Source organism: Argiope bruennichi, chromosome 8 (genome assembly GCF_947563725.1).
Source record: "Argiope bruennichi chromosome 8, qqArgBrue1.1, whole genome shotgun sequence".
Taxonomy (NCBI): Eukaryota; Metazoa; Arthropoda; class Arachnida; order Araneae; family Araneidae; genus Argiope; species Argiope bruennichi.
In genome coordinates, this window is record NC_079158.1 from 37,089,432 (window position 1) to 38,206,307 (window position 1,116,876).

At 29.4% G+C, this 1,116,876-nt stretch overlaps 9 protein-coding genes across 16 annotated transcripts; 3 read left to right on the top strand and 6 right to left on the bottom strand.

Moving 5' to 3' along the window:
- Positions 1–4,212: 4,212 nt before the first annotated feature.
- LOC129981248 (homeobox protein SIX1-like) lies at positions 4,213–57,321 on the bottom strand. Its single transcript, XM_056092011.1, has 2 exons — positions 55,785–57,321; positions 4,213–4,795 (listed from the first exon to the last, which is right to left on the bottom strand). Exons 1-2 carry the CDS (start codon positions 56,717–56,719, stop codon positions 4,465–4,467), a joined length of 1,266 nt encoding a protein of 421 aa, XP_055947986.1. The 5' UTR covers positions 56,720–57,321; the 3' UTR covers positions 4,213–4,464.
- Positions 57,322–120,744: 63,423 nt separating this feature from the next.
- Positions 120,745–128,292, bottom strand: LOC129981180 (sphingosine-1-phosphate phosphatase 1-like). Its single transcript, XM_056091905.1, has 3 exons — positions 127,502–128,292; positions 123,569–123,658; positions 120,745–122,183 (listed from the first exon to the last, which is right to left on the bottom strand). Exons 1-3 carry the CDS (start codon positions 128,177–128,179, stop codon positions 121,614–121,616), a joined length of 1,338 nt encoding a protein of 445 aa, XP_055947880.1. The 5' UTR covers positions 128,180–128,292; the 3' UTR covers positions 120,745–121,613.
- An 18,096-nt stretch (positions 128,293–146,388) lies between these two features.
- On the bottom strand, positions 146,389–266,505 carry LOC129981413 (fos-related antigen 2-like). Of its 5 annotated transcripts, none has more exons than XM_056092252.1 (4): positions 266,444–266,505; positions 165,360–165,826; positions 152,560–152,667; positions 146,389–151,407 (listed from the first exon to the last, which is right to left on the bottom strand). In XM_056092252.1, exons 2-4 carry the CDS (start codon positions 165,786–165,788, stop codon positions 151,210–151,212), a joined length of 735 nt encoding a protein of 244 aa, XP_055948227.1. In that variant the 5' UTR covers positions 165,789–165,826; positions 266,444–266,505; the 3' UTR covers positions 146,389–151,209. The 5 variants fall into 5 exon arrangements, with proteins under 5 accessions (XP_055948227.1, XP_055948224.1, XP_055948225.1 ...); XM_056092249.1 differs by lacking the exon at positions 266,444–266,505 and adding an exon at positions 238,693–238,805; XM_056092250.1 differs by lacking the exon at positions 266,444–266,505 and adding an exon at positions 189,694–189,824.
- Positions 266,506–288,518: 22,013 nt separating this feature from the next.
- Positions 288,519–887,949, bottom strand: LOC129980549 (apoptosis-stimulating of p53 protein 1-like). Of its 3 annotated transcripts, XM_056090899.1 has the most exons (15): positions 887,671–887,949; positions 774,182–774,238; positions 735,854–735,995; positions 724,635–724,754; positions 615,587–615,642; positions 323,378–323,663; positions 311,924–312,114; positions 307,328–307,948; positions 304,456–304,838; positions 301,054–301,460; positions 299,488–299,780; positions 297,520–297,653; positions 294,355–294,521; positions 291,680–291,879; positions 288,519–289,929 (listed from the first exon to the last, which is right to left on the bottom strand). In XM_056090899.1, the coding sequence occupies exons 2-15, from the start codon at positions 774,188–774,190 to the stop codon at positions 289,894–289,896; spliced, it is 3,045 nt and encodes a 1,014-aa protein (XP_055946874.1). In that variant the 5' UTR covers positions 774,191–774,238; positions 887,671–887,949; the 3' UTR covers positions 288,519–289,893. The 3 variants fall into 3 exon arrangements, with proteins under 3 accessions (XP_055946874.1, XP_055946875.1, XP_055946876.1); XM_056090900.1 differs by lacking the exons at positions 724,635–724,754; positions 735,854–735,995; positions 774,182–774,238; positions 887,671–887,949 and adding an exon at positions 702,231–702,264; XM_056090901.1 differs by lacking the exons at positions 615,587–615,642; positions 724,635–724,754; positions 735,854–735,995; positions 774,182–774,238; positions 887,671–887,949 and adding an exon at positions 483,046–483,196.
- A 73-nt stretch (positions 887,950–888,022) lies between these two features.
- LOC129980550 (DNA polymerase eta-like) lies at positions 888,023–907,286 on the top strand. The gene is made up of 11 exons (XM_056090902.1): positions 888,023–888,153; positions 891,047–891,224; positions 892,505–892,639; positions 894,720–894,916; positions 897,289–897,443; positions 898,627–898,730; positions 899,523–899,642; positions 900,139–900,262; positions 900,811–900,876; positions 902,097–902,263; positions 903,732–907,286. Exons 2-11 carry the CDS (start codon positions 891,088–891,090, stop codon positions 904,666–904,668), a joined length of 2,142 nt encoding a protein of 713 aa, XP_055946877.1. The 5' UTR covers positions 888,023–888,153; positions 891,047–891,087; the 3' UTR covers positions 904,669–907,286.
- A 21,786-nt stretch (positions 907,287–929,072) lies between these two features.
- LOC129981578 (trifunctional enzyme subunit alpha, mitochondrial-like) lies at positions 929,073–948,702 on the top strand. Its single transcript, XM_056092478.1, has 16 exons — positions 929,073–929,270; positions 931,192–931,265; positions 932,549–932,682; positions 933,978–934,116; positions 936,045–936,164; positions 937,675–937,777; positions 937,869–937,991; positions 938,079–938,197; positions 938,391–938,557; positions 940,547–940,717; positions 940,821–941,043; positions 942,592–942,801; positions 944,255–944,453; positions 946,394–946,505; positions 946,987–947,077; positions 947,980–948,702. Exons 1-16 carry the CDS (start codon positions 929,204–929,206, stop codon positions 948,181–948,183), a joined length of 2,256 nt encoding a protein of 751 aa, XP_055948453.1. The 5' UTR covers positions 929,073–929,203; the 3' UTR covers positions 948,184–948,702.
- Positions 948,703–951,049: 2,347 nt separating this feature from the next.
- Positions 951,050–973,999, bottom strand: LOC129981739 (uncharacterized protein PF3D7_1120600-like). Of its 2 annotated transcripts, none has more exons than XM_056092709.1 (11): positions 973,759–973,999; positions 969,549–969,640; positions 968,226–968,322; positions 966,840–966,967; positions 965,557–965,772; positions 963,170–963,369; positions 959,758–959,860; positions 958,785–958,843; positions 958,596–958,683; positions 957,058–957,148; positions 951,050–954,128 (listed from the first exon to the last, which is right to left on the bottom strand). In XM_056092709.1, exons 1-11 carry the CDS (start codon positions 973,873–973,875, stop codon positions 951,390–951,392), a joined length of 3,930 nt encoding a protein of 1,309 aa, XP_055948684.1. In that variant the 5' UTR covers positions 973,876–973,999; the 3' UTR covers positions 951,050–951,389. The 2 variants fall into 2 exon arrangements, with proteins under 2 accessions (XP_055948684.1, XP_055948683.1); XM_056092708.1 differs by having other exon boundaries at positions 959,701–959,860.
- A 9,250-nt stretch (positions 974,000–983,249) lies between these two features.
- On the top strand, positions 983,250–983,603 carry LOC129980613 (histone H2A-beta, sperm-like). Its single transcript, XM_056090995.1, has one exon. The coding sequence runs from the start codon at positions 983,250–983,252 to the stop codon at positions 983,601–983,603; it is 354 nt and encodes a 117-aa protein (XP_055946970.1).
- Positions 983,604–986,626: 3,023 nt separating this feature from the next.
- On the bottom strand, positions 986,627–1,010,392 carry LOC129981677 (uncharacterized). The gene is made up of 2 exons (XM_056092615.1): positions 1,010,078–1,010,392; positions 986,627–990,049 (listed from the first exon to the last, which is right to left on the bottom strand). The coding sequence occupies exons 1-2, from the start codon at positions 1,010,245–1,010,247 to the stop codon at positions 989,221–989,223; spliced, it is 999 nt and encodes a 332-aa protein (XP_055948590.1). The 5' UTR covers positions 1,010,248–1,010,392; the 3' UTR covers positions 986,627–989,220.
- Between the last annotated feature and the right edge of the window lie 106,484 nt (positions 1,010,393–1,116,876).

Genomic DNA, 1,116,876 nt, shown 5'->3' on the forward strand with positions numbered 1-1,116,876 from the left:
ATCATTTATTTACTTTAACGTTTTGTTTATGCTTCTTGTATTTAAGTTAGGCATTACAGAATTTATGTTAACAGTTTAAATCCTTAAACTTACTTTTTCATTGATAAATTCTTGAAACTTGCAGTGCAATATATAAACATATATAAACTACCAGTACAGAGTTTCTATTTTAACCCTTTCTAGCGCCGTGGGAAGTATGCTTCCCACCAAATTTATCAATCTTTGAATGAAATTATGTAGATTGGCATGAATTCTGACACATTTTTTTAGTAAGTCAGAAACTTAGATGCTTCAGTTCTTCATCTCATTCAAAATGATGTGTCTTGATTTGTTACTTAATTATTAATGAACCAAATTAATTGATGAATCAAACGAAATTTATCTAATAAGCTAAATGAATCTCTTTTCTTATTCTAATTTCAAGCCTAAAAATATTTTTACATAATATGGCTAGAAAAAAAATGACCCTTTAAAGGGTTAACTCGACACGTTATGGCAACTGCTTCTATGATTCACAGGACCGCACCCCGTTCACGTTTCTACATGGCTTGATATAAATGGAGGATTTAGTACTCAATAAGAAGTTAGAAAATACATATTATAACAGTGAATTTTATACAAAGACATTGTCTTCTGGTATTGGTGGGCAAAGATATGAGTTCATAGAATTCTGGCCTATCCGGCTTTTTTGTTATCCGGTCTGCTACAATAGGTCGAATACTCGAGAGTATGCTGTATTTACTTATATATAATTTTCATATGCATAGGCGAATATAGCACACCAAATATTAACATTTTATTTGCTAATAATGTTAGTTTAATTAACATTAAACTTGCACAAAAGGGAAAAACCGTTCTCAGTACCATTCATTTCTATTTAATCAAGGCATCAGTAGTTCAAAAGAATGCTTTAATAATATAATTATAACTAAAATACATTTTTGCAGTTTAATGTTCATTACAAGGTGGATAGTGGAGAAAGGTAGCAGTTTCGTTTTAATGGGTGAGAATTCTATTACTATGGAGCCCTTAGGCGATGGCCTAGGATTGTTAGGTGATTAAATCGTCTTAATTAGTAAACAGACTTAATCCAGAAGAGCATTTTAATTGAAGCCTTGACTTAAAACTTATTAACTGTTCGTATTCAATGAAAAATAAGCATTTTGTAGTTTTTCATTTCACTATTTTGTCTTGCTACGCAAATGCAAGTTTCTGAATTCACTTTATTTGTCAAAACTTTTTTCCGGTGGGAGGAAGGAGGGCAAAAATTGATTATGTATGGGGAAGAAATATTTGATACCGTATGTTCGTACAAAAACAATAAATAACATAATAGATTATTTCATTAATATACACCAGTATAAACAGTATAATACAACTAATATAGTCATAGAATATCCAAACATGTAATAAATTTGAAACTGACGTTGCGTACATATAAGCAAAAATGATAATAAAGATAAAGAAGAAGCCAATGAAAACGCGTAAATCACATTTTTATGGATATAATAATAAATATAAAATACATTATATTGTTTAAAAGATTATGATTTTATTAAAGATTATGCGATAAATTAATGCGATTTATTAAAGATTATGCGATAAATTAATGCGATTTATTAAAGATTATGTGATAAATTAATGCGATTTATTAAAGATTATGCTATAAGAATACATGATTCCATCATCGTTTCCATTACTGCCTCTCCTTTCCGAAATCGTGTGTTTAATTCGATAATCCCACTTTCTTTGAATAACATTTTTCACGTAGTCCTAGAATTTAAAATTTTAACTGTGATAATTATAAATTGAAATTTTAAATATAAGAGAAACAAGTTTAATAATCTAGTTCGTATTAATCTCAAGATTTTTTTTTTCTGATAATGCTTGCAATACCTCAAGAAGGGTCAGTAATTAAAGTTTGAATAGCTAATGGTTGTTATTGCAAGTGTCAGATCATTCATAAAGATTTGAATAACAAATTCTGCAATTACAAGTGTCAAATCATCAAGAAATGTTTGAATAATGCAATTACAAGTGCCAAGTCATCAGCAAAAGCCTTAATAATAACAACAAATAGGCGACCATCAGCAAAATTTTAACAAAAATAACCATTGATTTTCCCTAATAAAACTAAAATCATATAAAGATTCTATGTTAAATGTGCTACTATTAATTTCAAGTAACATTCCTTCGACAAATTCAGTTAATTTTTAAATAATTATCCAGATTTCTGATTATTAAAAGCTCTCTGCATTTCATATAAGAGAAACAAAACAATAAGGAAAGAACAGGGAACATGAAAATAATTCAAAAAATTTTACAAAACAAGTCCACATTATCAAAAAACCTTAATATCAAATGAATTAGGATTAGAAATTTTATTTCATTTATTATTCTTCAAAAGTATTAATTCAAATGCTGTAGTTTCATAAATCCACCCTGGCTTTCTGGACTTGCTATGAAAACTTTTCCCTTATTTAAAACAAAACAAAGACAGTTTCTTTATAATTCATCTTTTCGGTGGAAAACAGACCAACTGGAATGATGATGAAGTTCTTTGTCTACTTTTTATAAGAAAAATGTACTATCTGCCCTTAGATACAATGGCAAATACTTAAATATAAAACATAAGTTAAAAACTTTCTGATAAAATCAAGAAACATGCATTCCATTTTATAATCAATGTCATCCACTCAAATAGTCTTTTTATCTCTTAGAGTCAAGACTACTTCTTAATCTCAAAAAATCAATATGTCAATATTAGGAAAACAAAATATTTTTTCAATATTATCCGGATAAAAATGCATCATAACAGATTCTCTTCATAGTCACTATTCATAGCAATCCGAAGATTTATTGCACAATCGCCTGCCTTTTCTTGTATAAAAATTTATCCTTTAAAAAAATTTTAATCTCATCAAAAGTTGTTGGATAATTCGGTCTCAAACGAAGGAAGAGTCATTTTCTTAATTCACATGACGTAATTTTATGCTATCGTCAGCATGTATAATTTCATATAAATTTTCAATTTTATCTGCAACTTAAGCTGTGTTCACACAAGGCCAACTATTGTGCGCAATAGAAAGCCACGCCTCTTTGAAGATCATGTGACCACAATGGGACAATGAAAAATGGTTACTTCGTTGAGGCAACTATGAATCGATGTGTGGTCACGTTATCTTCCCAAAATAGGCGTGGCCTTCTACTGCGCGCATAGTTAATCTCATGTGAATGCTGCTTTATTCTGAATTCAAATCTACCATATTCTGTTTTTATTATACAAATTTAATTCATTTATTTCCAAGCTAGTATCGCCATAATATAGAAAATTTGAACTCATTTATTTAGTTTTCAAAATAACGAAAAATATGGAATTGGGCCTTTTTAAATTCATTTTTTTTTTTTAGCTGTTTCGTAATGATCAATGAATGTCCATCTTTAACATTTTTTTAAAATAATCATTGAATTTTAAATAGGAATTGGATAAATTATATCGCTGAAAAGTAGGCGAGTTTGATAAACACGTAATTGCAAAAATAAGACAAAATCTAGTGTGTAATTTTGGATTTTCTACAATCGAATTAATTTGTAATCGATCTCTTACATATAAAAATCTAAAAGTATTTTGTCTCCAAGAAAGAAATTCGTTTTTACTTTTAAGACATTTACTCTTAAACAGAAGTCCGACATTCAAAATCTCCACGTTAAAATGCACATTCGAACATTAAATAGAGACAATCCTTGCTTTTTCTAATATTTGTATGTTATTAATTTAAACAAAATTATTGCAACCGAAATATCCAACAAATATCTTCCGGCTGGTTCATGTTAACAAAACTCTGAAATTGAGATTACTATTTTGCGAAGACAAACATTCCAATCCATACTAAAAACATCACTCAACTTCACTACAAATTCTAATGTCTCATTCCGGTTAAAAATCTCGATATGATAGAACATAACTGCACATGAAAAGCAGAAGGATGAGAGTAAAATTTTAATAATCAATAAAATGCAGCAAAATCTTTTATTTCTGTAAGTTCTTACAATGCCAACGCTCAAGCGACCTTCAAATATCCGTCTTGAAATCCTAGAGCTGCGAAAGTAGACAGGTCTTGCGACGATCTATCTGTAAGTATCTATTTCGTTCTAATGCAATACTTATTGCACAGTTTTATAGTAGATAATACTTAATGTTCGACCATTTTCTATTTCATTCCATCTCTTCCCGCAACCTCTAATCACAATACATTCGTTACAGAACCATCAGGCATATTGACAATCCTCAGTAAGCCTGGATTCTGTCTTATATTCTGAAGTAATAATTTACTTCCTCTTTGCAATTCATCGCAAAAAGAATAATATACGAATACTTTGAGCACATGTACAATATTTAAGAGAAAAAAATTTTACTGAGCAAATGACCAAAATAAAAAGAAAAAAAATGTGACAAAGTCACTATTATGAATGAGTCATAGAAGAATGGAGGTGAGACAATGTAGCCGCTGCATCATATGCCGCAGTATTAGTGGGATACACAAGAGTGGACGGGTAGATTCCAGGTTCTGATTTGACCATGGCCATGACGGCCAGTTCGTCCATGGATTTCGAATGGCCAAAGTGGAACTCTCTGGCCATCTCTTCTCCAAAGTGGTGCCCGCAGAGCGTTGCTTGAGAGGACACTGGAGATGACCTGGCAGCTGTTGCGTGAGGACCAGGTGACACAATATGACTATTCCCAACGCACAGGTGTGGTGTGGTTGTTCTTTGATGGTGGCTTAGAGCACTGTCACTGAAAAAGAAAACAAATATTTAAGTTTTTGTAACGACATATATTAGTTCACGCCCTCAAAAAATAAATTTGTTTCGAAAAACATTTGCATGTATTTCAGTTGAACCTTTCATTGGAAACAAATTTCTTTTAGGACTTAAAACTATATGGTAGTTTCCCAATAACTCGGCAATTATCAGATCAATGGACTATGAGATTAGAGCAACACTTCCTATATACAAAAGGAAACAATACTGATTTCCAATTTCACAAATAATTGGATTTCTTTCACAGCAAACGAATCCCCTGGTAAGAAAATCCAATTATGACATTTGTCATGGCAAGAGAATACAACTATTAGTGATGTCAAAATGTAATGCCCTGGCTTTTTACATTTAAGAGGTGTTGAATAGAGCAGCTTAATTGAAAAAACAAAAAACATTTTAATAGCAAAAGTTGTTTTATACTCAAAATGTTTCAGAATTACGCAGAAAATTATTAGAACATTTCCATCTTTATAAATCTTACAAAATGTAATTCTAAATATGAATAGTAATCTATTATTTACGTCTCCCGAAGATTAGTGGCATCGGCATGAAGTAATTCAATATTTTTTTAAACATTTCCAAATCGTCCTTCTGAAAACACTAAGCTACTGAAGGAGTACTTTGAACAGTCGAAGTGTAAGAGGAAGAAAAGGACACTGTACATTGCATGAGAAATTTTAATGAAATGATAAATCCACGCATGATTTATAAAAAAAAAAATATTTAAAAATTCTATTTTTTTAGAAAAAAATGAACGATAAATAAGGATGAACTATTATTCGTTTATTGAAAATGGGAGCCATTTATGAAAAACAGTACGCATTTTCGAAATTTTGCTTTAGTCGTTAGAAATCTCCCAAGAACCTACGCGATATATTGCTGCAGCAGGTTTATGATAAAGATGCCTTTTCACAAAACCAATTCGTGTATACAAAGAATTAAAGATAGTCATGTTTCGAATTTAGAGTAATTTCAGCACTAAATGAAATTATGGTAAATACAATTGCCGTTATTATTACAGAAGATAGTTCAATACCAATCGATGAACTTGTAGTGGAGTTAAGTATTGCACATATGGTATTGTATTAATATACTGGACAACCAAAGATCAGAGGTGGCCTTGCTCCTGAAGGAAAATTCAGACACTCTCTCATTCTATTCGCATAAATACTAAACAAAAAATTTTAAGCCAAAAAATTATTAATCAAATTGCGCAAAATAAAAAAATATAAAAAATCTCCTCAAATTTAAACATAAATTATTAGCACATTCAACAACATTGACAAAGTTAATACTTGATTAGGAATATATTTTAGGGACCAGATTACGATAAGTTAAAGATAGCGAGTTATTCCTTTGGTATATCATGCAAACTAACAAACCCAAATATCAATTCCTTATGCCAGTTGTTACTTATGAGATGGCTGGGGACACTTATTTGCCAAGTAAACCTCAGATAAGACAGACTTGGAACAAAAAGAGCTGAACTTCATAAAATAATAAAATGTGCCAAACACCGAAAAGTAAATAATGAATGAAATAAATACAAATTTTACAAAAAAAAAAAAAAAAAAAATGATAGAAATAGTAAAAATCTTGTATAATCATTATATAAAAGGAAATTTATCGATCTCAAGAATTGCAAAACTTTATTCGGAAAACGCTGAAATCCCCATTTCTGCGGAAGTCCCCATTGCGGGGATGTTTCATTTCTGAATTATTAAAGGAATATCTAAGCCAATTCATCACTCCAATAATCTCTGGTATTTATTGAAAATGAACAATGATGGTTCAATTATTTATTGAGATAGTGACTTCGTGATAAATTTCATTTTCAGATGATTTCATTGTGCGTGTGCCAGTGTCCAAAGTACACGATAGTTTCGTGGGATTGACAAGTACCTCTGTGTTGCTGTGGTCCTATGCAGTCACCAAATGATAAAAGTAGTCCTATACGCAACGACTTGATTATAACGACTTAGGGGTAGCGTGTCTTTCCCGTGATCTGGGTGTCCCGGGTTCGAGTCCTGGTTCGGGCATGGTTGTTCTCTACCCTGTGTTCTATCTGTAAGGTGTGTGAAAGAGCCCCCTTCCCCTGTAAAAAGGGGTTGTGCAAGCGAATGTGTGTGTCATCTTCATATGAAATAGAAGTCAGACTTCTGTCCTCGGGTGGTCAAAGGCTTTGCAATCAGCTACTGCACACTCGATTTAAATCGCTGGCAGTTCGTCAGAGGGCTTGTAAAGTCCCATAAGTAACAACAACAACGATTTGATTATAAGACGCAACTCTGCAAGATGGGTAGTAAATCTGCTACTCCCCCTCCAACGATCCTGAAGGAAAAGAACAATTTTTATTTCTAGTTTTGCTTTGATTTATTTTTTAAAAAGAGTATTAAATATTTTTAAAAATTTATAACCTTTAAAGGAGAAAAATTGGTAATATAAATGACAATAAATTTTACATTCGAATGCAAATGCAACTATTCTTTACACCTGCATAGCTTTTGTCTATATGAAAAGACATACGCCTTTTTTGGTTAAAATTTTGAATAAGACTGACATGTATCATTAGTTATAAGGGTGGGAATTAAAAAATAGTTTTCCAATTAGTTACGGGAGATTTAATTTCGTTACGAATCAACCCAACGGTTGGAAAGAATAACAGTAGAAATATTCAAGTTTATGCTGATTTACATGCTAACACCTAGTAACCGCCCTCGTTATACTTTTTCTTTTAGTTTCATCATCATCATAAAAAAAAGCATTTGCCAATGAATCTCTTATTGCAGCTTTTAATTATCCATTAGTTAACAAATATACTTCGATTTTCTATATTTCCTAAAGCCAATTGTATCCAGAAATGACCATTCATATCCGGTAAGTCTATGAAAACAAGCTATACTATTATGGCCGATGCAAATTTGGATTTGTGAGCGGCACAAAATGTCAGAGAAGTGTTGAATATTGCACAGATATTTACTGCTTATATCTGGATTTAGAGATTAGAATCTTTCGATGATTCCACTTCGTTAAGGAGTGGCACACAGGAAAGTGGTTATTACGGCTCCTAATTCGGCGAATAATCTGCATTTACCCTATAGCTAAATGTAAATATCTTTTCCTTTCATACCCACTTACCCCTTTTTCTACGAATTAAATGCCTTCTCTTGCATGAACAAAAGTCAGAGGGATTTTTGAATTCTAGAATGAACAATAAGCAGCTGAGTACTGTACAAATACTTAAACAGCTAAATACTACATGTACCTGAAAAGTGTTGCTAATGGCTTGTGCGATACTTTTGTGCCATGAAATGTATATAATGCCACTAATAGATTCTCTCGTGATCTGGGCATCCTGGGTTCGAATCCCGGTTCGGGCATGGTTGTTCTTCATCTGTGTTTTATCTGTGACATGTGCCCCCCCCCCGGTAAAAAGGGGTTGTGCAAGCGAATGTGTGTGAGTTTCATGAGCTAGAAGTCAGACTTCTGCCCTCGGGTGGTCGGGGGTCTTTACCCTCAGAAGCTACTGCACCCCCTTTCCGTGGAAACGCGGACATGACATCATCATCATCATGATCAATCGATTCTGACATTTTTTCGAAAAAGTCTTCTGTAATAATTTTTTTCCGCTTTTTTTTTTTTTTTTTTTCCTTCTAACCAAGGTTTACTCTCGCTTTATTTTAATTTTTTTTTCTCGCTTTTCTCATTCGCTACTTTTATTTGGGGGAGAAAGGAGGGTTCGATACACTTGAAATCTATTCACGCAAAAAAAAAGAAAAGAAAAAATCCTTTAAAAAAATTATATCTAAAAACCACTTTTATGACTTTAGCTACAGACGTTTGGAAAGAGACACAGAGCTTTAGTACGGAGTATGTATAAAATGAAATAAGAAAGTTTGTTTACGCTTGCAATAATCACATGCAATTGAAATAATCTGACATCATCATAATTTCAACACATTGGGATATATATACATATATATGTATAAGAGGATCTTGTAGTCATGGCTATCACATATATTTCCCAATGTGATGAAATTACGATGACCTGAATGTGACCGTAATTTAAATTTGAATAGTGTGAACATAATTTTTATACTATTAAATAACTGATATTCTATTTAATAAAAGGGAATAAAATTAAAAATGGAGCGTCTAATTTCATGACATTCTTTCTATAACCTTAAGCAATTCAAAACAATGTATTACGCAATGTCTTAATGATGTGATCCATCGTCACGATTTACGAGTTTCAACTTATTTTGTTCTGGTTATAACGCTTCGCTTCTAGCTCTTTCACTGCCCATCCCCCGCTTTGCTTATGACTATACTCTGTTTCACCCTAACTTGGCAGTATTGTAAAAGGCAGAAAATGTGACGCTCCGCGTTGGGAAAGAATTCCCCATCAATTCCGACTTTAAAATAGTTAAAATGCTCAGAAATTTATCAAATAATATCATAAATTACAGAAATCCTTTTTTTATCAGTATGTATTTAAAATTATTCTCAAGTTAGAAGTGTTTATCTGTTAAGTATTTTGTAAATAAAGCGAGCGAATAAAACGAAACGATTGACATAATGAATTCCACTTTGGCTAGAACCGGTCTTCAAGGTCAAATATTTGGCGCGCTTTTCTTTTACGTCTCCGCCAACTCAGCTTCATTTAGTTCCCAACCATTATCATCTTTCGTACTTTTTTATTCTCGCTTTTTTACCAGCTGATATTTTTGATACTATTAATCACATTAGTAGTTATTAGTTTTGATTGTTGAATATTTATTCGATTCGTCATTTCTATTCACTTCCAAAATGTCTGAAAAAGAAAAAGTGTTATCACCGAATACGCTGTGCACACCTTCAAGACGAGTGAAATCAACAAAAAGTGCAACATGAAAACAGAAATAAAGGCATCCAGTCCTTTAAGTACCCCTGGAAAGAAGCGACCAGGCTCAGTAGGTAAACATTCAGGTCAACTTATGAAAAAGTAAATATGATGATGTAAAAACGATTTTACATTAAAATATGATTTTACATTATCCTGTATCTGACGAAAACTCCATGCATTTATTCGTAGAAATGAGATCCCAACATTAGATAAAGTTTTAAAAGATGTGAACGATGATACATATATCTTTTCTAAAAACATTAACCGAACTACGCTTTACAGAATATTGAAAGGTTTAGGGTTTTCTTTTGAGAAACGATGAAACGAAATGAAATAACTTTAATGATTTATTAAAATAATGTATCAATAATATTGAACAAAATAATGAAAATAAGGAAAAAATTAATTCTCTGATTTAAAATGATAATATAATAAAGTTAATAAATATTTACTATTTGGCGAAAAATTTGCGAGATAAAGCTCCGCCAGCGATCTGCATTTCTAGTAACTTTATTGTTTAAAGTAACCCAGTTCCCCTCACAGCGACTGCGATTCGGCATGCCTAGAATATACACTACTGCCAAGTTAGGGTGAAACAGAGTATAGTATCTCAGTTACTTCATATATTCATTGCTTTTTCCACTAATGAAATTCTCAAAAATGATAAATATGCAAGTTGACATCGTACGTTGAAATCTTTAATTTCAACTTTTCCCATAGTTAAAACGTCAGACGTACTATTTTTTTTTTTTTTTTCCATCGAAACTTACAAGAAAAATACATCTATATATGTGATATTTCATTCAATAATAGGCAGTTAGGATCTAATTTCAGAAATATTTAGATTATAAAGAATTAATTTATACAATACAGGAAAATCGAGTCATGCTCTATTTAAAACTATATTACACAATATTGGAACCAATGCTGGTGAATATAATATTTATACTTTAGGAAATGTACTTATCATCAGTATGTCACTGACGCCAATATAAAGGTTATTTTTAAAAATAAAATTATCCCCGCACCTCTCTTTTTCGATTCTAATTACTTAACAGCATATATAGAACAAGCTTATGAGAAATATATTTAACCTCTTCGTCGTCCGTAACGCGTCCAGCGCGTTCAAGTGAAACTTCTGCAGGGCGCCCGTAACGCGCTTCAAGCGTTCTTCTACATTTTAAAATGTTTAAACGTTTGAAACGCTTTGTAAATGTTTACTTGTTTCAGTTTTTATTTTTGTTTGTTCTAATGCGGCGAAAAACAGAAATTTTCGCTGGCAGGAGAGGACGGTGAAAGGGTTAATAAAATGGCAAATCCGTAGTCCCTACAGACCAAAATAATGTAGCATAATAATGTTTCAGTAATTATTCGTCTATCTTTATCTTATTTTTAAAATTTCCTTTTAATTATATTGCAACAATGACACATACAAAAATACCGTATTTAATATCGTCGCTATGCATGTGCGTATAAACACAGTATTTAATCAATATTGATAGAATTGATTTACAAATATTTATTTCAATTAGGGAAAGAATTTGTACTAAATAAAAGTAAGATTAGTGAAATAATATGCTCCGAAGCAATTCACGAAAAATGCTAACATCTTGAATATCTCCTTTCTCATCTATCAAAATATATCTACATATCAAATTTGATATTTTTACATCCAACGTCTGCTCCCCGCGCTCTAAACAATCTGTTAACGAGTACAGTAGCCACATACGCTGGTCACTTTGCACTTTTTTTTTAACATGCATGTCGCAACTTATCGGCGGTATGCTAACCCATAAACATTATCATGTTAAATAATTATGTATTTATTTACAGCTGTCATATTATATGGAACAATAAATAAAGCTTGTTTTTTAGATTCTTCAGTTTTATTGCAGAGTAATAAACTATGCCATTTCATCAGCCTTATCCTCTACATCTGTACGTTTATTTTTGACAAATAAAACAAGAAAAGGTGCATTTATAGCTCCACGGGTAATGGTTTAGAAGCTGAGATGACCACCAACAATACGCCTAGAACGGAAGTAGTTTATGGGGGGCTATTTGCTTTAACAAGCAATGTATTGCCTATCTTTGGTATTGACATCACAGTACTCGATGCCCCATGGCGAATCCCATTTTTGAGGGATGGTGCTCACACGTGAAATGACCAGCGTATGTGGCTACTGTACTCGTTAACAGATTGTTTAGAGCGCGGGGAGCCTGTTTAGAGAGATGGGGGAGGGACCTGCAGTGGTTTCCCACGCATTTTCTCAGGGACTGGCATGTTCAGACCAGACACAGGAAGTCTGCCAGTGTTTAACAACGCGGGTGCTTTTTTTTAGTTCATGCTCAATATAGATTTCGTTTTGTTATTGGCCTTTTGAGGTAAAAAATGGTGGGTAAAAATAATTTGATTGACAGTAATTATTGAGAATGATTGATTACGAATGGGAGTAGACATATTTTGACAAAAATTGGTAGTGTGGGGGGGAAGGACAATTTGCAACTTTTTTTTTGGGGGGGGGGGGTCGTTGAGATTATGGTTGTATTTGGATTTCCTAATATGAAAAAATACACTATACCTCAGGTACATTATAATGGATTTATTAAAGATATGACTATATGAACTGTTTTATGTTATTTGAAATTCTCTCTGATTTTGCAATTATATTAAAAAAATCTATTTTGTGTAAAGGTATCGATTTTTTTTAAATTCATATTCTTAATTTTTGTGCAAGTTTCACCATAAAAACCGTTTGAATTTTGTCTCCAAGTTCATTCTTTCGGAAGTTGCTCTACATTATATATATATATATATATATATATATATATATATATATATATATATATATATATATATTTGCATAGTGTGCATTTTAAGGCTTGTTTTAATCTTTAAATGCCCTTTTTTCAATTTTAAAGTTTGATAACATATTTTTAGAAAAAACTCATAAATTAAAATCCAATGCACATTTTTTAAATCTAAATTTTGTATGGCATTTTCCCAATATGTAAATGCAGTTATCACTTCTCGTATATGAAATATAGAGGCAGTATTGTAATCGTCTAAAAATTAGATCTGTCAGTCTGTGACAAAATAAAAACGTTTTGAGTTACTAAATTTGTATATTTGTATCAAATTTTAAGTGATTGACAGTGATCCAACAATTGGATTGCTGTCTAGCGGTCTGTACTTTCAGGAACATGTAAAAGCAATAACTTAAATATATCAAATTTGATAAGTAATTTTATGACTACAAATGTAATTCTATATCAAATTTTGGTTGAAAAAAAAAGGACAAAAACCCAAATTCGACCTTCGGATAATAATCATTGCATACTAGTGGTTAATCGCCAATTAACTCACCAAGGACTACATGATAGATCAGTAAAAATGCTAAATTCACGACAAAGGCTTATATTTTGTAATTTTGTAGCATATGTTGTAAAAGGCGTTCTCTGAGATAACACATTTATTAAAAAGTATGCCAGAAAGTTTTCGGTAGACCTTTCCCTCTGGTTTTCGTGTCATTTATCAGTAGAGCCCTGGTATTGGATAGAAATTTCTTATATCTTAATCTAAAAGTTAAATAATACAACTAAAAATATGGTATCTTCTATACATAGTATAAAATGAAGTCTCCTGAAAGCGTCTCTATGTTTGAACCACAAAAACTCGAGAAATAGTTACCGGATATTGGAGATATTTATATCATTTTTTAGAGCATTTATTGGGGAAGGTTTTAGTACTTTAAAGTAATATTAAAATAAAAAATGGAGTTTTATAATTGCGATTTTAATTATTCCGTGCATGCGCGAAAACCTCAAACTGCGCATGTGCAAATAAGAAGAGCTGTCGTATGCATATGCGATACATTTTTTGTTTACATCTTATTTTAAACAGCGATTCAAATCTCATTATGCCCAAAAGCAGGAAATCCAACCTTGGCTGGAACACATTAAATGCCAAAAATCTTCGTTTGTTGCTCGATAAGGAAAATGAAGAGGAAAGAAACGTTCGATTAGCGAATATCAGAGAAATAATGAGCTTAGGGAAAGAGAACTTCTGTTGAGCGAATTAACCGTCTCTCTTTAAAATCTCCTGAGGAGTGCAAATTATCTTTATATCAAATTATACGGAGTTGATAAGTGGAACAAATGTGGAACAGTGGGTGCAATGACTTATTTGTATATTTTTAAATTTTAAAACAGCTTTTTTATTGTATATTTTTAGTGGATTGTTTTGTCTACGGACATATATTTTTACTTTTTTAACAGTCTAAATATTTCTGAATGTGTGCTATAAAAAATTCTTTTGTAGCGATTTTTGATAATTTCTAAATATATTTTTATGTTTGATGTGGCTTAACATGCCCATGTCATATCGAGTGGAGGCTAGCCTTAAGTTTAAAGCAAATTTTTCTTCTTGGATGCTATGCCACGGGCAACGCCGTGCGGGTATTGCTAGTTATAAATAAGAGCAATTTTCAAAGCACGAATTTCGGATGAATAGAAGCAAAACGTATCATGGCAAAATAATGAGTCTTTCTCATGTTTTAAATACAGATAGGAGCAGTAATTAGTTAAATTAAATCAACAACAAAAAAAAAGTTTTCACTCGTTTTTCTATAATGGAAACTAAATAAAATTTTATAAAAATGAATTAATATCTCGTCAAAGATTTTATCATAATCAATAGTTTGAAAAAGAATCAGTAGTTTAATAGATATATGATTTACTTAATGCAACACTCTCCAGATTATTAATATTTCTCAATACCACATCAAATTTAAAATGCTTATTATTTTTTCTTGAAAAATTTTAGATAAAAGTTTCGATTAAACATAAGTCATCGATTGTTCGACTTATTAACAGTTTATATATACAATAATTGCATTCATTTTCATACTCCGTGTCTCCTTACGAAATTTTTAGCCTAAATTCAACTTCACACACACACACACACACACACACACACACACACAAGGTGGAAGGAACGTGGCCACAATTAAAAATCCGGAAGCTGTCAATATGGGGGAAACTGCTAGATCTTTCTTTTCTTTGACAGTCCGCCCATATTCATATTTGTCATACAAAATGAGTTATGTCTGTCGGCTCTGAGCAGGGTAAACACCACGTGTTCGAATCAGAAGCGTGGGAACGAAAGGGTTAGAAAGAAGATTACAGGTTCTGAGCTGCCATCTTCCGCTCCATATGGAGGAAACTGCTCCCATATTGGTTTACTCAACATAATTTTGACACATAGCTAATTGCCTTTGTAAACATGCTGAACAGGTAGTTTAAATTCATATGGAGAGATATTAATTGGATCAATTCCAGTTTTGATCACGAAAAAAAAAAGTGCAAGCCCTTTAAAATAAAATCTTAAAAATTATCATTTGCATGCAATGGTAAATTCGTATTATTTCAGACCTTAAATCAATAGAGCAAAATAACTAAAACAGTTTTTTTTTTTTTTTTTGAAAATAATAAAATCAAAACTTGGCGACTCAATAATTGATGACTAAATATAATTTACATTTAACAGAAGGAAACAATTTTAATAGCCTCTGAATCTGCAATTCTTTAAAATATTTTTTTTATGTAAATTTCAATTCTTGGTAGATGCTATTTAAAAATTCTTGTACAGTCAATCACATATTCTATCGTATTGACGAAAAAAATATTCATAGGTAAAAAATTTATGATAACATATTATTAAATCATTATTAATTAATCGTTAATAATGTTGTGCCACAGGCAGGAAAGACATCTGATATGATTTACGATTGGGCAATCCACTTTCCGGCAAAGGAAAAACTTTGAATATAAATAAGGAAAAATTTAAGTAAAAGAAAGCAGAATATAATATGTCTGAAAGACCAAAAATGAATATCTTAATCGTTATGAACACGTTTAAAGTCATTCTTAATCAATGATATGTAAAATTTTATTCTTTCAAAGTCATGTGGATATCAATGCAGGCTACCACGGAGCAACTTCATGCAATAACAGGACACAACATAACTCGCAAGTAATGAACCAACTAATTCACTTTAAAATCTTCTTAAATATCACATAGAAGAATAATTCTATAAAGAAGATTTACTTTGACCTATCAATTGGCCAACGAGTCTTCAGCTTCGTTGACAATACTATAAATTTTCCTATATATTGGAGATAAAAAAAAAAAAATTTAGATTGAGTTGATGAAAAGTTACTTATCAAGCCCCAGAGAGATCAGAGCAGAAATGATTTCTTTAACGGAAGAGGTAGCAATTGCATGCTTCAGTAGATTTTTAATTGATTATCTTCAACGTTAATTGGCCACTTCTTTTATTTTGTGAACGCTCACATTCTTTAACCCTTAACTGGGGACGTGCGGTCTGTGAGACCGCTAGCGATGGATTTTCTGTCACCTCTATTCTATTTTTAGCTCAATTGAATGGATTGACCCTGTTGCTTCCTGTTTTGTGACCTTCAATACACGTGCACTGTTTCAACCAATTTCAGCAGATGCTTTTTAAAATAATTCAGTTATTTCTTCGAGCGCGGTCTCTAAGACCGTATCTCCCTGTTAGCGTCCCAGTGATAAACAAGGCTTAGCAGATGGCGCTAAAATTTTGCCTCGAATTATCATCCAATTTACTGATCCTATTATGAAGCAGTGCTCCAGACACTTTTATATGAACCAGAAAGTGATTTTAATGATAAGGGTAATTGTACAGAAGAGTTTTTCGATGAAAGTTCGCATTCAACTGATTTTGATATGTATGTTCAAACATAATTAATTTTTCTAGTGATAATGTATTTTTAAAAATTTATAAAACATGTTAATATACCAAGATATATATACAGAATTTATAGGTTGATTTTTATACTAGTTCTTAACCTGTATGTTTAAAATGCCCTAGGAAACCGTGCTATGAAAATCACACAAGCCGATAAAAAAGGGTCAATTTTACCCATTGTCATTTTTTATTTTTCATATAATTGTCGAATTTGACATTATATTGTCTTCTATGTACCTTCATATACTGTAAAAATAAATATGATTTAAAAAGTAATACATGTTTTTTCAAGAATATTATTTATTGTAACATGTCATTTGAGAAGAAAATGTATGTTCCAACGCAATTACTTTTTACAATGACAATATATTTTGAAAAATTTCTAAAACATATCTATATATCGAGAAAAATATCTGCAAAATATGTTGGCAGTTTTTCATACTAATACATTCATTAGAAAATTTGAGTCTAAATAAAATGCGGTCTCGTAGACCGCACCTCCCCAGTTAAGTCCTAAAATTTCACCTCCCCAGTTAAGGGTTAATGAGATTATCAACCACTTTCATGATCTTTCTGTACTGACATCTGTCATCATTACCAAAAAAAAAAAAAAAAAGTCAGGGAGGCTATCGTGTATCAGTTCTTGGTGATTCTTAAGAACAGAAAATCACATTTTAAAAAATATTTTCATACGTATAGTGAAATTCCGCTGGATGTAGCGTCTTGGCTTTCGTAATATAAGTTTTCTAACTTTTCCGGCAGTTTCTAGAGAAGGTACCTTACGTATATTACAAAGTTTGTTTATTTTTTATTCATGGTCTTTTGAACGTAACTCAATATTTCTACCCTTTTCGATATTTTTTGGAATACGCAACTTTCGTGGATTATCAAAGTTGCTTGATTTATAAATCTTTATAAACCTTTTGAACGCAGTGTATTGCAACATAACATTGCGTCAGGGACGGGGGAGGAGAGTAATTTCGATGATTTTGAATCTGCAAAAATAATCAGACAGAAACGCGACAATCCATTCGTCATTCTTCTCAAAACAATCGCAGGCAAATAAATGTGCTCTTCTCTCGACAATATGACGTCGACAAAAATTCTAATGCTATGAACAATTGAACAGAATATGCTTATTCACATATTTGGCCCCCTCTCCTTGGTGGAACATAAATTGCTTCTTAAGCATCCGGTTTTCTGCCTCATGGCGAAGTATGCGAGTTCATAAAATTTTATCTTCTGTCACTTTTAAAACCAGTGAGAGTGGTCTTCTTCAAACTTTCTCGCATATTTTCCAATAAAGGTCTTATCCTCCCCCCCCCCACATAATTGTGGAATTTAGGTATGGCCACGAATGCCTTCTAGCATTGGTGAACAATAGTTACGATAAAGATCTTTAACATGAATATTGCATGTTTATTAAATCTATCTTACGATTATGTATTTTGAACACTCTTTTTCGAACTGATTGAAACAAAAATTTATGAATAACTAGCCGCATGATTTCATACTGAGCTTCAATGATTTAAGTCATCGCATTTACATGCAGCTTTTGCAGACCGACAGACGGTCAAAACTTTTGAAATTTAGTTCAAAGTTTGATCAGAATATACTAAATCCTTTGTATCAATTTTTTTTAAAATCTGGTTCGTTACTTTTTGTATTATCGAGTTCACTTGTATTCAAACACATAGATAGACTTCTTCTGATTGGGCTGCGTTCAAAATCTGATAATTAGACAAATTTGGTTTGAAGGCCATACATCGAATTTTATCCGTTTAGCTCAAATCATTTTGAAAGAAATTCAAAATTTCGAATTCGATATTTTTTAAGATTATAATATTTTCTTTATACTTCGCATACAAGAAAGTAAAAAAAAAAAAAAAAAAAAAAAAAAAAAAAAAAACCCTAGCAGGAAAGGCTTACATTTAGCGCAAACTTTGGTATCCCGATTTTTATGTTTAGCGTGACCAAAGTGAATCGGATTCAAATTTTATATTCTTCCTTTGGCCAAATGGGTGTAAAATTTGTTACTGGCCTATGATTTTGTTATAAAACCTACAAATCAAATTTGACTTATCTATAGTCTGTGTATTTTTAATAGGCGTTTCAAGGTCACAATTTCTACCTCGTTATTGGTTGTCTGGTACCAGTAACGCGTTAGAAAATGTGACCTTGAACCACCTACAGAAAATACACAGACTACAGATCATTGCATTTGTGAGTTATCGTTGTCACAACCATAGAAAAAGGTAGATCGACAAACTGTTAACCATTTTACAGATTTTGCATAAAAAATTTGATACAGATTTACAATTATGAAGGTAAAATTGCGTATTAAAATCCATCCGTCTAATCGTCACGTTTTTATTTTCTCGTATACGAAGTAAAGAGAAAATATAACGATCGATTAAAAAAAAAAAATCGAACTCGAGATTTTGACGAATTTCCGCTGTTCAGATCTCTCCCGAAAAGACATTTTTTGGAATTTTGTCTGTTCATTTGTCAGTCTGTTTTATAAAAGCTATAATTAAGAAACATTTTATGCTAGATGTGTGAAATTTTGTATATGGATTTTAAACTAAACTTGCAGATTTCTACCGAATTTTGAACGACATACATGAAGTGGAAATGTGCCTGCCTGGCTGTTTAAATACAAATAAATTCGATGATAACAAAACAAAAAATGCTATATAGATAAAATCTAGTAAATTTAATATCTAAAATGTAGATTCTTATCATGTTTTAAACCCAAACCCGTTAAAGGGTTGACCGCTTGTCATTCTGTATTTTCGCATGCACGTAGACACAATAACTCATAAATGCAGTGAGTTAAATCAATCAAATTCAAGATGTTGTGACTACAACTGTACATTCTTGTCCAGTTTTAGTTACAACCTATCAAGAGAAAAGCGTCCAAAATACATAATCGCATGATAGATTTAGTAGAAATGTTACGTTTTAAACTTCATTAGCCAATCTATGCAATGCATTTGCAGCCTCATCAATCCTCATCCATCCTCGTATATTCTCCAATACATTTGAATCCTCATCCTCATCCAAGGGTGAAACGTGAGGAGTCCTTTATTGGAGAATATACGAGAAAGTTCGGAAGCCTCCCGCTACTTTTAATCATTGTTTCCACATGCTCATAAAGAGACAAATTTCTTCTCAATGGATTTTGATAAATATTGACAAATTTAGAGAAAGGACTACTGAATTCTGGCATTCACAGATACCAACAGGCCTCAAGGTAAATCTCTCAGTAAATAAGATCTCGATTGCTGAGGTAGAGGGTTCCTGATTTGTAAACCGATTCCATTAAAGATCTGTCGTATAGGCGGACTTGTGGTGGCACGTTAAATCTGCTTCGCACAAAGCCCTCTAGTCGGTGAGTGAGAGAGAGAGAGAGAGAGAGTTTAATCGGCAAAAGATTTCACGCTTAAGGGCCGCAGTGGACAGCTGGATATTATGTACACACTTGAAACTTCGAAAATCGTTCAAAATATCGAATATTTTTTTTATTGCTTAATAATGTTCTCTGATCTTTTAGCTTTCAAACGATACCAAGATGTTGTCAATATTCGAAATATTTCTCGAGTCATAATTATTTTTCTTGCGGTGCTTTCATTAAAAACTCTAGTTACGGTGTTTTTAAAACTCATTTTATGAAGAATGATATTTTCCCACTCTGTTGCTTCATTCAAACAATCATAACTCAACAAGAAACTAACCAAATACACTTATTGATATATCAAAATAATTTGTATGAAATAGCGGATGTTTTGTGCCTCAATCAAAGTTATATTTATTGGAATAAAGTTTTTATAGCTATTTAAAAGTTAAAATGACAGAAAAAAATCTCGCTTTTTCTATTCATCGTTGATGAAAAAATTGTTTAAAAAAAACTATACATTTTTATAACTTGTTTGAGGCAGACAACATGAAGACTAATATTAGGCATCATTTCCAACTAGAATTGTGCGTCTGCACAAATTAGAATTTAAGATAGCATGTTTCGAAAAATAGGTTAATTAGCTCATTAAATACTATTTAATAAATTAATAATTAGTGTAATATGGTTTTTTCTCACTGAAATGAGTTTAAACATATATTAATAACCTACTGTGAAAAACTGGATTTTTAAAGTTAAAATTTTAAAAAAAATCTTCAAGTGTGTACGTACACCTTTGAAAATGGTAATTTAAAAACTATCTTAAAGTTAATATACTACGTACAACCGAAATACCCAAACAGGTTTAACCGATTTGATTACATTTGGCAATATAAATGACAAGTGAATAAGATGTCACATTTTGCCGATAAATTTTTGTCAGCCCACTAAGATACGATTAACGACGACGATGTCAATTCCCCAGATTTTCAAACATCTGATTTAAATGTTTTCATTTGATTTATAATTTGCATTACTTTTGGCAGTATAACCGACAAGATGACAGGTGAATAAGATATCGCATTTTGCCGACTATTTTTAGTCGGTCTATCTTAGAACTCAATGCGATGGATGTCGGCGACGTTAAATTTGCAGATTTTCCGCAGAAAAAGTCAGTGTCTGAATAAATGAAATTCTAAATAATACTTAATTTTCTTTAATTAAACACAAAGGGAATTATTATGAGCTATTTTGAAGCCAAATTATAGAATTGTGCGTGGATCTTTGTCGGATTTGCCTTGCACCGTTTCTGGCAGCGTAAGTCAAAATAAGCGCAAATGTTTACTTCCAAATGACTTTAATATAACCAAAGGCCGCGGTGGCCTGGTGGTAAGATCTCGGCTTGTGAACCGTAGGGTTTCAGGTTCGAGACCCGATTCCACCGAAGAACCGTCGTGTAAGGGGGTCTGTTGCACGTTAAATCCGTCATGCCAAACGTCCTCCCGCTGGTGTGGTGTGGTGTGGTGTGGTGTGGAGAGGGAGGTGCCAGCTCAGGTGTCATCCTCGTCATCTGACCGTGGTTCAAAATTACGAGGTCCGTCCCAAAATAGCCCTCGCGTTGCTTTACAACGGAACGTTAATATAATAAACTAAACTAAACTTAATATAACCAAACCAAAAAACACCGAGAAATGTTTTTATCTGGAAGTATAAAAAAGAAGCGACTCGTAAATATCGAAAGGTCAAATAATTTTGGCATTAATCATTTTTTTTTTGTATTTATATTAGATATAAACTATTTGAAACAATAAATTTTATATTAAGTAACAGTAATAAAATAATTATTCGAAACCTAATAATTTGAAAAAAATATGTTAAATGATTTACAATAAAATACTTTTAAAAAGTTATGCAATTTTCAAGCTTTAAATCATATCCTCTTTATTCACCTTACATAATTTTGATACCTAGTACCAACTTCTTTGATATAAATTCAATGAACAGATTAGGAATTAAAGCAGTTCTTTCAATGCAATCCTGTCAGCTACGAATTTTAATAGGTAATAATTTTCGGAAATGCATTAAGTTCCATTTCGATGACCAGCTGTGAAATTTGACCCTTCCTCGATTTCGTCACGCTGCATCGTGCCTTTGATGTCTAATATTGCTGGCAAAGCATTTCGAATCGACGTGAAATTCTCGTTATTTTCTGAGCAGACATGGATTGCATTTCAGCCAAAACAAATCAGCGAGAAGAATGTGTTTGAAACGGTTCAAAACTGGTTTGACCTAGTCATAAGTCGAGCAGAAACGGAAATTTAAATATCAATGTTATTACGCTAACGTCTGACGTGTGGAAGTTCATGAATTAAATTTATGATGTAATTTTAGTTTAATTTTATTAATGCTTTGTGATGACGTTGCACAAGAACTACGCATTTTTAGATTATAAAATAAAATTTTAATAGAATATAGAAACATATATATAAATATGAATTTGCGAAAAAAATTAAATATATTAAAAATGAATATTTGAAATGAAAAAATGATTAAAAATAACTCAATTCCAAACAAAAAAAAATCAAATAACTATTCCTGTAATATTCAAATTACAAATATCTTCTCTTATGCAAAAGTCATAGAAACAAATTATCAAAATAAAATGGATTTCGAGACTTTAATAAAGTCCCCCCCCCTCCCAAAAAACCCCCACTTGACATTGAGAAATAGAATTGATTGAGAACAAGATTAGTAATAGATTTAGCACGTGACTTTAACATAGGAATTATTTCTATCAAATTTTGAAGTCTACCAGTTAAAAGTCTACGCGTCTCATATGCTTAGGAATGCGAAAACTTTAAGAGCAAAGAGTTAGACAAGTAAAGCTTAGCATGCAATTTGATAAACAGATCTCCGTTATGTATCAAATATTAGACCAAATCTAACTTCTAGTTAATTGTAATTATGCCCATGGGGTATGGGTAGATACATTAGTTCTAAAAGACAACAAATTAAATTGTGTATGGTTTTAAAAAAGCAAATGTAAATCTATATTAAATTGTGGTCACAATCGGTTCACTGGCAGAGGTATTGTTGCAAAATGTATATTTATATACGTTGCACCAATATGAAGCCAAGAGCAAAAAGCTCTAAATCAGAAGGGCGCACTTAAACTGTTTAACTATTATCTGTGTTATTTGCAAAATCTTCCCTAAAAAGACAATGTGGGCCTCGGCCGATTACAGCTTATTGCCAAGAACATCAAATTAAACAACTGCTTCAATAGATGCACAAATATTCTAATGGTTTCAATTCAAGTCTGTAGTCTTCAAATCTATATCCCAAAAAAGGCAAACTATGTGCTAAATATGATTGTTTTACAGCTTTTGGTATTTAATAATTCAGTTCTTACTTTAAAGTATTATATTGCAGAGAATAAACGTATCATACCATCATCCTAACAAACATACTTAATTCAAATATTTTTAAATAGCAAATATAACATTACCCGGCTTTTGCATCAAGAGGAAGTGTAATGGTTGTGTAAACGAAAGAAAATATAAATCGAAGGCATTTGATTATATTAATTACTATCTGAACTTAATCTGAGCGGGCCAGTGAAAAAAAGTAAGTTAACGATAACGTTAACGCTAGAAACATAAAAATGGAGTAACACTATTTATTATATGATGCTGCGAGTTTACGCAGGTCTTGGAATTATAGTTCTTTTTTTTTTTTTTTTTTTTTTTTTTCCGCTGTAAAATACTTGCTCTGAACTTTCAAGTAATGTGCTTTAAATATTTACTTCATCTTTTCCAAAAGGGGACACAATATGCTATCATCCATTGTAATATCTCATTTTCCAGGAATATTCATTGTGCGTTAGAATTTCGAATATATACCTATTTTAGATAAATTGTTGTTAAGATCTATTTGCAAAATATATCCCCTTTTATCCTGCTTTGATATATAAATTGATTAGCCGCCTTTGGCGACCAGCCGGTTCGCCAATCCTAATGTTCGTTTAAATTTTATTAATTAAATAGGTTGAACCGGAGTTTAACCCCCTTCTTCGCCAAGTTGCGATAATGCGCCAAAGCTGGCAATCTTTATTATGCACTATAATTGAACATCTGCGCATAATACAATTTAATTACAAAAGCATGCAACTAACCTAAAAATAATTTAAATCATTGAAAACAGGTTAAAAAAAACTACTTAAAAAACGATGTCCTTAAAACTATAAGCATATACTAAAAATATATAACTAACATAAATACAATTTACTTACAAAAGCATGCAACTAACCTAAAAATAATTTAAATCATCCGTTGATAATGGTTGCCATGGCAACAATCAGAACATAATGTGCATGCGTTAATTTTCTTCGCCACTTACGGTAAGGCAAATGCATGAATTTTTCTACGCCAGTTGGGGTAACGCTATGCAGATTAGACATTTTTAATTTCCTTTATTCTGTGTTATTTTAATTCAAAAGTACTTCAGAATGAATCTGAAACATGGATTAATTAACGATGTTTAATTTTAAATGCATAAAACCTTAAGAAAATAAACAGAATCGGTTGAAATAATCCGCCGAAAAATATTAACCCTAGCCTCATTACTGTTGGGAGAAAAAAAAAACTGAAGCCTTACTCATTTGGCGGTGGGGAATATGGAAGACTTTTTTTGGCGGGAAAGTTAGTTTTTAATTAATAATTAAAATTCTAATTAAAATTTCAAAAAAAAGGGCCCCCAGGTGCACATTCCCGACCTCTAAGGTATACATGCACCAAATTTGGTAGCTGTATGTCAAATCGCCTGGCCTGTAGAGCGCCAACACACACACACACACACACACACACATTGAGCTTTATTATAAGTATAGATATAGATATAGATTAGAGTGAGCATATATACGATCGTTTCTTAAGCTTGTATCTAATTTATACATCAGATGAATGTTCTTGGACAGAGTATGAGATTGGATAATGGTTTATGGATACTCATATACCTTTAGGTAAAGTAACTTTTGGATACATATTTTTTAAAAAATCCGCGGGTAAATTTTAAAATGTCGTTTAAAGATTTCATTTTTGCAAAATATATCCCCTTTTATCCTGCTTTGATATATAAATTGATTAGCCGCCTTTCGGTGTGCGAAAAGCTATGCGTAAGATTCTCCTGATGTAGTTCAGACAAAATGACTCAAACCATATAATACAACTTTGTTATATTTGATCAACATCTAGCAAAATTGTTCTTCCAATAATAGGTGGATTCCTGTACAACATGAAGACCTTATACCTAAAGTGTGAAGAACTGAATAAAATTTTCGTTCGGACAAAGTGGGACTAGTTCTTATATTTGGTTTTACATGTACATTTCGATTCAACTATCAATCTCGTTGTATAATCTCAATCTTGTGATTGATACTGTTGTAGATAGTTTGACTCCAGTTGGATACTACTGTAGATACAATGTGGCGAATGCCTGGTGTACATTAAATTTAGTTGGATAATCCAGACATGAGTGTTGAAGTTTTGAAACGGAATGATGACATAATTATAGGTTAAAAATGTGGGGTTCAATTAAGAATTTTAATTCTCAAATAAGAATAGTTTTCTCTTAATGTTATAACTTTCATAACGCAATGAATAATTTCTATAAAGTAAACATTTTGGTAACATCTTTTTCTATATATATTCTCTGGAGAATCTCTTAAATCTGTTTATCTAAAATGGATTAAGAAATGAGAATGTCTTAAAGAAAGTACTTATTATTTAAAAAAATAAAAATAAAAGTATTATATTATAAATAATATTAAAAAAAGAAGTACTAAGTAATGACATTAAGCAAACGACATTAAAGTCCAATGCAGGATTTTAATATCGTTTGCCAATTTCGTATTTAATTAAGTAAAATCTACATTATTTCGTTAAAGAAGAATATATTTTACAATTAATACAACAAGAAAAGAAACAACAAATAATTTTATCTAAAAAGTCGATATCTCAGCATTTATTTTTCAGTTTGAATTCATTTTAGTAATGGAGCATAAGAGCTTGCTTGTCATATATGGAAAAAAAAATGTTTCAGATATCACTTATTATTATTTTTTTCTTCGTCAATTTTTATTTGAATATTAATCAAGGAATATTGCATTCACTTTCAATTATGAAGAAAAATTCAGATGGAATTTAGTCATATTAAATCTTTACAAATATTTTTTTCACCTGTTTTTTTTTTTTTTCCTTCCCCTATTTGAGTGTTGTTGTTTTTTTTCCCCGAGAAGCACAATAGGCTCTTTTCTGTCTTTCGAAAAAACAAATCAATGAATGGTTTGAGAAAATTTTTCTAATGTAATATGAAAGTTCCGCTGAAACAATTGAACAAAGTGGTTTCATTTATCTATAAACATTTTCCACTTCAACCAAAATCGAACAAAAAAAAAAGCACTTTTTATCTATGTATTAATCATCCAAAAAATCTTTCACCATAAATTTTTAGCAAAATATCCATTTTCATTTATACATCCTCTCAAGACTGCAGATAGCAAGAAGTATCTAAAGTGGCAATAAATCCATTCCATATGTGTGTGTTTTAAACTCATTGAAGAAACAAAAGAATAAAAATAACAATAACTAAAAAAGAACGACCAAAACCAATTTCATGAATTGGTTTTTCAGTTTATACAATCGTTTCAGCGAGCCATAAAGAAAAAAAAAATCTTAGATAATATTTCTTTTAAAAAAAAGTAATTTTAAGAAAGAAAGGGGAAAAAAATAATAAAATCGCTTCAATATTCGCTTGCAGTCGCCCATACCGGATTATCAAGGGTGGAAATTTCCACTCCAATAAATGTATAAATGAGTCGAACTCGTAAATAAAATCATAAGTGTTTGATGGAAAAGAAGGGGAAAAAAATGTCATCGCTTTGATTGTTGGAGGTCCAACCAATGCTGCCTACAAGAAAGGCGACTTTATCCTTTTTTAGGCGAGAATCAAGACTTATCCAAGGCGATTTTTTTTTATCCCTTTAAATTCAGAGTGAAAAAGTGTTATTTAAATTCGCATCGGGTCGCTGAGTTTTAATGTGCTCTAGCGCGTAGTTAATTAATTCGCCTGAAATACAATTTTTTTATATGTATTTTGGATCTACATTTTTTATAGAAAAATCTATATTTTTAAATTTTGATTTTGAAGATTTTTCTCACATTACTTTTACATACTGGTACTAAACTCTTCAAGAATCGCATTCAGTAGAAACCTACCAGAGGAGCCATTTCAATACAGTTTAACAAATTTTATGATTGTAATAAATATATATATATATATATATATATATATATATATATATATATATATATATATCCTAAATTAGCATTTAATATTTACTCCAACAAATGTGGTCTCCCCGAAACTTTCTTACATAATTTTAGTGCAGGAGATATCCCCCCCCCCCTCCGTGGGCCTTGGGCAAAACTGTGAACGCTATGAGTTTTTAGACTTTCAGTTTTGAAATCTCAAACATGAGAATTGTATATTACGCTGTATATTAAAGAACCCAAACCAAATATGCAATTTGGAGGCACCCCCCCCCTTTTTTTGACTAAAACCAAAATATGGTATGGAACTACAAATTTAGCAATCATATATGGAATTTCATTTATCTAAATCATCGAGTTTTTGAGCTATCGCGTTTACATGCATGCTAATTTATAGACCGACAGACGGTCAACCAATTGACAGATTTGGTTCTGAATGTCATCCTAAATTATATTTTAGATCTAATATTTGGAAGCAAATCTTTATTTATTTTACCTTCTGTAGTCACTGTGCTCATATTGTCAGACAAACAGATTTTCTCTGAATGGATTCGATTCAAAATTTGATACGCGTCATAATATATTAAAACTCTAAAAAAAATTTCATTTATTTAAATCTTTATCGGCCAGTCCTTTGACACTTATATGCATGCAATAGTACAAACAAATTGCCAGTAAATTTCATAAATTTGATAAAACATTTGATAGAAATTAACAATTTAGATACTAAAAACCATATACCAAATGCTATGTATTTAGAATTTTACGTTTTGCATTTATTGTGGTCAATTGTACTCGGACAGTCAGACAAACAATCTGTGAACAGATTTCGGTAAAAAAAATGCTAGAAATCTACAAATTTGGTGTAAAGATTATATATTAAATCTTATTACTCTAACTCAAATTTTATTTATCGTGTGTTTATCATGTTATTTTATTTTATTACTTGTTATTCATTTATCGTGTTCACAGAAAGACAAACACGATTCTATGTTTTTACGGCTTTAGAATTCGTCAAAATTCTCGGCATTGCGCTTTTTTTTTTTTTTTAACTATTACAGTACTTTTTTTTATGTACGCAAACATTTTATTTATATACTAGAAAACTATGATTACAAATATATTCAAATGAGATAGATACAAAGAGAGGGGAAAGCAAGCTAAGGCATGTAATTTTATCAACAATAATGTTTCAAGAATTTCATGAAGTTTTGGAAAATTTCTCTTTTGTTCCATAGGAATAGAATACTGTGTATTGGAAAATGTCTCATTTTTTTTAAAGTAAGATTAGCATACTATGTATTGAAAAATTTCTCGTTTTCTCTAAGAATAGAATACTATGTATTGGAATATCAAAGTACAGATCAGGATCTATTGAATATTGCATATAACATTAAGAAATTACTGTCTTGAAAATCTGTACTACAATAGTATATGCTATTTAGCACTGTTCGACAATTCTAAATACTTCGCAAGATGAAGCTATTTTTGCTTATAGAATGTGTTCTCCTGTAACTTATTGTTTGAGTAAGAACTCACTCGTAACCATTTTATGATTCATTATTATCGATTGGTGTTTTAATGTTTAAAATTCTGACATTAATGATGCGAAATTTATATTACTATTAAAAATTTAAACGTAAGTATATGTCAGATTGTTTTTAAAAAAAATTGTTAGAAAACTATTTTTTTCCCTCCATTTAATAAGACGTGCTGTCAGTGACAGATTAAAAAGTCAAGTAATTTTTAAAAATATATATCATCCTTTAATGCAGAAAAAAAAACATTTGAAATATGATAAATTGCATTAAAAGGTCCATTGAATCAACTTAATCGAAGGGCCATTGTGTCATACGGTTTGTTAAGTAACCGCAGATATACAAGATACCAGGAATACAAAATAATTGGTTTCAAGTATGCTGTTTTAATCTTTCGCTTTTTGAAGTAAAAATCTTGAGAAATATTGTAAGTTCTTATATTTAATTTTAAATTACTTTCCTTTTGCGTACAAAAAAAAAAAAAAAAAAAAAAAAAGAGTTGCATATAAGCATTTAAACAATTCTTCTATAAATTTCCTTCCTTATATAATTTCATTAACAATGACTTTCAATACCATAAATTGTTTTCCTGTATTGTTTAATATTATGAATAAGCAACAATATTTTTGTATTGTTTAATATTATGAATAAGCAACAATATTCCTGTATTGTTTGATATTATGAATAAGCAACAATATTCCTGTATTGTTTAATATTATGAATTGGATAAACAACAATATTTTTTTAACTCTGTATATAGTTTTTATCCTTTGATAACGAATTAAGAAACGGAATGAAAAAATTACGATTCAATTCAAAATGTTGATGAAAGTTAACCATGATTATATTCATTTTTCAATTACAGCTGATTAAAGAATAGTTTCGACTTCAGACAAACTGGCTAAGAAAGAATATCGTGGCAAATTTTAGCGTTCAGTCAACAAACACGAAAACATCAATTAGGATTATGAACACATGTTCGGATAAGGAACATATCACAGCATCATCTTCGGAATCAGTGCAAGATAAATTAAAGGACCACAATAGAATGCCAAGTGTAGGAGAAAATCAAAATGGTAAGTAATAAATATGAATATATTACTTCTATTAGAGGATTCTGTAAGAAAAAGTTTTACAGTTGCATTCATAATATTTTAAACGCCATTCGACCAAATTCTGTTCTTCGAATTGTAAAAGTTTTTTTTTTTAACTCTTAATTTTGTAAAAAATACAAGAGCTAAAAATATCTACATATAAATCACTGAATTTATTACAGAAATGAAACAAGGAATAAGTCTTAGATATAAAGTGAGCAGAATTTTAATATTGTTGAGCGTATATACATGACTTGGAACCTACTACCGTAGGTCAGTGAAATTTAAGAATAACTTAGTACTAAGTCCTACGGTAATAGTAAATGGTAGAAGACAATTGTTTTATTTTTTCGTCCTTTTATTAGAATCAACCTCTAAAAAGAGCAAAACGAATTAAGTAGACCTAGACAAAAATTTCCTTAACCCCTCCTAAAACTGTTGCCAAGAGTCCCTTTCCTTGTCCTTCGCTATATCACTTCTATATCACTCTATTCATTAAAAAAATTAATTTTGAATATTCAAGTAAACTGAAGCTCCCCTCACAAATTGTTGCTTATATCAATTATTCGAGAAAAATTTATAAAGCTTGGTCACCAGAGGAGAGCAAATTAAAGTCTACCATCAGATAATTTGCTAAATTAATGAACAATGGTATTAAATATGTGACAATGGGCAATAAGTCTGATAATGTTGAGATGAAAATTTTAATCTCAGATTTCATCCATAAAAAAATACTGACAAATAAATGAAAGAAAAAGGTATGATATCATCAATATCAATAGTCACCAGAGGAGAGCAAATTAAAGTCTACCATCAGATAATTTGCTAAATTAATGAACAATGGTATTAAATATGTGACAATGGGCAATAAGTCTGATAATGTTGAGATGAAAATTTTAATCTCAGATTTCATCCATAAAAAAATACTGACAAATAAATGAAAGAAAAAGGTATGATATCATCAATATCAATAGTCACCAGAGGAGAGCAAATTAAAGTCTACCATCAGATAATTTGCTAAATTAATGAACAATGGTATTAAATATGTGACAATGGGCAATAAGTCTGATAATATTGAGATGAAAATTTTAATCTCAGATTTCATCCATAAAAAAATACTGACAAATAAATGAAAGAAAAAGGTATGATATCATCAATATCAATAGTCACCAGAGGAGAGCAAATTAAAGTCTACCATCAGATAATTTGCTAAATTAATGAACAATGGTATTAAATATGTGACAATGGGCAATAAGTCTGATAATATTGAGATGAAAATTTTAATCTCAGATTTCATCCATAAAAAATACTGACAAATAAATGAAAGAAAAAGGTATGATATCATCAATATCAATAGTCACCAGAGGAGAGCAAATTAAAGTCTACCATCAGATAATTTGCTAAATTAATGAACAATGGTATTAAATATGTGACAATGGGCAATAAGTCTGATAATATTGAGATGAAAATTTTAATCTCAGATTTCATCCATAAAAAATACTGACAAATAAGTGAAAGAAAAAGGTATGATATCATCAATATCAATTATAATGAAACTAATTATGGAAGAGCACGCCGAACCCTATCTTCACAAGAAGTTAATGAAAGATTAATCAATACTTTTTTTTAAAAAAATTATTTTTATTGGCGACATGATGCTTAAATGACTCCTAAATCGAACTAAAGTAAAGCTGTACCCTTTTTAAAAATGTTGAAATATTAAAATATTCAATAAATTATCGAGGTGAATGAATGGCACCAAGACGGAATGAAAATGTATCTGTCACGCAGGTACTATTCAAGGAATTGCACATTTAAAATGTTTGCCTAACACCACTCGTTAGTTTAAATACAAGAATTGACATTAAAAGCCCTTTGCTATTGAATAATGAATGAGGAGTTCCAAAATAATTTGAAGACTGTTTCTGATAAACTTTCTCTTGTTGCTAATTAAGTTTCTGCCGCCAAATACCTCTCTTCAGTGATTCAACTAATTATTTAATGCATTGTAGAAAATTTCCAAAAACTGCATTTGCGCACAATTTCGTTGTTGTTTGAAGACAGTTCACAAATTTTTTAATGTATCTCTAATTATGCTTATTAGTAACTACGCATATGGTGCTACTTTCCACATCCTCACGAAATATACTTAGGGCAAGTAGTTTAATAATTAAAAAATTCGAATTCAAGATGTTAACGAGTCTACATGTTCTAGACCTCCGAAAAACAAATTTTTGGAATTATGTATATCTATCTGATGTCTATTTGTCTTTCTTGTCTATACGTAGACAAAACAATTTGTCTACGTCAAAACAATTTGTACGTCAAAAACATTTTGAGCTGTTCAAATAAAATTTGGCATGTTACAAATGTACCGAACTTGTAGATTTCTGTCAAATTTTGAAAGAAGTTCAATTCATAGAAAGACTGTCAGTCCAATTGTCCAATTAAAAATGTGCATTATAACTACAAAATTTAAAGATCTAGATGGGTAAAATTTAGTACACATATTAAACATTCAAAATAAAGATCGGCATTCAGTTTGATACCAAATCAAACGAGTGGTTGATAGTCTGTTGGCCTGTCCTTTATGCCTACATAAAAAGGCAATAATTCAAAAAAGTAAAAACTTAGATTAATGAAATTTGATTCATAGTTTTAGTATCTAAAGTATAGATATCCATTCAATTTTTAACCACATCTGTGAAAGGATTGACAGTCTCTTGGTTTGTACATTCATAAGCACGTAAACACGATAAGTGAAAACGCAATGTTTTAAATAAATAAACTTTGGTATGTGGTTTTGTTGGCAAAATTATAGTTTTACATCACATTTTGGTTTCATTCAGTAGAAAAAAGAAACCATCTCTTGGTTTTCTTTACAATATACGAAGCACAAAACGTTAATAAGTGTAGACTTTTATCAAATTTTAAAGGAAATTCATTTTTAAAAAGTTCGTCTATGTATTCGAGTGCATGTGAATTCTAATAATTGGATTGATAATAAAATTTGGCGCACAGTTTTAGTATCTAAAGTTTAGATATGCATTAAATTTTGGGTCAAATCTGTCAATTGACAATCCGTCAGTCTGAGCATTTGCGAGCATGTAAATGCGACAGCTCAAAAATGTACTAATTCAGATAAATAAAATTTGATATATCATCTTTTTGTAAAAATTATCAAATGTGCGTCAAATTCTGATTTGAGTCGGTCGATAAAAGCATCTAAATTGCATAATGTTTTTTTTTTTTTTTTTTCTCTTCTCTGAAGCAAGAAACTCTCATATGCAGGACTCTGAAAATAAAAATCTGAGCATTGTGTTTATTACCTTTACCAAGGTCCTTTATGTTGTAAGGGGGAAAGGGGCGGATAACATTTTTATTAATGAGTATGAGAAAATTCGGGGTGAGCACTTCCTTTGGTTTCTTCGTGTTATAGCATTATTTTAATTCACGGTATACGAAATTGTATTTTATGAGAGCTCATTGTATTGAATTATAAATGTTTACTTTTTTTGCGATAAAACTATTCTTTTAAAAATGCATTTTATAAGAATAACAGTTTTCAAATAAACGTAAACGAGAAAAGAAAATTAACTTCATATTTATAAATAATTAATAAAAACGTTTCAACTAATTTTTCTTATTCTCGCTAAGTGGCGGCCTCGTTTAATAATGCCGGCTTTAGTAATTTACAGTGAATTTTTGAATTATAATATTGTATATTTAAAAGCGAATTTCAAGCTGGTTAAAGCTGAGAAACGACAAGTACGAAATTTGGCGACAAATGGAGCTTTGTCATGGTAACTCTTACACGAAAGGGAGCCAAAGTGAGCCTTTTGGGACGGAAAGCATCGCTAAATGGTTTTCTTATCTGCTCTCTTCAGAGAAAAACCCACAAAAAGGAATAACCACCTATCTGCATCACTTAGACGGGAACATAAACAATTTCTTTTTTGACCAGAGAGCTCGCAGAGATTAAGTGAATTGCTGCAAAAAAGAAGTGCATTGCTTAACTGGGCATTTTCAAATGATGAAATATTTTCGTTTAAAACTTTTTAGTATATTCATATTATACTAAATTAATTACAGTAAAATCTGTTAATTCGGAGCTAACAAGACTATGCTAACAAATTTTAACATCAGAAAAATTAGATCTAAAAATAAATATAAGATAATACAAGAATTGAATTTTTAAATCTAAAATTGGTAGATAAGTGAATAAAAAAAATGAGTAACTGTTTTGCCTTATTCATGAAGTGATTGATTTTATTACGATAAAATTTCAATTAATCGATATAAAAAATGATGCACGATACTGTAAAATACCCGATACCCGAGTAAAATATCGCATAATAAGGTAAGAAAAGAAAAAACACTTTTAGGGAAAATGATCTTTTAAATCCAAAACATTTCACAATATATTTCTTGGGGGATAGAAGATATATAACGAATAAACTAATCATATAGGTTTATCTTAATCCCTTTATTGGTTTATTTCTTCTATTATCTAATTAGTTAGCATTTTCTATTTTGGAAATTTTTTTGTTGTTTTATTCAAATGAAAATCATTTTGACCCATACGTCACATATTTGTTTATTTTATTTGTAGAGAGAATACTTGAGACATTTGTTTATTCTAAGTAATTTCTAATTGCAACGTAACAATTCTGAATGGTTTCATTGTTGTTTAAACGCTCAAAAAAGCGCTAAATTCATGCATGGCTTATGGTCAAACCGGTTGAAGGATTTATAAAAAAAAAAGTAATTCAACTTAATAACAAATTTTTATATACAAGATCTTAACTGGTTTATAATATTCATTAACTCTATGCTGATCATGTTTTCTGACTGATGTTATAAAAAAACATCATATCCGTTTTTGAAACTTTCCTTTGTTGTTTAGCGTATTTCAAGGCCGTTTTAAGAACTCTAACGAATCATTTTAAACATCACTGACCCTATTGATTGTCTCAAAAGATTGTCCATCACAAAAAATAATCTTTTTTACTTTAGTTGCTATTATAAAACAGCTCTTTAAACAAACACAGATAAAACCCTGCTTGACTAAAACAAAATTCACTCAAAATTACCTATAATATTTCTGAATAAAATTAGCAGTGGCATTTACTATCACAGCACTCTAATAGGCTTAAAGTCTATAGCAGCATTCACTGTAAGACTGCCTAGTATCCAAATGACCTTGAACAAATACACGCTTTGCATATGTTCATTTAGCGATAGTCTAAGCTAAAGAGTACATTATATTTCATTAGTAATTTCTAATGACAATGACAAAAATATTAATTAAAACGGAGAACAGAGTAGTTAAATTTTAGAAAACGTCATAATACATTCCAAATAAAATTTGTTGGAACAACAGGAACATCGAGTACCTTATTTCTATTTCTGGTGGAAATTATATATTGATAATATATATTGGTATATATTGGTAATATATTGGTATTATATATTGATATATATTGGTATTATATATTGATATATATTGGTATTATATATTGGTAATATATTGGTATTATATATTGGTATATATTGGTAATATATTGGTATTATATATTGGTATATATTGGTAATATATTGGTATTATATATTGGTAATATATATTGGTAATATATATTGGTATATATTGGTAATATATGTGGTATATATTGGTAATATATTGGTATATATTGGTAATATATATTGGTATATATTGGTAATATATATTGGTATATATTGGTAATATATATTGGTATATATTGGTAATATATATTGGTATATATATTGGTATATATTGGTAATGTATTGTTGAATGTTGCATTCTCAGCGCATATATATTTTGGATCATGGGAATGCGTACCTTGGAGCGATTTTACTGAAATGTTAATTAGAATTTTAATTATAAATTAAGAAAAATGTAAGTGTTTCTCAAGGCGGGGACATTCAGAATTATTGCAGTATAAAAATAATTTTTACATCTGCTTAAAATTTAAAAAATCAACTTTTCAATGGTACCATTTTTTTTTTTTTTTTTTTTTTTTTTGTCATATAAATGTTGTTTTCTATGTTAAAAAGTATTTTAAGCCTGTTTTGTTATTAGAGTAGTAAGAATTCTGAATATATATTAAACATATCATGAACGATAATGTAAAAAAAAAAAAGTTTTAGAAGAACATAATTGAGAAAAATCGTTATTAAAGCTGTAGATATGGGATTGTGGAACTTGCGCTCAGTCGCATATTCGCTCACTCATTAAATAGTGTTACTGGGATTGAATTACCTTTGGCAAGAAAACTTGGTCTGCTTCTAGAGGGGCTGTAGAGAATGCACATTTCTCGTATTGATAAGAGATTGATTACTGATTGAGAGTTCGTTTTCTTAAAATATTCACCTTTTTTCTCACAGTAAAACTGATAATTTCTCTTTAAGAATGCTAGGAAAATTTTTGAAAGTTTATTTTAGATTTGGCGCTCAGTATGTTTGATTTTTTTTTCTCTCCAATATTTGGATCTGATTTTAAATATGAATAACAGTGTTGAAGTTTTAGAAACATCAAAAGGAAAGCCATCAATTGTATATTAATGGATATCAACACCAGCAGTATCGCTGTAACCTTGAAAATGTGGTAACATGGCGCTGTATTAACGAAAAGTCCGAGAAGTGTAAAGGGCTGCTGAAAACAAAAGACAACTGTAATCTCTTTGAAATGCACCATTCTTGTAAGGTGGAGGAAGCTCAAATCGACGTCAAGAAACATTTAGTAAAAATTAAAAGGAGACTTCGAGATTCTCAAGCAATGTCTGATTATCATCAATATTCGAAATTTTTAATAATGAAAATAAAACAAGTATTACATTTATAACATTTCTTTTGGAACTACTTGAATTGTTTGGATATTACACCATGCAAAGCTATAATTTATACTAAATATACAAAAAAAAATCATTTAATTACTACCCTGATTGTAATAGTCAAAAGAAATTTGAAATAATCTTTGAAAAATTGGTACTAAAAACTATCGATATATCCAATTTTAGAATAACAAACTTTTATAATAATTGTTGTAGATATAAAAGTATCAAAGCTTGTTAATCTCAATAATTTTCAATACATCATTTTAGTAGGAGTAAAATGTCTTAATATTTATTGAAATCAGATTCGTAATGGAAACGAAATTGAAGTAAAAAAGAAAAAATGTGCATAAGTGGATTACTTCGATTATAGGATTCTGCAAATTATCTGCCAGTTTTAAATTAGTGAATGCTACATTTTTTGTTACTTAAAAAATGCTGAGGAAATATGGTCATATATAAAGTTAAAAAAAAAAAAATACTCACAGTCCGAGCTTAATTATGTCGAAAGTCAATTTGATATTTAAATAAGTAGCATTAAGAGGTAAAATAAACTTTTTTTTTTCTTTCAAAGAATAATTCTATATGTTATGAAGAATGATATATGATTAATATTATGTATATAAATGTAAGCATATTTTCTGAAGTAGAAGGCAGTTTTGAAGACAGTGAAGACACTTTCGATTTTTTAATTTTGTTTTATTTCCGTCCCGGGAGCCAGGATTTTTTGACAAACAGAAGCGATGAGCACAACACAGGACGACACGAAACGAGGAAAAGCTAACGAAAATTTTATCCCTGTGAATATATACTGTGTGATTTTTATAGGGATTTCTAACACGTGTCAATCACAAGTAAGGGAATCATAGGAATCTTTTAAAAGAATGTGCTTAGCAGGACAATATTTTATCCCTTTACTCGGAGTGTGGGAATCTCTGACTAAAGCATTTTCACAAAGTTTCTGTTGCATTAATTAAATAGAAAAAGTGGAATGGGATCAGGAGATAAGAGAATATTTTAGAATAAAGTTAATATGAGCTAATTTAAGACAAAACTTTGGAAATTAATTAAATTGAAATTAGATTTTAAAATATCATTACATACACATACATATATGCAGTAGATAAATAATAAACACATATATGCAGCAGATAAATAATAGACACATATATGAAGCAGATAGAATAGCAAGAATTCTTCTGCTTTTTTGATGCAAAAAAAACCACCTTTGTTTATTTCAACACACATTTATGTCAAATATTCTTTTAAAAATATTTCAAATCATGTGACTTCTATTTATATAATCAATACTTCTTTTATACAGAGAAATGTCTTATGATGTCTGATAGAGATGCATATTTTACAAAAAAGATGAAGAAACTAGATGTCTAAATACGACATTTTCACATGCGAAATTTGAAAATTATATATTATATAGAATACGCTATTTAATACATAGGTAATTAAATTTTTAGGCTTAAGTTTTGACTTCAAATTCAGGTTTCAGCAACTATATAAATTAGCAAAAAAAATTTAATGCAATTGGTCAGCAAATAGAATGATTAGTGCGTTCCACACAATTATCATTCTGTAGATTTTGTTTCCTTCTCAATTATATTTGTAGCGTTAAGAAGAAAATTAGCTTGTCGTTGCTTACTTTAAAAGGAGTGTTTTTAAAATAGCAGAAATAAGAAAAGTCTGTTTCATTTGAATCATATAAATAGTTTTTAATGAAAACTAACAGAAAACTTATTTCAATAAAGAAAAGGCAGTAAATTTTTGTAGTTTATTTGCCTTAAAAATGGAATAAACTTTCGGAGAAATACACTTTAAAATAGAATAAAACATAGCCTATTAAAATTGTTTCATCGGTTCAATTAAAGAAAATGGTTCCTCAAATTACATCACCAATTTCTTTAAGCTCAATAATGCAAAATTGGTTTTGATTTTCAAATTCATATCAGCATATAAAAACAAAACTGAAGTTTGATCTTTTATGAACTGTAGCATTTCTTGTCATCGTTTGCTCCTCAAGATATAAAAGCACACAGCCTTAGTTTTTCTTTTGTTTGATGTCTTTTTATATTAATTATCATCTTTTTGCTTTAGTTTTTTCCAATTCCAATTAATGATTATAACTGCTTTGTGAGAGCTACGACAGACTTCTTGATCTGAACATCAAATTCAGAAAATAATTTTAATTCCAATTTAAGCTCCTTTTGGAGGAGTCCCCCCCCCCAAAAAAAAAAAAGAATAACCTAACCATATCTTTAAAATATTTCAATATAATTATATTGTAATAAGTATTAAACTGTGGTCAATAAAATTTACTATCAAAGAATTTAACATGTTTTGCTACTTATTTTCAAGAGGTTTAAATTCTATCGTTCCTTTTCTGAAGCATATAATATATATATTAACTTTCATTAAATTAAAAAAAATAGACTGGTATTGTATTAATTAAAGTAATTAAAAATTTGTTCCAAATTAACACCTTCAACACTTATACAGAATTACATTACCTTAATAATACTTGGACATATGTGATCGACATAAAGACTGACTTTTGTGAGTTAGTTAGCAAAGATTTATCAAATATCCACTGATAAAGTTAATTCAGTTCTTAATTCAGATATAATACCAATAAAAATTAACTGATTCAATCAGCACCATACAGTATACTTTTATAGAATTTCCAAAAACAGTAGCATGTAACATATGAACAGAAAATTGCAAGTGATGATGAATCTAAAATAAATGCTTTCTTCCACATCTGTGACCAGTCTTTACAAATTTAAAACTAAGCTTATCTCTGCAAATTATCTAGAGATAAATGTAAATTTTTATTCGTATAGATGAAATTAAGAGAAAAATTATACTAATTCACACTTGAAATTATGATTGACATATGAAAATTTAATTTTTGCAATTTTCGTACAATTGTGTACTTTATTTAATAAAATTTTGCAATTTCAAATATATCTAGATGCAGTATTTAAAAAAACAAAAGCTTGTTCCTAAGTACAACCGCTTAATGCTTTTTAGGGGGGGGGGAAAGACTTCAAAAACCATGCTTACATAGCTGTGAAATTAGTCTTATCTTATGGCCTAATATTTATTTACTATTGTAATTCCAATTTTGATTACGATAAAGGTCCAATCTGTATGAATCTATACTTTTGGCAAGAAATTTAGGGTCGTAAAAAAAACCGAAATAAATATAAAGTAATATATTTTATTTCTAGCATTCTTTCGTGTATATATTTAAAACAAATTGAAAATTAGTAACAAATCATTGGCAGCGCTTTTAAGAAAATAGGCAGGAATTTGTTACTACATTATCTGCGAATAAAACTTTAGCTCATGATACTGTATCTGAGAATAAAGCGTTTTTATGTAGTACGTATAGATTTTGCATTTACATGTCCATTGCTGGTACATTGGATTATGTATAGTGAAATCAGACAGTAAATAAGCTAGAAAATGAGGTAATATATTTCAGATTTGAAGGAATTTCAGTAATTATCAACATTTTTATATTGAAAATGTTTTTTCCCCCGAGAATTAACGACAGTTATTTTTAAAATTATTAATATGATTCATATCTTATTTATTTTAAACAAAACGCTTAATACTTTGCAAAAAAAAAAAATGCAACTTATTGAACAATTTTAAAGTAAAAAAGGAATTAGCTCATTTCAAGTATCAGCTTGTGAAATATATATACATACATGCATATTTACATATTGAAAGAACTAAGTATTATTAATATCCATTTAAATTTGAATTTAAAGCACTTTCTATGTATTTTTTTCATTTTGTTAAATAAAAATAAACCGTAAGAGATATGAAGATTAAATCCCCATAAAATTAAAAATTTTACTTCACTTTACTAGATTAAATTTGTATTATGAAATCAAAATTATAATTTTTATAAATGTCTTCTGTGTTGGAAAATTATAAACGTGTTCCTTCATAGTAAATTTTTAAAGCAAATTTCTCACATTTTATTCATTACTTTCAACACTCATCTGAAACGCGGTAAGGGGTTATCAGCATTTTTTTCATGGAAGCTTCGTTCCGTTATCAGAGACATGGAGTATCATTCTTACTTTGATAGTTATTAATTACCATACGGCATACATTATAATATCGCCAAATCTTATACGCAAAGATAAAAATTATAATGTGGTAACCTTTTTAAAGCTTGAGCGCAAATGACACTTTTTAATGAGTTAGCGCAAATGCGACTGAGCGCAAGTGATACACAACCGTTGATATTTCTCCTTTTTTATGTTACTATTCGAATTATTACCCTGTCAACACAAATCATTACTGCACAATTCATTATTATTCCTTACAAAATAATTAAATTATCATAAATGCAGAACAAATTTCATAAAGCAAGTGATATATTTACCTAATTCTAGGAAGAAACTGTGAAAAAATTTTAAATGTTTATTTAAAATAAGGCTAATGGGAAGAAAAATGTCAAATTTTACATTATTCTAAGAAATTAGCTTACAAAGTTAAAAAAACTAGGAATAACAATCTATTTTTTGCGAATTTTTGGAAAACAGGAGAAATGCATAGTTAAATAAATAGAATATAATACAGTTAATAATGTTAATAGAATATAATGCAGTTAATTCTTCTAAAATAATATGAATTTGTGTATCTCTCCAAATTTGAAACTTAAATATATTTTGATGAAGAAGCCGTTAAGTTCAAGTTGCATGAAATATTTCATAAAACAGTTTTGCGATCATTGATTCTAGCTGGTCTCCAAAGACGGTTAATTATAAATAACAACCGTTTGTCCGTAGCATACATATAAACATTATTGTAAGATCAGTCGAACTCAAAATCTTTATAGCTTCCTAATTATTACGACGTAACGTTGTTTCTTAAGCTGTATCGTATTTCGTGAAAACTTTCATAATACGTTTTTCTTCCAACATCTATAGATAAATGAATAAATATGTGAAGAAAAGCGTCTTAACCCAACATTATTGTAAAAAATTCTCAATTCTTTTAAATATATTTAACGGAATTAATTAATTTTATTTATTATCATATTTTTTTGGTATTTTCCCAATCACGGAAGGGCTACAATTTTTTTTTTATTCTGCAAGAAAATGGGTCATAATATTTTTATTTAAAATGGATTATGAATCAGAAACATAAGAAGCCTTGAATTTATTGAAATTTTTTTCCCTTATTATTATGTTGTTTCTACTTTTGTCATTATCTGTATTGATTCGAAATTTCATGTAAATAGACAAACGATTCTTTTCAACAAACCTATATATCTCGTTTTGTAATGTTTATTATTAAAATGTTCAAACATTTCATCTGTGATAAGAAAAAGCATTAGTAAAAAAATGCAATTAAAAAGAGCCTGGATAACAAAATATCACATTTGCGAAACATCCAATAAATAGGCAAAACAATTTATTTAAATGCTGATGCTTCCTCTTTTATCATTTCTAACGAATATCTATATTTATTTTTTTCATGCATAGCTAATTTCGCATGCCAGAGAACGAAAAAAAAATTTGCAAAACTATACTATGGCAAATTTGATCCCTCGACTATCTAACTAAAAAAAAAAAAAAAAATTAAAGACGATACTGTGGCAAATTTGATCTCTCAGCTATTTAACTAAAAAAAATAAAAAATAAAAATGGTACTGTGGAAAATTTGATCCCTCGGCTATCTAACTAACTAAAAAAAGGGGGAAAAAAACAATACTGTGGCAAATTTGATCCCTCGGCTATCTAACTAAAAAAAAAAAAAACGATACTGCGGCAAATTTGATCTCTCGGCTATTTAACTAAAAAAAAAAATTATTGTTCAGCAAGTGATAAGATTTTAAAAAAATAATAAATCAAATATACATGTCGAAATAAAAATTATATTATATATATTTAGGGGAGAAAATAGTTGGCTTAAAGAAGTGATTTTTTTTCCCACATACCTTATATATTTCATTTAGAAACAATCCGATGTAATAAAAATAAAATCTAGCCTAGAAATACATCCTCAACAAAAAAAATATCGTTTCATAATGCATAAATTGAAAATGATAAAAGTGGAAACGCTTTATTATTTAATCATTTTAATTTATCAAGTACAAATTTGATAATAAAAGCTAATATATGTCATAAAAGTTAAAAAGATGATAAAATTCTAAATAAATAAAACTATTCTTAACTTTAAAAAAAAATACAATTTCTATCCGAAGAAACATCTACAATATAAACTTGCACGTAATATGTACTGAAGTAATATTTTAACATTTTAGGTAACATAACTAATATTTTTATGAAACGAAAATACCAGTTCATGTGATTCGTCATATTTCTTGTATTCTGTTGTATTTCTTGTTTTCATCTTATCTATTAATCTAGTTGCGAACACGATATCTTAATAAGCATCTTGAGCTAGACGGATGAAATTTTGTGTGCTCAAAATTTGTAGATTTTATACAAAATTCATCTAGAAGAAATTTTTCAGTTAGAGTGCAAGAGAACACGATAATTATTAAATTTAAACAAAATATTTTAAAATTTTTGATTTCGATTTAAATTTTAAAATATTTTAAAATTCAATTGAATTTTGAAATAAAATTTAGAAGCTTAAAATTATGAAATTTTGCTCACAATTTTACATCTAAAGTACACATCAGATTTTGAGTGAAATTCGCAATTTTTTCAGTTTGCACTTTTGGGATGCCAGCTAAAAACTATAACTGAAAAAAGAAACTACTTAGATAAAGGTAATTTGGTATGTGATCTTGAAAGATGTAGGATATTATGAAATTTTAATGTATTGATAAAAAAAGATGTCCAAATTCATGCTTTGTTTTATTAACTGTACTACGAAGCACAAAACGTTCATGTGCGGGAAAATGAAGATAAAACTCTGAGCATTCGTGTTGTTCTCGGTCGTGGCACAAAATTCCACACCTTTTTTACCACCTTAAGAAGGGGTAGCATCTCTATTAGGATGTATGCGAGAGAACTTTAAGGAGACTACACCAGCTTGTAATATTTTAAAATACAACCAACGCTGAATTCTTCGTTCTACTGGATTGTTGCATCATAGCCTTTATATTATACTTATGGGCAAACACTCATATTCACTTTATATATATATATATATATATATATATATATATATATATATATATATATATATATATATATATATATATATATATATATATATATATATATATATATATATATATATATAAAGTGGTTTTTATTACTGTCATTTTGAAAAAAAAAAAAAAAAAAAAGACAATGTTTATTCAGGATATTTAATGGTTTATGAAAATCAAAAGTATAAAATCACTTTTTACTCGAAATTCAGATAATTCTATCCCAGGATCATTTTGGACTAATAGGATCGTTTGCGCCATAAAAGTACAATTCCAATTGCAACTTTGGACTACTAGGCGTTAAGACCAAATTATAGAAAGAAGATGCCAAATTAGTGAAGGGACTTATTATGCTTTCTTAATTTGTTTATTTCGGAATGCAGTAGAGTTTTTTAAAATCTGGTTTAACATTTTTAAGAAACATTGGAATGACAATAAATGTTAGTTAGGATAAAAATAGTTTAAGTCGAAAGTTAAAAAGATAAAAGAAAGAAAGATTAAAAAGAACTTGCCACACATGTATAATTGTTTTATGAATGGAAGTCAAGGATCCCAAGAAATCTAAATGATTGAAAATCATAATCCCCAGAATTAGTTTTTTGGAGGTTACAGTACTTCAACTAAGGCAGAATAGAAAATAGAGATAATTCTTACATATAAGGAAGAAAAAATACGATATCAAGACACAGAAAATTTTAAGAATTAAGTAGTTACATGAGTTGGCTTAAAAGCAAAATTAAAATGAAATCTACGATCGCAAATTTCAAGTTATTATGTGAGAACTTTATTATTTTTTAAGTCGTCATTTGTCTTAATTTAAGTCATTAACCAGTTTAAACCGGTTTGAAACAATCACGAGACTTCTCTATCGGTCTCTACCCCCCCCCCCCTATATATATAGAGAGAAAGAGAGAGAGTTCTACGTCATATGTTCTACGTTCTATGTCATAGTTCTACGTGAACATTTTAGAAACGTATCTGCTGTCAAAGAAGCATACGTAATAATAAAGCAATACTGGTAAAAGCAGACAAAGCTTTTAAAAACGCATCTGCTTTCAAATAAGCATACATAATAATAATGCAATATCGGTAAAAGCAGGTAAAAAAATATATGCGATTAAACGATGATGATGATGAAAATCGCCATTTATGCTTTATTCATTGCCTACGCGATTTCAAGCCTCAAACCCCCCTCCCAACCAAAACAACATCATGTTCTCACGTGATAATAGAGAAATAAAATTTATTAATGCATTGGATATTGAAGAAGGAAAGATCAAAATAATTGAAATTGGAGGTTCCCCTTAACAGTAAACTACCGCATGTGAAAAATTTTATGTAAAATATTAATTGGCAACAATGCTGATAAAATATGAAAATAAAGAACTTAGAAACATTTGAAGATATTAATAAATAAAGTGGGGAGTTTCGTTTTAATCGCAAACCATTAAATATTAGAAACTTTTATGTAGAATTTATACGACAATAGAGTTGATGGTATACTATACAAAATATCAAAGCGTGGTGGTTGTAAATGTATCTCCATGTCTAATGGTAACAAATTTCACACCCTCGTTGTGCTTCGTAAATTAGATCAGAGGCATGAGATTTCATTTACGAACCGTTTATTTGCGTGGTTGAAATGTCAGCCATTCATCCACTCTTTCACTTCGTGAACTTTCTCCCCCTCTCGCTTCGGGAGATCTTATCTGGCTTTTATTAGGCGAGTGGATTGATGGGATGAACCACTGGAAGTACTCTCTAGATGACTAGACGGGCAGGGGGAAAAAAGAAAATGCAGTGCTTCCAGAAATCTTTACCAGTAGCAACAATTCAACTATTTGTGTGTTCTTTCATTTCAAAGTCAAGTTAAGAGGGGTTTTTTTTATTGCCTTTTTCTCCTAAATTTCTTTTTAACTGTCAGTCTTACAACTTTAAACAAGCAATTCTTGTATATATATATTTGTTGTATCTCGGAAATGGTTCTAACGATTTGTATCAAATTTTATATTTAAATAAAGTTTTGCTTTTTTAAGTTTATCTATAACCGTACCTTAACTACAATTTTATACAGAAGTTGAATGTACACACACGCAAAAAAAAGCTAACTATAAGAATAAGTATATTCAACTTCCACTTCGAAGGGTCGGTATTGCAGAATATTGGTCAGAATAACAAGAATGACGCGTGTGTTAAAGATCCTCCGTTCGAGTAACATTTTTTGCTTTATTTTTTACTTATGCATTTTTGCTTTTGAAGTTTATCTATATTAGTGTATTTCCTGGAAAAACACGATTTTATACTCTCTCTCTCTCTCATACACACATGCACAAAAAAAAAGAGAGGGAGAGAATTATAACTAATTGTTAGAGCTATTTTCTATTTGCTCTCATGCTGACAATGTCATATAGCGCTGCCTCGGACCCGATTTCACCATGATAAAACTGAGTGTAAATTCAAAAATCTAAGTAATGATAGACAAATTGTAAAATGAATACTATAATATAGTACATTATTTAGAAGAATATGTTAAACTAGGTGCATTCATGATTTTTTTTTATTTAAATAATTAGTTTATATGAAGGTAAGATTGAAAAATATTCATATAAAATCAGGATGCGATTCGTATCTAAATATTTTTTCCGAAAATACGCGATTTTACAAAAGAAAAAAAAAAAAGCCGAAGAGTCTTCGAGATATTAAAATAATAAATGAGGAACACTTTCCCGGATTTTTTGAAAGCTTTTTAATGTATCATTGAGATAAAAAAAAAATAATTATCCTGTATGTGACACAGTCGAATTTTTCTGACTGGCATCCATAAAAATAATACTTATCTAACGATTTCTCACTGTTGCTACCTAATTTAGCAATTTGATACCCCCACTGCAACAATTTAGAAAACAAATTTTTGCAATCTTAAAGTTTATAGAATTATATGTCATGAAAATCTTTTTAACAAAAAAATCTATTAACCAGTTGGGTGCAGAATTTATTTTTTAAAGACCCTCGATTCCTTTTTTAAGTTAAGTACTGATGCATATACACAAACGTAATACAAGTGGTTGCATAGTAAATTTTGCGATAAATCATAATAAAGCAAATAAGATTCCATTTTTATTAGATTAATGTTACACATCGCGCTCATATAAAAATTTGGATTGACGTGTATACACGTAGAACGCACGTACTGGTTGATCAATCTTAAAATATAATTCAACCTTCCAAGGCCATTCAGCCGCAATTAGTTTTGTTCATAATAATAATTAAGACAATTGTACAAAATTATAATTAAAAAATAAGAATTTGTAATTGCTAATCACTATGGTCTTCCGTATCCCTTTACATTTTCTCATAAATGAAGTATAGAATGATCGCCAAAATTATAATTAAAAAAATAAGAATTTTTAATTGCTAATCACTATGGTCTTCCGTATCCCTTTACATTTTCTCATAAATGAAGTATAGAATGATCGCCAAAATTATAATTAAAAAAATAAGAATTTTTAATTGCTAATCACTATGGTCTTCCGTATCCCTTTACATTTTCTCATAAATGAAGTATAGAACAATCGCCAAAATTATAATTAAAAAAATAAGAAATTTTAATTGCTAATCACTATGGTCTTCCGTAACCCTTTACATTTTCTCATAAATGAAGTATAGAACGATCGCCAAAATATCGACCTTCAAATATTGATGAATCTCTACAATTTATTTTCTTTGATTTCGAAACAAATAAACTTTTGAAAATTTGATACACTTGTTCGTCTGAGAAAACTGTAACTTGGAAATACAGCGATTTGTACAGATAAAAGTTAGTATGCGATTTTACTCCGAAAATGGAGAATAATAACAGTAGTAGGTATATGTATCAAGATAAAATTTATCTAAAAGAAAAATAAGTTGACTGTCTGTTAGAGTCTATTTACAGAGAGTAACAGAAAAAAGTAAAGGAATAGAAAGATTAAATTCAGGATATGGTTTTGATAACAAAATTGTAGATTTAGGTAATATTATAATCCCCCTCAATAACAGTAAATTTTAATCTAATTATATTTTATTTTACTTTAAGTCAATGTTTGTCTGTTATAGAAATCAACAAGATTTAACAGATTTTCTAAATATTTCTAAACATTAAAAAGAACATTAAAAATGAATTTAAAATGATTCAATTAAGAAATTTTTTAAAATTTATATTTATCATAATTAAAAATATAATACCGAAAATTGAGAGAATTCCAATTTTATTTACAGATTTTATTATTATTACTGTCAGTGACGTAGTAAACTATTAGTAACATTATAACATTAACAGTATTGACTTTAACATTATTGTTCGCGATATACTTGGTTTTTAAGGAGAAAATTGATGCTCTGCTTCTAACTTAAAAATATAGAGCGCCGATCTACTATCTTTTTATGGCGTTTATTGGTTGGTCTACTTTCTATAAATTGTATGAAGTGTAATGAAAAAATCATTCAAAACGTTGTCTACGTCAAATCCTGATCTAAGAAATAAACACTGTTACATAATTACTTCTTAAGTAGCAGGTGATCACCAGAAAAGAATTTTGGAAAATTTTAACTAAAAGTAATCGAAAATTTAACGAATATACAAAATAAAATGAAATTTAAACATTTCTTCTCAATAACTTTGGAGCATACTATCGCACAGAAACCATTTCAATACCATTTTAAAGATGAAACATAATTAATTTTTGATACCATTTATTTTTCTTTCATCCTGATAGATTCCTTAATTATTTCATATTTTATTCAACAGTTAATGCAACAGAGTTTTATACTATTTAACTGTTTAGTAGTCGTTTACTTGTTAAGTCGGTTTTTACTGTATTATAACCTTTAAATCAATGAAAAAAATCAATGAATTTGCATTTTAAATATTGTAATGTAAAATAAGGTAATTTATTAATAGTACATTTTGTAATATACAGAACAGAATATATTTTGTAGTATATAGTACAGAATATGTAACATTTTGTATTATTTTTACATAATTCTATGAAATTTTGAATTTTAATTCCCAAATAACATTGAAAAAAGTTTTAAAAACGCTTGATATGATAACATCAGCAATCTATGTTTCTCCACTCGCACTACACAGAGTTTGCGGTACATTTTATCTTACACTACTTATTAACCCATTCATTGCCAGAGAAATTTACAGATGTTTAATTTTACGGCAGTTTCCTATGAGATATCTTGTAAATGGTTGTAAATGTAATGGTTGATTTAAAGCATTAAGTAAAATTGGAATTTCTGTGTTTCTTTAATGTAAAATGCGGATTTAGACAAAAATTTGATTTAAATGTTATAAGGTTTGTTGAATAATGGTCTGTAGTCGCAAAAATACTGGTATCATGAACATTACTCGCAGTTCAGGAAGCTGATAAGCAAAATTAATTTAATAATCAAACACCTATATAAGAGCAAACCTATTATTTTCAATGTTCTTATCATTAATTAATTTTCATTTTCTTATTTCATTTTTCTGTTTAAATGTTGAGTTCACGAATAAATTAATTTCAATGATACTGTGGATAAATTCAGCAGAAAAAAATAGCACTATGAGCGAAAAGTTTTAGAAACCTATTATAGAATATTAAAAGAAAATGCATCAAATCTGATTAAGAGCATTGGAAGTTGGATTTATTATTCTGGAATGGATTTGCCAAATTTTTTACCTATTATTTTTCCACTTATTATAAATACTTATTTTATATAAGATATTTAATTTTAAAATGGGGGGGGGGTGATTTTGCTGTCTAATATCATTTTATTGCTTTCACCGAAATTTATTTTTCAGGAAATTGCACTCAACGTCGCCTTCTTTATATTAAACGATTGCAATCTTTATGCTGAATTGTTTTAATTTTAATTTTTGTTTTCTCTTATGCAAAGAATAGAGAGAGAAATATAGAGTAAAAAAAAGGACGTCGATTTTGAGATTTTAATTATATTTCACTTTTTTGACATTCCTTGAGTTCGAAAATAACATTCTGAAATAATATTTTCCCATTTATGAACACAAAAATTCATCAGCAAAATGAAAGAATTTGTATAAGAATGAATTGTGTTTGAAGCGAATAAATTTGTGTACGTGGCATTTTCTACCAAACTTGAAGGCAGCAATATTTTTTTTTTAATGAATCTTTTTATGAATCCATTCAAGAAAAATCTGCCTATTCTTCCATGTGCACGGGAACATTTAAAAACGCAGAGAGCTGGAGAAATGAAATGTCGCACATAGTTTTTAACACATTTTTTTCAAAACGTCTTTTTGTACATCTATTGTTGTGACTTAGCGTTTGCTTAAAAACGCAATGAGTTAGATAATTGACACACAAATTGTAAATCTACATAAAATTTTGGACCAAAATTGGTTTAATTCAAAACGCATACTTGATTCTGTTCATTACAAGACAAAGCCAAGCACGAAACGGATCAAGTATTAAAAACATATGAGAAACAAGAAAGTAGAACATTTCCGCTGACTTCATTTTATTCTAGCTTCATACTTTTCATTTTTCTTAATAAAAGGGAAAGCAAAGAAGTGATATTTTTTACGATGTATATATCATATTAATAATTAATAATAAATATTTTATTAAAGAACAGGTAAAAATTTAATTACAAAAATTTAAATAATGATCTAAACTAATTTTAATTGTAAAAAAAATTAATATAAGATTTTAAGGTGACATTTTGCATGTAAGTGGTGATTTGCTAGAAATAGAATTATCGGTTATTATCATACAAAATTTATTCCTGATAATAATGCTTCTTTTTATAAAACTGCGAAAAGGAAATGTTCATAATCTTATTAAATTTTCTATTAAAAATTATCAATCACAAATAAGCACATTTTTTAGAATCTATTATTTAAAAACAAAAATCGTTTGGACATAAATTTAATAAGCCATTTGGTAAATGTCAAAAAGCTCAAAAATAAAACATTTGCCTAAATTTGTAATATTTATAACTGTTATCACAAGCATATGATTAAAGACTGATAAATAAGTCATTATCGGCATTGCGCCTCTTTTCATAATTGAATTTTTTAATAAAGGTCCTTTGTGCAATTATTGCTTTAAAAATAGCCGAAGGTGTCAGGGTAAACTTTTTCAAATTAAAATTATTAAACACTTAAAATACCTCCTAAAGAACAAAAATTTAACTGTATATCATAAAAAAATTCGTTGATAAATAATAAAATGTTCCGATTTCAATTTTCCTGATTCAAATTTCAAAATATTTTCAATAGTTATCACAACCAGAAAATGTAGGCATCATCAAGTTTAAACGACTGAGTAAATTACATCTCATCAGTATCACTTAAATAATTATCGTAATCGGCAATGTAAAAATAACTGTAAGCAATTACATTGCAGAAAAAAAGAGAAAAAAATGTAGATGCATATATTTTAAAGACTGGTTAATCATCTTATCAAAATTTTTAATGTTTTTTTCGCAGTTATTAAAAAAAAGAAAAGAATCGTAATTAAACTTCTTTAATCATGATTATGATTCATTCAAAAGAATCGTTTCTTTTTTTTTCAAAAAAATCTCATTTAGTGAAATAAGGTTTATTGTTTAAACATGCAATAAATCTGACAATCATGACGAATCAACAATGTAATTACTTTGACAGTTAACATATCTTTTTATAGTTTTGATACCAGATGGCAACATTATAAAACAAATCTGAGAGTTTTTTCCATTGTTAATCCTAGCAGGGGCCTTAACAATCGTAACACCCTATATAAACATTAACAGAAGGGAATAATGCAAAGGGAGCTTGAAGGGGCAATCAAAAGGCTGGGAAACATGGATTAGTGAAGTTAAGAGCCGTAAATTACCCTCTTAGGCCTTCCCCATATGGCGGGGGGAGTATAAAAAGATCACCCGGAAGGGTACATTGGTCACATAGGTGGTTAGAAGGTACTAAAGATTCTGCACTCCACAAAGAAATCTGTTTAAGTGATATTCCATTCTTCTATTTCAAGAAAATTTGCATTCTATGAATGAAAAATCTTTTTGATTTTCATGAATTCATCAAATATGGTTTTTATAATATAGCAATAAGTTTAATAATTAGTCTGCCTGAACTATATGTTAAAAAATTGGCATGAATTCTTTGGAAATATTGCAAAATTTGCCTTTAAAGTGAGCTTTAAAATGAAGATTAAAAAACAATTTTGTGTCTATTTTTTTGTGTTTAAAATAAATTTTACTCTACCATTATAAAGGGCAGAGTAAAATAAATGATAATGAAGCAGTGTAAAGAAATTCTGCTTTATTTCCATAAAGCAGAATGTCTTCAGTAAAGGATCAAGGTCGTATATGAGGAAAAGTATAGTAGTTTGGGATCCCAACAACTTTCAAAGTTGAACATTCTTCAATAATGTTAAGATAATATCACCAAAAATTATCTATCGGTTGGCTTTAATAACTTTAATGCTCCAAAAATTACCTATCAGTTGGCTTTAATACCTTTAATGCTCTTTCTATAATCTTCTACAATAATACTAATTAGTTAAGATAAAATTGGCATAAATAATTTTTACCATTTTTTCGATCGCATTGTTCAATTAGGTCAAGAGAATTTTATTTATAAAATTATGATTACATTAAAAGATTTTGCAAAATGTGTTGAAAAATTACTTTAAAATTGATCCCTTTTCATTCTAAATCACTAATTCATCGGTTTATTTTAAATTTTATTTATATTTGAACTTTAGACTCTCTGTAAAACTGTTTGAATGAAAATGGAGACAAGAATTTAACCTAATTAATTGATTAATGCCACATTTTAACATTATATAAAGGTTATTTTGGGACTGGCCACAACATTCTGGACGAAACATCAAACTACAGAAATATGTCTTGGGCCAGTATCCTACACTTGTAATTTCCATGTAATTAATGCTAGGGGGAAAAGTTTTAAGAGTCCTATGCTTCATAACGGTTGATAAGAATAAAAAAAACCGTAATTATAAACAATTTCTTTATTATAATATATTTTTAGGTTTCATCATAGTTATTGTAGACATTAACCAATAGTAAAATATGTGGTAACACATCTTAGAATTGACATTCATATTCTTGCGAAATACCGTGATAATATGAATTTTATTTTACATATTTAGTTTCTAGTTTTTATAATCTAATCGAAATAATTCCTGGATTCATATCTCCATACAAAAATGATGCGTAATTCTAATTATTCTTAAATGAATTAAAACAATTCCAGGACAGAAGTTTCCAACGAATTGGATTGTTAATAAGCAATAAAATTTAGGAATTATAAAAATGTATTACTTTTCAGAACTTTGTTAGTTTTTTTATACTTAAAGAAATTTCATAAATTTTGCACGTAGATTTTAATTGTTCCATTTATTAAAAAAATCTTGTCGCTTTTGGCGACTAGATGGTGGTACATAGTAAATATTGGTTATATTTGCTTTCAATTAAATCGTTTCAAAACGTTCAGACAATCGTTCAACTTCATTTTAATGATTTCATCAAACTTTCAGACATTACAGCCCTATTATTTAAAATGTATTACAGTTGTTCTGTCCAAGTATTGAGACTAGTCCTTTTACATCACAGTGCTATTAAAAGCATAAATATCCATTTCGTCTATCCATGAATTTTCATGATATTATAGCTTAATTTTTTTTATTTTTCTCGCAAACTACATAGGTATTAAACAGATTCCTTCCTCTATAGCTTTCAACAATGGAAGAAAATCATGCTATTAAATGTTTGATGAAACAATGAAAACGATTTGAATTTCTGCAGCAGTTTAACGTATATTAGAAAATTAAGCAAAATAAATATAAAAAAAATTACTAAATATCAAAAAAATTATGTTTAATTATTTTCTTGATTAATAATCATTAAAAAATACATTTCTTTTTTTAATTTTGAAAAGGTATATTTATCCTTTATGTGGTACAATATTTTCGGAAGTTATCACGGAAAAACGCCAAAATTCATCGTAATTTTTAATTAAAAGTTTTAAATGATTGCTCCGAAGTGCACATTCCTACCCTACCAAGATATATATGAAACTTTTCAGTCAAATTTGTATAATTATTCATCGCATTACTTTTTCCGAATGCAAAAGATTAATCAATGTTATTTGCTTTTGTATTCAATTGCTTATAAATATTTTTTGTTATTGTTTTCTACATATATTAATGTTTAATTTTTTTTGTTAATTTTCTATATATATTAGCGATTTTGTTAGTTTGTCGAAAAAAAGTTAACTTGATATCGTTATAAATAAGTGAGATTCAATCCTTCAAGTAACTTTTTATTTTACATAATTATTTATTTATTTTATTTTAAATTTAATTTCTTTAATCATAATTTTAGAAGTTGTCCATTATAGTTACTATTAAACTGATTAAGAATTTGAATAAGCCTTTATAATTTATAATTAGCAGTCATGTGAAAATACTCTTTAATATAATTATCTATTTATTTTTCTAAAAAACTATTAAAATTAAATTTTAACTATGCAAACTAAATGTAAAAATTATTTAAATTTTAATCAAAAAAGCTAAAGTAGATCTTTAATCACACAAAAGCCTAAAATTGAACAAAACTTTCAAAAAATCATTTTATTATGTCTCTAAATAATATTTTCATGAATGTTAATTTAATAAGAACTGAACTCAAACGATTGATTATAAATTAATACAATTAATTAAGTTCACTTATTTGTTTGAATAACTTTATATTTTAACATGTTAGTTTTATTTCTCTAATGTAAAAATGAATTAGACCTTGTATTGAAAATTCATTTAAAGTGAATTTAAAATTTAAATTGCAAAATTTGATCAATTTAAAATTAGTGTATGAATGATAAGATAAAAAATTTTTGGTCGCAGTTAAAAATAGAAAAAAAAAAAATGTTAATCTTTTAGTGTTAATTATTATTTAATAATTTTATTTAATCTTTTCCTACAAAAGAGATGCATTAATCATAACACATGACATGTACTTTAAATATATACTAATTAAATATCACTTAAACAAACAAATATAATATCTGATAAGCAAAACACCTAGAATAAACAATAGAAATAGGTGGAAATCTGAATAATGCAAATTAATTTCGGATATAATGAGTATCCTATTAATATGAGATTTAAGAGCTTTTTTAAAAAATGGGACTGAATCCGTGAAACACAATTAAAACAGAACAAACAAACAAAAAAAAGGGACGAACTGATAGCTTGAATTCCCATTTTTAAATTACATAAGTGATAGAATTATGAGGTTGTATCTTAACAATAACAGTTAAGCGAGAATAGTTTTAATTCTCTCCAAATACACTGTTACATATATATACCCATAAAATATTTTAAAACATTAATCAAAAATTATTATTTTAATATTTGATTGCACACTTAAAAACGAAATTAACTATTTTAAGTTAGCAAAATGATTACGTGTGAGTATTTTAAAACAGAAAGCATGATTATATAACATTTATTATTTTAAAAAAAACTGATCCTTACTAAATTATTAAAACAGAGCAAATAAATAAAAATTTCATACAAAAATATCAAACTGTTACATAAATGTGCTTTTTAAAAGATTTGTAAGATTTTGATTCCCCCTTTCTTTCCTTTTTTTTATTTGAGATTTGTTAGCAAATTTTTAAATTAACATTCTTAATTGTTTGATTTATTTGTACTATTTAACTTAGATATTTCACAAAAGAATATCATTATAAACTTCCCAACAGTAAATATAGAGTATCTGCACTGTATCAAAAGATTTGGTTGAAACGAAGTCATTTTTGAAACAAATAACAAAGCAGGAAATGGACAGAAATAATATTATATAATCATAATTAAAAATCACATACCTTCGATAGTGATGTGGTGTTCTGTCTCTTTGCCTTCGATTTTTGAACCAATTGCTCACTTGAGTCAACGTGAGTCCTGTTTTCTTAGCCAGTCCGCGTTTTTCATCCGGAGTTGGGTATCTGTTTCGTTTGTAGCAATCCTTCAAAGCAATGCGAGATTTCTCTTTAAAACAATAAATAGTCTCTTCACCATCCCAAATGGTTTTGGGCAAGGGAAACTTCCTTCGAAGTCGATATTTATCCACAGCACCTAGGGGTCGTCCTCTGATTTTTTCAGCCTCCCTATAATGGGCCTTGTACCACATTTGTTGAAGATCATTATGGTACTTGGGATCAAAATTGTGGCTTTCCAGAATGTTGTAAAGATCTTTATAGTTCCCTCTATGGAAAGCTACCAGGGCCTGTGCTCTAAGAACAGATTCATTACATCTCAGCTGGTCATTTGGTGGCAGTGACCATAAGAATCTTCCCAGCCTCTCAATGTTTCCAGCTTGTTGAAGGGCTTCACACATACAGGCCACTTGATCTGAAGAAAAAGTAAGACCATGTCCGGACAAAAGTTCATTAAGTTTGGAATTTGGCGATTTAGTGGCGCAATATTCCGTGGAAGCACCGCTACTGGTTCTGTTGCTGTTCTCGTTGTTGTTCGTGGTGTAGTCGATTCCGCAGTTCTGGGATGAAGTTGTGCCATTGCTTGTCGTGTTGGGAGAGCCAGAGACGCCGGACCGAGCAGGGACGTTACCGGAGTGGATCACCGGGGTTGTCCGCCGGTTGTTACCGCCGTGGTGGTTGCGCGCCACGGCGGCAATGTTCGCTGCGGAGATTCCAACGGTGACTGCTTCAATTGCCTCGGGTTGGAATCTCAGGGATTGAGGCGGTGGTTGCCTGGTCCCGCTTCCGTAGCAGGAGGCGTTTTCAGTTTGCAGTCCAGACATTAATCGATAATTGGAAATCTTCAAGATGTTTTAAATTATTAGAGGATGCGGGAAAAAAAGTTAGATATTCATCCAAGGCGAAATTTCACAAGTTTTTAAAACTTTTCACTAGAGAAAGCATTTAGTTTTTCAGAATACCAGAAATAATTGTATTTGCATTCATTTGTATATGAAAAGGCGATTCAAGGATTTTTTTTTACAGACATGAAACAAGCCAAATTTAATCAGAATGTTGAGTTGTAGTTAGAATTCTGAACCACGTAAATCAGATGAAGAAGAATCCAATATACCAGGAATCATTCATCCGTACAGAAGAACGATGAATATAATTCTCTAAATGATAATATCTTGCATTCTAAATTCTGCACACAGGTATACCGAATGCAAGCACAGAACTCTTTTGTCAACTCCAAGAGCACTAAATGAAATCAAACCTTTCTTACAAAAACTCATCGAAGACAAGGAGAAGAACAAAAAATCACTTCAGAAAACTCTACAATAAATTCACGAGCATCGTCCTCTTATATATATTCCATTTTCTTTCTTAAAAAAAAACATTTCACCAAAATCTGGCTATCTAATAATGCACAATTTGCTTAAATAAAAACACCACCTATGGCGAAAGAAAAAAATGATATCAACAAACAAACAAACCAGGCGAATCTGCTTTTAAAAGTCAGTTTAAGGAGGGAACTTAAAAATCATCCAATTATCCGCAACAGCAACGTTTGTAAATAAATTTCAGAAGCAGGGGCGACCGAGGAAAGAATGAGTGAGGTCCGGGGCTAGCTGCGAAGTCACACTTTAATGATGTACCGGGTATCTGGTTAGAGATCTGGTTACGCGGAACACACGGGCGGGACGAACGGCATTATAGCTTTCGCAAATGATGGACGTGTGAACGGCGATCACTCCGGTGGGGTTGCCGAGCATCTGCCTCCTCGCCAATCGATGCTTGGCGATGTCGTTAGCGTGGATCTTTGGAGTGCAATGGGATGTTTGCTAATTGTGTGTGCAATAGCTGATGTCTTGGAGAGAGTTAAAAAGATAAACGTGAGCATAAATTGGGAAATGTAAAGAGAGCATTGTAGAGCGGGTTTTCTATTTTCAGCAGCGCTATTAGGGAAGTACGTCATAGTTTATTATTAAATGAGATCTGTTGCCATCAGTGGATTTTTTACCGGCCGGTACACGTGATGCTATTAAGATATCACGTTCCTCGACGGAATTAATTTGATAGATTTCTTATCCCCCTTCTCCCACCTTTGATAGTATCACTCTCTCTCTTTCTCCTTCTGTTTTGTCATGGCATGAGTTGCAGTTGACTTTAATGCTAATAAGAGGGAATTAATTCAGGTAATGAAAGCCCCAGGTGATCTATAAGAATCCCAGGTACTACTTTATCATTACTTGAAAAAAAAAAAAAGACAACCCTTTTCCCTCTAAAATTCCAATCTTAAGGAATCCAAAATTTCATTTAGTCCAAAACTTTAAATTTCGGGAGTCCAAACTCAGAAAAGTTACTTTGAATACGGGCATTCATTGAAAAAAGCTAGTAGATGCTTTCCCCTTCTTTTAAAGGCGATTGTTGGAAATAGCCTTTCCGATTTCGACCACCGTAGTGGTAATTGGTCATCTATCCTCTCAGTCGTAACCAGGTTGCTTTTTTGCGGTTTTACCACGTCTGAACCCTAGAAAAAGCTTTTTATCACAGTTTTATTATTTTTCTGAAATATTAGTTTACTAATTCTGCAGTAAAAAGTATTGAATTAAATATTATGACATTAAATAAATTGTAAATAGGATAGCTGCTGTATTGTTATTTAGCACATTAAACAAAATATTGTCAATTTTTCAATCATATTTGTAATTAAATAAATTTCTCAAGCATTACTGAAGCTGTCAATTTAATTCTTATAAAGCTTGATTACATGATTGGGAATTTTATTTTGCTATTCTTCGAACTCATCCATTTTGATAAAATATGACTATTTATACATCATGCATAAAGATCCAAATTTTTTATATTTCTTTTTTAAAAATATTCCCATTTCTTTGTGCATAACACAGACATAGTTCGTCAACGGATTCTGAGACGACCACATTTCGGCGACTCCATCTCATTAAGGGATGAGACGCGGAACGATGAGTGCATTTCCGGATTCCCTTTGATCTTGTATTTTCCCTATTACATTACTAGTAAATGTAAACATCTTCTCCTTTCACCCCTATTTTGAAGAATTAAACCCATCCTAACGCATGCGCAAAAGCGCGGAGGGTTTTACAATCCGTTGCTGAATTATATCAATCATCTGCTGTTTTGTAGATTAAAATATCTTTGAAGGTTTTAGTGTTAATATATTGCGCTCACAGAAATCGAAAATAATTTTTATTTCTAACATAGTTCGAACGGTTTTTTATTTAATTACTAGTAACGTTTTCCTATTCTATTGTTAATTCTTACAATTTATAATGATTTTTTTTGCTGAGAATTTCAATTACTCATTGCAGTGTAGTATTTTTGAAAACTATGCTCAATTTTGCAGACAATAAATACCTGAATTATAACAAAAAATTATTTTTCTGCAGAAAAATTTACTAATACGTAGGTAATCACCAGATTTATGACAATTACTTTTTAAAAAGTAAGATTAGATATGGTTTACTTAGAATTCGATACATAAGATTACATTGCGAAAATATTATGTTGAAAAGTAATTAGCAAAAAACTTTTTAAAAAAAACTTAAAACAATATATCTGGCATTCTAAATGATCAGCATTCGTTATTAAATACAAGTTTTACTAACAGCTGATTTAGATTATCTTTCAGAAATGTTTCTAATTAAATCTAGAATTCCTGACTTTTTTATGCAGCTACTTTATTTTATTTCAATACAAATATTTCTGGAATAATTTAAGTGTCTAGGAACTTCTCAGTGGATTGAAATGAAGGTATAAAGATTTTAATATTTCTCTTCTGATATAGAAAAACTACTATTTATTTTTTTGATAGATTTTTACAACCTTCTTTAATATTTTAAAATTAGAATTTTAACTTTTAATGAATGATTAATTATAAATTATTAAATCAATCGATTTCATAAATTATAAAAAATAATGGTGAAACCGGCACCTTACTTAAAAATCAAAACCAAAAAAATATTTTTAGCAGGAATACATCCAGTTCAAGTATTAAAATTTAAAGCTGAAAAAAATTGTAAGTCGTTTTAATACTGTGTGACGGGGAAGTATATATGCCCAAGGCTTCAGTAAGGGGGGGGGGGGGGTAAGCATGAAAAACAAAACAAAGTGTTTTGCCCCTTTTCAATGTAAAATATAATGACAGAGTAAAAAAAAAAAAAAAAAAAAAAAACCTCGAGGTTTTATTTAGTTTTTCTACATTAATTGTGACGAATGGGAGCGAATAAGTAACAATTTGTCTAGGGTGCCGATTACCTCCATAATACCGGCCCTTAAGCTAGAGTTTAATCCAATCTTAAGGAATCCAAAATTTCATTTAGTCCTAATTCTCATAAAGTGAAATTCATGCGATTTTTTTTAAAATCTTTTATTTTATGAAGGATTTACAGAGAAATATTTAAAATATTGGGCATCGAGATTTTTATGCATTTCTACGTTTAAAATTTCATTTTGCACGAACAAATTTTGAAGATATTTCAGTCTGTCTATATAGATTGTTATTTATGAAGGATTCGAGCCATCATTAAACCTTGTAAATGATTATCAGAGAGCGCTTTCTCAACACTCCATTCAAGTTTTACATTTAATTAAAAAAACAACAAAAGTTGAAAGATATTTAATAAAAAGAAAGACGGCATTTTACCGAAAATCGTAGACCAGCATAAAACCTTTGAGTGAATCCATCAAGCAATCAGCTGCATTTCGGTCTCTTTTGACTGAATCCATCAAGCAATCAGCTGCATTTCGGTCTCTTTTGACTGAATCCATCAAGCAATCAGCTGCATTTCGGTCTCTTTTGAGTGAATCCATCAAGCAATCAGCTGCATTTCGGTCTCTTTTGAGTGAATCCATCAAGCAATCAGCTGCATTTCAGTCTCTTTTGAGTGAATCCACCAAGCAATCAGCTGCATTTCGGTCTCTTTTGAGTGAATCCACCAAGCAATCAGCTGCATTTCAGTCTCTTTTGAGTGAATCCATCAAGCAATCAGCTGCATTTCGGTCTCTTTTGAGTGAATCCACCAAGCAATCAGCTGCATTTCGGTCTCTTTTGACTGAATCCACCAAGCAATCAGCTGCATTTCAGTCTCTTTTGAGTGAATCCATCAAGCAATCAGCTGCATTTCGGTCTCTTTTGAGTGAATCCACCAAGCAATCAGCTGCATTTCGGTCTCTTTTGAGTGAATTCATCAAACAATCAGCTGCATTTCGGTCTCTTTCGAGTGAATCCATCAAGCAATCAGCTGCATTTCGGTCTCTTTTGAGTGAATCCATCAATTAGCTACATTTCGGTCTATGTCTCCATATGTACATGAAAATAATAACAAAAAAAAAACACAGCAAACTAGATAAATGATTACGGAATTTAATTGTAATTCTGCGTCAAATTTTAGAATCGTGCGTTAAGACTCCAAAATACATACTTGACTTTTTTTCCCTTTATGTTATGAGGTACAAACGTGTTAGTATATTAGAAAATCGGAGAGAATATTTTCGTTGCATTTTATTATGATTATAGGATTAATTTGTAGAAACTTAAAGCTTAATTAATTTCTTAATTAGACTAACATACTATTTCGTCACTCGAATATTGACAATAACAAATTCTTCATTTTAAACTTTAGTAAAAATTTATTATGAACAAGATAGGTATTTGAATCAAAAGACATTTTCTAAACTTCTATGCTTTATTTTTCTAAAAGTATTTATCCCAGACTGTTAGATCTGAAAGATCCAGATAACGATGGCATCGAACATAGGATCTTCCCTTCATTGAATTTTCATTTGTTTAATATAGTTTAATTTAGTTATATTAATATTTTATTTTGAAACAGCACGAATGCTATTGTGGGATAGACCAAGTAATTTTGAACAAAGTTCAAATAATGTTCATCACGGTGAAGAATTTACAATTGAATTACCATGATTTACAATTTGCAATATGCTGAATCTCACAGAATTCTTGGGCTATTACAATGTTATATTAAATAATAATTAAAAATAATACCATTTCTTTGATATTGCATATCATAAGCATAGCTCATAAAGTTTTACTTCATAGTATTGTTATTACTCAGAATCCAATAGATGGCTTTCGGCTTGGATTGGTAAAGATTTGATGAGAAAGATCACTTAGTAATCTCATGGGATTCTCTCTCATACAATTTTCAAAAATAAATTTCATATATTTTTATTTCATGTTAGGTAATAGAAAGATTGTGTATATCTGATGCCTTGCAGTAATTTGCAGGATTTAAAGCACCATATTGCTGCTGCTATTCAATCTATAATTCCTGAAATGCTTGCAAATAAAGAAAGTGAAATTAAATATCGCTTGGACATACTATGTGCAATTAAAGGACTCACATTGAGATTTATTTATTTTGGCGGCTCTACTGCAAGACAAAGACAATTAAAGACATTGTGTTCCTATTTAAAAAAATTTGCTATCCGTTCCATATTTTTCAGACATCTTATATAAACAAAATTTAGATTATTAAACGGATGGCGAAGAAAAATCAAGAATTTTTAATTTTTTTATGATATTTTCGTTGAATAACGAGAAAGAAAAAAAATTAACTACAAAGTACAAAGTTTACAAAGCACTACAAAGGCACTAAAAAGTTTTAATTTACTATTAAACACATATTGACTGTTAGATAATATATCTTTTCAACTTCCATTTCGAATAAAGTAAGCATCACAAAATTTTGATAGATGGTACAATGGTTACATAAACTAGAAAATTTTCATTTCTGATGGCCTTTTAGATGACTGGCTTTGTAGAACGAAAGAAAATTGACAAGGATAAGAAACAAAAGTGACCAATTTATCTTTTTTTTTTTTTTTAATTATGTTCACTTTTAAAAAGTGTCCTTCTACATATCCTTTTTTTTTCCTACTTAATGACTGTTTTTTACGTAATCAAACATAAATTGTGCAACAAACGATTTAAAAGACTGAAGATGTGTTTCTTTTCATCTATAGATGCTTAGTGTTATTTTGAATATAGATAAAACTTTTTTTCATCATTGTAAATAACTTATCAAAGAAATGCAAAATTTTTACCAAATATATTTTCAAAATATCGAAGAATGGATGATCTGAAACAAACTCCACAAGAAATAAATTTCAAATATTTGTTTCGAGTTCATCACCAACATATTGGATAGATGTTGAATTTTGTGTTGATATGTATATAATGAAATATTAGAAATTGAAATGGACTGTAATTGTCTGAAGAAATTCGAATATTAAATGTATATTTAAATTTTTAAAATCTTATACAATTGGAAAATAATTCGGTTATTTGATCAAAGAAGTCAATGGATGGAAATATACAGTCATTTAAAAAATAAACTTATTCTTTATGAAAAATATGTGATGCCATGGAATTATTGCAGAAATTGAAAGGCTTTGTTCAAATTTTGATGATTTTATTTATGTCAAGTGGAAAATGATTAAATATTGTTACTCGCTTGCGTAAAATTCGATTCTTATTCATATATATCTAATATATTATTAGGAGATGATGAAATGATAGAAATGAACGATTCAATCAGTGAAAATACACTCATCTAAATAATAATTAATGAGTATGTTGTATATAAGCATAGCTACATTAAAAAATATTAATGTTTTTATCATACATTTATCATAATATATTAAATGTTGCACATTGTTTCAATGAATAGAATGTTTTTTTTTTAAGCAATATTACTTTTCTTTAAATTATTTAGGTTTTCCTTTATATTCTAAAAATTTGATCTCTTTAGTTATACAGATACAGATATTCCCTTATATACTTAAAGTGACTGTCAGCCTTCAGATGTTACTCAACTGGCTAGTACTTACGGTGCCAGATTAAACTCTATGGCCTCTAGATAACACAAGTTTGTCCCCCCCCCTCCTCCCGCAATTTTTACTCTAACTTCCTACCTCAGATATTTTCAATGGCTTTTCATTCCCTATATAAGCAGAATTATCTGGCAAGTTCTGATGAATTGTCAATCATTTAATAAGGTGTCCCTATTGGGAGAGATGGTTTCAATATTTCTTATCATCATTTCAAATTATAATTTTAATAGAAATAATTTCAAAAAAAAACTTTTGAATATAATCTAATTACTATTTAATTATAGAATCGGGTATTTTTAAAATAAAGAAGTAAATATTTTTTTAGAGCTTAAAAAAAATATTTAAAAAAAAGTATAAAAGATAATTAATCTCTACTTATAATAAAGGTGACTCATTCTGTTCGTATTTTAATAAAAATTAGTTTTTAAATCCCTTTCAAGTATTGTTTTGAGCAACTGAGGATGCCATAGTTACCAATCCTTTCATTTTAAACAAAATCCTAAAACAGCTATTTCTATTTATAGTATTAAAATTAGAGGCATGTATTAATTGCATTAATTATAAATCAAATTAGTCGACTAAGGCGCTTAAGTTTGGAGGATGATTTGATATATTTTTCTTATTTCATTGCTGCGAAAAATTATCATTATATGGATTTATTATTAAATTCATTTCTTTTGTATTTTTTATTATAAATTTAGTAATAAATTAAAAAATAGTTCGGAAACTTGATGCAAGTATGCAAGGTTAACTTTTCAAGTGACCAATAGGAGATACAGATTTCTGTACCCACCAACCTTCCCCTTTGCCAATTTCTAAAAACCAAGCATTTTTTATCTATTTTATTTTGAATATTATGGAAGCAGTTTATAAATAACAAATATTATGACAAACTGTAGTAGCAAAGTCTATTATATATATAATATAGCATCAAATTACTTAATTCTTTTGCATTAAAATCCGAAGCTAAAACATTACGTAATTTAAAATGCAAAATACTTTTTCAAGTTACAGTATCTAAAGTTATGTTATTATAAGGATAAAAATAACAATAAAAACATAGGATGCGTCTGCTGATAGAGACGTTAAATAGATTTCAAGGTCAAGGAGTTAATTCGTGAAAACGAACATCGGGGCTGGGAGGGCATAAAAAATGCATCAAAGCAAATCGTTTTTTTTAGTAGAAAAACACCTATTTCCCAGCAGCTGGTCATTCAAGGTTTCAAGGTCATTTGGAAGATGACCATAAAAATTTCGGAATTCCCCCCCCCCCTCATTTTTTTTTATCTTAGAAAATAGGCGTCCGGTCCTCTGTAGCCCGATAAGCGCGTTCCCACTTTTGTTTAGATTCTTTGAAGGAAGCCCACAACTCAGTTTTATTTCGAATTTAGTAATGTAATTTCTTTTTGTTATCAATAATTAATTATTTCAAAGAGTAATATCATAATTTCGTTTTTTCAGGTTTTAAAAAAACTATAATCCGTGAAATTGATTGGAAAATTTCATAATAAAAAATATTTTTAAATGTGGAATTTTGAAAGTGATTTTTTTGACTGAAAACATTTTTTTTTTAATTTTATATATTGTACTTTTATGCCACTTACAATTTTAGTAGTAGCAATTGTTAGAAAATTTGATAAGAAAATTATTCTTTGAGGCTGCGAAGCCCGAGGCGCTGTCCTCGAGTAAGTACACGGGAGGTTCGTTTTCCCTGATTAAGTAAATAACTTTTAACAAAATGTACTAAAATCTTTAACACGATAGCTCTTTAAAGCTTTTAACTTATGAAGTAATCATGCAGGTGTGGAAAAGGAACATTAATTGCATTTTTCATAAGTAAATATAAAAACATGAATAATAATAATAATAAAAATTGGGTCCACTATATCGACTCTTACTGTATCATGCAAATTTGAAAATGCAAAGCATTTTCCGAGTCATTTTGCGAGTCGGCAAAATAATAATTATTATTAATTTATTATGCGTACAAAAAATTAATTTTAAAGTAATTTTAAACAAAACTATAAGAAAACTACAGAGTTTTTCAACAAAATCTAAATAATTAAAATATGAAATTTACCTGTGATTTAATAATCAAGTAGAACGTAAAAAAAATTATTTCAAAAAAAAAAAACCATAACTGGTTGTGGTCACTAAATGTAAATGTCAAGAAAACCTTTAAAATACCACTCATATTAATTCTATTTTTTTAGACCACACTCATCACAAATGTCGCTTCATTTGTTTGTTTTTCTTATTTTGTCCCATTTAAGTTATTGAAGAAAATAGCAAAAACTGGAATTAACAACTGTAAAAAGCATTACTTAGTTCTGCTGATAATAACAGTACGAAGGAATTGCTTAAAAAAACCACAAATTGTTATTTTCATTGTGTGTAAACATCTAAATTACCCTAATAAAAGACCATTATTATTAAACCACAAATTGTTTTCAGACCACACTCGTCGCAAATGTCCAGGTTATTTATCTGTCGTCGTCTCACTCAAACTATTGAAGTGATGACATTGTTATATAACTCCTTTTCGCCAAGTCATTGGCTGAAATTCTGGGTTGGCGATGTTTAAATGCTCCTGACTACTAAACAACTTTCTCAAAAATATCAATGCCAAATCATCCTACAAATCGTGATTCATTGCTAATAGATTCTGAATCCTGCATTTGTAATGGCAACGTCGTGATGTTTCGGAGTTCCGCAGTGTGACGAAATAGTTAGTCTTCTTTGTTTGTGCAAACTTTTAGGAATCCTAATTTTCTATCACATCATAATTTAAAACCAAAATCATTTAAAAATTTTTTAAATAAATGAATAACTTATTGCAAATAGATTGCATTCTTTACAGAAAGCTTTAAAAAAATTCTTGAGTATAATTGTATGTAATTCTTGAGTATAATTGTATTCGTGAGTATAATTGTATGTAATTCTTGAGTATAATTGTATTCGTGAGTATAATTGTATTCGTGAGTATAATTGTATGTAATTCTTGAGTATAATTGTATTCGTGAGTACAATTGTATGTAATTCTTGAGTATAATTGTATTCGTGAGTACAATTGTATGTAATTCTTGAGTATAATTGTATTCGTGAGTATAATTGTATGTAATTCTTGAGTATAATTGTATTCGTGAGTATAATTGTATGTAATTCTTGAGTATAATTGTATTCGTGAGTATAATTGTATGTAATTCTTGAGTATAATTGTATTCGTGAGTATACTTGTATTCGTGAGTATAATTGTATGTAATTCTTGAGTATAATCAATGTTCTATTTCTTATTCATTTAATTCAAAGTCATTTTTTACTGGAAAAATCCTTTTTTAAAAACGACGATTATCAAATAATAGGCATTATATATTGTATCCAATTTTTTTTTTTTTTTTTTTTTTTTTTTTTGCAAGAAAATATTGGTTAAAGACATTTTGCATAAGTTGATGCAACAGCAGTAGCGGTTTTTTCCCCACCTAATATATAAACTACTGATTTTGAAACAATGAATGAAATATACTAGCTTTCACCCGCGACTTCGTACACGTGGAAATAGATGGGAATTTAAGCATCAATGGCTTTATCTTTTGTTATTCCTGCGCATGCTTGAATTTTCAACGCCAATTGGGGCAACACAAATGTATGAATTTTCTACGCCAGTTGGGATAACGCAATATAGATTATACATTTTTAATTTTCTTTATTCTGTTTTATTTTAATTCAAAAGTACTTCAGAATGAATTCGAAAGATCGATTAATTAACACTGTTTAATTTTAAACGTATCGAACACTAAGAAAATAAACAGAATCGTTTGAAATTATAGTCAAAATCATGTTAAGCCTAATCTTATTGGCGTGGGATAAAAAAAACCCCCAAAAACTTTATTCATTTGGCGATTTTTGGCGGGAAAGTTAGTTTTTAATTAATAAACAATTAACCACTCAATTGAACGGAATAAATTGTAGCCTATGTCCTATTCCAGACTATAACCTATCTCTCAGCTAAATTTCATCCAATTCTGTTCAGCTGTTCTGGTGTGATTGACTAACAAACATCCATCCATCCATCCAAATTTTCACATTTATAATAGTAGTATAGATACTTTCCGTTTGTTCCACAAGGGTTTCTTATCATTATTTTTTTAACTTCATTATCCACATTCATAGAATTTGATAAGGACCTTATCAACAAAAAAGTTATCTTGGAAAAAATGCTTAAAATTTTATCTGTCATGTATTTTCCATTTTGCTCCCAAAGATTTCGTCCTATTTTTTTGAAACTCCTTCATCCACATTCATAGAAGATAAAGGGTCATATCAGAAGATAAACACTAATTTTGAAATAATGTATGGAATTTAATCTAGGATATACTTTCTATTTTATTCGACAACGAGAATTTGTCATCATTTTTTTTATTCCTTTTTTGTGACTTTATTATTTACATTCATAGGAATTCACGTGCTTAATAATAAGAAAGCTAAATTGACCGAAATCTCACTGTTTCATTATCTATATGTATTTTTTATCATTCCAAAAATTTTGTGAAAAACATGATTTGATTTAATACCATATATTCGGGTTTTTCATAATAGATGGAGAATTTTTTCAATTCCTACTATTAGTTCACATTCTCCTTATAATATTTATATATCTTGTTCACATTTTCAATCGTAAATAAAATACTTTTTATTCGTCCACTCAAGTTCAAACACATTTTTTTAAAACTTGTAGTGGATGACACTTGATGTTAATACAGTTTTTACAAATATTAATTCATTAATTATTAAATTAAGTAATTTTTAATACTTTAAATAGAGTTTTAGAAGTTTGTAATGAAAATTGAAATTAACAGACAGTAGCTTAATCGGTAAAATGTGGGGATTTCAATAATTTTCACATGAAGGTGAAGAATGCGAGTTCAATTCTTGCGAAAGTAGGAATTGACTTAATTTTTTTTAATATATTTCTTGTTTCAAATCAATTCCAACATATTCTTCCGAATAAATTTTTAACATAATGATTAGTTACTACATCATTAAAAGTGTGCGTAATCTTCCATTGTCACAGAGAAAATTATTACCAAACGATTTCATATTCAATATGTTTTTCTGTTATTGCTCCATCGGATTTCATTAATTTTAAATAACGATTTTATCGTTTGGTAGTTTGCAAGTAACTCAGATTGCATAATAACTTTGTAATTGCATCAATTTAATCGCATAGTCTTCCTTAGAAAAAAATTTAGCTTTAAATTTGCTGTGTCTTTATTCATCACTTTTTCTTAAATCTTTTCAACTGATTTTATGACGAGCAATCCATATTTTATCCAATTTATCATGTTTTAAAAAATGGATGACTTTTAGACGTTAGAAGCTTAAACTAAAGATTTGATACGCTGTGTTTGCTGAATTTTTTTCAGTTAATATAAACTTAAGTAGCAATTTAAAAAGAAAAAACAGTTTTTGAAAATGCTTTTTGATTTTTTTAAAAATGTACATGAAGCTTTTCTTTAATCTCATGAACCAAAATATCACATTTCAAATCTGGCGAAAAAATTATTTTATTGTCATCAGCTAGAGATGACCATTGAGCAGACAGGTTAGTCATTTTTTTTGTAAAATAAATGTGGTAAATAAGTTCCGACAAGTGAGTTATAATTATCATACATTCCCATATGCTTTGCATATTTCCTAATAATTAAAGACAATTTTCTCCTCTTTATTAGAAATGAAAAACAGCATGAAAATTATATTTTCTCATTTTATCTCAAAAATCAATACCAGACAAACAGCTTGAAGTAAAATTATTGGCATCCTGCATCAAAAAATTGTTAACATAATAGATAACTAACATCAAATGAAATAAACCGCATGACAGGTGATAATCTTTCAGAAGTCTAGCTAAACTATCTGTTTGGGAAAACCGCAATTATTTTTACACCTATTTAAAAAAATGACTGAAATTAAAAGCGAAATGTAGTCAAATTATTGATAGCTTAGAAAATAACTATTGTGTTTTATGAATTAAATCCAGGATTCAAACAAAAACAAGATGCAAGGAAGTAATAAAAATAACCGCTTAATTCAAACACGAACATAGAGCTTCACTTTTATTTAAAAATATTCTAAAACAATTTTTTATTATAAGTGTAGTTTAGTTATAATGCCTTAGCCTATTATTTTAAAGCAGTTCTAGGATTATTTTGGAATGGATCTCGTGATTTTGAACAGCAATCAGATGACGAGAAAAACGCTGAACTGGCACTTCTCTCTCCAAACTCCCGCACCACACCCTCGGAAGAACATTTGGCCCCGCTTATATGACGGTTCGGTGGAATCGTGTCTTGGTGGACCCACCAGTCACGAAAACGAGACCGTACCACCAGGCAATTGCGGCCCACTTTCATTATAATGTCGGAAATAAATGTTTTTATTAAAACTAAAGAGGTCAAAACTAAGTCATAAAAGCTTGAGCCGATAGATATTCTCTAAATAAATTGAAATTTTGACCACATTTATAATATATAAAAAATGTCATTAAAATTTGAACGTATTTAATTTTTATTATTAAATTAAATAAATTTCAATTAATTTTATTTTATTTATTAAATTTTAATGACCATTTAAGAATTTGCTTCTTGAATTTATTGGCTTATTATATTTTTTTGATAGCGCATATTTTTGCGTTTTGTTTTCCAATTGCATAGTTTTTATGAAAAAAAAAAGTTTCTACTTTATAATACGCTGACAAACGACAGTTTTGAAAAACCTTTATTTTTATTGTTTCTAATTTTTTAGACATTTTATATAATACAAATTTTTTTAGTATTAATATTAATAAAGTCTAATGCTTTTTTTTATATTTACAACTGAGTGTCGAACTTCCATACTGAATTAAAATTCATCGATTGTATGACTATATAATTGAAACAGTAAAATAATATATTCCCAAAATAATACAATTTCATAACTCTGCAAATAACAACAGCAAGAAATAAATTTAAGAAATCAGTCTCAATATTTCATTTTAAAACATGAAACAAGTCGAGTTAAATAAAAATGTCCGAATATAAAAGTCTATAATTTGATCTGGAAAAATATATGTTTTGCGCATGCGCTTTTGCGCATGTGATAAAGTCTGTGTGAAGCAGCCGTAAACTCTAATTTCACGGAGCTCTTTAATTATACGAAAATGCGTAGGATGACGTAATATATTATTCCGCAGCGCTGAATTCTCTCATATTTTTTTAAATATAGTGTCTGCGGGCCGCGGTGGCCTGGTGGTAAGTTTTCGGCTTGTGAGCCGTAGGGTTTCAGGTTCGAGACCCCATTCCACCGAAGAACCGCCGTGTAAGGGGGTCTGTTGCACGATAAATCCGTCAGGGCCAAACGTCCTCCTTTTGGTGTGGCGTGGAGAGAGGGGTACCAGCTCAGGTGAAGTCCTCGTCATCTGACCACGGTTCAAAATGACGAGGTCCGCCCTAAAATAGCCCTAGTGTTGCTTTACAACGGGACGTTAACTAGAAACTAAACTAAAATACAGTGTCTACTCCAATTGTGATCTAAAAAGCTAATTTCTAATCTGTTAGAAATAGATATAAATATCCAATTGGAAAATGGTTCTAAATGGCTTACAGAATTGGTTTTATGTTGTTGAGTTAATAACTGGATTACTGAAAAATTGCAATGTCTGCATTAATCTCATTAGTTTCTGTTATTTTTTACTAGGATCATTAGTCTTAGTTTATAAAATTTTCATGAGACACGAGCATTTTAAACACGAAAATTCACATTCTTCTGCGGCCAAAACCGACTGAGAAACTTTTAATTTCTAAAACTTAGATTATTCGGAGGACTCTACAAAAAGTGCAGGGTATTGATTGGTGGATCTTTCATAAGTAAATTACTGAGATGAAAGAATACTAGAATGAAAGCTTTTTAAAAAAAGTGATGTTCATAATTTTATAACTTGGTCAGTTTTAGTCGCAGAAATCAGAAAGTTTTTGGTTTTGAAATTTATAATTACTTGAAATATTTTACTAAACATAAAGGTTATCGCAGGGAGACTGTAAAAATTTAGGTAACGTGATTTTTACAACATTACATTTATTGAAAAAAGCAACATAAAATATAGTTTTTTACTTCACTTAGAGCATTTTTATAAATGTAAATATAATAGCCGCCTCCAATGACCAGCTGTTCATATTATTATTAATAGTATTAATTTAATCAGGTCAACTGACTCTGATGAACTATAACTAATCACAACATAAGAAAATATTATGCAAAAATTTTATCTTTCCAAATGACATTTTTGCATTAAATATAGAACATTCTTGCTTGGTCACTAAGCTTGGAAACCGGGGATCAGTCATGGTTGAAGTTGAGAGTTCTGTCGGAATTTATTGTTGCAATATCTCTTAAAAATTTAAAGTGATGTTGGGAAGGTAACCATCGATGACGTATCAAATAGGCATAAAATTTCATGAAAAATAAAAATTAGGGAAATCTGTAGTCATTCGCTTGATAAAGATCATATTGAAGTTTTTCTTCGTAAAGGTACTTGAAGTAATATTTTTCAGATTTCTTTCGCAACTAGAGTGTGATAGGAAGCAGCGATGCTATTTATGATAAATCTGCGAAACATTTCCTTTCGTATAAATAAATACTGGCGTATTCAAATCTGGGGTTGGGAGGATCTGATTCTTTAATTTCACCATTTGTTTTGTATCCAATGATATTTATTTATGCTGATTTAAATATTAACTGTTGGGACCCGATTAAAATGCCGACGTCCTGGTCTAGGAGTAGAGCGTCTTCCCCGTGATCTAGCCGTTCCGGGTTCGACTCCTGGTTCGGGCATGGTTGTTCTCTTCCTTGTGTTGTCTCTGTGAGGTGCATGAATGAACTCCCCCCCCCCCCTGTAAAAAGGGGTTGTGCAAGCGAGTGTGTGTGTGTGCTGTCTTCATTTAAGCTAGAAGTCAGACTTCTGCCCTCGGGTGCTCAGGGGTCTTTACCCTCAGAAGCTACTGCACAAAATTTGGCTTAAAAAAATAGTCACACGACAAAAACGATTAAAATGCTCAGTGTTTTGCTTTTTGGTCTCTCTCTTGTCTATTCTGTCTTCATTGATTATCTAGAATGATTAAAATGTCCCTTCACTAATTATTTGGGAAATCAAATAATAAGCCAAATGTGTCCAGATGAGACAATTGTATATTAATGTGCCGTTTTCTGTGCCTTCAGTTTCTTACTGGATTGGCAATGCTAGTTTAATGCAGATCCACCTACGTTAGAGGCTTTTGTTTTGACTACATATAATCAATTTATTTTAGCTTTCACCATTTTAGTGTTCTTTCTTTGTTCAAAGAAACCCAACAACGTTCAACAACGAGCGCTGAGATGGGGGGTGGGACACATCTTAGTTTCGAATAGACAATGGCAACAGAAGAACGCGGTAATTGCCACAAAATGCTAACCATTTTCAAAAGTGCCCCTTGCATCTTCCCCGTGATCTGGGGGTTCCGGGTTCGAGTCCCGGTTTGGGCATGGTTGTTCTTCCTGTTCTATCTGTGAGATGTGTGAATGTGCCCTCCTGTAAAAAGGGGTTGTGCAAGCGAATGAGTGATGCGTGAGTAGTCAAGTCGTACTCTTGGCCCAAGTTGGCTCTACGATAAAAACAAGAGGCGCTCTCCCTTAGGCTTAAGGTCTGTTGCACGTTAAATTCGTCATGCCAAACGTCCTCCCATTGGTGTGGTGTGGTGTGGAGAGGGGGGTGCCAGCTCAGGTGTCGTCCTCGTCATCTGACGGTGGTTCAAAATTACGAGGTCCGTCCCAAAATAGCCCTAGTGTTGCTTGAAACGGGACGTTAATATAACCAAAAAAAACCAAACCCTTAGGCTTAAATCGGCTGTCTTTGAACAGCGGGCTTGTCCGTGGCAAGTGCCATAAGAAACAACAACAACAACAAAAGTGCCCCTTAATCCAGTGAAGTGTGAAGTTTTGAACAATTGTGAAGCAGGACATGTGCACGTACTGTCTAATTTGCGAGTCGAACGGTTTTCAAACCGTACGCGAGCCACTATTTTCTTTTTTCCCATTGTTAAAGCTATAGTTAAAAAATCTTCTTTCTTTGATACATAAAGTACTCTGAGATTTCAGTCATAATTTAAAATTAAATAAATAAATATCGGTGTAGGTAGGATTTTTTCAAGGCAAGGCAGAATAACGATAGATCCATTAAATTAGTAGTAATGTAATTTGTATTAGTACTTAAACTTGTATTGGAGGAAATAAAAACTATTATCTTTTATTTATTATTATTTCCCTTATTAAAGAACAAGAAAAAAAAATGAAATATTTTATGTCATGATGATGTTTTATTTTGTTTTAAAACAGAACAGAGATAGTCTAATAAAATGTTTTCGACAAGGAATATTTATTTACGTTACGGTAAAGAAATATCATTTCTTCGATTCCTTAAAAATTTTGAATGTAATATAAATAACCGTTTTTAATCCATTCGTTAACTTAGAATTGCGTACAGAAATGTACGCAATTTTAAGAACGCACTGTTCTAAAAATGAAATTCTTCTCCCACAAAATAGTTATAATGATAGAATCAAATTCTTAACACAAAAAGATAAATATATTATTGAAATAAATCTTCTATTTTTGAGTCTAATTAATTGATTATTGTAATTTATTTTGGTAAAATTCAATTATATCTTCCGAGACATGGCATGTCACAAGAAAAGAACACAGATAATTTGATATTGAATTGCTTTAATGCATTTTTGAAACAGTTTTTAATTTGATTTGATCTGAAATTTTACCACTAATTATAAATAGTTTTGAAAAACATGCTCCGTTTTGACATATATCTTGGGATAGGTAGTGAATAGGAATTATATAAAACTGTAATATCTGCATTTTAAGACATGATTCCTTGAGATATTTTTACTCACGACCTATTTTGAGAGGATACATATTTTGTAATATCGTTTTAGTAAAAAAGAAGAGAAAACTCTTAGTCTTAAAATTAGAAAATATATTCGAAAAAGAAGCAATTATTTATCATAAATAAACATAAATCAAATATAAAAAATTATCCAGCATCTTTTAGTGATATATTTTAAATCTTATGTTTTTGTATAAGATTCTAAAGAAGAAAAGAAAAACACAGAAACACAATAGAATAGTGTTTTCGCGATCCTAATTTTATCGAAATCCAAGTCGTTGAAAGGAATTGAAGTGCTTTACACCATTAAAAAAATTAATTTTTCTATTTTAGTTTCATAAAATAAGATTCATTTTATAATTACCAAAAATTTATAATATTAGAAGTAAAAATACAATTATTTCCTGAAACAACCATTGCTCCTTTATTATCACAGTACTATAACAATTTTTCGAGAAACTTAAAAAGTTTGAACCTTGCTCAGATAATGCAAACAAATTAATAATAATAATGTAACCCTTAGATAATGCAATCCCTTTACCAATATGCACATAAGTCATCTCGACCCAAGGAGATGGATTTAGAATCCATCAGGCAAGCCCACAAAAGTAATCACTGTTAGATACTTAAACTTGCTTTCTAATTAGATGACTCTTTACGTTAACAAGAAATTAGATGGTTCAGGCCGTGGTGGCCTAGTGGTAAGTTCTCGGCTTCGGGACCTGAGAGCTATAGGTTCGAAGCCCGATCCCCCCCCCCCAAGAGCCATCATGTAAGCGAGTCTGGTGAACTTTGAATCCGTCGGGGCCAAACGGCCTTCCGCGTCCTGTGGTGTGGAAGTTTGGAGAGGGGTGCTAGCTCAGGTGTCATCCTCGTTATCTGACCACGGTTCAGAATTACGAAATCCGTCCCAAAATAGCCCTAGTGTTGCTTTAAAAACGGGACGTTAATATAAGTGAAATTTAGAAAAACTAATTAGATAATTCGAAACATAGGCTTAAAGGGTGGCAACAAACGTGTTAAACTACAATTTTTGTTACAGACATATTTTGATACAATGTTTTTTGAAGATATTATTTTATATCGGTACACTTTTTTATGAGTTCTAACTATTAGATAGTTCTGAATGAATTGAATCAGCTGTTTGAAGATGGGTACAAGTGCCAACAAATCGAAATGTAAATAATAATGTACACAAAATTATGTTACCTAATAGATGTTCAATTTCAGTTACCCCTCCCCCCCCAAAAAAAAAATAGAAACAAAAATCACAAGTAAACCACTGATTATATAATCTCATAGGAAAAATTAACAAAATAAACAATCTAGCTCATTTCCCGGTTAATAGTTTTTAGACTATTTTCTCTTTTTAAACTGTTGATGTAATTATATTGACCTGCCATCGCTTTGTTTATCAATATTGTTAAACTTTGGTATCTTCCTGCAATTTACAGTTATGATGATAAAAATTATTTTCAAAACGATTATATTTGAATTAGTTTTTATTTTCAGCTAAAAATTAATTCGCACTTTTAGAGCTATATATCATAACGTTAGTAAATATTGAATGCTAATGGGATTATGAATTAACTTCTATTTATAATATATAAATATGTTCCAATTTTTTTATATATAAATACGTTTTTCAGTGTTTATATAATGTTGAATAAATCCTGTTGAATGTCTTTCAATTAAAAATATATTGGTGAATTGTTCAAATAACCTTTCCTGAATCTATTGAAAATAGTTTAAATTATGTTTCACGAATCTATTGAAAATAGTTTAAATTATCTTTCACGAATCAATTGAAAATAGTTTCAATTGTCTTTCACGAATCAATTGAATTTCACTGTTTACATACTAAGTTAATCGTTCACTGTTATTTTATTTTCTTTATTCATCATTTCCAGTATTAAATAAATATGTATTCAATAAATTTTCTTTTTGTTATGATTTCCATGTAGGTAACATTTATCGTAAAGTGGTCAGAATATCCTAATAATTTCGATGATAGTTATCCAAACGTACAAAACAAAAGGAATTTCTAATTTCCATTTTCTTTGTTGATTTGAAGCGCATTTATTAAAACTATATTGTCACCATGTTCGCAGTGCGATCATAAATGAAATGGAAAAGCAATGACAGATTTCTAAAATTGAAACAATATACTGTTCACTTAAACTGTGTGGAAAGTTTTACTGTTTGCATGAACAGAGTTGAAATCTTCATGTATCGCTATGTAATAATATCCAAATTAAAGTTACGTATTACTTTTCCATTAGATTGAATTCACATTAATTAGAAAATCATAATATGTTATCCCATTTCCCACGCTTCAATAATAGACGGAAATATCAGTATAAAGGGGTGTACCCAAATATCATAAAATGGACAAAATGTGGACTAATATTAGGAAATATTTGCATTTCAGTAGCTTTCTTGCTTAAAGTCAATATACGTTCTATTATATTATTATTTCATAATATTTGAGACAGTGCATCATCTTTTTATTTGTTGATGATTCAAAGTTCTCTCTTTTGGTCAGCTATTAATAGGTTTTTGTCGTGTGTGTAAGTTCCACAGTTTGCATCAATTAATCTAAACTCTTATTAATTTTGATTTCGTCTGCTTTGTTCGATGTGAAATTTGAAAGCAATATTTAATGACAGGGCATAATATGCTGAATTCAATTGAAAATATTTTTTGTAAAATTTTTAATTGCTGTTATTAGTTGCTTTTGATTTGTTGTCTCTTTAAAGTCCAAAATCTGATAAATAAATCCTGGACAGAAAAACCGGGAGTAAATTTGCGTATTTCTTCAGTATTAAAAAGAAGTGATACGAGATAAAGGTATTGTCATCGAAAACAAAACTTTAGAAACTGTTCAGCAGAAAATGATGTCAGAAGACATACTGCTATTTAGTTGAAAGAATGTATTTAAAGCATAGAAGAATCAAGGCTGTTAACATTTCAAATAAATATAAATTAGTAGTACTTTCACTATGAAATTACAGGCAACACAATCTGTAATGACAGTGATTTCATTCAGCTTAAACTTGATCGTTGCAATATTATGATTGCAAAATTGGTAATACTGATGGAATTGGCGATGTTCGCTCACTTCTGATTATATGCTTTATGTTATGTATTCGAACTTTTTCGTTCTGACTATATAACCTGTTAAAATTCTGATGATCCTAATGACAATAATAAAAGAATCCAACAAATGTGAAAGTCAAAGAATGGAGCAAGAAAAAAAGCAGGTAAGCTTTTTTTTATATAGATGTATAGATTTGAAATATAAAATCATTTATCAATATTTATAAATGTAAAAAAAAAGAAAGTACGAAGCATGGTAATAATAAACATATATATAATTTAAGAATGCATTTGTAAATTTCCCCATTGCGTAAATATAAAAGTTTATACTCTAATATTTATAAGAATTTTTCATTCTCTAAATCCATTTTTATTGATTTCCGGACAATAATACATCTTAAAAATGATATTTTTAATGAAAATATTTTTACTATTTGTAATGAAAAAGTAGTTTTGAGACTTTCAAATTATATCAACTTTTTTTAATTTTCATTTTAAGCCTACTGAAATAAATAAAAAAAAATAATCTCCCTGTAATTACATAAGTTTTAGTTACATAATTGATTAACTTTAAGCGATTAATTTTATATCTAACTGATGTACCGATTTGTGATTATGTGTTGTACTAGCAGATGTTCGCACTACGAAACATTTCAAATATAACAACGACTATATAAAACAAATATACATATATGAGTTGGAAAAAAGCAGTCAATGTGTTCTTTAACAATTTATGCTCTTCATAATTTTATGCAAATAATCACATTTTTATGTATTATCAAGATTATCATCATTTATTTAAATCATTACTGCGTTTTCATGTTCGCGAATATGCAGATCGACAGGCCATCAACTCTTTGACAGGTTTGATTCAGAATTTGATAAGAAACTGCCTTTTATATGTTTAACTTGTATTCCAAATTTTATCTATATAACTCTTAATGTTCTGACATTATCGAGTTTATCACCTAACTTTATATGTTACGAAAATAAAGCGGAAATAAATAATAATAACAATAAAATCATATTTCGGTGTTAATTCTCAAAGAAATCCATTTTTTTTTATCTTAATTTTAGCATTGGCAAAAGCATGAGAAGAAATGATTTGATGGATGAGTTTGAATTTCATCATAAAATTTAAAACACAATTACAGATGGTCTTGACAGCCATGCGTTTCGTTCGAATTGCGTAATTATGATCGAATGAACCGAAAAACTGGATTTCATACTTTGTCAACTTTAGCAAAGCACAACTTAGTTAAGCACTTTAAACCAGTAAAAATTTAAGTTCATCTTACCAATTTATCACAATTCAGTTTGTGTATTGCATTAAAATTTTTTATAAAGAAAAATGGCAACAAAAATGTAACTGATATCAGTAAAAAGATAATTTTTTTCCATTTTAAAATAATGCAAAAGCCGTTTTTGTGAAATAAAAGTTTTGAAAAGAATGATCATCAATTTCCTTAAGTGAATCATAGCGGTTATCTTTCCAACATTCTATTTTCGAGTTGGATTAAACTTTCTATTCGATAACAATTTTTTTGTTTCTTTTATATCTTCTTTCCTCTGACTAAATGAAGTCTTTGGTAACACGGGAAGCTATCTTCAGAGCATTTCTAACAATATTTTGTGGCGCCATTTATTAGAGAAGCGTTGAATAAGTGCATTTGCAAAAACATATCTGTTTGTATTTGATTATTGTCATTCAACTGTAATAAGAACGATGTCGGTGTCTGTGTCACATACGTTAGCGTTATATATATATATATATATATATATATATATATATATATATATATATATATATATATATATATATATATATATATATATATATATATATATAATATAAAACCAATCTTAAGTAAGAAAAAGTTTGAAAACGAAACTAAAATGAAAACGAAACAAAACAGTTTCGAAATCGCAACTAAAATTTATAACCTATTTAAACTAACACCAAAAAAGAACTTCATAGTATTTAGAGAGCGCAATTGCAGCTACTTCTAAAACACAGATGAATTGATACAAAAGTATTAGAATCAAGTTAATAGGAAAAACTAAAAAACAAATAAAAATTAAACCAAAAAATTATAAAAAATATAAAAAAAGAATCCGGCCTGAAGACTTTTTCAAAGGTCACCCTCAGGCAGGGATTCAAAGAAAGAGATTTTTTCTGTGAGGAAATACAGACATTGTCTAATAATGATTCCTCGTGACCCGAAAATCCTCTGAAATTATGCTCAAGAGATATACCATTTTAACAGAAAGGAAATATAAAACAACAAATTAGAAGAAATTAACCACAACAAAGTAAAAATACAATAACAAAAATTATATATATATATATATATATATATATATATATATATATATAGAGAGAGAGAGAGATGTGTTTTCCGATTATAGAGAAATTGCAATTCTTTCTCTTTGTGGGGTTCGTACCGAGAAAATAAAAGTCTACTTAAAAATGTTGGAATTATTGCAGAATGATTTATTAATGCGTTTAACAGTAAATACTTCCCAATAAACAAAATAAATGATGATATAGATGAAAAGAAAAAAAGATAAATATACTTTTTTTAATGAATATTAGTTTGTATTTTTTATTTCATTTATTATTTTAATTATTTAAACCCTACATAAATTGGAAACTTGTGATAAAAAAATGGAGCATAAAAAGAAGAGGAAAGATATGGCTAAGCGGATGTTAAAAGAATGCAGCTATTGAAATTCGCTATTTTTTAAAGGCAAAAATTGCCCTAGTTGTTTTTAATCCTGTCGACAAAGTTAAAGAGCAAATTAAAAAGACGGATGAGCAATTTTTTAGACAGGTAAAAGATAGGGTTAACAATCATGCCTGCATGTAGAATGTTGGTCCATTTTCATGTCTTAGCATGCCCTATGTCGTGTAAATTATTTTCAATTATTAACTAAAATATTTGGTATATTGATTCATTTCTAATCAGGGAAAGAGCCGGTCTGGATGGCAAATTTGATTATTATTTTATGGCGAATTTGATTATTATGATTTGATTATTTGATTATTAAACATGATTTATTATGATTTCTTTATTTTATTTAGACATTACTGCTCCCTATTAAGAGAAAGGCGGACGTCATTAGATAACAATTCGGGGTATCTGTTATTAGCTATCAAAATTAAAAATATTCTTTATCAGAGTTCTGATCAATAAAAAATTATGGTTTAAAATTAAATCATTACTGAATATTATTATAAAAAGAATTAAAAGCGATTGCGAAAATATATTGAGTTCAACTTCTGGATTTAAAAATATATATATGTGTGAAAAGTGCCGAATTTGAAAAGATAAATATGTGAAAGTAATCGAAACAACTGCTCTCTTTAAAACGAAAGACATTACTCCAATATTAACAGTAATAAATGTCTCCTACCGAAAAGTCTTTTTGACTGCTATTTTCATCTCAATTAAAGTCTGAATAGAAGAAAATTTTGGCAACTGTGAAAGCTTTCATTACTTTTTATTCCTTATAGTTCTTACAACCTTTTTAACAAAAATTGTAAACAAAATCGTCGTATTGGCTTATGAGATATTGAATTAAAATTCATCAAATAATTACATATTACCAATTTTCTTGCCACTGCTATGTAATAATTGACTATCGCTTACACCTTTATACGTTTTGCAATAACCTTGTTGTAAGGTTTTTTGCAATAAAAATGATATCGCAAAAAATTTTAACAATTTGTTCACGTGTGGAAATTTTTTTACAAATCTTGTCCTAAGGTCTTCCACCATTGATAAAAGACTCGACGTTTTACTTTTCCCTTGATCGGGCGGTCGTTTTCTCTGAGTAATGTCTGATGGATACCTTAAATACAACTAAATTTGTTTTGAATAATTTTCCACCCACATATTCATTTAGGATTAAGAAACGTTAACACGATGCTAACTATTACGCGCAACAGTTATCTCTCTGTTATTGCTAAATTATTGTACTAATGTAGATAATTGAGACTACGTTCTCCCATCATGGTCAAGACATCTTCATAAGATAGGCGTGATCTTCTATCGCTCGTAATAATTGTCTGTATATTGCTGTCCGTTATTGTCCAATGTAAATGTATAAAGTGGCGTTCCCACGAGCCAACTATTGCGCGCAATAGGACATTGCGCCAGGATCATCACGAGATCGCAATAGGACAATGAAAAATGGTTTCTCATCGGGGCAACTATTTGCCATTATCCTGTTGTGAACGCGTGATCTTACTAAAATAGGTGTGGCCTTCTATTGCGAGCAATAGTTGGCCTCGTACGAACGCTGCTTAATATAGGAATATATCCCGCTATGGCTTATAAGGACAATATCCCATTATTGTCCAAATTTAATGTAAGTATGTAAACAGACAACTACGTCGGACCAATGCCAAATAGTCACTCTGACGTGCAACTATTTATCATTGTTCAGTCGTTAGGATGATCTTCCTAAGATAGACAAGCTAATATAAATTAAGGCTCTATTACCTGCACTAATTGATTTGTGTAAATTCTCATTTACTGTTAACAATTTCTTTTAATTAATTTTAAAAAATAATCTGATTTCTCAAGAAAATTGTGATTTTTCGAAGTCATATTATACATACACATGTAAGCTAAAATCAGTACACTACATCATTTCCTTTACAGCACAATAAAAGAATTATAAGATCTTAAGTAAAGACTCACAATCAATCATTTTACTGATGTTCAATCATTGCTGAAAAGTACATTTCTAGTAGGGTTAAGTGGTCAGAACGGACAGTGGTTACAGCGGACACGTGAGAAGAGCTGAGTGGGCAAAGCGGACATTTTTGCACCTATTGTGTTGTTTCCCTAATCAGTCATATGTCATCTATAGTGTAGTTTCGAGCTTTGCACCTGCTGTAGAGATAAGCCGATATTTTTGAGAGAGAAGGCCTTTCTCCAAATATGCCCATTAAAGTATGGAATGTATATGGACAGCGTCATAGAACAAATAATTCTGTTGAAGGGTGGAATTCCGAAGTAAATGCCATCACTAGCAGAAACCAGCCTAATGTCCACTTATTAGTTAAAATACTAAAAGAAGAAACACCAAAAAGTATCTTTTAATTTGAAATCCAGAGAATTAGGCGATCCTGGAATAAAAAAGAAAAAAGCATATGTGAAATAGGATGGAAGAATTGAAAACATCCTAAAAGAATTCGAAACCTCAAACAATTTAGAAAAATGTCTAAAATCTTTAAGTTTTGTAACTAGGTTGGACTAAATTCTATAGTAAATGATATTTATGCCTTTATAATAAAGGTTAGTTAATAAAATAATTTACTTGTGTTTATTTTTCTTTCATTTACTTGTATCTGTTTTATATATTTTTCTTCTAGTATTTATTTTTACTTACATTAATAAAACTAATTAACTTTATGGCAATTGCACCTGTTCTAATATTTATTTGACTCTAAAATATGGTTTTCCACAAAATCCCTGAAATTCGTTCATACCCTTCATTATACTGTTACTTACTATTAATTTTTAAATATTTCTCTGAAACTTTTTATTTTTATTACATTTTGCTATGTTTAAAATGCATTCGCACTATAATATAATATAAATAATTAAATTTGATTGGCAAAAATGTATTTAACCTTGTAATTCGATAATCAAATGCAATAACAAAAAACTTCGGTAAAAAAAAAAAAAAAAAAAAAAAAACGTTCTTTTACGTGAAAGAGATTTGCCACTTAAAATACTGTTTTAAATTATATTTGTGATTTTTAAAAGTATTTATTTACTTATTTATCTTCACCCTTTATCTGTTCTAAGATGAGGGGAAAATGTGTCCGCTCTAACCACGAGTGGGGTGTTCGCTCTGACCACGAAATCTTATGTGTATGCTATAGCCACGTCCGCTGTAGCCACACCACCTCTAGTAGCGTTTCGAAATAAGGATAAATAATTACTTCCTTACGGATCGCAGAGATGACGTATCAGAAGATTGCCCACCCATGTGCAACATTTACAGTACTTTTCATGTTTACAAGGGACAATCGATGGTCATAATAAGAGGTTACATGATTCCAATAAAATCTTGTCACTATTTTGATAATCAGAAAGACTTGCGAATGTGCCACTCGTAGAAGAATGTGAACAACTTGCTAGTGTCCCATTTTTCAATGTTCCTTGGCATCGGAGTTTCAACTTGTGACGAGATTTTATATTGAGGTAATATGGTCTCCTATTTTTGCCAACAAATATCCTTTATAAACGGCCGTTTAACGTATAGTTTTTGGCCTCCTTTGCATTAGGCCAATAATCATCAGCTATACATTTTCCTGTTGTTGTTCTTTAACTGTTCTCACTTTGGATAACATAATAGGAAAAATGACAAGTAATTTTCAATTCAGTTGGTATTAGTTTTCCTTTTGCTTTACATGAATGATTTTTTTAAAAAATATTTCATATTAAATATAAAAGAAATAAAATGCCGGCGTCCTGGCATAGGGGTAGCGCGTCTTCCCCTTGATCTGAGTGTCCTGGGTTCGAGTCCCGGTTTGGGCATGGTTGTTCTTCCGTTGTTCTATCTGTGAGATGTGTGAATGTGCCCTCCTGTAAAAAGGGGTTGTGCAAGCGAATGAGTGATGCGTGAATAGTAAAGTGGTACTCTTGGCCCTTGTTGGCGCTACTAAAAAAAAAGAAAAAGAGACGCTCCCCCACCGGCTTAAATTGCTGTCTTCGTAACAGCGGGTTTGTCAATCTCAAGTGCCATAAGAAACAACAATAACAACAGAAATAAAATTCTGCTTGATTCAGGTAGATTTAACTTTACTTTCTTTGAGAATATTTTATTTCTTTTATATTAAATATAAAAGAAATAAAATTCTGCTTAATTCAGGTAGATTTAACTTCACAAGTGATAGAAAACAAATTTTTTAAAAAAGTTTTAAAAAGGATTTTTCTTTTTAAATTCATGGAGGAAAAAATTCAGGTCTATTCAAAATAATATCGACTATACAAAGAATGAAATATTTGTGTTGTAATTAGAAATGTATGCATTTAATCTCATGTTCCCCTTATTGCAATACTCGTCTTGCAATCTCAATCTCCTTATTGCAATACTCGTATAGTTATCAAGTCAAGTAATTACAATTCTAGTAAAATTCTTTTGTATGAAACGGTAATTTACAGCTAGTTTGAGTTAAAAATCTTTTCTCATATTATTCAAAAATAAAAATGCTGTAATTTATAGTTATTAGGAATATAAGTATGGTTAAACAACACTTAAAATTTCTTCAAAGATGAACTTTAATATCATCAATTTCCTTCTCCAAGGTTCATTCTAAAATAATTTGCAAAAGCGATAAGAGGCCAAATAATGCAACCTTTCCACACAGCCTCTCATCCCTATGTCAAATCCCAATAACGCATTCCCATTGGCGAGGAAATTCAATAATCTAGCCAATGGTGGATGAGCATCGTTTGTCACAAGTTCTCCTCTGTTCCTTCTCTCCGCAGAGATGATGCTTTGACACAGGAAAACGTCTTTATGAACTTAATTCTGGCAACGCTTTCGCAATGGGCAGCCGATTTAAGGATCATAATAGCCGCTAATAGAATCGTTTGCTTTTCTTTTGAGCCGCTCTTTTTTTTAATTTTATTTTCTGAGATTTTTCCATTTAAGCGGTCAGATTCAACAGCTATATTTGAATGAGGATAAAGAAAGGAATTCAAAAGAAAGCCGTTTGACGTCATACGGCGACTTGACTTGCAAACGTGCAAAGCGAGTCACAATTTCCTGAATAAATCTTTTTACAAGAAAAAGGAAAATGCTTTATGGCACGTGTTCAATATTTTTAAAACAAAAGAAAGATTAAGGGGACATGCTTCACGTTCCCCGTTCTGTTCTTTTTCTTTTTTCTTGTCTTAAGATAATAAGTCTTTTCTTTTCTTCTGCTGATGGCAATAATGAATTGACTGTTATAAAAGTGGTGTGTGTGTGTGTGTGTGTGTGTGTGTGTGTGTGTGTGTGTGTGTGTGTGTGTGTGTGTGTGTGTGTGCGTGCGTGCGTGCGTGCGTGCATGCGCGTGTCCGTGCGTGCGTGTTCACTTAGAGCTACTAAGCTTGATTCATAAAATATGTTTTGAAGGGTGGGAAATGGCGATTTGTATGACAATTTTAATTAATTTTTTGCTTTTTATTGCAACCACTTTTGAAAATATTACAGTGCAAAAATTATTTTTACATCACCTTAAAATTCAAATATATTTTTTAACAAAAAATATTTTAGATGTATTTTACAACAAAATATGACATTTTACAGTGAAACTTAAATCGTTTTTATTATTTCTACTAATATGTCATTCTTTTTTTTTTTTATTGTTGATGATCAAGATATAAAAATTCGGCTTATTTTTCCATATTGAATAGATTTTAGCATTAGGTATGCCTTTATACTTACAATTAAGGTTTAACTTCAGAATTAGCGTTGATGAGAAATTTGAGCTTGTTTTGAAATAGTGTTGTTCTTTCCTGCTATAATCAGATGTATAAAAATATTGGCAGAAATGTTTTTAAAAAAATGCAGAGCGCAGTAAATAGGATGGTGTAAAGTTTCTAGATAAGTTTTTAGATTAGTTAAAGTTTCTAGAAATAAATTACATGAAACTTACGATAAAACTTCAGAAAATCTCTTTAAAATATCGAGAATAACAACTGTAATTACGCGCTCCCATTTATAACTATGTTATAATGTTTAAATGTTAGCTTCTTTGATGACTATTTATAATAATTTTATGTAGAAAATTTCAAATTTTTAGAATTAAATTTTGTCAGTAAAAGATACAATTAGTTTTTTAAAGTTGTGTTTATGTTTTAGATTTAAAAAAAAACACTTTTAAAATAAACCGGAATAAGGAAAACTCCTTGGGTAAGATATGTTAATATATCGACCTCGGTTCCGGAGATTTCTATGTTTGAAATCCAATGCCATTAAAGATTCGTCGTATATACCAGCCTAGTGCATGTTGAAACTAATGTCGCGGAGGAAAGGCTCGCCTTCTGGTGTGGCGCGGAAATTAGGAAAGAATTGCCAGCTCAAGTGTCATCCTCATCATTTGACTGCAGTTTAAAATTACGACATCCGTCCCAAAACAGTCCTAGTGTTTAGATTTTATATTGGTGTTGTTTTCAAAAGAGAAATTAATATAATTAAGCAAAAGTAAACTTCTGCAGAGGAAAGACAACTATAGAATGGTCTTCAGTTGCAGATGTAGTTCCTTAATCGAAACTCTACACATTCTTGGTAGCAGAGTATATACAAAGAAATTTAGTTTTCATTAGAAGTGTAGCTTACTCAGTGAAAGTAAACCCCAGGGGTGCATCTCGAAATGAGGATGAGATGCTTCCGGTTTAAAAATTTTAAAACAAAATTCTGAATAATTTGAAATTTAGTATGGGATTTTGCGTTTAAAATTGTAGCTCTATGTAAAATGTTGGTTTCATTATATTGGAAACAACACTTCTAAAACATGACTTCGATTTTTAAGCCTCTATTACTAAATTCAAGGGATCGATCGTCAAAAATAGGTTTAGTAAAAATGTTAAATTCATGCCAAAGATCAAAATTTCGTAACTATTTCGTAACTATCGCCAATGCTAAGCAAGTCATTTGCGGTCACAATTTTATGCGGTGGAAGGGGATAAGACCATAGAGTAGAAATAATGATCATAGGAGTTATATCTCAACTCTATGGATAAGACTTATTTTAAGAGTATGCACGAAATTTTAGGGGAAATCGTTCCGTCTGGTTTTTGTATCATCCATGTCGCATCTAGAACTTGCTGGTAATTTCAACTTTTTAAAACTTTATCATGTTAAATTATTATCTAAGATTATTACTGAAATTATTAAAAGAGATAATTTCATTAGGAATATTCTGACAAAGACTAAAGAATATAGAAAGCCCTGTAAAAGCTTTTTTAATTCCGAGTTATTTACCCATAACCCTAAACCCCTCGGGGGACACCTCGAAATGAGGATAAGATGCTTCCAGTATGGTGGTTGGATCTCGCCACCCTCGTGGGTACATAAATAGGTGGGGGCATCTGGCTTCTCCCATCGATGACGGGACGTACTTCCTTCGGGAAGGGTTGTACCTTAGCCGGTGATGGCTCTTAGGACTCAACCACAGTTCCCGCCAATGTTGCCGTTGCGGCGGTCCGGTCATTCAGTATTCTTTTTCCGTGTGCCTTCGGGCGGGTCGGAGAGTCAGTGATATGACTACTCGGTTAAATTGAGAATCCTTGAGCACACTCAGCTATTGAATATAGAATAAATATTTATTGACATAAAATGCAGAGATGTTATTTACAGTTTCCATCTGCTCATAATATTCGGGGATCTGAATATATTGGATTTATCGTGATTGAGTATTTGGCTTACTTCTGATTAGAATCGCTGTTAAAATCACTATAAAGTATTGTTGTATAGTCAATCATGGTTGTAATAATGAGTAGTAAAAAATATATATATATTGAGAGCGATCCCAGAATCCTCTCACATACTTCTAATGCATCGTAAAACTCATTTGGTCATTTATATCAAATGAGTCAATATTCTCATTTGATCAATAGATCACTCATCTAGATCACCTGTGAAAAAGCATTTGCGAATGCAATCAACTCAATTTACCCATTCCCAGGGGATCGCTGAATGTAAATGCGTCATAGATAAAAAAAATTTCATGATCAGAGAAATTTGATAAATTCGCGGTGAAAATTAATGGCAAATAAAAATATTTTTATAAATTTTTGGATAATATTCAAAACTAAATAAATATCTAGAAATAAATCGAATGCATTTGATTGCGAATATATATATATATATATACAATTATAATGTTAAATCAAAATAAAAGTATCGAAATGTTGCAAAAAAAAAAAAAAAATAGTGCATTATAGCTTAGCTATAATCAGAAATAGATTAATATCCTTTAAAATATGAAATTGTTCTGTTTATATATTTATAGGAATGAATGAAGAATCTGTGCTCCAAACACTGGTTCGATTTCGCCAATTTTTGTTTCATATGAAAGTTTATGATCTCTAAACATGTCATCAATTGTCGCCTTCACCCGCTCCCCATTTTGATGAGAGCTTTCTGGGCCACTTCCCTGTTCACTGTCTTTACGGAAAATGGCGATGGACCTAACGCTATTAAAATTTCAAAAATTCTTATCCCCCCCCCCAAAAAAAAAATTCTTACCCTCAAATAAATCATTGGTGGTAGTCTACTTACCCCCTTCCTCACCTTAAAGTATCGAGATATATCGCAAAATTAAACTTTAGAGCAAGTTTAAACTTTTAAACTTGCAGAGCCCCAACTCCAACAAGACCGATTACATCAATTAATTTCGTCACTTTGCACATATTACAAATCAATCAAGATATATCGCAAAATTAAACTTTGGCAAAGCCTCCCATCTGCAACAAAACCGGTTGCACCAATTAATTTCTCCACTTGGTGAATGGCGAACCAACAGAGATATATCGCAAAATTAAACTTTGGCAAAGTCCCCAACTCCAACAAGACCATTACACCAATTAATTTCGCCTCTTTGCATGTAACTAGTTGGATGGTTATTTATTGTGTTTAAATAGTATTTACATTTGAGATATTGTATCTAGATCTGTAATTTATCAAAGCTGGTTGACATTTCTAAACTAAAAATATAAGTGTATTGAGCGAACAGCTGGTTGTCTAAAGCGGCTAGTGATGATTTTATTTTTATTTAGTTTTACTTCAGAGCAGTTTGAGCATATCCAAAGAGCTACTTGTGGCTTATTAGCTGCACTGTCATTTTGAGATAACATCAATGGAAGGTCAAAAGGTCCCAGGGCAGTAAAGAAAGGGGAGTTTTTCTTTGTTGATGAATTGACAGATAATCTTTTCCAGCAAGTTGCTCTTGATAAGGTTGCTGACCCAGAGCCATTGATGTTGCGTTATTCAAAAAACGAAGAGTTCTGCAAGAAATATTTCAAATCTATGGGAGAACCGGTTACATGTTTTTAGGTCAAAATTTATAGATTCAATAGCAAATATATTTCCGATAGTCGAATTTCGTAAAATGACCTTTTTTTTTTTGTAGTCTTGTGGAAGTTTTTTTACTTCTTCTCATATACACAAAACATTAAAATCGTCCAAAAACTCTAGTTAGAGAATTTGATGAATTTGACATTTATGTACAGTTTGTCAGGCAGAAAATATGACCTTGAAAACGATAATTCAATACTTAATAGATGAAATATAGCTGCTGATTTTGTTACTAAAACTACATATCAAATAAAATTTGGATTAAATTCATCAATGTGGTGACTGGCTATCGATTAATGTTTTGATATGCATGTGAAAGAATAAAATACAAAACCATAGCTGAATGAGTGAATTTTAATCATTCTTTTCACTTTACCCACTAAATTTGTATATCTATATATAATTTAAAATGAAATCCATTTGCAATACGTTTGGACTTTGGAATGATAGAACCAATCATGTTCTGGAATCAAGCACTATCATGAAGTTGAATTCGAAATCCATCATCACAAAAATATATTAGAATACAGGTCTCTGTTCTAAGATCTCTATTACAAGACCCTTTCTGCCGTTCCAGTGTTTCAATATAATCAGAAGAAATAATCATTGGAAACCGTTTAAGGCAAAACAAATTACTGCATGAGGATGTTAATGCACTAGCGCTACCTAAACAATAGCTGAAGCTCATATTTTAAAACATATTTTTTAATATTTATATATATATATATATAGTTCTGTGCATAATTTATTATTTTATGCAATAAATGTAAGTTTTAATATGAAAAAAAATTGTCTTTTATAAAATGAATTGTTTTTAAATTGATTTTAATTAACATAGCTCTTAAATTAATCTAACAGCCAAATTGTCTGATATTAGCTGAATTATTGAGACGATTATTTCAGTTCTTTAACCCTTTAAAGGGCCATTTTTTTCTAGTTATATTATGTTAAAATATTTTTAGGTTTAAAATTAGAATAAGAAAAGGGATTCATTTAGCTAATTAGATAACTTTAATTTGATTCATTAATTAATTTGGTTAATTAATAATTAAGTAACTAATCAAGACACATCATTTTGTGTGAGATAAAGAACTGAAGCATCTAAGTTTCTGACTTACTAAAAAAATTGTCAGAAATTATGCCAACCTACATAATTTCATACAAAATTTGGTGGGAAGCATACTTTTCACGGCCTTAGAAAGGATTAAATCAAACAAGATAAGGGAGTGAAAATAAAGCACTTTCACGTGGACGCCACTTATCCTAGCTACGCACTGAGTTATGCTTATCAATTACGAATTGTAAATGACATAGAATACAAAAATTAATATACTCTCATAAACATGCAAATATCAGTTAAATTAAGTATATAAGACAAAACTAAAAGAACCAAAGAATAAAAAAAAGGAGATTTTTATTCTGTGGTTCTTTCTATTGTTTCATCTCTGAAATGCACATATCTGACGTATGCTCTTGCAGCATTCTTAAATAACATTATTCAAAAAGTTGATTAAAGTATTCGGATTACTATAGAGAGGAAGTCAGCAATACATTTCTCTCTGTAGTCGGCAAATTGATGAGAGTTTCCCTCCAAGCGAAACACAAATGCGAGCCAGTTTTCTCGGCCAGAAAAGCAATTTACTCCAATATAGGCACACATGTGATTCATAATCGTCATGTCATTAGCGACACATAATGGTAGAGAAGTGATTTGTGGGGTGGAAAAAAAATGAATTAATGAATGAATTTTTCAACTAATAAATAGAGTTGTGTCGAGTTGTGTACGCTCACTAATAGAGTTGGGTAATGGGTACACATACCTTTCTTCCGATCTTTGGGAGAAGTGGTATTCTGGTAAAAGTGTCACAAATTACTTATCCGACATCTTAACATGGCGGGAGATACATTTGCTGTGCCCAACTGCTATCAATAAACTTCAAGCCAGTCATCTCCGAAATTTTGTTGCTAATGGCTCGTCCGACCTAAATCGGTCATATGCGCTGTGTTCAAGTTAGTTTTCTACTCTCAAGTGTTATCTGAATATTCCAACCAGTTTTAACCACATTTGCGTTTTGTCACAATCACTCAATCATTATTTGGTTAAATACACTAGACCTAACTACATTAGAACCACTACAACCATTATCCTTTACTCAAGCATTTGGATAGATGTATTGGACTCATTTGAATTAGAACCACCACAAACACAATATTCTAAGCCATGAATTTTCTTAGATATACTAGACAGAATTGGATTAAAATCACCTCTACCCTAATATCCATAATCCATGGAAATTTTCTTTAATATATTGGATCAAACTGGATTAAAACCACCTCAAAGCAGCATCCTTCACCCATGAATTTGATTAGATACACTAGACACAAATACAAAAAACCACCTCAATCACAATATCCTTCTCCCATGGATTTGATTTAATACACTCGACATAAATGCATAGAGCCACTTGTATCACAATATTTTTCACACATGAATTTGATTAGATATACTAAGCACAAATGCGTAGAACCACCTCAATCACAATATCTTTCCCCCATGAATTTGATAACATACACTAAACACAAATACAAAGAAAACCACTTCAACACAATATCCATCTTCCATGGATTTGATTAGATACACTAGATATAATTGCTTTAGAACCACCTCAGTTGCAATATCCTTCACCCACGGATTTGATTAGATTCACTACAATCAGAATATAATTAATCCAAATGATGAGCATTGTATCATATACAGAGCTTTGAAGTGAGTTACTTTTTTTGTTACTTCAGGGTAAGAAACATTTTGAAAAGGAATATCCGAAATATTTTTGTGAGGGAGTGACATTTGAAATTTACAAAATGATATTATGTTTTTATGCAGATTCAGACCATACGTCTTTCAACTTATTTTTAAAAAAAAATCTCATACTAACAAAATTGATCATAAAATGCGCATCAGTTTTATGCATGTTTTTTCACCGCTCACGCATTTAAAGATTAAAAGCTCAGCAGTTGCCAAACACATGCTTTACTTTCCATATAACACGGCGGGCACAGAATGGGAAAAACGAAAAGTAAAAGAGAGAGGGGGGGACAAGGGCTTTTTTATTCGACCAATGGACCTCTGAGCACTACATTATGAGTTGTTGAAAAGATGCATGTAGTTCATTGTGGGGAGTACAAAGAGGTGCGAAGGCTTTTACGGTCAGGGGGGTTCCCACAATTCTAACTTTAAGGGACTCGCGACACAATGCCGAGAGGGACGGGGAATGTTTGTGTAGACAGATAGGAGCGCGTGCGCAGCAGAATTCGGTATCTCCTGGGGAACTGCCATGGGAAGATGAAGTCTTTCGGAAAATCTTCTGGTGCTTTCTATGTAGTACAAGTTTTTATTACTACTACTTTCTATGTAGTTTTTTCATCTTTTTTTTAATATAATAACCTTGGATTGGACTTTTACTTTCTACTATCTGTAGTGTACAGAAATAGTGTACAGACAGATATTTTGTGTCTTTAGGTGTTGTACATTATGAGGTATCATTTTTAAAAAGCTGGTCAATTTAGTTTCATGTTTAACCCTTATCGTGGCAAGATTGCTTTTTTGAAGAAAAGCAAAAAAAAAAAAAAAAAAAAAAAAAATGTATTTAGGTAGTTTCTTTAAGCTATAAAAAACATCAAAAAATAAATAAAAAATGGTGTAGTAAAAATCGTTTAATAAAACTAAGTTAAAAATTATTTTATAGTGGTAGTATATTTTTATAAAGTTGTATGTATGGTATACTATACAAAATGAACATAAGGGTTAAGAACGTTTTTAACATGTTAATGATTTATTTTAGGTTATTAATTTTTTTAATTTATTAGCTTTGTGACTATATGTCTTTTTTCTTTGTTTATTATAATTCTAGATTGCACAAAATCCACTTTTCTACACAATATTATTAAAGCAAACATTTAGCCTTATTTCTACTAATAACTAAATGACCTTAATGAAACATATAGGATTCTCAACATTTATATTTGAGAATGTTTTAATATTGCCCTAATATCTTATAATTGATGGAATCTGTAATGTTTGTCAGTTTATTTGACAACCAGAAGAGTAAAATTTTTCAATAAATTTGCTTGCAATCCCCTTACAGCGTAGTGACCTTAGGCAGCTGCCTAGTTTGCCTAATTGGGAATCCACCGCTGCACAGAAAGTAAATTTAGTTATAGACCAAATTTGGAGGAACCTTTACGCTTTAGACTTCACTGAATCTGGAAAAGCATTTTTTTAAATTGTATCTATTTGTATATATATGAATTAAATAATTCTAGAAAGCAACTAAAAGAACGAATAAAATTCTTCGTGTGGTACTTATCTAAAACATACTTACTATCTGAGCAGATAACATAAGGAATAAACTGCAATTTTCTTTTCATTTGTTTTACACTTGACATGTTTCATGTTTATTGAAATACGATTTCATTATCGATTTTTAACTCCCTTCCTAAAGCGATAATATTTCCAAATACCGTAAACATGCGTGTTCTCGATGGCATTAAGCAATTTATTAATTTTTAGAATTTTATATAAATTAAGCTATTATTTTATTTAAATTTTTATTCTATATCATGGCACCAATTGCTACTGATCATAAGAAAAAAAGTAATAATGAAATTCCGTAATATTTATAATTTGAATTACAGTAAATTATATTATCCAGGAATGTATTAACTCAAATCTTTGTTAACCGAATCATTAATGGAAAACCAAACTCGATTTTAATTCTTTAAAAAAGTCACGAAAATTTTTTGGAACTAGCGAAGCCGTCTCACAAACGTTTTCTCGGGATAAAGGCATTAACCTGAGAACGCCTTTCATAGCATTGGCGTACAATAGTTACAAAATATTAAACTTTGGTGTGAATTTAGCAAATTTAAGGAATCTATCGTGTCATACTTGGCGCGTTATTTGGAGATTAATCCCTGACGTGCGGTTAATAGTATCCGATTATCGAGTTTGTATTTTAGATGCGTTTTTGCCACCCGATTGAAACAGAAATTTGACCCAAAACTACACATTTAGTCACAAAATCCCAAACCAAACTGGATGTTTTTAAATAATCCTGTTTTCGAGTTATCGCTTTACATGTTTCTAAAAGTACAGACCGACAGACAATCAGCCCCTTGTTGCATTTGGCTCAAAATTTGGTATCTAGGCTATGGATATTAATTCTACACCAGATTTTATCTATCTAGATCTTTTCGTTTTGTGATTATCGTGTTAAGTTATATTCGAAGAGACGGACAAATAGACTTCCTCTGACAGGAATTTGCTCAAAATTTGATAGAAATCTACAAATTTGATATAAAAGCCATATACTAAATTTCATTATTCCATCTTTCGCCTGTCTATGACAAAGAGCTTTTTAGCTATCTTTGTCATAGACAGGCGAATATTTTCCAAAAATGTGTTTTTCGAACTCTGGGAGATCCAAAACGTGGAGATTCGTCGAAATCTCGAGTTCACGTTTTTTGACTATTACAATACTTTCTCTATACTTCATATACAAGAAGGTAAAAATAATGGTAATAGTAAATAATAAATTTTTACTTTAAGAACCACTCAGCGAAACTGAGGGACCTTCGTTATAGAATACTTTTATTCAACTTGTTTTTTTTCTTTGCTTTTAATATTTTCTTCCTTTGAAAAACGCGCGCCCGCCACAACAACCCTTTTCAACCCAGCACTACATTGTGTCATTTACCTCGTGTTTTTCAGGGTAGGGACGCAAGCTTTGGGAGACACATGGCGTAAAATGGGCAGCAACTGGGCGAACTTATCTTTTTGACAGAATACTTCGTCTGAGCCCCCCAGTAATTGAGGTCCGGAACAGCAGGGGGACCCTGCGCGGCGGGTGACGTTTTGTGCTCCCACAAAATAAATTTCACGAGCGACAACCAGACAAAATTGGGCGTCGCGACATTTCGTCTCATTCCCTGCAGTGCGGATAAAAAACGATGAAATTTTTTTATTTGAATTTTAGTGTCAGCATTTCTGTTTACATTGTCAGTAAGTCTTTTGTGCGTGGCACCAAGCTTCTGCCTCCCTTACAGGTTGTTGCACAATCGTTCTCATTCGCTAAACGGCTGAGTATTCAATAAATAGTTATTTTATAAACTTAAAAAAAAGCAAAAAAAAAAAAAAATCAAGGAATCTTATCTGAAATATCGTAACATTGGTAATGTTTTATATTGATAACATCAAGCATTATTTCTTATGTGTAATGGTTTTTTTATTTGCCCAATTTACATAAAGCCTTGTCAGACCAAAACGTTTTAATTTGCAATCTTTATAAATGCTTTCAATCATACACACAATTCTTTTTCTGCAAATTATTTTACACATAAAACTGCAATTTTATATAGATATTATTTTATAAGTAATTTTATGTAGCTATAAAATAATATATATATAACATAAAAGCACTTTATTTATAAATTCTTTTTATAATTTATGTATAAAATGAAATATATTATTATTTTATATATAAATTATTTTATTAAAACAAGATTTAAAAAACCATCCATTTTTTTGAAATGTGTTAAAGTCTTATTTAGAAGCATTCTGTAAAATCTATTTATTTTTGCTAGTCACTTGAGAGTGATTAAGAAGTTCATATTGATTATCCATAATTTTGCTGTTTTGTTGCATAAGGTTATGTATAGGACAGGTATTTTTACAAACTTGGCAACTAAAATTAATTTTTAAATAACTAAACGCCTTTGGCGACCAGCATATTCGGAAAAATTAATGACTTTTTAGGATACTAAACGATTCATATGGAATGCCTTTTTGATATAAATTTCAACTTATTATTTGATATGAGTAAAAAGCATGAATCAATATTGACTTTTTAGGATACTAAACGATTAATATGGAATGCAATTTTTGATATAAATTTCGATATGAGTAAAAAACATGAATTTAATTAAATAAATATATTACATATTATTGCAGAAATGCATGCAAATTAAAAGGTGTAAATACTTCGAAATGAAAGCGAAAATTAAAATCCTTCTTTGCAGTTTATTTTTCAAGCAATTTTTGTTTAAATTTTCATTTTAACATTGGCAAAACAGTTAAGTGAATTGTTTCATGGATGAATTTGAATTTCACTGTAGCATTGAAAACATTGCTACAGAATCTGTATCAATTTAAATTTTTTTAAATATACTAACAATAAAGAAAAAAATTGCAAAGAAATGAAATTTATATCATTAAAAGAGTAATATTTTTTTTTTATGATGATGCAAAAATCTTTTTTTGTGAGGCTATATTTTTTAAAGATATGAACATTTATTTCCACAGGCAAGTCATAGTGGTTGCCTATTTGATAATGGTAAAGTCTATTTAATATTATGTCTATTATCTTAACTTGGATTTTTTGTTATACGAAGAACATGATTTTAACAATTCTGCCATCGAGCACTTAATTCAAAAACAGAAAGACAAGATAATCATAGATAACACTTAGATGACCTACATAATCATAACCAATAATTAGACAGACTTAGATAACAATTTGTTATGTATTATTATCATTAAAATGGCAGATTTATATTAAATTATGGCTCCAATTCAGAAAAAAAAATCGAAAATGTCTAAAACGGAAAACCGCTTTTCTTCACTTTTAGGGACATTTATTATAAATTCAATTCATTTATTCAATTTATTTCATTTATCAGGGAAATCATAAAAACTTCAGTTAATTTTTAATTTAAAATATTATTTAATTTTGAAAAATGAAACCCTTTTTTATTTTATTTTTTTGCATGGGCTTATTATCCAAGAAATAACTATGTGACAAGTTTGGTAGCCCTACGTTTAAAAAGCTGCCTTTAGAGCATTTTGGAGGATTTTTTTTTTACTTCATAATGTCATGTGATAGCACAATTTATAGATATTATTTATTCCATAAAAATCATTATTCAATAACAAATAAATAAATAAATTTATAGTAATTATATACTGGAAGATTATCTTGTATCTCACAGAATTTTTGTTGTCAAGGCGATCAAATAATGTTCGGCCTGAAATTTGGTAGAAAAAAATCTACCGCCATCATTGCCAATTTTATCGCCAAACTTTCATACAATTTTTTTGTAAGACTGAAGTGAATTGATATCAATTAATTAAATAAAAATAATGCTTATAAAATAACTTTTTATAAAAATTAAGTTTTATCTATTGTAATTAATAATACAATGTATCCTTTTTAATTCTAGTAATGGTACATATAAACTGTATATATAAATAACACTTGGCTTATGACGGCGAATTAGAAAGCTTTTAAGTCGGAATCAATCAGCAAATGGGAAATGTCGTAAACCGATCTTGGAGCTATAAAAAATATCTGAGGAACTTTAGAACTTTTATTTTAAAATGTAAACTCGAAGAGAGTGATTTTTGCTTTTGTTTCAAAATGATGTTCCCGGAAAATGTTCCTGGAAATACTCCTATCCAATTCCGCCCTTCGTTTCTAAGAATTCCATTTGTTTATTACCACTTAAGTAATTGCATAGGCACTTTTTTTTTCTCATCAATAGATGAAAGCAACCTTCTCAAATATTCGTCTAGTTTCCATTTTCAGCAGAGAATAAGAAAATGTATTTCTCGAAAAGCTTATCTGATGCTAGACTGATGCTTCTCCCATCTTTTTTTCCGCTACATTATCACGTTATTAGTGGAATAAACTGGAGAGTTCTCCTCTCCATTTTTTTCGTATATTTAAGCGATTCAGAGCATGTTGCGTTAACTTCGTGGTATTTCGTTTTCTCGAATACGAGATATGCAAAAATTCGGAAGTATAATCATCAAAGAAATCGAAATCGGAACTTTGGCGAATCTTCCTTTTCCAGACCTGAATGACTCCGAAAAACACATTTTTGAAATTATGTATGTCTGTGGACACTGCTCAAAAATACTTTGAGCTAGACAGAGGAAATTCGTTGTGTAATCCTGATATTAAATTTGAAGATTTCTACAGAATTGATCGTTGGTTCTTTGAATCCAAATTTGATAAAAAACAGATTATTTTGATTTCAAGACTGCTAACTAAATTGCCTTCATGTTAATTGCTGTTTTTGAGTTATGACATTCATATTCGCAGGGACTTAGTTAAAACTTACACCTACTTTTGACGAATTAATTGCAAAATAAAGCATAGTGAGTTTGAATTTTGTTGTAAATATTATATGCCAAATCCCATCCCTCTGACTTACTAATTTTCAAATAATCTCGTTCGAATTTGCACTAATAAATAAATCAATAGTCAGTAAACTTGACGAATTTTCCCCAAAAATAAATGGAAATCTACAATTTTGCGTTTAATTTCTTCTTCATGGTTTGTTACAATTTTTTAAGCGTGAAGGAATGAGAGTTTGGACGCATCGGGGTGCTTCTTTTTTCCAGATTTTCTTCCTTGAAATGAAGCTTCAATTAAAAGTAGTTTATGTTAATTAATTTATGTGTAGCTTTCTTTAAAAGTTTCTCCTCCTGTCATTTGATTGTTGTGCTTTTCAACACTTTTCCATTAGCAGGTACTATCTTTAATGGAAATTTTGGACGCTTTTCCATTAGCTAAAATGATGAAGCCAGTTTCCAACTAGCACCATGTTGTAGTCAAATATTGGCGGCAGCGTAATAACAAAGAATAAATAATAGTCAAGTATTGAAATCAGACCTTTTGCTGCTTTCCATGACGAAGATCCTCTAAGTTTCAGATTTTCACACCTTCAATTAAAACCATTTCGATCAACTACAATTGCCTATTTTCTTTTTCTTCTTCACGATCCAGTGAGATTTTTTTCTAATGTAAGAATGAGGTTTCGAAGTCACCTAGTTCCTTTTCTAGCCTGTTCCTATCGATTTCGGGTATCGGCTTTAGTGTGTAGAAGAAGCCACTAAATTTTTATCTATATCTGCATCATCAGACCTTTGTGCGTTAGTTCTAGTGCCACACTAACGGAAAAGTAATGTCATCATGTTCACATAATGATGACATTGGGGATGGATGAAGCATGTTCAAGTAATTTTTACTCTCAAAAGTAATGATTAAAAACTGAGAGACTGATAGATTTCCTGAAAGTGGGTACCATCCAAAACTTCATAGAAATCTATGATTTTGACAAGGGCATACCGGATTCCATCTACCACGTTTGTGAGCGTTTCTGTTTTTGTGTTCACAGATAAAGAAAAAAATATATATATTTAACCCCCCCCCCCTTTTTTTAAAATAGATAAAATAAATGCGTGAAGAAAACAGACAAAATTCCAAAACAGTTTTTTTCCTCTCGAGCAGGAAAAAATAAAATACGGCGATTAATCAAAAAAATTTTTAACGATTGTAATATTTTTTAAATAAAAATACTTTGCATGTGAAAATATAAATCAGAGGAAGTTGTCTCATCGAAACGTATACTATATCTCATACTTCCTTATGAAGATGTCATTTCCTCTGCCTCCGATACACATAAAAATTATGGACTTTAAACAATGCCACGAACATTGCACGAGCTCAGATTTTTATTTTCAATGCCCGGCACATGAGCGTTTATTCCTCATAATAATGATGAAAACCAAGTATGCATTTTGGACGCCTTTTGTATCAATTGAAATCCATATCAATGACATATAACTACAATTTTAATAAGAAATTTCACTTATCTAGTTTATTATCACTTATCTAGTTTATTATCTAATTTAATTTATATGCATGGGAATGTACATATAGACAAAAGTGTAGATCTCTTAATGAATTCGAACCAGAATTTAAAGCTAATCAATAATTTATATGTTTAAACTGTAAATCGAATTTTACTCACCAGTCTCTTTGTGTTTTTTAATTATCGAGTTAACTTGCATAGCATTCAGACAGGCAGACAGACATAATGAATGTGAAGGTCTATTTGTTATTTTTGCATATTGCAGGAAGATACACACACTCAAGATCTTGTCGTGACTCCTGTGTTTGAAAACTCACATTTTAAGATACAAAACTTATTTTGAAAAGGAATATTAATCTGAATTAAGATAATTAATCCAAATAATGTATTATTTTGTTAATAAATTTTTTGGATTGAATTATTATTTGTTTATAATTATTTCAATTTAATTTTATTTCATAGAAATTGATATAACATAATTTTGACTTTATTGCTATATTTTATTAATTAGTAAACCAAAGAATCAAATTAGTAAAAATATTAAGTTAATATAAACAAAAAGAATGGAAAAAAAAAAGAAAAGAAATGATGAATCCGGCCTGAAGACTTTCACAAGTGTCACCTCAGGCAGGGATTCAAACGAGGGATTTTTTTTCTGTGAGGGGTCTAACTTGCGCCCAAAAATATTGACCCCTCGTAACTCAAAAATCCCCTGAATCAGCATTCCCCCCTTTTTTTAATTCTTTTTGTTTATATTAATTTAATATTTTTACTAATTTGGTTAAGTTCATCTGTGTTTTAGTAGTAGCAGCATTAGCGCTCTTTAAATACATTTGCATCTTTTTTTAATTTTTTAAAATTTTTTTAGTTTGATTCAGAAATAATTTAATTGAAATTTCATAATGTTTGTATTTTTGATTAATTATTTGTAATGAACTGTGTTTTTATTGGTCTTGTAAACACAAGCACAATCCCATGATTGATAGAAAGTTCAAAGGTCATGGGAATATTCTTTGAGTGGAAATGAACTCCAATAAATGGTCAGTTTCTTTCTTCCATTCTGACACAATGGGGGGGGGGGAGCTCATCGTATTGACCACTCCAACCCCGCCTCTGAAAGATAAATTTCTTTAGAGCAGACATAAAAATATGGGGGATCTATCTGCTTTTGTACTTCTCAGGATGTGGGCGTTCTCCCGTTCGACAGTCTTTATTTCTTCTACTTAACTGACCGGAAATGAATGACCATTACTACAAAGGGGATCTTTCACGTTATTTTACTGCTTTTTACCACGAACACAATAATTATAAACTTTTCCTGGTAAATGAAGTTCAGTATATAAACACCAAAGATAACAATCTTATTCCCTTAATAGATTTTTAAAAAATAGCCTATTTAAAGAAGTGAGTAAAGTGAAACCCTTAAGTTTGAGTGATATGTTCACCGAATCTTTTCAATTATTTTCGTCAAAAAGCTAAATATAAGAAGCTCAGCCATTGAGATAAAAGAACCAATGTTTAAAGAAGTGAACATCAACTTGTCAACACAGGCACGTGGTCTTTTTAACTCCATCCATTATCTTTTGTTTAGAAATTCTATGAATTTATAAAAAGTTTACATCTGTTACGTCCTATATCTTCATTGTGGAGCTAGAAGAAGATTAGAATAGCAGAAATTAATGAAACAATGTATCTCATTTTTTACCGGAAGGTTGAGGTCAAATTGACTCATGCGTATGCTAACGTTTCGGATTCATTTAACGTTATATTTCTGATGAGGTTATATCTTTATATAAGTGACAGAAATCCAGATTCTTCTCGATGTCTTCTTCCGACTAATAGTAAAAATAATGACAACTCAGATTCGTCACATATTTATGGAATCTTGGAAATCAGAATCAGAACAGAACTCAGAGTTGAATGCTCTGAAAAAATCTGATCAAAAAACATTTCCTGCTCATGAAAAAAAGGTAGTAAATCCTTTTTTAAAATGCATCGTCTTATAATATGAATAAATTGTCTAGAAATTTATGGAAAAAATTCATTTCATTCTGAACGAGAATTGATGTATGTATATAAAAATTTAAGACAAAAGTTACGAAATTTCAAAGTTGTATGTTTAAGTTTTTAATGTGAGAACATGGTGTTGTTTTCGTTAGGGAGGTTTGAAGCCCGAAATCGAGTAGGCAGTGAATATTGAAGCTCGAAATTGCGTAGGCAATGAATAAAGTATAAATGGCAAATGTTTTTCACTCATAATAGTGTAGTTTTCGCTTATTTCGCTCAAACCTTGTACCTTTCATTAGTTTTATGGAAGATACGAGTGAATATCAACGCTATCTAATTTTTATTAATATAATTATTTTCTCTAAATATTACTAGTAATACTACTAATACTAATTATTAATAATAATAATAAATATTACTAATAATACTAGTAACTAATATTGTGTATGCACATAAGTATAAAAATTAAATGAAAGTAATTACTCAACATATGATGCCGTAATGAAATAATTCTTATATTTCGATGATTTTCGTACCTTTATTAGATAATTTATACAGTCATTGAAACTTGTTGCTGAACGTTTGTTACTTTCCCATCAACTACATATGGGGTGATGATTACTTAATGCCCAAAACGTATAAATATGTAAGATTTAATGGAATATGTGATTTCGTAGCTAATTTTTTTAGTTATCTCAAAATAATATTAAGAAGAAACACACACACAAAATATTTTTAATAAATTGTAATTTTTATATTTTCTGAATTTAGGTTTCCGGATTTGATCTTTTCTGCTGTATATGTGTTCCAGATTAATATTACATGTAAACCGTAAAAAATAGGGGGGGGGGAATAAATTCACAAATTTTATTTATTTTTATAAAAATATATTTCGGTGTGGCATCTTTTTTGGCAAAACATTGCCAAAAAGATGCCAAGGCTTAAACCAATCAGAGCACGTCGGTATCCTTTGCCATAGACTTAGTCTGTACAATTTGCGAACTCGCATTTTTTTCATCATCTTTTAATCGCATATATTTTTTTACCTGCTTTTACCAGTATTGCATTATTATTATGTATGATTCTTTGACAGCAGATGCGTTTTTAAAAGATTGACGTAGAACTATGGTATCATAGCTGTTATTTCATCTCAAAATCGGTCGAGCTTCAAAACTTTGCCGGCTAGAAAAATTGAAAATGAAAGTTTAAAAAAAAATTATTATATACATATAGAGAGAGAGAGGAGGGGGGGGGATAGAGACCGATAGAGAAGTCGCGTCATTGTTTCAAACCGGTTTGAATTGGTTAATAACTTAAATTAATTAAGACAAATAATGACTTAAGAAATAATAATGTTCTCACATGATAACTTAACTTTGCGATCGTAGATTTCATTTTAATTATATATTCAAAGAACTTCTAATATAAAATACAGTAGAACCTCACTTAACTAATATAATTTGTTCCTAAATTTTACTCGTAATGCGAAATCTTCGTTAAGTGAAACAACTTTTTCCATAGGAATTCATATTAAATATGACAATGCGTTCCATTCCGAAAAAAATACTCAAACAAATTTATAATAATGTAGTTAATTATTTACAATGCATGCTCTTTTTACAAGAAAATTGTTCAAAGATATTTAATTTTGACTATGCTTGTTCTTGATTTGTTTTTACTTTTGTTTTTGACTTTCAAAATTTTCGAAAATGAAACACTATTCGTTAAATGAATAGTAGCACGCAAAGCTATTGCCTTATCAGGGTGATGCTTATTCCACTAGAAGTTGCTCTGTTGCAACTCTTGTTGCTCTGTTGCATTTATTATTTCTGACCTTCTCTTCAGAAATTCTGCGTTTTTTCACCAGCTCATTCATGTCGTCGCTATCCATCTCTAGCCCCATCACGGTGACCTGGTGGTAAGGTCTCGGCTCGTGAGCCATAGGGTTTCAGGTTCGAGACCCGATTCCACCGAAGAACCGTCCTGTAAGGAGGTCTGTTGCACGTCAAATCCGTCAGGGCCAAACGTCCTCCCGCTGATGTGGTGTGGAAAGGGGAGTGCCAGCTCAGTTGTCGTCCTCGTCATCTGACCGTGGTTCAAAATTACGTCACAAAATAGCCCTAATGTTTCTTTGCAACGGGGCGTTAATATAACTAAACTAAACCAAACCATCTCTAGCACCAAAATCTTGATCGGTGACCAACTGTTTTAAACACCATAGCATTTGTTCAAATCCCTCGGAGTCGCGTTCAACAATGCTATCCGGCCGAAACTTTGTCCATGTAGATATAAGGACTTTCTTCAAAAAATAAATAATTAAAAAAAGACACTCGAAGCAAATTGATACTAACCAATCCGGCGCTTGGCATCATAGTGTCTCCTCGCCAATCGTTCTGCGAAACATCGCTCGCTAAGCGAATTATTTTTTTCCAGCTCATTAGGCGAAGTGTTTGTAAAGCGAGGTTTGATTGTGTATGTGAAATACAGATTCTCATATTCTTTCAACATTTTTTATACACAAAAACATCATTTACTTAAAAAAACAATGTTTTATATGAAAAGAATTGGGTGAAAAAATGAATGCAAAAAAGTTATGGAAAAATGGGCTACATATAGTTTTGGTTCTCTTATTAAAAATATATTTATTAAATACTTAAATATTTCTAATTTAAATTGCATTTATATTTTAATATTTTTCAATTAAATTAAATTGAAAATTTTAGCGACCATTAATCTCCGTGGACTAGCTGGTCGCCAAAGGTTACTATACATAAATAAGATTTGATACACAGTTTTAGTATGTAAAATGTACTTCCGTATCAAATTTTGATTCGAATCTGATCAGATCAATCCTTTGCATTACATTTCCTGCATGTTAATATTATAACTCAGAAAGTAATGATGTAGATAAATGCAATTTGATAGGCAATCAATCATGTTACTAAAATTGTCAAATTTAAGTCGAATTCTGGTTTCAATAGATCGAAAAAGGCGTGTAAAATGCATTCTCAGTTTTTTAAAATTATATTACAAAACACAAAATGCAGGATTATGAAAAACGCAGGAACTCTCATGTGCATGCCTATGAAAATAAAAATCTGCGCACTTGTGTTATTAATGGGCTGCTCCAGCTCCATAATTTTATGCGAAGGGCGAGGGAAGGGATAACACTTTCACTTAAGAACATATGGAAAAGTTTTGGAAAAATCGCTATCTCTGGTTTCAATATAATTATGAAAATCAATTTTTTAAACAAAAGATTAGATAAATCTGATTATTATTGATTAAAAACTGTTAATTTAAAAGTACAATTTTGATGTTTTTATGATAAACGTCTCAAATTCTTCATAACTGTCTTTCGGAAACAATTTTTCTGCGCAAACTTTGTAGACGAAGAAGTAAAAATATGCTGAAAAAAATAGGGGAATCTTTCATTTCCCTTTTATTAACATGGAATTTCAACATGCATTTTGAAAACAAAGACACCGAGATTCTTTCCTAATGTGCTTCTCTTCGACCTCCATCCCATGGGCCGTGGTGGCCTGGTGGTAAGGTTTCGGCTTGTGAGCCGCAGGGTTTCAGGTTCGAGACCCCATTCCACACGAAGAACCGCCGTGTAAGGGGGTCTGTTGCACGATAAATCCGTCAGGGCCAAACGTCCTCCCGCTGGTGTGGTGTGGTGTGGAGAGGGGGATGCAAGCTCAGGTGTCGTCCTCGTCATCTGACCGTGGTTCAAAATTACGAGGTCAGTCCCAAAATAGCACTAGTGTTGCTTTAAACGGACGTTAATATAACTAAACTAAATTAAACTCGACCTCCATCCCTCTAAAGAAATATGTAACTGTTGCAAGCAAATTGTTTTATAGAAGTTTAAATCCTACAGTAATGGATAGATGAAGAATTTATCAACCAGAGTGCAATTTGACCACCACGCGTTCTACCCCTGAAATTCCAAAGACTCATTTTAAATATTTTTTTAATGAAATAACTGGAATCTTTAGAGCAATATTACTTCAATATAGTGATTATGGAAAGAGCACAAACAATCTCTTGAGAAGAAAAATCAGAAATTTTCTGGTAGCAATTAATACCAAGAGTGTAGTCCAGCATCGCGTTTTTCTTTGTGTTTTAAAAATCGGACTAAATATTCTGGGGAACGCTTGGGCAATGAAACTTTTAGGGGATTCCCCTTTCCCACTCTGACTTCTTTTTGGATATTTTTGATTGGCATTAATTTAATATCTAAAGCTCGCGGAAATGGTCTCCTCCAAATCTTTCCCCATACTTTCTAATAAAAGTTTATCTCCCTTCTCAAGAAAGTATGGACCTTAGGTACAGCAGAGACAGCTTTGCATAGCATTGGCGCATAATAGTTACGAAATGTTGGCCTGACGTGAATACAGGATTTTACTGAATTGATCATGTGATCCTTGGCGAGTCTTTTGGCGATTAATTTCTAGCATGCGGCTAATAGCTCCCGGAAAGCGAATTTGTGTTTCAGACGCGTTTTTTCTAACTGGTTGATACCAAATTTGTCCAGAATTAGTACTGAAGTCACAAAATCACATATCAGATTTAATATATTTAAATCATTGATATTTGAGCTATAGCCTGTGAAAGTACAGACTGAAAGATAGCAAACCCTTTGACAGATTTTGTTTAAAATTCTATATAAATCTACATTTTTTGATGATAAATCTGTGCACTAAATTTTATCCGTATAACTCTCTTCTTTTTGTGATTCCCGTTTTAACTTCTAGTCAGACAGCAAACTTTTATTGAACGTATTTTGCTCAAGATTCGATAGAAATCTATAAATCTGGTGTAAAGTTCATGTACCAAATTTCATATGTCTAGCTCAAAACGTTTTTGAATTTTCTTTGTTAAAGCTAGATAGGACATAATATAAAATAAGTTTTTTTGAACACAGGAAGGTCTGAAACATGGAGATTCATCAAAATTTTGTGTTCGAATTTTTTAACGATTGCAGAACATTCTCTCTACTTCGTATACGACAACATAAAAAGAAGTTCTTTAAGAAGTAAATATTATGAAAAATCGAAATAACAGAACTTTTCTATGCGGATCACCTTCAAGGGAATTAGTCTCAATATTTTCAGTATAAAAACCAAATTTAGAAAAAATTCCTAAAAAAAAGGTTGAAAAAAATGCAAACATTTTTAAGTCATTTTGTGAATTTAAGCACAACTCTTGTGTAAACACACATGTAGTCTATTCATTTACCTTCTCAATGCCGTTATTTATGTTTATGATAAATAGAAATAAAAGTTACTACATTATAAAAAAATTTAACAGCTGAAAATGGAACTGCAGCTATTTGATTATAGCAAGGACCAAACTCGCAACGTTTGGGTTCGTAGCCGAGTAACATGACCACTAGACAAAAGTGATCACTCATGTCCAGAGGCTGTTATCTGGCTTTTAAGGTTCACCACAGGACTGCAAACAATATTATTAATAAATGTTTTTCTTTAGTTTTATTCTGGTTATTTAAAGTTTATTGTTTTTTCCTATTTCATTTCTTTTACCATATAGCAGATATTATTTCGGCATATTTTCACGACGATTTTCTTTATTTTTGATTTACTTTACTCTTTGAAAATTTAGATTATAGTGAAGCACTAAAATATCTTGTGACAAAAGATATCTTCCACTGATGCTACAATTTCTGACAGCAAACGCATGGAATATATTTAAATAGTACCTACTTATGACAAATATTATTACATTCTCGTGCACATAGTATAGAGAAATATTAAATCGTCAAAAATCGTGACTCATCGTAATCATTGTAATCATCTTAATCGTAAAAAATTTGAAGTTGAGATCTCGACGAATCTCCACGTTTTAAATTTCCCTGAGTTCGAAAACCATATTTTTGAGAAATGTCTATCCGTCTGACAAAGATAACTCAAAAATGCTTTCAACTAGGCAGAGGAAATTTGATGTACTGTTTTTACATCAAATTTATAGACTTCTATCAAATTTTAAGCAAAAATCAGTTTTAGAGGAAATTTGTCCGGATGTTCGATTATAAGTTAATGACATAATTACAAAACGAAGAGAGCTAGATAGGTGAAATTCAATACACAGATTTAACATCTATGCTGTAGACACCCATGAAATTGTGAGCCAGATTCAACAAAAAGTTGATCGTCTGTCGGTTTGTATTTTCAGAAATATGTAAATTCGATAATTCAAAAATGTAATGACTTAAATATATGAAATTTGGTATATGATTTTTTTATTACATGTATAGATCTGTATCAAATTTTTTATTACGACGACGTGATGATTATATCGACGGAGCAATTGGACTCATAGTTCTACATCTCCGAGACCTAATAGTTAATTTATTTGTACTTAGTTAAGAATTTGATTTGAACCTGGATATTATAATGCCTTTCTGTTGTTTTATCTGCAAGAAAATTAGTGTTAGGGAGAAAAAGAAAAAGGAAAAAAAATAAGATAAAATAAAATAGATTATAGTAATGTAAAATAATATAATGTAAAAAGAGGAGGAAAAAAGAGAGAGGAATACCTGATTATCAGTTTTTCTTTTACTTTGATAGTATTGGCAAGTCTTCATCTTCTTCTATTGTCTGGCGTCGCAAGGGGTGCTGTAGGGTCAATGAGTATGACTTTCTTTATTAGCTCAAATTTTTATTTCAATCAATTTGGAAAAACGCGTCTAAAACACAAATTTGATTTTCATATACTATTAACCGCATGCCAGGATTAATCGCCAAATAACTCGCCAAGTATCACACAAAGAATTCAGTAAAAATACTAAATTCACGCCAAATGTTAATATTTTGTAATTATTGCACACTAGTGCCATGCAAGGCGTTTTCTGTTATAACATCTTTAGTAAGTGAGAAAGTTTAGTATGCGAGAAAGTTTTAAGGAGACAACTCCCGCTAATTTGATAGAAGTATCTTCAGACTTGTTAAAATGCCATTTAATTTAAAATGACAAAAGAAATCTTGAAAACATCCGGGGTCAACTACATAGTTAATCACAATGAATACTCCTTCAGAGTCAAAAAAAAAAAAAAAAATCTAGAATTGAAATTTTAAAAAAAAGGAATTACACTTGAGAAAAAAAAAGAAGGTATAGTCTACGAATTTACAAAGTTTTATAGAAAATCCCTTTTTTATCGCATTGAAAATCAAATACATAAAATTTAATTTCCTTTTCTTCGAAATGTAATTTTTTCAATAATCTCCATTTTCCAAACATGATTTATTTAAAATATCAGCCTAAAACTAGATATACATTTAATTTATAATACAGAAAATAAATATACTGATGAACCATTGTAAAGTTATAAGGCTCTGGGAAAAGATCAAAATTTCGCAAAAATCTATAATTTTTTACTAAAACTTTTGTAAATTGAAAATTGTTTCCTCTTAAATTTTTGCTTCAATCCCTTGTTAATACAACAATGATTATACGTACTGAAGAATATATTCCTCTGGTCATTTGTTTTTGATTCAGACTGTTTGAAAAATTGTCCAATTTGGGGCAGAATATTCTAAAATATTTAAAATAGTAGTAAAATAATAAAATATTTTTGTATGCTAAATTGATTTTTTATGTAAATATCATATGAAAATAGGAAAATATTGCTTCAAATATCGACATTCTTTTAAAAGAAGGGAGAGGTACCGAATATATTCGGATTCCTTAATAATTTATCAACAGTTAATCAAATATTACAATTCAATATTTATGATGAGTGGAACGAATATATGAAGCCTTGTTTCATAATGAACATAAACCTCATTGTCTACGCCTACATTTTGCTAATGGTAAAAACAACCCTGTTCGGGATTTAAATCTGACCTTTGTATCATGAGTATCCTAACATCGTTGGGATGTCGCATTCGATAATGATGCTGAGTGTTGGCGATATTTTTAATTCCGCCAAATATTACAGACTTCGTTTCACGATTATGTATATTAATTCGGATATATCATTTTTACTTCATGATATCATGCAATTTCTAAGTAAAAGAAATGTTTTGGAATCCATTAGAATAAATTCATAAGATATTTATTTGTACTAATTGCAATTATATGATTACACTTAAAGAAGAGTTATAAAATAGGCAACTATCTACGGTTCCAGGAATTTTGTGAATTGTAGGCACTCGAATTCCATGTTCCATGAATCGAATTTTTTCATGACTTGTTTGACCTCGAGATGTTTGGTGGTATTTTCCGGTTTGTTTAATTTGTAATTTGTGAGCTTATTCAATTTAAAATCAAGTATCGTTTAATTTAATTTTCTTCACCATTTTTTAATGAATTTTTTCAAAAAGAAGGATGGTCTGTTGCTTCTTTCGCAGTTCATTGACTGATTTATAATTCAAAAGTCCGGAAAAATTCCGCTTTCAAAAATTTTGATTTTATTGGAAACGTATTATTTTTTTTAAAAATTATTTTGTTTCAAATTATTTTTATTTTAAACCGTTTTATGCTCAGGATATTCTTCTAAAAATAAATAGAATTCGAATTTGTTGCTATTGCAATTTTACACAACGTTTTAAATTAAAAATTCATCAATATCTATTAAATTATTATCCATAAAAAATAATTGGTTTTGAAACTTGAGAAAGAGAATGAAAGGACCCGAAATGTCTAAGAATGTTCGGTAGTTTAATCCGGTCCTGGTCACACTTCAATGATAAATAATAAAAAAAATGTAACTTTTTCCCCGATATTTAAAGGTTAAAATCTTTTATTTTCAATTATCTATTTAATGTATATCTACAGAAATATATATATATTTTAGAGATATTTGGAATTCCTTCAACTATTTGCGATTAATGCTTATCGCAATTTAAACTGTAAAACAAATTTGGAAAAAGATAGCGTCATGTATTGGTTAATCAATATTTATCTATTTTATAACAGAAAGCAAAATATCATTCCATTTAAATTACAAACAGACATTAAAATATCATATTTTTCACCACTAGATGGCAGCACAACAGAAACCTTTCTGTCCGAAAAGTAAGAAAGAAACGAACATTTTTATTCATAGAATTTGTCTTAAAAGTCCAAGCAAATCTATATAAAAAGTCACCATAAAGAAAGGAAATAATAAATGTCTTCTTTTATTGCAGTTAATATGTTGCAATGCAATATTCATCACTCAACTTTTCACACGAAATGTATAAAAACAAAAAAATCTTTTTAGATAAATCCCTGTAGGTATATCCCTCGAATGAGTTCATAAATGGCAAATGTTATAGCAAAGAAAGCTTCATTTTGCTATAACTTCTTTTATACTGAAGACAGAAAAATAAGTTAAATTAGCCTCATTAACACGAACAATTTTCGACGAATTTTTTTAATAGTTGCAATTGCTGCGAAGTCAAGAGCTAAAAAGTGATAAAAGTTTCTTACATCAACAATTTATGTTGCCATTTTTGAAATGAAATGAAATATAATATAATAAAATATCAAAATTCGAAATTATTTAAATGCACTTGGATTAAAGATTAAAAGAATATAACTAATTAAATAAAAGAAAATTTAATGGCAACAATATGTAAAAACGATCAGCTTAAAAATTTCCAGAAGCTGCGTGTTTTATAGTACTTTATATATGTATTTTTTAAATGATCAATTCCAGAGCTTTTATTAATTTGGTTTTTCTTTGATTTGATGTTGCCTTATCACTGAGAGTATACTATTTAAAAAAATATTGTAATAATAACAGACAGCCATTATGGCCAAGTATGGATAGTTTTACTGATCGACTAATAGCAATTAATCGGAAAAGATATCATATTAGTCCATTGACTATGTTCGCCCCTGACATGCGGTTAAGCTTTAAGTTTGCCAATGACATGTCAGTTAATAATAAATACGATAGTGCCAAGGAATATTTTCAAAAAACTGGTGATAAATTTAATTTTTCTCCAATTAATAATTATAATAGAAATAATTAAATGATAACAAAAAGATCTTATTTCCAATATTAATTAAGAAAAGCAGACGATTTTTTCCTTTCAAATAAATGAAAAATCAAACGATTAATTCAAACTTTCTATCATAAAAAGTTACTGTTTTCATTTAATTGAAAGAAGAATATTTGCAAAAGATAGTTAATCTCGTCAATTATGTTTAAAATGCAGAGATAAACTTTCAGTTTTTGCCGCCTAATACAATCGCTTTGTACTTGCAAAAAATTTCAAAAGATTTTAAATAATATAAACTTTGTATTAGATTTGTCTATTATTTTTAAACTATTTGTACTTCGATATTATTTATTTTGTAATGAATATTAAATTGTTCGATAGCAGTATAAACATTACCTATTGTTACTTCAACATGTAACATTTCATCTTTACTTTATCGAATACGAAATATAGAGAAATAATCATCAAAATATTCAAATTTGAAATTTTCATGGAATTCTTAGTTCAGACACCCTGAATCCAATAAAACATATTTTTGGTATGTGTGACACAGATAACGCAAAAGCGTTTTGAGATAGACATATGAAACTTCATATACAGTCTTTTCACCAAATTTGTAGATTTTTATCAAATGTTGTGCAAAATTAGTAATATTAAAATTAATGTTAATTTTGAACTACTTGGTTGAAGTAACTTAAGCATCTCCTATATAATAATCCATCTCTGAGTTTACAAAACTTCATCTTATTGAAAGTTTATTCCATTTCTTTCCCTGTTTCAACAAAGTATTCATTTACCACATTTGTTTGATTTCCATACTATTTTTTCTTCTACCTGCAAATCGAACTGTTTTCTCACAGAAGTATAATATTTCTTTACTAGATTTTCTCTTGCTTTTTTTCTTTCTCGTATAAGAAATATGCTAAATGTATTGTAATTGCAAAAAAAAAAAAAAAAAAAAAATCAAACTTGAGATTTTGTTGGAACTCCATGTTTCAAACCTCCCTAAGTTTGGAAGACATGTTTTTGAAATTATGCCTTCTGTAATGCATTAAGCTAAGAGAATGAATGTTCATATACAAACAGCGTGAAATGCAGACAGACATAATTCAGATTTATTTATTTATATTTTTTGTCTGAGGGAGGTAATTAGAAAATCTCATCTCATCGTCGAATATTTTGGCAATTCCAATATCTTTGCATACTTCGAATGCGAAAAAGTAAATCAACGGGAGTGCTCACTCCGAAACTTTCTCAAGTATTCTTTAAAAAAAGATGTTACCCACCCACCCCTTCCTTGTGGATTTTGGATGAAGTCGCAGGCGTTAAGAGTACGCAGATTTTTATTTTCAGAATTCAATAAATGAGAATTTTGTGCTTCTTAAAGGGAAGAGGGAAAAAAACGAATATGCATTCTGGATACCTATTTTTTGACCGATTGGAACAAAACTCTGACACAGAATTACAATTTTAGTAATATCACATATCAAATTTTAGTTATGTTATCGCAATTTCCAGTTATTGCACTTAGAAGCATACAAAAGCACAGATCGGCAAACATTCAATTCTTTGGCCAATTTAGTTCATAATTCGGTAAGAATGTACATTTTAGATACTAAATTCGAGTATAAAATTTCCTTTGTCTAAATCGTTGTTTTTCTGAGTTATGTTGTTAACATGCATATAGAAGAACAGACTGACAGACGGTCAATCTCTTGACGGATGTGATTCTAAATTTGATACAGATTTACATTTTCGATGTTATTGATTTAGTTCCTTGCATTTTTGTAGTCATCGTGTCCACTTGCGCTCAGACAGTCAACAAGAGTTCCTATGAATATATGTTCAAAATTTGATAGAAATTTAAAATTTTGGTTTAAAAACCTACACTAAATTTCATGTGTCTAGCTCAAACCGCTTTTGAGTTATTATGTTCACAGACAGACATTATTACAAAAACATGTTTTCCGGACTCAGGATGGTTCAAAATGCAGAGGTTCGAAGAGATCCCGAGTTCGAATTTTTCGAAGATTATAATGCATTCTCTTTCGTATAGGGTAATTCAAAAACCTTATTAGTAGATTTAGCATGATGTTTCCTCTAGTCTAACATCCCTTTGGTTGCTCATCCTCTGAGTAATAATTTTTCTCCCTTTTTTTAATATCTTTCAAAAATAAGATTCTTCAGTTGCAGTTATTGCTTCGGTGAAATCTGCGCTGCTTATGTGGATTGCATAATATCGCGTTACATAATCTTTTTAATGATGAAAACATTTTCCGTCGCAGCTGCTCTTTGGAAATTATACAAACGTAAATTTATGGATTACAAAATATCGTTACATAATCTATGTCAACGATTCAAGACATCTCACAAGGCAAATCAAGCTACGAGTAGTAAGCAAAACACTTTTTATTTTGTTGCATAGTAAATAATGAAGTGGTTAACCTTGAGGCAGGGAGTAAATTGATCTTTAACAAAATAGATTTTTCTCTTATTCTATGTTTCTTTTGATAAATTGAAATATAGAAATAATTATTTTGCAAGACAATGATTTTATTATCCAGAAAAGGATTAAACATTCCAAGTTTTTTAAATATGAAAATGGAGAGTTTTGAAATGTTTAAAAAAATCTGAAGCAATGTTTTGATTCACAAATGAAAAGAAAAAAAAAATTAATTTGAAAGTTTGAATGAAACAGTTACTTTTATTTCTTTCGCAGATATTTGATTTTAAAACAATCCAACTAATAAATTGAAAACTGCGAACCCAAGTATCTGATCTAAAGGGTTACTGTTACTAAATATGCTGAATTTAAATTTAAATTTGAATCTATATGCATTACCTTTAAGCTATCAGTGCATTTTAAAGTGAAATATAAATATACAGGATGTCCTGAAATAAACTAACGATTTTCAAAAATGTATAACACGAAAAACGCCATCTATCGATAATTTTTTGAACTGAAACCAAAAACAGTGGGAAGGAAAATTTATGCCCTGTCACACATGAATTTGCTGCAAGATTTTTTTTTTTTTAACCTTAACCGTTTTTACGTTATGCCTTTTTGAAAATTGTTAATCTATTTCGGTACATCATGTATATTATATATATATATATATATATATATATATATATATATATATATATATATATATATATATATATATTATTATGTATGTATGTATGTATATATATATATATATACATACATAAAATATACCATTGTTCAGAATTAAAATTATTTTAGTATAATATTTTTAATGCAAAAATTGTTTATATAAAATACTAGCCGCCTTTGGCGACCAGCCGGTTCGCCAATCTTACTGTTTGTTAAAATTTTAATAATTAAATATTTTATGCAATTCCTACTTTAATAGCTTCTTCATCAAAATATTTTAAAACTTCAAATTTTGATAGTCATATAATTCTCTCATAATATTATAAACGCCTTCAGTCGTAACGTAATATGTATCTCTCTAATTTTCTGTTAGTTCCCGTAGAATTTGTACTATAGATTAAAGTGGAAAGGATTAATCTGCAATTAAAATAATAATATTTTTTACTGAAACAAAGTATTTTTTTGTAATATGATTACTGAAAACAGTCACTGAGCGTTTAAACTTTATGGGCACTAAAGAATATCTTTCCTAATTTATGTAATATTTCAAGAATTTGTCAACAAAATATTCTCAGATTCATTATGACCAGAACGATTAATTAACAATGTTTAATTTTAAATGCATCAAACACTGAGAAAATAAAACGAATCGTTTAAAATAATCGGTTGAAAACAGGTTAAAAAAAACTAAAAAAACGATGTACTTAAAACTATAAGCGTATACAAAAAATATATAACTAACATAAATACAATTTAATTACAAAAACATGCAACTAACCTAAAAATAATTTAAATCATCCGTTGATAATGGTTATCATGTTAACAATCAGAACACAATGCGCATGCGTGAATTTTCACCGCCAGTTACGGTAACGCAAATGCATGAGTTTTTCTACGCCAGTTGGGGTGACGCTACGCAGATTAGAAATTTTTAATTTCCTTTATTCTGTTTTATTTTAATTCAAAAGTAGAATTGTTTCAAATAATCAGCCAAAAAATCTTAAGCCTAGCCTCATGACTGTTGAGAAAAAAAACTGAATCCGTACTCATTTGGCGTGGGGAAAATGAAAAGATTTTTTTGGCGGGAAAGTTAGTTTTTAATTAATAATTAAAATTCTAATTAAAAATTCAAATAAAGGGCTATCCTATCTTTTAAGTTAGATCAAACTGCACACGGTATGCAAATTTGATTAAAATCGGTTAAGTAGTTTAGGAGTCCATCGCGGACAAACAACGTGACACGTAATTTATATATATTAAGATTATATACGAAATCATTTATTGTCTAAAATTTTTATCGGTTGCTTTTACTTAAAATCAGAATATCAATTGAACAAAAAAAAAAAAAATTTTTTTTTTTCAAAAATTACTAATATTTATTATATTAGCTAGCAAATTTTGTTCAGAAATGCTGAAAAATAAGAAAGATTAAGGGCAAGCTTTAAGCATGCTTAACTCAATACTTTAAGACAAATTCAAGCATATGCAAAAGACATATTAAAATGAGAAATTAAAAAAAATAGTAGTAAAACAATTCAAAACTTATAAAAAAGACAAAATTGTTACTAATTTCTAATTAAATGGACATTAAATTAATTTTTATACTTAGAAATGCCGACAGTATTCTTTCTCATTCTTATATAAGTGTGCAAAATTTGGAAGCATTTAGCCCAGTTGTTGTATTTATTACAAATTCCTTCCATGTTTATAAATATAGAATTTTGTATTCGATTTTTCACTCAATCACCGCTGTATAAAGAGTCATGAAATTTTTTATCCATATTTAAAAATTATTCGTTAGCTGATTAGTTAAATTAAATTTTTGATGTCATGTGCATAGCGCCACCTATTAGCGAGTTTGAGAAAATTATTCCAAGATTTTATAATTTTAATAATATTGAATTATAATTTAAAAATAAAAATACAGAAAATATAAAAACATTACAAAATCCTACTTTTTAATATACTTATAAAAGTGCATTTATGAAATCTTTATAAAATATGTTTATAGAATATATTATGCATTACAAAGAATTTATGTTCTCAGTATGAAGTTTGTTGCACATATCAGTTATTCATTCATTTAAACAGCTTTGGTATTTATATAAATCCAGAAACAAAACTACATAATTTTTAATGATAAAATATCAAGTAGTATACATTTTGATGTAATAAAATTAAATAGAATGGATTAAATGATTAATCACAATAATATTTCAATGAGTCAGCATTAAAAAATAATATTTAAATTGTGAACTGTATTTCTACCTCTTAAATGTGAATTTTTTTGTTAAAGTCTTTCATAATGAATTTTTGAAAAATAGTAAGTAATGGTTTCCCTTCTTGTAGATGATACCAAACAGAACCAATTATCTTTCATCCAACTGCTGACAGCCTACATATTCATCTATTTTCTTCCTCTATATGACAAAGGCTTCAAAAAGTAAGTTATTCATTTGCATGTAATTAATTTTTTCCTTTATATTCAATATTTGATCTCATATGAATATAAATTGCTATGCTACCATTTTACCCTCGATTAGAGGGTGTAAAGGAACTTTTTAAATAGGTAATCCATTAATGGTGGCTTTTCAGATTTGATTTAGTTTATTTAATTAGTATACCACTTCAGAATTATATAACAACTATTTAAGTATAGATCTTTTAATTTTGTACACATTCAGAAAATATAAATGATATTATTTAAGATAATACCCTCCAAATTTCCATATTATATCATATCAAATCAGCAACAGGGCAATTGACAATAAAAGTGATATGCATAAAATCAAGTACACAGAAGATTAGAAGTATCATGTTTTAAATTGGTGACTTTCAATTCCTGAAGTTGTAGAAATTGAATTGAGCGAGGATAGAACCTGGGACCTTGTGGTTTGAAGTTGAGTAACATGACCACAATACAAAAGTAACTGCTCATGTAGCATAGCTGTTAACTGGCTTATAAGCTATTCACTACAAAGTCAAGACCTTACTACCAAACTATTACTGTCTCTATTAAATTCGTAACATATTTTACTTTCACGTTCATCCTTAATATTTTTCAGCATAAATTTATTGTACAAAATTTCATATCTAAAAACTTTATGAGCATGTTCATTATTTTCATTTCTTTAAAAGACCAAAAGAAAATTTGTTTCACAATCAAATGAAACTGAATATGAACAAAGACATTTAAGTGCAAAATTTTATTAACAATTTAAAAAGCTTCACACAATGATGTATATAAATCTTACAGAATTATCAAAACTGCTGGAAAAAATAATAGCATTTACCTACGTTTAAAGTTGAAGTACAATATTAAACAGATATTGCAGTTTTAAAGCATATTATTTTAAAATAATTGAGAATAAAATTTCTGTCTACATTAAAGTTGGTTGTAACCATAAAAAATTATAAATAGGAATTGCATGTAAATTCTAAATTCTTGGCACCTACAGAATTTTTATTTACAGTTTTAATTCTGTAAATGTCATGAATATATTTTACCAAATATGCTCTCAACTAAGAATGAAATACATAGTAATGAAACAACTACAACAGATATGAGCAAATAAGAATATCTCTCATAAATTATATTTTGAAACTGACAGATATAAACTTTTTATATATATAATTCTTAAAATTCACAGTTCCAGAACCTGCTGGATATTGAATATAAGAATATATTAATAAATATCAAATGTAAAGCAATAGGTTCATAAAATAAAATTGATATAGCATTTGAAAATAAGAAATATATTAACAAAATCTCTCGAACTGAGTGAAAGAGCAAGTATTTGAAGCTAGTTTTGCATAACTTCATCTTCTTGGAAGGGACGGAGATTTCTTTTCTTATTAAGATGTGTTTAAAGTTATAACTGAGATAGTTACAGATAGATTGTGTTCTGCAAGAAAACTTTCCATCACACAGGCTTTTAATTTTTGAAAACATAAGTAGTAAAAAATTTAAGGCATCTTCTTGGTAGCATGAAGTAGCAGAAAATGTGGAAATTGCATCAGTAGTAATTTGCATTGTTAACATATTCTGAATTATCTAAAATTGTTTGTTACAATACATTTTGTGAGTTGAAAAATATTAATAACTATGTAATTATCTAAGTAATTTAACAAATATATAAAGATAAGATTATTTTATTCTCATTCTTTTAATTATTACAGGATGGCTATACTCCTTTATACAATTTTCATACAGGAAATGTACTAAATAAGTTTCTAATCAAGGCAAATCCAAATTATAAAAGGTTCAAAAGCATTGTAAATGGGAATATAATCTCATAATTGAAAAAAGGATTTTTTAACAAGTTAAATAATAACATATAATTTAATATCAGACTTATCAAACAGACAAATATAGGGTAAAATTATTAAAAAAAATATTAATACCTACATTTCAACTAAAAAAAAATATTGAAAATAACTTATTTGTGATTAAAACTTTAAAATAACTTTTGTCTTTTATTAAAAAAAAAAAAAAATCAAGAACTGATTTAGTGAGAAAAACAGATCTCAAAAATTATATGTATATATAATGAGTATATTCAGTCTGTAATGAAATAAATCATTAAATAAACAAACAAAAAATGTTAGCCTTCATGTTTACATTATTTAAGTAGGAATAATACTGGAATATGTATATATGGAATTTCATTATAATATTGTTCTATAATATATAAAAACTACAGACTAAAGTCTCTAAATTATGTTATGAAGCAAAAACAAACATTTAAAACATTACAAAATATAAATTTTGAAATGGAATGTTTAAATATGTTTGTAAATAACATCATATAATATATAGAAATGATATTACAATAAAGAATTGTAAATTCATTTCATGATCCAGGCAAGTAATTTTATATTAATTTAAGTAAAAAAAAAAAAAAAAAAAAAAAAAAAAAATGTTTTAGAGAAATCTTTTCAATTTACTCAAATCTTAAACTTTTAATATAAATTTCAAGGAAAGGAAGGGTATTAAAGTAAATATCTATGCAAACAAAAACAAAAAAATATACAGTTTAGAAAAAATTGAAAAAAGAAAAAAATAAACATCCTTAAACAATTAAGTCAATTTCTTCCCAATAAAAATGAGCAATAACCAGTTCATATGCAAAAAATTGAAAATGAAAGTCAAAATAGTAAAAAAGATAAACTTTTCACACAACTCTAAAAATATTTGAGTATATTTATCTATTATATTAAAATATAAAAAAGAAGATTTAGAAGTGCTAGGATTTTCCTGTGCTACTAATGTTTTTATAAATAACTAAGCCAAGTATGATTCTTAAGAAATAAAAATTAAAAAAAAAAAACCATCTGATAATTTACAAATACTTGCAGTATTTTATTCAGAAAGAGTTTTAAATGAAATTAAAAAAGTAAACAACTGCAATAAATAAATAAAATCTATATCAACAATAAATAGCACATTCTTAAATATATCATCAACCAAGAGTAATAATTCATTAACTGTCAACAAAAAAAGCTTCAACAACAAAATCACTAAAACAATAGATATTGCTTCTTATATCAAAGATGACACCTTCAAAAAAATTATTTACTTCAGGATCTAAAATTCAACGATCCTCAAATATCAACTTTCAAAACAAACAAATGTCAGTTAAGAAATTAATCTACACTGAAATATATATGTATAAAATATATATTTTATTGACTAAAAATATTTATCATGAATATCTCATGGGCAGTGAAATAAGCAGTGATAAGCTTTTTAAAGTTTACAGAGGAAAACAGTTTAATGCAGTTCTTGTTAGGCCTTTTAAATGCAGTATTTTATGCTGAAATGAATATTTCCAATGCAGTACAAATGAAAATTTTTAAAGCTATAATTTTTTTCACAGCAATATTTCTTAAACTTCTGTAAATGCTGTAGCTCTTTCTATGCACAGCAGTCTAAATACAAAAGGTGCAACATAAGTGATAACAAAACCAATTGCAGTATAAGTTATAAATTTTGCAGGTATTTCGACCAGAATTTTTTGCTTTGATTTCAGATCTTTGGAGTCCACTCGCATAACAAAACACAGCAAACCATAGGTAACACTTTTGAAAAACGCTCTTGTAGCAACAATGCAGGATATGCCAATTATAGCTCGCAAGAGAGCTAAACCAAACACTTTGTAACCAGGCCACATTATCATGTAAGGTGGAGGTATAGGCGGGCCACGAATAACTCCTAAGCGATAATTTAACCAGGATCCCAGTGCAAAACCAGTTCCTGTACCCATGATAACAGCAGTGTCGCCTCTTGCTGGTGTCCAACGTTCAGTTTTTGGATAAATAATTTGCAACAGTAGCATAAATGCTATAGTGAAAAGAGGAGAATAAGGATTTGTCAACTGAAAATGGTCAATGAAATCAGAAAAAGGCAATATTGCAGCCATTAATACAGCTACTAAACTCAAACCACCAATTATATCCTAAAAGAAAAGAAGAAAGAAAAAAAGGGAATTATTATATATAGTAAGATATGAAAAAATATGAACAAAGTAATATCTTTTAATAAAATTTTAATCATATAATTTGAATTCAAAATATTGAATTTAAAAATATTTGAATATTTTTATCATTTAAAGAACATGAAACAATTTTTAAGAATTTGTAAACAAAAGATGTTTGGTGCTAAAGCTGAGGATTTATAGAATTTGGTATAAAAGTAAAATGAATACCAAAAATAAACTGTGAAAAATTACTGTTAAAAATTAACAAAAAATATGCTTAAAAGGAATTTCAGGTTTTTTCCATTAATTATCAGCAAATTAAAATTACAGCTTTTACAATATAAAGAATTTTCTTATATAATCATTTTTATTTTTCTAATAAGTTTTATTGACAACATTTTTGGATTACAAGAAGAAAAGTAATTTTATAAGAACATATTTTTTGTTTTATTTTTCTATTAATAAAAAAAAGAACAAGTTAAATAAATAAATTATTTTAAAAAGGTACAAAGGACTAAGAATGTTAAAACATATTAAGGAATCAAACAACACGACTATTTTATCAAAAAATAATATGAAATGAATTGAATCAGTAATAGACTATACTTATTTTGTGCTTTTTTAAAATACAAAAAGTCAATGTTCTTTTCAGAATAGGATTCTGAATTTAAAAAGAAATGATTATATAAAAATACATTAATTATTATATTCACAAGAATATAAAATTTCAAAAAACAAAATAATTAAATTTGTCACATGTAACATCTATTTATACAATATCAGTTTATACCAAACATGGTATTCATGTAAGTCCATTATAGGAAAGAATTATTCCTTCCCACAAGAAAAGGATTTTATACATGAAGTTTATAATTTATAATAGTTATGCATTCTCTTTAACACATTTCATTTTCTAAAAAAATTGAGCAACAAATGTAATAATTAATATATTACTATAACTAATAGTGCCTTATAGTACAATATCAATCTATAATTTTATTGAAAAATAATCTGTACGTAACAGAAATCTAGATTAACATGAGCTACTGCATGTAGTATATGAATGGATTTCATTTTAAATTTACAATAGTAAATGTCATTCTTTATTTCCTTTTATCGATCAATTTAACAGAAATATGTTTTTAATAATTTATTTATTTTTTAAATTACTTCATTATTAAGCAACTGCTATATATATATATATAAATATATATATATATATATATAGTAAAAGATGTTAGTATTTTACTATTATCTACACTGTTATTTTATTACTAAATGCAATAATTATGATAACTTGGTGAAAAAAGACATTCATAGAGTACATACATTTTTAAAAAAATGTTAATTAAAAAAATTCTTACGAGAACAGTATGCATTCCCATGTATAATCGACTGCAACACACTAGAATACACCATGCACTTGCAATTAAAATTCCGTAGATGACATTGTACTGCAAATAAGAGAATAAAAACATAAATTTCAAACCAGAATGTTTAAGTTAAATTGTTTCTAAAAAAATTATTCTGGTTATAACTAACGTTCAAACTAGAATTAAGTGTGGAGAGAATAATGCAATAGATGCAGCATTAATATTATTATTTTTAGATACAGCATAATATTATTATTAATATTTAATTATAGATAATATTATTATTTGAAGATACAGCATTAATATTATTTTTAGCTAGAGATACATAATCATATATATAATTAGGCAGGTGATTTCAAATCACACTTGCATGTGCATTAATTTAGTATATGTACTTTTTAGGACACCCATTCATTTAAAAATATTCTAAAATTTTAGTTAACAGTGGTTTACAATATATATATATATATATATATATATATATATATATATATATATATTCAACAGATAACAATATATCAAACACTATTTACTAAAAATTAATCAAATTGAATCTAAATCAAATTAATTACATCAAATATTTATTAAAAAAACCAAATATAATTATTAACAACAAGTATATCTTAATGGCAATTGGCAAATAATGCTTTAATCATAAGAAGCAATTAAGAAACATTTTTAGTTGTTTCTGTGAAAACAGAAATTTACTTTGAGACCTAATTAAGCAGATGGAGGGGGAAAAAATCCCTTATCCCAAACTTATAACTATTGAAAATACTTAAATATAAAAAGTGAAATGTGACAGTTTTAAAATACTTTTACTTAATTACACATTTTGTAATGATGTAATTTTGTACTCAGTTTATCACTGATATATAACTATAGCTCCAAAATTTTATGTAATAATTGGTTCCTAATAACAATATTCTATTGTTATCAGGAATTTTAAATGATCTGTTAATATACAAACTTAAATAAAAATTAATTTCACAGAAGTAGTACCATCTATAAATTAATTTTAGAAATATTGATTTTCAGATTTCATAACATTTATAGTCTATAGATTGTTAAATATATTAAAGATTAAGAAGTAGATAATAAAACAGTAAAGGAATTTTAAACACCCATTTTGTTAACGAGTAAAAACAATTAGGGCATAATATTTCATTTTATTGAAAAATCAAGCAATATTATAAAGAAATTAAGATAAAGGTAAACATAAGAAATAATTTCTTTAATCTCATAGAACATTAAAATAAATTCTGTTATTAAAATTCCATTTTATCAAAAGTATTTCAATCAAAATCTCACGCTTTTAATGTTTTGCTTTCAAATCCATATTTTTGATAAAAAAAATTAATTAAGATAAATAATAAAAAATATTTTAAAAAGGTGAATTAAAACTTTTATTCTAAGTATATATATTACTAATGTAAATTAGAATTCTAATAGGTTATTAAATTTAAATAACTATAAAATGGATGCTTTATCAATGGGTGTCAATTGCATAGTTTATGAACAAATTTGAATATTTATTTTTAGAAATTGAAATTTTAAAAGATAATACTCTATTGTAAAAAAAAAATTAGGTCTGTTTAAAATACAGATGTAAATTTAAAGAAAACTTTGTTAATTTGGTTCAGCAGTTTATGAATTGCACTGTAACACCAATGAGACTGTGTTGAATTCCAAGTGCATTAGTGAGACTTGGAGTACATTAAGTTCTCTTAAACTAGACTGAATATCATAAAAAAGAAATAAAGATGAAATACTTTTGAATAATGAACTCAAAAAATCTTTTTAAAAAGCATATTTATCTGTGAAAAAAAAATAGCATTTTTAAAAAAAATCAAAATTTGGTGGTGAAATAAATGTGTGCGATGTGGAAAAATGATTTAAAGCAGAAATAAAAATCATAAAAAAAAACCCTCTAAACATTTATTACATATAAAAAATTTTTAAATACTTTTTTAATGTGATTGCATTTTAATTTGCTTAGAGCAATTCTGTTTACACTCACATTTTTACAATTCTTATTTTAATGACCAGGTTTTTGATAAATTCTTCTTTTTTTTTTTTTTTTTTTTTTACTTCTGGTGCCTTGACAAACGCATATGTAATTTTTAAAATTCATACATTTATATTATAATTTTAAAGCCCATTTAGTAAAGTCATTCATTAAATAAATATTTAAATCATAATAATTTTTAAAACTAATAAAATTTGTCTAACTGCAAAGCACTAAATAGTCTTAAAAGGCCTAAAGTAAAAGGTTATAGAATCCCAGTAGAGTGTTCAATTATAGTCCTTGGACTTTACAATCCTCAACTCCAAGATCTCACTGTAGAAGGTTATGTATCAAATTTGTAGCTCCTATATTTGAGTTATTAACTTTATTTGAATTTACTAGTGAGATTACGTATGTGATTAAACTGATAAATGGCTTTAGAAAAAAGATTGTATCTTGCATTCATTCATTTATTAAAGTGTAGTGATAGTATAAAAGTACAAGTTCAATTAGATGAACATTTAATCTAAGTGAAAGTGAGAATACAGAAATTAAGGATTTTCTTTAACCTTGTGGTCCTTAGAGTATTAAGTTAACTGTTGGTGATTGCAAATCATCTTGCGTATGGAGATTTTATTAGAATTCAATATTTAGCTTTCAACAACATTTATCCTCAAATGTTATTTTAAAATAAATTATTCAAAAATCTTGCTTACTAAGTAATAATATACATACGCAGAAACCAATTAATGATTATATATCCAGTAATGATAAGATTAAAGAATTATATTACATACATTATAATAAAAATTCTTTGTAAAAAAAATAAATTATTTATGAATAAAAAATTATTTGCAATATAATATCAAGGTTAGTATTTAAAATAAAAATTAATCCAAACATTCTTTTATATCTACAATAATAAAAAAAATATATAAAGTAAGAGCCTCAAATATTAAATATTTAATTTTAACATTGTATTGCAAGCTCATAATGCAATATTTATTCAAAGCTTAAGTAACAAAAACATTTCATAATAGCATAAAACAAAATAATGATGTACATAATTTTAACTTTTTTTTGGGTATCTTCAATGTCATGCGAAAGACAATACCAGATATCTTTGATATATTAGATCCTTCAATATAAAATATTTAAATATTCTATTACATATTCTCACTACAATATTGTTTGAAAAAATAACAATAATAGTAATTGAGGAAGTAGGTGAAATTTTATCAAAATATAAAGACCTGATAAGAAGGATTTTTTGTAAGTTATTTATATCAACTTTAAACAGGCTCAGGTAGCATAATTTTCAGTTTCTTTTAAATCAAATCTTTAATAATAACAATCAGAAATAAATATGAACACATACTGATAAATTTTAAAGATGTTTTTTTTACGTTTCCATTGTTCAGTTCACATAAAAAAAATTTCTAAAACAGTTGGGTAATTTTTTTAAAAATACAGATATGCTTTATAAATTCATTAATACTGATTCATTAATACTCACTAATACTGATAAACAAATTTTTTTGAAAGGTTTGGATAACTCATTAAAATATTAAATACTCAGTCACAAGATCTTTATTCAGAATGCAAAAACTTTATAATAGTAAATGCACACATTTTCAAAAATAAATTTATATGTAAGTTACCGATAAAAAAAATACTAATACACCATCATCACATTTGAATATCTGGTATAAAATCTAGTATAAATTTCTATACAAAACATATGGGAATATTGCAGTAAAGGAACTGGCACAATCTGAGGTAAGAGTTGATGTCTATTTATAATAGCTATTTTTAATAAAATTTCAAATTTTTTGGAATATTTAAATAGTTAATAATTAAACACATCAGAAACTAAATCAGCTATATTAATGAATATACCTGTCATGTTTTCTTACCTCATATCTGTAGAGAGTGAAATATAAAAATGAAAAAGGCACAGCAGCTCCAACCATAGCATGTGTTGATGGCATACCATATTCAACAACATAATGTGGTTCTAGATGTATCACTGGAGGTGCAGCAGGTCTGGGCCAACAAATGATATCTTTCATTGCTTGTCCAACATACATAATTAAAACCCATACATTAATAACTCGCCTACATACTGCACCGTCAATGTTCCAAATCCAAAACGGAAAAAAACTTGCATAGAACATTTCATATCCTAGACCAGCTCCAAAACTGAAAAAATAGTACCAAAATTTACTTTTAATTTTACATTTAATCGCATTTTCGGAATCGGAGTCAACGTCCGAAATTTCCTCTCCATCAGAGGTGAGGGGACTACTTTTGCTATTCTCTGAACCACTAGATAAAGTTTTTCGATGCCGTAAAACGATGTCATCGTCTTGTTTCTTGTATTTGATCGTGATCACATTGTTGCAATCATTTTTGAATTTTTCATGAGCTTCCTTCTCACTCTTCACGACACTCCCATTCAAGTTACCATTTTTGATCACATCAATTCGATAAACGCCGAAGTAATTTTGAAATCTAGAAACTAGGTAAGGATCTTGGAAGTAATTAAAAAAATTACATACACGGGAAAAGAGCGTGAGCGATTCGCTCATCATGAGCTCTCGGGTGAAACTGAAAACATATTTAATTAAAATTCCATGGTTTGAGTTGAGCGCTAACGGAGCTGCTGCCTTTTCATCTGTCCTATTCCTTAAGTGAATATGAAACTTTGATCAAAGGCTCAGACGAAAAAAGTAAAAAGATGCTTCGCCTAAGCCAGCGCCATCTGAAAAAATTGCCGGGAAATAAAAACTAGTATTAAATTTAAAAATAGCCCCACTTCGCTTATAGTATTGATTTCTCATCTTCCGTTTATCGTTTTTTTAAAGACACTGATTCAGCCGATTTAGGGCGACTGCCAGGTGGAATACTTTCTTTGAAAGCTGTTATTTTTCGTCTTACTTTTTTTTTTTTCAGCTGCGAAATGTCTAAGATGGTGAAACAAGAATTTTATTATGAATAAGATAGAAAAAATTCTGAATGAGAAATATCATTAATAATAAAAAAATTTGAAAATTCTAATGTTTTGAAACGGCATGTTTTTTTTTTTTTTTTTTTTTTTTTCCCTTCTATTGAAATAAAGTTTTATGCCTCTGAATATTCATTTGAACTGCAGAAGTTTTTCTGTGCTACCCCTCACCTCTCCTTGTTTCCTTTTCTATAAGGGAAAAAAAAGTTTAACTAATGCATAATTAATTACATAGGTTGAGATGTTATACAGTTCCGAACGGTGCATATTCTTTTCTTTTTTTTTATTTAAGAATTAATCCTGCATGTATATTTACAATATGAAAAAATTTCCCCAATAATAATAAAATTTTGTATGTTTTAGAATAATATCATTCAAGAATAATCAGAATAATGAAATGATTTATGTTTTGAGAACATTTTGACATTATTAAATTAATTAATGCGATTTACTATTTTTGATAAAACTATTTTCGACTCGAAAGATAATAAACTGGAACATTATGTTATTAATGTTCCATTACGGCTAATTCTTCTTAGATATTCGGCGAAAGGCGAGTATTTTAAGCTTAAGATGCATTAAAAAATTAAGCAAAATAGTTCAGAAGAGAATAAAATTAATAAGTTTTCTTCTCATAAGTTTTCTAAATTATATTAGAAGAATGTAGAAAATATTTTAAAATTCTGATAATATTTCGGCGTTTACTACGAAATAAAGTGCTTGAATTTTCTTCGTTTTTCGTTGGTCTTGGTAAGTTGTAATAAACATATTTACAGTTTTAGTCTATATTTGTTTTTCAAACGTTCTCAAATAATTTAGTAAGCATCTTCCTTGATAATCCTAAACTTTTTTCTATGGAATTCTTCAATATCTAAGCAAAAATTAACGTAGTACAGTTCGTTAGTACTTTCTTTTTCCACATTTTTAAAAAAATCTTTCTACTTGATCTGTTCATTAGTTAAAAGACAATTTATGGTCAACGATTAACTGTCAGCCTCCAAGAGTGTTCTGCATATTAATTTTGATTCAGTGTTTTGTCTACAAATTCTTGCAGTTTTTGTTTACTTCCTAAATTAGGAAATTATTTAATTTTGCACAAATGTATTAATACAATGCAAATAACGTAATAATAAAATTTCAGACATGCTAAAAAAAGGCAAATGGTGTAATAATATAAAGGAAGAACATATTAAAAACTATTTTTGGAGAAAGAATTGAACTTAACATGTGCCAAATAGTTAATGATAGTCACCAATCCATTTATAAAATCATTTCGTGGAGCCAAATGTGATTGTTTATCCAAAAGAGGCAGACATCAAATGAAACATCAGAAATAAGCTTCAAGAAATGGTCAATCCTTCTAAACTAAAAGTAGAGATAAAAAATGTCAAAAATGTAAAGGAGATGTTTTAATAGCTCTCTTTCAGTAGCTCTTATGTTGACAGTTCTGTGAATTCCAACCATGTTAAAAGTATACATATAAACCTTAATCACACAAAACGGGCAAATGAATTATTGGCTCATAAAATGAACACAGAAGATTTTTGACTTGGCTTCAATGAATGATCTGTATCACATAAGATCCAAAGTTGTTGGCTTTCTGCAGGTTTTCAGGAAATATTTCCTTGAATATAAACCATTAGTTGGATTCCTCTTCAGAAATGTAAAGGAATGAAGTTCCAGAATTGAAAAGGTGTATAGTGTTTCAGGATGTTGGTAGTGTTATTAACATTTTTTTTTTTTTTTCGATTTGCTGTTTATCAATCAAGTTTTATGGAATCACTGGAATTATGAATGAACAATAAATTTATTTACAAGTTGATTTAATGAGATACTAGATAAAAATAATATCGTCTAAGGCAACTTTAATGCTATATCACAAATCTGGAATCTATGATAGCTCTGTTGTAGTTGTGATATATTGTTTGATTCTGGTAATACTACTTGCTAACTTTGCTGATTCTAGACCAATTTTTGAATGCCCATATAGAAGACAAAAATTTACCAGAGGATTATAAGAATATACCATTGGAGGACGTCATTTTTTGGCAAATTGACGATAAGGAGAATTTCTTTGAATAATATGATTTTTGAGATAATATTTGAAAATATAAAGAATCGTTCTGCTAGGAATAAAAGTGAAAATTGGAAGCCATTAATTGGCTAGATTACAGGTTCTTTTGACTTCTCTTTGCGAGCAGTTTGATAGTCTTGAAATCTTGATTTTAGAAAATTCAGAAGAAAAAGATTCAGAAGAAAATTGTCCTGATTAGTGAAAACGCATTAAAAAAATTAACAAATCAAGGAGAGTACCATTTTGGAAATAGAGCTCAGCAGAATTAGAAAGTTATGATGAAAGTTTCAGAAAATAAATAAAGCAGAGGAGTGGCGCATAAAATGAATCAAATAAAAAGAAATCGCAAAATTCAGATTTCATTGCGCAGAAGCAAATTGACTTAAGATAACTTCGTTTAAGTATTTCCATAATAAAATCACAAAAATTAATATTTTGGGTCAATAAGGGATTAACAGCAAGATTATCAATGATAATGATACAGAAATAGAAAATCTGTGGGTATCAAGGTGATATATTTTGAAATACCACTTCCCATCTTTGGCAGCAGATTCTAATGAGTTTATCAGAATTAAATCAAATAGATCGTATATTTCAACCTACTGTAGAGGAAGACGTCAGATCGATTTTTATGCAAGGAAAGAAAGATTAAGCACTCACACCGTATGGTCTTGCCTTGGATAAGGCAAATGAAAAACTTAATGTGCATTAAAATTATTTTAAAAATTTTTGAATGAATTTCCCTGCGATTTGGGATGAGCTAATGTAATTCTAATACGTACGAAGAACAAGAGTAGAATAGATTAGCCTTAAGCTTATAAACAGTTAGACCAGTTTGCTTGCAAGCGATTTGATGTAAACATCTTGATAAAATTTTAGCTTAAAACTAAATTTTTTATCTAGAGAGTACATTGAGACTTCATAGAAACAATATGGTTTTAAAAAACAGAGTAGTATTCGATGGCTCTTTAGAAAGTTATTTGCACAATAAATGAACATTCTAGAAATAAGCTTTAACTCATTTCTAGAATTAACTTATTTCTAGAACATTCTAGAAATAAGCTTTTCACTCATTTTACCTTTGTAGAAACGCCACATGAGTATAACACGATAAGTTGGAGGGATATCATACCAATCCTTATAGAAGAAAATACACCCACATATTTAGTAAATGTTATTCGTATTTTTTTTTTTATCTTCAGAAATATAATCCATGAAGAAAACGATATTGAATTCAAGTGCAATATTAAGTTCCTCAGAGATCGCATTTGGAACTAGTACTTTGGTTACTAGTCCGGGACAGGCTTCTAAGAGAAATCAACATGGATTCAGAACACAAGATTTGCGAGTGACACTGCCATATTTAGGGTTGAATCAGGGGCTTATATATTTACTGAAACCACTAAAAATGTTCTTCGTTAAGTAAATGGCTGCGAAATTAGATATGGCCTTCAAATGTGACTAAATTGGTATATACTATCTTTCTGAAAAAAAGTTTCTTGAAAATTACCATTCTGTTGCGAGACAAGAACATAAAATATATTTCAGAAATAAAATATTTTAGTCTAATTACAGATTTTAAACTATCTTGAACATATCATTCTAGATTTGGTTAAAGTTATTAAGCTGCAAAATAAAATATGCAGAATAGAGGCGGCAGTAGAGATTTATCGACAAGGGGGAGGGTAATCTCAGTTTCTAATTTTCTAATTTCTAAAAGTCCTGAAATCTTGAGATTTATTTTTCAGGATAATTTGTTTTTTATACTTTCATGTATTTTAGTAGCGCCTTTCACTTGAACTAATACAAATTAAAATCAAATATCGCTTAAATTTTAAGACATTATTCTTGCAGCATTTATAAATAATTACTTTTGCAAATTTTTGTTTTCTTATTTTACGATTCTAAAAAATGTCTGATTTTTATTTAAAATAGTTAAGAAGTATCATATTTCTATAAGTAAATCGTATTTATAATTTCTATAATAAATTGTAAGTAGATTTTTTTAATAATTTGTGCGTGTTTTTATATAATTATATTTAAAATTCTTTTAAATTTATTTTTTTTATATGGAAGATAATGTAAAAAGTTCTCTTGAAAGCGATAGGCAATTTTCTAACAGTTAATTTGGGGATTCAGTTTGTCAAAAATTGTCATTTAAAATGTCTTATAAAGAGAATTGATAAAAATCCATAAATAGTTTTAGGAGTTGGAGCAAGAAAGAGGGGGGGGGGGGATCACGATATTTATAATGATCAAGGGCCTAGTTTTAATACGCTCTGTTGTTTTACATAAAAAAAAGAATGTCCTCTCTCAGCTCTTGTTTTAACCGTTTAAATGATCATTTTTTTTCTAGCCATGGTATATTAAAATATTTTTAGGATTGAGATTTATTTAAGTCAGTTTATTCGTTTAGCCTATTAGATAAATTTAATTTGATTCATTAATAATTAAATAACGAATCAAGACACGCCACTTTGCATGAGATAAGGAACTAAAACATCTAAGTTTCTGTTGGATTGAAAAAATTGTCAAAAACTGTTGTGGGGAGCACACTTTCCATGGCCGTAGAAACGGTTAAATAAATCTTTTAAAAGAACTGAAACGAAATTTCTAGTTTGTTCTAGTTTTATTTCGTTTTCGATGGTTGGGTAACATGAAGAGGATTAACCACAGATAACATGAGGATTTGTCTCAACTTAGCAACAAATGTAAAAAATCATTTTGCAAAAATAATTTAAAGATTTATTTCAGTTTTGTATGAACCATTCAAAAATATTTCACCTATAATAATATTTCCATATCAATATATTCAAACAAAACATGCATATTAGAATTATTTCTTGGAACATAATTCTTGAAGTTTTAAAACTTCTCTTTTAATTAAACCAAATAATGGTAATAATTGAGTGAATCATACATTGATCTCGGATCGAGGAAGTAACTAAAAGGTAATATTCTTTCTGAAACTTTGAGGTTAATTTTAAACGCGGAAGTATTCCACAATGCTTTCCACCGCCATTTTCCAGAATGCATTATCGTTTTCTTTTATTATTTAGCAGAAATGATTCACTTGTTTTTCCACCGACAGCAAGTGATTAATTAACACAACGATCCTTTATAATCATTGTCTTGCGTTTCATATATAATTTACATTCCGCAGCTGACTTAATTTTATTGCTCTCATTTATAAGTATTATCATCTTGTTGTGTTTAAAAAGTAAAGGTGAAGGCAGATGCGTAAAAGATCAAAAACAGAATTGTTGCTTTAGTTAGAAACTGAAGAAGCATGAGATTCTAACCGCCAATAAATGTTGTATTTGTCCTATTATACAATGGTAAAGAATAAGCAGCGAAAGCTAAAATTTTGTGCAAAATTGTATGCAAGAAGACAAGTTCTAAAAAGAGTTCTATTTCAAATGTTTGCATTAAAGATAACTGACTTTCACACTAAAAATTTCATGTAAATCTAGTAAATAAATCTAGCAATATTGTTGTAAATAGCATATTCATTATTTTCCAACAATAATATGTAAGTAAAAAATTTTTTTTTCTATTCTAGGGATTCAATTAGAAAATTTTATGAAATGATAAAGCATGAGAAGCAACATATTTTACTTCTTAATCTGTATCTGACTAGGATCGCAGGGGGTTTAAAAAAACGCAAACATTTTAATGTTTATATGACGTTATTTTATTTATATAAAGATAAAATGATGTCCAAAACTGTATTTATATATACAGTACACTCCCGATTATCCGCGGAATTGGGTGGCGCGGCCGCCGCGGATAACAAAAATCGCGGATAATCCGAAAAAAGTTAAAAATGGGTATAGCAAAAGAGAAAACAGTCATTCCAACTTTGAAAAATCGTTTTATGTACAATAAAACGTAAAATAAACAGCACGAAATGTTTAACTAAAGCTTAATATTTTAGTATATCACTCAAAACTAACCTAAAATGCATTTTGTTAATGAAAACAGAAAAGTGCTTTGTTCTTACGAGAGGCGTCAAGGATGCACCGAAAAATTAATACATATGTACTGTTTTAATACTGTAATGTATTATGTAATTACAAAAGCATAACTGTAAAACTGCACCTTTTTGAAAAAATCAGTCATTTGTGTTTGATTCTTGCTTTGGAAGCATTTTCTCTTTGCTTGGAAGCAAAAAAAACTTAGTACGGCAGGCGCGGATAACCCGTCCGCGGATAATCGGGCGTCTACTGTATATATATATATATATATATATATATATATATATATTGTTGTGAAGCATGATGCAGTTTGAAGACATAGATGAAACATTTTACATTTTTAAATTCTTTTTAATCCATCGGGAAAGCATAATTATTTACAAGCAAAGACGCGGACATTTCGTGTCCGCCACAGCGCGGCCAAAAGCGGAAGTGGGGAAGAAGGGCTGAAATAAATTATCCCTCGCCTTATATAACCTTAGATTTTGATAGGGAAAATATTTCTTCACATTACCAATATATTAATAAGATTCTGATAGGGATTTCTGACGCATGTTAATCACATGTAAGGGAAACACAGGGATCTTTTAAGAAAAATTGTGCTTACTGGACATTTTTATCCCTTCATGCCTAGCGTGTGAAAATATCGGCGTTTAGCTGACTAAGCAATTTTATAAAGCTTCTCTTGAATTAATTAAGTGGAGAAAGTGGAATTGGATCACGAAATAAGAGAATATTTTTTGAATGAAGTTACTATGGGCTAAAATAAGATAAAATCTAGGAAAATTAATTATATTCAAATTAAGAGTTTAAAATATCATTACATATATATATATATATATATAGGGTGGTTATAATTAAACTTCCCCTATAAACAGGGGAAGTGAACGGATTGCAACGAAATTTAGTGTGTAGACTATACACGAAATGTTCTCACGGATTTTCAAAAAAAAAAAAAAAAAGTTCCCAAATGTCCACCAGAGGGCGCTTTTTCCGGTAAAACATTAATTTTAACAAAATAAACGACCCAAACGGAATACAGAAACAATATTAACATTTATTGACTAGTTTTTGATCACCTTGTCATCGAACTGCATGAAGTAAAAGTAAGGTAAAAAATAACAGTACGCTTTTTGAGAAGGGAAATAAAAAAAAAAAGGAGAAAGATGGGAAAATGGTATTTGTTCCAACGATCCAAATCAACGTGATTAGAGCAAGTAACTCAAACCAACCTAATGGCTCTTTTTCTGAGATGATCAGCAAAAATGACAACTTTTTCTCAATTTCTATTTCAATTTTATAGTTTAGGCTATATTAAATCTAGGTGGTAATGGTTAGATTACTCAAAGATCCTTTATTGTATTTACGGTCTAAATATTATATTTTACCCTCGAAGAACAAGAAATCCATGGCCAAGGAACACCAGAGTTTTTGATAATTGGAGTTAAGGACTGGAAGCATATCTCAGCATGTGATATAAGATGTTATGGATCCATTATTCACGCTCCTGCTTATATTCTTTGTAAATGGTGTTTCCGGGTGGTTCAGGATTTGAAGTGGAGGGGGGGGGAGGAACTCCTGGCCTAAGGTTATTGAGAGAATATTTAATAAAACCCTGATTCCTGCAATGCGTAATCTCGCCTTTCTTAGGACTAATGAGAGATTTGGACTTAGAAATATGAAGGATTTCCTATAAATCCTTCAGGTTTTTTCAAATCTTCTTTTGTCAAAGTATGGTCCAAAGTTTAAAAATTGCTTCAACATTTGCATATTCTGGCAAAATCCTTATGTTTCAAATATAAGCTCAGTTTTTGAAACTAAAGATAATATTACACGGTAACTTCAATTCTCCCTCCCCATTTTTTTTAAAACAATATTGGGTAAAATTTCTTATGTCTCTAAAGTTGGTGAAATGAATAAATTTTTTAGACATGTGAAAATAGTAAATGACGGTTTGGAAGGAAAATTTTTGCGACTTAGAGAAATACAAAATCGAACATTAAAGGGCCTTGAAGAAGAAATAATGAAATTGTTTCACGAGAAAGGTTTAGATTCTAGTAAAATGTCAAGGACATGTAAGCGTTGAATGGTATAATTGAGATTTCGCATGATTGCTTTGAATATTGTGCCGCCCAATGGTCTAAATTTAATTTTAAAAGATGTTATTAAAGAAAGCTCAGAAGTCTAGTAGTTTCTCAATATAATATAAAATGCATTTCGTTATTTTGATCATATTAATGTACGTTTAGAAAAAAATGTAGATAATATATCTGCATGGATCATATAACAAGTAAATGACACAAAAAATTCTAAGCCTAACTCCTTGTATTAGCAGATTGAATGATACAATATATGCCTTAAAACAATAGGTTCGGTGATGTGATAAAATGCTTCAGTCGTAATGTGAATTTAACGAATGCTTTCAAAAAAAAAAAAAAAAAAAAAAAAAGAAAAAGAAAGGAAAGGAATGAAGTGATACAACTAAAAATAAAACGGAAAGTATTGGACTTAATCCTACTTTTATTTAAACAATGTGACATTTTCGGATTCCTAACTAATATTTCAAACTATTTGTTATCTGAAACCATTGATCTGATATTAGTATTCGAATTACTGGAGAATACTTTTCATAAAATTACCGAAATGTAAAGAAATCTATGTTTATCGCTTCACAGATCTTTTAGCCTTGGGGAATATTAAGAATTTTGCGGGAGCAGGATTAGGGAAGTGAAAGAAGCTTATGAAGATTTATGCAAAAATGGAAATTTCAAGAACCTGAATAATATTTTGATAAAATTTGCCTTGCCAAATAATAATGAGTTCAATTTCATCGCCATGTTGGATGTTGGTACTTACAACTAATTTAACTAAAATTTCTTTTCAAAACGAACTTCAAAAAAAAAAAATCCACCCGATAAAGCAGTTAAATTTGAGAATATTGTTTTAAATTGAATTATCTTCACTTAAAATGACATTTAATGAAGATTTTGAAATTTAATAGTTAATAGTTAGGAAATATTGATAATTTATTTATGACAATAGTAGGTACTATTGACAATAAATAAAAGTTCACTTTCGACAAGTTTTTCATACGAATTCACAGAATACATCGTGTATGGTTCATAGAATATATCGTGTATCGTGTTTATGGTTCTTGTAACTGTAGCTATGATTGAACAATAATTTTCAACACAAATTAATAAAAACTGTTTACTGAACGATCTGGGACAGAAAATGTTCACTAATTTAGCCTTGGTATCAAAGAGCCCCAAAATTTACCTTGATAAAGTAATTACTGAGTTTGCGTCCTTCATAATTAGGAAACAGATTTTTGTAATCCAAATGTAAGAAAAAAAGTGAAATATTGTATTAAATAATTTACATATTAATAATTTGATAATTTATATAAAAATAATAAATTTGTGTATTAATAATTTGATAATTGTGTATTAAATAATTTACTTGTTAATAATTTGATAATTTGTATAAAAATAATAAATTTGTGTATTAATAATTTGATAATTGTGTATTAAATAATTTAATAGTAAAAATGTTATTTTAATTTTCTTCTTGTGCTACATATTACATCAAATAGCTTTGGATATCATATTCGTTTTAATCGAGCAGGATTAAACAAGAATAAAAATAATATAAAAAAAACACATATCTACGAAATATCAATCGAAACTACTTTAATTATTGAAATAAAGATAAAGCAGAAATAGAAAAAAATGTCTTTAAAGTGGGAGAAACAATAAAGGGGAGGTGGGGGGCGGTATCATTATCATTTGTGTCTCCGGAGCTCCAAGTTTCTAGTTACGGCTCTATCCCAATATCACGACATGCAAGGAAGCCTACACTGAATATCACTCATAGATGACGTAACAGAATCATATTTAACAACCTCTTCGGGCAAAAAAATTTATAAAATTATATTCTACAAAGCATTATCACCTTTCCAACACTTGTTAAGTATTTCATAATTTTAAACATTTGCTGTGTTCGGAGATTAAGAACTTCGTGTTCACATACTCCGTGACATATCGCTCAAATCGACACTGTTCCAACAAATCTAATCCTTCTTTCGCAATTTAAGAAAAATTACGTGATAGAAATTGGCAGCCTCAGCATTTTTGTGCTGTCTGCTCAGTGCACTCAGTGTACTTACTGTGCACTCTACTCAGAGCTTAAAACCTTTCCTAACGCCTTAACACTATTTTCTTATTCACTCGGACTTAGGAAGAGAGTTTTAAAATTGATATATTTCAAAAATATTTTTCCGAACTTAGTAATATTAAAATGATGAAATGTATGTATCAAAAACATTCAAAACCCTTTATGACAAATTTGAAATGGGATTTGTAATTTAAAACTTATCAAAATATTATAGTTTTTGTCATTAACATCAGAGATCATAATTGCACAAAAACATTTTGACCGCATTTCAAAATCCAAAAATAAGCCTTTCAATAATATGAATTTTATTTTCTTCCGATGTTTCTAATTATATTTTGCAATAATACTTTTCAATGTTCAAGTAACCGGTTTTATATTCATGTGTGCGTTGTGTTGATATTAAATACATTTGTGGTGTCTGTGTGCGTGCATATAAATGTTCGTATATTAATTATGGTAAAATTTCATTATAATTATAGTAAAATTCAAAATAATTATAGCAAATTTTAAAAATAAAATACAGGTAGAGGAATCAAGTCTGAAATATTATCATTTTACGATCTTCTTTATTTATTTTCTTTTAAATATTTGAAATATGGATTTTGAAATGCGTTGAAGAATTATACTTTTTAAGATACATTTTGATTTTATGTGTATAAATAAAAACAATATTTAATTTGTTCACTGTATTTTTCTAATTTCTTAAACATCTTATTTTAATGATGATGTATTTTTAATCTGATTCTTTTGCTTTTAATTTTTATCTTAAAAAAATCACTTTATTTTATTTTTTTAATTATCGTTTGCTTTCATTGTAGATTTGTAAAGAATTTCATATTCTGAAATTCTTTAAGATATTTACATTATAATTTTTCTTTGCCTTTCTCAGCCATTGGTATTAACATAAGCTTAACGAATGCTTTATATTCTTCCATATTTCTTAGGCACTGTTACAAGGGAAAAAAATATGTCAAAGTCCATCCCTCCCCAACTTTAAAAAAAAATATAACAAGAAAAAGGTGATGCTTTCATACTCAATGAACCGTTCAGTAACTGTAATAGCAATAGCGTATGCTTGATTTCACTTCGCAATTTAGAAACATATATAAACAAATTTTCTGTGAACAAATTTAAATGAAGAAAGAATTAAATATAAAGATGTGTTTCAAAAAAATGTAAATGCAAAAAATAACTTTTAAAAAATTGTATCCGTTTTATGGCTAAACAATTCAGATGTTTATTTTGATCCGACGAAATTTGATGCAGCATTGTTGTTCCTATATAAAAACACACAGAAGAATACTCATGGAATAAAGGAATATTCATTCAGTAAAGGAATTTTGTAAAATATTATTCTATAAATATTCTTCACAAAGTTTTATTTCAAAAAAGAATTCATGTACTATAAACAAAAAGTATATTTTGTTTTATACCTATAATGATATAAAACAAAAAAAAGTACTCGAAATGGCATAAAAGAAAAAAGTACTCAGAATGACATAAAAAAAAGTACTCGGAAAGAGCATAAAAAAAAGTACTCGAAATGGCATAAAACAAAAAGTACTCAATACAAAAGCAACGTACTCGAAATGGCATAAAACAAAAAATATGATTTAATTGATTAAAATTTATTGAATGCCTTCAAAACAATCTCCGATTGAAAAGAATTTTTGAGTCGATATTTTTCCCATTGATCAAAACATGTCTTTTGTGAAACCGCTTCAGAATTCTTTCTTTTATTAAATTAATGGACTCAAAAACTCACGAATAATAACTGCATTGTGAGAATGCTTATTATCGTGTGCAAAATACATGACATTTCTCGCCACATTTCAGGGTCGTTTTCGATGAATTGCTTCACGCAAACGTCAAACACGAATAATATTTTTTTATCCATGGCAATCAAAGAAAACAATCAACATTATGTTGATTTTTGAGCAACTTGGATGTGGTCATTTCTGTCTTGATTCACCTTTCAAACGCCATTTATTTGATTGTTTAACTGTTTGTATATCAAATAGCTCAGCAATCCAAGTATCCAGTTTCATAATCGTAAATAATGTATTTTAGAAAGCAATCGCCATGAGAAAGCATATCTCAGGTCATTTGAGTAACAATTTTAAAACAAATTCAAAGCTCTTGGAATGACTCGAAAAGCGACACGCCACAATCCTAAATGATCTTTTGAAATGGCTTGGCAAGAACCAAATGATATACGAACTTACTTAACAATGTTTCTTAATGTCAAACAGCGATCATAAAGCATCAATTTTCTGAATTTATCGATATCTTCATCATTAATCGAAGTGGATGGTTTACCATAACAATAGCATTAGTGTGGATCCTCTACAACGGATTCTCTACTATTTAAACTTTATTTACTAATCAAATATTGTTGTTTTTGAAAAACGGTCGTCTTAAAATCTTTTTGTAGTATTTTAAATGCTTTATAGCACAAATCTCATTGAAAAATAAAGTTCAAATCTTTTTTTTTATTATTATTGTTTAATAGCATTTAGTATTTTCAAAAATCAAGTCTTATCTCGTTAAAAACAAATTTGTCGTCTGACGAAAAGATGAAATAAATTCTTCGCTATTGCCAGATATTTATAAGTCATTAATTAGTCCTAAAAGTATTTGATAACAGTTTGCAAAAGATATCTACTGTAGAACTATATGTATAATATATTCTATATTTCATATATATGCATGAAATATAGAATATGAATATAAATAAGATATAGAATATATTATACATATAGTTCTACAGTAGATATCTTTTGCAAACTGTTATCAAATACTTTTAGGACTAATTAATGACTTATAAATATCTGGCAATAGCGAAGAATTTATTTCATCTTTTCGTCAGACGACAAATTTGTTTTTAACGAGATAAGACTTGATTTTTAAAAATAGTAAATGCTTTTAAACAATAAAAAAAAAAAAGATTTGAACTTTATTTTTCAATGAGATTTGTACTATAAATCATTTAAAATACTACAAACAAGTAGAAAATTATGGAATAATAAATCATTTTATTTAAGAAATTTTACAGAAATATTTTTTTTTCGATTTCTATTCGTTTTTCTCTACATGCTTGTAATTTTTATTAGAAAAGCAACAAAATTTGATGCAGTATGTAGTTTCTGCTTTCATTCTCGCTTTCCAAAAGTTCATAAAAACAAATGCTGGATTAAAGAAAGATTGTAGCACAAATCTGAATTAAAGAAAAATAGTCCATGTATATGCAGACATGAAATATGTAGGTCACACGCAAATTGTTTATTTCCTGGTATATATACTTAATATGTAGAGCTGGTTTCTTTTGATATGAGTGACGTAATTACAATTCAATTCGACATAAACAGAAACAGTATTGAAGGAAATATGTCAGGTAAAAAGTGGAGATGTCAAGGTTTTAAGGTCAATAAAAAAAAGAAGAAAAATCAATGATTTCGAAATTTAAATACGTTTTTACAGGGGGGGGGGGAATAAAAGTATTTGGCAATCATGCATATTTATCATCAGACCCCAAAAAATAACAAACGATTTTTGCGTTTCAATAAGCATTCATGGACGAAAAAAAAATAATCTTGGCAAACATGAATATTTACCATCATAATAAAAGTATTTTTATCAGTCTAATATCCGCCAGCATAAGAAAAGGAGTTCACTAGTTATTGTTATTTAAATGGATTATTAATTATCCATCACTAATTACTAATAATGAAGTTTTTTTAAATTGTTACATTGTAACATATAAATCTAATGAATATTTATTTATTCATCTGATATCAGGGAAAATGGTTATTTTATCATTTATTGTTACGTAGTACATTTTCTTTGACTGCCTTTTAAGTAATAAAAAACTGGAGATAAAATTTAGGTAGCGAAATATTTCCAGTTTTAACGTTAATCTCGACAATCCACAGTTTTACTGAATCAAAATTTTGTTAAAATACTTCTGTCTCTACTAATAATAGAGGATAATGTTATATTCGTATATATGTGTATGTATATATATATATATATATGTGTGTGTGTGTGTGTGTGTGTGTGTGTGTGTGTGTGTGTGTGTGTGTGTGTGTGTGTGTGTGTGTGTGTGTGTGTGTGTGTGTGTGTGTGTGTGTGTGTGTGTGTGTGTGTGTGTGTGTGTATTGACCCTTTACAGGATCAAACCATTTGCAAAATTTGTTTGCTGAAATGCTTTGAACCGAATAAAGAGTTTTCTGGGGTACATATATATTCTGAAGAATAAAAGCATGATCATTGGCATTTTTTTAAAAAGAGAAAGTATCATAATTGTCAAAAAATTCAGGGATGTGACAAATTTCCACATTTCATACTTTCTTGAGTACAAAAGCCATATTTTGAAATTTATATTTGTCTGTCCGTGAGCACGATAACTCAAAAATACTTTGAGCCAGATGGATAAAATTTGATATATGAATTTAACACTAGACTTTTAGATTGAACAAAATCCATTGAAGGGAAGTCTGTGTGTCCGGCTGTCTGAATACAAACAATAACTACAATACTAAAAGATCTAAATGAATAAAACTTGAAACACATATTTATCATTTAAACCGTATATTTTGTATCAAATTTGGAACAAAATTTTTGAGAAATTGACCGTCTGTCAGTCTCTTACTTTTGAGGTATATAAGAATGATAATTTAAATCAGTAACGACTTGAATCACAAAATTTGGTGCACAGTGATTTTTTATATTTTTTTAAATCTAAACTGCATATTTTTGCAAGATTTCAAACCAAATCTATAAAAGAATTGACCGTCTGTTCTTCCATATGCACGCCTTTTACAATGTGGATGCGGTCAGCATTCAAGGAGGTCTGCCACTTCGTGGATGATCCTCCATACTCTTCGTTCCCTTAAATCGTCATACTAAATTCAGTATCTATTTAACAAAATAGTTTTTTTTCGACAGCCCTTGTCCTTGCAAAACCTTCGCAATGCTTGAAAAAAATTTAATCATCAATGTTCATACTCTTAATAATAGAATGCTTCAGGATTCGAATGACAAATCCAGATGTTTTATCGCCTGCTTGGTTTCCATAAAATGTGTCAGTATAAGGTATGAGCACCCCTTTCAATTACTTTTGGAAATCACTTGAAAGGAGTCATACATGAAAGGAGTAATAAATTTCAGCGACAATAAATTGAAATGGGGAATGTACAAGATTAAAAAAAATTATATTGCTTTCGAGAAATTGTCATTGAATCATCAGATGAATTAATATTTTGGATTTTATGACCTCATTAAGTATCGAAATAACTCCATTTTACGTAGATGATTTATTTTAATATGCATTATTTAGATATGATATACTTGAAAATTGCGTTCTTTATTCTATGCACTTTTTCTAAAAATGCATAGGATGAAGATGCATTGTTTCTAATGTATGGATGTGGGCATTTTGCATTGTTTCGTATGCATTGTTTCTAATTAGTGATGGATGTGGGCATTTTGTGACCTATTTCAAAACATTCACATTTAAACATTGTTAACTTAATCTATATGCTAATGATTTATTTTTTAATTTAATAATTTTACGAAAATGTATATTTTTGTTAATTTGTTTTTCATTTGCATATCTTTCAAAACGAATGGAAGTGGTCACTTCAAAACTTTTTCGCATGCTCTCTAATAAGGGTGTTAAACTAGAGAACGCCTTGTATGGTACTGGCTTACAATGGTTATGAAATATTAACCTTCAGTGTGAATTCAACATTGTTACTGAATCTATCATTCAATTTTGGCGACTAAATCTGGCATGCGGTTAATAACATCCGAAAATCGAATTTGTCATTTAGATATATTTTCGCCAACTGACAACCAATTAAAAGTGGACAAAAAATTACACTTGTTATCATGAAATCTCTGTACCAAATTTGATATATTTAACTCATAGCGTTTTGAGTTACCGTGTTTATATGTTTCTGGAAGTACAGACGATCAACCGCCTTATTGGATTTGGTTCAAAATTTGATGGGTGTCTACACTATGGATGTTAAATCTCTGTACCTAATCTTATATACCTAGCTCTCTCTGACTCTGATCCTACCGGCAGCAACCACTCACACACACTCGCCGTCGCCCACCATAACGCTTGGCGCGATAACAACGTTCTTCGCTCGCCATAACGCCTGGCGCGATAATCACGTTCGTCGCTCGCCATAACTGGCGCGATAAACTCCACCGACTCACTGGTGGGGGAGTATTGTGGTGGTAACTTCATAAGCCAGATAACAACCTCCGGAGAGGAGTGTACACTTTTGTCTAGGGGCTTTGTTACTCCGCTATGAACCCTAACTGTTGCGTCGTTTCTTGAAGCTCCGAACATTTTAAGTGGAGGAATCATTTCCATATCCCCACAAGCACTTATTTGCACTTATCTTGTTAAATTACATTTGAACAGCAGGGCAAACAGACTTCCTCTAAATGTATTTTGCTAAATTTTAGAAATCAACAAATTGGTGTAAAGATCGCATACCAAATTTCAGTTGTATAGCTCAAAGAGTTTTTGTGTTATGTTTGTCACAAACACAGACAGACAGAACATTTTCTAAAAATTTGTTTTTCGAACCCAGGGAGGTATCAAACGTAAAGATTAATTAAAATCTCGAGTTGGAATTTTTTAACGATTACTATAGATTCTCTATACTAAGCATACGAAAAAGTAAAAATGACTAATGCAATACTTGAAAAATGAACCATTATTACTTAAAAATAAAATTATTTAATTATTATAATATAATATATTATACAGAACTAATAAATTTCAAATAGATTTATCATTAAAAACGATTATTATAACCTTATATTATGACCTGCAGATGAAATATAACATATTAAGCTAAATTATTAATATTCCAATAAATAAGAAATTATTCATAAATTCAGAAATTCATCACTGCTTTTATTTAAAACTGCATAAAAATTGAAAGAATTTATTCATAAGTTAAAACCCACCTTATCCATTTGCCTTCGATCTATCTATCAACCGCGGAAAATCGAGATATTATTATATAAAACAAATTAAAAGATCTGTAATAGATTAACTGAAAAACATCAAGAATAACAGAAATTTTTTTTTTATTATTTAGAAACTAAATTATAAATTAAACTGACTTTGTGAAAGTAATAATGAATATGAGATTTATTTCTAATTTTTTTACTTTTCCTGTATCAATGCAAAAGCAATACGATAACGATATCCTTTCGCTAAATAGCATTATTCTGAAATAGAAAACAACCCTTCTGCTGTGTTTGGTGCGAAAGTATGAATAAAGAATATATTCGTTATCTGACAATAGTCAAAAAAGTATGAAGTCCCTCCCAAAAGAAACATCTGATAGTTTTAGAAAGAAACACTAATCTAAACTTGAAATAGTGAGATTCAGTTTTTCTAATTAATTTCGTACTCTTTTGAAACAAATAAGTAAATTAATAAAATAAAAATAAATAATTGCCAGTGTTGTAATAAAGTGATATTTATCGCGTATATGAAATCAGTGATTGAGTTTTGAGACATATAAAACACAAGAGTTTACAAAAATACAAAAATAACTCTTTATTAAAAAAAGCATATAAAATAGTACAATACAGTTTGGCACGGTAAGCAATAAACGCCACTGATGCAGGTGGTTAAGCGTATAAAAATAAAACAACAATTATATATATTCCATATATAAGGGTATACAAGTTCAGAGTATATAAAATACAAAGATTAATATCTAAATGTTGCAAAAATATTCGCTATATAAAATGTATTTTTACGACATCAAACATAAAGTATAGTCATGGAAAGGAACAATAAAGATCACCCAGCACCAAGCCGAATTGGAATCTCGCCAGCTGATTCACAGCATAAACGGTTCCGCACATTTTTGACAAAATTATTCAGAACATTCATTTTCCAGCTAAAGCGAGACAACAATAGAAACAAATCACATCATATGTTCCCATTGTCTGCTGTTATATGTAGGACATGAAAAATAAGATGACGATTTTGAAATGTTTATTATTTGTTACGAAAATATTTAGCTGAATTTGAAAAGAAATTAGAGATTAGACGATGTGCTTTTAAATTGTGTTTTGTGCTGAATTTATGGCTTGTTGTTTAATAGTATTTCGTGTTAAATTAATAATGTGCCATTAAATTTTGCTTTATCTTAAATCGAATTTATTAATATTAAATTTTGTTTTGAGTTAATTAATTGTTTATTATTAAATTCTGATATTTACCATTAAATTTGTTTTGGGTTAAATTAATCGTCTGCTATTAAATTATGTTAATTGCTTGCTACTCAATTGAGTTTTGAGTTAAATTAATCGTCTGTCGTTAAATTATGTAAGCTGCTTATTATTCAATCGTGTTTTGAGTTAAATTAATCGTCTGTTGTTAAATTATGTAAACTGCTTATTATTCAATCGTGTTTTGAGTTAAATTAATCGTTCGCGGTTAAGTTTTTGTTTCAAAAATGTGCAAATTCTTTTCTAAATTGGAGGAAAAAAATTAGAATAATATGCAGTAAGCTGTTTATAAATAATAATATTTTTATTGGAAAAATATTAATTGAATTTCAAATTTGATCCAAAATTTATGCTTCTGTAGTTAGCCATGAATAAAAAAATAACAAAAGTTCTTGGAGAAATCGTAATATCTTCAAAAAAATTCTAAAACTTTATTAACCATTTCAAAGAAATTTAAACGTAAAATAATAATAACATTTTCCAGTTCGACTTATTCACATTTTTTTTTCACTCAAAAAAAATTAGTTTAATACAAGAAACATAAACAAAAATACAGATTAACCTATGATTAAAAGTCCCACTAAGTAGAGTTTGTTAAACACATAAAACTATCAACATTACACACTACACGACATTTTAATTGTTAAACATTTATATTCAAATTTATATAATCAGATCACACAAAAGAAAATGCTATATAATGCATATATAATATATCACGCTATTGAAATACAATACATTTATTAAAAATATCTGTTATATATACCACGACTACATATAAAAATAAAGGAGAAAAAATACTACCGCCTATAATTAGTAAGAGTTAATAAGTTAGTTAAACGATTATTAACAAATGTTATGGGTGATAAATGTATTCATACGGTGACGGATTTTCGATTAAGCGAGCTAGGTAGCTGCCTAGGACAGATGAGATAACGAAGGATCGCAGGTAGATGGATTAAAAAAAGTTATTATCCAAATTTTTTAATAAATAAATATTTAAAAATAAAAATGATGTGAATTATAAAATATTAGGATAATACTGGCACATTATCAAGTATAATTGGTGACTTTATTATATGTACCAATATGTTCATTTAGTTATTATAGTATTTATAACCACCAAATATCTGCTTAAATATAATTGTCTGCTATCATGCAGTCATAAATCAAAATAAACAAATAAATAAAAAATGCACATTTTCACAAAGTTTCTAAATTAATCAATTAACACGTTGAATAAATTAGTATTATGATTTTTTTAAAGTTAATCCTCATAATGTGCATTGTCTAGACAGCCACCTATATGTCTAAATCCGTCACTGTATCCATATACATAACATATACAATACACAGAGTAATAAGATATATATGAATATAATGTTAGTTGTATATAAATGGTTATATGAATAGATATATCCCGAATATCGGGTTACAAATATTAATTGGCTCAGAGCAATGTTTGCAACATTGTGAATCCCGCCAATAGTAGCGTCTTCTATACCATTCTTTACAAAATATTTCGCCAATCTACATCCAAGCACGTAGTTGGCGACTTTAGGGAAAAAAATTAAATATTCATTTAATGTCGGTTCTAATACAGATTCTTTATGAGAAAGATATAAGATTAAGCAAGACTTTCTAATACTTTTGAATAGATTATTTCTTCAAGACCTAATAAAACATTGAAAATAACGCAAAAGATGTACGTCATGTAATGTTAGGTAATTCCGAAATGCTAGATAATCGATTTTGTAGTATACATTAAATAAAGGGCTTGAAGAAATATTTCTTCAAAAAGCATTAATAAGGAAAAAAAAAATTCATTTTCCTTTCAAATTACTAAAAATGTCAATAAATATGTTACTTAAAATCAAATTCTTAAAAAAAAAAGTAATATGTATTTAAGTTTGCTGCTAATATAATTTTTTTTATAAGAAAGAAGTATTTATTGTACAAAACCTCCTTGGAGATAATTTTGTAACAATCTAATATTACAGTGAAGATAAAGGTAGAATTACATTATGTGTGCTATCGCATCTTCAAGATTAGGTAATTCTGATAAACCAGTATGTACGACTCAATATTTCTCGAGGAAAAAATAACCTTGAAAGCATGCACTTTATCATCTATTTAAGTTAAGAGATGCATAATTAAGAAATATGAAGTTAATTTTTTTTTTAGCTCACAAAAATACTGTGGAATACTTTCTTAAAATCAAATTAAATGCTGAAGTTAATAGTCACCAGTAAAGATAGAATGCATTGAAAATTAAATATACAAAGCAGTTCATGAACTTTTACGTCAGACTAGAATCAACAGCCTTCAAATTTTAAAATTTCATTTGTAAAAAAAAGATACAAGATATAAATTTAAAAAAAAATGATGAATTTAAATATTTAACCACGTGTATTGGATGCTTTCCTATCACATTTTGAAACAGGTTATAACCTGTGAGTTTATTAAAGGGTGATCTAAACGCTACAGTTATCACCGATATGTACGTCACTTATACCATTGCTTTACTTTTCCCATCGTCACCGATGTCTTATCTTTACTCCATCTTATCGCCTGTTTCTGCTTACAGCGGATGTTCAACCTTAACAAAATGATCAGGATCTTTTTGAAGGCCGACGTCGATCTTAGGATCATTCAGATAATTAAAAATGATGTTTAAAAACCTTGAAAAGATGACTAGAAAAATAATGATTCATAACAAATAATGACCAATCATGATAATGATCAACGACAAATTCATATTTAACTCGTTCCAGAAATTTTTCGACAAAAATTCAAAAATAAATAATTTGGTTGAAAATTTTCAAGTTCGCTGATTTACAATCACAAGAAATATTCACATTTTTATAAAAATGTATTTAAAATTTTCTAGTCAGTTTTTGATCATTTTTAACATAAATTTATACATTAATTTGAAAGAAAATTTAAAATATTGCTTAAGAACTTTCTGTTTCATACACTAAGGAAGATATGCTCCAACCACTTTAGAATACTTTTTTCCTAAGTGTTCGTTCTTTAAATGCCATTCTGGGGTGTCAAACGTATAAAAAATTATCTTAATTTTAATATAAATTATTCATGCGTGCTAAAATGTACTACAAAAATTACGTGAAATCAGTAATATCTTAAATACTGAATGGAATTTTAGCTGAATCAATACGACAATACCATCTCGAAATAGAAATTATCATCTAATCTAACAGTTGAGGAAACAAAACAGTTAAGAGGGGGTTCAAACAGATCGAGTTAAAGACATTTATAAAATTTTATGAAATTTTTTTTTAAAGACATTCTTCTAAGAATTAATTTATTTACAAAATATATATGGCTATTATAATTTCTGACCATTCTAAGTTAGTCATCATTAGCAGAAGTTGAACTATTATAATCTTCTATCTTTAGCAATATTAGACATGAAAAAAACTGATAAGAACTTTTTCTGCATTTCAGATAGTAGCATAACGATGATTAATAGCTTTTGGGGCATAATATAAATCTTTCGCCCCCTACCGTTACATTCTGCTATTAAAAACATAAAATATATGGCAAAATTCTGGTCCCTTTAAAATAAGAAATAACAGAGCCTCTTAGAATGATGTTCTGAGCGTCTCTACCCTCATACCCACAACTCGTTATGCTACTGTCCTTGGAATATGGAACAAAAGTTTTATCTTAATATGTACCATTTCTTGGCAGCAATGAAATATGTTTTTTAAAAATCCATTTTTGATAATAAGATCTTACTGCTAATGTTTACGTTATTTGAAAAACTTTTATACGCAGAGTATTAACAATGAGATTGCTTCGAATGATCCTAAGGAATCGAGTCTTAGTGAGCAAAACGATCAACTTCAGCACGACTTTCCTGGCCTGATTTTTTTTATGGTTGTTCTAATTGATGGATGAAACCTTTCATAGGCAAGCATCCAAGATGGCTGCCAAGCCACCTTCCTCTGCTACCAGCTGGGTGTGAACGTCGCATCAGCCCTGAGCCGGTGTCTGCTATCTAAAAAACAAACCATAACCCAGTTGTTTCCAGCAGACATACACAGGACAAAAATATTTAGCAAAATTGATGTGAATCAGACAACATCTTCAGCCAGAAACTGATGACCAAGATGGGGCATGGCAGTTGGCGATGGAGTTGGGATGACCATAGTAGTTCCTTGATGAATTCTTCGAGCAATGAGGCAGATGGCCCTGAAGGAGGTTGATGAGTTCGTTCCTTTCTGCTTCCAAAGAATGGATTTCGGACTTTAAGGCATTGTTGTTGATTTCTAGTGTTTCAGATTCCTACAATAAATAATACTTATTAAAGCATCATGTGTATAAAGACAAGCACACAAATATAGCATTTTGATTGACAGAATTCCTATTATTTGTAGGTATATTTTAAATGAAGGCTCCCTCCCTCCTCTCCAAAGATGGCAGATGATTGAGTTTTGAACATTAAATATTAAATTAACATCATTCATTGCAAAAAAAATATTATTTGTTTTCTAATGTTAATAAGCACAAATTAAATTAATAACATTTAGGATTGACATTGAATTTTCGAATTTCTTTTTTCCTTTTTCACTCAAATTTCATTTTTAGAAGCTGAATAAAAAAAAATGACTATATAATTTCCAAAAAAATCATATTATTATTGTCAGAACTTTCTACTTAGGAACTTAGCCTTTCTAATAAAAATACAAGTTTGTCACTTTTAATAGTTTTTATTAATGAATAGTTATTATTAATTATGACTAATATGATTAATGTTTATGAATGAAAATGACTTTGTGCAGAAGGTTTAGAGTACTCAAATACAGCAAAGAAACGTTTTTCAGAGTATTTATCTATCTGGAAAAAAATAAAACGTATAAAGCATATTTTTACTAACATCTATATAAAATAATACAAAAATTAATAAGAATGGGTGATAATCGAGCTACCACAAAGCTATTTTTGACTGAACTATTTGGTGTCTGAAAAAAAGAGAGATCAAAATTGCCTGAATGCCAGGGAAAAAAAATTGAAAACTATTAAGATGACAAACTGTAAAACTTTAGCCAAGAACAATACAACACAATGGAATTCAAAGTAAGCCAGGACCTATCCGGGGCTATCGCGCCAGTGGAGAAGAAAAATAAGGATATAAAAATTATTTTATTAGCAAAAAGATAGTTTTATAAGGAAAAATGTGTAGCATTGGACAGATACCACTTAAGAATTCAAAAAAAAGTCAAAGCATTACTTTAACATTCCATATTTATTCGCTGCACGGGATAAAAAAAAAAAAAAGTGTGAAAGAACCGAAACAACATAGCAGATCTCTTGTGTTATATTAAACCAAAACAGGTTCTTCCATAAAAGTGTTTAGGAACAAAAGAATTAGCATAACATTCAAATGAAAAGATCTAGAAGAATTTTGTCTATCTGAAGAAATGAATAGCTGCTTACCGCTACTAGCTTCCCTGTTCTTTCCTTTTTCTTGTTACGACACTTTGTAGCTGCGACTTTATTTCTTTCCCTTCGTCTGCGTCGTCTGTCTTCGTCTTCCGGAGTCAACTGAAAAGAGTAGAAAGAGGGAAATTTAAATTCAAGAAATATTTGTATATATAAAGATAAATTGAAAGAAATAAGGTTGAGAAGTCTCATTTAGTGATCTCATTATCTTCTAGTGAACAAATAATCATAACATTAAATATATGATAAAAAATTTTATAAACATACAAGTGTATTCTTTATTTGATCGTTACCTATATATACACAATATGGCTCGGTTTTTTTGTTTAACTTTTTCCTGTAGCGATAAGAATTTAATATTAGACTTTTACTTCAAAATTAATTAAATGTGAAAAACCAAAAAGAGTATTTTCTCCTCGACTATTTTCCATAAATACAAAATCTGGTTCGTCTTTGTGTTTAATTTCTTCGTATAACGAAGAGAATCGAGCATTAGACCTTTTCTTTCTGGCCTGTTATAAATCACCAGGAACATTTTTTCCTCGATTATCACTTTTATATGCGCAATATGGTTCGTTTTTGTGTTTAGCTTCTTCGTATAGAGAAGAGAATCGAATATTGGATCTTTTTCTTCTAGACTAATTTAATCCAGAATCTGATAAAAATCTACAATTTTTTTGTGTAAAGACCACATATTAAATTTAAAACGTTCACCCCATTGCGTTTTTGTGTTTCTTTCACAGTACGACAGAAAGACATATTTAGTTCCAAAATAATATTCTAGAATAAAATCCTTTTTTTATTTCTATTTTTGTTTTTTAAGGGAAAAGTAGAATTTCACCTCGAATTTAGAGTTTTTGACGATAACAATATTTTTTTCCTTTATATTTTATATTAATATTGGACCTCTTCTTCCTAAATTAATTAAATTTAAAATGTAATACTGATTTATAGTGTTTGGAGTGAAAACCATAAACCATATTTCTTCTCCTATTTCATTGCTTTTTTGAATTATTGTGTTCACAGCAAGACTGGCAAACAAACTTAATTCCAACATATTTTTTTCTCTATATATATCTCTAATGGAGTCTTAAACATGGAGATTCATAAAAACCTTGAGTATGAATTTTTTTGCCTATTATAATACTTTCCCTCTTCATGTTTCATTTACATTAAAGTAAAAAAAAAGATTTAAGAGTTTAAAATTTAGCTCTAGAATATAAAATTTCTTCAACATTTTTATGTATTCTAGAATAAAGTTCAGGCTTTGCATATCACTTATCTTATATGTTTGCATATATTCTAGTTCAATATCTGCAAGTTCTACCTTAAATTATATTTTCCTGGATTTCTTTTTATTAATTAAATTCTAATAATAAAATTTATTATCATCATTTAATATGATTATGTTTATGCTAATACGATATCTCATCAGATTGTGCATAAAATAAACTATAAAAATAGCACTCGTTACTGACAGCTGGCGAAACTCTGTACATTGCAAAATTCTGCTTAGCATGCGATTCTTTCAAAGAAATAAAAACTTACGTGATATATTACACGTTTAATCTGAAAATCTTTTAATGAAAGTCACTTAACTTGAAAAGCCCTTTCGGTTTAAACAGAAATGGGTGTAGTATTTTTTTACCTAAAAAAAATTTTTTTTTTAAACGACCATGTATTTAATTTTCTTTTCTTTGATAGGGGAGGAAAAGGTTCTCTTTTTCTTTCTGTAAATCTAATTTCATGCATTTCTTTTCCAGGAATAATAAATCTTGTTCAAAATTCCCGAGAAGTGGTTAAATCATTCGACATAAGATGCCTTGTTCTGTCTAAGAATTCTGAGCATACTTATGCTTTTGAATACTTCTGACTTTCATGTAAACTAGTCAATTGCTTTCAGTTTGACGCTGAAAAATTAATTTTTTCCTGAACCGAAAAACAAAGTAACTTAAATGGAAGTCAGACCGAAATATCGAATAAATATAGAGTGTTGCACCATGGTAGAGAATCTTAAGCATTGACTATGTTTCGAAACATTTATCCAACAGTTTTTTTTTATGGCTGGAATAATAATAAATTATCTCAACTCGCGAGACGGTTTTCGAAACACCTTTCAGAGTGCCATTTTATTTAATTGCAACAAATTTCTGATGATTTTTGATCCCACCTTAACCAGTTTTCCAGTTGTCATGCAACTATTTTATTTCTTTATGTTTGATTCTCGATGCATAATGTTTTCAGTTAAGAATGAGTACATTTAAACAAATCCAAAGCAATCATTGCAAGATCAAATACAAGATGGGGATATTTTGCAATTCCATCAGCTGGCATTATTAGTAATATCAGTACAACTTAAGATGAGTACATTTAAACACATCCAAAGCAATCATTGCAAATACAAGACTAAATACAAATGGCGATATTTTGCAATTTCATCAGTTGGCATTATTAGAAATATCAGGACAGCTTAAGACTGAGTACATTTAAACATATCCAAAGCAATCATTGTAAGACCAAATACAAAATGGTGATATTTTGCAATTACATCGCCTGGCATTATTAGAAATATCTGGACACTTCTGATTACTAACAAAATTCTTGTTCTGAATAATTTCCTATGAGTTACGAAATTTTGATACATGTTTTTAACAATTTCTGCCATAGCTATGAGACACCCTTTAGAAAATTTAGACGATATTATTTAAGTATTCTTTTCAGGCATTTTGTAAAAGTGTATATTTAAAATTTTTTAAAATATATATTTAAAAACAAATATAATTTATATTAAAAAGTGTCAGCAAACATTTTTATTTATGTAAGAAAAATTATTTTTGAATGTATTAAATTTCAACTTTTTTGTTGTTATGTTTTATTATTACAAATGTTATGAATGAAATCTTTAGATCACTCTTTTCTCAAATTCCATAGCATATGGAAACATGAGTATGGAATTAAAATGAAATTAAATCAATTGATTAACTGTTGAAAATATTAAAATAGATTATTTTCATCGAAAATAAAATCACGTACAAATTTTTAAAGCTCTTGAACATCAGAATGGGAGAGAAAAATATATTTCCCCTATACAAATATGAAACAAGTCAGATTAAATAAACTGTATATAAATGATAAAAATTTACTGTAAAAGTCAAACAATGTATTTAGCACTGCATTTTTATTATTATCAAAATTTTATGGACAGTTTGGTATTTTTTCTCTGACAATTCTAAAGCTCTTTAATCTTATAATGATGGTTTGGAGAAATTCGATTGGTTTCGAGTTATCAGATTAGAAAAAAAGATCAGTGAATAGTTTCATTGTTAAAGATTTTAAAAGAACACTTTATACAATTATGTCGACATATATTGATGTAATTATGATATTATGTGAGCTCAACTTACATTTATTAGTTGACCTTCGAATTAAAGAGTATTTCCCTAGTGAAACTCAGAACATAGTTTAACCTTTCTTTCCAAATCTAAAATAAGCACGACGAAAAACTTTTCAGTAATTCACGTGCAATGACTTCCATCACGTTTACGATAGAACGGTCACGTGAGCGATAAAAACGAAGACAGCTAAGATGTTCATCGTCTTTTGAACCGAGAGCAAAGTTCAAATTCGCCATCTGTGCCTTTTAAGACGATTTTTTATCGTTTTTATACTTTCTTTATAAGCTCAGCATTTGTCAGTGCGATAATATCGCGAGAGGAAAATCGATGAAAAACAAAATGGTCGAGACGGCAGCTGAAACTAGCAAAATCCAGTGCGTTTCCCATCGATTTCCAGACGCAACTTTTCATTCTTTATTCGAAACGGTTTATGTCAAACGGTACCAAATAAAAAAAAAACATTGATTTGGGCTTGTAGCAGAAAAGCATGCTAGAATGCAAATAGCAGCAAGCATGCTGGAAGTAAATCTCTTTGCATGTCAGATGGCTTGTAAAAATAGAGCGATAAATATTGCGAGTAAATTTATGCGTCGCGTGTTCAGGTCTGAATGAAGTATATGATATTTGATGTCATTGTACTCCATTGATTTACTTAAACCAATTCATGGCTACATTTTGAAAACAAAAATGGTAACCATCCGTTAATAGAGCACCTAAATAACCAAAATAAATTAAAAAAAAAAACGGAATATTTTACAGTGATTTTTTTTAGATAACATAGGCAAAAAAAGTAACAGTTATTTTTAAACTTTCTGTGTGTACAATAAAGTTTTGCTTTTAAATTTTTAAGTTATAAACAATGGCTGATTTAGATATTTTGCTCCTATAGGCAATGCTCAATTTAAGGTTCTCGCTTTTAATACAGTAGTCTATTTAGTTTCAGGTTTCAGCTCATTTTTTACCATGTTAATGATTTATTTTGAGTTAATATTTTTTATTTCATTAACTTAATGAATATTATTTGTTTTTTATCTATCTATTATGACGCCAGAGTCCTAAGTATCCAAGTTTGCTCATAATACTATTGAAGCAGATGTACAATTTTTATAAATATTCTAAAACTAAATGAACTAAAGGAAACATAGGAATCTGATAGACTATACTAGATAAAGTGTTAATATTATTTTGATATTTTATCATTCATAATATTTGTATTTTTTGTCAATTTATTTCGTTGGCAACTGGGAAAATAAATTTTTTAAATAGACCGACATGCGTCTCCTCTCAGTCTACTGACCCTAGGCAGCTGCCTAGTTGAAAATACGTTATTAGTTACAAATAAAATTATAAATATAATGCTTCATAAATGTTACTGATAATGCTTAAATAAGCAAAAATGAAATTCATTTGATATACAAATTGCTATAAATAAAGATATTAGAAGTTTATTTAGAATTGTATGATGGCGTTTTTAATATAATGACTAAAATTGATTCGATTTTAAAATTAAAATTCGAATTAAATGCTAAAAAGATAATTGGCAATAAAATTTAGTAATTCAATACCAGAAAAACTATTTAATTATTGTATGTAATTACTTACAAATTACTAATTATTTTATTAAAATTGTTCTTAAATTACTACAAAATTTAAGTGAATTAAATCAGATTTTGAAAAAATACGGAAAATTACATTTTATCACATTTTTTTTGTAGTATTTGATTAATGAAAAATTAAAACATTCATCAACTTGATTTGTTTCTTTCAATGTTTCATTATTAAGTTAATAAAAATATTACTATGAAATTTAAGTGAATTGCATCAGATTTTGAAACTAGTCTGTATGGTTACATCTTATCATAATTTGTAAAATATTTGATTAATGAAAAATTAAAACATTTAGCAACTTGATTAATTTTTTTTTCAATATTTCATTATTAAGTTAATAAAAATACTACTATGAAATTAAGTGAATTACATCAGATTTTGAAATTAGTCTGTACGGTTATATCTTATCATACTTTGTAAAATATTTGATTAATGAAAAATTAAAACATTCAGTAACTTGATTTATTTTTTCAATATTTCATTATTAAGTTAATAAAAATATTACTATGAAATTTAAGTGAAATACATCAGATTTTGAAATTAGTCTGTACGGTTACATCTTATCATAATTTGTAAAATATTTGATTAATGAAAAATTAAAACATTTAGCAACTTGATTAATTTTTTTTCAATATTTCATTATTAAGTTAATAAAAATACTACTATGAAATTAAGTGAATTACATCAGATTTTGAAATTAGTCTGTACGGTTATATCTTATCATACTTTGTATAATATTTGATTAATGAAAAATTAAAACATTCAGTAACTTGATTTATTTTTTCAATATTTCATTATTAAGTTAGTAAAAAATATTTCAGTTATTTCAAAATGCTTAACGAAATGCTATATTATATATGGTATGGTATATATATAGTATATGCGGTATATTATATAAATATATGGTATATATGTTATATTATATAAAGTATATACATTTACTAAATATATAATATATAAAATTTACAAATAATAAACTAAAAAAATTCATATATAGTTGATGCTATTCTTGGAAGCTAAAAGAAATTCTTGTAATATTAAATTAATTTGCCACTCATAAAATATTATTACCATATATATGCATGTATTTGAGTATACTCAGATTTATATTACAATAAATTTTTCCAAACAGTATTCCTTTTATTTACCTATTTATTCATTCAAGCCTTTTCATTCTACTTAAAAGGGCATTAAGCCTATCGTCCACAAGCGTTTTATGAACCGCTTCGTCATAAATACGAATTGCGCTACCCTTAAATATGGCCGAATTTGCGCAGCGCCATTGCATTACAGAAAAGATTTTGAAAGCATGCCTAATTAGTAATGATAGCCGCTGATTCGCATGAAGAAATGTTGCATAACATACTTTTAGAAGTATAATGAAAAGCGGAAAATTTTGTAAAAGTCGTAAAAATCTGAGAATTGGGTCAGTTTACTGTTGTTTAAAAAGAGAAAAGAAAAATTTAGACAAGCGTAAATGAGGATAATTTAGGATTTTTTCAAGAATGTTTGTGTAATGAAATTGAAAGAAAAATGATATTTTTCTTCCCACATCGGTGGAAGAATTTAGTATATGTATTTAGTATATTAGTATGTTTAGTATAGGTTACAGAATTTGTTGGATATGCAAATTAATTAGTTGACTACAGAAACGAAATATAATTGGCTGTTTTTCTCAGTCGGAAGTATGCCGGTATTCAAGTATTGTAATTGGTATATCATATCCAAGTATTGTATCGTCAGTATCCAAGTATTGTAATTGGTATATCATATCCAAGTATTGTATCATCAGTATCCAAGTATTGTAATTGGTATATCATATCCAAGTATTGTATCGTCAGTATACAAGTATTGTAATTGGTATATCATATACAAGTATTGTAATTGGTATATCATATCCAAGCATTGTATCGTCAGTATCCAAGTATTGTAATTGGTATATCATATCCAAGTATTGTAATTGGTATATCATATCCAAGTATTGTATCGTCAGTATCCAAGTATTATAATTGGTATATTATATCAAAATATTGTAACTGGTACATCATATCCAAGTATTGTATCGTCAGTATCCAAGTACTGTAATTGGTATATCATATCCAAGTATTGTATCATCAGTATACAAGTATTGTATCATCAGTATCCAAGTATTGTAATTGGTATATCATATCCAAGTATTGTATCGTCAGTATCCAAGTACTGTAATTGGTATATCATATCCAAGTATTGTATCATCAGTATCCAAGTATTGTAATTGGTATATCATATCCAAGTATTGTATCGTCAGTATACAAGTATTGTAATTGGTATATTATATACAAGTATTGTAATTGGTATATCATATCCAAGCATTGTATCATCAGTATCCAAGTATTGTAATTGGTATATCATATCCAAGTATTGTATCGTCAGTATACAAGTATTGTAATTGGTATATCATATCCAAGTATTGTATCGTCAGTATACAAGTATTGTAATTGGTATATCATATCCAAGTATTGTATCGTCAGTATACAAGTATTATATTGTCATATCATATTTAGGTTTGTGAGCTTATTTATGGCTATGTTATCTATTATAGCAAGGAATGCAGCAGATTGATAATCATGTTCTTATAAATGAAACTCACAACATACCAACATCAACAATTCTTGATTCTGAAACGTGTAATCAAGCCACTAAAAAGCATTAACTTAAAGTATAAAAAAGACATATTGTGTTTAAATATCTGAGGTATCCTTTAGATTCAGATACGATCGAAATGGAAAATTATCCAATCAGAATATGTAATTTAATTGACAGGTATAAGAAATTAGTAAGCAATAAACTCATATATGAATTATATTTTTTGGAAAAGGAGAGAAGACGTGGTTACCTGACAATCGCATTTTTATCCTTTCTTTTCAATGATTAAAAAAATTTTAATTATTAAAATGCGTTTGAAAAGTTCTTTGTCAAAACCATGATTAAGTACTAGCATAGTCCGAACTGGAAGGCAGAAAACAGGAAAATAGAATATGTGAAAATGTTCGGAACGTACGTAGCTTTAAAATGGAATTTTTGCAGAAGTATTTTTAGTTTCAGCACGTAGAGTGTCAGAATAAAAAAATAAAAGTCCATGCAAATTAGAAGTTAGGATAAAGCCTGAAATCGAATAATTAGAAAAAAATTATTTTTAAAATGCGGATATATTGAAATTATTACATATATATTTCTTTATCATCTGTATTTTTCTATATTTATCTTTACATTTCATATTTAGAATAAATTCAAACCTTTAGAAATCGAAGCTTATACATTTATTAGTGTTTATTTTGAAGGCATTTAATTAAAAAATGATCGAGTCTAAAATTTTTAGAATTACAATAGGTTTATTCAAAAAAAAAAAAAAATTCTACCTGAATTATATTTAAAAAAATTGATAAGCTTTAAGTAGTAATGAAATAATTTAAACATAATTTAAATAGCAAGTTTTTTTATTTTATATTACAATTAAAAGAAATTTATATGTATATGTATATAAATAAATAAAGCACTATTCATAAAATAAAACAAAAAAAAATCAGAATTTTTTTAAAAAAAATTGTTGAACTAAACAGAATTCTTTATTAGATATTGGTCCCAAAAGTAGTAAAGAAATGTTGCTTAAATATCTAAAGCCTTAAGAAATTTTCCTGAAATTTTAATATTTCAAATACATTTTGCAAGAGATATACGGAAAAATAAAATCTTGCCGCATATCGTGGTTTCGCCTTTAGATAGGAAAGACAACAGGAAAAGAATATTGTATTGAGCAACTAAGATAATAAAAAAATCTTTCATATCTGCTTCCGCATATTTTACAATTTTTATCTTCCCATGAAAAATGACACGTCACTTTTCAAAGAGTTAAAGTTCTTTTCTTTGAATACTTGAATGGCTGACAGATAGACAGAAATAAACGTGAAAAAGTGAAGTTCTCTCCAACTATTTTTAATACTATATTCTCCAATGCCAGAAATAAAAAAGTAGTATAAATTTAATGAAAGAACTAAAAATAAATTTTGTGAAAGTTACAATTTTAGCATAAGTAGTTGAAATTTCCATTTTACAGTAGTGGTAATATTTGCTTAATTTTAACAGTAAAGTTATGATTAATACTATTTGAATAATAATCTTGCAATGGTGAAAAAAGCAATCCAAATAAACAAAATCTAGTTTTTTTTTTTTTTTTTTTTTTTGAAATAATAATCCAAAAAATTTATTCGAAAATATGCTTACTTTTTAAAATTAGAATTCAGAAATTATCTGTCACAAAAGTTAAATTTTTCTAGAAAAGCGGAGAGTCTATAAGAAGATTTCTCTATTATTTAGCAAAATATTTTGTTAAAAAATATTACTTTACAGTAGATAATTTCATAAAATTATAATTCCTTTAATTTATTTAATTTAAATATTTTTAAAATTGTTGGGGTCGAACTTTTCTTGGTGCCAGTTAAATTTTTAAATCAAAATTAAATAAAAAATTTTAGAGATATAGAACAAAATTCAGCCACAATAATATTAAACTCAAAAACTCAATCAAAAGTTTTGAACTATACGATTAAAAAAAGCTTCGTGAAACTTTTTGAAAACCTTTCCTGAAAATGTAGGCAATGTGATAATGTGACCTTGCGATAATTACAAAACGTGATTTAAAAGACTAAATTTTTTTCAGTATTTCAAATATTTTATTTCATGACTTTGTATTTGAATAAGTTTAAAATAGATGGCAGCACAAACAATTGAAGTAGTAGTACCGATATTAAAAGATAGATGGCAGCACAACATTAATAGTTTGTGTGTCGCAAGTCAGTGTATACATATATTTTACAGCTCTAAAGATTATTTTTTACAAAGTAATTCTTTCAAAAAATAAAAGCCAATTGTTAACTAAATGATACCTGATTCTTCTAAACAAAAGTCAGGTGTTTAAAAAATCTGCCTGAAGCATTAATAATTCGGTAGTTATTATCTGTGTTAAAAACTTTTTCTCACCCAAATTTTCAAAAGGAAGAATCAATTAAAAATTAAAATATAAATGCAAATATGAAATAAAAATTATATTCATTGTTCAAATTATTCTTTTTAATTCACACGTAACATAGCCTTGTCACGAAAAACCGTGCAGTTTTTTCCTTCCTTTTTTTTCCTTTCGATTATATTTGCTTTCTGACGTTTAACGCTTATTAAAGGTGTCTTTGTTAGTTTCTTCAACTGATGAACATTTCGTGACACGCTAAATGACATTAGGAGGAACTTTAAGTGCTTTTATTTTTCTCACGGTATCATTTGACCTACATTTCAAATCACGACAGAATACTGATAAGTCAATTAAAAAAATGAATTATCATGATTTTTCTAACATAAACAGTAATTTTAAAACACGAAAATAAAGGTATTAATTATCATTAATGTTTTATTGGTTTAATAATAATGGCAAACCGTTTTCAGACACAAATGCTATCGAATCCAGAATCTTAGGAAATGATTTTTTTTCCTCTTTTTCCACAGTTAGCTAATTATTTTTTTAAAATAATAATTTGCTTTTATGTAAATTAACAGAATAATTGCGTTTTCTAATTCTTAAATATATTATTTGAAAGAAAACTTTCCAGGTGTTAAAAATAAGAAATAAATCCTAAGTATTAATATTTAACATGCGAGAGTCATAATTTAAGAATTTTTTGTTGGTTGTGTTTGCTTCATTTGCATATGAACATGCAGAAAATAATTATTCATTTTAAAATTTAAAATGAAATAACTTTTATGTTATTTTTTTACCTAAAAAGTAGTTGGTAGTAATTTCATAACTTTATATTCGATTAATTTTTTTAAATTTTCTAATTAAAATTCATGATGTATGCATGATTTGTAAACGTATGATGCATGTCTCATCTCCTCTCCATAAGATGCGTTACTAGATTTCAAAGTTAAATCAAGTAACATAACTGTCACGTGACAAATTAACTGCGCGTATCATTCTGCAATGTAACTATTTTTTTCTTTTTGCAGAAAACGCAATAGACACAAACATTATTTCAAGATTCCTCAGTGTCATGTGACAAACTTATCTGAAAAAGCCATTCTGTGACTTCAATGCTCCGTAAAGTCATGTCCTTCCAGCAAAATACACAAGAGACTGCAAATTTAAAGTGGCGCAGCGCATTTGGTGAGTCTCATGTGAACATGAATTAATGTTATAGCAAGAAAAAATCACTATGATTTAAGTTCACTGGAGAAAGGGGAAAAAACTTTATAAATAAAAGAAGAGATTTTTTTTTTATTAGAGATAATGAAGGAATCAAAATTGGTATATCTGTGAACTTAATTTCATTTTTCCGCCTTGCCATATGTGGTATTAATATTTATGTAATTTAGAACATTTTTTTTTTTGTCAAAAGTCTAAGAACGAAGACTATAAAGCCGTTGGCTATTAATAATTTTTTAATAAAATAAAGAACATAATGAGACTCGTCATAGTTTCATTTGTTTAATCTGCCTTCATAAATAAACAGATGAGTTTCTTTGATTTTTATCTTATCAGCTATCGTCCGCAAAAGGGTGAAGACTGCATCTGAGTAAGCATCAGGTGCTTCAGTCTAACACACAAAGCAAAACATAATAACTGTTGAAAAATAATCTATTTTTACTTAACAGATAAAAATCAAGGCCGATTTTTTGCCATATTCCTAATAATATGATGGCAGCGATAATTTAGAAGATCTAGAAAATGAATAAACAATCTTACAATCGATACAAACTCAAAGATTCAGTGATTGCATAGTTTGATCATATAAATACTTTTATAGTTTGTGAGGATATTTATAAATAATTAAAATATTAATAATTATTTTAAATATAATATCAGTATTTGAAAAAAAAATCACTAATAATTGTTATTTCTAGCATATGAAATAAAAATAGAAAATGCTATAATTGTTAAAAAAAACAACTGAACCACGATGTTTGGATAGATCTCCATATTTTAAAACTCCTTAGATTCGAAAATATTGATGTTTGAGCTTATAATACCCTTCAAAGCATATAATAGCTCAAAAACTATATATTTTTTAAATTTTAGGATAGTTTTCTACAAAAAAAAAATCCTTTTTCTGCAATTTTTTCTCTAATTTTAATAAGTTTTAAAAATATTTTAAACATATTTTACAATAATATTTTTTATTGTTTAGATCCAACATTTAGATGCGTATGCATTAGGACAATAAGAAATGAATTTTATAAAGACATACGCCGAGGTCCTGGCCTAGAGGTAGCGCGTTCTTCTCCGTGATCTGGGCGTCCCGGGTTCGAGTTATAGTTCGGGTATGGTTGTTCTTCATCCTGTGTTCTATCTGTGAGGTGTGTGAAAGAGCCCCCCAGTTAAAAGGGGTGTACAAGCTAATGTATTAGTGTCATCTTCATATGAGCTAGAAGTCAGACTTCTGTCCTTGAGTGCTCAGGGGTTCATACCCTCAGAAGCTGCGGCACCCCACCCACCCCTTTCCGTTGTAAAGCAGGAACGACATCATCATCATCATAAAGACGCATTATGATTACCATATTTAAGAATAAATTTTTAAAACAATACAAAGACAGATAAAGTTTTAAAAAACCTTGTCATGCTATGATATTTTGACAAAAATTCAAATCCCCTTAATTTTTTATTACATTACCCAAATTGTTATACATTTTACTTATTTAAAAATATTATTTTATGTCACGAACAATTATAGTAGACGAATGATAACTTAACATAAAAATCAACTTTACCTGTTCCTGCGGTGGCATCCTATACTCTGGTCGGGCATTATCCAATCCTTGGACCATTCTTCTAGACTGGATGGTCAGCTTGAGACCTTCCTTGATAAGTTGGGTTCTAGTAGCCTGGACTTTGGAAACATCAATCGAATAGGATGGAGGCGAAGAAGCAGAGTGGTAATCTGGCTCAGGCGAAGTCAGATCTCCAAAAGAACCGCTGGACAGATCCGAGGGACTCGGACCACCTGTTAAGCTGATCAGACCTGAGATGATATCTGGGGTGGGAGGTGCCGAACTGTGGCAGTCAGGATCCGAATCGAAAGTGAGCGGTTGGATCTGCTGAGTAGAATCCCTGGTGGAAGGGTAGTAAATTGGTTCCAGAATACTGGTGTAATGTGGCATGTAGTCCGCAGGGGAGCATGGCCCGTTCGACCCGAACATGGTGATTCATAGAAACGAGATGGCAAGATGCTTTTGACCTTGGAGAAGAATAAAGGAATAATAATGAGTTGAAACGTCATATTGTATAATAAACAACTTCCAGTCGAGTTTCAATGGAAACAAGATTAGAAAATTATATTTTCCATTCCATTTCTACCTGCAAGAAAGGCAGGTAGAAATGAGATCTTAAAACAAAATTCAAAAGTGCCTAGTTCCAAAATTAAAACAGAAATTGTAATGAAATAAACAAATCTTTGCATGCAACAATTGTTAAGTTGAAGTAAGTCAATGATTTATATTTGCTAATAAACTAAATCGTTGCATAGTAAACACCGTTGAGTTGCTGAAAGTTTATGATTCATTTTGATTTATTTAAGACTGTGACTGTAACTTTGCCTCTATCTTTCGTGTCAGCTATTCCATTATTGGATTATCGTTGTGATGCCTTTTCGCGCGCAACTAATTGCATTATCATTTTTTATGGAAAATTAGTTATTCTGATGCAATACTTTTTTTTGGATTATGTAGGCTTAATACCCATAATGGATTTTGTGCCACTCTTTAGACTGGCGAATTTCGTTATTGGATTTGTTTAACTATAAATGAACTTTGTGTGCGAATTTTACCTTGCAAATTGTACTTCTTAGTGAATTAACGCTTGTGATTTGGTACTTTTTGGACTATGCAATCATCGTACCTATATTAACTCTTGTGATTTTGTACTTTTGGATTATACAGTCGTCGTACCTAGATCAACTCTTGTGATTTTGTACTTTTTGGATTATGCAATCGTCGTACCTAGATCAACTCTTGTGATTTTGTACTTTTTGGATTATGCAATCGTCGTACCTAGATCAACTCTTGGGATTTTGTACTTTTTGGATTATGCAATCGTCGTACCTAGATCAACTCTTGGGATTTTGTACTTTTTGGATTATGCAATCGTCGTACCTAGATCAACTCTTGGGATTTTGTACTTTTTGGATTATGCAATCGTCGTACATAGATCAACTCTTGGGATTCTGCACTTTTTGGATTATGCAATCATCGTGCCCATATTGGATTAAAAGATCTGTGCGAATCCTTACACTGAGACTATATTTATCTGCAAACAAACTTTACCTTTTGAATCCAACTTATGGATAGAAATTGTCGACCGAAGTATCTCAACAAATGGTGAGTACCAGCTTATCTTTCCCTGGGTTTTTTTCCGTTTAGAAATGTGTCAGTATATTGCATTAAACTGTTAAGCTGATGTTAAATGTTAATTGCAACACTAGAAAGTAATAGAATAATGTTTGAAAAAATTTTGAAATCTGATGCAACAATGTCTCAAAATGACAATTTGACAAGTTTCAACAGTTTTTATAGTTAAAAAAGATGCTGTTATAAATAATACTTATCCTTCAAATGAAATATTCTAATTAGATAAACAAGATTTAAAACTGAAGTATCCCCTGAATTATGAAAGTAAACATAGAATATCAAGCAGATTTCTAGCATCTAATTACCAATTAATAAACCATAAGTGATATACATTGTTTAATAAACCTTAATGAATTGAAAAAACAATCTATTATGAATTTTTATTTACAAAGAAAAAGAAATCAGTGATTTAGAGAATTCAAGATTACATCAAATCATGATATATATATATTCTATCAAAAATATGTTCTACTTAAAAACGAGAAATATTTGCGAGATCAAATTCTCATTCAAATATCGCCTATATCGATATAATCGATTTGCATTTTTTAAATAATGTATCGCATGAAAAAATGTTATGAAAACGTATGGACTTTGAATTTTAGAGCAATAAAACATTCTGATATTTTAATTTTTTAAACCGGAAACCAACTTTATTGTAAGACATCAATTACATTCGTAAATGAAATAGAAGATAATTAATTCAATAGGTAATTATTAACATAAGGAATGAAAAACATGTTAATATTAATGTTTTCAAACATTTTTTTCTACAAAATAGATGCAAAATATATGTTGATTTGATATGTAGATATTTTTTAAGCTGTACTCGTTAAATCAAATCATCTTTTATTTGAAGTTTCGGCATATCATTTCTAATAAAATTAGAATCTTCAGAAGGTGTTTGAAATAAGTTCAAATAATCTTCATAATTGAAATCTTGCCTGCGAAGCCGTGTGGATCACAGAAAAGTTCCGACGTAAAAAGAGGGTACAGGGATCGCATTTATAGATCCACTCCCCCCCCCCCCACCCCTCGAAAAGACAATTTCTCACATTTTGGTTATTTCCCCATTTTCATTAAGATTCAGGCACAGAAACACTGAAAGGAATTAATTTTTTTTAAAGCAGAAATATTTTTATTTTCGAACTTAAATAACATCGAAAACTATCAATTTTTAAGGTGCTGATAAACTGCTTATCGCATGCTAATGACTTTAAATGCATACATATAAATATATATATTATGTGATAGACGAAGTGAAGAAAATTTAGACAAACGCCTGGAAAAATGGAAAATACAAAAATATGCACAGACATAATTAATGGGGGTAACCCTTTAAAGGGCCATTTTTTCTAGTCATATTATGTTAAAATATTTTTAGGCTTGAAATTAGAATAAGAGAATGGATTCATTTAGCTTATTAGATAAATTTAATTTGATTAATTAATTTGGTTAATTAATAATTAAGTGACAAATCAAGACACATCATTTTGTGTGAGATAAAGAACTAAAGCATCGAAGTTTCTGTCTTTCTAAAATAATTTGTCAGAACTTATGCCGACCTACATAATTTCATACAAAGATTGATAAATTTGGTGGGAAGCATACTTCCCACGGCCTTAGAAAGGGTTAATAGAATTGTATTTATATTATTAAACAGCACATATTTTTTTGGATATGTAATGCATAGAATAAAATGAACAAGAAAATTCATATAAAATAATAAAAATTCTATTTGACATTGAAAGAAAAAGGTACAAATGATTTCCACAAGAACATTGGATTTCAAAACAATTTAACCTTGATTTGGTCATTTTTAATTAGATTTTGAATTAAATTTCAGAAATATAAACATCAATTTTCAAGAATTTTAACAAAAAATAAAACGGAAAAAATAATCGAAGTATCCTCAGGAAATTAAAATTATTCAAGCGAATAATCACCATTAAAAAAGAACTCGCTACTCTGTAATCATAATTTTAGGGACAGATGAAATTCTTAAGATTTATTAAGCTCGAGTTATATCTTTCAATCAATTTCGAAATACTATTATGCAATGGGTAATTTACTGATAAAACGCATACGTTAAATAAATTTTTTTTTAAATTAAAAAGATTTTACTGATCTTACTGACACAATACAATTTTCTCTTATCAAAATAATACTAATTTTATCATTAGAAAGAAATGCGTTGCAAAAAATGACGCTATTTAAAAAAAAATGCATCGAGCAGAATTCGACCTTGCAAAAAATGCGTTTATTTAATAAATGTTGAAAATAGGTTAAAAATGATAAGGGATTTTTGAAAATTTTCTAATATTTCCTTTCCAAAAAAAAAAAAAAAAAAGAGAGAATCAAAATTTTTAAGGGTTTAATTTTAATTATCTTCTCGGCATATTTTTTTTTTTTGAAAAGACATTATTTTAATAAATGAAACAACTCAGACTCGTAATGAATGCGCAATTTGAAATTAAAAAAACAGATCGGATATAAAAATTTCATTTCTTCTTCTAACGAAATATTATTTATATGTTTTCTTCTTTTATTATTGTTTAAAAGAATTCTGGTAACTGTTATTTTTGTGAACCGATTTCCATAGAAACAGCCTTTATTACATAACTAATTACTTAAACATTTTTAGCAATACTCCTTAATTTTATTCAATTTAAATATGCAAAAAAATTAAAATATATAATTCCTCGGATTTTAGTTAATGCAAACAAGATATTCCATAAATAAGATTAATTTATATCATATTTTACTTAGAATTTCATTGAACGTGCGTTTCAAGGAAGAAATTTGATGCGTAAATATTAAAAAAATTAATACTTCAATAATTTTTTTTTTATTTTCTTAATATTAAATTGTTACAATTCTTTACTAAAAATTCAATAACTAAACAAAATGTCTGCATTTAGCTTCTTATCTGCAATTGTTCAAATTCATGTAATTCTAAAATAAGCTTAAGGAATATAATAAAAACAATTTTATGATTTCCGAGTTTAAATTTGTAATGAAAATTTAAAATTATTACATTTGATAACTGTAAATACTTTATTACATTTTCTGCCTTAAAAAAATGTTTCAGTTTGAAGACAAATTTATGAGGATTAAATTATGAATAAATTATTTAATTATCAAAATTTAATTTAGAAAAGGTAATGTTGTAACTGGCGCAAGTATTTTTCACTGCTGCGTTCAATATAGGGGGGGGGGGAATTGTTTATTTGGGGAAAAAATTGTTGCATCATTTTTAAAAATTGTTGCATTCCAAGTAAGACCAAAAAAATGTTTTTAAATAAGCAGTAAAATATTTTTGTTTCGAAAAGACTTTAAAAAAATATAAAGTTTTCTTAATTATTCATAATATTTAAGATGACAGTTTAAAAAAAATTCTCGCAAATTATATGAAAATATTGCGTACTAAACATTATTCCTTTGTTATGTACGTTAGTTTGTGTGAAAATAATTCAATTAAACAGTTATGTATATTAGTTTGCGTGAAAATAATCAACTTAAACAGTTATGTATATTAGTTTGAGTGAAAATAATTAAACAACTTAACATTAACTTAAACCCGATGCTTTTGCTTCTTTTTCTGACAATAACTTCCAATTATAATATCTTTTATACAACCAAACAATAAATTTTCTTTAAGCTTCGATATTCCCATGATAGAAAATTCGATTCATAAACGAAATTAGAATTCTTCAAAATACTTGCGTAATCACAATTGAAATTTTAATTTAATCATTAATTTTATATTGCATATAAACAAACACTGAATGAGTCATTTTTCACAGTTAATGAGGGACTGAATAAAATGAAAAGATCCATTCTTTTCATTAACAGTATTTGGGAATCGGGAGATGGAAATTTATCTGAGGGGATACAGGATTTCCCAATAAACACAATGCAGCATTATTTCATTTTCATGACTATTATAAAACTATTTTTCCCTTACGCAATTGTTAAATCTTTTTAATGCTCGTGTATTAAGATGCAAATGAAGGTTAACTTGTAATGGTTTCTTTGTATAAAATAGTGGCAACAGAAATAATAATAATAAAAAAATAAAAAAACCTACGTAAAAAAATGCTAGTTAAGTCACTTCAAATAAAATCCGAAATTTAAATTCATCATAACAATACACCGATTTTGTCTTTGGAATTTTTTTTCAGGTATTAACAATCTGCAGACGATAATTATGATGATCAATTATTTTATATTAAATGTTTCTAAATAAGAAATATATAGCTCAGCTGCTTTTATTACTTACTTTACAGCTTACTTAAAAAAATAATAGATTTGTAAAATGTATTTTTTTTGATAGAACTATTTTACAATTCTTGAAGGAGAATTGAATCTTGTGAGAAATTAAAGTTTTATTTTGAGTAACGTACAAAGTAAACTCGCCTTTTATCTATTGTGTGAATTTTTATTAAAACATTAACTAACTAGGAAAAACTTTTCATTTGAAATGTCGCGGTGTTTTGTCAGTATAAAGTAAACATGTATTTATTTATCTGTGAAGCCTAGCGTCAAAACTATCTTTGTTAAATATTTCATGCAATTATTGTGTAAATATTTGTAGTCTAGAATATCACTGGTCAAATATTTCATACAACGCTAATATGTTAAATACTTTTTGTCAACAGCAGAATAAAAGAAATATTTCATACGACGATAATTATTTAACAAAAATAGACCTGCATTCAAAATCAATGTGAGTAAAATATTTCGAATGTCATTTACTGCTTTTGTATAATAATAGCAGTACTTTCAATAAATATCAATTGCTTTAATCTTTTGTCTATCTAAATTTCTTGTCACCAAAATTGATGAAATAACTAAGGTAGAATACCCTGCATTGGAATTTTAAATTCACAAACAGATACACATAAAACATATCAAAATCCTTATATTTAATTCATTAAAAGTTGTTGATCATATTAAATAAAGATCTACAATTCATGGTTTAATTTCGACTAGACTAAATATATTTGACAATTTAACCTTAAAATTTTTAAGTTATGCCCATTAATTTGCAGTAGGTATTTAAATTTTTTGATTGCAATCAACTGATGGAATAAAAATAACACACTTTTGCAATGTTAATAAAGATAATAATTTAACAGAATTGAAAAACTATGCATTATGGATGATACTTTATAGTAACTTCATTAAATTTTGTTTTCTAGCCGTTATATTTGATACATGAGATATCTTATGAGAATCAAAATAACAATTAGAAATACTTTTATTATAATTACAGAGGAAATTGTTATTTTCATGGGTTTTTAAATGCAAGTCGCGTGCAATCATAAGTGATAAAGCATTATGAAAAGTAAATATTGTATTTTTAAGCAGCGCTATAAATTCAAAAGTAATAAAGTTTTATAGAATCGGCATAGAAAAAAAATTCTAAAAATGGGAGCACTTTTATCTTAAATTATAATAATAATGATCATCTCAACTATAAATCACTAATTAATATATTAATAAATAAAAAATAATGCATTAATAAATAAAAAGTAATCAATGGATTTTAAATGCAATTCGTATGCAATAATAAGAAGAATGTATCATGAAAAGTATCGTATTTTGATGCATGTATATAGAAGTTAAGCTGTAAATTCAAAATTAAGTTTAAAAAAAAAACGGCATAGAAAAAAAATTCTGAAAATTTAAGCACTGTTATCCCAAATTATTATTATTAATGATAATCCCAAATTTAAATCCCTAATTAATATATTAATAAATAAAAAATATTAATAAGTAAAAAGTAACCATGGGTTTTTAATGCAATTCGCATGCAAACATAAGCATTGTTGAAAAATAAGTATTGTATTTTGAAGCATGCATGTAAAAGTTAGCGAAATAAATTCAAAATTAACAAAGCTTTGCAGAAACGACATAGAAAAATTTCTGAAAATGGAAGCACTTTTTTCCCAAATTACAACAATTAATCATAATCCCATCTATAAATCACTAATTAATATATTAATAAATAAAAACATCAAACCGAATAGATGTTTATGATTTTAATAACAATAATGCACAATCAAAACTTCATATTTTTACTATAGAACTAAAAAAACACATTAAAAATAACTACCGATTTTCAAGGCAAAAGTGCAAATTATATTTACCTTTCTGACAATCTCGCGTCAAATTTTGTTTCTCGAATTAGCGATTTTTTCACCTGGCTGTCAAACTGCGTATCCAAACACGAAGTGTCTGTCCGCGTTGACACAATATTTGTTTAATCTTCATATATCACCTGAACTGATAATTTTAAACATCATTATCATCATGATTAGCCATTTAGATTGCGAATACGAAACCCTAGAAACCCCAAAACGGAGACGTGACACAGTGAACTGATTTTTAGAGAGGAGATAAAATAAATATATTGACAGTGAAAGTAATATTGCATCAGGGCACGCAACGGAGGTCTACAAACCTGTGGTCATATGAAAATTGGTTTAGGAAATATTAAGTCTGATTATTTATATTTGAGTTTTCGTATATAAATAAATATTTGGAAGTTAAAAGTGAGATTTTATTCAATATCTCCAATTATATGAATCTTTTTCACTTCCTCGTATACGAAGTGTGGAGCAAATCTTCAAACAATTCGAATTCATAATTTTGACGAATCTCCACGTTTCAGATACATTCCTAAGTCCAAAAAACATTTCGGCTTTATGTCTCAAAAATACTTTGAGCTAGACGATTAAAATTTAGTACAGTAGACTCCCGATTATCCGCGAGCGGGTTATCCGCGGTGCGGATTATCCGCGCCTGCCGCACAAAGTTTTTATTTTTTTGACTGATTTTTTTCAAAAAGGTGCAGTTTTACAGTTATGCTTTTGTAATTACATAATACATTACAGTATTAAAACAATACATATGTATTAATTTTTCTGTGTATAATTGACGCCTCTCGTAAATACAAAGCATTTTTCTGTTTTCATTAACAAATTGCATTTTAGGTTAGTTTTGAGTGATATACTAAAATATTAAGCGTTAGTTAAACATTTCCTGATGTTTATTTTACGTTTTATTGTACATAAAACGATTTTTCAAAGTTGGAATGACTGTTTTCTTTTTTGCTATACCCGTTTTTAGCTTTTTTCGGATTATCCGCGATTTTTGTTATCCGCGGCGGCCACGCCACCCAATTCCGCGGATAATCGGGAGTGTACTGTATATAATATTACGATCAAAATTGTATATTTCTGTAAAATTTGAATGAAATAATTGTACAAGAAGTCTACCTCAGAATATTAAAACTCCCACGTTCCAAAATAACCCAGAATTACTGCCTGTATCTTCAAAGAGTTAGAACACAAAAGAAAATCTCGTTGTCCCTGGAATCCATCTGAGCGAGCGTCTTTAACGAACTAAGCATGCGTCCCTGGTATTCATTTAATTATGGAAAGGGAAGGAAATTCCTCAATGCTATCCAGGCGTTTCGGAGCTCGCTGTAATTTCGTTCAAAGTGCGTGTGGGGCTTTTTAGTATTGATAGGGCTATACGAGGAACCTCCCAGGTTGTAAACCCACCACCAGGAAGACGCGGGTTCACGTCAAATTCTATTAGGAAATGTCTGACTCTGACATGGCGTCTAGAGGCTGAAGGAATGAATTGCTGATTCAGTTTGTTATTCTCCGTGGGCAATGTTTAAAAATTACCAAGATTGACCCAAAAGAGTTCTCGAATAACTTTAATATCGTGCGTAAGTTTTAACTATCCATTCGCAAATAATATAATTAAATTCTTTAAATTTCCGATGAAAAAGCAAAAAGTACGCAAGCAATACTAGAGACAAGAAATGAAAGAAAATTAACTCTTACATTCAATTTATTCCTATTAACAATCAATAATCTGATGTTGGAAAATTATAATTTTATAAAAACATCGCCTGGGATATAAAGATTGAATATTTTGGAAGTACATAGCTAATGAGAAAAGAGAAATTGTGGATTCAAATTTGAAAATAAAAATTATTTTACATTACATTAATCCATTGATTTGGAAGTTTACGATTATCTTCTGAAACGATGAAATAATGATTAAAAAATTCATTCTGTAAAAAGAAAACTGAAATAATTTGATAATGATCATTTCATTAGCAAGAGTTAAATTTTGACAAAAATGATTTAAATTTCAACAAAAATAATTTTCAGAAGAAAGAGCGGTCGAAATTAATAGAAACATTGGATATTTGCATATAATTTTGCAACGTAAAGATGCAGGTATACATGCTATATAAGAAACATAAAAAATATTTTGATAATTATTCGAAATTCATTGGCAAGGTTAAATGCCAATAAAAGTCATTGATGCGATCAATTGATACCCGATAGTGGTGTGTGCTATCTGTAGATATGTTACAATATTAAATATAAAAGGCTACTAAATATTACAATAATAAAAGAACTGAAATGTGAAATTTGAATGCGTAAAAATTTAAAATCTTCTATTCATTTTAAGTTGAACAATATAAAGTCAAAGAAATATGTTGATAGTAGGTTTTTTAGAATGGGCGTGTAGAACTGAAATGAAAACAAACCGAATGATAATTGCAGTCGAAAGGTGGATCAATATTATTAATCAATGCAAAGAACAATGTAAATATCAAAACTTTAGAACACAAGAAGAATATGGCGGAAGTCATCAAAGGGTTTTCATTGTTTTCCGTTGAGAAAATGTTTTGACGGAAAAAGACAAGTAAAGAGCAAAATTTTTCCGCATCATTACATCAGACTCGAAAGAATAGGAAACACAAGCAAAAAGCGACGCGAACAATTTGCGCGTGGGTGTCGAAACTATGTTGCCAGACCAGAGATTCAAGTTAATCCCAGTAAATTTAGAAGGGGAACAGTTAACTAAAGTTACATAAATTCTCTCCCCCCCCCCTTGCACTGACAACCGGTCATCGTTACATGACCATCGATTATTACGTAATTCCTGAAATCAAACCAATCATGCCGCCATTGATGGTCACATAATAAATGCTTCAATAAAAAATGCAAGAAAATTTTAACGCACATTTTCCTTGCATACAAATTAAAGAGTCACTATACAAAAAATACTATACACCGTCTTTATACTTAATTTTTATATATTTCGAACAACAATTTAATATTTTTGACTAATAACGAAAATGTAGCTTTTATAGAAGCTTTTTACATAAAAAATTTTGAGAAACAAAAGTTTTTGCTAATAAGTCATTCTGTTACTATTATTTTTTTTAATTTCTTGGCTAGATTCCTCAATGAGTGTTTCAAAGTTTCAATAAGTATTAGCAATGACTACATTAATAAATAGGAAAAATCAATTAAATATAATTCGAACTTATAATTCCACTTTTAATTGCTTTTATATAAAAAGACAATTTCTTAAAATGTCATTTTTTTTTTTAAGATTCCTAAATTAACTAGGTGTAAAATTAAAAGCAATTACATATCAATATTTAATTCAAAGAAAGGTGTTACTTAAAATGCTTTTTATGAAACGTTGATTTACATTTTATATTATAATACTTATAAAATTGTGTTACATACAATTCATATTATTACTTTGAGCAATTTCCTAGTTATTAGAGCTGCAATTCATCTTTAATAAGTTGTACAGTTCATCTCTAAAAGAATCGTTTTCAAATCTTCTACCAGAGAATTATTTACAGTTCGCGGAATAATATACTTTCATATTTTTTTAAAAAACAAATATGAATAGAATGATATTTGAAACTGCACAAACTATTGGCAAAAAAATCGTTTGCATTTATTAATATGTGTTAGGAAGGTCCATGAAATACGGAAATAATTACTTTCCGTGAACAGCATAATAATAATAAACTTCGTCAGATAATATGATTTATAATAAATTATACATATATTAAATCAAATAATGCATGATAATATATATTTAGTTCGCTAGCTAAAGTTATTATACAGTAAATAAATGAAATGGAAAATTTTACAATTTTCAGTTCCAGTTTTAACCAAAGTTTGAGTAAATAAACATATGTCAATATTATACGAAAGATTCAGAACTTCATGCTTAATGTGAAGATAAACTTATTAATTTAATAATTTTAGGATTCCATTTTATTTTTATTAAAATTTTAATTATTTATATTTTACATTAAATAAATTTCATAATCATTGAGCATTAAGAAAATATTATTCTTCCACGAAAACTTATACTCAGAAACTCGACCTCAAAAAAAATGATTCCGTCTACAAATAATTTATTCTTAAAAAAATAGACAAAATATTGCCCAGAACAAAGATGGTGAACCCGATAATTCAGTTACAACCCTTCGATACTGCAGTTTCAATTCCATCGAGACCTCCAGCCCGCGGAATTTCATTACATTAAAGGATGAATTTCACGACCTTTGCTCCAAAAGCAATTAATTCCCTAAAATGAAAGTCTCTCGGACGCGGTTGTAAGATAAACTCTCTGAGACTTAACCTCGATTCTTCATCGGATTAATTTTCGACTCAAAAGTGTCGGGGGGCGAGTGATTAACTGCCTTGAAACTTGAGGTGTCCCCGTTCAGGAGCAATTATTAATGACCAATAGCTTACCAATCGGGTAAGTCGAGTTTTGGGCAGTTTTGATGTGAAAAGTTTTATGTAACTTCACCGAAACCAGAGGTTCGCAATCCTTTAATATTCGAGACTCAATTTTCCATATTAGTTTTAACCCCTTAACTGGGTAATTTTCTCAGCTCTTTAATTCAATAACATCTTGAGTTTTGGAACAATGTTATCATATTGCTTAATCTAAGAGTCTATGTAACACTTGAGACATTTATGAATCTCACCTAATTTATATATCGAATTACAAAGTTTGTGAATGATTTAATATTAGCTGAAAAAATATAGTTATTCGATGGTCTTGTACTACAGTTAAAAGGTTAATAACATATCCCTTTGTAAGATTTTTCCAGTTTACTCTCCTTCTAATAAATATTAGTATTTTAAATAATTGATATAAAAAAACTTTCATTTTGCATACACTCGTATACACTTTAATAAAATTAATTTAATCGGAACTTTCCGAAAAATTAAATCTAGTTAAAGTAATATTTCCTTTTATAATAATTTTGATGAGATATTTGTGAAATTTAATAAATTACTTTTAAATTTAACTCATATATATTGATGGGATTGGCTTTTAAGGTTTTAAATTTTTTAAGAAAAAAATTTTATGAGAAAAAAAAATCGGCTTTAATAAAATATATATAATTGATTTGAGGACTCATTTTATTAACTTGTATGCTATTCGAACAAATTTAATCGTTACAAAGTTATCATGAAATACCATTACAATGAAAGCAACAATAATCACAATTGGTAAGTATAATATTTAGACACGCATAATAAGATAAAGGGTTTAAGAAATTAATTTAATGAATAAAAAAAATCCTGCACTTTTCACAATAACTTTACACTCATGAAAATTAAATTCTTTTTTTGAAAAATGATATAAAATATTTCTTTTTAATTTTTACTTAAAATAAATTCATAGGAAAAAAAACCCTATGAAACAAATTATACCATTTAAAAACCAAAAGTATTTTGAAAATTGCGAAATTTTTTTTATGCAAAGCACAAACATAATTTTCTAGTTTAGAAATTTATCAAACCATTTGTTCAAAATTTCATAGATAGTTAAGGAATATAATATGAAATTACAAAATAAGCCTGCAGTTTTATTAAATTTATTTTCATTTTTTTCTCATTATAAATCATTAAAAAAATTAAAAAATCGTTTTAAATGAATAAATTGTTTACAACACTAAATCTCAGAAATTGCAGACAATATTAAGAAACTTTTAAACCAAATTTGAACTAAAAATAAGTATTAAGTTTTAATTTTTGAGAATTTTTTAATAAAATTTTACCAAAATTTAGAATCTGAAAAAATAGTTTTTAAATATTTAAAAAAACCTTAAAATGTACATTATACAACTATTAAAATCATCATAAATGGTTCGTTTTATAAAGAATTCCTTAGAGATTACGAAAATCGAATAAAAAAATATTCGATATTTTTGCCTCAAATCGTCATTTCAATGTTGTCACCATCTTAGAATTATTCACTTCGTGTTACTTCATCAGTGCTTAAGCAGTAAAATAAAATAAAATTCAACATTATAAATTCAAAAAAAAATATTAAACTTACCTAAAACAAAATTCCACAAAACAGAGACGAATGTACTGAAGTAATATAACAGAGTGATTATTCCAAATTGATGTGAAAGAAAACTGTCTTAGGCGAAGATTTACAATAATTGAAGGTCACGATCTTATACATCACCCTTAGCGTGCAGCCCATTCCCAAAATAATTCGTTTTTAAGGCTGTTAATGCCTAATTTCACAGCAGGATGTCACTGGAGGCGTTCGAAACACGATATCACTTCCATGCCAAAGGAACATCCCTAAATATCCGGGCAATTCTACTCAACAAAAACGTCGTAGATAAGATCTTAAAAACACCAAATCACATTTCTTTTTCACACTGCTCACCTTTTCTTTTCACCAATTCTTTTTTTTTTATTCTGAAGAGATTTGTGTGAAAGTTGATGCTTATTTATGAGATCAAAAGTTAAGAACGCAATGAAGGTAATGTGATAATAGAGCTCCGATTACGGCTTTTTATGTCCTCTATCAGTCATTCGAAACAATTATTTTAGCACTTCTTAAAGTGCGATAAGACTTTTATGGCACCTAATAAATCTTAGATCGCCATTATGCGATGTATAACGTAATTAACCAATTAGAGATGAACGCAAGCAGAGGATTTGCAGTTTTTGAGAATTCCAACAAATTGCCCAAAAACAGAAAAAATTCGTAAATTTAAAGGACTGCATGCAGGAACCCTATGAAATTTTTCATTTAGAAAGTTTATTTAAAGTATTAATTTGCTTTTTTTTTTTAAGTTACCGCCTTGAGAACACATTAAGACGTAAAATCTACTTTATTTAGCAATCATGGAAATAATTCTGAAGTACTTTAAGAAGGGAGATTTAAGAAAAAAAGTTATTTTACTATATATTAAGAGACAAAATGTTTATAGCACGCTAAGATTTTTATGGCACCTAATGAATCTTAGATTGCCATTATGCGATGTATAACGTAATTAACCAATTAGAGTATGCACGCAAGCAGAGGATTTGAAGTTTTTGAGAATTCCAACAAAAGGCCCTCCCTCCTTCAAAAAAAAAAAAAAAAAAAAAAAAAAAATACTGAAAAACTTCGTAAATATAAAGGATTGTACGCAGGAATAACGTGAAATCTTTCATTTTGTAAATTTATCTGAAATATGAATTCGCATTCGTTCTTTCGAAGTTAATATTATAAGAATAAATTAAGACATAAAATCTTTATTTGGCAATCATGGAAACAGTTCAGAATTATTTCGAGAAAGAATATTCAAGAAAGAAAAAAGAGTTATTTTATCAATCATACGAAAGTATAAATGTTTATAGCAAGCTAATAAATCTTGGATCTAAATCACGTGAATTATCGTGTAATTATACAATTACAGATGAACGCACAGAAACGTTTTTTGAAGTGATTTCATATGGAACGTTAAAATATCTCGCAAATTTGAAGATTTTTGAGCAGGCACATAACAGTAGAATTTTAAAATTTCTTTTTTATTCAGTAAATTTACTCAACATGTATATTTATTTAGTTTCTTTTGATATATAATGATTGAACATGTAGTTGTTGTTTAAAGCAACTGCAGACAAGAAAAAATCCAAATTATTTTTATTTCATTCAAAATATATTTGTTTTCATTCTAATTCAAATTACTTCAAATCGCTGAAAGATTAAATTAAAAACTTTATATTTTAAGTTAATTCCAATCCAAGCCCTATATTAGGAAAATGCAGCGCGTGTACTTGCGTATTTACCGGGCTACTTGAAATTGTAAAAAGAAGAAATTAGAAACTTGTTCAAGGCTTTATATATTTGGAATGAAGAATCCCCTAATTTTTGTTAGTTCAACTGTTTTACTGGGGCTAAAAAAAGTGAAGAATTCTATATTCATTAGCTTAATGTTGTTATTTATAAATAAAAAAATTTTTATTTTTGAATTAATTTAGGAGAGTCTTTGTTTTAAATTAATTGACAAGAAATTGAATTAACTCACCCGGTCGGGAATTAATAATTTTTTTTTAATTTATAGAAAAAAAAGTGAATTATTTTGATTCATAGTAAGAAAGTGAATAATTTTTATTTTTTTAGAAGAAATGGCATAATTTTGATTTACTGGGAGAGGCTGAATAATTTTGATTTACTGAGGAGAGGCTGAATAATTTTGATTTACTGGGGAGAGGCTGAATAATTTTGATTTACTGGGGAGAGGCTGAATAATTTTGATTTACTGGGGAGAGGCTGAATAATTTTGATTTACTGGGGAGAGGCTGAATAATTTTGATTTACTGGGGAGAGGCTGAATAATTTTGATTTACTGGGGAGAGGCTGAATAATTTTGATTTACTGGGGAGAGGCTGAATAATTTTGATTTACTGGGGAGAGGCTGAATAATTTTGATTTACTGGGGAGAGGCTGAATAATTTTGATTTACTGGGGAGAGGCTGAATAATTTTGATTTACTGGGGAGAGGCTGAATAATTTTGATTTACTGGGGAGAGGCTGAAAAATTTTGAATTATTGGGAAGGAGCCGAGTAATTTTGAATTAATTGGCTATTTTTTAAAAACACAGATAAATTCAATTATCATATACATGTATGATATTGAGAATTTATAAAAAATAACTTCAAACTTATCTATAAAAGGTAGAAGAGAGGGATTGAATATATGTAATACTTTTCTAATAAAAGATATAGAAATATCTCTTTCTCTTTGCCACCAGATATATCATATTTTGAGGAGTTTTCTTATAATATGCAGATTATCGCAATATTATTGAAAATATTATAAAATTATCCAAAAATGGAGCTATATATAGTGTTTTTTAATACGTCGTGTTTTTTAAACGTATTTATGAAAATATTAAATCGCAGCATCGAGAACAATGTATCAAAACGCTTTTAAACTCTAATTCCTCTGTTGCTTGTCAACATGTGGTATCAAATCAAATATCGCGTCGATGTTCTACAAAAAACAAAAGGATAATATTTTGTTTAAAAAATTTTTTTTAGATAAATAGCTTCTATCATGCTTCTTCGATCTTACTACATATTTTTTACATTGTATAGCATCATTGTATAGCATTTTAGATCACCCTGTGCGTTACAAGTAAAAATTTTTGACATTTGTCGACAGAATTAAGCTAGCACATGTAACTGCATCCCGTTATTTTTGTCACATAACTTTGTATTGCGTCTAACAAATCATTTTACTTTCAACCACTTTAAAAAAGGACCAAAAACGCACAATTTATATATATATTTATTCCTTATTGTGGCCTTTCTTACGAATAATCAGTTCTTTGGTCATTTTTGTTTACATTTGAAACGAGAGTGTTCAGACTGATTTCTGAATTATCTTCACGTTGCGTAACACGGTTAACCATTATCAGAAGGATCAAACGGTGAAAAACCAAACAACGCAGTTCATGAATTACGCAAACAAACAAAAAACAAATTACTTATCTTATTTAACGTTAATTACTTAAAAATCATAGTTTCATCGCATCACAATTATTTACAAACAAATAGAAACATTGAAAAACGATATAAATTGGTTTGTTTACCCATTGACACAAAAGGGGAAAGATCTATTTTTATCTTCTACAAACAAAAATAAATTATTTCCCTTAAACCATTGAAATGTCATAAAGTATAACGAGATTTACCCACATTTAATGATAGTAAAGTTTTGATTGCTTTAGTATTTAAACGTACCTTTGCTAAGATTTAATAAAGTATGCTAATGGGCGACTTAACGTTTTTGCATTCAGGTATGGATATCTTGAAGCTATTTCTCGCATCTGAATGAAATTGCAAAGTTTATATCACAAGGTAACAGCATTGTTTCTAGAACTTCAGAACGTGTATAAATACTTTGCGACTCTAAGAAGTGCACATTTGAGGCCCCAGTTTCAATAAATTGGACAATTTAGTTTCACATTTCAACATATTTTTAGCATGTTAATGATTCATTTTTAATTAATCTTTTTATTTTATTAGGTTTACAAAAAAAGTATTTGCCTGTTTTGTCGTTCCAAAACAGCCCTAGTGTTGCTTTAAAAAACTGAACGTTAATATAACTAAACTAAACTAATTAAACTCTCTACTTAGTAGACTAAGGCTACTGCTTATTCTGCCTAGTGGGAAATTCTCCACAACAAACCATGTGAAAGGAATATTTTCACTCTTTAAAAAATTATCAAAAACTTTTATATGGAAATTGCTTATAATTTTATTTAAAAGAGGGGGAAATGTTTTAGTTCGTGTATTATATGTATTTAAAATTAAAAGCTGAAACGTAAGATGGAAATAATATTTCTGGATTGAAACTTAAATCTCTATATTACAACGTTTTCTATTTTATTTTAGGGTAATACACATTTTCAATACACATTTTCAAAAATAAATTTAAAAATATATTAATAATATAATTACAGTTTTTAAAAGACTTTTTATTACAACGTTTTCTATTTTATTTTAGGACAATACACAATTTCAATACACATTTTCAAAATAAATTAAAAAATATATTAATAATATAATTACAGTTTTTAAAAGACTTTTTTTTTTTGTTTTTTTTTACAATCCTGAAATATCAAAAGAAAAATTTCAGAAATGATATATATAACAACAAACTATTTTCTAGTATATTTTAAAATAAAATAAAGCGATATAAAATTAAGATCATTTGATATAATAATAGGGGGGGGACCAGGAAACAATACACAGTTCTTATCAGCACAATTTGTACGAATAAAAATGAATTGACAATAAATAATCGTTCAGAAGATTTTTAATCGGTAAGAATAGAAAACATTCGTACACGCAGAGAAAAGTTTTGAAAAAAAAAAATCCGCAATTAGTAAAAGATACATATCTTCCAAAAAAGATATCAGTCCTCTAAGAATATTTTTCTTTTGTAAAATGTATCTTATATCCAAAAATTGAAATGCATAATTTTAGAATTATATTTAATGCATTTTTATATTTATAATTTATAAAATTATATTTAATAAATATTTAAATTAATGAATTCATTACTGTTTATTATTTGACTCGGAAGTGCCTGAATAATACTGATTTTTGGCAAACAACGAATTAACGATTATTCTTAAGATTTATTTCTTCCAATTGCATATGAGACCAATTATTCATAGGTTAACGAAAAATGAAAATTCCCATAGAAAATATTTGAAAAATCTAATTCATATGTTTAATTTGATATTTCCTTTATTCGAAATATATTTTTCTAGCTTGTAAATTTTAATTAAAAATTTAAAGCGTGATTTAAATATTTACTAAAGTGACCTAGAATTTCACACTGAACAGTAGAAAAATGTCTTCAGTGCAATTACTGCTTATGGAAGGATCCATTTAGATACTCTTTTTTTCAAAATGGAACTTGCACTGGGTAAAACACAGTAAATATTGAATATCCATTTCCAGCAAAACGTTTGACTAACGCAGTGGCCTTAATATCAATGGCCTTCAATTTGAAAATAGTTAGCGGATGGGAATTTGATGCTGCAGAACAATAAGAACAGCAATTGCCTCCATCCTTTGCAGAGATCAAAGCTCACGATGTCTAGGTTACTATCAGAGCTTGTCACAACACATCAACACTTTTCAAAAATGACACGTGAAACGGGCGGATAGATCATCCATCAAGTTATTTATCAGCTGTCTTAGATAAAAGTTCGTTAATACGCGTGGGCATTCTGTTCCTAATTGAAACGGTTGCCGGGCTAATCCACCATAACGTATGGAGTTTTCCAAGAATCCGTGGCCCGAAAGGATTTGTTGTCATTGTCGACATCAACGGAGTATTCATCGCGATTATCTATGAAATAAATGTCTAACAAGTGTCAGAAGCCATTTTTTTTAACATTCGTTTACTTTAGGAAGATTTATTGAGAGCTGCTTTGGATTTCGTTCTGGCCATTAAGACTTGGAATTAGATATCAATTAAATGCAGTTTGGTATGCATGTCCTCGAGTTTGCTGTTGAAATTAATATTCAGAAACGAATTAAGTGACAGCAGCAACTAATTACATATTTTATTTCTTGATAAATATGTTTATGACAAAGGAAAATAAAAAGTTATAAGTCATTAGGACTAATATTTCACGGCAGGCATATCAGAGCTGTTCATCTTGGAATTGTATTTTATATATAGTTGTTACAAACTAATCTATATAAAGCATTTAGTTCGAAAAGATGCCATTGTACAGAATTTCATTCATTTATTATGAGATTAAAAGTAATTTTATCCAGAATTTAATGAAAATGTTTGAAATTGGTATCGTACTTGAAATATCTGCAATTTCAAATTATTGAATGAATCTGGGTTTGATTTATCTTTTGTATCAAATTACTGCTAAGCTATCTTACAGCTTATGGTCCACACATTCTCTCCCCCCTCCCCAAACTGTCTGACTGAACAAGTATCATATATACTAAATGTATTACTTATATGGATGTCATATCTCACATAACTTAGAGCCACTTCAAGTTTTATCCTAGCCCATTATCGGTTATTTAATAAAGAAATTTGAAAACATAAGACACTGGGAAAAAATATCATATTGATTTGAATAAATAAAATTGATAAAACTGAAACTTATTTTATTTATTACAGAATTTTTATTTTGACAACTTTTGGTTTCGGTTGTAAGTGCCAAACATATTCAAACCATTTAGGAAAATTTACATGGTATTTGGACTCAAAACAGATTTGGAGCACAAAAAAAGCTAAATTCTACTATAAAAAAATATGTACATTATTTTGTTTCAAATAGCTAATTTGTTCCAATGCGGGAATTAATACTTTCTGCTCTCGATTCTGCGATACACTGAATCGAAGTGCAAAATTTCAGAAATGCCAGTTATAAAGAAAAAAATTAAATTAAAACTTATGAAAAAATTGAAAGTTGAATGTCAGCTCATCTATGTTATATATTTGGCATTTCCAAATTTAAAATTATTTTAAATAGAGAAAATAATTACTCTGTATAGTCTAATTCACGCTATAATCTGTAAATGATCTTTTAATGAAATTTCGTAACAGCATGTAAAAGCTTAATTAATTATTTGAAATTTAATTTTATGTCAATGGATATAATAATTTATATTAATGGAAAACACACCAAAAATTAATTCCCGTACTAGAATCAATGGAGAAGCTTGATATTAAAGTTTTAAGAATGAAAAATAATAATTCTCAAGTTATTCTACAATATACTATACAATTCTCTAATAATATTACATTAGTATGAAAATTCATCAAACTAATTTCTTTCTTACATAAAGAATTCTTTTTCATCTGTATAAAATATTTCGCAAAAAAATTATTTCACAAGAATTAAATAGTTCCAGAAAGAAATGACTTGTAATATTGCAGTTATACGTAAGAATAACACCCACATACAATTTTAAAAAGGGCTGTTTATTTACTTTTTCAATGGAAAAAAATACTCCCACTAAGTGTGGGCACTAGAAATCATTAAAATTGATCGATGGGATGTCAATATTGACATAAATATATATCATTAAAGTTGCGCAAACATAAAAGAAATTTTTGTTTTTCTATTAGAAATTTAAATTTTCTTACAGAAAACTACAATCCGAAATATAATACTTATGTTTGTTTTATTCAATCACGATGTTTCTAATAGGAAATGCAACCATAGTATTATCTGCAATGGATTGATAAAATGTTTAAAGAGGCGAAAGTGAATGTTTAATTTATACTGCAATCTGTTTCAGAATTTATTTACAAAATATAAAAACGGTTTATTTTCGCGGCTCTAAAGCCAATTAGAAATTAATAATTTATGAAAGCAAAGTATGTGAAATTGATTTATAATCTTCGATCTTTTAAACATCTTTCGTATATGCAATTAAGTAATCTAAACATAATAAACTGCTTTATTAAATGGAAAATTATTGAATTAAAATTAACTTTCAGCATAGAAATGCATTTTAAAGGCAGATATTTCACTATGAAATTGAATGAGAAATGAAATTGGTAGAAATAATGTCGAACAATGAATGTAACATGTATTTCATGTTATCAATTCTTTGTTGACTTTATACATAGTCAAGAAGCTATAATAAGTATGTATACATAGTAATTTAATGGAAATTTCTAGTGCAGACGATTACATAATATTCAAGATATCTTTGAAATTCGTAAAAAATACCTACAAAAAACCGATCGCGTATTAGTTCAAATATCTAAAATTTTGCAGAATGCTTAGTCATGGGAAATTTGACCATGATATTTTACTTATCTATTGATTAGATTAGATAAGATTAAATTTAATATTGTATCTATTGATCATGTTGGATAATATTTATAGCAGCGAAAATCATTCTGATGTTGATTTGCTGCATCATGCAATATTCAAGAATTACCTCATTTTAATTAGAGATTATTGTATTATAGATATTACTTTAACATAGATTTGAATATTCAATCACCAAAAAAAGATTCGATTGAATCTGAAAGCAAATCTGAAACAACCCTCTCCCAAAGATTATTAGATTTCGGATTCATTAATGATAACTGTATCTAACAACACTAGGCTTCCACAAGTCAATACTATTTTCTTAGAAAGTTAATCATAATCAAATAAAAATTTTTAGTTATTAATTTTTTCTAATGAAATTTCAAAATATGTATTTGAAAAGAAGTTCTTAATTACATAAATAAATCCAACTAAAATTTATCAATGTAGTTCTCATTAAGGAATTGCATTCTATTTTTACCAAGATCTTAAAACTTAAAAATGTTTTTTAATGAAAACTATCATTTAATTAATAACTAGGCCAATATATAATATCTTACAATGAATGAATTTGAAAATTAAATTGTTACTCATTCTATTTTCATTTTTTAAACATCAATTCTACTTGCATATTTAAAATTAAGAACATTTGTACTAAGCATTGCTTCTTTTACATTATGCTAATTTTTAATATTAATTTGTACATAAAGCACTTTATGATCATTCTATAGTTTATTGCTTAAATAATTTTTTTCTATAAAAATGAAAATTCGAATTACTAATTTCTTTCTATATTAACTGTAGGTAATAGTTGCAAAAATCAAATTTAATAATTCTTCATACATCAAAATTTATAATAAAAATGATAAAAAAAAAATTTCGAAAGCGAATATTTCTATTGAAATCGGTAAATGAAAAAGAATAAAAATGTTTCGAAAATTTACATTTTTAAACTTCCCGCAAATGGAAGCTTTTCTTCATAAATAAAATTTATTCAATTAAAATTTTCGAATTCCTATTATATGCTTCATTATTTCAATTCTAATACATTTAAAATAGCGATGATTTAAAAAAATAATATACATCGCACAATTACTCCAAATTCTAAATCTTTTTGGTACAAATTCGAATCCTACAATAAAAACAAAGTTTCTCATTGGCCCTGTTTCATTTTGCTCCTCCTCCTTTTAAGAATTCGATCAGTTAAATTTTTAAGAATCTTGATCAAAGTCAGTTCAACAAAATTGTTTAAAACTAATTTCTTAGGATAGTTAATCATGATGTTTTAAACTATATTAGAATTCGAACACTGAATCAGACATTATTGATATGCTGGAGTTGATCGAATAGATTTCAGACAGAAAAAAAAATGATTTAGTGGAATTTTCACTTCAGTAGAATAAAAAAAGTTCATTAATGCTAGATTTTATCGAAAACATATATAAGAACAATTCGGGCTTAATTTTTTTAATAAAAAATCGTTTTTTTAAACACTACTTGATATTAAAACAATGAGATATAAATCAAAATTTTTATTTTTTTATATATTTATTTATGTTATAAGAAGAATTTTTTTAATCCTTCTGAAAAATTTTCTTTGTTTCTTCTCTAGCTTCAAAAATCATTTTAAAATCAAATTTGATTGTGTTTTTTAATTAATAAATGTATAAGAAGAATAGTAACATAGATAAGAACAATTCTTTTTTTTTTCAATAATAGTCAGATTAAATACTGCTTGATATTAAAACAATAACTGATAAATCAAAATTTTTATTTTATTTATTGTAATAAGAATTAATTTTTTACTGCCTCCTAAACATTAGCCTTGTTTCTTCTTTAAGTACAGAAATCATTTAAAATCAAATAGGATTTTTTTTATTTAATAAATGTATAAAAAGAAGAGTAGCATAGCTAAGACCAATTCTGGCTTTTTTTTTTTTTTAAATAATCATCTGATTAAACAAAGCTTGATAATTAAACAGCGACTGATAAATCGAATTTTTTATTTTTTGTTTACTTATTTATTGTAATAAGAATGAATTTCTTACTGCCTCTCAAGCATTTGCCTTGCTTCTTCTTTAGGGTCAGAAATCATTTTAAATCAAATTGATTGAGTTTTTTTAATTAATAAATGTATAAGAAGAATAGTTATTTGAAGCGAATTCCTTCACGCACACTTGCCGGTTCCATAGATATATGTCAAATTCTCTCACCTCAAACAGGCTACTGGTTCCGGCTACTTCGGCAAAAAATTCACCGCAAAATCTTAAAACCACACTGAGACAACCGCAAAATAGTAATAGTATACAACAAGCCCGTACAATTTCAACTCCATGATTCTTCACTGGAACCACTACGCACGTGTGAATGTATTAGAGTAGTGGTCACGTGCCATGACGTCACAATTCCGTGGGCGTTCGTTTCTTTTTCGCTACCCACGCGTTTTTGTGAGTAGCACCTGCACATATGGGTCACCACTTTCCGCGTTTTGTTTTCTTTTTATTCTATAATCTTTTAACTTTCTTATTTGCTTTTTGAATGTTGTTATTTTTTTTCTCTCTCGACAGGGTTGTTATGACGGCTCTCTGTAAAGCCGCAGGCTCCATGAGGGCATCTTCATGGGTCAGGGATAGCTAGATATTTTTAAGAGGGGGATAGCAAACGATAGTAGTGAGAAGAATTTTGATGCAATTTTTTCGAACAATTTAGCACTGTCTCATGTATGCTGATTAGTTTATTTGTGAGAGGAATAATCGATAATGACAAGTTTGAAAAAAAGGGGGAGGTGAGGAGGTAAAATTTTTTAAAAGGGGGACGGTAGGTTTTTAGTTAACGCCTGGTTTTCCATTTGGATTTAATGAAGTTTGAGATAAGTTTCCTGAAGAATATATATTAAAAAATTGAAGGGGCGTAAAAATTACTAGATTTTTGAGTTATTCGAGGTCAAGTCGTGAGAATTTTTTAAAGAGAATGATTAGAAATTTTGATTTATATGCTTCACTTTTTTGGTGTGTTTTTTAATACAGTTCTTGTATGGAAAATGAATTGTGGTATTTTATTCTGAGATGCGTTAACTAATGCAAACAATCTATCTTTCTTAAATAAAATATGTTTAAACATTTTTTTAATTTTTTTTTTTGCAATTGTTTATTCCTATCTATATTATCCTTGCTGTTATGTTATATTTGAAAAAAAAAAAAAAAAATAGAATTACTATTTCGAGTTTTGTCCGGGAACAAAAAAACCTGTTGCTTGGAAGTACCACTTTTTGAGGGTGCAGCAGCAATTCCAATTTTATATAAATGATTCAAAGTCTTCCTAATCTTGCTTTCAAATAAATATGTCATATTAAAAAAAAGGATTAAGTAGAACGTAATTTTTAAAGAAATTTTATGATTTTTCAAAAGTTATTAGTATCGCAAACTGTTTTTCTGTGATACTTTTAGAAATCATTAGAAATAGTCGTAAGTTTTTCGAAAAACTGCAAGGTATTGAAATTCATCGAAGCAACAGATTAATCTTATTTTAATCGAAAAAACGAATGCAGACGATCTAAAGATGTTGGGCATTACAATATTTTATTTAAAGGAATCTTTTAAATTAAAATAATACATATATTATTTAAAGTGCTTTTATTTAAAGGAGCATTGGGATTTAATAGCTAATAATAAATATATTTGAATGCTAATTATGTTAAATGTTAATATTATATATATATATAATATATATTTACTTCCTCGTATAAAACATTTACTCCAATTCAATTTTCAAAAGTTGATTAGATATATGATAACGTTAATCTTTGTTATAAATATTTGAGTTTAATTTTATTTTTAAATTTAAGCATTTGTTCTAAACAAATAATGCAAAATAAGAATGTTTTAACATGGATTTTGCTGTGATCTATAATAGTTAAATTTTTATTAGTAAAAATACATGAAAATAATTTCATTCCGAATAACATTGGGATTATTAAAGAAAAATATTTGTTTATATTTTTCATGTGCTTTATCCGGAACATACGTAGTAGGGACTACATGACTCCAGTAGTGAATTTGTAATAACATCAAACAAAGAATTTAAAATAATTGAACGAAATTTTTTTTCACCAGTTATTTTAAATTTTTCGTAATTTTTTTAAACTTTGGAACTAAAATAAAAAAAAAATTAAATTAAAATAAATCATTAACATATTAAATTAATAATATCTTGAGATGTGGAACTGTACAGAACTGTCACCAAAAGTTGTATTTGGACGGAATAAGCTGTGTAAATAAAATATTGCTCGTAAAATGTACCTCTATTGACTGTATAACCGTTTCAGCACGTGCCGAAGGGGTATGAAAAAGAATTTTAATTGTTAGTGAAAATGGTTTCTTAAAACTTCTTATTGATAATAGACTAACTCTACCTTTATAAAACAAAAGACGACAATCGTAAACATGTCTAGGACAGCTCTCCTTAACAGATAACACAAAATGGCCTTCGTTATCTGATAACACTTGTATAAATCTATTCTATTATCTTTCGCTTAATGTTTGTTTGTAAGCATTTCTTTTATCTTCAGAAAAATAATGGGGAACTTTCAGTTAGGAAAAGTGTAAAACAATGTTTCTTTTATTACAGGTTTTAAGGTTATCTAAATATTCACTTTCAAATTAAATTTCACAATATTGATTCAATTCCATTATCACAGAGACGAATCAATTGATTTTTTTTATCTTGATTTTAAGAATTACCGTGGAATCACAATGGCAATTTATTTCTTTATTCCAACGAAATGGGCGCAATCCAATAAAACTTTTATTGTCTAGATAAAGGACAATATGGCAGGACCTGGAAGCTATGCAAAAGGCAGAAAATTTGTTTAGAAATAAAGATATGGCCTCTTTCTTAGATAGGGAAATACATCAAATGTACGTAGGAAAAAAACTGCACTGATTACAGATTAGTTTCTTACAAAAATTAAACGATATCCGGGGACTTATAGAGAGATATGTAACAGACTGAATCCATTACAGTTTAATATAAATATTTATTTTATATGATTGTATAAATATAACATTCAGTGGCAACAAGTTTTTCATATTTAAAAGTGACATCATTGCTATGTGGAATATAGCAATCAATTTATAAAGTTCTTGTCGACTATCTGTAGTTATTTTATGTAGCAGCAAATAAAGGTAAATATTCTCTACAATGGCAGTTTTGTATCGTAATATTTTTGTAACACTCCAAAACTATGTAGGAAAGCTTCACTGACTACAGATACTTTTTTTGTAGTTAAATGAAATTTGGAGATATAGCGATATGTATGACTCCAAGTACTTTCAGTTTTTAATTGTAAGAATTCATTTTATATGATTGTATAAAGACCATGTTCTGTAAGAGCAGTTTTTCTTACCTGCTGTTACAGAACTAATATTATTGCTATATAGAATCTAGAAATCTATACTTCAAGTTTTCATCGTATTTTAATCGTAGTTGTTTTATACAGTAAATTAAGTGTACTCTATAGAAAAATTCAGCACCTTAATATTTTAGTGGCACTTCCACGCCAAAGTTGAAAGTAAAAGCGCAATATTTGATAAAATGACAGATTAAAGAGGAAAACGATTTTCATTTCTTAGGCCTGAATCATACACGAAATTTATTTATAATGATCACATAATCCTTCCGCCGGCGTCCTGGCATAGGGGTAGCGCGTCTTCCCCGTGATCAGGGGGTCCTGGGTTCGAGTCCTGGTTCGGGCATGGTTGTTCTTCATGTGTGTTCTGTGAGGTGTGTGAATGTGCCCCCCCCCCGTCAAAAGGGGGTGTGCAAGCGAATGTGAGTTTCATCGTCATATGAGCTAGAAATCAGACTTCTGCCCTCGGGTGCTCAGGGGTCTTTACCCTCAGAAGCTACTGCACCCCCTTTTCGTGGTAGCGCGGACACGACATCATCATCATCATCACATAATCCTTCCCTAAAGACCCCCAAACCAGGGGCTGTCTAAAATGTAATCACACTTGTATGAATAATGTATAGGCAACTTGTAATATGAATTAAAATTTTGGAATTCAAATGATTAAATACAAAAACTACCATCGTAATAAGAGAGACTGTTTTGATGGATTGATGGAGACTGTTAGTAAGAAGTAGTATTGTGCCGCCTTTTCCATACTCAATGCATGTGTCCCATTAAATATATTCTTGTTGAAGGCATTTGATGCAATTTTATAGCTCAATACAAGCTACAATATATTCGTTCAGAGAAGTTAATGAAAGAGTATGAATCCAGTCGTCACATGATAAGATTTACAATATTTGAGACATTAGCGGTTTTCGTGCGATAATACCCAACAATTCAAATTTTACAACTAGCTTGCCTAATTCTATATTTTTTTTTAAGACGGCATCTTGAATCAAATTTAATTTGTCTTTCCATATCAAAGATCTATAAAAGTAATAAAATACATAAAATAAACTTTTTCCCTGTAAGTGCTCTGTACAGTAAAATTATTTTTATATACTATTTTAAACGCAGTTTACGATTACATCGAAACTCGGATATCGGCAAACAATATTATTGAAACTTTTAATTTGTTATGTGGTAAGCCAATAATACTAATGCTGAAATTTGAGAGAAACTTTTAATTTTTTGGGTTTTATTTTTGAATAAAAAGCAACAAGTATACAGAATCTAAGTTGATTATCTTAGTGATAAAATTTGATAAAGTAACAAAAACTAGAAGGCTACAAGTAAAAGTTTTTTCTCTATACAACAGTAAGTGTTTTGATAGATTATTTTAAACATAATTTATAAATGCCTTTGAAACTCGAATATAAAATATGCAAAGGATATTATGGAAGCCTTTAATTTGCTATGTGGTAGGCTTGCAAAACTAATGCTGAAATTCGTGAGAAACATCCGAATTTTTATTTTAGAATAAAAAGTGCCAAGTATGCTCAACGTAAGTAAGTAGCAATAGAATTTGATAAAGTAACAAAAACTAGAAGGTTACAAAATACTAAACGCACCCTTGACTTTTATCAGCTTTGCTTCTTTCACTTATTGTTTGCCTTGTTTCTCATTCGATCGCTTCAATGCTTTCAAAATCTTATTAGAATGAACAAAATATCAAAGAGGAAAAGTTTGGTGAACGCCCAGTTTTCAAAGAAACCCTAAATGTTAACAGTTAGTGTAAAAAAGAAGTTTTTATCTGTTGAATATACCTACTTAACAGTTCATTTATATTCTTACAAAAATAATGACTCATATCCAAAATTAACGATGATTCCAATAATCCCACGTTATGCATCAATTTTCATCTAAAATATCAACCATTTAAGTTGTTCTCAATTGATTGAAACTCGATAACACTGATTGAATTTATTCAGTATTTCTGCATTCATTTTATACAGTATCAACAGCAAAATAAGGGAATTTAAGACGTTTTGTACTTATCCCCTTACTTGCCTACTGACCAGATACTTCATGTAGTTTGCTGACTGGTCAGAACATGTAGTTTGCTGACTGGTCAGAACATGTAGTTTGCTGACTGGTCAGAACATGTAGTTTGCTGACTGGTCAGAACATGTAGTTTGCTGACTGGTCAGAACATGTAGTTTGCTGACTGGTCAGATAATGTAGTTTGTTACTGGTCAGATAATGTAGTTTGCTGACTGGTCAGATATTTCATCTAGTTTGCTGACTGGCCAGATATTTCATCTAGTTTGCTGACTGGTCAGATACTTCATGTAGTTTGCTGACTGGTCAGATACTTCATGTAGTTTGCTGACTGGTCAGATACTTCATGTAGTTTGCTGACTGGTCAGATACTTCATGTAGTTTGCTGACTGGTCAGATACTTCATGTAGTTTGCTGACTGGTCAGATACTTCATGTAGTTTGCTGACTGGTCAGATACTTCATGTAGTTTGCTGACTGGTCAAATATTTCATGTAGTTTGCTGACTGGTCAGTATACTTCATGTAGTTTGCTGACTGGTCAGTATACTTCATGTAGTTTGCTGACTGGTCAGTATACTTCATGTAGTTTGCTGACTGGCCGTATGCTTTGGTTACTGGTCTTATAATTTTGTTTGATTATTGACCGTTTCCTTTCACATGTGCAACAACAACATGAAAGGTGCAATTATACAACAACATGAAAGGAGATCGGAATTTAGAATTTTGAGTTATAGCCAACAGAAATTGCGAACGCTATTCTTTCCCAATATTTGCTCCATTTTCTCACACATTAAACATGCTCTGAGGACGGAGATCGAATCTGTTATCAAAACAAGATTTTTCGGCAAGCAACCATCCGCCGTCGTTTGATGTTCTTCCGGAAGCATATCATACTCTCCAAGATGAATAGATAGCAAGCTGCCACGAGACAAAAAAAAAAGCTTAAAAGAAGAAATTTAGTTTAGTTAAATTAATGATTGTTTTGAAGCTACAAGAAAAATATTTTGAGATAGATATCACGAATTCGAACCGTCATCAAATAATTCAGACCAGCATCTCTACCACTACATCACAAAATATCACATTTGTGGTAAAAGTCTTCGAACTGGAAACTGGATTTATAAAATATGCAATAGATGTACACGGTGGAATGTTTAATAGAATCACGTCTCCAACCTACAATCTTTTGATTCCCAAATATAGATTCTGCTTTAAAGCCAGCGCGAACCCAGATGTTCAAAAAAGCTAAATCATTCAATTTTTTTATTGTTTCAGATATTTTCACTCTAGAATGTACCATTTAAATAATTTCAATAAATGATATTTGTTTTTAGTATAATTTTTCGTTAGCAATGATTTTTTCAAGCACTTGTTTTAATTTTCTTGTACTCGAAACTTGTATATTATCTTGTACATACAAACATAATACATTGTCAACTTATTTGAACTCAAGATTTTCATGAACTTCTAAGGATTTCTACAAATAGGGATTCCTAAGCGTTTTTAGAATTAAAGATGTCTGTGAATACAATGATTCAAAAACGGTAAAAACTAAACAAATAAAACTTTACGTTAGTAACTAATAACTAACAAAGCTTTTAATATGGGAATGAGCACAAATTCACTTTTTTACGTCATAGCACTGTTATAGTATGCGATTTCTCACAAATCAGAAGCGCTGTTCTTATCGCCATATGCATTTTTTATACCCTTAAGATTTATTCCCTGAAGATTCTGGACGTAATTTTTGTTCACATCATTAAAACAGAGATATTTTGGTTAATCTTTCTATCGAATATTTGATTTGACAAAAAAAAAAAATGAGCACTTTTTTTATTTTACACCTTTAAGATTTAATATTAAAGTATATAAGAAAACATTATATAAAAATTAAATTATGTCAAGACTTCCCATGGGTGAGCGTGAGGGTTCATAGTTGATTAGTCATCGAATAAGTAAATGGGTTTTTGCATCTCTTTGTGATATCACAATGATGCGGTATTGAGTTGATTCCACTCTGATGATGGAACATACCTCCAACAGGATTCTTTGACCCATGGATGGTGGTATATATATTAGAGATTACCATCGATTTTCGTGTAGTTGCAGCAAAAATCACTCAGTTCAATCAAGATACCTTGTACTAGGTAAGGTATTAATAGCCCATTTATTGTTAAGATAGCCTCGTCATTCGTAAAAAATTTTAGTCGTCTCCTGTTCATATTGATTTAGAGAAGCAAATTAGCGAAATCTTGAATTATTACATATTTTAAATAAGAAATCTGAAGTATTTTATAAGTGTTTAAAAACATTATTTACTGAACGATGCAAAGAAAAAAAAAGTAATCGTAATTTCCATGAAAATGAAAAATAACAAAACCAACTTACATGAGGAAAAGTCTTAAATATATATGCTTTTAACCTATGGGCATGACCTCCAATTTTGATTTATATTAGTAGTTAAATTCTATCTTGGAAAAACTCGTATTAATTAATTTTAACAAGTTTTCTGCATATTAAGTAACTTTTGACCAAAAAGTATTTGAAACTGACAGCTCTATGCTGTAATTGATTTATCTGCAGATTATTATCATCTTAAACTAAACATAAAAGTATTTTGCATAAATATTTGCGCCAATAGGAAAAATCTCTAATTTATAATATGTCCTTACGCATTGGAAGATTTGAACTGAATATAAATCACTGTAAAAGCGACTTATCATGATGGAAATCATCCATCAGTGCAAGATTTCTAAGTAAATAAGCTCTGATAACAAATCGTGATGAAAGAAAAATGCCTGTCATAAGCCCATTTATTAGCCAAGAATCGCCAAAAAAGCAGTTCGATGAGCTGCCACATTCCAAAGAGTAATTAGAATTTAATAAGTGTGATTTATTGCGGCAAAAAAGCCCTTTAACTGATGAGAGTTTGGCACTTTCAGAAGGTTGGGGTGAAACAAATCACACATTTCCATTTATATTAACTTTCTTCAACAGTCTTCAAATAATAATAGCCACCATTATCAGACGTTTATAAAAAAAATAATAGATAGATACGAAGTAACGAACGCCCACGTGTGGAGAAAGTCTTTATTTCTCTACGCAAGGTCGCCAAAAATTAAGGATAGAAAAGGTCAGTTTTGAATCTCGACTTCTTGATGGAAGGGTCACATTCCCCTTTGGCACGATTCTCTTGATGCAACAGTTGCTGTTTGCAACCCCCTCTTCACCTCTATTCTATACGGTTGGGATAATTCTTAAGGTTCTTCTTTTATTCCTTTATTTTTGTTCATTAATTGCTTGACAGGTGTGTAGCCTTGATTTTCACAAAGGGTTTTTATTTATCCAGTTGAAACAGTAGCTAATTTGCTTGGACGGTAGCCGTCGGGAGTAATTATGCGCTTTTACAAGTCGTGCAATTAACGTTAGAGGATTCGGTCTTTTCTTAAGGTTGAGTGGTAATTTGCACGAACTTTACTGGTCTTGGTTGTTGACAGCGAGGAAAATTTTCAATGAAAAATACAGTCGACATCGTGTTTGACATTAGGCTTAGAAAAAAAAAAGAATGACATAAAAATTGAATAACAACGAAAGGAGAATTGCAATGAAGCTGCGAAGTTTCTTTTTTCTGACTGTTGTTTCCTAATTGCCGATTGTGAGAATAGATGAGGGATTATCAAAGAAAGCAATTAATTTAATTGGTAGTAAAAGAATTTAGTATGTTATATAATAGATAATATGATACTGGGAGTATAGGTAAATACATAAAAATCCCCTTACCGCTTCTTTCTACCCATTAAATCTATTTATTCCTACCTTAAATTTCACAAGCAATACAGACAAAAGCAATTCAAGTTGAATTTCTTGAAAACTTTTCCTAACAGACCTTGGTATGATCTTAATATATTTAAGAATAATTTATGCCTTTTGAGGAAATTTTAATTTTAACTTCTTACAGCTGGATTTCCTATGCAATTTATCCACATGGTTAGCCATTGCCTGATTAATTTTTTCCCAATCTTCTGAGCATAGGAAAATCATGCCATTGATTAATTATATTGTTATTTATAAATTTGTATAGCTCTAAAAGACATAGAAATGGCATCCTTTCATTCATTGGTTATACTGCCATTTGTAATTTAGAATAATTCTAAAAGATATAGAAATGGCATCCTTTCATTCATTGGTTATACTGCCATTTGTAACTTTGTATAGCGCTAAAAGACATGGAAATGGTATCCTGTCATTCATTAATTATACTGTTATTTGTAACTTTGTATATCTCTGAGAGGCATCGAAACATCCTTACGCCATTGCTTTGCTATGCCATCATTTGTAACGTAGTATCATTCTAAGAGGCATAAAAGACATTACGTCATTCATTGATTATTCTGTCATTTGCAATTTTCTGAATTCTGTTTATTTTGCAATTCTAGGCGTTTCTAGAACTGCTTATATTAAAGTTACAAAAAATTGTTAAATTAGAAAGTTAAGTAGTTAAAAAAAACTGAATGTAATTCTTCAAACAATGCCAACAAATCATCGTTAAACAACTTACTTGAGATAGAGTAAACTTTCGTTTCCTAATGTTAACAAAGGATGATGTCAGACAAAGGTATTTTATACAAAAGATGATGTTTGGAATTCTTGAATAGTTTTTTTTCAATTTTCTCAAACAATTCCACTTAAACAAATCACGCAAAATCGTTAATTTACTTCTTAACTCTAAGGTTGAAAAGATCAAGTAAATAATAAGTTTTATAAGACAAGTATAAGAAGTCAAGTTTTTGTTTAAGTAGAAGAAATTATTCAAAAGAAGAAAACGATATCGTCACAAAAGGAAGGAAAATGAAGTGAATAATTTATAGTTGAAGGATTATCTATCATCTTGAGTTCAGAATTGCTAAATGATTCGTCACAAGCAACTCTGAATATCTTAGTTTTTAGAATATTCTTGGATAATTTTGCTTTGATATTTATTTTTTTGGCATCAACTGAAATCAAAATAATTGTCAATTAATTAAATTTAATTTGTGTTGGAATGTTTCTTAACATTTCATGCATTAGAGTTTACAAATAAGATATGTTAAAGTTAATTTTTTTATATTTCATTCGTTCCTTTTAAAATGAGTGTCATTTTACTTCATTGTTAAATGCATTAGTATTCAGAAAAGCACTTGTAATGTTTGTTCATATGATGTATTCTATTTAGTTTTCCTTGTCTCCTGTCTATCGAACGAATAAAAGAAATTGATTGTGACATTTGTTTAAATGAAAATGGACAGGCATGATAACAATAAATAAATAAATAAAAATAAAAATGCACAGCCGTATTGAATTAAATTTTAAAATGGAGTGAATAGCTACGTACATTTGCATATATATTATGCTAGTTTGAAGAAAATGTAATTTTTACACTCTTTTTGATAAAGAAAAGTATAAAATATATTTATGGAATTTAGAATTTTTAATAAAAAGAAGATTTGAAGGCTTCACTGTATTATAATTTGTTCACTTATCAAAATACAATGACAAAAGAAGATAACATTAATTTTTCAACAAATACGAATGAAAAGGACGATTGAAAAAAAATTCCAATTTCTTTTAATTATGAGATATTAAAAATATTTCTTTAATTAGTAAGAATTTGCAAATATGGCACGTTTTAATGTAATAAGTTACATTGGCATGATATATTATTAGATTAGATAATATTATATTAAAGATAATTTCTTTACTTTGAAAACCCGTCAAGATTTTTCAATATTAATTTTTTGTAAATAAAGAGGATTCTACAGAATGTTGTTACCATTTTTGCACAGTTTTCAGGCTATATATTATTTTGAATAAATTTCAAATGTAAATACATAAAAGTGAATTTTTATATATAATAATATATAATATATAAAAGTGAATTTTTGTTTATTCGTATTTTATGCATTACCGTACTGTTCATCTGATTGCGATGAAACTTGGTCAACTTATTGCTTGTACTTGTGCGTGGGTTATAAGCTTAGTGAAATTATTATATCTAATATATAAAAATGGATTTTATATAATATATGATAATCATATTATTTATACTCTTCCTTTATACATTATTCAATTTCAATGAATGCATTCATTGTCGACAAGAAAATAAATATCATTCTTTCTACCATTCCTAATTAAACAAGATAATTACTTCAAATGATATTTCCAAAATTATTTTTTTCTGCGGCGGGAACGACCTGGGTGCCAGCTAGTAATTTATAAATTACAAAAAATAACTGCCCAACACTCAAATTTGTATCGTTTACACGGAGAAATATTCCATGCTTTAAATGCATTTAAAAAAAAATTCCTTTATATTATTTGTTTCCTATTGTCGATAATTCTTCAGATAATGTTGTCACTTTCTGTAATGGCTTTAGGCTAAAACTAATTTCAAATAACTATCAAATGTAATAAATTCTAAAGAAATAACTGTAATGGTTTTAGCCTAAAACTAATTTCAAATAACTATCAAATGTAATAAATTCTAAAAAAAATAACTATAATGGTTTTAAGCTAAAACTAATTTCAAATAACTATCAAATGTAATAAATTCTAAAGAAATAACTGTAATGGTTTTAGCCTAAAACTAATTTCAAATAACGATTAAATATAATAATTTCTAAAGAAATAAGTGTTACTCTAATTCATACCATTACTTGAAAAATATTTCTTACACGTTCTAAACGCTTCTCAGAAATATTTTACTCTAATTGACTTGCTTATTTCCCATTTAACACTAGAAGTGGGTGTTTATCTGTTATTTATCGCCTCGCACCTGCCACTTACCCAGCATGCAACTCAACACCCTTAACTATTAATTATTAAACTCGCCCGCGCTTCGCTGTAATCATATTAACTATTCCTACGGCTATCGTCTGTACAGTAAACTATCTGTGGGCGCAGTGAGTCACTACAGAAGCTAATGTCCCCTTCAAATTTGTCAACTCATCTCAACTGGACCAAAAAAATGAAGGGTCTCGTGAGGGGGTCTGCCACTATGACGTTCTATACCGCCTACGCTAAAATGTAGTTGAAAGTAACGGATTAACTTTTCATCCTCCCACGATTTTCTCAAGTTCCGGTCGAATCATACTGGAGAAGAAGTCGTGCGCTAGGAAATGACGAATGGTCAAAAACGAGATTGCTATCGGCATGTTTATGCTTTTTCATCTCACTCTGTTCGCTAAGAGGGATGATTTGAGTAATTAAATTGTAGGATTTCGTTTTTTCCCTTCAAGGTTAAGTGGTTAGGACTGTTTTTTCTAGTAGGTAAAAGCACATGAGGGCTGTTTTTTGAGTGGATTTTATAAAAGCCTACTTGTTTGATTATGGGTCTTTTTTAATATCATTTTTGTATTTTTATAACTAATTGAGGTTAAATGAGATTTGCTTCCTTTCCATATGTAGCGTATGGCTAGAAGTCGTATGGTCCAGATGTTATATAAAACGGATGTTACAGATCAAACAGGACTAGTTATTGAGCTTTATGAGGATTTTTACGTCATTCATTAAACGGTTTAGATATTGTAATTTTTTTCATTAAGTTACATTTTCCTCTTGTTGCTTTCAACCGGAACCCACTTTAGGGGACGAAATTTGAGCTATGATCAGATAAGGTCTCCTTATTGAATTGACAGGAATATCTTACACAACTGGGAACAAGCACCTTGTTTTCTAAACTTCAGCCCGGGATGATCAGATATTCGGAGGAAGATCTAGACCAGTTGGGGTAGATAAGTGGAAAATCGAAATATATTATCAAAAAAGATTTTTACTTTTATGATTTTGGCGACTAATCCATGTTTCAGACATCAGGGAATTGGGACAGTTCTAGATGGTTCAAACGTTCGGTATGTCTTATACGATTATAAAAGTTTCTAAAGGAAAATATTTTTAATCTTGCTGTGTGCATTATACTGCAATTTTATAAAAACAATATTTCGGATCTAACAATTAATAAATCGAATGATCCATTTAATCCATTAAGTAAATCCACTATCCATTTAATCCATTAAGTAAATCCACTATCCATTTAATCCATTAAGTAAATCCACTATCCATTTAATCCATTAAGTAAATCCACTATCCATTTAATCCATTAAGTAAATCCACTGTCCATTTAATCCATTAAGTAAATCCACTATCCATTTAATCCATTAAGTAAATCCACTATTCATTTAATCCATTAGTAAATCCACTATTCATTTAATCCATTAGTAAATCCACTATTCATTTAATCCATTAGTAAATCCACTATTCATTTAATCCATTAGTAAATCCACTATTCATTTAATCCATTAAGTAAATCCACTATCTAGTAGCAAATGGATAATAATTAAATTATTCATTAGTTATTAATAAATTTATTTATTTCCAATTTTTAGATGGCAACTTCAATTTATATAATGATAAACATGGTTTAAAAGCTTTCTAGAAAGCACTTTTTTGACAACCTGATCATAATCGTTATAAATGTCTACAGAAATCTGGAATATAAATGCAATAGCAAAAATTTATTTTGGCTCTTATGAAAACTTAATCTATTTGTGATTGATATGAAATATTCAGAACATTTAGGTTGAATATTAGAGGAATAACTATGATTTTTACTGAATAGAAAGATTCCCATTATATCATTTAGTACTGAACTCGTTAATGCTTTTTTTATATGCCGCGATCCCATTTCGAAATAATAAAATTTTCACTTTCAAAATTTGTTATAAAAACAAAATTAGGAAAGAACAAGGAAACGAATCATTAATAAAGGATTCGTATTTTTATCAACTATTCCTCATCTTACTTCCAATTAAAATGATTGCTAAGTAGTTTTATCCAAAAACTTAAATTAAGATGACTTCGCAAATATTTTAATTAATGAATATTAGAAAAAATGCCACAAACTACGAGTATAAGGAAGAAAAAAAATGTATATGCTTCAGTAAAAAATATTGAACGAGATCAGGAATTAAATATATCCAGGAAAAGTAAACCTATATAAAAAATAAAATGCGGTATATTCTCCTAATATTTGTTCCATTAATATTATAGACAGTATTGAAATGATATGTTAGTTAAATTTGCATAATAATCATCGGTATTGAAAAGAATTCTTTAGACTTAAAATCGATAATATAGAAAGTGGGTGAATAACTGAGTTGGCATTGTCCAATTTTAATCGATGCTGAAATGGTTGGGGTGAACAAACAATAGAATTTCCATTATTTGCATCATAGACAGCATTAAAATGCCATATTAATTGAATATCCTTGATAATCATTGGTATTGCAGAGAACTGTCTGTAGATTTAAAATCGACAATGTAGAAAGAGGGGGGGGGGAATCTGAGCTGGCATTGTCCAACGTTAATCGATGCTGAAAGGAATGGGGTGAACAAAAAATAGAATTCCCTATATTTGTATTATAGAGAGTATTCAAACGACATATTAATTAAATCTGCATGATAATTATTGGTATTGCAGGAAATTATCTTTAGACTTTAAATCAATTATGTAGAAATTGGTTAAATAACATTTCCCGGCGTTATTCGATGCTGAAATGGATGGGAAGGGAAAAAATACAATTCTGAGAGCGAGGGCGAGGTAAAATAGAGAATATTTGCCCATCATATAAGTAAAATTCGTGGAAAGCTTCGAGAAATCATTTCATTAAAAAGAAAACAGCAAAATCATTCGACTATCACAAAAGTAAGATTCCTGGAAGGTTCCGGGAAGTCATTTCATTTAAAAAGAACATTATAAAACCGCAAAATCACTGATTAAGACATTGTTAGAACAAATTATGGGTGAAAATGAAAGTAAAAAAAAAAAAACATTATTTAGAAGAATGTCAAAGGTTGAACAGCCAATTTGATAAATTAAACTATCAGTGTAAAAGGAAATCGTTTCATGCAGTTTCAAAATATTTTTTGGCTATAAATTTTGGTTGCATCAAGCGACTTTGAAAAATAATTTTTGAAAATAATAAGCACCAGATCATCTGAATCATTATTAGAGGATTATAAGAAACAAGAAATGATATAAATTCACGATAAAGAAATGATGTTGATTCATGGTTTAAAAATGATGTAGATTCATGATTTAAAAAAATGTAGATTCATGGTTAAAAATGATCTAGATTCATGATTTAAAAATGATGTAGATTCATGATTTAAAAATGATGTAGATTCATGATTTAAAAATGATGTAGAGTCATGATTTAAAAATGATGTAGAGTCATGATTTAAAAATGATGTAGAGTCATGATTTAAAAATGATGTAGAGTCATGATTTAAAAATGATGTAGAGTCATGATTTAAAAATGATGTAGAGTCATGATTTAAAAATGATGTAGAGTCATGATTTTAAAAAAATGTAGATTCAGTTATTCAAATTCATGAATCATTATTAATTTATTGTAACATTTTAATAAGAACCCTCTCTCTTTCCTCGTATATTTCATGAAAAGGATAGTTCACCTTCATTTTCTTTAACAATGTAGTTTTCAGTCTTCTATCCGTAGAACTGAATAACAATGCCTATTTATGGGAGTTTATCTAGTTCCCTTAAATATATATCGTTATGCATAACAATGTATATTTATATTACTCATATAGCTAATTTTTCAATTAATATAAAAATAATTACTTTCAGAATTTTTTTTTTCACTGTATTATCCGTTTCCCCTTTTTAAAATGTAAATTACCAATATTTATCGTTTTAATGATCACTAGTTTTTTCCTTTTGTACTGAATAAGAAAATTCACTATTAATTATTAGTAAATTTAATTCTAATCGCTCGGTATACAGACAGAAAATTTGGTAACTCATCACAAACACTCATGATTTGACAGGAAAAAGTTTTACAGTAAACATTTCGTTGGAGCCTTATCGAAGTTTACTTAAAATTAATTATTAGACAGATTCTTGTCAAAAAATTCTTTTTATGAAATAAAAAGTGATAGAATAAAAGAGGTTCCGATTCACGTTTTTATTTGTTTCAGATAAACAAATATGTAGTGGTGTAATTGAATGCCATTTCGACACACTTATTATTTTTTAAAAAGAAAAATAAATTAGAAAAAAAAATGCAATATACCTCCTAAAAATAGTACGATTATTATCTAATCCTTTTTCTCATAAATATACTTGGTGTTTCAAATCAATAAATGTAATTAGTTACTAACAGTTATTAACGCGAAGAGATTAAAAAATATTTTAGTTACAAACATATGAATGCATTTTACATTTTAATTCTGAAAACTCATATTTTTTTACTTGCCTTTGTCATATACGTGATTATAGTATATCTTAAAATTATCATAAATTATGGAAATATGAGATAATTTTTTCTTTATATTCATTTTTTAAAAGTACAGTAAGCATTATATTCAAATGTAATAGAAAAAAATCGTAGAATAATTTCAAGATATGAATTGTTTCATTGTTGGTATTTTATTATTCCACGATTTCAACACCAATATAAAATGCATATTTTAAATGCAGAACGATTTTTGTTGTGAAAAGATCCCTCGCTTTATTCATTCCAACTTTCCTCCTAGTAATATCACCCAGATTATAATGTCCTGGCACTGCTTAGTTCTTAACTTCACCACATTAAATAAACAATATTAATAAAAAAATAACATAAATTATATTTTGAGCGAAAAAAAATAACCAGAAGTAAAAAAACTACCTCCTGGTTTTGGGGTCCAAAAGTTAACAAAATATGAGGTCAAAATAGATAAAAACATTTCAAAATTTAAAAGTCAAAATTTTTGCAGAACTTTATTCTGCATCATACTGAAATAAAAAGATAGTAGATATATAAGTACTATACCTAACAAGTAATATATAACAATAATCACAAGTAATATTTGATGCCTCATACTAGATAGGCTTATCAAAAGATTCACTTTCAGAGTATAAAGTTTTCCTACCTTATTTTATCAAAAATGCTGATTCAGTACACTTTCCATTTTAGCACCTTATAAGGAATTCACGATTTCTTTAAATTTTTTAAACACTCTGCTTATCTAAATACATAAAAGTAAAAGCTTTGACAGATATCCCCGCTTCCTCAACTTCAATAACGTGCTTCACATCGAAAACAGAAACAAGGAACCCCCAAACAACCGATTTTTCTTATTCAGATAAACTTTCGCCCATAAACACCTTATTGTAAACAGCGTGCACTTGCGAAACATGTCATGTAATCCGTCAAAATGAAAATGACTTCGACAAGACTGAGTATTGTGGCCCATTGTTATTTTAATTAGCAGAGAGCATTTTCTTGCATTTCCTACGAAGCCGCTCTGTAATTCCACGCGTTTAGTTAATGCGCGATTCGGCATTGACTGCAGGCGTAGGTTTGGGACAATAGCGAAGAAAACGATTTGTTTTGCACCTATTAGACTTAAATCGCAGTCATTATTGCTTCAGCTTTTTTTTTTTTTTTTTTTTTTTTTTTATGGCGACCTTTTTACAGCCAGAAATTGCAGATAATTCTGTGAGGACTTGTCTTTCTGTTTGTGAGGATCTTTTTTAATTTTTATTATTAAAAAGGAAAGAGTTTAGAGCAGTTTTTTGTAAAAGACTTATTTTGAAAATGAATGATTCTTGGGAATGGAGCAGAAATTATATTATTTTGAGATTACATCTTAAGATTTGTTTGAAAATAAAATTTAGTACATTTATATACTTTTAAAAAAAAAAATTAATTTTTTTATCGACTGAAATTTAGTAATATTATTTTTTACGCTTTGGTGGCATCTTGCATTGCTGTACTAGATAGTTACGGAATGATTGTTTGTGAAATATGCTATGAACATATTTTCAATCATTTTAAGAATTAATATCAACTGAAATTTTAGAACATAATTATCCAGTATAAATTGCGGATTTCCAAATAAATAATTCAGATTAAAAAATTGAAAATTATTTGAAATTTAAATTATTTTAACATATATAGAATAGAATAGAATAATTAGCTGAACTTTGTAGTTAATTTTGGTGGTCGAAATTATATTAAGTAAAAATACACAATAAATGAAACTATTGACAAATAAAGACAAACAATATTTTAAAAAAATATTAGAAAGATTGTACGAATATTAGAAGAAAAAATATTTAAATTAAATATTTTTATATTGAATATTCTCAATATTTATGGGCATTGCAGAAGTATTTTTGAAAATAAATGTATTCTTTTGTTAAAAACATCTTTGTGACTATTGAACTTTTTGTTAAATTGTATGCTGTTGAAAAAAAAAAGATTATGCATGCATACTGCTTTCTTATTTATATCGTTCGTCCAAAATCACATACAAAATTTCAATGTAAGAACCCCATGCCAACTAGCATTCAGCTGCTCTTATTTCGTCATTCTGTTCACATGCGAGAAGGCAGATGTATTTGACAACGGCTCACAATAACAAAGTTTGTTCCAGCCTTTCGTGTTGTTTCTAAAAGTTGCGCTTTTTGTAATTATTTAACGAAATGCACAACTAGATAGGTGCCCAAACATATTTCCATAAATGATTACTTTCTGACCCAGTGAAGGTCGAAATTAGCAAAAGTATGAAGTATCGAAATTCAGCAAAATTTCTACATTGAATTTTCTGACAATTACCATACATCCTTTCTTATGATAGAAAGTCTCCAATTTTTATTTATATGCGCAGTTCCAAAAATATTTCCAACAAAAGGATCTGTACCAACCTTTAGTGAATGTACGATGTCTCTCAAAAAAATTTAACAAAAGCCCTTTCCTGCAATACAAAGCAGAGAATTTCAGAATTGTAAATTTGTAAAATTTGCAGAAAACATCGAATGAATATGTAGTAGAATTGAGGTATGACAAATAAGAATTTAAAAACATGAAATCTGAGAGTATAACAGAATTTAGAAAACTTATCTAAGAATATATAATTTAAAATATAATAAAACAATTTATAATTTATTATATTTTATATTATATATATATATATATTATATTTATTATATTTTATAAGAATATATAATTTAAAATATATTACTGCTAGAATTAAAAATAAAACAATTAAAATACCAAAGAATATAAAATAAGAAATATAAAATAATTAAACACTAAATTGCATATAGCAGTGTTTTCCGCTGTTATACACCGAGAAATCCTGAGAAAATTCGATTTCCTCACAGTGATGCCATGAGATTTTATGTAATTTCTACATGTACCAATGTTCAGTAATTTTAAATTCATTTACTGTTTCGTATTTGGGCCAAGTTAGATTGTCGGTAGTTGTTTGGGTTTGTACCTGATGCAAGACAAATTTCATCTGATATAAAGAAAACCTATCAGTATAAAATGCCACTAAAATTATTTGTTGTAATTTTGCATGAGGGAATAAAAAAAAATATGGGAGTCAATCGAAATATTTAAAAGACGAAATATAATAAATTTCAGTTTAGAAAATCTGTAAGCCATAATATTTCATCTATTGTTCTAAATAAATATTTCATTTCTCATTTGGCAACATATTTTATCATGTAATTAACTCAGCACTAAAGAATGACTATTCCAATTATTTGCATAAATAAAATTATTTATTAAATAAATTGATAATAGAAATAAAATTATTAGACAACTAGAGAAATTAATTTTACAGTCTGTTTTATTTATCTTTTAATTTCATTACATAAACAAATGGCAAGGATATACTAGAAATCGTGAGTTTCATTAATGAATTTTGAGTCATTTTGCATTATATATAAAGTAGAAAACACACACACAAAAAAATAATTTTAATTTCGAAATTGCTGTGGAATCTGATTGTAAAATTTTTATTCTAAATGAAAAAAAAAAAAATTGACGTGGTTGATGTAAATGAAATGTTGATTCCTCATTTCCATTCTTGGTTTTGGGAATATAACAAATCTTCACATTTAATAAAGATAAATAATTTTGCATGCGTGTGGCCACGATAATTGCTATCTTCCCACCAGCAGCACAATTTTCCTTTTAAGTGGTGACATTTCGCAACCTTTGTGGGAATTTTATTATTCGAATGAAAATTAAACTGAATTATCTCTGACTGCGCATCAAAATTTTCATATATTTTTCTTGTCTTTTATTTGTATTCACTCACATAAAATTTGTTTTGTTCCTTTTTGATGTTTGTAAATAAAGCAAATTATGAAAGGAAGATTTGCACATAAGGGAAATGAAACTAAAAACGAATAAGATTTTTTTTTTCAGTTAAGTGATATACAAAAGTAATCGCAGTTAAATTATACCGGCAAATACCAGTTATGAACACATTCGGATTTTGATTTCAAAAAGTTCTGCTAGGGAATTCAATTTATTAATTTATATATTTTTATATTAAAATGAATTCTAGAAGATTTAAGAGATTTTTAGGAGATTTTTTATATTAAAATTATCTTAAGTGTGCAAAAATCTATCCTCTTCTTTAAAGATTTTCTCTTTTTACATATTTTGAAGATTTTTTTACAAGTACAAGGGGAAAAAATGATTGAAATATTTTAAGACCGTTCATTGGATATAGTAAAAGATAAATTTGATTCAAAGTCTGCTATAGTATCTTCCTAAAATGTTTCTTAAACTAATCTACAAAACATGTCACGTAGCCGAATTTTAAGGTAAGTGTTTATGTCAAAGCAGTTTTTAAAAACACACGTTTAGTAATTATGCTAAAAAAAATTTTTAAAAAATGAAATTCTTAAATTATAATAATTTTTTATTTTATACTTCATTAATTGAAATATCATAGAATCTTGAATTCAATTTTTATAAAATCCAATACAGATGGCGTCACGCATACAGAATCAAAATTTGATTAAAGTAATCGGTTTACTAATGATTAAGTTTTGAAATTATTAAGATTATATATTAACAACGAGAATGCAAAGCTTTAAAGCTACAAAATTAGAAAATGAGAAAAAAATCGAGTGCAAAATTTAAAAGATTTTTAGAAGCATAAAACAAATCAAGTTAAATAAAATCTTATAAAATAATTGATATAGAGTTTATTACAATTTTCAGAGTATTAAAGCAGCAATAATTTGGAAGTCAATTCATTTTAAAGGATCTCAATCAAATTTATGGAATAATTATATCTAATTTCTTTTAGTTTTTCTATTATTGAAATCAGTTATATATCGTGAATCAATTATCAATTTATAAATTTTATATTTGCTGTAATAAACTGTAAAGTTTGTTATGTAAAGTTTAAATAATTCCACCTGCATAGCATAAAACCTAAATAGTTAATAGAAGTTAAATGCATAGCATAAAACTTCTCGTATTTTTATAAAAATAATCGCATCTTTTACATTTGTATGACTTTACATGCATGTCTATTCTTTTTTATAAAGTGAAAGTAATAGAAAATAAAATTCATATTTAGTTTTATCTGTTGCTCATATCATCCCTTATACATTTACGATTTTACATAGAAGTCCATTTTATGATGCCAAGAGAAAGAAACGAAAATAAATTTCATTTTTAATCTTTGTTACTGTCATTCTACGAAATATATGAATACTGCGTGGCTATTCTGTTATGAAGTGGAAGAAAGAGAAAATAAAATTTGTATTTAGTCTTTAATTCTTTCCATTATCCTTCCTGGTCTATTTATGATTCTATATTCGACTCTTCTTTCTGAATAAAGTGGAAACAAAGGAAAATAAAACTCATATTTAGTTTTTAATTGTTACCAGTACTCTGCCTTGTGATTCTCTATGCTAGTCCCCTTTTTGAATATAAAGTGGAGACAGTAGAAAATCAAATTTATATTTAGTCTTTAATTGTAAGTAGTATTTTCTTTTATCTATATATGACTCTACATGTCAATCTTCTAATCTAATTAACCCTTTAAAGGGTCATTTTTTTCCAGTCATATTATGTTAAAATATTTTTAGGCTTGAAATTAGAATAAGAAAAGAGAATCATTTAGCTTATTAGATAAATTTAATTTAATTAATTTTGTTAATTAATAATTAAGTGACAAACCAAGACACATCATTTTGTGTGAGATAAAGAACTGAACCTTCAAGTTTCTGTCTTTCTAAAAAAATTTGTCAGTACTTATGACAACCTACATAATTTCATACAAATATTGATAAATTTGATGGGAAGCATACTTCCCATGGCCTTAGAAAGGGTTAAAGGGGTAGACATACAAGTCTATTCCCATAAAGTGGAAATAACAAAAGATAAACAGAATATAAAACATTTTTAATCGTTGATTTTTACAAATGATTCGAAAAGCATAAATGAAAAAAAAAAGCAAAACGATGGTTTTTTTTTTTATGTTTAAAAGCACGCAACCAAAAAAAATTGCAAATTAGTAACGGTTTCCCTGAATACCAATGAAGGTGGAGATTTCTTATCATTGGAGAGCTGTCACTCGTAATTGAAGTCTAAGCATTTATCTTCTCTTGTTTATACTAATCTGAAACCAGCTGTTTACCGCACAACACAAGATTTAAATTGAATTCCAAAGGTTGGCTCTGAATTAATCGAGATCGACATCTTAAATGCGGAGAGACATGAATAACATGAATAATTGGAAACTCAAGCAAAATCGTGATATCTTAAATGCCCGCTTAGGAACAGTTTCGTGACGTGTGTAGAATGTTTGTTCCAAACTAGGTCACGTGTCAGTCCTAATATCGTGCACCTTTTTGCAATTGAAATGAGCAGGAATACACTTAACTTAAGCATGTTCGAAGATTGCTTGAAGGTTGCCATCAAGAGTCGCGAAATGATTTTATCACTAATTTGGGTCTTTAACGAAATGTAATTTTAAATGGAAATGTGTAAATTGAAAACTGTTTACACAGAAATGAATTATTGATTATAATCAATTGCAACATGGGAAGTCTAGTCCAAGGCTTGTTTCATAATGAGCGCTTTGATGTGTGAGAAAGTTTCGAGTTTAGACACTTGCCTTGTTTATTTTGATGGATTCAGGCGCTTGGAAAAGTCATGATTCATCAAGGAAGATAGTTTTACACTAGTGGATTTAAAACAAAAATTATTTCAAGTCCTTTACTCATGTAAATATGGAATTTACTTGACAACTCACTGATAACGCAATCATTGTATTTGTTCGTGATGGGTTTTATCTGATCTTTTCCAAAACTTCGTTTAAACTATGAAACAATTTATATCTATTATAGATCATAATCGTTTGCAGCAAGGAAAATAAATCAAAGGCTTCATTTGATCCAGTAGTTTGATGTGTAAAAAAAGTTTCAACTTCAGACACCTGACTTGTTTACTTTAATGGATTTGGATGTCTGGAAAAGGAAGGATTAATCAAAGATGGAAAATTAATTCTAGATAGTCTGAAGTTGAAATTTTTTATTAATGGAATTAATAAGACAGTTTACTGAAAGTGCAGTTTTGTTAAAGATATTTCATCTGACTTTTTAAAAATATCGTTCAAACAATAGCATAAATTAAGCATTTGTTTAAGATTAGATGCATAAAGTATTCAGAATTTTTTTTTTGGCTCAGTTTTTTCACATTCATAAATTTTATTGAGAAATACAATTTCACTGGTATTAATTATATACCAATTCTTCTCGAAGTTTTAAATGTGTAAATGAGAAACTTTTAAACTAACACATTTTTTCAAAGATTTTCAAAAATTCATAAATGAGGTTCGGTTTTAAGTAAATTTCGAATTTATACGGTTTGTCTTCGGTAATAGATTCACACATCTTAAAGTTTTGATACAATTTAACTTAAAATGCGAAACGTTCACAGAAATTTTTCTATTGCACCATAAATAAGTATGTTCTTATAAATAATGTATGATGTATCAATGAAAGAGTTTTAAAGTTCTTGACGCTGGAGATTTAAGAGAAATTTTGTGATCTTTTTTTTTGTTTGTGTAAGCATGGAAATTATGCAACACTCATTGAAAATGATTGTGAACTTTTTATATCCTTTCATTCAAATTCTGTTCATGATTTAAATTTCGTTAAGTGATCAACATTATAATAAGCATTTCGAAATGCTTTCCTTTGAAAATTCTAATTTAACCTAATTATACCTAACTAACCTGGATTACCTAATTATATTTGCAGTGTACGTCCACAAAATTAAATGGTGTGTATTTATGTAATATTTTTTCCACGATTTCAAATGGTGAAGACTATTTAAATTTCATAATATCCGAGACTCATAAGAATAATCTTTTTCAACTTCATAGAAATTAGAAAACCTCTTTTTAGCTGTATTATAATAAAAATGGTTAAATATGTTAATATCTATTGTTATCTTAATTTTTGGAATAAAAGTTTTAGGAATTAAAGAGATAGAATGGAATAAAATTTGTTGAGAATTAGAGAGGTAGAATGGAATAAAATTTGTTGAGAATTAGAGAGGTAGAATGGAATAAAATTTGTTGAGAATTAGAGAGGTAGAATGGAATAAAATTTGTTGAGAATTAGAGAGGTTAGAATGGAATAAAATTTGTTGAGAATTAGAGAGGTAAGAATGGAATAAAATTTGTTGGGAATTAAAGACGTAGAATGGAATAAAATTTGTTGGGAATTAAAGACGTAGAATGGAATAAAATTTGTTGAGAATTAAAGAGGTAGAATGGAATAAAATTTGTTGAAAATTAGAGAGGTAAAATTTGATATAATTTGTTGAGAATTAAAGACATTGAATTATTATTTAAGCAAAAATTATTATAACATTTATGTGCAAGTGAACATCAGAAAATAGCACATGAATTCATAAAAGAGATAATTTAAATGAAGTGTTTATTATTACCGATTTTTATTCACGAATTTAAATCTTATCAAAGCATAATCACAATATAATAGAGACTTCTGAATTATACTCTGGTAAACCTGTTGAAATAAGATTTTAATTCAAGATGTATATCTTTAAAAGAATAAATAGTTTGTGTCGGTTTCCTATATTAAGTGAATGAGTAATACAGGAATTCTCGAAAAATAAAAGAATGTTTCTTTACAAAATAGTACATTTACTTTATAATAATAGATTCTAAATGGTTTAAGACTTTATAGTAGCTACCAGATTAAAATATTTACATGAATTTTAGATCCATATCTTAGTAATTGTAAAATAATAAACAAAAATATAGCCTTGATAAACAATTCAAATAATCATTTCTAGTTTTCATTTAAGTCCGCGAGCAAGTAAACGCTAATTTTCGCAAACATACAAAATACGATATCAAGAAGGTCAAATCCAAACTTAAAATTGATCGAGAATTTGTAGTTGTACACTTTATACTCAGCTTACATTGAAAAAAAAGCGTGATGGTATCATTTTGAAACCGCTTTCTAAAACTATTGACCTACCTTTTAAAAACTTAAATGTACACTTCAGAATCATGTTTGGATCATAAATCACGATTTATTTCTAACTTTTACTACCTAAACACCAGTGAAATCTGTTTTTAATGATAGTTTCCGATCGAAAAAGCACACCGGTTGGTGTGTGGAAGATGTTATCAGGTGTGGTTAGTTCGATTCGGTTGCCCCTTTGAGGGGGAGGTTGCGCAATGGAATGGGAAATCTAAGTTCTGGAATGGATCTTTCGTGAATGTTTCAGGGTGAATGAGAATTTATACTTCATTTCGAAATCAAGTAACGGAATTTTGAGACATGCAGTTATTGAATAGATGTTTAGTTTGATTTCTTTTCAATGGCATCGAATAAAAGAATGAGATTATCGCTTGTTTGTTGTAGGAAATGAGATACTTGTTTTCAACATTTGTTAGAAATTCGGGTCAACTTGAATCCATGGCAGAATTATTCAGTAATAGTCATTACCGATTATTTCAGCGTAAATACTATCTTTATATCATGAGAATTACCATCGGTAACATTATGAACCATCTATTAGATAATAGCACCCTGGAGGATAATGCTATTTTATTCAAATATTCGCGATCAATCAGTTTGTTATATCAATCTTTAAACCTACGTAAACATATTGCTTTAAATATTTTTTTTAAGTTGAGATTTTTTAATAAGGGTTCGTTACCTACTGATGGCTCTTGAAGCCAATTTTTGGTGTGTCGAGTCGAATTTAAGATCATGAATGTATGTCTAATTATCAACAATTTGAAAAAATATGACGCTGTCTTAAAATAACCTTCAAACAATACACTAGAAATATTTATTAATAAAAAAATGTTATTCTTCACAAAAGTTCTTTTTAGGTTGTAAAACTTTTTTTTTTCAAAAAATTATATGTTATTCTTCTATATAAAAATTCAATATGTAGAGGATGAAATCGTTGGCTATAAACTCGATTCTTAAAAGTGGATGGCAATATAATAAAGTGATGTAAAGTAATTCTTAAAAGTAATTGTAAAAAAATAATTCTTAAAAGTAATGGTAATAAAGTAATTAAAAGTAATGGTAATAAAGTAATTAAAAGTAATGGTAATAAAGTAATTAAAAGTAATGGTAAAAAAGTAATTCTTAAAAGTAATGGTAAAAAAGTAATTCTTAAAAGTAATGGTAAAAAAGTAATTAATTCTGAAGTAAAGTAATTCTTAAAAGTAATGGCAGTTTGGAACTGTAAGGAGTTCGTTCGATTAGTTAATGACTGCAAGAAAGGATAACTCATGTTATTTTTTTGAGTAAAGGAATATGAAGATATGAAGTTTGCTGATCTACATTTGTAAAATACGAACTTAAGTCTTTTTTTTTCATTAACAACATATCCAAGAAATTTACTTTAAATGGCGAAAGTTATTTTTATAGTTCTATACTTGATGGAGATAAATTAGATGGAAAATTCTATAAGTGAATAATATGTGAAATATCATTTCAAGGAACAAGTGTAATGGTGGATTTATAGTATTCCATTCACTATATGTTAATATAAATGATTTAATATTTTAGTACTTTTTTGTAATAATACACTTGATGCTTTTTTTCTGAAAGAAGGTTCTTTTATATAATCTATCCCTATTAGAATAAAAGAGAAATGAAAACTTTCTCATTAATAGCTATATAATTTCTACAAAAAGACTTCAATTATTTTCTGTATAATAGATTTGCAAAATATTACTCTTGTCTTAAAAGCAATTTAACATTATAATAATCAACATTATTCATAACTATATTAAGATAAATAATATTCTAGGGAAACTGTTTTGCTTTATTTTCAAAAACTAAGATATATAAACATTTAATATAATTAATATTGCTATCAAATTTTTTTAATTCAAATTTTGCATATGAATAGTTTATTTATGTAAATTTTCAATGATTATTTTGAAGTCCCTTTCCCTAAAATTACGTTTTTTGAATGAATAATCAATTACTTTTTAAAGTTCCACATTTCTTCAAGAATTTTCTGGTTAAGTCATGCTTTCACCTACATCTGAATGGCACATTTCAATTGACATTTAAACTCGCAGACGTCCCATTGTTCTTTTCAAAATTAGACTTATTGTTCTCCCAAGCTACAAATGAAAAAAAAAAAAAAAACACCCTATTCTAAACAAACAGAAACCAGCATCCCGCGTCCGCGCATCAAAAAAAAGGACGTAGCGGAAACCCTGCGGATGGAAACCTTTTGACCTCACCACCGACTGGGATCTTTGATGAAGATGACAGATTGAGGTTCCCACTTCTCGATTTCAGTTCGTTGCCTCACATCATTGATGGAAAGATTGGGAGACGTTTAAGAGCCATGATCTTCGTTGACCACCCATGATTAATAAAGCTCTTCGCTGATGAAACGTGGAAGGGGATGAGTTAAGCAATTGATGTGGAGACATTATCTGCGCCATCAACAATTGCAGTCAACTCTATAGGGAAGCGATATTCATTAGCCTTGTGGTGGCATTACTTGATTAAATTTCCTTTTCTTTTAGATCCATTATCAATAAAAATAAACACTCATTTGAAAATTTTGTTGGCAAAATTAAAGATCATGGATAAAATTTTCCAATATTACATATTAGGGATAGCAGTTAGAAATAACCATGCTTTATATTTGGGATCTTAAATCTTGGATAAACTGTATCCATTGATATTTTGAAAGACTGATTCGTATCTAGCATCATTAATATTAGAATAATTAGACAATGTGGAAAATAATGTTCAATATTGGATCCAACTATTACAAATTATTTTATTTATCCATAGTTTATAATTGTACCTGCAAAATGTTCAATTGAGTGTTCATTTTTATTGGTAATGATTCTAAAGAAAACAAAATTTAATTAAGAAATGCTGCCACAAAGCTAATAAATATTGTTCTCCTACAGAGTTGACTGCAATTGTATGGCTGAAACATTGATGTGGATGTTGCAGATAATGTTATTTATCTGTTATTATTAACCAGTTAAGAGTGATTAATCAATTTATCATATTTATCTGTTATTATTAACCAGTTAAGGGTGATTAATCAATTTATCATATTTATCTGTTATTATTAACCAGTTAAGGGTGATTAATTAATTTATCATATTGATAAATTATTATTAAATAATAACCGATTAATCAAGTTGAATATAACTTGGACATTATTTTCTCTGTCAACGATTGAATAAATTGTTGGTAATTCTGTCAGAAAGTGACTTTCATTGCCCTTACGGCAGCTTTACTTAATTTTTTCTTTATATTCATTATGTATTAATTGTTCATTCAAAAGATAGTTACTAAAACTATCTTTAGCAGCAAAGCAATGGCTAGATAGCAGCAAAAACTTCAGATAAAATTTTCCAATCTAATCATAATAGAAAGCGTGATAGGATAACTAATTTAAAACATTCGTGTTTTATATTTACGGATTTAATTGAAGAAAAAAAACCTAATGAAACGAGAAAAAGAGATGGGTTAAGGAATTGATGTGAATATTAACACCACCATTGACAATAGCAATGAAATCCACGGGAAAGGAATATTCATTAGCCCTGAGGTAGCTTTAATTGATTCAAGTTTCTCGTCCTAAGAGTCATTACTTATTAAATGAAAATTTAATTGATTATTCTCAGCAATTGGAAAAATCTTTAATTATGAATATTAACCAATATATGTTGAAGAACCTACTTTAAGTACCCATATTGTACATTTGAGTTTAAATAAAATAAATTTGTTAATTAGATGGCTTTAAAATACTGGTGTGAATGTATGATTAACATTTTGATAATGAGAAAAAATGAGTTGAAATTTATGAACATTATCTCTGCTATCAACAATAGCACTAAATTTCATTAGATTTGTAGCAGCTTTACTTCATTACATTTTATATTTTTACTGTAGGTAAAAATTAAATAAACATTCGATTGGGATTGATATTTTTAGATAACTAAAAATTATCAATTACCGAAAGTAGTACTTAAAATTTGCCCATATTGTATGTTAGGTTCTATAATTAAAAATAACCACGCTTTATATTATCAATTTAAACTCAAAAGTTTGTTAATTAGATAAATTTGTTTATTTACGATCGTATTTCAAAAAAGATTTGGATCTAGAATAATTGACACTAAACTAACTTTTGTTAATGTGGAAAGGTGATGATTTGATTAACAAAAATTCGCATCAACCAAAAACAATGCATTCATGGGGAAACAATATTCATTAATAACGTGTAGCATTTTTGATTGTATCAATTTTCTGTTCTATTCAAGTCACTCTCATTATCAAAATCACTCAAATTATCAAATAATAATTTCGCGGGTAATGAACAAAAAATAGATTTAAACTAAATAGAATATTAATTTAAAGAAATTGTATGTTACAAGGAAAAAAATACTATTTACTATGCTGCACAGTACAATCTAAAAAATTTAAAAAAAAACCTTTTTACATACAATTTCCACATAGCTTTCCTTTCCTTTCTTAATATTTTTTCTGACAGCAGCTCATTTTTTTGAATTTGTAACATTGTATACTTCATTTCTTCGTATTAATACTTGCAGAATATTCATTGCTTAAATGGGGTTACGTGAATTCTGGTTTTCTTTTTAGACGTTTTGTAAGTCTGAAACCTATTAAACGAGATCAAGAATGCGGTGCATTTTAATATTTCTGCCCTTAAAACTCTAACCTCGCATTTGCAAAGTAAAACTTGTTCCAAAGGTCTCTCTCTGTAGTTTCACCTTACAAAGATTTACTAATAAGTCTAGAAATTGTAAAAATAATTGAAAGTATTATTGTTTTTATTGAAAGAAGAACTAAAGAGAGAGGTTAAATTTATCACGTGCATATCTTAGTTACCATTCTTCATAACATCTAGTATGATAAAAGCATAATATTTTCACTATTTTATATAATTTAAAAAAATTAATAATAATCCATTCATGATTATTTTATTATTTATCAATATTTTATTAAAATTATTTACATAAAATTGATAGAAATATGAAACAAACCAAACAAAAATAACGATCATGTTATACTCAAATACATATCAACATTTCTTTTTTCTCAAAAGTATTTACTATACAGCAAATGATTTGGGAGTTTGTATTAATGTATTTTTTTCACTTATTGTTTGAATGAAGTTTCTTCACTTATTGTTTGAATGAAGTTTCTTCACTTATTGTTTGAATGAAGTTTCTTCACTTATTGTTTGAATGAAGTTTCTTCACTTATTGTTTGAATGAAGTTTCTTCACTTATGGTTTGAATGAAGTTTCTTCACTTATGGTTTGAATGAAGTTTCTTCACTTATGGTTTGAATGAAGTTTCTTCACTTATGGTTTGAATGAAGTTTCTTCACTTATTGTTTGAATGAAGTTTCTTCACTTATTGTTTGAATGAAGTTTCTTCACTTATTGTTTGAATGAATTTTTTTCACTTATGGTTTGAATGAATTTTTTTCACTTATGGTTTGAATGAATTTTTTTCACTTATGGTTTGAATGAATTTTTTTCACTTATGGTTTGAATGAAGTTTCTTCACTTATTGTTTGAATGAATTTTTTTCACTTATCGTTTGTATTAATTTTATTTGTTCTCTTATTGTTTTACCTTTTCGTGTGATTTGTTAGTTATTAATATTTTAAATATTATTTTTTCTTATTTCTAATTTTTATTGAATTAACAAATAAAAGTCGCAGTAACAAATAGAATTTTACATGGAATTATATAACTCTATTACTTTTTTCATGAAACTTTCAATGTGATTAAAGCGACCTCGTTCTGTAGCGTTAGTCTGACATGGTCTTCCGGTGAATTTCAGTTATCAAAGAAATTATTAATTCTTTTTAATTATTAATTTTAGTTATTAATTCTTTTTACACACATTGAGTTCAAATCTGGTTGCAGTGCAATTAAATTATTTATTAATGGTCCTATTAACAGTTTTGGGGGGGGGGATTTAAATCCCTATATAAGAACTTTGTATAAACTTTTGAAATATTTTTAAATGCCAAATATCGCATTGTTTTAATAAGGAATAAATATTGAAGAATTTGATACAGAATAGATGTTAACTCTTCAAATAAATATTTTGAATTCTACAAATAAAGCAAATATTGAATTAAATTAGAATTATTATGCACATAATAATTATTCCTGTTCGTATTCAGTTACCAAATTTATATTGAAATTCGAATATTAGTCATTCCCAAATAATAATAAGTTCCACATTTCTAAAACATTAAACAGAAAGCGAAAACTTCGAAGGGTTGATTTGCTAATAATATACTCGTGATTAGACAATTATAATTTAAACCATCAATTTGAAGTCTTCCAATATTTCACAATCCCTATATATGTATGCATATCAATTTGAACTAATTTAACGTTTATTTTTAAGGACAAAAAACAAATTAAATGATTCTAAAGTGCATTGATTATCCTGTGCATTCTGCCATATCGCACCTCAAGCAAAATTATAAGCGAGGTTACTGCATCTATCAAAATTCCATTTTTAACCCTGGCATAATGAATAATGCTTTTCATAATAAAAACACAATCCTAAATATCATTATTAAGAGCACCCGCCAAAATAGCTAATCTTCAGGATGCATCATTAAATCCTTCTTGTAAAAAGAATATATTATAAGACCTGTTTTAATAGCATCTTAACCGTAAATTACCGCCATCAAGCAAGCCGTCAATTTTCGTTTCTACCTTCCCGCCATTTTTCATCGAGCAGTTTCCATTGCTCAATGGAACGCAATTTTCGATACATCAAGGGGAAAAAAAACCGGCGGTTAATGGCTTTCTTAAAAATTTTTCGCCATAAAGTGGAAATTTATGATAAAAGCAAAGAATTTATTGCTTAATACCCACACTTGAGGTGAAGTTCGAAATGATGTGGGAGGTTCTAGCAGCCAAATAGGCCGTGGCCTCGATAGGCTTAGCAACAGCTACAAAAATCAAATTTACGAGAAAATGTCAGAATTTTCTGCGGTTATGATTGACAGATGGGTTGTCCATGGAATAATTTATGAGAAATTTTTGGCACTTTCCCTTTTTTCGTCAAGGAAGTTGAATATCCCAATATCAGTTTTGTTTTGAAACGATTCTTAAAAAATACATTAGTGTAAACGTGAAATATGATTAATTGAAACCGATGACTTTACATATGTTTTATTAATGCGAATTAACATTGACGTATTTTCTTTTTGATGTTCATTAACAGCTTCTTTAAACTTGGTTAACGCAATATGAAAAATGACTCCTGGTTATTTAGAATTTTTCCCCCTGAATTTCAATGATTTATTTAGATTTAGCAAGAATTAAATTAACTTTGTGCAATCGTTATAATGAATGCATCTCATACTGCAGTTTAATACCAAATTAAAGTAATAAATTCATATATTTCTAGAATTTTCAAGGCAAGAAAATCTAGATATTTAAATGAACTTAATGGTTTAATATGAATATATCACAGCTTTCTGGTAACACCGAAATTCTATTTTAATAGGATTTACGTTAATTCTTAAGCAGTTATCAGATTAAAGTAATAATCTTTTAAATTATCTTGAAATGGCAAAATAATTAAAGAAAAGATTTCACTACGGATTTCGAAAGAATTAAATTAAAATTATTAAAACAACAATTTAATAAAGATAATTTAAATTAAGATTTATTCAAGCAGATATGAAAATAAAATTATCATTATTATAAATCCAACAATAGATTTTAATAAGCTCATATGTTAGATTAAATCAGACAGCAAGGATGGAATCTTGCATATTAAGCCGCAACATATAAAAAAGTGTATTCTTTATTTTTATATACGCTTTCGTTTTCAATTAGAAGTTTTCTAATTAAGTTTGTTTAGTTAAAATTCTGGGAGAAATTACAAGGTATGTCGAATTAAACAAATTCTTTCTTCTGTGAACCAAGTCTCAGAGAGCCAACTTTAAAAAGATTTGAAAACATTTAGTTTGATGTAGTTGATGCAAAAAAAAGTACTAAAAAGTTTAGTTAAACAATTAAATTGATCATGAAATCAAGTCTTTCCAAAACAATTTAAGGTAAACTTTATGAAAGAGAACCTTATTTCGAACAGTGGCAGATTTTAGAATTATGTAATTCGAAACAATACGTATTATGAAGCCCCTTCTTTTAATAAATTGGTTAATTTAATTTCACACTTCAACGCATTTTTAATTTAACAATATATTAATGATTTATTTTAGGTTAATCTTTTATTTTAATTAATTGATGCAAACATATATTTTAATACATTATGAATATAAACATCAGTTTAAATATAAAAAAAGGAAAAAGCAGGAATTTCAAGAAACCGGCATGAGGATTTCGTCAAAAATCACCTGCAGCTGATAAATCAAAATGAAATTCTTTCCGTGAGAAGTCAAACTTGCGTCAAAAAATTGATCCTTTGCTCTACATCCGAATCGGATTCTTGACGAATTCCTGCTTTTTCCTTTTTTCATATTTAAATTGATATCTTTAATGCTTTTTTACAGTTGCATACATTGCATATTAATTATTGGTTCTTTGGGCAAATTAATATTAATTATTTCTCATTTTGCTTTTTTAACATTTATATATTATGACTCATAATCGGGGAGGTGTTTGCGCTTGTAAGCAATGCCATTTGATGGTAGGAACTTCATAGATCTTTTGAACATTATAGAACCGTTTAAATTGGCATCTTTGATGCTTTTGGAAGCTGCAACGTTTGGCGAGCTTTAGACACAATGCCTATTTAATTAAATTTACTGTTTATTAATTTTTGGTTCTTTAGGAGAATATTAATTATTACTGGTTTTGCATTTACAATATTTATATATTAGGACTCATGATTGGGAGGTATTAACAGTTGTAAACAATGCAATTTAAGAAAATTCTCAGCATATTATAATATCTGCAATTTAATTATAATGAACGAATGAAACAGATAAGAACTTGTTCATTTGCATTTGGAGTAGTTATAATAATACCCTTATATTTTATTATTCGTAAAATTTGTATTGTTTAAAATATTATTTGATAACTAGATTAACTTATATTTTTAGTCGGTCTGGTTGCTGAAGCACCATGCCCGTTAAGCGGCCTTAGGCAGCTGCCTAATCTGCCAAATCAGAAATATGCTATGTGTTTCAAAATATTTCAGTACAAATTATTGTAATTCTCCCATTCATTGTCACTGTTTTAAAAAATGCAAAAAAAAAAAAAAAAAAAAAAAAATCCAATTCGAATAAATGTAAAGTATAGGCATATTTTAATTACACAGAATCTGTTTTTTTATAAAAATATGTGAACTAGCTTGAAGTTACTGAATTTTCAATCAAGTTTACATATACTCAAATATTAAAATATCAAAGAAAGAAAAAAAAAAGTCTCAGTTGCCTTTCTAGAGAAGAGAAAGTTTCAAAATAAGATAAGTCTTAATAAAGCTGAAAGATTCCATGCAAAAAATTATGCAAGAAATTCTAGAATTCAGAAATGAGTTTGCAACTGAAATATGAAAACGGAGAAAAGCTAACATCGTCTTTCGGCGTGAAGCTGTCTTGTTATTAAGTATTGAATTCGATGGTTCGAATTTTTGAAGAAAAATAGGACATATCTCTATTTCGTAGCGCCATAACTATAACCTTTGCAATATTTATGGTTATTTAAGTAGTACTGCTGACAAGAAATAGTACAAGTTGATTGTCAGTCCAATCATCCCTATGCTGGTATTCCTTAATAGGAAAAAATAAAAGGGAAAGAGAGTTTTTTTGCACCCAGTATTCAACATTATTAATACAAAAATTACGTTAAAAATTAGTAATACTAATCTTAGATATTGGAATAAAACTGCACAAATATCACTAATACATATTGTGCAAAACACATTGCAAAATAGGATACTCAAAGTGGCCAATAATTTATACAAAATTATAACACCATGTAAATCATTAAAAATATTGCCACATTGAAGAAAAACAGTCGAATATCCATGGCCGAATGGTCATGGCACTGGTCTCATGATCAAGAGACTTGGGTTCGAATCCCGCTAGAGACAATGCGATTAATAGTATGTGTAAATACTTAATTGTTTGATTTTATGTTTTCCTTTATTTCATGTTCCAGAAGATACTGGACCTTTCTTTAGTTTGCCAGACAAGTGTTCTGGACTTTTCTTACTGTCTCCAGAAGAGTATTCTGGAACTTTCTCTGCTTGTATAAAAGCAGAAGATTTGTTAGTTACTGTATTCTCAGTTCAGAGTTCAGTTAATAAATTGGTTTAACTCTATCTCTTGTGTGTGTCATTAAGTTTTATACTATAGTTCTACGTGACAATATGTTTCTGATAAAAATATTTTAATATTTTGGATAGCACATCCATTTTTTGTTCAACTCTTCGTTAGCGTGTTGAAAAATATTTGGTTAGAAATAAACAATATTTTTCAAGATTAGAGATAAATGCTCTGACTTGCACACAATACAAATTTAAGAACAGTGCAAGATGAAAGAAGCAATAATATTAATGATAAAAATTCATTGAAATACGAATAATAACCGATGTTAAATTATGAATAGAAGAATAAGGCAAGATAAATAATAATTAAAGGCTGAAGTAGGGGATTAAAAATGCTATCAGTGATTGGACTTTTCAGGTTTGATTAAATATTCTTTTTTTAAAGGGGATAATAGTTTCTCATTTATCAAGATACAGTTAAATGAATCTGATACCGTCCTTAAATAAAAAAGAGCTTTGTGCGTTTTTAGGTGCAACTTTAAGAGCTTGAGTAATATTATATTCTACTATTATTCAAAGTACTTAAAGTGCTCATTTCCGTATCAATTTCACAAGCTTTTTTAAGGGAAGAATATTAATTCAGGATCAGGTTCTGACAACCTGATTTGCAGCAAGCCTTTGGCACACGTATAATCAGAGACACAGTGTGTTGTTGTAAGCTGCGATTCTTAGTTGTAGCAAAAGTCTTCCATATTCCTAATACGTAAGAAAAATTTAATCTGAAATAGCATTCTTTTGGGCAAAGCGTTATTGGGGAAAATGTACTAAATTTTTACTTATTATTTATTTTTAAATTTATCCGTTTTTACTAAGATAATTAATTGCTATTTTTTGCTAATTTTGAACGTTGAAATAGTTTCTATAACTCATAGTTGATTTTTTAATAATATGGTAAATATGTAATTTGTAACAGTACATAGATATATACTGACAAATGGAAATTTTTAGAACGCATGTCAATTATTAAATTTTTGCAGTTCCAGAAAATGCAACTCCAAACTATAAAGTAAACTTGAAAAGTTGTATTTGAGCTTATTTAATTTTTATTTTTATTTTATTTCAACTAAAATATATTTTAATAACTATTCCATAATAACTATAAAAAGATTTATTATTATTTAACTTTCAAATTTTCAGTACTTTAAGAAAAGCACTGCACCAGGAAATTGAATTTCATCATTGCAATTCATTTTTTAACTCTTGTTTTTAATCATTTTTTCCATTGTATTTGAGAAAAAAAATGAAGTAAAATAGAATGAATTTTTTTTTTCTAACCATTGAAGTTAAATTTAAGAACAGTACCAAAACGATATCATTATTTTATGTAAAAACCGTAGGAACAACGTCTAAACGAGCAACCTAGATGGTTATCTGGGCCATTGGCCTAAAATGAGGGTGTTTAAATTACCAAATTTGTAAAATATCCAAATTTTATAAATCATAAAAAATTAGAAGAATGTGGATTTGCACTGAACTATTAAACACAGTACAATTAAATTTTTATTTATACTTTATTCATTTAATTAGTTATTTAATTTTCTATTATTAGAACCTGTAAAATAATTTTTTTAATATTATATTTATTTGAAGTTTATTATTTACTTCTACTATACTATACTTGCTTCTACTATAATTATTTTTATTTGTAAACTAGGGCATCATTAACATCTAGTTTATGATGCCCATGCCTACATCATCAACATCTAGTTAGTTATATACTTAATGATTTATATATGATATTATACTAACTTGCATAGTAATTAATAGTTATAGTTAATTGAAATAGAGGCATCTTAATATACCTTGTCTTCCTAATATATCTTGTCAAGGGTTGGAAAATGTCAAAATCCACCTCTGCCAGCAGAAAAAAAAATTATAAAGAATGACGCTTCTTTTTAGTTTTGCCACAATTCCATTTCCGTTGATTTTCTAAAAAAATCTAGTTACTTCTCAGGCCTTTCCTACTAATTTCCAATGCTATGCCTCTTTCGCAATTTTGGATTTCGCCAGTTCATTTTTGGAGGAGGTTGAAGGAATTGACCCTTCGGTTGAGGTCACATTTGACTTAGGAAATGTGGCGTCAATTAAGGTGGAGAGCGTTTTCTGAAGTATTTTTGTTCTCAGTTTTATTTCTCTTTCTCTTTCTAACAACCTCCTTCATTTCTGAGTTCCTTTGCTTTCGAAGATTCGAAAGCACAGCCCATCAACGGTTGTAGTTTTGAAATAATGGAACAGTGAAAATGAAAAGGTCACGAAATCGGACAAATTCTACTTCAACACTGCATTTGTAAATTTCTCTATTAAATTATACAGGTCAGGTACATTCTTCACAGAAAGTCATTTAGTTCCCTCGATTACTAAGTTCATTTGACCATTCCAGGAGAGTTAATTATTTTTTCCTGCTGACATTTTTAAAAAGAAACTACCTGGTGTGCTCTACCGTCGAATTTCTTGTATATATATGTGGCTTATTTCAGATCAAGGCTTTAATGTCAAAATCGAATAGTAAATTTCATTTATTTAACTAATTGTAGGTTTGAGCTATCACATTCAAGAAGACATAAACAGACACTGGGATTGGCTGTCAATTCAAATTTTACCAAAGTTTACTAGAGATCTATTTATGATTCCGGTGATAAAACCAAATGCCAAATTTATCTTTATTTCAATTGCTGTTTTAATTGTCCCGAGCACATGACCGGTAGAAAGGCAGTCTCATACTTTATTATCAAAATGTGGATGAAATCCTTAATCTATAAATTTAATGTATGAATAACATAATAAATTTTGTTCACATAAATTTTTCCGTGCACTTAATAAATTTTTTTATATTCCCATGCACTTAATGATATTCACTGTTCTTAACTTCGCATGGAACATATAAACTTTGCCACCAAGTATACGTCCAAAATATGAACTGAATACGTGGATATGCAATGAGATTAGAATTAAAATATTTTTGTATAGAAGACGGAAGAGAATAATCCATCTTTAATAATTCACTTTACATGGAACATGTAAGTTCCATGGAACATATTTTGGAAGTATACCAAGTATACTTCCAAAATATGGACTGAATGCATGAATATGTATTAAGAATAGAATTAAAATATTTTTGTGCAGGAGACGTAGACGAATAGTCCAGCCTTACCACAAAAGATTTTTCCAAAACCTAAACTGACTATTCTGATATACAGCATGGTTAGAAATGAAATAATCTTGTGTAGAATATTGCTGAGAACAATTTAGTTTCCCCCTCCAAAAGTGATTCGAAAAGAAAAGAAAAACAAATAAAAATAAACTCTTGGTTTAATTTTAACCATGATGCATATCCAGCCATTCGTCCTCGAAGGCATCCATTGAATTTCATGTGTGTGCTCCAAAAAGGACAAATAAATTCTCACTTATGCAATATGGTTAGAATTAAAGTATGCATGGCCAAAATACAGTAGAATAAACCAGTGATCATTAACAAAAAAAATTATCAGAAATATCCATATTAGAGCTTGGAGATAGATAATGTAAGGAGAGAAAAAAGACAAATTGTAAAGGGGAGGAAAAAGAGGTTTGATGAATTTTTTTTTTCTTAAAATTCTTTTTCTTACTCCAATTTATTTGTGACTGAATATTAACGACATTTGTTAGTATCTTTTGCATTAAATATCACTTAACATTCGTATATAATATTACGCTCGAGTGCTAATTATATGGGATGACACAATAATATTTATAGCAATGACTGTCCTACCTTCTTTCATTGTACGCTTTTCAAAGTTTTTGCATCAGCCAGTTCATCAAGTTCTGCGATTTGCCTATCCTATAATCATTTGTATATTCTTCAAATGCTCAGAATTGGGACACTTTAATTCTAACGATTCGATCTATTAAAACGCAAAATCTGAATAATGATTATTAATCTGAATTTGATAAATATAAAGTTTATTCAAGGAATTGTAATAACAATTTATATTAATAATTATTAAATTAGAGGTTTTCACTTATCTTACTCGTATTTTCGCTTCCTTTGTCTCCTATTCTGAACCGTATATCAATGAAAATGGTGTTCTTAAGATCACTAATATTTTCCCTAACTGACCTGAGTTGGGATACTTCATGGTTTAATACACCACACGATTAGAATTAAAGTATGAATGATAATCTGTTCACTTTTTCTCTTTATTCTGCATTCAGAAAAAATCTTTTTTTTTTCAATTACAGACAAGATATAAATTGCGTGCGTTCGCGTGCTAAGCATTAACTCAAACCATTAAGAACAACTAAAGAGCCAAGTATCATTAACTCCAAAAGAAATGTGCAAGCCTTCAGGGAGTTCATAGAATAAAAAGCGCGTAGTATTAGGCGGGGTTTCCACGCCGGATTCTTTCTTAGACGGTTTTAAAATTCTAGCAGGCAAACTTGCGGTTTCAGCCCATTTCGCGATAATTTACTTGGGAAAACTATTGCTATTCTAAGTGAATTTGAATGATTCATGCCTATTTATATTGAGAAAGTGATTTATATATAAATCTATTATTAGTACAAATAGATTTATGGTACAAAGTAATCAATTGCATTTATTGTGTTAAAACTGAAAAGAAATGTGTTTGAAAAATTAAGAAAAGTTTTTTCATTTTAGTATTGCAAAATTCAAATTGTAACTGTTCCAAAATTTTTTTTGGCTGAAGTACCTTTGCAAAATAATTATCTTTGCACAAACCCTGTAAGTTAAATAAACATTTTAAAATTCGTCCATGACATTTTTGATGGATTTGTTAACTAAACAACACCCTCATCTCAAATTTTCTTTGCCAAATCAGCAGGTACAAGATATTATAGCTACAAATTTAGCGTGTGCGCTATTTTTATGGCAGATCCACGAAAACTAAAATTTACGACCCTCTGAAAGGGAGATTCTGAAGGAAGGTTCTTGAAATCTCGTATATACAGGTGTCCTCTATTAATTTAAAATGTTCTTTATTTTGTTTAAACAATTATTAAGCTTTACATCTTTTTTCCTTTCGAATAATAATTGTTAGAATTTAGAAATTGAGCTGTATACTAGGGCTATTCCTTCCGTATCGTCAATTTAAGAAATTGAATCGTATATTAGCCTATTCCTTCCGTATCGTCAATTTAAGAAATTGAATCGTATATTAGCCTATTCCTTTCGTATCGTCAATTTAAGAAATTGAATCGTATATTAGCCTATTCCTTTCGTATCGTCAATTTAAGAAATTGAATCGTATATTAGCCTATTCCTTTCGTATCGTCAATTTAAGAAATTGAATCGTATATTAGCCTATTCCTTCCGTATCGTCAATTTAAGAAATTGAATCGTATATTAGCCTATTCCTTTCGTATCGTCAATTTAAGAAATTGAATCGTATATTAGCCTATTCCTTCCGTATCGTCAATTTAAGAAATTGAATCGTATATTAGCCTATTCCTTCCGTATCGTCAATTTAAGAAATTGAATCGTATATTAGCCTATTCCTTCCGTATCGTCAATTTAAGAAATTGAATCGTATATTAGCCTATTCCTTCCGTATCGTCAATTTAAGAAATTGAATCGTATATTAGCCTATTCCTTCCGTATCGTCAATTTAAGAAATTGAATCGTATATTAGCCTATTCCTTTCGTATCGTCAATTTAAGAAATTGAATCGTATATTAGCCTATTCCTTCCGTATCGTCAATTTAAGAAATTGAATCGTATATTAGCCTATTCCTTTCGTATCGTCAATTTAAGAAATTGAATCGTATATTAGCCTATTCCTTCCGTATCGTCAATTTAAGAAATTGAATCGTATATTAGCCTATTCCTTCCGTATCGTCAATTTAAGAAATTGAATCGTATATTAGCCTATTCCTTTCGTATCGTCAATTTAAGAAATTGAATCGTATATTAGCCTATTCCTTTCGTATCGTCAATTTAAGAAATTGAATCGTATATTAGCCTATTCCTTCCGTATCGTCAATTTAAGAAATTGAATCGTATATTAGCCTATTCCTTCCGTATCGTCAATTTAAGAAATTGAATCGTATATTAGCCTATTCCTTCCGTATCGTCAATTTAAGAAATTGAATCGTATATTAGCCTATTCCTTTCGTATCGTCAATTTAAGAAATTGAATCGTATATTAGCCTATTCCTTTCGTATCGTCAATTTAAGAAATTGAATCGTATATTAGCCTATTCCTTCCGTATCGTCAATTTAAGAAATTGAATCGTATATTAGCCTATTCCTTCCGTATCGTCAATTTAAGAAATTGAATCGTATATTAGTCTATTCCTTTCGTATCGTCAATTTAAGAAATTGAATCGTATATTAGCCTATTCCTTTCGTATCGTCAATTTAAGAAATTGAATCGTATATTAGCCTATTCCTTCCGTATCGTCAATTTAAGAAAGTGAATCGTATATTAGCCTATTTCTTTCATATCGTCAATTTAAGAGTTTGAATCGTATACTAGGCTATTCCTTTCGAATCGTCAATTTTTAAATTTGATTGGGCATGGTAAAATTCCGTATAGTCTACTTTAACAAGCTAAATAAATCTTACAATAAATGTTTAGAGTACTATTAATTTTTGGTTGACGAAATGGATATAACAGAATGAATAATCTTCGAAATTCCGATAAATCTTGGATTGATTGTTTTTATTTGCTCTCGTAATTAGCTACGATCAATTGTTATTTTTAATAATAAAGTGACAGAACAATGTCCATTTTGATCTGAAGTTTTTTTCGTTAATCATTTATTTTCATTTTTTCATCATTCATTCATTCATTTTTATTCATTTTCTCTTTCCTTTAATTGAAAAAATAAACAGATTTAAATAAGAGAGTTTCACCACTAAATTATTATTTCTGTTGCACAAATTTACACCATTTATTCAGTATTGTTATCGTTATCTATTTACATGAAAATCACTATTATTCTATTGAAAAAACGAATCATATTTCTTACTTTACAGCAATTGTTTTCAAAGTTAAAATAATTCTCATTTGAATTCAGATTAATTATGGAATAATTTAGAAAAAAAATATTATATTCCGTCTTGTTGAAAATCTTGATTCATCAATCAATCAATAGAAACACGGAAAATCTTATTTTCGCATATTGAGAAGTATCTATTGCCTTGTACATAAAAGAAATTTCCATTCAAGTTTAATGATGTTTTTATAGTTATTGAATTTCAAAGTTGGGAAAATATTTGTTCATAAAATTAGAACCCATTTTTGTAGTATATGTTTCTACGAATGCAAAGTAACTGTTCTACAGAAATAAAAAGTAACTGTTCTAGAGAAATGCGAAGTAACTGTTTTAGACAGAACAAGACAATTTTACATGTTTTTTATTAGAATTCTCACCCAAAGTAGCATCACGTACAGTTTGTTTGCGAATTGTTTACCCAATGTCAAATGGCAGCCTGTATGACAAAAGACAACCATTAAAGTAGACATTTCTAAATGAAGCCCTTCCGAAACAGAGGAAAACGATATTTCATTAGAGACATCTTGATGAACGATTCGCTGTCGGAATTCTGTGCGCCACGCTGTTCGGAAATGAGAAATAGGCTTAACAAGTCTTCCATCCAGTTCGTGAAAGTTCACCAATTTGTTCATTTGGTCTGTCAGGTTTGTCATTCGAAATCTACTTCATTAAGCTCGCTCAGTGGATGCCGAAAGATTTGTATAATTACATTGACTTTTAGGCTTAAATAAAATGTTCTCCAGCTTAAGCTTGTTCACTTGATTAATTATTTTTTTGTAAAGAATTTTGCAGGCTTATATAGGAGTCACATATATAAGTTGCTAATTTATATGTTTAAATTATAAAGATGCACATTATTGTATGTTTTTGAATAAATGTGGTGCTTTCGTCTTTCATTGTTTATTTTTATTATAATGTATTGATAGTTAATTACATTTTTCTAAAGAGACGACTACTGGATTTTACTAAAGTGACGCATAATTCATACATTGCTAATTGAATGTGCCTTCTGAGATATATAAGAAATTATTAGTTCTAAATTAGATATATACTATGCATTAGTTGCTAAGTATATATTGTTAATATATTTTAAAGCTTAGGTAAGTTCTTGCAGAAAATTTTAGAATTACTCAAAATACATTTGCATTACTTTCATCTATATCATTTTTACAATGAATTCTTAAAGATAGTGTTCTTACTTCGAGAGTTCTCATTATTACTGTTATTCATAAGAATTAAGCAAAAGGCATACTTGAATTAAATAAACTATTCGAACATTCAAATATGACATTGACTGCAGTCTAAAAGTTGATAATTCTTTATTTGAAAATTTGGGAGTAATGTCAATTGAACGAAAATGAAACGAAAGTTCTATTAGCCTATAGATGCAATTAGAACGTTTTTAAGCGTAAGAGTATAATTAATGGAGATTAAAGTCCTTTAGTGATTTAGGAATTAAATTTTTATTTCTTCAGTGTTACATAGTAGTTTTGATTTCTGTAGAAGAATTTTTTTTTTTTACATCATAAAAATAGTTTAAATTTAAGCGGATAGGGAATCCTAACTAGCCCTATAGTTAATTACAAAATTACAAATCATGATTGTGTGTGTAAGTGATGTAATTAGAATAGGTTCAGAGTGCAGTGTAAAGAGTTAACTTGCATATGATCCTTAAGAATTACTTAGAATTTTATTCAGGTTCTAATATTTTCTCAAAATCTTGGAAAAATATTTATTTTTTCGGAAAAAGTTTATTTATAATTACATAATTATAGCATTTATCGCACGATATACCTGTAGAAAAAAGACATGCTGAAACAAACCAAGTAGAACTGAGAATTTACATAAATATTGATTCTTTTTTTAAGCATCTTTATTTAATTTGATTTGTTTCTTGTTTGAAAGAATAAAGTTTTATATTCGATTTTTGTCTCACTTATTGGTGTGCCAGTTTTTTCAATCTTTATTCATTTGAATGCCCTTGATAACAATTTTTTTATATTTTTAAAACTTAGTTATCAATTAATCAACCAATTTAATACATTTTGATTCTGTATATCAAAAATGCCCCATGGGAGTGAATTAAAAAATTTCAAATAATAATATTTATAAAAATAAATTTTACATAAAAATCGAAACTGATAAAAGCAAACGATAGTTTTTTTTTTATATCACTAATGAAATTTTTTTATAAGTTTTTTATTAAACTTGTTTGAATATTAGTCTAAAAAATAAATGCCAATTTTTGTGCATCTATAAAAAAAGAGGTGTGTTTTTTGTCACAGAATTATAATTTCTAGAGACAAGAAAAATTCTAATTGAGTTGTAACCAATAGGGTGTGGTATTTTATGTGACAACGGTTGAGACGCATTTTTAACTTGATAGACGTTCAGTGTATAGGACTTATATTCAAAACGACATTTCCATTCCGTGGGTGGACAATCACAACAAAAGATCTTGAATTACGACAGCAATAATTCAATAAATTCTTTGTAAAAAAGAAAAGGGCGTGCAATCGATTTATGAGAAATATTGGAACTTTAACCTTCAGTTGTTTGTTTAAATGAAGGCTTGCTAATGATCATTTTAAATTCCAAAGCTTAAAAGGCCTCAGTTAATGGTTTTATTATAATTTTTGGGCCATTTGCCATACCTAAATAAAATTAAATAATAATGTGAGGAAAATAGTTTTAGAATGCTATTATTGTTCAATCGCAATTTTCCTGTATATTTAAAGTTAGGGTAAAAAACTCTGAAAATTTGAAGAAAATTAATAAAATAATTTAGATAAAGTCACTAATAATCTTGAAATATTGTTTTTTAGAATAGAAATCTTCTGATTAAAAATAATGAAAGAATGTTCTCAAATTTTAAGGACATTAACAATTAAGAATATTCAGAAACTTGAAAATAATAAAAGAATCTCCTAAAATATTAATGATATTAACAATTAATAATGATATTCAGACTGAAATTAGTCGGTAAATGTACTTGGAATTTAATGATATCAATAATTAAAAATGTTCATTTGATTGATATTAATGAATGTTTTCCTTAATTAATTAATTAATAAGTAAGAATGTTCTTCAGATTAAAATTAATGAAAGAACACTTTCGAATGTTAATGTTAATAATTGAGAAAGTTCTTATTTAATTAATGAAGGAACATGATTGTTCGTAATAAAATTAAAAAGAATATTTATAAATATAATATCGATTAAGATAAAAATATTGACTGTCGAATTTTTCTTTCTAAGTATTTTTCACTCAAAGTAAAGTGCCAGAAATTGATATGAATGATGTTAATTAGCATTCATTAAGGCTGATTGGAAGTGGAAGGGAATACATTAATTTCAATTATTACATTAATTAATTTCATTAATTACATTAATTTCAATGTAATTTAGCAAAAGAATGGGTATCTTTGAAACTTTAATAATACACAAATAATAAGGAAAAGTATAATGCTTAATGCATAATAATGAAAAAAAAAAAGTAGATTCTTTTAAAAGTGTAGACTGTATGCTCTTTCTTGTAGACTTTTCATGGGGTTTTTTATTCATCTACATATCTTTTTTTTTTTAAAATAATTTTCAATCCACTTGCATTGTAATTTTTTTTAAAAAAAGTAATTTTTATTACAGTTAGATATCATTAGTTATAATTCATTAAATTTAAGATTACTTTGAATGAAAACAATTTACACTAATTTAAGCAAAATTTTATTATGATTTTAAAAAAATTATAAATTGCACATAATCCATATATTACATGATATTTCTAAAATTAAATGAAAATTATGGTAGCTTTTGTTTTTTACATATGAATTTCGCCATTTTTATTTTATTATAAATTGGTAACTTGATAATAGCTTATTTAAATATGATTTCTAAATTTTCAACTTTTAGCTCTGAATTATATATTTTTACTTGTATTGACTTCATTTAAAATCTGTATATATAATACAAATTAAAATTAAAAAAATATTTCATTTCAAATTGAAATGTTTTATACTAAAAAGTAATTTAATTATATTTTGCATGAAAAATTAAACACATACAATAAATGAATAGAAAACCATTTGCCTGAATTTTTTTAATTAATTTTAAATTTTTTTTATTTTTAAAGGATTTCGTAAAATAAAACTTGCAGATGCTATGTGCTTTCTTTAAAATATAATTTAAAATATACCTTTTTGCAAAATTTTACCTTCATCAACTTCCCATTCATTTTAACTTTTTAATTGTACACATATCTCTAAAAAAATTTATGTTTGGGATTTCGAAATCAGTGATTTTTCTTAAGTCAAATAAATGTTGGAAGATATAATATTTTTTAATGGAAATGAAATTATTCAATTATCTTAGAAGACATATTTTTCTCCATAAAGGAGGAATTCGTCTGTCTTATTGCTAAAGCTTGTTGCTTTTAAAAATTCAAAGTATAATTCGAACAATTAGTAAAAAAATATTTGGATTAAATCTTTGAAAGTATTTCTAAGAATTCCCCCCCCCCTTAATGAATTATCTGAGCAAGTGACGGAAATCAGTAGTTGAAGGCAATTAGAGAGAAAAGATGTAATAAATATATCGGCTACTTTTCTTTTAGTATCAGAGTTGTAATAAATTCATTAGTAAAATGTTTTAATTTTCAGTGATTGCATTAAGTTGTAATAACTGATAAATTTCAATAATTCAGTCTTAAGAATAGATTCAGCATGAAATTGCCAAAAGAAGCAGTCAAAATAATTAAATATGCAAATTTCTTCAATAAGAAATTGCAAAAGAAATGTCTAAAAAATCGTTTGCTTTGATTTTGGAAATTGATTTTTGTTAAATGTTATTACTCATAATTTCTAAACTAATCATATCATGATTGATATTCATGAAATAGTTCATCTGATATCTATGACTTATTTTTATAGAAATCTCTATAAAAATATCTATTTTTTTCTATTATAATAACAAATATTCATACAAATAATATAAATCTTATAAAAGCAGTTTTGATTCAATCAATTAAAAAAGCAGTTTGAAAAAATTCAGTTAACACTATATAGTTCTTTCTTTATTACATCAAAATACCTGCAAAATGTTATTTACAATTTTAATTACTGCACTTATGTATTCGTAAGTGTGACAATTAACGAAAAACCTAACTTATTTTGTAATTTCTCTTATTAATTCAATCAAAACAATTTTTTACGTAAATAAATTTAAAAAGTTGCCTTTTGTTGAATAGAAGAAAAGACATAGGTCAAAATTAATAAGTGCCATACAAAAACGTTTTAAAAAATATACAATTTATTAATATGAGATAAATATCACAAGATGATTTACTCAAATAGTATCTTTTATAATAAGTAGTTTTATGAGGTATGATTATTTTTGCCAATTAGACATTTGATTAAGAGTAATTTTCAGACTATTTCTTGAAGAACATGCTGCAAAATTTTATAAAATTGGTTTTTCTTAAATTTTTTAAAATACAAATTTATGTTCATAACTTCTTTTAATCCAATATATTGACAAATTGTAATATTTATAAATAGACTTTGTAGTACTATTTTATTGGACAGTTTTTATTAGGTTTACATTTCAAATAACTTTTTTATAAATAATAATAAATAAAAAAATCAAAGAAGTATATTTTCTCCATCAATATGAAATAAAGATGGTGTAATATAAAACAAACCATAATGAAATGTAAATAGTAGGAAAGAAGTAAAATCATACCAGAATGAAAATTCAAAGCATAAATAAAAAAATTTATTGATTAGCAAAACATTTTAATTTAAGCATTAAAAATAATAATTCAATTTATTCAATATATGATAACACTAAATAGCATTTAAGATATAAAAACCAATTTCACATGTCATTTTATTTTCAAAAAAAAGTTTTTCTACTATCACATCTCAAAAATCAACCATGCCATAAAAGTTCCTACTCTCGCTCTGAACAATACATCGTGACAACTGGTATTAAAAAACCATTCTTTAAAAAAAGAAGTTAAAGAAAATGAAGGCATTTACTCACAAAATTTCACACACGAAGTGCTATAACTGACGAATCTATCTTCCAAGAATTGCTATTCTGAGTTTTCACTTTTTTCACTGGCACTCTGTACTCATCCTTTTACTCAATTTTCATCACTGCCATTAGCTTCCGGGAACCTTATATCACCATCCTGCGTCAAGTACCACCCACAAGACCATTCATTGGATGCTGATTGCCGCCTCAGGTCGTGATTGGTGATCACGATTCCGCCGGAAGCAGTGATGCAAGAGTCAAGAGAGAGTGAAACTGGTTAAATAGAGTTTTAGTTTTTGTATTTTTAAATACAAGAACTGCTACTTTTCTTCTGTTTGGATGTTTTTACAAAAGATCTTTTCCGATGGTCGAGTCTTCATCCGTGATTTGGGGGTGGTACGATCAATTTACCTCGGGTTTTAACACTAGGAAATAAATGAGATTTTCGAATATCTCAATTTAAAGATACATTTGTAGAATTGGAGGTTGGTAGATATGTTTTAAATCGATTATTATGAAAAGGTTAGAATTTAATTCGACTATATATAAATGACGTTATAATAACACAGATATTAACTCTATATGATTGATTACTTGGAAAAGGTAAATCTCAGTTATTGTTTGTTAATAAGTATCTGGTATATCTTCACTTTTAATTTAAAAAAGAAAGATAAAACCACTTGAGGAGTGCCATAGCAAAGAAGGAAAGAAGGGATCAATCACTGTGATAATATTTTTATCGTTGGATGGATATAGTTCTTTTTTAGTTAAGGCATTTAATTTCAGTCCATACATCAGGAATTAAATGATACAAGTAAAGTATGGTGTCTCTTGCTGGAGAAAGACCTTGAAGCACTGAAAGAGCATTTGAGATAGAAATTTAATTTGGATCCAATGTTGCATTTATATTAGACTTTCAGAGGAAAGTAGTGCACATGTGTTTCTCTCTGAAGGGGGGGGGAGGACCAATAAATCTGCATTCATTCATTTAACAATTATGTAACTGAAGTCAGTGCCGGATTTAGGTATTTTGAGGCTTTTTGTAATGCAGATTGCGTCTCCTTTTTCCATAACTGGTAATTTAATTTCCCGATTAAACAATTTTATACAAACTTCACATCTCAATATGCTAAAAATTTAATTTAGTTTAATTTTTAAGCAAAAAGCAACAAATAATTTTTTTTAAAAGTCTTGAGAAATTAACCATAATTATTAATGATTTTTCCTACTTGTAATTAAAAGCTTTTAATCTCTATAATGAGAGTGTATGGAAAAAATAAACTTCATAAAAAAATAAACCTGTCAAATGCAGTATAATAAAATTAGTAATAATACCACACAATATATTATTAATAAATTTCCTTCTTTTAATTAGTTAAGATTTTCCAATATTTCTCTGTCTGTCCTAGTAATAAAGATGAATATGTGTGCATTTGAGTGTGCGTTAACGCTCTATAGCCTAGATTGTTTAACGCAGAGCTAGTTAACTTGGCATACATATACTTTGGACAGTAGGAATGTGAAGCAAAGCTTTTTTGGGAATTTTTAAAATGGAATTTCAATTTTAAAAGAAGCAAAGTTTTGAAGTTTCTTTTCTATAACTTCCGAAAATATTACAGTACAAAAAAAAATGATTTTTACATCAACTTAAAATTTAATTTGATTTTTCAATGATACTAACTTGATATTCGTACAAAGTTTTTCTGAATTTTATCAGACTTTTAAATATATTTATTTGTTTAATTTTCAACAATAGTTCATTGTTGAAAACATTGTTGTTCAAAAATTCATTCCGTTTTCATTGTTTCATCAAATATTGAATCACATGATTTTCTTCCATTGTTGAAAGCTGAAGAAGCATTCATTCTGTTTAATATTTATTTAATTTAATAGGAATAAGAAAGTGAAATTGCAATATCATGTAATTTAAAAAGGCGAACTAGATATTTAAGTTTTTTGCAGTGCTGTGATGTTATGGGACTGATTTGCCTTTGAAAGATCCATGTAATCAATGAACAGAGCGTATGCAAAACAATTAAAATGGCACGGCTTTAAGACTTGACACTTTGCCGGAATTATAGACATAAAAAATATATCTAAAGGATTTAACTGGAATTAAATGTAACCAATATCTCGGACGAACCAGCTGGTCGCCAAATGTGGTTAGTCACAAATTATTTTTCTTCTTTTTATTAGTTGATAATATTATGTTCATTTAGTTTATTTAGTTATTAAATAATATTCAGCACACAATATAGATCAATATTTTATAACTATACTTTATATTTTTGGCAATTTATTTCATTTAGTAACTTATTCAATCAACTTGCCTGATCCCCCCTCCCTTAGTCCAACGGCCCTAGTCAAAAATCCACCACTCATTGTCATGGTAGCAATTTGTTGCCAATGCCTCATTACTTTTCAATGTTAGTTAAGAATACAGCCAGAACGTATATTTTTCCGAATCTACTTCTTCTTTTCTATGTCAAGCCTCAATTCACTAGACCAGATGGCCATTTTTATTTTTACAATGACTAAGCCAATATATAAGAGGAGGGAAATGTGAGAAGGCTTCCTTAACATTTTACACAAACGAGGATTTACCAGAGGACATCGAAGAATGTTCCTGGTAATAATAATCTGTATGTTCCAAACAATCTTACTTTGAACAGGTACGATTTCCTTGCTCAATTCAAAAACTAAAACCAAGGAAGAAGAGGTTTTAAACCTAGGCTGAACCCTGCGATCTTTACCCACCTGCAAAATAACCCCTTGTCATCAATCAGCCATTTAACCGGATATAACTTAACCTGACCCATCTTAACAGCGACGTGGCAATTGGAAACGATGTCTCTGATGCCAGTCTTAGTGGTTTCCATGGAAACAATATCTTTGTGTTGCACTAATATACATATGGAGAGTTACATCTGTTACTTCATTTCATAAATTCATTCAGAAGGAGTGTTAAGACAGTGAATAAATCTTTTTAATAAAAATATATCAATAAAAGATCATAGCAATAGACAAAAAAAAAAAAAGCAAATAATACTTCTTAGAGTAAACGTATTTCATGAAATCTGAAGGGTCAAGTCTCGTTAAAGAGATTTGACTTTAAGGAAATAAATTTTTAAATTCTTTAAAAAATTTTATTCTTTAGATTCTTAAAAAAAATTTAAGTAATTCTTCTTGTATAAAAGTCAATAATCAGAAGTCATAATAATTACGTCAGCAGTAAAGGCAAAGAATAATCAATACAACCATTCAGCTAGATTGTTTGGGTTGCCAAGTTGGCGAGTTACTTACTCTGCTGCACCAGAAAGATGATCCCATACTTGCAATGTATTTAATTATTGGCTCCAAAACAACGACGTTGCAGTAGATAAAACGGTAGATCAAGTTTTTATAATTTGATTATTTTTTATATAACCTAAAAATTAAACAATTTAGAATTAAGATCACTAATTTTACTATTATTTTTCAGTCGATAAGTAATAATTCTGCAAAAGATCCTTTTCAAATTCTGAAGTCTGTGATATTATCAGATATATTTAAGCATATGATTATAAGGTTACGTTCTTGGAAACACAGTTTGAGAAAAACAGTAAAGTCAATAAAAACAAATAAGATGACGACCAGTTGCTACCCTTTCTATTAATAGCATAAATTTAATAATATCAACTATTTTGGCATACTGTATCTTATCATGTCAAATGAATGTACTGTTTTGATTACAATTTCTCAGTAAATATAAAGCATTGTTGCTGTGCGTGTAAAATGACGAAATTGGTCCAGCTATTGAAGTTGTGGGTTGTGGGGAGATTTTATTTTGTGATATTTCTGGAAATTGGATGATGGATATCATTATTGTCATATCCAGAAGTCATGAAATTTCAAATGAAATTCCAATTAGCGAAATCGAAAAAATTATTCGGCTTGTAGAAGTCCGTTAAATTTTTTTTGTACTCATAGAGAGAAAATTCTCTTAAAAATTTGATATTCTCTTAAAAATTTAATATATGATAGACCATAGTTGATAATTTATTTAGGAATCATGACTTTTCATCTCTATTTCAATTGATTATAAAAACGTGGGGGTCTCTGTATTGGTTGTGTAGTCTGTGTTTACGGGACAAAATGTTACGCCCATATCTATCACAAATGTATTTTAATAGGTAAAAGCAGGTACCTAGAAGCAATTTTTTGAAATTTTAATTAGAATTTTTTATTAAAAGTTAAGCAACATTTTAGAATTTTTCTGTGACTCCCCACCCCCCCGAAAATATGATAGCATAAAACTGATTTTTGTACCATATCAAAGTTGTAAAGCATCAAAGATTTTTTGTTAATTCATATGAATTTAATCATCATGCAAAACTTTCCTGAATTTTGCCATTTTACAATTTTTTTTTTTTTTTTTTTTTTGCATAATTTTCAACAATAGGTCATTGTAGAACTGAAATTTATACAATTTTATTGTTTCATGAAATATTTAATCGCGTGAATATTTTTCATTGTTGAAAGCTCAGGAAAAAAGATTTAATTTAATATATGTATAGTTTACATGGGGAATACGGAAATGAAGTTACGTTACCGCAATAGTTACAAGATAGATTAACAGCATTATTGCGGATTTAATAGCTGTATGGTGGCTTGGTACAGATTAGGAAGGTTCGTGCACATGATGAAGAGGACATGAGTAAGATTATTAACATAACATGATTTGAATATATGCGAACATTTGATGCTTAAAACTAGTTTGTTGATGAAATCATGGGCATGAAGTGCATAAGAAATTTAATTAAAATTCAGTATCGTCAATATTTCCAACTAGCCGATTAATCACAGAATACAAAAAAAATTTGAGATGAAATTGGTGAAATTGTATTTGTAGCAAAAGCTAGGAGACTGGTTCTTTGTTTTTTATTTATTTTTAAAGATATCGATTAATTGAAACTTTTATAACAAAATAAAGTGCTTAATACTATATATGGTACTCGAATTTACAAATGATAAAAAGCAATGAAATAACCGTATAATAATAGACTTCAAGGTATAGTGTTAGTCAGTAATTTATTAAAATGGGTCATTTAACAAATATATTGGGCACATATCTATTTTTATTGCTAAATTATAGACATAATTGACCTCTTAGTAATTTAATATAGATAGCCAATTAATTATGTAAGCTTATAATTAAGCTAATCAATTCAATTAATTATGAACTGTTCAAGCAAATTCATTAATGAAGGAATAATTATTTGATTTTAAGCCAGAATGATTTATTTTTAGTTAATTATTTCAAGGTGTAATATAACTAACTCAATCGGCGCTTACAGCAAATGAAATAATTCAAGTTGTAAATGCACTGAATTATTTAATTATTTTCTTGCCAAATCAATTAATAAACTTTTAATATTTCAATATTAATAGCTAATTAGTTATAAACATTTATTATTCAGTTAAACTCATTCGAATTATTTATGGCAACAAATCCTTTGAATAATTGTTTTTAGTTTTAGCAAAATTAAATCTCAAATCTAAATAGCAAATCGAAACTATCAACACCGAAAAAAAATGACATATTTTATGTTAAAGACACAGTAATTAATTCTTAGCTTTTGAATAACAAATAAGAAAAAATCATTTAAAAAAAGTGTCAGTATTACGTTTAAAAAATTGCTCGATTAAAATGTCAGTTCTGTTGGTTTGGATCATTATTCACTTATGAGCTGACTTAATTATGCAGAAATCCAGCGAATGGAATGATATGCATTTTTTGTTATTTTTCCGCGAAAAACTGGTATCCATGGAAACCACATTTTATCCATCTTTATGCTTTGCCAACATTAAAACATCAGTTGCAGCTTTTCTGATCATTAGTTAAATAGGGACTAACTTAATTATAAAGTGATGAATGCTGTGGAAGAAATGACATACATTCTTTCTTCAGAGAACTTTAAAAATGAATGGTAATAAGGAATTCGGAAATATAATGATTCTTTAAACGGGCTACAAATGAGTAATTTCTAATGATTTCATCATGGTTGAAATTATATTGTGAAATATTTAACACCTTTTGATACGCAATTACTACAGTGAAAGTTAAAGTCAATGGGTCACACCATTTTCCTACTCTTCTTATAAAACGCAAAAGAGAAGTAATGTGTTTTTTCTCCTTGGAATTTTTTACAGTTATTTTCTCTGTACAGAGTTTTGTAAGATAATTTAAATTCCTTTAAAATTTTCTATTTGTTGAAATTTTTATTGAATTTCTCTTGAATCATTAAAATATATTATTTTAGTTCTTTCTCTAAGATTTGCTCATTTCCGCTGTTAATGCTTATATAAACAAAAATGAATTTCCCAAATTTTCAAAGACGGGATGACAAAGTGAAGTTATGAAACCAAACTGAAGGTAATAACCCAAATATATAACCAAATTAAGTTTGACAGCAGTTTATTCACTTTTAAATAATTTGACTCAAATTACATTACGAAAGTAAATTGTGGGCAATAATCTATCAAATTCATGTTAATTATTAAATTCTATTTGCTCGCCACTCATTCATTTTTGGAACTTCAATTACATTTATATTTTGAAATTAAATAGATAATAATCCATTAAAATCTTGTAAATTTCCAAATTAGGCTTTCGAATCAGTTATTTCTGAATATTCAGAGAAAATATATTTTCCTTCACCTATATTCTAAAATAAAATGTAAGAAACAGGATGGATCAAAATTTACTACGAGTAATGAAATCAACTATATTGCAAAATTCTTATTATTTCTTATTAATTTCGTATTTATTTGAAATTTTTCTTTCTAGACTTTCCCTCATATTTTCAGAATCTGGTTTATTTTTTGTTTAGCTTTGTCTTTTAGTGAAAAGATCAGAATTCGCAATTTGGAACTGCACTCTTCTATTTAAGGAATATGATTCGAAATTCTATACTAATCCCCAACTTTGGTACCAATCATATAGCAATTTTTATAGCTCGTTTCAATTTTGAGTTATCATCGGTATGATGAAAGACACAATGATGGATTTTTGTCCAAAATTTATAAACATATTATATAAAATCATGTACCAAAATTAATTCATTTCGCTCATTAAATTTTTACTTTCTCATATTTGAAGTATAGAAAAAGTACCGCAATCGTGAAAAAATTTGAATTGCAGATTTCGAAGAATCTCCACATTTTAGACTTCCTGAGTTCGAAAAGCACATTTTTACTATTATGTCTATCTGTTTGTGACAAAGGTAACTCAAAATAGCATTTATCCAGACGAATGAAATTTGGTTTATAGTTTTAATATCAAATGTGTAGATTTCTATGAAATTTTGTGCAAAATCCCTTCAGAGGAAGTCTGTCTGTTCGGCTGTTCGAATATAAGAATGAAGAGAAAATAATGTAACATTACCCATTTCCCAGTACAGATAAGACATTTACAGCCAGCTGTGTCGTCGCTGTTACTTACTAAACTCCTCGAGATAGCCAGATGGTGGATCTTTTCACCTGTGTGGTCTCGTAGCTGTTCATTAGCGATTACAGTGAAAGACCACATGTGGGAATTCCTCATCCAAGAGATATTGAGAGTACCGTCAAAGAGAAAGGGGTGTCCAAATATCTGGATGCTAAATGTTTCTCATTGTGAGAGGACTATGATAACTCTGTGTTCCAGAATAGTCAGTTATGAAAGGTGCATCACACAAAGGACCTTCCCACGACCAACTGGCGCTGCTGAGAAAGCATATCGCTGAATTCCGATTGGCCGAAAGAGAGCTCAAATGACCAATGTAAATTAAGAGGCGGAGATTGTCGCCGAAATAAAGTGCGGAGATTTATTTTTAGGAGGAGAAAAAACGAATTGCAGGCAGACTGTTGGATTACACCCACGAGTTCGGAGTCCGAGAACCAACTGAGTTTCAAGAAAACCTTCGACTTCGACTGTTGTGTCTCCTACTACAGGTGTAAATAACTATTTATTTTACCAAGATTAGAACAAGTTGTTCTTTTGTATATATAGGGCTGTAAAATAAAGAATTGTCTGGAAATTCTGCTTCGTTATTTGATCAGTCTAGATCAAGACATTACAATCTGGATCGCTCTACAAAAAAGAGCGTGATACTACTTATCGAAAGCAAAGCTGTATTTTTCAGTCAAAATCTACAGAAATCTTCACTGAATCTATCTACAGCCAAAATTTTACAAAGATTTCTAAAGAGCTTCCAGTATTTCTTAATTTTCAGCAGTTTCGAAATGACACTTAAAACTTCATTTTGATCAGTCTTCCCACTCTACAAGTACTACGCCACCTCAATATAAGGCTGTCCATCCCACAACCGGATTTAAAGTTCCTATTTTATAAACGTCAATCTTTGATGGAATCAGGCTTCGTACCTGCAATTCTTCGTTAATAAAACTGAGATTTTGTCTACCTACAAACTAAACGTGATTTAGAAATAAATATCTTTTAAAACTTTTACAAAGAGGTGGTCAGAGCCTTCACAGTTGAGATAATTACAAAATCTTGGCTTATTTTTTTAACCCTTTAAAGGGCCATTTTTTTCTAGTCATATCATATTAAAATATTTTTAGGCTTGAAATTAGAATAAGAAATGGGATTCATTTTACTTATTAGATAAATTTAATTTGATTAATTAATAATTAAATAACAAATCAAGACAATTCATTTTGATTGAGATAAAGAACTGAAGCATATAAATTTCTGTCTTTCTAAAAACATTTGTCAGAACTTATGCCAACCTACAAAATTTCATACAAAAATTGATAAATTTGGGGGGAAGCATACTTCCCACGGCCCTAGAAAGGGTTAAATAGTTGAGCCTCCTTCAACATGGTATTCTTTTGATAACACAGTACAAAACATTAAAGTAGTTCTTCTATACAAAAGTCATGATTGTTTAGTTTAGGTGTAAAAAATATTTATGAAGAATGGGATGTACTCATATGTTTGAATTAACATTAAAATTTAATTTTAAGCAAATCTGGAGAATATTTTAAATTGACTTGCCACATAATTGTACAAATTGAATTTTGTGATTGATTTTTCATATATTTTTTGATATGCAAGAAGTTTGAAGTTTTTCTCGTTTTAGTATTCTTGTTTACAAGCGCTGTTTTTATATTATTGTAATTGTCAAATAAATATCAATTATTACAAATTAAATTTTGATTTTTTTAGCAGTGGTGGCACCTGATTGTCAGTTTGAAAACATTCCACAATTTAATAGATTAATATAAAATAAAGCTGTTTTTAATTAAATTGTCTTTTTTCGAGCTCATAACGATGGAATTTAGCAAACAATTTTTTTCACTCATTTCCTGATTTGCTTCTACTCTAAAATCTGATAAATGTTATCTCTTTCTGATGGTATAAAAATTTTAATATTTTTTTAGAAAATACTTATCAATTAATCAAGTTTTTTTAATTAAATTGTTATGGCATATGAAAGACACCATATTTTGTCAGTGTGAGGAATTTCAGTGAAAAAGGATATATTATGAAATTTATTAGTAGAACATTATAAAAGTGTAAATTTTAAGAACCTGCTTTTAAATAGGTCCTGCTAATCAATAAAAATTCGAAAATAATTCATTTCTTTCTTTATTCTTTTATAATTTTTTTCGTTTATTTATTTAAAAAAAATTGAAGATTGAAAATAAAAATGCAAAAACTTGAAGCCTTAAAAATAATACGACGAAATGTATAATTCTAGCGAATATTTAAAAACAATTGCCCCTCTTTTTCTACCCCTGTCTGAAATTATCTACCAATTATCCCAATTACAAACGATTGTATTGTCCATGTCAGAAATGATAAAAAGAAAATAAATTGAAGCGCAATGCATATGGAAGCTTAAATTTGTTTTATATACATAATAAATGTCTGTGTGACTTCCCTTGGTCACGTGAGCAGCATTCATATGATACCTCCTTTTTACGATCGACAATGAGAACAATGTCGAAGCTATTAATTCTCAATCTAATAATTACATGTATGTTCTGAATATAATTATTAAAACCTTTCTAAATTAATTCTCATATCTTCATTATTTTAGGATATATCATAGACTTTACCTTAACACTCCCATCGTATGTAACAAAGAACCAACTCCATATGATATAGAAAATGCTTTACATGATAGTGTCAGCGACAACTGAAGGGTAATTGTAACAAATTCAGGACTTGATCTAAACTGGCAGTCTGGATCTAAAATGAATCAATGATCTACAGTTTTGGCGTATAGATCATAAATACCGAAATTCATGCGTTTTCCTTTTTAACTTTTCCCGTCTGCATGCTCGTAAAAAAGCAAACTGATTTAGTCGTTGTAAGATTTAGCAGAATTTTTGGAACATATAGTGCATCTTGGAATATGAATTTTGGAACAAAGCCTCTTCGCTCTGACCGATTGAATCCAAAATTTGACATTGATCTATATTTTTGGCGTAAAAATCATAAACGCCAAATTTGCGTGCGTGGTGTGGAAGTTGGAAAGAGGAGTGCTAGCTCAAGTTTCGTCCACGTCATCTGACCGAAGTTCAAAATTACAAAGTGCATCCCAAAATAGCCCTAGTGTTGCTTTAAAAAACGAGACTTTACTATAACTAAACTAAACATCAAAATTGGTACTTTTTCATTTTTGAAGTATCTTGTATATGCGCATACGAATAAGCAGACAACATGTTGAAGATTCGTGGAATATTTGTAATGTATTATACATTTTGAATTTTAGAACAATACCTCTTCGAGTCGACCGATTGGATTCCAAAATCTGACACTGATGAACATTTTTAGTGCAAGGACCATAAACAAAATTCCTACTCTTTTGAAGTCAGCGCGTTCCAATGTGCAGGAATAGGCTGACTGGTACAATCAATGGATGAAAGATTTGGTTTAAAATTTTGTAGGGTGTTATAATTATGGTAAAAAAAAATCCATAGGTGAAATTTTATTTTTCTAGACCATTGTTTATATATATCTTAATATATATAAATTACGTGTTACGTTGTTTGTCCGCGATGGACTCCTAAACTACTTAACCGATTTTAATCAAATTTGCACACCGTGTGCAGTTTGATCTAACTTAAAAGATAGGATAGCCCTTTTTTTGAATTTTTAATTAGAATTTTAATTATTAATTAAAAACTAACTTTCCCGCCAAAAAAATCTTTTCATTTTCCCCACCGCCAAATGAGTACGGCTTCAGTTTTTTTTCCCAACAGACATGATTATTTGAAACGATTCTATTTATTTTCTTAATGTTTGATGCATTTAAAATTAAACATTATTAATGAATCGACCTTTCGGATTCATTCTTAAGTACATTTGAATTAAAATAAAACAGAATAAAGGAAATTAAAAATATCTAATCTGCATAGCGTTACCCCAACTGGCATAGAAAAATTCACGCATTTGCGTTACCGTAATTGGCGTTGAAAATTCACGCATGCGCATTGTGTTCCGATTGTTTACATCAATTTTCAACGGAAACGGAATGGATTTAAATTATTTTTAGGTTAGTTGCATGCTTTTGTAATTAAATTGTATTTATGTTAGTTATATATTTTTTGTATACGCTTATAGTTTTAAGCACATCGTTTTTTAAGTAGTTTTTTTTAACCTGTTTTCAACCGATTATTTTAAACGATTCGTTTTATTTTCTTAGTGTTTGATGCATTTAAAATTAAACATTGTTCATTAATCGTTCTGGTCATGATGAATCTGATAACATTTTGTTGACAAATTCTTGAAATATTTCATAAATTAGGAAAGATATTCTTTAGTGCCCATAAAGTTTAAACGCTCATTGACTGTTTTCAGTAATCATATTACAAAAAAATACTTTGTTTCAGTAAAAAATATTATTATATTAATTGCAGATTAATCCTTACCACTTTAATTTATAGTATAAATTCTACGAAAACTAACAGAAAATTAGAGAGATGCATATTACGTTATGATTGAAGACGTTTATAATATTATGAATGAATTATATGACTATCAAAATTTGTTTTAAAATATTTTGATGAAGAAGCTATTAAAGTAGGAATTGCATAAAATATTTAATTATTAAAATTTTAACGAACATTGAGATTGGCGAACCGGCTGGTCGCCAAAGGCGGCTAGTATATATATATATTATGGTGCTCCGCATATACAGGAATGGAAAAGCAGACAAATTTCCTTTAGAACGATTTTGTTTAAAAATCAACACAATTTTAATACAAAAATCACAATATATTTTTCATTAGTCTAGGTCTTTGCACTTTGTCTTACTCTCAAATATGCATTTAGACATAATTCCAAAAATGCATATTTTTGAATTCAGAGATATTTAAAACATAGAAAGCCATCAGTATATTTGATTTTTTTTAATGATTGTAATATTTTCTCATTCTATTTTTAATAACACAATAAAATAATTATGAACTATATTCTCAAGAGCCTGCATGCAGTCTCTGGAAATGCAAGCATGTTGTAAAGAATCCAGTTTCCCTGTTTTCCCCCGAGTTTTATATCTAATTTTCACTGGATATACGCCTAACAGGCAAAACTTGAGCAAGGATATAATCAGGTAGCAACTTTTTCCAGTTTTCAAAACAAAATCCGGAAACTTGATGCAAGTAAAGGTTTCTGACTACAACATTAATTGCTTCTAATTTAAGCCCCTAGCTACAAAAAGTTAATTAAAAATGCACATGTTTTGCATTATAGTTAAATTAATACATTATGCATCAAAGCTTGCAAAACTCACAGTCACCACTACACATTTACCTTCAGGAAACATCTGGATTTTGGTTGGTTTTTGCTGGAAAAGGTTGGGCTGTGTTTCAGTTAAACTTGTTCAAAAGGTGTTTTGCAGATCAACTTTGAACTAGTCGGGTTAAGACTAATCTGTTTCTTTAGCATCATGTGACCTCACCTCAGCCTTTCCTCAGTAATTATTTGAAGCACGTTCCTCGAAAGGCTTGTTTAGCTTAAAGTTAAATAAGGTGTGGGTGGAGGAGTGAATCCCTTGATTATAGTGACTCTTGAACTTTAAAATGTTACAATACAAATCATGGTCTCTTTTTAACATGGTAATGACTTCATGCTGGGTATGCTTGCGATATGTCTGATGCAAAGATCGTATTTCTACAGAGCAAACCATAGGGCCTAGAGCTAACCAAATCTAGCACATAATTTGCTCTTTGATTGGAAATGCTCAATAAAAATGATTTTTTTCATAATTTTAAGTTTAAAATCAATTGAATTTATTTATTTTTGATAAATTTGAAGTGTAATATCGCATCAAAACAATTTTATATCTCTTTAAAGCTCAAAAAATTAGATTTTTGGTGAAATTGTGGTGAATAGCATATAAGCCAGTTAACAACTACACTACACGAGCATATGCTTTTGTATTCTGGTTATGTTACTGGACTGCGAACAACAAGGTCCCAGGTTCTATCCTCGCGCATCACAATCCGCTAAATTGGTGACCCGGACGTGATTTGAACACACAATCTTATTTCCATATGAATGGATAAAAACGACAAATATATTAGATCAAACACTATTATACAATAGCAAACAGCAATAAAATAAATAGAAATAATATTAATTCGGTTTGATGACATTACCGGGAGTCAATTTCAAACAAGTAATCAAACATGGATATTCTTCAGTGAGAGGCCTGATTTTCATCCAAAAATGGACCCCTCGTAACATGGAAGCCCCAATAAATTGAAGATTTGTAACTATATGAATCAATAAAAAATATAAAAACACAATAAATTATTAACAATTAAGAAATTCAGATAGAAAATCTGCCAATCTAGACAAACAAGTTGAAATCTCCAATCCTTAAACATCCTTTGTACAGTTACTAAAAAGAAAAGAATGGTAAAAAGAAAGTAGGAATGATGTATACAGTTTAGAATAGTTATATTAACGTCCCGCTGTAAAGCAAACCTAGGGCTATTTTGGGACGGACCTCGTCATTTTGAACCGCGGTCAGATGACGAGGACGACACCTGAGCTGGCACCCCCCTCTCCACACCACACCAGCTGGAGGACGCTTGGCATGCCGGATTTAACGTGCAACAGGCACCCTTACACGACTGTTCTTCGGTGGAATCGGGTCTCGAACCTGATTGGAACCCTACGGCTAACAAGTCGAGACCTTACCACCAGGCAACCGCAGCCTCCAATGGTATATGCAGTTCATACAATTTACTACTGCTACAGTTTTATTAGAACAGACATCTGCAAGAACTAATGTTTACTCTCGGATTCAGAAACCCTATGTGCTTTTGCGCATGCGTCAATAGGCTTTTATCTCATAAAAAAAGGACGAAAGAAAAGATGAAAGAAGATGTATACATTTACCAATGCAGGGAGCTCAGATTATTCACAGAATTAGAAGGCGTAATAAACGATCATCTTTTTGCATATCTTTAGCGACTACAATCGTCGAAAAGCGCTAGTCACAGAATTCTGAATATCATTTCATAACATTAATCCAGAAATTCAAATGTTTTGCTCTCAAAGATTTGTAAATGGAATATTTAATCCAAGCATGGTTCTCTTAATAACAATCGTGAAATAATCTCACCAAAATGCTAATCCAACAAATTAAGTATTGCTTTCTCATTTCTTCAAATGGATCATGTATCCCAAGCAATAAACATTCATAATAAACATAAATTAATTTTAAATTGAGGAGTTAATCTAATAAAGGAAATGCCTTGCATTGATAGACCTCCAAATAATATATTTTACTCTTATATTACAACCACTAAATAAAAGCAAGAAAATTATAGATTTTCTCAGCTTTCACACACACACACACACACAAAAAAAAAATGCATCCAAATAAAAAAAAATTCGGCAAATTATGTCCTTGCTTCTAATTAGGAGCTCGTAAAGATTCAAAATTAACTCTAACAGGTGGGAAATATTTGAATTAAAGTTAAATTTCAAAATAGAGAATGATCAATTAGAAATGTTTTCTTTAGTCAACCAAAACTTTTTCTTCATTTTCACATTTAATTTAAAATAAACACGAATATTAATAAAAAAAGCACATAATAATTCTGAAAGAACACCGAATGAATTATGAACAATACAATTGAACCATAAAAGAATTCTGAAAGCTACTCTAAGTTGTTGAATGACGCTAATAAAGATGGGGATTTTTTTTGTTGTTGTTGTTTTACAACTCGGATTGATAATGAAATAAGCATAAAAAAGAAAAGTGCAAAGTAATAAGATTAAGTTTCTCTTCTTAGCACAACCGTCATGTAATTAAAAGCGGAACGATAATACGACGAATCAATTGCATATCTTTCTCGGAATTTCAAATGAAACTAGATATATTATTCATCTATAACTATCAAATGATTTAAAACAAATTCTTAATGCAACAAACCAAATACCCTGCTTTCACAGATCTTTAAATGGTATATGCAACCCAGAAATGGTAAACATTAGTAAACATGGTACATTTCAACTAGCGCACTGATATTTCTTCGTATTTTCCATAGAAATTCAATTTTCAAACCAGCGGAAATCCCCATCGAAACTTTCTCGCATGTTCTGCAATAAAGATCTTATCCTCCTTTCCCAGCACAAAATTATGGACCTTGGTTAATGGACCTGGGCCTCAAATGCCTAGCATGGAATTGGTGAACAACAGTTACGAAATACAGATTTTTTTTGTGAATTTAACATTTTTACTGAATCTACCAAATGAATATGTATTTTGGAGGCCTTTTTCCCGACCGACTGAAACAAAAATTTGATAGGGAACAAGCGTTAATCACAAAATAACATTCTGAATTTCATTGATTTATGGTGTTTACATATATGCGTAAATACAGATGGACAGACGGTCAAAGTTTTGGCAGATTTGATTCAAAATTTGATAATCTACATTTCAGATGCTAAACCAGTTTGCCATCTAGTTCTTTATGTTTTGTAGTTAAACGAGTTCATTTGTATTCAAACAGCTAACTAAATGTACTTCCTCTCAATGGATTTCTTTCACAATTTGACAGAAATCTACAAATTTGCTCTCATATCAAATTCCACCCGTCTAACTCAAATATCAAAGAGTTATCGTTATTCACAAACAAACAGACAGACAGACAGACAGACATAATGCCAAAAATGTATTTTTCAAAATCTGGGAAGTCAGAAACATGGAAATTCGTCAAAACTTCCGAGTTCAATTTTTTTGACGATTTTACTATTTTTCTCTATATTTTGAGAGAGTAAAAGTGTAGCACTTGCATAAATATTTCAAAAAAATTCGTTAACACAAACAAATAAAGTCATTTATAAAACTCAGAAACATGTACATTTTGCGTGACATCACCTCAATATTCAAAGTTTTACTTTGAGTCAAAACTGAGTACTGAGTTAATGACTCATTGCCTAATTTTATAGTTTGCATTTTTACTATATTCTCTATACTTTGTATACGAGTGAGTAAAAGTGTGTTACTCACATAAATATTCTATAAAAATTCAGTAACGCAAACAAAATCATTCATAAAACTGTAAAACGTGTACTGCTACCTTCATGCACATTTTGCATTACATCACCCTCAATATTCATACTTACTACCCAGTCGAAACAAGTGCTGAGTTAATGACTCATTGCCTAATTTTATAGTTTGCATTTTTGCTATATTCTCTATACTTTGTATACGAGTGAGTAAAAGTGTGTTACTCACATAAATATTCTATAAAAATTTAGTAACGCAAACAAAATCATTCATAAAACTCTAAAACGTGTATTGCTACCTTCATGCACATTTTGACTTACATCACCTCAATATTCAGAATTTTACTACCGAGTCAAAACAAGTGCTGAATTAATGACTCATTGCCTAATTTTACAGTGTTTCACGTTTACGCACGTCAGTCCTCTCGTCCTTGATCTTGTGAATGACTCACACCCACTGTTCTCATCCAACGACACTATCTCTATGCGAATCTCGTACTCTCCGGTTGTCATCACACCGATTGAATAAAGAAGCACAATAAGTAAATAAATAAAACTCTCGTAGCTTTCGGGAAACCCTTGATAAATGCAAAGAGCGGAGGTGTCTTATGTCAATCGCCCACGAATTTTCACTTTCATGAATGGGCTAGGAGGAAGTCAGTTACTTGGCCAATGATTGCTTTGATGCCTTTCTCTGTTTGCCTTTCTGTTTCTTGTTTGTTCTGCTACAGATAGCAGAATGGGGTCTAGATAGGAAGAGGATTGGAACGTTTTCAAGTCATTCAACTTCCATGTTTTCGTTAAAAATAAAAAATAAAAAGAATTTGTGGGTTTAAACATCTTTAGCAGGTGAAATGAATCCTTTGTTCCCACGTACTAAATCATCAGTGTTCTTGGTCAGATTGATTCGGTTTTCCAAATAGCCAATACATTTTACCACTCTTAAAATAATTCATCTTGAGAAAACTATATTAATTGGAGAATATATTGATCCTAGAAGTAAAACTAACCATACTAGTACCAGATCCATCTAGGTCAAGGTTGTACTTCTTCTAGGTACTCTACTTCATGGAAGTTTCTTCATTGGTTATTGTTCTCCTAGATATATCAGAATGGTGTCTAGATATGAGGAGGATTCAAGCGTTTTTAAGTCATTCAACTTCCATCTTTCAGTTAAAAAAATCAGAATCTGTGGGTTTGTGCAATTTCAACAGGTGAAATTAATGTTTTGTTTCCAAAAGAAAACATAGGAAGTCAGCAATCTTCCAGGTCAGATTGACTCTGTTTTTCAAATATTAATAAAATAAATTATTCTAAACATGATAAAATTTATCTTGGAAACACTACATTAATCGGTAATTATTCTGATTCTAGAAATGAAGTTAACCACACTAGTACATGTGATCTTAAAAGATTCATACAGTTCAAAGTTGTAACTCTATTTCTTGGAAGTTTCTTCATTGCTATTTTCCTAGAGATAGCAGACTGGTGTCTAGATTAGAAGAGGGTTTAGATGTTTTTAGGTCATTCAACTTCCATTTTTCCGTTAAAAAATCAGAATCTGTGGATTTGTGCAATTTCAACAGGTGAAATTAATCCTATGTTTCCAAAAGAAAGCATACGAAATCATTGGAGTTCTAGATCAGATTAATGCCATGTTTTTCAAATAATTAATAAAATAAATTATTCTAAACATGATAAAATTTATCTAGGAAAAGCTACATTAATCGGTAAATATTCTGATTCTAGAAGTGAAGTTAACCACACTAGTGCTAGTGATCTTAAAAGATTCATACAGTTCCAGGTTGTAACTTTATTTCTTGGAAATTTCTTCATTGCTATTGTTTTCCTAGGGATAGCAGACTGGTGTCTAGATTAGAAGAGGATTTAGATGTTTTTAAGTCATTCAACTTCCATTTTTCCATTAAAAAAAATCAGAATCTGTGGATTTGTGCAATTTTAACAGGTGAAATTAATCCTATGTTTCCAAAAGAAAGCATACGAAATCAATGGAGTTCTAGATCAGATTGATGCCATGTTTTTCAAATAATCAATAAACTTTATCTTATTTAGAAAATTAATAATATTAATGAACTTTATCTTATTATTACTTTATCTCCGAAAAGCTAGATTAAGCGGTAAATATTCTGATTCTAGAAGTGAAACTAAGCAAGCTAGTACCAATGAACTTAAAGATCCATCTAGGTCAAGGTTGTAGCTCTATTTCATAGAAGTTTGGTTGGTAACTGATGCAACATAAAAGTCAGATTTTACATAAAGGTCTTCCACTGAAACCGCTAGATCAAAACCTGGGGTTTGATCCGGAACTCGGGGAGACGTGTGTGGTGGTAACTGAATGTTCACCGCAACTGTTGTATGAAATATGTATGGAAATTTATTCAAAAATATTTTGCTGAGGGATTAAACAGAAAAGCAGAAAAGAATGAAGCATCATGAAAAAGAAGTCAGATATTATTTCAACGCATTCGTTGTATTCAGAGTGAAAAGCTTTTATAAGTAACAGAAAATAGGTGAGAGTTTTGAATTGGAAGAAAATAAATGTTACGAAAATAAGCAAATAAAAAGCATTGAAAGCATTTTTTAGTTGATTTAAATATTAATGATTCTATTCTAAGAAATATTATAATTTCAATCGTCTGGGAGAGAGTATCAGTGAGGTTCCTACGAAGTCAAATGCTGAAGAAAAAATAGGAGCATAAATAAGCCAAGCTTTTTTTTTTAATTTATACAATTGAAAAAAAAAAACCTAGACAAAGTCATATGTGATTTTTCTAGTGATAAAATTTTACAGAAATTGGAAGACTTTATTGATGAGTGAAAGTATGCCTTATAAACTACAATAACATTAAAATGAAATGAAGAGGCCATTTGCATTACAAAAGACTTGCATGATAAACTAAGTTCAGTGCTGGAACTTGAAAATGTCAAGGGAGGGGGATGGAGGTTGACCTTAACCATCAATGCAAAGCCTTAATGTTCCACTTCTAAGGGTCTCGGGTTCTACAGTCGATCTACTGCGATAGAATCCTCAACTACGCTAGAGTCACCAGCTTTTTTTTATGTTTGTAAAATGATCTCTCCGAGCTCCCTCTTGCCATTCTCTTCTCTCTCACATTTTTACCATTCACTCTTCTTATTATATTTTTCGTCGAAGAAAATATCGTATGGTTTTTGGTAACGTAATATACGCATTTCTCAGGAAAGAAGTGGTATCCTCATATTTGCTTAGAAAAGGAGACCAGATTACACATGTGTCTAGAATGGATCATGCACCCTGGAAAGGGAGATAGCAAAACACAATCTACCCGAGGGTTTAGAAAGGAGGACAGTTCGTACATGTGGACAGAACTACAGTACAAAACGAGCTTTAAAAAACACTGGTTCAGAAAGACATACAGTTCACATATGATCATAGAAAGGAAATTTGCTCTTAAAAGGAAACAATCCACATACACGCTCAGAAAGATACAGAGTCGACATATGTGATCTTTGCCTATGTGCCCAAAAAGGAAGACAGTCCCTTCATGTGCCCAAAAAGGAACACGGTCCCTTCATGAGCCCAGAGAGGAACACAGTCTTCTCATGAGCCCAGAGAGGAACACAGTCTTCTCATGAGCCCAGAGAGGAACACAGTCCGCTCATGAGCCCAGAGAGGAACACAGTCCGCTCATGAGCCCAGAGAGGAACACAGTCCGCTCATGAGCCCAGAGAGGAACACAGTCCGCTCATGAGCCCAGAGAGGAACAAAGTCCGCTCATGAGCCCAGAGAGGAACTAAGTCCGCTCATGAGCCCAGAGAGGAACACAATCCGCTCATGAGCCCAGAGAGGAACACAATCCGCTCATGCAACCAGAGAGGAACACAGGCCTTTCCTGCGTCTAAAAGAGAAGTAATGTCCTAAACAAAAGCACATTCCACTTAAGGATCTAGAAAAGAATAATTGTATTAACTAATATTCTATACATGATCTAAAATGACACAAAATCCACATACAAGTCTAAAATAAAACACCTCATCAATATGAAATTACGAGGGCCATCCCCAAATGGTCCTTCGTGCTATTTCAAAAATAGTCATTAAAATGATTAAATTAAACTTTGTTTCTTGTGGTACATGTACATATGTCAGCATCTTAAAAGAACGTATATTAGTTCAAGAACAGAAGGGTTGTCACAATCTTCTAACGAATTCTGGTATGAATGTCAGAATGATTTGGCATCATGAACTGACGGTAACTTAACATTACCCTAGAAAGGCCTGAAGGATACATCTTCCATAATGGATGGGAAAGGTGTTTTCGAACACCCGGTTAAATGTTTCCGTTCAGCCCATTCACCTCGGAAGAATGACCGCATAGATGGACCGTGAATCACCAGTGCATTAACTTACTTAGAAGATCACTGTAAGTTGTTCTTGAAGCAGCTAGTTTTAAAAAGTACAGTCTCGATATGCCACATTTTCAAATGAAAAAGCCTGTCGTATTAAATTCACTTATGCAAAAAATTCCATTGATACATAAAGGAACTATTTAAGCAAATAAGAAGTCATTTATATGTAATAATTTAAATTCATTAATAAAATGTAAATGAAGTAATTAAAGCCTGATAAACAATTGAAAATAATTAAAACAAATGCCCAATTAACATAATTAAAAAATATCAAAAAAATTGCATGATTACAAATATTTACTTATTTTTATTATTATTAATTTAAATATATAAACATATAACAACTAAAAACTTATAATTTTTAAGTGATTAATAAATGAAATGATTATTACAAAATTGGATGTATTAATGACAATCTATACGATAATCGCTACCATGATTCTAACAAATAGATTTGTAATAGTATTAATTTAATGTAATTATTGGTAAGTGTTATAATTTCATTTATCGCCAATTTTACATATAAATAATCATTAAATATTGAAAACGTAAGAATATTAAAGACAAATATTATAATACTTCTTTTATTTGAAAGTATTTAAATTTCTTTAAATTTGCATGGGATGCTTTATATATATATATAATATATATATATAATGAGTTTCATATTGTTTCTTATTTATTAATTATTATATTTGGTTTTATTTTTCAACTATAGTAATCACCTGTCTACAATAAAAAATAATTTTAATCAAGTGATACAAAAATACAGTAACTAGTTTTTACAAAAGTTGACACAAAAGGTTTATACACTAGTTAATATAAAATGTAATAACTAGTTTTAATTTCCAAGGTAAAAAAAAAGCTGTACTTGCTAAAAAGCCCCCAAAAATTTGTCGCTGTATACATTTATTATTAGAATATTTTGAGTACTTATTTATTCTACATTCATTTCAGCATCTGAAAATTCGTAGTAATTGTAAAAACTCCTACAGTCTTCGGTTTGTATTAGAAAATGCATGAACAATAATATTTTAGAGGTTCCTGCATAATTTAAAACAATTTTTTACAATTTCATTAAAATGTGATATATTTTCTTTTACGTTTTGAACTAGTTGTAAAGTATTGCAAGTTGGAAATGTAACTTGAATACCAGCCACCCAAGTTAAAAACAATTCAGGTGTTGCTGACAATGGGTTATTAAGGTTATACTTGTGTCTAGGGTTTCAGCATTTAGCTGAAGAATAATGAAATAGTTTTTTCTTTAACCCATTCTCTGTTGGGATTAAAAAGACGAAAATTTTCCATTACAGCCTGGTTGTTTTATTTTTTGGATATGATACCAACTGACAAAGAAATAAACTGTAACGGAGGAGGAGGGAGTGAAAAGCTTTTTCAAAGTGCTGATTATTTGTATTAACATTTTGAATCTTATATATATTGTTTCTAAATCATTTTTGTACAAACTTTTTAGAAAAATGTTTTTATAAAAAAAACGTTTTTATTGTTTTATAAAATAAACTATCTGCGCGTATAGAATTTTGTATAAATTATCATAAATTAATAATAAACAACCATTAAAAACTGTACATTAAATATATTCGGATTCATACATTTTTCCAAAACTTTTTGAACGTCTACCATAAGACAAATATACTTGAACTTACATTTTATTGTGGAGGTTTTGTCGCAGGTAAACTTGGGGGATTGATTAGAAAATGATATGAAGAAAATGATTATGGTTTTTCCCGCTTCACTGAAAGCAGATAATGAATTCTCAATAATTATTTTATTTGCTTATATGCTTTATCTTCAAAACAGCATACAAAACCATAAAGATATAAATTTAAAAAAAAGTCGCATTTATTTTGCGTAATTTTTTTGTTTATAAAATGTAAAATTTAAAGCAAAATTATTTGACACTCGCAAAATATATGACGAAATATAATTAAATCTTGCATTAAAATGTGAAGTCTTTTCTTTAAAAATTCAGGTGACACAAGAATCTTTAGTAAACAAATTTTAACTGCGCATGCGCGAAATATAAAAAAATTCGACCATCTAAAATTTTTACATGGTTGAAATTTAAAGACAATTCACCCAACCATTTTGCAGAAATTCAGAAAAAAAATGCTTAAATCCGAAAATATCCAGATATGTTTGATCATATAATGTATTTGAAACGTGGGGTTCAAGTAAGAAAACAGAACATCATATGTTTGTATCCAGAGTCAGTGTAAAGTTTCTTAATTCTCTTAACGAAACAAATATTAATTAACCCTAAAACAATTAAAAATTGCGCATTTACTGCAGTATAAAACCTGCATTATACTTTTTATATATTCATATGCACAGCCGAACATAATATTGAAAAATTTGATTTTAAAATGTACTGCATTTTTTAAATTAAAGAATCATGTAAGTGTGAAAAAGGGGGGAAAATAGCATCAGTAACCTGTATTTTAGACATCAATAATACATTAGCACTTAAATTACATTTACCATTATTGTTAAATATATATTTCGATTCAATAATTATGGAAGCGAACTTAAAATAATAATATTGAAAAATTGCAGCTTCATTAGATGGACAGGAGTTTCCAGGCGATCGTCTAAGGACGCCTAACGGTAAAACCGGCCCTGTTTGTAACGCCTGATTCAAGTACAAAAAAAATCGTGTCGTCACAGTGTTATATATGTGACGCTCATATTAAAAAGATTAAATGATAATAACTGCAAAATGAAATCTTGTCACATGCGAACTCTATGCATCTCTGTTTATACAAGGTATTTCTATATACATGGTATAAATCAGGCATACATAAGCAAGTCATTCTCTTAATGGAAGTAGTATCATAAAATAAAGGATGACAACATTAGAGTCTTTACAAGGGTATACATCTGATAAATAATACGATTCAAATTGATTGGAATAAAAATTTACTACAGCATAATAAAAATTCGAGAATAAAAACATTTCACTTCTTCACATTAAACTAGATTGTAAGATGGTAAACAAAATGTATTAGCAACAACAAACCTTTCGCGTACTTTAAGTATGTGTTCTAAGAATTTCCATTGAAAGTAAGAGAATTTTTACATGCTTTTATCTAACTGTATGCTTTGAATGCTGTGCTATAGTACTGGATTGTTGTTCTATTGTAAACTGATACTCATTAAATCTGTATTACATATTTTATATAGTATTTTCTTTATCAATTACTTAATTTGCAGAAAAAGAACTACATATAAAGTTCCTCTTTAGTTTGAATTGTGGCTTATATCCTACTGGAAGAAGTTGCCAGTTTCTGTATACCTGCATTATACTTAAATTTTAACTCAGGGGAAACTAACTTATTCTTAACCTGACTTACACTTAATTCATTCATTCAGTTTTTGTCATTTAAGATGTCTCTATGCCGAGTGCAAACCTCTTGAAAAATTAACTGAAAACCTTTGACCACAAACAAATTAAAATTCTCATCCCGAAAGAAAATTCTAGAAATGAAATCTTAATAAATTCTAATAAACAGAAAAACGTGAGATAAATATTAGATAAGAAATGAAAAATGATATTTACGTTTAAATCTTAACAGATCTAGATCGTAATGGAAGTTTTAAAAATTTAATGTATTTTTCTTTCTCGCCTTCGTAAACTAAGATTAATTTCAATACCATTTCCGAAATTAATGAAACAACATTCTCCAAAACATGTCAGGAATGATTTCAAAAAACGTTAGAGAGAAAACGTTATCTAACATATCTGAAGAAACAAAAAAAGAAGAAAGTAAAGTAGGTCAAAGCAAAGTCATCATTAGCGAAAAACTTCACATAATTTTGTACAATTAAACATTTATCATTAAAAACTCATCTGTCAAAGAATTAAAAACTATCCATTATTCCAAATAATGCGAGAACTTGCATAACAGCTTTTGTTTAAGATCTTCCGTTCTAACTTGAGCAAAGTACCATCTCATTTAAATACAGCAACAAAATAGACAGAAATTCTTGTTCGGGAATTATTTTTCCCGCCTTTTTCTCGTGGATCCTGTTACGTGGGCGTTTTGCACTGTTACCTTGTGACGTTAGTTGTCTATTGACGTCACATTGACGTCACGGAAGGGAGGCACACACCCTTTCTATGCCTCAAGGTGGTCACCTGCACATTCCCGCCTTCACCTCAAGGCATTTGTAAAATTCTACTGGGGTGCATATTTTGTTCGGTGCAACTTTACTACGGAATATTACAACTGCGGTTTTGGAAGATGCTTGGTAAAAAAAAGTGCAAAAAATTATAGGTTTAACCATGCTCGAGAGACAAGTTATGGGATCTCCGTAGTTTCACTTGAGGTTAAAATGGAAATAACAATGTCTTTCCGGCGTTTAAATCTTGTTTTATTAATTCGAAGCATAATTAATTATGCCTTTCTTGGAGGTGTTACAGACATTACCAAGAGGTCAGTGATCGAATTACTGCCAATCAGTGGTTTTTATTTGAACCAGCACGTGATGCTTAGTAATCTATACGAGAAATTGTCTTAAAAAATATCACTTAAGGGCAAATATTTACAATTTAAATTCAGCATGTGTTGCAGTGCAGCAATTAGTAGGGATTTTCCTAACACTCAGTATAGATTGATGACAAGAATCTACAAGATAATTCAGATCGAGCAATTCTTTTGAACTGCTCCAGAAGATAAATATTCTCCATAACAGATTCCATGTCAAACCTGGAATCTGTTTATGACAATTTTGATAGCAGCACATTCCTATAGGCTCATATTTTATCCTTTACAGTGTGTTTTTTGCATCTTCTTTTTGTATTATGTACGAGTGAATTCGTACAAAGAAGGTTCATAGGTAGAGCCGAACTGAACCAGAAGCAAATTATTGGGTTGCAACCATCCCTATGATAATTACAGCTGTGACAGCTAATCAGCGGACTGAATTCTTTATTCCAGCTACTCTTTCACATCAGATTTAACTACAAATATTTGACTTCTAGCTTACTATTGTAATGAATAATATAATCAGAATGTGAGGGTTTTATATTCAGAGAAAATAAATATAAAAATTCACTCCAAATCTCATTGGTATTCACAGAAAATAAAATATTTTCAGAATTAAAAAAATTATTTCTCTTACCAGCAACCCCCTCCCCTCCCTGGGATTCAGTCTCTCATGACCCTCCCAATGAGAAGTATCATTATAAAATTATCATCAGAAACTAGAGATGTTCACAGTCCATTGGAAATTGTCATTCCACCTTAGTTTGTACATAAGTAGCATCTTTAAAATGACATAACAGTAATGAGATAATTGTTTTATAAAGTTTTATCTGCACATTGCCTTGCTTTGTAATATGAATTCACGCCCTTTTTCCTCCTGGAAGATGATTATTAAATCCAAAAACAGTGCAGTGAACATGATATGGATGGTGTCAGCTTTAAGAGACACCATAGTATTGTATACAAATGCATAAAGAAACTTTGGAGACTTTTAAGCAGATGCAACTAACTGAAGGGAATGCAAGATGAAAGATTAAAATCGGAAAGAAAATTTTTTAAACGATACTTCCAACAGTCCCATGTTACAAATGCCATCAAAATACCATTCATATCATTTTTTTCAATCATATATCAAAATCAAAATTTTGTTTGAAATTTCTGCTTTTAAAATTATTGAGAATTAAAACTTCTTTTAAAGAAGTTTGCGGAATAATTTTTTATTCAGTTCTTTTATTTCATTACATTCTTTTAATTCCTTTTTTTCATTTTAATAACTTGTAAATTAATAGTGGTGTGACAAGCGTAACTTGACAAAGAACTTTGTCATACTACCGGAAAAGCCTTGGGAAAGATAATCCTCTAGCCCATCCCCTCCCATCGTTTACTACCCTATATAATGAATAATTACGAACGTTAGTCAACTGACTGATGATGCCATTCATAAGCTTAATGATATTAAAATTTCACACTACTGCCTTCCTTTTTTCTGATACCAAAAAAAATTTGTCATCTTTTTGGTAGATATGAATATCTTTTTTTTTTTTGCCTTTTTTTTGTGCATATGATTATGAAAAAAATTGTCATTCTTTTTGATTGATATGAATATCCAATTTTTTGCCATCTTTTTTTTTTTTACATATGAATATGAAAAAAAAAAAATTGTCATTCTTTTTGGTACATGAATATCCATTTTTTGCCATTTTTTTTTCTTTACACGTGATTATGAAAACAAAGTTGCCATCTTTTTTGTGTGTGTTATGTGAATATGAAAAAGAAAAAAATTGTCACTCTTCCTTATATAATTCTATTATGGGAAAAAAAAAATACCATCTCTTCCGGGCCATGAAAAAAATACCATTTCTGCTGTTAATATAATTATTTAAAAAAAATTGCCGTTCTTTCCGTCTGGAAAAATTTTAAATAAAGTTTTTCGTTTTTTAAAAAGAATTTTTTTTTAAAGTTAATGTAGAAAACAACCACAGCTTTTAAAATTACTTTGTTTTTACTGTATAAATACAATATTAAATCTGTACCCGAAATATTTTAAAATCAAATTAATTAATAAAATTTTGGCTTCCCAATTCCCAAAAACAATGGAATAAGAAGCCCTTATTAGTCGATCCATACTTAATATTTGTTCTTTGATTACTTGCAATTTAAATTCATAATTTTTTCCATTTATTGATGTGAATAATCTTTCGTTTTCATGTATTTCAAAATATTTTTACAAAAAAAAAATTTAGTTTTAGGTGCACATTAATTTCATCTGCAGTTCTAAGTTACAAATCCGACATAGACATAAATTAATAACTTACCGAAACATCCGCCATCTTTTCCAAAAAAATACATCCAAAATAGTCTCCATTCTAAAGAGCAAGGTTAGAGAGATTTCAGGGCTAACGCTATTTACATACAATTCAATCAAATCGGATGAAAGCAGAAGTACATCTGAATTTGATAAATGTATAACTTATTCTGTAACTTTTAGATACGATGAAACTAACTTTCATTCATTCATTCATTCAGTACTCCGTTTGACGTCATGACATCCGATAAATGCCATCGACTTAAAAGACGCTTGCTTACGTCAAAGATCCCCGAAGCAGACGCTGGGTCTTCGGAAATCTTCGGCTCCCCCGAAGTTTCATTCCTCTGCTCCGAATTATACCGAATCAAAATTGATTGACATGGAACTTGTTTGGAAGGTTTTCAAGAGATACAAAGTTGCTTTTTGGCTCAGACAAGATGACCAGACATCTGGAATACTTGTCTCAACCTAAAAAATGTCTCGAATTTGTCACGATTTTGAATGAAATATTCCACATTTATCAAGATTTTGAATAAAATATCTCGTTTTTTATTTATAAATAAATTGCGCTTGTTAAATAAATTTTAAACTAAGGCAAACGAGATTTTATTTTTAAAAATTGTCATCTGATGCTTTGTGAATTTTTATTATGTGTAGAATATAATTAGTTAACTGTAGGAATTAAATGCAGGTGAATCAATCTATAAAAATACAGATAAACACATATAAATGTTTTTCACTTCTATATGCATTTTATAAAAAAGTTTTGAAAATATTTGAAGTATTATTTCATTATTTATGTATAAAAATATGTATAACTTTTAGAATTTGCTCTGTTTTTTACCACCTATTATCTATATTTCTCCCTTCTTATAGTTTTATTAAATATGAATGCATTTTGCTTTACTACATAAGCCAAGTCAGAATTTTTTAATTAGAAAAAAATATATAAATTAGCGCATGAAACATGACCTTGAGTAAGAAGAGGATTGAAGAACAAATTAGTAGAAATATTTACAGAAAAAATATTAATGAAATCTTAAGAATAAACTTTTTATTATGTTTATAGTTTCTTCAAACATCATAAATATTTTCTTTGATTTCAATAAGATTTCTACATAACCCTACTTTTGATAGCAATACTTTTAGGTTATTAGATTAGATAAATGATTTATATGTTAAGGATTATATATATTTACAGGTTAAGAATTAAATATTTATAAATGTCTAATGACCGATTTTAAGAGAAAGGGCACGCACAAATTAATATGGGTTTTATTTCAGTTTAAAAACCAAATCTAATGGAGAAGAAGAAAAAAAATATAATACCCTGAACTTTAAGGACTAAATAGTAACAAAATTATTTTACTTTATAACCGCTAATATGACAAAGGAATAAATGCATGCATTGGACGCCACAAGTGCAAAATAATAGTATTTTCTCACTTTAGAATACAAAACATAAGTAAAGGACTAAAAGATATCACACCCCTGACATCATAGCTTCATCGCGCCGTCCTGTCCTTGCTTTTCCGCTGCAACTATATTATGGTTTAAGAAAAAAATGGACTTAATTATGGAAAATGACAGAATTGTTATTTTTATATAAAAGATACATAAAAAAATTTTGTTGTCGCTATTCGTGTATTTAATAAACCTAGTTCAAGTACAAATGACCAAGGTAACTGGAGAAGACATATATCAAAATACCAAGGGCTGTTTGGTCTGCAAACAAGAGATGACTGCGAGTAACAACCAGAAATTATTGTTATTCTATTTTAAATGCAGTGCAGGTACAGTTGGTGGTCGGATAGGATTGGAAATATTTTGTTTTTGAACTTCGTCGTCGGACGCTGGAAGGCAGAACTCGTCTAACTAGCCGCGCGCTGTCTGGTGACGTTCGTTATTTGAAGGACATCGCCCACACAAAACTCGTGTTTCACGGTCACGAGGTTTGCGTGACATCACCGTTTATTCGTGATGCAATCGCCAGCCAATGATATGATTCTGAGCCTCTCGCCGCTGAATCCCGGAAGTAACAGTAGGGGAGGGGGCTTAGAGAATCCAGAAATTGTTGTTTTGTGATGATTTGTTTCGATTTTCGATGCACGTTAAAAATAATCTAATAACTTAACCCTTTATTTACAGAATTATGTTGCCATCAATTTTTCAGCTTCCTTTTTGCACTAGTAGTTAAGTTTTCTTGCAGAATAATCCCAGGGAAACCAAGAAAAATATTTTAATTAATAGAAATATTTTAATTAATTTAATTATTAATTAAATATTTTTAATTCCTACTTTTAGCTTATATTAACTTTTTACTGTTTGGATTACATTCTCCGTGTTTTTTAGAATATCATCAGCAAAAATTTTCATATTACGAAGATATAAGCCAGATTTAAATGGCCCTTTTAAGTACCGTCAGTAAATAAAGGGTTAAAGAAGTGTCGTTAATTATTGTGGTCATGAAGAGGATGATCAGTTTTGTGTGTGTAATTAAAATCAAGACGACAATTTAGACGACATTTTTTTTTTTGCGGTTATTTTATTGTTATAGTAAATAATCATGAAGCAGAGGTTTCATGTTCCAGTGTATGGTAAAATTTTCATACATGGAATCAAATTTTCTATCCGAAGTTCATACACTTATAAAAAAATTATTAACTGAAATAAAATTAAAGCACTGATAAATATTTTTCTTGTTTTCTCACATACGAAGAATTCAAAATGAAAATATTTGTATAATAATCGTTAAAAAATTCGCGTTCGAATTTTTCACCAACCTCAGCGTTTTAAACTTCCCTGATCAAGAAAAACGCATTTTTTAGTATTATGTCTATCTGTTTGCGTACGTGATAATTGAAAAGTACTTTCAGCTAGATGGATGAAATCTGGTCATCACACCAAAACTGTAGAATTTTATCAGATTTCGGACGGAATTCATTCAACTCAGATGAAGTATGTCTTTGGTATCTGAATAGAAGTTAACATAATAACAAAAAACAAAACAAAAAAACCCGAAGAACTCTAGGTGGATAAAATTTGGTTACACAGTTGTAATATCTGTCGAATTCTGAGGCACGTTTATCAGAGTGTTGGCATCTCTCTTTCACAAACATGTAAACTCAAAAACGAAATTATTTAAATGCTACTATAAAAATTGTGATGTGATTTTTGTGACAATAATTGCAGTTCTGTGTAAAATTTTGATCTCATTCGATTGGGAAAAAGTCTCCAGGAACATATTAATTTTCCTGGTACTTGTGTACTAACTGCATCTTAGTGATTAATCGGCTAAGATCACTCTGTAATAACCTTTCATAACTATTGTTTATTATAGAGTATGCTAGAAAGCTTTAGGAAGATCACTCTTGCTAGTTCACTTTTTTTTTCCTTGCAGAAATTTATCACAATTACAATAAAATATGGTTCAATCAAACGAGACTATGATAGTCATTCCTCCACTCAAATTAGATCATTCCTCCACTCAATTTAGAAAATATAGTTCAATCAAACGAGACTATGATAGTCATTCCTCCACTCACTTTAGAAAATATAGTTCAATCAAACGAGACTATGATAATCATTCCTCCACTCACTTTAGAAAATATAGTTCAATCAAACGAGACTATGATAATCATTCTTCCACTGCTCCAAATTACGATGTTCATTCCAAAACAACTCTGAGGTCACTATGAAGTCTGGGCTTTATGTCTGGGAAGTTCTGAATCCCACTAAAAGATTTACTGTACATATGACTTGTATGCTGAATCAGATGACGCGGGTAGTTAATATAACCAACTCGCTAAACAGCTGCATCATGGTTCAGTTTCAGTTTCTTCATCAGAGAATCGCTGATTTCAGTCATGATTCCATTGTCTATCCTCCATGTAACATACCTTTATCCTTCTGTAAATGAAAAGACGGTAATAGTCGGTCCAAAAAAGATTCTAAAGTGCGAAGTTCATTCTTAAATAAATCAGATGCCATGAAGATGTCTTGGCTTTAGGTTCAGGAATCTAGGATATGAAATTCTAGATTCCAATGAAGGATCCATGTGTACGTGACTTTGTACATGCTAAACTAGACGTCGTGGATTGTTAATTTCATAAACTCATTATACAATGTACGAAATTGTACCAATGTATACAATGTCGCTATACAATCGTACAATTTATTATACAATGATAGATAGATGGGTAATCCAAAATGGTACTTTAAAATTAATAAAATTCTATAAGTATGAAAGACAGTTGGGTAAAACAGACCACACAACATCATTCATATTATTCATTCAGAAATGGAAAAATAGTTCGAATATAATTGTTGAGTTAACAAACATTCATTGGTTAAGTCTTTCATATGAATAATGTTCAGCAAAATACTGAGCATGATATTGTATTGACCTTCATTAAAATCGAAGACCTTGCAGAATCTGTTGGTTTGATGGGTGTTCCTTTTCTACCTTCATCTAAAATCACCGTTCTTATGCTTACATGCCATATTTCTTCAATTCATCCATGCTTGGCAAAATTACCCCTTCTTTAATTTTTTTTTAGTTGTCTCACAATGTACATCATTGTTGAACTAGGCCTCATAATATTCTCAGAAAAAGGTCTGATGAGTTTTCAATGAATTATGGTCGCCCTCTTGATTTGTTTTCATGCAGCTTCCGTGCTGAACAGTTTGGATATCAAAATAGATCACTGTAATCAGCGAATTTTCTATGTATTCGGTTTGGTTTAGTTATATTAACGTCCCGTTTGAAGCAACATTTGGGCTTTTTTGGGACGGACCTCGTCATTTTGAACCGCGGTCAGATGACGAGGACGACATCTGAGCTGGCACCCCCCTCTCCACACCACACCAGCGGGAGGACGTTTGGTCAGGACGGATTTAACGTGCAATAGACCCCCTTACACGACGGTTCTTCGGTGGAATCGCGTCTCGAACTTGAAACCCTCCGGTTACGAAGCCGAGACCTTACCACCAGGCCACCGCGGCCGTTCTATGTATTCGGATACAGAGGATCGTTCCTCACTATTTTGATTGGTACAAGCCATTGATCGTTTTATCCGTAATTACTACAAATGTGACAATTGTATTAAAATTAAATGTTAATATAACTAATTTTAATAAAATATTTGCGACAAAAATTAAAAATTAAAATGTCTTATAAATTATCATATCTTTTTTAGATAAGCTACAATAGATGTCTAAATATTGAAAGTGGGTCTTTCCGGACCAAAACCTAGAAGTTTTAGATAAAGTAAATGGTCAAACCTATCTCATATCATACATATGAGAGTAGAAATTTTTTTTAAAATTCTTTGTGGTCTACGATTATAAGATTAAATCCTTTTTGATTTTTAAATAGCAAAAACATTCGAAACATTGGATATAAATGAAACTAAAATCATTCAGTTGAATAATGTTAAGAGACTTGTACAATAATTTTTGAAAATGGAGATTCCGTGGTCAGAGGAAAGAATAAACTTGGCTGCTTTCCAAGATAGCTAAGACTATCTTTTCCTGTATTCAAGTTTCTTAAGCGTTAGGAAAATGATTTATTCACTCATTTCTTTTTACAATAAAATTACTTATGAAGATCGATAATTAATTATATATTAATTCAGTTAAAGCAACGGAATATGTTATGAAAGTTAACTAAGCTCTTTTATGTGAAAGTTGATTGAGTTTCCATCTAATTTATGCATGTAACTGCAAGCATGTATTATGTATGCATGTTTCCATCTAATTTAACATGCATATTTAAGAAAAAAAATGGTTAAGTCTGTAAGAGTGTATATTCAGATAATTATTTTGGAAAAATTCTGATCTTCTTTATAATTGTCTGCAATACAGACAAATAAAAATACTTTTTAAATATTATTATAATTTTACAACCGATTTTTATGTTTTCAGAAGAATAGATTGGATTCCTTAAAAATGGACTTGACGCCAAAAATCACTTCCACTTTTTTTTCATTCCATATCAGCTTTTAATAAATTATTTTATAAAATGATTTTTTTGGGGAAAATACCTCAACTCAGACTATTTTGATATTTTTCATTCAATACTAGTTTTTTTGATGTTAAATCCTATAAATACATCACCTTTCAGGGCATCGTCTTGCAAAACATTTATGAGCTTATTTCAAACATTTTTCTTCATTTGCTAAAGCTTTAACAAACGTGTGTTTGAATAGAGAGAGAACTAGAGTTTTCTAGAAGAATCATTAGATCTCCTGTCCTAATAGAGATATCACTATAATTCTTGCATTTTCTAGAACCTTTTCTGTCACCAAGTATATTGCCACTGTCGGAAATCATTGTTTGACATACATTCAGCATCCTTTAAAATATCTGTAAAACTCACTTCCTTATTATAATGGCTTAATGTGCAGAGAAAAAATATTGCAAATTTATTACGATATTTATGACCGAACTTATGCAAACAATCTGTGGGAATAATATGGATATCATTTTCAAATCACTGCAAATCATTCATTTATGTTCATTAAACGAAATTTCACTATGCATCTTTTCAAGAGTTTTCATCATTTATATGAACAGATCTAAAAAAGGCATTGAGGGGAGGCGAAAATGACGAGAAGTCGAAATGGAGGGAGGAGGGGGAGGGAAGAGAACCAATAGGCTGATAATCCAATTTTAACTTGATTTTTCTGGTCTTACTATGATGTTATTCAGATAGTTACAAGCTAGAAAATAATCTTGATTAAATAATAACACCAGCCTGCAAAAAAAAAAAAAAAAAAAAAAAAAAAATGTTTGTAAAATTTTAATTGATTTGTATCAGCAATGATGATGTCATTCCAAAATGCAAACTAAATTTTATGTAATACGTAAGGATTTTTTACAAATGACGATGAAAAAATTAACAAAATGCAGTATAATGCATACAGTTGCAATTGTAGTTACTATTAACGAAACACAATAATGCTGTTCATTTACAATATTATGATAACTTTTGTGTTTTTCTTGAAGTCAAGAAGCTTCTTTTTCGGGTTTTTCGTTTATGGTCCACATCACTGTCTCTTTTTAAAGACCAACAGTAATCGGCCATCATGTTAACATCCCACCGTCCTTGATATCTGCGTTCCATCTCCTTTATATCCTGGTGGAATCTTTCACCTTGCTCGTCACTCATTTTTCCTAAATTGTCTGGGAAGTATTCCAAATGTGAGTGAAGGAAATGAATTTTAATGCTCATATTGCACCCCAAAAGATGATTAAGTACGTAATAACTCAGTTACAAGTTCTTTGTAATTTTCTTTTCTCTCATTTCCCAAAAAACCTTCTACAACATCTTTAAATGCAACCCAAGCCTGCTTCTCTCTATTTGTCATACATTGTTCAAAATTGGAATCTTTAATTAATTTCTGTATTTGTGTTCCATCAAATACACCTTCTTTAATTTTAGCGCTAGACAATTTTGGGAACTTCGATATAAGATACTCAAAACATTTTCCACCTTTATCCAAAGCTTTCACAAACTGCTTTATGAGTCCCAATTTTATGTGAAGTGGGGGCAATAAAATATTTTGTGGATCGATTAAATATTCATTTAAAATATTCTTCTTACCAGGAATCCATTCTTGTCTTTTCGGCCATATCATTTTTATCCAATGACTTTCTCTGTCCCTGCTATCCCATTCACAAATAAAGCACGGAAATTTAGTAAATCCACTTTGTTGCCCGAGAAGCAGACCTATAACTTTTAAGTCACCACATATTGCCCACTTGTGTTCAGTGTATTTTATTTTAGTGAGAAGCATCTCCATACTTTCATATGTTTCTTTCATGAAAACGGAATGTGCAATTGGAACTGATACAAGTTTAGATTCGTTATGCAATAAAACTGCTTTTTGACTCCTCTTTGAGGAATGTATAAATAGTTGCCAATCATTCGGATTATAAGGAATATTATCTTCTAATTCATGTAACAAACCAGGTATGTCAGCACAATAAACCAAGAAGTTATCAGATTTGAAAAATGATAAAAATTGCTTTTCTCGATTCCTGTACCAACTAAACGGCGTATGTGCCGTTAATAAATTTTTCTCTTTTAACCGAGAGCCTAATAATTCTGCATTTTCTTTAGTTAAACTTAAATCACGAATTAAGTCATTTAATTTGGTTTTATTAAATTTTTCAGGTACTTCATTTTTCACGGTGAAATGCAACTGCCATCAATGTTTTGAATTTTAAAATAAAAGGTTTTTTTTAAATACAATTATAAGTATTTATTCAATATAAATGTATTATTTAATTTCAATGAAGTAAGAGGTTTTCAGAATTTATTTAAACAAATAAACATACATACTTTATTAATTTATCCTATCCAAATCGCAAAAAATCTGTGTATTTTTACTTATTTAAAAAATTTACTTTTCAAAAAAACTGTAGGTGATGCGTAAAAACTGATATTATTTTTGAAATAAGCATGCGAAAATACATAAAAAAAAAAACTATTACTTTTAAAACAAGAAATTGTTGCATGCTGGTTTAATTGATTCTTCCTCGGATAAATTTTTTTTATACAGCAACTTATCATTTAAAATTTATAAATCTTCTTAATAAGTTTTTACAAATAATGTTTTATTGCTTTTAAGCATATGAAGTTAGCACTCATTAACCCAAAGATTTGTGATGGAATTGATTTTTGATTAATTTCTCAGCAATCATTATCTAAAAGGCAATATACATTTTGGTTACTTAAAAGAACATTTTTTCTCTCTCCAACTTATGTAATACAAATATCCATTTAGAATTCTAATTATTAAGAATTGCACCAAAAAGCTAATTAGACAATAATTATTAAGAAATTAAACTTTCATCCTTTTGAATTTTTTTTTCTGCTATCTGATTAAATGACATTCTAATTTTTGAGATGTGTTATTTGTATTGTTATGAATGTTATATGTATTGTTATCATTGCAGCAATTCCTCCTTAGCCTAGTAGCGTCTAGTCGGTAATCAGCCATTATTGTCACATGACTCGCCTGTGATTAGATGTTAGATATTAGATCCCTTCTTTTCTTCAAATAAGATATAGATTTAAAAAAAGATATCAACTAACTGAATAAATAATACAAATTATAGGCAAAATCATGACAGCGAGTATGTTGAGCTGATTTTTTATATATGTTACCGTTAAAGTATATAATGCAGTTATTTCATAGAATACCTAGTTATTCCATGAAATAACTGATCGTGTCCGTTAAAGTGTGTAATATGTTATTAATTTGACACTTTAACTAGTTATTCTATGAAATAACTAGGTATTTTATAAATTAACTAATGAGAGACAGTTAAAGTGTAAAATAAACAATTTATCTAAAATGAAATTAAACTAATGATAGACAATTAAAATGTAAAAGAAGCAATTTATCTAATTTATGCAGCGTATAAATGGTATTTATGGAAACCTACCATAAAATCATTTGTTACAACAAGGATTACTAAAATGACACTTGGAATTACAAAGAACATTATTTCTAAAACAAAAACATTTTTTATTTCTAAAACAAACAAACAAAAACATAAGTGCAGTAGGGGTGGAAGGTAAATGTATTTGTCGTGCGAGATATATGATATAGATTATTTTACACTTTAACGGGCTGCAGATCGTTATTCTATGAAATAACTAGTTAAACCATGAAATACAAGAGAGTTTTACACTTTAACGGACACGATCAGTTATTTCATGGAATAACTAGGTATTCTATAAAATAGCGGATTTCATACTTTAACGGTAACATATATATAAAATTTGATTAATCCGATGCTTTCGTTAATCCGGCAATCCTCTGATCTAATATTTGCCGGATTGTTGTATAGCTTTAAGCATAACGCAGTGATAATTTAGGTAGCTATCAGATAAATACATATATATTTTTCATTCTGCTATGAATTCACATGAATTATTTTTATTAAAAATTCTAATAAGTTCGTATAAGTGAGAACAACCCGCCCATTGTTAGATGGTCTCATCGTCCAGTATCTAATCTCCATAATCAATAATCTACAGCCTCGGAAGAGGAAGGCGTAGATTCAAGAAAAATTTCAATCTCTTTGGCAGCTGTCAATCTATCATATTACTTCTTTGATTTCAGGTGCGCCTTTTTATGAATCAGCTTGGTCATTCAAGGTTGAAAGATTTAGTCATAGCAAGTCGAAATGAAAAAAAGGAAGGGAAATTTTGAAATTTGTTTGTATACAATAGCACATACAGTAGTTAAATTAAGCGAGCTTTTGCAAATCTAAATGTTACAATAAGATGAATGTATTAATAAGATATAAAGTTTTGATTCTTTTTTAATTTATCAATAGATGATTTCAAGTATGTGGAAGATTTTTAGGTTCATACGAATTTTATGTAAATTTAACGGATTAACATTATATCGCTATATGATGTCCGTGACTCTTTCTTGAAACGAATATTCGATAAAGAAGTGGGGATTTTTTTAAACGAATGAAATATTTCTAAAATACAAAATATCTCTGAGGTCATTAGTTTAACTATAAAGCTAATCGTAACTCAAAAATTAATTTCATTTCTTAAGTTAGCATTAATAAGGCTGAAACTCCGTTAAATTAGCATAATACGCTTAAATTAGCCTTAATACAGTGAATCTTTCTTTATCACAAAATCAGCGATGGGAAATTAATTCTAATGGTATAAAAGTTGATCCAATTCCGCATTCACTTTTTTTTTCAAACATATTCCACTTAACCTATGTAGGTTTCTACGCTTTGTCCGTCACCCTAGATATATCTATCTCCTAAAAGATCTCCTAGGTTTAAATTAAAATAGAACTTTCCTTGCATATTGGATCACTCAATAGATGGCGCTGGGAGCCTACATCTGTTTACATAATTTACCGCTAGTTTTTTAAAAACAGGGAATCACAATCGATAGTTTAAAGTTTCCTTGACTGTTGATGGTATGTACTGGCCTTTTCGTTTTTAATTTTAGTGCTATCTTTTGTTTTTATTGTTATTTTTGTTATTGTATTTTTACTTTGTTGTGGTTAATTTCTTCTAATTTGTTGTTTTATATTTCCTTTCTGTTAAAATGGTATATCTCTTGAGCATAATTTCAGGGGATTTTCGGGTCACGAGGAATCATTATTAGACAATGTCTGTATTTCCTCACAGAAAAAAATCCCTTTCTTTGAATCCCTGCCTGAGGATGACCCTTGAAAAAGTCTTCAGGCCGGATTCTTTTTTTATATTTTTTATAATTTTTTTTTTAATTTTTATTTGATTTTTTGTTTTTCCTATTAACTTGATTCTAATACTTTTGTATCAATTCATCTGTGTTTTAGAAGTAGCTGCAATTGCGCTCTCTAAATACTATGTTCTTTTTTGGTTTTTTTTTTTTTTTTTTTTTGGTTTTAGTTTTAATAGGTTATAAATTTTAGTTGCGATTTCGAAACTGTTTTTGTTTCGTTTTCATTTTAGTTTAAAGCTCTTATTAAACCAGGTGATGGTGCGTATTCTCTAAGAATACAATTACATTTCTTGTAACTATTCACTCCATTCTGTAGATTGTCCTCACAGATATGTTCTATTAAATAACTGAACATGAGATAAACTATCGCCATAGATTCTATGCACTGTCATTAAATGCTAATTTCTTGAGTAAACTCAATACGAAATATTGAAAGGTAGTTGCTTATTTTTACGGCAATCAAGTTTACATAGTGATTTTTCAGAGTACGCTAGGATCAATAGCATAGAGATCCAATCGCCAAATTTGTAGCAAACTGCAGTTTTGGGCGATTCATAACACAGGCCGTAAAAATAAACAAGTGTCCATTTTTAGCATCTGATGTTTCTTCCAAAATTTAATCGCCTCATGTGTGTAATAGGTTTGTTCATGGTCACGGAATAGATATAAAGTTATTTTTTATATTTCAAATTTTGAATCGACTTCATATTGTACAGTTACTCGTGTTAAAGAGAAGAACAATGCTGCTGAATAGAATAATCAATATTTTTTGCACCGAAATTTGATTATTGAAATAATCATACCTTCTTCAATAATTTAGCTCTAGTTTATTTATTAGGAAGTGATTTAGAGATCTTTATTTCAATTTTTTGTTCATTTTGGGATTATTTGTTTTCAATAGCATTAATAAAGCAAGTCTCATCATAATTTATAGTAAAGAGTTTTTAGAATTTACATAATTATACTGAAATTAATTAAATATATATAATATATTATATTTATTTTTATAATATATTGATATTTATTTTATATATTATATTTTATTTCAATATATTATATTTTTGCTTTTTCTTATACGAAGTGAATATAGTGAAAATACTGTAATCGTCAAAAGGATTCGACCTTTCAATTTTGACGCTCGCTTCAGGCCTGTCTGAGTCCGGCAAACACACTTTTCGAATTATACATGTGCATATGTGAACACGACAGTTCAAAAAAGCATTGTCAGATATAAAATTTGGTATATATGTTACGGCCAAAGCCCGAAATCGGCCAGATCGCGAATTGGCCGGCCAATTCGCGATCTGGCCAACGTTGCTGTAAACTTACCGGCCAATGTCCGATCTTTTCTTGATTTCGGGCTTTGGCCGGCCAATTCGCGAAATGGCTGAGGACGATCGGCCAAAGTAGAAAGAAAGGAATCAAGAGCCCATTGCTTTACACCCTGTTAAAAATGAAGTATTTAAAAATCAGTACTTCTGTGTACTGTTTTTTTTTTTTTAAGTACAATTGTTTCAGAAACGAGTTTAAATATAAGTGACACCTCTGAGTTAAAAATAAGCTTGTAATATATAAAAATATGATCTCGTGTTATTCTGTTCTCATATTAAAGCCATAATAGAAATTATTCAGTGAACGTATATACTTTAACAACGTGATAGCGTGAAGATTAGATTTGTGCCCTTCAAAATGAAAACATTATATCTTGAGCAAAGGCGTTGCGTATCGTGTATGAATACAAAGGCAAATTGAGTATTCAGTTTTCAATTACCTTCAGTTTTCAATTTCAATGTCGAGAAACCCTGCAGAGGAATAGCGTATCTTCATTGAAACACTCGGTGAAGTGGTCTAAAATCGCCAGTTTTTATAGATGAGTGATATTGAAATTTCATAAATCAGTCAGTTTTAGTGATTGATTTAGTTGGTTGGAGTTCAACAATTTTTATTAAAAATATTGGTATCTCAAGAATATTTTGTTAAATATGATTCAAAGGGTAGAGGACCTATGTAAAAATTTTAAATTCCTGATTCATCGGAGCATTTATTGACTAAAGTTATATTAAATATAATTATTTAGTTAATTTAGACCAATTTGTTAACAAATGTATGACCCAAATTAGCTGATGGTAGCTGATTATCCTAAGTATATTAAACTATGTTTGCCTTAAATTAAATTGTTTTATTGAATTAATAATATAGGTATTGTCAAAGCTCATAGAAAACTTTTCCTCCTTTTACTTTTCAGAAAATATCTTATTTCATTTTTTTTTTCATTTTATGCAGACACCTGCAGAAAATTACAATTTTGTTTATTAAATTTGCAATAATAGTTGATTTATTTTTTAATTTAAACTTCTATCAATGTGATGGCAACACGTTGATAAAAGCTATTTTTTTAATTTGACGTGCTCGTGCAGATTAAATTTTAGCATAATTTAATCTAATCATAATTTATAAATTAAATTTTAAGCTTTAATTAAAAAAAGCTTTAAGTTGATGCAAAAATCGATTTTGTGCTGTAATATTTTCTGGTTATATCGACAAAACGCCGAAATTACGCTTAATTTGTAATTAAAATTCTAATTAAAAATTTTAAAAAATCGCTCCACGATGCATATTTTCGACCTCAAATTTGATAACTGTTTGTCAAACGGTTTGGACTGTAGAGCGCCAACACACACACACACACACACACACACACACACACACACACACACACACACACACACACATACACACACACACACACACACACACACACACACACACACACACACACACACACACACACACACACACACACACACACACACACACACACACACACATTGAGCTTTATTTATAAGTATAGATTATCACATCGGGCTTTGGCCAAGCCAAAGTAGAAAATACAACATTAATTGCAAGTATTTCGGACTTTCGCGAACTGGCCGTATTTCGGGCTTTGGCCGTAACATATATATATATATACCACCAAATTATTAGACTTTTATCAAGTTTGGAACGAAATCTGTTAATGGCATGCTTCGGATGGTGGTCAGTAGCATCTAACTTCGACTACTAGCTTATTTCACGAGAGTAATGACAGTTTCGATAAATCTCGAATCTCGTTTCACCAGTACGCGAATATTTTTTTTGCAAATTGATCGATGAATTGATATCATTTAATCAAGAAAGTAATATAAAGTTCAAAAATATGAACCCGGCGCTTCATTAACACTAAATGAAGCAAATTCGTATTTATAAATCATGCACCGTCACATTTAATATTTGATTTTTCAATCGATTTCCAAGTTCAAACATATCAAAGTCTAAAGCAGAAATTTTATATGAAAGTTTTTTGTTATTTTCGATTAAAAAATTCTTTAAATTTATTTATTATTTAAAATTATTATTAATTTAAAAATTATTAAATTATTTAAATTAAATTAAAAAATAAGAATTTTTTAATCGAAAATGACTAAAAACTTTCATATAAAATTTCTGCTTTAGACTTTGATATGTTTGAACTTGGAAATCGATTGCAAAATCAAATATTAAATGTAATGGTGAATGATTTATCACGATGCAATAATTTGAAATGTATCTAGAAGATTTAAAAACAAGGAAATTAAACTACAAATAAAAAAAAAGAACTCTAGCTGTAGATAATTACACATAGATGTAGCATATAGTAATTAAACTATTAAACTACAACTGAAAACGTAATTGTATTAAGTAAAATACAACTGAATTCTCAATAAACTACACACACACTAAAAGATTAAAAAAGACGTTTACTACTGCATCGAGCTAATTGGCTTGGAGAATCCAGCATTATTATCTATGAGGTCCCCTCAGATGTTATGTTATCTGCTTCAGCTTTATATCCAGTACGTACCGAAATAAGCCCGAACAGTTATTTAGGAGATTTAAGAAACAGCATAATATTAATTATTATGCCATTAATTAATGCATTTTCAATCCAATATTATTTTAGAACTAACATCCATTACTTCTTTCACGGCCTCAGCTTTTTTCTTAGGAAATCGCTTTTTTGTGAACGTATTTTTAGGCAGGACAACATTATATTGTAATTTATTTGTGTCAATATTTTTCTAATATCTTATGGAGATAACAAATTATAACAAAAATTCTAGACTAATTTTCTGTTGGATTTATTCATACATTAATTTTATTTCCTCAATAAAAAAAAATCGAATGAGCCTCTACAAAATCGTATAATTATTATATTAGCTGGATTGTAAAGAGTTGCTTTATGGATGGCAAACTTAACCTGCTTTTTCCAGATGGCTTTCTTTCATCATCTGAAAATATCAAATGTTAATTTAGAAGCTTGTTTTATAAATCTGAACGTGAGATGTTCTAAAATTTCACACTGTCTTTTCTAATGATAATTTTACTAATGATAGCGTGGTGATAGTTTTTATGTAATTTGCAAAGTTGATTTAATTTAGAAAGGTTGAAGCTGAAAAAGGACTATTTTGGGAAAAAAGCGAAAAAAAAAAGTCTTTCTGTTTTTTTTAAAAATTTGTTTAAAAAAATCCTAGTAAAAATCAATCAAATAAATATTATTTTTATTATTTGCAGTAGAACGCTAAAGATAATAAATTCCACAAAATTAAATTCTCAAAATGGCTTAAAACTTTGTGAGTCAGGGCGTAAAGTTTGAATGATGCACACTTTTTCTGGGGGGCGTCGTTCTAGTGTTACTTCTGTTTCTTATTAGTTATAACAGATGGCGCCACCACTAAGATTATGATGAAATGGACGGTGAATTAACAAAATTGATGATTATTTTATTTTTTTACTTATTCGAAAAGGAAAAAATAGCTGGATCTCTTTCTATCTTTTTTTCAAATAAATAAATATTTCACACTTTCAGTAATAAAATAATTTGATCTCTGACATACTTTAATTTTGCAGCTAGTTTGTTCTGCTGTAGTAATTTAATTGTCATAACATGTTGAAACTTACCTTTGGACTGAATGCATGACCGATTTTTTTTCACTTTAGAATGCATTACATCATGAATAACCTACTGCACTTAAAGGCAATGTCTTCACATTTATATGTAATGACTTCACACCTATAAACACTCAGTTAAAGTTGATTTGTCTGCATTAACTATAAAATATTACAAATAGTGCAATTGTTTGACCTTCTCTATGCATTTAAGTTTAATAGAATGAAATAAATTAGCAAATAAAAGTCCATTTTAATAAGGAAAATTGTAATAAATTATTTAAAAAATGAAATAAAACAAGCAATTTTATCATATTTTTCTAATAACAAATATATTATAAACAGCATATTTGCTTGAATAGCAATTTATTTCGTAATGGCATTTTGCGAATGACGAAATTTAAACAGCAATTTAACCCTCTGATTGCAGAATTTTTTAAAATCACTATTTAGATACGATGTTTGCAAGTAAGTTCAAATATTTTTCAAACGAAGTGAACTGATACTATACGTTACACGATAACAATATGACATAATAAAAAATCTGTCATTGTAAAACTAAACACTCTAAACTGCGAAAAACGCGGGTTGCAATACAAAATGGACTGATTGGGAACCGCAGAAATCGTGGGATAAGCAACTGGAGGGTTTAAAAAAAAGGAACGAATACAATACTGGTTTCTAGAAGAAATAAATAAAAAAAATCTATATTTCTTATTTTTTCTTTGGCTATTTTTTATTCATTAATGAGATTATTTACATTAAGATTTTATTTAGAAGTCTTCATTCCTTTTATACAAAGTCTATTGATAAAGCAGTTTAATACAATAAACAGATAAAATCAATTCGATTTGTTGGCATTTGCTTTCTTTGTTGATTCAATTACTTATGTAATCATTAAAGAGTCAATTAACAACATGCATTAAATTTGAAATGTAAACTTGTAAACAAAAATATTTCTGAAATACAAGAAAATAATCCTGCAAAAAGTATATGCTTTAAAACTTGCATAGGATTTTTAAAAAAAGTATCCTTTTGAATGAAACTTTAATAAATCATATTATTTATCCTGATTTTGTGTCTAGATTAAAGTAATGAATAAAAAAGTATTTTACTTTTCAAAGCCACGATAGGTTTAATTATATGACTCAGATTGATAATTTCCAAAAAGGTAGATGTATTGTTTATTTAAGTTTGTAGGAAAACAAACGTGTAGTCCGAGTGTTAAAAAACAAATCTTATACAAACGAAAACTATTTCTATAAAATAAATAAATAAAAATTCATTTATTTATTTATTTCTGTTAATGGCATTTTAGCATAATAATGATAATATTGCACAAGGAAAATCGTTTGACGATCATAATGTAATCTGTTTTGTTGCAAATCCTTATGGAATTTTGGGAAAAGTTATTATAATAAGTTATTTTTTTATTTTTTCTATTAATGACTTATGTTGCATGTTCAATGAATGGCAATATTGTGAAATGATAAAATTTTGACGAATATAACAAAATTGTTTTGTTGCAAATCCTAGTGGCATTCAGGGGGAAATATTACAGTAAATAACTTATTACTGTAAAATATATTACGTAAATATTACGTATATATTACGTAAAATATATTTTTATAATCGACAAATATTGAATATTCAATGAATGGCAGTATCGTAAAGTGATAAAATTTTGGCGAAAATAACGAAAATGTTTGCTACAAAAGGTATTGATATGTAGATGAATTGTTTGGATACTTTATTATTATTATTATTTTTTATTTTTCTATTATGACACAGGCTTTTACAGTGCCACGAAAATTGTACCATAATTAAATTCACAGCTTTAAAAATTTGCCATAATATCCGTATATTCAGTCATTAAGAAAATAAAAACACGAGATATATTCCACTATTACCATATAAGTAAATCTAAAGTGCCCCGTAATTAATAATAATTATCTTCCCACACGAGTATTACAAAAGTTGTTTACGAGCAATATTACGCAATTGTTTATCACAATACTTTATTTATTAAATTCTAAGGAGGTCAAGTTCACTGTGTCTTAATTTTCTATGAAGCACAATTTATTTCGCACAAACGTAGATTAAATTTTTTTCAATGGCTTTTTTTTTTTTGATCTTAAGTCATTAGTGCATAAATGGTTAGTTGTTCACAATTTTTAAAACCACAAGAAATTTCTTTCATAAATTTGTGATTTTTAACTTTATATAATTGGTGTGTAATAATAGCAGTATCATTTTGATTACTTAAATAGGATAACCTTTTGGTATCGTAGGAAGATTCTGAACTGTAGACTTGGGTAAAATAATAAGGAAAACTTCATTGAAATGTGAAAAAATAAGAAATAGGGAAACAAGAAAAAGAAGTATTTGAATAAAAGATTAGTTTTGTGCTGTAATATTTTTGGAAGTTAGCTAGAAAGATGCCAAAATTTCGCTTAATTTTTAATTAATTGAAATTCAAATTAAAATTTCAGAAAAAAATAGCTTCAAGATATACATTTCCATCTTCCAAAGTATATATGGCGCAAGTTTGGCAGCCATAGGTCATAGGGTCCGGCATGTGAGTATCAATACATATACACCAGTGGTTCTTAACCTTTTTAAGCCGCGACCCAAATTTGAGAAATATTTGAGAAAAAGTCAAAATTTTTCCATTGCTTCATTTTAGATCGTATTTTTAAAAAATCTTCAATCCTACGATGATGATTTTTTTTTAACTTACAAATTTTTTATTTATTTTTTTAATAATAAAGATAAACAAAAGTACTTTTCGATCCAAGGAAAATTTAATTAATAATCAAGTGTTTTTAATAATTTTTTTTGACCAAATTAAAATTAATTTATAACTTTTTGAAAATAATTGACATTTTAACTTATTCCTAAAAAGAAAGAAATATCAATACATATGTTAAGTCTTTTAAATTTTAAATGCAAGTCATACAGTTTTAATGAGAACCTTGTGCTTGAATACATTTTGAAAGATCTTCAAACCTCGGTTGAATGCTTGTCAAGGAGCACCTTATATCTATTTCAGGATTTAACTTGTTCCGGTAATTGTTTTTGATTACACACAGAGCCGAAAAACCAGCCTCACACATATATGTTGTTGCAAAGGGCAATAATACTTTTAGGGCTTCTTTAACAATTATTGGCTTTTCGGTTTTTAATTTTAACCAGAAAGCACATAAAGATTCAGTGTTTTTGTAGAAATTGTATCGAAGTGCTTGGTCACTTTGTATTTCTATTAATTGTTCTTGAAATTGATTAATATTAACAAATTCCTCATGCAAATCACTTACATCAAAATTAAATGGCATTCGAACCCAATTATATTTGAAAAAATCGTCTGAAGGGAAATATCGATCCAAGTCTGCTATTAGTTTTTCTAAATGATTAATAATAAATTTCTGTATTTCAAAATCAATATTATTGTCTTCAACAAGTAAATTAAGAGTCGGGAATGAAGCAAGTTTCTTTACTTCAACCTTATTTCTCCATAATTTGAGTTTATTTTTAAAACATGTCATTTTTTCAGTTAATTCAATAATAGTATGATTACGTCCTTGCATAGACGTATTTAGATTATTTATTTCATATAAAATATCTGAAAAATAAGCAACTTGAGTAATCCACTTCAACTCGAAGAAATTTGGTGTATTACTAACTTTTTTTGGTTCGACTCAGCGCGACCCAAGAAATATGCTTCGCGACCCAATTTTGGGTCGCGACCCATAGGTTAAGAACCGCTGATATACACCCACAAACACATACACGCGAACGCGCATAAACACGAATACGCATTCATCTAGTAATCATATCGGCACTGATTGCTGTATTAAAACGGTTAATATAAAGATCTAAAATCGTACGTTTTTATAGAATAGTGATATTTAAATTTTCATAAATGTGTTAGTATAGTGATTGATTTAGTTGATTGGGGTACAAGTTTTTTTATTTAAAAATATTAGTGTTTCAAGGTTATTTTGCTAAATAGGACGAAAGTTGTATGTAAAAATTTAAAATTTTGTAATTCATCATAGCATTTATAGATTCTAGTAACATAAAATGTAGTTATTTACTCCATTTAAATCACTTCGTTAGCAGATGTATGTCTATTACTTAAGGCTTATCCAATTACTTGTTGGTATCAAATTAGTTGTTGTATATGCATTTTCATTTCGTTCAGAGAAAGAAGAAAATATATAGCCTAGGATATATACTTAAGAAATAATTTCAAAAGATAGCTACAAACAAAATGTGCATGAATAAACGGTTTATTAAATTGACAAAATAGGTACTTCTCTAGAAGTCTCATTAAAGAGTTCTTAGTCTTAAAAAAAAAAAAATGCAGTTTTTTGAAAGTTATTTAATTTTGAGTTTTCATTTATTTATAAAAGCCATGTGATTAAACTAATGAAGTTACAATCAAGCATTCTGTAAATTAATTCTGAAAATTATTTTAATAACATTCCTAATTAATTATTGTTTGGATATTTGGTGTTACATTATTTTATAATTCTAAAAAAAAAATATGGCCTTTATAATTTAAAAAAAAAGACTGATACTATTATTAAATATTATTTAAATTTTGTTAGAATTTTCGACTTTTTTTTCTATTTTGTGCAAATTACTTTTAAATTTCAATTGTGCATTCTTTCATATGTGATAAGACAAAAAAAAAAAAAAATTAAGAAAGTGATTTGCAATTTATATTTTGCTATAATCAAAATTTTCTACATAAAGCTACTGATAAAGAGATTAAATTAAAAAAAGAGATAAAAAAATATTCGTTTTTGAATGTACGGTGGGGAATAAGATTTGGATGTGATATGTGAAAGGCCTTAGAATGCTTAATCCATTGCATTCTAAGCAAAAATGCATGCACTAATTTACTGACTGTGAATAAGCTTCACACTGTTTTGTGTGAAATATACAATAGCAGCAGCAGATTTTTGATTACTTAGCTGTATGTGGCCTCTTGTTTCGTCTTCTCATCTTCCCAAATAAATTTTGGAAATATACTAATTCTATGAATTATAAAATTTTAGGATTTTAATGTATTTTTAATATTACTATTAAATAAATAATTATTATTAACGTTGCAAAATTAATTAGTTAATGTTATGTTCCTGTTAACAAGTCCTATAAAATAAAATAAAAAATTGTTATACCAGTATGAATTATATTTCCTTTTAGTATGTCATAATTATTATTTTTTTTATAAATAAATACATTTAATTATTGTTATATTTTCAGTACTTTTATAGCTTCATCCATTTGCCTTGATATACATATCAAAAAGCAAATACATGAAATATTTACATTTTAATAAAATTACTTAAAAAATAAATCATTAACATGTTGAATGTTAAAAACATGAAACAATATTGATCAATTATTATAAGTTAGGCTTCATAATGTGTACTGCCTGGTGTTATAATATACCTAAATTTGCCACTGAGTGCATAGTTTAATCATATGAAAGTTGGAAATTACAATAAACAATTATTATATATCCAACCGAAACTTTTATATTTGTTTAAATTTAGTTTCCCAATATTTTTTACAAAAAAACTATAACCTTATGTAATCTCTGCACTTGTTTTTAATAATCTGGTACTTGTATTATACAGCCCATTACTGCAAAGTATAAAATACTCGTAATATTTTAAATATTATTCAAAATAATACTCTCAACACACTTCCATTATTAAGGATTTTATTTTGAGTCACTTAGCTGTGTTAAATTGGATGTTAAAGAAGTATTGTTCAATGATGAATAATTATGCGAATTACATGTTTGGAAATAATCACTAAATTAAATAAAAAGATCAGCATGTATTTTTCAACGAACTTTATTCAACACTTTATAGCATGGACGGAATACCTAACAAAAGGTCTTCATAAAACATATGTACACTTACTCAACTATTTAGATGCATATAGAAAAATATTTGTTCTGATAACATATCAGCAGTATGTACACATGCAAAATATTCCAGAAATGCTGTACAATTACGCAGGTACAGTTAACACTACACTCTCTTACACTGATATGTTACAAACATGCATATTGTATGATTTTTCAAAAATAAAATGAATCATTTCATTCATATTCAATGCAGCTAAAGTCTTTTCTCTAAGCCAACTTTTTTTTTTTAATTCATGACAATTTTATTCATTATCAAGAAGAAAAAAAAGAGCCCTGAATCAATAGAATTGTACTTAATAACAAATAAATTTACAAATAGAAATTACTACTAAAAATTAGTAGTTTATTTTGATTTTTATTACAAAAGAAAAATGGGTCATACCCTAAACTAGGAAAGTATTGCATCTTACAAAATAAAGATTGGGGGAAAAAAAGAAAGCAATATTGCTTCTATCTAAACAATTTATGTATACACATATATCATACAAAAACTGCATATTTTACACACACACAAAAATGGAGTTGTAATCTTTTTGCCACAGACGAAATGTGTGAAAAATGAATTAAAATTAAGTAATTTTCTGTGATTGTTAATAATCACCGAGTAAATAGCTAAAATGATACTAAGCTTAGTTATTATTTCCCTATTTTACTACAAATTTTCACATTTTCCAAAACATTTAAAAAATTTATGTAGATGATATGTTTTCAAATTAAAATTTGAGTACAAACTTAAGGAACATTTCACAGGATATGTTTTTGAAGTAAGCACAATATGATATGCTTGAATTGAAATAAACACAATATTCAAAATTGGATAAACACATTTCAATAATTGAAATTTGTAACTGTTGGAATAAACTACACACATATGATATTAGAATCAATGCTAAAAGATATCCTATAATCTAACTTTTTCAATAATTCATAAAACAATATATTTTAATAAGTTCTTCTTAAAATATTTTTTAAAAATAATAATAAAAAAAATCATGCTTTCATCACACAGATATATTGCACAGTAACATTGTAAATGTTGCAAACATCTAAATCCTAGACACAACAGCTAGGTTAGCGTTTGTAAAATTATTAAAGAAAAAAATTATATCATTTCAGCTCTGATAGATTAGAGCTGAGAGATATGCCAGCAATGATGATGATATATCCATGACATAAAAGACCTCCTTTTTGTGGTGCAAGATGCTTCACAGAAGCTCTGGGGGTGCATCTCGAACTGCTTTCAAGGTCACTTGAGAGTAGTGAGACGAATGAAATACTACTGCTATTGTTCTTTTTTAACTGTTACTCGAGGATGCAGCTGCAATAAAAAGATGCAAATTATTTACTATAGCTTTAAAATAATGTGCAAAGAGGATATTGCATTTTTAATTTTAAGGTACCAGACTGTTCAGGATGAATTTTTTGAAAAACCTTCACAAATAGTTATATTTTTTGAATATTTGCATAAAAAAGATTGAAATAACATCTATGAAATCAAAATATAATCAGTTGAGTGGTAAAAATTTTTTAAAAACTGGAAAAAACGAGCGTTTTTCTCGCTAAATAGAGATATAAAGCAAAAATCTTATAGATTAGAAGTTTATCAAATGATTTGTTTACAATTTTGAAGATAGCTTAAGAAATATATTATTTATTCCCGATCTAAAATATAAGTTGTATTTCTATCCAATCTTAAAATATTGGGATTCGACTGTTAAATAACATGAAATTTTCAATTTATTTTTTTTACATTGCGAAGCACTGAAACAACAATGAAATATTTCTAAATTTCTAAATAAATAGTTTATTAATTCTCTAGCTCGAGAACTGCAGAACATATTGAGAAATTATTATATCAAATTTAAACAACAACAACAAAAAAATGCATTAGATTTTAATTTATGAAAGTTCATGTAAGAAAATTCTATATTTCAGAAATAGCATCTAAAGATGTAAAATAGCATTAAAACGTATATAAATATAAAAATCATAGCAAATTCTCAAAAAATAGATTTAAAAACAAAATTCTAACAGTTTTATAAAGAAACCTGTTCCGAACATTAAGAATATTAAATAAATAATAATAATAATTTAGCGGGGGGAAAATCCAACTTTTCGACGTAGTCACCTACCTAATTTAATGAACAGATGGCGTGTTTCCAAATTTAATATGACATTATGTTTTTAGTTTTAATATGACAAACAAAGGATATTGTTCTTTTGATTTTAATAAGATAAATAGAATATATTATGTTTTTGAGTATAATATAATAAATACAGGAAGCACTTATATTTTTGGTTTAAATATAACAAAAACAGGACATTATTTTTGTACATTGTTAATGTACAGTGTCACATCTGAGATTCAGTGATTATTCATGCGATTGCTGAAGTTTTAAATCATTCTTAACAGAGTTTGCTCTCTCAAATCATTTAAACTGGACAATACATTGCGAAATTCACTGATCATTTTGCACGACAAGGAACACCAGTTCTTATAGCAAACGTTATTCGAATTTTAGCTGTCTAAAATCATTCAAATTCAAAGTTGTTCCCAAATTTTAACTTGGACTTTGTCACAAGTTAGTGGTAAAGTCGATCTTTCTATGCATGTGCTTAGATTTCAGAATCCATAAACAATTAATTGTCAGGAAGAATTCGAAATTACAAGAAAATTCCTTTTTAAGCCAGAATGCAAGCTGCAAATGAAATTGTTGATTAAATCTGAATGAATCATTTTTGCTTTTATTTCCGAAGATAAAATATTTAACGATTAAACAAAAGACAGCCAACAACCTTCTGATAACTGCTATTATTTTTCCATATGCTTATGTATTTTATTGCATTGTTAAATCGTTTAAAGCAATTAATTTTTATCTGAGCTATTTAACAGTTCGCATTTCATTCTCTAATAAAGATTTTTAATTTAAAATTTTACTATTTGTCACCAAACAAACAAAAAAAAAATACTTCAAATATTTTGAATTCATTGAAAATTAGCTTGCTTATTTAAAACAGAGACGAAAGAAAATCAGATGTTTAATAATAAGAGAGAAAATTTCGGTTACCCCAAGCAAGTTCCTTGGCACATATCCCTCCCTGTCGTTGAGTTTGCTCCACCACCACTCCCTTTCCAGGTCGTCTCCTTTCCTCAGCACGACCAGCTGGTCGCCATCCCTAAAGGAGAGCTCATCCTGGTTCTGACTGTCGTAGTCGTACAGGGCGTACACTACGCCGGTGTTCAGGATGCCCAGCTTCTCCTGCATACCTAAAAGAAAGAAAGGAAACATTGTAGAAATACACTGGTATTCAAAAGGTAAGGTTCCAACTCATTTTATAAATATTTTAAATTGACAGTACTCACAGAGGTGTACTTATATAAAACGGCGCCCAGGGCAAATATCAAAATAGCGCCCATCATACTCTTTTAACAAATCCTTATATTACCACTTCCCAAATGCTATTGCAATGAAGTTAAGGCCAAGTAATTATATTTTAAAAAATATTTTTGAATAATGTGACACAGTAACTGATGAATACATCTTAATTAGTCAAATAGATTAATTTAAATTTATTAAATTATTAAATTAAAATTAGAATTAAATTACTTAATATAGCTATTAACAAAAATATAGTTAAATCGTGTAATGACATTTGAAACTATATTTTGAAATTGAAATGATTGACAAATTGAAACAAACATCATAGAGGCATGTGTCATTATTTGAGACTTAAAAAATTCCTCACAGCCAGCGTTCATCAGCAAGCTTAAACCGGCCCTGAACAATAGAATGCATACTAATTTTATATTTTTACACAAATATCTGCTTAAATTTCTTATTCAAATCTTTCATTAGTTGTTTAAACAATTAATATATCAAATATGTCCTGGAATAAATATTAAAATTTCATTCAAATTTTCCCAAACGATTTTAAAAATTTAAATATTTTTATATTATTATGATGTCTTTTAATGACAGAATCTTCTGTATTTAATGTTCATTATGCATTTTCTATCTATTAACATTAAAAGGAAAATGTCTCTTTCCCCCACTGTGGCAATCGAGGCCGTTAAAGATCCTAGAATTTGAGAGTAAATATACTTTGAAGGATGGAAGCGTGCACCTAAAACAATTTTTCAACACTTGAATTAGCTTTATTTAATCAAAAACGAAGCAAAATTTATATGATTAATGAATAAAAATGTTACCTCACTCATGGATAGTTACAAAATATGCCACCTTAAAATTCAAAAAATTTACACCCAGTTGAATTTTGAATGAGATATATAGTTATGCAATTTCCTTCCAATTTTAACATTTCTTAAAATAATGTTATACATATGATTTGTAACAATAATTTCATTTGTTGAAATTTAAATTGGATCTATTTTCTATCTTCGAGTTTCTTTTTTTCCCCCCCATCTTCTATTCACAACAATTACAGAATTTCGGGCAACTTTTTAGATTAGAAATTTTACTTGGCCTTCTATGCATTAAAAAAAAATCGCAAAGTAATTTTATGTCTTACGAATAACATATTTACTCTCATTTTAAGTATAAGGTAACTTTTATTTCAGGATTTGATTTTTCATATCCTATGTATCACTTAAATATTGTCAAGATGAAAGGTCATTAGCTTTAATATACATTCATTTCATTTTGCAAAAAGTCATACCTTGAAAAAAAGATGCGAACATTCTAAAATGCAATTCAGGCAGCTACAAAAATTTTAGGTTGTTTAGAAATAAAGTCGTTTCTATAAAAATTGTATTTTAATTATATCTTGCTGAAAAATAATTTTTTTGCAGCGCAGATTTTTTGCAGCGTAATATAAATGCGATTTCAATGCATCAATAACTGAAAAAATCTCTCCATTAATAATAAAAGGGAATGTGTTCGTATGAGTATTTGTCTCTCTCGCTTTTTGTAAAAGAGCATTCAACAGGTCAAACTATTTGATCTAGAGCTACCATATTTGGTATAAATATACTTTATAAGGTGGTGTATGTGTGAGAGCCATTTTAAATAAAAATTTAATTAATAAAAAATCAAGAGAGATAATAGCGTTATTCAGTGATAACTTCCAAAAATATGTCTGCACAAAAATTATTTTCAAACCGTTTTAAAGTTTAAAACATTGCCTCTGTAATGCTACTGATTTAACTGTCATGTAAATTTTCAGATTTTTGACATTCTGTTAAAGATATTTATTTTTTTTGCCTAATTTTCAATAATAGATTCCATTGTTGATATGAAATTCTGTTTTCGTTGTTTCATCAAATATTTAATCACGTGACTTTCTACCTCCGTTGAAACCACACACACGCAAAAAAGATTGTATATTATCTAAGCAATTTACATGAGGAATCAGAAAGTGAAGTAATAATACGGTGAAAGACAATGTGCAAGTAGCATTGTAATTGGCACATTTAATTACACTATTAGCACAACTGCATTTTTCATAGAAGTATTATAAAATAAAATAGTTCTAAAATCTATACTAATTTGATGATTAAAATTTCTTTATTCAAGAAACCACAAACAAGTTATGTACAAAGGATTGGATTGAAATTAAATATAACCAATATTCATGGCGAACCAACTAGTCGCCAAAGGCGGTTAGTAGCCAAAATTTGCTGAATTCAATTTATCAAGCCAATTTTAAAAGAAATCTGTCAAAGAAACGGAAAGTTACTGTGTGTTCTACTTTCTACATTTAAATAATATAAAAATGAACTTACTGTACAAGTATTCAGAGCATCCGTCGAAACCTTCCTCGTCCTCTTCACATTTCTCAGCCGCTGTCTCGTGGTCGCTGAGCGTCGTGGCAAAAATGCAAGCGCCTCTTTCTACTAAGTACTTTACCATTGCCAGGTTATTGCATGAGGCTGCACAATGAAGAGGTGTCCTGCGATATGAGAGGATAATTATCAAGGACAGCATCAATGTACTTAGGCTCAGTATAGACATCAATGCATTTTAAGTCAAAAAGACACTTAAACAGGACAGCCATTTTAATTATAGCTCAATGACTAATTTCTAAATCATTAGAGAAAACTTGTATACATGATATCCAAGAATTCTTGGATACATTAAACAAAATTATGAAAAAAAATAAAAATAATAATAATAATAATCACGAGTAACGGAATTTCTTCGTCTAATTAAAAAGCTCATAAAGCTATATTTCGCATTATTTTTCAGAATCCGATAGATGGCGCTATGTATGATCTGATGATGATTTAATGAGAATATTTCACTTAGTATTCATACCATACGATTTTCAAAATTAAGTTACTTAGTTTTTTTTATGTAGCGTTATGGAAAGATTATGTATATCATATGCCATGCAATCATTTGCAAGATTTAAATAACATATCACAGCTCAATCAATCTACAACTCTACCAGCATTCGCAAATGCATATGAAATGTGGTTGCACATGGAAAAATTTCACGTTAAGATTTGTTAATTTGGGTCGTTCCAGTATAAGTAATTGAAGACATTTTGTTTTTATACATAATGGTTTTTGTTTTACACAATTTTGCTTTCTGCCTAAGATTACTCGGTGAACCCTGTATATTTTATCCGAAAAATGCTTTAAATGATATTTAGAAAAATTATGTTTCACGGCGTTTTAGTTAACAAATGTAATATTGAAAATATTACGAAATTTAAATTTTTTACAGCTTTTCCCCTCAAGGCTAGTTATCTATACTTATATATAAAGCTCAATGTGTGTGTGTGTTGGCGCTCTACAGAAAAGACCATTTGACCTACAGCTACCAAATTTGGTACGTGTATACCTTGGAGGTCGGGAATGTGCAACTGGGGTCCCTTTTTTTTGAAATTTTAATTATTACTTAAAAACTAACTTTCCCGCCAAAAAAAAATCATTTCTTTCCCCACCACCAAATGAGTAAGGTTTCAGCATTTTTTTCCTAACAGTAATGAGGCTAGGGTTAACATTTTTCGGTCGATTATTTCAAACGATTCTGTTTATTTTCTTAATGTTTTATGCATTTAAAATTAAACGTTGTTAATTAATCGAACTCTCAGATTCATTCTGAAGTACTTTTGAATTAAAATAAAGCAGAATAAAGGAAATTAAAAATTTCTAATCTGCATAGCGTTACGCCAACTGGCGTAGAAAAATTCAAGCATTTGCATTGTGTTCTGATTGTTTACATTTTTTTTTCAACGGAAGCGGACCACAGAGAGTAGATCTCTTTCTCTGTGAAGCGGACTTGATTTAAATTATTTTTAGGTTAGTTGTATGCTTTTGTAATTAAATTGTATTTATGTTAGTTTAAGTTCATCGTTTTTAAGTAATTTTTTTCACCTGTTTTCGACCGATTATTTTAAACGATTCTGTTTATTTTCTTAGTGTTTGATGCATTTAAAATTAAACATCGTTAATTAATAGACCTGCTCATGATGAATCTGAAAAAATTTGTTGACACATTCTTGAGATATTACATAAATTAAGAAAGATATTCTTTAGTGCCCATAAGGTTTAAATGCTCAGTGACTGTTTTCAGTAATCATATTACAAAAAAATATGCTTTGTTTCAGTAAAAAATATTATTTTATTAATTGCAGATTAATCATTTCCACTTTAATTTAAAGCATAAATTCTACGGGAGCTAAGAGAAAATTAGAGAGATACAGATTACATTATGGCCTTTATAATAATTATATAAAGGCCTTTATAATATTATGAGTGAATTGAAATTTGAAGTTTTAAAATATTTTAATGAAGAAGCTATTAAAGTAGGAATTACGTAAAATATTTATTAATTAAAATTTTAACGAGCATTAAGATTGGCGAACCGGCTGGTCGCCAAAGGCAGCTAATATTAAATAAAATACTCTTGAGGTACTATGTTTTAAACAAACAAAAATTCCATTTTTTTTAGATTAAAACTTTTTGAGCTATGAAATTTATAAATTTAATTATTTTTAATGTTGCAGTTTTTTTTTTTCCTCTGGTGAATACTGAATATTTGAGCACCTTTATTTTAAGGCTATTAAAAGTTCAACAAATTGTTTAAAATGGTTATATTAAGAACTTAATAATTCACTATATTTTAAATTCAGCAAAAGAGTGGAATATATTTTATATATTATCTATAATATATATAAACAATCAGCATCTATTAAATGTTTTAAACATTTCTCACCGAATAATCATTAGAGTTCTTTTTTTAAGACGAATTATGAAACAAAATTTACGGGAACCCGGTAAACATGTCACAGAAAATATTTTGTAACGCGAAATACATTGTAAATATTTAACCTTCTCATTCCTAAGATCATTAGAATTCTTGTACCTCAGAATACTGGAAAGCCCGAATTTCTCTCTCAATGATAAGAAAAATTCCTTACACTGTCCCCTCCCAAAAGTTAAAAAAAAAAAAAAAAAAAAAGCAGTGATAGTCCGCCTTTTTAAGATCTTGCTATTAAAAAAAAACATTCGGTTGATAGCTAATCGGTAAAAATATGTTTGGACATCTTTCGAGTATTCTCAAAAAATCTCTCTGTCTCCAAATCCATCTAGGCGAGCATCTCTAACGAACAAAGCAGACACTTCGGATATTCAATCAATCCCACATAACGAAAGAGAGAGGAATTCTTTTCAGTGATAAACAAACTCCTAGGGCGTCTGCCATAATTTCGCTGAATTGGCGTTTAGGGACTTTTAGTATTGATAGAGTTAAGGTTGCATATGCTGCGAGATTCAAAAATTAACATTTCCGAACATTTACCAATGCTTAAAAGATAAAATTGTCTTCTAAGTATTGATAAATAATCAGAAATATTGACTTTTAAGGCTGAATGAAATTCTATTTTGTCAATAACAGTAATCAGAATATAATTTTTAAAAATGAATGCGTGAAAGCATACCATCCGTCGCTGTCTTGCGCGTTCACATCGCAGCCGAATTCCACCAGAAACTTCACAATCTCTAGATGGCCGGCACAAATGGCGTTATGGAGAGCCGTAATTCCTTCATCGTTCGCTGCACTTGGATTTGGGACCTGGAATTCAAGATAGGTCTTAAAGTCAAAGGTTATTTATTAATCTACATATTTAAAATAATCAGAAAAACCATAAAGCGATTCCCCAATCCCAACCACAGGACTGATTTCGACAATTTTTGTTTCATATGAAAATATGACTCATAGATAAATCATAAATGATAGCCTGACCCACCCCCTCCATTTTCGAAAGATATAGCAAAATATAACTTCGATGAAGTCCCCAGAGACAAGCAAACAATTGATCCGAATTCGCCAATTTTATCAATACAATATGTGGACATAGTTAAACAACCAGTACTCAGTGCTTATTGTGCTAATTTAATGTTCGCTCTTTAATCTAACATCGCACTAGTTCATCAAAGTTGGTTAAAATAACAAAATATAATTAATATATTAGGAACTGGTCTCTGAAGGCGTCTAGTTTTATTTATTAAAATAAACTTAATCCAGTGAACAACTTGAAAACATTCGTTTTTATTTAATTAAAGTATCCTTCTAATATTATACAGTCATTTAAGGTGTTGCCAGTGTAGTGAATACAAATAATTGTAACCTATGAGCCGATCCTGATCTAGTGTGACGTAACGGGAAACTAACGGGAACTATCGTAATCTTAATCGAAAGCAAACTCGTACGATACTCTCGACACTCAATCGTCGACACGCGGTCAGGCTCAGCTCGTAGGGCGTAAATATGTTCTATCTAAATGCTAAAATAACAAAATTATTTTTGTAATAAGAAGGAATCATGATTGGAGTCCAACACCAAACATGGACTTTCCAATCCCTACATGGACCCTACTACGTCCGGGTCACCAATGTAGCGGATTGTGATGAGCGAGGGTAGAACCTGGGACCTTGTGGTTCGCAGTCCAGTAACATGACCATGATACAAAATGATTGTTCGGGTAGCATAGCTGTTAACTGGCTTATAAGCTATTCACTACACCAGAAACGGCTCATATATTGGCACTACGAATGGAGGGAGGTCATAATTTTTTTTAGAGTATGCAAGAAAGTTTCGAATGGACCACTCCTCTTAGTCTTATTTAGAAAATTTTCTAATAGAATGGGCAAAGAAAGCGCAAACACCATCAAATCAAAATTTAAAACTACTTTAAGCTAACATTAAAATGCGAGGTATAAAACACAAGTTTTTTGAAATCGAACAGAATGAATTCAGATCATGCTATTCAGTTAATTTCGGACAAAACTATTATTGAGAAATGTATTAACTAGAGTGTATTGATTTGATGATGTATGAAAGGAAGAGCACATAAACCGACCGATTTCGGGTATACATGGTATCTCCAGAAAAAGAGTAATAATGACTAGTGTCCTTGAATATTGTATCTCGACGTATACTTCCATTTACAATATTTCATTAAATAACGTAGACTTGTGTACAAAGGCATTTTGTCTTCTTCTGTAGATGTTGTTAATTAAAAATTAAGAAATTTACAAGTATTTTTAAGAAAGGTGAGCTGGATGTAATGTGCCTCACATATGCGACGAAATAATTTTATTTTCATTTTTGGAAAAGTTTATGAGCGCATGATGAATATATGAAAATCATTTTACCACTTGATATTTTTATAGAAAGAGGCCCATATAAAAATTTAATTTTTCAAACTTCCACTAATAAACCATAGGAGTCAAAGTGTTTTCATAACATTGCCCACCTTATTTAATAAAGTTAAGTAATTGGGGTATATTGGTGCAATATTTAAGGAAATGATATATCATTGCACTTTTTGAGATAACCCAATAAGATAATTAAAAAAAACAACTTAAAATTGAAATAATGCGGAAAGTTCTTATATAAAGCTCACTTCTTTTGCAGTCTTCTTGACAAGCTCTAATTCTCCTTCAAGCGCAGCGTCCAAAAGAAGTGCCAAAGGATCAAAGCTGACGCGTCGGGGGTTTTTGGCGGCCCCTTTGGTCTTCAGGTTTCCTTTCTTAACTCTGCGCATGGCCGCTCCGACACTCGGTTTGTCCGAGAACTGTTCGATGTCCGATGCACTCCGGTCCGTGGAGTCGGGTGACAGGGACGACGACTGCACAGAACTGCTCCCCGATTGCTCAGAGGGGGATTCTGGAGATGAAGGTTTGATATCTTGATCTTCTGAAAAGAGGCAATTAAATAACAAAATTAGACGAACTTTAGATTATTTGGAAAAGTCACTGGGAAGAGTAATTGTTTTAGATTAGTAATTAATTAAAATGTCATTCATAGTTTCTCACAATTACAAAATTAGTTTCGAATATAAACTTTCGCGGATTCATTTTATGCGAAGATGGTAAAAACAAAGAATAAAAAATAATAAATATTTTTAATTGAAAACAATCATCAAAGATTTAACAACTTAAGCCCCGTTCCCATTGTCGTTCGGAAATGATTGTAAATGCCATCTGACCCATTGTAGGACCACTCTCGCCTGTGGACGTCGGACTATGGCCTGCGGACATTTTTTACTATGGATAATAAATTTATAGGCCAAATTCATTCAGTATAATACAGCAAGAATATAGAGACAAGTGGTTAAAGTATTAGGAAACCGACAAAAAGTTAGACCAAAACCTGGTGAACTGACTGCCTGGGAAAAAACTTGAAAATATTAGGTTGGCAATTGGAAAACTTTAACCATGAACAGGACTGCAAGGAATGGAATTCTGAGGAAAGTCAGAACACATCCGTGGCTGTCGCGCTGGTGGAGAAGAACAAGACGATTAAAGTAAGGCGTGACAGAGAAACACGAATCTGTAGAAGAAGGCTGACCAAAATTGTCAGTATTCGAAAACTGGCAGACCGGCACAAGTTTTAAGAAAAAGAGTTGCTGATATTAAGATTTCTCCAGGTCAAACTCCAAGCTGAATACTGATATAGATAAGTTTCAACTGAAAGTTTTATAGGAAAGTAACCAACCCTAATTTATTGGCAGCTCCAATTAGATTCGACTCGACAAAAGAAGTATGCTACACCCCGCTTTGACCAACAACACATGCAAAACTCCATTTTGATCACGATTTCTTAAGACGGAGAAGTGATGTCCTAGTGTTAAGTTCTTGGCATTATTTTTTCCAAGTTTGAAACCCGCAAGACGAAGTATTAAGTCGGGTGTACGTTAAATTTATTGAGATCGAATGTCCTATCATTGATGCGGAACATAAGTATGGAGAGAGCACTAAAAGGTGAGGTTTCAGGTATCATTCTCGCTACCTGAACTACAATTCAAAATTACGAGGTCCACCCTGCAAAATGACCTCGTGTTGCTCTAGAAGGGGACATAAATATAACTAAACTGGACTTACAGACTAAACAAGATACACTAGATCAAACATGGCGAGAACCGTCAGAAGACGGCAAATAATTAAGAATTAAGATTGAAATATCTTACTGGTTTTCTCAGCCACGCTATTGGATGAAGTTTTTGGCGAATGCATCTCATTTTCCGATGACGGTATCTCCAGCTTGAGCAGTTGCATCTCTTCTTGCGAGAAAGGCCGGCGCTTGGCCATAGATGAAGGGTCCGTTCCATTCAAATCGGAGGGAGGGGTCTGGTTCTCTGGGAAGTAAAAGGCGGGCGGCATGCCAATGCGCCGGTTCAGCGATATGTGCACGTTATTGCTTTCTGCATTGTGGTTGGTGATATTGCCGTTGACAGGAAGACGGTTTTGCGGAGAGCTCCGAGCTTCATTTTCGGTCGAATTAGAGCTGGCGTCTGATGATTCGCCTTTAGCTAGAGGGTGATGTCCGTACACTGATGGGGCGAGGCGTTGGTGCAGACTTGTTGGAGGAACTTGCCTGAAATAAAATTAAGATGTGAAGTTTTTACATGAATTGTGTTGTTAAAAATAATTTACCAAGCAATTCGATTCCCTATATGTTTTTAACGCTTGGCACAGATATAGTATTCATAACGCTGAGCCTAGAATTTTGAAATAACTATGTCTGATGAACTGTAAAAGGAATATTATATATTTGGTGTTGGAAATTTAGATGTTTTTTCCAAATATTCAAAATAGCTAAAAATGATATTTTTTATATTAACCTCGTATATAATTTGAGGAACAATGATAGAAATATATCAAATATTTTTAATTTTCTTAAGGTAGGGGAAAAAAAAAAAAAAAAGGTTATTTAGGGATAAAATACGAAATTGGCCAAAAATTCGAAATATGTAAGAAATTATTTAGTATAGCATATTACTCAAAATAATAAAATTTAATTTATAATTCCGTTGCCCTTTCTCTATTTACACCTGGATCACAACATGGTTAAATGGATTAAAAACTTATAATAGTTCGGATTGAAATATGTTGCGACAATTTCAAGTTTTAAAAGCGGGTAAACAAAATTTACGATCATATATTAAACTACAGGCAAAACGTATGGTAATTTAAAATAATTAAGTTGATTTAAATACGAAAGTGACTGTCCTCCACAAAAATTTTCACAGTCTCAAGCAAATATCGTTTGAATATCTCGAAAAATGATATGCAGCTTTCTATATCAATATCACTACATATAACACAACCAGAATGTTCATCCAAAAACTACAACAGCTAGTGCCACATAGAGATAGCAAGTTAGGATCTCTTTTAAGACCTTAGCGACCAGCAAGGCCCGACTTAGCCAAATTGGGGCCCGGGGCAAAAACTTCTCACCTCATTATAGTAACTTACAGTATAAGAAAAATTGATTAGAACCTAAAATAGCTATAAAGTCTCCCCCCCCCCTCCAATGGTCAGACGAAAGAAAGTTCAGTCCATTTCTGACAATTCTATTTCCATCATTAAAAGGATATAGCACATCTAAAGAGCCAAAATTTGACAAAAATGCTATTTAAATTTATAATTAGAAAATGTAAAGGCCTTATTAGAAATTTGAATTAATTAACAAAAACCAGCATAGACAAGTCATGTGCATTTAGAGAATAGACAATATCCAAACCGATTCATTATTCAAATTCCAGTTCATTAAAGAAGGAAATGTAAAATAAACTTTCTATTCCATTTGGGGGAGTGCCCCCTCTGATATGCGGACAACTGCCCCGTATACCCCTGCCTTAGTCAGGCTCTGGCGACCAGAACCGATAATATATGTAGAATCGCGTAAAACAATAAATCTTTGAGCAATAGTTTAGATCTCCTTCAATTGTGCTATTTTAATCAGTGGCATAGATCTCCTTCCAATGACCATAGATGAAATCTTATTTTTAGTAAATCGATCTCATTGTTAATAGTGGCATTGATGATCGTAAGAGAAGGATTAATTAATGCACATTATCGAACCCTTTCAATGACATTATAAAGGACAGAAATTTTTTAGAAACATCCAGTACCCGCATTGATTGAATAATAATGCAAAGCACCACAAAACTAAACTTCTTGGAAAGCTTCTAATGAAAAAGATAATGCCCATAGAATTACAGAAGTTAAGTCCTACATATCTGAAGTATTTTAGGAAAAGTAGAGCAAAACCTGAACGTCCTCCGAGGATCCTCTACGTTGTCTAAATTCATTCCACTTCCACATGACACGACGCCATCCTGCGTCCGCGATGCCTATAACACTGACTTATCTAAACAGTTGGATGAGCACAAGATGGAAGGAAAAGAAGGGTGAAAAAAGCAAGAAAGATATGACAAACCATCCAAGGATCTTCACAGAGAATCCCATCGGTGTCACATCCTGCACAGTCATATTTAAGATTTTAGCAAAGTAATAATTAAATGAAGGAAACGAAAATACCTAAAAACAAATGGCGACAAAGGTTTGATCTTAGAAATAAATGTTGATATTTACAGATACAACCTCTTTACATTTTTGAGGCTGTTAGCTGTGGGTAAACTATATAGAGATTACTAAATAGAGACAAAAGAAGAAGAAAACCCTGAAAAATGATAAAAATTGATGAATTAAATTGCTAACATCTATATAACACATACAAACATTGTAGAAGAAATCTGTAGCTATTGTCTGAGTCCTGTGGTTTATATTTATGTTTTTCTTTGCGAGAGTATGGTTAGATGGTGATAATTGGGACGAGTTAGTTGGCAAGGCACTATAGGGCTAAATCTGTCGATTAGTTTCCAGGCGAAGAAGGTAGTACCCATGATGTGGCCAGGGACTTAAATTTTAATAAGCATATTTGAGACACTTTAAAAATACTGCAGCGTCAACTTTTTCTAAAGATTTTCCAAAGTTAAGACACACAATTTTTAGATGAAAAATATTTGATGCCAAAAAAACCAACTATGGCTAACAATTTTTTTTTTTTTTTTTGATATGACATTCCCTTATGCAATTGCTATCAAGACAGTTATAACCTCAACCTAATCCAAAAATCTTCCGACACATTAAAAATTCACGTTTTTGGAAGAATGACGTCAACAGCTTTGATCAATAATATTGTTTGTTGTTTGTTTCTTATGGCACTTGCCACTGACAAGCCCGCTGTTACGAAGACAGCGATTTAAGCCTGAGGGGAACGTCTCTTATTTTTTATAGCAGCGCCAACTAGGGCCAAGAGTACGACTTTGCTACTCACGCATCACTCATTCGCTTGCACAACCCCTTTTTACAGGAGGGCACATTCACACATCTCACAGATAGAACAACAGAAGAACAACCATGCCCAAACCGTGACTCGAACCCGGGACGCCCAGATCACGGGGAAGACGCGCTACCCCTATGCCAGGACGCCGGCGATCAATAATATAATTCACAGTATATGTGCCCTCTGCGGGGATATAAACAGAAACGAGTAAAATCAGATCAAATGTAGTAGTACTTACCGTTGACTGTCAGAACTGCGAATATCGCCTTTCAAAACAGAAAGAGCCTGATCCACAGTGTCTGGCTTAGGTGGAGTGTGCACAGCACCATGAAGTTGGCGTGGTGGGAGAACTGGCTTTCTGGGAGTTCCAGGTTTCGGAGGAACAGCCGGCTTTTGATTGGCCAACGCGTTTTCGTTACTCCTTGCTCGAGCGTAGCTGTAACTCGGCGCAGGATGCTGCCTTGCCGGAGTCTGAGGTATGGTTCGCGGGATCCCTGACTGACCAGAGGTCATCACTGTTGGAGGAAGAATAACTTGATGGTTAGGAAAGCTCACTGGAGTTTTGGATCGTACCGTCGATGGAGGTCCGATAGAATTAGATTTGGGTTGTGATGTAATGACCTATAATTTAAAAAAAATTATGACATACTTTATATCATATAAATTGATAAATTTTAATCAGTCCGTTTTTTAACGAGTTTCTGGAGCCTATACTTCTAAATAATTGAAGTTCAAAAGGATTGATAGTAGCGTCTTTGTTTGGTTTGCATTATACCAAACAAGGATGACACTGGATTGAAATAAAGTATTTAAAAGGTTTTATTTAACATAGACAACCTAGACTTTAATTATAATATAATAAATAAATAATTCATAAATATTTTTTTAATACTGTTACTTATATTACAGTATTACTACCACAAGATCATATAGAGGTATAAAATTTGCAACGATATTTTGCAATTTGCAATTTGATAATTTGCAACAATAGTCTTTTGGTGTACGCAGACACTAGAAGATTTTTTTTAAAATTTTATCTTTAAAAATCCAGTTTTTACACAGTAGGTCATTAATATATGTTAAAACTCATTTTAGTGAGAAAAACCATATTACACTAATTATTAATTAATTAAATAATATTAAATGAGCTAATTAGCCTATTTTTTGAAACATGATATCTTAAATTCTAATTTGTACAGGCACACGATTCTAGTTCGAAATGATGCCTAATATGAGTCTTCATGTTGTCTGCCTCAATCAAGTTATAAAAATTTATAGTTTTTTTTTAACAATTTTTTCATTAACGATGAATAGAAGAAGCGAGATTTTTTCTGTCATTTTAACTTTTAAATAGCTATAAAAACTTTATTTCTATAAATATAACTTTGATATATAAATAATTGTATTTGGTTCATTTCTTGTTCAGTTATGATTGTTTGAAGGAAGCAACATAGTTCAAAAATATCATTCTTCATAAAATGAGTTTAAAAAAACCGTAACTAGAGTTTTTAATGAAAGCGCCTCAAGAAAAATAATTATAACTCGAGAAATATTTCGAATATTGACAACGTCTTAGTATCGTTTGAAAGCTAAAGGATCAGAGAACATTATTAAGCAATAAAAAATATTCGGTATTTTGAACGATTTTCGAAGTTTAAAGTGTGTACATACACCTTACAACGTGACGTTAATATAACTAAACTAAACTAAGCAACGATAGTCTAGTCTTCTATCACAAGGACAGGAATTATTGATGGTAAAATCAGCACATTTTAAAAAGGTACAATAACGAAATGAATATAGTAAAAAGAATTAGAAACTAATTTCCATTTTGTATATTTCGGAATATCTGGAAAACCAAGCCTCGCTCGGCAGGTTTTTTTCTAAAATCATGTTTTTTCTTTTGGAGGAAATATTTAGATACGAAACACATACTGATTATATATGAATATTTTTCAATCTTCAACTGCTCATTTAAATAAAATGGAATCATGAATGCGCTGAGTTTAACATGTTATTCGAAACAATCTGCTATATTACAGTATGCATTTTACAATTTATCAATCATTATTTGTATTTTTGAGCTTATACTCAGTTTAACCATAGTGAAATGGCGTTATATGACATCGTCAGCATGAAAGCAGATAGAAAAAGGTTTTAATATTAAGTTAAGTTTTTTTTTCCTGTAAAATTATATAGACAAGCTTAAAAAGTAAAAATATTAAAAATAAATACATAAGTAGAAAAATAAAGCAAAAAGCTTGACTCGAACCCGAGGATCCGCAACACATGCATTATTCGTGTTGTTCTGACCCATGTACTGCCCACACTTCGAAGCGGAAGTTGAATATACTTATTCGAATAGTTAGTTATCAAAAAACTCTCTCTCTCTCCCTCCCTGTGTGTGTGTAAAAGCGTGCATTTTCAGGAAAAACACCTATATAGATAAACGTAAAAAGCAAAACTTTATCGAAATGCAAAATTTGATCCAAATCATTAGAGCCGTATTCGAGATATACGAAATAAATTTTATATTATATACACACACAAGAATTGTCTGTTTAAAGTTATTTTTGAATTTACTAGTGCGAATAATTCTCTTTTGAAAATCGAATCAAATGTAATTCTTATCACATATTTATAACGTTACAATTAATTATAAGAGAATACAGCGTTACAATTTTTTTTTCTGCATAACTTTGTAAAAGCAGCTTATCTCAAAACTGTCTTGGAATTTGTTCCTTTTTTTATACAACTACGTCCAATCATGATGTATTACAATAGCTCTGCCAGGAGATTGGGCCGCGGTGGCCTGGTGGTAAGGTCTCGGCTTCAGAACTGGAGGGTTTCAGGTTCGTGATCCGATTCCACCGAAGAACCGTCGTATAAGCGGGTTTGGTGCATGTTAAATACGCCCGGGCCAAATGTTCACCCGCTGGTGTGGTGTGGTGTGGTGTGGGGAGGAAGTTGCCAGCTCAGGTATCGCCCTCGTCATCTGACCGAGGTTCAAAATGACGAGGTCCGTCCCAAAATAGCCCTAGTGTTGCTTTAAAACGGGACGTTAATGTAACTAAACTAAACTGCCAGGAGATTGTATAGAGTCTACTTACACTGGTGCTCCCTGATACTGTTGTGATTCCATTCGATGATGTTGTTGTTATCCTTTGTTGAGGCCCTCTTGCAGCTGAATTGCTGGACGCCGATACAAAAGGTCTAGGCGACAGAGCATCAGTGCTTCGAGGTTGCAACGATTTATTTGGTAACGAATGGACACTGGGAGGTTCAGGGTATGGTGGCGGTCCACCATTCTGCAGGATATGTTGCTTTTCATCGCTTCCGTTACCATTTATGTGAACTGTCTTTTGATTACTGTCAACATTATTGCCAAGAGGAAATTTGGTATTGTACGGTAGCGTTTGATATTTTGGATCTTTCTTGTTGGGAGTGAACTCTGTGTCACTGGGCACTTTCAGATCGTCTCTGATAAGTTCGACTTCCTGGGCGGCCCTTTTGAGGGGCTCCACGGCGGCGATGTTGGTCCGTGGTCGGCTCCGAGTGGCCAAGTGGAGTTGGCTGCTGAGTTGTTGGTTGAGCAGTCGTTTCCTCTGAAGCCGCTGTTGTAATTCGGCGATTCTTTGGTCCATCTGAGAAATTTCCGATTGCCGCCTCGCCAGGGTTTCTCTCTGCTGAGCTATCCGGGCGTTTTGTTGCTCGTTCAGTTTGGATCGGTACTGGAATGGAAATAATGGCATTATATAGACAATAATCACGTTAACAATACAACAATAAAATATTATATAAACAAATAAATATAATCTTTTATTTACTTATAAAAGTTAGTGTTCTAGATGCATTAATGGTCATATTAAAGCTAATTCTAAGTTGGTTCGTAATTCAATCGGAATCAATGTGTAAAACCAAAGTTTTATCAATTCTGAATCCAAAGTTATAGAACATTAAGTCTAGACCATTAAATGAGTTTATTTAGTTAAGTTTATTTTAGTGAGTTAGATTAACTTTGTGTCTTCAAGATATATAAGGGCATTCGAGCACGAATCTTGACATTTGTTCTCATCATTTAGCATCTTCTTTTTTCGAAATTTCATTTCACTAGAGGGGTTTATTTCACCGATTTAAATGAGCGCCAAATCTCCAAACACGTTACCAAGGCCAACGAAAGCACATGCGCCAAGATCTTCTGTGTGTCCTCCCACTGGTGTCTTCCGAGTCATCTGACCACGGTACAAAAATTATGAAGTCAATGACAATAACCTTAATGTTGCTTCAAAACGAAAAATTAAATTATACTAAACCAAGAGCTTCGGCCAATCTTTAATGTATTCAAAATAAATGAATTCTAATAACCATTTCAATTTAGAATATCTTACTGGTAATTTGAAATAAAAATTATCTATATTTATCGTTAATTAATACTACATTAGCATATTTTTCTTTTAGTATGCACATTTGAAACTAAGTAAAATAATATTTAAACATATTTGATTAAATAACACAGTTATTATATGAGCAAAATTTCTACTTTAATTACCAACACATAAACAAGTCGCAATTACATATTGAAACTTTTGCATATTGATAGCAAACATTTCAGTAAGTAATGATATGATTTTGTAATTAAATTTTTGGCAAAAATCAAAGTATTGACTGCACTTCTATGATTTTAAGCTATTCAGAGCTGAAATGGATTTGTCTGAAACAGGTATAAGAAAAACAATTAATAATAACATGCCAATACCTTTTATGGTGTGTACTCGATTAATTCCAAGATTAACTATACGTACAATTAAAAGTAAGTGACTTCACATAATGTTGAAATACAGTATATTCCCGAGTACCCAGCCTAATGTGGTGGAAGGGTAGGCCGGATAACAAACAGAGTCCACCAGAGTTTTATGAACTCATTTCTTTGGCCAAAAATACCAGAATACAAAACTCTCTGTTACGTATTTTCTCTCTTCTTCATAAGTATTAAGCTCTCCATTTATCTTAAGCCACGGAGAATGCCCGGTGAATCATAGAAGCAGTTGCCGGTAACGTGTCAAAATAGAAAACTCTGTACTGGTAGTTTATTTTTTATTTATTTACTGCACTGCACGTTGCATTAGAGAATACGTAAGTTAAAGGATATTGTAAAGTCTCGATCCAATAACAGGTAGCGTTATGATCAAATTCTTTATTTACAGCTTTATTACATAAAAACAACTCTTTCTCATCTAGGTTAAATGAATGATGCTATTTATAGCACGAAATTTAAACAAGAATAGTTCCTCGAACAAATTTGGAGAAAACGCCTTCACAAGAACAGCTAACAGGCGGTTGGCGTCTCAGGCTACTGCAGGGTTAGCTCTAGGAATCCACCGAATTTCCTTCGGGTTGAATTTTTCTCAGAAGTCCACTTCATACCAAGCTCTTCTCTCTCTCTTCTTCCGACAAATCTCCCTTTTATCTTTCTCTCAGACTCCACCTTTCCTGTCCACTCCCTGTTACCCAATCACCGTTCAGAACAACCTGAATCGTCTCTGGTCGCCCGTGGGAAATGTCCATTGATGATCCACCCTCCACAATGGGAAAAATGAAGGACATCTGGAGTGTTTGACACTCTCGCCTTTCGAAGACACGATTTATTTCCCTGGGAAACGCACGTGTGGTTCCTTATCTGGATTAGCACTAATTGGCCAGATGACCGTACTTAAAAGGAGGGTCTTCCATTTGGCAATCTGGAGGCACTTAACACTGTGGGAGTTTCGTTGATGAAGAATGGCCCGGAATGTAAATTATCGAGTATGAGAAAAAGGAATGTCACAGTGGTCACCCAGGGAAGAAGCTGAATCATTACAATATAAACTGTTCACAATTTAACATAAATTTTGTAATGCCTAACTGAAATGCAGGAAACATAAACAAAATATTAGACCAAATTCTTAAGAAGATTGACTCAAACTGATTTTATTTTTCACTGATACATGATTACACAGATGTGCAAAGGCAACTCTAAAATAAGAGTCAAAACTTACAATTTTTAGTTTTTGAAAAAGTCCTTAATAAATGACTGCTTCTGCAACGCCTTGCCTTTCTCATTTAATAACGATCAAAGAAAAAAGGCCGGATAGAACGGAAGCCGGATAATGGCGAACCGGATACTCGGGAGTATACTGTACTTAAAATCGAAGCTTTGTTTATTTATAAAAGATCTACACCCAAAAATTATGGAAAGTTATCGTAATTAACTGGAAAAAAAATGTGTAATTATCTTGGAAGAAAAATAGGGAGGAAAAATTACTTTCCATTTTTGAAATTCCTCGGCCGAATACGATGGTAAATTTAATTTCCTGTGGCTTGGATTTATTATTTCCATCACTGCTTGAACAAATATACTATCTGAGTATCTAGAGAGATAATTACTTCCTGCGCTTTAATCGAATCATTTGCTTCAAATAGCATTTTATAGCTTTTAAAACTATAAAAGGCTATTTGATAAGTATCTTTTCTGCTGCTTTCTTTGAAAAAGAGACTTTTCAATTATTTGAAGAAATAAAAGGAACGGGAAGTGAATTGTGTTAACTCATGAAGATGGAAAGGTTCTGTGAAAAAAAAAAAAAAAAATCTGTTCTTTTGAACTCTAATTTTCAAAAGAAGACATGAAAATGCGTGCTTGACATCATTTGACGTAATGCAATTTAACTTATGCTTCCAAGATCTTCATTATAAAAAAAAAAAAGCGGGAGTCTTATTCGCATGACATTTTTATACAATTACGAATTTTTTTCTGCAAATGCCCGTAATATTGCTTCCATGCACAGTTAGTGTTTTGGTAAGAGAGTTTGATAGATATTATAACGGATGCCAGATCAATGATCCATGAACTTTGCGAAAAATTAGTGACCAAAATGAAGGTTCTCGAAAATACAAGAATTATGGCTATAGTTCGATTTGGGAACTGGAAGTTGTAGACCTTTCTAGAAACTCCTATATCCTGAAAATGACATTATAAAAACGCGAGAGCTATGGAGATCCAGTTATTTGAATTTAACTTTTGGCAAGTTGATTGTGGAACGAGCTCTCCAGCTGCAATCAGGGGGCTATTGTGCAATTCTATAATTTATTAGGAATTTGATGCTTGCGTACGGCTAATGTTGATTTCTGCAAGTTCTGTCTTTGTGTACGCCTCTTCTGTGTTTTGCTACTCGCGTTATATGTTTTCTTGTGGAATAAAGCGTTTTTAGTCGTTACTGAGCTTGTTGCCTTCTTCTCACGGTATCATTCCGGGGAGGGGCTAAAAATGGGGCTGAAAAGCTCTCGACATAGTGGCTGCTTTTCGCATCCAGTTGGGTATACTAATGAGGAGCGGTTGGCTATTTTCTACCGATAATGGTACTTGCCTCCTACGGGATATGTTGTACTGTGGCCGGTGATGGTCCTTAGGACCCAACCATAGTTCCGACTAATGCTGTGGCAGTGCTTCGGTGATACATATTTATCTGAATACCTTAGGACAGGCCGGAATAGCCTTCTCGCCAACCGAAAGATTTCCTAAACAATATTATTAATCGTTTATACAGAGGTTTGTCAAAGTGTGGACGCTCTTTTGGCCTAATACAACAATGATCAAGATTATTCTATCGCTTCTGACTTAAAATGTGTTTCACTTCATTTACAAAGTACCGCTAATAAATTAATGCACTCACCAGAAGCTCTCTCTTCAACTTCTGAAATTCCATGGCAGCTGGGGACGGAGTGGTCCCATGTTTCAACCCCGTCACGTCCCCTCTCCGCACATCTTCGAGCTGTCTCGTGAGCTCCTCCACTTTGGCCACCGCCATCGAAAGCTCTTTTTCTTTCTCATTGAACAGAGCTCGAATCGATTCCAATTCAGCACCTGAAATAAGAAGCATATTACTTTTAGAGCTCTGTTACAAAATTTTTACTAAATTAATTAAAATGAAAAAAAAATCTTTTTTAATTATTTAGTAATCTGAAACTCACGATGAAAAAAAAAATTGAAAAGTCTTGGTGAAATATAATGGAACAATAATCTGGGTCGCTTATAAGGCGAATTTAAAGATGGGAGAAAAATAAAATTTAATAACAATATCTTTCCGATTAAAGAGGCGAAACAACAACCTTTGATTGAACCGTTCAATCAACGACATTTTAATACAGCATGTAAATACACAAAAATGCAATATCGTTTTTATAATTGTTAAATTAAAAAGTTAAACGAAACTTTCGGTCCCTCTCCAAGAAATGGCCGATTCTTTTCATTCAACAATACAAACATTCGATTATATGGAAAATTAAAATTCTATTGAATATATGAAGGCACAAATCTCTAATAATAATAAAATAGAATGCGTGTGGGTTGGCCCTCTATAAAGTAGATCGTTTGAGATCCAAAATTTCGCAGATATACTTTAGTGACTGCAAATGTGTATGATTGATTCTTAAATTTTTATTAGAATTTTGGGTAATTAATAATTAAGTTAAATTTTGGCGTTTGCCTTTCCTAATTTCTGGCATAATTAGAATTTAAAAATGAATTTTTCAACATCTTAAAAATTTTCTTTTAAATGGTAACAATTACAGTACATTTTTTTGTCATTTTTTAAATAAATTTAAAAAAAAATGAGGCTTTTTTTACAATTACGTTGTAACATTCCCCGTTTCCCAGTACTGATAAGACATTTACAGCCAGCTGTGTCGTCGCTGTTACTTACTAAACCTCTCGAGATAGCCAGATGGGGGATCTTTTCACCTGGATGGACTCACATTTGTTCATTAGCGACTATAGTGAAAGACCACATGTGGAATTCCTCGTCCAAGAGGTATTGATAGTACCTTCAATGAGAAAGGGGTGTCCAAACATCTGGATGCTAAATGTTTCTCATTGTGAAAGGACCTTCCCACGACCCACTGGCACCACTGAGGGAGCATATTACTGAACCCCGATTGGCCGAAAGAGAGCTCAAATGACCAATGTAAATTAAGAAGCGGAGATTGTCGCCGAAATAAAGTTTGGAGATTTGTTTTTAGAGAGGAGAGAAGAAACGAATTGCAGGCGGACTGTTGGACTACGCCCACGAGTTCGAAGTCCGAAAACCAACTGAGTTTCAAGAAAGCCTTCGACTTCGACTGTTGTGTCTCCTACTACAGGTATAAATAACTATTTATTTAACCAAGATTAGAACAAGTTGTTCTTTCTATATATAGGCCTGTAAAATAAAGAATTGTCTGGAAATTCTGCTTCGTTATTTGATCAGTCTAGATCAAGACATTAAAGTATTCTATTGCTAAAAAAGAAAATTCGAATCATTTTGAATGTTTCTGCAAATATTTCATCAGTTTAGTAATGAGTAGGTACCTGTTTAAAAGGACTAAAATAAATTCTTTAAAATTTTGCTGAATTTATAATTAAGGTTTAACGACATAACTAAGCAATTATGAAATATTTTTAAAAATAATGCATGTGCTATGTAAGCAATAGGAATATGCATTATATTTTGAAATACTATTTCTAATACTACATAAAATAACTTTTTTTTACTTATTTGGAATATTTTGTAATATCTTATACCAAATACAAAAAAAAAGTTAATGATTAAAATGCTTCTTTAAATTATAATTAAATTAAATACCGCATTAGTAATTGATAAATTACTAATGCGGTATTTTCATAAATTTGGCAGTCAACTGTCCTGTTATCTGCCGGCCATACTTCCACCCCTTCTAGGGTAAACCCTTTCTAGGGCCGTGGGAAGTATGCTTCTCACCAAATTTATCAATCTTTGTATGAAATTATGTAGGTTGACATAAATTCTGACAAATTTTTTTAGTAAGTCAGAAACTTAGATGCTTCAGTTCTTTATCTTAGACAAAATGATGTGTCTTGATTTGTCACTTAATTATTAATTAACCAAATTAATTAATGAATCAAATTAAATTTATCTCATACGCTAAATGAATCCCTTTTCTTATTCTAATTTCAAGCCTAAAAATATTTTAACATAATATGACTAGAAAAAAAATGGTCCTTTAAAGGGTTAACTAAGAATCTACGATGATATAAGCCGAAAAAAACCCATCTAAGCAATTGAGGATGAACATTGAGATTATAAATATATCATTTTCCGTTATGTAAACGTTATTTCACTGTGAAGTAAAAAAACATCACTTTGCAATAGTGAATGAAAATTTTAGACCATGAATATGTTAACATTATTTGAACGTGAAGCAAAAAATATCAATATGCAATTTTGAATTAACAATTAGATTATAAATATGCTATCGTTCCGTGACATAAAAAGTATTTCACTGTCACTAGAAATGTACCTCCCTCACTATATTAAGTTATCACAATCGCAATTTTAATACATTTATTATAAAATTCCATTCTAAAAATAAAGTTAAAATTAAAAGTCGTTGAATAGACGTGACTTTTTTGAAAAAACGTAATTAGAAATTAAAGTACTTGACTATGTTGAAAAGTTGAATCTTTTGCTGAACTATGAATTTTTTAAATTTAATATTCAAAATGTTTGAACATTAAGAATATATGAAATAAACAAAATTCTAACGGTTTTATAACATTTCTTTATAAAACTGTTAGAATTTTGTTTCTAGGTCTATATTTGGGGAAGTTACACTGATTTTTATATTTGCATTTACATAAGTTTTAATGCTATTTTATATTTTTAGATGCTATTTTCTCAAATATAGCAATGATAAAATTTTCTAATGAAAAACCTCATAAATTAAATTTTAACGTATATTTTTTATTCAAATTTAGTACAAGAATTTCTCAATATGTTCTGCAGTTCCCGAATAAGAGTATAAGTAAGAGTAATCTAATAAGAGAATCTAATAAGAGCAGTAAGAGAATAAGTAATCTATTCATTTAGGAATATTTTATGGTTGCTTTATTGATTCACAACGTGAAAAAAATTTGAAAATTTCGTATTACTTATCAGTCAAACTCCAATAATTAAAGAGTGGATAGAAATACAGGTTATTTTTTACTTCAGGAACTAGACAACATATTCCTTCTGTATTCTATCTGCAAAATTTTAAATCATATCATTTGATAAACTTCTAAACTAGAAGATTTTTGCTTTTATACCTCTTTTTAGCAAAAAAAAAAAAAAAAAAAAAAAAAAAATTCTCAATTTTTTTAAAAAACGTTTGGCACTTAACTGGTGCATTTTGCTTTCACAGATGTTTTTTCAATCATTTTTTATACAAATATTTAAAAATATAACAGTTTTCGACTGTTTTTCAGAAAATTCATCCCGAATGCACCCACATACCTTTATATACATCTTATACGTCAAATTTACCCTTTGGGTAGATTTGACGAATCAGAACGTTCCGTATTTGATTAAATTTATGTTTCCATTTTTTTTTGTATGTGTGTAATTTTAATTAGCTTATCTTAATATCATGTAGCAGAACAATAAGAAATAAATGAATTCTTTCGTAAAATCTACTGCCTTCACATGTTCAAAAAATTAAATACACTTCAAATACAAAATTCATTTCAAATAAATGTGTACTCACTTTCACACTTAACACTTTCAACGCTCTCGACGAGATGTCTTTCTGATACTTCCAAATAAAATGATAAAATTGGAAATTAAATTGGTACGATTAAAAAGATTATTTTTTGAATCTTAACGCATTTATTTTTAAGGATGAATTAAATAAAAACTCTATGAAAAGATAAATATCAAAGGAAGTATCTGAAAGACGAGATATCTCGTCGGTAGCGTTGGAAGTGTTAACAAGAACTGTTAAGCCTAAACGAAAGACATAAGCATGTCATTAATAACGAGAACTCGTTTCATTTTTTAAATATTCATATTACTTCCGCAATATATTAAAATGTTATGTGTTAAGGAGGGAAAAAAACGTAAAGAACGACGTTTTCGTTTCTAAAAAAACGTGTAAACGCATAATAAAATTTTTCATTCCTCAGTAATCATTCGGAGAAGAAAGAAAGCCCTCGTTAGCCAGTGCCGAGTGGTCAGAGAGAAACATCCTGGTCACCACGCCGAGAGGAAACGAGTTCCGGTTCGGAAACTGGTTTTGTTTATTTACAAAAACTGAAGTCGGCCAAACGGAGAACGAACGAGCTGAGATATTTCGGCAGGAGAGGGGGATGTTTTTTTATGTTCTTTCTTTCTTTGAAAAAGGAATTTAGAATCATTTTTTTTAATTGTGAAGTTTCCGCCATTTTAATTGAAGTTGTCACAAAGAATAAATCCTATTGAGCACTGTTTTTTTTCTCTCTTTTTCTTTTTGGTCACTTCGCTTCTATTTTCGATTTTAATATTATGATAACTACTCCAAATTCGTCGAATCTTGATTGGAAATATAATTTTTAATTGTATTTTGAATAAGAGTATTTAAATACGAAAATTGAGTATTTATACTAAATACTCATAGAGGTCAAATATATCTAAATTCGTAGAGGTCAACAATACCTATTTTTCAGCAATATCTAAATGCGCAGAGTTTAGCAATATCTAAATTTGTAGAGGTCAGCAATATGAACTCTTTAATAATTTCTAAATTCGTAGAGGTCAGCAATACTTATTTTTTCAGCAATATCTAAAGTCGTAGAGGTCATGTATATATATATATATATCTTAGAAATACCTAAATTCGTAGAGGTCAGCAATACCTATTTTTTAAGCAGTATCTAAATTCGTAGAGGTCAGCAATATCTAAAATTCGTAGAGGTCGGCAATATCTAAATTCGTAGAAATCAGTAATATCTAAATGCGCAGAATTTAGCAATATCTAAATTCGTAGAGGTTAGCAATATCTAAATTCGTAGAGGTCCGCAATATAAACTCTCCAGCAATATCTAAATTCCCAGAGGTCACCAACATCTATTTTTCAACAATATCTACATTCGTAGAGCTCAGAAATATCTAAACTACATACAGTCATAAAACGACATATGTAACTATGGTTAAATTGAAAGTAGCTGGTGGTTGGTTACATTGAAAATTTACATATTTTGTTATGTGTCAATCTTTACGCGAAACATTTTCGTATAATAATGATACAATGTTATTGCACTTATTATTAAGATTTCGTAATTAATTCAGAATGTCATACATTTTAATAACATTTGATTTATGTTGGATGCAAGCATTTGAAAACAATAGCAGTTTATGCAAATTCAGCATTGCTGACAAGCAATATTCTTTCGTTCGCTTGTATTTAACTCTCTCCCTCGGCAAAAAAATAATTCTATTTGAATTCAATGCAATTCGACCTCGTAACTGAAACTTGTGTGTTTATGCCTAAATGACGCATCATATTACCATCACAAGTTTTTAATTAATATATTTCACGAAATGGATACGAATTCCTTTTTCCACGGCTTCAATTTTTACTTTTATCACTTTTTAATAAGATTGCAGAGTTGATTTAGAATTTTATTATTCTTATAATTTAAGAAAATAACAATAAATTCAAAACTATTCCTAAACTGTAGAAAAATTCTGATTTTTAAATAATTAAACAGTTTTTAAAATTAAGTGCAATATTTTTAAACAATGTAAATGAAATAAACATTTTATGCATTTCGCAACAATATGAGCTTTCCAAAAGGAAACAAAAATCATTTCTTTCAAGCAAGTTACAATAAATCAATACAAAATATATTACTTATTCACCATCCAATACTGGCTGTATTAGATGGTAAATTTGGCTGTAAAAACGTTACTGAAAAACTGGATGTAAAAACATAAAAACTGTAATGAAATTAACAAATTACTTTATTTCCTAAATTAAAAAAAAATAGAAATGAACCGAAATTATTATGACTGGTGAAGTATTAACCTAATCTGTTCATTTTTGATATTTCAATTAAAAAAAGTAGATTCGTCTTCGGCCAAGAATTTTAATTCCATATGAACTATTGAAAGCTAACACATTTTTGGAAGCCAGGAGTTTAAAATATGTCAATCGAAAACCTGAAGAAATATCATGTAATTCTTTCGAATCATTTATGCCTATGATAAATTCAATACATATATGGGAACTTAAAAACCATATAATATAATTGGAATGCCCAAAATAAATGGTTTATTTTGAATGAAAAATCAAATGATCATAATGTACAAATAAAAAAAAACTATTTAATCGTAATATATAAGAGTATTCGCTAATCAAAACTCAAATTAATATTTATCATAATCTGAATCATTATCATCTATGACACAAACTTCCACATTCTAAATATTTCCATTCAATATATTTAAGTATGATGATTGCAAATTGATATGTATGAAGTCTTGCTTTCCTTATATTCATATGTATGGAAAATTTAAGCAGTTACATGTAAAAGAAGTTTAAAAGAAGTTTAAAGCTCTTAGGAATACAACAGACTCTGTTTTTTTATATAAATTCATAACATCATATCCTATCATAAAAAAGGTTAAAAATTGTTATTAATAAATAGTGTACGAGTTTAATAAGATTAATACATAATTCCATCTAGTTTGATAAAGCATTTCTTAAAGTTTTGATATATATATATTATTTTCTTTCTAAAAAGGTAAAATATTATATCGGTAAAAAAGAAATTACTATAAAAAGTGCATTTTAATGTAAATTATTTTAATTAAAACAATAACCAAACATGTATCATTTGCTTAAAAAACATTGGTTTTAAGCCCAACTCTTTATTATTCGTTGTTCATATTATTACTAATAGATGGCAGCACCACATCATTTCCTTTGGCATTTTTGAAACGATATATGTTTGTAATGTTTTTTGTCTGCGTACTGTTTGGATATGTATAATTGATGAAATGAGATAAAACAGGCATCAAATTTAATCCATCCATCATTAAAAAATAAGAAATTTATTTCATATTTCAGGAGTTGGATTTCACTTATTTGTATGTTATAACTATTTTTGCATTAACTGTACTTTCGGTTAGCAGAAAAATAAATACGAATTTACATAAAACGTATATTAAAATATCAGTAATTTTTAAAAAATATATATTGCAGAAATATTTACACATTTCAACCTATTTTCTATAATATAAATAGGATAATTATTTCCAGAATGGATTTACAATTTGCCTCAATTTCTTATACTTAACATTTCTGTATATTTGATAAACATTTTAAGAACAGTGTTACAAAAATATTTAATAAGTTACTGCAAAATGGTGAAATAACTGAAAATTTGCTGATTTAATATAGATTTTATATGTGCAATCAATACTCTATTTAACTTTAAGGGGGAAATTAATTAAAGGAGATTTGAATCTTCAGTGCGAAAACTTAGTGAACTTTGATAATGTTTTGAGATTGGCTAATCAAGCCACTGTAATTCTGCATGCCATAATAATTACAATGCATAATTAACATAAACAATGGATATCAAATAATGTTCTTATCTTTTAAAAAATTGCTTAACATGGACGTGAATCAAAAGCTTAATATAGGGAAAAGCAGATGAATGAATGATCTGATGAAAAAATAAAATGGGTTTAAATTTCCTTAAGACAAAAAAGGATAATTTATTAAAAATAGAGTAAATACAGCGGAGATGGTCTTAATCTATCTCGTATATTTTCTAATAAAATATTTTTCCCTGCTCTTCCTGCGTATAAAATTAAGGACTCTGGATAAGGCTATAAACATCATAACTGCTCAGATTTTTTGTTTTTCAGAGTCTCACCCAAGAAAACCGCGTTCTTTGTAGTATAGTGAAGAAAATCATTACTTGTGTAACAATTGCATGATACTGGTGAACAACAGCTACGAAATAGCGATCTTTAGTGTGGATCTAGCGTGCGATCATTAAGAATTATTTTTTGGCGATTAACGAATAGTTTGAGATTAATAAACAAGTATAAAAAATAGTGCGTAAATCTATCGGCTATACGCATATTTCGAGATAATTTAAAAATTAATTTATTTTTAACTTTTCCTGGGAAAAAGCAGAATATCAAAACATGCAAAAATAAAATGGCTGGGCCAGAGAAGGTAATGCATCCTCAAGTTAATGTTGTAAAAAGTAGATTTTAATTTTTTTTTGTTGATTAATTTCTATTTTTTTTAAACGTGTTCATTTTTTATAAGATTTATTACTGGGATCAAAATTTAATTATCATTTACCCATTTAATCAAATAAATTTCTGTAAATTTTAAAATACAATGAATTGTCATCGGTTATTCAGAGTATCAAAAGCATCATAATTCTATCTTGTGCGAAAATGAGTGAAAAATTTATTGCATCTCTATTACCAAAAACAAAACAAATTAAAGAAATTAAAAGGAACGGTTTATTAGCATAATTTTTTTATTCTCATTTCCCCCTTACAATTCATTATAAAATCGATTGGACAGTAAAAAATACGTGTTATAATTTCAACAAATTTGTGTCGTCGTCGTTCTGGCCTAGGGGTAGCGCATCTTCCCCGTGATCTGGGCGTTCCGAGTTCGAGTCCTGGTTCGGAAATGGCTGATCTTTACCCTGTATTCTATCTGTGAGGTGTGTGAAAGAGCCCCCTTATAAAAAGGGGTTGTGAAAGTGGGTATGTGAGTGTCATCTTCGTATGAGCTAGAAGTCAGATTTCCGCCCTCGGGTGCTCAGGGGCCTTTACCCTTAGAAGCTACTGTGCAAACTCGGCTGAAAATCGCCGACTTCTCAGTGGGCTTGCCTATGGTAAGTGCCATAAGTAACAACAACAAATTCGAGTCGGTTGTCTATTTATTTTATATAAAAAAATTTCTCCTTAATATAATTATAATAATATTTGCCATAAAAATTGTGATTTCATTCTTAGAAATTTCAAGTTTAGTTGAAACCTTTATTTACAGACATAAGATGCAATGTAGAAATGTACAGCTCTTGGTCAACGCCAGATTAGAACAAAATGGGTAACTCAACAAAACAGTGGAACGTTTCCCACAGAACCCTGCCCATTACCAATGAATAACTTAATGGCCATTTCGCGTGATCGGTTGTTCTTCTTCTCTAAAAGGGGTCAGCAGTCAAAAGGCAGTTATTCAACCGCAAAACCACTAACCTACAGAGTACTTAAAAAGAACAAAAGCATAAGTTATTGATAAACTCTGTTGTTTGATAAACCCAATGAGCCACTACAAAAGTGAAGTCACGCCCAGCAGTTTGTGGTTGACAGCCCCTGCACGTGTCTGAATTATGATGCTAGATACGAATTTGAATAACCACACATTCGATTTGTACCCTTCAGAAGATGTTTTCGGGAAACGTTCGTGCCGTGGTGGCCTGGCGGTAAGATCTCGGTTTCGGTGCGGAGGTCTCGGAGAGTTCCAGGGTCGATACCCAATTCCACCAAGGAACCGAAGTGTAACGGAGGTTGTTACACGTTAAATCCGTCGATGCCAAACGTCTTATCGCTGGTGAGGTGTAGAAGTTTGGAGAGAGAGGGAGTGCTCAGGTGTCGTCGCTCGTCATCTGACCATGATTCAAAATTATGAAGTCTGTCCCAAAATAGCCTTGGTGTGACTTCAAAACGGGAAGTTAATATAACTAAATCTAAACTTCGTGAACCATTCTGGGTCAAACGGTCAGAGGAAGGAGAATGGACATTCGATTTCACCGTAAATCAATGAGGTGAACGCGCTTTCATCATGGACCAAAAATTCTTATACTGGACTGGTGTAGAAGTTGAAGAGTAGATTGTCACTCAAAATCATCCTTGATTGTAATCCGATTACGTGGTAGTTCCAAAGTAGCTAACATGAAACTTTTAATTAACTAAACAATGTTTAAAAATGGAACATTAATTCGAAATTACGTGATAGTCCCAATCATAGAACTTTTAATTAACTAAGCTATACTTAAGAATGGAATGTTAATTTAGTAAATAGAGTCTCGCCTATGAATGTACTAATTATCACTAAATAAAAATACGTGATAATTTGCTTTGTTTACTTAAAATTTAACTACAATAACCATTCTAATAATACAAATACTGTGTTAGTAAAATATTGCGTCCCATAAACGAATTTTCTATAGTAATAAAATAAGCAATCAAAAACTAATTAGCTCAAATAGAAGGTATCGATAAACCAGAATCAAATAAAATGTTCAAATAATTTCAATAGAACTTAAAATTTTTAATTGCTTTAAAAGCTTAAATTTTCATTATAAATAATGTTTTTTTTTTCTTTTCACAAGTAACAAATTAAGTTTAATACTCCAAATTACAGTAAGATGATGTAAAACATTTGATCACAACGTGGTACTCCAAAAGTCATTGCCATTACCTAGAAATAAATAATTAAAAAAAAATCTTTGCAATACTTCAGTAATAAAAACCTAAACTGATGATAATATTGCATCAATTCGATTTATTCGTTAAACGATAACATTTATACAAAACGAAGATGAATGATCAACGTCGGTGTCATGCTGCTAGCATAAAAATAAAATAGTCATAATAACTAATCGTTATACTTCACAGATCCTTAGTCATAATAACTTGTTATATAATACATAAATATTTTATGTATCATACAACTAGTTATTATGACTAATGATTAGTGAAGAACTTAGAAGGTTAGTTGTTATGACTAAAACACCATTGCAGGTAAATTCTCGATCGCAAAATTTAGATGCAGACATCATTGACACACAGAATCACACAAAAACCATTATAATATAGTTCGATTCTCCAGTGGATTTATTTATTTTTTGATTCTTTACAAATTTTTCCTGATTTCTTTTACCAAATTTTGATGTCTTCTAAAGAAAAATTCAGAAAAATATTATTTTCACACCTGCCCTTAAATAAAATAAAAACAAACTATAACTTCAGTATTCATTCCTTATAATTTATATTTAATTTGAATTCGAATTAAATAATTATCCAAGTGTATTTAAGAAGAAAAAAAAAATGTTAACAAAACAGACCCGTTTTAAAAATTACATCAAGAAACAAACGCGTCTATCCATTAAAAAAATCGTCTGAATTTCTTTTTACTTTTGTCAGAAATTAACCTTGTCTTCCTTTCTTAAAAAAAACTAAGAAGTCAAAACTTTTAATTCTGGACAAAATATCGTTTGGCTTTATATTTGTTAATTAAAAACAAGCAAAAATACGAAATGCCTCAAAGCATACCTAGATTAGAGTTGTTGGATTTGTGTTGTTCCACTTGACCCCTGAGTGCCCGAAGCCGCCGAAGTTTCAACTCTTGTAGTTCCACCCTCTCCCGGAGGTGGCGTAACCTGTCACCGTCGGGCGCATGCGCAGTCTGACCCTGGTGGTGGCGGGCTTCTTGCTGCTTCAAGAATTTGAGGCGTTGTTCTTTGGCGACCAATAGTTGTTGATGGGCTTCTATTTGGTGCTGCTGACGTGCGGCCATCTGGCGCAAGTCAGCTAAGCTCAGTTCATTGTTTTCAGGAAGCTGAAAGAGATAGAAAACAATCAGGAAACTTCGCAATAAAAAGAACAAACATTGAATGAATGGTAAAAATTCCGTTTGAATTAAGAAACATGCAGGAAGTCAAATTTTATTACAAATTTGTACAGATATTACAGAGAAAACTCAGCCAGAGTTTAATCCATAAGCTATTAAATGCAAAAAAAAAAAAAAAAAAAAAAAAAAGGTTTTAAAAACACAATTTTGTTAGTGTACTAAAAAAATTATTAACCTTTTTTAATATTTTATTATAAATAATATGGGAACACTTTTTCTCAAATTCACTAGCAAAAAGCGTTATTCAGATTAGTTGAACAAAATTAATCTACAAATTGATAATTAAATTCTGAAAATATTAAAATAGTGTATTTTATCGAAAAATACACGTTACAGAAAATTTTAGAGCTTGAGCATATCTAAAAGTGTTTGAAAAATCGAATAAAAATGTAAAAATTTGTGAAAAACTCAAGTTACATAAAAATAGCACTAGTAGAGTTGATTCAATCAGACGAATAATAAACTGATGTAACAATCTGTAAAACTTTGTTTCTCATTTATTTAATTGCATTTTCTGGCATTTTTCTTAAATGGAATTCAAGCGGGGGAAAATTGTTTTATTTTGTTTTAATTTATATAAATCGTTTGGCTTTATATTGGAAAATTTATGTCACCATATTTACATCATATTCAGATTTCAGTTTGTTTCTTTTAAATCAATAATTCAACTTTATTTTAGTTTAAGGAAATCGGGTTTCCAGCTTAGAACCTTTGGACATCGAAGTTGAGATCTTATTATTAGATCACAACGTATTCGTTTCATTCCATTTTCTAAAACAAATTCCACCGAAAATAAATCGTATATATGGACTCGGTGCACGTTGAATTTGATATTATAAATTCAAACGTCTTTCCGGTGGTACGGTAAGAAAATATGATGAAGTTGGCTGCTGAATCAAGTAACGTTTTTTTTTGTACTTTTCGATTGATACCCAGTTTACTGTATCAGGTATAGACTGATACTGATACTCGATTGTACCCAATACATTTACCTGTTACAACCGGTAACCGATTCTTTTCTAACGAAACCGAGTGCTCAGTGAGTATTGATTCTCGCACTTGAGTCGTGACTGGTAGCAGATACTGATATGAATATGATTCCAAATTGGGATTTCGCTTTCCCATAAGATGACTATGTGCCGGTAGCCTTAATTTCGACAGTGATTGACGAAAGAATGAGAAGAGGAAAGAAAAAGTTTTGCTGATATAATTAGCATAAAAGACAAAAAAACAACAACCCTGACTACCAATTGGTAATAATTAAGTCCCAAAATCTGATTACCAATCGGTATCAATTGAGTCCAAAAACCTGATTACCAATCAATATTAATTTAATTCAAAAACCTGATCCCAGGGCCAATTCGAAATGAGAATAAGAAGATTCCGGCATTGCGGTTGGTTCTCCCCACCCTGGAGGTTACACAAAAAGGTGGGGATCTGGCTTCTCCTTTCGATGATAAGACGTACTTCCTTAGGGAAGGGTACTAGAGTGGCCGGTGATGGCCCTTAGGTCTCAATCATAGTTCCCGTCAGTGTTGCTGTTGCGGCGGTCCGGTCATTCAGTATTATTATCCGTGCGACTTTAGACGGGTCGGAGAGTCAGTGATATCACTTACCAATCGGCATCCACTGGATCCAAAAACCTGATTAACAATCGATATCAACGAGTCCATAAACCTGATCACCAATCAGTATCAATTGAATCCAAAAACCTGATACACTTAGTCTGTATCGGCTTTGTGCAATCGATACTTTTGAGCACCCAATATCAGGTTGATATAATATCACCCAAATTCAACATCTTGGCATACGACTGCAGTTCAGAATTATGAGATCCAATCTACAATTAACCCAGTATGAATACTTTAAAAAAAAAACACCTTAACATTTTTTATTATAATTATCAATACCCACTAAAAAGCAATCATATTTTAGAAAGTTCGTCCCCTTCCAAATACTGAGAACACACAAACAAATTTGCAACGCAGACACGAAGCGCCAGAGTTAATCTCAAATAATAAGACGATAAAGAGCTCAAACGGTCAAAATGAACACCTGGATCAACGTTTAAACAGTATATGAATAAGGATTACTTAGTTGCATAGGCAACCTGACAATGGTCTTAAGTTGAATGTCACGTTTCTCCAAGGTGTACTTATTTCGTACGTTGGTCTGACTTAGCAGCTAAACAACCTATGCGACAAGTGTTTTGACAGACAGAAAAGTTACAGAGATTAATATATTCAAGCTTAAGAGTTTTCTTTATTAGCGCGAAATGAAACTGTTTTCGAACATTTGTTTTTATGGCTTACCGTGAAACAGAAAGTACAAATTCGGGCTGAGAAGTTTTTATTTAAGATTTACTTATTAAATAAACCATTCGAATTTATTTTTTTTAAAGATTTAGGCTTATAAAGAGATTAGCATAATTAATTTAATATATAATACAAGGTTTATCCAATTATTTTCTAGGAAAGCTGAAGCCGTTTGTACGGTTAGTTATACTAAAATAACATTATTTTACATAAACTTAAAAAAAATAATAAAATGATTTTTTAAAAATGAATAAAAGATGAAAGTATAAAAAAATGAATAAAAGATGAATAAAGTTTATGAATTTGAAGTTTATTTGTGCCAAAAAGAACATATCAAATTGCATAAACTTGACACAATATACTTTTATAAGAATAAATAACATTAAACAATGCTAATATTAATTTTTTTTCTAACTAAAAATAGGCACAGAGATTGAACCACGTACAATTAAATGTTACATGACATACACAAATGGGTATGTCACGTAATGACACATGACGCTTGTGTGTTTCACGTTTCTAATGCCGTTTTTAATTATTTAATTTGAATAAAAATTTTACGATAAAATAAATGTTCCTCTTAATATGGTAATGTTTATAAATGGATATACTATCTACAAACTTCATTATGCAATGCCGAAAAAATCGTTCAAATGTCTCTAAATGCCAAATGCCTCGTTCCTCTAAAATGCCAAATCACTGGACATAGAACTACCACATTTGACATGTAGTTATTTCTTGCGTAATAAGGTAATTAGAAAGGTTTTTTTTTATAAATTTTAATAATATTTTAACTAAAAATTATAGTTTTTTAAAGCTTAATTTTTAACCACTTTTAAAGTTTTTCCTTATTAACCTCGAAATATATTACTACACAAACATCATTTTTACACCATTTTCAAATTTAAAAAAAAACATTTTTAGAGGTGCTAATTTTTATTTCTGAATAATAATAGTAAATTTCACTACACGATTTATACTCCAGATGTTGCGATGGTATTAAATATTTTTTTTTTGTTGCGCCCTCTATCATCGCAATTAAGAGTAAATGTTTAAAATAAAATAAATCTGAATCAAGCCCAAAACTTTGTCATGCGACGACGCTTCGAAATAGCAATTCGAATTTCCTTTAAATTTCTCTCTATGTTGTTTATATTCAATATACAAAATGATAGATGAAAAATAATAATAATAAACTACTATGTGCGTTATTAATAATAAAAAAATAATAAACAATTGCAACTACAACTGGAAAAAAAAAAAACCCTAACGTTACAAACAAGACAAACGAACGATTCTTCAAACAAATTTCTGTCTATTCCGTCTTCCGAAACATCAGTCACATTTTGCTAATGCAATATTTACTTCCATCTGTGTATCCAACCAAACATGCAACCAACGAGAAATTGAATAATTCCTTGCTACCGCATAAGGAAACTTTGACTTCCGTTCCGTGGGTAATTGTTAAAGTCAACCAGAGTGACTTTTCTCTTCGCTCATGAGGAGGTTACGATCAAAAGAAGACATCTTTTCTTCTTGCAGACCTCATTTGTCAAAGAGTTCGCTGATTCCACAGCTTGTTTTTGGGGAAGAAAAGACCTGATTTGACAAAGGGAGGATTGTGTTTCTATATTGTTACTCTTATGGTTTCGGGTATTAACGGATAAATCGATTTCTTGCTCTAGTGGTTACTCATCTTTTACCCTTTGTGTACTCTTTATTTAACTTATTTCAAGTATCTGCAGTACAATTCTACTTATGTCCTGACGGTTTCGAATTGTGAGATTTGATACAGTAGCCTGTTCTCGTGGAAAATACAATATTTCAGTATATTGGAAACTCATTATCAGTGCGTCGATTAATTTTTAATTAAAATTTAATTCCAAAGAAAAGATGCCAATACCTGGTTGAGAATTTTGGAAGAAAATCATTATATGATATCCTATTTAAAAAAGGATTTATGAAATGTAAAATTTTGAAAATAATGAAAGTAACTTTTATTAGTGTATTTAAAAAATAAAAGTTCACAAAATCTAGAATAAGTTTAGAGCAAATAAGACCATTAAAGTATGAAGTGCTAGAAACCGAATAAGAAAATGAAAGCATCAAAAGCATCTTAAGAAAACTTCTAGATATTCCCTAAAAATTTATTCCAAATATGATTAAAAACTTAAAATTAAAAAAAAATACGAAATACTATAGAATACTTTAGAATAGCTACACAAATAGTTTCTAAAAGTTTTTTTTTTATTTTTATCAATATAATTGCGCCTTCCAATGTTTAAAAATGTTACTTTTAATTTCCCATTAAAACATAAAATAAATTGAGAAAAAAGGAAAGCTTCGGCACTAAAACATCATTTCGATATAAATTACGTGATACCATAAATGCAATTTCATGTTAATTTAGAAAAATAATATTCAAATATTAATATGCTTTCAATTTATTGTTATTAAAATGCTTATTGGCAATGCGAAAAATGTGTAAAATTTTTAATGCAAATTATTAAAATATAGTATATTCGAACCTCTTTAAACTGAACTTGAAAATTCCTGGGGGAGTGATTCAGTATATAGAAATTTTAATAAACAAGAATACGTATTAGAAATTTTTCCTCATTTTCTTTCTAAAAAAATCATGCATATTTTAGGATTAAAAATTCTTAAAAGAAATTTTCAAAGAACTTTTTGTAAAAAAGATGATTTGTTAAAATTTTTGATATCGAATTTGAACATATTCTACCATGCTGTCAAAAAGCGTTCTAAAATGTTTTGAATTTATATTTATTTATGTAAGAAAAAACAACAACAAAAAAAAGTACCAGAGATTTCTGGTAATCGTAAGACACAGAAAAATCAGCATTATTATCGATCTTTCCATAACAAGTCATTGCCCCCAACATGTTAATGAATATTTAAGATTTTTCCAGAAAATCTCAGGAATATCTCCCGCTTAGCTAATTATCGGGGCAACAATTAATTTTAAATCACGAGGCAACACAAAAGTAAAAAAAAAAATCTATATTTAATTAGTTATAAAAATAAGTTCTTATTGTGCTAAATGTAATAAAATGAAAAACAATGCAATTGGCTAATTGTCAACGAATGAATGAAGAACAGTAAAACGATTAATGCATTCAGCTATTCAGAAGTTGTAATGCCTATAAGTACAAGGAATAAGAGTAATTACGCGTTTAATTTCAAACTAAAACCAATAACAATAAAAAAAATACTTTCTCATTTTAAACATAAATAAGAATTGCTGTGATAATTAAATCTTTAATTAACAGGCATTGATCATTTATAAAATTATTATTTTTAAAATTTTCAAAATAAATGGTTGTTTTACAATGATAATTATACAAAAAATTCATAATACATCAAAATTGATCCAATAATAATTAAAGATATTCTTAGAAAAAATACAAAAATATTTCACGTTCCATTAATTTTTTTAAAAATAGTTAATTTTAAACCTAGAAATAAAATCTTTATCTAGAAGTAAAATTAGCGATTAAGTTGAAGTTAATAATTAATTGAAACTGCAAACATGTCATTGAACTACTTTTGAAAAAAAAAAATTAATTCTTCCAATACTTTTATTTATTTAAGATTATTCCCTTTATTCTTACGCTAAGCAGGCAAACGATTTTATAAAAAGCAATTTAATGACTCCAAACAGAATCGTACTTCAGTTTTATAAACAGTGAAATGTAATCTCTTCCAGCATTTCCTTTCAATTTTTCCTTGTGAGTTTCGCAGATAATATCATTATGAAATATAACTCGGGATGGAGTTTTCAATCGTAGAACATTTCACGGAACGAAAATTCCCCACTATTTTCAGTAACTAAATCGTTAAGTCTCTCGGCAAAGCCGATTTTGGAAGAAGAAGATCTCAAAATAAGATTTGGAAAATAATATTCTGGGAAAGAGTAAGTTTTGGAAATACATGGAAAATTTGATTTTGATTCACTTACGAATTGCATGAATTTCGAAGTCATTTTTCATATTTTTGTAGTTTTATCATTATAAAGAGAAGATGCCATTAAGGGAAATATTAAAAATGACAAAAGAATACCATCGTTTGGAAACATTTTCAAAAGATTGGTTTATGTATTCGTTTATATCATAAGAAAGAAAGCGATTTTTGAAATTCTGACTATATGAAATTCAGTTTTTTTGAGCCCTAAAATAATTTGTCATTCAAATTGTTATTTATATTTAAAAACGAATACTCTCATTTTTCAAAAACATCCAAATTTTAATTTAAATTGAAACAGAGTGAAAAATCGTTTGCACCGTTTCTATAGTTACAACTTTATCCGTCTATTTGTGACAAAAATTTAAATTAAAAAAAAAAAGAATAATCATTATCTAACGACAAAGATTTGTGATCATATTTCATTCTTTTAAACATGAATAATGATGTTTACAGAACAAAATATTAATGATCGCGATTCTTATTTCAAACATTAATGATACAAAGAAATATTTTTAAAATGTAAGTTACACAGGTATATTCTAGTTAATACATAGAAGACATTTAAAATCTCCTAAGACAGCAGCACAAAATTTTTATTAAAAATGTGAATCAAAGAGAAATAAAGGATTCCTTAAAAAAATTCCATAAATTATAAAATTTACTTAAATATATATTGACATTGTAAATGCTTGTTATTTTCAATAAATTAAAAAGTAATAATTTGGAATTCTCATCGTTTTATGCAAAGAGTTGTATTATTAAATATTTAATATGAGAATCTCAAAATATAATACTTCTTTAAATAGATTATTTCCCTTTGTTTCTTTAAAAGATATATGGCAACACCGAACAGCATCTCATAAATAGACAATCTATCATAAAATCTGTATTAAAATTAATAATTCCTGTCAATTTCTACAAAAAAAATCTGGAAAGTTCTAATTAAAAAGTTATAATTTTTTTTGATATGTTGATTTCAAAATGCTTAATAATAATTAATTTTCAAATCTGATTTGCATAACAAAATATTATACTAATAAATATTTATGTAGTTTCTGATCTGTTGCTGTTATACCTTTACTTAAAGATTTGTATACTTTATGTTATGTTTTAAAGATTTGTATACTTATGTTTTATACCCTTACTTTAAGTTCCTTCAAATATTAATTAATGATCTCAAAAAATCAATAAATATTAAAATTGAATGATTAATAAAAAACGTTAGTGAACGAAATAAAGCTAAAAAAAGTTTTTTTTTATATCACCTATAAAAACACTGCCTTTTTCCACTTTTTAATTAATATCCCTTTTTATTACTATTCGGCAACTTCTGAGTTAAGATTCAAATTTCTAATTAAAATGCTAAAAAGAGTTGTTTTAGAATAAAAAAAACTTACTTGATTTTTATTATTTCTTGTTTGGAAAATTTCGTATAAAATAATGTCTAGTGGATTTTTTTTATGAGCCATTTTTTTTTCAAAGTATGATTATTTTTTTTTTATTTTTGGAAAATATAAAATCTTGAAAAAGAGAAAAAGAAAAAAAAAATCTAACGAAAATTATTCATATAAAATGTAATCTTCTTTAGACGTCGAAATATTTTACAAATAAAACTTAGATTCTAATACAAAAGATTAAAAAAAAAAAAAAACCAAGGTTAGAGAAATGTCGCATATTTTATTCAGTCGCAAAAGTTTTTCGCTTTAGAACTGAATTTCCTTTGCATGAATATTTGAATCTTATAAGAATTAATAATGATTTAAATTCGAAATTATGTAAAATAAAGGGGAAAATGTTTTCTGATGTTAAAAAATTATTAAACAGAATAAAAAAAATTTCAATCAAATGTCTTTTTAGATTTTAAAAATGTTTTTGCTTTTATGAAAAGTGGCAGAAAAGGTAAAATGAAAGTGAACTTTTTTCTGTCATTCTTTGAATACAATACGAACACGAATGCTTATAATTTCAAGATCACATATAAAATGGATGGAATAAAGTCACAAATTGAAAGAAAAATCGTTTGCTATTGGAAATGTTTCGAGCAATCTGCTTTGCATTAATAAATAAATAAGTATTTAAGTAATAATAAGTAAATATTTTCTTAACTAAATTTGCAAAGTCAATATAAAAAAAAATCTTATGGCGATTTTTAATAAAAATAACAAGTCATTTTAAATGAATTTCTGTTTGGGGGGGGGCGAAGAGTGTGACCCTTTCGAAACTAGCATCTTTTATCTGTAGGCATAGAAACTCCCCCCCCCCTATAATAAGTCAATAATCTAGTAGCAAATATATTTTTTGTTTCTTTTAAATGGATTTGAACTCGTATAAATTGCTTCTAAGAATTCTGTCCTTTTTTTTTTTTTTTGAATGGCAAATAATACTTATCATTTTTCCTACTTGATAGATGTTTGCTACTTAATAGATATTAAGTGGATCTTTTTCTCAAAATTTCCTGCGTATTTTGGTATTAAAATTCAAACTACAGAAAATCCTTTTTTAATAGTTCTATGTACTCCACAATTTCTATTTAATTATAATTACAAATTTAATAAATAAAGAATTGGGGCATATTAAATATTAAAAAAACCATTCAGATGAACGACAAACATCCTCTTTTTTTAAAAAAATAAGTTTTTCTTATTTGATCAATTTTGATTTCTTTATTGCTGCTGGGATTTTAAGAAAAACCAATTATGCCAAAAATATCAATCGGGATATCAAAATGCATTCGTGTTTAATACATAAATCTTACATTTCTTATGTTGATAAACAGTATAAAATATAGAAACCTAACGAGAATTCTAGTAATCCTCATATTATCGATGCATTTTATAATTGAATTTCTGTTAATAATCATCATATTAAATTCGAGAAAGGTCCACATATCTTTATACATAAAATTGCGAAGAAATAAGTAAACTGAATAAACTTTGAAAATAATTTCAATTATACTGAAAATATGCATTTTCTATGAATAATAGTATATATTTCAATATTAAGTGAATTTCCAAACTTTAAAAAGATTTAGATTGTAATGAAATGTTTTCAATTATCTCTGGGGGAATACGTCTTTCTTGCAATATCGATTTTTTTTAAAATTAAATTAAACAAAATGTTAGTTGTAGGTGTATTTAAAAATTTACAAAGCCACGAAGTTTATATTTTGAAATAAAGTATTTTTGAGGATTAGTAACTAAAATGATGCACATGAAAAATGCGGGAACTGACAAGTGATTTTAAGGAATACATTTTATGTACTGTAATAAAGATATTTTCAATTCATTAAAATTATGGGTTATTAAAAGATAAACTTTTTAGTCTACGACATCATAAGCTTTTAGAAGTTTATTAAAGAAATGGAAAAAATTTCGAAAATACATATTTTATAAGTTGTAATTAAATTTAACTTTAAAAAAATTGTTTTCTTCAAATACTGTAATCCTTTAATAAATGTTGTACAAGAACGAGTCTGTTTATTAACTTCATCATGAGGTAGGTGAAAACAATAGACGAGTTTCCGGAACAATTATTTTCTAAGTTATTCAATTATTTTCTAAGTTCCGCATTTCACAAGATAAAACAAACACGAACATGAAAAATACATGATACTCATTTAGAACAATATAATACTAATTCCCAAGACTGATTATGGGAAATATACGTTAATGTAAATAACGCCATCTGTTGTATCAAAAGAGAAGGTAGTAGAGTTATATAACCGCTACAATGTGTTTTTTCATCTTTAAAAAAATAGTATTTTTAAATGATGCTACGTTCACAAGATTATCCCATATGCAGGGCCAGATTATTAAATAGGTAATTGCCAAAGGAGTTCGGAACCCTCAAGAATTTTTTGTGGTATTTTGAAAGTTATTTAATTTCAAGCTTTCATTTAATTATAAAGGAGCAATCGAACTTATTCAGAGTAAAATCAAGTACCGTTTAAACTAATTTCGGAATATTATTTTAAAAACATTCCTAATTAATCTCCTCATTTGCAAGTTTTATTTTGTTTTATAATTTAAAAAAATTGCCATCCTATTGTTAAATGTTATTTCGATTGCATAATAAAAGGTTTTTTTTTTTTTTTTTTTTTTTTTTACAATTTTGTTTAAATTTATTTTTTTAAATTTCAATTGTATATTTTTTATATGCAATACAGTTTGAACCAACCTTTTAGAAAGCAATCTGCAGTTAAATGTTTTGTTATTTTCAATCTGACAAAATTAGCAACTTAAAACTACTAAAATAAAAATTAAGTTAAAACCGATAAACCAGCGGCAGTGATCACTCCTAAACTTTCTCTCATACTCCTTAATAAACTTGTCAGGCCAGAGAACGGCTTGCATTTCAATGGTGTTATTAAATACAAAAAATTAAATTTTGGGGCGAATTCAGCATTTTCCCTGAAAATTATCGTGTCATCCTTGGCGAATTATTTGGCGATTAATCTCTAGCATGCGTTAATAGTATCCAAAATTCGAATTTGTGTTTTAGAGACGTTTTTTCTTAAAAGAAAATTTGACTCAAAACTGCACATGTAGACACAAAATCCTATACCAAATGTGATATACATAAGTCATTGCATTTTTGAATTATCACGTTTATGTCGTTGGATTTGGCTGAAAATTTGACAGATGTCTACACTATATATGTTAAATCTGTGTACAAAATTTTATTCATCTAGCTCTTTTCGTTTTGAAATTATCCTGTTAACTTATATTTGAACAACCAGACAGATGGACTTCCTCATAACAGATTTTACTCAAAATTTGAATGAAATTTGCAAAATTGGTGTAAAGACTGTATATCAAATTTCAACCGTCTTGCTGAAATAGTTTTTGAGTTACCTTTATCGCAGACAGACGGACGGGCATTTTCTAAAAATGTGTTTTTCGAACTCAAGGAGATCTAAAACATGGAGATTTGTTAAAATTAAATTAATTTTAATTAATTAATTAATTAAAATTAATTAAATTAGAATTTTTTGACGATTACTATACTTTCTCTATATTACGGATTCGAGAAAATAAAAAATTACTTTTAAAAGTTTATAGGAGAAAATGGGCCCCGAAATTTTTGTTGTCCGACGACTCCTAAAAGGCTTAACTCGGTTCCGCAAACTATGCCATCGAAATGAATGCTATATTAAACTATGTTTATTATCACGTGAAATATTTAAATACATAAATATTCTATTATAAAATATCATTTCATACATATTAAAATCCAGAAATTTTATTTATTTAATTATACAACCTTCAGAAAAAAAAATTACTACAAAGAAATATCTATAACGAAAGCGGAAAACAAGCACAAAATCTAATCAGCCAATTTCGATCACAGTAAGGTTTCCAGACACCCAACATCCAGCCCCCCTATTGTGAATTGCCCGTGAAGTGAGGCAGTTTAAAGAAATTAGTTGTTTCCAAAAGTAGTTCTTAGTCCGGAAGGTAATCGTTAAAGGAGTCTATTTGGCAATTTTAAAACACCCGAAGTGAGTAAATTGCCATGTAAAAGGTTAATTAGCCGTTTTATTGAATACTTAAGTTGGTAGGCGTCGTGGAATGCACAATGCAGTGTTGTTAACAAAGTGAATTTGCTTAAACTTTCATTTGTTAAAAAAAAGTAAAGCATTAAATAAAAATTAAACTAATTAAATAAAAAATACATATAAAGAACTTTTGGCATTATTAATTAATTGTTCTTGTTTAGTATTATTAATTAGCAGAAAGGATGTTTTCTCCCTTAAATAAAACTATTTTTGTTTTGCAGAATATATATTTCAAATATATTAATATTTAAGTCTCACATCTCAAAAATAAATTTTGAAATTTTGTTGAAACAAGATATCTACTCTTATCAGGACTTCGAAACCGTTACAGGTGGGCGCTTACTTTTCATCAGAAAAATACTATCAACGAAATAAGGGATTGTCATTTTAAACAATAAATGAAAAACAGGAAAAAAAATGGCGAAATAAATTTTTATTCAGTCCCCCTCCCCCTCTATACTGTTAATCATAGGTAAAAAAATATTTTTGGCACTCTAGCATTTGAAATAAAAGAACAGTTTCATTCTTTTAATACCAAATCTAATCAAATTATGAATCTTCGAAATCCGTTATTTTAGACCAATCAATGCCACCTCAAAGAAATGGAATTTAATTGAGTATTTTTTTAAGAGTTCACAATACTGTAACTAATGATATAATATTTCTATTGCGCAGATAGTCTCATAGTAAAGATATTTTAATGGATGCAGAATAAATGATCCTCGACCTCGTAGACAAAAAAAAAAAAAAAAAAAAATGTAGGTTATTGTCAAAATGCTTGTATTTTCGATAATTTTATCAGGAGCTGAGAGTCGAGGATTCTTCTAGAAATCTCAATATCTTGTCACGGGAACGATAATAATGCGGTACATCTGAAGACAATAATAAAGTGAATTCTTCATTCAGAGTGTTGATCGTGGTTGATCTAGCTGCACTCTAAGCGTTTGGGGCCATTGCGGTTGTTTAATTAAGATTTGCTGATTGCTTATATGTTGTTAATTTCTGCAAGTGCTGTCTTGAGTACGCTTCGGTTGCATTTTGCTGCTGTGTTCCGTGATTTCTTGTGAAATAAAGTGTCTTCACCCGCCAGCGACCATGTTGGACTGACAACTGGTATTTAAACAGACGTCTCACCGTATATAATTATTATAATAACAAAGAGAATGTAATGAAACAGATATAAACCTTACCACTAATACTAGATAAAGATCGGTATTATCCAAATACTTTAACATTTGTATTTCTTCCAGATAAAAACTCGACAAATAGGCTAATAACCTTTTTTAATCAATATAATTGCGGGATCTCTCATTTCATCAGTCATAGGCAGTTGCCTAGCCTGACTAATTAGAAATCAGTCACAGGTAGAAAGCATTATCACAAAAAATGAACGAATACATTCTTACCATAAAAAGGAACTGATATACTATTATTATAAAAATGAAATATTATCTAGTAAATAATAAAGAATCTTGTTTTTTTTGTTTTTTTTTCGAAAATTACTTTGAATTAAATTCCAGCTATTGCTCTTCATTAATCCTGTATGGTTATATAAAAATTTGAATGCCAAAAATATAATTCGCCTGATCTCACCGAATATATTAGAACTATCAAAATGAACTCAAATTATACCGAACAATACTGAAAGAATTATTTCAAGCAAGCACTTTCTTGCGCTACTGTAACCACAAATGCTTCCAAAGAAAACTAATACAGAAGTAAATAATTACTATCTGCTTTTATTAAAAGAAATGGCCAAAGTAAACGGAAATTCAGTAGAATTATTTCGTGGAAAACTAAAAAGCATAAAATCGCCAAATAAAGCATCTTCTCATAGCACATCTACAGATTTCTGGGAATTTCTCCTAGAAGTTGTCAAATAAACGTCTTATTGCACTCCGATACATCACTTTTTAGACTCAATCAATCGATATCTTGACTTCCTTCCGATAAAAACACAGCTTTGTGGAGAGCTTGGTAAATCCAGGGCCGGAAGTAATTTTTGTTTTATTGCTGTTATAGGAGCTCTGGCTAGGATTGTTAAAGCTTAACAATAGTATAAAACCAATTCTGCAAAAAAAAGATCTAAAAGATATTATAAAAGGACCATTCACATAGGAATTCCAAACTGACCACAAACTTTAAACAGCTGGGATTCAATATAAACAATCAACGATTTGATGTTACACGGATTATTAAACAGAAGATGTTTTAGAAGACAAAATAAGAGTATCAAACTCAAATGTGGACATGAGCAATATATAAAAAAGCAAAGTTTTAGTTTATGTGGGCTGCAAAGTAAAATAAACTCCCCTCGGCAAATTGGAAGGCAAAAGTAGATTCCTTTACATCTAAATTACTATCTGGTAACATAAATTGTTGATGTTAAAAACAGTCAAAATTAGGACTCAAAAAATCACTGTTCAGCCTCTAACTTTTAAGATATTGCAGTTATCGAAAAATTTTAAATACAAAAGTTGTATGTCTTAATAAGGCGCTCATTTGGCTAATTGGATTTATTTTTCTATCTTTAATATTAAGAAAGTTATAGCGAAATGAAAATTTCTTCAACTTCCTCAACTTTGACCCAGATGGGCCATTTACGAACTCATCCGAGATTTTTACATTTCTTACAACATATTCGAAGCCAGTTAAAATCCGAACAAATCTATTCTAGTAATCCTGTTTACAAGAAAACACGGGCAAAGCGTTATTCGCATATTATATATAACTTTTGAACGAAGGGTGGTATGGGGTTCTAGGTACCATGATCAATGAAGAACTGAAGAAATTTTCCCTAAGTGTTGTCATGAGAATTATTGCAATAGGTAGTTTGTTGTTGTTGCTTATCCACCTTGGATTGAACTCCAATCGAAACCAAATCCGAGAGATCGAAGAAAAATGGGCGTAGCAGCTTCTGAGGGCAAAGAAGGACCCCTGAGCACCCGAGGGCAGAAGTCTGATTTTAAGTCATATGAAGATGACACTCACGCTCTCGCTTGCACAACCCCTTTTTATAGGGGGGCTCTTTCACGCACCTCACAGATAGAATACAGGGCGAAGAACAACCATGCCCGAACCAGGACTCGAACCCGAAACGTCCAAATCACGGGGAAGACGCACTACCCCTAGGCCAGGACGCCGGTATGGGTAGTCTTCCTATAGAAATCTACTTAAAAATACAACTCGTTTTAAATTTTATGGAAGCGCACGTTTATTTCGAAATACTATATTAAAAAACGAACTAGAACAATAATAAAGTTAATGTTTTCGTTTAAACTCTTGATATTTTTTTCTCACTTATCTTTCTTATTTGAGAGTGGATAATTTCAAATCTGACTCGATTATCAATAATTCGGCACCTGACAGGAGATTTATTTCTTTTCATATGAGAAAATAATTTGAACTGATAACACAAATAGAAGCTTCCGAATAGGTAATAACACTGATAACTTCAGGAATAATAACACCGATTAAGCGACATCCAAAAAGAGAAATAATTCCATGTGCCATTTTTCAGTTTTTTTCAAACCTGATCGGCGAATGTTTGTAAAATTTAGGTATTCATTGAATTCTGTCTTCGAATCTGTACAGCATTGATCTAATAATACAATTGAAAATCAGTTTTTGGCGAATATTGCAGTTCATTGTAAAACATTATGTATAATTAAGAATGTTCACAAAATTTACAATATATAATAAAATTTTTGTTGAAAAGCAAAGATATTAATTGTCAGCTGGAAATTCGACACTCGTGACTTAAATTGAGATGCCATTTCCAAGTATTAGCTAGAATAAGAAGATAAAATATACATTGACACTCAAATTTGCCAGAGTAAATGTCCAGTTTTTCGCGTCAACTTAAATTTTAGTTATATTTTTATAATATTTAAAACTCAACGAGCATTAGGAGGGCCTACTAAGCATGTGTTCACCAGTTCAATATAAAAGACGATTAGTTAACGGCTAAGTTCCAATGTAAAATGAAAGAAAACTGGAACGAATAATTAATGTTTTTACTTTAGCGGTTCATTGAATCAATTTATTGAAATGATGGATTCAGCGGATGAATGGCGAATTTCGAACTAAAAAAGTGTCTGAGCTGGAGTAGGGGGTAGGGATCAGGCAACTCGTTTAAGAAGAACTTTAACCAATTTGTTATATAAATAACTTTAAAAAAATACAATTATAAAGAATTGTGAAATACAATTAATACTGGTCAAATAAATATATTTAATGAAAATCATTTGGTAAACATCACATATCTGTTTAAATGATATTGTGTACAAACCTGAATGCCGAATATTCATAAGTCACAATAAATCTCTACTAATAATAAAGGGAATTGCGTGTGCTGGTACTCTACAAAGCAGAGCATTAGACCTAAAGTTAACAAATTTGGCACAAAGGTACTTTAAGGAATGGGAATTGAAATTTAAAATTAAACACATTTTTGATGATTTTCCGGTACTACTTCCGAAAATATTACAGCAGAAAAATGCTTTTTACATTGACTTAGAACTCAAAAAATTATATTTTCAATGATACTAATTTTCATGTCCAATTTTTTTAATAAATAAATAATTAACTCAAAATAAATCATTTTCACACTCTTAAACTAAAAATGGGTTGAAATATGAAATTACACAGGCCGCAAATTGTCGAAATCCACCACTCTGGCGGAAGCAAGAACGATAACTTTGATGAGGAGGGCTATATTTTGCATAACATATGAATTTCAGAGGTAAATTTAAAGCCAAAGTAATTGAATACACTTACAGATAGCAGCTTCTACAATTACTTACGAAATAAAATATATAGGTGTGTCTAGGCCACAGCCTACGACAGAATTTTCCATTAGCATTGAAAAAAAAATTTCTGACGTATTTAATTTCTAACACTGATAAAAAAGGATATAAGATACAAATTTATTACACTTTTAAGGCAAATATATATCCCGCATCAAGATATCTTGAAGGCAAATTAACCCTTGAATGGCTATTCATACAAATAGAATAGACGCTCAACAAGTCACGTACCGGGCATAAACAAACTCCTACAAACTGTCTATTCAATGATTCATCCTACTCTAGGCTGAAGATATAATTCAAACCATATCGTTTCTTTTCAATATAAAAAAACCTCACTTTGCTTGCAGCATATTTAAACAGCTCAACAAACGAAACTAAAGAGGGATTTTTAAAAACTTCTACTTTCGCTTTCATAGCCTAAGGGGGGTGATCCAGGTATGAGGAGAAAGAGATGGTTTTATTCTAACCACTCCAGTTAAAAGATTTCATTCGGTCGATAATAATCCCGGGGGTCGAAAGCTGTAACGCATTTTTTTTCCAACCCCCTTCCTCCTCCACACCACTCAAAATTCAGTGAAGCAGAAGAAGCAAGGCGATTCGGCCAATTCTCTGGGCAGATCGGAATTTAGGCTGGCTCAATTCGTTTGCAGAATCAGCAAAGAAGTGGGTGGTGAACGAAGTGGAGAGTGGTTGGGGGGCAAAAAAAATTCGTTTTAAGTGTGATGGAAAAATTGTATCCGTCTTTGGTTTAGAATTGAAATTGGAATGGAATGTTTATTTTTTTCCCGCCCTTTTAAAATGCAGGGATGATTCACACTGGTAAAGATGCAACGTGCATACGTAATCAAAAATAAAAATAAAATCAGATCCCCCCCTTTCTTTTCTTTCCCTTCTTTGTTTTACCCCCCCCCCCTCCACTTCCCAATAGCGAAGTTTAAGTTGCTTCTGACTTGTGTGGATCTTTTCAATTTAAATGCCACATGTTGAGGCGAACGAATTTCCTTGAAAAAAAAAATACACGGATGGATTGAATATTTTAATGAATCTGATTCCAAATTAAACAGGTTAGACTGTTAGGTAATTAACTAAAGCAATTACTAAGCTCGATTTAACTAATGTAATTGGCTAAATAGAATAGAAAAAAATCCGAGGTTTTAACAGAAAATCAGGAACATGGCTACAAAAAAAAAGGACTACATTTTAAAAGAAATGGAGTTGATATATTCTCACATTATACCCATTCAATGCAATATCAATTTAGTCTGTTGATATTGCTTCGTTCAATGGTGGCGGGGTGGTCAGCTGTATTCAAGAAGAAGCATCAATTTACTTTTCAAATCCATCTGGAATTTCGAAAGACCCTCAAAAGGATGGTGTTGCATCAAAGGTAAAACAATCAGCAGTTAGATGCCATGCATTGCTAAATTTATCATATGACTAGCCGGCGTCCTGGCCTAGGGGTAGCGCGTCTTCCCCGTGATCTAGGCGTTCCGGGTTCGAGTCCTGGTTCGGGCATGGTTGTTCTCTTCCTTGTGTTCTCTCTGTGAGGTCCGTGAATGAGCCCCTTCCCCCTCCCTCTAAAAAGGGGTTGTGCAAGCGAGTGTGTGTGTGCTATCTTTATTTGAGCTAGAAGTCAGACTTCTGTCCTCGGGTGCTCAGGGGTCTTTACCCTCAGAAGCTACTGCGCAAAAATTTGGCTTAAAATAGTCACACGACAAAAAAACAATGTCATATGATAAATCGACTACAATACTCCGTTATAAATGTTCATATCATTCCTTCATAAATGATAACAGATAAGATTTACATTTAGTTCCTACCGTGAAAAATATAGTATCCTGGTAGCGATACTGATATTTCAGAAATAGCTAACCAGGGAAATTTTCAACCTCCACAGTATTGCCAATTCTTTAACACTTACATCCATTGAAAATCATATTTTACCATGACAATATGTTAAAATGAAAATAATTGAAAATGGAAAGATCACAAACATTGTCTTTTAGCTAAGATTTATACATTATAATTAATTTAAATTTCATTTTAAATTAAAACATATTCTGATATCCCATTCTAATAAGTGCAAATTTTGTTCGCAACTTATTACAAACACACGGATGCACAAGAAATAATAATTTTTAAAATGTTGTTACTAATTCAAAAGTGTCGATAATAATAGGAATTTTGAAAACGCATATCTTTTGAATATAAAATACAATCTTTGCAATAACTTAACATGCAATACGAAGTAAAAAATAATAAAACATGGAATTTTTCTAATTTATTCCTATTTTTACAAATATTGTCTTTAAGACGAATTAACAAAATTTTTGTTATATTTTTCAGAATGAAAGTCAACAATAAATAATTTTTCAATAAAAAATCACTGCAAATTCTCATTTGATCTTTTCATCTTCGGTATATGCGACTAGGCGAAGAGTAAAAGTGACTTATTACTCTAAATTAAATAAATAAACACATTCTTCAGAATGTTATAGTACTCTTATTACAAAGAATTAGAATTAATTTTATCTACAGTAAATTATCATCAAACCAACACACATGCGACTGGACATTTGCCGAATTGCAAAGCGTCCGGATTATAGAAAATCATACTGATATTGATACATTTTCCTATGTGTAGGAAAAAAGTTAACAAAATGTTAAGAAGACAAACAGAATGTTAAGATGTTGAGTAGGAGCATGTTAAATATATCATGTACTGAAAGGGTGAAGGTTTAGACATAAAAAATAAAAAATGACTCGTCGTCAAATAACATAAGACTAGTAGGAGTATTCGAAGTAATGAATGCGGTACATCTTGATTTCAACGGCGACCGCTATTAAAACGACGCCAAGAATAACGCCAAGCCAAGAATTACTCGTATTTAATTAGTGGCTTTCATATCTTAGTTTGGCTATTTTTGGCTGCTTTCTTTACATGATTTGGTGATTTATCGCTGTTGCTACGGAAATCAAGTTGCACCACGAGAGTCAGATTAAAGAGAATCTACTGTTTTATTATTGGCAAGATTATTAACAGTATTAACAGAAAGGGATTATGTGGTAGGATTATCTTTTGAATAATTTTACTTCTCGGAATAAATTAGTATTACTTTATATATAGCACCATTAATGAATAATTGCTAGAAAAGAGCAGCAAATATAAAAGATTTAATTATTGCACTCTTACAAATATTAATTTATAGTCTTAATACATATTTGTGAAGATGGAATTCTTTACTCCTTTACTTTTTTTCATTAATTTTTTGATACATTATACATAGTTCTAAAATTTTACATAACTGTATACTTCCAATAACAATACAAAGTTTTAATACTTAAAAAAAATTTAATTAATTGATGCATTTTAATTTAATTTTGATTTTTTATGAGAGGCGCCATCTGGTACTGAGTTTAAGAAAAAAAAGAATATTCCGTAATTATGAAACTAAGGGATATACTGAAGAATTAAAAAAATACATTTATTCTGTATAATAATTTATATTATTTAGAAATACGAATCAAAATTGATTCGTATTTCTAAATTATATGAATTGCTGCATGTTTAATTATGTTTTGTTTCGACTGAATATTCCATTCATCTTAATACTTAGGCACTTCGATCCAAATTAATAATTATTACAGGCAGATCTGGTCAAATTTCAAAATCCAGGTCCATGCAGATCAGCCCTTTCCAGATCAGTAACACCCAAATAAAGGAAGTCGATGATTTTTAAATCACGACATGTGAATAATCTCCCGACTATTACAACCTCCCCCAGAAAACAAATATTTATTCAGTAGAATCAAAATCCGCTTCCGACAGCAGTGCGATGACATTAGTGACCTTATAGCATCATTCCCAACAATGGGAACGAGTCACCCTTTTCGATTTTTTTTTATCACCCCCGGGCACGATCAGGAATGGGAGGGGCTTAACCTTCTGGAAAGTTAACACCTAATATTCGATGCTGCATTCCATTTTACGCATGATCGCTCTTGGAAAAAAAATCTTATATAAAAACAGGTGTTAGAAGCTTAGTTCCAGTCACTTGCACGCTATTCTGTTAAAATATTCATTCATTTCACCCCCTCTGGGATTAAAGTGTGTACAGATGGATACTTTATTACAGAGATTTTATAGTGGATTTAGAACAGGGAATTATTTTTTGGAATGCAGCTTCTTATCAATGATGAATACGATGCATTATTTTCATCGAATAAGTGCCTTTCGATCATATCTACTTTCGTTTTTCTGAATAACAATAAAAAGATTAATGTCGAAATCTAGTGACATCATAGTCAGAGGAAATGTTTCTTCCCAAAACTTTCTAGTATTAAGGTGTTAACTTTCTTCCTCTAAATAGAAAAGTGGATTTTGGGTAAGACCGTGAATACACTGTATGGCATTATTGAACGATAGTTACGAAATATAGATATTGATTTAAATTTAGCATTTTTATTGAACCGATGGAGAAAATATATATTTTGGGCACCTTTTTGCCGAACGATTGGCACCAAATTGTGGAAAGAAACTACAGTTGTAGTCACAAGATAACAGACCGAATTTCATTGATTTAAGTCATTGTGTTTACGTGCAAATGAAAGTTAAGACCGACTGACGAGGTCATTTATTGGTTATGGTTCAAAATTTGATAAGTATCAATATTTTAAATGCGAAACCTATGTGTCAAATTTTATCAATCTAGCTATTTGCTGTTTGTAATACTCGAACAGCCAGATAGACAGACAAACTTCCGATGAATAAATTTCTTTCAACATCTGACAGAGTTCACAGACAGATGTAATGCCAAAAAACGAGTTTTTTCTGATTCAGAGATATCTAAAACGAAGAGATTTGGTAAAATCTCGATTTCTTATTTTTTTTAATGATTACAATACTTCGTAAACGAGAAAGTAAAAAAGAAAGGGAATTTATTCTCCTTTCTTTGAAATGGTTGATTCAATCTTTATTATAACAGTTTAAATCAACATTTATAATTTCGAATGCAATTAATCTCATGATTCTATTAGTCATTTATATAGCAAAATATTTTTGGCACACTAATAATTCAAACAATAAAAATGTCACAATTTGACCGAGTTATAAAGCTTCTAATACTATATTTATAGTTAATAAATGACCATCATGAGGATATAGAATTCTTTGATTGGGTAATCTTGCTAGAAATGGCATGGAAATGGCCCAAAGTTCATAACTCAGGTTTGGTTGCGGAAGAAATTTATATTATATATATATATATATATATATATATATATATATATATATATATATATATATATATATATATATATATATATATATATATATATAGTGTTTTAAATGTTAATTTATTAACACAATACAGATGATGATACTTTGCATCACATTAAAGCAACATAAAGTTCTTTCATCATTATATTTATACATACATATGGCAAATACATAAATCCATGAAAATAATTCATTGATATGAAATAGAATTATAAAACAAATTTTATTTTATAAAGGACGGAGGATTAAAATTCACATGCATATTATCGCAATATCACTATTTGAGTCCAAAAAAATTACGTCATTTATTTATTGTCGTGTTTTGACTTTTTGATTAAAATGTCAAAAAACTCTCACCGAAATGCTCATTCCCATTCCCCAAAGTACAGTTGTGCCAAATTTGTTAACTTTAGGTCTAATGCTCTGTTTTGTAGAGTACAAGCACACGCAATTCTCTTTATTATTAGTAGAGATTTATTGTGATATATGAATATTCGGCATTCAGGTTTGTACACAATATCATTTAAACAGATATGTGATGTTTACCAAGTGATTTTCATGAAATATATTTATTTTACAGGGTTTGTTTCTCTAAATAGAGAAACAAACCCTTGAGTTTCAGCTTCCAATTTCAACTAATGCGCAAGTTTCAAAATCTAGGGAATGCATAATCAGTTTAAAATATTCTAATTTTAGTTTTATGTTGTTTCGTTTTCATACTTTGTCTGTAAATAAGTTGCTATTACAATTTCTTATATTAAATTAAAATGGTTTCGTACAATCCAAAGAATTACTTATGCTTTCAGACAATCCCCTAAAATTATCTAATCTTTACTCTAAAAAAATAAAAATTTTATGTAATTAATTTTTATTAATAATTATAAAAAAAGTTTATATTACATTATTGAAAATATTACTCTGTAAAGCACATAAAAACGACAACTATTTAATGTATGGTTATAAAAAAAGAAAATAAATCTTCTTAAATGTAAATATAAATCTTTATATTTTTAAATAAAATATAAATCATTAAATAAGCACAATTACCTTCCAAAGTGTCATTTTTAGAATACCTAATCCTTCTTCTTACAGAATAACAAATATAAAGAAATTTGTAACTAACTCAAAGGGCATTCATAAGATTCTTTTTTCTTTTTAACCACTCGGTTCTATATATTATTTCAAAAACTGATTAGATAAGATGTTTTAATTCAAGAATTTCACAGTTAAGAGAAAATTAGATTTCGAGAAAATGGAAGCTTTTAACAATGTTATTTCGCCGAGTTACAAGAATCTATAGAAATTCTGAATCTCTTCTCATGTAAATAATTCTCACTAATGAAACTCTACAAATCTGAAAGAATGATTCTGAATCCAATTTGCTCGAAGTTCGATTTTAATAATGCATTTAGAATATTATTAATTTACGAAAGGAAATATATTCGTTAAAATATTCTTTGAAGTGTTTTTTGACTTTAATGTCTTTAAATTCTAGATTAATACTTTGTTTCATTATTAATCATGTGTTACGTAACGTGTAGAATGAATAAAGTCTCAAAAAGAGAAAAATTAACATTATATTTTAAATTTACAATAAATTAGCTGCCTTTGGCGACCAGTCTTTTAGATTAGTGCTCGTTACAATTTTCAATTCAATATTTAATATATCTTGGTCATTTAACAATTTCTTCAGTAAAATATTTTTAAGCTTCAAATTTTGATAGCCACATAATTCATACTATTATAGAAATCTTAGGATATTTTGTTCGCTGTACTAGTCATTTCTCTAATTTTCGGTCAGCTCCCGTAAAATTTGAACTTGATATTGAACAGAAAATGATACCAATAAATACAAAAACTTTTTTACTGAAATCAAACACATTTCTTAAAAATGTGACTACAGATAATCGAATCCTTTAGCATAGAAGTGCTAAATGCAATAGATGGTATTTTTTTTTATATAATTTAAGCAATATAAATAAAAAATTCTTTATTCAATAAAAAATTCTTTAAATCATCATAAAATTCAATTTTAGTTTTACTTTTAAAAGGATTTAAATTATGTTCTTGCGTTTACGAAGATGCGATCGACGGTCAAACCGCTGGGAGATTAGATTTATATTATTGCTGAAAGATGTCCAAATTTATTTTTAACACTCAGAAAATCTTTTAAATGTGAACTGATGATCATTTAACTGATGTGGCATTAAAAAAAAAATAAGAACTTGAAACACAAAAATTTGTGAACAATCCCCAAACAAAATCATTTCGATTTAAACTTGCCTGTTCAAATTTAGGAAAGATTTTATTGTGATTTCATTTTCATCCCGGTTGTCATATTTGCGATTTTCTCGCGAGATATTTTCAGAAGAAATCTTAGCAAACATCCGGTAAAATATGGCAACACATGTACGTCATCAAAGAGACCGGATTTCGTCTCACGAAAGAATATATATCTCGAGTCCGAGTGACTTTCGAGGCGTGAAAAATGTTATTTCCCTTGACGAAAAGATGAAATTGGATTCCTAGAAATGTCCTGGCCGAAATCTCAAATTCAGATTATGTTTTTTTTTAAAAATAACTTGATTAAAAAAACAAGAGTAAAAGTATGGAAAGTTAAAGAAAATAAATTGGTACTAATTTATAAAAACAAATAAAAAATCTAAAGGAATTAATTTTTAGCGAAATATAAAAGTATTAAGAAATGAAATTCAAACTTATTAATAATTAACCGAATTTGGCTACCAGCTAGTATTAATGCTCCCTAAAATTTTCAATTAAACCTTTTATATAACTTGCTCTTAATAGCTTTTTCATATAATATATTAAAACTTCAAATTTTGATATTCATAAAATTCATTCATATTATTATGAAGGCATTAAGCTGTTCTGTTCATTGTATGTACTACGTAAGTCTATCAAATTTTCTATCAACAGACTTAAAATTCAGTTTTAAATTAAAGTATAAGCGATTAAACTACAATTAATATAAAGACATTTTTTACTGAAATTAAACATTTTTTTTTATTAATGAGAAATGAAAGCAGAGTCATGCGGCATTGTACTCTTATGTGCCCTACAGAATAATTTTTATAATGTATAATATCTTAAAGAATTATTCAACAAAAATTCCTCTAATTCATCGTAAAATTCAATTTTTGGTTTTACATTCAAAAGGATTTAAATGATTAGCTGGAACGCGGCGCGTTGTTATTGCAGGAGAAATGATTTTGGAAATATCGTTTGAAATTTGAAATAACTGTCTTGTTTAATTAGGAATGATAGAAAGAATGATATTTATTTTCTTGTCGACAATGAATACATTCATTGAAATTGAATGATATAAAAAGTAGAAAAATAAATAATATTTATTCTCTCTATATATTTTTTACTTTAGATGTAATAATTGTACTATGTCTATAATCTTCACGCAAATGCAAGCAATAAGTTCACAAAGTTTTACAGCAGTCGGATGAAAGATACGGCAGCGCATAAATCACGAACAAACAAAAATTCATTTTTTATATATTATATTACCATAATCATAATAAGTTATTTTATATTAAATAAATCGTATTCTAAATATTCATACTTTTTTTTAAAAAAAATATTATTGGATGAGCAATACGAATCTAAGTTTGTTTGCTTTTTGTATATAATACAAGGAAAGAAAAAGTATTGAATTAATAATAAAAAACATTTTGATTATTCCCAACGTTTAGATCTAAATTCGAGGAAAAAACACAGTTTGAAATTATGATTGTCTGCTAATGCAATAATTAAATGTTCAAGTAATTACAATTTTCTACTTTAATTGTATATTAGAAGACCAATCTTGAAATAATAATAATTAAACTTACAATGTTTAGATTACTTCAATATTCAAGAAACAAAAATAATTAATTCATCATATTTAGTTTAATTCAAATAAAGTTTAAAATATTATTCTTTATTTCTTACAGGCAATTGCTTACAAAAGACATTCCAGTGACTGTGCATCGCTAAGACATACTAAAGATAAAAAAAAAAAAAAGGTACTTTCTTCATACGAAATAGAACAAAAAAAGTATAAATTATCATGGCACCATTTCGACAGACCCAATTTTAAGCGACGCAATCAAAACACACCATTAACGCTTCTTCTTTTATTTTTAAGATCAGCCAAAAACTTCGCAGCCCTTGGCAAATTTAAAAAAAATGATAAACCATCGCTCAATAAAGATAAAACATTTTTACAGTGAAAGCAATTTTTGCTATATCGATTGAAAAATAAAAATAAAAGCAAGTGTTTGTTGAAAGTTCCTCCAGTTCTTGGTGTGTGTGTGTGGGGATCAAACTTAAGACGATATTAGAATAAAGCAATAACTTTTAGGAACTTCATCAAAAAGACAGAAAAATATTTTTTATTCCTTTCGGTTTCAATGCAGTCCCTGATTTTACTTTCGTTTGTTTCAATGACGTCACCGCACAATAAACACACAATGTGATTATTGTTTCAACAACTTAAACTGCACATAATGCTACAACACAAATGTTCTGAAAATAAACTGAAAGAAATTATTTAGGTGTTTTATTTTATTTTTATTTATTTATTTGAGCTACATTGCATAGGAAGAAACGATTTTCAAATACAAGCGTTTACCGAATGTTCATTTAACAATTTAGAATCATTAAAAGCTAAAAAAATTCAAAAGAAAAGTTTTAAACTTACACAACATAATGTGCTAGCTATATCCGCACAGCACTACTACACATGTCATGATTTTTGAATTATTAATTTCTATTAGGCTTCTAGCAAACCAAAATTGGAAAGACATGTAGTAAGTTAAATCAATAGAATAAATATACCCCTTTCTCTATTTTATGGCATGTAATTGCCAAGAAAACCGTTTAATTTTTTAGAAAAACAATTAAGAAAAAAATCAATAAAAAATATTTTTTTTTTTAAAAATTAGCTTCTGTTTTTATTTTTAAATGGAGGGAAGTTTTTTTGTTAAAACTAAAAAAATTATAAAATTCAACGAAATTACATTATATAATAAAATAAAGTTTCAGTTTAATTGTTTTAGGTTTTTTGAAAAAAAATGATTATATTTTAAAAATTCTTAGTAAATTACGTCAGATATTCGAAATAAAATCAATTAGAATGACAGTTTTTTTTTTTTTTTGTTCTATAGGACAGAGCATCAATTTTTTTTCTATATTCGCCAGAAACGTTCCAGTATAATGGATTATGGAAAAAATCATCCAAAAAAAAAATACATTAAAAGCTTTCTACAATGAATTTCAAAATTAGCGCTTCGAAACTATTTCATAGTTATAAATGTGACAAATTCGTTTGGACACAGCACATTAACACTTCTTTATACAATCTAGCTTATATTCTTTTAAGCATAAGTCCATCTTATTTTCGTGGTGTGCGACGACTCGGACCCAAAAAGAGCAATAATAATAACTAAACTAGAAGCAAAACATCTTTTTCCTCTTCCCCTTCTTTGTGTAGTTAAAAATATACTGTAATTATAATACTTTATTTTTTTTTATATTTACTTCATTTATCTTAACGAAAGCAAAAGTGAAAATTCACTTTTAGAATTAATGTCTACATTTTTTTAATACAGTGGAAGATTTAATGGAGCAAACAAATTGGTTTGAACTTTACGAAAATAATAAAAAAAAAAGCTGTTAATCATGTTTCAAGTTACAGAAAAATTGTACATAAATAAAATTGTTTTTTTTGGGGGGACGGAGGGAGGGGGGGGGGTAAGCTTTCAAATTACTAAGGATAAATGTTGCGATTTCGATTAATTTTCAATAATTAAAAATCCAACAAAAAATTTTGTAAGCAGCGTTCTTTGTGAGCACTTATTGCCCAAGAAATAATTTTATGCCAAATTTGGTGATTCCAAATCTAAAGATATGTTCCATACAGCGTTTTGGAACAAAGTTTAAACAAGTTTAAAGCCACTATCATGAAAAAATTCAATTTCACATTCGCAATAAGAGTTAAAAATTGTTGGACTGCAATTAACTAACTGCTGAAAAACTTTTAGATAATCCAAGCTGAACAACTAACGCAATAAAAGAATTCATCAGTTATGCATTTAAAATCATAAAACACAGATCACCAAACGATAATAAATAAATAAATAAAAGAGGATAAAATATGCACTTAAAATCATAAAACACAAAATACCAAACGATAATAAGTCAATGGAAAATGTCATTGAATTAAAATAGAATAGAAACAGCAGATTTCAATGATTAATTTTAAATATGCATTCAAAATCGTATAATACAGATTGCCAAATGATAATAAAAAGAAAGGGGAAAATAGCAATATGAAAAAGATTAAAAAAAAAAAAGCTGTAGTAAATGGCGACAAGAATTTATTTATCTCTTTCAATACTTTCTTATCTCTTCATGCATTTTTTCCAGGCTTTCTTCGAACCAAAATAATATCTATAGAATCATAGAATAACTTATATTTTTAGTCTAGCAATTTCTAATTCTAAAAAAGCTAGCTATTCAACTTCTCAGAATTTAAAGAAAAAAAAAATAATTGACTTTTACCTTCATTGGCTCAACTTTGGCTTTATCAGCTTAACGATGATACGACTCCAAACATTATTACGTCTAATGACTTCAATCATTACATTCATCAAAATTAATGATAAAAAAAAGATATTTGAGGAATCCCATTTACGTTACAGAGAAGATCATACAGCATTAACGTTTTGTGAATTTCGACAAATTGATATTTGAGATAACAATTCTATATTCTTCAGCTCTCAACTTCATTTTTAAAAAAATGAAATTCTTTTTTTAATTAAAAAAAAGGCAAGGGTATTTGATGACTACTTCGACATCATAAGGGCTGGGCATATCTGTAAATTATGCGATGCCACAAGTACGATGATAAAATCGTTCAAAACTTCAGAGCATAGGGTTCGAATTAGAACTACCAAATCTAGCAAGTAGTTACTTCTTAGGTAGTAGATGCTCCCTAAAAAGGGCTTACCAATATTTTAATTAGATTTTTAATTGAAAGCGTTTTTTATAGTTTTCTCTAACTTACTTCGGACCATATTACTTCACAAAGATCATCGGCGGTGGTAACCTGATGGTAAGGCCTCGACTTCGAGGCCAGAGGATTTTAGGTTCGATATCCGATTCTACTAAACAAACACCATGTAACTGGGTTTAGTGCCTGCTAAATCCGTCAGGTCAAATGTTCTCACTCTGATGTGGTGCGAAAGTTTGGAGAGGGGAGTGCCAGTTCAAATGTCATCCTCATATGACCGCGGTGCAAAATTACGAGGTCCTTTCCAAAGATGAAGTCCTCTCTAATGTTATTTTACAACGGGACGCTCATATAAATAAAATTCAAAACTATATTGCACAAAAATCATTTTTACAGTATTTTAAAATTCAAAAATTAGCTTCTCAATAATAAGACTTTTAATTCTAAGCAGTTTTTTTCTAATCTTAATAAATTTTTAAAAATATTTTACAACAATACTTTTCAATACTTTAATCATTACGTCTATGAAGTAAATTCATACACGCGTTGCAGCGATTAAAAAAAAAACCGTGTGCATTACTAACATTATTAAGAGTAATTTAATTATAAAGAAGATGTACGGATAAAGCTGAAAATTCATATTACAGTTTTGTAGTCAAAACTACAATTCTTAAGTGAGAACTCATAATATTTTACAATCTGAATAGTATTTAGGTTATCACTGTTCAAAGATATTCTGCCGTAATACTCCATATTAATTTCTAATTGGTATATTTCGTTGCAAACCACCGTGAAAACTATTTCTGGAATACAGATCGATTAGAAAGTTTATCAGTCTACATTCCAGAAATAGAATTTCCGGCTAGCAAAGGGTTAAAAAAACAAACCTATTGTAAAAAGAGCACATCCAATTTCAAAAATCTTGTGTCACTATCAAAATGAAAATCTTAATCCTCTGATCCACCATAAATAATAGCAGTATGTTGATTTTGTTTTGTTTTTAAGAATTACATTCCGGATGAATTAAAAAAAAAATGTCCTTTTATAAATCGTTTGCAGATCTACGAAACAAAAATATATTAATTAAAAGCAGAAAGTGTTTTGAAAAATTGAAGAAATGTGGTTTTATTTAACTTAAAAGAGATGTAAAAACTTTTCAAACTCGAAATTTATCAAATGTTTTGCTCTAAATATTAAAAATAGCATCTGGTTCCTGAATTAAGAAATAAGGTTTATTTTTATGCAATTTTTAAAAACTAAGTATATAATCGAGATATTTATGATCATATAAATTATTTTGTAACTCAGAAGCCACATAATGTATTGACAAATAATTATACAAAATTTTATTAAAAAATACGAATTAGATTTTAATTTGAGGTTTTTTTTATAAAATGATTTTATTAAAATTAAGGATTTCTGCTATGCAAATATAAAATTCAATGCCTTAAAGAATGAACGCAGAAAAATAATCCATAAATATTATAAAGATAACATTTCAGAAATGAAGAATATTCACCTCAAAATATTTCATATTTTTGCCAAAAATCGATTTTTTAGCATAGTTATCTACATTAACCTTCCAACGAACTATATTCTGCTTTAAGATGTCTTAATTCAAGATATAAAACTCCCATAACAATAATTTTCATAGAACATCCATAAGAAGATGCCGAATTTTAAATATCAAATGAAATCCCGACAGTTGCCATTATACATTAGTTCCTGTTTTGTTTTTAAACTTTTATGAACAATATTTTGCTTTAAAACGTTTGAATTAAAAACATCAAATTTTTACAAGCAATATTTTTTTATTAGAAAACGATAATTTTCATGGTATATAAATTAAAAATATAAATAAAAATGCTAATTCCAAACACCAAACGATATTATGGCAGATGCAAGTGACAACAAATCCACTACAATTCTTCGACTAAGCCTAAATGCATTTGGCGCACTAGAGCAAAATAAACCAAAGCTACAGCATCGAACTGGGACTGCAGAAAGCTATCCATCTTATGGGAAATCATAGAGTAACCGTATTTGACGTCTGCCACCACAGAACTTCGCGTTTGTGAGGCAGAAACAGTGTATAGGAACATATTAATATCGTCGTTTCGCTTGGTGGAGCTTTGGGATTTGGCCATCCGTAAAATGAAACGAAACCCCAAAATGACACACTGCATACTCTCGGTACTTGCAGAGATTTCATGCTTCTTTTGCAAGCGGACCGTAATTATGCGCTGATGTAAAGGTAGCGGTAATTATGAACCATTTAAGGTACGAGCCTGAAAATGGATGCTGAACAGTTAGAGAAAGAAACCATCCTTGAAAGGATTGTCGAAGTAGATTTTACTAATGGTTTATTTAGCTGATGGAATTTTGTTTCAAAATCTAATAGTCTTTCTGAAAAAAGAAAATGAAGTCATAATAGGATCTTGAAATTGTTGCCTTTTGAATTTAGGAAGTTTAGCATTTTTTTTCAAATATTCCTGGTTAATCATATTTTACAATAAAATTTCAATTGTAAAATAAGAATAACGAGACAAAAAATAATTAATGTAGAATAATTCTTAAGAACGAAACTTGTATCTGTTATGAAAAAAAAAAAAAAAAAAAAAAAAGCAACTTTTTGAATAAGAACATTTTTTTCTTTTCTAGTCTAATTCCCGCTTTAAATTCAATGCTATAATGATTAAATTTTATAAGAAAAAAAAAATTCATCGTTTAGAATTTACGAATGCTTATTAGATTGTGAATATAGATATCAACGTATTTATGCTTGACATCGTGCTATGTGAATTCACCATTTTGGCAATTATTGAAGATTGTTCTATGTTAGCCTAGTGTAATCGATAAACTGAACCGAATCCAATAACTTGCAATGAAGTGAATATTGAATAGTTCAATTTGGCAGTTAAATGATTGAAATATCAGATTTAAAAAATGACATTTTCGTTGCATGGGACGAAACATGAATTAAGAATCAACAAGAATATAAAAGGACCGCCATGATCAAGGCATGGCTGGTTCGCAACCGAATTCCAATAAAGACCTCGATTACATAAAATCCTGAAGGTCAAACATTCTTCCTGTACTGGAGAATGTTATTCAGGTAGATCCTCTGCATTTGACCATAGTTTAAAATAAAAAGGTCTCTCATAAATAGCTCTTGAGTAACTTTACAAGTAAGGTGCGAGCGACTCACAGGTAATATATTTGTTAAACTCGTATGAATCACAAATGCTTCACATACTTGTATATATAATGAGTCAGTTATTTCTTGTGACTTGGCTTATCCAAAGAATATTTAATGTTGTGGCAATTCACGTGGTGGAAACGGGAAGCTAATCTAACAAACCCAAATCAAAGAAAGTGTGTCAAATACACAACTTAGTTCCTGCGTGTTCTTTTTGTATTTCCAATAATCAGCCTCTTTTGCCTTCTAATTAGTTTATTATAATATCGTGAATATTTCACGAACAAAGGTCGTGAAGATTCAACATACATCAATATTAAAGACATTAAGGTAATAATTTAAAAACCATTTTGTTTCTTTTAATTCGACCATTTACTGTTTCTATACTTATTCGACCATGTTTTTATTCAGAATTACTAAATTCCCTATGGATAGGGAAAATGCGCATTAGAATTTCTCTTCCTAGAGATTTCTTTCATACTGTGGCCTTAAATCGCCACAGCAAGAATATACCTTTCCTGTTTTAAATATCTTGAAGCAAGTAACTTGTATTCAAGTGAATTTAACTTCTACATAATTAATACTAATCTGAGCAGATGAGCTTAAATTCTAGACTTCGTAAATTATTAAAAGAAATTTAAATTTTTCATTCTGTAGTTTCCACGATTCAGATGTCTGAACACAATTCAGAACATAAAAAAGAGGGTTTTTTTTATTATTATTCTTTGCGAAGAGCAAAAGAAAGCAAAAAAAGAATGTTTACAGAGAATATAATTCTTTTTATACAGAATTCCAGAATAAAAATAAAATAAATAAATAAAAATGTCCACAAATGGAAATTTTTCTTTTAGTTTTACGGTAGGGCTTTCATTTCGATCTGAAGGGTATTTTTTGCTCCAATGAACTTTGGAAAAAAAAGCGGTACATACATCGAATGTGCTACAAAAAAATTCGAACGTAAAAGTTTCTTCCTTGTTTCCAGGAGCATCGTGTGCTTCAGTAAACTTTTTATCCATCTAGTTTCTCTTTCTTTTCCACGCCTTTTTTTTCTTGGATCAAAATGCATTAAAAGAGACAAGAACTGCCACCATGAGTGTGAAATGTGAGAAAAAGTATATATCAAGAAATATCATTTTACGATGTGTAGAATTTTCCATTGTATTTACGAATCAATCTATTGGTATATTTTTCTAGTTTACAACTGACACGTCCGATTGAAAGGAAGAAATAAATAAGATATTTTATTTTAAAGACAAATATTTCCGAGTAAAGAGAAAAATGATTATTGTTAAAATTTCTTTAAAAAAGAATACCTAAGACACCAAATACAGCGAATTTTCATTGGAATAAAGAATTTAAATGAGTCTAAAGTGAAGTGATCTAATAATATCATCCGTTGAACCCCAAATAATGGATCACAGGAAATTGATCGATTTTTAACCTCGAACATTATGACAGATAATCTTCTTTAAAGGCATTGAATGTTACTGAAGTGTTTTTTCTATGCGTTAAGAATTCAATTGTGAAAGTATGGAACATAACAAATCTTAACACCAAACGATTCTAGAAATAAATCGATGCCTAAAATCGATGCCACGAAATATATAAAATTATATTACTAATGCCGTCGTATTTTGGTTATGAATTTTCGTTCTGAGGCTTGTATGTCTTCCGCACATTTATTCAATTTTATATAACAAATAAAAAAATAAAAGTATAAAAATATAAACGCACTACTTAATATAAACGAAATAATAAATAACAGATGAATTTTTAGCTTTAGATATCGAATATTTAAAAAAAAAAATTGTATCTAAAAAACTACAAACGCATAGAAAAAACACTTCAGCAACATTCAATGCCTTTAAAGAAGACAAAAATTAATAATCACTTCTTTCAAAATGAATAAATCCATTTTATTAAAAGAAATTTAAAATAGTATGAAAAATTCGCATTTAAAAAAAAATCTCATAAATTCTTCAAAATAAATAATTGTTATCTTCAAAATTAGAATATATTTATGTGATCAAATCGGCAACATAATTTTGACAGATTTTAAAAAGAACTTCCTTCAATAATCTATAAGAACACCTTCTTAATTTCAAAATAACCTTTAAAATTTCCAAAGTCTTTAAAATTAGCATTCTTAATTTAGAGTTAATATAATATATTTAATTCTTAATTTATATCTTTTTAATTTTATATCAGGTGTCACAAAATGCTTCTTGATATTATATTGTCTGATTGTTCTACAACATTGTTCAATATTATTTAATATTGCTCGATATTATTTAATATTAAACAAAATTTTTCAAATCAACAAGCAAAATTACTCAACTTTAAAAATATTAATAAATCGTACAATAGAGTACAAAATATTAATACTACAGGGAAAAGCAAAGACTGAAGAAATATTGCTAATAAAAGCAATCTAGCTTGCTAATTGCTAATAATTACTAGCTTGCAAAAATCGCAAAATATCTGAAAATTCGACACTTAAGAACAGATTATTTTCTAGGCAAAAACATTTAATTCAATGTACCAGAAATAATTCCATTTAAAGAACTCTTTCTTTTACATAATCTGGCAATTGAGATGATAAATATATTTGCATATTCGAATGCGAATCTTAAGATATTCTTCTACTTTCTTTAAATCGGTTCATTAATTCCAGACAAAAAAAGAGTGGAACAACTGCAAGTAGAAACATCGAAGTAATTTGATTAATAACATTTGGGGAGAATAAATAGGGTTATCAAAGCGAAACATCGCATATTTTGATCGTAAATCGCTTCTTTTTGGGTTATGGGTACCAATATAATAAAAATGACTAAAAACACTTAAAATATATATATGCAGATGCCATTCAAAATAATGTAAAAGATCAAATCAAAATAAGCAATTGTGTACGACATGACATAAAAATGGCTTCGGGCGGAATGAATTTTATGATAAATAGTTCGAATGCAAACGTTTTAATTTATTTCTGGCAACAGAAAGGATTCGGAAATTACTAGGCAACAGATTACGAAATGGCGGAATGAAGCCAATCTTAATATTACCTAAAGTGGCCATTTTTTTACTTTCTCGTAGTAATAGCAATTATACGTATTATAGGAATCATTAAAAAAAAATTCGAAAACTAGAGATTTTCACGAATCTCCACATTTTAGATCCCCCGCGAGTGCTAAAAACACAGTTTTGGGAAAATTCTGTCTGTGACAAAGCTAACTCTGTGGTGAATAGCATATAAGCCAGTAACAGCGCTTCTACCGGAACAGCTGTTTTGGTAAAATGGTTTAGTTACTGGACTGCTAACCTAAAGGTCCCAGGTTCTATCCTTTGCGCATCTCATACCGCTTCAACTCAAAAGCGGTTTGAGCTAGATGGTTGAAATTTGTCTTTCCACCAAATTTTTAGATTTATATGAAATTGTTTGTAAAATCTGATCGGAGGAAGTCCGTTTGTCAGAATATAGGTTAACACGATAATTACAAAACGAAGAGAGCTAGACAGATAAGATTTGGTACATAAATTTAACATCTATAGTATAGACACCTGTCAATGTTTGAGACAAAACCAACAATTGGTTGATTGTCTGTCAGTCTGTACTTTCAGAAATATGTTAATGTGATAGTTCAAAAACACAATGACTTAAATATATCAAATTAGGTAGACTTTGTGACAACAATGCAGATTTGTGTCAAATCTTTGATAACAATCGATTGAGAAAAACGTGTCTAAAGCACAAATTGGACTTTAGGACACTATTAACTGCATGCCTGGGAATAATTGCCAAAATACTCGCCAAGGTTAATACTATTGTACGCCAATCCCACGCAAGGCATTCTTTGGGATAACACCTTTATTAGAGAGTATGCGAGAAAGTTTTGGGAAGACAACCCCCACTATTTTCTTTTTTTACACATGTGGCTTTAGAAAACAAAGAAATAAATTCATGGTCACATGACGTATATCCAATGCGCCATATGAGTTTAATTTTGAATTTCAATTAGCATTTTCCATTGTGTAAAAGAAAAATGTGTTTAAGACAAAGTACAAATAAGAACAATGGTAGATATAGGCACTTTGTGGCCCTTTACAATACGATATCTTTTTTTTTAATTGGTTAATTTAATTTCACATTTCATTAGATTTTGAACTTAAGCATGCTATTAATGATATATTTTGGAATTTCTTTTAATATACATTTTTACAAAATTATTGTATGATTTAGACTTTTATAAACAATTACATTCAAGCATAGAGAAAACATAACATTAGTTTTTATAGATACTATTATCACTAAGTGAACGTAATATGCATAAAAGACCTAACCAATTAAACTTTAGAAAATGCTAGTATTATTTTAATATTTTACAATTTATACAATTTTAAATTATTATATTTTGTCTCTTTAGTAACTAGGCTAGTAACGACCTTTTTTAATCAATCTGAATGCCCCCCCCCCCTTTCAGGCAGTGGTTTAGCTAGAAATCTACTGTTGGTTAAAAATGTCTCCAATAACGTTTATCAGGTGATTTAGACATCAGACGAATTAATTAATTTAGTTAAATGGTTAAATCTGAAAAATAAACTATTGTTGAAAGCATGACAAAATAAAAATCTAAGAAGAAATAAATCGAGTCAGATTACTTTAGCGTAATGTGAAATTAATTAGTACAACCAATAAGCACAATATTAGCTATCGAATTAATTTTACAATTTATTTAGAAGTACTCAATTTCTTTTATATTTGCAGATTTATTTCAAGCATATAAATAACAATAACAAGCAAAAAATGATGTAGCAAAGACATAAAAAAATGAAACAATGCGAATGATCTAATGCTAATTAAATCTATTTATATGTTTGTAATGAATCTGTAAATATTTAAAGTAATAATAATAGCAAGCACCAAAATAATGCAACAACGATACAGGAAATAAAACACGGAGAAAAACCAGAAATGTCATATCTAAATAAAATCATTTATATTCATGCACCAGTCAGGTTTCAAATCGCTGTCAGATAGATATACCGATAAAATGTTACTGCTGACATATAACAACAAAATATTCATATGTAACTGGCATAAGATAAATTCTACCCGATCGGTGAGAAAAAGAAAAAAATGTTTCTTTAAACGCCTCCAGCAACACTAAGCTCTAAATTCATAGAGTTTTTATTTATTTATTTTTTCCCCTTCCGTTTCCTCTACCGCCTCATACCTTCACCTTCATCTCGCAAGAGCAATATCTCCGATTTCCGAACTCAGAAAGACATCTAATATTTCACAGGACATAATCCATCTTCATAGAGCTCGCCGCTAGGAAGAAGGGTACATAGGGTAAACAGGCCACGTATAGATAAAGTTGAAGGGATCAAACTTCAGAAACATCAGAGCGGGAAAAAGTGTTCGTTTTACACGTTTTTCAAATGCAATTTTGTGTTCTAGAACAGTTTCAGAACGAAATTAAATTCATGTTTTTAGTTTTTGCAGGATATGTGGTGGATGAAAAACGACGATAAAGATGTTCGGGTTTATTTTTCTTTCCTTTTAAATATGTTTTTCACGTTTTAAACTAAAACTAATGGTTTTAGAATGGTTATTTAGGAGTTTTTAAATGAAATACAAGTTTTAAATGGAATGCAATTTGTTTGTAGGCACATATTTCAAATGAAAATAAAACTATATTGTAATATTTTTATCAATACTTTGATAATGAAAATTTATAAGACGATTGGACTGTTTAAATTTTAAATATAAATTACAGTCAAAATATTTGGTTTATCTTTAGATAACTTATAAAAAATACCACAATTCTGAGTGTCCAATCAGTAATCAAAAATTAATATTGACTTTTAAATAAACAAGGAAATAATAAAGAATGCATTGTCAGAAATTCAATGGAGCTAAACGCGGTTCAAATGATATATATCAGTTAATTTTGGGAATCCACTAGGTATCTTGCATATGGAAAAGGGGCACGTTATCACCACATGTAAACCAAGATATAATGATAAAACTAGGTGATGTTTGTCATGTGACTGTGATATCACTTCAATTCACACAAACAATTTATTTTAAATAATGATGAAAACAAAAGAAATAATTCCATGGTCCCAATAATTGGTCCGATTTTCGCCAGTTATTTACATATTAGAGCTCACAACCTTCATTGTGTCATAAATGGTTAGAAGCTCTCCTCCAAGCCCATTTTCATGAGAAAATTCAAGAACACTAATTCATTGTACATTCTACAGGGAAAACTCTACGAAAGATTTCCCAGCCACAATAACTGTACAAATTTCGTGAAGACAGCTCTATGAGAAAATTTTACTTCATAAAATAGCCCTGAGAAGTTTTTACTTCATCAGAAAGCTCTATGAGAAATATTTTTACTACATAAGGAAACTTTGTGAGAAATATTTACTTCATAAGAAAAGCCCTATGAGAAAACTTTTACTTCATAAGAAAACTCTACGAGAAATTTTATTCATAAGATCCCTAGCTAAATAACCAATGGTTGCCAACTCTCCATCAACCTCCTTTTTTGAGAGAAATTTCAAAAATAACTTCTATTGAGAACATTTTCGATGAGGAAAAAAATTCACGACAAAGTACTCCACTCACATTCACTGAATCAATTACAATAGTTTTTATTTAATTTAAAAACTCATTAACAATTACTTGACAAACCTCCCACACTGCCCTGCATTATCTAGAAATATTGCAAAATAAAACCTGGCACAGCCCCCACCCTCACCGAATGGAACGATTTCGCCATTTTGCATTCATAGCGAACTAATCACAAATGTTCTATATTACCCAAATATAACTTAAAATAGTATTTTTATTTAGTATTAAAGATTTATCTCTTAACAAAGTTGGTTGACATTATTTGATGCTATTAAAATAACGGATGAACAGCTGGGTGTATCACTGAAAAGTATTTTCATGATATATTTAAAATTAAATAACGCATTTCAAAAAGAAATTTATATCGCCATATCTAAATTAACCTCATTTAGGCATACTTGCTGACAGTAAAGTAATTTATTAGCAACAAGCTAGAAATAAGATTGGAGCATTAAAGTAATAATGCGCTAAGTTCTTAAATATGGCTTTTAGAAGACCGGCTGTGATTTAAGAAAATTCTAAGAAATTCTCTCACATCCAACGCCTAAGCTTTTCAAAACCGAAAAAAAAAAAAAAAAAAAGGCAGAATTTCATTAAGCAATAAAGCTTTAATGTTCAGAAAATTCGATTAAGCCTAACTGCGATTCCTGCTACAGCGCGAGCGAGTCAATTTAAGCTATCGGAGCTGATGATCAAGCCTCAGTAAAGGTACATGAATGTAGCCACCACGAGGGACGATTGATAAAGCCAATGATGATTTTAATCGGGGAAGGGTTCAATCGATTAAAGCACGAGCGCGCAACTTTTCTCGTGCGCTTTTGAAGAGCGTGGTTTTAATGGCCACCCAATTTTGAATTTGTAATTAACAGAATCGCCATCGGACGTGAGAGAAATTTATCGGCACATCTAAATGAATTTTGGGAAATAGAATGGGAAATTTTAAGAAGATAAGGCCTTTTCGATCCTGGAATAGGTGGTAAGTTTTAAAAGAGGACCTAGTTATATTTATAGAAGGTATGAAAATTTTGGCAATAGACTCGCTTGTCTGCAAATTAATTAAAAGTAATGAAAACTTTTGGTTAATAGGTAATCTCAAGGGAATAATGTAATTATCAATAATGGAGATTTGAAAGTTTTGAACCAAATTTTAGATATGATGGGATTTTCGTACAAGATAACGAAAAGCAAAAAGGAAATTCTTCTACATTTAGAAATTCTATCCACATTTAGAAATTAAAGATTTTTTAAATTCCGTAATTTAAAAAAAAATTTAAAATTTTACACTAAATTCATCCATTAAATATGCTTCAGTTAATCTACAGAAATTTCAAGAAACTATAAGTACCAAATTCATTGTAAATTAATATTTTTTAATATAACATATTGGAGAAACTTTTACATTAATCGATCGAATTTTTTTATTCCATAATGCTGTGCACATATTTCCAAATTAATGCAACCAAAAGTCATTTATATTCAAATAAATATGAATAAATCTTTGCTCGAAGCTGTTTATGCAATTAAGCGTTTTAGCAAAAGATAGCATTTTATACTAGATATTGAAATCCTATCTTCTTTACTTTTATCACAAACAGCACATAACAACTTTTTAAGAATTATTAATTACTTTTTCAATAAGAAAAAAAAAAAAAAAAAAAAAAAAAAAACGTTTTGAAAATTTTCTTATTTATCGCACTTAGAAATATTTAAATGAAAATTGTCGTTCATGTCTAGGTTTACGGTTAAAAAGCTCGAAAGATTTTAAGATTATTAAAATCATAATAACTAGTATAAAATGAACAAACTTTTCAATTAAAAGCTGCAAAGATTATATTTTACAAAATTTATGTGATAAAATAAATAAAAGATTTTTTTAGAATAACTCGTAAAGGGAGAATAATGCCAAACGATTACAGCGACAATTACGTCACTGTTCTTTCAGAATATATATTAAGACGAATGTAAAACATAAATTGTTAAAGAAAAACAATTCCAAGTATTATATTTAGCATCGCAATTCAATTACATTTTCGGATAGAAATGCAACCTTTCAAAGCAATTCAACGTTCAACTTAAAAAGTAAAAATAAACTTTCCGAAACGAACTTCTCGAAACTTTTAATTACCGCGCGAATTAATGGATTTCTTAATCGTTAATTTTCATTGCCAATTTTCTACTCTTTAAATAGATAAAGCCCAAACAATATATTCTCTTAATTAATTTCATTATTCTCTGTCGAATTATTTGCTTTTAAATGCGAAGGAGTCTTCTTCAACTTTTAATAGAATTTTCCGAGAATCGAGAATGGTATAAAGAGATTAACCTAACTCTTTTAAGATTAGGCACATTTAATAGAATTCTTAGATCAATATTTCTCTTTGGCGCAAAATGATTTAGCTACGAAGAAAAGTAAAAATAATTCGGTTAAAAACATTATAATTGTCTGAAATTCAATAATAAATTAATCAATCAAATAAAGTATCCTCCCCCCCTCTTAAAAATGTATCTATAACATCTAGGGTATGAATATTTACATAATAGATATTTTTTCGCATTTTTAAAATTTTTAAATAAATAATTAACCCTTATGTTCATTTTGTATAGTATACCATACATATAACTTTATAAAAATATACTACCACTATAAAATAATTTTTAACTTAGTTTTATTAAACACATGACATTTCTAGACGTTTATTTATACTTCAAAAATAAAAATACTAGTTTATCTGTCATAATTTTAAGTTTATCTGTCATAATTTGCCACGATAAGGGTTAAAATAATTCACTCATTATAATTTCACATGAGATATAACAAAAACTTTTTATCAAAAATTTCAATTTGTAAGATCTTGAAAGTTATTTTCATTAATTCATTGAATTAATGAAAATAAATTCAATAAATTAATTCATTAAATATAAAAAGTAAATTATTAAATATCAAATTAAGTAATTATAATAATTAAATTAATTAAAATTTTCATTCAATTAATTTAAACAAATATTTTAGATCAAACTTAATTTTAATAATATTTTCCCAGTTTGATTACATTTTTTACATCTGATTATATTCGTTTAAATTACAACAACAGCGCATTTAAAAAAGTTTAAAAAAATAATTGGTCAAAACTTTTTATTCAAGATTTAAAAAAATAAATCCCTACATGTAATTTCCTACAAGGAAACGGAAACATAACAAAGACTGGAGATAAAAGAAAGTTACCTAAAAAATTTCCCGCCAAAAATTTTAGATAACATTTCAAAAAAACATCCCTACAAGCAATTTCCTACAAGGAATCACACACAAAAAATACAAACCCTGAGTAAAGACCTACCAACTCACAGGAGGAAATAAAAATTACCAAATACAAAATAGTCATCAAATAAATAACGAAAAAATAATAATAACAGAACCCCCCTCCCTCACGGCTGGCCCAATAACACACCCACTCTTTCTGGGCTGGCTCACGACGCAAATTGCCCATCAAGTTTTTAGTCTGAGATGTGGGACGTTGGGGTGCGCGCTGTGTGACAGGAAAGGGAGGGCTTCACGCCTACCTGAACTTATCTTTCGAAAGAACAGAACATGGGGTCTCAGTCCATGCCCACGGTCACTGGATCGGAAATAAAATATTTCCGTTTAAGGAGTCGCCTTTCCATGTAGCAGGCTGTTGATGAGACAACGGGCAGAGATGAGACTGAAAGATAATTTCGCCGAGCCCTTTCTGCCAGAAAGATTGTTCTTTTTGGGTACTTTCTGGAAAGAATAGGAAGGCACTGTTGAGCAAGAAAGAAAAAGTTAATATTGGAGACAACGGAAGATGGATTTTGTTTACACGTGGTGTTTCATGTTACGCAGAGGGTTTTCTTTCTTCCTGTCTCAAAAGATTTTCTTTCCCAAGACGGTCAAACTCTGTCGTGATGTTTGCTTTATTTTTTCGTTCTCCAACCAAAGTTAAACAAAGAACTTTGAAGGTGATCAATTCTTTGGTTCGAGAAGAAATTGAATGTGCATTAGAAGTTTTGGAATGATGGATTTGGTGAACTGAGATAAAAAGATGAAGAGAATTTTCAAGGCCTTGGCACTGAAACAAACATTTAAAAATGTCTGATCCTTGTTGGTCAGAAAATATAATAAAAAACTTCATGCGAAAATTTTAGATGATATGTCAAGCAAAAATTTCAATTTGCAGTAAACTTATTCGTTATAATATAAAACATTTTAATATAAAAATAATTCATCATAATAAAGGATCAGAGCTAAAACAATGAATTTTTATTTGACATCATAAAACACACATAAAGTAACCTACAAGTACAGAAGAATTATCATGAAAGAAAAAAATGCTTAAGAGAAAAATTGGTGAACAGTTCTACAATTCAATCATTCTAAATTATGAACGACACATTTTGAATTGTAAACGATACAGGTGTGACATAAATACGACTATTAAAAATACCTCAATGGCAATACAATCTCTCCACATATGGAGGGGGATTGGAAGAGCAAAAATGCTAAAGGAAAAAAAATAATAATTTTTCGCCTTTTTACCCCATTATTTTCCCGTCAAGCTCTTAACAACATAGTATCAAGATTTGGTCCACTCTACAACTCTCAAATCAAAGTTCGAGTTATCAGATACATCGTTTTGCAAAAATAATTTAATTTTAAAGCAGTGCTTTAACACGTTGGCAACAGTGTGACTCGTCTATGATTCACACCACCTATCTAATTTGTTCATCTCTATTATATAACTAGATGGTCTTTTTTTCCTTACAATTAAGAGATTTCCTTACAAATTATTTTATTGGATGTAAATCATGTTAACAGGGAGTCACGGGAGGGAGTTTGTTCCATGTATAATTTGTTCCATGAAAACATATTTAGTCGGTCATATCTAACATAGATTAATATTTAGAGTAAATATAAGAATAGTATAATTTACTTGCAGGTTTCAATGTATGAGCTATGCGTTTTTTAACTAATTGCTTTAAGGGGAAAAAATAGTGCGGTATCGATAATAAATATTTTCATTAAAACAAATATAGCTTCGTAAGATCATAATTCTCATAGATTCCTTAATATTGCTGATAATAAAATTAGGTTTAGTTTCAAAAGAAATTTTATTTTATACTTTTATACTTCTTTCTTTTTTCTTTATATGTTAGGTATCCCAAACGTCAGCATACTTTCCTTTCAGTACAGAAGTTCAAGCGTTTATATCCAAATTTGGTACCAAAATCCATTTATTCATGAACTAAAAAGATGAGTGTTTATATCCACAATTTCTAACTCTTCAAATTTTTTTTATAATCCAATCTCCTCCAGGCCAGTTCAAACTAGTGATAGAGAATTTACTTTCAAGGAATCAATCCATGCTCATGTGAAAAACACCAATTTGGAAATCAACTGGACATCTTACAGAAACTAAAGAAAAGTGGCATTACAATAAAACATAGGTACAAAATGGAAATTAGTTTAGTTAAATCGACGTCCCGTTTTAAATCAACACAAAGGCTGTTTTGGGATGGATTTTGTAATAATGAACCATGGTAGAATGATAAGGATGCTACATGATATGATATCCCTTCTCCAAGATTCCACGCCATACTAAGGATTCGCGATAATTTATTGCACGGTCTTGATTTCGGGTCCGGAGGCCTGCGGGCTCGAAATCCGATTTCATTAAAGATCCAGCGTTACATGGGTCTAATACGTATCAAATATGACATGGTGGGCAACCGTCTTTCCTTTGGTATGGTATGAAAGTTTGGAAAAGAGGTCCTAACTTAGATGTATTCGTCATCTGACTGATTTCAAAATTATGTCCATCTAAAATAGCCCTTAAGCCCCGTTGCTTTTACGGATATGGTCGTAAATCTGCACCTGACCCCTTTTAGGACCACTCTGGCCTATGGGTGTTCGATCGGGAGCTTCCCGCAGACAGTCGGTAAAATGATATCAAAGAGCCCGGGATAATCACAAATGAGGGGAAAGAGAACAAAATGCACCGGATGCAAGGAGTAGATGGGCTATAAAAATGGGGCTTTATACTGCTTCTAAGCAGAATGTTAGTAAAACTAACATAAATTATCCATACCACAACAACGGAAGGACATTTGACCTTGATAGACTAAACGTGAATTATGTACACTCATATGGCGGTTCTACCGTAGAATCGGATTTCGAACTGGAATTCACCAACTCCGAAGCCAAGGACATAGAGGTCATCACAAACAGTAGGCAACATATTTATGACTGTAAAATCTTGAGCATCGATTCTGCGGGATTTTCAAAAACTTGCTTTCATCAGTAATGCCAATTTTTTCTTTAAAAAAATAAAATGGGGAAAGTAGAGAAAGAAAATTGTTTTCCCACAAGCAAATTATTTTTGCACTTTTTACTTATTAAGTTTTATTTTCTAGGAAAAACCCTATTGAATACTGCTTACATGTGTTCCTCAAAACACCTGTTGCATTCTCAAAACCAGATTACAGTTACAAAATCACAAGAAGTTCCTGTCAAATATAAAAGCTCAGAAACAATAGAAAGCTGTAACTAAACAATAGATATCTATTGAAGAAACGGTTAAGAGGAAAATTATCCTGAGGTCTCTTCGTGAACAGGTGATTTGTACATCACGTTTGACCAGCGACCCATACATGACAACCAGTAGAATTGTCAGTGACCCCTTTGGTCATCGGGGAAAAACGGTAACTCTCCACGAAAAGCCACTAAGAAGTCAATGTCTTTTTCGTGGAAACAGAAGGCTAAGAAATAATAAGATTACCATCGTTGTAAGTTGCTCCTATGTGATTACCAATAGAGATTACCTGTACAAAACACGAATTTTAAGGATTAAAAACGGGTTTAAAAATTACTCTTTGAATCAGATTTTCGACACTATTAAGTAGGATGTAATCATTCATAGAAATCACAAATATTAATAAACAAATACACTGATATATTTTTACTATATTTCCCAGACGGAAATATAGTAAAAATTAGTTATAAAAAGAATGCTTAAATGTGGTTAAAATGTCGTTACAAACACATCTGATGTAATCATTCATAGAAATCACAAATATTAATAAACAAATACACTGATATATTTTTACTATATTTCCCAGACGGAAATATAGTAAAAATTAGTTATAAAAAGAATGCTTAAATGTGGTTAAAATGTCGTTACAAACACATCTCACTTTTCACGAATTAGAATGAAATACTATTAATAATAAGGTTACAAATAAAATAAGCAAATGTATCTCCTTTTCCTCTTATCTTATAAATAGTATATCACTGTAAATTAATTTTTCATTACTTCATCACAATGATAAATTATATCCCAGAAATAATCAATTTCTCATTTATTTATTATTTTTTTTCAATTTTCAACAGAATATTTTGAACAACATATAATTATTTTTAACTTAAATCACTGGTATCTTTGAATTATTTTTAAAAACAAGCAATACTTAACTTTTCATATATCATTCTGATTTATAATAATTCCTAAATAAACTCTATAAATAACTAACGCACTCTTGTGTTGTTAAAATGTAATCAAAAATGTCATTTCTAACAGCGCCCTATAAGAATTTTTTACAGCAACTTAAAAACTTCGTAAGCTTTAAATGTTCATGAAAAAATAATTTAAAGCGTTTCTGGATTCTTATCTCTCTTATCCGAAGAAATGAAAAATTTATTCGAGGGGAAATCGTTTGCTCGTTTCCTAGGCGATACAGGATTTCCGGGAAAAAGCAAGAACTTATCGTTTTACGATAAAAATTAGAACTGCAGAGAAATTTCGAGAAATTACTTCTAATCTCTGACAATATACACAAATGATAAGGGAAATATGTAAAATTATTTCTGGGTATGAATGGAAACTTATCAAGTCTCAAAATTTATGTCATAAAATTTGACGGAAAATGGGAAAGAGAACATGAAAGCTGGTAAAATGAATTCCATCACACGCCGGATATTTTAAAACTTAACGTTTTACTTTTTTAAAATATCAAAATACTTTTTTTTAATTTCAATAAATCATAACATATTTTATTTTGCTTGATTTAATATAATCAAATCTGATTCTTAGAATTTTCAAAAATAATGAAAGCATTTTCGGTAGACAGAAATATCAGAAATGTTCAGAATTTTTTCTATATTATGATATTCATTGTGATTTAACTTTCTTATAGTATTGTTTTCAACACCTTTCAATTTTGAAATTGGGGGGGGGGCATAAATCTTTTATGAAAAGTGGATTTTGTATTTTTGTAAAAAGAAAGAAAAGAAAATTTTATGTCCTTGTCAATAAGCATTTTTTATAAATTTATTCAAAAAAAAAATTATGTTAATGTATATATTAATAAAAGCGTGTGAACTGAAGCGTGACTGAAGTTTTATTATTTCCATTTTTTTTTAGTCTTTTATATACTTAATTATTATACATATAATGCAATCAATGAACTTTCCATATAAAATATACGGAAAATTTATTATTATAAATACTATGAAATAAATATTTTTAATTTATTACCAGATAGCATCTCTCGTTTTGAATCAAAATATATTAAAATTAGAACGATAGACTGATTTTATAGATAGACTTTATTTCATCAAGAACAAAGAATCATACAGATTTTCAGAACTCAACAACATTAATAGGAAAAAAAAAAAAAAAAAAAAACAGTACAAAATTCTATTTCTGCAAACATGAATCAAGTAAAAAAAAGCATTTAATTACTTTTCACTATATTATTTCAAAAGTACTTTTATCAATACGAATGAATTTATAAGAACGCATAATTTCAAAATAATTCTTTATATAAAAGTTCGTCTGAAAATATTTTTGCAACTGAATCCGAAACAAAAATATAAAATCAAGCAGATCCAAATTTTTCCAAAACACAGGATTATTTAGTAGGCACTATTTCGTATCGTTTCGAAAAGAATTCTGCAACAAACCCAAGATCTATAAATTTATTTATTTTCAAACAAAATGCCAAACGAAAATTCACGTTCTGATTCTGAATATTTACGAAAAGTATATACGGTCAATGAACGCTGCAAGCCCATAAGAATGCGCAAACCATCTGCCAGCTGATAAAAATCGTCACATTTCGAAAAAGAACAACTGCTGTAACTACATCGACAAGCCAACCGAAGAAAAGTACGGTCTCCTTTTGTTGTTTCATGCCACTATAGAACACACTAAAGTGCTGTTCGCTGAAATGTAGTTATGTCTGCACCTGTTGTCGGAATGGCGTTTTCGAAACGACACAGACAGCATAAGTGCGTAATATTTGTATTTATAGACACCAAATGGATGTTAACCTCTGAATAAATACAAAATTCAAGATCAGAGATATCATATTAAATTTATTAATAAAATTCCAGGAATATTTGACTGATAAGCATCAAATGAGTTGTGAGCCAAGATTTAACCAATAAATAAATTGAACTGAATTGTGATCTAGGTCTGACCGATACAGAAATTTAATTAAATAGTACTTTAATGAAACCAATTCAAAAAATTTAATTGAATAGTGGTCTAAACTTATCTAATACAGAAATTTAACTGAATTGTCCTCTAAATTTAACTTATCCCAAAAATTGAATTAAAACATAGAATAGACTTAATAAATATACAAATTAAAATGAATTGTGATGTCAATAACCAATACGTTGATTGAACAGAAATCTAGGCTTAGCCAATAAACAAACTAATTAGAACTGAAGCCTAATTTAATCAATACAGAAACTGAATAAAATTGTGATTTAAATTTAATTTATTCACAAAAATTGAATTAAAACATAGAATAGACTTAATAAATACACACAATAAAATGAATTGTGATGTCAATAACCAATATATTGATTGAACGGAAATCTAGGCTTAAGCAATAAAACAAATTGGCTTGAATTGAAGTCTAATTTAACCAATACGCAAACTGAATAAAATTGGGATATAGATTTAACTAATACGGAAATTGATTGTCTGCCCAATATGGAATTAAATACCAAACTAGGCAATTCTGGTCAAAAGGAACACTTCATTTTGCATCAAGCAATGTACAGACAAGATGCTAATCTAAAAAATATTAACACGTTATTTATCTTATGTGATTTCAAACGAGATATAAAGAAAACTCAAATAGACAATTAAGCTATATTTAAAAAAGGATAGGAAAATAAATAATAGGAATTGTATTAAAAAAAATCACTTCAATAAAGCATAAGAAAATAAATACTCTTTTTACAAACATTCCCCTTGTTAAAAGCCCCTGAATCGACCAACCAATGCATTAACTAACCATGGATTAAATAATAAACGGATTAAAACTGAAATCTAGGCTTAGCCAATGCACAGATTGGTATAAATCGAAGTCTAATTTAATAAATACATAAATTGAATAAAATTGTCATCTAGGTTTAATCAATACACAAATTGATTGACTTCCCAATCAAAAAGTATCAAATTAGGCAATTCCAGTCAAAAGGAACGTTTTGATTTTGTATCAAGCACTTTACAGATAAGATGCTATTCTAATACAGTTAATTTATCTAATACGACTTCAAATGGGATATAAAGAGAATTTAAATAGACAATTAAAAGAGAAATTATATTTAAAAAATAACTTCAATAAAGCATAAGAAAATAAATGCTCTTGTTACAAATATTTCCCTTGTTAAAAGCCCCTCAATCGACCAGGTAAGCTTTAAAAACTCGAGTTAATGACGCCTTTCGATTCAAACTATGTGCAGAAAAGATGTTCTCTGTTCTACTGAAAACGTGGAATTTCATATCAGAAGCACACATAAGAAATGCCGCCCATAAACAAGCTGGTCAACCAGGCGAAAACCGCCGTTCAAGATTTCCAGTTACACAATTTACGAGAACAGCAAGAGGATATGCAGTACTATGTGCATATAAAAGCGGCTTATGAAGTAATTCCAAAGGCAGGAAACGCCGCACACACTTTTAAAGGAGCCATTCTCGTGGAAGACAATTGAACCATAAACTGACGAAAGCAGGCCGGCTTTTAAGACGTTTCCCGACAGGAATGAAATTGTGTGGAGGACATGGCAATGGCTTAAGATCCAGGAGAAAGCAATTTGTTGACATTAAACATGAAGTTTATATGAGGCAGGGTATTTGGTGGTAGTGGGGGGATCGAGGGGGGAGGCATGATGTTTTGCGAAAATGCTGAAATCTCGCGTAAAGATTTTCAGTGTATGTCTTAGGGAAAAGAATCTAAGATTTGATGAGGTGAAAAACTTGAAGAATATCTTAAAAGAAATAGTTTTTTTAATTTAATAAATAGGATTTGAAAGAGAGCTATTATTGTTGATAGTTCCCAAACTGCTCATATATATGAAAAATAAGATAAAAATTGTTCAGCTGAAAGTTAGTAAATGAGATTTGATAAACTAAAAATGATTTTTTTTTTCTGAATTTATTAATTTATGCCATTTGAAACCAGAGGGAGGGATCCACCCAATACTTTTTATCATACACTCAAATAAAGATATTATTCTCCCTCTCCTACGAATAAGATCCGTGAATCATTGGCAAAGCCATGAATGTTTAGATATTTATTTACAGAGTTCCATACATGATATGCCTCGCAGTATGGGAAGAAAATCGAACATGCATCTTTGACTCTTTTTTTCAATTGATTGACACCGAAATTGGACAGAAAACTACAATGTTCATAAGAAGATCAAATACCGAATATCATTTATTTAAGTCATTGCGTTTTCGGTAGACTCCAATAAGAAAACTACCTACTGCAATGGTTCTCATGACACAACTCTAGGAGCTAATCTTCACCGATCATGGTCCGTGGAACCAAAAACCATCCTTTGTTCAAAGTTTAGATGTGTATAACGCTTTCGCCATATTATCTTGTGAACAAGATAACTGCAGTAATATCGTTTGTGGCCGGGATAGCCTGGTTGGTAAGGCGTTGGATTGGCGTCTCTTGGGTTGCGAGTCCGAACCCGCCAGCCGAAAACTCCTCATGTGTGGGTGGCTGGCGCACGTATAAATCTGTCGTGGTCACAAAGTCCTTCATGTCGAGAGTAATACCACTGGAAATACTGGATCAGGTCTAAATTACGATCTGTGGATGAATGAATGAAATGCATGAATGAAGTCCGCCTCGTAAAATGGGTTGTGACATGTGTGTAGCTAAGTCGTACTTTTGGCCCTAGATGGCGCTACTGAAAAACCAAGAGACGCATCCTTGGCTTTAAATCACTGACTTCTAAAGTCAGTGGGCTTGTCTATGAGAAGTGCCATTAAAAACAACAACAATATCGGTTGGATTTTAAGCGACTTGGAATATGTAGTTAGAAATGTGAAAACTTCGGACGAGTTCGTAATTGTGCCGTCTAGTTCAAAGCGGGTGGAAATGGTGAGGGGGGTGAATTTTCCATTTCGCTATAACTTCATTAATATTTAAGATAGAAAAATAAATCAAAATAGCCAAATGAGCGTCTCTTTAAGACAAACAACTTTTGTATTTACAGTTTTTCGATAACAGCAATATCTTAGAAATAAGAAGTTAAAAAGTGATTTCCAAGTCCTAATTTTGCCTGAAATTAAGATTCAGAAAATATTAACTTAGATGAAAAGAAATCTACCTTTGCCTTCTATAGCTTGCCGAGAAGAATTGTCGAATTCGAATTTTTTGACGATTGGAAAACTTTCTCTTTGCATGTCTTATGTATGAGAAATTAAAAAGAAAAATCGAAGGAACAAGGAATGATATTGTTCTCTTTCACAATTTTCTTGTACGCTCAACGTGCGTTTTGTGTTTCGTTTCGTTTGGAAAACAACCGATAAGACATTTTGGATTTCTTCCCATTAATAAATGAAGCAAAAGTATGATAGGATGTAAATTGTTGTATCAAGGTCATTTACTTAATTTTGTATTGCTCTACACTGCATATAGTGGCAGATGACATGGTAAAATCACAATAATATAAGTTACAATATTAGCGTAATTTATTCAAGCGCAATTTTGCGATATAAAGATATGTGCATCCTTTTTACCAAATTATTCATACATGATAAAAAAAATCCAGATGCATCTAAACAACAACGACGCAAAATAACAAGTAGAAATATAGCGAATTTATAACACAAGGATTTGTAGCTCACCGAATATCGAATGAAACCATTTAAATTTGCGACTTGCTGGCATCCAGTTCACTTACTTAATTTTATATCTCGCTAGTAATATGCGATTAGTCATATATGACATAGCATGGTCATATTATTATAATTACTTATTCAAGCGCAATTTTGCTATATAAAGATATGTAAATCCTGTTTACCAAATTATTCATACATGATAAAACAAATTCCAGATATATCTAAACATAGTGACGCGAAATAACAAGAAGAAATACAGCGATTTTATTTGTAGCCCATCGAATATCCAACGAAATCCTCTGAGCTTGAGGATTGCTGGAATACAGTCCACTTGTTTAATTTTATATTTCTCAACGTGGCGATTAGTGATATATGACGTCACATGGTTATAATATAATAGGTTATATCATTATAATTATTTATTTAAGCGAAATTTTGCTGTATAATAATATATACATCCTGTTTACAAATTTATTCATACATGATAAAACAAAAAAATATATATCCAGATGTATCTAAATAGCAACGACGCGAAATAACAAGTAAAAATGCAGCGATTTTATAACACAAGGATTTGTAGCTCATCCGAATATCGAACGAAACCATCTGAGCTTGAGATAGTGGTATATTACATCGCATGATCATGTTATTGTGGTTATATTATTGTAATTATTTACTGAAACTCAACTTTGCTGTATAAGGATATGTACATCCTGTTTACCAAATTATTCATACATGATAAAACAACAAAAAATTCCAGATGCATCTAAACATATTGACGCGCAATAACAAGAAGAAATATAGCGATTTTATAGCGCAAGGATTTGTAGCCCATCGAGTATCGAACGAAGTCATCTAAGCTTGAGAATTTTGAGTCGTCAAACCACCATCATAACAGGTAAGCATACACGCTTCAGTGAACGGTAACCCATCATGCATAACTAACCACTGACACGACAATAACAATGTGAACACGCAAGGAAGATAATTTCCTTTTTATAGCTAAATAAATTGTTCGTGGGACTTTAATAATAACTCTGGAATCATTCAACTCGGGCGCAGACAACAAATGAATGGAAAATAGTAAAGTAACAATTTATAGTAATCGTTAAATAAAATGAGTTTTTCCTCCCGATGTAATGACTTCAATTTAAGAGGGACTACAAGTCGTGCTAATGGAAATTTATCATTTTTTATAAATGTTCAGCCAAGTAAAAATGAAGACATTAAACCAAGGTGCTTAAGAAAAACAAGCGGTTATTTTTCGCCAAATATCACACGCCAATAGGGCGCCACTATTCATTGAATGTATTCCTCATATATTTGGATCATTACTCTGATTGGTCTTTAAAAAAATTGAAGTAAGGAATTTTTTATACAGTTTAAAATGTGTAGAAGTATTTAAATTTATTTATTTGGTAAATAAGTTTGTAAACTGTAAGAAATGTGCTCCAGAATATGACTAATAAGGTGTTATTAGAGTTGATAGCACCTGTGTAGTTGTTCATAGCTGAAAAATCAGATTTATCTATATTTCAAATTTTTATATTTAACATTTAGAATTTTAAAATGATAGGGAATCAGGTTAAAATTCTATCTGCCTTACAATTTTTGATCAAGTATTGTAATTACTTAATAAACACACAGACACAGATTGTAAGGCTGACAGCTGAACTCAGGGCTACCAAATTTGGATTTTAACTTCTTCTCGGATACTAGGCGCTCAGTAAAATAAGGTTTTGAAAGTTTTTTAGATTTTCAATGAAAAGTTAATCGGAATTATTATTATATAAGACTTTTCTGAATAACTTCTGAGTATACTTTCGCACTGAGAGCATTTTCCATCGAAAATTGACTATTAAGAAATATCAATTTTATTTTAGTAGATTTTTTTCTAATATTAATGTGTTTTTTTTAATATTTTAAATACAATTTTTAACACTATCTAAATGAAATGAAATTCAAACGATACGAAAAATGAACGAAATGAAATGCAAACGATACGAAAAATAAACGAAATGAAATGCAAACGATACGAAAAATAAACGAAATGAAATGCAAACGATACGAAAAATTAACGAAACGAAATGCAATAATGAAATTTGAATGAATTATAATCTTGCATGAGAACAGTCACGTGTCTTCCCGAATAATAATGTAATAACAGGACAGAATTGGTTTCTTGAAATATTAACTTCAAAACTGATTTTTCACCATCGCTTTTATAAACAAGAACATGTTTTTTAAGTTCGTACTCATTTTGTAAATAACATGATACTTTATGTACATAATAAAAGCTGATACAATTCAATCTGACAAATTAAGTCTGTAAATTATTTACCACGCTATTTTGAATGTGAGGTTTGAAATTTAAAAATATTTTTTAAGTCATGAAATACAACTAACAGTTTTCAAAAGCTTTATATTTATATTTTCCAAAAAAATTATATAGCTTCCAAAACTTTATAAAAGATAAAATAAAAATGAAATAAAACAAAAAAATTGGTACAGAAAAAAGTTATCTTTACTGTGCAGTTGATTTTGCAGCCAACAAAATTCAAAAATCATTTATAAGATGAATGCCTCACTTTTCAATAAAAAGTTATTTTTAATTATAGTTTTTATAATTTGGATATAAATATAAAATTTTCATTAATATCTGATAATTAGTGAGTTAAAAATAATGAATATCTAAAGTGTATTTATTTCTATATTTTCTTAGCAGAGAAAAATTACCAAGTATGTGCTTAACCTTGTCGGATTTAGTTTACAATACCTAAATATTTTAATATCTAAATCGTAATAAAAAAACTCACTTGTTCAAAAACAGACAGAAAAATAGAGACTTAATTTCAAAACTGTTTTAATATAATGTTTCCAAGTTGACATACAATTTGTAAATTCCATGAGGCAAGAAAAAAAATAGCAGAGCAAAGAAATAGTATTACAAAGAGTTGCTATAAGACATGCATTCTTAATGTAAATTCCGCGATATAAAAATGATTATGCACAGAATGCAAAGGCAGATACCATCAAGCCTCAAAAAACATGATTTTTAAAAAAAGAAAATCGTTTTTTTTTAAATTTATTTTTATACTAATAAATTTATTATTTAATTACTAACACTACCATTTATTGTTTGCCAACGGATTCTACAACCCATCGCGCTTTTGCGCATGCGTTAGGACAGGTTTATTTCGGCAAAATAGGGGTGAAAGGAAAGAGAAAAGGAGATATTTACATTTAACAGTAAAGTAAATTCCGGAAATGGCGCGCATCCTTCCGTGTATCACCTCTTGTGTTATAGAACCGCCGAAAAGTGGTCGTCCCAGAATACTGAAACGAACAGTATGATACTTTGGACTAGAAACTGTTATTCGATGTTATTTTTTTCTTTCCAGAAGCAGGATTTTTTTGAAAAGAAAATGCTTTTTTTTTTAATTTTTTATATCAAATATTTTTTTAATTTATTCTTGTGTTATAGAACCGCCGAAAAGTGGTCGTCCCAGAATACTAAAACGAACAGTATGATACTTTGGACTAGAAACTGTTACTCGATGTTATTTTTTTCTTTCCAGAAGCAGGATTTTTTTGAAAAGAAAATGCTTATTTTTTTAAATTTTTTATATCAAATATTTTTTTTAATTTAGTGGTATATAATATTTATAGAAATAAAAAAATACTTTTATTTAACATTTTTTTTTTAATTTTAAAAGGAAAATATAGAAGCTGTATTTATTGATGTTTCCAATACTTTTTCAAAGTATACCTTTCAATATAAAAAAGTAACAACTAATGAAAGGTGATATATAATATTGCACAAAATCTTATAGTTAACATAGAAAATATGCATAATTTCTATAGTTAAACTAGTAACAAGGTAACTGATCCGAGTAACTGAAACTTGTTCAACAATGTGCATATTCACTTGGAGAGATACCAGAAGGTCATAACAATGTCAGTTCGGGTAGAAACCAGTAATTAATTTTGGACAATGAAACAGTGCTATCGAACGGTGCATTCAAACTATTCACACAGCTTAACGGTTCCGTACCCACTGACCGCTCTCAGAGGACAATTCCCATGAATAGTCATTGAATTCGAATGGAGCTAAACCTTTGGCAGAGTGGATTGCGGATGCATTAAGTCACACAATAAAATGGAAATGAATCAGTGGTTAAAATAAGACGAGAATCATAATTTGAATAGGATATAATGAGATGGTCAAAGGCAACTTCAAAATATTCGAAATTGAAAAGAATTTAAAATTAATTTTTAATGTTATCAAACAAATAAAGCTAACGATATCCAAATCATAGTTTAGAAAAGAGATAATCAGCTTCTTTTTTGTGATAATTTATAAAACATAATAATAATTATTATTTGACATATAATACAGAAGAAATTTTATTTATAGATAGTAGCAAACGCGGAATGAATCCAAAATTCTAAAAGAAACGAAATTCTAAAAATTATTCTTAAAAATTATTAAATAAATATCCAAAGGACAATAAATAAAATTAAAGTCTTTTTTCAATAAAAAAATAATTGATTTTTCCATTGAAATTTTATTAAATCGTATCTTAGGAAAATTGACGACTACCAACGGAAGACTGCATTATAATCCAAAACATGGGAAAAAATATTTTGTTATAATAGCTAAAGGAATAATATTATTTCTTGTAGTAGGTCTGAATACTGAAAATTATATACGAAAAATACGATTCTTTTTTTAAATTACCGAATATGATTATTTTATTTCTAAGAAAGTAAGATAAATAATTTCAACCAAATAATATTTTCGTGGGTTACTTTATTTCCAATAATACATCAATTTAAAATATTTGATCTTTTAGTTTGATAAATATTTTGCCTAGTTTTTTTTTCTATTTCTGTATAATTATTTTAATTTATATGCAGCCATAAGTATATCAATTAGCAGCAGACGATTTTTAATTCATATATTGCCATTGTTTTACTGTTTATAATTAAATTTCTTTTAAAAATTTAAATTAAAAATCGTTTTCAAAATCTACAATTCTCTACTTTTTGAAAAATAAAGAAATCACAAAATTAAAACAGACGATACAGAAATACGAGATAAATATTTGACACAATTCTAGCAAAAAAAATAAAAAAAAAAATAAAAGAAAAATAAAATGAAGCATGAATAGTATTTCCTTGCATTTTTCAAAAGATGCAGAGACAGAAAATTTCATATTATATATTTATAGAAGAATATAAATTTATATTGTAAGACATCATCATTCACTCAACTATCAATCATATCCATCAATATTTAGAAAATTAGAGAAATTTCGAACACTTCCATAGAACACTTCTTCATAAAAATCAGCAGACGACTCCTAAAATTATGTCTCAATCGGTAGAAATAAGTAACTTTTTCTCGAAAATCGGACAGGAAATAGGTCTATTATATAAGCATTTCAAAGAAACGAGTCTTGAATTTTTCTCTTTTTAAGAAGTCTTCGATAATTTAGATGCTCGAGTCGAAAAGCTTCGTTTTTCGTACGCAGTCGACTGAATCGAATTCGATAAGCTGTCAAAACGTTAAGCATCGTTCATCTTCTCTAGAACCCCCCCCCCCAATTCTATCTGCTGCTTCATAAATAATTCAAGCATGTGCTGAAAGGGAAAGGATGAGAGGTGGTTGAAAATTCCGAGAAAATTCGCAAGCCGCGTGGCTAAATTCTGCTGTGGAAGATAACTTGGAAAATGGGATTAGGAAGATTTGCTTTCGGTCATATGATGTTGAAACCTGAAATTAAGAGTAATTTGGGGTGGAGAGTACTTGAAACTCGGAGTAAGTTGGAATTAATTAATTAGAATTTCAACTGGTTCAGGAATTTATGGAATGTTTAGTTAAATTTCGTAAATAATATGGTAAAATAATTTTATCTGTCAGAGAGAGATTACAAAACATTATAACTGACAGAAAAGACATGAATTCAATTTAAGCATAAAATCCCACATTACTCAGACTATCTATATTCAGTAGAGTAATATTAATGAAAACTTACGTAAATCATATGCACCAGCAAAATAATCAAAGAGATAAGAAACTTACCTAAAAAGAAAAAAAGAATAAATTAACATGAATGATTCTTAAAGGGAAATTTCTGCGAGATAATTATACTAAATTCAAAGAACTAGCATAAAACAAGAACAAATCATAAGATTACTTGATAAATTCTAAATATGAAGAACCTATTCAAATAGAATAGCTATTTGGTAGTGTAAAACTCCAAGATAGAATTTTAAAAAAACTTCCGGTGCCTTTTAATAATAAAAATATCTTTATAAAAAATCAAGAAACAGATAATTTTAATGTTAAAGACGTGAAATTCAACTGTCGATTGAATTCAAAATATTATTGAAATTACTGAATAAAATCAAAAAAATATTACTAAGTTGTATTTGAATATGAATAAAAATTTTTATTACAATATGTGTAATTTAAGTTTGTATATTTAACATCCCTTTCTGAGATACTGAACCGAATTGAATCAAACTGTAAATATAATGTATTAGACAAATAATGAAAAGTATTGATTTTTAAAGAGCACATAATGAAAAGTAACCAAAATATAATCTTTTTTCTTTCATAAATTCGGGACAAATTATCTCATAAGAATTATTTTTATAACATCTGAAAATTCAAATTTTTATCTTTTTAATGATATTAAGCTCGTCGTGCCCAAATCTTTAGTAAGTTTTTAAAATTCAATAAATAACTGAATAGATGCAGACGATTTTCAAATAAGAAAATCAATGGAATCTACGTTGCTAAGCAACGGTGATAATTTAAGCTACTTCTACTATTTTTTTTTTATATACTTTTCATCTTTGAATTATTTTTGCAACCTTTTTTATAAGCTTTAAAAAACAATTTTTACAATGTTTTAAACATTTTTTTTTTGTTATTGAACAAACATAAAAATGAAGAGATGTTTCCAGAACACATTAACAGAATATAGGAATATCTTAAAAGCAAATGATAATTTATAAAAAAACAACAACAATTACTGATTTGGTTGTTAATATGGGAAAAATCGTTTAGCGATAATTGAGTCGTCTAATGCAATTTATATTCTCATTTTAATTATAAAACGTTTCAGATATAAAATAATTTTGTGTATCATAACATTTTACACAAAAGTAATTTTACATTAAAAATAGTAGACATAAAAATATATTAATCCGGTATATCAGCCAGTAGGCGAAGAAATGTTACAATTAATTAATTTTACCATTGATTTATCAGCAATAGTAATATTATAATGACTTCTTATTCAGTGAATAGTTCCAAATCGGTACGAAGAATGATTCTGAAAATAAAATTTTAGAAAATATGTTTGGTTAATCTTCTTTATAAATATGGATTACCTATTGAATAAAAAAATAGGACGATTTGGGGCATTTAATTCGAATTTGGGACAAACAGCCAAAAATCGGGATTAATCCATCTAATATAGAACGTCTGATAGAATACTCAATAAAATACTTGGCCTACTTAAATATTATACTGCAATAATTGCTATGTTTAAAATGATTGTGTTTTCTATATTCATAAAAAAAGAAATTATCTCTCAATAACACAGCTGTGTTGAAATATGTAATATGAAAGAATAAATAATGTTAAGTAGAATGCAGTAATATAAATAAAAGAATTATTCCCTTCTCTTGTGGTTTTCCCGGGTTCTTTAATGTCTGTTCTTTTTACCGACAATTTGCGGGAAGCTCCTGACCGACGCCCAAAGGCGGGGGGGGGGGGGTTCTATAGTGAGTCAATTGGCAGATTTACGAACATATCCATAAAGCCATAGGTCGCCCGAAAGCGATTAAAAACGCAACCAACTAGAGGCATACAATTTCTTTATATCAAAATTACAGATAAAATTCTTGAACGAAATCTACCAGCAAGAAGTCTGTCTGTCCGTCCATCAAAGGATCGACCGTCGGTCGGTAAGTTTATGCGAACGCACTAATATTTCGAATGAGCAACAATTTAGACAAATATTTGTTAAATCTTCTAGAAAGCAATATTGTAGATTTTAATGAAGTTTGGAGCATAATGGTTAAAAGGAAGCTGCCTAAAATCCATACTCAAACAACTTAGGTAAACAATATTTGTTAAATCTTCTAGATGCCGCTATTGAAGATTTCAATGAAATTTAGACCATAACGGTTAAAAGGAAGCTGGCTAAAATCCATAGTTTTCCCTCATTATATTCTAAGTAAGAAGCAATGAAATGTATTGCTTAAATAAGTTACAGTGAATGTCTGAAATCTGGAGAATGTCGACACTCACCGGTGAATGTCAACATATACAAATACCTCGGTGAAAGACCGAGTATTTTATTATATTCTTATGTATTGGGACTATCACCGGTGTATGTCGACAATCACCGACATGCTCTGGTGGAGGTCAAAACGCGACGCTTATGTCCACGGAGAGGTTATACCACTGTGCGAATACAAGTCCCTGGTGTCGACCGTGGTCGTACAGATGCCCGGAATGTGTTGCCGGTTGTTGCTGGAATAGAAGACTCCAACTTTTATAAATTAGCAAACAAAAATGATACCCTCGAGAAGCTTTATATCCTTAATCACTTTTATAAATAGCAAACAAAAATGATACCCTCGAGAAGCTTTATATCCTTAATCAGTTTGTAATTTGCAAAGAAAAGTTACTTTCTATAGATGAGATTTCTTCTCAAGAAATGTCGCTGAGAGAAGCGCTGCAGCTAATTCGAGAAGTGGAGGGCAAGGCTATACACATTGTTATTGCAAAAAGAAATGTTTCACTGCTAAATGCAATTGTAAAATAACGGACTCTGTTGTAATTCAAAGAGCCATAAGAGTTTAAATTGTTGTAACTAATAAGATAGTATAAAGTCAATCACATAATTAAGTTTAATTTTATTAATTTTAAGTTTAATTACTATAATTTCATTAGCTTTAAATTTAATAGTTTACCTACTATAATTTTATTAGCTTTAAGTTTAAGAGTTTAATTACTATAGTTTTTTAAATTTAATTACTATAGCTTTCTCCTATTTTGACATATATCATTCATAATATGTTTTAACCCTTTAAAGGGCTATTTTTTTCTAGTCATGGTATATTAAAATATTTTTAGGATTGTGATTGGCTTAAGAAAAGTGACTCATTTACCTTATTAGATAAATTTCTTTAGATTAATTAATTGATTTGGTTCATTAATAATTAAGTAACAAATCAAGACACGCCATTTTGTGTGAGATAAGGAAGTGAAGCCTCTAAGTTTCTGTCTGATAGAAAAATTTGTCAGAACTTACGCAAAACTACGTAATTCCATACAAAGATTGACGAATTTGGTGGGAAGCATACTTCCCAATGCCCTAGAAAGGGTTAATAATAAAGTATAATTTAAAAACGTAACAAAAATATTTTTTTTTTCAACATTCACCATCCATACATGGTAATTGTCGACATACACCTGTGACATTCCGAATATATAAGAATATAATAAAATATTCTGTCTTTCACCGAGGTATTTGGTATATGGTGACATTCACCGGTGAGTGTCGACATTCTCCAGATTTCGGTCTTTCAAGGTAGCAAATATACATAAAAGTGGAGAGAAGACATTCCTGCCAGTTAAACAAAGTAATGTACTTATAAAAAAAATATTTCCATCACAATCAGACATTTATGTTTAGATACTTTTAAACTTTACGATTTTGAGAAGATCCCTGCTTGCATTTCTTTTAATGAAATATAAATACTTTCCAATGTTTAATGGATGGATAACTCTCAAAGCGTTTCCTGAGTTCAAAGCGGAAGACCAGGAAATCAGTTTGGGGCATTGCGCCTCTCTGAAAAGTTTCTTTTTTTCCCCCAACCTTACGTAAACAGTTTAAATGAAGTTAATTACCGTAAAAAAATCATGTTGCGAAAGCCAAACGATCGGCCATTCCACTTTACTGAATACCTCGAGGGGTTTAATGTGAACCATTCATATTCTAAAGTTATACATAGGACCGTCTCTTCAAGTTTTACAATCTTATAATAAAATCGGCATTTTTTTAAAAAGCTGTAACATAGTTTTAGCAACCGGAAATTCTGCCATAAAGAAGAATTTTTATGAAATGATCATTTTTATTATGAAAGAAATAACTTAAAATATCGTTGACTTTAGACATTAAAAAAAATTTTTTTTTAATCATTTTCAAAGAAACGATGGTAAAAACATTTTGATGACCATTTTATTACTTGAAGGAATTCGGTGTTCAAAAATGCCTGAATAACAACAAAATTTATTTCCAAATAAACTTTGTTAAATTAACATCTGCCACATAGTATCACACTCAGAAAGTCACTAAACTGAAAGTATAATAAATTAAATGTTTATATATAATTACTGAATATATAATTATTATGATTACTAATGATTAATCATGGAATATATAATTAATTAGTGTTTCGCCAATTTTTAAAAAAAAATCATAGGAAATAATCAAGGATATTATCAACTTAATAAACAGAGTATAATAAAAAAAATGAAACAGATAATTTATTTTAAAGAGTATTTTGATTATAATTCATAAAATACATTTATATAAATTAAATTTTAGCTTATCCGTTTTTTCTTCTAGTGTATGTTATAGTAACGCAAGAAATATGAGAATTACTTGAATATATTACATATTTTTTCCAGGCTATGATGAATGTAATATCTAGACATTCTATGGATTGATAAATACTATCCAGACAAAATATTGTAATGAATTTGCAATATTCCTTCTCTGCACACTTAGTTTCAGGGTAAGAAAGAGAGTTTTACAGATAGGTCTAATGAATGCTGAATAGCTGCCGAGTCAATGACCTCCGAATTTGGCGACAAATATGAAGGTCCTCGAATATTCGAGAATCTTGATGATATCTCCGCTAGAATTTAATGCTCTGTCATGAGAGCTATAAAGAAAGAGACGCAATTGAGTTGAGAAGAGTGAGCAGTCAAGTGAATTCTCTCTTTGGAACAATCTCCAGTTAGTTCTCTCTGAGCACTGTGTGCCTTTGAGGATATTCAATAACGATTTGCTGCTTGTATGTTTTGGATTTCTACAAGTGCTGTTTTGTGTACGTTTCCTCTGTAATTTATGAATAAAGCGTTATTATCTGCAAATGAGTTGCTGTTGGACTTTCCACTGTGCATCCACAGAAAGAATTTTCTTGTAACAATATGGAAAAGTTGACAGAGCTGAGATTTAAAATATGCGAATTTTACAGAAATTCAAATGCCTTTCAGAAAAAAATAATAAAAGCATGCCAGTAAAAAACTTTTATCAAAGGGTTTAAAAGAAAGTGAAAGTTATAGAAAACAAAATTTACGCGTTTCTTATCATACCTTGCCATAGGAAATGTGCGAAATATTAATTTTTTCGCACTTTGTTTACAAATGCCATCATTTTACAGAATGCCAGATATCAAATTTTGACGACAACATGTACAATAAATCAAAACGATGCACATTTTTAACTACAACATTGCAAAGAACAGGTACAAAAGAAAACAGGTCGTGGTTTCTAATTCATTACAAATACTTTTCAATTTATACATTACTAACATTTCATAAAATTATTTTTTATTATTTACATATATTGTTATATAGAAATAAAAATATTTGTAACTATAACTCTGATTAAAATTCCATTATAATAGAGTAGAAAAACTTTCTTGGAATGAATTTACAGTCGTCAGAATAAAACTACAGTTTTGACAAATTGACATTTTGAAAGAGAAATTTAAAGTTACATATAAAATGTAATTTCCAACGCCAATCTCGCTTAGAAGATATAAATTTACTTAAAATGTTTTATTTGCATTTCAAACTTTAAAAAAAAAGTAAGGATATTTGCTTGAATTTTTTTTATATTAGATGGCTTGCATTTTGTTTTTGTAGAAACAAATAAACAAAAAAAAAAAAAAAAGGAACACTGTATAGAATTCTTTAGTTAAAATAAATAATTCAAAAGATAGCAAACATTTCTTTTTTTTATATGCAATCTAATACAGCTGTTTAATTTGGAACTAATTTCAAAATACTCCATTTAGATAGCGGTTTTAAGTGAAGGCAGAAAAAAATATCTACGTTAAGTGTTACCATAATTAATTATTGTATTAAGTAACTTGTTGTAAAGTTAGAAATTGTTTGATTTCGCAAAGCAAACTATACTAATTTAGATAGAGTTTGTAATTGCGAATCTAAAATCCATCAAATTAAGTTTCCATTCCCATTTATACACAACTAAATCAATGTATTCAACAATATTTAATTTCATAAATCAAATAAATTGCTCTTTTCATTGTCTATTAGAAGATTACTGTTGAAGATAAAATGATCAAGAACAGTTGAGTTAATACCAGATTACATGTTAAACAAAATCTGAATTTATCCCAAATTTTAATTAAATAATTTTGATATTTTTTATTTCTAACTAAATAATTTATATTAAAAACATTAATTAAATCTAATTCATTAAAAGTTAATTTAAATAATTACTTTAACATAGGAATGAAAGTAAACAAAATTCTCCATCCCAATTTTTGCTATTTATCAATTGGGATAGTACCGTATTCCGGGTTAAGAAAAATCCAGGAGTTATGATAAATTTGTATAAAATGTTCCTTATTTTATTTAAAAAGAAACACTTCATATTAAAAAAATATTAATTAAATCTTAATTTTGCATAAGCATAAAAGTAAGCAAAAAAATTCTTTATTACTTTTTTTTTTTTTTTTTTTTTTTTTTCATATAAAGTAATGAGGAGTTACAAAACTTGTCTATTTATATTTCTTTAGAAAAAAAAATACTTGTGACAAAAAAAGAAGATCCTCGTATATAAATAAATAGTTCATTTTAAAGAAAAGAATTAGCTAGATTTAATTTTTACTGAAGTTATCGTCTGAAAAATTATTATTATTATTATTTTACTAAATAGAATCGTTTCCTTAGTATGACCGAGAGAGATGGTTCAGGCAGAGAAAAAAATAGCATAAGTGACTGCAAAATATTTTATTTACATTTATTTCACTCTTACTGCTTTTGGAAATTAATTTTAATTTACTTTCTCAGTGATCCTGATTTTTTTAAATATATTTTTCTCATTTTTCAAGCTAGAAGAATTGAAGTATAAAATTCTGATTATTACAGATGCAATAAAACAGCGATTTTATTATTTAATACAATTAAATATTATTTTATTTTATTTATTATTATTTTATTGCACTTATTTTCTTATTATTATTTTATTACACTTAAATAATTACATTCTCACCAACAAAAGTGTTTTTTCCACTTGTTATATACAAGATAATTTTATTAAATACAAACACAAAAGCACATTTTTAAACACATTTCATAAAGACATTTGGTAAAATTTAATTTCTCTTCATAATTTTTCAGAAAAATATTTGACAGCAAAAATGTAAACTCTTGGGTCACAATGAATATCCAAAGAAATCATAACAGTTTAAAAAGAAATTTTCAGCAAAAACTTTTATAACCAAATTTAAATATCACTAATTATACATAATTGATAATAGCAAACCACAACATTCACCCATCTCAAATTACTAGTCCTATTATATTACCACTACTTCCGTCAGTAAAAATGAATATTTCAAGAATAAATAATAATAATATAAAAATTATTGAATTAAAAATTACATAGAATAGTTATTAATAAAATAACAGATAAATAAAATTTCCACTTTTTTGTGTGTCTGGTCTACAACGACTTTGTTAATATTTGAGTCTAATATTCTTGTTCGGCAATACTTTATAAGCAAATATATAACAAAAAAAAATGCTAAAATGTATTAAGTAATTTCATCCGAATTCAACACAAAACTTCGAAAACTTATATAGTAACTCTCTCTTATTCATATCCCCCTATAATATTCTGCAAAAGGACAAAGGATTCAAAAGGACATCATACAACGAGAAAGTTCAAGAGATCTTTTGGAATATTTAAAGAGTTGCGAAGACCGTTTCATATTAAAACGCAACCCACTGGAACCAAGTCTCCGTCGTTTTAAATCGAAGTTTTGAAGTTATTTAAGATTACTTTTACGTATGTTCAAACTGCGAGGAAAACTATATTTCCTGGCACGATCTCAACTGAATGCATGGAGGAGATATTGAGATATTAAAGATGAGAGATCTTGGAAGTTCTCCAAGGGACGATTAATTAAGAATTGATAGCAAAGAGTTCCTAGTCTATCATGAGCTAAGATCTTCTTGGTAGCATTATACAAGGTGCTTGTAAACGTTTTCAATATAAGGATATTAACACCCTAAAAAAAATGGACAAAGTTACACAATAAGGTAGATAAGAATTCGAAATTATTCATTTTGATTATCCAATTATTGAATAAATGTTTCAAAAAGGAGCTTTTTTAAGTTTTCTAAAAATAAGAAAATTAATTTTTTTAATCAAAAATATTGTAAATAACATGAAAAAGAACACATTCACAGGTGCTTTTAAAAACTGAAATTCATATAAATGATCAAAAAGGTCTCCAAATAAATAAAAAAACGAAATGATTTATAAAAAAATAATTTTATTAAGAATAAAAACAGCATTTTGCATTGAATAAGAACTCCACTTTCGTAAAAAGAATTCTTAATTGAACTGCAATTTTGCCAGAATGCGTTCGTATATATTTTTTAAGTATTCATTTGTCGTTTTTATAAAAAATGTATATTCTTTTTTAGAGATGAGACGTAAAAAGTGAAAAACGATTCCTGCATATACGAGCAAAATGAAATAAATAAAATATGAAACAAATTTGGATGTCAAAACAAAATCCGAAAAGCATGAATCACTGATAAAAACATCCAAAGTAAAATTGAAATTTTAAATATACTTTTAATCTGAATTTATATTTAAATAATACTCATGATTTTTTTTCAACGAATATCAATTCGTTGCAGCTTAATTTCTTTATATTATTATTAGCAGTATTCCATTATTTAGCATTTTATTAAACAACAATATTTAAACAAATTATTTCGCACTTCATAAATTACAAATAAAAGAATGCTTTTTAATATAAATTTATTCATTTCTACATTTAAATCTTTATTTCATAATTCAGTATTTTAAATCAAAAGGAGTTTTGGATTTTCTTTTTCCTTAAATGTAAATCAGTTAAAAGCAATCAGTTACTGGCTGGCAGCTGCGTCTTATAAATTCAACTCTAGCAGAACAATAAAATGAAATCGAAACAGTTGCAGTTCTGATATAATTAGAATTACATGTTAAGACAACATTGTTTAAGATGCATATTTGAATAGTAAAATAAAAATGTCATGCATGATTTTCAAACAATACAATGCCTTCGCTATCTAAATTATCCATAATTAATTTTAATTATCAATTAGAATGCCCTTTTTTTTCAAAAAAAGTCATTTTTATTGATAAGTTTGCATTTAGAACGGAACTATCGTTTTGAAATAATTTGATAAAGAATACTTCCTCAAACCATTTTCATTTTTTCTCGTTCGCAATACATCACTATCTTTTCTGAATATCAATAAGAACAAAGAAGTTATTAATTTAATAAAATGCAAATACTAAAATCTAGTTTTAAGGACTTCATTTTCCTCCTTAAAAAAACTAATGTATACAAAATATGAGATTAAAACATAAGATTTATGATCATTTCTAATTTTAATTATTAATTTTATGTTTTTTAATAAATTTAATTTTTATGGAAGGAAAAAAATGCATAGATTATTCAGATATATTATTTTTAATTCGTTTTTTTATCTTTAAAATAATAATAATAAATTTAATTAGCATGGTATTAGCATTTGTTTCTTTTTCAAAAATTAAATCCATATAATGTATGAATAAAGAATTAATTAAAGGTGGAAAAGTGTTACATTTAAAAAATAATGTCTAATTTCTCGAACTAGTCTGCTTTTATCACTAATGCTGAAAATATTTTTAAAAATGCATTTGGAGAATAATATGAAATGCAAATAACACTAGATTATCAAACTCCTAGCATATTTAAAAGAGCATTGTAGATTTATTTTTTTTATTCAACTAATTCATTTTATGGAAAATAATATTGCCAAAAGAAGGCAATAACGGCTTAAAAGAATATGAATAACAAACACAATTCAAACCAAGTCATTCACCCTTACAGCGATTTAATGAAACGCATTTGACGACCTTTAGAACAAATTAAACTTAGTTACATAGAATAATAATCATTGGAAAAATTCTCGCATGCATTAGAATATCTGCAAACTATTGGAAAAATTTATGCGCCAAACGATTCTTTGAAAGAGCGGAATTTAAAAATCGTCCGCATATAATGCCTTTAGGGTAAAGAAAACATCTTTTTGAAGACCTCGGATTAACTACAAACATATAATAATTAGAGCGTTCCAAAATGAGAACGCCAAAAAACAATAAAATGTTTCTTATTTCCGAAGGCACTTTTAAAGTTTTCAACCAGAGCGTTATTGATGTGTTTGATATCTTTTCAAAAGAAAATCTTTTTGAAAAACTGTTTTACTGACGTCTTGGAAAAATGTATTACCAACAGCCAATTACTAAGAGAAAGAGAGAGAAAAATAAAAAAAAATAAAAAAAAAGTGTTTTAATAAGTGCTTTTGAGACTTGAGAAAGGGATGATTGTTTACGTTGTGCAATTTTACAAAGAGATGGTGCAATTACATGCTTTTAAAAAGGAAGCATCAGATATAATTACTGAATTGGACAAAAACATGATACTGTAAAATAAATAGGAAACAAAATTGTTTTAATTGTGAATAAGCATCATCAACAAAATAATAAACTTCTCAATATTACAGAAAGAAAATGGAGGTCATTAATTACAGTAATAAAAGATTGCTAAAGTTAAATGGAACATTTTAAATTCCGCCGCTTTCACACGAGTCTAGACATGAAGATTTCGAAGCAAAAAACAGGAAGTTTACTGTTTTAATTTAAATTTAATTTTTGATTTTTAACAATAAAAAGTAAGTTATCCATACGATAAACTAAAGCAAATAATGGATATGATCCATTAATTATTTCAACTTACGTGGAGTAAGTGAAATTCTTCTTAATTATTTTTCAATTAATTATTGTATGTAACAGTTAACAAAACTCAGCTGACATAAAATATCAGTTAAAAAAAACATTAGTCTCTAAAGTCTTTCCAGTACGTTTCCAAATTTTATCCTGAATTTCGTCAATTATTTTTAAAATAAATATTTTTTTTTATTAAATTCCAATCAATAGATTAAATAGTTGCCTTGAAATTTAAACCATCTTTATTGTTTCCTTTTATATTTAATCGTTTGAATTTCTTCCATTGACGTAAGATAACTTTGTGTAGTTTACAAGACAGATAAAGTGAAATTACAATATCATAAATTTTAGAAAAAAATTAGAAGGCGATGAATTATATATTTACGTTTTTAATAGTGCTACGATGTTATGCGACTGATCTTCATTAGAGAGACCTATGTACACAATGAACAAAACATGTGTAAGGCTATTAAGGCAACATAACTTTAACATCTGAGAATTTGAAAAAATCTTGAAAATGAAATTATATCTAATCTAATTGAAGCTAAATATAATCCGTGAACTAGCTGGTCGCAACAGACGACAGTAAATGAACAGTTGTAAAGTTATTAAAATAACATAAATTTAATGCTTTAAAAGTTTTTTTTTTTTTAAGAAACCATTATCATTAAGTTATACATTAGCGATTTAGTTAAAAGTAAATTTGACAGACATTCCAGCTAGGCGCTAAAGACGGCTAGTTCTTAATAAAAAAAATTTTATACTGTACTGACATTAAAAAATAGTACAAACCATCATAAATACAGTTTCCACACAAGGTTTGAGTAATTTTGCCTACAAGAGTTTAAATATCTTTCCATATTTACAATGGTAACACTACCATTTAAACGTAAATCGTTTCTTCAGATCAACCAGATAAAGACATACTAGACGCCGTAGAGGTAGCAACTATTTGAATCACTAAATCGATTTTCACGATAATGCTCTGATAATTCAGCTTCGACTTTTTTTACTTCGTCGCCAAAGATCGATATTTCGTGACAGACGGCAACATCGTGATGCGACGCTTAATGACAGAAATGATCAAAAGGGCGACGAAAAGCCCGATTTGATCGCCAAAAATTAGAAACCACATAACAATGACTTCTGCGGAACCGGGTAATATATCGTTCGAATGGTTGTTTAAGATAAGTGTTATTTTGTCTGCCCTAAGCTGTCACGGAGATATGCAAGTGACTTTTAAGACTATAGAATATCCCGGACACGAAAATTTTATTTTTCAATGTATCCATTCGGATGTTAATAGAAAAAAAATGGTGACACAAAATGTAGAAAAATAAATCTCTATTATAAATAATGATGAATGCGTGCGTGTGTTTGCGCTCAACAAATCAGTTTGAACTATAGTTACGAAACCATACACATTTATACTTTAGAGAGTGGGAATATGTCATTGGGGGGGGGGAGTTTTTAAGTTTTCATTTATGAAAAATTAAACGAAATTTTGGCATTTTCTATAATAACTTTTAAAAATACTAAAGCACAAAGAACAAATTTTACGTCATCTAAAAATTTAATATGTATATTATCTTTTTAATGATAACAATTTTTTTGTTACCCTATAAGTGTTCTCTATTCTTAAAGAATAGCATATTTTCATCATAGCATAGCATATTTTCATCATAGCGTAGCATATTTCATCATAGCATATTTTCATCATAGCATAGCATATTTTCATCATAGCATATTTTCATTTCATAGAGCATATTTTCATCAATATACTTTATTATTGACATGAAAATAATATCGTTTTCATTGTTGATACATACACTTTTTCATGTTTTTTTTCATTGTTGATTATTAGGATATGAAGATTAAGTTTATTTTCCCATGCTGAGTAGATCTCAATATAAAGTACGTTTGCAATAACAGTTTTTGAAATTTTGTTGCGTTTTTAATCACGCTTTAACTGCAGAATCAAGCAATAGTGAAAAATTTTTGAAATGTACTTTTGTTTTTAATGTTGCTTTTTTCTGTGATATAACTGGATGCATAGATATATAAACAAAAAAAAAATCAGGAAAATGTATTGAAAAGAATGATAAGTTTCTATAATAACACGAGTTATATGCCTATCATAATTTTATGTTTAAAAATATTTCACAAAAGTTGCTTAAAACATTTCATCGGAATTTTTAGCAATCAATAATACCGGTGAACTAACTGGTCGCCAAAGGCGTCTAGTAAATAATAATTAAAAAAATAAATGTATTTTTAAGATAGAGACTTTCGTTGGCATACTAAAAATGAAAATTGATTACTTTACCAAAAATATATGGCAGTCAAGACAAAATCATAGAATCATGAGATGCAGATAGCTATTAGCCACCTTTGAGGAATTATTTTATCTAAGGAATAAGAATTTTTATATTTATTCTGATTTTTAATTCAATTTTAAGTTTAAGTAAATGCAAATGAATTCTTTTTCCTCTTAAATTTATTTTGTATTAATTTCCTTATTTTACTGTTTTCAACGGCTTACTCCTTCAAAATTTTGTTTTAAACTGTATATTTTACATATAAAATTGTTTTCGGTCTTGTAACTCGCTACTAAAAACTTATTTTTATTATTTTCTACACTTTAGCTTGTAATATATTTAATTATATACTTTTTTTTAATAAAAAATATAATGAAGTATACTAAAGATATCTTTATTTAAAGAATGTTTTATCCATTAATAGATTCCTTCATTTTCTCAAATTTTCTACCGGATACGCTTTTTACATGAAAATTAATCAAATATCTATTAATTAGGGTCTAAAAATAAAAAAAATAAAAAAACATTTTGTTTGTAAATACACCACCATGTAAAATTTTAAATGTTTAATCAATATAATACAGAATGATTGGAAAATGAATTATAAAACTACCTCAGAATAAACATAAATAAAATAAAATAGATGTATGTAAAATCTGATTAATGACAACATAAAAAGTAAATAACATTCCAGAGAATTTTGTAAACATCCAAGCAATTTCACTTAAACAGTCAAACAAATAAAAATCAACCTTCAATTACTTCCACGCACTGTAGTTTAAATATTAAATATACATTTAGCAAAGAAGTATTTTTTGTACCAGCTAAATATGATGGTAAAATGTTAATTATTTCTAAAAATATATATTTTTTTTAGAAAAGATGAATTCAAGAACAACCAAGTGCTAAAAAATGAAAATTAACTAAATTTCCAAAAACGCAGAAATAGTTAAATTTTCATGGGAACATTTATTTTACAACTCTCAACGTTATTAACACTTTCAGGTATTTTTTTTATTTCTTTCGTGGCTCTAAAAATTTGAAAACAACTCTCTCAAAGAAAAAGAAGTTTATTTTTAAGCAAAGTTAATGCAACATAAGACTCTGTTAATTGTGTAAACATTTTTAAACAGATTGACACAGAAAACAAAAATTTATTTTTGAATAGACACTGCTGTTTAATTAAAGAGGATTTAAAATGGAAAAAATAATGCTAAACATAAATAAGGAATATCTTTAGATTAAATAAAAGTCTATATGCATTATATATTAATGCATATTTCATTATGCATTATGTAATATGCATGTTTGTACTATGATTTTTCAATAAAAAAGCAATATTATATACATATATATTACTGTACCAAAATGAGCGTCATAGAAACAAGAAGAGGACGATACAAAACAAAAAAACAATAACTACACTTCTGAAAAGCTAAAATATCATACAGCCATTTATAAAAAGTATAATTTTAATATTTATTTATATCTACAAATAATCTACACAAATTTATATTAATTATACATAAATTTTTATTGAATCTTTTCTTCAATGAATCATCAATTTCATCTTCTTATCTTTTATTCATTTCATCATATATTTTAATTCGTTGCCATCACGTTCATCGTACGTTACAAATTTATGCTTATAATAAAACTGAATGTGTGTGTGTGTGTTGTGTCTTACAGGCCAGAACGTTAGACCTACAGCTACCAAATTTGGAACATGTATATCTTGTAGGTAGGAAATGTGCCCGTCGGAGAGATTTAAAAAAAATTTAATTTTAATTTTAATTATTAAAAATTAAGATAAATTTTTGGGTTTTCCCACTATAACTTCCGAAAATATTACAGCACAAAATCATATTTTTTTTTTTTTTTTTACATCAAGTTGAAGTTTAAAAAATTATCCTTTTAATGATACCAATGTTTTATATCTTTAAATTAAGTTCCTATTTTTAATGAGCTTTTTTTAAAATTTTAACCATATTTTTCAACAATTTATTTCGCGCAAAATAAAAACAAAATTTGATCTGCACGATGCGTGCATAGCAAAAAAGAACTTTTATCAACTTGAATGACAATAAAAGAAAATTTTAGTTCGCATCAGACTAATGCTGGGTTTACACTCTGCCAGTTATAAGACGGCCAGTAAGCGGTGCATGTGCAGAAAGGGACTGATTTATGTTTGCCACAATTTCATAAAACAGATTCAGGCATTCATACTAGGCTATAAATATCCGTTTTGGCGTCGCATAATTTTCACTGCGTACTGTATTAAAGTGATAGATATTTACACAAAGAAATATAGTAAAATAAAAAAAAAGAACATATCTAAATTTGGAAAACTATTGAAAAAAATGGCAAAAAAACACAACCCCGTATCAGAAAGAACCAAGAGCAAAAAATGGCGGAATTAATCTACGATAAGTGATCAATTTTTCACGGGGAAAAAAACCCGCCAAATTCTAAAAACGCATGAGCAGTGAGAAAAAAATACAATACAGCGGCATTTTGTTGTCCCGCCGGGACAATTACTTGCCATCTACCGAACAGTATTTTTCAGCCTTTCTACGCATGCGCTGCCTACTGGCCGTCTTATAACTGGCTGAGTGTAAACCCGGCATGAGTAGCACATACGATTTTTGGATCCTTGGTTACAGTTATAGATAATTTTCTTCCTTCAAATTTTCCTCATAAAATAATTCTCAATTTTGCATATTTCCAATATTTTCAAATTTTAATTTTTCATTGCAACTGATATAGTTCATTAGCTATGTTATATTTATTTGTTTAATTTCTTATACCGAAATCAGGCATAAACAATAGATTAGTAATCTTTATAAACAAAATTTATTCTTAATAAACCAGAGTAAATGCAGAACAAAAGAGGTTAATAACTTTTTAATATAATATATGACTTATCTAACAACGTATTTAATTAATTAGAAATAATTATGTATTCAGAAAGAATAAACAAAGATGTGACGTTTACATTATTATTAGTTTTAAATTCAACCATATTAGCTTCCAAGTTTCAATAATACAATCTGCAAATATTTCAAAATTATTCTTTCAGTGATTCGTTCGATGATATTGTTCTCGCTGCAAACAAAGATCAAACAGTCTTCGAACCCTCTTCGTGAAAAATTTAATAAACAAATGCAGCGATTGTTAATTATACCGAGCCACGTTAATTAAATTTCGAATGTTATTCAAAATGATCTTTTGCAACTGGATATTTGTTTAAAAATCAGGAGAATACAGCTGTTCGCAAATTTAATTAGCAAAGAAGAAATACGTTTAAATTTGATTATTTTGCTCGAAAATTTGATAAAGATAATTTAAGCAATTACTATTCGAATTCCATTACAAATCACACGAACTCGGTATTCGTATAATTCGGTAATGTTCGAAATGCATTTAGCAGCTTGGTGCAACAACAACAACAACAAAAAAAGACTGCATTCTTTGGCTAATATGATGCTAATTTCGATGTTATCATTAATAAAATGAAAAAAAAATATATTAATATATTTTAAGTCAAATTAAACATATTATTTTACCAGCATTTTTAAAAAAAATTAACTATATCAAGTTTAAAAAAGTTCTAGTTTTGAAGCAAATATTGGTTTCTTTAAAATTAGTGTTAAATTATTCGTAAACTGCTACAGAATAGAATATATAGATCCTTATATAACCTTTCTCAGTTTGCGAAATTTAATTTTCTTTCTATTATAAAAATCATTAAACCACCAAATATTTAAAACACAGATAACACCACCAAAATTAATAATTTATTCTAATTAGAATGCACATAACTGATTGCACTCCTTATATTATATATGTAATGATATTTTAATTCTAATTTCAATTTAATTACTTTCCAAGGTTTTATTTTATAGTAACTTTCCATAGTAACTTTATTCTAAAATATTCTCTTATTTCCTGATCCAATTCCACTTCCTCTACTTAATTAATTCGAGAGCTTTGTAAAATTGCTGAATCAGCTAAAAACCTCACATTCCCACGCTCCGCGAGAAGGGATAGAAAAATGTCCAGTAAGCACATTCTTTTTAAAACATCCCTGTGTTTCCCCTGCCTTGTTGGCGCGTGTAACGAAAATCCCTATCGAAATCTCATTATATATTAGCAGTATGAAGAAATATTTTCCCTATCAATTTCTCAGGTTATATAAGACCAGGGATAAAATGTTCGAGAGCTTGTTCCTCATCCCTTTCTGTGTCGGCCTGTATTGTGTGTTGCTCGTTGTTGCTACTGCGTGCTGCTCCAAGTTGAAATAAAACGACGTCACGAAACTGAAAGTTTCTTCACTGTCTTCGAAACTACATTCTTCTTTACATAAAATAATGCTAATATATATATATATATATGTGTGTGTGTGTGTGTGTGTGTGTGTGTGTGTGTAAGTAAGCATTATTTTATGTGAAGCAGAATGCAGTTTGAAGACAATGAAGATACTTTTAATTTCGTGACGTCATTTTATTTCATTTTGAAGAAGCAGGCATATGTACAAGCGATGAGCACACAGAACGACACAGAGAAGGAATGAGGGAAAAGCTCCCGGACACTTTATCCCTGGTCTTATATAACCTATGATTTTGATAGGGAAAACATTTCTTCATAGTGCTAATACATTACGAGATTTCGATAGGGATTTTCGTTACACGCGCGGAGAAGGTAGGGGAAACACAGGAATGTTTTTAAAAAAGAATTTGTCTCATCAGCGGTATTTTGCTTCTTCACGCGCAGTGTGGGAAAATTAAATTTTAGCTGATTCAGCAATTTAACAAAGCTTCTCTTGAATTAATTAAGTAGAAACAGTGGAATTGGATCACAAAATAAGAGAATATTTTAGAATGAAGTTACTATGTGCTAAATTAAGATAAAATCTTGAAAATTAATTAAATTGAAATTAGAGTTAAAATATCATTACATTATATATATATATATATATATATATATATATATATATATATATATATATATATATATATATATATTGTTATTCCATTAATAAGATAATGAAAAGTGATTTCTACAGAGCAATTCATTTTATAAAAAATTTTCTCTTAAAAAATATTGAAGAAAAAAAAACTGTCAAAGATATAGTATGTCAGCTTTTTGCAATGGATACATAGGAGAAAATATGTTATATGTCATTCTTCCCAAAAATTATATTTCTTTAAAATTTTTCGAGTAAGTGGTAATCTTAGTAGGACACCAAATGTATTTATAAATATACAATTAAGAACATACATATTTGAAGTATAAGTAAATTGAACGATTTCTTAAATATGAAAAAAGGATCAAACGTCAGGCTTAATATAAGAATCAAAGTTTTGAACATTTTGTATTTTTGATTTATTATATAGTGAAGAAAGTCGAATATGCATTTTAAATCTGTTCTTTTTCATTTATCGTGTCCAAAAATTTTATATGGATTTGCAATTTTGATATCCAAAATCACATATTTTTACTTGCCACATACTTTTAGTTTCGCGCGTTTTTGAATATTCATATACTTTTAATTGGACCGAATATCAATTAATCAATTAACTGGACAGAAAATTAATCAATTACAAACTAAAATTTGATACAGTTCTAGAATTTCTATATTAAGACTATACAAAATTTCTGTCCTCTTGCTCTTTTTTATATTGAGTTAGTATATTTATGAACAGATAGACAAAGTTTCAAAAATTATTTTTTCGAATTCACAGAGTCCGGTACATGGAGATCCAAATAAATCTTGCAATCGAATTTTTTGATAATTGCAATACTTTCTCTTTTGTTAACTTCGCGTAAAGAAATTAAAAAAGAACTAAACATATTTACAGTCGTATTCACAACTATCTGTTTTTCCTATTTCCGACGTGCAATTTGTAATTTAACATTTATTTCGAAATTCACTTCGATAACCGTTACCTTTTCTGAAACTTGATGACATCAAACAAATGATTTTTCCAAGCAACCCTCCACTTCTTTCTATGATTGCTGCCCACCTCTCGAAACTTGTGATCTCGCCGCCCTTCCGCTAAAGATAACTCAAAACAAATCTTGAAATGCGAACAAAAATTCGATTCTACAATGGGAACAGACGAACCATAAAATCCTCGCCTTTTAATACATCGCTTTGTTTCCACGTTTTCCCAGATCGATGGACAAGGACTCTTCCGCAAATTGATTTTCAACCTTCCGAGTCATCAGCAAACGAGGAATTTTTTTTCTCTCCCTCACCACCATTTGAATCCGTACCGAACAAAGGATCTATAAATACAACCGAAAAGCGATTACGATAGCAAGGTATTCTAATCGATTAAAAGCTCTTTCCGAAGTTCACCAACAGGTCTTGAAGAGAGTTTTGTTGTTGGAGAGCCTCAGTGTTGGTGGCTTTGATGATTCTCGAGATTGGACTCCTGGGAATACCGTACTATTGTTGTCTGCATTATTTATTTTATTTTTCTTCTAAAAAAATTATAACAATGGAGACTTTTTATTTTTATTTTTTTGGTTTATTTTTCAAAGACTGACTTCCATTCTTATATTTTCATTTATGTGAAGTGGTGGTATATGTACGGCGTTTAACACATTCACGACGAGGATCGTGAAGGAACACTTTTTCTTGATTCCTCGGAATTACAGCACCTTTTGGCATCAGGTACTGCCAGTTCTAGAACAATGACTTTCCCAAAGACAGTGAGCCTGCCTTTCCCAGTGACAGTGAGACGGCTGATTTGGAATGACATATGCCTGTATAGTGGGCTGCAAAGAAAATCAGAGAGAGAATGATCTTTTCTAAAATTTCTTGTATGTTCTTAATAAAGGTGCCCTCCCCCCGCCCCCCTCAAAAAGTCGTGAGCCTGGGGTAAGTCCTCTCAAACCAGGAATATTCCATATATATTTTCACAGTCCCGCATATGAGAGTTTTTTTAGTCAATGGTATAAAAAAGAAAACTGAATAAGCATTTTGGATCGATTTTTTTTAGATCGAATTAACTCTAAAATTTAATACACGTCTATAATTTCAGTTATAAGATTATGTACTGAATTTCATTTATTTAAGCCATTGTTTTTTCTTAGCATTTCCGCAAATGACAACCCATGCTGTTTCCATGCTTGTGAAAATAGAGACTGTAAGAAAAAATACGTTGACGGATCTGGTTCATAATCTGATGTAAATCTACATTATAAATGCTTAATCGGAACTCTATCCAACTAACTTTTTTTCATTTCATAATTATTATCCTCACTTATATTTGAACTACCAGACAGGCAGGCTTCCGTGATAGGATTTCGTTCAAATTGTGATAGAAATCAATGAATAAAGTGTAAATACCACATTTTAAATAAGACCTCACTTACATATTTGAACTGCCAGACAGGCAGGATTTCGCGATTGGATTTCGTTCAAATTGTGATAGAAATCAATGAATAAAGTGTAAATACCACATTTTAAATAAGAACTCATATATATGTGAACTACCAGACAGGCAGGCTTCCGTGATTGGATATCGTTCAAATTTTGATAGAAATTACTGAATAGAGTGTAAATACCATATTTTAAATAAGATATCACTTATATAATTGCACTACCAGACAGGCAGGCTTTCGTGATTGGATTTCGTTTAAATTTTGATAGAAATCAATGAATAGAGTATAAATACCACATTTTAAATAAGATCTCACCTATATATTTGAACTACCAGACAGTCAGGCTTTCATGATTGGATTTCGTTCAAATTTTTATAGAAATCAATGAATAGAGTGTAAATACCACATTTTAAATAAGATCTCATTTATATATTTGAACTGCCAGACAGGCAGGCTTCCGTGATTGGATTTCGTTCAAATTGTGATAGAAATCAATGAATAGAGTGTAAATACAACATTTTAAATAAGATCTCACTTTTATATTTGAACTACCAGACAGGCAGGATTTCGCGATTGGATTTCGTTCAAATTTTGATAGAAATCAATGAATAGAGTGTAAATACCACATTTTAAATAAGATCTCACTTATATATTTGAACTGCCAGACAGGCAGGCTTCCGTGATTAGATTTCGTCCAAATTTTGATAGAAATCATTGAACAGAATGTAAATACCACATTTTAAATAAGATCTCACTTATACGTGAACTACAGACAGGCAGGCTTCCGTGATTGGATTTCGTTCAAATTTTGATAGAAATCAATTAATATAGTGTAAATACTACATTTTAAATAAGATCCGTCTAGCTCAAAGCATTTTTGAATTATCGTGTTAACAGACAAATATTAATTCAAAAATGCATTTTTCATGATGAGGGATGCTTGAAACTTGGAGATTCGTCAAAATCTCGCAATCAATTATTTTAATGAGTTTAATATTTTTTCTAATACTTCGTATATAAGAAAGTTAAAAAAGAAAAAGTCGTCACGAAAACACAATTCCAATACTATCCATTTTAAAAAGTATGACGTATACAATATACATACATACATACATACATACATATTATATATATATATATATATATATATATATAAATGGCTTATACATTAAGGGTGAAAAAAGTGCGTTCTGTGTCATTTCATAAATCAAAATCACCAAATAACATATCTAAATATGACCACTCCTTATCTTAATATACATTATCTCTCATGATGGTTATGGAGCTTATTAATATTATCCTACCATTATCTACATCATTTGCAATAATTTATTAATATTTATTGCGGTTATAACTCAATTATTATACAACGACGATTGAATTATATTTATATCGAGAATTCGAATATCATCTACTATACTTCAATTTTCTTTTATACAAATAATGAAAATTATTGATCATAAAATTCGATATGATTCTTAATGATATGGAAATTCGACTTCATTATTCTGCTGAATCTTTACATTTTGGAGTCCCAAAAATAATTATGGAATTACATTATATGTGCAATATTAACTGCTAGGCCGGAATTTCAAATATGCTCACTCCTTAACTTACACATATAATTACAAACATTCTTTTTACTATAAAAACAGTAATAAATGCTTAAAGATTTTATTGTAAAAAAAGAAAGAAAAGAAAAAAATCCGAAAATAAAATTATTGTACACTTTTGTTTATAATATCTAACTTAAATATAGTGAAAATAAAGTCATTTATATGTTATAATATGAATGCAAATACTTTAAAAAGAACAAAACACGAAAGTTTAGTTTTTTGTTTTAGTTATATTAACGTCCCGTTGTAAAGCAACACTAGGGCTATTTTGGGACGGGCCTCGTAATTTTGAACAGCGGTCAGATGACGAGGACGACACCTGAGCTGGCACCCCCTCTCCACACCACACCACACCAACGGGAGGACGTTTGGCATGACGGATTTAACGTGCAACAGACCCCCTTACACGACGGCTCTTCGGTGGAATCGGGTCTCGAACCTGAAACCCTACAAGCCGAGACCTTCCCACCAGGCCACCGCGGCCTAACAAAACACGAAAAGAACCAAAGCAAGATAAATTATTCATTATTTTATTATAAAGAATCATTTTTAAATATATCGGATAATGCAGAATCAACAGAAGATATGTCTACCAACTGAGTAAACTCATACAATACTGCATACATACATATAATATAGTATGAATGCAAGCGTTTCAAAAAATACAAAACATGAAAAAGCCTAACACGAAGTAAACTATATTTTATTTTATGACAGAATATTTTTTAAAATAGATCGGATAATGATAAAACTATAGTTGATTCCTTTGTAAAACATAGTAACTCAAAAACGAAAATTCCAATCTACGCAACAGCGAAACGGGCCACATTTCTTAATGCAATGGTGCAACTCAAAGAAGTTTTCCCCATTTCAAAATGTGCAATGAATTTCAAAATTAAACTGGCGTAGCATATTCTATATATATCATATGATCATTAATCAAATAGAGTTTTCTAAAAATATAATTTAATTCAATTAATACTTTGAGAATTCATAAATATATTAAAATTTTTTAGATTCTTTTCAAATATCGATTTTGAAACGAAACTAAGCATACAACTCTAAAAAATATATAAATATATTTATTAAAGTAAAAACTATACTGGGAAAGCCGATTCCACAAAAACTACTAATAATTAAAAATGAATGTGTGTCAGTGTGTTCTCAACAGACGAGATAGTTTGACCTATAGCTACCAAATTTAGTACATATATACCTTGGAGTGTAAAAATGCGCACCTCAGGGATAATTTTTTAAATTTTAATTAATTAAAAATTAAGCTGAATCATGGCATTTATCCGTGATAACGTCCTACAAAAATTACTTCACAAAAATGTACAGTTGAAAATTTAAAAAAAAATGACTTTTTAATAGCACCAATTTTGAATAATCGATTGCACTGTTGTCCTGAAATTCAAACCGTTTTCATTATTTCATCAAATATTATATCGCGTCATTTTCTCTCATTGTTAAAAGCTAAAGAAGAAGGATTCCATTTAATATCTGCATAATTTGCATGACAAATAAAAAAAAGTGAAGTTAAAATATTGCAAAATTTAGAAGATAGACTAGGATATTTACATTTTTAATAGCGCTATGATGCTACAGTACTGACACCATCAGAAAGATTAATATGCAAAATACACAGATAATTAGGAGAATACATACACAACATACACAAAATAAGTAAGACAATTGAAATAGCTTGGCTTCAATGAAAAACAATATGGCGACATGGACATGAAATTATATTTAAACGATTTATATGAAATCACATATAATCAACATTCCTTGCAACCAGCTGGTCACCTGAGGCGACTGTTAAAAAATAAATATACGGTTAATTAAATTGAAGAGTATACTGTGAAAGTCGATTCCAATATTTAACAGGCTATAAAATTCAATAAAAAACAAATAATAAAAATTTACAACATCTGTATAAAAAAATGTGAAAAATGTACCAACATTAAAGATAGAACTGCACGAAAATAAAATTTGTATTGTAGAAAAACTTTATTGCTAAATTTTAAAACAGAGTATACAAGATTTTTATGCGATAATATATTCCGAAATAACTGGAGAAATACGAAGAAATTTCGATTCATTTTCAATTAACCACAAAATTTAATTAAAATCTTAAAGAAATCTTAGTATTTGCAACCTAAATAGTAAATAAGGGAGTTCTAAGCCCAACAACTTTTATTTTAGAATGTTCTGAAAAATTTTCACATTAAACATTATGCAACTTATGGATAACATGCTAACAGAAAAGCTAAAATAAAACATTGAAGAAAGTTTTCGATAAGTTTATATCTTTTTTTTAGCAGTCTCTGACTACTAAATAGGATTACATATGAAATAAATAAATACTTAGAAATCCGTTACGAAAGTTTCCCAAAGTTACCTCAAACTTCTTGGGATTATTTATCCATCCATATGAATAAATACTCCCAACATCAGTCTTCACCGCTTCGAACACTTCAGTCAAAACTCGTCGAGAACTCCCTGGAGCGGATGACACGCCCTCCAGTCTCCTTAATGCACCTTTTAATCCCCACCTAATCTCTCATGTCGTTCCAAACTCCCCGAAGATAAAACTTTCCCACCCCTCCTGTCTCGAAGCATGGACGGTACCAAAAGAGAAGCCTGCCTTGCTATCATCTTAATAGAATTTCACTTCTGGTTCCAGTGTTATTAACAGTAATTTCCAACACGCCAGGGTTTGAGGCGAGCCCGATTTAATTTCAGGGGTGGTTTGCTGCCGCTTTTAATTAAAACTTTTCGGGATTAACCCGTTCCCCCCCCCTCCCCTCAGCCGTAAGAAAACGTGACAGAAAGGGTACAGTTTTGGGGTGGGAGTGATAGATGATATTACCTGAGAGGAATGAACTGAATAAGTGACTAGGGAAAAGAGGTTCTGGTTAATCCGAGGATGTCGGGGAGTTAGTTTGTATTGACATCAAAAATAATGATTAATAATAACAATAAAAAAAAGATTTGGATAGTTATGAATAGATATATGGTGGTAGCAAAGAGTTTATAAAAAAACGCAGAAAAAATTAATCATTTTAAGAAGAAACAATTGACTAATAAAACAGTGGTAGTGATCTTGGACAAGACAGTGAATGACGCAAGTGCTCAGATTTTTAATTCTAGAGTACCGTATGGGAGTGTTTTATAATTCGTTACATTGTGAAGAAAACAGTCTCCCCTTTAGGGGCCTATTTTTTCGAACGATTGAAACTAAGATTTGACAAAGATATATAATTTTAGTAATATGATAATAGTAATGAGAAAAGGTAGTAATAAGATACATTCAATTTGTATAAGTCACTGAACTTTTGAATAATCATGTTTACATGCATAGTAATGAGCAGACGGACAGACGGTCACTACTCTGAATAGATATGGGTTAAATTTTTTTATGGATCTACAGTTTACATGTTAAAACAGTACACCAAATTTCATTTATCTAACCTTTTTCATTTTGCAATTATCATGTTTATTTGAATTTAGACAGATAAGAGACAAACTGCCTGAGAAAAAAATTAATTTTAATTCATTTTGAAATTTAAAATTCAAAACTCCAAACAAATTAATGAATTTGGTATTAATACTTCACACCAAATTCCATCCGTCTAGCTCAAAATATTTTTGGTGGAGACAAAAGTGACAAACAGACATAATTTCTCAAATTTTTTTTATATTTTTTTACCTCGGGGAGGCCTGCAATATGGCTTTTAATTACCACTATTGACATACTAAATGTTATGAGCTTCAATATAGAATAAAAACTAGCGAGATCATAATCTATTATTTCATTAAAATGATACCGTCATATTTAATTTTCAATACCATCTAATATAAAAGAAAAACTATACAACTGTAATAATAAAAAACATTTTTAATTGCAAATGTTTTAATACTGTTAAAAAAATATTTCAGACAGTTAACGGTAGTAACAATTACCATGAAAATACCATTGGGCAATTCACCCAACAAAAAAATGACACAAAATTCCTGTGTTTGAAAATCACCGTCTACGAAATGAGCATCTTTAAAAACGCATTACGCAGGACGAGCAAAGTAATGAAAAATAAAGAAATAAACGTTCGATCATAATTGCACTGGCAATTAAAAGAGCCGTTATTTCGAAAATAATGGAAGAATGTGACTAAAGTAAGTGATTTTATTCTTAGATGAAAGTAGTATCAAGCAACAATTGAAAATAACAATAACACACTGAAGAATAATGACAATAACAATGTACCGAAGAATGAGAAAAAAGTGATGTTAATTATCGCAGGAAAAGTAATATTATACATCATACATGATGGGAAATGTAAATATTGTTTCCGAAAACGAACAACTAACTTGAACTGTATAATTATTATGTGGAAACAATGGTTCCCAATTAATTATTTCAAACAAATCAACTACTGAGTTGAAATAATAAGTAATGCAAATATTTAACATGAAAAGTTCGTCTTTTCTCCATTGTGAGTGAATATAACATTGTTTCGAGACGCCATCAGCGAAGGAAAAAAAATCGTTGAAGTCAATATATAATAGAAGTTCGTACTATTTGAACTCTGATTTGAAATTCAACTTTTAAATTCGAACCTGATATATTAATATACCAGGAATTAATATCCATTGTCTCGTATATACTTTTGCGACGTAAAGCATTTCGTGTAAATATGTTGTATTAGAAAAACATTTAATTTAATCCTCTTTCTGACGACCGATTAAGTCGAAACTTTGACAAAATTTGGTATCAAATTACATAGCAAATTTCATTTATTCAATTTATTACGTTTTGAAAATATCGTGTTTTATGTTAATTCGTTAGTTAGTGAACTAGAATTGAATTTAATTCAAAATTACACTATAATCTACAACTCCTTTGATAAAACCAAAGGCCAAGTTTCACTCATCTAGCTCTATGTGTTTTTGACCGTATATTCATATAGATAGGGGATGAAAGATCTGTAAGATCATAGACGGATTTTTCCCAAATTTTAACAGAATAACACAATTTTGGTTTTAAGATTTCATTAAAAAATTTTTGCATTGCTGTATTCATTAGTTATTTCGTTTACAAACATATAAACAAGTTAGACAAAAAATAATTTTATCTCAATGGAATGAACTTAGTCAAAATTTGGAGTAAGCATGAGTTAGGAGCGAGTTAGTATGCGAAAAAAATCCATGTAAATAAACTCCTACTGATTAAATTTAATATTTTGATTGCTCTATTTTACACTTATTAGTAAATAATTTATATTAAAAACAAGTTAATTAGATTTAATTTTTTTAAAGTTAAAAGTCTGTTGAATTCACCCCTTCACATTTACAATAAATAAAATGATCTCAATATGATGAATGTAGTTTACCCCTTTCTAGAAAGTTTTTCTTTGAAGTATGCATCCCACGAAATTCGCCAATCTTTAAATGATGTTATGAAAGTAGGCATACATTCTGAGAAATTTTTTTAAAAAGACAGAAACTCAAATGCTTCAGTTTCTTATCTCAAACAAAATGGTGCGTCTTGATTTGTTACTTAATTATTAATCAGATTAAATTCATCTGAAAAGTTAAATGAATCACTTTTCTTAAGTCAATCACCATCCTAAAAATATTTGAATATACCACGGCTAAAAGAAAATGGCCTTTTAAAGGGTTAATAGGAAAATTATGAAATCAAGAGAAAAATATTAACACTTCTCTAACTCTTTCTTAAAATAATTATTTACTAATATTTAATTTTGATATTTTATTTAGCTATTTCACTGCAGTGATTAGTTAAGATTAGGTGTTTTGGATTTTGACCAAGGTCTCTTTCCCGGATTTTGCACACAAATTTTCATTTCTCCTGGACTGATTTCAGAAAATCTTTTCATTTAAAAACTTTTCTTACATCCGACTCATACTTGTTTCAGCTTTTTTCATTTACATATACTTTACAAGACAGAAATGAAAGCAGAACAAAGTTCTAGAATTTTTATAAGGGTAGACAAATGGGTAAATAACACGAACAAATTTTAACTTGATATTTTTGATTATCATTAATTAATAAGAAATTTTACATTAATCATTTTACAGGGTGTTTATAAAGTCCTGGACCCATTTTGATGTTTAATAACTCATAAAATAGTAAAGATAGATTTAAATTAATAACATAAATGGTTAAATAGACTCAAAAAGTTTCATGACCCTTGTCGATGAACTTCCACGTGTGCCCACTTCGTCGCACGGAGAATATCAAGTCGATAATCAATTTCACGCCATGTAGCGACAAGCATGTCGGCATCCACAGAGCCATTTGCGCACATTACGGCGATTAACAATGCCAGAAACATGAAAGGATGCTTCATCGGAGAACATTATGCTCTTCATAAAATCAGCAGCATCTTCTATCCTTCTTAGCATATCTGTTGCAAAGGCCATCCTCCTAGGCCTATCGTTCGGTTCCAAAACTTGAACAATTTGAACTTTGTATGCATGCAGTCTTAATTTTTTCTTAATAACCTTGTACACCGTCGAAATTGGCATATCCAATTCTGTTGCCGCTGATCTCACAGATATTCTAGGATTGTGTAAAAATGTCTCTCTGACACGCTCAACATCAAAATCACTTGTGCAAGGACGTCTGGAACGTTTCTTATCTTCGATACTTCCAATTTCTAGAAAATTCTTTTTCCACCGCAAGATGCTGTTTTTGGATGGAGGATCTTTTTGGTAAATTCTTCTGAAATTTCTCTGTGCTTACACTATCGATTTCATTTCTATGAACCACCATAAAATCTGTGCTTTCTCTTGTGGTATATGCATTCTCCTTAATATCCGCTCGAATAAAACATCACATACAAAAGTACTACATAGAACAAACACATCAAAAGTAAACATAACATTGCAATAGTTGCCAAAAACAAAAGAGAGAAAAATGCAATTAATAAGCAGACAATATTTAGAAAAGTACAGATATTTAGACTGGAAAATGAAATTATCTGAAATTAACCACACGCGCAGACGATATTTACAAAAGTAAAAATATTCAAACCTGAAAAGAAAAATATATGAGTTATTCCATCAATAAATGCCATAAGTGTGTTTATATCTTTATTATTTTATGAGTTATTAAACATCAAAATGGGTCCGGGACTTTATAAACACCCTGTATATTTTTCTAAAATTATATTACAACTACAAGAGATGTATTTTTATGGATTATTTTCAAACGATTTTAATAAAGTTTTACTTATTGTTTTTAATACATTGATGATGCAAATTAAATTAAAAGGAAGCAAGAAAAGTACTAAAAAGCATCCAAAAATAAAAATTCATCATGTGTGGAGTATTATTTGTGACAGTCACCATGATCTAATCTTTAATGTATAGGAATATTTGTATACAATAAAACTTTTCCAAACCAAACCTTCACAATAGTCTCTAAACATTAACTTCAGAATGCATATTTTTTTTTCAAAAGTAATATATGTGCTTTGAATTGCTGCATATCATTTAGGAAAATTATTTTTAAAAAGTTTTTAACTACTTTTGTAATTTTTTTTTAAAATTAAATTGCGCTAAATGGATGCTTTATGAAATAATCCTTTCTAGGGCCGTGGGAAGTATGCTTCCCACCAAATTTATCAATCTTTGTATGAAATTATGTAGGTTGGCATAAGTTCTGACAAATTTTTTTAGTAAGTCAGACATTTAGATGCTTCAGCTCTTTATCTCAGACAAAATGATGTGTCTTGATTTGTTAATTATTAATTAGCCAAATTAATTAATGAATCAAATTAAATTTATCTCATACGCTAAATGAATCCCTTTTCTTATTCTAATTTCAAGCCTAAAAATATTTTAACATAATATGACTAGAAAAAAAAGGCCCTTTAAAGGGTTAAGCAATATCCCAGCGTAAGAAACCACCTTATAACAATTCTGACATAAAATTAATATTTTTACCAATATATTTTTAACAATGGAAAAAAAATATTTTTATATTCATTTTAATGGTAGAGCTATTCATACAACAGCCATTTTAATATTTTACCAAGTTTCTAGTTTAAATCTAATTTTGTATCGCTATTAGAATAAATAGGTTATTTGTAAATATTTATCAAAAACCATTTAAAAAAGTATTTACAATCATTGTTGCCCTTTTGAACGGTCATGTGAAGTTTATAAATGGAAATAAAAACTTGTAGCCAAATGGTTACTCGGTGCAATTTAAGGTTAAAACACACACACACAAAAAAAAATCCGCTTTATTTTACTTAAAAATACACAACACACACTCGCAATTTTTTCGTACCAACTGCAAACATCTTCCACCTGACAGAAAACACGCCTGGCTGATACCCTCAAGCAGCTTCAACATGTGGCAACGAGAACTGGCATCGACAAGAAATACAACAGGTGTCGTCCACACCCCGCAATCCTCTTACAAGGCAGGATTAATAGCCACCGCTCGTAGACAGAAAAAGAAATCCAGATCACTCTATTCCGTCAAAAGTAACTATTAATGTTGAAACACCTCAGAGTAACCCTTGGGCCTCCTAGCAGTTGTCACCAGCAAGGCGATAAAGCCCTATAAATCGTTGATATCAGCCCTCGAGTGGATGGCGGTCCTCTTTCAACGGCGTCCCTTCAACCCCCATGAGAACCTCTTTTTATAAGATTTCTGCTTCAGTGAAAAGGCAAAGGAGACTCTGGAGTGGTTGTGCTCACGAAGAGTGATAGCATGTACGCAGCGTACGTGAGTTAGATCATTCTTCAGTGATTACCACAGTAAATGATGTTGAGACTTGTCTGAGAATGATATCTCCTTAGAGGGAAGCATTGGGCCTTAGTTTAAGCACTATCCATTCTTAGAAGTGTCGAGGCCTCCTTAAGGGTTTCTTTATTTATTTTATTTACTTCTTTGGTCTTTCTTTATCGTCGCGGTATCATATTAACTCAAGATTCTGCCTTCAACAGACACTACCCTAGACTGGGTAATGATAAAGTTTCGAGGTTTCTTGTACATTATTCATCTGTACAAGAAAACTCGTGTTCGTTTATTCATTCATATTAAGGAAAGGTGAATCATGATTCATCATAGCGTTCATCACAACAAATTATACATAACAAATGTCTCACAGATAAAAGAAACAGCATCATCCTTTCAAATCAAATATAATCAATAAAGAAGGTATTCAATTCCTATTAATAATAATAATAAATTTATATAATACCATGCATATTTAAATACAAGCCGCATCTGACGACTGTTTAGTGCACCGAGATTAATGGTTGTAAAAATTCTGAACTAAATATTTCATATAATTTTATATTTCTCCTAAAAGGGAGCATTGGGCTTCAGCTTTAGCACTATCCTTCTTAAGAAATCTGAAGGTATCCTCAAGGCTCTCTTTATTTCATTTCATTTATTTTATTTTTATATTTTTGGTCTTTTTATCGCAACACATTTCAGCAGTGTCATATTAATTCAAGATTCTGTCTTCAACAGACACGATCCTAGACTCGGTAATGATAAAGTTGCGAGGTTGGTTTCTTGCACAGATGAATCATCATTCATCTGAACACAAAACCTCGTGTTAGTTTATTCACTCATATGATTTAAAGATGAATCATCATTCATCACAATCATTATTCATCATACCGTTTATCACAAAAATGTATAAATACCAAATGTCTAGCAGATAAAAGTAACAGTATTGTCGTTCAGAATATAATATATATCACCATATAATTATAATATAATTTCATCACTTAATCAATAAAGGGGGTATTTAATTTCTAATAATAATAATACATATAAAGCCATTCATATTTAAATACTAGTTGCATTCGGCTACTAGCTTGTTATCCGGGAATAATGTTTGTTAAAATTCTGCACTAAATATTTCATATAATTTTATAATTCTCCATAAAGGGAAAAGAAACAGCATCGTCCTTTCAGAAACAAATCAAATCACAAAAGGAGATATTTAATTCCAAATAATAATAATAAATTCATATAAAGCCATTCATATTTATATAGTAGCCGCATTTGTCGACTAGTTAATACGATGGGATTAATAGTTGTAAAAATTCACTTAAATATTTCATGTAATTTTATATTTCTCCGCCGCATTAGGCTTTAGTGTAAGCATTATTTGTTTATTAATAATAATAATAATAATAAACAATATCATATTACATGCAATAATTGCAATATCATATTAATTCAAGATTCTGCTTTCAACAGACTTTAGCCTAGTCATGATAATCTTTCGAGGTTTCTTGTACAGATGAATGTGAAACCTCGAGTCAATTTAATCATTCATATGAAGAGAAGATGAATCATCATTCATCACATCCATTATTCATCATACTGTCCATCACAAAAAAGTATAAATATTAAATGCTTCGCAGATAAAAGAAACAGTATCGTCGCTACAGAAACAAATATAATGAATAAAGAAGATATTTATTTCCTAAGAATAATTTAATACTAGCTGCACTTGGCGACTAATTATTGTACCAAAATTATTGATTATTAAAATTTTCAATTAAATATTTCATATAATTTCATATTTATCCTTAAAGGGAAGCACTGGTCCTTAGCTTAAGCATTATCTTTCCTTAGAAATCTATTCGCATTCTTAAAGGTTTCATTATTTATTTATTGACTTTTTGGTCTTTTTTGTCGCAACACATTTCCGTAGTGTCTTATTAATTCAAGGTTCTATCTTTGGCAGACACTACACGAGACTTGGTAATGATAATGTTTCGAGGTTTCTTGTACAGATGAATGATGATTCATCGGTGCAAGAAACCTCCTGTTAGTTTATTCACTCATATGAAGGAAAGATGAATCATTATTCATCATACCGTTCATCAAGAAAAAGTATAAAAAGTAAATACCTCGCAGATAAAAAAAACAAAAACGATATCGTCTTTTAAGAAAAAATATAATCAATAAAGTAGATATTTAATTCATAATAATAATAATAATAATAATAAATTAATATAACGCCATTTATATTTAAATACTATCCACATTTGGCGACAAACTAGTACGCCAAGATTAATGATTGTTAAAATTCTCAACTAATTATTTCATATTTCTCCTTAAAGGGAAACACTGAGGCTTAACTTAAGCGTTATCCTTCCTTAGAAATCTGGAGACATCCTTAAAGGCTTATTTATTTAATTTCTTTATTTACTGCTTTAGTCTCTTTTTTTTATCGCAACATATTTCTGTGGTATCATATTAATTCAAGATTCTGCCTTTAATAGATATTACCCTAGAATTGGTAATGATAATGTTTCGAGGTTTCTTGTACAGATGAATCATTAGTCTTCATTTTAAATGCATCTATCATCACACATGAAATGCATTTAAAAGTAACTGGTTCTTGATAAATTAATTTGATATTACGAATACGAACATAATAATAATATTAAAATCTGTATTGATTTCCTATCATCTGATTCATTTCAACTGTGCATTTTATAAAAATCGCAAAACAATAAGAAGAATAAAATCTTCAATCAGAAAAATAAAAGAAAACGAAAAAGAGAGAGAGAGAGAAAAGAGAAACCTTAATAAATAGGTCTAAACTATCTTTCAACTCTTATAAGCTTTTCTCCAACGTGTGAATCCAACAAACGCTGCCTCAGTTGCATCACCCCTAAATCCCGAGAAAACCTGACGAAAATACTAAATAACCAAAATTGATTTCGTATCATTGACATCCCACAGCTCCAACAGCCGAAAAGGCCCCTCAAGAGCACCCAATCGCAGGCCTCACTGCCTGCAATAAGACACTTGTTACGCTTGACGGCTTTTATAACAGCCCCGAGCGAAAGGTAAAAGCTGTAAAATCAACCTTCTAGAAGAAGAGTCGGGATCGATGGAAGGATGTAAAATTAAAGTCAGACAAAATGGTAGGCAGTGACCTCGCCTTTAATTTTTGCGGTCTTATTAGAATTACAAACACGATTTTCTGTTGGAAGAAATAACAATTAAGACTGAAAAAAATTAATTACATTTTTATCTTTTAACCATAATTAACTCAATTAAATATATGTTTTTCAAGGGGGGGGAGGAACCTTTTTTTTTTCTACTATTTTAAAGATTTCGACTTATTTTCCTTGGAGAAGAGTTCAGAGAAATTCAATTTAGTTAGATTAATGTCCCATTTTGAAGTAACAAAGGATATGGAAATTCTAAGCTGAGACACAGATGACAAGGAAGACACCTGAGCTGATAAGCTTTCTCCACACTTCCTCTAAGATAGGCGCGATCTGCCCAAATCTGGTCATTGTGCTATAAAAACCAAATTCACTCATTCACTCGCCCAAACTTCCGAACACCGCCATCGGGAGGATGTTTAGAGTTCATATTCAGCAAATAACAGGCCCCAAAACGCGGCGGATCTTCAAGCGAAATTGGATCTCAAGCCCCGAAACTGATACTTTACCACTAAGGTTATGACGACTTCCCCAGAAAAGATTTTGATTAATCAAAATTAAAAAAATAAAAAGAAAGAAAGAAAACAACTAGGTATTATTTTGTATAGTAAAGCTTCAGGAATATTTAATTAGTTTGAGAATGTAAGTGAATTTCGTACAAATGTCCAAACATCATATTCTGTTTCCACATGCCTCTACAAGAGACATTTACGTCGGATGAAGAGTTTGCTTACAGGGCAACGATTCTCAAGTTCTGAAGAAGTACATCGAGAACTAACGAAGATTTAGTAGAATGTGATAAAAGATGGTTAAGGGGTCACGATTCTTAAGTTCTAAAGAAATATAAACAAGAAGAACTAAGACACTGAAAAAAAGGAGGTAAAAGAAAGTTTACAATCAGTATTAACTTCTTGCTGTGTTGTGCATTTGAGCATTTTAATGATAAAATGCTTAATTGCACAGGGTGTTTCGAAGGTAACACAAAAAATAGATTTTATCTGTTCACATTCTTGTAATAGAATTAGTTCAGTGGCATTTTGAAATTAGAAATGTTTTGAATTCCTTCATAAAGAATGAAATTTTTCATAAATTTTACGCGATGCTCTCTGTACTCCATACACACAATAAGTTTTTGAAAATTTTGTACTTCAAGCATCATTACGCGAGCATGAATACGTCGCATTAAATGGAGATCTTCCATACTTGTAAAGAGAAGTGTGCATGTCTGCGCTGATCAGCTACAAGACATTACACTAGTTATCAAAGTCGGCAGATATATACTTGAAAAGGTAAAAATATGTACCTCAAAAGAATTTTAAAATTTAGATCATCATTTTAATTAAAAATTAAGCGAAACTTTAAAAATTATAATTATTTGCTGAATTTGCTAGAAAAGCAAAGTTGCAATATCATAAAAAAACAATGTGCAATTTGAAACAGATTATTCAGACTTAAATATTTAATGTCACAAAACTCCTCATCTTTTTGAAAAAATCATGAACATAATGTTAGGCATGAAATATTTAAATTAAATTAAACTTAACCAGTATTCCCATTGAAGCACCTGGTCGCCAAAGGTGACTATTATATAAAAAAAAATCTACATATTTTAAGCGTCCAACATTTTAAAAAGGTTTTCTAGCAAAATTCATTAAAAACATAACATAAAATTTGGCCATTTAAATAAGAAATACATATTTCAGCCATATTGAACACTGCTAAAATTATATTCGGCAATGTAATATTTATGAAAACTTACGTAAATTAGTTTCCAAAATCAGCCAAATAGATCAGAGAACCAAACAACTTACCTAAAAAAAGAAAATAAATCATAATTAGAGACTATTCATGAAATATAAAGAATATGCAAATCATGTAAACATAAGAACATTTTCTTAAATTATAAACCATGAAACCGGATGAAATAAGGAATCTAGAAGAAAACTTCTAAAGAAAAATATTAAGAAAGAATAAAATATAAAGGCAAAAAATAAATAAAATGTAAACGAATAAATAAAATGAAAATATTCGAAAAAATATTTCGAAAATACTTTCACCGATTTTATTACAATCTATTAATTATTACATATGAAATAAGACTATTATTCATATATGATTCGAATATAGAACACATTTTCAAATCGAAATAAAATATGAAATATCAGGATTATAATCCAGGACATTCTTTTATGCATTAAACAAAGGATGAGATTATCAAATGAATTTTTCTATCTAACTTTTTAAAAATGAAAATCTAATTTTTTTTTAAATATGAGTTATTTACCTATAAATAATATCCTGGATATTTAATTAAAATTCGGTACAAATCTCATCCCATTTTTGAATTCGGAACTAATAGTCTAAGCTTGGGAGGAAATTCAATCTGACTATTTGAATATAATTCCAGATTAGAAGAATCCTGTTCACAATTGGATTTTTACTTTAAATATATTTTTATTTTGTGAAATTCTATCTTGTTCAATAATACAAAAATTTAAAAAATTTATATATAAAAAATACAATGCTCGTGACGTTTTTCAATAATTTTAAATTTGTAGATCCCTAAAATTTGACTAAAATTATTTACAGATTAAGACAATTCTCAATATCTTGTAGGACAACAATTTTCTTTTTATCTTAAATATGAATTTATTACCCGATAATCTACAGAAATTCATATTTTAGCAAAATTATACAACATTCGTGATACTTTGAAATCATACTTTCCCATTGTATATCCATAAAATTCGGTAAAATTACTTAAAGATTAAAAAAATTCTAGGCATTTTGCATGACAACATTTTTTTTACTTCATTCATGAATTTATTTTCCTTTAGTTTAAAGAAATACAGAAAATAAAAATGTCAAATATTTTAAATTTTAAGAAAATATACAATGTTTATGATACTATGAAATCGTACTCTTCCTTTATAGATCCATAAAATTCGTCCAAGATTACTTAAGATTTTAAATGAATTTTAAACACTTTACATAAGAAAAATCTTTTTTACTTCAAATATGAATTAATTTTTCCTTAGTCTAAAAAAATATAGAAAATAAAAACATTAAATATTTTTAAATTCTATCGAAAATATACAACGTTCGTGATGCTTTGAAATCACACTTTTCTTTTATAAACCCGCGAATAAAATCAGCTACGATTACCTAAAAAAATTTCTCAACACTCATGTGACTCACTAATAAACACACACGTATAAACATTTATTTTCCATTGGTCTAAAGAAATACAGAAAATAAAAATTTCAAATATTTTAAATTTTGAGAAAATATACAATGTTTATGATACTATGAAATCGTACTCTTCCTTTATAGATCCATAAAATTCGTCCAAGATTACTTAGATTTTAAATGAATTTTAAACACTTTACATGAGAAAAATCTCATGTACTTCAAATATGAATTAATTTTCCCTTAGTCTAAAAAAATACACAAAATAAAAGCATTAAATATTTTTAAATTCTATCGAAAATATACAACGTTCGTGATGCTTTAAAATCACACTTTTCTTTTATAAACCCGCGAATAAAATTCGGCTACGATTACCTAAAAAAATTTCTCAACACTCATGTGACTCACTAATAAACACACACGTATAAACATTTATTTTCCATTGGTCTAAAGAAATACAGAAAATAAAAACTAGAAATATTGTAAATTCCAGCGAAAATATACAACGTTCGTGATGTTCAGAAATTGCACTTTTCTTTTAGAAACCTGTGAATAAAATTTGATTAAGATTACTTAAAGCTTTAAAAATTTCTCAACACCCAGCATGACTCACTAATAAACACGCACGAACATTCAAATGAATTTTCTCTTATTCTAGAGAAATACAGAAAATAAAAACTTTAAATATTGTAAATTCCAGCGAAAACATACAACGTTCGTGATGTTCCAAAATCGCACTTTTCTTTTAGAGACCCGTGAATAACATTCAACAAAAATTATTTAAAATTTAAAAACATTTCTTTACACCTAGCATGATACTAAACACACACACGAATATTTCAAAATATACATCCTGCCCCCACCCCCGAAAAAAAAGAAAGACATCTTTCGCTAGCGTAGTTTTCTTGTAACATGCATGATGATTCCGAAAATGGCAACATCCCAACCACTCGCTAAGATATCTCTATAAGTCTGTCTTAGAAGATAAAAATCTTTGGAAAGTTACATTACCGGATAAAGTTTCTCGGGGAAAAAAATACAGCGAGTTGAAAAAGTTTTCCTTTACGATCCGAAAGAGATATCAAAGAGAAAAAAACAGAAAGAGAAAGAGCACGATTCCATCGAAGAGGCCGGTGATGATATCTGGTTCACAAGGTTTATATGAGGACACGATTTCGTGAAGGAGAGTAACTCTGCCATGAGAGAGTGAAAATATATCTGAAATTTGAGAAGTAAAAACTATATTTATAGAAGAGGAAGGGGGTGAAAGTGAAATGGTAGAGAACAATCGGGTTAGATAAAAATCGCTTGTTATTTTCATTTTTTTTTTTATCTTGTATAGAATTCTATAACTCTAAAATCCAACACTTAAATTCGAGATTTTCGAAAAATTAATAATTTAAGAATATTTCCTTTGACTTTTATTTATTAAACAAATTAAAGGAAATAGGGGAAAAGTCTCCTACTTTTTACTTTCTCATATAGTATAGAGAAAGTATAATAATTGTCAAAAAATTCGAATTCGAGATTTCGACGATTCTTCACGTTTTAGATTTCCCTGAGTTCTAAAAACAATTTTCTGGAAAATGTCCGTCCGTCTGTCTGTCTGTATCAAAAATAACTCAAAAACGTTTTAAGCTAAGCGGCTAAAATTTTGTATACGATCCAAATTTGAAGATTTCTAACAAATTTTGCGTTAAATCCAATCAGAGGAAGTCCATCTGTTCGGCTGTTCGAGTATAATTTAGTACGATAACTACAAAACGAAGAGATCAAGATAGATAAAATAGATAGACAAAAGATAGACATCTATAGTGCAGACACTTGTCAAATTTTGAGCCAAATCCGATCAGAGGAAGTCCATCTGTCCGGCTGTTCGAGTATAATTTAGTAGGATAACTACAAAACGAAGAGATCAAGATAGATAAAATAGATAGACAAAAGATAGACATCTATAGTGAAGACACTTGTCAAATTTTGAGCCAAATCCGATCAGAGGAAGTCCATCTGTCCGGCTGTTCGAGTATAATTTAGTACGATAACTACAAAACGAAGAGATCAAGATAGATAAAATAGATAGACAAAAGATAGACATCTATAGTGCAGACACTTGTCAAATTTTGAGCCAAATCCGATCAGAGGAAGTCCATCTGTCCGGCTGTTCGAGTATAATTTAGTACGATAACTACAAAACGAAGAGATCAAGATAGATAAAATAGATAGACAAAAGATAGACATCTATAGTGCAGACACTTGTCAAATTTTGAGCCAAATCCGATCAGAGGAAGTCCATCTGTCCGGCTGTTCGAGTATAATTTAGTAGGATAAATACAAAACGAAGAGATCAAGATAGATAAAATAGATAGACAAAAGATAGACATCTATAGTGCAGACACTTGTCAAATTTTGAGCCAAATCCGATCAGAGGAAGTCCATCTGTCCGGCTGTTCGAGTATAATTTAGTAGGATAACTACAAAACGAAGAGATCAAGATAGATAAAATAGATAGACAAAAGATAGACATCTATAGTGAAGACACTTGTCAAATTTTGAGCCAAATCCGATCAGAGGAAGTCCATCTGTCCGGCTGTTCGAGTATAATTTAGTAGGATAACTACAAAACGAAGAGATCAAGATAGATAAAATAGATAGACAAAAGATAGACATCTATAGTGCAGACACTTGTCAAATTTTGAGCCAAATCCGATCAGAGGAAGTCCATCTGTCCGGCTGTTCGAGTATAATTTAGTAGGATAACTACAAAACGAAGAGATCAAGATAGATAAAATAGATAGACAAAAGATAGACATCTATAGTGAAGACACTTGTCAAATTTTGAGCCAAATCCGATCAGAGGAAGTCCATCTGTCCGGCTGTTCGAGTATAATTTAGTACGATAACTACAAAACGAAGAGATCAAGATAGATAAAATAGATAGACAAAAGATAGACATCTATAGTGCAGACACTTGTCAAATTTTGAGCCAAATCCGATCAGAGGAAGTCCATCTGTCCGGCTGTTCGAGTATAATTTAGTACGATAACTACAAAACGAAGAGATCAAGATAGATAAAATAGATAGACAAAAGATAGACATCTATAGTGCAGACACTTGTCAAATTTTGAGCCAAATCCGATCAGAGGAAGTCCATCTGTCCGGCTATTCGAGTATAATTTAGTACGATAACTACAAAACGAAGAGATCAAGATAGATAAAATAGATAGACAAAAGATAGACATCTATAGTGCAGACACTTGTCAAATTTTGAGCCAAATCCGATCAGAGGAAGTCCATCTGTCCGGCTGTTCGAGTATAATTTAGTAGGATAACTACAAAACGAAGAGATCAAGATAGATAAAATAGATAGACAAAAGATAAATATCTATAGTGAAGACACTTGTCAAATTTTGAGCCAAATCCGATCAGAGGAAGTCCATCTGTCCGGCTGTTCGAGTATAATTTAGTAGGATAACTACAAAACGAAGAGATCAAGATAGATAAAATAGATAGACAAAAGATAGACATCTATAGTGCAGACACTTGTCAAATTTTGAGCCAAATCCGATCAGAGGAAGTCCATCTGTCCGGCTGTTCGAGTATAATTTAGTAGGATAACTACAAAACGAAGAGATCAAGATAGATAAAATAGATAGACAAAAGATAAATATCTATAGTGAAGACACTTGTCAAATTTTGAGCCAAATCCGACTATGGGTTGACTGTTTACATGTACTTTCAGAAACATGCAATAATTCAAAAACAAAATGGCTTAAATATATCAAATTTGGTGTAGGATTTTATCACTACAAAGGCAGTTTTTGTGTCACTTTTTTTCCACTCGTATCTAAAACACAGGTTCGATTTTCTGATGCTATTAACGGAAGCAAGAATTAATCGCCAAATAACTCGCCAACGATGACACGATAGATTCAGTAAAAATGCTTAATTCATGCCCAAGTATTTCGTAACTATTATACGAAAACCAATGTCATAAGATGTTCTCTGGCATGACAAGTTAATTGGAAAGTATGCGAGAAAATTTTTGAAACACCACTCCCACTGGTTTCGAATACTCTCAAGTAAGGCAGTTACTGTCCCTCTTCCCAGCATAAAATTTGAACATTTTACAAGAAGGCAAAAGTCACGAATGCACAGATTTTTATTTTCTGAGTCTGCAGATAAATGTTCTGCCTTCTAGTCTAATAAAGAAAACCAAATATGCATTTTGTACGCCTTTTCTCCTCGACTGAAATCAAAATCAGACACAGAACTAAAATTTTTATGATAAGATCATATACCAAATTTCATTCATCCAAATCGTTGAGTTTTCAAGATATCCCATATACATACCTGTGAAAGCATATCTTACAGATAAACAGACGATGTTTTGATTAGGTTCATAATTTCCTACAAAACTACATTTAAAATGCTGAATCTGTGAAGCACATTTTATTCAGTTCTCTTAGACATAATTGTTCTTAATGTTCATTGAGAATTATGAACTTGAATGTAAGCATCAGATTACAACACGCATAAAAGATGTGTTATTTTAATTACGTTACACCAATTCACTGCATGCATGAATCTTCTTAACGGAGTCCAATCCCATGACATCATAACGGATTGAAAAATGTAAACAGCCTGGTAATCTATTTTAAATTAGGCGTTGTCTTTTGCTGCAAATGTAATTTCACTTTCTGATTCCTTTTGCAAACAGCGCAGTTTATTATATATAATCTTTCTTCTATATATATATATATAATCTTTTAACAATGGAAGAAAATCACGTGATTATGTATTTCAAGAAACAAAAATATAATGCATAACAAAATATTCATGAAAACGATTTGAATTTCATTGTAACAATAAAATTATTTGTTGAAAAATATGAAGAAAAAAAAAAGCAGTCTTCAAAAATTGACAATAATTAGAAAAAAATTAGCAGTGTATTAATTTTTTTTTTAGCTTTTTGATTTTTTACACCATTTTAAAATCACTATTTTTTTTTAATTTTAAAAAGGTGTAGAAATCAGTTTTATGCAAAAAATCGTTTACGGAAATACAGTGGGAAAACATTAAAATCTCCCTTCATTTTTAGCTATTTAATATTCTAAAACTTCAAAAAAATCACTTTCATCTTCCAAACTGTATCTGTGCTAAATTTGATAGTTCTAGGTCAAAAGATCTATACATCAATCCTGTAGATTAATCAAAATTGAGATGATATATTACCTTCTTTTAAACTGTCGTCTTCACTATCAGCAAATCATAAAAATCATGAGACTGTTTATATAAAAACAATAGGCGGCATAGTTTGTTTTTCTAAATAAGAAAATCATAATAATGATCAAAGATTATGAAAATATATAATCTTGCATGTCAGAGAATCCTTTCTGTATATACTCTTCAACGCTTTACGAAATAATGACGACGAAAATGATAACATTAACGTAAAGTTCAAGGCCATAAAAAGATTATCAAGTGTTAAAATTTCCATCGATCACCATCTGGATTAATGACAATACTTTCCTAAAGAAAATTTCCACTGTAGTTAACTATTATTGTTTATGTCGTGATTGGACTTTCAATCTCTTCAATTAATAAGTCCATTATATGAAAGTGGCGACTTTCAACTTCATCATCACAATGACCGAAATTGTGTTGATAATTATGTGAACAAGAAACAATGATGCTATTAATGAGGAATTGATGAGTTACAGATGTATTTGATAGACAATTGTTTGTCAGCTGGAAGCTCTTAAGTAAGAAAATAATGACAATAAAACAAGTTGCAAGACAAACAACAATATATGAATTTAATTATACCGGCATCATTTTTATTGTTTCCGACTTGATAGCAGATTTAAAAGATATAAAAATGATAATTATTAAGATGTCAAACAACAGGAAACAGAAAGAGACAAAAGAAACCGAATATTATATCAATATGGATTTAAAATAAGATGAAACAAATTTTATCATGTGGCAATGTAAAAAAAAAAGTCATTTTTGGAACCAATCGTTTTTATGAAGGTATTTATTACATTTTCTTTATTATATATAATAATTAGTTGTTTATTATACATATTAATCTGGCCGTTTAAAATATACATAATGTTAATCAACATATACTTATGAGAGTATCGATTAAAATTTGCGTCAGTATTAAAATTTTATTATGTTAGTGGTAGAGAGATTGTATCTAAACCAAACCAGTGTGATCGATTTTCCTGAAATTTTCTCATTTACTCTCCAATAGAATATTTAACCTGTGGCTCATTGGAATGAGCGAGGATAGAACCTGGAACCTTGTGGTTCGCAGCCCAGTAACATGACCACGATACAAAAGCAATTGCTCGGATAGCTGTTAACTGGCTTATAAGTTTTTACCACAGACTCTCCCTCCAGTGAGTCGGAGGTGAGACAAACGATAATGCTGTTGAGTGGTGACGTATTAGCTGTTGATTCTAATGCGCCTGTACCCATTCGAGTAGCGCCAAGCATTATGGCTAGCGTGTGTGGGTGAGTGGTTGCTGAAGCTGTTGTGCCAAGTGAGTCTGGCGACTTTGGTTGCTGCGTCAAGTGAGTCTAACGACTTTGGTTGTGGGCAGATGGGGCCACAACAGTTGTACGAAGGTTGAAGGTTCATCGTCCGAGGTCACCAATGTGGCGTATTGGGATGAGCGAGGATAAAACATGGTGGTTCGCAGCCCAGTAACATGACCACAATACAAAAGCAATTGCTAGGGTAGCGTAGCTGTTAACTGGTTTATAAGCTTTTACCACAAACCTTTTCCCTCACATAAAATTGTATATCTTGATTAAGGCCTTGCATGATATAGGTGATCAATAGTAATTCAATAATATATTTGATGCGAACCTAACATTTTTATAGTATTCAACGTGCGAATTTGTATTTTAGACGTGTAATTTTTCACCAAAAGAAACCAAAATTTGACACAAAACTACAGTTGTGATCATAACGTTAATCAATTATTGTGCTTACAAATATGTGTAAGTATAGACAGATAGACAGTCAAATTTGTAATTTATCCACATTTTATATGAAATTTACCCACCGTATCCATATTTTAGATACTAAAACTTGAGAGCACATTTTATCTATCTGGCTCTTTACTTTTTGTAGCAATAGAGTTTATTTATATTTGAACAGTCAGATAGACAGACTTCGTGCGAATGGATATCGTTTATAATTTGATAGAAATCCACAAATTTATTAAAGCCCCAAAACAAAATTTCAGAGATCACGTTTTTGAATTACCTTCTTCAGAAACGGATAAACATAACGCCAAAATCCAAGCCAATAACGCCAAGTTTGAATCTTTTGACGACTACAATACTTTCTCTATACTTCGTATACGACAAAGTAAAAAAGCAGCACAGTAAAATAGACTATAGAATAAAAGTAATGTTACAAAAGCAAATGCTTTAATCGTTATTTCTTTGCATATGATTACTACGTATAAACATGGTAGATTACGGAAGATAATACTCGAAATAGAATGCTAATGCTAATACAAATGATATAAGACAAATGCTCAGTGAAATTTTATTTTACAGAGCTTTGTGCATTTTGAAGGATACATACAGAGGAAGACAATAACAAGTTAAAGATGTTATTATGTGAATTTAATAATAAGAAATCAAAAGAATATTTCATAACAAATTGCAAGGTAAAAGAGGAAAATGTAACGACTTAATTCTGCATATAATTTGCAAAAGATTTCCCAATTTAATGATGTAAATAACTGTTAACTTAAGATTCAAATAAATATCAAAAAGAGTAAAAGGAAATATTTCTTTTATACTGAAGAATTTTAGAAAAAAAAAACACATTCTTTTTCACAAAAATAGCAAAAATTGGAGAAAGAGAGACAGATCAACATAAGAAAAAATTTTCATAAAAATTTTGGATTAAAAAAAATATTTCTAAAAAAAATATACTCAGTAATAAACAGATTTCTTTCATACCGAAGAATTTGAGAAAAAAAAATTCTTTCTCACAAAAGTAATAAAAATTTGAGAGAAAAAGATTAACGTAAGAAAAATTGCCATTCAAATTTTGAAAAAAAAAAAAAAAAAAAAAAAAAAAATCAAATCATTTGCACAGCAATACGCAGATTAAGATTACATTCACAGTGTTTAACTTAATTAAAATAATTTAATAATTAAAAAATAGAATGCTAATACTTTAAACTATAAAAATAAATATATAATTTAGGGAAAAAACAAACAAGAACTATCGTTATTAAGTTGACATATAAATCGACATACCTAGAAACAAATTCCTCAGCAATCGCTTAATACATCAGAATAAAAGTTGATAAAGATCAAAATTACACCATAAGGCAGAAGATTACAAAAAGAATTATCATTCGCTGAGCAATCTAGTCAAAATTTAAATTTAATTCTCATCACACGATCGAATTCTCATCGCGATAGAGAAAAATGTTTCTCTTCTAATCCGCTTTTATTCTAGAATTAAACTGCAATTATATGAGCCGTTTATTTTGAAAATGGGGCAAGTCCGTTTTTTTGTTATTGCGAGATATTTAAAGGTTTGCGTTTCAATAAATTTAAAAATATTGGTAAGTATTAATAGATATATATATAAATTTTGTATTTTGTGGTGCCAGATAATGTAAGTTTGTACAATGTAAGTTAATGTAATGTAAGCCAGATAATGTAAGTTTGTACAATGCTGATTAAAAAAATAAGAGTTTTATTATAACTAAATGGACTTGCCTCACTTTCAAAATGAATGAATTATTGTAAACGTACATTTAACTGGAAATATTTCAGTTGCATCAGCCTTTTTTTAATAATAAAAACAAAATACTATTCAAATTTTTATAAATATTTAATAATTTGATAAAAAGTGAAACAAAGCAAAGAATATTTTGCAGAAAATATAACAGTAATTCAGTTTTATTAAAAATTTCAATGAAATTATACATTTTCAGTTTATACTCAGATATAATGAAATTGTATTTTATTCAGTATTTAACATTTTAAAATGTTCATGATGGACGGGAGGTATATATGATAATAAATCCATCATATCCTTGTATTTTTCAGATGTAATAAACCTCTTTTCTTCAAACATAAAAGATAATTTTATATTTCTGAAGTTACTTGGTATTATTTACCTTCGTCGTTGTGTTGACAAATCGATCATTTTAAATTGAAAATCTCGTTCTATCGAAGTTTTGTTGAATATTTTGTATGGTGCATCCCTTGTAAATCTGATCCAGAATATAGTTAATCAATTCACGGTTTCTCCATCGGTATTTTTTTTCTTTTTAAAACCACTTTTTCCAGAGGTTGGGTTGAAAATAAATTTCCACGTTTCATTTCATGTACTAAAAATTTATTATGCTTTCGAAAATTTCGTATTATTTTATAGTAATCCTGGGGAATATGCAAGGAACTGGTTTCTGGATTGAATAGTTACTGGATAGTTTCACTCCAAAATCACGATCGCTCGGTAGAAATGAATGTCCTGACAATAAAAATTTGTGATCAATGATATTTATTTCGTTGTCACTGGACTGAATAATCGGTGATGGAAGTAAACATATTACTATTGACACAAAAAATTAAGATATACTTTTTATTATTTATGAAATACTGTAGAAATCAAAATCTTTTCAATATCAAAAATAGATAAATAGAAACACCCTAGATTTCAGACACGATGCCAAACGGCCAGATTTGCTTCACCATACAGGAACCGGAGCTAAATTTTGCCGTAATATATCCGGTCAAATATAATTTCAATCCAAGATGGACTTGCACCACTTTTAAAATAAACAGATTTTCAATACTGTTAAGAGTTAAAACTTCCACCTCCCAAATACTAGAATCTAAATTTTATTTTACTATAACTTTTTTGCGCATAAAAAGATCATAACAAGTTTTATCTATAACTGCCATTATCCCCATTTTTTTTTCAAAAACAGACTTGCCCCACTTTTAAAATAAACGGCTCATATTCATATGTAAGTGAACTGGAGCCGGAGGGATGTTCAAGCATTTATTAATTTGAAGCCAGCTTTCTTTATTAGATTTAAGTCTGAGTGCCTTGCATTTTCCAGGTGTTTTATAATTGTAAATAATGAGTATCAAAATCTTATTCAAATTATTTATATTTATTTACATATTTTGATGAAAGACATTTTATTTTTGGGTAAAAACAACATATACTAGTTCAATGTAACTTTTATACTTAGTTCTTTAATTTTTTTTTTTTTTTTTTTTTTTTTAGTGTGCGTTTGTTAATACTAGTTTATATAATATCTAAATACCATTCTTTACAATCCATATGGTTCCTACACATTTTAGAATAGACGTACATTGACTTCAGTTTTTTTAATCATACCAAATAAGACTGTACATAAGAAAAAAGAGGAATACAAAAACAATAGTCTAATAAGACTGTATAGAATAAAAATAATAAGCTACGTTTTGATTACAAAAATACAATGAAAATTAATATGTGCAATGCAAACGAAAGGAAGGGCATTGTACTTAATGTGAAATGACGAAATATGATGTAACAACGTGTTATGTATGAAATGGAAAGATGAGAAAAATATAACCCAATTATGTTTACATAGTCCAATTATAAATATTTAAAATATGCAGAATAAATGACATACATTAATCATCTGACGAGGCATATCAGTAATTAAAATTGCTGAAATATAGGTTAAGAAAGGGCACATTCAAAGAGTATTTCGATTTAAAGGTTAATTAAAGATAACACTGTATAAGATTATCGACAATAAAACAGATTATAGAACCAATGTATAACAAATATTTTTTAAATGGGAAAATTAATGATATATAAGCAAAAATACGTAAAATAGAGCACAATGTTTGTTATATATGAAGTACAGAAAAAAAAATTAACGGCAAAGTGTTCGAGAGCAAACGTGTGTACAACCTTACGGCATTAATTTTAGGGTAAGCTATGGAGACAATTCATTAAAGCACTTATAAAAAGCAAAATCTCGACTAAAGGCATATATAGGCTTCATTTACCCTTGTTAAACCATTAATCACGGTAAAGAGTGCAATATCTATATTCTGTCTCAGGCGTCACTTACTTTCGTTACGCCTCTGAAGAGAATATTTTATTCAATTAATACGAAACATAATAAATTGAATTGGCAAAGAACGTACAAGAAATTCCAAATCTAACTCATTTTTCTTTCTTATTTTCATTCTCCATTTTATCGATATTTATAATTTTATGATGTAATAATACCCTGCTTTTATGTTCCCGTCTTTTATAACTTTTATTGATCCTTTTCATTTATTTTATCCCCTGTTTACACCACTATTCCTATGGTCCTAGAAAAGTTCTGAATTTATAACAAAATTCATGCTTGTGGTTTTACCACATCATTGTTTTTGGATATCAGCAAATGTTGGTTTAGACGGAAATGAGCAGGCTGATAAGTAACTTCTTGAAACACAACAATATCTACATGGTTCTCACATTCCCATTTTTAAAATTAAAATCACTGAATTTCTGATTTAAGTCAGTTTGCTTTCTTTTTAAACTCTGCTCTGAGACTTAAATGGTTTAAATCAACAAAGCAGAATTAGTTTCACTAACCTTTTAGCTATCGACTGACTTAAGGCAACATTCAAATTGGATTCTATGTAACTTTGGAATGCCATAAGATACCCTTACTCTTAGGGTTGAGTAGAGAAAAACAGAATCCCTCAGTATCAGAAAGACTAACTCTAATAAAAGCTCAATAAGAAAGTACGCGAATAGATGACATCTATAAAGCTAGATTTTGTGTTTGTGTAAAAAAAGAAGGCAAGGACATCACAGCCATTAGATTCGATGATATAAAAGTTGTCGGTATTGGTGTGCTGTTATTAAGTAGAAAAATATTATAATATTTTTCTGTTTAAAATGTGTCGTCTCTAATTAAAAATATTAATTGGAATTATGCTATTAATCAGTAGGTAATAAAATAACAATGCAAATTTTAAATTTATCTGTATCTCTTTTTTTTATTTTCATTACTACCAGCATCTATAAAATGCAACACAAACATCTAATATAGACTTGGAAAAATGACTTGTTATGCCAGAAGGTCATATAGTTCCAAAAATGCCGCGAATCTAAGAAATTTGAAGACCAATGGCTTAGGGATATGCAGAAATATGGCATCTTGGGAATAGACAGAAAAACCCTTGCACCAATTAATCAAAACAAACTGAGTACTTTTGCTATAAATGAATAAATAATAACCAGTAGGAGCGGTGGTCTCTTTTAAACTTTCTCGCATACTCTCTAATAAACTTGTCATGCCAGAGAACGCCTTACATGGCATTGGCGTACAATTTGTTACGAAATGTTAACTTCTAGCATGAATTTCACATTTCGACTGAATCTATCGTGTCATCCTTGGCGAATTAATTGGCGATTAATCTCTGGCATGTGTTAACAGCATCCAAAAATCAAATTTCTGCTCTAGATACGTTTTTCTCAATCATTGAAACAAAAATTTGACACAAAACTGCAAACTGACATAAAGATGCCATACCAAATTTGATACATTCAAGTGACTGTGTTTTCGAATTATCGTGAAAGTAGAGACAGACAGACAGTAAACCCATTGTTGGATTTGGCTCTTAATTTGACAGGTGTCTAAACTATAGATGCAAAATACGTGTATCGAATTTTATCTGTCTAAATTGCTTCGTTTCGTAATTATCGTTTTAACTTATATCTGAACAGCTCGACAGGAAGACTTCCTCTGACTAGATTTTACACAAAATTTGATAGAAATCTTCAAATTTCGTGTCAAGACAGTGTGGTGACGCTTTATACTGGCTTTTACACTGGAGGGGGGAAAATGAGGTGACGCTTTATAACCAGATAACAGCTACCAGACATGAGTAATTACTTTTGTCTTGTGGTCATGTTACTCGGCTACGAACCATAAGGTTACGAGTTCGATCCTCGCCTATAACCAATAGCAATAACAGCATACGAAATTTCAGCCGTCTAGCTGAAAGCAGTTTTGAGTTATCTTTGTCACGGACAGTCAAGAATGTGTTTTACGAAGTAAGAGAGTCTGAAAATGTGGAAATTCGTCAAAACATCGAGTTTGATTATTTTTTTTTTTGAGGATTAGTATACTTTATACTATGTACACGAGAAAGTAAAACGTCGACAGTTTTGTTTAGAATATGAACAGAAAATTCCATCTGAAATTATTGGATTATGCAAAATGATGTTACAAGAATAAATTATATGTCTCATTTATCTACATCGTCACCGATATCATCAATAGAATCTAAATCAGCGATATCACACACTTTTCACAAATAATTTTAACATCAAACAAATGACAAACAAAAAACATTATCATCTTCAACAAAATTAAATAAAATCCATCCTTTTCAGTCTTGAAGCGAAGATGACAGAAAAGCTAAAAAAGCACTCAGAGCTTGGCTCAAAAACACGCAACGACCTAGTAATCGTACTCCCAACATTCGAAAAAAAAAAAGGCAGGGATTTACTATGATCTGGGTCAAAATTCTACCAGAAGGTACAAGCACTGGAAAAAACGCCACATTTTGATCATTCACTGTCTCAGTAAACGAAATCAAATCCTCATCACACGACAGAAAAATGGGCTTCTCTTTCTAATCCAACCGACGACAGATGTCGTTTTCGATTTCCTCTGGGGTCCATTGTTTTCTAGTTCTGGACATTTCCTGTCATGAGTATCACTTTTTGAAAACGGTATTTTCGTCTTTCCCGTGAAGATTACCGGAGAGAATCGGATGAGTGGACAAATGGACATGGTTCTTTGTGGAAGCTGAGCGTGTATGGATTTGCGTTTCCGGTCAATTTGGTGAGGTCGACTCGATTGTGACGGCCTTTTGTTTTTTGGGATCCTCAGTGACCTTCGATGTCCACTAGACCTCATTTCGAAAATCCATTCATGCGTTTTCCCCATATCGCAACAAATGGCTGATTTTTTTCCTTTCTGTTTTATTAAAAAAAATTGATAAATCGAGAAATGCCAGCCACAATGACAAATGCCATTTTTCTCTATAAATCTGCAAAATAACAAAGAAAAGTGCCATAGTCGTACATGCCACTAAATCCAATTTAAGAACCTTGATCCTCTATAGCCTTACAAAACGGCAATGAAAATTTTTAAAATTACCATTGTGGCATCATATTTCTCTGCAACACTATAAAAAGGTCACGATTTTTTCTTTTACACAATTATTTAAAAATTGGTAAATCGCCAAATGCCGTAAAGACAAATACCATTTTTCTCTATAACTCTACAAAATAACAGATAAAATTTAACTACCATAGTAATAAATGCCATTTAAAAAATCTTGATTCTCTCTAACTCTACAAAATGGCAATGGATATTTTATAAATTGTTGTAGTAGTAGATTTTATAAATTATTGTAGTATTTAAGAATCATATTTCCCTGCAATACAACAAAACGGTCACGGGTTTTTCTTTTATACAATTACTAAAAAATTTGTAAATAACGAAATGCCACAATAACAAATGTATCTTTTCTCCATAACTCAACGAAACAAAGAAAATTTAAGAAATGTCATAATAATAAATGCCCTTTAAGAATCTTGATTCTCTATAGCCCAACAAAATGGCAATGAAAATTGTATAAATTGTTGTAATAGTAGATGCTATTTAAGAATTATATTTCTCTGCAATGCAACAACACGTACACGGGGTTTTCTTTTAATCATTTAGTCAAAAAATTGATAAAACGCGAAATGCCACAACAACAAAGAATATTTTCTTTATAACTCTACAAAACAACACAGAAAATTTTAGAAATACCAAAATAGTAAATGCCATTTAAGAATCTTGATTCTCTGTTACCCTACAAAATTTAAATGAAAATTTTTAAAATTTTCGTAGTAGTAGCTGTTATTTACGAATCATATTTCTCTGCAATGCTACAAAACAAGTTTTTCTTTTATACTATTATTAAAAATTGGTAAATCGCGAAATGTCACAATAATGTAATGCTACAAAACGGTCACAAGTTTTTCCTTTATACAGTGCCATTTAGGGAAATGTTCACAATAAAAAATGCCATTTTTCTTTATAACTCTACAAAATAACAAAGAATTTTTTAGAAATATAATAGTAAATGCCATTTAAGATTTTTATTCTCTGTCAATCTACCTAATGGCAATGATTTTTTTTAAATGACTATTGTAGCAGATGCTATTTAAGAATCTTATTTCTTTATAATGCTGCAAAACGATCACAGGGTTTTTCTTTTATTTCTATATTAAAAAATTAGTAAAACGGGAATATTTTAGAAATGCCATAATAATAAATGTTATTTAACTACCTTTTTCTCTATAATGCAACAAAATCGATGCGACTTTTTATTTTCCAAAAGGTTTGGAAGTGCCACAGTAATAAACGTTACTTAAAATATTAGTAAATCATAAAAATTTTGGAAATACCGCAACATTTATTTAAAAATACATTTTATTTAAAAAGCTTGTTTCTCTGTAACACTAAAAATAATTGCAATTTTCTTTTTCATTTTATGAAAAACAACTCAATTCAAAGTTTTGGAAGTGCCGCCGAAATAAATATCATTTAAAAATTAGTGAATCTTGAAATGTTCGAAAATAACATAGTAATACACATTTTACGGTGATGGAAAGCACAGCTGATTGCACAGGCGGCTGGTTTAATGAATAATTTTGAAAATTCACCACACTATGGTTATCAAAACTAGTCAACCGAAGTCATGGCTGAAATTTATTCATCCATTTACATCTAATCATTATCAAGAAGCGCTATTTTTTTACAGTTCTGTTACCGATTTGGCAAGTTTATCTGTACAAAACTTCTTAATTCAATTTTAACATAATCATTGGATATTTCAATTATATTAACATCCCCTTATCCTGGATTGTTATGCCAATTAAATCAAAACTGATTTAAACAGCTGCTGTAACAATTTTATTTTGAAAAAAGAGAATAGATAAAAGATTGTATTGCATGGTTTAATATGCTTCATTGTTATATAATTGAAGGGTCAAATCAAGACATAAACCCCTTTTTCCCAAGCAGGCATTTATTTGTCAGATACTCTAAATACCATAAGTTTAACCATATGCTTCTTTGTTTATAGTTGAAGTATTTTTGAAGACGCCACGACAAATCCATAATGATATTTAATTATAACTACCCCTCAAAACACTCTTAAACGCGCTTCTAGAACAAAGCAAGATTAAGATCTCTGGAGCCTTTACAATGCAAATCTCTGGTTCCCCTTTTTCTAACCTGAATTTTAAAATCAGATTTATTTTTTTATATTTTATATTCATGCAAGAAGTTTATATAAAAAATATTGGTAAATTATAACAATAAAACATTTCATTACGGATCGCTTACAAGAGAAATGGATTCAATATTTCGCAAAAGAAAAAAAATTAATTCAAAAGTAACTTTAAGCAAAATAGTAAAAAATGTAGCAATTTTTTAACAGAATGTAAATACTATTTATATGTAAGATCGGATATTTTTAAATTCAAATTGCAACATATCTTCTTAGAATTATAAAATATTGTAATATAAAGTTTGCAGAAGGTAAATTCAGAATATTACTGGAATAATGTACCAAAATTTAAATGATATTAATTTCAATTCGAATATGTTCCAATTACATATTCCTTTTAAATTAAATAAAAGCAGAAACTTACGAAAATATCGCAAAAAAAAAAAATCATGTCTAGGGGAACTTTTAAGTATTTATCCTATTTAATAATCGAGCCCTCTTCTAGAGCATTACCGGAAATAACACAAGTTTTGAATGAAAAAAAAACAAACTGACTTTTATAAAATAATGATTTACGAAAAAACAGATATAGAATAAGTAGGCTTAATTGAACAATAAAATGAATAAATTTATACGGAAAGTGCTTAAGATATTAAAAGTAATGTAGAAATCTTGTCTTTAAACGAGCAATTCTTATATATTCCGTGTATCTCAGAAACGATTCTAACAATTTGATCAAATTTTATATTTAGATAAGGTTTTGCTTTTTAAGTTTATCTACAAAGGTGCCCTTCCTAAAAAAACGCAATTTGACAAAAAGAAATATATATATATATTAAAATAAGTATATTCGACTTCCAAGTATGGCAGTGGATTATAGTGGTCAGAACAACATGAATGATTTGTGGTTGCGGGTACTCGGTTCAAGTCGCGCTTTTTGCCTTATTTCTTTTACTCATGCACTTATATTTATTATTTTCCTTTTTAAGTTAATCTATAATAGACGTCTATCCTGAAATAAAAAACGCGGTTTTACACACAAAAAACATTTTTTAACTAACTATTGGGGCCCTTTTCTATCTGCTTTTATGTTGACAATGTCATATAGCGGCATTTCGGACCCGATTTCACCATGGTAAAACTGAGTGTAAATTCACAAATATACCAATGATAAATAAACCGTAATATGAATACTGTAAAATAACATATTGTTTCGAATAACATGTTAAACTAAATGCCTCCGTGCCTTTTTTTATTTAAATGACCAGTTCATATGTAGGTAAGATTGGAAAATATTCATATTCAATCAGTACGTGATTCGTATCTAAATATTTTCTCCAAAAAAAAAAACAACACTATTTTACAAAACAAAAAAGTGAAGCTTGGTTTTCCCGGTATTATAAAAAAAAAAAAAAAATTAATATATCTCAAGAATGATGTCATTCGATTCCGAAAACACTGAAATTCGTGTTTCTACGAAAATGTGTCATGTCTGCATTACTTTTCAGATTATGGCAATTGTTAAAATATCCTTTCAATGATCTGTTTCCGTTTCTGAAAGCATTCCTTTTATAGTCAAAAAAATCTTCCACGTGGAAGTAATCATCTTATTGTAAGGGAAAAAAAATAATCTAATCTTTAATTTAAAAAATAACTTTTTTACTAGAAGCATGATTACGTCTCATGACTAAGCAGAAACTAGAAGGAAATCCCCCCAATTTTCTTACTCATTGTCTGCCGTAGTAACTTCAGTAGAACGAAACGGACGGAATGACTAACTGCGTGGGTGGACAGAGAAAAATCCTTCCTTGGAGGTCCGCGAATGAAACATAAAATCAAGGAGAAAAGAAAGAAGAAAAAACTACTTAATATCCTTTCTCTTCGCCAAAATTGCAATGTTCTGCTGCGCCAATCACTATTGGTCCAGTCACGACTGAGGTAAAATGGCAACATTAAATGGTTCTGGGAAAAAAACACGCCAATTAAGGAGCAACGTCGCAGTTTATTACTCTGGTGCAGGGACTTTTATATTTTTGTGACCCCTTTTCAGGCAGAAACGACCCCATTTTAGTCCAAACAACTTTGTAAGACCCCAAAATTCCAGGCACGAAGGAAAATAAAAGATATAAAGAATTTATTGGATGCCCCAATACAAAGAGAAATCCCGTCCAGTTTTAATAAACATTGCAGAAGAAATTCTAATATTACATTTTGTCAAAATAATATATAGTTTCACTAATAGCACGCTTTTCAAAGGATTGGAAATGTCTCAATTCTGCAATTATGCAAACTTTAATACAATTAATTGCAGTAAACCTAAAACCAATCGAATGAAAGTTCGTCTTTGATTGCATTAATATGTCTATTAAATATATATAAAATTACAATTTAATACAACTTTTGAAACATTTCAATAAAAAGATACAAATTATTTGAAATATGAAAAAAACTTTCATAGGGTCAATTCTTGCTCACGTGACATCAAATGTGCCGCATCGATTCATATTTGGAATTTACCGTGCATTTTACAACAGAAAAAAATGTGACACTTCACAATCATGCTTCTCATATGATTATAACATTATATGAAATGAATCCGTTAGATATTTGATAAAATTTCAATAAGAGGAAATATAAATAGTATCTAATTCATATATTTACTGTTCATCAAGGGATTCTGAGACGACCATATTACGACGACTCCATCTCATTAAGGGGTGAGACGCGGAACGATGAGTGCATTTCCGATATTCCCTTTGATCTTGGATTTCCCTTATTAGATACTAGTAAATGTAAACATTCCCCTCCTTTCATCTTCCCTTTCATCCCTATTTTGACGAATTAAACCCATCTTAACGCATGCGCAAAAGCGTGGAGGGTTCTATAATCCGTTGCTGAACAGTACCTGATTTATTAAACAGATTGAACTAAGTAAACATACGACAAATACTTGTGCTCTACACCAAAGAGCATGCGCATCACCAGTAGGAACAGCGCCATCGTGTAGGAGAAACTATAACGAGTAAATTTGAGTTGACACACGAGACAGTCAATATTTATTTTAAAACCCTCAGACTGAAATTCTTAATGCCATCTTGAAAACTAAACGCTTACATTTTCTGTGTTAGTGCTATATAAATGTTTAATGTTAAAGTAATATGTTTTAATTATTTTACCACTGCGTTAATTGTAACCACTGAAAAGATTAAGGCATAATCTTACTGCCAAAATCGAAACATTTTCGTCAGCCATTAAAATGCGAACAGCAATCATCTTGTGAAGCGCCAAAATTAAGTTTTTGCGAGAAGCATTTAATTTTGGTTTTGTAGGTTTGCAATTACAATCTTGAGGATTACCATATTCTAATAGATAAACATTATAAGTTTAATCGTTATTATATTATATACATATATATTATGTATTCTGAATAATTTTAAGTTGAAAGAGGGAAATTTTGTGGATTGCTATATCTAGATAGTTATAGTCTGCTAAAAATTATAATGCATATATATTAAATATTGCAACTAATGGATAGCTATAACAGTGAATTGTTTACTTTAAAAGAATATTTTTTTTTCCGTATCAGATGACCCAAATATAATTCAATCCCTATAAATCAAAAAGGAGATCTAAAAACTGAACTTTAAAGCTCTAAAATACTCTCTTTCTTGCAGTTCCCAAGCTTCAAATGAAAGTTCACATCATTCCGAACATTTAGTTCATAATAAAAAGCAAATAATCAAGTTTTTATTTAAATATAATGGCAACATATAAAACAGAAGAAGAAAAAAAATGAAAGAAAGAAATTGATGAATGGCAACAGTTCTAACATAAAAGACAGGAAAGAATTCTCAACTCGATTTTCAGAGAGTCGTGGATCAATTGGAAGAACCTTATATGCAATAAAGTTGTGCACACAAGGCTACACTGCAATAAAAACATTTCTCCGATAGTATGTTAAAGGTATCAATAAAACGATAAGAACCACGGAAGGTAAGGTTAGAAGACCATAAAAGTTAAGTTATTGGCTGCGGCAAGAGATAGAAATTCTTACGATTATTTTGTTGGTTTGACTTAGGTCGATTTAAGTGCTCTTCCTCGAGCTCTCAACAGTAGCCGAATAGCTAAATAATAATGTTTCTTTCATGAGCCATAAACCTAATCACCATGATGGGAAAAAATATAATATGAATATGCATCTTTATGCATGTTGGAAATCAAAAATTGAAATGTGAATTCTTTGAATGAATGAAATGTGATTTTTTTTTTGAAATTTCCTTGCTTTGTAACTTCAATATACTTCATGCAGGATATTGTGTAAGATATTTGTAAAGGGAAATCAGAGACATTAAAGTCAGAAATCAATCAAATACGAAACAGAATTGAATTATAATAAATGCGTCCAATACAAAGTTTAATAACACATTAATAAAAAGGCGTTTTAACATACTTAAAAAAAGAAAAAACCCAATGGCAGTGGTCTTCCCTAAACTTTCTCTCATTTTTTTAAAGCCTCGTTCCGACGGCTTGTGCTAGTCTTGAGACAGGCATATTTCCCCCTCTTTTTATTTAAAAAAATTAAACATAGGCATTAAATAAAAATTCAAAAGCATCTTCATAGTTCCTTGGGTCCTTCTTCTATCATTTCGAGGTTTGGCTTGATTTTATGGCGGGAAAGCAATATTTGGCCATCCGGCGCCAAATACATCTCTTTTGAGAACTATCCTCAGTTCCTGCACCATCTTATTCTCCGGATAACCAAGAGTTTATTGCATTATCGACATAAAAAAGAAACAACTACGATTTTATTGAGCCATTTAAGACTGACTGTTTATATCCTGAAACAAAAGTAATTGGAGGATGTGCTTGCTCTGCAATCAATGTTCTTCTTTTCTTATACAAAATGGCGGCCATTTTGCATCTAGTTTCGCATTATAATGAGAAGAAATACTCTTCCTCTAAAAATTTCATAGTTCTACAATTTGGGTGTCAAGACTAAGACTTATTTTTTTTCTGTGTGTGCTTCCACATATACACACTGAAGAATAGATAAATTCAGATAGATCTATAATTTGAGCGTCCAAACTAAGCGATATTGTTTGTATATCTCAAGAAAAAAGAAATTCACATAAATACAACTTGTTAACGGATTTAGTTCTAAATCTGATACAGTTCTGAAATTCTAGTTATAAAATAATAAACAAAATCTCATTTATGTAACTTGTTGCGGGTTTGAAACAGCATGTTCATAAATAAGTGGAGTAATAAGCAAACATAATTCCAAAAATGGTTATTTCTGACAAAAAGCAGGGCTAGAGTATGAATATTCGCTGAAAACTTCAATTACAGAAGATTATTTTGGAAAATTATAAAACTTTCGAATATAGCTTCGTATGCAAGAAATTAAACACTTGCGCTTCGACTTCATTTTTAAAAATTTTATAGAAGATAGCACAATTTAAATTTGTGTTAGGTACTACATAATATAAAGAGTTAAGAAGTAATCAATGAATTTTTTGTTTGAATATTTCGACATTGCACAAATTTTGTGTATGTTTAAACATGCCACGCATTTTTTTAAAATTTCATTACTAGTATATAGGTCGTCATTGGATAGTTGGTCATTAAAAGCCTCATGATGAATCCTCATTGCCATGTTTTGGGTTATCTTGTCTCAACATTGAGGAAAGGATTAATATATAAACTACACCCTCATTCATTTATGTTCTGGAATTAATTATTTTCACAAAAATGTTTGACGATAAACTACATTATTAAATGTCAAGTAATAAAAAAGTTAATAAAGGATTAAAAACTTTGTGAATATAACGAAATAAATAAATACAGGATTGCTATTTTTTATCATTTAAAAATGATATATATGACAACAAAAAATGTCACTTGATAAAATAACATTAACAATAAATAGGTTTAAATCGCAGATAATCAACCGTCCAACATAAGGAACGGTGATATCACAGAGGAGAACTTCGAATACCATCAACCTCCATCATAGCATGAGTCTATTATTAAATAATTTATGGTAGCGAAGCACCTCTTGTAATGGAATATCTAGCCTCAAGAAAAAAGTGCAAATATAAGCTAAAAAACAGGATGGAAAAAGATACAAAAACAGAACCAAAACACTCAGGCAAGGCCGTGACATTGGAGACACAAAACGTATTAACCTCCTCTCCATCTCCACGCATCCCAGAATTCCCGGTTTGGCGTTATTAAGTCAATGGCGACCAATTCTTCTTGAATGGAAGGAAGTGCCAGATAAGGGTAGAACTATAGCGGCAAGAACGAAAGAAAAAGAAAAAAAACTATCCCTGGAGTAATTGTATCGAATTTTAGGAGTGGTCCATCTGACAGCTTAATTTCCCGTACATTTATAGAGGAGTGATTGGAATTTCTGAAGGCTGTTCAACTGGGGCTGCAGATGATGGAAAGGCAGGATAATGCTCTTCCCGAACATACCAGATGGCGTGTGAGATGCCGCGGCAAAAATAAAAAATGTGGTATTGTTGACAACAGGTTTCTCTTTCTTTTACCCAAGTATGGCAGTGAAAAATGCAAATGCCGTTTCGCTTTCGAAAGTTGTGGATTAAATTCAGTGATGCCATAGAAGAGAATGAATTGCTACAGATTCTTCAATGGAGTCCTCAGCACCTTTTGAAGGAAGTCCATTAAGGGCTTCGCCCTCAATGCTGTTGAAATTCACTTAATTTGAGAATTCATTAATAAACAGGGCTGATACCAAAGCCAAATTCAGTTATTTTTAACAGAACATGGCTGATTGATTTGGAGTTGCTTCCTGACGCAATGGCTAAATTTGGCTGTCTTGAGCAAAACGCGTGGCTAAATCAAAAATACATCAATATCCAGGATAGAAAATGCAACTGTCATTTCGCTTTCCAGAGCTACGGCCAGCGGTAGATTATAAGATTCAATAATGCCAGAGAGAAGAATAATTGCAATAGATTCTACAGTAGGGTCATTGGAGCCTTTGAATCTTTATTTTATAGTTCATTATGGACTTTTAATAATAATTTTCTAAAGATTTACAACCAAGTGATGCCACTCCTTAGAATCTAATTTTAATTAAATTAATCCATTAAAACTGATGATAAAGTTCCTCCTAAGAAATCTAACCTTTAAATTAACCGATTAAAACTGGTAATAAACTTCTGAAAAATATTAAAATAAGGCATTCATATCAACAGCATACAAGTGTACAAATTTTCAAAACTCTAGCATGTCCGTAAGAGAAAAACTTATCACAACATTATATCTTAATAAACTTGAAACAAATTAAATAAAAGTGTTTAAAATGAATTAACGTACAATAAAAGCAATAGTATAAAATTCTATTCGTGGAAAACATTTCTAAGAAAATAAAATCGAGTTAGTATCTTGCTTTAATAACCAAAGCTTACTTATTATTTAAATATAATAAGTAAGCGAATTTAACACAATGCTCTAAAAAACTAATATAACTCATTACTAGGTCACATCGTTAGAATTTTATAAAGTATAGAAACTGATTATTAACAACAATTTGAAGTCAGTAAAATCCTCAAGTTTAGATAGAAATGACATAGAAATTAAGAACGCTGATATGAGAGCAGATAAACCGAGCTTATTGAAAGAATTTTAGAAACTGCAATGCCACACTTTAGTTATTATGAGAGCCCTTTTATTTTTATAGACGATACAATGTAACAGTTGCCACATCTACAAGTACAATATGTTAAAAAGGATTAACAAATATCAAACACGAAAAGAAAGAAAACGAATGAATGATATGGATGATAAAATTATTTTTTTTTTAAATTCTTTCACAATTTTAACAAGATCAACAATAAATATGCAGGAAGAAGCAGAATAAAAAATTCAACATTCGGGCTGGATTAACATAAAATTGCAATTTATTAAAAGAATAATTTTAAAACTTAATCTTTTTCAGATGTTTGAACTTAATAAATTTAAGGTTTATAAAGATGGAATATTTTAAGCGATATTGTACTCGTTTCTTGAAACAATAGATGTGTGAAATTTTGTATACATGTGTGCTCTAAAAGACAAAACAATATATTAATACTAATCTGATTAATATTGATTAATTTTAATTAAATCTTCACTTTACATGAGAGACTCCAATTCGTAATAAATCTGAGAAAAAAATTGATAGCAAGATTTCATAATAATTATAAAAATAAATAACGAAAACTATTTTAAACTTAAAGTAGAAAATAATTTTAATAAAAATAAAAGTCTTTGTGGCTATGATATTTTATACATGTATTATTTAATGTAAGACAAAGAAAACTTTTCAAAGTGCGGAAGTTAATAAAATATTAATTAAAAATTAATCGAAATTCTTCTGTTTTTCTGAAACAACATCGGTGCAAATTATCTGATAATAAATATTTTTTTTATAAAATATTAAAAATCAAAATTTCATGTTTTAAATGATACTGTTTTTATTTCCGTGGAATCTTTTCTTCGTTTTTTTTAAAAAATTAATTCTTCCAAACTTAATAAATAATAAAATAGATGCAGACGACTTCGAAATAAGAGAATTTATCAACAGTTTTTAAAAATCATCTGGGCTCATTTTAATTAAAAAATATTTCGGACGGTTAAAGGATTTTACTTTTTCTAATATTTCATTCAAAAAATAGAATTATGTTTATATTACATTAAAAATTTTGGACATGAAAGCATTTTAATTCCGGGTAACTCCAAGCATATCAACTGATTTTTAAATAACATGATTCTTTAAAAAAAAAACTTGCTTTTAATAATTAAAATGGAAAAATAAATTTTTATCAAAAATCTGTAGGTAAAAAAAATGTTACAAAAGTTAGATGCTCATGATTAAATAAATTGAGCCGTAAAGAATTTTATCAAAAAGGAAGTCCCAAATATTCATCAAATATCATTAATTATGGTTATAAAATATTATGAATATTATTATTATTAATATATTATGAATATTTGAATTTTAATTGGCAATGAACATTTGAGAAGTATCACACAAACTTCAAACAATTTCATTCGTCCCACAATTTATTCCTACAAAAATGTTTCAATTTTCACTTTCCTGAGAGATTAAAAATGGTAAGATCACCTTTTCCTCCCTTATCTCAGTATTTATCACAAAAAAAAAAAAAAAGGTGACAATGACTTTGAATAAATTGTAAATACGGACTTTGTCAGAATAAATACTGTCCAATGTGATAAGATAAAGAATGCTAAAGGAAAACTGAAGCATTTCAAAATAACACGATAAGTGCTTCATATGATGTAAAAGTGAATAACAAATTGCCAAATGTTTCGCAGAAAACAAGCATACAACAACATCATAAAGAAGAAATACCATAATTCTTAGAAATCTTCTTCTAACTGTATTTATAGATAATTTCAAATCTAAATTTTTTAAAAAAGGAAGTGTTTGTATGCTTATGTGTGGTGTACAGAAGTGCCTATCTCACTTATCACCATGAAATTTGCCGCAGATGGTCGTAAAGGTGACTACTATATCTGAAAATTGAAACTTTAAAATTCAATGTAGAAAAACTTATTTAATATTCTTTTTTTTTATTTGGTGATTTTTTTTTCTCTTTAATGATTATCAAAGAAAGGGGAGGGGGAAAAAACAAATGATGCATCATTGGATGGATCATCATTCTAATTTTTTTTTTTTTTCTTTTTCCCATCTTTACAGGCAATTTACTTAATTTGTATTTTTTTCCGAAAAGCTTGAAGAAATAAAATTTTTTCGAGCATTCCAATTTCGTTAAAGTTTCCACAACATTTTTTTAAAGGATAATAAGTGAACATTTTCATCTTAATTTTAAAACGGAGTATTCCAAATATCCTTTTTAAGATCAATTTTAAATAATTGCCTACTAGAAATTCCCAAGATTTTTTTTTAAATAAGCGGTACAACATTTTGGGAGGGATGGGGACGGGAGGTGCTACTTTGCTAGACTATTGTTTACTTATTGTGTCACGTGCTTTTCCAATCTTAATATAATAATAATAATATCATCTAGCATAAAATATTCGTTCTGCTCATGTCTGACTTTTTGTTGTTATAAACAGATCGCCTCAAATTGCAATAAGGTGACCAAACACTGAAGACAGACATATTTCGTGCTGGATAAATGAAACTTTAAGTTGTGTCATTATAATAACATTATGACCACATATTTCTTTCATAAAAAACAACATTAATTCTCGTGTTTCCATTTTAAGCTTTGATTAATATGACTCAGTACATATGACATAAATTTTTATATTTACTATGATGTATAGAAAGAAAACGAATTTGTCAAAGAATCTGACCTTAAGATTTTGATAATTTTCTACATATTTTATATCCTAGAAAACCGAAAATAAACTTTAAAAAAAATATGTCGTTCATTTGTTTGATAACACAATAACTTAAAATGCAAAGAGCTAAAGTTTATTCTACTGTCATTAAGTCAAAATTACAGATATATATGTGAAACAAGTAAAAATATATAATAGATAATAGGCCAAAAGGGTCAACGAGAGAATATCTGTCTATTTGGCATTATATGTATTAAATTAAAAATACGACAAAGTAGGCAGATACAATTCAAAAGCCAAATCCATCCTAAATCATATGGACTGGATATAATGACAAATCTAATTTAATATATTTCGGAATATTATATTGCCGCATTGAAAAGAGGCAGTCGACTCTCCAAGGCCGAATGGTCATAGCACTGGTCTCATACTCAACAGATTGTAAGTTCGAATCCCGCTAGAGACAATGCGATTCACAGTTTGTGTAAATATTTAATTCCTTGATTTTATGTTTTCCTTTATTTCATGTTCCAGAAGATTCTGGACCTTTCTTTAGTTTACCAGACAAGTGTTCTGGACTTTTCTTACTGTCTCCAGAAAAGTATTCTGGAACTTTCCCTGTTAGTATAAAAGTAGAAGATCTGTCAGTCACTGTGTTCTGAGTTGAGTTAATAAATTAGTTTAGCTCTACTTCTTGTGTGTGTCATTGCGTTCCACACTAGAATACCTACGTAACAATATTATGATAAATTGTTTTTAATTAAACATAATTTTGTACCCTATTTTTGATACATCCATAGAAATTTATGACTAAAGATAAAATTGAGTACTGTTAATAGAAAAGTATTAAATGCAAAAAAAAATATATATATATATAAAAATTTTCTACGTTAAAACACAAGCTATACCACGAGTTTAAATCTGTAAAACTATAAATATTCATCACATTCAAAATAGTTAAAAAAAAGTGTTGGTATGTGTAGTCAGAAAATGAAATACTACGAAGAGTAACCAGAAAAAATGTAGTAAGTGTCAAGATACCTTCGAGGTCATTATCATTTTAACAAATATTTAACCATACTGACCTAAAAAATGCATTTATTGCCAAAATTGGTATTACACGCACTTTTTTCTTCTCTTGCAAAATATCTAAACATTTACTATATTTTCCATTTCCAATCATCTGTTTATCCAATACTTCGAATGCAGAGAAATTCGTAAATAAGTACATAATATACAGAAGATGGCATTTATAAACAGTATAAATGTCGTTTTAAACCAGCGGTAAGGATCTACTTAAAACTTCCTCCCATTCTCACTAATAATATTCTTCCCCTTTGGATAATATTATAAACTTTAGGCCAAGAGCATGAATGCGACGAATTTTGCGAATTCTATTTTCAGAATTATGCACAGGAGAGCAATGTACTTAGTAATATAACAAGGAAAATTGGTATTCGTGTTTTAACTACATGCCCCTGGTGAACAACGATTACGAAATATCGATCTTTGGCATGAATATAGACAGTAATCGTTTTCTTTTGTCTATTTTTTTAGTGATTAATTTACAAATGGATTATATAAAAATACCAGAAATGTCGAATATAAATTTCAGAAGTCTTTTTTCCCACCGACCGAAACCAAAATTTGACCTAAAAATTACAATTGCAGTCGCAAATTCGACTAGGCGTCCTGGCCTAGGGGTAGCGCGTCTTCCCCGTGATCTAGGTTCCGGATTCGAGTCCTGGTTCGGGTATGGTTGTTCTCTTCCTTGTGTTTTCTCTGTAAGGTGCGTGAATGAGCCCCCCTGTAAAAAGGGGTTGTGCATGCGAGTGTGTGTGTGCTATCTTCATTTGAGCTAGAAGTCAGACTTCTGCCCTAGAGTGCTCAGGGGTCTTTACCCTCAGAAGCTACTGCGCAAAAATTTGGCTTAAATAGTCACACGACAAGGAAAAAAAAAACCTTGCATACTTAGTTTTACATATTTAAATCCGTTTCTGAGTTATTGCGCTTATATGCATGTGAAAGTACAGACCGATAGACAGTCAACCCATGACTTTAGTACAAATTTCATACAAATTCACATTTCAGATGCTAAACCTGTGCTTTAAGTTTTATTATTTAGCTCTTTGTGCTTGGTAGTTATTGTGATCACTTAGACAGTCGGACAGACAGAGTTCCTTTGAATGAATTTCCTCCAAAATTTGACATATATCTACGAATTTGGTGTAAAGTGAAAATATTACATTTCACCCGTCTACGCCCAAAGAGTTTTTGATAAGAGTAAGAAAGTTTCTCGAGTTCACAAACAGACAAATTTTTTTAAAAATGTGTTTTTTGGACTTGCCGAGATTTGTCGAAATCTCGAGTTCGAATTTTTAGAAGATTACAATACCTTTTTTTATCACATTCCATAAACGAGAAAGTAAAATGGGGAATTTCAAATGCGTCAAAAGAAAGTACTAAAAATTTGACAAAAATTTTAATAATTCAAATACTGTGCAGTTAATCCAATAATTCCGAATGCTTGCAAACGTTTATATAAAAACAGCAGGAGTGTTTAAGCAAAAAACGTTCTCACATAATCTCAAATAAAGGTAGTATCCTAAACTACGCCTTACATGGCATTGGCGTACATTTGTTACGAAATATTATTTGGCGTGAATTTAGCATTTGTACTGAATCTATCGTCATCCTTGGCGAGTTATTTTGAGATTAATCTCTGACATGCGTTAATAATATACTAAAACAGAATTTGTGTTTTAGACACGTTTTTCTCACCCGGTTGAAACAAAAATATGACACAAAACTGTACTTGTAGTCACATAATCCCATAGCAAATTTGATATATTTAAGACATTAAGTTTTTCAATTATTGTGTTTACATATTTCTGAAAGCACAAACCAACAGACAGTTAACTCGTGATTATATTTAGCTCAAAATTGGATAATTGTCCACACTACAGATGTTAAATATGTGTACTGAATTTCATATATTTGGCTCTCTTCGTTTTGTAATTATCGTGTTAACTTACAGTTGAACAACCGGACAGACGGACTTCCTCTGGATAGATTTTATTCGAAATTTAATAGAAATCTGTAAATTTGATGTAAAAAATGTATACTAAATTCCAACTATCTAGGTCAAATCATCTTTGAATTATACCTATCGCAGAGAGACAGACGAACATTTTCCAAAAATGTGTCTTTCGAACTCAGCGAGGTCTAAAAAGTGGAGATTCGTCACAATCTCGCGTTCGAATTTTTCGACAATTACTATACTATACTACGTATATTAGAAAGTAAAAAACAAAGCCACGTTTTTTCTCCCGCCAGGAACTAAGTGGACACCCCGATAGTCCAACACAGCCCACCAACCAACCAGCTGGAGCAACGCCCTCCCTACCAGCCAATTCGGACCACACAGCCGAAGAAGCGAGTGAGTGGAAGTGGCACAGACAATCCTCAGCCGTGCTTCCACTCGAGATAAAAATGACTTTCGGCAAGGGTCCCCGAAGCGGAACACCACACATGGGTCAAAGAACTGAGTAAATAAGACAGTGGAGTTTGCGTCCTTGAACAACGGGTATTAACTGGGAAGATTCAGCACTCGCCTCCAATTGTCCTCCTCCAGCACTGAGCGCTACGCTGAATTCTGATTTTGTCATTGTGTCTGTTGCTAAGAGAATATAACTCGAAAGATACGTAATGGGTTGGATTTTTAGCTGGGCAGGCATAGTGCACTTTTCAAGGATTCTGTATAAAGCTTTGCCACTGATTTCGTGTATGTAAAATTGGAATTTTATAATCAAATTCGAGATTTTGATGAATTTCTAGATTCCAGGTTCAAAAAAAAACCATGTTTAATACCATTTCTTAATTTGCAGCGACTCCCTTTCATCTTTACACGCCTTAAATAACATCGATTCCCTAAACCAAATAATTGTTAAAACACAATCCAACCTGAGTCATCTTCAAGGCAGAGGTGTGCAAGTTTCCTTTTCTTTTGTTAGAGGTCATACAGGAATCTAGGGCAATGAACGCGCCGACTGGCTTGCCAAAGAAGCGACAAAATTTGTTCATTCCATTCCTATGAGCATTCCGAAATCTTATTTAAAGAATGTCTTTAAAGATAAAGTTATATCTGAATGGAATACTTTATATCAAGCATCGACTAATGCACAGCTCACTAAGGAATTTATTCCATCCATACAGAGACGCCTAAAAGCTCACTACTTTGAGTCAAATTTTAAACTTATCCAGTTTCTGACTGGGCATGGAAACTTTAAAGCATATTTAAAACGATTCAATTTGTCGCCGACTGATAGGTGTTCGTGCTACAGTGGTGCAGTCCAGGATGTCAAGCATTTGATATTTGAATGTCCCATGTTTATTCCGGAAAGACGAAAACTCAAGAACTGCCTTCGAAAGAACAATATAGCTTGGCCTCCTCATTTATCTGCCTTTGTACAGTGTAAATCATCTTTCATTTCCTTTTGTACATATATCAATAGTATTTTTCTACGTATGATTTAAACTTTACTTCAGTGTGTTTGCCTACATATATTTGCATATATACTTTTGTATTTGTATATTTTATTTGATCATTCTTATTCAATTGTTTTATATCATTTACTGTATGTTTCTGTTACTATGTGAGCAATTTTGTTTCATTTTGCTTTTGTTTGTGTATCTACTTGTTTTCCCCTACTTTTCTTTCTTCTATTTTTGCATTTGTACCTGCGACCTTATATTTGAAATTTACTTTACTGTCGATTGCGTACTGACTTACATCTGTAAGCCTTGTGGTATACTTGTTGGCACACAAGGAGTTTAAACGTAGAGAAAAAAAAAAAAATACCATGTTGGTTAGTGCTGTAAACTATACACTATATCCAGACGCACATTAAAGGCAAGGTATAGTAGGCAGTACAATGGGAAAAGGAAGCTCCGATATGAAAACTTTTTAATATTTTCAAATTAATTATATTTATAATATTCACAATAATTTACAGTATAATTTATTCCGAATACTATATTTATAATTTTGGTAACAAAGTAAGAAAGACTAATTTTTATCAATCATACTTTATCACATTTCAGTATGCGATATTAACCCTTTCTAGGACTGTGGGAAGTATGCTACTCACCAAATTTATCAATCTTTGTATGAAATTATGTAGGTTGTCATAAGTTCTGACAATTTTTTTTTAGTAAGTCAGAAACTTAGATGCTTCAGTTCTTTATCTCAGACAAAATGATGCGTCTTGATTGGTTACTTAATTATTAATTAACCAAATGAATTAATGAATCAAATTAAATTTATCTAATAAGCAAAATGAATCCCTTTTCTTATTCTAATTTCAAGCCAAAAAATATTTTAACATAATATGACTAGAAAAAATGGCCCTTTAAAGGGTTAAATAAGCTTTCAGAACTTAAGAATTCATTAAATGGAGCTTAGAAAATAATATTTATTTATTTATTAAAAATAATGTTTCTGTATTTAAATTATGATATTTTTAAGCGCTATAATCATATTATTTTAATTATATTTATAGTATATTTTATTGCGAATGCTATATTTATAATATTTGTAATAAAGTAAGAATGATTAATTTTTATCAATTGTACTTTATTACATTATCTTATAAAATATTAAATTATTTAGCTTTCGAGACTTTAAGACTCATTCAATTAAGCTTAGAAAACAACAGATATTTATAAAAAATAATAATAAATCCGTCTTTAAATTATTATATTTAAAAGTTCTATAATCACATTATTTTAATTATAATTATAAAATATTTTATTATGAATACTATTTTATAATACAGGTAAAAAAGAATGACTAATTTTTATCATTCGTACTTTGTTATATTTCCGTATACAGTATTATATTAATTAGCTTTCGGAGCTTTAAGGCTCATTAAATTATACTCAGAAAATAATAGATATTTATTAAAAATAACATAAATAATTTTTCTATGTGAAATTGATTTACATATTTTTTTACGACGAAATCTCAATTTCTATCAATAATATTTACATATGCATATATTTGAGATAAAACACTTAAACTGCTCAATTCAAAACATCTGAAATATTAATAAAGATAATAAAATTATAAATGTTAACGAATATGAGCCATTATTAGTACAATTACGATTAAACAAAAATATCTAATTTTAAATCATAATAAAATCAGCAAGTAAAGTATATACTAAAAAATGCTTTCAAAATGCTCCCAAGGGTTTTTAGATAAGGATGTATTAACAAATTTAAGCTGCCCCTAATAATAGCACAAAGTCTCCATTAAATTATGTGTGAAATCCAACAACAGAATGTCTGTGTGTCGGTCCATGTGATCACAATAACTCAAAAACGCTAAGTCCTGATTAATGAAAACATGCGAGTAGTTTTATCACTACATTTTGAAAATACATCTGTCGATAATCCAAAGGAATCACTGTCTATCCCTTTTGTACGATGAACGCGATCACCCCAAAATGCAACAAACCAGATGCATAAAATAGTATATCTATCTATAATCCATCAAAGGAATCACTGTCTATCCCTTTTGTACCATGAAAGCGATCACCCCAAAATGCAACAAACCAGATGCATAAAATAGTATATCTATCTATAATCCATCAAAGGAATCACTGTCTATCCCTTTTGTACCATGAAAGCGATCACCCCAAAATGCAACAAACCAGATGCATAAAATAGTATATCTATCTATAATCCATCAAAGGAATCACTGTCTATCCCTTTTGTACCATGAAAGCGATCACCTCAAAATGCAACAAACCAGATGCATAAAATAGTATATCTATCTATAATCCATCAAAGGAATCACTGTCTATCCCTTTTGTACCATGAACGCGATCACCCCAAAATGCAACAAACCAGATGCATAAATTTCAGTACCCGATTTTTATAATAAAATTACATTTCGATACCAAATATTGAACTAAAATACTCAAAGACAAGAGGAACTGTTCGAAAATCCAAACACAATTACCATCATTATGCAAAAAAAGTGAACACGTGATAATGAAACACGAAAATGCACGAAAAATTAAAAGAGAAACACTTCTGTTAATTCAAATTTTCAGCAGTTAAAGAAATTATTTCTAAATATTTTTTTCTTTTATTTTCCCTCGTATACTTTCTTCAGTTGTTTAGTTCAAAACAATTTAAGCAGCTGAAAGACACAGAAGTTAAATTTTCAAGCGATCCTCTGGAAATATCGTATAATGATTGAAGAATTAACTAAATCATAATTTTTTTTTTAATTCATCAGATCATTTCTACCCTTTAAAAGAGATCCCAATGAACAAAATTCTTAAAAACAGAGTATCACTGCGGTCTGGTTGATGGCAGGAAGTTTTTGAATAAGCAAAACGCAAATGATGGCAAATTTCTTCTGAAAATTTTCAAAGAAAACTATGTATTTGAAAAAAGTCAAACTTCTATCTTAAGGGATACATTGTTCAAAGGCAGTTTTGATCAAAAGAAAAAGCAAGACGTCCCTTTTATGAGAATCTTTGATTTATGGAGTTGGTCAGAACTATTGCCAAAATTAAGAAAAATAAAATTCAAAAAGTTGAATCCTATATATAGTTATCTTACCTTAATGATAGATTAACTAAACATAGGATAACTGAACATTTCTGAAATAAAAATCAAACCCCCAAAGTGTTGTTTAAAAAAAAACTTACCACTGAAAGTAATATGGCTATTATGAGTGGAATGTCAGTAAAAATTCAAATTAGCACAAGTAAGTACTCACCTAAAAGAAAAAGAAAACAAGATTATTAATTTTTTGAATATTGTAGAAAGGTAATAAAAACATGATGTAAATCAAATTAATTTTTAATCATAAAACCTTTTATATTCAACTGTAGTTGCATGATTTTTCAGGGGTTTTTTTTCCCCCTTGTCCAAAATTAGAAATTATATTTTCAAAAATATTAAGAAAATATATATATTTTTTTAATTCTGAGATGCATGAAAACGTAAAAATCTGAATTTATTGTACAAAAATCCTGATTATTAAATAAACAGGAAACATAATGGGTTTCTGACATTAAAGTGAAATCGCAAAATATTTGCTGAAAAACAATGACAATGCCAATCCAAAATATCTTTTAACAGATAATTCAAACAATAATAATAAATTCTACTAATTTTCTCTGTTTCATTTCTTTTGACTTTTTTTTTAATTACTTACATAAGTAACATTGCAAAAACCTTTGGCACTTTTACACAAAGTAAAAAATAAAATAAAATCGGAGACTGTATTCTAAATGCCAATTTCAGTTTTAAAAAATAAAGCGTTTCTATTATACAGATTAAAAGATACACGACCAATTATTTAATTCAAGTTTTTTCTAAGTTTGACATTGAGTTTTTCTTTATTTTGCAAAAGACAATCGGACAACAATTTTTTTTAGTGAACACATTTGGAAGCGCTTCATAATTCTATTCCATTTCATTTTCCCGTTTATGAAGAATATAAAGATATTGTAATCGTCAAATATTTTGATACCGAAATTTTGATTTATGCGGAGGAATTTACACATTCTAGATTTATAAGAGACCAAAAAAAAATCACTCTTGAAATTATATCTGTACACGAACAAGATAACGTATAAACATACCAAGCTAGTAGGAGGAAATTTATAATCTCATATACATTACAATTGTACATGTGTACAAAATTTGGGGTAGAAATTTTGAAAACTTCATTTGTTCCTCCATGAAACATAATAAAAATTAACAATGAACGAAATGGATAATATTTGGCACATGGTTTTTATCATAAAAATGTTAGATTTATGATACATTTTAAACAAATCAAGTTTCGAATCGCATTTATTTGGACCAATTAACTGCCATTTTGAGAAATCGGGCGCTGATTCGCAGACCCTTTTCCAGGTGATCATTGAAATGGTCTACAATCATCTAAAATAATGATATTCAAAGTTTCATAACTCGATCGATTCTAATTATAGAAATATTAATTTTTTTTAAAAGAAAATGTAAATATGTCAAGAATATTTTTCTAAATATGACTAATAGCATCAGAGAACAATAAAACTTGAGTTTCGTATTTTTTTCCCCCCTTCTTCAACAGAACATTTACAGACTCAAACGACAGAAAATCTATTTCTTTGAGTCATATACAATAATCTTTCCAAAATAGAAATAGATCCCTAACTTTAACTGTTTACAAGGGCCGCGGTGGCCTGGTGGTAAGGTCTCGGCTTGTGAGCTGTAGGGTTTCAGGTTCGAGACCCGATTCCACCGAAAAACCGTCGTGTAAGGGGGTCTGTTACACGTTAAATCCGTCAGACCAAACGTCCTCCCGCTGGTGTGGTGCGGTGTGGAGAGGGGGGTGTTAGCTCGGGTGTCGTCCTCGTCATCTGACCGCGGTTCAAAATTACGAGGTCCGTCCCAAAATAGCCCTAGTGTTGTTTCACAACGGGACGTTAAAATAACTGAAACTAAACTATTTACAAATTAAATACCGGGTCATGATTAAAATGAACACTTTGTATAATATTTCGTTGCTCTCTTGTAAGAAAATCAAAACTCCCTAGGGAGCATATGATTGGAATAAAAGATTTATCAAATGATCAAAGTCTTGCGCACCGAGTACTGCAGAGGACATTTCAATTCAATTCAATGAACTGCTTCACCAGCAGACCCGCGGGGAACCAGCTGCTGAAATAAGATTGTTTGCATACTTAAAAACAAAGTTCTTTCATTTCCGCAACAAGTGACGCGTTAATTGAGCTCCCTAGCAGAGAGAGGGAGGAAAAAAAATCAGAAAACGCAAGGCGTTTATAAATGTCTCTGAAATCAAATGTGTGTATGTGTGTGTGTGTTTTCCCTTCTTTACTTTGAAGTATCATATGCATATTTTTTTACTCGAGAAAATATGTCACAGTTGGTTTGATGCAAATCCCTAAGGCTAAGATTCAGACACACGGAATAAAATACGAGAATATAAAATGAAATTTCAGATCCATTATTTGCAAGACATAAATTCAGTCATATTTGATTGTTAATTTAAAAAAAAAAATTCTTATATAAGTATTTAATATTATAAAAATAAGCCAATATATATCTTACAACTTCTCTCTCTCTCTCTTTTTTTATTTGTACATTTTGAAGTATGAAATATAGGAAAAGAAATCGTTATTGTCGAACACTTTAAAGAAACTATTGTTAACATCGATCCCGAGATTGTAATAAACTGTCGCATTTCAGATATCCTTGAATCCGAAAACCCTTATTGAAATTATGTAAAGGAATTATTGTTAACATCGATCCCGAGATTGTAATAATAATAAATTGTCACATTTCAGATGTCCTTGAATCCGAAAACCCTTATTGAAATTATGTAAAGGAATTATAGTTAACGTCGATCCCGAGATTGTAATAAACTGTCGCAATTCCGACATCCTTGAATCCGAAAATCCTTATTGAAATTATGTAAAGGAATTATTGTTAACATCGATACCAAGATTGTAATACACTGTCACATTTCAGACATCCTTGAATCCGAAAACCCTTACTGAAATTATGTAAAGGAATTATTGTTGACATCGACCCCGATATTGTAATAAACTGTCACATTTCAGACATCCTTGAATCCGAAAAGCCTTATTGAAATTATGTATGTCCATATGTGTATGCTTGAACATAAAAACTCTAAACCTAAATGACGCAAACGAATAAAATTTGGCGCATGTTCAAAGATACGCATTACAAGAAAATTGTAGATTCCTTTCAAACTATGGAGAAATTCCTTCTATAAATCTGTTTGTCCATACATCTGAATATACGTGAACGTGATAAGTAATAAAAAAAAGCTAAGTGGATGAAATGTGGAAAATGATTCATCATCAGATTCATATCAAATTTTTTGGTCAAATAAATCATAGGTTTGGAATTTGTGTGCCTGTTTATTTGCGTATTGCATGAATACGATAGCTTAAAAATAATCAGATGCAAGAATTTCAATGCGTTATTTGCACATCAAAACCCCAAATCAATATCAAATTATGTGCCCATTCTCTTAAATGGACTATTCTAAAAAGTATTATCAATTCCTTTCAACATACGATGGAATTTAACACAAAGCATGTCACATTGCGTTAAGTATGGAAAGAAGAAAAACAGAGGAAAATATTCCACTAGAAATTAAAATGATTCGTAGCAATATGTCAGAAAACAATTTCGAAACCGCTGGACATTATATCACATGATGTTTTATAGTGTTCTATCTTAGTGCGGTAACCTAATGATAATCTCAATTTCAGAGATCGCCATTTCAAACCTCAATTTCACAGGTGATTTGCAGTTTATGGAACTTGAGGATGGTGAATCCATTAACCGCTTCATCGCACTGAACGTGCATTATACGAGCATTGAATGGTCTCTTCTTAAACTTATAAGCTAAAAATTGAATCATTTAAATTTCATTAAAAAAATCACAAATAAATTACAAACGCTTCAAATATTCATTCGATGGATTATTTAGCGAATCAGTAAGACGACAGAGTCCCGGCAAGATAAGTTTCATCTAATTAGATGATTAACAAAAAAAGCAAAATAATTAGGTGTTCAGATTATATGTCCTGAAGTTCATGTGCAAAAAGTTTACGAAGGAAAATGCTGTTAGTGAGAAGTTCTTTTTATCGGAGTGGCTACGATGCTTTATAGTCTAATATTAATTTTAAGGAATTAGAGGATATCAAATTCGACATCCGATTCCACTCAAAGCCACTATACATGTAGGCATACTTCACGCATATTTTAATATCGATGTTCAAAAGTTACCCAACTGACATGGCCCAGACACTTAAAAAAAGAGGTGCCAACAACGTGGTATTTCCGTCGCCAAAATGGCAACAGATCTAACTATAAACACGCCATATGTTCTATCTTGGGAACGTAAACATCCATTGTTGAGCTTGAGGTAATTGGCGACGTAGTATTTACTCGCCAAATGTTGGTAGATATTTGGTCATCAAAGCCAAAGAGTGGACAGATAATAAATAGCATATGCGCCACTGGTTGGATACCTGCCGAAACAACATATCCTCAAATACGATCTCGAGTAAGTAAAGTAACAGACCCTGATAGCGTCCCCGTTATTTGAACATAGTTTAAATTTACGAGGTTCATACTGAAATATCAAAAAACATTGATATAACTAAATCAAAATATTTGATAGATTCAAAATTATATGAGGTAGACTTATATCTAACGGAGACTTATATCTAACAAATTAAATCTCAGAAATATAAGGTACCATTTTACATCTTCTGATCTAGACTTAAAGGGATGCCTTAAAAATATATATTTGAAACATTTTTCATTGAATAAAATTTTAATTCCAACACTTTTAAATTATGAATAATAACTATAAAATATTCTCAGCTTTCTCAACAAATATCATTTCTTAAGTATAAAATGCATGTTGAAAATAATACGAAGCTGACGATCCACAATAAACAATGAGATAAATGAAAGAGAATTTTATAAATTTATTTATATGTCATTATCATTATAACGAAGGAAAAATCAGTTTTCAAGGAAGAAAGGCTACAAATAGATTCCTCGCAAACTGTTTCGAAGAAATTGAGGAAATTCTTACAAACTAGATGAATGATTGCATTTCAGTTCGATAATTAAAGAAAAAAAAAAGTTTTTTAATGAGAAGAAAAACAACACTATTTTTAGATGTTCTTTTACGAAAAAAAAAACGTAATACTGATTACTGGACTAATGGGAAAATTCATCAACTTAGTACACATTTCTCAATAGACCATGAACAATTACTGCACTAGTTTGAAAGAAACTTTAATTCTTTTTCATTGCATTTATCATTAAAGAAAATTTCCAGAATAATTTATTATTATTATATCAATGCTAAAACTGAAGTATTGCTACTTGTCGGTTGCAACGGCGACCAAAAAGCGTCAAGAAAAAATTTCGCCAATTTGGGGATTTCAATCGTCAAACTATATAGCATGTGATTTCATCTATATTTATGCACATGTTTATTATATATATATTTATGCACTTGAGTATATTTTTATAATTTGATGAATTTTTTTTTCTTGGCGCTTTTTGATCGCCATTAAACCGACAAGAAACGAAGCTTTCAAAAGGTACAGAACAAACTTGAAGGCAAATGAACTGGCATTTATCAATTGAACGAATTCTGCTTCTTTAAGGTTGCAAAAATATATAAACAAAATAAAGATTACTATAATAAAAAAATTGTTTTAAACGAAACTTGGAGTTATTTAAGGAAAAAATAAAGAACAGTAAAAGATGTTAATTAAAAAAATATTCTTTTCTTCCTGACTCATAGCATCTCTTCTCTGCTATCATCTTTCCTACTTTCTTCAAGTATTGTATTCACTGTAATTTCTTAAAAACCATAAGGTAAACTTAACCTTTTCAGAAACCCTATGTAGTGCCTGAATCACCGTTCAAAAAGGACCATCCTTTATACATTCCCATCCCTGTTAAATTATAAAGCCGTAAAACAGGAAAAAATCTTATATTAATTTAGAAATTAAAAAACACATCTATAAGTTCAATTCAGTTATTATTTTGAGTTTTTAGATACTAAAAAACATTCTTGGACTCACATATTTACAATTATGACCTTATTACTTTTCGAATTGCAAATGTTGCAAACTGCATTCTTAAATAAATGTCAAAAATTGTTTACTCTTGTAGGGTAATTTCCTTCCACCACTGAAATAATTATTTGCACCAATAAGTACTTCCAAACATAGAAATAACTTCATGTACAAATGTTCAATGTTTCCGAAGCTGTCTGACAAATATTTGCTTATTTCGGACATCCCAAACTCATAGAATTATTCTTTCAAATCTCAATAAAATTTGATATCGTTTCATCAACTTGCATTAGTGCATAAACCGACTTATATAATTTAAACTTATGCAAATTTTGATTGGAAAATTTATATATATGTAACGCGAATAGTAATCGGACACTGATGAATCCTATAGATGGTTATTAGAAAAAAAAGCAGCCTTTAGCAACCGGGATTATTGGATACTAAAAATTTCTATTAATATTTTATGTAAATCTTAATGGTTTCCACAGAAATTATTTTAAACTATTAATTTTGATAAACATATAACTCATACTCCTTTAGAATTCTTACACTGATCATAGTCCTATGCATTTTAATAATTTTTTTTATACATCCTAGCATATTCAATTAACATCATAGGGAAAGTAATGCATAAGTATTTAAGTAAGTATAAAAGTATTAAGTATAAAAATAAGTATTTAAAAATGAGCGCATTTTAAAAAAAATTCACCATTGCCTGATACTGAAGTTAAACCTTAAATGGAAGTACAACAAATTTAAAAAAAAAAAAAAAAACGCTTTTACTAAAAGAATATTTATTAATTCAATACTCGAGACTGAAATCTGCTCACCATGGAAAAAAAAGCAGAATTTTCATTTCCCGTTCTACAAAAGCATTAAAAAAATCAGAATGAAGTATAAGAAGCAACAATGAAAACAATTTGCGTTTTACTCCAACAATATATTATTGTAAAATAAGTTTAAAATATCTTTTAAAAATTTGAATATATTATATATATATATATATATATATATATATATATATATATATATATATATATATATATATATATATATATATATATATATATATATACGCCATGAAAATTAGTTACACTGAATTTAATTTTTAATAATAATTTCACATTTAAGATGATGTCAATAACATTACTGAAAGTTATTGCTTAAAAACGCAGAAATTTCGCTTAATTTTTGATTAATTATAATTCTTTTTAATTTTTTTTTAAATCACTCAGAAGTGCGTATTTTTATACTATCAATACATTAATCAATATATATATGCCAAGTTTGGTAACTCTAGGTCAAACGGTCTGACTTGCAGAGCGCTAACACACGCATACTCAATAACAAATACATGTACATTCGTCTTTATTATTTGTAGATGCTACCCATATATTTAAAAAACGATTTTTGTATTAAAAATTTTGTTACATAGTATTATGCTTGATAAGTCATAAAAGCAATATATGATACCCGAATTCGATAATCTGATATAAAAGATCGCTCCTTAAACTATAGTCACGACCCCAAGTGTCGATGTTGAAAACTAGACGTAAGATCGCGAAAATTTAGATATATTCATTTTCTTTCAAATTCTTCAGTAAATCGTGACTTGAAAGATTCATCAAAAAAAGTGACTAAACTAAAATATTTAAATGAAATATTAGAATAACTGTTTAAGATTGAATTTCTCTTGAAAGAAAGTGAAGAGATAAAGAAATAAAGATACAGTTTTAGATTTTTTTTTTCTCCCTATTCTACAAAAGCTCTCATGTAGAAAAGGTTTAAGAAGTTTTGACATAAATTCTATAAATAAATCCCTTAGGCAAAGTAAGAAAAGCATGCTTTACTTGAATATTTTACATATTTTTTCGAAATACTACACAGAATAAGAAAGTATTATGCACAATGAAAAATATTATTTCAGCAAATAAACAAAAAGATTTACTGAAAAGATACATTTATATAATGAAAACAAAATAAAACAGACGAGACGTTTTTAACAAAAGGGGTAAAAAATACAAGTACTGAACTATTTGCTGTTAAAGGCTGAACAAATTTTTATGAAAAATTCATTTGAAGAGCCTTTTTATACATATATTTACCTCATGATTTTTACCACAGCCAAGAAGTAAATACATAAAATATTCTATTTTATATTGCTCGAAAGTATAAAATAGTCCAAAGATTTTTTTTTAAAGTTATGTTTTTAATGTTTCATTTTTAAGGGTTAAAAGAATTTCCAAATAGCCATTATCATATTAAAAATTTGATCATAACTTCCAAGAGTTTGAAAATAAATTCGAAAATTGTATAGTAACTGAATGATAAATACATTAAACTTCAATTCCCGGTGGATTTTCTTAATTATTATTTGATTAGAAAGAAAAAGACTTGCAGATGATTCTACAAAATCAAAATTATTTTATTCATTCCATTTTACCCAATACCATTTAAGATACAGTCTTATAGAATAATTGAGTTCACACATAGTCAACAGCATAAATAAACATATAAGCATTTGTAGACGCTTCTGCAACATCAAATTTTTTTTATGCATTCCACTTCATCTCATTCCATTTAAGAAACAATCTTATAGAATAACTGATTTCACACATTGTCAAGAGCATAAATAAAGAAACATAAGAAGAAACATTGTCAATAGCATAAAGCATTATTTTAAGCATATTAAATTCATCTTTAATATGAAAAAAAGACTTTAAATTTGAGACCTTATTATACCAACAAATCCTTCCAACAGGAGTTCAGAAGTTTTAATTAAATAGGTAGAAACAGAAAATCAGAACATAAATATTCTTTCCACAGCATTTATTGAAAAAAGTTTATTTTTTTAAAGTTAGTTTTGAAGTGAAAGAAATGAAAAAGAAAATACATCTAATCGCGTTAAAAGCCAAAAGATATGAAGTCGAAAATATCTCGCACTTTCATTATTTTTAAATACTTTTGAAACAGAAATAAGACCAGGTTATTGTTTTCTTCCAAACTATCAAATGCTGAAACGAAAAGAAAAGATGCCAATGTTTCAAAAATATATATATATATATATATATATTTCAAGCTATTCGAAAGGAAAGAAAAACACTCTCGTAAAGAAGTGCAACCATTTTTAAATTTTCCTAATGGCTGTTGTCTCAAGAACGCCAGTACGTTAAAACAGAAAGAACAAAAGTCGATTTTGAAAAATGTGTGGGCACAGATGTTTGTGCAGCTGCAAGCAGACAGTTATATGAAGAAACCAGAGTAGGAAATTTATTCCAGCATTGTGAAGAAATATTAACGACTAAACTGGGAAGTTGAGAGAGAGCTAAACGACTCGATCTTTTTTTTTAGGAGAATGGATGGATGAAATATTAAAATAATTAATAAAATGTTTGTAAAATTTATGTAAAGTGAGCAGATGTTTTGAATTTCAGGCAGAACACTCTAGAAGACTTGAAAACTACGATAGTCGAGCGTTCATATTGTAATAGGGAAACTAGATGAGAAATTTTATAAGATTCAAAGGAGCACTGGCATGAAAATGGAATCATTTACTAAAATAGGACAACGATATATTTTATGAAGCGGTAAAATTGGATAAGAGGATTATGCAGAAATTAGTTTTGAAAACTGAAATAAATCTTCACTCTCCCTTTTTCTCCGCTTTTTTTCCTTTTAAAATAACTTAATAAGACATAGAATATTAAGGAGTATTTTATTCAAGAAAAAAATATTGTCACGCAGATGAATAGATAAACCGTGTATTAACTAAAGTCAAATGTAACAATCCCTAATCTCAACTCGAGACTTTATTCAAGGAACTAAACCTTACATCTGTTTTTATCCAAAAAACGAAATGACTCGAATCTTCCAGATTTAGAACGATACAGAAATTATAAGAACATTCTAGAACAAACGTGAAACAACAGAAAGGAAATCCATAACGAAATAATTTTTGGCGACTTGCCTGCAGTCAGATACGAACTTGCAAACTGCCGCTTGCAGTTCATAACATTCTACCACTGAGCCATTCAGTACAAGCCAAGTTAGAACAAGTTTCGTTACAATATTTTCGGGGCTTTTTTTTTTTTTTTTAATCCAAGATTATATTCGAGATTATCACATGCTGATGCGGGGCGTCCGATCATTTTAGTTTATAACTCAACGAACTGAGTTGAGTAATCTGAATGATATGGATACCTTAGTTCAAAACAAAATGTCATATCGGGAACAGTTGATTTATCTGCCATATCTGGACCTTTTAGTCATAAGAAAGTGGAACATCGGAACAGGTTTGGCTAAGCCGGTATATCTGGACATTTTAGTACATAAACAAAATGGGACATAATAACTGGCTCGACTAATCTAAAATATCTGGATATATAAAATTATAAGAAAATGAGACATAAGAAATTACTTGACTAAACTGGGATATCTAGACACCTTAGTTCATAACAAAATGTCATATCGGGAACAATTGACTCATCTGTCATATCTGGACCTTTTTAGTCATAAGAAAGTGGAACATCGAGACAGGCTTGGCTAATCTGGTATATCTGAACACTTTAGTACCTACACAAAATGAGACAGCGGGATTGGCTAGATTAATCAGAAATACCTGGATACATTAGATTATAACTTAATGGCACATAGGGAATGATTTGACTAATCGTGACATCTGGACATCTTAATTCAAAATAAAGTGGCACTTTGGGAAAAGCTTAACTAATCCCAGTCATTTAGAAGTTCATAACAAAATGATACAAGATTGATTTGACTAATCCGGGGGGACGATTCGAAACTTTATAACAAAATTTCACTATCCACACCAACTAATATGCTGGAAGTCTGGACATTTTAATTTATAAGAAAAATCGAACAACAGACCATAAAAAGAATCCAATCTTGAGCATATTTACTTTTTTGTAACTTTCGTTTCATTATATTCTTCACTATAGTTTGGTTTTTCAAATTAATGGTCAGATTGAAGCACCACTACATATACAACAATGAAATATATTTTTTTAAAAGTTGTGTTTTAATTAATTTGGAGTTCCAACAACCGCAGTTTCAGGAGTGGATTCTTAAAGATATATTGTATTTTATATAGCACTCACATGTAAAGTTTCACCACACATTTACATACCAGCCTTATATGTTTTCACCGTTGCGGTCGATTGTGATGCGCGAGGATAGAACCTGGGACCTTTTGGTTATCAGTCCAGTAACATGACCATGATACAAAAGCAATTTCTCCGGTAGCGTAGCTGTTAACTGGCTTATAAGCTTTCACCACACCGTCATTTTCTACATGATTCCTATAGCTGGATCCTTTTATATTAGTTAAATGATAATGAATTATGCATGATACCCTTTGCTGTTTGTAAAATTATTACTAATGGTCCATTCAAAACTATTACAAGAGAGATAATTGTATAACTGTACATCATAGAGTAATGTAAATTCTCAATTATCCGCTTTTACAGATTGCCCGTGGTCTTTTTTTTTTTTTTTTTTTTCACCTTCAAAAACATCAATCACGAGCAAAAAAGATGTTTTAACATACAAGTAACACAAAATAACTGGCCGATTATTTTTTTCATAAAAAATAATCCAATAAACTTATAGCGGCAAAATTCTACTATTTATAAGAACAAAATGATACAATTTTTACTAACAAATACTAGTAGTATTAGTAAAAATTGCATCGTTACAAAATTTTATGCGCAGACCTTCCAGCTGTATATATATTACAATTATCCAAAAGCATTTACATATAAATCTGTGGCCTATTTTGACCATTTTGAGAATTATCCGTAGAATTAGCAGTTCTCCGCCCCCACCCCCAATTCCAAGGATAATAGGGAAGCCTACTGTTATAATATTTATTACTCTTTTATTTTCAATTGATAAGGGATTAGAGTCTCCTCTGATAAAGGAAATTTCACTTTGGAACTAGGGATTTTAAAATGGAGGAAATAATTGGCGACAAGAAACAATTGATATACACTTTGTAAATATATTATTCAGTTCTAATTTTGATCGTTCTTCTACAACACATTCACACTGAAATAGAATGTCTAGAATGAACTGAAAATAATGAATCGAGACAGTCCAGCGACATATTGGCAGAACGGAAAAGCAGACATCAAAATCCGAACTCGGAAAACATCTTATTCGATTTCCCATCCCACTTCACGGCCCAATACATCACCTCCGCAGTCTAACAGCCTCGCGTGTTAAAGGATTAGAACGAATGCAGAAGGCGCGCATCCAACACGCAGGGGTAAATAGCTTTCGAAACTCAGCTGGCTTACGAGCTCCAAGACTGGGAGAGGCAATTTCCCAAACTGTTCTTGGGGGCATTCGTCAAGAGAAATGAGCATCTCGGGGAACAAGAGGCGAAAACGTGCCACGGAATGGGCAAGTGCGATCTATTTTACGAGTTCCATGACCTCCCCGTATGCATGAACTCTGACATCCCATTTTGGAACCAGGTGGAAAGCTGGGTTGGTCTGGGAAAAGAATCGTTTGTGAGGAAAGCGAGCGAATGTCCGGCACAAAAAACTCGACGGTCGTTTTCCAGGCGTTGAGAAAGTGAACTAACTCGAAAGTATTTTTAGAACGACTCATTTGTAACATTTTTTTTTCATCCCATTCACTAAAAAAAAACAGGTACAGCTGATTTAGACTCTTAATAGGTAGCTTTTCTTTTCTGCAGTGTTACGGTAAGGGTTGCTGTAATTTACACTATATAGCTCATTAATGCCATTCAATATAAATTAAATTTTGTCTTTGTAATTAATTTTGAAGAATTTAATAATAAAGTGATGCAGTTATTTGATGCAGGTAAAATTAACTATTAATTATGAGCAATTGCATAGTTAAAAGTCAGTAATTTTATCAAAAAAGTAAATTTCGGTCATCGCACTCTTTACGCCAATTATAAATATTAACTCATTTGTTACAGATAAACTGTAAGAAGTCATAAAACTGCAATGCTAAAATAAACACACTTATAGATACATTATTTCCGTATTTAACTAAGAAGTATTTAATAGTACAATATTTTAATTTGTATTTAACTTCAATTATTCATTTACTTAAAATCTTCAGGCTTACGAGAAAATTTTACTGTCATTTTGAAAACCTTGCTTATAACATCTTTAAAAGGGAAGAAACTTTTACAAAATAACACGCACTTCCCTTCACATCAGCAAAACGAATACACTTTATTACTGCGCATGCGTAGCATCAAAATTCGGCACTGATCATAATCGCAGTATTCACAAAGTTTTCTCTCTTTACCAAGTTTTTGGTTGTGCTTCTTCCGAAGATCTAAAGCTCTAAAAAGAACCATTTAATATTGTTAGTTGATTTAGATATCACACAAAAAATTAAATGAACTATAATTATATTTATACATTGAAAAGAACTATAATTATATTTATACATTGGGGCTCTGTATTGATTAAGCAGGAGTCACTCTTCATTCCAATATTAAATGTATTTTTAAGTTATTTAAGTGTTATTTAAGTTCAAAAGTCCATTTGACTTAATTGAATGTTCAAATAATACGAATTTCAGTTTCATAGTGTTTCTAAAAACACTTTATGCTTAGTTGCGTAATATAAAGAATAAAATACAATACGCATTTGGTCATTTTTCCGTATGCTTAGTTGCGTAATATAAAGAATAAAATAGAATACGCATTTGGTCATTTTCCCGTTGACTGACTCTATCATTACATACAACAGATTACAAGGTTGTTGTGAAGATCATATTCTAAACATCATTTGTCCCTAATTGGTTCAAAACTTGATGTTAATAGACCATTTATATCATTGTTTAAAAAATCATACAATTTCCAGAAACCATTTAGATTTGTTGAACTAATAATGAGTGTGGAGAAGCGAACAGTTCATATTTTGTCCTAGATGCAACTTGCCATCACTATATCACTATACATCTAGTATTTTTATAGTAATAAAAAATGCAATTAAAAGTGGTTGAACATTAAATTCCATCTGGTCTTCGATTGTGATACAGCAATGCGGTTGTTAATACTTTAGACATCGCCAAGATTTCACATTATGTATACATGAACACGAATAAAGAGATAGCATTCCTTTTAATGGATTTTGTGTAAAATATGAGAAATACCTTCCATTTCGATGCAAAAATGATATTACAGTTTTTGAACAATAGTGTTCAAACACTGGAAGATATAATTCCGAAAAACGGGTTTTTCATATTCAGCAATATGTGAAAACGCGACAATTTATCGATTTTTTTTTTTTTTTTTTCTTTTGACGATTATTTTTTGTGCACCAGAATGTAAAAACCAACTAATGCGTTTAAAGTAGACATATTGACAACTGTCAACAACACGCAATATTACGCTCATATTTCAGTCAAATCTAAACCTCAGGCAGATATAATTCCAAAAATGAGTTTTCAATTATCAGCAACGTGTAAAACACGACGATTCATCAATTTCTTTGATGATGATTATTCTTGTAGAAGACTGTATAAAAAAACCAACCATCAGAAAAAATATAATGGACATATTGACAACTGACGACAACACGCAATATTATGCTCATATTTCAGTACCAAAGCTAAACCTCTGTTCACTGAATTTTCCAATTTTCTGACAGGTATTCGATCTGAATAACGCACACAACCAAATTTCTCAATTCACTACAGCGACGAAGATATGCGTTCTGCACACAATTATCTCCACTCAACCAGTAGTCTAATAAATTTTAATAACCAACGCCATTAAATAGGGAAAAAAAGAATAAATAAATGAAGCACATCTAATGGAATTTTAATTAGGATTAATTAAACATACGCGCATGAGATCCTATTTACTTTACTTTCGCCATCGTGGTTTTCAAATAAAATTAAAAATTTTCGTCTGTGCTACGTTCAGAGTTCAATAGACTTGACTTGGTTCGTATTTCAAACAACACAAAACGACAGACTCGTCACGATTATTTGACGCATAATAATATTCAAACTTCCGCATTACCATGACATCACTGTAATAGTAGTCAGTTGTTTTAAAGTTGAGAACAGATGTCAGTTAAATCGTAAATAATTCACGTTTGCGAAAGCTTTATCAATAGAGATCTTGCTTCCATCCCCAGGCTGGATTGTCATATTTGAAATTCTTAGAAAAACTTTGCGGAATTTTAATATTTGAATCACCTACAAAGAAACATTTTTGAAGAATTTTTTACATATGGATTTTATAAGCGAGTACATCAAGACATTTTTAGAACCACTATGCATTTACGTTTCTAAAATAATTTTCTTTAATTAAGGTGTACGTACACACTTGAAGATTTTTTTTTTAATTTTAACTTTAAAAATCCAGTTTTTTCACAGTAGGTTATTAATATATGTTTAAACTCATTTCAGTGAGAAGAAACCATATTACACTAATTATTAATTAATTAAATAATATTTAAGGAGCTAATTAGCCTATTTTTTGGAACATGATATCTTAAATTCTAATTTGTACAGACACACAATTCTAGATGGAAATTATGCCTAATATTACTCTTCATGTTATCTGCCTCAAACAAGTTATAAAAATGTATAGTTTTTTTAAAACAATTTTTTCATCAACGATGAATAGAAAAGCGAGATTTTTTCTGTCATTTTAACTTTTAAACAGCTATTACAAATTTATTTCTATAAATATAACTTTGATTGAGGCACAAAACATCCGCTATTTCATACAGATTATTTTGATATATAAATAACTGTATTTGGTTCATTTCTTGTTGAGTTATGATTGAATGAAGCAACATAGTGGGAAAATATGATTCTTCATAAAATGAGTTTTAAAAACACCGTAATTAGAGTTTTTAATGAAAACACCTCAAGAAAAATAATTATAACTCGTGAAATATTTCTAATATTGACAACATCTTGGTATCGTTTGAAAGCTAAAGGATCAGAGAACATATTAAGCAATTAAAAAATATTTGATATTTTGAACGATTTTTGAATTTTGAAGTGTGTACATACACCTTAAATAGCGTTACTTTGAAAACTCATAATATTTCTCATAATATAACCCAGTGACCAAATATCCCAGAAATTTCCAAATTTAGGCAAATTGTTCTGGAATTAGAAATTCGGAATGTGTCACTTATAAGATCTTAAAACCATTTTAAGATTTAAAGATTTTAATAAATGCAATGAATAAACATATTTTTAATCAGAGTCACGATTGCATGTATATAAAGTATTTCATATTTCTACTTGGGTAAACAATCAACATGGGTAAGGATTACGCAATAACTAAAAATATAACGTAAAAAACAAAACGTAACGTAACTAAAACTAAAATCAACGTAACAAATATTAATTTTAAATATAAAACGATAAATTTACAATAAAAATTAAGTATAATAAAGTCTAACATTCGGAAATCATGACATCTTTAAAAGCAATATTAAACAGAATGGTAAATAATAATAATAATAATCTAAATATAAAATTTGTTAACTGCCAAAATTTGGATCACTCTGATCTGCAATCAAATTCGGAAACATAAATAAAAAAATAGGAATGATATTTTGGAAGCGTTCGAGAACAGGACTCTAGCACAAAATTAAATGAGCATGAAAAATCTTAGGATCCCAAAAGGTTGCAGTTGCCTACTTTTGCTATTTGATGATCCAGTCCTGGTAGTGATCTGGATTAATTTTGTCACCACAGACACAACGGACATCGGAATATAGGCCAAGCCTGCGGAGGTAGGTCACTTAAGGCCCATGCCCTGTGATTAACTGATTAAATTTTAAGTTGAAAGAAACTTTGTTGATATTAACATTGGGTATGACTTGAGGTTCAACGCCCTCCAGCTATTACACGAAATTTCAAGAGAGGACTTTTAAGTTTTTTCTTAAAGCATGATTTAAGGAGAAAATCGGACATTAAGAAAAAATATACAAAGGAAACAAGATATATATGAATATAGAAAAAATGATGCCATTTGAAAACCAATAAATCTTTTCACGAAAAGCCAATCTTTTTAATGTCTTTTATTGAACCTGTCATAACAAAACACATACACAAATCACTTTTCAGTCTGCTTGTTTCTGTACATCAAACAGATGGCATAGTGGAACTGCTGTTCATTTTATAGCCATTCAATGAGACTTTGAGAAAATGCACTGCTTCCGATTTAAGTGCAAAAGACAATGAACGAAGATAGACAGCGTCCATTGTTTTCCCGACCGCTTAGAAAGTGAGAGCACAAGACAATGAACGTTCAACTACAAACTGACATTTGGATAACAGGGTGGAAAAAAAGTAAAAAACATCGGGCACCCTGTAAGAAAGAATTGCGTGCAATCAGCCTATACATAAGAACGAAAAGAACAGTATTCAAACCTAACATTTGCGGCGATATTATAGAACAAAAGTCATCACATACCAAATGAGTATTCTACTTTAAAAAAACAGGGGGGTACGGGGGGGTTGAAAACTACCATTCTTCTCTCATGCCACAATATACTTCTACCATTTTTGTTCAACTACACAACATAGCACAATTGAAGCTGGGAGATAGCTATCTAGTATACATGACGGGAAGTTTAAGCCAATAACAATTAAAGTCAATCTTAGGAATTCGTTGGGTCACTAAGTTAGTGACTTCTGACTCAAATAAAGGTATTATAGTACACAGTACAATAGTACATTTGAACAGTCAAAACTGGAACTGGTAAGCATTAACTTGAGAATTCAAAAGTCGCCAGTGAAAAATCGTAATTGGGAAAAATAAGCATATTTTTTAGACTTTTTACAGAATTAGATGCACATTAACTGAGAAAAATTAATTGATCACACAACACATAAGGTGTTATAATTTTGACCTAAAATTTTCTCCTTTAAAATACGTTGAGCAGTTAAAGAAGAGGTAATACTAGTTTGTATATTATTTTGTACAGTTACTACCTCATTGCCATGGTTTATGCAAGTGATTCTGATTGTATATCTAATTAGATCTCCATTTCTTTGCTATTTCTTAACTGTAGCACAGAAAAGGTCATCAAATTTGGTAACATGTATGAATCAATTAGAAAATAGGTGTGAATCATAGGCGATTCACACGACAGCGAACAATTTAAAAGAAATAAAACCAAATGAGAGTGTTCGCCCCACAACTTCTATACTTCCAATATAAAATGCGTTTTAGCTCCTTCACATACAATGACGAATCTGGTTCATGCACCGAATTACTGACTTTTTAATTTTAAATCTGCAATAAAATTAAATTAATTTAAAAAATAAAAGCCAATTAACCCTGTAAAGGGACATTTTTTTCTAGTCATATTATGTTAAAATATTTTTAGGCTTGAAATTAGAATAAGAAAAGGGATTCCTTTAGCTTATTAGATGAACTTAATTTGGTTAATTAATAATTAAGTAACAAATCAAGACACATCATTTTGTCTGAGATAAAGAACTGAAGCATCTGAGTTTCTGTCTTTCTAAAAAATTTGTCAGAACTGATGCCAACCTAGATCATTTCATACAAAGATTGATAAATTTGGTGGGAAGCATACTTCCCACGGCCCTAGAAAGGGTTAAAACGCTTCTATACCAGAAATTCCCTTATATTATTATAGAAATTAAAATTATATTATTCCTTTTGATTCTCAACCTTTAGAAAGAAATTTCAATTTAATTTAATCTAGTTCGTTGTATTTTAACCCTTTCTAGGGCCGTGGGAAGTATGCTTCCCACCAAATTTATCAATCTTTGTATGAAATTATGTAGGTTGACATAAGTTCTGACAAATTTTTTTTTTACAAAGACAGAAACTTAGATGCTTCAGTTCTTTATCTCACATAAAATGATGTGTCTTGATTTTTCATTTAATTATTAATGAACCAAATTAATTAATGAATCACATTAAATTTATCTCATAAGCTAAATGAATCCCTTTTCTTATTCTAATTTCAAGCCTAAAAATATTTTAACATAATATGACTAGAAAAAAATGGTCCTTTAAAGGATTAAAGTAACCGTATTTATTTGCATATAAACGCATTGACATACATAAAATGTCAAACCTCTGATATAACTAGAGGATTATATTATCAGTTGAGTAGATGAGAGAAGGTGAGACGGGCACAAATTTTCCTTTTAGATTTCATCTAAAAATGTGAGAGAAATCCACAAATTTTGGTTTAAAATCACATTCAAAATTTTATTCCTCTGCATTTAATTTTATCCTTATTCTTTTTTTTTTCTTTTTTTTTTTTTTTACCGAAACGTATTACAGAGTAATATAAATCCCAAAATATATTTCCTGAACTTATAAAAAAAATTTAAAATGCACAGACTCATCAACATTTTGAGGTCGAAGTTTTTGATGATTACAACTTTTTTTTTCTTTGTATATTTTACGAAGAATTTTTTTTTAAAAAAAAGCAATATATTCTGTTTGAAAATGAATTCATTATTTTATTTACAAACGTATGTATTCATACTGACATGGGCAAAAGTTAAAACAGGAAATTGAACAGAATGGTCATCAAAATATCGTTTGTCAACGGATTCTAAAACCCTCTACACTTCTGCGCATGCGTTAGGATGGGTTTAATTCGACAGAATAGGGATGAGTTTAGTTTAGTCATATTAACGTCCCGTTTGAAGCAACACTAGGGCTATTTTGGGACGGACCTCGTCATTTTGAACCGCGGTTAGATGACGAGGACGACACCTGAGCTGGCACCCCCTCTCCACACCGCACCACACCAGCGGGAGGACGTTTGGTCAGGACGGATTTAACGTGCAACAGACCCCCTTACACGACGGTTCTTCGGTGGAATCGGGTCTCGAACCTGAAACCCTCCAGTTCCGAAGCCGAGACCTTACCACCAGGCCACCGCGGCCTAGAATAGGCATGAGAGGAAAGATGTAAGGAAGGGATGTTTACATTTAACAATAAAGTAAATTTCGGAAATGTGCACATCCTTCCGCGTTTCACCCCTTAGAGAGATAGAATCATCAAAAAGTGGTCGTGTCAGGATACTGAAATGAACAGTAGCTTTCGAGCGACTAAACAAAAATAGATTTTTTTCCCATCTCAATATTTTTTTTTTATTCTTTTAAATGTAATAATATTATTATTATTCTGTAGTATTATTCAATTTAAAAGTTAATTTTTGCTTTTGGCTGACTTGTTCAACAAAATCAAATAAAAGAAATATGTTTATTAGTACTGTTATATAACGTTATAATCAAGATAACATTTTTCAACATTATTATTACTATCAGCCAAAGCAGGCAGAATCTGCTATAATCTTTTCTCTCTCTTTCTCTCTCTCTCTCCCGATGTTTTCAAAACCATATCTCGTCCGCGTATCTTTTCGTAATTGAATTTCTTCATAATTTCATTTCAAAATGCTTTCAAACTAACTTTATCTCTTTTCTAAGATATAAAAGCCAGTTTTGGATGAAATACTTTAAACAGAAATATACTCTGTTCTTTTCAAAAAGCAGACGAACCGAACCGAAGTGAAGAATTTCTACTTCTAAAGTTATTTTCGATTTAAAAAGCGAAGTGAGAGAATTCAGTTTATTCCATTCAGGCGATTTTTTTTTTCTTTCTTTCTTTCGATGATAGTTTTCAATATACTCCCCTTCAGTATTTTGACAAAAGCTTGTAGTTCTTTTCTAGGAAGGAAAAGGTAGTGTCAGAAGCAGATAACAAGGTAAACTTTTTTATTCATTTCAGTCAACAATTCATGATATCCAAATTCAAAATGACATGTTTTCGTCGGGAATGAGATAGTATCCTTTTATCGTTCTTAATACCATTTATTATTCCATTTGTGAATTTATGAAGACTGGAAATATAGCAACATTAATAAAAATCACGGTTATATCGCTGTTTTTATTTCAGAAGCATATTTTAATTATTTTTAGACATCAAAGAGAGAATTTACTTGTTTTAGGAAATTTAGTTTTAAGACTACGACGAATGGAAGCAGGAGATAGTTAATTTAGGAAGAGATATTCGTTAAATTTTGAAAATCTTGCCGATTGTTTTGTTTGTTCAAACTGTACAACGGGTTAAAAAAAATACACATGAATGTTATGGAGAGTGGCTCTAATTCTCTTTATATCTAGCACTGATTATTGAATCACAAAGGAGAAGCGAGGCCTCTTCTGTAAGTCAAGGCTTTAATAGAGTCTTGGAAGCATTTAAAGTAAGAGTTTGACTTATCTTCTATATGGAAGAATTTATGGGAAACTGACACACATCTGTGTTTCATCAGGCGGAAAACCTATAACGTACAGCCCAAATGCAGCAAGCAATTTGTTTCTGTAGTGGACATAAATCAATCAGATTTTGAATAAAATTGGTGAGGATCAATGCCACAGGATAGAATTCATATCCCCCCCCCCTCTGATTCATATTCCTCCTAATTAAACTCACCAGGCCTAATGGAGACCAGGGCATGACATTTTTTGATCCCCCTCATGATATTCCTCTTTAAAAATGACACAGATGCTCCTATGTCTTGACACTTTAGCAAAACATTAAAGGATTGGCCCTAGGAGAACATATACCATATCTCCCCACCCCCTCCTGTTTACTATACTACTTTATGCTGTGCTGAATCTTACTTTAATGAATAAATCAATAACATAAGAGCACTTTCTATCTTATTTTTCTAAGCATTTATGATCATGCGCATATTACATCGGGTCTCTGATTGACGTTGAAAACTATAACATATAAGGGAAACGGTGATCTGTCGCGAAGAAGCTTCGTAGAAAGTCAGCATCCAGTTATGTTTATAAATGGTTCAATTTGACATTTCAATGTATAGTATATTTTCTTTAAAAATGAATATTAAGAGTTGCATCGTTAGCAGAAAAGAAAATATAATAAAAAAAGGTCAGAGCTGCTGAAAGTGAAGCTGGAGTCCAGAGCAAAGTATTGGCATATGGAGCCACCATATTGGCTGGTATGCAGACTTCATCGTAAGTCTATATTCCTTTATTCAGTTGTCTTTTCACATAAGATATACTATAGCGAAAATCTAAATTCTAACCACTACATTTTCAGAAACTTCGATTAATTAATTAAAAAAAAGATGAAGCCCTTTTTTTTTCTTTCAAAGAAAATAAAAGATCGACAAGTCACTTCCTAGGTCGTGCCACAGGATTTCTGTTCCACCCCATTCTCTTAATCTCACCTTATCTGAAAACAGTAAACATAAATGTTTCTACTTTTGGTATTCTTCCTTAAATATGTTATATTCAGACATATTTGTGAAGAACGAAATACAGAAATGAGGAAAGGAATTGTTTTCGAAACTCATAGATCATAACAGCATGATGAACTAAATTTCAATTCCAATATTAAAACCACAGGGAGAAGTCTCCTTTAAACTTTCTAACGAGCATGTCATGCAAAAGAACACCTTACATGGCAATGGCGAACAATAGTTACAAAATATTAACATTTGGCGTGAATTTATCATTTTTATTGAATCTATCGTGTCATCTTTGGCGATTAATCCCTGGCATGCAGTTAATAGTATCCAGAAATCGAATTTCCATTTTAGATGTGTTTTTCCTAAATGACTGAAACAAATATCTAACACAAAAGTGCACTTGTAATCACAAAATCCTATACCAAATTTGATATATTAAAGTTACTACATTCTTGAATGATCGCATTTGCATGTTTCTGAGAGTAACAGACCGACAGACAGTCAAATCGTAGTTAGATCTGGTTTAAAATTTGACAAGTGTCTACATTCTAGATGTTTGTACCTATTTTTACCTATCCAGCTCTCTTTGTTTGGTACATATTGTGCTAGCTTATTGTGCTCATAAAGCCAGACAGACGGACCTCCTTTGAGAAAATTTTACTCAAAATTTGATAGAAATCTGCAAGTATGATGTAAAGAACGTACACCAAATTTCAACTGTTTAGTTCAAAACCGTTTTGAGTTATCTTTGCCAGACAGACAGACAGACGATCATTTTCTAAAAATGTGTTTTTTGAACTCAAGGCGGTCTAAAACGTGGAGATTCATCAAAATCTCGAGTTCGAATTTTTTGACGATTACTATACTTTCTCTATACTATGCATACGTGAAAGTAAAAATATTTTCGGAACTAGCAAAATATCATAACATAACGAGATAAATTCCAGTTCAAAACAAACGAATTATTTTCGAAATCAGTAAAACATATTAATATGCTGAACCAAATTTCAATTTCGGTGTCAAAAGAATTATTTTCAAAAACTGGTAAAACATGATGATAAGTAAAATCAAATTTCAATTCGATGGACACCACTCTTACCCGGATATTTTAATTCCAATATTAAAAAAATATTTTTGGAATTAGCAAAAAGTCATAACATACAGAGATTAATTTCAGTTTAAAATAACAAACGAATTATTTTCGAAATTAGTAAAATATAGTAATATATTGAGCGAAATTTCAATTTCAGTGTCAAAAAAATTATTTTCGAACCTGGTTGAACATGATAATAAGTTCAATTCGATGAACACCACTCAGATACGGACTTCACATGGATAAAATTCATTTTTTCAAGTTCCCCCACCACCACCTTTAAGTCTCCAGAGCTTAACTCCCTGTTGGAGAATTACTGATACAATATAAACTTGGTGACATATACTAAGACAATATTGGAATTACTGAGACAAAAAATTATTTTCGAACCTGGTTGAACATGATAATAAGTTATATTCAATGAACACCACTCAGAGAGGGATTTCACATGGATAAAGTTCATTTTTTCAAATCCCCACCACCACCTTTAAGTCTCCAGAGCTTAACTTTCCGTTGGAGAATTACTGAGACAATATATTGATTACTTCCAGAATATTGACTCACAAATCCCTAAGATTATTTATTGCTTTTACAAATCTGGTCAGCTAAACATTATATGGAATCTGGCAAGCGAAATATCAAATAGAATCTAGTATGCTAAAAAAGAAGTTTGCTTCATTTTAAAATTAGAATATGATAACGGAAGAAGACTCGCAAAAATATGCAAATTTCAAGAACAATAAACACAAACAATGGCTGAAGCAGCTTATTATTCCATCCCAAAGTAATAACGAGCATCAATTAACAAACTATACAGCTATGCGACACAGAACTGAATGAATTTCACTTTTATCCATCCATCTGCACAATGCTTGCTATTTTTAAAACATATGGGAAAGTTAATAACTGCAGAGACACGACCTCATTGTTACAGTTCGGAATCAGAAAGGGAAAGTTGCAAGGGAAAGCGTGTGTTGAATTTGGATGAGGAGATGCATGCATGAAAGTCCTTCATTTTCTGAGGCGAACGCAAACCTCGAGCAATGGATGACATAATGAAGAGGAAAATATTTCTGAAGCAAAACAGTCGTGAGATAAGTTTGAGGCAATAAACAATAGGATAATTGTGTTGGATGTTTACCAGTGATCAAGTATTTCATTGGACCTCCTAAACTAGAATAAAAAATTATGAATCTGTATATCAAAACATGGGACATAATAACATTTTAATCTTATTCTTAAATCCTGTCTTGATTGTATTGTTTTAATATCTGTGTTATGCCTCTTTTGCAGAGAAGATCTAATAAATGGAGATTATAGATTCAAACCCGAGTTCTCCCTACAAATGCTTGTATTAAATCAGCCGTTTGTGTTTGTATGTAATACATCAAACAAATTCCAGAAGCAATTGTTGCCCTAAAAGTATTACGTTAATATACACTTTTTGCAACAAAAATTTTTTTTTAAAAATTCTTTAGTCAGTAATATCCATTTAATTTTCAAACTGCTTTTTTTTTTTTTTTCTCTCTTGGGTTTCACATTATCATTAGAAATTAAATCTTAATTATAGCAGCAATAACATACAAACAAAAAAAATTCATTTAATATCGTTACAATACGGGTATATATTAATCCTTTGTAGACATTTGATGACACTCACTCATCATGCAAGACGGTACATCGTTTTGATGTTTTATTCATTTATTTAATTTTTTAAAATTTTTATTGTTAAAAATGCCTACATAGTTGTATGAAGATGCGGATTACTTTATCGGGGAAATTCATATTAAAACAAAAATATATTTTTATTTTTCGGAGCACTAAACAAGATAGGTATTAGGGAGAATAACTATACATCGAATTACTTTTCCCAGTGCAAAGGGCTGAATAATAACTAAAACAATGAAAAACATAGTTGCGAAATATATTTAAAAATATCTTTTAAAATTATTATTCCGAAATTTAAAAAAAAAAGTTATTCAGTAACGTCTATTTGATTTTTAAGTTATTTTGTTCATTTGAATTTCACATTATTCTTAGAAATTAACTTTTAATTAACAGAGATAACATGCTGACAAAAAATTGTATTTCATATCGTCAGAATGTGAATCTATATTAAATAATAACTGAAAACATTATTGTCGAATATGCTTTAAAATATTTTTTTTTTAAATTTACTAAAGAAAAAATTTTACAGAAAAAAAACTGGTATAATTAGAAAGTCAGTTTTTTAAACATTAAAATGGCTCTAGTCATTTTTATTTAATAATATTTTCTGAATTATTGGGGGAAAAAAACATCAAAATTTCACTTTATTTTTAAAGAATTAAAATTAAAAAAAAAAAAACGCTTAGCTGTGAATGTTCTCACTTTCCAAAATATGACAGTACCAGATTGGTTGTCCCAGATCCTATAGAGGCCCTACAGAGCGTTATATTCTAAGAATGGTTACAACAAGAAATAAATGGATAATATGTCTATCGAATGTTATTTTCAAAAATTTAATAACTTAAAGATGAGACTAAAATACTTTGTAGAGTACCACAATTTATAAGCCGAATACGAAAGAAATATTCATACCGGCCACTTTAATTTCTGGAAAATTTCCTAGAATATTTTTAAATTTTTTTCCATTCGAGATTTGATTTTAAAACCGAAAATATTTCGATACCGATCACAATATTCTATTCATGATTCACATAATTCAGCAAAGATTCTTAATATTTTTTCTTGTATTTTCTTCAATATTTTACATTCATAATTTAATTTTAACATCGCAAATTTTCCGATATTCCACCTATGAACATAAGCAGTTTTCTATGAAACGTATAATTGAATATATGTTTTTGATAATGCATTAGAATATTCAAAAATAAGATTAAATATTTTTCTATCCTTAATTCTATATCATTGTTTAAAATATTCCCATACTATAGCTTTACTCAGATTTTCCCCCCCATTTCCTAGAGTTTGTAGGTAAGAACGAAAACAATGAAAAACAAATTAGAAATAAAAATGGAGGAAATTAGTTTTAAAAATTAATTTTTAGAATTTTAAAATTGCCCTTGTTACTCTAGTTTTATAAATAGAACAGTATTACTATATTTCTATAAAAAAAAAAGCAAGTTGAGATCCGATTAAAAAGATTTTATCTAGTTCAAATTAATCAAAAATAAAGGACATCAATAATATATCTTTTATTGCATATAATCTCTTTTCATTTCAATCTTACTTAACATTTAAAAACACATTTTCGACAACTAGGTCATTTTTAAAGATTACTTACTTAAAAAAAAAAAAAAAAAAAAAAAAAAAAATTATATATAATATTTCCATGCGCTTTAAATTTCCAGATCTTTAAAATCAAATCCGAACAGTAACGAATGCGGAAATATAGCTTAAAGTAGTTTTTTTCTTCATTTATTATAAGTTTCCTGTAATAACATTCTAATTTTAAGACAATTTAATTGCCATGATAAGTAGCAAACTTCCAAGAATCGAGCGAAACTCGATAAGAACACAGAAACTAGGAAACTATGCAACGAACCACGCTCGAATGATTAATTTTATACAATATTTATGAGTAAAAGTTTTATTTCTAAGCGCAATTAAAGTAAAGAAAGTTACACTTTTTTTTTTTTTTCAAATCTAACAGGAAATTTCATATTCCCTTATAACTTTTTTTTTTCTTGTAGAAATGGAATAATTTCTACAGCGAAGTCTAAGATATAACTAATAACATACCTAATTAAAACAAAGTAATTTTAAAGATTAAATGCAAAGATAAAATTGATTAAAGATTAAGGGCAAAATGAAACTTCTTAATTCAAAAGGAAAAACATCGTCTTGTGCACCTCGAAAATTTTACGTTACACGCATAAAAAATTTACAAAGTAAAAAAGAGAAAATGATTGACAGGGATTCTCTTTTTTTAGATACTTCACATAAAATTCAAATTTTACGCCTCAGATACTTTTATTATAAAACCACATTCCTTTTTTATTACTTTCTACCTATATTTTCATATTAACTTCCCAAAGTTCTTGAATACTTAAAATAAAATTCAAGTTTCAATCTAACAACGCCAGAGTTAATTATATTAAAATTTAATCTACGAAAAATAGGGTTTTTAATTTATCCGAACAAAAAAAAAAAATAAGTATGGAGATAGAGAAAGAATTTATTGGAAAATGTGTTTTATTTGAATTTCAATAAATTATTATATAGAATTACGTTATATTCAATCAATTATTATGTTGAAATTCAATCTACAGAAAATATTATTTTCAGTTTATTCAAATAAAGAAAAATAAACATGGAGATAAGAGAAAAAAGATTATCTCAGATGTTTTATTTGAATGTGAAATGCAAAATTAAATTTTTTCTACGCGACTTTTAAAAGTTTACCTTGCATGTTAATACATATTAATTTTAACACACTGTTAATTTATTAAACTTCTAATTAGATGCCACAATTTATTATAGTCGTTTATAGTCCACCCCTTTCAGGCAAGAATGTAAAAGGGCACCAGACATACTTATCATATTCAGATAAACTATTGTGAAAAATCAATAATTCTCAAGTGTATTCTGTTAATATTAAAATAATGAAACGAAAACATTCTTTAAGCCTTGTGCACCTAAATAACTTAAGCGGTAAAAAAAGTCGCTTTTTGTGAAATCGAGATTAAACAATGTGAGATCAAAATATTCTGCAAAAATGTATAAATGAATAATTAACGCACAAAATAAATATAATCAACAAATTTTCAAAATCATATATTCCAAATGGAAATAATCAGTAAAAAAATAAAATTGAATATACTAATATAATAAAATTTAAAAATGCATTGATACGATTGGTTTTTTTTCAGTTACACAGTCCAGATGACTAAAAAAATATTTTTACATGTAGTTAAAAACAGAAAAAGCCATAAAAGAGCAACAACAACAAAAAAAAAACCCACAAAATTTGTTTTTAGTTAAAAATTACATGAAAGGTATTTGTAAATATTACTACAACAAATAGTTAGTAAACTAATAAACCTTGCCTTGGGCAATAAAAAATCCGAGTATGAATTATTCCATTGCATTTATAAAGACAATATTATTGCTTTAAAACCATACGATAATGCAAAAGTTTATAATTTTTTTTTTACAAACTTAGCAATAAAACTTCATACGAAAAAAAAAAAAGTTGCGCGATTTTGGAGGTGTCAAAAATAATAAAAGAAATTTATACCAATATACTTCTTTATTTATATATTAATCCATAATCTACATTCTTTTCAAAATAATAGGTACCTTAGAATCAATATCCTTTTTAGAAAATAAAGGCACAAAACTATAGTTCTAACAATGCACCCAAAATTTACTCATTTCCAAATTCAAAAATGAGTACAAACACTGTCTTACTTTTTTTACATTTTTTTAAATGAAAATCAACATTGTGAGCACACAACATTTGTAATATTGACCCAGCATATTCAGGAATTGACTTATTTCATATTAAACAGAATTCACAAAAATATATATATATTTTTACCATCAAGCTCATCGTAGCAGAATAAATTGGTGATTAATTACAAATTAAACGCCGCCAAATAAAAATCAGTGAGTAATTCATAACTTAAAATATTAATTTAAAATATGAAAAATCCAATTCCGTGTCTGCGATTTTTCATTTTTCAGCTGTACTATTAAATTCATTTGAACTGCCGGCATGTAATAAACTAATGGAGAGAAAAAAGTTCCGCCTTAACCCCCTTTGGGTGGTCACGCCGTGGCCCGCTTCCAACAAAACAACCTGTCAGATTCCTTCCCAGGATACCTTGCGCGGGACCTACCGTAACTTTTTTTCCTTTCCCCCTAGTTGAAAACAAAACTTCGCGAAGTTAAAAACAAATTATTACTGCAAAAAAATAACAGGTGACAAATCTCGCGCAGAGTTGAAAGTTTGTCACTTACCAGAACCATGATTCAGCGCGTAATCCCAGAGGTTAAAAAAGAATTATAATCCAGGGTAGGTCGTTTTTTTTCGCACAATCACCATGTATCAACTTTCAGAGCAGACGAGAACCCATCTCGCATGCCGCCATGTTGTAGACTGAAATGTTCCTTTTCGCGCCGCGTCGTTGGCGTTGCCAAGGTGTTCAGTCATGTGATGCGTGACGTCACTGGAATGCAATAGCAGGTGTAGGAAGGGGGGATGGAATAGTTTTACGAGTTGTGTGTTCTACGCGCTGCGTACGAGGGACTGGTTGCAATATTTGGCAACTAAGTGACCAAAGTTTTTTTTTTATTATTATTATTTTCGTTCTTTCCCCCCCCCTCGTTCCCTATTTAAGCTGTCATGGTGAAAATGATAAATTCGAAAATGATGATACAGTGATAGTTTTTAGTTATTTTATTTCGATGTCCCCGAGATATAAATTTTGGAAATGCTTAACGATACTGTAAAAAATAAAATAATAATAAAAATAAGAACAAATAAATAAGGAGATGGGAACTTTTTATTAACTTCAGAGATAATAAAGTCTACCAACCTTATAAGGATGATTATCAGGATTTTTTCACTAAAAATAAGCCATCATGTTGGTTTTTTTAAACTGAAGACAAGATAAAATGGTGTCAAGGAAAGCTAGGGATTTCCTGATAAAAGTAAGACTAAAAGGGAAATGTGCAAAAAATTTTTTTATATTATTATAGATGACACAAAGAAACGATCAAGATCAGTCAGTCATGTTTTCTTTGAAAACTTATCCTTAATAGAAGAAAATAATTAGGAATCTAATAAAAAAAACATTATCCTTAATAGAAGAAAATAATTAGGAATCTAATAAAAAAAACATTATCCTTAATAGAAGAAAATAATTAGGAATCTAATAAAAAAACATTTTTAAAAATAAATTATACCATACAGTACGGTCTACAAGATTTTGAGTATAACTGATTATGATGATGCATTTTGTCAATAATTACTATCAAACTTGTCATAGTATCAATTACTATCAATTTTTTTAATAATCAGAAAGCTAAAAGATAAATATAACACTCTTTTTTTTTGTTCTAATTCACATTTAAAATTTTTCATTCACAAAATTGTTTACATTTAAAATCTAAAAAGCCAAAACAAAAACTTAAAAACATTTTTTTTTTTTTTTGATGTTGCTATTTAATGAAAGAGAAAAAGCAGAAATAATAAATAGGGCGACATTATTCATCCGGGAAATATCAACTATTTTATAGATTTGAGGGGGGGGGGGTATCATACTATAAATATCACATTTCGCATGTATAATTTACTTGCAAATGAACAAACTCCAATTTATTATACAACATATATTTATAAAGCAACAATAAATTGTAAATTTTAATAATGTAGCATTAGAATTTTTCCCTTAAAATAATATTTTATAATTTCGTTTTACAGGAAGCAAACTCAAGGTGATTTTGGAGTTGAATGCAATTATACTCTTAAATGACACTTTCTTATTCGCAAATAAAATTTTTGATTAAAATAAAAAATTTTATTCTTTCATAATCATTTCAATGCTACATTTCTTCAAAAGTAATCAAAAAATGTGATTATTTAGATATAGAAGGTGACAAAAGCTATAAAATTTTAAATTAAAGACTCGTCGTCAGAGTCGATTATTTTGAGGAATTTTTACAGCGGATTACTTTGCAAATAAAATCTTATTTAATCCATTTAGAACCTCTGGCTAAAATCAAAAATAGCGATTTTTCATGAAATTTTTTTTCCTAAAAAATATTTTAATTTTAATTCAATATTTTATTATCTGAGCTATGCCACCAAACGATTTATTAGAATAATCCGCAGATCGATGCATAAAAATAAGACAGAAACTTAATGAAAGAATGTACTTAAAATTAACTTAAAAAGTTCAAATAAATAATAGAAACAACACAAAAAAATATCTTTATATCCAAAACTCTTTATATTCCAAAGTTAAAAAAAACCCATCATCATCATTATTATAAAGAAAGTAGGCAATGGAATAAAAGAATCCGGAACTATTCCAAACAGTCAAAACATTCAGGCAGACACCACAGTCTGGGGATGGTAGGTTGGAGGGGGGGGAAGCAGTCGGAAGCATTCCTCTTTTATGAATGGAAGAAGGCGGGACCACCCCTCCAAACTAACTCCCGTTCTGTGGAATGCGCACAATGAGACGCGGGGAACTCCCAGTTCACCAAAAGGCATATTCAAATGGCCCTTTCTAGCTTTCAAAGGATTTAAATATTTTTGCCAGGGGATTTGGCGCGCTATTTTTAGGTTAAATCCCTTAAAAGATGCGTTTTGCACTTTCACTGGGAATATGTTTATGTATACAGTTTGCAAACACCCGTTTTGAATGCGAAAGCACAGCATTTTTATCTCAAAAACCGTGAGCTTTTCTGAAAATCTTATCTCTGACGTATTCAGAGGTGTAATATCTCAAAACAATGAATAAAGAATAGTGGAGAAAGGTGGACTAGAATGAGGTAAAAGAGCTTTCGGAGTTGACTCTAGGTTTGTTCAAGATGCCATCAAGCTTGGATTATTATATAGATAAATTAGGCAATTGTCTAGAGCTGCTTTGGGAACCTCGAGACTTTAATTTACCTTTTTTCGAGTGTTCTGAAAATAATTCCATTTTGTGCTTTAAATTACAAAAGCCGCATATTCGAATTTATTCAAATCAAGGTATGTGACAACATTCAAGATGAATTTTTTTCAAAAAACGTTCGAAAATAAGTTACATTTGTGAATATTTGTATAAAAGAAATTGAAAAAACATCTATGAAACCGAAATATACTAGTTAAGTTTAGTTCAGATTAGTTTAGTTATATTAACGTCCCGTTTAGAGCAACACAAGGGCTATTTGGGGACGGACCTCGTAATTTTGAACCACGGTCAGATGACGAGGACGACACCTGAGCTGACACCCTCCTCTCCACACCACACCACACCACACCAATGGGAGGACGTTTTGCCTGACGGATTTATCGTGCAACAGACAGACCCCCTTACACGGTGGTTTTTCGGTGGAATGGAGTCTCGAACCTGAAACCCTACGGCTCACAAGCCGAGACCTTACCACCAGGCCACCACGGCCTTGCCAGTTAAGTAGTAAAAGTTTTTTTAAAAAAAATTAGAAAAAAAAAAAGGCGTTTATTGGCTAAAAAGAGGTATAAAATAAAAATCTTTCAGTTTTTAACTTTGTCAAATGATTTGCTTAAAATTTTGGAAAACTTAAGAAACATGTAACCTAGTTTCTGAACTAAAATATAAGCTATCCATTTTTTTAAATATTCGAGTTGAAAGATAAATTAAGTGAAATTTCCATTCCCCCCCCCTTACATTGTGAAGCACGAAATCAATTACAAAATATTTTTAATTGAACAGATTACTTTTTTCTAGTTCAGGTACTACAGAAGATATTAAAGAATTATTATACCAAATTTGATTAAAAAAAAGGCATTAGATTTTAATTTAGGAGGGTTTTGATAATAAAATTCTATCAAAGATTAGAAGTGGAAATGGCATTTAAAGATGCGAAATAGCATCATAAAAGAGCGTAAATAAATGCAAATATAAAAATCAGTATAACTTCCAAAAAAATAGACTTAGAAATAAAATAATAACGATTTTATAAAGAAATCTGTTTGGACATTAAGAATATTAAATTAAAAAAATTCATAATTTCGCAAAAATTTCAACCTTAAGATATAGTATCGCTTAAATTTTTGAACTTTATTCTTATCACATTTCTAATTAATTATTTTTAATAAGTTTTGTATTATGTTTTTTTATTATTCTAAAATTATCACTTTATAATTTGACAACTTTTTTTATTTTATAATTAAATATAATTTAGTTTTATATTGAAAAAAATTGTCATTTGTTTTAACAATTTTGTATCAGTTTTTTTTTAATTAAAATTTTGAAATTATTTTTCAGTTACGAGATACAGAAACTACTCTCTTTAAACTGATTTACAATTAAAGGTTTTCTTATATCAGTATGTAAAATTTTATTGATAAAAACTGCCTGTAAAGAGATTATATTAAATTTAAAAATCTAATTAGGGGGCCGTCGGAAGAGAAGGCCCTCTGCACCAAGACATGAATAGTCTAAAGCTCCTAAAGAGCTAAATCCGGCTCTGGACAGTAGCAATTAAAATGAAAGACAACTCAAACTGACAATATAATGAAATCCGCTCATGCAGTGGCTGGCGGATTTAGAAATTTTGCGGCTCTAAGCAGTACATATTACGAGGCCCATCCTATTGATAAATTGGCTAATATAGTTTCACACTTCAACGCATTTTTAATTTAGTATGTCAATGATTTACTTCATGATTCTTTTTATTAAATTGATGAAAACATATAAATTTATTTGTTTATTTATTTAAGTAATCTCCCGATGTATGTAAAATCTGCAATTTAATTATTATGAGCAGATAGGAATATGCATGCTCAATTGGATTTTTAAAAAATCTGAATAACAACACTGTATTTAATAAAACATAGAATTTACATTTTTTGATAACAAGACTAATTACATTTTCCATCGGCTACCTGTCAAGCACAGCGAATCCTTCAGCTGCTTAGACTACCTATTCGAAAATTTGTCGCAGATTCAATGTACAATTACGCCCAATTAACCCTTACCTTACGATCAACGGATATGGAAGATATCCATTTGATTACCTGTGAGTGCGACCACCAGATATAGGCGACGTTCACTGGATTACTTGGGTATACAAATACGGCATTTACTTGATGATCTGTGAGCACGAGAGCGATATAGCTAAATCACACACCCCCCCCCCCGATATTGTGAGATTATTTTTATTTATTTGTGTACATGTCTTATATATAGATAGTGGTCGCCACCATTTGTTTCGTTCTCTGTTTGTTTTGCCCATAGAATAAACACACACAACGATTTCAAAGTGGACACACTCCAAACTATTGACAATTATCACTATCCAACAGTAGGCTCAATAGTTATTCAAACTTTAAGTGGAGAATAAATAATTAACTTGGAGTAATTTGCATATTTTTCAACAATTAATACATTTGAATAGAATTTTTAAAAAAAATAACCAATATTTCTTGCAATAAAATGCTATTTTTGAAATGAAAATAACTCTTGGAGCCCCCCCCCCCATAATCATGAGAAACACATACTACTTGGAACAGTTAAACATAGTTAGTGTCAGCATCACCAAAATGCCCAAAATAAAAATTGTGAAAGTGTAAAAATAGAGTTCAGCACAGGCCATAGATAATATAAAAGGAAAAAATCCGTTATTTACGTTAAAGGGTTCAAGCAATGTTTCATAATGCAATAAATGTGAAAAATGCATGGTAGTCCTCTAAGCAGTTCAGTTCAGTTCAAAAGAGCGTGTAAAGTGGCCGTTAGAGTGAAAAGGCTTTTACGATTTCCCAACATCTTCCCCTTTTGCAGTTGCAGCATTTGCTATTATTAGTGCCTGATTTTCTACAAATTCATACGAAACTTTATTTGAAATTAAATAATTGTTGAAAATTAAAAATAATACTTTCTTTGCATATGTGAAGTAAGAGTTATTTTATATTTTTCTTTATATTATAACTCAGACTGGTCTTTTTATTACAGGATTTGACCTCTATAAGCATCAATGAATGTATAATTTCATACTGCCAAAGATTTTAATTTCTCTTAACTGTGTTTGAATCACAATAATTAAAGCTCTAAAGTCCAGTTGCAAAGATGCATCTGACTGCATAAATGCTATATTATTTTTTTTATCTACAATTTTCATCATATCTCGTTTTCTCTTCTTTAATTATTAATATTTAATTAGTTTACACGCACCTAATGGCCTAGTACTAATGTAGAGCTACACGTAAACATATACTTCTGTATGAGATCTTTCGTCCAACTTTTGTTCCTATCTCAATTTGTTTTTGAAATTATCATCTTCAGAAACAAATGGAGAGAGATAATTCCGACGGATTCGCGGAGTTCTGAAACGTGGAGATTCATCAATTAATTTATCTTTGTGTAACTTCGTGTACAAGAAAGAACGCAGACAGATTTTCTCGAAATAGAAAACAGCCGTTGATTATTTCTAACTTCAGCGGTTTAAGAGAATAACAGTTATTATAAAACTAAAACATGTCATTATTAAAAAAATAAAAATAATGGAAAATTACAGCTTTTAGCAAGGGGAGAAAAAATAGCTCATTAAAAATAAAAAAGAATAATTTTGAAGCTCTAGTACTGAAAACATAAATCATTAAAGTTCATATCAAAACTCAACATCACATAAATATATAAAAAAATGTTAAAATTTACGTGAAATAATTAGAAAAGTTCTGCTATTAGCCATTTTGCTTACAAATATTTTCAGAGAAATTTTCATTTTTAGGAATTGGTATTTCAGTATATTTAATATTCGTTTCTTAGAAATGGTAAAATAAATTCAATCGCAGATCGCAAAATGAAAAATTCTCAGTAACTGAAATAAAATAATTGAAATAATAGAATTTACTTTAGCTAATAGTCCACAATTTAGTTCAAAACGATACATATAAATTTAAGTTACGATAAAAATAGTTATTTTAAGTAACTTGCATTCATACCATCATAGACAAAATAAAGAAAATACATAACGTGCCAAATGCAATAAGATCAGAATAATACAACAAAAAATTTTTTTATGTATTTTAGATTAAAAAAAGAAGACTCTTTATAGCATGTTATGTTCCCATAAACATTTACATAAACAAATTATATAACAAACATATTATGCATTTAAATATTAAACAAATGTAATGCATATAAATGTAATATAACATAAAATATAAAAATATATTTATTGTCATTTATAAAAATATAATAATACACGCTTCAGCAGAAAATAAAATATTTTTGTCGAGTGTAATAGAATAGCAGACGATTTATTTTATGCTGTAATCATATTTTATCGTCTCCGTACTAGAGATACATTAAGCGAGATAATAAGACGTCTCTGCTTAGATAATAAATGACAAGATAAGAAAGATTTCGAAGAAGAGATCCTAATTATCTAGCAGAAAGCTTATCAGAAGAATAAATATTTTTACCGCCATGAAAATGCTATGCAGTTCAGTTTACGTTTTGTTCTTAAATAAATCAGCAAATAATGAGGAGACATTAAGAATGAAATTCATTCCGAGATAATATTTAATCGTTTGATCAAAACATTAATTTGATTAGTAAAAAATATCCCGTACGAATTCAGCAAATTCGAGAAGAAAAAGAAAATACAAGAAAAAGAAAAATGTAATTGTTATATTTTCTCAGAATCACAAATCAGATTAAGAATACCTAAAGAGATGTAATTTTAAGTAGTAATACATTATTAAATAAAGAAATGAAGATATTGATCATTTTAATCATTAAAATAAATGGAAGTGTTTCAAAATTGTAATCAAATTTTAAAAATAATTATCAAAAAATTATCTGTTTTAAAGAAATTTGATGTAAGAATTATTTGTATAAACAAGAATTATTCGTAATGAATTTATAAATATATTCCTTCTAAACTTATTCTGATGAATTGAATTTCACTAATTGATGTTTATTTAATATATAATAATAATTGAATAATTTAACCAAATAATGATATCCATCTTTATTTGCTAATTTTTTTTTTTCAGTCATTTTGTTCAGATGTAATGTGTTAAATACGCTTTACTGAAAATATACTTTGCATATTGATTACTATTTTGTTTTTAAAATTATCATTTGTAATCTTCAGGAATTAATTTTTTAAAAGCATAAAATGCTTTCAATTTAATTAAGGATATTGCAAAATGTGTATGGCCACAAAAAACAGCGTCAATTGTAGGAAATAGTGAATTATAAACAATTCATGCAAAACCGTGATTCAAAATTGATGTCCTGGTTAATTAATTAATTACAGTTAATTTCTAACTAAAAACAGAAACTATTAATAATTAGAAATTCACTAATTTTTTATGCTTTATGCTTGTGTTTTTTTCTATGTTTTTCTTTTTTGTTATTTTTTTTGCACATATAATAAATGGTTTTAACTCTTCAAGTTCGTATTATGTTATATATTTTGCACATAAAGTAAATGGCTTTAACTCTTCTAGTTCCACACGATTTCAGGGTCGGAAATCAGATTATTTTCTACTCCATTCAGGAAATTATATTCTGCTGTTATAAGTTATTTACATGCTAACAGTTCGCTTCGCTGAAAAAAAAATTGAACATGTTCGTAAATGTATCTAAACAGCGAATCTTTCAAAACATTTTTAAGAAAGATAAAAAAAAAAAAAAGAGCCGATTGGTGGCATAACTGGAGCCCAAAGAAAAACAAGAAAACACGAGAAACCTGAACTCCTGCCATAAATTACATCTGGCGTCATAAATTAAACGATTAAAAGTGCAAAAAAAGAGGACAAAGACGCGTGTATTGTTCTGGTTAATCTGACAGATCTGGTTACCTTAGTTAAATAAATAATTTATAATTTTCTTACATCTAATAAACTAAGCAATTACCACGCATCTGGAATTCTACAATTAGCGCTTCCAAGTAATCAGCACTTTTAAATGCAACGTTAAAAAAAAAAATAGAAAAGCACCAATACATTGATTAAACAGGGAAGAAACGAAAATTACATCATGAAGAGAGTCGGTTTTTTTTTTTTTTTTATTCCCAATTAGTGCAGAACTCGAACTTATGATTGCGTATCCTAGTAACTCTAGGGACTAATTAATTTCAACTTCAGATAAAGGAATTTTTCTTTGTTCTGAAGCTAAGGGGGTAGCAGAAAGAACCACCGAAAAAAAAAATCTCTTAGACGAAGACCCCAAACCAGTCAGAGTCGATGATTAATACATGATTTCTGATCGCATGTGGTTCTTGTCAGTGCTTAACAGAATGATAAATGGAACACAAGGTACAACCTTACACCGCAAATGTTTTCGCCTTTCGCACTTTTTTTGTTCCATGGCACTTGAAGGTTTCTTTTTCCTTTTGCTTTGTGGAGTGGATATTTGATTATACTGGGGTTGATTTTCATCGGTTAAAAAAGTTAGTGATTGAGTGAGATTACTGTTATTTTAATATTTTATGGTGTAATAAATAGTTAAAGATAAAAGATTGTGGTAATATCTTTGTGTTTAATATATGTTAAATTTTTTTCGCACTGTGTTTCTTTTTTATTATTATTATTGTTATTGCTTTTGTAAAAAAAGAGTTCTAATAAAAAAAAAGAAATATTTTTTCTTTCTTCAAATTACTTTGTCTGCTAAATAATAAATAATAAAAAAATGTAAGAATTTTTTTTTTTAACTTCCATAATTTTTTTACCTTTTATTATTTTTAAATATGTCCTAACTGGTTGCTATCTTAGGAATATTATAGACTATATTTCTCTTATATTCTCCACCAAATGACGCTTATGATGTGAAATCAAATTTTACTAAAATTAACGGATGAAATAATGTTTAATTTCTGAAAGTAGGAAAATATCATATTATCATCAAAAATCTACAATTATTTAAAAGTTGATTAATTTTAATGATTCCCACTATAACTACCGCCCAAAGCATGTATATCTGCTTCCTCTTGTTTCTCGGTATCTCCATACAGCATGAATTGAAAGATTTTCACATCACATAGATGTTGCATCAATACATAATACCGTTTACAAAAAAATATTCAGTCTATAAACATGCAAATTATTTAGGCTATCTTTCGATAAAAATCGCCAATAATAAAAGTCTCACTTTAATTTCGCCAACATAACAGGAGCATCCAAGCTGAGAGATACTCACAACAATAACAGACGACATCTCGTCGCCAAGATCTCATATAGCATTGTGGCAACCCTTTTTTTATTTTACGCTTATCGTTTTCGGCCAGGATAAAAGAGTGGAATTCCACGTTCAACAATGAAACTTTCTTCTTGTGACCGTTCAGCGGGCGAAGGCGCCAGTTGGAACGTGCGTGCATTTCACGGACTGTGTCTCCCCTCTCCCCCCATCCCTCTTCACGAAATTCGAAGAGACAAAGGAAGCTTTAGGGCGTCTTACAAATGAAACTATCGATTCTTTTGATTCCTGTAATTTAGCCGAAAATTGTACGTGTCGGTCTGTCTGTCCCTATTTCACTTGGAGATTCAGATTTCACTTCAGGTTTCTTAGCCATGCTGTGGGTGCCAGGGAAGGAATACAATGCTGTCTTGCGAAATCTTAAACAGCGAAACATCCAGGTAGATAATACTGGTTATAAAAGAGAGAAAAGATGTGTTATATCTTCCGAGTCCCATAATTCTGTATTTAGCTGCTTATAGCTGAGGAAATTGATTTAGGAATAGGAATTCTTCACTTTAAATTTCAATATTACATATAGGTCTACAATCTAAGCATGAAGACAACATATTAATTTACAATCTTCTAATTTGTTTCATTTTTAAATGTCGCATTACGTTCAAAATTTGACATAATTTGCAATAAAACCGCACGTCAAATCTCACCATTTAACTCTAAGCACTTTTGAATTATTGCGTTTATATTATATATATATATAATGTAAAACACATATTTTTGAAGCAGAGTCGTGACCAAAGAAAGAGAAAACACCTTGAATTTTTGAAATTCAGATTTATTCCATCAAGAGAGGTATATTTTAAGTACAATACGCGCGAACGAAATGACATCCGTTCTCAAGCGATACAAGAGCGAAAAGAGAAAAGAGCGTAAAAAGAACGAAATAATTTTCCCATGTCATAATACACCGTGAGATTCTGATAGGGATTTCTTTGCACGTGTCGATTTAGGTAAGGGAATTAATTATAGGGATCTTTTAAAAGAATTTGTTTAGATCGACACATTTTTATCCCTTCACTCGGAGCGTGAGAACCGCTGATTTAAGCATTTTTACAGAGTTTTCGTAGCATTAATTAAACAAGAAAAAAAAAAGGTGAAATTAGATCAGGAAATAAGAGAACATTTTAGAATGAAGTTAATATGGGCTAAATTAAGATAAAAACTAGGAAATTAACTAACATATGGAACGTCATAAAAATCTCGAAATGAACTACTGTTGTGAACAATTAAAATATTTTTTAATATAAAAGAAGTTTAAAAAGTAACTCAACTCAATTAGCGAAAATCAGATTAAAGAGTTTTTATAGAAAGTCGATTATTTACGATTTTATCTAAATCATCGGTAAAAAAAAAATCATTGCCAAAAAAAAAAAAAAAAAAGAAAAAAGAAAGAAAAAAAGAAAAGAAAAGAAAAGAAAAGCATTAATTAACATTTTCGACACGCGTTTCAGACGATTTTTAAGATTAAGAATAAAAAATATAAACGACTAGCCGCCTTTCACGACTAGGTTGTTCTCCCGGTTATAGAGATATCCTGGCTGTTAAACAGTTGAAGTGGAATGCATTTAATTTAAAATTTCACCTTGTTATTTGATCAAATTGAAAAAATTTGCACTTAACATCAATAACCTGAAAATTTAATATATAATACAAAATAAAAGATTGAGTGAAAATTCTACTCCGGAGTTAATGCTAAAAAAATTTTTTTTTTTTTTAAATCTTTATTTTATCGTTGGCAAAATCACGTGATTGAATGGATTAATGAAACAATAGAATTGATTTGAATAATAATTAAAAAAATGTTACAAATTGCAAAGTAAATAAAAGTTAAAAAAAAATTTAATTACCGAAAAATTGTGTGGAAATGAAATTGGTGTCATTAAAAATGTCAACCCTGGTATCATCAAACCATTATTGTCAGATATATTTTCGGAGGATGTACTTGGAAAACATTTAATAAAAAACTAGATGAATTCTTAATTTGTTTTTGGACAGTCACTCTCCTTTTGTTTTAAAGAACATAGATGCGGATTTTTATCAAGATCAGATAAAAACTGTAGATTTATATAAAAAAGCATTTAAAAAACACATCAATCTTTATAACATAAATTTATATTGCTCAGTAATTCCTAATAAAAAATATAGTTTTTAGCAAAAATTTGAAAACATTTTTTTAATTATTATTCAAAATCCTTCCAAAATAAAAGATTTGCATTTTTTGAAATTTTTTTTCTCTAATGAACTCGATCCTAATTAATTTCAATGCCTGGGCATTTTATAAATGCTGTACCTAATTAACACTTAACAAGTTTGCTATAATGAATGAAGGGACTTTTTCCTTCATTTTTTTAACACTTCTTAAACAAAGTCCTTCATTTAGCAAGATGTTTTGAAAGTTCCTAAAAAAAGCCTCGCAAAAAAACTCCGCATGTAAAAATAAATAAATAACAATGACCAAATTCCGAAATTAAATTCCAAATCTATTATGAGAACAAAGTACAAACGGCCCATTTTTTTAATGATGTAAAATACTTCATAAAGTTCTTCATTTCATACAAAAATACCTTCTTGTGTGAGATACGACAAAATGCTAAACGCCGTTGAAGCGAAAGCGGAATTCAACAAAGGAGAAAGAAATGAAGTGAAAAAATGATTGCCATGGCAACTCATTCATGGCTTTATGACAATAGGAAGGAGTATTATAGGGATCACTTTTTTTTTTTTTTAAGTTGACGACACAGTTGTTGTGATAATGCAGCGACGCCTAATGAACTGGGAAGGAATGAGGGTATAAAAAAAATAAGCGGCAAACAAATAAAAATTTAATTTTATTATAACTATTTTTAATTAATGAAAAATAAAACCCTTTTTTATTCATCTTCTTCATTGTTCCATCGACAATTTAAAGATATACCAATTTTTCAAGACAATTTAAAAAAATGACTTTGCTTGAACATGTAATTCTTCTCGCACATATATAAATCCTCATATTTCGCCAAAAATGTCGCCAAAATATATAAATATATTAAATCTCGTTCTTAAAAAGATTTTTTTTTCACCAAATAAATAAATAAATAAAATGAAATGTTAAAGTTTGTTATATTAATTTTCGTTTAAGACATCTATTCTTGACGGTATTGAATAAGAAGTAATTCATTTTACATATGGAAACACATTTTTCCCCAATGCACATACGGATCCAGATAAAACTTTTACCCTTCACAAATATGTTTATTTATTACAAAAAGTGTTTATTTTATTATTTACCCTTCAAAAATTTTTTTATTTCCCCCCCCCACAACAACAACAACAAAAAAAAAAAACAGGGGGGAAAAAACCCCGCGCTATTTAGCTATAAGACTTGGCAACACTTAAAATATTTTTTCTTATCAGAACGCAAACGATTATTTAAAAAATATAAATGTATTCTGGCAGAATTGTAATACAGTTTAGAATACTTTTTAGAAAATGAAGTTGTTTTGGAATGAAGAAATAACTTTTCACAATAAATAAAATAGCTATAACTTTATATGTATAAGAAGATTGAAGGTTTTTTTTTTTTTAATCCTTTGTACGAATTTCAATTCTTAAAAGCGTCCAGGAATTTGATCTTAGCTTCTGTTATTTACAATTCAGTTTCAGAATTACTTCGACTATTTACCTTCAATATTCCAACACGAATCTTAGCCATGCTGTGAAATGTTATCAAAAGAATGAAAGAAGGTGAATTCAACGGGCAAACGAATCAATTGAAGAAGGGTTTGAATGGCATTCAGGAAAAATGAGATTGTTTCAGCATATTCCGCATGCTCGCATATACATGGACGATCAGAGGATTTAAGCTAAAGAGAATTTTATTGGATTAATGATAGAACTTTGTGAATTTCGGGAATAAAAATGTGGTAAATATTTCCAATAAATATACATAATACTGTCATGACAGCAAGGTGCGTTTGAAGACGTAATCGAGCTGTCCCGAAGTGACGAAAGAGCTTTTATGCTTCGAATCACCTTAATTCCGTAACTATCTACTGTATATGCGGGAATAGAATGCTACATTAGGCTTCGCATCTATGGAAGCAAAGATAAACATTCCAAGTGGAGTTCGACCGCATTGCTTCAAAATTAACAATCGAATATAATACAAAATTCATTATCAATAATAATAATACAATATTCATAATAATAATCAAATAAAATATATTAATTTTCATCTTTATATAACAAAACTAAATCAGATGCTGGCTATGATCAGGATTATATGTTGCTGATGCTGATTCCAACGAAGCCAATATTATGTAGATGCCAAGCGTATCGCTATTGAACCAGACCCTATTGGACAGTAATATGTTGCTGATGCTAATTCCAACGAAGCCAATATCATGTAGATGCCAAGCGTATCGCTATAGAACCAGACCCTATTGGACAGTAATATGTTGCTTATATGTTTCTGATGCTGATTCCAACGAAGCCAATATTATGTAGATGCCAAGCGTATCGCTATTGAACCAGACCCTATTGGACAGTATCGCTATTGAACCAGACCCTATTGGACAGTATCGCTATTGAACCAGACCCTATTGGACAGTATCGCTATTGAACCAGACCCTATTGGACAGTATCACTATTGAACCAGACCCTATTTGACAGTAATATGTTGCTTATATGTTTCTGATGCTAATTCCAACGAAGCCAATATTATGTAGATTCCAAGCGTATCGCTATTGAATCAGACCCTATTGGACAGTAATATGTTGCTTATATGTTTCTGATGCTGATTCCAACGAAGCCAATATTATGTAGATGCCAAGTGTATCGCTATTGAACCAGAACCTATTAGACAGTATCGCTATTGAACCAGACCCTATTGGACAGAAATATGTTGCTTATATGTTGCTGATGCTAATTCCAACGAAGCCAATATCATGTAGATGCCAAGCGTATCGCTATAGAACCAGAACCTATTAGACAGTATCGCTATTGAACCAGACCCTATTGGACAGTAATATGTTGCCTATATGTTGCTGATGCTAATTCCAACGAAGCCAATATCATGTAGATGCCAAGCGTATCGCTATAGAACCAGACCCTATTGGACAGTAATATGTTGCTTATATGTTTCTGATGCTGATTCCAACCAAGCAAATATTATGTAGATGCCAAACGTATCGCTATTGAACCAGAACCTATTAGACAGTATCGCTATTGAACCAGACCCTATTGGACAGTAATATGTTGCTTATATGTTGCTGATGCTAATTCCAACGAAGCCAATATCATGTAGATGCCAAGCGTATCGCTATAGAAGCAGACCCTATTGGACAGTAATATGTTGCTTATATGTTTCTGATGCTGATTCCAACGAAGCCAATATTATGTAGATGCCAAGCGTATCGCTATTGAACCAGACCCTATTGGACAGTATCGCTATTGAACCAGACCCTATTGGACAGAATCGCTATTGAACCAGACCCTATTGGACAGTATCACTATTGAACCAGGCCCTATTTGACAGTAAAATGTTGCTGATGCTAATTCCAATGAAGCCAATATTATGTAGATTCCAAGCGTATCGCTATTGAATCAGACCCTATTGGACAGTAATATGTTGCTTATATGTTTCTGATGCTGATTCCAACGAAGCCAATATTATGTAGATGCCAAGCGTATCGCTATTGAACCAGAACGTATTAGACAGTATCGCTATTGAACCAGACCCTATTGGACAGAAATATGTTGCTTATATGTTGCTGATGCTAATTCCAACGAAGCCAATATCATGTAGATGCCAAGCGTATCGCTATAGAACCAGAACCTATTAGACAGCATCGCTATTGAACCAGACCCTATTGGACAGTAATATGTTGCTTATATGTTGCTGATGCTAATTCCAACGAAGCCAATATTATGTAGATGCCAAGCGTATCGCTATTGAACCAGACCCTATTGGACAGTATCGCTATTGAACCAGACCCTATTGGACAGTATCGCTATTGAACCAGACCCTATTGGACAGTATCATTATTGAACCAGACCCTATTTGACAGTAATATGTTGCTGATGCTAATTCCAACGAAGCCAATATTATGTAGATTCCAAGCGTATCGCTATTGAATCAGACCCTATTGGACAGTATCGCTATTGAACCAGACCTTATTTGACAGTAATATGTTGCTGATGCTGATTCCAACGAAGCCAATATTATGTAGATGCCAAGCGTATCGCTATTGAACCAGACCCTATTGGACAGTAATATGTTGCTGATGCTAATTCCAACGAAGCCAATATCATGTAGATGCCAAGCGTATCGCTATAGAACCAGACCCTATTGGACAGTAATATGTTGCTTATATGTTTCTGATGCTGATTCCAACGAAGCCAATATTATGTAGATGCCAAGCGTATCGCTATTGAACCAGACCCTATTGGACAGTATCGCTATTGAACCAGACCCTATTGGACAGTATCGCTATTGAACCAGACCCTATTGGACAGTATCACTATTGAACCAGACCCTATTTGACAGTAATATGTTGCTGATGCTAATTCCAACGAAGCCAATATTATGTAGATTCCAAGCGTATCGCTATTGAATCAGACCCTATTGGACAGTAATATGTTGCTTATATGTTTCTGATGCTGATTCCAACGAAGCCAATATTATGTAGATGCCAAGTGTATCGCTATTGAACCAGAACCTATTAGACAGTATCGCTATTGAACCAGACCCTATTGGACCGAAATATGTTGCTTATATGTTGCTGATGCTAATTCCAACGAAGCCAATATCATGTAGATGCCAAGCGTATCGCTATAGAACCAGAACCTATTAGACAGTATCGCTATTGAACCCGACCCTATTGGACAGTAATATGTTGCTTATATGTTGCTGATGCTAATTCCAACGAAGCAAATATCATGTAGATGCCAAGCGTATCGCTATAGAACCAGACCCTATTGGACAGTAATATGTTGCTTATATGTTTCTGATGCTGATTCCAACCAAGCCAATATTATGTAGATGCCAAGCGTATCGCTATTGAACCAGAACCTATTAGACAGTATCGCTATTGAACCAGACCCTATTGGACAGTAATATGTTGCTTATATGTTGCTGATGCTAATTCCAACGAAGCCAATATTATGTAGATGCCAAGCGTATCGCTATAGAACCAGACCCTATTGGACAGTAATATGTTGCTTATATGTTTCTGATGCTGATTCCAACGAAGCCAATATTATGTAGATGCCAAGCGTATCGCTATTGAACCAGACCCTATTGGACAGTATCGCTATTGAACCAGACCCTATTGGACAGTATCGCTATTGAACCAGACCCTATTGGACAGTAATATGTTGCTGATGCTAATTCCAATGAAGCCAATATTATGTAGATTCCAAGCGTATCGCTATTGAATCAGACCCTATTGGACAGTAATATGTTGCTTATATGTTTCTGATGCTGATTCCAACGAAGCCAATATTATGTAGATGCCAAGCGTATCGCTATTGAACCAGAACCTATTAGACAGTATCGCTATTGAACCAGACCCTATTGGACAGAAATATGTTGCTTATATGTTGCTGATGCTAATTCCAACGAAGCCAATATCATGTAGATGCCAAGCGTATCGCTATAGAACCAGAACCTATTAGACAGCATCGCTATTGAACCAGACCCTATTGGACAGTAATATGTTGCTTATATGTTGCTGATGCTAATTCCAACGAAGCCAATATCATGTAGATGCCAAGCGTATCGCTATAGAACCAGACCCTATTGGACAGTAATATGTTGCTTATATGTTTCTGATGCTGATTCCAACGAAGCCAATATTATGTAGATGCCAAGCGTATCGCTATTGAACCAGAACCTATTAGACAGTATCGCTATTGAACCAGACCCTATTGGACAGTAATATGTTGCTTATATGTTGCTGATGCTAATTCCAACGAAGCCAATATTATGTAGATGCCAAGCGTATCGCTATAGAACCAGACCCTATTGGACAGTAATATGTTGCTTATATGTTTCTGATGCTGATTCCAACGAAGCCAATATTATGTAGATGCCAAGCGTATCGCTATTGAACCAGACCCTATTGGACAGTATCGCTATTGAACCAGACCCTATTGGACAGTATCGCTATTGAACCAGACCCTATTGGACAGTATCATTATTGAACCAGACCCTATTTGACAGTAATATGTTGCTGATGCTAATTCCAACGAAGCCAATATTATGTAGATTCCAAGCGTATCGCTATTGAATCAGACCCTATTGGACAGTATCGCTATTGAACCAGACCTTATTTGACAGTAATATGTTGCTGATGCTGATTCCAACGAAGCCAATATTATGTAGATGCCAAGCGTATCGCTATTGAACCAGACCCTATTGGACAGTATTGCTATTGAACCAGACCCTATTGGGCAGTATCGCTATTGAACCAGGCCCTATTGGACAGTATCACTATTGAACCAGACTCTATTGGACAGTAATATGTTTTATAGGTTTTAGAGGAAATGATTTTCTGTAAGCCTGAAATGTTCGTTAAATATAAATAAATTTCAGTGTTTGATAGAGTATGTTTAGTTTGGTATTAAGTATGTTTTTACACATGATCAACTTTATGCACTATTCATTCACGGATTCGAAAACCCTCCGCGCTTTTTGCGCATGAGTCAAGATGCATTTATTTAATCAAAATAGGGGTGCAAGGAGAAGATGTTTACATATAACAATAGGAATAAATCAAATTATCCTCCGACTTGGGAGGCTTAAAAACTGAAGATAATTTGTAATATTGTCGGACTGATTTACAATAAAATACTGCAGAACAATTTTAATTTACTCTAAGGGGTATAAGCTTTAAATAGTGAGGAATAAATGGAATATTTCTGTTCTTAAAATTTGATAATTCGCTTTTTACAAAATATTAATAATTTTTTATGTTAAACTTTTCTTTTGCTATTTAATTTTTTTGATAACAATTTGAGATCAACAGCAGTCGATAATCATAACCACAATCAACATTATATAAAATATTTTTCATGCCACTTTTGATTTTCTTTTTGTCACTTGAACAAGCCATATAAGTAATCAATGCGTAATTTATATTTAAAATGAAATAGTACAGTAAGAAATGGCACAACATTCACATGCACGTAGGAAAACTGAATGAAAAAGTATCTAATGGAACAAAAATCAAGGTCGAAGAATTCCGGAAATGATCTCACCCTTTTGCATCTCATCCCTCAAGTCCCAATTCCGACAGCCTGTGGCCTTTATGGATATGATCGTAAATCTGCCATCTGACCCATTGTTGGACCACCCATCGCCTGTGGATGTCGATCGAGAGTTCCCCGCTTATTGAGCAAACAGTCATCAAAAAAACGCCAGAAAACCACAAGACAGGGAAAAGAAGGGTATCTCAAGACGCGTACAGGCCGTCGGAACGGGGCTTTAGCGAAAAAGAATCGTCGCAAAGTGGTACTATTAGGATACTGAAGCAAAAAGTAAATTTTTGTCTTTGTTGTTGTTTTTGGACAAAAACAACAACAAAGACTCCAGATCATTAAAAAGTGTGCAGTTATCCAGTCCATTTGCATTCAAACAACCAGATTTACAGGTTTTCTCTGAATAGATCACTTTCAAAGTTTGATAGAATATAAAAATTTTGCCTAAAGATCAATTACTAAATTTCATCTCTCAAGCTCAAAGCGTTTTTGAGTTATCGTGTTCATATATAGATAGATATACAGATAGACAGACATACAGACATATTTCGAGAATGTGTTTTTCGGGCTCATAAAAGTCTGAAGCTTGAAGATTCGTCCGAATTGGCAGTTACAATACTTCCACATTATATATTTCGCATATGTAAAAGTAAAAATGGACACCAAATAAAAGCAAATATTAACACCATTAACCAAGTAAAAATCAATAAAATCTCAACTCATTTCAAAGCTCACACAAGTAAACTAGGACATTTTATAAAAAGAGTAAAAGCAAAGCTACATCTATTTTTAATTTATACTTCTTTCATGTAAAATAAGGAGAAAATGCCATATGTCGAAGATTTAATATAAAGCCTTAGAGAAGTTGTTTACAACAAACAAGCAGGATTAAATTACTAAGTGAATTACGCGTGTTTTTCCTCTGTAGAGCTTAAAGTTAATCATAAAATCGATGGCAAAGTTTTTCAAATTAATGGAAAACACGGTAACATCTTCCCTTAGAAAACTCTTGCAGATGATGCTCGTATTTTACATACTTTTTCAATTTCCTTAAATTAAGATTCTAGAGTTCAATCTTTTTTTATGCATCTCCCCCCCCCCCTTGTGTGCTTCTTTGAACAAAAAATAAAACAAAAGAAGACAACGCGTGTCCTGTGACTAAAGATTTTGATTTTCTTTTTGGACTAAAGTTAAAACGAATTTCCAAATCGCACCTGTGGTACAATGAAATTGATCATGACAGAGCTTCAGTTCAATTATGCTGATCATTTGAGAACAATAGTTTAATTAAATGAAAGTCCCTTTTTGGAGCGACATTAGGACAATTTCGGGACCGGCGGACCTCAACATATTCAACCTTAAATAGTTAATCTAAATAAATTTAACAAATTTTAAAACAATACGTCGAACACACTTCGTGAGAAACATTCTCGCAAAAAGATTTTGCAATGAAAAGTAAGACATTGCAACACAAATTAACGCTCTAACAACCTTATCAGAATTCAATGTTAATAGAGCGAAATATAATTGCGTATTTTAAGTTTAAAATAAACGGAAATTACCCTTTATTCAAAAACTGAGTATAAAAGACTCAATTAATAGTATATTAGCAGTATAGTAAATACTTGGCTAATATGCAGTGTCGGAGTTTTTGAACTTAAGGTTCTTACTCTCCAGATATAATTATTACTAGAGAAAAAAGAGGCATAGCAAATATAATTTCCTATAAAATATGCGAGTTATTTAGTTATATTAGTGTTCCATCTGAAAACAATACTAGGATTATTTTGGGACGGGCCCTGTAATTTTGAACCCCGGTTAGATGAAGACGACGACACTTGAGCTGGAACCCATCTTTAAAATTTCGTGCCATACCAAAGGGAGGATGCTTGACCCACGACATCAGATTTAAAGTACAGCAAGCCCGCATACGCGACGGACTTATTTTTAGAGGAATCGTGTTTTTAGCCTGAAGCCCTCCGGGCTCGGGGCTAGGACCTTATTGCTAGATGAATACAATAGGGATGATTTAACTGAAACATAATAATAAAAGAAAAAAATGGAAGTGGAAATTAGTTTTCTGTGATATAGACCTCATTATATTACGAATGCATATTGGAAATTCGGATTCAAAGAGAAACCATGTTGGCAAAGTCGGGCATGAAGTCTTGGGAGAATTAGCTATTAATGAGATTTCATTGATTTTAAGAAATAGTTAATCCAGTAGCAGATTCTTGTTTAAAACATATTTGATCTAAATTCTTTACAAGTTAATTTTTTTAGTCTAAAATCATAATAATAATCAATACTAGATTGGATTCATTAATTCCTTGCTTTACTTTTTAATGAACTTGCTTTGTACTTTATGTTTAAGATTTGCCAAGCATTAAACTAAAAAGTTGCAAATTAGTTTCAATTTATTCATTTTTTAAATATATTTGCATTATAGAGAATGGTGTAAGTTAAAAGATGAGTAATTCATTTTAATTTATCAAAATATAAAAAAAGTTGATCACTTAAAAATCTTTAGAAAATATTAATCATATTTTAAAAGTTAAGTTATATTTTTATTGATAAATAACAAGCATATATTTAGTTAATAAATAATGCTGGTTCACAAATTTTAAACACAGAAATTCTTTCAATAAAATTTTTGAAAAATTTAGAAATGTTCCTTATTTTTCTCTACAACTTTTTATTTAATTCTTTATTTACATATTAACTTTGTGAAAAATAAGCAACTTAATTATGTTATAGGTCTTTTAATATACTTTCCATACATATAAAAAAAGACATCGAAATAAAAAAAAACAACAATTGTTTGTTTTAGTCCTCTCGCGTAACCTTGCTCAGGACGAATGCTATGACAAAAAAAGTAAATCAGTTACTTTAATTCAAATAACTTCACCCCACTTCCTTTGCATAAAACCGGTTTCAAATACTTAGCTAGTTCCTGAATACTAAATTATGAAAAGCTAAAATTCTAAAAACAGTTTATTTTAAAGAAATCAATTTCAGTGTTTTTAAAAAGGCAGTGTTAAAAAATAATTAAATTCCGCTCTGAGATTTGCATTTAGAAATTCAGAATCTAAATTATTGAAATGAATATTTAATTTAAAATTATATTTCCAAGAATTCACAGTAAAAATAGTGTAAAATAGGTTTTCGAATTGCTTTTTAATTTTTGTTTTGTTTTGTTTCAGTATTTTCTATTATGGTGTTCTGACAAAATTTAACATTAAGTTTTCACTTTCTAGAATACGAAATATAATGTAAGAACTGTAATCGTCTAAAAATTTGAACTCGAGATTTTATTGAATGTTTCAATATTCCACGAGTTCGAAAAAACATATTTTTAGCACTATGTTTGTAAGCACAATCACTCAAAAGCGTCTTGAGCGAGATAGATGAAATTTAGTTAATAACATTAAGACCAAATTTGTAGATTTCTATCAAATTTTGAATGAAAACCATTCAGAGGAAGTCCGTCCGTCTGGCTGATCGAGTAAAATAGATTACTGTGTTGCTATTTGTAATCAGTGAGGATAGAACCTGGGACCTTGTGGTTCGCAGTCCAGTAACATGACCACGATACAAAAGCAATTGCTCGGGTAGCGTAGTTTTTAACTGGCTTATAAGCTTTTCACCACAACTACAAAGCTTAAGGAGCAAAATAGATAAAATTTGGCCCACAGCTTTAGCATCCAAAATGTAGTTTGTCATCAAATTTGAACCTCATGTGTCAAATGATTGATCATGTCTGTCTGTACTTTCGCATACATATAAATGCAATAATTCATAAACACAATGATTTGAATCAATACAATTCGACATGTGATATGATTACAACTGTAATCCCGTACCAAATTTTGATTTCAATCAGCCGGAAAAAAAAGTGTCAAAAATTCACATTTATTCGATATACTCAGGAAATTGCTGCATTCATGCCAAAGATATATGTTTTGTAACTTTAAGATTTTCGTAAGATTTTTAATGGAGAGTAGGCGAGAAAATTTCGGGGAGACCATTATTGCTAGAAGAATTATGCGTGGATCAATAGGTATATCTTTTTAATATTCAATTTCTTACCATACTACTCTCTCCTGATTTGATGGGTGTGTCACGGAGTGCTTGAACTCAAGGTTCTTAACCTCCGGACATAATAGATGAAAAGAGTAATGGCGTGGCAATGACATTATTTAGTAAGTGGTTATATAAGATAAATGGTGAATTAACTTATGAAATAACAATTAACTAACAATCGGGGGAAATGTACGGGAAATTTTAGCAAATTCTGTTCAAAGTCAAGTTGGTGGTAAAGCTATGTTTGTATTCCAGACATCTAGGGGATGGCGAGGTCACCTAGCATGTTTTAGATATGAAGGGTTGTAATCTTTAATTTCTTTAACCTGTGACTGGAGACGGGAGTCAAAATGACGCCACATTGTTCATTAGCTCTGATAATCACGTGGTATTTTGTCCTTGAATACAATCAGTACCTTCATGTTGTTCTTTGAGCAGTATGTTTCAAAAGTTTGAGTATGACCACGTGCGTATAACTGAGTTATTTTTTTTTCAATGCTTTTGTTGTTATTTATGGAATCACTGAATCCAAGTCTCTTAAACCGCTTTTAATTTGAATAATGCAAAAACAATAAAGAAATATTCTTAAAATAATATTTTAAAATATTGCCTCACTCCTTTTTGTTTGTTAAATTCTAACGGTTATAAACAGCGGTGTAATTCGGTAGTATCTACACGAAGTAAATACTTGTGGCGAATTGTGATGAGCGAGGATAGAACCTGGAACCTTATGGTTCGCAGCCCAGTAACATGACCATGATACAAAAGCAATTGCTCGTGCAGCGTAGTTGTTAACTGGCTTATAAGCTTTCACCACATATTCATTGAAAGATTGTTTAGGTTTTTCTTATAACATCTTTTCAACATTTAATATTATAACATTTAACATTTTCAATATTTTTGATAACTACATGATTTCCAGAATGTAATATGTTTCCAAAATAAAACCAATGCTATTAAAGACAAAAAAGAAAAATAACAATGGAGTCATTTTGACTCCATGTCTCTGGCCGCGTGAGGAAATTTATGTCTTCAGTTATTGATTAATTGCGATGTTATCACCTTAGTCAATTTTTTCAAAGAAGCATGTTGGGAGTTTTTTTGTGGAAGTCTTGCAAGGTTGCGACATTTAGATCTTTTTGTATGTCTTTCTTCTTCACAAACCACGATATGTTGCTGATTTGCTTAACCATCATATTTTTTAGTCTTTCTAACGATGCTGTATGAATACTGGCGGCCATTCTCTTATTATCCCTATTCTCTTTTTGAAAATAAATAAATAAATAAAAAATAAAAGGAATATTTTATCTAACGGACAAATTCCGCGTTTTTTATATACTCATTTGGCCAAAAATGCCAAGAGCCTGTTTTATATGATAACACTTATTTTCGAAAATAAGATATTTTTCGAAACGTTAAAGAAAATCTTGTTCTAAAAAAAGAAGAAGATTTTTAACAAGGGATGATTGGTGCGTATCCCTAGAGCACAGACCCTTATTATGTAGTTCCTTATCACATATATCTTGGCGATTTCCTTAAACGTTGCCATTTTACGATCGTAATTTATTTCGATTCATAAAATAGGTCATGCAAAAACTGTAAAAACGCGAAAAATTTCAAGAACTAATCCGAAACGGAAGAAAATGCATAAAAAAAACACACTCCACTTTGCATCCATTTTGATCAATAACAATTTCACATAAATAATACCAATTATGGAATGAAGAAAAATCAGCGTCGATATTACATGCTTCCATTCCACGAAAAACGAATAAATTTTTATTAAAGAATTCAGAGTGGCAGCTTTCGTTTTTTTCTGATAGGAATTTCTATCTCGTTAAAACAGTGACCTGTGTGTCCTTTATTTTATGGGGCAGTACAATACATAACCACCGTGCCCTCGTGGCTTCTTTTTGGCAAAGAAAAAAAAAAAACCTTTATTACTTTCGGTTTCGTTTTACGTTTATATTAACATTTAAACTTTTTTTCTTTTCCTTTCATACTATTGAAATGCATCGTTCGATCTTCATTTCTATAGAAAGGATTTTTTTTTTCATTCTTTGTTCTTCATTTGTAGCCTACTGTAGCCGAAATGACGGATTAATTCTTATGCGAAGTATGCAATGTACTCGTCAAAGAATTCGAATTCGTTACTTTTGAACATTTCAGAACTGTCTGAGTCTGAGAAGCAAATTTTTAGAATTATATCTGCTTATCTGTGAATACGAGAACTAAAAACACTTGGAGTTAAACAGATCAAATTTGGTATGCAGCATTAATACCCAAATTTGTAGACACATATTAAATTTTGAAAGAATTCCATTTAAATGAAGTTTAGTTGTCTGACTGACAAATATAAAATAAGATAATTACTAAATGTATAGTCTATTCTCTTTATTATACAACGAACTTAAACACAAAAATTATATTTTCGGCCATTCCTACTGTTTTACAGAAAAGGACGTCCTGTAGAGAATAAGAAAGGGAGGAGGAGGGGGAGGGAGAAAAGAACAGGAAGAAAACAACTGAAACTTTTTTAAATATATAAATAAAAAGACTACAACTTTCAAAAATACGAAAAGGGAGGGGGAAAAAAAGCTCATAAAAATCACTCCCACGAACGACTTTCCGTTTTGAAGTCTCATCTCGATCGAACGCATTCCGTAAATATCTTGTTTTCTGTACCGAATTCTCTGCCTTTTATGTTCCGAGGCAAACAGAAAAGAATGTAACGAAGAGTGCTTTCTACTGATATGTTCGTCTACCATCCGCTAAAGATTGCCGGAAGCATTCGACAATATAGAGAAAGGAACAACAAATAGAATAGCGAATCCTCCAACCTATTTACCCGCAACAAAAACGCGGCTATAGGCACTACGGGAAAGGAAAAGTTTTAGTAGCAATCAACAGGAGGCCCGGGAAAGCGCAAATGGCCGTAGACATAGACGTAGGCAGAATAATATGGCTGGGAGAAGAACTGAGAGCTATTACGCTGTTTGAATCTTGACGTTAGCATTAGTTATGAAGCTATGTTTTTTGAGTGTGTTTTTATAAATTTGAATATACGCAGATGAAATATATTTTCCTTCCAGATATGTTTCATAAAATGGTATTTCCCGGCAGAATGTCCATTCCTTTATTATTATCATTATTGTTTTCATTTCAGCAGACAAAATGGATAAATAAATAATGTTTATCATGTGAGAACATGATGTTGTTTTGGTTTGAGATTTTTGAAGCCACTGGCAGAAAATTGGCGATTATCGCTTTAGAGGCATTCATTTTTTGGCTTTTAAGGTTATTAGAAAATGATAAAGAAAGTTGTCACATTTGGCGACTTATCGCCAGCAAAAAGTTACAACTTGGCGAGAATGTTCGTCATGTACCTGATTCTCCTGTCTGGCCAATAAAGGGAAAGGTCGTAAGAAATTAATGTCCGAAGAAATACAGAGAAGAAAATACGAATGAACGCGAAACAGCGAGGGAAATTTCGAAAGTTAAATATTATATATTTTTAATTTTTTTTAACTGGCAAAAAAAGTTTTGGAGCTCAAATGATTTTGAGATGGGAAAAAACAAAAAGCATCGTTTTTTTAAAATTTGACGAATGTGCAATGAAATAGTAACGTGGTCATTCCAAACCAGTTTACACAAGATTTTATATATATATATATATATATATATATATATATATATATATATATATATAGCCTCGAGATAAATTTCTGGGGCTTGAACAATTTCGATATGGGATAAACAAAATCGCTTCTAAATATCGACGTCATAATCTGATAGTCACGTAATTGTTTAAAATCGGTATAAACTAGTTTTTTTCATGAAAAAAAATTTTTTTTGGGCCTAGAAAAAAAAATTAGAACTCGATTGATTTTGAGATGGTTAAAAACCATCACTTATCTAAAGGCTGATGATTTTATTTATTTTTACTTTCTTGGATATGAAATATAAAAACAAAAAGTACTGTTACAGTCCAAAAATTCTATTTCATGGTTTCTGTGAACTTTAAACCGCTTTGAGTACTGATACAATACATGACTGATACAATTTGTAATTGTATCAGTCTGTGAAGAGGGTAAATAAATTTCCACCAGTAGAAATTCATCAGTACCTCGAGATTGAATTTTTTGACGATTACAGTACTTCCTCTATACTTTGTATAGCTAAAAACAAAGATAACATATTTTTCAAATAATTTGTTGTTTCAAATTGTTTTTTTATCATCTTTAATATTTTATAATATTATTGTAAAATATTAAAGTAATTTTTTTTTATTTCTCTAACTGTCATTGTTTTTTAATTATTGTGTTAATTTATATTCAGATAGACTAAAATTATAGCCAGATAGATAAACTTTCAGATAATTATAACCAGATAGATAAACTTTCAGATAATTATAGCCAGATAGAAAAACATTCAGATAATTATAGCCAGATAGAAAAACATTCAGATAATTATAGCCAGATAGATAAACATTCAGATAATTATAGCCAGATATTCTTTTTCTGAATGGATTTCGTTCAAAATTTGATAGAAATGTACAAATTTGGTGTAAAGACATCTTTAACACCAACACTCTATCTTAGATGATCCCAGACATTCTATAAATGCATTTTACTGACCCAATAAGGGCTGAAATGTGAAAATTCGAGTTCAAATATTTTGAAGTTAACAATACTAACATAACAATAGCGAAGTCTACCCAAAAATGACAATCGTTAATTCCTAAATGGGCGGGTAATTGAAATATAACGAGCCAAAATTATTACATTTCTGAACAAGGTAATACTCAACTCCTCTCCCTCAAAATTATCTTTCCCAGTCAAAGTTAACTAGATTCTTTTTCTTTGTTAATCGCAATATGCTAATACTTCATTTAGTTTCTTAAAGAAACATCAAAAATTGTTAAAAATGTAGGTAATTTTCAATCTTATTCATTTTTATCACTAAAATGCATAAAACAGTTATTTCATAGAATTCCTAGTTGTTTCATGAAATAATTGACCATGATTTATCATTTATTCCATACAAAATTTAGTTATTCCAGTTAATTGATCATTTTCTATGAGAAAAACCACTTTTATTATCATTAAAATGCATAAAACAGTTATTTCATAGAATTCCTGGTTGTTTCATGAAATAATTGACCATGGTTTATCATTTATTGCATACAAAATTTAGTTATTCCAGTTAATAATTGATCATTTTATATGAGAAAAATCACTTTTATTATCATTAAAATGCATAAAACAGTTATTTCATAGAATTCCTAGTTGTTTCATGAAATAATTGACCATGATTTATCATTTATTCCATACAAAATTTAGTTATTCCAGTTAATAATTGATCATTTTCTATGAGAAAAACCACTTTTATTATCATTAAAATGCATAAAACAGTTATTTCATAGAATTCCTAGCTGTTTCATGAAATAATTGACCATGATTTATCATTTATTGCATACAAAATTTAGTTATTCCAGTTAATAATTGATCATTTTATATGAGAAAAACCACTTTTATTATCATTAAAATGCATAAAACAGTTATTTCATAGAATTCCTAGTTGTTTCATGAAATAATTGACCATGATTTATCATTTACTACATAAAATATTTAGTTATTCCAATTAATAATTGATCATTTTCTACGAGATAAACCAATTTCATTAATATAAGCATATAAACTATTTCCTTATTATCAATATCACAATCATAATTCTTCAATTTATATAGCATCCGATATACAGCCTTATGCATAAAAAAGAAACAAACAGACGAGATAAACATGAGACAACTGAACGAAAAGCGCCACCTGCAAGAAACTATGTGAAACGAAATAAGTTCTACATGAGCGATTATTTCATGTAATTACAGTTTCTTCAGCGCAGATGGAATTGCGTCAAGTTGCACGATTCCACGCTGATAACAGCATTCTTGGAAGTCAAGATGACAAGCGGTGCTCCTCCGTTGTCAAGGGCGCTCGAGGAGTAAGTCAAAATTGCCTAAGCAATAAAGCGCCCTAAATGTCAAGTGTGATTTTATTCAAAAAATAGGGAAGGGAAACAAATTTCTCTGATGTGTTGTTGATGTTGCGTCAGGACGATAGAAACGCCTGATGTCGTGCAGGTGTTAAAGTATTCATGCGTCGGTATCATTTACGATCAAAAATATGTTGGGGAAATGCAGCAATTTGAAAACACCGAGCTTAGCTGTCTCAAACAGAATTGGCTCATACTTTTGTTCGAAATATATATAAAGCAGCATCTAAAAAAAGAAAATACGCATTTTGGATCTTTTAAATTTTAAAAATCAAGATCATAATTTAAAAAAAATGATGGATTTTAATGAAATATTTGGGCATCGAACTTTTACAGATATCTATAATTTTACCGACAAATTAAAGATTTTGGATTTTTAAAACAATAATATTTGAAGTCAGAACTGATTATATAAATTTTTAAAAATCAAGATCATAATTTTTACAAAAATTGGATTTAAATGAAATATTTGGGGTTGAATACTGGCAGATGTCTATAATTTTACAGACAAATTAAGACCTTTAACAATTTATGGAATATTACTATTTAAATTATTAGTATTTTTTATTGCTTACAATAAAGCGTCTTTTATACGTTTTTCATCTCTAAATTTATACCTGAATGAGCATTCATCCAATTTCACATCAAATGGACATTCGATTTTCTTTATTATATAGAGAATCACAAAACTCGTGTGTGAAGACACTGAAAATAAAAATATGAGCACTCACGGCGCTCATGGCTTTACCTAGGATCTATCATTTTTATGTGGAGAGAGGGGATATTATCTTTATTAAGGAATATGCGAGAAAGTTTTTAAGCAACTACTTCACTTCATTGCAATGCATTTTATCATGAGAGCAGGATAATAGTGATTATCGATAGAGTCAAATCTCATTTAACGACTGTTGCATCACGGGCAAAACAAAATGGGTGAAAAATTACTCGTTGCAACGAGCAATTTTTCGCTGAGCTAGTGGAAAAGCGACTCTATGACGCTATATGCTTGAATGGCTTGCATCAGTCTGTGTTGAGGGCTTGTTTGAAGAAACTTACATCTATATGAAAAAACTTCTAGATAGATAGCAATGTCGAACATGACTTCGAGGGGCTTCAGTAAATGCCTGTCGATATGATATTTTGCCACTGGTCAAGGTTATGGGACTAGAGAATATGGGATTATCACTCATTTTTTGAGGTGTCGACAGCAAAGACATCTCAAAAAATGAGTGATTCATATAACGAACAAAACAAAATGTCAAAAAGTGACTCGCTTAAAGAGAGATGTTTTTTCAAAGAGGGGGTGAGATGAACCGGTTTGTATCAGTTTTTTGAGTGATTGTTTGAAAAGAACCCTTACATTCACACAAAAAATGTTTTAATCAGATAGAATTGTCGAACGCGATTCCGAGGGGTTTTAGTAAGTGTCAGTAGAGCCTTAATCGACAAGACTGTGTCTCTAGCCACGATTATAGGGTTATAGATAGAAAGCAACAACATCGAGGAGCTGGTGGAAGAATATAACACTACCGAAGAACTTATGCAGCTGCTACCTGTGCCACAGTAAAAAGCTGCGGAAGAGAAAGCTGTCGTGAGAAGAAGAAATAACAGATGCAGCAGAGCAACAACTTCCTGCGAAATAAGGGAGATGTTCAAAGAAAGGGAAAAAATTGCATATTATGTTGAGAAGTATCGTCCTGATAAGGCAGTAGCTATGCTTGCTACATATTCATTTGCTGATAATGCTGTGTCTTATTTCCGTCAAATTTTAAATCGTAACCATAGACATTTATATTTAGATAATTTTCTTGGAATAAAAGGCACGTATTATAAAAAATAAATTACATTATTAGAAAGATTATGGTGTTAGAGTAGGAGAGCAAAGACATGAAGGAGATGATAGAAGAACATAGCCAGAACTACCGAAGAACTTATGGTGCTACAATCTATGTCCCAGCAAAATGCTACGGAGGAGTTTGGTTATGGGAAGAAGAAATAATAGAAGCGGCAGGGCAACAACCTTCTAATGAGATAAGGGAAATGCCGAAAACATGGGAAACTATTGCATCTTATATTGGGAAGCATCGCCTTGATAAGGCAGTAGCTAGGCGCACTACAAATTCCATTACCGATAATGTCTTATCTCATTTTCGTCTCGAAAACAAAAGTCTTTAAACAAATTTCTTGTAAAAAAAGCATGCATTATAAGTAATAGATTACATTATTATAAATTTGATAGAGAATTTTTTTAGAATGGAATGTATTATCTTATTCTACATAGATTGCTATGGAAAAAAAAAAAAATTAATTGTTTCACATTACGAGTAAAACTCGGAAAAATTCTACTCGGGAATCTACCGTAATCTCATTCTTCCATGACAAGTAGATAAAACAATCTATTTTGCAACCCTTCTGTCAAAAACCGAGACTGCTTCAATGACTTTCGTGTTTACCTTCACAGCTTACTCAACAGATTCCACATTTGACATTTATAACCCAGCGAACAGGTGTACCAAGCGAATTCCTCGAAAAAACACGTCACACACATAACATTTAACACTTGAAACTGTGTTATTCCAGCAGCCACCGATTACGTCACATTAAAACAACCAACCACAATTCAATATCAATGTCAAGGTCGAATTTTTCCTTTTTATATATATCTAAAGGTTGAGAGGAAATCGCCAGTTTAACTAAGTGAAGGACAGTTTTTCAACTCTTTCCATTTTTTTATGAATAAAATAGGTAATTCGCTAAGGAAGGCGAATTCTTCGAGATGTTGTCATTATTACCTATGTACGTGAACGATTTTTTTTTTCTCCTTTTAAATAATTCGGAACGATTCACGTGCAGGGATCGTGTTTTGAATAATGAAGGGGAAGAAAAGGATAATTATACGTTTCGTGTTCACTCTTTAAATCTGCTTGTTTTCGATTCTTTGCAGGCATTTTATGACGTATTAAAGAGATGGTTTTTGCTGCTGGGAAGTGTTAATTTATGGCACTTGCCATCGGGATACTCAATACAACACAAATTTTCAGCATTTTTCTTTTGTTTTCTATGATGAAATATGTTTATTCATTCATTGAGAATGTTTTTGTGTAGTAATTGCGTCACGTTGATTGCCACGTTTGGCTAACTTGTGAATAAGATGAACGGATGTTATATTTTTAATTTTAGTTAAGACTGAACATTTTTGGCGATCGATTGGTTTCTCCAGATGGCAACAAAAAATTTAAATATGATGTGTAACTTGGTTTTAATGGCCTCCTCATGGAAATATTTATAATCTTTAAATTTTGTACACATATGACTCAAACTATTTTAGAAATCTCATACAGTTATTGTGCAATGCATTTCCATATTTTTCTGTTATATATATGTTACCGTTAAAGTGTATAATGCAGTTATTTCATAGAATACCTAGTTATTCCATGAAATAACTGATCGTGTCCGTTAAAGTGTGTAATATGTTATTAATGTGACACTTTAACTAGTTATTCTATGAAATAACTAGGTATTCTATAAATTAACTAATGAGAGACAGTTAAAGTGTAAAATAAACAATTTATCTAAAATGAAATGAAACTAATGATAGACAATTAAAATGAAAAGGAAGCAATTTATCTAATTTATGCAGCGTATAAATGGTATTTATGGAAACGTACCATAAAATCATTTGTTACAACAAGGATTACTAAAATGACACTTGGAATTACAAAGAACATTATTTATAAAATAAAAACATTTTTTTATTTCTAAAACAAACAAACAAAAACATAAATGCAGTAGGGGTGGAAGGTAAATGTATTTGTCGTGCGAGATATATGATATAGATTATTTTACACTTTAACGGGCTGCAGATCGTTATTCTATGAAATAACTAGTAAAACCATGAAATACAAGAGAGTTTTACACTTTAACGGACACGATCAGTTATTTCATGGAATAACTAATTCATGGAATCAGTTATTTCATGGAATCAGTTAAAGTATGAAATAACGGATTTCATACTTTAACGGTAACATATATATAGTTTTATCATAATTATACCACTGGAAAGATTATTTAAGTTGCAACATAATATATAGTAACACGTATTAACTTAGCCACATTTATATTCTTTGTTGCAGCATTTATTATCTTTTTTCTTCTTCTTTAAATTAAGCCATGATTATCGCTTGAAAATAAGCTCAGTTCAGAAATTTTACACCATTGCTCCATTTCAAAATTAAACTTAAATCGTAAATGTAAGAATTTTATTAAAAGTATATCTTATTTTTCCCAGTTGAATAAGTCGAATCTTACTATCAAAAATAATAGAGGAAAAACCATGGATTAAATATTAGTAATTACATTTTGCATTGAAATGTACAGAAATAAATCAAGTTCATTATTTTGTAGAAATCAATTAGAAATAGATCATTGGTATCATTGAAAAGATAATTTTTTTTTAATTTTAAGAGGATGTAAAACTTATTTTATGATGAAATATTTTAAAGTTATCATGAACAAGCGATAAAAATTTTGCTTTGTTTTGAATTAATTAAAATTTTAAAAAGAGGTACTCATGAACGTTATGCATATCAAAAGAGTGTACTTCCAAAGTGCACATTCTACCTTTTAAAGTATTCTTGTGCCAAATTTGAAAGTATTATATCAAACGATTTCGCCTGTAAAGTGCAAAGCACACACTTCTCCACCTCTATTATTCGTTGAATCAAAAATTAATATTCTATTTTTAAATAATAAGATATTTATCTCGCCATTTTGGAAGGTGGGCAATCTGTGGGTCAATTTTGTGGTGCTGTCTATCGTTTAATATAGAGAGCACTTGAGCTGACAGCCTTTTATCGAATTTCTGCGCTATTCTAGCAGAAGAACGCTTGTCCGTTGACTGATTTAACGTGCCATAGCAGATCTTCCGTGAAATCGAATCTCAAGCCTGTGACCGTTTGGTTCCGAGTGATATTGTTCAGGTTTCTAAATCTTTTTCTATCAGCGATTCCATTTTGGATATAAAAGTATTATAAGTAAAAAAAAAAAAATGATACCGTAATGTAAAAATGTGTATTCAAAAATTTATATACACTTTTAACAACCATGATAAAGACAATTAATAGCAAGCATCGACAATTCATAACATAAACTTATATGAATGTCGAATTTTACCAGTTATATGTGTTGCATATTAAGAATTATTCAGGTGTTACTGAAAAAAAACCCACCTCCAGAAGATAAATTAATAACACTATGCATATCCAATGGCATATTGACTAAAAATTAAAGTCTAAAAGTTGTAAATGATGTAAGTAAAATATCAAATGTGAAAAATGCACTGTAATTTTCAAAGCAGTTCAAAGGCTTTTGTTCTTAGTTCGCAGTTGTTTATGTAATAGCTATTAAAAATATGAATGTTTTAAACAATACAAGGCAGTTATGATTAGATAATAAATTAAAATCTCAAATTAAATAAAATCATTAATACTTTTTTTGAGAACAGATTTACTCAGTTTTGAGAAAGTAATTTTTTCCCGTCATTCGAAGAATTATTGCAAAAAATATTTTAATGATACTTTTTTTTTTTTTAAGACACAACCTGAAAAACTTATTACATTCAATTAAGATACTTCAAAATCCAAATAATCTGTGAATTATATATTATGTCCATTTATTTCAGGTATACATGTAATTTTGAAGCGGATTTTTTTTCTGCTATAGTTTTCACTTTTTGATCTGCTATAGTTTTCACATTTTGTATACTTATATTTTTCAGTATTTTATGTCTATTCAGTATTCTTATGTCTTTCAGTATTTTCTTCTGCGAGAGGGGGGAGGGGAAGAAGAAAACCCTAATAAATATAAATTGGAAACTAAACAGTAGAAAAATTAAAATGAAGAAAATTTCAACTTTTTAGCACATTAATATAAATGCATTCTAAAAACTGTTTTTATGAAATTTATTTCAATTTTACGTTTTACCTTTATTAAGAAACTAAAAGTAAGCATTGTATAACACAAAAATAAAGAACCATGGATGTATTTATACAATCATTTGCTGTAAACAATATAAAAGATTTCAAATAGCACAATTCCACACTAGAACACGAAAAAAAAAGTCAGCTACAATACTACTCCGCAATTAACAGAAAATCGTCTGCGTGTGGATACGTAGAAATTTCGCAACAGCTGGAGTTAACAAGAGATGTAATTCTGTTACACCGCCAGATGGCAGTGGGGTGGTAGGTGAAGGTTATGATGCTGAAAACGTTTTGATAGTTCATTACAATTGTTCGGAATTTTTTTTTTTTTCTTTAACTCAGCGTACATTCTGGTTAACTCTATTTTCCAGAGTTACACGAAGTCTAAGTGATTGGATGGAACTTTGAACTCAGTAGAAATAAAGAGAACTAAACTAATTTTTGTAACTGAAAAAATTATCTTTTTTTTTTTTGACGGTTAAGAATAACCTGATTTAAATGTCCATTTTATAAAATGCAAAGTAACAAAGGTTATAGATGGAAACAGTTTCTGTTATTATTACTTTCAAAAACAACAAACAGTTAATAACAGTTTTTAGAACTTTCAAAAATGATTCTTGGAATTTTTCTTTAAAATCTATTATATCAAGCTTGCTTTCAAAAATACAAACAATGTTTTAAATCCAAAATCGTGTATATATTAAGGTTGTATACGGAAACAAATCATTTTAACAACAGGACATGGAAGTCGAAAACATTAAGTGTATCTTCAAAGAGGGCTCTTTGTTAATAAATTACATCAGATGAAATTTGCTACACGAATTTAATGAAATACAATTCTAAAATTACACAATATAATATATGTAAAATTAAAGCCATTACAATTACACAATCCGGGGAACTTCCCAAACTTGATACGCAATAACACTTTACTCGTATTACGTCATCGTGGGACTTATTTTCTTCTCAGTGCTTCTTCGGGCGATAACTTCTTACGACCCTGTCCTTTATTGACCAGACAGGAGAATTGGGTACATGGTGAACATTCGAGCCAAGTTGTAACTTTTTGTTGGCGATAAGTCGCGAAATGTGGCAACCGTCTTTATCATTTTCTAATAATTCTAAAAGCTAAAAATTGATGCCTCAAAAGCAATATATCGCCAATTTTCTACCCGCATATTTTGGGACTTCAAACATTCCAAACAGAAACAACATCATGTTCTTACATGATTAAAAAAAATCCTCCTTCAAATAAGCACTATAAATTAAATAAACTTTTATTTAAGTATTCTGAATTTATTGAACAATAGCACAAATGTAAAGTAATTGGAATACACATTGCAGAATTAAAACCATTGAAATCCTCATGAACTGTCATCAACAGAACATTCGATTACAAAAGAACTGCATAATTCTCTTCTAAATTCGAATCCTTCTTTAAACGCATTCGAAATTTATTTACATTTGATTTCTAGTTCCATTGTGAGAATAAAATTCCAAGCAAATTGAATAACGTTTCCCCGAAGTGAGTCCTGCGCATGCTTAAAATTTACTCGAATTCTCAGTTACCATAGAGATATAAAGAGATAGATCTTTCAGATGAGGAAAAAGAATGGATAGGTAAGAAGGAAAGTTACAGTTAAGAGAAGGAAATATTGCTATCTTTCCCGAATTGTTCGAAAGATTTCGTTCGAGTGTGACATTTTAACTGGAAGACGGCGAGAAAAAGAAATAAGAAGTTTAAACTTCAAAAGGGATTTTCAATGAAATAAACGTAGAGAAAATTTATTTGTAGAAAATCTTGTAGGTATGTTTCGTTTGTAAGATTAAGTTGCTGGGATAATTTTTCTTTTCTCGCATATGGACTATATGTAAAGAGAAAGTATCGTAATTATTAAAAATTCGAACTTGAGATTTTGATGAATCTATATACCTCAAACTTTCCTGAGTTCGAAAAACTCACTTTTAGAAAATGTCTGTCCGCTTGTCTATCTGTGACAAAGATAACTCAAAAACGCTTTGAGTTAAACAGTTGAAATCTGGTATCTGGTCTTTACCTTAAATTTGCAGATTTCTGTCAAATCTCGAGTAAAATCTGTTCAAAGGAAGTCCATCTGTTTGGCTGTTCGAATGTAAATTAAAACAAGAACTACAAAACGAAGAGAGCTAGATAGATAAGATTGAATACACAGATTTAACTTCCATAGTGTACATGCCTGTCGAATTTTGAACCAAAACCAACTATGTATTGATTGTCTGTTGTTCTGTAATGTATATAATATAAATTACATATTTATACATGTATAAATATGTTGTTGTTTCTTATGCACTTGCCATGAACAAGCCCGCTGTTACGAAGACAGCGATTTTAAGCCGGAGGGGGAGCGTCTCTTGTTTTTATAGTAACGCCATCTATGGCCAAGAGAATGACTTAGCTACACGCACGTCACAGCCCTTTTTACGGGGCGGACTTCATTCACTCATCGACAGATCGTAATTTAGACCTGAATCAGAAAACGATCACCCCTGATCCAGTACCCCCAGCGGTATTACTCTCGACATGGAGGACTTTGTGACCACGACAGATTTACACACTCGTCAGCCACCATACGCCCGGGAGATCTTCGGCCGGTGGGGTTCGAACTCGCAACCTAAGGGACGCGAATCCAACGCTCTACCAACCAGGCTGTAATGTTATGTAATGCTTTGTAAATGTATATAAGATAATATGTAATATAATTTATATGTAAATAGTATGCAAACGGACGCAATGACTTAACTATATCAAATCTGGTATGGGATTCTGTGACTACAAGGGCAGTTTTTGTGTCAAATTTTTTGTTTCAATCGTATCTAAGACACATATTCGATTTTCGGATGCTATTAACGCATGCCAGCGATTAATCGCCAAACAACCCACCTTTTTTGTGGCATTCTGTCTGTCTACGAACAAGATATCTCAAAAGCGCTTTGAGACAGATGTATGAAATTAAATATGTGGCAACGCCAAATGTGTAGGTTTCTATGAAATTTTGTACGAAATCTACTTACAGGAATTTTATTTATGTGTCTAGTTACAAGCAAATCTAATAGCTATAAAGCATACGCTAGATAGATAAAATTTCTCGCACAACCTTAACATTTGAGCTCAGATCCATATTAAAATTTTGAAATAACCCTTTCTAGGGCCGTGGGAAGTATGCTTCCTACCAAATTTATCAATCTTTGTATGAAATTATGTAGGTTGGCATAAGTTCTGACACATTTTTTTAGTAAGTCAGAAACATAGATGCTTCAGTTCTTTATCTCAGACAAAATGACGTGTATTGATGTGTTAATTATTAATTAACCAAATTAATTAATTCTTCAAATTAAATTTATCTAATAAGCTAAATGAATCCCTTTTCATATTCTAATTTCAAGCCTAAAAATATTTTAGCATAATATGACTAGGAAAAAATGGCCCTTTAAGGGGTTAAATCTCTCAAAGAGTTGACAGTCTGTCGGTCTGCACGTAAAAGTGATAAGTAAAAAACGCAAGGATTCAAATCAATAAAATTAGGTATGTGACCTTGAGATTACAACTGTAGTTCTGCGTCAAATATTAATTTCAATTGGTCGCAAAATGTACCCAAAATTCATATTCATTCGATAAATTTAATAAAAATGCAAGTTTCATGCAAAAGATCTATATTAACTTTGTTCGCGACCCCTTCGATTTAATAAAATAAAATTTCTTACGTGACCCTGTTAAAATTTAATAAAGTTTTCTGTCAAATTTTGATTTTAATCGGTTGAAAAGGCGCTCAAAATACATATTAGATTTTCCTTACTCAAACAATTACGCTCAAAACGCCCAAGTGCAGTATTCCGTAAAGTAAATTTGAGCACGCGTGGCGTTCACTGTCTTGCCAAATGTCCACAATTTTTACTTTCTTGTGTACATAGTATAAAGAAAGTGCAGTAATCGTCAAAGCATTCGAATTCGAGATTTTGACGAATCTCTACATTTTCGACCACCCTGAGCCACCATTTTCGGAAAATGTTCGTCTGTCTGCCAGTCTGTGACAAAACTAAAAACGCTTTGAGTTTGATAAAATTATACCAAATTTGTAGATTTTTATCAAATTTTGAACAAAATCCATTAAGAGGAATCTGTTTATCCGGCTGTTCGAATATAAGCTGACACAACTACAAAACGAAGAGAGCTAAATAGATGAAATTAGATACACAAATTTAACATCTATAGCTAACATTGAGCTAAATCGAAAGAGGGATTGACTGTCTGTCGGTCTGTACTTTCAGAAACATGCAAACACGATAGCTGAAATGTGCAATGACTTAAATATATCAGATTTGATATGTGATTTTGTAATTACTTGTGCAGTTTTGTGTCAAATTTTGGCTCTAATCGGGTGGGAAAAACGCACATAAAACACAAATTTTCGTACTATTAACGGCATGCCAGGAATTAATAATCAAAATTCTCGCCAAGGATCACGAATCAAGGATTCAGCAAGAATGCTAAATTCATTCCAAAGGTTAATATTTCGTAACTATTGAAAATGGTATCGAAAGCTTCTTTGGTATAGCACTTTTAACAGTAAGTATGCGAGAAAGTTCTTGGGAGACCTTTACCGTTGATTATACAAGGGAAAGAAGGGTTGTGGATAAAGCATTTATTAGAAAGTATGTTGTTTGTTTGTTTGTTTCTTATGGCACTTGCCACTGACAAGCCTACTGTTACGAAGACAGCGATTTAAGCCTGAGGGGAACGTCTCTTATTTTTTATAGCAGCGCCAACTAGGGCCAAGAGTACGACTTTTGCACTCACGCATCACTCATTCGCTTGCACAACCCCTTTTTACAGGAGGGCACATTCACACATCTCACAGATAGAACAACAGAAGAGCAACCATGCCCAAACCGGGACTCGAACCCGGGACGCCCAGATCACGGGGAAGACGCGCTACCCCTATGCCAGGACGCCGGCAGAAAGTATGTAATGAAGTTTTGACAAGATCACGCTTGCTGGTTTGATTTGTATTTTCTTTTAACTTTGACCAATATAATTTTGAAAAATTTGTAACCGCTGTTTTCGTGGACTAGCCATAATATAATCTCACTTTTAATTCCATAATCAATCACTGAAATATTTGTATCGAGACTAAAGAGATATTAAAATATTTCCTCTGCTATAAATAAGACAAAATTTCACCAGATCTCGATATTTTGTGTTTTTCATTAACTTCAGTTCATAATTTTGTAATAACTTATAATTGCTACTCGAAGTTCGGCTATAATTCCATCTTACTTTGAAGCTGTTAATGAATCTCGCGACTCTTCTCAGGTATCCCATTAGACTGGCAGCTATTCCCACAACTAATCCGAGTCCTGATTTATTGTCCGTGAAAACGCATTGCTCCTTGCGTTAATGACTCCCTGCTCTTCGCTTTCAAACGACTCACTTTTAATGTCTTGGCTTTCCCGAAAGTACTCAGGAAAGTTCTTCAATTCACCCAGTTTTGCTGCGCCATTTATTTCTTTGGCTATTCAATTTATTCCTCTCCTCCAAAACTTCTTTCCATTATATATATTTTTTCCCTCTTTTTCATTTAACTCGTGTAACATATTTATCAATTTTTTTTTTATCGTCTGCTCGAAAAGAATAAATAAATAAACGTGGAATTAATTCCACGTATATTCTGCTTCCACCAACTGGCAACATTCTCACTTCCACAACTGACTTGAATTTACTTTTACCAAAAATGCAGAAAGAAAGAAAGAAAGGAAATAGGAATAATAAAGAAAGAAAAATCAAGTTTCCGAATTCGGAAAGTTTTTAAGACATATAGCGGTTTTCGTTCGTTGTTTTCGTGTTTTTGTTCGCGGTATTAAAAAGTCGTAAAAAGTTGTGTTTCTTTCTGTTGAAAGAATCGATGTTCGGGATTTTTATTAAGATTTTTTCTATTTTTATCCGGAATAGTTTTGGCCCAAACGAAATATGAATAAAATATGAAGTGAAGAGGGAAGAAAATTTGGTGGCATTTGTATTTTACTAGGTTTCTGTTAAGTTGACGATTTCGTTTCGGAATATTTCTTTGTTTTGTATGGCATATTGTACGATGATGTTTTCATTTTTGTCCTAAAAAATAATATCGGAGTAAAATAAACTTTAGGTTCAATAAATCCAAGTAAGTTGTAGTTTTTTTTTTAAATATCGTTTTTATGTCAAAAAAATATGTTCTAAAAGTAGTTATAAAGATTTTTTTTATTGAGTAAAATCTCACTCAAACACCTCCCTCCATTACCTTTCTTTAGAGGTGCACTGAAAAATGTTCCAAAAAAGAATTGCAATATTCTTTCAAAACCATATTACTGTATAGGGTAGTCCAAATTAAATGAAAGGATGTTTAGGTACATCTTGTGCAAAAATTAGAGACTTATTCGAATGAATCTTTGTACACATATCCTTGTATGTTTAATCCAAAATGGGTTTTTGCTATTGCAAACCTCTGATGATAGATTGTTCTTCGTTTTTATGATAATTAATTTTTTTTCCAATTAAATCCAGATAATGTTGCAAACCAATCGAATTGTAGAGCAGAGAAATTGCACTTGCATTTATTGGACAACAACAAATACACATAATAGCAGTAGCAAGCGTGCAATTTAATAATATCATATTTTTTCGTAAAAAAGCCTTTATACCATGAGGAGGCAAACAGGGATGCTAAATTGGCAAGTATCCTAGCGATCCCATCTATTCCTGTAGGCGACTTAAAGAAGCACACTAAAATGCGTCTTGATTCCAAATGGCAAGCTCAGTGGGACCTTGAAATTAACAATAACCTACATACTATTAAACCTCATCTACAGCCGTGGTCTTCGTTACCGAATCGAAAAGCAGACTCAGTGTTAACCCGTTTATGTATAGGGCATAATAGATTCACCCACTTGTTGCTAGGTGAGCAACCACCTCTATGTTCTCAGTGTGACTGTCAAACGTCTGTCCAATACATATTGACAGAATGTTCAAATTTTAATGCTCAGCGTTTTCATTTTTTTCAAAACACGAACACTCCATTACCTTTCTTACTTGGTAAGACACCACATACTCCAATTTTTGCATTTTTAAAGTGTATCAAATTTTATACAATCATTTAAACTTGTTTGTTTTTGGGTATTTTTGTATACTATCCATTTTTGAGTATTATACATTAATATGATTTTAACTTTAGTTTGGCGCAGCATAGTCAAAATCACGCCTCTTGCGCCAGAAAAATCCAAACAAACAAAAATCTCGTAAAAAAAAGTTGTAACAAGTAAATTTTTGAAAAATGTATCATTTCTTTCCACATCAACACCATTTTCCCCAAGCAACCAAATTCTGAATTACTTTTTTTTTCTTTTTCTGAAATCGAATTTTCGTACTCAGGAGTCTATACAGAAAACTTGGTCGTGATCCAGATAATAGTTTTTGTACATTAAGTACCTTACATTTCTCATTTAATTTTGATCCCCCTGCAGATAAAGAAGCTTGCTACACATTAGACATGAATTCCAATAGATTCAAATTTTAAATTTTAATTATGTTTTTTAATGTTTTACCGTTGAGATTGAATTATGTTTAATTTTTGAAATTGATTATATTCGCATTTTAAGTTAATTCCTAATGCTTTTCAATATTTTGAAAATATATTTTCCTAGAATTTCTTTTCCAAGAATCAGTTCCATTCTCTCTAATCAGCATACCTGATTTAAAGTCAGAAAATTCAGCCATTTCATTTAAGCAAAACAACGGAAGTGGTCTTCCCGAAATTTTCTCGCGTACCTTTCCCTTCCCCGAAGATAAATTGTGGACTTTGGGCAAGGCCAATGAAAATGAAGAATTTCGTGCACACACGTCAGATGAGAGTTTTGTGCTTCTTAGCATAATGAAAAAACATTGAGAAAACATTTTTCGCCTAGCTAAAACGAAAATTTGGCATAAAAACTACAATTTTAATAACAATATCACATATCATCATTCAAATTCGTTGCGTTTTTAAATCAACATTTTTATATGCATTCAAATAAACAGAACGACAGACGGTAAATTCGCAATTTGATAAAATCGAGATTCAATTCATAATTTGAATAAAAAAAATTCAAAATTTGATAAGGATATGTATTTTAGATGCTAAATTTATGACCAAATTTTATCCATCTAGCTCTTTCTATTTTGTGGTTATTGTGTATACGTGCACTCGAACAGACAGATAAACAAAATGCAGACCTCTGTAAATGAATTTTGACCACAGTTGTGAAAGAAATTTACAATTTTGATATAAAGATGACATTCCAGATTTCTTACGTCTCTCTCAAACTCTTTTGGAGTTAATGAACCGCCAGATTCCATAATTCCAAAAATGTGTTTTTCGAATACAGAAAGATCCAAAACAAGAAGATTCATTAAAATCAAGATATCAATGTTTTTTTACTGTTACAATACTTCCTCTTTCGTATACTGTAAGAAAATAAATTATAAAAAAGATTCCACAATTCCACCAGATTTCATAATTCCAAAAATGTGTTTTTCGAATACAGAAAGATCAAAGCATAAGAATTCATTCAAATCAAAATATCATTTTTTTTTTTTACTGTTACAATATTTTCTTTTTCGTATACTATAAGAAAATAAATTTTTAAAAAAGATTCCATAATTCCACCAGATTTCATAATTCCAAAGATGTGTTTTTCGAATACAGAAAGATCCAAAACATGAGGATTCATTAAAATCAAGATATCATTTCTTTTTTACTGTTACAATACTTTTTCTTTCGTATACTATAAGAAAAAAAGAACTTTTACAAAAATAAGAATTTTAAACTTTTCCTCTGCCAAGCATTTCATCTACACAGCTACTAGTAAATAAAAATGGAGAAATATTGAAATACATTCAGAATAATCAGCAACAAATGTTATAAATGTCCTAAAATGCCCATGACAAATTTTCAAAAATTTCATTGACGCAACTATTAGTTGATAAAAATGAAGTAAATATTGTAATAGAATAATCAGTAACATTATAAATGTCCTAAAATGCCCATGACAAATTTTCAAAAATTTCATTGACGCAACTATTAGTTGATAAAAATGAAGTAAATATTGTAATAGAATAATCAGTAACATTATAAATGTCCTAAAAAGAAAATCATTCCAGCTGTAATAAAAAAAATGCCCTTGACAGATATTTAAAAATTTCATTGATGCAACTACTGGAAGATAAAAATGGAGTAAATATTGCAATGTACTCAGAATAATCAGTAATATTATAAATGTCTTAGGAAGAACCCACTCCACCTGTAATAAAAAAATGCCCTTGACAAATTCCATTCTGTTATCCTATTTCTTAATTTACTGTCGCGCAACAGAGCATCAGAACTATTAAGACTCTTCTTCTACCACGGAATTTACGCCTTCTTTATATCCTTGACCTTTATATCCTCTTGGCGGCACACCTCAAACCTAATGCCAGGCATCCTGGCTTACAAGAGGCAACTCCCTGAAGTTTCGCCACTGGTGGACTGGACGGACCGAATGATTGAAGAAGACGACGACGCTGCGAGGGCGTCACTGTTTGAGGACAAGGCCTGGCTGGCTTTCGAGAAGACCTCTTCAAGGAGTCTCGCCCCTGCTTTTATTCCCGAAATTCGAATTCCCTCTTTGTTCTGCAAACAATGGCAGCTCTTCTGCAGTGTTTGTTCTCCCACAAAACGGGAGAAGAGATTAAGGAAATAAAACTTTTCCTTCTCGAAAAGTTGGGAAACGCGTCTGCAGGGTGCGCTGAAAAGAGAAAGTCCTTCTAAAAGGGGTTATCAGGAGACAAAATGGGAAGGAAATTATAAAAGAGAAGGGATGCAGCAGAGTGAGAAAGAGAGTGGGAGTTTTCTGTATCTCGGTCGGTTTCTTCCAATTTCTGGAGAAAACTGCGGTGTAAACAGTTTGAAAACTCGTGACTGTATGGCACGATTTGCACGAGGATGGTTTCTAGTGCGTTGGGAAGCACGCACGTCTCCTCAACAAAATGGCTATGTTCTGTTTTCAGTTAATTGGTGCGAATTCTTTTGAGAGTAAAATTCCTGGTCTTTTCAACTGTGAAGATGTTTTCTGTTCACAAATTTCTAGTTTTACACGCTATTTTTTTTTGGGATATAAAAGCAATGAAATGTTATTGAAGGTAATAAAACAAATAAATAGAATTAAATATTACTTAAAATATATGCTAATTCAAACTAAATAAATGCAACCAAACCGTATAATATTTGTGAATTTACGTTTAGAAAATTCGGTTTTGATTTTTCTGTTCTCAGTTAGCTGCTAAATCATAATTGGACAATTTTGAGCATTTTTTAAATTTGCTTTTGAATAAAATTATTTTAATTTTCTCTTAAAAAAATTTTATCAAAATGTTCTAAAAAAATCCACTAGAGATTTTTTTTTTTTTTTTTTTGTAAAATCTCAAGGTAGATTTTTTTTAGTAAAATCCATATTTAGATTTGTAGTATGTAGATTTTTAGATTATTTGATGTTGTAGACCCATAGTAGATCTGTTTTTGTAAAATCCATGTTTTACACCTCCGTGAGCTCGAAAAACATATATTTGGAACCATGTTCGTCTGGTTGCTCCGTCAATGGATACGATATTTTAAAAACGCTTCGAGCTAAATGGGCAAAATTTTGTATATGGCTTTGACACCAAATTTGTAGAACCTAAATGCAAAGGAATACAATAAAAACGTAAAGAAAAATCTAAATGAATAAAATTTGGTGCACAGGTTTTAATATTTAAAACCTAAATTTGTATTAAAATTTCAATCAAATCTGTCAACGCCTTGACCATCTTTTGCGATATGTCTTCACATGTGTGTAAACGCAATAGCGAAAAATTGCAATGACTTAGATAAAAGAAATTTCGTGTGTGATCTTCTAAATAAAATTGTAGTTCTACATCAAATTTTTAATTTAATCTGTTGAAAAAAAAAGGCGATGAAAAATGTATACATGGTTATCTTCATTATACTAATGCTACAAAACAAAATACGCTCAAGAGCGGGACTTTGAAAATAAAAATCTGAGCATTAGTAATGTTAAGACCTTGCCGAAGGTGTAGAATTTTTATCTGAAAAAAAAAGAAAGAATATTTTTATTGAAGGGAATAAGCGAAAAGAATTTAGTGACCACTCTCGCTAGTACTCACCACTTCTTTTATAACAATCTATAGGAAATTTTTCCAGTTTAAGTGCGTACAACTAATAACTGATTATGAAATTCCGGCCTAGTAAAAAAAATCTTAGTAACAAAATGAGAAATAACATACTATGTCATTCAAGTAAGCATCTGCTAAAATCATATGTTACTAAGCGTAAATGATTCTATGTTTTTTTTTTTCAATTTAAGTTAAAACGTAATTTTTAAAAAAATTGATACAATATTTATTTTTGGCCATTATTTGAAAACATTTTTGAAAATAACAATACAGTGAATAAACAAGTGCTGGTATGCATTTACAAATTAAAAAAAATTGAAATAAGAGTGGGTTTCTGTATAAAAATAATGTTTTAATTTTATCGGCAATAGCTGTAATCTGTATTTTCAAAAATTCTCATTATTTGATTCAAATGGCAGATTTATTGAAATGTTAGTGTTTCATTAAGATTAAGGATCTATTACAAATCAGTAATTATCTGAATTTTTATCAGAATTAAATGTAAAATTATTTAATTTAGCTTACATCAGTGTTCTCTGAAGTGGACTGTAATAGATAATGATGCAGATAATGAAGATTAAAATACTCTGAAAAATGTACTTATTTAACCGCGTACATTTACACAATTTTATTTTACTTTTATGAAAGATTTTGATACATATTTATTTAACTTTTTTTTTCATATTTGTAAAGACCGAATATTGTAATTGATTTTCACTTGTTTTCTGATGCTCAAGAGATTTGAAATTTTGTACAAAGTTGCGTGTTTCCGATGAAAATAAAATATTAATTACTTAATATTCTATTTTCAATTTTTTAAAACTATTTAATTTTAATATTTTTTATATTTTAAAAACTTGGTTACCAGTTAATCAATTAATTTCGATTAAATTTTGATTCCACATGAGTTGCGCCATCGGATATTAAACGTGAAAAAACTTCTAATAATATTTCAGGATATTTATCGATGTATCATGAAATATATTAAAAAACTAAAGGATATAAAAAAATAAGAATTATTTTTTAGAAAAAGTTTTTTTAATAGTGTACTAGGAAGTAGAAAATAATTTTTTTAGAAAAAGTTTTTTAATAGTGTACTAGAAAGTAGAAAATAATTTTTTTATAAAAAGTCCAAATGTAAAATTAGAACTGTAAAAGCCCGAGATGTTAAAAAATAATACTATAAGGAAATAAAACACAATGATTATTAAAATTAATTATTCAAATAACTATTAAGATGATTACTAAGATAAGATTATGAAAAGAGAACTATGAAGAATGAAAATTCCTATAGATTTATTAAAAATTAGAACTATATAATAAACGTAATCAAAATTCCGAAATACTTACATATTTTTCATGATATTTCACTATTTTATTTTAAACTTTATACTTTTAATAAAAATATAAAATTACTTTCTGTTTCAGTACAGTAACAAAAATGTGTTTTTAAAGCATTTTTATTTCTATTATCTTCTTATGAATTGATTTTTACATTTATAATTAATATGTCCGCAAAAAGTATATATAAATCAGTGGCATAAACCTGAAAGTTTATTATAATTTTATATATGATATAATGACAATCAATATGAGAGAGAAAAAAAATGAAGCAACATATTTTTTTTAGAAAATATCTAATTGCTTTCCCTTTTAACTTAGATTAACTGCTAAAATTTAATTGAACGTCTTTTACTTTATCCTTTGATGTCACATCTTTGTTTAAAAATGAATCAACAAAATGTTTAAAGTTGAAGTAATTTACTTTAGGAACAAAAGTAATTGCCTTCCATTTTAATTATTAGCGACAATGTAATTAACGTTTCAATATCATTCTTAAGGACTTCGATTTCTTTAGCAAAGATAAATTTGCTATTAAATAAATGAACATTCATTTGTCACATTAACTGTACGAAAAGAATGCAGCAAACAGAGAAATCAACGAATAACAAAGCAGAACTGTCTTTTGTACCAACCAATTCTTATTTGAAATAAAATATATTGTTAATGAAGAAAAAGAAAACATTTTCAGACGATAAACAATGAAAAAAATAGAGGCTGACGATAGAGGCTGAAAGATTGTTCAGACGATAGAGGCTGAAATTGACTTTAATTGTTTATTTGAACTCTTTAACTAGATTCTCTCATTCTATTTATTTTAAAAAAGAGTTTTAGAACTTTTTTTTATTATTATCTGTGTTTCTTTTTAAATTTTAGTTTCTGAGCTTTAAATTAATTCCTCGCGGAGAAACTTGATTTTTGTTAACATCATACGGCATCTAAATAAATTTAATTTATCTTCATCTTAAACTATAGTTTGTTTTCATTTTTGAAGAAAGGAAACATTTTTTTGAATTTCTTTGCGCGTTTTTAATTTTTTAGCACGTGAGTTTGATTTAAAGTAGTATGTAACATACTTCTTTACGGTCAATACATTTATATAGAAAAGATTTCTTTGAAATAAATGAAAATCTAAATTCTTTTTATGCTTATTAAATTTCTTTATATATTTCTCAAATTGCATTATACTCGCATCAAATTAGCTTAATAACTATATCTCAAATTTTTTTGCCAGTGGAATTTAATTAAGTCAAAATTTTTACCTTGAATTTCTATTTGAATAATTAAAAAATGTCATGCATAATTCGAATCTCGTACTAAAGATCGTAAAGAAAATACTAAAATAAAAATATTTCTAAATTGCTTAGTTCCAGTAATTAATTAAATACGTCTATTTGTTGTCTTTATTTCACTCGAGAACTTTACTACTGTACAATAGTATACAATATTGTAGGTGATACACAATAGTAATATAAATTAATATGATTGTATAATGTATTGTACAACACTAAATGTACATTTACTATAATGTATTGTATACTAATATTGTAGGTGATGTACAATAGCAATATAAATTAATATGATTGTATAATGTATTGTACAATACTAAATGTACATTTACTATAATGTATTGTATACTAATATTGTAGGTGATGTACAATAGCAATATAAATTAATATGATTGTATAATGTATTGTACAATACTAAATGTACATTTACTATAATGTATTGTATACTAATATTGTAGGTGATGTACAATAGCAATATAAATTAATATGATTGTATAATGTATTGTACAATACTAAATGTACATTTACTATAATGTATTGTATACTAATATTGTAGGTGATGTACAATAGCAATATAAATTAATATGATTGTATAATGTATTGTACAACACTAAATGTACATTTACTATAATGTATTGTAAAATAATATTGTAGGTGATGTACAATAGCAATATAAATTAATATGATTGTATAATGTATTGTACAATACTAAATGTACATTTACTATAATGTATTGTATACTAATATTGTAGGTGATGTACAATAGCAATATAAACTAATATGATTGTATAATGTATTGTACAATACTAAATGTACATTTACTATAATGTATTGTATACTAATATTGTAGGTGATGTACAATAGCAATATAAATTAATATGATTGTATAATGTATTGTACAACACTAAATGTACATTTACTATAATGTATTGTATACTAATATTGTAGGTGATGTACAATAGCAATATAAATTAATATGATTGTATAATGTATTGTACAACACTAAATGTACATTTACTATAATGTATTGTATACTAATATTGTAGGTGATGTACAATAGTAATATAAATTAATATGATTGTATAATGTATTGTACAACACTAAATGTACATTTACTATAATGTATTGTATACTAATATTGTAGGTGATGTACAATAGCAATATAAATTAATATGATTGTATATTGTATTGTACAATACTAAATGTACATTTACTATAATGTATTGTATACTAATATTGTAGGTGATGTACAATAGCAATATAAATTAATATGATTGTATAATGTATTGTACAATACTAAATGTACATATACTATAATGTATTGTATACTAATATTGTAGGTGATGTACAATAGCAATATAAATTAATATGATTGTATAATGTATTGTACAACACTAAATGTACATTTACTATAATGTATTGTATACTAATATTGTAGGTGATGTACAATAGCAATATAAATTAATATGATTGTATAATGTATTGTACAATACTAAATGTACATTTACTATAATGTATTGTATACTAATATTGTAGGTGATGTACAATAGCAATATAAATTAATATGATTGTATAATGTATTGTACAATACTAAATGTACATTTACTATAATGTATTGTATACTAATATTGTAGGTGATGTACAATAGCAATATAAATTAATATGATTGTATAATGTATTGTACAATACTAAATGTACATTTACTATAATGTATTGTATACTAATATTGTAGGTGATGTACAATAGCAATATAAATTAATATGATTGTATAATGTATTGTACAATACTAAATGTACATTTACTATAATGTATTGTATACTAATATTGTAGGTGATGTACAATAGCAATATAAATTAATATGATTGTATAATGTATTGTACAATACTAAATGTACATTTACTATAATGTATTGTATACTAATATTGTAGGTGATGTACAATAGCAATATAAATTAATATGATTGTATAATGTATTGTACAATACTAAATGTACATTTACTATAATGTATTGTATACTAATATTGTAGGTGATGTACAATAGCAATATAAATTAATATGATTGTATAATGTATTGTACAACACTAAATGTACATTTACTATAATGTATTGTATACTAATATTGTAGGTGATGTACAATAGCAATATAAATTAATATGATTGTATAATGTATTGTACAATACTAAATGTACATTTACTATAATGTATTGTATACTAATATTGTAGGTGATGTACAATAGCAATATAAATTAATATGATTGTATATTGTATTGTACAATACTAAATGTACATTTACTATAATGTATTGTATACTAATATTTTAGGTGATGTACAATAGCAATATAAATTAATATGATTGTATAATGTATTGTACAATACTAAATGTACATATACTATAATGTATTGTATACTAATATTGTAGGTGATGTACAATAGCAATATAAATTAATATGATTGTATAATGTATTGTACAACACTAAATGTACATTTACTATAATGTATTGTATACTAATATTGTAGGTGATGTACAATAGCAATATAAATTAATATGATTGTATAATGTATTGTACAATACTAAATGTACATTTACTATAATGTATTGTATACTAATATTGTAGGTGATGTACAATAGCAATATAAATTAATATGATTGTATAATGTATTGTACAATACTAAATGTACATTTACTATAATGTATTGTATACTAATATTGTAGGTGATGTACAATAGCAATATAAATTAATATGATTGTATAATGTATTGTACAATACTAAATGTACATTTACTATAATGTATTGTATACTAATATTGTAGGTGATGTACAATAGCAATATAAATTAATATGATTGTATAATGTATTGTACAATACTAAATGTACATTTACTATAATGTATTGTATACTAATATTGTAGGTGATGTACAATAGCAATATAAATTAATATGATTGTATAATGTATTGTACAATACTAAATGTACATTTACTATAATGTATTGTATACTAATATTGTAGGTGATGTACAATAGCAATATAAATTAATATGATTGTATAATGTATTGTACAATACTAAATGTACATTTACTATAATGTATTGTATACTAATATTGTAGGTGATGTACAATAGCAATATAAATTAATATGATTGTATAATGTATTGTACAACACTAAATGTACATTTACTATAATGTATTGTATACTAATATTGTAGGTGATGTACAATAGCAATATAAATTAATATGATTGTATAATGTATTGTACAACACTAAATGTACATTTACTATAATGTATTGTATACTAATATTGTAGGTGATGTACAATAGCAATATAAATTAATATGATTGTATAATGTATTGTACAACACTAAATGTACATTTACTATAATGTATTGTATACTAATATTGTAGGTGATGTACAATAGCAATATAAATTATTTTGTTTATACATTACTATTGCTAATGCATTCAATTGTATAATACATTTATATATTAAATATATTGTACAATACATTTAATACATAATGTTAAAAGCAATAAAACATTTGTCATCATTTCAAATTTGTGAAAGGCAGTTTCAAATTTTGAACACAATAGATGTGACATGTACTATTCATTTCGAAGATTTGTAATACAATTTTTGTATTCAAATTTCTGTTCGCTGTTTATTAAAAACTATTTATTTATTGGAATAATATTTTAAAATTACTTTTTTGTTTTAATCATAATTACTTTATTAATTAAAATAACTTATTGTTTATTTATTAAATATATATTATTTAGCAAAGCAGTTTAATATTAAAAATAAATCTTTAATGACATTTTTAGTTCGAAAATTGTACCGTATTAATTTTCTAACTAAAAATAATGAAATACTGATTGCCAATTTCGATTTGAAAATTGTATAGTACTAATTTTTAGCTGCAGTTTTTCTTCGGATCAAAAGTTATTTGATTGTAGTCTCATCAGATTCGAACTAATAAAATTCTCTCTATGAAGTTAGTTTAGCTCAAAAAACTGTTCTACTGATGGCAAAGTCTCTATTGCAAATTCGGAAACGAGCAGGTTTAAGACTCAACCTTATCAAAGATTCGTTGTTTAATCCATTAACCACCAATTTTTTTAAAAAATGTTTTGACCGCATAGTTTATATATGTAAACATAATTTTGAAGATGTGTGGCCGAAAAATTAAAACTTTTGAACTTTGATTTATTTCACCAGGGGAGTCATAATTTGTACAAGAGAGAAAGGATGATGGAATTGCGTCCGTTTTCATCGCGATGCAAAAGCGACCGAAATTTTTCCTTTCAGTTCAGCCTTTTCCCTTTGCTGTGAGAGTCTGATAGGGATTTCTTTACCACGTGTCGATTTAGGCAAGGAAATCTTAGATACCTTTGAAAGATATGCTCAAGTTATGAAATTTGTTAACGATTTTTATCCCGTCGTTCTTTGCGTGAGAAAGATGGAAGTCAGTAATTTTGTTAAGCGCGTGACAGAAATAATTAAATAAAAAAGTGGGAATTAAACAATTAAATAAGAAAACATTTTAGAATAAAATTAATATGGGCTAAATTAAAATAAAAATTTGAAAAATTAGGGTTTAAATTAAATTAAGAGATATCATTACATATATATTTGTACAAAAAAATTCTGTAGCAGTATAATCATATTCAAATACATTATGATTTGAATATGAATAATGCAAATACTGTATCTTTTTGGAAAATAATATCGTTATAAAATGATAAATAAAATCATTAAAATAAAAAACAAACAAACATAAGGCTCAGTAAGTAATAGATTATTACTATAGTCTTTAAATTACATGTTTATGTACGGTAATTTGTTATGAAATAAAAACCAAACCAAAAATTATAATACTCCAACGAATTTCAATGAAACGAAGAGTAGAATAAAAATATTCTGCTACACACAATATTGAATGATATATAAAATATGAAACTAAATTGGCGGGGTGCCAAATATATCTTTGGCGCCCAATGGCATGCGTAAAATTACAAAATCCCCAAATGGGGCGCATGTCAGCTAACGAGTCAAATAGAAATATGGTATAGTGCAAACCAATCCCAAGGGATAAAATCTCATGAAACTACCCTCATGTCCGTGTTTATTATCCTTATGGATTTGGACAAGCGATTTGAGTGGATAAGAAGTGAAAGCTTACTAAAACCACCAAGCCGTCACCGTCTTACTAAATTGAAGTCAAGGAAATATATATAAGAGTTATAGTGTTTTGTTAGAACCCTTTAGATATAACAATAAATATACAAACGTTTCTAAACATAAATTGATAACGGTTATAAAAAGAGGACACGCGAATTTGCTAAACCTTGGAAAAAACAAACAAACGAGAACGAATGTTGAGATGTTAAAATCTATATAACAAATGTTATCTATCTAGTCTGTTACATTTTGTATTGCGTATCTGTGATCGCGTTCACTTGTACTGGAACATCCAATCTGTGAATGGATTTAGTTCAAAACTTGATAGAAATCTATAAATTTGGTCGTAATTTTACGTACCAAATTTCAACCATTCTGCTCAAAGTGTGTTTGAGTTATCGTATTCACAGACAGACTAACAGACATTGTGCTAAAAATATGTTTTTCGGACTCAGAAAAGTCTAAAACGTAAGAATACGCCAAAATCTCGAGTCAATACTTCCCATATACTTGGTATACGAAAAAATCAAAAGAAATGTGTTTTTAAACGTTGTTTTTTAAAAAAAATAAAGTATTCCAAACATGGAATGTTTTGATATTGGTTCCTTATAGGCTATAAATGACCTCGATAAACTATTTAGCAAGGAAAAGGAAACAAATAGCATACTTAAGCGCATCACAGTCAGAATCACAGCTGTAGGTACGAATTCCGGGAAGTTAAACACCCGAAGTGGAAGCTATTTCAAACACTGTAGGGAAGCAACCCCATTAGAATTTTAAACGGCACCCATTAAAAGGTTTCCTATGTAGTCTGCTCATTTACGGATATTTTCGCTTTAAAGATACATTGTTATTGCCATTCCTAAGAGCCAATAAAACCACAGGTAAAATATTACAGTTTAATGATTTTGTCATTTGCATAAGGAAATTCAATATTTGACTATTTTTCTTTGACTAACAGTTAAGGATTTTTTTAATGCCTATTAGATACGTGTTATTTCCTTTTTTTAGACATATTATTATAAATTTTCAACTATTATACAATAGGTGCTAATTTAAATTCTATAAATTGTTTTTTAAACCACGTGGTAACTATTTCCATTATTTGCTTCGCTCTCTCAACTATATATTTAGATGACACTGTCTATTCGTTTTAAGCAAGACAGCTGAAATTTGGTATATAAAATTAAGACCAAAATTATAGATTACAAATTTTGAATCAAATCTGACAGTTCAAATTTAGAATATTTCCATCAACATTTGGAAATTTTTGATACCTTCTATTGTCTTACTGATTTTACAAAGAGCCATAGAATACTTGAAGAAAATAAGATTAAATAAAACTTAGTAGCGAATTATAGAGTGTTTGAAAGATGCAATTTTAGTATATAGTATAAAAAAGCGATAATTCAATGCACGTATGACATTCAGACATTACGAGTACAGGGTTAATGGGTATATGTCAGGAATAGGTTATTTTTACGACAGAAGTAATGCACTGATCACGAATTGTTATCAGAACAGGGAATTCTTCATCTGTAAATTACAGGATAATTCTAAAAAAATACTTTACCGATATATAAATCTATTGGGCTCATAATGTCCAATCGTATAAGCCATTGGATCGGTAAATCGTATTTACCGATATATAAATGCATTATGCTTATATTGTCCAAGGCAAAGAAATGGCACTTCGGATGCCTTGGACGGTAAGATATAAGCTTAAGAATGATGTGTAAAAAAAATAGTTCAGCCTTCACAGTCACAATGATAAAATTTCCAAAACTACAAATAGCCCCCTTTTTTATTTTAATGTGATTTTCATAATAATAATAAAAATAGACACATAACTGGATTTGGAGCGACATCTGAACCATGAAGAAAAGTTCAGTGACGTACATACCCTGAGTTGTCGAAATTTTACCTCTGAATATTGCTTCTGATGGGGAAAAAACGGCATTTAAAATACAATTAATTTATAAATTTGTTCTTTTGATCTACTTAGATCGTTAATGGGAGCATGTTTTGACACAATAAATCTTTACCATCAAATTAACGCCTACATTAAAAAGGTTCTCAAATTGTAATTCCAGGCTTCATTTCTTGGCCCCCTTGCTGAATTTAGAATTTTCCACGGCCTCAGAATTAACACTCCATCAAGTTCTAATAAATATAATTTGGAAAATAGTCCATAATTTTTCATATCAATTTTTATAATATAATAATTTAATTATTAGATGTGGTAAATGAAACACATTTTATTCCCGATTTAAAATTTATTGAACAGACTTTAAATCGTGACTGGGATGGTATGAATCTTTAAATCGCAGAATTTAAACGGAAAATAACTACCCTTATTCCCTTTGATGGTAGAAATTATGGATAACTAATGTATAAAAATAAGAAATAGGAAATTATAGATTTCTCCCATCTTTTATCTAAATTTTAGAGCTTACTAAAATTGTCTTCTCACTAAATTTTAGAGATTGCATAATCTAAATTTTTAAATATAATTTAGAACTTACGAATTATCTTAATTTTAGAGCTTCCAAAAATTGCAATATATTTCGCAACACTCCTTTAAGTTTGTCGATATTCTTTAGGGCGTCATGGTGTAAGCTATAGAGGCCACTGCCCTACTTGGTGGCATTGAAAGAAGAGCAACAAAAAGGGTAATAGAGAAGTCAAGTGTTAGTTGTAAAAGGGGAAAGTTGTAACACAAATGTTACGCAATGATATTTAAAAATTTTAATAAGAGTTTTTCCTTAATATAATACTAACGATAGACCCCATTACGTCAGCACAATCACTGATGAGGATGTCGTGTCCGCGTTACCACGGAAAGGGAGTGCAGTAGCTTCTGAGGATAAAGACCCCTGAGCACCCGAGGGAAGAAGTCTGACTTCTAGCTCATATGAAGATGACACACACAAATTCGCTTGCACAACCCCTTTTTACAGGGGGGGGGGCATTCACACACCTCACAGATAGAACACAGATGAAGAATAACCATGCCCGAAACGGGATTCGAACCCAGGACGCCTAGATCACGGGGAAGATGCGCTACCCCTGTGCCAGGACGCCGGCAGCACAATCAGTGACCAACTAAAATGGACGGTGAGAAGTTGTGAATACATGCTCCGTTTTAGCTAATAAATAGAGAAATAAATATTTCGTAATTTTTTATTTGAGGCAGATTAATTGATCTTTCTACATATGTTTCCATTTATTTACTTTGTTCATGTAATAAGTTTTCAAAAGCTGCTTTAATTCTTTTACTGATCGCAATATTTTATTTATAAATCAACAAAAATTTCCCAAACTATGCAATGGGAAAGGTTATAACATAACTTCGTGTCAAGTTATAACATATTATAACTTGAGACATTTATCTTAATTTATATTTGATTCAAGTAATTAAACTTCCGTCTTTAAATATTAATATGTATGCTGAAAGATTAGGTCTTTACCTAAGCATTTACCTTTGAAAGAGTTTAACAGAGGCTTATTTGTTAAAAAAAAACCCTAACTGATCCATCTGATAAAGAAGAAATGAGAAAAGTAAACGAAGACATAATAAGGGAAAAAATCCCAAGAAGACTGTTTAGGGGAAAGCGAAAAGCTTAAGAAAAAATATTCAAAACAGAAAAAAAAAGTGAAGAGGAGGATTTAATGAATTAACGAATACAGATTCTGGAAAAGAAGAATGGTTTTGCTCAAACTTGCAGAGAGGCGTACAACAACTCTGAAGGTGTATTAACATCTATTACATTACCTTCCCATTGTGAAGAAGCGGAAAGTTCATTTTAGGTCTGACCATGAAAAAGCGTTTCGAATCACGGTCAGACGACGAGGATAGCACATGAGCTGGCACTCCCTCTCTCTCTCTCTCTCTTCCGTATAAAATTAAGGGATAGACGTTCAGCCCTTACACATTTAGCGTACAACAACCTTTTACACCGTAGCCCATTGGTGAAATCGGGATTCGAACCAGGAGCGTTCCGACCTCGAAGCCAACACATTAGAAATAAGCCACTTCGCATTTCTGGTGAAGAATATGGTTACAAAATGTGCTTGTATTAACTGCAATTTGTGTGCACAGATGGGTTATATGTTGATTAGTTAATTTTATCTTTATTTTAATGTAAACATGATATCAGTATGCCTGATATTAATTATTACTATAATGACCAAGTGAAAATAATTACCAAACATCAAATATAGCTTAATTAATAAAAGATTGATTAAAGCGAAAATAATTTTTAAACACTTTTTTTTATTGTTACAACTAGCCCCACGTTTGTTACAAAATGCCCCATATCCGGTGCAAGTTGTAATAACCCATAAGTTTCGAAAAAATATTTCTGATGTTAAAAACCAGCAAAATTATTGAACGTCTTTTTATCCTAATTATAAATGAATAACTAAACTATTAAAAAGGTAGTTGTAATTAAGAAATCGCAAATGCAATTAAAAATGTAAATATTTTTCAAAAAGTTGTTATAATTAGAATAAGGGAACCCTAAAACCCTACATAGGGGAATCAGAGCTTCCTTTAAATGATCCTATAATAAGGTAACCATAAACTGGTTACTCCGACCAGACGGAAGGTACAGGGAAAATTCTGAATGACCGGACCTCCACAACAGCAAAACTGGCGGAAACAATGATTGAATCCTAAGGGCCATCACCAGCCACTGTACAACCCTATCCTTGGGAAGTACATCCCGTCATCAATGGCAGGAGCCAGACCCTCACCTTTTTGTGTACTCACCAGGGTGGTGAGAGTCAGCAACCATGCCGAAAATTTCTTATCTTCAAGTTCGAGGTGCCCCCCCCCATAGGAATCTATAATAAGGTAAATAAAACTTAAAATATATATTCTTCAATTACTATCCGTTTTCAAGTCTCATTTCTCTATAAACACAAGAATATTACTTTTTTACAGTATAAAATGTTCCATATTAAAACCGAAGAATTGAATTTTATGTATATTTAGTCTGGGATTAAGATCTTTGATCTTCTTTGAAAGTGAAATATTAGTTCCTTAAAATTTTTTAACTTACCACTGAAAATACTCTAGTTGTATAAGCCGGAACGTCAACAAAATATTCAAAAAGTCATAGTCGCAAAGGTACTCACCTAAAAATAAATTGAAAATGATTCATTATTTGGATCACGAAGAATTTAACAATTAATTACATTAATTTTTATATAATACATTATTTAACAATTATTTAGATAAAGCAAGTCAAATATAACTAAAAGAATAATGTCAGTTATTACCAAATTCTTAGAATAATTTACAATAAAAATGGCAAAAATAATGTTTTGAAAGTATGCATAGACTAATATTACCTAAGAATGTTTAACGAGATAATATATGGAGAAAGTTCTAATGCAGAATTACAACACAAAAAACCACGATTGAGGAACTTTAGTATCAACGAGAAGATAAATGACACATTTTGACAAAAATTTAGGAAGGTAAAATGTTCCATTAAACCTGAAATTATAGTAGAAAAGTTTGGCTTCCATGCCATTCATGTTCACTGGCTTTGATATTTATATAAAGAATACAGCTTTTGAATATTTCAATATACATAAAACAGCTGTTTTAACTATTTTTTTTCGTGATTCATTAGTTTAATAAAAGCATTTATATAAAAATGCCGATTATAACAAATTTATTAGCATTAATAAATGTCACGTTTCCCAGTGAAACCAAATCTATTTATTTCGGTCATTGTAGAATTACTTAGAGTAGATAGCATATAAAATATGCTATTATTAGTAATAAGTTTGAAAAATTGACTAATTATAGGTAATCTCTTAACTAAATCCTCTAGTCTAATATACTAGCCTGCATATTGTTGTTTCTTATGGCACTTGCCATGAACAAGCCCGCTGTTACGAAGACAGCGATTTTAAGCCGGTGGGGGAGCGTCTCTTGTTTTTATAGTAACGCCATCTAGGGCCAAGAGAATGACTTAGCTACTCACACATCACTCATCCGCTTGAAAAACCTCTTTTTACAGGAGGGCACATTCACACATCTGACAGATAGAACAACGGAAGAACAACCATGTCCAAACCGAGACTCGAACCCAGGACCCCCAGATCACGGAGAAGACTCGCTACCCCTATGCCAGGACGCCGGCAGCCTGCATATTAGGCTACTATATTATATTATATTCTGAGCCTAATATACAAGCCTAGTATATTAGAAAACTAACGCCAATACAAATTGTGCAACTGGGTTTCAAAGCGTAATAAGACTATGAAACCCAGTAAAGTATTTTTCTGGCTAAACCAGATCTAAGCTAGATATTGAAGTCTATGATTGAACTTTCCAAACAAGACGTGGATATAACTCAACTAAATATAAATGTTTTAAACAAATTATTACTATAGGGGATCAAGGAACGAGAGAAGATCTAATATCCTCACCGATAATAAAAATAATAAACATGATAATGAAATATGTATGAATTTGAGATCTGATTTCACCAAAGATCTACCATATGCACACGCCTAGCAAAAATAACTCATTTCTTTTATTCGTAAGGTCTTGAAAGAGTTGTTAAATAAGAAGAATTTCTCTTTATTTGACTGCAATAAAGAATATTAGGATCGCCGCGAAACATTCTGGAATCGTATTTCAATCTACGAATAACTAACTACAAACTGCAAATAAATTAATTAGATTATTTAATCGATAAATTCTTTGTCAGTCTTTTTCCCAAAATCCTTATGTATGACAGAACAAGAAACATTAATTTACTTCCCATGGGATGATTTTCCCTAACAGAAGAATTAAAGATCCCAAAGAAAGAGGCAAATAAGGGAAACAAAGTTTATTCAACAATAAATCCTCCCAAGTACTTAGCAATTCCCAAATAGGGGATATCGTTCCTTATCCCAAGGACTCCCATCTGTTTACTTTCGACATTACCGTAAATACGACTGCAAAAATCGCCGGGAGGCATCCAGCAATTGCAGCAGCAGCAGTTGTAAGGTTTGGCTTGCTGCCTCAAATATCTCTTAAGCCTCTATTCACCCGATTTGGTTAATATGAATCCCCAAAAAAATAAAGGACAGAGAGAATAGATCCGATGGCAGCACTTAGGAGTCTTCTTTCTTACCCCGCCGAGATGCATTTTTTACGAGGGTCGTGAAGCAACTTTAACGATGGTGGTAAATCATAGTGTAAGGACCAAAGGGTGGTGCATGAGATAAGCTGCAGCCCTTATCCAGAAGATCCTCTATATCTATTTGGGTGTTAAAAAAAGGCCAGCAGATATGCCAATAAAAAGAAGAGACTAGATTAGGATCCCATTTTGGTGGAGTCGTGATCGATGTAGTATTCTTTCGGGAGGCATAGAACCTGGACAGCGTTAAATATGGGGCTGTCACTTTCTTCCCTTTTAATGAGGGAGGAAATAAACGTTCCCCTAATTTCATGGGAAAGAATTTGAATGTATTGGGGACTTGGGATCGGAATGGTGGTAGCTTATTGGCTGCGTTTCAAGAATAGTATAAAATAGTAAAGGATATTTAGAATTATACGACTTTTATTTAAGACTAAACATACTAACACTTCATACATATCTACTTCTATCATAGCCGGTCAAATGACCGAACTTTATATTTTCTAATTGAATATATGAAACATGAATGTTAGAAAGGAAATGAACAAATAAACTTCATTATAATTAAACAAAATTGTATATTGTCAATTTCTATGTATTACAAACACAAAGAATAAGAATTTTTAATTCATTGCGTATAGCTTTTTTTACATATACAGGGTGATTCTATTGTACATTTTCCTCAAACATGTTTATCACGGTGAGAACAAATTTTGATGGTTTTATTTTCGTTACAATATCCTATTTTACATGTTTTTCGTTGATAAGAATCTGTAATAGATTTAGATATCTATCGTTTTGTATTTGTTCTTTCTTTTGGTTGTTCACGGGTTCTCAAAAATCGGTGGCAAGTTCTACTGTTAACTGGAGTAAAAAATTTTGTCTCGATATATTTTCGTCTGTCGTTTGCTTGTACAAAATCGAAGCATTTATGCCAGCTAAATCAATGTGCAACTAACTGAATACAATACGTTGAATACGCATTACATCATAATTTCTGGTCCGATAACTTTATAAAGCAATCAATTGTTCTCCCAGTCAAATCACCGGATGTGGAAGATAATGGTATATGACATTACTCAAAATAACAAAATACAAATATATATAATTCTTAGAAAAAGTCATGAAGTCGCATTTGTAAAAGAGATAAGATGATATGGGCATTTTCGATGCAACAGTTCAAAATCGGTCATTTGACCGGTTATGGTAGGTTTAGTACTAAGTTACGATTTCATTCTTTTGGGTATAATGAACAGATAGTGATTATATTTATAATCCATTTTTGCTTCATTTAAAAACAAGTGTAAACTCTTTTTGCCTATAACACGTTGACCATCGTGTTACTCACATTCACGTAACAGTAAAAATTCTCCGTCAATGTAGAATTTGATGCGAGTAAAACAAGCCTATGTTTAGTTTCTGTTTTAACACGTTGCTTAACAAGTGAATCGCATGTGATTATACATTATCTTCTCCACAACAATTAGAAGAGAGAAAATAAGTAAGCATTTTATTTGATAGTGGTCCGAATCACTGGCATCAATCATGGCAGCGAATATGTTAAAAATATAATACATTTTTTTTCATTAATCATTTCTAATCAAACCAAAAAAATATGAATAAAGATCGTTTTATTTAAAGCTTTTGAGTTGGGAAATATATTTAAAGTTCCTCTCGGCAGGCTGGAAGGCAAAGGTAGATTCCTTTACATCTAAGTTACTATCTGGCAACATAAATTGTTCATGTTAGAAACAAGCAAAAGTAGGGCGTGAAAATTATTCTAGTTGTCCTGTTTACAAGATAACATGGGAAAAGTATTATATAATGTCAGCATAATTTTTTGAAAGCAGATGGAAGTTAGACGATAGAGAAAAAAATTTGCATTTTCAAGTTCGTTTTATTCTCTTTGATCCATCTCGGGAAGGCATAATTATTTACAAGAGGAGACGCGGACAAGGCACGTCCACCACACAGCGGCACAAAAGTAGAAGTGAGGAAGAACGAAATAAATTATCCCTGGTCTTATATAACATTAGATTTCCGACACGTATCGATTATGATTGGGATTTCTCACACGTGGCGACCTTGACAAGAGAAACAGAGGGATCCTTTAGAAGAATCTGTTTAAATCAGGGCTTTTCTGTGCCTTCACTCGGCACTTGGAAACCGCTGACGTAATAACTTTTACAAAGCTTCAGTTGAATTAATTAGAATTTAAATTAAAGTTTAAAATATCATTATATATATATATATATATATATATATATATATATATATAACATAAATTTTTGAACGATGGGAGGTTTTGGTTCTAGGGACCATGATCGGTGAAGAACTGAAGAAATTTTCCTAAAGTTTTTTCATAAGAACCATTGCAATAGGTAGTCTTCCTATATGAATCTACACAAAATACTTGATGTTAAGTAAGCAGTTTTTGAATTAACGTAAGTCTGGTTATATACTTAAAAATTTAAATAAAAATTGGGAAAATTGTTCTTTAGTTATATAAAGAGTTAGAAATAAATATAGCCAAAAACTAATTCTGTGTTTTGACTTATCAGAGAAAGATGTTAGTTACCATTTCTCCTTTTACCAATCATGTAAACAAAAAATAGGATAAAAGGGGGGTGGGGGAGGTAGGGGGTGAACGGTGTAAAACTTGATTGTAAATCTTGTTTTGAATCTTCGAAATATCCATTTTATATATAGATAAGAGAGCAATTTTGAGATGATTCACATTTTTTGACGATATATTTTTTTTATTTAGCGTATGAGAACAAAAAGAGAGTTAATTAATTTCCATAAAAGTTGTTAAAAATTCATTCGTTGTACGAATATGCGTTTAAGGAACTTGTATGATAGGGAACATTGATTTCAAAACGAGTTTATTTTAAATAAATAATCCATGCCCGATGATTTCTTATAAAAGCGTGCGACTTTTTAACTTATATTCTATTATGTAATAGAAAATGCTGCCTTATCTGACATGACAAGTAATAAATAAATAAATAAAATAAACATCCTGACCTTAAACAAATCATTCAATAAGTTTAATTAGTTATATGTGTATTGTTTTCCACAATACAAAAAATTCTGAAAAAAATCAATAAAATTTAGTAAAAATTCTTTTTCTTTTAAAAAAACAATAAATATCTTTTTTGGAAGTATAAGCTACTTCGCAATTCAGATGAATGTACATTTAGAATTAACATACAAAACAAATCGCCACTAAAATCTAAAGCAAACATTAAATCAAGCATTTATTTGACTTTGAAAGTACCGACGGAACAACAGTTGACTTTACCAAATCAAATTATATGCTTTAATTTCGAAATAATCTGAAAAACAAATTTCAATAAACACGGAATGTTTGTAGTTAGAGTATAATGACTGATTTTGAGCAAACATGTGCAAGCACAAGATGAAATTAAATGCAAACTAGGAAGATTAAAATTAGAATTAACATCGGCTAACAGAGAATGGCAGCATGTAAAATTCTAAACAAGCATTCCGCAAGAGATTAAATCCAATTCATGGAGACAGTAAAAGGAAAAATAAAAATTATCAACTCAATTTATACTTAAATTAAATAAAAATAGATATGTTATTACATTCCCATTCGGAAAGCAATTATTTAGAACACGAAAATTAAAAACAATTCATACTCGCTTTATTTAAATTTTAAGATTATGTTCTTTGTTATTAAGAAGCGTATACACATTTGAGGATCTTAATTTTAACAGAAGGAATATTTTTAGAATTTGATATTTAACGAGAGGCTTGAGACAAAATAATTTTGACAGGGTCTTTAAAGTATACTCTATAAATCAACAGAAGTGATGTCTCTTCTATTTTCTAGGGTATGTGTTTATCTTAATGACCACAGTAATAAATCTTCAAAATTGCAAACTGTTGCCGATTCGGTGATTGGCAATTGGCCTCTTGGCGTCAGCGATTTTCATATTACGCCAAAATCGCCAAGTAAACCCTTATTCTTGGAGTAATTATCTGAAAATCGCCAATGAAACTCAGAAATGTGTATAATAGAATTCTGCGATTTTGGTGTAATCTGAAAATTGCCAAGTAAATCTGGGGGGCCAAAAAATAAACGAATATCCTTTCTAGTATATTTAATTTTTTTCTTCTTTTTAGTGAATAGGGGATGGTACAGTGTAGAGAGAAAGGCAATCAATTTTCAAAGGTCACGGCAGCCTGCAAGTATGAGTGTTTCACTCTCTAGTTCCATATTTAGTGAGGCATATGGCGTATTTTATTCTTCGTTATAGAATGAAGTAAAATGAGTTTACATTTTGGATGCCACCCTTTTCACCTACGTAATTGTAAAATTGATATAGATTTACAATTTTGGACATAAGGCTTGGTATTTGGTCTTATGCATTTAAGTAGGTGCGTTTTTGTCTTTCAGTGTCCATATTCAAGCAGATATACAAACCAATAAAGGTCTGCCTCTATGACAGATATAGACAACAATTCAATACAACTACAAATCTGATTATAAATCTGAAATGCTAAAATTCATCCATATAATCTTTTCGATTTTCGGTTAACATGTTTGCATATATATAGACACTCAAATTTCACCTCAATAGAGTTCTTCCAAATTTTGTTAGAAATCTTCTAATTTGGTGTCAAAACTACACACCAAATGTTATCACTTTGATTCAATGCGGGTGTTTTTTTTTTGGGGGGGGGGGAGAGATTGTGTTCAGAGAAATTTGAAACTTGGATATTTGACAAAATTTTTGTACTCGAATTTTTGGATGAATATAACATTTTCTTTTGTACTGCATATAGGAGAATGTAAAAAACAAAAACAAAAACAAAAAAAACAGATAGATAGTCATTAAAAAATGTGCAATAAATTTTAATTCCAGATATCATATTGTTTGTAATTAAGACTTAGTCTGGCAATACTTGTTTTATATGAACTGAGCACTAAATAAATATCTAACACTAATATTCATTAAGCAAACGAGTTTAAGTAATTTTCAACGTGTAAAAAAAGTACAAGGACACATGTTAATTTTTTTATAGTGCTGCAGGTAAAAGGAATAAGTAGTTGAAGTAGAAGGATTTTTCAGTGGTTGTCGTCAAGGACAATATTCTTTATAAGTTATAGTATTGTTCTTCTGATATTAAAAATAAATGGAATCTTTTAAAGGTTTACCAAAGCAATAATTAAGTGATTATTAAAGAAAGTCAAATTTTGATATATTAGAATGATGATAAAACTGTCAGAGAAATTGTTTATTTCCTCCACATCGGTTTCAATGCGATTTTTAACTGTTTTAAAAACGCCAGCAAAGAAGGAAATGAAAAGAAGACAAAAAAGGTCAAACGTCATCGCTTCTTGAAAAAACTATTTTGCCAGATTAAAAGTCTTGTGCAACAAAGCTTCTAAAGCCTGAATTCAATCAGGAATTAAATTCATACACCAAGGTTACAGTTTACAACTACAAAAAAAAGGTCAAATTCATTCATTTCCAAAAGACGAAAAGCATCACATAATTTGGAAAAAAAATTCAATGATAACCACTTGTCTTGGACATCTAAACAAACTTTAGACATATTTTAGAAGAGAAAAAAACTTTATTTAGACTATCTAGGTGATTGCCTCTACAATTGGCATTATTTGAAGAATTAAGAAAATTTTATTCAACTCGGCAATTTCAAGAGGAGATTTGATCATCATGGGCAATATGGAATGGAGGGAAATTGAGCTTGGCCTTTTTGAATGGAAGTCCGGGTCATCAATGTAGCTATTGGCGACAGCGAGCACCGAAATCGCAATGTTTGGGTTCGTAGTCGAGTAATATGACCATAAGACAATTTTGAATTTGGTGTTTCTGAGTGATAGAAGCGTAAAGTATGTAGTATAAATGAAAAAATATCTATTTCTTTTAATAGAAATTTTGCATAATGGAATTAAAATATAATGTCATTCAAGATTTTTAAATAGTGATATTTTTTCATACTTTCAAATTCGCTTGTAGATAAAAGTAATCCAATTTTTTGCAGCTGGTTAATTAACTGGTCAATATGGCAAGTAAACCTAGTATTTGAGAATTTAGATTATGTTAAAAAGGTTTTTTAAAAAACCATTTAGTGGAAGATTTTTTGATATTTTAATTGTGATAATGAAACCAATTCTCCTGAAGTTGATTCGCATTGAAATGTCATACTATTTCAGTTTACTTAAATACTTATTATTTAAAATTTGCTTATAGATATTAAATTGAAATCAGTATGATCTGGGTTGGTTTGATTGGTTATTTGGTTTTTTTTTTTTTTTGAACAAAAACCATGTTTGGTCATGCTGTACCAAGCAAATGGTAAAACCATAGAGCAGACTATAAAAGCACGCATGTTAAAACATAAAATCAAAAGATATCAACATAAAGATGCAAAAATTATAAATGCAAAATGTAAATAAATTTAAACGAAACACTGATAAGAAACAAGCAAAACAATGGATTGATATAAAAAAGTCAAACATGAACAGAAGTTAAAAAGTATTAAATTGAAAAAAAAAAAAAAAAGGAAGAGTGAAACTTGCAAGAGCTAAGAAAACAAGGAAAATTTTTATTCAATCTACTTTGTTACTAGCAATGCGAAATTCTTTGAATTTGCCTCCTCACAAATTAACATATACGATCCTTCCTATAAATAGCTTGTAACAATTGAGCAGTCTTTATCTAATCCAAACTATTTAAATTCATATTTCTTACCAAAGCAAATATTTCAAGCATCAAGACTCAGAGATGAATTATATCTAACCATGCTTGAATCCTCGAAGCCAATGTAGCACCTCACCCAGACTCTTTCCGCAACAGCTAGTAGCTAGAAATCGCTTTAATTAAACAATAGATATTCCCAGAATTCCATAGGATATCTATTCGGAGAGATAGACCGGGAGATAGAGGGGACAAAGGAGTGAGGGTAAGTAGAAGGAATGCAATCTAAATTAGAAACTGTTTCGCCCAGCGGAAAGTACAAAGCTGATTTGCTACTATTCCCATTAAAATGAGACCCCGGGCTGAATTTAAAAGTGCTTAAATGCAAATATTCTACAATGGTGTGAGTTTCGATTAAGTAGCCGTGAAAGTGTGAAAGAGTTTGGCTCTTAAATGATGTCTAAAGAGGCATTTGGGCTCATATTTTTCATTATGCAAAATGAATTGAGTTCTGAACTAATGAGTAATAATAACTGGAAAAGGAATATTGGGAATTCTGTTTTCTCATATACGAATTATATATAGAGAAAATACAGCAATTTTTAAATTTTCGTTACATCTACATTTTAATTAATTTCATTTTATATGACTTCAAATCACTGAAATTCAGTTTTATATATTTAACTGTTAACTTGTATGTGAACATAACTCAAAAACTAAAGGGTCATCATGGACAAAAACCTTCGGATGGAAAATATGTATGTTCGTCCATCCGTCCTGTTGAACGTGAAAGCAATTATTGAAAAACACAACGAGGATTAAAATTTTGTGAATAGATTTATTCTCAAAATTGTAGAATTTATCGTAATAATATTAAATTCGTGAAAGAGTTGACTATCTGTCGAACTTATACACTCAAAAATGCGAGGTAACAGATAAATGAATATTAATATTTTTAGTCTTTACGTCAAAATATTAGATTTGCATCCAATGTTCTAACATATGTTTGCCTATACGACACACTGTCTTTTTCGGAAGACAAGAAAACAAAAAGTTAGATATATGGAAGTCCTGAAACTGAAACTGCAAATCTATAATAGTATGGATCCCCTCGATCAATAAGAAAAGGCTTAAATTCTTCACCAAGGAATTCCATAAAATCAACGGGTTCGCTATAGTGGGTGTATGGCGACATAGTCAATAGGTCTCTCAATAATAAATAACGATGTTTATTAACACAAAGACACGAATGCACCTACGACAAAACGCAGCCGAGACGTACACGCACACAAAGCACAGCAGCACTTACAACAAACAGCAGCTCACAAGTAGCAATTGGGAGTAAACAACCACAGCAGAATACAAAACGGTCAGACAGAACTGAGCAGGAAGTGAGAATTCATGAAGTTATTCACTAATGTCTTTCTAAAACTCCTTTTATAGCTTCCGGAGTAGAGCACAGAAGGTTCTGGAAGAAACAACATAATTCGCTTCCTATTGGTCCTATCGCCACACTTTCCTGAAGATTGTAATATTATCTATTTTGTCGACAAAGTCGCCAAGGCTGGGGGTCATAATTTTGCATAACCGACAACCGATCAGCATACAATAGAGCTATTGTAAAACTACCTTTCCTACAATGGTGCTAATTGTACTGGGAAGTAACATTACAGATTCGTAACAATATGAATTAGTTTAGTTATATTATCGTTCTAGAATCAGAAACCATGTGGTTCCGTAGTCGAGACCTTACAGCCAGGTCACTGCGACCCTGTAACAATATGAAACAGACAGCATTGTATAAATGCATAGGAGTATCAATAAGTAAAGCGCATATTTTTTTACAATAATAAAAATGCAATTAATGACAATATAAAACGAAGATGAAAGTATCAACGATTTACTATTTTTGACATAACTGCCATTCACATTGAGACATTTGTCCTAGCGCTTGATCTGTTCGAAAACTCATGCCTCATAGAAAGCCATCGGCTGCGAATAGAAGAGACACTGTCTCTGGAAGTCATCGCCAGAAGAAAGCTTTAAACCACCGGTGGGTCTAAACACATGGAAATCACTGTTCTAAGTCCCAACTGTTTACCGGCAGGTTCCAGAAATAGCCCCCCCCCCTCCCCCCGCGTTCGTGCAAAATTGCAAGGATTCGGTTGGGAAAGTTTGGAACACTTGCCATACAGTTTGGACTTCGAACCCTCAGAATTTCATCGGTTTGGGCTCATGAAAAGGTTCTTCGGCGTTTAGAAACTTTTCTCTGATGATGACCTCAAACGGGCCAAATGACAGTGTCTCCTCTCGCAGCTGTTGGTGTTCTATGAGACCTATATTTTCAAACCGATCCAGAGCTGGGACAAATGTCTCAATATGAATCTCAATTATGACGAAAAGAAGTAAATTGACAATATTTCCATTTCATATTGGCATTAACTGAGGGTGTTCAAAATGACATGCGTTACTTACTGATATATCCTCGTAAAAGTCGAAGGAAAATATATTTGTCAATGACAGTTTAAGACTCTTATTTACTTTTATAAATTCTTTACATATTTGTAATTTCTTATTCCTTTGTATTGCATCAGAAAGACTTAACGAAGGATGCAGCGTTAAAACTCTTATCCTCGCAAATCCTTTCACAATATCCCAGACATCATTATTCTAAATGCTTTCAACTAACCTGAATGCGCTTTATTTTTTTAACACTGTTCTTTATGACACAGAAGCAACTAGTATAAGTAATTGATACTTGAAAGTTCACTAAAAACAAGAATTAAGAATTAACGGACTTATAAATGTGCAGAAACAAAAATCAAATCTCTTAATCTAATAATATGCATATAATGTAGTTTAGCCTCTTGATTAAAATCAATACTGAGCTCCATTAAATCTAAAAATTATAAAAAAATACCAATACGCGTGTACAAGATGTCATTTAAGGTCACTTCCAAACTTTAAGGGTAGGACCAAAATACAGAAATGAGTCATTTTTAAAAAAATAGAATGCAGTTGAGAGCCCAAATTAAGGCAGCAATAGGATATTGTTTAATTTGGTTTCATTTAATTATATTAAAGTCTTATTTTAAAGAAATTCTTGGCTATTTTGGGACGAATCTCATATATTTGAACCTCGATCAGATGACGAGGGGGATACCTGAGCTACCACTCCTTTTTCTAAATTTTCGAACACATCGCAACGGGAGGGCATTAGGAATACGATATCAGATTTCACATGATCCAGGCCTGACATGGCAGATCTTTAGTGGAATAGGGTTTCGAACGAACCTGGAGTCCTCCAGCTCTAAAGCCGAGACTTTACCAATCAGTAGGCCACCGTGGCCTGAACTGCTATAGAAAGCTCTTTACCAGTGAATTAACCCTTTCTAGGGCCGTGGGAAGTATGTTTCCCCACCAAATTTATCAATCTTTGTATGAAATTATGTAGGTTGGCATCAGTTCTGACACATTTTTTTAGAAAGACAGAAACTTTGATGCTTCAGTTCTTTATCTTACACAAAATGATGTGTCTTGATTTGTTACTTAATTATTAATTAACCAAATTAATTAATTAATCTAATTAAATTTATCTAATAAGCTAAATGAATCCCTTTTCTTATTCTAATTTCAAGCCTAAAAATATTTTAATATAATATGACTAGAAAAAAAAGGTCCTTTAAAGGGTTAAGTTGCACAGATTTGTTGTTCATACTGCATCCTACTTACCATTATATCTGACATGCTGTGTAAAGCAGTAGCAGAGCAATTGTGTTGTTAAGTAATTGTAATTTTGCATTTTATGAAACCTGTATTATACACTTTTTCCCGTGTATCTTTTACTTCTACTTAATTTACTACCAAACAACCGCCAGATAATCATATTGACGATGATTAAAATTTTTTGAAGTCCAACATGTGAATTTTAAGGCTAATTTTACGTGCAGTTCACGAGTATGATTTAATTAACATTTTTAATAAACAGATATTATCAAAATACTACAGAATATTTCTATTCCGAACGAGATAGATGTAACAGAAAGAAAAATAAATTCAAGGAATGTAATCAAAATTAAAATTTCCTCACCCGAACAGAAAATTCGATGCAGATGTTCGCATTTCCCATTTAAATGAGACGAAGGAGTGAACTTTCAAAATGCTTAAATCCAAAGGTATTTAGATTGCTTTCCAGCATCCATTAATGTGAATAAGTTTCGAAATACTGTCCGGGGAGGAATCGAGTTCGTAATTTTCCCTTCGTGAAATGAGAAGATTCTAAATTTAAAATGGATCGCTGTCAAGGGAATGGTCTGGTTCTTCTTTTCTTCTAATATGTGTTTTAAAAATACATTCTTGAATTTTATAGACTAACGTTTTAACTTTATTTGAGGTTTTGTATACAAAGAGAGCCCGAAAAAGTATCATTTATGGTATCATACTTATGATCAGCATCACAATGAGTTTGATAATACAAAATTAGTGTGTGGATTTTGCAAAGCATAAATCAATTAAGATGAAATAAGATGTTTAACTGTTTGTATAGAAGTGGTAAATTCAAAAAAGTAGTGACAAAAATGTATGAAATGAGACACAAGATCTTTAGTTAAGACTGCATCCCTCACTGTAGAGAGAAAATCAGCTGAAGTAGTCCCTCCAAAACTTACTCACGTACACTTTATTAAGCTTGTTATGCCAGAAAACGCCTTACATGGCACTGGCGTACAACAGTTACGAAATAGTAACTTTTGGCGAGAATTTAGCATTTTTACTGAATCTATCGTGTGATGCTTGGCGAGTTAATTGGCGATTAATTCCTGGCGTGCATTAATGTACCCAAAAATCGGATTTATGTTTTAGATACATTTTTCGCAATCGAGTGAAACAAAAATTGGATGCAAAACTGCATTTGTAGTCAAAAAATCCTATAACAAATTTGATATGTTCAAGTCATTGCGTTTTTGGATTATCGCGTTTACATGTTTCTGAAAGTACAGACAGACAATCAACCCGTAGTTCGATTTAATTCAACATTCGACAGGTATCTTTCCTATAGATGTTAAATCTATATTCCAAATTTTATGTATCTAGCTGTCTTCGTTTTTGTAGTTATCGTGTTAACTTACATTCGAACAACCGGGTTGACAAACTTTCTCAGATTTTACTCAAAATTTCATAGAAATCACCAAATTTGGTGTAAACAAAGCATATACTAAATTTCAACAGTTCAGCTCAAATCATTTTTAAGTTATCTCTGTCACAGACAGACAAACGGACATTTTCCAAAAATATGTTTTTCGAAATAAGGGAGGTTAAGTCATGTAGATTCGTCAAAATCTCGAGTTCGAATGTTTTGGGATTACAATATTTCCTCTATACAACGCATACGTGAAAGTAAAAATGATCTTTAACGACACTGCACTCCTTTTATAATCGTATTTAAACAAATAAAATACTGTCAGTTAATCAGTGCTAACAAAATTATTTAAATTTTAAAAAATTTATTTCCAGCATTCATTTACCATTGAGGAATCTATACCCTCAATTTTGGCAACAAAGAATTCATGTAGTTGGCCATGCAAAACAAAAGCCACTATTGGATTTTTTGGCGCCTCAACAACTAGGAAGATCTTATCTCATTCAATAATTTTGAAATAGTTTTACTCATATAAAGGGTATTTTAAATTAACGCAAAATTTGAATTTGCCACCATTCGTGCAGTAAAGTATTGACAACTTTGTTAAAAACCATTTGACAGATGAGATTTATAGTTAATATAAATGTAGCGTGCATTAGAACAACGTGCTTTCATTGTTGAACAATATTTCAAAAATAATGAACGTCTGGCGGCCACAGTTAGAAAATTTGAAAACTGGCCCTTTAGATCGTGTGATTTAACACCACTGGATTCCTTTTTATGGAGATATTTGAATTCAAAGGACACTGCCAACTAGCCAACAAGCATGCACTGAAGGAGGAAATTCAATGTTGCATCAACGAAATTCAGCCACATTTATGTAAAATGGTCATGGAAATTGTCGACAAAAGAGTGCGTATATACCAGCAAAGCCGTAGAGGCCATTTCCAAATGTGTTATTCCATATATAATCCTATCCTGTGTTCTTTACAATTCAATAAAAGTATAACAATTTTTTAAAAAAAATGTGTTTTTTATTTAATTTAAATCTTGCATTAACGTATTCTGTCGTGTATCACTCCATTTTTACTAACCCTAAACTATCAGTTGTCAAATGGGATTTTTAATAGCGTTTTCAATACTTCACTGCAGGAATGGTGGCAAATTCAAATCTTGCATTAATTTTGGGACACTCTTAGTATGCAGATACATAGATATATATTAAACCACGCTACAATGCTCAAAGCAATATAGTACCTTCCACAGCAGTTAGTTGGTGTCAAATAATTTTAATTAAATAATGCTAATCTCCGAGAATACCAAGGGGTATTTATTCCACACGAGTACCATATATAGACGGAAGCGAAAGGTCAAAGAGCCGATGAAGGTGTAAGGAATGCAGTCTAAATTAGAAATTGTTTCCGCAGAAATAATTTATTTTTCGTCTGTCATATTGTCAGATCATATGTTATTAAGTATGTGTGAAAGGTTTTTCGCTAAATAGTGATAAGTGAGAAATTGCTTTTGTGTAGAAGTTTATGATGAATAACTGCAATGGGGATCATTCAACCCCCGGCCCCCCTCAAAAATGCATTTTTGACAATCTTATATATTAGTTTTAAATGCTTGCGGGCGTTGTTTTGGGATTTTAAATCCAATAAGCAATAGAATAAGAACACAGGGAATTTAAAAACAGATTTCATTGAAACCTCATCGTTCAGGGCGGGAAAACGGCTTTCTCAAACTGGTTATATTTACCAAGATTGGTTTAGGTATAATTATATTAACTTCCCATTTTAAAGCAACATTAGGGTTATTTTGGGACGGACTTCTTAATTTTGAACCGCGATGAGATAACGAGGGCGACACCTGAGCTGCCCCCCTCCAAACTTCTACACCACACCAGCGAAAGTACGTTTGGCCTCGATGGATTTAACGTGCACCAGACCCGCTTACACGGCGGTACATCGGTGGAATCGGGTCTCGAACCTAAAACCCACCGATTCTGAAGCCGAGACCTCACTAACAGGCCACCGCGGCCCTTTTATTGAGATTGGTAGGCAAAGCTGTAGTGCAAGTCTCTTGTCCTTTCATTACAGCTCAAAATTATATAATTTCCACTCCAAATTTAAATTCGCGTACCTCAAAAAGAAAACTTATGTGACAAATGAAATAAATAAAATATCTTCTCAAATGCTTCAGGGAAAAGATTTAATACCAAATACATTTTACAATAGAAAAACAAATATTTCGATAATATAGTAAGTAAAATTTATTAATAAGCTGTCTGTCTATCAGCTCTCTTTCGTATTAACACGACAAATTATAAACGCAACGAGTTCAGGAAATGATATCACATGACTTCATCACCTAAATGATTACCGACCACCGCAGAATCTTTTGATGGATCCATACAGATAAAATTCTGAGGGATCCAACTTCGAACTGCAAGGCGGGTGCTCCAAATTTCCTAAGCCGAAACTTTGCATTTTTTGCATGAACAGGATGAAACTTTTTCTGGGATTTCGCGATAAACAGCTCAGACTTGGAGCCCTGTGATTTTCATCTGTTAAAATTTCTAGGAATAGCTTTTTTTCTGATGGGGATTTTCAGTGAAATCGTCTTTAATCAAAACCGACGGCGTTCTAAGAGACCCGGATTTTCAAACTGATCAGGTGACGGAACATATATATGTGTTAAATTTTATAACAAATATTTCAAAGGGTTGATAATTTATACATATATCAATTCATGAATATGTGAATGCTATAATTAAAAATACAAAGAATTATATAAAAGGAATATGATCGACACGCAGACTTAACACCAAAATCTTGAATCTCTATCAAAATTTGTAGATTATCGATCAAAGTTCCACCTTCGTTAGAAAGCCTTCACTATATTACTAAGCTAAACACAAAAAATGATTAACTAAGGCTAAACACAAAAATTGAGTAAATACACGAAAGGTGAAGGAAAGATATTTCCATGTGCAGTTAAGGTTATTTTTTTAAAATAACAACGAAAAACTTAAATTCTTAATCAGCAGAAGCATATCTAAAAATTTAAATTTCATCAATATTAAATAATATCATAGTTTAGCTCGGCCATTTCAAACAAATTACTTTTTAGTTTTAAAAACTTATTTTTAAAATCAAATTCTAAAATTACAAAAATTTGAAGTTTTTTGAAGGTTTTCTTTCTTACTCCCTCGTATAGTAGAATAAAGAAAATATAGTAATTTTCAAAGAATTTGATCTCATGAATTTGACGAATCTCCACGTTTTAGATCTCTCTGAATTCGAAAAAAACATTTTTAGAAAATGACCGTCTGTAACAAAGATAACTCAAAAGCGTTTTGAGTTAGACAGATGAAATTCTATTAAATTTTTTGTAAAATCTTTTCAGAGGAAGTCCGTCTGTCAGGACGTTCGAATGTAAGTTGTTGTTTCTAATGATACTTGTCATAGACAAACCAGCTGACGATGTCAGCGATTTTAAGCCGAGAGAGCATCTTTTGTTTTAGTAGCGCCAAATAGGGCCAAGAATACGTCTTAGCTACTTACACATCACATTCGCTTGCACAAACCCTTTTTACAGGGAGGCACATTCACACACCTCACAGATAGAACAGATGCAGAACAACCATGTCCGAACCGGGAATCGAAGGCGGGACGCCCAGATCACGAAGACACGTTACCCCTATACCAGGACGCCGGCTCGAATGTAAGTTAACACGATAATTGCAAAACAAAAAGAGCTAGATAGATAAAATTCGGTACACAGATTTAACATCTGTAGTGTAGTGATCTGTCAAATTATGAGCCAAATCCCACCACGGGTTGACCGCCTGTCAGTTTTTAAGAAACATGTAAACATGTCTGAATTCAGAAGCATGTAAACGCGATAATTGAGAAACGCCATGACCTAATTATATAAAATTTGGTATGGGAGATTTTGTGACAACAAGTGAAGTTTTGTGTCAAATTTTTATTTCAGTCGGTTGAGAAAAACATGTCTAAAACAAATTCGATTTTTTGATACTATTAACGCATGCCAGGGATTAATCGAGAAATAACTGGCCAAGGATGACACGATAGATTCAATAAAAACCCTGAATTTGCGATAAATAGTAATATTTTATAACTAATGTACGACAATACCATGTAAGGCGTATGACAAGTTTATTAGAGAATATGTGACAAAGTTTTAGGGCGATCACTAACTCAGTTTATTTTCGTTTTCAACTAATGTACTCTATATATGATGCATTTAAGAGAAGCAGTTAATATTTTTTTAAATTTATCTGTTTAGTGGCAATAAATATATATGGCTGTATTGAAATTCAATACAGCAATAAACAAATTTTATGTTTTTTTTGGTGTCGAATTTAAGCACTTCAACTCTGTTGCAAACGCTATATATTTCAAAAACACTTCAAGAAACTTAAAATAGCATTAAAAACTACACATAAATCTAATTCTTTTGACAAAAACATTTCCAAAACTCAATAAATATTGAGTTTCTTTTCAATATAACCATAATACCAACAAAACCAAAAACAGGGAGAAAAGAAGAATTTTTCTTCCCACAGACGTGCCATATGCCTTCATTTCCAAGCTCATAAATAACGGAACCCTATGCTGAGGAGAAACCACTTAAAAATACTGCTTGGAACCTTTCAAGTGCCGAGTATCGACTCGAGTGGTCGCAAATTTAAGCAAGTGCCAGTGCCTGTCATCCCAGCAATTTTGTACATTATCGAGAGGGAAACCTTTCAAAGGATACCACTTGATGCATCATCATCCTCGACGTATTCACCGAAAATCCTCTTTTTAGAGCTTTTTGGAAAATGATAATGTTGCCGGCCACTCAACTTTTTGTGCTATCGTTCGCATAATTTTAAAACGCGGGTTATTTATCGCTTTTATTATTTCGATAAATTCCGGTTTTTCCACAAATATGTTATTTATAAGTATTGTCCAGAAACAAATCTCCCACTGTTGTTTTATTTTATTTTTTTTAAGATTTAAAATGTATGCTTTTTTTTTATCTTTCAGAATTATTTATTTCGTTAAATTTTTTTACATGAAATATAATGAAAGTGATATAATACTGAAAAAAATATCAAGCCGTTGAAGTTTTTTTTAATGATTTACACATTTCAAATCCCTCAAAATGTTTTTAGAACTATGTCTGCACGTTAGCTTGTACGCATTTTAATGTGTAATAGAAAATGTTAAATTTTTAATGCAATAAGTTAAAATGAGTAAAATTATGTACGTGTTCTTAAAACATCAGTGACATATTAGGGCATTTTGTGACCCTACGGAACAATATGAGGCTTGTCTTTTAATGATTGATCAATTTAATTTCCCAATTCAAAAAATTTCAACGAGATTAATCAATTTTAATTATTCATTTTAGTTTAATTTTAAGTAAGAAGTAACCAAAATAATAAGTTTCTTCAGAAATTAACCATAATTATAAAATGATACTTTTCTTATTTGCAATTAAACGCATTTAATTATTACAATGAGATTATAAGGCAATAATAAATATAAATAATAATTTTTAATACTACTTTTACAAGAGCAGTCAAATGAAATATAGCATAAAAAGTTAAAGAAGCAATTAATATACAAACATAATATAAATAAGTAATAAAATTTTCTTCTTTTAAATATTTCATAATTTTGAATTCCTTTTTATTTAATAATGACTTCAATAATTAAATGTAAACACACATAGTAGTTCTAAGAGTATGTACACACAGAATTTCTATTTTTTACAAGCTTATTTATTTCGCAACTTATTTAATCGCCTTAAAAACAGCCCCCCCCCCTCAGTTCAACTTTCTTAGGTAACTGCCTAATCTGCCTAACTGAAATCCGTCTTCAATTTGCTCAAAATTTTACAAATTTTGAAGAAATCCAGCAAGCTGAAAAAGTACTTTTCTGAAACTCTAATTCGATTTTCTTTACTGCAATATTAATTATTAAATATGTATCCAAATAAGCAAAGATTTCTATTAAAATTGATCATATTTTAGATTTTTATTTTCTTAATATGAAATATCATTCATAGATAATCATTAATTTATCCTCGAATATTTCTTATAAATATAGGATAAATTAGAAATAATTTCTAATACCCGTACTTCAATTTGAAAGTTTTGCGTATACAAATTTATTAAACAAAAATGTTTTTCGCATTGTTTAATAATTGTTTTATATTGTTTTCTGCATACTCATGGCACTAATTCACTTGATAAGCTTATTTCCTTTTGAGATATATTTACAACTTTTTTCAACATATGGATTATAATTATCGGGCTATATTAATTTCAAATAATTTAAACTAAATGAAAAAAAAAAAATCGATTTACAATTAGTCAGCTAAAACTTATTTATGTATCAAAATGATAGTATTATCGATATAAGCGCCATCTATCGGACATAAAAGGAAATTCTTTATTATGGCTTTTTGCGAATTGTCATAAATCATCGAAATTTAGTGAAATAAAAATAAAATATTATGTTCCTAAGCAATAAAAGATATTAACTAATAAATGATAAATACTTTTAAATATATATTTTATTTTGCTATATAATTGTTTTTTCTCGATTTAATAATTCACCTACCTTAATCAAGATGTTTACCTTATTAAGGTCTTTTTACTACAAGTATTAAAAAAAGGTACAAAACGCACATGTGGTTACAATTTTTGAAATCCCAGAATTACATTATGGAAACTTTCTCTGTTGTAGGGACGCAGCTATAATAAACATAACAAAAAACTTTTTAAACACATTTTTATCATTACATTAAACAACAGTAGTTTTTGTTTTAACTTCTTTTTTTTATACTTTTTAATCCCTAAACTTAATATTTCTAAAACTCATTACAAGTACCATTACTGCTATGAAATAAAAATATAATTGATTATTAACTGTTATTTCAGTTCTGGAAAATTAAAACAATGCACTGTCATCGAGAATAGTAACAGTAAATGACATTTACGTGTAGAAAACGGCAATCCTTCAGCGTATCTAAAATAAGAAAAAATTGGATCACAAAGTTCCATTTTTACAAATAAGTAACAAATTAGGCAGAAATATCTAAAAGGCCTGCAATCTTTAGATATTTCGACCGTCCTTAAAGTCTGCCAGGCAGGGTGTACCTGCCTTTTTGTTCCTAGATCAGAATTTGTCAAACGATCACGAAATTTTGTCTTATACTCCCCTCCCGAAGCCTCAAACCCGCAGGCAAAAAATAAATAGTTGCCTGAATTTAAATTAAACAATAGTTTATTACAATAACAGATTACAAGATTAAAAAAAAAATTATGCATTGCATTTTTAACCATTTCTCGTATTTAAATACCTTTTGCTTAGTTTTATTAGGTATGTATACCAAATTTAGATCAGAATTAGTGTTTTAGATTTTCCTTACTTTTTATTACAAATAAAGATTATTTATTTTTTGCTGAAAATCTCTCTTCGTGTTTGTGCTAGTATCTGAAAAATCACAAGATAGCGTATTTGTATGCAACTTTATTTTTTTAAATAACAACAAATTAGCTCTCTAAATGACTTTAGACCTGATTAATAAATAAAAATAAAGAATGCAAACGATTTTCTCGATTTCTAAATTATGTGAATTTTTATTAAGAAAAAAAAATAATTCGATAAAAACCTACAAGGAATGTACTAGCATTAAGTTTTATTATAAAAATTCATAAAAGAAATCTCAGCTATAAAAATTTAATTCATTTTAGAATATTCCAATTTTTAAATAATATTCAAATTGATTTTTATGTATTTTTTTAGTAAAAATAAATTAGTAGAATGCAATTATTTGAGTAATTAATTGATTAAATACTTCAAAATCTATCATTTTATGAATAATTTGTAATTTAAAAAAATGATATATTTTATATTTGGTTAAAATTTATCTATTAAATCCCCTCCAACTTCATTAAAGTTAATAGCTAAAGAAATCATTTATCAAAAATATATTAAAGTTTCGTTTCTTTTAAAATACCACCCAACTCATATTTACATTTTTAATATTTTATTTTGCATTAAGTAATATTAAAAATACTGGCGAAACTATTAAGGAAAATAAATGTGGTCGTTTATTTCCCAGTTTTCTAAATAAGGTAAATCACTTGATTCATGGTTACCGAAATCCATTTTTATAAAAGCTTCACTACTTTTTTAACACTAATATTATCAACAGGAAATATAAGAGAAAATACCCATTTTTTTTCTAAGCCCTGTCATTTAACTTAATATAAACTCAAAATGCCTTTCTCGTTTATAATTATGTATATTAAATTGCTCATTAAATTCTAATCGTCTGGTGATGATGTAATTAGAATTACGTAGAATATTTAGTGAAATTAGCGGCTTAGATTTAAAATTAATCTATAGTTAAGCTTAAAATAATTAATGATTAAGTAACAACAATTAAAAAAGGAATTATAATAGAATTATTTCATTTTCAAACACATTATTTGATTCGATATAGTTCGATTCGATGACAGTTCTAAAGGGCTTAGCAAATACATAATTTTTTTAGACGAAAACTTGTTTAACAATCATCAATTTTTACTCATTTATTTGCGAAATATACAAAAAGAAAAAAAATGTAATCGTCAGAAAATTCGATCGAGAGATTTGAACAAATCTCTGCGTTTTAAACCAGCCTAGGTTCGAATTATGTCGGTCTATGAAAAGCAGCACAAAAACGCTGACAGCTAGACAGATAAAATTTGGTTCATGGTCCTAATACCAAATTTATAAATTCTTATCCAATTTTGGATAAAATACTGTGTGTGAAATTTTTAAATCAACCAGCGGGAAGTGGTGCCACCAAAATTTTCTATAATTCTCTTTAATAAAAATGTTAACCTCTCCGCCCCCAGTATAGAACCATGGACCTTGGGCAACGTTGGAAATGCCTTGCATTGGAGAATACTTGTTATACTCTGAAATATAGATCTGAAGGTGAATCTAGCGTTTCCATTGAATCTACTGAATGATTTTTGGCAATAAATTCCTGGCATGCGGTTAATACACAAGCACACCAACATGCAATTTATAATTTGGACTTTTCACCATGACAATATGAAATCAAAATTAGACAAAGAATTACAATTATGGCCATAAGATCGCGTTAAATTTTATTTATTTAGGTCATCACGTTTTTGGGTTTACATGTTTGTGAAAGTACAGACCAACAGACGGTAAACTTCTCGATAGATTTGTTTCAAAATTTGATAAAAATTTATATTTTAGATGTTAAATATATCAAATTTTATTTATATATTATTTTTATTTTAAAGTTATCGTGTTCACTAGCACTAAGAGAGTCAGACGGACTTCCTCAGAACAGATTTCGTTCAAAATTTAATAGAAGGCTATAAATGTTTAGTGAGTCCCATGTGCCAAATTCCATCCATTTAGCTCAAATCAATTTTGAGTTATTTTGTTCAGATATACAGATAGAGAGATGGGCACAATTCTAAAATGTTTCTTGGACTTGGAGAGATTTGAAATGAGGAAAAGACATCAAGATCTGGAATTCAATTTTTAAAACCTAAAATACTTTATCTCTGCTATATTTCTTTTACAAGAGTGTAGAAATGTAATGAGTGAGATGAATAAAATTTGATACATACTTTCATCAGCAGAAATATAGATATGAGCTAAATTCTGAACCCAAGCTCTCAAAGGGGAAATTATCATATGACCTCTATATCTGCGTCAACACGAATGCAGAAACTTAAAAGCACACATAAATGAAATTTGGTACGCTATCTTGTGACTGAAATTGCAAATATGCATAGAAATTTGCATTCCATCAATTCGAAAGGAAGAAGTCAAAAAATCATAATAAAATTTCTTCAGTATATTACGAAGAACAATTATATATATTATATTACTACAAGCGGAAGTGGGATTTTCGTTTACGTACTTTCCACGACCATCGAGGGTTTGCTGTCTCTCACAATACGCTTTGAAGACGCAGACTTTTATAAAAATAATGAAAAAGGAAGAACTATGCTGTTTAAGAAAAAGGATATAAGCGCTAGTTTTATGTGGGTTTTTTTTTAGTTAAATACTTTTTTGTAATGCAGAATTTTGTAATCTTTTTTTCTCGCACTTTCTGAAAAAAATAAGTCCTGAAATTCCAGAACTCATACGATAGTGAATTTGCGATAAATTGATTGAAAGATTTAATAATAAACATAATAATAAATTATGAAATATATTGGGAAGTAAAAAGTAGAAAACAATAAAAATAAATTAAAATTGTAATAATAAATAATAAAGGGATATTTTAATAGAGTACTTAATTGTATAAAATTAAAAATTTGGAAATCAGTATACTAAGATAAAGAAGTCAAGCCGTTATCAAAATATCGGACAAATGTGCAATAATTAATGGATATAAAAAAAAAAGAAAATTCCTAAGTATTCCATAAAAATTAAAAATACATCATGAATACTAATGAAATCCTAATTATAATGAAATACTTTGTTTAGAGCGATATTATCAAAATTTTTAAGCTCTTATGATTCTTTTTATCTTTTTGTTTTTAATAAGAGGAATACTATTTTTAATACACTAATAAAAATGTGTTCTTAGAAACATTTTTAATTCTTTTTATTTCAGATATTTAACTTTTACAAGTATATTTCACATGGATTCAGCTGTTTTTTTTTTCTTATATGGTAAATATTAGTCTTACAAATTCAAAAATACTTTAAGACATATGGACATTTGCTGGCTTACTTAATATAAAAAGATATCTATTTGTGTTTTTCCTAGACTCTGTATTATGTTTACGGTTTCAGACACACATTTCTTTTCTCTAATGAACCCATTTCTCTTTTTTTTTTCATACTAATATAAGATTATACACTAACTGTATTTTTTTATGAGGAATATTTCAATATCTGGATTCCTTCTAATCCAAAAGGCACCACAGTTGGTACATGATACCACAATGTGCTAAAAGTCACGTTCAAGGAATACTGCTTACGTGAGAGAGTTTGTGTCATACTATACCAGTCAATGCAATATTAAAAGGAAGTATTTGTTTATGAACGAAATGTGCGGATATGCCGCTTACTTATAACGTTGCGTTAACACAAGAAGAACCCTTTACGATTATTATTGTTCATATAAATTCAAACATATCACTATCCAATGGTGCTTATTAAGTTTCTGAACATTTTTGTAGAATTCTTTTCTACAAAAGCTAATTGAGATATTAAATACAGAAAATATAAGAAAAATGGTGAATTGTATGATTTGCTATATTTTTTTATTAACCCTTTAAAAGGCCATTTTTTTTTAGTCATATTATGTTAAAATATTTTTAGGCGTGAAATGAGAATAAGAAAAGGGATTCATTTAGCTTATTAGATAAATTTAATTTGATTCATTAATTCATTTGGTTCATTAATAATTAAGTAACAAATCAAAACACATCATTTTGTTTGAGATAAAGAATTGAAGCATCTAAGTTTCTGCCTTACTAAAAAAATGTGTCAGAACTTATGCCAACCTACATAATTTCATACAAAGATTGATAAATTTGGTGGGAAGCATACTTCCCACGGCCCTAGAAGGGTTAACAAGTATTAAAACAGCTACCTTACTTTTAGTTTATTGACATAATACCTGCAAATAGTTCCACAACTTTTTAATTTTGGAATCAACTACACATTTTGCACGAAGAATTTACAATACAGCGTAATCCACATACAATTTAATGATAGATGGCATGAACGGTTAGTTTTTAAATGCGGTTCTCAAATTATGGACTTGATTTCATTTCGGAAAACTTGTACATAATGTATATTTAAGGCTAATTTAAATTTTAAAATTATTAAATTTTATTTATGGAGCCGTGAATATTATGCACAAAAGATTAATTGAAATCGCATATATTTAACTGCAAGAGAGCAAGTAATAATCAAAGATTATTAGTGAAATATGAATGAAAAATAATTTCTTCCTTTTGTTAAGCATTAAACTTCTGAAGTAAAAGTTACAAAACTAGCGAGAGTGGTCTGTCCAAATCTTTTATCTAAAAAACTTGTCATGACAGAGAACAACTTACATGGCATTGGCTTACAATAGTTACCAAATAACGCTTGGCGTGAAGTTAGCATTTTTACTGAATTTATCGTGCCATCGTTGGCGAGTTTTTTGGCGATAAATCCCTGGCATGCTGTTAATAGTATCCGAAAATCGAATTTGCGTTTTAGACACGTTTTTCTCAATCGATTAACCGATTGGAATACAGATTTGACACAAAACAGCACTTGTAGTTACAAAATCCCATATCCGATTTTAAATTATCGTGTCAGTATGCGTATGAAAGTACAGATCTACAAGTAATCATCTCTTAGTTGGATTTCACTTAAAATTTGACAGATGTCTACATTATAGACCTTACAGCTGTGTACCGAATTTTATCTATCTAGATTTCTTTGTTTTATAGTTTTAGGTTTAATTCATATTCGGAAAGACGGATTGAGCGCATTTTACGCAAACTCTGATAAAAAATCTTCACATTTGGTGTAAAGACCGTATATGAGATTTGAACCTTCTAACTCAAGGCGTTTTCGAGTTAATTTGGTCACAGACAGACAGACAGACGGACGGACATTTTTGAATTCAGTGAGATCTAAAACGTAGAGATTCGTCAAATTCACGAGTTCGAATTTTTTTACTATTACTAAACTTTCTCTATATTACTTTTACGAGAGGATCAAAACGATAGCATTGATTTGCATATAAGATCATTTGAAGCGGGATTTTGCCTTCCTTGCCTCGACTTAGCGCTGATATAAGTCGAGAAAACATAGCATGATTGTTACATCATGTGATTAAATTTATCAAGTAAGTTCCATTAACAAAAATATACTATTCCTTCTTTCTTCCTACGTCATTCGTCTGCGCTAAGAACCCCCACCTCTTTTCTTTTATTAACCAAAGAATATCCTTCTGAACTTGCTACGCAGTTACAAAATAACTCAACAAAGAGCAATACTTAATCGAACAAAGAAGATATTTTTAATATGCATCGACAACACAAATCGGTAATGCCTGCCGCCGAAATCGATCGGGACAACTGAAAGTCAAGCAAAACAATGAAATCTTTTGGTGGACGATAGTCATAATGAACAAGCAACCGGAAATGAACGAAACCTGCTACAATCAAACACTTTTTCTCGAAGGAAAGAACACTATTTCGACACAAGGTAGCATTTGTCAAGCTTTCCTTCAAAGACAATACGCATTTCACAATATTGTGGCCTTGAAAGTTTATAGGAATAGAAACAAGGGTTCCAGCCGTACCCAAGGTGACACGTTCCGATTCATAATATGTGCTACCGCAATCACTGCACCCTCCCAATCTCGGTTTACGATCTTAATCTTAAGTGGTAACTAATGGATGTTCTTTTTTTGGGGTGCAGTTATGAATATGTTACACCGGATGAAGCATTGTGGTAACAGAGGGCAAGTAACAATACAGCCGGCGGGAGATAAGGCCTTTTGGCAAGTTGAGAAACAAAGATCTTGTGAGAACTTGCAAAAAACACACCGAGGTATTTAATTAGCTGATGTCAAGTGTTTAAGTCACAGGTGATTAGTGTTACCCTTCGCCTGTGACCTTGCGTGAGAGATTTGCTGCTGTTGGGAAATGTTTACAACGACAATCTTTTTATTATATGGATAATTTTTTATTTCTTTGTTTCTGGAAGAAAGTTAAAAAGACATTACAAAATAGTAAGAAGACATTACAAAATAGGAATAAGGCCTAGCTAGATAGTAAATGTAAGAACATTAATGAATTAATTTTATAAGCAAATAAAAACAGTTTAAAAATTACAATTTTAAGTATTCTAAGCCTTTAATTTATATGTTAGAATCTCGATTATTGGAAACGACTGGAATTGTAATTAGCTCAGATATTGGTTAATAATGATTAAATAGTAAAACATAATTTCTTTCCGTTCAACAAGGTTTTCCACTCTGTTAACTGGAAAAAATAAGTCAACAAAGCTACTAGAGTTGTAGTGATCGTGGGGGGGAGGTATAAATGCCTCGGACGCTAATTTTAAGGAACGCTGTGGGAAGAATATGCTAGTGCTTGTATATCACTTCTTAAAAGAGCAAAATAAAAAAGCAATACTATGCTCCTAGCACAATTTAAATTTGCATAATCACTAATAATGAAAAAATATTATAGCTCGCACATCCCTTATCTCCATTAAACCATTGATATCATCACTTAGTAGTGTTTTAATGAAATTTTTAAAGTATTTCTACCATGCATTTTTATTTTCTTGCATATAAAGTATACAAAGAATAAATATTGTAATTAACACAAAATTTGGCTTCGAGGTTTTTACGCATCTTCACGTTTCAGACTCTCGGAAAAATCACATTTTTGGAATTATGTCTTCTATGAATACAAGCTGCTTTGAGTTATTCATAGTATTTTGAACGAAATCGATTTAGAGAATAATGTAATCCTGTCCGAATATAAATTAATATAATAGCTATTAAATGCCGATAAAATGATGGTTTAGTATGACGAAAAGAATACTAAGAAATATTAATATTTAAAAAAAATATGAGGAATCAATAAAATTTATTACAGATTTAATATTTAACTTGAAGATACCTATCAAATTTAAAATCAAATCCATACTATTACAAGGATGTATAGGCTATAACACGAGAACTCAATGATTTAAAGCAATTAAATTTCGTAAGTGATTATTTGACTACAACTGTAGTTCTGAATCTCAATTTTGGTTTCAATCGAATGAAAAAAATTCGTCCAAAATACGCATTAGGTGTTCTGATGCTTGTGTGTTAACAGCACTCCAGCGGTTAATTGCAAAAAAATTCGCCAAAAATTGCACGTGTAGATTTTTTTGGCGGGAAAGTTAGTTTTTAATTAATAATTAAAATTCTAATTAAAATTTCAAAAAAAGGGACCCCAGGTGCACATTCCCGACCTCTAAGGTATACATGTACCAAATTTGGTAACTTTATGTCAAATGACCTGGCATGTAGAGCACCAACACACACACACACACACACACACACACACACACACACACATTGAGCTTTATTATAAGTATAGATATACGAGAACTTTTAGGGAAGATTGTTACGTAAGCATATTGCCCCGCCTCTCCCTTGTAACGCCCTCTAGCGGTATATGTAAAAAAACCATCAGTCTTTGTAAGAATGGAGAGGTTCAACAATAATGACGGACCTTTTTAGTTTTTTAAAGATTTTATTGTTTCTCCGCTTTCGGGAGTTGTTTTGAGCTTTGCCTTTCAGCGTGCTGCTACGTCGATGATGTTACAAAGACTGATGGTTTTTTACATATACCGCTAGAGGGCGTTACAAGGGAGAGGCGGGGCAACATGCTTACGTAACAAAGATGACTTCCGCTGGTTTGAAATGTCAATTAGATTTAATAAGAAGAAATGAAAACGTTTTTTTTTTATTTTGTGTTCTTTCAATGATTAGATCAGAATATTTTCAAAAGTATATTTTCCTCTAATAACAAAACAAAACTTTACGATATATTTTTAGTCATTTTTTTCATTAAAATGTACGGAATTTGATCATATTAATTGTTAAAATATTTAAGAATTGCATACTATTTTCCCCCCTTTTTAATACGTAGGATACCCGGTAACAAGCTTTTATAAATGTTCAGTTTGAGAGATTTTATATTCATCTGACTAGTTTGGATCCATATGGATTTTCCGAGCTTTCGCGTTGTGAAAAGTGATTCCAAAGCCAATTTTGATACATTTAAGAAAATTGTGTGACTTAATTAAAGAATGAAAAAAAAGGGTGGTTTTCTATTATTGATATGGTTAACAAAGAATTCGATTGATAGACTCCCGGATTATCCAGATTTTACTGTAATTCATATTATAAAAATTACGGAATTTTATAACAACTTTTTTCTTTTGTTTAGTAGCAATTTGAAGTCTTATCAGTCTTAGAATAAAAATTTGAAGTCAATCAGTCTTAGAATAAAAAGTTAAATAAAATGATAGATTAACTTATATTAAAATTTAAAGATATTAAATTTGTGTAATGTCATTGAGACACATTACCACATTAGGAATCGAGTGAAAAACCGATAATGAAACTGTATTTCAAGAAAAGAGAAAGTGTAAAACAAATGAGAAGAAAACTGCAGATCATTGTTTTATTAAATTAATGTTCCATTTTGAAGAAATAAGAGCAATATCAAATGTAAAGCTTTGTTTGAGGAAATTAAGCATTTTATTGTGTTCTTGGAAATTAAAATTTTAATCCTGATGTTTTAATTGCTTATCTATATAAAAACATATGTTTGTGTTGGATTTTATGTGATATATTAAATTAATATTTCATTTCGAATTTTCAAGAGAGCAACTACAATATCCTTCAAGTACATTGAACTTCTTGATTCTGAGCTAATATGAATTAATGAATGCAACTACAGGAAGGTTATTCCATTCTTTAAGCTTTCAATTGTTTGTAACGTATTGATTTTCTTATTTACATTATGTATATAATGTAAATAAGAAAGTTGCGCAGTTGAAATAATATCAACTACCCTTTAAAGATTTAAAAGAATGTGTGTTATTTTGTGGCTCATTTTTTTAAAGTCATTATTTGGGGCCCGTTTCTGAAGCAACGCGAGAATTATGTGAGACAGACCCGGAGGTTATGAATTGTATCAGATGACAAAAGCACACCTGAGTTGGTACTCATCTCTCCAAACTTCAGCGCCATACCAACGGAAGGTCATTTGAACAGAGGATCGTTTATATGGCGGCTTTTTGGTAGAATTAATTTTGAAAGCTGAAACGCTCCAAACCAAACCAAAAATTACCAACAAGAAATATGTCATGACAAGAATGATTGACATAGATAACGTAAAGGTGAAAAATTGTGTGCTCGCAATTTTTTTTAAAATAGGTTATGTGTAGTTGAACTATAGGCAGTAAGTAAATCATCGTTACAATTCAACGTGAATCGGACTTTCTATTTAGGGATGTGGAGTCTTCTAACAAAATTCTTACTTTCTAAGAAATTTTGATCACACGATTTTCTTGGAACATTGAGCAGAAAAAAACTTTTGAAACTTTTATTGATACAACATAAAAAGAATTAATTGCGTCTTAGAAAGATAGGATGTATAGTGAAACTAAAAATTAACTTGACCACAACAATTGGTACTAAATAAGTAATATCAAAATTTTTAAAAGTAACAATCTAAAATTTTTGGTTATTCATTTAAATAAATGATACAAAGCTGGCGATAATGTCATTCACTCATACGTGTAATTAATAAAAAGTACTATTGGAGTTTTTCAAAACTATATGATTAGTTTAAGTTTAGTTATATTAACGTCCTATTTCAAAGCAACATTATTTTGGGACGGACCCCGTAGTTTTGAACCGCGTTCAGATGATGAGAACGACACCTGAGCTGGCATTCCTCTCCAAACTTCCCGCCACACCAGTGGGAGGACGTTCGGCCCCGATGGATTTAACATGCACCAGACCCGCTTACAAGACGATTATTCAATGAAATCGGGTCTCGAACCTGAAACCCACCGGTTCCGAAGCTGAGACCTTACCACCAAACCAGCGCGGCCCCAAAAATATATGTTAATTGAAGACAGCGGATTCAATCGGTGAGGCAGAATTTTATTTTCTAAACATAGAAGTTCCACTTGCCAAATTTGCTAGAATTTTCAAAATGAATAACTTTATTATCTTCAATCAAAATATAAGTCGTAAAGGAATAAATAAAAAAAAAACTTTCTATATTACTTAAGTAACTATTGAAGATAACACATGAAAGATGTGTCTTTTTATTAAGAGAAATATAAACTTTTGTAGATGTTTTACTCAATATATCTCCAGTTACATGCAAAATCGAACACAAACAACGACTACCACAATCCAAACACAGAACCACACAGAAGTTTCATATATGTCATCTCCCCAAAAGGTTGTAGCATCTGTTTTCAAAAATATTCAAATTTTCCATAAATACACGAATATATTCAAATAACCACAAACAGGCGGATAGGCATCTTGGATTTCATTTCCATTCGGCATTTCTATGAAATGGAAAAAGTGTTCCGAAAATCCAAATCCAAACATTGCTGATATGTACATATTTTCTTTTTACTTTTTCTTTTTTTCCCCTTCTCTACCTATGTCGTGCTATTTGCGGACTCGGTGGTGAACCTATCAGTTTCTATTTTCAAGGAATATGAAATAGACAAGAGGGAATGTTTCCCCGAACAATTGGAATAGGAAAAATACGGGGTACATGACAAATAGGGGATGTATTGTATATCCTTTAAAGCAAAAGCTATCTTTTTAAGTATAGAAATAACACGAGGACCGTTTTTTCTTTATCACAAAAAAGCCAATAGTAGAGAACAAAACGAATTTATTACCAAAAAGTATGTTCCAACTTGGTTACATTTCGGCATAATTGCTTTGAAGATTCAGCGACATATCGTCGAACAGAATTCTGACCCATTCGTAGAACGATGTCGGCAGAGGTTCAAGATGATCTTAACATCCTTTGAAGTTTCTCATTATTCTGAAAGTTATTTGAGTTTTTTTTAAAGGAAAGAATATGGTGCAGGAATGTTTAAACATTTATCCTCTAAAATCTTCGGATTCCAATATTCTCCGATTTTTTTTTCTGAAGAACTTACTTAATATGTTGGGCAAGATCTTCTGCCTATAGCCATAAGCTTGTCTCTTTTGATCGAAAACGCGACATAGAGTCGAGCGATTTTCATTTCTTCATTAAATAGAAGAAACGAATCTAATGAGAAGTTTCAAAATAATGTAAAGGCATATCTCATATCACCGGAAGCAACAGCCAGCAATTTGAGATGGCTTAATTTCTATTAGGAACCGATATCTATAGATTCTTCTGGAGAATTTCATGCGATTTTGTACTTTTTCGGGATGTATGAATATGAATAGAATTCGAGCATTTGAATACATCTCTCTGCAGTCTTGACCTCAGAGTTAACTGGTAAGCTGTGGAAGGTGTGTAGAGATGTGTTGTTTAGCGATTTGCTGTCTAGTTGTGTTGTTAGGTTTTTCATGTACTGTTGTTTGCATACTTCTTAACTATGTTTCTGTTACATGGGTTTCGTGTTTTCTGGAATATTTGTGAAGTAAACTACATTTTCCATTATTCAGCTTATTGGTATTCGTTCACTGAAAATTCATCGAAGGATTTTTATAACTGTAGATATACACAATATGGCGCATTTTATATTTAGGTTTATAGAATGCCTCTCTTGTAATGTTTTATATGTCTCTTCTCATGTAACGGATGTGTTCAAAACTTGATATAAGTGTAAAGATTTGGTATTGCGACTACGTCCCAAATTTCATTTATTAAGCTTGTTGTCTTTGTCAGTTGCTGTTTCCACATACTCATAGACAGAATAATTTAACTGAGGTCAGATTCAGTTCAAATTAAAACATCGATCTATAATTCGTGTTCAAAGACGGTAAATCAAAATCTAATTTATCTTGCTCTTAGTGATTTTGAGTTATCTTATAATTCCAATTATATAATTATAATTTATTCGTTACATTGTTATAAATTATAACAGCGATTCCATACTATGTTTGTTTTATAATTGCAGAGATTCTTAACAGATGCCAATAACCTACCATCTTGGCAACAAAATATCCGACCATTCCATGATTTGGCGATAAAAATGCTCTGGATATTGTTAGAATTATGGCCCTAGATCTGAAGATTCTTCCAGAGAATTCCATTTCATGTTGTGTCCTAGATATTTCTCAGGAATATTCCACTTATGCTGAAATGAGTAGCTATCTCTTTTCAGTTTTTATCTGGAGTGTTGATAAGATGGTGAGAATTTTTAATAATACTGTTTTGCGAACATTTTGACAGTGTTTTTGTTATCTATTTATGTCTTCTGGAATATTCGAGAAATAAAGTGTCATTTTCCATTATCCGGCATATTGGACTATATTCGCTTACACCCACTAGACGATATCCGCGATAATATATAATCGGACAGAACATAGACTACCTAACTTTTGAAGACTTAATTCAAAATTACACACATATAAACAATAATAAACAATTCAATTTTGAAATCAATAGATTTAAATTAAAATATACATAAAGAAAGCAATAAAAATATAAACATAAAAATAACATCATAATGCCCAAAGGACGGAGGGCTTAATGTATAAAAATATCAAAAAAACAACTAATAGATATTTAAAATACAATTAATTGTCAAAAAGCACACAGCAAAATTAAAACACAGAATTGATCCTGACATGGCAAAGACAGCAAAAAAGAACAACTGGATAGGTAAATTAAGAATATGAGCAGAAACATACAAAAGGTTTTAACAATTATAATCCTGCACAAAAATAGTACAACAACAATTCGACATTATGCCAGGATAAATATCTCAATAAAGCGTCCAATAAAAAGAGACCGCCAACAGTCCAGACACAGATCCATCACCCCATCCTCTTCTGACTTTCATCACTAATACCTCTGGTGATTTTGTGATGATCAGCCATTTGGGTGTAAAGATCATATAAAAAGGATAACGCATTTATCTTGCTAAATTTCTGAATACCCGGCTTCTAATACAGATAAATAGACTAGTCAATCATTACTTTGACATATCTGGCCTAAATTTTGATTCCAATCTCCTTTTTTAAAAGTAAAATCTTGCACTCAATATAATTTATCTGTCTGTGGTACCACTTTGGATCGAAAGTGCTTATATTCAAACGAATTGAGAAATCGATTTCTGATAAAAGAATGTTAACCAGATTTTTGTCAGAAATCTACACTTTTTATATAACGACCCTACATAAAATTTTCTGATTTTTGGCTCGTTTTTTTTTCTTAAGTATACAAAACGAGTCAGAAATCTGAAAAAGATATCCAAGAATAAGGATTCATGGCGTTTTTCTGAGTCTATTAATGGATTTAAAAATTTAATTCATAGTATTGTTATTTTTAAGAATCTGACAGCTCACACTATATTCATGCCCTATGATAATTTAATGAGAAAATTTCATTCAGTGAAAGTGAATATTTTAATTCAAGTTTTTTAGATTTATTTGATGTGTGGTAAGATTTTGTGTACAGATGCCTTGAAAAAATTGGCAGGATTTAAAAAGAAGCGTGTTGTTGTTTCTTATGGCACTTGTCACGGACAAGCCCGCTGTTACGAAGAAAGCGATTTTAAGCCGGTGGGGGAGCGTCTCTTGTTTTTATAGTAGCGCCATCTAGGGCCAAGAAAACGACTTCGCTACACACACGTCACAACTCTCTTTACGGGGCGGACTTCATTCATGTATTTCATTCACTTATCCACAGTAATTTAGACCGGAATCAGCGAACGATCCCCCCTGATCCAGTACCCCCAGTGATATTACTCTCGACATGGAGGACTTTGTGACCACGACAGATTTATACGTGCGTAGCCACCAAGCACGAGGGGAATCTTCGGCCGGAGGGGTTCGAACTCGCAACCTAAGGGACGCGAATCCAATGCTCTACCAACCAGGCTATCCCGGCCTAAAAAGAAGTATAGCACAGCTCTATTTAATCCGTAATTCCTCAAGTGATAGCAGAAATGATAGTATGAAAATGAGTATCACTTCCATCCAGTATACTCAATCAAAGGATCTCTCATTGAGATTTTATAATCTTAGGTAGTTCTAGTGCAAGTATTTAAAGATATTATGTTTCTACACCTTATAACTACTGTTTCCTATAATTTTACAATTTGTTTAAGATTTCTCGCATACTCTATTGTATTTATAGACAAATAGACACAACACCAAATATTTTTAAGACTCAGAAAAGTCAAAACTAATGAAGATTCACTTAAACTCTTAATATCAAATTTTTATAGAGTTTTGATAATTTCTTTTTTGTATACTTCGCGTACCATAAAGTAAATATTAGGAGGGCATACGTTGATATTTATTTTATTCTCTCCACTTACAATTTACTCTCATGAGAACAATAGCTTTAAAATATTTACGTAATACAGAAGAAACCGTCTAAGATTTTTTTTTTTACCACTAAGACGACTTTAATGATTTAAGACTATTTTTATGCCTTCAGCATACATTTCAACCAACACCTCTCCAGTTACCATACGAAATCCAATACAAACAACGACCGTCAAGTTTGGAGCAACAAATCATTCAGAAGTCTTATATCTGTCATTTCTCAAAAACGTAGCATCATCTGTTTCCCCCCAAAAAGTATTCAAATTTCCCATAAATATACGGACATATTCAAATAACCACAAACATACGGATAGGATACTGGTATCTTGGATTTCATTTCTGTTTGGTACTATTATGAAATGGGAAAAGGGTACCAAGAAAGCAATTCCGAACACCGCTGGTATGTGTTTATTTTTCTTTCTCTTGACCCCCCCCCCCCCCCTTCCACTTCCTATTTTACTTTTGTCATACTATTCGCGGATTCACTGGTGAAGCTATCGGTTTCTATTTTAAAGGAATGTGAAATGTTTGTGGGAGAAATATTTTTTTTTGATCAATTGGAACAGGACAAATATGAAATATGGGATAAAGGCAAATACGGGATGTAAACTTGCACTTCTTTAAAGCGAAATTCACCTTAGTAAGCATAGAAATAATATTTATTCTTCTACAGTGGCGGAAGGAGTGTTCTGTAGAATAGTCGACCCCATTTAAACGAAAACAGGTGTCTTCTGAAAATAGCATTCGGTTAAAAGAAATATTCCTTTGAACCGAAAGAACATTCATATGAGTTAGTGAAAGTGTGTACCAATTTGTACAAATGGAAAGTTTAAGCATTAAGCTATAGACCAGAAACATCATTCGGCTCTTCTTTTTATAGCTAAATTAGTTATTAGTTAAATTAGTTTCGATATATTTTTAACTAAATTAGTATATTAATAATTTATTTTGGTTAAATCTTTTATTGATAATTTATTGAATATATAACTTAATCAACATATTAATAATTTATTTTGATTAAATCTTTTATTGATAATTTATTGAAAATATATGTTTATATATATATATATATATATTTTAACGTCTATCATGATAAAATGAATACAGAATAAATCGTTGAAAAATCAATTATTATTATTATTCATTAACTAAGGATTTCTTTACAGAAAAATAAAGGATTCAATTATTATGGTAAATTATAATAAAATAATAAACAGAAATGAAATATGGCATTTAAATATTATTTTCCAAAATCTGCCAGTGGAATATAGCAAACAATTTGATAAATGATATCCTAGTATATAAAATATAAATAATTAATTATATTGTAATTCATTTTGTTGTAAAAAACATATTTTGTAATGAAATCTCGTATTTTCATAGTCACCATTTGAGGACAGCTGATGGTGTTCTATCTTGTGGATTAAGATAATGATCGTGGGAATGGATTTACAAATATTGTAATGTATGAATTTCCTATTGTTTATATGTTGTGAATGTTTTTTATGTTATATGTTTTATATTGTGTATTTGTTCGACTGTGATCTTATAAATAAACAAATTTAAAAGACAAATTTGGCCTATTCACTCGGCTGTATTTTCATGACATCACAATACATTCGGTTTTCTGGTTCTTGTGTATTAACTGCATTGCAGCGATTGATCGAAAAAATCGCATATTAATATGTTATTCTATAACTATCATTCCTAAAGGTATGCAGTAACTAAATAATTCACAAATATATTAATTAGAGTATGCGAGAAAATTTTGGGGAGAGGAATTCTGTTAGTTTTATACTGTTATTTTATTATTTTGACTCATGGTCTGCAGCGCAATAACTATTGTAAAAGGTTATTTTTTTCTTAAAAAAAAGAACTTCTGTTCCTTTATTAGTGTCTGAGATCAAAGAAATTCTAGGAAAAATACATCACATGATATTAATACGTTATTCATAACTATCATTCCTAATGGTATGCAGTTACTAAATAATTCACAAATATATTTATTAGAGAATACGAGAAAATTTCGGGGAGAGGAATTCTGTTAGTTTTATACTGTTATTTTATTATTTTGATTCATGGTCTGCAGTGCAATAACTATTGTAAAAGGTCAATTTTTTTTCTTAAAAAAAAGAACTTCTGTTCCTTTATTAGTGTCTGAGATCAAAGAAATTCTAGGAAAAATACATCACATGATATCTATATTTTTCTTTAAAAATGTGGTTAAAATTGTGCTAAATTTAATTTATAGGTGTTCGCCGTCAGAATAATAAAATAAATCAACTTTCTACGCTCTGAGGGAAAGAAATCTGCAAAATATAAACCTTTTCTTCGCTCCAAAATGCCTATATACTTCGATTTATAAAATAGCGACGGAGAAAAAAAAAGTTCAGAAACTTGAAACTCAGTCGTTTCTTATTCCCTCCCCTCCCCCCATTTTCTAATAAATTTCTTTCGCTTTTCCTATTCGTCTGAAAGTAACCCTTAAATCCATGACGGTGGAAACTGGAATCTTTTTTGGATTAAATAAGCCGAAAAAGATTTAAAACTTTTTGAAGGAAAAAGCAGCAGAAAACTGTGAGAGAGGATTATAAACACGAATGAGGGGAAAAAAAAGAAAGGAAAAAGAAAAACAATCAAAGATAAGAAAGAATAAACTTGACAGATTCCACTTTATGCAAAGAAATCCAAAATTCGAAAGTTTGGAGTAAGCAAAATTGTATTCTGTAGTGGACGGAGCACTCGGGTAAGAAAATCTCGAATAAATCTAAAATAAAAAAAATTCAAATAAATCTTAAACAAATCGTAAGGGGAAAAAATTAATCCATTCGGCAGCAGAGATGTACATGCATAAAATAAAGCGTTTACTGGCAAATATATTAAAAAGTCCATGAAAAAAAAAAAAAGAATAAACCCAGGCGAGAAAAACTTTGAAGAAAAAAGTGGTACGAAAAATCGAATGTCTTTCCAGCCACAAGCTGTTACGTACGTCCAAATCCTGTCGGAAAAAAAGACAAGGAAGAGTGGAAAAACAGAGATTTTTCAGCAGACGACTGAAAAGAATTCAGTCCAGTTCTTTTTCTTTGTTACTACTTTCAGGTTTTCGAACTGGAGTAACTGAAAATAAAGTCACTGTCATTATAGTATGTGTTGGATTTTTTTTAGAAATATACAATTAAAAAAAAGAATCTTTTTACTAAAAAAAACAGACAAAATTGAAATGTAAATTATGTTAACTATACCAGTGTGAATACTCGGTTACAAATAAGAACATCGTTGAGATTCAAAATAAACATCTATACAGATGAAAGCGAAAATACTTCAACAGTTTTTAAAAATCGTTTGGTAATTTTTTTCGTTTGTTTGTTATACGATTCAAAATTTGTTTGGCAAAATATTTGCATTTTAATCAAAATAACACTGCAAACGATAAAATTATTTATTATTTTGTAATATTTTTATATAAAAGATTTTTTAATCAAAATGTCAAGAACTAATATTAAATAATTTTTCATTTTTTCACACGATATTTACAACACACAGCCGTCAACACCTGATTTGATGTTAAATAACTGTAATTATTATATTACATTTGTTACATTACATTGTAGCTGATTATTATATATTAACATATATAATAATCAGCTATAAATTCAAGCCCAAGAAACAGAAAATAATTAAAATAAAATCAAAATTTTAACACATTAATAAACGTGTGTTTTTAAAAACCATTATTATTTATATTAAAATATGACTACATTTTAAACCTATTTTCTTCTAAATTTTCTATTAAATTCTATGTTAGTTTTGTTTATGAAAATCTGCTGGAAGCCATAAATCAAATAAGTAGTCAGCTTTAAAAAATAAAGCAAATGGAAAGTTTAATAGAATTGAGAATACATAAATAATTCACACACTTTCTTTTAAAATTTTGGAACAGAATTTAAAATAAATTTAAGTAATTTAATAACATTTTTTTTTAAAAAATTAGTAGATGGCTTATCAAAGAAAATTTTCTTTCAACATCAAAAAAATATATATCATATAATAGAATTTCAGTTTTTAAAACAAGAAAATAATTTTTAAATGAAAGAACCTGATGATTTTATTCTTTCAGAAAATACATAAGATGGCTTTTATGAATGGAAATAAAATATTTTAACTTGCACATTTTTATTTTCTTAAATTTCGGAAAGATTTCAAAGAATTTTCTTTTTATTTTTTTGAATAAGATATAATCTTACGTCGCCATTATTTTAATTTTGAATACACTAAGTGTTTCCATTAACTCGCACATGGGAAATTATAATCTGTTAATTTTCAGCCTCACTTATTATTTATTTATCTTGGAATGCTTTAAAAGGTTTATTTAATAGTTTTTTTTATTTAAAAAATGGAAAAAGGTTGAATTATTTCCATTTACAAAATCATTCAGTTTTTCGGACCTGCAAGCATTAAAATAACAGATTTACGACTATAAAATTTTGGAAATTCTTTTATATATGTCTTATATATATACCCGACGTTGCTTGGAATTAAAATTATTTTCCTGTAAGATATTTATAACGTAAAAACTACTTTTATACTAAATATTGTATTATATAAAATCCTTTTATCATCTGCCTTTAATTAAAATATCCATTGAATCAGAAGAATTTAAAAACCCGTCATTAGATACTTTTCTCCGTAAATTACTAATATATTTTATTTTAGAAATGCAAATTTTGTTCCCACATGCTGAAGTACAAGACAATATTGTCTGCGTTTGACTTGAATATACTTTTACGTATGGTTAAATAGCTACTTTAAAACTATTAAAAGCATTGAAAAAAAACGAATTAAAAATAAAAAGAAATTAAAAAATTAGTGGTAGAGTAATTAAAAAATGTAAGAAAGGCAAAATTTTTGTTGATTTTTATTTAATTATTTGATTAAATTTTGTGCTTTTAAAAGTAGACAGCATTTTTTTTCATGCCTTATATAATAAATATGCAAAATTTAGTTGCATTTGACTCCAATTCCTTATGAGAAGATGTGGAATATATATTGTTACAAATCTGTAATGCTACTTCCCAGCATAGTTGGTTCCACCATCGGAAATAATGTTTTATAGTCATCTCTATTGGACGGAGTCCGTGTGTCGCGTCGGAGGTCCCGGAGCTTGGCGACAAACTTGGCGACCATTTGGAGACTTGGCGACGAATTTGGCGACTTTGGCGCCAAAATAGATTATACCCGAAACATCGAGAATTTTCCCGATCCGTCCAGTAGGAACCGAGATACGCCTCGAACGTTCCTGATTGGTTGAGAGGCTTCTAGCCCCGCCCCCTGAGACCTATAAAAGGAGGCGGCCGCGGCTTCCAGGGTCGTCGTAGTCGGAATCGACGGTAAAGAACTGGCCTTCCAGAGATAAGCGGAGCAGCGACGGAGTGAAGCTAGTGCTGAACTAAGCTGTGTGCCACTATCTGCAGTAGAGTCTGTTGTATGCTGCTTTTTATTCTGTTTTGTATGCTGCACGCCTCGGCTGAAGATAATCGTCTTCTGTGCTGTATATAGTTGTCGTCTTTGTGCTGTCCTGTGTGTCGTGTAAATAAACGTCGTTGTTTTTATTTTCTACTGCCGCCTGGTGATTGAGCGTTCTACACACCATATAACTCCCACTATCCAAACGAACCCCGGAAATTTCGCAACAATATATATATTATACATCGACATACTGACTTTTATTTGTATTAAGATAGGAAGACGTTTATATAAGATATAACCAACCAGAATGGTCGCCCCAAAACTTTCTAGCATACTCTATAATAAACTTGTCATACCATAGAACGTTTTACACAGAATTGGTGCACAAGAGTTACGAAAAAATAACTTTTGCTGCGTATTTATCATTATTATCGAATCTTTTGTGTCACCTTTGGCGAATTATTTGGTGATTAATTTCTGATATGCCACTAATGGTATCCCAAAATTGGATTTGTGTTTTATACAAGTTTTTCTCAACTGATTGAAACAAAAATTTGACTCAAAAATGCACTTGTTGTCACAAACTCACACAACAAATTTCATATATTTGAGTCATTGCATTTTTGAATTATCGCTTTGCATGTTTATAAAAGTAAAGACCACCAGACGGTCAACCCGTAGCTGGATCCGACACAAAATTTGACAGAAGTCTGCATTGTAGTCGTTAAATCTGTGTACCGAATTCTATCTAGCTAGCTCTCTTCTTTTTGTAATTAGCGTGTTAACTTATATTCGATCCTTTAGACAGACGGACTTCCTCGGAACAGATTTTACTCAAAATTTGATAGAAATCTGTCAATTTGATATAAAGACAAATACCAAATTTCAACGGTATAGCTCGAAGCGGTTTTGAGTTATCTTTGTCACAGACAGACATTTTCTAAAAATGCGTTTTTTGAAATTAGGGAGGTGTAAAATGTGGAGATTCGTCAAAATCTCGAGCACGAATTCTTTGACGATTTCTATATGTTCTCTACACTATGTATACTAGAAAGTAAAAATAAACCCTGTTTATTTGAAAGTCTCCCAACTATTGAAACTCATGATCGCTAATTGTTTACGTATTGCACCTAGGTGCTCTAAATTTAAGTCCCAAGAAGAATTTTTTACACAGTTACGTTAACGTCTCGATTTGATGTGATGCAAACGCTATTTTTATGGACTAATCTCGGAATTCCGAATCGTTGTCAAATACAAGTGCGGTTTAGATAGCAATAGAGAGACTTATCTCACTTTAGAAATGAGCAATCATTCACTTGCAAGTCTTTTACAAACACTTAAAATCAAATATTAAGTAGTCCAGACAAATATTTCATTTCAACGCACCATCAACGATAAGTTAATTCATTCGTCTCAAAACTAGACTAATGAAAATACAATTTGCGATTCCATGAATGATTAAGGGACACTTAAGCGAAGACATGATTAAAAAGAAAAGAATCCCGAAATATAATTAACGAGGATAATGACGCACAAACCCATTTAAAATCCAAAATATTAAAAATTCATTCCAAGAAGTTAAGTCACTTAATTAAGCGACAATGGGTAGTTAATTGGACAAGGATGATGGCTAGAGATTTCAAAAACTTTCCCAACCGAACTGTGAAGTGTTTTTTTAACTCTACAAACCTTGGGATATGGTGCAAGATAAGATGCTCAAGGACTGTTGAGATGACCTGCTAACAATTGTTGGAGCAGTTTCAGCAAGAAGTAATTATGCTGATCTTTAATTTCCATGAATGGAACTAAAAATTGCTTAAGACTGAAAGGTAAACATAATTTGCGAATTAACTTGATCAGAATTAGTTTTGTATGCAGAAAACTTAAGGAAATTGATTTTTGTTTAGTCTTTCACAAGGACAAAGGACTTCTTATATCACTAGCATCCCCATCTTTAGAAGAAGAAAGATTTCTTTCTAGTTTTATAATACAAATGAATTTTAATAATTCGCAATATGTATATAAGAGCATGTGAGAGAAATTGGTATATAAACGAGATTCATATTAAACAAAAAATAATTTTTAAATATGAGTTTAGTTTAGTTTAGTTATATTAACGTCCCGTTGTAAAGCAACACTAGGATTATTTTGGGACAGACCTCGTCATTTTGAACCGTGGTCAGATGACTAGGACGACACCAGAGCTGGCATCCCCCTCTCCACGCCACACCACACCAGCGGGAGGACGTTTGGCATGACGGATTTAACGTGCAACAGACCCCCTTACACGACGATTCTTCGGTGGAATCGGGTCTCGAACCTGAACCTCTGCGGCTCACAAGCCGAGACCTTACCACCAGGCCACCGCGGCCCGTCTTATATCACTAGCATCCTCATCTTTAGAAGAAGAGAGATTTCTTTCTAGTTTTATAATACAAATGGATTGTAATAATTCGCAATATGTGTATAAGAGTATGTTACAGTTAGAGAAATTGGTATATCAGCAAGAATCATATTAAACAAAAATAATTCTTAAACATGAGATATCTATATATCATATAGTTAGCAAAATCAAAGAACCATTGCCCCATTTCCAGACATTGGACAGATTTTGCCAATTTTTATTTTATATGAAAGTTTGACTCCTAGAAATGACATCACCCTCCCCCCTCCCACTGCCCTCAATTTTCGAGATACATAACAAAATAAACCTTTGACAGATCCAAAATCTCAACAAGATCAATTTTTCAACCATAACTAGCTAATGAAAGTATAATAAAACATTGAGCACATAATAGAAATGTGGAATGTTTGTAGTGATACTATAATTTAAAATAAAGTTTTCATTTTCTTGTGATAAGATGTATGTTATGAAAGTATCTATTTACATGACTAAGTTATGCTATTGATATAGTGAATGTTTCGAAAAGGTGGTTGCCGAAAGTTGCAAACAGTAATAAAGACTTACATAAAATTTTATGACTATTATCGTTACGTCCAGTATGCGTATTGTTATAAATCTGCAATAATGTTTTCCTGAGCAGTTAACCTCATAATAAGGTAGGTAATCTTTCAGGTATTTTTAATGAAAGCTGAATACATGCCAAATAAATCACCCCAACCTTGGCGATAAATTTGGTGATAAAATTGAAAGTTCTAGAAAATTCAAGAATTATGGCGATATCTCTATTAAGAAATGAGTAGCAATAATTTTTTCAACAAATTTTATATCTTATCATAGAAATGCATATAAATTCGAAAGAGAGACAGAGAGAAAGAGAGCTAAAAGTAAGTTAGTAAGACGAATTTTTTCTTTGGAGTGTTGATTACAACTGTTCGGTGATTCTATGCTAAGCGACATTGCACTATGAATTAGTACATTATTGATTTCCGCAAGTGTTGCTTCGTTTGTATTTCACTACTTGTGCTTTGTATTTTCCTAGTGGAATAAAATTGTCTATGATCAAATTTAATGGACAGCTCATTGGACACACGAAGGATTTCCGGAATATTATTATTTTATGCTCAAAATACATATACAGTTTAAATCTAAATGCATATTACAAACCACATGATAAAATATACACACGGTAGTTATAGTCATAAAAAATCGCCAGGATAAAAACTGCAATCGTGTTTTAAATATATTTTGCTCCGAAGTATGAAAAATCTCCCAATCACTAATAGATTTTAGAAACAGAACTTATAAAGAAATTTATTTATGATGCCTTTTTATAACGTCTTAAGATATATAGAATAGCAACAAGATATTTTGACGCATCCATTCAATAAGATAAATTATTGAAATTTTCAGTTGCCGAAGAATCATTTCACAAAACGCTATTGCAAAAATAACAGATGATAAGCATTTTCTTATTTCAAAAAGAAAATAAATTTCTTACTATCAGACTTTTCGTAGATGCAGGAAAAATTTTCTAACCAGACATGAACTGGTTATTACTTTTTACAGAAAGGAAAAAATCTTGTATTTTTAACGGTGAAAAAAAACAACAACTATAAAATATTTCATTTGTTTTCATAAAATGATGAGAAAATAAAGTTTTTAAATGTATGATTTTGTTGAATTTCTCAAAAGTAGAAAAAAGAATATTTTTTAGTTATGAATCTGTAGCAGACCTCCATGCAGTGCGCCCTGGTTAACACTAAATCTGCTACAGCTTTGTCTCCTACCTTGTGTCTCTGACATATTCAGAAATATTGGAAGACTAGAGATCTAATGGCTTCGTAGCCAATTTTTGTGAATTTGTAATAAATAAATAAAGATATGGGTCTGATTCAAAATTTGATAAAGATGTCATATCTAATTTTGTTTTTCTTATTTATTGCGATTTTGAGTTGTAGCGTTGAAATGCAGACGAAATGACAAATCAACCGGCAGCTAGAAAGTGAACGAATTTAGTTACTTTTATAGAGATATACAATTCAAGTGCCAAAATTTTCTAATTTCAACCTTTTTGAAAATAATAATTTTTAGATATGGGTCTGATCAAAAATTTATTAAAGGTGTGTCATTTTAATGACGATGTAGCCGATTGTTACGAGCGAGGATAGAACCTGGGACCCTGTGGTTCACAGCCGAGTAACAAGACCACAAGACAAAAGTAATTACTCGTGTTTCGTAGCTGTTATCTGGCTTATAAGCTTTTCACCACAGTACTCTCCCTCCAGTGAGTCGGAGGTGAGAAGAACGATATGGCAGTTGAGTAGTGATGTATTAGCTGTTGAGTTTAATGTGCCTGTACCCATTTGAGTAGAGCCAAGAGTTATGGCGAGCGTGTGTGGGTGAGTGTTTGCTGTTGCGTCAAGTAAGTCTGACGACTTTGGATTGCTGTGGGTAGATGGCGCCACAACAGCTGTAAGAAGGTTCATCGTCTGAGGTCACCAATGTAGCCGATTGTTATGAGCGAGGATAGAACCTGGGACCTTGTTGTTCGCAGCCGAGTAACAAGACCACAAGACAAAAGTAACTACTCGTGTTTCGTAGCTGTTATTTGACTTATAAGCTTTTCACCACAACGAAAACATATGCCAAATCTCAAACATCGAGCTCGTTACATATCGAAATTTTATTTTTCTTACTTATTTCGATTTTGAATAGTAGAGTTGAAATACAGACAATATTGATAAATCAATTGGCAGTAAACGAATTTAGTTACTTTGATAAAAAGTACAATTCTGACGCAAAAATCATTATCAAATTTCAACCATGTGGCTCGTTGTGATTTTGTAGATGACTTTTAAAATTTAATATATATTAAATTTGTTGTAAATTCTATAAGTTGATGTAGAAACCGTCAATCCAATATAATTTTTATAGCTCTTTCTTTTTTTGAGCTATTTTATCCACAAACCGACCAACATATAGTCTAATAATACTTTTTTTTTAAAATCAGAAAGGTCTGAACTTTGAAGACTAATCAAAAAATCGAAGTCGAATTCTTCCACAATTATATGTGTAGACATCTTTTAAAACTTGCGTATTATTAAACTCACTTTATTAGAGTAAAATTATATTCATAGATGTCTTAAAATTTGATGCATATTTACATTTTCGTTGTAGAAACCATCCATAAAATTTCATTTGTATTGCGTGTTCTATTTTTGAATTATTATTTTTTTACAACATATTCTACGAACGATTTTTTCTAAATTAGAGATGTCTAAACTTTGAAGATTTATCAAAAACTCGAAATGGAATTTTTAGACCATTATATTATTTTCTCATTGTATAAATACCATATATAAGACTTATGTTTAATTTTATCTATTATAAACTGCTTAGTTTTATCTACTATCTAATTAGATCATATCTTCCATTTCGGGAAAATATTGTCCTACTGATTCAACTAATAATCCGTAGAAAACTTGAGGGATTTGTGATTTACGTATAATTTTTGTATCAAGTTATAGTCCATGCAATATTTTAACACACCTCGCATTTTATTCATAATATATCCTTAAACTTTTTCAAGTATATAATTTTTATAGTTGCATTATTTTTTCACTCATACTCTGCTTAATCATGTTCATTGATTTCATTTCACAGCACCTCGGATATATTTTATTTTAATTTTTAACATTTATTTTGTTATGTTATATGCATTCGTTTTTTGTCCTTTATATGTTTTTTCCAAATAATTGCAGTGTAATTTTTTTCTCGTTTTTTTAAAAAGAAGTCCATTTACATCTGTACCAAACCAGAAAGGGGCCACATGAGCTCTAGAAAACTGAGGAACAGAAGTGTGGTAAAGTGTTAAGTATCTTTAAACAATTTAGTTTCATTTTATATTTGAGAAGAAATGATTTGATACACATGGGAAGCAGGGCAGGACATCTAAGAGGTCAAAAGGCTGAAAATTGTCTATAAATATACTAAATATTTATTTTTGGAAATTAATTAACGAAGGCGTGAAATTCTCACAAATTAATAAATCCACCTGATCTGTATAATAAATCCTACCTTGAAATACCCGAAGCCAAAAGAAATACCATTTGAAGCTGAGATTTTCTCATATAAACACGCAGTGCTGAAGCTAAAATTCAAATAAATCTCTGGCTTAAGTGCTTCAGGAACCTGCGGAAGTAGTTTCCTCAAAACTTTCTCGCTTATTCCCTTGTCAGGCCAGAGAACTACTTACTCGCATTAGTGTACAAAAATTACAAAATATTAACTTTTGGCGTGAATTTAGCATTTTTACTGAATCTCTCCGGGTTATTCTTGGCGAGTTATTTGGCGATTAATATCTGGAATGCAGTTAATAGTATCTAAAAATAGAATTTAGGTTTCAGACGCATTTTTTTCAACCGATTGAAACAAAAATTTAACAAAAAAACTGCACTTGTAGTCATACATTTCCGTGAGAAATTTGATATTTTTAAGTCATTGTGTTTTTGAATTATCCGTTTCACTTATTTCTAAAAGTACAGACCGCCGGACAGTCAACCTTTAGTTGAGCGTGGCTCAAAATCTAACAGGTTTCTACACTATAGATGTTAAATCTTTATACCAAATTTTATATATTTAGCTCTCTTCGTTTTGTAATTATCGTGTTAACTTATATTCGAACAGGCGGACAGACGAACTTCCACCAAACAGATTATTTGAAAGAAATCTGTAAATTTGATGTAAAGACAGTGAACTAAATTTCAACCGTCTATCTCAAAGCGTTTTTGTATTATCGTTGTCACAGACATAAGGACAGACAGAATGTATTTTTGTATTTCCAAAAATGTATTTTTTGAAATCCGGGAGATCTAACATGTGGAGATTTATCAAAATCTTCGTTCGAATATTTTGATGGTTACTATACTTTCACTATATTACGTATACGAGAAAATAAAAAGTGATGGCGATGTTTTTCAGATTGCCCCTTGGCTGGTATCTATTAAAAACAGGTGGCAGAACTCAGGGTAACAGGAAATACCACTCATTTTTTTTCTTTTTTTTCTTCCATTCGACAAAGAGAAAAAAATATCAATCGCTTCCTTCGGTATTTTTCAACAGCTGTAAAACCAATTCTAGAGGCGATACTCAATTTCTACTTACAAAAACCGACAGGAAAAGAATCAAACGCAGAAACAGAGTCCTTTTACTCTCTCTATTCACTTTCTTCAGATTCGGTTTATCGGGTAGTAACGAAGAAAGGAATTAAGTTTAGATGAATTGTATTTATGTGCCATTTTGTATCAACACAAAAGCTATTTAGGGACAGATATTATCATTTTGAACACCTGCATGTTTGAAAAAAACAAACAGCTTTTATCAATTTATTGTAGTTATATTTGCAAAAGCACAACTGAAAGGATCAAGATAACTCTTATTACAAACTAAAGATAGAAATTGCAATTTTCCGCCCATGTTCGCGTGATATTAAATAAATATGAAAAATCAAGTTTTTTAGAAAAAATAAAGACAAAAGAAAATTTTCTGTGGCCTTTGAAAAAATATCTATATTTTTATTTCAAATATTCGGCATCATTTAAGGCAAACATTGTTTAAATATACAAAATGTCCATTCTAATCTGGATCCAACAGCTAATTTTTAAACCATTAGTATTACGCTTCAAATTATCTAATAGAAAAATTAGTATAAATGAAGTAAAGAATATTATTTTATGCAGTTTATGTCTAAATATTTTACTGAATTACGAATTTTATACAGACTCTCAGTTATATGAGTTATATTTAATACAGTAAAAATACTTATTTATATATAGTCATATTTATCATGTTATTAGCCTTAGTCATATTTATATCCTATATTTTAAATAAGTGAGGTAAAAGTTTAATTTTTTTATTTTATAAAAACGTGCGATCTTACAGTTTTTTCTTCGATGAGGATACTACAATCAGTACACAGAATTTCAACAAAGTAAATTGTCTAAAATAATTAAATTATTGATAATCCTAAAATAATGATATTCAAAAGTTTCATAATCTGTCTGAAATGGTTTGTAGAAGATTGAAGCGTTTTTTTTATTTAAAAGTTAGAATATTAATAATATTTTAAATGATTCATAAGGCCGAATGATTGTATTTTTCAAAGAAACAAAGATTTAATATATGCACTTCTGAAAAAAAATGTTTTCAGAAGTACATTTTCTGATTGAAAAAAAAATATTCTTATTCATATCATTAAAATACGTTTCAAAATAAAATTCAAAAGTAAATTTTATAATTCAGAGAATTTTTTTAAATAATCTTTTTTTTAATGTATTTAATTTTTTTTCCTTTGACTGTTATATTATTTTGATTTTTTAAATTATGTTCCGATTTTTTTAAACCATTTTTGTATTTGTTTATAAGTTTTTCTAGTACATTCCTGAATATTTCTTTCGCATTTCGTTTGATCAAAGTATCAATAGCTAATCAGATAAAATAAATCATGAGACAAAACGCAATTTCCTTGAGAACTCTGCACATTAAAAGATTGAGGATATACTAGCTTAATTCAGCAAATATTTTATCCCTTTTTTTCCCTTTTTCATAATATTTAATTTTGTAAACACATTTATTTTTAATTTAAAGTTTGTCGCTTTCGGTTTCATTTTATACAAAAAAAATAATTATAAGAAACTGCTGAAATTAAGGAAAAATTTGCTACACTAATTAAATTGTATAAGTGAAAAGACAAAATTTTTTAAATTTGAAAATGGGACAGAAACTTGTTTATAGTGTAATAAGCTCGTAAGTCCTGTTTAAGGATTCTAAAATAATATGAATTATATGAATATCGAAACTTTATATAGATTTAAAAATATTTTACATATGAAATTAAAACAAAGTTAGATAAAAAAAATTAACTGACATTTTTAGCAATCATTAATTTGTAAAATCAGCTAGTTACAAAAGGTAGCTAGTAAAAAATAAAATGGTAAATATGGATGCCTAGCCGTATTCGGCGACTATATGTCTAACTGGAAAGATTAGGGGTGCTGAATTTCAATTAAATTTCTTATGAAAAATTACCCCCACGATTCCCTTAACAAAATACATTTTTATCAAATTGCGGCAGTTATTTAATAGAACCGCGTTATTTTAATAGCTAACATTTTTTTCTTTTTATTATGTGCATGAACTTTCCAAATGGAGTTGAATCTCATGACGTCATAGAGGTATTACAAATTTCGGTGCCTGGATAATCTAATTCAGATTGGATGTTGTTGTTATTGCTAATGCAATTTCGCCTTCTGATTTTTCAAATGAACCACGCAAATAATAAGCAGAATTTTTTTTTGAACTCTGAACAGTGGAAGAACTTGTCACGCAATAATATATAAAATGAAACAGAGAAAATGATTTGAATTATTAATTCTTATCATGGCAAGATTGCTTTTTTGAAGAAAAGCAGAAGTGTATATAAAAATTATTTTATATACATTATTATTATTAATGTATATAAAAAATGTATTTAAAAATTATTTTATAGTGGTAGTATATTTTTGAAAATGATGCAAAATATACTTTTAAGAAATTACCAAAAATTCAGAAAAAATTTTTATAACTAAATCTGAATCATTTAAAAAACAATATATTAAATTTTAAAATGGTATGTTTTTGTGCTGTAAAATTTTCTGGAATTATCGCGGGAAAACGCTAAAATATCGCTGAATATTTAATTAATTAAAAATGTTATTTCCATTTTCAAAGATTAATTTCTACTTTTTAAAGTTTAACTGTGCCAAATTTGGTAGCTTTTGATGAAATGATCTGTTTTATAGAACATACGCACAAACACACACACACTTCTATTAGAAGAAATAATAAAAACAAATGGCAATTTTCTCCAATCTATTTTGCCATCATGGGTAATAAAATTTGATATATTTTTAACTTCATTTTTTTTGTCGTGTGACTATTTTTAAGCCAAATTTTTGCGCAGTAGCGCTAGAGGGTAAAGTACCCTGAGCACCCGAGGGCAGAAGTCTGACTTCTAGCTCATATGAAGATAGCACACACACACTCGCTTGCACAACCCCTTTTCAAAAGGGGGCTCATTCACGCACCTCGCAGAGAGAACACAAGGAAGAGAACAACCATGCCCGAACTAGGACTCGAACCCTGGACGCCTAGATCACGGGGAAGACGCGCTAACCCACTACCCCTAGTTCATGATGCCGGCTTTTAACTTCATAATATAGTAAATAGAGTAGGCATTTTACTGTTCTTCCTGTTGACTTCTTGCATACAAAATTTCATGCAAAAGTACAATTCTGTTGTCAATACACCAAACCGAATTTCACTTCAAAGAGGAAGAAAAGGAGCATTGAACAAGTTCTTCCGTCCGGCTTGTACTGAGAACTGAAGGTCAACAGATATGCTGTTGTCAGATCTAATACAACAGCAGTCGTTGCCGATCTTTTCTTTCAACTATCGGCGATAAAGTAACTTGATGCATTTTAAAAATTTGTGATTTAGAATTCGATACCTATAACTTAATTTACAGATGAAAATATACCAAATTCCTCCCAGTTACTTCGTTGCTTTTTTGAATTAGTAAATACCGATTCAAATAAAAACTATGGACACATTCCTTCCGTCGATGTATTTCAACCAATATATCACTTTGTATAATATTTGCAAATTCTTTTATAACTCATAGAGTTTCACATTTATCGTGTTCACAGTCAAGTCGATATTTAGAAAGTTGAACATAATTAAAAAAAAATGTTTTCTTGAACTCAGAGAGGTCGAAAATGGGAAAGATCACCGAAGTTTCGGTATCAAATGAGACTCCAATATTTTATGAAGAATTCGCTTACAAGAAGAAAAAAATTAAAACTTACCAAACGACTTTTTTCTGGAATTTAAACTTTAATTCTGGCAATTGAACTTCGACTTGACTGACGAAACAAAATGTCACAATCCAACAAATCCATCCGATAACACTTAAGAAAACTTTAAATCATCAAATGCGGAAGACATTTTTGAAGCCAAGATTTCCTCGGATAGAAACAAAATATCAAATAAATCTCCTTGACTTAAACGTTGCTGAGAAAAGGGGGAGAGAGGTGATATCATCCCTATCTCCCCTCAGCTGACAGCTATTGAAAACAGGTAGTAGAACTGAAGCGAAAGAGGAAATTCCATCAATTTTTTTTTCTTTTCCCGATGTGAGCAAAGAGAAAAAAAAATCAATTCTAAAAAGATCTGAAAAGACGGAGAAAAGGAAATCTAACCTCATCCTTGGATATTTCTACGATAGCAGTGAACTCAACTGTACTCAATTCTTACTTCTAGAAAATAACAAAGAAAGCTGCGAAAAAGGAGAAGGCTTTTAACTCTGAAATATACTTTAGAGAAACTTTAAATTCGGTTTATAAGAAATAATGATAAAGAGAGAATAAAAAAAAAGAATTAATTGGGAAAATGAGGAATAAAAGTTAAAGGCAATTTTTTTTTATTAACTTCTAGTTTTAAAGATTTCCTCATATATATATATAATGATACTTTAACTCTAATTTCAATTTAATTAATTTCCAAAATTTTATCTTAATTTAGCCCATGAAGTCAAGAGAAGCTTTCTAAAATTGCTGAATCGGTTAAACGTCGACACATTCATACGCTTTGCGTGAAGGGGTGTAGAAAACTGTCCAGTAAGCACATTCTTCTTAAAAGATCCCTGTGTTTCCTTTACATGTGATTGACATGCGTCAGAAATCCCCATCAGAATCTTAATAATATATTGGCACTATGAATAAATATTTTCCCTATCAAAATCTCAAGTTATATAAGATGAGGGATAATTTATCTCTCTCTTCTTCCCGACTTCCACTTTTGTGTCGCACTGTGGTGGACGCGCAATGTCCGCACCTTTGCTTTTAAATAATTATGCTTTCCCGATGGATTAAAAAGAATTTTAAAATGTAGAAAGTCTTTTCATTGTCTTCAAAACTGCATCCTGCTTCACATAAAATAATGTTTACATATTATATAAGCATCATTTTATGTGAAGCAGAATGCAGTTTCGAAGACAGTGAAGAGACTTTCGATTTCGTGACGTCGTTTTATTTCATCTTGGAGAAGCACGCATTATGTACAAGCAGGAGCGACGAGCAACACACGACACAGAACGACACAATAAGAAATGAGGAAAAAGTTCTTGAAGATTTTACCCCTAGTCTTATATAACCTGAGATATTAATAGGGAAAATATTTCTCCATAGTGCTTATATATAATGAGATTGCGATAGGGATTTTCGCTACACGCGCTGACGAGGCAAGGGAAACGTAGGGATCTTTTAAAAAAGAATTTGTAACGACAGCGGTATTTTGTCCCTTCACTCGGAGTGTGGGAAAGTTAGGCTTTTAACCGATTCAGCAATTTTACAAAGCTTCTCTTGAATTAATTAAGTATAGAAAGTGGAATTGGATCAGAAAATAAGAGAATATTTTAGAATGTTACTATGGGCTGAATTAAGATAAAACCTTGAAAATTAATTAAATTGAAATTAGAGTTTAAAATATCATTATATATATATATAGGGTGTTCTACATCCAAGCAGCAAGACTCGTCGCCAAATGCTTGGCCAATGCTCGCTTCAGTCTAGTATAGGTCGCTCGTATTTTGCCAACGTCGCCTTTGCATTGGCGCGACATTGGATTCTGACCATATTTTTTTCTGTCGCTTCTGAAGATCGCTTTTTCATCGGCGACTTTGTGAAAACAACCGGCTCAAAGTAATCGCCCCATAGTCGCCTCGATGGCTGGAAAGTCACGTTTCCTTGGCTGCATGGCACTATGCGAATATATTTTAGAAATTTCCCGTGAATCACCTGGCAAGGTATGCAGCCTCTAATTTTTACAAATTCGGATAGGACAAGTTAAGACGAGTAATTTGACATGTGGGGTTCCTCGAATATTGCGTCATAGTCTAATTACACGAAAAACGTTAACTATGAATTAGACAGTTTATATTCCAAATTATGATGGATACGACGATTTCGCAACATGGAAGGTCTCCTATATGATTACGCAAATTCGTGGCAACCAATGAGAGGAGAAGCGTGTCTGCAAGGGAATATGTAAATTCCTGCAGTGGCATATATGGGTAGAAAAGAGGTTTGATGTTGAAAGCAGGTTTGTTGATGAAAACAGGTTACCATGATTATATGCATGCGGAAGTATAGACAGGCAGATGTATAATCCTTTAAAATATTTAGTTTATTTGATAAGGATATCCAATCTAAACATGAAATTTGTGTACCAAATTTTGGTACATGGTCTTAACACCGAATTTGTACATTTTTATCAAACTTTGGACAAATCCATTCCGAGGAAGTGTGTCAGTTCAGGTGTCCGAATATAATTTGAAACGATAACTACCAAACAAAAAGAGCTAGATGGATAAAATTTGTCACAAAAATTTTAAGTTTAAATTCAGATGCATTACAAATTTGAAACCAAAGGGTTGATCGTTTGTAAGTCTGTATTTTCTTCAGAATTCAAATCCAGTAGCTCAAAATACGAACAATTTAAGTAAATAAAACTTGGGGTGTGATCATGTGACATCAGTTTTAGTTCTACGTCAAATTCAGGTTTCAGTCAGATGATAAAAAAAAGCTTAAAAATACGAATTCGATGTTTGGATTTTTGTGAATTAACTGCATTCCAGAGATTAATCGCCAAAAAATCAACAAAGATCGCACGAGGGACTCAATAGAAATGCTAGATCAGTATTTCTATTCACGTTACAGATCAGCATTTTGTAACAGTTTTCATCAAGACACGCAAGGCGTTTGTGGTCTTACCCAATGTCCACAATTTTATGCGGGGGAAGGAGGTAGGGAGGAGGGGATAATGCTTTATTAAAAATCATGAGAAAAGTTCGATAAGTTCTATTTTTCCAGTTCAATTAAATGCCATTGACAGCAATTTTTCACTATTTCTTATTAAATTGAATGAAAAGATAAATTTTATCAGAAATACTTTCCTAAGAAATCAGATGATTATTTTATTATTTTAGTATCGAAAATGAGAACAATCTTGCATTTCATCTCTAAACCAGAAAATGGCATTTCCCTCCCCCTTCCCCCCAAAAAATGGAAACAAATGAGAAGTAAAATAATTTCCATTTCTGATAAGAAAATTTTTAATCCAAAACTTTTGAAATGTGCAGAAAATTTTTGATCATCCTTCATCAAAACCAGACCAAAATTTCGAAATACCTCCACCAAATATCCCTAGAAGCTGTCAAAGTGAAAAACGGGAAGAATCATATCTCTAATATCTATGATAATGAAGCCGACGCGATTTCATATATTTTCGTATGTCCTGCAGAGAAAAAGAATACGCGTCCCGCCTGTTTTTGTCCTTTATCCTTTCTTTGTCTGTTTTTCCATTTTCCCGTTCTTTTCTACCACAGAACGCAAATTTTCTATCGATTTCATCGAAAAAGAAAAGGGAATTCTTTTTCTTTTAATTATTATCTGCCGCCGGAGAATAGCATGAACATTGTTTTGGATGTGAAAAATTTTTCGCGGACATAAAGGTCATCGATGTTACATTTGCTCGTAAGATAATGAAGTGTTCGAAGACGATGATGCTCACTGAAATGCAAACGAGAGTGTTTGTTGCCAAGTCATAAAAAGTAATGTCAAATTTTATGTAAATCTTCTTCGAAATGAAATTAGGATTATAGTTCTGCTTTTCCTTTTGAAGTTGATCTGCTGTTCTTATTTCTTTTTTCTGAACTTAAAAATAAACTTTCCACGAAAGAGAATAGTTTCAGCGTTCGACAAGATAAAGTATAACTGTCAAACAGTTAAATTCAATAAAATTGATTTCAAACCCGCACTTTTAGTAATGTAATAAAAATTCTCATTTTTCTTTTGAACTCAACGACTCTTCACATTTTTTTCTTTTGAATCTAAAAAACACTTTTCGACTAAAGAGAACAGCTTCATCTCTTTGTAATATAAAATATGGATATTGTAGTGAATGCCTATCATAAATCATACATACCTATTATAAATCATATATATCTATCATAAATCAAATAAATCATCAGATATCTGTAAACTACAGGATGCGTTAAGGCTGTGTGTGACGTAATTGGAGCACCGCTCATCATATACTTCTAAAAAAGCTATTCACTCATTCTCTTCGGAACTCTCTAACGCACTTCCTCGATGAAGTTCGTAGTAAAAATCGAATGTTTAATTTCTTTAGTTAAAATGTGAATAAAATTATTTTTCTAAAACGTCCTAATAATTGGAGTCATAACAAAATACACGCAACCCTAATTACGACAATATTGAAAATGGTTTTCAAAACCAAATTTGTATAGAACATAATTTAATTGGTTTAAATCATTGTGTTTATAAGTTATTGTGTTTACATGCATGCAATAATATATCGACAAACGATTAACCGTTTTAAAAATTTAGTTAGTTCAAAAATTTATTTCAAAATTTGATAAGTACCTACATATTAGATGTTAAATTTATATATAATATTTTATCGAACATGGTTTTTTGTGTTTTGTACTTACCTAGTTCACTTATACTTTCACAAACATTCTCTGATTGGATTATCAATAAATTATCTAATGAAGCGGGTTGTGCATTGATGGTAGAAGACGGTGATTCACAGTTTTGGATGAAGGACAAGGCACTTAATGTGGATAATGTTAATGTTGTGTAATGAGATAATCATGGATAATATTAATGTAAGGATAGTGTTGTTTGGATAATGAATCGTTTATCTAATGAAATGGATTACAGAACAGTGATAACAAACAATGGCCTACATTGTTGGATCTTAGATAAGCTCACATCATTGATTTTACTGTTGTTAGTGGGATAATTTTGGTTAAAGTTGTTTGAATTATAAATAAATTATCTAATGAAATATATTATTAATCGATGATGAAAGATGGTGATTTACAGTTTTGGATCATTGTTAAATTATCTAATAAGAATAATATTTAATTATTTTGACCATGGATTTTATCTAAGAATACACGGGGAAGATCGATAATTAAGAAACGCATCTGTTTATGTCACGAAACAAGAGCAAGAGGTTTTTCCCTTTAGTGATTTTACTATGGATTCAGACATGATTTTCTTTGGTACGTATCGATTTAGGAAAGGGAATCTTAGGCATCTTTGAAAGGAATGCATAGGTGTTAGAGAATTTTTTCACGGAGCGTGAAAAATTGCTATAGTTATCACTTTTTAGAGCTGGTATTAGAAATAATTAATTAAAAAAGTGCCGGCGTCCTGGCATAGGGGTAGCGCGTCTTTCTCGTGATCCGGGCGTCCCGGGTTCGAGTCCCGGTTCGGGCATGGTTGTTCTTCCTCTGTGTTCTATCTGTAAGGTGTATGAATGTGTCCCCCTGTAAAAAGGGGTTGTGCAAGCGAATGTGCGAGTTCATTTTCATGTGAGCTAAAAGTCAGACTTCTGCCCTCGGGTGCTCAGGGGTCTTTACCCTCAGAAGCTACTGCAACCCCTTTCCGTGGTAATGCGGACACGACATCATCGGCATCATCAATTAAAAAAGTGAGATTCGGATCAGGAAATAAAAGATCATTTTAGAATAAAGTAATATGGGCTAATTTAAGATAAAAATTAGGAAATCAGTTAATATTTAAATCAGATTAAGAAATATCATTATATAACTTCATATATTTTATATGAATCTTTGAAGATATAAAATTGTCTTGTCGTCTGAAACTTTATAAAAAAAATATCAATTGCTCACACAATACCCAAAGTCAATATTTTCCACAAGTTATCAGATATTTTTAAAGAAGGATACAAATTTTAAACTAAACAGTGCGAGGGGCAACTCAAAGGTGAATAAATAAAATGATTAAAACTCTTTGCAATGTTTTCACTCAGTAGCAATGGCAGAATTATAGCTAAAAAGGTCTCTTCTATTAATAGAAACAAATATTTTAATTAATAAAAAATGAGTAAGTTTTCATAAAATTTCCATAAAGATTTTCTTTATGCTTTATTTTATTATGTGAACAAAATTTGAAGGTCATTTCAGTACTTTGAAATTTCATAGCGTAAAAACTATTTATGAGCTAAGGTTTCTAAAACATATATAATTTTTAATCAAAGAGTTATATTATTTATTGATTCGACCCATTCTATTACATAATTTCTGAAATTTTACCATCCTTTAATATTAGCGTTCGGAATTTTTTTGACGAATTTCACTAAAATATTATAAATTTAATCGAATATTTCCAAATATAAGAAAAATCCTAACTTATACTTCAAGATAATGAAGAAAAGAAAAATTATTCACTCCAAAATCAAACACTGTTAGAACAGAAAAAAAAAAAAAAAAAAAAAAAAACAGAAACAATCTAAAGACGTCTCAGACTTTTATATCATGCCTTCGACGCATCCAGATTTCAATTCACAAACTCCATTTCCAAACCTTTACGATTTGATTAAAAACTTTTATTTCTCGGGAAAAAAAAGAGGGAGAGAATGAATCTTGAAGAGAGAAATTTCTAAAAACTAATCGCAGTTTTCTCTCAAATAAACTTTTCCCGCCAGACCATGAAGTCGTTACATCGAATAAGTAGCTAAATAAATGGTTACAGCAAAAACTTTGCTCAGGAAAATGGTTCGCGTTAATCCTGGCTGGACTTTTGATTGCGATGCTTATAAAAGATTCAAGAACGAGTTTGAGAAAAGTTCTTTTTAATCAATTGACAGACCACGCACTTCATTAGGATTTGCAGAATGAACTTTCCCGTATAATTAAAAGGGTATAGAAAAAGAGAGCACAGTGGCCATTACCGATTTATGATTTTTGTTCTCAAACAATTATGCTCTTCGCTAAAGTTCACTTGAAAGTATGTAAATAATGAACAGTTGCAGAGAATTTTCAGAAATTTAAGGAGTAATAAATACTCTAAATGATTACTTTTTAGATAAATATTTAAATCTTGCAATTCGCTCCATTTTGGATTTAATACACATATGACTTGTTAATATCTCATATTTTAGTACTAAGAAATATATTAAGTTTCCGTGACTTTGGAGATATAACAGCATAACACTAATTTTGGAATAAGATATTTTTAAAAAAGCTGATTTTACATTTATGTAATGTGCTGAAAACAAATATAAAAGATAGTTTTTTTTAACATTCTTATTTTTATTTGTAAGATATGATATTTAATGTTCTTTACCTTCGCACATTTAATTAAGTTTAAGGTAAAGGTGCCAAATATATATATATATATAAAACTTTCCCTTCATAAATTTGCTAAAATTTCTAATCAATTGAAAAAAAAACATTCCAATAAATCTTCATCAATTTATTTAAGTATTAAGAGGAGAAAATTAAGTAAAATTAAAAATAAAAGTAATTTTGAACTACTTTGAAAGCCATTTTTTGATTTTCTTGTATACAAGGAAAAAGTGCTGAGTTCGTCAAAGAATTCGAATTCAATAATTTGATAAATCTTCATGTTCTGCACATCCTGAAGCTGAAAAGCACTGTTTTGTAATTATGTCTGTCTGTGAACACAATAACTCAAACACCTTTTGATCCAGACAGATGAAATCTGGCATATGATCTTTGGACTAATGTCTAGATTTTATCAAATTTTGATCAAAATCTATTCAAAGGTAATGCCAGTCTAGCAGCCCGATTACAAGTAAACACGATTATTGCAAAATGTAAAATGCTAGATAGATATGATTTTATAACATTGCTAGCATCTAAAATGTAAAACCACCTTGAATTTCGAACAGACTTTGTCATATGGTTGTATATTCGCTTGCACGATAACTCAAAAACACAATGGCTAAAATAAATTAAATTTGGTATATGATCTTTTCCTGCTTCAAATTCTGGTTTCAGTTGAACGAAAATAGAGATCAAAAGTACATATTAAATTTTTTGATACTTGTACTTTAACCGTAGGCTAAAGTAAAGTTTAATCGCCAAAAATCGCTCGCCAATAGGTTTCTTTTATAACTCATTGCGCGCCAATGGTATGCATTTTACAAACAAGTGCCGGTTTTTAAAAAATACTACGAAGCAAGCAACTTTCATGCGTGAAAGTAAAAATCTGAACTCTAATAGCATTTGCAGCTTTACACCATGGGTCTATAATTTTATCCGGGGGTGGGGTGGGGGGAAGGATAACATCGTTATTTGAGAAATAGCCAGAAAGTTTCAGAGAGCCCACACTTTCTGACACACGAAACTTTCTTACTACGCTGACTTTGTTAATGCACTTTTGTTAAGGACTCCAACTGAAATCTGCTATCGCATGAGAATGCTACTTGTACTGGCAGTATTACCCACCCCCAGTGCTCTGGTGAAGTTGTTCACTTAGTTTTGTCTGGCACTCACTGGTTCACCAACGACTTTCAGAAAAATATTGTAAAAGCCTTTACAAATAATGAATAATTATACACAAATTACAACCAAAACTTCCTGAAGCTGTTGAACAAAGTGCTAATTAAGCTAACATAGTTTTGCAGCTTGCAGTTAAGACAACAGTTCTTAACTAGAGGTTCAAATAAGATCAACGTTTCGGCCTTTTCTAATCCCTAAAATCAAGAAAAAGAAAGCCATTTATGACTCCCAATGATTTGAAGAACATTAAAAATTCAAATTTTTCGATTTTCTGCTCTTTTCCAGGCATTTTTTTTAATGCTAAGCAAGAACAGTCTCGATCAAATTTTTTAATTGTTAACACAGCGTAAGGAAGATCGTTCTGTCTCATCCGATAAAATGTTCATTAAATTTCTTTCTTTAATAACAAAATTCAAGATATAAAAATACCAATACTTAAATCGCATCATACTTTGAAAATAATATACGTAGGTGTAATATAAATCATATTCACATTGTATTCTTAATTTAATGAAATATAATTATTTACTATAGTAGATGCAACTCACAAAATATAATCATTTAATTATGCGATCGATAATGTTTTCTTTACAGTGTATTTCTTAAGCTAACGCACTATTTAAAACATAAACTACGAAAAATTTACATATTTTATACTTTGAGTTAGTGTATACGTGTAAGACTAATAATTATTCATCAAATTATCACGAAGATCCAAAGAATAACAGGTCGTAAAGTAACACTATATCAAATTTATTAGATCCAAACAACTTGTACCATACAGGCGAAGAACTGACTCCACTACTTGTTGAACTCAGAATTTATACCTTTACAGAATAATCTAGAATTATAAAGAAGGTTCTAGAAGTTTCCAGAACATTAACAAATGAATAAGAAGAAATTCAAATTAAAGTTCAAACTTTAAATTAATGCGACTCGGCTGGGATTTGAACCTTTGACCTTGTGCGTTGCAAGCGCGTACTTTACCTCTGAGCCACTCTGCCTATGTGTAGATCTTCCTTTTGTGACAATACTATAAATTCTGTAAATTTTACACCTGATGTTGAATATACAGTAAAAGTAATAAAAATAAAGTAATAAGTTAAAACGCAATAAAAGGTAATCCTAATAATGAATTTCGTTTCTTTTATTAGAGAAACATAATTCCTGTCCTATGCCAAATTCGAAGAACCCCAGAAATGAAGTAAAATAAGAAATTCTAGTACCACTTCATACAAAATTATTCTTCGAGTAAGTGATTTTGTTTCATTTAATAAAAGCTTCTTTCGTCATTTAATCCATTATTTATTCTAAGAGACATACAAAAGTACTAATCTTTTACTTATTCAATACATAACCGGTAACAATTTCACGTGTAATACATATAATTCATCATTATATTCCTAACTCAATAAATTATATAACAGATATATGGCCGTAACGCTCAATAAAAAGTAATTATTTAAGTAACTAATAAGCGATTTCGTTTTCTTTATGCCGCATATTTTACTGCTTTTTTCATTATTTATTCTAAGAAATATTCACAGAAAAATACTAATATTTTACTCATTTCATACATTTAGTACCACACTTAGTTGTAATAAAAATAATTCATATTTGTATTCTTAATTCAACAAATTACACAAAAGATCATAATATCCAAGAAAAAACAATCCTTTATGTGATTTCATTTCCATCAACAAAATATTTTGTTACTTTATCCTTCATTTATTGCAACAGATACTGGATTACTAATATTTTTACTTATTTCATACATTTTTACAAACTTACATGTTATAAAAATAATTCCTCGTAGTATTCCTAATTCGACGAATCATACAAACTGATATCAAATATAAATTAATGGTCGTAACGCTCAATAAAAAGTAATCCTTTAAGTAACTACTAAGTGATTTCGTTTTCTTTGACAGAATGTTTCGCTATTTCGCCGAACATTTATTACATCAGAAATACGAAACTACCAGACAATGGAGAACTAACGACGGAGATATTTAATTGCAACTCATCCAGTTTTACTTTTTCTCTCCAATACTTTTCTTCGGCGAACGGAAGATATTGGAATAGTTTGGAACGTACTTATAACCAGGGAGAAAGGCTTGGAACTTTCGGAACGGACTTGTCGAATCGATAACCCGGAAGTCGATGTTGCAGCGAAGAAACGTTTTCCCGCGCTTCGAATGTCATAAGGAATGACCTTTATTCTTGATTTATTAGAAATTTTATTGACGCCATTTCTATAAAATAAAATTCCATGCTTTAAGGAAAAGGCTGTTCTAAGAGAGATGGTTTCATCTATTGAATATTTTTAAACACATAGCAGGTAAATATATAGGTATTTACAATAATAGAAAAAAAAAAAAAAGCGGGACTTGAGGAAAAATTTAGGACGATAAGTTAATCGATATTTTTTTTAATGGATGCAACTTGCATAAGCAGATTTAATAATCCAGACATGAAACAATTGAACAATTCTACAAATTACGATTAAACAATGTTACAAATTGAAAGGATTTTCGTAACGTTTTAAAACTGTTATATGAAGAACCAAGTCTATTTAAAATATATTTCCAAGTTTACAATATATTAACTTGAATACATATTTTAACAGCAAATTATTAGAGTCTGCAAAAGCTTTTAAAAATTTAATTATTGAAATTTTTTTTTTATCGTAAACTTTCGAAATTCGAATCAGAAATTTATTTGGCGATATGTATCTGTAATGATATCTCTTAATCTAAATTAAATTCCAAATATTTGTCTTAAATTAATCCATGTTAATAACATTCTAAAATATCTCTTATTTCCTGATCCAAATCCCACCTTTTATTTAATTAATTCTACACATGTTCTATTAAACTGCTGATCTCAGCATTTTCTCACGTTCCGAGTGAAGGAATAAAAATCCTTAATGCTCAGAGGATTCTTTTAAAGATATCTAAGATTTCCCTTTTCCTAGATTAGACATGTCAAAGAAATCCCTACCAAAATCTCAGAGTAAAACCACTGAAGGGAAACATTTTGGTTTCTTTTGCATTAGCATCACGGCGTAACGGATGTCAGTTTTAGCATTGCTTCTTGTACATTAAATGTCTCCCGTAGTGAAATAAATCGAAGTTAAAATTTCAGAAGTTTCTTCTATTCGACCGCGCAACTGCTAATACAAAAGTTAAAAAATATTTATAAAATTAAATAAAATTAAGTAGAAATTGAATAAACAATATAATGAAAACAGGAAAATAAAGATTATAAGAGGAAGAAAAAGGAAATCACATATTTTTTTTAATATCTATTGTAGCCGTCTTTGCAAACCGAATACCCAGAATATTATTTTTCTATCTTTTTTTAGCTATTAACTATTAATATAGAATGCAGTTATTTAAAATTTCACCTCGTTATTTTATAAAATTGAAAATTATGATTTTAATGAAATCAGTCAATTATAAATTCTATGGGTACAAATTAAAAAAAAAACATATCTAGACTACGAAATAAATGATTAAATGAAAATTCTATTTCAGATTTGATCTTCAAAGGAGAAGATATTGATATCTGATATTCAAAGACAAATAGTTTTTAGTCTTAATTTTAACAAAAACAAAAGTCACGATTAAATATTTTAATGGAAGCAATGGCTATAGCTTGAATTCACCAAAACAATAAAACTTTTCAACAGATAATGTATCAAATAAAATTTAAAAAAAATATATTAAAATTATAGAAAGAAAGTTTGAAGTATTTGAATTTCTAATATGAAACAATAATTGCTTCAGCTTCACGACGAATTAAAAAAATCATTTTAGTGAGATAATATTTCCAAAAGATGTTGATGAAAAATTTAAAGAAATTTAATTTTCAATTATATTTTAATTAAGTTTTGGAGTTTGAAAATTTAAAAGTTAGTCTTCCTCGTTTTGTACGTCAAATTTCATGAAAATTGGATAAAAACTGTAGATTTTTATTACAGAATATGAAAACTATTCATTTTTTTAACAGAAATATATAAACTTTTTATTCAGGATTTTAGCATAATTCAATTTCATAAAATTCTGTATATTTTATCAATATGTTTTCCTCATAAATAAAAGTAAGTCGATGTATAAAAGTAATTCATAGTAATAGTAAAACATAACTATTATTAATGCTAAATGTAACAATTATAATAATTATATGAATATCAACTACTTCCATGCTTTTAATTTTTGAAGATTCAAATAGAAGCAATTTTTTTCCTAATATAATAACTTTTTATTAAAAAAACAAGAAAAAAGTAATTTATTAAATTATTTAAATGACTCTTTTTAATTCTAAACTTTTGTTGTTGAAAAGAAGATTAGTCTAAAGAAGTGCACTAAAAATTATTTATATAAAGTAATAATAATGAAATAAAAATCAAACACATCATCTGAAAAAATATACCACAATATTTCTACAATTTCTTAGTTTCAGAAATAATCTAAATATTTTGATTTTATTATATTCTATAATTATTCAGTTTCCCTGAAATAAAAATTATAATTCGTCTCTTTTTGCTGCCTATGAAAGCAATTAAGTCCAAATTTGTGACAAAAAACTTCTAAAATATAAATATTAATCTTCATATCACACTACAATGACGAACAAAAGAAAATACTGTTATATGTTTTTATGGAATATCTTAATTATCAAAAGTTTCTTTGATTTAGAGGCATAACCTATTTTTAGACAGATTCCTATAGGAAGACTACCTATTGCGATGGTTTTCATAATAAGACTTCCGGAAAATTTCTTCAGTTTTTCACCGATCATGGTCCCTAGAACCCAAAACCCCCTTTGTTCAAAAGTTATATATATATATGTAATGATATTTTAAATTCTTAATTTAATCCAAATTAATTTCCAGAACTTTCTCTTAATTTAGCCCATCGTAACTTCATTCTAAAATATTCTCTTATTTCGTGATCCAATTCCACTTTCGGTTTAATTAATACCTTTGTAAAAATAATGTACGTATCAAATGAAAGTGATACTTTCAGTGCCCTTCTCAAGGCGCGTGGCCGGAAATCCCATATTATATAAGGCTAGTGATCATTTGTTTCGGCCCTTTTCGCTCTTCTTTCTTACTTCTGCTTTTATGCCGTGCTGCGTCTGCTTGTAAATAAATTGCTTTCCCAAAATGGATATTAAAGAAAGAATAAAACGAAATTAAAAATACAACGTCTCGTCTATGTCTTCAAACCTGCACTCTGCTTCAACCAAAAATATATTACATATATATATGCCCATGTTATCTTTTGAACTGGATAACTCGAGTAATTTCGTTTGGATTTCAATTGGCTTGGAATATGTTGTTAGAAACGAAAAATCTCGAATGAGTTCATAAATGAGCCATCTAGCTCAAAGATGGCGGAAATGGTGGCGGTAGGGAGGAAAATATTAATTTTGCTATAATTTCCTTAATATTGAAAATAGAAAAATAAATCGAATTCAAAAATAAATTAGCATCTGATTACGACGAACAACTTTTGTATTCAAACTTTTTCGAAAACCACAATATATTAGAAATTAGAGGCTGGAAAGTGATTTTCACGCCTTAATTTTGACACTTTCTAACATCAACAATTTATATTGTCTGACAGTAAGACAAATTTAAAGGATTCTACTTTGCCGAGAGGAATTTTTTGTTGTGTGTAATAAGAAATTCTACTGAATTCACTACTGAAAAGAATATTGCTTTAAAATAAAGTGCATTAAAAATTATGGCAATATACCAGTAACAATAAAAGAAGTCGAACATTTTTATAATTTTTTTTCAAGCAATTGAGACAATATTTTATATTTTAATTTTATCGCATTTTAAAATAATTCAATTATAATTCAAAATTCAATTATTATTTGAAAAAAATTAAATCAAATAAAATGTGCGAAAAAATCCTATTTTAATTTTTATCCTTTTTTATAACTAGTATATTTTTTCAAATATATAATTTTTTAAGCACAATTAAAATCAAATTTATGGTGAAAATTAATAAAGTATCATTAACATTTTTTACTTTTTTTGAATTATAATTTAAAAGAAATTTTCATAAAAATCAGAGTTTATGTTATTGTATATTATTTAAAAGGGTTTTTAATATTTTTTTAAAAAAATATTTGGATGTATATTATATTATCAATATATATGTGATATCTATATATAGTCGTTAGTTTCCGTGACTTTGATGCCCGCATTTTTTGCCTCTCTATAAACGAAGGTTTTCGATAATTTAAAAAAAATATATTTAATACTAAATTTTTATTGCTGAAAATGGAATCACTAAAAAAACTGCACTAAAAATAATTGGATGATGATAATAATAATTTTTAAAAAAATCAAAAAAGGCATCGCATGAGGGGAAAAAAAAAACCCCATTAAAATGAAGTGAGAGAGCTTAACGATGTCTGTGAGCGCTTAATGCCTCCAAAAATCTGTTTTTTCTTTCTCTGCTCTTCGACTGTTCAAAATCTAATTAAAAAGTTCGTATAAAAGTATTGCGTTTTTTGGCGTAAAAAAGCCATCATCGCAGAGCGTTGCTCTCTTGTTAAAAAGATACTAATCTCCGTGGCCCACGAACAAAATGAAACAAACTATAGTGACTATAAAATCGACGAAAAAATTATTTAATACGAGGGATAAATATATTTAAAGCATTAATTAAACTTCCGTTGGAAGAAAGTTGCTGCGTAATTAAGAACTTTTAACGTGGTTTTCCCCTTAACGATAAGAATTATAGATTCGTTTTCTTTTTAAAACCGCGGCGATGATTGGCGAGAAAAGGCCCTAATTATTCGAAAATTGAATTCAAGATTTTTATTTTGCGAAAATCAGGGCAAAAGATTTTTTTGGGATAAATCATTTAGGTTGAATGTTTAATGCGCCAGTTTAAGGTAAACAAGCTTGTTTTTAGAACATTTAATTAGCAAAATGAAAAATTCTGGGAAACGAAAGCGATTTTTAAAAAGCACAGAATGAAGATTTTAATTTTAAACATATATGCATTTTTCACAAAAAATTAATTTTTGTTTTGCCTAAATTCGGAATATTTAATGTTTAAGAAATACATGGAATTGGGACTGTGTTTATTTTCGTCAATGTATATGATAATTCCTTCATACAAGTACTCTTATAGATGCCTGAATGTTAATTCCTAAGCTACTTAAATAGAATGCAGATTAACAAGTCGCCTTTTTAGAAGAAAATAAATATTTAATATTCTGGAAACGAAATTTATTTTTAAAAATATGTTCTAAAAATTGAAAAAGAATTTAAATGGAATTTAAAAAATATTCTACCCAGTTAATCTGTTCTTTATCTATAAAGCAGTTGTTCAAGTAAAACGATATTTACTCCAACAACAGCAAAACGAGATTTCTTAAAAGTGATTAAATGTTATTGTTATAAACAAACATCTGAAGTCATTTAACATTAAAACTACAGATGTTAAAAATGTAATAGTTTTACCACACTCGATAAATTGACGGGTTTTAGATTGACAGATTTCATTGTAACTTTTGACTTAGTTTAAGTAAATAAAAGAATATAATTTTACAAAATCATTTAATATAATAATTCATTAATTATTAATAAAAAAAAAGTTTGTATCTGCATTTACAGGATATCCAGTCAAAGCTTTTAGTTCTGAAATGAATCGTAATCGAAATACTATAGATACCAATACCACTGCTGCCAAACACTTTGGATCAAAATTAATATAATTTCATAAAATAAAATGTATTAAGATTTTTCTAGGAAATGTCTGAAAGTATAAATGAAAGTAAATACGTATATTGATAATTGCATTGATGAATCAAAAATAATACAAAATATTATTTGAAATTGCTAAAGCTCTAATCCTGACGGGTCTTGGTATAAATAGGTACAGGTCATACTAATTATGGAAGTTAAAATAACTGAGTGGAAACTGAATAGGAATATGCAAATACTGATTATGGAAGTTAAAATAACTGAGTGGAAACTGAATAGGAATATGCAAATACTGATTATGAAAGTTAAAATAACTGAGTGGAAACTGAATAGGAATATGCAAATACTGATTATGGAAGTTAAAATAACTGAGTGGAAACTGAATAGGAATATGCAAATACTGATTATGGAAGTTGAAATAACTGAGTGGAAACTGAATAGGAATATGCAATTGTTTTTATATTTCATTAAAAATCGTCGTAAATTTTAAAAACCGTTAAAATGAGGGTCTTGGTACTAGAGTTAAGACTAATTCTAGTGTTAATATATAGGTAAACAAGCATATGTGAGAGGTCCACTAGAGAAGAGTTTCATTTTATATCTTTTTTACCACAGGGTGCGGCGCACGCATGACTTTGGCTATTCTTACAACTTTTTTTAATGAACTGTTAATCACAGTTTGGAATTCGAAACACTCTGCGAATCTTCTATTTATATTTCAAAGGTACGCATGACGGTTGGGATAAGTTTTTGCTATATCTTCTTTTCTTGGTTGTTTTAGCAAATAACACAGCTGCAACTAACAGATGTAGAAATTTATGTTTGGACTATTCTAAGCAAGATTATTCCAACTTCAACGATGCTATGAAGTGAATACGAAACTGACATGCTTTTTGTATCTAAATTCCAGTTGTCGTTTTATTTCCATATTATTTCTGCAGTTTTGTATCACAAACGTAATGTCAACAATTAAAATATTAGGAATTTATTTGGTTTTCTAGTCATTCAGAGAAATTCTTTGGTCATTTTATATTGTTTTTGTACTCGTTTCCATTGTTTTATATATAAAATTAAAATAGGTTTTTAAATAATTGTACTAATTAATCTTTAATTATTAAAATCAGGTTGTAATTGGGTCATCTCTTAGAATTGATATTTTATAATACTGCATCTAAGAAATACATGCGACATTTTATTTTGGTATAGTTTAAGCATCCGTTGAAAGGTTAATATGCAGATTAACAAAGGAAATCGATCATTTAAAGTATAGTAAATTTGTTTCATTTCTGATTTAAGATAGTTAATCTGCATGTAACCCTGGGAAGCAATCTTTAAAAAAATAATATCTTTGCTCCAGCAACTGCAAAGTTTCTGTGCACTTAAATCAATATTAAAACAATCATGCAACAATAGAAAGTGCTGCTAATTGAAAAATAAGGCGACTAGACCTTACAAAAATTCCCTTTTCTTATTTTGTTTTTCTTGCCAAACTTCGCATAAACTCAAAAGTAATTTTATTTGAGTTTGAATTAAATTCTGAAAAAGTACATTTTGGTTGGTTAATTTGTTTCTTCCACTTGGAAAATTAGCGAATGAGAAAAGAAAGTGTGGCGGAGAGAATTAAAGAAACAAATCAATGATAATAAATAAACAATTAAAGAAACACTTTAATGATACAGTATATGTAAATATGCGTATTATCTAGAGTGTGGGTATACTCATTTTATAGATGATAGAATAAACACTTAAATTACCGATTACCTAAGTAATGAGGATATAACGGCTTTCGAGTTCTAATGGTAACATATATGGCATAGGGTGAATTAAATAAAATATCTTATCAAAAGAATGTGACACTTCTATCGCGCACTATCTGTTGAATATGAAGGTTAATTAAAGCTACCTGATATTTATTCACTTTGACTTTAGCTTAACTTAGATGTATTGTTTTAAATCAAATTCTATATCTATTTTGGGACGCAATTCATAATTTTGAGCCACGGTCAGATGATGAGACCTTAGTTGGCACCCCTACCCTCTCCAAACTTCCACACAGCTGGAGAACATTTGGCCCCGACGGATTTAACATGCTCCACACCCGCTCACATCACTGTTCTTTAGTGGAATAAGGTCTTGAAAATGTAGCCCTCTGGTTCTGAAAAAACGAGACCTTACCACCAGGCCCCGCCACTTGATATGCATTTTGAATCGTTTCTGAAAACATTGACTTTTCGCAAAATATCTCTTTTTGAAAAGCTAAAAACAGAGAGAAATTGCAAACATGGAGGAGAAAAATCAATCTACAATCGGAAGGATTTTTAAAAAAATTTTTTAAGTTTAATTGTTTATTTTCAAAGTTTTTTTAAACTAGAATCGGCGTAGGATTCAATATCATTCGGAAAATATTGAAATGTGTGTATACGTAAAGTATAACAGTTATAATTTTTATAAAAAGTACAAAAAAGGTAAAAAATAAAATTCTATCAGAATTTGATTTTTACCTTTTTTTTTTATACTATCCCCCGTCCTACATTATATCTAGGGAAAAATTACCGATAGCGTAAAATATGACACAAAATAGCGCATTGTTTTATGACAAAAGAGATAAATTTATGACTTTTAGCCTAAATGGAGGTTTACGCAAAATTTATTTTCAAGAAAAATTTGAAATAATGCATTATTGTTTTATTTTTCAATTTGTTACGGATTCCTTAAAATTTGTCAGGAAATTTGTCTAAAATAGTGATTTTCAATACTTCATAACTTCATAGTTTCAGTCACAAAAAAGGATTTTTTTTTTGTTTTGCTTTATTTTAAATGTTAAAGTATCAAGAATATTTCATTAAATATGATTTATCGGAGCAGCGGACTATATAAAAAGTTAGATTTCATAACTTCTTGAAAACCATATTTATTAAAATACGCAAAATATAACATAATTAATTCCATCATTTAAAGCATTTTCCCATCTGAATCCATATGCATTTCTCTAACAATTTAGAAAATAGGCATTGGGAAAATGACAACAGCAGACACTCTGGATAGTATGCAACACTTTTAAATGAAACTGTGTCTATTAAAATATATTGAAAAGCATTGTTATATATTTGAAAAGTACTCAAAGTTTTAATTGCAAACATGCAAATATGTGCAGTGCATTCTTATCAGTCTTTTGACTTTTCAGAGACTGTATTATATGGTATTACATTATAAATATATATTCAGTTTCAAAATTTTAAATTCGAGTTTTTAATGATCATTCATACAAAAAATTAAAATTCTATATTTAGCTTATTTAATGCAAGTCCAAATTTTTCACCAAAATTGATCTTGATGGTTCAATTTATATTTTGCTATTACAAAATTAAAATTGACTACAATGCTAATTAATACTTTCATAATCTTTTAGACTTCGAAAGATTTTTTTTCGTATTCTAATGCTTGTAACAGTGTCAATAATCTTACTTTTAAATACAATAAATCAATAAAAAAAGTACCTAACAATGAAAAACACCCGAGCATGATTACTTTAATATTAATTATAACTCTCAGTCACAAAGTCAATTTCACATGGTGAGACATAGATATCACATCGGCCCAAACCACCTATCATCAGACTCTACGTGGCTGTACTCTGAGCTTATTTCTTGTAGAAAATGTGTCGAAGATTCGGTAAAATTTAAGATTAATATCCATTTTCTCGCCAAGCACTATAAAATCGTGCCAGAAATCCAACATACACGTTAAAAGTTCTCTATATTGAATGCCTACAAGAAATCATAATAAACGGGGTTTAGAGTTGTAGTAAAAAAATAAATTGACAGGATTACAATTAACACGAGAAATCGTCCAACAATAAATTCAACTTTGGCGATCTGTCACTAATCTTAAGTATAGCTAAAGATTCCAAAATTTAATTACTACGGCAATTGAAGAATCCATCGCTTATTATAAATTAGCTCTATTGCACATTTATGAAAGAAAATATATGTCTTTGGCTTACCTTTCTATGCCGAGTTCTGTATTCCTTCATAGTGGGGTGGGGAAATTGATGAGGTCCTGTAAAAATAAATATAATAATTTTAAAATTCAATTAGATGTTTTTTTTATATTAATATTTATGAAGCTTGTAAAATTTCAATTCAATTTTCAATTGTGAAAATTTGAGAACAACTTTTGTATAGTTTGCAATAGAGTGAGATAGCAAACGCAGTGATGCATTTGTTGCAGATTTAACTCTTTGCAGCCGAATGTCTTCTCTCACCCACCATTCAAAACGGCGCATCATTTTGACATTTTATTTATTTATTTATTTTTAATTTTAATTGTTAAAAATACCAACATAATGTTAAAATGATGTAGATTTTTCAGGGAAACTCAACTTAATAAATACAGGCAACTTATTTCAGTTGCCTGTATTTATTTTTTGGTGTAATAAACAGGTCCAGATATTAAGTGAATAATTATGCATCGAATCATCTTTACGACTGGAAAAGGTTAATTATTAAACCAATGAGAGTAGTCTTTCGGGAACTTTCTTCTAAATTCATTAATAAGTATACAAGTGTATTATTAGCTACATGCTCATGGCGAATAATAGTTACGGAGCAGCTTATTAGTGTGCGATCTTTGTTGATAAATCGTTGGCATTCGGTTAATTTCCGTCAGATAGAAGCCTAAATTATACTCAGAACCAAAATTGTAGTCATAAATGAAATACCAAATCTCATATATTTAATTCATTGTGTTTTTGAATTATCGCGTTTACGTAATTGTGAAAATACAAATCGTCAGAATGTCAAATCTTTGACGGATTCTATTAAACATTTGTTAATGCAGTACACTCTATATGTTAAAACTATGCATCAAATTGCATCCATCTAGCACTCTTCATTTTTAGCTATGTACTGACTTATATTCGAATAACCGAACAAATAGACATCAGTTGAATGGACTTCGTTCAAAATTTGAATCAATAAGTCGGATATGCGTCAAATTTATATGTCGTGTGAAATTAATTCCATTAAAAATGTTTCTAGAAAAATAAAATGCTGATTAATCAGTCCCTAACGAAGGTAAATAATCAATATTGTACAAACAAGCAGAAAAAATTATGAAGGTAATAAGGCTTGTTTTTACTTTTCATTTTTTTTCAATATTTCTTGAAAATTAGTGATAAAAAACAAATTTATCTCATGAAAAAAATGAAAGACATTTTTCAATAATATTAATCTAAGCCCACATATATTCTAAAGATAAAAAATAGCACAAGATAGTTCAGAAAGTACGAACAACAAAAAATAAGTGTTAGCAACGTGCAGAGCAGCGCCAACGTGCGGTGTGAGTGAGCTTTTATTAATCAGCTAAAGCAGCGGTTTTTAACCTATGGGTCGCGACCCAAAATTGGGTCGCGAAGCATATTTCTTGGGTCGCGCTGAGTCGAACCAAAAAAAGTTAGTAATGCACAAAATTTCAGACATTTTAGAAATGACGACTTGAATAAATATCAACAATCGAAAATGAATGTGATTAACAAGATCAAAAAATATCAGCTGATTAAAAAGCGAGAGAATTGGAAGAGAGCGAGGAATTTGTTAATATTAATCAATTTCAAGAACAATTAATAGAAATACAAAGTGACCAAGCACTTCGATACAATTTCTACAAAAACACTGAATCTTTATGTGCTTTCTGGTTAAAATTAAAAACCGAAAAGCCAATAATTGTTAAAGAAGCCCTAAAAGTATTATTGCCCTTTTCAACAACATATATGTGTGAGGCTGGTTTTTCGGTTCTGTGTGTAATCAAAAACAATTACCGGAACAAGTTAAATCCTGAAATAGATATAAGGTGCTCCTTGACAAGCATTCAACCGAGGTTTTAAAGATCTTTAAAAATGTATTCAAGCACAAGGTTCTCATTAAAACTGTATGACTTGCATTTAAGATTTAAAAGACTTAACATATGTATTGATATTTTTTGTTTTTGTTTTGTAGGAATAAGTTAAAATGTCAATTATTTTCAAAAAGTTATAAATATATTTTAATTTGGTCAATAAAAATTATTAAAAACACTTGATTATTAATTAAATTTTCCTTGGATCGAAAAGTACTTTTGTTTATCTTTATTATTAAAAAAATAAATAAAAAATTTGTAAGTTAAAAAAAATTATCATCGTAAGATTGAAGATTTTTTAAAAATACGATCTAAAATAAAGCAATGCAAAAATGTTGACTTTTTTTGGGGGTCGCGACATGAACATATTTCTGAAATAGCTAAAGTTAGCTTTTCAATGGTGTACTTCCCAAAATACTTTCAGTAGTGTTTTTATCAAAGTTTTTAACCTTTTAATAGTTTTGTATTTGCGATATAATCTATATAATCTGTATTAAATAATCTAATAAATTCAATTGTTAACTACCGTCAGAAGTAGTGCCGTTTTTCGAATTAAAATAGAAACCTAGGAACACTCAATAACAAAATCAATTATTTTAAGTAAGTTTCTAATTGTTTCTTTTAAACAACGCACAAGAAACGGCACAAGTACGCTTTGACTGTTATTTGAAAAAATGAGCATTTCTTGATATTTGCTTTTTGATTTATTATATATATTTTTTAATCTTGTGGTATAATTTTTCTAAAACTCTCCACCAGGTGACGCGACTAATAAAAGAACGAAATTCAATTTAATTGATGACATATTAAAGTATTATATCGAAAATAAAGAAATTTGCAAATTTTTTATATCAGGAAGTGAGTAAAAAAATGATTACAAAATTCCATCTTTACAAATATGAAACAAGTCAAATCATGATAAAAAGTGTTTAAAAACAAGTTATAAAATGATTATTGATACATATCTGCTTTGTGCTCTTCTACAGATAATACTGATATGAGATACCAAAATTCTATAAGTTTCAAAAATCTTTTAAAGAAACTTTATATATCATAAGTAAATTGGGCCTTAGAAACCACAATATACTTTTATAATAAAAAGTTGAAAGTGTATCAATAATTATACACATTCATAACTATAAAGATACGAAATTTCATGCTCCAAATAGATTTTCATAATTCTTTATATCTTTAGCTCGTCGCCAAATTATTCTCTACGTCTTTTACTCGTCGCCAAATTATACTCTACGTCTTTTACTCGTCGCCAAATAATTCTCTACGTCTTTTACTTGTCGCCAAATAATTTTCTATGTTTTTTACATGTCGCCAAATAATTCCCCATGTCTTTCATTCGTCGCCAAATAATTCTATATGTCTTTCATTCCTCGCCAAATAATTCTCTATGTCTTTCACTCGTCACCAAACAATTCTCTACGTCTTTCACTCGTCGCCAAATATTTTTTTGTCTTTTACTCGTCGCCAAATAATTTTTTGTCTTTTACTCGTCGCCAAATAATTTTTTGCCTTTTACTCGTCGTCAAATAATTTTTTATGTCTTTCATTCGTCGCCAAATAATTCTCTATGTCTTTCACTCGTCGCCAAATAATTCTCAACGTCTTTTACTCGTCGCCAAATATTTTTTATGTCTTTTAAGCGTCACCAAATAATTTTCTATTTCCTTTATTCGTCGCCAAATAATTCTCTATGTCTTTCACTCGTCGCCAAATAATTTTCTACGTCTTTTACTCGTCGCCAAATAATTTTCTACGTCTTTTACTCGTCGCCAAATAATTCTTTATGTTTTTTAAACATCGCCAAACAAACATAATTATACTTCAAACAGTGCAGGAATTTTCTTTTGTTACTTTGTATCAATATCCATTGAGAAATAATTCCAGTTTATTTTCTCCTTATTTCAGGCACGTTTGAAAAGGATTTAAGACGAATTTCTCTCAAACTGGGCTTTAAATCGAGGAGTTGCGAATGCTGGAATAATTATTCACTTTCCAATCCCTCATTTATTCAAAATCTATGGGCACATTGTATGCTTTTGGCATGCTTCTAGAAACCTAATGCGAGCTTAGTTCTCAAGATATACAATCTTTGTCCATCCATTTCAATTTATTTCATGATTTATGACGGAGAAGAATTTCAAAAACTTTCAAGTTTTTGTGCGGATTAGACTTTTAAAGAAGAAAATTAATTGTTTTTGGATGACTCTGAGTTTTAGAGGCTAAAGTGAAAAGCTTTCATCAATATTGTATTATTTTCGTTTATTTTGTATCTTTTTAGTTTTTTTTTTTCAAATAAATGACTTTAAAGATAAATTGGAAATCACGGAATAAAATCTGGTCGGATTAAGCATGGAAGATAAATTTATGAGACGTGATTGTGTAACACATGAAATATTAACCATTTAACCTCAGTGCACTTAGAATACCTACGCCCATCAAAGAATCGAATGTATTATTGAAGTACGTGATAAGGAATAAAATGCTTGAGAAGCATGAATTTATTCTCCAGTTGCATTCTTAACTATCATTATTCAGAAACTGATAAGCCGATGTCCATTTGCCCAACGAATTAATTGCTCCCTGCGATCTGTTTGGTTTAAACAGATTTTGGTTGGCGTTTTCCTCACCACCAAACACAAATGTATTACGAAAGCTCAGCCAAGAAAAAAAATTCTATATATAGAAGCAAAATCAGATTTCTTCATTAAATGCTTGGACATCATTTGGAACAACAAAAGATGATTCATTTCCTCATTATTGAGATTTCTTGACTAGAATTTGGCGCAGCATGTCCAACAGTAGAGCATGCGCCTCCACCGTACTACTATTTCTCTTGATTAGACTAAGAAAAGAATCTAGCTTAGTCAAATCAATTTAGTTCTCTTATTCAATCAGTCTAGTTAGGTGATGGAGACTTTCCTGATTTTTCATCGAACCAAAACGAATTTTTAATCTGAAAGTTTCTTTGTTGTTTGTTTGTTTCTTATGGCACTTGCCACTGACAAGCCCGCTGTTACGAAGACAGCGATTTAAGCCTGAGGGGGAACGTCTCTTATTTTTTATAGCAGCGCCAACTAGGGCCAAGAGTACGACTTTGCCACTCACGCATCATTCATTCGCTTGCACAACCCCTTTTTACAGGAGGGCACATTCACACATCTCACAGATAGAACAACAGAAGAACAACCATGCCCAAACCGGGACTCGAACCCGGGACGCCCAGATCACGGGGAAGACGCGCTACCCCTATGCCAGGACGCCGGCCCTCTGAAAGTTACCAGATGAAAACTTAACCCATATATGAGCAATTTCAGATATTTGCCTCAATTGCTTCAAAATCACTTGGTATAACAAAAGATGATTCATTTCTCTTTTATCACGAATTCTTGACGATGATTTGGCAAAGCATGTCCAACACTGAATCTTGTGCCGAAAGCCTCCACCATACTATTATTACTTTTGACTTGACCAAGAAAAGAATCTAGCTTAATCAAATCAGTCTGACAAGACAGATGACTGATGATCATCAAGACATATTTTTCTCCTGAAAATTACCAGATGAAAACGTGTCCCCAAACATGAGCAAAATCTGATTTCTGCCTCATTTGCTTCATTATTTGGAATAAAAAAGGATGTTCCACTTCGCCTTTATCATAAATTCTTAATTAAAATTAATTCTTAATTCATAATTAAGAATTTAAGAAAGGAATCTAGTTAGTATTAATTAGAACCAACTGCAGTTTGGTTGATTGACAAAGGTTTCTCTGGTTTTTTCCTTCAAGAAAAGCACAATGCTTCCTGAAAAGCCTCCCCCCTCCCAGGATGGTTACCTACCAACATAAAAATAAATCAGTTTTAAACTTCTATCTCAATAGGTTCAAGGTTGCATCGAATAGCAAAATATACTCTACTTAATCCTTATCATGGGTTTTTGAACCCGTAGACAGGGCTAATTTAGCTAGTCAAAGTTGGATTAAAATCCCTGTCTCTAAAATTAGGTCTGAATTATTCTGTATGAACTAGTCGGCTTGAAATTATGGTGAACTTACAAAGCAATTCAATTCAGTGCCAAAATTAACATTAATATTATTAGCAAAGGATAAAAATATATCGATATACACATAAAATTTAAAAATAACACGTGGTTGGGGGATTCAAACAATGCATTGTTTGAATCTAACTATTTTCAGTCTGGGGTGTGCAGCATTTTGGATAAAGGACCCGAAAACGAAAAGAAAGTGACAAAGACATAAAAAAACTTGTTATAAATATTGACATTATTTTAACCTAAAAATAAAATGGCATCAAGAAAAATATAAATTCATATACAAATCGCAAGAAATATTTTATAATTAATTATATAAAATTCATTTATTTGATAAATTGTAGTTATTAGCTGGGATAGGAGCCATAGAAACTTTCTGAAATTTCAGCATCAACATCAGAAGATCACAATTTCAAGACCAAGTATCCACTGAAAATTTGTCGTACATGCGGGCTTGATAGTATACTTAAAATCTCCTATCATTAATGAAACATTTCCCAATACTGTAGCATGGAAGCATTCAGCTTCATTATCTAAGTCAAAATTTTAACAATTCTTCCCCTGAAATTCCTAAAGTAGAATGAATTCTTATTGAGACATTAATTTAAAGAATATTTAATTTAATAAATTAAAGAATATTACAATTTTTAAACCACAGTTTACTGAAAAGGCATTAAAACTTTGGTAAACTTATCAAAAACATCACCAAGCACAATGCATTTACAAGAATTTTTTTTAAAATTTTAACTGTTTATATTCCAAACAAATTCTTTTAACATGCATGTGAAAATTTCTTTAAACATTTTTTCTAATTAACCTTTAGGAACTTCAGGATTTTCAGCATTATAATCACCGTTCATCCAAACTAAATGATAGCTAACACATCATATAAAATAATATTTAACTCATGGTTAGTAATATTTACGTGCTTTCACATCATTACAGGTACTTCAACAAATACATCCCTTTCCTACCTCCCCCTTACAGTGGATACACGCGTTTCGACTAGGAATTAGTTAGTCCCAGGATTATAAGTGAAATGAGACATTAATGGGGCTCGTTAACAAGTTAACTCCAATGAAGAGAGCTGAAACCGGTAACTGGCAAACATTTGAACTCTTAATGTCCGCCTCCCAACGCTAAATGAGTTGACTCTTTCAAAATGGCTCAACTGCTAATTGCCATTAAAATACTAATGCCCTGATCAATGCCCGGGATTTGATCCTCGCAGGAAAGAGACATTTAAATAAGCTGATTAAGGCTTTTAGAGTAAATTTCAATGAATATCTGCATAGCTATTCGAGGCTTTTAAATCTTACTTTAAAGTAGATATGAAATGCTATTTAATTATTATGAAGCGAAATTAAATAAATGTTCTTTCTATTAATGGAGTAAATAAATGATATAGCCTCGAACTATAATATATATATATATATATATATATATATATATATATATATATATATATATATATATATATATATATATATATATAAAAGCTATAACTCAAGAACAATATTAATATCTAGAGTGGCCAATGCTTCTTGGCACAAATTTGAATGCCTCCGTCAAATATTGATCAGTGGTCGGATACTCCATGTTATGTGTGAATAAAAAGTGCCCTAAAATTAATGCGTTTTAAATTTGCCACCATTCCTGCAGTAAAGTGTTGCAAACCCTATTAAAAAACCATTTGACAGTTTAGATTAGTAAAAATGAAGCGTTACACGATAGAATAACATGTCAAAGCAAGATTTAAATTAAATAAAAAACACATTTTTTTCTTTAAATTGTTATATTTTTATTGAATCGAAAAGTGCACAAGATGTACGAAATAACACAAATGGTCTCCGCGGCTTTGCTGGATTGTACGCATTCTTTTGTCGAAATTTTCCGTGAACATTTTGCATAAATGTGGCTGAAATTCGTTGCTGAAGCGTTGAATTTCCTCCTTCAATGTATGCGTGCTTGTTGGCAGAGACCTGTGAATTCAAATACCCCCGTACAGAGAAATCCAGTGCTGTTAAATTACACAATCTAGAGGGCCAATTCTCAAACAATGGCTGGCGAACTATCATTATTTTTGAAAGATTGTTCAACAATGAAAACACGTTGTTCTATCGTGTAATTCTCCATTTTTACTAACCCTAAACTACCAGCTGTCAAATAGTTTTTTAAGAGGGTTGCCAACGCTTTACTGCACGAATGGAGGCAAATTCAAGTCTTGCGTTAGTTTTGGGATACCTTTTAGAAGAGCACCACAAAGTCGAAGAAAAAAATAGTTATAATAATATTTACTAATATGGAAATATTATTATCATATAACTTTAAAGAATATATTATTGAATGAATTTGCGAAAACTCGGAAATTAACTCCATATTCAGCAAATAGGATTTCAAAGATCTTCCGATAATGAAATGTAATTTGCATAATTTATTTGCGATGAATTTAATACATATCCTTTTTTTAAACGACTGCACAAATGTTTTAGCATCACACTCTTTTCTTTACTAATTTAGCATTACACCACTAAATCTTGTATAAACCATTAATAGCATCGTACCATTAAATCCTGGTATATTAGTAGTAAATAATTTACTGCTAGCACAGCATGTAAAGTGTTTCATTCTCACAGTGTAGATAATTTAGCCATCTCTATTCACCATGTTGGTGACTTTACGCTCTAGATGCATTGAGTAACCAAATGTATAATGGATAAATTACCGAAGGAAAACAAGAAAAGGTATCACCACAGGCGAAAGAAGGGCACAAAAACTTTAGTACTAAAAGACTTTACAAAAAAGAGGACTTTTTGCAATGTCTTTATCAAAATACTCTTTTACGAGGATATTTAGGATTTTCTCTAGGAATGAATCAATCAATTCATATTTATACTGTTTCACCAAGAAAAATGAGATGTTTGAGCACTGGTTGTTCTTGGATTAAACGTAGGAAGATGACAATTATTTGGCAACAACTCACAAAAGAAATAGTTCAAATACTACATCAGCCATCAGTACCTACATAAATCAATTACGAAATAAATACAATGTTTAAAACATTAAAACAGTATGGCCTATATGCCAATTACCATAGTTTGGAGGATATAATAATTTGACACCAGGAAAGTGCGTTGTGTTATCTCCTGAAATCTGATTCACATCTCATATTCATATGGAAAACACCAGGAACCCAGTACTACCAAGAAAATGTCACCGAATAAACTGGTGTGCCATGATCCTACAGTATCAAACCAGATCTACTTGTTAATAATGGAACCATTGTTGACAAGTTTATCCTATCTTATACATATCCTACTACAACAAGCTATCCATCTGTTCAGAAGTGCACAGGGCAGAGATCTTGCATTTATAAAATGATACGAGTAATACCTTGCGATACAACCATTGTAGACATATTTCATGAAGAAAAAGGTCCGCATGGAGTATCTAGCTTTCTCGGCAGATTTGAGTCCTTTAAAGCATGCATGTGACGGGAAGACGAGTTCAGCATCTTATCCATTTCTTAGTTATCTTTCAGAATTTTGGATTATGTTGATTCAAATAGAGGAAAAACTACTACAAGAAGAGCTAAATGCTATAGTTTTCTGCATGTCCAAATGTACATCGTACATTTGCCCTATACATTCAATTAATCTACATTAAATTGGAATGGTATTAGATTTTATAGAACAGTATTGCATTCAATCTTTGCTTCAGGAAACAGTTTGCTCATTTATTGGCACATACTTATATTTTGTTCACAATTTATATTCTATACCTACTTTATATTAAACAAATTTATAATTGTACTAATTTTTTTTTTTTTTTTGCTTTTACTTTGCCTCTGCTCTTTAGTTGATTTAAAATAAGCAGAAAGTTTTTGTTTATTTAAATAGCATCTAAAAAGGAGCCAAATGAAGATTTTACATAATTCCAAAAGCACTGAAACACAATAAGTGTCAGACAAAAGACTACAAATATATGATGGCTGGTCGACTCACTTATTGGTACATGCTTTTTTTTTGTTCACATTTTTATTCTATAACTAATTTATACTAAGCAAATTTATAATTGTAGTAATTTTCCTGTGCTTTTTATTGTCTTTCAATGTGCCTCTGCTCTTTAGTTGATATAAAATAAGCAGAAATGTTTGTCCATATAAGAAGAATTTATAAAGGAACCACATGCGAATAAGAGATATTTTACGTAATTCCAAAAGCATTAAAGCCCATCAAGCCAGATAAAAGACTACAAATATATGAAGACTGGTCGAAAGGATTAAAAAATAAAATTAATAGAGCAGACACTATATCATCTTCATGAAAACCCATTAAGAACCCAGGAAAGTAAATAAAAAACGCAAGAAATAAATACCACGCTGCGACATACTATGTATGTGATACAAGTATCATTTTTCTGCAGGTAGCGGGTCAAAAACACGGCGAGAAAACATTCGTATAATGAAAGGAGACTTCCATTACTCCAACTAATACGTTTCTGACTGCCATAAATAGAAACATTCCGCCGTCTGCATTATATTGGAAGAAAAGCGGAAAAATGAGATATTTTTTCTCGCTTTTTCTGTTTCTTTCTATCTTTTTCTTTCCATCAGCATATGAAAGAAAGAGGATGTGGAATATGGGGTTAGGAGATAAGTGGATTAGTACTCTGCTGAAGTGCTAATGGATCGCCTGCAGTGGCAAGATGTGGTCAAAACGAGGGCTTACTGTTGTTTTATGTCCATGCCTATTTTCTTTCAAAGATCGCATAGAATAATAGAAAGATACTATGAATGCAGTAATCAATTCGTCTTCTGTGGTTTTCGCAAAGAGGATTTATACTTTTCCCCCTGCTATTTAGGAAGCTTATATTCAGAAAATTCTGAGACGACATCATTACTTATGTACCTTTTATTTATATACATTTCTTTTAATTATAATTCTTTAAGCGCCCGCCTTTTGTTTTTCTCTTATACGAAATATGGAAAAAGAAAATAAATTAATCCTATAAAAATCCGACTTTGGTAATAAAAATTCAATTTTTAAACACCAGATGGCGACATAAGTATTAAATCAAAACTTTAATTAATCAACTAATTAATTAATAATTAGATCATCTTAAAACATTTAAGTAGCGCATTGCCATTAAACGTACAGAAGTGTACAAAATTTGAAGACTTTAGCGCACCAGAAAGTGAATGAAAAGGAACTGAGATAATGAATCTGAAAGAAGGCAAGTTAAATGAAAGTGCTTAAAATTATCTTACCAGTTATAGTATTCTAAAATCTGTTTTAAACAAAAGTTTTCTTGCTAAAAAGCAGAATTATAGAATTCGTGCACTTCATAGATGTTTTTGCTGAATTTTTGCTTTCTGAAAGACTTATAATCTTTTATTTACTGATGATACTTAAAAGTGCAGTTTAAATCTAGTTGATATCTTCGTAATAGGATTATTTTTCTGAATGTATTCTAAAGAATAAAAATGTACCTCCGATAGCAAACAGTAGATATCAGCTAGAAACAGAGACTAAAAATCTTTAGCTATTAATTAACTTATTAAATAACTTTCCATCTAGGGTTATTATGCGCAGAAACTTAATTAATTGTGCAAAAACAAAATTGAAAACTTGAAGGTAAAATAACTCAGTAAAGAATCAAAGTCAGATAAAATATACTGTCAATAAAACATGCATGCATAACAGGAAAAAATGAGCTTGACTATCAAAAGCTTCTGATAAATCCAATAAAATGATTTGCTGTGAAATAAATGTCACGAGCTCAGTTGCTCAAATAGCAGTTAAAACCCATAAATTTCAAAATATTTATGGACTGATAAAACTTCAGCGAAACAACTAAAGTGCCCAATGAACAAAATTATTGATTTACTTGAAAATAAACATTTCACCGAATGCGTAAAATGAAGACTTATTGAAAGCAAAGTTACTGCTACTTTTTTACATGGAATTGATCACTCAGAAATGGAAAGATATCAAATCAGGCGATTTTAAAAGGTTTTTTATTTTCATCTTATCTCTTGAAAAGCTATCATGCAACTTCAAACATCGCCGAACATTATATAAACATACTTCCTAATGTATTGGATGTTCAAAAACGGGGATTTCCCGAATAAATATTAACGATTTGAAAACATACTCTATCTTCAGTAAGAGTTTTCAGATATGAAGGCATATGCATCTTAGAATAAAAATTCTTTCTTTACAAAAATAAGTGAACATAAATGTAAATGAAACGTCCAAGATGAAATGTTTACTAGTATTTTAGCAAAAATACTCTATTATAATTTAAGGATTCTTTCACATTTTCTGGGGCATTATCTACCCGGTTATTTTAACTCTTTTTTTTGTTAATAGAGACTTTCAAATAAAAGTTATAAATAACAAATTTTGCAATATTTAAATTATATTTTATTAATATATTAACATTATTTTTTTAAAAAAATACTAGCTAATGTTCTTTACTTTGTGGTGAAAGCTTATAAGCCAGTTACCAACTACACTACCCGAGAAATTGCTTTTGTATCGTGGTCATGTTATTGGGCTGCGAACCACAAGGTTACAGGTTCTGTCCTCGCTCATCGCTAATAACAATCATTTGAGCGTGTGTGGTTACTGATGCTGTTGCTGCGTCAAGTGAGTCTGACAGCTTTGGTTTTGCTGTGGGTAGCTGGCGAAGGTTGAAGGTTCATCGTCCGAGGTTACCAATGTGGCGAATTGAATTGAGCGAGGATAGAACCTGGGACCTAGTGGTTCGCAGCCCAGTAACATAACCACGATACAAAAGCAATTGCTCGGGTAGTGTAGCTGTTACTGGCTTATAAGTTATTCACTACAGCTTCCTCGTATACATAGTATAAAGAAAGTATAGTAATCGTTAAAAAGTCGAACTGATTTTAAAGAATCTCCAAATTTTATACTTCCTCGAGTTTTAAAAACACATTTTTGGAAAATGTCCGTCTGTTTGACTGTCGGTGACAAAAGGGTTTTGATTTAGAAGGATGACCGCCCCCCCCCCTTTTTGTTATAATTATTGGGATTTATTTATTTTCAGAAAGGGTAAATATACCAAATCTTTCTTGTTTGAAAATTCTATATTTTCGAAGTGTGCAATTAAATGCACTCAAAGTAATGCATTGTACATCCCTAAAAGAGATAATTAAACTTGACCATTCTTCATTATTGTCATTCATTTTAATATTTGTCATCAGTTTCCATACTGCTTATAACAAACGACTACTTCCGATTCACCTTGAGGCAAAAGGGAAAAATCTGAATGATTGGACTGCGACATCTATATTACCTGCGAGATCATTAATAAAAATGGCACGATATTTTTGTAACTTTCTTTTAACTTAAAGCTCTATTTAAAGCCGATATACATTTTGATCGCAATAAAGAGCATAGGCAAGTTTAAATGGATGACTTTTCAACAGCTGATTGGTCAAAGCAGATAACTCGGTTGATTTTGGGTGTACTATTCGGCAGTTTAGAGAAGTTTAGTGTAAATATGTCAATTATACAGATTCTCGGATTCGCACTTTGGTGACCCACGCCTTCTTATAGAGATATCCCATTTTTCCCTCGCTTGGCTTCGGTTTTGATATGATTTGAATTTTTGTACTATTACTTGGAATAAAGATACGTTCTTTTTTATGTCTGACATTATCATGTTGGCCGTCAACATTATTATGTTGATGGTTCATTTAAAATACATCGCAGTAGGGCAATATCGGTTCTTGATTTCCACGGCGACCGCTATTAAAACGATACCAAAAATAACGCCAAGTCAAAGTGAAAGTGTATATGGTTGCTCTTAGTTTGGCTACTTTTGGCTTATATTACAAGATTTGGCGGTTTATTACGATCATCAAAGAAATCAAGTTGTACCCAATAATTGTTATAAACCGTAATCATCACATTGGGTTGCCATTGTATTTATTGTTTTATTTTAATTCTTATTATACAGAGGAATGCGCTTATATTAATATAATGAAAATCCATTCATAGTGCCAATTTAATTCTGGAATTCATTTCGAATTTTGTAAAAAGAGTTCCTTTTTTAAGTTATCTTTCGAATTATGTCTTCACAGACATAATTCGAAAAATGTTTTTTATAGGAGTCAGGATGTTTAAAAATTAAAATTTCATGAAAATATATGTTAATTTTTTCTGACAATTACCTTTCTTTTTCTTTGTATATATTTTGTGAAGTAGAAATTGCAAAGGATGGTCATTTAATAGCGAACAATATCTAATTACAATCGATACATGATTGTTGTTAGCTAGAAATGATTTTAGTCCTTCGATATAAACAGCAGCATTGTATTCCAAATTATTTCATTGATATAACAAGCGAAGAATAAAATACCTGTAGCAGCACCAATATTACTTATAGCTCGAATGAATGATTTATTGCTTCGAAGATTTATGGAACTGGTAGGCTGCGAAGCCACGAAGAGTTAATTCTTATATCGTGTCAAATTATTATCACAAAAATTTAAATGCGGAAACAATAACTGTCAATCCCAGTCAGCAGAAAATTTAATTTCGATTCACTTCCGTAAGGTGACAGCAATTCTTCAAGTAGCACACAACTCTACCCCAATATTGCCACATCAGTAGAATAACTTTGACATAATGCTGCTTAATACTTTGAAGCATTGTAAACATTTCACGTTAATACCAACTTCATAGTGGCATTCATTTTGAGGTTGCCATTATTGAATCTTTAGCAGTCTTAAATTATATTATTAATGCAAATGAATGATGAAAATGCTGACAGATGCTGATAACTGATTCTGACGAATATACTCGTTATGGAAAAAATACAACATTTTGAGTTAAGACGAATTTATTCGTCAGGAGTAATAAGTAATGACAATTTGCAGTTTGAATTACAATTTTAGTAAAAACTCAAACTTATTCGTAAATTTCAAGATGTTTAAAATATTTTGAGGCCAAGTCGAAATCAAAGGAACAAATAAAAGATTAGCAATAATTATTAACAAAAAAAACACCATATATAATATGAATTGTTTTTTTTAAATGTATCTCTGTGTTGTATAAGTCATCCCAGAAGCAATTAGGCAATCATAAATTGTTTTAGACTATTCAATAAGAGGCGCGTCTGGTAATAATAATCGGGATGAGGATCCTTTTGTATCCTTTTTACATGTTTTCGAGATACGGCATTTTTTATGGTTCATATACAAAAAATGCATATTGGTTTAAGAAAATAAATAAATGTGATTATTGAAATAAAAAATAAAAGTCATTTCATAACAACATAATTTCATATCATTCATACTCTGTGTTTGACGAGTATACTAGTCATCGATAAATTTTTGCGACAAAATTTAGATACACATTTTTCGACGAGTATACTCGTCATCACTAAATTTTTGCGACAAAATTTAGATACACATTTTTCGACGAGTATACTCGTCATCACTAAATTTTTGCGACACAATTTAGATACACATTTTTCGACGAGTAAACTCGTCATCACTAAATTTTTGCGACAAAATTTAGATACACATTTTCCGAAGAGGTCAAAACAGTTAACGGGTTAATCAATTCCAAAATAAATTACCACCAAAAATAAATGAAAACGATGAAGGTAAAATGCTTGCTAGTGATTGTAGCGAGAGAACATACTGAACACCAGAAAAATCTTTTCAAATAGAAAAGAACATTATCTCACTACCTCCCTCATTTTTTCACCAAATGAAATCTTAACTGCAAACACAGACGACATTTTATTTAGATTTTTTTCTTCCTTTCCTTCTGAAAATTCTTCGTTTAACTTGTGCCGCCTGTGTTCGAACATAATCGATAATTTTCTTTTAAATGCCGCTGTGGGAAAAAAAAGAGCTTGTAGATCGAATAATCGTTTTTGTCTGTTGATCTTATTGAGAAATTTTCTGTGATAAAATCAGAGGAGATAAAAGAATGTGTAAATGGCTACGTTCTTTCAAGAAAGCTGTGCATTTCGAAAATCCAATAAGCTGGTTACGTTAAGAGATTGGACGAGAATGAAGAGAGAGAGAGAGAGGAAAAAAAAAAAGATTTACCAAGGCTCGTTGCAGATTTACGCAACTTAGTCTACTTGAATGATACTAGATGGATCTCTCAGAAAACTTTTTCCATTAGGGAGTATACATTCTTTTTGTGTAAAGATTATATCTACTTCGTTTGAATTCATTGCAGTTAATGATATAAAACACAGACGTTTTATGCCTCTGCTTACCTAATTAAAATTTAGAAGAACATATCGCTTTTTGAAACTATGAAAATAATAATAATAAACAAAACTACTGGAAAGAACTAACAAATATATATATATATATATATATATATATATATATATATATATATATATATATATATATATATATATATAAAATGAAGTAAGAACTAAGAAGTTCAAAATGGACTTTCAAATGATGATTCAAATTATCTAAAAAAAATCGTAAAAGATTGTTTAATTAAAAGACATTATTTATTTCACTTGGAGTTTCAATCCAGTTTTTAATTCAATTCTAATTTTTAATGGATAATTTAGAAATATATGTCTTGTAACATTCTTGTGGTTCTCTTTCATGATAGTGTTGTTTTTCTATTCCTCATATTTTTCAGTTTTATGTTGGCGCTTATATTTTTGAGAAAAGAATTATTTTCATACTTTTGGTTCATTAATAAAAGAGCATTTATAGAAAGTTCTTTAATTAAATTATATTCAGCTTTTTAATCAATTCAGAATTCATTTCGTCTATTAATAAAAAAAGGAGAATGTGAGCACGCATGCGTATGTTCATCTGCTAGTGCTCAACAAACCACTATCAGTCTTAGATTCACCACACTTTAAAAGGATATACTTTGACAGGTGGAGATATGCACTTTGGCGCAATTTTTTGAAATTTTGTCTATAATTTTTATTATTAAAATTATTAGAATAATTTAATTATAATTTCAATTAAAAATTAAGCGAGATTTTGCCATTTCCTCGCAATAACTCCCCAAAATAATATTATTCAGAACAAACCTTTCAACGAATTTAAAATCTAAAAAAAAAAAAAAATCTCTTTTTTTATGCTACAAATTTAATTTCCGCGCAGTTTTTTTTCACAAAATTCGACACTTTGTTTGCATAATTTTAAATAATAGACCTCAAAGTTGGAATTCGAGCCGTTTTCATTGTTGCATTTCATGTTTAATCACGTGATTTTGTTCCATCATTGAAGGTAAAAGATGAAAGTTTCTTCTATCAGAAAGTGGAATTAAAATAGCATGAAATTACAACTTGCAATTTGAAAAAGATTACCTGGATAATACTGAAATATTGTAGGTTTCGTTTACATAAAAAAGGTTCATAAACATAAAAAGTAGAACATGTGCAAATCATTAAAATAACGTCATTCAATATCTGACACAATTTAAAGCTTGAAAATTATTTTATTGATGGAATCATGATATGAAATTAAAAATAACTGATATAACTGATATTTCTGACCAGATAGTCTCTAAAGATGATTAGTGAGAAATATTTTAGCAACACAAAATAATTTTTTTTTCCAAATTTACTTTTCGGTGATGTCTTTTTGTGTGGAATTAAAATTATTAACTTCTTGTTAATTCCTGCTAAATGGATAAAAATTCAGAACTGAAGCAAAGAAAAAAAGTAACATATTTCATTAAAAAATTAAATTTTTAAAAATATAAATAAAAAGTAAGAGAGTATTCGAATTTATCAAATCCTATTATAAGTGGTGTACTAATTAGTGCGGCAACAAAATAAGAAATTATAAAGCCATATAAATATCAAATAAACTATATGATTGTAATAGCTAATGTCCCTAATATTATTTCTGTTGACAACAACTTTTTTTCATAGTTAATACGGAACAACGATTAATAGGGCATTAATGGAGTAGAATTTTGAAATGGCAAATAAAATTATAAATTTAGTTTGTAAGACACATTATTTTCTTACACATTGAATTTATAATTTTAGAATAGTATTGGCATTATGACAACCTGTATATGTTCTCATATACTTTTTATATTTTACAAAGCTAATCTAAATAAATCGCATAAAATAGAAGACAGTTCACAGTAAAAATTGTCTTTACAATGGTTTTCAATAAGCGTTAGGGACAATCAAATGTTGTATTTATTCAGTGTAAATATATATAATGTCAAATGCTGCACTTACTGAATGTAAATACATGTCAAATGTTGTATTTACTCAATGTAAGTACATGTAATGTCAAATGTTGTATTTACTCAATGTAAGTACATGTAATGTCAAATGTTGTATTTACTCAATGTAAGTACATGTAATGTCAAATGTTGTATTTACTCAATGTAAGTACATGTAATGTCAAATGTTGTATTTACTCAATGTAAGTACATGTAATGTCAAATGTTGTATTTACTCAATGTAAGTACATGTAATGTCAAATGTTGTATTTACTCAATGAAAGTACATGTAATGTCAAATGTTGTATTTGGTTATTGTAAATAATATAATGTCAAATGTTGCATTTACTCAATGTAAATATATGTAATGTCAAATGTTGCATTTACTCAATGTAAATACATGCAATGTCAAATGCTGCATTTACTCAGTGTAAATATATGGAATGTCAAATGTTGGATTTACTCAATGTAAGTACATGTAATATCAAATGTTGGATTTACTGAATGTAAGTACATGTAATGTCAAATGTTGTATTTAATCATTGTAAATAATGTAATGTCAAATGCCATATTTACTTACAATTCTACTTAGGCAGCTCAACTTTTATTAAATCTGACAATAATATTTGTGTCAAATACAGATAATAGCAAACAAAATATTTAGCATTATACATTACATACAAAATATTTAGCATTATACATTACATACAAAATATTTAGCATTATACATTACATACAAAATATTTAGCATTATATTAGCAAATATTAGCATAAATATTTAGCAATATATAGCATCATGAAATCACATCAAAGTGGTAATGTAAATAATTTCGGTATAAACTGTCTTTGCTATTTTGTATATCACTTCAATGACAATTTATTTCGACACAAATAAAAACAAAGCAAAATATATATATAAAAAAATCGTTTGCAAGAGAAGATGGAGAAAGAAGTTGATTGCGCAAAATTCTTGTATGAGTTTAACTGATGTTTACATAAAAGCGGGAATTAACCATATTCCACATATTCATGATTTAATAAATATTTCAAATGTAAATAATACAAGTGTAGTAACTGAATACGATGAAAAGAATTATTGATATCTTCAAAATGCATAATTTATGGAAAGTATGAATAAGGCTTATTGGAGATCAAGTATGATTATTTTTGTGCATGAAATAAATTACTGATGAAAGGGCAGTATCAAATTAGACATGCTTTAAAAAAGATTTTTATTTTTTATTTTCCGTGCTTTCCTAATTTATATTTTTTAATGAATCTGAATAGGTTAACTTTCTCAATGACAAAATACTTATTAAGAAGTACATAGAATAATAAATTGTTGAAAATTTCAATTTTCAGAAATTTATTCATGATTAACATCGTAGAAAATATTCGTTAGCAATAAAATTCAATTTTCAGTCAAGTTTTGGATATAAAGGCAGATTTAAAAACGGTGTGGAAATTCAATCATTTACGGAATAAATGATCATTTAAGCAAACGAAAACGATAAAAGTTTAAATGTTTACTCATATTTGAAAAAAAAAAGCTTAATTCAACAACTGAGATTTCATTTCACAAAAGAAAAATACATTATCCCCAATCTTTTTTTGTACATTTTTCGCTTTTTTTGAGACCAAATGAGATCTTAACTGCAAACACAGATGACATTTTATCCAGTTTTTTTTTCTACTTCAGAAAATTCCTCGTTTACCTTTCACCTCCTGCGTTCGAATTTAATCGATGATTTCCTTTTATATACCAACGTGGAGTTGAAAAAAAAAAGATCGCATAATATCTTTTATCTGTTGATTTTATCGAGGAATCTTCTGAAATAAAATCGGTGATGAAAGAATCTGTAAATGGTTAAAATTCTTTGCTACACTTTTATCGCAAATCCAATAAAGCCAGTTGCATTACCAGATCTGATGAGAACAGAGTTTTTTTCACCAAACTGCGCTTGAGATTGATAGCTTTGTGTACTTAAACTGGTATCAGATGGACATTTCCCAGCCAAATAAATCCATTATAAATTATGTTTTTTTATTGTCTTATTATATGAAATAGAGTTTGACAGAACTTACTGCTTGTAGCATAAATGTTTATAGACAATTTTATATAAATCATGATTTTTAATTCAAATATTTATTTAATTAAAACTCTGAGTGAATGTAGTGCATTTTTGAAAGGTTATAAATGATGTGTTGAAATACTGAAGTGATAATACTTTAGATAGTTAACTTTTTATGCTTTTAATTTCGTAATCTTATTCTTTAATCTTCGTTTTTTCGTTTAGAATTGCTACGTCACGGTAAATACCTGCTTATTACACAAAAAAATCATCAAAATAATAATAAAATAACTGTGGACGGAATTTTTTTTAACAAAATTTGTCAAAAATAATGTTTTTGAACGAAAAGCAAGAACGTCTCTCTCAATTATTTAAATCGAAATAGAAAGACAGACCGCGTGAAGCACTTGCGATTCAAAACAAGAATGTGATTTTTTTTTTTCGTTTTTATCCGCGGTTTCATTCAGTTAATGGCATAGCAAGGAAAATAGTAATGAAGTATGGAATTTTTCATACTACAACTTTTATTTCCGCAGACGATTTTATATATTCTCTTAAAAAATATGGATAGCTATCAGAAAAACAAGTTTCAAGAAAATAATGAATGTCATATTATGCGAGGAACACAGTGATCAATGACAGAGTTTTATTATGTAATAAATATCCGTCCCACCCCAGACATTCATTATAAATCATTAATAAATCAGCAGAAATAGTCTCCCTGAAATCTTCTCCCATATTCTCTAGTAAATATACTTATGAATCATTAAATGTGTGCCACTGGCAAAAAATAGAGCATATTACGAAAGAACGTATTAGCCATTGTGCTTTGGCGATTAATCGCTTGAGTGCAGTTATATTCAAGCCTAGAACACTAAATGTACATTTTGGATATATATAGCGAAATGAAAAATATATTATAGCGAAATGAAAAATTCAACCCCTCACTCTGAGGCCATTTATGAAACTCGTTCGAGATTTTTACGCTTCTAACAACATATAACCAGTTAAAATTCCAGGCCAGTTAAAATCCGAACAAAATTACTCTAGTTATCCTACTGATAAGATAACATAAGCAAAGCGTTGTACACATATAAACTTTTGAACGAAGAGTGGTTTTGGACTCTAGGAACCATGATCGATGAAGAACTGAAGAAATTTTCCCATAGTCTTGTCATGAGAACCATCGCAATAGGTAGTCTTCCAATAGGAATATGACTAAAAGTTGTCATAGGCATAAGACCAACCAGTTTATTTTATTCTCGGTATAGCAGCCAGTATGAGCCGTTAGTCAGCTATGAATTTTTTAAAAAAAGGCAAATCATTTCGCGTGAAGCATATGTGATTCATTCGTTCAGAGCGAATACATAATATATGAGATAAATAAGCTTCAAGTGATAATTACTGTGTTAAACATATTAAAAAACTTATTAATGAAAATACTCATATCCAATCATATAGATAACCCTAAATCAAAAGACATTAAATATGATGATACATTAATCTTTTTTGCTATTATAATGAATTTGTTTCAGAAAAGATCGGAAGCCGCCATTTTATCAAGATTTATTATCATTTCTTAGCATATTTCTGACAGAATATTCAATACAAATCCGACATATTACAAAATTTTCCTTTGATACTCTATTGGGTGAAAGATAAATTGTTGGTAATGGACAAAATAATGATTTATAGGCAATTAATCTTTTTTTAGCCGAAATGAAAATGATCGGAAGAAAATGGCCTCTAGTGCCGATGCCGTATGTGACATTCTCGCCACGTTTGGGTAAGTTCACCGAAGAATTCCAATAAAACTTTCAAATAGAAAAAGCCATTATAAATACCTCAATAGAATAGAATATCATAAATTGAATGAACCTCATCAATAACGCAGAGAATATTAACTTTATTTAGGCATGGAATACAAAAACACAAGTGTATGTATTTCTACAAATAAGATTTTGGTTATTTGTCTAATATATTAACAAACCGAAAGCAAAGCAAAGAACGCAGGGACACTTTTGGTTGTACGTAGAATATTTTGGTAATTTTGAAATGATGTCAGTTGACGAAGACGATACCAGAAGTTCAAGCACATAATGAACAAAACATATGTAAGCTCTTATGTGCTAAAAATGGTTTTAATGTCTGACAGTTTGACGGAATCATGGACATGGAATTACGTCTAAGTGATTGAATTGAAATTAAATATAACCAATATATCAATCTTAGTTGCCAAAAGCAGCTAATTACATAATATATGACTCGTTTTAAGTTTCGAAGCGCCCAGAATGAAATTAAGTATCACCTTTCTCATCTGAAAAATCAGATCCTTATTTTGGAACAAATCTACAGTTTGGATGCCAAGATAATATACCGATTTTTTTTTAATTTAGGACATTGCGGTATTGATTTATCGTAATTTCGAACACATGAATAGACAGACTAATGAGATGATCCGTTGATAGAGCTGTAAAGATATTTGGTACATATCTATTACCAAACTTACCACTATTTGCTACATACTATATTTCATTTACTTAAATCATTGCGGATTTGATTTATCGATATTTCATACATATGAATAGACAGACACAATGAAATGACCCATTGATGGAATTTGGAGAGATATTTGGTACAAATATTAGTACATATAGGTAGCGCATATATTAGTACATATAGGTAGCACATATATTAGTACATATAGGTAGCACATATATTAGTACATATAGTACAAATATTAGTACATATAGTTAGCACATATATTAGTACATATAGTACAAATATTAGTACATATAGGTAGCACATATATTAGTACATATAGTACAAATATTAGTACATATAGTGCAAATATTAGTACATATAGTGCAAATATTAGTACATATAGTGCAAATATTAGTACATATAGGTAACACATATATTAGTACATATAGTACAAATATTAATACATATAGGTAGAGTTATAAAAATAAATGACCAATTTTGTTCAATCTAATTAATAGTAATTCTTAATTATTATGTTCACTTACAAAAAAATGGGTAAATCGTTAGATGGGCAGATATTCCGAAGATTTCCATGAAATTTGAAAGTAGTATACATTTTTAGTTTAGATTACTTATTTTTAATTATATCTACATTTTGGTCACATTATAGATTAAATACTAAAAAAAGAAAAAGATGGATAATTAGTTTGATTGGTTAAATACATATATGATAAAGTGCTGCAGTTCGTGCATCAAAATCTTTTTCAGATAAAATATTCTATTATATACTCTAAGCCCCTCATTGTAGCTTATAAAAAGAAAAAAAAATAACCTAAAAAATTAATTTCAATTAAAAAAAAGTTCGAAATACGATATGCACACTTTCAAATGTCAATAGATTATTTCAGCCACATCACAAGACCGCATTTCGAATTTTTCAAAAATTAATTAAGAAAGAGAAAAAGCTTTTGTTCGACAATAAAAGAAAAAACCGACATTAGAAACGCAAAACGCTATCATACATTCGCCCTGCCATTGTTTGTCTTTAATTGAATTTTTTACAAATTAAATAGTATTTATAAGAGAGGTTTTTTTTTTTCTTTTATCTTTCTGATAAAAGTGTAAAATGTTTTCGAAATTGTTGAATTCATTTTGAAACAAATGAAATTCAAAGTTAATTAAATACTGTATTAAACATTTTTTCCAATCATAATACCTGCAACAGTTTTAAAATGGAAATTTAGAAGTAAAATTAATCTTTGATATGCGAAACATTTTTCCTTTTTTTTTTAACTTCTGGAGAAAGCGTTTTGATTTTATGTTAAAGTGTATTTTTTCCGAAGGTTTTTATTTAATTTCATTAAACAATGCATTTGCAAATTTTTATGCTTATCTTTTGTTTTGTACTAATACAAATCTTCCCTTAGAAATAATTAATCCCTTTACAATATTCCAAAAGTAATGCGATTTCGAAAATCCTTTAGGGGATAGATGAAAAACGATATTAAAAACATTGATAAGTAATAATGGATGGTCAGATGGTTTCTCAACGACATATATTTACAGAATTACAAGACGATAAAAAAAGGTGATTATTAAAAATAATACTGTAATACTTTGTTTAACACTTTAAAGGGCCATTTTTTTCTAGTCATATTATGTTAAAATATTTTTAGGCTTGGAATAAGAATGAGAAAAGGGAGTCATTTAGCTTATTAGTTAAATTTAATTTGATTAATTAATTTGGTTCATTAATAATTAATTAACAAATAAAGACACATCATTTTGTATGAGATAAAGAACTGAAGCATCTAAGTTTCTGACTTACTAAAAAAATGTGTCAGAACTTATGCCAACCTACATAATTTCATACAAAGATTGATAAATTTGGTGAGAAGCATACTTCCCACGGCCATAGAAACGGTTAAAGAAATCTAGGAATATCTATGAAGAATTTGAAACCTATAGTATTACAAAAGATTTATCCAATCAGCAAATAAAATTAGGAATACAAACAAAAATGTAGCCGTCAAATTTTAGTTTGTCAGTTGGAAAAAACATGTCTAAAATACAAATTCGATTTTTGGATACTATTAACCGCATGCAAGGGATTAATAACCAAAATTTTCGCCAAGAATCGAGCGATAGATTTTATAAATACTCTAAATTTACGCCAGAGGTTAACATTTCGCAATTACTATACGCCAATTCTAGTTAAGACTTTCTCTGCTTTATCCAAAATCGGCAATATTTTGCAGGGAAAGGAGATTATTTATTACCCCTTTATTAGTAAAGAGTTGAGAGTAAGAATTTTAACCCTTTAAAGGGCCATTTTTTTCTAGTCGTATTATGTTAAAATATTTTTAAACTTGAAATTAGAATAAGAAAAAGGATTCATTTAGCTAATTAGATAAATTTAATTTGATTAATTAATTAATTTGGTTCATTAATAATTAAGTAACAAATCAAGACACATCATTTTGTCTGAGATAAAGAACTGCAGCATCTAAGTTTCTGACTTACTAAAAAAAAAATTTTCAGAACTTGTGCCAACATACATAATTTCATACAAAGATTGATAAATTTGGTGGGAAGCCTACTTCCCACGGCCCTAAAAAGGGTTAAAGTAATGCGAGAAACTTTTGAGGAAGACGACTCCTGTTGGTTCCATCAATGAAAATGAAGATGAATGCATAGGGACCTTGAGAAAACTATGTATAAAAAATAATACTATTCTAAAGAGCAACGCACTAAGGAATTTTTTTAAAAAAACTATTTAACAGTTTACGGAACAGCTGTTTCTAAGTAATTCCACTTAATCATAATTTGAAGAAAATTTCAGTTTCATATCAAACCATTACCAGAAAATCCAAAAGCAAGGTTACACGCAATTTCCAAAATATGAATAATATTTAATGTATCCTGCGTACACAGATCTAGTGACACATACATGAAAAAATAATAATTCATAGAATTCACGGCAGTTATAAACAGGTGGACCAAGTCTGGTAAAACAGAGCTGGTCTACTCCGCGTAATTTGATCCCAAAGCTTGATGTATAATTTTATTAGCGCGGATAAAAGCTGGCATTTACATAAAACACACTTTATCGCGTATTTGACTTGCTAATGAAGAGAGGCCCACAAAATTCAATGTATCAGGTTGCGTTTCTGAAAGCGACATATGGTCGGTAGGCTCAGTTTGCTCACATTCTTCCTCGTATATGCGCCAAGATCTACGATATATAAATTCCTCGTACTTTGAGTTATGGATCTCGAGGAGTAGTAAGAATTGTAACAAGAAAAGTGTTTTTCAACAAAGACGAAAAGTGGACGCGTTACTTTTAAAAACTTCATTTCAAAGTCCAAATTTGATTTTGATTTCAATTTTACTTACTCGTATAGAGAACTCGAGATTTTGAGGTGTCTTCAGGTTTCGTACATACCTGTTTTCGATAAATACATTTTTGACATCATGTCTATTTGTCTGTGGCAAAAACGATTCAAAAACGCTTTGAGATCAACGATGTTAGAATGATGAAGTGCAGTACATAGTTTTCACACCACACTTTTATATTCTATCAAATTTTGAGCTAAATCCATTCATAGGAAATGAATGTGATCAGTTATACAAATTTAAGACAACAAAATGAAGAGAGCTAGATGAATAAAGTTTGGCACACAGATTTAACATCTAAAATGTAGATACATATCAAATTTGCAGCCAAATCCGAAAAGAGAGTGGCTTTTTGTTGGCCTGTATCTTCACTTTGTAAAATGTAAACGTCAAGAAAATTAAAAAACGCAATGATTTAAATATACGAAATTTGTTTCATAAATGTTATGTGATAATATATATATGATTATATTGTATGTGATTACAATTGCAGTTCCATTTCAAATTTTGACTTTAACCCTTTAAAGGGCCATTTTTTTTCTAGTCATATTATGTTAAAATATTTTTAGGCTTATTAGAATAAGAAAAGGGATTCATTTTGCTTATTAGATAAATTTAATTTGATTAATGAATTAATTTGGTTCATTAATAATTCAGTAACAAATCAAGACACATCATTTTGTCTGAGATAAAGAACTGAAGCATCTCAGTTTCTAACTTACTAAAAAAATGTGTCAGAACTTATGCCAACCTACATAATTTCATACAAAGATTGATAAATTTGGTGGGAAGCAAACTTCCCACGGCCCTAGAAAGGGTTAATCGATTGGATCAATGCGACTGAAACAAAAATTATATTTTCGGGTACCTGTGAATTTCAGGGATTAATCGTCAAAGGTTAGATAATAGTTTCAGTAAAAATACTATATTCAAGCCAAAGATGAATATTTTGTAACTATTAATCGCCTGTCAAGAAAAGCATTTGCGACCATACCCAAGATGCACAGTTTTACGTGTGGGGGGGGATCCACAATTTTATGCACTTATTAAAGATTACGCAAGAATGCTTGAGAAAGACTACGCCCCCTCTTTTCTTACTTTTTTGTTCTTTCTCGAGTGTTTATGTATTATACCTTATACCGACGATGTTTTGTTTATTGCAAAAATCAATTAATAGTTCAAGATGTCATGTTACTCTGTTAACTATGTTCGCCAATTATGTTACCTAATTCTTAAATTCGCCAATAGCAAACAGCTAAGCAAAAAGTAAAACAAGAATCCTTTCTCGAATATGAATTATGAAAAGAATTATTTTCTGAACTGAAAATACTACCCGATACTTACTCACATTTAGAACCTCAGGAACTCATTTTTTGGAATTAAGTCTCTCTCTAACTATGAACGTGACAGCTCAAAAATGCCAGTAGTCAAGAGGTTAAAATTAGATTTATGTTCCTCACACCAAAATTGCCGACCTGTGTCAAATTTTGAACAAATTCTAACTACGGAAATTCATTCTGTGCGTAAGTGAACGTGAGTAAATCAGAAACGTAATAGACAGACGGACAATATTCGACATATGTTATTATAATTAGAATTATAGATCTGTATTTAATCCAAAACGAAATAAATTATTTCGGTAAATTTTAGAGTATAACATTTTATCTAAATTATTCATCTGCGTATAATTTTAAAAAAAGTCAGTTTATTTCTTAATCTGTACATAAATCTCAATACGAACGAAAAAAATAAATATATAACGCGAGAAGTTAGTTTAGTTTAGCTATATTAATACCATTTTAAAGCAACACTAACACTATTTTGGGACGGACCTTGTAATTTTGGCGAAATCGATACCTTTTCTAGCATCCCCTCTTCAAACTTCCACACCACATGAGCGGGAGGACGTCCCGTCGGATTTAATGTGCACCAGGCCCGCTTATACGACTGTTCTTCTGTGGAATCGGGTCTCGTGCATGAAACCCTCCGGTTCCGTAGCCGAGACAATATCAACAGGTTACCGCGGCCCTCATATAACGCGAGAAACAATTGTATTTTGTATGTGGTTTTGATACTAACATTATGAATCTACAATGTGATATAAAATTACTTATCTATTTAGAAGTAGTTTGCAACAAAAACCGATTCATAAATGATAGAATTCATTTAAGATATTCGAAAATTTGTGTTCGAATTCAGAGAAATAACGAGTCTTATTAATACAAACATATTATTTTTAGTCATTTAATAGTTAAATCATGAAGCCGAACTCGCAATCTTTTGATAATTTTAATTTTGATATGATTTAAATTCTAGAACTACCAGGAACTTTTAACTAAAGCAAAAAAAGTGAAATATTTCCTTAAAAATTTAACAAACACACAGTTTTTAACCCATTAAATATCATTAAGTCCGACACTTAAATTGGTCATTCTTTAGTAATATGCTTTCATTTTATGGAATTAATTCATTTTATGTTACAGTCATATAAATAATGACACTACGCATACTATCTATCATCTACCTGTATCTTGTCTTACTCTGTTTTGTGTGCTGTAATACAACTCTCTCTTAAAAATTTAATTGGCATGACTCGTTTGACCTTTATCACGTGACAATGAATACACTCAACATAGGTTGAGTGAATTGTTAGTATAGACTGAATCTCTATCTGAACTCGGGTGAACTTCCTTACTTAAAAAACTTCACATTTTGAAAGTTTAGAACAATAAGTTTCCTCAAAAGATAAGAACTTAATTACACAATAAAAAGCCAACAAAAGCCAGAATCGCATTCACTCCGTCTCAATTTCAGTGAAAACGGCGACAAAATGATTCATCTACCTGTTCTAAATTCCCATTGTTAGCAGCCAGTTACATTGTTTCACGACTGTATTCGAAATGAAACGACTCGCAAACATTTAACGCTTGAATTAGATCGAAATCAACGTTAAACGATGATGTTAACATACGGAAACAGAGCAAGATTGCTTTTTACTTTGCAATAATGATGCAAAGGAAATCGTAGTGTCATGTTAGTGTACATAATGGCAGGAAAGTGCAATTCTCTTTCAGTCGTCATTGTTCCACATGGCGTTGTTATAGCTATTTTAAATTAGATCACTGGACGAATGGTAACATGTGATTCACATAACACAGATCACATCATATTTTCTGAATGAATAAATTAGGTGAAATAGAATGATAGTTGATGCCTTTCTAAACATGGGAAATTACTAAATTTTAATAATGTAATAATGATATAAATGTAAATGATATAAGTTACCAGAAATAAAGATGAATGTGTGTGTGTGTGAGCGCTCTAAACCAAGCTGTCTAATCTAAAATTACCAAATTTGGTATCTAAAATTATCAAATTATATATATATGTGTGTGTGTAATGATATTTTAATTCTAATTTCAATTTAATTCATTTCCAAGATTTTATCTTAATTTAACCCATAGTAACTTCATTCTAAAAATATTCTCTTATTTCGTGATCCAATTCCACTTTCGGTTTAATTCATCCCTTTGTAAAAATAATGCGCCAGCAGTAAGTACTACGTATCAAATGAAAGTGATATCTTCGTTGCCCTTGAAAAGGTGTCAAAGGTCAACATATGTATTGAATTGGTGCGTGGCGGGAAATCCTATGTTATATAAGGCTAGTGATCATTTGTTTCGGCCCTTTTTGCCTTCTGTCTTACTTCTGCTTTTGTGTCGCACGGTGGCGGACTTGCCTTGTCCGCGCCTGCTTGCAAATAATTATGTTTTCACGAAATGGATATTAAAATTAATTTAAAAATAGAACGTCTCGTCTATGTCTTCAATCTGCACTCTGCTTAAACCAAAATAAGATTATATTATATATTACTTTGAAGGATGGAAATATTTATGTCGTAAAGATTTTTTTTTTTTTTGAAATCTTAAGCATAATTTGAATTAAAAGTAAATCGACATTTTGATATCGCTTCACGTAACTTCCGAAAATATTACAGTATAAAGTAAATTTTACATTATCCAAACATTAAAAAAAAAAGTATCTTTTGAATAATACCAACTTTTTTTTTACTGTATAGTTTTTTTTTCTATTTTTAATCAATTTTTAAATTATTTTTAAGTATATTTTACAACAATATATTTCATTGTTAAATTAGACTTAAATTGTTTTCAGGGCACGATTAATATCTCATCCTTTTTATTTTCTCATATACATAGTATAGAGAAAGTATAAAATCGTCAAAAAATTCAAACTCAAGATTTTGACGAATTTCCACATTTTAGACCTCCCGAGCTGGAAAAATACATTTTTCCAAAATGTCTGCCTATGGCAAGTCAGCCATCTAACTCTCCGACCCGCCACGAAGGCACACGGATATAAACCATAAAACTGAATGACCGGACCGCCGCAACAGCAACATTGGCGGGAACTGTGGTTGAGTCCTAAGAGCCGTCACCGGCCACGGTACAACCCTCCCCGAAGGAAGAACGTCCCGTCATCGATGGGAGGAGTCAGATCCTCCACCTATTAGTGTACCCCTCCAGAGTGGCGAGATCCAACCACCATGCCGGAAGCATCTTATCCTCATTTCGAGGTGCCCCCCGGGGGGTTCTGCCTATGGCAAAGATAACTGAAAAACGCTTTGATCTAGACGGATAAAATTGTTATACGGTTTTTATACCAAATTGGTAGATTCATATCAAATGTTGAGCAAAATCCGCTCCAAGAAGTATTTATATATCTAGCTATTCCAATATAAGTTAACACGGTAAATACAAAACTAAGAGCGCTAAACAGATAAAATTCTACATATAGTATTAACAACCAGTTTAGACACCTATCAAATTTTGAGCCAAATGCAACAAGCGATTGACCATCTGTCGGTCTGTACTTTTAGAAACATGTAAACACAATAACTCAAAGACGGAGTGACTTAAATACATCAAATTTGATATGTGGTTTTGTGACTAGAAGCGTAGTTCTGTTTCAAATTTTCATTTCAATCGGTTGAAATTACGAGTGTAAAACACAAATTCGATTTTTGAATTCTATTAACGCATTTCAGGGATAAATCGCCAAATAATTCGCCAAGAATGACACGATAAATTCAGTAAAAAATGCTAAAATTACGACCAAGTTTAATATTTCGTAACTATTGTACGCCAATGTTATGGGAAGCATTCTCTGAGATAATGCCTTTATTAGAGAGTATGGGGGGAAGTTTTAGGGAAAACCACTCCCACTAATTTCAATGTTGATGATCAAGAGATGAAGATTCGATTTAGTTTTCCATGCTGAATAGATTGTTCTATAAGATATGCTTTTAATAAAAGTTTGAGATTTATTGCATTTCCAATTAAGGTCAAAATCAAGCAATATTGAACATTTTTTAAGTGCTTCAAGTTTTAAATGCTGCTGCCTTTTCTTGTGATATAATTGGCTGCTTAAAGATATACACAAAAGTAAGAAGATGCATAGCATACTGAACAAAATGGTATAAGGATCTTAAAAAGAGCGTGAGTTATAACTCAATCAAAAGCTGAAATTTAAAAATATTTTGGCGAGGAACCATTAAAAACATGATACATAAAACATTTGATTGAATTTTTTAGAAACCATTCATTCCAAATGGCATCCAGAATTGGCTAGTACAAAATAAGAAATGAAAACAGAAATCCCTTTTCGATTACAAATTTCGATCGAAAGTAATAAATATGTTTTTTCATTGAGAGTAAAAGCTTGTTATATTATTGTCTATGCAATACCAGTTATTAAAATTGTAGTGCGTTAGAGCACAGAAAGAACATTTCTTACATCTTAGTGAATTTTGTATCCAAATAATAGAAGATAATTTATATTCCAACTAAACATTTTTTAAATATAATTAATTGATGATTATCTATATATTTAAAGCGGCATAACCAAACAACCCATCGAATGTTCCTAAATTTTATTTTTTTATAAACGCTTATGACCCCTTAATATGTCATTAATAATCGAAGGGCTACCGAATTTATGGCAGAAATTCCAAAATCACTTCTTTACTATATATTCTACATTGGGAAAACTACAACAGAGTGAACCGAAACCGAAGAACCGACTTCGTCAGTTTCTATTTCATTTATTTGCGTTTCATTATTGATGGCCTATTTGCTCCGACACTTTTTTTTTTTTAGAGAAATGACAAAATAAATTCCCCCGCATCATCAATTTCACTTATTTCTCCATCTTGCATGCATAGCCGGATGTACAAGATAGTGAATATATAGATGCTCTATGTTCAAGCGCAAATATGATTTAAAATATCATTTTCATTTCATGCGATGAAATGTTAATTCCTCAAAGTTGGTTGGCATTATTAAATTATTGGTAAAGTGCGCGAGTTCGCAAATTGTACAGACTAAGTCTACGGCAAAGGATACCGACGTGCTCTGATTGGTTTAAGCCTTGGCATCTTTTTGGCAATGTTTTGCTTAAGAGATGCCATACCGAAATATATTTTTATAAAAATAAATAAAATTTGCGAATTTATCCCCCCCCCCCTATTTTTTACGGTTGACATGTAATATTAATCTGGAACACATAAACAGCAGAAAAGATCAAATCCTAAAACCTAAATTCAGGAAATATAAAAATTACAATTTATTAAAAATATATTTTTTGTATGTGTTTCTTCATAATATTATTTTAATATAACTAAAAAAATTAGCTACGAAATCACATATTCCGTTAAAGCTTACATATTTATACGTTTTGGATATTAAGTAATCATCTCCCCTTATGTAGTTGATGGAAAAGTAACAAACGTTCAGCAACAAGTTCCAATGACTACATAAATTATCTAATAAAGGCACGAAAATCATAGAAAAATAAAAAATATTTAATTGCTGCATCATATGTTCAGTAATTACTTTCATACAATTTTTATACTTCTGTGCATAAACAACATTAGTTACTTGTATTACTAGTATTATTGGTAATATTTATTATTATTATTAATAATTAGTATTAGTAGTATTACTAGTAATATTTAGAGAAAACAATTGTATTAATAAAAATTAGATCGTGTTGATATTCACTCGTTTCTTCCATTAAACTAATGAAAGATACAAAGTTTGAGCCAAATAAGCGAAAACTACACTATTATGAGTGCAAAACATTGCCAAAGACATGCCAAGGCTTAAACCAATCAGAGCACGTCGGTATCCGTTGCCATAGACTTTGTACAATTTGCGAACTCGCGTAAAGTGCATTACAAATATTTCTATGATGAAAAATACTAAGATATCCACACAAAAAATTAGATTTTTTTAAGGTATAGAGCTTTTATTATTTGCATAGAAAATGTAATGGCGTGAAATGAAATTTATATACAACAAATAAACAACAAAAAAAAAGTAAAAAGATGATGAGTTTTAAGATCCAAGAAACGAAGATAATGTATCTAGATATCTGATCCATAAAACAACAGAGAAGAAAATGTTTTATGCATCAGATACACGAATAGAAATTCTTTTTTTATGTGTACACTCATGATAAAATTTCCCTTTTGTAAAACGATTCATGTTTCAAGATGTTTCTTTTCTTACATATGAATTCTTTTTTAAACACTAATCACCAGAGGATAAAAGATTCCACCTAAAGATATTTCTTTTTTTCATTTATTTATTTTATTTTTTACTGATTTTATTTTATTGTAACAACAAGGACATTTAAGAATAAACATTTCAGGAATATTTGTTACCATGGCAACCGTTCAATGGTTCTCGAATAATGGGTTTTGAGTTACAGTTACAACTTGCAATCCATCAAACAAATTCCATTTAGAAAACCGATCTAAAATAAAATATACTCGGAACCCAATCATGTATTTTTCATAGTTATAAACGGTCTTTCTTCCTCTCAAATCATTTTGACATTTGAAGATTGTTTACCGTTTATCACTTAGTTGTTGAACATTTTTTCCTGTAAAACTAACTATATATGTATACATATATGTAAATAGGTTAGATCTCTAAAAATTGATGGTATTGATGAACAAATGCTTCGTTATGGATCACGAGGGCCTCTTAGGTAAATTCATATAAAAAGAATACCTTTTGCGATGCTTTCCTGAGAAGATTTTGGGAAAATTTCTTCAAGTCTTCACCGATCATGGTCCCTAGAACTTAAAACCATGCTTCGTTCAAAAGTTTGTATATACGCGTACAACGCTTTTCCCATGTTATCTCGTGAACAGAATAAATAGAATAATTTTATTTGGATTTTAACCTGGCTTGGAATATGTTGTTAGAAATGCAAAAACTTCGGATGAGTTCGTAAATGACCTATTTAGCTCAAAGGGGGTGGAAATGGTGGGGAGTTGAAATTTTTAATTTCTCTATATATTTCTTAATTTTGAAGATAGAAAAATAGTTAGTCAAAATAGCACCTCAATCAGGACGAACAACTTTTGTATTTAAAGTTTTTCATTAACTGCAATATCTTAGAAGTTACGATCTGAAAAGTGATTTTCACGCCCTCATGTTGATTGCTTCTAACATCAAATCAATTTATGTTGCCAGGTAGTAACTCAGATGTAAAGGAACCTTTGGCTTCCAACTTAAGGAGAGGAATTTTATTTTTGAAAGATGTTTTTTTCCCAAGAGAAGTATATGATCACTGTTCCAAAATAAAAACCATCAGAAGTGGTTCCCCCGGAATTTTCTTCGCATATTTTCAAATAAAAATGCTATTTCCCACTTCCAACCCATAAAACTGGAATTTGAACAAACTCATGCACATGAAAGCTTTCTGTTTCGAAATATACAGATTTGCCAAATTGAGGATAATGCCCCAGAGTGCTTGAACTCAAGGCTCTTAATCACCGGACATGTGAATAGAGTAATGGCATGTCAATGAGTTTGCTTAGCAAAGTTTCGAAGTATAGAAAGAAAATTGAATGTTCATTTTAGAAGCCATCTGAAATGAAAATAAGAGACAGAATTTCAATTTCAGTAGTATGCTCATACACCAAATTTCATTTATTGAGTTTGTAAAATATCGTATTTGTATATAAGCGAATGTACTAACAGACAGACAGTTAAGCAGATTTAAAATTTTGATACAGAACTAACCTTAAGATGCTAAAAATATATTCTAAATTTTATTTAACTCTTTTTTTTTATTATTGTGTTGATTTGCATTCGGACAAAGAGACAGACAAACTTCCTGAGAATAGATTTCACTTCGAATTTGAAAGAAATTTACAAATTTGATATTTAGATCACACAGTAAATTTCCTCGGTCTAGCTAAAAGTGTTTTTGAGTATTGTATTTACAGAGTGGCAGACAGATATAATCCCAAAAAAACAGCGAAAATTAAATCAGCGAAGATATGGCGAAATCTCTCAATAATTATGGTGTTTTCTCTTTGTATATTTCGCATACAAGAAAGTAAAAATATAATTATATTCGTTTTATGCCAAAACATCGTTCTAAACGTTTTTCGATTAGGCTTAATAATGGTAACTGCCTCACAAAAATCATTTATTTTCGTCGCAAAGCAACTATCCATTATCTAAATTGTTTATCCATTATCTAAATTCACGAAAAATATTGTTATATAAAGTATTAATTTTTAGTATTAATTTATAAAAAAAATATTAATTTTTTTAAATTAAAAAAAATTCCATGAAATAAAAATTGATACATTTGGAATATTAGGTCTTGGATTTTTAGAGGCGTAGACAGGGTTTTTGGAAAGTGAAATGTTCCGAATTTTTTTGATAGTAAAATAATCAAAATTTTAAATTATTTCTATCAAAATTGCAGCTAAAATTTTTAAATCCTTTTCTAGTGATCAGTTATTATCTAAATGCTACATATGTATTCAAGAATTAAATGAGAAAATTGATCGTTCTAAGTCGGGAGGGGAAATTCTGCGTCATACAAGAAACAGAAAACCCTCTTTAAAACATTATTATATTGTTACAATTCTGTAATTTTGCTATCCTGCACGGCGTGCTGAGCTTGGCGACCATTTGGCGACTTGGCGTTGAATTTGGCGAGTTTGGCGACTAAATGGATAATACCAGAAAGTTCGAGAAGTTTCATGATCCATCCAGTAATAACAGAGATACACTCAGATACGCCCTGATTGGTCAGAAGATTCTAGCCCCGCCTCCCGGAACTATAAAAGACGGGCACTCAGAAGCCACGAAGAAGTCGTGTGGATCGTCAGAAATGGTGTGTGCGAGTGGTCGGAGTCGCCGACGAGTAAACAGATTTGAGAGGATCAGACAGCAAGCAAGCTGCTGAACTATTAGAGATTAAATGCGCTGCGTCATTACAATTGAGTGGCGGTATTTGTAGCAGAAGAAAATTTTTGTAACAATATATAAACGAATACTACATTTGTAGTATTCGTTTTTCTTTCAATTTAACAAGTCAGATATTGGCAAAAAAAAAAATAAAGTGATATTTATATTTGATAATAGAAATAAAAGTGACTGCGGTTTTATATGTCTAACCCTTAGCAAATCAGTTATATGCAACCAAATATTGCACACGCATTACTTAAGACAAAATAAAGAATATTGTCAACTTTCAAAATACAAAAATAATTAAAAATTCACTTAATTAGAAAATTATAGAAATATTACTGCATTTCGGCAACTTTGGACCAAATTGTTCCTTAAGAAGTACTTATATATCTTAAAAATTAATGATGTGAAGTTTTCTTAGTATTTCGTGTGAGTTTTCCTAAATATTTTATTAGTTTTTAAAATTTTAATAAGCAGTTGAGTAGAACGATTAATGAAGCACGATTCTGAAATAAGGAACCTTGTAGAAAGATAAAACTCTGACTACCTTTCACCTATTTTTTGAAATTTCTGTTCTATTTGATAAATATTTTAGTAACATTCTTTACTTTTTTAAAAGTAAATATGAACGATATTTGAAACAATAATTTTTTGTTATTAAAGAACAAGAATACAAACGAAGAACGATTGTTAGAAGAATTCAGGAAGAAAGCTTAAAGAAAAAAACTGAAAAATTGGCATTTAACAATTTGTATCAGAAAATAAAATATCGATTTGGTTTACTGATATGGAAAAAAAAATCATGCACCAGGGGTTTTTAATATTTTAATTGAATAAATATTTACAGTTTAATTTTAAATATTTCAAATGATAAAGAGTTTTCGTGTATTACAATTTCATACAAAAGCAGTTTTTACATTGAAATTAATGGATTTAAATTAATTTAATTCCAAGTAACAGCGAAAGTATCATCTAGTATTTTATACACATCTTGGTAATATTTATATCCCTACTAGACAGATTTATGGATATTACCTTTTGTTTATCAATAAGCAGATTTTCATGAATAAAAAAATTTTGATAAAGAAAGCTGGAAAAAAAACCTTACTTGTGTTCTATCAACGAAATTTAAAGCAAACCTTTTTTAGGTGAAACAAGAAATAAAATTGATTTAGTAATCGGCTTTGCATCTTCGCGACACTTTAACATTTTCCAAAATAGAAAAGAAAACAAAGCTCGTGAAAGTTGATTCTAGCATGAGAGAGAAAATAAAATGTTTTCCCCTAAGCTCCCGTTGCTTAGAAGTTGTATTATTTGCTAAAGTTTTGTATCAAGAGTACTTTTTCAAAGCCTTCTCTTTCGCTACAAATGCTTGAAGTTTTTTTTTACTGCACTATTGCATTACTTGCAGGCAGTGCACTTCTATATCAGACTTTTGTTCAAATTCAGCAGAAGTGGTGTAAGCAATAACAAGCAGTTAGTTTAAACTTTAAAATTTTATTTAATCTTGATCAGTACTTAGTTTGTATAGAACAATGGGAGATTGGTTAATCAAAATTTTGCTCGTTAACTAGCTTGTTCGTTAATAAATATTCGCTTAACTATGGATTTTATAGTGAATTCGATTAATTTATCATTTAGACCAAAGAAATAAGTAAATAATACTCACAAATACAGCAAATTATCTATGAAGTTTGTGTTTTAAACCTGGAATGCTTCGATTCGAAAGGTTCTAAGTCAGATTCATTACGACGCATTTGAAAATTCAAATCACAGACACAACTTTGGGTTTCAAACCAGGAATCTTTGGATTCGAGAGCTTTCACCCATCAAAATATATCTACTTATGGACCAAATTCATATATATTACCCATCATTTTGAGTACCGAATTCTGAAATCAAGAAAAGACCAAGACCAGACCAACACGATTTTACTCAAGAAAATAATAAAAACATAGGAACCAAAGAAAATGAAGTGCCACAAAGTTTAAATTCAAGAATCTTACAATTCGAAAGTTTCCAAGTCAGTTACATTACATCACAATTGAATATTCAACAAACTCACATAACTTATCATAAATGAAATTTGGGTTTTAAACCAGGAATCTTTGAATTCGAAAGCTTCCATCCACCAACATGTACCTCATTATGCGCCAAATTCACAAACATTACCCATCATTTTTTAAATTTAGATATCGAAACAGCTTTGAATTCTGAAATCAAACAAAGATACCAAACCAACACGATTCTACTGAAGAAGGTTATAAGTATGTAGGAACCAAATAGAATAAAGTAGTACCAGGTTTAAAGTCAGGAATTTTATAATTCGAAAGCTTCCAGTTAGATTCCTGAAGTTAAGATTGAATATCCAACACATACACAGCTTCAATATTCAATTGAAAATTCACAGACACAACTTATCATCAATGAAATTTGGGTTTCAAACCAGGAATCTTTGAATTCGAAAGTTTCCATCCACCAACATGTACCTCATTATGTGCCAAATTCACATACATTTCCCACCATTTGCGAAATTTAGATCTCAGAACAGCTTTGAATTCTGAAATCAAACAAAGATACCAAACCAACACGATTGTACTCAAAAAGGTTATAAGTATGTAGGAACCAAAGATAATAAAGTAGTACCAGGTTTAAAGTCAGGAATTTTACAATTCGAAAGCTCCCAGTTAGATTCCTGAAGCTATAATTGAATATTCAACACATACACAACTTCAATATTCAATTGAAAATTCACAGACACAACTTATCATCAATGAAATTTGGGTTTCAGGGCAGGAATCTGTGGGTTCGAAAGCTTCCAACCACCACAACATACCTAATTACGTGTCATGATCACATAATGACTCATCATCAATGAAATTTGGGTCGCGAAACAGCTTCGGGTTCTAAAGTTAAGAAAGGACCCGGGCTCTAAGTAAGTAAACAATTAGTTGGTAGGAGCTAAAGAAAATGAAGTGATACATTTTATGCATCCTTAACTTTATGATAAATTAATGTGAAATTGAACAGCTGAAGTTTTAAAACCAATTCTTTGCATAGATTACAGATCGTTGGTATTCAGTTCGATTTCGATTTGTCAGTTGCTTTTAAATATAATAAAGAAGTAAAAAGTGTAATATTTATAAATTATAAATTCACTAACTAATAAAAACAGTTATAAGGAATAAATAGTCTTTTTTATTTTCTCGTATACGTAGTACAGAGAAAATATAGCAGCCGACAAAAAATTTGAATTCGAGATTTTGACGAATCTCCGCGTTTAAGACCTCCATTAGATTTTTAGAAAATGACCGTCTGTCTGTCTGTGACAAAGATAACTCAAAACCCCTTTGAGATAGACATTTGAAATTCAGTATGCAGTCTTTACACCCAATTTGCAAATTTTTATCAAATTTTGAGTAAAATCTGTTCAGAGGAAGTCCGACTGTCCGGCTGTTCTATTATAAGTTAACACAATAACTACAAAACGAAGAGAGCTAGATAGATAAAATTTGGTACACAGAATAAACATCTATATTATCAAATTTTGAACCAAATCCAACTACGGGTTGACTGTCTGTCGGTCTGTGCTTTCAGAAACATGTTAACGCGATAATTCAAAAACGCAGTGATTTAAATGTATCGATTTTGCATATATTTGATATTTAATTTGATATTCAATATTATACTAAAAAAGTTCAATTCTGTGTCAAATTTCTGTTTCAACCGTTTGATAAAAACGTCTAAAAAGACAAATTCGATTTTTAGATAGTATTACCGCATGCCAGGGATTGATCGCCAAATAACACGCCAAGGATGACACGATAGATTCAGTAAAAATGCTTAATTCATACCAAATGTAGCATTTTTACTGAATTTAAATTTATATTTCTTAACTATTGTACGCTAATGGCACGTAAGGGGCTTTCTGGCATGACAAATTTATTACAGAATAGGTAAGAAAGTCTTGAAGGGACCACTCTCGCTGGTTTTCTCGTAGTAACGCAATAGTTAAAAATATTGACGTCTTGATTTTGATGAATAGGCACGTTTTAGAATTTTACCTAAAATACAGGGTGTTTATAAAGTCCCGGACCCATTTTGATGTTTAATAATTCATAAAATAATAAAGATATAAACACACTTATGACATTTATTGATGAAATAACTCATATATTTTCCTTTTCAGGTTTGAATATTTTTACTTTTGTAAATATCGTCTGCGCGTGTGGTTAATTTCAGATAATTTCATTTTCCAGTCTAAATATCTGTACTTTTATAAATATTGTCTGCTTATTAATTGCATTTTTCTCTCTTTTGTTTTTGTCAATTATTGCAATGTTATGTTTACTTTTGATGTGTTTGTTCTATGTAGTACTTTTGTATGTGATGTTTTATTCGACCGGATATTAAGGAGAATGCATACACCACAAGAGAAAGCACAGATTTTATGGTGGTTCATAGAAATGAAATCGATAGTGCAAGCACAGAGAAATTTCAGAAGAATTTACCAAAAAGATTCTCCATCCAAAAACAGCACCTTGCGGCGGAAAAAGAATTTTCTAGAAATTGGAAGTATCGAAGATAAGAAACGTTCCAGACGTCCTTGCACAAGTGATTTTGATGTTGAGCGTGTCAGAGAGACATTTTTACACAATCCTAGAATATCTGTGAGATCAGCGGCAACAGAATTGGATATGCCAATTTCGACGGTGTACAAGGTTATTAAGAAAAAATTGACTGCATGCATACAAAGTTCAAATTGTTCAAGTTTTGGAACCGAACGATAGGCCTAGGAGGATGGCCTTTGCAACAGATATGCTAAGGAGGATAGAAGATGCTGCTGATTTTCTGAAGAGCATAATGTCCTCCGATGAAGCATCCTTTCATGTTTCTGGCATTGTTAATCGCCATAATGTGCGCAAATGGCTCTGTGGATGCCGACATGCTTGTCGCTACCTGGCGTGAAATTGACTATCGACTTGATATTCTCCGTGCGACGAAGGGGGCACACGTGGAAGTTCATTGACAAGGGTCATGAAACTTTTTGAGTCTATTTAACCATTTATGTTATTAATTTAAATCTATCTTTATTATTTTATGAGTTATTAAACATCAAAATGGGTCCGGGACTTTATAAACACCCTGCATATCTACTCTTTATTGAGATTATACTTACTCAAAAATTCGAGTACATAATTGACAAATGTCCAAATCTGGCAATCTCGTATTCGAATTTTTGGTATACACAACACTTTTTTACTAACTTGTAAACAAGAAAACAAAAAAAAAGTATTCTCCAATAGACAGTTCCGTTTTTCCCACATTATTATCCCTTATAAAGTATGGTAAGAAATGCTTATATTTTTCTATTTAAAGCACAATGGATTCCGTATATACTGAACTTCCATAAATCAAAAATCCTTGTCTATCGAAATTCATAAAAAGAACGTTGGATTTTCAATTGAAAAAAAAAAAGTTCTGTATATAAAATAAAGTTTCTACATATCGAACAAAAGTTTTCGTACACACCGAACTTCAAGCCTGAAGTTCGGTATGTACGAAAATCGTATTTTTGAGTTGAGTTCGCATGCTCACATTGCGACAGACAGACAGACATAATTCTTAAAAATGCGATTTTAGGACTGAATTTGAAATACAAATACATCAAAATCTCGAAGTCAAATGTTTTTGATTATTACTTTCCTTTCAGTTAGCATTCGGAGAAATGAGAATGACTTACACCAGTTTACAAAACACATTCTTATGCAAAACTTTTCTACCGTTATCACTCGCACGGCTTTGTCATTTTATTTCAGAAATGTAAAATAAGGGAGTCTTATTTACACGGTAACTTGGCAGCACTTCTTACTCTCCGATTTCCCGCCGAAATCTCGTTTTCACTGGCGAGTTCTGGAACTGTAATAGGAATAGATACGAGATATTTCCTGAATGTCAGACGGAAACATAACCAAACCGAAAATGCATTACTAGTAATGCGCTTGAATTTCAAATGAGCCAAAAATTCCGAAGACGTATCTATTCGATAAATTCTGGAAGGTAAAATTTCACATAATAAAAGTATGAAATCCCTTCTCAGATCTTGCCTGAACTTCTTTTTTTTTTTTTGCACGCATATTTGTTACTTTGTATTTGTATCTTTGTTAAGTAGGCATTTATTTCTTTTATGTGTGAAATCCCCGTTGGCGCATACATCATGAAGAATTTATTGGAAGCTTTCATGAGGGGATGGGGGGGGGAAGAGAAGGATTCAAAAATACTCCTGGCTTATTGGAAAGTGGGTCGTATGGCAAAGTTTCTATTCAATGTTTATAGAAAGACTTATGAATACAAAATTCAGCAACATAATTTAGTTTCTTACTGATCTTCCATCCTATATCTTATCTCTGCTGTCAGCATTCCTTTTTTCGTATAACTGAAAGCTTACAGCGAATAAGAGACAGCATACAAATGAATAAGGAATAATTGGAGAGGTTTCATATTGATCTTCCACCTTATATATTATCTCTATTGTCAGTATTCCTTTTTTTTCACATGACTCAAAGCTTATAGCGACTGTAATAAGGACAAATAAATAAGGAATGATTGGATAGGTTTCATATTGATATTCGACTTTATATATTACTTCTATTGTCAGCATTCCTTCTTTTCATATAACTCAAAACTTATAGCGACTCTAATAAGAGACAGTATACAAATAAATGAAGAATGATTGGATAGGTTTCATATTGATCTTCCACTTTATATATTATCTCTATTGTCAGCATTCCTTTTTTTCATATAACTCAAAACTTATAGCGACTCTAATAAGAGACAGTATACAAATAAATAAGGAATGATTAGATAGGTTTCATATTGATCTTCCATTTTATATATTACCTCTATTGTCAGCATTACTTTTTTCATATAACTCAAAACTTATAAAGACTCTAATAAGGGACAGCATACAAATAAATAAGGAATGATTGGATAGGTTTCATATTGATCTTTCACTTTATATATTATCTCTATTGTCAGTATTCCTTTTTTTTTTTCACATGACTCAAAGCTTATAGCGACTGTAATATGGACAAATAAATAACGAATGATTGGATAGGTTTCATATTGATATTCGACTTTATATATTACTTCTATTGTCAGCATTCCTTCTTTTCATATAACTCAAAACTTATAGCGACTCTAATAAGGGACAGCATACAAATAAATAAGGAATGATTGGATAGGTTTCATATTGATCTTCCACTTTATATATTACGTATATTGTCAGCGTTCCTTTTTTTCATATAACTCAAAACTTATAGCGACTCTAATAAGGGACAGCATACAAATAAATAAGGAATGATTGGATAGGTTTCATATTGATCTTCCACTTTATATATTATCTCTATTGCCAGCTTTCCTTTTTTCATATAACTCAAAACTTATAGCGACTCTAATAAAGGACAGCATACAAATAAATAAGGAATGATTGGGTAGATTTCATATTGATCTTCCACTTTATATATTATCTCTATTGCCAGCTTTCCTTTTTTCATATAACTCAAAACTTATAGCGACTCTAATAAAGGACAGCATACAAATAAATAAGGAATGATTGGGTAGGTTTCATATTGATCTTCCACTTTATATATTATCTCTATTGCCAGCTTTCCTTTTTTCATATAACTCAAAACTTATAGCGACTCTAATAAAGGACAGCATACAAATAAATAAGGAATGATTGGGTAGGTTTCATATTGATCTTCCACTTTATATATTATCTCTATTGCCAGCTTTCCTTTTTTCATATAACTCAAAACTTATAGCGACTCTAATAAAGGACAGCATACAAATAAATAAGGAATGATTGGGTAGGTTTCATATTGATCTTCCACTTTATATATTATCTCTATTGCCAGCTTGCCTTTTTTCATATAACTCAAAACTTATAGCGACTCTAATAAAGGACAGCATACAAATAAATAAGGAATGATTGGGTCGGTTTCATATTGATCTTCCACTTTATATATTATCTCTATTGTCAGTATTCCTTTTTTTTTTCACGACTCAAAGCTTATAGCGACTGTAATAAGGGACAGCATACAAATAAATAAGGAATGATTGGATAGGATTATTGGCCAGTTTCTGACATATCAGAATGAGATTGCATTACATCATATTGTTTTTTTAAAATTTTCACAATGTCAAGTATGTCAATGACTTAACTATGTACTAATATTATGTGCTGGAAAAATCAAATAACAATGCCAATTAAATTATGCAAATTATGCCAACGACTTAACTATGTACTCATATTATGTTAGAAAAATCAAATACTGCATAAAAATCAATGAACATATTTCATTTAACATTATACAAGTAGATGCCAAAGATTAATATAATTGCGATTCTCTGCAATCTGACCAAGGGATTGACAACCTTTTCTATTCTCTCGAATTCTTAAATATTTTAAGCCTCTCAAGAGTGACAAAAAATTAATTAATTTTGAAGAATAATTCTATTGTTATGCTGATTAGAAATTCAAATGCTAATAGGAGCTCAATGAATGGGCACCAATGGTCTTCATATAAATATGTCAATGCTCATTTAACCCTTTAAAAGGCCTTTTTTTTTCTAGTCATATTATGTTAAAATATTTTTAGGCGTGAAATTAGAATAAGAAAAGGGATTCATTTAGCTTATTACATAAATTTAATTTGATTAATTAATTAATTTGGTTAATTAATAATTAAGTAAAAAATCAAGACACATCATTTTGTGTAAGATAAAGAGCTGAAACCTCTAAGTTTCTGTCTTTCTAAAAAACTTTGTCAGAACTGATGCCAACATACATAAATTCATACAAAGATTGATAAATTTGGTAGGAAGCATACTTCGCACGGCCCTAGAAAGGGTTAACTGACTCTAGAAAAACTGCTGTCATACCTTGAATTCTTTTGAGACAAACGACTTTAAAGAAAATAAAACCTGTCAACTTTTTTTTTGTTTTAAAAAAATGAATTCTCTTTCAAATTTTTTTTATCAGATTCAAACTTTTTTGAATCGAATAAAAAGGATAATTAAAGAAGCTTTATAAAGCACACTTTTATTAGTGTTAAATGAGACTAATTATTATATTTTAATTATTTTCTACTTTTCAACCTTGAAATTTACTATTTCCCAAACTCACTACTATACGGCACTTCAATTATATAACCGCAATTTTTTTCAATTAAATATAAAATTCAAAAATATCAAAATAGTGTAGTGTTATTGAAAAAAAAAAGAGTATACAAAATTTCAATCTACTAGCAGATTTCGCAAAGTGATTAAACAATTATAAATTCCATCTTTAAAAATGCAAAAACAAATCAAGTTTGATAGAAGTGTAAAATAGAGTTAGAATATTTTTAAAGATAAATGAATCGAAAAGTTAGCAGAACGGATTCTTTATAGACACCTCTTACTCTTTAATTTTTGCTTTATACGAAACAGACGAAAAGTATTAAAAAATTTTCTCTTCTTTTGCTTGATTGGACATACTTTTAGGTTCTCTTTGAGATCAGTTAATCTATTAACTTAATTAAATTTTTATTTCTTTGGACAGGCGCCATCTAGTAGTGGAGGAAAAAAGGTGATTTCCTAAAACCAGATTCAATTTTAACAGCCACTTAACAAATAAAATTAAGAAAAGTGTTCAATAAAGACATCTTACTCGCTCCTAACATTTTACAAATATTTTTACCGGATTTTATTCGCAGGAATTCGGCTTGAAATGCTAAAGAAGATGATTCCTTCTTTTCCCATGAAAGGATTCGAACAATAGGAGCGAGAAACGATAATAAATTCTGCTGCTTCAGCGGATTTTTTTTCCAGTTTTCTGCTACAATTTTCCTTCTATTTTTACCGATATCTGAAAAACAATTTTTATTTAAACAAACCCTTTGTTATCGGTTTAAGATATTTTCATTGCTTAGACTTAACTGCGCATGAAAATTATAGCCAATAAAAAAGGCCCTTTAAAGGGTTAAAAGGAAATTATTCCCCTCAAAATTTGCCTTTGCATTAAACGCTCTAAATTACATCTTTTTACACACCTCTCTTGTAATACTATAGGTTTCAAATTCTTCATAGATATGCCTAGATTTGTTTAACCGTTTCTAGGGCAGTGAGAAGTATGCTTCCCACCAAATTTATCAATCTTTGTATGAAATTATATAGGTTGCATAAGTTCTGACAAAATTTTTTAGTAAGCCAGAAACTTGGATGCTTCAGTTCTTTATCTCAGACAAAATGATATGTCTTTATTTGTTAATTAATTATTAATTAACCAAATTAATTAATCAAATGAAATTTAACTAATAAGCTAAATGAACCCCTTTTCTTATTCTAATTTGAAGCCTAAAAATATTTTAACATAATATGACTAGAAAAAATGGCCCTTTAAAGGGTTAATCTATTAATTTAATTAAATTTGTACTTCTTCCCACAGGCGCCATCTGATAGTGAATTTAAGAAATAAACAAGCGATTTCATAATTCCAGATTCCATTTTAACATATGCTAAATAAGTCAAATAAAATAAAACCAAAATTACAATCAATGTTATAACAAAACAAGCCAAATTTCAGAGATTTAAGACCCAACGGTTTTGAGTTATTTTGTTCATATGCATGCAAATATAAATACCGACAGATCTCCCCTTGACATCTATGATTCTAAATTTAGATCTGCAACATTTCTATAATTTTTATATTAAATCTGCATGCTAAATTTTATCCATCTGGCATTTTTCGTTTTATAATTAGTGTTAACTTATATTCGAATAGAAGGGGAGACAGACTTTGAATGAATTTCATTCAAAATTTGATAGAAATCAACAAATTTAGATCAAAGCTCATATATTAAATTTCATCCGCAGAGCTGAAAGCATTTTTGAGCTGTCTTTGTGAGAGACAGACAGAAAAACATAAGGCCAAAAATGTATTTTTCGGACTCAGTAAGATCTGAAACTGGAGATTCGTAAAATCATGAATTCTTTAAGGATTACAATATTATCTCTTTATATATTTCGTATACGAGAAAATAAAAAAATAGATGAAATAAATGGAAGACACGTAAAACTATTGCCCAGAAAATATTTCCTTAGACAGTAGACGAAATATTTTGTCTGTTAAAATGAATCAGTCAAAATGATTTCGAGCTGACGGTTTTCGTTCTCCGAAACCAAACCAATACTATTTTATGTGATGTGTGTCAGCTGAAATTATTCTAATCTCATCAACAGGATGGACGAGAAAATTTCCTGGGGAAAGATTCGAAATTAGGATAAGCAGCTTGAAATAGGATTTGAAGTCGCTCATCCTGACTGAAAAGCAATCGGATCCTGTCAGGGGAGCGATCATGCGCAGTTGAGTCCTTACACTCGAAATAGAATTAAAGGCTTTAATTGGAAATTCAGGTAGAAACTAGCAATGTTTCCCGGATTAAAACTTTATATCCCTAATTAAGTTAACTGCATTTTTTATTGTGTTTTTAGCATCGTTAGATAAGTTTTCGTTCGGAAAAAAAAATAAAAATCTTTTAATTAATTAAAATTAATTTATTGATTAATACTTATTTTTATTTCTGTTGCTCATTATATATAAACTTAGAAAATGCATGTCGCTCTTTATACATAGTGAGAGTGGTCTCCTAAAAACTTTCTCGCATACTATAGTATTTCTCCCCCCCCCCCTGCAGTGTAAAATTAGGGATATTTCACTATTATCTACTGCTTTAAAACTCCTATGCATTCTTGCGAACATAATTATGAAAAGCAATCTTATTACGAAGGCTAGCCGCCAATGACGACCAGCTATTTATCAGGATTAATTATGATTAAAAATTTCAGATAATATTTTTAACATGGTCTTAATGGTTTTTTTAGTAAAATATTCAGAAACTGGAAATTTTTATAGGTGTGTAACTCACATTATTTATGAAGCCTAGCACAATTCCATTTATAATACAGTACACTCCCGATTATCCGTGGAATTGGGTGGCGTGGCCGCCGCGGATAACAAAAATCGCGGATAATCCGGAAAAAGCTAAAAACGGGTATAGCAAAAGAGAAAACAGTCATTCCAACTTTGAAAAATCGTTTTATTTATAATAAAACGTAAAGCAAACAGCAGGAATGCTTAACTAACGCTTAATATTTTAGTATATCACTCAAAACTAACCTAAAATGCATTTTGTTAATGAAAACAGAAAAGTGCTTTGTACTTACGAGAGGCGTCAAGAATACACAGAAAAAATAATACATATGTACTGTTTTAATACTGTAATATATTATGTAATTACAAAAGCACAACTGTAAAACTACACCTTTTTGAAGAAATCAGTCATTTGTGTTTGCTTCTTGCTTTGGAAACATTTTCTCTTTGCTTGAAAACAAAAAAAAAAAAAAAAAAAAAAAAATTAGTGCGGCAGGCGCGGATAACCCGCTTGCGGATAATCGGGAGTCTACTGTACAGTGCAAATCTCTATATCTTTATACGTCTAATTAGATTAGTGTAAAAAGTAGCAATGTTGAAAAATGTGCGCACTTTGAAAATTTTTCTACATTGTTTGATTATGAAGTTGAACTTTAATTGTACGCACAGAAAAGTTTCGACAATTTCATTTAGAGCATGTTCATATGCTGAAACATATTTAACTTGGAAAAATAAGTCGAATCTTCATATCTTTATCATCAACAAAGGATAAAGGCCAAGATGAAATATTAATAATAAAATTGGAAACGATTTGAGTTTCATTTTAACTGTGAAATATTTCATTATAAATTACATTGAAAGTAATTTTTAAAATTCAATTAAAAATGGAAAAATCTACACGACATAAGTCTCGTTAAAAAGATTTTTTTTTTTTTTTGAAATTTCAAAGTGGTGCAAAACATATTTTACTCCTGTAATACTTTCCAGTATTACAGAAGTACGGTTCCAATTACAAATCCTTACATATCAATTGATCAATTCTCTTTCATCTGTGATCATCGTTTATAGTCGAAGTGGTACGAACTATGGCAGAATTCGAAAACCCCCATCATTTTGTTTTCCGTTTACAAATAACGAAAATATATCTTCTTATATCTCTATGGAAAACCAATCACAAAGATAGATACCAGATAAGCTTCTTAGATACAGAAGAGAGGTTATTACTTACTACCGAGAAAAGGAAGGTAGAGAATTGGGAGAACAAGAAATCGTTTCAGGTTCGCAGTAATACCACAATAACATATTAATACAGTTGCTGCAGATGATCATGTTTTGTTTCAGCGATTCTGGCTGTACATTCGTATTCTTTGAAACATGAAAAGACTTTTCTTTCTCCGAATTAAAGTCATATATTCTGAAGGGAAAATTGAAACGCAGATGTGGTATCATGGGGTCACCTACTGATATAAGGATTTCGGGTTTGTTATTTGCAGACTGAATTCAATCTACTATATAAAATAAAACAATACGACTATTTTCCATGTAATATTATATCTCGTTTAGGAAAATAACAATGTTTGAAAAGCTTTTCTTTACTGTTTTTTTTTTCAAAAACTACCGTACCTTTTTATGTATTGTTGCATATATGTTTCAGTGGTATGAAATACAAAATGACTTTTCAACTATTTATATAACTGTATCCGAAAATCCAATTTGTGTTTTTAACGCGTTTTTCACAACCGATTCAAATCAAAACTAAAAATTGTAGTCACAAGAATCAAATACCAAATTTGGTACGTTTATTTCATTTGTGAGCTATCACGTTTGCATGCTTCTGAAAGTACAGACTGACATACGGTCAACCCCTTGTTGGATGCGATTCAAAATTTGATAGAAATCTACAAATCTGGCGTATCAAATTGGACAGAAATCTACAAATTTGGCGCATCAAATTTGACACAGAAATCTACAAATTTGGCGCATGAAATTTGACGCATCAAATTTGACACAGAAATCTACAAATTTGTCGTATCAAATTTGACACAGAAATCTACAAATTTGGCGTATCGAATTTGACACAGAAATCTACAAATTTGTCGTATCAAATTTGACACAGAAATCTACAAATTTGGCGTATCAAATTTGACACAGAAATCTACAAATTTGGTGTATCAAATTTGACAGAAATCCAGAAATTTGGCGTATCAAATTTCAGTCCAGCTGAAAGTGCTCTTGTTATCTTTGTTACAAATTGACAGAACAAACATAAGAACACATGCAATGTCAAAAATGCGCATTTCGAACGCAGGAATGTTTAAAAAATGGAGATTTATCAACATTTTGAGTTCGAATTTTTTGATTATAATATTATCTTTATAATTTGGATACCAGAAAATAAAAAAGAACGACTTAGTTTACCGTGCTCCAAGTTGGGGCTGGCCTGATTGCATCTCTGTTGCCTCTAATTCACATAATGGTTTCTTTTGGCCTTCAAATGAATCAGTCTGATGTATCCGCGTTGGTTTTTATTGAACTTTTTCCCCATAGCTTCGTTTCTCCCGAGCTTTTTTTTTCTGGCTTCTTTTTCTATTATTATTGCCTTTTTTTTTCTCTCTTTCCTTTCATTATAGAATTCTTAAAGAGAAAAAATTCAAATTAGAAAAAATACAATATTGGAATTTCCGGTGAGGCTGTAGATCTGCAACCGTAACCCCTCTGAATCTACTCAGACCAATATGTCCCACCGAAAGTAAAATACATGGACAAAGAATGAGGTTCTTCCATCCAAACAAGTTCAACAATGGGGAATTACTTTAACTAATATATTTATAAATGGATCAACAATCAGTAGAACAACAATTTATAAGAAAAATCTATTTAATCTAAAGTTATAAACTACGAATTAGAGTAAAATTAATCTTTAAGTTTTTAAATCTTTGATATTAAATTGCCTTCGCAAAATATAGCAAAATCCTTCATATCGATTTTTTCCCTTTAACTTTGCATATTTCCTGAAAAATAAAATGAGTCAAGTAAAACTCTAAAAACATATTCCTTTCCTCTAAAAAACTTGATATGCATTGTGAATTTTTATGCATGCATATTCATCGGACTTGGCAGGGAAAGAATAGAATTTTGATGAATTTCATAAACAGTGAACACTCAACACTCAAGTTTCCTTCAAATATTTTTAAAATCCATAAGGAGATCGGTTTTTTTTAAAGTTCAGTTGAAAAAGGAAAATTTATTCTAAGACTTTCAATACCTTTATTATTTATTGGATTTTCTTACCCTAAAGTACTATTGAGGTTAAAAAAATTTATTTGCAAGTTATGGAAACTCGAAACTTCTCATCATTGAATTTTTGACGTCTTCTTTCAAGTACTTAAAAATAAATATAAACCCTTCAGTTTTCATAAAGCATTTTGATGGGAAAAAAATGTTTATAAATATAGTAAATGTATATCATAATACAAAAATTGCACACTTGTTATTGTAACATAAGAAGCAAAATGGATCAAGAACTTCACTTTACATTTTATATGAATATAATCAAGTTCACAAAAAGAATACAGATTTTCTTTTCCCTTCAAGCAATTGTTTGATATTTTGCCAAACGATTTTTAATTCTCTCTAATACGAATTTCGTTTCTGTTTTTTTTATAATATCGTTTGACAAAAAATAAGAAATACTTTTATTGGCTTCTCAATGCAGAAAATGATCACATTTAATCAATCAAACTCTTTATCAATTAAATAATATTAAAATAATTAATATATCAATAAACACATAAATTAGAACCTTAACATTTTATTAAGAAGTAAAATCAGTATTGCAATTCGAAAAATTCGTATTACAAATTGAAACAATAGTTCATTAGTGTCAGCATTTTGATAAAATATTATTAAATAAGAATTATAAAATACTTTGGCTATTCATTTAAAAAAAATACTAAAAGAGATCATTTTATTTCATATCTACAGTTCTTAGAATTAACAAAAAAATGTTATTAAAAATCAGGAAATTATTGTACAATGAATTACATTAAAAACAAAATTTTATGAACCATATCAAAGATTAATGAGTTTCCGAAAATAAAAGATATTCTACTACTAGGCCATGTGGCCAAGTTGACGCTTATAGTAAAATCGCCATGCTTCTTTTAACATAATATTCGCATGGCATCTTTTATTATATGATGCATAATGTTAAAGTCGTTTATAGAAAAAAAAAGCCAAAGAAAAAATATATTATAAAGAGTAAGAAGCTGATAATGATATATATGTTATAAGCAAAATAGAACTACCTACCATCTTGTCTAGGAAACTTAAATTGATTAAAAATCATTGCCTTAATAATACGGAAATGAACAATCGAGTTCTAAGGAGCATACCGAGGATAGTATAACCACTCCAGTAAGAGGTATGTACCGTCATGAGAATGGAGGAAATAACCTAGAAACTATGTTATCCCGCAGGAGAAGCGAAAATCCGCTGATTTAACCCACCCCTTCTCATCCGGGAATTACTGATGAATTCTCGAGAGATAAAAAGCTTTCACCAGCCGGACATATGGACCAAGAGACAACCTTTCTACAAATAGCTTGAATGTTCCAAAATTAAGGCGTATGTATACACTTGAAACTTCGAAAACCGTTCAAAATATCGAATTTTTTTTTTTATTGCTTAATAATGTTTTCTGATCATTTAGCTTTCAAACGATACCAAGATGTTGTCAATATTCGAAATATTTCTCGAGTTATAATTATTTTTCTTGAGGTGCTTTCATTAAAAACTCTAGTTATGGTCTTTTTAAAACTCATTTTATGAAGAATGATATTTTCCACTATGTTGCTTCATTCAAACAATCATAACTCAACAAGAAACTAACCAAATACAATTATTTATATATCAAAATAATCTGTATGAAATAGCGGATGTTTTGTGCCTCAATCAAAGTTATATTTACAGAAATAAATTTTTAAGAGCTGTTTAAAAGTTAAAATGACAGAAAAAATCTCGCTTTTTCATTCATTTTGAGGTAGGCAACATGAAGACTCATATTAGGCATAATTTCCAACAAGAATTGTGTGTCTGTACAAATTAGAATTTAAGATATCATGTTCCAAAAAATAGGCTAATTAGCTCCTTAAATATTATTTAATTAATTAATAATTAGTGTAATATGGTTTTTTCTCACTGAAATGAGTTTAGACATATATTAATAACCTACTGTGAAAAACTGGATTTTGAAAGTTAAAATTTTAAAAAATCTTCAAGTGTGTATGTACACCTTAATGCAATGTTTGAATTTGCCACCATTCGTGCAGTAAAGTGCTGGCAACCTATTGAAAAAATCATTTGACAGCTGATAGTTTAGGCTTAGTTTAAAATGGAGTGTTACATGACAGAACAAAGTATTTTCATTGTTGACCAATATTTCAAAAATAATGAAAGTCTGGTGGCCACAGTACGAGAATTGGCCCCCTAGATCTTGTGATTTAACACCATAGGATTTCTTTTTATGGGTTTATTTGAAGTCAAAATCTGTGCCGACAAGCCTATAAGCCTGCGTGCATTAAAGGAGGAAATTCAACACTGCATCAACGAAATTCAGTCACATTTATGCAAAATGGCCATTGGAAATTTCGACAAAAAAGTGCATATGTTCCATCAAGGCCGTGGAAGCCATATGCCCTATGTTTTATTCAATACATAACCCTATCCTGTATACTTAACGATTCAATAAAAATGCAAAAATTTAAAGAAAAACAGTATTTTTGTATTTAATACAAATTTTGTGTTAACACATTGTACTGCCGTGTAACGTTCCATTTTTACTAAGACTAAACTATCAGCTGTCAAATGGTTTTTTTAATAGGGTTGCCAACACTTTACTGCACGAATGATGGCAAGTTCAAATCTTACGTTAATTTTGGGGGAGGGCTAATTTTATCCAATCCGATGAGTACAAGACAAATGAATTAACGCTTGTATACATAACATTATTCTTCTCAAGGCTTTGTCAAGACGGAATAAACAAACTTTTGTGAATACATATTACCAGCCTACACCACTTAAAACTAGAAAAATGAAATTGTTTTAGTTTTCCTTACTGATGAAAGCAAAACAATACTTTTTTTTCCCCTAAAAAAGAAATAAGTCCTATTACACACACTCATTTATCAAATCGTTTGAAAAATCACACCTACATGAAAAAACAACAATTAGGTGAAAGCTGTAAAGCCTTCAAAGTAAACAGCTAAGCAATTTAAACTTTCAACATTACGCCTGTGACAAATGAACTTATTTCTCAGAAAACTGGAGATTTGTCTACTCGCGCAGACATCTTCGTATGTTCAAAGAACAAGAAAAATAACAAAGCTGATGCAATAAAAATTCTAGGAAATTTCATGCATATTGTATGGAGTTACTTAGTATGTCTAGACTTAAAAATGTTTGATTTGCGTTCATTTTTTTCAGACAAACAATAAAGGACATTTTACTTAGAAATCATGCTGCATTTGAATAATAATACGTTTTAATGAATTGGTGACGACGCAATTTTTGTGAAGATTGTTTCACTCTTAAGCAATTTGTACACTCAAGAAATTTTGCTATTTTAGTATGTCCAAATTCGTATTTTCTTCTATTTTTACTTTATGAGAATGTTTGCAAACTTGCAATAAATAATTTAAGGAATCAAGTGTACCATCATGTCAGAGATATTTTATAATTATAATATGACACTAAATGTCCTTATTTTTGTAATTCATAATTTCACATTTACATAAAATTATATCGATAACTTTTGAATGATTGGATTATAATTATAAGTTTTATTTTAGGAAAGTGCTTAGCTATCTTTGAGGGCATTTAAGCCCCATCTTACAAGACTGGCGGCAATGTTCTACGAAGAGGAAATCTGAAACTGGATACACCCTTATGACAAAAGCCGGAATCTTCACAGCTTTAAAGACGAAATGTAACCATGACTGTACGCAATTTTCCCCTCTTTTGATTATCTTTAGGAGATTGTAAAAAAGGAAAAAGAAAAAGGAAAAGAAAAGGACTCGCATAGGTAAGTAATCGAATTTCGCACTACACAAGTGCTTTAGCAAGAGAAATTTATGATTTTAATCACATGAAAACGCTAAATATTTTTACAGATCTGTAATATTGCTACCCAGCACGGTTAGTACAATCACTGGAAAGACCGTTTTACGATCAGCTCTGTTGGATGCTGATCGGCTGCCGAATCATTAATCCCAGAACTTGGTGACAAACCTGACGTCGAATTCGGCAACAAAATAGATAATGCTGGAATCTTACATAATTTTGGTGATAGAGCCAATAGGAATCGAGATATGCCTGATTGTTCCAGAATCTTCTCTACCCGGCTCCGGGAACTGTAAAATGCCGGCAGTCTAAGCCGAGGACAATCGTGGAAAGAGTCGCCGGAAGATTTAGAGTCGCATAACGAGTTAACAGCGATTAGTCCAGCGAGGCGCAGGTGTTGAATGGAGCTCAAGCGATTGTTGAATTGAGCTGAGTGCCGAGTCCTGGAATTTCAGAAGCAGCATCAAGTCGTGTGTGGAGTAGCCAGTCGTGTAGTAGTGAGTCGGCAGTTGGATCAGCTAAAGCGAGAGAGACAGTGGAGAATTGCAGGCGTTTGGAGAGACCGTACGGTGAAGCTACGAAGATTCCCTCCTCCTGCTGAATTTTGTCTGGTCGCTTTGTGTGCTGTGGTTGTTATTACTACGGATTACTACTTGTGGGCTACTGTTTGTTGTAATGTGCTTCTGTGTATTGCGTGTATTCGTCTGTATATTTGTTTCTTCGTGTTAAGAAAGTCGTTCGTTACTAAAGGACTGTTTCTTCATCGACTAATAAATCGAAAGAAACCTGAATCCATAACCATATTTTTCCTCATTTACAAAGTGTAAAGGAGAAAGTATTACAGATCATTAAAAAATTTCAACTCGTAAACTTAGATGAATCTTCACATTTCAATGAAACCGAAAAATTCATGAGTACAAAGAGCGCTATATGATTGCAATATATAACAGATAAAAAAATAAAATTACATATCATCTTTACATAATCTTTTTTTAATGGAATACATAAGATAAATTTATTTTCAAATCATAATTTTCTGATCTAATATTTTAAAATCAAAATAATGACTAGCATCACTTAACACTAGAACTACCGATGTTAAATATATACCTAGTTTTACTAAACCCGACAAATAGACGGTTTTTGATCATCAACGCTTTCACTGTAATAACTTTTGGCTTAATTTATGTAAATAAAAGAATATAATTAAAAAACAACATTTCGTATAATAATTCATTAATTATTAATAAAAAAACTAAGAAAAACATTTTTTCTTTACATTTGTAGGATATCCAGTTAGTATTTTTAGTTCCCAATTCAATCATAATTTGAATGGAATAGATCCCATTATAACGGCTGTCGTGCAGTTTGAAAGAATCAATATAATTTCATATGAAAAATGTAATTCAAAGTTTTCCAAAAAAGCGATGTATAAATGAATGTAAATACGTTTATTGATCATTGAATAGATGATTCATAAAATATTACAAACTTTGAAATTGCTAAAACCGACGTTTTGAGAGGTCTTGGTATAAATAGGTATAGGTTCATACTGATTTATGGAAGTTAAAATGGCTGAATGGAAATTGAATAGGAATATGTAATTGTTCTTATATTTCATCAAAAGAAGTCATAAAGTTCTAGATCAATACATAAAATGTGTATCATACTATGTATAAATTGTATATCAAATTGTGATCAATACATTTTTCAGCATGAAATTTGAAAACCGTCAAAATAACGGTCTTTCTATTTCTAGTGTTAATTGTTTCAAAGTAAAAAAAAATGAGCATAAACATAGCGAAAAGAACTGTTCGATATTCAAAATAAAAAAGATTGTACTTAAAAATTAAAATCCTGTTTTTCACCGAATTCACCATTTTTCACCGATTTATTCTCAAAAATCATTTCAAATTTTCAAAAAGAAAAAGAAGAAAGTAGTACTTTTAAAAAATCGTTTGGAGAAATGCGTCGATACGAGACGTCGTTCCATTTTGTTCGGTTATGTGATGAGAAAATAAGCAAAGGAACACTATTTGGATTACTTTGTCCCAGGAGGAAGTGAAGATGAACAGCAAGTATTTCGGAAAGTTCGATTTATGTTCGAAATTTCTTCTTCTTTCCTCAGATTCCCAGAGGAGCGGTTCCACACCCACAGGGAAATATAAATAACCGGAGAACTTTTTCCGAATTTATCGGAGCTAAGAGAAAGCTCTAATTTATAGACCAAATGCATCAGCGTGTTGTGTCGGCACATCAGTTTGCACTTAAACTGCAGACGATTTTTTTATAGGGGCAGAGCGTAAAAAAGTTTTAATGTCACTTCGGTAGTTAGCAAAAGTTTCAATTTGCAGCTCGTTAACAAAAAGTTTTAATTCCAGAGTGTTATAAAACATTAATCATGGATTTTTAATTAAAATGATGCAAAATTACAAATGGTATTTTTTTGCGTTCAGTTCTTTATATTATTAAAAAAATAGGCCAGTTACTACGTTTACCAATAATTCCGTTAATTGATACCAATAATTCCTTTATACCAATGTGTATAACGGAATTATACACATTGGCATGCAATATTCTACGCAATTCTATTAATTTAACAGTGAAACATATGTGGATGAAGCTGAATTAATACGTGAATCATTAAGACACAAAGTATTATTTAGACTTGTTAAATCATAGGAAATAAGTGACTCATTAGATATATATATATGATTCATATAACTTTTACCAATAATTCCTTTTACCAATAACCTTAACGTTTACCAATAGTTCCTTTATACCATTGTGGATAACATAATTATAACCCTTCCCGTAGATAACATGTTCCGTCATTGGCATGGGTAGTCGACCACACACCACTTCTGTACCCACCCGGGCAGCGAGAACCAATCGCAATCAACCGAACATTGGTAGGCAATATTCTACGCAATTCTATTAATTTAATAGTGAAACATATGAGGATGAAGCTGAATTAATACGTGAATCATTAAGACACAAAGTATTATTTAGACTTGTTAAATCATGGTAAATAAGTGACTCATCAGATATGATTCATATAACGTTTACCAATAACGTTTTATATGTGATTCCATTATATATGATTTCATTTACCATAACGTTTCATATATGATTCATATGACGTTTACCAATAATTCCTTTTACCAATAACGTTTTATATGCGATTACATTATATATGATTTCATTTACCATAACGTTTCATATATGATTCATATGATGTTTACCAATAATTCCTTTTACCAATAATGTTACCAATAACCTTAACGTTAGCCAATAATTCCTTTTACCAATAACCTTAACGTTAGCCAATAATTCCTTTTACCAATAACCTTAACGTTAGCCAATAATTCCTTTTACCAATAATGTTACCAATAACCTTAACGTTAGCCAATAATTCCTTTTACCAATAACCTTAACGTTAGCCAATGATTCCTTTTACCAATAACCTTAACGTTAGCCAATAATTCCTTTTACCAATAACCTTAACGTTTACCGATAATTCCTTTATACCATTGTGGATAACAGAATTATAACCCTTCCTGTAGAAAACATGTTCCGTCATTGCATGGGTAGCCGACCACACACCACTTCTGAACACACCCGGGTAGTGAGAACCAACCGCCATGCCGAAAGCTTCTCATCTTCTTATCCGAGGTGCCTCCCAGCAAGAGGCCCGAACATTATATGAGAGATACAGATGCTTCTCATAGACATTAAAATTAAAAGCATTGGATTCAGTTACAAAATAGAATAAAACAGATAAAAAAGATATAAATTTTTTACATGCACATTTAATAATTTAAATCAGCATTAGAGAACAAATAAACAGATTGAAAGATGCATAATAACTATATTTATAATTTTACTGCAAAGCGCGAAGAAATTCAAGAAGTGCTTTTAATGTATGATTAGAAAGTCATGATTGTTCTGCCAGTTGACATTTAACCCTCGTATGGAAATATATGATATGAACATACTTATTTTACTTCCATTTTCGCTCGAGATATAGCCATATTATTGAAAAAAAAATTACGTTCCAAATGAGTTAAAAGTTTATTTCAATATCAGTTATTCTCCTGGTTTGATCCAATATTACGGTTGGTAACAAAGTTAATTGTCATAAAAGAAAAATATAAAAATTTAAGCCTTGGTTTATTAAAAATCGTAAGATCTTCTCTTAAATATGTATGATCAAATTTTTACAGATAAGGCATTTTCAAGTATGACCAAAATTTTATATCGAACATTATTTTAAGTATAATGGAAATACTATTCAGAGCAAAATGTTAGTTATAAGCATATGTTAATGACATGATACAAGCTTTGATTAAAAAAATTAATATTCTGAAAATTATTATTAAAACTTGAAAAGATTTGATAAGTTTTCTTTGATCAAGATCTTTGATCAAATTTTCCGTCTTTTAAAATATAGAATAAAATCGTATACATAAGAATTGTTTAGCAAAAAGATCATTAAGTGACATATTTTATCAAATGAAACAGCATTCTTTACACTGAAATTTTACTGTGCTAAAAAAAAATTGAAAGAATTAAGAATATATTATAATGTTTCAATAATAATTAATTTATTAGCTGTAATAAATATTTTAACATGTAATTAAAACTTAATATACAAAACAAAGATATAATATTCTTAAAAACTTATTCGGTAAAATACGTTAACATTAGGCATAAGAGAAGACGCTGACAAACTTTCTCAGGCAATTTAATGCTGTTAGGATTTTGTAATACTGTCTCCTTGCAGTAAATGTCCTGGTAAAGAACATAATTTTTATAGAAATAGTAAAAATTACTGAAAGAATATCACCGTCAGTGACTCCCAGCATTGATGACAAATCTGGCGACAAAGGGTTCAGAATATTCGAGACCCTTGGCGATATTTCCATTAAGAACTCTACAAGTTTTGGCATTTGTTCTAGAAGCTTCTTTGCCTTTCCACAGAAATCATAAAATGTTGAGAGACATAAATGAGGAGTCATTTATTCAGTAATGAATAGTCGGCTGTTAGTTGAGTCCAAGTGAGTAGTTGAGCGAAAACTCTCCAGCAAATTCTCTTTGCATATTGCGCGTTGCTGCAATTGTCAAACACTGATTTTATGCTTCTGTGCTATTGATTTCGGCAAATTTTGTTTTATATACGCTTCTCCTGTGTTTTATTACCTATGTCTCGTGCCTTCGTTTAGAATAAATCATCATCAGCCATTAGTAAGCCTGTTGGGCATTTTACCGCATGACCAACGGATAATTCTGAGATCTTTCTACAACAATATAATGTTCAACCTAAAACTATTGCTAAAAGCAAAAAGAATGTGTAGTATACACATAAAACCCCATAATACTTTGAAAAATCTGGAATCAACTAGGAACTGCTAATGCGTTTTAGCCGTCAAATATAACAGCCAACATAATTACCACATATAGATTTCGTAAATACAAACAAAACTTTTAGAAGCACAGGCATCTCCGAATTTTGGTAAATAAATCAATTTAACCTAATTGAATTTATTTAGTATCTGCTTTGTTTCGTCCATTCCAATTATCTTCCTTTACATCATGCTAATTTCAAAACACAATTTTGGAATAACTTCATTTCTACTTCCCAAAACGAATCTCTGAAAAAAAAACACTGAAACGCGGTACTTATTAAAATACTTTTCAAAAAGGTGAGAAATTAATTTAAAGAATCCAATCTGTAAATGAATCATTGATACTTTAAAATATAAATAAAAATACCGAGATACATTTCTTAGTCTATTCAAACAAATGAAGAAAAATTGAGTGTATTTGAGAATGTGTAGATATACTGATATTCAATTAACGCAAGTGCCTGAAATGAATAATGGAAGTTATTATTCAAATTACGAAGCAAAGTCTCGAAAAGCAAAAATATAGACCCCAGGAAACTGGAGTTGATTGCTTAAAAGTATTGAAACAAAACAGCGAATTCTTCGTAGTAATGTCAAAATTATAATTAAATGACTTATTCAGAATATGTATATTTAATTAAGTCGATGAATGCGTAAATCAATATCATTTGTTTCTAGATGATTCATTTACTGACAACTGTCTTAAAATATTATTAAGATAAAACACCAAAATCGAAAGAAGGAAGATTTGCTCCCAAGTTAAATGAAACAGAGAATTTTAAGTAAATATTTTCAGATTTAAATTATTTATTTATATACTCACATTTAGTTAAAGCGATGTATATGCAAATATACAGTGCACATTTTTAAATGATTCATTTACAAATAATGGTTATTAAAAAAAACTCGAAAGGAAAATATTGATGTTCAAATAATTCTTTGAAACAGAACACATTCCTGAATGTGATTTGATTTAAAGTACTGGGACAAAACGGTACATTTTTAGAAGATATTTCAGAAGTCAAAACTGATTTTTTCAGTCTATGCATTTAATTAAATTTAGGAATTCGAAAATTTATAACACGATTTTAGAAGATACATTTATAGAGATTCATTATGATGTAACTTTACAGTGGGAAAAATTCTGAAAAATATATTTTATTATTGACATTGGCTTTTAGTAGCAAAATAATGCATTTTAATTAGCGAAATTTAAAAAAAAAAGGTTAAATTTTTATAACATAGGAATTCGTGCTGAAAAGATTCAGAGAAGGCAGTGAAACTTGAAGACATATTTCAGAATAATAATTAAGTAACTTATTCAGAATATATTAATTTAATCAAGTCGATGAAATATCTACAATAGTACTTGCTTTCAGATGATTCATTGATATACAATTATTATAACCTAAGTTTAAAGGAAAATACCAATCTGAAAAAGATACTTCATTGCTGTATTTTATTTTCAATAAAAAAAAAATCGTATTTCATTTGATACATTAAAAAGAAAATGAAAACAACGCTTATTTTTATTGGTTAGTTTTATTCTTAATATACAGATCAAGAAAATTATATAAGTAAAAAATTAAATCAGATTGATTTGAAATTATTTTTGTTTAATCGAAATTCTTTGTATTTCAGCTTAATAAAAAGTTTTAATATATTTACTTCCTTGAACTCAAATATTTTTTTAATCTTTGCAGATAGAATTACAAACATTCTTTACTGAAAATAATATTATACAAAAATATATATGGGATAATTTTTTTCACTGTGAAAATTTTCAGGCAGTAGCACAATAAATACAAAGTTTCATAAACAAAAATCTACTCTTTGAAATCATCTTGCACATAAGTGAAATTTCCAAATTTCTTTACCAGATTTTAGTTGAATATGATGATTTAGCAGACGATTAAAAGAATGCATTTGCCGAGAAACAGTTTTCTTTCATGCCCCCTCTTAGTGCACGCATTCGTAGCGACATCTAGTAAGGCGTAGAGGAATTATTTTAATTCAAAGTTTTAAGTCAATGAAACTGTACTAATTCCCGATTTTTCCAAACATCTTTTCTCATCTAAAATTATTCAATGGAATTTTACAAGGAAACCTATAGAGATACCTACCCAGCTCTATTTTTTGCAATATAATTAAGCAATATTGCATTAAATAATTTTGCAATTAAGCATATAATGCAATATTTGCAATATTGCATTATATGTATAATAAACAATGCGATATTGTTTTTTTTTGTTAATTTTGTTAATTTTATTTTATTAATTTCAAGCTTTTATATTTGTTAGCATTAGACAATATGAGGCGTTCATTAGATGTTAATGTCTATATTGGAGAGCAATGTGGAAGCCAGTTAATATCATATTTATTAGACAATAATGGAGGCATTGGACATTTAGAGACTTTGGACATAATTGAAAAAATTCAGCAGACAGACAAAACCAGACATTAATAGAGAATATAGTGATTCATAGACAATATCATATTTATTAGCAATAGTTTGAATATTCAATAAAACAGTGCTGATGAGGTAGAACCGTCAACAATGGGCGATAACATCTATATTATATAACAACGTTATTTGCAAATATAGTGAACATTTAATAGTCTTAGTATTGTAAATATTAGATAACGTTGTCTTTATTTAGAAAGAAAATAAAATACAAAATACAAGAAAATACTTGTGGAGATTGTAGAAAAAAATTTGTGGGCAATTTGTTGATATTTAAAATAATTTTTCCTTTTACCTTCGTGAACTAGAAACTAAAAGAGATTCAATTGGCTCAAAGGATCAATAAACAAGTTATTATGTCTGAAAAAATCTTCAAGGCAAGCATTTAGAATGCAATGGAATAATCAACATAAATTTCTTCCCAAATTACATTCCGAATATTAATTCAAACAACAAATACAAAAATAACAAAAGATGAGAAATAATAATATGCCTGTAAACGGGGAAAACAGAATGAAACAAAAAGATTATTTAAATAGTTTTCCCAATAAGAGTTAATTGTTTTTATACAAGAATCTTACTCCAAAAAAGTAAATTGTTTCTTCTTATTATCGTTCATGATTTACATTTATTCATTCTTTACATAAAATGTCATTCTTTTACCAGCTAATTGCATAATCATGACATCTAAATGCTTTGATATTTGACTCAATATTAAAGCTATTTATTCCAAATTGATTACCATATATCCATTTTTCCCCATTAGAATGAAAACATAATTTTCTTCGAAAATTCGTTTAATAAACGATCTTGCCTGAGGCTTAAAGAAATATCCTGAAGTTTACAGTAATTCGAATGGAATTCTGATCGTATTCTTTTTATTTAATGTTAGAAATAAAAAAAAAGTCGTCTGATACAAAAGAATCATTCTTTCTGTTTTGTTTCAAAATGAATTTATCCTATGAATGGATAAGATAAATGAATTTATCAAAACGCTCCAAGACTGAAGATGGATATGTTTATTGAAACTATTTATTTATATTTATTTTATTATTTATACTTATTGAAACTAACATTCTTTTTTTCCAATACGAGGCATGTTTGTTAAATAAGTACCTTTTTGAACTTAAAAACACATATTTCTTTATCAGTTTCATTTCTACATGGAAACTTGTATTTTAATCTACTTTTCAAAGTATTTTCTCCAATAATAAGGCGTTTATCGTATCGTGAAAACAGATTTTGAATTCTATCCTCATAAATATGTATCATCTGACTGATAACCATTGCAATGCCACCATTTAGAGGTCACACCATCGTCGTGGTGCTGACCAAGCTTTTAAATGGTAGCACAAATGATAATCACTAGGTGATAGATCGGGATTGCACGGATAGTTTTTAAGCAAGAAATGTCGCCATGCTGCCGTCTTTATAGGTTCTATACTTCCAGTAACACGGTTATATACCAAATTTTCTTTATTTAAGTCGTTGCGATTTTCATTAAATGCCTTAGTAAGCTGTTTAGTATAATGCTGATTAATAGATAGTCAATTTATTGTCAGATTTCGTTCAAAATTTGAAATAGACCTACTTGTAAAATATTAAAATCGGATAAAGTGATTTTATCCATCTAATTTTTCACGTTTCTTCACGTTTAGGGTTAGAGAGAGAGATTTCCACTGAATAGTTTTCGTTTAAAATTTGACAGAAATCTACAGACTTCATGTAATAACTACATATCAAAATTCCTGCTTTCGTTCAAAGAGTTTTTGAGTTATCGTATTTACAGACAATCATAAAAACAAACTTGTCTCCCCAAAACTTTCTCGCATACTCTAATAAATTTGTCATGCCAGAGAACTCTAGATCTATCCAGCTCTCTTCGTTTTGTACATATTGTGTTAACTTATACTTGAACAATCGGACAGACGGACTTCTGAAGAGATTTTACTCAAAATTTGATGAAAATCTCCAAATTTGGTATAAAAACCGTATATTAAATTTCAAACATTTAACTGAAAGCGTTTTTGAATTATCTTTGTCACAGACAGACGGACATTTTCTAAAAATGTGTTTTTCGAACTCAGGGCAGTATAAAATGCACAGATTCGTCAAAATCTCGTGATCGAATTTTTTGACGATTACTATATTTTCTCTAAACTACTTATATGAGAATGTAAAAAGTGCGTTTCGGACTCCAGGGCGTACGAAACATGGAGATTCGAGTTCGAATTGTTCGATTAATATAATACTTTATTTTCGCACATTTCACATACGAGAAAGTAAAATAAGTCAAAGAATCTACAAACTTAATGTAAAGAGCACATACCAAATTCCATCTTTTTGGCTCAAAATGTTTTTTAGTTATGTTCACACACTGAAATCATTTCAAAACTAGCCCCCCCCCCCAGACTATGATCTGAAACGTGAAGATTCATGAAATTCTCGAGTTCTAATTTTTTTTTTACGATTATAATACTTTCTCTTCCTAAAGGGAAATCAAAAATAACTAATAAATTGCACATCATCCTCGATCTGAATTAATATTTTCTCCCAATTCGCAAATCAACACTTCCCGGAAAATTAAGCATAATTAATTACCCCCAAATCGTCAAACATCCAAATGAATTTCATGGGTACCTGATCAGAAGTGAAAAGAAAAAAAATCCAGATGTGCAGACGGGTAATTTGCGAGCCATCATTACGACACCTCAATTATAAAATCGACTCCAGTATGGAACCTAATACTTTTAGGGTTAGCTAGCTAATATATAATCGATAAGACAGATTGCGTGACACGAGAGAGGGGCACTTATTTCACCACCAGCGCCCCCTCATGTGGTTATTGGGGAAGTAACTTACGTGGTTGACGGGCGGACCTGTTGTTATGACAACAGCAGGGGGCTTCCATCATTCCGCCACACCATCAAGCACCTCAAATGGACTGAATAGGAAAATGGGGGAAAAAACGGGGGCATATTATGGTGTATCAAGTCCCATATTTAAGATGAATCGATAATATGAAGGTTATGCTTCTGTAGAAGTCTTTATTTCATTGTTTTTTTATTGTATCAATGGAAGAGAGCGGTAGAGTCAATAGGCTTGTTGTTCTTTCGGTAATTTCTGGGGGGGATTCATTTATGTTTTTTTAAGAGTGGTGTCATTAAGGCCTATCCATTTTCGAACAAAAAATAATGAATTGTCTCGTAGTTAAAGACAATGTATTAAGTTTGTTTTGGAGCACTTTTCCGATAAAAGACGAAAGTTAAACAACAATAAAAAAATCATTATGATAAAAATGATTTTTTAATGTTGTATTATGGTAAGATATTGAGGAAAAAATCGATCTCTCAAGTGCATAAAATTTTTTTATTAGTCTGTTTAGTGTCTCTTTACTGGTAAGAATAATCGTTTGCCTCTTGAGGGAAAAGTAATAAATTTTAAGAGTTGATAATTTTTATTATTAAGGGGACAGTGGACTGTACAATTCAAGGGAATATTCAGAATTTGGGAATTATTTAAGAATTATACAGAAAATTTTTTGGGAATTATTCAGTCAGGGTTATGAAATTTTTTATGAATGTGTATTAAAATATAAATACGTCAAATTTCTTAAAAAGCATTTTAAAACAAAATACATTAATTTTTTAAAAAAATTTTAAAAATATATAATTTTTTAAAATTTCAAAATATTTCAGGAAACTTAATTTTTAGTTTTTTTCAAAATAATTTTTTTCTTACTACCCAATGTAAATGTATTTGGAACAAAACTAGATATGATTTTGTAATTCCAATTCAATATTAATTTTTTAGAAGAATTTTTATGCACTCTTGCTGAATTTTTATAGGAATTTTATGTTTTTCTGAACTAAAATTGACTTTTAACGAGCTAAAAAAAGATCGAAACATAAAATGCATATACCATTTTCTTTTAATGTATAATAGAAATCTTTATTACCAATTTCATTTAATTGCTTCAAAAATTAAGGCACCTGAAACATTTCAAAGATATTTCAATCTATTTAGAATATCATTTTGAGAAAAGTTGAGATGTATTTTTTTTCTCTTAACCCTTCAAATCTTTATTTCATTGAACAATGCATTTTATAACACGTTTTTAGTTGAATATAAACATATATTTTTGGTGATGAAACGATAAAAATAAAATTGAAATAAGCAAAAATGGACGGAAACATGTAAGTCTACTGTTCATCTTAAGAGACGGAAATATTACCACTTCATTTGTAAAAGAAGATGTAAAAACATAGTAAATACTGTTACGAATCTGTAATGTTGTTTCCCAGCATAGTGGGTTCCATAGGAGATCCCAGAGCTTGGCGACAAACTTGGCGACCATTTGGAGACTTGGCGATGAATTTGGCGACAAAATAGATTATACCCGAAACATCGAGAATTTTCCCGATCCGTCCAGTAGGAAAGGAGATACGCCTCGAACGTTCCTGATTGGTTGAGAGGCTTATAGCCCCGCCTCCTGAGACCTATAAAAGGAAGCGCCCGCAGCTGCCGGGGAGTGGTGAACCAGCGGTTAATTGAGGAGAAGTCGGAAGCGACAGAGCAGAGCAGAGTCGTAGTGGTGAATTGGAGTCGTGGACCAGTGGAGTCGAAGAGTATTCGGAAGCGACGGTGAAGAACTCGTCTTCCAGGGACTAGCGGAGCAGAGCAGCTGTGTATACTGTTGTATGCTGCTGTGTATACTGTTGTATGCTGCTGTGTATATTGTTGTATGCTGCATGTCTCGGCTGAAGATAATCGTCTTCTGTGCTGTATATAGTTGTCGTCTTTGTGCTGTCCTGTGTGTCTTCGTGTAAATAAACGTCGTTGTTTCATTTTCTACTGCTGATTGAGTGTTCTCCACACCATATAACCCCCACTATCCAAACGAACCCCCGGAAATTTCGTAACAATACATTGTTTGGAATCTTGACGATTCAAATTTATAATTTGCCAAAACAACCAGATTTAACTAATCGTCTCTTTGGGGAGCTATTTTGATATTGTAATGTAATAATCTTTTAATAGCATTATATAATACATGTTAATATTGTTAATATACTGATAGTAACAGGCGATCCAATTAATAGTGTTCGCTTCCTATATTCATTATATTAATTTAATCATGGCAGCTAGCTTTAGTGAATTACATTTTAACACAATTAAAGTTTTATTATAAATTTCATTTGCGTAATAAACAGAGTATCATGATTCATTAACTATTTTTTTCTGAACTGTCGAAATTATCTGATGAATAAAATGGTCAAAATGACTCTAATTGTTGAGGCCAATTGCTCTGGGAATTTTATTTTGCTGTATATTTCTTGAAATTGTAGAAGGTGGGGGCAAGACATCATTAATGATGTACTTACAAATCATGAATTTTCATATGAAATAAAAACTGGAGAAATCTTTGCAGTTGTTGTAGCTGGTAGATTATCAAGATCTTTCGCCTCAGTGTAATTACAGTGAAGACTTCTTTTAAACTTTTATAAACTAAAAGTGAAAGACAGATGACAGAAGTATGTAGGAGTCTTTCATAAGAAATAAAAAAAAAATTTCGAAATTGGCTAGATGTTGTGGTTGGCGAAAGTCTGCAGTGGGTTTTCTACATAGACAAAATACAGTGATTCAATGTATTTTTTGTTTCTCTCGAAATTTGTAGAGAAAAACAGGAGACCATTGATGGCATATCTAAGAATGATGAGATTTGACTATATGGGGTCAGTAACTGGGGATAAAGAACACTTTGGATTTTTTTCTAAATTGCTTTAAATGTATATAGATAAAAAAAATTATAGCTTTGATAAAAAAAAAAAAGGGCTAAACAAAATTGAAAGACGACTTTCAAATCTTCAGCAGATTCATTTTCAAATCTGTCCAATGGTGCCAAGAAAAAAAAATACAATAAAACTTACTTGATATTGAGTATTTATTTTTTACGGAGAAAATAACTATTTCATCTTCTGAATCCGTAACAATGTCTGTTTATTGTGACGGCGACGACGAAGTGTTGACAACCCTTAATGGACGTCAGATTGCAATTGCGTTAAAGTGTTGACAACTTTTATTGGACGTCAGATTGCAATTGTGTGATGAGGCTTCGCACTTTATACGGCAATAAGATCAAACTGTCCATTCACGAACAGTTTCAAAATGGGTCTTATCAGCATTCTCAAACATTGTTTTGTTTTCGAAATCACAGAATAGAATTGATAATATTGTTTATTTTATGTTATGACGAATTTGACGTATATTAATAATGTTTATTATTTGATATGAGGAATTTCATGTATAATAATATTGTTTATTTTATGTTATGACGAATTTGACGTATATTAATAATGCTTAGTATTTGATATGAGGAGTTTAATGTATAATAATATTGTTTATTTTATTATATCTAATAATATATGAATGAATTTGTCATTTCCTATACAATGAAATCGAATCATATTAATGTTATCGCAACAATTGCACACTATCGAAAACCAAATTATTTAACCAAAATACCGATATTTCGTTTAAACCATCGTGGATAAAAATTCCTATATTTAAAATAATTGGGAAAAACAAAAGTCACTTCCCCCGCAGAATCAGTCAATATGCCAAATTTTTAATTTCATTTCATTTTATCAAAACTTTACGACCCCTAGATGCATCGTCAGGGGTTACTTGTCTCATATCAACCTTCATTTTCTAGAAAAATATCAAAAATTCTATCTCACTATATATTCTTTATGGAGTAATAAAACCCCGACAGAATCTACCAGCGGAAACTATCGAACCGATTGCACCAATTTTTATGTCACATGAAGGCTTAAATTCCGTAAAAACGACACCAATATTCGTTTGCATCCTACCACGAATTCTAAGTTCGAAATAAAAATCTCTTTATGAAGAAAAATTGAATTCCAGTCATAGCTACGCTATGGGCTTAGTCAATTTTCATTTTTTACGAAAATACAAGCTCCTGAATGCATCAGCAATTGTCGCCTGCTGTCAACCACACTCCTTCACTTTCGGGAAGACATTCCAAAATAAAACTTTGAGAGAGCCCCCCCCCCCCTCCTTTCATTCTTATGAATTATACCGACACCACCCCTTTAGAAGAGCAGCTAAAACAATTCTTAATATCCATGTGCAGTTTAAATTAATATTTGCTTTTGTTTAGTAAGATATAGTAGGCACGGTTAATACTATTAATATGGTATGCTATTATAGAAAAGCAGTAGGAATGCTCTTTCTAAAACTTTCTTGCATAATCTTTAATTAAGTGATGTCTAGAGAACGCCTTGCATGGTATTGGCGAATATTAATTAAGAAATATTATCTTTTGGCGCGAATTTATCATTTTTCCTGAATATATCATATCATCCTTGGCGAGCTATTTGACGATTAATCCCTGGCGTGCGGATAATAGTAATCGAATTTGTACTTTAAATTCTTCTTTCTAAACTGATTGACATAAATATTTGACACAAAACTAGACATGTTGTCAAAAAATCACACACTAAAATTGATTTATTTAAATCAAAGCATCTTTCAGTTATCACGTTTTCATGTTTCTAAAAAGTACTGACCTACAGGTGGTCAGTTCCTTATTGGATTTGGGTCAAAATTTGATCGGTGTCTAGACTATAGATGCTAATTCTGTGCTTCGAAAATTTTATCTATATAGCTCTGTTCGTTTTGTAAACATTGTGTGAAATTATATTCGAAAAGCCGGAAAGACAAACTTCCTGGTTGCAGATTTTGCTCAAAATTTGATAGAATTTTTTAAAATTTGATATAAAGATCGTATACCGAATTTCATCTGTCTAGATCAAAGCGTTTTTGATTTATCTTTGCGACAGAACAGAAAGACGAACACTTTCCAAAAATGTGTTTCTCGAATTCAAGGAATTGAAAATTCTAATTCTAATTCGTCAAAATCTCTAATTCGAATTTTTTGACCATTACTGCACTTTCTCTATAATACGTATACGAGAGAGTAAAAATAGAACAAATACAGAGCTTGGAGAAGCGGTGGGTAAACTGATCATCGAAGGCGGCTAGCAGAAATTTCATTAAAAAAAATTTCCGACAACTGTTTATTAAACCTGGGACAAAAATATCCAATTTATTAAATTCTCCGCCAGCCCATTTTTTAAATAATTAACCATGAATTCAGACTCTGACAGAGTAAAAATTCCGAAACCTCTCACGATGCAAATCAAATTCCGATATAATACTACTAATTTCAAAACCCTGAGCTGTTCAAAAACTGTGATTTTATACGCAAACGTGAAGTTAGGCTAGCGATGTACGGTTCTCTATTCCAGTAATTTGTTTAACAAGTTCGGGATTCGTAGCAAAGTTAGCGAACAAGTAAATAAAAAAAAAGTCGTGTCATTACGGCATTCGTGACGCAAATTCATGTTCCGAGACTTTTTAATGAGCCCTGTTATTGTTCGCATCGTAGAGACTGAATCGTGAAATAAATCGTGTGATAATTAAAGGGGTTTAAGTCTGGAGAGATAAATGGCAAAAATGTTCCGGGGGACCCAATTTATTTTTATGGTAGTTGCCTTCGTTTTACGAAATATGATGTTTTTCTTTGCATACTATGGAATATAATAAGATCAGTAAATATTTTCTATGTTTAGGGATTTTATAGTTAGAGAGAATTTTACTTTATAAAGTTTTAGTACGATTTTGGTTAAAACTTTACGCGATACTGTTTGAGCAATATGTTTTCAGAACCAGTTCACAATGCAATTGGCGTATTTCAATATAGAAAAAAAAGTTTCAAATATGTTATAAACAATTGGCAATAAAAGTTTGTTAAAAAACATCTTTAACTTATTTTCATTCCCTTACCAATGAAATACTAACATTTTTATTTCGTCAATCTGAGATAAAATTACATATTATGCTAAGTGGGTTCTTTGAAATAGTAACTGAACACAAGAAAACACACAAGATAATTTCTCATATAAACAAGTGACAATGGTCTCCCTAAAACTTCCTTGATAAAGATGTAATACCATAGAACGCCTTGCATGGTATTGGCGTACAACAGTTACGAAATATTAATCTTTGATGTAAATTTAACATTATTATTAAATTTAACATTTGATCCTTGGCGAGACATTTCGTGATTTTTCCACATCATTCAGTTAATAGTATTCGAAAAGGGAATCTGTATTTTATATAGGTTTTTTTTCCAATCGATTGTACAAAATTTTTTTAATAAAGCTACACTTGTAGGCACAAAGTTTCATACGAAATTTAACATATTTAACTTATTGCATTTTTGAGTTGCCACGTTTATATGTTTCTGAAAGCACAGACAGACAGACGATCACACACTCATTCAATTTGGCTCAAAACTTGATAAGTGTCTACAGTATAAATGTTAAATGCGTGTGCTGAATTTTATTTATTAAATTGTTTTCTTTTTGTATTTATCAAGCTAACTTATATTCGAACAGACAGATAGACAGATTTATTCTGAATAGCTTTTACTAACAATTTGATAGAAATCAACAAATTTGGTGTAAAGACCGTATATCAAATTTCATCCGTCAAGCTCAAAGTGTTTTTGAGTTATTTTTGTCACAGACAGACATTTTTAAAAAACTTATTTTCCGAACTCAAGGAGATCTAAAATTTGGAGATTCGTCAAAATCTGGAGTTTGAATTTATTGACGATTACTAACCCCCGCGAGGCACCTCGAAATGAGGATGAGATGCTTCCGGCAAGGTGGTTGGATCTCGCCACCCTGGAAAGTACACTAATAGGTGGGGGATCTAACTCCTCCCATCGATGACGGGACGTACTTCCTTCGGGGAGGGTTGTACCTTGGCCGGTGACGTCCCTTAGGATTCAATCACAGTTCCCGCCAGTGTTGCTGTTGCGGCGTTCCGGTTATTCAGTTTTTATGGTTTAAATCCGTGTGCTTTCGTGGCGGGTCGGAGAGTTAGATGGCTGATTTATCGAAGATTACAATACTTTTTTTTTGTACGTCATATACAAAGTAAAAAGGAAAGCTAATTATAAAAATTCTACTTAAAAATATTCTAATAAAATGGTATCTTTATTATATGTATTTTATATATAATTTTTTTAATGTAAAACTTGAATTTGAATTTGATAGCAAACTTGCTTTGAATTTGATAGCCAAAAGAAGAATACGTGTCAAGATCTATCGAATTCATACTCGACGGAACGACTTTCAAGAAAAAGTTCTACTTGAAAAAAAAAACTTATTTTGTCCATTTAAAACTCTAAACTTCCCAACCCAAACTAAACAATATTCAAATTATCCTTCCAGAAAACGTGAAGATTTTCACACAAGTTTTCATAAAACAAGACAAAACTCTCCGTTCCCTTTTCCCGACTCAATTTACCTCAATCTACAAGCAATCACTTTTAAATAAACTAAAATTGCTAGTAATTGGAGACTCATCCAACTTAATTGTTGCTGTCTCTAAATTCCGTGCTGCATCGCGCAGTCTCCTGAGGTATCCCCCCACGAAGGAAGTTTATTGTAAAGCAAGGAAAGTGAAACAAGCGATTGAGAAAGTTTATTTTGTTGGCCGGTGTAAAAGAAAATTTATTTCCCTGGGTGAAGGCTCTTCTGGATCATCAAGTTCGCTTTAAGCGGGAAAGCAATTTAATGAACAAACTGTGTCCTCTGTGAAAGGGAGCGAGGAAAATCAACCAGTCTTAAGTTGTATTCACTCACTGATGGATTCTGTTTCTTGACAATTATCGATTGGAATTCGTTATTTCTCCAAGGAGTTAAGAAAGTTTCCTTGGGTAAATAGCGTGGAAGTTGCCAATTCTTACGAGTGAAAAAGGGTTTAAATTTTCGTTTGCTTTTAACGCCATTTTTACAGCGAAAGGTTGTGCTGTGCTTGCTTTAAAATGGCGCAAATTTCAGCTCAAAAGAATGTTTTTATTGAATTTTCCTAGCTAACGTACATATAGTAATCTTTTAAGAAATCTTATAAATCTAACACTTTCTTTACCGACGGTAATTCAGTAGTGTTTAAATACGGTTATAAACAGTATTTTTTCTAACAGTATTTGAAACAACACGAAGAATTTATTTCCAATAGATAACAGTATATGTCAATTCAATATAAAATTAAAAATATTTTATTATTACTGTAATTAATTAAATTATTTTAATTAAAAAAAGAGGTTTTTTTCTTTCTGTATTTATTTTTTACCAAAATTTAATTAAAAGGTCCAAAAATAAATCTGAAAAATTGATGATAAAATAATTTGGTAAATAAAGTGTAAAACGAGCAATTATTCTATATATAAATTTATTTCGTGTACCTCGAAAATGACTAACGATTTGGATCATATTCTATATTTTGGTTTTGCATTTTAAGTTTATGTATATAGTTGTTATTTGGTAAATAAAGTGTAAAACGAGCAATTATTCTATATATAAATTTATTTCGTGTACCTCGAAAATGACTAACGATTTGGATCATATTCTATATTTTGGTTTTGCTTTTTAAGTTTATGTATATAGTTGTTATTTGGTAAATAAAGTAAAACGAGCAATTCTTCTATATATAAATTTATTTTGTGTACCTCCAAAATGACTAGCGATTTGGATCATATTCTATATTTTGGTTTTGCTTTTTAAGTTTATGTATATAGTTGTTATTTGGTAAATAAAGTGTAAAACGAGCAATTATTCTATCTATAAATTTATTTCGTGTACCTCGAAAATGACTAACGATTTGGATCATATTCTATATTTTGGTTTTGCTTTTTAAGTTTATGTATATAGTTGTTATTTGGTAAATAAAGTAAAACGAGCAATTCTTCTATATATAAATTTATTTTGTGTACCTCCAAAATGACTAGCGATTTGGATCATATTCTATATTTTGGTTTTGCTTTTTAAGTTTATGTATATAGTTGTTATTTGGTAAATAAAGTGTAAAACGAGCAATTATTCTATATATAAATTTATTTCGTGTACCTCGAAAATGACTAACGATTTGGATCATATTCTATATTTTGGTTTTGCTTTTTAAGTTTATGTATATAGTTGTTATTTGGTAAATAAAGTAAAACGAGCAATTCTTCTATATATAAATTTATTTTGTGTACCTCCAAAATGACTAGCGATTTGGATCATATTCTATATTTTGGTTTTGCTTTTTAAGTTTATGTATATAGTTGTTATTTGGTAAATAAAGTGTAAAACGAGCAATTATTCTATATATAAATTTATTTCGTGTACCTCGAAAATGACTAGCGATTTGGATCATATTCTATATTTTGGTTTTGCTTTTTAAGTTTATGTATATAGTTGTTATTTGGTAAATAAAGTGTAAAACGAGCAATTATTCTATATATAAATTTATTTCGTGTACCTCGAAAATGACTAGCGATTTGGATCATATTCTATATTTTGGTTTTGCTTTTTAAGTTTAGGTATATAGTTGTCTTTCCAGAATAAACGCGATTTTACACACACACACACACACACAAAACATTTTTTTTATTACTAAATATTCATATGTGCTACACATGACCTGCATAAGCATATCAGAGATGAAGTAGTGCTTAGGCTTCGGACACCCATGCATTTTTTTCATGTTCATGTTCATGTTCGATCTCGCGGTTTGCAATTCAATTAGATTTCGGTTATAACTTTAAACGAGCTATAGAATAGGATTGCATTTACGATTTTACAAAAAAACTGCCCAGCAAAGGTCGATTTCACAGGTACTGTAAAAAATATATGCGTTAAAAATTTCCGATATACAGTGTTTGATATTAATATATATTATAATTCTAGCCGCATGTGATGACTAATTGACTACTCTGTATTAGTGGGTGCAAAAAATTTCAAAAAAGTTTTTTTCTGCAACTTGGTTTTTAAGTCTTCTTATAAATATTTTTTGCACTTAAAAATTTGATTGTCGTATATAATAGAAGCCTAATATAATTCTGTCCATTTCGCTATGCATTTTTCTCATTTTCTGCCAATATCTTTACACATCAAATTATATTAAAAGAAGTATTTGAAAATGGGAACACATTAAAACTTTTTCACTATAAATTTATTACGAAGTTACACTTTAGTTATAAGTACATAAAAATTACTAATTAGTAATAAGTACATATAAAATTTCATTTAAAATATGCCCTGAAAACTATCTAGCTTGTAAAAAAAAACCCGAATATTTAAATCTTGAATATCCACAATGTTAAAAAAGCCAAGATGAAATATAAGTACATAATTGAAAACGGCTTGAATTTCATTTCAATGATTAAATAAACTATAGTAAAATATGCTTAAAATATTTTTTTAAAATTTAATTAAAAACAAAAAAAAAATTGATATCATTGAAAAGAGATTTTTTAAATTTTCAGATGATGTAAAATTCTTTTTTATGCTGTAATATTTATACAAGTTATCGCATAAGTTTCATTTCATTTTTAATTCATTTGAAATTAAAAAATAACACCCAAAGGCGTGAATTTCCACTTTTCAAAGTATATATCTGCCAGATTTGGTAGATAAAGGTCAAATAATTCTGACTTGTAGAACATCTACATATACAGCCTCTCACACATTCATCTTGATTATTGGTAAGAACAAAGACGAGATAAAGATATGTTGTTTCAGTTAAAATTAAAAATAGAAAACATTTCGTCGATAAAAAAAATTATTTAAAATTAGTAGAACAAACTTCGAGGACAAATATTTATGTAATGCACCCTTTTCTCTATAAATAAATGATTAACTTTTAATTGTTATTAGAAGACAAGATTATACAACATTTATTATTGTTTATAAAATATTCATTTAATATTCTCATCTAAATAATGTTATTTAATTTATTTTTACTTATTTTAATTTTAATAAAATTATCTAATATCTCACTTTACATTAAGTTTTCACGCAATTTTTTCTCCTCAGGAGTTATTAAATTAAATTGAAAAAGTCATTCTCGAGCAATTTTGAATTAATAGTTTCTTTTTATTTTAACAATTATTTGAAAAATCCCGTTCAAACTCGCTTTTAGTTACAGAAACTATTAATAAAATTCTCGAGAATCTATTTGATCTTATGGGTTAAATTATGACGTAGCATGATTGATGATCATAAATTGGAAAATGGTGGTTATCTGTTCTCTGGTCCAATTGTTTCTTAATAAGAGTTATTCAAAAAAAATTAGATTAATCCGCTTTAGCAACGAATTTCTCTCTACGTTGAGCATTGCTGAATTTTACCTGGAAATTATTATGAATCGCTCTCTAAGTTGACCACAGTTGTATTTTACCTGGAATTTATTACGAATTGCTTTCTATGTTGACCATGACTATATTTTACCTGGAATTTATTACGAATTGCTCTATGTTGACCATGATTGTATTTTACCTGAAGTTTATTAGAATTGCTCTCTATGTTGCTATATTTTACCTGGCTTTCTTCAAAGCTCATATATAAACCTAGCCTTTTAAAGGTCTTCCTGTATTAGAATTAAGTCAGATTTCCATTCCTGTTGCTACAAGATCGCTTTATCCAACAGAAAATGAATTTCCAATTCTCCTATATCACAAATAATTGTCTCAATATTCAAAAGCAAGTAAGAACAAAGCCACATTCAAGGCAAACTGTAGGTATCTCTGACATTGCGAATAATAAAGGGAAATATATGTGCGTTCATGTATTGGCGTTCTACAAGTCAGACTGTTTGATCTAAAGCTACCAAACGTGGCTCAAATATACTTGGTGTAGAAATATATACCCCGGAATGATTCTTTTAAAACTTTTTCTTGGATTTTAATTAATTAAAAACTATCATTTTTACATTACTTTAAAATTTTAATGATAATTTAAAATTATAAAGATGTCATTTTAATGACACCACTTTATTTGATCAATTCCTACCTGTATATTGCACATTTTTAAAAATATTTTTTTGTATTATTTTCAACAAAAGATCAACGAAATTCAAATCGTTTTCACTGTCTCATCAAACATCTTTAAAAATATTTGAATACTTAATACATAAATAAATAAATATTAATACCATAAATGTTTAATCATGTGATTTGCTTTCCTTTTTGAGAGCTAAGGGAGCAAGATTCCATGAAATATCTGCACTATGTTTAAAAAGAATCAGAAAGCGAGATTAGATTACTACATCGTTCTGCTTGAAATAGTACATTTAAAATTCTAATAGCATTATGAAAACACGAGACTTGACTTATTCGGATAGTTCATACGTCCAAAGAATAGAATGGATGTAAGGTTATTAAAATCATATGGTTTTGGTATCTATCATAATTTGATGCTGAAAAATATGTTTTTGCAGAATCAGGAATTATAAGTTATGCATAGGAGATTTAATTGATAACAAACGTTGATCAATATTTCAGGCGAACCAGTTAATAGCCGAAGGCGTCTAGTTTTAATAAGAATAAATTCAATTCTAGCAAAAATAATAAATATAAAACTTCTGTTCGACATACTTAAACATATATTCTTATTACTATCAATGAATAGTATAATATAATATTTTTCAATGTAAAACTTTGATTATCAGCAAAAACACTGAGATTTAATTAATATAAAGCACGACCAATATTCCAAGCAAACCAGCTGGTCGCAAAAGACGGCAAGTCTGAAACAAAATAAACTAAAATCTAGCTAAAATAATAAATTTAAAAATTTTGTTCCAAATACTTAAATATCTATTCCTAATACTATCAATGAATTGCCCAATCTAATATTCTTCAATGTAAAACTTTTGATTATCTCTGCAAAGGTATTCGAGTGGAAAAATGTAAAATGGAAGCAAAATAAGAAATAGAACTAAACTAATATACGAAAGAATTCTTCTGGGACAGTAAGAAGCCTTCTCTCCTTCCATAGAAGCCAACTGACACGTTGATTTGAAAAGAAAATAATACACGGCATGCACACAATAAAATCGTCTGAGAAATATGTCTTCCCGTGTTTCTTGGGATTTTGCTTGAATAAAAGTAAAGCAACTGGATAAAAATATACTTCTTGAAAAATTCAGACTTCTCATTTAGTTTTTCTTTGTCGTTTCAAAAGTTTATTGTATGTTTTTTTGATGCTGAATAACAAGATTTTTTTATTGTCAATCAACAATAAAAAAAAGAAGATACATTCCTTTCTGTTGACAAATTAACTGTTTTAATAATTGAGTACAGCCATAGGTAAGAATTCAAGTACGTGTTGTGTTACAGATTTTTTAGGAAATATTTTTGAAGGACTTTACTAAATCATGAATAGATTTGCTGCAATTTGTATTTGGGAGTAAAAAGTTTTTCAATTTTAAATATAGTATTCAATTAAAATTTTTTTAGAATGGGAAAAAACATATTGATTTGTACAGGATATCCCAAAAGTCAGTAGACTTAAGGGCTTAATAATAACACAATAATAATAATAATTTTAGCAAAAAAAAAAAAAAAACATGGGGTTGGAAATGGACGGCAGGACTTCTATCAAAGTTTTTGTAAGAGAATTAGTTGAAAACATACTAGAATATACCAGAGAAAATGTATAAGACAAGTTCAACAACAAAACAGCGCCTTGACATGAATAACACAATTCAGATATTATCTAATTTAGTGTTATGGAAATATTGTCACGAAGTAAAGTGAGAAGTCTAACAAGCAAGCTCGATAACGAATTATAACTCTTTATTTTACAAAAATACATGAAAGCAAACGTAGTACGACCCAGAAATAAATAACACAAATACAGAAATGGACTTCATATTCAAATAAAAGACCATTAATAGAAAACAGCTCAGAGATCAACATTCCAAAGAGCCAAACTAACTCTCTTTAGCTCTCTCGCATTTATATAGTCTCAGTGAAAAGGTACTGAATTTTGGAGAAGGATCTACTGATCTCGGCCCTCAATAGAAATATCTTCAAAATTCTTGTATTTTCTAAAATATTTTTATAGTCAAAATTGGTGAATTCTTCACGAAGTCGCTAAATGGTGTCGAAAAGTCCAGGGGACATTGATTTGGCATTCATTAAGAAATGTTATAAATCTCTATTTTTTATTATCAGACTAACTGCACGAGAAAATAATATAAATATTTAACAAGAGGATATGAAATAACAATTAAAACGCGGTATCAACAACGAACATTTGGAGGGTTCGAGTAAGTATTCCAAATGTAAGTTTAACCAATTTGCCATCGGAAATTATCCACAAGATAAAATGTAAAACACAAGTTTAATGAAACAGAAATATACAGCATCACTTCAACTCAGTAGCATGTATAACAACTTGTGAAGCAAGCATCATTCCCCACAGGACTCAGGCGGCATGTCCTGTGGAAAATGAAGGCATTCCCCACATAAATGTATAAGCTTTAAAAATTTTTATATTACTGGCAAGATGACAACAATTTTATCTTAAACATACATACAGACAAAAAGAAGCAGGAAAAAAGCCCCCCTTCCCCTGTATTAAATTATAGACCTTGTGTAAGGTCATCAATGTCTTGTGTGGCCCTTGCTAACATTAGTTATGAAATATAAATATTTGGCGAGAATCTAACATTTTTACACAATCTCGTGAGAATATGTGCAAGTTTGAGGTTCGAACTCACAACGTTAGGGTTCATAGCCGCGTAACAAAGCCACTAGACAAAAGTGTACACTCCATTCCGGAGGTTATCTGGCATACGAAGTTACCACCACAATACTCCCCCACCAGTGAGTAGGTGGCGTTTAGTGCGCCAGTTATGGCGAGCGACGAACAGATTATCGCGCCAAGCGTTATGACGGGCGACGAACGTTATTATAGCGCCAAGTGTTATGGCGGGCGACGCCGAGCGTGTGTGAGTGGTTGCGCGCTGGTAGATGGAGCCACGACAGCTGAACGAAGGATGCGATTGTTCAGAACCAGGGTCACCGATGTGCAAGTTTGAGGTTCGAACTCACAAATTTAGGGTTCATCGCCGAGTAACAAAGCCACTAGACAAAAGTGTACACTCCTTTCCGGAGGTTGTTACCTGGCTTACAGTAGGTTGTTATCTGTCTTACAGTAATTGAAAGTACATAGTGATAGATGGTCTACCCTTTCACAGACCAAATTTCTGTGTACCAAATTTTAAATTCCAATCTCTTTTTGTTTAGGAATTATCGAGTTCCCATCAAATCGAACAGCCGGTCAGATAAAACTTGTTGTGCACGTATTTCGTTCAAAATTTTACAGAAATCTATAAATTTGGTCGCAATTCCATATACAAATTTAACCTGCCTAACTCTAAGACTTTTTTTTAACTATATTGCTCAAAGATATACAGAGAGACATAATACTAAAATTGCAATTTTCTAAATCAGGGAGGTAAGAAATGTGAAAACAAAATCTCGAATTCGAATTTTTAGAGGATTACAATATCTCATCTATTCCTTTAGATTTCGTATACGAAAAAGTAAAGAAAAATTCTTAAAAAGAGCAAGTAATAGAAGCTTTATCGAACCAGTAAAAATATAAAATTTCTTATAAACTTATAAGAAGACTTATAAATAAAATGAACTTTTAAATTTTTTTCGCATTGTAAAGAATGAAAGCAAATATAAAATCTTTTTGATTGAATAGATTACTTGTTTATTCTGTAATTAAAAAAGTAGAGTATGTTAAGAAATCGTCATATCAAATTTCAGCAAGCGATATGAACTGGATGTTAATTTGTGAGGTTTTACTTTCAAAAAATTTAACTAAATTCTTAATTCACGGAAATAGCATTTAAAAAAGTAAAATGGCATTAAAAATTTTTTTTCAAATAAAAATGAATATAACTTTTCGCAGCTTTGAGCCGCATGCGAGACTGAAGTAAAATTCAAAGAATTTCACAACGAAAATATTTCATAAATTAGAATATTGAATTTAAAAAACATCTGAGTTTTCGTCAAAATTTTATTTTTTAACTTAATCGCCTACCTTATTCAATAAAAACTTATTCTATAGATTCTTAGTATTCTATAGATGTAATTCTTAGTAATCTATAGATTTTAATTCTTAGTAATCTATAGATTTTAATTCTTAATATTCTATAGATTTTAATTCTTAATATTCTATAGATTTTAATTCTTAATATTCTATAGATTTTAATTCTTAATATTCTATAGATTTTAATTCTTAATATTCTATAGATTTTAATTCTTAATATTCTATAGATTTTAATTCTTAGTATTCTATAGATGCAATTCTTAGTATTCTATAGATGCAATTCTTAGTATTCTATAGGTTTTAATTCTTAATATTCTATAGATGCAATTCTTAGTATTCTATAGATGCAATTCTTAGTATTCTATAGATGCAATTCTTAATATTCTATAGATGCAATTCTTAGTATTCTATAGATGCAATTCTTAGTATTCTATAGGTTTTAATTCTTAATATTCTATAGATGCGATTCTTAGTATTCTATAGATGTAATTTTCTAGAATATGAATAGTATATGAATAGAGGTTGATGTCATTTATACTTAAAAAAATTAGAAGTGAAATATCCCAAAAATCCAAAAATTCAATTCGCCTCTAGAGTACATTTGACGACTGAAGTTTGTCATTCACTTGTTTTGTCTAAGTTATGGTTGAATCTAATTCATCATTCAAACAAGGACAAAATCAAAAAAAAAAATCAAACGTGTACATTTTGGTTCAAGGCAAGTGTGAGTGGTACCAGTTGTAAGAGCGCGTTTCTTTACACTTCTAGTTAATATGTATACCGTGTCGCTCACATGACACTCCCGATTATCAGCGGAATTGGGTGGCGCGGCCACCACGGATAACAAAAATCGCGGATAATCCGAAAAAAGCTAAAAACGGGTATAGCAAAAGAGAAAACAGTCATTCCAACTTTGGAAAATCGTTTTATGTACAATAAAACTTAAAATAAACAGCAGGAAATGTTTAACTAACGCTTAATATTTTAGTATATCACTCAAAACTAACCTAAAAGGCATTTTGTTAATGAAAACAGAACAGTGCTTTGTACTTACGAGAGGCGTCAAGGATACACAGAAAAATTAATACATATGTACTGTTTTAATAATGTAATGTATTATGTAATTACAAAAGCATAACTGTAAAACTACACCTTTTTGAAGAAATCAGTCATTTGTGTTTGCTTCTTGCTTTGGAAACATTTTCTCTTTGCTTGGAAGCAAAAAAAAAAAAAAAAACTTAGTGCGGCAGGCACGGATAATCCGCTCCGCGGGTAATCAAGAGTCTACTGCAGTGAGAAAGTATAAAGATCGTCAAAGAAATCAAATTCGAGATTTTGACGAATCTCCACGTTTTAGACCTCCGATAAACACATTTTTGGAAAATGTCCGTCTGTCTGTGACAAAGATAACTCAACATTTCTTTGAGCTAAACGAATGAAATTTGGTATACGGTGTTTTGTCCATCTTTTTTAATATAAATCAACACGATAACTACAAAACAAAGAGCTTGATAGATAAGATTCGGTACACAGATTTAACATCTATAGTGTAGACACCCTCCAAATTTTGAGCCAAATTCAACGACAGGTTGACTGTCTGTCGGTCTTTCAGAAATAAGTAAATGAGATGATTCAAAAACGCATTGACTTAAATATTTCAAATTAGTTAGGAAATTTTGTCACTACAAGTACAGTGTGGTGTCAAATCTTTGTTTCAATGGATTGAGAAAAACGTGTCTAAAGCACAAATTTGATGTTTGAATAATTTTGACGGCATGCTAGGTAATAATGAACATATCCACACTTAAAATGTTAAGTGTGTTTTTTACCCATCTAACCAATTTCGATTTGTTTTAATCATGCATATTTGTATTCGAACTAGATAGAGTAATCCTTAGAATAAGTTTGGTTAAACTCTTGAAGCAAATTTACAAATTTATTGTTGAGACTATATACCAAATGTCACGCATATAGCTCAAACCGTGTTTTAATTTTAATTTTCAAAGATAGACACATATAATCGAACTCATTTATATCTGAAACCTGAATATTCATCAAATGCTACAGTTCAAATTTTTTGACGTTTACAATACTGTCTTTATGTATACATTTCGTATATCAGAAAATAAAAATCCTGTCAATCCATAGATTAACTGCAATGTTTGCACGTATGTGTATTTCATTACAGTAATTTTAAATTTTGAAAGCTATGACTGTCATTCACTATCGTTATGCGAGAAAGTTTGAGATGTATTTTTTAAAATGTTATTAATGCCGAAATTTTTCAATTTTTGCATTAAATAGATTAAAATACAACTTTGTAGTAAAAAATATCAGTTAAACATCAACATGTTTTGAAAATTGGAAAAAATACGTAGTTTTAGGATTGAAAAAGATATAATGCAAAACAGCTTCTACTTCCGAAGTTTATCAAATGATTTATTCAACATCTCGCAGATTACTTAAGAAATACGTTACCTAAATCCTGAACTAAGAAATCAGCTGATTTTCTATTCATTCTTTATAAACAAACCGGGGTTAGACTTATAAATAAAATGAACTTTTAAATTTTTTTCGCCTTGTAAAGAATTAAAGCAAATATAAAATCTTTTTTATTGAATAGATTACTTGCTTATTCTGTAATTAAAAAAGCAGAGTATGTTAAGAAATCGCCATGTCAAATTTCAGCGAGCGATATGAACTGGATGTTAATTTGTGAGGTTTTACTTTCAAAAAATTTAACTAAATTCTTAATTTACGAAAATAGCATTTAAAAAAGTAAAATGGCATTAAAAATTTTTTTTCAAATAAAAATGAATATAACTTTTCGCAGCTTTGAGCCGCATGCGAGACTGAAGTAAAATTCAAAGAATTTCACAAAGAAAATATTTCATAAATTTGAATATTGAATTTTAAAAAAATCTGAGTTTTCGTCAAAAATCTATTTTTTAACGTAATCGCCTACCTTATTCAATAAAAACTATAGATTCTTAGATTTTAATTCTTAGTATTCTATAGATGCAATTCTTAGTATTTTATAGATGCAATTCTTAGTATTCTATAGATGCAATTCTTAATATTCTATAGATGCAATTCTTAATATTCTATAGATGCAATTCTTAATATTCTATAGATGCAATTCTTAATATTCTATAGATGCAATTCTTAATATTCTATAGATGCAATTCTTAGTATTCTATAGATGCAATTCTTAATATTCTATAGATGCAATTCTTAGTATTCTATAGATGCAATTCTTAGTATTCTATAGATGCAATTCTTAATATTCTATAGATGCAATTCTTAATATTCTATAGATGCAATTCTTAATATTCTATAGATGCAATTCTTAATATTCTATAGATGTAATTTTCTAGATTCTTAGTTGAAACACAACAATTATATTTCAAAGTGTGCAAAGGAGAAGATATTTCATTTTAGAAGAAAAAAGCTGCTATTTTATTGTTTGTTTGAATATAAAGGAAGAAAAGCATAATCAAACTCCTGGCATCATTTGAGTTAAGCAGAATTTAAAGTTTTAATAAAATCAAAATTGCCTTTCTCAAGAAATTTTGAAAAACAAATCAATACAAACGATTTCATTAAATTGAATCACAAGCAATATTCCTATCGAACACATTGGTCTCCCAAGACGGCTAGTAGTACAATTTAGAGGCCGCCGTCGATTTACGATCGAGTTCTGTTCCAACTGACAGGTCGGAAGTTCAAATAGACCGTTAAATCGGATTCACTTTTTTATCACTATTTTCATTTAAATCAGTTATAAAAACTACATTTTAATTGCAAAAAATACATTCTATTCTGTATTTTGTGAAAAATACATAATATGCACTCATTAAACGAAATGAGTACAAAATACAACATCGAATAACATTTTGTATTGAAATGTTAAATTCATTATATCTATTGTTAAATTTGGATGATCGTATGCTGAAAAAATATAATTCATTTATATCAAAATAAAATAATGCATTCCGAGTGAACGTACAGAGCAATGACGCGCTATTTCTGCAATTCTCGCCATAAAGGTATAAAACATCAGCACAACAACGATATACATTGTAAACCATCTCACATAAATATATACAAAGTAATTCTATAAACATCTCACATTAAGACATGAAAGAAAGTACAGAAATCTTCATCTAAACAATTTTGAAACCAACTGTCAAAGTTAGATCAAAAGATCCGAGATAGATCAGAAACGTACAGAGCGAGAGCTACTTACTCAACAGCCCAGACGGCATGTTACGTAACGACAGCAGCAAAAGTTAAAAACAACGTGTCAGGCACCCTCTGCTGTTGCAGGAGCTGCGTCAACAGGCCCAGTCCGGCACATGGCTGGATGTGAAAATTCCAGCTACTTGCGATCCGGCTGGGTTCGCTCAACAGCGCCGCCGAGTGGATTTTGCCGGATTCGCAGGAAGGCCCCTCATTCGATCGAAACTTTTCCCATTTTTCCTGCACCTTCCTCCCCCCCCCCTTTCCAACATTTCATTTCGCGAAATATCCCGGTTTTTGTTCCTGATTTTTAGCACAGATCCCAAGCGAGCAGATGGTGGATATTTCTATGGATAATGTTAGGAGGAAATTTCTGTAAGGAAAGGAGAAATTCGGCTTCAGAAGAAATAGGGGGTGGTATCGAATGCATTTCGGCACAATCTTTTGGGGAAAAAAAGTTAAATGGTTTTTGATAGGCACAGAAGTTGTTGCAGACGTTTGTCGTAAGAGTTTTCCAAAGAATTTTTCTGACAATATTTAATATGGTGAGGGAAGTTTGGTTTCGTTTAGTTGCCGAGTTTTATAGCATAAGCGCCAGATTTAGTAATAATATTCCAAATATATGGAATATTATTAATAACAAATAATTAAAAAAACAAGTTAGAAACAAATAGTAAAAACAAACTTCATATAAAGAAAATATGACGTTAAAAATATCAAAAAACGTTAATACAAAGTTCAAAATGCTTTAAAATTAATATTCGAAGTTAAAAAAAAGCAGTGATTTTCCTAAAATGCCTCCAATATTTAAAAGTGAGATAAAGGCAAACATTACTGACGGAAAAATATTTTTAGTAATTATATATTATTATATTCGTAGATGGATAAATACAACAACATAATTTAATGGTGATATTAAAAATGAATATGCATTAAAATTTCGAAGTTCAATTTTCAGATGAATTCAATACTCCCTCGTTATAAATAAAAACAATATCTTAAAATTGCACGTGACGCATTTCATTATCAATGAATAATGTAATCATTAAATGTTTCATTTCCATTATTTCCAATTTCTTTGCTTAAACAAACATAAAATAATAAAGAAGCCACAAAATCTTCTGAGGTAATTTCTGATAAAGCAGGATCCCCATTTTACTGCTATGAGAAGCGTCTAGTGGTTGCACAGTGAAGAGTCCAACTGACGAACATCAACGGTTTATTCCACACAAAAAAGGAGGGGGGGGGGGGAAATGAGTAGCAAACCACATTCGAAGCATTCATAAACATAATACTTGCAGAATCAACAGCACACTAGCAGATAGTATATCGCTCAATAAATAGTGCAATGGTACTTGGCATAAAGCAATTGAACAGTTTGTTTTAAGATCAACATTCCTAAGAGTGAATTCCCGCTCGTGCGTGCGCTTAAACTTATATAGCCACGGTGATTTTGTATAGAATTGTCTAGAAATATCTGGATCTCGGCTCCAAATAAAGACATGGTCAAATTTTTTGTATATACTATAGCTTTCATTTTTATCGCCAAAATTGCCAAATCCTTAACATGTCCTTAATAGTAGTTAGTTATCCTTAGTAGCCGAGACCGTAAAGATAACTTTAATTGTTGCCAGTTGAATTATTTGTAAATCTCTCTTCTATGAAACTAACTAGGAAGAAAAACTATATTAAAAATGTGTACCATTATTGTCTTTGATTGTTGAAAGGGTACAAAGTATTGGTGGGGATTGAAAATTACTAAATTATCCTCCCAATCCTTTACATATGTTTATTTAACTGATTTTCCTTTGTACCATTACTTACAGAAAGTTGATTTCTTCGTAGATAACCTTCACAATTAGAAATTAGTAAGAATTGTTAATATTGAGGATATAATCTCGTAAAACTTATTTTGATTGATTTCTAAATCCTATTCTGCCGCATCAGTTAAACTTGAAAACTAGCGATATCGGAACGAAGTCAAATTCACAACACTCATAACAACTTTTGAAATGGTTGCCAAATCTTGGATCTGAATTGTACTAATCCCGTAAGTTACTGAGGAAAAACAACAAAATTCAGCTTAGTTTTAATTAATTAAAATTCTAATTACAATTTCAAAAAAGGATATGAGGTGTCCGTTTAAGTAGGAAGTGCATAATCCCCATCCTCTCAGAAACAAATGAGCCAAATTTGGCGAATATAGATCAAATGCTATGATTTTACAGCGCCAACGGACACATAGAACAAACACACACTTTCATCTTTATTATTAGAAAAGATAAAGGTAACGGAAAATTCCGAAAACTATAAATAAGCATTAACGCAGTGAAATAATCCAAAGTTTCCAAATAACTGCACTATCAGACACACCTTTATTATTCACAAAAAGACTGGCTCTCTTGTGTAGAAAATAGGAAACATTATCTACATCATTAGAAACATCATTTACAGATGAATAAACTTTGCTTAGCAAGCAGTTCTAAACTGCATACTAAACGGAACGATGCTGCATTTGTCAAAATTATTTTTAATCTCATCTCCTTTTCAAATAAAGGGACATATTTCGCAACATAAATGCAAGCTAAGGATAATTTCTCAAAAATATATATTCGAAATGTACAATGCACTATCTAAACTTCTAGAGAATCAGCATTTTTTGTAAGTTAAAGCTGTTTTGAAATAATGTATTTTATTTTGTTTCGCTAAAAACATTTACACATCGACTGTTAAAATGAATGAAACATCGAATAAAATGTAAATGTTCCTGTAAATGAAAGATAAATATTATTTACTTAAATTTTGAGTCTTGAAATTCTCTTGCGGGTGTAAAACTTGTTTTCACATTTAAATACATCCGGTCATCTGAATCTTTTTAACTTGTAATTAATCATTTTTAAATATTTGATTGATTTTTAATGCATGTTGTATAAAAATACGATTCAGAAAATAATGTAAATAAAGCTTGCTAATAAAATTTTCCATTTTTTTGTAAAGATATTTTATTTAAATTAAATTAATATTAAAAAATTTATGTAAAATATATACTATGTTCATTATTTTTTAAGAATTTTTTTATAAATTTAATAGCAAAATTTTAATGGAATTTCATGTAAAATATATATTACGTTCATTATTTTAAGAATTTTTTTATAAAATTAATAGCAGAATTTTAATGGAATTTTATATAAAATATATATTACGTTCATTATTTTTAAGAATTTTTTTTATAAATTTAATAGCAGATAAACAAAGATAATATAATAAAGATATGGAATTTTATGTAAAATAAATACTATGTTCATTATTTTTTAAGAAATTTTTTTTATAAATTTAATGAAAATTTTAATGGAATTTTATGTAAAATATATATTATGTTCGTTATTTTTAAGAATTTTTTTATAAATTTAATAGCAGAATTTTATATAAAATATATATTACGTTCATTATTTTTAAGAATTTTTTTATAAATTTAATAGCAGATATTTAATGGAATTTTATATAAAATATATATCACGTTCATTATTTTTAAGAATTTTTTTTATAAATTTAATAGGAGATAAATAGATAATATAATAAAGATATAATTAATAAAGATATGGAATTTTATGTAAAATAAATACTATGTTCATTATTTTTAAGAAATTTTTTATAAATTTAATGGCAGATAAATAAAGATAATATAGTAAAGATATAGTTAATAAAGATATGGAATTTTATATAGAATATACTAAGTTCGATATTTATTAAAAAATTCTTTTATGAATTTAATAGCATAATTTATTGCGAAATACGGAAAGATTCAAACACAAAAAAGCTGCTGACTGCGAAATTCTAACTCGAGATATTTTAATTAAATTAAATTCTCTAAATTAAATTAATTAAATTCTTTAATTAATTAATTAAATTTTATTTTATGTTTTATATCTCTTTGAATCTAGAAAAAGCATTTTTTTAGAATTATATTTGAATGTCTTCAGTTTTAATAAAACAGAATTGCATATACGAAAATCATTCATTCAAAAAAAGTAATAATACTGACGCCTATTCAGGATTTGCTGCATTCACAATTTTATTTTCCCCAAATTTAAGAGTAAAAAATTTTTCAGTATTGGTATACATTGCAAACATTATCATAATTAGAACAACTGGCAAAATTAATTTTTATAGTTTATATAAAAAGTAACTACATCTTAGAAATTAATTTTTTCCCATTATTTCTTAGTAAATGTACATCTGAATTTAAATTGCACCAAATGATGAAAAAAATTCCTAAATGTTTTAACTAATCAAGCTCCTATGGAGGTAAAGGCTAGAATTCTCAGTTTCTGGACAGTTATTTGAAGATTTCCAATATAAAAGATTTTGCTTCAAGACGATTTGCAACACTCGTCACGATTGGAATGATGGTTTAAATGAAGTACAGAATTAGGTTTTATGTAGTTTAAGTAAATAAATACGTTTCTGGAAAATTGTGAAGTCTAAAATTTTAAAAAATCCTTTCTTCCTATACTCATACTTAGTGCAATATTTTAGAAACGATATTTTAAACAAAATAAAAACCATTCTACTATTTTACAATAAAAACTGATCGAATCCTGAAGCTTTGAATATCACTATGTCAGACGATTTTAGACTATTTAAATGGCTACATTCCGGATGATTATTCATTCAACGGACTTCGTTTTCACCAACAGTCATTGATTGGTCTGAAATAATGAAATCCAAACTTCATGACTCGTTTAGTTTTAATTCCAAAATAGCAAACATTTTTTTTTTTTTTTTGTTTTTTTGTTTAGAATGTTTGAATTCAAAAATATTTTGCTAAATATGACTATTAGGATAAAAAAAATAGATTTCCTGATTACTTGCATTTTAATACATTTATTGACTCAAACAAAAAAAAAAATTACATTTCGTTTAAAACATTCTTACAACTAGAAAAATGCTAATATACATACATTTATGTATGCATATATATGTAATAATATTTAAAACTCTTAATTTAATCCAAATTAATTTCCAAAACTTTATCTTAATTTAACCTATTGCAACTTCATTCTAAAAATATTCTCTTATTTCGTGATCCAATTCCACTTTCGGTTGAATTAATTCCTCTGTAAAACTAATGCGCCATCAGTGCTACGTATCAAATGAAAGTGATACTTCATTTAATATGTTGCTCTTGTCAAAGGTCATTCCATCGGCACGTGGTCGGAATGTTATATAAGACATCATTTGTTTCGGCCCCTTTTGCCCTTTTTTTTACTTCTGCATTTGTGCCGCGCTGCGTCTGCTTGTAAATAAATTGCTTTCCCGAGATGGATATTAAAGAGAGAATAAAACGAAATTAAAAATGTGAAATGTCTCTTCACTGCTTGTCAAACCTGCCTTTTGCTGCAAACCACACACATACACACACACACACACACACACACACACACACACACACACACACACACACACACACACACACACACACACACACACACACACACACACACACACACACACACACACACACACACACACACACACACACACACACACACACACACACACACACACACATATATATATATAAACATTTATACACACATATTAACCAATTAACTGTTTCGACCTCTTCGGAAAATGTGTATCTAAATAGTGTCTAATAATAAATAATAATAGTAAATAGTGTATCTAAATTTACGGAATGAGTTACGACGAATAAACTCGTCATAACGCAAAATGTATTTTTTCCATGACGAGTACACTCGTTAAAAACAGTTAAGTGGTTAATACTGTCATATATTGCGCTATATTTAATTAATGAAATTCTTCTTGCAACATGATTCTATCACTAAACAATTATCGAATAAATATTTTTGCTATTTTTTTAAATACTTATTGGCCCAGTTTAGTTATTTTTATTGAAAAATCATTCTGACCGCAGATCTTTTTTTAATTAAAAATAATACCAATGTTTTAAATTGTTAAAGAAGGGTTTTTGAAAACTTTTTGGGAAACTGCTGTGTGAATTTTGTAACATTCTATGCTGGGTCTTTCCGATGGATGGGTCACGATCCCAATTCACATTGCGTGCCAAACGTTTAGGGTCACAAAACCGTTGGCAGCTGTTCACATGGAATGTCATTTGAATACAAAATATCCTTCTATTCTATTATGGAATAGTTACGAAAATCTGTTTGACTTCTGGCATTTCATTAAATCAATCATTTAGGGATTTAAAGCATTCCTTTTAAGTCATGGATGGAGCATAAAAAATATTTTGTATATTAATTCAGTATAAAACTAAATGTATCATCTACTTTACAAGACAAAATAGTTCATATACTCCATCATTTCCCCTGAATTTCATATAGTTAATAATTACAGTAAAATTTAAAAATAAGAGAAATTATTAAGAAACATTGTTATATAAATATTTAACCTTATATTAATTGTTGTCTTGTTTAATTCACGATTTACTTGTGTTTATCATATAGTTTGACCCTTTAAAGGGCCATTTTTTTCTAGTCATATTATATTAAAATATTTTTAGGCTTGAAATGAGAATAAGAAAAGGGATTCATTTAGTTTATTAGATAAATTTAATTTGATTCATTAATTAATTTGGTTCATTAATAATTAAGTAACAAATCAAAACGCATCATTTTGTCTGAGATAAATAACTGAAGCATCTAAGTTTCTGATTGACTAAAAAAATTTGTCAGAACTTACGCCAACCTACATAATTTCATACAAAGATTGAATAATTTGGTGGGAAGCATACTTCCCACGGCCCTAGAAAGGGTTAAGTCATGGGAGCATAAAAAATATTTTGTATATTAATTCAGTATAAAACTAAATGTATCATCTATTTTACAAGACTTAATAGTTCATATACTTCATCATATCCCTGAATTTCATATAGTTAATAATTACAGTAATCTTTCAAAATAAGAGACATTATCAAGATAATAACCTTATATAAGATAATTAACCTTATATTAATCGTTGTCTCGTTTCATTCACGATTTACTTGTGTTGATAAAATAGTTTAATTCACTCGTTATCTGTGATGGTTCAAGTTAATGTGGTTCATAGTAAAATATAGAAAAATAACTTCTTATAATAGAAAATTGTGGCTTTTATCTAATTAAACTTACAAAAAAAAATGAATCAACTGATAAATAATGCTGCTCTACAAAGGAATGGAAAGTTTCATAATAACTTAAAATTATTCCAAATTATCTTATTAGAAGAATATATCACATCAATATAATGCTTAGAACGCATTTATTGTCGGAATTTTCTATATGATGAAAATATTAAATTTTGTTGTATTGTGACTTATGGCACTCTACAAGCCCGCTGACAGTTAGTCAGCGATTTAAGCCGAGTGAGCGTCTCTTGTTTTTTTCAGTAGCGCCAACTAGGGCCAAGAGAAGACTTAGCTACACATGCGTCACAAACCCTTTTAACGGGGCGGACTTCATTCATGCATTTCATTCACTCATCCACAGGTCGTAATTTAGACCTGAATCAGAGAACGATCACCTCTGAACCAGTACCCCCAGTGGTATTACTCTCGACATGTAGGACTTTGAGACCATGATAGATTTATAAGTCCGCCAGTCACCACACACACGGAGAGTCTTCGGCTGGCGGGGTTCGAATTCGCAACCTAAGGGATGCGAGTCCAACGTCCTACCAATCAGGCTATCCCGGTCTTATATTAAATTTTAAAATTTATTTTTTGGGATATAATAAATTAATAAATTATAATTAAATTAGATCAAATAAATAATAATTAATAAGATAATTAAATTTAATTAAATTATAATAAAAGTTTTTTGGATATAATAAATTAATATTTTTTGGAAAATTGTATTTAAATTTAAAATATTACATTTTAAATTCAAATACAATTTTTCAAAAAATATTCGAATAAAAGGGATTATGAAGACAAATTTTGGATTATACCAGCGGGTGTGGTTTCCCTCGAGCATTCTCACATACTCTCTAATAAAGGCTTCATTCCGAAAACGTCTTACGAAATATCAACCTTTGGCGTGAATTTAGACTCTTTATTGAATTTATCGAGACATTTTTGGCGATTAAACCCCGACATAGGGCTAATACTATTCCAAAATCGAATTTGTGTTTTGAATGCATTTTTCCAAACCGATTCAAACAAAATATTTAGCACAAAGCTAATCTTGTAGTCACAATATCACATAAAAATTTGAAAATTTTTAAGTCATTGCTTTTTTCAATAATTGCGTTTATATGTTTCTGAAAGTACAGACCAACAGAGGGTCATACTATGCTGAATTTGGCTCAAAATTTGATTGATGACTATCCTGTCGATGTTATATCTATGTAAAGAATTTTATTACTCTAGCTTTCTCCTTTTCGTAGTTATCGTGTTTACTTATATTCGAATAGCAGGACAGGCAGACTTCTCTGGACGGATTTTACACAAAATTTGATTGAAATGTACAAATTTGGTGTAAAGACTGTATATCAAATTTCATCCGTCTAGCTCAAAGCGGTTCTGAGTTATCTTTGTCATACATAGACAGAGAGATGGGTATTTTTTTAAAAATGCGTTTTTCGTACTCAGGTAGGTCTAAAACGTGGATATTTCACAAAATTAGTGTAATTAGAGAATGTCAGACAACAAATATAATATAAAGGCTAGAGAGAACTGGTAACAATTTTAAATATTATAAAAATTCTAAGTATAGGGAGAAATCCGTAGAAATTATTTTGTAGAATATAACTATTTATAAAAATTGTATTTGACAATATTTAAATATTTTATTTAAATAAGAAAAAATTAACTTCGAGAAATAAACTATTGCAAATGATAAAAATGGCATATAAAATAATATAAATCGTTAAAATATGCTTTTTAACAATTTTGTAACAATACAGCATATATGAGTTACAATTATTATACATGGAATGCACACTTTTTGCATGTTTTGAGAATAACTCTCGAAAATATACGTGAAAATAATATTTTTACTTAAAATATAAATAAATATTTTTAATGATTTAAATTGAATTAATGAGTCAAATTTCTTTAAATTTTACCAATATTTAATAAAATATTTTTTACGCAATTTTTCACCAATAGATTATTATTATTGAACTGAAATTCAAAACATTTCCATGATTTCATCAAATATTTAATTGCGAGGTTTTCTTTCAATATTGAAAAAAAAGAAGGATTCGGTTTAAATTTTGTGTAATTTATAAGGCGAATCACAAAGTAAAGCTACTACAGCACGGTGAAAATTAAAAACAGACAAACCTTCCATTATATTTTAATAGCACTATGATGCCACGGAACTGGTCTCCATTAAGATAGTTCAAATACAAAATGAATAGAGCATATGTAGGATGTAGGTGGTGGTTTTCTGATGGTAAGGTACTGGCTTCGACGACGGAAGATTCCATTTTCGATACCCGATTCCACCGAAGAATGGCCATGTAAGAAGTTCTGGTGCACAATCACTTCTTAGAAACCATATTCCCTACCACTAGTGTGGTGTGGAAGTTTGGGAAGAGAGCTGCCAAGTTTTATATCACCCTTGTCATCTGACTGCTTTTCAGAATTATCTGGTCCGTTACAAAATAGCTCTAGCACTCTTTTAAAACGAGACGTTAATATAACTAATACTAAACTAAACATATATAGGATTAATGAAATTACACGTCTTTAATTTTCAAACAGTTTAATGCGAAATTTTTATTTCTTAAGGGGATCATTAATATAGACTTATAAATAAAAGATTTCATTGAAAGTAGTTGTAATCAATATTCATAAAGAACTAACTGGTCCCAAAAGAGGTTAGTAATTAATAAATAGAAAATATACACATTGCTAAGCTTCTATCATCAAACCGCTATATAAGTAACTAATTAAAATTAAACTAAACATATATAGGATTAATGAAATGACGCGTCTTTAATTTTCCCACAGTTTAATGCGTAGATTTTTTTTCTTAGGGGGATCATTAATATAGACTTATAAATAAAAGATTTCATTGAAAGTAGTTGCAATCAATATTCATAAAGAACTAACTGGTCACAAAAGAGATTAGTAATTAATAAATAGAAAATATACACATTGTTTAGCTTCTATCATCAAAACGATATATAGGTAACTAACTAAAATTAAACTAAACATATATAGGATTAATGAAATTACGCGTCTTTAATTTTCCCACAGTTTAATGCGTAGATTTTTTTTCTAAGGGGGATCATTAATATAGACATAAATAAAAGATTTCATTGAAAGTAATTGTAATCAATATTCACGAAGAACTAACTGGTCACAAAAGAGGTTAGTAATTAATAAATAGAAAATATACACATTGTTTAGCTTCTATCATCAAACCGATATATAGGTAACTAACTAAAATTAAACTAAACATATATAGGATTAATGAAATTACGCGTCTTTAATTTTCCCACAGTTTAATGCGTAGATTTTTTTTCTAAGGGGGATCATTAATATAGACATAAATAAAAGATTTCATTGAAAGTAATTGTAATCAATATTCACGAAGAACTAACTGGTCACAAAAGAGGTTAGTAATTAATAAATAGAAAATATACACATTGTTTAGCCTCTATCATCAAACCGATATATAGGTAACTAACTAAAATTAAACTAAACATATATAGGATTAATGAAATTACGCGTCTTTAATTTTCCCACAGTTTAATGCGTAGATTTTTTTTCTAAGGGGGATCATTAATATAGACATAAATAAAAGATTTCATTGAAAGTAATTGTAATCAATATTCACGAAGAACTAACTGGTCACAAAAGAGGTTAGTAATTAATAAATAGAATATATACACATTGTTTAGCTTCTATCATCAAACCGATATATAGGTAACTAACTAAAATTAAACTAAACATATATAGGATTAATGAAATTACGCGTCTTTAATTTTCCCACAGTGTAATGCGTAGATTCTTTTCTTAGGGGGATCATTAATATAGACATAAATAAAAGATTTCATTGAAAGTAATTGTAATCAATATTCACGAAGAACTAACTGGTCACAAAAGAGGTTAGTAATTAATAAATAGAAAATATACACATTGTTTAGCTTCTATCATCAAACCGATATATAGGTAACTAACTAAAATTAAACTAAACATATATAGGATTAATGAAATTACGCGTCTTTAATTTTCCCATAGTTTAATGCGTAGATTTTTTTTTCTAAGGGGGATCATTAATATAGACATAAATAAAAGATTTCAATGAAAGTAATTGTAATCAATATTCACGAAGAACTAACTGGTCACAAAAGAGGATAGTAATTAATAAATAGAAAATATACACATTGTTTAGCTTCTATCATCAAACCGATATATAGGTAACTAATTAAAATTAAACTAAACATATATAGGATTAATGAAATTACGCGTCTTTAATTTTCCCACAGTTTAATGCGTAGATTTTTTTTCTAAGGGGGATCATTAATATAGACATAAATAAAAGATTTCATTGAAAGTAATTGTAATCAATATTCACGAAGAACTAACTGGTCACAAAAGAGGTTAGTAATTAATAAATAGAAAATATACACATTGTTTAGCTTCTATCATCAAACCGATATATAGGTAACTAACTAAAATTAAACTAAACATATATAGGATTAATGAAATTACGCGTCTTTAATTTTCCCATACTTTAATGCGTAGATTTTTTTTCTAAGGGGGATCATTAATATAGACATAAATAAAAGATTTCATTGAAAGTAGTTGTAATCAATATTCATAAAGAACTAACTGGTCACAAAAGAGGTTAGTAATTAATAAATAGAAAATATACACATTGTTTAGCTTCTATCATCAAACCGATATATAGGTAACTAACTAAAATTAAACTAAACATATATAGGATTAATGAAATTACGCGTCTTTAATTTTCCCACAGTTTAATGCGTAGATTTTTTTTCTAAGGGGGATCATTAATATAGACATAAATAAAAGATTTCAATGAAAGTAATTGTAATCAATATTCACGAAGAACTAACTGGTCACAAAAGAGGTTAGTAATTAATAAATAGAAAATATACACATTGTTTAGCTTCTATCATCAAACCGATATATAGGTAACTAACTAAAATTAAACTAAACATATATAGGATTAATGAAATTACGCGTCTTTAATTTTCCCACAGTTTAATGCGTAGATTTTTTTTCTAAGGGGGATCATTAATATAGACATAAATAAAAGATTTCATTGAAAGTAATTGTAATCAATATTCACGAAGAACTAACTGGTCACAAAAGAGGTTAGTAATTAATAAATAGAAAATATACACATTGTTTAGCTTCTATCATCAAACCGATATATAGGTAACTAACTAAAATTAAACTAAACATATATAGGATTAATGAAATTACGCGTCTTTAATTTTCCCATAGTTTAATGCGTAGATTTTTTTTTCTAAGGGGGATCATTAATATAGACATAAATAAAAGATTTCATTGAAAGTAATTGTAATCAATATTCACGAAGAACTAACTGGTCACAAAAGAGGTTAGTAATTAATAAATAGAAAATATACACATTGTTTAGCTTCTATCATCAAACCGATATATAGGTAACTAACTAAAATTAAACTAAACATATATAGGATTAATGAAATCACGCGTCTTTAATTTTCCCACAGTTTAATGCGTAGATTTTTTTTCTAAGGGGGATCATTAATATAGACATAAATAAAAGATTTCATTGAAAGTAATTGTAATCAATATTCACGAAGAACTAACTGGTCACAAAAGAGGTTAGTAATTAATAAATAGAAAATATACACATTGTTTAGCTTCTATCATCAAACCGATATATAGGTAACTAATTAAAATTAAACTAAACATATATAGGATTAATGAAATTACGCGTCTTTAATTTTCCCACAGTTTAATGCGTAGATTTTTTTTCTAAGGGGGATCATTAATATAGACATAAATAAAAGATTTCATTGAAAGTAATTGTAATCAATATTCACGAAGAACTAACTGGTCACAAAAGAGGTTAGTAATTAATAAATAGAAAATATACACATTGTTTAGCTTCTATCATCAAACCGATATATAGGTAACTAACTAAAATTAAACTAAACATATATAGGATTAATGAAATTACGCGTCTTTAATTTTCCCACAGTTTAATGCGTAGATTTTTTTTCTAAGGGGGATCATTAATATAGACATAAATAAAAGATTTCATTGAAAGTAATTGTAATCAATATTCACGAAGAACTAACTGGTCACAAAAGAGGTTAGTAATTAATAAATAGAAAATATACACATTGTTTAGCTTCTATCATCAAACCGATATATAGGTAACTAACTAAAATTAAACTAAACATATATAGGATTAATGAAATTACGCGTCTTTAATTTTCCCATAGTTTAATGCGTAGATTTTTTTTCTAAGGGGGATCATTAATATAGACATAAATAAAAGATTTCATTGAAAGTAGTTGTAATCAATATTCATAAATAACTAACTGGTCACAAAAGAGGTTAGTAATTAATAAATAGAAAATATACACATTGTTTAGCTTCTATCATCAAACCGCTATATAGGTAACTAACTAAAATTAAACTAAACATATATAGGATTAATGAAATGACGCGTCTTTAATTTTCCCACAGTTTAATGCGTAGATTTTTTTTCTTAGGGGGATCATTAATATACACTTATAAATAAAAGATTTCATTGAAAGTAGTTGTAATCAATATTCATAAAGTACTAACTGGTCACAAAAGAGGTTAGTAATTAATAAATAGAAAATATACACATTGTTTAGCTTCTATCATCAAACCGCTATATAGGTAACTAACTAAAATTAAACTAAACATATATAGGATTAATGAAATTACGCGTCTTTAATTTTCCCACAGTTTAATGTGTAGATTTTTTTTCTTAGGGGGATCATTAATATAGACCTATAAATAAAAGATTTCATTGAAAGTAGTTGTAATCAATATTCATAAATAACTAACTGGTCACAAAAGAGGTTAGTAATTAATAAATAGAAAATATACACATTGTTTAGCTTCTATCATCAAACCGCTATATAGGTAACTAACTAAAATTAAACTAAACATATATAGGATTAATGAAATGACGCGTCTTTAATTTTCCCACAGTTTAATGCGTAGATTTTTTTTCTTAGGGGGATCATTAATATACACTTATAAATAAAAGATTTCATTGAAAGTAATTGTAATCAATATTCACGAAGAACTAACTGGTCACAAAAGAGGTTAGTAATTAATAAATAGAAAATATACACATTGCTTAGCTTCTATCATCAAACCGCTATATAGGTAACTAACTAAAATTAAACTAAACATATATAGGATTAATGAAATGACGCGTTTTTAATTTTCCCACAGTTTAATGCGTAGATTTTTTTTCTTAGGGGGATCATTAATATAGACTTATAAATAAAAGATTTCATTGAGGTAATTGTAATTAATATTGAAGAAGAACTAACTGGTCACAAAAGAGATTAGTAATTAATAAATAGAAAATGCATTGTTTAGCTTCTATCATCAAACCACTATATAGGTATTTCATGTGTAGTAATATTTCATTCAAAAGCAAACGCAAGACATTTCACGTCTATTATTACATTTAATATGAGATATTTCGCACTTGCAAAGAAGAGTTGAAGACTATTTTGATGTGCAATTCTTTACCATTAAATAAAGTATCTAATAGTAAAGCTAAGATATCACAAATTCAAGCTGAAAACACCCCCCTCCCCCCCCCAAATTTTTTTTTAATGAACTGGTATAAGTTCGGAACTTTCAATTAAGAAACTCAAATGTTTCTAAACACACAAAAATGAAAAAAAAAGTATTTCTTTTACCATTTAAACATTTTTTTAAAGAAAATAACATTGAGTTTTAACGAACATTTTCAAAGAAATTAAATTCCATGAATAAAATAAACTTTGAGAGAAAAATAACACTTAAGTGAGAATTTGCTGTTAGCTAATTAGCGTTTCATTTTTGAAGGATCTAAATTTTTAAAAATGAAAAGAAATGGAAAATTAGTCTTTTCTAGGGATTTTTTTCCATCCATTATTTCTGATAAATCTTTTATTAATTATGCTAATAAAGAAGTGCAGAAGAAACCTTTGTCATCATTTGTCAAAATCAAACGGCTAAAATTATTAAGCTTATCATTCATATTTCTTGTTTAAATTATAATCCAATTACTGTCAACTTTTAGAAAGAAAAGAAGCGTTAAAAATGTGTAACGAGTATCAAGAAATGTTCTTTCTTTATTCCCATTTTTATCATGTTTTGTAATCTTTTGAAAATTTAAGTTGAAAGTATTTTTCTATCCAGTTCTTTAATTTCCAGGGGAAGTTTCAATGTAAATAGTGTTTTCAAAATTTAGTTCTCGGTTTCTAGATTTCAGATTCAATGATTATTGAAAGACTTTTCATTAATTTTGCAAAGAGTTTTTTTTTTAAGTTTTTGCTCTGCTTTGCATTAGTATTTGATCTATTACGTTCTTATTTAATTTGAATGATTTTTAAGTTTCTAAAAAAGGAATTTTGTAATCGGTTTTTCCCTCGTTTTCATTCTTTTGTAGAGTTTTGGAACTCTGTAGATATGTGTATTTTGAACGAAAATAAAGTATTACTATATTTTTTTTATAATTTAATATTTTGTAATTACATTACAGAATATTGTTTGGACTTGTTGAGCAAAGGGAAATGACTCGAATAGTTATCCCTCCAAAATCATAAAAATATAGACAAAATAATTGACAAAGCATGCGAAGAATAGTATTTTTTTATAATTTAACATGCTAGTGGTCACAACGCAAAATTTTGCTTGGAATAGGTTAAGGGAAATATTGAATCATTACCTATCCAAAAATCATAAAAATATTGACAAAATAATTATTGACAAAACAAGTCAAGAATAATATTTTTATAATTTAGCATGCTTGCGGTCACAGTACAAATTTTTATTTGAACTTGTTAGGCTAAAAGGAACAACTGAACAATCATCCAACCAAAATCATAAAAATATTGGCAAAGTAATTATTGACAAGAATAATGGTTTTTACAATTTAACACGCTTGTGGCCATAATGCAAAATGTTGTTTTCACTTGCTGGCTAAGAGGAGCAATTGAATCATTATCCATCCAAACTCATTAAAAGTATTGAAAAAATAATTACTGACAAAACATGTCATGAATAATACTTTTATAATTTAACACGTTTGCTGTCACAACATCAAACATTGTTTGGACTTGTTAAACTAAGGGGAGCAACAGAACCATTATCCATCCACAATCATTAAAAGTATTGACAAAATAATTACTGACAAAACATGTCACGAATAATATATTTATAATTTAACACGCTTGTGGTCACAACATAAAACATTTTCTGGGCTTGCTAAACTAGGGAGAACAACTGGACCATTATCTATCCAAAATTATAAAAATACTGACAAAATAATAACTGACAAAACATGTCAAGAATAATATATTTATAATTTAACACGCTTGTGGTCACAACACAATTTATTGTTTGAACTTGCTAGGCTAACGTGAACAGCTGAACACTTAACAAACCAAAATCATAAAAAAACTCACAAAACAATCATTGACAAAACATGTCAAGAATAATATTTTTATAATCTAACACACTTGTGATAACTACGCAAAAAATTGTTTAAAATTGCTAGGCTAAAGGAAACTAGTGAATCATTAACCATACAAAATCATAAAAATACTGACAAATAATTATCGACAAAAGAATGTCAATAATAATAATGTTTATAATTTTACACACTTGTGGTTACCACTCAAGTTATTGTTTGGACTTGCTAGGCTAAGGCGCACAATTGGACCGCTTATCCATCCAAATCATGAAAATATTGACAAATTTCTTTTGGCAAAACATGTCAGGAATCAAATGTTAAAATATAAACACGTTTGCGGTCACAACATTAAACATTGTTTGGACTTTTTAATTAGGGAGAACAACTGAATCATTATCCATCCAAAATCATAAAAGTACTGACAAAATAATTACTGACAAAACATATCAAGAATAATATTTTAGAATCTGAAGCATGGGTGTTTTTCACTGCCTGCTAAATCAAAACAACTTGCTGACAGGACAACAAGGTTTAAAGAAATGAGTATTGGAGCAAATGTTTGTAATGTCCCTGAATTTCTAGATTGATATATTTCACACGCCTCAATTTTCACTCAATTGCTACAGAACGTATAACATTTATCGCAACGATATAATTATAAGGAGATAGGTGTACCAAACAGGTGGGCCCATAATTTTGAGACGGGGACTTGCAAAAAGTGTTACAATTATAAAGTATTTTAACACTACTTCTATTCCACTTTCCGAAACTAAAAAAATGGGGTCCCCACTGTAGCCCCTTGATGTCTAATTAGCCATTGTTCTAAGGACTATTTTGAAAGTAAAAATAAAGAAGAAAAGGAGAGAATGCGAATAGAAAAAGATTAAAAGAAATAAAAAAAAAAGAAGAGAATCAGCTAAAAGTAAGAGAAAAGAATTATTTCAATTTTTTTATTGTTATTAAAATAATGCGATACAATTTCTATCTTTCATCCATGTATTTACCAATTATACAAGAGTATTCAATTGATCTACAATGAATAACTCTTCATATTAAAAAATAACTACATCTAGCATTTCTATAATTTATTTTCCTTCAATGTTATACTGTTATTATTTCATTATTATAAATTTTAACATTATATTTAAAATGTCTTCTTATCGAATTCGTGAATCAAAAGGAAGATAAATATTTTTAATTTATTTTTTTCTTATTTAGAATTTGGATTTAATAGCTCAAAGAACGAATTTTTGTTGAATTATATAATTTTTTAAATTAATTTCTTGATTCTTATCTTATGAAGGTAAATATTCTGTAATTTAATTTCTTTGATCTAGAATTAAGTTTTAATAATTTGAAAATTTTTTTCGTTACATTTCATGTTTTTTATTGACATTTTAGTTACGCATTTTTTTACAATGCTTTTATTAATTTCGCTTGTTTGTTAAAACATATACCAACAACGATAACAGCAAAAACATATGAGCAGATCTAAACTTTGAAAAGTTCTAGATGCAACTAGTCTATATCAAATTTAGTATCCTTTATGTAAATTTTGATTTAAAAAGTAGCAGCTCTACTCCTCATTTTTCATTTTTTATAATTAAATAAATAAATATGATCTTTTTCTAAAGTATAAACTGCACAATTAAAAATTTTCATGGTCCCACAAATCTTCATAAGTGGTATTTACTTTAGTTCTTTAAGCAAACAAAATAAAGTTTATTAAGAAAGAGAACGAAGACAAAGAAAAAGAAAATACAGATGGTTGCTTAGTTACTAGAAATAATGCCAGAAAATGTTCAAGAGTATAAGTTTCTCTTTTTCCACTTAAAGAAAGCGAGCAAGGGCCACTTTCTTTCCAATTAAAAGTAACATCCACGACTCATAACAGAAAAACAAAAGAAAAAAAAATCCATTTTGTTTTAATTACTTTTGAGAATAAAATTTAGTTTGAGATTTAATTTTCAGTCTTACAGAACTTAAGCAATAGAAAAAAAAACTTGAAACTGAAACAAAAGTTGCCAAATATGGTTGATTAAATTTGAAGACTTCTGAAAAACTATAAAATGGAGATATTTAAAAAAATTTAATTAGAAATTAAACTGGAATAATTTAACTAATTGGATGTTTGCTCTTAACTGAACAAGACAAATTCCTATTATTTCCTTCCATTTCACATTAACTAAAAAAAAATACTAAATTATTTTATTCAAAGATAGATATCATAGATGTTGCAATAAATAAACAAGATACTGAAACAAAATAAAGCGAAAAAGAAAAGGAAATTTCTAAATGTTATATTATTACAAATCTGTGATTTTGTTTCCCTGTGCAGTTAGTCTCATAATAAAGCAGTAAGATTTACAGAATGCTTTTTAATGAATGCTGAATACATGATAGGTCAGACATTTTGGCGTCAAACTTCGCCATAAAAATGAGAGTTCTAGAAACTGTATGAATTTCGGCGATATCTTTATTAAAACTCGAAATCCAGAGATTCCTCATAAAAATTCTATCCGAAATTATTTAAACACAATGCCCTGTCAGGAAATCTATATAAACATAGATAAACGCAAGAAGACCAATAATCTAATCAGTCTAATGAATTCTCCCTTTCGAGCATTGATCGCAGAGCAATCTCTCCAGTTGTTTCATGATGAGTGCTTAGCTATTCTATTAATTAGATACTTGCTGCCAGCTAATGTCTTGTTTATACCCGCAAGTGTTGTCTTTTGTTAGATTTCAGTTGTGTTTTGCTACCAGTGTTTCGAACTTTCTGGTGGAATGAAATTACATTATCAGTTGGACTTCTTGCCTACCGAACGAATTTTTGTATAAATACCTTCTTGCAGTGTTTAAGTAAACATTCCGTAGTAATGTATTTGATAAACTCATCTTGTAGAAACATTGTGAAACATTTTGCAAATATCGTGTTCACATGATCAAAAATAGGCAGGCAGATAATTTTCCTGCGAATGGATTTAGTTAGAAATTTGAGAGGTATTTTAAAATTTGGTGCAAAGACTACATATTAAATTTCACTCAACTAGCCTAAAAACTTTTCGTGTTATCGAACACACAAGTAGACGGACATAATTCCAAAAAAATAATTTTTCATACACAAACGAATTTAACGAAAACATTTTAAACGAAAAGATTCATGAGTATTAAATTTTTGGCGATTATAATGCCTTCTTTCTATAAACTTTGTATACGATAACGTAAAAAGAGGAGTTTTTGGTTTGTTTCGTAATTCTACAGTAAAATATTTTTTGCATTTAACTTGTGGTGAATAACTTATAAGCCAGTTAACGGCTACGCTACCCGAGCAATTGCTTTTGTATCGCGGTCATGTAACTGGACTGCGAACCAGAAAGTCCCAGGTTCTATTCTCGCTCCTCGCCAATCCGCCACATTGGTGACCCGGGCCGTCCGTGATTGGTCGCCAATCCGCCATAAACTAAAGTGACAGTGAACAGTTTCATAGCTATATATATATATATTATTACTATACAATAATAAACTATACAATAAGCTGAAATATGATCACAGTAAAGACTATAGAACATCATTAATATCACCACCTTGAATTCAAATGTTTTCATCCAATTATTAAAAATTTGAAATCACTTTTCATAGAAATCTAAATACCACAGTAATCTAAGTCTTAAAAAAATTACAAAACTCTACCCAGCGGGAGTAGTCTCCTTAAAACTTTCACGCATACTCTCTTAATACAGGTATTATCCAAGAGAATGTCTTGCATGGCAATGACATTCAATAGTTACGAAATATTAAACTTTGGCATGAATATAGCCATTTTACTGAATCTATCGTGTCATCTTTGGCGAATTATTTGGCGATTAATCCCTGGTTAATAGAATCCGAAAAAATCGAATTTTTGTTTTAGAAGCGTTTTTCCCAACTGACTGAAACAAAATTTCACACAGAACTACAGTTGTAGTTCACAAAATTCCATACCAAATTTGATATATTTCAGTCATTGCGTTAACATGTTTCTGAAAGTACAGAAAGACAGACGGTGAATTCCTTGTTGTATTTGGCACAAAATTTGAAAGGAGTCTACACTATAGATATTAATTCTGTTCATTGAATTTTGTATACATAGCTCCCTTCATTTTGTAGTTATCGTGCTAAATTATCTTTGAACAGACGGACAAACAGACTTTATTAAAGGAGTTTGCTTGATTAGTTTAGTTATATTAACGTCCCGTTTGAAGCAATACTAGGGATATTTTGGGACGGACCTCGTCATTTTGAACCGCGATCAGATGACGAGGACGACACCTCTCGTCTCGACTCGTCTGAAATGTGAAGATTCTTTAACATTTCGAATTCGAATTTTTAGACGTTTACTATACTTTCTCTATACTACGTATACAAGAAAGTAAAAATAACAGCTGCCTTGTACTTAAATGTCAGCCATAAAGACTAAATATCGCAATTACGTGTAAATATTGTGAAACAATGTGATAACATCATAGTAGGCGGATATGCGGAAATAATCGATATTTTCTGACATATTATCGATATCGGATGCCAACGGCAGTGGCAACAAATCGTTAGGTTTCGCTAGATAAATTCAGTAGAAAAATCGGAGGTTTAATTAAAACTGTCATGAAATTTTTATAGTAAAAATCTAATAAACAGCACTTAAATAATAACTACAATTAATAAATAACAATAACATTAATAAATAACAGCAATTAATAATTTCAATGTATTTGAACAACTTGTGTGAAAATGTGCTTTCTGTACAAGAAAAGATCAACTAAAGTAAAGGTTCAGTAAAAAAGGTCAAATAAATTAAACTTCTATATAAATTTCAAATATATATATATATATATATATATCAAATGTTAATATATACCACCAGACTTTTATCAAAAATAAAAGTCAAGCGGAGTGGTCAGTGGTCTATCTGTAACTATCTTGTACCATCTCTAATAAATCTCTCTTCCCCACGCTACAACGTAAATCTATGAGCCTTGGGAAAGGTCCCTCAGATGTTTATTTTCAGAGTACCACATCTGAAGAATGGGTACTTCGTAATATAGCAAAGAAAAACAATAATTCCCTTTTTACAATCGAATCTATCCTAAAATGAATACAGAACTACAATTGTTAACTCACATTCCAAATTTCATTTATACAAGTCATTGCAGTTTAGAGTTACTAAGTTTGAATGCATACGAACGGTCAAAATTACGCGTGGAAATAACCATAACAGACATTTAAAGCGTCCCAACACACTGCAGGAAAAATCAGTGGTAATTCATCACGATCAAGCATCATCATCTACTGGCGTCAAATTACATTTTAAAGCATCACAATCCCATAGCTCCCTGATCTTACTCCATGCGATTTCTCACTAGATTACGGGCAACCATTGTCAAGTTCTGGTAGTATAGAGATATAAAAGCATTGGAGAAGGTTCGTAACATGCAACTATATTTTCATAAGAATGATGGCATATTTTCACTGGATAATTACTCCGGAAAAATGACCAAATAAACCGTTTCTATATGTGTTCTTTCTTTCAGAATAAAACAATTCCGAATTGTTTTGAATAAAGTAATACAATTATTACAGAAACTGTCTTTATAAAACAAATCGCATGCTTACTGAGATAGAAGCGAATAGTTGACAGGAAGACGAATAAAGCGTCCGGGCGAGAAAAATTACAAAAAGCAAAGAAATTGATATCTTACCCAAACTGCGGATATTCTCAACGGGGTCGCTGTACTGCAGATGAAAAGTGACAGCGGGCCAACTGTTTCCCCACTGGTTAAGAAGATCCATCATGTATGTATCCTCCGGCACAATTTGTTCTGAAAAACACATTCATATTCTGTAGATCGGTATATATGACATATTATTTCTGAAAAAATATATATAAATATACATATCGTTTTACAACGTACAATCATACTTTACAGTAAGTTTATGTGTTTATTAAACTAAATGTGAATTTTTGTAAACTTAAGAAATGTGTGCAACGTTTTTGCAAAATAAAATATATCTTGAAGAAAAAACAAACTTTAAAATGCAATAAAACTGTTGTCGCTTTTACTGTTTTTTTTCCCATATACTTATAAAACAGTATGTGTTATGCTTAGCTTTGTAATATAGATTTTTAAAAAAGAATTGCATTTGTTTGTCTCGTAATTGGTTGACTAGTTCTAGATTTCAGTTATAGACAAAGAATATTAATGAAACCGTTCTTGACAATGACGTTTCTATCTTTCTGCTTCTTTATCAATAGATTAATTCCTTGTTATTTTCTTTACCCTTGCTCACTTTCTCGAGCGTGAAGTATAAAGAAAATGTATAGTAACTCTCCGAAAATTCGGCCACGAAATTGAGATGAATCTATGTTTTCAGATAATACAGAACCCTAAAAATACATTTTTGGTATTATACTTGTCGATCAGACGCTTTTTCTATTTGTCAATATAATAACTCGAAATCGATTTGATCTAGGCAGATGAAATTTGGTATATGATGTGTACACCAAACCTGTAGATTTTTATGAAAATTTGAATGAAATTCATTCAGAGAAAGTATATCTGGCTGGCTGTATGAATACAAGTTAACATGAAAATTACATTTGTAAATAACAAGGTAGATAAAAATTGGTATCCACGTCCTAAAATAAGTATTGATATCCTATAATGTAGGTATAGGTAGACAAAATTGGTATTTGTGCCCTAAAATGGTATCCTAAAATGCAGGTATAGGTAGATAAAAATTGGTATCCTAAAATGTACGTATAGGTAGACAAAATTGGTATCCGTGCCCTAAAATGGTATCCTAAAATGCAGGTATAGGTAGATAAAAATTGGTATCCGCATCCTAAAATAAGTATTGATATCCTAAAATGTAGGTATAGGTAGACAAAATTTGTATCTGGGCCCTAAAATGGTATCCTAAAATGCAGATATAGGTAGATAAAAATTGGTATCCGCATCCTAAAATAAGTATTGATATCCTAAAATGTAGGTACAGGTACACAAAATTGGTATCCGTGCCCTAAAATGGTATCCTAAAAGGCAGGTATAGGTAGATAAAAATTGGTATCCGCATCCCAAAATAAGTATTGATATCCTAAAATGTAGGTATAGGTAGACAAAATTGGTATCCGTGCCCTAAAATGGTATTCCAAAATGCAGATATAAGTAGGTAAAAATTGGTATCCACATACTAAAATAGTTTTGGTATCCTAAAATGTAGGTACAGGTAGATAAAAATGGTATCCGTGCCCTAAAGTAATATTAGTATCCTAAAATGTATTGTATAGGTTGATTAAATTGCTATCCATGCCCTAAAGTGGTATAGGTATCTTAAAATGCAGGTATAGATAGATAAAACTGGTATCCATACTCTAAAAGGGTATTGGTATCTTTAAATGTAGGTATAGGTAAATAAAATTGGTACCAATGCCCTAAAATGGCATTAATATCTTAAAATGTAGGTATTGGTATCCCAAATGTAACGGTATCCTAAAATCTAGATACGAGTCAATTTGGGATCTTTCCAAAAACAGATTTATCGTCCATCGGTCTGCACCTTCACTGTATAAAAAATTAGTAATTATGAAACTATTATTTACATAAATGAAATTGAGTATGCAACATTAAAAACAACAATTGTAGATTTATGACAAATTTTGATTTCAATTGTTCAAAGAAAAAAAAGACATTTAAAATGCACATTCGATGTTCTAGAGTTTGTATGAACCGATAGCCAGCGATTAACTGCTCAAAACTCTTCTCCAAATAACGTACAATAACGTACTCCAAATAACGTTTCTGTAAAAGTATTATATTTTTTGTTATTTTCCTTATTATTTTTTAAAACGTTTTCATATAATTTGTATATGTGGTGGGAATAAATTCCCCGAATCTTTCTCTCATACGCTTTAATAAAAATACAATCCCTCCACCCCCTCATAGCATAAAATTGTAAATTTTGGTCAAGGCCATGAAACAACACAAGAGGTCAAAATTTTACTTCTACAATTCTACACATGAGAATTTTCATAATATAGCAAAGAAAACCAAATATTCATTTTGGACGCCCTTAATTTTTGGGAAACTAATATGAAATTTCACACAGAACTAAAATGTTAGCAAAACGATCACATAAAAAATTTCTTGTCTTTTAAGCCATTGTATTTTTGGATTGTTTTACATGCATGCGAAAATGCAGACTCTCATAGACGGTCATCCTCTTGACGGATTCGGTTCAATATCTGAAGCAAATCTGCATTTTAGATGTTAATTCTGTGCTCCAAATTTTATTCATCTAGTTCTTTAGATTTTGTATTTATCGCGTTCATTTGTACTCAAAAAGTTGGACTTAATGGGAATGGATTTCCCACAGAGTTTGAAAGAAATCCATAAATTTGATATAATGAACACCTATAGAACTTCGTACGTTTAATTCAAAGTGAGTTAAGGTATTTACAGATAACCAGAAACAGAAATATCGATACATTTAGAAATTATTCCGGAAATGTGTTTTTCTTATTCATAGAAGAAACATGGAAATCTATCTGAAACAGGATATAGTTTAGTTATATTAAAGCAACACTTGTGCTATTTTAGAACGGGCCTTTTAATTTTGAACCGCAGTGAGATGATAAGGATGACACCTCATCTGCCTTTCCATCTCCAAACTTCCATTCCACACCAACCAGAGGATATTTGACCCCGACGTATTTAAAATGTATCATATCCGCTTACACGACGGCTCTTTGGAGGAATCGGGTCTCAAACCTGAAACCCTCCAGTTCCTGTAGCCGAGACCTTACCACCAGGTCATAACGGCCCTCATCCGAAACAGGAAGAACCATTGAAAACTCGAGACAGTGACTTCGCATTCTTTGATAATTACAATATTTACTTTTTGTGTACTTTGTAAATGAGAAAGTAAAATAGTACTAAAAAGTATTCATTGTATTTTATAATTTTCCGGAGGGTCTTCCTATTTTTTGATAGCTCAACAGCATCTGTTTGCTTTAGATTCTAAATAACGCATCACGGAATATATATTATCAATTAAATTTCCGGATCTGAGTTTCTCTCGAATTTTACAGAATATCATTTGGGAATGGATTTTGATCTAATAATCGGGCTTCTAGGGAATCTTCAGCTATGGAAATTCCATGCAATCTAAATTAATTAAGATAGCATTTCCAATGATTTCAGTCTGACAATTACAGCAAATCTGAGCGCCAGTTCCGCATTAAATTCTGTAATTACTCCATTAAAATAAACGAATTTCGATTCCGATACAACAAAAACTGTATGGACAATGGCACACATTGTGGCTGTAAACAGTAAATATATTGCCTCATTCCAGTTACGATTTTTAGTTCATGGTGATGCAGAAAAAGGCGAGCTTTGAAATGAAGTCCATTCAGTTTTCATTAACCATTTCGTATCATCATTGCAAAAGAAATGAAAAGCTTGATCTGATTACTGAAATTTTATCGACTAATCGATTTGTGTCTCAAGATATATCAAAAATAGAAAAAAATAGTTTTCTTTATCAACATGTATGAAGAAATACGTCAAGGCAAGATCAGTGATATCGCTTTTGATAGGTCATCCAGCACGGAAAGATAGCAATATAATTTTTAAATAATTTATTTGTGTGCAAGCAGCCTCAGACGAGTAGTTGGTTGGCCTGGATTAATGGTTGCTAACAATTCCAATTAAATAAATTGCACAATGTTGTATTAATAGGTTTATCATCAAACTAAATTTTAACTTCGCATTTTATATACATATAATGCATACTATTTTAGAAGCCTTATATCGTTCTGATTTTCCATTTTTCTGTCTATATCTTCATACATCCAATTATAAGACAGTAAAGAATAGCAATATTTAAAAATAGCCGCACATAAAAAATTTTTGCCATTGCACGATTCCGATGTCAAATATAAAATAACCAAATCTCAAAAATTTTATTAAAAGCATAGCTTACATTGAAGTCATACTTTACATAGAAAAATAAACGGAATTTTCAAATCTTGATCATAGGCAATAGAAAAAAACATGGATGAATTGATAGTAGAAGCAACGGAAACGATTCGAATTTCATATTATCAATGTAATATATCGTTCTTTAATATGCTTAAAAGGTTTTTAATAACTGAATAAAAATAGAAAAGATGTCAAGGGAAAAAATTAGTATTAACGAAAGGATAATTTTTCCGATTTTAAGGCTGTAGCGGTTTGATATACGCGAGGATAGAACCTGGGACTTTGTGGTTCACAGTAAAGTAACATAACCAGGATACAAAAGCATATGCTCGTGTAGCGTTAACTGGCTTATATGCTATTCACCACAGACTCTCTCTCCAGTGAGTCGGTGGTGAGACGAACGATATGGCTGTTGAGTGGTGATGTATTGAGGTGTTGTCTAATGGGCCTGTACCCAGTTGAGTAGCGCCAAGCGTTATGGCTAGCGTGTGTGGCTGAGTGGTTGCTGATACTGCGTCAAGTGAGTCTGATGACTTTGTGTTGCTGTGGGTAGATGGCGCCACAACAGCCGTACGAAGGTTGAAGGTTCATCGTCCGAGGTCACCAATGTAGCGGTTTGATATGCGGGAGGATAGAACCTGGGACCTTGTGGTTCGCAGTCCAGTGACATAACCAGGATACAAAAGCATATGCTCGTGTAGGGTGGTTGTTAACTGGTTTATATGCTATTCACCACAAGACGTTGCAAAATCATTTTTGTGCATTACTTCTTTCAAAAGTTATCACGGTAAAATGCCAAAATTTCACTCAATTTTTAATTAATAAAAAATTTCGAAAATTCGCTGTGTGGTGTACATTCCCACTGTCTAAAGTACATTTAGCCAAATTTGGTAGATCTAGGCCATACATTAAGCATATAGAGTGCCAACACACACACACACACACACACACACACACACACACACACACACACACACACACACACACACACACACACACACACACACACACACACACACACACACACACACACCTTTTCTTCTTTATTATTAGTAGAGATAAAATGAAACAAGGGAGAAACACAGAAAGACCATATTTATTATATTATGAAACGTTCCATACACAGACAGACCATCTTCTGTTCCAAGTAAAATGGTTTTTAAAAGGAACAACTTAAGTTTAAATTCATTATTTTCAAATTATTATTATGCAAAGAAAATTAAGACTCATCTAAAGAAAAAAATAATTTCTTTCGGAGATTTTTTAAAAATTGAATATCATTCAAAACTCAAAAACTATATTTATGGCGAAATTAGCTTCTTGTTCATATCAACAACATCTGTTTGAATCTTCCAGACCGTTAGGAGAGTAATGTTAACTTTTTTCTAAAATTGGGAATGGGTCGATTAATTTCAAATTGATTTCTGATGTTATTTTGATATATACTTTTCACTCTCCTTTCTCATAAGGAAAACCGTAAAATCAGGGAATTTCGTACCAAGAAAAATGACCTTGACGAGGGTTACCTTTTGCGATCTATTGATTTTATTCGAGTGCTGGTAAATTAATCTGAAAATTCAACCAAGTTTAGAAATATAATAGTAGACTAGAGTGGAATTTTAGTAAGAACCCTTATAAATATGTTAATGAAATCTGTCCAATGGTACTGGACAATCGATCTGGTTCAAACAAAATGTAATATTAAAAGGAAATGGGCGGTGGACTTGCAAAGGGAAGCAGCCTGGACTTGGTCCAAAACATATGATATCTAGTGGAAATGGGCGATGGACTGCAAAGGTGAACTGTCTGGGTTTGGTTCAAACAAAATGTGATATCCTGTTGAAACATATAGTAGACTGCAAAGAGAAGCAATCTGGACTTGATTCAAACAAGATGTGATATCCAGTTCAAATGGACAGTGAACTGCAAAGGGAAGCCGTCTGGACTTGGTTCAAAAAATATGATAACTAATGGAAATGGGCGGTGGACTGCAAAGGGAAGCAGTCTGGACTTGGGTCAAAAAATATGATAACTAATGGAAATGGGCGGTGGATTTGCAAAGGGAAACAGTCTGGACTTGTTCAAAAAAATATGATAACTAATGGAAATGGGCGATGGACTGCAAAGGGAAGCAGTCTGGACTTGGGTCAAAAAATATGATAACTAATGGAAATGGGCGGTGGACTGCAAAGGGAAGCTGTCTGGTTTGGTTCAAACCAAATGTGATATCCAGTGGAAATATATAGTAGACTGCAAAGAGAAACAATCTGGACTTGGTTCAAACAAGATGTGATATCCAGTTCAAATGGACAGTAGATTGATAAGGGAAGTCGTCTGGATTTGGTTCAAACCAAATGTGATATCCAGTGGAAATATATAGTACACTGCAAAGAGAAGCAATCTGGACTTGGTTCAAACAAGATGTGATATCCAGTTCAAATGGACAGTAGATTGATAAGGGAAGTCGTCTGGATTTGGTTCGAACAAAATGTGATATTCAGTTAAAACAATTTGGACTTGGTTCAAACAAAATGTGATATTCAGTTGAAACAATCTGGACTTGGTTCAAACAAAATGTGACATTCAGTTGAAACAATATGGACTTGGTTCAAACAAAATCTGTTATCCAGTGAAAATGGACAGATCAGTGCAAAGAGAAGCAGTCCATTATCCTTCCATACTGCTATATGGAAGGATGACTACTAAGAGAAGAGTTGTATCTCTTTTTCCCGTCCACGTTCTCTTAGAATTGAAATGAAGTGAAGTGAACTCAAAATGCATTCTGTATGATTATAGGAACAAACATTAGCATTTGTGATTATTAAAAGTCCAGTAAAAATATAAGAAATTAACTTTATATATATTCTGTTTTTCCGGTTGTAAAATGAACGAAACAAATAATCCAAACGCTGATTCAAAATGTAATGTTCATAAATTTATGACAATATATTTCTGCTGTTAGATTTTAACAACTGGAAGATATTTTTAAATGACTTATTAGAAAGAACAGAGTAATTTATTACTTTTAATTACTCTACCTTATTGCAATTTTATGCCGTCATATTCGCTAACAAAGATTTAATTGCAAAAATCTGCTTCTTCTTACTTTGGATAATCAAATAAGTACAGAAGCGTCAAAATCTCAAGACGGGATTTTTTGACGATTTTCATAATCCTTCTACGTCTAGACTTCAAGGTTTAAGAGAAATTGATAAAAAAAATTTATTCAGGATTCTCGGTATTTAATTTTAAAGCTTTTTTATTGATCCGATAGATTTTAATCTTCTTATGGCAGAAATTAAAGTTATTTTCTTAGGAGCGGCTTAATCTTTACTTTTATTTCTTTCCAGAATATAATTTTCTGATTTCTGCTGCAGGTTAAAGCTCATGTAAAATCTGAATTTAGTATCTTGGGTTTCAAGAACTTTCCCTGTGTCCGTAGTTAATGAAAACTGAATCGACTTCACTTTAAAGCTCACCTTTTTCTGCATCAGCATGAACTAGAAATCGTTAATGGAGCGAGAGAGATATTTTCTACAATCACAATGTGTGGCATTATCAATACTATATTTATTGCAGAAGAATCCAAATTCATGTGTGTGTGTGTATATGCATATGTAACTATGCATATACACACATGTGTGTGTGTATATGTAACTATTGCATTCACATGCACGAGAAAGGACAGACAGACAGACAGTTGACCCTTTGACAAATTAGATTCAAAAATTGATTCGTATATACGCTTTAAATGCTAAAGATGTGTATATTTCACACATAAAGCTAGTATCCAGCTGAGTTTTGTAGTTATTATTGTTGCAAATCTGCGATGCTGCTTCCCAGCATGGTTGGTTTAATCATTGGAAAGACCGTTTTACGGTCAGCTCCGTAGGATGCTGATCGGATGCAGAATCAGTGATCTCAGGGCTTGGCGACAAACTTGGCGACCATTTGGCGACAAAATAGATATTACTGGAAACTTCCAGAATTTTGGCGGTTCAACCAATTGGAACCAAGTTGCTTCCAATTGGTCCAGAAACTTCTCAACTCGCCTCCGGGAACTATAAAAGACCGGTAGTCTCAAGCCGAAATCAATCGTGTAAAGAGTCTATGGTGATTAGTTGGATCAGTTCAGCGAAGAGCTCAAGCGATTGCCGAAGTGAGCTATACGCCGAGTCCTATTGTGCATTGTAGAAGCAGCATCGTGTCGTGTGTGGAGCAGCCAGTTGTGCAGCTAAAGCGAGGATATAATGGAGATTTGCAGACGTTTGGAGAGGTCGTAGAGAGAAGCTACGCGAATTCCCTCTTTCTTCAGAATTCTGTCTTGCCGCTTTGTGTGCTGTGGTTGCTATTGTTACCGATTACACCTTGTGGACCTTGTGTGGTTGCTATTGTTTGTTGTAGTGTGCTGTTTTGAATATTTGTCGTCATTCTGTTGATAAAAGTCGTCGTCTGTCATTAAAGGACTGTTCATTATGTTCATATATACTTGGACAGCAGACAGGTCGATTTTCAGCTAATCTCGTTCAAATACTTGAATATTTAGTGCTAAGAACACATACCATATAGTTCAAAACGGCCATTTAATTCTCTTCGTTCTGTAGCTATCATGTTAATTTAGATTCGAACAGCTAGACAGACAGACTTCCTCTGAACAGAACTTGCTCAAAATTTAATAAGCATCTACATATTTGGTGTAATTTCATCCATCTAGCTCAAAGTAGTTTTCAGTTATCTTTGAATTCCAAATTTTGTTTTTCGAACTCAGAGAAATTCTTAAACATGGAAAGTTGACGAAATCTTGACTTTGAATTTTTTTTTTTTTTTTAACGATTATAATATTTTCAGCATATTTCGAATATAAGAAAACAAAAATGTGTTTTTCGTAATCGAGGTGGTCTGAAATAGAAAATTCATCAAAATCTCAAGTTCGAATTTTTTAACGATCATAATACTTTTTTTGTACACTTTGTATGCGAGAAAATAAAAACGTTAATCTACGAATGCATAAAGATTTAAAGTTTGCTTCATAAATTTGTTTTGTATTTCAAGAAAAAAAAACTGAAAAAATTATAATATATATATTAATAAAAACATTCTAAAAAAACTTTCTGATGGTATTACTGATTGGAGGTATTAAAAATTAAATTAGTTTTTAATATATACAATGCAAAATATTAATTGAAATACCTTTCCAAAAATAAATATCCCCTCCCTTAAAAAGTGAAGAAATTTTCTAAATTCCTCGTTATACAAAGTAAGAAATAGAAAAAAAAAATGCCTCGTCAAATCTCAAAAAAGAATCTATCCTTTTCTATTATTTTAACAGGTCTCAATCCCGAAATCCTTTACTTTCATTTAATGAGCAACCCGAAATCCACTTCAGCAAGGTTTGACGAAAGAAATGAAGGACAAAAACCTTTAAAAACATCTATTAAGACAAGATGCTCTTTTTTTTTCACACACTTAAAGAAAGAAAGAGAGAAACCACAAATTCATTACAACTTGGATAATTTAATTCCTCTGGTTGAAGAAAGTGGAGCACTCTTGAAAGCAATGCAACCACTAAACTTGCCTTTGGAAGAAAGAATAAAAACCGGTCCAACAATTTCTTCGGAATCCATTTTATTCATTCGCGCAATTTTGCTTTGGATTCTGCTTAATGGATTAGTTCCGCACAAACGATTGTGGGTAGCTTGTCAGTCAAATTAATCTTATAACCTACAATAATCTTACCGCCATACATATGATCAATATAAGCTAACTAAAATTAATTTATAGAATCTTTTAATAGAAATAATTTTGTTCTCACTAAAGAATGAGTAACGGTAATTGAAAATTTTTTTAAGTAACTTTTTCTTGTTACTACTTTTCGTACAAAACTAAGCTTTCTGGAACTTTTAAAGTAATATAACTTCTAATAATAAAGAAGAGTGTGTAAGTGTTGACTATCTAGGATTGTGTAGGGCTGTTTGACCTAAAATTACCAAATTTGGCATAGATTTGAAGGATTTAGCTCGGAAAGATTAAAAAGATATTTCATCTACAATTTTAATTAATTAAAAATTAAGAGAAATGTTCGTGTTTTCCCTCATTTCCTGTAAATATAATCGCAAAATACTAACTATTAAACTAAATTAAAAAATTTAAAATTATTTTTAATGATATTAATTTAACTATACTAATGATTACATTTTAATGATACTAATATAATGATTGATACTCACTCCTGTAAATATTACCGCATACAACTAATTATTAGAAAATATTAACAACTTTTTAATTATTTTTAATGATATTAATTTAATTACAGTTTACGCCTTCTCATCTTTTGTTTTTTGGCCAACATTTCTAACAATAGATTATATTGTAATAATGCAATTCAATCTATTTTCATTTTTTTCCCGTCAAATATTAAATCGTACGCTTTCCTATCATTATTGAAAGCTAAAGAAAAAAAATATTTTACGTAACTGAACATTTTACAGGAGAAATCCGAAGATAAACTTTAATTTAACCCTCTGACTGCGTAATTTTTTTAAAAATTACAATTTAGATGCGAATGCTTGTAAATAAATTCAAATATTTTTCAAACTAAAAGAACTGATACTATATGTTACACGATAATAATACGATATAATAAAAATATGGCATCGTAAAAATAAACACTCTAAACTGCGGGAAAAAAAGTGAATTGATTGCCAGGATGCAGAAATCGGGGATAAGGAGCCTTAGGGTTAAAATACAACTTAATAATATCGAATAATAAATTGTTCTGCTTTTACAGAAGATGCTATAATTCCTCTTTTGTCTATGAGTTTCAACCCCTGATGAGCACTTAATGAGTCGATGGCCATATTTGGAATTTTGTTTTTCATTTTATTTCTATCATTATCGTTGATTTATGAATATATAAGATTTTATGACGTATTTACCTATGAGACCTGCAGTCTGGACAAGAGAGCATAATTCGTCGCTGGGCTCTCGACAGCATTCGACAACATCTCGACACTTGGTGTCGGGGGTGATAGGAACGTCCACCCACTTTCCATTGTCTACATGAACGGCCAGAATCACCTGCAAAAGAGAACGAAATCAATATAAGCGCATGTGCTAAACGGAAAGTAATCTACGTTATTTCAAGTTTTTAAACTTTCACCTCTGTATTCTTAATTACAATACCTAAAACTTTGGGCAATTTGTCATTGTCGTTTTAAATAAAACGCACGAAATCAACAGAAAACTTAGTGCCAGCTTGTATTAATATTCAGATGCAAAACACATCATGAAAAATAGAACAGAAATTGATACTTTTTACAATTAGTAGGACTTACAAAAACTATTATTGCTGTCTGCAAACTAAATAATTTTTTTTTAAATTTTAGCCACTAATCATTTTATGATATATTTTTTATTAAATATCGCCATCCTGTGCCCCCGGTACCTATAGCACTAAGTTATCTAACCAGTTGGATGAGCATAAGATGGAAGGAAAAAAAAAAAAGAAAAGAAAGAAAGAAAATGTTGGTAGAAAGAAAGAGACGACAGACCATCCAGGGTTCTCCAGAGAGAATCCCAACGGTGTCAAATCCTACACGACTGTATTTAATTTTTTTGGTGACGTAATAACCGAATAGAGGGGACAAGGATACTTAAACAAATGGTCACTATGGGTTCAACTTACAGGGAAACGAGATTACTAACTGAAAAAAACTGATAAATTACATTGAGAACATCTATATGATATGTATAAGCATATAAATTATCACTGAAAGGTCAGAAATCTGTAACGTCCTTCTGAGTCCTGTGGTTTTGATTTCCTTCGTCAGAACTGCCCTTTTGAAGGACTTTTGAAGTTATAATTTCGGCTGATTTTGATAAGTGGCATTTTGGTCTCAGCTATTGTGTTGTCTTGAAGAGGTCTTGGTATTTATGAATATGGTTTACTATGGAGTGGATCTTGCCGCGTGAAAGGGTATTCGATGCAACTCTCCTGTACCATTCTTCCTCGAGACTTGTTTCTGGCTTCCTCATGTGCCATGAGAGAGTCAGTAGGCATTCGGCGGCATAGTGAATTGGGGATCCTATCTCCCCACAGCTACAATAAGGAGAGTTGGCCAGGTGGAATCAGTGTAGGTATGTCGGGAATGGGCCGTGTCCAGTGAAGAAAAGGACATCCGCTCTGTTCCAGTTGGTCGCGTAGAGAGAAACTTTCGGTATTATGTTGAATGTGGAGCGGCCTGTTTCGCCTTCTTCCCATTCCTTTTGCCATCTTGTCATCATATCGGTTTGGAGGATGTTCTTCAGATGACATCTTGGAAGCTTCATTACATTCCGATCTTGATTAGCATTAGCCGCTGTTTTGGTTAGTTTGTCCGCCGCTTTATTCCCTTCATAGCCTACATGTGCCTTGATCCATGAAATTTTAATGTGAGGATTTGCAAGAGACAGAAATAATGATGAACAAAGAAAATTGCATTACATATCTAAGATCCTAACACATTATGATAAATGGCAGATTTAAAATTTTTAAAATCCGTTATTAATTTTAACCTCTCCCGAGCAACACATAAATAAAAGAAACAGAAAAAAATTCTAAGAAAACGAGCGGAGCTGTAGCTTTTAATTACAGCTCCACATTATTATAGCAACTTCCAGTTAATAAAAGTAAACTTCGTAATATTATCGTCTGCAAATTATTTAAAATAACCATAGAACAGTTTTTTCATTTTCGCTAATAACAATGATATGTTTCAATTCGTCAATCAATATCGTCTGGTAAAATCATTATGCTTGCTCTTTTAAAATAAAAGAAAAAAAATCAAAAACTTTTACCTTTAATATTTGACTCTGAAATATATTGAAATAAATCAAAAATTCAGAACTTTTCATATCTCTACTCAACAGAACCATGTTCATAAAATAAAAATAAATATAAGTATTCCAATTGATTATAACACTTATTTTTAATTAAAAGTCCATTTTATAAATTGTTTACCTTTACTTCATTTATCTTCCTTTACGTTTTCCTTTCCTGAGAAGAAGAAAACCGTGTCTTACAATCAATATCTAAGAAGGAATATGGTTTCTTTATTTCTATGACAGATCCATTACTTTTCTGCGTATGAAATTAATACTTCTGTCAATACGAAAAAGAGAACTGAACCATTTTTTCCTTATAAAGCAATAAATATGCGACAGAGTTCTTCATTTTCTGCTTTGTCCCTACTCAAAAGAGAAATATTAATCCGAAACAAGTCTATTATTCCATTTCTGTTTGTCGTTCTAAATAAATTGCATTTCGTTGTTGAGTATTATAGACATAACCGTAAACAAAATTTATCATTTTTTCAGTTTCGTTCATAAGAGTGTTTGAAAAAGAATTTGTTTATCAAAAACCATGATCACCTTGTCTTTTAGATGGACTTGACTTATTTCAGTTTTTGATTATCTATCTATTCAATCCAAATGCTTTATAAATGGATATCTAGTTAATGATTAATGACGATAAATTAATTTAAGGTGTACGTACACACTTGAAACTTCGAAAATTGTTCAAAATATCGAATATTTTTTACTGCTTTAAAATATTCTCTGATCCTTTAGCTTTCAAACGATACCAAGATGTTGTCAATATTCGGAATATTTCTCAAGTTACAATTATTTTTCTTGAGGTACTTTCACAAAAACTCTAGTTTCGTTTTTTTTTAAAACTCATTTTATGAAGAATGATATTTTTGAACTATGTTGCTTCATTCAAACCATCATAACTCAACAAGAAATTAATCAAATACAATTATTTATATATCAAAATAATCTGTATGAAACAGTGGATGTTTTGTGCCTCAATCAAAGTTATATTTACAGAAATAAATTTTTAACAGCTATTTAAATGTTAAAATTACAGAAAAAATTTCGCTTTTTCTATTCATTGTTGATGAAAAAATTAGTATATATTATAACTTTATTGAGGCAGACAAATAAAGACTAATATTAAGCATCATTTCCAACTAGAATTGTGTTTCTGTACAAATTTAGAATTTAAGTTATCATGTTTCAAAAAATAGGCTAATTAGCTCATTAAATATTAATTAATTAATAATTAGTGTAATATGGTTTTTTTCTAACTGAAATGAGTTTAAACGTATATTAATGACCTACTGTGAAAAAACTGGAATTTTAAAGTTAAAATTTAAAAAATCTAGTGTGTACGTACACCTCGATGGATATGAATTTTTCAAATTTCCAATGCATTTTTTTGTACATTTTAAACGATTACAATTTGTTTTCATATGATTATTTTCACCATTTTCATTTATCTGATATATAAAAATGAATTTTTGTTTGTTCGTACCTTAGGCGCTGTCGTATCGTTCACCCGATTGAGATGAAATTTGGTCAACTTATTTCTTGCACCTGCACGAAGGTTATATTTTAAAACTGACAATTGACAAAATACAAACAGTAAACATCAAACGGTATATCTCATTCGGTGTTAATCAAATAAAGTAAAATTATAATGATTGATGCCAATCAATGTGAGTGAAATGAAATCAAAAATATTTAATGCAAACGATAATTTTTTTTTCTTCTTCTCATTAATGAATAGTCATCTACACAGAATGTTGCCATTCAGCGTGCCCAATATTTTGTCTGCGGCTAACCGCACACACTATTCAGAGTTTATCACACACATACAAAATAGAATTATTATTAATTCCAATTAAGTTATATATAATGGAATTTTCCAGTGCAAACAGTGATTTTTGTATTTTTTCAGTGTTTCGGTTATATAAGTGTATATCGTGGTGATTGCTTCGACAAAAAAATATGTCCCCAAACTTTCATCACTTAATAGATCTACCAGCTCAGCACTTAGAAAGCCAATTCGAGCTTCTCAAATAAACAAGGAACGACAAGCGAGCAATAAAGCAGATCGCTTACGAATTGCAAAATCACGTGCTTCAGAATCTCAAGGTCAACATGAGGCAAGAATAGAAAGATAACGTTTATATACTACCTGATCACGCGTATCAGAATCAGAAAAAAAAACAAATATGCGACAAGAAGCAATACAACTATTTTTAACGGAAAGTCGATTGGAGAAGATGTGCTCGTTACACGCATTCCCATTATTCCCACCAACATGCCTTTTTATTTCAAACGACTGCAGTTGCCCATACAAGGTCACTTGGATTCTCGATGATCATCAACAAGACACAAGGTCAATCTCATCAAGTGTGCGGATTGAACTTAGAAAATTCATGTTTTTCACATGGCCAGTTATATGTTGGATGCTTACGAGTCGGACAGCCAAGAAATTTGTTTGTTTTTGCTGAAGACGGAAAAACAAAACAAAAAATATTGTCTATCCTAAAGCACTTGAATAATAAAGTTAAAAAATAGAGTAAATATTGGTTGTACTTCTCCTTTACATATCATAAAATATCAATGAATGTATTCACTGCCGATAAGAACATAAATATTCTTTCAATCATTCGTAATTAAACAAGACAGCTACTTTAAATTTCAAACAATATTTCCAAAATCATTTCTTCTGCGGCAGCAACGTGCCAGATACCAGTTAGTTTCCAATAATATAAAATCATTAATCTCTTAAAATTAATATTTCTGTTAAAAACTTCAAAAATAAGGATTTTTAAAGTAGACACTTTGTGTATTTTGAAACTAAATCTAAAAAGAATATTAATAACACCTCCACTCTGTAAATCAAGATTTGAGTTCAAAATTAGGTTATATAATTCGAAATAAATAGACTTCTGACTTTAACAATATATGTGTGAAAATGTTTGAATATTTATCTTTATTTTAAACTAGCTGACTTTGGCAACCAGCCGATTTACTAAAAATATTGGATGTGATTAATTTCAACAAATACTCTTATGAATAACTTGATTATGATTTTCCTATAAAAATATTTTATGTACCAAATTGTAACAAACAACAAATATTTTAATAGACATATTTGTTTTGTTCTTTATGTATATGAATCATCCTAATAGAATCAAGTTCCATGTTATCGTAGTGGCATGAAAAACGTAACTCGATCGTCAATCAATTTTTTTTAAAAAACTTTCATGGTGCTATAACTTCACTTTCTTATTTTTGATGTAAACAGATCTTATGCAGATTACTTATTTCTTAGCTTTGAACAATGGTTAAATATTTGTTAATTAATAAAATTATTAATTAAAAAATTAAAAATAAAATAATTTTTTTTTATTTCAACAAGGAAATTTATTATTGAAAATTACACAAAAAATATTTTTACAAAACTTCCAAAATTCAGGAAAAATTTCAATAACAAATTGCAACTTTGAAAAGATAACTGTATAAATTTTAAGAGAACATAAAATTTATTTTTGTGTTGGTATTTTTTTTTAATATTTCGCGGAAAGACCCCAAATTTTCTACTTTTAATCAATTAAGCTTCTAAATTATTATTTTTTTAATTCGCTCGGATAAAAACATTTTAGCCTTTCAAATTATATCTGTGCCAAATTTAATAGCTCGAAGTATAATAATCTGTCTTGTGCAGCACCAACACACACACACACTTTTCAATATTATTTACCTTTATTTATCTTTATTATTACGATTATTTTTTATTAAGCTTATTATTACGATTATCTTTTAATAAGTTTATCTTTATTAGTACGATTATCTTTTAATAAATTTATCTTTATTAGTACGATTATCTTTTAATAAATTTATCTTTATTAGTACGATTATCTTTTAATAAGTTTATCTTTATTATTTTATTTTATTTCTTTAAAATTGCATTTATCTCACACTCTAAACTGGAATATTACTTAAACAGTAAAAAGAAATGAAGAAACAAGAATGCTGTGCATAGGGTTAAGTCGGGTTACCCTTAATCGAAGTATTATTGCATCCACAAGAGAATAAATGACAAAAATTATTTTTTCGCTGAAACTTTTTCAAAATGTATCGCGAAAAACATCAGAGTTCCGCTTAATTTTTTATTAAAATTTTAATCAGATTTTTTAAAATGACACCGAATTTGTATATTCTAACCCTCCAAGGTATGTACGTGTTCTTAGATCAAACGATCTGTCCTGTATAACATAATATAAATTCACATTGATTAATACATGAAATAGAAATTCTTAAACAACTTCTGTTATTCATAAATTAAAAGTAAAATTTGATTTGATTTGGTTTGGTTTGGTTTATTGATGTGATTACGTCGGAGGTTCTCCTCCCTTACCCCCACCCCCAATCCTGACTGTCCATTTAGTTCAGATATAACAAAAACCTTTCGACACTGATTTCCATTTGTTGATATTAATATTATATTCAAAATTTCATTTAATACTTACTTCAACATTTTAACATAAAATTATCTCAAACGTATTACTGCAACATCACTTAACAAACTCCCAAATTAATACGAGTTTGAATATTCCGCAACTAGACAGAAACGTTCGATGCTTCTAAATCATTCTATTTCCTGTCACTCTATGCAGATTTGGAACAGTATTCTACGCGCTGTCGGCCAGTCCTAATGGAGAAAGCCTCTGGCATTCTAATTAGAAATATCGAATTTCCTTGGGCGACCGAAGACACTGGAAACTTGATTAGGAGACGTGATATTTTAAGTGACATATAACGAGCTCCAGAAAGTTTCAATGTGAATCTTTGGGCAGCAATTTGGGTGCTATTATGTGAAGTTTTCAAGAGGTTGAATTTGAGGTATTTGTTGAACGAGATAAAACCTTTCTGAAAATGGAAATTCAGTTTTAATAACATTTAATAATTATTGAGAACTTTTTCCAGAAATGCTTTCGTTAATGTATTAAGTAAGATAATTGCACTCAAAAGGGAAATTTTAGTGCAAATACTGAATTTTTTAAAATTATATGTTAAAAAAGTTTTCTTTACAAAATCGTTTGAAGTTAGTTTCTACATTTATTTTTAAGAAACATTCATTTTTATATTTACATAATTAATGTTCTAATACTATTTTCTCATATTCTAAATGTTAGTAAAATCTAATAAAAAAAATTCCGCATGAATTAAAATTTTATGCATGTTTTTTATTCAAATTTGATTGTATTTATCGATATGCTTTGCAGTTTGTGAATTGTAGAATGAGCAATGTATTTATTTGAAATATTTTATGTTGGGTTTCATTTTTCATAATGAAGACAAAAATTGTAAATTTCCTATTATCTATCAATTAAATCTCAATATTTAAAGATTATATAGAAATAACTTATTTTGTATTTAATGAAGTAGAAAATATATTAAGTTACAGGGAAGATTTGACCATTTGATAAACTAGTAAATTAGTAAGTTTCTCTTTATAGCTCTTTTTAGCTTTAAAAAAATCTTTAAATTTTCCCAATTTTTAAAAGAATATTTTTGTTTGATTGTCGTTTTCCAATCTATTTCATGTAAAAATTCAAAAATATATTTAATAAAATATTTTAAAATGTTATAAAAATTAATGCATTTTTATTACATTTTTCAAAAACTTCTTCCCAGATGTAGTCATATATAAATTCACATTCAATTTAACAACAGCAAGCGACTGAATGATTTCATGTAAAAATGGAATTAATTTGAATTTCATCAAAATAATATAAATATTGCTACAAATTGTCCATCAAATTAAATTATTAAAATTAGAAAAAAACTGTAGAGGAATGAAATCGATATCATTAAAAAGGTAACATTTGAATTTTAAGATAGGGTAAAAATCAGTTTTGAGAAACAGTGATTACGGAATATATAGTTGAAAACCCTCAAACCCTTCATGAATTTTTAACTCACTAACATTTTAATTAGCTTATGAATTAAAATGTAATAATAAATATGCAGATGTAATAATAAATGTTTAATAACTTATGAATCAAACGTATATATGGAAATTTCAAGAAGATTTTACAAAAATTATACATTTGTATAAAAAAAACCTTCAACTTTATTTAAAGATAGTGGCATTTTTAAAAAAATCATCCAGCATAATAAACACGAGTTTTGCAAAGCTTATATTGATTTGAATGGACTTCAACCATTAAGCTTTTTCTTTAATATGGTAATCCTATGAACTCAAATCCGGCGATTTGAGTTTATGATTATCCTTGATTCCTCCTTTATCTACCGGATTGTTGTGAGATTTCACTATATTTCTCAGCACAAGTCACTTTATTCATATTTTTTATTAAAAATATTTTATGTTTTATAATGCACTAATAAAAGCATGATTTGAATTTTTTTATATTCCTCTTCACTTCTTAGACATTAAAATATATTAGAAACTAGAATTATAAATATTATGAAATTTTCAAACGATTATTTTTCACAAATTCCTTACAAGTAACAACATTCAAATGAAACCAAAATTTAATTCCATTAATAAAAAAAATTAATAATTAAATTATAAAATTAATTAATTTTAAAAATTATATTAGTTAATTATAAAAATATAAAAATATTTTATCGCTTAAAGCAGATAAATGAACAAAATTTCAAAACTTCAGCTCATCAATAAGTAAAAGTAATAAACGATTTTGAAAAATTCTATCTTAACAAAAAAAGTATTAAAGTTAAATAAAAAAATGTTTAAAAAATATTAAGATTTTTTCACCTTTCATTTTATTCCTGTAATTCTACCTTTTCTCTTGAACGCCACTTTTTTCATTTTAATTTTTTTTCTGAATATATTAATTACCAATTTTCATTAATTTTCGCACTATAGATATAATAATTTTCTTCTCATCTTTTATGTTTTTTTATAAAAAATGATGAGAATTAAGATAAATCGCCTTAATAGCTTCTTTTTCGTCGTTATTAATGTCATTCGGGACGTGATAATTAATCCCCCCCCAAAAAAATGCCCATTCTATCATTTTTTGCTAACGAACGCACAAAAGAATCTCGAATTCTTATCTATTACTATGCAAATGCACGCAAAAGTTTTAATGAAAGAAGAATTATTTTGCTTCGAAATCAGACTATCTTTAAATATGTATTGTTTTTCCTTTCGTTCTTATCATTTATAAACATTTTGGAAAGTTCTTTTCAGTATATTGGAATAGGTCATACGGAGAGCTCAGATTGTGCATTTCATTTGTTTAAATGTTATCTAAAACCCTGGGCTTGTTTTTTTTAAACCTCTAGTGAACAGTAAAAAAAAAAAAAAAAAAGATGAAAAGAGAGAGCAAAATAAATTCATTGCGAAAAGATTCATTGCATAAACATTGTTATTTTTCGGCATGATCGATGTGAAGATTCGGTCATTAGTCATTTCAGTGGACGATGTTTTCCTTCCCCTCGTTGCCGCCAATGATGCGAGACGGGCTTTAACGTTCCTTTGAAATTTTTCATTATCCTGGAAGTTTGTTTTCTTTTAAGGAAAGAATATTGCTACGAATCTGTTATGTTGCTTCCCGGCACGGTGAGTTCCATCGTAGGAAAGACAATTTACTACTAGATGTCCAGTGCTTGGAAACAAACTTGGTGACCATTTAGTGACAAAATGAATGATACTAGAATCTTCAAGAATTTTGGTAACAGAACCAATAGGAGCTTAGATATGCTTGATTGTTCGAGAACCTTCTATGCCCTGCTCCGAAAATTATAAAAGACCTGCAGTCCAAGCTAAAGACAAATGTCTATTGTTATAAAGTCGTATAGCAAGTCAACGGCAAATTAATTGGACTAATCCAGCAATGCGCAAGCGTTGAGTGGAGTTCTAGTGACTGATGACTTGAGCTGTGAGCCGAATCTTGGAGCATATTACAGAAGCAGCATTGAGCCGTGTTTGGAGTAACCAGTCGTATAGTAGGGAGTTGGCAGTTGGATACAGCTAAAAAAAAGAAGACAGTGGAGAATTGTAGGCGTTTGGACCGCTATTGAGGTCTGCTGATTGTTTTACACCATATACCCACTACAAACGAGCTCATTGACTTTACGGACTTAGTGGTGGAAGTTCCGCAACAATATAAAGCAGGTATGTTTAAACATCCACTTTCAAACTGTGAATTTTGGTAGGTTTGTCGGCTAGTTAGTTTCCTAGAATTTCAACATCCTACATTTCTTTCGAATCACTTAATCAACTTATCGAACAATATCTCCAGTTGCGCCAGACTTGCGCTTTTGTTTTCCTTCATCGAGAATGATGCTTAGAGCCGAATGATTTTCATTTCTTCCCAGAATTTAAGAGTTGTCTAGAAAACCTAAATAATAATAAGAAGAAATGCTAATCAGGAATTCAAATAACAATTAAGACCTCTCTCGCATCATTGGCAGAAATAATTTTCAAAGAGGGGATAGCAAACCTCATCCAACGATAAGAGAAATGCATGAAACTTTATGGAGAGTAAGTCAAAAATTACTTTTTAAATACCCTTTCGTAATAAATTCACTCAGTTCTCTATTATTGTATTTATTTTTAATTCATCGGGCGGTCGAAAAAAGGTTTCTTTTTGTTATCGTCAAAAAATTCTAGATCGAAATTTTGATAAAATTTTCACTGTTCAGACATTCCGGACTCACAGTTTTGGAATTATGTCTGTCTGTGTGTCCATCTGTCTATGAACACAATAACTCAGAAACACTTGGAGCTAGACGTTTGAAATTTGATATATGGTTGTAATATCTAATTCTGTAGCTTTCTATCGAAATTCAATCGAAATACATTGACAGGAAGTCTGCCTGCCTGTTTGTTCGAGTGTAAGTGAACATGAAAACTACAAAACATAAAGATCTAGATCAATGCAACAGTTCTTGCATCGAAAATGTAAATCTATATCAAATTGTGAATTAAATCAATCACTGCTGACGTATTTTTTTTTATTATTATTCTGTATATTTGCATACGTATTAAACACAAGAAGTCAAAAAAGGGAAGTTTTTCTCATGCGATGTTTTTGCTATAACTGCAGTTCTGTGACAAAGTTTTATTTCAATCCGTACAATTAATTTTTTTAATTCTGTACAATCTGTGCAGTCACAATTTCAATCTGTACAATTAATTTTTTTTTATTTTGTACAATCTGTACAATTACAATTTCAATCTGTGCAAAGTTTTATTTCAATCTGTACAATTATTTTTTTTAAAATTATGTATAGTTACAGTTTCAATCTGCACAAAGTTTTATTTCAATCTGCACAATTAATTTTTTTTATTCTGTACAATCTGTACAATTATAATTTCAATCTGTACAAAGTTTTATTTCAATCTGTACAATTAATTTTTTTTAATTCTGCACAATCTGTACAATTGTTTTTTTTTAATTCTGTACAATTGTTTTTTTTTAATTCTGCACAATCTGTACAATTGTTTTTTTTAATTCTGCACAATCTGTACAATTTTTTTTTAATTCTGCACAATCTGTACAATTGTTTTTTTTTAATTCTGCACAATCTGTACAATTGGTTTTTTTAAATTCTGTACAATCTGTACAATTGGTTTTTTTAAATTCTGTACAATCTGTACAAAGTTTTATTTCAATCTGTACAAAGTTTTATTTCAATCTGTACAAAGTTTTATTTCAATCTGTACAATCTGTAAAAAGTTTTATTTCAATCTGTACAATCTGTAAAACGTTTTGTTTCAATCTGTACAAAGTTTTATTTCAATCTGTACAATTGTTTTTTTTAATTCTGCACAATCTGTACAATTGTTTTTTTTTAATTCTACACAATCTGTACAAAGTTTTATTTCAATCTGTATAATTTTTTTTTTAATTCTGCACAATCTGTATAATTACAATTTCAATCTGTACAAAGTTTTATTTCAATCTGTACAATTGTTTTTTTTAATTCTGCACAATCTGTACAAAGTTTTATTTCAATCTGTATAATTGTTTTTTTTTTAATTCTGCACAATCTGTATAATTACAATTTCAATCTGTGCAAAGTTTTATTTTAATCTGTACGATATAAAACATGCATATTTTCCTTTTTAGGATCTTGAGATTAACATTTTGCGACGATTGTACTTCGTTAAAGGGTGATAAAGCAGAAATATGAACGGTTATTTCGCCTCCGCATTCCGCGCATAATTTGAGTTTACCTTATTAGCAAATGTATATATCTCGACTTTTTTTTTTTTTTTTTGATGAAATAAACAGCCTCTGAAATTCTCCGCACTTTTGCGGAGGGTTTCCGAATCTGAGAATGAACCGTACTCACTATACTACAAAACTCTTATTAACAGAATTCAGAAAATAAAAATATGAGCACTCGTGGCATTCGATCCACAATTTTTTGCCTAAGGAGGTGAATAATCCTCTTATTTCAAAATATATAAGAAAGTTTCGGGGAGCAAACTTCAGCATGTTTTATTATCTAATTAGATGCCACCCTCCGTTTAGGGAATGTGTTGTCAGTCTTACTGATTCAATTACGAATTTTTATAATATTTGAGAATATTTGCAAGTTATTGTATAACTTTTGTATCGAATTATAGCGTCCGTCAATGTATAATCTCAACTCACAAGTCTGAAGGGTTTTTTTCTCCCTTTGATATATTTGTTTTATTTTTTCTTCTATACAAACAACCCCAGAGGATTTTTATATCACATACAGGGCTGTCTGATTTGACTAATTAACTTCATCTCTTTCTCCTATTCTCATCAGTAGAATTCTAAAAAATGAATTCCCGAAGTTATTACCAGCCATTCTTTGTCCCCTTCTAATAAGCTTACTTATCCAATTACAGCCCCAACATGTCGACTGATTATTCATCAAATTCTCTTTCGGGTATTGCAGTTAATAAACGCATTTGTTTGCCAATTCATTAGCGCTCTGTTTCTATAAAACTTCTTAATAATTTGAAGAGAATATGTCGTAAAAGGATTAAGGCGCTAAGCAGATTATGGCGACTTTATTATTGGCAAAGAAAAATGCTACGACCACCCCTATAAATGAGGGTGAGTATTAAATATTCATTATTTTCTCCAAGGTGATTGTGTTTCATAGTACATGGGTGGTAATTTGCCGCCGAATGATGGGAGAAATTTTGAAACTTTGATGCTGGGAAAATGGGACTTTGTTAATTGGTAATCGGATTTTATGCATTAAAAGCCTCTATTCCATAATATGTAGCAAATATTACATAAATATAAGTAATACTAGAAAATAATCTTTAGGTAGCATTCCTGATACTTCTTTAGCAGCATTTTAAAAAACGAAACGGAATCGGATTTAAAACACACACCTGTTACGTTACCTTCGCTATATCTAATATTAATAAAGTGTGTGTGTGTGTGTGTGTGTGTGTGTGTGTGTGTGTGTGTGTGTGTGTGTGTGTGTGTGTGTGTGTGTGTGTGTGTGTGTGTGTGCGTGTGTGTGTGCGTGCGTGTGTTAACGCTCAACAGAGCAGCCTCAAACAAATGTAATTTTGAATAGAAAATTTTTTTTAAATTACATCTTAAAAATTAAATTAAATGCGCGATAATTTGCAAAAATATAACACAAAAAGTAATTTTTATATCCACTTAAAATACAAAATATTATTTCTCCAATTTTATCAATTTTTTGACATACATGTTTTGTTCAATTTTTAATAATTTTTTAAAAAAAATTTACGCATAATTTACTGCAATGTCTTTCATTATTGAAGTAAAATTACTAATATATCCTTTTGGTTTTTTTCCCCATTGTTGATGATCAAGATATGAAGATTCTGCTTATATTTCCACATTAAATAGGTTTCAGTTTCCTAATTTTTACCAATAGAATTTAAGGCATGATTTTCTTTAAAAAAATTCGAATATTGTTGTACCTGCAATAAATTTTAACTTCAGAACTAAGCTATTATTAAAATGCATCCACTTCTAAACAATGTTTTTTCCTCTGTAATACGAGTATAATTCTTCAACGGATTCTGAGACAACCACTTTTCGACGACCCCATCTCATTAAGGGGTGAGAAGTGGAACGATAAGCGCGTTTCCGGTATAATTATCGATAATGTTTACGTCTCAGACAAACACGAGACTTCATTGTTAAATGTAAACATTTCCTCCCTTCATCTTTCCTTTCACCCCTATTTTAATGAATTAAACCCCTCCTAAAGCATGCGCAAAAGCGCGGAGGGTTTTACAATCCGTTGCTGAACTATAACTGTATGTAAAAAGTGTTGATAGGATTTTGGTTTTTGGTTATATTAACGTCCCGTTTGAAGCAACACTAGGGCTATTTTGGAACGACCTCGCAATTTTGAACCACGGTCAGATGACGAGGACGACACCTGAGCTGGCACCCCCCTCTCCACACCACACCGCACCGCACCAGTGGGAGGACGTTTGGTCATGACGGATTTAACGTGCATCAGACCCCCTTACACGGCGGTTCTTCGGTGGAATCGGGTCATGAACCTGAAACCCTCCGGTTCCGAAGCCGAGACCTTACCACCAGGCCACCGCGGCCCCAAGTGTTGATAGGAAATTAGGGAAATGCGTAGCACGATGAACTGAATCGTGTAAAACTTCGTAAACAGAATTACTTTTATGTCAATAAAAATTTGGATTTCAAATATGTTTTTCAGAGGGAAAAAATAAAATTATTCCAATATTTAGATGAAATTTTCAGCAGCATTTAATCGTTTACCGACAACTTGTGTTACTGTATTGAATATAAGCATTATCATTACTGTAGAAGATTTGTTATAAAATTATGAACCAAAGTTATCAAAATGTTCATTATCAACTCATTCTACAGCATCGATTAGAAGCGTTATCGTGTAAAAAACTCCTTATAGCATGAATAAAAAAAAACCCTCGAACTGTTCACTATCAACTCGTTCTATAGCGTTGATTATAAACGTTATCAACAGTGTAGAAGATTTGTAATAAATAATGAATAAATAATGAAGATTTGTAATAAATAATGAATAAATAATGAAGATTTGTAATAAATAATGAATAAATAATGAAGATTTGTAATAAATAATGAATAAATAATGAAGATTTGTAATAAATAATGGAGATTTGTAATAAATAATGAAGATTTGTAATAAATAATGAAGATTTGTAATAAATAATGAGTAAATAATGAAGATTTGTAATAAATAATGAAGATTTGTAATAAATAATGGAGATTTGTAATAAATAATGAATAAATAATGGAGATTTGTAATAAATAATGAATAAATAATGAAGATTTGTAATAAATAATGGAGATTTGTAATAAATAATGAATAAATAATGAAGATTTGTAATAAATAATGGAGATTTGTAATAAATAATGAATAAATAATGAAGATTTGTAATAAATAATGAGTAAATAATGAAGATTTGTAATAAATAATGAAGATTAGTAATAAATAATAAATAAATAATGAAGATTTGTAATAAATAATTTGCACTCGGAAATTGTCTTTCACTCATCATTCAAGACGGGGCACCATTTTGACGTTTTATTTATTTATTTTAATTTTTAAAAAATACCTAAAGAATGGTAAGAAGATGTAGATTAATTTTTCGGTAAATTTCAACTTAAAACTATAATAAATATTTTTTTTCATAGCAATAAGCAAGTCCTAATGTTAGCTCAGAAATTTTGTATCGAATTATTTTTCCGAGTGCGAAGGGTTAGTAATCATAATCAAGTATAAAAAAATGTCACGAATTTATAATTATTATTAGCTTTTCCTAATGTGAAATCGATAATTCTCAAAAACATTTAATAAATTTTAGCTAGTGCACTAAAGACTAATTCTTTTATTTTAATTATTTTATATTTTTAGAATTAAATTTATAATTATTATAAATAATATTGAATCAATAAATAAATTGTCTATTAAATTATTTAACATCAGATTTCCAGTATATAAGACAATTAATTGATAATTAAGTTGAGATATTTTTAAATGGCGCGTTTGCGTCTAAAAAACATAACTCAGTAAAATTTAAGAGCATTAACACATATTAGGAGAATAAAAATAAATCTGTAATAATAAATCTATAATATATCTCTCTCTCTCATATGTATATGTATATGTATATGTATATGTATGTGTGTGTATGTGTGTGTGTGTGTGTGTGTGTGTGTGTGTGTGTAAGCATATTTTGATTGAAGCAGGCTACAGGTTCGAAGACATAGAAGAGACATTTTACATTTTTAAATTCACCTTAATCCATCACGAGAAGGCAATTTATTTATAAGCAAGCGCGGACAGAACACGCCCACAACAGCGAGGAACAAAAGCAGAAGTAAAGGCCGAAACAAATGATCACTAGTCTTATATAACATAGGATTTCCGGCCACGGGTCGATTGAATACTCGTGTTTTGACCTTGGATAAGGGCATCGAAGGAATCATTTTCACTTGACACGTGAAATTGATGGCGCATCATTTTTACAAAGCTTCAATAGTGGAATGGAATCAGGAAACAAGAGAACACTTTAGAATAACCCCGACATGGGCCGAATTAGGCAAAAATTTAGGAAATTAATTTGGATTAAATTAGATATTAAAATATCACTACATTCTATATATATATATATATATATATATATATATATATATATATATATGAGAGAGAGAGAGATTATATATCATTATAAACATAAAACAAATTCAGTTAAATAAAAGTGAAAAAAAGGGGGGGATTATGAAATATTAGAAAAGATATTTAATTCCTTCAAATTTCAAAATCAATCTTATTTCAGAAAAAGAAATTGTCCAATATATTATTCGCTGCTGTATAATCGCTATGTTATCCTGATGTATTATCCAATAAAACCAGATAAAGCGGTGATTTGAATAGAATTTATCGGTTTATTCCATTTCATTAATTAACAAAGATACATAACATCCAAAGCCAGCATGCATCAACCAAGTTAATGATCTGAAAATGCCCGAGAAACATCAACACTATAGCTACAAATGTTCGCTCATTTCACCATTCATTGGACTTCATTTTTCACACATTTTCCTGGGAACTGTCTCGTTAGTCCGATGTCTAATGCATTGGTCGGTCCCGAACAAAATCCCCTACCGCCCCCTATTTAAAAGGGGGAAGTCATTTGGAAGTAATTATTTCGAACGCCGACTGCATTAATAGCTAATCTGTTCAAACGAATTTACTGTCGGAATGCACATTCGCATCGAAATGACGTGCTTTTCTCGAATTAGTATTTGAAAATCCCTAGAGATGCATAATTTTCAAGACACTCATTTTGCGATATCATCATGGTAGTGCAGACAATGCTGTCTGGAGAGGGAAAACGGAGGGAATTTATATTTGAAGCGAGAAAAATTGTTGGTAGACAAGCGATTAGATTGAACAAGAACAGGGAATTGCAGAGATTTACAGAAAATGAGTCTAATTTTATTTTCATATTAATTAATGTTTCACTTTCTAGAACATAAAATGTAAAAATATAGCCATTGGGAGAAATCCAACAAGGAGGTTACAAAAATAATTAAATTTTAGACGATTATTTAAGTTGATTATACAAACATATACAATAATATCGATTAACCCCAGTTTTATTGTAATTTTGCTCCCGGACTGTATGGCTATTATTTTCTCACAATGATCAATACACAGTATTAGCGAATAACTTTTTAAAACAATGTTAAGTTCAAAATATTTTCTGACAGTTTCTTTTTCCCGTTTTCTGTATTCCAGTCAATTCTCTTAACTCTGCTCCTAATGCTTCTTCCACTTTTAAAAAGAAATTTCTGTAACAGATAAAATTTGGACAATTTGATTAAATAAGGAAGAACAGAAATTGTTAAAGAGATCACACCTGTCTCTTCAAACAATGTTTTGTATACCTACAAGCATATTATATATAGTAGAAAAATCATAAAAGTTAACAGAAATTTAAATTTTTATACGCCCCCTCCCTCAGTATGAAAGTGTAATGAGTAAAATGTTTCTTTTGCATTTCATAAATGCACGCACAAAATAAACAAAGATATGCTAATTTTTAAATTTAAAAGAGTTAATAACAAATTTTGATAGGAACATTTATTTCAGAAACGCAAATACATCCATTACAGAAAAATTGTCATAAGCAATTATTTGTCAGGTAGAGCATCATCCAATCATCATGATTTGAAAAAAATTTGCTAATCTTAGATACGGGTAGTCAGATTTATTGGTCATCATTTGCATCTTCAATTCATTTAAGAAGGTAATTCAAATTTGAAAGATTGAACGTTTAAAATATCTCTAAGAAGCAATGGAATACTGAAAAAGAACAGAAAATTCTTTGCTGGCAACTGTGTGCGTCATAATAAGCTATTTTTAAATGAATGTTTTATTTCGATAACTAGGAAATTTCCAAATTCTGATGATTTATTTTTATATAATAACAGTGGGGTTAGCAGTATGTGTATGCAAGTATTATTTTAAAAAATGCATTTTTGTATGGTTATCGAAAATATTCATTTTGAACCAACTTTGTAAACATTTCCTTTACTGCTTTAAATAAACATTTTTTAAAAATTTATCAAATGCTAATAAATGTATTTTCTGATTCAGCTCTTTTAATAGCATATTATGATAAGTATATTGCCACTGAAATGCAAACAGAATGGCACGTACAAACACCAGTCTGAGGTATGAAAAGGGGGTCTTAAGTCAATAACTTTGCTCTCAAATAACTCGATAATTTTTGTGGATAAAAGAGTGACTCTTTGTGTAAAGATGATTGCAAGGAAAACATTTTACTACCTTCATTTCTACACTATAAAGGTCGCATAAAATTTTAATTTTTTCAGCCTTTTTATTATTTTTACCGAAGCCACAGCCTTTTCACCCAATTTCCCACATTATTTAATAAAACTTTCAATTTGGAATCATAATATCTAGGTGCAGTGTTTAAGGAAATGAAAGATTGTTCTACTTTTTGGAACGCAATATATATTATTATAATTTATCCGCATTCTAAAGATAATTATTTTGAACTCAATGATTGAACTCATTAAACATTTATTTAATTTCAACTTCTGAGTTGCGTGATCTCTTATTTTTTCACGCTAACCTTACACATGATGAAACGTAAAATGCTTAATCTATGTAATTCAAATCTAAAGCTAGATAAATTACGAACGCTTTCATACTTTCACTTGCCTATTTAATTGGGTTACGTCAGTGCCCGGTCATAACTATAATAAAGAAAGCATAAAAATTCATTATCATTTCAAACTCATCTTAACAATTTAATATTACCTTAATAATGAAAAAAAATGAATAAATATGTGAATTAAAGTTAATCACGTCAAGCGTTCTCAAGAAAATCTTTTCATATATAACTTTTGAATGATTTTTGAATACCAAGATTTCTATGGCGATAACTTGCAGAAACGTACGCCAACCTTATGGCCAAAGCAACAAATAGTATAGCTATAAAGAAACTAATAATAATCAGTGCATTTCGAACAGTTTTTTTGAAATCAAAGTTAAAAATAAAATAAACATTAAAAATAAATAATACTTTGAAAAAACAAAAGGAAAAAGTCAATCATAAATCTAATCGAATTTATAGATTCTATGAAAGTGAAGTTAAATCAATTTTTATGACGTTACAGTTATTGCATGACGAACACCATTTCGTAAGTCATCTAATATTAAATTGCATGTTGTTCTTCCATTCAAACTATTCTTTGAATTTTTTTATGAGGTATGCGAGTCAAAATTAAATTATCATTGCGTATTTCACGTGAGCTACATTGACTTGAATAATCCATTTCCTTAAATATATTTGCATACAAGGAAATTATTAAAAATACAATGTTTTTTTCTCTGAACATTTAATTTATTGTTTTCTAACACAATTTTGATGGGTTTTGATAAATCAGACTAATATTTAAAACTGATCCATACAATAACTGAAATATATCCTAATATTTCTTTAAAAAGAAAAATATGATTTAAAAACAAGTATGATTTAATATACGACTGCTTTTATTTATTGTATAATTTTCAGTTGGACCTGCCTGCGTTTTATCAATCCAGACAGTGTTATTACAACTTCATGTCACAAATCCTCTAAAAACATTTTATACGAACTGCATCGCTGACTAAAATAACATCATCAATCACTAGTTACCAGTTTTATTGTTTTTGTTTAGGAATCAGATGTATAATTCAGGAAGAAAGATTCTGAAATACTGCAGAAAAAAAAAGCATCTAAAAAACAGAATTCACAATAAATTAATTGGCAGATAAAAAGTAAAATTATATATGATTTTAATTAAATAAATCGTTTGCTTTTTTTTTAACTTTTAATATTTCAATATTTTTTCACATTTCTGTTTTAGTGGAACAAAAAGTAGATTTTCCTCAAAAACTTGAAAGTTATTTTTTTTTAGATTTATTTCCTTTTTTAAAGATATATTAATAAAAACAGTAAACTAAACTGACGAAGACTAACTTGACAGTAGCTATCAATCATTTTGAAAAATAGATAACAATTTCATTCCAAAAAGACGAAAAAAAAGTCGGGAAAAAATAAAAATACTCATTCATTTATCTTGCTTATTTTTAGCTATAACTCAAACTTCAAGTTTTATTAAAAGCGTGAAAGTTTTTCTTTTATAAATTTTTTTCTTCTGAAAATGTATTCTTTTAGCAATAGCCAGGAATTACTGCTGATATTCAAGTAGATATTCCCGTTATTCTAATTCACTTACGAATTAAGCTAAAAATGTATACAATTTAGAATCTTTTGGTGAGCAGTTCATGTTGGTATTAAGAAGTTTAGAGGCATGTCAGCTAAAAATCTGGGATCAGTGATCGGTTCCCAATTCTGGCTATATTTTAACTAGAATTACTAAAAAACTGATAAAATTATGCATCTTAGCCACAAATCGCTCGTTGCAAATGGATTGTTGCAACAGATTTCCTACCACGTTATTGACAATGCAATGTCATTACAAAATGGGATAAGGAATTTTCTACAAGTCAAATTCTAAGGATTTTCTACAATGTCATTGCAAAATGGGATAAGGAATTTTCTACAATGTCATTGCAAAATGGGATAAGGAATTTTCTACAAGTCAAATTCTAAGGATATTCTACAATGTCATTGCAAAATGGGATAAGGAATTTTCTACATGTCAAGTTCTAAGGATTTTCTATAATGTCATTGCAAAATGGGATAAGGAATTTTCTACATGTCAAGTTCTAAGGATTTTCTATAATGTCATTGCAAAATGGGATAAGGAAATGATACAGGTGAATTAAAAATCGGAAGAAGAAATTTAAGAGTTCAATTTTCTGGCTCCTTTTCAGCTCTGTACTTTAACTAACATTACCAAGAAACTGATGACTATTCAAGTTAGCAACAAATGATTCGCTAGAATTCTGATGGCGGCAGCAGATTTCCTATCAAGTCACTAAAAAAATAGAATAAGGAATGGTATGGGTTAAGTAATAATTGGAAGAAATTTCAGGATTCTATTTTCTTTCTCCTTTCCAGCATTGATTAAAAAAAAGTGCAGGCTGATGTGAACATTAGCAAAAATTGTTCACTCGAAACAAAAATGCGGACCAGTTTCCTCTTCAGTGTCCTCAAGAAAGGCAATCCCCTAGGCGGATAAAGAAAAATATACACTCTTTGATATCCTTCCCTTGGTCACTTGCTTCCAAAATTTGACATCACACGACTTTTCTTTCTTATTTTTTTATATGCTTTTATAAACATACAGAAAAATAATTCCTTTTTTTTTTTTTTTTTTTCCAAATTCGGAGAGAGGTTTGACAAAAGGAGATTCGTCAAATGTTCGAATTTTTTGGCGCTAACATTATTTTCTCTTCGTATATACAAAAGGATAATTTTTTAAAAGTTTTAAAAATACAAATAATAATTTTAAAACTATTTTATATGCATTAAATTAAACTGACGATGCTAATAACTATTAATAATATCTAATGAGCACTTATGTCAATTACAATTGATTAAAACCGCAAAAAACACAACTATATTTGAATTATTAAAATTCCAAATTTATGTTTGCATCACAAAGTATTCTTTCATCTTTTCCTTACCGTTCTTTTTTTTATATAAATTAATATGATCATGTTTTTGGTTAGCATGATGTCCCTAAATTGCATAGAACAAAATGATTATTGAAAATAAACGAAGATTTTAAATAGTGACTGTGAGAAAAACGGGCCTTTTCTCCTCTTTTGAAGCCTAAATATCGTAATATAAAAATCAATCGTCGAAAAAAAAAAAATACTACAAAAAATAGCTGTAAGGCAGACAAACGGACCGACACCCCCCCCCCCCTAAATAGCGTGATATAAAAATCGTTACATACAGAATGCAAAGTCTGATGCAGAATGCCAACGACTGTAGCCTAAAGCTTACCATGCTACAAAGTTCCCAACTAAAAATACGAAAATGCTTTTTTTTTTTCTCGTTCTTGTTCTGAAATGCAAATGACGTACTCACAAACTCAAGCTTTGTTTCTTCCTCCGGAATAGAGATATTTAAATTCAAATAACTCAGTACATTGAGAAAGAGCTGTGTTCCCGAAGCTGTTATGAGACAGTTTATAAGTGAATTAATCATAGTTCTTTTAAATCAGTCTCCTTTTTTGAAGTCGGACGTTTCTTTTAAAGGATAAAAAATACTTAAAAGTTTCACACCACGACATTACATTAAAAATTGGCGGAATTGTCTTCCTATCGGTTTTCAATAAATTTACACAATTTGCTCCGTTGGATATTCAGGTTAGTAGAACGTTCAGGAGAATCTAAAGAGGATTTAAAAATTCTCCTTAAATGGAAAATTTGAAATAGATTTACGATTCTGATGTTAAAGGAAAACAGAAATTTTTTCTAATTTGTTACTTTTTTTTAACATTTTCCTACTAATCCGGCCCAATCCGACCGTAAAATTTCCATACTAATGAATCCTTTTCAGCCCAGTTTCTGTTTTAAACGATGGGTGCAGGATGTAAAGTAAATTATCACTAAGAATGCTTTCATTTTATATCCGTAATTCCTCATTCTCAAAAATAACCGGTCCCCAAATAACCCATTAGTATAGAACTTGCACGGCCGAATTGGGCTGGATTAGTAGTGAGAGGTTAAATTATTGTGATGACGCGGTGGTGTGATGTTAAGGTCTCGGCTTAGAAGCCGAAACCTTAGCATCCAGCTTCAAAATCCGATTAAACCGTTTAAACATCTTGTAACAGGTGCGGATGCTAAGATAGGTGGTTGTCCATTCTGGTGTCACCTTCATCTGACAGGGGTTCAAAAGCTCCGAGATTCATTCCAAAATAGTCTCAAAGTGTTTTTATACTCAGCTAGTTATAAGATTCCAGTAAGATTAGGCAAGTACAAAAGAGCGGATAATAGCACGTTCTTCTCTGGACGGGCAGGCACTTTCTATTGAACAGTTTCGCGCATGCGTGATGTTACTGTGTGATTGTGGGCTGGGCAGAATGTAAATCCTACTTTAGGGTTGCTTAACTTTTTAAAAAACAATACTAATATAAACATTTGCCAGTAGTAAAAACAGTGCATGGTTTAAAATTCAATAGGGGATTATAATTCTGGCGATAAAACTAGGTACTGAATGTACCGCCCATTTTCCAGATCGATCCAACCCCCCGGGGCACCTCGAAATGAAGATGAGATGCTTCCGGCATGGTGGTTGGATCTCGCCACCCTGGAGGGTATACTAATAGATGGGGTATCTGACTCCTCCCATCGATGACGAGACGTACTTCCTTCGGGAAGCGTTGTACCGTGGCTGGTGATGGGCTTTAGGACTCAACCACAGTTACTTCCAGTGTTGCTGTTGCGGCGGTCCGGTCATTCAGCCTTATACTTTAAATCCGTGTCCCTTCGTAGCAGGTCGGAGAGTCAGTTGGTTGACTTAACAGATCGATCTTTTTGTATTCAACGTGTATACATGCGCACGCAGGGACGAAGAGAAAGATTTTTCAAAGACCGATTTTATCCAAAACTTGGTAGAAAATTACAATTTGGTATAACACCTCCATGCTACAAACTCATCGATATGGTTTATTACATTTCTAAACAATCATGTTCATACACAGACAGATATAATTACATAATTGTATTTTCAGCATTCAAGATTTAAAGTCTCACAGTCCCGATCTCCAATTTTTTTTAATGATTACATTACCACAGAATTTAACTGTAGGACATTTGATAGCAAAATGACCCTTGGTGACTCAACTGATTCTTTGTCTGTAATCAACATACATGGCATAGTCATAGTATCTCCTATGGATACTATGGATCATAGTACACCCTATGTTTAAACCATCTCTAAATCCCTCGCCAAGAGCTTCTGCTAATCTAATTTAAATTAAATGCCAGATTTTAGATTGACAATTAAACAGCATGCAAACGATGAAGATCTTAGAATCGTCTTCTGGGGCCTCCTTCGCAGAGAATGATGTCTTCGAAATAGGAGCGTCGAATAGATGAATATCGGGCAATCTCAAGTGGCGTTATGTTTACAGAAGGCGTTATGTTTACAGTGGATTTTAGAATACCAATGGCTTTAACGAAGATTATTGGAAAGCGAGATTCAATGGTCTTTCAATTTATTGAAATATGAGAAATCAAGATCCATATAAAGTGCTATTAATTATTAGAAGCAATTCAGATGTTTGTGATGACCTAATAAATTGAGGTTCATAACAATATATTATTCAATATAAAGCTATATTCAGTAAGCGCTCTTTAATACAAATTGTTCCGAACATACCGTGGCGATTAAACGATTTTCCCGAATTAATGAATTGTTATACTTTTCCACATTATGAATAAAATCATAAAATCCTTTAAAATGAAGAGATAATTGTTTTATAATTCATAAATTGCAGAGCATAAAAAATTATATTCAATTTTTGAACAAAAAAAATGCCTTGGAATTGAATTTATGATATTTTCGCAAAAAGATTTACCAAAATTTGGAATTTGAAAAAATAGTACTTAAAATGTAAATATTGCTTTAAACCATCGCGGGAAAACTGGAAAAAAAATAAAGACAGCTGTAAAATTCTTTAAAATGAAGGCATGCGTATTTTATAATTCAAGAATTACAAAATATTAAAAAAAATTATTATATGAAATTTTTGGACAAAAATTGTCTTGGATTTGAATTTATGGTGTTTGGCCTCAGAATATTTAACCAAAATTTAGAATTTGACAAAGCAACACTTAAAGATGTAGATACTGCTTTAAGAAATCGTGGGAAAACTGGAAAAAATTGATTCAGTGCACTAGTTCGGTTAGCAAACCGTTGGAACTAGAGGTACCAAATTCGATATATAATTATTTCTAAAGTAAAGCATTTAAATTATGAATTGTTTTTTCAAACTTTTGATTCAAAATTAATCAAGATTACAATTTTTTACCCCGATTGCTTCAAAGCATATCATTCTACAAAAACAATTTTTTTACATCACTTTAAAATTCAAAGACAATCCGATGATACTAATTTTATTTTCATACAATTCTTTTGTCTAAGTCTGTGGCTACAATCGGGATATATTTTTTAAAGATTTTAGAAAATATTTTTTTTTAATTTTTGCATAAAATAGATTTAAAAAAAAAAAGATGTATCAATTAACAGACAAAAGTGTTTTGCAATTGCGAAGAGATACAATTTTTTTGATGGGGGAGAAGGTCTATAAGAGAGGCTAAAAGATACAAAGCAAAAACCTTCTAGTTCCAAAGTTTACAAATTATTTCTTAAATATTTTGCCGAGAGCTTAAAAAATATATCAATTCACTGAAATTAGAAGCAGAATGTATTTCTATCCAATCTTTAAACATTTAAGTTCGACTGATAAATAACATGAACTATTTATTTCAGTAGTTCAGTTCCTGAACTATTAAATAAATAACAAACTAATCATTTTTTTTTTCATTTTTCAGAGAATTACAATGAATTACAGGAGTTCATTTTAAGGTTCAGTTCAGAAACTACATAGCATATCATAATCATTATGGGAAGTTTGAGCAAAAAGTATAAATCAGATTTTAATTTAAGATATTTTTAACAAACATATTTTATCAAAACTTAATATTTGCGAAAATCTCTAAGAAACTAAGTTTTAAAAATAGCACTTAAAGACATAAATGTAACATTAAGTTATGAAAATATAAAAATCAATATATACACGGTTATATACAGTTTTATAAAGAAAGTTATTGCAGATTTAAAATCACTGAATAAATATATTTTTAATATTTCCTCAGAAATGATTTTTTAATATAATCGTGTATACTAATTTTATACATCATTAAAAACATTTTAAACGCATTTTGTAGGAATATTTTTCATTGCTTTAATTATTGGAATTATTGCAGGATCTTAAAGTATTTTTATATGCCTTTTATAATTGATATATAAGTGGAAACAAATTTTAAAAGTAAAATAAAGGCAAGTGAATCAAACTAAAAACGATAGTAAACTCCAATGCATTTTTTACATGCGCCATGAAAAAAATAGACAGAACTCCTTGCGGGAGATTTCGTTCAAAGTTTAAATATAGATATTATTTTTGATATAGAAACATTCAACCGTTCCTTTAAGTTCGGACTCCATGATATAAACGGTAGACATTCATCAATTTAAAATCTTTAGAAGCAAATAATACTTTTCTTTGTATAACTTCATTCATAAGAAAGTTAAATCAGAGGGGCTGGTCTCCACAAAAGTTTCTCGCATATTCTTAAATAAACTTTTCATTCCAGAGAACAACTTGAACGGCATCAGTGTGCCATATTTACGAAATATCAATCTTTGGCGTGAATTTAGCATTTATATTAAATCTATCGTGCCAACCTTGGCGAGTTATTAGGCGATTAATCCCTGGCATGCTGTTAACAGCATCCGAACATCGATTTTGTGCTTTAGCCTCCGTTTTTTCTAATCTATTGAAACAAAGATTTGCCATAACCGTACTTGAAGTCACAAAGTTTTATATCTAATTTGATATGCTAAAATCACTGCGTCTTTGAAGTATCTCGTTTACATATTTCTGAAAGTACAGACCGACAGACAGCCAACCCGTTGTTGGATTTGGCTCGAAATTTCTCAAGTGTCTACACTACAGATGTTAAATCTGCGTACTGAAATTTATCTATCTAGGTCTCTTCGTTTTGTAATTATTGCGTTAACTTCTAATCGAACAGCCGGACAGACAGATTTATTCTCAACAAATTTTTCTCGAAATTTGATAGAAATCTGTAGATTTCGTATTAAGGCAAATTTGAACCGTTTAACTCAAACCGTTTGAGTTATATTTGCCAAAGACAGAGAGACAGATGGACAATGGAGATTCGTCAAAATCTTGAGTCCGAATGTTTTTACGATTACTATACTTTCTCTATATTGCGTATACGAGACAGAAAAAAGAACGGTTTTATTCTATATTGGACTATATTGGAGTCATTTTATCTTCAATCATTACAATGCAAGTGTTGGAAATTTCTGAGTTACTAAATCGTATTGATGATAAATTGTTTTAATAATTTTGATATATATTTTTACCTTGAATAACTATATTATATTATATATATATATATATATATATATATAGTTACGAAATTTCTGGTTTCGTTTGGATAGTGGGAATTATATGGTGTGGAGAACGCTCAATCAGCAGGCGGCAGTAGAAAAAAAAGAACGACTTTTATTTACACGAAGACACACAGGACAGCACAAAGACGACAACTATATACAGCAGAGAAGACGATTATCTTCAGCCGAGACGTGCAGCATACAACAAGACTCTACTGTGGACAGTAGCACACAGCTTAGTTCAGCACTAGCTTGACTCCGTCGCTGCTCCGCTTAGCTCTGGAAGGCCAGTTCTTTTTTTCCGTCGATTCCGACCACTCTTCACCGTCGCTTCCGACTACGACTACTCCGGCAGCTCAGGCTGCCTCCTTTTATAGGTCTCGGAAGGCAGGACTAGAAGCCTCTCAACCAATCAGGAACGTTCGAGGCGTATCTCGGTTCCTACTGGACGGTCGGGAAAATTCTCGATGTTTCGGGTATAATCTATTTTGGCGCCGAAGTCGAAAAATTCGTCGCCAAATGGTCGCCAAGCTCCGGGACCTCCAACGCGACACCCGTACTCCGTCCAATGCAGATGATTATAAAACATTCTTTCTTATGATGGAACCAACTATGCTGTGAAGCCGCATCACAGATTCGTAACATTATATATATATATATATATATATATATATATATATATATATATATATATATATATATATATATATATATATATATATATATATCCAGAATGAATAAATGAATAGGAAAAAAAGTAATATTTTCTTTATAAGTAGTACATGTTCTGTTTCAGTAGATTTTTATAATCTACTAATGAAGAACATTTGCCGTACCAGTTGAATTGTTGACTTTGCAGACAGGCTGGTATATTTTAAGTCCCCGCGGATTTTCCCTTCGGTTGACATGTGGTACATCCTTTATACCAGCAATTACTCCACTTCGGCTGACATGTGGTACATCCGTTATGCTAGTAGTTCCTGCACTTTTGCTGACATGTGGTACTTCTACTCTACCAGTAGTTTTTCCACTTCGGCTGACATGTGTACATCTGCTATACCAGTAGTTCCTTCCCTTAGGCTGATTGACCGGTACACTTGCAGACTAGTAGATTTTACATTTTGTCACCAAATCACGAAACTTTGTGCCAAAAATTTCGCCAAGTCAAAGTACACTGTATTAAAGCATTCATGATATATAAATAGTAATTTATAATTCAAACCTCTTTGGCTTAAAAGTGGAAAATTATGTTTTTTAATTGAAATTTAAAATTTATTAATTTGATTATTTGAGACAAAAAGAGTAGCTTTCTCTTAATGTTATAAAATTATAACTCATTAAATTACCAAAACAATTTACATTCTTCGCGTTTTCAATATCTTATTTTCCAATCATAGCCAAACAAAATAACGATTTATTTTATTATTATTATTATTATTTGAGATTTACCACAAGAAATATTTTTATTTTCCCGCGCCATTTTCAATTAACTACCTCAGATGAAATGCAACTTTTTTGTCTCCCATATTTTTTTTCCTAGAAAACTCTTTTCCTCTAATCGCAAAATTTAATCAAATCACATCAGAGCTGAAGTGGAAGGTACTTGACAGAATAGAGATTGCGCAAAACCTGATGGCGAGGGGAAAAAAAATAAAATTCTATGATGTGATTTTTTTTCCTCGCCAAAATTGTCTAGAAGAAAAATGTTTTTAAAAATGATATGAAAAAGTCAGCCAAAAAAGCCTTAGAATAATATTTTTTGCTATCTTCAAGTAAAGCGATGATTTCATCTTAACGATAAAATGTCACGCAGTGTTATTTTGCTTCAATTTTTTGCCGTTTTTTGCTCATGAATTTTTTATACGTACTTTTGGTAGATTCTGAAGTGTTCTAGAACTACGATTATGCTTTGTTATCTTTTCTCCCAATTAATTTCTCACAAGATTTAATGAGCAAGAATAGATAAAAACATCTTCGAGTTATAAATTTATCCTAAAATAAAAATAAAAAGAATTTCAATAAATTATATAATTTTTCATTTAAGCTTTGAATACTGATTACTCGCCTCAAGATATTATCAATATATAATAGTATAAAAAAAATATTAATCAATTTTTTTCCCTTGTTTTTAATTTCACAAAAGCACTTAAAAAATATCTTCGAAACTCTAACAAAAAGCTTCCCTTTTTCTTCTTATCAAATTCTTGGAATTGAAAAAGATAACTGAAATTTTAATAAGAATTTTTTTTTTCGTAAATCTTAAAATATATGATAAAAAATTTTGACTGTTAATCATTTTTGAACTTCTAAGTTTTTATTTGAAAGCTACAAATAAACTTGGAAATTGTTTCAGGATCTTACAAAAGTACATAAATATGAGTTAAATGCATAATTTTTTTTTGTTTATTTGTACCACAATTTGTTGGTATAAGAAAAATACGTTAACATATTTCTTCAGCTCCAAATTATTATTTATTTCATTACAAAACTGATTAAATACAATAAATTAAACCTAAAAAAATTATCAATTTAATAGAACTTTTGTGAAAATACTTTTTCCTAATCTTTATGTAAAACCATAAATTGATTTAATATCTCCTTTTGATATTACCGAAAATTAAATATAAAATAAACGATAATAAAAATTACAATAGAAACCGCAAATTTCATACACTCTAAATTAATTTTTAGAAAATTATTATCAATTTAAAGGAAAATAGTTTTTGAGAGGCATTGGGTATTGGTGTAAAAAAAGTAAAATAAAAAAAAATGCTTCTACTTGTGAATTTTGAAAGGAATTTCTTTGCAAAATCATTCTCTGGTATTGTCTATTACAAAATGTCAAAATTTAATGAATGTTTTATCTGAAAATTTTAGAAAATTTATTGCCATTGAGAAAATATAACCAAACAAAATTTCAAAATTCTACTACTTCAGGAATTAAGAGAAAAATTGATAACACAGTTCCGCCTTTACAAACACCAAACGATAATTTCCAATGCATTCTTTCTTCTTCAATAGAAATAAAGAAATTTCATGTACGTCAAAGAAAAAGAGAATAGCCTGTATTTTTTTCAATGCAACTATATTTTGAAAACGCATAATTCGTATTACATTTTAATATAACTTGTTTCTTAAATATGGAAATGTGCAATCGGCATTTTTTTATTCACTTCCTAATGTGCTACAGCTTTTAAATTTTGCGCACTTTTGTGTTCTCGATGACAGCATCCTTTGATATTTTCAGAACTTAATTATCAGTTTAATTAAACACATTTTAACTCCATTCAAGCTTACATGGTAGTAAATATGAAAAATTAATTTCAGTACATTTATAATAATTAATTTTTTTTAAAAAAGAAATTAAATTAAAATAAAAAAAAATTGCTTTTTAGCACATCAAAGAAGCTTTATATATATATATATATATTTTAATTTTATTAATTAACTTTTTTTGTTAAATTTGTTTTTATTAAATTTGCTAATTTTATTAATTATATTTTCCACAGAGATAAATATCAACATTTGACTGGAATTATTCTATTGACTTCAAATTTCCGTGACAACTATTTGTTAATTTAATATAGATTAATTTGCAAAGAATTTTAATCGCTTAACATCTTTTCGTAGTTTCCGGAACAAGATTTGTTCCAAAAATCCGGGTGGATTTGAAAACCTTTGAAAGCACGCTCGTGTAACGATAATCGATAATAACGATGAAGTTTTAAATTCCATAATAAATATTTGTCATTTTTTGAATATAATGTACCCTACTTATATTTAAAACTATAATGCCAAACAAATAAAAAAGATTATGTGAGTGAAATACCATGCCGCAATACTTCGTAGTAAATAAACACTACGAAATTACAGTCAATGTTTTATGTATATTTTATGTTCATAGCAGATTTGATTTTAAAAACAATCAAATATTCGTTATCAGATATAAAAAAAAATATCATCTGCTTTTTCTTTAAAATATCTAAAATTGAAAGTGATGGTGTTACTTGTTGTGCGACGATTATCGTGAAATGCTTAAGAAATTGAATGGTAAAACAGAAAAGTACAATCAAATAAATGAATTATAAGTAACAGTAACAGAAAAGGTAAATTAATTTTGGAGGAAAAAAGAATTTAAAAAAAATTCAGAAGTTTCGAAGAACAGAATTTATTTATTTCCACCGCTATTTGCTGTAGATTAACGCCCAAGTATCTTTTGATTTTTATATTAGCTTTTCATTTATTTGAAGTGCAACAATTACTTTTAAAACTGAGCCACGAAAACATTTTAATTGTATATAAACATCATGGTTTATCCAAATTATTTTCGAAACTACCACTTCCCCTTTAATGGTAATAAAAGAATTGAAATTATGTTAATAATAACCTTATTGAATGCTAGATTTTTATACATGGAGTAGTTCAGTAAGCACTGTTTCAGGTGAAAATTGATTTTTAATCATTATGTACGGTGGTGAAATAATCGCTTATAGGAGGCTAAAATTCCGCGTTCAATATCTATAATACATTTATACCATAATGCGAATTCAGCGATATCTAATAATTAGAATTTAATGTTTAATGAATTGTTCAAATACATTATATATATAGCTCAATTATTATAAATCATTAATTAGAATTTCAATGATTTGGGTGATTTTCACATTTGATCTTATAAAATTGTGCAGTTACTTTACACAAAGTATAATTTTCGAATAATTATTTTCAGACACATAAGGTTCTCCTCATAAGTGAGTATCCAAACTTAGATATTGATGCATTAAGAGTAATAAAATCAGAGGAATGGATCTTCTCAAAATGTTTAGCCCAGTTTCAATAAATATTTTAAATCCCCCCCCCCATTATTGAACATACAATTATGTTTCCTCGGCAGGTGCGCGAAAGCCATGCATGGTCAGATTTTAACTCTGAAAGTTCCCCCACACGATAACTGGGCGCGTCGCAGTTTAGTAAAGAAGGCCGGCACTTGCATATTAATCGCATGGCATTTGGGGAAAAAAATTACGAAATATAGATCTTTATCATGAATTGAGCATTTTTACTAAATCTAGTGAGTGATTAGTAGGGATTTGTTTTGAGAAAGAGACCATTATTTACTACTGAAATGCAGTTAATACACAAGTTTCCGAAAGCAGAATATGTATTTTTGGGCTTTTCATTAATCAATTGAAGCTAAAATTTCAGAAGGAACTACAGTTTTAATTACAAGATCACATACAAAATTTCATTTATTGAAATCAGGGATTGAACTTTGTGGACTGCTAAATTACAAATTGACTACGTGCTGGCTGCACTATCCCGGACTTGGAAGAACGAACCTTGCGAGGATATAGCATATCTTCAGGCAAAGGAGGATATGAGGGAGGAGGTCCGATGATTGCCGTCTTGGAAAAATTCTGAAAATTAGTATGCTAAATAATGTAATTCGAAGAATTTATATAATTATATTACCTGTTATATACCTATTTCCTATTACCTGTTAAAACAATGAAACTTAACTTGAGGGAATGTAGAAAAAAACCTTATATATGTGTTCCCAACTCTCACGAAACACTGGTTGGAAATCATTGCTTTAAATCATAACATTTTTGAGTTACTGTTTTTCCTTACAATCGAAAATACAGACCGATTGATAGTCATTCTCTTGATGGATACGATTCCAAATTTGATATGGCTCTACATTTTAGGTGCTTACTCTATTTACTATATTTCATTTATCTAGCTCTTTATATTTTCTAGTCATCATATTCACTTGCACTCGAATAATCAGACTTCCTGTAAATGTATTTCACAGAAATCTACAAATTTGGTGTTAAGTCCATATACTAAATTACACTCTTTCGCACCAAGACCATGTACACAAATAGTGCTCAGATTTTTATTTTTGCAGTCTCATAGATGAATATTTTGTGCTTTACAATAAAATAAAAAATAAAAAAACTTTTTTTTTTTTTTGTCCAATTGAAACTAAAACTTGTTACAAAATTACAATTTTTATAACACGATCACATTCCAAATTCCATCTTGCAGTCTTTGAAATATAATTTTTACATGTAAATTAATGCAAGAATGTTCGAAATTTAATATGAATCTCAACTTCAGATGCTAAAACTGTGTACCAAATTGTATGGATCTAAATTTTTGTGTTTCGAATTTACGTTCACTTTGCACCCAGACAGACTTCCTGTGGATGAGATTCGTCCAAAATTTGATAGAAATCTACGAACTTCAGGTTAACCAAATTTCATCCGTCTAGCTCAAGGTGATTTTGAGTTATCCTGTTCACAAATAAACAAAGATAATTGTAACAAAAGTGATTTTCGGAATTTGGAAGGTCTGAAATGTGCAGATTCGTCATAATCTCGAATTCTTTAACGATTACAGCTTTGCATACCAATGATGATAGCAGTAACGATTTTTAACGATTTCAGTTTTCCATATCAAAAATTCGCGCCATAAATATTGGTAAAATACAAAGAAATGCTATTTGAAAACTACATCTCCGAAATAAAAACTGAGAGTACCCCATCCTTTCTCACCTGAGAACTATTAACAAAAAAGCTGCCGAAGATATAAACTAAAAATATATACATTATATCATAAAAACATTACTTTAGAATCAGAAAATGTTGTGTTAAAAGTAAAATATTATGAAGTTTAAAAAGCAATGTTGTGTTTAATCATAGTGTTTCGATGCTTTAAAATTTATCGACTAGACATAAATGATGGGTTTAGTAACAAATGGGGCGTTAGGAAAAGCAAATGATTCGAGTTACGACCCTTGCGCAAGAGCTTTAAGAAACATCAAGATAAATAGAGTGATTTAAAATTTTTATCTCAAACGGATGCGCCATTGTAATAGTACAAGCAATGTTCCCAATGTTTCTTAGTTTATCAGGCACAATATTCTTCAACTTCTGTTATCAGAAGAAAACATTTCAATTGGTGTAAAGTTCTTTTAAAAATCTACTCCTTTATCTGCCAAATGCATGCATTTTCGCACTTTTTTAAAGATTCCTTTGTTTTATAGGAAGTACTAGTCGCTTTTGGCTACCAATTTATTTGCCGGGCATATCTGTTATATATAATTCTAGTTAAATCGTTTAGACATGTTAATGATTCCCTTAAATTGTTAAATATTAAAGCCATGACATTTAATTGTTTCACACATATCTTATTGATTTAATACATTTGTAATAGAGGCCATTCCCATGACATCATAACGCTATTAAAAACAAATATCTGGTTAATCTCTCTACCAACTTTTGCGGTATTGTTAACTTTACTTTCTTTATTAGTCTAGAAAATTAAACAGAATCCTTTTTCTTTAGCTTTTAGCAATGGCAGAAAATCAAATCTTTTAAATATTTGACGAAATTATGACGGACCTTTACTAGAGAGTGTGCGATAAAGTTTGGGGAGAATCACACTCGCTGGTTTTAAGAAAGAAATAATAAAATAATCTAAACCAGGAATTTCAAAAATCTATTGTTCTGTCAATTCCCAATCATAAAGAACCAAAGTCGACCTCTAAGGGATTTTTTTTTCTTTATCATATATACATTTTATTTTTCCATGAGGCACATATGCCCAGCACACATACCGGATTTTCGATTGAATTAAGTACTTGCCTGATTATGAGGTACTCAATTTTACAAGTTTATATGAGAATCTATATTACATTAACGAACTTTCTTATTTCAGATAACTCAGGAAACCCGTCTTAATTATTCCATATAATTTAGCGAGTGATAGATGCTATTATATGCATAATTGCACATAAATATCTACTAATTTCTGTATTAAATTATTTGTAAAAAAATTTCCAACCTTTCATAAATAACAGGATTTTAAAAAAGAAAGAAAAAGAAAAATCACTAAATGATGTAGAGCTATTAGATTTTCTACCAAACAGGTAAGGAATATGAACAAGTATATACATGCAATGATAAAGGGAAAATAATTTCCGAACTTTCACGCGCTCACACTAGTTGTTTTGTAGAATCTCGAATTGAACGTATTACCCCTAAGATATATATATATATATATATATATATATATATATATATATATATATATATATATACTAATTAAAAACTGGAATATATGCATTAAATATAAAATGAAAAGATATCTACATATTTCAACATACAATTGTTCACAACCAAAATCGACTACCTCTTCACATTTCTTAAAGACTAAGACTGCATTATTAAAAATTCAAGGTTTTAATAACATTTCCGCTAATCAAAATTTTACAAATAGTATAAGTGAACGATCGTTCCTGAAGAGATGCATATGCCTAGAGTTTCAAAGATTTTAAAAATCTGTAATGATTTTTTAAAAAAAATGCTAAATCTGTCTGCATCCAAGGGAAGTAAAGTTTAAGTGTGACATAAATGTAAATGACAATATTAATTAAATTATATAATTTAACGACTATTTATATTTTCTTAAATCTCAACGGTGTTAAAAGTATCGTTCAAATGTATCGTTAACATGTTTAAATGTTAAAAATACCTTCATAATAAGACTAATTGTCCTGACGGTATTCAAAATACTATGGAGTCTGTAACTGTAAAAGTGAGCAGCAGATATCAGCTAAAAGCAGAAATTAAAAATTTTAATTATTAAATTGATTAAGTTATTTTGATTTTAAAAGATTTTTTTCCTTTTTTCTTGGATTATTCTGCAGAAATAAAATTTAAAAATGGATGGTAAACTAATTTGGTGATTAAAGGAGTAAAAAGATGAATCAACCGATTTTATAGAAAGAGTAGTATACTTTTTTTATCTTTTCATAGAGAAAAAATTATTAGACATATTTCAAATTTAAATAATTTCATAGTATAAATATTTAAATTTTTATCCTCTTCATAAAAAAAAGGAATATATATTTATTTTTCTAAACAAAATAATCTATACGTACAAAACGCCAACGTAAATGCACAGAAATCACTTTTATTACATACTTTCGAATGGCAATAGTGAAATGTAAACAAACCAGTATATGAATGATTCGGGCTGCTGCAGTGAAAATTTTGCATTTATACTTAATTCAAAGCGTCGCTGATTAATGAAACTGAAAAATATAACTAGAGTTGCTCTAGAGACGACTCAACAAAAATTTAATTCATTTACAGGAAAGAAGATGTAAAAGAAATCAAGAAATAGACGTCAAACAAAATTTTACAGGTAATCGCTGGGATTTACCTGTAGAAGTTGATGACCATAACTTCCAAATTTATTATCTCACAAAAATTATTTTTGCATTATCTTAAAACACAAAAAATCATCTTTCTAATTATATCACATCAAGACTGTTCGTTTCAGTATCCTGATATGAACACTTTTCGATGATTCTATTCCACTAAGGGATGAGACGCTGAAAAGATAAGCGCGTTTCCGGAATTTTGACCTTGATTCCAGCCCTATTAGATACTTTTTTCGTTCATTTTTTTTTTTTCACATATCGTGTCGTTTCAGGTGTTACTTTACTTAAATTTAGTCTGCGAGTAATCCAAATTTACTTTATTGTAAATGTAAACATCTTTCTTGTTCCCTCTTACCTTATTTTGATGAATTAAACCCATCCTAACTGATGCGCAAAAGCGTGAAGGGTTTTAGAATCCGTTGGCAAAAGTACAAATTTTATTTTTAATTATTTTATTGTTTGGTTTGGTTTGGTTTAGTTCTATTAACGCCCCGTTTTGAAGCAACACTAGGGCTATTTTGGGACGGACCTCGTCATTTTGAACCACGGTCAGATGACGAGGATGACACCTGAGCTGGCAGCCTCCTCTCCACACCACACCACACCAGCGGGAGGACGTTTGGTCATAACGAATTTAATGTGCAACAGACCCCCTTACACGACGGTTCTTCGGTGTAATCGGGTCTCGAACCTGAAACCCTCCGGTTCCGAGGCCGAGACCTTACCACCAGGCCACCGCGGCCATTTTTTTTTATTGTAATCACAATTTACAACACTTAATTTTAAATGCTGTGAAATTAAAACTCATTCACGCGCTCATGTTAAAAAACATCCATTCGCGCGCTTCTGCCATTTTTAAAATCAAAATTTAAAAATGCTTTTCTTGAACATTAATTCCAAAGTAAAATTTTAACTTCTGCTTTTATTTCGTAATATCTACTTTTTTTTCATTTGTTTTGACCTATTCAATTAAATTCCTGTTTTTAGATCTTATCAGATAGCATCGTGATATTCTGAAAAAAATATTTAATTTCCACATTAATATTTAACAAACTAAAACGCCAATAATTTGGCGTATAAGCTCGTCATTGCCAAAGGCGGCTCGTACGAAAAATTTTCTTTCACAATATAAGTTAGAATTAGCACTCACATTAAACGTACAAAATAAAAATTTTTATCCTGCAAAGAAAATATCACGAAAGTTACACCTACGAAAACCAGCTAGAAATAACAGAATTTCTCAGAAAATCAAAATAGAAAAAGAATACAGAACTTTCCCGCCAAATGAGAAATGTTCCTCGAATACGATTCAAAAGTCGCATCGCATCGTTTGTTATCTGACCTTACAAGACATAATTGGGCGAAAGATAACGATTGCAGGTGAGCATACAACACGCCTCACATAAACATTTAGATTCATTATAACAAGAATACTTCATTCATTCTCGGAATAATAAAAAGATCTGCGGGCCGAATGAAACTTACCGGGATCATCACGAGGTGACGCTAGTGGCGACATCTGGTGGGCAAAAATGCCACATCCTGAAAATAGAGAAAAATTCAAATTTTAAAATGTGTATTACATTTCTTCAAAAATAAATTTTTAAAAAAATTAACTAAACAAAAAACGGAAGCAAGTATATTTAGAAATATATAAAGTATAAAAAGTATACAAAGTATAAAAGCAAGTATATAAAGAAATTATTCATAATAGATACAAAATCTCCTCGTAAATAATACGGAACTTTATGGAATATTTTTGAACAATATTGTGCCTCTTTTCAACAATTTCTACTAACAAAAAAAAATGAATGTCTGTATGTTGGCGCATTATATGCCAGATAGTTTATTGTAGTATGATCTAACTTATTAAAATAAGACTGTGTACCTCAGAGCAATTTTTATGAAATTTAAATTAGATTTTAATTAAAAATTAAGTAAAATGTCGGTGCTTTTTAGAGATGATTTTCGAAAACACTGCAGTATAAAAATTACTTTTATATCATTTAAAAATTCGAAAAATTAATCTTTTCGATGAACTCATTTTTGGCCATATAAATTGTTTTTTTCAAATTTTCATTAATTATTAAAAATTATTTTAAGCGTACTTTACAACAATATATTTTACTAATGAAGTAAAACTCAAATCATTTTCATTATTTCTACTAATATTTCATTGTGTCTTTTTTTTTTTATTGATTATCAGAATATGAAATTTTTCAAAACTTTTTTTTTTTTTCCATGTTTAGCAAATTTTAATATATTGCACTCCTATGGATATTGGTAGATTCACACGTTAAAATTCTAAATAAAAAGTTCTCTTTTACCAAAACATACATTGGTTTTAAAAGCAAAATATGTTTATCTCCAGTTTATTTTGTTTAATTTAGTTATATTAACGCCCCGTTTTACAGCAACACTAGGGCTACTTTGGGACGAACCTCGTAATTTTGAACTTCGGTCAGATGACGAGGGCGACACATGAGCTGGCAACCCCCTCTTCACACCACACCAGCGGGAGGACGTTTGGCATGACGGATTTAGCGTGCACCAGACTCGCTTACACATCGGTTCTAAGGTGGAATCGGGTCTCGAACCTGAAACCCTCCGGTTCCGAAGCCAAGATCTTACCACCAAACCACCGCGGCCCTATGTTTATCTCAGATTCCTAAGCCTAGCGCTCGGAGCATCACAATCACTGGACCCTATCGTTACGCCATTGTCAGGATATATAAATCGTTTGCTACTACAGTGATAATGACGTTATAGAAAGGATACATTCGACCGACACTCACTTTTATTTGGTATTGAAGAAGGCTTGAAGGAAAAGCATGATGTTTCTAATGTCCAAATTTTGTTGTCCTTCAGTCGCGTCGTTCTTTTTTTAATAATTGGTATACCCGAATGCACTAGTGCTCTGAAATGTTATTCAGTCTCCTTCTATCATTCAGATCAAGACTGTACCAATTTCATAATTTAATCCAGTTTGAAGCACATTTGAATTTAAACTTTTCAATCATGGATAGAAATGGATTTGTCATGCCTGAACAAGCAGGTCATCCATTTTAAGTCATCGATATAACGCAATTGCTTAATCCCAATGGTGCAGCTAATTATTAACACACATCACGCACTTGTTTTGGCTACGTGAAAGGTGACAAATATAATCGTCGTTTGAATCGAGACAATAATCAGCATACGCATTCTAATTCACTTAAGATCTGCCACTATCAGAATAAATATTTTTAACTATTTCTGTGAAACCTGAAATACACTACCTTATAATATCAGGAATAAGGAATATAAAGATAACTTTTTAAGCAGAATCGTGGTTGAAGACAGAAAAGACACTTTGAATTTTTAATTTCGTTTTATTCCATCCCGGGAGGTATGATTTATGTACAAGCAGAAGCGACGAGCACATCAACACAGAACGACACGAGAGCGAAAAGAGGGAAAGCTCATGAAAAATTTATCCCTGTGATTATATACTGTGAGATTTTGATAGGGATTTCTCTACACGTGTCGACCCAGGTAAGGGAATTATAGGAATCTTTTAAAAAAGGTCATTTGTCATTTTTTTTATCCCTTCACTCTGAATGTGAGAACGTGTCGATCTCAACCATTTTACAGAGCTTCTGTTGCTTTCATTAAATAAAAAAAAAGGTGGAATTGGATCGGGAAATAAGAAAATAAAGTTAATATGAGCTAAATTAAGCTAAAAATTAGGAAATTAATTAAGTTTAAATTAGATTTTAACATACATGCGTATTATATATTATATATATTAGCAGTTGTGTTTCTTAATAAAAGAAACTTTTGAAACTTCGATTTATTTCACCAAGGAAGGCATAATTTACGAACAAAGAATAAATTGTAATACGTCACTCTGTATCTCGGTTTAGAGAGCATAATTATTCTCTTCGTTCATTTTATTATGAGATTTTGATCGATATTTCTTTGACACGTGTCCATTTAAGATAGGGAATCATAGGTATCTTTAAAGAATATTGTAAGTATTAAGAATTTTTATCCCTTCATTCGGAACGTGAGAAAATACCGAGACGAGCAGTTTTATAGAGCTAGGGTAGAATTAATGAAATGAAAAAAACTAGATCAGAAAATAAGAAACCATTTTAGAATGAAGTTAGCATAGACTAAATTAAGATAAAAATTCGAAAATTAATAAGGATTTAAATTATATTAAGTGATATCATTATATATATATATAAAGTTATTTTATACAACATCATAAAGAATATTTGAGATCTTTCCGTTTAAGGTTGTAGTCATTTTACAAAATGAAAATGACGGAAACACATGATGATGATGAAATTGATAATATAAAAAAGATTTAAAAGAAGCTCAAAACGACTATCGACCAATGAGAGAAAATGTTTATTTTAAATCATTTCGATGCTTCCTGTTTAATGTAATTAATGCTCATAATCCAAATATTTGTTCATTGTCTGATTTGCTGTTCTTAATTCCGACCTGTTTTATGCGACCTCTGCTTAAATAAAATACAATTATTCTAAATATTGACTATCAAGGAAACAAATCCAAACATCAATAACAATTTTAATTGAATTTGTTACCAAATCATCATAATAAAACCAGTGTTTCTTTTTTTTTTTTTTCAAAAATTAAAAATAAAATTCATATAGCATTTTTCTTGAAATGAAAAATCGATTTTTCGTTCAATTCTTTCTGTGACAGCAGCTTTAATCAGATACAAAAAAAGCGATCCACTTAAGGCAGGTCTATTGTTTCACAAGACTATGTTATCTTTCCATCTTCGGCATTCAAAAGCAAATATTTTTGAGCAGGCAGAGGGAACAATGGAATACTTTTATAATAACAAGCTCAGGGATATATTCCCTTCGTTGAATACCCAATGCCAAACAAAATGCCCCGGTTAGCCTTTTGTATTTAGATAATAAGTCCTTTTTGGATTCTGGTATTTGACATCCATATGCAAAATTCGCAGCTAACAAAATCCAACTTTATGGTAAATCATTTCATTTGAATTTCATTTTCACTCATAGTTAAATATTCTTCCATTGATTTATTTTCTTTGATTTTCATATATATTGTATGTTTCTCATTGATTCGCTTATTTATTTACATACTGTAGAATGCTTTTCATTTAGTTTCGGAACGCTTTGCGTTTAGTTTTAGAACATAAAATCGAATATGGATTTTGTATACATCTTTTTTGACTGACAGGGTTCAAGATTTAATAATAATAATAATAACCAATCAGAGTGGTCATCTCCAAAGTTCTTCGCATACTCTCTACTAAATATATTATAAAAGAAAACATGTTACGTGGCATTGGTGTATAATAGTTACGAAATACTAACCTTTCGCCTGAATTTGGCGTTTTTTATTGAATTGGCGAGTTATATTTATAGTTTTTATTGCTTGGCAAATTATTTGGCAATTAATCGCCGTAATGCGTCAATAGTATCCAAAAGTGAAATTTGCGTTTTAGATACATTTTCCTAAATTGATTGAAACAAAATTTTGACACAAAACGACACATGTAGTCACAAAATATTTTACCAAATTTAATGTATTTAACTCATCGAATTTTGAATCATAGCGTTTATACTTTTTTGGAAGTACAGACCAATTATCTTGTCACACACCCCTGGATTTGGTTCAAAATTTGATGGGTGTCTACTTTATAGATGATAAATCTGTGTACCTAATCTTATCTATCTAGCTCTCTTCGTTTTGTAGTTATCGTGTTAAATTATATTCGAGCAACCGGAAGGACAGACCTCCTCAGAACCGATTTTGCGCAAAATCTGATAGAAATTTACAGATGTGATCATACACCAAATTTCATGCTTCTAGCTCACAGCGTTTTTCAGCTATCATTGTCACAGAGAAACAGACAGATGGTCATTTCCGTCAAAAATGTAAATGACGTGTTTTTCGAACTCTGGGAGAACTAAAACGTCTCGAAGAATCGTCAAAATCTCGAGTTCGAATTTTTATGACGATTACTATATTTTTTTTTCTACACTAAGCACACAACAAAGTAAAAACTACAATTTTCATTTAGCTTCGGAGTGTAAAGAAGAGAATCAATTATGGATTTAGTATCTGTCTCTTTTGACTCACTAGATTCAAGATTTCATAGGGAGCTATAATTTTAGAATTGAAACTTCACACAAACTTTCAAACATCTTTCTCTTTAAATTACCGAGTTCTTGCACATAAGGGCAAACAGATAAACACACCACCTACTCTTTGATATATTTAATTCAAGACAAACAATTTTGATATATTTATTTATTAGTCGCTTTTGGTGATCCGATTTATGTATAACGACTCCAGGCTGCTGATATCTACGTTTGTACACAATATTATCGATGCTAGTGATAAATTTTATAAATGTTCCAATAACTAAGTGAACGTAATGAAATGTACGTAACCCTGACTAATTATACTTCACAAAGTATTAATACTATCTGAGTATTTTATTATTCAAAGAATTAGTATTTTTGAATCAACCACATTTGAACCCTTCTATCGTGAAGCCGAGATTGACTCCAAAACCACTGTGGCCCCTTTTGATTTTAATTTTGGAAGCTGTAATGTTGCGACACAATTTTATATTAAAATACGTCACATTCTAAAAAGTTACATTTCAATCAGTTTCAGTATCAATTTTTTGTCGTTCCTAATTTTAATTTCAAAATCAGTAACCGCTCAGTAAACAAATGTAGGTTTCAAGGAGAATGATTTTTGATTTTACCATTTATTTAAGTTTTCTCGTTCAAGATACGATTTTTACATAAATTAATGAAATTTTTTTTGTAAAATTGCTACGTGTAAAATAATGGAGTTATGTTTTTTATCAGAAATTTTTTTTTATGGAAACATTTTTCATCATCACCGAATTCTACGAGAAAATAGAAAAAGGGTAAGTTGAAATTATACTTCACATTATAAAAAAATAATTTACTAAATTTGAAACACTTAACATTTACGTTAAAATGAACGTATATATTCCATATTGCTTATAGACTTTCAAAACATTTTTAATACTAGTATATAACACATTTTTATTATATACTATGAATACTAGTATATTATACATACTAGTATATAACACATTTTTATTATATACTATGAATACTAGTATATTATACATACTAGAATATAACACATTTTTATTATATACTATGAATACTAGTATATTATACATACTAGAATATAACACATTTTTATTATATACTATGAATACTAGTATATTATACATGCTAGAATATAACACATTTTTATTATATACTATGAATACTAGTATATTATACATACTAGAATATAACACATTTTTATTATATACTATGAATACTAGTATATTATACATACTAGTATATAACACATTTTTATTATATACTATGAATACTAGTATATTATACATACTAGAATATAACACATTTTTATTATATACTATGAATACTAGTATATTATACATGCTAGAATATAACACATTTTTATTATATACTATGAATACTAGTATATTATACATACTAGTATATAACACATTTTTATTATATACTATGAATACTAGTATATTATACATACTACAATATAACACATTTTTATTATATACTATGAATACTAGTATATTATACATGCTAGAATATAACACATTTTTATTATATACTATGAATACTAGTATATTATACATACTAGTATATAACACATTTTTATTATATACTATGAATACTAGTATATTATACATGCTAGAATATAACACATTTTTATTATATACTATGAATACTAGTATATTATACATACTAGAATATAACACATTTTTATTATATACTATGAATACTAGTATATTATACATACTAGTATATAATACATTATGAATACTAATACTATTATGAAATTATGAATACTAGTATATAATACATTTTTTAAATTTAATATAAACGGAATCATTTATAAGAGTATGCAATATATTTGCTAAATAAAATATGATAGCATTTTTAATATATTCAATGTTTACGGAATATAAATAGCAGAAATCAGGGCAAATGAAATATTTCATAAAAATGCTTATTCACGTAAGATAAAAACATTGGCAAAACATATATAAAAAAAAGCAGAAATTAGAGCATATGAAAGTAGTGTTTCATAGAGATGCTGATTCAAGTAAGATAAAAAAAAAAATTCAAGACAACAAATATCACGTAAATTTAACCAATCAAAATAGCTTTAGAGAAATGTTACGATTAATCAATACTATAAATCATCGCAAGTTTCTTATTTAGAAGAAACATCAACTCAATCTTTAGGAAATTAGATTCGTCTTAAAGCTCACTATTTTTTATTTTTCTGCGACATCACCAAAAATATCTCTAATATAATAGAATATTTATAATAAATATTATTAGAGCAAAAAATCTAAACGCAGAAACGCATACAGAAATCTAGAAAATTATTCTTATTATAGGATCAATAAATTGAATAAATGTACTCACAATGTAAGTTGTTTACATATCAGCCATTTGAAGCAGAAGACAAAGAATTTTTATGTTTTAAAAACTGATTCGAACTGCAGGATTAAAAATATGATTCTCTGATTTGCTGATTACCCCGCAGTCATTTTAACTGGTGTGGGTTTCTAAAAGCATGACGATTCGTGTCTGAAAGCATGCGCAACTAGAGCTAGGAAAGGAATCTTAGCAAGCAATGGAATGCAAGCTAAACTGTAATCATGCTTAACAGAAAATTTTGCTTTTCGCTCAGCCTCATTGTGTTTTGACATTCATATAACATAGCGAAAGTTGTGTTAACCCTGGCAGTTAAGTGATGAGTAGAGATAGCACATGACAATAGAGTTCAAAAAAATTAAGCGTCTTGGCCGGAGATAAAATCTTCCCTTTCTTTCGGTAACAGACGTTTTCTCAAAATGCTCGCAGAATAATAAATGGTTGTTCCTAACTGTCTCACACTTGCGCAATTGAAAGTAATTTGCGTCGCATTGAAACGCATTTATTATCAAATGAAATTCATTTACACACACACAAAAAGAAAAAAAAGTGTGTAATTGAAAACTCAATTCTGGTTTTACGCAAGTATTAACTTCGTTCTGAATTCTTTTTAAATGAAAATAAAGAAAACTATCTATCCTTTATCATTATGTATGCTAATAGGATGTGGAATGGAAAATGAAATAATTTGGGAGGGAAGTGAAATTTAGTATGTGGTTCTGGCATCGCCATTTAAGACTTGTATAATTTAGGATCCAACTGATAAAAGACAATTGATTCAAAAATACACACTCGACTTCATTAACTAATAAGAAAACATATACGAAATGCGACAAATTTTAATAGAATAAAATGATAATTACAGAAATATCTGATAAAGTGGCGACTTCAAATGTACACGATCAAGTGGCGACTTCAAATGTACACGATCAAGTGGCGACTTCAAATGTACACGATCAAGTGGCGACTTCAAATGTACACGATCAAGTGGCGACTTCAAATGTACACGATCAAGTGGCGACTTCAAATGTACACGATCAAGTGGCGACTAAGAATTTCTATCAGGAACAATTACCAATCTATTTGGTTTATTCACATGGTGATCATTAGATATCTGTGGTTTTTAAAAATCGTCTGGTTCAATTGATGTTCTCATTTTATTTTTAAAAAAGCTTCCGACGATGAAAAAAATGTAATTTATAATAATAATAGTTTTCACAAAAATAGTTTCTACCACTGAATTTTACATTAAAAATATTATAATATTAAGGAATGCAGAGTATATTGGATAATAAAAAAAAATATTTTTCTTCCTAAAAGCTCCCGATCTTATCGAACCCAAAATTTATTTACTATCACTTGGCATTTAGAGGTAATGTCTAAAAACAAGTAAAGCTAATTGATTGATAAATTTAAAGTATACGTTCAGTTTTCTTGCTTTTTGGTTAAATAGCCATACCATGTAAAAAATACTCGAATCAGAAAAAATAAGACTAATTAGATAGTTCATTAAGATCTTTTTTTTTCCTTCCATATTTCACTCTCAGTTTTTTTTTTTTTTTTTCTGAAGTTGTTTTTCGAAATTATTATCTTGAAAAAGAGCATTCTAAAAAAAAAAAAAAAAAAAAAAAAAAAAAAAAACATCGCCTTCTTCAAAAAAATTTTTTTGCAATTATGAAATTTTCTTATATTTTAATTAATACACAATTAAATTCTTTACATATTTTTCGTTAATAAGCTCAGCTAGCTCTGCTAGAGCAATTGCAGAAATAAAAGCTTTATTTCTGTTACCTGTTTAAAAGAAAATTATCAACAAATATATTTCATTTTATCGTGGTTAAGTTAGGAGATTACTTCAGTTTATAAAAAGAGAAAGTCGTCTTATCTTTTTTCGATATTTTCATTTTTGCCATGACATAAATAAAATTATAACTACGCACACCATTTAAAATAAAGCATTTAATTCACATTCTCAGAAACTACTGCCAACGCTGTAAGAATTATACAAAAAGGAATTTAATGAAATGAAAAAAAAATACTTCATTTAATCTTGTTTTTCTTTCCTACGATAAGAAACAAATATTTTTCAGTGGATTCCGTTTTTTAAGCAAATCAAACTAAAATTAATATTAGTGAAAATTTACCGTCTTTCAAAATAAACATACTTCTTTGCCGTTAACGTGAACTGTTCACTTAATAAACAGAACCTTGATTCCTTTTGCTTTCAGGAATTGAAAAAAACGCGATTAAATATTTGATGAAATGATAAAAATTGTTAGAATTTAATTGCAAAAATAAAAATCTTTAGAAATGTACTCAAAATAAAATATTTTTTAAAAAAATATCAAAATCCCCCCTCCAAAAAAAGTATTAAACTAAATGGGGAATATTGAAAATATAATTTTTTTTTTTTCCATTTAAAGAGGTTTAAAAACAACAGTTGTGTCAATACCTCCTATTGTTACCGCCAAAAACACTAAATTTTTCATTAATTAAAATTTTGAAAAAATCATTCAAAATATCATATTTCCAATCTCTAATGTATATTTTTACCAAAATTCGTAATTCTAGGTTAAACAGTCCAAGCTGCACACAGAAATAGATTCTACTTTACTACTAATAAAGAAAATGTAAGCTTACGTTATTGACTTTACATCATAGTTATAAGCAAGTCAAAGTATAATTTTGGACCAAATTTATATTTGTTCTTGTGAATACTGTATTGTTGAAAAATGCAACCAGCGATATACATGAAAATCTGTCAAAATAAGATATAAGAATTTAAATAAATCTAAGAAATTTACATGAATAGGGAAAATTCAAAAATCGTTTGCGGCTATATAGAAATAAAATGATAAATAAATAGCCATTTTTTTATGTATAAAAAACAAAAATACTCTTATTTCAATTAAAGGCAAGTATATCAATTAATACGTGATAATACAAAAGTTAATAACGGTTCGACATTAAGGAACGTGTTCAAAATTATCAAATTCAGTTTATTTAAAAATAAATACCTTTTGCTCTAAATGAGAAAACAGAGCACTTAATTTTTTCACTTAAAATTTTTCTACTGCATATTTCGGTGACCCTCGTTGCTTCTTTATTTCCTATTATTCCCAAAATTAGAAGAACAATCTCAATTCTTAAAATAAGAATGGCATTTCTACCAAATGATTATTCTGAAATGATAGACTAAAAAAAAGTTCTGTCTTTATATAAATACTTTATTTATATGGAAGGATATAAGAAAAGAATTCTAAAAGTTATATGCATACTTACGATTAAAAGAATCCTTTAAGTCTATCCTAGCAACGATTTGATTCAAAAAATACAAGGGTAAAAAATCACATGTGAAATAACTATTATTATACCAATTGAAATGGCTTTATATTTCCACAAATGCTTCAATAATCAGAGTTTCACAAAAAATAAATAAATAAAATCCCAAAAATGGAAGGAGTTCTTTGACTCGGAAAAATGCATTTCGATATTCGCAGTAAAATATTTTTCATCTCTTTCTTCTTCAGGGGAAAATGCCAACTGAATTCAACATTCAATAAATGCTTATAATCAAAAAATAGAAAATAAATTGAAATATTCTAAGTTAAAACAGCTTTCCTTCCCATTTCTATTGAGAAAAACTATGCATTCTTTTTGTCCTTGACATAATAGAAAATATTTCTGAATTGATCTTTTTTTTTAATGCAAATGGCATCATTAAAAATTTCTTATTTTCATCTAAATACAAGCGAATGAAGTATTTGCATCCGCATAAAAAAAGTTTGCCAACAGAAGATAGATGCCATTCTAATGCATATCAATCTAGGCATCGGTAATTTGGATGCCGCGTGAGTTGCTGGTGATTCATACTTATTTTTAAATTAGATTGTCACTTTTCTTTTTAAAAGATAATTAGATAGATGAACCAAATCATTTGCTTGAATCACGGAAGCGAACGTATTGAAATTCAACGATATTTACTATCTTAATTTTTTGCACTGTTTCACGAGTCTGACTTGCCAATTTGCAGGAAATATCGTTTTCAGATTCTTGTTAAATAATGATTATTACAAAGAAAACATTCCTTAAAATAGAAAAAAGAAATCCTTATATTGATTTTTAGGAATTATAAGAAACCTATATTTTTGAAATTTCAAAGCATTAAAAGTATTATATGCGTTTTATTACTTTTTGGAGTGCACACTGTTAACAAATCGCAAGGGTCTGGTATTAAGTTTTTGGCTTCGAGGGCGTACAATTCTAGGTTCGAAATCCGATTTTAGTAAGAATCGGCCATGTACATGAGTTAAATCGCATCCAATTATGCCGAGGTTTGATAATGATAGCGAATTATAATGACGCAACTAACTAATTTCCTCCACTAGTGCGGTATGAAAGTATAGAAAAGAGGGTCTTTATTCAGATATCTTCCTAAGTCCAAAGAGGTTCATTTCAAAACAGTCAGCTAGTTGCTTCAAGCATTAGTATAACTAACTAAATCGCTATCTTATCATTGTTATAACAAGATATTGCAAATAAAAATACCACACACTGCAAAATATCTAAAATTTCGATGTAATAAATTGAAACTATAACAATATTTGATATTTTGTGAAAATATATAGTAATTACATATCCTCTACAACAATCTGAAAACATATTACAAAATATATGCAAGTGTTTCTAACATACGGCAATTTGATATAAACTGACGATTAGTTAGCTTAGTTAGAATGACATCAATCTTTTAAACGTACATGGTCGCTATCTGAGAATAAATATCGTCATTTTTAACTGTTGTTAATAGATGATGTTGTCAACTGATGTTGATTTCTCTCTGAAATTCTATATCACAACAGAAATAGGATATATGACGACTATGAATTTAGCATATATGCATCGAATATTAATGGAATCAAGATTCAGTCAGTAACACTTTGATTCCATAAACATTGCCACTATGGCATCGCGCCTTCTACTCGCAAAATATGTTTTACAGATGAATCAAAATGTCAAGAAAAAATGCTTTGATCTCATATAATTAAAGAGGGAGCTCGTGATTTAATAAATCCATCTTTTTATAGAAGCAATAATTTCGTTCTTTATTAATTTCTGTTACAAAAATAAACATTTGAAAACAATTTTGATAAACGAAAATTTTCGAGATATAAATTTTTCCTTCCTTGTTTATTTTTGACAGTTAACATATTTGCAAAATAATTTATTGAATAAAAATGAAAATTCTTATAGGTTTTATATATAAGTTTCTTCATAGCAAAACAAAAATAGCTAAGATTGTAAAAGATAAGAAAATAAATTATGTCTATGTATATCAAAAACTTAATCTATCACTGTTGCTTTATGTATCAGACAGTTTTTATTTATTTATCCCGTCGTATTTTAAACAACAATAAAAACAATTAAACAATAAACAAGCTTAATTTGTTCGTATAGAACAAATAAGTGTAAAGAATTGTTATGAGTGAGGATAGATCCTGGAACCTTGTGGTTCGCAGCCAAGTAACAAGACCACAAGACAAAAGTAATTACTCATGTTCTGTAACTGTTATCTGGCTTATAAGCTTTCACCACATAAGTATATTGCAAAAATTTAACTGATAATTTTTTCTCTACAGCACAGATTATATCATTTTATATAGAGAAAGAATATTTTTCGAAATTTCCTAATATAGAAACATAATAATATAATAATCTACATAACGTAAATAATATAAAATCAATTGTAAATAAAAATCAAAGGAAAAACCATTCAAAATCTATAGGCACTAATGTTTAAAAATTTTTTAAAATTAAAATGTTAATTCGTCGTAATACATATAGTAATTCAGTAATTAAAACAATAACTATATTTTGCAACAATATTTCTCAAAGTATTTAAAGTATTTTTAAGAATTTATAAAAGTTAGAGGAAAATATTGTTAATTAAATTGGATAACAAAAAAAAAATCTATTACTTTAAATTTTAAAGTAGTTTAAATAGTTTTGTACGACTGTGCCGTTTGAAGTTATTGCAAAAAAAAAAAAAACATTAAAATTCCAATTAGATTTTAATCAAAACTGTAATTTTAATCTTTAAAAGCCCTTTATTGAATACCTAACCACAAGAAGTACCAACGTGCCAATGATTTGAATTTTTTAATCAAAAGTATGTCTCATCGTACAATTTATAGATACTGGTCGTTTCAGTATTCTGAGACGACTACTTTTCGAAAATTCCATTTCATTAGGCGGAGAGACGCGGAAAGTTGAGCGCATTTCCAGAATTCTTCATCCTTTGACCTTGATTTTCGCCCTATTAGATACATTTTTGTTCAATTTTTTTTTTCACATGTATGTGAATATTGTGTGGTTTCTGGCCGAATTATTTTAATTCGGTTTGCAAGTAATCCGAGTTGTTTTATTGTTAAATGTAAACATCCCCTCCTTTCATCTTTCCTCTCACCCCTATTTTGACGAATTAAACCCATCCTAACACAAGCGCAGATTTTTAGAATCCGTTGTCACACAATAATATCAAACCTATAAATATTATGTTAAAATTAAATAATAATAAAAATTATGTTATGACAAAAGATCGTAGCTACAGAATAAGAACCACTATAATTTATGAATTTCTGGTTCTCCTTTTTGAAAACTTCTCAATACAAAAACTGGATAAAATTATGTGCTATAAATAAACTATTGATAAAAAAAAATTATTAATTTTGGAAAATGTAGGATTTTTTTCTGATATACTTGGCTTCCCCCCCCCAAAAAAAAGATGGGACTTAAAATATGTCACAGTATTTAATTCCTGACTGCATAACCGAGTCTAATTATTAATTCTCTACCAGACTAAAAAAATAACATTTTACTTCAAAAGTCTCCATTCCAAGCGATTTTAATCTCCAGATTTGATTTATAGCAGCTGCAAAGATTCTATAGAAACGCAGCTGCATAATTTTTCAAGATTCTAGCAAACTTAATCCTCCACACGTTTATTTTTTTTTCCTTCGTGAGACTTTAACGCAAACAAGCTCTAGTGGTTTAGCAAACAAGCAGCAGCTGAAACAACAACGCTGGAATTTCACGTAATTAAATCAAACGTAAAAGTTGGCCTTGTAACATGGAATTAAGATGATAGCTTACCTGGCATAACTTTCCGTAGCGTCAATTATTTTTTTATATATTTCTTTCGTTCTTGTCATCGCACAAAACAGCAATGACAGCAAAGAAATATAGCAATCTTTTATTATGGAGATCGTCTAATTCTGCCCACAACTCTTTCCAGCTTTTGCTGACAGTTATGAACTGTCACGTCGATTTCTTTTTGTGCAGAGTATAAGATTTGTTATCTACATAAAGAATATAATATTTTCCGCAATGCTACCAGCTCATACTCAAGCGTAAAGTAAAACGTGCCAAACGAATTCCATTTTTGGAATTTAATGCGCACTTTGTAGTTGTTTCTGGTATTACTCAAAACAATTATTCTGTTTGATATAATTGTGTACATGCCATTATATTTCTTGTATTATGAAATGAGCATTTTTTATGGCATCAATAGAACATTTGGTATCCACTCTGACCGTGAGCCAAAAACCTATTTCTAACTATCAGAGATCGGCATTTGCTCCAAATGGAACCATAGGAAATGGTCTCTACAAAACTGTCTCGCATATTGTTTAATAAAATTATGAATCTCGGGTAAAGTCGCGATTAATAGTTACGAAATATTGATCTTTCGCCAGAATTGTTGGCGATCCTTGGCGATTTTTAAGGCGATTAATCCCTATTTTATGAGTTACAACTTTTTTTTTTCGTGGGAATATTTAAGCCAAATTTTGCGCAGTAGCTTCTGAGGGTAAAGACCTCTGAGCACCCGAGGGCAGAAGTCTGACTTCTAGCTCAAATGAAGATAGCACACACACACTCGCTTGCACAACCCCTTTTTACAGGGGGGCTCATTCACGCACCTCACAGAGAGAACACAAGGAAGAGAACAACCATGCCCGAACCAGAACTCGAACCCAGAACGCATAAATCACGGGGAAGACGCGCTACCCCTAGGCCAGGATGTCGGTGTTACAACTAGGGATTGCAATACCGGTATACCGGGATACCGAATACCGGTATTTTGAGCCATTTTACAATTTCGTAATACCGGTATTCACAAGTTTAAATACCGGTTTTTCGGTATTTACTAGAAATTTTTTAAATTGTCTCCACTATATGTTCAGGGATCGCCAACATAGCAAAATAGTATACGTTTTTGTTTTTATGTCTCCCTAACTAGCAAAATTAATTAGCTAATTAATGGCTTAATGAATTGCTTAAATCTAAATGAGCGAAACATGGATTATACCTGAAAGAAAATATTGTATCCATAACGACTGATGGAGCAACAATTATGAAAAAAATTGGAAAGTTGATTGGTGCCAATCAGCAATTGTGCTATGCTTATGGAATTCAATTAGGAGTAATAGATGTATTATACCAAAAAAATAAAGAAGAATCCAAATATTGTGTTTATAGAAACTTCGGATTCCGACATTGAAGAGAGTAAGAGTGAGAGTGATATTGACAATGAAGATAATGACAATGTAATTGTGGAAGTTGATATTGCTAATGAGGATGGAATATTAACCCTTCAAGAATGGCTTCCTATAATTTATAAAGTTCGAAAAATTGTTAAGATATTTAAACTTTCCCCTACAAAAAATGCCATATTATAAAAATATATACTAACTGAAAATAAAACAGAATATATGTTAATAATAGATTCTAAGACCCTTGGAACAGTTTACTCCTGATGAGGGAACGGTTTTTGAAATTTAGAAATCCAATCCAAAAAGCAATAATCGACTTAAACATGCAAATTAATTTTTCAGACAGTGAATTCGACTTAATATCTAGAACTATATCAGCTCTACTTCCAATAAAACTGACTATTGAGGCATTATGTCGGAGAGATTTTAATTTATTAACAGCTAATGCAACAATAAATTTCATGTTGCAATCATGAAAGAACAGCACACATCACTATCTGAAGAATTATATATTACATTAAAAAATCGCACAGAAGAAAGGCATACCGAAATAGAAAATGTCTTATAGTATTTACATAATTATAATGATTTAAAAAAATGAAAATGAAAAAGAAGGAAAGAAAATAATCAATTCAAATCTGATTAAGTTTATAGTAAATTTTCTTACAATTTTTTACCCACAAACCTATCCACATTCAGAAGAATTCGGCTCAGTTATCGAAGATTATGATGACACTAATGTCGATAGTGAAAAGGAACTGTCTCTGGAACAAAAATAAGAATTAGCGATAAATAAATAAAAAAAATTCAACGAACCAAAATACAATACAGAAATCAGCTATATCCAAAACCATCCGACGAGAAATCGATTTATTTGAAGATGAGGGATTTAGAGGTAAATACTTGGAAAAAGTATATCGCGCATTGCTAACAGTACCACCAACTAGCGTAGATGCCGAAAGAGCGTTTTCGACAGCTGGCCATTTTTACACGAAATTACTTTTCAGCTTTAATGACAGTACAATTGATGCATCATGTTTTTTAAGATCACATTTCAAAAATTTGTAATAGTACCACAGACTGAATAGTGATATTTACACTTTTTTGTGATTTAAATAAATAAGTTGTTCCTTTACTTTTTTTGTGATTCTTTATATACTGTTATAATTTATAAGTTTCATATTATTTTTTGTGATATTTACACTTTCTTATAAAACTGGCAAATAAAACAAAGAAACACCTGTGTTTTCTTTCTTTTTCTAAAATTTCTAATACCGGTATTAATACCGGTATCCCGGTATTAAGATCTAAAAAATACCGAATACCGGTATTGAAATTTTGGTCCGGTATTGCAATCCCTAGTTACAACTCCTACTGACGCATAAAGTAAAAACGTGCCAAACCAACTCCATTTTCGAATCTCATACGCATCGTGTAGCTGTTTCTAGAATTAATCAGAACAACTATTTTATCTTTTAATATAATTTATGAACCCTTATATTTCTTACATTATGAAATAATCATTTTTTAAGGTATCAGTAGATTATATGGTATCCACTCTAACCGTGAACCAAAACCCTATTTCTAATCATTAGAGATAGGCATATGCTCCAACTGGCAGCAGTTGAAGTGGTTTCTTCAAAACGTTTTCGCATATTGTTTAATAAAGTCGTTTTTCCTCAGATCTTACATACATTTATGAATATCGGAATAAAGTCGCGAATACTATGCACGGCAGTCGTGAACAATAGTTATGAAATATTGATCTTTCACGAGAATTTAGCAATTTTAGTAAATCGTGTGACCTTGGCGATTTTTGAGGCGATTAATCCCTGCCTCATTAGTTTAGTATACTTAAGTTCCATTTGAAAACAATACTAGGGCTGGTTTGGGATGAATCTCGTAATTTTAAACCGCGATTAGGTGACGAGGAAGACATTTGAGTTGACAGCTCCTTTCCAAAATTCCGCACCACACTAGAAATGTTACGCTTGGTACATAATGTCAGATTTAACATGCACTAGGTATTTTTGAATTATCTGTGTCACAGACAAATGGATAAAAATATAAAAAATATGTCTTTAAAAATATGCCTTTCAAACTCAGGTAGACCTAAAACGCTCTTATTTTTTAATAAATAAAATATTCTACATTTCTTAATGAGAAAATATTTCGCGTTTTGTTGAAAAATGTTGTTAACGTGTGTTAAATGTTAAAAAAAAAATTGTAGAATCTAAATGTTTATTCTATTTTTCCAGGCCTATCAATCATATTTAGTAAAATATTCTTGACATAATAAAACTTGAAACAAAAATATTTCACTTTCTTGCCACTTAAATTGACCGAATTATAAAGCTTTTCGCGGATCAAATATCTTCCCGATGGTATGGATTGGAAATTTTGGAAAGAGAGAAGCGGATCTTGTTCAGGTGTCGTCTTCGTCATCTGATCAGTATTAAAAAACTATCAGGTCCTCTCACAGCGATGTTTGAAAACAAGGCTTTCATGCAGTTAAACTAAACTAAATTTCTAACAAAGTACCCGAAAATTCTTTCTTGTGAAAATCGCCAAATCAAAACATTTGAGTTTAACTGCTTCTATTTCAAATCATTTCATTTTCCGCCTCAAGTAACACTTCTAGAAACCCACAGTTTTGTTTTTTTTTAAGTCTAAAAGAATAAAATTCAAATATTCATTAAAGTATTCTTTTGAACAATCCGCACATTTTGAACATATCATCGATGCATGAGCAGGAAGTAAGAAAGCGAACTCTTTAAAGTTGTTGTTGCTTATCCACCTTGAATTGAACTTTGAAGTTTGATAAAGTAATTGTGTTAAAAAGCATAATTGATTTTATCGTCTGCGTTTTAATAATGTTATTTTACAGTCGCTTTCAGATCAAAATTATAAATTCTTAAAATTATATCAAAATAATCCAAAATGCAATATATTTCTCTTAAATTTGAATCAAAAATATACAAGCATATCAAATATTTTTTTTAATGTAATTTATTACATTTTTGAATGGATAGTCACGATATGAAAGCCGATTCAACAATTAACAGATTAATGAAAACTAAAAATGTATTGCAGCTGCGATTGCATATTATGAAAAATTAATCAAAATTAAAGAAAAAAATTTCATGGGAACAAAATTAGTATCATTACACAGCTCGGTTTTTAATTTTTTTTAAAAAGAAAGTAAAGATTTCAATGTAAAAATATGCGCGTAAGTAATTGAAAAATAGTGTTAAAAATCTCAATAAATTTTAACCACTTAAAAATCTAATTTAAATTTGGACAATCCTTCATCATTGAATATCTATTATTCAAGGAGTAACTACGTAAAAATTTGATACCTCTAAGTTTAACTATTTGCTTTCTAGAGTATTCTGAAGGAATTTTACAAGTAATGCTCTGACAAAACACATTGGCTACTAGGTGAATAACCTATTATTCTGAAAGATTAGTTCACGCTAACTATCCAATTAGATTATCCATTATCAATCACAGATAAGAGATGGCAACGAGGATTTGATTTAATTTAATTAGATAAAAAAATCCCAATACAGGAAGATGTTAAAAATATTAAAATAAATACCTACTTGACGCAGTATAATTTCAATGCGTTAAATCTTATAATCAAAAACAAAGTTTGCAATTTGATAGTCTTTCCAGTGCTATAGCGCATACAGAATTAGTGAATGGATTAGTGCAAACGCGACTAATTGCATTTCTCGTTACAGTATGTAAAATATTCTAACTTTTTAGCCTTAAATTGGGGGGCCAAATACTACATCATACCAAAATCATACAAAATTCTTCTAAAATGAAGTAATTGGGTGATTCGTTTAAAAAAAACAATAATTAGAGTCATTAACACTTTTCCACAAACGCTAGAGGACGCCCGTATGAAAATCATAAAGATGTAATAGGATTTTCACATCGTGATTCATTGATAATCAAATTTTGTAGATTTTCAAAGAGCGAAATCATATAGAAAAATATAAAGGTTTTAATGCAACAATCTCTCAAACGCTTCAGCGATTACAGCGTTAAGTAATGGGTAATATACTTGCGAATCAATGTATTTACCATTCTGGTAAAATGGTAAATACATTGCACAGTAATTGCAACAGTCTAACTTACGAAAATACGATACAGAGCACTAAATGGTAAGGTGCTCATTATTAACTGAATTCTAAGCAGAAAAGTAAAATTTCTCGAAATTACCTCGAATTTAATTTATATTTCAATGAAACAACGTTACATTTTTGAAGAATTTCATAATCATATATCTCAGCCACATGGTGCTGTTTGATTACCTGAATTCCTCGAATTTAATTTCTGTTCTGAAATTACCTGGAATTTAATTTCTGTTCTGAAATTACCTGGAATTTAATTTCTGTTTCAATGAAACAACGTCGCATTTTTGAAGAATTTTATAATCATAAATCTCATTCACATAGTGATGTCTGATTACCTGAATTTCCAGCAATGAATTTCTATCCTCGCCTATTTCTGAAATTACCTCGAATTCATTTTCTGTTTCAATGCAACAAAGTTGTATTTTTGAAGAATTTCATAATCATAAATCTCAATCACATGGTGCTTGCTGTTTGATTACCTGAATTCCTACGAATTTAATTTCTGTTTTGAAATTATCTGGAATTTAACTACTGTTTCAATGAAACAACGTCGCATTTTTGAAGAATTTTATAATCATAAATTTCAATCATATGATGCTTGCTGTTTGATTACCTGAATTCCTCGAATTTAATTTCTGTTCTGAAATTACCTAGAATTTAATTTCTGTTCTGAAATTACCTAGAATTTAATTTCTGTTTCCATGAAACAACGTCGCATTTTTTAAGAATTTTATAATCATAAACCTCATTCGCATAGTGATGTCTGATTACCTGAATTTCCAGCAATGAATTTCTATCCTCGCCTATTTCTGAAATTACCTCGAATTCATTTTCTGTTTCAATGCAACAAAGTTGCATTTTTGAAGAATTTCATAATCATAAATCTCAATCACATGGTGCTTGCTGTTTGATTACCTGATTTCCTCGAATTTAATTTCTGTTCTGTAATTACCTGGAATTTAATTTGTTTCAATGAAACAACGTCGCATTTTTGAAGAATTTTATAATCATAAATCTCATTCACATAGTTAAATCTGATTACCTGTATTTCCAGCAATGAATTTCTATCCTCTCCTATTTCTGAAATTACCTCGAATTCATTTTCTGTTTTTCATTGCAACAAAGTTGCATTTTTGAAGAATTTCATAATCATAAATCTCAATCACATGGTGCTTGCTGTTTGATTACCTGAATTCCGAGCAGTGAATTTAATTACTTAGGACTAACAACACCAATTCCTCATCCGTCGCCCGCAGCATCACTCCTGACAGCATTATTATTCAAAAGGCATCCCAAATCGCGTTTTCTTGAAGAACTGGCTTTGATCTCGCAACTCCATCATGTCTGCGCATTACACAAGTTATTTGCCACCGACATTTCAGGCATTTAGATGAGCGCAATTTTTCTACCTCATCGGATGAGATGAGCAAAAGATTCTGATGGACGTGATAGCAAAAAAAAAGTAAAAAATAAAAAAATGCCGCTCAAAGTCAGGACGTCTGGTTGAACCGGAAAAGGAAAAAAATTCTAAAATTATTGGAAGCACACTGACCGATGTACGTGAGATGCTAAAACAGTGACCTCTTATCGCTTTTGCTTTACAAAATGCCGTAAAATATAGCTGCTGTAAACGCGTTTATTTTTATTTATTTCCTTATTCCAGTTTGAGTAAATTCACAAGAGGCATCAGGTGCTTGATAATAAAATGGGAGATTTCCTACTCCAAAATTCTCATAAAATTTCAATGAAGATTCATCTAAACAAAAACGAGGATGTTAGAAAAACTATATTTCATAGATTATTAAAGAAAAAGTTCACTAATAAAATTCTTAAACAGCGGATGTGGCCAGCCCTTCAATTTTTCATATTTTCTCTAATAAAGACATTACCCCTTCCATATAAAGTTATGGACCTTGAGTATGACAATGAATGTCACGAATGCTCAGATTTTTATTTTCACAATCCCACAAATGAGCCTTTATTGCTTCGTAGAAGAGAAGAATACGGTCTTGAAATTTAATATTGCAATTTATCATTAATTGATAAATATTAAATTTCGAACCAAAATGACATAAAAAGAACCAAATGTATTTATTTTTCTTAATTATAACATCAAGCTTAAAGCGCGTCATTTTGTATATGTCAATGAGTTTAGTTTAGTTTAGTTATATTAACGTCCCGTTGTAAAGCAACACTAGGGCTATTTTGGGACGGACCTCGTCATTTTGAACGGCGATCAGATGACGAGGACGACACCTGAGCTGGCACTCCCCTCTCCACACCACATCACACCAGCGGGAGGACGTTTGGCATGACGGATTTAACGTGCAACAGGCCCACTTACACGACGGTTCTTTGGTGGAATCGGGTCTCGATCCTGAAACCTTACGGTTCACAAGCCGAGACCTTACCACCAGACCACCGCGGCCTATATGTCAATGAGAAAGTCAGGAAAAGAAAACTTTTGCCGATTTCACGGGAATGTCACGGAGTGCTTGAACTCAAGGTTCTCAACTTCCAGACATAACAAGTGAATAAAGTAATGGCAATGAGATTATTTAGTAAGTGGTGGAGCATGATAAATAGAGGATACACTTATTAGATAATAAACTACTATTAAATCGAGGGGGTGGAAGAAGAGTTTAGTTTTAGTTATATTAAAGTTCCATTTTAAAGCAATATTAGGGCTATTATGGGACGGCCCTCGTAATTCTAAACCGCGGTCCGATGACGAAAATGAAACCTGAGCTGGCACCCTACTCACCAAATTTCCATACCACACCAGCGGGAGGACGTTTGGCCTTAACGGATTTAACGTACATCAGACTAGCTTCCACGATGGTTCTTCGGCGGAATCGGGTGTCGAACCTGAAGCCCTCCGGTTCCGAGGCCGCGGCCTTACCACCAGGCCACCGCGGTCCTATAAATCGAGGGGGGGGGATAAGTGAAGAGAAGAGAAGTAAAAGATTTTCATGAATGAAATTTGACAGAGTCAAGTCGGTTGTAAAGCGATGTTGATGTCCTAGACATGTAGCAGATGATGAAGTCATTTAGCATTTTTTGGAAGGGAATGGTTTCTTTAATTGCAATGTGTAAGAACACTACTTCTAGTTCATTCATTTGATTGAGGGTATTCTGCGTGTTGTTGACCCTCGTTTAAATTTCATAATAGGAACCATTCGGGTATTAAACCTCGTCCTGAGTTTAGAAACAAGCTGAAATCAATTACAAAGATATGCAGTAGTGTTTAGATAATTTTTTTTAATTCTATAATTAACAAATAAAATGCTTTTGGAATATTTCCAAACTGAGCAATCCACTTTTTTCTTTTTTGACATTGAATAGAAGTGCCTCGTTTTTCTTTTACATTAAACTTGAAACGATCGCGTGTCTCTAATCTATAATAAGATCTCGTTTTGTTCATTGTTTTAATGTTCTTAGCGAAAGTATTCACGAAAAATCTTTAACTGGTAACCGTAATGTCATTCTTATCAAAGATAAGAAGTACATTGTCAATTGTATTTCAAGGAAGAAAGCGAAATGTCTTGGGAAAAACAGGGCGTGCCAAAGAATATTCGACATTCCTCGAAGATAAAACAGAAAAAAAAATATATGACTGTTACTTTCTTCTAATTAGATTTCTTCTACTTCTAATCACCATGGCAACAGCAAAATGCAACTTAAGGTTATTTCTATTCTAGGGTTTGTATCTCAATCCCAGACAGGATTTGTTTTGGTCAAAATTGACTATTTAATTTTTATGACAGATTTGCATTCAAATTATTTTTTCTTGCATGACTTTGTTGATATTTTTTTTTACTTTTTCGCACACGAAATATAGAGAAAATATTGTATATAATCGTCAAAATTTTCATCTCCGTGATTTCGATGGGAAGATCGCATACCAAATTTCATCTATCTGGCTTAAGACGTTTTTGAGTATCTTGTTCAAAGATGGATAGACAGACAGACAGTCGTAATTCCAAAAATTGTGTTTAGTTATTGTTGTTGTAGTTGTTCTCGTTTTGGACACAATTAATTCACGCAAATAGAATAACCACATTTCGCAGCATCACGGAATCCGAAAAAGCGTTTTTGGAATAATGTGTGCTTGTAAATATCATAAATCAAAAATGCTTTGATCTAGATGGATGGAATATTGAATATGGACTTTAGACTTAATTTGAAGACTTGAAATTTTGAACGAGATCTCATTTACAGGCAATAAGTTTGAATAGAAATATTGATATCTACAAAACAAAGAGTTAGATAAATGAAATTTGGTATATATGATTAATATCCGAAATGTAGACTCTTAACAAATTTTGAACCAAATCTTTTATAAGGATTGACTGTCTGTCAATCTGTACTTCCACATACCTGTAAACGCAATAACTCACTCAAGCAAGTGAAGAATCAAGTAAGTCAATGAATTTCGAAATGTGATTCTGTGACTACAATCGTAATTCTTTGTCAAATTTTGGTACTGATCGGGCGCAACAAAAGTGTTCAAAATTCATATTGGCAAGATGGATTCAGTAAAAATACTAGACTCGCGCCAAAGATCTATATTTCGGAATGACAGTCTTTAATTAACCATTGCATTTTTGTACTATCGCATTTACCTGCAGGCAAAAGTACAGACGGACGGATGGCAACACTTCAGAGACTTTCATTGGAAATTAAATAAAATTCTACACATTAGATGTGAAAACTGTAAATTTTTTTTTTATCAAAGTCCTTGTGTTAATGAATCATAACTTTTATAAGCATGCGAAAATGCCGATTGACAGATGGCCATTTTTTTTTCCGTCGTGTGACTATTTCTAAGCCAAATTTTTGCGCAGTAGCTTCTGAGGGTAAATACCCCTGAGCACCCGAGGGCAGAAGTCTGATTTCTAGCTCAAATGAAGATAGCACACACACACTAGGTTGCACAACCCCCTTTTGACAGAAGGGCTCATTCACACACCTCACAGAGAGAACACAAGGAAAAGAACAACCATGCCCGAACCAGGAATCGATCCCGGAACGCATAGATTACGGGGAAGACGCGCTACCCCTAGGCCAGGACGTCGGCAGATGGCCAATCCTTGGACAAATATGAAAATCTACATTTTAGATGCTAAAACTGAATAAAAATTTCTTCTCAAATTGATGCGAAATTGAATTATTGCGTTTACATAACGAAAGAATAGACAAATAGATGGTCAGTCCTTAAAATATTTGGTTCAAATTTGATATGTATCTATACTTTAAATACACAATATATAAACCAAATTTTATTCAACTGGTTCTTTTTGTTTTCCAATAAAAGTCATTTCTTTTGTACATTGAGAGATAGACTTCTTACGATTGTATTTTGTTCAAAATTTAATACAAATCTGTGGTGTAAATATCACATACCAAATCTTATCTATCTATCTCAAAGTGTTATTAAAATACCGTGTTCACAGATAGACTAAGTTTCCAAAATGTATTTCACAGTCATAAGAAAAATTTGATAGATCCATCAAAATCTAGAGTTTAAATATTTTGACGATTACAACACTTGGTATGCGAAAAAAGAAAAAAAAATCAAAAAAAAAAAAATATTAGAACGATTTTTTTTTTTCACCTTTATTTGAAAGCTGTTAAAAGAGCAATGAAAATTCGCTTTAAAAAGGCGTGGAGTTATCAAATCAGAACCAAAAAAAAAAATTATCATTTCACTTCACACATCAGTTTGACTATTTACGGACCATTTTGTTATTTATAATAAAACAAGAGCACACGCAAAATTCAGTTTACCAAAAAAAAAAAAAAAAAAAAAAATCGTATTCCATCTCTATTATAAAAGCGAAAACTTCCAAAACTTATATTTCACTTTTTTTGACCTACTTCGTTTGCGGAATGCAGCGAGTGGAATTTCAGCCGCTCTTTCATGACAGAGATAACAAAAGCGAAATTTTCGTTTTTTATATTATTTTTATTTAAAGGGCTCGAGCACATGAATTACTCTGAAAATAACGCTCGGCTTTAATAATATGCGTCCACGACTCAAAGAGCTGTTTTTGTTAGTGGTGGAAGTGGAAGCTTTCCTCCTTTGTAATATATACCGGTTTTTGAAAAGCAAAAAGGGGGAGGGATTTTTTTTTTAAGTAGATTACACAAGTCATACAGTTGCCTGCATTTGCGTCAAATCCATTTGTGGCAGGCATTCGTCAAAAAATAAATAAATAAAACTAGATTCTCTTTTGGCATCACTCGTGTATAAAATTTTGAATGAATTAAAATATTTTTGTTTGATATTTTTCGAATATTTCATTCTAAGGAACCCACGATTATTGTGGTAGAGCAAAGCGTTTTCGATTGATTTAAGGTATTGTACTTTAATCATGAAAATAAGACAAGATGAGATACAACTGGGGGGGGGGAGTTAATGTGATCGTTATATCAACCATAATTTCAACGACGTCTCATCAACATTAAAATAAACAATGCTATGTCAAAAAAATAGATCTTTTGCATAACTCGTGTATAAAATTTTAAATAAATTAAAATGATTCTTATTTGATATATTTGGAATATTTCATTCTAAGGAACCCACGATTATTGTAGTATGGCAAAACGTTTTCGATTGATTTTAGGTATTGTATTTTAATCATGAAAATAAGACAAGATGAGATACAACAGAGGGGGGGGGGTTAATGTGCTCGTTATATCAACCCTAACTTCAACGACGTCTCATCAACATTAAAATAAACAATGCTATGTCAAAAAAATAGATCTTTTGCATAACTCGTGTATAAAATTTTAAATAAATTAAAATGATTCTTATTTGATATATTTGGAATATTTCATTCTAAGGAACCCACGATTATTGTAGTATGGCAAAACGTTTTCGATTGATTTTAGGTATTGTATTTTAATCATGAAAATAAGACAAGATGAGATACAACAGAGGGGGGGGGGGTTAATGTGCTCGTTATATCAACCCTAATTTCAACGACGGCTCATCAACATTAAAATAAACAATGCTAAGTCAAAAAAAAAGTTTTTCTTTTGAATAACTCGAGAAAAAATTTTGAATAAATTAAAATGTTTTTCACGATATTTTTGGAATATTTCTTTATAAGGAGGCCACGATTATTGTAATATAGAAATGTGTTTTCGAGTGATCTAAGGTGCTATATTTTGCTCATGAAAATTGATTAATGAAAATAAGGAATAAAATGAGATACCGCAGGAGTTTTTGATATACTCATGATTACAACTCTTAACTTCAACGGCAGGTCCTCACCATAAAAATAGGCAATATTATAAAACATATTGAAAATTTTCATTTCATCTATATATTTTACATTCATTGACACATTTTATTATATTCTGAAATTTAATGATTGTAAATTACCAAAACTTTTTGTCCTCTCTTTGACGGTACTTTATAAAAGTTATCAAACGATATAAAAATATATTGTCAGTCAGTTGAATCGAATAATGTTAAAATCTACTTTATAAATTATAAAGTAATAAAAAACATTTATTTTCCTCAAAAGAATGTAAAAAAAAATTATTTAAAACAATTTAGAAAATTTGAGCGCTAGAGAGAGAATGTTCCTGGTTTCAATTTATTTATTTATTTTTCTCAAAACCTATTCGACTAGTTGGAAAATTGGAAATATCGAATTTTTCAGCAGATTGGACCGACATTTTCCTGTTATTAAAATAAACTATTCTTTTTTATGCAGTTATACGGCAAAAGTGGTTTTACCATGAAAAGATGGAGATACTACTGTTTTATTTACAAATTTTTATAGTTAAATGTAACTAATAAAATAACTATTAGCAAAATTGAATCCAACGGTCAAGTTTTAAGCAGTTCCTTTTACAATAAATACCAAGTTTCACTACAAATCTGAGGTGTTGCAAGGCTCACAATTCAGTAAGTTATACCTTTTTGATAGAAAATTAATATTACCTAACAAATATTAGAAGGACAATAATGCGAAGCTTAAAAGATTTTACGCATAGTGGAAAAAGCTATACAGAAAAGAGAGAGTGATCTAAAATTGATTTTAAAAAATTTATATTGATTTATATATAAATTATATATTATTTACATTTCATTTTTATCGATAAAAAATTATTTATTAAAATTCGTTTTGTTGACTGATTATAAGTTTTCTTTCAGAGAAATCCCAAAAGCTATGGCAACAGCTGAGTCAAGATTGTTGAGAACTTCCGAAATTGTTTTTAATTTTTTTTAAATCGTTTTACTTTTTTAAAAAAATTATTTTCCTCGAATGAAATGCTACATATCATCCCAAATGGATGGTAAAGATCCTTTATATCCTAAAAATTTTCATTTTAGGAAGCAATGATTTTCAATTAATAAGTAATCACTTTTTGATAGATACCATCGAAAATATTATTAATGTTCATCAAAAAATTCCGTTTAATATTCTCAGAACTGCACAGGTCAATATATATAGTTATTTAAATCCTTAATACATAATAATAAGGAAAAATAGTCTATTCTATTACCGCTCGCTATTACTATTACCATAAATACTATTATAATTTATGACCCCTAGATTTGTCAACAATGTTCGTCTGTTTCCCACTGCTTTCCATTTTGAGAAAACTCTCCTAAGCACCTCTTCATCGTACATTATATACAGAGAAAAAAATATGATAGAGTCCCCCAGCCTTCATAGCTGTATACCGATTTTACCAGTTTTTATTCCATGTGAAATCTCATGATCTCTAGATACGACAAAGTAATCGAATGTTCACCACTTTATTCCACAGTTTCAAGAGATCCTAAAACAATAAAACGTTGGAAAAGCATCAACAATCACAACGATTTTGCCACTTTTTTTAGCCACTTTGCCAAGATAACTAATCAATCAAAAATTTCTATATTTGGGCAAATATAATTTTAAATAAAATAGCCTTTTGTTATGACTAGATATAGTTCATCAAAGTTGATTGATATAATGGATGGACAGGTGGTCGCTGACATCAGTTAGTCATTTATGCAAAAACTCTGTAGATATTTCAAAAATGGCATTGTCTGAACTTAAAAGCCATTTGAAGGTACTTGAACTCAAAACTGCTTTCGCTTTATTCCTTTTTTGATAAAATTTTATAAAACAAATCAAAATAAACATGGCTGCAAAACTATTGCCTTTTCAGCAAAACAATGATGATGATGGTTATGAGCTAAGCAAGCTCACTGAGCTTAAGGAAGAAAACAGAGCCATTAAACCAAAATTGCTGCTAACGTCCATTCTTTTTTCGGACAAAGAAGTAGATTACTTTATTGTATCAAAACATTAAACTTCTTCAGAAGGTTCAAAATTTCATTTCGTTTCTAATATCTCGCTCTGTATGTTTGAAGATGCAGATCAGGATTTTTTTTATAATGCTTGAGTTAGTAATAAAAATATCGGTGGCAACAACCGAAGTAGGTGACAAATTAATCCTTTAACTCATATGACTCCTCTCAGGTTACCATTCAGGACGGTACATCATTTTGATGCTTTATTTATTTTTCAATTTTTATTTTTAAAAATATTTAGAGAATGAGAAGAAGAGGCAGATTCATTTTTCGGGAAATTCAAACTTAAAACAATTATATATATATATATTTCGGAGCAATAAACAATTTATTGCATTAGGTGAATAATTATGCATCGAATTACTTTTCCAAGTACAAAGGGTTAATTCAAGCCTGCAGTAAAATTATAGCAAAAAAAATGAACAAAAGAAGCAGTAGGTTTTGCAAAGATTTAAAATCTTACGAACTTACTTTAAGATTTTAAAAAATCATTCTTTCGCAGATACTAAATATTTTTTTTAAATAATTTTTAGTTAATTTAAATATTTTTTTAGAATTTAATATTTTAAGGCTGGTTTTATCCATAAAAAAGTTTTGTCATTTATTTGAAAATGTATATTTGTATTTTTAAATGGATATAAAAATTAGTAAATTTATATTTTTAAAAATATAATAATTTACAAAACTTGTTTGACAACTTTTATTTCATATTTCATCTCGCATTTTACATTTATATCATATAATTTTTAAATATGTAAATGATCTAGAAGTGATGATGAAATAATTTTATAAAATATAAAAGATAAAATAAATAATGCTTTTTAATATAATTATTAAGAATTTTACATACCAGGTGTTAATTTCCCCTTTCTTTATATGAATCAATAATCTATCGTATTACATTTTACAGTTATACATTGATCTTAGATTGGCGCATTACTTTGAACCCACTTTTGTTTCAAATTTGATGCATATTCCATTGTTTGCATATAACGTTCGAATATGTAAATCTGATTTAATAAATTTGACGGCGAAATAATATTATAAAAATACAGATTATAAAATAAATTGTCTTTTCATATAATAAGGTTATAACAGTTATTTGAAATTGTGTTTCGAATTTTTTCAGAAGAATTTTATAGGAATAATTTAATAAAAAAAAGGTATAGGAATTCATAGGAATAATTCTTTGTTTTATTATGCTTAACATTATTGTTATTCAAATATTATACAATTAATGCACACATAATACAATTAATGCACACATAATACAATTAATGCACACATTTAAGTTGTTGAAAAACAATTATAATAATTGAGTATTAATAATTTTAATAAAATTTATAATTATTATAAAATTATTCTAAAAATATGTCATATATATCGTGCTTCCTTTTCAGAAAATTCGCAAGAAAACTAAAAGATTTAATCATTGTAAATAACTTCATTAATCTCATTAGAATTTGCATTGCGTACATATTAAAAATAAACGCATGCGATCAAATTGCGCCATTACATACTTAATGATTTTTAAAAATGTTGTAACAAAATATATGAACATTACATATCAAACACTTAAATCGTGCTTTATAAGGTAATAAAAATTCCGGTTATCTGCATTATGCCAGGATATATCATTCCCATTTCTTTAGTCCCCTCAGAAAAAATGAGATATTAGAATTCGTTTTAGCCTTTATCAATTTTAATGTCGACACTCAAATACTCCAATGAATTTTTAAACAGCAGATTCAGACGATTCTCGGGCGACATTTTTGGAAAACTGTCTCAATCCATCCGAGGCATGATACTCTGCATTCAAATTGCATCAATTTGTGGATAATGATAGTATCTATCAAACTGTTGGGATCAAATTGAGCGGAACTGGCGCATTGTAGGGAGCTATCGCCATGCTTCACTAAGTGCCCACAAACAGAATTTTTTTTCGCTTTAATTTGAAGTGGTGAAATATTTCTGGGCTCGAGTAGAATTCTAAGTATATTTCACTGGCGGCTGATTAAAGGAAATGCGTCATCAAAAAAATATCCGGATATCGAGCAGAATCAAAATCTGTAGCAGCAATAGTTAACAAATGACAAAACTCAAGAAGAATACAGCTACAACCGTTTTTTAATACTTGATAATTCAAAGATAAAAATACAGTGGTAAGTTCTATGATCGAAACCCTGATTCCATCAAAACCGCAGATACAGACTACCGAACTAGAAAGTCTTGGAATCGAGATTCAATTCCACAAAAGATTCATCGTGTATATGGGCTTGGTGTACGTTAAAATGGACAGCAAATTTAAGAAATGGATGCCGTACAGATGCCGTTCTTATTATCTGACCATAGTTCAAAATTATCTACTTTAAAGTAGCTCTCGTTTAGTTTTGGCCAAACTAAATCACTGAAGTTTCGCCTCATATATTAGCTTGGGGCACATAAAATCTACTACCGAGAGCCAAACGTTTTCGTACTGGTGTGGCATATAAAGTTGGAAGAACTGGAAGTGCCAGTTAGGTATTTTCAGAATCGTCTTATCCAATAGGCAGTAATCCAAGGGCGCTAAAAAATTTTTTTTGTCGATTTTATTCAATTTTGAACTACAAAATTTATTTAAATATAAATTTTGTATGCGTTTAAAAATATTATTACGGCTTATAAATTGACAGTAAAAATTTTTTAATGTTGTATAACTATATATTTAAGTTCAAAAATATTCATAGAGGGATACTCAGGCAGAAAATTCCAAATTATTCGTGTTTTAGCAGTTATCTACAATTTATCAATAATAAAGTAGGCAAATACACGCTGTTTCTTATATTAATGTCTATATTGGCTCATCAGATTTTGTATTTGGTAACATTACAGAGAGCTATATTTAAAATTATATTACAAGTTGCTTTAAATTTGCAAAATGTAATGAGATCATTTTAAAACATAAAGGGAAAGCTGGCTTATAAAATCATATTTTGAAAATCCATCGATTTGCAAAATTTCAAGGTGTTAACCAGAGAAGAAGTTATTTTTTATTTTCAATTATTTTATTAGGTAGACATCTTGGTTGAAACTTTGGCGCTCAAATTTCTTGTTGCGATTCTGATGAGCCGCCAAATTATTCTAGCATAGTGAGCTCAAGATGCCCTTAGATATCGCACTGGCCGTTTGACTGCGAATCAAATTCCATCCATAAACAATCCTCGAATTACTTCAAAATGAGACATTGACCTACATAATTAACTCTACAATTGCACTCTTCACAGCTGCATAGTGGATTCGTTCATTTTCCGCCAAATTCTAGCTTTCTCTTTGGACTGAGTATTGTTGCGCCATCTAGTGATTGATTATCAATTTTTTTTTTGTCGTTGTTTTGTTAGATTACATCCTATTTTGAAATTACTCAGAGGCTACTTTGAGACAGATCTTGCACTTCTACACCGTTAAAAAACGACTAAAACGAAATTGTAGTCGACATTCTTCCTTCAAGGTCCAAGTCCATATTCAAATTCAGCGGAGAAACGACGGATATTGACTGTTTCAGAATACTATACTTTCATCAAATTATTCCGATTTTCATTACAATGACATACAAATGTGATATGTAGCAGCTATATCTTTATTTTATTATCTTTGTTTTTACCAGTTTATCTTTTTAAAAAGTGGCAACATCAGTTGCTTGTGATGGAATAAAAAATATGTCGACTTGATATAGTTTCGCTTATTTCAATTTCAAATATAATCTGCATTAATCATTCCGGAAATATAATCCATATGAATAACCGATCGTAATGAGCTGTACATAATTGAAACTACAATTTGAAAAATAATCAGCCAATAAAAAAAATGAAGCTGAAAAATAATCAGCCAATAAGAAAAAATGAAACTGATAAACAATTAGCCAATAAATAAATGAAGCTGATAAATAATCAGCCAATTAAAAAATGGATAAGGCTCAATAGCCAATATATCACCACAAATAACTGCAAAAACATCGTTCGTCTCACCTCCGACGCACTGGAGGGGGAGTAATGTGGTGACGCTTTATAAGCCAGATAACAGCTACGAGACATCAGAAATTTCTTTTGTCTTGTGGTCATGTTACTCGGCTACAAACCCAAAGGCTGCGAGTTCGATCCTCGCCTATTGCCACTAGCAACAGATCCACGCATAGTCTCTAAATAACTGAAACGTTAAGAAGGCTTCATCAAATTAGATAAAAGGATGAATCACAGACATGGGGATGGTGACTCACATTCGGCCTCCAATTCCACGAATCCTCCATTACTATAGTAAGAGACAGTAAAGAACGGATCATCAAATTAGAAAATGTGCATCATGGGCATGAGACACATTGCATCAGTGATAGCCGATGTATTCACCGATATGATTCACGAATGCGATTCACATTCAGGATCTAATTCAATCATTACTTTCTGACTGTAGTAAGAGATCATTGAGAAAGCATTATCAAATTAGACAGAAGGTGTGAATCAAAGGCGCGAGAAAATGACATCAACGACAGCCAATATGTTGATAAGGCACATCGCACATTGTAATTAAGAAAATTTGCTTTTAATTCATTATTTGAAAACGCCAAAATTTGATGGCAAAACCGTAATTTTGCGGGGAAAAAGTCACAAATTCGAATCTAATGGATGATTTATTGGCAACAAGGTAAATTAAACCATTACCTAGGATCGCAGGGCTGAAGGAGACTCGCAGGCAAGTTGATTCAAGAACGTTATTATTCAAGTTATATATTTGATAACTTTGTACGATTACAAATTTATGAATAATAAAATACGAAGACGACAATGTATATTTGTAATGAATATTAAAATCCTTATTAAATAAAGTATAATTAATAATTTATTTGTAACTAGCCGCCTTTGGCGACCAGCCGGTTCACCAGTATTACCGCTCGCTACAATTTTGAATTAAATATTTTAAGTAACTTGTCTTTTAATAGCTTCTCAAACAAAACATTTTTAATCTTCAAATTTTGATAGTCATACCAAACTTATACTGTTGTTTAGATCGTTTCGTTCAATTTACTATATATATTTTGCTAATTTGTTGTCATTTCCGGTAAAACTTCAACTTTAATTTAAAGTGGAAATGCTGAAATTGCAATTAATGTAAAGATATTTTTTTATGAAACCAAGCGTTTTATTTTATTTATCATTTTTGTTGTTATTTATTTATTATTATTATTATTATTATTATTGAATATGAGTACTGCAAACAGAATCGTTCGGTATTTAAGTCTTATGTGAACTACAAAATATTTTTCATAATTTGCGTAATATCTCAAAGAATAATTCAACAAAAATTTCTCAGATTCAGCATAAAATTCAGTTTTTAGTTTTGCTTTCAAAAGGATTGAAATGAAATCAATAATAATATTTTGTTCCGGCCTATAAATATATTTCAAAAATTATGAAGTCTAAATTTTATGCAGTAAGGTATCATATTCTGAGAAATATTCTGGAGACACCAAATTTTAAGTAAATGAATGAATGTTCTATTTTCCACGATTAACTAAGACTGATTTATGAAGTTTTGAATGTTAAAAATTTAGAAAAACTCAACATCTTCATAATCTTAAGCCAATTAATCTTGAGAAACCTGCGCGCTAATTGGCGTATTTTCTTTGAAACGATCGATGGAAAATCTAAAATTATCCTTTTTTTTTATTGAATAGTGATATTAAAATTTTTATAAATCAGTCAGTTTAAGTGATTGATTTAGTTAATTGGAAATTAACTCTTTTTATTTAAAATATTAATGTTGCAAGAACATTTTGCTAAACGTGATTTTCACAGCAGAAGCTTCATGTAAAATCAAAAATTCGTTATTTATTAGAGCATTTATTGAATCAAGTTGAATAAAATATAATCATTTTCCAGTTAGACCATTTTAGCAGAACTGTGTCTATTGCTAAAAGGTTTACAAATTAGCAGTGTGGCCCTGGTTTGAATGGATATCCTGTTCATATTAAACAAAACTTGCCTTAAAATAAAACTGATTTATTGGATTAATAATACAGATAGTGTAAAAGATCATAAAATAATTTTTCTTGAATTTATTTTTTAGAAAAAAATAATATTTCACATTTGTTTCATTTCCTACAGACACGTGACGAAAATCATATTTTTGCAGATTTTATTTCCAAAAAGATTTAATTTATTTTTAAATGGAGCTTTAATCGATGTGATGGAAACACTTTGAAAAAAGCTAATTTTTTCCCCATGAATGCGAAACGTGCTCGTGCAGCTTAAATTTTATTTTTATTTTGTACGAAAAAAATTGTTGAAAAATATAGTTAAATTATTTATTTAAAAATTAATTAAAAATAGAAATTTAATTTTAAGGTTAAAATATTGGTATCATTTAAAAGATAAATTTTTGATCTTTAACTTGATGTAAAAATCCTTTTTGTGCGGTAATATTTTCGGAAGTTATAGCAGAAACACGCTAAAATTTCGCTTATTTTTTAAATAAATAAAATTTTAATTAAAAATTCGAAAAAATAACCCGAGGTGCACATTCCCGGCCTCCAAGGTATACACGTGCCAAATTTCGTAGCTGTTGGTCAAACGGTCTGGCCTGTAGAGCGCCAACACACACACACACACACACACATTGAGCTTTATTATAAGTATAGATTATTAATAGCATACGAAATACTGATTATACATTTAACTGATTACTTTATAAATTATTCGATAGTACCTATAAAATAATTTTAATACGACATTTGCTTGAAATTCATTATTTCCTTATAATTTATCTTAACAATTGTATGCTTTTTAAAAATTATAAATTAATAGTTATATTTAAAATTTCAAGAATTTTATTATTTTAGTCAATTTTTCCATGATATATGCAGTAAAAAAAATTTTTTAAAAGTGATTTTTAAATTATTTAAATTTAAAAAATTGAAATAAATTAATAATATGGTGATTAATTTAAAATTTGTTGCAATATAAAACTGACCAGCTATTAAAAGTAACGCCTCATAATGTGCACTACAAAATTTTCCTAACTGCGCCAATGATGGGTTTGCAGATCGTTTATTTCAGCGAATGTTCAAATAATCTCATCGAAGCAGTCTAGAACTTCAATACTTCGTACCGTCCGAATCTATTTTGCATAATTGTATAGTTAATTAACTATAATCATTTCATCTTATTTTTGTACCCGATCAAACAGCAAAAATTGCTGATCCGGCAAGATAAAAGCACATTTGACCAGATCCAAGACCTGCCGGTGCAGACTTCTAATATCTATTTATCACTGGTCATTTATATAAGAAAAATCAGTGTAAGTTCTGGTTTAATATCAATCCATAACAGAGAAACAGCAACCAGTTTTCAAAAGAAAAAAAATTGACATGTGGAAGCGACATTGACTGATGTATGGAAGCACAGGATTTGTCAATTTTTTTAAAAAAATGCATGCCTTATGAACTCAAAAAAAGAGAACATATTTCAAGAGTAATACTAAATATGAAAAGAAAAATGTCTACGATTGAAAACAATCCATCTTTAGAACTCTGGACTAGTTGAGGTTTTCCCAAATTTACAAAGATCCGTCATAGAGACGATATATGTCAAACAGGGGTTACGAAGTTTGAAACATTTCTTTGGTATGTGATTAATGTTCCACGAAAAGAACAAACAGGAGGGTTCTGTCCTTCACTTTTTTTATGCATTTGAAACATTATAGCGAAGCTTCTGTTTAACTCTTTATTTAGAATGGTAAGTCAAAAGCAACGAGTTTTTCGTTAGCTCTTATGGAAAATATACAACTCCAAATTCTTGGCCAATATTGTATGCTTTTTAGAATTAAATCAGTTCATCTACCTGCGAACATAACTCAAAAACAGGCAAAGCTAAACAAATGAAGTTTAAGTATCCTTGTAGCCACTCTTGTAACACAAAACATAAATGATTGTGATGACGTCAGAGACAGCGCCTTCTGATGCCTTGTAGCACTATGACTCAGTTCAGGTCAGGCGATGGCATGTGCTGCATGCTTTAAGCCATGCTCAATATATGCATTTTATTAAAATTATGTATGTATCCAGTAAATAAATAACTGCTACACTAATTCGGATTTTTTACTGAACCCCTTAACGACCGCACATCCTTTAATTAATACTGCAAGTAAATATCAAGTTTTAGACAAAATCTATTCAAAGTCTGTCCGACTATGCCCCTGCAACCAAAGAGCAAGAGACTAAAATACGTTTTATCATCAGAACTAAAGATCTGTATTAAATTTTGGACCGCAATCAATAATCAGTTAATTGTTTGTCGGCATTTGTAATCTTGATTACTCAAAAAAACTAATGAATTAGTTAAAATTTGGTATCCGACTTTTACATCCACATTATGGTTGCAATTTCAAATTTTGCAGCCAGTCAATCAATCAGGAGGCATAGGTTCAAAATCCATATTCTTTTCTCATCATTATATGATGCTCATTATGAAACGCGCCATCTAATGGAAGAAATATACGAACAAGATATATATATTAAGAATCATTTCTATCATGCAGAACTTTAAATTCAGTTATAGTAATTGCCTTATCAGCTCTTTGAATCCGAATTTTAATATTCCGAAGCTAAAGCGATGAGATAATATTGTTCAAAACTTATCGTGATGTTTTCCATTCATATTGCTCTTTAACAAACCAGACAGATGGTATCGGCCCAATTTCTTTACGCAACAAAACTGTATCTTTCTGGTATATCTTAGAAATTCGGAATAGTAATAATTTTTGCTGAAGAAATGCAAGCAGCTCTAGTGCATAAATTTGTAACAGAATCAATTTGTATTCGCTCGTCATTTTCTCTGAAAAAAAATTTTAATCAAATGCGGAAATTCAACCATTTTTAAAAAAGAATCAAAGTAAAGGAACGAAGTTCAAAATGGTAATTTACAGTTATTATATAAAGTAAAAAATTATAAATATACTGTTTTATATCTTTATTATACTCTTTAATTTAATATCTACTGGTTTTATGTTTTTAATGATCGAATTTTATGATCAATGTTACACTTATTTCTTGATGTCCTAGAATTTTGAAACTTTGTTCGCTTAATTTTCTTGGTGACAAGCTATTTTAATATTTTCAGAACGTAATCATCAGTTAGTCGATGCATTTAATTAAAATTTGTTTTTCTATAGGTGGCGCCATCTGGTAGTTAAATTGATAAAGATTCCATAATATTTGTAATAATAAATTGTGAAGTATTAAAAAATTCAGTTTTTATTCATAAATTATAATTTCTGAATAATAATAAATAAGTAGTATAAATAATAATAAGTAGTAGAAAAATAAATAAGTAGTAGACTTTCTGTTATACGTATATTAAAAAAAAAGTTTTGTGATAATAAAGTCAACTACGGGATTTTAAAAGATATCTACAGTTTAGATTTACATCCCATATATTATTTTCTTTTTATAAAAAGTTTTGCTTCTCAAATAAAATAGTTATAAACAGTCAATTTCGACATGTTGCATACATTTTATGAAAGTTTTGTTTTTTACATCGATATATCAAGTTTTCAAGTACATCAAATTCTATAATTTTCATTACGTAATGAATTATTCTATGTTATATTTTTACAATATTAATAATATCGCTTATGTCTATAAAGAATAGCAACTCTAAATTTTAAAAAACTTTCAGCATTTTATGAATAATAAATGACACAATTAGATAATTTAAAACGTAACTAAATTTAGAAAATAAAATTATATGAACTCCATGACTATTAAAAGGTACAGGTAGTGTGGGAAAGAAACGTTACAAGTATGTGATCCAAAAATAACTTATATCCCAACATTTTGAAGAACTGTAAACCAAGAGCTTCTTTTTTTAATTGCTTTTTTACGCTTAACTGAAAAAAGGCTTTTGTATTATCCAAGAAAGATAGATTTGAGTTTTCTAAGGTAATCTTAGCTTTTTGGACAATACAGAAACACCATTAAGAGAGTTTAAATAACTCCTTTACAGAAAACTAATGGAATCCTTTCAGAGTAAAGAAATGTTCTTTTGCCTCTAACTGTTCTTGTTTAGTATTTTATGAGAAGTTTGTTTCTTTTCTAAAATTAAAAATCTAGCACGGAAAAAAAAGGTAAGTTACATTTATATAATAAGAATTGTATGGAAGTTTTACTTAATAATTATAAAACCTTCACTTTAATTGAACGTAATTTAATTTTGTTTTTCATCTTCTTAGATTGAATATCTATCCTCTATTCTTGCAAAGAAAATGTTTGATCCTTTTTAACTTTAAACATATAGCTCCTTAAGTCAAAGTTTTTTGAGAAAAGTTATAAAATAATATCAAAAAAAAATAAGATACTTTATAGATTCTTTTATTTTAAAACTAATCCACAATTTCAATTCAGAGCACATTTTCTGATATTTCTTATTAATATATAATAAATCACTCTTATAATTAAGAATTCAAACTAGGCAGTTTATCATAAAGAAAATTTTGAGGAAAAAGTATATTTTAATAATAAAAAGCTCAAAATTCAAGTTCTATGACTTATCTTTGAATTTTAAAAACTTTAACTATTTATAAGAGTTCATTGATAGTTAAAATTAGTTGTGTCTTTCAAACAGAAGTTTTATTTGAAAACTTTTCTTTGAATAACTCGTAGCATTTGAGAATATGTTTACACTTATAATTTATACGCCAACTTGTTTATTATAAGCAGTTTGTTTATCAGCATTTAATGCGAAATAAATAAAACAGAAATTTTAGTTTATAAAAAGATTCTTTCCCATTTCTTTTTCTAGAATCAGAAATATTCTCGTGTGACTTCATATATTCTTCGGAATTTACTAACAAATTTATTAGATAAATAATAAAGCTTCAGCCTTTTTCTCTGACTTCAAGGAAAAAACACACCAGGAAGCCAAACTTCTGTACAAATTTTTTTCTTTATTTTTTATCGTTTGATTTCAGCATTTATTAAACAACAGTCAGAACCTGAATAGCGCATCAAAAATAAACCATAATAAAATGAACTCAAGCGCACTGCCGTGTTAAGAATACAATGCCTGTCGTTAAGTAAAACAATAGACAATTAGATCCATTTTTCGCACATAAATCAAAGCTAGGTGTGTTGCATTTTTATGTCCGTACAAAGGTGTGAAAAAACATCGGCCATGATAAATATAAGAATAAATAAATGTTAATGGCTGAGGAATTGCAAACATTCAGTGATAAGAATAAATTTTATCAAACAATTTCTAATTTGTTTAATTTGACAACCAGTCTGAAGGAAAACAAATCTAGGTAAAAAAAAAAAAGTTTCCAGTTTATCCTTTTTTTTTCCCTAAATAAATTTTTTTTAAACTATAATAGTGTAATTTCATGCTTATGTAAAACAAATGAAAAATGCCATTTTAACTTCATTTTGTTCATCTTAGATTTTTCTATCTATAATATTACATCACAATACCTCGTAAAGTCGCATGTTAAATGAATGAAATATTTGTTTTTGACATTTCACTGTGATATCGCATAAGATATTTTTATTAATTCAAATGGTCATAGTTAATAATGTCAAACCAGAAGTCGCATCACAAATATGCAAACTTCTAAATATGTCACGTATGATTTATTTATTTATTTATATATATATATATATATATATATATATATATATATATATATATATATATATATATATATATATATATATATATATATATATATATATATATATACAAGGGGTGTTCAAATGAAAAAGGTACGAAACGACGTAACAACGTAACCGTTAACATATTTGCCTATGCCGCTATGGGAGAACATAGCGAGATATCTAGGGATGCGATTGGAGTCTCTGAGGTAGATCGAAGCATGCGTGGGCGCCCGCATGCGCAGGAGAGAGGAAAGACTCTTATAAAGAGTGCCTTTCAAGGTCCGCTACTTGTTGAATTCTTCGAGCACAGAGGAACCATTAACTCCGATGTGTACTGTGAAACACTCTGAAGATTACGCAGGTCCATAAAAAACAAAAGACCGGGGCTACTTACGGACGGTGTGGTTCTGCTCCATGATAACGCGCGTCCACACGTCTCCAGGGTCATATACACGGAACTGATTAAGTTCAAGTGGTAGTAGCTCGACCATCCGCCCTACAGCCCGGACATCTCGCCCTGCAATTTTTCTGTGTTCCGTCCCCTGAAAAAGCATCTGAAAGGGAAGCACTTCAACTCGTAATTCGAACTCAAGGACGCTAGGAAGGACTGGGTCTCGCCACGGCCACAGGAATTCTGGGAACAAGAAATCCTTCGGCTTGTTAATCAATAGGATCGTTGTGCTCAGGCCTATGGTGTATACTTTGAATAAAGTCTTCATTTATACGCACAGTGTCGTTTCGTACGTTTTCATTTGAACACCCCTTATACGTATATGTATAATTGATGCCACTATTTGTATTAATTATTGCCGCAGAAAAAATTCGTTCATTTTAGCGTTTTAATAGTCGTTTCCGACATTTTGACTGTAGCATTATAAAGGCAGTAAAAATAAGTGGTTAAGCGATTTAACTGCTTAATGTTCAAATAATCTCACTTTTCGTGCAACATTTTAAACTAAATGATGTATCTAAAGAACATAATCTTTGCTAAAATTATTTATCACTTATAAAAAAAAATTATAAGCAAATCATTGTCACTGAAAGAATAAATACTTAAAATTTCATATTTTAAGAATTAAAAGATCTGAAAAAAAAATTCAACTTCAAGATAGTAGTTAAACTTAGTCCTGCGCATAAAATTTCAGAGGCCGCATAACGAGGAGCTCGCAAAATGTAAAACAGTGGCTCGCTTAAAAAGGAAGGCTTCGCAGAATGAATGTTGGGGGGACCCTTGACGTCACATGATATATTGGCTTGTATCAATCTATTGAGCGATTGTTTGAAAAAAACCGACCTTTACATACACATAAAAGAAATATGGGCCAAACAGCGTTGTCGAACGCGACTCCGAGCGGTTTTCCAAGCGTCAATAGAACCTTAATCGACGAGATTGTACTCCGGCCACAATTGTGGGGTTAGAGATGGAAAGTAACGCCATCGACGAACTGGTGGAAGAACGTAGTCAGAACTACCAAATAGCTTATGGAACGGCAATCTGTGTTACATCAAAAAGCTGCACAGGTGGTTTGATCAAGAGAGAAAGACATAATAGGTGCAACAGAGAAACAACTACCCAATGAAATAAGGGAAATGCAGATAGCATGGTAAATTAGCCATTTTATGTTGAGAAGCATTGGCCTATAAGGAAATAACTGAGCGCTAAAAATTCACTTAACGTTAACGCTAATTTTTGAAACGTAGTCAAAAACAAATGTTTTTAGATGATTTTCCTTTAAAAAAATACCTTATAAACGATAAATTACATTATTACAAATCTGTTTGAGGGATTTATTTCGGAATGGAACGCACTGTGCTATTTTACATGAATTGCATTAAGAAAAGTAATTTCGCGTAATAAGTATTTTACATTACAAATGTAAAACTATATACTCGTTAAGTTGTTACTGTATATAAGATATATAATTTTTTGTGATATCTGATTTGCCTCTGTGAAATATCCACAATAAGAGTTTTCATTCATGTTAGCACGATGAAATATTGCTGGTCAAAAATAAGAATTATTTCACCCAAAGCTTAATTTCTTCATAAAAAAACATTCTACTTTTAACAAGGATAATTGTTTTTTCACGACATAGGAAAAAATTCTTAAAAGAGAATACAATTAATTATATTAATTTTCACTTAAAAACTGTAAAATATTTAATATAAAGAAAAATAATTCTTTTTAAATAAGAAAAAAAAACTTTTATTGAAACGAAGAATTCAAACAGCGTTTTTAAAAAATATGTGTATATGCATAATATGTAAATTACAAATTATAAATTCTGATTAAGTAAAATTATAATTACTTGAAAATAAGCAATTTTACCAATGATTGCAAGTTAAAAAAAGAAAGAATTTAGACATAATAAAAAGAAAATTATAAAAGAATCTTATTATAAGAGAATGCAATTTTCTGATTTAAAAAAAATAACATCGTAGATAATCAGATATATTCTTATTTAATTTAATGTATTTATAAAACGATCCTATTTTAACAAATAAAAATATATACCATTAAAAACATTCTAATAAAACAAAATGAAAATCGTCTGAAAATAAAAGAACATACTTCCAATGTTCGTATTCTTAAAAATATATGTATAATATATTATAAAATAAATATATGTATAAAACGATCCTATTTGAACAAATAAAAATATATACCATTAAAAACATTTTAATAAAACAAAATAAAAATCGTCTGAAAATAAAAGGGCATACTTCCAATGTTCGTATTCTTATAAAGCTTAGAACAAGAAACAAAAAGGAATCTTTCATTGCATTCATTATACTTGGAAGAGAAAAAAACGAACTCACTAACTGGATGAAAATGGATTAAATATTACCATCAGAAAGAAAACAACAAGCTCATAATCTAAAGACATTACTTCAAGCATGTCACAGTTAGATCTTATTTAAGAAACCTTTAAAGGGATCTTAGAAACTTTGACGAAGCATGCAAAACATAATAACGAGATCATTGCAGATAACAATATTCACTCAAGCTGCTTGAAACAAAATTTCATGCTTCACATACTGCAAATTGATTTTTTTTTTTCTATTTATGAAGTTATTTTTTGTGTGAACAAATTTGTTTTGCGAAATAAAAAAATTAGGAATTTTTGTCATTAATACGATTTAAAGAAAGTTGTTTTATTCATAGATGGTAATTTAAGAAATTCATTTCTAAAATTATTACATCAACGAAAATAAAAAATGATAACGAAAATAAACTGATTTTCCATTACTGAATTTAAAAAAAAAAAAAGTTGCTTAAGACAAGAGATTTTTTTTATTATTCTGAATAAAATAGGAAATTGAATATTTCAAACAGTTTTCTTGGAAATACGTCAGAAATATTTATTTCCAAGTATGCATTTTTTGCGAAATATCTTATTACATATTTAGAATAAAATATAGAATATTCCATATATTTAGAAATAAAAGTATTTGGAATTGAATTAAAAATTTCTCTTGTATGGAACAATAATATTAAACACTAAAATATGGAACTTTATATAATATATGTAATATTTCATTTCATATATCATATAAAATAAAAAAGTACATATAGAAGTAAAAGAATATATAGAAATAAAAAAATATATATATTAAGGATTCAGATAATTGTCTGTAATCTACATCTAATTATTTGTAAAATATTTTTGTGTGGTAATTTCAGTATGCATATTCGAAGATACAGATATTCTCATAAAATATTTTATCTGTTACAGCATTGTTTTCTAAATTATTATAATTCTAGCCGCCTTTGGTGATCAGCTGCTCCACAGAGATATTGTTTGCTTTTAATTTCAATTAAGTTTCTAATGTATATTTTGGGCACTCATATTTAATTCAACAAATTGTTTTTAAGAGTATAAAATTGTGATACATTTAAACTGTATTGTTCTAGAAATCTTAAATTTATTATGTTTACTTTGTTTATGAAATATTTTAATGGAGATGTATGAAGAGACTACTCATTTGATTACATTTTTTTCATATCATTTAACATCTAAGTGAGCGTTTTTTAAGTGAAAACTTCATTTTCTTGTTAATCATATAAAGCAGTATTTATAAAATGATAATTTATTGGTGTTATGTAAAAAAAAATTACATTTCCCTTATTGTAACCAATAAACGTCGAGAGAGAAATTTTTAAAAAGTAAGTATTTAAAAGTAATGATTCAAGAAAATCATTTTCTAAATTTTGAATTGATATTCTGATGTTATATTGTTGCGAAATCTCATGTATGTAAATTTCTAAAAAATTCCACACATAATAATTTAACTATTTTAAAACAAAACTTTGATGATGATGTTTTCTTAAAAACTGTATTCGACTCCGATGAACACATCAAATGATAAGACAAACGATAATAATACTCTTTATCGGTTTAGAATACATATTTGCCAAAACATGCTATTTAAGTGGCGGAGAAACAAAACGTATTGCTTCCAACTTGGACACGCAAGGCGCACAATGTTGGGAAGTAAAAGCGCGCGTATCTCAGAAGAACGACTTTAGTAATGACCGCCATTGGAACAGGAAAACTGCCTGAAGACCTCATTCCAGCCAACCCGTCCTTAAAAAAAAAAAGTAAAAAAAATGAAGGTCATGGACAGGGTCGTACTGAGCTAAATATATATTTATTTGATTATTCCGTGCAGACGAGTATTTTTCCTGTTTTTGATATATTTTTTTTCTTTTTCTTTTTGTTATTGTGGCAGCTGCTCTGGCTCTTCCTAAACCTTGCGCTTGGAATTCTTTGATGATGAAATCACACTGAATTAATGCAGTATTTGAAAAAAAAAAGGTTATTAGAATGTTTATTAATCGATATTTTTGTATCCTTCATGAAAAATATCTTAATTAGTATTGTATAAGTGGTGGAAGAAAAAAGGAAGACGCATGCGTTCAATGAAAAAAAAATAAGAAGAATTCTTTTTTTTTTAAAATTATAAAACTGATTTTATATTTAATTTTACTAATACATTAAAAAAATATGAAATACGTATGATAATTATTGATAGTGTAACATAATTATTAAATATTATTTTATGAAATAGCTTCATACAGTTTGCATCCAAAGGTGTTTTAATTTGCATTATGTGAATTTTGAAATACATAGCAATTTTTGTAAAAAGAGGCAAATGGTTTATAGATTACAAAATATCGTTAAAAGAAGAGAAGTACTTTGTTTTTAGAATAATATTAATTATATATATTTCAGTTTCGTTCAAAAATTTTGGAAAGTATAATATATATATATATACACACAGGGGATATGGAAGCTTTTGGAGAAGTACAAAATTGTTTATTTTATTCTAAAGATTGTCCTTTTCTCGGTACAAAAATATACTTTCCACTACGAAAATTCTTATTTTATACCTATTTAAAATAAATTAATTTTTTCTTTAAAAATGATTCATATGAATTCTTTAAATACAATATTTCATCATTATATTCATGACACGTCTCTACATCAACATATAAATATTAAGATAATGAGTAGAATAATTAATAACAACAAACATTTAGAATTCTGAAATAGAATGGTGTTATAGAATCAAATTTTTCTAATATCAAATACGAATATCAGTTTTTATTAAATATGCAATATCGTAAATTCTGAAGTAGAAATGTGAAGTTTTTGAATCAAAATTTTTTTAAGAATTATCAACTTTTATTAAACATGCAAAATTTTTAACGAGAAAAATAAAAATGTCTTTTAACCCAAATTAAATTCTTGAAATAATATCACTCTTATAACGTATTATAAAAACAAATCACTGCGATTTTCAATGATTATTATTTTGAAAAAATTAAAAAAAAAACTTACATTTGAAAGATATGCAAGACATACCTTCAATGCAGCACTTTAAATAAATAAAAAATTTAAATATTTAAAAATTGAATATTACCAATTTATATGAATCGATATTTTTGACTAAAGAATTAACAGTAAATCCTACCTTTTCGGTTAAAATAATATTTACCAAGAGCCATAAGTCAGGTTACTTTCGTTTTCATGTGTTGGGAATTTTTTTGAGTACAATCAGTAATATTGAATAACAGTTAATTATTTAATTGAAATAAAAACATTTTTCTCTCATGATTTGATACGTATTTCTTTTGGCGCACATTTTCATATTGGTCTTGGCAATGTATTTCAAACAGAATTTAAAAATAAATTATTTTGAATGTCAACATTTTGCAACACTTTTAGTTACAACTGGGTGCAATACTTCTTCATCGGAATTCGACAATAAAACCCTAAAAATAAAGAAAAAAACCCATCTAAAATAACATAAAATTCGTTTTCATCGAAATTCTTTTAATTGTTTGGATTACCGAGACATTTTGAAGTTACACATCAATATGAGGACTCGTTTATTACATCCATCAAAGTTCAGAATGTTACATTGTAGTGAATAGCTTATAAGCCAGTTAACAGTTACGCTACCCGAGCAATTGCTTTTGTATCGTGGTCATGTTATTGGGCTGCGAACCACAAGGTCTCAGGTTCTAACCCCGCTCATCGTCAATCATCCACATTGGTGTCCTCGTACGATGAACATTCAACCTTCGTACAGCTGTTGTGGCGCCATCTACCCACAGCAAACCAAAATTGTCAGACTCACTTGACACAGCAATAGCAACCATTCACCCACACACGCTCGCCATAACGCTTGGCGCTACTCAAATGGGTACAGGCGCATTAGAATCAACAGCTAAATACATCACCACTCAATAACCATATCGTTCGACTCACTGGAGGGAGAGTCTGTAATGCATAGCTTATAAGCCAGCTAGCAGTTACGTTACACGAGCAATTGCTTTTGTATCGTGGTCATGTTACTGGGCTGCGAACCACAAGGTCCCAGGTTGTATCCTCGCTCATACCTATCCGCCACAACATCTTTATCAGATGATATCAGACGCATGCACCTCATTCTCTAAGCTTCCACGCTACAGCAATGTGAGAATGATTCTAGGCTTATACTACACAGTAGAATAAACTCACACCATGTCCACGTATTCAGTGGACCTATGAAGAAATCGAGTATTACAACATGTTTATCTGAGACCTTACTATTGAGTCGCTCAAGTTCGCCAATAAAAATATAAACGTAATGAATGACTATTTTTTGCTTTCTCGCATATGAAATAACCAAGTAGAAAATGTTGTTATCGTCGGAAAAAAATTCGAAATTGACAAATTTCTAAATTTTGGACCTTCATGAGTTCGAGAATCTAAATTTGTCTATATGTCCATCTGTTTGTAACAAAGATAAAACCGCTCTCTGGTAAACGAATGCAATTTCGTATATGATCTTTACTCCAAATCCGTGCCAGCGTCCTGGCATAGGGGTAGCGCGTCTTCCTCGTGATCTAGGCGTAATGGGTTCGAGTCCCGGTTTGGGCGTCGTTGTTCTATTTGTGAGATGTGTGAATGTGCCCTCTTGTAAAAAGGGGTTGTGCAAGCGAATGAGTGATGCGTGAGTAGCTAAGTCGTACTCTTGACCCTAGTTGGCGCTACTATAAAAACAAGAGACGCTCTCCCTCAGGCTTAAATCTTCGAACAGCGGGCTTGTCCATGGCAAGTGCCATAAGGAACAACAACAACAACTCCAAATCCGTAGATTTCTATTAAATTTAAAATCCATAAGAAGTCTGCCTACAGCAGTTCGAATATTATTTAACAAGGTAATTATAAAACGAAGAGATTTAGATAAATAAAACTTGATAGACAGATTTAACATACATAGTGTACGCACCTATAAAATTTTAAGCCAACTCTAACAAGGGGTTTACGGCCCGTGTGTTTGTACTTTCGCATTAAGTTTAGAGTTCTCATGTAAAAGCGATAACTCAAAAATGCAGTGATTTTATTATATCTAAATTCGGTATGTGGTTTGGCGACAAAAATTGCAATTCCGTGCCAAATTTTTGTTTCAAATGATTTGGAAAAATGCCTCTCTCTCTTGCACAAATTCGATTTCAGGATATTATGAATCACTTGCCGCAGATTAATAGCCAAACTCGGCAAGGATCGCATGATCGATTCCATAAAAATGATAAATTAATTAAAATAAATATTCCGTAACCATTGTACGCCAGTGCCATGTAGGGCATTCGGTGCCCTACCCAAGGTCCATAATTTTTTGGCTTGAGATGGGGAATAACTTTATTAGAGAGTACTCGAGAAAGTTTTGGGGAAACCACGCCAGCTGGTTGGAAATATGTCTGTCTTTGAAATATGTTATCAAAAACGCTTCAAATTTGACATGACCTTTAATACATTTTTAAGGGTAGAGCGTTGGATTCACGTCCCCTAGGTTGCGAGTTCGAACCCCGCCGGCCGAAGATTCCCAGCGTGCTTGGTGGCTGACGCGCGTATAAATCTGTCGTGGTCACAAAGTCCTCCATGTCGAGATTAATACCACTGGGGGTACTGGATCAGGGATGACCGTTCTCTGATTCAGGTCTAAATTACGATATGTGGATGAGTGAATGAAATGCATGAATGAAGTCCGCCCCGTAAAAAGGGTTGTGACGTGTGTGTAGTAGCTAAGTCGTTCTCTTGGCCCTAGATGGCGCTACTATAAAAACAAGAGACGCTCCCCCACCGGCTTAAAATCGATGTCTTCGTAACAGCGGACTTGTCGTAGCAAGTGCCATAAGAAACAACAACATACATGTTTGGGTCTTAGTAAATTTTTGATTTCTATTAAATTTTGGAGGATTTTCATTTATAGGCAATTTGGTTGAGTTCAAGACGAACATAACTACAAAACCCAAAGATCTAAATTCGTATATTTGGTACACAGCTTCAGAATCTTAAGATCAGATTCGGATTAAATTTTGTATGAAATTCATCAGGGTGTTGACCGTTATAATTCCATACATTCATTTACATCAGAGGTTCCCAAACTTTTTTTTCTCGTGTACCACTTTCAAAGTTTTACTATTTTCGGTAGACCCCCAACTGCTACATTTCTACTGTATTCCTAAAACTCCTAAAAAATATCACCCTAAATTGGGGGTGTTAAGAAGAAAAGAAAAGTAGCACATTTTCTTGTGCCCTATTTATTAAAATAATACTTGTGGTTATACAAAATTATAAACATTTATTATTACAAACAATCAACAGTTGACAAAAAAATCAACAATGAACTCTGAAATGTAAATCAACAATAAAAAAAAGTCTCGACATGTGATGTACACTTGTACTATTATCTATTGTTCTATTCAATTCTGTGTTTGAACTGAGTCTCGAATATTTTTGAGTACCTACCTAGTGAATGATGCTACCTGCCTACGTTGATAGGTAAATCCAAGCCAAAATTTTTGTTCTTTATTATGAAAACCAGAAAATTTTTCGTGGACCCCCACTTACAATTTGTGAACCCCTGTTTTCTTTTCACGTCTACGTGGACCCCCGTGTGGTCTCCTATGGACCCCTGGGGGTCCACCTGGACCACTTTGGGAATCTATGATTTACATGTAAACGCAGTTTACATGTAAATGAATATTTGACGCCCTGTTCAAAAACTCTGTGACTTAAATAAATGGAATTTGGTATGTAATCTTGTCATTAAATTTATAGTTTTGTGACAACTTTTTATTACAATCGGGCAAAAGAAGTCCAAAATGCATACTGGGGGTTCTTCACTTTATTGTAAAGCACAAAATGCTCATGTGCGGGACAGTAAAACTATACAAGCTGGAAGGCAAAGGTAGAATCCTTTACATCTACGTTAGTATCTGGCAATGTAAATTGCTGATGCTAAAAAAACAGTCAAAATTAGAGCTTAAAACCAACTTTTCAGCCCCTAACTTCTAAGATATTGCAGTTATCGAAAATCTTTAAATCCAAAAGTCGTCCGTCTTCATGAGGCGCTAATTTGGCCAATTGATGTATTTTTCTAAAATTTCAGACCCTACCACAACATTTTCACCCACTTTGAGCTAGATGAGCCATTTACGAAGATTTTTTTACATTTCAAGCAAGATATATCGAACCAGTTACAATCCAAACAAAATTGCTCTTGTTACCCTGTTCAAAACATGGGAAAAGCGTTATACGCATATATATAAACATTTGAACGAAGGGTGGTTTTGGGTTCTAAGGACCATGATTGGTGAAGAACCGAAGAAATTTTACCATGTTGTCATGTCATGAGAATCATTGCAATAGGTAGTCTTCCTATAGGAAGCTACCTAAAATCAGAGAACTTATAGTCTTGCTCCAAACTAACAATTTTTCTGCGACGCAAGGGAAGAAATTCTTAGACAGTATGAGAAAAAATTTCAGGGACACCACTTCTGCCGCTTTCACACATTTCTAGCAGCAAACAAACAGTACTTTTTTATCATAAAATTTTTATATTGAATTTTAATATGAAGAAAAAAACAATAATTGAAAAAAGTATTCTAATCCATATGGAACTTTAATTTTCCTATCCAAAGAGTAGGACGATTCGTTTGACTGGAATTATATGCATGTGGGAAAGTTTTTCCACTTTGATCTTGCATATCAAATCTTTTTATTACAGTTTATAACTTGATTTGTTCCGGTTACCGCGCATGACCCCTTTCTTCGAGCAGAAATGAAATCATTTTAGATGCAAATCTGAGAGAAATAGAATCGCGGCAAATCATGTGAAGATTCTGATACTCGTTTTATTTTTGAAAATCCGATTATATCGTAGATTTCGTCCTCCAAAAATCGTAAATCGTATAGTAACTCTTAAAAATACGATACGATTTTCATCGTAAAATAATTCGTACACATTGACTAAAATGGCCATGTCATTGATATTTCTTGAAGGAATAACATTTTTACTTTCTCTTATACGAAATACAGAGAAAGTATAGCAATCGTCAAAAAATTTCGAACATGAGATTCTGACGAATCTCCCCGTTTCAGACCTTTCTGAGTTCGAAAAACACATTTTGGGAAAATGTCCATCTGTCTGTCTGTGACAAAGAATTCAAGAACGCTTTGAGCTAGGCGGTCAAAATTCGGTATATGGTCTTGTAGTGAATAGCATATATGCCAGTTAACAACTACGCTGCACGAGCAATTGCTTTTGTATCGTAGTCATGTTACTGGACTGCGAACCACAAAGTTCCAGGTTCTATCCTCGCACATCACAAACCACCAAATTGGTGCAATTCAATTCGCCACATTGGTTAACTCGGACGATGGAACCTTCAACCATCGTACAGTTATTGTGGTGCAATCTACCCGCAACCAAAGTCGTCAGACTCATTTGACGCAGCAACAGCAAACACTCACCCACACACGCTCACCATAAAGCATGGCGCTACTCAAATGGGTACAGGCGCATTAGAATCAACAGCTAATACATCACCACTCAACAGTCATATCGTTCGTCTCACCTTCGACTCATTGGAGGGAGAGTCTGTAGTGAATAGCATATAAGCCAGTTAACAACTACGCTGCACGAGCAATTCCTTTTGTATCATGGTCATGTTACTGGATTGCGAACCACAAGGTCCCAGGTTCTATCCTCGCACATCACAAACCACCAAAGTCTTTACATTAAATTTGCTGATTTTTTTTTAATCAAATTGAGTAAAATTTGTTCATAGGGAATTGAATATAAGTTAGCACGATACTACAAAACGAAGACAGCTAGATAGATAAGATTTGGTATACATATTGAACATCTATAGTGTGAACACTTATTAAATTTTTATCCAAATCCAACAACGGATAAATTGTCTGTTTGTCTTCCAGAAACAGTTCAAAATAATTAATTGCGATAATTCAAAGTGCAGTGACTTAAATATATCTAATTGTAACTACAAGTACAGTTTTGTGCAAAATCTTTGTTTCAATAAGTTGAAAAAATGTGTAATGTGTCTAAAAATGTATGGCATGCCGTTAAGACTATTCGACGACATGCCAGGGATTAATCACCAAAAAACTCGCCAAGGATGCCATAATAGATTCAGTAAAAATACTAAAATCACGCCAAAACTTAATATTTTGTAACTATTGTACACCAATGTCCTACAAAGCGTTCTCTGGCATGACAAGTTTATAAGAGAGTATAGGAGAACGTTTTGGAAAAATCCTTTCCACTGTTTACAAATTAGCTAATTGCACAGCTATGGAAAATTTGCTTTCGTCAAATTTTAATTTTTTTCACAAAATTAAACATTACAAACCTACCATTTTTTTTACCAGTGTGATCTCACAAGTAACTATTAAAGTATGATAAAATGTCTCGACTTCCAGGATGAAACAGAGCGAACCTAGTGTTGTTGCTAAAAAAAAAAATCACAGAAGTTCCGATTTAGTCGAAACAGTCACAGTTTTTAAAAAAATGTCTTAAAATTGTCTGGATTGTAGTTACAATGACTCGACAATCTTGCTTTTTACTTTAAAAAAATAAATAACATAAAAAAATGTGAATCAAGTATTAATTATCTTTATTTTTAAAGATAGGTTTTCTATCAAAGTGAATAATAACAATTCATACGGAATTTACTTAGAATATTTTTAATTTTCCTTATGAGTAGTTCGATATGTGCTAATGTTCGAGTTCTTTATTCTTTTTTTTTTTCGTGCTCTTAAATTCGTCATATGACGTCATATCTCCCCCCCCAAAAAAAAGCATCCTGGCAAAAAAAAAAAAAAAAAAAAAAAAAAAGGTATTATATTTTTAATTTTCACGCTCTGAAAGGAACCAACAGCTAATTTCTAAACTGTACGCGATATGGTTTAGAATTAGGTTTCATGCTGGTTAAGTCAATACTACTGTTGAAAAAATTCCTAGGTCTAAATTTGTAAACAATATCCCGATCCTATTAGTCATATTCAGCAAAATATATTTAGCATAACATTGAAAAAAAAACGTTCTACATTTGTGCGACCAAAAGAGAGCGAGATGTGAGGATTTGAATTTCACCATTTTAAACTATATCTGGCCGACTAGAACAAGTATTTTTAGCGAATGAAATGCATTCAAATTTGTCTAAAATAGTAATATTCAAAGATTTATAACTTGCTAATTTTAATCTCAGAAGAATGGAATTTTTTAAAATATATTAATACGTTAAGAATATTTTGCTAAATTAGACTAATAAGACCGATAGACAGTATAGAAATTACGATATCAGGATTTCTAGCAGTATATTTTAAACAATTTTTCCAATAGTAAATACATTTTTCATCAATCTTTTCATTGTAATATTTATTTTTTTTAAAAATTCGATTACTTAATTAATAATTTTCGAACTAATTTTTAATAATTTGAGATCAAATAATTATAGGTTTCCATACATAAATACCAAGAATTATTTATCTAACGATATAAAACAGAAATAATAAAAAAACATCTGCCAAAAATTTTCATTTAATAAAATTAATTTAATTTAAATAACTGAAATAGATTGTTAAAAATGAAACTAGGTAAATAATTTTATTTGAACCATTACTCGCCAGACGGAAAAAAATAATAATTCAACGGCAGAGATACTTTATACAGCAAAAAAGCAGCCATAAAAATGTCATCGGTATTCAAATCAACAAAACAAATATGCAAATCCAAGTGTCCTATATGACCTTGAAAGTGATCTCGCTCGAGCTTCAGATACCAGATCATCAGACAGGATTAAATAAACAAGAAAAAAACAAAACAGAAAAGGGAAAATAAAAGAGAAACCATCCGGTTTCGAATTTTAGCCGCCGCTTTGGCTCAGGTTAATTAAAAATTGTGTCGAGCACTTTGAGCGGGAAATTCGTGTTCTAACTCTTTCTCTTTTTGTAAAAGTTCTTCACAGAATTCGCATCTTCTTGTTGATGCAATTAGAATCCATTCATCTAAAGTTTCTCGACGGAATCTTCGCCATCTGAATGACTGGCACCATTTGTTACACCAAAGTATCGATTGGAGGTTAGTCATAGATATACGTCAGAAGTTGGTCACGCGATATTGCTTACATTGTTTATTCCACAGAAATCGTCTGCCTGACTTAGCGTTGCCACTCATTGTCTGCTCCATCTTACGAAATGGAATGTCTGGAACGTCTAATGAATTGAAACTAATTAGCATTTTTTTTATTGGTTGCTTGGTCCGTCTCATTAAGGATGATTGTTAAAGAGTGTTTTGTGAATGGAACTCTAAGATTTATTGAAGCGTCGAATTTTAATTATGCTTCTTTCATTTGTTATGGAGGGAAAATCAAATAGCAATTGAAGGGGGAATGTCCCGGAGCTTAAAAAGTTATTAAGTATGCAACAGAATACATTATTTGATAGGGGTATAAGAGAATTTGATTGATTTTATAAAGAAAAACAAATATGCCAAAATCTAAGATCACATTAAACAAGGAGCAAATACTTTATATACAGAATATTTTGTCAAGCAACAAAAACAAATTGATGCCCTTATATTTTTAAACAATATAATCATTCTAGAGTTTTAGTTTAAACTTTTATTTTAAAAATGTTAGATTACTACAAAAATAAATCAAAGAAGAATCCTTAGTAATGTGCCGAGCTGAACTGATTTCATAAACTTTTCCTGTGGATGAAGTAGTTTGCGGTTGCTTGCCTTCCAAAGCAATTGTTTTTAATATGATTTTCAAACTTTAAGATGTTTTGATGCAGTTAATCAATTGAAGAAATGCAATATACTACTGAAGCTGATAGCATTTTTTTATTTCTCTTTAAAAATTATGTAATGAATTTTATAAATATACTAATGGTTTTTACATAAAGGGTTCTTAACGTCTACCATTATTGAATGATTCAACATATTACATCCTCGTTTAGAAGTATAGAGAAGATGTGGTAACCGTCAAAAAATTCGAACTCGAGATTTTGATCAATCTCCAGGCTTTAGATCTCTCTGAGTTCAAAAAACACATTTTTAGAAAAGATCTGTCTGTCTACGACAACGCTAACTCAAACACGCTTTGAGGTAGATTATTGAAATTTGGTATTTTAGACCAAATATGCAGATTTCAATCAAGTTATGTAAAATCTGTTCAGAGAAAGTCCGTCTGTCCGATTATAACCACCCCCGGGGGGGGCACCTCGAAATAAGGATGAGATGCTTCCGGCATGGTGGTTGGATCTCGCCACCCTGGTGTGTACACTAATAGGTGGGTGCTCACACTCCTCCCATCGAAGTACTTCCTTCGGGGAGGGTTATACCGTGGCCGGCGATGGCCCCTCAACCACAGTTCCCGCCAATGTTGCTGTTGCGGCAGTCCGGTCATTCAGTTTTTATGGTTTAAATCCGTGTGCCTTCGTGGCGGGTTGAAGAGTCAAATGGCTGACTGACTGACTGTCCGATTATAAATTAGCACCATAATTACAAAATGAAGCGAGCTAGATAAATGAAATTTAGTACACAGATTTAACATCTACAATGTAGACATCTGTCAATTTTTAATATAAATCCAACAAAAGGTTGACAGTCTGTCGATCTCTATGTACAGAAACATATTAACGTGATAATTCAAAAAGCAATGGCGTAAATATATCAAATTTAGGATGAGACTTGACTGCAAGTGCAGTTTTGAGTCAAATTTTTGTTTAAATCGATTAGGAAAAACATGTCTAAAACACTAATTCGATTTTTGGATATTTTTAATCGCATTGCCAGGGATAAATCACCAACTAACTAGCCAAAAGATGGCACATTAGATTCAGTAAAAATGCTAAATTCACGGCAGAAATTATATTTTGTAACTATAGTAAACCAATGCCATGTAATGCGTTCTCTGGCATCACAAGTTTATTAGAGAAAATGCGAGAAAGATTTGGGGCGACAACTTCTGCTAGTTTGCAGTTTGAATCGATTTACTTTGATGCAGTTAAGAAATTCTGATTTTACAAATCCGGTCTCTTTCGATTTACCAAGAAGTCATATAACGTAACGGACTGGGGATACAAGTTTCACAATAACAATAAATGAGAAAAAAAAATTATCCTTCCAAATTCCTTATGCAACTAGCGTTTGCCTTTTTTTTTTTTTTTTTTTTTTTCCCTTCTAGATTCATCATCACGATGGTTTGTTCTTTTCCAGAAAGATTTCCTCTCTAGAGAAAAGAAAAAAATTACTGCTAGATGGATTTCCTGCACTAATGAGGCATAGCTTGGCCTCGGATTGCGCTCAAAACCGTTGGATAAGATGGCTGGCTGAGAGTAAATCATCGTCATAGGTATATAAGCACAAGCGCTCGGCATCGATGAAATGATAAATTACGACGATGCCATCATTTCGTAAAGGCTATACCTGTGAAGCTAATGAAATAGCGCAAAAATGAATCAAAAGAACAAAGGAAGGGTAAAAGACTCATGGAATAAATTCTATAGATTCGCATTCTAATAATTACGTATTCTTTTTTTTTTAAAAAAAATAGCATATTAACTTCTGTTTTGAGTGTGTTTCTGAGAATCTCTCTAACAGGTTTTCATCCTTTCCAGGAAAAAAAATATCCTAGAAAAATTCAATATTCCCTTTTATAATAGTAAATAATTACCACAATATTTCGGATTAAATAGTTTAATTTCTTTATTTTTTTTCTATTTTTTTCCCGCTGATTTTTGTTCGATGTAATAGCTATTACAAATTGCTATCAAAATATGCGACTGTCCGGAAAGAACTTTTTGAAGTATCTTTTTAAATACTTATATTTTTCAGTATTTGTTTAAAAATAGATAGCAAATACATTTTTGAAACAAAAAATTATATCACTTAAAGACCAAACGATATTTTTTCGAGGCGGGGGAGGGGGGGATTGAAAGGAGATACAAGACAAAAATCTTTTAATTTTGAAGTCTTTACAGAGATTTGATCAAATTTTTATAAACAGCTTTAAAATAAATTATCTAACTTCAGAACTTAAAAATAAGCTGCATTTTTATCCAATAATTAAATTCTGAGATTCAACTGATAAATAGCATGAAGTTTCATTTTTATTTTTATTTTTTCATTATAAATATTAACAGCGGCAAAATACGAAAAGATTGTTTATTTTATCATTCAGAAATTGCAGAACATAATGAAAAAATTTTTATATCAAACTAGAGCAAATAATATACTTTATATTTTAATTTATGAGTAATTAGGAAAGAAAATTTTTCCAAAATTTGAATGTTATTTTCTCAAATTTTAGAGATTAAAAATATTACTACAAAGTAAGTTATGCAAATACAAAAATGATTGCAATTTCGCAAAGAATGGATTCAGAATAAAAAATCAATTTGCAGGGGAAAAAAATCAATTTTATGCGGAAAACTATTTAGAAGTTAAGAAGATCGAATAAAAAAAATATTGACAGTTTGTTCTAAACTCGACTTTTCAATGTAGTCATCTACCTTCATTATAAGTAATATTATTAAATTACTGATCGTGAAACATAATATTAAAATATTAAAATAATAACAAATGTCGTAAAAATATTTTATTGTGTTTAATTGTCTGAACAGAGCAGATGAATCAATATATACACACAAAGCATCTTGGCAAAAAGTAGAAATCCAAACCAGCAGATGCGAATATTGATGTGCCTTCGACCTCACTGTGACCGCGACCGGACAAATTTCGACCTTGGCACACGTGACTGTACGTCGTAATTAAGAAAAGTGGTTAATGTTTTTGTAATGTATACTTGGAAATGGAGTGTCGGGCATCATGATGAATTAAACATTACATTGTATTTTCCAATATTCAAATGAAGAGAAACCGTCTCCTAACAGATTATATATTCAGAGATATACTCGACCGATTTACTTTTAATTAAAAAAAATGATGGATTAAAAAGAATTAAATAAAAAATGGATTAAAAAATAAAAGGATAGATTAAAAAGAATTTTAAAAAATGGAATAAAAAGAAATAAAAAAATGGATTAAAAAGAATTAAATATAAAAAATGGAATAAAAAGAATTAAATAAAAAATGATGGATTAAAAAGAATTAAATAAAAAAATAAGTTAAAAAGAATTTAAAAATGGGTTAAAAAATTAAAAAATGTAGGATTAAAAAGAATTAAATTAAAAATGTAGGATTATAAAGAATTAAATTAAAAATAATGGATTACAAAGAATTAAATTAAAAATAATGGATTACAAAGAATTAAATTAAAAATAATGGATTATAAAGAATTAAATTAAAAATAATGGATTATAAAGAATTAAATTAAAAATAATGGATTATAAAGAATTAAATTAAAAATAATGGATTACAAAGAATTAAATTAAAAATAATGGATTACAAAGAATTAAATTAAAAATAATGGATTACAAAGAATTAAATTAAAAATAATGGATTAAAAAGAATTAAATAAAAAAATAATGGATTAAAAAGAATTAAATAAAAAAATAATGGATTAAAAAGAATTAAATAAAAAAATAATGGATTAAAAAGAATTAAATAAAAAAATAATGGATTAAAAAGAATTAAATAAAAAAATAATGGATTAAAAAGAATTAAATAAAAAAATAATGGATTAAAAAGAATTAAATAAAAAAATAATGGATTAAAAAGAATTAAATTAAAAATAATGGATTAAAAAGAATTAAATAAAAAATAAAGGGAAAAAAATATATGATGCATTAAAAAGAATTAAATACAAAATAAAGAAATTAATAATGATAATTATTAAAATAACCCAAAAATAATACAATTATAACAAGAGCATAATTAATTTTTTATAGTAAATTTATTTTTCAAAAATCTAAATCAATATTAGAAAAGATTTTTAAAAATTTTAAAGATAAATTAGTGTATTATAAAGTGAAATAATTCTCTATTTAAAAAATGAAATTTAAAACAAATTTATAAAAATATGAAACATTGTTAAAAATGCTCAAAATAGACTGAAATTATTTATTAATATTCAAAATGTACAGAATTGCCCCAAAGTCTTTTCCTAGTTACAAAAATATTATAATTTGGAATACGGTTGTTCCAATATAATAATAAAGGCGTTTTTAAAAGGTTTTCTAAAGTCACTGACATCAGTAAATTTCAATATGAAAGAATGTCAAGTCGGCGTTCCAATTCGTGCCAAATATTGTTCCCACTTTCTGCTGTCACACTAAATACACCATCTGAGATCTTAACTTTGAGGGTATTAAAATTTTCAACCAGTGTTGAAAAACACCCTGTCCTTTATGTAACCTAACCATAAAATTGATAATGAAAAATAATGGCGATTTCATTTATGGAACCAAAGAATGCATTGAACGTTTTCCTTCAGTGGCACTATTTTGATTACAATCGAATATAAAATCACTATTTCTGCATTAGTACCTCTATTTTTTAGATTAAAATAAATAAAGAACACAAATATTCCATAGTAAAAATTGTATAGTATTCAACTTTTACTACTTTTGTAACAATTCTGTGCAATTAGAGAAGGAGTGTGTTTTATTGTACGCAACACCTTAGTGTTTTAATTCAAATATTAGGTAATTTTCTTTCTTTTTATAACATAATATATTTATTTTTATTCCCATGCTGGATATTACATTCAGTGTCTCACGTTTTCACAATGTTTGTTTTGACGTAAAAAAAATGTATTCGATTTTTTTATTTATTTATTTTTTTTCCACAATAATAACAATATTTTCTTGATTTTTTAGCAATGACTAAATAATGATGCGGACTGGTGGTTCTAGATCCAATAGTCTGTCTTATAAAGCATTTTGAGTGACTTTTACAAATGCTGCATATTGAAATTCGCTGTATATTAGAATTCATAATTACAGATAGTATACAGTTTTTACTTTTTATGTCAAAATGTCCTTTCTAAAAATAAATTTGCAATAACTAATGAATAAAGCATAAGTAAATAAAAGCAGCGGTATTGTAGTTGATATTTTCATTCTATATAGACATCACAAATTATGTTAGTTTATAATTTTGGCTTAGTTCTGAAAGATGTAAACAGAGGTTTAACAATTTCTGTTTACATCTTTGAAATAAATATATATCAAAGATGTAAAATATCTTTGAAATATATATATCATCTTTTATATAACAATACTAAATATTTAAAACAAATAATCGTATAAGTGAAATAAATATATATCGAGGAAAAGAAGTTTATATTAAAAATTGCATTTGCCCTTTCTTTACTGTCTGTTGCTATCTGTTATATTTTTAATAAATAAAATAAAATGAGGAATAAAATTCTTTTAGCTAAGCGTAATAAACAATCAGCAAAACATTTCTAACCTGTTTTACCATTTCTAACGATGTTTTTAATGCTATGTTCCAGCTGAACCTAGAAATAAATTAAAGTACAAGCATGGAGAGATTAAGAAAGCTCAAATTCATGCTCATTTGAGTTTTCAATTTGCTTAACAAAGCCTAGCCATTTAAAAAAATTTTTATTTGTACCAAATACAGCATTTCTCAAAAATTGCATATACATTGAACGATTAGATAAACAATTCTTTCTCTCCAGTCCAAATTATTAATTTTATTGAAATCTTTTTAGAAATACTTCAAACTTAGTTATCAAACTCGTAGAGCAGCAGTACTTAAAAATGGGTAAATTTTATTATTATTTTTATTATTATTACCCGATTCTGAATCTAAACCTTGATTCTTAAAGCAATTTATTAAAAAGCATTCTTGTACTGAAACTTACTCAACATTAAAAAAGAAACCGAATCTTCATAACTTAATCGTCAACATTACAAAAAGCCAAAATATTATATAAATAACAACGATAAAAGCGATTTGAATTTCGCCTCAACAATTAAATGTATTATTTTAAAACATGCTTAAAATATTTGTAAAAAATTCTTAAGAATAGAGAAAAAAATACTTTTTAAAAGGGTCATACCATTAAAAAAAAGGTAATTAAATAATTAAAATAATAAAAAAAAGGTTTTTACGTTATTTCTTAAATTTTTCAAATTTATTTAGTTTTTAATTAGTTAAAATTTCAAAAATTTCCCTCTGAGGGACATATTTTCGCCCTCCAAAGTATATATGTCAATTCGGTCCGGACTGTAGAGCACAAACACATATATTCATTTTTAATAAAACCAGAAGATCCTAAATTTTTTGAAATAAAACTTTCAATTTGTCAAAATATTGAAACTTCTAATACACGAATACACTTCTTTATCTTTTGAATCATTCTTCAAAAGATAAAGAAGGCCAGCTATTACTTTCATACCATAAATTTAACCATCAGCGTATCTTTCTTTTGACAAGAGCGGTATATTATTAAGCAGAGTCTCGTAATTAGTTAACATAAAATAAAAAAAAGGAATATGAATATCTATCTCAGCAGACACGCAAACGCATATAAAAATTACAATAATCAAAAGGCACCTTTCTCAAAAGATGAATTGCATGCTTGAAAACTAGATGTTTTGATAAAATACATGATTGTGCCATAAATGAAAACTGTCATAAAGCGAAAAGAAACACAAGAATGAGAAAGTAATACACAATTCTACCTCATTATCTGATTTTGTTTTTGCACTTTTGCTAAAAGCTATTGTTTCAATTCGTAGATACGATCCAGCACGCTATTATAGATCAAATGAAAATTGACATGATTACCAAATCTCTGATCTGACTTTAAAGAAACAAGAAGACTTATTGTTTAAACTCAAATGTAAAATCATACGCATTAGACATCAATAATTACTGGGAATACAATTCGTATGTTTGTTTTTTGTTCCATTCGATTGAGTAAACCAGTAAGAATTTTCTCTCCGAAACTTTCTCGCGCACGTTATAATGAAAGTATTCCTCTCTTTCATCAGCATAAAAATGGTAAAATTTCAACACAGCCATAAGTGCTCAGTTTTTTTATTTTTAGTGTTTCGCATAATAACGAAGAAAACGGAATGCCGGCGTCCTGGCATAGGGGTAGCGCGTCTTCTGCGTGATCTGGGCGTCCCGGGTTCGAGTCCCGATTTGGGTATGATTGTTCTATCTGTGAAATGTGTGAATATACCCTCCTGTAAAAAGGGGTTGTGCAAGCGAATGAGTGATGCGTGAGTAGCAAAGTCGTACTCTTGGCCCTAGTTGGCGCTACTATAAAAACAAGAGACACTTCCTCTCCGGCTTAAAATCGCTGCCTTCGTCAAAGCGCGCTTGTCCATGGCAAGTGCCATAAGAAACAACAGAAAACGGAATATGCATATTTAACACCTTTTTGTTGATTGATTGATACTAAGATTACACTTAGAATTACAATTTTAATTAAAAAGATCAAATGGACAATTTCATTTATCGACGTATTGTCCGTTACAGCATCACGGGACGACTATTTTTCGAAGATTCTATGTCACTAAGTGGTGACATGCGGAAGGAAGTGCGCATTTCCGGAATTTACTTTGTTGTTAAATGTAAACATCCTCTTTCCTCTCGCTATTCTGCCGAATTCAGCCCATCCCAACGCATGCGCAAAAGCACGGAGGATTTTAGAATCCATTGACAAACAATAATTGCATTTTTAATTACCGCGTTTACATATGACCAACAGAAAGTCAACGCATTGATGAATCTGTTCAAAATTTGATACAAATTTGCAGTTCAAATGTTCAAAATTTGATACAAATTTGCAGTTCAAATGTTCAAAATTTGATACAAATTTGCAGTTCAAATGTTCAAAATTTGATACAAATTTGCAGTTCAAATGTTCAAAATTTGATACAAATTTGCATTTCAAATGTTCAAAATTTGATACAAATTTGCATTTCAAATGTTAAGATTATACATCAAATTATATTCTGATATTTAATAATATTTATAGATTTTTTTTGAAAAACATTTAAATTCGTAACAGTGCGGTTATAAAATATACAAAAGTCGCTAAAAAATAATCATAAATTGTGTATTGCATGAATGCGGTAATTAAATTGAAAATGAGTTCGAAAAAAAGGAAAAGGAAAAAAACCAAACGATATTTTCATGACTCTTGGTATCATGAAATTGATAATTTAAAAGTGCAAAACAAATAAATAGCGCTATCTAAAGATGACGTCACTTCACAGAAACGACGAACAATTCCTGTTGAAGGAATATATTTATAAAAAAAATAATAAATTCAATATTTTAAATACATTTACGTTTCACACCTCCATGAGACAGAAAATCCCAATTGTTAAAATTTAATTTGTCTAGGAACACGAAAACTCAAAAAGCACTTTCAGTTAAACGGGCGAAGTTAGTTTTGTGGTCTTTACATCTAATTTTGAAGGAAATTCATTTAGAGGAAGGATATATATGAGTAAGTAAACAAGACAGACTCAAAATAGAAAGAGCTTAATGGATAAAAGTTTTTGGATCTAAAGTTTAAATCCATACCAAATTTTTAACCAAATCTGACAACGGGTTGACCGTTCTCGGTCACTATATCTGCATATATATAAGCGCAATTATTCAAAAATGGAGTAACTTAGATTTGATGCATAAAATTATAAGATATATAAAATTTGATGTGTGACCCTATTTCTAATCGTAGTTTTGTGTCAAATTTTAGCCAACGAAAAGATGTCCAACATCTATCAAAAACATTCCGTTTTCTTTATTATACCATGAAGAATAAAATTCGGGGGGGGGGAGGAATTGAGCGCTCGAGATGTTCACGAACTTGTTTAAAATTTTTATGCTGGGGGGGGTGATAATATCTGTACTAGGGAGATATTTTTATCACTAGCTTTTAATTTGAAATATTTGAGGAAATATGCCATTTTTGAGACTAATACAGCTTTTCAATCTCTTCTTGGAAACGAGAACTTTCAAACGATTCCCAACAACAGAAATCACATGGATCAAAAGCTGGTGAATAATGACCAATGCACCAGGATGACATTTTAATATAGATAGGAGTCAACTCTAGATTTAAACTATTTATTAATGGCTTAGGACAGCTTTTCAATGTTGAGGACTATTAGTAGAAATACTTGTACACTATGTAGAAGCACTTTTGCATTACCATAATTAAGAAAATTGAGTTAAGGAATGACAAAAAAAAAATCAAGATGTCAAGTGCTCAATCATATATTATTAAGAATTTGTAATGTTGCTTCTCAATATAGTTAGTTCCATGTTAAGGAAAATATTTTTAGCGAATGCCGAGGCAATAGCCGCCGCCATTGGCAACTATTTGGCTATATGGCAATGAATTTGGCGAGAAAATCAAAGATTCTAGAAATTACAAGAATCTTGGTGCGATTTTTGCCGAGTTTCGGCAACCTTTCTAGAATCTTCTTTGAATTGTCAATGAATCTATAAGAAGTCGGGAGACATAGTTGAAGTCAGTCGAGTATTCAGACAGTAAGAGCAGTGGACGAGTTTAAAAATGTGAGTAGTCGCGAGAAGTCACTCTCCTGATAGTTCAGTATAAATAGTTCTCTCTGAACAGCATAAACGTTACTCACAACGTAACGTTTATGCCGTTATTACGATTAATTATTACCGATTGGCTGTTTGTGTGCTACCGTTTATTGTAATTTATGTTCTTGTGTACGCTTTGATTGTATTTGTAGTTTATAAGTTAGCATTTTCGTGTAAAAGAAAATGTTATTTGGCATAAAGAATGTTGGACTATTTTAAAGTATAACAACGGATTTTGGATAAATTTTCCATAACAGCATATTTAAATATTATATACAAAATTCACAAACATTCCATACATTAATAATAATAAAATACATTCCATATTTGATCGATATTTTAGCGGTCACCAAAGTAAACAATATTTCAACTTCATCCGTATTGAAAATGTAAAAGAAAGCATTAGCATTATAACACATTTCATTCAACAATGCATTCATAAAGTTTAAATACGAAACAGCGGTTTATAAAAATGGTAATCTCTTTTAGAGAGTTAACTATTATCGGTGCCTCTAATGTTTAGGCAAATGTAAAAATACAGAAATTATTATCTTCAAAGAATTTCATGAAATAAGTTTTTATTTATTTATTCAAATTCCATCTAAATAACAGAATAGAAAGTCGAAATCTTGAATATTTTTATGTTGGTTTCTATTTAAAACAAAGAAATTAAATGAATACTTTATTCAAGATATTATTCATAAATTTAATATCGAAAAATAAACCAGCCACAGCAGCATTAAGTATTCGCTATTACCTTTCAAGTAAATTCTAACAAAACAAGTCTGAATGTTTTAATTCCAGGAAGATTCAAGGCTGTTTTGTTTTCATAAATTAAAGCCATCTTTGAGAACCTTGAAATGTATACAAAATATTTATAACAAAATATATATGAAAGGAAAAGAAATAAAAAAAACTTGCAAGTCGATAATAAACTTGAATCAAATCAATGGTTAGCTCTAAGATGTCCCATTTCTCAGAAGAACTGGATTCGCAACAGATGATACAAACCGTCAGTGCGATTTGAATATTAAACGAAATTTCGTACTGAGATATGCTCTGGAATTTAAATATGTAAATAAAGTCTTGCCATACATCTTTTCAACGATTTTGGCAAAATATAAATTTTTTATATAAAATATATAGTTTTAACTGTTTTGATTATACATTTATTTCTAAATATCATTCGAATTCTAAAGTTTCTTCTTTCACAAAAAATGAGAGACGTATCTTCAGCGATATTTGATTATGGAATGTAATTATGTTCAGAGGAATATTCTAGAATCCATACATACTAATAAAGGCTAATCGAACATTTATGGGAGATTTTGGAATAATTTAAATAAAGCTTATATATAAAATATTTAAGTTTTAATTGTTCTATTCGATTTCTTTTGTTCTCAACTATTATACATCAATCCACGTGTAAAATTCTTTCACAGCAGACGAGACAAAACTTCAGCGAGATTTGAATGTTCAATGAAATTTTATTCCAAGACGTTTTCTAGAATTCATACACATAAGGAAACGTTATCCTTGAATTTTTTTGAACAACTTGGTATACTTCAATTAGGCCTTTTACTTAAAACATTTATGCATTAGTTTGTTTTACTTATTTTTTATCCTAACCATTATTCCATATTTTATTTTCTGTAATAATAATGCTGTCTTAACCTTACAATATGTATTTACATTACATATAAAAATAAAATATCCAAACAAAAAAATTGGAGAAAATCTTTTCAAAATTAAAGAAATCACGATTTACATTTTAGTCTCCATTAATCAAGTTATCGATAATACCAAGGTGATTTTACGCTACCAATTCGCTCAAATAATTACGATTCCACAATATTTCGGGTCCAACAGCCGGCAGTAGCTTATGCTATTACAGCACGAAATATCAAATTCTGCATAATATTATTAAAAATTTAACCAAATTTAAAGAGGAACAAAGAATATATTCTAAGAATTTCAATTAGTTTACAAAATTCTCAAAAAGATTGCCTTTTTGTAAAATCCTTAGAAGGTCTGTGGACCTATCATCAATCGCCTTTAGATTCAATAACTGCCAACGCTTTATATGTTTGAATCAGATAGCACCGAATTCTTTAGAATACCGCTCAGATTTTATATAAATTTTAAAGAAAACCAAACATAGTATCTTCAGCAATTTACAATAAATACGTTGACAAAAATATTGTCCCTTTTTAAAATCTCCAGAATTTAAAATTTTATCGCCATCAGTTCCATTGGAAACAAATTACTTCAGCTTCCATAACCGACAGTGTTTCATGCTTTTACAGTTGAGAACATCAATTTCCTCGGAACTCAATCACAATTTACACGAATTGAAAGAAGAAAGAAACGTTGCATCTTCAGCACTTATTGGAAGTTTACATTAAAAAAGAATGAACATAGTATTGCAGCGTTGCAAATTATTTTCCAATATACATTGAAAAATTGTCTTTAAAACTCAAAAGGTCTATGAACTTCTCAAACTCAATTTTCATCATAAGGTAATGTTTTATGTATACACAACAGAAAATGGCCTTGGAAGAAGAAAAACCTTAAATGACTAAGTTAGCTTCACCAGATTCAATAGCTTGCTTTTGCTTTCATAGCAGAGAGCATCAACTTCTGCGGAACTCAATTTAAAATTTAGATAAATTTAAAAAAGAAAATGAAGAGTCTAGCATTTATTGGAAGTTTACATATATTTAAAAGAGAACAAACATAGTATTTCAATGTTGCAAATTATTTTACAAAACAAATTTTAAAAAGGCTGCCCTTAAGAAAAACTCAAAAGGTCTATGAACTTCTCAACGTCAGTTTTTATCATAAGGTAAAATTTTATGTATATACAGCGGAAAATGCCCTTGGAAGAAGAAAAGAAAAATGTTAAATGAACAATTCAACTTCATCGGATTCATCGGTTTACTTTTGCTTTCATAGAAGAACGCATCAACTTCTGAGGAACAATTTAAAATTTACATAAATTTAAAAAAGAAAATAATAAAGCTTCTTCAGCATTTATTGGTAGTTTGCATATATTTAAAAGAGAACAAACATAGTATTTCAATGTTGCAAATTATTTTACAAAACAAATTTTAAAAAGGCTGCCCTTAAGAAAAACTCAAAAGGTCTATGAACTTCTCAACGTCAGTTTTTATCATGAGGTAAAATTTTATGTATATACAGCGGAAAATGCCCTTGGAAGAAGAAAAGAAAAATGTTAAATGAACAATTCAACTTCATCAGATTCATCGGTTTACTTTTGCTTTCATAGAAGAACGCATCAACTTCTGAGGAACAATTTAAAATTTACATAAATTTAAAAAAGAAAATAATAAAGCTTCTTCAGCATTTATTGGTAGTTTACATATATTTAAAAGAGAACAAACATAGTATTTCAATGTTGCAAATTATTTTACAAAACAAATTTTAAAAAGGCTGCCCTTAAGAAAAACTCAAAAGGTCTATGAACTTCTCAACGTCAGTTTTTATCATAAGGTAAAATTTTATGTATATACAGCGGAAAATGCCCTTGGAAGAAGAAAAGAAAAATGTTAAATGAACAATTCAACTTCATCGGATTCATCGGTTTACTTTTGCTTTCATAGAAGAACGCATCAACTTCTGAGGAACAATTTAAAATTTACATAAATTTAAAAAAGAAAATAATAAAGCTTCTTCAGCATTTATTGGTAGTTTGCATATATTTAAAAGAGAACAAACATAGTATTTCAATGTTGCAAATTATTTTACAAAACACATTTAAAAAAGGCTGCCCTTATGCAAAACTCAAAAGGTCTGCGGACTTATCGCCATCAGTTTTCTTTCACATAGCAATGTTTTATGCCTGCACAGCAGAGAATGCCCTTGAAAAAAACGTTAAATGACCAAGTAATGGTGTTGATGATCCAAAGACCACCTCGGGGCCTGTGAGAAGCGGACTGACCGTCAAACGCAACTCAACCCGGAAGCATAGACATGAAGCATGTGACCCCAAAATCACTTGTTTTTAGCCTTCCTCGTCTAGTGACTTCACTAACTTTTATTCCCTGCAAAATATATCGCTGTTGCATCCATTCTAACATCGAAACTGGATTCGTCCGCGGAAGACGATTTCTTACATTCTCAGTGGATGAAGCTTTGATGGATTCAAATTGTGTGTGAATTGAATGAGTGGCGACATATTTAATTTTTTTTTATCTATTTAGACTGTAATCGGTTAGATAATCTTTAGAATATTAAAATTTCGTTGCAGGTGGGAAACAGGTTGGGATTGCAGTGTCTCTGTTTGGTTGTAAATGGAATATTAATAGTAAAAATTAGTTCAAGGTGGTGAATTTTTTTTATTTTGCATTTATTTAATAATAATATTTTGTTTAAATGCTGAGGGAATAATAATAATGTTTATATTATTACTATAAACGGAAGTTTTCGGAGTCTGGAATTGTTACATTCCATGCATATGAAATAATTTAACTTCTGAACTATTCATTTATGAATTTTTACTTTTTAACTAACACACTTTCATGATAATAAAGTTTTGATTTAATGTTGTAGAATATTAATTTTGTTTATATTATTATTAATAGTTGATTTTAAAATCAAGTTGAGTTACATTTGATTTCACTCAAAAAAATTAAACCAGAAATATTACATGTTGTAAGATATCGTATATCATACAATAAATTATAATATTTTAACTAGGGATTGCAATACCGGTATTTTGAGCCATTTGCACAATTTTGTAATACCGGTATTCACAAGTTTAAATACCGATTTTTCGGTATTTACTAGAAATTTTTTAAATTGTCTCCACTATATGTTCAGGGATCACCAACATAGCAAAACAGTATACGTTTTTGTTTTTATGTCACCCGTTAGGGAGACATAATGTAATTTTTGCACAAAATTACGTATAGGGCTTAAAGACAGTACAATCGATACATTGTTTTTTAAGATCACATTTCAAAAATTTGTAATAGTACCATAGACTGAATAGTGATATTTATACTTTATGATTTAAATAAATAAGATGTTCCTTTACTATTTTGTGATTCTTTATATACTGTTATAATTTATAAGTTACAAATTATTTTTTGTAATATTTACACTCTCTAATATAAAACTGGCAAATAAAACAAAGAAGTACCTGTGTTTTCTTTCTTTTTCTAAAATTTCTACTACCGGTAATAAACCGGCATCAAGATCTAAAAAAAAACCGATTACCGGTATTGAACTTTTGGTCCGATATTGCAGACCCTAATTTTAATTTATTTTTATTACAGATTACTTTGTTATTTTCATAATAGATTCAGATGTTTTTGATGCATGAACTGTTCATGCTTTCACGGTTTCAGATCATTTTTATTACTTAATTAAAAAAAATAATAATAATGCAATATTTTAATTCGTGATAATTCTTAGATAAGATTTTATAGATACAATACCATGTTTCTTTATTAATTTTTAATGAGATAAATAAAAATAGATGCTAACTTCTATTAATAATAAAGATGAATATGTGTTAGAGCTCTACAGCTCAAACAGTTTGAGCCTAAGTTAACAAATTTGGCACTTACATAAACTTTGGAGGATGGTAATATGCACCTTAGATCACCTTTTTTGAAATTTTAATTAGAATTTAATTAATTAAAAATTAAGCCCGATTTTGATGTATTCCCCGATAACTTCCGAAAATATTATTGCACAAAAATAAAATTACAATGTTTTCAAAATTAAAAAAAAATTCTTTTTAATTATATCAAATTAATGGTCACGTGAAGTTTTGCTGAATTTTGGCAATTTTTTTTTAGAAATATTAAACATTTTAATGACCACTATGCTCGGTCAGATTACTGACTTTTTAGGCTATTAAATAACTAATACGCAATGATTTCTTTAAACCATTTCAGCTTATTATTTGATATAAACGAAAAACAGGATTTGAATGAGTTTACTGCATTAATAAATGTACATATTACTAAAAAACTGGGGGAAAGTGAAAATCCTCTTACAAGAGTTTAATAAAACACGGCATTCATTATCTTTGTTACAGTGTTTCTAATTAAAGTATTATTAAAATAAAAGGAATAAACTGTATAGAGATGAAATTTATAAAACGGCAATTTTTTTTAATATTAAGATGATACAATAACTATTTTTATAATTGGAAGAAATTGTCATCAATTTCTGTTGCCAAGTCATAAAAGATTATATTTCAGACAACGGTTAAACTTATTTTTGCAATCGATTAAAATTAATTTGTAATTTCTTCTTTATAGTCAGAAAAATATTTCCTTGAATTATATCTGGCAGTCGGTTTTAGCATATGAATATAAAAATGAAGCAGATCAGACTTATAAAATTTGATATATTATTCTGTTATATCCAAATAAGCTTTGGTTGAGGCAGAATTTTGACTTACCAATCAAAAAGAAGAAGTATTGCTTTAAATCACGCACTCTATTGCCTTATCTGTACTATGAAACTGAAAATAATTTGCATTTTCACAAAGATATTTTAGCATGAATATTTCTATTCAAATAGAATAAAGATAATTTATGTATTTATAGTAATCGCATTCAGTTATCTGCAGCTGATTTTCACATTCAAAGGAAATATTATATACTAATGTTATTATATACCTGTGCATTGCCATTTGATTTAATGAAAATATTATGAATCATTACGAATTTATTTCTTTCAAAGTCATCATAATTAGAATATATATATTAAATCAGAAAAAAAAATCGAACCTCAGTTCCCCAATTAAAGGACATCTTCGGGGTGATATTCTTTTAATTTAAAAATGGTATAAAAACGGTTTCCTTTCTTATAAATTTGTCGAAGTTGTATTTAAAAGAAATTTATGAAATCTATATCAATAATTACCCGTCAATGGAGAATATAATTTTAAATATAATCAGATTATTTTTATTGATACTAGTCGAAAACCTAATTACGTAACATAAATGTATATGATCAAAAGTTACACATAACATCTTTTTGCGGAAATATACGAAAAAAGAAGGGGATAACTCCTGAGAAGCATTTTTTTTTCGAAGAACAACGAAAAAAACTGTTATTGAAAGAAGAGAAAAAATTTGTTCTGAGAATTGTATTTCATCATGGTCAGAATAATCTATCCATATATTTTAATGGTGATTTCACCTTGATAAAAAATGGCGTAGGTAATGAAAAACTCCAAGGACAAAGAAAAAACCGATTCATAGTTTTTTTTAGAAGGGCAAAAGAAGTAGGATGTAATTAAAAAAACGCCTTTTTCACTCCTATGCTAAAACACACCTATATTTAAAAATTGCAACATCGAACTTGAAATGTTTCAAAAGAGAAGGGGGGGAAAATCCGAATTAACATCCGTTTAATTTTGTGTTTTGTGTGAAACCACCTCATCCGGATGTAAATCTTTTCAGATTCTTTCCCCACATCTTTTTTCACACATTTTCGAACACAACACAGTGGCAGCTGTGAAATTTGGAAGTAGTTTCTTCCAGAAGAACGAACGACTTTTTCACGTCCGCCAGACGATTTCATACAACAAAGATGTTCGTTCTCCGGTCACGTGCTGTTTTACAGACTCCCTAGGTTTCCTTACAAATGCGGAACAATGGGTAACAATAGAGGCAGTGATTCTTTCCCGCGCTTTTTTTATCAGAACATTGTCGGAGAAGTGTAGTCTTGTTAAAATCGGCTTTCTTTAATCGAATTCAATGGATTGTAGCGTTGCTACAAGAGAAAAATACACATTATAGTTTATCTCGGTCTTCTCTTTTATTTGCTTATGATAAAAAAAGTGTCAGCAATGAAAATGTTTCGTTAAGTAAAATAATAGTCAAAATGCATGGAATAAAACGGCACATTTTATATTGTGCTGAGTAGAATCTTGTTTATTCGAATGAAATGATGCCAAAAGTATTGAATTTAGTGAATTTTCGAGTTATCTAGATTGAACTAAGGAAATAAAATGTGTAAGGAAAGTGAATGAAGGTAAAAATACATTGGAACAGAATAAAATTTAAAATGTTTACAGTCTTTTTTTAAAAAGCAGAATGTTACAATTAAATTTTAGAGAAAACAAATATAGCAATAGATTTAAACAATTCTAAAATTGAAGTCAAACTTTTAAGCAGATTTAAATTGATATCTTTAACAAAAAAATTTAATTCTCATTGATAAGATCTATTATCGCAATCCAAGATTTCAAGAATTTAAATTTTTTTCAAAAAAAGTTTACCAAAAAAGACCGGTTTTCTCAATTACCCAATGATTCTCTGAACATGTTCTGAAGTTAGCCAGGATATTTTGTGGAATCAGCTAATATGACATCCAAAAATTGGCCTGCAATTTTTTTAAAATTTAATCAACTCAAAATTATTTCAATAAATTTACAAAAATAACATAATAGATTGGCTAATATGTTAAATATTAAAATTTTTTTGAAGAAAGAAAATGGACTTTTTCATAACAAAGCGTTGAAAAAAATGGTAAAATCATGCATGTTATTGTTGCATTGACTTCATAATGCTTTAGATTTACAATTAATTTTCTATATCATTCTCTCTTCAAACAATGCATAAAAGTTTTTTCTTCAATTATATAAATAAATTAATTTAAAAAATTAATAAAACATCTCAAAATCTAATCGACAACAAGAGAGAAAAAAATTTTTGTGCATTTTGTGAATTTAATTGATTTAAATAGACTTTAAAATACATTAGAAGAAAAAAGTATTTTTGTTTCATTTAACCATAATTCTTATTTTATTCAATCGTCTGCTTTTATCTTTTTTTTCAAGTGTCCTCAAAACATAATCTATCTCATTTTTATTTATTTTGCGTGGCACTTTTATTTAATTGATTTGATACTAATTTAAATTTTGCATTAAAAATTTTTAAAAACATTTTAATTCCGTGGTTCTGAAAGGTCATTTCACAATACATCATATTATTCTTTTTACTGAAAAATTAATGCTTATAATTCAAATAAAAGATTAAAAACTGAAATTCCTTTAAAGTAGCAATTTATTTAATATTTTTCAGAAAAGTGTAAAATTTTTTGTCATTATTTTGTGCGATATCACATTAATGAGTTCGTCCACTTTTATGCTTTATGTTGAATCTTGAAAGAAATATTACATAAAATAAATAAATCATTGAAAGGGCATTTTCTTTTCAACATTTTTCAGAATACTTGTATTATTACAAAACAAGATTTTAAGTATACGCAGTGATGTCGATATGATATATTAGATACTAAAACTTTATTAAAAATATTTTCAAAACTAATTAATTTTCACCCATAATGTTACTCCTGATTTTCAATACATATTTTGAAAAGAAATCTCTGATGTGTTGAAAGACGATGAAACTGCTAATGAATATTCATCAAGTCATTGTATAATTAATTAGTACGGAAAATTAAAATAAATATCAATGCAACAATGCATGTACAAGGAAAAAAGTTACTATTCATTCATCACTTATCTTGTCTAAATTTACAGAATATAAAACAATTTTTTTAATTTTTATTTTGGGAAATTTTCTTCATCTAATAATTAATCGTGGCACATTAACATTTTTAATAATAGGCAGAAATCTAATTAATTAGAATTAACTTTTAAAGAAAAGTTGATAGTAATATATATTCAAATTTATAAAAGATAAGCACTTATTCTAAAAAATGAATCAACTTATTTAGAATCAATGGACACTAACAATGAGTGAGGATTACTGAAAATTACAATTTAAATTAAACGAAGGATTAAAATTAACTGATGGAATTCTAAGCTCATGTTATGTATTTCCAAAATATATTTCTGAACTTTTTATACATTATACATTCCTAGATTATATGGAAACGCTTCCAATTTCGAATCCCTTCCCCGACCAATCACATTTCTCGAAAATAGTTTTTATAAAAATTTGTACATTCTTCATAAGAGTAAAACAAAACAGTGATACAGTCTGAGCAAATTGGATTTTAAGCGAAATAGGTGAAATTCTATAATAAGCAGATAAATTATGTATGTTCTGTTATAACTATTTTTTATTGAAAAGTTAAAAGCAGAAAAGAAATATACTTTAGAATATGTAATAACTTAAGGCATGAACAAATAAAATAGTTGGGACTATGAAAATTTAACAACACATTATTTTTATAATTTCCATCATAATGCCAGGAATGAAATTGGAATAATTTGAAGTAAAAATACTAGCATACAAAAGTATTATTAATTAATTACGCCAAGCTTAAATTTTGCAAAAACACATAGTCATATATAAAAAATTTACAAGAGGAAATTAATTCGTAATTTTTTTAAAAAAATAATTTATAAAAAGTTTTTTTAAAAAAACTTATAACCTCTGTGGATGAATCTATTGTAATATTAGTTTTAAAAAAATAGGGATAAACAACCTAATATAATAATTAATCCGTAACGATAAAAAATATGATAAATATATTTAATAAATCAAAACTTATGTTAAAAAATAAATTAGTGAAATAATTTATCGTCTGTCAGAAATTTTAAAATAAAATTAATTTCATTCAGAGAAATATAGGAAATATTTCATTACACACAATTCTTAGATTTTTCAATAATATATGTATGAAAGTTTTGATTAATATTTTGAAGATTCGATTAAAACATCCACTTTAATTTATAGCAAATTATCAAAACAAAAATCAATAAATTGTTTCTTTTATTTTCATCTCAATCATTTTATAAATTTATACGAAATAATTAAGAAGCAAATCTGAATTTTTACATATCGGTGCAAACCAGACGAAATATTTATCTCGTACAATAAATACTTCATTCTGTATTTTAATTTATATTTTAGTAAAAACTGATATAATCATGGCATGCAAGAACATCAGTTAGAATAATAAATATACCACACATAGCTATTTTTTTTTCCCACCGAAGTTTATATGATTCGCGCCTAAGTCTAAACCATATAATTCTCACTTATCTCTGATAACATGTGAAGTTCACCTTTCCACCACTAACCTAAAACTCTGAGACACATTTCATGCTATCTAATAAAATAAAACAAAATAAAGCATTGTAAATATAAAAATTCTTTTTATTATTTCAGCTTGCAAACTAACAGGAATAAAAAGAATTAGCAAGGAATTTTTATTAGATAAACGTGCTATGAAACAAGAACGAAAAAGAATTTGAGTTAGATGTTCCGATTTTGACGCCATTTAGAATCTGATAACCTGCGTAAGTGTTTTGACAAGTTTGTTTCGTGTTTTTCGCGTTTTCGCATCGCCTTGGGGGACTGTATAATACAAAATCAGAATGATTTGCGAAAACATTTATTACTTCATTTCTTTCTTTTTTGATCTTCTTAAATTTTTACGATCGCAAATACATACTACATCGTAATAGCTTCAATTTTTGAAAATGGTTGAAAACAAATTTCATTGTTTGTTTTAAAAAAAATAATTTAAAATAATTCTTTTTTTTACATTATATGTTACTTCTTTTTTCCCCATCGCACAACAAGTTGAATATTAGATTCCTAATATTACATAAAAATTGTAATGTTTGAACAGAATTATATAAAATATTTACATATTTAAGAAATAATATCAATTATTTTCATATTTTTTTAATTGGATAGATAAAAAAATATGATTTAAATGCGAAATTCTCTGTCAATATATTATCGAAAATTATTCATTTTAAGCATACTTTTTTTCTTACCATTTGATTCGTTAAATAGAGTATACTTTGCACTTCCATAACATGTTAATAGAGCAATCCATCGTGTATTTTGCTAGAGTACAGAATTAGAACGTGTAATTAGATAATAGATGTTTTCCGCGTGACTAGGACGACTTTAAGCTTTGTCAAAAATTTTTTGCCAGCATTTCAAGTATTTACATTATTAATAGTTTTAAGTATTTGATAAAAATTAAGCATGGATAAAATTCCATCCATACTGTTAATGACATGTTATATATATGTGCAACCTTAATATGTGTTATAGAATTCTTTATCAATATCACTTTATTTCAAATTCAAGTGAATTGAGATTTCATTTTAAAATTAAATTTCTGGCACAATTTTCAATCTCTTTTCATTAATATTAAAAAGAATGAAGACCAAACTCCATGATTTTCAATAACAGTCTCGAATCTAAATTAAATGCTAGGTATTCCAAGAATTATATATCTAATATTCGGAAATAAAATCAATCTTCTTTCATAATGCTTTTGCAAGCAATACATTCTCAAATCATAAATAAAGCTGCAACCTTCAAACAATTTAAGAAAAAAAAAGGGGGGGTATTAAGGCTTCATAGGAACCAGACCACATCATATATATTTCATAAAAATAAACAAAAACAGGTGGGAGATTTAAGGATTGCGCAACTTTATGCATAGAAAGATTCTGGACAAAGTTCGATACAGAAAAAAAACTGAATCGGCAAGATTTATTTTGGCGGCTGTCTGATACGCGATTTAAATAATATGAACCAGCTGCGTTTGACAAAATGTTTAACTGTATTTAGGTATGTAATTACAAAATAAAAATGACAAACATTTGAAAAGATGATATGTGATTTATATGTAGATAGGAAAGCTTCAGCTGATTAATTCCAGAAAATTCGTTTGAATTATTGCTTTTTTTTTATAATTATTTGCAAGTTGAAAAACTTAACATAGTACTAATAATCAGTGGTCTTAATAACTTAATAAATATCTATCTCTACGAATAATAAAAATAAACGCGCGCTCGCACTACAGAACAAACCGTTATATCTAAAGATGTCAAATTTGGCTCAGATAGCTTAGAAAACCTTTGAGAAATTTTTTTCGATATTTTAAATTTTAATTAATTAAAATTCTAATTAAGTGAAATACTGAATGTTTTTCACCATAACCACCAAATTTAAGTATAAAAATAATTTTTGCACCATCTTAAAATTCAACAAATTATCTTTTTCAATAATGCTAATTCAGTTGCAGTATGATTCTTAATCTGTTTTTAATTAATTTTTAAACACATTTTAAGCCTATTTTGTAACAATATATTTCATTGTTGAAAAAAAACTAACTAAACGATGTTAATGAGTTAACAAAGTCCTAGCAATGAATGGCATTAAACGTGTTTGGTTCGAGCGGAAATTGAAAAAAGAGGTCTGAAAACTACTGTTTAGAACTTCCAATCTTCGGAAGAAAGAACAATGCTCTTTTATCTTACTCCATTAATTTCCAAAACAATTAAAAGAAAGATATTAGAGTTCATTATTTCTTCAAAAAAAGACAAATGCGAGCAGATGTGTTTCAATGAGACAGAGGTGAATGGCATGTTCCTGTTTCAGAAATAGCTTAATCTTTTTTTGTTGTAAATACGAAATAAGTTTCTTTACTGATAATTTTAGGAGTGGAGTTATTTTTAGATTAAGTTGTTGCAATGTGCAACTTTAAAATTCTATTGGCAAGATTTTGGAAAATGGAATGTCGATATTAGTATGCATTTAATGGTTCAAATCTAAGAATGTGATTTCCATCTTTGTACAGAAAATAGTACAGAATTCATTATTGAACTTTTATGGAACACACAAAAAAAAGAGTTTTTAAAAATTTCTAAAGATTTATAAACAAAACTCAACATATTCCATTGTAAAGAAAATCACTTTCGTTCTTGAAAAAAAAAAAACTAAAATTAGATATAATATTTACAAAAAATCTTAATATTTTCATTCCAAGTTTGAAAAGACTGAATCTCAAAAAATGGCATTAAATAACGTATAAAAAGAAATAGCTTTTAGGGAAATGATGCTGCTTTCCTGAACCTGTTGTACTCGACAGAAATCGAAGCAACAACACAAAGTGCTTAGCTATAATAAACGTAATTATCAATCTATCAAAATATAAAATGAAAAATCTTCTTCCCTGTAAAGATTATCAATATGCTTGAAAAGAATACGCTAAAAATAAAATAAATTATGATTGCAATCAATATTCGAACATAGAATCCGAAAATCAATAAAGTAATAATAATTAACACGAATTTTCCTCCAAATTCTTTGTTATCGTATCTAAATACAATCAAATAAATCGTATGCAAACGAATAAGTTTTCAAATTCTATAACGGTAGTTTCTTATCAGAATGGAATAATTAGGTAATTTATTCAAAAAAAAATCCTCCAGATTACGATGCGAGACTTATTTAAATGTTCTTAATAATTTGTGAGGTATTTAAATTTGAAAATAGATTATTTAGATACAGATTACTCTTGTTTTTTTTAGGACGAAACCATAATGGTAAAAAACATTCAAATCTTGATTCAATCTATCGTCAAATTTTGCTTAAAGAACACCTCTCATACCGCATAGTGATTCACATGAGAAGCAAAATGTCGCATACAGCATAGAATAGAGTGATTTGCATAATGAGCAAAACAAAATGTAAAAAAAAAAAAAAAAAAAAAAAAAAAAAAAATGACTCGCTTAACGCTATTTTTTCGAAACATCGCTCTTTAAGCTCAACACAGCGAGTCTGTGTTTGAAATTTGAGAGCCCTTATATCCAGAGAAAGAAGTTTCGGTTGGATAGCGTTGTTGAACGGGACAGCGAAAGGTTTGAGCAAAGAGCTAGTAGAGCTTTAATCGAAAAAATAGTTAGACGTGGATACAAACGACATCGATGAGCTGGTGAAAAAATATAGCTAAATTTACAGAAGAAAACTTACGGAACTGCATTCTGTGCCATAGCAAAAACCTAAGGTGGACATTGGTCAGCAGCGGAGGAAATAATACTCAACAGGACAACAAATTTCCAGCGAAATTAGAGATGCAGAAAAAAAAACATGGGAAATTATTTCATTTTATGTTGAGAAGTGTCATCCTGAAAAGGCAGCTACACGAGTTATAAATTCATTTATCGATATTGTCTAATTTTCACTAAATTTTGAAGCTGAACCAGAAACAATCTTCAGATAACTTTCTTGTAAAAAAAAGCAAAAAACTACGCATTATAAATAATAAATTGCATTTTTATAAATTTGTTTCAGTATTTATTTTCAGAATGGAATGGATTGTCTTATTTTACATGGGTTGGTTCTTATAGAAAAAAAATGATTTCGTTAACAAGTGTGTCGCATTACAAGTAAGATGTTATAAATTATGCTCTCTTAGCGAGGTTCCACTTTACTAAATAACGCAAATAGTAATTAAATTTGCTTCACCGCTATTCAAAACAGATTCTGAAATGAATCGATAGCTGCAGAAAAAGAGCAATTAACAAAAATACAAATTTTACTGAAGGTAGACACACAAAATTATCATCGTTTTGGATGAATTGAAATTGAATTTTTGTTCTAAAAATTCAACGTTATCCCCTGGTGCATTTCATACGGATTTTTTTTTAATTAAAAATAAGGTTTAAAAGTGGAGAAACGCTCAATTTCGAGTTAGAATTTTTTGACGATTACAATACTTCCTCTATACTTCGTACACGAGAAAGTAAAAATGAATTTTTATATTTGAGTCTTCCAAAATAATATAATTTCCAAGAAAATTCTATAATTCTATAAAAGATTCAAATGTTTTCCCAATTTTTTAAGTTAATGTTAACGAAATTTAACTATGTACACACACCGTATGGAAGAGGAACTCGAGATTTCAAAGTTAAATTACATTCTGAAATACTGATATTCACAATTACGTTACTTTACTGAAACAATTTTTTTAGAAAATATCATAAGACAACAAACAAGTTCAAAATATTTCCTCCTATTTATGAAGTCATTTTGCTTAAAAATTACTAAGTTTTAATTAGCATTTTGTTAAATTTAATAGTTATGTATTTCTACATCCTATTAGCATTCTGTTAATATTTGCAAATTTCTAGAAAATTCCGAATGCATCATTCTGCGAATTATTTTAAATTTTATACTAATTGCATACCATGTTGTACTTTTTCCCAGTATTTCTTGTGCTATTTGTTTTTTGTTGGTATCCAGAGTTTAAAAACTGCTTGCACCTTTTTGAATATGTGAAACCATTAAAGGTTAAATAAATAAAACAAAAAGTAGGAGAATGCTAAATACAAACTTAATAAAAACGTAAATATTATATAAAAATTAACAATTAGAATAGTGATTTATCATCTAGTCACTTTCTCTTTAAAATGTTTCAGATATTTAAATGATTGGCTTTCTAAAATTCACAAAAAGTGGAATAATCACTATTCCGTGACCGTAAACCGTGACTTTCAAATTTAAATCATAAAATCTCAAATCACACAAAAAGATCAGTTTTTAACACTTTACTAGTGACCTCATAACACTGCACAATGACCGGATTTGTCATTTTCCCCGGGAAATGGAAGTGTATGTCCATCCGGTCAGGGGACAATTCAACGAAACTTGCCTATTTTCGTTTATATCGAATCACTTAATTAGAAAAGTCGATTCTCCCACTTTTTGCTCATTTTGTTTCCAGGTATCTAGGGGAATTTTCGATGAATTTCTTTATAAAGACAATATCGAGATAGGTATCCGAAGATAGTTGGAATTTAATGTCTGGCTACCATACTTAGGATTAATGTAAAGGCTATGCAATTTTTAAAAATAAGTCATAAAAAGTATTTTAAACTGGTATAGAAAGACTTGGATCATTGCTGATTCAAAAATTATTTTCACAAATTAGCTTTACAATTTTTCGTGTTATAACTGATAGATTACTTTAACAATTTTTCGTGTTATAACTGATAGATTACTTTAACAATTTTTCGTGTTATAACTGATAGATTATTTTAACAATTTCTCAGATTAAAATTAGATTACTTTAACAATTTCTCAGATTAAAATTAGATTACTTTAACAATTTCTCAGATTAAAATTAGATTACTTTAACAATTTCTCAGATTAAAATTAGATTACTTTAACAATTTCTCAGATTAAAATTAATAGATTAACAATTTTTCAGATTAAAATTAATAGATTAACAGTTTCTCAGATTAAAATTAATAGATTAACAGTTTCTCAGATTAAAATTAATAGATTAACAGTTTCTCAGATTAAAATTAATAGATTAACAGTTTCTCAGATTAAAATTAATAGATTAACAGTTTCTCAGATTAAAATTAATAGATTAACAGTTTCTCAGATTAAAATTAATAGATTAACAGTTTCTCAGATTAAAATTAATAGATTAACAGTTTCTCAGATTAAAATTAATAGATTAACAGTGTCTCAGATTAAAATTAATAGATTAACATTTTCTCAAAATAAAATTAATAGATTACTTTAACAATGTCTCAAAATAAAATTAACAGATTACTTTAACAATGTCTCAAAATAAAATTAACAGATTACTTTAACAATTTCTCAAAATAAAATAGATTACTTTAACAATTTCTCAAAATAAAATAGATTACTTTAACAATTTCTCAAAATAAAATAGATTACTTTAACAATTTCTCAAAATAAAATAGATTACTTTAACAATTTCTCAAAATAAAATAGATTACTTTAACAATTTCTTAAAATAAAATAGATTACTTTAACAATTTCTCAGATTATGATAACAATTTTTATTCCCTTCTTTATTGCATTAACTTTCATTTTTTGTACAGTTTACAGAAACAAATTCATATAAACAACAAAACCAATCACATTTAGACTCTATTTTTACTATATTAAAGGGACAAATTTAAAAAGAAAGTATTCTATCAATTAAAAAAACTCGACAACTAAACTTTAATATTGTTCATTCAAGGATTCGAAAGCTCTCCTGGCTTTTGCGTCAGGATGCATTTATTTTGATTAAATAAGTGCGAGAGGAAAGATGAAAAGAGGAGATGTTTACATTTAACTATACGGTAAACTCGGATTATTCGCGAATTTAGAAAACGTAAAAACTGCGGATAATTCTTACTAATGTGGGAAAAAGATAATAATTCAAAATAAAATACTTTAGAACAATTTTTATTTACTGTAAGGGCCTAAATATTAAATTATGATGTATAAATGGAAGGTTTCTGTTCTTCAAATTTGATAATTTACTTTTTAAAAAAATAATAACTTATGTTACAACACTTTTTTTATTTGTTAATGAAATTTTATAATATTTTGAATTTAGCAAAGGTAGATAATTTCAATCCCAATTAACGATACGGTCAGAAACGACGCGACATTCATAGGGGGAAAAAACTGAACGAAAAAAGTATCTAATGGGGGGGGGGGGGGAATTAAGGTCGAGGAATAAGGTATTCCTGAAATGAGCTCGTCTTTCTGCGTATTACCCCTTAACGAGGTAGAATCGGTATAATGAAACAAATAGTAACACTCAATGTTTCAGATCTCTTAAAATTAAAATAAAAAAAAGATAACGACTGTACTTTGGGACATGGTTTTCACAATAAATTTATATACTTTCGCCAAATTTTGAATAATTCATCAAATGAATATTGCCCGTATGCATAGAAATATATCTCAAACAACCATAAATAATCCCAAAATTATAAGTGTTGTATATCTCTGCGCTTTGACCGATTGGATCCAAATTTGGACATATAATACAATTTGATGTCGTCACATACCAAATTTCATTCATTTTGATTCATATATTTAGAATTATCGCATACATATACACAAAGTCAGACAAACCGAGAGACGTCAATCCGTAAAAATATTTGACCTGAAATTTGATATATATTTACAATTTTGATACTAAAACTATAAGCCAAACTTTACCAGTCAAGATCATTAGGTTTTTGAGAAATTCTGTTAAAATGCTCACGGAAGAACAGACAGACGGATTCTCTTTCATGGATTTTATTCAAAATTCGATGCATATCAACAAACTGCACCAAATCTTGAAATAAATACTTAGTTACTTAATTTGCTTAACTTTCTTCATTTTTGAACAATCGTACGCATTGACACAGATAGACAAACAAAATTCTAGATAGGAGTTTTGAAGATTCAAGACAGCAAAATCTAGAAATAGAAATTTAGGATTTTTGGGATTTCTAGGCAACAAATTCAAAAATATCTAAATGTAAGAGAAAATTTACTCTTACCTGTCTTTCCAGAACTTCTAAATCAAAAGAATAGAGGTATTCTAACATGGATTAGTCCACAAAATATTGAAATCATTAATCCAATAAAAGTTGAGCATTCTCTATTTTATCATCTTCTTTATTTTCTGGACGATGACACATGTACAGATAATTATTTACAAATTTCATTTCATGTGCACTAATTCTGATTCTGATTTCTTACAACCATCTTTCGTTTCGTTCTTACACTTAACCAACAAATTTAAAACTTTCTATTTCTGTGGGATCATGGGATTTTTTTCCTGACGTCATCAAAGCGCGCATGCGCATAAGAGTTGCATCATATTACGATTAATGTCGGGTTTACACTCGGCCAGTTATAAGGCGGCAAGTAGGCAGCGCATGCGTAGAAAGGCCGAAAAATGCTGTTCGGTCGATGGCAAGTAATTGTCTTGACGGGACAACAACATGCCGCTGTATTGTATTTTTCACTTACTACGCATGCGTTTGTAGAAATTGGCGGTTTTTTTGGCGTAAAAAATTGTTCACTTATCATAGATTAATTCCGATATTTTTTGCTCTTAGTTCTCTCAGATACGAGGTTGTGTTTTTTCTCATTTTGTATGCCAGTTTTTTTCTATAGTTTTCTAAATTTAGGTATATTTGACCTTCTTTTTATTTTACTATGCTTCTTTGTGTAAATATCCATCATTTTACGCAATGAAAAAGAAAATGCAGATATGAAATATAAGATATGCAATGAAAAAGAAAATGCAGGGACGCCAAAATGGCAATTTTTAGCCAAACATGGAATGCCTGAATCTATCTTATGAATTGTGGCAAACATAAATCAATCCCTTTCTCCGCATGCGCTGCCGACTGGCCGTCTTATAATTGGCCGAGTGTAAACCCGGCATAAGACAGAAATTCCAACAAGGGTGATTCGAATATTTTATTTTCACTTTTTATATGGAGAAAAAAGAAAGAGGAAAGAAGAAAAAAAATTAAGTTTTTAAAATTTTATTAAAATTTTCTAAAAAAATTATTTTCGACTGAATTTTTTTTAAGATAATATTAATTTAAAATCTCTCATCTATTTTCTAATTTTGAAAGTCACATAAAAAAAATAATCCCCAAAATTTTTCCGCCCAGAAAGGTGTCGCTAGTATAAAAGATTTCTAAGTCCCGTGACCTACTGAGTGACCCAATGTTTCCTTTAATCCTTAAGTCAAAAACTTCCAACATTTAGCGGCTTTTGTTCAGATAAATGAAAATTGACAAATGTTCCGCTGACTTTTATTGTTAATTCTATTTATTAGTTATTTTTATTCGATTTATTTTCCCATCTGAGGTTTTAAGAAAGCTTGCATTCCCGCTCAGAAGGAATTGAATACAGAGTTAATCCTCCATTGGTGCACAAACGCGTAATACGGTTAACCTCGAATTGAGTGTTATTTTACTCATCGTCTGTTAGAAAGGAAATAAGCTAAATCCTTCCCATTGAAAGCGGATTTTCTTTTTCTTCAGTCTTGAGAAACTTCTAATGCTACAAATGCTTATGATGACGCAACTGAAATTTTATCAGCATCGAAACGTCATTTAAAAGTAATCTCTGATCAAAACTAGTTCTCAATTTTAAGATGCTTGTATCAACTAAGTTTTGTAATTTGATGCAACATACGTAAGAGAAAATTGCACTTTTACGCCAATTGGGTTACCCATCCGTCCTCCTTCTGACATACAAATGCGAATTTGGCGAGTTTATGGAGTTTTCTTTTTGGCTGAAAAATGAAAAAATTGGCGTGTATTTGCAAGTTTGACTGCAAAGCTACATAATGAATATCTTCTATCTAAATTTTGAGTTTTAGAATTATCGCGTTAACCTCTTAGCCGGTTTGTCCATAAACTTTGCGTTTATCAATTTACTATATTTTTACGCTTTTCGACATTACGCCTTCATAAATATTATAATTTAATAGAAAGGTATCTGGAACAGAAAAATATTTCAAGTATTCAATGAATTCTCATTTAAATCTAAATGACGGAAAATTACCGAATTCGAAGCTATTATCTAATAAGATATATAAAAGAAAAAGATATATATCACAAAAAGAGTTAAAATGATTGCGGATAGACACACAGACAAATGGTGAATTCTTTGGATGGATTTAATCCAAAATTTAATGTACATATATAGTTCTGATGATAAAACCACCTGCAACATTTTATCCATCTAGTTCGTCGAGTTTTGGGAGTGTCGAGTTTACTTACAAACAGACCGACAGACGTAGGCAGATGGATTTCATTCATAATTCGACAGAAATTTACAATGTTAGATTAAAACCACAGTTGCCCCTCCTAATAAATTTTATATTTCCTATTTGTTTTCATTTTAGAATTTTGCATTTTATTTCAACTTGAAATCTGACAACCCGATTTGAGTTAAGTCGAAATATTCCGCGTTTACGCTAAGAAAAGGAATTATATGTTTGATATTCATTTCTTTAAAATACGGATCATTTGATTAAAAGCTATCTACTTCTGAAAATACTCGGATCAATTCCTATCAACTTCATCTATAAAAAGACGCACTAAACTCTAATAGCCACATAACAAATTTCTCCTTTCAAACTTGTAACTGTGCACAAAGACATACAGTGAGCCACAAAATTGAGTATACACCTCTAAAACTTTTAGACTTTTTCCAATTACAAATTAAACATTGATTTAAAATAGATAATTTTTTTATCCCAGATACTTTAACCTCTGCTTTACCATTCTATAATAACACAATTCTATAGTTAACTTATTTATTACGAAAAAAGTTAAGCGATTCGAAGAAAAGATAGAAAACCATGCCACAAAATTGAGTATACACTTTTTATATTAGTAAATTTTGCCACCACTTTTTTTAGTTTCAAATTTTTTTAAGAGTTTCAGGAGTAGCTGCTGCTTATAACACGTGCTATTGCACTTCAACGCTTTTAAATAATATTTTTTCTCCTTAAAAATCGTAAAATGAGCTCTCGTAGAGAAACTACTGAATCTGAACGTTTATTGGTTGTAAAATGGTCGAAAGAGAGCAAATCTCTTCGAGAAATCGCTTCGTTGATTGGTGTAACTCATGGTTGTGCTCAAAAAATACTACAGAAGTATAAAAAAACTGGATCTGGGGCCAATATTCCTGGAAGAGGACGTAAAGAAATACTGACTACTACAGCGAAGAGGAAGATCATTCACTCAGTAAAGAAAGATCCGAGGGGGAGTGCCTCTAAACTAGCTTTATCGATGTCCTCTACAATCGGGAAAAAGATCTCAGTTGAAACAATTCGAAGTACCCTTCACCAATATGGGTTTCATGGTCGTACACCAATACGAAAGCCACTCATCAAGCATGTGAATAGACAAAAGAGAATGATTTACGCCAAAGAACATCGTTTAAAGCCTATTTCTTTCTGGAACACAGTAATATTTTCTGATGAAAGTAAGTTTAATCTTTACGGAAGCGATGGACGATTTAAAATATGGAGAGAAGCTGGGAAAGCACTGGCACCTAAAAACACCATTAAGACAGTCAAGTTCGGAGGTGGATCTGTCCTCGTTTGGGGTTGTATGTCGGCTGGAGGAGTTGGAGAGCTTGCTTTTATTGATGGTATTATGGACAAACATGTATATTTAGGGATTTTAAATGATAACTTGAAAAAAAGTGCCATTAAGTTGGGGCTTGGATCAAGCTTCATATTCCAGCAGGACAACGACCCCAAGCATACAGCGAAGATTGTGCAGTTATACTTGCTGTACCATTGCAGGAAGCAATTACACACTCCAGCCCAGTCTCCAGACCTAAACGTCATCGAAAATTTGTGGTCGCAATTAGAGAAAGCTGTACATGGGCACGAAATCACAAGTAAGGAAGTTCTCAAGAAGGTTCTGAGAGAAGAATGGGCTAAAATTTCTGTTGAAACCACTAAAACACTAGTAGAATCTATGCCCAGAAGATTACAAGCTGTAATTCAAGCAAAAGGTTATGCAACAAAATATTAATTTGTACGTTAAAAGGAAATTAATAAAGGTGTATACTTATTTTTGTGGTGTTGTTTTTCCTCTCGTCTCAGATCTTGTATTTTTTTTTTCGTGAAAAATAAATAAACGTAACAATTTTATTAGTATAGTAGGTAAAGCTTAGACTAAAGTATATAAGGTAAAAATTTCAATAATCTTAAAGCAATATTTAATTTGTAATTGCAAAAAGTCTCTAAGTTTCCAAAATGTATACTCAGTTTTGTGGCCCACTGTAATTACAAAAATGTTTATGGAACAAAAAGAGAATAGCGTAAAGATTAATCAAAATCTCGAATTTTATTTTGATAAAATAGATGGTTTGTTATAAATATACAATGGAATTTGAAATCAGTTGATCAATAATCTGACATTTTACAAACATAAAAATCCTATCATGCCCACATTCTTTAAATATCTTTAAAACTACTTGATGATAAACAGCATTCTCTTGTTAAAAAGTGTAAAAAATCGTTTGTTTGTTTTTCACACTTTCTGTGATTATTAAAAATGGAATGGCAATGAAAAGCACACCAAAAGATTTTGAAAATTGATCAAAATTCATCAGAATACAAGCAGAAGGCATTTAAGGCCAATAATGATTTAAAAGGGAAATATGCTTTTAGCTTTAAAAGCTCGTTGTATTTTAAAGATAATTCTTACAACTATTTCCAAAATATTTATTTAACAACAATCTTGTTTTCAATTATAATTTCAATGACTCTTCGTAAATTCAATACAAAAATTAAATAAAACTCGTAAATGCATGATTATCAATCCAAGCTCATTTCCCATATTGAATTTTCAATAAGATTGCAATTGAAAATTCAATTTCAATCATACATAAACAGAAAATAACATCTCTGAAAGGGATGTAATATTCTTTAACGAATAAAAGTGCCAACATTTAATGGCATATTCCATTCATAATGGCATTCCATTCATAGTAATATACCATTCCTTGATAATTACACTATCCATCTAGTAATCGGATGCAAGGTCAGTCTATTCAAATTTCGAATACAATTGAGTAAAAAAGATAAATAAAAATATTTCATACGCAAAATCAATCTCAATTCAATAAAGGAATTTAGAAGGTTGGTCAAGGATAAAGCAACATCCACAAAGCAAAATAAGAGTAATTTTCTAAAACGTCCGAACGATATCCGATTTCGATTCCACTATTTGTTTGATTTATATTTCAACCAGTTTAAGAATGAAATTGTCAATCATTTACTGATTTCCACTATGTTTTTAAAGAAATATGAGAATTCTATTTCCAGTGGTTCCAGTTCGCAATTTTTTAAATTTCAGCAAGTATTATAATTCTACTTACAACAATTAATAGAATTCTATCATTTAAGAAGATGTGATTTTTCTACTGCATGAAGCGTTAAACTATATGCTAACAAATGTAGGATTTATATGCATTTCCGCATGTAAGATTTATACGCATTTATAAAATTTATACAATTTCATAACGCATGGATAATTCGATTATATCATAGAAAAATTTTATAAAAAAAAAAAGAATCTACGATTTCAGCTAAGAATCATTTCAACCAGAAATGGATAATTTTATTTCCCATGAAGTTTTTATCTTTCCAGAAATTGTCTTTTAACCCTTTAAAGGGCCATTTTTTTCTAGTCATATTATATTAAAATATTTTTAGGCTTGAAATTAGAATAATAAAAGGGATTCATTTAGCTTATTAGATAAATTTAATTTGATTCATTAATTAATTTGGTTAATTAATAATTAGGCAACAAATCAAGACACATCATTTTGTGTAAGATAAAGAACTGAAGTATCTAAGTTTCTGTCTTTCTAAAAAAAATTGTCAGAACTTATGCCAACCTACAAAATTTCATACAAATTTTGATAAATTTGGTGGGAAGCATACTTCCCACGGCCTTAGAAAGGGTTAACACATTTAAACTTTTAAAGTGGAATTGCAGAAATATCTATTTGGAATGCCGTTTCATTCATAATAATTCTTAATATATATGACAAAAAGATATATACAGTCAAACCCCCCTTAACAAGTACTTCACATAACGAGTAAAACAAAATATAACCAGCGAGAGTGGTCGACGCAAAACTTTCTCGCATACTCTCTAATAAACTTGTCATGCCAGAGAACGCCTTAAATGACATTGGCGTACAATTTGGCGTGAATTTAGCATTTTTACTGAATCTGTCGTGTAATCTCTGATGAGTGTTCGGGCGACCAAATCTTGGTAAGCACATTAATAGAATCCGAAAATCGAACTTGTGCTTTAGACATGTTTTTTTTTCAATCGATTGAAACAAAGATTTAACACAAAACTGCATTTGTATTCACAAAATCCCATATCTAATTTCATACATTTAAATCACTGCTTTTTGATCGTGTTAACATGTTTCTAACATTACAAACCTGCAGAAAGGCACCCCTCTGTTGGTTCTGTCTCAAACTTTGAAAGAGTCTACATTATAGATGTTAAATCTGTGTACCGAATCTTATCAATCTAGCTATCTTCGTTTTGTAGTTATTATATTAAATTATATTCGAACACCCGAACAGACGGATTCCCTCTTAACAGATTTTACTCAAAATTTTATAGACATCGGCAAATTTGGTGTGAAGACCATATACCAAATTTCAACTGTCTAACTCAGCGCGTTTTCTGAGTTATCTTTGTCACAGACAGACAGACAAGAAATTTCAAAAAATGTATTTTTCGAACTCAGGGATGTCTGAAATGTGGAGATTTGTCAAATCTTGAGTTCGAATTTTTTAAGGATTACTATACTTTTTCTATATTACGTATACGAGAAAGTAAAAAAGTGACTGGATTAACGAGCGATGTTTCGCAAAACATCGCTCGTTAAGAACAGAGTGACAACGTGACTCCCTAACATCACTTGCTAGATTGGCCTGTATTATTTTAAGTATTTGTTTGAAGAGAATCCTTATAGCTACATGGAAGTTTTGGCTGGATACCGTTTTCGAACGCGACTTCCAAGGATTTGAGTAAGTACATGTAGAGTTTCAATCGACGAGATTTCATCTCTGGACAAGATTAAGGGGTCGAGAGATGGATGACAACGACATCTATGAGCTGGTGTATGAATGTAGCCAGAACTACCAAAAAACGTATGGAGCTGAATTTTGTGTTTGAGCAAATGCCTGTTGAGCCGTAGTCGACGAAATTTCATATCTGCACAAGATCATGAGGGATAGAGATGGATAACAACAACATAGATGAGCTGGTAGAAGAACGTAACCAGAATTACCAAAAAATGTATGGAGCTGAATTTTGTATCACTTTCAAAAAGTTCCAAAATAATTTGGTCAGAAGAAAAAGAAATAATAGATACAACAGCATAACAACTTGCCAGTGAAATAAAGGAGATACTGAAACTATGAAAAATCATTGCACCGGACGTCGAGAAGCAACATCTAGATACTGTTCGTTACAGTATTCTGAGACGACCACTTTTTAACGTTTCTATCTCATTAAGGGGAGAGAAGCGAAAGGATGAGTGCATTTCCGGAATTCTCCGTCATTCTTTCACCTTGATTCTCACCCTATTAAATGCTTTTTTGTTCAATTTTTTTCACATGTATTTGAGTATCGTGTCGTTTCTGGCTCTATTATTTTAATTCAGTCTGCGAGTAATCCAAGGGGGGGGGTTGTTAAATGTAAACATCACCTCCTTTCATCTTTCCTCTCACCTCTATTCTGAGAATTAAACCCATCCTAACGAATGCGCAAAAGATTTTAGAACCCAATGTCAAATAATAGGCTGTATGCTCAACAAATTCATGTAACGATTATGCTGTGTAACATTTTCGCTAAATTTTGGAGTGTAGATAAAGATTAGATAACTTTCTTGTAAAAAAGCATGCATTATAAATAACAAATTACATTTTAATAAATTTATTTGAGTATTTCTTTCGGAAAGTAACGCATTGTCCAATTTAACATGGATTCCTATGGAAAAAAGCGTTTCGAATTACGAGTAAGATTTAGAAACGAATTATGCTCGCTCATCAAGGTTTCACTATATTTCCAAATGTTTAACGCAAATAGTGAACACGATTTCCGTGAATATTTCTAGATCCTTATCAGCGAAAGAATAGATTCTTTTCAGGAATAACATTGTTAATAAGATGTAATCGGTTTTTAAACTCCAGGCTAAGAACGAGTGGTTGATTTACAGATGTTTACAAAACAGTTAAGAAATCAGCGGTGCATGAAATTCTTGATAAACATCATTTTTATCGCGATTCTTTCTCCGGTAGAATGCTCTAATGCACATATGAAATCTATTGATCCAAATACTAATGATTCTTCAGATTTAGAGAAAAGATTCAAAGGAACGATGTTCCAAAAGCATCGTGATTTGAATCATTAATGAGTAAATAATAATACAGATTGTTCAAACTATTCATCTATAAATAACATTTTCAGATTTTTCAATGATATTTATGAAAAACAGCTATGCACCTTCTTGCTCATAATATCATAAGTTATTTTATAAAATCGTAACGTAACACAAATTTCATTGTGTGGTTTTTTTATAAAATATTTCGACAACAGCAATGTTACGAGAATAAAGGATACCAAAGGTATATTCGTTTAATAAAAATAACAATTTTAGGGTGTTTTTGTTTTTTCAAATTCCATTACTACTATAATTTATAAAAAGAAAATAGAATGAAATTTGTATTAAATTACGATTTTGTAAATGGCAGTATTACAAGCCTCATTAATTTAAGAAAAAAAAAGGTTATATATTGAAACGAACAAATAAAATATAAATATGACTACACTGCAAAATTCTATGCGACTGATCCAAAGTGTTGAATATTGAGATAACTATAATTTTATCTGCAATGTATTATTAAGTAACTTAAATTTAATCAATAAGTAACACGCTCATTTAATTCGTCGCATTAAGTAACTTAAATTTAATCAATTAGTAACACGCTCATTTAATTCGTCGCATTAAGTTACTGAAATTTAATCACTATGTAGAATGCCAATTTCATTGGTCGTATTAAGTTATTGAAGCTTTATCAACATATAATACGGTAATTTAATTCGTTATATTAAGTAACTGAAATTTTATCAGCATGTTATTAACTAATTATTAATGCGTAATGTTAAAATTTATATTGAAATGACTGAAAATGAAATGAAAATTTATATTTATATTTGAAATGAATGACTAACAAAAATAAAATTCTAAATAATGACACGAAATCAGACACTTTAGTAAACAATTAAACAACCCAGTGAATAAAATTTAATTCCCAGGGAAATTAACGCTTTAATTTTAAAATTGACCAGACAGAATCGTTTTTTATTCTTATGAATTTTCACAACAGGCGCATTCTGCGTTGAACTTCACTGTATATCATGTAAAAAAAAAGAAGAAAATCAAGTATGCAGTTGGGGCCTCTATATAACCCTTCACTGATTGTATCCAAAATTTGGCGTCGAAGTCAAATATAGCATTTCATCTCTCTGCCACTCTGAATTATCACATTCACACGAATAGGAAGACTGACAGACAATCAACTTTTCAACGCATTTGGTCAAAAAAAAAATTTATATCTCTTCAATTCTATCCTGGAGCTATATTCGAAATTTTATTCATCTAATTTGTGAAGTTTCCGAGTACCCGTGATAAACGGTACCGACACTCTACAAAATCGATTTCGTCCAAAATTTAAATACAAATTTATAATTTTGGAATAACGACATACATTGCAGATTTCATTTATCTAACCAATTTCATTTTTCAATTATCCATGCTCTCAGAGAGACGTATTTCCATAAATAATATTTGAGGAAAGAGAAGTTTAACAACTAAACAGAGAGTTCTTAAGGAATATCCATCAAAATCATGTCAAATTTTTAAATGAATCAATACTAGGGACTGCAATATCGGACCAAAATTTCAATACCGGTATTCGGTATTTCTTAGATCTTAATACCGGGATACCAGTTTTAATACCGGTATTAGAAATTTTAGAAAAAGAAAAAAAAACACTGGTTTCTCTTTGCTTTATTTGCCAGTTTTATTAGAGAGTGTAAATATCATTAAAAAAATTTTAACTTTTTTAAAAAAATTTTTTAAGTAAAGGAACATCTTATTTATTTAAATCACATAAAAGTATAAATATCGCTATTCAGTCTGTGGTACTATTACAAATTTTTGAAAAGTGATCTTAAAAAACGTAATGCATCCATTGTATTGTCATTAAGCCTGAAAAGTAATTTTGTGCAAAAATGACCAGCTGTCGAAAACGCTCTTTCGGCATCTACGCTAGTTGGTGGTACTGTTAGCAAGATTTACCTCTAAATCCTTCATCTTCAAATAAATCAAATTGCTGATTGCACCAATGAACTTTCCAACTTTTTTCATAACTGTTGTTCCGTCAGTCGTTATGGATATAATATCTTCTTTCAGGGATAATCCCTGTTTCGCTAATTTAGATTTAAGCTATTAATTACGCCATTCATTAGCTAATTAATTTCACCCGTTAGGGAGACATAAAAACAAAAACGTATACTATTTTGCTATGTTGGCGATCCCTGAACATATAGTGGGGACAATTTAAAAAAAATTTCTATTAAATACCGGAAAAACGGTATTTAAACTTGTGAATACCGGTATTACGAAATTGTACAAATGGCTCAAAATACAGGTATTCGGTATCCCGGTATTGCAATCCCTACTCAATACTTCTTCCTACACTTTATAAACGAGGAGACAGAAAAAAATGAAAGGAACTATGAAAACATTGGTTATTTATTGTCATGCTCTTCTTAATTGTGTTGTTCTTGTTAAGGCGCTTGAGGTTATCATGCTTGACATCGGAACTCAGTCGACAGCCTTCAAAAAGTAGCAATTCTGGTCCAGATAAACTATCAGCAATTTAAAAGATAAAGATGACTACAGGAATGATAATCAGGTTGAATAATTATACAGCTTTCAATGAGGTGGAACGAGTTCCGTCGATGTGTGACACTTTAATGTGACATTCCTACGAAATGTTGAGGAATAAATTTAAATTTTAAATGAAATAAATAAACGGAAAAAAAGAGCTAGGCAGTTAAATTTTATACAGTGGGAAATAAGTTTCCGCATTTTCTTTAAAGATATTAAATTTATGACTATCGATTTAAATGTTTGTTTTCAGTGGTGGATTTAGGTCCTAGGCATTTTTTGGCCCAAGGCAATAACTGCCTCTTTTTATAAACTGGTTAATTTAGATTAATATGTTTAAGTTCACACATTTTTAAGTTAATCAATATGGTAATGATTTATTTTAGCTTAATTTTTTTGCTTTAATAATTTTTAAATGAATAAATTATTATCTATTTAATTACTATAAGTTGCGATTGTACAGCTTCCACGTTTGGAAACAATACTGTTTGCGTAAACTCTCGATTTAAATTACGCAGACACAACTGTATTTATTAAAAAATACAAAAAGCAATTCAATATATAATAATAATATATAAAAAGCAATTAGTATAATTAAAAAATAAATAATATAAAAATAATTAAACAAATAATGTATAAAAAGATCTTCGAAATGAAATGCATGGGAGCCTGAACTCATGATAAAGCCTGATTTATATTATTAATTAAATAATATAAATCAGGTTTATATTATTAATTAAATTACGCAGACACAACTGTATTTATTAAGAAATATAAAAAGCAATTCAATATATAATAATAATACATAAAAAGCAATTAGTATAATTAAAAAATAAATAATATAAAAATAACTAAGCAAATAATATATAAAAAGATCTTCGAAATGAAATGCATAGGAGCCTGAACTATTATACATGATAAAGTGTTTATATTATTCTAATAGTTTATAGTAGAATTATAATAGAATTATAATAATTCATTGAATTAACATTCTTTACAAATTTATTCATTTGGTAATTTAGCTAATAAACATCTTTTAATTTTCTACTTGCGACGCTAGGCAGCTGCCTACGCAACTAGCAACTCCTTTTTGTCTACATATCCGTATTACTTTCTTTATTTGAGATATGCAAAGAAGTATTGTAACTATCAAACATTGTAATTCCAGATATTGACAAATTTCCATATTTCAGACCTCTCCGAGTCCTAAGATACATTTTTGGAATAATATTTGGTTGATTGTGAGCAAAATAGCTTAAAAGTGCTTTGAGCAAAACCGGATAAAATTTAGCATGCGTTCTTTACACCAAACAGCATTTTGTGTAAAGATTGCGTAGTTAAAAAAAAATTTAGATTTCTAGCAAATTGAAAACGAAATTCATTTACAAGAGGTTTGTATGCTCGAATGGAAAGGAACACGATAACTTCAAAACTCTTAAATATTTCATGTAAATGTTAATTTCTCTCATATTTACATTCGCATGTTCAATTCATTCATTTTTCCTCACGTGATACAAGTCATATCCTCTGCACCAATTTAATTTTCGAAATACATGTGTGTGTGTGTGTGTGTGTGTGTGTGTGTGTGTGTGTGTGTGTGTGTGTGTGTGTGTGTGTGTGTGTGTGTGTGTGTGTGTGTGTGTGTGTGTGTGTGTGTGTGTGTGTGTGTGTGTGTGTGTGTGTGTGTGTGTGTGTTTGCAACATATTTTAGCAGTTGCGTGGCCGAACAGAAGAAACTTGAAATTTTGGAACTTTGATTTATTTTACCACGGAAGGCCACTATAAACAAGGAAGAAACCATGATAAGCTAACGTACATTTACATAACGATACAAGAGCGAAGGAGATCAAAATGTTCCCTTCAGTGGTTTTACTATGAGATTTTGAGAGGAATTTCTTTGACACGTGTAATCTTACGAAAGCGATATTTTATATATCTTTAAAAGAATGTTGTAAGTATTAGAAACTTTTATTCTTTCACTCAGAGCGTGGGAACCTGCTGAGTGAAAGCAATTTTACAAAGTGCGTGCAGAATTAATTAAATAAAAAATTGAGAATGGATCATGAAATGAGAACATTTTTGAATGAAGTTAATACGGGTTAAATTAATTAAATTAAGATCAAAAATAGGAAATTAATTAAGATTTAAATTAGATTAAGAGATATCATTACATATATATAGAGAGAGAGTTTATTTGGGCGCAAAATTAAGCCGAATTCGTTAGTTATCACTTGGCAAAAGCTCGCACATTCGGATTGTTTACATGCTGGCCGCTTCGATAATCTCAGAAAAAGCTATCCTCTTTTCTTTCGTTCTTTTTTTCCTTTTTCTTTTTATTATTATTTTTTTTTGGTTGTACAGTTAAAAAAATGATTTTAAATCGTTTAGTTTCGATTATAAACCGAAATTATTCAAAACAAGAAGTTGGGATAAATGAAAGAGTTCAAAAATCATTCATAAGTGGTTCATTCGGAATGAACAAAATAGAAGGGCAAAGCGTTTTTGTATACAGAGCGAAGTTTACGAATTACAGGAGCCAAATCGCCAATTCATTTCGCCAATTTGAAGTACATTTAATCTCAATCAATATTTTTCAAGTATAATTTAAAATATGATAAAAAAAATAATATGGTATTCCGTTATGATTGATTAACATGGCTAATTTAATCTTATTAATACTACCCGTCTTTGGTGAATATTTTTATGTTATTAACCTATTATGGAACTCATTGAACACATGAAATACATTTCATCAAAAAAGAAGAAAGAAGTAAACATAATTTTGATTTTTAAACTACTTAGAATTATATAATTTTGCTTTCTAACATTTACATAAATGTCTCTCAGATATATTAATTAATTCAGATTACAATCTGAATTTTTAATGTTATTTGTTTGAATTTAATGTTATTGTAATGTTAATGTTATTTAATGTTTATAGTAATGTTTTAATGTTATTGTAATGTTAATGTTTATAGCAATGTTTTAATATTTAATGTTTATAGTAATGTTTTAATGTTATTGTAATGTTAATGTTTATAGCAATGTTTTAATATTTAATGTTTATAGTAATGTTTTAATGTTATTGTAATGTTAATGTTTATAGCAATGTTTTAATATTTAATGTTTATAGTAATGTTTTAATGTTATTGTAATGTTAATGTTTTTTGTTAATGTTATTTAATGTTTATAGTCATGTCTTAATGTTATTTAATGTTTATAGTAATGTTTTAATGTTATCTGAATTTTTAATGTTAGGAATTGGTTATTTAGTTTGTTGTAATTGAAAAAAATTAATGTCGTTCAAATAATTTAATCTATTTTTAGTGACAAATGTATTTATAATTTCTTATTACTAGCAGAAATTCATAAATGTATGGTGAGAGAGTGAAGCGAGTTTGGATCGCGTAGATCTCAAAAGAATCGCAACGTAATTCTTGGAAGTTGATGAGTCAAACAAGTAGGGAGTGTAACCCCCTAGTATTAATTTAATCATGTTAACCAACTTAGATGAACATGGAAATAATGAAAAGAATCACAACGTGATTCTTGGAAGTTGATGAGCCAAACAAGGAGGGAGTGTAACCCCCTAGTATTAATTTAATCATATTAACCAACTTAGATGAACATGGAAATAATGAAAAGAATCACAACGTGATTCTTGGAAGTTGATGAGTCAAACAAGTAGGGAGTGTAACCCCCTAGTATTAATTTAATCATGTTAACCAACTTAGATGAACATGGAAATAATGAAAAGAATCACAACGTGATTCTTGGAAGTTGATGAGCCAAACAAGTAGGGAGTGTAACCCCCTAGTATTAATTTAATCATGTTAACCAACTTAGATGAACATGGAAATAATGAAAAGAATCACAACGTGATTCTTGGAAGTTGATGAGTCAAACAAGTAGGGAGTGTAACCCCCTAGTATTAATTTAATCATGTTAACCAACTTAGATGAACATGGAAATAATGAAAAGAATAACAACGTGATTCTTGGAGGTTGGTGACCGAACCGAGTAAGACTTGTAACCCCCTAGTATTAATTTAATCGTGTAAACCAACTTAGATGAGCTATGTATCACAAGAAAGCAAATTATTTTAATTCTACTTGGACAGTAAATATAGAGCATTTTGATTGGTTAGCTATGTTTGCGAAGTGGTGAAATTATCAGCGAATAAAACTACAGAAATCAGTCCAGTTAATGATGTTGGAGATTCAGCCGAATTTTCATATCGTGATACATAAAAGTGGAGGATGGTGGTACATACGTAACCTTTGATGACATATCTAGAGAGTTTTCATATGAAATAAAAATCGGCGTCATCGGATCAATAATTGCGACTGTAGAATTGTTTCTTTGATTTTTATCTATCATTTTAAATATATGGATAATACAATTTATAGGAAGAAAAAGGATGCATCTCACATCTCACATGCAATTAGATGTGAGATGGCGCATGCAGTTACGCTTATCGCGTGAATGTTGCGTCAAAACAATTGTGGAATCAGTTCACCAACAAGGGATGATGTACCTGCAAGGTAAAGTGTATCTTACTTTTCACTCCTGACACTGCTCACATAATTTAGCCAACTGTCTAAACAGTTACAATGTAGTCTTCTAAGAAAAGTCGAAATGCTATGACCTACCCCGGCAGACAGGATGTTCAGAACATTTTATTAGCACGTTTGATGCCGGTAAACACCACAGGTGGTTCTTGAGAGTTCAAACTTTTGTTTGAAGAGAAGTTTGAATTGTGTACGAAATTCAACTTGACTTTTCTGTCACATTTCTTTTAGTCAATTGGTCTGTTTTTAATCATGTCTAGAAAGTTTTAGTGGCATAAAAATTGCATATAAACATTTTTTTTTTTTATTCTTATAAACCACTAATTTTTTTATATCCAGATTTCAATTTTTATACATTTTTTTCCAAATTTTTCTTTATTGTGTTTGGATTTCATTCAAAATTTGAAACCTTCTGGGCGCCTTTTTTGCCTTTTGGAGCCAAAATATGATGCCAAATTGGACCTATTGGATAAAAAAATTTGACATATCAGAATTTTACCTACTGATGACTATTGATTTTCCCCGACTACCTTAACTACTGATTTTACCTATCCTATTGATTTGATCCAATAGGTAAAATTTGATACCAAATTTTATCTATTGAATCAAAAATTTTGGCATGCGGAATTTTATTTAAGTGGTTGTGCTTTTGAGTCAATGCATTTACATAATGTAAGAATACATTTACAAAATCACTTCTCACCTTCTGCAGATTTGAATTCAAAATTTAATACACATTTACAATTACAATAATAAATCTTCATACCAAATTTTATCCAGGTATTAATATTTCTATGTTTTAAATTTCGTATAATGGACAGATTTCCCTTTGATAGATTTCACCCAACTTTTGATAGAAATATACAAATTTAATGAAGAGATCATATACTATTTTATCCGTCTAAGTCAAACTGTTTTTGAAGCATTCCATTCACAAACAGATACATTTAAAAAAAAAATGTGTTTCTCTGCGGAAGGTTTGAAACGTGAGGATTTGTCAAAATCTGGAAACCTAATTGTTTGATGACTGCAATACTTTATCTTTGTATACGTAAACCAGCTGGAATAGTCTCCCTCAAACTGTCTAGCATACTCTCTAATAAACGTGTTATTCCACAGATTGCCTTGCAAGGCACTAACGTACAACAGTTATGAAATATTAACCTTTGGCATGAATTAATCATTTTTGCTGAATCGACCGTGTCCTCTTTGGCGAGTTATTTGGCGATTAATCTCTGGCACGCGTTAATAGTATCCAAAATTTGAATTTGTGTTTTAGGCTTACTTTTCATAACCGAATGAAACAAAAATTTGACACAAAACCGCACTTGTTGTATCAAAATCGCATACCAAATTTAATATAATTAAGTCATCGCGTCTTTGAGTTATCATGCTTATGGGTAAAAAACTTGAAAGAAGTGAGAGATTGGGATTGATAGCAACAATGGTAATGGATAATGGTTAAAGGACCTCATACAAATTAAATAGATATTCTCGTTGTTGCGTAGAGTTTAGAGAAAAAGATGCTGACTTGTATACCGTCTTCCTCATTTAACCTTGTTTCAAAAGGGGCACGTCCGTCCCAAAGCTGGCCTCGCTCTACATCAAAGCGGAACATTTATTTATGCAACTGAACTAAACTAGGAAAAAGAATTAAAAAATATTGTAAACAAATCAACAAATGTAAAATTCGTTATCAAAAATACATTTCAGCTATTATATATAGATTTTTAAACGTTTAAAATAGCCTAACAACCCACGTAATAAGTACTTGATTCTTCTTGGAATTATTTATTTAATTATCGACAGCAGATACATCATATTTGAGGCCAGCAGTTCCCAACAAATTTGGACAAACGTCCTTTAAAGAGGTCACAGCATGTGTGTGGTTCGATGGGTAATTCCTCAGTAGGAAGCCTTTTTGTCAAACAAAAAGATAATAATTTAACAATTGGCCGCATTTACGAAAAGAGGAACAACTCCAAAATAAACACTTTGAAACGCGACTATTTCTGCAAAACATTACGACAAAAAGGAAAAGGAATAGTCAGAACATTCTGCGTTCGATTTTTGCGTCCACTTCCTCAACATGGAATATTTTGAACTTTGTCTTTATAGGTTTGCTCTGTCATATTTCTATTACAATCTTTGAGGCTGTTCTCCAATTAGTACTCTAGTATAGAGTAAAATACTGGATTTACTTGATACGTGGTATCGACGGAAAGTACCAAGTCGGATTGCATATAAATAAATGCGTACAAATTTTAATTAATTGTTGGGAAAATCCTAAGAAAACAGCTACAATAAAACCAGCAGAAGTGGTCTCCCAAAAACGTTCTCGCGTACTTTCTAATAAATTTGTCATGCCAGAGAATGCCTAACACGATACTGGCGTATAACTGTTACGAAATATTAACTTTGGCGAGAATTTAGCATTTTTACTGAATCTATCGTGTCTCCTTGGCAGTTATTTGGCGAATAATCGCCGGCAGGCGGTTAATAGTGCCCGAATTTGTATTTTAGACGCATTTTTCTCAGCCGATTGAAACAAAAATCTGACACAAAACTGCACATCTAGTCACAAAATCCCACACCAAATTTGATACATTTAAGTGACTGCGTTCATACCCGGCGTCCTGGCATAGGGGTAGCGCGTCTCCTCCGTGATCTGGGCGTCCCGGGTTCGAGTCCCGGTTTGGGCATGGTTGTTGTTCCGTTCTTCTATTGTGAGATGTGTGAATGTGCCCTCCTGTAAAAAGGAGTTGGGCAAGCGAATGAGCAATGCGTGAGTAGCAAAGTCGTACTCTTGGCCCTAGTTGGCGCTACTATAAAAACAAGAGACGCTCCCCCTCAGGCTTAAATCGGCTGTCTTCGAACAGCGGGCTTGTCCGTGGCAAGTGCTATAAGAAACAATAACAACTGTGTTTCTGAATTATCACATTTACATATTTCTGAATTTAAAGACCGACAGACAGTTAACTCGCAGTTGGTTTTGCTCAAAAGCTGAGAGCTGTCCTCACTATAGATGTTAAATCTGTGTACCGAATTTTTCTATCTAGTTCTCTTCATTTTGCAATTATCACATTAATTTTTAATCGAACAGCCGGACAGACGGATTTACTCGGAACTTGATAGAAATCTAAAAATTTCGTGCGAATAGCAAATAAATTTCCTTTGTCTGTCTCAAAGCGTTTTCGAGTTATCTTTCTCACAGACAGACGGACAGATTTACAGTTTCCAAAAAATGTGTTTTTAGAAGTTCGGGGAAGTACAAAATGTGGAGATTCGTCAAAATCACGGGTTAGAACTTTCTGACGATTACTATGCTTTCCCTACACCATGTAAAAATGTAGTTTTCATGAACATATACATAAAAAATATTGCACATTAAAATAAAAGTGCTGTAGTAATGTGTAAAATTATTCTGATGTCATTGGATTCATAAAATCCAACCAGAGGGAGTAGTCCAGAGGGAGGGAAGCTGAAACTTTCTCGCGTACATTTTGGTAAGTCAACCATCTAACTCTCCGACCCGCCACGAAGGCACACGGATTTAAACCATAAAACTGAATGACCGGACTGCCGCAACAGCAACATTGGCGGGAATTGTGGTTGAGTCCTAAGGGCCGTCACCGGTCACGGTACAAACCTCCCCGAAGGAAGTACGTCCCGTCGTCGATGGGAGGAGTCAGATCCCCCACCTATTAGTGTACCCTCCAGGGTGGCGAGATCCAACCTCCATGCCGGAAGCATCTCATCCTCATTTCGAGGTGCCCCCCCCCGGGGGTTGTACATTTTGGTAAACTTGTCCTCTCCTACTCCACCCCAGCATAAAATCGTGGATGTTTGACAAAGCTGTGAATGATATGAATGACCAGATTTTTATTTTCAAAGTCCACACACAAGAGCTGTGCGTTTCTTCGTAGTTTAGTGGGGGGAAAACTGGTATTTGTATATTATTAACCACATATTATGAAATTTGATGAAAACTGATTAAGAAAAAGTCTATTAGCTTGTGATCTTTGACGATTATTTGCTAGGATGTGATTAATACACAGATGCCAAAAAACCGAATATGTATTTTGGAGGCTTTTCAACACTGATTGAAGTCAAATTTGACACATAACTACTGTTGTAATCACAAGATTACATACCAAATTTCATTTACGTAAGTAAGAATTTTAGAATCATCGCGTCTACATGCACACAAAAGTGCAGACAGACAGGCGATTAATCTTCTAATGGATTTGTCTCCAAATTTCATACAAATATACTAGTTAGATACTAGACCTAAGTTTCAAATTTATCCAGTTCTTTTCGCTATACAATTATTGTGTTAACTGGTATTGGGCAAGCACACTTTCTCTGACTGGATTTCATTCAAAATTTGATAGATATCTGGTGTAAAGGCCACGTACTAAATTTCATCCGTTTAGTTCAAAGCGTTTTTGATTTCTCTTGTTAAAAGACAAATATAATTCCAAAAAAAAATCCATTTTGGAATTATATCTGAGACGAAAAAATTCTACAAAATAACGAGTTTTATTTATTTATTTATTTTTTGACAATTGCACTATTTTTTTTTCTTTGTATACTTCAATGCATGAAAGCAAAACATTGGTCTAATGATTAAACCCCTTTTTTCAATTCCTACTATTAGCTCACACTCTCTATATATATTAATATATCTTCCTCAAATTTTCAATCGTTGATAAAGTACTTTTTATTCATCCACTCAAGTTCAAATACATTTTTTTAAACTTGTAGTGGATGACACTTGATGTTAACACAGCTTTTTTTTAAATATTAATTAATTAATTAAATTTATTAAGTAATTTCTATTTGGTCGCCAAAATTGCCAAATCTGTCGTCATGTCGCCAAGTTAGTCACCAAGGTCTATTTTGCCACTTAATATTATAATTCTGTCATATTTATATGCTACATAGTTATATTAATTGTAATTATTTAATAAAAAGTAACTAAAATAAAAAAAATTGTTGACCTAAGTAGGAATTGACTTTAAAAACTTTTTTTATATATTACTTGTTTCTCCTCAAATAAATTTCTTCATTATCAAGATGATGTTTATCATTATTAATAAGAATAATTCCTTGATTTACGGCAAGAATACATTTCTCATTAAAATCTATTGTCTCCGAAATGTGTAATCCTTTTTTCAAATCCGTCATCCAACCATCTGTCAAGCTTGTAATCGTCATCTATTACTCTCGTGAATCTGTTTGGATTAGAGAATTACACACGCATCGTCTCAGCTGACCTATCGTCAACTGTTTGCAATTCGTTTCCAATAGCTAATCACTATTATCAACTTCCAATGGATTAACTTACCTTAAGTGAGAGATTTAATTATTCTTGGCGATATCTCAGGTTGATTTTTGAGAAAAAGTAGCAAATTTTATTCCTCTTATTTATCTTTATTCCTCAATTAGCCGTTTTTGGCTACCAGCTTGTTTCGCCAAGTAATGTGTGATTTCAATTAAATCTCTACCGGCGTTCAAGCCTAAGGGTAGCGCGTCTTCCCCATGATCTAGGCTTCCCGGGTTCGAGTCCTGGTTCGAGCATGGCTGTTCTTTCCCCTATGTTATATCTGTGAGGTGTGTGAAAGAGCCCCCAGTAAAAAGGGGTTGTGCATGCGAGTGCCATCTTCATACGAGCTAGAAGCCAGACTTCTACCCTCGGTTTCTCAGGGGCCTTTACCCTCAGAAGCTACTGTACCCCCCTTTACGTTGTAAGGCGGACACGACATGATCATCAATTAAATCTCTTATAAATCTCTAATTAAATCAGGAGTGGTCTCACTCCTGTTATTTTTTCTCATGTAGTCTCTCCAATAAAGGTCTTGCCCCTCTTCATCCCATAAAAATGTGAATCTTAAGTAAGTCCACGAATAACTTCATTCTCGCTTTCTCAATGGGAACCTTAGAATTATGGAATATTTTAAGGGTTCTAAGCACTTTGAAATGTGTCTCAAGTGTTCTACGTAAGAGGGTTCACCTAACCACATTCTTATTTGCCAGGGCCTCTTCAGGTAGAATCTTATTGACAAACTATTGTTAGTTTTGGACGAACTATAGTTAGTTTCTTCAGGGTGCACAATTTCATAGACCTGCTGTTCTTGGGGTTGTGCAACAACATAACTGACATGGCATTCTTGAAAAATAATTAGGAAATATATAACTTTGTCTTGAACCTAGAATTTTTAATGAATCTATGGAGATATAGATATTTCAGACACCTTTTTGCCAACCGATCAACACAAAAATTTCACACGAAACTACAGCTGTAGTCACAAATTAACGTATAAAATTTCATCGGTTTAAACCATTGATTACAATTTATGAGTTATTGCGTTTACATGCATGAGAAATTACAGACAGACAGACAGACGGACAACTGTTTGGTGGATTTTGCTTACAATTTGATATGTATATTTTATATATATATATATATATATATGTATATGACTTGATAAATATATCCAGATTTTAAATGCTAAACTTAGAGTACCAAATTTTTATTAAAATATCTCTTTGTGTTGTGTAGTGATCGTGTTTACTTGTACTTGAACAGTCAGACTTCTATTGAATTGATTTCGTTGAAAACCTGATAGAAATCTACAAATTCGATCATAATTCCATATACCAAATTTCAGCCGACTCAAAAGCCGACTTTTTTTGTGTTATCATATTCACAAACAGACAGGCAGGCACAATGTCAAAAGTTGTTTTTCAAATTTAGGGAAGTCTGAAAGGTAAAAATTTGCCAAAATCTGGAGTTCGGTTTTTTTTTTTTTTTTTTTTGACGATTATAATACTTTCTTATATACTTCGCACATGTGAAATTAAAAATCCGTGACAACTAAATAGTAAGCATTAACAAGAAACATCTTTTGAAGTTTAAATTGCTGTGATGATGTCGTGTCCGTGTTACCACGGAAAGGGGGTGCAGTAGCTTCTGAGGGTAAAGACCCCTGAGCACCCGAGGGCAGAAGTCTGACTTCTAGCTCATGAAGAACTCACACACATTCGCTTGCACAACCTCTTTTTACATGGGGGCACATTCCCACACCTCACAGATAGAACACAGATGAAGAAAAACCATGCCCGAACCGGGATTCGAACCCGGGACGCGCAGATCACGGGGAAGATGCACTACCCTTATTCCAGGACGCCGCCTTAAATTGCTGTAAAAAAAAAATCTTTATGTACTACTTTTTTGGAAGTTAAGGTGGAAAAGGTATTAAAAAGTCTCGCTTAATATTAATTAAATAAAAAATTTTAAAAAAACTCTCCGAATGGCACATTCCTAGTTTCGAAAGTGTGCGCGAGCCAAATTTCTTAAATCCTAATGATCTGTATTGTACACACATGAATTCAAATTCTCCTATATTTTTTGTAAAGATTTTAAACTTTTATCCAAAAACGGAAAATATTTAAAACGAGGAGAAAATCAGAAACTACATAACTTCAGATTTCGAGTGAGCGACGCTCATAAAAGAATTAGCGCACTGTTTTGGGTTGCCGTATGGTAAATAAAATTAAACATTCATTTTATGCTTCTATGCTTGATCGAATGTACCCCCAAAATTGAAAAGTGATATATTATTTTGTATCAAAAGAACACAAAGAAATCCGTATACTTAAATGAATACGTTTTTAATGTCATCATGTTCAACATACAAATAAACAGATAGACACACAATCAACGTTGAGAAATGTGCTCAAATTTGATCCACAATTCTAGTGATAAAATAACATGATGAATTTTTTTTCATTTCGGTCATTTCATTTTTATTTCTTCGTATACGTAGTATAGAGAAATTAAAGTAATCGTCAAAAAATTGGAACTGGAGATTTTGAGAAATCTGCATTTTTTAGACCTCTCTGAATTCAAAAAACACAGTTTTGAAAAAAGTCTGTAAAGATAACTCAAAACCGATTTGAGCTAGATAGATGAAATTTAGTATACAGTTTTTCCACAAAATTTGTAGATTTCTATCAAATTGTGTGTAAAATCTGCTCAGAGGAAGTCCGTCTACCCCGCTGTTCGAAAATAATTTTACACGATAACTACAAAACGAAGAGAGCTAGATAGATAAGATTCGGTACACAGATTTAACATCTATAGAGTAAACAACTGTCAAATTTAGAGCTAAATCCAACTATGGGTTGACTGTCTATCGATTTGTACATTCAGAAATAAATATACACGATAATTCAAAAAAGCAATGACTTAAATGTGTCAAATTTTGTATGAGAATTTGTGACTACAAGTGTATAAATTTTTTGTTTCAATCGACTGGAAAAAACAAGTCTAAAACACAAATTCGATTTTCGAGTAATATTAACCGCGTGTCAGGGATTAATCGCCAAATAAATTCAGTAAAAATGCTAAATTCAAGCCAAAAATTAATATTTCGTAAGTATTGTACACCAGTGTAGTGTAAGGCGTTCTCAGGCTTGACAAATTTATTTAAAAGTATGCGAGAAAGTTTTAAGGAGCCCACTTCCGCTGTCTGAGTTATCGATCGCATTTAAATGAATATGGTTAAAAAGTCGGACCTCTATTTAACGAAGGCCGGTCTTTTTGAACATATTCATTTAATAAATTTCTTTCAACATTAAAAAGAAATGAGTAACTTTGGTTATAAACCCCATACCAAATTTTATTTGTCTAGCACATGCTATTTGATTTCTCAAATAAACAGATCGAAAAATAGACGTAATTTCAAGAATAGGAGGTGTCTGAATTCAGAAAGGCCAAAAAAACGTAAAGATGTATCAAAATATGTTGATTTTCTTTTTTTTTTTTTTGCCATCACCTTTTTGCCAATATCTTTTATTTTCTACACTTTATAAGAGAAAGTAACAAATAATCTCGAAATTTTATCATATACCGTCTCATAAAATGTTATTGCCATTTCACCACTTACAATTACGGATCTCGGACAAGGCAATGAACGCCAAAAATTCTCATACATTTATTTTCAGAGACGCCTATATGAGAGATATCACTTGGAAAAGTGATCGTTAAATATCGTAAAGGAAATATCACTTGGGTATTAACTACATGCAGAATAATATTTTGAAAGACCACTCTTTGGCGATGAGCCGCCGCCATTCACTTTATAAACAAGAAAAGAAAATCGAATATGTATTTTGGGCATCTTTTCTCAGGCCGATTAAAACTGAAAGTTGACATGAATTTGCAATTGCAGCCGCAAAATCGCATATTAATCAAATTTCATTTATAAAAATCATTGCGTTCTTTATTTATAGCTTTTACATGCATGAGAAAGTGCTAACCAACAGATAAAAAAATTTCCTAATGATATTGTTCCAAAAGTGAGACAGAACAGGGATATAGACCTAGGTACTTCTAAACCTAGGTACCAAATTTCATCTATCTTACTCTTTATGTTTTGTAGTTATCATGTTCACTTGTACAAGGATTCCTTTCAAACTTTTATTAAAATCTTTAAATTTGATATTAAATCCATATATCAAATACCACCAATCTAGCTAGAAGTGTTTTGGAGCTATCATGTTCACAGACAGATGAACATTTTCCAAAACTGTATTTTTCGAACTCAAAGAGATCTGAAACATGGAGATTCGTGGAAAATTCAAATTTGTTGGAGATCATAATATTTTTTCTCTTTATATGTTGTATACGAGTAAGTAAAAAAATTATGCTATAGTATTCCCAAATTAACTATTGTATTCGAAGTAGTCTGTTCAGCTGCAGTCTTTTCTTGGCAGAATCGGAAATATTTAGTAATGTTTTTTTTTAATTTTATTTCTTATTTGTTGCCATTTCCAATGTCGAATTCATCAAAAATTTCGACCTTGAGACTTAAAGGAATCCCCACGCTCTAGACCATCCCGAATCTCAAAAACACATTTCTAGAATGATGTCTCAGAACAAGATAACTAAAGAAAGTTTTGAACTAATCGGAAGAAATTTGGTACGTGCTCTTTATACCAAATTTGTAGCTTTCTATCAAATTTTGAACGAAATCTTTTCATGAGAAATCTATGCATTTGTCTGAATACGATAACTAACTACAGAAAATAGTTCTTTCTCGCATTCTCTCTAATAAAGGTGCTATTCCAGAGAACGCCTTGCATAGTAGTTGCGTACAATAGTTACGAATTAAAGGTAAATTTCGCATTTTTTTAAAATAAATTATGCAATGCTTGGCGAGTTTTTTTGGAGGAGGGGGGGGGGGGTCGATTACTCTTTGGCATGCGGTTAATAGTATCTGAAAATAGAATTTGTGTTTTAGATGCGTTTTTCAAAATGACTAAAACAAAAATTTGACACAAAACTACTGCACTTATAGTCACAAATTTACATACAGAATTTGATACATTTAAGTCATTGCATTTTTGAATTACAGCATCAAAATTAATAATTGAATTGAATTATTAATTAGAATTTTGAATTTACTTGTATCTGAAAATACAGACCGACAGACTGTCAATCTGTAGTTGGACTTGACTCAAAATTTGACAGAAATCTATAATATAGATAGCAAATCAATGTACCGAATTTTATCTATCTAACTCACTTCATTTTGTAATTGTCGTGTTAATTCTTATTCGAGCAGACGGACAGACGGCGTTTCTTTGAACAGAATTTACTCAAAATTTGATAGATATCTGAAAATTCGGTGTAAAGACCACATACCAAATTTCAATTGTCTAGCTCAAAGCATTTGTGAGTTATGTTTGTCGCAGGCATACAGAGGTAGATTTTCCAAAAAGGCGCATATCGAATTCAGGGAGATTTAAAACTTGAAGATTCGTCAAAATCTTGAGTTCAGATTTTGTTTACGATTATTATTATACTTTCTCTATACTACGTATACGAAAAAGTAAAAAAGCTCAAAAGCTAAATAGATAAAATTTAGTACTCAAATTTAGCGTTTAAATGTAGACTGATATGAAATTTTAAATCAAATCTGTCATAAGGTTGACCGTTGTATGTAAACGGGACAACTCAAAAACACAATGACTTAGATCAATGGAATTTCTTTCTTCTATAACCACAGAATGCTTATATGTGGGACTGAAAATAAAAATCTGAGCACTTGAACCTTTAACTATTTTGCACAAGGGTCACAATTTTTATGTGAGACTGCACTTTTATTAGAAAATAAAAAATACGGTAAAGTTACGGAGAGTCTTATTTCGCTAGCTAAAACTTTTAGCATTCAATCAAACATTAAACGGATAGGTGCACGCCATCCTCTTCATTTTTCGACGGAAATCAGACTTTTATAATCTGATTTCCGTCTAAATACTAATTTTTGTTATGGGTACTAATAATACTAATACTAATTTTGTATGGGTAATATTATATTTTGGATAATATTAATTTTTGCAATGGGTATAATTTTCACGTTTGCTGGCCGGAATCTTTTGGACAGCAATGAATCTGCTACGCCATGGAATGGTGAAGATTAAGAGAGCAGGTTATAGTTATTCTGGCAATGGAGGGGTAGACATAGTACAAGATTTTTTTAGTATATTTTATGCTTCGAAAAATAAAGCCAACTCTTGAGAGGAGTTGGAAAAATACACACAATGAGCCGGACACCATTTCTGTAGCAATGCCACTGTTACTACATGTCACAACTGTTATATTAAGGTGTCATATCAAAAACATTTTTTAATACAAAATACTTGTATTTATTAGCTACAACTACTATCAAGATGTTAGATGTAATAGATGATTACTGTAATAATCACCTATTACATAAAATGCCGCATGTCGCTAATGGTTGTTGTATCAAAATTCCATGTTTTGTTTTAAATGGTTTTAGTCATACAGCATTTTGATATAATACCGAGAAAATTTTATGCATGTATTTACTACAAAATTAAATTTTTAGTAATGGCATGTCAATCTTCGCTTTGTTTGCGTTGTGTTTTAGTATGCTTTAATACTATGAAAAAAATTTCTTAAAAAATTTGATTAAAAAAATATCAGATTAACCTTTCGAAAAAAAAAAAAAACTTTATAGTCTAACGTTATGCTTAATGTTTCGCTCCCGAAATTCTACCATATTCCGAACAATATCGAATATTAAAGATATCTTTCAATTGATGACATCTGAAACTTTTTGCATATAAACTCATAAAAATATATCAAAAATCATTTGAAGCTTCTTTTACGTTGAAACTCAGTAAGACTAGGCTGTCGTCTAGATCATCTAGCCAACACTGGCGCTGTAAAAGACAAAGAAATAATTCGAGCGAAAATTTCTATAAAACTTTATGAGATTGCTAAAAAATTTGTTTCTTATAAACATTCCGCTTATATTCAAATTTGCCACGAAATTATTTGGAATTGCATACCCAATTTATGTTGAAAAGTTAAATTCGAATTCTATCTGAATCAGAATAAATTCCTTTATTCTGATTCAGCTTATCTTTGTTTCGCCATTGAATTTCTTTTTTATTTCTTTGTCATCTTTAATTTTGAAAATTATATAAGTGAATTAATAATGCATCGTCATGCCCCCAACCCCCAAAATTGGCGCTTAGGGTCCTCATTTCTTCTGCTCTCCCACCCCAAACTCAACCACAACACCTGTAGATGACAGGAGTACCTAGAGCCGACTTTGGCCCCGGCGTAAAATATCACCATGCGGGTCCTTAATACTGGTACTTCCCCCCAAACTCCTCTTCCTCCATATCCTGGGAGGCGCACACTCCTCTCTGGGCCCGGGCCCTCAGGCTTTTGATTCCCCTCCTCTTCCTGACGGGAATCAAAAGCCTGAGGGCCCGGAAACTGTAGAGATGAGTAAATGACTATTCATCAAGAAATAAATTATCGTACCAGTACTTGAACATTTTTTATTGTATTCTCTAAAAGTATAAAATTACCTTGTAGCATTAATAATAATAAAAAAGAACTTTAAAAAGAGCAGATTCATTTTTTTGGATAATATAACAAAAAATATTATTATATCGGTGTTTCAGATTTAGAAAAAAAAAAGAACTGGAACGAGGCATAAATCAAGTAAATTTTGATTGAAAAATAAATATCTAAATTACTCTAAGCTTTTGAATATAAATTAATCTTGACGATCTTAACTTGGAAACTTAAAAGTGCATAAGGTTTTGAAACTTATTAACAATTTTTTACTCCACTTAGTACTTTTATCCTTTCAGTCCAATTTTTCATCGTAATATTTTTTGCAAAAAAAAAAAAAAAAAAAAAAAATCATGAAAAATTACAGCAGTTTTTTTTCCAATTATTTAAACCAACACTCCAAATATTAAAGGTGTCCCGAAGATTTAAAAAAATTGCATCTATTACGAAAAAATTGCCTTTATACGCATAGTGCTGTACTAAAGCGAAAATAGAATCGGATTGTTGAAATAGATATTAAGTATTTTCTGTTTTGTAGGATATTAAAAAAAAAGTATAAAACAAAAAATGTAAAGAATATGCTAAAAAAGAATTTTTTAGGGGTCGAGAATTTTTCAAAATGCCATGATTTAAAACAACTCTTCTTTCAAATTAATTTTAAAAGAATTTTATAAAAATTTAGGAACTAAAAACTCCACGGACACGAATTAAATACTTAGTTAATTACTGAAAAAAAAATTCCTTTAATAATCAATCTTAAAGACAAATATTGACAAAATTTCGAAAAACTATTAATTACCAGAAAGATAAACCTGTAGCTTACCGGAAGTGTGGTCTCACGACCCATCTCTGGAACAGGTAGCCTCAGAGAGGAGCATCCTCGTGTAGTAAATGCCCGGGAATAAAATTTTGTATATAATCCTTTTCAGATCTCAATTATAGACACAAATGTGCAATGAAATATATCCTGGATTTAGATTTTGGTATATTCACTCAGTTTCAATTATAATATTGATCAAATGTCAATTTTTAAACCCAGAGATCACCGAGGTATTCCAATCTCCGCGATTTTATTGACATATGCGATCAGATCTGCCTCCGAAACTCATATGAAGAGCTCCTGCCGTTTTCGACGTGCCATCGTACGCATGCGCTTTAGGGGCGAATGTCACGTGTCTCATTCAAACTTCTGCCGTCTCTTCCCCTCTTTACCTCGCCATCCCCCTGAAGCAAGGAAACCTGAATGTTTTTATGACGTTATACCTGTCTGGAGCTGTTTTGTGCAGTTTGAGCAGATGTTTTGGCGGTAAGTTCAGCGTTGTTTTATTATTGCATTAAAATTTTTACCTATCACCATCTCTACTTCATATATAAGTTGTTGAAAGTCATTTTTTTTAGTGTTGTCTTCGTATAATTTCAGTTTGTTTACAATCCAATCCTCACATGCGTATGCGCGTAAAATCTGTTGTTTATTTACAAAATGAAATATGTATCTTTTTTTTCTTTTAAATTGTGTTCGATTATAATCTGTGAAACTGTGAGTATAAATATACTTATTATTGGTTGAAATCCAGTTTGAATTTTACTTCGAATGAGAAACGTTGTTAAGTTTATTTTTATTTTTTTCTATGATTACGTAATCGTTTTCTGTTAAAAGTTTCTTTTTAAATCAATGTATTTTATGCATTTACTTATTTTTATTTGATAAATACTGCGTTATTCTTCCAATTAAAACATTATTATAAAAAAGATTTCACTTAAACGCAGTTATTAATTTTTAAAATAATATTTATTTTGTTTACAAATCTATCAAATAATATTTGTGGATAAATTGTGGAGCAGCAATTTAAAAGATTACATCCTGATATTGTTTCATTTTATGATAATTTGTAATTTCTTTTGTCGGAAAGAATAAGAAATTTTGTTAAAAAATGTTTAGAAAAAGTTATTAAACGTTTATCTTTTCTGTAAGAGTTCTTGATTGCATGTTAAATAATCAGTAATTATTGATGAAGCATGAAAAATGTTATTAAAGCTATCTTTAGTTTCTTATGCAATGATATATGATTAAAAAATAGCCTGTAGATTTGCTTGAGTTTAAAACTGATGATGCAGACATATTTTGCTAATAAAACATGCCCTTTATCAAATTTAGAATATATCATAAAATGCTGTTCAATTATTAAATAACTTCTTTGTTCTATCAACACTATAATGAAGATCCAAATGATGAAATCAATTAACAAATGGTGAAGCAGGCTTTTTTGACATTGCTTTTCAATGCAAGCGAAAATGTTCCTTTCAATTTAAAATTGTATGCTAGAAAAGGATAAAATTTTCTCATTGGTTTCTTTAATTTGCACCACAGCATGTAGACTGATTCTATTTAAAGCCTTAAAGAAGTTTTATTTTATTATAATTGCATTTTCCAATTATATATTTGTATACTTTTGTGTGAGAAAATGTTTAAATATTGAAATTTATTTTCAGATTGTATATTTTAGATAAACAATTTGCAAAATAATTGTATTTTTGGTGTGTGTCTGTGTATATATATATTCAAATCTTCAATAATTCTTGCAACTTCTCTATTAAGTCCTGCTTTAATTTCTGAACTATTGTTTCCAAAAACATTTTAATTATTTTATTTGTTTTGGAATGCACATAAAAAATTGTTTTATAGAATATAGGAACTGCATTTTATTTATGTATAGTAGTTAGAGACAACTGAATTTGGTAGTGTGAAAGTTATATATGTATATATAGCTGTTTTCTTTAAATAGTCTTTGAGCCTAATGCAATTAAAAGTAATTATATGAACAAAATTTAGTTTTAAGCTTTAGCAATTTACATTTGTTCTAAGAAATATGTATCTGAAAGAAAAGTTATTTTATTTCATGCGATTTTTTTCTACATACCGTAAAATCTTATGTAATGCCTGGATTACCATTGATTTGTGATTCAGTTCTTCGTAGATTTTTGTGTTCCTTTCATCTGATTTTTCACTGAGTATGTTAAATACGCATAACTTATGTATTTAGTTTTACAATTGATTATAAATTTTCATAGTTTAAATTTGCTGTTCAGTTTTGCAGTGTGTAGAAGTATTTTTCCCTCTTAGTTCTAAATACTCTAGAATGGGTGGGCATGTGGGATGTCAGACTACAAGATGCAATCCTAAATAAAACACATCATTTATCATAAAAGAGCATACTTTTTTTTCATATTAATAAATTAAAGTAATTAAAAAATCTTGGATAAAAGTATTTCCGTCAGATATAGTAAATAGTTGTATTGAATTTATTTAGAACTTTTTCATTAAGCTGAGAGCTGCAAACTGTGAATATGAAAGATGGAGTAAAAATTTCACTTTTCTATCAGTGCAATAATCATTAAAGTATGAACATTTTTTCCAAATACTCCATTTGATTATGAAGCTTAAGAAAAATCACATTTTTATTGACTATGTTTTTTTCTAATATGTTTTGGATACTATCTGAAGGATGTAATGCATTTTAAGGCCTAATGTTCTTTTTATCATAGTAAATTAATGCTACATTTGTGCATTTGGAAAAATTGAAGGGGAAAAGAATATTAGGTCAAACAGTCTTAAAGATCTTTTCTTATATCAAAAATGAGTTCAATGTAATTTTAAGAGACCCTAAAACTTGCTTTTACTGTTTGTTTGAGTATTCTGAGACAGCCACTTTTCGGCGATTCTATCTCATTAAAAGGAGAGATACGGAAGGTTTAGTGTATTTCTGGAATTCTTCGTCATTCTTTGACCTTGATTTTCGCCCTATTAGATACTTTTTTGTTCAATTTTTTTTTTCGCATGTATGTGAATAGTGTGTCATTTCTGACCATATTATTTTAATTGAATCTGCGAGTAATCCGAGTTTATTTTATTGTTAAATATAAACATTCTCTCTTTTTATCTTTCCTCTTCCCACCCCCTCTCCCTATTTTGATGAATTAAACCCATCCTAATGCATGCGCAAAAGCGCGGAGTGTTTTAGAATCTGTTATCAAACAGCACCTAACATTATTCATTCTAATTTATAATCAATAACTAAACCTATGCATTGAAATTAATTTATATACTAATTGTAGCATCTCTGATATCTTAGAAAATTTCTTTATTGTCCGAGATATAAAATTTTTAAAATGTGAAGTGCAAGTAAAAAATTCTTTTTTAGGTGATAAAATTATAAATTGTTTAGTATATTAATGGTGCAGTATGGAATCCCGAAGAGAAAGAATTATTGTTTTAGTGGATATGGATTGTTTCTATGTACAAGTTGAACAAAAGCTCTGCCCAGAGTATCAAAATAAACCTTGTGCTGTTGTTCAGTATAATACTTGGAAAGGTGGAGGGTAAGTTAAAAATGTTTTATTTTCTTGCTTATTATAAAAATTGGATATTTTTGTATTGACTGCATGCCAGCGATTCATTTCCAGGAAAATGTTTAAGGAAATTAATTACTGAGTGCCAGAGTCTTTTTAATCATAACTAAAATGTGATTGTGCACAGGTAACCAAAATTGTATGATATGTGTGCATATGACAAAATTTACTTTCTTCTAAACTTGCAACCTATGTTGCATATGACCACATAAAATAAATTGTAATTACAAGTGGGTTTTTTTTGCAGTACATACAATAAAGTACATTTTATGTTTTTTGGCATAGTCATACATAAATGAATTTAACATTTGTCTTTTATATACAGTTTTTATAACTTGTTTAAATGAAACTTCTTGAATGCTTGCGAATAGAAGCATTCAAACTTTGTCCCCATGTATAGAAGTTGCTCTTTCATAGATAATTAAATTGAAATTTCTTGCAAAAATGTCATCTTTTTTGGCAACACTTCTGCTAAAATTATTCTCTCTTTATGTATATATATATACATAAAATTTGTGCATGTTTTAATTTTTTTTCCCTTAAAAAGAATGGCTAATAGTTGCAAAATTTCTAATTGATTGCTGATATGGAGAGACCGCACTGGTAGGGGAAAAAATGTAAAAGAATATGAAATTTAATTATTAAATCAACTTAAGAGAAAAATATTTTATTGAATTGAATATTAATGTCATTTAAGATTTTAAGATTAAAAAGTAGTAATTTATAAATAAATTAAAAATAAGTAATTTTTGCATTTCAGATTAATTTAACTAAATTGTTCTTGTTTTATTATATAACAGTAAATAATCAAACATCATTGTATTCAACTTATAAATGCTAATTAAATGATATTGATGATTTTTTTAAATCATAGAGATTAATCACTTTTATGTCCATAAAAAACATTAATAATTTATATATTTATTTTATCTTTCTTGTTATAAAATAAAGTTAAAAACACAAAATAGGTAGAAGATAACTATGTTAAGTTCAAAAATTTTTGAAAAGAAGTTTTTGACAAATGGGACATAAACTATATACTGATATAAAAAGGTCTGTGGCAAATTCTAAAAGGTTAGAATAATTGAAATAAATTATGATGCACATCGAAAAGATTATTGTATCTTAAAAATTGTATCTGTAGGTATCACAATTTAAACTGATTCATAATATTTTAAGTTCCATTTTGTTTAGATGCCTTAAACGTCTTCAGTCGTTTTTCTAAATTTGTTTGATATTGTTTTCTGTAGTATTATTGCTGTGAACTATGAGGCACGTGCAAGAGGGGTCAAGCGAATGGGACGAGGAGAAGATGCCATCAAACAGTGTCCTGATATTCACCTGTTTAGGGTTCCTGAAGTGAGGGGTAAAGCAGATTTGACTCGGTAGTTACAAAGTTATATTTTAATTTAAAATTTTTGTTATATATTTTCCATGTATGTAGAATTTTGTAATTTGTAATTCTACATACATAGTAAGAACCTCTTGTTTTGTAATCTTTTCATGTAAAATAAATTATAGTTTCGCAGTTGCAAAACAACTCTAAAATGTGCATTTTGAAATAATTGTTTGTTATAATTATAATTTTAAATAGTTGTTTTTACAAAAATTTACTGAACAAATCATAAAATTAGATTCATCACAATTTATTTATTGTGTTACATAAGTAACCTATGTGTCATGAATTAGAGCTAGTATAATTTTTTCAGCAATAATCATTGTTCTGAGTCAGCTTTTAATAGCGAGTATAGTTTTATTGTTGATCTCTTAATTATATAGTTTAACTCTTATATATCTATTTAAAATTATAACCAAGCTTAAAGTTAAAGTTTTATATTAGTCATAGTTTTTAAACAATAGGGAAAATGAAATATAATGTTCTGGCTTTATTTATGTGTTTATTAGTATTCTTTTTTATGATTTTTTGAATTTACTTTTATAAAATGTGTTTATTTAAAAAAAGAAGAAAAAAAAAGCCTTTTCTACATAGAAAATAGAAATGGAATTTGTCTTGTTCATAACTTTTGTGCTACATTGGTTAATACATTTTAAAAGATATAATGTTGTTTTTAATATATTGATGCATAATTTATCGATATGACAGAAAAGTCAGGGAATTCCATCTGGAAAAATCAAAGAAATTTGTAAAAATATTTCAAAACCTGGAAAAATTGCCAGAGTGAGCATTTTGCAACATGCATGTGCACGTTTGGCGACTCATGTTATTTTTTCTGTACATCCGAAGCCTAATGTTGCCTAAACGATTTTAGAAACAGCAATTTGGTTTCTTTCAAACATATGGTGATTACTATTTTTTTTTAGTAGAGAAAATAATTTCTTATGATTTGTTTAAGAAAAGATTTTGAAATAATATTTTGTCAATTGTTTTACTTTTGTTATATATTTATCATTAGTTGCATATAATCGTACTCTTTTGATATGTATGGTACAACATATAATTATTGTATTTATGCAAAGAGCACTTATTAATTATTTAATGGTTTTAAAATTTAGAGCAAAGTTCATAATCACCTTTACTATTAAAATAATTTAACTTGTATTGCAAAGGGTAGTTTTAATGTTTCTAATAAGCAGATTTAATGTTTGTTATGCAGCATTAGAAGCAGAATATTTTGTTGAAATTTCTAGTATTTTTCCCATATAGGAAATGTAATATACTAGTTTAATACTTTTTTGGGGGTATTTATTCCATTATTTAAAAATTAAATTTTGTAAAAATAATTTTAATTAATTTAATTTAATTTTTAAATTAATTTTTCCATATTTAATAAATCATAAAAGGGGTTTTAACAATGTATATTGTACACATATAGTGATTCTTAGTGGGAGGAAGGACAGATAAGTAGTATAATTAATAGGTGTAAACCAGAAGAGTATTGCCAGTTTAGTCGGAGAAAAATCAGATAAAAAATTTTTTGCAGTTTCTATAGCCACTTTGTAATTTTATGTACCTGAAATATATATATATATTGGGATTTTCCCTTTGTAGTTCTTTTTAAATAATATTGCCCCCTGGAGTTAAATTAAATTTTATAACTTTGATGGAAAAATGAAAAATCTTGAATGTTAGAAAAATAATAAGAAAAAACATTCCAAAATGATGCCTTGATTTGGTTTAGAGATTTTTATTGCATCTTTTATAGCCACAAACATCACTGTGTCTCATTATTGATTAGTATTTCCTGTGCAATATCTTATTGCTTTTAATATATCTCCTTCAGTAGGGAAGCTGCTATTAAAAAGATTGCTAGTATTATTATTACACTGATAAACTACAACTTCTGTGTTCAAAATAATTCACTGAAATATGTGTTTTAGTAATATTTTCCATCATTTTTATGAAAGTAAATGCAATGTACTTTTTATTTCTTAAACATGATGATTTAATATATTGAAAAATTTTTTAATGAGATTCTTTACATTTTTTAATACTTTTTGTTATAGATATAGAGAAGCTGGGGCATCCGTTATAGAAGTTCTTTGTAAATTTTCTGATTCTGTTGAAAGAGCTAGCATTGATGAAGCATACATAGACTTAACTGAAGTTATAACTGCACGTATGGAAAATGATATTCGTGTTACTGCTGATCAGATACCAAATACATTTGTGGTTGGATGGGAAGATAAGGAGAATGAACAAGGTTATTTGCAATTTTTGTATTGTTGATTTGTAGTGTTTCCAACCTTTTTTTCCTACCATCCAATTTGATTAATCATTTTATTTTTATGAACCTCTTTCCTCTGAAATATTTGTTTACACAAAGAAAAATTTGTTTTTTAAATAATAATTGAGGATCTATAGTCAAGTACTAAACATTTCTGATTAAAATTATAACATTTGTGAGTATTGATTTCTGATTACTATAATTCACTTTTTCATAGTTCATTTTTTAATAGTGTTAATTTCTGCATTCTACAATTGGTATAACATTGTAATTAACATGAAACTTCAATTAATTTCCTTATAATAGTAATCATTTATTTAAATGAAAAACCATTCCATTGCACTTAAGCTTGTTTCATGGAATCATATTTTATGCAGAGCATGACGCATTCTGCAGGAACATGAGTTTTATTATTCTGGAGTTTAATTAATTTTCTTTTATGTGATAATTCTATAATATTTTTAATATCTGAAACACTTTTGTATAAATTTGTCAGTTTTATTATTCATATTTATTTTGCTTCATATTGTTTAAGTTTGGCACAATTAATTATTTATGATGCTCAGCTTTTATTTTATTTAATTTTTTTATTCTGTTCTTATGTTTGTGCCAGTTTATAAAATTGTGTTAAAATGAAGAAGAAAGCTTCAAGTTCCTTGAAAGCTCTAGGCATGTAATTTTATGCCTAGAAAGCTGTGTGAAGATTACTGTGATATTTTTTTAATAATATGCATAAAATGAATATGTTCTTTCCTAAAGTCTGGAATTCCTAAAAATATATTGAATATTTTATTGCTCATCACCCAGTTCTTGTTGCGCTTTCATTTATGCCCAGTATGTTTCAGACTTGTATCGTTTCACTTTTCATATAAAAAAAATATACATTCTGTAACTTTTTTAAAGAAATAGTTCATTGTTTGTTTTTTGCCATTACCAATATTTGTTTTTGGGTATTCTGGGTTGGAAGTCTCTAATCTGATATATTGTTAATCTATAGCTTAAGAAAAGAAAAGATTGTTTTGTATTGCTCATTCTATCTGCAAATAATTGTCTGATTACTGTTTGGTGTATATTTGCATTTTAGCTCTATTTTTAACTATCCACTTTTAAATGAAACATTAACATATTGATGCCCATGCAGTTGTTTAAAAATATCTGGTGGGCTAAACATCCTTAAAAAATTACTTGATGTGGATGTGTAAGCATACTTGCTTAAATGTCCATTGTAACTTGTCATATTGCAGAACATAAGTATGCTTAGAGCAAAACATTTATGAAATTCATTTCATTTACTTTAAATTACCCTGAATAATCTCATTCTTTTATATTCAGTGTTATTTCATTTTTAATGAACCATGGTTTTATATTGCTCTTATAATAATTTAATATTCTTAATATAATCCGTAGAATCTTTTCCAAGTATTTACTAAAATCTGTGTAAATATTCAAGTAAAAATCACTAGTCTGATTAGAATTTTTGCTGATATAGATAGCTGAATTTTTGCTGATTAGAATTTTGCTAATACAGCAACCAACGTGTTTATGAATATCCATGTTTTTATTTATATAAATAATAAATTCTCTTGAAAAAGAACTACTTTTTTTTTGTTGATTTTATACGATAAATAATGACTTGTATGGATTATTTTATATAATCATCGCTTAAAAATATCAATGTTATTTATTCAACAAAAAAAATTCCACTCTGTATGTGGCCTTGCCAATTTTCTACAATCTATGTTGAAACTGCATGAGCATTTAAATACGAAATTGAAGTTCGTTTATGGATAGTGCAGAATCAGATTTATGAGCATTCTCAATTGGCAGATATTTTGAAATAATTTAGATCTTTGTTTTTAGAATATTAGATGAATTTATTTTTGGTGGGTAAAAAAGATTATAAGTTACTTATAAATGAATCAAGAATGAAAATTCAATGAATGCATATGAAAATACTTTTATTTCATTTAAATTATCTGATACGATTATGGAATTATTCAGTTCTTCAATCTTATTGTTTTAAATGTATAAGTGCTGATTATATGGTATTAATGCATGTTAAAAAAATGTTAATAAATTTTTTTCCATAAAAAAAAAAAAGGGGAATAGAAATTTATTCATTTATTTTAAACATTTTGATTGCATTGTTCATGTTTTCATAAAATTCTTAGCAAACCATGACATAAAATGTGTTTAACTGTAAATTTTTAAAAAATGTAAAAAGTTTAATTTTTGAAAGTTGGAATTCCATAGTGACCAATTAATGAGTTAAATTAGGTTGTAAAAGCGAATAAACATTTTTACATGTAACAAATAATATATATTTTTCATTTATTTATTTTCCTTAGGTGCAGTTGAAAATTGGCTTCAAATGATTTATGAAGAAGACCATCTATATCATGATAGAATGTTGGCAACAGCTGCTGTAATTGTTGAAGAAATGAGAAAAGCAGTGCTTGAAGAAACTGGCTACAAATGCTCTGCTGGTATTGCACATAATAAGGTAAAAAAAAAAAAAAAATGAGGTAAAAAATTAGATAACACATTTTTATTAATGCTTTTATTCCAATATGTCTGTTAAACAATAAGAGCCACAGTGTCCTGTTGACAGAATTTATTATTTTGGTACTGAAGGTAAATTCAATCTATAAGGGTCCAACATGTTCCTTTTGTTGCAATAGGAAAATGTAGAGGCAGAGTGTTCACATTTTGAAACATTCATCTTCTAATATTTCTCATATAATTTTGAAGTATGACACAAATTTAAATTAACTAAACTGCAAGATAATAAAGTAATGGATGTAGTAAATTTATCTTTTGAAAATTGTTTTTCCCTTTATTTGGTGTTATTATTTTTCTTCAAGCTGCTATTTATTATTTTATATAATTAATATATATGTCTACTATTTACAGAATGATATATATCATTCTGTAAATGGTAGACATTTATTATCAATTCCATTGTTTCTTTAAAAAAATTGGGAGGGACTTTTAATAATATGCCATATATATTTTATTGTTATTCTATACAAAAATTATTTGAATCGAATTTTATTAATATTTTCGTATTTTATATTTTTTTAAATCTGATTCTAAAAACTATTTAAAGAAGCTAAACGACCAAAATATATGGCTTTTCAAAATTATATCTTTCTGGTTTGTGCATGGTCTGGTAGTACTTGAAATGATAATTTGTTGAAAGTGTTTTCATTGTGGAATTCTTAATTGATCGGCTGCACAATGTAAATTTCATTAAATTACTCTGCTTAGCATTTAACTTTTTTGAAGTCAGTGTATTTCTTCCTGTTAAATGAGTGTATAAATTGCTGTACCCCATGGCATTAAATTCACAAAGACTTTTAATTCTGAGCCTCATTTCATTAATGGAAATTATTATAATTGAATTTGCTCTTAGGCTGTCAAAATCGTTTTACATTTAGATCTTTATATTTTTATGCATTTTAATTTTTTATCTATTCCATTTGTTGTATAATTTTTTAACCCATTGGCATTAGATGATAAGGTTGCATTATATTATTATGAGGTAAATTCTGATTATTTAGAAATGTGTGGAATAGTTTGGATGTTATGAAAATGACAATAAACTGTATATGATGAATTCTTTCAACTTATAAATGTGCATATTAAGAAGATGTAGTAGTAATTTTAAGCACTCTTTATTTCAGATGCTTTCTAAATTGTCTTGTGGTCTCCACAAACCTAATAAACAGACTGTGCTGCCACAATCTTCTATTCCATTATTATATAAAACTATGCCTATAAAGAAGGTGTGAGTAATGTGATGTGCTTTTCTTATTTTTCTTTTCTTTTTTCATAATCTCTTTTTCTTTGAATGATTAGCATCTCAAATTATCTTTATAAGATTATTAATTTCATGTATTTTGTGGTGTTTTTTTTAATAATAACAATTTCAAAAAAAATTTTAATTCAAAAATTTATGCTGGGATGAAAATATGCTGTCATATACAATCTGAAGCATTTATGACCAACTTTAAAATGTATAATAAACCTGTGTGTGTAAAAAAAAAAAAAAAAATTGCAATTCAGTTTTTTATAATCCATTTCTATGGACAATATAATGAAATTGCCTCAGTTAAGATGGATATTAATTAGATTTGTTTGGCTTATAATTGAAATTTATTTTTCTCTTCATAAAAGCATATTAAAACTTTTTGGTTTTATCATGTATTTAGATGTGCAAAGTATCTTCTTTAGTCTTCTCTTTAAAAAAATTTAATGCTTTAGAATTGTTGAATTTAATTTTAATAAAATTTTCACTTTGTCTAAATTGCATCTGCAGTTTCAAATTCAGTGAATAATTAAGCTCAACTGACTAATCATGACAAATTTTACGAAATGTTTTCTTTAATCATAATTTAAAAAGTCATGTTTAATTCATTAATACTAGAGTTTAGTACTTTATATTTTTGTTAAAAAAAATTTATTTGATGTCTTTTTTTTTTTAATGTTGTAAAATATTTGCTCTGTTTAGTCTTTAAAGCATTATTCTGAAATCGTTAAAATTTCTAAAAATGTATATTTATGAAATCCTCTTTTACAGGCGGAATTTAGGTGGAAAATTAGGTGACCATGTTATGGAAAAGTTTAATGTGAAAACTATGGGAGATCTTTGGAACTTGCCAAAAACACAGTTTATTAATGGCTTTGGAGATAAAACTGGGTATGTTTGTTTTCTTTTTTTTAAATGACCTGAAATTTGTGCTTAGATTTCCTACAATTGAGTGGCTCTTGTGCCACTAAAAAAAGAAAACATCAATTTAATTTGTGCATCTCAGATTTTCTTTTCATTTTGTCAGATTTCTTTTCTTTAGATTGTGTAAATTATTATTTGTCACTCTTCGCCACAAAAATTAATGGTTGTTGATTAAACATTTCTGAACATTTTTGTTTTCAATTTAATATGTAAAGTAAGATATTTATAAATAAGCAAAATATTTAAATTATATTATTTAGTGAATTTTTATATGTAAAATTCTAGGAGATTTTAAACTTAATTATCTATATATTTATAAACTATTAATATTTTATGATATGATATAGCTTGTGATAAATTATCATCTTATGTTAATGCAATTTATGTTAAAATATTCAAAAGCTACAAAAAAAAAAAAAAAAAAAAAAAAAAAAAAACACTTTTTTTTTTTTTCTCTACATAGTAACTGGCTGTATAATGTCTCCAGAGGAATAGAAAATGAACCTGTAACTCCGAGGCAACTACCAAAATCTATTGGATGTGGCAAAAACTTTCGTGGAAAATCGTGTCTTGATACAAAAGAAAAAGTAATTATATACTCATGTGACTTTTTTATTTGAAGAACAGGCATAGGTGTAAGCTTTACACTGGTACATTGCTATGGAAATGGATCATAAGCAAAAACATTCTTCACATTTGTAAAGAATTCACTTTATATTGACTTCATGACTAAGAAAGGAAGAGATTGTCAATCATCATGATGAAGGATAGAATCTTGTACCAGTTACTTGACCTCAATTTTGGGGTTGGTGGCTTGCAGGTTCAAAGCTAATTTCACTTAAAAATCCCTATGCATGTGGGTCCGGTATATATTTAATTCTTAAGGCCCAGAAATAATTTTGCTGATGTAATCTGGAAAGTGTTACTGGCTTAAATGTGTCTGTGCTTCTAATAGAAATCCCATCCCGAAATGGCTTTCAAATTGCTTGGAAATAAGACATTGTAGTTAAAGGAAACTGTAGTGACGACAATAATGCAATTTGCACCTCCAAGTTTCATGTAGTGAATACTTTATTTTGGTTATTTATATTTCTATAAATGTTTCAAAATTAAACTATATGGGTATTCTTTCTAGGTGTTTCATTGGGTGAAACAGTTAGCAAGTGAATTAGAAGAAAGGTTACTAAAAGACCTGGAAAGTGTAAGCATATATTCCTTTAGACTTTATAGCAAATATTTTGTTTTTAGGTATTTTGTTCAGCAAATTCAAAAGCATTCAGTTGCTGTTTTTCTTATTGAAATTTTTATTTGAATGTTATATTCTTTTGGTGGATATATATTTTTTGAACTTGTTATACATTCATTATGGTACAGTATAATGGCCATTATCATCAAGTGATGCAAATCACCAGAAATTCATCTCAAAGCATGTAATCAGAGTGTATATAACACATAGTACTGAAATATTTGTATTTCATGAATGAGGTTACAGATAAGTTCATTCTGGATGTTAAACAAAGCTTTAGATAATGCTGAGTATTAAGATGAATACTGAACTGACATAACTCTTTTAACTGATATTGTATTAATTTGATGATTGTGATAATATGCTGAACATTGATAAAACTGCCATATTTCTATGCCCCATACACTTCATTTTCCACTTTACTTACAAAATATCCCACATTATTGTCTGAGTTATTTATTTCTTTTTTTAATCACAACAAGCTTTTATAAAAGATTATATTTTTAGTGATATTTGTGGCAAATGGATTTGTAGGGCACAGATTTTATATGTGTATAATATTTCTTTTATAACTACCTAATAAGTTCCAGAAATTGTGGTTGTTTGTAGAAACCTCTGAATAAATCTTCAATATTTGTAATGCATCACTGGTATTTTTTCTGGTCCCAATTCATAATAAACTGCCATATCCAGGTAATAACATAATTGGCAATTACCATATCCAGGTAACTGACATAACATAGTTAAACACATAATTTTTTTTCTTGTGTAATTAGCTCTAAAATATTTAATGAATAAAAATATTTAAAATTTAATTTTTAAATGTTTTTTATCTTTATTAAATTTGTTAAAAATTATTCCATGACATAATATTTCAGAACAAAGGTACCTTACGTATGATTCTATCTTTACATTGATTAGGTATGATTAATATGAATATCTAATTCTATGTTAGAAGGTCGCTTTTTTTTTCTGGATAAAAGTTACATAAAGCAAAAATTTCAATAATTATTTAAATATATTTCTGAATTTGTTACATTTACTATAAAGTTATTCATGGGGGTATGAGATAGCATTCTCTTCTATAAAGTTATTCACAATTTGAATTATTTTGTTTTTTACTAAGCTTTACATAAATCACTTATCCATTTTTTTGATTTCCTGCATTTCTTTAGAATCGAAGAGTTGCTCGCTTGTTGACTGTATGTGTGCGAACTACATCAACCCCTGGCTATTCCACTATTTCCAGATCTTGCCCTATTTATGTGTATAACTCTGATAAGATAGCCCATGATGCTTTTGCTGCTCTTCAGAAATTGAACACATCATCATCTTCTTCATGGTAATTAAAGATTTGATATTATATTGTGGAAGATCATTAAGATATCTTATTTCATTTAGATATACCAATATCATATGTACAATAGATTCTTAATAGGGTTTGACGAAATCATTTTTGTAGACCATAAAATAATTTTATGAATATTTGTATTTTGATTTCATCTACATTTCTGTTCATATGTTAGTGTAGTGTGTTTGCTTCTGCTCCTGGCAGGCTTTGGATATTGCAATTCTGTGGTACCAAAAGATGGTAGTAAGGCAAAACCTTCAGATTTTTTTACACAGTAATACTTCTTGAGTTTGATCTGATGCAGCATAGCAAAAAATGGTTTCTACAGCATGAAACTTCATACATTGATTACATTCTAGATTTTTGTTCAATGAGTTGTTGTGTTCGTGCGTCAACAAAAATAAAATGCAGACAAACTTACTATAAAACTAAATCTTATTACATGATAGATAATATTATCAAATTTACATCAACTTATTTTCATTCAAAATTCTAGCATCGTTTTTAAACAACAAGTTCCAAAAATATCACTGTTGCCATTCTGAATTTCACAACTATTTACAAAATAAAATTTATAATTATTAAAATAATCATTAGCTACTTTTAAATAAAATATTTACGATTTATGTCGCAACAGAGTCGTGATTTTATGGACCTGTTTTAAACAGTCTCTTATAATTGAGCTGTTACCAGACAATCATATTTTTTCTTCATTTTTTAATAAAGACTCTGAATTTTTTTTATAAAAGAATATTAGAATTGGAGCTAATTTTCATAATTTGTAAGCATGAAAAATCCATACTTAGCCCAGCCTAGCTGCATGTCCACAAAGTTTATCAGTGTGAAGCCTTGTAAAATGTTGTAAGCAGGGGGTGAACTTATATTGCTCAAAAAGTTATTAAAGATGAAAAATACAGTTCTATACATTTCAGTTGTGATGTGAATAAAATTTTATCTATTTTAATGAAAATATAGCAGTTTAAATATGGGGGAAGACGGGCATCTTCTTTATCTGAAAATTTTTTAATGATCAATGGGAAAATGCAAAAGATATAGCAAAAATATGTAGCCATTCACTAAATTTCTTATCAAAGCTTAATTATTATTTCAAACAAATGCATGTAAGAATTTTGATAACAAATAAAATGTTATATTAATTTGTGATTGCAATTGCATACTTTTGAACAAATAAAATAATAAACAGTTTTCGAAAATTGTGTTGAAGAAAAAGTCATTATTTAAAATTCATTCTCTTTTAATTAAGCTTTCAGTCATCCAAATGATTATAGTCCCAATCGGCACAGGCAATTGTTACTTGATTTGTTAGATTAATTCATTATGCCGACATAAAATTATTGTTGTCTGAATTTTCCTCATTTGTTAATTGATCATCTACTGTATTAATTTCTCAATTTATTTTCTTAAAAACTTATTAATTGTGCTTTTATATATGTTACAGGAATCCTGCAATTTTGAGTCTGGCAATGGTAGCTGCTAAATTTGAAGATAGGCTCGATACGTGCACCAGTGATATTCAGTCTTATTTCAACAATGCTACTAGCCCAAGCAAAAAAGTTGGCAATTCTTCTACTGATCCTACATCTGACATTGACACTGTTCTAGATCTTATGGATAATGAGCCTGGTTTGGCAAAAGACATTACTAATCAGAATAATGATGCTGAGTTAAAAAGGGGTATGTTGTGTGCAAAATCTAGTCGTAAACCAAAAGATATATCTAGTTTCTTTTCTACTCAAGTCTCTGGTACATCAAGGACAGACTCTGAATTTAGTGAAAAGGTATTGAACAAACAAATATCTTTAGAATCCAATCATGTGACTGGAAATAGTGAAGAAGTGAATAGTTCTGTAGCAGATACAACTGTTCCGGCAAAAGCAAATATTTCAAATGACAGTGTGGGTCAAAAGCCCAAAGGATTTTTTGCTAAGAAATTAGAAGAAAAATCAAATTCTGAAGTTAACAAAATTAACTTGGATTCTAGTTCTAAAAATGACATGCCAGATACTGATTCAGCAGTAAGTGATGTATCAGCTTTAAGCCATGACGCTTCAACATCGTGTGCCGAAAGCAGTTCTTTATCAGAAAATTCAGAATTGGATCCTGAATTGACTAATTTGTGTTCAAAGTGCAATCGTAGAATCCCTATTTGGGAAGAAGAAGAACATGCAGATTATCACTTAGCTTTTGATTTATCAAAAGAACTTATGAAAGAATCAGTGGTTAAGAAAATTTTGCCATCCAGCAGCTCAGTAAAGAGTAGAGGTGGGAAACTATCCAGTAGAGGCAGAAAAAGAGGAAGCACAACCAAACAGACATCAGCCTCCAAAAAACCAGTTCAAATGAATACTTTGGATTCTTTTTTTAAAAGCTCTTGATATTGCATTTATAAGTGAATGAAATTGCTTTTTTATATTTAATAACTTATTTATTATTGTCATTTTACATTTTATTGATATTTTCTTAATGAATTCTTGTTAAAATTTACTAGTTCACAAAACTGAAAGATTTACAATTTAATTGATATTTATAGGAATTGCTTCTCCCGGTGTAAGTTATTTTTATGTTTTTATGTATAATTTTAATATATTTATGACTACTTAATAGGAACTGCAAATAATTTTACACCTATTGTTGTGTAATGGAATAATGAACTAGAAATAATCTATATTTATGAAATGGTTCATTTTATATAAAAATTTGCACTTTACATAATTTTTTTTTATTTATACATGGTATAAAACATTTTAAAATGAAAACATAAATATATTAATGCAATTTATTCATTACTTAATATACCGTAGTATTGTAGTTGTTTTCCCGAGTAACACTTCACGATGTCAATTATTACAATTCCTTTTGTTTATTATAGCATTTATTTAATAATTGTTTTCAAATATATTGAACAAATACAGCTAAAAGATCTGCCATAATTTGGAAGGATTGTAATTTTCTTAGTATGAGTTGCTGTATAAGTAGAACTCAATTGTCCAAACTTCAGCTATCCAGAATTTTTTGTTATACCCCCATCCCCTTCCTCCTCATGCAATATCTTTCCAAGTAAAACTGAATCAATATAATAAAACTGGCTTTGATTGATATGTTCAAGCAGTAATATTTTAATACAATATGTAAGTATTCAAGGGTAAACATTATTGTTTTTTTTTCAGTCATTAAATTAATATATAAAAGCAAATTTAATTGGTCTAATAAATAACATGCTTTATTCTGTCATTCTGTGTAATTAATTCTGCTGCTAATTAATTAGATGACTGAACCAAATTAAGTAATTTTACTTAGAGAGCAATTATTTGTTAAATTGATATATATTTAAAAGAATGTTATTTTTACAATTTAATGCTTGAAGTACAACATACAACATCAACAAAAGAAAAAAGTCTGAACCATCTTCTTTTATTAAAGAGGAAAAGGAAGGGGGCTAGAAAATTTTTCAATAATCTTTTGAGGCCTTGATTTTACAGTAACTAGATTTTAAGCATACGTTTCATAATTTGGTTGGAAAAAAACATTTTGTAACTCCTATCTGTATATCAATAAATGCATTATTTTTATTACTCTAAATGTATACATAAGCAAAAAGATGAAATAAGAAAAAAATCTATCTCATATTAGTAATATATATATAATATATTAAATGCATATATTTTTAAAAATTTTAACAAGTTTTAAATCAAATTGCAGTTATTAGTTATTTTTGCCCAATAATTGAAAAACTTATAAATGTTTATCTTTATATCAACGTTTTCTTGCCTATTTCATGTATTTGATGCTCCTTTAAGTTCATGACACATAGCTTATGGAGCTCTATAATATTTGCACTGCACTATGGCATTTGTTTTCATTGCAGCTTTTAGAGCTTTTAAAAGATACTTTATTATTTTGTTGTTTACATATAATAATGTTAAATATTTTTGAATTTTAATGTGAATTCACTGTATTTAACACATTTGCTTGTCATGCCTCCTGCCTGTTATATATTTAATTAAATACCCCCCCCCCCCTCCTTCTCTGCTATCTGTTATTTGTAATAGAGAAGGAGTCTTTTAATTATAAGACAAGTGTGATCATGTGTGAGTCATATGACAATCATTGTGTCAAACTTTTTTGTGAGTAGAAATATGTGCATCACTGCAAGTCTTAAATTATTTAAAATAGCTCTCTGCATTGAATGATGTTACTATTCTCTTTCTGTAATATTTTACATTTCATAATTTAAACAATTCTAAATTAATTTTTTTTTGAAAATATTAATTTTTTTAAGTATTCACTTAAATACTAATATGATAAATATTTAAATATTCATTTATCAGTATTTATATATCGTACTTAAGTTATGTTTTGTTTAAATCAGTGATTTGTTAATCATGATAATGATGAACAATTAGCTAGCTTGCAATATTATTGGAATAAAAAGGCTAATTTTGATTAACTAGTCACAAGAGGAAAAATCACTAAATAATTTATACCTGTCGCACAAAAAGAAAAGAAAGAGTTAAATTATTTGTGACCTTCCCCTTGCTTCCAGCTAACCAAAAAGTGCTATAAAAACTACAATAGACTCTCTCTAATCTAATGCATACGGGACTGGACATTTATTGCATTATAAAAAGTCTGGATTACAGAGAATAATGGAGACATTTCTGAATTATACAGATGCATTTTTCTATGTGTGGGAAACAAAATAACAGTATTTTAAGGAGAAAATATATAAGGAGATATAAATAATAGCATGTTAGACTAACAAATCATAAAGGTTGAGGGAGGGGCTTAAACGGGAAAGAATGACTCTTGAGCAAAAGTGGATCAGACTAGTGTGAGTGTTTAGAGAGTATATTGTAATATCAAAATTATTTTATATCAATATTTTTTTTTTCCTTGGAAACAAAAAATTTGGACAAATGTTTTGAATGTTTATGTACTTGATATGTAAAAACATTCATGTGTGAGACTGCATTAAAATGAATTTTAGTTTAAATGTTTATTTTTCCTGCTTTTTTTTTATTTTAATATTGAGGCTTCAAATTCAGTTATTAGTGCAAGTGTTATTATTAAATGACATTGGATCTTTTAATCTCTTTTTAAATTTTCAAAGCTATTCTAGTAATTCATTGTAATCAGCCTTTTTTTTTTTTTTTTTCCCAAGTTTTTAAAAAGCTGAATGGGTATCTCCAATTTTAGAACCGAACTCTCTCAAGTTTGAGTCATAGTAAGAGATTAGGAGAGGATGATAATTCAGGAACTTCTTTGCCACATGCGACGAGAATTAACTTTTACATATATAATATGCTCTGGACTGAGAATGCGACCGATTTTTGATACAATCGAAAATATATAATATTCAATAATATAAATTTTTTCTGTTTTTCTGCAGTGATGTTAGAATAAATGATCCTGCAAAAAACATTTTTGTACTCTTTTATTTTTCAATAATATAAACTGCGCTTTTTTGCATACTTCGGGATGCTTTTATTTCACCAAAATGAAGGGGGGAGGGGGGGGAGTTCAAAAAAAGGATTTTTGCATTTTTCAGGCAATGCTAATTATTTTCTGAATTAGGTAATATAGCAACCGCATTTAATCAGCAAAATTTAATTAGTGATATAAACAATAAATATGTAAATTTCAAATTAAAATGATATAACACGATTTCAAAGTGATTAGCAGATAATATATATACCGCTGTGCGACAGAATATTTAATTTTTCCTAAAGAGTGCCATAATGAGGACAGCATTTTTAAAAGCAATTAAAAGGGAAAAGGATGCAGAGATTGTAGAATCCGTCTAATTGCTTGGAATCTTACTCTTATCATATTGAAATTGAATGTAGATTTTTTTTAATTATAAATTCTATTGTTTTAAATTAAAAAAAAAATACTTCCCTGTTTTCAATAGCATATTCTCTTTTCTCTGGAGATTTAGAGATTAATTTAAAATGTCTAGAGAAATTAGGAGACTAGACCTGATAATATATGTTTTTCTGAAATGATTCGGTGGAGAAAAATGAATGAAAGTCGAGGCAACGATATTTAACCATGCCACCCAAAGAGCCTTTTAATTATAATATAAATGTTGTCTGTAATTTTTAAAAAAATAGTTATATTAGTAATGAGAGTCATTGTGTTTCAAGTGAAGACAATAGAAAGAATAATGTCAACTTTCCAAATTGCAAAAATTAATTAAATAGAAATTAGCCAAAAAATTTTCCGTTTTTCTGCGGTGATGTTAGAATAAATGATCCTGCAAAAAACATTTTTATACTGTTTTATTTTTCAATAATATAAATTTTATTTCCATGTAATATTTCCTTTAATTTTTCAAAATTCAGTGAATTTTTGAATAGATGCAGACGATTTTGAAATAAGGAAATTTTGAGAAACTCTACTATTAGCGAGATGTTGAACTTTTCTTTTATTACTTTTTGATATTTTTTTGTTCTATTTTTAAAATATTTTCATTGGTTTTCGAAGAATTTTTAGCTTACTTAATTAGATTTAAAAAGTTGCTTTCATTAAAACCTCGTATCTTCTTTACCTGCGCTTTCTACAAAATGGAGGTTTAAAATCGTCAGGTTCAATTGATGTTCTTATTTTATTTAAAAACAACCAGACGATAAAAGAATTTTGTATATTGTAATATTTTATGCAAAAGAAGCGTGTGCATTAAAAGTGTTAGGCATAACATTATTTTAATCATGAGCAACCCCATATATAACCAATAGTCACAAAAGTAAAAAAAAAAATGTTTTAACACATACACCCACAAAAGAATTCTTCATTTAAAAGGAAGCAAAAAAAACTTGTTGGAAATTTATTGTTTATTATTTCAAAATTATATACGTAAACCTTGCTTTCCTATTATAAATAAAAAATTATTCGGAAAATGATTTTTGATATTTTTTTTCAGTTATTTTGTTGATTATCCGAATCTGCCGTGTGACCTGATGTCGCAGATAACCGGCATTTTGTTATATTTTAAAGTGAAAATGTTCGTATAATCAAATGCATTTCAATATTGCAGTTTATTTTTACCTATATTTAAGTATCAAAAAATTTATAAAATGCCAGAGTGCCTGTTACAATCTTAAAGAAATTTAGTTACCATAGCTTAATTTTTTAGACAGCTTAACTCATAAGAGAAACGAATTGCTTAATGGATAAAATGATTCAGCTGGTCGCTAGATACCGTTGGGTAAAGACATTTGTTCTGATTCATTTATTTATTCAGACACGTCATTTCCTCTGACGAAACCATAAACTAAGAGCTATTTTTGAAGAGTATTCAATTGGTATTCGACGAGAAAACGATTTCGATTAGTCTATATAATTTTTGTGTTCCTTTAGCTATCATATATTGAGTATTCTGTAGGGGGAAAAGATTATGACATCAATATAGGACAAGATGTTGTATAGTAAGCTGTTAAATAACAAGTACAGTTTACATTTATCACATGAATCGACGACATGGTTTGAGTGTTAAAGTGTTTTCCAATCTTTTCAGAATAAAATTAAGCTTCATATAAATAAACACAATAAAAGAAATGCATTTTTTTTTCTTTCTTGTATACAAATTATAGATAAAGTGTATTAATCATTAATTTTGACCTCCCTGTGTGTGTGGTAGGTCTAAACGGAAATCACGTTTTAGTTTTTGGTTTTAGTCGGTTGAGAAAAACATGTCTAAAACAGAAATTCAATTTTTCCATACTATACTCGGAATTAATCGCCAAAAAATCTCGACAAGGATCACACGATAGATTGTGTGAAAATACTAAATCCATGCCAAAGGTTAATATTTGGCGACTGTTGTACACCAATGCCATGCAATACCTTCGTTGGGATCACCTTTATTGGAGAAATGCCAGTAAATTTCGAAGAGACACCCAACTCTCAGTTTCAAGCTCTGATGGACCATAAAAAAGTACAAGAGTGGAGAACAAATGAATGTATTGCCAAAAGTTATGTACAGTAATAGTTACTTTTCGACATAATTATCATGAATATTCAGATAATTTTCATATTGGCGAACCAGGTTTCCGATTCCTTTTTCGAAAAATTAAAACTGATGTACGGGCCTTAATGTTCTTTTGAAGCTCTTCGTTACTCAGAAAGTTTTGGTCTCTTAATCAGTTCTTCAAATCGAAGAACAGATGAGAATCATTCGGTTGCAAGCTGCATTTTCGTTGAAACGAAATAATGATGAACCTTGTTCAACGAGTTGATCAATTTGTTAGAAAGAAACAAAGGATGCTTAAAACTCGGGCAAGGAGCTGGTCGATTAGCACACCAAAATTAGAAAATTTTGAATGTATACACATTCCGGCACCATATTCTATTCTAAAAGAAGACTCAAAAAAAAAAAAAAAAAAAAACTCCCAGGTTAATAAGAAGTTTTAAGGTACAAATCACATCATTGGTGGTACATTCTTCAAAGAAGGGTTCGAAATTTGATCTACCGATATGACAAATACCTGAATCTTTACCACGATAAATTCATTTTGTTTTTAACTTATGTTCTTTTTATTGTCCTTCCGAATTTGAAAAAAAAAATGTTATATTCTGATGTTTGTTATGTTCTGATACTCGTGTATCAGAACATAACAAAGATTTTAAAAAGTAATCAGAACATTAAAAAAATTTCTGAGAGATGATGGTTTAAATGAAGTTCTTCAGTTTGAATTTTAGTTCAAATTCAGGAAAAATGTGTAATTGGATATCGAAATTCTCTTACTTACCCAGCGCGTATGCATCCATATACATCATAATCATTTAAACATTTTGAAAGGAATGTATCATTTAAAAATTCCACCAATTTTTTTTAAATTGCTATCAATTGCTATTTCAGAAATATGCGAAAAAATTAGCTTTGACAATTAAAAAAACATTATTGAATATAAAAATTCGCTACAATAAAACATAGGGTACAGTTCTAGATACGGGTAACATTTGGCAATTTTCCGCCAAATGTTTCTCGCCAAGCCTCGTGGACGCTGTAATCTTCAGAATTTTATATCTCAATATTATGACGATTTTCAAGAGACACTGGCGACTTTATCTTTAAAGTTTGGCGCCAAATTTGACGGTACCCGTCCCTAGGATTTAGCCAAACATAGCATTGTTACTTACCGAATATTATTCTCGAAATTTAATTTAGTATTATTTTTAACAATGTCTTTTAAATTATAAGAGTATACTGACTATCTGTATTACTCGAAAATCCTTATTATTCCAATTTTCATTTCTAACAATACATTTTTCATTATTTCAACAATATCAGTATCATATTTACTGAGATTCCTCTTCGGAAGGCGTCATTTCTCCCTATATTGAAGAGTTGTGACCAAAACATTTTTTGTTTAACTCTGATTTGTTTACCAGAAAGTGCCAAATTGAGATGACAATAATTTTTTTAATGCATGCTAATTCTCTCGCTATAATATATCTTGTATCTATTGTTTCAAATATTTTTATATATCGTTTTAATCTACGCTTTTTTCATAATCTAAGTAATATCGAAAATCATTATTTTAAAGATATATGCTAGGAAAGAATTTTTTTTTTTCACCGCTATTATTAAAATTTCTATAAACAAAGTTTCATTCTTGAAAAATTTAAAGGAAATTTTTTTTTAAATCTTTAAAAATTTCAGTCCTCTGTCTACTATAGGTTAGTAATTAATATTCTCTCTAAGCAGTAGTCTTGTGATATAGAAGTGAAAAACAAATAATTCAATCACAATTTTTGACAGTTCTTAAATTTTTAGCAATCCGTAAGCCTTTGGAGACTGAACATTTTAAGCTTTCGGTGCTTTTTTAAGAGATAAAATTTGCATCATTAAAAATTAGTTTTGATCTGGAAAATAAAACTTGGAATTTTTACATTTTTTTAGGAATAGCAGTAGGCTGTATTGAAGGTTTAAAGTTACTATATTCAATTTTACTAAAAACAATTCAATGAAAATTCCAGTAAATTTGAGTGAAGTTAAAAGCTTCATTCCAATTATAAGAACAAAAATAAATATATAAATAAAAAGTATGATAAAAAAACTGACTATATTTCGATTTGTCCTAAAAACATTGAAATTTTATTATTTTTAAGTAAATGTTGTTTGCAGTTTTTAATAGGAGATCAAAAATTAATAAATGAATATGTCAGGAATTTTAATTAAAAATAATAAAATAGAGTTCGGGTAAATGTTTCAGACTATCAAATCAAATTAAGTGAAAAAGAAATTGAGCTTTAAAATAATTTATACGCAAAGTTTTAATTTTAAAGAGAAAATAATTTGCTTTAGACGCATGTCACTGGCGAACATAATCGGATTTCATTTCTAACTTAAATTATATATTCGGGATTTATTTTGGTTTCATTAATCCTTGGCATGCATTCAATACACAAGTACTAATAATTTTTAGAAATGATCCTCTAAATTAAGTAATTAATATGGTTTTTCGAGAACAACATGCTTAGATATAAAAGGAGTAGCGTCTGGCATAGGGGTAGCGCGTCATCCCCGTGATCTGGGCGTTCTGGGTTCGAGCATGGTTGTTCTATCTGTGAGATGTGTGAATGGGGCCTCCTGTAAAAAGGGGCTGTGCAAGCGAATGTGATGTGTGAGTAGCTAAGACGTACTCTTGGCCCTAGTTGGCGCTACTAAAAACAAGAGACGCACCCTCGGCTTAAAGTCGCTGATTTGTTAGCAAGCTTGTCCATGGCAAGTGTCATTAGAAGCAACAACAGAAATGGCGTAAGAAGCATTGCTAAATCGCAACACCTGAATTTAAGATTTATAATGGATTAACCCTAAATAAAATCACATTTAAGAAATGGAGCATTGGTTTGGCTGTCGCTTTAATCCTCTACGAAGTGAAGTCTCAATCACCCAGAGATATCCTTCCCCTCCTTGCAAGATTTGATTTGATTTGTTCCCACGATGTTAGCTGGAACGAAAACCATTCTTGTCAACGCTGCATTTAAAGCGTGTTTATGGTTCTAGGAGAAGCGAGAATGTGCTTACTTGTACAACAGTTTCTCATCTTTATACTCCACAGTTTTTTATTTATTTATTTTGTTTTTAAGAACCTTTATTGTTTGTCAAATTGCTACATTTTATTAAATTAAACTCTAGCTTTAGTTTTAGTACAAATTATAGAAAAATAATTCAGGTGGATGAATAGCAAATCCTCTTAATAGATATTTTAACTCTATTTACTGAAGTAACGTTCAGATAAATATTTCAAACCAGTAAATTAAATTAAAAAAAAAAAATAATTAAATCTTTAAATTATTTATATGACAATTTGCATGATTTTGTAAAATACTTATTCATTCTGCATATTTACCAACAATATTTATATATAAAATTAAATAACTACGCACTGTTAAATCTAATTAATGGAGTTTGAGATGTATAATGGGAAAAATCAGAAATTAAATCCCATTTGAGAAGTGAATTGTTGACTTACTTCTCCTCTTAATCTTGGAAATGAAACCTGAATGTCCAAACCTGGACTCACCAAGTTGGAGTTCCAAGATGTAGTTTCCTCTAAGACCCAACCAATCTAAGAAGAAATTTGTTCCGTCATCGAAATAATAATGACTCAACCCATTTATATACACCTCCTTCCCCAAGATTTAATTTGATTTGTTTTCACAGGGTTTGCTGGAGCAAAACCCATTACTGTTTGAGCTGTGTTAAATATATGTTATGGTTCCAGAAGAAGCGAGAATCCGCTTACTTATCCAAAGGTTCCTCATCCATATATTTCACAGTCTCTTAAACTTTTTAATTTTTAATAACATGCTTAATAAATTGAGTGCTACCATCAACGGCCATTACAGAAATAAACAAAACAAATGACTTAAACAATGAAAATAGTGTTGTTTATGAAAATTCACTACAACAGAACATATCGACAAAAATAACCTGCCAAATATCATTGTCAAATTCATTTTCACTTTTTCAGAATACCTTTTGCATTACGTGAATACATGCCGATTATCTGCTACAATAAGTAACAGTTATTACTGGAGGATCTTTATTAAGCCATGTTTCTGTTTCTAATAATGCATTTCACATTATTTCAACAATATCAGATATCATTATTATAGATATTCGTTTCCGAAAAGTTACTATTATGGAGCGTCTTTATTAGTCCCTGTTTCAGTTTCTAACAATGCATTTCACATTATTTCAACAATATCAGATATCATTATTATAAATATTCGTTTCCGAAAAGTTACTATTATGGAGTGTCTTTATTAGTCCCTGTTTCAGTTTCTAACAATGCCTTTCACATTATTTCAACAATATCAGATATCATTATTATAGATATTCGTTTCCGAAAAGTTACTATTATGGAGCGTCTTTATTAGTACCTGTTTCAGTTTCTAACAATGCATTTCACATTATTTCAACAATATCAGATATCATTATTATAGATATTCGTTTCCGAAAAGTTACTATTATGGAGTGTCTTTATTAGTCCCTGTTTCAGTTTCTAACAATGCCTTTCACATTATTTCACCAATATCAGATAAAATTATTATAGATATTCGTTTGCGAAAAGTTACTATTATGGAGCGTCTTTATTAGTCCCTGTTTCAGTTTCTAACAATGCATTTCACATTATTTCAACAATATCAGATATCATTATTATAAATATTCGTTTCTGAAAAGTTACTATTATGGAGTGTCTTTATTAGTCCCTGTTTCAGTTTCTAACAATGCATTTCACATTATTTCAACAATATCAGATATCATTATTATAGATATTCGTTTCCGAAAAGTTACTATTATGGAGCGTCTTTATTAGTCACTGTTTCTGTTTCTAACAATGCATTTCACATTATTTCAACAATATCAGATATCATTATTATAGATATTCGTTTCCGAAAAGTTACTATTATGGAGCGTCTTTATTAGTCCCTGTTTCAGTTTCTAACAATGCCTTTCACATTATTTCAACAATATCAGATATCATTATTATAGATATTCGTTTCCGAATAGTTACTATTATGGAGCGTCTTTATTAGTCCCTGTTTCAGTTTCTAACAATGCATTTCACATTATTTCAACAATATCAGATATCATTATTATAGATATTCGTTTCCGAAAAGTTACTATTATGGAGTGTCTTTATTAGTCCCTGTTTCAGTTTCTAACAATGCATTTCACATTATTTCAACAATATCAGATATCATTATTATAGATATTCGTTTCCGAAAAGTTACTATTATGGAGTGTCTTTATTAGTCCCTGTTTCAGTTTCTAACAATGCATTTCACATTATTTCAACAATATCAGATATCATTATTATAAATATTCGTTTCCGAAAAGTTACTATTATGGAGTGTCTTTATTAGTCCCTGTTTCAGTTTCTAACAATGCATTTCACATTATTTCAACAATATCAGATATCATTATTATAGATATTCGTTTCCGAAAAGTTACTATTATGGAGTGTCTTTATTAGTCCCTGTTTCAGTTTCTAACAATGCCTTTCACATTATTTCACCAATATCAGATAAAATTATTATAGATATTCGTTTGCGAAAAGTTACTATTATGGAGCGTCTTTATTAGTCCCTGTTTCAGTTTCTAACAATGCATTTCACATTATTTCAACAATATCAGATATCATTATTATAAATATTCGTTTCTGAAAAGTTACTATTATGGAGTGTCTTTATTAGTCCCTGTTTCAGTTTCTAACAATGCATTTCACATTATTTCAACAATATCAGATATCATTATTATAGATATTCGTTTCCGAAAAGTTACTATTATGGAGCGTCTTTATTAGTCACTGTTTCTGTTTCTAACAATGCATTTCACATTATTTCAACAATATCAGATATCATTATTATAGATATTCGTTTCCGAAAAGTTACTATTATGGAGCGTCTTTATTAGTCCCTGTTTCAGTTTCTAACAATGCCTTTCACATTATTTCAACAATATCAGATATCATTATTATAGATATTCGTTTCCGAATAGTTACTATTATGGAGCGTCTTTATTAGTCCCTGTTTCAGTTTCTAACAATGCATTTCACATTATTTCAACAATATCAGATATCATTATTATAGATATTCGTTTCCGAAAAGTTACTATTATGGAGTGTCTTTATTAGTCCCTGTTTCAGTTTCTAACAATGCATTTCACATTATTTCAACAATATCAGATATCATTATTATAGATATTCGTTTCCGAAAAGTTACTATTATGGAGTGTCTTTATTAGTCCCTGTTTCAGTTTCTAACAATGCATTTCACATTATTTCAACAATATCAGATATCATTATTATAGATATTCGTTTCCGAATAGTTACTATTATGGAGCGTCTTTATTAGTCCCTGTTTCAGTTTCTAACAATGCATTTCACATTATTTCAACAATATCAGATATCATTATTATAGATATTCGTTTCCGAAAAGTTACTATTATGGAGTGTCTTTATTAGTCCCTGTTTCAGTTTCTAACAATGCATTTCACATTATTTCAACAATATCAGATATCATTATTATAGATATTCGTTTCCGAAAAGTTACTATTATGGAGTGTCTTTATTAGTCCCTGTTTCAGTTTCTAACAATGCATTTCACATTATTTCAACAATATCAGATATCATTATTATAAATATTCGTTTCCGAAAAGTTACTATTATGGAGTGTCTTTATTAGTCCCTGTTTCAGTTTCTAACAATGCATTTCACATTATTTCAACAATATCAGATATCATTATTATAGATATTCGTTTCCGAAAAGTTACTATTATGGAGTGTCTTTATTAGTCCCTGTTTCAGTTTCTAACAATGCCTTTCACATTATTTCACCAATATCAGATAAAATTATTATAGATATTCGTTTGCGAAAAGTTACTATTATGGAGCGTCTTTATTAGTCCCTGTTTCAGTTTCTAACAATGCATTTCACATTATTTCAACAATATCAGATATCATTATTATAAATATTCGTTTCTGAAAAGTTACTATTATGGAGTGTCTTTATTAGTCCCTGTTTCAGTTTCTAACAATGCATTTCACATTATTTCAACAATATCAGATATCATTATTATAGATATTCGTTTCCGAAAAGTTACTATTATGGAGCGTCTTTATTAGTCACTGTTTCTGTTTCTAACAATGCATTTCACATTATTTCAACAATATCAGATATCATTATTATAGATATTCGTTTCCGAAAAGTTACTATTATGGAGCGTCTTTATTAGTCCCTGTTTCAGTTTCTAACAATGCCTTTCACATTATTTCAACAATATCAGATATCATTATTATAGATATTCGTTTCTGAAAAGTTACTATTATGGAGTGTCTTTATTAGTCCCTGTTTCAGTTTCTAACAATGCATTTCACATTATTTCAACAATATCAGATATCATTATTATAGATATTCGTTTCCGAAAAGTTACTATTATGGAGTGTCTTTATTAGTCCCTGTTTCAGTTTCTAACAATGCATTTCATATTATTTCAACAATATAAAATATCCGAAATGTGTATAATCTTTTCAATACAGGTTGGTTCTATTTATGTAAAGCATTTTCCATAAATCGTTTCGAATCTTTTTAAGTACAGGAAGCAGAAAAGTGTTTTTAATCAATACATTTTCCATAATCCAAGCAGTGTCGAAAATCATTGTCAAGATGTATTGAAGGAAGGAACTTCTTCCCGCTATCTTGTAATTTTATATAAAGAAATTATTTTTATTTCTCAAGAGTTAAAAGAAAATTTTTAAAAAAAGTTTTCAGTTTTTCTTTCCATCGATGCGGATTTATAAGAAATATTTCCTAACATTTTATGTTTCACTTAAGAGTATGCAGCTGACAGTTCTCTGGTATACATACTGTAATTCTTTTGGGCTTTTGGTATTAATAGCTGTGCCTGATCCTATTCCTCAATCTTTTAAACATTTTGTTTTTAATAGCATGTATAATATTGTTACGAAATTTCCGGGGTTCGTTTGGATAGTGGTAGTTATATGGTGTGGTGAACGCTCAATCAGCAGGCGACAGTGGAAAAAGAAACAACGACGTTTATTTACACGAAGACACACAGGACAGCACAAAGACGACAACTATATACAGCATAGAAGACGATTATCTTCAGCCGAGACGTGCAGCATACAACAGTATACACAGCAGCATATAACAAAACTCTAGTGCAGACAGTAGCGCACAGCTTAGTTCAGCACTAGCTTGATTCCGTCGCTGCTCTGCTAATTTCTGGAAGGCCAGTTCTTTAGCGTCGATTTCGACTACGATGACCCTGGCAGCCTTGGCCGCCTCCTTTTATAGATCTCAGGGGGGCGGGTCTAGAAGCCTTTCAACCAATCAGGAACGTTCGAGGCGTATCTCGGTTCCTACTGGACGGATCGGGAAAATTCTCGATGTTTCGGGTATAATCTATTTTGGCGCCAAATTCGTCGCCAAATGGTCGCTAAGTTTGTCGCCTAACTCCGGGACCTCCGACGCGACACACGGACTGTACAGATAACTGTAAAACATTCTTACCGATGGTGGAACCAACTATGCTGGGAAGCAGCATTACAGATTCGTAACAATATAATAAACTGCTTCAATTATATGAAATTAAGCTAATTAACAATGGCCATTTCAGGAATATGCAAATAAAATAGCCTAGACAATGAAAGACATTGTTGAATATAAAAATTCGTTGCAATTGAACGTGGCATTGTTACTTGTCGAATATTATTGCTCCAAATTTAATTCAGCTACTATTTTTTTTACTTTCTCGTATACATAGTATAAAGAATAATAATCGCAAAAAAAAAAAACGATATTTTGGTGAATCTCCACGTTTTAGTCTTCTATGAGTTCGAAAAACACATTTTTGGAAAATGTCCGTCTGTCTGTATGCCTTAAGCTAGAAGATTAAAAATTACTCTACGGCCTTTACACTAAATTTACAGATTTCCATCAAATTTGGAGTAAAATCTGTTCAGGAAGTCCATCTGTCCGGCTGTTCGAATACAAGTTAACACAATAATTACAAAACGAATAGGGCTAGATAGATAAAATTCAAACACAGGTTTAACATCTACAGTGTGGACACCAGAAAAATTTTGAGCCAAATTCAAATACGGGGACTGTCTGTCTGTCTGTACTTTTAGAAACATGTAAATGCAATAATTCAAAAATGCAATGACATAAACTTATCAAATTTGGTACAGGATTTTGTGACATGCAAGTAGGATCTTGCTTCCAATTTTTATTTCAATCGATTGAGAAAAACGAGTGTAATACACAAATTCGATTTTATGATACTATTAACGCATGCCAGGGATAAATCGCCAAATAATTTGCCAAAGATGGCACGATAGATTCAGTAAAAATGCTAAATTCTCGCCAAAATTTAATATTTCGTAACTATTGCATACCAATGCCATGCAAGACGTTATCTGGGATAGCACCTTTATTAGAGTATAATTGAGAATTTGGGAAAACCACGCCGTCGGTCTAATATCTTTTACATTAATTCAACACAGGCCGATTATCTGTAACAATATGTAACTATTGTTACTCGGTAATCTTCATTATTCGAAACTTCAGTTTCTAACAATGCATTTTACATTATTTCAACAATATCAAAAATCATTATTACCGAGATTCATCTCTGGATAGCATCTGCGTCACCATCTTGAAGAGTTGCAAGCAGAACTATTTTAGTTAACTCTGATTTTACAAGAAACTTTCATCAAAGCAAGCCGAAATTTTGGTAATCTTCATTTCAATAGAGGTCAGTCTTTTGATATAGTCTTAGTCTTTTATAGAGGATATAATATATCTTTTACCAGTTTTTCCAAATATTCATTTTTACGTACCGTTTTGAACAACGCTTTTTCCATAATCTGAGAAAAATAAAAATATCCTTATTGTCAAGATGTGTTCTTTTAAAGAGTCTTTTCATTGATCGATTTCAAATTTGAGTAATAAAATTCTTTTCATTTCTGAAGAATTTAAAATAAAACTTACTTTCAATATATTTAAACATTTTCAACCTTATATTCAATACATATTAGTAATGAATATATTCTATGAGCAATTGGTGATTCGATGGCGAAAATAAGCAACCAAACAGAATATTTATAAGTTTTTTTAAAAACTTATTTTAGCTCTTTTACCGTTTATTGGTGTGGGATTGACATATGGTTGCAATGCCAATTTGGTTTCGGTGCTACATTTGGCGAGTTTTGGCTCTTTCAGCTTTAATTAATAATTTAAGTGATAGCAGCTATTAAAATTTCATCTGAATCTCTCAAACTATCATTATTCTCTAAAAAATTTGCAATTTTTTTCAAATCGGTATTCTATATAGCCATCACATTAGAGTGAGCACCGTATACTCTATCAGTCCTTGAGACTTACGTATACGATTATCCTTTCTTGTACCTTCTACATAATCGACCAAAATATACCTGTTTGACGAAAGTATAGCCATGTTTGTTTCCTCTATCTTTGCGATCTCCATTTCTTAATGAAAAGAATAAAATCTGCATTATCAGATTTTTTCCTTAGCATCATTTTATTTTTTTTCTTGAATTCAATAGTTTTTAAAATATTTTTTCTTCTATACTATATAGCCTTAAATAGTTCTTAATAACCAACTTTCATTCGTGAAAACTCATATATACATAAGTTATATGGTAGATTCTTTAAAAACTTTAATTGTCGATTTAAATTAGAATAGTGAGCATCATTGGTGGAATGACATGCTTGCATGTTACAATACAACTTTCTATTGTAAAATAAATTATTTCAAATGCATGAGACATACAGATTTTGATAATTGTACATGCTTGCTTATCATTATTCCTTGATAAAAATTTTAAAGGATAATTTAAAACACTATGGTAATTCTCAGAAGAAAGCCGAAAAATGGAAATTAAATTTTTTCTTCACTGTTATATTCTACAGATACAAGGCATAAAAATGATCAGAATTTTTTTAAACAAATAACTGATATAAGGAATGTATAAAGATATTTAGGAATATTTGGCTTTACTCTTTTTAAACATGGTAACAACTAAAAAAATCAGCGTTAGAAAACGTTACTGAAGCAAAAAGGAAAGTTAGTTTATTTTCTTCTATATAGACTTAAAGAAGACGTATGATTCCCTGCTCTTTAAGTCTTAATCGGTGTGTAATAGGCATCTCCCCTATTTGTTCTGAATAACTCTTCCTAACCCAACTCCGCAATCTTTTTTTGTTTGTTTGTTTGTTTCTTATGGCATGTATAATTTAATAAATTGCCTCAATTTTATTAAATTAAGCTCCCTAATCAACAACTATTACGGAAATAGAAAAAAGTGGAAACGTTGTTGGGTATAAAAATTCGTTACAACAGAACATAGCATTATTATTCATCGAATATTATTACTTCAAATTTAATTTGGCTTCCTTTTTTAACAATATCTTTTACATTATTTGAATACATGCTGATTATCTCTAACAATATCTAACAATTGTCACTCTAAAATCTTCATTATTTCAAATTTCAGTTTCTAACAATGCATTTTACATTATTTCAAAAGTATCAAAAATCATTATTACCGAGGTTCCATCAGCAGAAAACAACATTTCACTTAATCTTGAAAAATTGTCAGCGTAACTTTTTATTAACTCTGATTAGTTTAAAAGCAAATTGCATCGTAATAAGTCGAAGTTGTTACTGTCTTATTTTCAATACAGATTAGTTCTCTCGCCATAATGTATTTTGTATATACTCTATTATATATTTTGACATTCTATTTTAACCAACACTTTTTCCTCAATATAAGAAATTCAAGATATCCTTAATGTCAAGATGATAAAAGGAAAAAGTGTTTTCATTTCTCAGAAACAAAAGAATATTTTCTTTTAACATGTTTAAACATTTGTATCTTCTGGTACATTAACAGTTTTATAATGATTATCTTCTATAAGCAATAGTCATCTGATATATAATTAAAAAAATAATTCCGACACAATTTTTGGAAAATCGTTATTTCCTTGGTATCCGTGAACTACTGTTAGCTGTTGGTTGTAAGAGGAACGAAGATCCACTTACATTTCCAACCATTTATTCCATGATTTTTTGGCATGGTGAAGGATTGGCGATGCGTTGGCGATAATTTCTTTGGTGAAAACAAACAATTAAGTCGTACTTTAAAATCGCTTCCATAGTTTTGCAGGGCCAATTTGGTTATAGTGCTGCATTTGATGAGCTTTGGCTCTTTTACCGTTAATTAATAAGTGCCGATTGTTTTAATCTTTTTGTCTCTAATTAAATGTATAATTTGCCAAATTTCTTTACCCCGGGGGGCACATCGAAATGAGGATGAGATGCTTCCGGCATGGTGGTTGGATCTCGCCACCCTGGAGGGTACACTAATAGGTGGGGGATCTGACTCCTCCCATCGATGACGGGACGTACTTCTTTCAGGGATGATTGTATCGTGGCCGGTGGTGGCCCTTAGGACTCAACCACAGTTCACGCCAGTGGTGCTGTTGCGGCTGTCCGGTCCTTCAGTTTTTATGGTTTAGGCGGGTCGGAGAGTCAGATGGCTGACATACCAAATTTCTTCAATTTTACTAAATTCAGCTTCCTAATCAACCGCCATTTCAGGAATCAGTGAAAAAATATTTTAAACAATGAAAAATATTATTGAATAAACAATGCAATAGAATAGAACATAGCACTGTTACCCACCGAATATTAATGTTCCAAATTTAATTCATTTTCTTAAAGTTACAATGCCTTTTTCATTATTTAAACATTTCTATTTTCTGTAACAATATGTAATATTGTTACTCGAGGATCATTATTATTCCAGGTTTCATCTTCTAACAATGCATTTTACATTATTTTAGCAATATCAAAATACGTTATTGCCGAGATTCATCTTCTGAAAGCGTTATTTCACAACAATTTTGAAGAAGAATCAGAACAATCTTTTTTTAGCAGAACTTTTTATTAGCTCTGGTTCATTCAAAGGAAAATGCCATTGATAAACCGTAGTGTTGGTTATTTTGTTTTTAATACAGCTTAGTCCTCCGAAGCAATGTAGAAAATCCTTATTCACAACGTGATGCTAGAAAAAAGTGTTTTCACCTGTATCTTGCAAATTTGTAAAAAGAAATCATTTAAATTTCTCAGGAATTTAAAAGAAAATTTTCTCTGAACATTTTTAAACATTTGCAGTCTTGTGGTACAGTAGTAGATTTATACTGAATATCTATTATTAGTAATAGTCTTCTGATATATTAGTTAAAAAAAGAAATAATTCTATCAGAGTTTTTGAAAGATCATAATTCCCGTGGTTGCAAATTTTAGACTTCCGACGATTTCTTTCTCTTTTAAAAAAAATTCACTACATTTTCTTATTACAAAATTTTAATTATATTGGAAAATAAAACTTGATTTAGGATTTTCTCTGCAATTCATGTTGCTTTGACTGTTTTTCAGGATGCCTGTGAGATAAATGTATTTTCTCGTTTTCTCTCACAAAAGAAGAAATGAACGGTCGAGATCTCTGAATAAAAAAAAAAGCGAGAAGTTCGTCAATTCTGACGGCCACTGAGCGCTCGGCGAATGTTGATATTTTTCTTTTTATTGTGTATTTTATTTCATAATTTATTTTTGCATGTTTTAGGTGGGAAATGTCGATTTTTCGGATCGAACGAAGTGTTCGTCACTTCTGAAGGGCACTGCGCGTTCGGAGAATGTCGACTTTTCTCTCCTTATTGTATCTTTTATTTCATAATGTATTTTTGTATGTTTGTGGTGCGAAATGTTGATGTTTTGGATCGAACAAGGTGTTCGGCAATTTTGACGGGCACTGCGCGCTTGGCGAATATCGATATTTCTTTTCTTATCGTATCTTTTTTTAATAATGTATTTGTATATATTTCAGGTGGAAAATGTCGATGTTTCGGATCGAACGACGTGTTCGTCTTTTTCTGAAGGGCACTGAGCGATCGGTGAATGTCGACATTTCTCTTCTGATTGTCTTTTATATAATAAAGTATTTTTGTGATGGGAAATGTCGATGCTTCGGATCGAACGAGATATTCTTCAGTTCTGACGGACACTGCATGCTCGACGAGGGTCGACGTTTCTCCTCTTCTTGTCTATCCTATTTAATATTGTATTTGTGTACGTTTAAAATGGGAAATATCCACGTTTGGGATCGAACGAGATGTCATTTCTGATGGGCACTGCTGGCTCGGTGGGCTTCAACATTTCCATTTTTCTTATTTTCTCTATTTATTTTATTTCATTTTATTTTTTAGCTTTTTGCTTGGAAATATCAATGTTTCGGCTCGATCATCTATTCCTCTTTTCTGGCGTTTACATTGGGCACGTCGAGTTTCGATAATTTTTTTCTTGTTTTTTCTATATGATTTTGTGCTTTTGTATATTTTTGGTGGGAAATGTCGATGTTTCGGAGGGAATGAGGTGCTCTTCCGGTGAGCATCGACATATCTATTCTTCTTTTCTATTTTATTTAATAATGGATTTTTTAACCTTTTCGATTTCAGATGTCGATGTTTCGGGTGGAACAGGGTGTTCGCCTTTTCTAGCAGAGATTGAGCGCTCGGCAAATGTAGACATTTCTGTTCTTATTGTCTTTTTTATTTAATAATGTATTTTTGTATGTTTCAGGTGAAAAATGTCGATGTTTCCTATCAAATGAGAATCTTCTTCTTGACAGATCTCAAGAGTGTTCATCTTTGAAAATGGAATAAGTCAAATGGATCTGTTTTACAAATACTATTTATTAGCTTGAAGTTCATGGAAGGGACTTGCAAAATTGAAATTTTGATACATTTGTGAAGATAATGTAGAGCGAAGCTGTACTTTATCTTACTTTTTTTTCTTCAAAGGAACTGTTTTTCATCTATTTTTAGTAAATATTTTATTTTATTTGTATTGTTGTTACTTTTCAATCGTTTGAACTGCTAAATAATTTTTTTTTTTTTTTTTTTTTTTTTTTTTTTTTGCATATCAGATTAATTTTCGTTCTTATCGGAAGTTTTTTTAAAACTGCACTGTCATTGACAGTTCTTTATCTCTAGTAGTGGATAAATGGCCTTTTATCGCACGATTTCACAACAAATTCCCAATTTATTTTTAACTCTGTAGTTCGAAAATAAATGATTTAGTAGTATCTTAAAAATCTAGATTATTTTGTAGAATTAAACGTCGGGTGATTAATTAAAATTAGATATTCTTATTCAAAAATTGACTATTGCTTCTTTGATAATGGAATTATTGTCATTGTAAATTCGAATAGGTTTTTTTTAATTATTAGAAAATAAATTAAATCAAATTCGTTATTATGATTTCCTTGCAATTTTAATAAGGTTATTTCACCAAATAATTGTTTACAAAAATTAATTTGAATTAAGATGAGTGATATAAAATAACCATTTAATTTTTTTAAAATAATAGATACCAAAAAAAGCCTTCAATAATATCTTGTAAATTCAGGGGAACTATAATTTTGTGCAATTTAATACCCTCTAACAATGTACTTCTTATTAGAGATGCATTAATTCACGATTTTTTGAATAACAAATAATTGTGTTTTTGTTATTTTTAAATATTTGTTCCAAATATCTGTTATTTTTCAATCATATTATTAATTAAAAATTATTAATTATTATTAAATATAAAATTTATTAATTGTAATTAATACTTAATTTACTAATTTAAGTAACGTGTGATTGAATTAACTTATCTATTTCAGCTTACTTCTTAAATTTGATTTTTTAAACTATTTATTTAATTTCTTTATTGAAGTAAACCATTTTCTGAAAAATTTGAATTAAATATATATGACATTTCTTTAAAATGTTTACTTTAGTTCTCTATTCTACCAATAGATGGGGACAGCAGTAAACAGAATATATGCAATCAAAGTCATGTCACAAGCAATTAAAAATGATCTTTCATTTCGTAATTCAATGTAATTTCATTTCGCGTACAACAAGGAAGTGAATATTGGATTAGACAATTACTTCTTAAGCAGAGTTTTTGCTCATCGTTTTTTCGTATACTTTAAATGTCGTAATAATATTTTATGACTTTACCATTTACTGTACTTATTGGAATCTCTGCAAAATAATAAACGCTATGACAAATTCAAATAAAATAATTTCTCTATATATGAGCGGCAAAAAGGTAATTTTTAATTTGTCCATATGTAAATTTCTATTATACCCGTTTTCGTAACCCACGACTAGCTACAAATGAGCACTAAAGGTGGGTTTACACTCGGTCAGTTATGAGACGGCCAGTTGGCAGCGCATGCGTAGAAAGGCTGAAAATTGCTATTCCGTCCATGGCAAGTACTTGTCCCGATGGTACAACAGCATGCCGCTGTATTGTATTTTTTTTCTTACTGAGCAAGTTTGTAGAATTTGACGTGAAGAAATTGATCACTTATCGTAGATTCATTCTGATATTTTTTGCTCTTTGTTCTTTCTGATGCGAGGCTGTTTTTTATTTTCATTTAATTTGCCATTTTTTTCTATAGTTTTTCATATGTTGATATGTTTTATTATGTTTATTTTATTTTATTTAGATATGCTGATTTTTATTTTTATTTTACCACTTTTCTTTTTGTAAATATCCATCATTTTAATACAATACGCACAGAAAAAAAAAATGCAGGGACATCAAAACGGCAATTTATGGCCAATCATGCAATGCCTGAATCTATGTTATGAAATTGTGGCAAATATAAATAGTTCCTTTCTGGGCATGGGCTACCTACTGGCCATCTTATAACTGGCCGAGTGTAAACCCGGCATTAATAAAATACATTAAAACAAAGTACTCGTTCAGTTTGCATTAAAGTTATCATTTCATTAAATCAGAAAGATAACCATAAAACTGTAGACATCATTAAAATCAGAATATTGTATTGTATCTGCGAAACGTTGCACAATTTGATGATTAACAAAAAATACCGAATGCAGTATATGCTCGAAGTGCATAATAAAGTATATAATAATATCTTTAAAGAAACAAATTTTCAAAAATATTTAAAAAGTAACATTTTGCTTAAAAAAATATTTTTTACCAGAAATTTATCTAGTTTTACATATAGTTTTATAAAATTATTTTTTATATGGTTTTAAAAATCTTTTTTTTTAATGAAAATACATTCCATGAAATGTATTTTGTATCATTTGTTGAATATAATACACATACAATATGATGAAAGCATTGCGAATTCTACGTTATTTTACGATTAATGATATTTTAGAATATTGGAAAAGTGGTTGCAAATTCTGTATTTCATAATGTTACACAATTTTTTACTCCATAATTTCAAATCCATTTTATTGTAAATGATATGTAGGCAGACAAAGATTAATCCAATTTCCTTTTTTTCCCGTCTATTATAAGAAAGCTTTGATTCTAAATAAAATTTAATGTATTACACTTCTCAACTTGGTATTGAATGATTGGCATAAAAATAAGGAAATGTATAGATTAGAGGATAGCATTTTTAAAATTGCATATGAGGTGTTTTTTTAAACAATAGGTTCAGAATCAAATGATAGCACGGGCTAAATAAGCAACGTCTAAATTTACTTGGAGTTCAAACACGCCCTTACTTCTCATAATCCAAATATATTTCGAAAATGCAATGCAACGCCATCTGTTGCTAAAAATTGAAACTAAATTTTTTTTTTCTTCTGCCATACGCTTTCCGCCTTATTCAACAACATGCCGTTCAAATTTGATGTCATTCTCATCAGTGGTTCTTTTCGTATATCGTTTCGAAACTTAAACTTTAATTATAATCACCCTGTATTATATAATATTAAACAAAATTATGTTGTTTTGAATAATATTATGCGACACCGAAAATTTAAAATTTACCTATTAAAGGATAGAAAAAAAATTAACCTTCAATTTTCGTATTGCTTCTCTCAGAAATTGTACACATTGCTCTTAATAAATATCCTGCTTAAAACAATTACAATTTACCTTGAGTTTCAAATTGGAAGCCGTAAAATTATAATTTCTCATTGGTAATGTAACTTACAATAAAAGATCGATTTTTCACTCGAAACTTTGATTTCCTGTCGTAGTAAATTAAGGAAGTATGTATAAAATCAATTCTTTTTTAAATAAAATTTATTTGTCCAAAAAAATTAATCAAAAAATTTTGATTTATTTTATGTAGTAATAAAATTTCAGTAGTAATTAAAGATTGGGCAGTTATCTGTAAAATGGATTCTATTCATCATGAGTTACTCATTTCTTGTTAATTTGACTTAACAGAAAAAGTTTTAGAGGGTTTATAATTTAGAGAACAGTATTTGGTATTCATAATATTGTTATAAAATATTTCTGAAAAACGAAAAATTTGAAACTTTCCAAATTCATAGATCGATAACTTAATTTTGATATTTAAATTTTTCTTTTTTATGAAAGAGATGAATGTTTATGATTGAATATATTTGGGTTATGTAAGACGGCGATATTGATTAGCACAGTATTTTTCGTAAAAAATTTTAGGGAAATATTTTTTTACAAGTATTTTGCTAGATAAAGCACAAATCCGGCAAACCAAAAGAAAAATACAACTATCACATGTGTAAAAAAAACCCCATATATGATTGACTAGAACAAAAATTATCTTAACTGCTAAAATAACAACAAAAATCTGCGCACGCAAACCGGAAAAGGAATTCACTTTTTCTTGAAGTTGTTCCTCTCTGCTGCTGTTTACTTCTCCCCCCTTGCTGTCTCTTGTCGGTTCGGGTGGATGAAATATTTGTCTTGTGTTGGGTCAACGTTAGGTTACGATTTTGTTTTTCGCATTTGGTTTTGTTTGTCGTTAATTAAAAATGGGGTTATTTAGATTTTCTAATGTATTCACCAGGAAACAATTTACTCAGTTAATAATTATGCGAGGTATGTATTAATTCCTCAAAAATTGCATTTTGTAATGGGTGATCTTCCAGTGTCTTATCAAGATTTCCAACAATTCACATGACTATTCATTTCAAAATTATTTTGTGTATAAAATTACCGTTTGGTAAAATAATTATACAATTCATTTTATATTTGTTTTTTTCCAAAATAAAATTAGTTTGGTGCTCATATTCCAATCGCCGGGTTATTCTTATCTTTTTGATAACAGTGTATTTGCTGATTTGATCACGAATAAATAAACCACTTTGCTAACAAATTCCAAAAAAATCCTGGAAATTCGTTAGTAAATGAATATTTTTTCTAGTTTCTGTCTATTTTAGTTACTGAAGTTAAGTAAGTCCGATTTCTGCTTAGCAGGAAATAGTAAGTAGGAAAAACTGCATCAGAATTTCATATTGATATTGAGATTATAGAGTAGTCGTCGTAGAATCGTTACCGAATTCCGTAGAATTTTTGAAGTGAATATATTTGCTTTATCATTTGAAAATACTGACGGTGAGAATTAAATAATATAATAATTAATTTTCTTTCTATTTTTTTCCCTTTACAAATTGTAAATCTACTTTCATACATGAAACAGAAAATGTTAATTTTCTGTTAACATAATTGCAATATCTTCCATATGAGAGATTATGACAATATTACTCATATTAACGATTATAAGAAGTTGCTTATTTCTTGGCTGTTGCACTAAGTGATTAAAATTACATTTTCTTGAATCAAGAGACTCATCATATGTTTCTTTAAATAAAATTAGTAAATTGTTTATTGCATTTTTTAAAGCAGTTATGTCCATAATAACAGACATATTTCCATGGGAATATAGTTTTCAGTTTTTTCAGAATTGAATTCTATCATTCTTGTGATAAAATAATTTCTTTTATGTAATAATTTTGCAATATTTTTAATATTTAAGCATTTTTTATATAAATTTATTTATTTTATTATTCAATTAAAAGTTCTAATTAAAGTCTTATTGTTCAATTAAAGTTTTTTTTGTTCGATTATTTACTTCAAAGTTTATGCTTGATATAATTCATTATTTTATGAACTTCAACTCTTTTGTTTTAAGTTTACATGTCATTAATTGTAATAGTTTATGAGAGTAGCATTAAATGTCTTAATAAAACCCTTTCTTATCATTATCATCTTACTATCTTATATAATATAACAGTGGCTTTGTAATAGTCATATGTTTTGAATAGGTTTAAGATTAAATTACATTGAAAATCGTTGCTATATGGAGGCCTGATGTACTTTAAATTTACAGAAAGCTAAATGTCTTTCTGTTAATAAGGGTGGAAGTCTGAAGGGGAGAGTGCTTACATAAATCAAATTATTTAATACATTTAAGAAATTTTGTTGATCATTTAATGTCATTTATTGAGTTAATAGATTTTATTCATTCATTTTGTAATATATTTTTATACTAAATCAAAATTAAGGAATTATTATTAAGATTAACACTATTTCAAAATATTAAAACAGCCATTTTAATTAAAATTTATTTTCTCTATCTGTATACATTTCCTAAAAATTAAGGAATCCTGAACTAATATTGTATGATATTTGCATATTAAATGTATGCCAGCAATTAATCGCCAAAGTTTTGCACCAAACTACTCACCAATAATATATCGTTAATCTTTAAGTTTTGCAAAGGCATGCTGTTAAATTAAAGGTTTGCCAATGTTATGTTGCTAATACACAAATATCTATTGTATTAATTTTTCATATATTTTTGTAATTTAATTGAAAATATTATGACCATATACTTTATTTTGGCCATAGTGTTTATCATAATTATCCTAGTTAGATTAAGAAATTCTATTATTTGTTGTCCATTTAATGAAAATTTTAATAAAATCTTTTGTTTATGCCATTATAATTTATTTCATAGCTCAAATGCATATTAAAAAAGAAATAAGAAGCAATGGTGTTGCTGTTATTAAAGTGGATTCCCCTGGTGCAAAGGTATAAAATGAATTTTTTAAAAAAATGTATTATTATTTTTTTGTATTTTCTAATAAAAAACTCTGTTAAAAAACTTAAAGTGCAGACATTGGCAATCTAAGTATATTTAAGTAAAAAAAAGTAATAATCTTACTTAAATACAGCATATTTATAATAAAGTAAGACTTTATCAGTAAGACTTTCAGATAAGTTCCTACTATTTATGCTGTATTAAATGATATTAATGCTTATATTATAAAAAAGACTTAATTCATAAGTATTTTATATGAAAGAAATTTAAAATTCATTAATACTGTTGTATTTATTATTCGTTATTGTTTAAAGTTCATACCTACAAAAAAAAAATAATAAGTAAATTGTAGATGTAAAAGTTAATTAAAGTTTAACTTGATGATATCTGCGACTAAACCAATGAGGAAATGGTGTGTACGACTTTTTATTACTATATAACAATCACCAAACTGTATTCCACGTGTGTGTACCAAACTGTGTACCGTGTACTAACTAAAATTTCAAACAAAAATTTTTCCAATATCAGATACACGTACACCATTATTTTTACAAATACGGAATTACAGCTACATACTACTCTTAACTCACAATTAGTTCTGTTTAAACTGACAGGTTACAAATTGGAATTTTGTTTTTCTTTAACATGGGTTGTAAGATTGATAAAAAAATTACAAAAATTGTGTAACTATTTATGTAAAATTATTGTACATAAAGTGAAAAATACACATTATGTACACTAATGAATATATTATAAGTAAAAATGCTACCTGAAAATATTATTTTTAAATTTGTTTTTCATAATTGCTTCTGAGGGTGGCCCAAAACCAAATAAAAGATGCAGGTAGTATTTAATTATTTCAATTGAATGATACTATTGATAAACATTAATTTTTTGGTAAATTTTTGTCAGTTAATGTTTTAAATTTGTATATCAAAGCAATAAAGATTAAAAAAAAAAATAACACCATGGTCACAGTGTCATATCTTTACTATATATTATATATAGTAAAGATATAGGCTACATATTTAAAGTTTTCCAGATTATTCTACCAATAAATATGCACACATGTACCATCTTTCATCATTACAAATTTATTCTAAATGCAAGTGACAATATATCATTCTTTGCACTGCCATTCATGCAGCATACATATGTTAATTTAAGTTTTGATGAGTTTTGTTCATTATATGTTGAAATAATGCTTATGAATTTGATAATATTTGTATGTAATTGATTATTTTACTTTAAATATTGTATCTTTTGATTGTAGGTTAATACTTTGCATCGAGAACTAATGGCAGAAGTCACCGAAACATTACAGAGCATATATTCAGATCCTAAAGTTACTAGTGCTGTTTTAATATCTGGCAAACCAGGAAATTTCATAGCTGGGGCAGATATAGGGTTTGTTATTTAATATTATTTTTTAATTTTAAAATATATTAAATTATCTAGTTTCTATTAAAATTACTATGAGCTGATCAGGAAATAAACTTTTTGCAGTACATGTATTTAGTATGTTTTGCTACAATGATGAATATTTTTCATATTTTATATTTCAGTTACTGACACAGATTATTAAATGACTAATTTTAAAATCAAGCATTTTCTTAAAATATTACCTGAATGTTATTAATTTTAAATGTATGGTTATAAATTAATTTTCAATACATTTATATAAGCTTAATATTAAAATAGTTTACTGAGTTATAATTCATTACATTTTTATACATTTTAATTCTGATTTTGTTATTTTTTTTAGCATCTGAATTTCTGGCATTTTAAACTTGAAAATAACAATTATCTTTGATGTTAAAATTACTGAATAAAAAAAGCTTAAATGTTTCTTGGTGACTCAAACATTAATATAAAGAAATATGTTTTAAGATTTCAAACTGTTACAGTACTTTATTTTTATAATGACAAAAAATATGATTAAATTATTAAAATTGCAGAAATATTTTTATTGGCAACTAGTCACTAGTGGCAACCAACTAGTTTGTTGGCAATATTTGTAAAGATTAATTTCATTTAAATCTATTGCAGAATTTTATGTTCATAATTCCTTAATAGAGTATTTTTAAGTGTCAAATTGTGACGAACATTAAAGTGCATATATTTTTATAACCTTGTATCTGTTCTTTCTACTTGAACATTTCTAAGTCATATAAATCTTGTGATGACATAGTAACAAGTAATTGTTTGGATCATTTTTCTTTTAATAAATATTGTCTTTTACTGTAATTAATTCCACTTCCTGATTTCCCATGTAAGATGCAGAGATAATAAACAGAACTTTTTCTACAGCTTTCAACAATGAATGAAATTTACATGATTAAATATCGATAAAACAATGAAAATGATTTGAATTTCATTGCAACAATTAAATATATTCTTAAATAATATATTTTTTTTTAAATTCTCAAAATTGAAGAAAAAAAAATCTACGTAATAACAATTGAAATCATTAATATATATATATATAAATGCGCCAATATCTTAATATATTAATACCAAATTTCAAACTTAAAATAAATAGTCTACTTGACGAATGTCCAACACATATATACACATTAATATTATTAGACATTTACTATTGTATAATGAGTAGTTGCAAGAAATTTCATCTCTTATATGAAAACCTAGGATTATGAGAAATTTACTTAAAATTCTTTGTACTAATAATTTTTTTCTTCCAGAATGTTACAAGCATGTAAAACAAAGGAAGAAATATGTACCTTATCTAAAGCTGGACAAGATGTCTTAATGCAAATAGAGAAAAGTGAAAAACCTATAGTCTCTGCCATTATGGGAACATGTTTAGGAGGTGGTTTAGAGGTAAGCAAGTTGTTATCCTAGTCTTTTGGAATATTCTTATGTCACTTGATGGATTTTTCATTTGATTCATACATCAATTTTAAGTTGACAATAAGTAGGACACTACAAATCACTACATCACTTGTTAATGATATGATTAATCTTATTACATGTCTTAAACTTCTAAATGGCTTAAATATCTTTTTCCATTTTTTAGTACAGAAGCAGGTTACTCTGTGTTACTTGTATATATTTTTCAATACCTACTATTAGTTCACACTTACCCTTTATATATTTATATATCTTGTTCAAATGTTCAATCATTAATAAAATACTTTTTATTCATCCACTCAAGTTCAAATACATTTTTTAAAACTTGTAGCGGATTACACTTGATGTTAATACAATTTTTTTAAATATTGATTCATTAATTATTAAATTTAATTAATTTTTAATACTTTAAATAGAGTTTTAACAGTTTGTAATGAAAATTGAAATCAACAAGCAGTAGCTCAATCGGTAAAATGGAAAGATTTCAGTACTTTTCATGTGAAGGTGAAGAATGCAAGTTCAGTTCTTGCGAAAGTAGAAATTGGCTTACATTTTTTTTTAGATTTCATTTATAAAATGTTCTTTAAATGTGAAATCTGAGAATATATATTGCTGATGTATATATGTATTGATAGCTATTTCTTTGAAATTAATATAATACCTTACCTTGCTCTCTTTTTTTAAAAATTAAATTTAGTCAGTTGGGAACAAGGATTTGTTTTGAACTGTTTTATTGATTGAATATCTTCATTTCCAAAGCATCAAACCAATAAACTTTGTTGTTAAAAGAATACCAGCTCATTCATTTTGAATTACAATGATAATTTTATTAAGATCCAAAACACATCCTTATCTGCATTAAAAGCTCATTTTTTTATTTATATTTATTTAATCAAAATAATTGCTTAGAAGATTAAAATCTTAGAGAGAGCATCATGAAATAAAATCAATTTTGTCTCTGCTTGTAATAAAAATGAATGTCTATATATGTATGTTAGTGCTCTATTGGACAAACTGTTTGACCTATAACTATCAAATTTGGCACATATATACCTTATAGTGTTGTAATGTGCATTTAAGTTGGATGTTTTTTAAAAACTTTATACAGAATTTTAATTTAAAAGGTGGAATCTTTTCTGTGCCCGATTATTGCATAAAAATAAATTTAGCAGTGTTTTAAAATTTTTAAAAATTGTCTTTTTAATGAGGCTAATTTAATAACTACTCAAGTTTTTCTGAATTCTGGCAGTTTATTTATTTGCTGTATTTCCTACAGTAAATTACATTGTTCTCCTGAAATTTAAACTGTTTTCATTGTTCCATCGAATCTATATTTGCATAATTTTTTTCTATTCTGAAAAAGCGAGGAAAAAGGAATCTGTTTAACATAACAGATTCTTTCCATAAGAAAAATGAAAAAGAAGAGTTACAATAAAATGAAATTAAGAAGATAGCTGAACTTGATATTACATTTTTAATATCACTATGCTATCATGGGATTGTTTTCATGACCTTATAAACAGAATTTAAGTAAAACTATTAAAATAAAATGGTGTTAAGGTCAAATAATTTGGTGGAATCATGGACAAGAAAATATATTTAAATGAAATAAAATATAGCAAATATTCTTAGAAAATTAGCTTTAAATATAAAACTTCATTTTCTGCAATAGAGATTATTGAATTTAAAAATAGAATTCAGTTATGTGTGTATGATTCCATTTGGATCTGTTCAATGATTTACCAAATAATTTTCATTGTGCTCTCAACTTAAGCTGTCACTGACGATAATGTTATACTTTTCATATTAATTCATTATTAATTTTAATAGTTTATCATTCATATTATTTTCCTAAGTAAGCTCAATTGTTTCTGTAACTAAGTTATTATTTTTTTAAGGTTGCATTAGCTACTCATTATCGTATTGCTGTGAAAGATAAAAAAACTGGATTAGGTCTGCCTGAAGTACTTCTCGGGCTTCTTCCTGGAGCTGGAGGTACTCAAAGATTACCAAGACTTGTGAGTTATAATAATTGTTTTGAATAGTTTTATTTGATTTTAGCCCATATTTTTATTTGGGAGATGAAAATTATACATTTTTATCTACAAGAACTTTTACACAATTCTCTTTAATATGTCCTATTTGATGTTTGTAAAGATTGAATTTCTCTTTGTATTCAGATATTGTGCATGTGTGTGTTTTAAATGACAATACATTTTTTTAGCATTTCCAGAATTTAGTTATCAGTTAATGTTATTGAATTAAATTTTAATTTCATATTATAGTGTCATTTAGTAGTAAATTTGAGAAACATTGATTATAAGATTCAATAATATTTAAGAAATTAATTATAGGTTAATGACTAACAATCAGAAAAGAATTGAAATAAAAACATTCAATTTTAATACAGTTATGGGAGTTTCTTAAAAATTTTCATTTAAAGCTCTAAATAATTAAGTGTACAGGTTGAAATCTGCCTTACCTTATTATAAACTATCCTGAATTTCCCCACTTTTGACCCCTTTCTGGTTCAATCTCATTAAAAAAACCATTTTGGTATTACAAATTTATTAATAATTATATATAATAACCTTTTTTGTTTATTATTATCAAATTAACAAAACAGTTATCAATATCATTTTTTTTTGTAATCTCTAAACCTGAATCAATACATTGATAAAAAAAAAAATAACATAAAATGGGAAATAAAGTTAATATTTCTGTAAAACTGAATCAATACATTAGTAAAAAATGACATAAAATGGAAAATAAAGCTTTAAATAATGGTAAACTATAAAAAAGTTGCTATTTATATTATTAATAAGTTTGTAATGCCAAAATGTTTTTAAAATTAAATTTTTTGCTTCAAAATATTGAAAAATAAGATTCTAAAACAAAATGCATGTACACAACTTCATTTGCTGCTTGAAACCTTAACTTAAGAAGCCTTTGGTTTAAAGTAATGAAATGAAGGCACAAACTTGAAATGTTTTTTTTATTAGCTATTGCTTAATCTTCTTTTTGATGTGATATAAAAATTTGAAGGTGCCAAAATTGAGTGCCAGCGATGGTGTAGTTTTCGACATCTGAAAAATTATGAGATCCATTTCTAAATAATTCTTGTGCTACTTCAAGTTGGGAGGTTAATGTAATATAAATAAATTGTTCCTGAATAAAATCATTATAATAAATGATGATATCTGAAAAATTATGGGGTGCTTCTCAAAATAATCCTTACTTTGCTTAAAAATGGAAGATTAATATAACTAAGCTGTTGCGTAATTTACTTGTTGATTCTTGTATAGTTTAATAGATAGATTAAATACATCTCTGAAGTTAGATTCGTAGATTTAATTGACATATTGACATTTAATTGACAAGGTATATTGATATTCTTGTTTTTTAAGTTTTAAAATATATTTTTAACTTTGTGGTTTGAAGAAATTTCTTAGGCTGCAGTTTTATAAATGTGTACAATATATAATAGTATCTATATTTAAAAGTATATTTCCTCTGAATTTACATTAGATTTCATTACCTGATGCCTTGGATATGATCTTGACGGGGAAGACAGTGCGACCTGACAAAGCTAAAAAATTGGGACTAGTAGATTTATTGGTTGATCCATTGGGTAAGTTATATATAAATGTGAAAACTTCTTTCTTGTCTCATTTACAGCACTTGATTTATTGAATAAATGACTACAATATTTTTTTATTTAGGACCTGGTATAAAAAGCCCTGAAGAAAGAACTATGGAATATTTAGAAGAAGTTGCTGTTCAAATTGCAAATGATATAGCCAAGAAAAAAATGAAAATTAGTAGAACAAAACCTTTAATGCAAAGTATGCATGATTTTTCAGTTCAATATCTGTATTAGAAATTGTTTTTATTTAGGTTTCTGAGTATTGTAAATATTTTGTTATTTACAGAGGTTTTAAATACTGCTTTGAGTTTCAAATTTGTCCGAGATCAAATATTTTCAAAAGCCAAAGCACAAGTAATGAAGCAAACTAGTGGATTGTATCCAGCACCTTTAAAAATATTAGAGGTTAGATTTCTTTTTACCAATTTGCAAATATATTTCCATTTCCTTCTTTTTCAATAATTTTTTTTGTGTTATTAATTTATTGATATGTTTAAATGTATTATTTGAATTTCTAATATAGTAAATAGATTTTAGATTTCATTTTTTAAATATATCTATTATTTCCTTGTGTAAATAATATCTTTTCTATTTAAAGGTTTTTAGAACAGGTTTAGAAAAAGGATTAGATGCTGGGTACGCTGCAGAATGTGATGGATTTGGTGAATTAGGCATGACTACTCATTCAAAAGCTTTAATTGGTTTGTATACTGGACAAACTCTTTGCAAGAAAAATCGCTTTGGAACACCAACAAACCCACCTAAGTAAGAAATGAATGTTTAGGTCTGAATTAAACTTTTGATATCATTATATTGAATGATATCAAATATTGAATGATAGTTTTTTTTTTAAAATTTATTAAGTGCTCTAAATTTTTCATAAGCAATATGTTTATAATTTAGTTTCATTTGCTGAATGTGTAAAAAATATTATTATGTATAAAAAAGTAATGTGTAAAAAAGAGGAGGAAGCTTCCATTGGTTTAAAAAGAAATCGTGATAATTATATGCTATTATTATATTTAGTCATATACTTGATGGAATACCAGTATTATAAAATTGTTTGAAAGAATCAACAAGGCCTTACTATAAAAACTAACAATACCTTAATGGCATTTATTTACTGTACAAAATAATATAACTAATATTTTCTATAATGAGCTAAAAACAAGTTAGTTTGTATACTGGTTCAATTGATGTACAAAAAGGAATAAATATTTCCTTACAGACCCATTCATTTTTGCAAGCCATAAATGTGTTATGCTGTTATTATGCTGTGTGATTAGATTTTTACTTTATTTCAATGCTAGTAATTTAGATATAATTTTTAAAAACTAATTAACAGTTTCTTAGTAAAAGGATTTAATGTCTTACAAACTATTATTTTTCTAACATATTATTATATTCAAAATAATATCTGCATTATCTTCTTTTTTGGGTTTGCTTATTATGAAACAGACAGATTGTTACTTCTGAAGTTTTTAGATATATTGACATAATTACAATTTTTTATTGAAATTCTTTCCAAAATGAGTCATTTCTAAGCTGTAATCTAAAATCATTCGTGTAAGAATAAATTAAGTAGTTTTAAGCAACAACGGATCTTTAAAAAGACATTCATTTATTTGTCAGAGAATCATGATTATAAGTAATCTGCTTGGAAGCCAAAGATATGCAGAATGCTACTTTTCATAATTTATGCACTGATAAGGCGTGCCCTGAGTTGTTTACATTATTCAGTAACAAGTAAAAAAAAATGTATTTTATTAAAATAAGATTAGTTTTTATGGCTTCCTTAGAGGCAAAAGATGTGCATTGTGGGAGACAATTTACTGATAGATTGTGCAGAAAGTTTATTTCATCATTCAGATACAAAAAAGAAGGGGGGAGGGTGTTAAGCAAGCTATTTTTTAAAATTATATTTGAGAAATTTTGAATTAAATTGAAAAATTGATTTTAATACAATTTAAACAAACCGCTAAATTTAGTAAAGAGTTATCGCATGCAATTTCTTCACTCATTGCTTCATGAAAACATTGTTCCAATTTTTTTCTAATGTGGCTAGGTATGGATTATTTGTCATGATTTGTTCTAAACTGTTGTTGAACCTCTATAAGAAATATTTATTATTGTTTTCTTCATTTCTGAATTTCTTTGTCTTCTTTAACATTCTGACATATTTTATAAATATTCTGTCTTGTTGAATTCTTTATAAAATTTTTTTGATGCAATAACTATCATATCTATTAAAAAAAATTAAGACCATTATAATTTAATGCTAATATGTAAAACACTGCTCCATATTCTTTCATATGGTAAAATTTTTTGTTTGAAAGATTATAAGGTAATGCCTGCTATTGGTAATATTTACAATAAAATGCCCCAATCAATAAATCTGTCTTTTAATATCTCTGAAATTAGATGTTAAAGCTTAGTATACTTATAGATGAGTAAAAAAAAAAAAAAAAAAAAAAATTCTGCTTGGTTTTTTTTTATTACTTTAATTATTGTATAAAAATTTCAGTTTTGTAACTTTTTAATAACAAGTTCTATAGAAACCAAAGCATATTCATTCAATTGGCTATCTTATTCAATGAGGCTTTGCAATTAGATTCATATCTTTAATTATAATATTTAAGGAAATAAATTTTATTCCCCTTTTTTTGGGACACCCTTTATGTGTTTGTGTGTGAATTTTTACTAATATTTTTGTTTATTTGCAAAACAGTTTTAATTTCTTTCTTTCTTTTTTAGAACTGTCGCTGTTTTGGGAGCTGGTTTGATGGGTGCTGGCATAGCTCAAGTTAGTGTTGATAAATCATACGATGTTTTATTAAAAGATATCAGTAACGAAAGTCTTGCAAAGGGAATAAACCAAATATACAAAGGATTAGATTCAGGTGTTAAAAGGAAAAGAATTTCCTCGTAAGTGCATAATTCTAATTTTTTTTAATTACTATTTTCTGATCTTTAAAGGTTATTTTTAGTTTTACATACTTTTACAATAATGTTTTTTTCTTTCTTGTAGACATGAAAGAGATCGGTACATGTCTAAACTGAATGGGGTTTTGGATTACAGTAAATTCAAAAATGTTGACATTATTATTGAAGCTGTTTTTGAAGATCTTGGCATTAAACATAGAGTAATAAAAGAAGTTGAACAGCATGTTCCTCAGCACTGCATCATCGCATCAAACACATCTGCTCTGCCTATTCATAAAATTGCTGAAGCTAGTAAGCAGCCAGACAAGGTAAGCTTTAAAAGAATTTTTTTCTGTTCGATTATGGTTTCAACACTTATTAATCCTATTTTAAAAAATTCTTAATAACAATAATAAATTGCTATTACTGAAAAGTTTTTAAAGAAAAAAATGAGGTTTAAAAATGTTAAATATTTTTGCTGGTAGAGAAAAAAAATCTTTATTTTTATTGAATTTAATTAAATAAAATAATTTAATTAAAAAAAGTTTAGAAGTAACAATTTTAAATTTAAAGTGCACTAGTATTTTTGTTCAAATTAAAATGATTTTAAATATTAAATGAAATTTAAAACCATAAAGGAATATTTTAAGAATAATTGGAAAGTTGAAATCTTATAATCAGTTTTTTTAACCACTTCCTTATGTATCAGATTTCTGTATCCGTTCAAGCTAAATTCTTGATTGCAATACACAATTTTAATATATTTTAGGACCTGATTATGAATTATTTGATTAAATTAATTAAATATTCATTCTATACCATTGGCATTACCTTATTATGAATTATAGAAAGTTTTCATGGCTCCATAATATTTATCAAAAGAATTATTAATTAAACTTTAAAAGGTAGATATTAATTACTTAATAAAATTCTTTTTAGTTCATTTATGAATAAGTTTTGAAAATCGTTTTATTCAGGCTAATTTTATTTTTAATCAATATCAAATATTTAGGATTTTATTTGGAAGTTCTGGAATATCTTTCTGTACGGAATTAAACTGCTTGGATTTGAATAGAAAAATATAAAGCTTTTTTTTTTTTTTCATCAGCACTAATGTAATATTATATTATTGAAATCTGAGTATTTCATAGTATAACATTATGTAGAGATGTTACATTCTTTAAGAAGTCACTTATCTTTCATCTACTTACTCATTTCATCTTATGCTTCTTGAAAGCTTTGTATTTTAAAACTGCAAAATATTTTTTTTTAAATCCTAGAATTTTAGAAAAATGAGAAATAAAGTAATTTCTGGAATGGCAGAAGAAACTTTTTATTATTTTTAGTAATTAATTTGAAGGTAATAAAATGTGAGTCTTTCGTGAGAAATGAAATTTTTGCCAACATTTATTGAAAACTTATCTTTTGAGCCATAAATGTATTCTTTACAGGGCTTTTTCAATATTTCACAAAGGATTGTGCAATTCCTTTCTGTTGTCAAAACTTTCTTTTAAGCAGTTTTAATATTTATGTCTATGGAATATAAATATTTTATTTTGCATTTAAACATATGTTGAATACATGTTTGATTGGAAATATCCAGTTATCTGTGAATATTATTATTCAAGCAAGAGCTACCTTTTTCTTTGTATTTTAATTTCTATTTATGAACAAAATAATAAAAAAAATAAGTCTAGAAATAATAATTTTAAATTTAAAGTGCACTTGCATTTTTGTTCAAATTAAAATGATTTTAAAGATTATGAAATTTAAATCCTTAAAGGAATATTTTAAGCATAATTAGAAATTAAAATAATATTTATATCTAATGATAAAATATCTTTGTTTATATTATTGTTTATTTCCTTTTTTCTTAGGTCATTGGAATGCATTACTTTTCACCTGTGGATAAAATGCAGCTTTTAGAAATTATTACTACTGATACTACCTCAAAAGACACAGCTGCAGCTGCTGTTGATGTGGGCCTGAAACAAGGAAAGGTTGTTATTGTAGTAAAAGATGGTCCTGGGTTTTACACAACACGAATTCTGGCACCCATGCTTTTTGAAGTAGTTTACTTAATGCAGGTGAGTACATAATAGAACTTTGGATTGATGTGTTATGGTATATTGGCTCTATTCAACAAATACCAGTATTGAAATACTTACATTTGGCTCTAAATATTAGCACTCTATGCATTTGGAAATTTCTTGTTATGTCTATTTTTATAACTCATATATTTATTATTATGCAATTCTTGTCATCAAATGGCTTTAATATTTTTTTTTCCAAACTTAATTGAGTTCTTTTCTGTTCTCACAATAAAACTATTATTAATATTTTATTGGTTAATTTATTCTTCCTACTTTAACATAAAAAAAAATATGAACTACTGAAGATTATTTCTGCATCACACTTTAAAGCCAATTAGTTGAAACTTCCATCTATATAAAATGCTGTTCTTTAGCTAATAAATTTAAGAATGTTAATTATGATTGAAAATTGATTTTAACCTTTTCTAGGGCTATGTGAAAAATGCTTCTTGCCAAATTCATCTCAATCTACGTATAAAATTATGGCAGTTAGCATAAGTTCTAAAATTTTTCAATAAGACAGAAACTTGATGCTTCAGTTCCTTATCTCACATAAAGTGGTGTGTCTTGATTTCTTATTTAATTATTAATTAACCAAATTATTAAATTAAATTTATCTAATAAGGTAATTGAACCACTTTGCAGGAGTCAGTCTCAATCCTAAAAATATTTTAATATACCATGAATAGAAAAAAGTAGCTTTTTAAAGATGCAGGATTTTCTATTGATATAAAGAAACTGCTTCTATTTTGAAAATTAGCTATTTTTGAATTGCTCTTTCAATGTTTGTAAATGTGATAAAAATGTTGTAAACGAGAACAAATTGAAGAAAGAGTTTAATATATTGTAGTTTTAAAATCTTGGTAAGGAAAATTGAATGTTATCTTAAAGATGGAAAAAATATTATTTGTATAATTAAAATAATTGTTACCAATGATTTTTAGTAAAAGCTTTACAGAGTTACATTTTTTTTTTTTTTTGAAAACTCCTGTAAAGTTACTTTAATGTTTATTGTTTCATTTGTTTCACCTGAATGAGATTCAGTGGATTTTTAAAATCTTACTGTATGAATAATTAGCAGATTATTCATATTTCTAATTTGTACTGGTATTAATTTAATAATAAAACTTGAGATTCTGCAAAAAATATTTTATGAGAAGGCATTAGCAATTAGCATTTTATAGGAAGATAATCTTATTGAATGAATATTTAATAGATTATTCATATTCTTATTAATTTAATTTAATATAATTCTTACTAATTAGTACTAGTATTAATTTAATAATAAATCATAAGATTTATCTTTAATTCTGCAAAAAATATTTTATAGGAAGGCAATCTTACTGTATAACTAATTAATAGATTATTCATATTCCTAAACTGTTTTATATTAATTTAAAAATAAAACTAGAGATTTATCATTAATTCTAAAAAAAATGTATTATAGGAAGGTATTAGTCCCAAGAAACTTGATGCAATAACCAAGCAATTTGGATTCCCTGTTGGAGCAGCTACATTAGCCGATGAAGTTGGTTTGGATGTAGGGGCTCATATTTCAGAGTATTTATCCGGTGTCTTTGGAGAGCGCTTTATTGGAAAGACTAACATTAATGTTCTGAAGGATATGGTGTCAGCAGGATTCTTAGGTAATAAATTTATGTAGTTTCTTTCTTTTTACCAATTTAGAATTATTATTTGAATTCTGGGCTTATTTATTTGTATATTTTGTTTGCAAGACATATTTTCTCTTTCTATATTAACACTAAGTGGAGTTCAGATTCAAATTATCTATTGAAAATTACTTCAGTAATGAATACTGTTTCAAAATTTATCGAATTTTGTTTTCATATTTGTTATGATAAAAATTCTTCATACCGCACAAATTCCTGTTTCTCACATATGGAATAAAAAGCTCTTTTTAAAAGACACATTTGTTAGTATATAATGGTTTTAAAATTCAGTAACCATTCTATGTTTTAGATGCATTGTTTTTGAAAAATTGCATTGCATATTTTAAGTCTTATTTTGTTAAAAGAAATACTTATGCTCTTTTGTTAAAAAGATGCCGATGTATTTTATTCTGATATCTCTTGACCTGTCTTTATAATAACTAATTTATTAAGTTATATCAATAAAATCTTAGGAAATTTTTGCAGATGGATTTAAAAAAGGTTGAACCTAAGTAGATCAGCTAAAAAAAAAAAAAAAAAAAAAAAAAAAAATGCATGTCTATAAGGATTAATCAAGGTCAAATTCAAGCCAACTAATGTTTCATAATTATATTAAATGCTTTATGTGATACCTTCTTAATATTTTCCTTGATATAAGATAAAAAGATGTTATATAATCAGGAAACTAATTATCTAAGCCCTTCTTAATAAGAAAACTAAAATCATAATGAATTCCATCTATGAAGATAAATCAGTTAGGCTTCTTTTTTATTTCCTAAAAAAATATGATAGCAAGTTCTTTCTCTTCATATTAATCCTTTCTAGCAGCTATTCACACCATCTCATGAAACTGATCTTATCGACCCTTTAAGCTTCCTTTTATTTTTCAGTGTATTTTATAGTTGATTCAATCTCTTGTAATACTTGGCTTCATTTGGCTATTCCTCAAGTTATTCCATTGAAACAACAGTTATTTTTCTTTTTGTTACTATTAAAAAATTCTTACTGTGAAAGACACAAAAAATCTGATTAAAACACAAAAATATATAGAAAATTGAAATTACTCCATCTAAGGATATTTAGAGACTAGCAACAGCTAGTGTGTGAACGTTAGGATGCCCTACCTTGTTATCTTTTACATAATGAAATAAATGCCCATCTAATGCAAAATATATTGTTCAGTTTATTTTTGTTGATTCAGAAATGAATGCTGGATAAAACTCTCCTGTAAATTTGACCATAAATGCTTCTTGATGCTTTATTAGTAAGATACTTTATTAGTAAATTATTACTTTATTATTGATACTTTATTAGTAAATTATTACTTTATTATTGATACTTTATTAGTAAATTATTACTTTATTATTGATACTTTATTAGTAAATTATTACTTTATTATTGATACTTTATTAGTAAATGAACGTAATCCTCATCTGATAAAAACAATTATAGTATTCAGATTATTCATTAATAATAGTTGCAAAATTAAACACTGGCATAAATCTATAAAGTATTTGACATTTTTAATTTAATTAATTTGAAACTGATTGCTGATATTTTCACCAGTTCTCTGTTCAGTTTTGTGTCTGCAGCTTTTTCAATATCTGTTTTTAAAAAATTGAACAATGGTTCATGATAATGAGACATGTCTCCAATTTTCTTCCTCATTATTAGTCACTGAATTGAACAAGAAATTTCATATATATCTTTTATTTATTTGCATTAAATATTTTTAGAAATTTTAGGCATTTTGCCATATAGATAAAATTAATTGATATATAAGGAAACAAATTGATATGTAAGAAAATAATTTCCAATGAAACTTAAATTTAGCAGTTATGCACTAGTGTTTTTGATATTTTTAGAAAAAATTATTTCCTAAAAAAATTTTCTGATTCTTGAATTTGTTATTTTAGGTCGCAAGTCTGGTAAAGGATGTTTTGTGTATACTCCTGGAGTTAAAGAACGAGATGTTAACATGCAAGCAGAAGAGATTATAAAAAAATACAAAGTAGCAGCTCCTAAAGAGTAAGAATATATATATTTTTTAATGTGTGCAAAAATTACTTCATTTTTTTTATATTTGTTTAAAAATGGAAACTACATATTATTAAAACAGTGTGCATGCTTCAAGTATCAGGCTATTTATTTGGCCATTTTATAAAGGAATAAAGCTAAAGAATTCTTATTGTTTTTTACATAATTGCAATATCTCAAATTTCAGTAGACATTCTGTAATTCTAGATCAAAGGCATCGTCAAGATCACTAGAATCTTAATTAAATTTTCAAGTTTTTTGTAGTATGAATTGTTTTTTTAATGTTTGATCCATTTTGCTTATAGAAGTATATTAAAATTGATTAGCCAAGTTAATAAATGATGTTAAAATTGTTTATCATATTAAGTTAATTATGCCATTTTTTTATAAATATTTCTTGATTACATGAGCTATATATTCTTTCACATTTCATTTCAAAAATTTCAGCATTTATTAATTTTTCTTAATATAGATGCACTGATGAAGAGCTTCAAATGAGATTAGTTACAAGGTTTGTGAATGAAGCAGTACTTTGTTTACAAGAAGGAATTTTAGCAAATCCTGTAAGTATAATTATTTACTAATTCTAAAAAGAATTGATTTTTTTACAGATTCCTTTTATTTTTGTTAATAAAATTGTAATAACTTGCTTATAGAATGTGATACATTGTTTAAAAATTGGGTAACTAATGTATCCTATAGGGAAATATGCAATTTCAAAATTCCTGTATTTTTATTAACTTTTTTAAGCAAATTAGTCTAAAAAATGGGGCATCATTTTTACGGTTTTCTATTAAAAAGCTAAAACTTTTCATTTTGAACCCCCCCCCCCAAAAAAAAATATATTGAATCAGTAGCATCTTGCTTCCTTTCAGAACTACAAATTGCATGGTGAAAAACAGCTACCTTCATAGGATTAATTTTATATGTTCAAAATGCCATTTATTTTTACTTTAATATGGGATTGTTTTATGTTCTTAAAGATTAAAATTCTAATGAAATCATTAGTCATATTTATCCAATATGCTTCATGTATTTATTCATAATTTTATATAAAATTTGAATTCATATATGAACATTTCAAAATGAACATCTCACAAGTATTCTCAAATAAGGACATTACCTATTTAGCATTATCTCTAATTTCTGTTCTTGAAAAATGTAGTTTTGTGCAGAAAACATGTAACATTACCTTATATGAGAGCTAATATAATGCTACCTGCTTCATGGTAGCAGTATATTTTCTTCTCGCATAAAAGCAGTTTCAACTTTTTTGATATTTCAAATTTCAGTAACTCGAATGTTATAAATTTTAATTTTTAGCTAAGTTTTGTATAAAATAAAATGACTGCACAAACCTACCTTATTAAATTATGCTTATCAACTGATCACCCATTGTATTTAATAAATTTTTTTTTGTTTCACTATAATTTGATTAATTAATGAATACTTTTTCTCTTTGCAGTTGGAAGGAGATATTGGTGCAGTATTTGGACTTGGTTTCCCACCATTCCATGGAGGTCCATTCCGCTATGTGGATACTTATGGAGCAGATAAAATTGTACGATGGATGGAACAGTTCCAAGAACTGTATGGAAATCAATTCACACCCTGCCAGCTACTCTTAGATCATTCTAAGGATTCTAGCAAGAAATTCCACAAGTCTTAGTGTATGTTATAATTACTTAAATATCAAAAATTGGAATATTTACAAAAATTAGCTATAATTTTTATTTTCAAATGGCAGTTTTATAATTTTTCTTTTCTGATGTTGAAATTTATATTATGAAAAATTTTACAATCAAAATCTTAACTGTATTATTCAGGGTCATAAAATTAGCTGCATTATTTACATATATTTATTAAATACATATCTGTTTCCCATATTCAGCACAAAAAGTGAAAAATTATTAAAGGGAATCAAATTTTCTTATATTTACCAAAGACTTGGCTTTGTTATTTTAAATTGGCTTATCTATGAAGAAGGCAGTTTAATGCTTGTAATGGTTTTATGTTTTTGTTTCTGAATGTCCTAAAGTTGTGAACAAATATTTGTATTGATAAAATTTAACTTGGAAATTTTTAAGCATGTACATAGCAAATAATATATTGAATATTTTATAACATATTTTTGTGCTGATACTGAGCAATATGTGTACAGTTTATGAAATAAACACTTTTTACTATTTTGGTCTCTCTTTTTGCCAAAACTGAAATTTTTTTATCACAATTTATTTTTATGTACAATAATGGCCAAAATTGTAGAAATTTTATGAAAGTATTGCATTTTTTAAAATTTAGATTTAATGGCTCATAACAATTTTACTAAGAGAAATACCATAAAATTTTATATTTTAAAATGGTTTAATAAAAAATTTAATAACGGGTTTTTATATTAGAATAGTAGGAATAATGATATTTTCACTTATGGCAATTAAAACTTAGACACAATTGATGTTAAAGACTACCCAACTATGTCACATAGAGTTCTTCAGTTGTTATAATGTGACGCCATGATTTAATTACAGTCAAACCCTGATTTACTGAATTTTTCTTCCTCTTCAACTAAAATGGAGACAAAATCCCCTATTTAAAAAAATATTAAAACAATTTTAAAAAAAAGTTGTTTAGGTTAAAAAAAATGTTGGCTTGCTTTTCAAATGACTAGAGCATGACATCCAACTTGCCCAATGTTCAGCAACTAAAGCAAGGTATGCCCCTTTCTTCTAGTTATTATTTTTTTAAAGAAATAAAAATAATTGAACGTGATAGAATGCATTACATTCTTAGTTAAATTACCCTTAAAATGTTATATAACTTTATGGCATTAGTACAAAAACTGTTACTATGAGGCAAATTTTCAAAATTAACTTTTTTCTGAATGATTTGCATAATTTTGACTATTACTGTAATTGTACTGCAAAATACACCGAAGTATTTATGGATATTATTGCATACACTGTGATTTTCAGTTGCTGTTGGCTTATAGTAAAAAAAAAAAAATCTATATATTGTAAGTGATTCTACTAGTTACAGTATAGCCCACTTTTAATTTTTATCTTACAACATTGATTCATTTCAATTCATACCTTTAATTTTTTTTGTTTAAGTTGCTAAATTTAAAAATGTTTAAACAGGTACTTTATATACATTTTGTTTATATAATACATGACAATGCACAATCTTAAACATCAATGATATTTGTAATATTTTAACACTAAATATATTGATATTGTAAGATTGAGTGACTCCACGAGATTAATCCTATGTAAAGTTCAGGCAGATTACTTTAAAATTGCAATTTTTGATAGGTGTCATACCTAGCTCGTAGATTTAACCTCTCCTTACGGGGACGTGGTGGCAAGGTCTCGACCTCGGAACAGGAGGGCTTCGAGACCCGACCCAACGAAGAACCGTCGTGTACTCAGATCTGGTGCACATTAAATCCGTCAGGACCAAACATCATCTACTGGTGTGGAAGTTTGGAGAGGAGTGTGTATACAAGCTCAGGTGTCGTCCTCGTCATCTAACCGCGGTTTAAAATTACGAGGTCGGTCACAAAACAGGCCTAGTGTTGCTTAAAAACGAGACGTTAATATAACTAACCTTCCATTACTATTTATCACTTATTCAACTGCAAGGAAGAAATTTGTATCTGAAATAAAATTTAAACCAAGCAACCTTTTATCATTCAGCCAAGTGGGGATTTGAACAATCATGTTTACTTAGCATTGAGCAAAAAACAATTTTCCTCTGAATCTAAAACAAGATGTAGAAAATCAGTAAGGAAATTAGCCAAATATTTCAATTGGAAAATGAAGGCAATCGAAATTGTTAAATAAAAGAGAAGCTGCTGGTATGAATTGCAATTTTCTGCAAATTACACTTTTGCATTCAGACTAAGACCACTGACTTTAAGGTTAAAAAAAAAAATAATGAAATAAGGCATCTTTTTCTCCACGCCAATGGATTGATAGACTAAATTATCTATTAACATGAAAAACTGGTAAGTTTTAACATGATCTGATCTGAAAGTTTGGATATTTAATAGAGTGAATATTCTGCCAGTCCATTTTTATCACATCATTTACATTAAGCATTCAAAGAATGAGAATTTATAATGTATTCTTAGCTGGACTTTCTTTTGGGGAATTGGAAAGAATTTATGTGAAGCAATTGTGAATGTTTGCTTATATATGAATTGAGGGCAGTAAACATCTCTGAAGAAAGCTAGTTATAAACAAAAATTTACTAATAGTTGAGAAAAATCTAAGTACGTAGACAATACTTTTCATTATTCAAAATTAACAGGGAACAATTTAATAAAAATTCAATATTTATTCAAATTTCAAAATATTTACAAGAAGCAATATAAAAGAAAACAAAAAATGAGGGGGAAAATCAAAATTATCACTGATTAAATAAATGCATATGAATTTAAATTCACAAAAGTGTCAAAGAGACATCACAAAATAATTTCAATCATTCACCTTTTATGACAAAAAGAAAAAAAAAATTAAACATTTTCTCGATCGAATAAAATAGAGTCAATTGAATAATTTCTTTAAACATTCATTTGAACCAACATTTTAAATCTGAAAAAACTTCAAAAATATTTTATACATTAGACAAACTTTTTAAAACTACGCATAGGCGCTGACAAGTTACATAGAAAGTTCTTAAATTCCAACTGGTAATAAAATGTGTCAAATTATTAGCAACAATATAGGAAATAAACTCATTTAAAATATTAAACCAGATTAAATTTCCATACCCAAATGATCTGTATTCTGATCAAACGTCACAGACCTGGAAGTGGATGAACGCAAAAGCCTAAGTTTTCGATTTTTAACTTCATTCTAGACTATTTCTCTCTTATATGTTTGAAGCACTTTTTGATGTTGAATTTTTGATACGACTGTGTGCTTTGTCATATGGTCTTGGACGACCAGGTGAGCTTTCGGATCTGGATATCCTTTTGAAACGTTTGTGTGGCGACTTGACATTAAAAGAACTCCTCTTAAGCCTATTTTGTCTCTTCCCTGAACTGTGAACATTCTCTGGCAAAATGTATCCATCTTTAATCAAAGGACTTTTCATCTCGAAGCTGATGTTAGTGACCTCTTTTAAAGGGTGGCTAACATTTTCTAGTGATCGTCTTGAAAAGTTATTTTCATCTTTGATAGAAAGATTAAAAGAATTTTCAGACTCGTTCAGTGCTAGATTGGAATTAGCAGATTTTTTCACTGAATGTCTGGTTTTCCTTGGAGACTTTTTCAATAAACAATTATCCTCCTTGAATGAGACCTCTTTCAGAGAATTCTGAGATTCATTGCAATTATTGGCAATTTCATTATGAAGAGGTAAGGGAACTGAGGCAGATGGAGTGCTGGTGTCTGTTATACTGAATTTTGGTGGTGGTGGTAATGGAGATCTCATCTTATTCTTCTTGCGATTGAAGTTTTCTGCTGAATCGTAGCTCCTCGAATCATGCAATTTTTTGTGACTTTTCTGTGCAGACCTCGATTCCTTCCTATTATCAAAATGCTCAAATGGTGTAGAGAAAGATGGTACACTTCTGGTACAAACAACACTTTCCCGAACTCTTGTGTCATACATACTGACTTTGGCTTGTACGTGACCAGGATTATTTTTCAGGATCAAGGCAATAGACTCTCGTCTATTGGTAGTATCTTCTTGTGGTGAATTTATTCCCAAGTATTTACTGCCACTAACCCAGTTAATTGAATTAGAAGCTGGGAAATTATTGTCAGGAGTTTTGAAACAACTATCGTTTAGACTGATTTGAAGCGACGAGATATCAAACGAAGTATCTGGTTTTTTTGTAGGTATTTTTGATGAACTTATACTGCCATTGTCGGATCCTCTACTTTTTGAAACTTTCCTTTTAGGTTCTGGAGTCATCTCGGAAAGAGAACTTGTTCTTTTAGCTTCAAGAGAACTTCTAAGTCGAGGAATTTTACTGCCCGAGCCTGAAGAACTTCTGTCACATTTCAGCTGTAGAGATGCTCTTCTATGCTTGTCTATTGAAAGTCGAGTGCTCATTCGATTTAGGTTTAATGAAAGATTCTGAGTTTCAAACTCTTCTTGAGTTGCAGGTTTATCTTCGAGAGAAAACATACTGTTAATAAAATCAATTAAGGTTTCAGAAGAATTAATAGGTGAGGATAAGTGGAAGTTTTCAAATTTCGTACTTAATGAAGTATCTTTCTGGTCCAAAGGTTTGTTCTGGTCTTTGATTTCCTCTGGAATGCAAGACTCATTTATTTTGTTACTTAATCTAACAGATTTTCTTTTCTCACGAGACTCTGATATAATTAGAGCCGGTTCATTGCCTCGTTTATTTTCCTTATTCATATCTACTGAATCGAAATTTGCTTCTACAACATTTTTGTTTATTTTAATAGATTTTTTCTTTTCATGAGACTCTGATGCTTGAATAATCAATTCATTGCCTCTGTTAGTTTCCTTATTGATATCTGAAGAGTTATTAGATTCATTTGTTTCAATATCTTCATTTTTCTTATTCATTTTCAGAGATTTTCTTTTCTCGTTAGATTCTGATGTGGCAATAATTGATTCATTGCCTCTTAATTCACAGCGCAATCCTGTATTAACAGTGTTTGGTCTTCCTCTTATGAGTGAACCATTTCTGCTTGCTCGTTTGGTTCCATTCTTACCTATTTTAACTTTGTCGCCATTTTCTGAATTTAAAGATTGACTTTTATGGAGTGGATTATTGTTATTTTTACCTTGTTTTGCATTGGCCTTTTTACTAACTCTTGCAACTTCATTGTGTTTATTTTCTAAATGCTCCAGTGAATTTTTTCTATGACTTTTAGGTTTAACAATGAAAGCCTCATTTCTCGATAAACCACCTTTGTGCGAAGACTTATCAAAATTAGGACTTTTCCTACCAGATTTGCGACTGCCTTGCCTAATTTGGGAATCTGATATAGAACGTAAATCAGTTTTTGAGTTTTTACTTTTCCTTTGTGGTGACTTGTTTTTATATTTTGATCTTAAATCAGAAGAACTTGCTCTTGTGCTTAAACCAGTAGATATTCCGCGAGAACTTGCTCTTTGAACATTAGAACCTTTACGCGAAACTCTTTTGCAGGGTCCACCATTCCTTAGCTCTTGTATGTTTGGACGGAGAGGCGTTTCACTTTCAATCAAAGGCTTTAAATTTTTAGAAATTTCATCGTCTTTTGAAATTTTACCTAATGATTCCTTCTCTTCACATAATGGTTTGGTAACAATATTAATACTTGGAATTTCAAGATTTTTCGGTGGAATTACAGTATTACAATCATCATCGTTTTTCTTAACATCTGATTGAATAGTTTCAAGTTGCTGTACAGAGTTTTCCATATTTTTATCTGTATTACGAGACTGCAAAAAGTATGAAGGAATTTCGAGTTTAGCATCACTGCTTTTAGGTGAAGATAAAGAAAGCCTGTGGCATCTTCCATATCTGGGTGTTAGGTAACTTTCAGAAGCAGATTTTTTAATGCTTTCAGACTTGGACAGTTTACAGGTTTTGTTGTCTGATGTTGGAAGAACATTTTCTTCTGTAGTTTTTACAAGATTCTGTGGGAAAAAGTTTCAGTGTATTAATTCAAAATAAAAAAAATTATCAGCAAAATTCAAAGTATCTATTGTTTGTCTAATTATTTTATCTGTATAAATAAAATTGAAATGCTATATTTTTTTATTTTATAAAAATCAAAACTATAGAATAGATTTTCTAAAATTTTGCTCACAAATACTATGACACATAAGGAAGTGTTAATAAATATTAATAAAATAATTATTATTTAAACGCTATCTCCACTGTGTATTTGAGCTCTGCTGCAAACCATATAGAATAAGTGGTAAACATTAATAGTAAATATTTTGTATATTATATTATATATATAAAATCAAACTCTTGAGCATGCATTCTTCAAATTTTGCTCAGGAGTACCATGAAGCATATATTAAAAAAGTGAAAGTAAAAGATCTTGCATATAATAAAAATATGCAAATAATAGTGAATCCTTCTTTTAATAAAATTGTTTATTGATAAGACCTAGCTTGGTCAATAAAATATCCCATACGAGTTTACACACCAAAAATGCAATCCTCAAATGGATATTTTTTGTTTTCAAGAGTGAGAAGAATTTAGTATTCTGTATAGATGGTGGATTTAAATCATAGAAACCTGCTAGATATTTTGCAAACTTTACACACAAATTTTAATAAATACAAGAAAGGTTTTCATGACAATTATTTAATTAATTGCCATAAAATTAATTTTTTTGGGGAAAAAATTTAAATTTACTGTTTTTTGATAGGCCTGAGATTTTTTTTTTTTTTTTTTTTTTGTATAAATGTTTATCCTTTATTATATAAATGCATTTTGTTTATGGATTTTTTAAGGATAAATTTTTGATTACAATTATTATTTATAGTTTTCAGACATATCATTTCAGGCTCACATTTTATTAATTTCTTTTAAATAATTGGTTTATTCTAGAAAGAGAATTATTAAGAAAGCATATAATTTACAATACAATACTATGAAGTTCTCATGTTTTTCAATATTTTATTAGTTAATTCTTAAACAATTTAAACTTTCTACTAAAAAAAAAAAAAAGTATGAAATTTTATTTGAAAGTAATTTTTAAATAGTATTCAAGGCAGAAAAATATTTTCATCACGAGTAATGGCAACTGTTTCAATTAGTAAGTAATATAATGGAGAGACAAAGATGTTCTTTATTTTTATTTGCCAGCTTGCAATTACAAGCCTATACTCAGCAATTTATCTATATGATAGAAAAAGTATTTACATTCCAATAAAATTTATTCAGAGTGCACCCGACAGATTAATTTTTTTTTTTTTAAAATAAGAATTGATAATATTCAAAACTTAAATCCAAAAATGCAATAACAGACATAACATGGGTTTGAAAAAAAAAAAAAAAAGTGAACTTTATAAAATAATAAATTGTGCTAAAAATAAACACTGAGAATATAATAAACATAATTAATTGAACAATAAAATGAATAAATATGTAGAGAAAGTGCTTGAAATATTAAAAAATATTGTAAATTAGTATATAAAAGAAAATTAATCCAATCCGAGAATGAAAAAATTTGATTCTGAAAACAGAAATCCAAATTTTTGCAAAAATGGGTCATATCTGCAACAAATTTACACCTATCGAAATAAACAGCATATTAATTTGTATTTGGCCTAGGTATAAAACTTTTACCACTAAAAAGTTCCACTCCTTTTATATGGAGATATTCAGAGAAAAAGTATTGATTTGAAATTGGATAAGGGTTGCAAGTTCTGCTTATTAAGATATTATTCACAACTCTGCTATAATATTGTCCACAGTGCTTATTTTAGTGAGAGCAATCAATTTATATTGACATGGAGAATTAAAACACCAATTTATGGTGACACCAGAAATGCAATTATTATTATTATATTAGTTCAAAAAATAGTTTATCACATAATGGATGTCAGTAAGAAAAGGGAAAATATTCTAATCAAATCAAAAGTTAATTAATAATTATTCTGAAATATTGGAGGTGGGATGTTTACTTTAAGAATAGTGCAAGATAGGAAGATAGACCCAAACAAGCACGAAATAGATGTGCTTATTATATAGATATATTAGACCCCCTAGACATACATTTTATTCATCTCTGGATGTATCGTCAGATAGTATTTGAAATTACTATAAAAGTTTAAGATTATTTTTGCATTTCATCATTGTTTAGATATAATGAAACTACAAAAAAAAAATAAAAATCAACAGCCTGCTTTACTCATCACGAACTTTTATGCTTCGTAATAAATTACATAATATTAAAATAGTGAATAAATTGCTATTTTCTAAAATTAGATTTTAAGAAAATTAATTCCATAGGGGAAGTATAGAAAATAATCTCTGAAGTAAAAATCCATGTCTTTATGCCCATTTTAATAAAATGCAAGAGGTAAAAAAATAACTATGATAAAAGTACAGAAAATTGAAGAATTTGTTAAAATAAACAGAACCAACGATTTGAAGAAGACACCAAGTGGCAATAAATCAAACATATAAAATGTGTGTTATCATATAGGCATTCATGAAAATGATAAAAGATAACTAACTAAGCAACTGATGTGAGGAATTTCATAAAAATTTGGTTAAGAATGAACCATAAGAAAAATAGAAAATCCCACACCTTCCCACAAGAAATTGATATTTAGATTCATATCTTTCTTCAAACTACTGATCCAGATGAAATAAATAACAAAATTCTTATTTATATCTAAAGATATTAGAAAGTACAGAATCAGTACAATTATATTGGTAATATATTGTAATTAATTATTACCAATTAATATTGTTTTTTATATATAAGACAAACAACTACATAAATATATTTCACATATATATGTAATTTCAAATGTAAAACATCTATTATTTTCACATTTTAGCAAAATAATATAAAAAAATATTTATGAATAAACTTACATTGCAGTTGCTAGTTTCTTTGGTTTGATTATCTGGAGGTATAACATTAAAAGTCACCACTGGCAAAAGATTTCCATGACAGGACTTTTGTCTACAAATAGAAAAGAAATGATCGTAATAGAACATAAAAACAATTTTTTCACCAAATGTTTAAAGAAAATGGAAGTTTTCATCAACACAGGTGTAAAATAAATATTAACAAATAGTATTTTGAACTGACTTCTTTAATTTAAAATAATTTCTTTAAATCAAAGTTATTGGGAAAAATTCATATTTTGATAAGTTCTTTTATACTGCAATATTTTGATCACTTTCAATGAATAAATGTTGTATTAATAATAAATGTAAAATTACTGAAATATTTAAATATAATTTTTTGACAACTATTATTCATTCAAATTTATGAAAAAGTTATAAGGCCAACATCTATAATGCTTTTTTTTTTTTTTTTTTGATTTTGGGTTGTAGCAGTGGAGCAGAAATAATATTGTCAAGAAAAACTTAAGCTTATTAGCATCATTATTATTTAATATATTATTAAATAGATGAATACATAAAAAAAATCTGATTACTAATAATGAACATGAATAACATTCAATGCTTGAACCTTTTGCAAATGAAATATTTATCCATCTCCTGCATCTGTGACATTTATTTTTTCAAAATGCATCCCATATATTATATGATTTTGATCTATGAGAAATTAAATGAATTATGCATATAATTGTGCAAAAAAGAATAAGAAAAAGTTTCTAAAAATCTATTTATATTAAGGAAATACTGAAATATAATTTTTCAATTAAAAGTAAATTTCCAATAAAATCACTGATAATTTATATAAATAGCGATCAAAAAGAAATAAAACGATATATTTTGCCATTAATACATCTTTCTAATAATTAATATTTATTGAAGTTTGAATTGAAAATGAGGATTGTCAATTCTGTCAAGAATTGTATTCTCTCATGAAATATTTTTTACAGCACTGCACATTTCAGAACAAATAACCTGCTACTGTAAACAGGTGTAATTAAATTTGATTTGGATTTTTTCTAGCACAAGAGCCATGGTTTTGCCTATGCTGTGCCAAACTAGGGTTAACATCATATCGATGTACAATAAACAAAAATAGATAATGTGCAAAAATACCCCAAAACAAACAAGTTTAAATGAGTGCATAAAATTTGATAAACTTTAAAAATGCAAAAATTTGAGCATGTGGTATCTTACAAAGTAAGAAAGGTAATGGAATGTTCATGTTTTGAAAAAATAACAAACACCGAGCATTAAAATTTGAGCATTCTGACAATATATGTTGGACAGACATTGATAGTCACTTTGAGAACACAGAGGTGGTTGTTCACCTAGCAAAAGTGGAGATGAGCGAATCTAGTATGACCAATACGTAAACGGGTTAACACTGTTTGAATTGAATTTGATAACTCAGAAAACAAAAAAGGTTAATTGGTTAAAATATCAATAATAGTAAAATCAATTAAATAACCACAATTAAATAAAATCTCAAATGTTAAACTTGCCTTTTTCTTTCTTTTTTACGCAGTAAGCCAAATGATTTTTTACGAGTGTGACCACCACTTCTACCAACAGTTCCAAAGCTCATTATGCCTATAATATATAATGAATTTCAAAATTAAACACATGCATGCATAATAAAAATATATAAGATAAAATAATCCAAAAAGAATGAAAGAAAAAAAATGTTTTACCTTTATCTTTGGGTGTCACATTTTGAAGTATATTCTCTTGATCAGCTAATTTCGGTTGTCTAAAAATATAAGTTTAATATAAAAAAAAAGTAACAAGGCTCATTATACTTAATTAAGCAGAAATTATTATAATCCACGCAGTCAAAAGGTGAAACACATCATAACCATGGCATACACACACATAACTTTGTTTTTAAATATAATGGTAATGTCAGCAATTTTCAAGGTTTAATTTTATTTTATTAAGGTTGAGCAATTTTAACCATTTTGCACAGTGAAATAATTTTTCTACATGTTTCTGAACACAAAATATAATGATTTAAGAGAAGGGGGAGGGGGATGTTGATGAAACTGGTTAATGCTAAAAATAATATTACATGCCTATGAAATTTATAAAGCTTCAAGCATATGCTGTTGCAGTTTAAATGATGTACAATCTCATTTTTTTTACATTACTTAATGTTAAGAATCATATACCTCAATAAAATCATACTAGCCCTGCAAACGCTTTTTTACAAGTAGGAATTATCTCCCAGAAATTTTCTTTCATATTCTTTAATAAAGGTGTAATCTCCAAAGATTGCATGCCGCATTTCAACAGTCTGGATGAAGGCAATTTTTGTTTCATTGTCTTCACATAAAGATAACTAAAAATATATATTATTTTTTGAGCTCAAGAAGATAAAAAAAAACTTAGATATTTCTCAAAATCTCATATTTGAAGATTACATACTTTCTTTTTGTATACTTCAGATATCAAACAGCTATGGTATTTGAATATTGCAGCTACCTTTCTAAAATGATCAACTGAAAGTTAAGTTTAAAAGTATTGCATTTTTCAATTAGTTGAAAATGAATGTTAAAGAGCCAAATTTTAAAATCATTCATGCACATCTAAATCTGCACACAGGCATACTTTTTTATTGGTAATAATGATTCAACATCAGTATCAGCTTCACGTTTGGATGCAGACCTGGGAGCAGTTGTATGTGAATTCCAGTATTTTTCAGGGGTCTTCGCATTTGTAGCAGTTGTAGAATTTTGACCCACCAATTTCTTGATACCACTAAGAAGATCTAGAGAAAAATTAAAAATCTTAGGGAAAATGTCTTTCACAGTAAAAAGAAATAATCAATATAACTATTACTGAAGGTAAAATGAACATTTTTTATAGTTAAATAATGCTTCATTTACACAAGAAAGATTTTTAATAAAAGTTTTATAAGGCACATTCATATTAGTGTTCTAAAGAGTAGAAAAGTATTTTTTTTAAAACCAAAATATAGCCATGAAAACATTATTAATGATAAGAGTTCACATAAATATTCTTGGTAAACTGCAATTTTAATATTTTCTATATTGTTACTTTTAATAAATATTTAAGACATCTTTTGTGAAATCTATTCTCATACTACTACAAAAAGAAAAAAAAATAGCCATTTTTTTAAAAATATACCAATACCAATATTTTTACAATTTCGTTTTGATGTCTATATTCTTGATTTAAAAAAAATATCAAGAATGTGAGTTTTAAATTTTTATCAATTTTTCTACTATTTATTTTTTAAATATACATTAAACTCATTGCGATATTTATATATCATATGTTCTAAAATTGATTGCTATATTTATACATCACAGAGTCTTAAAACAATTTTTTCATAAATTAACGTCTGGATGGTTTCACTTACAGAATCAAAATGAGTCAATTATTAGCCACCTTCAACCACCAGCTCTTGGTATATCATTAAATTAGTCATTTCAATCAGATTTAATGAACCATATCTTATGATATTAAACGAAATGTTAACAAGGCTTCACATAGGCCATACTTATTTTACTCACAAGCATTCACTTCATTCAGATACAGCTCTAATTTATTTAAGATGTAGTGTCATAATTTCTGTTCAGCATATCATATGGGAATGCCCTAAATACTGCTTTCTAAGAATAAAATATTTCAGAAGAGATTATCCAAATTCGAAAGATATAATTGCCGAACCTTAACCATTTTAATGTATTTTCATTTTTACTTGACATCAATTTCATGTGAAATATTTAATTCTTTTTTTCAGTTTGTTCTTTTAACTTTGCATCTCCTTGTTTTTTTATGAATGATTTTTATATTTTTTAAGTTAACACGAGTTTGACACATCTTGACCAGTATAGGCCCTTGCGCCATAAAAAAATCAATCAATCAAAAGAAATACTTTTTAAAATTATATTTACACAATAAGCAGAGAATTCTGATTGATCAGCTATGCTTGCAAAGTAGTGAAATTAACTGACAAAATCATTCTACTTGTTGAGGCTGGGAGTTCAGAGAATTCTGATTGATCAGCAATGCTTGCAAAGTAGTGAAATTAATTGACAAAATCATTCTACTTGTTGAGGCTGGGAGTTCAGAGAATTCTGATTGATCAGCTATGCTTGCAAAGTAGTGAAATTAATTGACAAAATCGTTCTACTTGTTGAGACTGGGAGTTCCAACAAAGCTTTATTTTTATATCTCAAAAATGAAGAGAAATGGTGATAAGGCAAACACCCATTAATACAATTAAGGATCATAAATTTTCATATAAAATAAAAATTAATTACATTTTTAATATAAAATCAAACCCTAATAATACACAAAGTCAGTACATTAGTAGGGACTGAATGATACCTTCCAAAGTTTCCTTCATTGAGAATGCAAAGTGAGAATTATGTTTTTGAGATTTCTGTCAGAACTAGGAAACAATGAGATATAGGTGACTCTAGATAACATATCTATGAACCATTAACTTTCATATGAATAAAAATGATCAAAATTGACGTAACATTCTGAGGAATTTTGTCATGGTTTTTGGCTCGGCATAGAATTTATAGTGAAGGCAGATTAGGGGATTTCTTTCAAAAATAAAAGGGGAAAGGGGTTGGTGAGATAGGCACATATTAATATTATATCTAAAATATTCAAGAATTTTCCTGTAGGGGGGTGGATGCCAAAATTTGGTGAATGATCAGGGCTCAGGAGCTGGGGTCTGAGAGAACATGATCTCCTTTGTTATGCCAAATATATAGATTGATGATTAAGTTAAAAAAAATATGAAAATATTGCGCAGTCATTGGGAAAACACTATCATACAAAATTTCAGAATTCCAATACACCAAGAAGAGAGAAAAAAATAATAACAAAATTTCACATTTACAAGGTTATGAAGGTTAAATAAAAGCTTGTAAAATCATAACAATCCAAAATAAAAAATTCAGGCCATCAACTTTGATAAAAACCTAAATTATTCAAAGACCTACAAAAAAGACAACAAAATCCCAGGGACTAAAGATAAAATTTTAGAAGTCTGCATGCTGATACTTTGCCCAGGAATGTTAGCTTCAGGAATGGATAGCACAGCCTATCCATTCCTGAAGCTTTTGATTTTTAAATCTGTTACATAAAACAAAAAATTTATTAGTCTCTTTTTCAGAACAATTTTTGTCTTCGAAATCAAAGATGTTGGTAAAGTGGACTTTCTAGTATTTTGAAAAACATTACAATTTTACCAAATTTCAATGGTATCCAGAAATATTAAAATATTCCTCCTTCTCATACTATCTAAATAGAGACTAGTGTTATCAGGAATTATGAAGCAAGATTTAAATAGTGCTATTAAAATGTTTGTGAAATGTTATAAAAAAATCCTGATGGAGTAGAAAAATACATAGAGATGATGAATTACCACAGAAGAACTGAAAAGAAATAATATGTGGATTCTGAAAATATCTATTAAGTTAAAAATTTATTTAAAAAAAAAACATAGATAGTGTGGTATCTTGAAAACTTAGTGGAGGTATTTACCCAAAATATAAAAATCAAATTAAAAAGCAATTATGTTGCAACATCACTCTAGAGATTGGAAGTATATAAATTCACCTTCAGATACGAATAAGGCCAGATACGGAAAAGTGGCATCAATACCTATTATTTTTGGAGGGTTCTAGAAAGAATTTGCTATGCAAATGCTATAAAAAGAATTGCTTGAAATTATTGAGTCCAGAAAAAATCAGGAAAAAAAAAGCTTTATTAATAATTATTTTAACTAATTACAGACATCATGATTTTTTTTTTAAATAATAGGGAAAAATTATGACAAATATAATTTCACTATTGATTAGACACATTTAGTTAAGGATTTATCCCACAAATGATCGGTAATTTTACATAAGCAAGAAGTCGGAGGGTAGGGGGAAGGAATGACAGAATATGCAGTTAAAGAGTTATTTTAACAATTCATAAATGATTATTTTGAAGAAATTGAAAAACAGAAATTAAAATATAAAGCTCAGTATTGCATTTAAAAGCAATAATGAATGAAAATATTTATTAAGTATGCATAGTTGATTACCTTGTACATGTCCATTCTTTTGCTTCTTTCTTTTTGAGGAGACTGTATCCAAAAAATCTCCAGATGAGTCCAATTCAGAACAACTCCTCCCCTCTTGGATTGTAGGTTGAAATGTAACCAATTCTGGTATACTTCCAATTTTCGTGGCATTTTCAATCAGCAGTTGGATTATAGATACATGAATGTGAACTAGATTTGTACTACAATTCAAATAAAAAATAAAACCTTATTTTTTTTTATACAAGAGAAAAAATTGCTTTATATATATCATATAATTTACAATACAGTATGTAATAAGAATTCCGAGAAAGTTCTGCAAAGGACAAGGATAGAAAATGGAAAACTGATAATTAATTTGCTTTTTTTTTTAAATCTAAAGACTAATGTGCTCAATTTAAAATGTTTAGCAAGAAAATTCAAATATTTCCAAGTTACCTAAATCATATGTGCAATGCCATTCAACAAAACCATGAATAAATCAAACTGAACTACATGAGTGGTTTTGTTTAGTAATTTTATGATCACAAACTATGAAATATCACATTTACATTAGAATGATTTCGGCCTTACCTTACAACTTTCTCAACTATAAAGAAAAATATTGCAATCATTAAAAATTTCAGACTGATGAACCCTTATTTTTCAGATTTTCCAGAGTATGGAAAACATACTTATAGCATTAATTCTGTCTGCTTTTGAACACATTAAATGAAAAACATTTTGAGTCAAATGTTCGAAATCTAGTTTTTGATTTGTAGATTTCTATCAAATATTGAAAGAAATCCATTCTGTGGAAGTTTATCAATTTGTCTGTCAAGTGTAATTGCTTCTTAAACACACATGGAATTAGATATAAAAACTGGTACACCATTTTCATATCTAAAGTGTAGACCTCCAACAAATTTGGAACCAAATATATTAGCAGGTTATCTGACTGTTGGTTTCTACATTTAATTGCATATGAGAGCAACATAATAATTTAGATGGGGGAAATTCGATGTGTTATGAAATTACTACAGAAAGACAGATAAAATTTTGTACACAGTTTCAACTTCTTTATAAAACTGCGAACCAGATCCCTCAGTGAATTCATAATATGTCAATTGTGCATTCATATGCATTTTAAGGCAATAATTCAAAAACGTAAAACAAAAATAAATAAATTTGATACTATATTTGATCCAATAACTAAAATTGTGTTAAAATTTGCTTAAAATTATTAAAAGAAATCATTCAAAATGAACACCCAGTTCAATATACATAAAATTCTGATGCGAACTCTGAAAATAAAAATCTGAAAATGCATAATACTCATGTCCATAATTTTTTTGCAAAGGGAAGAGGGAAAATACCTTCCCCTACACACATGGGAGAGAGTTCATGAGAATTTTGAAGAGATCATGCCTGTTTAGGTTTAATGAAATGAACTGTCAAATTTGGTATTTTACATTAATGAAATTCTTAAATAACTAGGTTATAAGTCATTTTGAATTAGCACAGCTGCATCTCATAATTTCTTATTCTAATTACAAGAGAGACAAGATGATAATTTTGCTTCCTTTATTCTATAGCAGTAAGAAAATGCTGCTACTGATGAATTTCAAATGCAAAAAACTAGAATGCATGGCTTTTTTCTTTAGAGTAGTGGAATTATATCTCTTTAGCTTCTGATTTAGAAGCCAAGACCCAGTACTTAAGATCATCATGAACCTCTCAAGTAAAAATTATAAGACTCCTACTTATTTATTTTAATAAAAAGCAGATAATATTTATTTCTTGAAGGATACACATTAATTAGATAATCAAATGATAAGCATATTGCATTAAATTTTATGAAATGTGTCGCAGCAACACTACAAGAAAAACAATATAATTTGGCTGTAATATAAAAATCTTACAACATTCCTAAAAAGAAATAAATATATTCATTTTAATTTTAAAAAATGCAAAATAAAAAAGAACTTTACAGAATTGATTTGTTTAAGATTTCTTAAGTACAAATGAATTACTGGCAAGCTTAAGTAAGCATATATCTTCATTTTGATTTTTAAAAAATGTAAAATAAATTGGAGCCTTACAGAAGATCCAATTCAATTCAATTCAGTTTTTTTAATATAACTGGGTTTTTTTTTTTTAATATACAGTGCTATAAGTCAACATAGTTAAATAATAAGATATATTTAATATAAAATTGAATATTTGTTTAAACTCTTGACTGGAGCTGGAATTTGCAAATATGTTCAAAACAAAAGTATCAAATGTTTAGCAATCTATGTGATAAACAGACTTATTAAAAAAAAATTTAAAAACAAGATTATAAATAGAAAATAAATATTAATAAAGAATGTCCAATACATTTTCTTTAAAATGAAAATTGAAAACCTCACCTAGACTTATCAGCAGAATCATTTAAAACAAAAATATTTGGTGCCATACACAAGGCTAAATTATGAGCACTCATCATATTTTCATCACTATGGGCTGCAAAATCAGCAAGGAAACACAGGAGATATTTCAGAGTATGAAGATGATTAGGAGGTAACAATAGACATGTCAAAAGATTTGCGGTGATTCTATTTTCCTCATTTTCCAACTGTTGACATCTAAAAAAAAAAATAATTTAAAAATTGCATGAGGAATTAAAAATGTTATTTATTGCTTTATAAACTGCAAGATAACACAAACCTGAAATAAAGAATATAATATAAAGAACTATAAGCAAGTAATATAATAAAGCAATATAATATTTTAAAGAACTATTGTTGAAGTCATTTATGCCTTACAGATGCATAGAATAATTCAGTTTTCAATTATAAATGTAAGGTCACTTTTGCCTACTGCAACAAATTTAAATTTAATTCACAAGAAATAAAATTTTTAACAAATAATATGATTTAATTAGATAAAAAACAAAATTTATTTAAGTTTTGAAGTCATTTCCAGAAATATTTGTAATCATATACAAAAGTACTACAGAGAAAAGGTTTGTAAATTCCTACTTAATACTGTGGTGAAAGCTTATAAGCCAGTTAAGAGCTGCACTGCACGAGCAATTGCTTTTGTATTGTGGTCATGTTACTGGGCTGCAAACCACAAGGTCCCAGGTTCTATCCTCGCTCAATTCAATTCGCCACATTGGTGATCTCGGATGATGAACCTTCAACCTTCGTACAGTTGTTGTGGCGCCATCTACCCACAGCAAACTAAAGTCGTCAGATTCATTTGACGCAGCAACTCAAAGTCGTCAGACTCACTTGACGCAGCAACACAAAAAAGGCCGCAGCAATCCAAAGTCGTCAGACTCACTTGACGCAGCAACAACAACCACTCCCCATAACGCTTGGTGCTTTTTAAATGGGTACAGACGCATTAGATTCAACGGTTAATACATCCCCACTCAACAGCCATATCGTTCGACTCACTGGAGGGAGAGTCTGTGGTGAAAGCTTATAAGCCAGTTAACAGCTATGCTGCACGAGTAATTGCTTTTGTATTGTGGTCATATTACTGGGCTGCGAACCACAAGGTCCCAAGTTCTATCCTCACTCATACCAATCCACTACAATATATTAAGATTTACAATTTTTCAAGTGAATTTTCTAACTAAATATTGAAAATAATTCTAAGTTATTAAAAACAGCTATGAATTACAACTTATTAGTACACCAACCTGATAAATAAATCATGCATATACTGTGGAATCAAGGGCTCAGGTAATTCTCGCAACCATTGCTTCAAAAGAGATGCTACATCATTTGGTTCAGATCCACATATATCTTCCCCTTTCTCAAGCTTCAACTGCAAAGGAATTAAAAAAAAAATGCTAGAAATTGGAATGTAATAATACATATTCTCAACAGGTATCAGGAAGAATTCTGGTAAATAAGGGACTTTTATGTAATAAAGAATTCCTAGATTTGAACAACCTCAAATAGAAATTCAGAAAATTTCAAATTACAGAAATACAATTTAGATCTGTTCTCTTGTCACAACAGATTTAAGCTGCAAATTGTGTGTGATGTGAAAATAAATAAATAAAACACACTTTACTCAGTGTATATTAAGTAGAATTTTTATTATTATATGTCATTTAAATATAGGATTTAGTTCTCAAACTTACTTGCAGATTCATACTCAAAATTTCATTTAGTTAATGATTAATTGAAAAATTAAGTTCAGGAAATGTACAATTAGTTTAAAAGCAAAAATACACAAGAGTTTAATCCTGCAGCACATTAGGAAGTAAGTAAAAAAATGCATTACAAAATTTTATCCTTAAATAAGAAGCAAGTTTAATATAAATATTTAATAATGTCAATGCATTAGAATTATCTTCAAGATGGATTTGATTTAATTTCATATTACATAAAAGTAATTAGATTACAATTAATATAATTCATTAATTATTTTTTGTTGTTTAGTTTATGTACTTATTTTTTATGTGCATATTTTATGATAATTTTTATAATCTATACAATATTTAAATATCAAAAAGCTTCAGAAATCTTTTTTTTTTTTTTGGTTCAATAAGAAAAAAGTATGTTTCTTATTGAATTTTAATATCTAGAAAGTAATACATGGCAAAGAAAGAGCTGATCAATGTATAAGATCAATGTATGTATCAATGTATAAGTTCAACGAATAAAACACAAAAACTCATAAATTAAAGCTTAGTAGTTTGATAAGATATAAGCAAATTAAAAGGAAAAATGCTGACACATATGATATCAATGAATAATTAAATATTTTTAGATATTAAGAAAAGGCAATAATTGCTTCGATATATATATGTAAAGTATCCTTGAATAATTAATGATATTTTGTGTATTCAGCCTTTATACAATCAAATAAAGTACGATTTTAATAAATAGCATATAAGTGTAATTTTTATATTCAGTAAGAAAAGTGTTAAATACAAATATTTATAATTAAAAAATAATTAGTTATTATGGTTAAAGTCATCGTTGAACCATAACTTTTTAAAGAAAAATTTTGTATTTAAAATACATTTTCCATTGTGTCTCAGACAAATGCTTTATAATTTATTATAACATACTCGTAATTCCCGCTGCCTCACGTTCGATCCTGCTTTACGGAAAAGTCCTACTTTATCTGAAAACTGCCTTAGATAAGTGATTGAAGATACTATGAACCTGAAATAATAAAAAGAAGCATTAAAATTATTAACATGTCAGTATGTACGAAATTAACAACTGAAAGCATGTCATTGTAAATCCATACATTGAAATTTTACTGGAAGATGAATTCCATTCAAGTTATCACTAATTCCTTAAAATTTATGGATCAACTGTTAATAGCCCAGACCTTTATATTAGCATAAAATGTTAGTACAAGTCAAGTATAATAATGATATGTAGTAAAATTAGTCAGAAATAATAGTTTCCAGCAGTAGAGTTGTTTCAGATACACATTTCAATACTTGCCATGTTAAAACATGTAAATTTATTCTTTGCAATAAATACTACGAAGCCAATGGAAAGTAATTATTATTCATTTGTTCTACATAGATTCATATTGTCAATTAAAGGTTGTATGTTTAAAATCTGCATATGATTTTTGCAGTTATAAAATCAACTTCAAAAATGTGGCAGGTTTTAACATTTGTTCATATTATTTATAGATTCAAATGATGATTTTATAGAATTTTCCATCAGCTAGAAATAACAAATTGGCACATTTAAAAGGATGTCATAGAACAAAAATCATCTTTGAAAATTGGTATTTTGCACTTTCAGTGATATGACATTTTGGCATCTAATATTTTATCAAACATAATTTTCTCTCATTTCCAATAATAAAGAATTCTAATACATTCATTTCAATGGAAATTAACATTTTTTTTTTTTTTTTTTTTTTTGCATTGCTAGCATATTAATTAATATCTGAACAGTAATTCCATTTACATCATATATGCTAACATGATATAAATGACAATATGCATAAAAACTGTTTGTTGTGCTTTATAAAATATTTAACTGTCAGTTTTAATATAGTTAATTCTGATCTTTTCGAGGAAAAAAAATTCTCACATTTAAATTGTTACTAAAATTATTAGTTTTTCCCATGTATAGTAAAGGACCAGGAAATTTTTCTGACTGTACTGAATACTTGTTTTCCATCAGCATTATTCCATACAAAAACTGCCAAATTTTAGAAATAACTTAATAACTAAAAATTTTCTTCCATTATGCTTAAATGCATCATTATGCTAACATTTAAGCATGATGATACAACCCAACTAACAGATTACTAATCCATGACAAAGGCATTTTTTGAAGATTCATTTTTTTACTGAATATTATACTTTTAAGTTTTAGTAATAAATATTCTAAAAAAAAAAAAAAAAAAAGAAACTCACTTTGGAAGAACATAATCACAATCTGCTATCCATTCCTGGTCTGCTAAACTTACTCCAAATATTTTACTCTTAGACGGCTGAGCTATTTTTTCCTAAAAAATAGATTATACAAATGTATCAAAATAAAATTAAAGGTGGAAAAATCATAAAAGACAAGGGAAAGGAGAAAATAGGAACATGCACCAAAAATGATACCAATATTTAGAAAAGGTAAAAAACTATAGATATCTATTCAAATTTTAAGGTTAAAATTACTTATTAAAACTTGAAACATTTATAAATATTACATAAAAAGAACAAAATGGTATAATATCTGCATTTGATAATTTCCAAATCTGTGAGTGTTTGTGCTGATTCGATTTATCTGTGCCAATTCATTTTTTTTTTCATTTACTATTCTCTTATTCCCTTTAACTAATAACCTTCTTATTCTGTTCAAATATAAAATCACATTGATTCAATTTTGGAATTTCGCATCCTTGATTTCCCTAACCTCTAAAACTCTAATCACTGTAACTTCGCCTAAATAAATTTGATTGTACAAAAAACATCATAAACTTCCATTCAGCTGTTGAATTAGTAATTTTCTATAGTTTTAGTTATCAGGTGATAAGAAACTCTCTTTTCTTTGCACATAAAAACTGTAAGTGCACTTATCACTTACTCTTTTTTTTTTTTTTTTTTTTGAATGACAATATGCATTAAGAATGGCCTTTAAGAAAATGAAACTACTAATAAGAACAATAAAAATCATTAAAAAAAACTCTTTTCTTTTCCTGATTTTGCAAATATTTTATAAATCCAGTCTGTATGTGTCATTAAAATAAATTTTTATTAACATAATTTAATTTCAAATATAAAACATGTTCATTTTTTTATAAGTTAGGAGCAAATTAGATTAAACTAAAAATAACTTTGCCCAGCTTTAGTAAAAACTAAAGGTATTGATAAAAACAAAAGAAATTCCCATTTCATATGAATCTCCAAGAGCTGTTTTCATTGTGTTTTTCTAATATTTAACATTCCCTGTAAACATGTACTTTTGCACACAATATTTTAAAACAGTCATGTTTTTCATCTATCTAAATTAATATTTAAAGATTTTAAAATTATCTTTCTTTCCTTAAAGATAATATGAGAAAAATAAAAATCTATGGATTTAAATAATCCGGATCTTTCTAAAAAGAACTCTATATTTCCAACTAATTAACTTGCATGTAATATATTTTATTATATGGTTTTTATGTGCTTAAAGTTAAATGTTTGTAAAACATCTTCTTATTAAAGAAGAAATTCTTTAAATAATAGGTTTTTATTCTTTCATGATTATAGAAGTTATTACTTAAATGAATTCTAAAGTTAAGGGAAACTAACCAGAAGTTAAAATTAAAGGGGCGAATAGAAAATAATTTTTAGAATGCAGGTAAATTGAAATTGTTATGCATACACATATAATGTCAATATTTATATCATACAACTAAAAACAAAGCAAAGGAAACAAATTTCATTTGATTATGTACAAATATGTTAATTAACAGAAAGCTGTATAGTATTTATTGATATTAGTATTTATTGATATATACCAGTGCAAAATTTTAAGGTTTAAATCTCAGTCATTGATGACCATAATGAAATTTTAACAATGATTAACATAACATTTTTGATGATTAATCACTTCCATGTTGTTGTTAAATATGCATCAACTACTGATCAAATTCAAATAGCAATGTTTTAACAAAAATTATCAACCACTTTCAAATATTATTATCCATTTAAAAGATAATTTGATTTTTTAATAATGGTTAGAGTTAATTTAAAATAAACTGATGACAGTAATAATGTAAACTGATTGCATATGCAGATATTACTAATGGTAGAATTTCAGATTTCTCAAGATGATAAAAAAATTTAATTGCACAAAATATCTAAAATCAAAAATAAATTTAGTTAAATCATATAAAATATTTTATAAACATATTAAGATAACATGTTGAGAATTATTTATCGGAATAAAATTATTCACCTTGTAGCTTTAACTTGGACTATGAACTTGAATTATTAATTTTAGACTTAAAAAAATATTTATTAAGCAAACAAGTGCAGATTTTAATATTTAAAACGAATGTCAATTCATGGTTTCATGATTTTAAAATCAGACCAATTCTAAAATTAACTAATCAGATATTCTTTATAGAATATATGCACAGTGAAGGACAAATCAACAAATGAATGCTGATGTCAAAAATTAGTTTTTTCTAATAGCAATTAAAGCATTAAATAACTTAATCTAATATTTAAATAAGTAAACATTTTGCTTCAGATATATTCAAATCTATTTAGTGAATCTTTTATAATATTTAAAAAACATTTAATATCATTCACATCAGCTTTTTATTTTTAACCCATCAGTATTTTACTCTATGTTAATTATGCAGAGAAAAAAAAATCTTGATATATTTTTTCTATCCTTCATTTCCAAATTTAAACAGATGGCAAAGCAAAGATGTGTAGCTATTTATTTATAATTATAGAATTCAGTTAAATCATAATATACAACTACTTTATTTTAAAAAATTAAATGATACACTATTGATTATTGATATAATCAGTATTCTTTTAGCAACTGTTACTGAGGAACAGGTTGATTCAACCAATCGTACAGGAAGTGACAAATCATTAGAAGAATCAAGAAAAATCTCATTAAATGTTAGAACTGTTTGAATAATAAAAAATGTCAAGAAATAATAATTAAACATTTTAAATAAATTTCATACATTAAAATTTTTTTTTTATGATTCTCACTTTATTTTCTACTTTAATGCCATTTTCTTACACTAAAAAAATTCTGGATCTATTCTGATAAATATTTTTCAGCATAAATAAAATCCTCTTTCACCCATTGATATCCAGCGTCCTATTTAAAAGATGGTTACATTTAGACTTCCACTTCTAAATTGAATGAACATTATTATAATTTTTTTTGTCTCAGATGTCAACATATACATATTCCTAAAATATTAAACAATTTCCAACGGGCATATACCATCTAGACAAATTTTGAAAACAAATGTTACTATTGTGATTTTTCTTTTTTTGGTTTGGTTTATAATGCAAGGAATTTATTTAATATTTTAAAGATTGTTTAACACAAACAAATCATTTAAATTAATTTCTTGACAATTATTCTAAAAAATTAATAAAAAAGTTTTTCTAATCTTGTTGTTTTAAACATAATAAATTAAATTTAGATAATAAAAACTTAATGAAGTAGATACTTTTCAGTAAATTAGATATTAACAAGCAAATGAGACTTTACTTAGAATAACATTCCATGCATTTCTTTTTATTAAGGAGAAATTCGAAAATTTATAGCAAAAGAACTTTGTCTCTTCATAATATTCAAATGTTTATTCTATTGATTAGAATATAATTTCTTCATACTGTGAAGTAAATTTTCACACACACACAAATCTACAAGTATATAATCATATGAAGATATAAAATGAAATGCTCAAAAGAAAAATTTTTGCACATAAACTATATTCAACAGATCATGAATTTGATTGCTTTTGAGACAGAAAATTTTCTAACCTCATGCTAGGAGTAGTTCTGATAAACACACACAATCACATACAAACTAACATATATAAGGAATATAATTTCCTTTAATAATTGAAAGATCATCACATTATGTATTAAATAGAAATGTATGCATTATTATTTTTCTTTCTAAAATAGAATAAAATTATTTTAAAATGAAAAGAAATATAATCATCAAACATGTAAAAAGAACCAATCCAAAATATCCCAGAATGAAATAGAAAACATCAAAGTCAATTTAGCTACTGCCATAAATACAAATTTCAATCGTGCATTCAAGTTGTTTACAACATTTTTCTATATCTTTAACAGGACTAGATTTGGACTTGAGAGACACCTTTGAGATATGGGGTCCTTTATAAGTAGTACAGTTAGCATATATGATAGATATTCACTTGAACAATTTTTTTGGAGATCTCAAAAAAACATGGAGATTCTCAGCTATAACATCTGTGGTTTATACGTAAATATTGCACTGCTCTTTTACGTAGTAAATAACAATACCATTGGAATCACAAATTCCTTAATCATGACACTTAACAAAAATTAAAGAAAATGAGATTATCAAATATCTCCACCAAAGAACTTCTTTGCAAAGTAAAATGTTTACCTGTTTTAAAATGTTAGACTTGAATTTTTTCACTTTCGGCACTTTAATTCCCAAATGTTTTAATTCAGCGAATATTGTAGTATACAAGTCATCTTTATCTGCCGCGAAATGCGTCATATTTTGATTTAAACTAAATTTAATATAACTCTGAATTTACATTGAAACATAAAATTATGAGCATTAAGCTCCCTACCGCGATGAACGGAAACCTGTTTTATTAAAGTTCATATCAACAATTCAAAATCCGTCCCATCCTAACAATAAATTTATTACGCTGTGATTGGCTGTCTCAAACAGTTGCCAGTTCACAAATGCTTGAAAACGCGAGTTTAATCACGTGGGTTTGTTATTCAAAGAATAGAATATTTTGAAAATTTTATTATATAAACCAATTATCTTTTCAATTTAAAACATTTTCTTTTATTTATTAATTCTTTATTTAATTTTCTACAAAACATTATAATACCGAACTTAATAAGGATCCGAAGACGCTATTCCAATTCATGTGATTGGGAATTTCTCTACCCACTTTGCGAGTTTGGTAACTAACCAATCAATCAAGAAAATATACAAAAAACAGAATATTAGGAAATAAATATTTATATATTTTTTTTTCTAGAAAAATGAATATAAACTAACTAAATAAATAAATTGCTGTTTAACAGATGTTTTATTTATAATTTTTCAGAACTTTAATAGCATTAAGTTATTCAACTATTTTTATTGTTATTTTATTTCATAAAATTAATTCGTTTTTGTCAAGTGCGTGCATCGTTTTTCTTTTTTTCATATCACAAATCTAAAAAAAAGAAAGTATTCTTGACTATCAAAGCACAAATGAATATATTTAAAAATGTAAATTGCAATTCAAATAAGAATTCTTTTGTGAATGTGAAATTGTTTGAGGAAGGCAAAAACTTTTTATCAGCATTAACTATTTTTTATAAACTATTTCGTTTCACATTCAATTGCAGATTTTATTGATCATTTTAATTCATCTTAATTTTTCTAGCCTCCCATGAATTCACTCTTTGGTACCATTATTTACATTAATGTTCCACGATGTTTTACGAATTTGGGAATTTAACGTAACAATAAATAATTATAGAGAATCTTGGAAATTCTAAGCAATAATCGCTGGCCTGAAAAAAATCAGTGTCTGGAGCAGATTTGATTTGAGTTCTTTTAACATGAATCTCGTACTATAAGATAATATTTCATTACATTTTGCTATCTATTACAATGGTCGAATTGGTACAGGAAAAAAAAAAACAACTGAGAAACGCATGAGAATTACAACCAATTAAATTATTTTTATGAAGTTAGCATTTTAATCATACAAATAATTTGCAGAAGGATCAAATAACAAAAACAATTACTTCGTGAATTTATAAAATGTAATTTAGTATTCGAATAACTAGAATAATATTTAAATATGGGATTTTAGTTTTATTTTCTTAATTCTTTTTATAAAAAAATATTTTAAAATTAGTCTTTTTTGTCAAATGCGAGTATGATTGATAAAATATTTGTGAAAGTAAGAAAGTCCAACTTGCATTTCCTTAACTTGTTGATTCCTTTTCTAAGTATGCGTCTTAAAGTTCTTTCTTTTTTTTCTTTTTCATTTTTTGGCAAACAAATTCTTTTATGAAAAATATCAAAAACCTAAGATAAAAATTTAACTGAGTTCTCTCAGCTTAATTTCGATAAAGAAGAATGCATAAAAAGAGAAATTCGATAAAAACGAAAAATTAACTTTCAAAATTAATTTTGCTGAGTGCTGTAATAGAAGCACCATTTTGGCTGTGACGGTAATCAGTAAATCAAAATTTTATAATAGTAACGAATTTAGATACAATTAAAACAAATTATTTTCAAATCAATATAATCCAAAAAGGCAAACTTCGAAAAAAAAATTTAAATTTCACTTAATGGACGGATACAATCTTATTCAAATAGTTTACAGACATTTTGAGAGTTACGGCAATCTTGACTTAACTATCACTTTGTATAACGAGTGATTCGCATAAAAAGAGAAACAAAATGCAAAAAAAAAAAAAAAAAAAAGACTCTTATAACGATTGATGTTTAGCAGAACGAGTGGCCAGGAGATGCCGTGACGCCAGGCGTTGAATAGTCCTTCATCAATTGGAGTAGAGCATCTTTGAAGAGAACTCTTTAAATATAAATGGAAGAAGTTTTCGACCGGATAGAGTTGTCGAATTCACTTCCGAGGGTTTGTAAAAATGCACGTGGAGCCTTATTCAGTGAGATTTTGTCTTTGGTGCAAATTATTGAGCTAGAGGTGGATAATAATGATATCAATGAGCTCTTCTTGTCTACAGCCAACCACTCCAATATCACTGAACGCAACAGTATGGACAGGAGATCCTTGAACAGTTGGGAAAACATAGGCAGGACAACCGTAGAGCTTATAGTACTGCATTCTATGTCCCGGTAAAAAGATTTGGAGATTTGATAAGGAGAGATGTTAAAAGCATGTGAAATTATTGCATTATATGTTAAACATCGCATGTTGCATTACCCTAATAAACCAGTAGCCTATGCGCACTATAAATACATGTAATGATAATGCTATGAGTCATTTTCACCAAATTTTGAAACGTAGCAAATACAAATGTCTTTAGACTATTTTCTTGCTTAAAAAGCATAAATTATTAATAACAAATTACATTATTATAAATTTTTATATGTATCGCGTTGGTTAGGGTTGGGGAGGAGGGGAGGCTAGTTCTCAAAGAACTCTATAAAATTTCCAAGTCCTTGCTTCAACTCGACTTCCGCATCATTTGCTGTATAATCAAAAAAGCCAAGTGCGGATTTCGGATACTTTTTCGTTTCAATAAATTGAAACAAATTTAGAGATGCATAATCCACGTTTTTTTGAATAACAAATAATATTGCTATTGTTATTTTTAAATATCTGTTATCAATCATATATCTGTTATCAATCAATCATATATCATTATTAAATATCTGTTATATGTTCCAAATATCTGTTATTTCAGCCATATTATTAATTAAAAAATATTACTTAATATTAAATATAAAATTTATTAATTGTAATTAATACTTAATTTACTAATTTAAGTAACGTGCGATTGAATTAATTTATCTGTTTCAACTTACTTCTTAAATTTTTTACTCAAAACTATTTATTTATTGGAGTGAACCATTTTCTGGAAAAGGTGAATTAAAAATATATGTAATTTCTTTAAAATGTTTACTTTAGTTCTATATTCTACCAATAGATGGCGCCAACAGTAAACAGAATATATGTAATCAAAGTCAATCATGTCACGAGCAATTAAAAATGATCTGTATGGAATAGTGCATCATCATATACGAATATCGGAAGTCACTCCCGTAAAGTGGAGCGGTGACTTCGCACTTTCCGGTGAAATCACCGCTCCGATAAATTTCAGTGATATGAAATTCAATGATACGATAATTTCAATAACTGGTCCGTTCACTTTTCAATCCATTCACAGATTTCTTTCGAGAGCTTCCATTGAACAGATCATATCGATTGTTACTTTCCAGTGAAGTCACCGCTCCGGCAAATTTCAGTGATATCGTATCGATTGTTACTTTCTATCGTGATCCAAAACCTGTAATCGAAATATCACAAGTAAGATCGTATCAAGGATTTGAATCACACCCCTCTTTGAAAAGTATTTGATCACTTGTATTTGCGACTTTTTGATATTGGTTACGTAATAACCACTCGTAAAATGGGGTCAATTCATGTGACGTAAAAGTCACATGTCATGTACCTCTTGCGCATGGCATTTAAGTTTCATCCGCGCCGATCTCGTCGATCAGTCTGCCATTAACGTTCTCCGCCAAGTATGAAGCGGATTTTTTGTTTACATTTGAAGTTATAATTTTTGAGTCATTTTGTTTCCTCTTATTATGTGTTAACAGAGGAAATACTGGTGTGCTGATGGATGCATGCTTTTATGCGAAATACAAGAGTGATTGTCATGATAAAATGTTTTTTTATTTTCCTTTCAACAAACCTGACTTGGGTTGATAGCTTTGGTATAGATTTTTTCAAGCCTTCGAAGTCAATGATATGCTCCGATCATTTTGAAGAATTCCTTCAGTTTGTGTCCATTTATTAAATATAGCTGTTCCAGTAATTTGTTAGAAAAACTCTTCGAAGAAAAAGAAATCGGTAAGCGATTTGCCACCAAAAACAATCAAACAAAATCATGAGTGCATTTCTAATTTACTTCATTCACATTTGATGAAATTTCTGATAATTTTGAATATGCTTAGAAGGTTTTAAAATGTTTACATGAGTATTACATTACATTTTTTTACAAAATCTTATCTAAATTTAATTAACGTAAGTAAACAAACTCCTATTGCAAAAATAACAACTGCTATAATGCTAAACTTAGGTGGAAGTGAATATTACTAGCTTTCTAATTACATTTGCAGATTTGTGATGGATTCAAAGTGAATTTATATCAAACATCTTTTCTATTGTTCAAAATGAAATGTCAATAGTTTATTGTATTTAAACTGAAATTCACTGTTATCATAATATCCCGTTATAACACTGTGCACCTCAGTGATTTCTGTTTTAATAAATAACGGTCTTTTCATTGAAAATCAATTTCCATATCAGCATTTATTATATAATTTTTATTCCCAACTTCATTGCTACATGCATGTTTCACTTTTTTTTTTTTTTTTTCTATTTCTTTAACATATCAATTTTGAATTATAAAATTCTGTGAAAGCATAAAAGTGTTTCTTTCAACTCCTCTTTATATAATATTTAACTTCTCTCTATATATATATGTATATATATCATGACCTTATTGTTGTTTATTAAATTTACTCTATTATATGTTTTTGTTTTATTTTATGATATTCATTCAATTTAACTTTTATCAATGTAACTTTAGCATTTAAAAAAATTTCATAAATGTTTTGCTTTAAAAGTATACTGTTCAACATTATGTTTTTATTAGTGATAAAAAAAAACTGTTCTTTAGTATCTAGGATGTTTATGTTGAAAAAAAATTGATTTCATCATTTACATTGACATTCTTGTCATACTGTGTTTATATTATTTCTAAGTGTCTAGAAAAATAAATGTTGATAAATAGTTAATAGTTTTTTTTTTTAGTTTTTTGTATTAGTGAGTACATTGAAACATACATTGGATCATATTTTTTCAAATAATTATCACATATATTTTATTTATATATATATATATATATATATATTTGTAATGTGTACATAAAAATTATGAAAGCTTGATTTTGTTTGTTTTCCTTTAATGATTTCTACAAATTAAAATGAAATTATTTATTCATAAGTTGCATAGATTTAAAAAAAGGTATCCATACTTTTTATATTTCCTAATTTGAAATTGTAAACATAATTTATTCAATATATACTAATTTGAGTTTCATGTTCTTTCTTTTAAGCAAACTGAAAACATCAAATAACTAACTCACAATATTTATAAAAGTAATTACATAAGAAAAAAAAATACAATAATTTCATTAGTAAGCTTTAAAATATTAACTTATCTAAGAGTAATAATTATTTTTAAAAAGAACTAACTGGGGGAACTATATTCATAAAATTCAACATTCAATACTATTTAAATAATATGTAAAAAAGAACATATGTAATTTTTCAAAAACACTGCCATAGTCATTTGTCAAAATGTATCCTTTGGATGAAAAAATGGGGGTGGGGGGATATGGGAAAGGAAAGAATAAAGCGGCACCAGACGAATTAAAAAGCGATGTTAGTTAATTTTGCATAAACAATAATTCTATTGAAAATATTAATTAAAATTTTAATATAAGAAATAAAAATATATAACTAAGAAAATTTGGAGAAAATAATTCAAAGTAATATCTTTAAAAAAAAAATCAGAAGTTTTTAATAATTGATCGGCTAGCTTAATATTTACTAAACAATGTCAACAACAATGTAAACAGTGTCAACGTTATCGGCAGACATCACGACATGCGCAGAACGGTTGAAAATTGAACAGAAGCGGTTTGTTTGGTACCTGACACGTGACCGTGAATTGACCCCATATTCATGATCCCTCAACAAATTTCAATTCAAATCTGCGATTTTAGTCTCAAGATGGCAAATTTTTTTATTTATCTAAATCGTCGAATTTTCGGGTTATCTTGTTCTTATACCAGTGAGCACACTGATCTATAAATAGTCACTCTGTTGGCAGACTCGAAAGTATTTAATTCGCACCTGCATTTTTGATGATAAAGCTATGTATCAAATTTCATTTATCAATTTCTTCGCATTTTTGAAGAAGGAAAGTGTTTCTATATAGACGAACATACTGGTAGATAGACATCCCTTACGTGCATTTCACTCAAAATTAAAAAAAAAATCTGCAAAATGGACACTAAAACTATATATCAAATTTCGTTTTTTCAGCTTGATCTATTTTTGAGTTATATACAGGTATAAAGAGTGACAGACAGACATAATACCAAAAAATTCTTTACGAACAGGCAGGGCCAGATTCGCTTTCTTTCTTTTTGTGTATTTCGTATAAGAAAAAGTGAAAAAGAAATTATTTTCATTTTGCAAAATCAATTGATGATGCACGAACTTCAGGAATATTGATCTTATATGTTCGCACCGTTTCAATGGATGGGCCCTTTAGACAAAAGCATTATCAGATGCGAATGAAAAAATAGAAAGCCATAGTCAGATAATAAAAGTAATTGCACCTGTCAGCTGAAAAGATAAGTCACCCCTATCAGCACAATACTTTGTTTCATACTTCCATGACACCGTTTCATATTCTGAAGAAACAACGAGCCGGACATATTATTATTATTTTAGAAAATTAATTTAAGGTTTAAATGGTGAAAATTCAGTTTTGTAAAATTATATTACCGGGGACTATCATAGAAAAAAACTAAAATCTCGCTTACTTCTAAATTAATTAAAATTTTCCAAAAAAAGGCACTATGAAATGTGCATTTTCACGTACCAAATCTGACCTAGAACTACCAAATCTGTGCCAAATTTGGAAGTTCTAGATCAAGCTCTGAAGAGCGTTAACGTAAGCACACATGTTTTCCTTTATTATTTGTAGAAATGGTACACAGGTGTCAAGCTAAACATTGTTGGTAATTATGTGAATTTTAAAGAAAATCTAGGAAGGTATGGCGAGAAATGCGATATGCGAGTTATATAAATGTAATAAAATAAGAAAACACGTGAGAAAAGGATAATAATTAGTTTTAATTTACAAAAAAAAAGTATCAAAGAAATCTGGGCGTCAGAAGTTTTTAAGTGTGAACTGGGCGTTAGTTCACACTTTAATGAAAAACAAATGAAATAAAAAAGCAATGCTTTAATTTCATAAAGAATATCATATCTAATAATCAGGCGAGCTGTACAACGATCTCCTATACTTTCCATGACATTTTGAATGACTTGTGGTTTCAGAGTTCCAGAGGTCTCGAACAACTCTTTTCAGTTTTAGAATAGAACTTGGGGCGTACAGTAGGGCTGCAGCTTGACCTGAATATATCCTATGCATTTTTTATACGAATCAAATCACTTGAGAACAGGTTACAACATGAATCGGATATTTTCTTTTCAATGGTCGTCAATCTGTAACACAATGGGACAACGGTCGTTACCATACATAGATGAACTTGAAGTCAGTAACAATAAGATCTCGAAAAATTAAACATAAGGCTCAAGGACTTCATACATGTAACTTTCTGTAATCACATACTCAAAGATATGAGAGTCTGTTCGGCTGGCTAGCATAACGACTATCCATACCCTGACGGAAAACGATATTTTTCCTTGGTGTATTCCTGGTGAAAACGAGTCCCATGTTCTCACTATATTGTTAGTCAGTGCATATCAGTGTTTAGACTATCACCATTGGTTCACTGAGCATTTTTTTTGACCCACTGCCCCAAACTCCAGTACTGTAAACTTCAGTTTAAACGTCTACCTTTATGCATAGATGTGAAAAGAATGCAAACTGTTTTACCTTTCTGGCGTGGTGGCCAAAATGATTGAGAATTCAGTAAACAATTTGTCTGGAAACTCATATTTCTGTGGTAACTAAGTGCTGAACTGAGTTCTTTAAAACAACTGTCTTTCTTATATCATATGGTTAATGCCAGGTATCAGTCTGACGAACAGTTATAACTCTTCATCGACTTAGTACTAATCGTCAGGTACTATGTTATTTTGTATGCATATAAGTAAAAATAAAATTGCGTTAAAATTGATACTTTAAAAAAATAACTTGATATTGTGTTATTGATAGGGAGAAAAGATATAACTGAAAATATAATGAAAGTATTAAAAAAGCAATTATAAGACTGGAAACTCCAGATTGAAACAAGATGGCCTTTTTATGATTGAGTTGTACATTCAAAATTTAAATGCAACAACTATTACGTGCGCATAAAAATATGTTTAATATTACGGCAATGCGTGTGTTTACAAACACAGTTACTAAAACAAAAGTATAATCGAAAAATATACTTAAAATATTTTGAAAACGTTAACATTAGCGAAAAAGTATGCAAAAATAAAATTGATGTCAATGAAAAATTTAAATTTTTTTGGAAAGTTAAAGGGGTGTAAAAATGTTTTTGTGTAGTCATTTGCTCCAAAATTATTGAGAAAAACGAATAAAACTTTAATTAATTTAAAATTAAGAATCCTTTTGAAATTAAAAAAAAAACTCTTAGAGGGAACTTGCTACTTAAAAATTAACTACTTGATTAGCTTGATCCCTGTTAGCGCAAGAAATTATACGATATCCCGCGGCCTTATTCGATATTCTAAATATTGAGGACCTAAATATTGTAATATTCTAAATATTGAGGATATACCAATATTGAGGAGCATAATGCGTTATTAGGGTTAGATGTAGATTCAAAGCTCTACAGTATTTTGAAAGAATTCTTTTTAATAATGTGATTCAAAGCTCCACAGTATTTTGAAAGAATTCTTTTAATAATGTATCTCGCATACTATAATGCACAGATTGTCAGCCAGCCTATAAAAACTATCAAGTTAATATGTTCATTCAAGGTTACCTAGCAGAGGGGGCTTTAAAACCATTTGCATGAACTGAATTATTCAGCTCCTGTTTTCTGAGATTTGTTGCTACTGATCGCTACAGAAGAAGAAACAGAAACTATAGGAGTGTTTAATATGTTAGTATCGAAACTTTTGTGAGCAATAATGGCATCGAGTACAAGAAAAAATAATAAAAAATCGCGCGATGGTAGCATAATATTTAACAAAATTCAAATGTTTGTCAAATTATGACATCATTTTTTGGATCTCTTGACTAATATTTTTTCAGTTATAGTTAAAAATAGATATTAATAGTTTCCCTTTTTTTCTATAATACTTTAATTTTTCATCCAGTTGAACTTCATCAATATAAGTCTTGTACATCGAAAAAAATGCCAAGAACGACGAAGAGTCAAAAATGTGGTCTGACTTTTCCAGTAGCCCGAATCCGAGCCATGCTGAAGGCAAAGAACTTTGCTAATAGGGTAAGTGACTCAGGAGCAGTATTTTTAACAGCTGTGCTAGAATATCTAACTGCAGAAATACTTGAAGTCTCTTTGAATGCAGCTGCTCAGAATGGTCACCCTGCCAGAAGACGTATTCAGCCCAAAGACATTGAAAGAGCGTTGAAAAACGATCCTGAGTTTTTGCCTCTGTTTCGTAAAGCAGTATTTCCTGGTAGCATTTTTGTAAGTTCAATGGAACAGAATAGAGCACGACGGACTCGTCAGCAGGAGAACCGTTGAGAGGCCATAATAATTTATTGGTTTATGTCGAGTAGTAAATAAACTGATATTCAGATACAAGATCGGGAAGCGCAAGTTTTCAAGCAAGCGCTATAGATTGATTGTAATAGTGACGTTATATTTTTAAAAAAATTAGAAATCATATTGTTTTTGTTGTCAGTATTTTAATTTTTTAACTCTAAGCAAGTTTCATCTCTCGAATAAAATAATTTTTAATCATCTCAATCAAAACGAAATATTTTGATCTATTTTACCACAAAATAAATAGTCTTAAGGCTTGATTAATGTACGGTTTCTCTCCAATTGTTTGAAAATTCACCTAAAGTTCGCCATCTCGGATGGTTACCAAAGCGCTAAAACAAACGACTTTTAGAGTTTCTATAAAAAGTTTTCACAATTACATTTAGCAAAAAAATTGTCCCGAAATAATAAAACTTTGTTTACATTACATTAATTTTAAGTTTAGCCGATCGGGAAAGTTAAAACATCAATTAAATTTTGGTACATGTATATTAACCAAATCTCATTGGAAAACACAAGTTACGAAAGAGTTTATCAGAGTTATCTTTGGCGATTAAACACTGGTAAGCGGTTAATACATAAATGCTTAAATTTTTATATTTAACTAATATTTACATGATAGTGATGTAATATTATTATATATATATATATATATATTATCTTATGTTAGTTATTTATTCTATGGAGATCCTTTATTCTTTCGGTTAATTGCTTCTTCCTTCGCTTAAATGATTTTAATAAGCCCAACAGATGCATTTTTTATGTCCATGTTGGGGAAAAAATTGCATGATTCGGGTCTGGTTTCTCGCCAAGCACGACAAAATAGTGCCAACCTTCCAAAATTCGCCAAAACTCTCCCATCTTGGAAAGATGGTACCAAACAAGTACAAGAAATGGTACCAAACGTCTTTTAGGTTATTAACGAAAAAATATCAGGATTATGTTTGGTGAAGAATCTCCCTAAAAAATTCATCTTTGGTGAAGCGACATTATTTTTATTTCAGGAAAAAATTATTATTCAGTCTCCAACTAACTAGAAAGAAAATTTTATTTTCAATTGATAATTTGCTGCAGTTATTAGTAATAAATTATACTGCGAATTTAAAATGATTTTTTGCAACGATTGTCGCAATTCTGAAAGTTATATTTGAGATAGTCATATTATTTCTAACAGCCAAATCAGTTATTATAATTGATTCCTATCTTTAAAAAATGAATGAAAACACGATTTAATTAACTACATGGTATCATTTTCAAGATATCTAATGCCAAGATATTTCGCCAATCAGAAACTATCCTCGCCAAGCTAAGCTAAGTTGCTTTCCATCTAATTAAAAGTAATTAATTCCTAATAATATCAAATTTAAAAAATTGAAGTCAAGAAATTAATCATTGTATTTGTTTTTAATAACCAATTTTCTTATAAAATGTTTTTATTGCTGTATATAATTTTCATTTGCTAGAGAAATAAGTTAACTTTAAATAACAGCACAGTTCCACTGCCAAGTTCACTGTTAAGATGAGCAAGTTAAATTTAATGCCAAATTTGTGCAGGTATAACGTAAAAAAATGGTCAAAAATGAAAAAAAAAGTTACACTGCAGCTGAATTTGTAATAATTTTTGTACAATAATATTTTTGAAATGCTCCAATATGCATATTTCTACTGTTAAAAAAATATTTGACTCCCCCCCCACACACACAGTCATATTATTAGTAAAGATACTTTATCAAAATTCCGTAAAGTCTCCAAATTATAACCTCCTTCTCAAAAAAAAAAAAAAAAAAAAAAAAAATCCCAATATTTCATATTGCTAGAGATATGTTTATTTTTTCATAATTTGTGAGTTTAATTTACACTATTGTGCAAAATTTTGAATATTTATATTTACACATTCTCCTTGCCGCCTGTTTTGGCTTGTTATTTTGTTCCTAGACGACTTCAACGAGATAATCGTGCAGACAGAATTATTTTCAGTGCACGTGTGAAGCGACTAGTTTTAAGTTTCTACAGCTAGCAAAGCTGTAAAATGCTTTTTTTTTTTTTGCTTTTTAAATTTAAGATAATTTGCTTGATATTATCTTTAGATGCTGAAAACATTGTGCACTTTATCATGATTTTCAATTAAAAAAACCAATATTGCGCATAACAAAAATTCAATATTTCAGATTTCAAAGGAGACATGAAAAAATTAGAAGGCAAAAAAGGGGGATAGACAATAGTTACAACAGAAAATTATAGAAAAATGGCAAAAATTGGAACTAGAATTTGAATCAAATGTATTTAAAAAATTTTAAACTACGGCATTTTTAAATAATGCTGTTAAAAGCACCACTTACAGAAAGTGATATTCTTTTAAAGTATAAAAATACAAATTAATTTCAAATATTTTAATAAAAAAATCGGCTCTAACAGAATAGATATTTTATTATTTATTCAATCATTTTCAATTTCTTATATCATTTTATTAGTACAAAATATCAGTCTTTTTCAAACAAATATGTAATTTCTCAAATTTGTCAACAATATTTATATTGTTAGAATTATGATAGATTTAAAAAAAGGAGGTATTCAATTATATCCTTGTATTAAAAATAATAAACATTACATAGTGCAAAAAATATGAATCAATTAGAAAAATTTTTAAAGAGAAATTTTCAACATTATAAAAATAAATATTTTATCATACATCAATGTTTCTTAGTTTAAAATTCGCAAGGTTGAAATATTATGACATTTTTCAGCAAATTATAAACCCAACAAAAAATGTAATAATCTTTTTCAATGATATTTTAAATAAACATCATAATCTTATATTCAAGCATTGACAAAATTAACACAATTTAGTAAATAATACTTTTAAAAGGAATGCTTAAGAACAGATTAATATGAATATATATAAGAATAATTAGAAATATAATAAAACATGTTTTGACGACTCTAAAACAACAGCCATTTTTCAAATTAGAAAACTAATATTAAAAGAAGGAAATTTTATTGTGCAAGAGCATTTATTATAAATAAATTTTACATTAGTAAATTTCAAATTATTAATCAATTTGTCAATTTTACTTACTAATGGGAATTAGGAAAAAGTATATTTTTTTATTTCTAAGTTTAAAAGATTCGCATTCGATTCTTATTTTTCTTTAAGAAAAGAATTCCTATTAAAACATACATTTTTATAAATATTTGTAAAGAATGAACATGTGAGATTCATATTTCAATAACAAATACTGTACTACATCAAAAAAAGAAACAAGTTCCAAAAAACAAACAACAATACATATGTACAAAAGAAAATATGTTGGATCATTAATGAAAAATCGTTATCAAACGATTTTTATATTTGTTTCATGGAAGTCATCCAAAACTATTTTCAACTGGAGACTACCAAACATGGCATTTTGCCAAAGTGCATTCCGGAAAAAGGAAGCAGCACATTTGGCAGGCTTAAGTGTTTTTTAATTTAATATTTTTATGGACTTTTTTATGAATTAGTATTTGATAACGTTTCATAAATAGATCAGCTAAACTAAGTACAAATGACTAAGGAACACAATACAAAAGTAAAAAATAATGGCACTGTCGAGCAAGCACATCTGTTTAAATATTTTAAAACAAAATATTTTTATTTGAATTTTATACTGAGTTCATTGTATGTAGTTTTTCATAAGGTAGGTGGTTGATGAATTTATCCTAGTACCGTGGCAGCAGATTTTCTAAAATAATCTTCTTCAAACTTAACACTTTTCACAATAAAAAAAACACACAAGTAATATAGAACTTTTTTATAGTAATTCCTACTTTTGCAAAAATTGAACTCGCATTCTTCACTTTCACGTGAAAAGTACTGAAATCATTGCATTTTATCGATTTAGCTACTGCCTGTTGATTCCAACTTTCATTACAAACTGCTAAAACTCTATTTAAAGTATTAAAAATTAATTAAATTTGATAATTAATGAATTAATATTTGAAAAAACTGTATTAACATCAAGTGTCATCCATTAAAAGTTTTAAAAAAATGTATTTCAACTTGAGTGGATGAATAAAAAGTATTTTATTAACGATTGAAAATTTGAACTATATAGGGAAAGTGAAAACTAATAGTAGGAATTGAATAGGAGTTATATAGTATAGTAGGAGTTATGTTTTATTGAAAGTCGTAAAAATATTTTCAATCTGATTTTTTTTTATTAAACTGTGCTTTCATCGGTAAGATGAATGACTCATTTTGAATCATAAACGAACAAAACTGTTCAACAAGACATTCACTTTTGATCTAAATAACTAAAAAAAAAACTTAACAAATACAAAAAGTGTCATAACTTTCTTTCTTGAACAAATACGTGGTTCTAGAGAAATTCTGAAGAAATAATGAAGGGTTATTCGATGGTCTTTCCAAAGAGATTTAAAACATAAAGAGTAATGTATTATTAAGTGTAAGCGAAATAACTCACAAATGAAACAAAAAAAAATATTTGTAGTGAATAGCTTATAAGCCAGCTAACAGCTACGTTACCCGAGAAATTGCTGTTGTATTGTGGTCATGTTACTGGTCTGCGAACCACAAGGTTCCAGGTTCTATCCTCGCTCATCTCAAATCGCCACATTGGTGACCCGGACGTGATTTGAACACGGAATCTAATAAAATTTGGTTTTCGGTTTCTACACCAAAATTGCAATTCTGTACTAAAGTTTGGACGGAATGAGTTTGAGAAATAGTCTGTATGTACATACGCGTGCATCTGAACAAAAAATTCAAAATACTATGAACTAAAAGGATGTTCCAAAGCTCATGGTTTTATTGCAAATCTGTATTCGGGGTGGATTTAGACAATTTGCAGCCCTAGGCAGGATATGAAGCTTCTTTTTAAATAAACTGGACAATTTATTTTCATTTTTCAACGCATTTTTAATTTAACGTAAGGCTAATGGTTTATTATAGGTATCTTCCTTATTTTTGTAAAATGCATATGTTTTTATTTATTTAGTTTGATTCATTGACTGTATGGCATCTGATCTTGTATTCATTATTATTTAAGTGGATATTTGGTATTTACAAATATTGTAATAACGAAACATATATTTAAAAAAAACCTGATAGAATAATATTAATGCTTAGTCAAGTACCTAATATTTAATTATTCAGAAAATTTGTATTTTTTTTACAAATTTATGCATATCGCATCTAGGCTAAGAACATCTTTTTAAACAGAGTGCTTCAGTCCAGCCTTACACAGCTGCTGAGAGAAATACGCCACTCTCTGTCATAAAATTTGGGATAAATACATAAAAAGTTTTATGATCTGTCTGTCTGAATTGTCGTGTGTGAATGCAATAATTGAAAAATGCGATGAGTTAAATATATTTGGTCTTAGCTCTAAAACTGTAGATATGTTTTCGGATTATATCGGTCAACGGAATGAGGGTCCGTTGGTGTTTAAGCGCATTTCCACTGCGGTAGAGTTATATAATAACAATGAACATTAGCTATATTGCTGTAATAAGTACACTGTAACTGTCACTGTCACTGTAAAGTACAAAACTTTGATGAGAATGCCCTAATTATATACATTAACATTACCGCTCCTTAACCTGCTGTTACTGTTTTAGCAGGAACAGAATGTCTTCCTTTTTTCATCAATTCTAAGTCTTTCTTATCAGCTGCATTTAATTTCCATCGAGTAAACTCATTCATAAAAATTCTGACTCTATCAAACTGGATTAAATAAGTCATCATGAATCTCATACAACTGTAGCAAATGTTATCAATAATACCCATATCAACTGGACATGGTAGACCAACTAATTCGTGGATGAATGTCGCCAGAGCTGGCCATGTAAAAAGAGGATCCATCAAGCTCATCGCTTCCGTTACATTTTTTGCCATTGAAACCGAGATTGGATCTGCTTTTTCCACCATTGGCTTGTAGTCGTTATGAAATAACTTTTCACATGTTGCAAGAACTTCGCTATAACTACCCTGGCACAAATTGTACTTGTCTTCTATTCCAAGTAAGTAGCCAATTGTTCGCCAAAAGTGAAGTATTGCATCGTAATCGTCATTGGTCCAGCCAAATAGACCGACCGTTGATCGAAAAAGAACTAATGGTCCGATAAAAGCCCACTGAGTCACAGCCATGTCCCATTGAGATACATAGACTACACCATCGTTTAGTTCAGCCATCTTCTTGCCAACTCTGGCATGCATCGATCTAACAACAGACAAGGATCGGTGGGCACTGTCATTTACATCCCATACATCTCCTTCATACCATTTTTGTACATGCCGGACTGTCATTAAGTAGCGGTGGAAGAGTGAATTCTTGGTGGCAGATTCACCTGTTGACATAAGTGTCTTGATGTTCTTTGTGAAATAGAAAGATAACAGCAGACCGCAAAAGTGTCCAAAATTCACTCTGCAAAAAAAAAAAAAAAAAAAAAAAATCAATTAATTTGGAGAAAATATCAAATACAAATTATAAGTTTTATAATAATAATAAAATTAATATATATTTAATTTCCAAAAACATGTTGTAACAGATTTATGTTCCTCCAGATGGCGCTGTCTTATAATTGAAGTAAATCTTGCTTTAACTTGTGTTGCGTAAAGGAACGCGTGGTTGGAAGGCATCAGAGTAGCCTAATATTTTATTCCAAGCAAATTTACTTAAAAGTTACTAATTTCAAGTAACTTTTAAAAATGAATAATTGTAAAAGCAATTTGAAATTCATGTTCCACCGTACCATATATGCAACATATGTTAATGAAAACATTAAGAATCGAGATAACGAAATAGTAAAGGATTTCACTTGATTTAGCTTATATTGTTTTCTATTCGTGGGGCTATTCGAGACCGAAAATATCTCTATATTTCTCTACTCTCATGTCATGTCATTCTACATTTACGGAATTGGAAAAATTGATTCGAAGGAATATCGTATCTAACCTTCAGGATAGAGCACACTCTGGAATTATACATCTTGTTTCTCATCTCCAATCTGTTTTTACATTAAGCTGGAGAGTAAATCATTTTTCGTGGAAGTACCAAGCCAATAAATATATTATTAGTGATTTCAAAACATGGTCATGAAATCTGCGAAAAGCTGAAATGGGTCTCAGGATAAAATCAGGGCATGTGTCTCCATACACCCAATATAGTGCATCCCCAACTGAGATTTAAATTAATATAATTAGAATGTATAAATTTTAAAATCAGAAAAATAACTGTAAAAATATGTTCTAGTTTGTTTCAGTTTTTGCCGAGATTTATTTTTACTGATAATAAAAAGAAAAATATGCTTTGCCTTACCCTGACCGGCGGACTCGGGCATTTTAGTCCCCCCCCCCAGCAGATTTGATGTTCATTTATATTCTGCTTTTCCGTTTGTGAAAACATCTTAGAGATGAAAATTAAACTTGTCATAGGTAACACTTGTTTAGTTGTTTGTTCTACACATTAAATTTATGTTTCAATCGGACATCGGATCAACTGATTAATCAATTAATTTACCATAATCAATATTTGTACATAATTCCAAAAATTGTATTCGAATCAGGAATATTTTTAACTACATTTTTTTGCTGTTGGAACTATTCCAGTTTCTAATAATTCTTCTATTGCAAATTGTATGTAAGTGTCATTATATATTCTCTTTTTTTAATCGAATTTTTTTAATTATTATTGATTTTTTGATCATCTTGTATTATTTATGTTTCATAGCTATTTTTTTTAAATTTCTGAATTGATGGTTACTTTTAATTCCTGTTTGTGCAGGTCCAAACCGTTTCATATTGCATTTTATACTTTTTGATCGAATTCAAGTTTTAGACGAACTTAGCTTACAGCAAACCAAATGAGAAAGCAAATTATATAAGATACTATATAAAAATGCACGGGAAAAGAATTGCTATATCATTATAAATTAACTTGTTTAAAGCAGATATTTTTAAAAGATTTCCTGACCGAAATAAAGAATGCTTTAGCAAGTTAAACAAAGTATCACAAACTTAACAATACTGACAAACGATAAACAAAAATTTATTTTCGGTTCAATTGTAACTGTGTTATACCTTCCTCATGAACTCTTTGATCTACGACAGGTGTTTTTTTTCCAGAACTCCGTTAAAGGAACAGAAAACGCACTGGGGAAAAGAGTTCTCACATAATGAGTCTCCACCGTTTCCTTGGCTGAGTAGCTTGATTAGCCATGCGATTGAACAGCTACGGTTTTTTAGGGTAATCCATTCGTTAATGCATTAATTTTTTTCACACAAAGATGTGGTAACAGTATTTATGAAAAAAATATGTTTTTTTTTTTTCAAACGGAAAAATTCTGGTGATTATCTCTACTAATAATAAAGACGAATGCGTGTCTCTCTCTCTTTGTGTGTGTTAGTGCTCTACAGGCCAAATCGTTTGATTTATGGTTATCAAATTTCGCACATAGAATATCACAATCATCAGAACTGGAGAGGTTCATTCAATTTTGAGCAGTATCCATCAAAGGGAGTGACTACTTGTTGCTCTGTATATTCGGTTGTTTATCAACATGATAATTTAGAAATGTAATGATTTAAACAAATAAAATTTAGTATAAGCTCTTGTCGGCAAAGTTGTGAATTTGAATTAAATTTTGGATTTTCATGTATTTTTTTTTACTATAAAAGTGTTACTAATGTTTACTATAAAGTGTTAATAAGCAAGCATTTTTACGTATGTGAGAATTCGATAACATCAGGAAAAAGTTGGCAAAAATCGATTATCTATCTTTAATTACAGCAATATTTTTTATTATAATCTTTTCAGATTTTATTTAAAGATTGATGTTATTTTCTCAGAATGCGATATTGAAATTAAAATCTTACTAGTGAAAACAATTGATATAGTTTGTTGGCTGACAATTACTAACTATGTGTTACAAAGAGTAGTAAATATATCGTGTAATGAATAGTAATAATTTGAATGCATTGGTACATTCTCTTAAAATGGGATTCGAACTTATGAGTACAGTACAAAATGTGTCACAATTGATTGAAATTTGCATTTATCCGATCGTTAACTTAAGCTTTTTTAGTAGTAATGACAATGAATTAATAATGATATCAATTCCAAAACATTTACATAAGTTCAACAAACAATCCAATTTTAAGCTCTAATATGCAATTTACTAAATTATAATAAGGGACATGAAAAACTTGTTTAAAAAAATAAATTAGCCGTAGAATCTTATGAAATGCGTGTTATATGATATATCACAAAAAAACAAATCTTTTTCCTGTCATTGTATAAAATACTTATTATAGCTCTTGCTTAAAATTATTCAATAAACACCAGAAGAATAAAATTGAGGAAAAGTAAGAAAGGTCGAATGAAATATACAACGCAATGAAAGCAATAATTTTTGACAATCAATGTAGATTTTTTTTATTCCCCCCCCCTCACTTTCATGATTTTTTTTCCTTTCCATTCATGTTTCGTGACCAGGAAAAACGTAATATTCCTATATGCAAGTTTGCTGATGTCAACTTTTAATGTTTTAAAAGAACAGATATGTACTTATATCTTTATAAAAAAAAGCCAGTAGTAATGAACATTTATTACTGTCTAAGATTAATAGAAGCAATTCAAGAAACAAATTTTTATATTTGAAAAAAATTAGGAAAAACAAAGAACAAGTACACAGTCCTAATCACTAATACAATTTCGTTAATTTTATTTCATATGAAAGTTCTGATTCCTAATTATGTCATTAATGATCACTTCCTTACATTTTTGAGAGAAATCTCAAAAGCACTTCTTCACTACATATTCTTTAAGGGAAAAATCCCGCAATAGAATCCTTCAGTCCCAACCATTTTACCGAGTTCATCAATTTTTATTTCACTATAGCTACCTTTGATGATTAGTTAATTCGCCGGCGTTAATGGTTGCTAAAAATTTCAATTAAATAAACCTACCTAATAAAATATTTTTTAAATTCGAATTCTGTTAGACATATAACTCATAGCATTACATTGTTCATGGTTCTATGCATTTCTCTGATTTTTTTATCTATATCTTTATACATAGACAAAAAAGAGTAACAGTGTTTAAAAATACTCTTAAAGTACTCTAAAACTTTTTCATCATGGCTAATTCTAACTTTAATATTGAAAGTACGTCAAAATTTAAACATTTTATTAAAAGCACGCTTTATACTCATATCTATTGAACAATGAAAAAATAAGTCGAATTTTCATATAATTTAGTGGACAAAAGCCAGGATTAAACATTAGTAGCAACAACGAAAATGATTTATTATATAAAATACGCTTGAAATATTTTAAAAAATTAATTAAAAATAGAAAAAAATATATGCTAAAAATTGGTATCACTGAAAAGATAAATTTTCGAATTTTAATATGATGTAAAAATTATTTTTGTACTGTAATATTTTTAGAAGTTATCATGGAAAAATTACAAAATTTCATTTCATTTTTAAGAGATATTCATTCCCACCCTCCAGTATATATCTGTGTCAAATTTGGTAGCTCTAAGTCAAATGGTTTGACTTAAAGAGTCAACACTCACACATTCATTTATTATTAACAGAATTGAAAGCTTCTGACTCCTAGATAAGTCATCAATGGTCACATGTCTTCCCTCAATTCTAACATTTCTTCGCAGTATTTTAAGACATTTTCGCATTCGACATTTCTTCACAATATTTTAAGGGAAAAAAAAAAAAAAAGACGAAAGAATTCCCCACTCAAAATGCAACACCAATTTCTTCAATTTCTAATTCACACGGAAATTCTTGACATTTAATACGCAATCAATGGGCACCATCAACTACTACTCTCAATTTCTCATTTTCATAACATAAAAGTTTAACCTCATCAACTGAGTATTTTCGCCATTTTGCATACATTATTCGGCCATCACAATAGTCTTTATAATAATGTATAACATTATTTGAATTATTTTTTATTTTATTGTGATAAGGCCACGGAAGCCTATGTGATTAGATCTCGGCTTTTGGACCAAAAGGCTTTCCCAGTTCGAAACCCAACTCCATCAAAGCACCACTTAGGAAGAGGCCCCGATGCAGGCTAAATTCGTTGAAACTGCATGTTCTACCGTTGGCTGGTGTAAAGGTTTGTAAAGGGTCATGACAGTTTAGGTATCGTCGTCATGGTTATTAGACTGCGAACCAAAATTAAGAGATCCATCGGAATTAATGAGAACACGATAGCGAAAAACAGAAACATATTGCATAAAGAAAGTCGGTATATTGTCATTTTACAGAAAAGAAAGAATTGAAGATATATTTCAAATTTTGAGCAAAATCTTTAGTATTTATTGTATTTTGGTCTATTCCTACATATTTAAATAAATGTAACAAATCAGTAAATTTCATACAAACTCTTTTTAAAACACACGTTAATATAATATTTTAAAATACTTAATAGAATTACTCAGTAAAAAGTAATTCTACTAAGAAGAAAATTTTTTATTATAATTATTTTTTTCTTTTCTTTACTTTTTTAAAAATTTATGACTGATAATTAATTTACTACAAATATTATGAACTCTTGAAATCGACTTTTCTGAAATTAGCCACCATGCGCGACGCATCTAGTATGGTATAAAAACCTAATTAAATTAAATAATTCACTGATAATAAATTTCTGAAAAATATTTAAATAGCATCTAATTATCAAAAATACACAAATGCACAAAATTTCAAAAATCTAATTCCTCAAGAAGAGAATTAAAAATCGATTACGAATTTTCTTCTTTACGAACATGAAGTCAGTTAAATAAAAAATATACAAAAAACAGATGCAAACTATATAAATGAAATTCAATATATGGGCATAAAATCAAAATGATAGATCAGTACCTCATTTTAGATGCAAACGATCAAAAGAGAAAAAACAAACAAACAAACAATAAAAACAGTTATTTGATTTGTTTTCAACATGAGAAACTTAACACAAATGAATTATATTTGGTAAATAACTGAATTGAGGGGAAAAACAATTCAAATTTTTGATCGTTGTGAAAAAAAAATTGTCTGCTCATTTTATAACAAAAAAAAAGTATTTCACGTTACAACAATTCATTTATGCTATGCTTAGTTTATTAAAGAGATAACATTGTAGAATTTAATAATTGTTCATTTTTCCTATACCGAACAATTACGCAATTTAATTTTTCATCACATGAATGAAGGCATTTTAATTTTTACTATGAGGAAAACATTCTACAATTCTATTTATTTTGGTCAAGGGAAGGAAATAATGATACACTTGAGTAACCGTGGCATTGGTTTTCTAATATTAAATATTTCCTCAAACACTTTTTTTTTTAAATCTTTCCTTACTTCCTACAAATTTCAAAATTCACCAGTTTAACTAAAACGTATTTTAATTGAAAAAGAAATTATTAATTGATATTCCAACTAAATGCGATTTGTTCAATTTTAACCTAAAAAGTTTGCGAACTGAAATTACAGCAACAAATTTTCGGATTTCGCTTTAGATATACAGTGAATTTCCAGAATATGTTTTTGGAAATCTAAGCAAATAGGGAATTGCAATGCAAGGACCAAGTGTCCGCTCTTTCATTAGACATAGCGGATAAACAGTGTTTCAACTCTACTCAGCATACTAATATATAAATGTGTAAATTGCACATTGATTTAAAAATATGTGAATTGTGCATTGATTTATAAATATAGAAATAGTGTATTTAAATATAAATACACTATTTAATTATAAATTGTACTATTTAATTGTAAATTTATTAATAAATTTACAATTTATACATAAAAAAGTATATAAATTGTGCACTGATATTGAAATATATAATTTGAGCATTGATACATAAATTTTGTACTGATATATACACTTTTCATTTCGCTTTTGACAATATATTTCCATAATATATATTGATTTATCTGTGGTTTTCTTATTCCGTGAATTTCATTTCACAATTACATTTTCTATGAATTGCAGATTATTATACGGAATTACAAATGCTATTTAGGCAAAATATGAAAAGAAAATATTGAAAATTCATGCATAATATAGAAACAGAAAATAGAGAATTCATCACTTCCCATTTTATTTTCTGAAATATAAGTGGTAATTTCATTCAAGGCGATTTTTCTTTCCAAGCGTTATTTGCCTTACTTTATGACTTTACTTTAAAAAAAAAGCATTATCATTTTGAACATCACAGGTTCATATATTTTATTTCATGAAATAATCAATTATAATTTATTAGCTATTGCATATAACATCGATTTATTTCGTAAAATAATTGATTATTTTCAATGAAATAACGGATTTGATACTTTAATGCTAGCACTATAATGTTACAGTTAAAGTGTATAATTCAATTATTTCATAGAATTTCTAGTTATAATTGATTATGATTTATCAGTTATAAAATAGAATGTCTAGATATTTTATGAAATAATTGATTATTGAAATAACGGATTTTATATTTTAGTGATAACAAGTAGAATGCCTATAAAATGTGTAAAAATTAATTATGCCTTCATACGGAGCATTTCATAAATTTCTAATCATTCTCTACAATGCCTACATTTATTTATTATCGATTTAATATGTTCCTAATTATTTAATTTATTCGTTCAGACATTATGGTATCATGCACTAAAAATGTTACACACAGTCATAAGCATGTATGGCTGAGAAATTTAGTTAAAAACTAGCTGAAATATACAGTGTTGTGGAGAAAAATTTCTTATGTTTTTTTATGAATGAAAGTCTTACCGTCTAATTAATGATCATAAAATCTTGAATAAAACTTTGCTTAGACTTTAGTAATTTTGAAAACAATTTTAATTAGGCATCGTATGGAATTAATAATTGTCTATTTAATGTTAACACTCTATGAAAACAATCCCAACGCATTAAAAGCACACACATCTTAATCCCAACTTATTTTTAATTCGAAAATTTATTTTTTTTGATAAATTACTATAGCACTCAAAACTTTTTATTTTCTGCAGTTTTATTTCTAATAAACAAAGTTTAAAATTCCTTTAATATCAATCAAAACGCTCTGAAGATTTTTAAAAATCAAAATAATTAATATTAAAAAAATAAAAGGAAGCAGTTCAAAGCCTCATCGTTGCCTAGCAATGAAGTACGTATACATTCCATTTTCAAAATCGTCTGCTTCTATTCAATCATTTATTAAATTTTGAAAAGTTAATAAAGATCGCTTAAAATTGATTACTTTTAAAAAGGTAAATTTTGAATTGAAGACAGTGTAATAATTTTCTTCAAAGATAACTTATTTTAATTAACCTACTTTATTTTACCTCTTTGCAGTTGAAATGCAGCAAAAAGCAAAATTTTGAATGATTTCTAATTGAGTGAATATTTCTGACTTTTGCACTTCGAAAAGCACAATATTTTTTCTCTTATTTTAAATAATAAGTGTTAAAACTGTGGTTGAATTTGGCCTCAGTTTTTTCAGGATATTTTTTTTCAGATGTGGTATAGTATATACTACATATATAATGTATGTTTGTCTTATATCTCATACACTGTTTGTTTATACTAAGATTTTGTTTATATTTTGTTTATACTAAGATATATCTTTTTGGAATTATTATAATGAAAGAAAAGACAAGGTGTAACCATATTGACATCATCAAATGAATTATTTTGTGCAATTTCTTAAGCCATAAAATTGTTGGTATAACAACAATACGTTATATTTTACAATACGCAACAAATCAACTAATTTTGACAACAAATTGTGCATTCCATCCTTTTTATTTTTATATGATATAAATGAAGTTACAGCATTGTAATAGTCAGAAAATTCGAACTCTTGATTTTGAAGTATTTTCCGCAATTCAGACTTACCGAATCCGAGAAAATGTGATCTTGTAGCCCAACTGTAGGTTATATATAAAATTCAACATATTCGGTTTTCCAGTAATTTTATATTACCCGCAACGTAGATATTAATCAGTTCCTCCCCAATATATAAAGATCATTTGCTAATAGGCCCCTTCTTAACTATTCTTCATCTACATTTTGCGGTCAATACACAAATATCTGTTTTCTTTACTATACAACGAAAAATGCATTTCTTATGTACGGCATTTTGAAAATAAAATTCTCAGTATTAGTTTCATTCACGGCTTTGTATAAGGTACATAATTTTATGCGGAGGGAAGAGATTTAATGATTCAAGATCTATCTGAGGGTAATCTCAATTCTTCATGCAGAAAGTATCTCCCGTCATCGAAGTGAATATAACTCAATCATACAACATTGCTATACTCCTAGGGAAACAATTAACTTATTTATACGACTAGTTTTTAACAACCCCCATCTTCCCCTTGGAGGGATAAAGAGAAGAAAGATGGGAGCAGGAAACAATACCATGCATCAAATCGAGCTTTCCCTAACAACAACAACAACAACAACAAAAAAGCTAAAAAGTATTTAACATAAAATGTATCTTCTTTCAAAATAATAATTCCTTGAGTAAAGTACTTTTTTCCTTTATGTTATATTAAAATTTCACTGAATCATGAATAATGAATGCACATACGCTTTATTAAATATTTTATTTTTCATAAAACCTTCCAAAAAGCTCAACACCTCTGATTGGCTAATTTTACTTGAAATGGAAGGTGACTGCTGTAGAGAGGTTTCATTGTATTATAGGATTTATTAGTTTAAAATATTCATTTATCCTTTTTTGACTTAAACGCAATAATAAGACGGAATTTTATTTAGTATAAAACAACAGATAACCTTTTGACAAGCACAGCAGAATCATAACCAGTATTGTTTTTAAGAAGTTCTAAATCTCTTTTACCAGATTATCTAATTGAATAAAAATGATAAAATCAGAGTACATGCTATTTATTTTTCCTGTAACATGAATGAATTCTTCCTTCTGACATGTTTTTATCAAGGTTGATTGCATTGCAAAATCTACTTAACAAGAAAGAGTAGATGACCTTAGATTTAATTTCTAGTTATTTGTTTTTAAAAGATGAAATCTTAGCAATGACCTGAAATCAAATAACCATAGAAAATTATTGTCAGTATCATTCTTTTTTTTATTTTTAAATGAGGTCTTCAAAACTATATTTTAAAAGGCTTCTATATTTCGAATTTTTGTAATAACAGGCTGTTAAAATTAAATCAAAAGTATTCTGAATACCCCCCCCCCTGTAAAAAGGGGGTACATCTATTGTATTTTTTGCTTTTTTGTAAATCTGTTTCATTAAATCGATTTTCTAAATTTTATCTGATATATCCTTTACTTTCATTTTATTCTCTGACAAGCATTTCCCCGTATTTGACATTCCATGTGCTGGTGAATCCTGTTCTATTATAAAGACAACCTGTTTTTGGATGCGTAACAAATCTATTAATTTGTCAAAGAACATTTGAATGATCCTTTATATATATGCTTCCCCTCCCCCCCATCGTAGGCACAATGAGAAAGTGAAAGCTTCCCTGGCAGGCACAGCAATGCTGTGGGGTTCAATTACCTCGATTTCAATTATGAAACGCATCTGCTCCGGGCGAAGTTGGAAGTGATGAATATGGCAGTTTTAGACGATACTTCTAAGAATCCAGGCTTATATTCTATTGTCGCAATTGCATAAACGGTTATTATCCGGGGGAGGGGGTAGTTCTGATATGGTATGATAACATATCCAATATATATATATATATATTCTGGTATATGATTTATATAATTTTAAAAGGCATTCTTAGCCGGCGTCCTTGCCTAGAGGTAGCGCGTGTTCCTCGTGATTTGGTTCGTGATTTGATTGGGTTCGAGTCCTGGTTCCGGCGTTGTTTCTCTCTACCCTGTGTTCTATCTGCGAGATGAGTAAAAGATCCCCCCTGTAAAAAGGTAGTTGTTTGTGCAAGCGAGGGTGTGAGTGCCATCTTCATGTGAGCTAAAGTGAGACTTCTGCCCTTGGGTGTTCAAGGGGTCATTACCGTCAGAAGCTACTACACCCCTCTTTCTCCGTTCTCTTACTTGAACAGGAGTTCAATCCAAGGGGGGTAAACAACAAGGGATATTCTTTTACGTGGAACTAGATTCATTCATTTATTTCTTCAAATGAGTCCCTGCCTTTAACATAGACGAATCCTAGAAAATGTATAAGTTTGTCATATCAGACGTAAGTTTTATTTTAATTCTAAAATTTAATCTTAATTATATAGCAAAGATAACGTGCACATAAAAATTCGCGCGTATTAATTTAATAATTAAAACACAGAAAATTACAGTTGAAAATTATACTTAAAATACTTGTACATTAAATTTGAATAGCTTATTTTTTAAATTTTAAGTAATATAAAATGTGATGATTTTATGGTAGAAAATCATCCTAAAGTTTAAATTTTAATTAATTCAGAATTCAATTTTTAAAAAGAAATTTTTATTTATACTGGTCACTTATTACGTATCAAATTTGGCAGCTTTACATGCAACGGTCTATCCAATAGAGCATTTTAACAATTTTGCATACATCTCGCACTATGAAATTTAGAGATGGTATGCCATATATTAATGTACGTATCAAGTTTCCAGCTTATAAACATTTCATACTAAATATAAATATTAACGATAATTCTTACTGAATGTTTCTCCCCACTTTTGTTTCATTCATTTCCATGTGCTTTGCTTACTAATGAAATTTGGCGTTCTTATGACCTTGGGATTTTCCTCTACTGTCTTTTGAATAAGAATGTTTTAAAATAAACCCTCCAGGGTTAAAAAAAATAATTAAGTCAAACGATATTGAAGTCATGATAAAATGATAATTGCTTTTCCAACAAAATAAGTACATAAAAAATAATTTTAACTGATCAGTATTTAGTTCAAGGCTTTAAAAACCTGTTTCAAAGGAAGGAATATTTGCATTTGCAGCAGATGTCCTACACAAATGATAAATTAGTCAATAGAAATTTTTATAAACAGAGAAAACTTCCTATAGATGTAAATTATAAAATTTTTTAATATTTTATTCAGAATGTTTATTTTTTATTTAAACCTTATAAGTTTTCTGGTGTTCATTTGATATTAATTAAATGCCTGTATAATATAATAAATTCTAATTAAGAAATATTTGACAATAAGAAGAACTGGAGCAAATGCTAGAATTCTTGTCTGATATATGAAAGTGACAAAGGAACCTTCAGTTATTTAAATTTTTAAAAAAATATTTAATATTTAAGGATCATTAACATGTTTGCTCATTATATAAGATGACTATTTTTTTTATCGGATCCAGACATTCCCGGTATTGTGTGACATGTATTCTTTATCAATTTACGGTTACTGGTTCCATTAGAAAGAAACTGTTACAGATTTTTTGAATTATAAAATAATTAAAGAACTACAATATAGTTCGCTATTTATTTTAATGTGATTCCAATATGACAACTCAAGCAACCCAGTCAAGTAACTGAACTGAAAATTAAAAATTCTATTTATTTTCCCCTGTTATTACAGCAATATTAATAAGCTTCATAAAATAAGTACTGAAGAAAAGGTAACGCAGTTTTTGGAGAAAAATATGAAACACTTTATAATTTTTAACCCAACAATTACATAAATATATATTAAAAATTATTATCACAATATATAGCTTTCTACAGAATGTATCTGTTGTAGTTTCTTATGGCACTTGCCATTTGGACAAGCCCGCTGTTACGAAGACAGCGATTTTAAGCCGGTGGGGGAGCGTCTCTTGTTTGTTTAGTAGCGCCAACTAGAGCCAAGAGTACCACTTTGCTACTCACGCATCAATCATTCGCTTGCACAACCCCTTTTTACAGGAGGGCACATTCACCCATCTCGCAGATAGAACAACGGAAGAACAACCATTACAAAGTTACATTAAGTTACAAAAATAAAGTTTTCATATCTTAGTGACATAGGGAAGTCTATTCATATCTTAGTGACTGTTGTCGAGGACTGTTGCTTAGACAGGATCAATACCGGAGCCTCAATTCTATTTTTTCTAAGTTTCGGGGCAGTAAATATAAAAATTATGTTGAAACGATATAGAATAGATTTCTAAAATCATTTTTTAAAGAAAATGTTATGTGCTGTCAATGAACAAATTGTTATGCTGAAATATCATTAATCAAGTGCTTTAATAAAAGACTAATAGTCGAAAATAAGTAAGCCACAAAATATGCTATTATAGTTTCATAAAGGAAATTTGTTTGAATACAATCTGCTATAATAATTCTATAAAAAGTTTATATATAAGGTCATATTTTTTTGCTGCTATCCACAATTTTCTCAAATTGAATTGTCTAAATCAATTGACTATTATCTTGCAGTAGATGAGTAGACTGAAAGGCAATCATAATCACTGTTTATAAATTGAAAGTTGCAAAAACCAAAAGGGGAGGAAAGGGGTTTTAATGAACATTAAATGTTTGTTCCAAGAGAACAAAAACTGAAGATACATGGTTTTTGTACCGTATTAGAAGTAAAGAAGTAAGTATAAAAATGATATAGCATTTAACACGTCACAAAAGTTAATACATTGTACACGAATGTGAATTTTAGACTACTTTAAAAAAAGTCAGTTATGCTGTGTTAAAAATAACTTCAAAAAATTATTTACATTGTTTTATTAAAATTCTCTGTCAGGTTACAGTAAAAATGTTTAGGCAATCCAAATGCTTAGGCAAAAACCTTTTCATATGAGATTGTCATTTAGTAAAAACGTTTATCTCACTTATTTAACGAGATAAGTTAACTAATAAAAACTAATTAATTCGAACAAAAATTAATTAAAATTATTATGCTATTAAAACAGTAAATAATTAAAATCCCCTGTAGACAGAACTATGCGAAATTCAATTTCAAAGAAAAATATGGCCTAGTTGAGCAATTTTGACTTTTAAATTGTTTTTATCTTATGGAAAAATTTTCTATTTTAATTATGTGGAACTTCCGTATTGTCGTCCAATTAGTGATAAAACATTTTTTCAAAATCTTTAAAATTTTAACACTTTAACGACGTTAAACATAGTTTTTAGGATTGCAATGGTTTGGAATCATTCTGATATTGCCAAATTTGAGTTTTCATTACTTCTATTACCTTGAATGATTATCTATAACATTGGTTTAATTATGTAGAATAATTGGCACAGTTACTTTGTTATGTCACTTTTCAGAATATGTAAAAAAAAAAAAAAATCTACTTTCAATACGGAAGTCCGTCTGTTATTGAGTTTTTAAAATTAATCAGTTAAATAAACTTAAAGATGTAAACAATTGACTGTAAAGAGAAAATGGAATTCTATCTTTCTTGTGAATGATACGAAACTTATTTGAATTTGGCGTTCAAAAATTAAGCCAAGCGAGTTTGGCAATTTTTTAAAATTTCAATTTGGCGATCGTTTGGTGAGTTATTGATGGAGAATTGATAAATAATTAAAAAAAAAACATCATCCTACGAATGCTTTCTCAGGATTGGTTTGGACAATAATGGACAAAACGTTTAATTATGGTGCAATGGTCATTTTATCATACATGATAAATCATTATTTATGTTTCAAAGATTTCATATAATAGTTTGCTAAAGTAAGTTTTATTGTCGATATGTACAAACGAGTGTCCATATGCAAACCGCCCTACATTAACAGGAACATACAACACATTAAGAGGCAAATTTCAAAATATGTTTAGACTTACAGATATTTAAAATGTTGAAATATATCAAAATTATACATTCGACCTTTTTGATAATATTTCCTCTATATACACATCGTAAAAGAAAATGTATACTCTACTTCCTTCGGATGTGAATAGGAAGATGGGAATATAAAAATGCAATAGATACAATTATAAATAGTGTTTCCACTTACTGAATAATAACATACAATCGTTTATTCGTATGTATATGTTTGCTATGTAATTGTGTGTATGTATGTAATGTAAGTATATTATATTGCAGGTCTATTATAACGTTAATCATAAAGTAATAATAGACCAACAATATAATATACATTTTCAAAAGATTTCTTGAAAAATTTAATAAAACGATTTAAATCACCTTTGAGGAGCATTCTAAAGGAATTTTGTTTCTTTTGTCTTCTACAATTATGAGAAAATAAAAAAGGAAGTATTGAAATTATTTGACCCTTGGGATTTGAAACTGGTTATCATATTGCGTATACCTATTTGAAATTTTCACTAGTATACCATTCTTTCAAACGAGTTTTTGAAAAATCATCTACAAATGATCTACACCACTTTTGTGCAGAATTCTGAAGATTTATTTCTTCAATTCATTACTCAAATTAAAGTTAGATAGCAATTATTGGATCAAAGAACCTTCAGCAATTTGAGTTTGTTACGTTTTATTTCAATACTTTAGTAACAACAACATTTAGTTCTCACCCATGTTCGATTTACTGTATTTTATTGGCGACAAAAATGTCGCCAATAGAATTTTAGCCAGATTTTTTAAGCATCAAATTCTGATAGATATTGAAGCCAAGTTATTTAATTAGCTTTGTATTTGTTCGGTTTAGTGTGTATATGAACTTCCTTAATAGAGTCATATTCTAAGATATTCTAAAACCATTAAAACCTTGTCTAGATAATCTATTTCAAACTGCCTGTAATTATTTGTAATGATGTGATTTCACTTAATAATTTCCGATGTAAACTGCACAGATAATTAACAGAAATTTTCATTTTCAGCTTTTAATAATGGAAAAAAAATCAAGTGATTAAATATTTCATGAAATTATGAAAACGGTTTGAATTTTATTACAACGATAAAAGATGTTGCTGTAAATTATGCAACAAAAAAAAAAATTGCCAAAATTTAAAAAAAATGTTGCACGGCAATTAAAAAGAATTTTTTTTTTTTTTTTTTTTTTTTAGATTTAAAAAGTGTATAAAGATAATTTTTTGCAATGATATTTTCAGGAGTAATTCAGGGAAGAAGCTAAAATCTTCTTTAATCATTTAATTAATTATATTTTCAAACAATCGCTTGAAGATGCATATTCATATCCTCCAAAATAGATCTATACTGAATTCAATAGTTTTAAGTCAAAAGGTCTGTCCTAAAGAACTCTAATACAAACATATACATACTAATACATTTTCTATTTTTACTTTCTTGAAAGTATAGAAATCGTCAAAAAATTTGAACTCGAGATTTAAACGAATCTCCATGTTTGAGACCTCCGTCAATTCGAAAAATATATTTTTGGAAAATGTTCGCCTGTCTGTCTGTAACAAAGATTTGTACTAGACGGCTGAAATTTAGTATCCTGTGTGTACAACAAGTTTGAAAATTGCTATAAAATTTTAATTTGAAGTCCATCTGCCCAGGTGTTCGAATATAATTTAACACGATAACTACACAACGAAGATAGTTAGAGAGAAAAGATTCTGTACACAGATTTAACATCTGCAGTGTAAATACCTGTTAAATTTTGAGCCAAAACAAAAGTGGTTTATTGTCTGTTGGTCTTTAATTTCAAAAACCTGTGAACGCGATAATTCAGACTCAATAACTTAAATCTATCAAATTTGGCATAGGATTTTGAAATGTAAGTGCAATTTTTGTTCAAATATTTGTTTCAATCGGTTGAGAAAAATGTGTCTAAAGCACAAATCTATTTTTGGATACTATTAACCGCATGCCAGGGATTAATCGCCAAATAACTCGCCAAGGATGGCACGATAAATTCAGTACAAATGCTGAATTCATGCCAAAGTTTAATATTTCTTAACTATTGAACTCCAATGTCATGCAAGGCAGTCTTTTTGAGATAACATTTGCATTAAAGAGTATGGGAAAAAGTTTTGAGAGAACACTCCAACTGGTTATAATAAGAGATAAATTAACAGAAAAAATTATATTCCATAAGATGCTATAATACAAACCAATTATTTATCGTATATAATTTTATTATCATATAAAGTACGAAATCATGCATTACATCGTTAGAAATAAATTTTTTGTATTTTATAATATAAATGTATTTTAGAGAATTCTTTGAAAATTATTATAACAATTCTTTATTAATCTAATATATTTATATTTTCATTCACTTCTACTCGCATCCATTTAAAGATTAAAAAAAATTGTGTTTAGAAGCAATTTTCAAGATAAATGCGCAACTAAAAAAGATCATTAACTCTTTGAGAGGATTCTAGACCTCCGGAAATCCGAATTGCTTAATTATCAGAAGAAAATTCTGAAAGGTTGCAAAAACTCTTTTAAAACATCGGAAATCCGGATTGCTTAATCAGATGACAGCAAAGGCATCTCGCAACGAAATCGATGGCATATTACAAAATATGCCTTTCTGCAACAGAGACAGAATATAATTATACCATTAAACCCTTTTGAAAACTGTTATTGAAAATGCGCTGTTATTACTTTTTTACCAAACGATTTTTGTCTGTCATTTGATTGACAGATGTGTAATAATCGATAGAAGTTACAGTTAATAGGATTATTTTCCTCTCGACCAAATCATATATTTACGCAATATAATGTATTTTGTATCTAACTTTGTTCTAGAGTGTTGAGAACTAAGTATATATATTTATAATCCATTCCTGTGGCTAAAAATACTTTCAAACTTGTTAATTAACCACAATTTAGATACCAAAACTACATAATGAATTCAATTAACTTAAATTTTGAGCTTTTGTAATATCGTGTTCTTGTACACATAGAGAGAGACAATAAAAGTTTTGATGAATTTAGCTCAGGGGTGAGCATTAAGTCGATCGCAATCGACCAATGGACCACCAAGACTTTTGGAGTGACTACCTTTACTAAGACATAAGATGCGCATATTAAAAGAAATCAATTGTTACATTCATGTGTTATCCATTTGGCAATGCTGATATGGAAGAAATAACTGAAAATATAAATCATATATTCGCTTTATCTCTTGAGAAAAACGACATTTTTTTCTTTCAAAATGGCATAATTTTAGAAGCACGTAGTTCAGAACCTAAGAGTAATTTTTGAAAACTAAAGCATCATAATTTTAAAAATGTTGCATATCATTAAGCATCGTTCTTTGGCTCTAACTACCTATGTGAATCTACATTTTCAACGATGAATATATTAAGACAATATATCGTTTCCTTCTCACAGACACCACTTAGAATCCAGCGCAAAATTATCAGTTAGTAATTATATACCCAGATATTCAAGATTGACGGACAGTATGCAGACTAAGTTTTCTGCAAACTATAGTTACAAAAACTAACTTTAGATGAAAATTATTTTTTTATATATTTTGAATTGCCTGATATTAAATGAATTATTTGATATTATTATATTTGGGGCTATCATTAATATGTTTGTATCTTAATATTATTATTATGTTTGTAGTTCTGTAAGTAAGTGCATATTCCGCATTTATTATTAGATTGTAACAAATATTGTAGAACCTTTTTTAGCTCACCACACTTACATCATTGGGTGGACCGCAACACTTTGAAAAAATTAGAAATAACCCGTACCCTGGAAAAGTCAGCCTTCTCCTAATCCTACAATAAATCGCAAACTAAAATCCACCTATTTACTCGTATTTCAATTTAAATCCCATTCCTTTAAATGTCCTTCAAATATGTGGGCCTGGTGCATGCCAAATATAACGGCAAAGTTCAAATACATTCTTGGTGGTGTGGTGTGAAAACTTGGAGAATGGTTTCCAGTTAAGGTATGAAAGTGTTCAAATTATGCGGTCCGTTCTAAAACAACCCATGCGATGCTTCCAAATAGAACGTAATAGAAGACAAAAACTAATTTAAATGTGTCGAAGTCATCGCTACCACAGACAGACAAATTCAAAAATGTATTCTTTGATCACAAAAACTAATCAAATTATTAAGGTTAAATTTTTCTTGGTAACAGTTATAACTTTTTCCATTCTTCATATACAAGACAATTTAGAAACGATTTTGAATTTATATGAAATTTGTAGTATTTGGAGATTAGCTGATTGTATTAGCTAATCTCCCAAGATTATTTGAAATATATTGCTTTAAACTAAATTAAATCTCTTTTGTATATCCTCTACTAAATAAGAGACTGCTTAATCGAGACCAATGAAATAATGTCATTGAAAATTAAGAAACTAATTAGCATTTTATGTTGTCTTTTACGGTAATGTGATTTCACCTTCCGATTCCTAACATTAATACCTAGATAATTAGTAAAATCTTTTTTCTTTAACTTTTACGTGATCACGTGATTAAATATTTGAGGGGAAAAAATCACGTGATAAAATATTTAACGAAACAATGAAAATGTTTTGAATTTCAATACAACAATGAAATCTATTAATTAAAATAGAACAAAAAATATTTCTTAAAATTGCCAAAATACTGAAACAAAATTGCATAGTTTAAAGTTTTTATTCACTAGATTTTTTACGAGTAGTTCTTACCCCCCCCCCCCTCCACGTTTAATGCTAAAGAGTATTCGATTTTATTATTATTTTCGCTATTTCTTTGCCCGTAATGCGAGTAACGGTCAACTCACTAAATACAAATTTATGATTTAATACAATCCATCTTTCTTCTTTTCTTATGACGTAAAAAAAGCCGTTAAAAACACTGTAAAAATTTTAAACATTTGAAAATTTTTATTTTTAATTATTTCAGAATTAATATAATTAAATTATTTATTATACATGATAATATTTTGCATACCTGGGTTCCATCTAAATTCTCTTTAATGCAAATATATAATCAGTTTAATGAAAACAATGGAAAAGTTTCATCTGATGAAATGTGAGATGAATATGAATTAAAATATATAAAATTTAAACAAAAGAATGAAAATCATGTATAGCATTAAGTTTGATATAAAAATTTAAACGAAAGAATCACTTAGATGCGCCAAATTTATAATTTAGTTACATCTAAGGTTTAATAAAAAAGGGAAACTATTTAAAGCGATAGGTTTAGTGAAAGGATTTAAATAAATTAAATAGTAGGTTTATAACTCATAGCACTTAATGTACATCTTAAAAAACCTTCATTAACTATAGGAGGGAATACACAATTGAAAAAATGATAAACATCTAAAAAAACTAAAATCTATAAAATAAAGTTCAATAATATTTTTTTAAATATTGATTTGCATTAAAGAAACTATAGGAAATTTATAAAATATGCTATATTTTAAGTTGAAATTTACTACAAAAAAAGAACAAAATTATGATTCTATAATTTATAAAAAAAATAAAAATTAACACTCGTTCCACTCACTTCTTTCTTTTATATGTTCTTTTAATTTAGATAGAATAAAACGTTCTTCAAGAATTGTAAAAAAAGTATTCGATAAAAGAGAGGCAACTTATTTTAAGAATAAGACAAGAGTTTTGAAAATAAACGACTTATACTTACGCAGCAAAATACTGATTGTAGAGTTCTTTGGCCCTGTTAAATTTTTTTTCGTCGTACCATGATGGAATTTTTAGTTTAGCAATATCAGCTCCTGGGGTTCCAACCGAATCCCCAACTATAAGTTCTTCACGTCGCTGATTTTCCCACAACCCCGTTTTTTCACTTTCCATTTCTTAGCAGTTCAAATCAAGAGCGATTTCACTTTTGTTTGACCCACCTGACAAAGCCGGCAAGTATTAAAGGGGAAAGTGTTTTTAGCGACATTGAGACAGGTAAGAAAGCGCCTGATTTGGCGACGAATCGCTACATTATGCCAAAAATTCGGCGACATTTAAGTTTTGTTTGTAAACATCGAAGAAAGGATCACGGTGCAGGCAGCATGGCGAGAATGAAGCAAACGAGTGCGATTACGTAATTTGTAGCAGTCAAGGCTAAATGTGAGACGCCATAAGTTGAAAAGAACTGCGCAAGAGCAGCAGTGGATGCACGAGTTTTAGCAGTAACTTACGAATGGATTTTGAAATTTTGGAATCTTCCAAAACTTGTTAGAATTGTCTAAGTTTTATACCTCAAAGAAAATGGATGTCCTAATGAAAATAATAATTGAATTAAATAAGAAATATTTGGTGAAAATATTATAAGAAAGAAAGATAAATATTAAAAACGAACGAAACAAAAAGTGGTTCTTTTTATTAACGCCTTAATTTCAAGTATTTTACTTTCTTCTAGATAGCTTCATAGTTCCTGTTAATTAAATTACTTCTCAATTCTCAATTTAAAACTTCTAAAAAAATCGTTTGGCAAAAAAAAAAAAAAAAGAAACATGATCTTTTAATGCTTTATATTTAAAATTCTTATTTCGTTTGCTTGCATTTATTTCCTATTTTTTTTTTTTAAAAATTCAGTATTTGTATGTCGAAGCATGAATTATGTAAACTTTTTTGAATTCGAATTTTTCGGTTATTTGAGTTTTTTTCTTTCGTCTCTTGAATTTTTTATTAATATAACGTTGCAATATTTTCTAAAATTAAGTATTTTTGATTAATTGCCATTTTAAACTCATTTTTTTAAAAAAGTCTTTTTATTTCTATTGTAACTTTTACTTATTTTGTTTATTTTTTTCTATATATTATTTAAATATGCCTATACTTTCTGGCGTCAGTGATCGAAAACGAATAATTTTTTTAGAACCAATAGAGAAATTTACCATTACTATCCATCCTTTTTTTTTTATAAGAAAGGAATAAAAATAACGGAAAGTCAGTTTTCTAAAATCTGTGATATAATTTTTAAAGTTTCCTTTTTTATACATACATATATATAAATTTTGGGAATTTCTTAAATTATTTTAGACCTAAATATCTTATTTATAAAATTAACAAATGGAAAATTTATGCAAACATTGGTGCGAATTTTTTTTCTACTTCCGAGTTTTACCATATCTAGGTCTAAGATATTAAATTCATACTTATTAGGAAAATAACTTATAACTAATTCTTAAAATTATGATATGAAATCTTAAACCAATTTAAACACCATTTTTATATTATTTTTTTTAATGGCGATCAGGGCTGATTCAAGGGGATGCCATGGTAGCTTTTCTAGTTTGTCTGTCACAGCGGCGGAGTTTCTGTTTCTATGTATAATTATCCCTAACTCTTTTCTATAAAAAAAATTAATCCCTAATTTATTTAATTTTACACATAATATTTCAATCCACCAACAATTTAATGAGATTTGCGTTTTAACGTGTTCAGTCCGTAAGGAAAACTCAGGGGAAAAAAGAAGATGTATTTTTGTTTTCTGAAAAGGAAATAGAAGAAGAAAGAAGGACCCCCCCCCTCACAAAAAATACTTTTGTTTTTCTCACTTCAGTTTTCTTTCAGCTGTAATAAGAATGAGTATTTTTTTTTTCCTATCATGTGGCTTAAAAAGAATAAAAACTAGAAAACTGCATGCCTAGAAATATTAGAAATGGAATTCCAAATATTTTTCCACTGCTAGAAATGTACGGGGATCCACAACTTTAAAATAAACAAGAAAATAGAAAACTAATCGTTTTAATGCTTAACTTAATCGAACTTAATTTAATACTTAACTTAAACATTAATAAAACTAATTTTGTACTAACATTTTTTTTATAAATATGTTAATAATTTATATAGAATATAATCATTTATTTACCATTACTTGTGAATGCAAGGTTTTTTGGAAATTAAGATAAGAAAGAAGCTGTATTTCTGTCCAATTTTAAAATACTGGTAAATAACATGACATTTTAATATTTTTTATCATATTATGAAGCATTAAAAGAAGTGTAAAATCTTTAAAAAAAATTTTGTAAGCTCATTATCTAGTTCAGGAACTACAGAACATGTTGAGAAATTACTATGCCAAATTTGAACAAGAACTATGAATTAGTTTTTAATTTATGAGGTTTTCATAAAACGATCTTACCAAAATTTTGAATTTAAGAACAACGCAAAATGTAATTAAGACTTTTAAATGTAAAATAGGCAGGTATAAAAATCATTTAATTTGCCAAAGAATGAAAGCAGAAACAAAATTTAAATGGTTTCACAGAGAAAACATTTCATAAATCAAGAATTATGAAATAAAAATATATATATAATATATTTACTAAAAATCGACTTTTTAACGTGGACACCTATCTTGAAGAGATTTCAATGCCTATTTTTCCATCACTACAAGCTCATAAAGCAAGATTTGTTTTCAGAAAATCAGATAATTAAAACATGAGCTACATTTAATAATCATACAGACGCACTGTTTCTACCAGTTTCTTAAGTTCTTGGATTTGAAATAGTTCAGGCAAGACTGATCAAACATAATTAGCATGAGATGAAAATATCAAGACAGGATTAAGCAAGTAGTTGTAAATGATTGAAAGAAACTGAGCAGGTAAAAATAGAAATCTTACTTAGGACTTTATTCCTAGAACTTAACGCGAGAGAATGATGGAGATATTCGACAGAGCCCCCAAAATAATTCAGCAACTAAAAGTGAAACAAAAATTATGAGACAATGAAATAATAAAGTGCTATAAAAACTGGAAGCATTTGCTGTTGTTTTCATCATTTATATTTTATCGTTTGCAATCTATACAAGAAAAAAAAAACAGTTTGTAAAAACGTTTTCGCCTACTCTCTAATAAAGCTCTTATATTAGAGAACGCCTTGCTTGGCATTGGCAGTCCATAATTACGATATATTAATCTTTGGCGTGAATGCCGCATATTTACTGAATCTATCATGTCCTCTTTGGCGAGGTTTTTGGCGAATAAAAACTGGAAAGCTGCTAATAGTATCCATAAAGCGAAAAGCGTTTTTGAATTATCACTTTCACATATTACTGAAAATACAGATCGACGCCCAGTCAATCTGTTGTTGATTTTGACTCAAACTTTGGCAGGTGTCTATAGTATAGATGTTACATCCATGTACCGAATCTTATCTATCTAGCTCTTGTAGTTTTGTAGTTATCGTGTAATTTATATTCGAACAGCCGGACGAAAGACTTCTGAATATATTTTACTCAGAATTTGATAGAAATCTGCAATTTTGGTGCAAAGACCGTATACCAAATTTTAACAGTCCAGCTAAATGAATTTTTGAGTTATCTTTGTCACAGACAGAAAGACAGATTTTCCAAAATTGAGTTTTTCGGACTCAGAAAAGCGTAAAAAGTTGAAATTTGGCAAAATCTCGAGTTCGAATTTTTTTATGATTATTATACTTTCTCTATACTACGTATATGAGACATATTAAAACTCTATAAGGCAGATCATTCTACTTAGAAACTCGACATAGATCCGTTTTGGAGGATAGAAATGAATATGCATCTTAAAACGATCGGTTTTTTTAAAACTATAAAGAGTTAAAAGCTGAAGCAAGATTTAGCCTCTTCCCATACTTACTACTGAAAATGTCAGTGCAAAAAATGATTTTTACACATTTTTTTAAATCTCAAAAAGAGATTATCTTTTTTATAATACAGTTTAATTGCAGAGCTTTTTTTTAATTTTGGCAATTTTTTAAAATCATTCTTATATAATTTTCAGCAACATTTTTACTTTCTCTTATACATAGTATAGAAAAAGTACAGAAATCGTCAAAAAATTCGAACTCGCAATTTTGACGAATCTCCACGTTTTAGACCTACCTGAGTTCGAATAAAGCCTATTTATTTAGGATAAGAAGAGTGTCTGTTATAAAAACACATATTGTTCATTTCTGGATTCAAAAATTCTCCACGCTTTTGCGCATGCGTCAGGATGCGTTTATTTAATCAAAATAAGGGTGAGAGGAAAAATGGAAATGTTTACATTTGATAATAAAGAGAACTCGCATTTTCTGTTGAATTACAAAACAGAAAAACTGATGCTATGCTTACTTGTAATATTTTCGGATAAAAGTACTCATTCACAATAAAGTACTTCAGAGCAATTTTTATTTACTGGTTGGAGCCTAAACATTATTGGTGAATAAATGGAACTTTAATTTTGATAATTCACTTTTTTAGAAAATAATAAATATTTATGCTAAAACATTTCTTTCTTTTATTTCTTATTGAACTTTCTGATAACATTTTTAAAGTAACAACGGCAGATAATCTCGATAACATTTATTGATATTATATAAAACTATCTTCATGCCTTTCAATAAACAATCAACACAATTCTGAGTTAAAATAACATAGTGTAGTCATGTGAAAATGAATATTTATAAAGGGGCACAAATCAAGGCCAAAGAATGAAGGAGAAATATGAAAAGGCCCTCTGCGTCTCACCCCTTAGAGAGATAGAATCGTCGAAAAGTTGTAGTCTCGGGGTATTGAAATGAACATTCAGATCTCGATTAGCAAGATTTGCATTTTAAAAGTCTGGGAACAGAATTCTTCAGAGGTTTCTTTTTAAGAAATTAAATAGAATTAATTATCTCTTTAAGTAATTTTTTTATGTATAAACAATAATTTTACTATAATAATACGAACAATTTGCTTCTATGTAGAATATGAAGATAATAATAAGGATAACTGCGGTAGCAAAGAAAGAATATATGCGACATAAAAAAACAATAATAATAATAGTAATAAACAGTATCGGATTCCAATTAGATAAACGAGGCAGTTGTTGAGGGTCGCTAGACTGATTGGGAGCTGCAAGTAAGTCGATGAAACAATTTTATTTCTTTGCTTGTTTAATAAATAAATTTGTTAAAAATACAACTTCTATAAATGATAGAATATTAGGATAATATTAACCCTATATCAAACGTAATTATCCAAATTCCTATCTGTTGCATCGCATTCACTGGTTAAAATATTTATAAAAGCGAACATCTACTTCAATAATGTTGTGTATGAACATAGATGCCAAGCAGTTTAGAGTCATTTTTTGTGATATTCGAGTTTTGATTTTTGTGAACCCGGCACAAGCTAAGAATCCGTTCAGGAGCATACGCCGGAAAACAAACCTCATTCCTTCCTTCCTTCCTTCCTTTGGAGTCATAATCTCTATTAATAATAAAGTTGAGTGTGTTGGCGCTCTACAGACGAGACAGTTTGACTTACAGCTACCAAATTCGGCACATATACATCTTGGAAGGCAGGAATATACATTTCGGTGATTTTTGAAATTTTAAATTTCTATCAATTAAAAATTCAACTATATTTTGGCGGATTTTTTTTTGGTGATATTTCCGAAAATAATATTGTACTAAAATGAATTTTAGATCATTTCGAAATTAAAAAATTTTTCTTTATAATGATGCCTATTTCATCGTCGTGCGAAATTTTGACAATTTAAAAAAATATTTTTTAGTCTGATTTACAACAATAGATTGCGTTGTCGCATTGAATTCAGACTGTTTTCGTTTTATGAAACATTTAATCACATGATTTTCTTCCATTGTTGAAAAATAAGGAAAATGGACTCTGTTAAACATCTGTATCTTTGTAATTTACAAGACACATAAAAGATTGAAGTTACAATACTGAGATATGTAGTAGACAGATGAAACAGATATTTGCGTTTTTAATAGCGTTATAATACTATGAGAGTGTCCCTATTAGAAATATTCATGTAACGTTAATTCGAACGTAACTACGACAATTAAAATAACATTGCTTTAATGTCAAACATTTTGCGGGAATCATGGAGTTGAAATTATATACAAATGGTTTGTATGAAAACAAATATAACCAATACTCCCGACTAACTAGCAAGCTATCTCAGGCGACTAGTAATTAAATAAGAATAAATATATAATTGCATGGTTAATAAAACAAAAAGATAATTTAAAACAAATTATTAATAAAATTAAGAAATATGAAATATGAAAATAAATTGATCATCTTTTCAAAGAAGGGCCTTGTCATAGGATTAGGACGCAAAATGCCGAAATCCACAAAAGTAGGAAAAGTTATTATTAATTTTCACACCTTAAAGTTTTGGTTTAAAATTGCGAAATTGCTTTTCTTTTTCAAGATATATATAAATTTTGGGAATTTCTTGAATTATTTTGGACCTAGATATCTTATTTATAAAATTAACAAATGGAAAATTTAAGCAAACATTGGTGCGAATTTTTTTTCTACTTCCGAGTTTTACCATATCTAGGTCTGAGATATTAAATTCATACTTATTAGGAAAATAACTTATAACTAATTCTTAAAATTAAGATATGAAATCTTAAACCAATTTAAACACCATTTTTATATTAATTTTTTGAATGGCGATCAGGGCTGATTCAAGGGGATGCCATGGTAGCTTTTATAGTTTGTCTGTCACAGCGGCGGAGTTTCTGTTTCTATGTATAATTATCCCTAACTCTTTTCTATAAAAAAAATTAATCCCTAATTTATTTAATTTTACACATAATATTTCAATCCACCAACAATTTAATGAGATTTGCGTTTTAACGTGTTCAGTCCTCAAGGAAAACTCAGGGGAAAAAAGAAGATGTATTTTTGTTTTCTGAAAAGGAAATAGAAGAAGAAAGAAGGACCCCCCCCCCTCACAAAAAATACTTTTGTTTTTCTCACTTCAGTTTTCTTTCAGCTGTAATAAGAATGAGTAATTTTTTTCCTATCATGTGGCTTAAATGAATAAAAACTAGAAAACTACATGTCTAGACATATTAGAAATGGAATTCCAAATATTTTTCCACTGCTAGAAAATGTAAGGGGAGCCACAACTTTAAAATAAACAAGAAAATAGAAAACTAATCGTTTTAATACTTAACTTAATCGAACTAAATTTATGAGTTAACTTAAACTTTAATAGAACTAATTTTGTACTAACATTTTTTTTATAAATATGATAATAATTTATATAGAATATAATAATTTAATTACCATTACATGTGAATGTGAGGTGTTTTGGTTTGAAACAGCTATAAAGTAAATATTTTCTAGTTTATGAAATAATTTATCCAAAAGCTTATTGATAACTCAAGAAATATATTACCCATTTCAAGAATTAAGAAATAAGCTGTATATCTGTCCAATTTTAAAATACTGGTAAATAACATGACATTTTAATATTTTTTTCATATTATGAAGCATTAAAAGAAATGTAAAATCTTTAAACAAAAATTTTGTAAGCTCATTCTTTAGTTCAGGAGCTAAAGAATATGCCGAGAAATTATTAAGCCAAATTTAAACAAGAACTATCAAATAGATTTTAGTTTATGAGGTTTTCATAAAACGATCTTACCAAAATTTTGAATTATTAAGAACAACGCAAAATGTAAACATGACTTTTAAATATAAAATAGGCAAATATAAAAATCATTTAATTTGCCAAAGAATGAAAGTAGAAACAAAATTTAAATGGTTTCAAAGAGATAACATTTCAGAGATCAAGAATTATGAAATAAAAAAAAATATTTTTACTAAAAATCGATTTTTTTTAACGTGGACACCTATCTTAAAGAGATTTCAATGCCTATTTCTCCATCACTACAAGCTTATAAAGTAAGATTTGTTTTCATAAAATCTGACATAGTTAAAACATGAGCTACCTTTAATAATCAGACGCACTGTTTCTACCAGTTTCTTAAATTCTTGGATTTGAAATAGTTCAGCAAAGACTGATCAAACAAAATTAGCATGAGATGAAAATATCAAGACAGGATTAAGCAAGTAGCTGTAAATGGTTGAAAGAACCTGCGCTGGCAAATATAGAAATCTTAATTAGGACTTTATTCCTAGAACTTAACGCGAGAGAAGGATAGGGATATTCGACAGAGCCCCCAAAATAATTTAGCAACTAAAAGTGAAACAAAAATTACGAGACAAAGAAATAATAAAGTGCTATAAAAACTGGAAAAATTTGCTGTTGTTTTCATCATTTATATTTTATCTTTTGCAATCTATAAAAACAACCCCCCCCCAAAAAAAAAACAGATTGTAGTTTTGGCAAAACTTTCTCGCATACTCTGTAATAAAGGTGTTATATTAGAGAACGCCTTGCATGGCATTGGCGGTCCATAATTACGATATATTAAGCTTTGGCGTGAATGCCGCATATTTACTGAATCTATCATGGCATCTTTGGCGAGTTTTTTTTGGCGATTAAAAACTGGAATGCTGCTAATAGTATCCAAAAAGCGAATTTGCGTAAGTTTTTCTCAACCGATTGATAAGAAAATTTGACACAAAATGACACTTGTAGTCACAAAATCCCATACCACATTTGACAGTAACAGTGTTTTTGAATTATCACTTTCACATATTACTGAAAATGCAGACCGACGCACTGATAATCCTTTGTTGATTTTGGCTCGAACTTTGGCAGGTGTCTATACTATAGATGTTACATCTATGTACCGAATCTTATCTATCTAGCTCTCTTAGTTTTGTAGCTATCGTGTAATTTATATTCATACAGCCGGACGAAAGACTTCTGAATAGAGTTTACTCAAAATTTGATAGAAATCTGCAATTTTGGCGCCAAGACCGTATACCAAATTTTAACCGTCTAGCTAAAAGAATTTTTGAGTTATCTTTGTCCCAGACAGAAAGACAGATTTTCCAAAATTGAGTTTTTCGGACTCAGAAAAGCCTAAAAAGTTGAGATTTGGCAAAATCTGGAGTTCGAATTTTTTTATGATTATTATACTTTCTCTATACTACGTATATGAGAAATATTAGAACTCTATAGGGCAGATCATTCGACTTAGAAACTCGACACCGATCCGTTTTGGGGTATAGAAATATGCGTCTTAAAACGATCGGTTTTTTTAAAACTATAAAGAGTTAAAATATTAAGCAAGATTTAACCTCTTCCCATATTTACTGATGAAAATGTTATTTCAAAAAATTATTTTTATACATTTTTTAAATCTTAAAAAAATTATCTTTTTAATGATACAGTATAATTGCCGAGCTCTTTTTAATTTTAGCAATTTTTTAAAATAATTTTTGTATAATTTTCAGTAACATTTTTACTTTCTCTTATACATAGTATAGAGAAAGTACAGAAATCGTCAAAAAATTCGAACTCGAAATTTTGACGAATCTCCACGTTTTAGACCTACCTGAGTTCGAAAAACGCCTTTTTAATTAGAAGAAGAAGAGTGTCTGTTATAAAAACACATATTGTTCATTCTTGGATTCAAAAATTCTTCGCTCTTTTGCGCATGCGTCAGGATGCGTTTATTTAATTAAAATAAGGGTGAGAGGAAAGATGGAAGAAGGAGATGTTTACATTTAATAATAAAGAGAACTCGCATTTTACGCTGAATTAAAAGACAGAAAAACTGATGCTTACTCGTAATATTTTCGGGAAAAAGTACTAATTCACAATAAAGTACTTTAGAGCAATTTTTATTTACTGGTAGGAGCCTAAACATTAAGCTGTGGTGAATAAATGGAACTTTAATTTTGATAATTCACTTTTTGACAAAATAATAATCATTTATGATAAAACATTTCTTTCATTTATTTATTATTGAATTTTTTGATAACAGCTTTAATTTTAATAACGGCAAATAATCTCGATAACATTTATTGATATTACATGAAACATTCTTCATGCCGTTCAATAAACAATCAACACAATTCTGAGTTAAAATAACATAGTGTAGTCAAGTGAAAATGAATATTTATAAAGGGGCACAAATCAAGGCCAAAAAATGATGGAGAAATCTGAAAATGCCCTCCGCGTCTCACCCCTTAGGGAAATAGAATCGTCGAAAAATTGTAGTCTCGGGGTACTGAAATGAACATTCAGATCTCGATTAGCAAGATTTGCATTTTAAAAGTCTGGGAACAGAATTCTTCAGATGTTTATTTTTAAGATATTAAATTTAACTAATTATCTCTTTAAGTAATTTTTTTATGCATTAACAATAATTTTACTGAATAATACGAGCAATTTGTTTCCATGTAGAATATAAACATAATAATAAGGATAACAGCGATAGCATAGGAAGAATATATGCGACATAAACAAACAGTAATAAACAGTAGCGGATTCCAATTAGATAAACGAGGCAGTTGTTGTGGGCCGATAGACTGATTGGGAGCTGCAAGTAAGTCGATCAAACAATTTTATTTCTTTACTTGTTTAATAAATAAATTTGTTAAAAATACAACTTCTATAAATGATAGAATATTGGGATAATATTAACCCTATATCAAACGCAATTATCCAAATTCCTATCTGTTGCATCGCATTCACTGGTTAAAATATTTATAAAAGCGAACATATACTTCAATAATGTTGTGTATGAACATAGATGCCAAGCAGTTTAGAGTCATTTTTTGTGATATTCGAGTTTTGATTTTTGTGAACCCGGCACAAGCTAAGAATCCGTTCAGGAGCATACGCCGGAAAACAAACCTCATTCCTTCCTTCCTTTGGAGTCATAATCTCTATTAATAATAAAGTTGAATACATGAGTGTGTTGGCGCTCTACAGACGAGACAGTTTGACTTACAGCTACCAAATTTGGCACATATACATCTTGGAAGGCAGGAATATACACTTCGGAGATTTGTGAAATTTTAAATTTCTATCAATTAAAAATTGAACTAAATTTTAACTGATTTTTTTTTTGGTGATATTTCCGAAAATATTATTGTACTAAAATGAATTTTAGGTCATTTCGAATTTTAAAAAATTATCTTTATAATGATGCCTATTTCATCGTCGTGCTGAATTTTGACAATTAAAAAAAATATATATTTTTCAGTCTGATTTACAACAATAGATTGCATCGTCGCATTGAATTCAAACTGTTTTCGTTTTATCAAACATTTAATCACATGAATTTCTTCCATTGTTGAAAAATAAGGAAAATGGACTCTGTTAAACATCTGTATCTTTGTAATTTACAAGACACATAAAAGATTGAAGTTACAATATTGAGATATGTAGTAGACAGATGAAACAGATATTTGCGTTTTTAATAGCGTTATAATACTATGAGAGTGTCCCTATTAGAAATATTCATGTAACGTTAATTCGAACGTAACTACGACAATTAAAATAACATTGCTTTAATGTCAAACATTTTGATGGGAATCATGGAGTTGAAGTTATATACAAATGGTTTATATGAAAACAAATATAACCAATACTCCCGACAAACTAGCAAGCTGTCTCAGGCGACTAGTAATTAAATAAGAATAAATATATAATTACAAGGTTAATAAAACAAAAAAATAATTTAAAACAAATTATTAATAAAATTAAGAAATACGAAAATAAATTGATTATCTTATCAAAGAAGGGCCTTGTCATAGGATTAGGACTCAAAATGCCGAAATCCACAATTGTAGGAAAAGTATTATTATTAGTTTTCACACCTTAAAGTTTTGGTTTAAAATTGCGAAATTGCTTTTCATTTTTCACAACCCCCTCCCTCCACCTGTCTAGTGCCTCTACATCATTGGACATCTGGTCTCTTCAACTCAAAACCTGATTTCAAGATCAATCAACCACAGTAGATGACCAGACGGACCCATTTGGCGAAATATTACTGATCTTGGCATGCGTTCAGTTTTCAGTAACCCTACCACTACTGACTGGCCTTGACGGAACGGAGTCTTTCTCCCCTTAAGTCACAAAGTGGCGTAACTCACTGACCCGCTAAAGGAATTGGTTCATCACTTTCTTATTTAAAGATGCGAACATGAATCGGTTCTTTGAACGCTATGTACCTTGCGACATTATTCTGTTGAAATTCTGCCGTTTTTTATTTATTATCGCCCAACAGCAATTAAAGAACCCGTTCGTCGCGAGTGAGAGAGATTCGTGTGAAGTTAGTTCGGTGGGGGTGCTCGGATCGTTTTTAAAGCTTTACACATGAGTTGTAAATATTGTTAATCATGCGTTTCGTCACGGTAATTTATTTTTCTGATGTCGTCCTGCCGGAGGAGTGATTATAAACCTAATTTAACTGTAAATTCGTGTCGCAATATTGGAATTATTTTTTACGAAATACACGCGTGAATCACTTACCCTACAACTCGACTTAACACCATAATTGTTTTGCTTTTTTTCTTAATAAATGACACCTACCATTTTGGGAATGTATTTGCTTAATGCCATGTAACCCCCAAGTTTACACGATTAGGGTGTAAAACCTGTGATATTGGATCACAAAGGGTGTGTGTGAAGGGGGGGGGAGGGCACTTTATAGTCGCAATGGTTCATAATTGATAGAATATTTTTTTTCCTTCAAATTCTTCGACACGAAATGATTAAGGCTGAGTGATATTTCAAAATGCGTATAATCTATATCTATATCTATACTTATAATAAAGCTCAATGTGTGTGTGTGTGTGTGTTGGCGCTCTACAGGCCAGGTCATTTGACATACAGCTACCAAATTTGGTACATGTATACCTTAGAGGTCGGGAATGTGCACCTGGTGTCCCTTTTTTTGAAATTTTAATTAGAATTTTAATTATTAATTAAAAACTAACTTTCCCGCCAAAAAAATCTTCCATTTTCCCCACCGCCAACTTTTCCGCCAAAATAATCTTCCATTTTCCCCAACGCCAAATGATTTAGGCTGTAGTTCTTTTTTTCTCCCAACAGTAATGAGGCTAGGGTTAAGATTTTTCGGCGGATTATTTCAAACGATTCTGTTTATTTTCTTAATGTTTTATGCATTTAAAATTAAACATTGTTAATTAATCCATGTTTCAGATTCATTCTGAAGTACTTTTGAATTAAAATAACACAGAATAAAGGAAATTAAAAATGTCTAATCTGCATAGCGTTACCCCAACTGGCGTAGAAAAATTCACGCATTTGCGTTACCGTAAAAGGCGAAGAAAATTCACGCATGCGCACTCTGTTCTGATTGTTGGCATGGCAACCATTAACAACGGACGATTTAAATTACTTTTAGGTTAGTTGTATGCTTTTGTAAGTAAATTGTATTTATGTTAGTTATATATTTTTTTGTATATGCTTATAGTTTTAAGTACATCGTTTTTTAAGTAGTTTTTTTTAACCTGTTTTCAATGATTTAAATTATTTTTAGGCTAATTGCATGTTTTTGTAATTAAATTGTATTTATGTTAGTTATATATTTTTTGATATATGCTTATAGTTTTAAGTACATCGTTTTTAAGTAGTTTCTTTAAACCTGTTTTCGACCGATTATTTTAAACGATTCATTTTATTTTCTTAGTGTTTGATGCATTTAAAATGAAACATTGTTAATGAATCGATCCGTTCATGATGAATCTGAGAAAATTTTGTTGACAAATTCTTGAGATATTATATAAATTAAGAAAGATATTCTTTAGTGCCCATAAAGTTTAAACGCTCAGTGACTCTATTATCAGTAATCATATTATTAAAAAAATGCTTTGTTTCAGTAAAAAAATTATTATATTAATTGCAGATTAATCCTTTACACTTTAATTTAAAGCATAAATTCTACGAGGGGTAACAGAAAATGAGAGAGATACATATCACGTTATGACTGAAGGCCTTTATAATATTATGAGTGAATTATATGACTATCAAAATTTGAAGTTTTAAAATATTTTGCTGAAGAATCTATTAAAGTTGGAATTGCATAAAATATTTAATTATTAAAATTTTAACGAACATTAAGATTGGCGAAGCGGATGGTCGCCAAAGGCGGCTAGTAAAGTAATAAAATCAACGTTTTAGTAAAAATATTTTACAGTAGCTGAATGTTATGAAACAAAAACTTAAAATAACAATTTAAGATTATATGTTATTAATTACAGTAATGAATATTCTTAATTCTTATTGTTGGTACAAATTTAAAAAAAAAAAACTCTGGTTAATCTGTTAGTTTTGTAAAGAAACCATTTCAATGTAAATCTATAATACAATTGTAATTGTTGGTGTTTTATTGTAACCAATGGCGAGGGTGATCTTTATATTGTATTGTATTGCTTCATTAAATTTGTTAATTTCAGGTTTGCTGACAGCATCACTACGATTAGGTTTTTATAAGGTACATTTATGTTAACGTCTCAGGCAGCAGTGACCTGGTGGCAAGGTCTCGACTTGTATATCGGAGAGCTACAGGTTCAAGACCGTTTCCACTGAAGAACCATCGTGTAAGTGGGTCTGGTGCACGTAAAATTTGTCGGGGCCAAACGTCCTCCTGCTGGTGCGGTGCGGAAGTTTTGAGAGAGAGGTGCCAGCGATTCAAAATTACGAAGTCCGTCCCAAAACAGATTTAGCGTTGCTTTAAAATGGGACGTTAATATAACTAAACTAAACTATTTTAACGTCCCATTTGAAATCAAAACTAGGTCTACTCTGGGAGAAACTTTGTAGTTTTGGGCACCGGTGAGATAACGAGGACGGTACTGATCTGGCACTCTCTCTTTCCAAATTTGCACACCACGTCAAATGGAGGTCGTTTGGCTCACGACGTCAGATGTAGCATGCGCCAAGAATAAGGCTCGTTAGTTGAATTGAGTTTAGAATCTAGAGCCTTCGGGCCCTCAGGCTAAAATCTTAGGTCAACCCGATTAATCTGAAGTGATAGTATATGTCCACTTGATTACAAGTAACAATTATTTCCATCATTGCATTCTTTTTTATTAATTAAAATCAATCCTATGTATACAGATACTGGTATATAATCATCTGTATCGCAAAATGTCAAGAAGTATGTCATTAATTATCCACTTAAAGGTGATGTAAGCACAGCAGAGGAAAACAAAGTCGTCAAATATGTTTCCATGTTAATTGCCATAATTGAAACTCAGAGGGTAACAGAGCGGAAATGATTGCTCATATTTCATTTACGATTGCAACATTTTGAAAAAAAATTTAATATTTATAAAATGATTATACAGAAATCGGTAATTTATTAGCAACAATATAATAGGTTGGCAAATTTTAAACTAACTAATATTAACAAGAAAAAAAAAAAGATTTATTTTATGAGTATCGATAAAAATATAAAAATTACCTATTATTTGTAATAAATCAAATTAACAAAACGATTGAAGAACTTTTATGTCTTCTAGTAGTTTTAACACACACTTTTACTTTCTCGAATACATAGTATACAGAAAGAATAGTAATTGTCAAAAAATTCGAACTCAAAATTTTAACGGATCTCCACATTTTAGAGCTCCCTGAGTTAGAAAAACACATTTTTGGAAAATGTCTGTCTGCTTGTATGTGACAAAGATAATTTAAGAACGTTTTGAGCTGGACGGTTGAAATTTGGTATACAGTCTTTACACCAAATTTGTAAATTTTCATCAACTTTTGAGTAAGATCTATTCAAAGGAATCGGTCTGCCCGAGTGTTTGAATATAACTTAATACGATAACTACAAAGTGAAGATAGCTAGAGATATAAGATTCGGCGCACAGGTTTAAGATCTATAGTGTAAACACCTGCCAAATTTTGAGCCAAATCCGCCTATGGGTTGACTGTGTACCGGTTCGTAATTTCAGAAACATGCAAATACGATAATTTAAAAATGCAAATGTACCAAATTAAGTGTGGGATTTCGAAAAAACAAGTGCAGTTTGGTGTCAAATCTTTGTCAATCGATTGAGAAAAACGTGTCTAAAGCAGAAATCCGATTTTCGGATACTATTAACAGCAATCCAGGGATTTATCACCAAAAAAACCGCCAAGAATGACTCGAAAGATTCAGTAAAAACGATAATTTCAAGGCAAAAGTTAATATCTCTTATCTATTGTACGCCAATTCCATGTAAGGCGTTTTCTGGCATACAATTTTTTTTAGAGAGTATGCGATAAAATTTCGGGGATACCATTTCCTCTGGTTTATTACGGGAACTCAACGCATTATTCGACTTTCTTAATAATTTTGACCTGATAAAATCTTTAATAATCGATAATAGTGAGGGATATTCCTTCGGTTTTCTTGTATTTTTAACAAAGCAGATAAATTTTATAAAGCAGTTTTCAAGCTTCGTAGTATAATTTAAATAAAACAGACGATCTTCTTCTCGTCGATGGATGGGATTTTAAATCCGGTAGAAACTTATAATTATAACTTATAATGAATTCATTCATATGAATACCAAATTTCATTTATTTAAATTGCAGTGTTTCCGGGTTATCGTTTTCACACGAAAATAACGCGCATATACAGAATGTGCAAAGTCACTGAGTTGCACAGTGTCTGCAGGACTGATTGACCATCTGTTGTATATACTATTACTCAGCACCATTATGTGCTAACTCTTCAGGCTTGAGATGTCGGACTCCTTCCCCGATTCCAAAGATACGATACATTCAAAACTGTCTCGCGCCTTGTCGTCGTCATTTCTGGTGAATGCTCCTCTGATTATTCAGAACGGTTTGATTAAGAACGGTTATCCAGAACAATTTCTGATTATTCATTGTACGTTTAATTAAGGATGATTATTCAGAACGGTTTTTGATTATTCATCCACGCTTATTCAGAATAATTATTCAGATTATTCATTCACGGTTATTCAGAACGGTTTCTGATTATTCATAACGGTTATTCAGAACTGAGCAAACCTCATACTTTTGAGTAAGGTCAAGCCTACACTGTGGTCAATCTTTGATAGATATCACTTACACGATCTTGAGCGAATCTGTAAACGGATACAAAATGAATCCGGATACGAATCTGACCAAAATTTGTTATAGATCTATATTTGTAATGAGCTAGGAGCATTCTAGAGTATTCTTTGACTATACTTATTTAATTTTTCGCGTAGTCCATTTCTCTCATTGACGTACACATAGATGGTATGACAGACACTCATTCTTTTGGCGGATTTCGTACAAAATTTGATAGAAGCCTACAATTTCAGTGCAAAGACAGTATATCAAATTCCATCTATTTAATGTGCTACATTTTTGAATGAAGATATTCACAGATAGACTGAGTGAATTCTAAAGACGTTTCTTTATACTCCAAAACATGAAGATTGATTAAAATCTAATAATCTACAGTTTGGAAAATTGCAATATATTTTCTTACTTTATTTTTAGCCCCACAGTGTAAAAGAAATATGAAAAAGATTTTTTTTATTTCTTACTAAATCTTAAATAAATCTTATAACTTTAAACTAACATTTCTTGTGTATAAATATAAATTTATTTCGTGTTTCTCCGAAACGGCTCTAACGATTTGGATTAAATTTCATATCTAGATATATTAGAAAAGGTTTTGTTTTTTAAGCCTATATATATAGATGTCTTTCCTTTAAATACAAACACACACACAAACATTTTTTTTTTTAAATATTGACATATATGATCTGCATATCAGAGATGGAGTAGTGGCTTCGATGCATTTTTCTCATGTTCGAACTCGGATTTGCAATTCAATTAGATTTCGCTTATAACTTTGAACGAGACATAGAATAGGTTTTTATTTACTATTTTACAAAAAAAATCTACCAAACAGTGCTCGGATTCCCAGGAACTAAATAAATAAAAGAGAGAAAATAAAGATAAACATAAAAAATATTACAAATACCAAAAAAAAAAAAAAAATTGTTTATATACAGCGCGCTCATTAATATTGCCCACTTAAAATGATTAAATAAAAATTTAATTAAAAAATAAAAGAAAGCGAAAGACGAAAGTGGCGTTTCTCAAGAAGTCATTTTTATTTAACATGAGCATATGAGATGCTACTGCGCAACTTTTGTGCATGAATGCGCTTTCAATGGGCTTTCTCAACAGGTTTTTCCAAATACATTACACTTTCTTTGTAAATCATTGCACGTGTAGAGAAGAGAATATGATTTGAATAGCAGACACCTGTTCGGCAGAATATTAGATGAGCTTTATAACGGGTTTAGGAAAAACTTATTTTAAAACTACCTAACAAATATAACATTTACAATACTTTATCAAGCATAATGTTAGAACAAAGTCTAACGTTACAAACTTTTAATCGTTTCTTTTCTTTTCAATTTATTTTTAAAAAATCAAACTAAAAATTGGATTGAAAATTACATTTGAATGGGGATCAATCAATCAAGAATCAACAACTATTATGCGAATTTTGGATTCACTGTTGCTAATTTACCTAAATCTATATAGTGCTGCTCAAAGCTGAATATATTGTAATGATTTGCAAAATGACATTGTGTGTTGAAAAGATATTCTTTCATTTTGTTTACCTGAAATATCCGAACTTTTCTGCTCTTGCTTGACTTCAAAGCATATACTTCAGAGTTGGTATCACAGCTGCATATTCTTGGTTCACAGCAAGCCATATACTTGGCGCAGCTTAGTAAAAACATGTCTCTTGAGCCAATAGTTGTGAACACACAAAATAATACAATCGTAACAGTATTTGTAAAGGTGTAACATTCAATATTTGTAAAGGTTTTGGTCAATCATCGTATCAGTATTTGTAAAGATGTAGTATTTTAAACATTCTTTTATAAAATGAAATTAAACATTTTATAAAATGAAATTTAACATTTGAGTTAATTCAATTTTCCAATCTTTCCAATTAATTAAATTTTTCTTTCAATATTTTTGATAATAAGTTCCAATATATTCTTTTTTCTATTTCTAAATTCATCCAAAATAAGCAGATCAACATTTTTCCCAAATTCAAAATATTTTTTTCATGTATTCCTGCTATATATTTATTATAAGCATATCATACACAATCTGTAAAATAATTCAGTCAATTGAAAAACATTTTAGCAGCAGAAATTAAAAGAAACCAGCGGAAATGGTCTCCCCGAAACTTTCTCGCATAAAAGATGTTATCCCGAGAACATTTTTCATGGCGTTGGCGTACAATAGTTACAAAATATTAACCTTTGGCGTGAATTTAGCATTTTTACTGAATCTATCGCGTCATCCTTGGCGATTAATTAAGCTGAATTTTAAGCTGATAAATTAAGCTAATTTTAGCGTCTTTTCCGCAATAACATTCGAAAATGTTATGGCAAAATAATAATAATAATAATCTTTACGTTATGTTAAAATGCAAAAAAAAAATTTCTTTTTCTCTGATATCAATTTGATAACCGTGACAGTTTACAAGATGCTTACACTTCTGTTGGCATACTTTTTGTTGCTTTTATTGGGTCAAGCGATGCCAGTAGGTGAATGTCATACTGAATTCTACTGACCAGAAAATTTAACCTTGGCTTGCTAATCCCAAAACTGAATCAGACGGTGACGGGAAAGTTCAAGGGTGTGTGTTAAAACAACTGCGAGCCAATGTTACACAATTTCTTAAAATGATGATTACATATTTCATTTGGTTCGTAATAATTACATAATGAATGTAAGTAGGTAAAATGTGAACCTTGCACAATTCTTTGTTTTTAGATCATTTGTAGTTCATTTATGTAGATTTTGGAGGTATGTTGCCACATAATTCTGACGAATTCGAAACTTAGAACTGAAAAGGTTTCCAACAATATTTCTGAAAGATATACAAATCTTATGTTCTGAGATATACTTTTTTAATCATTTATAAATTTTTGGAATAAGTATTTTGTTATTTTAGGAAATCCTACATAAAATTTGAATTCTCAAATACGCCATTAAATAATACAATAGTAATAAATTTTCAAAAAGGTTTTATTTCTGATATGGAATAGTAACACATATACATGTATATTCTCACTGGCACGCGCACACACACGACGCGAGAAGATTTAGTCTTTTAAAATATGGAAAAAATCAAAATCATCTGTTAATAGATGCGCGTGCCATGAAATGTATTTTGATATTAATTGTTCAAATTCATTCAAAAGCTAATAAAATTAATACAAATAATTAAAAGACTTGTGCGTTTAAAATGTAACCACAGATCTAGAATATTGATTATGTATTATTGATTTACTTTGAATTTCGATTATTTGATGATAATTAACCTCGAATTTTATTCATAATTAAAAAGTTCACAATAAAAATATTTCGTACATATTTTTTGAATTTAATCAAAAATATTGGTTTTAAATTCACAAACTTTTCGTATACTTATAAAGAGATCAGTTGTCTCAAATTATCCATAGTTTTCCTAAATTTCACTTTTGTGTCAAAAATAAAATAAAAAAAAGCATCCTAAATGAATTACCTAAATAAATTTTCTGAATCAATATTATTTGTTTTTCGATATAAATGTCTCAATTATGTGGTTTTAAATAAATTTTTGTTTTATTTTATTTGTTTCAAATTTATAAAGACGGAATTCGTAAATAGATCCCCCTCCCCCTTATTTTCTTATGTTATGAAATTTTGCACACTTATGTTTACCAGATTGCAACACTTAAATTTTCAAAATTTAGTTATGAGTTAACCTATTAATTCAATTAAATTTTGATTCAATATCAGTGGCGCCACCTGGTAGTGAATTTGAGAATAAATAATTTCAAGATTCCTCATTGAGTATAACAATAAATTATAAATTAAAAGTTCAGAAAGCAGAAGTTAATTAAAATTAAGAGAAATAATTGATTAAGCCGAATGCGAATGGGACAACAGTTTTTATTAAATTTGTCATACATTTTTATTTAAGTAGATTTGTTTCATATTTGTAAAGCTGGAATTTTGTTAACCATTTTTCATTTGTTTACAAATTAATTAGATTTCGGAAATTTCATGCACTTGTGTAATTTTAATTAATTTAAATTTTTAATTCACTATAATAAATTTAATAGGATCTTATAATTTTTCTTTAAATTTCCAAATACTTCTGTAAAATCAAAATTTAATTAAATTTAAAGATTAAGAAAATATTAAGATTAATTTGATTTACAGATTAAGAAAATATTAAAATATATTGTCAGATCTATAATACATAAAATTTTAAAACTAGTACATCTGAAAGTGAGTGAAATCAATAATAAAATCCAGTTTTCACAAATATGAAAGAAATCGAATGAAGCAATTCTAATCTTTCTGGATTCAAACAAGGTCATATTAGGATGTATGGCAATTGGATTAATCCCATGTTTTCCAACTTTTCCAAGGCTGGTTCAGTTTTCGCCACAGCTTTAAAATGAACATCAATGTATTCTTTTGAAAGCAGTTATCTGTTGTCCAATCTTTTTATTTTTTTTCAAGGTTTAGGCGCAAGCAATAATTGTTAGAGGATGGAATTAGTCATTCTTATTTTCTCAATAATTTTTGAGGCAAGAAGTTATTTCCTCGATATAAGATAACATTGTTATCAGTTTTATCGCTTGAAATTAAAGCAAAATGAAATGAACAAATCAAAACCGAAACAATTTCTTTATTTCAAAAATGCCAATTTTATGTATCTTTTTTTAAAAATCTCTTTTTTTGTCTGAGTTTGTTTCACAATGCTTCGACACGCGAAAGGAATTAGGAAAATCTTATCATTATCTACCGCGAAGACGATGGAATAATAGAGCAGAAGCAATCGATAACAGCACTGAAAATTTTCTAGAATGCATTTGGAATAAAATGCAATAAATCAACCGAATTGTCTTTTTTCTCATTTATAAAAATTAGCAACAATTTTACATCAATAATGAACATCAATTGAACAAATTGAGGAATTCGTAGTGAAGAAATCGATTGTTCATAATATGTATGCGAGTAATTTACATACAACATACATTAGGTACAATCAATCAAATTTATCCGATACATATCAAATTAAGCACCAGATTCAGGGGAAAAAATGAATAAAATTAGCGATTACTAAATAGTTTAATTATGAAAATATTAAAATAGTGTTTACAAAATGTCACCGAATGAAAATCCTGATACAAAATTTCATCTTTATAAATATGAAATATCTTATATAAAAGTGTACAAAAAGTTTTGAATTCATGGAATGAGCTATCATTTATTTCAATTTGAAAAGAGGAAGAACAACAAATGCATTCATAAACAAAATCAGTAAAAATAAAATAATAATAATAATATTAAATTTAAAATAAAAGTATTTTCTTTTTTTTTTTTCATCTAAAAATCAACTTACGGAACGCTTTGTGAGTTTTTTTTATAAAATCCTTGGATGCAAATTTATTTATTATGTTTTGTGTGTTCACGACATTTATTGGGCGTTTCCAACTCTCATTCCGACCGTGCGCAAGGTCTTAAAAAATGTCGGATTATGCTAAAATAGTGCGGCTGGATCCATTTTTCAGAGTAGCGGTAACTCAGTGACCTTTATTTCTTTGTGCAAGGTCAAAACTTAGGATTGTCGTGCTGAGATTTAATAGATTTATACCGAAATATTGAGAAGAAGCATTGATTTATTACTTCGCAAAAATTCAATCTAATTACTAAATGATCCAAAATTTATTAATTTATAAAAATATTCTTTTACTTTAAACCAGACATTATTTTATTATGTATCATACCTTCCCTAAAAAACCCTATTTTTTATATATATATCTTACTAATTAATACATTTAGTGTTGTACGGGGTTAAAATCTTTTCAAGTATAATATTTTTGACATTAAATTTTTTTTCATAAAATATTATAATATACAAAGTCTTTATCATCTGTTTTTATTTAAAATTACAATACAAATTAAACCAGGCGATTTTTAAAAAACCACAAAAAATAATTTTTTTTTCCTTGAGTAATTAATGTTTGTTGCATTAGTGCTGCAAACTTTAAACATAAAACCTGAAGAATAAAAAAGATTATCACCGTTTGAGCTTAATTTCCAACATGCCAAAATTACTTCTTTAAGAACAATAAAAACCATCGGTAAAAGACATGTTAAAAAAAAAAAGAAATTTAAAAGAAAGTCTTAGAATAATTCACTGTGTAAAAAATGCTTTTTGTTCATTTCTAATTAATTGAATATATAACTAAATTTTAATTATATTTTATTTACCAGTATACTTTTTCACGTCTTATAAAATAATTGAGCAAAATCTGAGTTAATTCGACCTATTGTTTAGGAGATGTGGAATGCATATATACATAGCTACATAGCTACAATGATTTTTATTTATACTGAAATTAAATATTAATTAAATATAAAACTAATATCACGTGAAAAATTTAATAACTTATATATATATATATATATATATATATATATATAAATTTACTGTTTTCTAAAAATATATATAATTTTTCTGTAATTTTTAAACGCTAAAATTTGAATCGATTTTTTTTATACCAAAATGCATGAAATTTTTGTTTTGAATTGATAATGTTTGGTATCTGGAGTGCTATCTGCAAATTGCGACAAGAATGATTAAAACTCTTTCAACACGATCTACCGGCACACTTTTAAATTCACATCTACGAAATTCGATATTTAATTACTTAATTAATTTACTGTGTTGTAGGTATCCACTAAGGAAAGATTTTTTTTCAAAATCTGAATTAGATTTTTAATTACAAATCAATCAAAATTTTGATCCTTTTTCTTTAATAAATTTGAAATATATTATAGCACAAAAATTATTTTTCTCATCATTTTAAAATTTAAAAAATCTGTATATATTTCCACAGAAAAGAATTTTATTTCGATGCAATTTTTCCATTTAATTTTTTTAAAAAATTATAAAAATATTTATAAGTTTATTTTTCAACAATAATTTTCATTGTTTTAGTTACTGAATTTATATTTCACATACGCTGCGATGGTATTAAAAGCATTTTTTGGGTTTAAATTATCGCTACTATGTAATTAAGATTAAATTTATTAATAAAATAAAAATAGAATGAGTTAAACTGAAAACAGGTTGCGAACTAGAAGTTTTAGTTTTAAATTTTTATTCCAAACATTTTCTCTTTCCATTTGGCTCATGTGCGAATATCATTTCTATATATAGTAGGTATTTAAATAAACGAAGAGAGTATGGTATCATAGGATGTATAAGTTTATATTATGAAACATTCAGTATCATCTTTCATTGTCAATGTTTCAGAAAAAACAATGCATTTTATGATGGTTTAAATCAAGTGACGTTTTAATTTATACGTCATTGCATATGTTATTGCTACAAACCTGTAACGCTGCTTCTCAGCACGGTTAGTTCTATTTCCGGAAAGATAGATTTACAATCATCTGTATTGGATGCTGTTCGGGTGCCGAATCTGTAATCCCAGAACTTGGCAACCATTTGGCAATTTGGCTACGGATTTGGCGACAAAATGGATAATGCTGGAAACTTCGAGAATTTTAACGATCCATCCAATAGGAACTGAAATACACCTGACTGGCCCAGAAAGTTCTAGGCCTGCCTCCCGGGAATTATAAAAGGATAGTAGTCTCAAGCTGCAATGAACCAGATCGGAATCGTAGGCGGAGTCGTAAATAAGTAACGAGTCTTCGAGAGGATAGCGAAGCAACGGCTGAGTGGGGAGCCCAAGCTATTGTGGAACTGAGCATGTGTGCCTGTGTCTGTGTTGCCTGTTGGAGAAGCAGCATCAAGTTGTGTGTATAATAGCCAATCGTGTGGTAGTGAGTCGGCAGTTGGATACAGCTAAAGCGAGGAGACAGTGGAGAATTTCAGCCTTTTGGAAAGACCGTAGAGCGAAGCTCCGAGGATCCCCTCTTCTGCTCGATTCTGTCTTGCCGCTTTCTGTGCTGTGGTCGATTACTACTTGTGGTCTTTTGTCTGTTGTAATTGCTGTGTATTCGTCTCGGATGTACGTATTTGTCGTCTTTGTATTAGTGTCTTCTAGTTTAATAAACGTCGTTGTTGCTTTCTATTGAGGCCTGCTGATTATTTTCACACCATACACCCACTATAAGCGAACCCGGTGATCCGTAACACTATTTAAAGCCAATGATATGTTGCTTTACTCTGTGTTAAGACATCAGGAAATTTCTCTTGAAAATAGGAGGGACGGATTTTAAATTTTGAGTTGAGGATATATGATAAATCAAGTGCCTTTTGGCACTTTTTGTGTTATCCTATTCACATATACAAGGGCAGATAAATAAGCAGAGAACCTAATGTTTGACATATTTAAAATTTAACATGTATATTTACACAGATCTCTATTTTGAGTGTATAAAAACATTGTATACCAAATATCATTCATTTAGCTTGTTGTGTTTTGTGTTAATACTTTCATATACACAGAGATAGACTAAACAAATAATGGGTTGACGGATTTGGATCAAAATTTGATACTGCATTATAATTCTGATAATAAAACCATATGATAAATTTCATCCAATTAGCTGATCGCATTTTCGAGCTACCGTATTCCAGTGTGCTGTGATGGATAGATAAACATAAATCAAGTTGGCAGATTTTTTTTCGTAAATTTAAATGAGATCTACAATTTCGGTGTCGCTATAGAATATTAATTTTTTTGTCTTGCTTATTCCATTTTTACAAAGAGATAGACATAATTCTGAAAATATATCTTTCTAATATAGTTAATTTTTTTCATCCAAGGTTCACTTGTGATATAGGAACGGGAAGCTTCCAGAATGGTGGTTCGTTCTCACTCCTCTGATGGGTACAATAAGGCTACGGCGGAATTGAGTTACCTCCGTTTCTAAGACAGAATATACGTCGATATATCACGAATGGTGATTGGTGATAACCAAATTTAATTCCTTCTCTTGTTATATTGCAAAGGCAGTCATTTACTGTGATTAACTTTTAATTTATTATTCCTTTATGATTAATTTTTAATTTACTATTTCTTTATGATTAATATATTCACGAACAGTTTTAAAATGTGGGTGGTGCTATTAATATCATATTTTTATCTACGGGGTTAAAGTGACTTTTCTTCTGAAATATTTATAGAGCTATATCCTAATAAATGTGTCAATTTTAAAAAACCAGAACACATTTTTGGAATTTTTTTATTGACGAATGTAACCGTCATTTGTATTTATAATGCAATTAAACCACAAATATGCAAATGACTGTTAAAACTGTACTGTCTATGAATGTTATAAAATAGTAATTTTTTTCGTAGATTTGTAAAGAAGAAATTTCCCATTCATTTCTTGCCTTGTTAAAGTGTAAAATGTTTTTAAAAAATTAAAATAAAATAATAAAACAAAAACACTTTGTGCTCTAGATTATGGTGTTATATTTCAATATTTTAAATGCTTAGTTATCAATTAATCGATAAATTTAATTGCGTGCTCTATAAACGTAATGGAATCAAAAACGATGAATCATGATTTCATTGTATTACCAAGAAAAAAAAAACTTTTATAGAAAAAAATGTTTGTATTTTGAAACAAATTGGAAAGAGAATAAAAAAAAAAAATGCAATTTTTCTTTTTAAAGATAAAGATAATAATAAAATATATTAAAAAAAATTTTAATTAATTTTCAAGATTTTATCTTAATTTAGCCCATAGTAACTTCATTCTAAAATACTCTCTTATTTCGTGATCCAATTCCACTTTCTCTACTTAATTAACTCAAGAGAAGCTTTATAAAATTGCTGAATCGACTAAATGCCGATACTTTCACACGCTCGGCGTGAAGGGGTAAAAAATGTCCAGTAAGCGCATTCTTTCTTAAAAGATCCCTGTGTTTCCCTTACATGTGATTGACATGCGTCAGAAATCCCTATCAGAATCTTATTAATATATTAGCACAATGAAGAAATATTTTCCCTATCAAAATCTAAGGTTATATAAGGCGAAGGATAATTTATTTCGGTCCTTTTTCCCCACTTCGGCTTTTGAACTGCGCTGTGACGGACGCGCAATGTCCGCGTCTTTGCTTGTAAATAATTATGCTTTTCCGATGGATTAAAAAGAATTTTAAAATGTAAAAAGTATCTTCACTGTCTTCAAACTGCATCATGCTTCACAACAAATAATGTTACATATTAAAAAGTCGACAAGGATAGTTTCCTGTGGAAAATTATGAAATGAACTAAAAGAATTAAAATTAAATCTGCTGATCAGACTTCAACGTTGCAATGCGTTCGCCGTGCTCCAAAGATGACTGTTCGGTCCAGGTTCGCCCAGCTGTGATGTTTCCGTTGCGAAGCTCTTTCACCGCTGTCTCCTTCGGCTGCCTCCGGCCACATCGTTTCATGCAAACCGTAGTCCAGGGTCCGGTCCAGTTCCCATTGAATCTCCTGCATTCCGTCATGTTACCGCATCGTCGATGGTACCGTGCCTAACCTGTGACTTCAGCGAGTTCGCAAATTATACAGACTAAGTCTATGGCAAAGGATACCGAAGTGCTATGATTGGTTTAAGCCTTGGTATCTTTTTGGCAATGTTTTGCCAAAAAAATGCCATATCGAAATATATTTTTATAAAAATAAATATAATTTGTGAATTTATCCTCCCCCCCCATTTTTTACGGTTTACATGTAATATTAATCTGGAACACACAAACAGCAGGAAAGATCAAATCCTGAAACCTAAATTCAGGAAATATAAAAATTACTATTTATTAAAAATATTTTTTGTGTGTGTTTCTTCTTAATTTCTTTTTGATATGACTAAAAAAATTAGCTACGAAATCACATATTCCGTTAAAGCTTACATATTTATACGTTTTGGGCATTAGGTAATCATCTCCCCATATGTAGTTGATGGGAAAGTAACAAACGTTCAGCAACAAGTTTCAATGACTGCATAAATTATCTAACAAAGGAACGAAAATCATAGAAAAATAAGAATTATTTAATTGCTGCCTCATATGTTGAGTAATTACTTTCATTAAGTTTTTATACTTTTGTGCATAAACAACATTAGTTACTTGTCTTACTAGTATTATTAGTAATATTTATTATTATTATTAATAATTAATATTAGTAGTATTACTAGTAATATTTAGAGAAAAAAATTATATTAATAAAAATGAAATCGTGTTGATATTCACTCGTATCTTCCATAAAACTAATGAAAGGTACAAGGTTTGAGCCAAATAAGCGAAAACTACACTATTATGAGTGCAAAAGATTGCCAAAAAGATGCCAAGGCTTAAACCAATCAGAGCACGTCGGTATCCTTTGCCATAGACTTAGTCTGTATAATTTGCGAACTCGCGTGACTTCATAGGACACTGCTGCTTAATACCCTTGTGCTAAATATCGTCATGTGCGTGCTCCTTATATCTTCAAGGAGTTGGGGCTCCTTGTCATCATATATATATATATATATATATATATATATATATATATATATATATATATATATATATATATATATATATCATGCGTTTTATACAAAAAATATTTCAATAGTTTCATGAAAACTAATTAAATAAAGGAGCAGAAAATGTAGATCCACGTGCGTTTAATTTCGCAATTTCGAAGTATGAAAAGAAAATAAGAGGATAAGTTTTTATTTTTAAAATGTGGCAATTTTTGTATTTATTATTAATAAGTCAAACATCATACAGAAGAAAATTTGTAGCTAAAAATCCCTAAATCCCCCTCATTCAAACAAACAAACAAACAGAAGAAAATAATTTAAATAATAAATTTTTTTTTACCCTAGTCAAAGTGTGTTAATACTGTTCTCTCAGGAGATAAAAGCTTTTATAGCTATATCGCACACTGTTTAATTCAAGATAAAAATTGCTTTTATAAATTTATTTCCAGAATTTCTTATAATACTTATAATTTTACTTGTGATGGTTAGCAAATAATCCCTCTTACAACAGATATTATCCACTTTAAATGAAAATTTTCAATGTTGTCAATCAATTTAAAATCAAAACTTTAAAACTTACTTCAATTTTTTACTTTCCTTCTTTGCTGAAATTGTTGAGGAAGATCGCCAGAGAAAATTCCTTTCAAATTTCTTTGATTCATTGTAGGAGGATGAGTTAATATTATTATTATTATTTTCACCTTGACCTGCTCATAATTGTTCCATTATCAGTCAAACAGTACGAAAAACATGTTCCTATTCGATGTGCAACTAGATTCGAAAGTTCTTGACCGGAAAATTTTTATTGTTCGAGAGAGGAAATAAGATATCGTTGACAGCAGATGTCGTTGCCATTATCTGATCTTCGAATAAAACTACAAGTTTTGTACCGAGATAATTCCGTTTAACCTTTTCAAAGGAAAATCTTGATTCAACGAATTAAAAAAAAAAGTCAGACATTTAACAGATTCATGAAATGTTTACTTGATCGTTTACACAGTATAGAGAAAGTATTGTTCGGTATATATCATAATCTAAATCTGTTAATAGACATTTAGCAGACGATTCCTTTTCAGACATTTTATAACTGCTACAATTTTTATTTTGTTAAAATATTATTAAAAAGTAAAAGCAAACTATTTTTTCTTTGATAAACATATTTTGTTAATATTATTTCATTCATTTTTTGTATAATAGCTGATGATCCATTGTAAACCTTCTGGAATCTGGCAATGTTTGCAATATACGCTGTTAAGTTGAAAGAATAAACAAGCCGATGGAATTCTAAAATGCTTGGAGTATTATTTTAGTTTTAAGAATTTAAGGTGCTCTGCAAGCTATAGTTTGAAGCTTAAGAAAACGGGTAGTTTTCTAGAAAGCATGCAAAAAGTATTGCAAAAAAAAAAAAAAAAAAAATGGGAAATTTTTGATTTATCTCCACGTTTTAGACCTCTCTCAGTTCGACAAACGCAATTTTGGAAAATGTCCGTCTGTCTGCGACAAAGATAACACGAAAACCCTTTGAGTTAGACAGATGAAATGTGATATAAAGTCTTTGCACCAAATTTAAAGATTGAGCAATATCCGTTCGGAGGATGTCTGTCAGTCTGGCTGTCCGAATATAAATTAGCATGATAGCTACAAAACGAAAAGAACTATATAGATAAAATTTGGTACATAAATTTAACGTCACTAATGTAGACTCCTAAACAAATTTTAAGCCAAATCAAACAAGGGGTTGATCTCTTGTAAGTCTGTACTTTCAGAAACGTAAAATTACGATAACTCAAAAATGCAAAGACTTAAATATGTCAAATGAGGTATAGAATTTTGTGATTATAAGTGCAATTCTATATCAAATTTTTATTTGTAATCAATCGAGGAAAACGTGTGTAAAACACAAATTCGATTTTCGTATGTTATTAACGCATGCCAAGGATTAATCTATAAAAACTCGCCAAGGATCAAACGATAGATTCAACAATATCGCCAAATTCACGCCAAAGATTAATATTTCGTAATTATTATACGCCAATGCCATATAAGGCATTTTTTGGTATTTATTGGAAAGTAAATGAGAAAGTCAAGAAGAGACTACTCCCATTATTTTAACAATTGCTATAAAGTTAATTTGCCTTTTAAAACATCGCACAATATTAGATACTAGTCGCCTTTGGCTACCAGCCGGTTCGCCAATCTTAATGTTCGTTAAAATTTTAATAATTAAATATTTTTTGGAACTCCTATTTTAATAGTTTCTTCATCAAAATATTTTAAAGCTACAAATTTTGATAGTCATATAATTCACTCATATTATAAGGGACTCCAGCCATAGCGTAATATGTATCTCTCTCATTTTCTGTTAGCTCCCGTAGAATTTATGCTTTAAATTAAAGTGAAAAATGGTTAAATTGCAATTAATATAATGACATTTTTTACTGAATTATTATTATTTTTTCAAATATGAGTACTGAAAACAGAGTCGCTGAGTATTTAAACCTTATGGGTACTAAAGAATATCTTTCTTAATTTATGTAATATCTCAAGAAGTTTTCTACAAAATTTTCTCAGATTCATCATGAGGAGATCAATTAATTTACAATGTTTAGTTTTAAATGCATGAAACTCTAAGATAATAAAAAGAATCATTTGAAATAATCGGTCGGAAACATGTTAAACCTTCAAAATCTAGTCAGTATCCGTTGAAAATAGAGTTGTCAACAATCAGAGCACAATGCGCATTCGTGAATTTTCAACGCCAATTATGGTAACGCAAATGCATGAAATGCCAGTTGGGGTAACTCTACGCAGATTAGAAATCTTTAATTTCCTTCATTCTGTTTTATTTTAATTCAAAAGTATTTCAGAATGAATCTGAAAGATCGATTCATTAACAATGTTTAATTTTAAATGCATCAAACACTAAGAAAATAAACAGAATCGTGTGAAATAATCGGCCGAAAATATGTTAAGCCTATCCTCATTAGCGTGGGGAAAAAAACTGAAGCCTTACTCATTTGGCGGTGGGAAAATGAAAAGATTTTTGACGGGAAAATTAGTTTTTAATTAATAATTAAAATTCTAATTAAAAATTCAAAAAAGGGGCTCCAGGTTCACATTCCCAACCTCCAAGGTATGCATGTGCCAAATTTGGTAGCTGTAGGTCGAACGATCTGGCCTGTAGAGCGCCAACACACACACACACATTGAGCTTTATATGAGTATAGATTTAATGTATCTAAAATCACTGGAAAAGCTTTGAAGCAGACTGCAAAAATGATTTATTTTTGCAATAGAAAATAAGTTCACAAATGCAAAGGGAAATAACATTAAATGGGTCTTTGTCAACAAACACACCTATATTAGCACAATGTATTATACGATATCTCCATGTTGTAGTGTGATATTTAAAATGCTGTACAATATCATGAAGATGTCGTAACAATAGAGTTTACCATTTTCGGTTAATAGGCACTAGATAAATGGTACAACACACATGAATAAATAAAAACATTCCAAGTTGTAAGCAGCATTACATTGCGGTGAATAGTATATAAGCCAGTTAACAACTACGCTGCACGAGCAATTGCTTTTGTATCATGGTCATGTTACTGGGCTGCGAACTACAAGGTCCCAGGTTCTATCCTCACAGATCACAATCCTTGACAACATGTACAATAATGGCATTTAAGATGCTGTAATATTTACAGATAGCAGTATTAACCATAAAAAGCAATAATACGGCAGTAAATTTTCAAAGAACATGCCACTCGAATTATGCTATTAAAGCAAATGGGTTGGGATGCTTTAGTGTTCTTATATTACATCACTAGTCACTTCAGGCGTCTAGCTAGTTCGCGAGAGATATTAATTATATTTGATTTCGTATAGATCATATTCATGATTCCATCAAACTGTTTGACATTAAAGTCGCTTTATTTTATCGTGTGCATGAACTTTTCTAATGGGGTCAGTTTCATAATATCATAGCACTATTAAAATATAAATATCCGATTCATTTGTTGTCTAAATCTCGCTATGTTTTAGTTTCCCTTTCTTATTTTTCTTGCAAACTATAGAGATATTAAATAGGATCTTCCTTCTTTAGCTTTCAACAACTGAAGGAAATCGCATGATGAATAATTTTATGAAAAAATGAAAACAATTTGGATTTTAACCCTTTAAAAGGCCATTTTTTTCTAGTCACAAAATATTAAAATATTTCTAGGATTGAGATTAGCTTAAGAAAGGTGATTCATTTAACTTATTAATTAAATTTAGTTTGATTAATTAGTTAATTTGTTTAATTAATAACACCAGCCTGCAAAAAAAAAAGAAAAAAAAAATTTGTTTGTAAAATTTTAATTGATTTATATCAGTAATGATGATGTCATTCCAAAATGCAAACTAAATTTTATGTAACACGTAAGGGTTTTTTACAAATGACGATGAAAAAATTAACAAAATGCAGTATAATGCATACAGTTTACAACTGTAGTTACTATTAACTAAACACAATAATGCTGTTCATTTACAATATTATGATAACTTTTGTGTTTTTCTTGAAGTCAAGAAGCTTCTTTTTCGGGTTTTTCGTTTATGGTCCACATCACTGTCTCTTTTTAAAGACCAACAGTAATCGGCCATCATGTTAACATCCCACCGTCCTTGATATCTGCGTTCCATCTCCTTTATATCCTGGTGGAATATTTCACCTTGCTCGTCACTCATTTTTCCTAAATTGTCTGGGAAGTATTCCAAATGTGAGTGAAGGAAGTGAATTTTAATGCTCATATTGCACCCCAAAAGACGATAAGTATGTAATAACTCAGTTACAAGTTCTTTGTAATTTTCTTTTCTCTCATTTCTTAAAAAACCTTCTACGACATCTTTACATGCTACCCAAGCCTGCTTCTCTCTATTTGTCATAAATTGTTCAAAATTGGAATCTTTAACTAATTTCTTTATTTGCGTTCCATCAAATACACCTTCTTTAATTTTAGCGCTAGACAATTTTGGGAACTTCGATATAAGATACTCAAAACATTTTCCACCTTTATCCAAAGCTTTCACAAACTGCTTTATGAGTCCCAATTTTATGTGAAGTGGGGACAATAAAATATTTTGTGGATCTATTAAATATTCATTTAAAATATTCTTCTTACCAGGAATCCATTCTTGCCTCTTTGGCCATATCTTTTTTATCCAATGACTTTCTCTGCCCCTGCTATCCCATTCACAAATAAAGCACGGAAATTTAGTAAATCCACTTTGTTGCTCGAGAAGCAGACCTATAACTTTTAAGTCACCACATATTGCCCACTTGTGTTCAGTGTATTTTATTTTAGTGAGAAGCATCTCCATACTTTCATATGTTTCTTTCATGAAAGCGGAATGTGCAACTGGAACTGATGCAAGTTTAGATTCGTTATGCAATGAAACTACTTTTAGACTTTTCTTTGAGGAATCTATAAATAGTCGCCAATCATTCGGATTATAAGTAATATTATCTTCTAATTCATGTAACAAACCAGGCATGTCAACACAATAAACCCAAGAAGTTATCAAATTTGAAAAATGATAAAAATTGCTTTTCTCGATTCCTGTACCAACTAAACGATGTATGTGTCGTTAATAAATTTTTCTCTTTTAACCGAGAGCCTAATAATTCTGCATTTTCTTTAGTTAAACCTAAATCAAGAATTAAGTCATTTAATTCGGCTTTATTAAATTTTTCAGGTACTTCATTTTTCACGGTTAAATCCATTTGCCATCTATGTTTTGAATTTTAAAATAAAAGGGTTTTTTTACATATAATTATAAGTATTTGTTAAATATAAATGTATTATTTAATTTCAATGAAGTAAGAGGTTTTCAGAATTTATTTAAACAAATAAACATACATACTTTATTAATTTATCCTATTCAAATCGCAAAAAATCTGTGTATTTTTACTTATTTAAAAAATTTACTTTTCAAAAAAACTGTACGTGATACGTAAAAACTTATATTATTTTTGAAATAAGCATGCGAAAATACATAAAAAACAACTATAACTTTTAAAACAAGAAATTGTTGCAGGCTGATGTAATTAAGTAAGAAATCAAGACACATCTTTTTGTGTGACATAAGGAACTGAAGAATCTAAGTTTCTGTTTTATTGATACATTTGTCAGATCTAATGCCAATCTACATAACTTCATGTAAAGATTGATTAATTTGTCGGGAATCATACTTCCCATGGCCCTAGAAAGGGTTAAAGCAGCAATTTAATGTGCTGTTGAAAATTAGGCAAAAAGTTTAAAAAAATGTCGAAATTCAACAAATAAATTTTAAATGATGTAAAATTAATTTTTTTACGATAATATTTTCGGACGTTGTCACGTGGAAACGTAAAAATTCTGCTTACTTTTAATTCAAATTAAAAAAAACAAACAAACTTCGAGATGTCCATTTCAACTCTCCATGATAATGTCAATTTTAATAGTTATAGGTCTAACGATATGGCTTGTAACTCGCCAATACGCAAACACACACACACACACACACACACACACACACACACACACACACACACACACACACACACACACACACACACACACACACACACACACACACACACACACACATTCATCTTTATTATTATAGAAATGATTTAGCCCTTTACTTTTTATAGCTATCGAATTTACTTATAATCAGATAGCCGGATAGACAGATTTCATGTGAATGAATTTCGTTCAAAAATGTGCAGAAATCTATAAATTTGGTGCAAATATCTTTCACTTATTTCCAACCTATTTCGTACACTTTGTATATGAAAAAATAAAAATAGTATTAAAAGATAGTATACAATAAGTATTAAAAGATAGAATAAATAAAAATAATAGCGTAGGAGGAAAAAATAAAATTAATAAAGGATTGTGCATATATTTAATTTCTGGATTAAAAAACAAATAAAATTAAATTAAAAAGATTTAGAAGTTCTTTTTTTTTTGTTTTTTTGTTTCTGAGTTTTTAGATTTCAGCTCAACACTAAAAAAATCAGTATAAATTTATAATTATTTATTTTTTAATTCATTACTGAGTGGCGGATTTAACAAAAGCTGATAATAATGTATTCTCAACGTGAATTCATAAATATGCTAATTTTTTTATCCTTAATACATAAGGAAATGAGTGCAAAATCGTTTGCAGATTTTCAACCTTACAAACCTGAAACATTCAATTAAATGAGAATGTATACATTTAATTAAAAAATCATTTAAAAAAATACTTTCGTTTTGATGTAAAAAAACAGAAAAACTCTTTTATTTTCATTATTTTCTGCATTTTAATCGTAAGAACTAACTTTTCTCAAACTCAGTAACAGCAGAATCTAATGATTCGAAATAAAAATTTAACTATATTAAAGTTTAATTGACAATTAAGATATGAGAGCATTGAAACATATCAATGAGAATAAACAAATGTACAAAGTTGCTGAACTGAGTCGAATGACGCATTAATTGAGAAGTAAAATTGAGTATTGTATTTAGCTAGAAACTAAATTTAAATTGAAAACAATTTTTAAGAAACACAGCATACCAATTTCAATTGCAATTTTATCAGATAATATATTTTGCGAACTAAGATCCTCTTTATACACATTTTTTTTGAATACGCTGATGAAATAAACTAATTTTAAATTTAGTTTTATGTTTCTCATAATTCACTTGTTAATATTTGAAATTGTCAAGGTTTTTCAAATGTCCCAGGTCTAGGAAATTATTAGAATTGCATTTCTCAAATAACAAGCATGGAAAAAACGCATTTATAATTCTATTGTTTTAGAGTGGCCGATGATAATCTTTTAGATAATTTTCTAGATATTTTTCCTTATAAGATTGGATTAAATGTTAAACAGAAAAAACACGATGTATTTAGAGCTAATTTTTGAGTTTACATAATTTTTCCCTTTACTAGTTATGAATAATGTTGTGGAAAACATATTCCAAGAATTACCAAAGCAGCCTTTTTTTATAGAGGAAAGTAATTGGGATTTCAAAGATTCTACAAGAATTTGCACACACTTATGTAATTAAATATTTTTCTGAAATAGTAGAAACTATCCTACGCATATTTTTAGGTTGCATTGTTTTCCTGTATTGTATTATGTTTTTGAGGTTGCATTATGTTATAATTGCCGTTTTTATTATGCTATCTTTACTACAATAACCAGACATCTCATAATGGCTGGAATCTTTTGCATTTTCAAATTTTTATTCTATGGATTGTGAAATTGTCCACGATTTATCCTTAGTTTGAATCGAATATTCAGGATAGGGTCGTTTTTGTGACATATATTTATTTAAATTGTCTTGTTTCATTTTTGGTAAATGGAATTTTGAAAGTGAATTTTTGGTCACTTTCTCATATGAAAGAGTTTTGAAATTTTGCACATTTATATATTTTTTTAAGAAATACACTTTCTTTTATATATATTTTCATGAATTGAAGTGTTTGTTTGTGTTTTATCGAGCAAAGGCCATCTTTGACTAAGCTATGCCACACTCATGATATTAAAGCATTTATATCAACAAACATTATAATAACACCCAAAATATAGAATGTGAACGAAGTTCAAATGTATAAAAATTAAGAAACCACTTTGGTAAGAACCAGCGGGAGTGATCTTTCCAAAACTTTCTCGTATTCTCTCTAATAAAATTTGCTATTTCCCACCCTCCACAGCAAATAATTGCAGGCTTTGAGTAAGGCAGAGAACGCCGTACATAGCATTGGCAAAAAAAAAAAAAAAAAAAAGTTATGAAATTTAATCTTTGGTTTGAATTTAGCATTTTTACAGAATCTGTCGTGTGATCCTTGGCGAGGTTTTTTGGCGATTAATTCCAGGCATGAGGTTAATATATCCGAAAATCGAATTCTTGGTTTACACCCTTTTTCCCCAAACGATTGTAGCTAAACTTTGATATAGGTCTGAAATTGTAGTCACAAAGACGTGGAATAGATACAAGACATGGAATAATACTAGAAGGCTTGGCTAATGTATAGATATTATTATAAAAATCAATATTTTTTTATAAAATTAACAAGATTGGTCTAATGAGTTTTGGAAAGCAAATTTCCCAATATAAGGGGGAACATTTGGGAAAATATTACACGCTGGGAAACAAATCTTAGACGTACGACATGTAAAATATACAAAGCAATAATGACGCGAATTCTCCCGGAAATATTTGTTGGTGGTTGAAATTCGACGCTGAACTATTCTCAAAATCATTTCATTCATATGCAAGCAAATACAAAAACGCATGGACAATTCAACCCTTAACGGATTCGATGCAAAATCTAATATAGTCCTACACTTCAAATGTTAAAGTTATGTTCTAAATGTTTCTGATCTAGATATTGATTTTTGGGCTTTGTACTGTAATGTCTTGATCTAGACTGATCAAATAACGAAGCAGAATTTCCAGACAATTCTTTATTTTACAGCCCTATATATACAAAAGAACAACTTGTTCTAATCTTGGTTAAATAAATAGTTATTTACACCTGTAGTAGGAGACACAACAGTCGAAGTCGAAGGTTTATCTTGAAACTCAGTTCTCCATCAATACGGAGAAACAACACCACAGGGAACTAACAGGTTGTTAGTCAACACGACCACTCCAGGGGTAATTCTCGGACTCCGAACTCGTCGGCGTAGTCCAACAGTCTGCCTGCAATTCGTTTCTTCTCCTCTCCCTAAAAAAAATCCTCGCATTTTATTTCGGCGACAATATCCGCCTCTTAATTTACATTAGTCATTTGAGCTCTCTTTCGGCCAATCGGGGTTCAGCAATATGCTCCCTCAGCGGCGCCAGTCGATCTTGGGAAGGTCCTTTCAGTGATGCACCTTTCATAACTGACTATTCTGGAACACGGAGTTATCATAGTCCTTTCACAATGAGAAACATTTAGCATCCAGATGTTTGGACACCCATTTCTCTTTGAAGGTACTATCAATACCTCTTGGACGAGGAATTCCACATTTGGTCTTTCACTGTAATCGCTAATGAACAGATGCGAAACCACCCAAATGTAAAGATCCACTATCTGGCTATCTCGAGGAGTTTAGTAAGTAACAGCGACGACACAGCTGGCTGTAAATGTCTTATCAGTACTGGGAAACGGGGAATGTTACAGTACTTACACTATCGAAAAATCAGATAGATAGAATTTCTGTGAATTATATGTATTTTATTCAAAATTAGATGGAAATCTACAAATTCGGTGCATAGACAACATACCAGATTTCATCTGTCTAGTTTTAAGTGCTTTTTAATTAATATTTTCACTGTCTGACATATAGATAAACTTCATGCCAAAAATGTGTTTTTCGGACGCAGGAAGATCTGAAACGTGGAGATGCCTGAAACTCTCGAATTTGATTTTTGTTGACGATTACAGTAATTTCTCTTCGTATACACCATATACGAGAAAATAATAATGATTACTGAAAAATTCTTAACGTTTACTATAAAGGTTTGGACAATGAGATTTGATATGTGATCGTTGCATCAAAATTGCTGCTTTGTATGAATTTTTAGAAGCAATGGAAAAAGTATAGTTGCAAAATACATACCCATTTTCCTCCTCTGTCAGACAAAACAAAGTACAAAACTTGCTATGTTATGGAATTACAAGGAGGACGTTTCCGATTGCAATACAGACATGTTACTTAAGTCTGTCAGTCTGCAATCGAACTTCCGCAATTTTTGTGACAGCAGGTGTTAGTTTTAAATGTTTCATAAGCCTTTTGCCTCAAATCTCTTATGATAAAAAGAAAATTGCCAATGAGACATTTGAAACTGAAATGAATCTTCATATCTATAAAAAAAAATAGAAAGACGGTTTCATAATTTTATATAGAGTTCTTTTGAAAGAAATGGCATACTCTGTGAAAGTAATGCTGAGTTGCTCAAGAAAAACGATCATAGCCTGTTTGAGGAGAGAAAGTAAGAGAAAAAGAGGGTGGGAGGAGAGAAAAAAAGAAAAAAGTAATTTCGTTGCTCTTCTTTATGAGAAACAAATGTTAATCACTGAAATTTCATAATTCCATAGCTTTAAAGTCATGCCATTTCTTTAAGTGGCGTTTGGATTGCAAGAGTTTGTTTTCTCCTTTCAGGTTATAAGGTGTGACCTACTCCGACAGTAGCTGAGTTCAAAGAACTTTCTCCCCCACAGTGTCAGACTTTTTAGAGAAGAACAAGGGGTGGAGAAATATGAATAGTGACCGAAAGGAAACGGGGTGAAAGAGGACGGTAGACCCCTGGATGCTACCGAAGAAGAAAGCTGTCGAGAATTGAAATATTAATTTATTTAATATCCTTGAAGTATATAACTAAGTGTATAAAGAAAATATTGTTTTAATAAAGATATTGCAAATAAATCATGTGCATGAGTCTAGTTTAGTAATTGACTGAAGTAGCTTTAAGCATCTGTTACTCCAAGATGTTACAAAAGGGTTTAAGTTTGTTGTAATATACATGGAGTTAATATGCATGCAGTTATGGAACTAAGAGCTAGCTACCATAGTGTGAACTTCTATTTTACTATTATAAATTGCTTATAAAATTTTTAATTTGATATACAAAATGAAATAATTTCATCAATTTGACAGCAGAACATTTTTAATAAAATAATTTTGAAACTGTGAAGCGTATTACTGATTGTTGTAATAATGAGAGAAAGTTATACTTCAAAATTCATACATTGGAACTGATTTTTAGTTTTATGTACATGTCTAATATTCCTTAAATTTTTTATGGAATATTTGAATATATTTTTTTAGAATCTAATTAGAATTGAATAATAATTATAATAATAAAGAATTCATATGAGAATACCTTTTACACGTTCAATGCAAGTCTCTGAGATTATATGAATATTTGGAGAAAATATTTTATTTAATATGTGATTATTTGAAGAATTTATAGTACATAAATTGTATCCACATATCTAACCCTAGTATCAAATAATTCATAAATAACATCTATCGAATCATTTGCGGAAAAGAATTTTCTTACAATCTCTAATACAAGTTTTCATTTGTTTTGAAGAGATTTCCAATAACGACGTTCTGTATAATATTTATATAAGTGTGTTTTAGTTTAGTTAGTATAATGTCACGTTTGGAAAAAATAAGAGAGCTGTTTTATGATTGATTTCATAATTTTGAGTGTGGTGATATAATAAAGACAATAACTGAGTCGTTATTTTTTCTCTGAGTATTCACCCTTACTAACAAGAGGATGCCATATTCGCTGAAAAGGGGTGGAAAATTCATTAAGAATCATTAATGTGTACTAGCTCGTAAACATAGAGGATTTTGGTGAAATCGGGTCTTGGACACTTTGCCTCGTGACACCGATACCCTTACCGTGGCGAGAATCATTATTTAATTACTTTCTAGTATATGTAGTATAGAGAAAGTATATTAATCATAAAAAAAAATCGAACTCGAGATTTTAACGAATTTTCGCATTTTAACCACCCCCCCCTCCGAGTTCGAAAAACACATTTTTGGAAAAATTCCGTCTGTCTGTGAGTGACAAAGAGTTATCTTTGACAATTATGACAAAGATAAATCCAAAACATTTTGAGCTAAACGGCTGAAATTTAGACATATGGTCTTTGTATGAAATCTGCAGATTTCTTTCAAACTTTGATTAAAATCTGTTCAGGAGGAAATTTGTCTGTCCGGCTGTTTGAATATATGTTAACACAATAACTATAAAACGAAGAGATCTAGATAGATAAGATTCGGTACAGAGATTTAATATCTATAGTATAGACACCTTTCAAATTTTGAGCCAAATCCAACAAGGGGCTGACTGTCTGGCGATCTGAACTTTCAGAAACATATAAACGCAATAATTCAAAAACGGAATGATATAAATATATCAATTTTGGTATGAGATTTTATAACAATAAGTGCGTGTACTTTTGTGTCAAATCATTGTTTCAGCCTGTTGAGAAAAACGTGTCTAAAATACAAATTCGATTTTCAGATATTATTAATTTCATGCAGAAATTAATCGCCAAAATACTCGCCAAGGATGACACGCCAGATTCAATAACAATTCTAAATTCACACCAAAAGTTAATATTTCATAATTATTGTACGCCAGTGTCATGCCAGCCTTTTTTTTTGACACGAGAATGTGTATTAGAGAGTCTATGAGAAAGTTGTAGGGAGACACTCACTTTGGTTAATGTGAAAAATCGAGTTATAGCAGATTACGGTTAAATAACCAAATTATGCATAGGGAATGCGCTTTAATCATCAGCATAATTCTAAAATAAATAATTTAATGATATAATAAACCAGTGTTTTGTGAATGACGCTAGAAAAGTGAGAGCAGTGATATAGTTTTTATTTCTTTCTCGTACTTTTTACATTTTAAATTTTGTGTAATAATATATTAAATTCTAATTTACGATTTCATTTGAAATCAGCAGGAGTAGTCTCTTCAAAACTTTCTTGGATACTCCCGAATAAACTTGTCATGCCAGAGAACGACTTACACTAGTGTACAATAGTTAAGAAATATTAACTTTTTGAGCGAATTTAGTATTTTAATTGAATCTATCATATCATTTTTGGTGAGTTATTTAATAATCCCTGGCATGAATTAATAGTACCAAAAAGTCGTATTTGTGTTTTAGACATATTTTTCTCAACCGATTGAAACACAAATTTGATATAAAATTGTGCTTGCAATCACAAAATCCCATACCAAATTTGATATAAAATTGTACTTGCAATCACAAAATCCCATACCAAATTTGATATAAAATTGTACTTGCAATCACAAAAACCCATACCGAATTTGATATAAAATTATACTTGCAATCACAAAATCCCATACCAAATTTGATATAAAATTGTACTTGCAATCACAAAAACCCATACCAAATTTGATATAAAATTATACTTGCAATCACAAAATCCCATACCAAATTTGATATAAAATTGTACTTGCAATCACAAAATCCCATACCAAATTTGATATAAAATTGTACTTGCAATCACAAAATCCCATACCAAATTTGATATAAAATTATACTTGCAATCACAAAATCCCATACCAAATTTGATATAAAATTGTACTTGCAATCACAAAATCCCATACCAAATTTGATATAAAATTGTACTTGCAATCACAAAATCCCATACCAAATTTGATATAAAATTGTACTTGCAATCACAAAATCCCATACCAAATTTGATATAGTTAAATCTTTGCATTTTTGAGCTATCACTTTCGCTTGCTTCTGAAAATATAGACCGACAGATGATCAACCACTTGTTCGATTTGGCTCAAACTTTATTAGGTGATTACACTATAAATGTTAAATCGGAATGCCTAATTTTACCCATCTAGCTTTTTTTGTTTTTTACGTTGCTAACTTATATTCAAACAACTGGACTGCTAGACTTCCTCTGAACAGATTTTACTCAAAATTTGATAGAGATTTGAAAATTTTACCGATTAATTTGGTTAAGACCAAATTTCAGTCGTCCAGCTCAAAGCGTTTTTCATTTATCTTCGTCACAGGCAGGCAGAGGGACATTTTCCAAAAATGTGTTTTCCGAAGTCAGAGAGTCTAAAACATGGAGACTCGTCAAAGTTTCGAGTTCAAATTTTTATACTTTCTCTATACTATGTATAAGAGAAAGTAACAAAGCAAACGAAACAAAATACTTTTTCAATTTCATTCAATTAATTAAAAGTATTTCTTTGCTTCATATTCCCGGAAATTAATTTTAAATTACTTTTAGTCTGCATATAAATAAATCTATAATTTTATTCTCTAATAAAGTTTCTGATGGTATAGTTAAATTGAGGATCATTTGGAGCAACGATTATTTCTTGACGGTTAGGTCAGTGTCAGACTTACATAATTTCAATTTGCAAGTCTGAAGATGGTTAGTAATTTATATCAATCAATTAGTTTAATTGCAGAATTAAATGATAATAAAATTCTTTTTTATTTTCTGGCCAGTGGGAAACATCCTGGAAAACCGTTTGAAAGTTATGATAATTGATTAACTATTAAAAAATTCCCATTCTCCAAATCACCATCTCAATTGCATACAATAACCATAAGCAATAGTTAAAACAATAAAATCAATATTTCTCAATTCATATAATTTCTAATTAGGTTTAGTATTCAGTTGGCATAAATTATAAGACAATTCGAAGACGTTAGTTCCATAAATTATACTTCAAAGACTGCTTTAAAACGATTACAATTCACGCATCAATATCGTAATTTTAAATTAAAGAAAGGCGTTGATTATTGCTCTCTAGTGAATCATTTCTAGGTGATGATTTGTGTTTTGACGACTGAATGGCAGTGATTTAAAAAACGGCGCTTCCGTCTTTCGATATGATAACTTTCGCAAGGTTCATTGCTCTTTGGCAGCTGTAATTCATGTGACAAAAGCAAACAACATGAAGTTTATTTTACTGCAAACGATTCTCCAGAGAGTATTTTGAGAATGTATCCGTTAGAAAAGATTTATTGAAATAGCCGTTAAGATGCGTAGTTATTTCTAAAAGAATGTGTTAAAAATGTTTTTTATGTCACCTAGAGATCATTAATATATATATATATTTCGTAATTATATTGAGGAGTATTTTGCGCAGGTACTTAATAATACTGATATTAATTTAATACTTAATAATAAAAAATGTTCTAATAATTCTATTTAATAATAAAAATGAAAAATCTAATAAATTCAGTAAAAAATAGGAATTATAATTTTTGCTTAAACTAAAGCTGTTTTAAAAATTAATTTAATAATCCTAGTTTTTAATGAATTAATTTTAATTAAGATTGGATTTAAATTTTTAATGTTTAGTTAAAAATTTAATGAAACAGTTATAGTATTTAATGGATTAATTTTATTTAAGAATTATTTTTAATTTTTAAAGTTTAATTAAAAATTTAAAGTTGAATTTATTTAAACAATCATAGTATTTAATAGATCAATTTTATTTAAGAATTATTTTTAATTTTTAAAGTTTAATTACAAATTTAATGTTTAATTTAATTAAACAATCATAGTCTTTAATAAATTTATTTTAATTACTGATTTTGAATGTTTAACTAAAAATTTTATTTTTAATTTAATTAAACAATTATAGTCTTTAGTGAATTAATTTTATATAAAATTGAATTTAAACTTTTAAAGTTTATTTAAAAAATTAATTAAAGAATTATTGCTTTTAATGAATTCATTTTAATTAAGATTCAAATTAATTTAAATTTATTAAGATTTAAATCAGAAATTGATTTTAAATATCGTTTTTTATGCTATTAATATTTACTGATACCAGTTTTCACAGTTTCTGTCAATGAGGCAAAGTGTAAATTTTCACATAGTAAACCAGTGTCTCTAGTCTCACCAAAGCTTTCTTACATACTTTCTTGCAAAGGTTGTTACTCTACCTTTGCCCGAAAAAAGTTGTGAACCTTAGACAGGACCATAAATATAATTATAAATATAAAATAGCCATAAATATAATAAATATATACGTATTCAGATTTTTATTTTCACTGTCCCATACACGAGTTTTGTGTGCTTTAGAATAAAGTACCTAAAGAAAATCGATACTTGTGTGTTAACTGATGGATTTGGCGAATAATTGTTACGAAACGTTGATGTTTGGCATGTTTATGCTTTTACTGAATCTAGAATGCGATGTTTGGCTGTTATTCGATGTCATGTGGTTAATACACAAGTAACAGAATAAAATATGCATTTTTCCGAAAGACTAAAATCAAATTTGTCGCAGAACTACAATTGTAACCACAGGAATACATATCAAATGTATTTTATTTCAGCCATTGTGTTTTTAAGTTAATGCATTTATATGTGTGCAAAACATGGACCAACAAATGGTCAGCGCCCTGATGGATGTTTTTTTTAAGTTACGCAATTATTGTGTTCATTCGTATTTGAATCAGCTTAACAGGCAAAATTCCCCAAATGGATTTCGTGACATGAAGATTTCTCAAAAATCTCAAGTTCGAATTTTTTGATGATTATAATATTTCCTCACTGTATATTTCTCATATGCGAAAGCAAAGATTCGATTTCATTTGAAAACTTATCAGAAAACTGTAAGTTTATCATTAATAAAACCTAAAATGAAACAGATAGGAAATTATTAATAGCCATTTGAACAAGATTTGTTCAGATAAAATTGCATTAACTTGCTACAAAACTTAAGCAAACTTACTCTTTTCAATTTTCATCCTTTTTTTTTTTTTTGAAAATTGACCATTATGATACCATTTGAAATTCCAGAAATACTTTTTTAGAATCGTTTTCTTTTTCACGAATTCTGGCCAGATAAAAAGAAGTACATGTAGAAAGTTTTATCAACAAAGCCGACTTTTCAAAAAAAAAAAAAAAAAAAAGTGCGGATGTTAATTTGAAATTTTTACCTGTTTCTCTTTACTATATAACATGCACTTAAGTAGAATTGTCAAATTTTCACTGATTTAAATTTACTCCAAATTTAATTAAGCTGTCACTATGTTTTATAGTCATTTTATAGGTTTACATCATACGTACAATTTTTAAATTTGCTAATTTTCCTCTAAGATTAATAGCTATTTATTTAAAAGTGAAAAACAGATGTTAAAACGTTCGATCCCTAGGTTCACTCCTTGGTGGAGCCTCGGGTGCTAAATTAAAAAGCCAGTTTTGAATAGCCAATCCAATAGCGTAAGCCAATAAAATTGCTATCATCTACTTTTTCCTCCGCATTTCACCATTTTTCATGAAAATTCGAATGGACCCTTAATTGTAGCTTTCGATAGACCATGTTTCTTTTTAGTAGATTTCGTAAAAAGGAAAATGTCCTGGCGGAAGATTTCTCAAATGCATCAGATTCTCTGTTATGTTGAAATATAAGGAAAAGAAACAAATACACACATCTCATTCTTAACCCTCGCATTTTCGCCTGCAGAAGTAATTTGATAACATTGGATTGAGATTATTTGCTAAAATACGATGGCTATATTCTGCACATACTCAAAATTATAAGAAGAATTCTTTAAAAGCTGATTTTAAATATTTGATCAAAATTTTCTTTCTTAAAAACGTAATGAGAAATATTTACTTTGAAAAATATAAAATGGGGTAGTTCTTATTGTCTTAAGGAGCGGGACAAATCCAGGATGTCTTTTCATTGTGGCAGCAAAAATACAATGATTGCATTATCTTGGCTAGTCGGATCATCAAGCTACATCATATTAATAATTTTATTTAAATATCAAGGAAAGCTTTTGAAACTACGTGAAGATGGTTATTCTTTTGTATATCCGTGATAAATATTTTAGATTGTACATATTGATAATATTTTACACTGTATATATCGACAAAATTTTACTTTGAAAAGTGAATGAAAAAAAGAATTATCTTACAACAATTTAAAGAAAAGCTGTAATAATTCATAAATTTATTTATTCTGCACACATGATAAAAACACATAATCTTAAAAAAAAAAAAAATCAATTCATGTGCATATGTGTAAGCAGATTATTTTATTCTAAATTAAAAGAATCGAATAAAAAAGAATAAGATGCTTGATAAGTTACGAAGTTTTTTTAGAACAATAATTCCTTATTTTTTTACCACTGTTAAAGTCACGCACTAGTAAATTCATAAAATCCCACTAGATGGCAGCATGACTGATCGGTACACTTTTGCATTATTTGAAATTGATATATCATGGTAAATTTTTATAATATTCACATTAATTTTGGAAAAATTTTCCTTTTCACAATTATTTTAGGGATATGATTTTTTAAGTAATATTTAACAATCTGACTGAAAAAAAACCACCCTACAAATGCTACAAATATTAGGTTGAAAAAATATTATTTCTAATGGCATATTGATAATATGTGGCACTTAGGGCATGACATGAAATTTGATTTCTTATCGTCATCAGAAACTTAGTAATTACATACGATGTCCTCAAGATATTATTATTATTTTAAAACACTCTTGTCTTATTTGGCTTTATAAAGCTAAATAAATACACTAATATTTTGGCTTAAGAAAGTTAAATAAATCCACTAATATTTTGGTTTCATATCTTCCTTTTAAGACCAGTGCTCGGGACATCTATATTAACCCTCCCCCCTTCCCCCTCGGTTGGTACAAACATTGTCAATTTCAGCCCTTTAAATAGCGCTTTTCTAAAATATTAACCTATTAACTTGTTTTTAATACATTAAAAGCACAGCTGAGAGGTTGTGAAGATTGTATTTCTCATACATTCTTTTCTGAATTTAGCATTCTGAATGAATTTTTTAAAGATGCTATTCGTGAACGCGGCGAGTGTTTATAATTTATTTTCATAAATCCCTCATATGTGAGCTGTGTGCTTCAAAGTATAGAAAAGAAAATAGATTATGTGTAGAGGATGTTGTAGTGAAACCTTATAAGCCAGTTAACAACTACGCTGCACGAGCAATTGCTTTTGTATCATGGTCATGTAACTGGACTGCGAACCATAAGGTCCCAGGTCCTATCCTCGCTCATCACAATTCGCAACAATGTCTCTTTACGATAGATATGAAGTCAAACTTTGAGCTAGAGTGGAATTTTAACACTATCACAAACCAAATTTTGAATATTTCACAGCATTTTTGAGTACCTACGTTTACATGCGTGCAAAAGTGTAGACGGATAGACAGTCAAATATTATGACAAATTTGGTTTAAAATTTAATAAGAATTTACGCTTTAGTTTTAAAACTGTATATCGAATTGCATTTATCTAAGTCGTTTCGCTTTCAGTTATCATTTTTATACTTGCATGCGAAAGGTACAAACACTTGGCAGATTTAGTTCAAAATCTGATACAGACATGCATTTTAGATACTAAAACTGTGGAATGAATTTTATTGATCTAGTTCTTGGAATTTTGTAATTATCATGTTTTTTTGCAGTCTCATAAATACAGAGACAGACTTTATATGAATGAATTTCGTTCAAATTTTGACAGAAATTCCAAAAATTTGTTGTTAATGCTATATACCAATGATCATTTTTCTTACTCAAAGTATTTTTGAGTTATCATGCGAACAGACAGACGGACAAATAGACAAAATTCCAAAAATGGATATTTTGAACTGAACAAGGTTTGAAACGAGGGTATACATCAAAACTTCGGATTCAAATTTTTTAATGCTTAAAATATTTTTCTTTCTATTATTCGTACACGAGAACGTAAAAAATTAAAAGAAAATTCGAACTTTTTATCCGAGATATCGTAGCAAGATAATGAATTTTAGTATTTTTTTGCGCTGGCTATGATTTCATATTATTTTTTTTTTCTAAAAATTTCTTTTAGATTTAAATATGATAATGAGTAAATAAATATATATCTAACGACCGCATGACGCTCTTCAGCGCAAGTGAAGCATCTTAAATAAAGAAACATTTTGTGATAAAAATATATAGAAATTAAAAAAAAGTATTTAAATGAAATAAGAAATTGCATGAAATTACAAATTCTATTATTAAATAGCTACTTTTTAAAAATTGAACGTGTTGTGAAAGGGATTTTTGTACCCTAGTAGGATCTGCCATTATTGGGAAAAATCTTTAACATTTCAATAAATTTTAATTAATTTAAAATTTTGTTAAATTTAATTAATTATTTCTTGGTCTTACAGTCTGCTTATAGACTTTTTGAAGGATTTGTGCATCATTTGTGCATTGCGGAAATTTCGGATTTGTAATTAGCTTATAATTAATAGTTATAAGCATCTATAGACTATAACCATTATTCATAAGAAGCAAGAGTTTTAAAAAAAACAAATTTTAATAGTTTATCAATAAACTGATTTGTTTTCTAATTAAAATAAAAACACACACATGGTTAAAAAGATATTTTATAATTTTAATGCTTTCTGTGATTCAAGCATTCGGTTTTATTTCATTTTGCAAGAATGCCGTATTAATTGCTGCTATTCTTCTATCTTTTTTTTAAAATTAAAATTACTAGATTATTTAATGCATACATTAAATTTACAGCGATATCATCTAATGTATGTAATAACATATGATAACTTTTATCAAAATAAGTCATGAATTGTTTTCAAGACTTATAAAAAGCTCAGTGTCGACATCTATCGGCGACAATATCAAATATATATATACGGAGTTTTATAGCAATTTCTTTTATCATATGCAAAATTAAAACATAGATTTTAAAAATACGTTCGTGTTACCTTTAAAAGTTTATATTTTTTAAAAATAAAAATTCAATGAGGAATAAATAAATTCGGAATTATAAATAAGGAATTAAAAAAATAAGGAATAAAAAATTTTATAAAGAAAAATTTAAAAGAAATGTTAATTTCTAACAAATTTAAGCGTGCAGCAATAATAATTTATTATTTTTAATTTTTGTTAAAAATTAAGATATTGAACATTGGTTATTTGAAATAGGAAGTTCCTTTTTATAACAAGACAAATGCATTAAATTATTTTCGATAATAGTTTGAATGTATGAAAATCTAAGGCATTTATTTGTATGGAAGGAAATATTGCTCTAAAGTGTTCTTTCCCATACACGAAATAAAAATTGACAAAATATTCACCACGAGATGTTAAAGAATTTCTAGGTATTAAATCTGTCTGAGCTTTAGACATTTTTCGATTTATGTCTGCTTCTCAATCTGTCTATCTATGAAGGGATAATAATAATAAATAAAAAACAAATAAAAAAAAAGAGATAGCAAAGACAAATGAAAATTTGTTTAAACTTTTTTCATCAAAATTGTAGATTTTCTTCCGATTTTTGACAAAATCCGTCAAAGGGGCGGCGTTTGTCTTTATGTCGTTCTATATATAAGTAACCACAACAACCTCAAAACGCAATGAGATATAATAATTAAATTAGAAATAAGATTTAATCACCATAGATGTATATGGCTATAAAATGGTGGATTGAATTTATTAATGGATTGACCGTTTATCTATTTATCCATGTGTATGTGAACGCCATCTGTCGGAAACGCAGATAACTAGAAGGATGAATTTAAGTAGTATGTGAATGACCAGAGCTTAGGAAATTAGTCAGAGTGTACACACATTTATTTACACTACTTTTATTGTATATTTTAGAATATCTCAGTTTTTTTACTAAATATGATTGATAGAATTGGGGGTAACGCATAGAATCATTGAATTCGAAACTTTATCAGAAATACATTGATTAATTCTAATAAGATAAAATCTAATTATTTCAGTCATTTATAACATTTTTTCTGTTGAAACAACTTGTATTTGTCTAGCGGCGTAGAAAGTAGCTACTAGGCCAAGATCAGGATGGACGTCTTACATGTATAAGTATTTATAGGTAAGTATTAGTTTGTCATTGATTTTTTTCCTATTTAGTTTTATCTGATTGGTATGCTTGTGGCGATTCGAATATATCATACCTGTCCCATTAGCATAAAACATTATACCGTATTTCTACGATGTTTTTCGATATTTTGACCGCAGGACAATATCGTGAGGATACCATAATAATATTTTTGTGCATTTTGGGGCAAGAGAAGTTCCAAAGTTGGTCAACATCTTGTGAACTCATTTTTCCTGTGACAGCCGAAAGAGGAATGCGATTGACACCACAATCAAAAACGTAAAATTGCTTTAAATTTTGGATGAACTGCTATTAAGGTGCTATTATTAAACTGTCTGTCATGCTAATCTGTACTTGTATTTATGTGAGCAAAAACGTAAGGCTCAAAGTAAATTAAATGTACCGCTTGGCCTTAGTATTAAAATGGTATATTTGTATCTAATTTTGAATATTTTGTTTATGGGGTGATTTCCAAAATGCTTATTCGATTCTTTTCACTAAAGGATAAATGTAGAAAGAAAACGCGAGATACTGCATACATACACGAGGGGAAAAAAATCGAGAGTTGAACATACTTGATGATTTATTTCCATTTTTCAAATCAAAATTAGATCAAATGATTACAAAACAAGCGCATTATTACAGGATTTATCAAATTGTGAATCAGGAGTTGGTTTTGGTTGATCATATAAGGATATCGTATGTAATATATTGTTGCGAATCTGTGTGTTAACAGTAAATAAGAGATATTTCAGAAAACTCTAAAGGACATTGAATGAAAACCAGGGCAACGATCCCCAGCTATGGAAACAAAAATGAAGGCTCTCGAAAGTACAAGAATTAAGGTGATATCCCTATAGGGGGTTTAAGATGAGACGATTGGTCAAAAAGGATTTTTGTCTTGTCGGAAAACCAATATAAAGTGAGAATGAAAAACGAAAGGAGTGAATTGAATGAATTCGTCTGTTGGAGTATTGATCGCATAGCCAGATGTCTAGCTGTTTCGCAAAGTTATTTCCTTTTTCACTATCTGATGTTTGCGTATGTGGAGTTAATTTAAACAAGTGCTGTCTTTGTCCACTTTGACTGTGTTTTGATGCCTATATTTCTTCTTTTCTTATAAAAAGAGGCATATTAGTTGTTATCATGGGTGTTGGATCTATCACCATATACCCACTCGATAGATTTTATATAATAATGCATATATTAATACAATTTGATCTTAACATCTTCTTCATGCTACAAATTAAAAACATGTTTTGAAAATTATATAAAAGTATTTAACAATAAATGTTTCTTCTTTCCAAAAATTCTTTTTGGAATCATAAATCCTTTTGAAAAATTAATAGTGCTGCTCTTCTGCGAATAAATTCAGTGCGCTAAAGATGAAATTTATCAGTATAGATTCCGTTTTAAGAAAGTGACTGAAGTTTTTAAAAAGTTAGAAATCCTTGCACTAATGTATAGACTGTATTTTAAGTAATAAATCCTCCAAAAATTGATTATTAAAAACAAAATTCTTGAATAGAATGAAAGTTTTTTTATTTCTTTTTAAATTTAAACAAATTTCCATTTCTTTTATAAATATTATGAAGTCTTATATTTAATTTGTTCTCGAATTCAGTACTAGATGGCGCCACTATTCGATATGAATACTTAATTGAAAATTTTTATGGCATTTAAGTTGTAAAAATACTAAAACATATTTTCATCTAAAAAACATAATGTACAAAATTTATGGCCAATAGAATGCTAAAAAAGTATTACAAAATTATATCTTTACGAACATAAAACAAAATAAGAATTTAAAAATCATTATTAATTATTTATTGCATTAGTTACAATTTGTTTCATGAATTGAATGACCTAGTTATGCTTCATATTCCGAGTCAAGTAGCAAGTTAATGAAGACGGATATTAACTAAAATTTGAATTTTTCCGAAACAAAAAGAGCAATTCATACTTGAACAAGTTTTCAGAATGCTTGCTCCTCGATGATCTGTTAGTTTTTTTTTTTTTTTTTTTGTATGATTAATGATGGAATAATGACTAGAAGGATTTTAATTTTCTTTAAAATTTTTATTTATAGTTTCTGTTTGCATTTTACTTTTATTTTTCACTGAACTTAACGAAAATTAATAATAAAATATTGCATCGCTTAATTTGGTCAACGAATCCAGTAGTAATTGTTATTAGCGTATTAATTTCCACCTGAATCCAGCGGAAGTGATATCCCTAACATATCCTTGCATACTCTCTAATAAATGTATTTATGTATTATTAATCGCAAGTACTTTGAGGTACAATAATTTCTAAATACTGTTACGAACCTGTGAGGCTGCTTCCCAGCATAGTTGGTTCCATGGGAGGTCCCAGAGCTTGGCAACAAACTTGGCGACCATTTGGCGATTTGGCGACAATTTGGCGTCTTTGGCGCCAAAATAGATTATACCCGAATTTTCCCGATCCGTCCAGTAGGAAAGGAGATACGCCTCGAACGTTCCTGATTGGTTGAGAGGCTTCTGGCCCCGCCTCCTAAGACCTATAAAAGGAGCTGCAGCTGCCGGGGAGTGGTGATGAATTGAGTAGTCGGAAGCGATGGTGAAGAACTCGTCTTCCAGGGACTAGCTTAGCAGCGACGGAGTCGAGCTGCTGTTGTATGCTGCTGTGTATACTGTTGTATGCTGCACGTCTCGGCTGAAGATAATCGTCTTCTGTGCTGTATATAGTTGTCGTCTTTGTGCTGTCCTGTGTGTCTTCGTGTAAATAAACGTCGTTGTTTCATTTTCTACTGCCGCCTGCTGATTAAGTGTTCTCCACACCATATAACTCCCACTATCTAAACGAACCCCGGGAAATTTCGTAACAATACCTATGAGGGTGCGATCATTGGAAACTATTTTTGGCGCATAACCGCTGGGATGTGGTTAACATAAAAGTAGCAGAAAACTGAATGCTTGATTTGGAAGCCTTTTTTTTCGACACATTGAAATCAAACTCTGACGTAGAACTACAATTATTCTTGTAAAATCATATATCAGAATTCATTTAATTAAATAGGTGAATCTTAGAATTATAACGCTTACGTGCTTGTGAAAGTACATACTGACAGACGATCAATCCTAGAAGAATAGAACGATGCACAATTTTAATAATTGTTACACTGAAGAAAAATTGTCATAAAAGTAACTTGAAGTTTAAAATATTTTGCTGAGATTGGCATTAGGACCAAATGACACAAAATGCTTAATTAAAATTATGAAAAACAGTTAATATCGACGAACCAAGTGGTTGCCAAGTCATATAGTTAGTACTAATAATCGAAAATGTATGTATGTGTGTCTGTCTGTTAGTACTTTACATGACAGACTGGTTAGGTTAGAGTTATAAATTTGGCACAAGTATTATTGAGGGATAGGAATGCGTACTTTCGAGCGATTTAGAAATTATTAGAATTTTAATTAATTAAAAGTTAAGGTAGATTTTGATGTTTTTCTGGGTAATCACTGACAATATTATTGCACAAACAATGCTTTGACATAATTTAAAAATTAAAAAAAGTTTTGACACTTTTTAAATTTGCATAATTTTTTTAATTAATTTTTATGGATAGCTTTGATTTCTTTTCCCATAGTTGCGATAACGCCGGAGGGCAAAACGTAATTGAGGACGAGAAGCTTCCGGCAATGTGATTGGATTTCACCTCCCCGGAGGGTACACGAAAAGGGGGAAGGGTCTGGCTCCTCCCTTCCATGACAGGACGTACTTCCTTAGGGAAGGGTTATACCGTGGCCGGTGATGGCCCTTAGGACTCAACCACAGTTCCCGCCAGTTGCTGTTGCAGCTGTCCAGTTATTCAGTATTATTTATCCGTGCGTGGATCGGAGAGTCAGTGATATGACTTCCCGTTGTTGCAATGAAATTGAAACTTTTTCAGTTCTTTCGTCAATGTTTGATCCAAGGATTTTATTAAATTTTGCTCAATCAGAAATAAAATAATGAAATTATAGTGTCACGAAAGACAACGGGTAATTAGAAGATGATTACTCGAACCATTACATTTTTATTGATAGTTTGATAACATGGATCTTGGCTCCGTCAGAATGGTTCATTTACTCAATTAATAGAACAGGTTTAAGGCAATTAAAATTAGATTACTTTAATGTCTATTTCACTGTGATACTTAAAAATACTATGTTCATCGAATCACAAATATTATATTTTGCCTAAAGACAACTATTATTCACAGTGAACCAACTGGTCGCCAAACCCAGCTAAAAAGTATTTAACCTTTCCTTCACATTTAAATATTATACATTCAGATAGAGAAATTAATAGAAAGGGACATGAATATAGTCAGTGAAATATGAGGAGAAACCGAAATTCTAATGGCTTAAATGTTACAAAAGTCCTTCAGCCCGCGTGAAGGAGAAACCAATAAAAGAGATTTCTTTTCGACTTTTTTATAGACTAACATAACATGGAACAATTGTATTTGGCTGCTCTAAAGAAAACCGAAGATGTATTTTTTTTATTTGAAATATATATATATATAAGAGGTTATTTAAAGATCATATTCTAAAATCCATTCATCTACTTGTTGTGTTTTTAAGTTATATAATTAATATAGAGATATATCGACAATGATAATTCCATTGGCGAATTTCGCCTAAAATTTTGTACAGATCTATTAGTGCCCAAATTATACGAAAAGTTTCACCCAACTGGCTTGTTTTTTTGTTGAATATACAAGGGATGTTCAAATGAAAAGGTACGAAACGACACTGTGAGTATAGATGAAGACTTTATTCAAAGTATACACCATAGGCCTGAGCACAACGATCCTACTGATTAACGAGCCGAAGGATTCCTTGTTCGAGACCCAGTCCTTCATAGCGTCCTTGAGTTCGCCTTCTGAGTTTAAGTGATTCCCTTTAAGATGCTTTTTCAGGGGACCAAACACAGAAAAATCGCAGGGAGACATGTCCGGGCTGTAGCATGGAGGGTCGAGTTACTGCCACTTGAACTTGGCCAGTTCCGTGTGTGTGACCCTGGAGACGCATGGACGCGCGTTATCATGGAGCAGAACCATGTCCTCCGTGATTAGCCCCGGTATTTTGTTTATGATGGACCTACGTAGTCTTCAGAGTGTCTCATAGTACACATCGGAGTTAATGGTTCCTCTATGCTCCAGGAATTCAACAAGTAGGGTCAGTTGGACGGCGCTCTTTATAACAGCCTCTGCTCTCTCTTGCGCATGCTCCGATATACGCCGAAGACTCCAATCGCATCTTTAGATGTCTCGCTACGTTCTCCCATAGCGGCATAGACACATATGTTAACGTTTACGTTGTTACGTACCTTTTTCATCTAAATACTCCTTGTACATAGACTGACTTTTATTTTAGAGTTTTTAAAACTCTGAAAGATAATAAATGATTTTAAAATAAGAACAAGATGGGAAAAATTTATTTATTTATTTTTTCAGTTTAGGGGTAATTTAGGGCTTACAAATGTAAATACTGTTGAGATATTTGTATTCCGATTTTAGGGAGATCTTATAATTTCTTTATATTTACGAGATCAAATTATTTGACGATTAAAATATATTTTCTGTTTAATGTCGGTACCTGGGAAAGTAAAAAAAAATAATTGCTAGTATATTTTCTATGTTAATGTTAAAAAATTATTTAAAAGATAGATTCCAAATCATTTATACATATATACAAAATGAAGATTTGTTTACATATCTTTTTCTCGAAGCTGCAATTTTTGTTCGATCTTTATGAAATTTAGCATAAGTGCTTTTGAAGACAAAAATAAAGTCAGACTTCACTAAGTCCAAAAGTTATTTACTATATTTTAATTAAAAATCATGCAAGTCTATTGTTTTTCAGTTATATTTTCATAAAATATAATCTCATAAGATTATCACACTAATTTACGATTCAAAGATTAGAGTTTTTAATGATACTAATTTTCTGATGATTTATCTTTTCTCTAATTTTATTTAATTTTAAAATTTAATTTGATTAACAATCCGGAACAATGTTTTTCTTATGTTTTGATGGAATTATGGAATTTAAATTAGTATAGTTAATTAATGAAACAAATTTTTTTTCCGATGCCAAAATCAAGATAAAAATATGCCTTCATTAGCCATTAACTCTAAAGTAGTATTTTTACTTTTCATATTATTTCGTAAAATATACACTTATTAATTTGTATGGTCATTAATTTGTAAGGAATTTATTCCATTAAATTCATATTTCATAGCCTTTTTAAATAACAAGAGAAAATTTGAATAAATGCATTCCATATTTATAAAAGGTGTCCCAAAATTAACGCAAGATTTGAATTTGCTACCATTCGTGTAGTAAACTGTTTATAACCCTATTAAATAATTATTTGACAGTTAATAGTTTAGGGTTTATAAAAATGGAGCATTACACGATAGATAGAACAACGTGTTTTCATTGTTGAACAATATTTCAAAAACAATGAAATTCTGGAGGTCACTGTTCGAAAATTTGAAAATTCGCCTTCTAGAACGTGTGATTTAACACCACTGGATTTCTTTCTGTGGAGTTAGTTGAAGCCAAGCCGGTGTCCTGGCCTAGGGGTACAGCGTCTTCCCCGTGATCTAGGCGTTCTGGGTTCGAGCCCTGGTTCGGGCATGGTTGTTCTCTATGTGAGGTGCGTGAATCAGCCCCCCCCCCCTTAAAAGGGGTTGTGCAAGCGAGTGTGAGTGTGCTATCGTCATTTCAGCTAGAAGTCCGACTTCTGCCCTCGGGTGCTCGGGGGTCATTACCCTCAGAAGCTACTGCGCAAAATTTGGCTTAAAATAGTCACACAACAACAATAACAAATAATAATAATAATAATAATTTGAAGCTAAAGGTCTATGCCAACAAGCCCACAAACACGCGTACATTGAAGAAGGAAATTCAACGCTGCATCAACGGAATTCAGCCAGATTTCCAAGAGTGGAAAATTTCGACAAAGGAGTGCATATGTTCCAGCAAAGTCGTGGAGGCCATTGCCTTATTTGTTATACCATACATAATTCTATCCTGTGTACATCACGATTCAATAAAAATGTAACAATTTAAAGGAAAAAAAGCTGTTTTTTAATTTTTTTTATTTAATTCAAACCTTACGTTAGCACGTTGTTCTATCGTGTAACGCTCCATTTTTAAAAATTCTAAAATATCGGTTTTAAAATGTTTTTTTAATAGGGTAGTCAACACTTTACCGCACAAATAGCGGCAAATTCAAATCTTGCGTTAATATTGGGACACCCTTTAGTTTAGCAGTCAAGAAAGTGAAGCTGGTCGTCAAAATTACTGACTCCTGAATTTCTTTATTCTTATATTGCTCTTTTGAGTAAACAATCGATTAAATCCACAAATACTCGATAGGATTCAAGTTGAAAGACTATGAATATTAATTAGAACTGATACATCTTTTCTCGGAACACAGGAGAAAACGACGGGAGTGCATTCCTTCTGCTACATCATAAAATTCTAGAAATTAGGCAAGGAGGTCCTGAACGCCAAGATTTTCAAATTTCTGTTGTCGGAGTCCAAATAAAATAAATATTTTGTGCTTCACAATAGAGAAACCAAATATGTAATTGGGCGAAATCTTTTCTGCCGATTCAAATCAAAATTTGAAGTAAAACTGTAATTTTAGAAATAAAATGATATAACAAATTTTATTTGATTGCGCCATTGTATTTTTAAGTTTTCGCCTTTGCATGAATGTAAACAGATCATCTTCTTGACAGATTTGGTTTAAAATTTGAAATTGACCTACATTTTCAATGCTACATCTGGTCCATGAGAATATGATCGAAAAATTGATTAAAAATAATCTTTATCTAATCCTTTGAGACAAGTCAAGATGAATGAAATTATGTAAAAACAAAAGAAATATTTAATATTCATATTATTTTTTAAACTTGATTTTTTTTTCAATTTTTTTTTTTTTATTTCTTTTCCTCTTCAGAATTTTTGCTGCATTAAGGAAAACTTTTGAACAGTTGTGTCCTTTTGATAAAAATGCACTAGTTTAGTATTTTAAACCGAATCATCAGTTCCTGAATTGATTTAATTAAATTTTGATTATATAATCATGGCACCATTTGATAGCGAATTTGAAAAAATAAAATGATTTTAAAATTTCTTAGCATTTATTAGAATATAATATCATCAAAAAAATTAAAAAATAAAAAATAATTAAAATCAAAACAAAAAATAATTTTTGAAAACATTTATAAACTGTAAAGAAGTGATTTCATTTTAAAACTTTATATTATCATGTGAGAACATGATGTTGTTTCGGTTTGAGGTTTTTGAAGCCACAAAATGAGTAGACAGCAAATTGTTGAAGCCTTAAAATGTGTAGGCAACAAATTGGCGATTTATCGCTTTTGAGGCATCAAATTTTCGACTTTAGGGTTATTAGACAATAATACGGAAGGTTGTCACATTTGGCGATTTATCGCCAACTAAAGTTACAACTTGATTTCCAAATTATTAATCCTCTAAATTCTTACGAATTGTCTTAATAAATTTACTAAAGTTACAACTTGATTTCCAAATTATTAATCCTTTAAATTCTTACGAATTGTCTTAATAAATTTACTAAAGTTACAACTTGATTTCCAAATTATTCATTCTCTAAATTCTTGCGAATTGTCTTAATTAATTTAAGTCATTAACCAGTTTAAACCGGATCGAAACAATCACGGGACTAACAGATTATGCATGCGTCGATATTTAGAAAAACGATGGTTTCTTTTTTATTTGCTAGCTAGAATAGCCAGCTTTCTTCTATTTGCCAGCTAGAAAAATTGAAAATGAGAGAGAGAGAGAGAGAGAGAGAGAGAGAAGTCTCGTGATTGTTTCAAACCGGTTTAAACTGGACTTAATTAATCAGACTTAAATTAGTTAAGACTTAGACTTAAATGAATTAAGACAAATAATGACTTAAAAAACTCACATTATAACTTGAAATTTGCGACAGAAAATATCAATTTTTTTTTTATTCTTTCTTTTTTTTATTTATCAATTTGATATTTTTTTTCCCCTTGAGGTGGAATATTTATGACTAGGCAACAGGGCTAAGGAAATCTGTTAACAAGTAAACAAGTAAAAAAATGTGAGAAATATAAGATTAAATTAGCCAGTTTATAAAAAGAGTGGCATTTTAATGCGTATCAATTAAGGCCGTAAAATATTTAAATTAGTTACTGTATTATTGTTTGGATATTTTAAGTTTACATGTTTTGATTCTTGGATATTTATAATAAATGTTATTTTTGATTCTATTCTTGCATTCATATGTATAGTAAAAATGAATCAACAAATTTACGATTTGGTGCTTACATGACTATCGGTTTAACTTTGCTGTGGAAAGAAATACTCGAATTTAATCATCCTCAACTTACATTTAAAAAGAGAAAAATTTTTACGTACAATAATTTATTTACAAAGGCGTTCAATTATAAAAAATCTATAAATATCTATTACTAAAAGAAATTTGTTTAAAAAAAAACGTTTATTCTCAACGAACTTTTTTTACTCGAACTTCAAAGATTTAATCAAACCAGAATCATTCTTCCTAAAATGAAACTAGTTTCCAACATCAGAACAATAATGATGCCTGGAAAAATCGTCTGCTTCTAAAATCTTTAGAAATTGCGGTGCAAGTGAGGAGCTGTCAGCAACTACAAAGTAGATCAGTGAACAAGTGTTCTAAAAACTAATTTTAAAGTTCTTGCTTTTGTGATAAGTATTCTTTTGTGTTTAATGGATTAGGAAGAGAGTTTAGCTGTTCTTATTCGCTAATGGCGAAAGCTAGCGGAAGTAAAAAGGTTATCAGAAAACGAGCTTCCTGCTAAGTAAATGGAGCGATGTGAAAATTCAGTGAAACCGTTTTAATTAATTTAATTCAAATAAATAATTTCAAATATTTGAAGGCTTTGTTATGAGATTTAACAGGCGTAACGAAAAGTATGGAATTACGTGCTTCCGGTTCCTGATATCATTTTTGATTGTTTAGTTTCTCATTTTCTTTTTTTTTTTTAAATTTGGATAGAAATACCAACCATTTATTTGTAATGCAAATATTTTTTTTATGTTTCATTTTAAGAAAAAACATACTTGTTAAATTCTAGGCGCAATTCCATAATTTCTTTTTACATCTTAAACGTATAATGTATGAGAATTTTGAAAAATTTATTACATATAGCAGATGATTGCGATTCCATATCAAAAGTCCTAAAATCTAAAGTGAAATAAAAATATAATTTCAAATAATTCAAAAAGTTAATGTTACACCCAATGTAATTCAACTATAATTATTAACAACTAGCTGGTACCTCGGCCGTAAAAATTTTTATGTTCTTATTTTCCTGTATTGTTAATCAGAAGAAAAAAAGACATATTGATAATAATTGTTGACAACATCATTTCACAACATTACTCAAAATTTTGTTTTTTTAACATTAAAAAAAAACAACTTATAAATTTAGGTTACTTTTTAGGAGGGCATACAGTTCTGGAAATCGCTGTGTTTATGCAAGCTCAGCTTGATTAAGTCAATAACTTTTCATTTAACTCAATGCACCATTATAATCTAATATATCTGTTAAAGTACCCACATTAATAGCTACTGGAGATGAACTGAACTGAAACTAGAAAGAGAAAGATTCATGGAAAGCCAGGAATTTTTTAAAGACATTTTGGGTTCAACATTCATTAAATTTTGTATAAAATCTTCAACAATGGAGTCTTGCATAATTTTCTGACACCAAAATTTCGCATGCAGTTTTCTTTAAAGAAAAAGAAAAGAATATTTTATTGTCTGCATAGCGAACGAACTATCCATTTTTAAAACTGTTTGTCTTTTATTATAATATTGACCAACAATTAAAAGGACTTTAAAATATGGAACTGTGGTAAAAAGTAATAAGTTTAAACAGTTTTGCCAAGACTAGATAATTCATTTTCACATCTTATTGTTGTCAAAATATTTCAGTTCAAAAGTTTGCAACATCAGTATTTTAAGATCTTGATTAGGCAAGTAAACAACTAATAGATATTTTTGATTTCTTAGTCTAACAACTGTCCAACACCTGAAATTATATTTGACCGATTGTCTATCAATTTCACTAAAACAAGGGAAAATGTTGCTTCATTGCATAAAAAGTTTAAAAATATAATAATTCGTGAAAATCTTTCCTTAGAAAGAGCTTATTTTAACCATGTAATCAATTCATTTAATGCGTACCTCTTTGTGGATGCATTTAATAAAATAAATTAGTAATAAATAATTATTTTCCTAATAAATTAAAGAAAATAGGATTAATTGTATTAAAATATGATTCAGATCTACACATTAGATGCTAAATCTGCGTAACAGATTTTATTTATATAGATCGTTTTGTTTTATATTGCTTTCATCTACTCTGACAGCCTGATAGACAAACTTCTTTTAATGAATTTCGTTTACAGAAATTTTATAGAAATCTACAAATTTAGTATAAAGATCACATGTCGAATTTCATACATATAGCTCAAATTTTTTTTTTAATAGATCGACAGACATAATTCCAAAATTGTGTTTTTTGATCCCATTTCAGAATTCATGCATTCAGAGATTTGATGCACGAAAGTTTGCCAAAGTCTAGATTTCGAATCTTTGACAATAAAAATTCTTTCTCTTTATACATTTCTAGCATGAGAAAGTAGAAGATAATATATTGCTACTTTTATTCAAGATGAAGTCATACAACAAAAAACCTGCTGATTTGTTTTTGAATAAATCAGCAGATGTTCATTCAGTTGAATTTCTAATATTATATTTTTATTAGAAGCACACACACAGAAATAAACTTTCTCAGTGAAGCAGTTCTGTTTATCATAGAGTTATTCAAAGAAAATTACTGCTTGTTTTGTTTTAAATCTTATTCATACACATTCTGAAAACGATTTTTCAAAATAAAAAATAGAAATATTTGCTATTATAAAAAAATAAAAAGTATACTATTTTCAAAGAAAAATAAGCAGCAATTGGTTCAGAAGTATAAATATTTTCTTTATTTAGAAGATAATATTTTTTCATAAAATACGATAAAATGCAAATGCAATGATAACGAAAATAAAGGAAAGTCGAATTTGTTTTATTCGAATGCTTATAGAATACAAATGAGATTAAATAAAGCAATGAACATAAAAAGGAAGTTTAAAACAAATTCGCGGACTTGTAAAATATGGGTATTAGAAGAGATATTATCTTTAACAGATATTGCTGAACCAGGCTGGAGGGAAAAATATATTTAATCTAGATACCACACGAAACAAAGCCTAAATTAAACGGATAAAAGTTTTCATTTTTTAGATAAAATTAGGATTGTACAATGAGATAGTATGGTTTACTATGATAATTGTAAAAGAATATTAAAATAAAAAATTTTTAGAACGCAAATTCCATGAATCAAAAAATTCAATAATTCTAATTATTGAAATTACAAAACGAATTATAAATTTTCCTTATCAATCAATCTCTCAACGGTTTAAATACTGTATACAAACAAACAAATTGTTATGAACAAAGATTTCAAATAAAAAATAAATAAATAAAACTGAATCAATGGTGCAGATTAAGGATTTCGTTAGATAAATGAATTTTTGTTCAATAAAGCATAACATAAAACATTAATCAGTTTTATAAAGAGGGCTAATACATAATGAAGGAAAATTTTACTAGATTAGAGTTGTTGCTGATTTATTACAGTTTTAAATACACAGTGATTAAACCTAGTCAGTATAATTAAATTTTTATTTAAAAAACATTAAAACTTGAACAAAAAAAAATGTATTTCCTTTCATAGTGTCATAATAATGAAACTGATTCATGTTCTTGTTATAAATATTAGAAAAAATTTCTATTCGTCATATCAAGAACATTTCTTTTTACAAATTCATATCATTTTATTTTCTTGCTTTATATTTTATTTCTAACATATAGTGGCTCAAAAAATCGAAAGTATACCTTACTATTACTTCATAAATCCGACTTTCAATATAAATAACACATTACCGAGAAATGCAAATATGGTTTTATTTTTAAACATAACAAATGGTTTAATTTAGAGTAAAAATAAAGAAAAATCAACGAAAAACTTCTAAATTGAAAAGTTCCAGAAGCATTTTAAATAAACATACGCAGAATTTTGCCTCAAAAAATTGAGAATACAACAATGAAATTTTTACAATATCAAGTATAGAAACAAAGTGCCACTATTAAGTTGCATGTCTTTTGGCTCTTACAATGGCCTCTAAACGTCAGGGTACCGATTCGACCCATTTTTGGTGGTTTCTGAAGATATTTTACCCCATTCTTCTTGCAACACTTGTTTTAAATGGATTTTGTTTCTAATTTTGTGTTATTGAACCACTTTTTCGAGTATGGCCCACGAATTTTCAATGACATTGATGTTAGGGTACTGTGGTGGTGTGTGTAACTGTAGTTTACAATGAAAAAGGCACCATATTTTGACGTTACGTGCATTCTGTTTGGGGTCTTTGTCCTGCTGGGAAATGGAACTTCCATCTAAACCTAAATTTTTAACACTTCCCTTTAGATTGCTGCGACCATATGGTTCATCCAACTTGCTGCAGAAACTTCTCAAATCACAGGCAGAAGTGTAAGTGCTGAAATTGTACGAAATGTAATTAAACAAGATGGATATAAAAGTGGAATTGTTAGAGAGAAACCGTTCATCAGCTTGCAAATTCAGAAAAAGTATTTGAAGTTTGCAAGAACTCATCAATTGAAGACCAATAACCTTTGGAAGAACGCTATATTTAGTAATGAAAGAAAACTCAACATTATTGGCAGTGCACTGTATGAAGAAAGCCTAATACTGCTTTGGTCCCAAAAAATCTACATCCTGCAGTTAAACATGATGGTGACTCCGTCATGATTTGAGGTTGCATGGCTTCATCCGGGGTAGGAAATTTAATTTTTATAGATGGTATTATAAACGATACGGTTTTCTTGGATATACTTCGCAGCAATCTAAAGGAAAGTGCTAAAAATTTGGGTTTAGATGGAAATTTCATTTTTCAGTAGAACAACGATGCCAAATAGAATGCACGTAAAGTCAAAATATGGTGTCTTTTTCATTGTAAACAGCAGTTTACACACACCACCACAGTATCCCGACATCAATACCATTGAGTATCTGTGGGCCATACTCGAAGCAGCGGTCCAAAAGCACAAAATTAGAAACAAAACCCATTTAAAACAAATGGTGCAAGAAGAATGGAGTAAAATATCTTTAGATACCACCAAAAATTGGTAGAATCGGTACCACGACGTTTAGAAGCCATTATAAAAGCCAAAGGAAATGCAACTAAATACTGACACTTTGTTTCTATGCGTGATATTGCAAAAATTTCATTGGTATATTCTCAATTTTTTGAGGCAAAATTCTGCGTATGTTTATTTAAAATGCTTCTGGAACTTTTCAATTTAGAAGTTTTTAGTTGATTTTTCTTTATTTTTACTCTAAATTAAACCATTTCTTATGTTTAAAAATAAAAACATGTTTGCACTTCCCAGTAATGTGTTATTTACATTGAAAGTCGGATTTATCAAGTAAAAGTAAGGTGTACTCTCAATTTTTGAGCCACTGTAATTCTAATTCTTTGGTCAGTTCAATTCTTAATTCAATTAATTTAGTATGTTGGATTTTTAAATTTTATTTATTTAATACCACTTTCTTCTGGCATTTTTATTATTTATTGTCAGTTTTAATAGAATTCTAATCTTAGTTGTAAGAATGTTTTTGAATTTATAATATTCTTCTTTAATTTTGCTTAAAATATTTATTAGAATACTTTTTTTATAAGATTATAAGCAAAGTACAAGAATGCTTCGCTGACTTAAAACCTTCTCTTGAACTTCTCGTTGTTCACGTTTTAATACTCAAGATTGCCAAATGAAAATTCAAAAAAGTTTTCAAACGTTCATAATTCTTTTCGTTTGTATTATAAAGTCTAAACAAAGCGAGATTTTTTTTTTTTTTTTTTTTTGGGCACAAAATACAAAAATTAGCATCATATGTAGAATATAATATTAGACTTCAAGTTATATTTTATCGTGAAACGTTTCAGTTACATTATAGACCGTTGATATATCTTTATCTTTTAAAAATATTTCTATTTTATTTTCTAAATATTTTTTGGTTATGTTTTTTTGTATTTTCATTTGTTTTTCTGATTTGAATAAATTTTATAAAATTAATTTTATATTCAATGTATAGTAATATTTATTACTGTTGGTAAAAATAAATATGAAGAAATGTTGCCAGAACATATTAGCAGAATTCTTTAAGAAATCTAAAAGAAAAGTTTAAAAACAGATATTTATCAATTTATATAAAGAAGCGCTATCAGCGCTTATTTAGATTTTTTTAGATTATTAATAAAAAATTAAATATTTAGTTAATTGAAAATTTATCAAAACTTTTCTTATATTTTAGTATTTATGTGCGAAATTTGTAGTACTAATGTAACAAAATTTATAGAAAAGTGGAAAGTTATATATAAAATCAGCGGCTGAAAGCAATGTAAAATAATTCTTATCGTAAATGATTCTTTTATATAAATTACAATAATATAAAAAGTTTTCCATCGTCTGTAAGTTTATTTTTTAATAAAATTAAATTCTGTTGCAACAAAATTTTTTTAAAACCTTGTAGATTAAATACAAAGATTACACCAAACGATTTTTTATATGCAAAGAAGGTAATTTTTCAAAAGTAATTAATAAAATTTAAAGGATTAAACATACTGAATTGAAAATTATAAGAAGCAAATTAAATATGTGCTTACATCATGGAATATAAATTTGAATAATGAATTTAAATGCCAATGGCCGTTGAAAAAAGTATACAACATTTAAATTAATTTAAAGCAATAGAAAATACCATAATAATTACAAACTAAGAAAAAAATTAAATTTTTATCACTGAAACCCAATCACTGAATTTTTTATCACCGGAAATCGAAGTATCTATCTTTTCCCATATATCGATTATTTAAATTTCGGTTTCCTAAATTAATCCTAAATACCTTCATGTTTTTCATTTGCCTACGAGCAAATCAACAACATGAAGGCATATTATATAAATATCGTATATAATATCATTTTAATTAATTATAGTATTAACAATTTAATTAACTAAGATCAAATTTTCTCTAAAATCCTCTATATAGTTATTTCATCGTATTTGGGAATAAAATATGTGGAAAAACTGTTTTAATTTCCACAACGTACAAAAACATTTAATAATTTCAGTTTTAATTTTTTAAAAATTACAGTCATAAGTAAACAATAAATAACTCGTGAGATTGCATCAAAAATAAGATTTTTGAGTACTAAGTAATTTAATTTTAATAAATTAAACTCATTGACAAAAATGGGAACTTGAACTAACTTGATATCTTAATTTATTCAAACGATAACTTTATGATGTAATTTAAAATGCTGAACTAGAATAATCTATTAAAAAATACAAAAAAAAGGTATGAAAAATAACTTTTTTGCTTATCAATATATTTTTTTGTTGTAGATTTAAATAATATTTATCGGAGTAATTCTGAAAACGATCTCAGCGCAATTTCTTGTTAAAAAAATGAAATTAAGTTTTTAAGAATTTGCTAATTTACAAGTGTTTTCTTTAAAATTTTCATATGTAAAAAAACAACAAAAAAAATCTTTAGAATTTGGTTTTACTTTTAAATTGTTTCATTAAAATTACATAGATTTCAAGAAAGAATGCTACAAAAAAAGAAAATTGTATTAAAGAACCACAAGGAAATGCTGTCTAGAATCATTGGCCACTTCAATAAGTTCAAATTGCTCGAATAGCAGTAAAAGTACACGCTGACTTCAATTTTCGCTTTCTGAGATATCAGAATCGATAGAGCGTTCCAATCAAAGGAATGCGAACGATTTTCCTCAATGGAAAATTGGTGCCACTACCATTAAAAGAAACTTTCAGCTTTTTTACTCTTCGCACCTTACTTTAACAGTATTTTTGGATCGCTGAATCAGATACTTTTCTTCTTTCTCTACGCAAATGTTTTTCTTACTTTCTTTCACTCTGGTGTTGTCTACATTTTTGGTCATTTTGTCTCGAATGAAGGAAATCAAAACAATTGATGATATTTTGAAATGACGATAATGCGATTTAAATAATGCTAAATGTTGATCATTGAGTCATTTATTTTTCGATCTATTTTATCAAAACGAAAAAAATGTGTATACTAAAGAAATTTAAATAATCTAAATCTTTTTTTACAATCTTGTATACGTAGTATAGAGAAAATATAGCAATCGTAAAAAAAAAAAAAAAAAAAAAAAAAAAAATCGAAATCGAGATTTTGACGAATCTTTACGTTTTAGATTTTCCTGAGTTCGAAAAACACATTTTAAGAAAATATCCGTCCGTCTGGTTGTCAAATATAATTCGAAAACGCTTTGAGCTTGAACGGTAGCAATTTGGTATACGGTATTTGCACCAAATTTGCAAATCAAATGTTGAGTAAAATTTGTTCAGAGTAAATTAGTCTGTCCGGCTGTTCGATTGCAAGTTAATTCGATGATTACAAAGTAAAACAAATAGATAAATAAAATTTGGTTCACAAATTGAACATTTATATTACAGACACTTGTCAAGTTTTGAGTGAATTCCAAATAGGGGTTGACTGTGAGTCAATCTTATTTTTCAGAAATATATAAACGCAATAAATAAGAAGCGTAATGACTTAAATATCTGAAATTTCATATGAGATTTTGTGACTACAAGTTCAATTTTGTGTTAAATTTTGGTTTCAATTGCTTGTGAAAAACTTGTCTAAAACACAAATTCGATTTTTGGATACTATTAACGCTTGGCAGAAATTAATCGCCAAATAATTCTCCAAGGATGACACGCTAGATTCAGTAGAAATGCTAAATTCTCGCCAAAAATCAATATTTCATAACTATCTATTGTACACCAATGCCATGTAAGGAATACTCTGATATGACAAGTTTATTTGAGAGTATGCGAGAAAGCTTTAGGGAGACCATTCAAGCTGGTTATTTAAATCTTATCTTGATCATCAAACAATGAAAATTTGTATATTTTCTATTTCTGATATTTCAATAAATTAAATAATGAATGTTTTTTTTTTAATGTAAATACAATTTGCTTTATCATAAAAGTATAAGTAAAAAAAAAAGGAAGAATAAAAATTACAAATCAGTTATAAAATTTATCTTTAAGAAAATGTGCTATTTTATTTATTTTGTTTGGAACAACAAAACAAAATTACTTTTCTGAACTAAACATTCTGAAAAGGTATTTTTAGAGAAAAAGTTGATGAAAAAATTAAGATAGTTCAAGAAAATTAAAATTTATTATTTTTTATTTATATGACGATCTATTTTTTAATGTATTAGAAATTAGATTACAAAAATGTAACTGATCTTTTTCATTACAGATTACTCGCAGTTTTTTGTGTCGTTAAATGTTCAATGCAATCCATAAATGTCTACTTTCAAGAGTACTAGAGAGTGATATTTTTTTAAACATGAATATTTCTGAATTGGAATTTCGCAAACTAATTTTTGTAGCATTCTAATAATATTTTAACATTTTCATATACATACCACCTCATATTTTTATATTCTAAAATAGTTTTTTTCTCCGAATTGATCTGATTGATTAAAGTTACGTGTTGGATCTATTGAAAGACACATAATAATTTTGAATTGTGCTGGGTAGTCTAATTTATGAACTGATATCTGATTCTTGAAATCAGTGTAGAATACGATTTGATATTTCACGATAGATTAAATGCGCATCTAATTATATCATGGCAATATTCGTTGGAATTATGTTTGGGAATCCGGAACCAACCCTTCATTTTTGAAAATGTGTCATTACCTTCAAGATACAGCAATTCTCAATTTTTTTTCCTGAACTAAAATTTAATGAAAGATAATTCTTTCTTTTTTTATTAATGGTTAGGCTAAAGTCTATTAAGGCTAGGCTAATGTCTAAGCTAAAGTCTGCTAAAAAAAGATGTCATTTTCCCTTAATAAAACACAAGTGTGGAATCAATTTTTAAGTGCGTAACTATTTTTATCATGTGAGAATATGATGTTTTGAAGCTCGAAATCGCGTTGACAATGAATAAAGAATAAATTTTTATCATCATATTTTAATTGCATATATTTTTAACTGCTTTTACTAGTATTGCATTATTATTATGTATGCTTCTTTGACAGCAAATGCGTTTTTAAAAGATTGACTTAGAACTATGACATCATAGCTGCTATCACAGAGAAAGTGGCTGCTGTTTCATCTCAAAATCGGTCGAGCTGCAAAACTTTATTTGCTAGCTATAAAAATAAAAGAAAGTTTTAAAAAATTATATATATAATATATATATATATATATAAACCGGTTTCAACTGGTTAATGGCTTAAATTAATTAAGACAAATAATGACTTAAAAATAATAATAAGTCACATGATAACTTAAAATTTGCGATCATAGATTTCATTAAAATATTTTTTTCATTTTTCCTTAATTTACAATATTAAGATTATATGGCAAAGTGATTAAAATAATTCAGTTTATTAGATCAGAGTATCGGATTTAGTGTTTGAGATCTTGCCAAGCATGACAAAATCGTGCAATTCATCAAAAGCCCAAAAATTCAAAGTCGCCAAATTCCAATTCACCAAAAGTCCGTCATTTTCAATGACTACAAGGCATGGTATTAAATGTTTTTTAAGGTTGCAATAAAAATTATCAGGATTACCATATTCAGCGAGAAATGGCTAAAAAGGATTCAAATTTGGTGACCGAACATAATTTTTAAATCGAGGTAATCAGAGAAGCAGACAAATGCAGTGACAATCGTTGCTCGATTCTACCGAAATACTATTAATTTTATTTACATTTTTATCAATTTTAAAACTGAAACACAAGTTCCAGACATCATAACAAATTAATAATTAATTACACGGTTATATTTAAGAAATTGTTTGCTTGGAAGTGATAATTCAAAATCGAAACTCTTGTCCAAAAAAGTATGCTTTTTGTTTGATTCAGTCTTTATACCAAATTTGCAAATTTACATCAAATTTTGAGTAAATCAATTTAGAGGGACTCAATCTGTCTGTTTGTTCGAATGTCAGTTAATACGATATTTACAATTCGAAGAGAGCTAGATGGATAAATTTTTGTATGTAGCAGCTGTCATTTTGTATATTGCAGACAGCTGTCAAATTTTGAGTCAAACCCAACTAAGGTTGACTGTCTGCCAGTCTGTAAAACATGTAAATGCTATAATTCAAAAATGCAAAGACTTAAATATATCTAACTTAGTATGCGATTTTGTGACTAAAAATCTAATTTTTTGTCAAATTTTTGTTTAAATCGGTTAAGAAAAACGTATCTAAAACTATATATTTATAGTTTTAGATACTATTAACATACCGAAAATTAATCGCCAAATACTCGCCATGGATGGCGTGATAAATTCAGGAAAAATGCTAAATTCACGCCAAAAGTTAATATTTCATAACTAAAGTACGCCAGTACCTTGTAAGGCGTTCTGTGACATGACAAATTTATTAAAGAGAATGTGAGAAAGTTTGGAGGGATCACTCCAGCTGGTTTGTTATAGAGATTTGGAAAACATTAGCCATTCCATTGTTCTCCTCTCCACTTTTTATGAAATTATATTGTTACAATGATATTACAAATACTATTTCAAAATGAGATTAAAGTGAGTAAAATAACAGTTAAAACACTACAATCTACTTTAAAAATATACATTATTCTTGGATCGGTAGGTTTCTAGTGCATTCATGCAGAAATATGTTATAATAAATGCATTATTGCGGAAATCAGTTTCGAACTTAAATGGCTAAAAAAGAACATATCTACAAAAAAAAGTTATACAATTATTAGACTAAACAGTTTAATGTATAAAAACGAATTATTATAAAATATTTTATCCCAACATATCGTTCAAAAAGGAGATTTTTCTTTCTTAATATGTACTATCGTGTCAATAAAAACTGATTTAATAAGTATTTATTGTTAGTTAAGATTTTAAAATCATATTTATAAGAAATTAAATACTACCTGTAATATTTTGAAATAATGTCGTAGTTACGAAAAGATTTCTTTTCTTTAATCCATTCCGATTTTAAAATTATTCTGTTCTGATTTAAAGAAAGCAGAACTATGCAGGAGCCTTAAATAAATATTACTAATACTATGGCGTAGTGAAATTACTAGGTGATCATTATTCATGATGTAAAATATAAATACATGCAAAAATTACTTCAAAATTGATTAGCATTTTGGTACGCCGATATTATAATCTTCTGTAATTATAATGCGATGAAATGACATTTTTTAAGATCTGACCACAAATGATATGATCAAACTACAGATGTTAATCTTCAATAATAAAGCTCAATGTGTGTGTGTGTCTGTGTTGGCGCTCTGCAGGCCAGACCGTTCGAGCTACCAAATTTGGTACATGTATATCTTGAAGGTCGGGAATGTGCACTTGGGAACGATTTTTCGATTTTTTAATTATAATTTTAATTAATTAAAAATTAATTGAAATTTTGACGTTTTCCCACTATAACTTCCGAAAATACTACAGCACAAAATTGGTTTTTACATCAGATTGAAGATAAAAAGATTATCTTTTTTTTAATACTAAAGTTTGGGCTAACAAATTAAATTTCTTTTTATAATGAATTTTTTAAAAAAAATATTTTAATCATATTTTTCAACTACTTACTTCGTACAAAATAAGAATAAAATTTAATTTGCACGAGCACATTACGCTTGCATGGTAAAAAATATTTAATTATTAGCTTTTATCAACGTGTTGCCATCATATTGACCGAAGTTCAAATTAAAAAATAAATCAACTGTTATTGCGAATTAAATATAAAGATATAATTTTCAGCACGTGTCTGTATGAAATGAAATATGATATTTTATAAAAAGTAAATGCAAAGAAAAGTTTCTATGATCTTTTACAATATCTATATTTATTAATTTAATAAATCAGTTTTATTTAAGGTAAACATGGTTTAAAATATATCCTTTCAATTCAAGGCCCAAAGGCTAATTTGTAAGCCTTTTATAATAGAAATACATGTAGAAAAATGATCTAAATGAAGTAAATAATTAAATTATACATATGTAATTTGAATCTATGAAACTGTTCTATTCATAAATATTTGAATATCACTATTCCATAAAAACTGGCGATTTTAGATCACTTTATAGGCAGTTTCAAAGATGATACCCGAATCAGCGCCCAGGATTTCTCAAGACTGATTGGCCTAGAATTATGAAAATGTTGATTGTTCTAAGCTATTCTATTCAAAACATATTTGAGAGCAAAAGATACTAACGTTTATTTACTTATTTAAAAGTTGCAGTGTCACGAATATTTCTCAGAATATGATCCCTTAGGACCAAAGGACTACATAAAAATTTATATTTCATAATTTTTTTCAAGTATAGTTATAGACAAAAACAAAATAAAAAAATATTTTTAACTTCAATTAAATTCTTTTGAAAGTAAAACTGAAAACTGAATTTTATGATGAATCTGAGAAGTTTTTGTAGAATAATTCTTAAAATACTACATAAATTATGAAAATTATTCCGCTGTGCACGTAAGACTTAAGTGTTAAACAATTCTGTTTTCAGTACTCATGTTTAAAAAAAATAAGTGGTTTCAGTAAAAAATGGTTTTTTTTTCTTTTTTTCTTTAATATTGATTGCAGTTTAATCATTTCCACCTTAATTTAAAGTTGAAATTAAGTTTTACGGCCGCTGACCGAAAATTAGAGACATACATAGCACATTATGGGTTAAGGCCGTTTTAATAGTATGAATGAATTATATGACTATCAAAATTTCAAGCTTAAAATATTTTGATGAAGAAGCAATTAAAGACACATAAAATATTGCTTTGAATAAAGAATACAAATCAGATGCTTAAGCAGAATTCCGAGAAAATAAAATAACATTTGTAACTGTAGACATTGCATTTAATCGAATTAATGGAAATATAATTTTTACATATATTATTTTGTTCTAAATTTCAGCAAATATTTTAAGAATTAATTAATTTATTAAAATTAAATAGAATAAATATTTTGCATTCTTAATCTTTTTCCTTCAATATAAGCAAGAAAATGTGTGCTGTATTTTTTTCAAATTTTTAATTTATGCTCTAGTTTTTACTTCTATGTGACGATCTGCATTAGACATGATATATTATTAACTATTTCAATCAAAATTATTATTATTTTTGTATTATTAGTTCTTTGAGATACTTAGCTACTTTTCTAATTCATTCAATCCTGTTCTTTTTTTTTCCTTTTTTTTCATAAATTTACTCAAGTTATCAAATGAGAAAAAAAAAATCCTTTTCAAAAAGAATTAAAAGGCAAAAAAAAAAAATGTATTTTTGCTGTTTTTAAGTCTGTATAATGCATAGTTAAGGAATAATATTCTAAACTTTGCCACGAAAAAACACGAAAATGATAGTTTAGAAACTAGAGATGACGTCAGAAGCTAAATAAAATCGGTATAAAAATTAAAATCATGATAAATAATTTTTATAAAGATCTTAACTAGCGAAAATTTTCCAGCTTACTGGTTTCATGTCAGAGGAATTAAGCAGACAGCACACACACAAAAAATGTAATGGAATTCTTTTGTAGCTATGTATATTCCAATTAAAGTCGATTATTTTATTTTCAAAAAAGAAAAACAAATGGTGAAAAATGATAGATTATTTTTTTAAAATTCATTTCTTTACATAGAAATATTTTCAAAAAATCTGATGAAAAATTTGTGGGATGGTCGCAAGAATTCGCTTAAGCAAAATAAAATTTCATGCGAACTATTTTTACTTGATTTTTACCATCTGTATAAATTAATTCAAAGACATCAAACAATATTGCACTACATTCAGAAATTGAACAATATATATATTTAAAATAATAAAGTGGAAAAAAACCCCGAATGAACCTTCCGGTCAGCCTAAGTCATAGGTACGAATTCACCAATTTTTGTTTCACCGGAAAAACACAACTCCGTATTACATTTTCTATGGAAAAATTTTGCGACAGAGCTCGCCAGTCCCAACTACTGAACCAATTTATAAAACAAATTATATCAAAGCTTATGATACTAAATATGTCATTAAAAGTCGTTTGCTTTTTTCCATTCTTCGTTTTCGGGAAAAGCTGAAAAAGTAAACCCCATTTCACATTTTCTACTGCGATAAAGTTTGCCAGCTCCAACCACTGAACCGATTTCAAAATTTTTTCTTTCAAATGAATGCTCATGACCTCTTGAACTTCATCAGAGATTTTTTACTACCATTCTCACCTATTCGACAAATTTCGCAAAATAAAATTTTGACACAATGCTCAGCCTGAACAACTGGAACGATTTCGCTAATTTTCCCAGCCAACTTCTAGTTTCGCCATTTTGAAACATTAGTTTAAAACAAAGCATTTTTAGAGAAATTCATTAGTTATACTTAAAACACTTTTTATTCTTTTATTCTAAAAGAAAGAAAATTTACATAATAAATTAAAATGTAGAGCGCACTATAGCTAATGACCTCTCCACCGTCGCCCAAATCCTGTTACAAGTTAACTGCACACTTCGGGCCTTTAGAACAATAGCGTGTAACGTCTAGCGTGAAATTCCAAATTACGGAAAGCGCGGGAAAAAATGGCTAATAGCGTTTAACCTTCGGCTATAAAGTGGCTTCCAGTCACGGTCATTTCTTTCTTAGTAGTACTGCACGCTCCAGTGGTTGTGTCACATGCAAGGAAGAAAATGTAGATCGACTTTTTGTGAACGCTCTTCTCCCGGTGGGTTACCGAGTGATTTGGAAGACGCGATATGAAATATCTTTTTGCATCCTTAATTGGAGAATCATTGGTGTGCTATTGGTGAAGGACATTTCAGTGCTTGAAATGTCCTGCTTGTGTGTACATGAGTCGCAGGAATGTGGCCCATCAACTTTTCAAACTTGATGAACAGCTCTAGAAAGTCATATTTACATTTTAGCTTAAGTGTAACAGGCGGCATACTAAAATGAAGATATCTATTAAATTTTAACGCTGTAAGCATTTAGTATGTATATAAATAGCAGAATATGTTTCAGGAATATGCTTCATCTATTCTTAAACAAACTTATTGTATACAAATAATTAAATGCAGATATTTATAGCAACAAAAATGCTCTTGAAAAACAAAAATATATTAATAAAAACAATCCTTTCACATTCCTAAGAGCTTTTGTGGTAAAAAATTTTGATTTCCTTTAAATTAATAAAATTGCTGCAAAATGGTACACAATTTGTGAACAATTCTACGGTACACAATTCTACTGCTATATAGTATATCCTTTTCTGTTTAAATAAAATTTCCAAACGATGCAATTTTGGAAAATAATGAAAATTGTATTTTTAAAGTATCAGCATATGTAACATAATTAAGTTATTTTACAGGGAAAGAAATTACCAAACGATAACATTTTCAAAAATAATGAAAATTTCATTTTTAAAGTATCAGCATATGCAACATAATTAAATCATTTTACAAGGAAAGAAATTACCAAACGATAAAATTTTCAAAGATAATAAAAATTGCATCTTTAAAGTATCAACATATGGAACATAGTTAAATAAAAATTGCGTTTTTAAAGCATTATCATATGGAATATAATTAAATCATTTTACAGGAGAAAAAAATTACCAAACGATAAAATTTTCAAAAATAATAAAAACTATAATTAAATAAAAATTGTGTTTTTAAAGTATTATCATATGGAATATAATTAAGTCATTTTACAGGAGAAAAAAATTACCAATGATAAAATTTTCAAAAATAATAAAAAAATGTGTTTTTAAAGTATTGGCATATGGAACAAATTTACTTTTACAAAGAAAAAAAATTACCAAACGATAATATTTTCAAAACTATAAAAAATTGCATTTTGAAGTATCAGTATATGGAGCATAATTAAATCATTTTACAGGGGAAAAATTACCAAACGATAAAAATTCCAAAAGTATTAAAAATCTCATTTTCTAAGAATTAACATATGGGGTATTATTTAAGTCATTTTTACAGTGAAAAAAAAAAAAAAAACCAAGTTGTAAAATTTTCAAAAAGAATTCAAAATTTCCTTTTCAAGATATTAGCAATGAAGTTTGCCATTGAAAAATTTACACTATTTTCTATCAATTTACGAAGTTTGAGAAAAATGACCTCCAATGAACTACTTTAAGAATCGAATTCTGCATTCGAGAAATAATTAATTAGAATCTTATTGTTAGTTTTATCGATCTATTAGACATTTTGACCCGAAAGATAGAATGGAAAAAAAAGGGGGAAAAGTAGAACTCGATAATTACATAATTATCAGTTAGAACACTCGACAGTATTCCATTTTTCCATTTCCGGTTAAGCATTTCTCCCAAAATCACTTGCCAACAGTTAAATTGTAACATTCGTTTTGTATGATTATTTCATTTGTGTGTTGCGTTCGATAATTTAGTCCATATGTGAAACAGGATGTGGATTTTTGGGTTTGTATGCTGTTCATTGTTCAGAAATTCGACAAATTAGAGTAATAATAATAAAGAAATATTTCTTGCCTATTTTTTCAGAGCTTTAAGGTCCATTAAAGTAATTTTATATCTTTTAAAGACTAACTGTCAAGTGAAATTACAAAAATACCGAACTTAAACTGAAAAAAAAAATTGTTTCAAAGAAATCCTTTTAAAAATTATATTTACATCAAAGATTATTATATATCTTTAATTTATATTGATGATTTTTAACGGTATTCTAAATTCAACTTACAACTGAACGTTTATATCACAGCATAGAACATAAAAAAAGTCGTATTTAAAAACGAGATTAATTTCAATACGTAGTATTAGTTTTAAATATAAATTATTCCTTACCTATTCTGTTACATTATTAAATTTTTTCATTTTGACAAAGTTTTAATTTTTTTCTTCAGCTTTTTCCATAATGTTATTTTATTTCAAATTAAATCATTAAAAAGACGATTCTACACGATTTTTCAAAAATATGAATTTTCTAAATAAATTATTACTTATCTATAATACGAACTATACCTTATTAATTAAAATAATAATGAAAAATGATAATTAAATTTTAATTTCATTATTTTTAATTTAGATTATTACATTTTATTATTTTTAGTATATTGTGATATTTTTAATATAATTACTTTTATATCTTACGAGCCGCCTTTGGCGACCAGCCGGTTCGCCAATCTTAATGTTCGTTAAAATTTTAATAATTAAATATTTTATGCAATTTCTACTTTAATAGCTTCTTCATCAAAATATTTTAAAACTTCAAATTTTGATTATCATATAATTCATTCATAATATTATAAAGGCCTTCAGTCATAACGTAATATGTATCTCTCTCATTTTCTGTTAGCACCCGTAGAATTTATGCTTTAAATTAAAGTGGAAAGAATTTATCTTCAATTAATATAATAATATTTTTTACTGAAACAAAGCATTTTTTTATAATCTGATTACTGAAAATAGAGTCACTCAGCGTTTAAACTTTATGGGCACTAAAGAATATCTTTCTTAATTTATGTAATATCTCAAGAGTTGGTCACCAAAATTTTCTTAGATTCATTATGAGCAGATCGATTAATTAACAATGTTTAAATTTAAATGCATCAAACACTAAGAAAATAAAACGAATCGTTTAAAATAAACGGTTGAAAACAGGTTTTAAAAAAACTACTTAAAAAACGTACTTAATGTACTTAAAACTATAAGCATATACAAAAAATATATAACTAACATAAATACAATTTACTTACAAAAGCATGCAACTAACCCAAAAATAATTTAAATCATCCATTGATAACGTTGTCATGGCAACAATCAGAACAGAATGCGCATGCCTGAATTTTTTTCGCCGGTTACGTAACGCAAATACGTGATTTTTTCTACGCCAGTTGGGGTAACGCTATGCGGATTAGAAATTTTTAATTTCCTTTATTCTTTTTTATTTTAATTCAAAAGTACTTCAGAATGAATCTGAAAGATTGATTCATTAACAATGTTTAATTTTAAATGCATCAAACATTAAGAAAATAAACAGAACCGATTGAAATAATCCGCCGAAAAATTTTAACCCTAGCCTCATTACTGTTGGGAGAAAAAAAAACTGTAGCCTTTCTCGTTTGGCGCTGGGGATAATGGAAGATTTTTTTGGCGGAAAAGTTGGCGGTGGGGAAAATGGAAGATTTTTTTGGCGGGAAAGTTAGTTTTTAATTAATAATTAAAATTCTAATTAAAAATTCGAAAAAAGAAACCCCAGGTGCACATTCCCAACCTCTAAGGTATACATGTACCAAATTTGGTAGCTGTATGTCAAACGGTCTGGCCTGTAGAGCGCCAACACACACACACACACACACACACACATTGAGCTTTATTATAAGTATATAGATTCACTTGTTGCCATTTGTGAACATATAAATTTAATGAAAATAAAAGCGCTGACAACTTTTGATTGTTAAAAGCCGATTACTCTGGTTATGTCATATGGTATCAGCGAAGTAATCAGTTATAATCCAATGAATTTATATTTAATTTAAGGATTAATTTAATGCATATTTAATTATTTATGGATAATATAAACAACTTAGTTTCGTTAAGTTAGAGCATCGTTTTAAAATTACAAGAGGTTTGATAGAAAAGTTTTATAATTTGAATGATTAAATGAGAAAAACTACATACACTGGAGCATGTATATTGCTTTCCACATTAATACATCACATGAATGGGAGGGTATTAAACCTCAACGGTCTCGAAATGCACCAAGAATATGTTCAACTCAAGATCTCCAACTGAATTTAAATCAGAACTCTGCAGTTAATCTCAGTTCCAATAATTTCTCCTAATTGGACATGATAATTTTTATTAAGAAGGAAATTTTTTTTCATAATAATTAATTAATTAAATTAATCTACTGTTAAAGCCTTTTTTCTTTCAATGTCATTACAAGGGTCCTCAATTCTCTCACTCGAATGAACTGATAAATATTTCATCTTGATTTTTGTCCTGAGAATAACCTACTTTTTTACTTTTTGTTTTACGAAGTATACAAATTATTGTAATCGTCAAATAATTCGACTTTGATGAATCTCCACGTTTAGATCTCCTTAAGGTTGAAAACTTATTTTTAAAATTATTTTTGTGAATATGACAGCTCAAAAACACTTTCAGCTAGATGGATGAAATTCAGTAGATGGGTATTTACTTCAAATTCCTAGATTTATCAAAACTTGAGCGAAATCCTTTCAGAGGAAATCTGTTTGGTTGGCTGATAGAAATTTGATAGAAGAATGCGTATCTGATGTACGGAATGAAAGCCGGTTTCGACTCATCTATTTGTCCATGTTTTTGATTATTAGAGTTAGTACAAAGAGAGCTAGATATCTATAATTACGAAAATAACATTTGTGAAGGTGTAAAGTCTTGCTATTCGCTATTCATCAAAGTCTTAGAAGTCGAATTCTCGATGGTTTATTTTGATACTTTTTCAATCGATACTTATTTTTTAGAAAGTTAAGAAAAAAAGAAAAAGATACCAAATGATGCTTTACTTTTCAACGCAATTTAATGACTTGTTTACTCTTAAGATTTCTAATCAATGAATGTTTTCTACTAACACGCATTTGTGGATATTTAGGTGCCGAGTACAAAGAAAGAGAATCCGTGTGATACTGGAATACCACAAAATGGAACCACTTTGGTCGAATTTATCTCCAACTTTTCTCCAAACTGCGTGAAATATAATCCTAATCTATTGCAACTCCATTCATGCTTAGTTTAGATTCGAATAAATTCAGCAGGATATAGTGTTTTGTAACAGAGGGATTTGTTGCCATATTCTTTTCTCACTCGCGTTCTAAAAATAGCTGCCATGAAGCGTGAAACTACAAGAAAATCGTTTGCGGTTGAGTGGATTGCACGTTTGGTGCTAATAAAATTGTTAGATAATTTTTTTTGTATGTCAGTGCGGATAATTGCAATTGTTTTTTTTTATTAAAAATAATAACAGACTTATGAAGTATAGGATTTTTTTCAGTAGTAGGTCAGTTAGAACAAAGTTGGAATTCGAACAAGTCTCATTTCTTACATTTGAGAATCCGATTATAATGAAATTGAATTGAATTTGCGCTTTCTATTTATGTATTTTCTTAAAATTCAATTAAGAATTTATGGATTTTTATTCTTTGACTTGCATTATATATAATTATCTATTATTCTATAAAATTTGATTCAATTTTATATAGCTTCTTAATCTTTTAAATACAAATTTTCTACACATTTTTTTAGTCCAGTTCCAATAATTTTTGGAATTTTAAGTGGTTAATATGAAATTATCTTTCAATGCTATTTATCTCTTTTTAACTGCATTGTAAAGTGAAATAACATTAGTAGATGATTTTTTTCATATTGTCTATTTATTATAGACTGAATGGAATTCATTTACGATTTACTGTATAAAACTTTTAATTAATTATTCGTTTTTTAATATTTTTAGGGCTTTCTTCTAATTTTTCAGCACTTTTTTAGTGTCAGATACTTATTTTTTTTGTCATGCGCTATTTAGCTGAAATTTTCCCAGCAATTTTTTGAAATAAAATAAATAAGATAAAATTATTAAATTATTTTGAATAAAGAAATCTATGTTCAGAGAGTTATACTACACAATTTAAAGAATACAAAACTCTATATATGTAATTAAAAATGAGGTAAAATAAATATTACTAAAAATACATGAGAAAATTTTAAAATTCTTTATTTTATAATAATAATTAAATTTATAGTGAGATACTAACGGCAATTCTTAGTTGCATTATAGAAAAATGTCCAGGAATCAGAAGAAAGGCAAATTTTTTGTTATTAATTTTAAAACATGGAAAAGCATATAAGGTTAATTAATATGGCAAAAATGACAAATTTATCATAAAATTCTTTACTTGGTATAAAATAATTAAATTGATGTTCGTCTAAAACATTTTTAATATCCTCTATTTTTCTGACCACTTGGAATTCCAAATTCATATCCGTAAAACATGAGAATAATAAATATATCAAAAATTGCTAATTTCATTTTAAAAATCTTTATTTTCTGGGTAATATTTAAACTAATAAGCGTATGAAATTTTAAATATCATCTGATATTCTAACCATTTAGAGTTCATAATTCATATGCATTAGGAGCCTGATGCTTTTATTATACAGCTACAACTAAATTACGAATATATTAAAATTATTCTGCTATCTTTCTTAAATGTCTTTTTTAGAACGTTTTAACACGATTCGTTTCCAAATTGTTTGAATCGTAAACTAAGGAGATTTAGCACTGATTTTTTTTCTCTATAAGCTCTGGATAGATCACTGATTAATTCTGTACAAAATTTCTGAGTAGATCACTGACTTGTTCCCTACAGAAGTTTTTAATTCTATCCAACGAGTGCATAAAATTTGGGAAGAAATCAATGGCTTATTAGTGAAAATGGACACTACTTTCTTGTTAATAACCATTAGTTTAACGAGCTCAAAGACAAGGTAAAAAATTTAGCCTTTTGACATGAATTTAGATTTCGTATTGGAGTATCTAATAGACCATTACAAACTATTTTATGCCAAGAAAGCAAATGGTTTAAAATTGTCTTTGTATGCATTCATCAAATAAATAATTTTTAAAGAAAAGCAACCATGGTAAGCATTTCACTTAGAATGGAGTTGCTTTTCAATTCGCGTGATTTATAAATGCATAATGAGCTGCATTATTTCTGCCACAACGGCACACTCTAAAAACTTCATTGAACTATTGTTACCAGATGTTTATCGTGAAAGTTCGATTTTTTTTTCTAGCATGCAGATTTGTAGAAGAAACAGAATTTAAATCACGCACTGATTCAAAATCACGCAATGTTTAACAGATAAATAAGGGTAACTAAATGGAAATTATAGTAATTTTTGTTGGTGTATCTTGCGAGAAGAAAAATCACGTCAATCAATTTATTTTTATTTATTTAATTTACTTTTTTCATTTCGTCTTTATTTATTTATTATTTTCATTTCATTCTGCCAGAAAATAGTGTTCAAGTTACAAAAAATTTATTATCTGTATTTATAAATAAATTATTTTATTACATTGTTCTGATGAGAATAGTAGTCATTGTTGTTTTAAATTTATTGAATAAACTAGAACGATTTGATTGTATTATTTCAGTTAGCATAATAATTGTATATGGTATTTAAAATTATTCGTATAAAAGACACTTTGCTTTGAAAATGCATATTTCACATTAAAAATTAGACTTTAATTTCTATTTAATAAAAACTTTCAAAACATTAATAAATTGTAACTTCTCTTGTTCCATTCCTTCAGTAAGAATGGTAATCCTTAATAATATTAAAAAATACTGAACAGATTGAAATTATTTTATTTCATTCTTTCAGCGAAATCGTTTGGCATGGAAGTCGGTAACAATTCAAATTTTTCATGTCGCAATGAAGAATTCGTTTTTTTTTGAAGATTTTACTTTGTTAATGCATATTTTATATTAAAACTTTGCTGAAAACACCTTTCAAAATATTAATAGATAATAATTACTCTAGCTGCATTCCTCTAATGCCAATGATAATTCTTAATACTATTCAAAATTAGTGAAGAGATTGAAATCATTTTATCGCATTATTTCAGTTAGTGAAATTGTTCAATATAGCAAACGAATAGCAATTAAAATTATTCATATGAAAATAAAGATATTTTTAAGGGCATTTTGATTTGACTTATGCGTATTTCACATTAAAAATAATATTTAATATTTACTAAATAGTCTTTAAAAAGAGTTATAGATGGTAAATTTTTCAGGCAGATTGTTTCAGTGAAAATGGTAACATTATCCAAAACTATCATATTACAGATAAAACAATTTTCTTGAAATTTTTTGATTAAAGCATTTGCGACAGCAAAAATTAAAATATATATTCCTTGAAATTTTAATAGATAGCTGATAAGATTTAACAGTGAAGGACTATGATGCTGAAAATATAAAGGAATATGCAATTTTAAATACCTTTAAATTTAAGAAATAATATGTTTTTAAGAAGAATAAAAATTATTAAAAAAATCTGATAGTTCTTTAATGTTATAAATAAAGATTTTTTTTTTAAAAAAATATCTCGATTTCGCTCTAAATATTGAAGAAAAATTAATTTTTAATGCCAAGAATTGTAAAAAAATAAAAATATATGATAAAAAATTCATAAGTATTTTCCTTAATTAGTTGTTTATTAATTTATTATTTGCTTTAAAAAATTGATTGATTCTATATTTTCCATAAAAGGGAAATACAGGGTGTTCATAAAGTCCCGGACCCATTTTGATGTTTAATAACTCATAAAATAATAAAGATAGATTTAAATTAATAACATAAATGGTTAAATAGACTCAAAAAGTTTCATGACCCTTGTCAATGAACTTCCACGTGTGCCCCCTTCGTCGCACGGAGAATATCAAGTCGATAGTTAATTTCACGCCAGGTAGCGACAAGCATGTCGGCATCCACAGAGCCATTTGCGCACTTTATGGCGATTAACAATACCAGAAACATGAAAGGATGCTTCATTGGAGAACATTATGCTCTTCAGAAAATCAGCAGCATCTTCTATCCTCCTTAGCATATCTGTTGCAAAGGCCATCCTCCTAGGCCTATCGTTCGGTTCCAAAACTTGAACAATTTGAACTTTGTATGCATGCAGTCTTAATTTTTTCTTAATAACCTTGTACACCGTCGAAATTGGCATATCCAATTCTGTTGCCGCTGATCTCACAGATATTCTAGGATTGTGTAAAAATGTCTCTCTGACACGCTCAACATCAAAATCACTTGTGCAAGGACGTCTGGAACGTTTCTTATCTTCGATACTTCCAATTTCTAGAAAATTCTTTTTCCACCGCAAGATGCTGTTTTTGGATGGAGGATCTTTTTGGTAAATTCTTCTGAAATTTCTCTGTGCTTGCACTATCGATTTCACTTCCATGAACCACCACAAAATCTGTGCTTTCTCTTGTGGTGTATGCATTCTCCTTAATATCCGCTCGAATAAAACATCACATATAAAAGTACTACATAGAACAAACACATCAAAAGTAAACATAACATTGCAATAGTTGCCAAAAACAAAAGAGAGAAAAATGCAATTAATAAGCAGACAATATTTAGAAAAGTACAGATATTTAGACTGGAAAATGAAATTATCTGAAATTAACCACACGCGCAGACGATATTTACAAAAGTAAAAATATTCAAACCTGAAAAGGAAAATATATGAGTTATTCCATCAATAAATGCCAGAAGTGTGTTTATATCTTTATTATTTTATGAGTTATTAAACATCAAAATGGGTCCGGGACTTTATAAACACCCTGTATTTTCTGGTCTTTTAGATTTCTTATATTTACAACTTCAGTTTTCATGTTTATGCGTTTCATCTTGTTCAATCTAAAATTTTTAGAACTCTGTAAATTTAATTCCAAGTAGCATTTATAGAAATTTTATAGTCACAGCATCGTAATTTAAGAATACGAAAAAAAAAGATAATTTGAAATAATTTATGATACTTAGAGAGAAAAAAAAGTGGAACAATTGCTTTGTAATTCCTTAAAATGATATGTAAAAAATATCAGTTGTCCGATTTCTATAATATTCCAGCAATACATAATTAAAAAAAAATTCTTTAAAACGGAGATGAAATCAATTTTTCTATTTGCGTCTTCAAAACCAATATTATTCAGAAAATATAAAGGACGTGCAGTGCATGTTCTAAAACGTTAAAAAAATGAAATTTGTTTTATATGCAAAAATGAATGTCAGTATTGACCTTCAATGCTATTGTACTTTATCGTAGAAGCTTTTATCAACAAGGCTTAGAACACCATTAAATTGTAAAATAGCTTTATAAAATTCGAAATGGAGTGAAAACATGTTTTTAACATAAATTTTGGAAAAAAAGTAGTAAGGCATTGTCTCTTTATATGATAAAAAAAATCGGTCATACAGATATCTATAACAAGACTTTAAAAATCTAGAGCACAACAATAACATGCTATTTAAAGGTCCATTTTAACATTTATGGAAAAAAGAAAGATTATTTTTAGTTTGATTCTAAAATTGGAGTAAGAACATTTTCCAAAAGTATTCTTTTATGAGTAGAGTGAAAGTAATGTTCGAAACTTAAACGGCCTTTCGTGGTTTTTGTTTTTCAGATCATTATCTTTTATGGTTCTTTTTGATTCAGTCAATGCACTGGTCGAAAACGAAATATCGTTTGGACTGATAGCGTTACCACGACCATTTAATATCTCCATTTTTCTCTCGATACGGCGAAACTCGTTATTCCACAGCCGATGGCAACTGGGTGTGTGATTTCGATTTCTTTTTCAAAGCATTCGAACTTTTTTTTTTCATTTTATTCGATGGCTTTGTTATTTTGAAACGAAAGTAGCATTAGCTGCTTCTGTCGTTCAAGTACCACACTGAAAAAAACTTTTAAAGAAATGTTACCCGCTTAAAAATTGATTTTTTTATATCTACGCAAATGAGCTCCCTATTTTCAAGTCTTTTATCTTTAATAAAAATCTTGTGGGTTAGTTTTGTTAGCTTTCCAGTGATATTTGAATCCATAATAAGCGAATCAATGAAACTAAATTTTAATTCACCATTTAATTTTAATTTTGGTAATTATTTAAATGAAGGTGGAAATAATAATCTACATAACATTTAAAAATATTTATTCGTAAGTGATAGCACTATTTCAGCTGCAATATTTAATATTCAATAGATGACAACATGTTTTATTTATTCATATTTTTATAGCCAATATGTTTAGCATAAAATTTGGAAAAGAAAATCATGTTTCTTCAACGAAATACAGCTCTTACTTTTAGCTTTCAACATGCTAACATTCTTAAAATTTACATAGCCTTGTTCCCGCAATCAAAATTATATTTTTTGTTTACTATTTCCTTTCTCGTATATGAAAGATAGAGAAAGTATTGTAATTGTTAAAAAAAATTTAAACTCGAATTTTTGGCGAATGTCCAAGTTTTTGACCTTCCAAACTCACACTCTTTAAAAATATGTGAGTTCGAGAAACACATTTTTGGTAAATGTCTGTCTGCCTTTCTGCGACAAAAATAACTCAAGACGCTCTAAGCTAAAAGGTTAAAATTTGGTCTACAGTCTTTATGCCAAATTTGTAGATTTTTATCATGTTTTCAGCAAATTCCTCTCTGAGGAAGTCTGTCTATCTGGCTGCACGAATATAAGTTAACGTGATACCTGCAAAACAAAGAGAGCTAGAAGAACAAAAATCAGTGCATATATTTAACATCTATTTGATCGTATATATCAAATTTTGATAGAAATCCTATCAAGGATGGCCGTTTTTAACTGTGTACTTTGAGAAACAATTCAACGCGAAAACTCAAAAATGCAGTGCCTTAAATATACGAAATCTGGTATGGGATTTTGTGACTATAAGTGCAGTTTTGAGTCAAATTTTTGTTTCAATCTGTTTCAATGCGTCTGGAACACAAATTTGATTTTCGGATAATCTTAACTGTATATCAACGATTATTCGTCAAAAAATTCGCGAAGGATCACACGATAGATTCAGTAAAAATGCTAAATTCAAGCCAAAGGTTAATATTTCATAACTATTGTACGCCAATGCCATGCAAGGCGCTCTCTGGGATAACACCTTTATTAGAGAATACGCAAGAATATTTTGGGGATATCATTCCAGCTGATTTTTCTGTCCACTTGTAGCCTAATGGCCAAATCGCGGCTTAAACAAACGTTTGGATTTCACTTAGTCAAAAGTTTCTAATAAGAAAAAATATTTTATTTTATATGAAATAAAATGGCAATTTGCGTATTTACGAATTGATGAAAAAATCAATTGCAAACAAAGTATTAAATTGAAATAATTTGATAATAAAGAACGTAATGGTGTTATTACAACAAAAACAACAAAAAAAAGTTGAAACACGAAATTATTGAAGATTGATTCTGATTTCTGAGGAAATCGTTTGACTATAAATAAGATTTGGCTAGGTTCAGATTCCACTTCCGAAAAAAACCATTTTGTATTTATAATGAAAATTATTCTACAGGTTTTAAATTGCAATCATTTACTTCGAATTCGGATAAAAATTATTTTGAAATGTATCCATTTAAGATCAAAAGTATTCTTTTGAACTTTCAAAATTAATTATTTCTTAAAATCTATAATGATACATGAAAAATAGCCCGCGCTTTGATGTTTGTACTCAATTATTTGTGGAGGCTTTTGAAATGATTATTATATGGATGATTTAGATAAAATTTTAAGGAACAAACATTTATACTTTAAATGATAATTTAATTACCTTCGAAATTAATTTTCCCAATCTTAATAGATATTCTTAACTTATTCAAAGTTACTGCATACAATTTCTATTGAAGGGGGAGGAGAGAAACGTTTTAAATGATATTTCGCAGTCAGCCTCAAAAACACTTAAAAAATTCCTTCAACCAAGCTGGGGGGGGGGGCAAAGGTAGATTCCTTTGTATTTGAGTTACGATTTTCAAATTCCTTTCAATTCTTAGACAAAACCTCACGGAAAAAAACAGTCAAAATTAAGCTTGAAATTCCTTTTTTAATCCCTAACTTCTAAGATATTAATATTATCGAAGAACTGAATGCAAAAGATGTTAGTTTTAATCAGGCCCTAATTTGGCTAATTGGGTTTATTTTTCTATATTCAATATTAAGAAAGTTAATGCGAAATGAAAATTTCAACTCTCCCCCCACCATTTCCACTCCCTTTGAGATAAATGGCCCATTTACCGATGGCTCACGAAATTTTTAAATTTCTGACAACATAGTATGTGTCAGTTAAAATCCAAACAAAAGTATTATATATATATATAACTCAAGAAATTTTTCCAAAGTCTTGTTATGTGGACCATTACAATAGGTAGTCTTCATATAGGAATCTACCTAAAAGAAGAAACTGTATTTCTATGGCAAGAATCATTATGAACGACAAATTCCTTCAAATAATGATGGCTACCATCATTATATTACGGAAATTTTGTTGACGCTTCAGCAATGATGGAGATGAAAAAAAAAAAGGAATCTAGATAATGCAGGTATTTCAAAATTCTGTACGGGAAATATTATAAAAAACGGAGAGGGGCATAGCTGCTTGCTGAGATTTTAGATGGCATGAAAATAGACAAATTAAAATCAACGAAGGACGTTGCAACAAAAATAAAATCTGTTTGTTTGTTAAAGGATTAGAAATATTTAGATTCGAAATTGTTTTTATCCCAAGTAAAGCTAGTTTTGCATGAAACAACACTCTTACATATTGATGAGCAATCTACATATTTTGCAATTTACTTCATGCTTAAATTCTGTCAGATACTCGCCAAATTTCATAATTCATCAAATAATGAATTTCAAGAAATACATTTTGAATTATGATGAGCAGTTACATTCCAGAGATAATTCCTCATAACATCAGCGAGCTATAAATGTTTATAGCATCTTACTTGTTTAACGCTCTGATTTTCAACCCATCAGTCACAATTAAAGCTAAGTTGAGCAGAAAAGGAAGATAACAGAAAACAAAGCAATTAAAATAATCTCTGCCAGAGGTTTGAAGTGAAGTGAGAACAATTGAATCCCCCCCCCCCCGTTCCTTCTCGTCTGAGGCTAGGAAATTGTTCCTGATTGCATCCGTTTTCTAAGGGAAAATTTTAATCCGCTTTGGATGCGCTTAGCTCTGCTGTTGTTTTTCGTTTGAATTCATCCGGATTAGCATTTTGTTTTAATATGTATTACTACACCGTTTGATAGTAAAATGAGACAAAAGGTATGGAATAAAGTTTTGTTTATTTAATTTTCATTGTCTTATATTTAGATCATATCTGCATTACTTACTATTAAAACGGAAAAAATGTTTGGAAAATTCAAGTCTTAATCTGCTCATGAATTTATTCTTACATTCGATAAAATAAAAGCAGTGACACAGAATGGTTTTTTCAATACTATTATCATGAATTATTTATAGAACGTTTCTTGGCTACAAAACTACCAAATCTATTTAAAAAGTTGAGTATTTTGTTTTATGAGCATGAAAATCTAGTTGATTTTTATTTTTTGTCGTAAGGTTTTTTTTTTTCCAAAATGAGAGAATTCTTTTTGAATTTATATGTTTTATTCATTAGTAGTTTTAAAAAACAAATGTTTTAAAACTACTAATGAAGAAAGACCCTCCCCCTCAAAAAGAACTCTTAACCTTTTTTTTGTCTGTGCAAATATTGGCCATAAAATGTGATCATGAAATTACAATAAAAAAGATTTTAAAAATCGTTTTATGAAAGTATTATAAGGAAATGCATTTTGTTTAGTTCGTTGTAACCCAATTTTTTAAGAATGATTAATACCAAGTGTCACGATAACTTTCTTCATATAATAAAACGCATTTTTCTTAGATTTTAAGAATGTTATTGATAAAATCAAAAATAATGATGCAAAAAAAATTCCTTTTTACGACAAATATATTTCATAACTAATAAAATATTCATAGCAATGAAGTTATTGAGCAATCTGGCCCCAATTTAAACAATAAAATTTTCTAGATAGTGGATGAAATATCCTATGTTTTCTTCAACGAAAGTTTCATGTTCAATAAAATTCAAATCGACTTATAGTCATTTTTTCTTGAAGAAATGTATTAAAATCGGATAGAACAATTTTCCCCTTATCAAAACATTAATATGCAATGAATTGTGTTCAGTTTGTATTTTGTGAACATTTAAAAAGATTTGCAAGAGATTTAAATTTTTTAAAAAGAATGATAACTAAATTAAAATAGCAAATTTTGAAGTCACCGATCGAAATGGCCAAAGCAAATTAAGATCTTAATCTCATTTATTATATATTTTTCAGATATTATAATGCATTCATAAGAAAAGTCAATAAGTGCATGATGAATTATTATAAATATTCCAGAAATTAAAATCAGTTTCTGGTGAAATTCACCACTAGATGACGCCTTTCAGATATAATTAAAATTTTACTAAAATTAATCAATTACCTGATAATTAAATTATGAAAATAGTACATAGTCATCACAAATGCTCAGTTTTATCGAATTTAAGAGCTCTGATGAATCAGAAGTTTAGTGAAAATTGCGGATACAATTCCATCTTAAATAAACATGGAAGTAATCATCTGAAAATTTGCCAAAGGATATAAAATTAGTAATTTAGTTTTCCCTTATATTAATTTTAAAATTGTTCATAAGGTTTGATTCAAATCTTTATTTCGTAGCTATTAATTAATAACAGACTATTTGTTGGTCTTGAAATCCCCCTTCAATCCGTGAAAAAGTTGCATATTTTGATTTTTGATGCGAAAATATCTTGAGTTTTTTTTATGCCAGAGAATTCTCTACTATCTAATTACTTTTTGAATTACTGTGATAATTCTCCAGAGGAAGAATTCTCGAGAGTATTCTCTATCACATCTATGGGGGGGGGGGAATTTCTGCTTTTGTAGACAAAAATCTCTAAAATTTTTTAATCAGTAAGGTCTATCAGTATAATCTAATAGAAAACATTATCACTAATTTAAATGCTTCCGATTTCTTTAAAAAGCTTTATTTCATAGATAAGCCTCTGATTTCTTTTATATTAGTGAGAGGACGAATTACCATAAATGCATTGCTAGAATTTTTATTATTGAATGTAAATGCAAACTTCAACGTGTGGATAATTCAAAAATGCCTAAACATGTCAAAACTTTTCCTACCTTTATTTAAAAAATGTCCTACAAATAAATTTGTCTCTTGAGTGTTTATTCAGAGTTCATAATACTGTTACCTTGAGTGAAATTTGACAGTGATACCTTCATTTTTATCCGTTCTGTCAAAAATTATAATTGGTGGTATACGACAAGAAGGAACAGTGAACAGTCAAGCTTTTATTCTAGTTAGAAGACTTTGCAAGAATCCAGAATGAAATGAAGGCTATCCATCAAATAAATAAAATAAAATAAATAAAAAAACAAAACAAATATCTCTCACGGATTGTCAACCGCTTTAAGATGCGCTATTCGGACGTTGGATAGCAATGGACATTAGTCGATGGACATTGTCCGTCAGTAATTAGTCAACCAATCAAATCGCTTCTTAAAAGCTTATGGGCTGCTAGAATGATTGCATTACAAAGCTCTGTAATTTGAGAAACGATGTTTTTTTCTATCCCTAACTTTATTTACGAATAATTTAAAAAAAAAAAACTACACATGGATCATTTTCTTGCCCTCATATATTGTGGCTCTAAAATGTTTATTAAAAAGTTTTTTTTAAAAAAGAATTACAGATACCGTAAGTTACGTTATATCTGATGTCTGTTAATTCAAAAAATTTGCTTTTTTTCCAATTTTTTTAAGTATATTTCAAACTTAAACACTTTTAATGGCATTTTAGTAAATTAAATTAAAAATTCCGGCAATATCTTATACTTTTTAAAAACCAAGAAAAGAATTTTTATTTTATGTTTGGAATATTGCATACACATTTTAAATACAATCATCTGAGTTCTTAACTAAAATTCTTTTGAAAATTATTTTGTTTTAAAAAAGTATTTAAAAGTAAAAGTCTTTGTGATGGAAAATTCTCTGAGACAATGACGTAATATTTAAAAACAATTTGAGTTTATTTTCTTAACAGTTGCAGTTACGAATATAAGCAATAAGTCACAGCCTGTGATTTTGCTTTATTTATCGAATCCAAATTGCTTTTTAATTCTTATTTTGAAATTAACTCTTGACAAGGATTTTTTTTCATTTTTTTCTCTTTATTCAATGCATTTTTTTCTTTTAGCCGAGATCCTTTTTATTTTAGGTAAACTTGATAATCTTGATTAAAGATCTAGTGCCTTTCCGTCTCATTTATTTTTTCTGCTGTTATCATTAGTTTACACAATGTACAAAATTTTTGTAAATAATTAGAAATGTTTATTCTTTCTTTATTTGGGAGAGATTGTATTTCTTTTAAGTTTATTTAGTTTTATTCGTTAATGAGTTTATTATTCTCTTAAGGAAGTATGATTCCAGGAAATTACCCATTTAACTACCCACTAAAACTAAAAAAATAAACATAAATAAAAAAAATTAACATTCGTTAAAGGCACTATCAAAACTATTGGTAACTAAACACTCTCAGTTATGTTTAACGAAGATTTTAAAATCTTGAAAAAACCTTAATGCTGATAACTTTAGGTGGAATGGATTTCTTGTGCAATATCAGAAACGGGTGAAGCTCTATTGATATTTATTAGGAATACAAGTTTCCAGATCCTCTCCCATTGACTTCCAAAATTATTTTTTTGCTAATTTTAATTGAATATTTATATGAACAGAGTTTAACAAATATGAAAATAAAATTAGATATTTAATTGCGGTGTACTTTCAAGGAAGATTTCGGTATCATATAAATAAAAAAAATGATAACAGATAAAAAAAATCGTTTTAAATAAAATGATGAAAGAAACTGCAAACATTTTAATGCAGTCTTTGTATTTTAATACAGGAGTTCCCAAACTATAGATACCTTCCGATGAATAAAGATAAAATCTTGAATGCATATGCATGCTTCTTCGCTTTTCAAAAAATGGGTTAATCTTGAATAAAGATCATCTAATTGGATTTATTTTCTTACAAGTTTTTGTATGTGTTAATGATATTCATTGAGCCATATTGTTGCATCATGACCAAAAAAAAAAAAAAGGCGCAATACGCAAACATACTACTAGTGTCAGTTTAAACCTCACCCATTTAATTAGAAATTCTTTTTCGCTTTGAAAATTCAATTAAATTTCCATGTGCATTAATTTCGAAGTTTTCACATTATTATTTGTGAAGACGCTTATGAAATTTAATAATAAATGCTTTTTCATAACAAAAGTTCCTTTTTGGCCCACAAAAACTGTTTCAAAAAACAAACAAAAATAAACACGTGTTATTCGTCTAAAAACATTATTATTTCGCGAAAGTTGAAATGAATCACTATAGATTTTTTTTCTAAAATGTTAGGCCCAATGTTTTAAAGTTTTGAACCCTTGTTCTGTTAAAAAGCATACCAGCTATGGACTTATATGCATGCAGGTCATCTATGAAACAAACTTGATCACACTTGGAAAGTTCGAATACACAGCTCTTATACCAAGCGAAGGTGCACAATTAGATAATCCTGAATAAAATGAAAATTAATTCTTTAGAATTCTTAGGCAGGTAATTACTTTTTTTATTTATTAATTCAGCCTTACACATCATGCCTGCTTTTCATTCTAGCTTTCTAATTCAAGTCATTTTATCTTAGATTGGAAAATAAGTACAAATATATGGGAAAATGCTAAATACTTATAATTAATGCTGATTGATCACCAAGTTGCATTAAAAGAAATAAGCGTGTTTTATAAATTGCTTTCATTGTAAACACGATAATTCAGCGATTCTCAACCTGTGGGGAGCGCCCCCCTAGGGGGGCGCGAGCATACTAGAAGGGGGGCGCGAGAATATCCAAGAGAAAATATTATTTTAAAAAAATTGATTGACTGAAAGAAAAGCACACATACACATAGAAAACGAAATACATTTCGACATATTTAATAATTTATTGAAGTAAAACAACTTACTAAATCAAAACTTACTTAATCAAAACATACTAAATTAAAAACATATTTAATAATTATTAGTGACTTCCTTGGGCCTGTCTTGCAGAGCAAAGTTTTTCGAAGGAAGGCTTGATATTAGAAATAGCCACTCTCAGTTCTGTTTCTATATTTTGTCTTCAAAGAAGCCACAGCAGAAAATCCAGTTTCAGAAAGGTAGGATGTTGAATGGTAATAGAATGTGAAATGTCCTTGTTTTTAGTGCACAAAAATCATCCTTACTCCTGCCCAAAATTCAAATAGTGATTTATTACTAAATTGTCTTTTAGTTTCGCCTCTTGTCGTGAAGTCTTATGAATTTTTCTTCCTCATCAGTTGAGAGTCCTTCGGAAGTCTTAGGAAATTTACAAACATTGTTAGGTTTTTTGCTTTAAATTTCTGCTCCACAATTTCAATTTTCTACAAAATGTATTAACTTAAAGCATTTAACTTTTTTTACTTGTATCCAACATATGTGTATTTGCTCCTTGGAGTTGAAGATTCAAGTTATTTAATTTCCCGAATATGTCGACCAAGTACCTCAATTTCATCACAAATAAACTATCACGAAAATTCTCGGCCGCCTGTCTGTTTTCTTCTTCTAGAAAATGGCGATTTCTTCTCTTAATTCATAAACACGTTGCAAAAATTTCCCACGTGATAACCATCTTGCCTCACAATAAAATAGTAACCTTGAATGTACTGAACCCATGTCTTTACAAAGTGCGGAAAAGATTCTCGATTTCAGGGGTCTCCTTTTTATATAATTTACTACGGTTACAATCATAGTTAACACAATAGTTAAATCAGGGCTCATTTCTTTCGAAGCCAAAGCTTCTCTTTGGATCATGAAATGTGTGCACTGAGGCGATTTCTGTTTTAAAAGTGCTTGTATATCTTGGATTCTTTCGGATATTGAACGAGCACCATCGGTGCATATTCCGACGCAATTTTTCCATTCTATGTTTGCCTCGTTGATAAAATCATTTAAAATAGCAAATAATGCGATCGCTGATGTTTTGAGTTCTATTGGTTTGCAGAAAATTAGTTCTTCTACTACTGACATATTATCACAAATTCGAACATAGGCAATTGAATGAGCATCTTTATTACTATCTGTTGTTTCGTCAAGCTGTATTGAAAACAATTTGTCACGCAACTTCGAGAAAAGCTGACACTGTACATCTTCAGTTATATCGCCAATTCGACGGCAAAAGTATCATTTGAAAGAGGTATGGACTGCAATTGTTTTGAAAAATTATCTCCAAACATAGTTTCTACAATCTCAATTGCTGCTGGCAAAATAAGCTCTTCATCAATGGTGTGAGGTTTTTTACATCTGGCTATTTTATATGAACTTTGTAAGATGCAATTAAAGCTTTTTTTATTTACAGACAATGTTTCTTTAAAAAATAATTTTTGCTTGTTATATGATTTTAATTTTAATTCGAAGAATTCTCTGGGTTTGTTGATGTACTCACTATGAAGCGTTTCCGAATGTCGTTTAAGTTTATTAGGTTTCATGCTGTCTGCGACCAACATTTTTGAGCAAATGATACACAGCGGCCTTTCTTCTTCATTTACTTCAGTACTGGTAAACACAAAATTTAAGTATTCTCGAGAATATTTCCTTGATTTTATTTTCGGAATCACGCTCGTCTGTGTACTTGTTGATTCTTGACTATCGTCTAATGCTTGTTTACTTCCGCTTAAAAATTTATTCACGAGTCTGCATAAATCTGCTGCAGTGAATATTTTATATGGTGAATTGCAATTAACACGAAAACATATATAACATAAAAATTCATGATAGAATCGATAGCGATAAAAGTATCGACTCGAATGAGACTGGCTGGAATCGAAACTTGCGTTATCGAATATTTTCCTTCTTCTTATGAGAAAACATTTACTCGGCGCATACTCGAGACGGCATCGGTTGTGTGGATTCCCTTCCACAAACATTCCTATTTTTTTCACTTTTGTTTTATCATGCTTCTGTTTTATTTCTTTTATTATTCGAAAAAATGTATTCCCAGTTTCTAAATTTAGCTCACCCGTCTAGGTTAACTTTCATTGACGAATTTTTCTACTTTCATATTCTTTTAACGTTATCTCCCTGTTTGGCTTTCATTTCAAATATAATATTTAAATTTTCTCCGCTTTTATCCACTTCATCTGTTCACCGCCCACTTGTCTAAAATGCAAGATGTGGTTTCTCGCCAACGTTGGCTCGCTTTTACTCTTGTTTCGGCAGTTAGTTAAAAATAATTTAAAAACAGAATTCAAAATACTCAATATACATTATTGTTGTATACATTTTATTGTAAGCGGGGGGCGCGATGAAAATTATAACGAATATTGAAAGGTTGAGAAACGCTGCGATAATTCATTTCAATACTATCCATTCACATTGTTTCCAGAATGAATTGACCAATTCGCTATATAATTCGAGGTGATTTTATTTCTCTATTAATCACAAAATCCAGCATATGTGTCGTCCTCGTCATCTGATCGCGGTTCAGAATTATGAGGTCCGTCCCAAAATAGCCTCATGTTGATGTCAAACGGGGCATTATTACTGTAAACCCTCTGTTCTTTATATTAACCCAAATTGACACTGAACAGTAAAAGCCGATTTGGATTTATGGAATCAAAGAGCACATTAATTTTTTTCATTTATTGATGCCATTTTGATAATAATAGAATGTAAATTGATTGTTTTTACATTATTCGAGTTATTTATTGGACTAAAAAATGCTATTCCTAAACGAATATTCCGTAGTAAAAATTTTACAGCATTATATTCAACAGTTGTTTTGTAATATATTTTTAGACTTTGTGACCACTCTACATTTTACTTTATAATAACTTATAGTTTATTATATTTTATTTTTAATTTCTTATTAAAAATTTAGTATTTTTCTTTAACATATGATTTGCAAATTTAAAACTTCGCTATCTTTTTTTTTATATAATGCAAAAGAAAATAATCGTACCATTTATAGCTTAATATTTTGTTAAAACTCTGATATCGCTTATAAAAATAGGAATTACATTTGAAAGAATTCTTCACGTAACAAATTCCTGCCAGATAGTGTTCTGTGGGGTAAAGTACTACCATTTTCTTTCAGGTCTCTTTTCCGCGGGAAGTAACAAATGGTAGTGCTGTAGCTATAATATCCTTCTCAAGGATTATTTTTCTTTTGTTATCTACTAATCTCTTTGGTATTCGTTGAATTATGAGCTGCTTCCAGAAACCAGAGAATAGTTTCCTGCAAAGTTTCCTAAATGCAATTTGTTAATGACATTGATCGTTTGGTTGACAAAAGAGGATTATCGCTCAAGTAAGATTAGGTAGATTTAGTTACGCGAGAGTTTTCAGCAACAATTGGTTTTCTTCCTAATGATGTCCACAACTTTCTTTCTTGTGTTAAGTCATACGTTATTATTTGGTATTAAACAGTTGAATGGATATGAAATAATTCATTTTGATTTATTTTATTGGAAAATATGACGATGTGTTAAATTTTATTGTTTTTTACTGAATTAACTATTTAAAAAAACTACTTTTTCATGAACGAATTATAAACTTATCCTTATTTCAATCTATGTTCTCATATGTAAGTATTTTAATCATAAAAAATTATCAAAAAATTATTTAGATTCAAAGGGTATTAAATAGCTATTAAAACACTATTTAGATTTAAATCGTCTTATTTTTTAAAGATTTCTTAAATCTAAATCTACAAAATCTGCATGGATATTTATATAATTGTATATGATACAGGATCGATTACTTCCAATTTTTTTCCTTGTAATTTCATTATCAGTAGATAAAATATTCTTCTAGCTCATATATGGCATTTGTAGAATAAATAAATATTCTTTATGATAACTTTTTATTTTTAAATATGACTATGCTTGAGCAAATTTGCACAAGTATTTTTTTATAACATCCGATACATATGATTTTTAAAAAAAATTACATCAAGCATGAATATAATGTGCATGAGTTCGTTATTGGTTAAGAAAAGATAAAGAAATATTTCTCAATTACTTTTTCACATCAGATTTAAACTAGCGAATTCATGTTCATAAAAGATAAGAAAAGTTAATTTTTTTTCCACATCAGTTATAAATATACGATGTCAGATATAAGGGGGAAAAAAAAAACTACTCATAATTAATTGCGAAAAATTCTGTTTTTTTTCTCTTTTAAATGATTAAATATTACTTAATATTTTAAAGAGAATTCTTAACATATTCTTCAATAAATAAATAAATTATAAAAAAATTCTGAAATAAAATAAAGCAATAGAAAACTCACTATAACATTGCCTAAGAATATAAATAAAAAAAAATTAAATAAATAATAGAATCTTTATTTCTTTTCTTTCAACAAAGGATATTATTTATTTCTGTAAACAATGGAAATAATTTAAATTACTTATCAAAAAATTTTTAAAAATTTTCTAACTAAAGGACTACATTGTATGACATTTAAATTGATATTATGGAAAATACGATTTTTTGAATATTAAGATAATACAGAATTTATTTTTGTGTGATTACGTTTTTAGATGTCTATTCTAAAAAGACTTTTAAATGAAATTAAATTTTTAATAATTTCAAATTTAAATAAAAATTTCTGAAAAATGGTCCCGTTTACGTATTAACAGCCTTCAAAATATTTTTGTGCCATATTTAGTAACTCTAGATACAATGGCCTATTCTATAGAGCACCATTGTATACACACTGACGCACACACATATTTCATTACTAGCCGCCTTTGGCGACCAGCCGGTTCGCCAATCTTAATGTTCGTTTAAATTTTAATAATTAAATAGGTTGAACCGGAATTTAACTCCGTTCTTCGCCAAGTTGTGATAACGCGCCAAAGCTGGCAATCTTTATTATGCACTTAATTGAACATCTGCTCATTTGTTTTTAAACATTTCGCAAGGCCGTTGTTGGCGATTTTTAAAAATTGCGAAAGTAGGGGGTTAAACACCTGTCGTACCATTAAATATTTTACGCCATTTCAACTTTAATAGATTCTTCAGCAAAATATTTTAAAATTTCAAATTTTGATTGTCATATAATTCATTCATAATATTATAAAGGCCTTCAGTCATAACGTGATATGTATCTCTCTAATTTTCTGTTGCCCCTTGTAGAATTTATGCTTTAAATTTAAGTGTAAATGATTAATCTGCAATTAATATAATAATATTTTTTACTGAAACAAAGCATTTTTTTTAATAATATGATTACTGATAATAGAGTCACTGAGCGTTTAAACTTTATGGGCACTAAAGAATATCTTTCTTAATTTATGTAATATCTCAAGAATTTGTCAACAAAATTTTCTCAGATTCATCATGAACAGATCGATTCATTAACCATGTTTCATTTTAAATGCATCAAACACTAAGAAAATAAAATGAATCGTTTAAAATAATCGGTCGAAAACAGGTTTAAAAAAACTACTTAAAAAACGATGTATTTAAAACTATAAGCATATACAAAAAAATATATAACTAACATAAATACAATTTAATTACAAAAGCATGCAACTAGCCTGAAAATAATTTAAATAATTGAAAACAGGTTAAAAAAACTACTTAAAAAACGATGTGCTTAAAACTATAAGCATATACAAAAAATATATAACTAACATAAACATAATTTACTTACAAAAGCATGCAACTAACCTAAAAATAATTTAAATCATCCGTTGATAATGGTTGTCATGTCAACAGTCAGAACACAAGGCGCATGCGTGAATTTTCTTCGCCAGTTACGTTAACGCAAATGCGTGAATTTTTCTACGCCAGTTGGGGTAACGCTATGAAGATTATACATTTTTAATTTCCTTTATTCTGTGTTATTTTAATTCAAAAGTACTTCAGAATGAATCTGAAACATGGATTAATTAACAATGTTTAATTTTAAATGCATAAAACATTAAGAAAATAAACAGAATCGTTTGAAATAATCCGCCGAAAAACGTTAACCCTAGCCTCATTACTGTTGGGAGAAAATAAAATTGAAGCCTTACTCATTTGGCGGTGGGGGAAATGGAAGATTTTTTTTTTTTGGCGGAAAAGTTGGCGGTGGGGAAAATTGGAGATTTTTTTGGCGGGAAAGTTAGTTTTTAATTAATAATTAAAATTTCAAAAAAAAGGGACCCCAGGTGCACATTCCCGACCTCTAAGGTATACATGTACCAAATTTGATAGCTGTATGTCAGATGACCTGGCCTGTAGAGCGCCAACACACACACACACACACACACACACACACACATTGAGCTTTATTATAAGTATATAGATTATTAGTTTAGATCAAGATACCATAATAATTACTCATAATGACAATTTTCATTGATGCATATTACGAAATACTTTAAGCATTTCTAAGATCTTCATTTTCAGTATAGGTGCTACTTTTTAATAGGATATAATACAAAAGTCACTCAGAGTTTCGAAAAATAAATATCTGTTTTTATGATGTAGGTAATTAACGAAAGAGGTGAAAAATGTCTTTCTTTAATGAACCTGATCTATATCATAACTTTTGTCCCAATATCTCTAATTATATCAAGAATTAATTGAAGATTTCAATTTAATTAATACTCTAAAAAATTTGAATCGTCCCATCACAACATTTGGAAGCTGCACTCTCTTTTTTCCCCTTTCTTTTTTGCCCTCCATAAGTTAACAATTAATACTAATTGAAAGAAGGTTAAAAAAATGATACAGTGTCACGAATGTTATGCAATCCCAGTTTTTGTAACTTTTATTCACGTGCTTTAAATAAAAAATTGCATTTAGTTTTATGATGATTCGGTCACACATTTTAATTAAGAAAAAAATTTCCACTCTTCGAAAGAGTTTCACAAAATTATGTATAGAACGAATACAGAATAAAACAGCAAAGTCACTTAAAACCAGCAAAGTGGTCTCCTGAAAACTTTCTCACACATTTTCTAATAAAGGAGTTATTCCTCACACCCTACACCAAATTGTTAACATTGGCTGAGCCATAAATTCTTGTATGACATTAGCTAATACAATTACAAAATATTAATCTTTGGTTCAAAGTTAGCATTTTTATGAAATATTATCGTGTAACCTTCGGCGTTTTTCTTTCTTTTTTTTTTGGCGATTAATCATAAAATTCGAATTTACATTCAAATTCTATAGAAAAAAACTGTATTGTAGCCGAATTTTCGTATTCATATTGTATGCAGAAATTTCGTATTTATATAAGAAATTGTATTCGAATTTGTATGTATATGTTTTTTTCAACAAAGTTACAAAATTCTCACTTCTTCTTAATTCTTTAGAATAAACTCTCTTCCCATTGAAATGTAGATATTTTTTAAATTAAAATCTTAGTAAGATTTATATCACCGATATAGTCTATAATGGCATTTAACATTTTACTTTCTACCGTACGAAGCAAACGAACCGAAATTATTATAATCGTCAAAAAATAAAAAAAGTCGAAATTTTTACTTCCAGATCTCTGAATTTTTCAGACCTCCCTAAGTTCGAAAAACCCATTTTTGGAATTGCATCTGTATTTCTTTGAACATGATAACTCAAAATATTTTGAACAAGATTCATAAAATTCAGTATATAGTCTTAAATACTGTACACTTAAGTCCCTATATATTTTTGAACGAAAACCATTCAGAATTCTGTCGGTCCGAGAACAAGCGAATGCAGTATTTGCAAAACACAAGAAGCTAGATAGATAAAATTTGATATAGAATCTAAGCATCTGAAGTGTAGATGTTTTTTCGAATTTTGAAACAAATCTGTTAAAAAGTTGACTATTTGTTGGTCTGTTCAACATCATACAGGCTAATGCGGAAATTAAAAACATGTAACTATTAAGATAAATGAAATTTAGTATTATTACAATTACAATTCTGCCAATAGTTTGGTTTAAATAGATAGACAAAATGGTTTCCAAACTGCATAATCGCTTTTCTTTTATATTACCATAAAAGCCAAATTCTCACGTGCAGTGCTTTGAAAATAGAATCTGAGTTCTCGTGATATTCACGCCTTTACCAAGGTCCACAATTGTATAGAGGAAAAAAGGAATTGCACCTTTATTTGAGAATATACTTGAAATTTTCAGAAACCATTCCAGTTACTTTTTTAGTCTGCATCTTTCATTCTTTCTTTTCCCATCTCATTTTCAGTCTTGATATTTTACATGGGCCTCTTTCTTTTTGGGTAAAGCTATATTAGTGGTTGTAAATTTCCTATTATTATTAATAATATAAGAAAGCATATTTTCGTCCCGAAATCCTTCACGGAATTTTCTTCACAATTTATTAAATTTGCATAGATTTAATAAGCAAAAATCGAAATAATTATTTCAATCTATTAATCAAAAAAAAAGAGCAAAATTAAAATATATATATATATTCCATGTCAAATAAAGTAATGTTAAATTTCCGAAATAGTAATAATCAAAAAAGCATTTTTTTTAATAATTCAACCAATAAAGATAAATTGATTGATAGTGTAATATCAATGAAATCAAAACCTAAGTATATTGGACACTATTTATTAAACTTTTATTTAAAATCTTATTTAAACATGACAACAAAATACAGCGATTCATTAGAATGCTTGACACTTTTATTATCAATCAAATATGTCTGAAATTCACACACAAATTGCTTCCATTGAACCAAAGAGTAATGATTTAAAGATTATAGAAGAAAACAACAATAAAAGGAACAACCATTATTTTGAAATAAATGACATTTTAGCGTAATTATTTATCATAAATTGTATCGGGTTTTATTTTGGTTTGAAATTTCTACACAGTTCAACACATTTATTCACTTTCAAAACGGTAGATTACACAAATATTTGATTGGGTTTTATTTTGGTTTGAAATTTCTACACAGTTCAACACATTTATTCACTTTCAAAACGGTAGATTACACAAATATTTGATTGGGTTTTATTTTGGTTTGAAATTTCTACACAGTTCAACACATTTATTCACTTTCAAAACGGTAGATTACACAAATATTTGATTGGGTTTTATTTTGGTTTGAAATTTCTACACAGTTCAACACATTTATTCACTTTCAAAACGGTAGATTACACAAATATTTGATTGGGTTTTATTTTGGTTTGAAATTTCTACACAGTTCAACACATTTATTCACTTTCAAAACGGTAGATTACACAAATATTTGATTGGGTTTTATTTTGGTTTGAAATTTCTACACAGTTCAACACATTTATTCACTTTCAAAACGGTAGATTACACAAATATTTGATTGGGTTTTATTTTGGTTTGAAATTTCTACACAGTTCAACACATTTATTCACTTTGAAAACGGTAGATTACACAAATATTTGATTTCATTCATAAATATCAATCTTCTTACATTTGATATATTTTCATTTGCTGTATAGTTAAATTCTTATGGCAAATTTCTCTTGCTTTGTTAAAAGTAAAAGTACACTTAAAAATTAAACAGTATTCTGTTATCAACACTGTTTTTTTCTCGCATATAAAGTGTAGAAAGATTAAAGTTAAGCTAAGTTTTCCGTAATGGATAAAGTTGATACTTTATAAGTTATTTTATTACCACCTTCTGATATGAACTATGCATCCTACCTTAAAGCATATTGTTTGCTTAGAATTTAAGTTAAAAGCAAAGTTAATCCAAAAAAATATTGTGACATTAAGGAAGTATGACGTCTTCACACCTTGTTTTTATACTCTACTAAGATAAGCTACATATAAGTCAACATAACTTAATCTCATTTTCGATCAATATGTTCACATCAACAAACTTTCTTGGTTATTCTGAGCATTTAATTTTAACAATAAAAAAATAAATCGCATATTTTTTTGAGATAGGGATGGAAGTTGAATATCGCAATATTCACTCAGGCTTATTGTTTAAAATAAAATTTTAATTAAAACAATATATAATAATTAATGAGACAAAATTAAACATTTTTAAAAAATTGATTAAACATGATAATAAAGTTTACAAACAAAAAAAAAATCATAAAATTTATATACAGATTAAAATGGCTAGATAAGCAGTTGATAGAGAGAAAAAAAAACTTCAAAAGGTATTTGAATAAATGACTTATTTTATTCATTTTTCTAATTTAACCTTAATTTACAGAAATAAGATTAACTGAGAAATTGCTTGGCGCAGGAACCGTAGAAATGAATGAGTGAAAAATAATTCAAATCAAAACGAATTTATTTATTTTTTTACAGTCACCGAGTTACACATACAGTTATTAATTAACAGACATACATTAGAATTCTTTAGCAGCAAATTGTTAATTTCTTACAAAAAAGATTTCTTTTTCTTTTTTTTTCCTTTTTATCATGTGAGAACATGATGTTGTTTTGGTTAGGAGGTTTTGAAGCTCGAAATTCGCATACGCAATGAATATTAAAGCTCGAAATCGCGTAGGCAATGAATAAAGCATAAATGGCAATTTTCATCATCATCTTTCAATCGCATAAATTTTTTTACCTGCTTTTACCGGTATTTCACTATTATTATGTATGTTTTTTGATAGCAGATGTGTTTTTAAAAGGTTGATCTGCTTTTACCAGTATTGCTTAATTATTAAGTATGCTTCTTTGACAGCAGATGCGTTTTTAAAAGGTTGACGTAGAACTAAGACATCATAGCTGTTATTTTCATGAAATGCATTTTTTTATCAGAGGAAATTAAATAATTTAATTTTTATAATATGTTCAAAAAAACTTCACTCGCATTTAATAACAGTTTTGATAAAAGTATTTTCTCTTTCCCTCAATAGGGAAATATCACTTCATTCATTCTTAAGTAGGAAACATTGAAGGATTTGACTCCTGTTCTAAGATTAATCCATTATGAAACTGTTTTATGACCTCAGAAATTAGAAAATATCAGCTTGTGCTTACAAAAATATTGCTTTCATAAAAATTCTATAAAAATTAATATGTTTAACAATTTATTAGTAAATAGTTTATTCTTTGGAAATCGCATTGCGATGGAAACGCTGGTTATTCAGCTTCCAAACGGGGCATTCCTTTTTGTGAAAACAAGATGTTGTTTTGGTTAAGGGTTTTGAAGTTCGAAATCACGTAGGCAATGAATAAAGCATAAATGGCAATTTTCATTTTAAATTTTTTCTTGGCTGGCAAAAAAGTTTTGGAGCTCTCTCGCGTAAACCGGTTTAAACTTGTTAATGACTTAAATTAATTAAGACAAATAATGACTTAAAAATAATAATGTTCTCACGTGATAACTTGAAATTTGCGATTGTAGATTTTATTTTATTATTATTATTATTATTTTTGTAAAAAAACATCGTGTATTTTAAATTTAATTTTTCCTTGCAGTTTTTAACAATGTTTGAACTAAACAACCATGGATATTTCTTCTCCCCCATAGAAATAGAGAGTTAACTGCACTTAATTTTTAAAAATTAATATTGACCAATGGTTTTACTAGATTAATTGGCTGGTCAAAAAGCAATATCTGCAAGAATGTTTAGAACTTTCTACAAAAAAGAAGCTCAACGAAACACAAATAAATACAAGTCAATGATAACAAATTATTTATATGTATAAATAATTTTTAAATTAACATTTTTAACAATATTTTAAAGGTCTAAAACTACCTAACAGCAGATTTAAGGCACTAAGTGTGAAAAATAAATTTTAAACTAATTCCAGCTTTAATTTCTATATTGAAACATTTTATTTTCCAAA

Coding starts and splice junctions, on each gene's coding strand:
- LOC129981248 (XM_056092011.1), bottom strand. CDS start 56,719: ATGTCTGGACTGCAAACTGAAAACGCCTCCTGCTACGGAAGCGGGACC. Junction 4,796..55,784: donor ACACCACATCACTATCGAAG/GTATGTGATTTT, acceptor TTTCTTTTTCAG/TGACAGTGCTCTAAGCCACC.
- LOC129981180 (XM_056091905.1), bottom strand. CDS start 128,179: ATGATGAGCGAATCGCTCACGCTCTTTTCCCGTGTATGTAATTTTTTT. Junction 123,659..127,501: donor TCACTCTCTACAGATATGAG/GTAAGAAAACAT, acceptor TCTTATTTGCAG/TACAATGTCATCTACGGAAT. Junction 122,184..123,568: donor TGGGAATGCATACTGTTCTC/GTAAGAATTTTT, acceptor CTTTTCTTTTAG/GATATAATTGGTGGTTTGAG.
- LOC129981413 (XM_056092252.1), bottom strand. CDS start 165,788: ATGTTCGGGTCGAACGGGCCATGCTCCCCTGCGGACTACATGCCACAT. Junction 152,668..165,359: donor GGATGCCACCGCAGGAACAG/GTAAAGTTGATT, acceptor TACTCTTTTCAG/TTGACTCCGGAAGACGAAGA. Junction 151,408..152,559: donor GAACAGGGAAGCTAGTAGCG/GTAAGCAGCTAT, acceptor TATTTATTGTAG/GAATCTGAAACACTAGAAAT.
- LOC129980549 (XM_056090899.1), bottom strand. Junction 724,755..735,853: donor CCAGACTGCAGGTCTCATAG/GTAAATACGTCA, acceptor TGTGTTTTTCAG/AACAAATTGTGCCGGAGGAT. Junction 323,664..615,586: donor ACAGAACTCGGCATAGAAAG/GTAAGCCAAAGA, acceptor TATCTCTTTCAG/CTTCCTGAAAACAATGAACT.
- LOC129980550 (XM_056090902.1), top strand. CDS start 891,088: ATGGAATCCCGAAGAGAAAGAATTATTGTTTTAGTGGATATGGATTGT. Junction 891,225..892,504: donor AATACTTGGAAAGGTGGAGG/GTAAGTTAAAAA, acceptor TGTTTTCTGTAG/TATTATTGCTGTGAACTATG. Junction 898,731..899,522: donor ACTATGCCTATAAAGAAGGT/GTGAGTAATGTG, acceptor CCTCTTTTACAG/GCGGAATTTAGGTGGAAAAT.
- LOC129981578 (XM_056092478.1), top strand. CDS start 929,204: ATGGGGTTATTTAGATTTTCTAATGTATTCACCAGGAAACAATTTACT. Junction 931,266..932,548: donor TGGATTCCCCTGGTGCAAAG/GTATAAAATGAA, acceptor TTTTGATTGTAG/GTTAATACTTTGCATCGAGA. Junction 946,506..946,986: donor AAAGTAGCAGCTCCTAAAGA/GTAAGAATATAT, acceptor TTCTTAATATAG/ATGCACTGATGAAGAGCTTC.
- LOC129981739 (XM_056092708.1), bottom strand. CDS start 973,875: ATGACGCATTTCGCGGCAGATAAAGATGACTTGTATACTACAATATTC. Junction 968,323..969,548: donor TGTGATTATGTTCTTCCAAA/GTGAGTTTCTTT, acceptor TTATTATTTCAG/GTTCATAGTATCTTCAATCA. Junction 963,370..965,556: donor GATTCTGCTGATAAGTCTAG/GTGAGGTTTTCA, acceptor TTTGAATTGTAG/TACAAATCTAGTTCACATTC.
- LOC129980613 (XM_056090995.1), top strand. CDS start 983,250: ATGCCAAGAACGACGAAGAGTCAAAAATGTGGTCTGACTTTTCCAGTA.
- LOC129981677 (XM_056092615.1), bottom strand. CDS start 1,010,247: ATGGAAAGTGAAAAAACGGGGTTGTGGGAAAATCAGCGACGTGAAGAA. Junction 990,050..1,010,077: donor TACAATCAGTATTTTGCTGC/GTAAGTATAAGT, acceptor TTTTTTTTGCAG/AGTGAATTTTGGACACTTTT.